The sequence below is a fragment of the Phocoena phocoena genome, chromosome 9 (assembly GCF_963924675.1).
Source record: "Phocoena phocoena chromosome 9, mPhoPho1.1, whole genome shotgun sequence".
NCBI classification, from domain to species: domain Eukaryota; kingdom Metazoa; phylum Chordata; class Mammalia; order Artiodactyla; family Phocoenidae; genus Phocoena; species Phocoena phocoena.
The window spans coordinates 77,394,418-78,454,185 of record NC_089227.1 but is presented as its reverse complement, the minus strand read 5'-3'; the positions used below and the strand labels follow the sequence as shown (position 1 = coordinate 78,454,185).

The 1,059,768-nt window shown below is 38.7% G+C and overlaps 10 protein-coding genes, 1 non-coding gene and 1 pseudogene across 25 annotated transcripts; 7 read left to right on the top strand and 5 right to left on the bottom strand.

Annotated features, from left to right (window-relative positions):
• Positions 1 to 36,741: 36,741 nt before the first annotated feature.
• On the top strand, positions 36,742 to 37,637 carry TAS2R16 (taste 2 receptor member 16). Its single transcript, XM_065883574.1, is given in 4 exon segments — positions 36,742 to 36,758; positions 36,760 to 37,279; positions 37,282 to 37,387; positions 37,390 to 37,637. Coding segments are annotated over 4 exon segments (891 nt in total).
• Positions 37,638 to 79,026: 41,389 nt separating this feature from the next.
• LOC136127936 (testis-specific Y-encoded protein 1-like) lies at positions 79,027 to 119,306 on the top strand. The gene is given in 3 exon segments (XM_065883573.1): positions 79,027 to 79,167; positions 118,466 to 118,729; positions 118,731 to 119,306. Coding segments are annotated over 3 exon segments (981 nt in total).
• LOC136128652 (U6 spliceosomal RNA) lies at positions 81,574 to 81,680 on the bottom strand. Its single transcript, XR_010656238.1, has one exon. It is a non-coding gene; the product is annotated as a U6 spliceosomal RNA (small nuclear RNA).
• A 7,459-nt stretch (positions 119,307 to 126,765) lies between the features above and the next one.
• Positions 126,766 to 619,585, top strand: CADPS2 (calcium dependent secretion activator 2). 13 transcript variants are annotated; one of them, XM_065883710.1, is made up of 32 exons: positions 126,766 to 127,289; positions 225,321 to 225,434; positions 283,291 to 283,623; positions 308,317 to 308,397; positions 311,361 to 311,597; positions 316,917 to 317,038; positions 356,413 to 356,524; positions 381,355 to 381,494; positions 421,337 to 421,403; positions 443,346 to 443,454; positions 444,727 to 444,927; positions 448,567 to 448,575; positions 456,439 to 456,575; positions 458,867 to 459,054; positions 483,911 to 484,012; positions 493,488 to 493,551; positions 496,990 to 497,113; positions 499,177 to 499,197; positions 522,397 to 522,500; positions 524,087 to 524,095; positions 536,540 to 536,696; positions 548,863 to 549,004; positions 549,130 to 549,249; positions 553,840 to 553,995; positions 555,377 to 555,524; positions 556,247 to 556,261; positions 563,124 to 563,198; positions 580,182 to 580,265; positions 580,372 to 580,404; positions 593,608 to 593,715; positions 612,936 to 613,040; positions 618,612 to 618,785. In XM_065883710.1, the coding sequence occupies exons 1-32, from the start codon at positions 126,948 to 126,950 to the stop codon at positions 618,783 to 618,785; spliced, it is 3,933 nt and encodes a 1,310-aa protein (XP_065739782.1). In that variant the 5' UTR covers positions 126,766 to 126,947. The 13 variants fall into 13 exon arrangements, with proteins under 13 accessions (XP_065739782.1, XP_065739787.1, XP_065739783.1 ...); XM_065883715.1 differs by lacking the exon at positions 549,130 to 549,249; XM_065883711.1 differs by lacking the exon at positions 556,247 to 556,261.
• On the bottom strand, positions 243,863 to 244,321 carry LOC136128354 (small ribosomal subunit protein uS13). The gene has a single exon (XM_065884168.1). It carries the CDS (start codon positions 244,319 to 244,321, stop codon positions 243,863 to 243,865), a length of 459 nt encoding a protein of 152 aa, XP_065740240.1.
• Positions 258,960 to 260,193, top strand: RNF148 (ring finger protein 148). The gene has a single exon (XM_065884224.1). It carries the CDS (start codon positions 259,103 to 259,105, stop codon positions 260,012 to 260,014), a length of 912 nt encoding a protein of 303 aa, XP_065740296.1. The 5' UTR covers positions 258,960 to 259,102; the 3' UTR covers positions 260,015 to 260,193.
• RNF133 (ring finger protein 133) lies at positions 262,815 to 263,942 on the top strand. The gene has a single exon (XM_065884159.1). It carries the CDS (start codon positions 262,815 to 262,817, stop codon positions 263,940 to 263,942), a length of 1,128 nt encoding a protein of 375 aa, XP_065740231.1.
• Positions 619,586 to 635,119: 15,534 nt separating the features above from the next.
• On the top strand, positions 635,120 to 638,205 carry FEZF1 (FEZ family zinc finger 1). 2 transcript variants are annotated; one of them, XM_065884195.1, is made up of 5 exons: positions 635,120 to 635,617; positions 635,768 to 635,989; positions 636,190 to 636,324; positions 636,589 to 636,721; positions 637,160 to 637,497. In XM_065884195.1, the coding sequence occupies exons 1-5, from the start codon at positions 635,189 to 635,191 to the stop codon at positions 637,495 to 637,497; spliced, it is 1,257 nt and encodes a 418-aa protein (XP_065740267.1). In that variant the 5' UTR covers positions 635,120 to 635,188. The 2 variants fall into 2 exon arrangements, with proteins under 2 accessions (XP_065740267.1, XP_065740266.1); XM_065884194.1 differs by having other exon boundaries at positions 635,120 to 635,989; positions 637,160 to 638,205.
• Positions 638,206 to 725,107: 86,902 nt separating this feature from the next.
• Positions 725,108 to 794,972, top strand: AASS (aminoadipate-semialdehyde synthase). 2 transcript variants are annotated; one of them, XM_065883526.1, is made up of 24 exons: positions 725,108 to 725,170; positions 733,978 to 734,199; positions 736,927 to 737,103; positions 739,837 to 739,921; positions 742,974 to 743,041; positions 743,150 to 743,296; positions 744,213 to 744,291; positions 744,423 to 744,550; positions 745,960 to 746,108; positions 748,794 to 748,916; positions 749,298 to 749,409; positions 765,093 to 765,152; positions 765,342 to 765,409; positions 767,851 to 767,972; positions 768,160 to 768,286; positions 772,252 to 772,362; positions 772,456 to 772,564; positions 774,948 to 775,088; positions 781,878 to 782,045; positions 788,989 to 789,084; positions 791,231 to 791,346; positions 792,005 to 792,093; positions 792,604 to 792,780; positions 794,484 to 794,709. In XM_065883526.1, exons 2-24 carry the CDS (start codon positions 733,993 to 733,995, stop codon positions 794,600 to 794,602), a joined length of 2,778 nt encoding a protein of 925 aa, XP_065739598.1. In that variant the 5' UTR covers positions 725,108 to 725,170; positions 733,978 to 733,992; the 3' UTR covers positions 794,603 to 794,709. The 2 variants fall into 2 exon arrangements, with proteins under 2 accessions (XP_065739598.1, XP_065739597.1); XM_065883525.1 differs by lacking the exon at positions 725,108 to 725,170 and adding an exon at positions 731,707 to 731,928 and having other exon boundaries at positions 794,484 to 794,972.
• LOC136128542 (alpha-N-acetylgalactosaminide alpha-2,6-sialyltransferase 5-like) lies at positions 785,523 to 785,906 on the bottom strand. Its single transcript, XM_065884360.1, has 2 exons — positions 785,672 to 785,906; positions 785,523 to 785,563 (listed from the first exon to the last, which is right to left on the bottom strand). Exons 1-2 carry the CDS (start codon positions 785,904 to 785,906, stop codon positions 785,523 to 785,525), a joined length of 276 nt encoding a protein of 91 aa, XP_065740432.1.
• An 8,817-nt stretch (positions 794,973 to 803,789) lies between the features above and the next one.
• PTPRZ1 (protein tyrosine phosphatase receptor type Z1) lies at positions 803,790 to 974,411 on the bottom strand. Its single transcript, XM_065883374.1, has 30 exons — positions 974,354 to 974,411; positions 922,067 to 922,132; positions 879,717 to 879,896; positions 877,413 to 877,564; positions 874,044 to 874,139; positions 873,500 to 873,566; positions 866,438 to 866,595; positions 866,120 to 866,270; positions 857,040 to 857,224; positions 855,485 to 855,611; positions 849,219 to 849,265; positions 841,376 to 844,949; positions 836,220 to 836,364; positions 829,548 to 829,639; positions 826,474 to 826,559; positions 823,557 to 823,577; positions 823,294 to 823,390; positions 821,025 to 821,107; positions 819,332 to 819,466; positions 818,653 to 818,787; positions 817,458 to 817,621; positions 815,714 to 815,849; positions 814,135 to 814,281; positions 811,394 to 811,487; positions 810,999 to 811,072; positions 808,828 to 808,956; positions 808,231 to 808,377; positions 806,442 to 806,584; positions 805,526 to 805,661; positions 803,790 to 803,930 (listed from the first exon to the last, which is right to left on the bottom strand). Exons 1-30 carry the CDS (start codon positions 974,409 to 974,411, stop codon positions 803,790 to 803,792), a joined length of 6,966 nt encoding a protein of 2,321 aa, XP_065739446.1.
• A 52,747-nt stretch (positions 974,412 to 1,027,158) lies between these two features.
• On the bottom strand, positions 1,027,159 to 1,051,082 carry LOC136127935 (glutathione peroxidase 7-like; annotated as a pseudogene).
• Positions 1,051,083 to 1,059,768: the final 8,686 nt, after the last annotated feature.

Genomic DNA, 1,059,768 nt, shown 5'->3' with positions numbered 1-1,059,768 from the left:
TTCTCCCTTCCCACCGCCCCATGGGTCCAGCTTCTTCTGAGGGAGAATGACAGGGTATTTGCATTTTTTTATCCTATGACTTCACTCTGCCATCAGTTTTCCTTTCTTACTGCAGCTTGAACAAATTGGGCATGGGATGAAGAGATATTTCCTCTCTGGAGTCTTGGTGTTTCTGGATTTACTTCTAAATGTCTCAATCACAAAGAGGTCTGAGAAGTCCCAAGGAACTCTTGCTGAAGCGCTATCAACAATCTGATTTGGAAAACATCTTGCTATTAGGAAAGCAAATTTGGGGGTACCTGGTATGACCCAGATGCTGAATAATGAGGGGGTGGTGACCCAGCGGAAGGTCTACCTCTCTGCTCACCCAGCACTTGCTGGCTAGGGGTCTGGCTTCAGCAGCCCAGCTTGTGCCTGCCTCACCTCTCTGCCCTCAAGTTCACACCAAAGCTCTGGTCGTAATGGCTCTGTTTAGTCTGAGACATTGCTTTTATGTTTATACTTCATTGGTCACTTCACTTGTAGCAAGAATTTAGAGGTTTTGAGGAATATCAAAGTTTGGTAGGAACTCCTGGCCATCTTTGAGACCCGCCTTGGCTTAATGCAGATCTTTCAGTTTCACTAAACGCACTTCACAACACCTGGTTAACTGGACCCCTGTCAATTTCTCCTAAGCCTAAACACATAGGTCGGACACATCCTGACCCTTCTGCAGACACTCAGGTAGGATTTCAACATGTGAACACACAACTACACTCCTTGCTTCATCCTCTGTGACTGATGAGCATTCTGCTACAAAAATCAAAGTGGACATAATTATTTCCTAATGCCTGTTCCTGCGGACTATCCTATTAACCTAAGTCTCTGCTTAGCCTCCAAAGTCTGCAGACCCTGTTACAATTCAATACATTTTCTAAGCATGAAAGAATGTCCTCTTGCCTCAGACCTGATACAGTGATACCTGTGAAATTCCTGAGTTTGGGTAACACGGCAAAAAACTTATAGCCATGTTATCCAAACCTTGACAGCTGAGTCTCCATAGGATGGTCTCAGCTACTGACAAGGTCCCGGTGTAATAATGAGTGTCAGAGACCTCGGTTCCATTTCCAGGAAAGACTCGAATTCCTAAATAAATTGTGTGTATGAGGGAGGAAAGATAAACATGTTTCCAGCCTATAAGTTTGAAGTAGAGTTTCTTATACTCTTTCACTCTGGGTATCTCACATAACACTGCCTAAACGTAATTCAGCTGTGTGTGGGAAAAATACACCAGAAACTTTGAAATACGGCAAGGAGGAGATCATCAACCAGAGACCAGGGACTGCCAAGTCTCATTTCTTGACATATCAGTGTACAGTTCAACCCAAGATTCCCCCACATGCATACTCAGGAATTGCTTTAGGATCCACAGTGGAAGATGAGCCTTTAATGAAAAGAGAACAAACTTCGTAAGGCCATTATATTTCAAAAGAGATTCAGGTACGTATTTGAAAAGAAAGTGAGCCAGGAAAATCAGAAGACCAAAGATGAGGTCTATAAAAGGTTTTGATGATTATTCAAGGGAATAAACCATTCAGAATATTTTTCATTGCGATTTTTAAGTTTAGAAAGTGTGACAAAGTTCTGTTGATGACAAGAGGGTTGATTTCCTCTTCAGTTCTGTCTAATACATCAAATCCCAGACATTGCATTGTCACAGTGGTCGTAATTCCTATTCTAGACTGGCTTTCATAATCTTCCTCTTATTCTAAGGTGGTTGCCTTCTTTTAAAACCACAAACCAAGGAGCCTGGAAAATGTGATGTTAGAGGCTACCGATTCTATCAGAGTTGTAGGGAGGCAAAGCAAATAATATATCTTAGATTTTAATTTGACCACAATAAAACTTGGTCCCTTGGGGATGCAACGTGATGATGCATCAGAAAAACATACACACCACAGTGGTGTGTCTAGCTATTTCTCCTTAAATTTCTACTCTTGGATACAGCTGGTCAAAAATTGATCTTATTCTCTTTCCATATAATCCTTTTAAAGGCCTGATCTTCCTCTCTCATTTGCTTTCTTTCTTTTCAGGACTCCTACTCAGAGCCCCGGCCAACCTGTAGGCCATCCTCCTGCAACAAGTTCTTGCCTTGGGAGGAGAAACTCTTTCCCACTTGGGAGGGAAGGAGGGAAGGGAGGAAGTAAGGGAGGGAGGGAGGGAGGGAGGGAGGGAGGGAGGAAGGAAGGAAGGAAGGAAGGAAGGAAGGAAGGAAGGAAAGAAAGAAAGAAAGAAAGAAAGAAAGAAAGAAAGAATGGAAGGAAGGAAGGAAGGAAGAAAGGAAGGAAGGAAGAAAGAAAGAAAGGAAGAAAGAAAGGAAGAAAGAAAGAAAGAAAGAGATAGAGGAAGGAAGGAAGGAAGGAAAGAAAGAAAGAGAGAAAGGAAGGAAGGAAAGAAAGAAAGAGAGAAAGAAAGGAAGGAAGGAGAGAGGGAGGGAAGAGAGAAAGAAAGAAAGAGAGAGGGAGGGAAGAAAAAAGGAAAGAAAGAAAGAAAAAGAAAGGAAGAAAAAGAAAGGAAGGAAGGAAGAAAGGAAAGAAAGAAAAAGGAAGGAGAGAGGGAGGGAAGAAAGAAAGAAAGGAAGGAAGGAAGAAAAAGGAAGGAAGGAAGGAAGGAAGGAAGGAAGGAAGAAAGAAAGAAAGAAAGAAAGAAAGAAAGAAAGAAAGAAAGAAAGAAAGAAAGAAAGGAAGAAAGAAAAAGAAAGAAAGAAAGAAAGAAAGAAAAGAGAGAAAGAGGGGGGCGGGGAGAGAGAGAGAGAGGGAGGAGGAAGGAACGGAGGGAGGGGACAAAAGCAGGCTCTTTGGAATTCCCCAGCTTGAATGTGTGAAGCAGAGTTTAGATTTTGGCCATCTTGAGCCAAGTGTAAAGACTCATCTTACTGACCTTTCGGGCAATATGGAGAAACCCAATCACTCCCTCTGCCTGGAGGCCACCCCAGATGGTCCTGACTGGGAATATTTTCTCTTCATTCAACTGGGCATTATAATGGCATATTTGTAAAGTAATGCTCTTCTTTTTTATTTTTTGCAAAATGAATGCTTTCAGGAAGTAATTCTCTTTTATATTTGTTGCAAAATTAATGCTTTCAGGAAATTGGATAAAGTAAATGTACAAGGTAAGTGCAAAGATACAAAACTAAATTCTAAAGTTTTACAGTTGGTCCCGGCTCTTGAGTGGATTTCAAAGTTCAGTTCTAGACTTGGGCTTTCTAGGCTCCCTGTAGGCTTTCCTGTTATCTGATTCTGGCTCCCTGAGACTTGGTGGAGAGGCAGTGTAGCTCAATGGTTACGAAGGCAGGTTCTGAGACTCCCAGCTCCATGCTCCCTGGAGGTTATTTAGCCAGTGCTCTGTACCTTATTTCCATACAAGAGATGATGGTCAGTCGGACACACTGGCATCAGAATAACTGCTCAGCTGCCTGGGATGATATCCTGAGATGCCACTCTTCCCAATTTGTCTGTAGATAAGACCTCATTCCTAAGTTAACCCGACCACATCTCTTCCTTGTAAATATTCTAAGACACTATTGTTCATGTGAAAAAATCTGGAATGCACTCAGACTCTAGATTATTTTTTTAATGTATGAAACCACTGTAATTTTACCCAGAACAGTTCCAAAAAATGATCAGAAAGTAAATGAACTATCCTGAAAATAATTCTGATGCTTCATAATAGGATTTATTTTTTAATTTAAGGATACATTACAGATTTCTCTAAAGAACTAGAAAGTGATCTTCTCTCAATTCCAGTGGTTTTGAAAGTGATTTTCTCTCAATTCCAATGGTTTTAAAATTTTATTCTCTAAGGAACTCTAGGCACCCTGGAGGAGAAAGTTATAATGCTTTCATTTAAAGTATCCATATTAGTTAGAAGGAACTAATATAACTTTCTTATTTCCTGAGATTTTTTTTGGTAAATTATCCTTTTTATTACATGAAAACTTTGTAAAAAAAAAATCAAAATACGTAGCAACTACCTCACCTACCTTCCTTTCCAAAGCATATATTTTTAGTGTCTTGCACAGTATCTTCTCTATTCCAGATTATTTTTAGCAAAAGGTTTTTCAATTTGATGTATAATTCAAGATAGGCTATGAACTATTTTCACTGTTAGATTACATATGGTTAGGCTTTCAAACAATTATCATTAACAAATGGTATTTAAATGGCAATTTTAATAGTAAAATATAAGGCTGTGATTAATAGCCATTGTTGAAATGTCAAAATATGACATACTCTTTTCACATCTTATGCCTGTGATTAGCCCATTAGCAGGAAAAGTACATTCCTAATATGTTGTCTTTGAATTACAGATTTTCCAAAGATTACTTACTTTAGATCATATTTGTTCCAACTTTCTGCTTAAGTGACATTGTCTCAAAAATTAGATTAACTAAAATATCAGATGCCTGTCTGGTATGGGACTTTGCAAAAGCAATGTCTATTCACTGTGCCTTTTAAATCAATCAAACTCAGTGCCATATATTAATTAGAGTCACCTGGGAAGGTTTCTTCTTTTTTTTTTTTTTCTTGTATTAATAGTGGAGGAACCTAAAGATTTTAATTTAATTGGACAAGAGTAGGCCTCCTAAAAAGAACCAAGAATTGATGAATTGACCACTGATTTTCCCTAAAAGGGAACATTAAAGAGTTAGGAGAAACTGTTAGACCAGGAGTCTGTTTGTACATTAGTTTATATCTTTTTATTCCATAAAGGATTTAAGGCTAACCAATGGCACAAAAATCCCTTCTCTCCTTTCATAGGTTTGCTATTCCTATATCCTATATATTCCTACATATTTTCTTAAATTTGATCTACCTGAATTCACGCAGGGCCTTTGTTTTTGACCGAGCACATGGAGACAGCAAATTTAACAGAGAAACTCAGAATGAGCCATCTTACTTTAGATGTGAAACTGACAGACAAGCTTCCTTATGTGGAGATCTGGACCAGAGCTCTTTATACGGTCAGCTTAGGACTTTACCCAGTAGAGTTTAAGACCTTGTAAAGGGTGACAAGCCACAGAATACACTATGCTTCTGATTCTAAAATGGAAAGTCTGGAGAGGTCATGTCTCATCCTCTGCTGATGCAGAAGAAGATAGAAGATCTTAAGAAGCAGGAGATCTTAATCATGCCTGGAGGTGTGGAAGGCCTGGGCAGAAATATAAGAACCCATACTCCCTGTTTTCTAAAGTGTTTGAGTTGGGTGGCATTTTGCTCAGCCAAAGAACACATTTCTGGCAACCTACCCAATGCCTGGCACGTAACAGATGCTCTGTAAATATTTGGGGAATTGATTAGAAAAAATGGCAATTATAAAATCCTTGAATCCACAGGAAAAGAAGTCCTCTTCTGAGCCTCAGATAAAAGCCCACTGGTTTACAATGATTAGGAAATAAATTTTTTTGATTTAACAAACTTGGTCATCTGTGTCCCTAGATTACAGAAAAAAATCTTTTGGAAAGAATGACCAGGCTGTTGTGCTAGAAGCTGATGCTGAGAAAAAACAGCTTATATAAATAAGACCCAAAGCTAGAAAAATAGTGTCTCGTTGTGTTCACAGTAAAACTGAAACAACTGAAATTTATCCTTGAGTTGCATAAGAGAAGTTTCTATTTTGTTTAGAATACTGTGCTTCAGAAGACAGGAAAATATCTAATGTACATTAAGAAGGTGTGACTTAAATATCTAAGCAGCTTCAACATTACAGTGAATAAATTCTAAGCCTCAACTATTTAAAAATTTTAATTATGGGAAACTCATTTTCTGATAAAGCTAAATAGATGAAATGATAGTCTTTTTTTCTTTTTCTAAATCAAATTAAGACTCCTGATCCCAGAGCAGATATAGACTCTTCATGTTCCCACTGAGACACAGTAATTGCCACACTTCTTTCTGTTACTGTTCTAACAATGGATTGAACACCAGTCAGTGTTAGCTACCAGCTCCTGGGGGCTTCTGAAGCTTGCATGCTGACTCTGTAATTAAAAGCCTGTGCAAGGAAGCAACTGTCAGCTCAAGCCTTCCCTCCTACTGTTGGATGTCTGTCAACTCAAGGATTTGTTTTTTTAATATGAGGAAATGTCAGTTGCCATCTGAAATAAATTTTTTGATGATTCAAGCAAACATTGAATGCCTGAAGGTTAAATAAGAAAAATACAAAAAGTACAGCATTGCTTTGAAAGCAAACCCTTTCACATTGTAAAGAGAATTTTCCCCAGGAACTCAGCAGAGATCATAAATGTTACATACTCCCAATTTGTAAATGAAGGAATACACACACACGTTAAATATATATGTGTGTGTATAGTATTTTTTAAAGCTTTTGTCTTTATTGAGGAACTGAGCAACCAATTACTGTAAAATTATAAAAATATGTGATGCTAATATGGTCACTGTTGGATTTTAAGTCAAGAATTCCATTGTCTTAACTGAAGCCCAAACCTTTGAATACCACCCTTTCCTAGCGTGCTAGGGAGTTGGGTAGGGTTAGTATTTTTTAATAGAAGAACCTAAAAGAACTCAAGATCTCTTATCACTACATCTGTTCCTTTGAACACAAAAACATTCTTAGTAGGAAAACACCATGAAGTTTAGTTACAAAGATGATATTAATTCATCATGAGCTTTAACACTCGATTAAACAACAGAAAGCTTATCCTGACCTATACCAAAATAACAGGTTAATATTTTTTAGTTCAGAAAAAACAATTAGTTCACATGTTATGAATATATGCCCATGGTGGCATTTCTTTACCAAATTCACTCATGTAAGTTTGAGTATATGACTTATCTACATTATTTTTATAAAAGCCAGACCTATGATTTCGATAGAGACAAAGTAATGGTAATAGCTCATTTGATTCTTGTTGTCCCATCAACTAAAACTTAGCCACGCAGATTCCCATTAATTGCTTTTTGGATTTCCATGAATCACAGATGTCCTCAAACAACTGTAATTCTGTAAGACATCACTCCTGCTCCACCGCTTTTCTTCCGCTCAAAGCCTTCTCTAGGAAGGGCCAGTGGGGTCACGTTTTCACAGCGCCATGGCTCGGCCATTTCACGTGTTCTTCCTGAAAATGGGTCATTCTTCTCTCGTGCACATCCCTTCTCCTCTCCTCCTTTTCTTTTCCTTCCTGCCTGGGCCCTTCCAGCACTTTTTTCTCTGATGTCATAAATAGAAGGCTGCATGCAAAACAGCTCACCCAGCTCAGTTCCTTTAGGGTCTGCCCAAAAGGGCTTGCTGAACTTCTAAGTCACAGGTAGAGTAGCTGGTACATATTCATTTCGTCAACAAGCCTTTGTTGAAACTTTTCAAAATTTTCAGTGCATCAGTAAAAAACCAAAACAAACAAACAAACAAAAAACTGTACAAGATGAAGAGTCATGGCAGGATGTTAGGAAAGATAAGCACACTAAAGTACGGGGAGTTATGCTCATTCCTCTTCTTAAACTAGATGAGTAGCAGTAGGGTGTCCATGTGTGGTTATATCCAATACCTGCTTTTATGTATTGCCTCTAGATGACTTCATTATAAACCTTAACAGCAACAATTCCATCTTTATTTCATAGTTGTATGAATATATCTAGAGGCCTATTTGAGGAGTACACTCCATAAATCCAGTTAACAGCTAATAACTCTCTAAGATCACTCAGTTGCTAAAGAAGGTGGCGCATGCTAAGTTTTTATTTGCAGGCACTGAAATAAATTACATTTTGATTTCACACAGCTAGAGGTAAGGATTACTGAAGATGCTCAGCCCCATTACTCATCTCTTTACTGCATAATCAATAAATACATTTTTGACCTCCTGCCATATAAGAAACTCTGTTAGGTATTTTGATGCATTAAAAAATAAAGTCACTGACTTGAATATAATACCTAGTTTGGGAAGAAAACCATATATATATAAATAAATATAAGACCACATGCTGTATTCCCAGTTTGTAGAATTGATAAAGCTATGGAAATTTCGAGTTTTTTTAAAAACGGGCACAACATGCCTATATAAGAGCATAGACCCTTGATTACTAACTGTTCAGAGATAAATTCTGTGGTCTTAATCTTTTGCCATAAAAATCTCTATGTTGGGCTTCCCTGGTGGCTCAGTGGTTGAGAGTCCGCCTGCCGATGCAGGGGACATGTGTTCGTGCCCCGGTCCGGGAGGATCCCACATGCCACAGAGCGGCTGGGCCTGTGAGCCATGGCTGCTGAGCCTGCACGTCCGGAGCCTGTGCTCCGCAACGGGAGAGGCCACAACAGTGAGAGGCCCGCGTACCGCAAAAAACAACAACAAAAAAAAAACAAAACGAAAGGTAAAATATATAAACAGTGAAGGATAAATCTCAATTTCTTTTCTCTTCCATAGTTACCAGGCCCCCCTTCTCTGAGCTAATACTTTTACCATTCTTGCGTATCTTTCTTGTGTTATGCCTTTGAAAACTATACATACCTACTCTGATTTTAGATATAAATAGCAGCATACTATACACACTCATTTGTACCTGGTTTATTCACTAAATATCATAACTTAGATTTATTATGATTGTATATTTCCATATCAGTTCATGTAAAAGTGAATATACCATAATGCACTTAATCAGCCCCCACCGAAGGACGTTTAGTTATTTTACAACTCTTGCTGGTATAAGCAATGCTTTCATGAATATCCTTGTACACACATTTCATACATGAAGTGGAATTGCTGGATTAAATGGAGGTGCATTTTAAATTTTGATACATGCAGTCAATTTCTCTCCAGCAATAAATGTCTTTAACAGCAAATCACTTATAAGAATAGCAAATCCATAGAAAGTATCTCTACCTTGACATAATGAACCCTCCTGTTCTTTAGGGATGTAAACATCCTTGTCTTAATGAGAAGTGGCACTTAGGATGTGGTAAATTTGTTGAAAATTTATTTTTTAAAAACTATGGAGGGGGAGGGGAAAAGAGAGTTACTTGCTCCCATCTATTCTATAAAAATTAATTAACTCAATGTGCAGATGTTTCTGTGGATCATCAAACTCTTCTTGCTTTTACTCTGATTCTAGAGTTATCATCTTTCTTGGGATAGGCTTTAGACTTTAAAGCACTGCCAAATGATTTTTGCAGAGTGTCAACAGAAAAGTTCATGACGGTCAAGAAATACCAGGGACATGTAGATCTTCAGGCAAGCTGAACATCTGTTTTCTTATGCAAGAGCCGGGTGGTTTGAAGCCTTACATTTTCAGGTTACATCTATAGCCAGAGTGGTGAAGCCAAAATTATTCAAGACATTTTAAATGTAGCATTTGTCTTTAAAATTAGCCACAGTCCATAAAGTATAATTGTCAAGGGACAAATTTTGAGGACAAATTTTTTGGCTTTTATTTTTAACTAGCACTAAGATCTTAAGCAGGGTAAAATGGGAAATTTTTTGTCAGCAGAATCTATAAATATGGTCTAATAATTTTTCTGAACGTTTTTTCAAAGTATTTTTTAAGTCAAGAAGCAATATTTGACAAATATCTACTTAGTCATGAGTAGGACATTGTTGTAAATAGATACTGGGTATAACAATGAATATTTCATGGCCTCTGACTTCTATTTGTCTATAGCCTTGTACAGGGAGAACAATATGTTAAGGAAAAGGCGGTGAAGAGTTACAGAAGTGTTAACAGGGATCAATGGATATACAGAGGAAAAGATCAATTACATAGGAGAGAGAAGGAAAGACTTCACAAAGGAGGACACTTGAACTGAGTTTGAAAGGATGAGTTGATATTCAACATGCCCATTAGAGATGGGGATAATGCAAGAAGTAGAGGCCAGGAGGATGAAAACATCTGGCATATTCCATGAAGAAAATTCAGAATAGCCAGACAGAAAGAGATACAGAGACAGAGATAGATATAGATAGATATAGAAACACACAAACACATATATTAGTATGTAAGTATACACATATGTATGTATATATACACATATATAATACATCAAATATCTATGATATTTGTGATATATGTGTAATACATCGTGTGTGTGTGTATATATATAACCATGTATTAGGAAGGGTAAGAGCAGAAAAGGAATGCAGCTTGAGAGAAGGTTGGAAGGGAAGTAAAGACTGGGAGAGCTTTGTATGACACGTTCAGATATCTTGACTTTGTTTCTTCTAAGTCAGAGTTTCCCAAGCAACATCCAATTCATAGGCTGATTCTGTTACAGGTACCCCCACTCCATGAAAAACTCAGTTCTGGAGTGTCTGAGGGTGCAATAAAATCACTCTGGACAAGTACTCTCATCCATTTACCCCAAGATACCATCATTTTTTTTTTTTTGCGGTATGCGGGCCTCTCACTGTTGTGGCCTCTCCTGTTGCGGAGCACAGGCTCCAGATGCGCAGGCCCAGCGGCCATGGCTCATGGGCCTAGCCGCTTCGCGGCATGTGGGATCTTTCCAGATCAGGGCACGAACCCGTGTCCCCTACACCGGCAGGCGGATTCTCAAGTACTGCACCACCAGGGAAGCCCAACCATCATTTTCTATGTGTGATGAAAAGGAAAAATAGAGACATACTCCTCTAGATAGTAAGGAGCTATTTAAGACTTATTTTTTCAAAATTTTTTTATTGAAGTATAGTTGATATACAACGTTATGTTAATTTCTGCTGTACAGTAAAGTGATTCAGTTAGATGTATATATACATTCTTTTTTATATTCTTTTCCACTATGGTTTATCATAAGATATTGAATATAGTTCTCTGTGCTATACAGTAGGACCTTGTTGTTTATCTAGACTTTAAAACTAGTAAATTACATACAGTTTAGAAGGCTCACTAGCAGCTGCATAAAGGATAAAGAAGATTTAAAGACCAAGTACAGAGTTGAGAATTGCTAAAAAGAAGGTACCATTAATATCTCCAAGAAGGCAAAAGGATGCACCCACATTTTGGCTTCACTGACTAAGAGAATAATGATGCCTTTCACTGAGTTGAACAATACAAGATAAGAAAGGGCTTTTGTGAGAAGGATGAGTTGAACGTTAGAGTCCTCGTATGTCAAATGCCAGTGGGACATATAAGATATATTTGCAAGGTCAAAAGAAGTATCAAATATTACTATTGGATATACGTGTACTTAAAATCAAGTAATAGAAACTACAGATATGATTATCCTGCTCCCGTTAAAATCTGCGTTTGATCGTGAATAACCAAATATGTGAAAACATGGATTCAACAAGATAGAGATCTTTTTCGTAGGTAGCATGACTGATCTGGAGTTGGATATTCCAGGACTGGATGCCTCAGCTCCAGGGTATAAGCAATGACCCAGGCACCGTGGGCTTTTCCACTGTACTATGCTTTCTGATGGTTTCCAGCCTTAAAATCATAAGTTAATGTCATACAATGACCACTGTATTTCTAACCAAAACATTCACCATCCACGAAGGAAGAAGAGCAAGAGGAGAGGATGAAAGGCACAAGTCAGCTGAGTCTAGTCACTCTTTTAAGATTTCCCACAGATCCTACCCAATAACTTCTACCCATACCTGGGTGATGAAAGCTGTGGCATGTTTAAAAAAAAAAAGGACAAAAAAAACTGTGACACGTGGCTGACTTTATATGCAAGGGAGCCTGGGAATGTGATTTTTTAGCTGTGCACGTTACTATCTCAAATAAATCTAAGTTCAGTCAGAAAGGAAAAAGGGGAGACTAAATACTGCCTGCATTACTAGTAGTTCCTGGCACTCAGCCTACATAGATTAAAAAGAAGAAAAAATCATTTGAATGCTTATCTTGAAAACATGCTACTCTACAATGACATAAGGGTTTTTTGGGGTTTTTTTTTTTTGCACTTTTCAAAGCACTTTCTCATACATTATCGCATGTGATCCTCACACCACCCAGTAAAATAGGTGGGAAGTAATGCTTTCTCAGTTATTTTAAAGAAGCAACAGAAAAAGCAGAGCTAGTAAGCAGTGAAAATAAAACGAGAAGCCAAATTTTGTAAGATTAGGATTTCTGCCATGGGAAAAAGGAAAAAGACTGTTTTTTAACTGAATTGACAGGACATCTTTAATATTAGGTAGTCTCAGTGTCTCTCTCCATCCTTCAGAAGGTACCGGAAATTACAGTAGTTTATTTTCAAGTTGATATCAACTTGGAAAAAAAAAGAGTCTACAATTCGCCTTAACAATTCAAGGGCCAACCCTAGGGTGGCATCACAAAGTCCCTTCAAATGGACGCTAATCAAGTATGAGTTGGGGTAAGGAGTCATCAGAACTGACCATCAGACCGTTTGTTCCCTCTCTTGCCTTTATTCTTATATGCTTCTTACTGCGACAGGGAGGGGCTTCGGTAATGCAGACTTTGTTCGTTTAATAAAATGTTACCATGAGACACAACTGAATGTGTATATTGTAGATGGTCCATTCTGAAGAGACTGGAAAAAAGAAGCCTCTTGCTTTGAGAGGATGATGAAAACCCATCACAATCTGGCCATGGGAACTGTCAGTCACCCTTACCCCTAGAGACGTTGAAACTTGCCTCTAGAATAAAGGTGGACCCTGTAAGGGTGACAGAAGTCTAGAGAAGTCAGGGGAGACTCTAGAGGAAAAGAAGGGCAAGAGACTGGAGAAAGAAAGTATCCCCACAGGAGGCAAGCTTAGCATGTACAGAAAGACAACTTGGTATAAAATGTTAAGTTTTACCCACCTGTGGGCCTTCATTTGCATCTGAATCAACTTGTAATGGATTTGTTTTCTATCAAATTATTTTGCTACCTCTGAGATTAGAGGTCCTTTCCAGCTGATAATTAATTTAAACATCTTGGTATAGATGGGAGAGATCTTCAAAAAAATTAGGACTTGAACACATGACAACATAAGAAGGTCACAAGATGAGAAATAAAACTAGAACAATCTCCACTGTCTTGATCAGATTAGAGCTCAGATATTTTCTCTGGAATTTTTCAGAAGCTTGCCAACATTTATAGAAGGTCAGAGAAAGAGAAGAGAAATAGAATAAAGAAGTGTCGCTTGGGAGCCTTTTAATTCCAGAAAGAAGAAAAAAAATAAAGGTGACTTCATTTAGGGGCAGTCTTTTTCCCAGTGATACTTTCTTTGCTTGTGTCCACTTGCAATGTTTGTTTGCTGGTAAACATGCCTTATAAATCAATTTTCGTAGTTTGTACTCTGGTGTTCCCACTGCCAAATGTTATTAGTACAATGACAAAATTTGCTGAATGTTGCATATCCTTCTAAAAAACCTTTTCATATTCTTTGCCTAAGCAATTGCCCATTAAATAAAAATCACTTTTTATGGTCATGATTATTATATAAACAGACCAACTTTTGACACTTCTGCTTTAAAAACATCATATCCGCCAATCACCGTACTCCCTCAACATTTTTCCTTTGGTGACTCATAAGTTTCTTTTCAATTACCATCCTATTTACCTTTTAAATTAATACTTAGCGAATTAGCGAAAAATGTAAGTGCTATGACAGTGTTATGAAAATAATCCCACACAAAACCTTTAAGAATTTTGTTTTCCATTTACCTCCATTGTGAGAGTGGTTTTCATTTCTTGTGAAAGGCAAATTTATCAACCAAGAATTAGAGCAGTTTAGGAAATGGAGTCATTCCTTATATTTGTGTGTATTCTCTCAGCTCAGAGATATCATGTTCAGACTTCTCTGAGCTGACCACATCTCAATGGTCAGTTGGGTGCTTCACACCCTATGGCTTTCTGTAGTTCCTTAATAATGACGATTGCATTTTTTAAGTGGTAAATATTCTTGGCAGCTCAGGTAACCTTTTGGGGGTTTTGGTTTTGTTTTTTTGTGTGTGTGTGTACTTTTGGCAGAACTTGTATCATTTTTTTGGGGTTTATCTGTTCCTTCTGCCTTCTATTTTCATCTCCTACTTCTGACAGCCAGGAAATATAGAACATGTCTTTTACTTTCATTCTCAAACATTCAGTCCTTCACAAAAAGTGAAGAGAAAAATGTCTGAAGTTAATGAAAGGCAATTTTTCCTTCACCCATTGGGGAAACTGAAAATATGACCTTTCGAGAGACAGCTTAAAGTATGATTAAAAAAAAAAAAAGTATGATAAAACATATGACAAATTAAGTGACCCCCCCCAACCCTATAATTGCTCATCAAGTGGTTGAACTCAGTCAGGATTACTCAGGAGCCCGTATATCTTGTACCATTTACAAATACTCTCTCCTTTTCCCCTGTGAATTACCCCTTAGTTTCAGCCCCATTACTTCTCTCTGTCATTTTTCAGCTTTCACCCATTTGCGGATCAAATTACACATCAGACACCAGTAACCTTGAACACGAATTTCAAGGTAAGTTGAAATGAAAAGGCTCATAGAAATGTCTCCTTTACTTGAAAAGAGCACCTTCATTTTTATGCTGGGAAGAAAGTCTGTGTCCTATGCTGGGTTTAGATATGACTAATAATTTAACCTGCATCTAATCTCATTTTTAAATTATAATATAGGGCTGAATAATCCTTTTAGAGTGGTTATGAGTAGAAAAAGGTCCTATTACATGATCAATAAGAGGTTATAATAAGAATAATAATAACAGGAAGCCGATGATTGTCTAGCAGTTTCAGCAATGCAAAGGGGTTTCACGTGCAGGTTTCATATATATATATTTTCTAACTTGACCTAGGAAGTAGATAGCTAGTAGATCCCACAGATGAGGAAACTTAGAGACTTCAAGTAACTTCATCAAGGTCATAACTTAAGAAGAACAAACTTTGACTGAAATAGTCATCTGATTCCACTCCCCAAACTGTCTTTCTATGCATTTAAAATAAAAATGAAATAATATTTAACTAAGTCTATATCTCTTCATTCATAAAATGCTATTGTTCTTTCTGATCATTGAAAAATACACTCTAAAAATTAGAAAACTCTAACAGCCCAGTCTCTCACTCTATCCGTAAATCTTTCCCACAACGTATCAGATCCTCTGGATTCTTCTTAAATACCAATGCCAGAGAGCATTCCATCTTGTTTATGGCAGCCTGGTCCAGTGTTAGTTTGAGCTGTCCTATCTTCTAAGAAGTCAATATTTTCTTCCCTTCAGCTTCAAAGCATCTATAGCATTTACCCTGTCTATGTAGGGCAACATGCCAGCATTTGGTTATGTTCTCCAGACTCATTCACCCTAGCCCACTGGGTAGACTATGATGGCTCTGCGTATATCGTTAAATGTTTCTTTTCTGTTGTCACTTCCTTCAGATAAATTTCTCCAAATCCTCATATTAGACAGTTATCTGGTTCCTCTCTAGCCTTGGCATCTCTTTTTGGACATTTCCTAATTGTCAAAAGAGCATCTTGTTGAAATCCCAGCTGTCTTCCCTCTAGGGCATGAGAGGAGTAACTTAGACGTGTGATGCCTCCACCACCTTCTCTTGCCCTCCACTGAGGGATGAGAAAACTGAAGCCCAGAAAACTAAGTGATTTGTCTACAAACACAAAGGTCATGGCACAGGATTCCTACACGGCCTCTAGGAGACACTATTCTATTATAATCAAGAGACTAATGATTCTCCCTTCTTAGATCTGCAAATATGAAATACTGAAAAGTCACTAGAATGTTAAAACAATCACCAAAAGAATGCATTCTACTTCCAGGGAAAATTACTTGTGAGACTATTGTAGAATTTCTGCTGCTGACCTATGGAATGACTAAAGGAAATGTCTTCAGTGTCTTCTAGTTACTAAAATTAGGCTATCAAAGGTATTGTAACGAAGAGTATTATATATTTGTACTGTATTTCTAAGATCTTGGTACAAAGAAGTATTAAATACACAAACATTTATTAACTGGTATAACTGAGGAATCGGTTGTTTTAATTACTCTTCTAGCTTTTTGGCTAACTGAGCATTCATCTTATGTAATAAGGTTGCATAAGGTTTTGCCACAGAAATTTTCTTTTATGTGTGTATAATTATATGGTTTTATTTTTAAACAATGTGTTTTTAGAAATATGGTAATTCTATAAACTCAAACCTGACAGCAAGATAACCAATAACAATATTAATACATTTTAAAGGGAGTTTAATTAAGTAGGGACACAGGAAAAATAAATCCTCTAAATTTTAAATAAATAGAAAGCTTAAGGAATTAATAATAATACCAAAAAAGCAATCAGAAAAATAAGAAGTCTGAGGTGTTTCTGAGAAATAACAGAGACAAGTATTTGTGATGGTCACAATTAAAATGCTATAGTTCATCCATCATCCCTGCTTTATCATCTTAGAAGCTATTGGTATGCTTATATAATTAAAATTTACTTCTAAAAATTCTTTATCCCCAATGGGCCAAGACCACTGAAATTTCTAAGAACATATTTACTTTCCTTTGTATCATGGCAATAATACAGATTCAACTTAGAAAATTGGGAAATGTAGAGATGCACATCCACAAAGTTTTACTCAGACTCCATTACTCAAACGTGAACAGTAAAATTTTTGCTATATATCCATTCTTCCTTTATATATGCCTATAAGTAAATATTATAATATGTAAATTTGAAATTTTAGGGCCATATGGTATATAATAGAGTATAACTTTTTTTCACTTATGAAAATAAGTTAAAGGCTTTTCAATATTTTTGAGAATCCTTCAAAAATGATTTTACTAAAGATACTGTTGGTATATTATTATGGATATATCAAAATATGTTTAATTCCCCTAGGATGCATGTTTTTCATTTTGTAATTAAATTCCTTTCTGATAAATATGTGTGTATACAATGTCATGTATACACACGTGATACACACGTGATACATGATATATATTGTACACACATATGATACAATCCTTTTGGGGGGGCCAAACGGATATAGCTATTCTGAAGCTCTTTGGTGAATATTACTAAAATGCCTTACAGAATTTAAGGATTTACACTCCCAGACAAGTATGGAATGTGTGTATTTTTTTAACATCTTTATTGGAGTATAATGGCTGCTTTATAACAAAGTGAATCAGTTATACGTATACATATATCCCCATATTCCCTCCCTCTTGCATCTCCCTCACACCCTCCCTATCCACCTCTCTAGGTGGTCACAAAGCACCGAGCTGATCTCCCTGTGCTACGCAGCTGCTTCCCACTAGCTATCTATTTTACGTTTGGTAGTGTATATATGTCCATGCCACTCTCTCACTTTGTTCCAACTTACCCTTCCCCCTCCCCATGTCTTCAAGTCCATTCTCTAGTAGGTCTGCGTCTTTATTCCCGTCCTGCCCCTAGGTTCTTCATGACCATTTTTTTGTTGTTGTTTTTTAGCTTCCATATATATGTGTTAGCATACGGTATTTGTTTTTCTCTTTCTGACTTACTTCACTCTGTATGACAGTCTCTAGGTCCATCCACCCCACTACAAATAACTCAGTTCCGTTTCTTTTTATGGCTGAGCAATATTCTATTGTATACATGTGCCACATCTTCTTTATCCATTCATCTGTCGATGGACACTTAGGTTGCTTCCATGTCCTGGCTATTGTAAATAGAGCTGCAATGAACAGTGTGGTACATGACTCTTTTTGAATTATGGTTTTCTCAGGGTATATGCCCAATAGTGGGATTGCTGGGCCGTATGGTAGTTTTATTGGAATGAGTGTATTTTTTTTAACTCTCATTGTTTTAGCTTGTATCTGTTACTACTGGTAAGACTACTGTGGTAGGCAGGAGAATGGGTCCCCAAAGATGTCCTTGTCCTGATCTCCAAAACTTGTATGTTACTTTACATGGCAAAAGGGATCTTCCAGATGTGATTAAGTTAAGCATCTTGAGGTGGGGAGATTACCCTGGATTATCCTAGTGGGCCCAATGTAAATCACAAGGGTCCTATAAATGGAGGCAGGAGGAGTCAGAGAAGGCAATGTAACAACAGAGGCAGAGAAGACAACGTGGTGACTGAAGCTGAGGGGAGAGAGAGACTTGAAGACTCCACGCTCTTGGCCTTGAAGATGAACCGTCTACACGACAAAAAAGGCAGGCAGCCTCCGAAAATCTCAAAAGGCAAGGAAATGAATTCTCCCTGGGAACTGTCAGAAGGAACACCACCCTGCAGGCTCATTTTAGCCTTCTGACCTCAAGAACTGTAAGAAAATAAATTTGTGTTGTTTTAAATCACTAAATTAGTGGTTTGTTAAAACAACAACAGAAACTAATATGGCTGCTTTCATTAATTGCGGTTATTATTAAATTATCACATATTATTTGTATTTTCTGATTTTTGAGTTGCCCAAACCAAGAAATATATAACCTAACTCTTTAAGACTATAAATACATTTGTTTTTTTCACTTCTACATTCATGAACATGCAAAATGTTTGACAAGAGTCTGAGGCCATCTGTGGTTACTACCCAAGGGAATAAAATCATAGGTCTTACTTACATCAATAGAAGAAATAGATCTTCCTTACATACTTGGAGACACAGAGACTCAAAGACCATTAGCTCTCCAAGGGAATTTAAAGCCTATATAGTCCCACAAAAACTAAACCTTTTTTTTAATAAGAAATACTTCAAGTTTTTGAAGTGATGCACATTTAGGTGAAAGTTTCATTTCCTTTAACTTTAATCCAAATCATAGTGACATTAAAATGGGTTTTAGCTAGCAGAATCATAATTGCCTGCTATAATAGACATGAAAACAGAAAAATTGCATCTAAGCATCTCCCAACTCTAGGACAGGTGGGAAAACTGGCCAGAACCTAGGATACAGTCACACTAAATAACTGACTGGGGGAAGAAAAAAACAGTACTTTTCAGGCTTTCCTTGTGAAACAGAAAGGAAATGGGGACCATCCCTCCTACAGTGTCCAGCCTCTATTTCACAGATACTGAGTGTAGCGCCCAGACAGATACACCTGAATCAACTCCTCTGCAGAGCTGATGCTGATTTGGAATCAATCAGTACCTTGCAATGCCCTGCACCAACTTCTTTTAGGACTTTTCCAAATTGGGAATGACACCTCACTTTAGATAGGTCCAATTTAATTGATTTTTTTAACATCTTTATTGGAGTATAATTGCTTTACAATGGTTTGTTAGTTTCTGCTGTATAACAAAGTGAATCAGCTATATGTATACATATATCCCCATATCCCCTCCCTCTTGTTTCTCCCTCCCTCCCTCCCTCCCTCTCCCACCCCTCTAGGTGGTCACAAAGCACGGAGCTGATCTCCCTGTGCTATGTGGCTGCTTCCCACTACCTATTTTACATTTAGTAGTGTATACATGTCCATGCCACTCTGTCACTTCGTCCCAGCTTACCCTTCCCCCTCCCCGTGTCCTCAAGTCCATCCTCTATGTCTGCGTCTTTATTTCTGTCCTGTCCCTAGGTTCTTCAGAACCATGTTTTTGTTTTTAGATTCCATATATATGTGTTAGCATATGGCATTTGTTTTTCTCTTTCTGCCTTACTTCACTCTATATGACAGACTCTAGATCAACTATGGCTGAGTAATATTCCATTGTATAGATGTGGCACATATATACAATGGAATATTACTCAGCCATAACTGATTTTTTAAAATAAACAATGAGATGGAAGCTTTTGAACACCAGGGAATGGAATTCCATTAAAGGGATTTGTCAAAGTTGTGTGACTGAACAAGTGACACCTCTCTAAAACTTAGTTTGTTTGGCAGTTGAACAGGAATACTAAGAGTGTTCCCCTGATAGAGCTGTGCTGGTAAATGAAATAATGACTATAATTCAGTGCTTGGCATATGCTAAACTTTCAATGAATACAGCTATTGCCACTATAGCTTGATTAGCTCACTTCTCTTCTAGGTAAAAAGAAAATGGGTTCAAAACAGTATTTCTCTTTTGAGATGCAGCATAGGAGAGTGAAAGGTGACATAAAGATATTTTAAAAACATGGGCCTTACAATCCCAGAGACCAGAGTTTGAATCACATTTCAGCCCCTCAAAGTTTACCGACACATTGCAGTAAAACGTCTGAGACCTTCCTCATCTGTAAAATAAGGGTGATAGTAATATCTATAGCACATGGTTGTTACAAGGATTAAATGAGATAAGAAATGTATTCAGAATGCCTACCCAGTGCCTAGCACTTAGTAAGAACTCAATAAATGTTAGTTATCAACAATTATTATTCTCTATTATATAATATGTAATATAATATACTTTGATGCCTGATGAGTTAAGTAGGGTCATCAAATTCAAAACTAGGCACTGCAAATTATTACCCTCAAGGTTTTAATCATCCCTTTTAAAAATGTTTTTCAATCTCTTGTTGTTATTCGTCACTCATGTACTCAGGAGTCATACTTGGCATCCCTGCCAGTGACAATGTGACCACTGTAGGGCCTTTGTTCCTTCTTAGATTTTGCTTCTAATCTGCTAGGTGCTTGGTAACCAGAGATTCAAATTTAACCGAATACTGTATAAAATAAGAATAAATATACTGTGATGAGGATCTGGGAGATTTTCCTTATGGAGTGTTGAGCTTGCATTCCAAGACTTCAATGAGAAGCATGTTACCTTCCAAAGGCCATCTTCACATGCCTCCTGACTGCACTATTTCCCCATCAGAACTGAGTCTCAGGCAGGTTGCAGTTGCTAACTGCAGTCCTGTGTACATAAAAGATGCCAATAACTGGTCATTAATTGAATCAAATGGATTAACCTGGAATTCAGTAACATTATGCCCCTTCTTTCAGTGTAAGAGTGTTAGAGACTAAATGGTCTATAAATGTTCACATTGTTTTATTTCTATCAATCACTTCATATATCTAGTCATGTGCCTTTAGTAACTTTGATTTTCTACCTTTTACACCAACAGAAGAATGAAAACTGTGCTAGTCCTGGCACTTCCTCTGTGAGGACCCATTCCTGTGTCTGATTAGACAAGTATTGGCATATGAACCTGCCTTTAGTCACAGCAAACATTCAGTATCTCTCTGTTTATCTGGCTTTAAAAAGTTTATGAAGTGTACGTCTGGGTATCCTCAGCACTTCATTTTCCTTCTTTTCCAAGTGGCATTTAATACTAAACAAAAACTGATCAGATGGGCTTCCCTGGTGGCGCAGTGGTTGGGAATCTGCCTGCCAATGCAGGGGATGCGGGTTCGAGCCCTGGTCTGGGAAGATCCCACATGCCGCGGAGCAACTGGGCCCGTGAGCCACAATTACTGAGCCTGCGCGTCTGGAGCCTGTGCTCCGCAACAAGAGAGGCTGCGATAGTGAGAGGTCCGCGCACCACGATGAAGAGTGGCCCCCGCTTGCCACAACTAGAGAAAGCCCTCGCACAGAAACAAAGACCCAACACAGCCATAAATAAATAAATTAATTTAAAAAAAAAAAAAAAAAAAAAAACTGATCAGAGGTTTAGAATTATCCTTGGCCCATTGTGTTTCCATGGTTACGGGTCTGTGTTGTTCATCTTCTGAATTCAGCCTCAATGACTTACGTTGCCTTTGTGACCCGTGCTCATTAAATCTTGATTACTATGTTCTCTCTGTGTGGGCCTCTTACTTATACACTACAGTCGCTTTTAAAGGAGGCAGTCTTCCCACATTGTGATTGAAGCACCTGAACACAAACAACCCTTTTTCAATATTTCTCACCTCTCATGACAAAATCCACACTAAAATAACTGGCCCCTTTTCAAGTTACTCTCTGAGGAAAGCAACATTTTTTAAAATCTCTTTTAATGATGTTATTCCTTCCCTATTCTCTCCAACTGATGATTAACCACCCATTGTTCTACTTTCTCACTTAGCAAAACTATTTGTTTGTTTGTTTGTTTCTTACCAGGGTAATGAATGGATTAATGTAAAACAAAAAATGAGATCGTGCTACCAAATTAGTAGAATATTGCAACACTAATAGAAAATATTTAAAAACAAAAATGTATTGATAATTCAACTCACTTGGAGTGCCTGCCATCTTTTGTATGTTTTAGAAAATCTTAGATCAGAAATATAAGTAAAATAGAGAAAATTGAAGTAGATTATCAAAGGAAGGTAATTGAAAAGCAGTCTGTGTCAGAATTAGGCACAGTTGCATATAGCAGCCGTAACAAAAATAAGAAGAAAAATAATATCATCTTAAGGAAAATACAAGTTTATGTTGCTCACAAAAGGATTCTAAAAGTAGGCAGTCCCTGGAAATGATAGCAGCTCCACGGCCATGAGAGACTTAGGCTTCTTTTACCTTGCTGCCTCAGAAGGCTTAGTGGGCTGATTTATGATCCATTGTGGCTGCTGGAGCTCCAGCTCTCATATCCACATTCCAAGCAACAAGATGGAGAAAGGGGAAGACTCCTTGATACGCCACACATCATGTAGGCTTACAACGCTTTGGCCAGAACTTAGTTACCTGGTTACATGTAGTTGCAAAGGAGTCTGGGAAATGTAGTCTTTTAAATAGAAACAGTGGTCCCCAACCTTTCTGGCACCAGGGACCAGTTTGGTAGAAGACAATTTTTCCACGGATGGGGGTGAGGCGGTGGATGATTCAGGCGGTAATGCGAGTGATGAGGAGCAATGGGGAGCGGCAGATGAAGCTTCGCTTGCTCGCCCGCCACTCACCTCCTGCCATGCAGCCTGGTTCCTAACAGGCTGAGGACTGGTACTGGTCCACAGCCCAGGGGTTGGGGACCCCTGGACTACAAGGTAGCCAGCTAAAACTCAAGATTCTGTTACTACAGAGGAAGAGGGAAATGGATATTGAGAGCAACTAGCAGTCTTTACCACAAATTCCAAATAATACAGCATTAAAAACATAAAAGAATACAGTGGACAGTAGGTACTGACATTAATCATATTAAAATGAGCTCTGTAGCACCACACATACAAAAACTATTTCAAATTCCTTAAAACAAAAGAATATTTGAAAAATTAAATTTAAAACTTTTTCCCCTTCTCATCTCTCATAGTGTCATGGTATCGTTAGTAGACCATTGACAGTAAAGATAATTGATATTTATTGAGCATTTACTATGTACTAGGCAATGAACTAAATTCTTTACATGGACTTTTTTTAAACCCTCAAGCCAACCTTTTGATGTGGCTACAACTGTCTTCCCATTTTATAGAAAACAAATTTAATGAGGTATGTAATTTGGCCAAAGTCATAGAACTATTAAGTGGGGAAGCCAAGACTTTAACCCAGTCAATCTGACCAGGGAATTCTGTTCTCATTACACTGTGGCATTCTTCACTTACTGTTAGTTATCATTTGTCTCTTGTGCTACTTCTATTTACAATTCTTATTTCCCTTACCTTCTCCTTTTTACATCCAATTACCTTTTCCTGCTCATTTTCCAACCAACACTCAGTAAATAACCTAAACTTTCTGCGTAGAAGCAATCTGGGGTGAGTTAGTGTGCTCACTGTCTAATCCAGCCTCCATAATTCCTAATACAGTCCCTTGCAGAAAGAAGGTAACACTAAATAATTAGGGGCAGAATAATAGAAAGTAATGGATGATATAGTTGTAAGTGGTTTCAGGCAAATGGTGCAGAAAGAAATAGATCATAAAGTGTGAACAGAAATAGAAAACAGAAACTGGGCAAGTCTACACCCTGGAGTTTTGCTTTAGAACATTAGGGGTTGAAAAAAGGCTATGAGGATTAGCAGGATTTTGCACAATTTTGATTCTGATTGTTTAATTTTTGTTTGTTTTGATCTTGTCACCTGGGAATATTGAGAAGGTTTGAGGGTATAAAAAGCCTGAGGAGACAGAAAGATAATATTGGTAAGGGAGAGGACAAAATGTGAAAATAACTCCAAAGGAAGTGGGACACAATGAGATGAAGGGGTAATGTAAGGAGCAGAGTCCCAGCAAGGAGAGAAAAATCCATTTCCCTGAAGGATAGAGACATAGGATCAATGAAAAAATTTCCTTTACAAAGACTTGGTTAAGCGCTATTGTTAGTTGAGGAATCAAAAGTAGGAGGGGAAATTAAATAGGAAGGAGGGAAAATGTTGGTGTTGAGCTATGAAGTGACCCAAGACCTAGACATGGGAGCTTAGGCACAGAAAAATCGTCAAAGAACATTACTGCCGATGGGCAAGTCAGGATGGTGGCAAGAGCAATACTGAAGGACTGATGAAGTCACCAGGGAAAAAGGAGCAAGTGAAATGGATGAAAATAAAGGGTACTGAAAACCAACCCCAACTGGGGCAGGGTATCTGGAGGAAACGACTGAGGTATGTCGGGGAGGTGAGAGATAAGTAGACTTTTCCTCTGATAAACATTCTCTAGTCAGGTCACTGCATTCCAAGGTAATTTTTAAAAATGTGCTATTTTAGCACACAACAACAGAAAAGGAAAGGAACATTCTGTACATATCTAATCTTTGAGGATATTCAAAGCAACAGCATATTGTTTATTATCATATTTCATAATCACAGAGTTACTGTACCCAACTGACATTTTTCTGAAGTACTCCTTTTATTTTCCTTACCACCTCTCCATTTGATTTCTGATACTGTTTACAAATTTACCCCTTTGGTGAAATGAAATCTTGGACTATTGCTCCATGAAATAATTAATGAAACAGTACATTCTCCAGATACAAGGCCAAACTGCCACCAGTGGCAACTTTTAGCTGTGTAAACGCAGATGCTAGATTTCTCCATGAAGAGACCCCTATGGTTTCAATACCATTATAACACTCGTGTTGAATTATTTCCGCAACATGAGATGTACTTCCAATCCACATTCCTTCATCTGGTCCTCTTTGTTATAATGAGTAAAATATTCTCAAGAAGTTAGTAATAGCTTTAGAAAAGCTTAGAGTAGCATTAGCAAAATTCAAAAAATCTTTCAAGAAAATATTCACTGGGCTTATTTTGGTCCCGCCACTGTTGTGGGCACTGGGGATACAGCAGCGCTCAAAACAAAGTTTTTGCAATCATGATGCTTACATTCTGGTGCAGAGAGCAGACTCTAAACAAATAATTTAGTACATGGTATATCAGTTGGGAAGAAATGCCATGAGAAAAAAGGGAGGAGGAGAGGATAAGACCAGTGACATAGGGCTAGGGAAGGAGAAAATGCAATCTTAAATAAAGGATAAAAGAAAGTCTCCTTGTGAAGGTGTATTTGAGCAAAGACCAGAAGGGGTTGAGACAATAAACTAGATATCTGGGAGAAGAAGTTAAGTGAGACTGGGAATAATACTGAAAAGACCCCAAGAGACTCTGCAGTTGGAGCCTGCATAGTCAGAGAAATGATGGAGTTGGAGAAAGGAAGATCTTGTAGGGTCTGGTAGACCATTATAATATGAGAAGCTATTGGAGGATTTCACGCAGAGGAGTAGCACAGTAGGGCTTACATTTTTTTTTTTTTTTAACATCTTTATTGGAGTATAATTGCTTTACAGTGGTGTGTTAGTTTCTGCTGTATAACATAGTGAATCAGCTATAGTATACATATATCCCCATATCCCCTCCCTCTTGCGTCTCCCTCCCACCCTCCCTATCCCACCCCTCTAGGTGGTCACAAAGCACGGAGCTGATTTCCCTGTGCTATGTGGCTGCTTCCCACTAGCTATCTACTTTACATTTGGTAGTGTATCTCTGGACACTGTGTTGAGAATAAATAGTGGATGGCAACAGTGTAGTCAGACAGATGGTAGAAAGGCTATTGCAATATTATCGAGGTCAGGAACAACGGCAGCTCACTCCAGGATATTAGTAGCAGAGGTAATAAGAAGTGATAGGTTTTGAATACCTGTATTTGTTAATGGATGGGATTTGGGATATGAAAGAAAGGAGTCAGCAGCGACTCCAATATTTTTGTCATGAGCAACTGAAAAGCTGGCATTGTCATTTGGAGCCATGCAGGTGACTGTAGGAGGGGCAGGCTTGTTGCTTCTCTACGGCTGTTGGATCTAGGAGGTTCAAATATGATAAACTGGAACGTAATAAATGCCATTAATTCTTCCAGATGGCTGGATTAGCTAGAGGAATGAGAAGGGGGTTGAGGATCGTTTATCGCAGTCCCGTTAAATTGAATATTCATCAAACCCAGACTCTTGAAGCAAAGGCCAATTCATTTTGCTCCAAAGAACTAAGTAGGAGGGAGAGGCACCAGCCCTTATCTCTCCGTACTTGTCACTTGTGAGAGGTTCCTCTCACCCAGGGCCTCCTCCGTCAGGCTGGGAGATGGGGGGTGGGGGGGTGGGGGGAGCAATGGCTATAAGGCTAATTGCTCCTCTTGCCATGGGGTTTGATTAATGGTGAGGTCCAGCAACATTTTCATAGCAACAGTGGATGGGTAATAACCAAAACTTGGAATTGGCGCTTAAATTTTTATTGAAACAAGGATGATGCACAGGTCTTTGAGTAGGACTCAGGGTTTCTTACAATCTTTTTTTTCTCCTGCCTCAACCTCAGGAGTAAGAATCTGTACCATGCCGGGCCTGTTCACCATCATCCTCCATCCAAGGGTGTTCCATCTGTAGCAGGGACTCACTTCTAACTTGTTTATTGATTCCCAAAAAAAATCCAATCATTATGGATAACTTTTTTTATTGGATCAACTAAATTCTCGTACTTAATAAAGCAAAGTTAAATGATTCTCAAAACATTTGTTGCTGTGTAAAAGGTGTTATCTACTTTTCTTTATCTCAAAGACTATATTACTACCATAAATATTTTTATTTTTTTCCAGTTTTCTATTTCCCCATTTTCCGAGGCAAAACAAAATTTTAAATATCCTATCAAAAAAAAAAATCTCAGCCTTCATGTTCACTCTCTCTGTGTTCTGTTTCCTTTTTTCTCACCTTTACTCCAACTGCAGAGTATTATAAGGGAGAATAGTTGAGTCAATCAAAAGCCCGAAGACTCTGATCTGGATTTTGATTCCTCAGAAAACCTGTGTATGCTACCATGAGAATAAAGGTTTTTTTAATAAATTACTAAATGACCAGCTAGTTGACCTAAGTCACACATTTTTATTCCTCATATGTCCAGAAAGGCACTTCCGCGTGTCTACCTAGATTCAAAGGAAAGAAATAAGCTGATGCATCATATCCAAAATAATAAATTACATCGTGAAAAACTGGGAAGGGATACTGAAACTGGCATGCTGTATGTTTTAACATAATGTGACTATCTTACATATACATGATAATATTTGAATTCATGTGAGTCTTTCTGTGCCCACTATCTTTCTCTGGAAGGAGATTAAAGGAAGATCTTTAGAGACTAAGTTGAAAATACACATATATGTGAAAATGAGAGAGAATGCAAATAAGTGAAAATGTAAGCAACAGACTAATCGTCAGAATATGTTATTTATTGGATACAGTCTCCACTGACTTATGTTCTACTTGCTTCGTTTTCTGTTTGTTAATAGAAATATTATAGGATTCACAAGCAAACCAAAGATTGCAAACTACAGTTGGGAAATTTTGCCCTCAAAATTTTATTAGACATTTTATAAGTCTTTCTTTTACTAACCAGATAGAGGTTGAAAGGCTAGTTTGCATATCACTAGCATGCTCCTGGCTGGGCCCTTTGCTAGCTGTAAGAATTGGCTAGCTCTGGTAGGGCCAGTCTCTCCCCAGCCAGAAAAGTTTTTCAAGATGTCAAAACATCATAATATACAGAAATTGTATTGTATAGAAATACTGTGTAAAATATACACATATAAACACAAAATAAATTCCTAAATCCATCAAATGAGAATGTCCCAGGAAGGGGAGGGAAGAGACAAACAAAATACTTTTTCTTGAGGTGAGCAAGTTAAAAAGCTTATGTGGCCTCTTAAGCATGATTTCTTAACAGTAGAAAGAATTTTTAAACATCTAGAGGATCCCAGGAAAAACAAAAAAGCCTTCTGTCTCTTAAGCTCATTCCCCACATGGTTAAAACAAGACCAAGGAATTACATGCCCCAAAACAAAAACAAAAAAAGAAAGTTCATCTGTTACAAGTAAATCTCACTTCATAAAACAGTAATTTGTGGTATGTCAACAAATGAGTATTCTCTAGATAAGCTGCATGTTAGAGCTTTTAACTTTCCATTTTTTTAAACTTTCAATTATGAAGGTCTAAAATGAGCAAAGATACTACCATAACAAAAATAAGAAAAAATTTCAGATACTTAGGGTTACCCAAAATGTTGGGGTGTTTTGTTGTTGTGCAAACATATGTTTTCTTTCTCTTGGGTAAATAAATACCTAGGAATGGAATAGCCATATCATATGGTAGGTGTATGTTTAACTTTTAAAGAAACCGCCAAACTGTTTTCCAAGTGTCCCAGCATTTCACATTTCCACCAATAATATAGACGAGCTCCAATTTCTCCATATTACTGCCAGCACTGGATCTGGTCAGTCAGCTAAAGATGAAACCTTTCAGCTTTCATATGCCTGAAAAAGTATTTATCTGACCTGAATTCCTGAAAGATATTTTTGTGGTTATAGAATTTAAGGTTGAAAGTTTAAATTTTTTCTTTCAGTGTACTAAAATTTTGCCCCACTACCTTCTGGCTTTCATTGTTTCCTACAAGAAGTCTTCTATCATACTTATTTTTCTTCTGTATCTAATGCATCTTTGTTCTCTGGCTACTTATAAGATTTTCTCATTAGCGCTGGTTTCAAGTAATTTTGTTATTATATGCTTTGGCATAATTTTCTTCATGTTTCTTGTGTTTGGAGTTTATCGAGATTCTTGGATCCGTAAGTTTATAATTTTCATGAATTTGGAAATTTTTCCAACCATTCTTTTTTTAAATAGATTTTATTTTTTTTAGAGGAGTTTTTAGGTTTCACAGCAAAACTGAACGCAGAGCACACAGAGTTCCCACATACCTCCTGTCACCCCACCATCAACATCCTGCTCCAGAATGATACATTTGTTATAATCGGTGAATCTACACTGACACATTATTGCCACCACCCAAAGTCCATAGGTTACATCAAGGTTGACTTTTGGTGATGTATATTCCCTGGGTTTTGCCAAATGTACAATGACATGTATCTACCATTACAGTATCATATGGAATAGTTTCATTGCCCTAAAAGTCCTCCATACTCCCCCCAACTCCTGATAACCGCTGATCTTCCATAATTCTGCCTTTTTCAGAATGCCATACAATTGGAATTATAGACTATGTAGGTTTTTCAAATTAATTTCTTTCACTTAGTAATATTCATTGAAGGTTCCTTGATTTATTTCATGACTTTATAGCTCATTTATTTTTAGCAGTGAATAATATTTCATTGTTTGGATGTATTATGCTTTATTTTTCTACAGAGACTACCTTATTTTTTTTAAACATATCTTCAAATGTTTCTCTGTTCCTTCCCTTCTCCCCCATCTCATCTCCTTCAGGGATGCCAGTTGCATGTATATTAGGCTACCTGAAGCTGTTCTACAGCTGTGTTCTCGTTCTCTCTCTCTCTCTCTCTCTCTCTCTCTCTCTCTCTCTCTCTCCCCCTCTCTCCCCCTCTCTCTCCCTCTCCCTCTCCCTCTCCCTGGCTTACCTTTTTTTCTGTCTGAGTTTGGTTTCATATACATTCTATTGTTATTTCTTCAAGTTCACTGATCTTTTCATCTGCAGAGTCTAGTTTGTTATTTTTTCCAGCCTTATTGAGACATTATAAACATATACTTAAGTTTAAGGTGTACAACATGATGATTTGATACATGTATATATTGCAAAATGATTACCATAATAAGGTTAGTCAACACCTCCATCCCTCACATAATCACCATTCTTTCTGTGGTGATAACATTTAAGATCTACCCTCTTAACAACTTTCAAGTATGTTAGATCCCCAGAACTTGTCCATCTTATAGCTGGAATTTTATCTCCTTTGACCAACATAACCCCATTTTCCTCACCCCTCAATCCCTGGCAACCACCATTTTATCCTTGTTTCTATGAATTTGGCTTTTTTAGATTTCACATATGTTATACCGTATTTGTCTTTCTCTGACTATTTCACCACTAGTGAAATCTTTAGCAACCAGGCTACCATACCGTGCTAGGGACAATCTGTGCCCTAAATAACCCTCATATTGAGGTCTTCTTTGCCTGCTGGGATATGAGTTTGTCAGTCCAAACCCCATGTGATCACCTGTTTCTCAGACCACTCCTGGTATCACTTATGTTTGTTCAGACTTCCAAAAAGCAGATACCAAAATAGTATTAGATATGCAAGAGATTTATTGGAGAAATGTCTGTGAAAAAAAAGGAGGATGAAGCTGGAGAAGACAAAGATAGACTCCAGACTGAGATGAGACTTGACCTCTATGAAGGGGTGGAGGGAAGCAAGAGGGTCAGGTAGGAAGATTCCTGAGCTGCAGTGCAGTTTTAAGAAAGTCCCGGCCTGAATGAAGAGTGTCCTTGAGTCAAAGTCACAGTTGATGAGTCCCCCATCTCACGGGAATGAATCAGCATTATTCCTCCTTCTACCTCTGCCATGCTTAGTCACTAGGTGAGCCCAGCCCATGGGAAGCATGGCTCTTATTGCAAATGTGGTTCTGGATCCAGAAGCTTGGCTCACCAATTACATTCCCAGCAGCAGACAATCTGAGCAGCACATTTTCATAGCCACAGCCACCACAGCTCCTTGCTGACTAGTCCATGCAAATACTGCCCTCTAGAGTTCTGCAAAGCACAACCCCGCGACGTCTTTGTCTCCTAAATACTGCAAAAACTCGTCTGTCTTTAAATTCCAATGTTCCCATCGCTTCCTCACTCTCAACTCACGGAACCTTGTTTCCCACCTCACTGAAAAACACGCGTAAGAAAGGAACTTCTACATGTTATCACCACGTGTATGCTTCTTTTCCTCCTGCTACTAAGGGAAAAAAATCCTTGCATGTAGCAAAGGCCAAGTCCTCTACTTGACTAAGCCCTACCATCTCTTGCTTACTAAAGACAACACTCCCAGAAGTTAGTTTCCCCTCTCTCTCTCTCTCTCTCCTGCATCATCAGTTTCCCCTCCTCTACTAGATCATTTGCACCATACAAAAACATGCTGTTACTTATCTTTTAAAAATGTATGTATTTATGCGTATGAAGGTTTGGGGGAAGGTGGCTGGCCCTAGACTAGCAGGATAGTCACATGTGGTTTATCCTTGAGAAATTGTTTTCAAACTCCAGGGACATAGTCCCTGCAGAGCCTTTCTTGCCTCTACAAATAGGGTTTAGGCAGCCCATGAACAACTCCAAATTCTGAGATGGGACAAAGACCAGGAGGTTTGAGAATGCTTGTCCTCTTTCTCTTCAATTCTTACTCCTTTTTTCTTCATCTTCATCTCTTTCTATCCTGCTGTTTGCACTCTCCCTGTTGTTTTTTCCTATGCCAATGCTTTGGTGGTACAGAGGTATCCAAGTCATCCCTTGGATGCACAGAGTGCACAGAGCGGGCACCACTGTGTGCACCCAGCACTGGCTGATGAGTTACTGACCTTGTAGTTGAGAAACATACAGAAGGTAACCAAGTGAAGATTTCTCACAGCTCTTCCATAGCCAACTTCTCACTCCCCATCACCACATATTTTTAGTAAAGATTTATTCCAAAATCCCTCTTTGCAACATCTGAAAATTTTATTCTGCCCCAAAACTACAACAAAGAAATTTTCATAGTAGGACATCATTTATTAAAAACAAAACCAAAGATCTCACTTCTTTTTTTTTTTTGCGGTATGCGGGCCTCTCACTGTTGTGGCCTCTCCCGTTGCGGAGCACAGGCTCCGGACGCACAGGCTCAGCGGCCATGGCTCACGGGCCCAGCCGCTCCGCAGCATGCGGGATCCCTCCGGACCAGGACACGAACCCGCATCCCCTGCACCGGCAGGCGGACTCTCAACCACTGCGCCACCAGGGAAGCCCCTCACTTCTTTTATATGTTGAGAAAGTCTCAGCTTGGGCCAAAGTTGGGCCTTCCATTAGAGACTGATAAATCTATTTAAACTGGAGCTTCCTGAGGAGTGGCTATTCAGTAGGTGTGAGTAGGGCTCAAGAATCTGCATTTCTAACTATTCTCCAGGAGATGCTGATGCTGTTAATCCATAGGAATCACAGCTTTAGACACTGCAAGAGAGGAGTGTCTCTGAGGGTGGTGTTTATCATTCAATTGCCTTAACCTCACCCAACCTCATGGACTTGTGCTATGTCCTAGGGAGAGACACAAAGTAAAGAAAACATCTCTGAGGCTCTGGAGTGTGTTTGTGGCTTTATTTTTCCCCCCTCTAATTGAATATAACAGGAGAGGAGGAGTGTTATTCTCCTCCATGTTACCTCAGATCACCAGAGGCTCTGCACCTTGAGTGTTGAAACGTTCTAAGGCAGCAGGGCCAGTGCCTGGGAAGAGTGATGAAAACAGAGGCAGTGCTGAATGGAGTTCTGTCTGTCACCTGAATCACAGTTGTTTTGCTGTTGATGGTGGGGATGGTCTTTAACTCCTTTTGGCCAGAATTTTGCCTAAGGCCTTTGGATAGCATCATTTTAGTATTAAATTATAGTTCTTGTATTTTCTACAATTTGCAATTTGCCAACTGAGTGGGTATATGCTCCCAGGGTTTCAGTAATGCGTACATTCAATAAATTGGAGACTAAACAAATTAATGCTATGATTCTTAAAGAATGAGATAAAAAGCAAGAAAAAAATGAACTTGCTTCAGGCTGCACAGGTTGATGGCAGAATTAAAAATAGAAGACAGAATGAGTTTGGATCCTGTGCTTGGACCACATTAGTTACTATTAGATATTCTTTTCAAATGCTGACCCTTTGGGAGCCATTGCCACGTGAAAAAGATCGATTCTGACTGTTACAGAATTCCAGTAACACAAGGAAGAAAATGTGTTTGGCTAATTGGGAAACATCTGATTCCACTATTTTTTGGTCAAATTTGGGATTGGTTTAACAAGGGTCAAAGGCAAAACTCCATGACAAGCCTGTGGGGAAATGAGTTCTATTTTTCAGGAAAGGGAATTGTAAAGGGGAAGGCAGGTAAACAAAGTGTGTTCTTCATTTTAAGGTGAGGATGAAATCATTTTTCCCACAACCTTCAAGGATGAATGCCGTCTTCCTCCACAGAACAAATATATCCTGAAAAATGAGACTACACAGACTGAAAAGAAGCTTCCTGTGCATTACCTGGCTCATGACTCTGATCTGTTCCATTGTATGATCTCCTTCTCTGACTCTCACCCTCCTGCCTCCTCTTATAAAGACCTTTGTAATTACATTGGGCCCACCCAGGTTTTCCAGGATAATCTCCCCACTCAAGGTCCTTAATCACAACTGCACAGTCCCTTTTGCCACATACGGTAACATATTCACAGGTTTGGGGCATTAGGATGTCAATATTCTGGAAGGGGGACATTAACGATGTAAATAAACTACTACGTTATATTAACAATTGTTGAAGTCACATTGTTGAGTTCATACTGTACTAACTTGGGGTCCATTTGCCAGCCCCACTGGTCCAAACACTGATCAATAAATGCACATTCACAGCAGTGCAGATCATGGGAACCACTCTCCACAATGTCACATATGATGTATAAGAACTTATAATCACCATTTGTCTCATTCAATTTTGAAGCATTTGTTCAAATTAAATGCCCAAGCCACAAGTTTTTCCCTAAAATATTGTCAATTTGGGCACACTTATATTTTAGCATCTTTGTCAATTTCAATTATTTGAAATGACATAAGAGTATAATCACATGTGTGCATTTCTCTATTATACTAGGAGGCTAGCTTTATGATTTTCAAGGCCCTTACACTTGTGATATAGTAGGACACATGGTCTGCTCTCCTTGTACTCATCATTCATTCAACAGCTATTTTCTAAGTACCTACTAGGTGCTGTTGTGTTCTGGTTGCTGAATCAAGGGACCCCCAGAGATTGCTCTGCAGGATTCACAGGCCCACACAAGAAAAGAGCCAGCCTTTAAACTCCTAACCCCAGGGAACATCAACCACCAGTTAGGGACTCACTTTATATGTCTCACATTCAAACTTTCACAAAGAGAATCTGGGTTATTCGATTGGTCACTATCATTATGGAGAGTGCCCCTGTGGAGTGCAGTAGACCCAGACCTTGAGGGTTCTCAGAATGAGGCAGTGAATACTGGAGGCAACATGCCTAGTGTATCCAGGACAAAAGGCAGGTGTTAATGCTATTATTGTATATTTCATGTCATATCATTTCTTATCTTTCTCCCTTCTTTTTTTTTTTTTTTGCGGTACGCGGGCCTCTCACTGCTGTGGGCTCTCCCATTGTGGAGCACAGGCTCCGGACGCGCAGGCTCAGCGGCCATGGCTCACAGGCCCAGCCGCTCTGCGGCATGTGGGATCTTCCCGGACCGCGGCACGAACCCGTGTCCCCTGCATCCGCAGGCGGACTCTCTACCACTGCGCCACCAGGGAAGCCCTCTTTCTCCCTTCTTATACCTGGATACATCTCAACCAATTCACCTTTTAATTGAAAACTAAAAGGTGCCATCTCCCTTTTAAAATTTCCTGATTCTTGCATTTTGTTGAGAATGCAGATCAGATGCTTTCTAATATTCTGTTTCTTAGTGTAATTTTTAAGTGTGGTTTACCTTTGCACCATGAGTTCAGTGGTTTCTTGTTTTACTTTCAAGGATTCTATGACTTTCACTTTGTCTCCCTCATCAACTAGTAATTATCAGAATTATCCTCTCAATTTTGAAGGCGCTAATTAAATATTTGGTGTCTATCTGGTATAGTTTTCCAGAACTAATTTCCTGAATTCATTTTCTGGTCTGCATATATAGCTCTGGATTCCTAAATACTGAGTTATTTAGAAGTAAGGTGTAGTTTGTCCCTTGTCTAAAACAGCATTGAAAGTCTACAAAATCACAAGCGTCCTGCTTATAGGGATCTTTGTGTCTCTGAGGCTTTCAATTACCATCTTCATATTCCAAGGTACCACACACCACCACGCATTCACTTCCACACCAGTGACATTGGATACTTGGAACTGTGGTCCCAGAATCGAGATAGAAAAAGGGCTTGCTGCAAGAGGGTGCTCTTGTAGTTGTTTGGGCAACTGCACATCAAATTTGCCTCTAGTGAGATTACAAAGAATAGAAGGACTAAGGGTTAAGCTTCCAAGTTTCCTCAAACAGCTCTCAGAGTGTGAATACTGGGCTGCTTCCCCACAGACATCTGGCTGCTCAGTTCAGCCTCAGGGCCTATGGGGTGGAACTTCGAGCAGCAAGAGCACAGACGGGACAGTGCGGCCCAGGCCAGGCTACACAGCTGGACAGGGAAGCAGCTGCCAAGTGCCTATCCTCAGCAGGTGCCTGACGGATCAGCCCATTCCACATCCACTGGGGTCAGACTTGCTTGTGAGCCCTCATGAGACACTTCCAGAAACACCTAGTGGGGACTTGACAGAGGGCTACAACTTTACAGAACCAGATTACAGCAGGGCCAGGGACATCGAAGTTACCATCAACAGCGATTACCTTTGTCTCCACAGGCTGGTTAGAGAAGGGAAAGCTTGAAGACAATAATACATAAACAAACAAATAAAGAGAGAAAGGCTTCTACGCTTCTCTATTCAGTAGACCTCATGCTTCAAAATGGTTTTACTAGAGGTAAGAGGGCCCTCTTTCCATTCATCTTGAGCAATGGTAGCAGTGACAAACAGAGCCTCGCCATGTAAGGGGGGAAAAAATGGTGATGATAATGGAACAAGAACATTTCCCAAACATATATAAAGCATGAGCTCAAGGCACAGGAATCGGCAGAACAATAGCCAAGGAGGCCACACCTCAATTGTAGGGAGAGTACTGGGGGCACCATGCAGTGATTTCTCTGAGTTGAGAAACTCAATGGGCAGTAAAGAAAGTGGCCCGTCTTGGATGAGGATACTTGAAGGTCTCAGCTTCCAGCAAGTTCGTGGGTGGAATCTCAAAGCAAAGATTTTCTTTATTGCTTTCTCTATGCATTCAAACTTTGATTGTAGCATCCACGCCCAGCTGCTGTAGAAGCTGGGGACACACGGTTTCTGAAGTTGACATTGTTACAGCACTCAATGAGCAGAAATGTTACCCAGGATGTGAATGGACATAGAAGGATTTATCTATCCTGTGGTTCAAACTTTAGGTTAAAAGACTGAGGATGGGGAAATAACCTAAAGACACCTCAGGCAGATAAAGAAGAAATAAACAGCATGGTTATGAAATACGGATGCTTTTTTTTTTTTTTGCGGTACGCAGGCCTCTCACTGTTGTGGCCTCTCCCGTTGCGGAGCACAGGCTCCAGACGCGCAGGCTCAGCAGCCATGGCTCACGGGCCCAGGCCGCTCCGCGGCATGTGGGATCTTCCCAGACCAGGGCACAAACCCGTGTCCCCTGCATCGGCAGGCGGACTCTCAACCACTGCGCCACCAGGGAAACCCTAGGGATGCTTTTTATGGGAATAATCAAATCACCTCAGGAGCAAGAATCCACACTCAAACAACATTTCCCTGCATCCAGGCCTGATAACAAACCAGCAGGCAAAGCATAAGCAAATCCTGCAGATAGGAAAATGGGAAAGTCAAAAATAAGCCCAGAAAAATTTGCATCCAGAGGGAGATATTTTCTTGTGTGAAACACTAGTGGGGCCAGGAATCTGGTCCCTACCTGGAAATTGTTGCAGAGATTCTGAGTCTGTGCCCAGGAAGTTTCTTTGGAATAGAAGGATGATAACCATCCAACTCTGTCTTCTTCATGATCATCTATATGCTGAAGCTCTTGACAATAATTATGCAGAGCAGCTTAACTGTTGTAGTGCTGGGCACAGAGTGGGTAAGTTTCCAAAGGCTGTCACCTGTGGAAATGATTCTCACCGGCCTGGGTGTCTGCTGCTTCTGTCAACTGTGGTCATCGATGCTGTACAACTTTTGCTCCCACTTCTACCCTAATTACAAATTTTGGCACTTCAGTATCGTCTGGGAATTTACTAACATTCTTTCATTCTGGTTGACCAGCATGTTTGCTGTCTTCTACTGTGTCAAACTCTCCTCCTTCAGCCACCCCATCTTCTGGCTGAAGTGGAGAATTGTGAGGTTGGTTCCTTGGCTGTTGCTGGGTTCTCTGCTGATTTCTTGTGTGTCTATCATCTTTGCAGCTGTTGGGCATTACAGCAAGATTCAACTAATCTCCATGAGGCATTTCCCTAGAAACAGCACCATGACTGAGAGACTTGAGATATTCCTGTGGGATTCTTCCATGTGTCACAAGTGGTTGTGTTGATTATTCCTTTCCTCCTGTTCCTGGCCTCCACCGTCTTGCTCATGGCCTTATTATTCCAACACCTGAGGCAGATGAAAGATCATCACACCAGCCACTCTCCAGCCTGGAAGCTCACTCTACTGCCCTGAGGTCTCTTGCTGTCTTCCTCATTTTCTTCACCTCTTATTTTCTCACCCTACTAATCTCCATGTGGAGTGTCCTTTTTAATAAGGGGTCCTGGTTCTGGGCCTGGGAAGCTATCATCTGTGCTCTAGTCTCTATTCATTTGACTTCACGGATGCTGAGCAGCCCTAAACTGAAAAGGGTTTTAAAGGTAGAGTGCTGGGACCTAGAGGCTGCCTGAGGCACAGGGGACAAGAAGACCCCTGGGCAAATGGGTGTTTGCACTGATACAACTAATATCAATAACCTAACCTGCAGGACTCTTCACAATCCCCTGCGTGATGGTGATGCACCATAAATGCAAGCCTCAATCTCTTTCCCTACAGCCATCTATCTCCAAACAAGCAATCCCTTCTCTATTCTATGCCACTCCTTTCTTTTGCTTTCCACAGTCCCCAGGTTGGCCCCAACTTTCTCATGACATCTCCATCTCTCCTTAGTCCTCTCTACCTCTGAAATCTTTCTCCCAGTATATTCAACACAAGAGACCCAAAGTCACGGTATCTGCATTTTGTTTTTATTTGACCCATTCCATGACTGCCAATTCTTCATACTAATATGAATCCCTTCCCCACAAGAATTTATTGCCCACATCCTGAATGTTCTCCATGCTAAGCCCTTGATTTACTTTCCATATTTTAGTCAAGAAGAGATCTTGTATCTCTCTCTCCGTTGCTTCTGTACTTTTATTCAATAATATGGTTTTCCTTATTTGTGTCTCTTCCAAATACTGTGCCTTTATGCTTTTAATATTCAAGTCAAATTTTAACTCTTCTTTTTCTTGCCAAGACATTACTTCCCCCAGAACAGCAGATGACTTACCCAATCTAGGGTCACCCTGGAACCTCTTCAAATATTGGCAATTTAATTTGACCAACTGCACACAGTTTCCATTGGCTGGATTCTTGCCTCTTCATGGTACCACAAGTTGGAATGGACTTTCTAGAAATATTCCCAGATTGAGGCTTAGCTCATTCTCTTCCATACATAACCCAGATATCAGCTGGGAACTCCTCTTTGTAAAATCTGAGTGACATTGGCTTAAGTTTTCTGTAAATTTCTATTCTGTGTTCTCTGACAATCCAAAGTCCTTCCCAAATGGATAAGAATACAGGAACCACACAGGAATCGAATTAAAATCACGTACAGGACTTTCCTGTTCTTTAGAAGTCCTTTCAACCTCCCAATCCCATAGGTTTCTCTCATACTCTTTTCCTTATAGGGCTAAGTCCTACCTTATCCCCACGGCATCTCTCTCCTTATTTCTCTCCTCTTCACCCTCACCCACTAGCAACAAAGTGTCTTAGTAATTGCCAACCTCTGGACCTTTGAGTCTCAGCTTCCATCTGTTCCAGGCACTTGTCAAGGTATTTTTCCTAAGGACAGCTTCATCTCTCAAAGCATTCTGATGCCAGAGTTTTATGAATATAATTGTTTGCACCTTTTATATATATGGGGCATGTCTGATGAACTGAACTTCTGGTTCTGCCATGAGAAGGCTCAAACACCTCCCGAGGAAAAAACCATCCTACAAGAAAAAGAATGCAGGTATCTCAAGTTTTGACCGCAAAAGAAAGCTTAGTCCTGGAAGGTAATAGAAATTCTGATCTGGTCTTGGGTCTATCACTCTGACTTGTCTCCCAGTCAAGTCATCCCTTGAATTCATATTTGAAACTAAGGGTGTGAAGTATAAGTACAAACTGAAAAAACTTTTTCCAAAGACTCTGTTCCATTTGATATATCTCAGCAGCATTTCTACTGTTACATAGAAAGGGGAGTAAAGCGTATTTTCCCACTTCACAGTAGCACCCCATGCAGCCTTAGCATTTCCCAAGCTCCAATGGTTCAACTGGAGTAGAAGGTGGGACAGAACTTGGTGAATGCAGTAATGTCTGGGGAGCAGAGTCATAACCAGATGAAATGGGACTGGGTAAATAAAGGAAAATAAAACATAGATAACAACCTTGTGTTATCTGACCAGATAATCCCAGGAATGCTTAGGAAGCTGGTGGGGTGGCAGGTTGCAAGAGTTTGGGAGCCTACCAGAATAAGTGAGACAAAAAAGCAACTGAAATTTGAATTATTGCTATTGGTCATTTGTATCCACATATTGCATGTTCTAAAAATCTCAGAAAGCTGAAACAGAAACTGTATTCCACACATATGTGTAAATAGAGAAGAGAGACAAAAGAAAAACCTTCCCCCTCCGCTCCCAACTATCAAATACACAGATACTCTTCCAGAAGTTGTTAAATATCTGTAATACTCTCGCTGTCTTATTTTGAGTAAGGTGCAATGGAAAAGGTATCCAGGAAGGATATGCATGAGGTCGGGATGTTAGAGCCAGTGGAAGGTATCAAGAAATTAATAAAATAAAATGTAGAAACAGAAATAATAACTGCCTCTTATCATTGTGGTATCTAATAGTTCACAAAGAGCTTCCACGTACATTTAATCATTTTCAACTGGACAAGTTAGGTCATGATCATCCAATCCTGGGAAACAGACCGACAAAAGTCATATGAATTACCTAAGTTCATACTGTTTGTTAATACCAGACCTAAGAAGCAAAGGAAAAGGAAAGGAAACGAAGAGATAAATTTTAAAGAAGTGAAGAGTTTTTATTGTTTTGTTTTGGTTTGGTTTTTTAGATTATACATCCTTTTTTATTAAAGTGTGTTGATTCAATCTCAAGTGTTTTCAAATGGATGCGTTTGTGGCCCAGGAAATTGCCTTTTGGAACTTATGGCCTGCATAAGCAAAGTCAAATATGGTTATTACACACTAGTGTAGGGAAAATAGTTATTAAAATAGTGGTTATGCACTCACAAGTTTGTTGTAGGTAGACAGAATTATCAAAAACCCAGATGCTTATAAAAATTTTGCATTATTTAGAATTTCTTCCTTAGGAATCAAAGCAGTTGCTTTCTGGAACTACATTTTTCAGAACTGCTCAAAGCACCTCATCTAGATGAGTGTTTTTTAAAAATATACATAAAAAGTCTACCATGAGACTTCAAACATCACATATTTCACCTTTTATAGGCTTTTTATCATGTATCCCTCCCTTTAAAGTCCTTCAGAATAAAATAAACCCTCACATTCCATTAGAAAAAAATGGAAACATTCATGGTCTGAAAATTTTCTGCATTCCCCCAAATCTTGGGTACTATGTGCAATTTCCTCATATACAAGTTTTGAGGAAACCCCTGATCATCTGTTATTGAATATTCAGCTAATGGACATGCCATGGAAAGTTGACATTAAAAGTAGTAAATAGATTAAAATCTATTCCATAAAATAAAAATGTTCTATGATTAGAAGTGAAAAGTTTTAATTTGGATTAAATTAAATTTGGTTAGGATTTAAAAGGAAGATACTTTAGAAAGAATAACAGAGAGGTTTGGGCTAAGAACAAGGAAATTCTTTTGAGAGCTTGAGTTAGCTAGATATGAGATTCAGGCACCAAGGGCCTATATACCTGTATTGTCCAACTTGTAAGCAGTCTACCCTATATAACTCTCATTATTCATAACATCTATTGAGATGATCATTTGAATTTTATCTTTCATTCTATTCATGTGGTGTATCACATTTATTGATTTGTGCATGTTGAATCATCTTTGCGTCCCACGGATAAAGTCCTCTTGATCGTGTGATGTATGATTCATTTAATGTACTGATGAACTTGATTTGCTTGTATTTTGTTGAGGATTTTTACATCTATGTTCATCAGTGTTCTTGTCTAGCTTTGGTATCAGGGTAAGCTGGTTTCATAAAATTAATTTGAAAGTGTTCCCTCCTCTTCAATTTTTGGAAGAGTTCAAGAAGGATTATTGTTAATTCTTCTTTAAATGTTTGGTAAAATTCACTAGTAAAATCATCTGGTCTTGGGCTTTTTTTGTTGTTAAGAGGTTTTTGATTACTGATTCAATCTTCTTAATCATTGATCTGTTTATATTTTCTATTTCTTCACGATTCAGTCTTAGATACTTTTATGTTTCTAGGAATTTATCCATTTCTTCTAGGTTACCTAATTTTTGGCATGTAATTGTTCACAGTAGTCTCTTATGATCTATGTATTTCTGTGGTGTCAGTTATGTCTCCTCTTTCATTTCTGCTTTTATTTGTGTCTTCTTTTTTCCTCAGGTTTGTCCATTTTATCTTTTAAACAGCAGATAACAGTTTCACTGACCTTTTATCTTTCTAGTCTCTATTTCATTTATTTCCATGCTGATCTTTGTTATGACCTTCTTTCTGCTTACTTTGAGCTTAGTTTGTTCTTTTGTTTCTAGTTCTTTGAAGTGTAAAGTTATGTTGTTTATTTGACATCTTTCTCTTAACATATACATTTATCACTATGAACTTCCCTTTACGAACTGCTGCTGCAGCATCCCATAGGTTTTGGTTATTGTGTTTTAATTTTCATTTATTTTGAGATATATTTAAATTTCTCTTTCGATTCCTTCTTTGACCCATTGGTTGTTCAGGAGTATGTTGTTTAGTTCCCTCATGCTTCTAAATTTTCCAGCTTTCCTCTTGTTGATTTATAGTTTCATACTATAAATCAAAAGGGAACTATTTGTAGAAACCTGTGGAATCTATAATACCCACAAGAGGTGGGAAATGATGATCTCTAGAACATGTCTGAAGGCAGAAGTTGGAGAAAAACTTGTTTCTTTGGAGCTCAGTCTATTCAATAAAATTTTTACAGGAGATGTAAAAGTCAGTAAGATGTTAAATGCGCCTACATTTTCTCTGAGATTGCTTGTCAGGCACTGTGCATTACATTCTCCTTATAAATAGACCCTGAGATAAATTCCTTTCCCAGAAGGAACCAAACCAAAGGCCAAGGTAAAGGTTTACCTCTGATGATCCTTAGTCTTCCTGCCACCACAAACTTCACAATTCCCTCTACTTGAATCCAGAAAGAGTAGCCTTAAAGTTTGGACTTGATCACAATAACTTTCAGTGTCTGGTAAATCTTGAGCAGAACATTGAGTTCTGCTCTTTTTCCTGTTTTGGTATTTGTGTTTATATTTTGTTAATGGCGTTACTGTTCTTGTGTTAATGGCCCTCACTGTTCTTGTATTTGTATTGTAAACTATGGCAAGTTCTTTCCAAAACTGGTCTTGCTAAAGATAAAGAGCCAAAAGAGAGAGAAAGGCTACCAAGGATAATAGTATGAGTAGTATTGTAGCAAAAATGCAATCACAGCACACCTGCAATTGTAAACCTTTTAAAAAAATTATCCAGACTTACTTTAATTCCAGAAATGCATATTAAAGGAGAGATTTGGGGGAACTCTTTCTTATAAAGCCTAGAGGAGCATCTATAGTATATTTTACAATCAGTATAAAATAACTTATTCCTGTGACTATTCATAATGTCAAAATGCTTCCTAATAAGAGGGGGAAAGGCATCTTCTTTGATTTTTCTAGACAGAGCTTTTAAATAGACTCTTTGAGACTCATTCACCATCTTTTAGCCATGTCTCAAACTCCCCAAACATTTCTTTAAGATGATGTTCTATTTTTAATAAAACTTACAAAATTGATCCTAAGTGTGAATTGACTTTTTGCTAGTTTTGGTGGCAAAGATATAGTTGTATTAACTATACTGCAGTGCCAAGTTTCTTCAAATAATTTTTTTAGATAGAATATATCAAAAATGACAGGTCACACTGGTTAGAGATAAATCCTATAACATGATTGAAGTTTTTCTTTAAATTTTAAACTAAATGCTAGATTTTTAAAAATTAATTTTTATTAAAATATGCTAGCTGTAAGTAACTGAAACACAGCCAAGATACAGTCAAAATGACTGGGAATAATCACTTGCATTTGCAGGAAAAAATAGATCTTAAAATTTAAGTTTAAAATTAGAGGGAAGATAAATTTCACAAGCCTTCATTCTTAAAGTCTAAAGATAGACTGTGTAGGTAGATATTTCTTGAGAATATTGGCAGACTGGTGTTGTCAGTATTTGATGGTTTGAATGAGACCCACTCCAACAATTTGGAAATAAGATTGTCTTCTGAAGGGTAAATCAAGAAATCAACTTTTCTCCCTACCTCTGCTCTAAATGTAGTAACCTAAGAATTAATCAGAAAAAGGGTGGGTAGAACGTACTCCAATCAAATCTCAAGATGTATGTCTAGACAGAGTCCAGACTGTAACATATTACACAGAGAGGTAATACATGTCTTAAAATAAACTAATACACACACAAAAAGGTAAGAAATTTGAATTTCATGATGTTCATCCAGGTCTGCCCATGGTAGGGGGATGTTTTGGTCAACCAACTTGAAGCTTTCTAGTCCTACTGACAAGTCCTTCAGGCTATTATCTGAGAGGTCTGTCACAAGGTCATATAAATCCCTCCAGTTTTTGCTCTATATTCTCTCACTCACTCATTATGATTCGGCATTTCATGTTATGATAGCCTATAACCATGCCTCTAAGTAGACATAAAAAGAAAATTCCTAGGTCCTAAAATGTGGGTACAAGAAAGAGGAGAATCCATGACATACATGAGTAAAGCATGGCAAGACTTCAGGACAGATCCTGGATATTAGGACAAGTGTCTGATACCCCACACTGACTGCTCTGCCACCTTTACCACCACCCTGAGAGCATCCCCTGAGAAACAGAAGAGAGACTCTGCAAAGCTATTGTGCAGCTGATGTTATCATCATGTTTTTGATACTTGATAAATATTAACATATTGGTTTCTGTGAGGTTCATTTCTGCCATCTTTTTACTCAGTCCCAGTTTTCTTTACCCATACTTAAGATCATATATTATAGCTTGTGTTTAGGCAGAAATTTCCCTGACATCTTGACTGTTTAATTACCATGCATGCTTATGCCCACCTCAGTATCATTTGTCTTCATGTCAGTTTCAGTCGTATGAGTCTGTTTCTTTTTCTTTTTTTTTTAATTGAAGTATAGTTGATTTACAATGTTGTATTAGTTTCAGGTGTACAGCACAGTGTCTCAGATATATATATATATATATATATATATATATATATACACACACACACATATACATATTGAGTGTAGTTCCCCATTCTGTATAGTAGGTCTTTGTTGGTTATCTATTTTATATATTGTAGTGTGTATATGTTAATCCCAACCTCCTAATTTATCGTTTCCCCCCTTTCCCCTTTGTTAACCATAAGTTTGTTTTCTATGTCTGTCTCTGTCTGTTTTGTAAATAAATTCAATTATATCCATTTTTTTTTTTTTTAAGATTCCACATAAGTGATATGATATGACATCTGTCTTTCTCTGTCTGGTTTACTTCACTTAGTATGATAATCTCTAGGTCCATCCACGTTGCTGCAAATGGCATTATTTCATTCTTTTTAATGCCTGAGCAATATTCCATTGTATATATGTACCACAACTTCTTTATCCACTCATCTGTCGATGGACAGTTAGGTTGCTTCCATGTCTTTTAAATAGTGCTTCTATGAACATTGGGGTGCATGTATCTTTTCAAATTACAGTTTTCTCCAGATAAATGCCCAGAAGTGGGGTTGTAGGATCATATGGTAACAGTATGAGTCCATTTCTTAACCTGACTACCTCAGAAAACTGACAGGGATGGGTCCCTGGACACACAAAGTTAAGGAGCAGAACCTAAAATGTGGTAACCTCACTGAGATATTATTTTGAGAATAATCCTGCCATACTTAGATTTATTACTGTCACTGACTGGGCCACTGTTCTTAGTTGCAGGCGATGAAATCCACTCTAGATCGTTTGAGGAGGGAGGGATTTACTGCAAGTTTTTAGGCAGGATATAGTTTCAGGGAGCACTGCAAAAATAGAAACCATGCAACCAGAAGAAATGCCCAACCATACTACAGGGATTTTTCTGCAGCAGCATCTGCCAATTGGCATCCAGGACGTTAGGGAACAGGCAACAGAACTTGTGTTACAGCTGCCCCAGAGGCTTGGATACCTCTGACCCAAGATTAAATCTTTTTTTAAAAATTTTTATTGGAGTCGAGTTGATTGACAATGTTGCTTTAGTTTCTGCTGTACAGCCAAGCGAATCAGTTATACACATCATTACAGAGTACTGAATAGAGCTCCTTGGGCTGCACAGCAGGTCCTTATCAGTTATCTGCTTTACATATGGCAGTGTGTATATGTTAACCCCAATCCCCCAATTCATCCCTCTCCCACTTTCCCCCTGTGTGACTCTGGTGGGTGCCTCGGCTTGACTGGACCTGGATCACACATAGAGCCCTGGCTGCAAACAGTCTGGAAAAGGTCAAATTCCGTTTCCAGCCTTCGCTGAAGGCTCACAGGAAGGGCACTAGAGGGGGAGCAGAGTGAGACAAAGTAGTCTCTTCACAACTTTCTCATGCAAATACCTACAATCGGTAATTTACAGGCCTCACACATCTATCGCCATTTTTCACTAATAAAAAATTAGGTAAGTATCACCAAAAATGTTTTCATACCTGGAATGGATAGAAAGTTTTCAAACAATTGATGCCAGAAAAATATATAAAAAATAAACAAGGATAATTAAATATGGCTACCTTGGCATTTCTTAAAAGCAAGGGTCCCAAAATGTCAGGGCTGGTAGCACACATATGTGAAATACGTGTAAGACAATGGTAAGCTTGGCAATACATACTTACCCCCTCTCCATGTGGTTTGCATTCTATTTCAATGGGGGGAAAAAAATTCTTAAACTTAATGGCAGAAAAGGGGAAGAAGAGATTATTAGCTGTAGTAGATGGTCTTTATTTCCTTCCCTGATCCACTTTACCAAGACAGTGCATTTATCTCCTAGCTGTTGTCGGTGTGGGCTGCTAACAGCTCACAGGTGCTCCCTTCCTGAGAGAATTGCCAACAAGCAACAGAAACAGCCTCACTCAGAAGACTATTTCCAGCCCACAGATTGCAACCTATAGCTAATTACTAAGTGATATGGAACATAAAATTCCAAGCCCCTTGGGCCAGACTCACTCTATGGCATGATTCATGTTCAAAACTCCCCCTGGGCTCCCACATCCTTACCTGGCTGAAGCTTCCCCCCCCCGCCCTATCCAGCACCCCTCACTTGTTTTCTCCTCAGAACATTTCTTCAATACATCACTTGAACAAGAAGCTGCTCAAGTTTTGTAGCCAGGGAATGAATATGAACTAAGAAACTAGCTAATTTCAATATTGCTATAGAAAACAACTAGAAAATGGTGAAGAAAAAAAATGACAAACAACGAATTATTAAAGAGAAATATATGACACATAAACAGTACAAAAATATGGTAGATATATGTCAAACTCTAACATTAGGGAATATACTTTCTTAACTGTACATGTAACATGTTATGAAAATTGACTACCATATTAAACCAAAAAAAGGAAAAAGTCCATAAATACCAAAATGGAAATAATACTAACAGCATTATTTGACACAATGTAATAAACCTAGATATTAATAATAAAATTTTAAAGGAACTTTTTACGTAAAAATTGAAAAAACATGCTAATAAAACAACTCTTGGGTCAATAGAAAACACAAATCAAGATTTCAAAATTTATTGACAATAACAACCATGAAAATATAACATCAAATCTATGTGATACAACTAAAGCAGTTTTAGCATTAAGTGTCGATAGAAATACAAATACAAAAGGAAAATTAATTAAGCACCCAACTTACAAAGCTATAAAAGGAAAACAAAGGAAAGCCAGAGGAAATTAACAAGTATAAAAGCAAAAATTAATGGATTCAAAAAGAGAAAGAGTTAAACTAATAAAATCAAAGTGTCAGTTGAAAATTTTAACATGGTAGACAGATCACTAGCTAACTTAATCTAGAAACAAAAGGGAAAAGCAAAATTATACAAAATTATGAATGGCAAAAAAGAAATAACCACTAAAACAGATGGACTTTTTAAAAAAAATCATGAGACTATTTTGCAAAATTCTAAGCAGTTTTAAAATATAGGTGAAATAAATCATTTTCTAGAATAATACAACAGGGACTACTAGTTTTCTCTTCCACATATAAGGAGCTTGAAAGTTGCCACTCTGTCCCAACAGCAAGTCAAAAGCTAAACAGACTGAACCTTGGCAAATATTACCTAGGCCAGATGATCAAGGCTAACCTCATCAATGATAAGTCATGTTGATAGCATGGGAGCTTGGTATGAAGTAATGAGAACAGCACTTTAACGCTGTGATCTTGCTCCTAAAAATCTAGTTTAACCATGAGAAAAACATCAGATAGACAAACCCAAATCCAGGGACAGTCTACAAAATATCCAACCAGTACTCCTGAAAACTGTCCAGTTTATCAAAAAGTTGGAGAAATTGTCACAGACCAGAGGCAGCTAAGGCAACATAATGACTAAATGCAACATGATTTTGTGGGTAAGATCCTGGAACAGAAAAAGGACATTAAGGAAAATCTAGTGAAATCTGAATAAACTTCAGAAGTTAGTTAATAGTAATGTATCATCAATGTTAAATCCTTAATTCTGACAAGTGCACACATGTTCCCTATGTATCCTAATTAACAATCAGGGAAACCAGGTATTAGCACTTTTTGTTCCATCTTTGCAACTCTTTTGTAAATCTAAAAGTATTTTTAAATCAAAGTTTATTGTTAAAGAGCAATTAAAATTCCCTGTCTAATATTTATAACATTCTTGGTCATTTCTTTGTCTCTTGAGAATGATTTCATTATTCTTGTGTGTTTTTTAATTTTTTATTGAATGCCACACATTTTGCATAGACTTGTAGAAGCTGAGGTAAATAATATTTGTGTCTAAAGACAGGCATGCCATTTCTTCTGTCAGGGTGTAAGTATGGTGGCTGGTATCTCTTCCTGCCTTGCTCTACATAGCTGATCCATTCCACACGTTCTTTCTCTTCTTGGAGGAGGTTGTCCCTCCATCAATTTAGATTAGTGTCCTTAGTTCTCTGATGGATTCAGGGAAAGTTGTAATTTTTCCATTTATCCAGCTCTTTCTCACTGATAGATGGGAGCATGTTTTTTGGTTTTTTGTTTTTCAGCTTTCTACATCCTAGGAGTAAACAGAACTCCAGGGTATTTTCTCCTTAAGTCTGTCTACACTACAATCAAACATGCATGTAGGAGGAATGAAATTGAGCAAAGTGATCAGAATAATATTTTTTAAAGCAAGAGATTCTGAATGTCTGAAAAATCACAGATTTTAACACTGGAAGGAATGTATTAGAAGGCATCCACCCTAGTTTTAAAATCTTTTGAACCATGTCTTCTTTTGTTAAAATTAAATTTTCACTTCTCATATTTCCTCCAGGAGAATGCTTCTAGTTAAAAATTACTATGTCTTCTGCATATCTCCATCAGTCAAAAAATACCTGTTGCAATTTTTTCAGCTGATATGAAAAGCATAGAAATATTTTTTTTAATTTTACAAATAAAAATTATATTCTAATATTGAGAATGTTTTCAAATTGTGTACCCCTTTCCTGATTCTGGTTAAAAACACCATATGGAATCTTCCCCCTCCTCGGTTTGAAAATAATTTACTGTACCAAACACTCACCAAACAAATATTTTTCTTCTGTATATTGCCTAGAGAGAGAAGTGTATTATACATCAAACTCTTTATACTGACACATCAGTATAGTAGACACAAGGATGGGGATCTATAAAATGCGCAGAGTGGGGGAGGTCAGGGCTATGCTTTTTTGCAAGGAAGTTAAAAGATGGGCTGAGGCTTCACTGGTGGCGCAGTAGTTGAGAGTCCGCCTGCCGATGCAGGGGACACGGGTTCGTGCCCCGGTCCGGGAAGATCCCACATGCCACGGAGCGGCTGGGCCCGTGAGCCATGGCCGCTGAGCCTGCGCGTCCGGAGCCTGTGCTCCGCAATGGGAGAGGCCGCAACCGTGAGAGGCCCGCGTACCGCAAATAAATAAATATATTTTTTAAAAGATGGGCTGTATAAAACTGGGCTGCCCCATCTAAGGACTCAGTGCATTTAAGCCAAACGTGGTTAAGCACCGAACAGCCAAAGAACTGAGGTGATGGAACAGATTCAAATCAAGCATCTCTATTCTTTGACCAGAGGCAGAAATCTATGTGAAGAATAAATCAGAAGCATCCACAATGTGATGCCTAAAGAACACAGCACCTCTTCTTTCTCTGTAATTCCTAAATGTTAAAGAAAAAAGCCTGTAATGTTGACAATTGATCAGGAAAATCTAACCTTGTAGCAATGTCCTCTAACCTTTTTTTTTTTTTTTTTTTTTTGCGGCACGCGGGCCTCTCACTGTTGTGGCCTCTCCCGTTGCAGAGCACAGGCTCCGGACGCGCAGGCTCAGCAGCCATGGCTCACGGGCCCAGCCGCTCCGCGGCATGTGGGATCTTCCCGGTCCTGGGCACGAACCCGTGTCCTCTGCATCGGCAGGCGGACTCTCAACCACTGTGCCACCAGGGAAGCCCCTCTAACCTTTCTTGATCTAAAACATGACCTGGCTTCTTACTAAAAATAGAGATTTCTGGGAACCATTCCAGATTAACAAATCAGAATCTCTAGGAGAGGCTCCTCAGAATGTTCACTTTTAACCAAAGTTCATGGGATTCCTCAGATCAGAATTATTAGGGAAACCATGTTAGAATAAACTCTCTTCACAATTTCCTACCCTCAACAGCATTTTTGTATTACTAGCTAATCACTTCTGATGATCAAGGCGTGATAATCCTGACGCTTAACACTAAAATATTAAAACACTAGGAGCTGCTTTTGTGCTTGTTAAATTATAATTTCCTTTCTGGAGGTATAAACAGAAGAAAATACTGAATTCACCTTATAGTAAATTTTAGTGAGAAGCTGGCAGCAAACAAGTATTTTATTTATTTTTGGCCTGGATAATTTCCTTTAGAAAATTATTCAAGGATAAGAGATAACCTTTTTAAATTTTAATTTAAAATAACCTTTTAATTTTTAAATGAATTATTCCAATGCATGTAAAATTATATGAGCAGGAACAAATCAAAGTTTATTAATGAACACATGACTGACAGAGGGTAGAATCATCTCTGCAAACCTCTTGAGAGTACATCTCAGACTAAACCTACTTTGAGAGCCTCTTTGTGAAATATCCAGGGCTGTATACTTCAGTGGAAATGTATTTGTTTTACACAAAAGGGAAAGTTTCTAATGAGGACAACTTTGTCTTCTGTAGGAAAGACAAAAAGCATTGAGGCTTGGTTTTAATTTGGGGGAAAGGGATGAAAAGACTGCAGAGAGCTCTGAATTTTCCTGCAAACTACCTCTTGAGCTCTTATTGGTGACCCTTAGGCAATGTTACTTAATGTTTGGCTCAAGACTATCCGAGTCAGAACTATTTGATGAAAGTGTTTAAAATGCTAATTCCTAGGCCTCTGCAGATTTACTGAATTAACATTTCAAGGATGGAACCCAGGAAGCTACCTTTTTAAAAAAGTATTCCAAATGATTTAGAAGAACATTGAGGTTGGAAAATTCGTGCCCTGAAGCAGAGGTCAGCAAATCTTTTCCGGAAAAAAACCAAATACTAAGTACTTTATTTTCTTTTTAAACCACTTTTTTTGTGGTGCAATTGATATGTAAAAAGTGGTACATATTGGGCTTCCCTGGTTGAGAGTCCGCCTGCCGATGCAGGGGACACAGGTTCGTGCCCCGGTCCGGGAAGATCCCACATGCCACGGAGCGGCTGGGCCCGTGAGCCATGGCCGCTGAGCCTGCGCGTCCGGAGCCTGTGCTCCGCAACGGGAGAGGCCACAACAGTGAGAGGCCCGCGTACCGCAAAAAAAAAAAAAAGTGGTACATATTTAATGTACACAGCTTGGTTAGTTTGAGGGTAAGTATATACACCCCTGAAATCATCACTACCATCACATAAACATATCCATATTCAACCTCCCAAAGTTTCCCCCCTCACCTTTATTATTATTATCACTGTTTTTGTGTGTGTGTGATAAGAACACAACATAAGATCGATCCTCACAGCAAATTTTGTGTATAATACAGTATTGATAGCTTTAGGCACATCTTATTTATCTTGCTTAACTGAAACTCTGTACCTTTGACCATCACTTCCCCCATTTTCCTCTCCGCCCAGCTCCTGGCAACCACCTTTCTATTTTCTGCTTCCTGAATTTGATTATTTTAGATTTCACATGTAAATGAGATCACATAGCATTTGTCTTTCTGTGTCTGGCTTATTTCCCTTAGCATAATGTCCCCGAGGTCTGTCCATGTTATCACAAATGTCAGGCTTTCCTTTTTTTTTTTAAGACTGAATAATATTTTATTGTACATATATACCCCATTTCCTTTATCCATTCATCTGCAGACAGACACTTAGGTTGTTTCCATATCTTGTCTATTGTGAGTAATGAACATGGGAGTGCAGATGTCTCTTCAAGATCCTAATTTCAATTCTTTTGTGTAAATATCCAGAAGTGGGATTGCTGGATCCTATAGTAGTTCTATTTTTTAATTTTTTGTGGAGGCAATATAGTTTTAGAATGCATTTAGCTAGAGGGATAAACCAAACTATACTTTTATCCAGAATGTCTTTGTGTTGTCTACTTAAAAAAAAAATCTTAATAACTAATTGCATTTTTAATAAGAAAACTCAGAAATGCTAGTCATAATTAAGTGCCTCTTTTTCTTTTTAGCTTATTTAGAAAATGACTGACTTTTGTAGCTCTGGGGACAGTGTATTATTCCCCTCATTGAAATCTTCACCAATAACTTTTTGGCTTAATGTCTTTTCACCTTATTCTTTTAACATTGTTAAATGAGAGACAGATTAATGTACTTTGATGTTTACAAAATTTATTTCATACCAAATTTCTATAATTTTCTAGATCCAGTATCAAACTTTAGCATCAGCTTTATTTTTATTTCATAGTGAAAAGTCACTATGTCCAAGAGGCATAAAGTTCTTTTCAAAGATAAACTTCCCTGCCAAAGGTATTCCTGGATATGGCAGGTTCCCAGCCATCATCTGTTTTCTTCCTGCCTTCACTATTCCCACACCCTAATCCCCGTATCCACCACATGTACGTACACACGCTCAAACACATGCTCACACTGACACACCGTACACCCTCCCTTTTGCTACAAACACCTAAACACTGTTGCTTTGCCTATTTCCCAACAGAATGCTTGCATAGGAGAAAATGTGACTGATGATAACAGAGAAATAGAAAGAGAATGAAAAAGAATGGAGAAAATGTTTGGGGGTAGCAATGAAATGAAGTGGGAGCTGCATATACATCTCTGCCTTCATGATCTTGAAATAATCTGACAACAGGTATCAGCTGATACAGCACTGGAGAGCTAGAAGAGAACTTTGAGTCCTCTAGTACAAAGCCCTTAGTCAGCAGATGAAGAAAAAAATAAATAAATAGGAGTAGAGAGTAGGTGACTTGCTTCAGGAATTTAAGTAGTTGGTAAGGAACCTAGAATTAGAAACTGTATCTTCCAGTTTTTCAACTGAGATGCTATTTTTTTCTATTCATACATTCTTCACAGAACATACTCATCTTAACCATGTAAGGCAAGACTGACATTTTCAAACTCTCTCTTTCAGGATCGTTCTCATCACAGTAATAGTGGCAGTGTATTCCCCATTGCTCAGGATTATAAGGACCTAGTTCTTTCCAAATTGCACAAGAAACAGAACTATGATTAGCTTATGCTATTGAATCTGGGTTTATTGGATAGACATAAAGGAAGCAAATTAAACAGTAAACGGTATCAACTATCCCATAAAGAGGCTTCACAGAGCACTGGAATGTAAGTACAAAGCAATTTTTTCCTTTTCAACCAGCAGCAGACATCCCTTGTTCCCTACTCCAGTGTTCTGATATGATGTTGACTCAGTTAATCTCTATAATTGATGCTCTTGTTTTTATTAGTAATAGATTCCTTTTCCTGTGTGTGTGTGTGACTAATACTAATACCTTAGAAAAATGGCAGTCATCATTCAATATGGAAAACACATGTAAGATAGAGCACTTGCTTGTGGCCATTTCAAAGGTCACAACTTAACCCAAAAATTTGGTTACTTTGGATCAGAAGCTCATCCCTACTTCAATCAGCTCTGGCCATGGTGGTGGCACAAAACATGGCATCATATGACCTAAAGATTCCTCACTGGGGCTTCCCTGGTGGTGCAGTGGTTAAGAATCCGCCTGCCAATGCAGGGGACACGGGTTTGAGCCCTGCTCCGGGAAGATCCCACATGCTGCGAAGCAACTAAGACCGTGAGCCACGACTACTGAGCCCACGTGCCACAACTACTGAAAGCCCACGTGCCTAGAGCCCGTGCTCCGCAGCAAAAGAAGCCACTGCAACGAGAAGGCCACGCACCGCAACAGAGTAGCCCCTGCTCGCTGCAACTAGAGAAAGCCCGTGCTCAGCAACAAAGACCCAACACAGCCAGAAAAATAAATAAATTTATTTTTAAAAAAATTCCTCACTAAGGCCATAGATAGAGCAGCACTATGGTTTCCAGAAGGGCTGTGGTACTGCAAACACTTCACGTGACCCAGTCTGTGCCGAAACCCAAACTTTGAAAAAATAAACATGCAAAATGAATTAATATACAGTATACATGTGTAACACGCATAAAGCAGTGAGATTTCTGGTTGGACCTGCGTGTACACAGTAGTAACTCCTGAAACACATTGATGATGATGATAAAGGAGGAGCGGTGGGGGTGAGGGCAGGGAATAAATCTATACAGACAAAGAGAAAGGGAGAGGAGAGAACAGAAAGATTTTGGAAGCTGGAAAGCAGATGTTTGGTAAGTGACTCACCATTACTGGGAAAGTTGAATCCTAAACTGGTAATATGGAAAGCCAAGAAGCAAACCAATTTACACCACATAACCCATGAAAGAAATCAAGGCACCAGTCACCTTGGAAACGGGAGTGAAAGTGGAGTAAGAAGAGATTTTGCTAAAGTCTATTGAAGAGAGCAATGGAACCCACAGTTCCTCTGCCAGCCCTGGCAAAGCCTGTAGGTTTATTCTCTAAAGAGGATCAAACAGAGGGTACCTGAAACAGGGGCCATTAGCACAGCCGAGATACTAAAAGCAGACTTAAATCAGGACCCAGGATAGAGAAGCCCAGGAGCCAAGTTTATACCTTCCAGGCAGGAGATTAGACATATTTTCCTGGGAAATTTGACGATGAGGGGTTCCCCCAACAAATGGACCAGCTAGATCACCAAGTAGTGAACCCCCCATTCACTCCACCCCCTTGAATCTGGGCTGGCTTGTGATGTGCTTTGACCAATAGGCCAATGGTGGGGTGAGAGTATGCTTAGGAAGCCTAGAAGCCTCTGCTCTTGCCTTCTTAGAACTCAGGAACTGCCCAACCTACCCAGGGAATCATGAAAAGCAGTATATTGAATTGTTTTTTTAAACCACTAAGTTTGATATGTTCATTTTAAGACTGCATGAGATTCATGGCGCTACCTTTTTAAAAATTATACTTTAGCAACAGCCAGGTCCTCTCCTCATCTTTCTCAAGGCAAGAGATAATGCCTAAAACTGGAAAATTTTTAAAAAGGCAAAATAGTATGTTACTTAGAAATGAAGGTTAGTTTCAAAAAAATCCATTAAAAGTTGAAAATTCTGCTTTTCCCAAAAAGCTTTGCAGAACACTTGTTCTCTTAAAGCCTTATGCATGCATAACTTAGATAAAAACTGAAACTATATTTCAAAATATAAAAGCCAAAGAAAAAAGATTAGGAAGAAAATGCACCAAAATATTCATGATGTTATTGGTTATCTGAATGGTAGATTGCAAGTGATTTTTATTCTTCATGCTATATATCTATTTTCCAAATATTCAAAAATGAGTACATATTCAGAAAGAAAAAAGAACTTGGAAAGACAGAAAAATAAATAAATAAAAGAAACATGGAGATGACCATGTTTTATCCCCAGACTGTCCCATGCCCCATAGCCCTTCTTATTCTCTTTTCAGTTCACTGGCTTCCATCTCTTTCCTGCTCTCACACATGATGAGAAAACAGTCAACTCTTCTAGAATAGTTCAACTCATTCTAGGTTCTTGGTTCCTCCTGAACACAAAGCTTGTCTGAAAAATAAACTGGCGTATATATTTTAGCTTTCTTTGATTTCTAACAATCCTCTGCGTTTCCCCATAACTCTTTTTTTAGATGGCTTATTTATCATTTAAATTTTTTATTGAAGAATAGTCAATTTACAATGTTGTGTTAGTTTCTGGTATACAGCAAAGTGATTCAGTTTTATACCTATTATATATATATATATTCTTTTTCATATTCTTTTCCATTATGGTTTATTACAGGATATTGACTATAGTTCCCTGTGTTATACAGTAGGACCTTGTTGTTTATCTATTTTATGTATAGTAGCTTGTATCTGATAATCCCAAACTCCTAATTTATCCCTCCCCCACCCTCCATCCCCTTTGGTAACCATAAATCTGTTTTCTATGTCTGTGAGTCTGTGTCTATTTTGTAAATAAGCTCATTTGTATCATTATTTTAGATTCCACATATAAGTGATATTATACAATATTTGTCTTTCTCTTTCTGACTTACTTCACTTAGTAGGATAATCTCTAGGTCCATCCATTTTGCTGCAAATGGCATTATTCCATTCATTTTTATGGCTGAGTAGTATTCCATTGTACATATATATATATATATATATATATATATATATATATACCACAACTTCTTTACCATTCATCTGTTGATGGACATTTAGGTTGCTTCCGTATCTTGGCTATTGTAAATAGTGCTGCTATGAACACTGGGGTGCATGTATCTTTTCAAATTATAGTTTCCTCCAGATATATGCCCAGGAGTGGGATTGCTGGATCATATCACAACTCTATTTTTTAGTTTTTTAAGGAACCTCCATGCTGTTTTCCATATGCTGCACCAATTTACATTGCCACCAACAGTGTAGGAGGGTTCCCTTTTCTCCACACCCTCTCCAGTATCCGTTACTTGTAGACTTCTTCATGATGGCCATTCTGACCTGTGAGAAGTGATACCTCACTGTAGTTTTGATTTGCGTTTCTCTAATAATTAGTGATGTTAAGCATCTTTTCATGTACCTATTGGTCATCTGTATGTCTTCTTCTCCATAACTTTTTGTCTCTACCCTATCCTACCCCCTAAGACTACTGGTTCTGCCCATCCATTCTATCCTCCCCTCCCGCATCAGGAGATACAAACTCTGATCCTCATATCAATGATTTGTTTAGCAGTTTAAACATTGATTCAACATATCTGTGTTGAATTACAATCCATTTTCCCAGCCTATTCTCCTCACAATCTGATCCAGTGTTGGCAAGAGGAGTAACAGAAGTTTCATGGTCTCTGGTTCCACTCCCTGTGAGCTCTTTCCAAGGGGAGCTGTGACACTGAATGTCTTCTGTTGGTCACCTTATAATAGCACAGCCCAGGCTGTCTGCACTGTTGCCCAGGTTACCGGTTGATTTGCATGAGACACATATAATCTCCATGAATGGAAGGATCCTACAGAGCTGATCATTTCAGGAAACAAACCATATAAGAAGGGTTTTTGCAGAGTGCTCATTCTTTCATTCTTAGAGGAAAGGCTAATTTCACAGCTAAAACATCGTGGCGACAGGGGAAGCCAGGAGGAAAGCACAGATAAGGATTTACCATTCACTAAAACATAAATATTTTATATGTGAAAACTGAGATTAACTTTTGCTCTGGTGTTTGCATTTTATTCTCTCGCTAGAGTTTGTTTTTCCAAAGTGTAGCAGGAAGGTTATAACACAGCAGCATTTCCTAACATTGTCACTGTGCTGCACTGAACGCCGTGGCTCCCCTTTTTAGACTGTGCTTCAGATTACACGTAGAAGTCGTTATTAATACCTCAGATATGTGCTTTATAAATTATGTTCAATATTTGTATTCTTAGTGGAAGAAAGTCTCCCTAGTCCTCTTTCCCCATCTACAGGGGGGAGGGGTGGGATTGGAGAAAACGATTATAAACTAAAGACAGGACCATGAATAAAGTATTCACCCATCTAAAAATATATATTTCAGTCATTTTGAATAAACAACTCTAAGAGCATGAAACGGTCCTTGTGTTTACATGGAGGACAGCTTGTACTTATACGCAATGTAATGCCTCGGTATATAAACACTAGAAGTTGCTGCAGCCTCTCCCTCAGGAAATAATACCTACTTCCTTTGTGCTGAGGGCCCAGGAAGCTCTTTACTGTGTCAGGGAGAAATCATCCAATTGGGGGGGGAGGGAGGGAGGGAAGGAAAGGAGGGAGGGAAGGAAAGGAGGGAGGAAGGATAGAATAAGGAAGGAACCCTACTTGTTTAAACTGGATTAACCAACTCGAAGCCACAGCTTAAATTAAGAAAAACATTTTTAGCTTACTATTAAGAGAGCGGGGGAAAGCAAACATAAGATGTCTGGTCACATCAAAAAAAGAATATTAAGTTCTATCTTATGAAACTGTGAGCAATAACTATCTGTAATTGAGACTTTGTTTAAAAGTACTACAGAAAATAAAAAGACTGAAAAGAAAATTAAGTTTATATTATATCTCCCTGAGTCTGTGAACACAGCCTGCTGTGCATGGAGTAGTAGCGGGTACTGGAGTAGATGGACACCAGTCACAGCATACTTGATTTTAGAGAGTTTTGAAAGAGGACAATCTGTTTTTTTGTTGGGTGTGTGTGTGTGTGTGTTTGTGTGTGTTTTCTTAGGGCATATTGAAGTCTTTTAATTTTATAAAATAAAGAAAAAGAAGTCAGAGAGAGAGAAAAATGAATGTGATAGAAACTAAAATACTAAAAGAAAATCCACAAAGAATGGAGATGGGAAGGATGCGTTGCTTACCAGCTTCCATTCCAACTCTTCTGCCTATATTTTATCAGAACTTTTGGATCTCACTTTAAACACAAACTTTATCTTTTCCTGTAGCCCCATTCCAAATTTTCCTTCCCTTCCCTCCAACTTTCCATATCTATCCCTTCACTCCTCTTGATTCTCTTCACTTCTTTTCTTCCTTCTCTTGTCTTTCTTCCTCCAGTTCCTATTTTTCTTCTCCTAATCACCAGAAATATGTGATGTACAAAACACAATGGAAGGACCATTTTTAATGATGATGGAAAAATTTACAGACACATACAGAACATTTGGGAGGTTAGTTCAATTCTATTTCTCCTCTCCTCTGCAAAAGCAGGACGAAGAAGGAAAAAGTGGGGAAGGAGGTGAAGGAAGATGAGGAGGAGGAGGAAGAGGAAGAGAAGGGGAGAGGGAAGAAGAGGGAGGGAGAGGGAGGAAAAGGGGACTTCCACAGAAAATATCTAGTGACCTTTGCGGGCAATTGGACGTAAGCTTGAAGCACTAAGAAGTGATGAAGACAAAACGTGGGAGATCAACAGAGAAAAATATGAGAGGGTGCCAATGAAGAGGGCAGAGATTAGGATTAGTGGTGAATACAAACAGGAAAATGTGTAAATTGGATTGTTAAAATATATATTCAACTCTTTGAGTGGTTAAAGCAAATATGATAATCCATTATGAAGGCTTTTATTCTAATAGTATCAAATGGCATAACAATTATGAAGTGAAACTGTGGCTAAGTACATTGCTTTAAAAATATATTAGTAACACTTAAATGTACAGCGTATATAAATTCTTAATGCTGCCCACTCAAAACTATGAATAACTCAGTTTAATATGTAGCTGCTAGTTCAGACAAATGGTTTCAGCACACTTATTTAAGTAATGAAAGACCTCATTAATTATGAAGGTTAGTGGTGGGATAGAAAGGCATTCTAATCAGTTTCTTTCCACGATATGTTCTCATAGGGAATGTTAAAATCCTCTAAGTTTAAGCAAAACTGAGATTTGCAGCCTGTTAGAACACCAAAAACTAAGGGCTGTAATACTGCTAAATATTTATTTGTACTCAATATAATATTATAAGACTTTACCTTTTTTTAAATTTGATGATTATACCCAACAGACTGTGTGATTGTTATATGTCTAATTATCTTGTGAAATTTTTAAAGAATACATTTTCAGATAAGTGGTAATATAACCAGGTAAATTTTTTTCATTAATTAAAACATACTTTACGATACATAGAGAGGTCAGCAGTAAATTTAATTTTTATTAATAAGACAACTATGTTAGTGTGAACTAATTCAATAATCTGTAAAGAGTAAATGTGTTTTAAATATATATTATCTAATTTAATTCAGTCAAAATTGCTGATCATCTACTGTTTGTTCAAGACCCTGTATTAGGCACTAAAGTGGACCAAATATTTTAGGTGAGAAACAAAAACATAAATAATTATAAAACCACATTTGCTTTTATGTAGTTCAACAGTACAGTGGGAGAAAAGATGTGGGAGAGATGAGAATAATAATAGGAGGATCTGGAAAATCCTATGGATTGATGAGAATAATGCAGCACCTCCAGCAGATATCACAGGATTAGGAAGTTTCAAGAAGGTGAAAAACAAGATCTAAGACCCAGAGGTAGGCATGCTTTTACTTTTGAAGCTTCTTCACTGTATCAATTTGAAATCAGTCCCCCTGTGATTTCAACCCACTGGTATTTCTCCTGTCTCTGGGGTCACACAAATTAAAACTATTCATTGTGCTAACAGAAAGCTTTTAATAATTACTGATTGTGTCTGAGTCTTCTGTAAGTAAAGACCTTCTGTTCCTTTTTAAATGACATTTTTAAAGTGTTTCTTAACTGTCAAAGTTTTGAATCATTTTATCATCTCCCTTGTTTTCTTCTACATAAGTTCTAGATTGATAATATTATTTCAAAAGTGTTGTCAAAACTCTTTTTAATGGTGACAAAGAAAAACTGGATTGCAGGATCTCCTGCTCCCAAATGCAAGTTAACCAATAATCAAAAATGACAAATATATTACAATTAAAGAAAAAATACAAAATTCTGGGGGTTTTGTATGTATCTCCGAACTCCCAAGAAGCATTACTGAGTTTGTTCCAGAAAAAGTAAATTGATGAAATCCTAAGAATTCTCACTAATACGGTTAATGTGGAGAGAGATGTACTATAAAGTGAGTGGCAGCAGAAGAAAGCTTTGAAAGTAGAAGCCACTATAATTGACATCAGACTCTCAGAAGCTCAGGAGAGGCAGAAAATATTGTTAAGGATCATACTATCTAGGGGTTAATTCCAAAACAAGGGAACAATCCAGGGGTTAATTCCAAAACAAGGGAACAATCTAAAGCCTGAAACTATTGATTGTCTCTTGAAAATGTAACATACCTTGGACTAGATAATGTACACTCTACAAAGACAGGAGTGGGTGATGAACAAAATATTAAACAAGAACTCAGCTCTCAAGTCCTGTGAAGAAGGCTCCAGCTCTCAGATATATTTCAAGTTTCAGAAAGGAGATAAAATACAGTTCCCAGTATTCAAGCAGAAGATAAATCAGTGTTAGGTAAAGTGTTAAGGCTGCCAAAAAGAATCCAACCACTTTACATAAAAACATTGAGAATCTGTATAAAACTGCCCACATTAAATATGAGTAAGCTGAGGAAAAAAGGCAAAAAACAACCACAAAGAAAAAGCAATCAAAGATATTAGGGAGAGAACGAGGAGGAAGAGAGGATGAGAACAAAGCATGTAAAGACAGATGAAGAACCCTATATGGAAGAAAACATTATCCAAGGTAAAGAAAAGTCCCCAAAAGTGTTTTGAACCATAGAAAAATAAAATCTGAACAGTAATTCAATAAAACATAAACTCAAAAAGAAGATGATAAAGCAACTATATAAACAGCTTGAGAAACAACATTATTTCAGAACTAATCACTAACTTGGAATCAGCAAGGAACAAAATTGACATGGCTGAAAATCTATTAATTATGCAGAGGAAAGGCTTGAGGTAATCCCAATAAATACAGAAGATACAAAAGGGATTAAAATAATTAGCTAAAACATAATACATATATTACATTAGTAAAAATTAAGACCTGAAGAATAATTTCCCTGAAATGAAAATGCAAATACATAGATCAAATGGGTATGTTGTAATCTAAGAAAAATGAATGTAGGATTATCTATATAAATATGTCCTACTTAAATTGCTATACTTCAAAAATAGAGATTTCTTTATGTATGCATGGTGGCAGGAAGTATATGGGAGATCTCTTTACCTTCTTTTTAATTTTGCTACAAATCTAAAACTGCTCTAAAAAAATAAAGTCTTAAAAATAAGTTCTTCAGTTACTATACACACACACACACACACACATACACACACTCAAAGTCAACATAAAGGGAAAAAAATTTTTCAGTAACAAGTCAGTGAAGTTCTACAAAGTTCTGAAATAAGATATATATAATCACAAATTTTATGCTCAGCGTAATTGTCTGCCTTCAGGTATATGAAATTTTTTCCACATAATTTTCTATGAATCTATCCTTTCATAAATCCCTTAATCCTTGAAGTCACCTTTTTTTCCTAGTAACCTGTGTACTGTTTGGAGTGATATTCACCTAAAGTTAAAATGGTGATTTCTGAGTTGTGAGTCAAGATTATTTTTTGCTTTTTTCTTTGTACTTCTCTGTATTCCTTGAATAGTTTTAAATTAGCATGTATCTTCAAAAAAAGGTTCCACCTGAGATCTGATCAATGATATGTAATTATTATCTACATCACTCCAGGCCCTATATTTCTAATAATGTGGCCTAAAATGACCTACCATTTTGAGGTTGTCGAATCACACTGTCCCTTCATTTTCAGCTAATGCTGGAAAGAGGGGCCAGCCTAGAATCCATCAGCATCTCGCGGTCACTGCATAACCACCGTGATCTTCAGAGAGAAATGACCACTGCTTCACTTTTGCCTTTCAAACCTTGTACAGATTCATCCTTTGCCCAACTCTTAACCACTGAACCGTACAGTGAATGGAGATTCTGGGAAAAGTAGTTCCCACTTAACCAAGTTGATATGGTTTGTAAACCACCTCGTGAGTAGCCTACTGAGTCAATCAGAGGAAATAATGAATACTACAGTGAGAGAGTACAGAAGGCCGAATAATGGCCACCCAAGGATATCAGGTCTAAATCCTTGGAACCTGCAAATATTACCTGAGAAGGAAAAAGGGTCTTTGCCGTTGTGATTAAGGATCTTGATGTGGGGAGATTATCCTGGCTTGTCCACTGGGCCCTAAATCTACTCATAAATGTCCATATAAGAGAAAGGGAGAGGGAGATTTGACACACACAGTAGAGGAGGAGGGAAAAGGAGGAAGGAGGCAGAGGCTGGAGTGACACTGCCAGGAGTGAGGGAACCCTTGCGGCCGCTAGAAGAGGCAAGGGAAAGATTCTCCCAGGAGCCTCCAGAAGGAGGACAGCCCTGCTGACACCCTGATTTCAGTTCAGTGAAACCCATTTCAGACCTCTGGCCTCCAGAACTCTGAGAGAATACATTTTTGGTCTTTTAAGCCACCAAATTTGTGGTCATTTGTTAAGCAGCCCCAAGAAAATAATAGAGAGAAATGACTGCTGCTTCATTTTTGCCTTCCAAACCCTGCAGAAGTTCCTCTTTTGTCTGGCTCTAACCCGAAACGAGAGGAAAGGGGATTCTGGGAAAAACAGTTCCAACTTTACCAGGCTGATGTGGTTGGCAAACCAACACATTCGCAGCCTAGTGAGCCAACCAGAGGGAGAATGTGTTATGAGGATTATAGTGAGAAACTAATAAGCAAGGAATAGGGCCAATTTTTATGTTTTATTTATTATATGCCAGGTAACATTTTAAGAATATTAATTCACTTAATTTCCACTATAAGGTAAGCATTATTATTTTTTTTTTTTTTTGTAAGCATTATTTTTATCCAAATTTTACAGATTGGGCAACTGAGACACACAAAAGATCATACAATTAGTTAATGGTGGAGCCAGGATTTGAACGCAGGAAGACTGGCCTCATTCCACATTTTTAACATTTACACTACATACTAAAGAGAATACTTCATTCACTGGGCATCCTATTCATCTATTGTTGTGAAACAAATTACAGCAAAACTTAGCTGCTTAAAACAACCATCATTTTCTGTCATATCTCATGATTTCGTGGGTTAGAAATCCAAGTGGGGCTCAGCTGGGGAATTCTCTCGATTTGTGGTTTTCAGCTGACAAATGAGCTGATCTGAGGAGTCCAAGGTGACTTTACTCACAGGTCTGGCACTCACAGGGGTGGTGGGAAAGCTGAGCTCAGCTGGAGCAGTTGGCTTGGAGGCCCTCCACGTAACCATTAGAGCTGGCAGGCTGAGGGTAGTCAAACTACTTAAGTGAAAACTCAGAGAGTGTTCCAAAAGAACCTAGTGGAAGCTTCAAGGATTTTTATAACCTAATCTTAGAAATCCCCTCTGCTATATTCTCTTGGTCAAACAACTTGAAAAGGCCAGCCCAGTTCAAGAGGAGGAGATTTAGACTCTACTTCTCAATGGAGGAGTAGCTAAGAATTTGAGACCATTCTTCATCTACTTTTATTTTAATCTACAGATACTGACTTGCCTAAAGTCAAGAACTAGTTCCTTGAACTTTATAGCTCGTAATTATCTTCATGCATTTCAGAATAAAACTGCTTTTAATGACCTATAAATATGAATTACCTCAACGATGAGTTAGGGGACCTAGTTTACAGTCCTCATTTAATAAGTAAGCCATTTTGAGCAAATCACTTAAACACTCCAAGTCTCAATTTTTTTCACCTATAAAAGAAGAATGTTGGGCTATTTTAATTGAGTCTTTTCTCTGGAAATCTTGAGATTGTTGCCTGGAGGTATGCTGGTGCTGAAGTCCTGGAGCAGTGTGTGGAGTGGGCACTGCTCTCCTTCCTGCCCATCTGGAACAGCAAGGGGACTGTGTGTTGCCTGGGCCACGAGAGCATCTGTCGAGTAGGTGCCTGGGTTTAAATGGTCACTAGGTCTGTTTCAGTTTTAAAATTATCATCTGTTACTTGGTACTTTTGATCATATCAAGCTGCACTCATTTAGGGATTACTTCAAAAAATCAGTGGATTAACACAATAAAAGTTATTTCTTACTCGCAGGAAGTCCAATCAGCAGGGCCTGGGGGCAGGGGCTAACTTGCTCCATGAAGTCATTCAGGAACATAGGCTCTTTACATACTATACTCCCACCATCTGTTAGGAACTCACAGACCTCCACTGAGTTCTCCAAAGCCATTTGAATGACAGAAGGAAAGAGAGAAAACAGGGAAAATCACACAATAGCCCCTTCTGCACTAGCCTGAAAATGGCATATAACCCTTCTGCATTCCATTGGCTAGAACTCCACTGTATCCACTACACTTAAGAACTGGAAATAAGATCTGTGAGGCCAGAAGAAAAAGGAAATCGATTATGGTGAATACACAGCTGTCTCACACAGCTGTCTAATCTTTGAAGCAGGGATGCACCATGGTGTTGTGCAAATCCAGATGAATTCATCCAGTTGTATTTTAGTATGAAAAGAGAATAATTTTTTTCATGTTTCCTGCCTAAGGGACACCTAATATCAAGTGCTAAATGACAACCTGAACAAATGAAACTCTACTTGTTTGATAAGCACTATGAAAAAAAGACTTTTTTGTGTGAATGCAGAGGTTTGAATTAAAACTAGAAACATTCATAAGATGTACTATGGATGGAGAAAATGCTTCAGAACATGCTACAGTTCCTGTTAATGGCAAATTTATGCCAGTAAAATTATCAACCCTTTCTCCATGACCCAGCGCATAAGAGAATTCCTGTTGGGAAGCTCCTATAGCGTCTGCCCACACTGCACTTTGCTTTTATAGGCAGCACTCTTAAGCTGCCACTTCTGTAGGCAGCACATTTACACACTGTTTCATCAGAAATGCATCATTGTGTGCTCACAGTTTTCAAACAAGAACCTCAAAGATTGCTCTGTAATCAGAAGCCATTCAAATTAAACAAATCTATATTTGCTTATAAAATGACCCACTCTCTTTTCATCTTGTTCCTTAGTGAAGCTTATTATTTTCATGTCCAAGGTTAAATGTCCATATTCAGGCCTAAACAGTTTGCTCCTGATGTTCATTTCAGATCTGGACCTCAGTGAGGTCGTGATTTCACTCTTGGAAACACATATTGGTAAACTGAAGTTACTTTTTAAAAGTATTTAATGCTGGGGCTTCCCTAGTGGCGCAGTGGTTAAGAATCCGCCTGCCAATGCAGGGGACACAGGTTCGAGCCCTGGTCCGGCAAGATCCCACATGCTGCGGAGCAACAAAGCCTGTGCGCCACAACTACTGAGCCTGTGCTCTAGAGCCTGTGAGCCACACCTACTACTGAGGCCCGCGTCCCTAGAGCCCGTGACCCGCAACAAGAGCAGCCACCGCAATGAGAAGCCTGCGCACCACAATGAAGAGCAGCCCCCGCTCACCGCAACTAGAGAAAAGCCCACGCACAGCAACGAAGACCCAACGCAGCCAAAAATAAATAATAATATAATATTTTTTAAAAAGTATCTAATGCCTAGCTCAAAAGCAAAAATATGAGATGATATAACAAGTAGCAAGGACTTTGAGTCTTTAAGTAGTTGGCTGTCTTCTTATTTACTTTCAGAGCAAGAGATTGACATAGAAACAGAGAGAAACTATACTACATACTGGAATATACCTGATACCCCACCATCCAACATTTTGTCTGATCATTGCTATATTTTATTTATTGATAAGAAACAGAATCAGAGAGCAGAATTTTCTGAAGTGCAAGAATGATTGCACTTGATTGTACTCTTGAATGATTTTGTTTCATGCAGCATTATATAAAATTTAGTCACACAGAGATAAAGATTTTCCCTTTTCAATTCTCTTTCACTTAATTATACGAAACAGAAAGTTTCAAGTTCTTGCTAGTGTGTCTTAAACATACCTCTAAATCTAACTGATCTCTTTTAATAAATAAGGATCAGGTCTCGGGTCCAGGGCCTTTGGTAGGTAATAATATTTTGCTATAATTTTTTAATGCAGTTATTTTTGTAATTACCCTCTACTTACTCTAAGTCACATCAATTTCCATTTACATCAGTTATAAAACGTCAATTTAAACAAAATGTTAAATAATTAATATTAAAAGTGGACATGAATATGGCAAGTATTATGAAGGTGGTACAATAATGAATGAACTTTGGGAAACAGTGTATGGGGAAATTATGCAACATACATTCAACCATATCTATGGCTGTCATTGTCATAAATAACACGCAAAAAGAGGCAATACCATCAGAGGTCACTTTTTTTGTACTAAAGCTATTATATTTATACTTTGTATTGTTCTTCACAGGGGACATTCCATGCTAAGGAATAGTTATTTACACATGTAAAACCAGATTGAATTATCTATGATATAAGTTCACCTGCTATTACTGATCACCATATTAAAAGTGGCTCAGATAGGGTAGAGTTTCTTTCTTTCTCCTCTAACAGTCATACTACAAGTAGTCCAGGAGGTTCCCATGTTTCTTTTTGTTCCTCTTGCATCCCTGGAGCAGCTACAGGTGCAAAGATGCCTCACCACCCTGTCTGCATCCCATGTAGCAGGATGAAGCCAAAAGAGGGAAAGCTCCTTTTCTTTAAGTTCTATATTGTTGTAGAGACTAACTCATAATGGCCACATTTAAATATAAAGGAAGCTAGTTGGTTGGCCATATGGTTCACTGAAAATTCCATTCAGATAGAAGAAGAAGATTTTGATGGACAAATAGCAGTCTGTTTAAAGATCCAAGGGATTTCTCAGGACAGAAAAGATGAAATTACATTTAGTACTATTTTATCAATGCAGCATTTTATAATATTTTACTGTTCCATTTCATACCAAATTACATAGAAACTCCTTGGCCTAAAGTTCAAGGTGCTTCACAGTTGTCTACAACGTAAAAATATGGCATTAAGCTGCAAAAACTGTTTGAAATGGCAATAAGTTAGAGCTGCTTCTTTTTAAAAAACTATACAATGTGACTGACTTTATCTGGGTGAATCTGATAGTTAAGCAAGATGGGAATTTGAGCATTTAAGAGCATGTATATAGGATTTATTTCTTAAAGACAGCAACTGACACTAAAGCCTGGAAAGGTATTTTTATATTTTTAGCACTGCTAAACGACCAGCAGGTCACAGAAGGTAAACTTAAGACTCCCACAGAAGAGGCTGACACTGACAAATGAAAATGAGGTTAAACAGAAGCTTTATAAAAATTCCTCTGGTAAAACTTCAGAAAAACAGAAGTTAAAGCCAGATGCTTCTGTTACCCAGCTCATCCAGTTTAAGTTTACATGAGACTCTAAAAAGCTCGATTCTGAGGCCTCATAGCAATTGCTCAAGGTTTGGGGAGCAGCAGGAGGCTTGGTTAGCATTTGCCAACACTGGGGAATTTTGTGTGAAGCCCCAAAGTCATATAACTTAATTTATGGGAAATCCCTAAAATCTGTCCTAGAGATAAAAATTAAATAATATTCATTATCATGATACCACCATTGGGAAAATAACTTCCAAACTCACAATATCCTGGAAATAACTGTGATGTGTGATAAGCAGAAAGGTTATCCAAATTCTCCGAAGAGTAGCATAGCTTTCATTCCAATATAAAAATGAACATAGCATGGAAACAATGTTTAATAAAGTAGTTACATTATTTCTCATTGCTCAAATGGTACCTGAATATAAGAATGCACTTAAAATTGGTATAGTAACTATGGAAAACAGTAAGGAGGTGCCTCAAAAAATTAAAAATAGAACTACAATATGACCCAGCAATTTCATTTCTGGGTATTTTTCCAAAAAAAAAAAGAACATTAATTCAAAAATATATATGCACCCCTATGTTCATTGAGCATTATTTACAATAGCCAAGATATGGAAGCAACCCAAGTTCCCATCAATAAACCAACAGATAAAGAAGATGTAGTGCATATATTTCAATGGAATATTACTCAGCCAGAAAAAAGGAGTAATATCTTGTCATTTGTAACAACATGGATGGATCTAGAGGGTATTATGCTTAATGAAATAAGTCAAATAGAGAAAGATAAATAAGATTTCACTTATGTGTAGAATCTAAAAAACAAAACAAATGAACAAACATAACAAAACAGAAATAGACTCATAGATACAGAGAACAAACCGTTGGTTGCTATAGGGAAGAGGGATAGAGAGATGAGTAAAATAGGTGAGAGAGATTAAGAAGTACAGACTTCAAGTTACAAAATAAATAAGTCACAGGCACGTAATGTACAACACAGGGAATATAGTCAATAATATATATATATATATTTTTTTTTTTGCAGTATGTGGGCCTCTCACTGTTGCGGCCTCCCCCGTTGCGGAGCACAGGCTCCGGACATGCAGGCTCAGCAGCCATAGCTCACAGGCCCAGCCGCTCTGCGGCATGTGGGATCCTCCCGGACCGGGGCACAAACCCGCGTCTCCCGCATAGGCAGGTGTACTCTCAACCACTGTGCCACCAGGGAAGCCCTAGTCAATAATATTGTAATAACTTTGTGTGATGACAGACAGTAACCAGACTTAGTGTGGTGATCATTTTGTAGTGTATAAAAATTTCAAATCACTATGTTGTACACCTGAAACTAAAAGAATATTGTAAGTCAACTATACTTTAAAAAAAGATAACTAAGTACTAGGAGTGTAATGTACAACTTGATGACTATAGCTAACACTGCCGTCTGATATATAGAAAAGCTGCTAAGTGAGTAAATTCTAAGAGATCTCATCACAAGGAGAATTTCTTTTTCCATTTCTTGTTTTCTTTCCTTCCTTTTCATTATATCTATATGAGAAGATGGAGGTTAGCTGAACCTATGTGGAAATCATTTCACAATATATGTAAATCAAACCATCATGTTGTAAACCTTAAACTTATACTGTGATATATATCAATTATTTCTCAGTAAAACTGGGGAAAAAAAGAATTCATTTATATATCAGGACAGAACATGTTCTCATTCAAATGTATGTGACTTAACACCATTTATCTTTCAAATGTAATGAACTGTGTTTTTCCATACTTAAAAGTAATGCTGAAAAGAAGATGTGGTACATATACACAATGGAATATTACTCAGTCACAAATAAAGAGCAAAATAATACCATTTGCAGCAACATAGATGGACCTAGAGATTATCATACTAAGTGAAGTAAGTCAGACAGAGAAATACAAATACCATATGCTATCACTTATATGTGGAATCTAAAATATGATACAAATGAACTTATTCACAAAACAGAAACAGACTCACAGATTTCAAAAACAAACTTCTGGTTACCAAAGGGGAAACACTGTGGGGAGGGATAAATTAGGAGCTTGCGATTAACATACACACCCTACTATATATAAAACAGACAACCAACAAGGACCTGCTGTATGGCACAGGGAACTCTACTCAATATTCTGTAATAACCTATACTGCAAAAGAATCTGAAAAAGAATGAATTTATGTATATGTATAACTGAATCACTTTGAGGTACACCTGTAACTAACACAACATTGTAAGTCAACTATACTCCAATAAAATTTTTTAAAAAATAATAGTTTAACTGGTATTAGGTATAGCTCTAAACATAATTGCAGAGCAAGCAGAGCCTCTGTCTTCACTTCCAGCCTAGCCATTCTGCAATTTCCTCTTCTTGCTGGTCTCTTCTGCTAATCTTTCAAGTTCCTGGTCTTCTTACATTCTTGTCTACTCTACCCGCTGTCCCAGCCTCTGACCTGCTCCATTCTAGTTTTGCTCTGAGAAGGATCTTCTAAATAATGACAATAGTACATTACATTTTATATTCAACTTTGGAGAGAAAAGACCACCTATGGACAGGGTGTCCAGATATTTGTTTATGCTTCCATCCCTACCCTCTCCCATCAACAGTACCCTGGTTTCCCATGAAAGAATTCACTCCCCACTCATTCCGGGTCATGCAGTTTGGGTTGGATAACCCCATCCTCAGCTCTCGGGGTGAGGCATGAGATCACCTCTTGTCATCTGGAATCCAGTGTCTACAGAAGCCAGGTTTTTAGTGAAAATAAAGAGTATAACAACTGTGGGGTTGGTTGATTGCTTCTTTAAAAACTTGAGAAAGGAAAATGATGAGCTAGAGCTTTACATTCCCAGCTCAACGTCAAAGGAATGAACCAGAAAGCTTCCTTAGGTCCTATAGCTAAATGGTTGATATTTCTGAAAACAAACCCAAAGTCCAGTCCTGCAGGCAGCTAAGTGATAATGTGCATGGAATTCACAACCATAGATTCTCTTACGTTAAAGTTGAAGCATTAATTGGAAAAGAGTAAGAACCATGAAAATGGGAACGGGCACAACTGGCTAGATTCTAGAGAAGCTGGGGACCATGAACCTCCAAATTCTGCTTTGCCACATTTGCCAGTGGAAGCAGCCCATTCTTGCTGCCTAAGGAGGTTCAACTCTCCTTGCCTAAAGAACCAGTAATGATCTTTCCAAGAGAGAAAATTTTAATCTTCTTCTTCTTGTTACTCCCGACCGATAATTATATTAAAATCCAGGAAATCAGGCACAAAGTATGACCTGGGAGAACGTGGCATATACAATACTGCAAGACTTTGCCAATATACATTAACTAAAAGCTGGGGAATATTTATCATAATGCATTCTAAGGGGCTGGAATCTGGTAGAAGGAATGCAATACTGGATGAAGCCAAATCCACTGATACAGGAGGATTAAGCAGAAATTTTTAATTTAATGCATTAACTAAAGTAACTTGGATTGGCTGGTTTGATTGCTTGGCTAAAATTTGGAATCAAATATGGTTTATGCTAACTGGGATTGAAAAATCAGAACTAACCTAGTGTTAGGGTATCAAATGTTTAAGGAAATTGGAATGTTTTAGTGACTTTATAATCATGTCTTCTATTTATGTCCCTAGGGAAGCTCTGGAGGATACCTCTTTTATAAAGGCTCTGAGAAGCACACTAGGGGCTGGGAGCACCAGCATCCTTGAAGACCTCTGTAACAGCTATTCTCTGGAGGCCAGGAGGAACAGAGTGGCAAATGCTGCTATTAAAATAGATTCTCTGCATTCAGTGTGTATACAAGTGTTGAACAGATGATTGTCTTTTTTCTCTATACTTGATAGAAAACATCAAGAATAGCTTGCTTTCAGCTCTCCATCACTGTTATATTTAGTTTGCAGGGACTTTGATACCCTATCTATCCCATAGCATATAATGCTGATCTAATGCAATATTATCACATCGATTGGACCTTTCTGGTAAACAGGAAGTAGAAGCCTTTGTATGTCACATGAGGATCAGTGGGTAGGAAATATCCCCCAGGAAAATTCAGGGGTCTGACACCTCAGTGAAATTTATAGGAGTCCAATGGTCTGGGGCATGTTGAAATAGCCCTCCATGGTTCAAAGTCCTTTTCAGCTACTAAGAAAGGGGCTTATTGGCTTCTCCGTAATTTGGAGGCATCATATACTTTATTAGAGTGTACTGCTCCAAATCATCTACTGAGAAACCAGAAAGGCTACAAGTTTTAAGTGGGCCCAAAGCAAAAGATAGCTCACCAATAGTTTCAGGCTGCTGTGCAAGTTGTTCTGCCACTTGGGTCAAACAACCCACCAGACCCAGATATGTCTGAAATGTCTGTAGCAGATAGGAGTGCTGTATGGAGTCTTTGGCCAGACCCTATAGGTAAAATACATCACAGACCTTTCAGATTTTAGGGCAAAGCTAAGTTTTCATCTGCTGATAACTATTTTCCTTTTGAAAAACATCTTATGACTTACTAGTGAGGGTAAATGGAGACTGAATGCTTGATCATTGGCCCTCAAGTTGCCATATTTTCTAAGCTGCCTGTAATGAAGAGGGAGGTGTCTGACCCCAAGCCAGGAAGTTGAATGTTCACAGCAACAACCTTCATCAGGAAAATTAGTATAAATGAGATGAGAATTAGGTAGGTCCCAAGACACAACAGCAAATGGCTCAGATTCCCATAAGTTCTACTGGAGCTACATCTTCTTTTTTCTCTCATCCTGCACCAATATTTCATGGGAAATTCACAATGACCAGTTAAATGATGAAGAAAATATTCAGACAATTTTGCACAATATTCTGGCACCACCCATCTGAAGAGCTGTAGCACTGCAGCCCCATTCTATGGGTAGCCCTGAAGGACAATGGTGAAAGGAAGTTCTCCCTGTTGGCAGAATTTAGAACAGTACTTTTGATTTCTCATTTTGCCTGGAAAAAGAAATGTTCTAATGTGTGTATCTACATTGATTTATAGGCAATGATAATGGTCTGGCTAGCTGTCAAAAATTTGGAAGAAACATAATTAGAAAATTGATGACAAGAAGGTCTGGGGATGAGACAGTGACCTCTCTGAACAAGCACAGAGTGTAAGGATATTTATATCACATGTAAATACAGGCGAACGAGTAACTTCAGCTGAAAAGGAACTTAATGATCAAATGGAGCAGATAATTCATTATGTAGATGTCAGTCAGCCTCTTTTGAAAGCCACTCCAGCCTTGGCAATATGTTCATGCATAAAGAGGTCATGACAGCAGGAATAGAGGTTATGCTTTTACTCGGTATCATGGACTTCTAATCACCAAAGCCAATATGTCTATACTACTGAGTTCCTAGCCTGCCAACAGCAGAAACCAAGACCAATTCCCTGAAATAGCATAATTCCCTGGGAGATAAGTGGCACCACTCCCTTATGAAAAAGGAAGCGTTTTGTTCTCACTGGAATAAACACCTATTCTGGATATGCATTTGTCTTCCTTACATGCAATGCTTTGATCAAAACACCATCCAAAGATTTACAGGGACTTCCCTGGTGTTCCAATGGTAAAGAATCCGCCTTCCAATGCAGGAGACATGGGTTCAATCCCTGCTCTGGGAACTAAGATCCCACATGCAGCGGGGCCACTAAGCCCAAGCATCACAAATACTGAGCTTGCACGCCTCAACTACAGAGCCCTCGTGTCACAAACTACAGAGCCCACGCGCCCTGGAGCCCATGCGCCACAATTAAAGAGAAGCCTGGGTGCCACCAAGAAGAGTCCATGTACTGCATCAAAAAGACCCCGCGTGCCTCAACGAAGATCCCCCGGGCCGCAACTAAGACCTGACGCAGCCAAAAAAATAAAGAAAATAAACAAATAAAATAACAAAGATTTACGGAAAACTTATTCATCACTATGGTATTCCGCACAGCATTGCTCCTGACCAAGGAACTCACTGTAGAGCAAACAATTTCATCAATGGCTTACGCTAATGGAATCCACTGAGTTGGCCTCAGTGTAATTGTAATGCAATGGCCTTTTGAAGACTCAATTAGTTACAGTGCCTCCTAGGTGACAAAACATTGTGCGCATGGCTAATATCCACCAGCATGAGGTAATGCTCTAAATGGCAATCAATATATGGTGATGATTTTCTTATAGCAAGGATTCCTGGGTCCAGGAATCACTATGTGGAAATGAGAGTGGTTCCTCTCTCTATTACCCTTAATGATCCTCAGAAAAAGTTTTGCTTTTCATCACAACTTTGTAGTCTGATAGTTTAGTGGTCTTAGTTCACAAAATATGAGTGCTTCCACAAGGGGACACAACAACTGTTCCATTAAATTGGAAGTTAAGAGTGCCATCCGACCGTGCCAGACTACTTGTACAGCTGAACCAACAGGCAACAAAGGTTACAGCTCCATCTGGAGTTATTAATCCTACCTGTCGAGGACAATTTGGGAGTTTTTTTGTTTGTCTGTTTGCTTGTTTTTTATACAATGCAACAGGTAAGGATGCAGGAGACCTTTAGGGTATGGGTCAGTTTCAATCATTCGGAAAGCATATACTAATACAGTTAGAAATGCAGAAGAATTAAAGAGGGTATTCCTTGAGAAAACTTATGGAGAAAGGAAGCAGGAATAGGCAAGGAAAGGCTTCAGACCATAACTCAGATCTGATATCTGTGAGTAGAGACTGGTAAATCAAGCCTCTGACTGTGAGACAGCTTGAAAAAGTCCTGGTTAGTCCCATAAGGATCTTGAGCCAAAGGTTTCCCACACAGAAGTCCCTTATAAGGCCAAACAGTCAGGCCCTAGTACCCCCAGGATGCTCAGTTATTGGCTGAGAGTTCCCTGAAAGCGCATGACCTCAGTCTGAAAGCTGTAGCAGATCCTGAAGGTGCTACCACTGTCAGCTCGCTGCACTCCTTTTGGCAGGCTGTCTCTTGAAGGAGATCAGAGTGGTGCACCCCTATGACTGAAACAGCCCACCGATTATACTGTGCACACACATTTCTTCATACACGTTCAAGAAGAGATCTTCTGTGGTTCTGCTAAGCCTCTCCCCTTGAGAGGAATTTATTAGAGGGATGAACTGTAGCCCCCATCACTGAAGTTGGCCTTGGGTCTGCAGCTGGTACTCAATATCTTCTGTCCCCACTGTGTATGCTAAATTCTTTTCACTCTTAGCCATCACCTAGACAGTTCTCTTATGTACCTGGTAATACGACCTATACCTCCTTCCTAAGACTTCTGGGCCCCTGTTCGCATATGCTTCTCAGGCATAGATTGCTTCATTTGCCCATCTGTAATCCAAGTGGCAGGAGACATCCAAGTGGAACACCTAAATTACATAATTATTTCTACCTGCCCCCACTGTGTAACTGCAGTCCTCCTTCCTCCATCTGATCAGGGTCATTATCTGTGCTAAGATATTAGCAACTCTTCTCTACTTGTCCATACACACAAGGAATCCAAAGTGATCAAGTGGTAGGCACGGTTATAGCTCAATGAGACCTTTGTTTTGTCTCATAGAAACAGTGAGCATCCTTTGGGGACCAGGACTTCTGATCCTGTAGAGCCCAGAGTTGGGATGAGAGGCAGAAAGTCTCCCGGCAGGTCACTGTGTTAGTAAGTGCAGCCAATCCTGCCTCTATCTCTTGGTTTCTAGACCTATGTGTCCATATTATTCAACTCCTATGCCAACAGGAGACAACTGGACCCAAAAAAACTTTACAGTATTTCAAGTTCCTTAATCTTCATAGGACTTATCTCCTACACTCTGGAGGGTATGTGTCTTATTAATGCTTCTGGCAAGCTAGCCCCTTCTTGCTCATTCTGTCCAACCAGCATGAGGTCATCAATGTAACAGATCAATGTGCTATTTTATAGGATGTAAGGATGGTCCACATTTCTGCCTGGGAGGAGCTGGAGTCTCTCACATGGCCTCCACTGACACCACAGGAGGGGTAACCTCAATAGCAACGAGCAGTGGTGAAAGTCATTACTGTCCACTAGGCCTTCTCTAACACTATCCCAGGAAGAGATGCCTCTTTACTGCTGGGTGGTATGGAATCTATTTTCCCCATGAGGTCTTCACTGACACCTTGGGGTGGGAGGTCTCATCGCTCCCAGTGGGAATAAAGGTCTTGGCTCCCTGCTTGGCCTTCTCTAACACTATCCCAGCAAGGGCATTGGAATGCCTCCTTACAGCCTGGCAATGGTAGAATTCTAGGCCTTTGCTGTTGTGAGAGTGGGGGGGGGATGAAACCATAGCTTTTTTCTCTGTGGTGTTTAGTCAGAGTAGAACAGTTATTGTCTAAAACTTTTCTGTCTTGCTAGCATACCCCTTTCCTGGCCCTTTAACTAGGTGGAACAGGCTTTTGTTGGAGCTATTATTGTCTGTGCCTGTTGGCATTTCCAGGTTGTGGATTCTTTAAGTTTGGGATACCTGGGGCAAACATAAAACCCAGAGAATTCACCACCATGTTATTCCTTGAGTACCAAGGTCCCTGGACAGTTGGCCTTCTCTCCACCTTTCAGAGTCTTCCCATGTTTATTTTACATATAAAGGTCAGGAATTTTTAGTTATTAGCAGGAGGAACAGAAAAAAAGCACATCTGCTCCATCTTCCTGGAAGAAGTGCCGTTTGTGTCTTTTAAATTTTAGGTGTGATCATAACACTCAATGCATTAAATTCTCCAATAACCTCTCTTAATATCTAGAGTAAAACCCAGAGTCCTGATAATGGCCAACTAGGTCCTATACGAATTAGCTACCTGTTTGCCTAATATTTTCCTCCTTACTCAGTCTCCAGTACCTAGAAGAGGACTGGCCCCAAATAGGTAATCAATAAATACTTTTTAATTAATGAATTGAGTAACGTATCTCTTTTTAATACTGAAAATAATCAATCGAGCACCCACATGCCCAGAGGGACAAGTCCCTTGTGTCTCTCTTTGGGCCTGCATCCCCTGAATTATCCAAGAATCCAAGAGGCTTGCTCATTCCAAAGGGGCTGTAGTAGAAAGAATTATAAAAATGGCCCCCCGAGATTTCTTGCCCTAATACCAGGGACTGTATGATAAAATATCAGGCCCGTGAATACAGCATGCTGCATGGCAAAAGGGACTTTGCCAATGTAATTAAGGTTACTAATTAGTTGACCTTAGGTTGCTAATTAGTTAATTGACCTTAAGATAGAGAGAGTGTTCTGGATTATCCAGCTGGGCCTAATGTAATTACATCAGCCCTTTAGAAGCAGAAGAGGAAGGTAAAGAGACGGGAAGCATGAGAAAGCCCTGATACGCCACTACTGGTATGAAGATAGAGGGGGGCCACATGAGAAAAAGGGTGAATTAAGGAGTTGAAAGAGGCCCCTTGGTCAACAGTTAGCAAAGAAACATTAACTCAGTCCTACAGCTGCAAGGCACTGAATTCTGCCAGCAACTCTAATGAGGTTGGAAGCAGATTCTTCCCCAGAACCTCCAGATGAGAGCCCAGCCTGGTTAACACCTAGATTTCTGTCTCTGAGACCCTGAGCAGAGAATGCAGCCATGCTGCACTCACACTTCTGACCTATAGAACAGTGAGCTAATAAATGGATATGGCTTAAACCTCTATATTTGTGGTGATTTGTTACACAGAAATAGAAACACATATAGGGGCCATTCCTGTGTCCAAGTGCCAAACAGAGAAAGTGCTAGAGGAGCTAATTAGTTCCTTATTTCCTCTACACATATTTTCTGCTGCCATTGCTTTTGTTAATATGTTTACACTATTGCTGTTGAAAACAACTCATCTTGCATGGTTAACACATCCTTGTCCACCAGTGTGGTGAAGCATATGTTGTCCAGCTCTCAGAACAGTGTTATTATTCCTAAAGGAAGCTTGGGTTCACAAGGTTACCATTAAAGAATTACAACCAAAGACTGTACTTACTCGCTGGCTCAGTCGCTGTTTTTCAAAGAATGCTGCTACACCACGGTGGCTTGGTCCAGGAGTCCTTCTAGCTGCAGCCATGACTGTGCTGGAATCAGCCTTCCTCAAGAACAGCCTAGGCCAGTGGTAAGCAAATATTGGTCACACAGGATGCAGAATGGTTTTGTTTTGCCATCAAACTTAAATATCGTTTAATATGAATGGCAAGTACTGAATTCTGTCCCCCCGCCCTCCCCGAATCCATATGTTGGAGTCCTAATGATTAGTACCTCAGAATGTGACCTTCTTTGGAGATAGGGTCTTTCTAGAAGTAAGTTAAGGTCATTAGGTTGGGCTCCAGTGCAATATGACTGGTGTCCCTTATTATAGTAGGGCCGGGACGGGCACGCTGCCATTACCTTACGGCTGCTAGTGGGAGGCCTTCCTCTCGAAACCATTATCGCGAGACTGTTGGCGAGTGATCCTTAGCGCGAGACTGCGAGACCGCGATACCGCGAGACTGCGAGACCGCGAATCCGCGAGACCGCGAGACCGCGAGATCGCGAGCCCGCGAGATCGCGAGATCGCGAGACCGCGAGACCGCGAGACCGCGAGACCGCGAGACCGCGAGACCGCGAGACCGCGAGACTGCGAGACCTGCAGACCATTAGCCAACTGTTAACCTCACAGTGGTGCTTCGGGCGGAGGGTTCGGTGAGAGGTAAGTGGCTGCTTTCTCCCCCGGGGCCTTCCAGGCCCTCTGTGCTCGGGCAGGCGGGTGAGCTGGAGGGTCCGGGGACAGGCTGAGGGCTGTGTTCCGCAGGGCTCCAGAACCCTCGCCACGGCCGCCCAGTGGCCGGGCCCAGGCCTTGGAGCAGCAGCCTACTAATTCTTTACTAAGCTCTCTGAGGTTGCAAGGAAAAGACAAGCCAAGTTAGATGATATTAGTTTATTATAAAGATACCCTAGAAAATAAAGAAGCATGGAAACCCATCACAGCAGCTATATTTATCCAGAAGTGCATCATGACATTGAGGTCCATAAAGAACCAGAACAAAGGCCCATTTTCACCCAGGATATTTCAGACCGAGGCCTAGAAACCCACCTACTATTGGGGCAGCCACCCATTAGTGAGACTATCCAATATGGAATACCCCAATTGGGCTGAATTTTGCACCGAGCTATCTCAGTAGCAGATGACATACCGTTATGTCCATACCATATAAATTTACATTATGCAGGGCACCTAACCATGGCTGGATCCCTGGGTGCTGTATCTATTTCATTTTATGCACCTGGAATAAACCATGGTGTCTTAGACGCTCATTTCCTTACAAAGGGTCTGAAAGCTGTACTTGTCTACTATTCCTCTCTGGTATCACTGCTTCTGGAGGTAGGTGCTATCTAAATAACAAAACATTGGTTCTCAAACATGAGTTTGTAATATTAACCTGTGATGTTTATTTAAAGTGTAGATGTCAATCCACAGTGCCTAGGTGTTTTGACTGGATAGATCTAGAGGGAGACCAGTACGTCCATTTTTTAAAAACACCGTCAGAAAAAAAAAAAAAAAAAAAACACCGTCAGTGTTTCTGATGAAGATAGTAGAGGATCACACTTTGAGGAATTCCATATAGAGAAAACCCAGGAATAGATGTATTCTTAGTGTGCTTTGCTTTGTCCAGAGTCACTTGAAGTTATTCAGAGTTTAATCTGGTCATATAATCTTGCACTAAGTTTCTTTTAAAGTGTAACATTTCAGAATAGGGCCAAGATACCCATAGAATGAGAAGAGAGCTCCTAAGAGGAAAAACAAAAAGGGTTTTAGATGTTACCTGTCACATCAATATTAGAAAAAAATCTGTGTCAGAAATGATTCTGTGCAAAGTGGCCATAATTCGCAATCATCAGCACCTCTACACTGTTAGACGCCATTAGAATGGGGGCCATTAGAAGACTACACCCAGCTGGACTTGGAAACTTGATGAGATTGTAGCCCAGTGACAGATGGTAACAGGGAAAATAATGCAAAACACAACTAAATGATAGCTGGAAATGAGGGTGCATATTGAGAGGTAGCACACCATAATCTTTAACTAATGAGAAATTAAGTTCATTTAACTAAGCTTGTCTAAGCCCTCAGTATTAGGTTGTGTGAGATTTTAGGAAAAAAACTTTGCCAAACAAGAATAGACCATTTCTTTAATAGAGAACTTAAACATAATCATTTGTCTTCTTATATTGATTGTTAGATATTTCCATTACCAAGCTTTCTTTGAAATACTTTTTAATTGATTACTTCCAGATTTAATAGTTAAGTGTTTATAAAGCATCAGTGGGAAATTTTGCTGCTAGGTAGCAATGTAAAACTTATGAATCATTTGTTAGGAAGCAATAGAGGTGATCTCTCCCCTACATGTAACTCTCCTGAAAAGATTAAATGGGTAATACTTATAAAATATTATGGAAGATTTAATTAAAACTACATAATTCAGCATATAGGATTTGGAGAAGCAGTGTCTGTCAGCAAGAATAGGAAGATGGGCTCTGGAAAATAGATCAGAAAGGCTAAGCATGAAAGAAGCTAGGGTCAGTTAAGAGCTAAGACAGCACAAAGGACCCAAAAACAGAGTGGCTGAGAGCATAGGTCATATTTCTCTCTCTCTCTTCCCCCCCCCCCCAAGTTTATAATCCTAACTAACTCTATCTGTTAAGCAGAGATAATAACAATATCTGTTTCATAGGACTGCTGCAAATAGTCAATGAGTTAACACAGGTAAAGGACTTTGGACAGTGCCTGACACATAGTAAGTTTCAAGTAGCTCTTGGCTTTTATTATTAACAGGAGATCCATGCTACTCTAAGAGGGTTTAAATAATAAAACCTTCCCCACAAGCAAGCCAAATCCCTTCTTCTCTTTCAGTTTAAACTCATATTCTCTTATTCTGTCATTATGGCAATAGGGACTAGCCGACCACTTTTCTCTGCATGATGACCCTTTACACTCTGAATGGCTTCATGTAATCAGAAACATTTGTGAATGTAGAGCTCTTCAGGGAAAAGCGTGTCCCAATCTAATTTCACAAAGTAGTGTCAGGAAGGAAACAATCAATGAGGTTACTCAAAATCAAAGCACTTTAGGGAAACTCTTTTAATCCATCTTTAGGCCAGTAAAGCATGGGGAGAGAATCTCTGATGTGCAAAAGATGTGTAAGAAAGGTGTTCTTACAGCTATATTTTTTACTATATGGTGAGCTAAAATTAAATGTGGGGAAAGGTCTAATCTTTTAAGTAAAAATAATTTAGTGTCTGTTTCCATATTAAGATATCAGAGTATTTGTTTTGAATCTTGGACTTTATAATACATGATTTTAGTTTTTTCTAATCTTGGTTTTAGTCTTCTATTTTAAGTAACAACTTGAAGGCAGAGGACAACACTTACACATATTTAGATTCTCACAAACCCAGGAAATCTTCTACGTATTATAAGTGTTCATTAAACATTAGTCCTCTATGAGTCCATCGTAGTCAAATTAGAAATTTAGGAACTAACTTAATTATTTCTGAGCTGTTTATTGAAAATAATGGCAACTGGTGAACATGGTAATATAAATGTCCCATAAATATGTTACTTCAAACCATGCAGACAGATAGTAAATAAAATGTAAACCACATTTTTTTTAACATCTTTATTGGAGTATAATTACTTTACATTGTTATGTTAGTTTCTGCTGTATAACAAAGTGAATCAGCTATACATACGTATACATATATCCCCATATCCCCTCCCTCTTGAGCCTAAAATATGGAACGCTTCACGAATTTGTGTGTCATCCTTGCACAGGGGCCATGCTAATCTTCTCTGTATCGTTCCAGTTTTAGAACATGTGCTGCCAAAGTGAGCACCACATTTTCTTTAATAAGCACTGAGAGTGCTCATGGGCCAGTTGGGGGATCCGTGGGTGAGGCATCCCAGTGCCTCATGGGTGGGGTTCTTGGAGTCTGTGATGCATTTAGTAGGACCCGAGTCCCTTTACTGCCCTCTTCGAGTCCTCTCTCTTCGCCTCCCTCTTCCCCCTAGTCCTGCAGCTCCTGACTCAGTACTCTGTAGGGGACGAGAGAGAAATGTGCCTCTTTGGCAACATCGCACACGGAGGGAAGCTAAGTTCTGACTCATGCACTCACTTTCCCTCATGGGAGAAATCACAGGCCAGAAAGTTCCCACTTGGCACTAAGCTGTGCCACTTTTTTTTGGCGGGGGCGGGGTGGGGGGAGGTGACACAGGTAAAGTTCCTTTTAACCTCTGTAATGCATCCTGACTTGTATTGTTTGGCTCCAGTGGTGTGCTGAACTTCTCCACTGGAAACCTGGAAAAAAAAGGCTCTCTCATCCACAGGTGATTGTCTAAGGCACTGTTCTCCCGGGACTCCCAAGCTGCAGCCAAGAGAGGCTGGAGCCAGTTCACAGGCCACTGCTGAATTTGTAGACAAAGGCACTTTTGCCTGTGGATTGATGTCAAGTTGTTGTTGTTAGGATGGGGGATACGACAAAGGACATCTTATTAGCGATGATGCTGACGTCACCGTTGAACATATACTTAACTCATACAGATTGCTCCCTCATGGAGCAATGTGCTTTGCTCCCTGTGTTATATTGTCACCTCACCTGTCTCCCTGAAATCAATACCAGCCTCAGGCCTTCCCAGACTTCTTTCATTGTCATTGAGTTCTGAGGTTGTTTCATTAGACTACTCAGATCCCTGTAAGAAATAAATCAGAGCCTTTAACACTACACACCCAGAGTTCTTCCTTTCAAGTAGTATCAGGATAAGTTTTACATATTAAACATTAATATGTGTAATTCTTCTGCTGTTTCCCGCAACACAGAATTGAAAGATACATAACAAAAGAGAATCCGAATGTTTCAGGGTGATTTTTTCCTAAGAAGTCTAGAATACTTTAAAAAAATTTTTTTTATCTTTCATGTCTTCTCACGCATATGTACTTGGGAAATGGTAAAAGCGTTGCAAATTACAGGAGATCATGTGATGTGAATCTAAATATGAGAATCCAATGAGTACAAACTGTGAATTATAACTTTGCAATACTCCCCCAGTAATTGCATGAGATTAAATGTTTCCCTTGCATTTTGAATTCTTTTAACTGTAAGGTTAATCTGTTATTTCGTGTTCTATAGAATTTTACTTTGCTTTTGCTCATGTTTGTTTTCATCTTCTATGTTTGTAGTTTAGGCAGTTCCTTACTAAATTGTCATCTGCCCGTGAGGTTGGTGAATAACTGCTGATATCATTTAAACTGGAGAATATATAAGCGCCCCAAATATTCCTTACTTACTGAACTTTCCACTCTTTTAAAATTAAAACATTTCATGTCCATTAATCTCCTGTTAAAATTCAGATGTGATACTTGGAATAAATAATGTTTTAAGTCATTATCATTCACTAACACATCTTGTAATCAACTTAGTAAATATACATAGTTCATTGAATCTTAAGTAGGTAAATTTTATAAATAATTCAATTACTCTTTTCATGGATTTATTATTTTTAGTGCTATTTATTTAAAAACTATTTTAACTTTTGACCAAATTAGAGCAGTTTAATATACAATTCCTGATAGGTTAATGAATACTTATTTCAGTGATAGACTTTTTTTTTAAATAAAATAAGAGATTGAGATGAGGCAGAGATATTAGCTTAAACTTCAGTGGTACTTACAATATAAGCGTAATATGAACTTAAGAAGGTTTTAGGTCCAAGAATCAAACACTAAAACCTAAAATGGAAGTTTAATAAACTCTTTTCAACTGTTACAAATGAAAGAACAACTCTATAGAAAGGGAACAACCCACACACACACGACCAACAAATGTTAAAAATCTTCCAATAAATATTTAAAACTAAAGTGTACATTAAATTAATAATGTGATATCAGAGGGTTTTACCTCTCAATTTGTCATACTTTAAAAGTTGGTAACAACGATCGTACCGAGAAAAAAACAGGTAATCCCTTACATTGATGGAGGCAACGTTAATTGATACAGCTTTCTTGGCAGTTGGATGAGAGGTACACAAACTTTCTGGCAATTAAAAAATACATACCAAATATCTTGAAATACATGTTTATCAAGTCAGAAATACCTCTGCTAAAAAGTTGTTCTGAGAAAATAATGTATCTGCAAAAATTAACTGTATAATTAAAGGCTGTAAGTGTCCAATAATCTGGGTGAAGGAAGTAACTGTTTCTTAAATTATTGGCTAACCTTTTAAAATGATGTTCTACAAACATGTTTATTGACATAAAATTATTTAAAATTATTGCTTATGTGAAAACCCATTTTTTGAAAAGAATATAAATATCAGGGCATGTAAATATATTCCCCAAATTACATACCTGTGTGGTGGGAATTTGTGTAATATCTATATTTTTTACGTTGGTTCATCTATATTTATAATTTTGTTCAGTGAATATGTACTTAAAGTTTTTTAAAGTAATCTAATAATTATTATATATAAATGGAATATGCCTTAAGTATATCATCCAAAAAAAGAAAATCTCCTTAAGCGGTGATCCTTTCTAATGAAGGAAAATCAGAAAATGTATTAGAAACTCTTCGAGCCATACATTCAGCACAATGTCCTCATCTCTGACAAATATTTTTCTTCACCTCAGTGGTAGAGCCCATAGCTGTATTTATAATGGCTAATGCTGGTGGTACGAAGTGAGTACATTTGTGCAAACAAAGCCACTCAGGGTCTCTTCCTCTTCTGGAACTGGAATTCATACTGATCCCAGAGCCAAAGGTAGAGAAAATAGGTTTACTGAGAGAGCTAGAAAGAAGGTGAAGAAAGAGTAGAGAAGATGGGAGACCATAGAGTACCTTTAGAAAGACAAAAAGGACTAATCTTTTTTTTTTTTTTTTTTGGTCCGGTATGTGGGCCTCTCACTGTTGTGGCCTCTCCCATTGCGGAGAACAGGCTCTGTACACACAGGTTCAGCGGCCATGGCTCACGGGCCCAGCCGCTCCGTGGCATGTGGGATCTTCCCAGACCGGGGCATGAACCCATGTCCCCTGCATCGGCAGGCGGACTCTCAACCACTGTGCCACCAGGGAAGCCCAAAAGGACTAATCTTAGTTTCAGGCTGTTTTCTAAAGCTGACCAGGCCTGATTGTACTTCCTGTCCCAGGATTCCAGGAGAAACCTATATGGTCTGTTTTGTTCTTAACCAGTTTAAGTAAGTTTCTGTTATTTGCAAAGAAAAAGCATAGATTAAGAAATGGTCTATCACTTCAGAAAAAATAGAAATCACACCAACTATTTTAACAAGAGAATGTAATCGAGTTGATTTAGATACTGGAGAGCGAGCTGAAAAGACAAAAGAGAGAACACTGAAGTATGGTAGAGGAATCTACCACCCCTAGGGCTGGGATAATAAAGAGAAGAGAGTGGGAATACTAGAAGAAATAGTAGTTTGAGGACAGATTGCCTGGCTGGGGCTTGTAACTCAGAATCCTAGAGGATAGGTGTCAGGGAGCTGGGACTCGGATATGTGAGGAAAGGATACCAGCCAACTGGTGCTGGTCTCTGAGAAGGCAAAATGAGACAGGTTTTTTAAATTTTGGGAGGAGAAGTGGAAACTAGAACCAACTGCTACTGTACCTACTGCCCAGGTGAAAAATCATTGCTCATATGATGTTGACAGTCACAGGAAGCAAAACAGGAAAGAACATGTCCCTTTTTCCTTCTCCAGGCCTCCAGTCTTTCTTTAGAATTCTCCATTGTCAAAGTCTAACAGGGAGACAACTGGCAAAACAGAAACGTGATTCGCAGAGTCCCAGCCCTAGTAAGATAAGGCAGAATATAAAAGAGTCGGTTTGAAACAGAAAGAAAATGGCTTAATAACAAGTAAATATGGTAAAAGTAAATTTTATGTTACTTCTAAATTTTATGTTTATGCCAAATACACAGTCTAAAAATACTTCCAAAATGAATGAAAGCACTATAGAGAAATCATAGGAACCACTCAACAGATAAATGAACAAATTCAGGGGAAATTTGCTATTTTGGCAGCCTGTGTCCTACTAAAAAGTCTTTTAATTAGCTTTGTTTAACCCTAAATATAATTTAGTTTGTGAATTTAGAAGCAATTTTGTATGTTTCAGTTGAACAAAAATGAAAAATTCAGTTGGTAATATTTTTGTTCAAACACATTGTATTTCAACAGTACCAAAATGGATATAAGACCAGAAAGTCAAAAATAAATGGTAACTAAAAAAAAAAAAAAAATAAATGGTAACTATGTGAGGTGATGGATATGTTAATTGGCTTGATTGTGGTAATCATTTCACAATGTATGCATATATCAAAACATCCATTGTATTCCTTAAATATATGCAATTATTTGTTTAAAAAAAGAACAGAAAAAATTAAATACTCCTAAATCTATTGAAGAAATTGAATCAATTATTTAATTATTTTTATAAAACAAAAGCACATTCTTCAAAAGCTTCACCAGAGAAAATTTCCATATATTTAGGTAAGAAATAATGCCAATTTTATTCTAAGAGCTTTTTATGCTTTTTTTTTTGGGAGGGGGGCGGGTGGCCACACTGCAGTATGCGGGATCTTAGTTCCCCAACCAGGGATCGAACCCGTGCCCCCTGCAGTGGAAGCATGGATTCTTAACCACTGGACTGCCAGGGGAGTCAACAATTTTAGATAAACTTTTTAAAAGAGTAGAAGAAGAGTAGATACTTCCCATTTCACTTTATGCCAACATAGATATTACAAGAAAAAGAAACTACTGACCACTCTCTAGATGCAAAAATCCTTTTAAAAATTGTTAAATCAGATATAAGCATATATGAGAAGAATAAGGCATCATAACTAACTGGGGTTTATCCCAGGAGTGCAAAGTTGGATAAACATTAAAAATTAATCAGTGTAATTTTCTACATTAACAGAATGAAGGAGAAAAGATGATCATTTTAAGAGGTGTCAAAAAGGTATCTGATAAAATTCAATAGCTACTCATGATTTTAAAAAGCTCTTAGCATACTGAGACTAGAAAGGAATGTTCTTAAGCTTATAATGGTTGTCTATGAAAAACCCATAGCTAACATTGTACTTGATGATGAAAGAGTAAATGCTTTCACCCTGAAGCCAGGAATAAGATTCAAATGCCCACTCTCACCACGTCTATTCAACATTGTACTAGAGGTCCTGGCATGTGTAACAAGACAAGTAAAAGAAATAAAAGGTACAAAGATCGAAAAAGAGGAAGCAAAACTTTATTTGCACGTGACGTGTGTGTGTATTTTTTTAATCCAGAAAAAATATACAGGAAAACTATTAGAACTAATAAATGGGTTTGGCAAAATTGCAGGATTAACAAGGTTAATACACAAAATTCAAGTTTTTTCTGTATACTGGCAATAAATCAATAGAAAGTAAAATATTAAATGAACATCATTTGCAACAGCATCAAATACCTAAAATTAAATCTAATAGAAAATACGAAAATCCTCTACAATGAAAATTTCAAAACTTTATTAAGAAAAATCAAGTAATTAAATATAGCATTCACCACGTTTATAGGTTGGGAGCCTTAATATTTTTAGGACATCAGTTATCCCCAAATCAACCATGGTTTCAATGCAATCCCAACGAAAAATCCAGAAAGGTGTGTGAGTGTTTGTCAGAGTGTAAACTGGCAAGATGCTCCTAAGAGTTATATAAAAATTCAAAGAAACTTGAATAGACAAGACAAACTTAAAGAAAAACAAATTTGGAGGGCTTAAACTATAATATTTCAACATTTATTATCATGCCACAATAATTAAAACTGTGGCATTAGTGCAAGGACAAATAAATGGAACAAGGGAACCAAATAGCCAAGGCACCACAGCAATTCAGTGGGAAATGAATAGCTTTTCAGGAAGTGGTTCTGCAGTAATTGGATATCTGTATAAATTTTTTAAAGGACCTTGACTCCCTACTTCATACACTATACAAAAATTGAGATTTGTCAAGGGCAAATGTGAAAGGTAAATAAAGCAAATAGAAAAAAATAGTAGACAGTATCTTTAGTAAATATTTTGGGATAGGCAACTATTTGTTGTACAGGACACAAAGAGCAGTAGCAATTAAAAATGGATTTGTTGGACTGCTTTAAAATTAAGAACTTGCGATCATCAGAAGACACCATTATAGGATATGAAAACATTACTGGGAAATGATATTTGCAGTTTATATAACTGTCAGGAGCTTGTATCCAAGATATTTAGGAACTCAAGCAAATCCATAAAAAAAAAGACAACCCAAGAAAATATTGAGCCATAAACTGAAACAGGCATTACAAAAAGAGGAAATCGAAATGGCTAATAAATGTATAAAAATGTGTTCGATTTTATTGCACTACCAACTCCATGAAAATGTCAACATGAAAAGAACAGACAAAGATGACAAGGATGTGGAACAATTGGAACTGTCATACACTGCAGTAGACATTTACACTGATATTATCACTTTGAAAAATTATTAATACCTACTAACGTGGAATTTACACACACGTTATCAAGCTTCTATTCCTAGATGTGTTCCCACAATGTTTTAAATGTTAATATGAAGAACATATACAAGAACATGCATAGCAATGCTGTTTTAATTGCCCTAAGCTGGATAAATATAAATGTCTATTTGCAGTAAAATTGATAAATAAATTGTGGTATATTTTTTTAAAAGGAACACTACAGAGCAATGACAGTGATCAAACTACAATTTCATGCAACAGCACAAATATACTGTTGAAAGAAAGGCCATAACCAAAAGAATATATGCTAAGATCCTATTCATAGTCAAACAGACAAAACTAACCAATTCTAATAAGTCAGGATATTGGTTGCCCTTAGAATGGGAAGAGGGGCTGGATGGAGCATAAAGAGGCCTCCTGAGGTGCTGGTAATGTGCAGGGTAAGTGGGTGTGTTCAATTTGTGAAAACACATGAAGCCACTCATGATTTGTGTATTTTTAAAATGTAATAATCCAATCATATTTACATTAGCAAACCTGAATGGAAGGACTAAGTAGCTAATTAAACAGAAATGAGGAATAATGTGATAACTGGAAGACAGATCCAAAGAAATGTTGATAAAATCAGAAGAAAAAGATGAGGGATTAAAAGATGCAGAAGGTAGAATGACACGTGCTAACATATAAAAAATAGTATTCCAGAAGGATAGAATGGAGAGAATCAGGGAGAACTAATATTGGAAAAGGTAACGGTTAATCATTTACTAAAACTGATGAAAAACTAGAATGTTCAGTTTGAAGAATCACAAGAAATCCAAATGAGGATAAATAAAAACCAATACACACTAAAGTGTAGTGAAACACAAAATACCAACACACCACACATACACATAAACTCAAAATTTAAGCAGCAAGAGAAAGAAAATTTATCTAAAAAGGAATGACAATTATCCTGGAAGCCAGAAAACCGTGGAAAATATCTTCAATCTAGACTTGTATACCACATGCCTGTACCCTAGATGAAAGTAAATCTGGCTATGTGAATTTACTTGCTTCTTGGGAGGGCTTAATTTACAATGTTGAAAAGTAAGAAGAATGTTCAGAGATGTTGGACAGCTCCATCTGATGAATATCCTCTAAATCCCATCCTTTGCCCACCAACAGCATGCTAAGCTTCCAAATATTAATTCTCTCACCCCAGCAGAAGAATGCTGCTTCAGTAAAGGCAAAGCAAAATAAAATGTGTTCATTTGCTCCCTAAAGGGGTTCAGAATGAGCCTCCCCATAAAGTGCCACATTAGCATGTGGAATATTTTGAGCTAAAGGCACCTGAGACCCCGTGGGCTCAAGCGAAACTTCTGTTCCTCCCTTAACTACCTAGAAGAATTTAAATTGGGGGTCTTTCCCAGAATGAGAATTATTACCAGAGATAAATTTTATCTGAGTGACCCATCTGTCTTTCAGGGCAAACATCAGATTACATCTGCTCTTCTTATTGTCCTGTGAATTGCCTTCCTCCCCTTTGAAACCCTAGGCCCTTTTCCCATTCCTTGACTCAGGATAGCATACATCCCTCATTTAACTCTTCTGTCTTGAAATAAAATTTGTGTTTTTTTCCTGTTAATCTGTCTCATGTCAATTGATTATTAGACCAGCCAAAAGAACCTTTTAAGGGTAGAGGAAGATTCTTTCTCCCCTACACTCCCTAACAAGGAATGATCCATAAATTTCATCAGTTACTGCATCCAACTCCAATTTCTATATTCCTAGGCCACATGCTCTTCTCCCCTGGATTACTCACAATGCTGGTTTTGTTTTTTAAATTTTTTAAAATTAAGATAAACTAACGTATAACATTATATTAGTTTCAGGAATACAACATAATTTTATATTTGTATATACTGCATGATGAACAACACAATAAGTCTAGCTAGTATCCATCACCATGCGTAGTTACAATGCTGATTTGATATTCTATAATTTATCAGCTAAATTCTAAGAATAACCACCAGCCACAAGCCCTATATAAAATACTAGACGAAGTGGGGGAAATAAAACTTGATTAATACTTTAAATACCATTTTCATTTCTACAAATAATCACTAGACCATAGTTGGTATAACTTCCATCCTTCCACACTATTCATTCAGTATTTCCTTTGTCCTCAGCCACCTCAGCTCATTAACACTTTTTGACTGGCAAGGAGAACCAAACTTCATTCATTAGAGTAGTGAACATGTGATGATCCTGCCTGGATGGATATGCTGTAGTGTTCCATTAATTCTAATGAACATGATAGTACAAGAGGACACTAGGGGATCCCAAGGTTCCATCTTACTCCTTCCAGTCCTTATTGTTTACTTTTGTGCAAAGTGCTCTGCAAAATGCCTTCTGCTGCTTTTTAGTATCTTGAGAATAGCTACCATTTGTTTGGCACTGCAGCTGGGAATCTTTGGGAAACTTGAGGCTAAAAATACATATAGACACCCCAAATTATCTTTAGACAGCATAAATAATATACCTTCTCCATCTATGTATTGCTATTTTTATAATGTATAGATGCATTGCTGATTAATAAAGTACAGTTTATTTCATTATTTCACACATTTAACTTTTATTGAGGGGATTTGGTCCATCTCATCACATGAACCAAGAGTAGGGGTGGAATGGATTCCCCCGGGAAAAATTTATTCTGTTACCAGAAGAAAGGTCATACCTTTTGAGCAGGGAAAAGCAGCAAATAGTCACCACATGTTTTATTTTCAAAAATCTATATAAGCATGGAAAAATGGGAATGAGAAAGTTTTGAAAATTTGCTAATTCTTATCTCTTCCACTTGAAGCTCTGTATGCAAATACAATGAAGAAAATGGCCACCATGATAAAGTGTCAAAAATCTTAGATTTGGTCTTGCAATATCACAACAAAATTATTTAATATCGGGACTTCCCTGGTGGCACAGTGGTTAAGAATCTGCCTGCAATGCAGGGGACACAGGTTCGATCCCTGGTCCGGGAAGATCCCACATGCTGTGAAGCAACTAAGCCTGTGTGCCACAACTACTGAGCCCACGTGCCACAAATACTGAAGCCCATGTGCCTAGAGCCCATGCTCTGCAACAAGAGAAGCCACCACAATAAGTCCGTGCACTGCAAAGAAGAGTAGCCCCTGCTCACCGCAACTAGAGAAAGCCTGCACGTAACAACAAAGACCCAACACGCCAAAAATTTTTTTAAAAATAATTATTTAATATCTATGGACATGAGTTTTCTTGTTCTAAAAATGTGGGGGAAGGGCAGGGAGAGAAAGAATTGAATAAGATGAGCTCTAAAATATCAAAAGCTCTATCACTACCAAAATTCTGTTTCTTTATCTCAAGATTCTTGATTAGAAAAACCTCATTTTTCCTTTTTCTGTTTAAGAAATTGGCATTTTTAGTATGTCATGCTTCCCAATTATTCAGATATGCCATGGGAATAATCTTATTGTCTGGTATTAGGGTTTGAATGAAAACAGAGCTGCACTATCTAATGACAAATATATAATGAAATTTTTTTATGGAAATCTGGTTACATATTTTGTTGGGATTGTTTCTCTGATCTGACTAACATATGATTTGGATGCTTTTGCAGGAAAAGGATGGTGTGTTAGGAATAGATTAGAGCTCATCATTAAAACGTGTTGCACTAACACGAGGTACAGAAATGCATTTGAGTCCAGGAGAATAGTGCCAAACGAATTATAATTGTCATTTTTTCAGTGAACCCTAAACAGGATGCTATAGAACCCTGGATAGAAAGATAATAATCACTATCCTTTATTGAACATCTGCTATGTGACAGCTGTTTTGTATGTTTTCTGTAACACTCTATTATAAACCATATTGAAGTGTTGTATGTAGTGACCACCAGGTAAAATATATGTATGAGGAAATGATGAGATTAGGGCTCAAAGAGATTAATAACATACGTAAACTCACAGATCTGATAATTGGCAGACATGGATCCATTCTCAGGTCTCTCGGATTTTATGAGACCTTTTTGTCTTTTCCACTTTGAGACCATGACTTTTTGTAATCTCCAAAAAGGGAACGCTATATTCCCTGTGAAACATCTCTGCCACATTTGTGTAAGGTCGGATCTTAACAAACAGCACCGCGAAACCAGAGGAAAGCTTCAAGTGAGGGAGCGCTCCCGGGCGAGGTTCACTGGTCCGAGAGAAAGGGGCCAGAGAAGTCGCACCCGGGCGAGGGTTGGGCAAGATTTTATAGGGGAAGAAGGGAAAGGGGTGTGGTGAATCTGGGAGGGCGCAGGGTATTCCTTATTTGGTGGTCTTTTCGGGTATCCTGGGTGACCGTTAGTCCCGCCCCTCGAAAGGCGGGAAGGCTGGGCCTGGTTCAGAGTCCCCCAGGTCAGTTCCTGGAACTGGGTGGTCCGGAAAGTCTCCAGGTCAGTTTCTGGAACTGGGTGGTCCGGAGAGTTTCGGTCTGATGCAACCTGTGAATCTGATTGTGTTCCCCTGCCTCGGGCCAGTTGGCCTTACAATTTGAATCTCAGCAAATATACACCAAATGAGGGAAAGTTTATAAAAATGCAGAAATAATGTTGAGGGGTTTGGCTTTTTAAGAATTGTTATTTATTATCTGGTGGAGCATATGAAATCTTGACATAAAAAAAGAGCGAACTGGCTCTCATTTCTAAATCCATAAGTGCAGTTGATAGTGGTCTTATAGAAGCTGCCTTACTAGAATATCTAGCAGAAATATGACATTTGGTTACAAATTTAGGAGCTGTTTAAGGATAGCAGTTTAATTTCTCTTTGTTTTCCATGGTATCCAAAATAAATGATCTTATTTGGAGGAAGATGCCTCAGAAGCAAGAAGCACGACTAACTCAGCAGCTGGAAGTTTCTTACTCTTAAGAATGGTGATTGTTCCTTATTAAATCATTGGACATGGATCAGCAGAGCTGCCTCCGAAGGTAATTTTGGACAAATCAAGCCCTAAGGGAACTAAGGCAAAGGTTTCATGTTAATTTGAGTATGCCTTACAGTGCCAAAGGCAATAACAGAACCCACAGCTATGAACATGTTAAAGTAGCTGGATGTACAAATTGGAAAAGAGAAGACGAATAAGTCACTAGTCCTAGTTCAACCTCAAGATTTTTTTCTATTCTAGATTTTCACAACAAAGTGATTATACAAGCAGAGGTAAATCTCAAGAAGTTGAATAAATGATTCACAAGCCAATTGGAATGTTTCCATTTTAGATATGGTCATTGTTTTGATAATGTCACTGATTGCTTAATTCTGCGGGTTTCTTTAACAGCAAAGGGAAATGGAAACCATTCCTGTAATTGTTAGTCCCCAGCTTAATACAGAAACCAGTTGAACTGGAATGAAAGCAATGCCAGCCTTTCAGTTAACGAGGTTTCTCAATCAATCAGCAATAGTTACTGAGCGCCTGCTCCGGGAATACTACTCTAGGTAAACTCTGGTTGTTACATTTTCTATGTAGAGCTACAAAGAGTGCCTCTCAAAAACTTGGAAGAAGGGGAAATGAGTTTGCTTTAAGAGCCGAACTTTGAAATCAATGTATTAAGCAGCAATAAGCAAATTTGTCTCAAAGAGGCAAATGGCTCCCCTGGCTACTTGTAACCTGATTGAATGACATAGCAAGGTATTTAAAGGAAGAATGTATTAATGAATGGAGAAATGAGTTTGCTGGCAGGGAAGTGGAGGAAGCAAAGTTAGGAAGTGAAAATCCAAGCATCTAGAGGAAAAGGAATCTGGCCAAAACAAGTCTGATGCAAATTAAACATTGGAATATTGTACCTCTAAGGACAAATACAAATTAAAAATAAGAGGCCTAATTCTTCCTGTTGTAGATAAGAGAACTTTTTTCTTCCTTCCTTTTTCTTAGGGTATTTACAAAGTCTGTAAGTTCTTTCTCTCCTCTTCAAAATGTATGTCTTTTCATTTTTCTAATTTTTTAAAAACTTAGATATAATTGACATATAACATTATATTAGTTTCAGGTGTATAGCATAATTGTTTGATATTTGTATATACAGTCTAGTGTCCATATCCACGGGTTCCACATTTCTGAGTAACGAAAATATTTGAAAAAAATTCCAGAAATTTCCAAAAAGCAAAACTTGAATTTGCCACACTCTGCCAACAATTTATGTATTTTCAATTATTTATAGAACATTTACATTGTATTATGTATTATAAGTAATCTATAGGTGATTTAAAGTATACAGGAAGATGTGTGTAGGTTATATGCAAATACTATGCCATTTCATTTTATGTAAGGGACTTGAACATTCCTGGATTTTGCAATCCACAGAGTTCCTGGAACCAGTCCCCAGGATACCCAAGGACGACTGTATTGCAAAATTATCACCACAATAAGTCTCGGTAACATCCATCACCATTCATAGTTACAAAATACATGTCTTTTTTCCCCAGTTTTATTGAGATATAATTACATACAGCACCGTATAAGTTTAAGGCATACAGAATAATGGTTTGACTTATACATACATTATGAAATAATTACCACAATAGGTTTAGTGAGCATCCCTCATCTCATGTAGATACATTAAAGCAATACAAAAATTTTTATTTCCTTGTGGTGAGAACTCTTAAGATTTATTCTCTTAATAATTTTCATTTACAATGTACAGCAGTGTTAATTATCTTTATCATATTATACATTACTCCCTAGTACTTATTTATCTTTTAACTGGAATTTTGTATCTTTTGACTGCCTTCATCTAATTCCCCTTTCCCCCACATTCCCACCCACCCAGCCCCAGCTCTGGTAGCCACAAATCTGATCTCTTTTTCTATGTTTGTTTGTTTTTGAAGTATAATTGACCTACAACACTATGTTAGTTCCTATTACACAGCATAGTGATTCGATATTTCTATACAGTTCAACAGGTATGATCATGATCACTATGGTAAAGTCTAGTTGTCTTCTGTCATCATACCGAGATATTATATAATTATTGGCGGTATTTCCAACACTGTACACTTCTTCCCTGTGAATCATTTATTTTGTAACTGAAAGTTTGTACCTCTTAATCTCCCTCACCTATTTCTCTCCTCCCTCCACCCCCTCCCCTGTGGTAACCATCTGTTTGTTCTCTGTGTCTATTACTCTGTTTCTGTTTGGTTATGTTTGTTCATTTGTTTTTTAGATTCTACATATAAGTGAAATCATACAGTATTTATCTTTGTCTGTCTGACTTATTTCACCTAGCATAATACCCTCTAGCTCCATCCATGTTGTCATAAATGGCAAAATTTCATTCTTTCTTATGGCTGAATAATATTCCACCCTGTGTAGACACACACACACGCGTGCGCGCGCATTCATCTGTATGATAGGCACCATTCATCTATTGATGGACACTTAGGTTGCTTCCATATTTTGGCTACTGTACGTAATGCTCAATGAACATAGGTGTACATATATCTTTTTGAATTAATGTTTTTATTTTCATCAGATAAATACCCAGGAGGGGAATGGCTGGATCATATGGTAGTTCTAGTTTTAGTTTTTTGAGGACTCTCCACACTTTTTTCATAATGGCTCTACCAATTTACATTCCCACCAACACTGTACACAGGTTCCCTTTTCTCCACATCCTCACCAACACTTTTTATTTGTTGTCTTTTTGATAATAGCCATTCTGACAGGTGTGAGGTGATATCACATTGTGGTTTTGGTTTGCATTTTCCTGATGATTAGAGATGTTGAGCATCTTTTCATGTAGCTGTTGGCCATCTGTATGTCTTCTTTGGAAAAATGTCTATTCGGGTTCTCTGCGCATTTTTTAATTAGGTTGTTTGTTTTCTTTGATGTTGAATTGCATGAGTTCTTTGCATAATTTAGATATAAACACTTGTCAGATATATTGTTTGCTAATATCTTCTCCCATTCAGTAGGAGGCTTTTTCATTTTATTGACAGTTCCCTTTGCTGTGCAAAAAGCTTTAGTTTGATGTAGTCCCATTTGTTTACTTTTGCTTTGCTTCCCTTACCTGAGGAGACATATCCAAAAAAATATTGCTAATATCAATATCAAAGAGCATACTGCCTATGTTTTCTCCTAGACATTTTATGGTTTCAGGTCTTACATGTAAGTCTTTAATTCGAGTTTATTTTTGTATATTATTTGAGAAAATAATCCAGTTTGATTCTTTTGCATATAGCTGTCTAGTTTCCCCAATACCATTTATTGAAGAGGCTGTGTTTTCCTCATTGTATATTCTTATTTCCTTTGTCATAGATTAATTGCCTGTATAAGTGTGGGGTCATTTCTAGGCTCTCTGATCTGATCTGTGTGTCTGTTTCTGTGCCAGTACCATATTGCTTTGATAATTGTAGCTTTGTAGTATGGTTTGAAATCAGGGAGCATGATACCTCCTGTTTCGTTCTTCCTTCTTAAGATCGTTTTGGTTATTTGGGGTCTTCTGTGGTTCCATACAAATTTTAAAATTATGTGTTTTAGTTCTGTGAAAAATGCTATTGGTATTGTGATAGGGATTGCACTGAATCTGCAGATTTCATTGGGTAGTATGGTCATTTTAACAATATAAATTCTTCCAATCTGTGAACATGGTGAATCTTTCCATTTGTTTGTGTCATCTACAATTTCTTTCATCAATGTCTTATGGTTTTCCCAGTACAGGTCACCAGAACTATATGCTTTAGTGGTGTCCTCTCCGTGGGCTGCATGGGCCCTTCTATTGTGGTGGTCTGACTACTGTGTGAGATCTGGTGGGTGTTGTTGGCCCCTGGTCTGGTTTGTCATCATGCACTGCCTTGTGTGAAGGCTACCAGTCACTGGTAGGCAGAGTTGGGTCCTGGCACAGCTGGCTGCATGGCCAGGGGAGTCTTGAGTCCTGGTGCCAACCCTCAGGTGAGTGGGGCCAGGTAATGAGATGACTAGTATATAGCCCCAGGGTTTTCTGGGGCTACTGTTGGCCCACTTGTGGGCAGAGCTTTTTCCTGGGGTGGCTGGCTGTGGTGTCCGGAGTGACCCAGAGCTGGTGATATACCACTGGTGGTGGGGCCAGATCCTGAAATGGCTGGCTGAGGGACCCAAGGTGTCCCAGAGCTGGTGTTGGCCTGCTGTTGGGTGGGGCCAGGGCCCAGGGAGTCCTGGAGTGGTTCCCACCTACCAGTGAATGAGGCCAGGTCCTGGGGCTAGTGCCAGTCCACCGATGGGAAGACCAGATCCTGGGGTTTCTGGCTGCAAGGGGAGGGGTCCCAGATCTGGTGTCAGCCCACTTGTCAGCAGTTTTGGGGCTCAGGGGGACCCAAGGCTAGTGTTGCCCACTGATGGGCAACTGGTCCCAGAGTCTCTGGCTATGGGGCCCTGGGGGGCTCCCAGTTTTGATATCAGCTAGCAGGTGGGTGAAGCCAAGATCCAGGGGATCCAAGGGCTAGTGCTGGCCCCTTGTTGGGCAGAACTGTGTCCAACGGCTAGCTGTAGGCAGCCCCAGGAGTCCTGGGGTTAATGCCGGCCCACTTTTGGGTGGTGCTGGGTGCTGGGCCTTCTGGTGGGTGGGGCCAGGTCCCCGGGAAGCTACGGGCTCAGGGGGTCCTAGGGCAGCTGGCCTGCTGGTGGGTGAAGTTGTGTCCCTGCCTAACTAGCTGCCTGGCTTAGGGCATCCCAGGACTGGTGCCCACATGCTGGTAGGCAGGGCCAATCCTGGCACTAATAAGCTAGAGAAAGGATTTCAAAATGGTGCTTACCAGCTCCAGTGTCCTTGTGGTGGGATGAGCTCTCCAAACTAGCTATTGCCAGAGTCTGCATCCCCAGGGTGAGTTTCAGTTGCCTCCTGCCTCTCCTGGAGGCTCTCCAAGATCAGCAAGTGGGTCTGATCCATGTTCCTTTCAAAGTTCCTTTCATGGCTTCTGTCATGGGTCTCAGAGTGTGTGAGATTTTGTGTGTGCCCTTTAAGAGTAGGGTCTCCATTACCCACCACCCTCTTGCTCCCCTGAAAGTAAGTCCCACTGGCTTTCAAAGCCAAATGCTCTGGGGGCTCAAATTCCTGCTGCAGAACCCAAAGTGGGGCTTGGATTCCTTTACTCCTTGGGGAGAACCTCTATAATTGTAATTATTCTCCTGTTTATAGATCAGCTACCTGGTGGTATGGATCTTGACTGTACTATGTCTTCACCCCTCCTACTCCATCTCGTGGTGGTCCCTTCTTTATATCTTTAGCTGTGGAAGATCCTTTCTGTTAGTCTTCAGATTGCTATCATGGATAGTTCCTCTGTAAATGGTTGCAATTTTGTTGTACCCATGGGAAGAGGTGAGCTCAGGGTCTTCTTGCTTTGCCACGCCCCCCACCCCCTACATAAGTCTTTTCAGAAGTTATCAAGAATGTCTTTCTCAAGGACCTGGGGACCATCTCTTGGAAATGTACTAATCAAGGAAGACATCATCCTATCTCCCAGTTTCTGTGGGAGAATCGTGGCCTAACTTCAGCGGGAGCCCCACTCCAAGTTGCATAACTACCTCCTGCCATAAAGATGTAAGAAGACATAAGGTTATTTTTCTTTTGGATAAGGCCAATTAGCTAACACTGCTGGTCACCCCAATTACCAGGTGAACTGAGGATGAACTATGTGTGACAAATGGTGCTAAGTTATTTTACTTCTTAAGAACTTGTCACTGTACATCTTGAGAACAAGTATGTAATGGACTTTACCTGCTTGGCTATATAAAACGGTGAGGATTTTTTTTTGTATTTGCATTCTCTTTAGCAGATTGTATGTGATGTGCATCACATTGTTGATTAATGCTTATTCAATAGTAAAATTGTTTTCTTCTCTTCTATCTTTGTGGTGAGGTTTACTGAGTTGGGAGGATTTTGTTTCTAATTATATTTTTCTGACACAAATCCCTTTGCTCTGATTCCATGCTCATTCCAAATTCTTGATTATAAATGGTTTTCCCTAAAAAGTCTGAGTTTAATGCCTTAAATAGGTGCAAGAATGTTGATTTGCAAGATTATTCTTATAATTATAAAATAATAAGGATTTGATTATACACTTCAGTCTCTACGAGTTTGATTATTGTCAGCACTCTCTCAAAGAACAGTCCATTCTTAATACGCTATCAAGATTTTAGATTTGTAAATCTGAGACCCAGCCTCAAATTCCTGATGAATTGCCAAGATTAATGCTATTCTGTGAGGACTCTTAACAAACAGCCAACAGGTCTTCCCTAGTGAATTCCTTTAGACATGTAAAATTTCTTCAGAAAGAAGCAGATATTAGATTGGAAAAAATTGTCTGCCTAGCAAAAATTGCTAAATGTTAAAATAAATGTTGTCTGTTCAGGTCTTGCTCTTGACTTAAAAGAGGTACCTATTAGGAAGGCTTCAAATTTGTTTCTGTGATAGCCAGTTGAATTCATCAAAGCAGAAAGAAACAGGTATTCAATTCAGGAATTAAGAAAACAACAACAACATTATGTTACAGTGTCCCTATCCTAACATCTCTCACATACAGCTGTCTAGCTGATGGAGGACACCAAGCAGGCCTCTTTATTTTGACCTTAGCTTGAGGGTTCACTGCTTCCCATATACAACAGTGTAGAGATTTCATTTTTGTTCTTTAAGTCAACAACTCCACCATTTGGAGAACCTGATACTCTGTGATTTATAGAGATTATATTGTAGGTATCTCTGGAAATATTTTTAGTTCTTGAAAATTATTGTTGAATATTTATATTCTTAGGAAGCATTGAAATAGAAACAATTTTCTGGGAAATTTCAAAATACCATTGATTATCTGGAGTTGACCTTTTACCTAGATAACATATCTGGATCCCTGTTCCCTTGCTTGAAGTTCCAATAACAAGCTCTCATTTCTATCTACTCTTCCCATGCTCATTTTGTCATCCAGCCTCTTAATATGCCAGCACATTTTCTCAGAGCAGCTCATCTTAAGTATATCAGCTTTTCTCTGGACTATGTATAACCTAACACTATGGATATATTTCACCAGGCTATACCCAGGCTGGACATCTGTAAATTGCTTAAGATATATAATCACTGAGATTTATGTTCACTTGAAGTTTGAGGTACTTAATTTTGATTCTAGATAACCTTACTCTCCAGTTTTTCAATCATTGTTTGTTTTCTAAGAAACCTTTTAGTTTTTGAGTCCCTGATTTTGATGTTAGCTTGAATTTTGATTATGATACATTTTGATGGTATGCCCTTGACTAAATTTTATTATTCAAAAGATGAATATTCAATTATTCACCTCAGTATCATCCAAAAACTAAAAATATTTATGAACATAGCAGCTAGTTACATTTTAATCTCATCCCTAGTTCCCATGTTTTGTAAGAAAAAGAGTATTAGATGAGTAGGATACTAATCTGAAAGCCTTAATCCAACTTCAGTCTCAAAGTGTATAAAACATATAACCATTGTCTGTCATACTCATCAAAAGTGAAGAACAACAAATGTAGAAAAAAATGGGCATTTGATAATGGCAAGAATAATTAATTCATAGACTTTTTTCAAAATCTTCCTAATATTTTTTAATGGAAATTAGGCAGAGAGAATGAAGGAGAATAATATTAAAAACTCAATTATATATTTCAAGTACAACTTAAATAGTACTTCTGAACCTAACTATCAATACATATATCACATGCACACCTATATAGACATATACATGCATATACACACAATATGATTTATCATTAATTTTCTGAATTCCCCATAATATTTTGTACTCCTCTTAGGATTGAGATCAATGTCTGAAGTTTTCTACCTACAGTTTTTTTTTAAAGCCTTACTAATATTGTTTTTCACTTGTTCAAAAATGTCCTATTTCATCCTATGTTACACATAGTTGGTTACTAAGCCAGCTTTTTGCTTCACTATAAAATTTCATATCCCCACCTCCACTTCCAAACAAGCCCAACCGATTTTTAGTTATTCTTCAAGTGTAAGAACTTGTAATAATGGCCTTAATTATCTATCTTTTCTTACCTTTTTCAGTGCTAATCAAGCAAATTATATACAGAGAACATCATTCTTTCCGGTAAAATAAGATATTTACATTATTACATCATAAGAAATGTGATTTCTTCAAAAAAAAGTATAATAAAATTTTGTGATTTAAATAGGTAATTATATTTGACAGTTAAAATGTCATTTCATTTCATATTGTTTTAGAGGGTGTTGAAATGCTATATTCAAACATCAAGACAGGAGGAGAAATTGGATTTAAACCGATAAACAGCAAGGTTCTGACAAATAGCGAGATTCACTAGCACTCAGTAGAACCTGACGTGCCATGAAAAATAAAATAAAAATTATTTTCTTCTCTTGTCTTAGTAAACCTGATTCTCAGTCACAAAGAATTCAAATAATCATGTCTGATTACCTCAGTTCTTTTCCAGGCTGGCCGAGTACAGTCAGAAAAAGTTCACTGAAATAAACAGGAGCACTGATGGTGTCTCTCTCGGGGCCGGGGCCTCTGCTTGGTCATGCCCAGCACCAGGGAGTGTCATTCACATTAACAATTGCTCTGGACTTGTGTGTTTATCAACATAGTTGTCTGTCGGGTGGCTGTACTTGTCTTGAGGAAGAGAAGGTTTTCTCCTAATATGAACAGAAACACCATTCAGGCTGCGGCAAGGCTAGTCTCTGACTAAATACACACTGAAAAGTGGTAACACGATAAGCCAGGATCTCTATCTGATTACATTACAGCTTTGACCAAACCTGTATCCTTTGTGAAAATATGTGGAAATTCAAATGTAATATTTCCTTAGGAAAATTAGGGACTTTAATGAGGATACCCTATTCTGAAATAAAATAATAAAAATGATTAGCTTTTATGGTATAAATATAAATAGAAGTCTAATGAACATATTATTGGTTCCTCCCTGTTGCAGTCAATAGTTCTAGTTTATTTCATTTGAAAAATGCCTAAGAACTTTGGACATCATTATTTGAAGTGGAATACAATTAGGAAATATTTTGGGAAAATGTTAATGAACTACATATTTAAAAATAATATAAGAAAGAAAATGGAAACAAATTATAATGAGAAAAATAATGGTACATTAAAATACTTAAGACTTACAGAGAAGGAAGCAGTTGCCTATTAAATGTTATTAAAAATAATAATGTAGCAAATAGCATGATCTTGAAAGCAATATGTTAATATAAAGCCAAGAGGGAAAGTAATTCCATGCATTAACTCTTATGCTCTGGTTTAGAAAATACAAGGAAATAACACTTGTAATAAACTCCCCAAAATAGGACATCAAAAATTAATATGGAAGAACAGTTATAGGAGCTTGTAATAGAATCAAATAGATGGGGAAGAGACCTTGGATGACAGAAAACTAGTAGAAAACTGTCCCATGGTCAGAAGATCTTCAGGGAGCTCACAGCAAGAGGAGAGTAATAAAGGCATCAGAATAAACCCAGAAGTAAGAGGAAAGGAAAGAGTGGGCAGAAAGAAAAAAGAGTAGCCCTCAAAGTGAGGAGGAAAATATTCCATGAGGCGGAAAATATTCCATGAGGCAGTAGGTATAATCTAGAATAATAATACCATCTCCAAAGCCTAATGGCTTGGATTTTATCCCAGCTCTGCTATTCAACTAGCTGTGACCTTGGGCAAGGTAGTAATCTCTATAAGGATTAAATATGTATATGTGTGATTATTATGGTTTTTGTCATAATAATGTACAGTATGTCCATCCATCCATCATGAATATATATATAGAGAGAGAGAGAGAGACAGAGAGAGACAGAGACAGAGACAGTGAGTTTTTATATATAGTGTATTATTGTGGAAAAAAAACAATGGGAGAAAATATAAATGTGGCAACCAGTTTTAGTGTTCAAAAGAATTTTAATTTGAGCCTGCAAGTTCGTAGATATAGAAGAAACAGAAGATCCTTCTTACCACACTATTAATAATATTATTAATTATGATTCCTTTTCATTGCTATACTGTGCAGAGAGGGAGCCATTCAGAGCTCTCTGTTGACTGTACTTACACTTACCCTTCTTGGGAGTTAGTTTTTCCACCAATTTCCTCGAAATGTCACTAAATATTTAGTTCGTTATATTGATGGTTTCGTAGTTGATGATGGTTGCTTGTCCCTACCATCTGGCCCTTTTTCTCCCTTCCTAATAGAAGTTCATCTTTGATCATATGAATATTCCTTCTCAAAGCTCAGGTACCTCAGGAGAAACTGACTTTACACCCAGCTCCAAGAGTTGGCCTAATTGGTCTAAGAATGCAGGTGAATTGTAATGTATAAAAACATCTAATCACTATGTTGTACACCTGAAACTAATATAATATTATAAGTCAATTATACTTCAATAAAAGAAAACAATAAAGGTGAATTCCAGTGATTGGTTCAGGGATCCAGGCCTAAGCCAGTCAGCACATGGCACGTCTCTGGCTACAAGATTCAGTCACAAATGGGTATGTAAACAAATTCTGGCTAATTGGGAGAGATTTGCTGAAGGCTTCTGGGGAAAAGAGGTCTTTGATATTTTAAGATGTCCCCCTGAATCCTTTCTACCTTTCCATGGTATGGAGAGAGGTGATGTGCTATAGCATTTTTGCTACCATGCGGGGAGCAGCCTAAGGAAAACCCCAATACTCAGAGGAAGGCACAAGACAGGAAGCTGAAGAAACAGAACTAGCATTACTGAATTAAACAGACCTAAAGTCTGTTGGCCTCTGGACTCGCAGTCACATAAACCTATACATTTTCTTACTGTTTAAGCCAGTTTGAACTGAATTTTGAGATACTTGTGTGTTAATTGAGTATACATATCCAAAGAGCTTTTTGTTCATTCTCCTATCAGAGTGCCCTTGATCCAGTTTGGTTGGCTTCATAAAATACTGTATTTTAGCCAGAAAGACTTTTAGCCATAAAATCTTGAGGGGTCTCCTGTTCAATCACAATCCTACCATAGCGGGGTTGGAGACTGTACCGAAAGATTCAAAACTTCTTAAAGACCATTCTCTTAGGAAAATCTTCCACTTGTTTGCACTAATTTGTCCTTTTTCTTTTTTTCCAGATTAACTACTGAAAACATTAGATTTATTTCTCATGCTTTCTTTTGCTAGTGTAGGTAAAGCTTGAATGTGGTACAACGCCAAGAGATGTACCCAGTGATTTTCACAAGTCCTTCATCTTTTAGATTTGTGTATGGCTAACAGAGGATTTCCATTCAGAACTGTCATTCATAGGAAGCAAGGGGCTGAGAGAGATAAAACAGATGATTCTGACCTAAGACAATTTTGTCTAAATTTAAAAATATGACAAATAAAAATTAAATTAAAATGAATACATTATGAAATTTATACTACTTTTTAAATGAATAGAGATGGTACACATTGTATGTCATGTTAAATATTCTGAAATTCTTACCATTTGAATAATACAAAATAATATTTGAAATTAATGTATACTAGAGGAAAAATAATGCAGAATTAATGTGTATTTTCGAGTCAGACTCATCATTTTTTTGTTTGTCTTTGATCTTCAAATCACTATCCTTTCAAAATGTATTTGATTTCTGATCCTTGTAAATGCTACAGTCAGCCTTCGTATCGTGGGCTTCTCATCTGCGAATTCAATCAAATGTGGATTGAAAATATTCGGGGGAAAAAATTCCAAAAATCAAAATTTGAATTCGCCACCCTCAGCAACTGTTTCCATAGCATTTAAGTAGTATTTATAGTTATTTACATAGCACTTACACTGTAGTAGCTATTACAAGTAACCTAGAGATGATTTAAAGTATACACAGGTTATATGCAAATACTACACCATTTTATGTAAGGGACTTGAGCATGTATGGATTTTGGTATCATTGGTTGTCCTTGAACTAATCCCCCACAGATACCGAAGAATGACTATACTCCTTTTCTTTTTCTTTAGTGGGATTTTTTTCTTATTATTTGTTCACCAGTTCTTAGTTAATTTACTCTCCAGAAATAAGCTTTAGAGGAAAACATTAACAAATTTCAGACTACTAAGAATTTACTTAGTTGCTCTGCCACTGAGCCATGGGTTTGATATTAGAACCAAAGGCTCTGCTTACTAGTAATCTTTTGCCTCTGTTTTATTTCTTGTTTCACGGGTGTCTGTTCACATCTTAAATATTATTTGCCACGAAAATCATTCACTGATGAATGCTGAGTTCAGATATTACCTCTTCCGGGAAGGCTGTATGGATTCCCCTAAAGCCACTCAGCCTTCCCCTCCTCTGTGCTCCCCTAGGGCTCTCTTCATACCTCTATTGACATTGCATTTACCAGTTTTCTTTTATTTAATTTTTTATATAGCTGTCTCCTTCACTAATCTGTGCTCTCTTTGACAGTAGACTCCCAACCTTATGAATTTTGGACCCCAATGCCTGCCACAAAAGCTGCCACAGGTGCAATCAATATGTTTCTTGTACCCCTGATTACATTTATGTCTTCTAAGGAATGTACCTAGTTTCTGTCATTCTACTTAAAGGTTAGAGACAGTTACCTTTCACCTCCTCTGTAAATTGCAACTATTTGCAGTTCATCGTGGCTAGGAGACTGTGTTCTGGAGTAGACTATTTACATTCAAAATCCAGCTCAGCTGTTTACTAGCTGAACAACCTTGAAGAAGTTACTTAACATCTCCAAGTCTCAATTTCTGCAGCTGCAATGTTGATATAATAAGAGAAACTACTTCATGGGGGTTTGTACAAATTCAGTGAGAAAATTTATATCAAGGTCTTAGTGAAATGCTGGCTTATAACACACATTTTCACCTTTATGTAGATGGATATGCTTCTGGGTGTAACTTCAGCTGTTATTATTATTGTTGTTATTATTAGCTCCTCAAATTTTTTACTTCCAGTGTGATTAGATATTACATTTCCAATAATAAGGGAATTTTGTTATGGGAAGGAAGGCTATGGACTTGTTAGCTTTGGAAAAATTCCAGGTCATTTTACAGCTGAAAATTAACAGTATCAACAAGAAGCATTCATGCCAGGATTGTACTTTTATTGTTCACAGGCTGTCTGTTTGCAGGAAAGCAAGTTTTATATTTCCAGTCAGTCTTCAACCCATCATTTGAATTCCCTGGTGTCTATTTTCAGGGTATTAGCAAGTGGTTATATGATTACACAAACTCTAAAATTCAAATAAAGAGTTGGCAGTGATAGGGAAAAAACGTTAATAGTATTTTGCTGTATATTCAAAATACTGCAAACTTCCCCATATTTCCATGCATGATATATCATTGTGGATAGATCAGGATTGTGAAAGATTTAGAAAATTGATCTTTAACAAAAAATGCTGATTATTTAGTATTGTCCCACTAACTTTAATTTTTTCTTCCCTGTTCCAGCTCTTGAAAATTTGTGAGTGTGATGGAGATATGTGTAGGTGTATGTTTGCCAGAGGAAAATGTATTTATATAAATGGCAATGCTTCTAGGTAAAAAGATAATCCCCAGATATGCAGATCCCATTAGAATTCCAAAGAATCTCACTTGACTATGTTTATAGCTCTTTAGCATTAGCCCTCTGAAATCAGGTTGAAAAAATTAAATTAGTTGGAACTTATAGAGACTGTCCTGTTAAAAAAAAAGTTTAGCTGGGACTTTTGGTTGGACTACAGAAAAATTAGGTTTACTTTAGAAATGGACCCATAAACTCTTCTTTGTAAATGTCATATTTAGGAAAGAAAAAGCAAATGTAAGATCAACTTGCAGATTCAAGTGTGTCAATTGTGAGGGGATAGCAACTAAAAACCAGCAACTGTCTCCTCAGAGATGCACTAAATTAGGTCTGAATTTCATCAGCTTTGGTAGGCACTTAATACTGTACCCTGACTTGGGAGTACTTTCCCTGAATTCTGGAGACTGCATATGAAATATTTAATTCATTTTTTGTGTGTGTGAGTACTTCCAATTGCTTTAATGGGAGTGCATGTACTACCGCTAGTATTTTATTTTTACACTCGAAAATTCTCACTCCTCCCCCAAATTAACACTTTTGTGTGATTAGCATTGCCTAAAATAATAGATCTTTTTTCAACATGGGAAGAAGAGGGGGATAAGGAGAGAGAGGGAAAGAAGAAGGGAAAGCAACATCCGTCTGTTCAGCTAAAAGTGGGGAGTAGAGATGAGGCAGGAGGAAGAATTCATAGACTCAGAAAGTAGGAGAGAAAAAATTTTATATTTGATTCTGTGACCCTCCATCTTCTGTGATGTTGATTTTTTAAGTACGAAAGAATTTTTTTCAAGTGTTCAGCAGTATTACTTTCTTTCTATTTTGCAATAAATTATCTGCTAATAAAATGTTAATTCTCTATAGGTCATTTCATCCCATGCCTTTTGGAAAACTTTTATTTTTAAAATCAACTTTATGGAGATATAATTTGCAAACAATGAACTACCTACTAACTATAAAATTTTTGAGTTTTGACATATATATATATATATATATATATATATATATATATATATATATATATATACCTGAGAAACTACTGCTACAAATCAATATATGTATTGCTTTCATAACCCTCCAAATATTCCCCATGGCCCCATACAATTCATTTCTCTCTCTGCTCCTGGCTCCAGGCAACCATTGATCTGTCTTTTGTACTGATAGATTAGTTTGCAATTTCTAAAATTTTAATGAAATAGAATGATGTGTACTTTTTGTGTCTGGCTTCTTTCACTCATCATTTTTGAGGTTGATCCATGTTGCATGTATCAGTAGTTCATTCCTTTTTATTACTGAGCAGTATTCAATTATATCAATTTACCACTTTTTAAAAAATCCATTCACCTGCTGATGAACATTTGGATAGCTTCCAGGTTTTAACTTTGTGAATAATGCTGATCTGAGCATTCATATACAAATCTTTGGGTGGACATAGCTTCTCATTCTTCTAGGGTAACAAAATACTTAGGAGTGGAATTGCTGGGTCATATGGTAATTATGTCTAACTGTATTAGAAACTGTCAAATAATTTTTCAAAGTGGTTACACCATTTTACATTCCAATGAAGTGTAAGCTCCATGAGTTCTACATCCTCACCAAGCACTGGTATTGTTAGTCTTTTTAACTTTAATTCAAATGGGTATATAATACTATCTCACTGGGGTTTTAATCTGCATTTTCCTTAATGGCTAATGATGTAGAGCATCTTTTCATGTGCTCACTTGCCATTTGTATATCTTCTTCTGTGAAGTATCTGTTCACATCTCTTGCCTATCTTTATGTTGGGTTATTTGACTTCTTATTTTAATGAGTTGTACAAGTTCATTATATACTCTGGGAACAAGTCCTTTGCCAGATATGTGTGTTTTTGCAAATTTTTTCTCCAATCTGAAGCTTGCCTTCTCACTTTCTTAATAGTGTCTTTTTATGGAAAAAAATGGTTTTAATTTTAGTAAAAACCTATTTATCATTTTTTTCTTTTATGATTTACTTTTTTTTTTGCATCTAATCTAAGAAATCTTTGCATAACCCAAGGTCAAAAAGATTTTCTCCTATTTTTCCTTCTAGAGATTTTATAGATTTAGCTTCTCTCTTAGGTCTACCATCAATGTGAGTTAATGTCTGTGTATGACATGAGATGATGGTTGATATTTATTTTTTGTGTGGGTATCCAGTTATTCTAGCACCATTTGTTGAAAAGATTATTTTTGTGCTACCTTTCCTATTCTGTCCAATGCTGATTTTCTAGTACTAGCCAAAGCTCATTTTTAAAGTATTCAGCAATATTATTTTATACCCATTTTATAATAAGTATCATTATCTGCTAGTAAATGGTTGATACTCCATAAGGCATTTATCCTTTGTCTTTTGGGAATCTTTTTTTCAAAAATCAACTTTACTGAGGTATAGTTTACAAACAGCAGACTGTATCTTTTAGTGAATATCACTTTTGAAAGTGGGTCAGAAGTGAAATCAATGATCTTTTGCTAGGTTCCATTGCTGGCTTCTCCCCAATTTTATCTAGTGAAAATTATGGATCATTTACCTGTGTCATGCACTGTGTTAGGAAAGAGACAAGAATAAGAAACCATTTTCTAGAAGATTTCATTTTGGGAACTAGGAATAAAAGCATGTCACATAGGATCCAGTCACTGCTCTAATAAAGGTTAAGAAAAAAATATTGACAATCCCAGAGGAAAGAGGAAAGAGTTACAGAAAACTTCACAGAGGTGGCATAGCTTGAATTAGGTTATCTTTATTATAATTCCTTTCGCGTTCTTTTGAAAAAGAAACATTCATCACAGAAAATTTAGAAAATATTTACCTCATTAATCTGGATTTTGGATGTTAGCAATCTCATCTGGATCCGAAAGCTCAGTGATGAGGTGTGCCTTAAATAAAGAAGGGAAACCTGTATAGAGATCTTCCCTCTAGAGTATTCATTTATGAATACTCTATGGTTTATGGTTACTAAAGCTAGCTGCACCTAAGTGCAAACTATTTGCCTTGGGCTAAACAAATGTGCTTCCTTGAAGAAAAGGAATGGATACGAGAGGAAATGGGATAGCTGTAAGAGGCCTGGAGGTGGGATTCCATTAAATGAAAAGAGCCATATAGAAATAGCAGTGTCTATGTTTCCTAGCACTCACCCTTTGCTAAGCATCCTAAGTGCTTTATTGAATTCTCACAGCAACCTTAGGAAAGATTTACAAAGAGAGAAATTAAGGCAAGAAATGTTAAGGTCTCCGTGGTAGATTACTGTTCAAAAATATTCACCCTCCCTTACTATCACTTCCCCATCCCACTGATCCTTGGTTTGGTCATGTGACTGGCTTTGGGCTCATGGTGGACAGAGTGTACTTCCTTGTCTCCTTACTTAGACTTTGGGCCTGGCCATGTGATTCTCTTTAGCCAATTGGATGCTAACAAATATAACACAAGCAGAGGCTTGAAATATGCATGTGTGGAGGGCTTCTCCTCTTATGCCTCTGCCATCACTATGAGATGAACATGCCCTAGGATAGCCTACTGGTCCAAAGAGGATGAAAGACAGGTGGAATGGACTTGGAACCAACCTGTAATTTGGAGCACAGCCCAGCCTGGATCAGGCAACCCACAGATGGTGAGAGAGAATAGTTGATTGTTGATTATTCCACTGAGTTTTATGGTGGTTTGTTATTCAGCCACCTAATTAAGTGGCAGAAAGAATTTGAACACTGACAATATGGGTACAGAGTCTGTATCATACTGCTACTTGTACAGGAAATAATGAGTTCTTTTCAAATGTCTAGGTAAAGATAATCAGTTGGAGGATGAAGCAAAGGTCTATAACTCAGGAGAAAGTAATGGGTTTGGAATTAAGAGAATATTTCATCAATTAAAGAACTAAACCTTGACAAATTGTTTAATCTCTCTGTACTTTCCTTAAAAGACTATTGTGAAAAATAAAGTACTAGCTGTCAAAGCTCTTTAAAATGTTGAGAGTGTTATGGAAATTCTAGTTTTTCCTTTAAGTCTATTTTGTTTCCTGCTGTATCTCAGTGCCTGGTGTGTCATAGGTGCTAAGTACACGTTTGTTAAAATAAATTGAAGTGAATTATTTTCAAACAGTATTCTTAGTTCATAAATAACAAAAGCACAAAGCATATTTATCATTAGGAAAGTAATTAATTTCTATTCTTGACAAGAGTAGGAAAAAATGTCAAGGAAGTTCCTTCCTCTTACAGCAGTAGACTGATATGGAATATACGGAGGATGTTCGTTTCTTATCTCTACTACCCAACTAATGGTACCAGACTGATGTTCTGCAAATCCTAACACTAATGAGAATGTTGCTGCAGTCTTCTAACAGGATACTTTCTGCCCCAAAGAGTGTTTCGTTAGTGGGAAAATATTTGAATTTAATATTTGTTCTGCAGTTTAAAAAATTAAGTTTTATTTATAAAATACAGATAATTCAGAAAACAACCAAATGAGCTTGTGAATTCCAAAGTTAGGTCACTATGATAGGAAGAAAATGTTCATTTGTCCTTTTTCCTTCTCTGTTTACCATAAAGCAAGATATAGCCAAATAAGATGTCTCCCTTTTAATACATATTGCATTTAATTCATTTAGGATTCTGGTCAAGGTTATGGTTAGTTTGGGGGCAAGTTTGTTCCTCACATCAAATCACGGAGACATTAAAGGATTAGAGGTGTTGTATAGGTTGTTCTACTTTTTATTATAACACAGGTTGCCTTTTTATCCCAAAACTTCTCCCATGATAACCTGAAAAAAATTTTGGTGGTGTCGATAAGGGTTACATCAGCTCTAAACTTTCCTGTTAAAATATTAAATGGGAACATTTGAACCAGTATTGCATCACCAATGTGAAACTAACAGTCTGGAAGCAGTAAATTTTACTTAAGTATATTTCATTGTAGTGAGTGCTTCATCCTGTGACAGATATTCTCCAGTGAAGATTTTGGGTGGAGACTTTCTGTCCCTGCTAAAATCCTTTAATAGCTACTCCTAATCCTGAACCAGTTCTGGCCTCCTGTTCACATGTGTTAGGAATGTAATTACATCTATCAGTGTCATTGTTATATTAAGAGTTATAGACTAACCCTAGTACTGAAAGAAAGGAGGGAAAAGTCCAATCTTCTCATTATTTTTGCTGCAGATTTTCATCATAATGATTTCTTTGTTTTATTTATTGTAAACCCATTGTATCTGTGCAAAGACCATATGTTTGCAATTCTTGACTTGGAAATGCCAGAAGATAAAAGGAGGGAAATAAACATCAGAAATACAAATATAACTGATATCCTAGATTCCTTGACAGGATCCAGGGTATTAAAGCTGGTTTTACCCTACTCACAAAACTTTATCTAATTTTATCGTCCCCACACTCCAGATGAAATAGAAATTAAATGGGAAGAATTTAGCGCTCTAGTAGGGACTTAAATCTTTTAAAAGAGACAAAAGGGATTGAAATGCTCAAGATTTCATGGTTATAAGAATGATACCAAGACAAAAATGTTATTTTTGAAATGTAAAATTCAAAAAAAAAATTCAATTAAAAGAATTTCTTAAGCCCAGTGTTGAACAAACTCCAAAATTTGGGAGACCTTCTTAACATCTTCCTCTCATTTTTGCCTAATATCTATTTGTTCAAGTTATTTCATTTGTACCTCCTATATTTCTTTCCAGTCACTTTCTTTCTGACATTTCCATCGCCCTCAACTATCTTGCCATTTTCTAATCTCAACCTGGCTGATTTTTATTGTAAAAAATAAAATATATGACTATAACTCTGGTGCCTAACACCCATCATTGCTCTTAGGATAAAGGCCAACACCTTTAGGATGGTCTACAGAGCTCTTTTCTGTCTGGCTTCAGTTCTCTCCATTCTGGCCACCTTGGCCTTCTTTCCAGGCTTTAGAACAAACCAAATTCCTTCTTGCCTCAGGGTCTTCCAATATGTTCCTCCTTCTGCCTGAAATACTATATAATAAATATATATATTTATTACCTATAAATATATAAAGTATTTCTTTTTGAAATTATCAAACATTCATATTAATAATACGTGTCTAATCATATTTCATCTATGGCACCACCCACCTTACCTCCACCCCAGATAACTTTGAAGCAAATCCCAGGCATGTAACGAAAGACTCTTTCTAACTCACACTTATCCTCAAGGTCTCTGCTCAAGGGCCACCTGTTTCCCCCATCCCTCTGCCATCTAGGTCATACTGCCTGGTCATATGGTCTCATTGTACCCAGCGCTTCTACTTTAAGAAATCATTTCAGTATGTAATTATATATTTATGTGTATGGTTTTTGCATTAGTGTCTATCTTCATCCTATACTTCATGTCCCATGAGGGAGAAATGGTGTCTTTTTTGCTCATCATTCTACCTCCTCTTCTTATCAGACTGCCTAGCTCAGAGTGAATTCTTAATAAATATCCATTAATTAAGCTGTGGGGATTTTCATAATAGAACCCTGCCCATTGCTGCCTTCTTAGCATACTTCATGGTCTTTTAATATCAAAAGATTTCCTGCATATAGCCCCTGCCCTGTGGTACCTTTAGTCTCTCCAAATAGAGACTTCTTTCCTCTCTTTGATTTCTTCTGAAGTACTTGATCAGGTACTATTTTACCAACAGGTGCAGTTGGTCCTATTTTCAAAATGAATGTGCAGGCAAAACTTATAATTAATATTTATCTTTTCAATCTTTTTAATAATCATTAGCTATTTCTTTTACATCATAATACTATTTTCTCCCCACTAAATACAAAACAACATTGTCATAGAAAGCAGTCTGTGGGAAGGTGCCATCAACATAAACGTTTATTATGTATCATATAACTAACACTACGGTCAAGTGAATGGAAAAATATTTCATTGAAAGGCTGATAGATTATCTTAATGAAAATGGTTTTCAACAGCATTACTTGATTTTAGTTTCTTAATTTTAAATCACACAGATTTAAGTTTTGCTGTCTTTTATTTATATAAACCCCAATATTATTTAGAGTTTCTATTTCAGTATGAGAAAAATATATATATTAAGAAAAATTAAGAAAGTTAAATTCTGGGAAATTTTTGAGAAGGTGAAAATGTCCCCACAAATCTGGTATCACATATTTCTTAGAGTTATTTTATAACTTTTTAAGATAGCAGTATATTTTGATATTTTGTTGACAGAAAATTTTAGCCTAAATGTATAAGTTCTTAATAACTGGTCACTAGGTTTTGCTATTTTGCAATATAATGTTATATAGGATTCTGTTTATCACTACTTCATAATGACTACTAATCTAGTCAAAGTTTTCAGCAAAATTACAGCATCAGCTTGGATTGAGAGATGTAATGATTGGGACGTTCCTGGTGGCACAGTGGTTAAGACTCTGTGCTCCCAGTGCAAGGGGCCCAGGCTTGATCCCTGGTCATGGAACTAGATCCCACATGCATGCCACAACTAAGAGTTCACATACCACAACTAAGGAGCCGGCAAGTTGCATCTAAGGAGCCCGTAAGCTGCAACTAAGGAGCCCATGAACCTCAACTAAGACCCGGCACAACCAAATAAATAAATATTTAAAAAGAGAGAGATGTAATGATGGTGTAATTCAGAAGATGACACTGTTCAAAGGAAGAGAAAATTATGAGCCATTGCTAGGAAAGCAAATCTATAAAATTAAATATGTCCCCAAATCATAGCAGTAAATTTTTTTTTTTTTTTTTTTGCGGTACACGGGCCTCTCACTGTTGTGGCCTCTCCTGTTGTGGAGCTCAGGCTCCAGACGCGCAGGCTCAGCGGCCATGGCTCACGGGCCCAGCCGCTCCGCGGCATGTGGGATCTTCCCAGACCGGGGCACGAACCCGTGTCCCCTGCATCAGCAGGCGGACTCTCAACCACTGTGTCACCAGGGAAGCCCAGCAGTAAATTTTTTATTTGAGATTTTCATGTGGTTATGTGATGAGGACTTGGTTCTTGTCTTGGACACACCCATATGTTGGTATTATCAACCTTCATGATTCCAAATATTTCCTTTCATGAACACATTTTCCCTTGTCGCCTTGTCACCTCCACTGCAATGGCTTCTATTCCTTTGGCATAAGAATGTTCATCTTAAAAATAAAAGATCCTGGGCTTCCCTGGTGGTGCAGTGGTTGAGAGTCCGCCTGCCGATGCAGGGGACATGGGTTCGTGCCCCAGTCCGGGAAGATCCCACATGCCGCAGAGCGGCTAGGCCCGTGAACCATGGCCGCTGGGCCCGCGCGTCCGGAGCCTGTGCTCCACAATGGGAGAGACCACAGCAGTGAGAGGCCCGCGTACAGCAAAAAAAATAAATAAATAAAAAAAAATAAAAGATCCTATAACCAATTTTAAGCACTCTATTAAATCTGTTTGTAAGTGATAATAAAATGGGATATGAAATATTACTTCTCCTAACTGTATCTCCCTGAATCAGAAATAAATTATATAATTAGCATGTCTTAAATTACTTTTCCCTCACTAGGTAAATAAACTTACTAGAGAAAATTATTGAGTTAATTCCTCTACAGTTCTTTAGCATTTGAAAGGAAGTGCTTACATGCAATGTCATTTCTTTTTTTTTTTTTTTTTTTTTTTTTTTTTTTTTATTTTTGCGGTACGCGGGCCTCTCACTGTTGCGGCCTCTCCCATTGTGGAGCACAGGCTCCGGATGCGCAGGCTCAGCGACCACGGCTCACGGGCCCAGCCACTCCGCGGCATGTGGGATCCTCCTGGACCGGGGCACAAACCCGTGTCCCCTGCATTGGCAGGCGGACTCTCAACCACTGCGCCACCAGGGAAGCCCAGCAATGTCATTTCTAATTTCCATCAAATTGGATGTTTCAAAGGACTTTTAAAGACTATTATTGACCTTGGTAGAAATGGATACTGTATATAATTCAACGGCTTCATTTGTCTTATGTGGTATGTGCAAAGTGGCTATTATTCAGAAAATGTCAGTTGAAATGAGAATTTCAATTATTTTTTTCACCTATAGTTGGCAACTAAATCTGGGGCAAAGATGCTTTAATAATCTGTGATATATGAAAAATAAGTTATGCAAAGATTCTGATTATACTTATACTGACATCTTTACAGAATAAGACTTTTTAGAGATTAAACTCTAACCTAGTCTTTTAACCACATGTGTAATAGATATATTTTAGCATTCAAGTATCTGACCAAATTAAATTAAAGATACAGCACCATCTTATGGATATTTCTATATCTGTAAAATTTATAAATATAAAAATCTTTTTGAGTTTGGGAATAGAAAAGCTTTATCAGTAAAAAAAAATGTAGGAGGAGAATATTTTACTGTAACAAGGAAAAATGTTGCAATATTGAATAACTTGAATGTGTATGTGTGCATGCATGTATGAATGTGTGTGTTTGTGATGGCAAGGTAAATAAAGAGATTTGTAATTCTTTTTTCCCTTCAAAATTAAGAATTTGAAGAAGACAAACAACAGTTATTACAATACAAATTCATAACTTTGTGAAATAAGACATGTAGCTCAGAATACTGTCAGTCTCTAAATGACTCTGGGACATCACCGATTATCACCTTGCAAAGAAGTGTTCTTATAAGACATGAACCACACTTTATAGAGAGTGATGAGAAATTTAGGTATGATAATAAACCTATTTAACTCTCTGCTGATACTATAGAACTGGTAATCAAGTCTCCTTATATTTATCTAGAATTTAAATGTTTTCATAAGTGATTTATGCCCATTATTTTGTTCTGATTTTAGATACAGATTTTTTTTTTTTCCTGCGGTACGCGGGCCTCTCACTGTTGCGGCCTCTTTCATTGCGGAGCACAGGCTCCATACGCGCAGGCTCAGCGGCCATGGCTCACGGGCCCAGCCGCTCCACAGCATGTGGGATCTTCCCGGACCAGGGCACGAACCCGTTTCCCCTGCATCAGCAGGCAGACTCTCAACCACTGCGCCACCAGGGAAGCCCAGATACAGATATTTTTGAATAAACACTTCTTAATAATCCTTCTTATTATTTTAATATAAAACACATAGGCAATTTAAGGAGATTATAGAAAAATTGATGAACAAAACTCCACAATTAATTATTAAGGTGTAGTTACATGGGTATGGTTCATATCCTTCATGCTTAGCTCACTTTAGTTATCATATATAGACCTGAGGCTCTACATGATTTACCCAGTTTATATGGTGTAACATTATCCCACTTCTAACCAAAGCACAGATTCAGTAGTTCTTAACTTTTTACGGTCTTGAACTCCATGATAAAAGCTTTGGAACCTCTCTTTTTAAAAAAGTCCATAGATACAATACATTTTGCACATAATTTTAGGGGCTTCTGGACTCCCTGGAGCTCATCCATGCTCTATGATTTTAAATAGTATTCTCCTTATTTTAACATTTATTTCCATAGGATGTGATATTGACAAGTAAAAGCCAGGAGCTTTATCACAAAAATGCAAGGTCTTCTTGTGGTAAAAGCAATCCATAATTTTTACACACACACACACACACACACACACTCCTATTTGGCTTTAACTCATGTTCTTCCACAACTAAATTATATTAAAAGACCAGTGTAAATAAAGAGGTTACTAGTTTATTTTTATACAGATTTTATTTTCATGTTATTTACAGTGAGATGTGAAAATATGACATTGACTACAAACAATATAGAATTTTTGGCTTTATCTTCACAGAATACTACAGGTTCTAATAATGTCCTATTATGAATAGTTTTCTATATCATGTAGACGACTCTAAATTTCTAAATTTTGTTTCAAATGTAAACTTGTAACTGATTTAATAAAATTAAGTTATTCCTGGATGTCCATATTAATAGAAAAAATACAACATAAAGTTGAAAAATTCTAAGCATACCATATACATATTTTTATGTTTACTTCTGAGATGTGGATAGGTATTTTATAGCTTAATAAGAAATCCAGGGAAATTTTTTTTTTTTCCCCCCAGGGAAATTTAATAGATTTATAATAGTAGCATTATGTTTAAATGCAGATCCAAGACACTATATTAGATGTTAACTTAATTTTTCGTGTTATCAAATGCAGAATTATCATAATGTAAAAATTATTTTATTGATACTCTAGAACACTCTCGCTAATTTAATAAAATGCTTTAAGTTGTAAAAGCAGATTCCATAAAAATTCATGAAAAATTTAGATATCTGATCATTTAAAACGGTAATGAAAATATTTCCACCACGTATACCTTTAACTGTAATACGATCCATGGGATGGATATATCTGCTGTACGTAGTGTAATACTTACTTTGTCCTTAAATTGGGAGGAAAGTAAAACGATGAATTAGCCCTGCCCCAATCGGCACCCTGCCCCCACCCCGAAGTCTGAGGAGGCGAAGAGGGGCTCTAGTCGCTGGGCTACTCTGCGGACCACGTGCTGTGCTCCCACCTCCCGCTCCTTCGCAGCCGTCCCAGCTCAGGGCCAGGGCCACGTGGCGCCGCCCGGGGACCCCGGGTCATCCTGCGTGTGGGAGGGGGTCCTCAGGAAGCAGGGGCCTGCGGGTCCCCAGATGCGGTGGGGTAGGTGGGTGCCGTGCGGGCACTAGCTGGTGGGTCGGGCGAGGAGGCCACCATTTTCAGGGTGAGGGTCGTGCGGCAAGGCACGGCCCTGGAGGAGGGAGAGGTGGCGGGGATCGGGGAGGAGTTGGGGCTGTTGGTGGAAGACATCATGCAGGGGGTGGAGGCGGGGGCGGAGGAATAGCAGGAGGAGGTGCAGGTGGAGGAGCCCCAGGAGCAGGGGCAGGAAGACCCAGGGCCGGGACCCGGGACGCATGACCGCCCGGCCCCTGGTGGAGGCGCTGGCGGCCCTGTAGTTAGAGCTGAGCCCTCTGAATGCCCAAGCCAGCAGGGCCTACACTTGGCTCAAGCGCATGATGGGTCAGACGCGGAAGCCTCACTTGGATGGAAGAAGGGCCATCATCTGGGGCATCCCTGGCTTCTGGGCCAGAGCCATCATGAACCAACCCCAGATGTCGGCCATGATCAGTGATCAAGATGAAGACATGCTTAGCTACATGATCAGTTTGGAGGTGCAGGAACTGGGCCATCCCAGGCACCGCTGCAAGTTGATATTTTTCTTTCGGAACAACTCCTACTTCTGGAACGACGTGATCATTAAGGAATATCATCTTAGCATCGCTGGATATAGGGCGTCTCGTTCCGCTCCAGTTCAGTGGTTCTGGGATTATGAACAAGGTGCCCCCAGCCGCAGGCAGGACACCACCAGCCTTAACTTCCTCAACTGGTTGTGTGACCACAACTGCCCAGGGTCTAACAGGATTGCTGAGATCATCGGTGAGGGCCTGTGGCCCAATCCCCTGCACTACTACCCCAGGGAGGAAGGCCCCACCGGGACAGACCCATAGATGAAGGCTCTGGGGGAGCCTCAGAGTTTGGCCAAATAGCACAAGAGGCAGGAAGCGTCTACAGATGTCGGGGACGGGTGGATGTATCTACCTACGCAGTTCTGGTGCCCAGGGGAGAAACGAGGAAAGGATGGCCAGTGAAGGTTCCAGAGGCCACGGCCCCACGTGCCGGTAATGACGCCCAGAGAGACATAAACAAGTTAACAAGTGAAAAAAAAAAAAAAGAATTAGTGATGCAATGGTAAAATTAGAGACCTAACATTGAAAACTAGGGATTCTCAAAATATGGTCCTCAAACCCCTGGTTGGGGGTGTTCTCTGAGACCCTATCAGGGAGATCTGTGAGGTTGAAACTATTTTTATAGGAATACTAAGATCTCTTCTTTGTCTTTTTCACTCTGTTGATATTGCATAGATGGTACAGTAACAATGGTGGATTCATGCTGGAGCTTTAGCATGAATCAAGGCAGTGGCACCAAAATCACTTAATAATCATTGTGCTCACAGGCACACACACAGAAAAAAATAAGCCAGATTCACTTATGAATATTTCTGATTAAGCAGTAAAAGATATTTTTAAAAATCTCAACCCTTGGGTACACATTTAAAAAATAATGTGGGGCTTCCCTGGTGGCGCAGTGGTTGAGAGTCCGCCTGCTAATGCAGGGGACACGGGTTCGTGCCCCGGTCTGGGAAGATCCCACATGCCGCGGAGCGGCTGGGCCCGTGAGCCATGGCCGCTGAGCCTGCGCGTCCGGAGCCTGTGCTCCGCAACGGGAGAGGCCACAACAGTGAGAGGCCCCGCATACCGCAAAAAAAAAAAAAAATAATGTGAAGTGAAATGGGAAGTATACATAAAACACTTCTGCTGCATAACGAAGTACAATGATTGTCTGGAGGACTGAGTTGCAAGCTGAACTATCTGCTTTTTCATAGAACACCATTTTTACCTGAGAGAGCAACTTGACAAATTATAGTTACTCAGATATTTGGCAGACATTTTCTCAAATGTGAGTGAAGTGAGCTTGTCACTTTAAGGAAAACAACTGACAGTTTTGTTGTGCCAGTGATAAATTCAAGCTTCCAGGTGAAAATTAGAATTTTGTAAAACGTTATCTGCCAAAGTAAACGATAGTTTTCCAGTACTTAATGACTTTTTTGATGAAATTATTGACAAATGTAATTTGTTGGATACTATATAATAAAATAAAATGTGTCAACTTTTGGACAATCTACATTACCCGATGAACCAGTGTTTTCCAAATGACCAATGAATGACATTATGAAATCATGCATCAGTAAAAGATCCATTCAAAGTTCAAGACAGACTAATGGATTTTTAAAAATCACAGAGTAAGAAAAATTTACTGATGTGTTTATAGATTCCACATTGCAACTAACCTTAAAGAAACTACCACTCATTGAGTTTTGGTTTAATATCAAAGAAGAATATCCATAATTATGTGAAAGGCTATTAAAATACTTCCTTTTTCAACCACATATCTATATAAGGTTGGATTTTCTTCATCTGTTTCAAACTAAACAATGTATTGCAACAGACTGAAGTAGAAGCAGATATGAGAATGTAGAAGCACGTGAATTCTACTAAGCCAGACATTAAAGAGATTTGTATAGTGTAAAATAGTACAACTCTTCCCACTCAACTTTTTCTTTTGGAAATACAGTGTTTTTTTCATAAACATATACAACATGTTATATAATAGGTTATTATTAAAAGAATAGTCATTTCTAAATTTCCTTAGTTTTATCTTTCTAATATTAGAAATACTAATAAATATAACCCACATAACCAAGAGAACTTTGGGGTCCTTACTAAGTTTTAAGAGGGTAAATAGGCCCTGAGAACAAGTGTGTTAATCACTGTTACAGACCAGGGTAATAGTAAATAATTAATAAAGACATATCTTCATTTTCCCCACTTAGTATCATTTGACTATCCCTTATAATTTTCTCTGATAAAAACTCTATTTCAATTTAATTTCAGTTTACTTTTCTATTTCAGTTTAATTTTCTTGAGAATTTTTGTTGAAATGGTCCAGCTTTTTGTTTTGTTTTTTTAATAGGAGTAGAATTCTCATCTCTTGAGACGTTGGTTGAATTCCTGGTCAATCAATGCAATGCTCTCTTTACAGTGTCCTAGTATAGTGCTTAATATAGACTAGGCACTCAATAAATGTTACTGACTGGCAGAACATGTGTTAAACAACAAAGTCAATAAAAATGCAAAACAACTGTGAAAGCTAGAGGGAAAAAACTCCATCTACTGCTTTATCCATTTATGAGCATAATTAGTAGATTTTAATCCATTCCTACAAAAAGCGCAGTTTGTGTCTCTATTACCATTTAAAACACAAACAAGTTCTTGCAGGTTAAGTACCTTCTTCTCTAGGAGACCATAATTATCATCACATATATTGTACATCTTGAATTAAGGCAAGACTTTTCTCACGAAATTTTAGGCTCAGAGGTCACGGTATGCTTTTACCTTTCTTTACTCCCTGTACTTTACAACAAACTCATATCCATTACCTTCTCCAAATTTCTTACAAAATGGAAATTGAAAAATGGAACGGTAATCAATCATTGATGAATGCTGACAGATTGAATAGGAACAGAAGGAAAGTAGCTTCTTATTGTGGGCTCAAACCATCTTATAAAAATTATGAAATCCTTAAGATTTTAATAAAACACCTTAACGTATTTGGGAGTTCTTTTAGGCTGGCTGTTTCAAGGCAAATAATTTAGAAACACAAATTATAAGCTATGTAAAAATCAATAAATAAATGCATTGAACCAGTTACTAGTTTATCTACAATTTATTTCTATAGTTCTACAGTTAAAAGTGAGCTACATAATAAAACAATTACCATAACAATAAAATACTTGGCATTTACTGAGAGTTTACTCTGTACCAGACAATCTTTTAGTGCTTAAATGCATTATTTTATTTAATCTTCACAATAAACCTTTGACTGTATCTTGTGTGGGTATCAGTGTGGATTACTCATTTTTCTGGTCAATTTGTGCTGATCATCTGCATATATTTTTACCCTTTATCTGTAAAAGGTGGGGTCACAGAATGATTCTTTCTAGGATTCAAATTCTATCTTGAGAGGCGAAAAAGAAAAAGCTGAGCAAAGTAAGGAGAGGGATTTAAATAAGGTTGCCAGGAGGATTATTGCCTCATAAGATATAAATACTCATCTTAAAGTTTCAAAAAATTGGTTTTTATCTTACTTTTGCAAATGCATACCCTTTTATTAGCTGGGCTTGTGAGTTGACATTTTTCTCATACATATTTGCAAAACTAGTCCTTCCATTTGACCTGAAAAAGATTCCTCTGTCTGTTTTTATATAATTTTAGCTATAACTACAAAAAATAATAGACTCCCAAAACACTTAAGGGATATTTTGTGAATGTTTTTCTCTATGACCACAAGAGCATATATTACCATAACTTCTTATTTTGCTCGTGTTTGCTACGTCCTCTCAGCGACTAAATTCTACTGTTTTTATCTACTCAGAATAGTGCATAGCCTAGAGTGGATGCCCCCAAAAATGTCTGTTCAATGAAAGCATGATTTCATCTGTGACTTGAAAGAGTTAATACCTTGCTTTCCGGTCAAATGCACAAATCAATTCTCAACGAGAAAACAGACCACCTATAGCTATTCAGGTCACACACCTGTTTCCTTAAATATCATTGCCAAAACATATTTTATATTCTATTTTATAATTGTGCATCCATCTTTCCCTAGCATTAGAGGTGTTTCATTAAAAAGCAGTATAACTTCAATTTGTTTTTATGCTCACCTTGACAAAAATAAAAATGAATCACTGAATAAATTCAAGTGTATTTTATGTATTTTTGAAATGGTACAGACCAATCATAGTCTTATGTTGGGCATCATTTACTCAATTATCCCAGAGCATCAACTGAAGTTATAATTACCTGAAAAGGTAATATTTAAGGTAGAAATTTGGCAAGAACATTAGTATAAGCACAAAGTTGAAAATGTTAATTAATAATTATTAGGGCACAGTTAATGTTTAATGATCGGGTTTTCCTTTCAGATCCCTTTTCTTCAAACCATCTCTTTTTGGAGAAGAGGAAGGGAGGGTTCCTCAGAGACACATCATTGGCCCTTTTCTCAGTCTGAAACATGTTTTATGGACCTCATTATCCATATCTGTCTGTAGCTTCAACTACCGCCAATATGCTGATGATTCCTTTATCCAGATGTGAGTTAACAGGTTTGCATTTACAAATGGGTCTAGCAGCACTCTGATAAGCTCCTCATAACTTGATGTTTCTCTATAGCTACATGTCCTCTAGAAGTTCATATTTCTTCTATTCTCAGTCAAGTTACCCTATCCTGGGAATCATATTCTACCCTTGACCCTCTTCTTCATCTCCTCGTATATGTTCTATTAATTCCTTTGTCCACCTCTTAAGCTTTCTTCCCCCACTCCCACCCCTTGTCCTCATCTTAAATTCAAGCCCTCATTGTTTCTCTCCCAGATTTCCTTAGTAATCTCATTGGTATCTTGCATCTGGTTTCACTGCCCTTACATTGCTCCAGATTGACTCTTCAGAGTTATAGGTCACCTTATGTTGTACCTTACTTAAACCTTTATGTGTATACCCATTTTCTTCAGGACATAGTTTAAATTCCAAAGCATGGCGTACAAGGCCATGGACACCTGCCCACTGTCCTTCTGCTCAAGGCTGAATTTGACTCTGTTCTCTAGCCTCATCTTCCCCATCTTCACATGTAGCCTTTATTTCAGGCATGCCAAGTTTACTTGCAGTTCCCCAAATGTGGCAAACAATTTCATACCTTTGCAAATGTGGTTCCTCTGGTCTATAGTGCCCTCACCCAAACAGCTATGAATCATTCTTCAAAACATATGTCAAGCATCCTGGAAGCCTTCTCTTACTCTATCTTGAATAAGCTACTTTTTCTCTGTATAACCATTATCTCCCAGGTTATTAGACCGATCGTCAGATTGCAATACCAATATTTATTTTCTGGGTTTTTTTAGTAAGTGTTTTTCTCATCTGTCATTCTTTAAACTGTAATCTTCTAAAGGTCAGAGACTGTATCTTGTTCTTCTAAATATACCCTGCATAATGTTAACAATGTTAGTTTCTTAACCAATATATGTTTAACTAATGAAATCCTTAAACATTCTCTTTGTTGTTTTGGATATTTCTTTAATTTATGCCCCTTAACCATTTTCATCTTTATAGAGAAAACACTGTATGTATTATTCTACAAATTATTAGATGTTTTCCAGTGGGATTTCCAAGGTTTGGAGAATCTTTGATAACCATTTTTTAATAGGAAGAGAATAATAAGCTATCACATCAAGCAATTTTAACTAATTAATAAAGGAAGCTGAAAAGATACCTTTCCTTGGCAAGAAAAGGAAGGGCAATAAAGCTGCTGTATATAAATTATACTTTTATGTGCCTAGGAATTAAATTCTTATTTTAAGTATCAGTTTAATAAACATCATACATTTAATATACTGATTTATAATCAAACAAATTGTAATAGTAAAGCTACTATTTGGAAGTAGAGAGGATTCAGTGTGTTGCGTCCTTGTTCTATTAGTTGTTCCTTCTGTAGGAAAGAGGATTCCCTAAATCTCAGGTTCCTTATCTGTACAATGGAACTAAAAATAAATGGGATAATGTATGTAAAGGGCTTAGTGCAGTACCGGGTACAAAGCATGTAAATGGTAATCATCATCATTATCATCATCATCACTACCTTTCTCAAAAATTTACTTTGGTGACATTATTCGACAAGCACGTTTACAAAACTTTGCAAAATGTAGAGTGCTATGTATATAACATTAGATACTATAACTTAAATGAATAAGCTTGTTATTTATGGTTTACCTTGCCAAAAAGTGAAAAATATTGCCTTTAAATATATCAGTTTTTGAGATTTGTTCCTTGGCAGTTGGAGATCAGCCAGCAGTCACGCCCTCAGTGAACACCTTTCATCACCGTGGGCACCTGTAAGGATTGATAAATAGGCAAGTTTCCCCAGGAGTAAATGCTTCTTTGTCTTTCTGCATCTTGGGAGACTGAGTAAATGCAGAAGGAAAGCCTCCCTCGTGTGTACCTAACTGCGGAAGTGGCCTGAAAAAGCTACAGCTGCTATTTGGCCACGGGGTAGACGAGCTCAGAGCCGGTAGTTTTACCGGCCGGGTGATATTTGCACTGAGCTTCCATCGCCTCCCTGCCAGTTTGGCCACTGCGCACTGCACCTTATGTTGAACGCACTATTTTCCCTATTTCCTCCTTTGTCCGGATTAAGAATACCGGAAAAAACACAGAAAGAAACTCCTAGGTGGTTCTGGCTTTGGGACTGAGAAATCTGCGCAGATAAGACAGGCTTCGGATGCAGCTACGAGACGCCCACTTGAGGCCGGAACCGATAGTGACCAAGTGTGTGTCCCAGGGCGCTGTGGGCTCGTCCAAACGCTAACAGTGCTGGACACCGGGCGTGTGCTCAAAAATCTGCTGAATAAATGTCTACACTGCACAACCTGTCTTGAGTCAACCGCATCCCAACCCAGAAAATAAAGCTATGTGTGAGCTGAAGCAGAGTGCCATTTCGCAGATATAAAACCGGTCTTACTCATGCATCTACAGGAATAAAGACAGTTTAAAAAGAAAGCCTCATGTATTTTGTTTTTGCTTTTCTTTTCAAGAATGTTCCTCTGACTTTTACAATTTGGACTTCAGCATAGCGTCAAATAGCAGCAGAGCAGAGCGAGAGACTTTTTAAAGTCTCTTCTCCACGTTATTTGGCGGTAAACGGCTCTGGCCCCACTTTTCCGTGCTGGGGTTCAACCCTGGGTATCAAATTCGGGTTGGAGACTCACGTTCTGGCTGTTCCGCTCACCCGGGGAGGTGGAGAGGGCCAGCTCTCCTGCCCCACGTCCGCCTGTCCCTCAGGAAGCTTGCGGGAGAAAAGGGGATAGGTGGTGGTGGTGGTGGTGGTGTCATGGCAGTCCAAGCATCCCGGATGGGCGCACACAGAGCCACTGCGATCAGCGCTCCGCATCTTTGCAAACTACGCGCTTGACACCCGGGCACTCGGCCAGGGTCGCGGCGGCGCCGGCGGCGCGCGCACGCGCACTCCGCGACCCCGCGCCCGCTCCTCAACCTTCCATTCCACGTGTTGCTTGTTGTAGGCGCCACAGGTTCCCCACCTGCACCCGGGCGCTCGGGCGGCTCCACCTCAGCCGGCGGACGTTGGAGGACTACGGGGCAGGCGGGGCCCGGGCCAGCCGAGCAGTTCACCAGGCGCTCGGGCTCACCCCCTACGCTAACTCCGCCTATTTAATCCCGGCGGCTCCTCCACCCTCACCACCCCCCCCCACCAGTCCTCCTCTCGGCTCCCGCCCGCCCCTTTCGCTCTGGTGGTAGGAAACACTCTTGGGTCTAACTCGACGTGTCCGGAAAGCCTCGGCCAGTTTCCCTTTCGTTCTGCGGCCGCTGCTGCCAGCCGCGCGGCTCCCTCAGACCCGCGGGCGCAGCGGCAGGGGGTGAGGCGCCTGGGGGCCGCGGGCCGAGCGGCGGGGTGCCCCGAGCACTATGCTGGACCCGTCTTCCAGCGAAGAGGAGTCGGACGAGGGGCTGGAAGAGGAGAGCCGCGAGGTGCTGGTGGCGGCCGGCGGCTCTCAGCGAGCGCAGCCGGCCCCGGCTCGGGAAGGGCGGCGGGACGCGGCAGGGCGCGCGGGCGGCGGCGGCGGCGCAGCCAGACCCGTGAGCCCGAGCCCCTCGGTGCTCAGCGAGGGGCGAGACGAGCCCGAACGGCTGCTGGACGAGGAGCAGGAGCGGAGGATCCGCCTGCAGCTCTACGTCTTCGTGGTGAGATGCATCGCGTACCCCTTCAACGCCAAGCAGCCCACCGACATGGCCCGGAGGCAGCAGAAGGTGAGTTGCCGGCAGGACCGGGCGTCTCCAGCCCCACTTCTTCCTCCCTGGGCTTTTCTGGGGCGCCTGTCCGTTGTCCTCCTGCAGGACACTGTATTTTTGTTAGTCTTGGAGGGCAAGGGAATCTTTGGAGGGAGGACGGTGCTTTAGCCCGCTGGGTATCAGGTTGCAATGGACGCATCTTCTCCCCCGCGGTTGGCAGAAGCTGTCAGCTTGGTCGGGACCGAGACCGACCTGACAGCCCGGCGGTGCGGCCGTTGCACCGGCCGGCTCGGCCCCGGCCGGGTGAGAACACAGCTCCCATCAACTTTAATTTCGAAGGGTAGTGGTGCATTCCTGTCCGCTTGGCCCTCCTGGAGCTGGGCTTTACCGTGGGTCTGAATGAGTGTGGAATATGAACACTTCTGATAGCTAGGGAGAAGTCATTTCTGGGGGAGAAGGTGTAGAAATGTTCCACGAAACAAAGCTAACTGGACAAGTTTTCCTGTATTGCTGTGTAACTAGGACATCAGATCCGAAGGAGGGAAGGTGTGCAGCTTTGAGAGTTGCTGTGGGTTAGAAATTACCGGTCTCGGCGGGCCTAAGGAAACACGCTCTTGATGAAAAATAAGGACTGGTTCATAACTACTTCATCACGAAAGCGCTTTTTGTCCCCATTCCCAAAGAGCTAAAGAGTTTCAGGTGAAATACGTGCCAACTTTAGTTTTAAAACAAGACCCCAGGGTCTAATAGTCCGTAGCAGACGAAAGTGATGACTCAAAATTGCCCGAATTGGGTGAATGTTTTCAATAGAAACTAAGAAATCTTGATAGAATGTTGAACCTAGACGATTCACCAGAAATCTGCACTAGCCCCCTTAGTTTGGGACAGGATGTGGAGACCCAGAGAGATTGTATTGTAATTTGTCCAAAGCATACCTAGTTGCACAGATGTTTGTTAGTTTTCTGAACCATTAACTTACAAATGTGAAGCATTTCTTAGAAATTTGGAGCATTTCTGAATTGACTTGTGAGAAGCTAGTATTTCAGAGTAAATGCAGTCTTCCCATCACCCTCCCACCCCCATTTACCCAACCTCTTAAAACAGGCCTAAACCAAGCAGCTGTTTTGAATTGCTCCCTGGGAGTACTTAGGGGATGATTCGCTACAGCTGGTGGCTAATTACACAGATCCTTCAAATGCCTAACCCTCTAGGTAAGTTAGTCACAGAATGCTAGAGCTGGAAAAGACCTTGGGATCCAGGCAGGCCCTTCATTTTGGAGGAGAGAAGGATTTCTGAGTAACATTTTCTATTCCCTAACCAATTGGTATGATTGAAGCCACCATTTGTGAGGTCAGTTTTGAGTGCCCTGTGGAGTTTTTGTGAGCCTTCCATTTTGTTCCTAGGTGAGTACCACACTGTGTTATCCTTTGATTGCATTGGGTTGTATTACAGTCACCCAGTGCCTCTTAACTCTGTAGGTCAAGAGACTTTCATCTTCAGTAGTCACTCTTAAACTAAGTTTTTGTGTATGTTGTCATATAAGTTTATGAATATCATCCAGTCTCCAGTTTTAATATTCATATTGCATTTAAGTTTATTTTCTGTGTGTTAAAGTATAAAAATAACGTTTGGTGAAACTGAGGCTATTCCTGTCTGGAATATGATCACTGAAGATGCTTTTGCAAAGAGTCGCTTACTGGTAGCTGATTCTTACTGTACATACTTGTTGCGTTTTGTTAATGAAACAAACTCTCGCTTGTTCAAATAGGGCAGATTTCTCTGACACTCTTGTTTAAATAGAATGTTTCTCCAGAAATTATTTGAATAGGCAAACAGGTGCATTCACAATACCACTGAGGAGACCACTGTTATAACCTCCTTCAGGCATCACCAAAAATAATTCCAAACTGCAAAAAGGAAGCAAAACATTGCGTATATTCTGTACAAAAATACTTAAGACTGCTTGGAAATTTCTATTTTCTAAATATTGAGAGCATTAAATGCTGTGAGGTGAAGTTTTGTGACTTATATTTTAAGGGGGAGGCCCCCAAACAACTTAAGTGTTTCCCTTATTCAAAAGGCCCCCCACTTTTTTTTTTAACAAGTTGCTTGTTAAAGGGAGCTGGAGCAATTCTTGGCAGTCGGGTTTCCTCCCAGGACAAAATGAAATGGGAATTTAACTGTATTCCTCCGGATTTGATGCACAAGCCAATAATTAATGACAAAAACTTTGTTCTTGAAGTATACAGTTGGGTTATATAAAAGAAGTAACAGGATAATTGCAAAATCACTAATCCATTGTGTATATATATATATATTTTTTTTTTTTTTTTTTTTTTTTTGCGGTACGCGGGCCTCTCACTGTTGTGGCCTCTCTCGTGGCGGAGCACAGGCTCTGGACGCGTAGGTTCAGCGGCCAGGGCTCACGGACCTAGCCGCTCCGTGGCCTGTGGGATTTTCCCGGACCTGGGCACGAACCCATGTCCCCTGCATCGGCAGGCGGACTCCCAACCACTGCGCCACCAGGGAAGCCCCCATTGTATATTTTTATTCTGTATCTTCAAGTAGTCAGACATCTAGTAAAAGGATTTAATAGCTTAAGTTGTTGTAATTGAAATGCATATTGCTGCTTACTCACTTCTAACTTTAAGAATTTAGAAACTCAGAAATTGAGATTTGAAAGGGTCCTCATCTTATAAATGAAGAAAATTAATCACAGGAAGATAAAAGCCTTATCCTGGCAGTCAAAGCTGTCTCACTAGTAGAGTCGGTGGGTTTCTGTGAACCAACTGAGCTGTACTGTTTTTTGTTTTCCCACTTGGCTAAGATGGCCCACAAAGCTAGTAGGAGGTTGTATCCACGAGTTGAAACAGCTTAATAGCGTTAAACTCAGTTGACTAAAACATGTCTGTCTTTGCTTTTGGCTGGAAAATTTCAGCTTAGAAGAATAATGGTGGTTAGCTTATGCCAGTCTGATAACTTCAGGCTTTACAGAAAACTCTGGGAGGAGTGTAGACCAGGCACTGACAACGCCTTGTACCGGGTGGTCACACCACCTAAATGGTTCACACATGCTACCAATGTGGAGTAACAAACAGCCAATGGCAAAAATGACTTCAGCTGTGAATAATGCTTAAGCCTCTGATGCTTATTTACGTTGATTACCTTTGCACCATCAGTTAACAGTGATAATGATGAACCTTGGATGATTCTAGGTCATTGGTTAAAGGTGGGATCAGCGTTGAAACTAGAAAACAACAATGATGCAGTTAAAGCTAATCACTTATTGCTTAATAAAGGCAATTTGTCGAACCTTTGGAAAACATTGAGACGCTGAAGGCAAAATAAAGTCCATGGTGGTTAGAAGGTAGGGAGAATCTGAGAAACATAATGACTACCATAGAAGAGGTTAAGTATGTTCCATAGATGTGGTTTACAGATTGCAGGTGTCAGTTTATAACGATTTCAGGTGTGCATGACTTAAAGTGCTCACAGTTTTGGTTGGCTAGTCTATAGGTTTCTAGTCAGTAGCTGCTTTGTTCATTATTTGTTTTATTAAATTTAGTAAGTCAGATGTTGAAGCCAACTATCTTAAACTAGAAATAATGAAGAGGGAATCAAAAAGACTAAAATGGTATCTAATAACTTAACATGTGATTCATCTACCCTTGTTCTTTGCATTTTTATGTGTCACTGTAATCTCACTAAACTGCCTTAAACCTGCTTATATAATCACTCCCACCACTTTGCATAATTTTCCACACGAAGTTTGAGAAATGTATACAAATAATGTGAAATTGCAGACGGTGGGGAAGTAACCTCCTTTGGTAGAACCGATCAGGAAGAGAGCACTGTGGGGAAATAGCATTGGGTGAAATAATACACAGTGGGTTCTGCACTTGGCGCGTCTGAGTGTTTATACTGCAGTAAAGTGGCCACTTTTATCCCTCTTTGGAAATGGCAGTACTTTCTGTAGCTTAAAAAAAAATGTTCTCACTGCTTAGGTGATCCCCAGGCTCAGAAAAGATAATTTTATGAAAAAATGAGCTAGATTTACAAAGGCCAGGAATCACTTACCTTATGCTAGGGGTCATTGTTCCTTAGTGCTATGTTGTGCCATCTTTGGGGCCTAAGATACGACTGTGGCCTGATGTATTCTCAGCGTAGTGCATGATGTATAAGAACCTAGTTAAATGCTTGTTGGATAGGAAGTGTCAGATTTAGTCCCTGTCTGGAGGAATTAGGGAGGTATAGGGTGGAGGGAAGAATATAAAGGCAAAGAGTCAACCTCTCTTCTGTGGAAATTAATGTTCCTAAACATGTTTTGAGACCACCAGGCCTCACCCCACCCTCTGTAAAGAAAGCCATAAAAAGGGTAATACCTGTTGGTATAGAACTAATGACTTCGAAGAGAAGACTGTCCCAATGCCACAACCAAGTCCGAGAGACAAGCAGTGTAGAAGCCCCACAGCATGCCTTGCTTTCTTGCTTGCAGGTTTCCAGGAGATGTGGTGATAGTCTAAAAAGTCCACCCTCTCAAGGAGTTAGGATAATTCATGCTTTGCTCCTTGCGCTTTGGTACTTTATGGTGCAGAAGGTATGGGTTATGTTGTTGGCTGCTTTTAATATGGAGTACATTGTCCTGTGGGGAGTGAGTTGGAAACCACACATTAGAGTGAAACCTCAGACTGGACTTAGAGGAAAAAAATGCTGCTTGTTTCAATTGATTCATCTATCCCTCCGCAGGGTGTCTTGAGACCGCGGCACTTAATTTGGTGGAATGAGTTGTGCTAATGAGAACTGAAATGGATTAAGCGATATTGGAGTTCGCTTCTTTCAAAAATGAAATCAGCTGTAATTTTGGTTTACGTTTACTGCTTATAAAGTGAAATAAAATATTGTCATTCTGTGTGTTCCCTCTTTTAAATGGAAGCAGTTCCCTTCATTTCTACACTCACAAGATAAATGGCATAGTTTGTAAAGTCATGAAAGACCTTCAAAACAAAATTAAGAAACCCAATTGTCAGGCTGTTAAGTATGGGAATTCTGAATGGAAAATTCTACCAGTTATTGTTTTCTAGTGAGGCAGGCCTCTTGAGTTATTGTGCTACTTTTTATGCATTTCAAATGAGACCTTTCTTTGGCAAAGATGGTGGGTCGCATAGTCACGTGTTATTGCCGTTTCCGTTTTTAGGCCAGGAAAAAAACTAATGATTGTAAATAGAATAGCATTGGAACAAATGATATTGTTCCAAAGCTTTAAGAGTATTCAAGGAGCTAATGATGGAACTGTCCCAAATCTGTAACATGTCACCTTAGGACCGGTGTTTAAGTTACCTAAGGATTTTGATATGATTTCCTTTTTTTTAAAAAAAAAAAGGAAAAAAAACCACCCTGGGATTCTTATCCTTAGCTGCATGTTAGAATCACCTGGAGAGCTTTTAAAACTCAGAGTGAAGTCAGAGAAAAACAAATATCGTGTATTAACACATATGTGTGGAACCTAGGAAAATGGTACAGATGAACCGGTTTGCAGGGCAGAAATAGAGACACCGTTGTAGAGAACAAACGTATGGACACCAAGGGGGGAAAGTGGGGGTGGTGGTGGGATAAATTGGGAGATTGGGATTGACGTATATACACTAATATGTATAAATGGTTAATAAGAACCTGCTGTATAAAAAATAAATCAAAATTCAAAAAAAAATCCCATTATCCAGGTTGTACCCCAGACTAATTAAACCAATCTCTGGGTTAGAGTCATAAAGCTTCCCAGGTGATACCAGTGTACGATCAGACTTGATAATCCCTGTTTTAAAGGGAAAGTACAGGAAAATGACTTAGTTTATGGCTTATTTTCACCTAGGCAAGGTGAAAGTATAATATTTGCAATAATGAGTGAGATTACTGAGTAATTAAACCCCGTATTACATATTGAGGAAAAGGTAATAGGGGTGCTCTAGGCAAGGAACAAAAAACATCTAAATATTTTAGACTCTATTGAACCAATACAGTGGGAAGACAGTGCGTATTTAGACTTTTAAAAGGTCTTTAATTTGGTGATATGCTGGAGGCTATTGAACTACATTATCAATTGTGTAATTTATTCATTACAAAACCACGGATAGATCACGGTGTTTGCAACGGGAAATATAGGAGGGTAAGCCTGAGCTTTACCATTACAAAATGAACTGGAAAGGAGAATCTAGTGAAATCTCGAAGTTGGAGTTGACCCTGAGTAATGCCTAACTGAAGAGTGAATTTCACAGTGGTCTGGTCTTACAAGATCATTAGCAGGTGGAATGTTTTTTCAGTGTGTGCAGTAGGAATGCATATGGGTTTTTCGAAAAGTAAACCTTAGAAGTCATTCTCTAGTAATTGTTTTAAGTGAAGTAATTAAAAACTAAGGACTTATCTAAGAGTGTCTTTATTTTTGTGCTATTTCTAAAACTCTAATGTTAGGTTAGACCGTAAGGAAAGCCCCTGTTTTCCTCAGATTGCGTAATGGGTTAAGTCCTTGGTTTGTATTTGGGAGCCTTCTACTTTGTAGAGCATCCTTGATGCTTTGCTTTGCTTCTTGAAATTTTATCACATTGCTTTGTAAACTTTATGGTTTGAATATTTTCATTTTATAACTTTCGAGTTAGGAATGAATTTTTGTGATGAGAATGTTACTGGGGCAAAGGGTATGAATAATTAAAAGGCTGTCCTCCTCAGTCTGATAGCTGAGGTGGTATTTAATTTGCTCATTTCTGACTGCTTGGGAGGATGAATGTATATGATCTAATATCCTATTCCTACTTCTCTATTGAGATTTAGGTGTCACTTACTAACGTGTCCCCGTCCTCAGTATGTTGAAGGTGGTGGGTGGTCCCCTCCCTTTGTGGAGGCTGTTTCTATAGTCTGCCTTTCTGCCTTTTGTTTCGTTTTTTAGATAGAATTCAGTTGATCTTAAAAACTTATTTCTTATTTATATTCTTGGCTAATAAGTTTCCCATCTTGAATTAAAATTTGAATCAAGGAGTTGACTTTTTCCCCCCAAACAGCTAAGCAATTCTTGAAGCCTAACTTCTGATTAAGCTCTACTTCAATTACTAAGGTGTTAGACCAAATCATTTATATTCTTCATTAATTCATTGATCAAATATTTATTGAGCCCCTGGTATGTGAGTTTAAGCACAAAATGTTCTGAGACTAGAGAATAAAACAAGCAGAAAATTTCTCATGGGATAATGTTCAGTGATGTCTACCTGTTTCTAGGCTACCTATTCTAATTCATTAATGTACTACTTTTTCCTACTGCTAATACCATAATTATGATCTTACCATATTTTAATATCTGATGGAAATCACTCTTTGGCTTCAGAGGGCCTGGGCTTCATTATTTTCTATTCATTCACTGTGTGAGCAAGGCATTTCATGTCTCTGGGCCCTGGGTTTTTCATTTGTAAAATGGGGATAATGACCTCATAGTATTCCTGTTCTGATTAAATGAAGTGATACATATAAAGTGGTTAGTATAGGGCCTACTGCATGGATGTGCTCCAAATTAGGTGCTATCATTTTTAATTTAATCTTGTTTAGGAAACTATATTTTATTACATTTAGTCTTCTAGGAACATAGCATATCTTTTTTTTTTTTTTTTTTTTGCGGTATGCGGGCCTCTCACTGTTGTGGTTTCTCCCGTTGCGGAGCACAGGCTCTGGACGCGCAGGTTCCAGTGGCCATGGCTCATGGGCCTAGCCGCTCCGCGGCATGTGGGATCTTCCCGGACCAGGGCACGAACCCGTGTCCCCTAACTGCAGGCGGACTCCCAACCACTGTGCCACCAGGGAAGCCCAGCATATCTCTTTAGTTAAGCTTCTTATGTCTTTGTGATGTTTTGCATTTTCATTATATAGAACCTTTGCATTTATAATTAAGGTTATTTTTAAGCATTTTATAATTTTTGTTTTTACTGTGACATCCTTCCCTGTTTTATTATGGATAAATGTAAAACTCTAATTTTTGTTACAGCTGGTTATATTACAGTACACTACTGACTGAGTAATTAGTACTTTATTCTTCTAGATTTTCTAAGTAGGTGGTTGAATCATCTGCTGATAGTTATAACTTTTGTCTGGTCCAGTAGCTGTACCTCTTTTGTTTCACAGGGCAACTGTCCTAATACAATGTCTAGAAGAGTATGTGTACTTGTGGCCAATACCTTAGGCTTGGTCCAGGCTTTCCTGGGAATGCTTTTGGTATTCTACCAGTAAATATAGTGTTGGTTAGTGTTTTAGGATAATTCTGTTTTTATTACGTTTAAGAGGATAAAATGTCAGGAATGGACTCTGAATGTTATCAGATTTCTTTTCTGCATCAATTGAGGTGATTGACTAGTTTTACTTTACTGATGGGACATATTTCTAGGTTCTTATTAAACCATGTTTGCATTGCTAGGGTAACCCCTATTATACGTGAACTTTTGAAACAATTGACTCATGAAATGAACTACATCCAGAACCTATTTTTGATTTTTTCCTTTCCCTAGCCTATTAGATTTTTCTTCTTATTCCAGATTCAATTGTGATGATTGCATAATTTCAGAAAATTGGCCATTTCTAGATTTTCATGTATATTAACACAGAGTTGGGCATATTTCTCACTTATTTTCTTAATCTTTAATGTTAGTTTTAAGTCTTCAGATTTTTTCCTTAAAAAAAAAATTCACGGGAAGACCTTCAAGATGGTGGAGGAGTAAGACGTGGAAATCACCTTCCTCCCCACAAATACATCAGAAATACATCTACATGTGGAACAACTCCTACAGAACACCTACTGAACGCTGGCAGAAGACCTCAGACTTCCCAAAAGGCAAGAAACTCCCCACATACCTGTGTAGGGCAAAAGAAAAAAGAAAAAACAGAGACAAAAGAATAGGGATGGGACCTGCACCTCTGGGAGGGAGCCGTGAAGGAGGAAAGGTTTCCACACACTAGGAAGGCCCTTCACTGGCGGAGACGGGGTGAGGGGTGGGGGGTGGGGTCGGGGGGAAGCTTTGGAGCCACGGAGGAGAGCGCAGCAATGGGGGTGCAGAGGGCAAAGCGGAGAGATTCCTGCCCAGAGGATCGGTGCCGACCTGCACTCACCAGCCCGAGAGGCTTGTCTGCTCAGCCGCCGGGGCGGGCGAGGGCTGGGAGTTGAGGCTCGGGCTTCGGAGGTCGGATCCCAGGGAGAGGACTGGGCTTGGCTGCGTGAACACAGCCTGAAGGGGGCTAGTGCGCCATGGCTACCCGGGAGGGAGTCTGGGAAAAAGTCTGGACTTGTCTAAGAGGCAAGAGACCATTGTTTTGGGTGCGCGAGGAGAGGGGATTCAGAGCACCACTTAAACGAGGTCCAGAGATGGGTGTGAGCCACGGCTATCAGCATGGACCCCAGAGACGGGCATGAGATGCTAAGGCTGCTGCTGCTGCTGCCACCAAGAAGCCTGTGTGCCAGCACAGGTCACTATCCACACCTCCCCTCCCGGGACCCAGTGCAGCCCGCCTCTGCCAGGGTCCCGGGATCCAGGGACAACTTCCGAGGGAGAACGCACGGTGCGCCTCAGGCTGGTGCAACGTCACGCTGGCCTCTGCTGCCTCAGGCTCGCCCCGCATCCGTACCCCTCCCTCTCCCCGGCCTGAGTGAGCCAGAGCCCTCGAATCAGCTGCTCCTTTAACCCCATCCTGTCTGAGCGAAGACCAGACGCCCTCAGGCGACCTACACGCAGAAGCGGGTCCAAATTCAAAGCTGAACCCCGGGAGCTGTGCAAACAAAGAAGAGAAAGGAAAATCTCTCCCAGCAGCCTCAGGCGCAGAGGATTAAAGCTCCACAATCAACTTGATGTACCTTGCATCTCTGGAATACCTGAGTAGACAACGAATCACCTAAAAATTGAGACAGTGGACTTTGGGAGCAACTGTAGACTTGGGGGTTTGCTTTCTGCATCTAATTTGTTTTTGGTTTTTGTTTATCTTAGTTTAGTGTTTAGAGTTTATTATCATTGGTAGATTTGTTTATTGATTTGGTTGCTCTCTTCCTTTTTTTTAAATATATAGATTATATACTTTTTTCCTTTTTTCTCTTGTGAGTGTGTATATGTATGCTTCTTTGTGTGATTCTGTCTGTATAGCTTTACTTTTACCATTTGTCCTAGAGTTCTGTCCATTTTTTTTTTTTAGTATAGTTTTTAGTGCTGGTTATCATTGTTGGATTTGTTTTTTGGTTTGGTTGCTCTCTCCTTTCTTTTATTACTTTTAAATTTAAAAAAATTTTAATAACATTATTTTATTTTATTTTTTTCTTTTTCTTTTTTTCTCCCTTTTCTTCTGAGCCTGACAGGGCCTTGGTGCTCTGGCTGGGTGTCAGGCCTGTGCCTCTGTGGTGGGAGAACCGAGTTCAGGACTTTGGTCCACCAGAGACCTCCCAGCTCCACATAATATCAAATGGCTAGAGCTCTCCCAGAGATCACCTTCTCAATGCTAAGACCCAGCTCCCCTCAACGACCAGCAGGCTACAGTGCTGGACACCCTATGCCAAACAGCTAGCAAGGCAGGAACACAATCCCACCCATTAGGCGAGAGGCTGCCTAAAATCATGATAAGGCCACAGACATCCCAGAACACACCACCAGACGTAGTACTGCCAACCAGAAAGACAAGATCCAGCCTCATCCACCAGAACACAGGCACCAGTCCCCTCTACCAGGAAGCCTGCACAAGCCACTGAACCAACCTTAGCCACTGGGGGCAGACACCAAAAACAATGGGAACTACGAACCTGCAGCCTGCGAAAAGGAGATCCCAAACACAGTAAGTTAAGCAAAATGAGAAGACAGAGAAACACACAGCAGATGAAGGAGCAAGGTAAAAACCCACCAGACCTAACAAATGAAGAGAAAATATGCAGTCTACCTGAAAAAGAATTCAGAGTAATGATAGTAAAGATGATCCAAAATCTTGGAAATAGAATTGAGAAAATATAAGAAACATTTAACAAGGACCTAGAAGAACTAAAGCGCAAACAAACAATGATGAACAATACAGTAAATGAAATTAAAAATTCTCCAGAAGGAATCAATAGCAGAATAAATGAAGCAGAAGAATGGATAAGTGACCTGGAAGATAAAATAGTGGAAATAACTACTGCAGAGCAGAATAAAGAAAAAAGAATGAAAAGAATTGACATTCTCAGACCTCTGGGAAGACATTAAATGTACCAACATTCGAATTATAGGGGTCCCAGAAGAAGAGAAAAAGAAAGGGACTGAGAAAATATTGGAGGAGATTATAGTTGAAAACTTCCCTAATATGGGAAATAGTCAATCAAGTCCAGGAAGCACAGAGAGTCCCATACAGGATAAATCCAAGGATTTATTCTACTCATTCTACGAGGCCGCCATTACCCTGATACCAAAACCAGACAAAGATGTCACAAAAAAAGAAAACTACAGGCCAGTATCACTGATGAACATAGATGAAAAAATCCTAGGAAGTGATGAGTCTGGAGAGGTAGGCATGGGCTAGCTTATGTAAGTTCTTTGGGCCATGGGAAGATCAGACTTTAAGCAGGGTGGGGAGCTGTTGAGTATTGAGCAGGTTCGGAAAGTGATCTGATTAAGATTCTAAAACAGTGTGTACCTGAGAAGATCCAGTGCCACTACATGGCACAACTCCAGGGGCCACCATTTACGTGGAATTTAGGGCAATGCCTCAAGCATCGTCCAGCCTTGAGAATAGCAAGAGTGGAAGCTGGAAGACCAATTGAGGGATTGTGGCAGTGGTTCCGGTCTGAAGAGGGTGGTAGCCTCAGGGGTAGTGTAGGATATAGGTAGTATTTTCTCACCATTTAAGTTCGTGAATATATTATAAATGGACCATATGGTAATAGTGTTATTTTGAAGATGATAATGTGCTAAATCTATTTATGCTATTAAATAAAACATATTCATGGGGTTAAAAATCGAAGCCTTGCAGAACTTGGCATAAAAAGCTGTCTCCTGTCCCATTTCTCCCCAACCCCAGTTACATCTCCTGAGGGCACCCTTTTTACTCTTCCCTATGTTTTTAACTCTTCTGGCAAATCCTTTGTAAATTGAAGTAAGATGCACAAACCATTTTTCGTCCTGCATCCTCCTCAGACTCCAGCCATTACTTCCTGTAGAAGGGGCAGGGTGGGGAGATCAAGCCCACTTACAAGCATCTGGCTCCCGTCTTCTACTTGGAATGTGGTTATTTACCATTATTAGTCTGCTAGTTGACCCCAGTATGTTCTCCCCTCCTTACAAGCCACAGAGTTTTTAGTTGGGAGCATGGTTACCTTTTCTCATCTTCTCCCCGCTTTTTTTTTTTTTGTTGTTAACCATGGGACTGGGTGTGCTTGTCTGCAGAGAATGTGGGTCGAGAGCACAGCCCAGGGGGATGTCGACTTTCTCGCACATGCGAACAGGACTGAGTCTGTTCTCACGACGAATTGCACAGGCAATGTCTCTGTTCTTAAAGATTTCAAGAAGACAGGCTACAGGTGGCTGAGATTTTGCTGAGAAGAGCAGAAAGTGAGTCTTGCCAGACTAGGAGCAAGTATGTGGCAGACAAACTGTTGCCCCAAATTGTTCTCCTGATGGCTCTTAACAATATGTAACAATCAGGGTCTGTTGTCTTTTCCAGCTTCTTGTGGCTGGATAGAGCTAAAAGACTAAGTTCAGGCAAGTGGGGTATGAATGCAAGTGCCCTGTGCAAACCTTATAGGCCATTCCTTGAAAAGAGGGGCACATCCTCCCTTTTTCCACTGGCTGGAATCCCCATGTCAGTCATTAGAGCAGCCATTTGGATGAGGACATGCTTGCTGCCTGTTGAGGAGAGCAGAACAACATGTCTGAAGGAGCCTGGGGCCCTGATAGCTTTGCAGGGGAGAGCTGTCACATGTTCAGGTCTCAGAGAAAATGAACTTCTGTCATGTTTATGCTAATCTTAAGTGATTTTAATTATAATCTGTTATATCCACATCATACCTACACTTAGCTTTTTAATTTACGTAATATACTCACCCCTTTTATTTCTCAGTTTTTCCTCTGTAGACCTTATAGTCGTACTATTTCCGCTATGAGTGTTAATTACCTGATGCTCATTTCCCCTCCTCCTCTTTGCTAAGTTTTCAGCTCTAGCTTCCCTGGCAGCTGTGGGTGGCCATGTGACATACGTTCTGGTGTATGAGACAGGAGACAGTCATCTTGTGACTGAGGAAGATGCTAAGGGAATTAGAGATGCTGGGTCAGACACACTTGATTCTGAAACCATTGCCAGTCGCCCCTGCATCCAGACATTTCTGTGAGGAATACCCTCCCAAGGTTGCTAATCTTTATGTTTAAGAATCATTAAGTAAGAATGATTTTTATGCTAAGAATCGTTAAGTTCTCTGCTCTTTGAGTAGTTGCTTCTAGAAATTCAAGGCTATTTAATGGAGTTTACATCATCAAGAGTGTTTTTCACTGCAAAACCACATAATGTACTTGGTTGCATTTCTTAAAATTTTATTTTTCTTGGGGTCTTTTTTTTCTTCTTTACCCATCTTGTCTCCCTTCATTGCTTCCTTAAGTTGTCCAAAATTATAAACCGGTGCCTATCAACGGTGATGGTAATAACCCCTAGCAGACATTTTAAAAAGTATGGGGTGTTTTTGATTTTCTCGGTTGACTGGGCGCTTGCCACTGGTATTTAGGGGGTGGGATCCAAGGATTCTAGGAATCCTGGAATGCATGCTGTATTGTCCGTCACACATGGCATTTGAATGCCCTGTTGGACGTTTCTGTAGTTAAAGCCGGTTTATAATTATTTGAGCCTAGAGCATAACTCTTCATCTACAAAATGCAAAGTTTTTTTGTATGGGTTTACTAAGTTATTTTTCTAGTGCGACAACTTCTGGGTAAATTGAAGGAAGATTGAACTTTGTCAGAACTTTCCTGAGAATTGCTTTTTTTTTTTTTTTTTTTTTTTTTTTGCGGTACGCGGGCCTCTCACTGTTGTGGCCTCTCCCGTTGCGGAGCACAGGCTCCGGATGTGCAGGCTCAGCGGCCATATCTCACGGGCCCAGTCACTCCGTGGCATGTGGGATCTTCCCGGACCGGGGCACGAACCCGTGTCCCCTGCATCGGCAGGCGGACTCTCAACTACTGCGCCACCAGGGAAGCCCATTGCTCACTATTTTGAAAAATGTCACCCACAGTAATGATGCTTCTGATACTGTGTTACCAATACAAGGGGCTTGTGTCAGCCTTCATTTTCAGTTGTCACATTCTCCTTGATTTTATGGATACATATATAAAAACCTCTTAGCCCTTATTTCAAAATGTCAGCACTCTGTTTTTGATAAATTTCAGTTAAGTATCGCCTAACTTCCCTTAAGTTCTGACTTCTTCATTATATAAGACTAGATGCATACATCCACTATCTTGTAGACCAGCTACGCCTAAGCATTTACATACTAATATGCATGTTATTTCAGTTACTTTGTTTCTGTTCCCGTTAGGATGTTATATTTTTGAAAACGGGTCTGTGCAGGTAATATACCTAGGGATAAATTTCATTGCTGCATAGCAAAAGGGTTATTCTGTGTTTTGCATTTATAGGGGGTTTATTAGTTAGGGCCCAGTAGGAGATAGCCTATTCCACTCCAAGGGATGGTTCACAAATGAGAGGGTCAGGCAGGTTTAAGGGAACCAGTGACGGGATGGTGAAGCATTCAAGAGTTGGCTACAGAAGGAAGAGCCCTTATTACCCCTGGGCCTCCAAGAGCGGGAGGAGGGAGCTGTGGTCTGAGCTGGGCGGGAGAAAGGCTGCCTGACAGAGGCTGTGGAGAGTCTAGTCACTGAGACTGTGCATGGCAGGGAGGGAGCAAAGGGCACGACTCTGCTGGCTTTGTCTTCCTTCGCTCCGATTCCTCTGATGCTGGCCCTTCACCAGAAGGGAAACCCAGAGAGAAGCTGGAGAGCAGAATTGCTTGCGGTTCTAAGTCATTAGTCCCCCAAGGCACAGAACAGGGTAGACAACAGGGGGAAAATAGATCTGGAGGGCAGAGGGGAATAGCTAGCACAGGGGATGTTGTGTCTGATTAGGGTTGAGAGTCACTATTCCAAAGGATAGCATTCATCTCTCTCTCTACTTTTCCCCCCTCGTTTAGCCTTCCTCAGGCATAACACTAATCTGAACTGGTGTTTGGACAGCAGGCTGAGTTGTCATTCTCCCTTCTTAGTTCTTTTGAGTTGGCAACACTTTTTTTTTTCTTCTTGTTTGAACCTTTGCACATGCACCTTTGTGAGAGAGAGTGTGATAAATTTCCCAAATCCATGCAAGTCTGTAGTTACCTTTATTTTGGCAGAGAAATGGGCTGGCCATAGAAGTCTGGGTTGAAATCATTTTCCCTCAGACCTTTGAAGGCATTGCTTCACAAGTGTTGTTAATGAGAAGTTTGAAGTCTGGTGTCGTTTTTACATGACCCATTTTTTTCCTGTCTCATATGCTTTTACTGTTCTTTATTTTTAGGGGGTTCTAAAATGTTACAACAATCCTTTTGGCTTTTAAAGAATTTGTTGCGCTAGGCACTTACTTCACTCAATATGGCTATAGGAGTGTGTCTTTCAGCTCCTGGAAATTCTTGTATTTTTGTGAACTTGAAAGGGAGGGAGGCTGGGCGGTAAAGGGTGGTATTTGCTTTTCTTTAGGGTGAGACAGCTTCTTAAAATCATCCTGCTGTCTTTATTAGAACATTTAAAGATCTTGGAACATTCTATTTGGATGAATTTTCTAATCATAATCTTCAGATTGATTGTCATGAACAAACAAGTGTTTTCCTTTCATCTGCCTCTTGGCTTTACTTTAGGAACACAGAGTAATGTAAAATTCAGGAGAATCAAAGGATATAACAGTGTATTCATATTTTGTGCATATTCCCTATTATGTTATAATTTTCTGTGACTTAGTTTTATGCTTGAGTCCCCTGTGCATTAATGAAGCTATTAACTGGAATAAGACCCATAGTTCCTAAAATGACCTTGATATGAAGGAATATAAACATCTGGTTGGAGAAAGGAATTTCAAAAGGACCGTGCTTGTTCAGCATTTTGCCTCCAGGCATTAACCAGTAATGGTAAAGGTAAGAATAAAATTAAAGGTTCTCATCTAATGAGTTACCCAACTCTTTTCAGTCTGTGTGTGTGTATGTGTGACTCCTATGTCCATGAAATTTTATGAGTCTTTTGGGCTATTTAATGTAAAATAGTATAAACTTTCAATTAAATAAAACCCAGGTACGTTGAATATTTTAAGCAGTTTTAGGAGGAAACCAATAAGGGAGTAATGAGGGCAATCAATTTGTGAGGTGTGTGTTAAGGTCAGAGGGAGACCTGAATTCCATTAGTAACTTTTTAGCAAAAGTTCCTTGATTCTTTTTATAGTGCAAGGCCCTCAGGCCCTGCTCTCTGACCATATCAATAGATAAATGGCTTCAGTAGGTAGTACCCTCTGTGTCTTTCCCCCACCAAGAGACAAGTGCCTGACAATGAGAACATTTTAACTTTTTACAAAGCAGCTTCTTTTATTCTCATGAAAGACTGTTCTCTTCAGCAGTATTTGCTTAAATACTGCACTTTTGACTCGGGTTTTTTTTCTCACCGAGGACCTTCCTAGGCCCCCAATGTTTTCATTAATTTCAGAATCACTGTATTGCTGTTCAGAGGCCTCTCAGCAGAATAGTCTGTATCTTCACAAAAACATATAGTCTAAAAATGTCAACTGTACGTAATTTGCCTGAAATATTAATGTTTACCAGGTTCTGAGATGTTCTTCAGAGCATGAAGGTTAAAAAGGGATAAAATGCACGATGGCTTTTAAAAGAAATGAGAAGGATTAAATGACATTTTTAAGTCTTGAAGTTTGAGCTTATCTTATTTCTATTTCTGTATTTGCTCAGAGAATGTAAGCAATCTGCTTAAGGTCATTCAGTTTGTAAATGATGGTGTTTGAGTTCTAACTCAGATCTCTGTGCCTCCAAACCCTTGGATCTTTAATTCAGGTGTCTTTTTAAATTTTCTCTTGCAAGATCAGAACTACTTTGTTGCTGGTATAAGAGCTCTTATTTAAAATTGTTTTATTAGATTATACTGAAGTCAGGAGTATGTGGGTATATTGCAGGACAAATCACATGCCCCTAAAGCATTACTACCTACAATTAAAGCCTGACAGAAGGAAACTTGCATATTGTTGTGGTCTTCAGCAGTGGCTTTATAAAGGGAGTTAGTGGGGATTGTATGGGAAACTGTTTGAATAGGAAATCTTAAAATGTCAGGACCTCATAATTGGAATTCTGAATTCTCAAACTGTAAAAGAGTCTGTCAAACTGCTAGGGAGGTTATTGATCTTGATCCCAGGTGCCTGCTCTTTGGGCACCTATGCTCAGGGCTTCTCGTTCTGGATCTGGCTAGGGAAAGTTGTCATTTAAAATAGTTCAACCTGGGGCTTCCCTGGTGGCGCAGTGGTTGAGAATCTGCCTGCTAATGCAGGGGACACGGGTTCGAGCCCTGGTCTGGGAGGATCCCACATGCCGTGGAGCAGCTAGGCCCGTGAGCCACAACTACTGAGCTTGCGCGTCTGGACCCTGTGCTCCTCAACAAGAGAGGCCGCGATAATGAGAGGCCCGCGCACCGCGATGAAGAGTGGCCCCCACTTGCCACAACTAGAGAAAGCCCTCGCACAGAAACGAAGACCCAACACAGCAAAAATAAATAAATTAAAAAAAAAATAGTTCAACCCAATTTTCTCTTTTACTATTTCAGTTTTTACTATCTTTTTCTCTATTACTCATCAATCTCCAGAATTCTTTATATTCTGAATATAGAAATAATATGTGCTTATAATAAAGTCCAGAAACATAGAGAAATTGGAGGGAAATACTTATGCTCTAACCAGAGGGTAAGGGCGGTGAGTGCTGAACAATTCATCCTTCTCATTTCCATTTCTGTCTTCCCCTGGTGATTATGCTGTAAACACAATTTGGTATCTTGCCTTTTTTTTTTCCCCCACTTAGCACTGTATCCTAAAAATTTTCCTCTTCAAAACACTCTTCCTGATACTTTTTAATCTTTGTATACTCTTTCCTCATATATACATATCATAACATTTATGCTATGATGAGCATCTGATTATGTCTTATGGGGTGAGGGATGGATTTCACATTTCTAGGCTGAGTATAAAGAATGTGCACATATTGAGATTTGTAATATGTATTGAATAATTCTTGAACAAATGTACATACATAAGCCTATGAATAGTTTGTAACAAATATACTTATCTCACTGTGTCCTTGCTAACTTTGAACATTGTCTTTAAGTTGGTTTTTTATTTTTTAACAGACATCTGGTCCTTACTGTTGCTCCATAGCTAGACAGCTTTGTATATTTGACACACATGGTATGTTGTTTTACTTTTTAAAATGCTAACTTTAGTTAAAATGCTAACTTTTCACGTGTTTTTTAGCTATCATTGAGCCCCACACTGTGAAGGCTCTTGAAGCAGGCTAGGAGCCAAGAACTCGTGTTGGTGTGTCTGAAAAGCCTGCAAATAGAGGTTTGTCTGTCTAAGAAGATTGGCGGCTTGGTGACAGGGAGAGGAGTTTGGTGGCATTTCAGTAGTGTAGGAGAGTGTGAATGAAGGTGGTGAACGTAGAGATGGATGATGGAGAAACAAGACAAGGGCTGTAGGAGACGTGTAAGAAATAGAATGAGAAGCAAACAGGGACTGATTGAATGAGGAGGATGTAAAGATGATTCTTAGGATCTTGCTGGTGCCACTTGTGGGATGAGGAACCATTACCAAGATGGGAAACATGAGAAAGATTTGGGTATATTCCAGTGAGGATTATGTTGGCTCTGAACAGAAAGCCTAATAGCTTAAACCACTGGGCTTTATTTATCTCACTTTACAAGACGCACTGGCTGGGATGGTGGCTCAGTGATGCCATCATAATGCAGCCTTCTCCTGTTCGCTGCTGTTCCATCCCTCGCATGCAGCTTTTGCCTTCATGGGTGCAGCTACCTGCAGGTCAGGTATTTGTTCCAGGTAGAAGGAAAGGAGAAGGAGCTGTGGAGAGACTTTATTCTGGAAAGCAGTGTCCCTCCCCACCTCGACTTCTTTCTGTACCTTATTGCCAAACTATAGCTGCAAATCAGGCTGGGATAGTCGTTTTTTCTTACTGGTCTCTGTGCTGGAGGAAAGCAAAGGAGAAAGGGATTTGGAATGAGAGTTAGTTAAGCCACTGACAGTCTGGTAAGAAGAGGGCAGAATATAAATATAAATTTTGGCCATGTTTGTAGAAGAAGCTTTTATGCAGTGGAAAATAGCATGTAGATTTAGAAGTTCTCGGGATTCGAGGACAGATGTAGATGCAGTCTACGTTTGCTTCATATTCGGTCTTGTAACTGAAGGACTTCAAATTCCTGTTTCTAGGTTTTTTTCTTCCTGAGGACCACACCCTGTACCTTCCAACTACAAGGCCAGACTCCCCATAACATCCCATCACTCTGGTTCCATTTACTGTTATTTCATCCATTGCCCTCAGAATTTTCTTAGATATGCTTATAGTGTTAATGGTACGGTCCTTTGTCCATGTTTGGAATTCGAATTCCAGTCTGTAATTTATCAGATATGACAATAACCACATTTTTCAACCCCTCTCTATATACCTTTTCTTATCTGAGGAAATGAATTGTTAGGAGTAAATAAATGTATCTACTAACTCACTTCCCATGATTGTTCCCTTCCTGTGTCCCCCTCCACAATTTTGAAAAGAGGTTTAGCGTCCAGGCAGAACACTGCTAAGGAATACTAGTGATACCAATAAGGAAGTGATCCCTCCATGAAATTAGCCCCTTTTTCTAGCATCATGCTTGTTTCCCCATCAGTCTTCCTCTCTTGCAGATGGGGATCAAAGTCACATTTTAAAAAGCTTTCAGACTCCACCACAAACTACTTCCCCTCCAGGGAGAAAGGCTTTTAAGTCATTCAAAGCTTTTATGGGTTATATTTTCATATATAACAAGTCAATAAACATTATCTAATTTTTTTTAGAACTTATGTAAATATAGTGATGTCCCTTTTATACTATGATTTTCAAGGACATGATTCCCTTTTGAATTAAACTAAGTGGTGACTAACAGTTGTAGTGCTGAAGCCATTTTCTCTGTTCACTGAGGGTTTTCCCCAGGTTCAATTCATCATCCCCTCATACCAAACGGTTATGCAACACAATATAATCTTAAGTGTTTTTCTATAGAACTTGTTGCTCTCTGAACATACTCGAAGCCAAATTTTCTGCCGTTGTTGATGCATACATTTATCTGCAGTGATAATAAGTGTGAGCCCTGAGGTTGCTCATGGGAGTTCTCAGCCCTTGCATGTGTGGAGCACGCCTTGTTCCAGCACAGATAAGCAGCGTGGTGGTGTGGGGTGTCTTGTTCGGCGATGTTCTATAGCAAACGAGGGTGGCATCTTTGTCTTGACGCCTTAATGGCTTGAACTTCTCTCCACTGACTTTTCTGTGCATACATGTCCTCTTCTGACTTTCTGATTATTATATGCTGCGTGCAAGTATGGAGCTGGTGAAAGCAAGACCCTCTTTTCTGGCAGTTCCTAGGACATTGCTTAGGTAGTGCCTGCAGCCTGATTGTGTTGACTGATAGCAGCAGGCTCTCCAGAAGGACGGGGATGGGGTTATCTACCAGAGTTGTATGCCAGGAGGCACCTCTGGGGCTTTTGCCTTGGGCTGCAGAGAAAATGTTTGCAAAGCACTGAAGCTGGCATACAGTGCATGCCCTCCACCTCTTCTCCTCCCACCCTCCTCCCACCCTCCTCCCACCCTCCTCCCACCCTCCTCCCACCCTCCTCCCACCCTCCTCCCACCCTCCTCCTCCCACCCCATGTCCCCATGTCTCCCGCCTCTTCCTATTTTTTTTTTTTTTTTTTTTTTTGCGGTATGCGGGCCTCTCACTGTTGTGGCCTCTCCCGTTGCGGAGCACAGGCTCCGGACGCGCAGGCTCAGCGGCCATGGCTCACGGGCCCAGCCTCTCCGCAGCATGTGGGATCCTCCCGGACCGGGGCACGAACCTGTGTCCCCTGCATCGGCAGGCGGATTCTCAACCACTGCACCAACAGGGAAGCCCGCGCCTCTCCCTTTTCTTTCTTCTCCCCTGCCATCCCTCCAACCTGATTTCCCTGGGAAGGATTGGATATGAATAGCGTGGATCATACAGGATGATATATGATATTGTCAAGGTTATAACACAATAGGAACATTCGTGTATCTTTTGTTGTAGGAGTTTATTAGTCAGGATCTAGTCAGAAAAACAACTGTCACAAAGCGGTTTAATAGAGGGAATTGAATATAGGGAACTAATTATGAAGGTATTGGAGAGCCAGAGGGCAAGTGTGGATCTGTCATGCAATGCCTCAACTTCAGGAAACTGCTATCATCCCTTGGGCTAAAGGGATACAGGAAGGAATGGGTGTTGTCACAGCCAGGGAGGGGAGCTGCCTGGTGAGAGCAGAACCCAGGATGTAGGGCTGCCTACACAAGAGCTGGAATAATGAAGGACATGTGGTGACCGCTGGAGGTGCCACTTGAAGTAGAGGAGGTAGCGGGGGAAAATACCCTGAGTTTCTCCCCCTTATGATGTCCACTCACCTGCTAGGCTCTCACCAGCCTAAGACACCAGCAGCCAATCTGTCAAGGAAGCCTGAGTGCTGAAGTTCGTGGGGTTCAGTCATGTGAAGGGGAAAGCTGGGGAGTCTGTGGGAGAACAAACAGAGGACTGGCACGAAGGCCATGGCCTTTTCCTTAGGTGTGGTTGCAATGACTTGTTATGCCTTATTTTTCTAGCATAAGGCACATCCCTAATGCACCTCCTATCATTTCCATTTTAGATTCTTTAATTCACAAAACTTAATTTGTGGGATTTATTTTTTTTTAAGTAAATAAATTTATTTATTTGTTTATTTTTGGCTGCACTGGGTCTTCGTTGCTGTGCGCGGGCTTTCTCTAGTTGTGGCAAGCAGGGGCTACTCTTCGTTGTGGTGCGCAGGCTTCTCATTGCGGTGGCTTCTCTTGTGGAGCATGGGCTGTAGGCACGCGGGCTTCAGTAGTTGTGGCACGTGGGCTTAGTAGTTGTAGTGCACAGGCTTAGTTGCTCCGTAGCACGTGGGATCTTTCTGGACCAGGGCTCGAACCCGTGACCCCTGCATTGGCAGGCAGATTCTCAACCACTGCGTCACCAGGGAAGCCCCCTAATTTCTTATTGGGGTTTTTGGAGTGGAGATTGCAAAGCAGTCTGCATGCAGGATTCTGCAGTAGCCTTCTAAACTTGTTTTCCAGCTTCCAGCCTTACCACCCCTATCTCTTTACAAACAGAGATTCCTTTGCAACACAGGTCAGATTGTTTCTCTGTTCAAGACCCGCAGCGGGTTCCATGCATTCCCAGTACGGGTGAGAGTCTTTCCAGGGGCCCCCGAGGCCCTGCGTGGTCTGCCCACCTCATCTCCTGCTCCTCCCCCTGGCACTTTCCCCACTAGCTAAACTCACCTCCTTGCTGTTTGTGGAGCATGTTGGCATGTTGCTACCTCTGCACCTGTGTTCTTACTGTTCCCTGAACGTTGAATGCTCTTCCTCCAGCTATCCTTCCCTCCTCTCCTTCACTCTTGCTTAATCATCAACTCAGCAAAGCTTTTCTTTTTTTTCTTTCTTTCTTTTTTTTTTTTTTTGCGGTACGCGGGCCTCTCACTGCTGTGGCCTCTCCCGTTGCGGAGCGCAGGCTCAGCGGCCATGGCTCACGGGCCCAGCTGCTCCGTGGCATGTGGGATCTTCCCGGACCAGGGCACGAACCTGCGTCCCCTGCATCGGCAGGTGGACTCTCAACCACTGCGCTACCAGGGAAGCCCTGTCATTCTGCTTTTAAAGTAGTATCTCATGATCACAAGTAGGTAAAATAAAAGTGTTATGGACAGAACAAAAGGCTGGAAGGAAATAAATGAAAATGTTATAGTAGTTGTGCATGGACAGTGAGGCTCTTTTTCCTTCCCTAGATTGTTTCCCCAATTTTTTGGAAGGAAATAGATGTCAAAGTACCATACTGCCATTCTGCAGTTAAAGAGGAGCAATGTATTCACAGAAGCTAAGGGAAACAAAAGTAAAGAGAAATGTATTATTTCACTATCATTAAACTGTTTTGTTTTGTCTTTAGATAAAGACTTTATTATTTTTTAGAGTAGTGTTAGGTTCACAGCAAAACTGAGGTGAGGGGAAGGTACAGAGATTTCCTGAATACGCTCTGCCCACACATATGCCTCACCATTAGAGCGGTACATTTGTTAACTGTGAACCTACATTGACACATAATCATCCCAAGCTCATAATTTACCATAGGGTTCCCTCTTGGTATTGTACATTCTATGGGTTTAGACAAATGTGTAGTGACATATCAACCATTACCATATCACACTGAGTATCTTCATTGCCCAAATTGTCTTTTTAAAAATGCTTAGGGCTTCCCTGGTGGCGCAGTGGTTGAGAGTCCGCCTGCCGATGCAGGGGACACGGGTTCGTGCCCCGGTCCGGGAAGATCCCGCGTGCCGCGGAGCGGCTGGGCCCGTGAGCCATGGCCGCTGAGCCTGCGCGTCCGGAGCCTGTGCTCCGCAACAGGAGAGGCCACAACAGTGAGAGGCCCGCGAACCGCAAAAAGAAACAAAATGCTTAGCTTCATGGCAAAGGGGACTTTGGTGCTTTATAGCCTCAACTATATTATGGCAGTTTCCATACTGTACTGCGATTTCTTCTACAGTTTCGCCAGCCGTGGTTTTGAATTACTCTTACTATATATATAGCAGCTTTTTAACATCTGTTCTTTTACATATGTGGTGATTACCTCACTTGTCTTTAAATGGCAGCTGGAACCAGACAGTAATACTGCTGTCCACTCCCATGGATATGCTGGTGGATTTCTAGTAACACAGGCAGAAGAGGTCTATTTATGTTCCATCTCCCCTTAATGCAGATGGAAGACTAGACTCAGGGAAATATGCACTTACATCTCCAAATGACTTCGGTACATTTGTGGTAGGATAAGATTAACTTATGGGTAAACAGGCTTTGACAATCTGTATGTCACATTTTTCTTGAGCAAGTAAGTGGTACAAGCAAAGGGCCACCTACAAGACCAGATTTCCACATGCTAGTGATTCATGCTAGTGAAACCTTTGTAAGTTTACACTTTTCTTTAGTATTGTGTGTATGCATACATATGTGATTTTTTTACATTTTTTATATTAGTTTATTGAACTGTTGTACTTAAGACCATGATTTTGCAAATGGCGGCTTTGCCAGAGATTTTGTTTGTTTGCGTTACGCTGGCCTCTCACTGTTGTGGCCTCTCCCTTTGCGGAGCACAGGCTCCAGACGCACAGGTTCAGCGGCCATGGCTCACAGGCCCAGCCGCTCTGCGGCATGTGGGATCTTCCCAGACCGGGGCACGAACCTGTGTCCCCTGCATCGGCAGGCGGACTCTCAACCACTGTGCCACCAGGGAAGCCCCTGCCAGAGATTTTTAAGAGAGTGACTTGCTGATTTTTTTGGTTTTGTTTTGTTTTGTTTTTTGCGATATGCGGGCCTCTCACTGCTGTGGCCTCTCCTGTTGCGGATCACAGGCTCTGGATGCACAGGCTCAGCAGCCATGGCTCACGGGCCTAGCCGCTCGGCGGCATGTGGGATCTTCCCGGACCGGGGCACGAACCCGTGTCCCCTGCATCGGCAGGTGGACTCTCAACCACTGTGCCACCAGGGAAGCCCTGCTGATGTTTTTGAGGGAATTACATTATTTGTTTACATGTCATCCTCCACTGGATTAGACTAGAATTCCATGAAAGACAGAACTGACATTTCATGTATATATTTTAACAGTGCTTGGCACATAGTAAGTACTTATTTTTGAATGACTTCAGAGTGAATGAAATACACATGTACGTGAACAACCCTATATACTTACAGTGAAAGTATTTTATAGCATAGTTTGTTGCATTCATAGTCTCTAACCTGAATGGAACCATTCTCTTATCTTTGGAGTGATGAAATACAGCTTACACTCTGATAGCATTTCCCTTCTTCTAGACAGATTTTCATTAGTTTTGAAAGGGAAAGGTTATCATTTATTACAAACTTCAGTCTATTTTATATTTGAGAGCTAAAGTGGTAATCCTAGTGTATGCTTTTCTTCTCTGTGGTGTCCTCTTAGCAGCATCTTTGTGCAGCACTCAGTAAAAAGGGATCTCCAATGTTTGGCAAATTGCTTTAGTGTGACAGTGAGTTTCTTCACAAGTTCAGGCTTTGGCCTGTGCTGAGATGGGAAGTTGGGAGTGAAGTTTGTGATTGAAATTTTACTGGCAGCAATTCTAGTGACTTAATGTAAAACAACAACCGCCCCCATCCCCACCACAGCAGGAATTGTTGAGGTATTGATACTTCCCCTTTTGGGAATATAACTCCCAGATCTGAAGTCCTTTAAAAAAGGAGCTTTATTTGTATAAATCCAATATATTTGTATATATTGAAATACAAATGTAATCTTCAGTTACAGATTTTCATCAAAACTTAAGATACTGATGCTTTTGAAGACTGGAATGTTTGTTTTTCAGGTATGAATGACATAGTTACATTTCTGTTTTACTGGGCGGGGGGACCCAGAATCACACCAGTAAGGCATCATCATATTTTTTTGCTTGAGGTGATGATGTAATATAGGTCTGAGTTGTTTAAATCTTACGTAATGGTGTAATATTGAACTTGGTTTCCCTTTTGCAGTCAGGAGAGGAGCTGAATAACAGCCCCAGTTGATCCTACTCAAGGCGGTGGGGTGGGGGTGCGGGGGGGTGTGGGGGGGCGGGGTGGGGAAGGAGAGGGAGGAAGCCTACTTTCTACTTCTTATTAGGACATTGAGTTTTGCCTGGTACTTCCTCCAGCTTCTAAATTTCTCGTGGAGTAGATTAATAGAATGGCCCTTGAATGTTTAATTTCTCCATTAAAAAGAAAACTTTCTAAAAACTTTCTGATGTTAGATTTTTCTTCCTATTTCCACTTAAATCTTCTGGTTTTTTTTTTTTTTTTTTTAAATTCTGTTCAGTGAAAGTCCAGATTGCTTTCTTTTAATGATGACATTTTAGAACTATCTTCTTTTGAGTTTCATGGTTTTATAGCTGGAATTTATAAATGGAAAACGTCAAATGACTTTTTAAAATTAAATACAGTAGAATTAAGTTATTTTATAGCTGAAGGGGATATTTAGTTATTGAACTTAGAATTGTCTTTAACCTTCTACTTTTGCTGTCTACAGACTGTTTGCCTTGTGATCTTTTAGCTTTTCTTGTTCTTTTGTCTGAATAACCTATTAAATAAAAATGGAAGATTCCCCAGTGTCCAGATGCAAATTTTTTTGCAGTTATTACAAATCAAAAAATCAACTTACTGAAAAAATATATATTAAGCCTGTTTTTTCTGTTTGTCCTCTGCTAATGCACTGTATATGGGAGCAGTTATATTTGTTTTTAGTTTATTTTGGTACTTACTGCTTATTTTTAAATAGTTGCATATTATTCTGGATTGTTATCTTTGCAGGCCTTTTGAAATCAGTGGGATTTGCATCCTTTGATTTTAGCAGCATAAGAATAAGAAAGTTTAACTGATTTCATGCTATTTCTGTAGCAGTGTCAGTAAATGGAATGCTGTTTGTCCTTATTTCACTTAAAATAGAATAGAATCTTATAGATTTTACATTTACTTTACCTTTTTAATCTTGCAGTAGACATGCTCCTTTGGTGATTTCCCAGGACTGGAGTGTCTCTGCAGTGTAGTGTTAGGTTAGGAGCCGGAGACTCTGAAGACAGACTGCCTGGATTTGAATGGTCGTCTGCCTCTTACTAGCTATGTGGCCTTGAGCAAGCTAAACTTTCTGTGTCTAAAGTATTCTCACTTTGAAATGGGGATAATAGTTCCTATCTGTACTGTTTTATACTATTGTGATCACGGCTATGAAGTATAATGGATAGTTATATAGTATGCCTTGTTTCATAAATTCATAAATATTCTTGCTCTGTGTCAGTTTTCACACATTTGAAAAGGTGACTGCTCTTATGCTATTTTGAATGAGGTTGGCCTAAATGAATTATAATTATTTTATTGGCAACTTCTGAATTATAAAGCCATCTTTGAGGCCCCATAGACGATTTCTGTTGTTGAAGATTTTTATAAACATAAGCTTTATCTTTTCTGCTGGGCTCGTTGTTTTAAGACTTTCAAGTTATATGTGTATATATATATATATATATATATTTTTTTTTTTGCGGTACATGGGCCTCTCACTGTTGTGGCTTCTCCTGTTGCTGAGCACAGGCCATGGCTCACGGGCCTAGCTGCTCCGTGGCATGTGGGATCTTCCTGGACCGGGGCACGAACCCATGTCCCCTGCATCGGCAGGCGGACTCCCAACCACTGCCCCACCAAGGGAAGCCCTCGAGTTATATTTTTAAAGTGGTTCTAAAATACATTTAATACATGAAATGATAAAAGCTGATGGCTTGGGCTTCCCTGGTGGTACACTGGTTAAGAATCTGCCTGCCAATGCAGGGGACACGGGTTCGAGCCCTGGTCCGGGAAGATCCCACATGCCGCAGAGCAGCTAAGCGCGTGCACCACAGCTACTGAGCCTGTTCTGTAGAACCCGCAAGCCACAACTACCGAAGCCCGTGCTCCGCAACTAGGGAAGCCACCGCAATGAGAAGCCCACACACAGCAACGAAGACTCAACGCAGCCCAAAATAAATAAATAAATAAATTTGTATTAAAAAAAGCTGATGGCTTAAGGTTATTTATGAGTGAAGTAGACCATTTAAATAACTGAACAAAATTATAAGCTTTTCCTTCAAAACTTATATAATGTCTTCTTCACATAAGATATAAAAAATAGCTTACTCTGTCTACCATTTTAACAATCATTCTTCGTTCCATAGGATAGTTTAAAAAGTTGTTTTCAGTGTGGCTTTTGCATGCAAGGGTAGGAATCTGGGAGGCTCGTTTGGTAATGTTGTTCGCAAGATTTCTTTTGTCTTGAAAAACATGTGTCAACATATTTGATCTAGTACCTCTTCCTTTGAAATGTGAAAAGAAGATTTAAGCTTTGCTTTTGGATTTTCTGCTTCACTCTTGTGTTGAAGGAAAAGAAAACATGTTAAAATTGATTAATGCAAGTAGTATAAATTGCATACATAACCTTAAAATGTGGGTAAAATCAATCAGGTTGAAGAGAGTGGAGGACAGTGCTCTTTGACCAAGAGAATACCTAGGTGTTACTACGCTGACCTCAGGCTGAGCCCTCAAGGTCGTAATGGCCCTGTTATTTCTTGAGAAAGGACACAATAACGCCATTACCATATGTTTACTGTTAAAATGGTGGTTTGGAGATGGATGCTTAAAAACCATTTAAAACGTTTATACATTTTAGTTCCAGAAAAAATGGTGTAGGAAACAACCAAAGGAGAACTCTGAACTGTGATAAGGTGAGCAAGATTGGAACAGCACAGTGGCAGGGGGTCTTGTGTCCCTGGCACCCAACAGAAGACCACCCACACTTAGCATTTCTTGACCTGCAGCCCTGAATATTTTCAAGTGCTAGTAGAACAGAACTATCAGCTACAAGTTTTATGTTCAGTGAAACTATCCTTCAGGAAAGAAAGGACAATAAAAAGCTTTTCAGATGAAGGAAAACAAAGAACTAGTTGCTTAACAGACTTTTGCTCAAAGATTGGCTAAAGTTCTTCAAGCAGAAAGGAAATAATGTAAGCAGAAATCTTGATGCATCAGGAAGAAGAAACAGCATAAATGAGTGTGTACAAGAGACTAAGCTTGTCCTCATGACTTTAATAAATAATACTTGATTGAAACAAATAATAATATCTATGCAAAACTATGATATTTATAAGCGGGGGAGGTAAAAGGACCTAAATGAAAGTGAGTTCTCCACACTTGAGGTGTTAAAATGGAATCAGTAAATTGTTATAATTCATATATATAGTACCCACAGCATCTATTACAAAACTATACAGAGAGATACACTGAAACACTAAAGAAATCAAGGAGCTCTAAAAAAAAAAAAAAGTAACCTGAAGGAAGAGAAACAGGATGAGATCCAGAGGAACGAAGAAAACAAATAGAAAACAATAACATGAATAACATGATAGACTTAAGCACTAACATATCAATTACCTTAAAATTAAGTTCTAAATGCACCGACCATTTGCAGAGATTGGCATAGTGGATAAAAAAAGAAAAAAAAAATTATATTCTGCTTACACGAAACTCACTTCAAATTCAATACCAGTGGGTAAGTTGAAAGTAAAAGGATGGAAAAATTATACCCTTCTAACATTAATAAAAAAATAATAGAAATGGCTATATCAGTACCTGATGAGTTAGATTCCAGAACGGAAGAAAGTTATTAGTTGGATATTACCTAATGATAAGAGGGTAAGTCCACCAGAAATATATCATGATCCTAAATGTGTACATACCAAACAACAGTGTCTCACAATAAAGCAAAAATTGGTAGAACTGAAAGGAGAAAGAAATCTACAATTTCAGTTGGGAATGTAAACACCCCACTCTCAGCCATTGGTAGAACTACTGAACAGAAATCAACAGGGTTATAGAAGATCTGAGCAACACAATCTACCATTGAATGTTGAACTGTTTTGCATCCTTGAAATTTACCCCACCTGATCATAGTACATACTTTCTCTGTATTTCTGAATGCTATCTAATATTTTAAGGATTTTTGCACCTATAGTATCAGTATTTTTTGTTCTTTGATATTGGTGTCAAGGTAATGCCAGCTTCATTTAAAAATGGGAAACATTTTCTGGAAGAGATTGTATAGAACTGTGGTTAATTCTTCTCTAAACATTTGCTAGAATTCTCCAGTGAAACCATCTAGGTCTGGAGACTGCTTTTTTTTTTTTTTTTTTTTTTAAAACGTGTCCTTAAATACTAATTCAATTTCCTTGATAGTTATAGGGCTGTTAAGATGATCCATTTCATATTGGGTGACTTGTGGCAGGTTTTGTGTTTTGAGGAATTGGTGCTTTATTTTTGGTAAGCTGTCAAACTTACAAAGTTTTTCATAGTATTCCCTCATATTTTTTATGGCTGCAGAATCTCTAGCGATATCTTCTGTTTCATTCTTGATAATTGGTAATTTGTCTTTTTTCACTTTATTATTGCTAGGGATTTATCAATTTTATTTTTCTCCCAAGAATTAGCTTTTTTCATTGATTTTTTTCTCTGTAGATTTCCTATTTTCAATTTCATTGATTTTTAAAAAAATTTTCATTTCCTTCTTGCATTGAATTAACTTTTTTGTAGGCTCTCAAAGGGAGAACTTAAGATTTTTAAAATCTATACATTTAGTTCTATAGTTTCTCTGTCAGCAATGGTTTAGCTGTGTCCCTCAAATCTAGATATATTGTATGTTTTAATTCAGTTAGATGTTTTTTTAAAGTGTGTTGCATAGTTTTCAGATGTCTGGAGATTTTCCTTTCACCTTTGTTACTTATCTGTAGTTTGATTTTTTGTGGTCAGAGAATGTATTCTGTATGATATCAATTCTTTTAAAGTTCTTGATGTTTGTTTTGTGGCCCACGATGTGTTTGTTCTATCTTGATGTGTACTCTCATGACACTTGAAATGAATGTGTATTCTGCTGTTGGGCAGGGTGTTCACAGATCCTGGTAGTTGTTGGTGTTATTCTTTTATATCCTTGCCTATTTTGTGTTTTTACTCTAGTAACTGTTGAGAGAGGAGTGTTGAAGTTTCCAACTGTAGATTTGTATATTAGTTTTATGAGTTTTGCTTTACATATTTTGCAGCTCTGTTTTTTTGGTGCATACACATTTGGGTTGGCTGTGTTGTCATAGTGGATGGACTCTTTATCATTATATAATGTCCCTCTCTGTCTCTAGTAATTTTCTTTGCTCTGATATTGATATCACTCCTGATTTCCTTTAACATTTGCATGGTCTTTTTCCTTACATTTACTTTCAATTGCCTGTATAATTATATTTGAATTGAGTTTATTGTAAGCAGCATATATTTGGGTCATTTTTTTTTTTTTTTGGGTCATATTTTTTAATCTACTTTGCCAGTCTGTCTTTCATTGATATATTTAAACCACTTACATTCAATATAACCATTTATCTGTTAGGGCTTAAGATTGCTATGTTTTGTTTCTGTCATCTCATTTCATTTGTTTTCTTTGTCTTGCCTTTAATGTTTTTCAGAGTTCTGATTTATCTGCAGTGAATATATCTTTGTATAGCTTTTTTTTTTTTTTGAGGTTCTAGGTATCACCTAAATACACATAAATATCACAATCTACTGGTATCATCCCTTTACCAGTTCATTTGAAGAATAGAAATCTTCCTTTAGGTCTTAATACTCTCTTTAAAATATTGTAGATATTTCATTTAAACCACATGAGACATTTAGAAGCGCGTGGGACAATGTTAAAATTTTGCTTTAGACTTCAAACATAGTTTAGAAAACATACGAAGGCAAGCTTACTGTATTTACCCAGATTTTAGTTTATTCTTTTTTGCTTCCTGATGTTCCACGGGTTTTTTTTTGGCTGGGGGTGGGAGGGGTGTTCTTCTCTGTTTAGAAAACACTGAAGCCATTATCTTAGAGTAGGTTTACTTGTGAAAAATTTTTCTAGCTTTTCTTTGAGAGCGCCTTGATTTCACCCTTTATTTTCTAAGGATATTGTGCTGACTGTGGGATTGTAGGCTGACAGTTTCTTTGTTTCAGCACTTGAATGACATTGTGCCACTTCTGGCCTCCTTGTTTTCTGATAAGAAATCAATTTTTTTCTATAGGTAAGTTGTCAACTTTTCTCAGCTGCTTTAAAGATTATTTTCTTAATGTTAGATTTCGGAATTCTAATTATGTTGTGTCTTGGCATGGGTTTCCCTGGCGTTATTCTGTTTGGGGTCTTCTCGGCTTCTTGAATCTGTAGATTTGTCTCATGGAAAACTTGGAGAGTTTCTAGCCATTATTTTTTTCAGTACTTTTTCGGACTCACCCTTGTTTCTCTTCCTCCCGTGACCCCAATGACATGAGAGTTAGATTGTTACCATCCCACAGGTCGCTGAGGCTGTGTTCATTTTTTTTTTTCTTCATTATTTCCTTTGTTGGTTTTCTAGTCTGTTTCCTAGCTCACAGATTCTTTCCTCTGTCCTCTCCATTCTGCCATTGAGCCCATCCATTGAGTTTTAAACTTTGGTTATTATATATTTCATTTCTAAAATTTGTTTTTCCTTTATATCTTCTATTTCTGTGCTGAAACTTCCCATTTTTTTGAGGCTTTCTATTTTTTTCCGTGGGTTATAAATGTATTCATAGATGTTCCTTGAAGTACTTTTATGATGGCTGCTTTAAAAAATCTTCGTTAGGTAAACCTAACATGTCATTTCAGTATTGGTGTCTGCTGTTTGTCCCTTTTTAGTTTGAGATCTTCCTGGTTTTTGTTTATGATGAGTGATTTTTCTATTGAAACTTAGATATTTTTGTATCATGTTATAAGAGGCTCTGGGTGTTGTTTAAATTTTGTTTTAACTGGCTGTTTCTGATGCTGTTCTGGCAGGAGAGAGGGATACGGCCTCATTCCTGCCGCTGGAGATAGAAGTCCAGGTTCCTCACTCAGCCGCAGTTGACATGGAGGAGGGGGAATCTTAATCACTGCTGGGTGTGGTGGGATTTCTGCCCTCCTTCTCCCTCACCACGGACCCATGGTGTTGCCACTGGATGATGGTAAAAGTCCGTAGTCTCCACTAGGCCTCCTCTGCCTCCACCTCTGAGGGGGAGGGGGCCGCCTTGCTGTTTGGGGGCTGAAGTGCAGGCCCCCCACATTGTCTCCACTGACATACAAGGAGGGTGTGCCATTACTGCCCAGTGGGCATAACAATCTCCACTCCCTACTTGGCCTTCTTGGGCACCACCCAGGCAGGGGTAAGGAGCCTTGTTAGTCTCAAGAGGGTAGAATTCTAGGGTTGCATTTGTCCTTTGCTGGCACGAGGGGGGATAGTGGTAAAGGCTTTCTGTGGTGACTGGTGGAATAGAGTGGCTGTTGCCTAAATGTTTTCTTTTTTGTTAGGTTGTCCGTTTCCTGGTCCTTTGGCAACATAAAGAAGGCTTTTATCGGGGCTTTTTTCTTTTTTTTTTGGCTTGGGCCTGTTGGTGTTTCTAGGTTTCCTACATCTTCATCTCCAAGTCAGGGATTATATGAGGTGGCAGATACAACCATCATGTCCTTCCTTGGTTCCCACAGCTTCTAGCCTGTCTACCTTTTTTCTCTTTGCCAGTCTTATGCTTGTTTTACATGGTATCCAATGTTTTCAGTTGTACTTAACGACGTGAATAGTGAAAAGTATGTCTAGTCAGCCTTCCCAGAAGAAAATTCAAATGACACAATTTTAGAAATCAAGGACAGATTAGTGTTTGTAAGGAGCTTAGGGACCAGGTGAGGGGTGGCAGGAAGGATATGGGTGATATATAAAAGGGCAACTTGAAAAATCCTTATGGATTTTGTGTCTGTAGAGTGGATATAGGAACCTTAACAGGTGATAAAATTATATGCAACTTACTGTGCGCACACAAGGAGTACAGATAAATCTGGCAAAACTAAATAAGGTAGATGGATTGTCTGTTACAACCCTGGTTGTGATATCGTACTCTAGTTTTGCAAAATGTTTCCATTGAAGGCAACTGGCAAAGTGAACATTAGATCTCTCTATTCTTTCTTACAACTGTGTGATTCTGCACTTATCTCGGCAAAAATTTTAATTAAAAATAAGTTAATGATTTAAAATAGAAATTTTGTTTCCAAAGCTTAAACTACATAGTAAGGCCTAGTCACAGAAATCTTGTTTCCAACCCTATGCCCTCCCTCTCTCTGTAGGTGACCATATTAATAGTTTGTTTTATCCTTCTGTTGTTTCTTTGGGAAACATTTTCTATTAATTTTGCACCCTCCCCCGATGCCCCCTCGTGAAGAATCATGAAACATTATTCTGCACCACGCTTGTCATTTAGTAGTTTTTGTTGAGATCACTCTGTATATAGACTAGTCTCTGTAGGGAGCTCAGATCTTCATCAGTGCATTGCATGGATGAACCATAGTTTGCTCTTACAAGTAATGAGACAATATCCTTGTGCTTGAGTCATTTTGTGCTCTTGCCAGTGTATTTTGGAATACACTAGAGACAGGATTTTTGGATTAAGTGTGAACGTATTTGTAATTTTGCCAGAATTAATTCTAGAGAGGTTATAAGACATTTAATATCTGCTATGGCTGGACTGCCTTCCTCTTTATGCAATTACTGTGCTTTTTCTGGCTGTTCTTGCTATTTATTTTTCCACCTTGAACTTTTAAATCAACCATTAAAGGGCATCTTGACTGTTTAGTTTTTGGCTATTGGATTGCATCTACATTATTTTGTTTTTTTGTCAAAATTTAGTATCTGAAAAAGATGGCATATCAAATCAGTGAGGAAGAGACAGACTTTAATAAATAGTGTTGGAACAACTGGATAGCCATATGGAAATATAAAATTAGATTTGTTCCTCACATAATACACAAGAATAAATTCCAAATTCAGAATAAATTCTAAATACTGAAAATGAAATAGTACAAGCGCTTAGGAGTGGTGAAAATGTTCCAATACAAGATTCAAACCCCAGAAATGGTTAAAAGAAGACATTAAAACATTTACATGACCAAAAGACATCATAAGCAAAGGCAACATACTCAAACTAAGAATTTTTGCTACGTGTCAGACACAGAATAAGGACTAATCTTGATTTTTAAAGAGCTACTAACTGAAAAGAAAGGGAATAAAACCCATTAGAAAAAAAAGACAAGAGAAAAGTGCAAATGGTCTTTAAACATTTGCAAGTATATATCATCCTTAATTAGAAGGGTTTTTGCTTCACTATAAGAGTAGCAAAATTCAAAAGTTTAACATTTCTTTGCTGGCAAAGCTTTGAGAAAGACGGTACTCAAAGACATTGCCTATGAGTTCAGATTCACCAGTCCTGGTCAAGAGTTGTTTCGGGGTGCAGTGAAGAGCATTGGCATCGTAACTAGATGGGCCTCAGCTCTGTGACTGTCCACAAACTTCTTATCCTCCCTAAACGTTAGTCTTCTTGTCAATAAAGTGGGGATGGTAAAAATATTAACCTTGGGTGGTTGCTGTGAGAGTTAAATGTTACATGGAAACACTCAGTTTTCATCACTGTTTCCTAACTTTCAGGTTAAACAATGGGTATTAATCATTAAGGGACCAGGAAGGTTAAGAGTACTTCATTTAGCTGAAGAACAAGGAGCAAGAGGGTACTTTGAGATTGAGATTCGGTAATTGCAAGCCAGTGCCTTTTGCCTGAGCGTGTTACGTGCTCTGCTGAGGAGGGAGGTCCAGCAGAACTTCCAGAGAGCTTTTTAAAAACACACAAGCACCACCACCTCCACCCTTAGTCTGATACTCACCTACTGGAGTAGGTGGTGAGGGACCTGGGTAGAAGAGGAGAAAGAGGAGAGTGGACCCAGGTGCATAATGGTAAAGAGACTTTCCTAGAGGCCCAGCTCCAGAGTTAGGTCTCTTTCAGGTTATGCTTTAAGTTTCTGCAGTGGACTTGGAGGAGTCTCTGTTCCTTGCAACCAAAATAGCCCTTCTAATTGCAGGCAGTCTCCATCCATAGTCAATTACAGAGCCCTGCTACTTAAAGACCATGGACATGCAGGACCAGTATCATCCAAGCTTGTTAGAAATTCAGAATTGCTAGCCCCACCACAAGCCTCCTGAATTAGAATCAGCATTTTAGCAAGATCTCCAGAAGATTTATATGTATATCAGCGTCAGAAGCACTGTCTAATGGATACTTCTACAGTAAAGCTATCAAACCCTTTACCTAATTTAAATTTTTATTACATGACTTGGCTACCTTTTCATTCTCAGTATTGAGACACAGGTATATCAGAAATGACCTATTAATCATATAATATGCTAAGGTTGTGTTAAATACTGTATACACATTGTCATTTAATACTTCAAACTTAGGAGTTAGGTTCTAGTCTACCCATTTTGTGGAGGGGGGAAACTGAGGTAAGGAGGTTTTTCCCCCTAAAATGGAATGGCATTGTGCAAATAAGAAATTTGAGATGAGCATCAGATGTTTCTCTACTTCATAAGGATTGAATTTTGAGGGCGCACACTGCTTGACATGAAATTTCTTAAATTTAAATTTTAACCTTTGTGAAAGTAGAACTTCATCTTTTCTTTCAGCTAACAATAACTCAGTTAATTTCTAAGCAAAATAATTTCAATTGGAGCTGCTTTGAGAGTTAAAAGGAAACATTTTTCTATCACTGGCTACTAGTTTAGAGGTAATAACTGAAAGTTTTATAATCATGTGGGAACTCATACAAGCTTATTTTGTATTAACCTCATCAAGGTCTAATGATCCTCTGGAATAAAGCATGAAATTTTGGGTAATCTTCATTATTAGCCATGACTGTTTTTTTCTTCAGATTTATTTGTTGTATTTTTCCACATTTCCACCCTCCTATACCACTTCTTGCTTGAGCACAAGACAGGGAATAACTTTTAGAATTGCATATTTTCATTGACTTTTAAATGAGGGTTAATGTTTTGATCTTTGTTACAAATTGCAGTTTTCTGGGGTACAGCTTTATGAAATTAGCTATATTAACAGTTTTTCTGGATGTGAGGTCAAAGCATAATCATTTAAATACCTTTATTAGTTTGGGCATTACTCGGGACCTTGAGCACATTTCTTGCTAGAAGGGAATTAGCATTTTGGGTTAGTTAGGAGAGCATCTCCAGTAGGTGAGCTTTTGCAGATCGATGAAATTACAGTTTTGATTAGGGAAAGCAAACCATATGTTCTGTGTAGGATAACTTAATGAGTTGCAGGAGTAGCATACTCAAACCACTTTCTTTATTGTAGTTGTGTCGCAAAGTCTGTGCACAACAGGCTCTTTATTTAGCCTCCTTTACGTCTTAACTGCGTCTTGGCTTTTACCTATAAAACTGCTTCAATTTTTTTTTTCCCCTTTGTGCTTTATAATTTGAGTTTTGAGCTTTGTGTAAATGCTCAGTGGGACTGACCTAGGAAGGATTTGCACCCAGCCTTTTACAGTACGCAGACCTTGAAACAAAAGTGTCTGAAGGAGGTTTTTGGTTAACCAAAATATGACAAACTTAGTAAAACGACAGTACTGTTTGATGGTTGACATAGTTTCTTGATTCACAGTAATTTCTTTTACTATAAAAATGGTTTTTTTTTTGATTCCATATATATGTGTTAGCATACGGTATTTGTTTTTCTCTTTCTAACTTCACTCTATATGACAGTCTCTAGATCCATCCACCTCACTGCAAATAACTCAGTTTTGTTTCTTTTTATGGCTGAGTAATATTCTGTTGTATATATGTGCCACAACTTCTTTATCCATTCATCTGTCGATGGACACTTAGGTTGCGTCCATGTCCTGGCTATTGTAAATAGAACTGCAGTGAACATTCTGGTATGACTCTTTTTGAATTATGGTTTTTTCAGGATATATGCCCATAGTGGGATTGCTGGGTCGTATGGTAGTTCTATTTTTAGTTTTTTAAGGAACCTCCATACTGTTCTCCATAGTGGCTGCATCAATTTACATTCCCACTAACAGTGCAGGAGGGTTCCCTTTTCTCCACACCCTCTCCAGCATTTAGTGTTTGTAGATTTTTTGATGATGGCCATTGTGAAACTATCTCATTGTAGTTTCACAGCAAGATCCTTTTTGACCCACCTCCTAGAGAAATGGAAATAAAAACAAAAATAAACAAGTGGGACCTAATGAAACTTAAAAGCTTTTGCATAGCAAAGGAAAACGTAAACAAGACGAAAAGACAACCTTCAGAATGGGAGAAGATATTTGCAAATGAAGCAACTGACAGAGAATTAATCTCCAAAATTTACAAGCAGCTCATGCAGCTCAATATCCAAAAAAATAACCCAATCCAAAAATGGGCAGAAGACCTAAATAGACATTTCTCCAAAGAAGACATACAGATTGCCAACAAACACATGAAAGGATGCTCAGCATCACTAATCATTAGAGAAATGCAAATCGAATTTTATGGTTTTAGTGCAGTGGATATTGTCAGAATGCCCCTTTGAGGCCTCCATGCATTTCCAGGCATTTACTTAAGTACAGCTTTTTGATAAAATTCGGTTTTTAAGAGAATTTCTGCACATTGATAAGGCATAAGTAAGCAAGGTAATTTACAAGTGATGGTGCTTCTAAGTGTTTTTTGACTAGAGAACTATAAACACTCCATTTATGGTTAATAAATTGAAATGATGAGTTATATAATTTCACAATAACAGTGGCAAAAAGACTTAAATGTAATCATTACAAATTAGCATAATTAAGCATTATAATTCTTACAGGCTGTTGTATAATTGTCTAAAAATTGGACTTGTATAGAAAATGAAAGTTTCATGATTTTGCTTTAAGTATGTCTTTAAATTGGGAGTGGGAAGAATATAAAAATACATAAATGCAGGTACTGACATATCTTGCAGGGAGGGGCAAAAGGGACTTGGTACAGATAAAGACATAATTAGCTTGCATGTTTCTCTAAGATAGTAAATAATGTTGACTTTTAAAGTCTTTTCTGGCCTATGTTGCTTTGAAATCTGTGTGGACAAAGAAGAATGGGCAGTGGTAGGTCCTTGCCCCTTAGTCCTTTTATCATAGCTTTTCCTGCTCCATTCCACATTGTGTATAACCTCCCGAAGAATTTGCATCCTAGCTTTATGAGAGCCAACTGAAAATAGGTTTTCAGTGTGCATTAACAAGCAATAGCATTGCCTGTGTAACTTCATAGTTAGGTACTATATCAATACTTAAAAAATGACTATAGTAATAGAACTAGGTCTTATTTTTAGCATCTAATTTATTGTAATACCTGGAAGATAGTAAAGACTGAAATACTTACTGAATGAATAAATACTACGTGCTGGGTGCTGTGGAGAAATTCTGAAGGTAGGGCCAATGCCTTATTATAAAAATAACTCCTCACCCCAACACATACAAGGTTTTAACTTTTAATTCCCATGTTAGAAAGTTCTTTTATACTAGTATTCTTTTTTGTTTTTTACAACATTTATCACCTAACAGACTTCTTGCTTTTAGCATCTGTTCTAAGTTTTACATGTATAGCTAACTAGAAGTAAGTGCTACTTATGTTTTTTGAAGTTCTGTTTTGTATCAGTGCCATGAAAATCCTTCAGAATAATGCTTTTTCAACACATATAACCTCCATGCATATATAATTTCCATCTTATAGATGAAGAATTGATTTGCTTAAGAAACCACTGAGCAAGATACTGTTACAAGCAGAATATGTAGTCTTTTGGGACTTCAGTTTCTAAGTTCCTTGAAAGGAGGTATACAGGAGGGAAAGAAATCAGTGAAATCTCCAGTTAACTGGGGACCAAGAATACTGGAATCTTAGAGGAGAAGGTAACAGCAAATGATTTAAATGACTGAGTAGATAAATAACAGATGAGTTTAGCACACTATCTCCCTAATCAGTAGTTAGTCCTGCTTATTAGCACAGTGTAATGTAATAAAATGTTCTTAGAAAAAATTATCTTGCTGTGTAAAAAGCCACTTAGTAATACACACTTAAGGTTTCTCCATGTCTCTTCATGGCTTGACAGTTCATATGTGGATATTTTAAAATACCATATTACAAAGCTGTTTTATACTAGGATGTGAAGGAGCATATTTTTATCTCAAAATGTGCTGTCTTTTTAATGTTGCAATTTTATTTAAAAACACTTTTTAATGATATGAAACAACGTATTTAATATACATACAGAAAACCACATGAAACAAATATAGAGCTTAATGACTTATTAAAAGCAAGTGTCCCTGTTTTGGTGACAAGGTGGTAGGGCCTTGCCAGCTACCCAGAAACCAGCCAGTGTCCTCTCCTACTAAGAAGATAAGCAACTGTAGTCCTAAACTTAAATTGGAATTATCAGTATGAACTTCCATATATATGTACACATATGCATACCTATATATCTGTCTATATGAAATTAAAGGTATTTAATTAAAGGTAAATAAAGTCCATATTTTGTTTTTTCCTCTTCCTACTGAAAATGCATAGAAACAATAACCTAGTAATAGTGAGTATGCCTAGTGCCAGGACTGAGGTCTTGAAATACTGCTTTCCATAAACTCATCCAGGATCTTAATGTTATTGACATGTATTGTGGCAAATGCTGGAGCTACAGAGTGTCAGGTGGATAGTTTGCCTCTGTTCAGAGCTATCTGAATTTGGCTTGCTTTATGTTTATGATAAAAACTTCAGTTTGGATCTAAAAAGTTAGTTTGACATCTCAGTCTTAGTATGCCTTAAAGCGACACTTAACGTATTTGCATGGGTCTTCTGTAGTATCAAGGAGGGTGGTTTACAGGTATCATGTCAGTTTAGCGGTACTTTAAGATGCTGTTACCCAGTTTCTTAGTGTTGTACCACAGGACCTCATGGTCTTGATCAGTAAAGTTGTCATGGTGGTTAAGAGTAATTAAGTGCAGAGAATTCAACAGAATTGTACTATGATTCTGCAGAACTACATTTTACTTTAATTGTAAATCAGTAAAGGTACAAAACTACAGGAATGCCGAAGTTACAAAAATGTGAACTTAGAATGTGAGGGGGTTCCCAGTTCAAACAATACAACTGCACCTGCACCATCACTGTGTATCAGAAGGCAGAAACCACAAAGTAATTTGAAGAAAAATTTAATAAAAAGGCACCTATAACGGGATTACCCACAAAGGGGTAAAAAGAACTTGAAACAGTGTCTTCATTGGATGAGTGAGAGTACCTGAGTGTTATGGGCCTCATTGTGTCTGTACTTCCCCAAATTCATGTGTTGAAATCTTAATCCAAAGGACCTCAGAATGTGACTACTTGGAGATAAGATCTTTAAAGAGGTGATTAAGTTAGAATGAGGCTGTTAGGGTGGGCTCAGATCCAGTGGGACCAGTGTCCTGATAAAAGGAGATGAGGACGTAGAGCCAGGGATGTGGACACACAGAGGAAAAACTGTGTGAGGACACAGCATGAGGGTGGCCATCTATAAGGCAAGGAGGGAGGCCTGAGAAGAAACTGAACTTTCTGACACCTTGATCCGTGAACTTCTAGCTTCTGGAACTGAGAAAATGAATTTGTTGTTTAAGCCACCTAGGTTAAATTCTCCCTGTTTCCTATAAACTAACAGTCTGTAAAATTCTTTGGGAATCATTTAAAAAAAAAACAAACTTCCAGCTGACTTACTTTGGTTCTAATATTCCCCATCTTCAGATCATAGGCTAAGCTAACAGATTTCTAGACTTGAATACAATTATGAATACCACAGAGGGAAGGATTACGTAGGTGGTAGGTTTGGCAAAAATTCTTAGTGCTGATCTAAGTAACTCATGGTTTGATCGTTATTATGTTCACTGAGATGGCCATATTAGAGTATTTCAGGCTACTTTATGGTAAGCTGTGAGAGAAAGATAAAATCATTAGGGTTGCTAATGATTAGAGTCTAATGACAAGACTCTGGACCATCAATTTGTTTATCTAGACACATTAAGTTATTTGTCAGTGTTAAAGTAGCATTTACAAATCCACTAACTGTCTTTGCCAGTGTAGTGAAGTTACTAGAGAAGGAATTAATTGGGCCATAAATTCTAGATCCTGGCCTTTATTTCCAATCAGAACATTTAGATGTGTCCATTTTTAGTTTGGGTGCAGGAGAAGGGTAAAAATAACAGGTCAAACTATTTTTTATTGCCAGTTCTAAACAACTTTGTTTCAGTGTAGACCTGAGATCACCACAAAAATGATTTATTCATTCAAGAGAGAACACTAATATTCCACAGCCTCAGAAATAAGAAAACACTTATGTAGAATCAATTGTTACAGTTTTAAGATAATTTTGTAAATTTGCCTACATTATGAATAGCTTCTGACAGCACAAGTCTCAGATCTGGTGGCTCTGCCACAGCAAAAATATCCAAAAACCTGAAGATGCTAAGGTTAGTACCTTTTATTGCTACTTTTAGAAGTGATCATGCGTCAAAGCTTTGCATTTCCAGAGCACTAATATAAATATAAATATAGTCAAAAAGGCATGACTCCTACTTAAACGAGAAAGTACTGTTTTGTTGGAGAAGTCACTTTAAAAACTATATAAAACATCCATGAGGAGCTAGCGTCATAGGTCAGTGTGCCTCTTTTTATCACTCTATTGAAGTTTAAGCACCGGTAGGAAATTAGTAGTGTCTGTGCACATTGTTTCCCTTTTCCTCTGTTGTTGGCGGAGGGGTTTCTCTGAGTTGCAGGGTGCACGTTTCCTGGTAACTGCTGTGTGTTGTAACGTTATCACTGTCACTCTTGGCCTCTCACTGGCCCTTCATAGTTCTGAGAACCTCAGTTGTGGCTTCTCCTGATACTTGTCCTGGTTACCAATCTAATTGCTTGAATTATAACCGGGAAAGATGTTTGTGTGACATGCCAGGGTACATAGAAGCACTACAGCTTAACCTTACAAGCTAGTAAATATGGAGGGTTTTGATCTTTGCTTCCACTGTTGACTCATCTGGACCTAAACTATCTAAAATATAAAGGAAGTAAACAATAAGTGTGAGACTTCCTTCATTGTTAATCAAAGCACTCTGCTGGGTGGTAGCTTTGGGAATACAGGGAGGTACTGTGTGGCTTTTGCCCTCAAGGAACTTGTAGTTAATAATGGAAGATAAGACACAGCTAATATTAAATGGGTAACCTATTGCTAACAGTAGGTATAACAGTCCTCCCACTGAAGTACACAGCTTGTGATGGATAAGAATGCTCCTTTCTAATCCCCGAAGTTTATTCATTGTTTCACACATGGTTCTAACAAACTCACTTACCTAGTTTTTCAGTGTATAATATTGATAATAGCAACTAGGTGAGGATAAGAGACTCTATAGGCAGCAGTAGTGATTAGAATGAAAAATGATGGTTGACTTCAAGGCAGGACCTAGGAACTTAAAAATGTGTCAGTCTAGAAAATCTAGGGAACAATCCAGGAGCTCTAGGGAAACAGACCCTTTATGGTATATTGTGTCCTGAGGGCATCTCTATAATGATTTAGAGTAATAATTGCCATTCATAATAATTAAGTTTAAGAAAGGGTTAAGTATTTTCTGCTTCGTTGCCTTGGTACCATATACTCTGGTTATACCAAAATCCTTGTCATTTCCTTAGAATGCCATTGAAGAAAATATTCTATGAAAATAGTAAACTAAATGATCTTTTGTCTTTAAACACAACTTTCAGTGACTCTAAAATTGTCATTCACTTGCACGGTATTTCAGAGACACTAGATGTTTTATTTTATCAGAGCTATTTTCCTAAAAGAGTAAAGGTAACTGGTACATAGTTTATACCCGTGGTTGTGAAAATGCAACGTGATAGTCTTCCATGGTTGTAAATACTTATATCCAAATCACAATTTATATACATAGGTCTTGTTTTGGCTTCTAAGAAATCACTTAAAAACAAGCTCACCAAAAAAAAAAAAAAAAACCTCACCAGTTTTCCCTTCTTTGAGGAACACTGATTATGCCGGTGGCCTGGCACTGATGTGGGGAAAGGAAACTCCAGGGGTCAGGATTAAAGCTTTGCCCTAAACTTGTCCAGACAAACCAGAGTTGAGGTCCAGTCCCCTCTTCTATCCGGGAGCACAGAGGCAAGAGCATTGATGGCGGGGAATGAAGGACCACAGTGGATTACCTCTCCCAGGCATTGACCCAAGTGTGGCTGTCAGTTACTTGAAGCAGTAAGCCTCAATGCAAGCCTGGCAGTGGTTCCTTCCATTTAAGATGGGTTAAAAAAACACCAGTACAGGTGGGAAGTCAAAACTAGAAAGCCTAAGTACAAGAATTTACATTTTAAGTAATCCATCCTCCAGCCCCGCTTAAATTTGAGTATAAGTGTATACTAGAAAAACCAGGACTTAAGCGTGTTATTTTGGTTATTCTAAAGCAGCGGTCCCCAGCCTTTCTTGGCACCAGGGACCGGTTTCGTGGAAGACAATTTTTCTAAGGACAGGTGGCAGGGGCGGGGTGGGGGGACGGCAGATGAAGCTTTGCTCACTTGCCGCTCACCTCCTGCTGTGCCACCCGGTTCCTAACAGGGCACGGACCAGTACCGGTTCGCGGCCCGGGGATTGGGGACCCCTGTTCTGAAGAGTGTTTTGATAGCTGAGTTTGAACTGTATAATGCTCAGTTGCAAATTACTTGTTAACTAATTAAACCATTAAAGTTTTAAGATGAATTGAGTGTCTAATTTTTCTCTTTGGTTGATGATGTCAGAGGCAAGAGCGACTAAGACACAAGATCACCATCTAGTGGTGAAAGGCTGCTGTGAATTAGGGTTTGTGTCCCATTTTTGTACATGTTTCCGATAGGAAACACCGTGGAAAATGACAAACTCTGTGTTACAGTGGTAGCAATCTAACGTTCTTCTAGATCCAAAAATGAGAGATTCCGTAACAACAAAACCCTTTCTCCCCCGCTCTTCTTTGTACATGACCAGGGCGGGAATTCAGAGGTTTTGTTCTTGTTCCTACCTTGAAAGGGAAGAACTGTATCTTCCTGAACTGTGACTACCCTTTACAGAACAAACACCGGCAATATTTACTTTTTTTCACTTACAACTTGAATTTTTTTAAAGCAGCAAGGTACAGGAGAATTAAGTGGATTTCTGTAAACAGCACGGAGCTCTGTGGTATAATTAAGCTCACTGGTATAATTTTCTTTAATATTTTTTTCTTAGTTACATACATTGGGACAAGAGTAATAAGGGAGTTGGGAAGTAAAGAGGTCTGTTTCTTAACCATACATATTTACACATACAGTAACACACCTATATTAGCTTTTCCTTGTTAAAAATTATGGTTACTTTAGATAACATAAAAAAGCATTAAAATTAAAAATACAAAAAACCACTTAATTAACCTGAGGTTAGTTGTAAGAATTGTGTGCATCCTTGTTCACATGAATTTGATTACAAAAATGGGATTTTGCTCTACATTCTGTTTTATATACTTTGACTAACAGTCATCCTTATTCACCAACATCATTTTAATGGTTGTATGTTATTCCATTGTACACATGTGGAATTATTTAACCAACCACTTAGACATTGTGATAGTTGATAATACTGAAAAATGAGACACTGTGTTTTGAGGAACATGCTCAAATTCTTTTTTTAAAGAACAGTAAGCCTGAATGTCAGGTATTATGCCAGTCCCTGGAGACGACAGGAGAGACACGATTGCCGTGCTGATGGAGCTTATGTTCTAATGGGAGTGCCAAAGAGTAGGCAGGTGGATGGGATGCCATGGTTATGGTTTGAGATATATCATGGGATAGACCTACACTGGGGGTTCATGTGGGCACGTGTGCGTATCTACATTATACAAAATCAGAAGGCATTTTTGAGCTGAGGTCCAATGAGTGAGAAGACTTGAGGTACAACCTTTGAGACAAAGGGAGTGGGACGTGCAAAGACTGAGGCAGGAACGTACTCAGCTTGTTGAAAGGGAAAGATCTTTTATCGTCTCTGGTTTTTTCCTCTTTGAACATGAATTATAGATTCAGTGTCAGTCTTAAAAAGCTGTTTTTTTTTTGTTGTTTTTGCATTTATAGTGTAATTTGGGAGATATCTGATATATTCACAGTATAGATTCCTCCATAATAGAAACACAAATTTTCACTCCATATATTCAGGTGATTATTATGTCCTTCAAGAATTTCTTTAAAAGATGGATTTTTCCCATATTGTGATAAGTTTTAGACTTTTAAAGATTTTTTCTAGAGATTTAAAATATTTTTAGTTAATTGTATGGTTTATATTTGAATACTTACTGAAGTCTTATTAATTATAGTAGTTTAAAAAAAATTGATTCTCTTAGCTTTTACATGTAGACAGTTATAGTTTCCAGTAAAGACAACTAAAATTTTTCTTCGTTTCCTGTGTATATTTTTTGATTAGCATTTTCACTTTATTGCATTTACTTAGTGTCTAGTATGTGTCTTAATAGTAGCAGTGATAATAGACGTCCTTGTCTTTTTCCTGATCTAATGAGAGGATATCTAATATTTTACTATTAACTATTTTGTGTGGGGTTTTATGCTAGATATACTTTGACACACTTTACTAAATGAAGAACCTACCTTGAATACTGTTCCTTGCTTGCTAGTACTTTTTGGTAGCAGAGGGTGATGAAATATCTGGATCAAATCTTTTCAGGCATTAATATTATCACATGGCTTTTGTCCTTTAATCTGCTAATGTAACAGATTATTAGGACATCTTTTCCATGTTGGACCACCTACATGGAAACCTTAGTGGAGTTAGGCAGCATCATTATCGTCTGGGAACTTATTAGAAGTGCAGACTCTCAGGTCTCATCTGTGTCTACTGAATCAGAATCTGAATGACTCCCAGATGAGTCCTGTGAATGTTAAAGTTCAAGAATCACTGCTCTGGAACTTGATCGGTGTTTGTAAAGGTTACATGGGTGTTTGGGGGGGAAAAAAAGCATTATCTGTGAGGTAAAATTTTCTCTCTAATTTATTTTGACAAGTTGTTAGGTTGAACACTGCGCTCTTTATTTTGATAATCCTGAGATGTGTTAAATTTCCAACATGACTACATTTATCAAAATAATTCTCATAAATAATGTGAATCAAATGTCTAGTAGGAATAAAACTTGTACTAGGACTCGATGTGTTTGCTTATTCATTTATTGAATGCATAATATTTCCTAGTTACTGACCTTGACAGTAGATAAAAACCTTCGGTGTAAATGCCATTTATGGAGCACCATTTGCATATGATGTTGTATACCTCCCGGGATAACTTGACTGACAGGGGTTACACTTCTTCTGAGGAGCTAGGTGCAGCCTTTCTAAAGTCTTTCTAAAGCTTCTAAATGACACAACCAAGATGTCAACTCACCTCCTGATTTTGTGGTTCAGTAACTTTTCTCCTACATCAGCAAATGTGTTGACTGAAAGAGGTATGACTACGATCAGGCTTTGAACCAAATCCTCCGTAAGAGAAAGTGAACAGCTGACTGTTCAAGGTTCAGTTGTTAGTATATAGTCACTAATTGCATTGTCAGCGTTAACATTTTCATCTCCTTATCCAGACTCTTTTTGGCACTTACGTAGATTTTGTCCTACAATTTGGTTCCATTTTTAATTCCTTTTTTTGTTTGTTTTTTGCGGTACACGGGCCTCTCACTGTTGCGGCCTCTCCCGCTGCGGAGCACAGGCTCCGGACGCGCAGGGTCAGCGGCCATGGCTCACGGGCCCAGCCGCTCCGCGGCCTGTGGGATCTTCCCTGACCGGGGCACGAACCCGCGTCCCCTGAATCGGCAGGCGGACTCTCAACCACTGCGCCACCAGGGAAGCCCTCATTTTTAATTCTTTAGGTTAATTATATATTGTATGTTAATGAGCTGCACTCATTTATAACATGCTTCTCTCTTAATCTAAAAAAAAGAATATTGTTTTGTGTTCGGTTTCTTGCATTATTCACCACATTTTACAGGTAATAGATAAATTGGCAATATTTCAAAGCTGGCATTTAAAGGGAAAGTGCAGTATTCTTGAATGGTAGGAAGATAACAAACGTGAATCTCTTTAAGATTTTGTATATAAAGCCATTTATGATTTATGTACCCTGTGACTGTGAACATGTGAATAGCATTTTCACAATGGAAGACCACTTTTTAAAAAAATTATTTTATTTATTTTTGGCTGTATTGGGTCTTCGATGCTGCATGTGGGCTTTCTCTAGTTGCGGCGAGCGGGAGCTACTCTTCGTTGAGGTGCACGGGCTCCTCATTGCGGTGGCTTCTCTTGTTGCGGAGCACATACTCTAAGCGCGCTGGCTTCAGTATTTGTAGCACGTGGGCTCAGTAGTTGTGGCTTGAGGGCTCTAGAGCGCAGGCTCAGTAGTTGTGGCGCACAGGCTTAGTTGCTCCGCGGCCTATGGGATCTTCCCGGACCAGGGCTCAAACCTGTGTCCCCTGCATTGGCAGGTGGGTTCTTAACCACTGCACAACCAGGGAAGCCTGGAAGACCACTTTCTAAATGTGAGGTACACCTGGACAGGTGATGCACCTGTCCTCCTTGCAATGCATAGAGGCTGTCTTTTGACTGGATCACACCTAGCTGTCCACAGTAACTGTTAACAAGTGCCTTCTGCAAAGGGAGATTTCTCCCCCTCCACACTACCTGTCTTGGGAAAATTGAGTGGATCAGGCAAATTTGCATAAATAATCTTCTATGAGCTCAGGAAGCCTCAGACATTCCACCCATAGTATAGTGCTTTTATTTTTCCTCCTGGGACAGAACTTCATGAAGTAGAGTTTATAATAAAACAGAAGTCTCTACAATCGAGTTTACAAAAAAGGTCTGTGATGGAAGCAATGGTAAAATTTCCTGTAGTGATTTCAATAAGATCTTCGTGAAGTTTTTAGTCAAAGATTCTTTTGTATTATTAAACATGGAGACTAAAATAAAATTAGGCTTTGTGAAGACTAATCTTTGGTTGGCTTTGCATTATTTGGGATAATAGAGGACATGTGTATGGGTCGGTGTAGACAAAGTAGCAACGAATATCCTCTAGCTATTGATAGCTGTGTTTCCAGTTTAAATAAAAAAATATTATCATTGTTTCAACTAATACTTCACATCTTAGGTAACCTAGTTAGTCTGTGGGGAAGCTTATATGCTTCTTTTGGCTTTGCATCGAGGAGGGTAGCGTTTTTACGGTGACCCAGGGCCTGGGTGAGCTGTAGCCCTGGGCAGGCAGCGATGGTTGGGTCAAGTAGGAAGACAGTGTGTTTGGGGAGTTCCGTAGCATCTTTTTTTTTTTCCTTGGTAATTGAAATAAGTAATTGGGAAAGGAAAGAGAACTCTTTGGTTAGAGCTTCTCCATGGTGTTAGAGTGGTTTTATTAGAAATACTTGAAGGGATTGTGAAAATGAGAATTCTGTGTTTGAACTTCAAAGAATAATGTTCAAAGGGCAGGGGTTGGAGGGATGGACTGAGGAGTTTTAATCAATGGAAGTGGCAATGAGGGAAAATTTGTGAAATCATAAAGCCCTTGAGGGCTTTTTTGTTTTTAAAGGGAGGATTTTAGCACATGTAACGGTATGGCTGAAAGGTACAGCTTTTTATATTTCTTCATTTGCACTCAGTATTCTTTGAAAAACAATCCAATAGGAATATTATAGTTTCTACATGAATTATATTAGAACTGCACAAATCCTATCCATGATGTATTGGACTAGAAGTTAACATTAGCATGTTGCTGGTGGGAAAACAGTTGATCTTGAGAAACCAGATGCTTTGCTGTTAGTTGTTTCCTGGCCTGGAATGAGCCATTTACCTTTATTTGTTCACTCTGTTCTTGTTTAAAACAGAACATCTTGTAGCTGGTTCGCTTGCTTTGCTTTGCTTTGTAAAGAGAATAGACTGTTTGAAAGATCATCAAACTCACTTAAAATTCAAAATGCCATGCTGTTAAATACTTTCGAGAATCTTAAGGGTGCTTCTTTTAAAGACTTGCATTTTTAATGAAGTTACTTTAGAATGGTATATTTTTATACACTAGCTTTTTTTTTTCCCCAAACGTAGTATGTTACCAGAATAATCATCTCTGTTCACCAAAGGGTGTGCTTGAAAAGTACATTTTGCTTGGTATAATATGTTGGTTTGATTGGCAGACACTGAGTCTGCCTTTTGTTTTAGGTTTCTTCCTTTTCAGTATTCAACACAGAAAGCTAATGTGTTATGTGGGAATTGGTCCGTTGTTTACAGACTGACGTAGCCATTTGATTTAGTTACCTTTAAGGCATCAACATTAGTATAAAATGTATTTTCTTTGACAGTGATGATTTTGAGACAGATGCATATAAATCATTTAATTTAATGACAATTGAGATAAAGATGCATTTGTCATTTAATCAACCTATTTGGTAATCTTCATACTCATGCCTTTAACTTTGAACAAACATTTTAGGATTATAATTAGATCAAGTACATTTGGATTATAATTAGATTGAGTACATTTAGAAACATTTAAAAATTTACTCTGAAATCAAAAAACTTCCAAGATAGACTGTTTTTGTTTTGTTTTTTTTTTTTTTTTTTTTTGCGGTACGCGGGGCCTCTCCCTGTTGTGGCCTCTCCCGTTGTGTAGCACAGGCTCCAGAAGCGCAGGCCCAGTGGCTATGGCTCACGGGCCCAGCCGCTCCGCGGCATGTGGGATCTTCCCGGCCTGGGGCACGAACCTGTGTCCCCTGCATTGGCAGGCGGACTCTCAACCACTGCGCCACTAGGGAAGCCACTCCCCGCCTTTTCCTTTTGAGTGTTTTCCAAAGTCAAGATAAAGTGGCTGAGGCAATTAAATAGGAGCTCTCACTGCTAATTACTGGGGCTTTGGAGTCAACGAACCAATGAGAGGCTTAACCTTCCTTGAAATGGTTGGGCCTTGGGGAAGTTGGGTAGTAGAGCAATAAGCATTCCTTTCTGACAGGTAAGAAAGGGGTTCTGGGGCTTCCCTGGTGGCGCAGCGGTTGAGAATCTGCCTTTAATGCAGGGGACACGGGTTCGAGCCCTGGTCTGGGAAGATCCCACATGCTGCGGAGCAACTAGGCCCGTGAGCCACAACTACTGAGCCTGTGCGTCTGGAGCCTGTGCTCTACAACAAGAGAGGCCGCGATAATGAGAGGCCTGCGCACCGCAATGAAGAGTGGCCCCCGCTTGCTGCAACTAGAGAAAGCCCTCGCACAGAAATGAAGACCCAACACAGCCAAAAAATAAATTAATTAATTAATAAAAAAAAGAAAAGGGTTCTAAAAACACTAAGCCCTGAATATACTCTGGTGCTGCTATAGTTGGCCTTTCTTCCCATCTGAATGATACACTAATAACGAAACCTACCCCGCCCCCCACCCCCATCCTTCTCGCTCACATGGTATCCAGTGCAGCCAAGCTGAGGGCCAGAAGGAGCCACTAGCATTGCCTCTGCCATCTGGCACTTTCCATCTCCGAGGACATATGGATTCTGAGCTTCTGGGATCAAGAGTTGGAGAGAGCAGGGCTTCCCTGGTGGCGCAGTGGTTGAGTGTCCGCCTGCCGATACAGGGGACACGGGTTCGTGCCCCGGTCCGGGAAGATCCCACATGCCACGGAGCGGCTGGGCCTGTGAGCCATGGCCACTGACTGAGCCTGAGTGTCCGGAGCCTGTGCTCCGCAACGGGAGAGGCCACAACAGTGAGAGGCCCCCGTACCGCAAAAAAAAAAAAAAAGAGTTGGAGAGGGCAAGTACTGTTTCCTCCTTTGTGGTCAGTGTCTGATAGGAGCCAGGGTGTTCTGAGTGTTGAAAACAGTAAGGGTCAGTGAAAGGGAAGTACTGAACTGTTTCTACTGCTGAAGCAGATAATTAATCTAGCAACTGGCTGAGGAAATGTAAAATATGTCAATAGAGCAGTATTAATATTAAAGAAAGAGACTCTAGGACAAAGAGATACAAAGTGAAAATGCAAGTTTATCTTGAAGGTAAATTAAAAATGTAAATGCACCAAAAAAATCAGTTAAAACATAAAACAAAAAAAATAAAGATGTGAACAGAACAGAAACCTCATACACATAATTGATTACATTAGCACATTTGGTGCAGATGACCAAATACAAAAGGTAATACGAAAAGCATCTGTTGATGTGTGGTAACTTCATCAGTCATTTCCAATGAAAACTAAGAAAAATAGGAATAGAAAGAAACTTAAAACCAATCTTCAAAATTTAGAATAGTTGCTGCTAGTGTTGTTTCAATACCAGCCAAGTTATCTAGTCATGCTATATTTAACATGTTCTTGAAGATTTTAGTAAATGTTGGTAGTCACGTAGCCTGCAAAGGCATTGAAAGAGAAGATTATCCCTAATACTGATAGATGTTATTTTTTACCTGGAAAACCCAAGAGTCTAGTTAAAAAAAAAACAAACAAACAGTTTGATAAGGTTGCTGGATATAAGGTAAATGCACCAAAATCAATAGCTCTTCTTTACACTAAACATCTAGAAATACAAATTTAATTTAGAAGAATGACAAAACTAAATTTAGTAGTAAAGTCAACAAGATAAACCTAAGACGTGAGAAGAAAACTACAATTTTTCTGATGTAAAATCAAATCCGAATAAGTAGATGGACATTTCTTGTCCTTAGATGGAAGGTTCAGTGGCTTGTAAATATCAAGTCATTCAAAATATACACAGATTTAAAGACTTTTCATTTCAGATCCTATCCTGTTTTTTTTAATTGGATGGAATAATTATAAAGTTTATAGAGAAGAATAAGGGCTTGAGAATAGACAACTTATTGAGGAGGAAACTGGCTACTCAAGTTGAAATATTCTCTAAATCCAATACTATAAATTCATTATAATCAATATGGTATTAAGAATAGTTAAGTCAGTGGAACAAAGTGAAATCTAGAAATATATTTTAGAGAATTTAACATATGATAGTGATAGTTCATTACAAAAACAAGAGGATAGATTATTGAATGGTACAGTTGTAGTTGAAGGAAATGTGAATTCTCTTGTGTATTAGAATAAAATAAAGCACAAAGGGGATAAGACATAATATAAAAAATAAAAGCCTAGAAGTAGAGGAAACCTCCTTAACCAAGAAAAGAAATACAGAAACTATAAAAGAACATTTGACTTCATGAAATCTCTTTTGATTAGCAGAGGATACCATAAACAACGTCAAAAGTCTCCCCCCTCTGCAAATATGGTATAGATGATAAAGTATAGCAATTCTGTGGAGAAACTAATTCCTAAAAGACAAGGAAGACAACAGGATAATGGTTAAAGAAGTGAATAGACACTTCAGAGAAGACCAAATTAAAGTGAACACATTTATGAAAAGATGCAAATTAAAGTGGCAAACATGTTGCTTTCTATCACTGCTTTGTCTTTGTCTCTCATGGATGTGGCAGGAAGGGTAGTCTTATATATAAAACTTTTTAGAGTGATCTGTCAAAATCTGTTAAAATTAAACATACCTTTTAACTCAGCATTCCCACATATGGGAGTCTACCCGGTAGAGTAAAAGCACTGTTAAGTAAGGGTATACGCATAAGAATGGTTTTTGGTGTATTATTTATAACGTCATAAAGCTGAAAAGAATGTAAATGCTGTCAGAGGGGGAGTGGGAGTATAGATTGTGGTGCAGCCGTATATCGTGGACCGTTACGGAGCCCTTAAAAGGTGGTTCAGAGCTAAACCAGATTACTTGGAGGAGGGGAGGTTTCCCTGGAGGTACAGTTGAATGAGAAATGAAGCCTACCAAAAACTGTATAATTTCCCATTTTTGTAAAACCAAAACAATAACCATGATTTAACATATCTCTGTGTGCAGTTCGTGTAGCTGTGTGTGTATTTGTATCTGTAGTATGATGAGTGTAGGGAAAAATAGTCAAAGTTTTATCAGTTGCTCTCACTTAGGGGTGGGGTAGCATGCAGATGGTGTTCAGAGGTTGTTTATAAGACTCAGTATATAAAGAGAAGGCTGGTGAAGCAGTAGTGTGGAATTAGAGAAGAAAAATAAAAATGATTGTGATATTCATGTATTTATGTAAAATTATGTAATGTATGAAGAAATAGATTAACATTATCATAGTCTCTCTTTTGGACTTCTGATGTCAAGATAAGTTGAGCCTACACACTTCCCTCCTAAAAATGTTGAAAGGACCAACAAATACATAAAAATTAAAAAACTTGGCAGTAGTGCTAGAAAACATGGAAGGATGCCACCAAGTAGCCTGAGACGTTGTGGAATTTGTAGCAGTTCTGCAGCAGACAGGATCAGATAAAGAGAAATGCTGACTGGCCCTTGAGTCAACACATGGAACAGATGGGACTGCCTAGCAAGTAACCAGTAAATGGATGGGTTTCACCCCAAAGGCTTTAGTCAGTCTGTAGTTTCAGAGTAGCAGTGTATTGGAGCATCATGGGAAGGGGATGAGGTAGTGCGTAGGGTGACAAAATGAAGGCTTTGGACATGTATCAACAAATCCTGCACATGTGACTCCTGACTTTGCTTACTGAAGACTGTTGACAAAATAAATGGAAGATTTGCTGCAGTGGGCTTTGCTTTCCTTTGACCCTTGAGTCTTGAAGACCTTGAAGGACTAGTTACTGGAGCCAGGGGAGGGGTAGGGGGAAGACTTGACCAAGGAGTCTATACTCGGTTGTATAATTGTAGATGAGTGTCACTTAGGTTGTCCAGCAAATGCTCACTTTGGGCAGAGTGTAGTCCTACCCCTTCACTTAAGGTTGGCCTTTTGACATGTTTTAGCCCATGGAGTATGTGTGGGTATAACGTGAGCAGAGGCTTGAAATGTGTTGTCAAGCTGGGGCTGGCCCCCTGAGAGCTGCTGACCTCCACCATAGGAAGACTGTATCTTCTCCTTGAGCCTGGTCCCAGAATGAGACCAGTGGAACAGTCACCCTGGTCTACCTGCAGCCTGAGCAGAGCTGCTCCAGCTGAAGACCCGTGAGCGTAAGAATAAATGCTTATTGTGTGCACTGCGTCTATGGCTGGTTGTCACATAGCAGTAGCTGAATGAGACAGCTCCAACAGGGGGAAATTATTGTTGTTTTACAGGCCTAGGAACTATCAATATATGCTCATCTAACTTCAGTAGGAAAAAAATTTTTGAACTTGTAAAAGTACCCAAGTGAAAAAAAGAATCATAGTGAGGAACAGGAAAGAAGTGGAATGGAAGAAGTAGCAGTGAACCCTGAAACTAGTAAAACATGATTAAGTTTAAATAACCATTCATAACAAGGTTGTGAATCTTAATGCAGTTAGGAAGAGTTTCAAAATACACGGGCCATCCTATTGGGAAGAACATCGGGAATTTAATGTCAATAAAGTTGATGTTGGCCTGGTGTTTTTATTAGGGGAAAAACATCATATGTGGTGTTTTAATTATTTTTTTAAAATAAATTTATTTACTTTTTAATTTATATTTTTGGCTGCGTTGGGTCTTCATTGCTGCGTGCGGGCTTTCATCTAGTTTCGGCAACTGGGGGCTACTCTTCATTGCAGTGTGTAGTCCTCTCATTGTGGTGGCCTCTCTCGTTCCAGAGCATGGGCTCTAGGTGTGCGGGCTTCAGTAGTTGTGGCTTGCAGGCTCTAGAGTGCAGGCTCAGTAGTTATGGTGCACGGGCTTAGTTGCTCTGCAGCATGTGGGATCTTCCTGCACCAGGGCTTGAACCCGTGTCCCCTGCATTGGCAGGCAGATTCTTAACCACTGTGCCACCAGGGAAGCCCTATAGTGTTGAATTCATGATGGTGATAAGCAAATGTGGGTTAAAATATGCTAAATTAAAGGAAACTACTTGTGAGAAAGACATACAGTATTTAAAAAAAGATATAGTATCTCTTTCTGGCACAGAGGGCAGGTTTGTTTCCTAACTGGGGTAATAGATTGCCTCCCTCTGGGACAAAGTTTGGTTCAAGTGGCATTCCCTAAACTCCACTATTCTTCAGCTGTAACTCAAACCTACTGTGTGTGCAGCATCCCGGTGAGCCGCTTTGCGTCACCCTTTGGGGCTTGGGCCAAGGAGAACCCATGAAAACATGAAGCTAATGCTGCCGTCGGTGTTGTGCATAATAATATGCTTTCTCTCTGATCCAGGAGTCTCATGTCTTGCTCCGGTATCTGTAAAGCAGTGGCAGGCTAACTTGTTAGCTTGCAGTTAAGTGAAATCTCACTCTTCACAGACATCATGCTGTACTGTTTGTTAAATTTTTTTCATATCACACCTGGATAAAAGGTACAGTATACCGAGACCAAGAATAATTGTCCTAAAACTTTTATAATGCAAAACAACGCAGTAACTGAAATACATAAAAGTGAAACTTCTAGAAGTAGGTTATTTTGTATTTTAAGTCATAGTTGAGAGACTTTAACCAGTTCTTTCAAAATTTTACAACTAGTCAAATCTCCCAAAATTTATATTTGCCTATTGCCCTCAAAAAGCTTGAGTGAGTATATATATTGAATATTTATGGATACATCTGCACCGTATTTAAAAAGTAATGTAGGGCTTCCCTGGTGGCGCAGTGGTTGAGAGTCCGCCTGCCGATGCAGGGGACATGGGTTCGTGCCCCGGTCCGGGAGGATCCCGCATGCCGCTGAGCCTGCGCGTCCGGAGCCTGTGCTCCGCAACGGGAGAGGCCACAACAGTGAGAGGCCCGCGTACCGCAAAAAAAAAAAAAAAAAGTAATGTAAATTAAGTGCCCATGGAACAGTTTAAAACATTAAATATAGTTGGTTTCAAAGAAAATTTCAATAAAAGAGTAGAAACAATTCAGTCCTTTTTTGCTTGCCTAAATCCATTTAAATTGGGAATTTGAGACAAATAAAAATTCTAACAGAAATTAAACATTCTTCTGAATCACTTGGGGATCAAAGAGGATATCAAACATGAAGTTAGACTGTGGGAATGACAAGAGACATGCTCTGTAGCAAAGGTTATGGTAAGTGGATAAACTGTAGTTGGTAGAAAATCTCTACAATGAGTTATCACCTCACACCGGTCAGAATGGCCATTATAAAAAAATCTAGAAACAGTAAATGCTGGAAAGAGTGTGGTGCAAAGGGAACCCTCCTGCACTGTTAGTGGGAATGTTAACTGATACAACCACTATGGAGAACAGTATGGAGGTTCCTGAAAAAACTAAAAATGGAATTACCATATGACTCAGTAATCCCACTACTGGGCATATACCCTGAGAAAACTATAATTCAAAAGGAGACATGTACCACAGTGTTCATTGCAGCACTATTTACAATAGCCAGGACATGGAAGCAGCCTAAATGTCCATCGACAGATGAATGGATATAACCTATGCTTTTATTAAACAAAATGGCCTGAAAATAAATGAATTCAGGTCTAGAAACCAGGGAGTCTACACTAACTGTTCCTTGGAAATCGTTCTGGTTCTTATTGCTAAATATAAGCCTGTGCTAACACATTGTTCCATTTTTGGAAAAGAAGAAAATATAGCTCTTTCACTTTGAAGGAAATAAATTGGCTTGAGATGACTTTTTTGTCAGTAAGTATGTTTCCAATGTGTATTTTTTTTCCAAAAAAATTTTAGCAGATTAATTTCTTATGTTCAAAAAACAACTTTCAGTAACTCAAACCTACTGTTAGGGATAAATGCTTCTGTTGATATGCAGTGGTTGAAGTTAAATGAAATTGAAGTTATTTTTTTTCTCCTTTAAAATCTTAAAATGCTAACAAGACTTTAATTCAGTATCTGTGAATGACATTGATTTTTTTCTGGCTGTTTCTGCCTTTTTACAGCCTATTACTAATAAAAAAATAGACCTATAATATGCAAAGTTTACGCAAGACAGAAAACTAAGCAGACATAAGTTTATAATCTATATAGCATGCAGAGCAAACAGGGTTTCAGAAAATGAATGCTAAACAGAGCAAAACTGGTGAGATCTAGCTGTCTTCATTGCTTTAAAATGTAAAAAGTAATTTAAGGAAAGCTTCGTAAGAAAAGTGGGATGAGAATTTGAAGTGCAGTTATAGAAAAATAGTTTGGTTTGCTACAAGTAGAAAAGAACGTTAAATGTTTTGTATGCCAGTCTTCTGCTGACATTAAAGCAATGCCAGTAAAAGTAATACTTGTTCACTGTATTGCATTTAGCATGTGTCTAAACATATAAAAATGTTTTCCTAGCAGAAGCCTTTCCCAAACTTTTTTTTTTTTTTTTTTTTTTTTTTGTGGTACGCGGGCCTCTCACTGTTGTGGCCTCCCTCGTTGTGGAGCACAGGCTCGGGACGCACAGGCTCAGCGGCCATGGCTCACAGGCTCAGCGGCCATGGCTCACGGGCCCAGCCACTCCGAGTCATGTGGGATCTTTCCGGACTGTTGCACGAACCCATGTCCCCTCCATCGGCAGGCGGACTCTCAACCACCGTGCCACCAGGGAAGCCCCTGAACATCACAATTTTGAAGTTGTTAATCTAATCAATAAAATCTTATTGTTTAGTGTGCTTTTCATACTAGAGCAGTTGAACACTTAAAAGTTTTCATTCATATGAATTGTTCATGTCTTTTGTTTTATTCAGTGCTAATTCTAAAAGTTAACTTTTGCCCGTTTCATATGGTGCAGTTTTCTTCCAGTTTGCTTTTTAGTTTTCCTTGGGATCTGTTTCGACATACAAAATTTTGTACATTTAAAAGCATTGATTCTTATTTACTTTGCTTGGAAAGTTCTTCCCTATCAAGAGCCTTGATTTTTTTTTTTTTTTTTGAGCCTTGATTTTTATGTTTACTTTCTTATACCTTTTATGGTGGAGGTATCTTGTCTAGAGAGTCCAGTGTAGTTACTGGATTTCTGTTAACTATGCATGCGGATTTGTGAAGAACTGACATCCAGCTTCCCATCCAGAAACATATGGTATGTTTCTCCAATTATTTAAGCTTTCCTTTAAATCTCTTAGTAAAAACTTGGGTTCTCTATATAGATCTTTGAACCTTGCATTTTTTTTCCTGTTTTAGTTTGATTAAATTTTTCAGTGGAATTTTCTATTACATTAAAAAATTATTTTTGCTATTCAGGAAGCTCTTTTTTTTTTTTGGCAAGTTTCACTTCTATCCATTGGATTTCCTGAACTCTCTTATTTCTATTTAATTTAGCTATTCAGTTAATTCAGGTTTTTCTAGATGGAAAGTAATATCAAAGTATATTCTTATGAGTAATGTTTTTTTGTTATGACTTTTAATGGGTAGTGTCAGTTTTTCACAAAAGGAATACACTTTGGTTTGAGAGAAAGGTTGTAATGTGACTCCTAAGATTTATTTGTTTAATTAAAAAAATCAAAAATCCGTATTGAATTTGACAGTACCTTCTCAGCGTGTGTTAAGATCACTTTATGGTTTCCAAAAGTTTGACCTATTGAAGTTACATATTAATAAAAATTTATATCTTAAACCATTCTTGAAGAAGTATGACCTAATATTCATGGATAAGTACTTTACTGTATCTTTGAAATTGATTCACTTTTATTTTCCAAAATATAGAGTACAGTCATATTTTTCTGGCATTTTCATGGCCTACTCATGTTCCACATTCTGCTTGTTTTTCTGTTCTCATCTTTCTGAGTGGTTTCATAGTGTCACTCCTTAAGTCTGAACTCCTGTTTCTTTCAATCCTCCATATCAAGTGGATCAGCTCAGTACCAGTTCTACCCCTAAATAAGTGGAATTCCCCCCACCCTGCGCCCGACCCCTCCTCCCAGAGCTCTGTTAGTCCTCAGTGTTCTTCACCTGGTTTATTGGAATGGTCTCCTGACTGGTCTTCCTATCTGCCTCTCTTCCATGTTTTCCTTGCTGTCAGACTGCATTTTTCCCCTGAAACACACATCTGAGCACGTCAGCTCAATTTTTAAAGCCAGCTGGTCGTGTCCCACTGCCTTCACCGTGAAGCTAGAACTCTTTAGCTGGGCCATTTCTAACTCTGACGACCTTCAGGTTCCCACGGTTGCCCTTTCCCCAGCCTCACTGCATCACTTAACTCTACAGAAGCCTGATATAAGGTTCTCACAGCCTAGAATGATCTACTACCTTGCTTGCCTGGTGACTCCTGCAGCTCCCCGCCTAGACCTGGAATCCGCTTCATCTTGGAAGTGTTTTACGATACCTCAGCTATTCACAGTACATTTACACGTCCTTCCTCTCCTCTCCTGTTGTATCCTTCGCATTTGTATTCTACTTAATGCACAATATTTTAATTTTCTTGCCTCTTTCTCTACTGGGAACTTCTTGAGAGCAAGAGTTGGTGCGCCTTATTCATCTTATTTGTTGTGTCTGCTAAGTAATAGAGGCTCAGATATTTACTGGGTGAGTGGGTGGATGGATGCAGTCTCCCCATAGCCTAGAGTGTAGCAGGCCCTGGTCTTTTCTTCCTCCCTGCTACCAGAGTGTCCTTTCTAAAAGATAAGTCTACTTCTTTTACAACAGCAAAGTAAATTCTTTCATTAAGGGATTTAACAACACCCACGTGCTAAAGTTCTTGAGGCAGTGTTTTGCCAGACTTTAATCATCCAAGGCTGTGGTTCTCAACTCCTGGTGCAGGTAAGGATCTCCTGGGGAGCTTTGAAGAATCAATCTGATGTGTGGGCTGTGCCCCAGACCAATTACGTTAATTCCTGGGGTTGGGTCTCAGCACAGATAATTTTCAAAAACTCCCTAATTCTAATGTGCAGAAAGAATATTTGCCCCGCCCACAACTTCAGAATTTCCAGCCTCTGCCACATTCAGTCCATAGCATTGGGACCAGTGGCCCTGTGGGTTAGATACTGTGTGTGTGAGGATTCGCCTCTGAGGGGGGTTGCTTTGTCACTTGCCAAAATGATTCGCCTGATTCTCTTCCTTTAGGGTGAGCTTTAAAAAAAAAAAAAAAAAAAAAAATGTAGGGGGCCCTCTTAGGTTCTCATATTTTAAGTAAACCTTTTTCTATAACAGTATTTTCTTTTCCCACGTAAGTTATTAAATTCATTGCATGATCTGCATGATGTAAGGTAAGTTAGAGATGGGACAGGAAAGAAGGAAAAGAAATGAGCATATCTCTGTGTGGCTGGCACCGTATGAACGGACTTGTTACCCGTGGCATTCTCAGTAAGTGGGGCAAGGCCTTCTGTGGGTTCAGTTATGTAGACAAACCTGAGTTCCACTTCTTGGCTCGTCAATTCTATGCCCCAGTTTTCTGATTTCTAAAACAGATACTAGTTTCCACTTCCTGGGTAGTCTTGTGGATTAAGAGAGTTAGTTATGTAAGTGCTTAGAATACCTGACATATAGATGTGCTGAATAAATGTTAGCTCTAACAGTAATTAGGACAGTTATAATAATTTCACCCGCAAAACAGCCATTTGAGATTTCTGTTGCCATCCCTATTTTAGAAGAGGAATAAACAGCCTCTGATGTTAAATCACTTGTTCCAGGTTACCCAGTTAACAGTTGTAAGATTCAGATCCACATCTGTCTCACTCTGAAGCCCACACCTTTTATGGACAGCCCATACTGTCCCTGAAAAAAGATGAGGGTATTGAAACCGTTAGTATTTTGAAGTCTTTAATTAGGAAGGTTTTAGTTTTATTTTATCTAAGAGACCATTGAGGATATTGACTTGTGGCAGAGGGATTGATAGCATTTCAAGAAAAATTGGCTCCATGTGTAAAATAAGTTAGATGAGGAAGGGGCTTTTGTAGGACAGAGAATTGGCAATGGTGAGGTATGATGGATTTTGAATGAACAAAGTGATGGAGTCAAGGAATCACAGACGCCGTGGCCTGGAGATGTCAAGGAATCCTCAGAATTTTGCCCTTGCAAGCTGTGGATCCAAGGGCTGCTTTCCCAAGGCATGGAGAGGTCTGCCATGTTATGAATTTGGAGGCAACAGAAATGCTGCCAAAGCCCTGTCAAAGGGAGAGGATGAGATTTGGACTCTTTAGCTATAAATTTTAAAACCACGTGTTGGCAGAAGAATAGAGCTAAGTGCCGTCTATCCAGTAATCATAAAACTAAGCTGAATTGTCTGGAAGGCAGTGCTAATCAAAAAGCAGAAAGTCATATTAATGTCTCAGTCAGTTACTGGGGTCTCCAGCTCTTGTGGTATGTATCTCATTAAATGTAGACTCACTTTGACAGTACAGTTTGAATGGCAGCCTTGCTGTGATCTGAAAAAATATATACTTATGGCAGCTGTGACTTTTTTTTTGATACTGACACTTAGCAGCATATGCTGTCTTTCAGGTTATCTACATTTTTCCATCATAAGCTCTGTGTTTTGCAACTTGGTTGTTATTCCTCATTTGGGTTTTCTTTTTAGAATAAAATATATCTTCTGTGCTCTTGTGACTTTATATGCACAAGATCTTTGGGCTATTCAGTACTGAAATACAAGACATAAAAGGGAAAATATTTGCTTATAAGTATAAACATATGGCTTCCAAAGGAACTGTTATTACTTATATAACTATCCACAATATGATTTTCTTCACATCTAAGCAGAAACTTTAAAAATAGCGTACATTTTCTTTCTGCAAAACGGAAAACATTATTTTGTCCTTTTTAGGCATCTTGTTTTCAGCTCAAGCAGTTGCAATTAATTCTTTGTGACTGATACAGTTTTAAAGATCACTAGTGAATGTCCAGTGGGTTAGCTAATGTGACACTTCTGAAACCTTTCAGGTTCCTCTTTTATTTGACCTTAGGATTAAGTAACCATCTGTTGAGCTCCTATATTTGCTTTTAAATAATTATGGGAACAAAGTAGGAATTGAAAGAAAAAATTCCTGTTTTCCTGACAGTATGGTCTGTCTTAGATTTATAATGACTTTGTTGTATGTTTCAGATACGGGCAACTAAATGGCTCATGTTACCTTCACCCTCGCTACTCAAGCACACCAGAGGCATAAAGAGCAAATGAAGTTCATAACCCTGGATTTGGGCTTGCCAATATAAACTGTTTTCTATGACTAATATGTCAGATGCTTGTCTCACTCAGCCAAGTTGGCAGTTACAGACACTCGAAGGTGCCTGCTTTAAGCCCCTCTTTATTAAGGGACAAGTCTGGCTTTAATTATCACATTTCCCTTTGCTAATTTGTGATTGACAGCTGGCTGCAGACTATAATAAAAGCTGTATATAAGGCCAGAAACTCATTTTAGCTATCTCTTCCACCCAGTCTTTACCTGTTTTCTAGATTTGTGAGTAAAAAGGAATGTGCGCTTATTGTCTCTGCAGTGAAATAACAAAATGAGAGGCAACAGGTCAGTTACAGTACAGCTATCAGGATTCCAGAAGCTTAACTTTGCAGTATAGATTATCTGAGTTCCATTATGAAATACTTCCTTCCCCCTTTTTAACTATAGTCTCATGAATAGACTGAAAACCTAGAGGTTCTTCCAATCAGTGATAGCTTCCACTGTCATATTGTCCTAAAGGTACTTGGAGTTAGATTATTTGGAACGTCAGTAAGTGACTAATTTACAGCTATTAGAATTGTTGACACACCACACTGTCTAGGGGTGAGGCAGAAGGAATAAGAAAAAGGCACGGTGGGTGTGCCCGCTGTGTAGCATTTAAGCCTTTGTTGGTCTAACTGCGTGCCTTTGAATGTGTCTCTCAACTATTGACTTTTCCTTTTAGAAATAACCATACAGTAATCCCTCTCCAACTGGGAAGCTAAACTTTCTTGAAAAGCACCATGGGTGGCACAGCCATGGGCTCTGAGGAAATAGAGAGTTAGGGTAACGTGACATTTAAAAACATAGACTTTGGAATCAAACAGACCTGAGCTTGGAATCCCGGCTCTGTCATCTGTCTGCATGGGTAGTTGCCTTAACTTCTGAGTCCACATTTTCTTGTCTGTAAAATGGGGGTTATAACATCTTCCTCACAAGAGTCATGAAGATTAGATGAGAAGAATGTTTAGCGTGGAGACCTAGGAAACATTCAATCCAGGACGATGTCTTAACTTTCTAGGAAAAAAGTTAAAAAGACATTAAATGCATATTTAAACTCACTAAATGAAATTTCTAAAAGTGTCTGCTTGGAAACAGTCTATGTTTGATAAGCACTGAAAACCTGCTTTGGTAGGCAGCCTTTTCCTGAATCTTTTCTTACATTGCCTAGGGAATAATGATTTTTTATTAAGTAGTTAACAAGTGCTATACATTTATTTGGCTTTTTTACTTTACGTGTATTAGTTTACTTCATTCTTATGTCAGTCCTGTGAAGTAGGTGCTATTATTATCTCCACTTTCCAGATACGAAAGGGAGCTGTAGAGCATATGAGAATGAGTTACTTTCCCGGTAGCTAGCAAATGGTGGAGCTGGGATTTAGCTTCAGCTGCATCAATAGGGCCTGAGTTGTTACCTGTCACTCCTTATCCTGTAAGCTAGGATATCATCTGCTGACTCACCTTCTGCCACATTTCTGTGTCCTGAAAAGCCATTTTAAAAGCTTTTAAATTGCCCTTACTTGCTTGAGATTTATTGTCTCTTGCACTGGCACATACCCTTGCTAACACTTTTTCTTGGGTGTTAGCAAGATAGCTTTTCAAAATTATCCTGGTGTGAAGGGACATGTTCTTCTTAGCTGAATCTGTCTGTATATTGAAAGGGAAAGGAAGGAATAGTTCGCCTTGTTTCCCTACCCTGTGGTCCAACGAGCATGGTCTTTGGGACATGTAACAGTAATTGTTGGCTTTGTTTGAGGAGAGTGAACCAAATGGCGTATTGGTAAAATGATCAGTTACAAGAATATTCTTAAATCAGTGTAAGATATTTCTAAATTATAGCTGGCTAACAAGCACTCCTTTTGTATTCACATGACGGTGGTTCAAATATTTTAAAAAAATCTTCATATTGTTTATCTTTCACGAGAGAAATAGGTGCCCAGAAAACAAACACCTGGGATTAGCTCCACAGTCATCCAACTCTGGTTACCCTTGGAGACATCATCTGCCTGGAGTATGTCTTTCTCAGCGGTAAGACATACTAAGGGTTACCCTATAGGTTTGTTTGGCTGAGCAAGTGGGTTTGCATTTCAGCTAGCAGAGCACATTCTGTGCTGTTGATCCACAGCTGCTCCTTCAACTATGAGAGTTTTTGTTATTTGATACTTTTCTTTACAGAGAGGACACGTTGTATCCCAAACAAAGAGTAGTTGCCCTTAGTTTTAGGAATATTATAGACAGCTTTATTTTTGAATAGACATTGAAGTGGGTGCTGTAGGAAGATAGTCTGGTCACTAACGATCCATGACTTCCTAACGGCTGCCGCCCTCTCCCAGTGAGTAATTGGTCAGTCACTCGTCTGCGCTTATCAGATACTTAGGTTCTTACATCTTCTGTGCACTATTTTTAGCTGCCAGGGTTTGTTTATTTTTTACACAGGTCAGAAGTAAGCAGTGTAAGATGACCAGAATTCTTTGGCCGTATTAATTGGTTGTCTTCCATAAGGAGGAAGAATTGTATAGACTATTAGGCTTGAACTTAAAAATCCTTGATTTAGAGATATTGAGCTTACTTGATATCATTCAGATTTGAGCCCTGATTTCTCGCTGGAGTGGAATCCAACCGTGAGCCTTCTAAATCCTGATCTGGCCAGCGCACTGTTTGGCGCGTATGAACTCTGTCACATGCCAGAACATGTAGCCTTCAATTGGTGTGATCCATCAGTGTCAGATGAGCCCCTCCATTTGGATTAAATTCATGAGAGAAAGAGTCAGGGAGTGACTCTGTAAGTCTCAGGAAGCCAGCACACTTGGCCAACCATCTGCCCCAAGCTGAGCGGTGGTAGGAGGTACAGAAGCAGTGAAGCCAGGTAGTAGGATGCCTAGGCTGCAAGTGTTGCTTTTAGTTTAATAGACTCCAGACTGTGTAGGTGGGGGAAATAAGGCTTAGAGGGGTGAAATTATTCCATGCAAGCTATTTAACCAGTGAGCGGCGTGCCTACCTTGAATGCATCAGGTACATTGCCTTTTCTGGGCCTTGGTGTTAGCCGGTTTCCTCTACCTGGAATAGTCTTCCCATTGATTTGAGTGACTTACTCTCTCACTTAGCTCTCTAGCTTAATCCTTAAAGAGTTCTTCCTTCTGTCACCATTCTAAAATAGTACTCTTTCCTATCCCTCTGTATCCTTTGACCCTGCTTTATAACACTCAGCACCATCTTCCATTGTGTTTTGTACAAATATTATACATATATACAGCCATCCCCCTGAATCCAAGGATATGGAGGGCTGACTGAACGATATACCATTTTATATAAGGAACTTGAGCATCTGCAGATTTTGGTATCTGTGGGCTTCCTGGAACCAGTCCTCCACAGGTACCAAGGAACCACTGTTTTTGTGTCGTTCCTGCCTCTCCATTTAGAATGTAAGCTCCACAATGGCAGACGATTTGTGCTTTTTACAGTTTTACTCGCAATGCCTAGAAAACGCCTGACCCATAGTAGGTGCTAAGTAAATATTACTTAAATTAATGAACAAACGTATTTGTTAATCAGACATTTATGTGATTACCAAGTATTATGCTGGTTGCAGAGGATACGATTATAAGTAGGATACAGTTACTCTGATCAAGATCTTATTTTCTAGTGGAAGAGAGTCAAAACCAGGAAACTTAGTGTGTTCTATTCTGTGATAGGGATGTGAACAGGGTTCTGTGGGAACACCTAGGATAGGGTCTCCTGCCTTAGAGATCAGAGAAGGTATCCTGGAGAGGTGTGATAACTTACTGAGTCTTAGAAGCAGCTGAGGAGAAGCAGCTTGAATGAAGCAGAAGTGTGGGAAGGGTAATAGGGGAGGCAAACTAGGCAGAGGGAAGTCTGAATGGAACTGTCAGGAGAAGGAGAGCTCAGAACATTTTAGAGGTTATGTGCCTGAAGGAGTGGATCTTAAAAGTTTTTCGGCCGAGTTGAATAAATAAATTTTTAGATACACTGATGAAATAAATGTATACTCATAATACTTGGCTACACTAAATCCCATATCATATAAAACAGTACATGGAAAATCCTGCTTTAATAATTATCATTTATGCCTTTAATGTGTATTTTCCACGGCAGGATTGTCATACATAGAACCCCTTTGGTGTTTTCTAACAAAGTTCTCCAGAGCTTGTCATATTTACCTTACTAGGGCCATTTGTGTATTCATTGAGTAATAAGCATTATAGAGCAACTCCTTTATACCAGGCACAGTGAAGAAAAATGGACAAAACCCCTTATTCTCAAGGATGGAGTTTACATTTTGGATCTTGGCGATACAGTGCTTTTTGAATATGGCTGTGGTGTTACAGTGTTATCTCCATCTACTTGCATAACATTAAGAACGATTTTTGTTCTTTCCTCTTCTGACAATTACTCATGCCGATATTTCTAAATAATGCCCATATACTGGTGTGTTGATCAGTTTTAGCCATTATTTGCTGATTTCCTATTATCATGGTTTAGGATTTAGTGTTGTTATCCCACAGTTTCCTTTGCTTCCCTTCCGTCCCTTCATTATGCCCGTAGAGTTGTGTTAAATTTTTTCTCAAATCACTATATTGCTATGTATGTGCAAATACTGTTCAGCTGGGAATTGTGTGGTGTGATCATATTTCCTTTGCTTTCTCCTGAAGCTAACGGCGACTTGCTTGCTTAGTTTTCACTGTACCAGTTGCAGATTTTCCCCCATGATCCAAAAGCCTCTCAACACAGCCCTCTTACAAGGTTCAGGAAGACATCTTTTAATTCAGTTTTTGTGGTTTCATCTCTCTGGAGACCTCCATGTAACTAGCTGGACTGGTTGCTCTGTAGGCAGCCTCCTGGGTCTTCCTAAAACTTTTCCTTTGCTGCTATTCTAGATACTCACTTTGCCTCTTCTCTGAGTTATTTTTCCTGTTACCTAGATTTCCTACCTTTTTCTTTGTCTTTCCTTTGTTAAGGAGGGACCCATTCTCTCATGGCTTCATCAGATTGAAAAGAAGGTATGACAGCAAAGTGCACTGTGGTGACAACCCTTAACAAATCTGACTTTTAACTCTCTCAGTGCTTCAGTCTGGGCAGGGTAGCCCTCTGGGGCTGGGGCATATCTTTCATCCTAAGATTTCCGCATCTTCTTAGTTGAAGCTTCTGTTTCCACGACCTTGTCCTTCTCTTTCTTGGGAGAGTATCTCATTTTGTTGAAGCACATCCTCCAAAAGCTTCCCCAGAGATGGTGGTGCATGGGAGGAATATTTTTAAAATTCTTGAATATTGAAAAATGTCCTTTTTACTCACCCATTCAATTGATAGGATGACTGGGTAAAGAATTTTAAGTACAAATCAGTGTCCCCCCCGAATTTTTGAAGCCATTGCTCAGTTGTCTTAGTTGCCAGTGAAGAGTCTGAAGCCATTCTAATTCTTCATCTGTTTATTACAACGATGAGCTGGGTTCGTGTTTATTTTACCCTTTGTGCTGGGAACTCAGCCTTAATCTGGAAATTCACAAGTTTGCTTTCTGGGAGATTTTCTTGAATTAAAAATGATCTGTTAATGATTTGCTTTTCAATTTGCTCTATTCTTTTTTTTTGGATTTCCAATTAGCCTGATTGCCTAGCTCGTCCTCCAGTTTGTTTTCACTTTGGTATTCTGTATTGCTTTTTTTTCCTCTGCTTTCTGGAGGATTCTTGAACTTTATCTTCCAACCTGTCTATGGAGTACTTCATTTCTGCTACCATATTTTTCAAGAGCATTTTTTGTTTGTTGAATATTTTTCATAGCTTTATGCTCTTTCATGTTGTATCTTTTATCTTTTAGACAGTATTAGGGATAGATTTGTTACGGTCTTTCTGTATAGTTTGTTTCTTCCAAATTGCCTTTTTCTATTTGTTTTTATTTTCTTTTATATTAGAGGCTTTTCTCACCTCTCTGGCAATCCTTGGTTGAGTATATGTAATTATATATTATCCAAATATATATATGCATTTACAAATATTCACAACTGAGAATTGTTGTGCAATAATTATATTTCCTTTTTCCCGAAACTAATGATGACTTGTTTGCTTAAGTATACAGTACTTAATAATACATGGATATATACTGTTGATTAGTTAATTATACAGTTTCATAATTATACAGCATATATATATACCTGTAAATACCTACATATACAGTATACATATACATACCGATTCTATTATATTCTCTGTATGAATTTATTCACTGTACATATGTACCTATATTCATATATTTGCCAAATGTATACATATATACACACAAAAATTAAACTTGTGACTGAAATTCTGAATTAGTTGGATAAAGATTCATATGAGCTATCTTCTGTTTTATATGCTCTCTTAAGGAATTAATCTTATTTAGATTTTGATTTTTCATTTGCTGCTAGCTTTAAGCGTTTGCCATATAATTTGAATAGAATTAGACAAAGTAATACTAAAATCAAATCACAGAGCTAAGTAGCTTTCTTCAGAAATGGTGATAGTTGGATTAATAGCAAAGGTCTAGGCAAGAAGGAATTTTGCATTCCTTCAGTCTCATTTCTGAATAATCAGTTAATCCATTAAAATCATTGAAGTCCGTCTGTGTAGTCTAATGAAATTTCTTCTACAGAATTCAGATGTTTAAAAAGCCTTTTTGCAATGAAACCCCAAATTTCTGAGAATTCAGAAGCAATACCCCTATCATTTTCCTTTAATTTACACTGTGATTTGCTTAATGAAATGTACCAAGGTAATAATTCTTTTCTATTTGTACTTTTGAAAAATTAGAAATGTAATTTCATTAAAATGGTATTTCATTTTCTTTTCTAACTTTTGCATTTCAGTCCATCCTTTGTCTTGTGTTTTAATTCTGCTTTTTGTCCACTGACATCTGCTTTATCACTTGGAGTGTATGCCTTTTCAATAAAATAACTTACTCGATAAGAACCCCTGTAATGCGAATGTTGTTGTGTTTAATGTTGTCCCAGAGGACTCTTAGGCTGTCTTCATTTCTTTCCATTTTTTTTTCTTTATTCTGTTCCACCGCAGTAATTTCCACCATTCTGTCTTCCAGTCACTTATCCGTTTTGCCTTAGTTATTCTGCTATTGATTCCTTCTAGTGTAGTTTTCATTTCAGTTATTGTATTGTTCATCTCTGGTTGTTCTTTAATTCTTCTAGGTCTTTGTTAAGCATTTCTTGCATCTTCTTGATCTTTGCCTCCATTCTTTTTCCGAGGTCCTGGATCATCTTCACTATCATTATTCTGAATTCTTTTTCTGGAAGGTTGCCTATCTCCAGTTCATTTAGTTGTTTTTCTGGGGTTTTATCTTGTTCCTTCATCTGGTACATAGCCCTCTGCCTTTTCATTTTGTCTATCTTTCTGTGAGTGTGGTTTACATTCCACAGGCTGCAGGATTGTAGTTCTTTTTGCTTCTGCTGTCTGCCCTCTGGTGGATGAGGCTATCTAAGTGACTTAAGCAAGCTTCCTGATGGGAGGGACTGGTGGTGAATAGAGCTGGGTGTTGCTCTGGTGGGCAGAGCTCAGTAAAACTTTAATCCAGTTGTCTGCTGATGGGTGGGCCCGAGTTCCCTCCCTGTTGGTTGTTTGGCCTGAAGTGACCCAGCACTGAAGGGTACAGGCTCTTTGGCGGGGCTAATGGTGGACTCCAGGAAGGGTCATGACAAGGAGTACTTCCCAGAACTTCTGCTGCCCGTGTCCTTGTCCCTGTGGGTGAGCCACAGCCACCCGCTGCCTCTGCAGGAGACCCTCCAGCACTAGCAGGTAGGTCTGGTTCAGCCTCCTCTGGGGTCACTGCTCCTTCCCCTGGGTCCCGATGCGCACACTACTTGGTGTGTGCCCTCCAAGAGTGGAGTTTGTGTTTCCCCCAGTCCTGTCGAAGTCCTGCAATGAAATCCCACTAGGCTTCAAATTCTGATTCTCTGGGAATTCCTCCTCCTGTTGCCGGACCCCCAGGTTGGGAAGCCTGTCGTGGGGCTCAGAACCTTCACTCCAGTGGGTGGACTTCTGTAGTGTTACTGTTCTCCAGTTTGTGAGTCACCCACCCAGCGGTTATGGGATTTGATTTTATTGTGGCTGCTCCCCTCCTACCCTCTCACTGTGGCTTCTATTTTGTCTTTGGATGTGGGGTATCTTTTTTGTGAATGCCAGTGTCTTCCTGTCGATGATTGTTCGGCAGTTAGTTGTGATTCTGGTGCTCTCGCAGGAGGGAGTGAGCGCATGTCCTTCTACTCCGCCATCTTGAACCAATCTCTCCATAAGCCTTTTCTTAACTTTTAAAATGTATTTCTGTTCTGTGTAAACAGTATCATGTAGGTAATGGCTACTGTGAGTTTTTTTTTACTTCAGTTAATTATAATTTCTTTTTCTCCTAATCTGCAAGTATTTAATAGTTGCTACTTGTTTTTAAAAATTCAACTAGAGATTGAATCCAAAGAAGAGTGTTACTATAAGAGGATTGTTCAGTACTTTCAAATTTCAGCCAGTTTTTGGTGACAGGTATGTCAAGAATGTCTAGAATTGTAACAGAAATTACTACAAAGCATCTAGACCAGGAACTGGAATTCTGAGTTTGGACAGGTGGGCCACAACCAGGGGCATTACCATCCCCTTCTTGTGTTGCCACGTAGAGGTCAGCGATGCCAGATGGTAGTCCAGAGAGCACTTCGAAAAATAATTGTTTAACTTATGTTAACAGAAGCTGAACAGCAGTGTTTGAAAACATTGCCCCTTGGCCATGTTTCAGAGCTTTCCCACCAGTGTGCTAGAATACACTGAAAAGGGACATTTATAATACATACATATGTGTAAATATATGGAGAGAAGGAGAAAGGGGAGGGGGGAGGGCTGCTTTGCAGCACAATTCCAGGAAGTACCGTTCACATTTATTCCATACAAAGGATGCTCCCCGGAGGTTTGGAATATGGCAATACTGTCTGTACCGCACTGTGAGGCACAAGGTAGAGGGGATTGGGACATGTGAATGGGCTTTGAGGAAAGAGTTCATGACTTGATAATATATGATTATGACATGGGAAAATATCCATGTGTTTGGAAATTCAATTACATATTAAAGGTATAAGTATTTTAAAACCTAATCTTTTGTTAACAAATGTGCATATTTCTTCTGTAACATGAATGAACTTTCTCATATCAAGATTTCAAAATGACTCTATAAGCATACATAGGTGCTGTTTTACAATGTTAGGATACAAATGATAACAGCAGCTGTACAGGGCTTAGTGACTTGTTTTAATCTCCCTTTCTGACTTTGAATTTTTATTTTGAATCCATTAGCTGTGTCAATATGTGTCAATATATATTTATGGACTCCTTGTAACTTTCAGTTTGTTTGTTCATTCTGGTGCTGTCGTGTCAATTAAGTTAGCCATCTTTTGAAGCCAGTAATAATCCAACAGCAAATCTGCAAGGTGGAAATAAAGCATTAACAATTTTCTTAAAAAATCCTTTAGCTTATAAACTCTTTATTAAACCTTTTTGTACCATCAGTATGCTGTGGTAGGAAACAATAAACGATGCTCTGATCCTGTTTCTTCACATAAAAACTGAAAACAGATGGGACAGTAGCAGCTTGGATTATATTGTACTCACTATTTTGTTAACATAACTTAGTGTGGCATTCAGGCAAACTTCTATAGGAAGCCTTCTTTGGAAGAAAACGATGTGTTAATTGCAGTGTTTTCAGAATAAACTCTTGGTGTCAAAGCCTTTACATATTCCTGTCAGTGTAGAACATAAACATGGGCCCTGTTTGTATAATGTCTTATTGGTTTCCTGGTTTTCTTCTACCACACAGACTATTTTATCCCAAGTAGTTTGGATATTTCCCGACAAAACAAGTAGTGTTATTCCAAGCATTACTTTCCAGTGATTTAGTTTTTTTTTAAATAAAATATTTTTAACAGCTGGGGATTCGTTAATATGTAATGGAAATTCTTTTGATTTAATAGTTTGAATTAGTGTTGTCTCTGTCATCTGATGTCTTTGTACTAAAAGTTTTGACAACTGGCGCCTTTCCAGTATCCTTTGCTTCGTTGGTCCCATGTGCAATACAGGGTCCATAATATCAGGTAAGCTGATAAAGTGACTTTGCAATGTATGTGAGAGATTTTGGTTTTAGCTCTTAGTTGCATGACCTTGAGTTCTTGACTTCAGTATGATACTCTTGTAACCTAACTCGTGAAACAATTGTCAAGCTATTTAAATTTGTAGTTTTTTAATATTTAAGATGGATGTATTCTAGGAAGGTATCAGCCTGGTTTGCTTGGTACTTTTGCTTAACTTGATAATGTTTACATGAAATGAGACATTTTGTTTGCAGAAAATTGTTGGAATACAGAAATCTAGATTTTGTATCGTCCTCATCATATTGCCTAATTAGTGGCAAAACTTTATTTGTGACTGTCATCGGAGGACATTCTGGATTAAAAAGAAAAGTTGTGCGTTTTAGTGGAAAGAGAGCTGTAAAAATTAAATCAGTTTAGATAAAAACTTCTGAAGGAGACTGAGCTGTTAGGAGTTTAGAAACTTGATTTTAAAAATTAAACCTGTTTTCTTAAGAATGTGTAAATAGAGACTTCAAAAAATTAAAAATAGCATTAGGAAATACTGAGATATGAATTTGATCTAATTCAATAGTTAAAATTTAGAAATTCACATGCTATAGATATTACAATCATGAGATTAAAAAATTGAAATATATATTTCAAAATTCTAAAGACCCTTTACTTAGTCCTTTTAATTAAATTATTTTAGAGGCAAACATTTTTCCAAGTTATCAAATTCCTTGGAGTCACTTTGTTTTTGTTTTATTAACCAATTATAGATAAATTAATAAATAGTTGATAAAATTCACACAATCCTGTTCAACTTACAAATACTAATATAAGAAGGTAATGACAATAACAAAATAATAATAGTGATAGTAGTAATGGTAACTTCTTTCTGTGTTAGAAGGAAGAATTGTGAAAAGCAGAAGCAAATTAAATGGAATAAGAACTAAGTACTTCACATGTGTATGCTAAAAAAAAGTTTTGATTATAAAGGAATTGTGACAAAACCTTTCCTACTGACAGATTTGGCCAGAGGTCAGGGAGAGATGAGATTTGTGTAGACCTGCACCTCACTTGGTGGGGGAACTGCTCTACATCAAGTTTTATTTGCCAAAATGACAATTACCTCATTAAGAAAGTTCATGGAGGGAGCTATTTAAATAATATTTAAATGGTTTAAAATTTTTGTACAGTGGTTAAAAATTAAACAATTTTTTTTTTTTGTTCACGACCTGCAGACGTTGATTGGAAAGCTCCTCCCTGTAAAACATTACCCCCAGTAGGTGGGTAGGGGAGTATATATGCCCGCAAGTACATGCGAGCATTTGTGTGTGTGTATATACGCAACTGAGTGTGCTTTAAATTACTCATATTATTTCTGACAGCCATGGCTGTTGGGTAATGTGTACTATATTATAAACCAAGATCGTAGGAAGAAAAAATTTTGCTTTCTTCAATCATAACTGTATTTGAACACTCCATTCAGAGTATCAGGTTATTTTACAAAGTATTGGAAAATTAGGATATTTTCCCCCAAAATATCACTAAACTTTTATTTGAAGGTAGGCTTATTTCTTTGTCTTTCCCATCCCTATCACAGTACTTGGAATGTAGTAGGCTCTCGATAAATACTTGTTGAATTGCTCATTTGCTGAATATTGGAAGAAACGTTAAAAGCAATATAGCCTTTCTGAATAAAAGTTGAGACAGTGAATGCTTCCTAGGTATGTAGCATAAAGTGCATCTTTTTCCTGGAAAAGTTCTTCGACTTACTTATACCCTATCAAATTTTATTTCAAAAACATGCTTATAAGATGTATTAATAAAAATCTAACTTACAGATACTAGTTGAATTTAGTGACAAGTAATCTCTTACCTGAGGACTTCTGATGAACTTGCTGTACTACAGGACTATCCACTGGGTACTTTGTCCAGATGTCTCTCTTCCGAGAGTGGAAGTGCCAGTCTCAGCATACCAGGCACTCCCACTCATCTTCCCTCCTCCTCTTGCTTCCTTCTTTCCGCCAGCCAGCCCTTCTCTTCTTCCTCCTCTTCCTTTTCCTCTACCTCTCTCTGTTCCCAATCAGCAGGGGAATTTTTTATTTGGTGTGCCGTACCCTTTTAGGAGCAGGTTGTGTCAGCTTAGTCAACTAACGTTAAGCTGCTTTTGTGTTGTAAAGGACTGATGGGTTTGCATACTAACCTATCGCAGGAATCTTAACAAGGAAGGGGTCCTGGAAAGAGTGCAATACCCCAAAGAGTTTGCCTATCAAAATGTCTGGCATTCTATAATGACAAAGGTAGGGTGTGTGACTAACATTTGGAAAATAAATCACAAAACTGTCACGTGGAAGCTTTTGAATTTGTAAAATGTACCCATTGTTTTTTTCACTTTACCTCATGTAATTCCTTGTGATATACTAATGATTTTGGTGCTAAATTATATTCGTGATTGTTAACATATCTCTATGTTGATCCCTGTATTGATGTTATAATTATTGACCTCCCCTTGTAGCCAAATTTCTCCATGATATCCAGGTACATTTCAGGAATTTGCAATACTCAGGACTTGGGAAAGCTTGTCCACAAAGTATAGAATATGCTGTTCTTTGCTACAAAAAAAATTGGGGGTTGTTCTGTAACTTAGCAATGTAAATAGATAAAGGATAAGTGAGGTTTGTTAACGGAATTTTTGTGAGAGAAATTAACTGAAAAGAAACTAACACTAGAATAATGTCTTTAGTGTGAAAATTTTTCAGACCTGCTGTAGCACAAAATATTTAAGTTTTCTGTTCTCTGTATTCACATCCTAGAATATCTTTCAGTTTTTGGCATCTTGAATCACTTTTGAGTTGTTTTGGACATCTGTTTTGTGACTTTAAGTTTTCTCCTACAAAATGGAGCTGATAGTATTTCTAAATATTAATGAATTAAGTAGCAACTCTCCTTTCAAGCTGGTTTGGCTCAGTGTCTCCCACTAGGTGGGCAGCAGATGGACTGGAACCAAAGGCACCCCTTGCACCAGTAGACGGGGTTTTAGGACCAAAATGCCTATGTCATGGCCAGAATTACACAGCATTTCACTGTTTTACAAGCCTTTATTTATGCATTTTTAGTATAGTGTAGGTTTCCTCTCTAGGCCAGTGCTATACGTGGGACATCTGGTCAACAATGAGTGGCACTGTGCAGTGGTCCTTCTCCACCTTTGTTGTATTTGGAGGTTTATTCTGTTTGTGTAGCCAGAGGCTTTCCATGTTTATTTGAATTGCTTTAATTTCTTAGGGTATGGCCAGGATATTAGGGTATTTAAAAATAATAATAAAAGTTAAAATTAAAAAACAAGCTTGTGGGTTTAGTATAAACTCACCACTTTTGGTAAGATCCAGACAAGTTAAGGTTAGGTTGTTCCTAATTAGAAATTTGTTTCAGATGTAAGCATTTCTAGGTTTTCCTAGCAGATAAGATGTAACATGTAAGAAGTACTTAATGTCTTAAAATATGATTTATAATTATACTAAGCAGAAGATGAATCTGCTCTTATTTCTTTGTCATGAGTAAAAGCCTAATTTAATAATTGGTTTTAGTCCTATCCTGTGTATCATGTGTATCTGTCATTCCACTTTAGGTTGGTCAAAAATTAAAATTCTGGAGTTACAGCCAAGTATTATGGTGTGAAAATCTAAATCAATTCATTGATACCTCCCTACCCTTTGATTTAGTTGGGTTGATTTCTTTTAACTAACGAGTACCAGATCCAGCAAATCCCCTAACCTAGCTGAACATCAGACCTCCAGGAACTTAAAAATTGAATAGCTTTCTGGGCCACTGTGTTCAGAATTCAGAAGTAGTAGGTATAGGTAAGGTATTCGGTATGTACATTTTTGAAAAAGCTTTTCAAAGTTTGTGATTAGCCAGATTTGGGAAACTTGTTGGTTTTTTGTTATAGAAAAATGATCAGTACTTTCCTCTTCATAGCATCTCATCTGTTTGCCTGGATTTAATCTTACACAGCAGGTTGAGCTCTGCTATGGAAATTTCCTTTGAGCTTCCTTTTCAGGCAGCACTGAAAAGATTAATGAGTTTGACGTGACTGGGACTGTGAGACAGTATCAAGTCCGAAGAGGCAAAGATAAACTAGGCAGAAACAGACAGTGCAATGAATGAAAGAATGATGTTATCAAAGATTTAGCGTGAAGGTCGAAAGCTATAATACAAATGAAATATAGGATGACCCGTGACATTTTAATTTTAGATAAATAATGGATAATTTTTACTGCAAGTATGACCCAAATATTTCATGAGATACACTTACAGTAAAAATTATTTCAAATTTTTAATGTAAATATTTTATCATTACCTATTTATCTGAAATTGAAATTTAATGGGACATCCAGTATTTAATTTGGCAGCCCTACCTTGGAAGTCCATTAGTGTGGAAGGAGGATATGGCATACTGCTTAGATGCAGCAGTGTACCACAAAACAGCCTTTCAGCTTAACTAGCCCCAGGAGCAGGCTTTATTTTAAAACACCTGTTTTTTAATCTAAAATGAAAATACTACATTTTTATTGAGGTATATTTAATTTATAATATATTCAGGTGTGCAATGCAGTGACTCTAAATTTTTAGACTTTATACTCCAGAAATTGGCTGTATTCCCTGCACTGTACAGTATATCCTTGTAGCTTATTTTACAAATAGTAGTTTGTACCTCTTAGTCCCCTACCCATCCTGCCCCTCTCCACTTCCCTCTCCCACTGGTAACCACTAGTTTTTCCCTATATCTGTAAGTCTGTTTCTTTTTTGTTATATTCATTAGTTTTGTTTTTTAGATTCCACATATAAGTGATAACATACAGTATTTGTCTGACCTATTTCACTAAGCATAATACTCTCTAGGCCCGCCCATGTTGTTGCAAATGGTAAAATTTCATTTTTTATGACTGAGTAGTATTCCATTGCATATATGCACCACATCTTCTTTATCCATTCCTCTGTCAATGGACATTTAGGTTGCTTCCATGTCTTAGCTGTTGTAAACAGCACTGCAGTGAACACTGGGGTGCATGCAGCCTGTTGAGCCATGTTTTTTTCCACATATGTGCCCGGGGGTGGGTTTGCTGGATCATATGGTAGCTCTAATTTTAGTTTTTTAAGGAAACTCCATACTGTTCTTTATAGTGGCTGTACCAATTTACATTCCCACCAACAGAGTAGGAGTGTTCCCTTTTTTCCACACCCTCTCCAGCATTTATTATTTATAACCTTTTTGATGTTGGCTATTCTGACTGGTGTGAGGTGATATCTCATTGTAGTTTTGATTTGCATTTCTATAATAGTTAGGGATGTTGAGCACCTTTTCATTTGTCTCTTGGCCCTCTGTATGTCTTCTTTGGAGAAATGTCTATTTAGGTCTTCTGTCCGTCTTTTGATTGGGTTGTGTGTGGTTTTTTTTTTTTTGATATTGAGCAGCATGAACTGTTTATAAATTTTGGAGATTAATTCCTTGTGGGTTGCATCATTTGCAAATATTTTCTCCCATTCTGAGGGTTCTCTTTTTGTTCATGGTTTCCTTTGCTGTGCAAAACCTTTTGAGTTTAATTAGGTCCCATTTTAAAAAATCTTTGTTCTTATTTCCATTACTCTAGGAGACCGATCCAAAAAGATATTGCTGCGATTTATGTCAGTGTTTTGCCTGTGTTTTCCTCCAGGAGTTTTATAGTATCCATCTGGTTTTACATTTAGGACTTTAATCCATTTTGAGTTTATTTTTGTGTATGGTGTTAAAGAATGTTCTAAGTTTTTTTTTTTTTTTTTTTACATGTGGCTGTCCAGCTTTTCCAGCACCATTTATTGAAGAGACTGTCTTTTCTCCATTGTATAGACTTGCCTCCATTGTCGTAGATTAATTGACCATAGGTGCATGAGTTTATTTCTGGGCTTTCTGTCCTGTTCCATTAACCTATATTTCTGTTTTTGTTCCAGTACCTTACTGTTTTGATGACTGTAGATTTGTAGTATAATCTGAAGTTAGTGTCCTCCAGCTCTGTTTTTCTTTCTCAAGATTGCTTTGGCTATTCGGGGTCTTTTGTGTCTCCATACAAATTTTAAGATTTTTTGTTCTAGTTCTGTGAAAAATGCCATTGGTAATTTGATAGGGAGTGCATTGAATCTGTAGATTGCTTTGGGTAGCACAGTCATTTTCACAATATTGATTCTTCCAAAACAGTATCGTATATCTTTCCATCTGATTGTATCATCTTTGATTTCTTTCATCAGCATCTTACAGTTTTCTGAGTACAGGTCTTTTGCCTCCTTAGGTAGGTTTATTTCTAGGTAGTTTATTCTTTTTTATGTGATGGTAAATGGGATTGTTTCTTTAATTTCTCTTTCTGATCTTTCATTGTTAGTGTAAGGCCAGTGTTGCCTTAATGACTTTCTGTCTGGATGATCAGTCCATTGATGTCAGTGGGGTGTTAAAGTCCCCTAGTATTATTGTGTTACTGTGGATTTCTCCCTTTTGTCTGTTAATATTTTCTTTATATATTTAGGTGGTCCTATGTTGTGTGCATATATATTTATAATTATTATATTTTCTTCTTGGATTGATCCCTTAATTATTATGTAATGTCCTTCTTTGTCTCTTGTAACAGTCTTTGTTTTAAAGTCTATTTTGTTTGATATAAGTACTGCTACCCTGGCTTTCTTTTTATTTCCATTTGTATGGAATCCCTTTTTCCACCCTCTCACCTTCATTCTGCATGTGTCCTTAGATCTGAAGTGAGTCTCTTGTTAGCAGCATATGTGTCTTGCTTTTGTATTGATTCAGCCACTCTCTTTTGACTGGAGTACTTAATCATTTACATTTAAAATGATTATTGATATGTATGTACTTATTGCCATTTGCTTAATTGTTTTGGGGTTGTTTTTGTAGTTCTTTTTTGTTCTTCTTCTCTTCCCTTGTGATTTGATGACTACCTTTAGTGTTTGGATCCTTTCTCTTTTTTGTGAATCTATGATAGAATTTTGGTTTTCAGCTACCATGAGGTTTATGAATAGCAATCTATAGATAAGTATCTCTTAATTTCCAATGTATTTTAACAACCCTCCATTTTAAGTTCTCTTCCTTTCACAATTACTATTTTTGTTTACATCTGTTTTGTGTATGCCTTGATTACTTATTGTGGATATAGTGATTTTATTACTTTTTAAGAAAACTTTCCTGTGCTAGTATTGTACATAATTGACTTACTACCTTTACTGCATATTTGCCTTTACTGATGAGACTTTCCCTTTTGTAACTTTTATGTTTCTAGTTTTGGTCTTTTCTTTTTCACCTACAGAAATCCTTTTAACATTCCTTGTGAAGCAGTTTAGGTGGTGCTGAACTCTTTTAGCTTTTGCTTGGCTGTGTACTTTTGATCTCTCAATCAAATCTGAATGAGGGCCTTGCTGGGTAGAGTAATCTTGGTTGTAGGTTTTTCCTTTTCATCACTTTAAATATTTAGTGTCGATCCCTTCTGGCATGCAGAGTTTCTGCTGAAAAGTCAGTTGATAGCCTTATGGGAGGGTTTTTTTTTTAAATCTAATGTTGTTTTTCCCTTGCTACTTTTAATATTTTCTTTTTCTTTAATATTTGCCTTGTTAATTACAGTGCATTTTGGTGTGGCGCTCTTTGGGTTGATCCTATTTGGGACTCTGTGCTTTCTCAAGTTAGGGAAATTTTCAGTTTTTATGTCTTTAAATATGTTCTCTGCCCCTTTCTCTCTTGCTTCTCCTTCTAGAACTCCTAGAACCTGAATGCTGGAACATTTGACGTTGTCCTGGAGGTCTCAAACTGCCTTCATCTTTTTTTTTCCCCTAGTGTTTTTTTTTTTTTTGGCTGCACCACATGGCATGTGGGATCTTAGTTCCCTGACCAGGGATCGAACTCATGCCCCCTGTATTGGAAGCACGGAGTCTCAACCACTGGACCGCCAGGGAAGTCCTGCCCTCATTTCTTTTTCTTTTTTCTTCTGTTCAGCTTCAGTGATTTCCATGACTGTCTTGCAGCTCAGTGAATCTATTCCTCTGTGTCACTTAGTTTACTGTTGATTCCATCTAGTGTATTTTCCATGTCACTTATTATATTCTTCATCTGTTTGGTTGTCCTTTATATTTTTCCTTTGTTAAAAAAAAAATTCTAACTTTCTCGCCCTGCTCATCCAGTCTTCTTCTCCTGTCATCTTCAGTCATCTTTACACCAGTACCTTGAACTCTTTCTTGGGTAGATTGCCTATCTCCACTTCACTTAGTTCTTGTTCCTTCATTTGGAACTTGTTCCTCTGTTGCCTCATTTCGCCTAACTTGTTGGGTTTTTTGTTTGTCCGTTTGTTTTACGGTACGCGGGCCTCTCACTGCTGCGACCTCTCCTGTTGGCGGAGCACAGGCTCCGGACATGCAGGCTCAGTGGCCGTGGCTCATGGGCCTAGCCGCTCCGCAGCATGTGGGATCTTCCTGAACCGGGGCATGAACCCGTGTCCACTGCATCGGCAGGTGGACTCTCAACCACTGCGCCACCAGGGAAGCCCTAACTTGTTGTTTTTTATTTCTATGTATCTGGTAAGTTGGTTACATTTCCCAACCTTAGAGAAGTAACATTTTGTAGGAGACAGCCTATGTATCCTACCAGTGCATTCCCCTCTAGTCACTAGAGCTGTACACTCTAGGATTGCCCTCCAAGTGGGCTGTGTGGATCCTTTGGTTGTGACAGGCTGACTGTTACGGGTGGTCTGGTAGGCATGGCCAGCTCCTGATCTGGTTGGCTGCCAGGTCCTGCCTTCTTCTGAGGCTGCCAACTGCTGATTGGCGGGCTGGTTCATGAGGCGGCCGGCTGGGGAACCCTCGGGGTTCCTGGGGCTAGTGCTGGCTCACTGGAGGGCAGAGTTGGGGTCCAGGTGATCCTGAGGTTGGTACCTGCCCACTAGTGAGCAGAGCCATGTCCTGGGGTCTGGCTGTAGGGCCCAGATGTCCCAGAGCTAGTGTCGGACCACTGGTAGGTGGGGCCGCCCCCTAGTTGTTCTGTAAATGGTTGTAATTTTGGTGTGCCTGTGAGAGGAGGTGAGCTCAGGGTACTTCTACTCTGCCTTCCTTGAAACTCCCTCTACCTGTTGTTTTTTTTCTTGTTTATCACTTGAAAACTAGCTTTGTAAGTGGTAGAATAGACCCTCATTTTGTTTTTCTCTCTTAATCAGAAAATCATTATATATTCTCCTTATTTGACCTCACTTGGTGAACAAATGTGCTAAGCATTTGCCTTTATTTATCAGCAGTCTTCTGTACTTGAATTCAGAATTGGTTTTAGAATCCGAAAGTCTAAAGCAAATATTTATATCATGCTAGTCTAGGTGTTCAGTTCTTTTAATGTTACTCTTGAAGAGGATTTTTATCTGTTTAATCTTCACAGATCCTTGAGTTTGCCAATATATATGATGTCTTAGAGGTAGTGTATAGATTTTTTTGCTGGATAAATTTTGTAAAGTTAAAGAAGGAAATAAATACGAAATAATTTTCATTGTTAAGGGAGCAATGTGACCCTGGCATTTTTTTTTTTTTTTTTGCGGTACGCAGGCCTCTCACTGTTGTGGCCTCTCCTGTTGCGGAGCACAGGCTCCGGACGCGCAGGCTCAGTGGCCATGGCTCACAGGCCCAGCCGCTCCGCGGCATGTGGGATCTTCCCGGACCGGGGCACGAACCCGTATCCCCTGCATCGGCAGGCGGACTCTCAACCACTGCGCCACCAGGGAAGCCCAACCCTGGCATTTTTGTCCCTAACTATGTAGATATAAATGCAGTAATCAGTATGATTTATTTTGAAAATTTTAAAGTTGTTACAGCTAAGATTTCTGTTCTAGGTAGAGGTAGAATTTTGTTATTTCTTAGGGAATTTGTGTTAGATGTAAGGAGATATTAGTCTTGATATTTTGAGTGTGGTTTTCCAGTTCAGGCCTCCTTATTGGACAGATCAGGACAGAACAGCAGTGTGTTTCCCACACAGTAGCCATGCTCTAGGTCCTCTTCCTCCTCAGCAGGCCTTTGGTTTTATTCAGATATATAGTCCCTATTTTTCCACAGGAGTGGCTGGATTCTTGTCTCTGGGTGACTTTTCATTGGTCAGTCATGATATTTCCTTTACTTTCCCTCCCTGGTTCCTTTAGGAATGGATGCATGAATCATTTCTGGCCAGTGACCTGTGGGGGAAGATCTGCTGGAGGCTGTGCTGTTTCTGGGAAAGTTTTCTCCTCCCTCTTTCCATTTTTCAGAATGAAAATATTTTCCTCAGTCCTTGGTTATTGTTGTGAGGGTGCTTTGCGTAGAGTTAATATGGACTTCTTTGGAGACAGTAGATCTGAGAACAAGCCAACATATGGAGGATATAGACGTACTGATAAGGCTTGGGTCCTTGGTGACTTCATCGAGTGACCAAGTTAACTGACTCTGGAACCCTCTTACCTTTGGACTTGTTGAGAAATGTGATAATCAGCCTTTTTATTGTTTAACAGGCTGTTTTGAGTTGGGGCTTCTGCAGCCTTCAGTCAGATGCACCCTCACTAAATTAAAGGAGTAAGGTGGACTGAATGCTTTTCTTTTTAGATTCTACCACTGTGTGTGTCAGAAGGATGGGTCCACAAAGATGGCAATCTGAAAGTTCCTTACCTTCCTTCCTATTCTTCCGTTTTCCCTTTATAGCGAGACATTTCTCATCCATGACATACCTACTTTAGAAAGAAAGTAAAAACTTCCAACACTTCTTTGGAAAGCAAATTTATATCATGTTTTCTTCTTTCAAAAGGAACTATTTCAAACGACTTAACTATCTACTGGAAAAGGCCGTTTGGCTTGGAGCTGGTCAGTGTGTCTGAGCTTTTAGGCCAGCATGTGTCTGTTGCTGAGCCCGTCTGAATTCCTTATAATGAATATAAAATCACTGTTGCTTTCAAATATGTTTTCAGCATACGGAACATTTTCATGCAATACCAGGTGGTTCTGAGGCACAGAGTTCTTCCTGCCTAAGAACAATATCATCTGCATAACAGAACCACTCACACTGCAGCTCAACCAAGAAATCCTTTGCTTTTTCTTCAGGCTTCACCGAGTCTGGCCAGGAACTTATTATTTGGACAACACATAAGCTATCTTGGAATTCTTTTCTAAGACTGTTTGTTCCCTATTCCTCACTCAGTTATATCACTGCTAGTGTCTTTTGTCAATGGCTGTGACAGGATACATTCCCAGAAAAGCAGTATTGAATGGTGATATTGTCTTCCACTCTGGATTTTCTTCACCAGTAGATAAATTCATAATCAACAAACATTGTACTGAGTGGGGAAGGGGGATATAGAGATGACTGGCAATGCTGTTTAAGGGGTCTGTATCCTAGTAAGGAGAAAACCACGTTAAGCAAATGATAGATGAATGTATGAGGTGCAGAAGTGACAGAGAGGATGAGATGACTTAATTTGGGGGGAGCTGAAGGAAGATGATTTCTAGGAGGTTTCATCTGAGTTATGTTCCTAAAGGATGAAAAGATATTCCAGGCAGGAGGAAGTGTTTGCAAAGGCTCAGTAACGTGGATGAGAATGAGATGATGTTTTGGAGGTAAATGGGAAGAAGGGGAGCTTTTACTTGCCTCTTCAGTCCCATCAAATCCCATGGTCAGCTTTCCCAGGCTCTGGTAGCCCCGTGTCTTTACCTGGGTATGGAGATGTGATTTGGGTAGTTCCAGAAGAAACCCCAAGGGTAGCCAGTGGCTAAGAGCATGCTAGTAGGTGTACCTGTCCCTAAATCGCATGAACTGGACCACTTTATTTATTTCTCTGGGTCTTCGCTTCCTCCTATTTGAAACAAAAAACCCACCTTATAGGAAGTTTAAAATAATACTTGTAATGAGGTTAGAAATGTGCTTCTTATGTAGTAAGTTGTCAGTTAGTATAACCTATTGGGTATTAGTATAAGCTACTGGGTATTAAATTACACATTAAGTTTAGTCAGGGGAAATTATATTGTCTCAAAAGGGCAGTTCCCTCATGATGTACCCTGACATAATTCACTAGTGTTATTTGTAGGAAACCATTGACTAGAGTTTGAAAGATGGCTTATGACGACAGACTCTTCTGGCTTTGTAGGACTATAAGGCAGCAAATGCTTGTCCTGAATTATCTCCTATTCCTGTCTTTTTTCCATAGTAAACTTCCAAGACTACTTGGTTGAGGAAGGCTTATTGATTTTTGTCAGACCTTAATTGGGGAAGGAGTGACTTTTGATTGTAGTAAGAAGTTCTCAGAGTAGCTCCTAAGGTTTGTTTCTCTTCGAACCTTCTACCCTGCCCCCCATTCCCAGCCCCCAGTTATCTCTGAATTGCTAGATTGCAAAGGCTGTTATTATTTTTGGTGATTGGTGTATTAGTCAGGGTTCTCTAGAGATAGAAGCCCAATAGGAGATTATATATGTAAACATCATATAGGAATTGGCTCATGCAGTGCAGAGGCCAAAAAGTCCCACAGTCTGCCCTCTGCAAGTTGGAGAAGCCAGGAAAGCTTGTGGGATACTTCAGTCTAAGTTGAAAGGCCCCAAGAAGCAGGAGCTCTGATGTCCCCGGGCCAGAAAAGATTGACCTCCCAGCTCAAGGAAACAGAGAATTTGCCCTTCCTTAACCTTTTTTGTTGTATATTCAGCTGTCAATGAATTATGTGATGTCTGCCCACGTTGGTGAGGGTGGATCTCTTTACTCGGTCCACTGAAGCAAATGCTAATCTCTTCTAGAAACACCATGATAGACACACTCAAAAATAACTTTTTACCAGCTTTCTGGGTGTCCCCTTGTTCAGTCAAGTTGACGCATAAAATTAACCATCACCATTGGTTTTGCTTTTGATGAGGTTATGTTATTAATGGGGACGATTAGAAGTTACTGTCATAGATCTGTTTCACTCTGGCGGGTGAAACAGATGCTAATGAAAAAGCAGGTTTGGGGAGGATAATCACCAACAAGACTTGCCAGTGTTCTCCCTCACCTACCTATCGCCATGTTCTGGAGCATGAGACAGTTCTGTTGAATGACTCCTCAGTACTTAGCTTGATTGTCTTTTGTAAGACTAGGCTGAATGAAGATTCAGTCATGTAAGGAAATGCCAATGGGATGGGGGCACGCAGGGTCAGGTAAAAAATGTGCGCTTGGATTCAGGAGAGACCTAGGTTAGGGTCCTAGTTCTGTGAGCTAACTGATCTTGTATCTTAACCTCTCAGTTTGTTTTCTTATCCATAACATGGGACTTAATAACACCTACTTCACTCTCTGACAGTGAAAAACGCTAGGCAAATACCTAGGTTTTGCATTTTGGCCTTTGTTCCGTTTCTCTTCAATCAGTTATACCACAGACTTCGTCACAAGCTTTATACTGTGGGGCCTGCTGCTGTGAGTGAGGCCACCCCTGTTTTGCATGGTGCAGCGAGGCTTGGTTCACTTGTGTCTTCAAGGGACATTTCACCATCTCGCACATTTCTCTATACCGGTGTTGTTCAATTGAAATATAGCGGGAGCCACACAGGTACTTCAGAGTTTTCTAGTAGCAATATTAAAACATTATTAAAACGATAAAGGTCATGTTAATAATTTATTTTACCCCATGTATCCAAAACACTTTTTCAACATGTAACCACTATTCAAGTGTTAGTGAGATGTTTCGTAATCTTTTTCTTGTGTAGAGTATTTGAATCCAGTATGTGTTTCGACATAGAGCGTGTGTTGAGTTGGGCTGGCCACGTTTCAAGTACTCAATAGCCACGTGTGGTTAGTGGCTCCTCGATGGGACAACCCAGCTCCGGACAGTCTATTGTTGATTGTTCATCTGCATCCATCTTTTTTTTTTAAATTTAATTAATTTATTTTTTAGACAGCAGGTTCTTATTAGTTACCTATTTTATACATATTAGTGTATATGTGTCAATCTCCCAAATCATCCCAACACCCCCCCCCCCACCCCCTAACTTCCCCCCTTGGTGTCCATACATTTGTCCTCTACATTTGTGTTTCTATTTCTGCCTTGCAAACCGGTTCATCTGTACCATTTTTCTAGGTTCCACATATATTTGTTTTTCTCTTTCTGACTTACTTCACTCTGTATGACAGTCTCTAGATCCATCCACGTCTCTACAAATGACCCAATTTCATCCCATTTTATGGCTGAGTAATATTCCATTGTATGTTTGTACCACATCTTCTTTATCCATTTGTCTGTCAGTGAGCATTTAGGTTGCTTCCATGACCTGGATTTTGTAAATAGTGCTGCAGTGAACATTAGGGTGCATGTGTCTTTTTGAATTATGTTTTCCTCTGGGTATATGCCCAGTAGTGGGATTGCTGCATCATATAGTAATTCTAGTTTTAGTTTTTTAAGGAACCTCCATACTGGTCTCCATAGTGGCTGTATCAACTTACATTCCCACCAACAGTGCAAGAGCATCCCCTTCTCTCCACACCCTCTCCAGCATTTGTTGTTTCTAGATTTTCTGATGATGCCCATTCTAACCAGTGTGAGGTGATACCTCATTGTACTTTTGATTTGCATTTCTCTAATAATTAGTGTTGTTGAGCAGCTTTTCATGTGCTTCTTGGCCATCTGTATGTCGTCTTTGGAGAAATGTCTATTTAGGTCTTCTGCCCATTTTTGGATTGGGCTGTTTATTTTTTTAATATTGAGCTGCATGAGCTGTTTATATATTTTGGGATTAATCCTTTGCTAATTCATTTGCAAATATTTTCTCCCATTCTGAGGGTTGTCTTTTCGTCTTGTTTATGGTTTCCTTTGCTGTGCAAAAGCTTTTAAGTTTCCTTAGGTCCCATTTGTTTATTTTTGTTTTTATTTCCATTACTCTAGGAGGTGGATCAAAAAAGATCTTGCTGTGATTTACGTCTGAGTGTTCTTCCTATGTTTTCCTCAGAGTTTTATAGTGTCCGGTCTTAGATTTTGGTCTTTAATCCATTTTGAGTTAATTTTTGTGTATGGTGTTAGGGAGCATTCTAATTTCATTCTTTTACATGTAGCTGTCCAGTTTTCCCAGCACCACTTATTGAAGAGACTGTCTTTTCTCCATTGTATATCCTTGCCTCCTTTGTCATAGATTAGTTGACCATAGGTGTGTGGGTTTATCGCCAGACTTTCTATCCTGTTCCATTGATCTATATTTCTGTTTTTGTGCCAGTACCAGATTGTCTTGATTACTGTAGCTTTGTAGTATAGTCTGAAGAAAGGAAGTCTGATTCCTCCAGCTCCATTTTTTTCCCTCAAGACTGCTTTGGCTATTCGGGGTCTTTTGTGTCTCATTACAAATTTTAAGATTTTTTGTTCTAGTTCTGTAAAAAATGCTGCTGGTAGCTTGATAGGGATTGCATTGAATCTGTAGATTGCTTTGGGTGGTATAGTCATTTTCACAGTATTGATTCTTCCAATCCAAGAACGTGGTATATCTCTCAGCCTGTCTGTGTCCCTAGGTCTGAAGTGGGTCTCTTGTAGACAGCATATATATATGGGTCTTGTTTTTGTATCCATTCAGCAAGCCTGTGTCTTTTGTTGGAGCATTTCACCCATTCACATTTAAGGTAATTATTGATATGTATGTTCCGATGACCATTTTCTTAATTGTTACAGGTTTGTTTTTGTAGGTCTTTTCTTCTCTTGTGTTTCCCACTTAGCGAAGTTCCTTTAGCATTTGTTGCAGAGCTGGTTTGGTGGTGCTGAGTTCTCTTAGCTTTCGCTTGTCTGTAAAGCTTTTGAGTTCTCTGTCGAATCTGAATGAGATATTTGCCAGGTAGAGTAATCTTGGTTGTAAGTTCTTCCCTTTCATCAGTTTAAATTTATCGTTCCACTCCCTTCTGGCTTGTAGAGTTTCTGCTGAGAAATCAGCTTTTAACCTTATGGGAGTTCCCTTGTATGTTATTTGTGTTATTCCCTTGTTGGTTTCAGTAATTTTTCTTTGTGTTTAGCTTTTGTCAGTTTGATTAGTATGTGTCTCAGTGTGTTTCTCCTTGGTTTTATCCTGCCTGGGACTCTCTGCGCTTCCTGGGGTTGGGTGGCTATTTCATTTCCCATGTTAGGGAAGTTTTCGACTGTAATCTATTCACATATTTTCTCTGATCCTTTCTCTCTCTCTTCTCCTTCTGGGACTTCTGTAATGCGAATGTTGTATTTAATGTTGTCCCAGAGGTCTCTTAGGCTGTCTTCATTTCTCTTCTTTCTTTTTTCTTTATTCTGTTCCACAACAGTGAATTCCACCATTCTGTCTTCCAGGTCACTTATCTGTTCTTCTGCCTCAGTTATTCTGCTCTTGATTCCTTCTAGTGTATTTTTCATTTTAGTTATTGTGTTGTTCATCTTGGTTTGTTCTTTAATTCTTCTAGGTCTTTGTTAAACATTTCTTGCATCTTCTCGATCTTTGACTCCTTTCTTTTTTCCAAGCTCCTGGATCATCTTCACTATCATTATTCTGAATTCTTTTTCTGGAAGGTTGACTATCTCCATTTCATTTAGTTGTTTTTCTGGGGTTTTATCTTGTTCCTTCATCTGGTACATAGCCCTCTGCCTTTTCCTTTTGTCTGTGTTTCTGTGAATGTGGTTTTTGTTACACAGGCTGCAGGATTGTAGCTCTTGCTTCTGCTCTCTGTCCTTTGATGGATGAAGCTATCTGAGACGCTTGTGCCTGTATCCATGTTAAGATTCAGCTTTGTCTGGTGCTTCTTTAAGTTGTTGAAATAACATCATGTGTTTCTTTTTAAGACTTTTTTTTTTTCATGTGGACCATTTTTAAAGTCTGTTGAATTAGTTACAGTATTGCTTCTGTGTTTTGTTTTTTTGGCCCAGAGGCATGTGGGATCTTAGCTCCCCAGCCAGGCATCAAACCCTCACCCCCTGCAGTGGAAGGTGAAATCTCAACTATTGGACTGCCAGGGAAGTCCCCACCATGTGTTTCTGACAACAACCCTACTAAATGTGCATTATTACGCTCCTTGTTGTCTCGGTGAACAACTTGAGGTTAATGACCTGTGGAAAACCCTACAAATTGTGGGGGATCCTGGATACAGACAGTAGTCTTAAACCAGAGCCTGTGCTCTTACTCACTCTAATGCCCTGTTAGTCATATATAACCTTATTAAATAATGAAATGAGTAAACATATCCATAATAGACTGTTTTCTCATCCATTGTAGTGGTTTGAGGCACTATTTTAGTATGGGATTAGTGCTGTGAGGTACAATGAAGTTCTTATCCTAAAGTTAGTTTTATTGTAGTGGGAGGAGTTAAATAAGCCAATACATGCAGGAATTACATACCTCTTATTGAAAAAAAAAGCGTGGCTGTGAGGGAAACAGAATAATATGGAGGTTGGAAAGAATATATGCTTTAGATCGGGATACTGGTTGAGATTCTGCCCTTGTCACTTCCTAGATGTGAAGTTAGGTGAGATGCTTAACTTCCTCATTTGTGAAATGAGGATGAACTTTCTAGAAGATTTAGGGAGATTTCATGAGACATGCGTGAAGTGTGCTCAGTACAATGCAGCAAGGAAATTCATAGAATCATGGATTTAACTTCCCTAGTTTCAGTGTTCACCAGCAGCTCCCCTCCCCCAAGCCAGTCCCCTGTAGTGACTTGTAATTTTGCTGAGGCTTGAATTCAACTAGGAGGTCAGTGAGAGTGTGGATAGAAGTCATACTTAGCAGCTGGGCAAGCCTAGCCTGGGACCCATTTGTTCACAGTGCAATGGGATTTTTCTGCTCTGTACTCATCATTTAGTATACCTTTTATTATAAAATATGTTAAAGCAGTATTTGCAAATCTGGGGCTTTCTAAAATTTCCCCTTTTCAATACTGTGGGACAATAGAACTCAGTCTGTCAAACTAACTTTATTTTTAGTCTACCTCAGGCACTTAGAATCTGGTGTTCACTGTTCATTGGGGCAAGTTCACTGGATGAGGAGTTTTTCATTATAAGATAACATATGGAAAGAAGATTTTGTTGTAGAGTAAATTGAGATAAACCTACTAGCCAGGGATGGTAGTGCTGTGGCATTTTCTCCCTGACGGGGTATCTCATTGGGATTTCTATCAGTTAGGATCTGGTTCAGTGACACACGACCAGTGCACCCAAGCCCCGCTCCCCCCGCCCCCAAGAGTGATCTGTACCTATAGATGTTTATCTCTCTCTCACATAAAGCAAGTTGGGAGGTGGCAATCCAGGGTTGTGATGGCTGCCTCACATTTGGGAGAGTCTCAGGCTCTTATTTGTTGCTTCACCATCTTCATGGGCAAGCTTACATTGCCAGCTAGCACATCAAATTCCAGCCAGTGGGAAAAGAGGAAAGAGAAGGAGGCAAAAGGCTTGCTTCAGCTACCGTTCATGGTTTTCTGCAAGTCACGTATACTTTTGCCTACATCTTGTTGGCTTTAACTTAGTCACTTGACCATGTCCACTGTCAAGTGAGGCTGGTATTTGTAGTCTTAGATGGGCATATTCACTGTCCCAAGTGTCTGCAGCTGTAGAAGAGAGTGAGAAGTTATTTGGGTAGGAAATTGTTAATAGCAGCGACTCCCTCAGGGTATTATAACGTGTGAAATGGGCCAGAGGCTCTTTGTTGTTCTGTTCGGACATGCCCTTTGGGGAGGTCTGTTTCAGAAAGGCTCTGATGATTTTGCCTCAGTGGTTTTATGCAGATCTTTCTGGTAGAGTGTCCATAGGAAGGGAAAAAGAAAACAATACCTATCCTATAGTCTTTTCCTGCTAATGTCTTTTGTTATATCTCATTAACGGGTGTTAAAGCTATGCCTTTGTGCATTTCGGAGACCATCTGTGCCTGGAGTAAATCCTTTTACCTCCTTGAGAAGTGCTTGTCTTTCTACTTTCTTTAAGGTTTGTGCGTACACCGACACCCACCCTCCCAGATGAGGTACCTACCCGCTGGTCACCTGCCACTGGGCTATAGAGTCTGACCTTGGCCTCCTTCACTTACAAGGAGGTCATGCAGCCCCACCATGAGTGTTCAGACTCATGACAGGGCTGCAGGGCCAGGTAGGCTCTGCACAGCAGTGGTTGCCAGGTTCCTGAGTAGCATAATGGGTGGTCTCCTGCTGCAGTCAAGATCCAGGCATAAGGCTTCAGCTGATCATGACTTAGAATGGAAAGGCTAGGATATAATTTGAACAGGGACAAAAAAAAAAACACCCCAAAACAAAAAACACTCTAGGTTGCATAAGACATCTCTGAACTCAAGAAATTAAGTATTTTTTCTGAGGCCACTATTATTATGGATAAATTATCACTGCCAGCCAAGATTTATGAAACTTAGCTTTTACTGTCAGTAACTGAAGTGTTCTTTTTATAAGGTAAATCTCTTGGTTGTATTTAGATGTTTGCAAGGATATTTATGTTCCAGTTAAGTTTTTGCAATTTGGTTTCATATAAAAAGCTCTTCTTAAAATTCCCATTCGATAATTTCTGGTGGTCAGTTTTTTTACTTCTGAAAAATATTTTATTCATTCATTAGTAAATATACTGGGGTGAAGACAGTATATGGGCAAAACTAATATATAGGCTGACTAGTAAAACCAGCTGCCCTCGAAAATGTTAATTGGGTGTGTCAGACAGGAGGTATGCATATGACAGGTTTCCCTCTTGCTTAATCCTGAATTGATGATTATTTTTATAATGATCTGGATGATGAAGAATATGGGTAGCACATTATTATGTTAGTGGTATAACAAAACTTGGAGGGTTCTTTGGTCACAGGGTGAAGGAATCAGAATTCTAAAGAAAAAACTGAATCAACTGGAACAATGGACCAAATAAATCTAGCCAGGATGGAAACATGGCTCAATGAAGCACATGTAAGAATGTTTTAGAATTTTTGTTGATCATAAGCACGATGTGAGTCAGTTGATGTGACTGCCAAGAAGAGTTAATTTGTTTTTCGTTTGAATTAATAGGCATAGAGTACTTAGAATGTGAGAAGTGGCCCTCCCACTTGTCTCTGTGTTGGCCACGTGATCCTAGGAGAATCATCATCAGTCCGTTGAGTATATTTTGGAAGGGACATGGCTGTTGGAATGAGTTTCATGATGTTATAGCTTTCAAAGTACTTTCTTATATTTAGTTTTATGTAAATAAGTTTTATTTAACTATGTAATGCTTTTTTATGGGCAAATTGGAGAGTACTCTTAGGATGCTGGGGGAACTGGTAAAGTTTATTCTAGAAAAGAGAAGACTCAAATAATCTAGTACTTGTCTCCAACTTCCTGAATTGCTATGTTGGAGAAGCAAAGTAATGCTTAGTTTGTTTGGTCTTAGGTAGTATAGAACTAGGATTTATGCAAGGCATAAGGAAGCAGGTTTCAATCCTTCATAGTTGTCTAAAATTAAAGTAGGCTTCATTGCAAGGTATAAAGGTAGGGTGTATATGTCTGTGTGTATTTTAGTTTCAATAGGCTCAAATGGAGACGGAGAGATCACTTGGTATGGATTTTGTAAAGATTAATGCATTGATTAGAATGTTGAGTAGCACGATTATTATGGTTCTTTTCTGACTCTTTCTGTTTCTTCGAAATCCTCAACCTTGAAATGTTAAAAAAAAAAAAAAAAAAAAAGGGGTGGGTGGATATACAGTCAAGTTCAAATCTTATACCTGAGAGGAGAAATTTTTAAAAGTCAATTGGTTTGTTCAGTCTTTCTGCAGGATGATCAGATTTAAGCTATCTGCAATGAGTCATAATTGTTCTGAGTTTAAAAATGTGTAAAGTGGCTCTTAAAGCTTAATTTCTTTTTTCTTTTTTTTTTTTTTTTTTTTGCGGTACGCGGGCCTCTCACTGTTGTGGCCTCCCCCGCTGCGGAGCACAGGCTCCGGACGCGCAGGCTCAGCGGCCATGGCTCATGGACCCAGCCGCTCCGCTGCATGTGGGATCTTCCCGGACTGGGGCACGAACCTGTATCCCCTGCATCAGCAGGTGGACTCTCAACCACTGCGCCACCAGGGAAGCCCTAAAGCTTAATTTAAATGTAAATTAAAATTTGAGCATGTAAGAAGGGTCCTGTGATTTAAAACTTAAAATGAATAAAGTGATATAGGTTGAAAGATCTTTTTCATCCTTATTTTCCATCTGTCCAGTGTCCAAGGCCATCCTTCTTCCATCGTTTGTCTGTATATGGAAGCAAATACATGTTCTGATTTTTGTCCCTTTTCTATGGAAGTGGTGGCTTATTTTAAATACTGTTCTATACTGTTTCCTTCCCCAGGATATTTTGAGGATATTTTCACATCAGTACATAAGAGAACTTTGTCATACTTTTTTATAAAGCTAATAGTATTACCACTGTTTGGATGTAGTATTATTTACTCCTTTATTTATGAAAAGTTAGGTGGTCGGCACTTTTTTGTTTTGTTTTTTGCTAATGTGGGGCTTGAGGGGTGGGAAGTGCTACTGTGCAGAGCTGAAATTGATTAGAGTTAACTGCAGTTTCCAGTCAAGCCTCGCCTTTCATGTTGCAAGCCTTTAAGTATACTCCAGAGTTCCAGACTATTTACATCAGATACATACTGCGGATGCAGCTGTTGTCTAGGGTGGGAGACAGATTTCTTTTTTTCTCTTTTTTAAAATTTTATTTATTTATTTATTTATTTTTGGCTGTGTTGGGTCTTCGTTTCTGTGCGAGGGCTTCCTCTAGTTGCGGCAAGCGGGGGCCACTCTTCATTGCGGTGAGCGGGCCTCTCACTGTCGAGGCCGCTCTTGTTGTGGAGCACAGGCTCCAGACGCGCAGGCTCAGTAATTGTGGCCCACGGGCCCAGTTGCTCTGCGGCATGTGGGATCCTCCCAGACCAGGGCTCGAACCTGTGTCCCCTGCATTGGCAGGCAGACTCTCAACCACTGCGCCACCAGGGAAGCCCCTGGGAGACAGATTGCTGGTGCTTCCTGCTCCACCATCTTCCCAGGAGCCTTCTGCTCTCAGGTAGACTTCATTTGGAAAAGAAAAATGTAAAGTAAGTTAGGCATGTTTTCATAGCTTGAGTCATTTCTCTGAGTACATCCATGTTGCCTGTCTTTCTGTTGGCTTATAGGTTAGACTCTTGTCAATTTCTAGGATCTGTAGGTTTGAAAACTAGCTCTTTAGGGTATGAGTTGCAAGTTTTGTTTTTTTTTTTTTCCTGGTAAGTCTTTTTTTCCAATGATTTTATTTATGGTATGTTTTGCCATGCTAAATTTATTTATTTATTTATTTAAAAAAGGATATATTTGACATAACATTGTATAAGTTTAAGGAGTATAATGTGATGATTTGATACACATATTGCAAAATGATTACTACAATACTAAATTTATTTTTAATGTTTAGGCAGCTAAATTTATGACCTGTGGATGTTGAGTCATGCTTAAAAAGATCTTTCTCATGCCTGTGTTTAAAGGAATTCTCCCATTTCTTCTAATACCTTTACGGTTTGGTCTTTTTTTACATTAGAAGTTTTCATTCATTTGGGTTGTAACCATGTGTTATGGTCCAACTTAATATTTTTCTCCATGGCTACCCAGTTATTCTAACATCATTGATTGAAGAAACCATCTTTTACTACTAATTTGAGGTGGAATAAAGGTATTTTATAGTACAGTTCTGGTCGTATTTGGATCTATTACATTGGTCTCTATCTGTTGATGTATAGCATAGTTTATTTTGATAATGCCAATAGCTTTTAGGAAGTTCTTTCTGACTGCTTTCCCACTGCTAGATTTTAAATTGCCTTTTTTCCTTCCTATCTCTTTTATGTAGAATTGTAGACCTTTTCTCTGTACTAATAGAGTATCCATTTATTGACTGTTTGTATATCGTTATGATATGGCTGTCATTTTATGTCTTAAATGTAACTGCAGTAATTTTTTTTCATAAAAAAGTTGAAGCCTTATACTTAGCCAGGTGCCTCTGGCATGTTTTGTGAACTATACCACCATTGTTAGAGTTTCCAAGAAGATGGTTTGTGCACATCTCCTTCTCTTGATTCATATGCTTGAATTTTCTACACCATAATCACCAAACCATAACTCACTGCCACAGTGGCTGAACTTAAACACTGGCAAACTAGAAATTGAAAAGGTTTAGTTCTTAAAGAACCAGATGCCTCTGAAAGAAGAAAATTGAAGCAAGATATCCCTAGGTTGTAGTTTTTGAACAATATTTACTTTATTTATCGAATGAGGGAGTTGGGACAAATGATCATTAAGGTCCCCTCCAGGTCATTGTCATTCCCCCGTGTACATTTCCATTTCCATTATTTTACCTGGACAGTTGGTTTGCAAGTTGAAGCCCTTCTTGGCGGTTCCCGGGGCTTGGCAACTAGAGTGCTCTCAGCCATTTCATTCTCAGCAGTTGCTGTCCTACTTTCATCTGGTCCCTTTTGTGAACCACGTTTAGAGCTAAAGGCATGGGCTTAATTTGCCTTGCTAGTACACATATACAAAAGGTTCCTGCTTTCATTCTGTTCATATTATAGAAATGGAGAGTGTAATACAGTGGTGACATTCCTGCTTTTCAGCTTGGTTTAGCTTTCCCTAAAATGAAGAAGGTAGCCTTACTAAAGAAACGGAATGGTCTCCTCTCTCCACTGCTCGGGGCAAGGGGTTTTTTTTTTTACACTGTGGCACAATAGGACACTTCTTTATCGGTCTGTTACTACCAGCAGCAGTTTCTTTACAGACTGTCTTGTTTATTAGACTTCTAAATAAAACCCGTGCTTTGAAAGAGCTTGTCTCATATTTGAATGGCATTTTAGTAAGCCTTTTGAACAGTTTTAAACTTACTTCACATCGGCCTTCTTTTGGAAGCCAAATCATACCAGTTTGTTTAGTCTTTCTAATCCTTTAATCATTTTATCCTCAGCATGTTTCCAAATGCTTCACATCTCTCTGTAGAATCCAGAACTGGGCTGAGTTCTTTAACCGTCTGATGAGGATGACTGAAATGGAAAGATCACTCCTTCTGTTCCTTATATATCTCAGGATTTGTTGTTTTATCTGCAAGACTATGCTCTGTCTCCAGTTAAGCATAAAAAAAAAAATGCTTCTGCTTGACCTAACGCACCCTGCCTTCGTGGGTGCTGGCTTCGTGGGGATGAGCCTGTGCAGCCACATGGGGCTCCTGCTTAGAAGGGTCCCATGCTTGGTTTAATGCTCTTTTGCTGCTGTATTGACCTTAATTTTTTCAACAAGGAGCTTCTCTTTCTCGTTTTGTAGTGAGCCCTACAAATGAAGTAGCTGCCTCTTCTTGTAGTTGATAACTAGAGGACATGGTTAGTAAGTCATGGTTCGTGTCTAACCCACCCTCCGTAACTGTGATGGGTAGACCCAGGGTGAACAAATCTGGTTGTGAACTTCCACTCCACTCCCTGTGTCACGGCCTTCCCCTAGCCTGCCTACAGATGTACTCACTGCCCGCCCCCCCCACCCCCCATCGCCTCTCTGTTCGCCTCCTTATCATTCCTTTATCTCAGCTCAGGCACTGAGGTGTGTTTACTCATGGAATCCAGGCTTTTGGCATACAACAGATGTCTTTTCCAGAGGATTCTTTCTCTGGGTCCCTCTGTCTTTCCTGTCACCTTCTGTCCAAAGCTGATGGTCGGCCGTTCACCTCCAAGAGCATTTGTCCCTTCTGCTCTCTCTATTCAGGGCAGCTGCCAGTTAGTTTCTCATTCGAATTTTAGATTTTTTTTTCTTCTCTCTACAGAGGGATTAGAGTGTAGTAATCACGGGAATTCTGTTTGGGGCAGAAATTTGGATTCCATCGCAATATCTGGTATCGCAGAGTATGTGGGGCAGTGACTTACATTTTTAAAATGACCCATAAGTTAATTCTAGGTATCAAATCTTAGACACAAGTAGCAAATGTAACTTTTAAAAGTCATTATGTTTCATGGATTGGCTGGTTTTTGATCTGATTCCCTCTTTTTTTCTTGCAGCTTAACAAGCAGCAATTACAGTTACTGAAAGAACGGTTCCAGGCCTTCCTCAATGGGGAAACCCAGATTGTAGCCGATGAAGCGTTTTGCAATGCGGTTCGGAGTTACTATGAGGTAAGATTGAAGAGTCTGATGCCTTTTAAAAGACATTTTTAATGGCTTTCCCATTTTAAGAAGCTCACTGGTGTGATAGGATGGCTGTGAGTTTGCCACCTTCCTTGAAAGCATTGTCAGTTCTAGTTTGCAATTTAAAAACGGATTCCACAGCCTGGCTTTGAGAGATAAACAGAATTGGAAGTTATTCACATCCTTTGAGGGAGAAGTAAGCTGTTTAGAAAAATCTCCTGGCAGTGATTGATATAGCTGAGTGTAGCTATCTCTGGGTCCACATGTCTAATTTATCCTTTTTAATCAGGATTTCAATAGTAAATTGCTATCTTGTGCCATTCTGTTCACTAAACTTTATAATATTTAAGGCCAGGAACTCATTTCATGAGGATAAATTGAATTCTTTTCTTCCCGGGGAGATACTACTACAATACCACCTTTCTCTCTCTTCTGATTTTAGTTTGTGAGTCATCAGGAATTCTCTGTGGACTTCCTATGGGCACCAGTTTTCACACAGTGTCATTAACCGTTTCAGTGAGTGGCCAGTAGATGTTAAGAGCGTTCCCTTTTTTCCTGAGGACTTTTAGAGTCATTTGGTGCGTGGATTCCTTCCACTGTGAAGATAGTCTACATCTCCCAGCTGAAGAACAACATACAAGGGTGTATTAGACTAGTACAAATTAAAAATGTAGCGATGCAGTGTGTCTGAAGTTTTCTGAGGCAGGGAAATATCTTTGCAAGAGTAACAAAGTAACTGGATATACAGATACTTGGTTGGATTAGTAATTAATTGATGGTGTGTATGTATCAGAAGTGGCTTAATGCAACCCGAGGGAGGTGTATGTTATCCCGAGCCTAGGCCTGTCAAACAAGATAAAAGTATAGAAGTCTTACTCACCAGATGTGTGTGTGTGGCAAGAGTCTAGTGGCAATAGTGGATGCTGTCTAACTGAACCTTAACTCAGAATATCTTTTTTTTTTTTAATTTATTTATTTATTTTTGGCTGTGTTGGGTCTTTGTTGCTGTGTGAGGGCTTTCTCTAGTTGCGGCAAGCGGGGGCTACTCTTCGTTGCGGTGCATGGGCTTCTCATTGCAGTGGCTTCACTTGTTGTGGAGCATGGGCTCTAGGCACGCGGGCTTCAGTAGTTGTGGCTCGTGGGCTTAGTTGCTCTGCAGCATGTGGGATCTTCCCAGAGCAGGGCTCGAACCTGTGTCCCCTGCATTGGCAGGCTGATTCTTAACCACTGCGCCACCAGGGAAGCCCGACTCAGAATATCTTAACAAGTATAGGGTATCCAAAGCTTGAGTCTTTGAGTCAAAGTCTTGCAAGATGAAATCTTGCCTTGAATCTTAATAGATGAAATATAAGGGCCTATACTTGCATCATGTAGTAAAAGAAAAGCCAAGCGTTTGTGTTCAGGAGGAAAGAAATGGGTTAAGTAATTTGTGTAAAAAGATATAATTAAGCAAACTCATTTTTGGTTCAGTACTGTGGTATTGTACATGTTAACATTAGGAAAAGAAACCGGGTGAGGGGGGCATGGGGGCTCTTTGTACTACACGTGCCACTTTTGTGTAAACCTAAAATTACTCCAAAATAAATATATTCCGAAGTAAGTGTTTTTCGTAAGGGTAATACAAAGAAGTAAGCATAATATGTTGTCAGTTTCGTAAAAGGCACACTTAAGCTGTGTTAATGAGAATATTTTTCCTGTAATAAAGGAGTATCACCATTTGGTTTCTAAACGAGGATGGTGTGCTTTTCTGGGTACAAACTACAAATGAAAAGATGTGGATAAGTTTAGTGATAACAGGTTTGAAACATATCATAATATAGATCACTTGAAGGGCCTAAAGACAGATTAGGCTTGTGTTGTGTGTGGCCCCAAGGGTAAAACTAGAATTAACATGGAAACTGAAGTGGGGGAGATTTCAACCTAATACTATTGGAGTTTGGTTGTACCGCCCAGATACAGAGTGGACTGGAGAGTGCAGCATCACTGGCGGCCAGATTCCCGCTCACTTCACAATCACTTGGGAAGCATTTTGCACAGAGGGGTCCCAGAGCTCTGCCCTGGGCTTACTGAATCAGAATTTCAGAATCTATATTTTTAAAAGCTTTCCAGGTGATTCGCTTACAACTGGTGGGTTGCCGACCAATGGAATTAGATGATCGCTGGCTGGGATTGTTACAGAAAGAGATGTAAGTACTGAAGAGTGTTCAAAATGGCAGCTGGGAAACGACTGCGGCCTATTAGAAAGTCAGGAAATGTGGCTTCACGTTGAACTCAGATGCTTACCAAACACATAACAGACAAGTCATTGAACCTCTGTGAGCACCAGTGTTTCTATTTCTATTATCTAATTGGTGGGTAGTAATGTTTAAGTATTGGGCTAGGTGATCCAGGGTTTTCTATTCTTTGGGTAGTATTTCCAACAACTGTTGGCTTGTGAGACTGTAGCTAACTTGTCTTTGTGAAGTTCTCAAAGGGGTTAAGATTTATATTAATGTCTATGGAGTCTATATTCCTGATTTACATTTGGGGAGTTACCGTTTCCTAGGTGGCACACATTCAGTACTCAAACTCTTGATAAGTAAATTTTGTTGGAAAAATAAGGTAAAAAAATTGCTTCTCAATTTTTCCTACAAAAGTCTTTACCCTCTTTTTTAAGGATTATATTTTAGTATACTTTGCTATGACTAACAATGCTGGTAGTCTCAAGTGAAGTAAGTCAGAAAGAGAAAGACAAATACCATATGATAATCACTTATATGTGGAATCTAAACTATGACATAAACGAACATATCTACGAAACAAAGACAGACATAGAGAACAGACTTGTCATTGCTAAAGGGCAGGTGGTTGGAGGGAAGGACTGGGAGTTTGGGATTAGCAGCTGCAAACCATTATATATAGAATGGATAAACAACAAGGTCCTACTGTATAGCACAGAGAGCTATATATTCAATATCCTGTGATAGACCATAATGGGAAAGAATATGAAAAGGATGTATGTATAACTGAGTCACTTTACAGCAGAAATTAAACAAAACATTGTAAATCAACTATACTTCAATAAAATTTAAAAACCTGCTGGTAGCCTCTACTATAATTACCTCTGTGGTACTTCTTACAGCTTACCAACAATATCTATTTTTTCTTCTTCCAGTATCTTTATGCTAAACAGTGAAAATATTACTACCCACAAATTCCATAAATAGAAACTGAAGCTCACAGAGGTTTCAATGACTTGTCCACTGTTGTATATTTGGTAAGCATCTGAGTTCAGTGTGAATCCAGATTTTCTGACTTTCATGGTGCCATTTGAATACACCTGTGCCACGTACTGTGCAAAACACTTCGAAAATGTTTTTATTCTTCAGAATAAACCTTTTAAACAGAATTATTCCCATCTTAGAGACAAAGTTAAGTGACTAGTGCCCAAAGCTGCATAGCTAATAGCAGAGCCAAAACCTCACTCTTTCCACTAAAGCTTATTAAAAACAGATCTTGGGTTCTACCCAACACCTATTGAATCATAATTCCTTGGGATGGAGCATCTGAATTTTGAACTTGCACCTGGGGATGACTTTGGTTCAGTCTGTGTTTTGAGAAACATGTCGACCTAGATCTTAATGACTTCTTGAATGTATGTTCCCTGAAGGAACCATTTCTGCCCTGGTTATCATCTTATTCCACAAATGTAGCAAGTATTTTGTGGCACACAAATGCTTTCAACAAAGCTTGTTGACTAAGTGGATGAGTATTGGAGCACTTATATTGTATATTATATTGTATATTTGTGTTTTTTCTCCATAATTTTTAAATTAAAGTATCACTTCAGTAGTGCCATGGAATTTCTTTCCATTGTGATCTCAATTTCATGGCTTTGTGGTTCCTCAAAGACGGCAGATGCTTCAGAAGCACAGTTGGGCTTTATGTTCTTTCTAACCTAGTATTCTATGATTTTATGATCTTTTTTGGCTTACGTATTTCAAGGTCTCCCTTTTCAGGGATGCTACATGTTGTTTCCTGTATACAGCTGTTTTCAACAGTTAATCCATCAGTAGCGATTTTCTAATATATTAGATTTTTGGTAGCCTTTAGCTGTGATGGACATTTCTAATCATGGCAGTATATGTGTGTGTAAATATATCCATATATGTGAAAAACCCTAGTAAACCTGTATCACCAATTAAATTGAAAATATATCTTTATACTTAGGGCTTACAAGTTCTCCAAAGTCTGTTTGTTATTAATTTTTCTAGCTTCATAAATGGTACTCCTTCAGTGATTTTATGAATAGTCTTTTCCATCTTGGTTGTATGTCTGTTTTATATAGACAATTAAGAATTATCTGTCTTTTTTTTAAGCTAAACTTTGTTATTATTTTTTTTGTTTTTGGCCGTGTGGCATGTGGGATCTTAGTTCCCCGAGCAGAGATCGAAACCGCACCCCCTGCATTGAAAGCTTGCAATCTTAACTACTGGACCAGCAGGGAAGTCCCTATCCGTCTCTTCTTAAACTGGTTGTACCTTTGGATATTTGGTTTACTTTACCTCTCTTTAATACCTGGGATCTTGGTGTGCTACTCAATATATTTCTTTTTCTCCACAGTATTTGACCAAAAGCATTTCTTCAAAGTACGTTCATTATTTTATTTTATTTTATTTTTATTTATTTATTTTTTTTGCAGTATGTGGGCCTCTCACTGTTGTGGCCTCTCCCGTTGCGGAGCACAGGCTCCGGACGCGCAGGCTCAGCGGCCATGGCTCACGGGCCCAGCCGCTCCGCGGCATGTGGGATCTTCCCGGACCGGGGCACGAACCCACGTCCCCTGCATCGGCAGGCAGACTCTCAACCACTGCGCCACCAGGGAAGCCCACGTTCATTATTTTAAAAAGTATATAATTTCTTTCAACTAGATCGTGACAGGATTGAATCTTTCTGGGTTTTTAAAATGTGGTGCCTTCTTGGGTGTTTGTTCATATGTCTTTGTATATCTATATCTATGTCAGTATTAAATATTTACTGTGAATTTATTTTTTATTTTTTATTTATTTATTTATTTTAACATCTTTATTGGAGTACAATTGCTTTACAGTGGTGTGCTAGTTTCTGCTTTATAACAAAGTGAATCAGTTATACATATACATATGTTCCCATATCTCTTCCCTCTTGCGTCTCCCTCCCTCCCACCCTCCCTATCCCACCCCTCCAGGCGGTCACAAAGCACCGAGCTGATATCCCTGTGCTATGCGGCTGCTTCCCACTAGCTATCTGCCTTACGTTTGGTAGTGTATATATGTCCATACCTCTCTCTCGCTTTGTCACAGCTCACCCTTCCCCCTCCCCATATCCTCAAGTCCGTTCTCCAGTAGGTCTGTGTCTTTATTCCTGTCTTACCCCTAGGTTCTTCATGACATTTTTTTTCCCTTAAATTCCATATATATGTGTTAGCATACGGTATTTGTCTTTCTCTTTCTGACTTACTTCACTCTGTATGACAGACTCTAGGTCTATCCACTTCATTACAAATAGCTCAATTTTGTTTCTCTTTATGGTTGAGTAATATTCCATTGTATATATGTGCCACATCTTCTTTATCCATTCATCCGATGATGGGCACTTAGGTTGTTTCCATCTCCGTGCTATTGTAAATAGAGCTGCAATGAATATTTTGGTACATGACTCTTTTTGAATTATGGTTTTCTCAGGGTATATGCCCGGTAGTGGGATTGCTGGGTCATACGGTAGTTCTATTACCGTGAATATTATTCAATATGTTATATATTGTAGAAGCATATACTGTGAAGATCATTTTTATATGACAATGCTACTTCTATCTCATCCACTTTTACAAGATAACTTTGGTTTAAATATTGGCCTATAAAATAATAATAATAAACAAGAAATCTGTTTTTGAAATTACATCAGTCTTTTTCCTCATAAAGTTAGCATAATTAGGGGAAAAAGAATGGACCCAAGTGCTAAACCACCTAACTAGGCAAACTTGATGATACAGAAGAACCAGAACAGGAAAAGAAGAAAGAAATGGTAGATAGAATACACAGCTATTGATACTTAATAAAAGTTTAGCAGTTACATTCTTGATAATTTTATGGTTGCTAATTGCTGTTAGATTCTGCAGTACCTTCATCTTTGTTTTTCTTTCATTGAAGTTTTCTTCTTTCCCTTCACGCTCCCGCTGCCCCCCAAAGTAACTCACTGTCTGGAGGGAAACATAAAATGGACAGTAGTCCTACAAGTATCTGCCGTTTCTTTCTAGCCATATCTTTTTTGCTTGTTCTGTTTTTCAATTTAGGAGACTTCAGCTGATTCTGTGGATGGGTAAACATAGGTTTATTGTAGTATGTTACTTTCCAAGTCGTCCTTCCCATCCGATATTGGCTTCTGTTCACAAAATTCAGGTGGACTTCATCCAAATACAACCAATGACAGTGTGATTTATAACAGATATGTGGAAAAGAAAATGGCCTTTCTTTGGAGATTTCCCAAAGATGGTATATAATTGCTTACTAGCTGCTTTCAGCGTAACAAACATTCACGTTCTGTTATTGTGTAAAAAAATGGATGTTGGAGTCTCTCTTCCCCTTTTTGGTGGGTTGGCTTTGTTCACAACTTTTTGGAAAGGAGGTGTATTTTTCCTATTACCTCCATTTGTTTATGTTCTCTTCTGGTTCCTGAGAATGGATGAGATGAGAGTTAGAAGTTTTTAATCTTTAGAAATTATCAAAGAAGGACTAAAATAAATCTTGCCCCACCATCACCACCAAAACCCCTTGCTTTTCAGATTTTCTACTTGTATAATGATACAAATCGGAATTCCTTCAATAAAGAAAAACTGCCTTCAGTGTGAATTTACAGGTTTCATACGAAAGGAAAAATTACTCATTTTCATCTCAAAATATTGAGCTCCAGTTTTGGCCCTTTTATTGCATACTTTTATTTAAAGTGCATTCTGGGATTCAGAAGTTTTCTACTTTGATAGTACTTTAAGAACACTTTAATAGAAGTATACTATGTTAGAGAATTTTTAAAATATTAAAGAGGAAAAGCTTCTGTAATCTGAAAACTTTAAAAATAAAATATTAATTATTAAAGAGGAAGTTAAATATCCCCTATAATTCCAATGCCTATAGACAACTGTAACAGTTTGGTGTTTCTCTTTTGTGTATATGAACTGGAATTATTTCAATTTTTTTACATATGTCATGAGCATTCTTTACTATTGACTATTTTTCAAGAGTGTGGTTTTAAATAGCTGTGTAATAGACCATTGTCTGCCTGTATCTAAATTTTATTCAGTTTCCTTGTTTCAGACGCTTAAGTTTTCTCCATTCTTAACTGTTAAAATAAGTGCTGAGATGATCATTTATATTCTTAAATAGGTTCATCTTTAAATTTCTGCAAGTGGTATTACTGGATGATGGAAGATAAACATTGTTTAAGATCTTATAATACAGATTACCAAATTGTCCTCAAAAGTACTAAAATTTATGCTACCATAACAGTGTACGAGAGTGTCATTTTTTTTCCCTTCACACTTGGTATTATCATAAAATAAATGCCAAGTGATAGGTTCACTTGTTTTTATTTTACTGTTAGCGAAATTCAACACTTCCATACTGGCCATTCATATTTCTTTCTTTCTGAATTACCTGTTCATGCCCTTTGTCCATTTTTCCATTCAGATTTTGGATGTTCATCAATACTGATTTATAAGTGTTCTTTATACACTAAGATGACTATTAACCTCTTTTTATGCTGCAGTTATTTTCAGGGTTTTCTTTTTTTTTTCATTTTGCAATTTTAAGTTTCCTTACCTCTGATACTCATTTATTTCCTGTTCTGATAGAATGAAAGACATATTCTCATTCCAAGCAGAGACTGCACCACGTTTTATTTCCTTTGAATTTTCATAGGTTATTCGTGCCAGTGGTTTGCATCATACCTTTCCCTCCTCTCCTCATTCCAGCTACGACCCTTTTTGGATTAGTAGCTCTCTGAGTAGAGTGTGTTGGTGTAACTCAGGTGTTTGCTGTGGGCCTGTTTCCCTACCCGTTGAAGGGGGAAGAGGATTTCTAAAGCTCCCTCCCTTTGTGCAAGCCTCTGAGAGTTAATTTGTTTCTTTATATTGCTGTTTCTTCTTTTTCTTGCCCTGCACGCTCTCACGTCTCCAAAATGTAAAGAATAAAAAAAAACATGGCTTGATACTATAGCTAATGATACTAGATACTCTAGGACTAATGTCCAGGCCATGGTGTTTGAATTTTTGTACACATTTATGTTGGAAAAAATCTATATATCTTCCTAGTCCAGAGCATCAGGAAACTTGACCTTAGCTGTCAGTTTCTTCCAGGGAAGTTGGGAATGTCTGCCTCGGCTTCCCACTGCCAGCAATCAGTTTGGTATCATTCCTTTTCTTTCACCTATCTTTCTTTCCCTGACGTTATATCCTGACCGTTAATATTTATTTAAAAAATAAGTGCAGTTGTGTAATGGTTGATTTGTGAAAACTGAGAGACTTTTAAGGCTTTTTTGATTTGTTTTATAAAATTACCTTTTTTAGAATTAAAAGGCACCATCCAAGTGTGTGTGCGTGTGTGTGTGTGTGTGTGTGTGTGTGTGCGCAAGCTGGAGGGAGAAGGGCTGGCAGATCTGCATTTAAATATTTTGATGTCAGTTTCTTGATAGCACTTTACTTTGGGATGGAAAGATTTACTGTTCATATTCCAAGGGATGCTTGACCTGTCAAAATCTCTTAAACTTTGAAATAATACCATGGAAAAGGCCTATTTTTTCATAGTGAATTGATGATCGCTAAGTAAACCAGGATTGGCATCCTGTGTCAGGAGGGTATGAAAAATGTCAGCACATTCATAGATGAAATCCAGTAACCAGTAATGAGAAGTGAGGTTTTAAATTTTCATTGAGCTCTGCAGATCACATTGTATTTGTTATTTTTGATATTAGCCACTTTATTTCACATCACATTTTCTTAAATTCTAAGTATGGCATTTTAAATTAAGTATTCGGAAATAAAAGTGCTACAGATTTCCAATATCAAAAAAACAAACAACCCAATCCAGAAATGGGCAGAAGACCTAAATAGAGATTTCTCCAAAGAAGATATGCAGATTGCCAGCAAACACATGAAAAGATGCTCAACATCACTAATCATTAGAGAAATGCAAATCAAAACCACAATGAGGTATCACCTCACACCAGTCAGCATGGCCATCATCAAAAAATCTACAAACAGTAAATGCTGGAGAGGGTGTGGAGAAAAGGGAACCCTCTTGCACTGTTGGTGGGAATGTAAATTGATACAGCCACTATGGAGAATAGTATGGAGGTTCCTTAAAAAACTAAAAATTGAACTACCGTTCATAGTAGTCCAAAAATGGACTACTCTGTCCATTTTGACATGGTTTGTACATGCTTCTATTTTAAAAATTACAACAAACAATTGTAGAGAAGAAATTTTTCTTTCTCCAATGGCCTTTAATCTCTGTTTTGATGAAGCAGTAAGTGATGATTTTCTGCTTTTGTGATGTTTTTGTCCCATTGGAATATATTTAATCCTTTATGTACTGCTGAGATTGAGATTTTAGCTTGACTACTAAATTCTGTGATCTAAAACTTTCTGTCACATAGAGGAATTTAATTTCCTTCCTAGCTTACCTTCATTTCTTATAAAATTATGTGCACATCTGATAGTGTAGCATGGACAGAAGGTGTTAAGCTAGTGATTACAAGTGGATATGAAGGGTCCTTCAAAAGGTAAGATATTAAATATACTTAACTTTTGTTCCATGTGTGTTGGGAGGAAAGGAGACCAGCCTTCCCTCTTTCTTCCTGCGCCGGTAGCCTTTGTTTTTTAAACTGGCTCTGTTTTAAGCTGTAGTGCACTCACACATGATAGGCGTGATGTGCACCTGGCCTTCTTTCCTTAGCAGGATAGCCAGAGAAGGTAGATGGTTCTAGCAAGCTAGGGAGCAGAGAGGAGGGCTGCGTTAGGGGACTTGCAGCTTGCTGCCCTCCATGCAGAACTCCACATACGAGTCAGGCTGGCCCCTTCGCGCTCCCAGCCCCTTGTCCCTTCTCTTGAGCCTGCTTCCCTTTCCTCCTTTCCCCTCATCCTTCTCCCCCTCTTTGCAGAGCTCTCTGCACAGTCAGGCTGACCCCTCAGGGCCCTGTGAAGTGACTGGTGGTTGGAGGTTGCCTCCTTGCACACTTGAATCCTGACTTGCCCATGGCTAGCAAGAATACAAAGGGAGTTGAGTCTATATAACATGGAGAGATTTATGTTTTGGCTTTTCTTTTACATGGCTCTTCCGAATTGTGTACATTTATAATGGCATAAGGTAGCAGTCCCTAAAATTTTTATTACTGAAATACTAAGTGCCCAGTGATCATGACGGAAATGCAGCAGCATTGGAGAAAGCAGGATAGAGTCCGCCGTGACCTTAGATTGTTACCCTGTGATTGAGAAACAGGTTCATTTCATTGCTTCCGTTCCCTGTTACACCAGACCAGCTGACAGAGTTCTTGGCTTCCCACATGGTCTCTGAGAAGTAGTCCGTGGTCACTGTGTCAGCTTCTCTGCTCCACAGCGCTGTCTCCTTAAGTGTTGCATTGCGTCCGTTCCTTGCCAGCTCTTACACCTTTATGTCTTAGTGCCTTCAGGCTGCTTTTAACAAACCATCAGACTGGGTGACTTATAAGAAACAGAAATTTCTCAGTTCTGGATTCTGGGAAGTTCAAGATCATGGTTCTGGCAGAGTCAGTGTGGTGGCTGGCAAGGACCTACTTCCTGGTTCATAGAAGGTACTATCCCACCTTGTCCTGACACAGCAGAAGGGCTCTGGAGCTCCGTGGAGTCTTTTTATTTATTTTTTTGCGGTACGCGGGCCTCTCACTGTCGCAGGCTCTCCCGTTGCAGAGCACAGGCTCCGGACGCACAGGCTCAGCGGCCATGGCTCATGGGCCCAGCCGCTCCGCGGCATGTGGGATCTTCCTGGACCGGGGCGCGAACCCGTGTCCCCTGCCTCGGCAGGTGGACTCCCAACCACTGCGCCACCATAGAAGCCCCTGGAGTCTCTTTTTATAAGAGCTCTGACTCCATTCGTGAGGGCTCTACTCTCATGACTTAAGCACCTCCCAAAGACCTCACCTTCTGATACTCTCACATTGAGGGTTAGGATGTCAACCTATGAATTCTGGAAGTACACAAACATATTATAGCACCTGATTTCACTAAGCTTCCTCATACATACTTGACTGGTGAGGGATGGGGAGCAAATGTGATTACCTGAATATAACGTACACATCTTGCTTTTCATTACCCTGTGACCTGTTTAAAAGGCTCCTGTCACCCTTATCTACCCAGAGAACTCTCTCTGTCCTCTGAGACTGAGCTCCCTGGTTACATCTCTAGGTAGCTTTCCCTGGTCCCCCAGCCTCCTATCTCCTTCTACGCCCCCCTCCCTCCTCCTTCCTTCTTTTCCCCTCCCTCCCCTCCCTTCCTTTTCCCCTTACTCCCTCCCATGATTTTTCCATGTCAAAAAATTTCTAGCTGTGTAGGAATATAATGGAAAATGTTGATATAAAATGCTTTGAGTAGTCAGATTAAAAGGTAGTGTTTGAAGTGCTTAATGACAGTCACATAAACTACACATACAAAGTTTCTACTTAGCAAACTCTAAATATGTCTTTTTTTAAAGTAAAGAAGGCAGGATATACTATGTTGTGCTGAGATAATTAAGTAGTATTTCAGTATTTTCTGCCCACTAATTTTACTATGTGGGGAAAATGATTATGCCCTCTCCAGGGTACATTCTTAAATTTAAGGCCTATTAAGCCAAAAGATGGAAGGATTGGAAAGATTGCAGTTGCTAAATGTTGTGTAAGATTTTCTACAGTAGAGTGTTGTTTCCTCTCCCTAATCTTAAGCCACTTCTTTATTACTATTAACTTTTGGGTGTTAAAGTTATTACCTTTTCACTTGCAAGATATCTTCCAAGTGGGAAATCTAAGCAGTATTATCTGTAAGCTGTTTGTAGCCAATATTTATTGGGAGAAAAAGGCTCTGCTTTTTTAATGTTAATGTACCTTATTTTTATAAAAAAATTTTACGTGGTCTTCTCCATTTAATATATTGTTTATTCAAAATTAAAAAAAATCTTGTCAGCAGGAACTATTTATGGTCTGTTTTTATGCCTTCATACCTTCAATTTACACATTTTTGAAGTTGCCAGGCTCTTCACGCATTCTGCTGCATATCTGTCATTCTTGCTTGTTTGGTGCGACCAAACTGAGAAGAGGAGAAAACTTTGTAATTGGGTTCTGACAAGCCTATTTGGGAAATTAACGCAAAATGGTAAAAAGTTATAGGTAATGCCAAATATGAGAATAAGGTAGGATCAGTCATACCCTGAATTCAAAAGTATGAATATTGGGATAGATTAGATAATACAGAGTAGATAATGTTGGGAAAGATTATTTATACTACGAAGTGAGTCTTTGTTTTGCCTTTTAATTAGTTATAAAGTTTCCTTAGCTGCAAATTTTGTTGGCGTCTTGAAAATCAGATATGATACATGTGTTACAGAGATTGTCAACATTTGAAGTGTTATTTTCTGTTGTAGTACAGTGAAAAGTATGTTCATATTCCAAGTAAAGACTCAACTCCATTTTACTTCCTTTGAGCACTAAGTGACTATAAATAGACTCACACTATTTCAAGTCAGGTTTTTGCCCCCAAATGAGTTGGTTGCAAACTTATGAAAAAAAAAATTCTTAGGGGTTTTCATGTTGAATTGTGTGTAAAAGACTGTGGCCCTTAGTAAAATCTAGGGGAACACAATCATATGTTTTTGTCAATGTTTCTGTTAGGTCCAGGGCAGACTTTAAGCTTTGATGGTACCTTACTAAGAGCAGAACATGTGGGACTTGACTTTCAAGTTTTGCACTGTGTTTCGTTTTTATAGTTGTACAACTTGCTTTCTTTCTCACAGATTATGTTCATTTTTAAGCCTTATATGCTGGAGAATTTTGACCATGGTAGATGATTTTAGCTCGTTTTGTCCATGGGAAAGCAGCCCTTTTTTAAAATGTAGGACCAGTACTACACCCCAGACCTTACTCAAAGGAGCATGAACTCAGTTTGAACTGCAGGTGGGCCATGCAGTTAGCCTTGGTACACAGGCCTGGAATGACACCGGTATTTTCCTAGGAATAGGTGTATGGAAGAGAATCTTTTCATATCCTTTAGGTGTAGGCGGGACCATATCTGTTGCTTTGAAATTGCAAGGAACAGAAATCCTGTGTGGCTTATAGAGGAGCCACGCTTGGATTCATGTGGCTTGTCCAGAGGCTCAAATCGCCCCCCATCAGTTTGGCTCAGGAAGGAGAAACCTTCTCCAGGAGGAAGGGTTTTGAGGACTGACCAATCCTAACTAAAAGCAGTGGGAAGTCCAATAACGTTCACTCACTTAAGAGTTGTATCCTGTCACTAGAGAGAACTCCCATGCCATTCAGTACTGGAGAGATGTAAGGTTAAGAGGTTTGGTATATGGTGGAAGAGATCAAGAACCTCACATAAAACCTGAAAACAGGGGCAGTCATCCTTGGAAGGAAGGAAGCGCAGTTGCATGCCATTTCAGAGGAGATTGTGTGTATAGGTGGGTTCTTCCGCCACCCAGACTTGGTAAATTCATAGTGCCAAAATTAGCCTCTTGATGGGAGTGTTTAGGTTCATAGGTCATGGTTTCAGAACAATCCTGTGAACTGACTAGCATTTGGCAAAGCTAAAAGCAAGGCTGTTTACCTTTTTAAACTTATACTCTTTGGTCTTTGCTGTAGTGTTTGCTGAATATACTGTTGTCTGAGATAACTGAACTATTGCTGTCTGAGCCTGGGAATTCACAAACTTATGAGGAGTGGAAAGAAATAAACATGCTAAAAACAAAGATAAAATAGAAATTTTAAAATAATAAAGAAACAATTACTTAAAGAATTAGTTACATGAGAAGACTTAATGAGACAAATGCTACCAAGATTGATGAAAACATGAACAAATAAATGCAATTAGTATAAAAATGAGATTTACTACAGATAGAATAATTTAAACATCGTAAAATTACTTTGAACAGTGTTATGCCATTAGATTATGAAACTTAAATGAAGTGATACTTTTGTTGAAAAACAAGACTGACCCAAGAAGAAATAGAAAACCTGAACTGTTGTCCATTAGGACAGTGAAGTGATAATCCAAGACTATCTACCAAAAGAGACTAAGCTCAAGTAGTTTTACCAAACCTTTAAGGAAAGATAATTTGTAAGAACTGTCTCAGAAGTTAGAAAGAGAAAGCTTCTTTGAGGCTAGTATATCTTTGCAAATAACCAAATTGGGAAAATGTAAGAATAGAAAACTAAGGACCAGTCTCATTTTACATGGATGCAGAAACCCTTAATAAAATACTAAATTTCAGGGATATACATCAAGATGAAGTATGTCTTATCCTATGAGTATGTGAATGATTCAATATTAGAAAAACTTAATATCACCTACCACATTAAGAGGTGAAAGAGAAAAATCATGTGATTACATTAATGTAACAGAAATGGCATTTAATAAAATTCAGTATCTTCTCAGGATGAACAAATCTATTCAAGATAAAGCACTTCTAGAAACTTCTTAAACATCAGAAATGTACAGAAAATATCACTTAATGGGGAGTGAAGATTTTGAAGATTTTGAAAAATCAGAAGACAAGGATGGCTGTCATCACTTACTATTACATACAGGCATACCTCCTTTTATTGTGCTTCACTTTATTGCTCTTTACAGATATTTACATTTTTATAAACTGAAGGTTTGTGGCAATCCTGTTTGGAGCAAGTCTTTTAGTGCCATTTTTCCAACATCTGTTGCTCCCTTCGTGTCTCTGTCACGTTTTTGTAATTCTTGTAATATCTCAAACTTTCATTATTATATTTGTTATGGTGGTCTGTGACCAGTGATCTTTGTTACTGTTGTAATTGTCTTGGGTGCCACAAGTCATGGCTGTATAAGATGGTGTGTGTGTTCTCACCGTTTCACCTACCGGCTGTTCCTGGTCTTTTTCTCCTCTCCTTGGGCCTCCCTGTTCCCTGGGACACACCAATATTGAAATTAGGTCAATTAGTAACCATGCAGTGGTCTCTAAACAGTCAAGTGAAAGGAATAGTTGCACATCTCTCACTTTAAATCAGAAGCTAGGTGTTATTAAGCTTAGTGAGGGAGGCGTGTTGGAAGCCACGGTAGGACAGAAGGTGGGCTTCTTGCACCAGTTAGCTAAGTTGTGAATTCAAAGAAAAAGTTCTTGAAGGAAATAAAAAGTGCTACTACAATGAATCACTCCTTCTTGTGAAGGATAAGAAAGCAAAACAGGCTTGCTGCTGATAAGGAGAAAGTTTGAGTGGTCTGGATAGAAGATCAAACTACCCACAACATCCCCTTAAGCCAAACCTAATCCAGAACAAAGCCCTAACTGTCTTCAATTCAACGAAGAGGTGAGGAAGTTGCAGAAGAAAAGTTTGAAGCTAGCAGAGGTTGGTTCATGAGGTTAAAGGAAAGAAGCCATTTCCATAACATAAAAGTGCAAGCTGAAAGCAGCAAGTGCTGATGTAGAAGCTACAGCAGATTCATTCATTGGCCTAGCTAGATAGAGAAGACCTCGCTAAGATAATGAAGGTGGCTACAGTAAACAACAGATTTTCAGTATAGACAAAACAGCCTTAAATCAGAAGATGATGCTATCTAGGACTTTTATAGCTGCAGAGGAGAAGTCAATACCTGGCTTTAAAGAACAGGCTGGCTCTCTTTTTAGGGGCTAATGCAGCTGGTGACTTTCAGTTGAAGCTAATGTTCACTTACCATTCTGAAAATCCTGGGTCGTTAAGAATTACGCTAAATCTACGCTGCCTTTGCTCCACAAATGGAACAACCAAGCCTGGATGACAGCACATCTGTTTACAGCATGGTTTACTGAATATTTCAAGCCTACTGTTGAGACCTACTGCTCAGAAGATTCCTGAAGATGTGATTGAATTGCTGCAGTCTCACAATCAAACTTTAATTGGTGAGGAGTTGCTTCTTATGGATGAGCAAAGAAAGTATTTCTTGAGATGGAATCTACTCTTGCTGAAGCAGCTGTGAAGATTTTTGAAGTGACAACAAAGAATTTAGAATATTACATAAACTTCATTGAGAAAGCAGCGGGAAGGTTTGAGAGGATTGACTGCAGCTTTTAAAGAAGTTCTATTGTGGGTAAAATGCTATCAAACAGCACTGCATGCACCAGAGAAATCGTTTGAGAGAAAGAGTCAATTGATGTGGCAGACTTCATTTAAGAACTGGCCACAGCGACCTCAGTTGTCAGCGACAAACACCCTGATCAGTCAGCAGCAAAAGAAAACACATTGAGGAAGACCCTCCATCAGCAAAAAGATTATAACTTGCTGAAGGCTCAGCCGATGGTTAGCATTTTTTAGCAATAAAGTATTTTTAAATGAAGGTACATACATTTTCTGATGTAATGCTACGTAACACTTACTAGGCTACAGTATACTGTAACCATAACCTGTATGCATTGGGAACCCCCACCCCAAATCTGTATGACCCACTTTATTGTGGTGGTCTGGGACCAAACCCACAGTATTTCCAAGGTATGCCTGTATTGTAATGGAGTAAGAAAAAGAGCATCGTTAAACTTGTAGTGGTAAAGTTATACCATCTGCATATATGGAGAGTTTATTTTCTATGTGGACAATTTTAAGGGGACCTATAGAGAAACTAGAAAAAGTAATGACTTCAGGAAGATTATCTAGTTTTTACCCAGCAGACATACAGAAATCTGTAGCAATTTTTTGAACAAATAAAATACATGTTTTTAAAACAAAATTACAATACTGAAAATAAAGTTTATGTTGCTTTTTCACTTACCAAGAGAATTTTCTTAGGTCGGTAGATAGACTTTATAAATTGAATTTTATAGAGAGATTATTTTATTTTGAAAATACATCATAATTTACTTAACTGTTCACATATTTTGGGCTAATTAGATTATTTCCATTTTCATTATTATAAATAACATTGAAATCAGTATCTATAGACAACCCTTTTTAATTTCTTAAGCTAGATCAGAGAGGTAGAATTTCTGGTTCAAAAAAAAACTTTGAAGTTTTTTTTTTTTTAACATCTTTATTGGAGTATAATTACTTTACAATGGTGTGTTAGTTTCTGCTGTATAACAAAGTGAATCAGCTATACGTATACATATATCCCCATATCCCCTCCCTCTTGTGTCTCCCTCCCACCCTCCCTATCCCAGCCCTTTAGGTGGACACAAAGCACCGAGCTCATCTTCCTGTGCTATGCAGCTGCTTCCCACTAGCTATTTATTTCACATTTGGTAGTGTATATATGTCTGTGCCACTCTCTCACTTGGTCCCAGCTTACCTTTCCCCCTCCCCGTGTCCTCAAGTCCATTCTCTACGTCTGCATCTTTATTCCTGTCCCGCCCCTAGGTTCTTCAGAACCATTTTTGTTTTTGTTTTTAGATTCCGTATATATAGGTTAGCATATGGTATTTGTTTTTCTCTTTCTGACTGACTTCATTCTGTATGAGAGTCTCTAGATCCATCCATCTCACTACAGATAACTCAATTTTGTTTCTTTTTATGGCTGAGTAATATTCCATTGTATATATGTGCCACATCATCTTTATCCATTCATCTGTTGATGGACACTTAAGTAGCTTCCATGTCCTGGCTATTGTAAGTAGAGCTGCAGTGAACATTGTGGTACATGACTCTTTTTGAATTACGGTTTTCTCAGGGTATATGCCCAATAGTGGGATTGCTAGGTCGTATGGTAGTTCTATTTTTAGTTTTTTAAGGAACCTCCATACTGTTCTCCATAGTGGCTGTATCAATTTACATTCCCACCAACAGTGCAAGAGGGTTCCCTTTTCTCCACACCCTCTCCAGCATTTATTGTTTGTAGATTTTTTGATGGTGGCCCTTCTGACTGGTGTGAGGTGATACCTCATTGTGGTTTCGATTTGCATTTCTCTAATGATTAGTGACGTTGAGCATCCTTTCATGTGTTTGTTGGCAGTCTGTGTATCTTCTATGGAGAAATGTCTGTTTAGGTCTTCTGCCCATTTTTGGATTGGGTTGTTTGTTTTTCTTGATATTGGAAAACTGTAGCACTTTTATTAAATAACAATAACTTACTAGAAAATGGCAGTAGGGAAAAATAATTCATTTTCAAAAACATCAACACATAAAGTACCTCTTTTTTTTTTTTTTTTTTTTTAACTGTATAAACTATTTATTAACAGACAACGCCCACAAATTTATTTCTTCTTGGACACACCCACGGTGCGGCCACGGCGGCCTGTGGTCTTGGTGTGCTGGCCTCGTACACGAAGTCCCCAGAAGTGGCGGAGCCCTCGGTGGGCCCTAATCTTCTTCAGTCGCTCCAGGTCTTCACGGAGCTTGTTGTCCAGACCGTTGGCCAGGACCTGGCTGTATTTTCCATCCTTCACGTCCTTCTGTCTGTTTAAGAACCAGTCTGGGATCTTGTATTGGCGTGGATTCTGCATAATGGTGATCACACGTTCCACCTCATCCTCAGTGAGCTCTCCTGCCCTCTTGGTGAGGTCGATGTCTGCTTTCCTCAACACCACATGAGCATATCTTCGCCCCACACCCTTAATTGCAGTGATGGCAAAGGCAATTTTCCGCCGCCCATCGATGTTGGTGTTGAGTACTCGCAAAATGTGCTGGAACTTCTCGGGGATTACTAGAGACATGGCGGCGGCCCCAGCGGCGGCGTGTAGGCCTCCAGTGGAAGTAAACCTCTTAAATACAAATCCCACCCTAATACTGCAAGGCCCCTGGGGAGAAATATTACTGAAGAACATAAAAGATAAATATATCTTGTTTTTGAATGGGAAGAGTCAATTTCATAAAGATAGGATTTATCCTCAAGTTTGTCGGTAAGTCATTACAATTACAACCCCCTAGCAGAGTTTTGCTTTACATCACTTGATAAGATGATACTGAAATTTATATGAGAAAGCAAAGGGTCAGCAATAGCCAAGACTATATAGAAAAGGAGGAGGAGTGACAAGGGGCGATTTGCCCTACCAACGTTCCAAGTTACTGTAATTGAGATAGACTGGTATTAGTAGAGGGGCAGGTCAGAAATAAACTCACACATGGATATAAACTTTATATGCTTTACAGGTGGCATTATACATTTTCCGGAAAGTATCAGTAGACTGATGAATAAACGTTGCTAGGATAATTGGCTACCCATATGGAATTAAAGATAATACTGGAGTCTGTCTTCACATTGTGCACAAATATATTCTAAATATATTAAATACAGAAATGGGAAAAGCAAAAATTTGGAAGAAAACATGAGAACATGTAAAGAATAGAACAGGATTTTTTTTTAAAGCCAAAGTTACAACTCATATGAAAGGTTGAAAAGTTCTCCTAAAGTGAAGCTGAAATATTTCATGATAAGCAAAACAAAGTGGGAAGATAATAAGACTGAGATGATATCACAATGCCTATAATTAACATAGGCTTGATATCTAAAATATATACAGAGCTCCTGTATAACTGTGTGAAAAGGCAGACAATTCTTGAACAGATAAAGGATAAATAATTCAAAGAATAGGAAACCTGAATGGCCAATAAACTGTTAGTTTCATGTAGCTGCTCTAACAAATTTCAGCAAACTGGGTGGCTTAAAGCAAATCTATTCTCTCACAGTTTGGGAGGCCAAGCATCTGAAATCAAGGTGTAAGCAGGGCTGCACTCCCTCTGAAGGCGCTAGGGGAGGATCCTTTGAAGCCTCTTGCAGGTTTGGCTGTTGGCATTCTTTGACTTCCTTGCCTTAGGACCACATCACTCCGGTGCCTGCCTTCGTCTTTACATTGCCTCCTCCTCTTCTGCCTGCCAGATCTTCCCTGTGTCTCTTATCAGGACATTTGTCCTTGGATTTGGACCCAGCTGATAATCTAGGATGATCTTTTCATGTCAAGATCCTTAATTTCACCTGCAAAGACTTTTTCCAAATAACATGCACAGGTTCTAGGAATTTGACATGGACATATATTCTGGAGAGTCATCCCTGAACTTGGTACAGTGTAAAGAGATGGTTAACATCCCTTGTGATCAAGGATATTCACATTCAAATGCTGAAATACCAATTGCCTTCTTTCAGTTTTACAAGTTTGGAAACATTAAACTTGAATAAGTGTATAGAGGGGTAAGTACTTCCGTGCTTCTGGCCAAAGTGTAAATTTTCTCAAACACTTTGGACAGTACTTTGGTCCTGTCTGTTTAGCTTGAAGATACCTAGCGCCTCCACTCTGTGACCTAGGAAGTGAACTTCCAGGAGTATGCTCTAGAGAAATTCTAGCACAAGGAAACCTATTCAGGAATGTCCACTGAAGCATTGTTCAAAATATTAAAAATGTGAAAACAGCTCAAATATCCATCAACAGATGAGTGAATAAATATACGGTGTGACATATTCGTAAGATAGAATGCTATAAACGAGTGAATCTCAAAAACAATGAGCAAGAGAGAAAAGTTGCAGAATGATTGGTATAATACAGTTCTATTTATATACAGTTTTATAACATGCAGCGTAAATTTTCTATATTAGTTACGACTACATGCACATGGAACTTCAATGGAATTAATACCGTATCCTGGATAGGGTTTATCTCTGGGGATTCTGGAAGGATTATTTGTTTGGGGATTGGTGTATAAGGACCTTCGACTATATCTGTAATTTTCCTTAAAAAAAAAAAAAAAATCCTCCCCAGAACCTTAGAATGTGACTTTATTCGGAAATAAGATTGTTGCAGATGTAATTAGTTAAGCTAAGGTGAGGGTGAGTATCTAATCTAATCGGATGAGTATCCTCATATAGAGGAGACTGAGACACAGGGGAGGACACCCTGTGAAGATGAAGATGGAGACAGATGTGGAGCGACTCATCTGCAAGCCAAGGGGTGCCGAGGATTTCTGGGAGCCCCCAGAATGTAGTGGAGAAGTATGGAGTAGATTCCCTGAACCTGTGGTAGGATACAACCCTGCCGGCATCTTGAATTTTCGATTTCTTGTCTCTGGAACTGTGGGGAGGGGCGGGATGGGGAATCCCTGTCGTTTCAAGTCGTCCGGTTTGTTTGTTACAACAGCCCTAGGAACCGAATACGTATCCAGAATGTTCAGATTTTAAGTTGGGTGTTGAGTACCGGCGTGTTACAGTATTCTCTGTATTTTTCTTTTTTATATTGTGTCTTGAAAATATTTAAGAGCAAACAAACCCACACTAATCTGAATTTTTGTAATTAACCTTTCTGATGGAGTTAAAGAGTAAAATAGATGTGTGAGTAATTGGCAAAATGAGCAGTGCTCCGTATATTACAGATGGAATCAGAGATGATACCTGTTACAAAACCCAAACAGTATGTTTCCTAGGGTCAGTTAATGGTCTTAAATTAGAATGGGGGACTAACTCAGCATTGAAAGAGCTGCTCTTGTCCAGTATCCAGTATGGAAAATAAGTATGTCTGAATCTAGTTATAAAAACAAAAAACAAAGGTAATTGGGCTATGAGACATCAAACATTGGGGTAAAATCCTGGTTCAGGGCTTCCCTGGTGGCGCAGTGGTTGAGAGTCCGCCTGCCAATGCAGGGGACACGGGTTCGTGCCCCGGCCCGGGAAGATCCCACATGCCGCGGAGCGGCTGGGCCCGTGAGCCATGGCCGCTGAGCCTGCGCGTCCGGAGCCTGTGCTCCGCAACGGGAGAGGCCACGGCAGTGAGAGGCCCGCGTACCGCAAAAAAAAAAAAAAAAAAAAAAATCCTGGTTCAGCTACTTAATAGGTTACTTTTTTTTTTTTTTTTTTTTTTGCGGTACGCGGGCCTCTCACTGCCGTGGCCTCTCCCGTTGCGGAGCACAGGCCCCGGACGCGCAGGCCCAGCGGCCATGGCTCACGGGCCCAGCCGCTCCGCGGCATGTGGGATCTTCCCGGACCGGGGCACGAACCCGTGTGCCTGCATCGGCAGGCGGACTCCCAACCACTGCGCCACCAGGGAAGCCCTAGCTTCAGTTTTTTAATTTCTAAAACAGCTTCTCATAGTGTCCACTTCATTGCATTATTGTGGTTATCAAATGAGCTAGTACATAAAGTGCTAAACACCAAGCATTCAGTAAAGACTCAGATTGAAGCTTGCACAGTCAATAGTGGTAGCAATGTAAGTTACTGTCATTCAAATTAGAAAAGTACTACACTTGACATATCAGCTGGGTAGTTTGTAAGGACACTGCACTAATCACCTTGGGAGTAGTTTTACTCTTGTGTATGGCAATGGGTTTTGTTCTAGTTTGCTCCCAGTCTGCGCCCCACACCTAGTAGTCCATTTTGCATATATGTATTTTTTTTTGAGACATAAATATAAACCAGATTTTGTGTAGTTCAGTCTCTCCAGTTTACTGTGGATTCTTTCTGTAATTGTGTCACCTATGGCCCTGTGAATGAATGTTTGATTTTATTAAATTTTGGATGAGAGAAAAGTATTAAAGAAAAAAATTTACCGAAGAAACTAAAGTGACATGTAGAAAACCAAGTTAAAAATTTAGGACATCTGGGCTTCCCTGGAGCCTGTGCTCTGCAACAAGAGAGGCCATGATAGTGAGAGGCCCGCACACTGCGATGAAGAGTGGCCCCCACTTGCCGCAACTAGAGAAAGCCCTTGCACAGAAATGAAGACCCAACACAGCCATAAATAAATAAATTAATTAAAAAAAATTTAAGACATCTAGTCTAGAAACAATTCAAAAGTTGTAGAGAGGGTGGGAACAGTAAATTCCATGTCCACTTTATATACTTGTAGGCTAAGAGACTGTCGCATGTATTTTTCTGTTAACTGTATGACTTTTCCTCTTGATTTATGTAGAATATCGGTCATTTAGTTTTCCCACCTGCATAATCTTTGTTAGTGTAATCTTGATCAAATGGACATTAGGACAACAGTAATTGAGTTCTAGGTCTTGCCGAGAACCTAGTGTTATATGTGGATATTACAGACACTTTTGCTTTCTCACATGATAACCTTTTTGTCTTAAGTCTCAAATTAAACCTTGAGTCATTGGTGACATGAATGTTCTTCTTGCAGTTTGACATGGATTACTAATGTAACAATTACTTTGTGAAACAAGGCTCTTTTTCAATGTATTGAAAAATATCGTGCCAGGAGAGCTACTCAAAAGTTTTATTTTGTTTTGCTCTTGTTTTCATGGGAGGTCTGTGGGTGTGAAGGAACAAAAAGGACCTGTTTTCTTTTTTTGTGGTACGCGGGCTTCTCACTGTTGTGGCCTCTCCCGTTGCGGAGCGTAAGCTCAGCGGCCATGGCTCACGGGCCTAGCTGTTCCGCGACATGTGGGATCTTCCCGGACCGGCACACGAACCCGTGTCCCCTACATCGGCAGGCGGACTCTCAACCACTGAACCACCAGGGAAGCCCAGGACCTGCTTTTTGAAGTTGGCATATACATTAAGAGGATAATATTCATAATAAGCAACTCTATTATCATGCATCCTTTATGAATCATGAAATACTTTCTCTAATGGGCAATCACTTACTGTTTACCTGCAGATGTTAACAGGCATTTAGGCAGTAGATCAGTAGTTATATATGTTATATATGGAAAAGTGATACTAAATGTTTTATGTCAATATAGAGACTTCCTTAGAATTAAAGGATTGAGAAAGTCCCTTAAAGACCCTGACATCACTCTTATCTAGTAAAATAAGTGAATAAGACTATAAAGATGATGATAGTGGTGGTAACACATATCGATCTGTGTATGAGCCGAACAGTGTTCTAAATGCTTTAGATACTGTACATTTTTTTGTTTGGTCCTCATAAGAGCTCTGAAAGTTTGGTACTGCTAATTTCCCCACTTTACAAGTAAAGAAACCAGGGCATATAAGTTCAAGTAAGCTGCCCAAGGTTGCAGAGCTAGTGTAAATACAGGTTTCAAACCCAGGCAGCTTAGCTTCAGAATTAATTAAACCTGTGAAATTTAAGTAATTCCTATTCCTGTTAAAACTAATGAGACCTACTGTGAAACACGATACGAAACAAAGATTTGTTTTTAAATATAGAAATTTAGCAGCTCCATGAGCTTCATGAACCTGAGTCAAGGAAGCTTTGTGATCAGATGTGCTGTTTGGCCTGCTTTATTGTAAACTGCATGAAACATACTAGTGAATGTGGTACCTTAGCTTAGGGTATCCGGACAGTGTGTGAATAAACTGCTCCATCTTAGGGCAGGACTTATCCTTTCCTACCGCTCTGTCGTTTACTTCACATTACTTATTTTTCACATCAGAGTTCTTGGGTGAGATACACCCTTGACCTCATCTTTGAATCCCCAGGTACACATAAAGATTGATTCATGAATATCGAAAATTGGTGTTTTGACCACTGCTCTAGCCTCAGCACTGAGAACTGTGCACATAGTAGGTTCTTGATAAATATTTGCATGAATGAGTGAGAGAATCGTGTAGGTATTGAGTAGGTGGTTCTTGGATTGTCGTCCTGGAGCGTATGTGAAAAATAGGACTTGCCAAGTTCTTCGTGTCAGAGAATCACTTTTATTATGAAAAATCAAATAAGTAATTGATTTTACACAAATCCGTGTACTAGGCTCTGTAGGAAGACAAAGGAATATAAGAAAATCCTACCCTCAAAGAACTTATAATTGAGAATCAAAAAAGCCTTTATTAGAATGAAAAGTAAATTAATGTTTCAACACCTGCGGAAAAATATCACCAGGTAGTATATAATTTCCTAAGAAAGGATCTGGAAAAATGAAGAATAGTATTTTTTTTCTTAAAAATGTACGTAGTACTTGATTTATTTTTCTTTAAAAATGTATATATATGGTATGTACTGTTTTTACTCTAAAGTATAAGTTTTTTTAGTGATAAAAAATTACAGGCAGTTCACAGTAGAAAGAACATGATTCGTACCTGGTTAGTCAGATGGTTTCTAGGGGTTGCAGGATTTGAGTGTGTCTTGGGCTGGGAATAGAAGGCCTCATGGGTTGTTGAGAAAGTTAGTTGTTTTAACTATTACTGCTCATATGATGATAGGGCTTTCTTTGAGGCCCTGAAATGAACAAAATTATTCTGATACTTTTCTCTGGATAATGACTATTTGGCTTATGACTTGATACGTATCTATATAGGTGTGTGTGTGTATATATATATATATATATATATAAATATCTTGATATATAAAAGATAATTAAAGGAGCATTTAAAATATTATAGAGTCTAGTTGCTTATATATTAGAAATAGTTGTTAGTTTATGGCTTATGTTACTCAATTTTTATATCATTTTTCAGATACAGAGATGTGGATGGAATTCTTGACTTTTAGAGAGAAAATGTGAGACACATGGCCTCTGATCCTGTGGTGTTAAATAAGCCTTTTTCTGGACAGCTGTTGTCAAAGTAATTCTTAGCTGAGGGACGACATGTCAAATCATTGCTTGTTCTGTTTTTTTTAATGGATGACTGTATAATGCAGAGGTTGCCGAAAGCTGCTGCTATGTCTTAATATTTTGAAGAATAAGTGCTTGAAAAGTCACACATTGGTTGGGGACCCTGAGCAAATTTTATTGTGCTGGGGACAAGGGGAGGAAACAGGATTTACAGAAATAAGATGACACTGCTTCTTCCAAGACATTCTAAATCAAACAAAAGTAGCCAGACATATAAGCATCTAACTACACTATATAATACATGGCAAAATTAAATGACTGTCAAATAGATACAAAAAAAATAGGAGCATGTTGTTTTGACTGGGATGATTGCAAAAGGGAGATGGGGATCAGCCTTGAAGGATGAGAAAATATTAGGTGGAAAACAGGAAAGAGCCTTCATAAAATTGGAAGGGGTAAAGGGCCCCTTTACTGAGCCCCTGCCATGCTAGCCGTGTGCTTAGTGAATTACAAAGAGATGTGAAATAGGTCATCTGATGCTCACTGTGTACCAGAGAGGCAGTCATTTACTTCCCCATCTTACAAATGAGAAAACTGAGGCTCAGTGTGACTTACGTCACACAGCTAGCACATGGCAGAGACTGGGTTTCATGGCAGGTCTGTTGCACATAACTTTGTGTTTCAGTACCGTTTCTGCTAGTGTGATGACTCCATATTCCTGTTTTTTTTCCTTCTCTGCTGCTTCCCAGGAGGGATTAAATTACCTAATAAATGAGTAAAGTTTTTTGACCTGTGAATTGGAAAAACGTAAGGGATATGAGTGGGAAAATCTTAATCGCCGCTGCCCTGCTATTTCTGACTGCTGAGAGCTCACTTAGAGTTAACCGCACTCCAGGGGACTGGTGTTAGGAAGACAAAGCTTATAAAAACCTTCAATGAGGACTTCCCTGGTGGTGCAGTGGTTGAGAGTCCGCCTGTCGATGCCGGGGACACGGGTTCGTGCCTCGGTCCTGGAGGATCCCACATGCCGCGGAGCGGCTGGGCCCGTGAGCCATGGACGCTGAGCCTGCACGTCCGGAGCCTGTGCTCCGCAACGGGAGAGGCCACAACAGTGAGAGGCCTGCATACCGCAAAAAAAAAAAAAAAACCTTCAATGACCCCGATTGTGGCTTAAGAAGGTCTAGTATCTAAGGGTTTTAGGGCAACTTTGAAATGACAGGGCTCCAAAAGCAGGCTGCTCATCCTTGGTGGTTCTTAACTACAGGAGCAAAATAGTCTGTTCAGAGAACAGGGCAAGTTCTGGTGGTTATTCAAAAGATTCTGCTTTTATTTATTTTTTTCCTTTTTTGAGTATGTTGCCTTCTCTCCGCCCTTTCGAACAAAAATCCAGTCTAAATGATTGAGTTAATATTAAGATGTATTTTGTCCCAGGCTCAAAGAAAGGTAACAGTACCACCATTTACCGTCCTTAGTCTTTAATCTTGTGTTTGCTGAGGAATGTTCAGCTACTTTCTCTGTCCTCTGAGTGCACAGGCTGTGGTGTGAGGTTTTGCCCCCATTACTTTCCAAACTACTAGTAATGTTTTTCTACTCTGTTGATTGCCATTCTGTCTAACTTGGCAGATTGAATGAGAAGGAAAAGTTGTTTTCAATTGAGTGTTAAAGTTTTGTAGACCTTGACTTGAATTCAGAATGTGGAAGGGAGTGTAATTTATGTAGTGTGATTTACACCCATTAAAGTTTAAGATAATTTGGTGATATTCCAAGTGCTCATTTATCTTATTAGAATTCAGGTACAGCTATAAGAAATTCAGTTTTATGAGTATTAAATCTGTGGAAGAATTAAAGGTTAAACTTATTATGTATATTTAACTATTGCTCTAACTAGAATGATCACCCTGACGAAGATAAAATTAAGTAGATGCATTATTGCATGAGTAATGTTACAGCTTAGAATTTGGAGGATAAGACGCTATCAATTTAATTAACTTTCACTGAGAACTTACAATGTGCTGGAAACTGAGTATTGAAAGAATGAGAATAAGATTTAGTCCCAGACCTGGAGATTAATGGAGTAGATCATTTTGTAGAGGGAACTGTATCAGCTGCTGTATAAAAACTCACTGTATACAAGGGCAGTATTCTTTTATAAACTACTTTTTTCAAAGGTCAGTACCTGTCATTGCTCAGGAGTCTAGATAGGCTAAGCAACTGAGGTCTCAGCTGTACTGAGTCATGAGTGTGTGGTCACCTCAGGATTATGGAGACACCTCTGCTCATCTTGGGTGCTCGCATATGTTTGCCCATCTGTAGGTTGACTTAGGGTAGCGTCAGCTGGGGCACCTGCATCCTTCTCTGTCAGGCTGGCCTTAGTTGTTGGAGGACGGTGGGGTCCCAAGAGTGAGGGGAGGAGTGCAAGGCCTCCTGAGGCTTAGGCTCGGAACTCGCACATCATCACGTCCGTGCCAGTCTGTTCACCAGCTTGAGTTATCAGGCCATCCGAAATCAAGTGGTATAGAGGTAAATCCCACGTCCTGATGGAAGGACCTGCTAAGTCACATTGCAGAGGGCATCACTGGGAGGGAAGTAATTGGGCCATTTTGTGATTAGTGTTCCTACCCTAGGGACAGCGTTTTGTAAAAGGAACAAAGCCTGTCTAAGGGCTTATATAGTGACTGCTGCAATAGGAGCACCGGAAACTATAAGCCCTTTGAATTGAAGAAGCATACATTTCAGGACTGATAACAGTAGAAAATGAGGCTGGATCGAAGGAAAGAGGACCAGGTTGGAGAGGCTTATATTTGCATTTCTAGAAGCTTGGGTGTTACTCTTTGGATAGAGGGAGCCATCTAAGGTTTTAGGCAAACAGGAATGCCATTGTAAATTTCATTTTTTTCTGTAGGTTGCTCTGGCAGCAATGAATTCAAGGTGAGCAAAACATTGATGGAAGATTAGATGCTGTTGCAAAACTAGATTGTGGAAAGATTATGAAGGCCAAACTAAAGCAGCGGAAAGAATTCAAGTGTGGTAAACCTGATCATGTTAATCATTCATTTAGACAAACTTCTTTTTTTTTTTTTTTTTGTTTTGGTTTTTTTGCGGTACACAGGCCTCTCACTGTTGTGGCCTCTCCCGTTGCGGAGCACAGGCTCCGGACGCGCATGCTCAGCGGCCATGGCTCACGGGCCCAGCCGCTGCGCAGCATGTGGGATCTTCCCGGACCGGGGCACGAACCCGTGTCCCCTGCATCGGTAGGCGGACTCTCAACCACTGCGCCACCAGGGAAGCCCCGACAAACTTCTTTGAGCCAGGTGCTGTGTTAGGTGTTTGAGAACCGTCAGTGAGAATTCCCTTTCTTTAATGTTGCAAAGACTTCTTGGAGCTTTGGACTTCTGGAGCTCTTACACAAGTTACCCTTTCATCATCCATCCCACTGTTAGACGTGCAGATAAGTAGAGGGGAATAGTAATCCTGGTTTACATAGCGAAGAAATCGTGGCTAGTGATATGGTGATTTAAAATGTCTGTCTTGGCTGTTTTTTCTTTCTAGTATACTTAGTTACCAGAGATTTTAGTGATATTGGAAGTTATTTTGTTGGTTAATATAAAGAATAATGAATAGGAGCCTGAGTAAATTTTGTGACTTTCACACATCTGTACCTGCCTCTAGTATAGTATGTGATTGTGAAAGTAATTCAAAGATTGATATATTAGTTTTTTAATTTACTGTATTTCATTTTAGCATATTCAGAACACTTTCCTGGGTTCAGAAATATTAAGTGGAAAAAGTGTATTTGTATGTGGAGAATAATTTTTTTATTGCATATGTCTGGGAGAATATGTGGGAGTAGAGACTAATTTACAGGAGAAATTTAGAAGAAATTTTTATAAGGATTTACCAATTTGCAATCGAAGTTAATAACGTTTTAAAGTAAGTTTTGCCTTTAAAAATCTTTAGAAATAAAGATATCTCTTTCAGAGAATATCATTAGCATTACTTGCTATTTTGTTGTTCTCAGTAAACTACTTAAAGTCAGTGTTCTTTTCCTGTCAAATCCCATTATGATGCATCTAATTACTCACAGAAACCCTATACAGTTGTTTTCTCAAGATTAAATGCAAATCCAGTGTGCTTTGTGGATTCCTAGAGATCTCTAATAATATCATAGCCCTGGATACGGTGACTTGGGAGGTAATTTATTGAAGTCTCTTCAGTGTTCCCTGCATTTAGAGATACAGTTACAAAGCATTGCCCAGAGAGTTTTTGGCTATTTTTCTTCTCAAAGTAGAGATTTCTGGACTTTTGAGCATTCTTAACAGAGGTTGATGAATAGCGGAGGGATAGAGATCCGCTGATTCCCACCCCCCACCCCCCACCAAGTTAATCAAATTGATAACCTTCTTGAATTTTAATTAGAACCTAGAAGTTAAGATATATATATATATGCATGTACCTAATCGGTGTATAACTCTCTTCTTCTACCTAGATGATGACCCCTGAGAGCAGGGCCGTGCTGTGTCCCTGGTAACATAGGCTCCAGCTCATATCAGTACCTTGTGTATAGTGAATATTATGTGTTCGTTGTGGTTAATGGTTATTTAAGTATCATTCCTGTGGGTAAACCTCAGGAACTTTGTTTACCTACTCACCTTCCAGTTCATACCTTTTCCCTTTGGGGGCAGGGCACTGATTACCTTCGTGTTCCCTCCTGCCATGTGCTCAGTCAGGGAAGGGATTTTCCATAGCAGGATAAATCGTGGTTAACCTTAGCTGATCATGATAATTCTACTCTGATTTCCAGGGGTTCCATTAAGCATGGGTCTCTAAAGCACTGCTAGCCAGAGAGACCTTGAAGGAAGTCTAGTAGGTTTCTGGAAAAGAAAATTGCCTTGCTCTTAAGGCAAGAAGAAAAGTCTCTTTGTGCTTCTGAATGTGGTCTGCCTGGAACAGCAGTAGCCACCTTGGGGGATAATGAAATGGGCCTGTATAAGAGAAAAATCAGTATACTGTCCTTAAAGAGGCAGAGTGGCAAGGTGGAATAGGCAGGCATTTTTGAACGTGATCAGCCAGCCTTAGTATATTTCAGTCTCCTTTGGTTGAACCTGGCAGGTAGGCTAACGAAAACCTCTTTAATACTTGGCTGTTAAGAAGATAGAAAGTCTATATATTGAATAAATGGTCTAAAAGTCACAGATTAGAGTAACATGAGTTATCCATTTTCCACTCCTTCTCCCACCCCCACTGCCCACTTCCCTCCTTTCCTGTTCAGACATCCTGGCCCCAGCACAGAAGACTCTTGGATCTGGTCCTGATCAAATGGATGCAATTTTTAATCAGGCTTCATGGACTAATAGGCACTGGTGCAGGTGTCCACTGTTTCTATTTCAAAGACAACAGGAAGCGGAGACTGGTTGAGGAATCCTCCTTGATGGATGTTTTGCCAATTATAAACTTTGTGATAAGAGCTCAGGCCTCATTTCTCAGGGACACGTGAGTTTGGGGATGATTCCTCCCTCCCAAGGCTATTATTGACATTTTGGGTCAGAAGATTACTTATTGCACAGGGCTGTTTCGTGCATTATAGAATATTTATCAGTGTCCCTTACCTCTACCCACTAGATGCCCATTGTGACAATCAAAAATGTCTCCAGAAATAGCCAAATATTTCTTGGGGGGTAAAAGTATCCCCCACTTGAGAACCACTACGTTAGAGATAAAGGGTTATTTTTTGTAGGTGCGTTTGTCCTAAGACTCAGGTGAAAGAGAGGGGGGAAGTTCTAACTTCCATTGCCTTAACTGCTTCCTCATATGGTGAGAAAATACAATGAATTACTAAGTTTTTCAAACTGGTCTTTTCAACCGTATGAAGAACCTTTAGATTTGAGATGTTTTGAGCTGACATATAGTTACTGCTTAAACTCCTTCAACCTTGAAAATCAGCAAACTAAAAGTTAGGATTTAAAAACTAATGTAATTCTATCTTCAAATGTTAAATAATCATATATTTAACAAACAGCCTCTGATATGATGATGATAACTGTCTTCGTGGTAAGGCTTCACTTTGCTAATAAATAAGCCAGGATTTCACACTCTGTTTGAACTTGGGAAAAGTCTACATGTAAAGACAGTTCAGATGTGAACTGAAATGTTGCCTGCATAAAATTCTGTGCATGGGGCAAGTTGATTGGTTCCAATTTTATTTTTAACAGCAAATGTTAAATAAAATATTACAGACCAGGGCGTACAGTAATTCCTTTTGTGAAAATGACAGAATTCTTAACATGCCTCTGATTTAAATGTTGCTGTCTATTTCACACACAAGCAAATGGAGGCTGTCTTTTCTTTTTGACATGCATAGCATGTGTCCTGTATATAGTAAATAATGTTTGAATGAGTGTTGCCAATTTATTGACTCCTTGAGTGAAGTCAGGTGAAGATTTAAAATAAATGCAAACAAGCATTAAAGCAACTTTAAAGCAGTAAAGATTCTACAGTTTGCATCAACTAAGTAATGTGTAGTGACTTGTGATAGCTGTGGTCATCCTTTGCTCTGCCCACTACTACCCTTCCGGTTACCAGGTATGTTAATTCAACCTTTAAAGTAACTTGATTTGTCTGTCTCTACATCCTTACTGCTATTTCAAGAGTCCCAGCCACTGTCTTCTTTTGCCTAAAAGAAGACACTCATCAATTTATTCTCCTCTTCCTCCAATCCATTTTCCACTTCAGGAAGCCAAAGTACACTTTTAAAAAAGTGAACATTTTGAAACACTTAAGTCACCTCCCCAGGTTGAAACCCTTCAGTGTGTTTCTCTGGTCCTTGGGACATAATCCAAAATCCTTAGTCTATGGTTCATGATCCTGGACCTCTGACTGCTGTTGGCCTTGCCTTCCCTCATCACCTTAACTTTTGCCTCTCTTGTTTTGCCAAACTCATGTTCCTTCAGATCCTTTAACTTGCTGTGTTCCTTGCTATCTTAGGGTCTTGAAATTGCCGATTCCTCTGCCCGGAATCTTCTCAGCTCATACTTTGCTTGGATAATTTTGATGTATCTGTCCAGCCTCATCAGACTGACTATCACTTTCTTAGACAGCAATGCCCTGGGCCTCTCGCCTCGAATCAAAGTTTGGATCCCCTTTACATTTGTTCTTTCTTTTGATACTCTGTTTTCCTTTCAGAGCTCTTATCACAACTTGCAGTTACACATTTGTGTTTTTGTTTAAAATCTGACCTCACCAGATAATCTCCACAAAGTAGGTGTATGTGTCTTCTCTAACATATGACCCATACTTAGTACTTGCTCAGCACATAGTATAGGTTCTTGGTAGTGATTTTAGTGAATAAAGTTGAATTCACCTTGCAAGATGGCAATATATCAGACTAACAGTATAAGTTTATATTACATTACCCTCTTTAGGCCTGGGATAAGCATTTAATGTTGGAAGAGAGAGGGAATGATTTGTTCCTGCTTCCCATAGAATGGCATATTGGGTAGCACAGAGCCATACCTGAGAACTGGTGACTGGACAGGGATGTACACTCATACATGAACGATTTCTCCTTTGCCTTATAGACAGGAAAACAATGAGCAAAAAGTGTTTAGGCAGATTTTCAGGCTATCCAGAAGTAGAAAAGAAACTCGAGGTATTTAAAAAAATTATTTTTTTTTTGCTTTAGAGTTTGTTCAGATTGGTACATATCATGAGTCATTGCTGCCTAGTTTTTTGGCCAATAGGATTTCAGTATGCAGTGCACCAATATAAACTCTTGGATTGGCTTAACTACCTCTGATGTCACAATTTCCCCATTAGGAAGTCACAGTTTTCTTGAAATAACATTGTACCAATAACAAATCTTGTTATTCTGTTTCATTATGAGAAAGATAATCTACCAAAAATAAAAATGCTAGAAGGAGCAAGATAGAAGGCCTTTTCCATTTATGTGCTTTAATGATCTACTGCCAACACTTGAAGGTAGCTTCTTGACTTTCTTTTACAACGGATGGTTTTTTTTCTTCATGTTTGTCAGTTAATAGGCAAATGGAGGAATGAGCCTACTTAGAATTACTCCTTCAATTCATAGTTCTGTTTCATCTCGACTGTGGAGGCTTAGTGTCTTTCTACTACTTAGCCTTCCTGACTCAAAAGGAAAAGCCATTTGGACAGCCCACCTGAATATAACGTTTCAGGTGGGAAATCAGAGTATATCAGAATTAGGAGAGAGTGGAGTGTTTGGGAATCATTCTCCTCTGGAAAGGGTATCTGGTGTGGTGGTACTTCCCGAAGGATGGAATCAGAACGCTTGTAATCCTATGACCAATTTCAGCAGGCCTGAGCGAGCAGACTCTTGGCTGGCCCTCATTGAAGGAGGAGGCTGTACTTTCACACACAAAATCAACGTGGCAGCAGAGAAGGGAGCAAATGGGGTGATCATCTATAACTATCCAGGTACGGGCAACAGAGTATTTCCCATGTCTCACCAGGGAACGGAAAATATAGTCGCAGTGATGATAGGCAACCTGAAAGGCATGGAACTTTTGCACTTGATTCAGAAAGGAGTCTGTGTGACGATCATCATTGAAGTGGGGAGAATGCACATGCCCTGGCTGAGCCATTATGTCATATCTCTGTTTACCTTTGCGGCTGCCACAGTGGCCTACCTGTTCCTGTACTGTGCCTGGAGACCTCGAGTGCCCAATTCTTCCACCAGGAGGCGAAGACAGATAAAGGCAGATGTGAAGAAAGCTATTGGACAGCTTCAACTGCAGGTGCTCAAAGAAGGGGATAAGGAACTAGATCCAGATGAAAACAGTTGTGTTGTTTGCTTTGACATATACAAGCCTCAAGATGTAGTATGTATTTTAGCTTGCAAACATTTTTTCCATAAGGCATGCGTCGACCCCTGGCTTTTAGCCCATAGGGCATGCCCCATCTGCAAGTGTCACATTCTGAAAACTTAAACCCAGAGAATCTCCTGAAGATGTAACTGAGTCTTACCAAAGGTTACAATGAAGATGAATTCTCTTTTAGCGCTTTATGTAGAGAGAAAATTCAACTGCAGCTTGTCTACGCAAGTACTAAAGAGGGTGACATTTGTGTACTTTAAAAATAAAACTCCATATCATCTCCATGTATTTGAGCTTGTTGTTTTTCTAGTGTTTTGTTATACATTTTTGCCTTTATCTAAATAAGGATGTTAGTATACATTAAAAGCAATTTAGTCTTGATTTTGAAATTACAATGATGGTGACATCGATGCCACAGAGAGTTAGTCATAATATTTTAAAGTTTCTTTATACTCATTTTTATACTTTGCTTCCATATGTTTAATTTTTGATATCTAATAATACTTCTGTTCAGTAAACTTCATTATAGGTTTAGATCTTGATTTAATTTTCCATGGTTAATTTTATTAATACCCAGAAAATCTGGTTGCCAAAGCTATTGACTGGGTGGGTAATGTGTTCCAAATAATTATTTTAGATGGTAGCACTTCTGGTTATGTATCTAAAAATATTTTAAATTACTATAGGCCTAATTTAGGGCAGCATTATAAAAAAAAAAATCACCTTTGTTTGCCAGAGCCCTTTAAATCCTAGCATAGTGAATCGGCTATGGTTGCAGATTTTCCTTCTAGAATTGACTCTAGTAAATGCTCCTCTTAAGATGGTGGTATGTCTCTATTTGGGACGTTTTGATAATATAGACCTAGAGCAGAACTGCAGTTTTGTTCATTTGCCTTTCCAAATTGTATCTCTTGCCTTATTTTGCCTCTTCCTTTTTTCTGGTAGATAAACACCTGTATAATGATGAGAGGCCTGAAGATGTGGGTTTTGTTGTTTGGATGAAAATCTCTCTGGATAATATTCTAAAGCATTGATGTCCAACTCCAATGGTAATTTGTGAGTCAACCCACTGTGTGCCTCACTGTCTTTTTTAAAGAGTGGGTGTGTGGAAATCAGATTAATGGTCTTTGGGAAAGAAAATCGACCACTGTGAGCCAGAGGTGTCACATCAATGTTTTTTTCTTTTACTGCCACTTTGTGTTGGGCCTTTAGGTACCATTACTCCTTCCTCTTTTTTTTTTTTTTTTTTTTTTTTTTTTCCGGTACGCGGGCCTCTCACTGTTGTGGCCTCTGCTGTTGCGGAGCACAGGCTCCGGACAAGCAGGCTCAGCGGCCATGGCTCACAGGCTCAGCCGCTCCGCAGCATGTGGGATCCTCCCAGACCGGGGCACGAACCCGTGTCCCCTGCATCAGCAGGCGGACTCCCAACCACTGTGCCACCAGGGAAGCCCTCCTTCCTCTTTTCTACCTTGAGCTGTCACGTTGTTGACTGATATTTCATAAGAATACACTAGCTCCCGTAGTCCTGGTGAGACCCAACCTAAAGTGTCTCTTAGTACCCTATGCATAGAGGTCAGAGACATTTATGTCCAAGGTCAAAATCCTTGGCTTTGGTTTCCTAGCTGGTGAATAAGAACTACTGAGAGATACCCCTGAGAAAGCGTATGGCAGTGCCAGTGGCTGCCCGTATTTGTTAGTTCACATGTCATTCTTTGGCTTTGAAGTCATATTGTGCCATTGGCTGAAGTGTAGCAGCATATAGGCAGAACTGACAGTGTATGCGGTGTCTTCCACCAACGATGTTTGTTGATTTTGGCAAACTTTTTGTTAAAAGCATCTATGACCTTTAACAATCACTGCTGTCAGTGGTTAAATTTAAGTGAGGACCTTGAAGTTTTTCTTTTTAAAATCTATAGCTACATTTTTGATCAAAGTAAATTGTGCTAAACTAATATTGCTATATTTAATCTTTTCCCCTGTACCCGTCCTCCTCTTCCCTCAAAATATTGTGAGATTACCAACAGATGTCTCTGCAGACCCAAGGTCTGCAGAGAAATGAGATTAGGCTTTTTTGTCTTTACTGCTGTCATCCCTACATATAATCAATGTAAGAGTGAGGGTAGTGAGGCTGAAGTAGTTTAACGGGATGCCCTGCTTTTAAAAGTTAAATCAAAACCAAACCTGTCCAACAAATTTCTGAGCAAGCTTTATTAAATAAATTCAGTTCAAAAATTTACATGATAGATAAATTTGCACTGTGACCAAATGTGAGTTAAAAACAGTGTTACTTGCCACTTTTATCCCATATCTGGTCATAGTGCTAATTTTTAATTATCATTCATGGTTTTGAAACTTGCCATTTTGATACAGATATTTACTTCACTGATTGTGAAGGAGAGTGTTAATCGTATGGTCTTTCTTGCATATGCTTTCAGGTTTTAAAATGCGTTGCATTATACAATTTTTAATATCCTTTAGTTTAACGTGATACCAGGTAACATTACATGTAGTGGCTCAAGGATTGAATCCATCCTGTAACAACACTGAAATTACCCATAACAACATTTGAAACAGTCAAGCCAATAAATGTACAGCATGCTCTAAGCTCTTACCTAATTGGCCATGTTGTCTTTTATGTCATAATCATGCCATCCAACAGTAAGCAGTATGTAGAGTTACAGTAGGGAGACTGGGATTTTTTTTTTTTTCAATCTAAAGTTTTTCTCTTTCTGTGAAAAAAACATCTGAAACTCATAAGACATCTTTAAGAATTTCTTACAAAAACATGCTGGAAGACAGTGGAACTTGTTTTCACCCAGAAGGTTTTTTTCACTTTAATATTTTATGTTGATTGTCAGCAGATGTGGAAGCCACATCTTTTTGTTGGGTTAGTCCTTCAGGCAGTAAGAGAGAGATGCATCTACTCAAGATGGGCGCTCGGAGAAACGATACTGCCTCTTCCTGGCTCATGAAATTCAGTTTCCTTTGGCTGCTTAGCCAGCACTGTTGCAGAGCCAGAGCTGTTTGGACTGCATACACGAACATATCATTTCACGTTGGGAATCACATGTTGTCAGAGTTGGGGGAGACTGGAGTGTTTGGAAGAAGCTCTGCTCTCAAGAGAGTGGCGGGAGTTATCGTGCCTCCAGAGGGAAAAACGCAAAACGCGTGTAACCCCGGTACCAGTTTCAGCACATCGAAGAACTCGGAGACGTGGCTCGCACTTGTTGAACGGGGAGGCTGTACCTTCACACAGAAGATCAAGGTGGCCGTGGAGAAGGGAGCCAGTGGAGTGATCATCTATAACTTCCCAGGAACTGGCAATCAGGTTTTTCCCATGTCTCATCAGGCGTTTAAAGACATCGTCGTGGTGATGATTGGTAACTTGAAAGGCATGGAGATTTTGCATTTAATTCAGAAGGGAGTTCGCGTTACAGTCATGATTGAGGTGGGAAGAAAACACATCATCTGGATGAATCACTATTTTGTCTCTCTTGTGATCGTCACAACCGCTCCGCTAGCGTATTTCATCTTTTATCATATTCAAAGACTTTGGGTAGCAAGGATTCAGAACAGGAGATGGCAGCGGTTAACAAGTGATCTCAAGAAAGCATGTGGCCAGCTTCAACTTCGGGTACTTAAAGAGGGGGACAAGGAAGTAAGTCCAAATGGAGATAGCTGTGTAGTTTGCTTTGAACTCTATAAGCCTAATGATACAGTTCGTATTCTGACTTGTAAACATTTTTTCCACAAGAACTGCATTGACCCCTGGATTCTAGCCCATGGGACGTGCCCCATGTGCAAATGTGACATTCTTAAAGCTTTGGGGATTCAGGTGGATGTTGAAGATGGAACAGAATCTTTGCAAGTTCTAATGTTGAATGAATTGCCTGGTATCCTGTCACCTCGTGAAGAGGGCACAAATAATGAACTTCCTCCTATGGGAAGGTCAAATAAAGGGACGCACGTGGAGGAGTGTCCTACTTCTCAGAACGATGGCCCGTCTAATTCAGTAGCAGCAGACGTTCATCCTCCACCTTGACAGCATGCCCTTTGAGGAAGTGGATTAAACCTGTCTGTGAAATCAGGTCCTAAGTACAAACAAGCAGTTTGTCTGAAGTGTGGTCTCTGTGTCTTTTTTTTTTTTTGTTACTTCGGTAGTTTTCTACATGCTTTGTCCAGTCTCAGAGACAGAAAAAAAGTACTAGCAGGATTTTTTTTCCCCCGTTTTTCACCTTTGCTAAATGTAACTTTTTGTCAGTGTGTGTTGCTCCTGTGAGTATATATGTTTATTTCTGTATGCACATGACCAAGGACGAACTTTGCTTTTTATTTTTTTGGCCACAACATGCAGCTTATGGGATGTTAGCTCCCCGACCAGGGATCGAACCCAGGCCCCCTGCAGTGAAAGGTGCCAGGTCTTAACCTCTGGACCATCAGGGAATTCCCAACCAAGGACAAACTTTATTCCCTAAATTTTTGTGTGTGTGTGTATATATATACACATATATATTTATATGTATATATATATATATGTATATTGGGCTTTATTTTGGTAAGAAAATTAACATATTTACACATTCCTTATATTACAGAAACTATCGATGAAGTTTGAAAAACAAATTACCTTTTATTTACTAGGAAGAATAAAATTTATCTTTTGATATTTATAGTACAGTATACTAATTTTGAGGTCATTGTGCTGTGTTTTCTTCATTCTTGGCATGAAAATTTTGTTGTATAGAATTTTAGTATTTTGACAAATAGTTCTGTTCAACCATGAGTACATCTTATGTGATCTGCGTATATATAATGATAGAAATTTTAATAAAATACTAGCACTCCTTAAGTGAATAGGAGCGATTTCAGTGCCCAGCATTGCTTATCATAATTGTTACATGTTCATAATGTATAGAAAGACTTAAGTGAAGAATTCCTATATTTAGTAATTGTGTATTTATTTCCCATGTGTCCCACCCTACTCCCTAGCAATTAAATAAGGCACTTTAACTATGTCATATTATTTTGTAGATAAGTACCACAATGTAGAAGTTATTATGACATATTGGGATTGTTTGTTTTGTTCACTGTATTCTCAGGATGCAGCACAGTGCCGGACCCTCAAATATTTGAGTAAATGAATAATTATTATCTTTTAAATAATGTAACTATTATGTGTTAATCTGAAAAACTGGACAGTTTTATCCCAGTCATACAAAATAATGGGAACGTAATCCTGAAAATTTTCATCCCAAATCGCTTTGGAAAATATAGAAAATTACAGTTTTCAGCCCAGAACTCAGTATTACAATTTAGCATGTGTAATTTTAACAAAGGGCTTTGAACTCTCCAGGGCTGACACAAGGATTTGATTTCTTGTGCAACCCTAGAGAGAGCTTTATTAAGAGGAATTTCGTGAGTTGCTCGGTGCTAACAATACTGGAATCCAGAGACTGGCAGGAGGGCAGTAGTTGATTCTAACTGCAGTGCCAGAGAAGACTGTTTAAAGGAGGAAAGACATTCCTCGAAGGCCAGGGAGAACTGAGACACAGCACAAACTAGGCAGACGGCCAGATGGGAGTGATGCCTTGCTTGGTAGATACGGGGTTTTTTTTTTTTTATATCCAGCTGTGAAGAGGTGTCTCAAGAGCTGCTCTTTGAAGGACTTGCATAGCACCAAGGCTGCTGAAGGATTTCGCAGGAACACTCTTTCATGTGTCTTTCTGAGTTTATCTTCAGAGTAGAGTCCTTTCCTGAAGGTCCACAGATCACACTGAAGAGACAGGACATGGAGGACCCCGTGGGAGCCACATCTGGTAGGATTTCCAAGCCAGAATAAGCTGTCATTCTCAGACTGGCCACTGTTGGCATCTCTGCCATGAGGGGCTGGCAGCTTATAGGGGTGGCTAGACTGACTTTCTCCGGTTACCTGCTGGAATCATTGGAGCAATGGAAATGAGGGCATCTGGTCATGCTGGCAGTCCCTAAGCCCAGGGTTCTCAGGTTATTATAGTTCTGTGTACTTTCAGCAGGTTCATGTGGGATACGTGTTCCATGATAGACCCAACACTTGAGGAATTTACTTGCTCTTCACACTGACACCAACGTTGTTCTTTCCATCCTTCCTCTGCTCTCTCGTTGCTTTCTCCTTTTCTTTCCCTCCTTTTCTTCCACTTTGTTCAGCATTGTCAATCTTAGACCTGACTTTAACCCTCATGTGTAAGAAATTCGCATGTAATGTCTCTTGTTAATGTGAACATCAGACATTTAACACAGTGTGCTTGTGGTCTTGATTTGAGAATTTTCAACAGATGTTCTTTAAAGGATAGTTAGAATCTGTGTTTGAAATGGGGAAGGAAAGCTCACATCAGTGAACTTGGGAACTGTCATTGCTGAGTGCCTACCAGGTAGCAGGCAGTGGACTAAATTCTTTCCATAGCTGTTTCTTATGTCAGAACAAAACAGCCGTTTTAATCCTTGTCTTTAGAATGCTGTAAACAGATCAATAAACCACTTTCACTCTGGGTTTAATAACTAGAACCTGGAAATAGCACTGCTATGTCAAATGTTAGGTATTATTCATTGTAATAGATTTTTACTTATTTTGTGGGCTACACCATTTTCTCTTGTACCTAGTGATGCAAATGTATTTTGCCATAATGGCATGGGGCTATAATATGAATTATTTTGCCCCCAATACCAGTGTCATAATGGATTTCCCTTGCATTTCTCCTTTGTATATATTTTTGCATTTCTCTGGTAATTGATTCCCCCTACTCACCTCGCTAGTTAGGGGTTTCATACTCCTTATAAAAATTAAACTTTTTTCCTTATAACTGGGATAAATTGGATTTACTATCTACTGAAGTGAAAATGATTCTAAAGCACTTGACCACTGATTGGGCGATGCCATAGGTGAAGTTAGCTGTATAGTTCCTCGTATTATATGACACTACACTGATCGTATTCCTGTCTCTTGCTATAGAATTGTTATAACGCAGTTTTCCTGTAGAGATGTTGGTCAGCCATAATATTTACAATAATGTATTTCAAAGGATTTAGTGAGCCAGGATCTGGCATTTCTGATGGTATTTAAGCTTAGTATATACAGTTAAAGTGTTTTCTCCTTCTGTAAAACTCACTGGTTTTTGAAGCAGCATGCGGGAATCAAGTGGGAGAAAGGATCAGCATTTGAAGACGCATTGAAGTACAGAGGAAGCCTTCACACGTTGAAACTGCGAAGGAGTCCATTTAATGGCAACTCCATGTTCCCACTCCATCATTTACTGTGAGCACTGGGGTTTTTTGGGTTTTTTTTAGAATTTATTTGGTTTTGTACTTCATTTTAAAAAACGTTTAGTGCTCAGTAATGAAAAATAAGGATTATTACAATTACTGATACAGAAATATCTTAAGATACATACCTGGTTTTCTAAACTGTAAGAACTTTTTTGGGGGGGTGGGTGGGTAATGTACTTTAAGTTGGAGAGGTGATCTGGTCCCTGGGCACAGGTGTTAGAGTTATTCCATCACAATCTCTCCAAAAAACGTCCCTTTTTAAAATAACTACACCACAGCTTATAACACCTCTCCCTGCAACTATGCTGTCATCTTCGTCAGACCTCCAAGATATGTGTTCTTTGACTTCAGCTGCTGATAGGAATTTTCCTCATCACTGTTGATAAGCAGGGTAACCCTGATTTGGAAACTTCCCTACATCTGTAACATGGCGTTGCTGCCACAGAAGTTCTGTCGTCTTTGAACACCTCCCAACTTACGGCGCCTTTTTCAGAATTCCTTCTCTGAATTCACTTGACCTCATTTCCACCACTTGCTCTTTGTTCTCATTCCAAGCCTAGTTTCCCTTAACCATCCTTTCCAAGCCCATCTCATCTTCTCCAACTTTAGCCTACAGCCAGTTGCAAGCCATTTTAGTCCTACTCTATCTACGAAGTGCTACTGAATTCCTTGACTTCCAGACTTTTTTTCTGTAGTACCATTTGCCTACCCTGAGTCATCTCTACTGATTTCCACCAGATCTTTACTTCTATTTAAGAATCCTTTATTAATCTCAACTCTTTTTTATATTCCCCATAGAGCAGTACTTCTCAGCGTTGGCTGCATGTCAGAATCACCTGAAGGGCTTTGAAAATGCTCAGTGCCCTTGCTGCACCCAAGACCTCTGGGGTGGGGCCCAGGCACCTGGTATCCAGGTGTTTCCAATGTGCAGACAGGATTGAGAACCACTGCCATAGGGCTCTTCCAAAGAGTCTTTACATTAGTCAAGTTCTATCCTCTGATCCCTTCAGCTTTACTGGTTTTCACCTTCCTGAAAAATATAGGTAAAAATCTAAATATCAAGTTATAAAGGGTTACATTTCATGGAGAGGAATTGTTAAAGGCTTCTGGGAGTATGAAGGAGTGGATTTCAACTGGAAAGGCAAGGAACGCTTAAATAAGAAAATAACATTTGAAATGGAGCTACTGGATTGGGACAGAGGGCATGCTCATGGAGGGAACAGTGAATAACAGTGTTTTTTAAAGAAGTTTTGAGTGTCATGTAGAATTTTGGTTTAGGAAAATGAAGACCGGGAATTTTGCGGGTAGTTGCAATAATCCAGGAGTTGATAAGATGAAAATATGAACGAAAACAGTGATGGGTGAATTGGGTGAGATGAATAGAAGGTGGGTCATGTCCAGGGTAATGTTCTTTGATCTCATTTTCTGATAGGAATTTTCCACTTCATTTCTTACTGACCACAGTCACAGTGGTTTGAAAACTTGCCTGTACCTGTAGCTTTCATCTTCAGTTTAGCAACACATAGTGGATACAGAAGAGAAGGGTATGGGTCAGAAGGAGTTGAGAAAAAGAGTCAAGGATGACTCCTTGGTTTCTGACCTGGGCCAGTAGGAGGTGATGGTGTCATTCATTGAGGTAGAAAATACAGTTAGATGAAGCAAGTTTAGGGTGGAAGGGGAGTTCCAATTTTTAGTATGCTGAATTTGAGGAACCCAAAGAACTTATAGGTGCTGTTCATTACACAGCTGAAAGTATAAGTCTGTGCTAACTAAATGAGATACTTGGAACAGTATAGCAAAAGGCAGTACTTAGTTGTTGTAATTTATTAACAAGAATTCACATTAATTGTAATTTACTATTATGTGAAATTTAATGTTACTATTTTGGACCCGTATCTCCAATTACAAAGTTGTGTGACTTTTTCTCTCAAACGTGTAGCAGCCTGAGTGAAGCTGATGATTGTAAAGGTGGCAATGAGGTGGCTGTGGAAAATAACAGCTGCAGTATACCTGTTATATGCACTTAACAGCTGCAGTATACCTGTTATATGCACTTAACAGTAGAAAGCCACTTAGTCCTAACAGCATCTCTGAGGTAGATGTTATTAGTACCCCCATTCTTTAGATGAGGAAACTGAGACCCAGCCAGGCTAAGTAACTTGCCCAAAGTTAAACAGCCAGTATGTGGCAAAGCCTGTATTTGAACTTGGTCTGGTTCCACAGCTCCTGGTCTTAACCACTACACTGCAGGTAGCTTGGAAAGCTACTTTTTAAGTAAAGGAGAAAGTGTTCAGGTAAGTCTCATGTTGAGGACTTCAAGGATGAGGCCTTGGAAGAAAAATGCCAGCTAGAGGTGTTGAAAGTGCTAGCAGCAGGATGGTTAAAGCAGTAACTCCTGAGATCTCAAAATAAATAATTAGGAAAGAGGAGTGTGGGCAGGGGAGGGTGTGGGTAGGGTGTGTCTGAGTGAGGGAAGAAGGACGGTCAAGCTCTAGGAAAGGATACTTCCATTTAGGAGGTACTGATTCTGGAATTGGTAATTCTCTTGTGTAAAAACTTCAGTCAGAGGGGTTCTATAGAGCCTTCCTTTCCTCTGAAGTTGGAAAGGGGCAAAAAGTAATTTTTATAATTCTCTTAATATAGCAGTTTGTTTTAAAAGTTCAGGCCTAGGAAGCACAGTTGCCTATTGAAAAGAACACCAAGCCTTTATGTCAGATGGCTTGCACATTCATATCCTTGCCCCAGGGCAGAGCATCTCGGAACAGTGGTCCTCAGACCGGCAGCATCAGCATCGCCTGGACTTGTTGGAACTGCACATTCTGAGACCCCACTGCAGACCTGTGGACTCAGGAACTCTGGAGGACCCAAGAGTCTGTTTTAACAGGTCTTCTAGCTGATTCTGATGGATCTTCCAGTTTGAGAACCTCTTCTGTCGCAGAGGGTCACTTCATTTTCACAGAAGGATGCATCATACGGTTGTAATCAGAAATAGCGTAAATGAAAATAAGTGTGAATTTTAAAGCATGACGCAAATAATAGTTGCTGTTAAGTTTTCTAGAGACACATTTAGGCATATTTCAGGTATCCAGCTGCTCTGATTTATGCATGGCTTGTGCATTAATGCTTGCTCCTTTTCTCTCCCGGTTCTGGTTTCTCTGCCACCACTATCACATTGCCAAGGGAGTTGTGAGGAGATGAATAGATTTTAAATGGTTTATGAATTTCAAAGCACAAGGATAGAAAAAAACCTGAGAAGCAGAAACAGCTTAGGGCAATCCATGCACTGGACTGAGCAGTCCGCGCTGGAAAAGGATACTGTTTAATACCACCTATTCACTAAAGGTCTGAAAATAACTGAACATACTAAAATGGTGGGCTGTAGATGAAATTCAAAAAAAGAATCATGTAGGGGCTTCCCTGGTGGTGCAGTGGTTGAGAGTCCACCTGCTGATGCAGGGGACACGGGTTCGTGCCCCCGTCCGGGAAGATCCCACATGCCGCAGAGCAGCTGGGCTCGTGAGCCATGGCCACTGAGCCTGCGTGTCTGGAGCCTGTGCTCCGCAACAGGAGAGGCCACAACAGTGAGAGGCCCGCATACCGCAAAAAAAAGAAAAAAAGTAAATTCCTCGGTTTGTATCCGTAAAACCAGCTTCACAAACACTGGAGGGAGACTCAGTTTACTATCTTTAACATTGTAGCTGAAAGTAAGTACAAGAGGAGGACCATCGAGCATCTAAGCAGGCCATCTTAAGGTGTGTGGCCTTTCCTACTGCATTAATAGCAGCGTTGCTTCTGTAACCAGAATTGCTGTCCTTTTCTTCACATTAATGGTGAGATTTTATTTATGTGGCAAATTCATTGATGAATCATTTCATGCATTCATTCATTAAATATTGGTTTGCCCTGGAAATACAGGGGTGAATAAACCCAATGCCCTCATGGAGCTTACTTTCTACTTTCTAGTGGAAATAAATTATATTAAAAAAATTTAATTTATTGAATAGTTATAAGTGCTGTGTTGAAAAACAAAACAGGATGGAAACTTGTCAGAGGCAGAGTTGCAGTTTTAAATAGAGAAGGCTTTGTCAAGAAGATGAACAGCTGGACAAAGGCCTGAAAGGAGCGAGGGCCCTGTGCTAGAACACAGAGAAAACCTGGGGCGTGTGTCAGGAGAGCCCTCACGTTGGTGAGGGCGCCCTGTCATCTGAGGAGTGTTTAACCTGGAAGGTTGAAGACAGTGTTAGCTGACTTGAACACCTGAAGAATGGCCTGGGGAGAATTTAGATTGTCTCTTCTCTTGCAGGGGTTACAAGTAGGTAAGAGAGTGACAGCTACAGGGAGAGTGTTGCCCCCTGGAAACAAAGACCTTTCAGGTAGTGGGTCCTGCCCATAGGCCATTGCCTCCGAGTGCCAAGAGTTTCTCTTCCCTAGAGGAGTTCGGTGGTTTGGACGTCATTTTGATGGTAGTGGCGGCGGCGGTGGTGAGGGAATTCAGGCTTGGGAAGGGTGACTGGATTTATACCTTTGAAGTCTTGCACAATCCTGAGAATCCCACGTGGAGATTAAAATCATTGTTACTCCACCCATAGTTGCCATCTGGTGGAAACACACATAACTACAAGGTATCGTTCAACAGATATTTAGTGAGAGTCATCATAAGCCAGGGAAATGTAGTTCAAAAGGTTTGGGGTTTATTTTTCTCTGACTTAACAGAATGTTTGCTTTTAAGATTGATTTACTTTCCAGAAATTCTTTTTTCATTTTGGAACTTTGCTTGTAGGCTCTTGGCTTATCAGGAGCAAACCACTCGCAATCCTCAAGATTCATGTTTTACAAACCTTCCATCTGAAAGGACAGTAGCTCATTCTCTGGTATGCTGATAGTGTTGTGGAAAATATAATTTGATTTTTAGAAATATCTGCTCCCAATTTCTGTGTCAACATTAGGACATCATCCATCTTCTCAAAAAAAAAAAGTTTAAGATGATGTATCTGCAGCCATGGACCTGTATTATTTTCAATCCATTGTGGATTATTTTGTAAAAACACAAGATCATGCATTTCGCTAATTCTGAAATGTATAGTGAAAATAATTTGGACTGATGGAGGGGACGGATAGTTATGTGAAAGAAAAACTTGAGTAAAATGTTATTTGTGGAATCTAGGTTGAAGGTAAATGTCGGAACAGAAGAGATTGTTTGCTGTGGGTTTTAACTTGATGATTTCTTCACATTTGATAAAGGAATAGGATCAGTTAAGTCATGATTTTCAAACCACTACCAACTTTTTTCAGCTTTTCTGTATGTTTGGACATTTTCATAACAAAATACTGGTACAAAATCATGTATTGGGGTGTCATGGCAATGTCACATCACTGCAAGTTTCTACAGACATACTCTGTACTTGTCAGGGGACAGGTTACAATCCGTGGCATTGGTCCACGGATCACACTTCGCATAACTGATTAAAAGCTTATTTTACTGTATTATTTCATATAATACTCAAAAAAACTGTTGGAGAAAAGGGATATAATTCCTATTCCACCAGTGGCAAAACTGACCGAGAACAGTTGAGTCTCTCAGCTTGTGTCACACCTTGAACGCTCAGGTCTGATTTCCTTCCAGGTTTTGGTACATTCTTTCCTCGTCGAGAGGAGCAGTGCAGGGTGAGGTGAACAGCATTACACAGCCGGGGTTGGAATATTGTAAAGGTGGAAACAGCACATTTTCTTCCATACAATAAAGATAAATGATTTTAGGGATTTACTGAACATTAGATAGTATAAGACTGTAAATGTAATATACATTTAAAAAATTTACTTTCTGTATCATAATGAGGGCAAACTGCGCCCCCCCAAACAAACAAAAAACCTCTTCATAGAATAGGCAGAACAAGGCAGCCCAACCCAGGAACTTGCAGAGTTTTCTAAAATTTTCTATAATACCATGAAACATCGAATGAAATAGGGGAAGGGTGAGGGGATTGATTAGGAGGGGGTGATGCCTTCTTTCACTTTATGTATGCATATAGAAATTGACTTCACAAATTTACATTCATCATGCTCCCTTTTCCACTGTGAACATGATCTTTTTTTCCCGTTAAGACTTTCAGTCTGTGCAGATTGGAAGCCCAGCTAGTGCTCAGTGATCGTGCTTCTCTGTTTAGATTTGTGCTCGGAGTGAGTGGTTTGGTAAATCCTTCAGTTTCTGGCTCTGTAGTTACAGGGTTAAGGAGAATTTGCCATCGGCTTAGGGAGATTGAGTTGGAAGATATCTATAAAGGAAGACTAAAGGGTCTGCTATTAGCTAATATTAGAAGAAAAAAGCTTTATAAAAACCTTGTAATATTGATGATGGGAAGAGCATGTGTATTTTTTTTCCCAAAACAATGGTTTTATACTTCTCAAATCACATTTATGTTCATTTGGATGTAAACTCGCCTCAATTCCTACCCGCAGATAATGCGAGAAGCCTTTGGTAGTTTAGGGGGTTTAGGTTTGCTTTAAGGGCTTTAGAGTTGATATAAGGGATTTAGATAAGTTATAAGGCAGGGTCTTTTGTGAGCACCTGCTTCCTAGTTTACACATAAAGGTCTAGACATATCACAAAGGTCTAAACACATATCATATGTTTTTTTTTAAAGATTGCTATCAGTTTTAAGGTATGATTTCTTAACATTTGACAAGGGAATGGGAGTGGTTAAATCTGGTTTATAAACCTTGGGAATTCATGGATTTAAAAAAAAAAACACCAATGTCAAATATAGCCTCTTAGTTTTTTGCCGAGAAAGATCGTTAACCACTACAACAAAAAAACTAACCCACAGTCTATTGTTAATAACATTGTATTACTTAGAAGTGACTTGTACATACGATTTCTACTGTTAAAATATGGAGGAAATTTAGCTTTATTAGAATTATTTTGTAATCTTTATGTTCATTTCTTTACATTGAATCAGTGAAAACCTCATCCCACACTGGTCAAAACTCTCCCCCCCCCTTTCGGATTTAATAACTTTCCAAAATCCATTACGACTGTAAGAACCTCATTATTTTCTGTAAAATTTGAATATCCAATGATACCAGACCCTGCAGAAGCTTTAAAGGTGCAGTTCTAATGCAGTTCATAGTCTAAGCAGGGGAGAGATACAGTGATGCTGTACAGAATTTGCTTGCTTGAGGACAGGTATATTTCATACCTTCAGAGAGGATGGGAAGTGCTAAGAAGGCACAGGATGAAGACCTGGCATAAGCTGGGGAAGGTGTCACAAAGGAGCAGAGGATAACAGGAGTGCATTCGGCCTCCTCGTTCTCTTCATTCTGCCGGCTCCTTGCTCTATCCCACTCAGTTTAATGAGCCATAAGTTGATCAGTCACCACACTTGATTGCATGGTCTGGGCTTAGATTTTCACTCCTATACAATCTGGCTGTGTGACCTCAGACAAGTGTCTTTACCTCTCTGTGCTTCTGTGTCTTACCTTTAAAACAGATACTAACACCTACCTTATGTGTTTGAGGGTTAATATATATAAAGCCCCTAGAGTAAATTTTAGCTGTTTTCAAAATGCAGTCTTTATCATGTGACTCTCTGACAAATATTTGGGTGGCATTCCCTGCTCTGGGGATAAAGACCAGATACCTTTCCAAGGCTTATAAAGCCTGTCCCTTCTCTCCAATCTCTTCTCACACCACTATAGCCTCATTCCCTTCACTGAAGCCCGCCGAGACCAGCCGTGTCCCACCCTAGCCCATGGTCCCTTGGTCTCCCCTCGTTTTCCAACTGATTCCTCTTGGTCTTCATACCTCCATTGACCTCCTCAGATAGATGCAAAGTCTTGCTACAGACTCTTACGGTGCCAGAAATGCTCAGTAGTATACATCAAGCTGCAGTCATTTTAGTTCGTGTAGTTTGTTTCTTCCACTCTTAAGTTCTGTGAAGGCAGCAAACCCATGTCATTTTGCTCACCAGTAAATCCCCAGCACTGAGCACATTGCCCAGCAGGGAATATGTTTTGCTAAATATTTATGGAACAAGTGGATGAGGTACAGTAAGGAGGAGGAAGCTTGTAGAGAATGTCAAAGGCTAAACAAGCGGTTCCCTTTATTGGAAGAGAAAATATGTTCTCAGGAGCAGTGGAAGAGAAGGCTGGAAAGGTAGGTTGAGGGGGACTTGGGTGGGTGAAGAGACCGGCACAACAGGGTGCCAACAGGGAATATAAGCCATTGACTGGCTTTAGGCCTGCGAAGTGAACAATAGGAAATACTGGTATTTATGTCGGAAAACTGGGAATTATTTGATATCTAGTAAAATCAAATTCATTCTTACAAAAAAATCGATCATGAATTGATGGCACCTGAAAAACAGTTTAAGAAACTGTTTCTCCATGGGCCGCATAGATTATTCGAATCATTAGACAGTATTTTATTTGTCATTATTCAGGAGAAAAAGGCGTCTCTTTGAAGTGGGGCTCTTGTACTTTCTCGGCGTTTTCCTATCTGAACACACCTTGGCGGCCTTCCCAGGAACCATGTCATAGATGACCACAGTGATTTGGCAAGCAGATAATGTTTTTCTCATCGTATACAATCCTTTTGAGTCAAAGAAGCAATGCATGTTTCAGATCAAAAGCAATATGTGAACAATGAGTACTGTTGTAGAAAAGTGTATTTGAGGTTTTATTTGGACAGCTGAGCAGACTCACCCTTTGCAGACACAGCTGCTTGTTGCAGTCACCACATTTCAATTGTGTTATTAGTTCACCATGACTTTAAGCTCTTCAGTAACTTCTTTGGTCTCTAAGCTGAGCAGGTGAATGGGAAGGGTGGCAGTTGGTGGTTCTCAGAGGGCCCACGTACAAGTTAAAACCCAGTAAAATGTGGAGAAAGGTAGCATGTGTGGTGTATTATTTTTCTGATGTCCGGATGGTAACTCCCCACCCTCACCCTGCCACGCCAGGTGTGTGTTCAGTTGGTTGTATATTCAGTGGCCTTTTCACAGGGAGGTCACTGATGGGTAATTCCACATGTGTTGGCCAGCACCCAGCAAAATACATGGTGTGCAGGGGTGAACCCTTGGTAGGAGTGGGGTATGGTGGGGTGGAAGAGTGCGTAAGGAGAATAAAGAAATGCTGCTTCTGGGATTCAGTCTCTGTTCTCCCAATAACTTTGTGATCTTGGGCTAGTCACTTCTCAGCCTGACCACTTCATCTGTAAAAGAGAATGATAATGGAGAAAGGGACAGGGTGATGATGAGGATGAAAGGAGATAATATATGAAGAGCTCTAGGGAGACAGAATATCTGCTCATTGGTGGGTGTGTTGATATGCTAAGTTCCCGTGGCCGCTTCTGCACCAGGATGGCCCCCTGTTATGTGTTCTCCGGACAGAAGTTCACTGAGGATCCTGGGGCCTAGAGCAGAAAGCTGGCGTATGTGCACGCTCGGCTTGGAGAGCGGCATCTAGGACTAGCCTTTGCACGTGGTCACACTTTACCCGCCTTTAACTTGCTAGCTGTTCTTATGAAAGGACACAGGGTTAAGACAGTTGGTATCTAATGAGACTAAATCCATCATGGTTACAGTTTCATAACTGATAACATCTGAAAAATTAAAAACTGTCATCTCTGCAAGAACAGCACAGATGGAGAATTAGACAGTATTACGTTTTTAGATAATAAACATCTTATTTTTCTCACAAAACTAGTTCTCTGTGGCATCACTCATCGTGCCTCCTTCCCTCTGAGATATCTTTTCCCTCTCCCGTTCATATGGGCAAGGTTCATGTCCTATATTTTCTTCTGTAAGCAAGTAACTGAAACTCAGTAAACCATACTGGTTAATTGTTTAAATTATGCAGTTGCATGGAGGGGGAGATACAGTGGTGAATGAAACAGTCTTTGGCTTCATGGAGCTTACTGTCTAGTGAGTAAAAAGTAAGATGGTAATAGAATTTGCAGTTAAGTATTACAGTTACAAAGTGACTTTAAAGGAAAAAGAAAGGGTGCTAGGATTGCATACAGACAACATAGGATATGGCCGATTCAAGGTGATTCGGGGAATCACTGAGGGTCAACTGAGCAGGGATCTGAATAGTTGCTAGGAGGTAAGTTGGTGGTGGTGAGATGGACAGTGTGAAGTTTTTGAAAGAAGGATGGTGGAGGGCGGGGCATGGAGATTGAGAGAGAGAGATTTGTGATGAAGCCAGAGTGATAGGTAGTTTAGAGCCAGTTGAAGTGTAGGGCCTCAGAGGCCTTGCTGATGACTTTTGGTGGAAAGTCAGCAAAGAATTTTTAAGCTGGAGAAGAATTTAAACGGCCAGGTTTAAAAAAAAACAAAGATTGATACTAGTGAAGAGGATAAGTTGGGGAAGATGAGAGTAGAGTGGCTATCAGGGAAATTTCTAAGGCAGGAAGACCACTTAAGAGGCTGTTGTTCTTAGCCAGCTGAGTCACAGTGAGGGGCAGGAACAGCTTCTGTGGGGTGTGAAGAAGTGTGGAAGGATTTCAGAGGAATTCCAGGGTGAGCAGGACCAGCAAGGTCTAGGGACAAGTTGTATGTTGGGAAATAAACATGGAGGAGATGGTGGAGTTGAGAATGGTTTCCAGGTCTCTCCAGGAGGGAAATAGGTATTGATACTCATTGAAGCAGGTAAGCAGGAGGTCGAGCAAATAATGGGAGGAGTCATGAATCCCGTTTGAAATTTGTTAAGTTTAGGGTGTCAGTGGGACGTGTCAGAGCTGATGGGTGGTATTGGAGATGCAAGTCTGAAGCTGAAGTGAGATTAGGAGGGGTTGGTGGATCACCCTTTGTGATGGTGTTAGGATTGGGAACACGTGCAAAGTGGAGCCCCTCAGACCTAACGATGGTTGGGATGGAACCTTAGCGAGGACACAGGGAGGAACAGCCTTCTGATGATGGTAGCCCTTCCTTTCTCCTCCACATCTAGGGCCAGGAGGGCTGTTCCTCATTCCTGCTTTCAGATTATTGCTCTTCCTCCCTCAGGCGAAATCTCTTTTGCCTTCTGGAGTGCATTCCTGTTCACTGTTACCACTTATTACACTTCCAGTTTTTCGGTGTTTATCCATCTCCTGGTTCCTCTCCCATGGGCATCCATATTTTAGGAAGCCTGTGATCCAGGTGCCTGTCTAAATTCTCTTCTTTAGCCTGAGAGGATTCAGTGTCTATAGATAGTCATCACTTTTTTCAACAAACCTTTATTGATCCCTTACTATAGACAGGCACTGTGTTAGGCACTGGGTTCACTAGAAAACAAGACAAAGTCACTGCTCTGGTGGCTCTTGTATTTTGGGGAGACAGACCTACAGTAAATACATATCTGGTAGTGCTGTGTGCTAAAAAGAAAAACAGCAAGATAAAAGGGTGTGATGGGGCTTCACTGGTGGCGCAGTGGTTGGGAGTCCGCCTGGTGATGCAGGGGACACGGGTTCGTGCTCTGGTCCAGGAAGATCCCACATGCCGCGGAGCGGCCACGCCCGTGAGCCATGGCTGCTGAGCCTGCATGTCCGGAGCCTGTGCTCCGCAACGGGAGAGGCCACAACAGTGAGAGGCCCGCGTACTGCAAAAAAAAAAAAAAAAAAAAAAAAGGGGTGTGATGATGAATAGGGGGAAGGGGTGGGGCTGGTACTGACACCCATGTGAAGTAAGAACGTAAACCATGTGGATATATGACATGAATGATAGAATACAGTGTAAACCATGTATTATCTATCGCTGTGTAACAATTTATCCCAAAACATAGCAGTTTGAAACAGTAAATGCATGTTATCTCACATGCATTTCTCAGGATTAGGAATCTGAGAGAGGCTTGGCTGGATGTTTCTGCTCCGGGTCTCTCGTGAAGTTGCAATCAAGCTGTCTGCTGAGATCACACTCGTGGCTCAGTCAGTCATGAATTTGCTTTCCAGTCCACTCCCCGTGTTTCTGGGCTGACCTCAGTTCATTGAGGGCTGTTAGACGAGGGCTTCAGTACCTCGCGTCACAGCAGCTTGCACCCCCCGGGCATGTGATGGGAGAGTGCACTGCAGGCTTCCACAGACTAATCTCAGAAGTGACGTACCATCACTATTTTCTGTAATCCGTACCATAAGCTGCCTCTCTTTCCTGACTTGCCTCCCTCGTTGCCTACATGTCGTTTCCCAGTTCAGCTTTTTGCCTTCCTCTCATTTCCCTTTTCATCCAAGCTTTCTAGAACAGTTCATATTGGGTTGGCCGTTTATTTGGGTTTTTCCATAAGACGTTACGGAACATCTTATGCAACGTCTTATGGAAAAACCCGAACGAACTTTTTGGCTAACCCAATATTTGCCGTCTTAACTTTATTACAACTTGTCCTTTTCTCCTTCCGCAGATCAGTTCCTACTCTTTACCACTCTACTATCTTCTCTGCCAAAGGTGACCAGATGGTGGTAGAGACAATCAAATTTCTGCTGATTTCCCTTGTGGTACTTGATTCTCTTTCTCTCAGGACTGTCTCTCCCCTCTTGATTGCTAATGTGTCATATTTTTCCTTCTGCTTCTGACGCTACCAGCCTGCCCTGGATCCAGTTCTTCTGCCAGCTTTGTAAATATAGGTATTTCATGGAGTTTTGTTCCTCACTCTGTTTTTACTATACTTGGTCTTCAAAGCTGACCTCTACCAAAACTAAACCAGTAATCCAGGACCATGCCCCCCATATACCCACCACCATTTACAAGCAACACACACACGCACGCGCGCGCACGCACGTCATTCCACCTGTGTTCTTTAATTATTTTTAGCTAGTGGAATCCAGACACCCCAGTAAAAACTGTGAATCATATTTTCCCTGCCTTTACACATCCTGTAACTCAGCAGGATATGTTGATTGTCGCCCAGCTGTCTCTCCTCTGCCTCTCTCTCTTTAGCCCATGAATTGCCCTAGATGAGGCCCTTACTGCTTTTCACCTGGTCTCCAGATAGCTGATCCCAATCTCTGTTCTGGTCAATCGTCATCTACCCTTGACGCCGCCACCAGTTACTTGTCTAAATCATGCTTCTTAGTATTTCAGCACCGAGGTTACCTAGCCATCATCGACTCCTGACCCACCGGCAGAGCTCAGATTCCTTGCTTGGCACACACTGCATTTGGCCACCTGGTCTCTGTTGATTGGCACAGCTTGTGTTCCATTCACCCTTATATTTGATGCTCTTGAAGTATAAAAATTCTTATGTTTCCTTCAAAAGGTCATGCGGTTTTATGCTTCTTGCTTTTTACCTCTTTTATTTTCCTGAAACGTATTTTCTTCTCCCTTTTCCCCTTACTCACCCCACAGGTCATTCAAATCATGGGTTCTTTGTCCTGTTCCCCTGTCCTCCCTAACCTTGCCCGCCAGATAACAGAGTTAGTAACTTCCTTTTCTTTCCCCCCACCTTTGCATAGGTCTCTATGATTGCTCCCACCCTCTGTTTTATTGTGTATCCTGTCTCTCTCAGGTGGTGTGAGCTGTTTGAGGGCAGGGTCTTTGGCTCATTTGTCTTTATGTCCCCAACACTTAGCAGAATGCCTGACATGTTGTTACCACTTAGTGAATGTTGATTAAATAACATGCAATTGGACTGAGTTAGTATGGCTTTAGGTATGGTTTTACAGAGGAAATTAAGACTCCAAAAACCTAAGTTCATCAGCGCCCTTGCTTCAAAAACACTGTTTGGTTACTTGGTAGAATTTAGCACTGACAGAAGAGGTTGAAAAAAATGAAATGCCTCCTAACTTAGAGTATTAGATATCAAGCAATTAAAAGGTTTTCTGAAGCCAGTTGTAAGGCATTTATGTTGTGCTTTAAAAACATCTTGCCTTTCCAGCTTTATACAATTACCAAATTTTTAAAAGTTGTTTCAGTTTCAAATATTTTCTCTTAGATATAGTGTCCCATGCAGCATTTCAGTATTTCTGTATCACGGTGCAATCTGGAGACAGAAACCACACGATAATCGATCAGGGAAAATTTATTATAAACAAATGAGGGGTTGGCTACGATGGGCAACTAAAGAATATAGGAGTAGCAGATACAGGGAGCAGAGCACCCAAGGAAGGAGCAAATCTGAAAAGCGTGGGATCCAGACCTCACCGGAGAAGATGTGGCGTATCCTGCCAGATGGCAGACAAGTTCACTGCAGTGCCGCACCGGCAGGATTCACGGGAGCCTGCCTTCTGCAGTGCTGCACTGCAGAACTGCCCGGGAATCTGCCAGTGTAGGCGCGCCCTGCGAAGCCATCCTTGGGGTCTGCAGAGACGCTGCCCCGGGGGTGGGTGCCACGTGCCTCCAGGTATAAGAAGAGAACCGGGAACCAGGGCCCTTCCTCCTCCAGTGTCCCTCCAGCACCCTCTAAAACTGTACCAGTGGCAAGGCCACAGGAAGACAGCCCTGGAAAGCAGTGGACTGACGACTGGCGCAGTCCGCCCCCTCTGACTCCTGAGCCTCCGTACGTTCCCATTTAACAAGATACAGCTGTAACAGAAATTAGAAAAATTATGTCCGTATAACATTTATCTTGAAGCCTAGTGCCCAACGAGAGTAGTGCAATTAGATGAGGATGAGAAAGAAGATGGAGAGACCCCTATGTGTTTAGAGGTAGTTAAATGGCATTTTTAGATAAAATATTAAATATCTAAATTTTATTTTCCTTCATCTAAATAAATTAAAGACACTATTCTTATACTTGGGGCTTAAGAATTAGTTTTGGCTTAGAAACATAAAAAATAAGAGTCTTTTTGACTGTAATTGAGCCACAGCTAGTAAAAAGAGAGGAAGTGCTGGGTCTATGTGTCACGCATGTTTGCCTAGTGTAAAATTCACCACTCCTAATTCAGTACATTAGTTAACCAAAATATTCAAGAGTCAGGAATCCCCTCTGGCCATTGAGCAAAGATAGGAAACAATATTTTGTATGCATGGTCTGAAAAGAGGAGAAATTAAGTGGGGAGAAGGTTTGGGACCTGGTAGCTGAGATGCCAGTCGCTGGGACAAATGAAGCTGCTTTGCACAGACCACACGTGCTGTTTGCCCACGTGCAGACGGACATGATAGTAGCATTAGAGCAAGTAGTGGGGTCATAATTTGGGAGTACCTCAGTATCATGAGTCAGTTCTTAGGGAAAAGACTGACATGAATTTTTGTTCCATAAGCCTTAACAACGGATATAACTCATGGGGGCTGCATTAAATAGTCCTACGGTTTCTTTGGAAGGAGTTTTTGTTATTATAGGAAGAAAACAGGAATAAAATCAGTCTCATATGACCCCTAGAGGCTTCTTAGGAATATTGATGACAGAATCGATGTTTCATGAATCTTGGCCAATACTTGTCTGTGACTTAGAAGAAAGGAGAGATTCGAGGCCAAGTCTGATGTCCCTTGCACAGTATGACCTTATTACTTATTACCCACCTCTTCCTACCCATTTCAAAACTGTCTCTCTCCCTGGTTGTCATTGTTTGTGCTTTATTTCTTACTTGATATTAGCGGACAGCTAAAAGTTTTAGAGTTTGCTTTTTCATCATCGATTTTTCCCAGCTACGAGAAGTGTGTGAGAAGTTGGGGAGGTAGTGAAGTCAGGGGTGGGGACAGGTGTACCCTCCAGCTGTGGAGTAGTTTTGATTAACAGTTATACCCGGAGGGTATTGACTTGGATACTAGACTTACCACACTATTGGCCTTCAGATTTTCAGACAATAAGGGACCTTCCCCTTGCTGAAGAACTAACCAGAGCTCCCAAGTACACATAGGGAAGTTGGGTTCATATCTCCAATTACCTTTTCAGTCGACTCTTAAGGGTTTCAGTTGTAGAGATCCCCGTGACCTTCAGGTGGGGAGCGTGTAGGTCAAGGTTGGGTCATACAAGTTCCTCAAGACTCATTATTTTCTCTCCTAAACATTTCAAAATTTTAAGAGAGATGATTTGGAGCCTCCATTTTGTCATTAGTTAGTGCATATTATGAAACATTTGAACCGTTGTGAATGTTTGGTGTCATAACTCTTGGATTGCTAAAAGCAGTTGGTGTTAGTGTCCACGCCTAATTGTAAGTGGGTTTTTGTTTTCTTTTGTTGTTTTGTTTTCAGGTTTTTCTGAAGAGTGATCGAGTGGCCAGAATGGTTCAGAGCGGAGGATGTTCTGCTAATGACTTCAGAGAGGTGTTCAAGAAAAACATAGAAAAACGTGTGCGGAGTTTGCCAGAAATTGATGGCTTGAGCAAAGAGACAGTGCTGAGCTCCTGGATAGCCAAATATGATGCCATTTACAGGGGTGAAGAGGACTTGTGTAAACAGCAAAACAGAATGGCCCTGAGCGCTGTTTCTGAACTTATTCTGAGCAAGGAACAACTCTATGAAATGTTTCAGCAGATTTTGGGAATTAAAAAACTAGAACACCAACTTCTTTATAATGCATGTCAGGTAAGTGATCATGATATTTCCTATTCCCCTGACTCACAGAATGAACACTAAGTCTTTACAAGCCTATGAAGATGTACTTTACTTTCTCTAATCACTTTGTTTGAAAAGGTGAGTGAAATTGAATTTTAATATGTCAAATAATGACATTTGGAAGAAGCTTTGAAAGAATTATTTGATAGGAGAAGAATATCTGTGCATTTTATTCAGTAAGTAATTGTTCCATGTGCCCTATTTTAGGACATCAGATTTATACCTATTGGGTATGTATATGTGTATGGGGCATGCCTTGAGTAGTAAAGTGAAAATCGTCTGTTGTCTGAAGAAGCTTGGCACTTTATAATAAACAGGTATTCCTCACTGCAGAATAATTTTTCATAAAGGTATGATACTCATCTTCAGAGTTTTATGGAAGTGACTGAAATTTCAAAAATTTTTTCTTTAACCCAGCCAGATAGAAATGAATTCAAGAAGATTGCTAAACTACATAATTTAGAGGTGACAGAGTAAATAATATATTTTCTCTTCAGTTGTTATTTTAATCATACATATGAAAAACTAAATAAAATATCATGTTTGTTCTACATCTTTCATCTTTAGATCCTATGATTTGTCTAAATGTATTCCTCCCTTAGTTGTATTTTGTTTGCTTATTTTAGAGCTATAAATTATTTAACTGTGCCCTAATATACAATTTAAATTGCCAAAATTCTGGCATTTTAAAATTCCTGTGTTCATTAAGAGTCACACTTCTATAATGTACATATGTTTACATTTATTTTAAATCTTCTTGCAAATCTACTTCTCAATCTCTGTATTCTATGTGTATCATTTACTTTGCATTACTAATTTGTGAATCATTTCCAATGAATAAATTAGCAGAGTTAATTAATGGAAAAGCAATGTGGAACCTTAACCCTGTGAACAATTCATGCTTTCACTATAATTGATTTTACTGCATTATTAAACCAGGTGGTGGTTTTGATAGTATTGGAGGATGACTGTACAGCCGAAATCTTGCATTGTAAAAGAAACACAACTGGGACTTTCTGTTTTTAATGGAGCAGTAGCTCACTTGTATAGTTAAATATTGATGAACAAAATTTATTAGTAAAATTCAGATTCAGACATTGAGTAAATGTTTACCGAGTATTCAAGCCAAAAACTTTGCTAGGTGTTGGGGAAACCAACCTTAACTAAATAAAATATTTGTTCTCTATGTGCTGAAGTCTTAATAGAGCAGGTAGACCTCTAAAATAAGTTATTACAAATGCAGTAGAATTTATCCTGAATGTTACAGGGTCATAACATAAATTCCTGTGGACCTACGAGTTTATGTTTATTTACTCAAGATGTACTAAAATTAATCTTTTGTTTACTTTTAAAGATCACTTCTACAGCAAGGGTTTTGACCTCCTGGTTTCTGTCCTCTGTGATTTGGAACATATTGGGTTGGCCAAAAGGTTCATTCGATGTTTTCTGTCAGATGGCTCTAGTAGTGCTTAGTTGTCTTTAACTTCATTCCAAACAGTTTTGTTAGATTGTATTATGACAGCTGTCATAGCAGCATGCATTTTAAAAAAAGTATCAAAATTGGTGAATTTTTGTGTAGCCATTTTAATATCGAAGATGGAAGAAAAACACGTTTTCGGCATATTATGCTTTATTATTTCAAGAAAGGTAAAAAAGCAACTAAAATGCAAAAAAAGATTTGTGCAGCATATGGAGAAGGTGCTGTGACTGATAGAACGTTTCAAAAGTTTCGTGCTGGAGATTTCTCACTGGACGTTGCTCCACAGTCGGGTAGATCAGTTGGAGTTGATAGCGATCAAATCAAGGCATTAATTGAGAACAATGTTATACCACGCGGAGATAGCCGACATTCTCAAAATATCCAAATCAAGCATTGAAAGTCATTTACACCTGCTTGGTTATGTTCATCGCTTTGATGTTTGGGTTCCACATAAGCGAAAGAAACCTTCTTGACCATATTCCCGCATGCGAATCTCTACTTAAACGTAACAAAAACTTTTTGTTTTTAAAACAAATTGTGATGGGTGATGAAAAGTGGATACTGTACAACAATGTGGAATGGAAGAGGTCGTGGGGCAAGCGAAGTGAGCCACCACCAACCACACCAAAGGCCGGTCTTCATCCAAAGAAGGTGATGTTGTGTATATGGTGGGATTGGAAGGGAGTTCTCTATTATGAGCTCCTTCCAGAAAACCAAACGATTAATTCCCAACAAGTACTGCTCCCAGTTAGACCAACTGAAAGTGGCACTTGACGAAAAGCATCCGGCATTAGTCAACAGAAAACACATAATCTTCCATCAGGATAATGCAAGACTGCATGTTTCTTTGACGACCAGGCAGAAACTGTTACAGCTTGGCTGGGAAGTTCTTTTTTTTTTTTTTTTCAGATTTTTTTTTTTTGATCTGGACCATTTTTAAAGTCTTTATTGAATTTGTTACAATATTACTTCTATTTTCTGTTTTGTTTTTTTGGCTTCAAGGCATGTGAGATCTTAGCTCCCCGCCCAGGAATCGAACCCACACCCTCTGCACTGGAAGGTGGAGTCTTTAACCACTGGACCACCAGGGAAGTCCCTTGGCTGGGATGTTCTGATTCATCCGCCGTATTCACCAGACATTGTGCCTTTGGAGTTCCATTTATTTCGGTCTTTACGGGATTCTCTTAATGGAAAAAATTTCGATTCCCTGGAAGACTGGAAAAGGCATCTGGTACAGTTCTTTGCTCAAAAAGATAAAAGGTTTTGGGAAGATAGAATTATGAAGTTGCCTGAAAAATGGCAGAAGGTAGTGGAACAAAAACAGTGAATATGTTGTTCAATAAAGTTCTTGGTGAAAATGAAAAACATATCTTTTATTTTTACTTAAAAACCGAAAGAACCTTTTGGCCAACCCAATACCTCTAGTTCAAATCTCTATCTGTAATAATGGATTTATTTTTACCTTCAGTTCTATCAGTATTTGCCTCATGTATCTTGATGCTTTGTTAGGTTCATACACATTTAGCATTTAGCATTGTCATGTCTTTTTGTGAAATTAACCCCTCATATAAAGTCCCTCTAATATGGCTAATAGACTAATTAGTCTAATATGGCTACTTCAGCTTTCTTTTGATTATGGTTACCAGGGTGTATCTTTCTCCATCTGTTTCTTTTTAACCTGTCTGATTCTTTGTTTAAAGTGGGTTTCTTGTAGACAGCTGCATATTACCTCTGGTTTTTGTTTTTAATCCAGTCTGACAATTTCTGTCTTTTAATGGGTGTGTTTAGACCATTTGTATATAAAGTGATGTAGTTGGATCACATTCTGCAGTCTTTTTAAGTGTTGACTCTTCTTTGCATTTGTTCTTTGTCTCCCCTCCTTTTTCTGCCTTCTTTAATTTTAATTGAACATTTATATGATTCCATTTTATATTCTCTTTTGATGCACTACTTATCTTTTTTAAAAAGTGTGTTTAGTAGTTGCCCTAGGGCTTACAATATGTATTTTAAAATAATCTAAGCTTACCTTCAAATAACACTATAAGGCTTCAAGTGTCGTACAGCTCTCCCATAATAGAGAATTCTCAATTCCTCCCTCCCATCCCTTGTGAAATTTCTGTCATTCATTTCACTTATAATATGCTCTGTTTCACTTATTTCACTTATTTATGCTCTTTTCACTTATAATATGCTGTGTTCACCAAACATATCGTTACTACTCTTGCTTTAAACAGATAATTTTTAGATAAATTAATAAGAAAAGTAAAAGATATATATGTGTGTGTGTGTGTATATGTATATATATATATATAATTTCACCTTCATTTATTCCTTCTCTGACACTTTTCTTTCTTCATGTAGATCCACATTTCTGACCTACATCATTTTCCTTATCTGAAAAACTTCTTTGAACGTTTTTTGAAAGGCAGGACTACTGATAATGAACTCCCCCAGTTATTGTATATCTGATAAAGTCTTTATCTTTAAAGGATAATTTCATTAGATGTAGAGTTAGCTTTTTTTCTCTTTTAACATATTCTAAAGATTTCACTCCCTTTTCTTGCTTGTGTGGCTTCTGATGAGTAGTCCGATCAAGCTCTTATCCTCGATTCTCTGTAAGGTGTTTTGTTTGTTTTTTTGTCATCTGGCTTCCTTTAATAATTTCTCCTTGGCTTAGTTTTCTGCAGTTCAAATATGATATGCCTGGGTATGAGTTTTTTGATATTTCTCCTGCTCGGTATTTTCTGAGCCTCCTGAATTTAGGGGTTGGTGTGTGTCATTACATTTGGAAAATTCTCAGCCATTATTAATTCAAACGTTCCTTATATCCTATTCTCACCTTCTCCTGCCAGTATTTTAGTTATATTTGTTATGTCTACTTATGTTACTCATCACAGTTCCGGGATGTTCTTTTTATTTTTTTTGTTTGCTTTTTAGTTCTCTTTCTCTTTGCATTTCAGAGAGGGAAGTTTCGGCTGACCTTCAAGTGTCCTGATTCTTTGCTCAGAATCAGCAAGTCTGCTGATAAGCCCGTGGAAGGCATTGTTCCCGTCTGTTAGTGTTTTTGATTTCTAGCATTTCCTTTGATTCTTTCTTAGCGTTTCCACCTCCCTGCTTATATTATCCATCTGTTCTTGCCTGTTTTCAACTTTTTCCATTACAGCCCTTAATATATTATTAACGGTTACTTAAATTCCTTGTTAGATAACTACATCCATGTGACAACTTAATCTGGTTTGGATGCATGATTTGTCTCCACAGACTGTGTTCCTTTTTCTTTTTTTGCCTTTTGGCATGCTTTGTGACTTTTTGTTGAGAGCCAGGCATGTTGTATCAGGTAAGAGAAACTGTGGTATATTCGCCTTTAGTGTGAGGATTTATGTTAATCTGACTGGGAGGTTGGCTGTGTTTAATGTTTGTTGTAGCCACAGGCGCAAGAAGCTTCACATTCTTCTAGTGTCCTTGTCTTTTTCTCCTGTCTTGACTCTGGGCTTCCCTAAGTATTCCTCTTCAGAGAGTCTGTATCTGCGGCTCTTTAACTGTGATCAGCTGTTCTTCTGGACCAATGCTGGTGTTGTGGTAGGGTGCTGGGCTGTAACTTGCACAAGTGTTTCTTGTTGTTTTTTTTTTTTTTTTTTTGCAGTACGCGGGCCTCTCACTGTTGTGGCTTCTCCCATTGCGGAGCGCAGGCTCAACGGCCACGGCTCACGGGCCCAGCCGCTCTGCGGCATGTGGGATCTTCCTGGACCGGGGCACGAACCCGTGTCCCCTGCATCGGCAGGCGGACTCTGAACCACTGCGCCACCAGGGAAGCCTTGCACAAGTGTTTCTAACCTTTGTCCCCGAGTATTGTTTTCCTCCCCACCCACACCCCTTATTTCCTTCCCTGGCTAAAGCATCCCCCATTTGTTTCCTTGAAGTCTTGTCTCCTGTTCATGCTGGGTTTTTTGTTATTATTTTTTTTTTCAAATAGACAAGACAGAAAGGCCGCAAAGGACTGCAGAGGGCAGCCTTCTCCTCCTCCAGCTAGAATAAGTTTTCAGCGTTTTCTTTTAACAAAGTCCTTTCCCCTTTGTTAGGGAAAAGAATCTGGGCGGTATAACAGTGGCTCTTCTCCCCCTCTTCCTGCCAGATTCCCAAGGGGAACCTTCTTGGATCCTTACCATGAGAACTTGGTGGGGTCACTGGAAGAAAGCCCAGGAAAGTGCAGAAGCCCCTTTATGATTACAACCCCAGGAGTTTCTCACTCTCTGCACTCAGCTTCCAGTAGTTTGTCCGAATTACTAGTCAAATAAGTGGTTCTATATTTCTGGTACCCACTGACTTCTGCTTTAAATGTAGTATCTCTCTGTTTTTCCTGTGTCTCCAGATATTGGGTTAGTGGTTTGCCCTGAAAGCTCAGTTCTCTGATAAGGGAAGAAAAGTCATTGATTTTCAGCTTGTCCAGCTGTTTATTGTAAAGACAGGAGGCATGACTTCTCCTAAGCTCTTTACATGTCTGAGCTGAAACTAGAGTTCTCTTCAGCTCTGAGATTTGAAAGAAAAGCTTAAAGATTTTTTAATTAAAGAAATTACAGAAATACTCATAAGGGAAGAGCTTTCCTTTGGAATAAGAATCATTTTACAGAAATTAAGAAAATGGATTGTTGAGAAAAACAGCTGAGGTTCCTCTTTTCCCCTCAAGGACCTGTCTATCTTGTTTGTTCTTTTGTTGTCTTTCAACAGAGTTTAAAAAAGAAAAGGCTATAAAAATCACAGAAGATAGCCTGCCCTTTATAGGGAAGGAATGGTGTGAGGAGAGGAATTAGTAGAGCAGGGCTCGGGGAAGCAGCTTGGTCTAAAGCTAGCCAAGCTGCGGTGCCTGGCTCCAGGTACACGTTGGTGGAATTTACTCCACTTTCCCTGTGTCTCAGGAAAGGCTTTGAGGCTCTTGCTAACTGTAAAATTCTTGCTTCTGTATTTATTTACCCTGTCTGGTCCCTTGTTCTTGCCAACAGTGTTCTCCTAGGAAATCTCAAAGATGTTTTGTTGCTTCAGGATCCGAAGCTCAGGATAGGAACCTGCTCTGCTGAGATGTGCAGGTTGGCAACGGCCAGACAGCTCTTGGGGACTCAGAAAGGAAAGGACGTGAATGAGGAGGGATCAGTGCCAGGGCTGCCACCTGAAGCTGACAGAAGCCTCACGTGGTTTTGTAGCCCTTGTCCCAGAGCTGTAGGTTTAGCATCCATAATGGAAAAACAGGAAGCTGTCTTCTGAAGAAGCATAGGTGTTGATATTGCTTCCGGTCAGAGCCAAGAACTTATTAATTTCAAAATTAAGGCATTGAAGAGTTTCCTCTAGGAAACTCTTAAAAGCACTAATTTAGAAGATAGCATGTGTAACAATTAAGTTATGAAACCAGGGATAATTGAAAGAAAAATTATTTACATGTTATCAGAAAAACATAAGAACAACCCACATATGTCATGGATTAGTTCTTGTGCTACTGAAACTGCCTGTCAGATTTTGGATTCTTTGCTTTGAGAATATTGTGTTTGCATTGGTACACATTCATAGAACAAAACACTAAGAAAAGAAGATGATGAAAAGAGAGCAAACTGTACATTCTACAATGAGTAACATAACAATACCAGAATCTGAAATTGTTAGCCATCATTTACTTGAATCAGGATGTTAACGGGGTGAAAGAAGCCCAGTCTGTCAGTAAAGACTTTAATTTCAGAATAACTTGAAGGAAATGCTGTGAATTTCAAATAAATACAGTCATACTTTTAGAGAAATGAAGTTAGTTGACATTAAAGCTATGTGTTTTATAGTCTTAAGAATAATTTTGATTTCACATATTTTTGAGTTAAAATATTGTTACTTAAGTGGTACCAGTAATGAATCAGCTTTCCTTGAACAGAAATGAAACGTCTTTTAAAGATTATTTTAAAATACGACAAAGTGTGCTGTGGTTTGAGGTGACATTAGCACGTGTGGGTGTGGCTCTTGTAGATTGCAGAGACACACAATCCTAAGTGACCAGAGTCTGAGTAGTGGAATACATAGTGCCATATACACTGTCATTCTCCTCCTTTTACCTTTTCAGAGGATTAATTAACTGAATTTTACAGCCATCTAGATCCTGATCTTTTCTGCCGAAAGCAATCTTCATTAATCTTTCATAATCTCCTTCCATTAACTGAAGAAAGTTTCACCCATGTTTACCCAAGAGTCAAAGCAAGGTTACCTGGAACCTTCCTCTCTAAATAGCGCTCCCACCTGCCCTCACCAAATTCCTTATATTCTGAAGACTGTAAGAACTGTGTTAAGTAATATTACAGAACTGGTTGTGTGTTTGTAAGGAATAATCAGGAATATTTATGAATGGTTAAAAAGTATAGTGTTCAGGTTTATGATTCCCTTCCCCTAGAAATCTCAAGCTTTGGAGATTAAGCACTTGAGGTCTAGGAATTTAAAAAAAATCAACAGAGGCAATTGCTGTGCTTCCTGCCCCTCTCACTGTGGAAGTCTTCCCCCGGAAGTGCAGGAACCGTGAGGCGTTCTGTTCTGAAGACCCCCTTTCACGGTGTGTAAAGGGAAAATAGGGAGAGACGTGTGAATCGCTCAGAGGAAATTGGTATCTGCCTTTCACTGCCGTCATCTTTTTTCTCAGCTAGTATCGTGATTGATAATACATTTTAACATAATTTGTCTACTTTGGCAGAAATATAAAAGCACATTCTACAGAGACAATTACATTTGATAACAAAAATCACTTGCAAATCAGGAAAATAAAGCTGAGAAAATGATTGTTAGCAAGGTATATCTTTCCTGTGTGTGTAATTTTTAATCTCAAAATGTCTGAGGAAAATATTCAAGTGAATGTCATTAAATAGCAATTGTTATATTTTAGGAAACGGCAAGGAGCAACTGAAGACCTTAAGACTGATTGGATCGTATAATACCTGACTTTTGAAATTCTGGAGTTGATAATTAGCTATAATATTTATATAAATATTCACTTCCTTTTTAAAAAATAAATGTATCATGATATATAATTGATGAATCTGATTTCAGTTAAATAAATGTGAATCTGATTAGTAATATTGAATCAGTTTCCTCTCTAAAAATGGTTTTTATTTTTTAAATATCTTTATTGGAGTATAATTGCTGTACAATGCTGTGTTACCTTCTGCTGTATAACAAAGTGAATCAGCTATACATATACATATACCCCCATATCCCCTCCCTCTTGCATCTCCCTCCCACCCTCCCTATCCTACCCCTCTAGGCGGTCACAGAGCACCGAGCTGATCTCCCTGTGCTATGCGGCTGCTTCCCACTAGCTAGCTATTTTACATATGGTAGTGTATATATGTCAATGCTACTCTCTCACTGCGTCCCAGCTTACCCTTCCTCCTCACTGTGTCCTCAAGTCCATTCTCTACATCTGTGTCTTTATTCCTGTCCTGCCCCTAGGTTCTTCAGAACCTTTTTTTTAAATTTTTTATTTTTTTAAGATTCCATATGTATGTGTTAGCATACAGTATTTGTTTTTCTCTTTCTGACTTACTTCACTCTGTATGACAGACTCTAGGTCCATCCACCTCACTACAAATAACTCAATTTTGTTTCTTTTTATGACTGAGGAGTATTCCATTGTATATATGTGCCACATCTTCTTTATCCATTCATCTGTCGGTGGACACTTAGGTTGCTTCCATGTCCTGGCTATTGTAAATAGTGCTGCAATGAACATTCTGGTATGACTCTTTTTGAATTATGGTTTTCTCAGGGTATATGCCCAGTAGTGGGATTGCTGGGTTGTATGGTAGTTCTAGTTTTTTGAGGAACCTCCATACTGTTCTCTATAGTGGCTGTATCAGTTTACATTCCCACCAACAGTGCATGAGGGTTCCCGTTTCTCCACACCCTCTCCAGCGTTTATTGTTTGTAGATTTTTTGATGATGGCCATTCTGACCGGTGTGAGGTGATACCTCATTGCAGTTTTGATTTGCATTTCTCTAGTGATTAGTGAAGTTGAGCATCCTTTCATGTGTTTGTTGGCCATCTGTATGTCTTCTTTGGAGAAATGTCTATTTATGTCTTCTGTCCATTTTTGGATTGGGTTGTTTGTTTTTCTGATATTGGGCTGCATGAGCTGCTTGTGTATTTTGGAGATTAATCCTTTGTCAGTTGCTTCGTTTGCAAATATTTTCTCCCATTCTGAGGGTTGTCTTTTCGTCTTATTTATGCTGTGCAAAAGCTTTTAAGTTTCATTAGGTCCCATTTGTTTATTTTTGTTTTTATTTCCATTTCCATTTCTCTAGAAGGTGGGTCAAAAAGGATCTTGCTGTGATTTATGTCACAGAGTGTTCTCCCTGTGTTTTCCTCTAAGAGTTTTATAGTGTCTAGCCTTACCTTTAGGTCTGTAATCCATAAAAATTGTTTTTATAATTGTGAATATAAGTGTATTATATTCTTAAATCAAGTTATAACTTTTATCCGTGTTGCTTCATTTGACTATGCATTATTTTTTTTTTTTTTACCTTTGGCCTATGTGTAGAGGAAATACATAAAAATATTTCGAAGTAAGGTTTCTCCTAAAGATGTTTTAACTTATTTCTGCTTTCTCCCAAATCTCATCAGATAAAAATATAGGCTACAGTCAGATATTCCATGCATTTATTTTTAGACTTTTCTTCTTTACTTAGATCTAGCCTATAGAAATTAGGGTTTTATCCCAGCGTGTCCACATTTTTTTTTTTTTGTCTTAATGATAAGAGAACACAAATCTTCATAGGTCAGGCATTTTTGTAATAGTAATAGAAGGGAAAAGTGTATTTGCCAATACACTTCATGACCTGTTTCCATCTATTAATGAATAAAAGATTATCTGAATCTACTGTTCCAACTATAATAATATGAATATTGTTCTTAGGTTTTTCATGGTTGTTAATGAAAATATTCTGTCAAAATTAAAATGAAATGTGATAAATATATTTTATACATTGAAAAATGCTTATTGAATACCTTCTAAAAATAACAGTCACTGGGGGAAACAATGAAAATACAAAAATGACAGGATTTTATTCTTTCCCTCAAGGTGTTTGCATGTGGTCAGGAGACAGATATGTAAGTAAAATGTGATGAATGGTATAATTAATCAGTGTGTCTCTGCGGGTGTGTATAGGGCATAATGTGAACACGTGGATGACAGTCTCTTAATTTGATACTGGATAGTTTGCGTGGATTTCTTTAATGCTCCACCCTGGCTCCATATTAGAATGACCTGAGGAGCTTTACAAACCACTGGGTACCTGGGCCCCCACCTCAGACTAAGTGAAACAGTCTGTGGATGTGGGGCCTAAGTGTCTATTTTTTAAAAGCTTCCTACGTGATGCTGAGGCTTAAGGACCCCTGGTCTGACAGTTCATCTGAGGTCTTCATGCCATGGTCATATCTAAGTATAGAGGAGGCTGGGAAACAGTCTAGCTCTCTGCCCAGAAGAAGAAATGATTTGGAAGTCTGGAAACTCAATCCTCTGTTGGAACTTTAATGAAGGTTCTAACAAGGACAATTCCTGAATTTTGGAAGATGTGTAGAAATTCAGCAGACTGGAGGAAAACAACACTTACGAAGGCACGAGGAGAATGAAATGGCTTGGAGTCTATGGGAGATTCATTGTGTGTTTTGGTGGAGTAGCAGATGAAGCTAGAGTTAGGAAAGGACTTGAATGTTAAGGGGCCTCACATGCTAGCTGGAAGAGCTTGGAACTATCACAAGATAGGGAACACTGTTCATCTGTGAGGCAAGGAATGACAGGAACAAGTTGGGGTTCTGGAAAGATCCCTCTCTGTAGTCTAAAGAATGGATTGCATGTGGCCCATCTCCTGCCTCACCCCACCTGTGGGCATGGCGCAGCATTATTAAAAAAGAAGTGGAGGGCTTCCCTGGTGGCGCAGTGGTTGGGAGTCCGCCTGCTGATGCAGGGGACATGGGTTCGTGCCCCGGTCCGGGAAGATCCCACATGCCGCGGAGTGACTGGGCCCGTGAGCCATGGCCGCTGAGCCTGCACGTCCGGAGCCTGTGCTCCGCAATGGGAGAGGCCATGACAGTGAGAGGCCCGCGTACCAAAAAAAAAAGAAAAAAAGAAAAGTGGAACAGGACCTGCATATTAATGTTTTGCGTAGTCATGAGGCTCTGCTCCTTGCCCTGCTGTGGTCCTGTTTTCCTGTGTTGCCTGTGAAGTTCCTAGACAACTGGATTTCACCTGGGTGTCTCGTCACATCCTCTTGGATCCATGCCTTGTACTATGCTTCAGAATTCCTCTGTGCTCCTGCGCTTGGGAGCTTTGGCGTGAGTCAGAACGCTAGACCACCTACTTGCCTTAAAAGGGACATGATGAAAGCCCAGGAATTCAAGCAGAAAAAGGGATCAGCTGGAGTCTGTAGTTTAAGACATACCATTCTCCAGAACTACGAATAACATCCACCTATTCCTCTCACTCACGTTTTATAGAAAAGATAGTATCCTTTGATGGCTGTCTCCCATTTACATTTCCAGCATTTATCTGATGCAGCATTTCTATAAATTGTGGTCTGATGGGGCATCTCTGATGAGGGTGTTCTTTCAATATAGCACCTATTCTGGTCAGCCACTGATCAAGGCTCTCCATATATTGCGGTCCCTCTTCCCATGGAGCAATATTTTGGGGCAGGGGCATATGTGGCAGGGGGCGGGGGGGAATCAAAAGTTCTGTTGTGTACCTGTTAGACGTCACATGTTAGACGTCCATGTGATGGCAGGTGGTAGTTGAATATACAAGTCTGAAATTCCAGTGAGAGGTCAGAGTTGGAGATAAAGATTTGGAAATCATTTTGATAAAGTTAGTGTTTTAATTTAAGTCATGAGACATTATGAAATCATACTGGGAGAGTCTGGGGCTCAAGAAGAAAAAGGGCCAACGACAGAGAGGCCTGGGGATGCCAGGATTTAGAGGCTGCACAAAGGTAAAAGAGCCAGCGAGGAGGGAGGAAACCAGAAAGTGTGGTGTCAGGAAAGCCAAGGGAATACATTGCAAGGAGAGAGTTTACCTGTGCCACACAACAACGAAGTGACCCTTGAATTTGTGAAGTGGAAGCCACTGTTGGCTTTGACAAGGGAAGAGTTTTTGGAGTGGTTGGGAGTGAACCTGACTGGAGTGGGTTAAAAGAAGAACCAAGAGGGCTTCCCTGGTGGCGCAGTGGTTGAGAGTCCGCCTGCTGATGCAGGGGACACAGGTTCGTGCCCTGGTCTGGGAAGATCCCACATGCCGTGGAGTGGCTGGGCCCATGAGCTATGGCTGCTGAGCCTGCGCGTCTGGAGCCTGTGCTCTGCAGCGGGAGAGGCCACAACAGTGAGAGGCCCGCATACCGCCAAAAAAAGAGAAGAAGAAGAACCAAGAAAGTAAGAAAGTGGTGTTAATAGGAAAACTTCAGGGAATCAGCTAATATGAAGAATATTATATAGTCAAGAAATTCCTTCTATTTAGTATATTAAATCATTTTATTAAAAAAAAAAATTATTGAGCCCATACCTTACTATGTGTCAGGCTCACAGTATCGGACTTGGTTCTTAATTGTTTATTGCTTTCGGACGTTTAGAAATGTATCTCCCATAAAATCCCGATTTCTTCTGGTAGGTGGTCAGAACAACTTTTTACGAAGTACTTTTTTAAAAAAGCAGTTGGAAAGGGCTGAAGAAAAAGGACTGTATGCTTACGAAGAGTATCCTGTGAATTTGACACTTTTAGATGATTATTGGGGTCATAATATCCTGAACCCTCTTTGTTTAAGACCAGAAAAAAAATTTCTTTTTTCCGTTTTCCCTAATTACCTTAGATAGAGCAGGGCCAACTGATCATTGTCTTAGTAAGATTTTACTTGTGTAATGGGTGGCAGTGATGATTCTAGTTATTTGTTACAAACTGGTAGAAAGGCCTCTCTTGTTAAATGTTTTTAAATGATGTCATTTCCTGTTTGCAAAGTGTTTTCAGTTGTTTGTTACAAAGTGGTAGAAAGGCCTCTCTTGTTAAATGTGTTTAAATGATGTCATTTCCTGTTTGCAAAGTGTTTTCATGATTCTTTTGTGAAGGTCTCCAGGTGAAGGAGGCTGACATCTTGTTTCACGAAGCCTCAGAAGTTTGTGCACTCACTATGTACATGGTATGGTACTAAAGGAATAGTATTTGAAAAATATAGATAGGTTTGCTACCCTGTTTTGTTTGAGAAATCAGATGCTATTAGGATTGTTGCACTGAAAAATACTGCAGTGATAAAAACACGGATTCGCTATGCTTATTTTGAGTTTCCCTTTCAGTTTTTCACATAGGTCAGCTCTTCTTTCCACTGTACATCCATGGCAAACTGCTGAATCTGAAACTTCTCAAACTCAACAGGTTCAAAGTGCTCTTTTTTCTCATCTCAAACCTGGTTCTATTTATGTATGTTCAGCTTTCTGACTCAACACCAGGAGCCATTCGTGTTTATTGCCTTCCCAGTCCAAACAGTAATCTGGTACTGCTACTTTCTCCATTATGTTGCAGTGTCTGCTCTTGTCTTCCACAACCATCCGCATAGATGGAAACTTCAGTACCTCTCATATGGAGCGTGACAGTAACCTCTCACCTGCTTCCTCCCTTCTAATCCTACATGTTTTATTGCCATATTAATATTATTGAAGCACCATCCTGTTCTCATCATGACCCAGCTTTGAACAGGGAGAAAAAATATGGCTCCTCTGTTAACAGAATGAAGTTCGTAGCCCTTGGCTAGGCTTTCAACACCTGTGGCATTCAGCCTGGCCCTCACCTGCCTTTCTATGTTCTTTCCCATGTTCTTCCCCACGTGACGATTCTTTACACACCCCCTGTGCCAGGTGAGCCGAAGCACTCCCTGTTCCTTATCTACACCCTGTATTTTCTTGAATTTTAATTTTGTCTCACTTTATTCTCTTCACTTGGAATCCCCCTTCTCTGTTCTTAAAGAATCAAGCGAAATTCCTCCTCCACAAAGCCTGCTGTGCTCCTGCCTTCACTCATTTTTCTTAAATATTGTAGGAGAGGGGAAAATCCGTGAGGAATGTATAATTCCCTAGCATACCCAAAAGCTTGTGATATTATACTTTGTATTATAGATACTTATACATGGCTCTCTTATTGCATTGTAACAACTTGAACATAGGATAAATATTAAAATCCTTTTACCGTAAATTGTCCAGTAATATTTAACGTGTTTCCTGTTGTGGGCCCTCATGGCAAGTGACTGACAGAATGGAAACTGAGGGTGAGGTGTCGTGAAGGAGAGGGAGGTGGTTACGTTGAACCCTGGGGTCAAACTATAGGATTCAGACCCTGGCCCTGCCGAGTATGAACTGTGTGACCTTGATCCTGGAAAATTGTTTAAACCTGTCTGTGCTTTAGATTTTTTCATTACTAACCTGGGATGATGATAGGAACTCCTTCCATATGGTTGCTCTGAGGTTTAAATGTAATGATGTTTACAAACACTTAGAACGTTTCCTGACATACAGTGCTGTATAAATTCACCTCTTACTAGTCCTGATGAGGCTAAAGTTCTAATCTGCTCTGACAGCGTCCTCTAAAGTCGCTGATAGTGTCTGTGTTATTTTACTTAGTGCTAAAATCTCTCCGTTTCATCCTTATTAATGTGAATGTATATTCAATTATTTTATTGAGGGAAGTATAGTTAGTAAATAATTGCTTGAAAATGTTAGCTCATGACTTCTGTCTAGAAGATAAAATGTTAATACCAAATGGAATCCTAAGGAAAATTTCATGATGTGCAAAAATTTGCGAAGTTATACCTACCATTTTAGGCAATAATGTATGCATAGTCTCCAGGCTATCGAAGTCCCCTGGTTTTTATGTTTGAAGTTAAAGTTCTTGTGTTCTTACTTTTGAACATTTTTTTCCATTACTTAATATAGTTTAGTTCAGTTCACATAGGCTAATTTTATATCTCATTAACTTGTTCATCTTTTTCCTACTTTTAAGTAGTATTCAAAGGGAAGCGTGGTTTGGGAAATGCAATTTTAAGACTCTCAGAACTGTTCTCTGAGAAGCTGCGGCAGAACTGCTCTTTCCGAGCCAGGTTTCTTATGCACAGTTTAGCAAGTAGACGTGAGAGTGATCTTTACAGGCTCTGCCTTTAGCAGCCAAGTGCTCCCTGACTCAGACGTAACAGCATCCAGGCAATGCGTCCCTCTTGAGAATACGGGGATCACTTCACTTCCTCGTGCTCTTTGTGCTGCACGAAGTTGCAGAAGGAGTTTTAGTTACCTTGGAGTTGCTGGCTAATTGTCAATGATCAGATAGCGGGAAGGAAGGACTTTTTTGCTTCTGTTTTTGAGGGAGGTTGCCTCATGGAAGATGGGTCAGTCTGGAGGGATGTTAGGGTCCAAGAACCTTTCAAATACAGGTGGAATTATTCCTTGCATTTACTTTAAAACTGGGACTGGTTACGGGAATCCCACCACTGGAGATGGATTGGTTTAGGCCTCTTGTTAGGGTGGTAGGGTGAGCTAACAAGGGTCATATATTGTGGTGTGAGGTAGGGGTCATAAATATCTGAGAAGTTGAATAATGAGAAGACTACTATGAAAGACATATTGTCAGGTAGTACCTGCTTTGTTACCCAGTAGGTAGGCAGGTAGTCTTCTCAGAAGATTTGGAGATTGATCTGGACAATGAAGGTAGGTAAGAAGAGCACCCCAGGCAGGAGAAATATACACAACATATATGATTGGGGAAATGTAATATGTTTTGTATATAATGAGCAAACTAATTTGTATAAATAATGCAAGTATCCAAGAGGTTAAAAAGTGAGATTGGTACAAAATAGGGTGGACCTGAAAACTAAGCTGAGATGTTTGAGTATCATTCTTTCTCATTCATATCCACTTATTTTCATTCACTTCCACCCATACTTCCATCCCCCTGCCCTTTACCCCTCCTCCTCTTCTAAGATGTTAGCCTGATCAAGGGTAGTGAGAATCATGTGTAGAAACAGGGCAGCCATGAAGAAGAGTGGATTGTAAAGAAGGACACTTCAGTCTTAGCTGAGGCCATTGTTGGATGCCTGAAAGGAAAGACCTTGCCTTCAACTGGAGATAGAGAACTGGGACTCAGGAGAGAGGCCAGAGCTATGTGCTGAGTTATGTTATGACATCATATACAACAGCAGACGCTCTGTCTAGAACAGCTAAGGACCAACTGTGTGTGCTTATGGGCTGAGAGAATGAGGGGGCTCAGCACAGAAAACGGAGCAGGAACAATCAGTACTCTATCTTCACGATGAGTAATTTGATCCAAGTGATGGTAGAAAATTAACAAATTTATTGATGAAGTAAATGAATTTGCTAATTCTTAATACAGCTTTTGACCAGGGTTTTTAGGCTATGTTGCAAAATCCATGCATATTTGGCACTGTCAAATAAGTCAAACACTGGGCTGTGAGAAAATTATAATGTTGGGTGGAGTGTTCTTTTGGAATTGGGGTTAGGTTTGTGCAAATTCATTCTCATGATGTATTATGTCTAGATCACCAGATTTATAGATGATATAAACAGAATAATCAGCAAATGAATTAATCTCACAGAAAACACTATTTATGTAACAGTGCAAATCCTAGTGTACTTGTATATTTCATACTAAAAGATAAAGGTGAATGTTATAAGAAAGTAACAGAATATAATTTGTTTGAAAAGAGATATGCCATAATTGGACTGGGGACTCAGAAAAGAACTAATTTTTCTTTCAGTGGGAGAAGCGCACAATTGACTGGGGTTAGCGCAAACAAAGGCATCATTATGGGAAAACACAGCTATTAATCCCCATTTTTAGTGATTGACAATATTAATGTGAAGACAGTTATCCTGGTTCTAGAAAATAGATTAATCATAGAGGGCAATGATGCTAAACAGTGCTATGAAAAGTGCTTTTTTAGAAGACTTTTTTTTTCTCTTTAAGATATGAGCAAATTTAACGAATTTGAGTATTTGATGTTTGTAGTTTTTACAGCGTTAGAAGAATGATATCAGATGCTATAAAATGAAGCTGTTGGGTAAAACTTGGTAAGGTTGTTCTTATGTGGTTTAAAATTTTCTTACCTGTAAGATAGTTGGCCACCAATGAAGTCTTTGGGTCTTCCCAAGGACTTCTGCGAAGGGAGATTTGTTGATTTCTGAGACCTTCTCTTCTCAGAACTGTTTCCACGGAACTTGAGAGGACTGGGGCCCAGAGAGCCCAGGGTTTGAGATTTGCAAGTCAAGACTAATAGATGCGGCATCAGATCAGTATTTTCTCTATTCCTCAAAGTCCATTTTTTAATATTTCCATTTTAGCAAATTCATCCTGATATTATCAACTAGGAAAAACATCTCTTCCATCACTGATTGCCCACACTCCTTGATCAGTAGCTTTCTGGTGGCAATTCTATTCTGTTTTAAATGCTGTTTTTACTGTTTTCTGTATGAAATGTGAACTCCTGGAAGGCCACTACTTCTGCAGCTACAGAATAGCTTTCAGTAGTGCTTGCTGTACAGTAGGTGTAGAAAAAACATAGAGTTAGTAAAGTAATTGTGGGCCATTCAGTCAACATTGTTCAGAGCCTATGTCTTAGTGTCCTTTAATGAAGAATTTAACAAATCTTCGAAAGGGTAAGGTTGATGATGTGTAGGCCTGTGGTGGCCATTTTCCATTGCTTATGTTTGAGAAGCCAGACAGCCTCTTCTAGAAGAAATGAATAGAGACTTCTATAAAGAAGATTCTCCTAGAGCCATGGTTCTTTACCTCTTTTGAGTTAACCACCCCTTTGGGCAAGCTATGAAATTCAAACAATTCCTCAAGGAGAAAAGTGCATATCTCTCCAAATTTTGCTCCCAACTTGAATGGTTCAGACTCCTGAAGGTCCAGGTTAAGAACTTCATAGCCAAGAGAATTCTGAATTTGGAAACAGCAATCCCTGTGTAATGAATAGGCGGAAAATAAAAGTACTGAATATTTGTCAAGACATTGAAATATTTTGATAATTAAAGTGATAAAATGTTCTGTATAATAGATACTCAAGGCATTGCAGAGAATAAAGATATGTTTAGGCATCTGTTATGGTCAGGGTTGAATGACCCTCTTTCAAAGACCTGGAAAACATTCTGTGCCAGGCAAGAATATCTGTGAAGTATAAGTAATCTATTGTCATATAAAGTGTTGTAATCAGGAATTTAAAGTAAAAGAAAATGAAATTAAAAGATGTCCTTGTGGAGTGAGGACTTGTCTCTGGCCTCTACTACCAACTCCATGGTCCCCAAATTATCCCCATTGACTTTATCTCACAGCCCAAATTAGGCACTAGAAATGGATACATCACCAACATTTTAAAGTCTGATGTCCCACATCTATTAAACCATCCATATGGGCTTTTTTCTACTTTTTTTTTTTTTCTTGAGGGGAAGGAGGAGAGGAGGTAGTGTGCAAAACCAAGTTTTCAGAAAAGAAAAGATTATTTTCACCATAATGATGTATACAACTGTATTGACAAAGTGAAATGCACTTCAAGTGGCTAGAGATACACTACACCACGCAAAAAAAGAGTCTTAGCCAAGGAGTAAGAGTACCTGGATTTGGTCTGCCTTCAACTATGTGATTCTGGGTTTCACTACATAACTCTAATTGGATTGGTTGTGGGCTGTGAAAGAAAGAGAGAGGTCAAAGATGAGACCTAGGCTTTGGGCTTGAACAAATGGTAAATAGGTGTGCCATTTATATGACATGGCATTACTCACGGAAGGAGTGATTGAGGTGGGGAAATGGCAATCAGAATTCCATTTGGGGCATGTTAAATGCAATGTGCCTTGTCTTCATGCAGGTTGAAATGGTAGGTAGGCAGTTGAAAATAACAGACTGGCCCTCTGGTGAGAGGTTGGAGCTATAAATACATACTTGGGAGTTATCAGTGAATAGATGCTCTTTATGGCCATGCACTTTGAGAAAAGCACCTAGGCAGTGAACGTGTAGATGAAAGAGGTCTGTGGCCCCAATCCATTGTTTATAAATGTTAATCTCTCGTGCATGGGAGCACGTCTCCAGTTTAATAATGGAAATTAAAATCTATTTGCCTTATTAAATTTATTTTTAAACATTCTGAAAATGAGGTACATTGTATAAAACTAACCAACTGGGGATTGGGTGGAGGAAGTGGGTGTGGTGATAAAAGGGCAACATATGGTGTTAAAACTGTTCAGTGTCTTGACTGTGGTGACTGAGTGAACCTAGACAGATAATAAATTGTATAGAAATCCATACAAATGAGTGTGCATAAAACTAAGGAAACTGGAATAGGATGGATGACTGTATCAATCAGTATTCTGGTTGTACATGATGGTCTAGTTTTATAAGATGTTACCATTGAGGGAAACTGGGCAGTGTACAATGGATATCTCTCAATTATTTCTTACAACTGCATGTGAAACTGCAGTTATCTCAACTGAGGAGTCAACCTTTAAGAAAGCATTCATAATCCTAAAGATGCTACCAGAAAACTACTAGAGCTAATCAGTGAATTTTGTAAAGTAGCAGGATACAAAATTAACGCACAGAAATCTCTTGCCTTCCTATACACTAATGATGAAAAATCTGAAAGTGAAATTAAGAAAACACTCCCATTTCCCATTGCAACAAAAAGAATAAAATATCTAGCAATAAACCTAAGGAGACAAAAGACCTGTATGCAGAAAACTATAAGACACTGATGAAAGGAATTAAAGGTGATACAAACAGATGGAGAGATATACCATGTTCTTGGATTAGAAGAATCAACAGTGTGTAAATGACTATACTACCCAAAGCAATCTACAGATTCAGTGTGATCCCTATCAAACTACCAGTGGCATTTTTCACAGAACTAGAACAAAAAATTTCACAATTTGTATGGCAACACAGAAGACCCCAAATAACCAAAGCAATCTTGAGAAAGAAAAACGCAGCTGGAGGAATCAGGCTCCCTGACCTCAGACTATACTACAAAGCTATAGTAATCAAGACAGTATGGTACTGGCACAAAAACAGAAATATGGATCAATGGAATAGGATAGAAAGCCCAGAGATAAACCCACGCACATATGGTCACCTTATCTTTGATAAAGGAGGTGAGAATATACAATGGAGAAAAGACAGCCTCTTCAATAAGTGGTGCTGGGAAAACTGGACAGCTACATGTAAAAGAATGAAATTAGGACACTCCCTAACACCATACACAAAAATAAACTCAAAATGGATTAAAGACCTAAATATAAGGCCAGGCACTATCAAACTCTTAAAGGAAAACATAGGCAGAACAGTCTACGACATAAATCACAGCAAGATCCTTTTTGACCCACCTCCTAGAGGAATGGAAATATAAACAAATGGGACCTAATGAAACTTAAAAGCTTTTGCACAGCAAAGGAAACCATAAACAAGATGGAAATACAACCCTCAGAATGGGAGAAAATATTTGCAAACGAAGCAACTGACAAAGGATTAATCTCTAAAATTTACAAGCAGCTCATGCAGCTCAATATCAAAAAAACAAACAACCCAATCCAAAAGTGGGCAGAAGACCTAAATAGACATTTCTCCAGAGAAGATATACAGATTGCCAACAAACACATGAAAGAATGCTCAACATCACTAATCATTAGAGAAATGCAAAGCAAAACTACAATGAGATATCATCTCACACCAGTCAGAATGACCATCATCAAAAAATCTAGAAACAATAAATGCTGGAGAGGGTGTGGAGAAAAGGGAACCCTCTTGCATTGTTGGTGGGAATGTAAATTGGTCCAGCCACTATGGAGAACAGTATGGAGGTTCCTTAAAAAACTAAAAGTAGAGCTACCATACAACCCAGCAATCCCACTACTGGGCATATACCCTGAGAAAACCATAATTCAAAAAGAGTCATGTACCAAAGTGTTCATTGCAGCTCTATTTACAATAGCCAGGACATGGAAGCAACCTAAGTGTCCATAGACAGATGAATGGATAAAGAAGATGTGGCACATATATACAATGGAATATTACTCAGCCATAAAAAGAAACGAAATTGAGTTATTTGTAGTGAGGTGGATGGACCCAGAATCTGTCATACAAAGTGAAGTAAGTCAGAAAGAGAAAGGCAAATACTGTATGCTAACACATATATATGGAATCTTAAAAAAAAAAAATTCATGAAGAACCTAGGGTCAAGACGGGAATAAAGACACAGACCTACTAGAGAATGGACTTGAGGATATGGGACAGGGGAAGGCTAAGCTGGGATAAAGTGAGAGAGTGGACATATATGGACACGTATACACTACCAAACGTAAAATTGATAGCTAGTGGGAAGCAGCCGCATAGCACCGGGAGGTCAGCTTGGTGCTTTGTGACCACCTAGAGAGGTGGGATAGGGAGGGTGGGAGGCAGGGAGACCCAAGAGGGAGGAGATCTGGGGATATACGTATATGTATAGCTTATTCACTTTGTTATAAAGCAGAAACTAACACACCATTGTAAAGCAATTATACTCCAATAAAGATGTTTAAAAAAAAAAGCATTCATAAAAATTATATAAACTTTCAACTGTGTTTGAGTTTCGTAATACTCAAAAGAAAACAAAACATGGCACATGGAATGGTAAACTAAAATTCTTACTTATAGTTAACCAGCTGATTTACCTCCTTGAATTCTGTCTAGCATTACATAAAACAAAGACAACCAGTAAAAAGTTTTATTGGTTGTCTTTATTATATTAGCTTTTCCTCTTTTTTTTTGTAAACATGTTTGGGAGTATGCTTTTCTAGCTTCACAGAAACGGCACTGTAGTCATCAGTCACATTTCAGGCTCTGGTTGCTGTTAACGGACAGTTCAGTACAGTAATGCTCTGCTTTTCTTTGTCTATATGTTTTCAGACAAATGCAGTTAAGACATTAATATTTTTTTAAAGTAGAAAACTCTGAGAAAGAAAACACTTGCAAACTGCAGAAGTGACTCAAACAATTCCATTTAAAGTTAAATAAGAACTGTTAATATGAAGATACAAATAGTTAAAGATGTTAAATCATATTTTGTGGTGAAATATGAAGGAGAAGTTTTAAGGTTTTAAGATGTTAAATGCTATTTCTTGGTGGAACTGTAACTCTTCACTGCAAGTAACCATTTTATTTTTTGTGGAAAAATATTTATCAGCATTTAAGCAAAATGAGAAGATACCCCATGTTACGTTTACTGTATTTGAGGTATTGTAGTTAGGGTTCTTACACATAATTTTTGTTTTTAGGACCTTGATTTCGGTTACCTGGAATAGGCATTTACCATCTATTTTTTTCCTTAATAATTTTGTTAGTTTTTAATGTAAGTCATTTTGACTTCAGATGCAGTGAACAGAGAGACTTGTTTCTGTTTGATTTTGAATATGAATCAATTAAAATAAAAAGTGTATTTTTTTTTGAGATGACATAGCAACTCCTTTACAACAAGGATTTAGTTTAAGAAAATCTTGGCTATTTAAAAACTTGTTTTTAAATAAACTTGATTTTTTTATATAAACTTGGGAACATTTTTTGGAAAGGTGACCTTAGATCTGTTAAACAAACAGATAGATGGATTGATATAGAGGGACAGGTAGACTTCCTTATGTCCCTCTTAACCTGTTTGTGATGGAGACAGGCACAGTGACCTTTCCGAAGTCCTGCTTAAAACCTCTCGGTGAAATCCCGGTGCTATAGGAACCAATTGCAACCTCCCTAATTTGCCTGCGAAGAGTAGGCCTATAAGGTAGTCCCACCTCTCTCTCCAGCCCCATCTCTCATGAACCTTCCCTTCTTCCCTCTCTCCCCCCATTCCATTCCCCAAACCACTGTCTGCTCTCACCTCCAGACATTTGGTGCCCTCTTACTGGAGCACCTACCCTTCTTCTTGACCCTTCATATACATTCTGACACCACCATCCTACTGACCTGCTTTGCCCCTACTCATCTTTTTCAGAATTTTTCTTATTAAGGCTATTTTTTTAAATGTAACATGGTAAATTTGTAGTTCTTCAGCAAATGGACAAGTTAATCTGTATTCTCCTGGGTGTTTAATGTTGTACTCAGTACTAATCCAATTTTTAGATGGACTTTTACTAAAGTATGGTTGTAGTGTTTGGTCTAGGCTTCTTAATGAGGGAAGTGGGAGAGGGGAAGGAATTAAAGAGAAACATTGGCCTTGTTCACATCTGTAACCCACCCAGTGCAGCCCACACTGTGCCTGGCCCATAGGACTGCCTCGATTTAAGAGGTCTTAATGAACTAGTACAGGGAGATAGACGGAATCATGAGGGAAAGTTAAAAGAGGTTATAGAAAAAGTTAAGGATTATGTCAGTGGAGAAGTTAAAGTAATATTCCATGTAGATGGAAATATCTATAAAAATGAGGATAGCATGCTAAGCTTTCAATCAAATTTAGAATAAGAGAATGGAATTCTAACGTGGTGCCGGTCTGTGAAGGGATTTCTTGGCAGTATGAGCCTGTTGGTACTAGAATGAGGAGCATATGAAGACCTAAATGGTAGAAAGTTATAGCAATCAATCAAATAGTGCCTTGATAGTTTAGCACAAATAAAAACTTACTATAAAAATGAAGGAAATATTTTTTGGAAGATCAAGGAAAAAAGTGAAACATTACTCAGTATCTCACTCTCCAGAAATGCATTCTGGGAATTTGAAAGAACAAAGCAAGAGATTTATCTATTTTGAACTATTTAGGACTGACCTTAATGAAGGCAGAAGGATGGCCTGAATAAACTTAATGACAGCTTAATGCATCCTCGAGGAAACAAGGACTTCTTGGTTTAGCTCTGTTGTGGACAGGTTGGGCAAAGAATTATTATAATTAGATTTTTTGGTAAGCTGAGCTATTAACCTTAGAGATTTATTACCTTTTTTGTGAGCAAACCACAATGAAAAGTGCCCAAGAAATTTAGAGTGTCAATCTAATTAAACAACTTTCTGTGTTCTCAGTAGGTAGTTGAGAGAATTTATAAAGTTTTTTCAGAGTCATTTTGTCTTTGCTTTAATCTGTAGGTCACTGCCATTAAGTAATCATGTATGTGTGATTTCTGTTTTGTTTTTAAGTTGGATAATGCAGATGAACAAGCAGCCCAGATCAGAAGGGAACTTGATGGTCGTTTGCAATTGGCAGAGAAAATGGCAAAGGTAAATTGTTAACTTTGATATACTGTACCACATTTCTTTCTGTACTTAGATTTCTGTGAGCTGAAAGAGTTTTGTATAGATAAAGCCAGAATAATTTTATTTTCTCATGCATACCTCTTAAGCCCAGGTACCTGAATGCATATTATCTAAAATGGAGCACATTATCTATTTTACATATCCATCCTTATATAAGATGTTTAAATTCAGTGATAACTTTTGTAGATTATTCTTAAAGCAATGCCTGAATTTCTCAAACTGCCAGACTTAGAAGAATTTTAATACTGTACTAAGCATAATATAATCAGAGAGAAAACCATCCTGCCTGCAGAATCATACAATATATTCCGAAGTATCTAGCACAGTGCTTGGCACACAGTGGTGTCAACTAATATTTGAATGGTTGAAAAATGTAATTTGAAGTTTCTAGTACAGAGTCTCATAGGGCATATTGAATACAATATTTTGTTTACTTTTATTTATACAATCATTGTGTGAACAGAAATAGATTTCAAACAAAAGCCATGAGTTTCTTTTTACTTCTGAGGACTCTTTGTCTAAATCATTCTCCAGTAAATTGATGCATTAATTTACTTCAGTGGTAAAAATAAAATTTTAGTCTCTTAAAATAGACTTGAGGTTATAATGCTGTTGATCTGAGAATAAGATTTTTTTCCTTTTGCTAAATGAAAAATGTGAGTATTTGATAGACTCTCCCTCCCTCCCTCTGTGTCTGTCTCTGTCCCTGTCTCTCTGAAGAATCCTCTCTGTTGGGGATTTTTCTTCATTTTAAAAACTTTAGGCATAACATGTATATAGCAAAGTGCACAGATCTTAAGTTTACAGCTTGATGAGTGTGTATGCGCCCTGTATTACCTCCCAAATCAAGATAGTGAACTTTTCCAGCACTTTAAGGAGATATATCCCATACTGCATGTGACTATTGTCACATGATTGTACTCAGTGTATAATTAATGAGCACACTAGTTAGATGTTAAAACTAGTCTGAAGGGCATTTGAAAAGTAGGTGTTTTTAGGCAAAATTAAAGTAAGATTCAAATATTAGATATAAAAGTGGTTAAAAAAAAACTGGTTAATTTCCAACAGGGATTTAAACTATAACCATTGGATTATCTTAGTCACCAGACACACATTATTTATATCTTTACCAGACAAAATTCTACAAAGTAACGTGTGACTTCACTTGTAAACAGGATCTTTAATCAATGTAAACGGTAAATTGAACTAGGTACATTTCCCCCACATGGTCCTTGGATGGCCTTTGCTCACATATGACGTTGGAAGGACCTGTTCCCTCACCTTTTTGCCTTGTATCTGAGTTTTGGATGCTTTTTATGACAGCTTTTAAAATTAGTCCACAAATGTAAAAATGTTTTTATGCTTTATCTTTTTCCTCTTTTGCATGTATTGAAAAACTATCCAAAACATTATTCCCTGCATCCCCAAAGGAAACCAAGTTATTATATAACTGAGTAGTTATGTGTTTTTCCTGAGGATGCAAACTTACTGTGTGGGAATGTTGCTTCAAGCTATAGAGGAATATTAAAAGGATACTTAAGAATCTTCCTTGGGAGAGTTTATTATGGATGTAGATATTTAATCTCTCTGTGATATAAATACACAATTTTAACATTGATTATATGTAAGTTATTTTAAAAGAAATATGTCAAGGTTATATTGGGGGAAAAGAAAAACAGGTGGTCCAGGACTCTGGGACTGATTCATGAGGTGGTGCCAGATGCTCCTTTCCAGCCCATGAACAAACTGGTGCAAGTGAGTCAGACCAGGGGCAGGTTGATGAATGCATTGTGGATGTATTCCATTCACCCTGGAGATGGGGATTTCTTAGGTAACAGTTTGAATGGTGCCAAAGGAGACAGTAGTAAAGGCATTGATTTTTCTGGAACATTAGGCAGTCATTCATTTGAACGATGGCAGCTTGAGGCTGTCATCCCCCAGCCAGTTTTATACTGCTTTCATTACATTACATCGCATTTCCCATCATAAAGCTGTATACCCTCTACCTTTCAGAGAGAAGACCTAAGTGCCAGGCTGTCAGAGGTTAAAGAAAGAGCCAAGAGTATGAGGAAACCTGACTTGCTATTTGTGGGGATGTAAATGGGTATAACCTTCTCTAAGGGCAATTTGGCAATAGCTGTTAATATCTATCTAAGTATCAATACTTGGAATGTCCTTTTAACTGAGTGAAGGAAACAGAAGTCTGATTGCAGAGGTCTGAAGACTGAATGGCAACACTCATGTAATTTGGGAAGAAAATTGAATCTCCTAATTTGATATTATTACTTTTTCATGTACAGCTTTTATCATAAATTTACATTAGGCTTTAAACTTAATTTTTTCTAAACCTTTACTAAAAAACTGAATTTATGGCAATAAGGGGTCTTGATACATTTGTATGACATGAAAGTTAACTAATTTTAGAAATATGGCCATATTTCTATTTCATAGTAAAGGTTTTTCAATTTGAATGCCTAACACATCAGTGGTATGAAAGAGAAATACTGTTAAAATGTTTGTTTCTTAACAATCAGAGCAGTATATACTGAACATTCTTCTTATAGACCAGTTGTTCCAAGTATTTCAAAGATATCAGTGGCTAATTAAGATTCATCTATACACTAAAACTTTTACATGTATGATTTTTAGAGTTGGTTTTTCCCTTAAATAAATACCATATCAAAAATAAAGTTAAGCTGAAAATGTATATCATGTGATTCATTTTTTATGATAATGATCCTCCATAAGGTAGATAAGGTACAGTTAAATATAATCAAAATTGCCAAAGCCTGAGGCTTTTAAAGCCTAGAGTATCATTGAGCATCACAATTTCTAAGACAGTCGAGTATATATCCATCATATAATCTTTTACGATAAAATTGAAATATGACTTGTGTAACATTATTATTTTAAAAATTATTTTCAAGGAAAGAAAATTCCCCAGATTTATAGCAAAAGAGATGGAGAATATGTATATAGAAGAGTTGCGGTCTTCAGTGAATTTGCTAATGGCCAATTTGGAGAGTCTTCCAGTTTCGAAAGGTGGTCCAGAATTTAAATTACAAAAATTAAAACGTTCGCAGAATTCTGCCTTTTTGGACATAGGAGATGAGAATGAGATTCAGCTGTCAAAGTCCGACGTGGTGCTGTCATTCACCTTAGAGGTAAGTGGCTTTATCCCACGTTTGCTTCCGGCAGTGTAAATGAGGCTACAGGGTCATTTCCGCTGACCTTGGTGGTAACGTTTCAAATTTAAAGCAATGTAATATATTTTGAAGAAGTTAAATTATTCTTCATTTGCTAGACAATCAGAGTGTGAATGCAAATTGTGCTTTAAACATAACAGTGGTGTTAGGGTTAAATAATAAAATAATACAAGTTTTGAGGCAAGTGTTCTTGGTGCCACCTAGGCTGGTGGAAATTTATTGGTAGAGTAAGCACTGAAACACGCTTGAGTGGAAATAGGATTTAAACACATAATTGAATTCTCTGTAATTTGGAAACTCCTTTCAAGCTTTTGGTTATTCTTGTTTTTAATCTGCTTTAACTACGAGATCATCTTTCTAGAATCAAATCGCATAAACCAGCTGTAATGTACAGTATTGGGTACTATAGATGATGAGAAGTAAAGACTTCTGCCTTTCTAGGATTTGCCGTTTCATTACAGGTACAGTAAATATCATTAAAAAGAAGCGAGAATAAATGTGGTGCATTTAAAATTGTGTTCCCCAAGACTTCAGAGTTTCATCTCTTTTATACAGATCACTGGAAACCAAAGACATTGATCCCTGACCCCTTCTACTGCTCCCTGTGGATATTTTTCATGATGGCATTTCCTCACTGCTAAACTCTGTATATGGGCTGATCCATGGATATGTGTATGGGTTTATACCCAACACCCACACATATGCTTGCAATATCCAGCTTAAATTTTTAGCCTCTCAAAAATTCAAGCTTGTAACTCCCTTCTTGCATTGTTATGTACTCTCTCTGCTAGGTCCCAGTACTGCTATTTGAGTTTGCTCGTTGACAAAGCAAAATATGTGGAGTCTTAGGAGGTACAGCTTTAGATTTTTTTTTTGATACCTCTTACACTTGGCTTGCTTCGTTTATGGCAGAAAAAGCAAATGTCTGCTTCTGTTCTTTCCTCCACTTACTCAACTCTAAGAGAAATTCAAGCTTGAGGATAAGACAACTGCCTGTCTTTCTTCCCTTCCAGGCTAACATTTTCTTTGTAGGTTAGTAGATTCAATTCAGTGTCAGGGTAGAAATAGGAGATTTTCTTCTGACTCCATACCCAGTTCAGGGATTAGCTAATAACTTTGCCAAGTGGCTTTGTTCCTGGGTTTCTTCTCAATCTCTTTAACCTCATAACCTCAGGATGTTTAATTTGAAACTACATAGTATCTCAGGTGTAGAATTTCCCAATCATTCCTGCGTCAGGTTTCCTGCCAACTAAAATGAAAACTGCCAACTCTTTTTTTCTTAAGGTTTTGTACAAAACAAAGTCAATTATTTAATTACAGTCTAACTTTTTCTAACAAGAGTTTGGCATTTAAATTCATTAATAATAAAAAATAATTTGGAAAGCAAATGATTTGTGTAATGTTTAAACCTACCATTATCTCTATAAGCATGCAGAACTGAAAACAGTTCAAAACACTTTCTCTTTTCTGTTGTTTAAAAATCTTACACCATTGTTAAGTAATTAACTTTTATGAATTCTCTTTCCCTTTTTTTTTTTTTTTCTGCGTCACACGGGCCCCTCACTGCTGCGGCCCCTCCCGCCGCGGAGCACAGACTCACAACGCACAGCCCCAGCGGCCATGGCTCACGGGCCCAGCCGCTCCGCGGCATGCGGGATCTTCCCAGACCGGGGCACGAACCCGCGTCCCCTGCATAGGCAGGCGGACTCCCAACCACTGCGCCACCAGGGAAGCCCTCTCTTTCCCTTTTGAAAACAAAATTATGCTCATGAGTTAGTTTTTCTGTGAAACTATGAATTGTTATTCTGTGCTTCATTGCCAGTATGTTAAACAGGGTTGTTCAGTTAGCAATAAAAGGGTGTTAGGAGGAAGAAATGAGTTAAAACTTCATTTTGCCATGGTCTGAGAAGCTTCCATATTTTTACAATCGTTTTGACATCCTCTGTTACTAGGTCTATATAAGGCAGATATTCTCCTATCATGGCATAGTACAGATCTGTTCCATGTTGCCTACAGTATTTTAAAGAGGAGTTGTGTCTCACAACAAAATGATGTCTCTTTCAGGGCAGACTACACAGTGCTTGTCCATGGGACACCTGAGGGAATGGACCAGGTACCTCCTCCAGCCCCAAGGCCTCTGACCTCAGCCTAGCTAAATTGAATAATTATCTCTCGCCCATTATCCAGGCCTCGCTCATCAGACACCAGATTTCAGCCTAAGAAAACTCTGAAGGGCAAGCAGTTAATCCATTTTAAGGGTTTCACATTTCATCCGTCAGGCTGGTCCAGTGGAGAAGGAGTTTTTCTAGGAACTGAAGTCTGAGTCAAATGAATAAGTGCAGATTTGAAACACTGCTAAAAATTTTATCATTTCTTTAAAATTTCTACCCACTCCTCCCTTCTTGCACCACACCACGTAACATATAAATCAGTTATTTATTATATTTATTATTCATTATCTGGCTTTCTCTACTAGAATGTAAGCTTTAGGAAGTTAAAGTCTTTTTTTTTTCTTTTTTGTTTACTGAGGTATCCCAGGAGCCTAAAACAGTGCCAACAGCCTAAAACAGTTGACTCAATAATTGTTTATTGAATTGGGAACTTTGATGGTATCAAAACACAGCAGTTAGCCTCACAAGATTACTCTTATGTCTCTTCATTTATGAAGCCTTCAGAGAGACTTATAAAGCAAGAGACAAGCTAACTCACAAAACACTAAGCCAAACAATGGTATGTTACAATTTAATATTCAAGTAAGGTTAGGAAAACGTTCATCCGTGAAGTTATGAGTCTGTTGTAAGGGGAATGGTGTCAGTGGCGTGAATATAGTTGATGTTCACACTGAGTGCTTTAGGGCCGGCAGACCCTGTGACCTCCTCTGTGTTTGGAGGTACGTGTGTGGTCCCCCTATTCACCATACTGCTCAGCTGCCTTTACCCACAACCCGCACATGCCTGAGTGCCATGTAACTCTGTGGGCGGACAGTGCATTATTCAGAAGCGTGTTATCTGGTTTCATATTTTGTACATGCCTCCCTTCTTTATGCTTGTCGAATAACTTTGTTTTATCCTGATTACATCAGTTATCCAGAGATCTGGGAAGAAAAGGCAGAACACAGATCAGTTTTATTTTCTGTAGTTTCATTATCAAGTTTTACTGGCAGTTGGTTGAAACAGTTGCCTAAGGTAACTTAGGTTAGTTGATGGTCCATGGAATTCTTAGCTGCCTTTATCATTAATGATTGAGACTAGTTGCACTTTTCAAACTCCTTTTGGAAGTCAGATCTGTAGAACTGTGTTTTATTTACTTATATGTGTGGATTCATAACAGAAGTTACGTCTTTTGAAAGCGGCAATTTCTGCAGGATAGAACATTCCCGGAACAGATGGGAGCATTGTTTTGAGGGACAGAAAACTGTTTCACAACTCGTATGTTTTAGGAGATCCTGTTTATAGTAGCTTTGTAGTAGAGGTGACAGAAATAGTGTTAAGCAGATGCTTCCTTTCTTCTCTCTTGCACTTTGGCTATTAAACACGCTACAGAAAGAGATGCAGGACAAACAGTCATATTCCCATATAGGAACCAGTGCCATCAAGATTTCTAGATTTATCTTGTGTACTCAATTCTGCTTCATGTTTAGTACTTCATCTAAACTTCCTTGAGTATTAGAGCAACTGTGAAAACTGTTACTATTATCTATTAATTCTCATAGTCTGTTTTCAGTTGTCTTCATTTTAATTCATATGTTGGTATGCATTTCAGTGTGACAAAATGACAAAAGCATTGATTGAGGGAGGAAAATGGTTCTGAATTTGACCCGTATTGTTTGGTGATCAGTTTCCCATATGTTTTTATGAAAAAATGCAACAAAAATAATAGGCATTTGTATTTACAAAAAAAAAGCTGTTGTACCAGAACTGAAAGGAAGAAAACTTCTTTTAAGATGGTTTGTTCCTTTGAGGCTTTTTGCCTGAACTTTCATATCAGAACTCTATGAAGAGTGTAATGATTTTCATAATGTATTAAAAGATCAATAAATGACACACATCTTATTTTTGTTTTGTTTTGTTTTGTTTTGTTTTTGCGGTACGCGGGCCTCTCACTGTTGTGGCCTCTCCCGTTGCGGAGCACAGGCTCCGGACGTGCAGGCTCCGGACGTGCAGGCTCAGCGGCCGTGGCTCATGGCCCCAGCCGCTCCTCAGCATGTGGGATCTTCCCAGACCGGGGCACGAACCCACGTCCCCTGCATCGGCAGGCAGACTCTCAACCACTGCGCCACCAGGGAAGCCCCGACACACATCTTTTTAGTGGATATTTTGGTAGCTACATGGCATGAATGATGCTATTAATCTTGTTTATACATATACAACAGGAGATCAATACATGTGCATGTATAAAAAGGTCATTGAATATATTTTATTAATTTTGAGAATTTAGGAAACTTCATGATGCAAGTTTTGATTTTAAAAAACTATTATAAATGATACTTAGTAATAGTTATATTTTATGTGTACATCCAGTAAGAATGTTAGGTTACAGTATTTTAAGATTGGCAGTCTTTTATACAGACATAAAAAGCACACTTGAAAACTATGTTTCCCTTTCCCCCAGGAGTTACAAATATATAAGGTAATATCAGTCTTTCCACCCTTTTCCAGTAGACTGCATCAAATTGTTATATACCTTTAATGGATGGGGAAAATTGTTTTCCTTGTCAAGTTAATAGTAAGATATTCATTGCCAAGTTATATTTTCCATATTTTCATAAGGTAAACAGTGGCTATGAAGAAAATTCTTTTATCAATGCTAGTAGTCATATAAAATAAGTGAACATAGAAATTTTCTGACGTCATGTATCGATATCAATGAATTGGTGTGATGGTGACAGTGTCTACCAGTCGCCTTATGTGGAATTCAACCTGAATCCTTTTAACACATGCACTGAATTTTCATTAATAATTCTGCTTTGCCTCGTGCAGACCTGCCATAATTTCTTTTCAGGCTCTGAGTTTATATCTCACTTACTTCATTGTGGCTCATATTTAGAGACTTGAATCTCTTATAACTGGCAGGAGATGCGTCTTCAGATACCAGACTTTCTCAAAATGTTACTTGCCTTCCATGAATAAAGGTGGATTATAAAGAAGATAAAATACCATGATATTGCCAGATAATGTTATCAGTTGGTCTTCCTAATCATATGTAGTTCATACTGCCGTCTCTATTGCTAAGTGTTGTCAGCTTGACGAATCAGTGAAACATTTTTCTTATCCTTAGATTGTCATAATGGAAGTGGAAGGTTTGAAGTCAGTCGCTCCCAATCGAATTGTTTACTGTACAATGGAAGTGGAAGGAGGAGAAAAACTGCAGACAGACCAGGCGGAAGCCTCAAGGCCACAGTAAGCCAGCTGAAAAAAATGTGTTTTTTTTCCCTCTTTTTTTTTTTTTTTTTTTTTGCAGTACGCGGGCCTCTCACTGTTGTGGCCTCTCCCGTTGCGGAGCACAGGCTCCGGATGCGCAGGCTCAGTGGCCATGGCTCACGGGCCCAGCCGCTCCGTGGCATGTGGGATCTTCCCGCACCGGGGCACGAACCCGTGTCCCTTGCATCGGCAGGTGGACTCTCAACCACTGCGCCACCAGGGAAGCCTCTCTTCCCTCTTGAAGAAATGTGCTTTATCTCTTTGAAGAATCGTATGGTTTTACACTCTGAAACTGTTATTTGGCTAGCTTTGTCTCAACTGTGTTAGAATCAGTGTGTGCCTTTCTGGATAATGAGGCTATAATTAGAGCTATGCAGAATCCCTGTGTAGCACAAACAGAAAATCCAACATGCAAATGTGAAGCTAATTATTAGGCAATTAAATGTTTGTAAGTCACTTGTAAGGAATGCATGTGTTGTTATCATGTGTTATTTAAAAGGCAGTGCTTGATCCTATTTCAGTTACTAGAAATGTAATCTATAGCTTTTCTGTTTCTGTGTATTATAGCTCTGTGGTGGTGCTGAGGTAGATATTAGACAATGTCTTGGGATACTTTAGCGAGTAGGCTTGAGTTAGAGAACCGGTTAATGACTACCGTGCAGTAACTGGAGATGCTAAAGCTGTTCTTTGCTGGCAGTTTTATGTTTCAGATTCTGGGAGTGAGTTTAAGTTTGGAAGATGTTCTTTTTAACTGATTCAAACGTGGGAAACATCACAGTCTCTGGTAGAAATAACCACGTGGGCCAGGGGAATTTAAATGAAAATTGCCTGGCCTTCATTTGCACACTGCCTTTCGATAACACTTTTTCTTCCATTTAAACTTTATTTAGAATTTCTTACAGGCCTTAGGATTTTTGCCTTATAACGGTGTCAATATGTGGATTCTTCATTCAGGAAACCTCAACCTCTGAGATTCTGGCTGAGCACCGGCTAGATAGAGATGAACGAGAAACTTTGCTTTTCTTTGGGGCAAAGTCCAAGGAGGTATACAGAGAATTAAGTGTAACAGGATAGATGTGCACAGAGTATTATGGGATTGAGAAGAAACAAACTGAAACTTCTCACCCCGCCTTACAAAACCCTACAGGTCTCCCATGACCAGCCTCTCATTACCTCTGGGACCTCACCTTGTCTCTCTGTTCCCCCGGGTCAGTTACTGTTCCGCCCCCCTGGACCTCATGAAGTTCCTCTCAGCCTTCTCTCATCATTGCACTTGCTTTTTCCCTCTGCCTGCAGTTGCTCTTACTCTTACCTTTTTTATAGCTGGATCCTTAGTACTGAGAAACTTAAACATCACTTGCTGAGAACAGCCCCTTCCTTTAGACAACCCAATGCTAAGGGGATATTTTCTGGCTCATCACTTGATAATTTTTAGATTAATGGGTTCCTCATCTGTGTATCTTGTACTGTTTCCCTTCCTCTGTCCTTTTGGACAGAGCTCTTGTCCTATTGATCTTATGTCTTAGCACCTCGTAGGTACTCAGTCAGAATTTACTAATTCACGGTGAAGTGAAAATAATGAGGATAAACAGCTCTTTAAGAGGTTAAAACCTCTCAGGAGGCTGTGTGAGACAGAGAAACTGGGACCATTTCTAGCAAGGCATATGGAGTCAAGGGAGGGGTTTGGTATCTGTTTTAAAAATTAGCTGGTTTAGTATATTCACAGTGTTATGCAACCATCGTAAATTTTAGAACATAGTCATCACCTCAGAGAGAAACTCTTTACCTTTTCCGTATCAGCCTCAAATCACCTCAGCCCTAAGCAACTACTAATTGACTTTCTGTGTCTATGGATTTGCCTTTTTGGGACATTTCGTATAAAAGGAATCATACATAACAATAATATGTGCTCTTTTGTGACTGGCTTCTTTCACTTAGCATATTTTCAGGGTTCATCCATCTTGTGGCATGTGTCAGGACTTCATGCCTTTTTATGGCTGAATGATATTCCATTGTATGTATATACCACGTTTTGTTTATTCATCTAGGCTAATGAGACTTGGGTTGTTTCTACCTTTTGGCTACTGTGAATGATGCTGCAGTTAAGGCTGGTATACAGATACCCATCTGAGTACCTGTTTTCAGTTTTGGGTATACAGTTAGGAGTGAAATTGCTGAATGATATGGTCATTCTATGTTCAGCTTTTTGATAATCCATCAAAATGCCTTTTCACAATGTACCATTTTATTTTCCCACCAGCAATGTATGAGAGTTAAATTTCTTCATATTCTCATCAGTGCTTGTTGTTTGACTTTTAAAAATATATAGCCATCCTAGTAAGAGTAAAGTGGTATCTTGTGGTTTTGATTTGCTCTTCTCTAATGACTAATGACGTTGATCATGTTTTCATATGCTGTAGTAGCCATTCATATAGCTTCTTTAGAGAAAGAAATGTCTATTCAAGCTTTTTGCCTATTTTTTATTTGAGTTGTTTGCCTTTTGGTTGTTAAGTTGAAAGAACTATTTATATATTCTAGCTACTAGACCCTTATCATATATATGATTTGCACATGTTTTCTTCCATTCTGTATATTATCTTTTCACTTTATTGGTACTGTCTTTTGAAGCACGAAGTTTTACAACTTTAAGTCCAGTTTACCTAGTTTTTGTTTGTTGCTGTGCTTTTGGTGTCATATCTAAGAATCCAGGGCCAAATCCAAGGTCACAAAGATTTACCCCTGTGTCTTCTCCTAACACTATCATAATTTCAGCCCTTACATCTAGGTGACTGACCCCTTTTAATTTTTGTACATGGTATGATGTAGGGTGAAACTTCCTTCTTTTGTGTATGACAGTCCAGTTGTCCCAACACCATTTATTGAAGAAACTACTCCTTGTCCATTAAATGTTCCTGGTACCCTTTTGAAAATCATTTGATGATAGATACATGGGTTTATTTATGGACTGTCAGTTTCATTTCATTGATATATCTATATGTCTATCCTTATGCTAGTACCACATTATCTTGATTACCATTGCTTTGTATTGAGTTTTAAGATCAGGTGTGTGAGTCTTCCAAATATGTTCTTTTTCAAGATTATTTTGGCTATTCTGGTTTTCCATATGAATTTTAGGTTCACTTTGTCAATTTCTGCAAAAATTTTGTAAATATCACCAGCTTGGATTCTGATAGGAATTGTATTGAATCTGGGGTCAGTTTGGAGAGTATTGCCAACTTAACGATATGAAGTCTTCCTACCCAGGAACGTGGGATATCTTTCCATTTATCTAAATCTTTAATTTCTTTCAACAGTGTTTTGTAGTTTTCAAAGTATGTTTTCTACTTCTTTGGTTAAGTTTATTTCTAGTATTTTTATTCTTTTTGATGCTATTATTAATGGAATTGTTCTTTTAAATTCACTTTTGGATTGTTCATTGCCAATGTATAGAAATACAGTTGATTTTTTGTATATTAATTCCATCTGCTGCACCCTTGCTGAACTTGTTTATTCTAATAGTACATGTTTTACTGGATTCTTAGACTTCTTTCTATATAATATGTCATTTGCAAATAGTGATCATTTTATTTCTTATTGTCCAGTCTGAATGCTTTTTATTTCATTTCTTGCCTAATTGCCCTGACTAGCACCTCCAGTACAATGTGAAATAGAAGTGGCAAGAAAAGACATCCTTGTATTCCTGATTTTAGAGGAAAAGCATAGTCCTTCATCATTAAACATGATGTTAGCTATGCCTTTTACATAGATGCCCCTTATCAGTTTGAGGAAATTCCTCTCTCTTCCTAGTTTAAGTGGGTTTTTTTCCATGAAAGGGTGTTGGATTTTGTCAGATGTTTTCTCTGCATCTATTGAGATGACCATATGGTATTTTCCTTTTATTCTATCAATATGGTACATTACATTATATGCTTTTGGCGAGGGGGGGGTGTTAAACCAACCTTGCATAATTGCCACTTGGCCGTGATGTATATAATTTTTTTTTTTTTTTTTTTGCAGTACGTGGGCCTCTCACTGTTGTGGCCTCTCCCGTTGCGGAGCACAGGCTCCGGACACGCAGGCTCAGTGGCCATGGCTCACGGGCCCAGCCGCTCCGCGGCATGTGGGACCCTCCCGGACCGGGGCACGAACCCGTGTCCCCTGCATCGGCAGGCGGACTCTCAACCACTGTGCGACCAGGGAAGCCCCTATAATTATTTTTGCCACTGGATTATTTTCTCTAGTATTTTGTTGAGGATTTTTAAAATGTATATTCATAAGAGATTGGTCTATAATATCCTTTTTTTTGTTGGCATCTGTCTGATTTTTTATTGGCCTCATAAAATTCTTCTACTTTTTGGAAGGGTATGAAGAATTGGTATTAATTATTTTTTATGTGTTTGGTAGAATTACCAGTAGAACCATCTGGGGATAGATTTTTCTTTGTGGGTATTTTCTGGTTACTAATCCTGATTATATAGTGAACCATAATAGCCCTGCTAGGTTGGGTTCTTGGTGAGAGCCCTCTTCCTGCCCTACAGATGGCTGCCTTCTTGCTGTGTCCTCACATGGTAAAGAGACACATCTCATTTCTCTTCATCCCATAATAAGGATGCCAATATTCTCATGGGTCTCTACTCCCATTACCTCATCTGAGCCCACTTACCTCCCAAAGGCCCTGCCTCCAAACACCATCACATTGGGGATTAGGGCCTCAACATATTAATTTGTGTGTGGGGGGGTGTCACAAACACTACCCTACTCTAGTACTCCGTGAGTTCTCGAGGGAGTGCAAAGGCCCTTAGAATCTCAGTGTCATGATGTTTTTACAGAATCTTTTCTTAAAGTTTTACTGAGGTATAGTTTATATAGCATAAAATTCTTTTATTGAAATTTAGATGATTTTTAATAAATTTATACACTTGTGCCACTATCATCACAATTCAGTTTCAAAACACATTATTTCACAAAGTTGCCTCATTCCCATTTGCAATCTTACTCACTTCCAAGAAAACACTCGTATGCCTTCTAGCTCTGTAATTTTTTTCCTGAACACTTCATATAAATGAAATGCAAAATGTAGTCTTTTGTATTTGGCTTTTTTTCACTTAGCATAATCTCTACAAAGTCTTTTATTTAATTGATACTTAAATATTTGGTCAATCGTATGAGTTAATTTTTATATAAATAGTTATTTTAACAATAATTTTTTTCCACAAATAGTAAAAGTTTTCACGGAATACGTCTCATTTTATTTCTAATAAACTCAATGTATTCATAAAGAGATGCTATAATAGGGAACATATACATGGATAATTTAAATGAATTAAAATACTTGTGAGTTAGAGAGAAAATATTACAGTTAAGCTTTTGATTACTCCTTTCACAAGGAAATTTGGCTAAAATATCTTACCTGTTTCTTCAGGAAGACTGAGTTAACTTTTAAAAAGAATTAAAAGATTTTTGTTTTTCATTGTATCCCAGGGACAGATTTCCTTAAAAATGTATCTCCTGAATGCTGACCAACTGCAGCTTTTCAGCAGTGGGGTTACTTTTATCTTGAACTCATCTTGCACAACAGGAAAGAGATTCATCTCCTCCATCATCATAGTGAATTATGCCTTGGACACGTTTTCTAAATCTTATTGCTTCAACACTTTGTGCTTTGTTGGAGATCAATTCATTCTTCTGTCTGATACTAATTAAAGTGCCTTATTTAGTCCATATTTCCAATAAATGTAATCACGATTTCTAGCCATTGCCTATTTCATTCTTGTAATTCAGGTTTCCTGCCAGCAGTTATGTGGAAAACAGCCTGTGAGGTTGGTACATGACTTAGAATATGGAACCTGGGATCTAATAAAAGTGGTGTTTAGAGACAAGGCTGATTTGTGAAGAGTGGTAGTGAGGTCATCTATTAAAGTTTTGTTTTTAATTTTGATTTTTTAATACAGGGAAAGGAATGTAGACAAATGGTATTTTCCGTGGAGAAAATTCTATTACTTCTGAATTTTTAAGTCATTGTTTCATAGTCTCTCGGTCAACCAGGGAAAGTTTTGTTCTCTATGAATGAGGTACAGAAGCATTGTTGCTCCACTTTTATAGCTTCCTACCATTTCCAGACGTTTCATTATTTCAGTTTTAGCCCATACCCTTAATGATACCAGCTGCAAGGAAGTGGAGGGGTAGTCAGACGACAGCTGAAGCTGAAAGGGGTAGGGAGTGACTTGTCATGGTCATGTAGTGGTCACCAATCTCCTGATACGTTGTGATCTTAAAGCACTTTCCCTGCAGATGATGAGCATCCTTTGAGTGCCTAAAAGCATAAAAGCTAATAATACCCTATGGAGGGCCAAGATAGACCTTGGTTCTGGGGAAGTAGAAGGAAGGAAATGCGTTGTTAAAAACAAATCAGGAACTTGGGGGAGTAGGGAATGGGGAGTTGCTCTTTGAGGAGCTTAAAGTTTCAGTCATGCAAGATGACTAAATTCTAGAGAGCTGCTGTACAGCATCGCACCTATAGCTAACGATGCTGCATCATACTCCTAAGAATTCTTCAAGACGGTGGATCGCATGTTAAGTGTTCTTGCCACACACAAGAAGAGATCCTGGGGAAGCAACACTGTGTTTTGCTGTGCTCTCTATCTCGTTCATCCATAATGCTGTCTTATTAAAGACCTTTGAAGGTTAATTGGTCTCTGTCCCCACCCCCACCCCCACCCCGCTTCAAAGTAATAAAACAGAAAGGCAAGGAGCAGTAAGAAAAACTGTTGAGTTGCATCATTAGAGAAATATATTTATGGTTTTGAGGATAGAACATTCTTCTACCTCATGAAAATGACGGGAAACACAGGCTTCAGTACCCGTTTCTGGAAACTTTAAATTCTGAACCATAATTGTAATAATCTGTGAAACTGTTGAAAGAATATTGCCGCTGTAAATGGAAAGCTTATCAGAATGACAAGCTACTAGGACAAATGTTTAAGAGAGATTAAGTACAGATTTCAAATAAACCGATAGAAAGGTAACCGTGCTTTTTAAAAACAGAGTAGTTTTCATTTTAATTTACTAATGCCAACATTAGTTTTGAAGTGTAATTCATCAGCCAGCTACTCTTGGTGATGAGAGAGAGAACATACTACATTTTTAAATGATCTATCAAAAAGTATGCCTGTTTTTAATGAATCAAAAGGAAAACACTCAAACAGCACACAAGTTTCATCTTTTATCACTTCCATCTTTAAAAATATGAGATTCCTTCCTCTTACATAAATTCACCAGAAATAACATTTCTCTAAAACTCATACTGCTGGTGCAGAAGAAAATGAGGCCTAAAGAGACAAACACTGGCCATATACAGAAACTACATTCATTGAGAGTTTATTTGCAAGTAAAGGAAGCTAAAGTGTGGATCCTCATAATTAGTGGCATCTGAATTAGAGGGGAAAATGTGATCGATTAAGATTCCAGATGCTTGCTGAAGAGCACTGATGGAAAACAGCAGTGAGAGAGCTTGGGAGAAAGTGTATATAACTGTGATTATCAACATCTCGAGGATGGATTTACAGCTTGTAAATAACTGCCCCTTATAATCCGTGACTTTTTTCCAGAGCAGTGTTTTGGAGTTGCTTTCATCATTATTTTATTTGATATGTTTATTGCACGGGATAAATTTGGCAAAGTGTAAGTAGCAAAGAACTTAACTTCTCTTCTGGTACTGCTCTCAGACGTGCTCCAGGATCACCCTCCCCTGCCCTTGGGAGAGATCTTGGCAGAAACCATAGGTTTGCTGCCCATTTTCAAGTATTAAATAACATGTTCGGGTATTAAAATTTCAGACCACTTTAAGTCAAAACCTACCCATTTCGAAAGGGTAAGGTTTTCCTTTCCTTCCTCCCAGCTTTCCCAGAAACCTGCCCCGGGGGAAAGGGTACTGCTCTCTGTTCCTCACATGCTTCTTGTTTTGCCTGCTCGTATGCTCTTTCTACCAATTTTGGGTAGGGTGGAGGTGGGGATGAGGGGAAGAGGTGAAGGGGCAAAATGTCTTTTAATGTAGGTACTCTTTGTAATCCTCTCTTGGGTAGCAAATGCCTTCTGTCATGGGGAATGTACACATTTAACTTCTCTCTGGTGCACTTCCTGGGAGACACACCTCGTGCTGCCCGGAACTGCTGACATCACACCCTTCCGTCCTAGAATGATGCATCCTCTAGCTGCCTTCCTTCTGCTTCCCCTGAGCTACTGCTTTAATAACATCACCCACATATCCTCTTCCTGCTTGAATTTAACTTTCTTAGCAGATGGCTCAAGTAAATTGGAAGCTCCTTAAAGACAAAGGCTCTATATTATACCTCCTGGTTCCTGTCTAGCACCAGCCACAAGTAATATGGCTCATTGAAGTTTTTTTCTCTACTATTTAGAGTATTAAAAAATACAGTCTCTCAGTAGGTGTCAGGCTATGATACTTGAGCCAGTACCTACCCTGATTAACATGTTTAGTCCTCATTCTCACACCCCCAAGCTCCCATTTTTCTAGAAATTCCTTGGAAAACATATTCACTTTAAAGGTCCATTTCTTCTGCTTCTGTGTGGTAACTTGAGGCTGGGATTCAGGATCTCTTCCAGATCCTTGCTGTGCTGACTACCCTGAGATCGGGGACCACCTGCGTAAACAAGATGACTTGCCAAGGGATAGACAGGCACAAGTTCGGTTTTAATAGAATTGATATATGATTCCTCTAGTTCATAAGTACTCTCCCCTAAAGCCCTTCTTTCTAGGAAAGAACCTGCTAAATGCAAGTTCTCTCTCAAGCCACTTTCAGTCACCCTTCCTTGACTTTACACAAAAAGGTACACCTCTAACCCAACTTGAGTCTTAACCACGGTGTGTTTGTTCTGGAGTGGAAAAAAACCCTCCACATCACCTTTCAAAAGGAAAAATTTAGATGTTCCTGTTAGTTTTGGGAAAGCAATTTACCTATGATGTAATAAATCCTCCTGTAAATTAGATGGCGTCTATTTCTCTGCTTTCAGCAAAGTTGCTGAAGGATTTATTCAAGTTTTCAACCGCTGAATGATGGAAAAATAGTTTTTGCTTATCAATCACTGTATTATTTGGGACAATCAAATAGGAAGGAAACAAACAAATTGATAGACATTGCTATAATAGTGTCCCATCTACTTATTTTCTTAGAGCTTACAACAGAAAGAATGAAATTCTGGGTTAAAATTGATGCTGAACTGTCTCAGTGTATCAGTAGAATTAAGCTGTGGTCACCCGTGGGTATGTGTAGGCTTAAGCCTTTTTTAACTGAAAGTTTGTACCCTTTGATCAATATCTTTCCTTTTCCTCCACTCCCAAGGCTCTGGTAACCACCATTCTACTCTGTTATTATGAGTTTGACTTTTTTTGTTTTAGATTCCACATATAAGTGAGATCATGCAATATTTGTCTTTCTGTGTCTGGCTTATTTCACTTAAAGTAATGTCTTCCAAGTACTTCCATGCTGTTGCAAATGACAGGACTTCCTTCTTTTGTAAGGCTGTGTAACATTATATTGTATGCATATACATTTCCTTTCTACGATGGACATTTAATTTGTTTCCCTATGCTGACTACTGCGAATAATATTGCAGTGAACATAGGAGTACAGATATCTCTTCCAGATGAGGATTTTATGTCCCTGAGTATATACCCAGAACGGGGATTGCTGGATGGTTTGGTAGATCTACTTTTAATTTGTGGACAAACCTCAGTACTGTTCTCCATGGCAACTGCACCATTTTATATTCCTACCAACAGTGTTACCAGGCTTCCAATTTTTCCAAATCCTTACCAGCACTTGTTATCTTTTATTATGTAGAAAATAGCCATCCTTAACGTGTGTGATGTGACATCTCATTGTGGTTTTGATTTACATTTCCCTGATAATTACGGGTGTTGACCATCTTTTCATATATCTGTTGGCCATTTGTATATCTTCTTTGGAGAAATGTCCATTTATGTCCTTTGCCTATTTCCTCATTGGGTTTTTTGTTTGTCTGTTTGCTTGCTTGCTATTGAATTGTATGAGTTCCTTATATATTTTGGATATAAACTCATTATCAGAGATACAGCTTACAAGTATTTTCTCCCATTGCATAGGTTGCCTTTGCACTCTGTTGATTGTTTCCTTTGCTGTGCAGACACTTTCTAGTTTGATGTAGTCCTGCTTGGATATTTTTGCTTTTGTAGCTTGTGCTTTTACTGTCATATCCAAGAAATCATTGCCTAGACAAATGTCAAGGAGATTTTCCGCTGTGTTTTCTTTTAGGAGTTTTATGGTTTTATGCCTTATGTTTAAATCTTTAATCCATTTTAGTTGATTTTTATGTGTGGTGTAAGGTACACCATCTGCATATGGATATCCAGTTTTCCCAGCACCATTTATTGATGAGATCATGTCATGTGCCAACATACTTTTTCCTTTGGGTTTGGATGCTTTTTATTTTTCTTGCCTAGTTGTTTTGGCCAGGACTTCCATTATTATGTTGGATAAAAGTGGTAAGTTTGGCACCCTTGTCTAGTTCCTGAACTTAAAGGAAATCTTTCCGTTTTTTGCTGCCGAGTATGATACCTGTGGGCTTGTCATGTATAACTATTATAATGTTGAGGTATATTCCAGAAGGAAATATATGTATTCCCTCCCTCTCTCTTTCTCACTCTCCACCCCCCATGTTGAGCCTTACAATGATTTAAAAAATATATAAAAAACATGGTCAAGCATTAAAATACAGTAGGCTAAAATTCTAAATTTATGAGGGGTAAGTAGAATCAAAGTATAAGTTCAGGGCAAAAAAATAGTGTCAAGTTTCTGTTAAAGAGGAGTTGTACAGGTGTTTGTTTTTTTTTAATGGGTGATGGTGGAATCATTTTGCTCTGATAAATTCCCTTGGATCCACTTAAGAATGATATCACTGTTTCAAGTTAAATGTCAATGTTTCCAACACACCAGAAATTATACCCTTTGCAACTCTTTAAATTTATATTTAAAATTTCTAGATGTCAATTTAAAAAAAATGTGTGAAGAGGGTACATAATTTTTCAAAATTATTTTAGGAAGTTCATGAGAAAAAGGTTGAAGGCCGCTTTTCTAGGACATGTCGTGTTCTGGAGCCAGACCAAGTCCTGTGGTCAGAAGACTTTACTGTTGCTGTGTTTCAGATTCAGACTGCTTAGCCCAGACAGAAGAAATGCCTTTATTCTGAGCTGCTCCTGTCCTGGAGTACAGACCAGCAGCCAAAGAGATAGCTTTGGGGCTCACTTCCACCAGTGCACATCTTCACCCAGACCAGATCCAGCACCTGGTGGGCGGCAGTGAAGGACCTGTGTCCTCTTGAGAGACGTGCACGGTAATCACTACTTAGAGCATTGCTGTGAAGAGAGAGTGGGAGTAGTACATGTAAAGGATTTTCCAGGATCCTCAGAACAGTCAAGGAATGAGAAGAATGATAATAAGTAGGAAAGACATTTTATGAAACCTGTACAGCATTTGGTGTGAGTTCGTAAAATAAGTTCATAGTTTCAGAATTTATAATATTTAAAACTAGAAAGAAATACATTAGCAATGAAATAAGTTGGAAAGGAAGTAAGATATTTTAAATTCCAGATTTCAGGATTTCAAAATGTTAATTTCAGGGTGATGCTAGTGGATATGTAACATGGCTCGAAGCCAAAGAACGAGACAAATCAGAGGGTAAATCTCAGCTTCACCCCAGGTTAGCCATGTTGTCATGTGTGTGTTTCCTCATTGGTAAAATGGGGACAGCAGTGCCTATATCAAGGATTATATTGTGAGTTAATTGACATAATGTATGCAGGAACACTCGACCACGTTCTTCTGCTTTTACCTCTCCCCATATACTCACCAATTTTTGTTTTAGCCTTTGCTTTGTGCGCTGTGCTTGTTTTCAGTTTTTTAAATCTTGTGTTCATTTTCTACTTTCTTTAAACCTTTTCTCGTAGCACCCTGCTTTAAAGTTGAGTATTTTCAGGAGGGGGCTCATAGTTGAAGAAAGATTCAGTGCTGCTGACAACATGAAAGAACATTTTTGAAGCGAAATTTGCTTTTGTCTCCTGAGTCCCATCTGAGATTTTTGGCTTGGGTGTTTTCATTGTCATGCAATATTTATTTGGTGAGAACCCCATGACCAATTTTTTTAAGATTTGAGAGTTAGTTTCAATCAGAAGTCGTTTTCAACATGAATAATGCTCCAGTATCAGTTTGAAGGGACAACATTCTTCGGTTGTCATCTATTTACTATCAACATTGGTTTTGTTTCTCAGTTGATGTCATTGAAGATTTATATCTGCTCTGGTAAAATGCAGCTGTCAAAGGATCACTGGCTCTGAGCAGCAGTGTTCTGCCACTGTTGACGGTAACTTTGCAGCCGCGTCTCCCATGTTGGCACCGTGTTAATACATTATGTGCAGGGCACTCAACCGTGACCTGTACTAGAGCTGTGGAATAGAAATGCAGCTGGGGACTCCCATTACAACTGACGTGTGCATCAGTAAAAGAAAGGATAATCCTAAATTCAGTGCAACTTATATAACTGGGATTGTTTCAGATACAGGGAAATTAGAACAGTTGGGGAAAATATCCTGCAACCCTTTGCAGGCCCTCCCTGGAGTGAAGGGAATACAGAAGGTTGTTTCTGCAAATCAGAGTGTTCAAATGGCCTTGGTGACTGGGAGATGCACGCAGAGTCAGGGTCAAAAATGCGGTATGGTCATGCCTCTGTACGTGAGAGCAGGGTACTTCCCCTTGCCTTTCTCTGCCCAAGAAATGTGAATGATGTTCTAAGACCAGTTCAGCTTGGTGCAGGTTTTGCACCCAGGTTGATCTCAGCACACTCTCCTTTTATTAGCACTTTTTACTTAAACATAGTATAATATAATACATAAACATAGTATAAATATATAAACATAATACCACATATAATAATGTATTTTATTTTTTACATTCATCCTAATGCTGGTTTTATATTCCTTCATAGGAAAACTCATTTTGGGGTAATATCCATAATATGTATGTATACATTACTATATAGAGATTTTTTTAATTAGGTAACTATGAAATATAATTGCAGTAGTTGTAATGAGATCAAGACTGACATTCTTTGCAAGTAAAAATTATTTTTTATTGTAAGAGTACACACACACAAAAAACATGAGATCTCTTCCCTTAATAAATTTTTGAGGGCCCAATACAGTACTGTTGACTATTGGCAAAATGTCATACAGCTGATCTGTAGAATTTATACTGAACTGAAAATGTCTGTTGAACAGCAACTTCTTTTTCCCTTCCCTCCAGCCCCTGGCAACTACCATTCTACTCCCCGTTTCTATGTATTTGACCATGTTAGATACCTCATATAAGTGGAATCATGCACTATTTGTCCTGTGACTTAGCTAATTTTACTTATAATGCCTTCAAGGTTCATCCATATTGCCACATATGGCAGAATTTCATTCTTTTTTAAGGTGGAATAATATTCCATTGTACATGTATAAAACATCTTTGTCCATTCATCCATTGATATACATTTAGGCTGTTCCATATCTTAACTATTGTGAATAATGCTGCAGTGAACATGGGAGTATATCTCTTTGAAATCCTGATTTCAGTTCTTTCACACACACACACACACACACACACACACACACACACACACACACACACACCCCCAGAAGTGGGATTGTGTTGGGTCATATAGTAATTCTGTTTTTAATTTTTTGAGGAACCTCCATACTGTTTTCCATAGCAACTGCACCATTTTTTATTCTCACCAGCAGTGTTCCAAGGGCTCCAATTTCTCCACATCCTCGCCAGCACTTGTTATCTTTTGGTTTGTTTTAGATAATAGCCATCCTAACAGGTGTGAGGTGATGTCTCATTGTGGTTTTGATTTGTATTTCCCTGATGATTACTGATGTTGAGCAAATTTTCATATACCCGTTGGCCATTTATATACATTCCTTCGAGAAATGGCTGTTTATGTCCTTTGTCCATTTTATAATCAAGTTACTTGGTTTCTTTCCTACTGAGTTGTATGAGTTCCTTATATGTTTTGGGTATTAACGCATTATCAGATATACTGTCTGCAAATATTTTCTCCCATTCCATAGGTTGCCTTTTTCACTCTGTTGATTGTTTCCTTTGCTTTATAGGAGCTTTTTCAGTTTGATGTAGTCCTAGTTGGCTCTTTCTGCTTGTTGCTTATACTTTTAGTCTCATATCCAATAAATCATTACCTAGACTAATGTCATGAAACTTCTTCCTATGTTTTCTTCTAGGAGCTGTTTAAATTCAGACCTTACATTTAAGTCCTTAATCCATTTTCACTTGATTTTTGTGTGTAGTGTAAAGTAAGGGTCCAGTTTTATTCTTTTGCATGTGAATATCCAGTTTCCCCAGCACTATTGAAGAGACTACCTTTTCTGCATTACGTATTCTTTTTTGGTGATACACAGGCCTCTCACTGTTGTGGCCTTTCCCATTGTGGAGCATAGGCTCTGGACGCGCAGGCTCAGCAGCTATGGCTCACGGGCCCAGCCACTCCGCGGCACGCGGGATCCTCCCGGACCGGGGCACGAACCCATGTCCCCCACATCGGCAGGCGGACTCCCAACCACTACACCACAAGGGAAGCCCAAAGTTACACTTTTTTTTTTTTGCAGCATGTGGAATCTTCCTGGACCGGGGCATGAACCCGTGTCCCTTGCATTGGCAGGCGGTCTCTCAACCACTGCGCCACCAGGGAAGCCCCTGCATTACATATTCTTGACACCCTTGTGGAAGATAAGTTGATCATACAATATATGTATGGGTTTATTTTTGTTCTTGCCATTCTGTTCCAATGGTCTATGTTTCTGTTTTTATGCCAGTACCATACTGTTTTAATTACTGTAGCTTTGTTGTGTGTTTTGAAATCAAGACGTGATGCCTCCAGCTTTTTTCTTCTTTCTCAAGATTGCTTTGGCTATTCAAGGTCTTTTGTGGTTCCATTTGAATTTTAGGATTTTTTTCTATTTCTGTTCAGAAAAACGCCACTGGAATTTTGACAGGGATTGCATTGAATTTGTAGATTGCTTTGGATAGTATGAACATTTTAACAATATTGATTCCTCCAACCTGTGAACATGGGATATCTTCCCATTTATTTGTGTTGTCTTTAAATTCTTTCATCAGTTTTATATCATTATCATTCTGTAAGTCTTTCACATCCTTGGTTAAGTTTATTCCTAAATATTTTGTTATTCTTGACACTGTCGTGAATGGGATTGTTTTCTTAATTTCTTCATGGATAGTTGTTAGTGTACAGAAATGCAATTGGTTTTTGTGTATGTTGATTATGTATTCTGCAGATTTATTGAGTTTATTAGTTATAACAGGTTTTTGTGTACTCTTTAGTGTTTTCTACATATAAGATAATGTCATCTGGATCATTTTACTTCTTCCTTTCCCATTTGTATCCTTTAAAAAAATTTTTTTTCGTAATTGCTCTGGCTAGAATTTTCATTACTATGTTGTATAAAAGCGGTAAGAGTGGACAGCCTTGCCTTGTTTCTGATCTTAAGGAAAAGTTTTCTATTTTTCACCATTGAGTATGGTATTAGCTGTCTGCTTGTTATATATGGTCTTTATTATATTGAGTAAATTCCTTTTGTACTTAGTTGATCTTTTATCATAAAAGTATGTTGAATTTTGTCAAACGTTTTTTCTTCCTCTGTTGCAATGGTCATGTGATTTTTATCCTTTGTTCTGTTAATATGCTGTGTCACATTGATTTGTATATGTCAAGCCATTATTGCATCCTAGGAATAAATCACACTTGGTCATGGTGCATGATCCTTCTAACATCCTGTTGAATTTTTTTTGCTGGTATGTTGTGAGGACTTTTGTATCTGTGTATCTCAGGGATATTTACCTGTAGTTTCTTTTCTTGTAGTGTCTTTGTCTGGCTTTGGTATCTGGATAATGCTGGGCTTTTAAAATGAGCTTCAAAGTGTTCTCTTTAATTTTTTGGAAGAGTTTGAGAAGTGATTAGCATTAGCTTTTCTTTAAAATTGTGGTATAATTCACCAGTGAATCCATCTGATTCTAGGCTTTTCTTTGTTGGGAGGTTTTTGATTACTAATTCAATCTCCTTGCCAGTTATAAGTCTGATCAGATTTTCTTTTTCTTTATGTATTGGTCTTGGTAGGTTGTATGTTTCTAGGAATCTATCCATTTCTTCTGGTTATCCAACTTGTTGGTGTATACTTGTTCATGATAGTCTCATATGATTCTTTTTATTCCTGTGGCATCAGTTGTAATATCCCTTCTTTCATTTCTAATTTTGAGTCTCTCTTTATCCTACATAGTCTAACTAAAGATTCATCAACTTAACAAATCTCTGCTTAAACCACCTACGCAACATTTTTTTCCCCTGCTAAGGCACTTTTATTCATGACAGTGACTCTCCTTATTAAATTTTACTTATGAGTTATTTTGTCACTAATTTATTTAGTAAGATTAATTACAAGCTGATTATTTTTAAATTAATGTATTTTTAGAAATCATAATTTCTAAGCCTTTCTGTTTAGAAGGAAGTAGACACTTAAATAAATCTAAAGTAGTGACAATTATCAGATATCTTTTGCTGAATGAGACCCATTGTTCACGGTATTTTTTCTTCTTTCTGAAATTTGAAGAGAACTCTTTATGCATGGGAACCCTATGATCTAGAAGATGTGAGAGTGTTTTTCCTTAAGCTTTCTTTTGTTTTAAAGAAAGAATAAGTCTTACGTAAATTTCAGGGCATTTTTGTTTGTTTGTTTTGCACTTTCCATCTTCCCAATTAAAACTATCAGCTCTGGAAATATGACATCAAAGATATTGACATCGCATCATTTAAAGAGAGTTTTGAAAGATGGGAAAAGAAGCCTATTCTTGAATTTTTCTTGTTCTCAAAAACACTTCATTGACTTAAGATGACCAAAGAAACCACAGTGACAGTAAGTTTGGCAAAAGAAATGTACGTGAAGAATCAATTTTTAGACAAGTAACACTTTTGTTATCCTGGCACAAATTTCCTTATTACATAAAATGCAAGATGAATTTGGTTGGCAAAGATTTTATATCTTTGGCCTATAAAATAGCAAAATTTTACCTGAAGCAACTTTGTGAAATTCTCACTGTGTTCTAATGTTTAATTTTCCTCTTCTTGCCATAATATAGCTTTGCTGGCAGATGGCAACATTTGGATCATACTGAAATTGGCAAATTCTCATAAGAATCTTTAAAATTTTTAATATTTGCATGTGGAAAAAAAAATCACAATTTTTACATAGCTCTGCCAAAGTGGCAAAGACAAATTCTTAGGCATTTTCTTCTTTTCGTACCCTGTATTACAGTTAAATAGGATTGATGTCTAGGGAAAAAAAAAGTTAGACTATTTACTATGAATATAATCTTAGAGTTGTAAAAACATAACCTTTTATCTTCCATATTTAAAAACTGTGTTCCTAAAGTAACAACTTGTGTTTTTATTAAAATATTACCAGTAGCTGAAAGTCAACATTTCTATCAGGGTCAAACACCTTTTCCTGTAGGTTCCCTCTAAAAATTCAAAATGTTCTCATCCAATTACTTATTTTACAAAGGGGCAGTGTTTCAGGTTACCTCCTTCTCATGTTATTTCTCCGCAAATACTCCATTCTAGGTGAAAGCTCCAGAATGAACTTCTAGGGGAGAGACTCGTTAGTTCTTTAGTAAATAAGACCCTTGGCAAGTTAGGACCAAAACAGACATGTTTTTCTAAGTTTGGCTTCAAGCAAATTCAGGTCATAGCAGGAACTTGGTGGACCTCAGTATTTATTTGAGCCCCTTGCTTAAGTGCACATCCTACTTATAGTGGGACTAGAATGGTAAATGGCTTAGAGTAAGAGTCTCGATTTCTGCTGCAAACCCATTAAAATTGCAGAAGTAACTATTTCTCGAAGGCTCAGAGCAGGTTTATGAACTTAATATGATTAGTCACTTTTGTGATGAGACCTGCTGACAGCTGGACCTGTTTCCCTCATCATCAGACAGATTAGTGATTACATTAAATTTTCATGATTAATATTTTCTTGGGCATATCTGTGAATGTTTCATGGCTCAGGTTTTCAGAGAAGGTCCCCAACCTAGCCAGTGACCTTTGCTGTTTTCCCTTAGTTGGTGGCATCTTTAGAAAGAGAAAGCTTGTTTACACCAAGCTGAGCCTGGCTTTGTTGCTTTGACTCCACAGGGCTGCCCTTTCTGCTCGCAAAGAGGCTAATTCCTTCATTTAGCTACTGCATGTGTTGTTTTGCTTTGTTTTCTTTCCATCGTGTAGCTTGTGATGGCCTGGACAAAAAGTGTACGTCCGTTTTATAATGATCCTTTTCTTAAAAGCAATCAAAAGATGTAATACTCCAACAGCACATTCTTACAAAGTGATCAAAATTGTTCACAGTTTTATAGCACCACTTATGTAAAGTAAGATATATTACAAGGAGGATAATTAATTTGATCTAGGAGTATTTATCCATATGGCATGGATGAGCAATAATTTCACAGTAGAATATAATCACTCTCTTTTATTAGATAGGCAACAGATACAGTTTATTCTCTCTTACTTTAATAGGTGAGTAATTCATATTGTGTGCAGTATTGTTCATTCTGAAAGAAACTTTTATAATGGGCCAATCCCTGTTGTAGAATACAAAGAAAAAAACTTTCAAGTTGAGAAAGCTGTTACTAAAAGTAATTCTACAATCTAGAGTCTTCTTTGTAGTTATGCAGATTAATACTGGACAGCATATCCTTCTCTTGTCTAGATATCTTCAGCTGGGTATCTTGCAGACTCTGAAATTCAACATGTTCAGAATAGAAACAATTCTTTTTCACTTTTAACAGACTCCTCCTTTCTGTTTACCATCTCAATTTGTGGTACCTTTATATTATAGCAGTGGCCAAAGCAGAAATGGGGGCATTCATCATTTCTTCCTCTTTCTGATCCCCACAACTAAATCCTATTGATTCTGCTTCCGTAATGTCCAGCCAATCTCACTCTCTTCCCACATCTTCATTGCCAACACCTCTGTTTGGGCCGTTGCTAACATTACTTCAGAAGCCTCTATTTGGTCTCCCTACCTCTTTCCTTTCCTTTACTTCAGTCCAATTTCTAAAACGCAAATCTGATTATGTCCTTTCCCTCAACATTTTTTAGTAACCTTCCTTTGCCTTCAGGATGAACGACTCTACATTTACCTGACTGCCACTTACCACTCCACCCCACCTCTTACGTCTTGCCAGCCACAGTGTTTCCAAGTAGGGGCACTGTTGCATTTTTATGGGAGCAGTTTTCATCAGTGGAACTATCCCTTCTATCACAGGTTAGTTAGCTTCCATAGCTTCTGCCCATATGTGTTTTAAAATGCCCCTAACAGGGGGAGGTACCATCCCTGGGGAGAGCCACTGTCTGCTCTCACCCATGGCCTTCCTACCTTTCATTCTGCACCTAGCTGCCTATCTTTTACTTTTCTTCCTTGAAGGCTCAGTTTAGGGTGCTCTGCTCTGTGAAGCTGTCCTGAACCCCTGTCCCCCATTTCCCTAAGGCAGCTTCCTTAGCATCTGTGTATAGTCTGGAACTCTGTGTTGTAATTGCCTCTGTATGCTGCTCCCCCAAAACTGTGAGCCCCCTAAAGGCAGAGGCCAGGTCTTGTTCAGCCTTGTGTTGCCAGTATCCGGCTCAGTGACTGACCTCTATCTGATGAAGCATTTGACCTCAAATAATTGACAACAAAATTCTCTTGACTCTATTAAGCATCAGTGAGAGTAATTCATCCATAAGAAGGACACTTTTAACAAAAATAAGACATGCAAATAAAACTGACAGCCTTCTAGTATTCATGCATGAGAAAGTTAAACCTGAGTCTGAATGGACTTAAGAGCAACTGGGAGCCAGTTGTCACCTTAATTTCCACCCACTACGCAGTGAAATACGGTCTGCTGAGTGACAGTGTACAAATCACTTTCTGTGGCCCAGATCTTCACAAATTACAACTAACACAACACTGCCGTCCCATCTTGCATATCCAGAACGTTGGTGCAGTGACAAAAATGTTATATATAAATAAAATCTCCTCTGTAAATCATATGGAATTTCTCGGAGAATATGCCCCTTAAATTTAAGCTGGAATTGTAAAGTTCTTTAAAGCTATTATAATATTCTAATTTTTTAAAGCATATATGGGTACTTTGCAAAAAGACATCTTTGTACCAAAGGTAGGATATTTTTACTTAACCAGATACACAACTGTGCTTGTTTCCACTTAAAAATTTTCCAGCCACATTGTTTACTTCTAACTTTTGCATATGTAAATAAGGATTAACAAAGCAGCAGCTAAAAATATATGCATATAGGTAATAAAGAAAAAGGAAGTTGTAGTTCCAAAATAATTAAATATCTAACCAGGCAACTAAATTCCACCTGGTTTGTAAATACATATGATTTTGGTGATCAGAGGACCCAGGTATTTCATCTTCTAAAATCATATTATTCCCTTTAAAAGTGTTAAGAGTAAGCCAAACCTGGCTTTACACAAGTTCTGTGTACTTCCACTGAAACTGTGACAGATGTATTTTACTGGGTTAAATTGGAATATGATCCACAGTTTTGTGATTCTTAAGTTATAAACATACCAGGCATATGATGTGATTGGTTAAGTTAGTGTTTGTGAGGTATTCAAAGGGAAATTGGAGACAAAGTCTTTTTTGATCTTTAGTATTTGCTTTTATAATATGTACAAACAGACTCTGCCTCCGTATTTCATTTTTATTTCAGGGGAAGACTTTAGTGAATAAGTGCTCTATCAGATTCACCTCATAGAGAAAATTATGATTACTACTTAAGCAGTCAGGTAGCATTTAATTCTTGTGACATATTCTGTACTAATTCTCTACTTAAGCAGGGCACAGGTGCAGTGATGATAGGATAAGAAACGTGTACCCAAAAAGACAAGTGGAAAAATACCACAAAATCATTTCGTTCAAGCACCAAAAAGAGCTTAAATAAATTTAAGCTCTTAAAAACTAAATGAAATGTTTATTGAATAAATTAGTAAAACACACACGTTACTCATTAACAAATTTTGCCTAAAGAAAGTTCCACATCTTCACAGTTGGCTAAGACAGAGATTGGGTAAGAAACGGACAGTAGTCTCAGGTAAACACTTAAAAAGCGTACGTGTGTTGTTTATCAGCCGTGACAGTTCTGATACGTAGAAATTCACTTATTTGAGAATCTTTCTGAACCACTATAAATATATTAAAATTACTGGCAATATTATTTTAGTTAAATGTAATGTTATATTTTAAAATACAAAAGTGGCTTTCAGATTCAGATGATTGCTCTTATTTAACACCATCCCCCCACCTTGAGTTGGTTGTGTTATCCATAGAACTGTGTGTCTGTAAACATGAAATATTTTCTATATTTTTTGTATATATTAATGGAAGTCTGATCTAAAGCTCTGGTGCATGCAACTTGTGCAGTTGTCCGATGTGGCAGTAATTAAAGAAACTCAGCTCCTGATCTCAGTTCTCCTTCCATGTAAGTTGGCCCTGCACATCTGTGGGTTCCACATCCACAGCTTCAGCCAAAGGCACTAGGTCCGCATTTGGTAGAATCAGCTTATGTGGAACCCGCCAGATACCCAGGGCCGACTATACTTATGACATTTTATATGAGGGGCTTGAGCATTCATGGATTTGGTATCTGAGGGGGATACTGGAACCAATCTCCTGCAGATACCAAGAGACAACTGTATAGCTCAGTAAAATATACTATCAACCAAACTTGGTCATTCAACTGCTGTGAATCACTTCATAGTCCTTTGAGGACTGGTTAGAATAAAGTATATGGTGTCATTCATTCATTCAACAAACAGTTATTGAGTCGCTCTGTGCTAAGTGCCACACAGGTACTGGGTTTGAAGTGATGACTAAAATCAGAAATGGCTAGTAAATAAAAATAAAATAAAAATTAAAAAAAAAAAGAAAGAGCTATTGCCAATGGTGCTTGAAGTCTAAAGCAGGGAGACACCCTGTTACATGTACAGGAACACATAATTACAAACTGAGTTAACTGCTTTGAAGAAAAGGAATCTGATCCTAGGCAAATATATATGACACAGTAATGTTACTTACTTGGGGGATTGTCCAGTGCTGCAAATGGAGTTGGCTAGGGAAGTCTTTTTGAGAATGTAACCCTTGAGCTCTCAACAGAAGGACAAGTAGTAGTTAATCGGATGATGGCAGAGGATCATGGGACAACTAGGAATCTATACTAATGAAGGAACAGGCAAGTTCAGCTGCCCTATGGCAGGAACCTTCTGGATGGGCATCGACTGGGGTTAGAATGGTTGACATGAGGCCTGAGGCATAGCTAAGGGCCGGGTATGCCCAACCTTGAGAGCCATGGTAAGGATATTAATCTTCATTCTGGTGTCTTTGTTTCCTTACCTTAAATTTTTTCTTTTACCCTTTCCCATCTTCTATGGTAGAAACCTCAGTGTACTTCAGAGTTTTTGCTTCTGTTCAGAAACATAGACTTGCTTGCTTAGTGCGTCTCAGAGTGGTAGGATTTTTCTAGGGAAAATAAAAAGGAACTGCTTTCATATTGTGGAGTTGGGTGGGAAAGAACCGTTTGTAAGGATAGCTCATGTGTAAAGCAGCAGTATCTTCTTCTCTCATCATTGCGGGAAGCGAGTTAATCGTTCACGAGTAGTTACTCCAGCTCTGTAGCTGGGTAAAGACCACCACAGATTTTCTAATCATGCTTCTCAGGTTACCTTAGCCCTGTTCTCCTGTACTCTTTTTCCTGGTTTATCGTTTTCTGATTTTCCCATCCGTAGTTGACTCTTCTGGGTTGCACCAAATCTGCATCATCTGGCCATTCCTTCCAGGGCCATGCGCTGCTCTGTGTGTACCACCACATCTCTACTACTTGATTCGGCCTGTTTCTTGACTCTGTCATTCTGGTCAGCTCACCTCTGTAGCCAGTCTTTACATTTTACCGTATCTCCACCATTTGAAGGTAAGACTCTGTTGCTAACCATAGTAGCTCAAGGACAGAATGAATGAAGGAAAAAACAAAAAATGAAAACAAAAAATCCCAAGCCTCCCTCTGCACATACCAACCAAAATGCGGGAGAGACCTGCCAGCTGGTTTTGAATCTTAAGAAATTCTTCTCTAGGCTAGATTTCCCACTGATATGTTGATGACAAAAGCTCCACTTGGACTATCAGGTTCTTAGCCTGACCAAGATAAGCACCAGCTTTGTACTGTTACAAAGTACTATAGGACTAGAATTTTCATTTCATTTTGTTTCAGAATTTCCTCCTAATGGAACCTGTAAAGATTTAATAAGGATTCTAGGAATTCCAAATATCTATATCTTAGACTTGGAGGCAACATTCCCCAAAGTGCTTCCTGCCTCGAAATTGGGTACCATGACTGTGTGAAAATAACTGTGCCTTACTCTCACAGACTAAGGGGCGCAGAAAGCCCAAACATGCATCAGCCGTGTTTTCTGGAGCTAATTCAGCACTGATGGACTTCCCAGAAGTCAAAGAGCTATCAGCAAAACCTGCATCTCCACCTAATCTGGGTAAAACCTGTGGTGTTTCAGGACCTGTCTTCTGTCCTACTTGATGTATTTGCTGCTGCTTTCTGCTGAAAACAGAATGTACGATCACTCTCAGGGCTGCTTTCCCTTCAGAGAAACGGGTATGAGGAAGCAGTCAGGAATTGCTCACTTGGATCTCTATCCTGACATCAGGAGAATAGGGTGCTCGGGTGAATTGAGAATAGTCATTTATTTAGTATGCCCTTCTAATTTTCAAGACATTATGATAGGTGTTTTCTTACTGATTTCATTTATTCTTCTGAATCCTTGTCAGGGAGGACTTACTACTATTCCTGTTTTCTAGGTAGGAGAATGTATCCTCAAAAAGTTTGACATACATGATTTAACTCAGCTTTTCAAGCCCAGTCCTCTTAGACTACAAATTTTTACTTTTTTTTTTTAACACATCATCATCTTCTCTCTTGAATATGTAATGTATGCTTGTTATGTACAGAGCGCGGTGGTTGCAGTGAGGGGTCTAGCTGTTGTTGCTGAGACAAATCATAAACGTAGAAGGATAATGCAGTAGGGGGGAGACTTTGGTCTTAATGTGGAGGCCACTATGTACCTTTAATCTGTACTATATAGTATTTGTTTATTTCACGCTTCTCCCTTTCCCACAAGCTAAGTCCCTGGATGCCGTAGACTGTTTTGTTTCATCTTCGTATTTTAAAACATTCATCACTACAATGGTCACATACTAGGTGCTTATTAAATATCGTTCTAGGGGTTGCACAAATGAGGCAAGAATTAAAGTGTCATTATTAAAATGTTTCCTCAAGTGCCAATTAGGTAAGTTATGGAGAAACATAAATCACTTTCACTCCTTTAAAACCTTAACAGAGTTCCCGTTGTCTCATAAGGATCAAACATTTTTTTCAAAAAAATCAATTTAAATGTCCTTAATTTTTAAAAGCATGTCTGCGTTGCATTTATGTTCTAAAGTATCACAAAATTAAGTAGTCACCGGCCATCAGAAGTGCCCAGCTAATGGGGATTTCTTTTCCTGAGTAACACAGGGTAGGTCTCATAGGATCTAGAAGCACCAAGGGCCAGCAGTGACTGTGTACTGTGAAAATTACCAGATCTGGCTCCTTGACCAGATTCCTCCTGAGTCTTCCTGTGATGTCCTCCGGGCAGTGGACTGGAGTGCAAGTACTCTACTGATGCTCTCGGGGCTGGTTTGGGCCCTGCCATGTTTTGCATGCTTTAGATCTGCTTGTTTCAGCTCCATACATCATGCTCTTGTTGAGTGCTTGTTGCTTTTGGCTGTCTTCTTAACCCCTTCAGGATGGTCCCAGGTGACTCCTACCCTCTCTGGAATCTGAGATGTTGGTATAATTCAGAGACTTCTCCTATTGTTCCCAAACTACTCTGCACTTGGCAAATCTTTTTATTTCACATAAATAGTCATTTAGGAATGAAAAAAAAGTAGTTTTATCTGCAGGGAGACCCCAGGAGGGATTTTTCTAGGAGAAAACAGCCTGTGTAGATGATTCAGTCTGCTGTTTCCCTTTCAACCCCCCTGCCCCCCACCCAATGTTACTGCTTGAAGACACAACCAAGAGTCTTTTACCTTTGGAGCAGCTAGAAACAGCTGAGGAGCATTTGCTTTCAAATGTAAGTCATTAAGAATGGGATGCACTAACATTGTATTACTTTAGCAATTCCAAGGCCTTCACATTAAAAAATATAGAAAGCAAAATATTTTCATGCCCATATTGTCTAGCCCCAAAGAACATTAACCCCTGCTTGAAATTCTATCAAATTAAAGAGTAATCATTGGAAGATCTGGTAAAGCAAGCACCAGCTGACCCTTGAACAACATGGGTTTTGAACTGCATGGGTCCACTTATACGTGAATTTTTTTCACTGGTAAATACTATAGTACTACGCCATCTGAGTTGGTTGAATCCACAGATGCGTGTATAGGGAGGTCTGACTGTAAATTATACTTGGATTTTCGACTACGCAGAGGGTCAGCACCCCAACCCCTGTGTTGTTCAAGGGTCACCTGTACTAGTAACTGATGGACACTCCAACTTACTAATAACAGTATGCTATACTGATTAGTGATAATTATAACCTAGTATTTGGAAACAGTATAGTTTAAATTTCTTTTTATCTTTAAAGGATAATGCATGATTCTATGACATTTGAAAGTTTTTTTAAAAAATTCCAGTTTATATAACACATCCACCTTTTATTTTCATGTCAAAAAAAAACAGGAAAAAATCAGACTGATATTCTCACATAAGCCTCAAAGTTACGGGTATGAGAATAGTATGCACATACATTGGTAAATTTCTGTAGTGGTTTATGCAGTATGTTCTCATTTTTACACCATTGCATTTTATTATTTAAATCCTTTTGTAGGGATTTATATGTGTATAGTGGACTTTATGCTTTAAAGTTAAGTTAATTTATCTTCTGTATCAATTATTTAGCCTGTCTTTCTAAATGTAAGTTCTTAAAAATCTTGATTTCCAGCTTATAAAAAGTTACTTTTGGGTGCTTTCTTGACCAAGTAAAATTGTAATGCAAGATGTGACAAATGGTTCCTTTAAAATTAGATGCATCAAGCTAATGTCTCTGAACTACCTTGCTCTGAGGGAGAAAAAGAAAAATGCGTATGAGAGATTATATCTTCTGTCGTTCCTGAAATCCGATTTTGTGCTAACATGCTTGTTAGACTTGTTCAGAAGAAAATGGTTCAAATATAATGATTTCTGTACTCTGGATATGGAAGTTTAATGGCATTGAATAACTTCATAAATGAAATGCAGACTTTAGAGGAGAATTTTATCCTATTATTCTTGAGGCTTTACCAATCTTGAGAGCAACAAAATGGAGCTCTTTGAAGGCTAGCGGAGACATCGAGTGGAGGGTAAGAGCCAGAATGAAGGTGAAGCCCAGAGCGTTTTTCTTTCATTATGAAAGTGATCATTACCCATCCTGAGTCATCCCCAAATATTGTTCTACCTTAAACTGCAAGAAACCATCCCAGGATTTCTTCATTGTCATGTTGAAGAAACAGATAACTTTGTATTGTCTTTTCATCATAATAAAAAGGTTTTAGTGTGGTGTTTTTGAAAGCTCCTCCCAAAGCTTAGAGTGATCAAACTTAGTTACTTTAAAGGATATTTTTTATTTCTTCTATTAAGATTTGCATCATGTCAGCATTTAGACTGTACATTGTCTTTAAAAGAAAGATTAAAGATAATGTGCAAAAATGGGTTAAGATCCAGACTACTGTCTCTCCTTTCCAGATTGGTCTTTTATTAATCCTCCTTCCTTTTCTCCCCCCTCTACCCTCTTTCTCCATTGTTCTTCTCTTTTTCACCCCTCCTTTCTTTCTCCCCCATCTCTTTCTCTTCCTGTTTCTTTTTTTCTCCTTTGTCGTCTTTTGCTATTAGTTGATATCTCTCTAGTTTCTCATACTGTCTGGATTTTAATGTTGCCGTTTTACGAAACTGATTAAAATCTTAACGTTCAAATCTATCAGTTTTTTTCCAGGTAGGTATCACTTTGCTTAGTAAAGCTAAAGGAATACTACTGTGGATCCTAATAGTAATAGTTAGCATTCTGTATGCACTTTCTGTGTGACAGGTGCTGTGCCACTATGAGTATTAATATGAATTGTCTTCATTTATACCTCAACAGTTTTATGCGGGAAGTGTTAGTTATGACAGAGTTGCTTGCCTGGAGTCCCTTTGCACATTAGAATTGGTGTTTGAGCCCACAGACTGTCTCTGGGACCTGCACTCTTTAGCCCTGTCTCACTACCACTGTTACTCCACTGAGGCAAGGGCTCAGATACTGGTTCGGGTTTTTTTTTTTTTTTAGTCAATCTGTTTCCCCCCCCCCCACATCTTTATATGAAACTCTTTAGAACAATGTTGTGACACTTGTCATTAATTTCACTAAGGTTGTTGTATTTCACAGATAGCTATGCAGAATAATTCCTTTGGTTTTGTTGAAAGGATACAGTAGTATACTATGATGTCTTAAATGGAAATGTGATTTGTTGAATAAATGTTATCCTCATGGCCTAGGAAGTTATATCATAATTTTATTCATTACCACAGTATTGCCTTGGGCATATTATTAACCTCTGCATTTCAATTTAGATATCTCAAATTGAAATTTCAAATACTTTTAAAGTATGTCAACTGTTATGACAATAAGTAAGGCAACTTTTATAAACATTATTGATCACCTAACTTAAACTAATTCCATTAAATATATAGAAAATTGTTTTAAAATATACTCAGTATATTTATAAGGGAAGAAATTTAAATCTGCTCTACAGATTAACTATTAAAATTGAAGGGGAGGGGTGTTTATTTGTAATAAAAGTTTGAAATTCTATCCGGTAATCTTGGGTTTTGTATTACAATGCATTATTTTCAAGTCTGGAGTTTTAATTACAATAGCTGTTTGTGACAAATGTTATGTAATACATAGATAAATTTCTTATGAATCAACCTTTTTAATTACTTAGGAAACCTTTAATATTTAAGAACATAAAAGATGTCTTGGAATTCTGTCCTTGATCTTTTGTTTTTAATATTGTTGTAAAAACAATTGAATATATAGAAAGACTTTTTTGTAGTATTTCTTGTAATAATTAAAAGTGGAAGCAACCTTAGGATCCATTCACAGAAGAGTGGTTGAATAAATGATGACATAGCCATATAAGGGGAATGCTTTACAAGTCTTAAAAATTGTGTAAATCCACGTACTGATGCATAAAGAATACGTAGTGTTAAAGTACAAGTTATGGAACAATTTAAATTGTTAGAAATAAGTATGCACTTAGGTACACACACAAGCATATGGATACATATATGGACCTAGACTTGTAAGATACAGGTCCCCATTATCATTGAGTTTTAACGGGCACCTTTCACAAGCTCATTCATTGTCATAGCTTCTACCATCTCTATGTTAATAATTCTCAAATCCGTATCTTCATTTGCAGCGTTTTAGCAAAAGTCCAGACCTGAGTTTCCAGCAGCCTATTGTAATCAGTTAAAGTTTTCAAATAAGTCCCTCTCATAGTTTTGACCATAGTTTTGACGGGTAAATGACATCACCAGTCATCCAAATTCCCATGAAAATGTAGTTATCTTCACCATTCTTCCATTAATCTTTGGCTTAAGTCTATCAGTTTTGGATAAAACTCTGAAACACTTGGGCCCTGGGAAATGACTTAGAAATGTTGAACTTTTTAAATTTGAAGATCTGTTCTTCCCAAAATGTCTTCTGTTTAAAAAGAGCTTGCCATGAAACTGTCTTATTACTTGCTCATATTAATCAAGTGCTCTACTTTAAAGGATTTATACAGTGCTTACCAATTTTTAAAATGCTTTCAGTGTTTTCTTATTTAATTTATATTCATGTAGTTAATAATCAGGCTATTTGTAATGCTTTTTAAATTAATCCCCATTTAAAATGATTCAATTAAAAACATAGTCCTGTGTATTTGTAATAGTGAGGTCTTGTATCTGCTTGGTATATTTTATACATCCTATTAATGTACCTATTTTACACACACATCTATTTCAGAGTGATTTTAGAATACTCATGGCCATGATGAGTGGGACAATGGCTGACAGAAATATACCAACAGATTCAGGCAAGGGGTATAGGTTTCTTTATGTAAGTAAAGCATGCTAGAGCTCACCTGCATAAAGACAGCTGCATAAGCAGAGACACAGCTGTTTGCCCTCAGTCAACCAGGCAAACTGCCCTGGCATCCAGTCCCCAAGAAGGCACATGTCTGTGGATGATAACTCTTTGAAACTCTTGTGGGTACAACATACCATCAGGCCTTCCTCATGAACTCACTGCATCCCATTCTCAAGCATCTTATTCCTTCTTGGTCCTTGGAGCTTGTGAAGAATGCCCAACTACCTTGTCACCAAATATGAATAATTGAAAATAACTCAAGACAATCCTGACTGTTCATCATGAATTGGGCGAATCCAAATCTAGTTTCTTGGGCAAATTACCTGTAGTACAGCAGAAAGAGACCTCAGACCTATTTGAAATCAATTGCAGAAAACTTGGAAATGTTTTCTACTTTCCAAGAGAGTATCTAAGTCAGTGCTACCAAATATCTGGTGTTTGGATGTTTATCAACGGAAACTTTTATTTAGGCAAAGATTGTTGGATGAATGTTGCATCATTTTAATCTTAAAATGCCTAAATTATGAAAATGATAACTTATCTATAGTTGGATTGTTTGGTTAAGTAATTGCAGCATGGAAGATCTTAAGAATTATATGTGATTCTTTAAAGACTGATCTCTACCTCTGTAGTTGGATCCTTATTTAATGTTTTTATTATAAAATTAGTGATGTATTTGAATTATGTCACTGAGTTTTGATCATTTTAATAACTCAACTTTTGTAATAGAATTAAAGGTAATTTAGTGAAGACTTTATTTTAAAAAGCAGTCACTAGATTGGAAATAAAGCAAAACTATCATTTGAAAAAAAGGGTTTGTAAATTTCCTATATAACTGCAATAGTCAGACAGTATAAAGGAAATAGATTCCGTAGAATTGCAAAATAAGAAATACAGTTGACCCTTGAACAACATGGGTGTGAACTGCATAGGTCCACTTACATGTGGATATTTTTCAACAGTAAATCCTACAGTACTGCACAGTAAGTGGTCGGTTGAATCTGTAGATGGAGAGGAGATGCGGATACAGAGGTCAACTGTAACTTATATGGGGATTAACCCCCATATTGTTCAAGGGTCAACTGTACTGTGAAATGAGTTCAACAAGGAATGCGTAAGACCTACATAGAAGAAGAAAAAAAAGTCTTCACCAAGAAATATCAGAACAGATTTTAGTTCATGGAGACCTCCCTTTTTCTTGAATAGAAGTATAATTTGAAAATGTTTGGTTTTTTTTTGTTCTAACAGATATCTTATGAAGCTGTAATAATTAAAACAGAATAGCACAGCTCAGGAGATAGATATTTAGGACAGAAAATTCAAAACCAACCTCAAGTTTATATAATAGTAAATGTATTTGACTTTTAAGCCAAATGAGATTGGGATAAAAGGAAAAGTGAAACTGAAATTTAATATCACTACTAAATTTCAGACAATTTGACAATTTAAAGAGTGGAAATGTGTGAAAGAAATATAGGTTAATATTCATATAATCTTTGGTTAAGAAGAAACTTTTAAATTCGGATGTCAACATCAGAGACTATAAATCAAATTGATAGAATTAGCTACCTAATACTTTTAAACTATACATTTTTAAAACTTATTTTTAAAAAATTTTTATTGGAGTATAGTTGATTTACAATGTTGTGTTAGTTTCAGGTGTACAGCAACGTGAATAAGTTATACATATATATGTAGAGCCACTCTTTTTTAGATTCTTTTCCCATATAGGCCATTACAGAGTATTGAGTAGCGTTCCCTGTGCTATACAGTAGGTCCTTATTATGTGTTTTATATATAGTAGTGTATATATGTGAATCCCAATTTCAAAGTCATATATGAGTTAAATAGAAAATAACCAAGTGTGACAATATTTGCCATATGTATGGAAACAGTTAATGTCTATCTTACAAAGAGTTTTTAAAAATCACCAATTGATTGAAAGCCTGCTAAGAAAGAAATGGACCATGGTAATAAAAAGGCAAGTCAGAAATGCAGATGACTAATAAAGAGAAAGTGCTAGACCTCAAAAGTAATTTAAAAGTACAATTTAGAGCCCTGTTCAGTTCTGTATGATTTAGTTTATTGTTTATATTTGAGTTTATATGTCTGTCTCCCCTACTACTATGAGTTTACTTAGTACAGGATCTGTTGTCTTGATTTTTTTTGAATGCCCACTACCTTTCCCAATACCAGTCACATAGTTGGCTAGATAAAACAATGAAGAGATAGACGATGGATGAAATAATTTTTTGAGTTACATATATCTTTCAGTCGTTACTGCTGGTTATAATGAGGAATATAGACTGAGACTGCTTTTAAGTTCTTAGCTTCTGTAATCATGGTGCATTATGTGGTCACAATGAATAAGAATTTTGAGTTAAGGGATTTGAATGGTTTTTGACATAACTGTTGTACTGCTCATGGTTTTCAACATACTTTAAAACAAATAGGCTATTAACTTCTGAGAATTCTTTCCGATCACAATATAAATCTAGTTCTCTAACTTCTCTGAGGCCATGGGAGGTATCTAGCTGTTAAGAATGCAGGGCAAGGGTGGAGAGAGATACGTAACAGAATAGAATAATAAAAATGTTTATTGTCTATAATCTTCTGTTAAAATATGTTTCAAGAGGCTAGACTTTGGTTGCTGACACTAGAATATGTCTGGCACACACAAGATACTCATCAATTTTTTTTTGAATGAATAAAAGGCCCTGATTCAGTTTTGTGTCCCCTCTTTTTTTCTCTTTTTTTTAATACATCATGCATGGTTGTACATCACCTTCATAACTGTCATAGGTAGCAGCAAAATACTCCATTGTGTGCCATATAATTTACATAATCCTTCCCCTAATATTAGACATTTAAGTTGCTTGCTTTTGCTATTGTACCTAATGCTATAGGGAATATGTTCCTGCTTATACTTTTTTATTACACGTGATTATTTTGTTAGGATAAATTCCTAGAAATAGTCTTACTGGATGAATAAATTGAACATATATTTTGGCTCCTGATACAAATTTCCGGCATACTTTATTTATTAGCAAATGCATAAGTAATGTCAGTTATTTCAGTTGTATACGAACTACCCTGTTTTCATAGCCACGAAGTCCTGCAGGTGCTTTGTAGATATCTTATTGATTGGAAGATTTGCATTGGAAGTCTTAATCCTCATAAATAATACATTCATAGATGTAGAAAAAGGCAATGTATTTTGAATCAAAACACATTGACAGCAAGGGTAGTGTATTCTTTCATCACATAATACAGAGAAAATAGTAAGATGATAACTAGTATTAATTCCTGAAAGTGTTTAAACATGCCAATTAAGTAGAAAACCAGGAAATATCCTGGTGAATATTGAAGATAGGCCTATTATCTTTTTCCTTTCTTCCCTGACTTTTTTGGTGGGGGGGGAGGGAGACTTTGGTTTTTAATTCATTCGTTACAGAATTCATAAGCGTGTTTTAACCGTACATATCTTTTTAACTTATTTTTCAGAGGAGAAGTTATCAAGGTGATGCCAGTTTGCTTGTATCCTAGAATGTTGGAATATATAAGGACTGTTAAGTGTCACCATATTTATAGTCATGCACCCTTTAAAATTGCACATTTTTGTCAAATGTCCGTAAAAACTTAGACCTCTAGCTGTTAGTTAGGATCTGCCAGTATCCTTGTGCCTCAGCTTCTCCCTGCCTGAAAGCATGTTGTTTAAGCTTTCCTCATTTCACAGGAGTTGGCCATTAGCAATCCATACTCTACATACAGAATTCCTGGACCTTGTTTGTAGGTAAATGTACTCTTGTGGATTGCCTATCAGGCCTCTGATATTCATCTATTTTCTGCCTTCATTGGCATACTGGTTTTGAGAATGGATACCCTGGATTCCCTTCCAAGTTATAGATTACTAATGATTTCTCATAAATTTTAACTCTTTGTTTTCTAATAAATTCCTGTCTCTACTTGGAATATATTGATTAGATTCCTTGTCTGACTTCTCTAAGCTTGTCTGTACCGTATCACCATTCCTAGCATAGTGTTAGTTCTCTAATTTTACAAAAGTCTGATGGTTGAAAAGTAATCATGACCTTGGGATCGTGAAAAAATAAACTGTTCATACTTAAAGGGCATGGTTACTATTGAACACTTTACATCACCAAAAAGGACACCAAAAGTTGACAAAAATACAAAGGGAAATTGACAAAAATTTCAATTTTGGTGGTAGACCTCGATACTTACACCTTGCTCTATAAGGGATACCAAAAATCATCAAGGATAAAATAGATTTAAATAGCACAGTAGAGAAGAGACCTTCAACATGGTGGAGGAGTAAGATGTGGAGATCACATTTATCCCCACAGATACATCAAAAATACATCTATATGTGGAACAACTCCCACAGAACACCTACTGAACGCTGGCAGAAGACCTCAGACTTCCCAAAAGGCAAGAAACTCCCCACGTACCTGGGTAGGGCAAAAGAAAAAAGAATAAACAGAGACAAAAGAATAGGGACGGGATCTGTACCTCTGGGAGGAGCTGTGAAGGAGGAAAAGTTTCCACACACTAGGAAGCCCCTTCCACGGGCGGAGACTGCGGGTGGCGGCGGGGGGGAAGCTTCGGAGCCGCGGAGGAGAGCGCAACCACAGGGGTGCGGAGGGCAAAGCGGGGAGATTCCCGCACAGAGGATCGGCCGACCGGCACTCACCAGCCCGAGAGGCTTGTCTGCTCACCCGCTGGGGCGGGCGGGGGCTGGGAGCTGAGGCTCGGGCTTCGGTCGGAACGCAGGGAGAGGACTGGGGTTGGCTGCGTGAACACAGCCTGAAGGGGGCTAATACACCACAGCCAGCTGGGAGGGAGTCTGGGAAAAAGTCTGGAGCTGCCTAAGAGGCAAGAGACCGTTGTTTCAGGGTACATGAGGAGAGAGGATTCCTTCCCTGTCTGCCCACAGAAGGCAGAACACCGCCTAAATGAGTTCCAGAGATGGGCGCACGAGCCGCGGCTATCAGCTTGGACCCCAGAGAAGGGCATGGAACGCTGACGCTGCTGAAGCCACCAAGAAGCCTGTGTGCAAGCACAGGTCATTATCCACACACACACCCCCGGTAGCCTGTGCAGCCCGCCACTGCCAGGGTCCCATGATCCAGGGACAATGTCCCCGAGAGAACACACGGCGCGCCTCAGGCTGGTGGAAAGTCGTGCCAGCCTCTGCCGCCGCAGGCTCTCCCCACATTCCAATTATAACTACTGTACTCCTCCCTCCCCCGGCCTGAGTGAGCCGGAGCCCCCGAATCAGCTGCTCCTTTAAACCCCTCCTGTCTGAGCGAAGAACAGATGCACTCAGGCGACCTACACACAGAGGCAGAGCCAAAACCAAAGCTGAACCCCAGGAGCTGTGCGAACACAGAAGAGAAAGGGAAATTTCTCCCAGCAGCCTCAGGAGTGGATTAAATCTCCACAGTCAAGTTGATGTACCCTGCATCTGTGGAATACCTGAATAGACAACGAATCATCTCAAATTGAGGAGGTGGACTTTGGAAGCAACTGTAGACCTGGGGATTGCTGTCTGTGACTGACTTGTTTCTGATTTTTATGTTCATCTTAGTATAGTTTTTAGTGCTTGTTATCATTGCTGGATTTGTTTGTTGGTTTGTTTGCTCTCTTCTTTTATTATTTTTAATACTTTTACTCTATTCTTTTATTCTTTTTTCTTTTGTTTTTCTCCCTTTTGTTCTGAGCTGTGTGGCTAACGGGGTCTTGGTGCTCTGGCCTTGTGTCAGGCCTGAGCCTCTGAGGTGGAAGACCTGAGTTCAGGACGCTGGTCCACCAGAGACCTCCCGGCCCCACATAATATCAGTCGGTGAGAGCTCTCCCAGAGATCTCCATCTCAACGCTAAGACGCAGCTCCAGCCAATGGCCAGCAAGCTCCAGTGCTGGATGCCCCATGCCAAACAACTAGCAGGACAGGAACCTCTGGGACATTAGCAGAGAGGCTGCCTAAAATAATACTAAGATCACAGACACCGCAAAACATACCACTAGATGCAGCCCTGCCCACCAGAACACAGGCACCAGTCGCCTCCACCAGGAAGCCTACACAAGCCACTGAACCAAACTTAACCACTGGGGGCAGACACCAAAAACAATGGGAACTATGAACCTGCAGCCTGCGAATAGGAGACCCCAAACACAGTAAGTGAAACAAAATGAGAAGACAGAGAAATATGCAGCAGATGAAGGAACGAGGTAAAAACCCACCAGCCTAACCAAATGAAGAGGAAATAGGCAGTCTACCTGAAAAAGAATTCAAAGTAACGATAGTAAAGATGATCCAAAATCTTGGAAATAAAATGGAGAAAGTAGAAGAAATGTTTAACAGGGACCTAGAAGAACTAAAGAGTAAACGAACAGTGATGAACAGCACAATAAATGAAATTAAAAATTCTCTACAAGGAATCAATAGCAGAATAACTGAGGCAGAAGAAAGGATAAGTGACCTGGAAGATAAAATAGTGGAAATAACTACCGCAGAGCAAGATAAACAAAAAAGAATGAAAAGAATTGAGGACAGTCTCAGAGACCTCTGGGACAACATAAAAATGCATCAACATTTGAATTATAGCAATCCCAGAAGAACAAGAGAAAAAGGGACTGAGAAAATATTTGAAGAGATTATAGTTAAAAACTTCCCTAAACACGCCAAGACACATATTAATCAAACTTTCAAAAATTAAACACAAAGAAAATGTATAAAAAGCAACAAGGGAAAAGCAACAAATAACATACAGGGCAATCCCCGTTAAGGTTAACAGCTGATCTTTCAGCAGAAACTCTGCAAGCCAGAAGGGAGTGGCAGGACATATTTAAAGTGATGAAAGGGAAAAACCTGCAACCAAGATTACTCTACCCAGCAAGGGTCTCATTCAGATTTGACAGAAATTAAAACCTTTACAGACAAGCAAAAGTTAAGAGAATTCACCACCAAACCAGCTTTACAACAAATGCTAAAGGAATTTCTCTAGGCAGGAAACAAAAGAGAAGGAAAAGACCTCCAAAAACAAACCCAAAACAATTCAGAAAATGGTAATAGGAACATACATATCAAGAATTACCTTAAATGTAAATGGATTAAATGCTCCAACCAAAAGACCTAGACTGGCTGAATGGATACGGAGACAAGACCTGTATATATGCTGTCTACAAGAGACCCATTTCATACCTAGGGACACATACAGACTGAAAATGAGGGGATGGAAAAGATACTCCATGCAAATGGAAATCAAAAGAAAGCTGGAGTTGCAATTCTCACATCAGACAAAATAGTCTTTAAAACAAAGACTATTACAAGAGACAAAGAAGGACACACTCAGAGGTAAAATGCTGAAAATATTCCCTTTAAGAAGAAAGCAGGGGACGCGGGTTTGTGCCCCGGTCCGGGAAGATCCCGAATGCCGCAGAGCAGTTAGGCCTGTGAGCCATGGCCGCTGAGCCTGCGCGTCCGGAGCCTGTGCTCCGCAATGGGAGAAGCCACACAGTGAGAGGCCCGCATACAGCAAAAAAAAAAAAAAAAAAAAAGAAAGAAATTCTAGGGAATTATTAACATAAAATCCAAAATCCTAGCTACTTTGGTGGTAGTGTGGAGTAGGGGCGAGAGGAAGATGTGATCACTGCAGACCTGAACAGCTCTTCTAATGTCCTGGTACATTTTCCATCTTAACCTGAGCTGTGGGAATATCGATTTCCTTTTTATTATTATTTACATTGTATCTCACTTTTAGGCAACTTATATAGGATGTTCACAATAAAATGGTTTTAATGAATAAATGAGAGACGTACCACAGTGAATAAAGATTGAAGAACAGTTGTTGAAGATGCTTGTTTGTCAAGGATCTAAGTTAGTAGGCAGTTTTCCAGAAGTTCATGCGATCATGCGTGAGCACAGCTCTTTACATATGCCATGTTATTTGTCTTATTGTATCCAAAAAAGTGGAATTGGTAACACATTTCCCTTCCTTTAGGTAAAATTACAGGAGGATGAGGGTAAAAGACAAAACTCACCAAGTCCCTCAGTGATGGTTAGTAATAGGGTCAGTCAATATTTTTCTCTTTGGAGAACTGCATATTGGAGTAGATTAGGAATTTCAAATAATCATCTAAAACTGTAATAATAGTTTCAAAGGATTTTTGACATTAGAGGAGACAAAATATCATTGATTTAATACACAAAAGAATTTTTCTGAAGAGAATTTAGTTTAAAAGATCAGCAAATTCTGTGGAAAACTATTAGGCTGTGTCTACATGACTACTAAAAATCATTGATTTCAGTTATAAGAAAATGTCTCCAAAAGTTAGTTTTCCAAATTTAACCACATGTTACTCAATAAAGAGAAGGGTATGTCATGGACGTCAACTCCGGAGTTGTTATCCAGATCGGCTGACTGTATTGAAGGCTTAAGATTCCACACTCTAAATTAAGAATTGGTCTCTCCTTCCTTATTTTGGTTCTGAATCTATTTTTATTTTTATTCCTATTTTAGCTCTACTTTATCTCAGACCATCTTAATTCTATGAAATGGCAAAAAGATTCTTTGCTAATCAGTTTCTAGAAATCTAAAATAGAAATTAAGTTGCTTTCCATCCTGAATGAATCTCTCCCTTCTCTCTGAAGTATGACTTTAATTTCAAAAGAACAAACTGCATCTTGATGCAGGTTTCTTCAGTCATTGAAATGGCCTCTGCTTTTACTGTACATGTATCACAATGTTAAAAATTAAAACTGCTGTGATAGAAGACATCATGATTATTTAGTTTTTGGTATACTTACCTCAGTTTTCTGTATTTCAGCTTTCTGAATAAAGTTTATAAAATAAAGTTTAGACAGTGCCGTGAATGTGGTAAACTTTTTTTTAAATAAATTGGTATTTTTATTTGGTTATTTATTTTTAACAGGAATCTTATCTCATTAAATCTCTCTTTTTCTTCCTGCTTTGTCTGTTTTTCTCAGTGGTATTTTCTTTATGCTGTGCTGAATATCACGTCTGATCTCAGAATTATGAGAAACATTGATAAGATTTTTTAGTATCAGGTGTGTGCCATCTAAGTTTGTAAATAGACTAGAATGAGTTGGTATGTGGTAAAGATGAGATGCTATTAATTAAAAGATAAGCCAAGGAAACATGTTATTTTGTTATGATTTGAAAAGCCAGATATCGACAGACTTACTTCATTCTCAGGAGAGTGTACTGGGAAATTAATGGCAAAACACTCCTATTTTTATGGTGCTTGTTTCTTTCCTTTTGACAGGAGCTTTAAAATATCATATAAAGTAAGGGATGAGATGATTACCTCCACTTTTAAAATATAAATAAAATATTAGTGAAGACTTTGTAAGAAGAGATGGTGTGAAATCTTCAGCATGCAAAAATAATTTCTGAGAAACGACCTCTTACACACTCAAACCGTTCAGTTTTCCCCAGCCATCCATAAAAATTGTGTTGTAATTTGTGTTTGAATTAATAAAATAGGTTCCAATAGCTATATCTATAATGCTTTACCTTTCTTTTAAAATTGAAGTATAGTTGATTTAGAGTGTTGTGTTAGTTTTAAGTGTACAGCACAGTGATTCAGTTATATGTATGTATTCTTTAATGCTTTACCTTAACCTAAATTCTTATGGCACACTGTGTTTTGTACTCTGATGTGCTAATTTTTAGAATAGCTGAAAAATTATTACAAGCTGTAAAGCTTATTGTTATTTTCTTTCTTGACTGTGCCATCTGTCAGAAACAGAAGCAAAGATAAAAATCTCTGAGCCATGAAAGATTCTCCATTGCTTAATCTGCCTTCTAAGGAAACACATCTACATGGAAAACAAAATTAATGCTGCATTTCAAAGAGAATCTTTGTTACTTCATTGCAGGTGGGGAACCCAAGGAGATTTTACCACTACTCATCCACGGCCTGTGGTCAAAGTAAAACTCTTCACGGAAAGCACTGGGGTCCTGGCCCTTGAAGATAAAGAACTGGGAAGGGTGAGTTATGGTCAGCTCCGTGTTTCCCAGAGAGCACAATTTTAACTTCTCTTGATTTAGAGTTAAGGTGGACCAGTATGCAGTGTGTAAAACCTTCTGTTTGTACGTTAATAGTTTATTTGTAATTTGCCACGAGCCCAGCTTACAGCTCTGATTTACTAAACATAATTGCTGTAATGGAGAAAGTATTGTGATAGGCCTTGGTGTTTAAGGGGAACACATAAGGTCCTAGTCACTGACTGAGTCATTCTTGTCACATGTACTCCACTGGCCAATGAGTGAATGGTATAGGCCAACTTGTCCTTCTTGGTGAAAGGTAACCCTAATTCAAACATTTCTGTCCGTGGGTTACAAGCATCCTCTTTATATTTGAAGTCATCTGCTCTTTATGTTTGTTGTGATTAGATTGATTACAGAATATCTCAACTGTATTTATCTCTTGTACCTCTCTCATTTTCCCTGTGAGAAGGTCTTTGCCACACACCTTTTAGCATAGAATTGTTTTTTTCCTATAGTCACCTCCTCATACCTATAATATATTTATCCTCTAATCCAGTATCTCTCAGCTTCTTCTGACATTACGGTAGATGTGTGATCTTAACACCTCTCTGTGAAAGATTATCTGCAGTTTTGTTTACGAGGTAGATGTGTTCCAGTGAGTAGACTATAAAGTTATCTTCTGTAATGTGGATCTATTTTACCCAGACCTGAGCACTGCTTTCATATATATTTTCCAGAAAATAAAGCCTTAAGAAATTTTACTTGAAAATTTCTGGTAATGATGGATAGCTGGTGTGATGCTAGGTGTTGAAGGATGCTAGGATTCGTGTGTATGTTGGATTTTTTTCCCCCTAAAGTTGGGATTTCTGTTCATTTCAAGTCTTCCTCCTTTTCTGTATCCTTTGCACCTTTGAAGTTTTTTCATTTCTAGGGATTTCGTGAATCGATACCCACACTCCAGAAATTGTGAGTCTGCATTCATATGCTAGATTTCCTCTTCTGTTTCCCTGTTATGTGTATTTCTTAATACCTAAGAGAGCTAAACCATAATGTTTGTGCATTCATGTGCTTATATATTTGTGCATTTATTCATTCAACAAAGGTATACAGGTGGCATAATCTAAGAGAAGAACCCTAGAGACTGCATGTGGTCTGATGGATTTGTGAATCAGGGTTTCTCATTTAAATTATTATTGCATTCATTTTACCTTGTTTCTTTATTGTAACTATTTTTCACTGTGTGATAGCAGCCATTTTAAGTCTAAAGCTATAATGTAGTTTAAGGTATTTTTAATTTATTTTTTAGCTCTCTAGACAGATAGATAGATATAGATATCTATATAAAAGCAATTTTTAAATTATGTACATGAGTGGTATATCTTCCAATCAGTTGTATATCTGAGAAAGACCTCATGCTCCCCTGTTCCTGTGGTACATGAAAGACAATTTTTCTATCTGTATAAGAGTCTCTCAACCTCAGCACTATTGATGTTCTGAGTAGGATAATTCTTCGTTGTTAGGAGCACTCTTGTGCATTTTATATTTGGTAGCATTCCTGACCAGTCAATAGTCTCGTCCCCTCTTAAGTAAAGATGGTAAGAAATGTCTCCAGACGTTGCCAACTGTCCCCTGGGAGCACCCCTGCTTGAGATCCATAGATCTATGCTAATGACCTCAGTAGGTTCCATGATTATAAATGTTTTTTGGAGTTAATAACTTCCAATTTTTAAATTAGTTTTCTGGAGCTTCAGATTTGTATATTCAACTTGCCTACCTGGCATTTCTAATTGTGTATTAACAGATATCTCACACTAAATATTTTTGAAATAAGAACTTTTGATTAGCAACCCCATCAAGTCTTCCATAGGGGCCATTGTCAAGCAAGTGACCTCAGCATGCCCTTTTTTTCTTCTTCTTTGACTCTAATACCCGATCTGTTTGCAAGTTTTGTCAGCTTTTTCTTAAATTTATACTGAGTACGTTCACACTTTAACATTTCCTTGACCGTAATTCAAGACATCATTATTTCTCACTAGTAATAGTCAGCTTACTGCTTCCTCATTTGTCATCTCGTCCCTTCTGATCCAGCGTTCACATCTCAGCCACTATGACCTATTTAAAATTCAAAACAGAATCACATCATTCTGTCCTTAAAATCTTCCACTGTCTTCTCAGTTATTTGGAACAAAGAATCAGACTCCTCATCATAGTGTCGTATGGCCCAAGAAGGGTTGTCAAAGTGGGACCCTGGACAAGCAGCATCAGCAACACCTGGAAAATTGTTAGAAATGCAAGTTCTCAGGCACATCTATTGGAACAGAAACTTGGGGTGGGGTGCTGCAATCTGTTCTAACAAGGCCACCTCATAATTTGGACACACACCAACATTGAAGAACTCGGCTCTGCATGAACTGATCTCTCTCCAAATTCATCTCCTATTAGACCCTCCTTGCTTACTATCATTCTTCCTTCATGTTTCTTTCTGTTCCTCAAACATATCAGACTCCTTCTTGGTTTACACTTTGGGTCTTTAGATGTGTTATAATCTGACCACATGTGTGCAATTTGAAGAAAATTAGAAGAGAATGGTGGTCATCGCTGAAGGGTAGAGCTACTGGAAATGTTTTCTATATATTTACCTACTTTTATACTTAGAAACAGTAACAACATTTTAATTTGAAGAAAAAGGCCTTACATCATCTGAGCTTTGTAGTCTAAAATGATATAACTCTTGTATCTGGGGATCTTAGTTTAGTGAAGTTTTTTAATTAAAATTTTGTGCGGTATTTGAAAGATGAGTAACACAGCCTTTAAAATAGATGTATAGCACAAGAAGATACAGTAAATAGATATAACACAAGAAAACTGACAGTAACAAAAGCTGACAAGGATTCAAATCAACAAACTTAATCTTTGCTGGCAGAAATGAAAAGTTGTACAGCCACTGTGGAATACAACTTGTCAGTTTCTTATAAAGTTGAACTTAGACTTACCATATAGCCCATCAACTGCCCTCCTAGGTATTTACCCAAGGGTTTATACAGTTCATGTCCACACAAAACCTGCATGTGAATGTTTGTAACAGCTTTATTCATAATCGCAAAAAACTGGAAGCAGTAACATGTCCTTCAACAGAGTAATGGATAAATTGTGGTACATCTATAGAGTGGGATACTATTCAGCAGTTAAAAAAAAAAAAAAAAAGAACTACTAATTCATGCAACAACATAGATGAAACTTAAATGCAAGTGAAGGAAGTCAGACCCAAAAGACTACATAATGTATGATTTGCTCTAAAAAAAGACAACATTATATAAACAGAGAACAGGTGAGTGTTTGCCATGGATTGACCCAAGGGGGGAAGTGGTTGGCTGAAAAGGGGTGTACAGGGATCTTTCAAGGTGAAGGAATTTTTCTGTGTGATACTGGGTATTGGATATATGAATGTATGTATTTGCCTAAACACATAGAACTGTACATCACAGGAGGAGATCAATCAAGATGGAGGAGTAAGAGAATGTGGAACTCACATGTGTTTGATAAACACATCAGAAATACACCTACATGTGGAACCGTCCTCACTGAAAACTAACTGGAAACTGTCAGAAGTACTCCTATACAACCAAGGCTGTAAGAAAGATACACATAGAATCAGGTAGGAAGGGAAGAAAAACGATCAGGTTGGGACTTGTGTGCCTGGAAGGGAACTTAGAGGAAAAGGGAGAATACACGGCTGGACACCTGCCCTGAGGAATGAGCAGTGAGAGCCACAGATTAGACACCCCAGTCCCAGGGTCCTAAACAGGGGACATGAACCCCCTTGGCTGGTTGGAGGCTCTGGGAACAGGAGGGCTAACAGGAGGGCTCTGGGAACGCTGGACTCGGCTTGTGGGCAGCACAAGCACACTAGCTTGCCCCCCAAGGCAGGGTGAAGAGAGGGCTGCTCTAGCAGCTGCCAGGTTTCCCAAGACATGGGATCTTGGGCAGCCGTGACTGGGGAGAAGACTCAACTGTGGGACACGGAAACTGCCAGGTACTGGGGCAGAGCCTGGGTGAGGGGGTGGCAGCCATTGTTGGCACTTACTTAAGTAGCCCATCAAAAGCAGCCCAGATCTCTATGGCAGCCACTCCACCACAGCTCACCACCCCCATACATGCTCAGAGTCCATGTGGGTCCCCCCTGCCCTGCAGTGTTGCTCCACCACAGGGTGAGGGTGGCAGAGGCTGGGGAGAGTGAGCAGCTGTTAGGGACAGAGGGATTTGCACCTGAGGCTGTGTCTGAGCAGAGCGAGGGAAACTATTGTGGGTGCCTGCACAGGCAGCATGGCAGAGAAAGCTTGGACTTCTGTCTGAGGCAGACATGAGCAGAGAGCCCCCAAGGGCCCCCTTTGCTTCAGCACTACCCCCTCTGGGGCCAGGGTCCCCAGTGCAGGGAGAGGGATAAACACATACTTAAAGGGAATAGAGCCACCTCAGGCCTGACCCTCAGGGAGTCTGCTCCAGCAACTTGGGATCAGACCACTCCCCCCAATAGGGTGTTGCTGGCCACTGAGCAGAGGGGAGGTCCTGCCTCACACCTGGCTCTAGCCCCTCCATCTCCGGCCCCACCCCCTACCAAGGTCATAGCTGCCAGAACACCCTGAGGAAAGATATGACTTGCATCCTCATCAAATCCAGCTGTCCTACCAAAGGCATTGGACACAGTCTATATGGGGACTCTCCCACATAAGAATACTCCTTCAGGACCAGAATAGGTAACTGTTTCACCTAAATTCATAGAGGCAGAGAAAGTTCACCAAAACGAGAAGGTAGAGGGATTGCTCTCAATTGAAAGAGCAAGAGAAAACCTCAACAATTTGCAATTGAAACAAACAATTTGCCAGATAAAGAATTCAAAATACTGGTAATAAAAATGTTAACTAAATTAGGGAAAAGAATAGATATACACAGTGAAAATTTTAACAAGTTAAAAAATAGAAAGACCCAATCAGAAATGAATTCAATACCTGAAATTAAAAAAAAAACAAAAAACACACAAGAAGGTATGAATAGCACACTGAATGATACAGAAGAATGAGTAAGTGATCTGGAAGATAGAATAATGAAAATCACCCAATCAGAGCAGCAAAAAGAAAAACAAATTTTAAAAAATAAGAATAAGAGATCTCTGGGATAATATTAAGTCCACCGATACTTGCATTATAGGGGTCCGAGAATGGAGAAGAGAGAAGGGGATTGAAAATGTATTTGAGGAAACTATGGCTGAAAACTTTCCAAACCTGAGCAAGGAAATAAATATCCAGGTATTAGAAGCACAGAGGATTCCAAACATGATGACCTCAAACAGACCCACACCAAGATATATCATAATTAGAATGGCAAAAGATAAAGAATTATAAATGCAGCAAGAGAAGAAGAGTCAAATACAAGGGAATCCCCATAAGGCTATCAGCTGACTTCTCTGCAGAAACTTTGCAGGGAGTGACATGATATATTCAATATCCTGAAAGGGAAAAACTTGTAACCTAGGATACTCTACCCAGCAAGATTATCATTTAGAATACAAAAGGAACTTCACAGGCAAGCAGAAACTAAGAGTTCATCAGTACTAAGCCTATCCTAAAAAATGTTAAAGTGTCTTTAAGTGGAAAGATAGGAATCTATAGGAGAAGGAAAATCCCACTAGGAAAGGCAAATATATAGTAAGGACTGAGGATCAACCACTTACATAAGCCAGTACAAAGATTAAAAGACAAAAATTGTAAAAGCAACTATAACTACAATCAACTGTAAAAGGGATACGTGTGAAAATGTAAAATATGACATTAAAAATGGTGCGGAGGAGGGGAGTAAAAAATGTGGCTCTTTTAGAGTGTGTTTGAACTTAAAATGACTACTGGTTTAAAACAAGTAGATACATGAACCTCACAGTAACCATAAATTAAAAACCTACCAATGAAGAAAAAGGAACACAACCATACTACTAAGGAAAATCAAACCACAATGGAAGAAGCAAGAAGAAATGAACAGGGAAGAGCTATAAAAACAACAGAAAAACAAGTAATAAAAGGCAATAAGTAGGTACCTATCAATAGCTATTTTAAATGTCCATGGACTAAGTACTCCAATCAAAAGACATAGGGTGGCTCTTTGGATAATACAAGAGACTCGCTTCACAGCTGAAGACACACAGACAGAAAGTGAGGGAATGGAAAGAGATATTTCATACATATGGAAACAAAATGGGGGTAGCAATAGTCATATCAGACAAAATAGGCTTTAAAACAAAGTCTTTAACAAACCACAAAGAAGGGCATTATATAGTGATAAATTGCTCGATACAAGAGGAGAATATTACTCTCATTAACATGTATGCACCCAATACAGGAGCACCTAAACATACAAAGCAAATGCTAACACATAAAGGGAGACATTGACAGTAATACAATAATGATAGGGGACTTTAACACCCCACTGACATCAATGGACAGATCATCCAGACAGAAGATAAGGCAACAGTGGTTTTAAATGACACAATAAACCAGTTGGACATAGTAGATATTTACAGGACATTACGTCCAAAAACAGAATACACATTCTTTTCAAATGCACATGCACATGAAACATTCTCCAGGATAGATTATATGCTAGGCCACAAAACAAGTCTAAACAAATTTGAGAGGATGGAAATTATATCAAGCATTTTTTTGGACCACAATGGTATGAAACGAAGTCAATTATAGAAAACAAATGAGAAAAGAGCAAAGACGTTCAGACTTAAAAAACATGCTATTAAAAAACAATGGATTGGACTTCCCCAGTGGTGCAGTGGTTAAGAATCCACCTGCCACTGCAGGGGACATGGGTTCGATCCCTCGTCTGGGAAGATCCCACATGCTGTGAAGCAGCTAAGCCCGTGTGCCAAACTACTGAGCCTGCGCTCTAGAGCCTGCGTGCTGCAACTGTTGAAGCCCACCCGCCTAGAGCCTGTCCTCAGCAACAAGAGAAGCCACTGCAATGGGAAGCCTGTGCGCCACAACAAACAGTAGCCCCTGCTCACCGCAACTAGAGAAAGCCTGCGCACATCAACAAAGACCCAGTGCAGCCACAAAAAAAAAAAGGTCAATGAAGAACTCAAAAAGGAAATCATATGTGGAATCTAAAAAATAAAACAAACGGGTATAGCAAAACAGAAACAAACTCATAGGAAACAAACCAGTGGCTACCAGCAAAGACAGGGAATTGGGGAGGGGCAAGATAGGGATATGGGATTAAGAGATACAAATTATTATGTATTGATATAAAATAGATAAGAAGGATATATTGTATAGCACAGGGAATTTTAGCCAGTTTCTTGTAATAACTTATAACCTGTAAAAATACTGAACCACTATGCTGTACACCTGAAACTAATTTAATATTGTAAATCAACCATACTTCAATAAACAAAAAGAACTGTACATCATAAAGCATGTACTTTAATGTATGCCGATTAACACAGATGAACTTAGTTGTATTACAAGGTACAACATAACTGCACTGAAAGGGGTGGTGAGAAATGTACACCTAAGCAATATAAGAGAAAAACAGTAACCTGCAAACACTACCTTAACCAAGTAATGAAGATTAACACTGCCATTGATGCCACATAGCTATCATGTACTCCTGTTACGATGTTATGAGAACGGCACGTTTCACCTCTGTGATATTCTTTCTGAAAACCCCAACTTAAACCCAGTTTAATTATGATGAAAATATCAGACAAAACCAGACTAGGGGACACTGTACAGGGTAATTGGCTAGTATTTTTCTAGTCTGTCTAGGTATAAAAACAAGACTCAGAAACTGTCACACACAGATCAGAAGAGACTAAGGAGACATGACAACTAAATGCGTTGTGGTGTCTTGGATTGGGTCTTGGAATAGAAAAGACTGATGGAAAAACCCATGGAATCCAAATAGAGTCTGGGGTTTAGTTAAGAGTAATGTAACAATGTATGTTTCATGGTTTTCGCAGAAGTACCATGGTATCATGTTAATTATGGGGGAAACTCTGAGAGGTATACAGGAACTTTCAATAATATTTTTGCAACTTTTCTGTAAATTTTTGAAATTATTTCAGAATGTAAAGCTTAGTTTTAAAAAGATTTGTAATAAAAAAGGCTTTTCAGCATTTTTTTTCCAAAATGCTTCAGCTTATATTTTCTAAGAGACAAACATTTTCTTACATCAATTCCATTATTGCACCTAGGAAATTTAATATTGATGAATATTAGTATGTGATATATAGTCAACATTCAGAGTCCCATAATTATCCTAGCATGTCTGTAAAAGCTGGATTCCCCCCCCCAATCCAGAATACAATTCAGGATCATATATTGGGTGGGCGGGGTGGGGGGGTTGTCTATGATGATGATTTTTTTTTTTTTTTTTTTGCGTTATGCGGACCTCTCACTGCTGTGGCCTCTCGCATTGTGGAGCACAGGCTCCGAACGCGCAGGCCCAGCGGCCATGGCTCACAGGCCCAGCCGCTCCACAGCATGTGGGATCCTCCCGGACCAGGGCACGAACCCGTGTCCCCTGCATCGGCAGGTGGACTCCCAACCACTGTGCCACCAGGGAAGCCCTGATGATGACATTTTTAACGAGTTTAATTTTGTAGAATGTTTTCCCTTCTGGATTTGTCTTACTGGTTTTTCATGATTGGATTCAGCTAAACATTTTTGGGAAGAACCCTACATAGGTGATGTTTTGTGATCCCCATAGCATCATATCGGGAGGCATACAGTAGTAGATTTTCATGGTGTTAGTGAGGTTAATTAAGCTTGATACCATCAGTCTTTGTTTTTTGGAGCTTGAGGTGTTGATCGACTCAGCTTGTACTCTCCCTATCCCAGGGCTATAATCAGCACTGGTTCTTTTTAGTGATAATGGAATTTAGAAATCAACGTTCTGTGTATCATCACTTATGGTTAAGGAATATATACTTTTTAAAAATCATGAGTTTACAGGTTCCCAGCAGCATCAATACGTTTACTTATTTTCTGTCTTGTAATACATACGAAATTGTTCCAGAAATACTGTACTATTATACATAACCAACAAAGAACTTACCAAGTAATGGTCAGTGTTTCCTTCTAGTTCTTTTTGTCCTTAGAACGTATCTCAGTAAGGATGTATATGTGATTACTTCATTAAAAGTAACCTAGTACAGGGCTTCCCTGGTGGCGCAGTGCTTGAGAGTCCGCCTGCCGATGCAGGGGACACGGGTTTGTGCCCCGGTCTGGGAAGATCCCACATGCCACGGAGAGGCTGGGCCCGTGAGCCCTGGCCGCTGAGCCTGCGCGTCCGGAGCCTGTGCTCCGCAACGGGAGAGGCCACAACAGTGAGAGGCCCGCGTACCAGAGTAACCTAGTACAATAGAAGATAAAGCTTCTTATTTATATTCTAAATGGTAAAAATCACTGAAGATACTACAGGTTCAGTCATTATGGAGATTTCCTTCAACAGGTCTATCATAATAATTCTCATCCAAGCAGCTCACTGAAGGATTTATTAGATCAGTTTTCCATACTAAGTAAGGTTAACTCCACTGACTTTTATTAAGCGTGATCTGGAGGCATTTACTCTCTGGAGCTCTGACCCCTTGTCTGAAATACAAACTGTGTTGTCATTTCTTGTTCTCCTTTTCTATCATTATATTGATTTACTGGTTGCTATTACTGCTTACTATTCACATATCCCATTTAATCCTCTTTGAAGATGCTAGTAGCAGTCCATATTTAGTTAAAGAGTGAGAATCAGAGGTTAAGACCACTCAGTTAGCAACTGTGAGAGTCCTGATCTGAACTCCAGTTTTCTGACCCCAAAGTCTATGCCCTAAAACAATCATTAAATGCTACGTTTCATAGATGAGATGAAGTAATGTGACTGTTTTACAAATCTTGGTGTTGGTGTGGACCAATTTAATTTCATGACTTAAAGCAGGAACTGGATATTATTTAAGCTAAAGCCAGTTCATGCATAGTCATTTTATATCATTTTATACAGTGATTTGAATCTTATTAGGGTACTGTCTGGCTGCTTTTATTACTGTCATTTGTGATGGCGCATCTCAACTTGATGTTCACATAAGAACTGCTTCGGGGAGTGTTTGAAAAGACTCAAGGTCTGGGCTCACACTTTTAGTTGGTTTAGGGTGAGCCCAGGAAAGAGAATTCTAAGCACTTCTTAGGAGCTGATAATGTGCATATAGGGTTGAGAGGCACTGGCACAAATAGTATCGCCGATACTAAGGTGCAGCCAGGGTTGAGAACTAGTAACACGTAAAAAAAAAGATCTGTTGTAGCACATAGTTCTGTGAAATGATAGCTCAAATTTAAATCGGCATTAGGCACTTAAAAGATATGTTCTTTGGCAAATGCTTGGCCTGCAGATTTTGTTTGTAGATGGCAAATGCAAATACCTATTTAGGGAAACGGGGGTGGCATATGGAGATTTTTCATCCAAGTTGGTGGCTAGCCCTCCACCGGGTGCTAAGGGAATACCTCGAGACAGAACAGGGAATTTTTCTTACTATGGGTATGTCCGAGCAGGTAAATAGTAGACCAGTTAAGCACCCAAACTTATACAGTTCATCATAATCAATTGTCCCCGCAAAAATTTAAAAGTGGGGCTTTTGTAACATAGCCATATAAAAATCTGAATGATCCCACAAGACATCTATTTGTGAGCAATGCAGTTTGCATTGAGTCTTTCAGAATGAATTAATGTACTCCTGGGTACTATTTAACCTGCCAAATGGTGTTCTTGAGTCCAAAATGGATTTTTTTTTTCTCTGCATTGGGTCTTCGTTGTTGCGTGCAGGATTTCTCTAGTTCCGGCAAGCGGGGGCTACTCCTTGTTGCAGTGTGCTGACTTCTCATTGCGGTGGCTTCTCTTGTTGCCGAGCACGGGCTCTAGGAGCGCAGGCTTCAGTAGTTGTGACCCATGGGCTCAGTAGTTGTGGCTTGCGGGTGCATGGGCTTAGTTGCTTCGCAGCGTGTGGGATCTTCCTGGACCAGGGCTCGATCCTGTGTTCCCTACATTGGCAGGCAGAGTCTTAACCACTGTACCACCAGGGAAGTCCCCAAAATGGATTTTTGAAGTTTCTACCCAAATAACTTTTTAGTTTTAGAGTGTTGCTGTAAAGACATTCTTTCTGACAGTTGTTAGAAAAAGGACCTATTGTCTATTCATACACACTAAGTTTGTGGCCTTGGTACCACATCATCAGTATACACAGGAAGGTGCTGGTTCTTCTGCCTCCCTGAGGTTGGAGAAGTGTATAAATCAGAATCTATTTTCCTTTATGGTGCAGTGGAGCTAGAACGTCAGCTTTTTTTCTCATTTGATTAAATAATATTTCAACATCTGTACTTCTAGTAAACATTTCTTAATATGGAGATGTTCATAGCTAATAATGCAGAGTGACAATCATTATGCGTGTTTTACACATTTAAATATTGATATATGGAAATTTCAGGTACATTTTAAATATTAAGATAAATTAGCCTTGCTCAATAGATTATTCCATTAAAACGTACTATTATCTTTCAAGCACCTTGGTTAGGACCTATAGAGTTTAAAACATGTCTCTAATTGCCTGGTTTATAGGGAGTCATCACAACTTATTTCAACATACAAAGTAATAGATCAGGAATAGACTACAGATGTTTTATTGACTAATTAACAATTCTGATTTTTCACAAATAATTATAGAGTTAAATGCATAAAAATCACTTTAGGCCTTCCCTTCACTCAGACAAAATTTATATTTGAGGATTAAACTTTCCAGCATTATATAAATTTGATTCATCTATATATGAGTCAAAAAAGCATTAAAGAAGCTGCTAGTGAAATCATAATCATAGGCATTTTACTTCAATTTGAAAGCAAACTTTAAGGTCCAATTTCATTGAAATAGCCGGTACTCAATGACTGCTGTTTTAGCCAGCAAGTTAATATCATTTGCTGCAAAATGGAATGGAAATTCATTTGCATTTCATATATGTCTAATTCACCTCCTCAAACAGAGTAAACTTTTATTTTTGTAGTTCTAACAAGTGGTATACCTTTTCTGAAACTAAAAATCACAGAAAAGCTCTCCTTCCTCCTTTAGTCCTTTCATGTAGCCATTTGTCGCAAGCCTTTGTTGTCATATCTCAGAAGCCATGCCAGTGACAAGAAAGGGACCACAGACAGGTGAAGGGCCAGAGATCATTCATATATGGTGCGAAGTCTTTCTAGATATATTTTCTAGCAGCAGTCGATTACATCTGGGTCATTCATTACATGCTGTGAAGCGTTAGAGGAGAGGACTTACTACCATCCTGAGTCTTTCTTGGAAAGGAGCCTTTGATAATGTGCATCACTTGTTCCTCAGTGAGTCTCCCTCAGACCTTCTCTGAGGAGTTGGCTGGCATCCTCACTGTAGAGGTAGAGGAAAGCATTTCCTTACATTCTCACCACTAAAAGAGCAAGTTATAAATAGGCATCCTCCATGATGGGTCCATGTGGGTGATTATATAGTAGCAGAAGTTGACATTTCAGTTTCCTCAGAAAAATAGAGGGCTGCCTCAGTCCCAGATAGAACAAGTATTCAACGTACACACTGTACCAATTCCTTATTTGTAATAGGTGTGTAGTGTTACTTCATTATGGTTTTAGTTTATACTTCAGTAACAGCTAGTACTAATCATGTTAACGTCTTTTTGCATGCTTACTTTTCATTTGTACCTCTTCTTTGATGAAGAATCTGTTCAGACATTTTTCCAGTTTTTAATTGGGTTACTTGTTTTCTTATTCTTAAGTTTGGAAAGACCATAATATATTGTTTACACATCTTTTATCAGGTTTATGATTTGTAAATATTTTTCTCCCAGAATTTGGCTTGTCTTTTCATTCTGTTAACAGTGTGTTTCAAAGAGCAGAAGTTTTTAATTTGGATGAAGTCCAATTTTTTTTCTTTTATGGCTTGTACTTTTGGTGCCATGTGTAAGAAATCTGCATTGAATATGTAGATCAGTTTGGGAGTTGGTCAACAAAGTTGAGTTTTCCGACCCATGAACACAGTATATCCCTCCATTTATTTAGGTCTTATTTCATTTCCCATAGTGATGTCTTAACAGTTTTCAATGATCAGGTCTTGCATTTCTTTTGCCAGATCTATCACTGAGTATTTCATATTTTTGTTATTTTAAATAGCATCATTTTGTTAGTTTTAATTTTCTTAATTTAGATATTGTTAGTATATTGAAATGTAGTTGACTTTTCTATACTGATCTTACATCCTGCAACCTTGATAAACTCACTAGTTCTACTGGTATCTCGGTAGATTGATTGTTTTTCCATTGACAATATTGTTGTCTACAAATAAAGACAATTTTACTTCTTCTTTCCAATCTAGATGGTTTTATTTATTTATTTTGGTTGTCTTATTGTACTTATTAGAATGTCCAATACAGTGTTGAATAGAAGTGGTGAAAGTGGACATCCTAGTCTTATCCTTGATCTTAAGGAAAAAACATTGTCTTTGAACATTAAGTATAACATTAGTTGTAGGTTTTTGGTAGACCCCCTTCATCAAGTTGATAAAGTTCCTTCTGCTAATTTTTATTTAATCTATTTTGGCTCTGATCTTTATTGTTTCTTCTATTTACTTTGAGTTTAATTCATGATACTTTTTCTATTGAAGCTGAAGCCAATGATTTGAGAAAAATCTATTTTTTTCTAATATAGACATTTAGTGCTCTAAGTGCCACCCTCCCTAAATATTGCCTTAGTGGCATCCCACAGATTTTTTTCTCATTTTCATCCTGTTCAGAATACTCTATAAGTTTTATTTTGATTTCTTTGACCCATGGGTTATTAAAACTGTTAGTTTCCACATATGTGAGAGCTTTTTTGGAGTTCTCTATGTTATGAATTTCTAATTGCAGTCTATTGGTCTTAGAGAATATACTTGATATGACTTGGATCCTCTATAAATTTATTGAGGCTTAGTTTATAGCCTATAATAGGTTCTATCCTGTGAATGTTCCACATTCACAGTTTAAAAGACTGCATATTCTTTCGTTCAGTAGAGTTTTATACATGTCAGATAGTTCAAGTTACTGTTATTTCCATATCCTTACTGAATTTTTGTATCTACTTTCTAAAAAGCAATTTTTTTTTTTTTTTTTTGTGGTACGCGGGCCTCCCACTGCCGTGGCCTCCCCAGTTGCGGAGCACAGGCTCCAGACGCGCGGGCTCAGCGGCCATGGCTCACGGGCCCAGCCGCTCCGCGGCATGTGGGATCTTCCCAGACCGGGGCACGAACCCGTGTCCCCTGCATCGGCAGGTGGACTCTCAACCACTGCACCAGCAGGGAAGCCCTAAAAAGCAATTTTTGAGAGACTGTTACTAACCTGAGTATAATTATGGATCTATTCTGTCATTTTTTGCTGCTTGTATTTTGAAGATATGTTATTAGGTACACAAATATTTAGGATTCCTATTTCCTCTTCATTAATTGACCATTTTGTTACTATGAAATAACTTCCTTATCCCTGGTAATATACTTTGGTTTAAAATCTTCTTTTTCTTAGCTATCCCAGCTTTCTTTTAACTAGTGTTAGCCTATTATATCTTTTTACATCCTTTAATCTATTTGTTTCTTTACATTTAAAATATGTTGATTGAAGCAGCATATGATTGGGTCTTTATTTTTTATTCAATCTGACAATCTCTGCCTTTCAATAAGTATTTAAACTGTATTTTAATATGATTACTGATATGATTAAATCTGTCATTTAGCTGTTTTTTCTGTCTTATATGTTCTTTATTTCCTTTTTCCTCCTTTTTTTCCCTCTTTTAGACTAATTGAATATTTTTTATGGTTCCATTTTTGCTTCTTTGCTTATTATTGGTAACTGTTATTTTAAGTGTTGCTTATGTTTAGTCTAACTTCAAATGATATTATAACACTTCACGTGTAGTTTACGAGCCTTACAATATTATATCTCCATTTCCCATTGAAGGTAAGACACAGGACATATTATTTCAGCAACAGCACCTAACAGCTTCTGACGTGTGATACGTGTCCAATTATTGTTGGAAGGATGAATGAACAAATGAACAATCTCCTGAAGTTTCAGTTTCATTCCTCCTTTGCAGAGTTATCGTAGACAGTAGAATGAGTCACTTTTGTTTGTACACCTGAGCTCCCTAACCAAGTGATAAGCTGAAACAGCAATTGTGGAATGATACATGGTTTGGATCCTGTAGCAAGAGTGAGGTTCTAGGATGTTCAGCCCATCTCCTAGTTATAATATATAGAAGAAGCAGGTTGGAACATCCTGACATCCATTACTAACTTCTTTTAGTTACTGCATTAAGAAGTCCCTGTGCATCTGGGAGCTATACAAAGCCTCTTAGGAATATCCACCTTTATTGTCTCTAGCACTGATACTGAAAAGCTAAGTACCTTTATTCCCTGCTAGTTTTTATAATATGTATTGTATGAGTCAAAAATAAAGTCTTTAGGTCAAAGGTCCAACATTCAGATTAGTTGGTTGTTGAGCATCACAAACTGAAAGTTTGAAACCTGCGTCCGTAAGATGTTGATTCTGGTCTTGACTCTGCCGTAATAGCCAAGATGGCATGAACAGGTCACTGAACCTCTCTCCCTTGACCTTTATTCCCCACTACTTCCATCTTATCATATTTCTCTAAATTCATGCAGTTTTTTGGAGCATGTGAAAATGGAACACCAAGAATTCTTAACCTCCTACTCTCCTATCTTCCTTTTCTATTCTTTAAAGGATTTCTGACTAGTTTGTATACATATAGAATGACAAATTGGGAAGGTTTTCCTGAATCTTATCATTTTGGCAAACTGTTAGCTTGTAATTATTAGACCTTGCTTTGATTCCTTATTCAAATGAAGAATAATAATTCAACATTCACTCTTCAGGGTGGCAGTTGGTTTTTAATAAAAATACCAACACTTATCTGTGAATTAATCAGTTCCCGAACACTTTGCTATAATTGTCTTCAGTTTAAGGACTGCAACTGAAGTAATCCAAGTTTAGGCATTAACATAACTTCCTCCTTTCCATCCTACCATCCTATGTATGGATCGACAGAAACAAAATTGATTTGGCTCAAAGAGTTCTTACAGTTCTTAATAACCAAAGAATGAGAACAAAGCTAAATTAGTTATTATAATGTATGTGGAATTATGAAGGGAATATGTTGGGGAGGGTATGTAAAATTGAAAGTGTCTATTGTTATCTTGAAGTAATTTCCCTTAGGTATTCATTTAACTTCAGTGTCAAGTTATTTACACAAGAGCAATGCCTATCTATTAAGGGTGATGTGAGAATTAGTTTAAATTTCACAAAGCACTTTGAGGCACTGAGTTGAAAAGTTCTTTGGAAATGCCAGGCATTATTATAACCAGACTAGTAAAAAGAAACATGATAAAGCTACTCATGCAGTGTCCTCTAATAGAAACTTTATTGGTAAGGAAATATAAAGGTTACTGCTATTCATAATTTATGGCTGAGGGGAATAGATCAAGAATAATAATGCTTTCCTGTCTAGATAAGTCTTAAAGACACAGATGTAGCTGTGATGGATTATATTGCTCCACTCACGGAGAAGTATGAAATTGAGAACTTACAGGCAATAAAAGTGATATATGAAGATTAGTAAAGGCCAGTGTCTTTAATTGAGCCATGAAAAATATCTTGACAAATTTGACTATGTCTTTCAAAGTCTTTCTTGAAGACTGAAATAGAAGGTGTAATCCTTGATCATTTGGGTATATGGAACTTGAAATTTGTTAGAAATATACGCATGAGGATCTTCATTCTAATAACCAAAATAATCTGTCTCATTGTGAATCCTTTTCAATTTTTTCTTTTGTTTTAATGGTGAGGAAAATGAAAACTTTAAGTTAACTAACACTAAGTGAGTGAGTTTTTCCAAAAGGTTTAATACAAGCAGAATACCTCAGGAAAGTGAGAGAAATAATCACACCCCAAAACATCTTAAAGTAATCAGAGATAATGATAGAAATCTGTCTGTAAAAATCTTTGAATTACACAGTTAGCAGAAGAAATTTTTTAAAAGGTAAATTTAGTGTTTTTGTAATCAAATCGCAGCTTTTATTGGCTGTGTATTGGTTTCCTATTGCAGGTTTAACAAATTACTGAAAACTTAGTGGCTCAAGACAACACAAATTTATTATCTTACAGTTGTGCCGGTCAGAAGTCCACAGCGAATCTTGGTGGGCTCAAAATAAGGTGTTGGCAGGGTTGTGTTCCTTTCCAGAAGACCTAAAAGGGAGAATGCAGGTTTTTTTACCTTTTCCAGCTTCTGAAGGCTGCCTGTGTTTGGCTCGTGCATGGTCCTCTTCCATTTCCAAAGCCAGCAATGGCTGGTCAAGTGTTTCTCACATCACTTTGCTTCATCACTCCTCTGCCTTCCTCTTCCACCTCCCAGAACCCTTGTGATTGCACTGGGCCCACCTGGATAATCTCCCTTTCTTAAGGCCCACTAATTAGTGACCTTAATTCCATCAGCTACCTCAATTCCCCTTTGCCAGGTAAGTAACATAGTCACAGGTTCTGGGGATTCGGAATAGGCATTTTGGGGGAGACTAATTATTCTACCCACTACAGTCCAGAAATGGAAAGATGAGAGTTTCAGAAGTTTTTAGAGACCGGCAAGTAAATGGCGTACCAATTCTGCCTTTGCTACTGTCATTTTCTGTTATCAAGTTTGGGCAGTACTTTAGTTGGCAAGCCTTTTTCTCTTTTCACCTCAATGAAGTTATCAATGTTTGGTTTGCATCTTTATTTCTAATTTCTCTAAGCATCCACCCATCTATGCAACAAACATTTGGTAAGTGTCTGGTTTAGGATGTGAAGCAACATGTATGGACCTAGACCATATTATCCTTAGTGAAATAAGTCAGACAGAAAAGACAAATACTATATGATATCACTTGTATGTGGAATCTAAAAGAGTAATACAAATTAATGTATATGCAAAACAGAAACAGGCTTCCAGATGTAGAAAACAAACCAGTGTTTGCCAAAGGGGAGAGGGGAGGAGGGAGGGATAAATTGCGGGTATGGGATTAAGATACAACTGTTATATATAAAATAGATAAGCAACAAGGATATACTGTATAGCACAGGGAATTATAGCCATTATCTTATAATAATCAATAATAGAATATAATCTGCAAAAATACTGAAACACTATGCTGTACATCTGAACCTAACACAATATTGTAAATCAACTATACTTCAATTTCAAAAACAAAAGAATGGCTTAATTAAAGATACTGGCTTAAATTACACTAGCAGCCACAGGTGAATTACTCTAGGTATCACTATGAGCCCTTGCCCTCGAGGAGCATACTCTGCTAAATGCAGTCCATGAGCCCCTTCATACAGTGGTTCATTATTAAGTAGTGTTGCCAGAAAAGATTTAGGAAGAATTTACACACCTTGATGTTTGTTTTTCATGCTCTCTCCAACCCCCATCATGCAAATAACAAAGCTTATAACCTCCATTTTTTTAACAAGCTAATGCCAAGGAAAAATATATAGTTCAGATAATACTTTCCTTTTTCTTCTTTTACTCATTTTTTTAAAGGCTTTTCTTATTTAAAAAAAAAAAAGTACTATATAGAAGGAAGGAAATGTATAATTTCCTGTCAGGCCATCAGCACATTTTTAAGGGGTTGGGAGTTTGATCAGTTCTATATTGTAAATTCCAGGTTTCTTTTCAGCTTTGAAAATAAAGGGAACTGGATTTAGCCTACAGACAGTAAGGTTCACAGAAGACTTAATGCTAATTTTTCAGTATACAGAAGAACCTTGTGTTAGTGAAAGTGAGCATGTGTTCTTTGTTTCAACCAAGTAGGACAGGAAGCAGTGACATTAAAGGAGAAATTATTTAGACTGAAAAACCTCAGGTGTATTAAAACACTGGAAAATGTTACCAAGAAGGATGTATTGTAGATTTCTCTCAGAAGTCATCCAGTTCATCTTCTCCATACAGTGAAAATACAGGGCTCTGATATTGGAGAAAATACATGCTAGTTATTAACATGTGCTAAATAAAATTTATTGAAATGAAGTAAATTCAGTTGGTCCTTTCACTGTACATGCTTTCTCAAGGTTCTAAGTTCTCAAGAAGGTACTTGAAAGGTTCACAGGGCATAGTTGTCATGAATCTTTGCTAAACTAAAATTTGTCAGTTGAAAGAGAAAGATAGAAAAATGTCAACTGAACCCCAAAAGTCAAGGTTTCTCATAGAGATAGCTCTACTTATCTGGAGTGATGATCCCTTGGACATTTCCTTAAAATACCCTATGCCTCAAGGACATCTGGTTGTCAGCAAAAAAAAAAAAATTTTAATCACAAACTGAAACATTCCAGCTAAAAGCATTTTCAGTCCCTTCTTACTCTGTTTTAAAGATGTATTTCTAAGGCCATTTCATTTCTTAATTGGATGTTAGACACTTGACTACACATGACTCCTCTCCAGAATGTATACAGCTGGATAGACAAGGATTATCCTTTACACAAGAGTATGACGTTTTGATCTTGTCATTCTCTGGTTTAGAAGCATCTTTCGATTATACGTTATGGGATAACATACAAACTCCTTAGCAAAACCTATGCTTTTACAGTCTATCCCCATTCTTCCTTTCTGATCTCACCTATCAGCACAACCTTCCCATTTCCTTACCCTCTTCGGTCTACGTGGCCATACCCTCACCACCCACCCTGCCCCCGCCTTTGTACACAATCCCCCTTCCAGCCAAACGATCTTGCTTATCTCGCCCCATCTTGTTCATTTAAGAATTAAGTGATGTCTTCCTCCATTCCTCTTGTAGACTTTATCCCTCAAGCTGTTATAGTCTGGCCTCACTTAAACTTTCTCCTGCTGAGATCTCTAGTGGCCTCTCTGTTGTTAAACCAAGCAGTAGCCTTTCCTTCCTTACCACGCTTGACCTCTTGAGTGTCATTTGGCACTGACGGCCACTTCCTGTTCCCCGAAACACTCTCTGTCTTGAATGTCGTGCATCCCACCCTTCTGGTTTTTCTTCTGTCTCCTTGGCCTCTGGTCTTGATTATAGAGTTCTCTTCCTTTTCTTAACCCTTAAAAGTTACTGTTCCACGGGGCTCTCCCCTTACCTTTAGATAAGGTAGAGAATTGACATGGCAGAAAATGTCATGAACATTTGTACTCGTTGAAGTTCCCTTGGTGGCAAGCAATGGAAACTGACTAAGGATAGGCCCCTGGGAACAAAGAGCTGACCAGTCACGCTTGGGGAAGGGCCTGAGAAGCAAAGGTAGTGGTAAGAATGTCAGCATCGGGATTGTGTGCCTACTTTCTAAGGGTGGGTCAGTTCCAATGGGTGGGTCAGTCCCTTCCCTGTGTCTTTTATTGTGTCTTGTATATTGTATCTTACAATATCTTATAAATCTTACGTGTTCTTTTAGACTCCAAAATGAAGCAGTGATTCCTCTATGAAGTCTGTCCTGATCCCTTTAAGAATTGTTGATTGCACCTCTCTCTGAGTTAGATTCATGCCAAAAATGTAGCTGTATTATTTTACTCAAAGACCACAGTGCAATTGCTGCAGTCATGTGGTCTTTTTTTTTCTTCCTCTGGACTGAGAGATTTATGGGACAAGGCAGTGAATTCTTTACCTCACCCCAGAGCCTGCCTAGCTCCCTCTCGGTTCTTCTAGATTGTTCCTCCCAGTTTTTAGGTTTTTAGTTTTGAAACAGTTTAGAAATTTAGAAAGTCGTGAATTCATAGGCCACAAAGTTCAAATAATGTAGTATATGTACAGATGCACATGGCTTGGCTTTAATTAATTGTATCTTAATAGAAGAAAAATAATGTAGAGGTGTCTGTACAAGTATATTTTAAGAGAAAGATCCTTCTGTACCCCATATTACTCTAGATGTTATGTACATATGTAGTTCTATACTTCATTTTAAGTTTTGACTCTGTATTAAATTTGACAGAATTTTAAACAAAGCCTGAAAATAACATTTTGTGTTTTCCATTACACTTTAGCAAAGATGGAAAGTAATGTTGACGTTTTATTATGAAGAAGATACATTGGCTTTATATTTAAGATAAATCATAAAATGTGTTGTTATGCTAAATGACAAGGCATTTAAAGTGTTGGTGACAAAAATAAACTAAAAGACTAGAAGAAGCAGAAATACGTGTAGAAAAGTTAAGAAATGAATAGCAAAGAATAAGCTACTTTGCTAAACTCTGTAAGAAGCTAACTATTTTGTACAGAGCTACGATTTAACTTATGTGTGAACCTAAAATACAAGAAGAATCCTTAGTAAATTATGTCTCTTAAGTATTCTAATTATTGTACCATCAACATCAGACATCCCTCTCTGAACGTGAACTAAGTCGTGTTGAAGTAGAACTGTTTATCTGCTTATCGTGAAAGAAAATTCTTCAAGCACTTACTACCTGTGCAAGTCTTATGCAGCAAAACTCTGTGTTAATGTACTAGTTGGTATACTAAATGCTGTAACAAATGACAACATTTCAGTAATTTAAAATGCTAGTGCCTGTATAACAGTTTATCATGGGTGTTCCTGATGGATGGGTAGATTTCCTCCGTGTGGTGATTCAGGGCTCTAGTTTCTTCCCTCTTATGGCTCTCTCATTTTCTAGAGCATTGGAGTCCTCTGCATTTGGCTAGCAGATGAGTGAAGACGGCATACCTTCTTCACTTCTATATCTTAATCATCATTCCCCAAAACGATTTACCACTTTTCTTCATATTCCATTAGCTACAACTTTCATGTGCCCCTACTTAGATGCCAGGGGAGCTAGAAGATATGGCTGGCTAGCTGCTTCTTGGCACCAGTTCTATACTAGGGAAAGCATGAATCCTGGTGAACAAGTTAGATCACCTGCCATAGCTCACCCGTATAGCCAAGGTAACAACAATTCTGTTACCCTTCCAACTACCCATAGAATGCATTTACTTCAAGGGAGACAACCCAAAGCTTCATCCTGTCCTTACTTCCAGTTCAAAGTCCAGCATCTCAATCAGGTCCAGCTGTGGCTCTTTGCAGCCTGGTGCCCAATGAGCTAGGGTTCGTGTTCACTGCCTGCTGTTCCATCTCCCCTCCCCACCCTGCTCAAGCACAAATCCAATATATAGCAGTGGAGCAGGGGGCAGGAAAGCTACAATTACGCTTCCCATTCTAAAAAAAGGTGAAGTGGGAAATACAGAGCAATACGTGTCCAGGGAGAGCAGTGAGATGCTGTTATGGCAGGCACTGTGAAGACACCCTGCCTGACAGTGTTCAGGATCTCTTGATTAGACCCTTATTATGCATCTGAAAAGAATTGTTTTGTCCTTTATTCTCCCTGGCCCTTTGGGCTCTACACATTTGGGTGCGTCTTCCTTGTCTGTTATCATCCATGGCCGAATCATGGAAAGGTGTATGATCACTTTCTCCTTCTACAATTTGGGAACCTGGTAACAATTTAACAGAGTTTGTTCACCAGTACCATTTTTAGAAGTAACAGATTTCATATCTCTGGGCCTTCATTTGTTACATATGGCAGTGTTTACACCTTTATTAGTCTGTCCAGAAAGACAGAAAATTCCAGGTCATTCAAATGGTGGAAATTTAACACGGGGAGTTAGCTACATGTGTGATAGAACAGAGAAGCCAAACAAACGATGGTGAATAAACCCAGAGGCTAACAATATCGGAAAACTGCTGCACACCCTAGGGATAGAAGGGCAAGAGAAAGAAGTGATATTACCAGATATTATCTGAGTTTTTAGCTTTGATAAGAAGAAACCATCAACTCCTTATGGAGTCATCCATATTCTTTCATCTTTCTGTGTCCCCACAGAGTAAGCGCTCAAATGTTTAACTGAACAGAGATACACAGTAAATCCTTCCACCGACTTCAGTTAGAGGTACCCATCGGAAAATTAAAATGTGGCAGAAATGATGGTGTTCAGTACTGAGATGATCCTTAATTGGGGATAAACTGCAGTTATTTGGGGACCTTTTTTAGTAACCCATTATTGGCATTTAGAGAATGAGAAATTGTCGAAAGTTTTAATTTAAATATTCTCTTCCTGTATACGACATTTAGAGTTTGGAACAATACCCACGTTCATATAAACATAGAAAGAAGAATTAAAAAGGAATAAAGTCTGTAGGTGGTTTGTGCCAAATTCTTTTTAAAAGGATGGGGTGGGGAGAAATAGAGAAAGCTTTTCAGACTTGCTGGGAAATAGCAGTAAGAGCTACAGAGGATGTATAGCTCTGTCTTAGTCTTTGACTCTTCTGTGGAATCACCTTCTGAGTTGAAAATGATATACCTTTGTCTGCTGGTTTGAGCCAGAAATAACTAATTTATTTTCCTTTACTGTTGTTTAAGAAAGAATCTGTAAAATATTCCATTGGCTATTTCAGCAGTCAAAAAGAACTCTTTCTAGAATCTGATCATAATTTTTGAAAACGTCACAAATGCCATTTAATCTGCTTTGGGCTGAGCCTTTATATGCTGAAGTGTGTAGATACGCTGGACCGAACCTGGCTATGGATAGGTTTGAAAAAAGTCTCAAAATAGTAGATATATTTAACAACTTGGAAGTTGGAGACTATGACTATGTTGTTTTTCCTAGAGAGAGAAAGAGCCTTGCCTGAAGATTTCTCCATGCATATTTTCACTCATACATGGAAATGAAGATTTTTTTTTTTGACAGAGCATGTCAAATTCAGTTGCCATGATGTGCTCTGAAAACATTTTATCATACCTGAGCATGTTTATAGTTCTTTCATTTTCTTAGAAACTTCAAGCTTTTTTACTTTTCACGTTGCTTTAAAATAAGAAATGGCTTAAAATATGATGTACTGCATTTCATATCTTCATTTTATCCTTCAGAATATAGTGCTCCCATTTAAAAATATTCATTAAGGCTTGAATATAGGCTGTGTCTAAGTAGTGTCATGACTGACTAAAAGGGGAAAATACTTTTTTTTTTTTTTTTTATCTACATGGTACGTAACATCTGAAGAGTAATCTTTTCTTTCCTGTGTTGGCTCTGTGGAATGTGGGATTGTGAAATAACGACTTGATAATTTGGCAGTTTTATTAAAAATAATTACTTTGTTTCAGTCATCATAATATTATCTTTATAGTTTTGAGAACATGTAGTCAGGAAAAAAATCCTTCTCTGATATTGATCTAGAGCAGAAAATGCGACGATCCGTCTTTTCCATCTCTAATTGGTTTGATTTCCTTTAACACTGCTTTGCAATGAAAATATGAAAACATGAGGTATATTTTTGCTGCTTCAAATAATTGGTTTTGCTTTTTGAGCATGCTATTTGTAATTTCAAAGAATATTTCTTTCTGAACTTCTTTGCTCTGAGGAGTTTAGAGTGGTCTTGAAATTATAGGTGTCTATTAAGTATTTTTCAACTGTCAATTCAACCGTAGCCGCCGTGCTATTAATTCATTATGAAGTGACACAGGAAGAAAACTCGTTATGTGATAATGTGAAAACACATATTTGTCAAAAAAATAAATAAACCAGTTTGTATTGAAAATCCATCTGCTGTGGTGGGAGTGAAATGGTTTATTAGACACATTTGGGCATGACACCACCTTTTCAATAAGGAAAATATATAGAAAAGATTTCAGTTCTACTCCTTAGACGTTCTGTATTCACCTAAATGTGTTATTTTTGTCCCTTACAGGTGATATTATACCCAACTTCTAATAGCTCCAAGTCAGCTGAGTTACACCGAATGATCGTTCCAAAAAATAGCCAGGACTCTGACTTAAAAATCAAATTGGCAGTGCGAATGGATAAACCACCACATATGAAACATAGTGGGTGAGTGTACTTGAAGATGTTTTTCTCCTGAATTATTGGATTTCATTGTATCACTTTTGTCATTTTACTGAGAGCCTATATATCAGACATTCACATGGAGTTTTTCCCCCCAAATTACATTAATAGGTTAACTTAATTTTTTAAATCTGTAGACATCTTTATAGCTGAATACATGGGGACTTGGTTAATATAACTGATTGCATGCTAACACACTATTGGTACTTGATTGTGTTGTTGGTATTGCACATCACTTATATTGATAAAGAACAGTGATGTATGGAGATAACGTGTAAGATATATTTCAAAATACAGTAGTAGTTGAAACAAGCCTAGAATTCAGATCCCCAGAAATAGTTAAACCTACATAGACTACATTTAGAGTTTAATGGTGGTTCAGATATAACCCAGGAGGCTGTACAAGTTTTGACGGGAGGGGCGTGAGTGTTCATTGCAATATGTGAGTGAGAAACTAGATCCATACTGGAGGAAACTGATGTTGGTGGATAACCAGAAGTGCAGGGGCTGGCCCCTGGGGATTGCTGTGGGTCGGAGTCAACTTCCATCTCCGAGATTCTTTTTCCCTTGTAGCTGATGAGGAAACAGGTCTGAACTCTTGAATACGATTCAATGAGTTTTTTTAAAACCCAGGTCTTTCTCAGATTAATACTTTAGGACTTGCTACAGCCAAATTCTAGCATAGGGGTGTTAGCCACTAGGAAAGAATGTGAAGACTTTTCTTACTAAGGAGAGAAGCAGTTGCTAAAGTGTCTCATCCCAAGTTTAGCAGCAAATCTAACAGTCTGTGCGCATTCCTGTACAGAGGGGCATCTCTGCTGGCTTTGGAGCCAAGTCACTAGCACTGTAGCAGAGTTAACTGGTAAGTCCACAAGATAAGGATGCTTTAGATGACTGTTAGGGAAGACCAAGTTACGCTCTGAGCAGAAGGCAGCCCAGATGTATCTACTAGAGCTGGGATGAGACTCTAAGGACCATATTGCTTCCTTGGTTTGGGTGGGCAGTAGTGTTTGCAGTGTCAGAACTGGTCTCTCTTGGGGGAAGAAGACCTCAGCGGGTGGGCTCTTAGAAAGGGAACAATAATTTAGGTATCCCACAGTATGGCGTCTTTAATGTAGTAATGCAGAGTCTAACTATGACTCGTGATGCAGATGGAGTTCCTGGGATTTAATACTGAGAGTTCTTTCTTCCCACTTCCATCTAGCTGCTCACTGTTGATTTATGCAGCAGACATGGATTGAGCACTTCCTCTGTGCCAACCAGAGCAAGCCTCAGTGAGATACCATCCCAGGCCTGAAGGAACTGGCTAGCCAGGGATTCAGGCTTGTGTACGAATCATGATAATACTGAGTGATAAGCGCTACAAGAGAGGAATGGGAACAGGTGGAAATAACACCTGATTCTAGCTGGAGTCAAAGAAAGTCTCACAAGACAACTGACTTTTGAGATGAAGCTTGAGGGGTGAATTCAGCAGGTGGGCAGTGGGGAGGAAGGGCAGTCCAGCCACCAGCCACATGGCATAGCCTATACATAGGCAGGAGATCTGGAAGGGCTGTTAGCTAACCGTGACAATTTTGATATGGCTGGAGAGTGCTTTAAGACTAGAGAGAGTACTACAGCTCTAAAGTGCTTAGAGACTAGTAGAAACTAGAGGGAGATAAAAAGGAACACATTCTGTTCCAAACATTGTAGTTATTTCCCTACTCTTTTGAACTCAGTCTCTTGATGAAGAGTACAGCAAGAAATGGGAACCTATGCACTATAACGCCAAGATGGCCCCTGATTTACACATGGGCAGCACTGTGATGAATACCCTTTGAGCCTTCAGATTGACCCAAGAACCAGGATTGAATATGAAGTTGGGCACATAGCAAGTTCTGAAGCCTTCAGCTCCCGTGGAAAGAAAGCTCTGCTCTAATCCTTGGCATTTTCTTGCTCTAAAATGCTTCAGGGCAAGTGGTACAATCTAGCTGCTTTCTAAGACTTGTTTTTTTTTTTGCTTTTTTTAATCACTCCTTTGCAACGAAGGAGAATTGGTTTGTATCACATCTCAGAGACCTTTGACTAAATTAGAACCCCCAGAATGGTTCTGGAGTTGACTTCTGCCCAAGACTATGGGTGAAAGAGATGACTAAAGAGAATATCTCATAGTCTCTGAATTTAATCTGTAAAGCTCGAGAACTATTGTGACCTGCCTTTACGAAGATACTAGCAGGCATTGCCAGACATTTGGGTAACTGCAGTTTATGGTATGTAAAAGAAAGAAATTCTAGAATTGAAAATATCTGTGACGTTGTTCTGCTAGTTGGTGTGTTTTGGAGCATAATTAAGAATATCATATTTCCTAATAGTTATTCAAAAAAGCTATGTAAGACCGTTACTGAATGTAATAATAATGATCAACCAGAATTTCAACATTGCTATAATAGCAATTTATCACTATGGGCAGGGACCACAAGCACCTGTCTAGGTTTCTCAGTGCCTGTGTGGTAACAGTTTTAAATATTTTGAATATCACCCCTGTGTTTAGATGTATATGGGAAAACATGACTTGACACACACATGACAATCCTAACCTTATACATCTTTTTCTGTGGTGCTTCACAGATGGATTTTACTGAAGCCCCAGTTGTTGCATTTTAAAATGACCTTTTTCTGAACCAGAAGGAAAAATGTAACCAATCTAAAGCTCATGCTTCTGGTAATTAATCAGTCCATGACTATACATTATAAATTTTTAATAGGACTGACTACATGCAAATGAAAATAGATATTTAATTTGGATAACATAAGCATAATGACGACTCATTCATTCAAAGCCAAACTAAACATTACTATGTGACATCTAGCTAGTAAAAATTTGGGTTCATAGGCTTGCCTGGTGGCGCAGTGGTTGAGAGTCCGCCTGCTGATGCAGGGGACACGGGTTTGTGCTCCGGTCTGGGAAGATCCCACATGCCGCGGAGCGGCTGGGCCGTGACCCGTGGCCGCTGAGCCTGCACATCCGGAGCCTGTGCTCCGCAACGGGAGAGGCCACAACAGTGAGAGGCCCGCGTACCGCAAAAAAAAAAAAAAAAAAAAAAAAAAAATGGGTTCATTTGTTCTTTGGGGGTATGTCATATAAACTAATTACATAAACTCTTATATAAATCTGTTAAATGAATTTCCAGCTAGGTTTTGAGTGGTTAAATAATTCACATTCAGCTTTAGAATTTATCTTCCTTCTTTTTTTGGGTGGCTGGAAGACAGAAGTGTTCGTGAACAAATGGACTGTCCTTTAGCATAGCCTAGTGGCTGAGAGGCAGTATTAACTTAAATCTCAGAACTACCGTCGTCGTTTTTATTAAATCATGTTTTCCTAATTCAAATGTTATTTTCTCAGCCAAAAGAAAGGCAAAATAAAATGGGGCTAATAAAGCAAATGACTATTATGACAAATCTACAACTGAAAAGGAGAAAGATGAAAATTCAATTGCCACAAATATGTAGAAGCATTATGACCCGGATCTACGTAGTCTGTATGAAGCTGATTACTTTTATAGTTAAAGAAAGAAAAAGAAAACTTCATGAGTATATAACTATAGAAGGATTATTTCACAGTTAAAATCAGTAAGATAAAATTTTAGCCAAATCACTACCATATAAATCTCATAATTCTCTGTGTGTAAAGTCATGCTTGGCAGTTTGAACGTTTATTGAATGAATAGGTGTTTTGAAATACTTTGAGAGTATCATGTATAAAACTCCCTAATTTACATCGTAAAGGTAGAAAAGGCCCTGGGCCCATTGCTTGCTGCAGGGGCAAGACAGCATGTGAGCTTCCAGCAGGAAGAACAGCATAAGCCCCAAGCTGGCTGCATGATTGGTTTCGTGTGCTTCCCTGTAGAGAGGACCTGCCACGCATTCAGGGTCTGCTGTGTGATGCCTACGGAACCTTTCAGTCATACTCTTAATGTTCAAGTGTGGCATTTGCTCTAAAGTGAAATGACTGCACTCTAATAAAGTTGAATTATTTTGCTTATGACTTAGGGTTTATTATCTTCAAGTAGTTTAGGGGACAGTCTGAAGACCAAAAGGAGGAAAATCTTATTTTTGGCAAAGTGGCGCTTACTTATAGGATCTGGACCTTCCAAAAAAAACAAGTCGGGTTTTTTTCCCAAGGAAAATTGATTCCTCATTTTAAATCGACCTTTTAGCATGACTTTTCTACATGTCCTTGTCTAAAATAACCATGTTTTGACACCTCTGCATTCCCAATTTATTACCTCAATCTGCTTACCCCAGTTTCATAGAAATCCCACTCCTTGTAGCCGTGCCAAAACTTCTGACAAAGTGTTTGCTAGTTTCTTAATAAATGATTGATTCTTTTTCTGGATACAGTTTTCAGGAGAGAAGGCTGTCTGTGGTCCTTTATAAACATTGATTTACTCATTGTAGAATGATAAAAATTTTCCAAATACCTTAATACTCATGTCATTTTATATATACTAATATAAATCATTAAGAGTTATGGTTTTCATTTTAATTAACTAGTGATTAATAAATTATAATGTTAGAAACATTTTCAAGCATAGCTTTAATAATTATTAAGCTAAATGTTTTAACTTGTTATACTCCTTTGCAAAACTTCTCTGATTTCTCCTGTGACGGATTAGTTTGTCTGCAACTTTAAGCTCAAACTGTGGCTTTCTGTTCAACACAGGATTTTTCTCTAGGAGGCTAACATCTTAACATATGTTATTTTCTTCTACTTTTTATGCATCAAATAACTATTCTCTTGCTTTTAGACACCCTTCAGTATCACATTTGGGCATCTTAAACAAAGGTACTTTAGGTCAAATAATTAAGGGTAGCAGATGAGCTCCCTTTTTCTTTATTTTCTTTCAGAAACCATAGACCATATTCATTGGTTATCTTATTTAATTTGGAGCACTTTTCCAAAAGGTATCGTGAAAACTATTTAGGAATACTATAAAGTTTTATAAACAGTTAATGCACATAATTATAATGGAATGGTTTCCTCTTCTTAATTGATGCCTTGCCGTAAAATTTTTGTACTATACACTTGACACAGTCGTACTTTTTATTCATTTGTGCATATCCAGAAGTTTGGAAATAGTAACACTGTGTTAATAAAGCGAAAATCTTGGGCTGGTTAAAGGCCTGGGCGTTGTGGAAGGTCAAGAAAAATTTGTACATTATTTGAAGATATTTATTTTTAGCTCATTTCTCTGATAATTGAGGCATAGATGGAGGACAGTACTATAAGAGTTTGAAGAGTAAGCACTAGTTTAAGAGCCAAGATGCTTGTATTTTGGCCCCAGTTCTGTCACTAACTTTGGGTAAATCACTGCATCTTTTTTGGCCTCAGTTTCATCAATTACTGAAGGAGACAGTGGGCTAGAAAATTTGAATGGCTCCTTAGACCCCTGGAAAATTATAACTCAGTGAATCATTTCCTCCCTGACCTTGCCAGGTGCATATTTTACTCATTCCATAGTATGTCATCAGAGAGAGGGTGTAAGGGTTCAGGGGGAATAGAAGTGGTAAAAGCGAGGGCAACATGGAGGGATGTGGCAGATTTGGGGGTTTATTTGAATCCTCTCAAGGCAAGGAAAGGAAGTATCATGACTGACTTAGAAACATCAGGCTTCTGTTGTATAAGATTAATTTGAAAAATACACAATATAGAATTGTTTATACTCTGATGGTGTTAAACAAATGCATATGAAAATTCAGAAAGGATATATACTAGACATACTAAATAGAATACAACTATGGGTGAAATTGTTTTTGTTTTCCAAATTTTCTGTGATGTCATCATACTTCTTTTATGATGAAAGAATGTAGTTTGTTGAATTGGAAAAAAAAAAGGAAATAGGTTTTCTTTTCACTAAAAATAGTTAAATTTATTTTACCGGAAATCTGATTGTTAGGGAGACTTTTGAGAGGATGCCTTCAGGAGAGCCTGGGAGGAGTCCTGCCCTTCCAGTATTTAAAGGGACAGTGTCATTTAGGAGTATAAATTCTGGAGCCAGACTGCCTTTCTTCAAATTCTGGCTCCATCACTTAGTAGCTAGGAGATCTTGGGCAAGTTGTAAAACTTTCATAACTTTGCCTCAGTTTCCTCATCTGCAAAATTAAAATGTTGGTAGAACCTACCTCATAGAATTGTCTGGAGGAGCAATATTTTAATGTGTATAATGTGCTTACAGGGGTGGCTGGCTAGCTCACAGTAATAATATATTTAGATATTAATAAAACCCTAAGGCAGGTACATCTTTGAGTTGAGATACTAGTAAAAGAAGGAAAAATATTAAATATTTAAAATATGAAACAGACCAAAACACTTTAAGAAATACGGCATTTCCATTTCACCCCCAACTTCTGACCCCCTGCTCTACTCCTCTCCAGCACTCAGGAGGGCTGCAGCTGGGCAGTAGGGGGCCGGGACTGGGAGACCTGGGCTCCAGCCAGCTCTGCTTTCACGTGGCACTGAGTCCAGTCATGTGCCTCCTTGGTTTCTTCATCTTTATACAACATATTGAACTCATTAAATGATCTTTAAGTTTCTTCCCGCTCTGAAATCTTTTAATTCTTCAAATCTAAAATTAGGATTCCCTTAAGGAAAGAAAGATGGAAGTGTTTATATTCCTGGGCAGGGTGGAAACAGTTAAGTAATTTTCAATCCACGTTATTCTCTTTGAGGACATTTCCATAGACATGAAGCAACGTGCAGAGTGACACAGAACACAGACTTTGAAGTTAGACCTGGGTTCAAATTCTAGTCCTGTCACTTTTTATGCAAACTTGGTCAGGTCTTAACTTCTCATAGCCTCACTTTTCTCCACCATGAAGTTGGATTGTCCTGAGCATGAAATGAGATATACTGATAAAGCATGTAGCACAGTGCCTGTTCCATAGTAAATTCTCAGTTAACTAGTAACAATCATTAAAATAAACATTAAAAAAATGAATAATTCCTTAAATTATAATACAACCTTCTTCTAGTTTTAATCACATCATTTGACTTTATTTGGAAGAAAATGCTCAAAGACAGATGGGAAAATAGCAGTACACAAATCCTCACTGATTCCTTGAGAGTTTAAAAGTTATATCCCCATTAATCCCCCATTAGGGCCTTCTGCTTAATTGTTAAGCTTTAATTTACATTTTTATTTGACAGCTGTCATGGCTGTAGGTGGTGGCGGTGGTTTGTTTCTCTTGGTATATGCGTTTGGGTGCTCACTTTATTTTGTCTACTCTATGTCCAAAGGAAGGAAAAGGAAAATACAGTTGATTCTTGAACAACATGGATCTGAACTGTACATGGCCACTTGTACTGGGATGTTTTTCAGTAGTAAATACTGCTGTACCACACCATCAGCAGTTGGTTGAATCCAAGGATGCAGAGGAGCTGTGTATACGGAGAGCCAAAGTTATAGGAAGATTTTTGACTGAGTGGAGGTTCAGCACCCCAGTCTCCACGTTGTTCAGGGGTCAACTGTATTGCCTAAGAGCTTCCAACTGTGTCTGAGCAACTGACTTGAATGATTTACCTAAGAAATAAGCTCCAGTTCTAAGAAAGAACACCTGGAGATCATTTCATAGCAAGTGAGAAGAATCTGATAGAATTTCTCTCTTTATTTTAGTCCAGTGCAGTCTAAGTTCTTTGAAGAATGGCATGTGCTCTCAAAGTGTATTATTTTAAATAACTAGTGTGGTGCCTTTTGTAGGTTTAGTGCAATTGCTAGTTTTAATTTTCTTAAATCATTAGACAAGTATTACTTGACTGACATAGGTCTAAACAGTCTATCAGATCTTGCTCTTTGTGCTATTAAAATTTGTTCTCTTTTCAATAAGTTGTTGATCTCAATTTGTATATACCAAATTAGTTAGTTTTAATTTCATCTCAGGTATTTTTTTTTTTAATTAGTGTTGTATATGTGCTTTGTTTAAGGAGGCATTGGTAAGCCTGAATAGCTTATGCAATACTTATTGAGTAAAAGACTTTTATTTTGTAGTTAGCATAGTACCCAAGACATTCAGGTAATTGAGTAGTCAATTATATATGCTGACATTTTATGAAAATAATCACTGGGAGTGATTGGTGTCTTTGAGATTAGAGTTCTACAGCTGCATCTTAGACATTCTTAGCTGGCTCCTGGTAGAGGACTGTAGCATTTACTGATGTTACTACAGAATACTCTTACTCCACATCCACCCCCGCCTCACTTCTGCCAGTTTTCAGATCAGATACCATCTCTGCAGTGAGGCTCAGCTTGACCACCCTGTATAGAACGGTGCTCTTCTTTCCTTGCTGCCAGCTCTCTTAACCTGCTTCAATCCTTAAAACTCTTATTACCTGATATTATAGGTAGTGACTGTTGCTTATAGACTGTCTCACCATCTAGAATGTTATCTCCATTTGGGTGATTTGCTGTTAACTACTCCCCAACCAAATCTAGTTTCTGTAAGATAAGTACCTTGCCTTATTCACTGCTATTTTTAAACCCAGTTTTTAGAAAATTGCCTACCACTTATCAGAAGCTAAATAAATATTTGTTGAATGAATGAATGTTTTCTTTTCCAAAGAAAGAGGAGAATGCAGAACTTAGGTTCACAGATCTTTTATATTCAAAGTTTTGGATTGGTTGTTTGGATATATTGGTTATAAACTTCAAATTATAATGCTGTCTAATTGGTACCACTGTAATATATGTTTATTGGAGTGTGCTTCAAAACATTATTGCCCCAGACGAAGTGCAGAAAACTTCATTAGTCCACAGATTTCTATATGAAATCTAAAAGTTATATTATGAAAAAAAATGTATTCTTGTCTAAAAACTTTGTTATTCTCTATAGTGATGCTTTCTTTTTTTAAATGGCCTTTTTGTTTAAACTATGATGGAGGAAGTAAATTTCTAATATCTATTATCTGCAAACATTTATATTTAGACTATTCCTGTGATATGTGGTTGGAACGTAGGAGGAGGCTTTAGCAGCATTTTGTGTGGGCAGCATTATACTTCAGGGTTCGTATATAAGAATGACGGATCACGTAACCCATACTTATTAAGGGCAAAAAAGAGCTAGGCTTGAGCTTTGTTCATACTATCTTTGTGGAATCAGTAAGTTACTCACTTTCTCCTACAGCGCCTCCTGATTTGAAGTAGTCCCATTTATTTCAGAAGTTGTTCTGTCAGTTCTGTTTGGTGAACACTTTTACTCCATTTACATAAGCTCAAAAATAACTTCATGAAAATGTTCTTCCCGACAACTGCCGAAGAAGAATGAAGAGAAACCGAAAAGGAGCCAGCACTTTGGTCATCAGTCAGATAGGAAGGGTCTTGGATACATTACATGGGAGAGGAGTCGAGGGGACAAGCAAAAGAATGGGCTGATTGCTACCAAGATTTGTAAAGATTTCAGAGGGTCCAAACATGGCCCAAATCATCAAGAAATGTAGGCACCTGCAGATTACATAAGTTAGGAAGAATGAAGCATGGCATCAGGGAAGGGCAACAGCACTAAAAGAACTTGACCAACGTATGTTGCAGCAAAGCGGGAAGCCCCAAACAAAAGGAGGAGTAAAATAGCTTAGGGGCATATGAGAGAGGTCCAAAGGGACGAAAATGAGTGTTGGTGGGAAGTAGTGATAGATAGGGTAGTGTCTGGAAATACAGAATTGATTAAAAAGAATCTTTTCAGAAGTAGTCCCAATGTGTCTAGTAGTGTACTTAATTCGGTAATTCTTTCAAATAACACATGATCATTAGGAATATTTCTTAATCTCTTTATGATCAGAGCTGGAGTTTAGCAGGATTGGGTATTGGTGACAGGAGGTAACATCACAGCCACAGTTTCCCATCGAGACTGTGTTTGAAATGCCTAAAAATCGTTGTAAGCCCACGATCGTGGGGACGATAGCAAATGAGCTTGTTTTAGTCAGATAGATGTGTGTTCTGATTATAAAAAGAATCATCACCACAATTTAAATGTTCATTAGTACCAGTGTTGATGACGTGAATGAGCGTGAGCAAAGGGTCTGCAAGTGTTAACATTTCTAATCATTCATCCCGGAATCATTGATATCCTTAAGGGATGGTACGCTAGTATTAAATCAGAGGAAAAGCACATCTTATTTTCATAATTTTAAAAAAGGAATGTTTATTGCCTTTATAAAACTATCAGTATCTTTTAGTGTCTTTGTTTATTTCATGTATCAGAACTTATGAAAACATTTTTTAAAATTTCTTTTGACAGTAGATTAGAAGGGCATAGCAATAGAACAAACGTCAGAGAAAATTTGAATGTCAGCTCTTTCCAGCTTTGTGAAATTAGGAGCCTTATCCTTTCTGCCAGTTAGAGTGATCTTTACATTTGTCTTTAACCACTTCCTCTTCGTCCATTGTAGTTAATACCTCTCTACATATAGTCTTTCCCACAGATAAATCCATTCGTTCTGCCAAACCCAATTCAATCTCTATTCCAACAGCAACAACAAAAACAACCCAAAAAGCTGTTCAGTGACTTTTGTACTGATTTTCCTGTTTCACCTGTTTTCCAACGCAGTCAGGAATTTAGGAATACTATTTAATATCTCTACTAAAAAACTTCTTGTGCTTCCCCATTGTCTGTAGGATTAGAGTTACATTTTTAGTCTAGCATTCAAATTCTTCAAAAACCTGTCCCCATCTAGTCTTTACAACTTTTTCTCCTTTCCATACCCAACACAAACCCCCAGCTTCAACCAAATCGATCAGTTTGTATACACGGAACATGCTTTTACTAACACAACCTTATTATTTCCACTTTTTTATTAACAAACCCTGCCAGTCTGATACTAGGTTACACATTTTCTCACACTAGTACAGATGTACCAAGAAAGGTAGTTTGTTAATCTAACTTCCTCTTGAGCAGAAACCCAGCTAACCCTCATCAATTCATCTCCATGCCCCTGGTTTTGAGGGAACTGCTGGAAATCACTCAGATGTCCATTTTGATTAAAATGAATAAATTTATAGAAAGGTTTAAGCATCAGGTTGACTAAGTATATCTGAGAGAGTGATAGTGTTAGGTGTGTTTGTAGTGAAAGATGTGAATAATTGATGAAATGTTTTAAGGCATAATGAAAATTACTAAAGGACAATGTAATACCATAGCAGTACAACTTTGTTGCAGTGGCTGGAGTGTACAACCCGGCTGTAGCCCCATCACTGTGTACTCCTGGCGTAAATGTCTTAACCGCCTTGTGCCTCAGTTCTTCACTTGTAAAGTGGAATAGTAATCATCTATTTCACAGGGTTGCTGTGAGGGTTAAATGAGTTAGTATCACTAAAGTGCCTGGCACATAAATGTTCAGTACATTTTAGCTGTTCTCAGTAAACAATAATTAATTCAACCTATGATTTACAAATAAGTGCCATGTTTGTGCTTAATGAAAGATTCTTTAAATTTTATAGTGCTTTACAATTTTCAGAAGTTTCACACATGTGAATGCCGTGTTTTAATTTTATGATATAGTATTATATAAAAATAATTCCAGTGACTGAGATTTTCCTATTACCGTAATAATATATATTTAATATAAAAAACTGGAATTATAAGAGAATCAACATAGAAGTCACCTCATAATAACAACTTTTAAAAAAAATCTTAGGTATAAACACACATTGTAAATCAACCATACTTCAATAAAATTTTTTTAAAAAATAAAGCAACTGGGGCTTCCCTGGTGGCGCAGTGCTTGGGAGTCCGCCTGCCGATGCAGGGGACACAGATTCGTGTCCCGGTCCAGGAAGATCCCACACGCCGCGGAGCGGCTGGGCCCGTGAGCCATGGCCGCTGAGCCTGCGCGTCTGGAGCCTGTGCTCCGCAGCGGGAGAGGCCACAACAGTGAGAGGCCCGCGTACCGCAAAAAAAAAAAAAAAAAAAGTGCTTCTCTTTATTCTCTGATCCCACCAGCCGTATCAGCAATTTTGTGCGTGTATCTTTGTTATGTTAATATATTCAACTTACAGTAATTTATTTTAATATTTATTTAATTGGTTGCATCAGGTCTTCGCTGTGGTACGCGGGATCTTCCTTAGGGCACTCTTTGCAGCGCGCGGGCTCTTCGCTGTGGTATGCGGGCTTCTCTCTAGTTGTGGCGTACGGGTTTTCTCTTCTCTTGTTGTGGCACAGGCTCTGTAGTTTGCGGCACGTGGGCTTAGTTGCCACGCAGCATGTGGGATCATAGTTCCCCGGCCAGGGATCGAACCCGCGTCCCCTGCATTGGAAGGTGGATCCTTTACCACTGGACCACCAGGGAAGTCCCTACAGTAATTTTGTTTTTTTTTTTTTGGCCTACAGTAATTTTTGATGTCTCATATTCCACCGCTGTTATTTTCTGCCAACATCAACCACTCTATGTATTTAATGTTCTGACTGTTACAGTCATATCATGAATAAATGTGTTAAAAATTATTTCTTAATTAAAATTATCCCTACTACTTGCATTCCTATAAAATCAGTTGGTTTTGTAAAATGAAAAGTTGATCTTTGTGAGACAGAGCACAAGTTGCATTAATGATTGAAGGGTAATAAGTGAAATGAAAAATTACCAGGCAAGGAGGAGAAAGTGTTTATCCTGCTACCGAATATTCAGTGAATGGGTTATAGCTGCGATCTTGCCTTTAGTGTTTCTTGTGGTAATTGTCAGGAAGAGGTATGAAGAATCGTGGGACCTTAATAGTATGCCTTGCCGTTTTAATTGCCGAGAGAAGCAAGAGAATCTAAATTGCCAGGAGATGCATTACTAATTAAAGTGTCATTCTACATTCATTCTGCAATAATTAGTTTGAATATCTGTAAGAGCTGAGATATAAATTTACTTCCAAATTCAAGAGCATACCCACGGCAGACTTTGTTAAAGTGATCTGTGGTTGGGAAAGGTTAACAGTCATAAAATTTTAAATGTTACTTTAATTTGGTACAAGTTAATTTTTTATTGGATTGATTATGGAACTTGAACAGATAGAGTTTATAATACTTTAAAACTTAGTATGTTTTTAAAATTTTTATAACACTGAGTACCTAAATTGTTTTCAGCTTCCTTGAGTATTGATGTTTTTTTCATTTTTTTTTGTTTCAGCATTTTTCACCGTTTGGGAAAAATCTTCTTTAATAAATAATGATGTCAGTATTATATGAATTACATGTTCTCTTAACACTCCATGGCAACTTATAAATGTAGTCATGTTCAGTGGACTCTTAAAATTCTAGATTATATCTCAAAAACTTCTGTTTAAAATAAATTCACCTAAAAGGACGTGTACTTGAGAAGAGTTTAAATGATTACATGTTTCTCTAGAATTTGAGGCACAGAAATTCACATACTCATATTCCTCATTTCATGGCACACTGTCACCAGCTCTTCCTCTGTTTTACTTTTTAGCCCTTTCATCCCTTGTCCCATCTCTTACTCTGCTCCTACCTGCATAGGTGTCCATCCTGTATTGGACAGTGTATCTTTGAATGGTAGGTAACCTTATAGAATATGTTTTGTATGTATATGTCTTTTAAGTTTATATATTTTGTGCTAAAGATACTCAACTTATGTTTTTATTAAACATTAAATATTTAAGACCTATGTACATAATTATGCTTATATTATTCTAGGTCATTGCTTCTTGATATTATGTACATTCCATAGTATTTATCATATTTTACCTATGCAGTCCTCTTATGATGACCACCCACCCGAACTGTCTTCTCCAGTCCATCACCATACACAGTGCCCCCTTGATTGTCCTTGTTCATGTCCATTTGTAGGCCGATGTCAGAATTTCTCCACCATACATAACCAAGAATCAGATATACACATACTTTTGTTGGTTTTAGCTGTTACAGATACCCTCTTGACCTGTTATCTGATGGATAACCTTGTTGAACAGAAATGCTTGGTAGTCAAATTCATCAATTTTCTTTCTGTGTATTTGTGCTTTTGGAGTCATCTTAAAAGTATCTTTTACCCCTAAGTCACAGAAATAGTCCCTTTTATTTTCTTCTTTTAGGTTTAAAGATTTATCTTATACTTTTATGTCTTTAACCCACATAGAGCTCCCTTTTGGAATGTTGTAATAAGAAAGGCCTCTAACTTTGTTGGGAAGGCAACCCATCCTTCCACCTTTACTTTTGTGGGATAGAAGCATGGTACTGATTGTAGTAAGCTGACTTGATCAATTCTCTTATTCTAACAATTTATTTTGTTGTAGTTTTTCTGTAGGTGATTGTGTCACCTGCAAATAATGGCAGTTTTTTCCTCTTAATTTGTTGTCTTTACTCTCTCTTTGTCTTATACAGTGGGCCTAGGCCTTGAATGCTATGTTATTTAGAAATGACAGCAGGCAAGCTTGCCTTTTCTCAGTTTTAGAATAACTAAATCTGTATTAGGGTTCTCCAGAGAAAAAGAACTGGTAGGACGCACACACGCATACACGCATGTGTGTGTGCACTAAGAGACTTATCATAAGGAGTTGGCTGTTATGATTATGGAAGCTGGCAATTCCAAAACCTACGGAGCCAGTGGTCCAGTTCTAGTCCAAGGACCAGAAGCTGCTGTAGAACCAGGAAGAGCCAATGTCCCCGTTTGGAAGGTTTCAGACAGGAATTACCAGTTTTCCAGTTTGAAGGCTGTCAGACAGGAGAATTGTCTCTTACTTAGGGGAGGGTCAGCTTAAAGTTCTAGCTAGGTATTCAACTAATTGGATGAGGTCCACCCACATTAGGGAGGGCAGTCTACTTTATTCCGTCTACTGATTTAAATGTTACTGTCATCCAAAAATATCCTCACAGAAACACCTAAAATAACGTTTGACCAAATATCTAGGCACCCCATGGCGCAAATTGACATAAATTAACCATCGCAATATCTAAAATTTATTAAGCACAATGATTGCTTTATGTTCTTGATATTCAGCTTTACTAAATTGTTTATCAAACCATAAATTGTTCACCTTTATCAAATGCTTTCTGTGTGTCTATTAAGGTAGTAATATGTTTCTCCATTAAGTCGTCAATATAGTGATTTTCATTGGTAGGTTTTCTGATGTTCAACCATCCTTACGTTCATGGAACACATGTTTTATTATTGAAACTATTTAAAATTAAATGAAATTTAAATATTCTCATCAGTTTATCTGACTGCTAATGAGTTTGAGTAAATTTCCATTTGCTTTTTAACTAGTTGGGCTTCTCTTCTTTAATTCATATATTCATCTCCATTGCCAAATTTCTCATCTCTGTTTATAGGTGAAATTGGCCTACACTTTTTTTCTTTTAATGTTTTCATTTAGTTTTAATTTGGGGAATCAAGGTTATGTTAATCTCTTTAAACCTCTTGGGCAGTTTTTTTCTCACTTCTTTTCTTTTTATTAAAATAACTTGTGTAGGGCTTCCCTGGTGGCGCAGTGGTTGAGAGTCCGCCTGCCGATGAAGGGGACGTGGGTTCGTGCCCCGGTCCGGGAAGATCCCACATGCCGCGGAGCGGCTGGGCCCGTGAGCCATGGCCGCTGAGCCTGCGCGTCCGGAGCCTGTGCTCCGCAACGGGAGAGGCCGCAACAGTGAGAGGCCCGTGTAACACAAAAAAAAAAAAAAAAAAAAAAACTTGTATAAGAGGGATTTTCTGTCATTGGAAGTTTGTTAAAAACTTACCTTACAACATACCAACTAGAATGGCCAAATTCTGGAACACTGGCAACACCAAATGCTGGAAGGATGTGGAGCAATAGGGAGTCTCATTCATTACTATTGGGCATGCTAAATCGTACAGTTACTTTGGAACACAGTTTAGCAATTTCTCACAAAAATAAATATATTCATAGCATATGATCCAGCAATCATGCTCCTTGGTATTTACCCAAAGAAGTTGAAAACTATGTCCACACAAAAGCTGGACATGGATGTTTATAGCAGCTTTATTCATAATTACCAAAACTTGGAGGCAACCAATATGTCCTTCAGTAGCTGAGTGGATAAATAGTGGTACATCCAGCAACAGAATATTATTCTGTGCTAAAAAGAAATATCAAACTATGAAAAGACATGGAGGAACCTTAAGTAAACTTAAGTGAAAGAAGTCAATCTGAAAAGGCTACGTGCTGTATGATTCCAACCATATGACATTGTTGGAAAGGCAATATTATGGAGACAATAAAAAGATCAGTGGTTGCCAAGAGGTGGAGGTAGGGAATGCACAAATAGGCAGAACACAGAGGATTTCTAGGGCAGTGAAAATACTCTGCATGATGTTCTAATGATTGGTGTATATGTATCATTACACACTTGTCCAGATACATATAATGAACAATACCAAGAGTGAACCATGTCCTAAACTATGGACTTTGGGTGATTGTGATGTGTCAATATAGGGTCATCAGTTGTAACAAATATACCACTCTGGTGTAAAATGTCAGTATTGGGAAGAATTTGCTTGTATCGAGGCAGAGTCTAAGGAAATTTCCATACCTACCTTTTAATATTTTCTGTGAGCCTAAAACTCTTCTTAAAAAATTAAATTAAAAAAACCTTATTTGAATATAAATATATTCTTAGTTGATTATATTTTTATGATGTATTCTTATTTCTTGCAACTCTGATATGTTTATATAACTTATGTATTTATGTATCATTTGTATAATATGATTGATATCACTATTATATCAATTTACAGAGATTACTGAGGCATAAAGAGGTTAAGGAATTTGACCAAAGTCTTATAACTAGTAAGTGACCATGATTTAAACCCAATTTTGTCTCATTCCAGAGCTTGTTCTCTAAACCACCAGACAACATTCCCTAAGAATATAGAACACTTTTCTCAAGTGATAACCAGGTGTTCACAAAACTCAAATGGCACCATAGGCCAGGCAAGCCAAACGAAGGTGTGAAATGATTAAGTTTTAAGGTCAGGAAGAGTAGAATAGTCAGGGTTAGTGGAATCAACAAGATAACATGCCCTACAAAAAGAAATTCAGAATCGCTTTTTGTGATGCTGGGCTTTCAGAGCATATCTGCAGCCCCATTTGGCCCATCAGGTCACCGTGTTGCATCTCTTGGTTACAGGAATTATCCCTCACTATTCTTACCTTCGAATAATTGTTGAGGCTTTGCTAGTTGACACATACTCAGAAATGGCATTTGTTTATTTTCTTAATGAGTAAGGAACCTTAGACAGTCACATATTTTGAAAGTGATTTTAAGAGAATGAAAGGAATGAAAAGTTAATGCACTTTTCTTTTTTTAAACCTCCTTCATATGTTCTTTTAAAATAATGAAGTCCCCATTGATGTACACTGCTGTTATTCTGCCACCTAATCAGATGGTCTTTTTCGTTGTCTCCTCTGTGATTATCTGACATTAAGGTTTTAGAGGTATGGCCCTGCTAGTTATTGAATAACTAATTTGCAAACTCTCAATATTAGGGTCTTGATTTAGGACATAATTCAGCATCAGTCTGGTATTTATTCATACTCTCAGAATTGTGTCAGTCTACAAGCTTGGCATGGTGAATATCTTAAGTAAATTTTAAGCCTGTGTCTTTGTTGTAGATTATATTCAAAAAAGCAAATCTTTTAGCCGAGTATATTTGGCCCCTCTATGTGGTTACTTTGCTAAAATACATTTAGATACCATGTTGAGAAGGCTTTGTTGAAATAGGCTTTACATGTTAAAAACTTCGAATATTCTTAGTTCAAGGAATTTACCTTAGTACAAAAGCAGATGGTTTTGATTGTTTAAAATGTAATATTAGGAAACAATACTGCTCATGTTAAAGTGCTCTAGAGTTTAGATAAAAATCAAAAACATCCCTTTAAAAGAATTCAGATACAATAAATAGAATTTAGATCACCAAATATTCAAACTCCTAAATCGGTAGCAAAGCAAGTAACACGCAGGGCTGGAGATGTGAATATTATATAATGAAGATAATAAAGGAGTTGAATGTGATGTGCCTTGGGTGCATGTTAGTAGCTAATTCCAATATGAATGCTTTGCAATCACTTGCCAGTTGAGATGCATGTGTTCAGCTAAATGGAAGTCTTGGACGTTCTCTCATACACCCCATTATTTGTAATTGAACACCTGATTTCTATCATGCAACAAATTAACATCTGCACTGGATCTTTTCTGCATATGGATACAATGATTAGAATTTTGCAGATAGGCAGATACTTGAAAACAAAAAGACAACATTGTGAAACACTTCCAGCCATAATTTTTGATTACATATTGAGAATCGTTTAATTATCTTACTCCATTTAATTAGCCCTTCTACTTAGGTCAATTGCTTTTTTTATTAACATGACATGTTAACAGTTTGTTAATTGGCATGAAATAACATGAGACTTTTCAGAGTATTTTGTACAAGAGATACACGGGCCTAAGGAAGCCAGGGGAAATGCGAAGAGGTAAATGTATGCATTAGCCCCCCTTACAGCACGTACCAGTGCCCCCGAAGCCTGTGTTCCTTGGAACCCTTTGAATTTCTGTCCTTCTATTAGGCAGAATGAGTTTATGTGAGCAGTTTATGAAAATGTGAGACTGTGGATATACATTTGAAATAGATGTCACTTTTCTGAAATTAAGAGAATGATGAAAAGTGACGAAGAGATGGAGATACACATGTATATAAATAAATGCTAATAGGTGGGAGGAAGGTAGGCAGAGAGATACATGCATGTAAGAAAATTAAGGAAAAGATTTAGTCAGTATCAAGCCTTTAAGCCCCAAGCCTCTTCACCAGTGTTTTATGTTAGAAATAATTTTAACCCATCCGCAGTATCCCTTTCGTGGCGTTGACTAGGTCCTTTAATTTATTGATTCCATATATGCCCGTTGAAGTAAGAGAATATATATAATTCAGCTGATAAGTTTTTAAATGAATTAGAGTGCTACAAAATGATATACAAATTGCTATGGAGTGTACTGTAAAGATACTGTTAATTACGCCTAGGAAGAAAGATTGGTTTTCTTCCTAACAATTCCTCCGGGGTTGTGGCACAAGTAGCCGCACTGGGGAGGCAAGTGTTTAGCCAGAGCCCATTTAACCACCTTGCATTATATTCGATCATTTAAGTACAGATATTTTCTTTCTAAACCCTAAATGAATGCTTATTGCAATCCAGTCACAGCTTTGAGGAGCTATGTGATGGTGAGAATAAAGAGCATAGAATAATACTGGTTTCTCTGTTATTTCTTTATATTCTACTTGATTCTAAATAGGTTTTTGTGCTTACTTCACGCCAGCGTAGAATTTAAGCACTAAAAGAGATCTGGGGATTACTTGACCCAACATTAGAGTTTTATAAATAAAACACTGAGGGAAAGAGTGGTAAGCCTTTCCAAAGTATGTGTGAGTATTTATTCCGTTAACCTGTCCTGAATGTATCCTGGCAAATACAAAGATAAATTTACCTAACTCCCTCCCAGTGAGAATTGTTTTCCTTTCCCGTTAGTAACATTTTCATGCACTTGGGGGCACTATGATCAAATTTAAGAAGAAAAAGGGAAAAATGTTATTTTGTTAGGTTTATTTCAGTTAGAAAAATTGTTCCTAATACTACTATAAGGAAACCTTAACTAATTGTATACTTTTAGGTAAAATACCTTTTAAACATATACTCGAGGTGGCTGAAGTTTTTGTTCAAGCTTCAGAATAGGTATAGATTAACTAGTGCTTAATGTGTGTTGCCTGGACCCGGAGTATCAGCCTCACCTGAGAACTTGTTAGAAATACAGATTCTCAGGCCAGCTGCAGTGGATCAGAAACTCGGGGCGTGGGACCCAACAATGTGTGTTTTCACAAGCTCTCTGTGCATGATTTCGTTGCTTGCTAATAACACTTGAGAAGCCCTGGATTAGAATAAGTGAATGTCGACATACTTTAAAAAGTTCTAACTGTTAAAAATCATTAGGTTAAAAATTAACTTATCAGATGTGCTTGAAATGTTGTGAAAATGTTTCTCGGGAAAGTTTTCTCTCCTACATTAACTATAAATGAGTCTAAATTTATTTTTTTGTTCGTGATTATACAGCTGGGTCCATATGAGTCACAACAGTTAGTTGATGAGTCACTTTCATCCCCCCTCCCAAAAAGAAACCAGTTTTTTTTTTTGGCGGTACGCGGGCCTCTCACTGTTGTGGCCTCTCCCGTTGCGGAGCACAGGCTCCGGACGCGCAGGCTCAGCGGCCATGGCTCACGGGTCCAGCCGCTCCGCGGCATGTGGGATCTTCCTGGACCGGAGCACGAACCCGTGTCCCCTGCGTCGGCAGGCGGACTCTCAACCACTGCGCCACCAGGGAAGCTCAAGAAACCAGTTTTAATCATCTGTTTTATATTATGTAAATAAATAAGCCAATTAATGGAATTTCTCAAATTTAACTCCTTGTGATAGTAACAAGACATGACCTAGATTTTAACATAATACTGCTAACAGCATTACGTCTTAATAGTATCTTTATATTTATTATAAGGGCTATTATACCTATTGGGTTATTTGATCCTAATGGTAACCCTTTAAGGCAATTAAGAACCAATCATTAGCTCTATTTACAGTTAAGAAAAACTGAGGCTCAACTGAGAACAGTTTCAGAATTCTTATCTAAGTGTTATATTAGTGTAGGGACTATGCTAATTCTCTTTTTAATAAATTAATTTTGTTCCTCGTCTCTGAGAGTTAGTGGAAACTACTGGGAGAGAATGCCTCTGCCCTTAAAAGAACAACTGCAAACCTCCAACGATTTGAGTCAGGTGGGAGAATCTTCTGGAAATACGGTGACTGGACTGTGAGGTCGGGACCGAGTTTTCCCCTCCTGGAGATACTCTCTCACATCCTTCCTCCGTCCTGTGCTAGACCTCATCTCATTCTCTTTCTCTCCCATGATAGACTTCCCTTCCTACTTCTCTTTGGTCAGCTAGAATAAGGTAGAGCATTTGAAAGTCTTCATGCTAAGGGAGAACAAATAAGAAAGTAATCACAGAGAATATAAGAAACTACCAGTAAAGCTTGCCATTATCCTATAGATTCTGACCTGTTTATCTACTGTCCTGGGATACTAGGGGGTCTGTCCAAAAAGCTGGCCTGAGTTAGATGGCATTTCATGTGGGTCCCCTGCTATTTTGCTCTTGGTCTTTTCTCCAAATGAAGACTCCTACGTTAACACCCAGCGCCAGGGAGCGGCCTCCTGTTTAAGTAAGTAAACCCCTCCCATTCACAACCAGTCCAGCAACTAGGACAGGATGTGCCTCACCCAGTGTACAAGGAGCGGTCTTGATATTCCTGTTCTGAGCTCAAGACCACCTTCTCCATATATGAGAGGTTAAACCTTAGGTGAAGAGAAGCGTTTTATGTATATATCAGTAGAAGCTGGGGCCTGTTCCCTCACAATTAACTACAACTGTGAAGTGAATCTTGTAGCAAAGTCAGAAAGTATATTCAGTGAGTGTTGCTAATTAAAACTTAAAGATGGTCCTTAACATATAGTTTCTATAGTATTGAAAGTATCGGAAGTTGGTTATAAACTGTATGTTTCCTGTCATTTGTAGCAATAACTATACCTACCTAATAGGATCGTTAATGAGTATTAATCAAGTTAATATATGTAAAATACAAAGTACGATGCCTGGAATTCAGTAAATCTCAAAAAATGAAATGTAACCTGTTATAAAGAAAACAATGATGAAATGCATTGTGAATAGTTACCTGATACGAAGAATATCAACATAGGATGTGTTCTATGACGGGATATATTCTGATGTAATATAATAGTCTGTCATTTTACTCACTTTTGTTGGTTTTTGTTTTTGATTTTTTTTAAATTTCAGATTGATTCAAAAGGTTAACTTGAATGCTAGCAAAATAAGTCTAACTTAGTTAAACCTTTTTAAATTTCAGACTTTATTGTTTAAAATTGCCTTGATGTTTACTAGAATTCTGTATTTCTCTTTAGAGTTCATAAGTACATTTTAATTTTATTTGATGATTAAGGATCATTTATTCACCTCTGGTCATCTGTCTGATTCTCTCTGACTTATAGGTACTCCCATGGTAGTTTATCTTCACTATTCATCATATTTTCTACCTTTTGTTAATGTTTATGGTGAGCATATCTTCCGTCCTGAAATGCACAAAGTAAATATAACTCAATTATCACTAAGGAGCAGCAACTCCAGGATATGTCTTATAGTCTCTGCAGTGAGGGGTTTTTTTTTTTTTTTGGTCTATTTCCTCTAATTATAGAGAGAGGAAGGGGTAGGGCCTCTCATAAATTGAAAATTATTTGGATTCTTAACAATTACAGTTACAGTGTAGTTTATGTTAATTAACAATTACAGTTACAGTGTAATTTATGTTAACTTTCTAATAATCCATGCATCCCACTAAAAAGCAGATATATATGTGCCTGCAACTGAATCACATCCCACACCCAGAGATGTAATTGTGATATGGACCTTCAAACAAGATTCTCATTTCTTTTGCTAGGAAAAAAAATAGCCGGCCTTCTTAATTGAAAATGAACAGATCTTAAATTCTTCTGCTTTAGGTGGTGACCTCATACGGAGAGACGGGAAAAAAGCTATTTAGAGATCATTGTCTTCTGTGTACTGATTTTTTTACACTCCATATTATTGTGGTTGTGGTTATGGTTATTTATTAAGAAAAACCCCGAGATACCTTCAGAATGGTTTCAGTTCTCTTCTGTGAAGTAATCTTGACATTCTACCAACTCATCTGACAATTCTAGTCTTTATCCCTAGCTGTATGACTAAATGGGAGAGAGCTTCTGCTTATATTCATTTTAAAATTAGGTGTTTGTATACTTTTTAAATAAATAGTAAAATGGTTGTATAATCTCCTTTCCTCCATCTGTGTTTCTCTCTCTTCCACATCTATTACTTTTGCTGGTGGATTAATAACTCTGTCAAATTAAGATGGGAATATTGACTTACTTGAACTAACGTATATTTGCGTTGTTTTGCGGGAAAACGTGCTGATTTCCTGTACTGACACATGCAACAAAGAAAAGGACCAGATTTTGTTCCAGTGTTGCATTTTGGAGGGAAGTACCTCACAAGAATCTTTGGAAATGGTGTTAAAGTTGTCCTTTGACAAAAGTAGTAATATATTTCTCCAGTAGATGGTGCAAGCATCCCCCCAAAAAACAAAGTGTTTTTATCTGCTGAATGGAGAACTTGATAATAAAGGTGGCATTATTTAAGTAGTATTAAGTAATCTTCAAGACGTTTTCTTTTTTTTTTAAATGTAAGAAAATGTTAGAAGGTGAAGTGGTAGTTCATTTTGGACATATTAAACTTGTCAAGACATTTTATCACATTAATACAGAAAAACTTTAATGTTTAGCACTATGAATAATCAAAGATGTCACTAATGTCAGTTTTAACCAAAAATATCTGGGACTTGAAATTCTGAATATGTTTCATTAAATGTCAAAGGTTTTTTTTTTCTATTGACTATCTTTTTTTTTTTTTTGAAGATGTTGGGGGTAGGAATTTATTAATTTATTTTTGCTGTGTTGCATCTTCGTTTCTGTGCGAGGGCTTTCTCTAGTTGTGGCAAGCGGGGGCCACTCTTCATCGCGGTGCGCGGACCTCTCACTCTCGCGGCCTCTCTTTTTGCGGAGCACAGGCTCCAGATGCGCAAGCTCAGTAGTTGTGGCTCACGGGCCTAGTTGCTCCGCAGCATGTGGGACCCTCCCAGACCAGGGCTCGAACCCTTGTCCCTTGCATTAGCAGGCAGATTCTCAACCACTGTGTCACCAGGGAAGCCCTCTATTGACTATCTTATTTCATTTTTCTTTGTATCCTGCATTCATAGGCAGAAGCATTGTGTCTATAGTTTAATAAGCAAGTAAGTAAATAAGTGGAATTCTTAAGCTTTAAGTTAAAGGAGAAAGAAACATTTTACAAGTGTAGCCCAATGAATCCCAACCTGATTGTACATAGCCCTCTTATTACTGTTACCTTTATTTTGTTATTCATTCTCCTCCAAATAAATAGATGCATGTGAGAGAGAAACTGAACATCAAAGTGTACTTTTTCATAGCAGTCTAGAGTTTTTTAGTAGGTGGTTAAGTAGCAATTTCTTAAGAACCTAAGGAATTCAGCAGCTGGGAAAGATAATACATGTACTCTATAGAAATATTGCTTTTATCTGATGAATGAAAAGAACTAGGTGTTTTGTTGTAACTTGTGTGATATTATAGTTATACTTCATTGTAGGAAAATGTATACTTAAATTTTTGTGCCACTCTTCAAAAGTCTTTTTTTCGTAAATGGGAAAAGTTGAAGAATTCATTGCCACTCTCCTCAACCTTTTCCAAAGAGTCCTTTAAAAAGTTAGGTTGAAATAGTTTTCAGTATATACCGCTACTACTAATATCATAAAGATGATGATAATGCCTTCATTTACATTATGCTTTATAATTTCAAAGGCTCCTTTACACACATCATTTAACTAGATTTTTGTAATGACACTATCTGTTATAATCAGAACAAATATTGCTATTTCTATTTTACAGGTGAAAAATAGTGAAAGTCATACCAGGCACATAGCAGTTAAAAGTTAAAGAGACTTAAGAAAATCATTCATTCGTTTTCCCTCTCACTCTCTCTTTCTCTGTCATTCTTCTCTCTGTCTCTGTCTCTCATATTCATCTCTATTTGGAAAAAGCTCTTATTCTGTGCCCCAATATTTGCTTCCATGTGGAGGAATATGCGTGACAGTAATACTCCTGGCTTCTCTCTACCCCCTTTATTTTTCTTTTTTTTTTTTTGGTGCATCTGATTAGTTAGCTTGAGAGCAGGGACTGGGCGTGCATAGATCAGCCCTTTCCACTCCATTTGTCCCTGGAACACCTGTTCAAGCAACTGCTTGCTGCTGCCCCCTGTGTGAGTTTGTCAGGGGCGGGATCTCCACGTGGACAGGCGTGGCCTGACCAGCGCTGTCTGTCACTGGAGTGGGGAAAGTATGTCTGATAATAATACTGAACCTCATAAGGGAGCCCACTTCTTACAGAAATAACCCACATTCTTCAGTATTATTGTTATCACTAATAAGGTGATCTTTTAACCCTTGTTAACAGCTCTTTGTCTTTAGCCAGTTTGCTCAGAACTCAGGCAAAGAAAAGAGGTACTAAGTTATTGGGCCTTCTAAAAAACTCCAACCATGTTTGTATATCATGAAAGATAAAATATATATATATATACATGTTATATATATTTATATATATATATTAGCGGGAGTTAGAAATCTTTAGACATAGAATATATTCTATTGCCTTTTAACTTAAAGGCCCCTGTGATACTGTGACCTTGGGGCCATCTCCAGCTGTGGTTCAAACTGTCTTGCCAGAAACCCTGGGAGTCCCTTTCGTGACTGATGGGTTTGTATGCGAACTGGACTCCTGCACCTCGGTTCCTCCTTTCCCAGCAGCCACTTCTTCTTTCCTCTGTGTTCTGAGCTTCTATATTAAGTTAAATATCAGGATAAAATTCTGCTGCTAAAACCTTGAATACTCTTGATTAGATAAATATGAAAATACCAACTTTATGGAAAATCCAAAGTCTGTCTAAGGCTTTTTCTTTTATACTTGTACATATTATATAAATTTTTGCTGAAGATTTACTTTCTTCATTATGTTCTTATAATCATTCCTAATGACAAGACTAGAAATAGCCATTCAGTCATTCCAAAAACGCTTATGGAATATCTGCTGTATAAAGTCACAGTGCTGAGACAGGGTGGTGAGTGGTAACTGATGTATGTGGTCCTTACCCTCACAGACCTTAATGTGTTGTGTTGGAAATAGACATTCATCCAATGTGCCATGCCATACACCATGGCAGGGCTGTGGAAGGAATGTCCACATCTCACCAAATACATGTAAGAAGGGCGTATGACCTCATTAGGGATGTCAGGGAGGGCTTCTCTGAGAAAGTGATAGTTGAACTCTGAGGGATGGGAAGAAATTGGAAACATGAGAGGTGAGAACTAAATGAATTTAAATTGTTGGAAATGGATGGAATTGTAAGATATGTGGGACTGATGGGGTAAGACAGCCAACGCACAACCAGGGGAGCAGAAATAACTCAGAGTATTGGTACAAAGGAGCACTTGGTGTCCAAAAAAAAAAAAAAACACACACAACAAGAAAAGTATCAAAGGGTCTCAGCACAGGAATGTTCCAGATATGAGCTGTCTTGGAAATGTCTGTGACCAACTAATAAGTCTAGAATTCAAGAGCAGGGTGTCAGAGAAAGATCCACAAGAACAAGAGCAAAGCTGCGTCCTCAGCCTGGAGTATTGGACAGCTTATCAAAGCAACCACTTAAGCTCAAAGGAACAGGGGCTGAGACGCTGAGGCCAAGGTACAGGTCAGAGCTGGCAGGACAGCAAGGGGATCTCACAGCTCAGTCCAAATCTTGACCCAGAATTCACAGTCCTCCTTGATGGCAGGTAAGATTGGTCACAAAGCACAAAAGTGAAGTTCAAGTGATACAGTTTAGGTAAAACAAGGCTGTTGCAGAATGCCAAGTGTCAGGAGGAATTCAGATACCTTTACAAATAACTCACATGAAGATAAGTTAAAGATGGACGTAGACAGTTTGTTTTCTAAGTTTTCAGAGCCCTCCCAAAATGTCCTTATTAACTAAGACCAGAGAATAACGTTACAGAAAAAGAGACCTTTCTGGAATCAAACATAATCCATGGCGATTATGATCCAAATTTTACAGAAAACTTTTTGTTTTCAAATGCAAATGTTTATAGATTCTAAGTAAAGCAGTGTCAGAAGTGAAGAGGAATTTTTTTAATATTTATTTGTTTGCTTATTTATTTTGGCTGCGCTGGGTCTTAGTTGCAACGTGCGGGATTTTTTTTTTTTTTAGTTGCAGCATGCAGGCTTCTTAGTTGCAGCATGCATGCGGGACCTAGTTCCCTGACCAGGGATCGAACCCGGGGCCCCTGGGTTCGCGGAGAAGCGCGGGGTCTTACCCACTGGACCACCAAGGGAGTCCCTGAAGAGGATATTTTTCATCATGATTAGGATATTGGTTAATTCTGAACAGAATGCAAAAACCAAGTTATATGGTTGTAGTGCTTAAAGACTCATTAGCAGTCATCTAGTCCAGCTAACTTCCCAGAGTGTGTGCTGGAGAGCGTGACTCCTACATGGTCTTCAGTGAGAGAGAGTCTGCAATTTTGGAGACGCTGCCTGCACTATTCTCCCCCCTCCTGTCCTCACTCCTCAGCGTCTCATTTCCCAGGTCTATTACAGGCTTTTACTAGTCCTCACACACACAGCACTTAGCTTTGTTTAGCTCGGTATCTCTCACAGTTATTTGCTTGCCAAACTCGTTCTGTCTTTGTGTACTACTTCTTTCTATCCAGATGTCCTGAGACACACAGTGGAAAACACGGAATCCCAAATTATCTTCTCGATGATTTTCTTTTTAGAGTGTGTTCAGTTTATAAAATGGGCATTTTATGTACGTATTTCACTTGAATTTAGCCTAAATATGAAGCAGGTAGAACAGATATATCCACTTACAGAAGAGGAAACTGAGGCCTACCATATCTGTGTTAACTCAGGATTACCTGTGCCGTATATACAGTTTAAAAGTGTGTGGCCATCTTGCACTGCTTTAGGAATTTTGTGCCCGAAAAGGGAAGGTAGTTCCAGTACCTTCCAATACCTTATAAATAATATGTACTATGATACATGCATAAAAGCCTTTGCTAAAACTTTTGTTTCCTTATTTCCAAACTGTTTGCATTTTCAGGGAGAAGAAAGCTTAATGGATTATATCACAAAAATATCTAGGAGCGCCTAAGTAAATTATTTCATTTTCATCATCACGTGTGCCAGAGGTTTTTTGCTAAATGGTGCGGAGCATCCTTCCCTTTGGAATGTGTCATAGCCCCTAGAGAGTCACAACTTCATAGCGGCTACCCTCCACCCTTCTCCCAGGAGATGGAGGCATAGGCTTGACTCTAAGCAAGTTTGCCTGGTTGGGGTAGGTTACTCAGTGCATTCTTGTGACATTTTTTCCCTCTTATCCCCTTCTGAGACATTTTATAATCAACTTGGAAAAGTCACTAATTTTAACTTTTAACAAGGCAGTAAAGTTTCTGCACATGCAGAAAAGTATTATTATATTTCAAAGGACATTTAAACTGAGGAAAAACATGAAACCATGTCTATAAAATATGCACTCTGTAGTAGAGTATATTAGAATGAGACCCTAACATATTTGTATAACTTTCTAAATATCAGCATTGGTAAGGTCATGAACCATTAAAAAATATGTATTGGGGCACTTTTTCTGCTAATTGAGATATAAAAGGGTACTGATGATCAGTTATCAAAAAATATAGGAAAAACTGCCTTTATAACAAAAGATTTCTCTGTACAGGTTTAGTTCCATGGTTTGGCTTGTGTTTAGCTGTTTAAAATTGCTTTTTGTAGAACTGCTTATAGTATAATTTACCCAGATCAGTTTTGTTTCTAGGTGGTAGTGCATTGCCATTTATATTAGAACACCTCCTTTAAGAGTGGTCACTTGTAGATCTTGATGTCTTAATCTAAGGGTGGAATAGGGCTTTATGGTCTTCTCATCTTGGCAGTTTGCCTATATTCATATTCTAGTTTGTGAATAGCAAGCCAATTTTTAAAAAAATATTTATTTATTTATTTGATTGCGCTGGGTCTTAGTTGAGGCTTGAGGGCTCCTTAGCTGCAGCATGCGAACTCTTAGTTGCGGCATTCATGTGGGACCTAGTTCCCTGACCAGGGATTGAACCTGGGGCCCCTACATTGGGAGTGCAGCGTCTTAACCACTGCGCCACCAGGGAGGTCCCAGCAAGCCAGTTTCTAAAGGATAGCATTTATAACCTTAGACTGTTAGACTGAATCTGAAAATGCTGATATGAGCTCAAGTTTAACTCCCATCTAGCTGAGATTAAACTAGCAGAAGATGAGACTTCTCAGAAAAAGGGTGGGGGGAGGCAGTTCATGTTGCTGATTCTACAAAATGTGATACAGAAAAGGAAGAACTACATTTTATTCCTTTGCTGTTACACGTCTCCTGCTGACATAGCACACGCATTTTAACTTCTTACTGAACAATAGGAGTTTCTGATTTTTCATCATTTCTTTCAAAATGTTCTGTGATTTTGTTTGGTGATGATCCTCTCCTTGCAGCCTCACCTCTTGTTCTCTTTCCCATAAGAATTCAGGAAGTATATAAAAGCCAACTGGAAAGTATTTACTTCTAGGTTTCTTAATGCCCAGGTCACACTGTTGTTTTGAATCAGTTTCTTTTTCTCATCCTTAGCTGAAAACAAAACCAAAAAAAAAAAAAAAAAAAAAAAGGCTTAATCTTGTGGGGTTAAATAAAGGAAAGAATGTAGTGAAAGAAGGAAGATTCCTTTTATGCGGGGAAGCTGTGAGCACAGACTGCAGGGAATGACTGAAAGTGCCTGAGGGCATTTGGTCCCTATTGGTTTTCACATCAAATGCAGTGATGCCCACGGATAGCCTGTATTGTTGTCAGTTAAATGGGATCATGAGTGTCTGAAAGGTGTTTGAGAATGAACCGAAAATCATTTTCACAAGTGGATGATTACTTCTGCCACATGTTAACCGAACTCTATCAGAATGGCCCAGATTTTTGAGCCTGCATTAATTGCTCTTTCAACCTTGACTGAGGTTTCTCTTTAAGAAAGCCCTTTCCAGGACTAAACTACTCTATATATTGATTTTTTTTCTTTCTGTATTTTTCCTTGAAAAATGAAGGCTTGTAGAAGAATAGGCTTTATCATTCAACATGTAGATTGATTGTTCCATTTCTTTGAATAAAAAGCTAGTCATAAGTGATCTGCCAAAAGTAATAGTCTTTTTTTTTCAAGCACCGAATAATTCCCAGTTTCTGTATACAATTATGTTTTTCAAATATTCATTAGTGATGATTTTTCCCCATAAAGTAAAACCATGAACTCCCACACCATGGACTCCATGCAAATAAATCATCATATGCTCCTTTCTATTAGAACTGTATACCACCACTCTAATTGAAACTAAACTACAATATTTAGTAATATGTCTGGAGAATTTGTGTGTGTTGAAGTGTTCTTTGAACAATCTTCAAGTTAGAAAGGTTTTATAAGGTGCTTTTAAAGCGTTTGGATAGATGAGTTCTTTATTTCATATTACCATTTTCTATTTCAAATATGGCATAGAGAATATTAGCTGTTTCTTTACTATACTAGAAAAATATAGGGTATATTGTAGTTTAGACATACTGTGTTATGAAGATGAGTTAAATCTCAGTTTTTAAAACTAATCAAAATGAGCTCTTGAAATTTCATTAACTTTTGTGACTATATATATTAGCAAATAATATATAGCATTTCTAGAAAATGGCTTAACTTATTAGTAAAACTAATTTCAGAGGTTTTTTGGCTTAAAGGAAGGCAAATCACAGAATGTTATATGGGAATCTGTTTTTTTTTTTTTAAAAAAATACTCAAGGGGTACTGAATAAAAAACAAGCATTTAAAGTCATTTTATTTTACAAGCATTGCAATGTGAACATGTGATGAAATTTAAATACCTATTTGAAAATTCAGCAAAAATAAGCTTCGTATTTTACTGATTTTTGTTTCGCTTGAAGATTATTTTTACCAAGCTTCATTTTACTCCATAAATATATTGAGACCATTTTATTGATAATAGAGTAATGTATGTTGTTAATGATCAACATATCTCTACAGAAAAGTTTTTATTCCTGTTGTCACAGAACATTCTGATGGATTTCATTAAGACTCTGCTTTTGTTTGTCCACAAATGAAAACTTTTAGAAGCAACAGTGGTATGTGTTCCAGCTTGCTTCTTAAGTTAACAGATAACTCTTTTAAGGATCACGTTGAGACCATAGAGGTTGTATAATTTTTAATGTTAAATATTGAGATTCTCTAATGACATATATAAATGTGATGTAATAGATGAAAACTAATGACCCGTTTGCTTTGTTGATAGTAACTGTATTGACTTGAGGTTTGGCTATGCCAAAACTTTTATTTTCTCTTCTTTTTTTTCTCTCTTTTCTTGACATTTTTCCTAACAGCCTGGTACATAATCTATGTCCATACCGTATTTTAAATATACAAGCGAAAATTCATAAAGTTCATTGTCTCTTAGCTTTGATATTTGAGGATAGAGCACGACCTAAGAATAGTTAGAAATAAATACCAAAAAAAAAGTCGTAGGTGAGTGGATCATTGATAGCACGTTAGTTTGTTTTGTGCCTCGTTTCCTAGCTGATTCCTATGTTTCTTGGGGGGAACTAGTACTCTCAATTAGAAACAGCCCTAGAAGAGGGATTAATACCTTAAGATTATTGCTGTATTTATACTGATTTATAAAACCAAATGCTTCAAGGCTTTACTCTTATGTGTTAAATCCGAGCTTTGTGTCAGGGCTGCTAATTTCTTTGTTACCTAATCCCATGTAAGAAGAGAAGATTTTAAAGTTAAGCAGGCAATTTTTTGTTCAAAGGGAACAGCTTCTTAATACCTTACTTAAGTTGGATGTATTGATGAAAGCAAACACTTTAAAATAGTATCCGAGCAGTTATTTTTAAATAACCCAAAATACTCTAGTTACATGAGTATTGTGATGGATTGGAAATATTTCGATGGAAAAAGTGTTATGTTTAGTATCAGTTTAGCATTGGAAATATGTGCTTTTGAACTGTGTTACGTACATTAGAATATATCTTCTGTCCTCATTTAAATAATCTTGAATCAAATTTAACTCCAATTAGGGAATTTGTTTCCTAGGGTCGTACTCTAGTATAGAGTACTGGAGAATGTAATATGACTACGACTGTGAAAACTGCTGGTATGTGTTCCTCTTCCATCCATTTCTTTGTTGGTTTTTTTTTTGGCCATGCCACCCGGCTTGTTGCATCTTAGTTCCCCGACCAGCGATCGAACCTGGGCCCCCTGCAGTGGAAGCTCAGAGTCCTAACCACTGGACCAGCAGGGAATTCCCTCCATCCATTTCTTAGTAACTGAGATAATTTAACAAGGGTGAGAAAACATGTTTTGTTTAAAATCAAATTCTGTAGGTTGATGAAAATGAATCATGTTGAAGGCCCCACCAAAACTAAAACAGAAGACTTGCTTTTGGTTTGCTCTTTAAAACCTTTAAATAAGGTGACAAAAATTCACTCAGAGAATGTTGGTCTCATGCTGTGTGATAAATATTTATTTTATTGGGTAACATTGTAAATTGTCACACAAAGCCCAGTTAAATGTGTGTTCCCAGTTTGCCTAGTATTTGGCAGGTCTAATTTACATACTCTGAAAAAAAACTTTTTAAATTTGAGATAATCCTACAATTGAGAGGAAGCTAGTAATGACTCAGCAGGTTGCTAAATATTCAGGGAGAATACAGTTGCAGAGCAGACCGCACCCCCTTAACAACATTACCATATGAGCCAAGGTACTCTCTCTGTCCCAGGTGACAAATGCACTTCTTGGAAGATGTTCTCTACACCTTTACGGGGTAGAATCAGATTTCATAAAGCTTTAAAAAAATGAATTTTTCCAGAGTTCAGACAGCAAGAAAATAATATTAATAATAGATTTCTTAAATTCTAAACTATTTTTATGAAACAGAAATAAGTGACAAGTAAATAACTCTCAAGGATTTGTTTAATCATCACTATTGCCATTGTATGTCAAATAGATTTGGTCCTACCAGGTGTACCTTCTCCTTTTACAGAACTATGCAGTTATAACTGAAGTTCATGGTAATGACCCCAAGATGTTTATAGGGTCCTTTTCTAAATCATTAAGAATGATCAAATTATATTTTATGACTATTTGAAGTCAACCTATTGTATACAAATTCTTTAAAAATTCATTATAGATGAATATACAGTCTCTATACAGAATAACTCATTTTTCAGTAATCATTGCTGTGTAAGTATAACGAAATGAATCTGTTGCCTAGTATAACATGTTAAATGTAACTTTAGTGTATTTTTCTGAAATTAAAAAACGTATTGGATTTTTATCCATAAAAGAGATAATTTATAACCTAACACTCAACATTAAAAACAACAACAAAAAATATGGAACTCTGAATTCAGCAGCAGTGCTAGGCATAAAGATGAGTTACAAGAGAATGCATCTTGAGTGATGAACTAGGCGATTGGGACTGACATGTATACAGTGATGTGCATAAAATTGATGACTAAAAAAAAAGGAAAAAGACCCAACACAGTCAAAAATAAAAATAAATAAAATAAATAAATTCAAAAAAAAAGAATGCATCTTGGTTTTTACAGATGCTTTCTAATAAATGGATTATCTGATTGTAACCAAATATTCAAATGATTTTGGCTCCATTTTCCTTACTTTCTTTACACTTTAATCGTCCCCTGATAAGACAACCCACCTACAGAGAATTTAGACTGCTCTAAATATCAGAACTTGAGAATAGCTTTGAAAACTGGAAAGCCCATTTAACCATTAAAGTTTATAGGAATTCGCCTCTGTACTCAAGATAAAGTGACAAAGATCCTCATCTTTGGTCTATAGATATTCAACTTAGTCATGTCAGAAGTATTGTTTATGGAGCTGTAATGCCCACATCCTTCAAATCCTTAATAAAAGTGATTTTTTTCTAGTGATAAAAGTAAGATGAGTTCTCATACATTGTTAATGACAATGCAAAATTGTACAGCCATGGAAAACAATCTGGCAGCTTCTTATAAAGTTAAACACACTTTCACTGTAACTCAGTAATCCCAATCCTAGATATTTACCTAGGAGAAATGCAAACATGTGCCCACACAAAGACTTACATGTGAATGGCTATAGCAGCTTTATTTACGGTAGCCAAAAAGGTGGAAACAACTCAAATGTCCACCAACTGGTAAAAGGATAAACACATTGAAGTCATCCATTGAAATAAAAAGGAATGAACTCCTGATACAGACAAAAGCTGAATCTCGAAAACTTTATACTAAGTGAAAGATGCCAGACACCAAAGGCTACATACTGTGTAATTCCACTTATATGACATCCTGGAAAACAAAAAACTATCAGGTCAGTGGTTGCAAAGCTGCAGATGTGAGGAGGAGATGGTTCATAAAAAGGCATGAAGGAACCTTTGGGTGGGGGGGTGGGAGTGTTCTATAAATTCACTCTGGTGGTCACATCCCTCCTATTTCAAGTTTCATCCAATTATATACCTAAAATGGGTGAATTTTACTTTAGGTAATCTACCAGTATACCTTACTTAAATGACAACAACAAAAAAAAGGAAGACATGCTCAAGATAGAAATTGTGAAAATGGAGAAAGGTGTGAAGAAGAAAATAAAATTTATCTTTAATCTCACCAGCCAGGTACTCACTTCAGGTTTCCCATTTTGATACATCTTTCTGGATTTTTTTCCCCGTGCATACAGTATAAGTTCATGTGACAGCTTTTTAAAAACAACATTATTATGATTTTCCATTATCATTCTTTCTGGCCTCAGTCTTTTTTTTTTTTAAACATCTTTATGGGAGTATAATTGCTTTACAATGGTGTGTTAGTTTCTGCTCTGTAACAAAGTGAATCAGCTATACGTATACATATGTCCCCATATCTCTTCCCTCTTGTGTCTCCCTCCCTCCCACCCTCCCTCCCTCCCTATCCCACCCCTCCAGGTGGTCACAGAGCACTGAGCTGATCTCCCTGTGCTATGCGGCTGCTTCCCACTAGCTATTTGTTTTACATTTGGTAGTGTATATATGTCCATGCCACTCTCTCACTTTGTCCCAGCTTACCGTTCCCCCTCCCCACGTCCTCAAGTCCATTCTCTAGTAGGTCTGTGTCTTTATTCCCATCTTGCCCCTAGGTTCTTCAAAACTTTTTTTTTTTTTAATATTCCATATATGTGTGTTAGCATACGGTATTTGCTTTTCTCTGACTTACTTCATTCTGTATGACAGACTCTAGGTCCATCCACCTCACTACAAATAACTCAGTTTTGTTTCCTTTTATGGCTGAGTAATATTCCATTGTATATATGTGCCACATCTTCTTTATCCATTCATCTGTTGGTGGACACTTAGGTTGCTTCCATGTCCTGGCTATTGTAAATAGAGCTGCAATGAACATTTTGGTACATGACTCTTCTTGAATTATGGTTTTCTCAGGTTATATGCCCAGTAGTGGGATTGCTGGGTCGTATGATAGTTGTATTTTTAGCATTTTAAGGAGCCTCCATACTGTTCTCCAAAGTGGTTGTATCAATTTACATTCCCACCAACAGTGCAAGAGGGTTTCCTTTTCTCCACACCCTCTCCAGCATTTACTGTTTGTAGATTTTTTGATGATGGCCATTCTGACTGGTGTGAGGTGATAGCTCATTGTAGTTTTTTTTTTTTTCAATCTTTATTGGAGTACAGTTGCTTTACAATGGTGTGTTAGTTTCTGCTCTATAACAAAATGAATCAGTTATACATATACATATGTTCCCATATCTCTTCCCTCTTGCGTCTCCCTCCCTCCCACCCTCCCTATCCCACCCCTCTAGGTGGTCACAAAGCACCGAGCTGATCTTCCTGTGCTATGCGGCTGCTTCCCAGCTGCTCCACGGCATGTGAGATCTTCCCAGACTGGGGCTCGAACCCGTGTCCCCTGCATCGGCAGGCAGATTCTCAACCACTGCGCCACCAGGGAAGCCCTGGATTCCTTTTATTCCTTTTTCTTCTCTGCTGTGGCTAAAACTTCCAAAACTATGTTGAATAAGAGTGGTGAGAGTGGGCAACCTTGTCTTGTTCCTGATCTTACTGGAAATGGTTTCCGTTTTTCACCAGTGAGGACAATGTTGGCTGTGGGTTTGTCACATGTGGCTTTTATTATGTTGAGGTGAGTTCCCTCTATGCCTGCTTTCTGGAGGATTTTTTATCATAAATGGGTGTTGAATTTTGTCGAAAGCTTTCTCTGCATCTATTGAGATGATCATATGGTTTTTCTCCTTCAGTTTGTTAATATGGTGTATCAAGTTGATTGATTTGCGTATATTGAAGAATCCTTGCATTTCTGGAATAAACCCCACTTGATCATGGTGTATGATCCGTTTAATGTGCTGTTGGATTCTTTTTGCTAGTATTTTGTCGAGGATTTTTGCATGTATGTTCATCAGTGATATTGGCCTGTAGTTTTCTTTCTTTGTGACATCTTTGTCTGGTTTTGGTGTCAGGGTGATGGTGGCCTCATAGAATGAGTTTGAGAGTGTTCCTCCCTCTGCTATATTTTGGAAGAGTGAGAAGGATGGGTGTTAGCTCTTCTCTAAATGTTTGATAGAATTCGCCTGTGAAGCCATCTGGTCCTGGGCTTTTGATTTTGGCATCACTCTTAACGGCAACGTAATCATTTTAACTGCTTGATTCTTAGATGGTTTTTGAATTTTTAACTCTTAAGTGACATTGATGAACATCTTTTTTCTTCATTCTCCCCTCAATTTTAAATGTGTCTTTTATGCCAAGAATCTGCTTTTATACAGTGAAAAAGCAGCTAGATGGTGATATTGATGCCTGATTCCAGAACTCATGCTTATAGTGAAAAAACTCAGAGTTGTTGAAGTTTAATCTGTTCTTAGTCAGTATAGTTAACTTTTCTGATATCTTTTATATATGTTCAAAAAATTTTTATGTAAAATATTTGTCTGGCTAACATGAAAACTAAAGGGCAGGAGCTATCATATTTTTCCTACATAGCATTTGTAACATTTCCTTTATGCAGAAATGTTTACTTCTGTTGAATGTAATTTTTTTCTTATATAGAGACTAAAACTCTTATGAGCAATTCCTTTCTAGAAATGTTTGATCAATTGTGACTTCTTCTGTATATATTCTGTTGAATTCTAGTGCAATAGTCCATAATACCTCAAGGCCCAACATCCAAATGCTTACCTTGGTTCCGGTCTTGAATTGTTTTTTATTCTAATAACATCTTTCAGTATACACGTGCACATCCACCCACCCCTCTGCTTTCTGTCTTCACAGAAACCATACCTTTTCATTCCAGATGTGGTGAGGCATCATTTTTAATGAGGTTGCAGGTGACAGTATTATCCCTTATGCAGAACCTTCACTGTCAGCAAGACTTACACTTGCTTGTGGTGTTGATGGTTTGTGTGTCCCTATTCACTTTCACTGATGTCTGACCTAGTAGCCCAGCAGCATGCTAAGTGAGACACATTGAAGAACCAGCCTGTGGTCACAGGCAGAGGTTATTCCAGGTGCCCTCTTGGCTCCTCTGCAGCTATTTGGTGCACTCCTTGCTAGTGAACTTGTACAGAGAGCATCTGTCGTGTCCACAGTGTATAGCTCCTGAGGTCATTGCTGTTAACCCTGTAATAGGAGCTTGGGTGTATGCCTTTCAGCAGAGGGAAATTACATAGGGAAGACAGAAAGAGAGCAACTAAACACCTATCACTGGCACCATAGAAGAGAAATTAGAGGCTAGAGCAAAGATGGGGCAAAGGGTTTCAAGGGGCCCTCAGGAAGAGATAGTGAACAGATGAGAACAGTAGCGGTAGATGTTTCTGATAGACTCTAAATGCATTCGCATTACATCCACAAGCGCAGACGATAGGTCATCAAGGGTATTGTGAGAACCAAATAGAAGTTTGCCAAACCCTTCAGCTAGCTGATGTGTCTGAGAGAAAGAAAATATATAATTAATTTGGGCAGTTTGGGGTGATGCTTTCTAGGCAAGAGCCTAGGATTTATGTCAACTTTTAGTAAGCCCATGTATGTTTGTATGTTTTTATTCAGAAAATTTAGAAACACGGGGAATAAAGAAGGCAACTCAAATCTTCCATAATCCCACCACTCAAAGGCACCATTACTAAAATTTTGGAATATCTATTTTGTATTTTTTTTTACAAATTTCAAATCACTAAGTATTTATGTATCAATAGTTTTGAATCTGCTCTTTTCCCATAATATTATGCGATAAAATTTTCTTTATGTTATTTTATCAAAAATATTTTTTCAGGGGCTTCCCTGATGGCGCAGTGGTTGGGAGTCCGCCTGCCGATGCAGGGGACGTGGGTTCGTGCCCCAGTCCGGGAAGATCCCACATGCCGCCGAGCGGCTGGGCCCGTGAGCCATGGCCGTTGAGCCTGTGCGTCCGGAGCCTGTGCTCCGCAGTGGGAGAGGCCACAACAGTGAGAGAGGCCCGTGTACCGCAAAAAAAAAAAAAAAAAAAATTTTTTCAGTGGCATAGTATTTCTATGCATTTTCTAGCTTTTATTAAACATTCACCTACTGTTGGACATTTAAGTTGTCACCTTTTTCATAATATAAATAGCGCTGTTCTAAGTATCCATGTAGCATACATCTTTGTGTATGTATCTAGTTATTTCCCTAATTCCATGATGAAGAGGTGGAGACCGTTTCTATATACTGCCATGTTATCCTACAGGAAGGTGGTCTTATGTTACACTCCACTAGCAGTGAATAAGAAATCCCATCATTTCAGCACACCTTAGCTAATATCCCATATTTTTTTCAAAAGGGGGCAAAGAGTATGTTTGTTTTGTTTTACAAAAGAAAATTATTTTCATAAGACAGAAACTAAAAATTCAAGCTAAGATTTCAGTTTTAAAAATTGAGAGAAAGTCTGAAGACTTTAGGCCCCTAAACAAACTATTAGTTATTTTTTAAATCACTCAGAATTGTTTATAAATTAAGTTAGTTTGAATAGCCTCAGCAGTGTTAAACCTCCACATTAGAAAAAGGGATTGTGATAAAATACTGAAAAGTCTTAATTTAAAAATTAGCTCTCTATTTGTCATATTTTAAACTTCTAACAATGTTTCCCACTTTTGTAGGAGGTATGTGGTATAATTTTAAATAGCTCTCCATGACACACTCATACCTGATTAATTTTTAATTTCTTCTCTTTCCTCCTTGATACTTAAGCTTACATCTGTATATTCGGTAAGAACAAAAGTTCTCTTCTCCAATGATTGACTACTTGAATCATTTCAATTTAGGTTACTAATAGCAGTGCAAAGTTAAACAAGTGCCTTGGTTGAAACTGTGTTAAATTATACAGTGTCATCTTCATTATTATCTAAATTTCATAGTTAGGAAAATTTACGGTAAGAAGCTTGCATAAGTCAGGCAAATCTCCAAATTATGGAGCTGGCAGGGACCTCAGAAATCATCACATCTAGTCCTTTCATTTGATAGTTGAGGAAATGGAAACTGAGATTGGTGCGGGCACATCTCGGGAACACTCAGCTGAACAGCGACCCTTCTCCATGGGTTCTGGACTCTGCAGCCAGCTCCCTGCGAGGCCACACTCCTCAGCCCCGGTCATCTGAGAGCTGAAACATTTGGTACTATAGCGTCAATTCGTAGCCTTTGTCTCTCCTAAGAAATATGTATAAGAATAAAATTCCTACTGCTTCTTTGATTATCCTTTCTAACTCCAACTTCGCTGAATTTGTGGGAAGAACTGACAATTGACAAGCCACATAAATCAATTCCCTTTCAAAAGCCTTATAACAGGCTCAGTCATTTTGTAACACAGAAGCTGCGTGCTGTCACAGATTCCAAATGAACTAAACTTTGCCTTTAGCAGGCTCGTTGCAAGAATGAATACCTATGGAAGAAATACGATAACGTGGAACCACACCATTATTCATGTAAAGTATTCTTTTACTTGTTTTTCTTACCAGATATCTGTATGCCCTTGGACAGAAGGTTTGGAAAAGATGGAAAAAGCGTTACTTTGTTCTTGTTCAGGTAAGTAGATTTTTTTTCCTGTAACATAATCACTCTAAGCCATTCTCAAATTTTTTGTGGGTTGTATCTATCAATATTCACTGTATCAGAAATTAAAACTGAGAAATTAAAAAAAATATTTTAATTCATTTTAAAATAAAATTGGTAAGTCCATTATATGCCAACGCAAATAACCTTTTTATTTAAAATAACTATTTTTCAGGCCAAACATTTTAGTGATATAAGTGGCATTACTTTATGCTTTTGTACCCCTCTTTAATATTCTGGCTTAATAAAGTAGAATGCAGCTGCATTTTCACATCAGCTTCTGCCTTCAATCTGTTGCAATCTCAGGTGAAATTTAGCCTCTGGAAAACTCCGCTATACGCTCTTGAGAGAGTAAGTGTGAAACAGGCAAAGATGTTTGAATATTGTTAGAAAAATGGTTTTGACTTCCCAAGTCCCTGAAAGGATCTTGAAGAGCTCCGGGATCCCAAGAGCATACGTTGAGAGTCACTGCATTGTTCGATAGTTCATAGATAAAACTTAATACATAGAAACATGCATTTTTATAAAAATGTACCATATATATCACTTATTCACATGTACAGGTCTTTAAATTACCTTGACTGGTAGATTTGTTTGTGATAGGATTCTGAATGTAGACAGGATATTGGAATGTACCCTTCAGTTGACTCTTTTTTGTTTTGGTTTGGTTTTTGAATCATGGATGACCTTTGCTCATGGAATATACTCATTTAGTTAAAGTTACATTAAAGAATAAATGTGAGTAGTAGTCATTCCATTTCATGATAAATCCAAGCTGTTTTGTTCCCAATGAATATATATGAAAAGAGAAGCTCTCTTGGGATCCTTAACACAAAACAGTCTGTAAAATCTCATCAATTCCTATTCACACGTAAGTAGTTTAAATAGCCCAGATCAGATTAACATGGTGAAATTCCAAGGAAAGAAAATTATTCGCTGTCTTCCAGAAATAAAGCCATCTGTCAACTGCTGGATAAAATTATTTTATCGATGTGCCATAATAGCATGGTAACTTCATGAAAAGTATAACCTTTTCATCAAAAGTGCTTTTTTTCCCCTGGGTAAAGTGTGACTTTTTCTTATGTAAATAGAACCAATACTTGGTCAACGAGTTTAATAAAAGATGCACACACATGTGCGCGCACACACTGACGATCTTTTGATATAAACCCCAAGCATTTGCTTTGAGAAAGGGCTCCCTGTTGGGAGTTCTCAGTGATCCTCCTCCAAAAACCACACCTATAAGCCATCTTCTTTGGTTTCCAGGTTTAATTTCTTGACATTGGCACAAGAATTGAAATGCATTTACCAGGCAGTTGGAGTGCAGGTCTTTCTCCAGTTATAGATGTCTCACCCACATCTAATTTGACAAGTTTGTGTTAGTGACTTGTCTTTGTCAAATCTTTCCAAGCATTCAACTGATTTTTTGTAGGAAGTGCAGCTTCTTTTTCATAGTCATATGTCATTCATTTACATAGAATCTCATAAGTTCCCATCCCATAAGTTCAGTAGCTGATGTTATTGGCCTAATACGCAAACCCTACTGACTCTTAGCAAGCCTAGAGTTTAACTGGTGGAAATATGTATGAGAGCACATGAGAGTGTCACCCAGTAACCACAGATGTTCAACATGTCATACCTTTTAGTCGATATGGTTTTTTTAGAGCAGTTTTAGGTTCACAACAAAATTTAAGGGAAGGTACAGAGATTTCCTATATATCCTCTGTCCCCAGACATAGCCTCCTCCACTGTCAACCTCACTCACCAGAATGGTACATTTGTTACCAAGGATGAACCTACGTTGACACATCATCTTCATCAAAAGTCCGTAGTTTTTCTTAGGGTTCACTTTTGGTGTTTTACCTCTGTGTATTTGGACAAACATACTATTCATTATTGTAACATCATACAAAGCATTTTCACTGCCTTGAAAATCCTCTGTCTTCTGCCTATTCATCTTCCCCTCCACCTTTGGCAACCCTTGATCTTTTTACCATAGTTTTGCCATTTCCAGAAAGTCATAGAGTTGGAATCATGCAATATGTAGCCTTTTCAGATTAGCTTCTTTCACTTACGAATTTGCATTTAAGGTTTTTCCATGTTTTTTCATAGCTTAAAAGCTCATTTCTTTTTAGCACTAAATAATATTCCATTGTCTGGATGAATCACGGTTTATTTATTCATCTGCCGAAGGACATCTTGGTTGCTTCCAAATTTTGGCAATTATGAATTGAGCTGCTATACACGTTTGTGTGCAGGTTTTTGTATAGACATAACTTTCCAGCTCCTTTGGGTAAATGCCAAGGAATGTGATTGCTGGATCATATTCATGATTTTTTTTAAGAACGAATCAGAGAGTGTTTGTTGTATAGAGATCCAGTGAAGTGACAGTAGGCTAAAGAGCTTCTTATATACTGACTGTTTTAATATGAAAACTCGGCCTTAGCAGATCAGTTTTGAGAGGTCAGATGGACACCTCATGCTTCTGGCCAGGTAAAGTTCAAGGTAATCCTTTGCTTCTTACCTTATTTTCTGGCATATGATCACAAGAATCAAGTTATAAAACAACCACGTATACTTTATCACCCCATAAGAGAGTTCAGAAATGAAAGAAGGAAGTTGAATACTTTTGAGATCATTAATTGGTATGTCTTTTAGGAACATTAACCATGTCTTTGGAGAGCTAGAAAGTTCTCCACGTAACAAAAATATGTTTAACATTTTAAAGGCAAAGTTCAGTTTAAACCAAAGGAGGTAAACCTCTATACCCCGTAATTAAAATTTAGGAGAAACACCACCAAACTATCATGAATTCAGATTTATTCTACCTGAGGTATCATTTTAAAATTTGAGGTCATATTTAAGCATTGTATCTTTACACAAATATATGTAAGTACGTGTACTCACACAAAGAATCCCATGCCCAAGTGTTTTGAGATTTACACGCCAGTAGTCTGGCAACTTTTTGAAGTTTTAAATACAATTGAATCTTCCTTTCAATTCCAAATGTAATGGGAAGACAAATTGAATGTACCCACTTCAAAATCAAGATGGGTATGTATGGAGATTGAGCAAGAAGGCCTCATTGGGAAGAGCCAGGTAGTTTTATCAGTATTTTTAAAGATAGCTCTCATTCTATTGGCAAATAGTTCGTAGATCTATACCTGCAGGCTGCACTATTAAAAGGTGAAGGAGTCATTTTCGGAGAGGACAGTATACCCCTGCTGTGTCTGCTGCCGCCATCGTCAGAATGGTGCTCTGGTGATAATGTGAATCTCATCACCACTTGTGAGTGTGTATTATATGAGTGATACAGCTGGAGATCTAGCCATCAGCCCAAGAATTTGTACTCATAAAAATTGATTGAGAGTCGGGTTTGGTCAGCTGCAAAGTCATTGTTCAAAGGGAACACTTGCAGAGCTGTTGAGGTGAAGAGACTTTTCAAAGACTCTTGTATAAACATTTAAATCAGAGTTGAAAATGGGAAAATGAATTACTTATCAATGTGGGGTGTTTATTTAGCTTCTAAGTAAGATTAGTTTTGGACCCCATTTAGATTCTGAAGCCAGTATAGTGACAGTAGTAATTAGATCTTTCATGTATCTAAGAGGCTGCATTTGTTTTTCATGAAGGTAAATTTTGGTTCAAGCCAAACTGAAAGAACAGTGATTTTGAGGAATATGTTTGAACTCTTAAAAACTTACATGTGTTTGTATTAAACTTATATGTGTTTGTTATGCTTATTCAGTGTTTTAGTATTACATTTGGAGGATATCATTGGCATAAAGTACTTATGACACTAATATGTTTTAGTTCATTATAATAAACCATTCAGTAGCTTCAAAATTCTATACTTGTATTTATGATTTAACCAAACTGAATTATTTCATAATTCTGTATTCAGCTAATGCCTATTCAAAAAACTGTATGCCCCCAGATACTGCATATTCTGTGGTAATGTAAAAATTCCTGAATCACTCACCTATTAATACAATTATTGCTATATTTAATCTAATATTTATTATGCAAATGTGGCAGGCATTTATGGGGTGCACTTTTACTACATTATCTCTTTTACTCTTCAGAATAAGGTTTATTTGAGGGTAGGTATTATCTCCACTGTACAGATTAAATTGATGTACAAAGAGGTTATATGATTTGCCCAGAATTATACAGTTAGTAAGTGGTAGCGTCAAGTGATTAATCCAGTTCTGTCAGTCTCTAGAGGCTAAGCTCTTATTTCCTCTGTCACGGTGCCATGATCAAATTAATGCACACAACTACAATTGATCTGAAGACAAACAGAAAAAACGAATAATTACCGTGGATCATTCATTTCACGAAGTACAAAACAGTGTTACTCCATTAAAGAAATGGCCAGTGACTGATGGCATAAAGAGTCCCATGCTCATGAAGGCCACTTACCGTATGACATGCCTGGAAACTGAAGAAGATAGACATCTATGTTGTTTTGGCCCTGTATCAGAGTGTTCACTGCTTGTTGTCGATGTGTCAGAATCATGACTTGAAGTTGCTGCAAACAACAGCAGGCTATCAAGACATAATGTTAATTACACATCAGCTGAGTTGGCACAGGATATAAACAGTCAGCCATGCCACTGAGTGATCATTACATGCTGCAAACATACGAGAACCACTCTGTTAGTGACATGCCATCAAAATCTGCTCTAAACTTAAAGAAGTGGCTGCCCCAGCCTACTGATATCTGAAATATTCAGCACACCTGGAGAAGCACTGCAGCAGGCTACTGTCACAGTTCTGAGATGCCACTAACTGCAGGAAATTATATGGTCTAGGTTTAGTCTTAGGACATAAGCTGATGTTTGCTTATAGTAATGCAAAGTGAATAACTAAGCTGCTGTCAAGTCAAGAAAGTCATAGGGTAGTGGCTCTCTGGCTTCATGTTTTAAACTGATTTAAAATGTACAAACCCAAGACATACTCAGTATAGGATAAAACCAAACCATACACAAGTATTTATGGCAGCGAATGAAAGGCCCTCTTCAGCACCCCTACCAGCATGGCCACCTTATTCCAGTCTTCCCCCCCAATAGCCAGATAACCATTGCTAGTAGTTTGACCTTTTAAACTTGTTTCAGTCTAATCCAACCCTAATGGAATCATTCCAAGAATTGATACATTTGTGAATTGTTTTGATCCTCCTATTTTTTTTACTGGAGTATAATTGCTTTACAGTATTGTGTTAGTTTCTGCTGTACAACGAAGTGAATCAGTTATGTGTATACATATATCCCCTCCCTCCCACCGCACGCCCTATCCCACCCATCTAGGTCATCACAGAGCACTGAGCTGAGCTTCCTGAGCTATACTGCAAGTTCCCACTAGCTGTCTGTTTTACACAAAGTAGTGTATTTATGTCAAACTTGATCTCCCAATTCATCCCACCACCCCCTTCATCCCCTGTGTCCACACATCCGTTCTCTATGTCTGCGTCTTCTCTATTGCTGCCCTACAAATAGGTTCATCTGTACCATTTTTCTAGATTACACATATATGTGTTAATATACGATATTTGTTTTTCTCTTTCTGACTTACTTCACTTTGTATGACAGACTCTATGTCCATCCACATCTCTACAAATGACCCAATTTCATTCTTTTTTAATGACTGAGTAATATTCCATTGTATATATGTACCACATCTTCTTTTAAAATATATCATAAAGTTACCATATCAGTATTTTAAAATCTGTTTTATTCTTTTTAATGGACGATTGGATCCCATAGTGTAGATTAAGATAATTTATATAACAATTCCCCTCTTTGAGACATTTAAGTTCCTTTTTTTTAATCAACAAATAATGCTGGAATCAATATAGATGCATAATCTTTAGGTGTATTGGGAGTATTCCTATAGAAATGAAGTTGCTGGGCCAAAGGCATAGATACCTATAATATGAAGTAAGATTTATAAAGCTCTAGCTGACTCATGAATGCTTAAATACTCACCAAAACTTTTTTTTTAATTTGTCTTTTTTTTATAGTTAATGGTCATTATGTGTCAAGTTGCACGTATTATCTTTCAAAATGCACGTATGAAAGAAACTTGAAAATTCTTTTGGTTGTGGAGCTTATTTGGAACAAAATCTCAGAGGAAAAGAAGTTTTTTAAGTTTCATTTTTAAGATAACTTTTGCTTTGTGATAATTGAGTTTTCCATAGCCAAAAGAAAAAGAACCAAAAACAAGAAAATGGCCATATTAATTTATACAATTTACCTTTGGGCATTAACGAACTAATGCATTTACTCTTCGAAATGGTTCTAAAATATCATTTACCTATGTCTCAAGAGCTAAAACTGTAAAAGAAAGTAGAGTGCGAGTAGGGCTGAATTTGGTAAGGAGTATCTCATACAGATCGGGATATGATCGCAATGCAAAAATTCCTCTTTCGCGTATACCCTGTGTTCCCTTAAAATTTGTGTTATTTTCATGTTTAGATTGCAAAGAAATGTCTATTTCTCTTCTTTTCTAGCTCATATCTATATGAAAGAGCAAAGGCCCTATGAATGAGGAATGTGCAATATTGTGACAATATCCTTTATCTGAATTAAATTTTAATGGGCTTAAATTTTTTGTTTTATAAGACTCAGCTTTAAAATGCTGTATGTGTGTATCTTTATGTATATGCATGCATTCGTATGCATATATATCTTTACACATACATGTGTAGTGTTCCTGCCACATAATTAAGACTTGGTAAATGTAAGATAAATTAATATCTCACCTTTAATTTGGGTTCCTTCTCAAACCTCTATATGGAACATAGAAACTGACTTATATTTGGGCATACTTGAACCAAAACGTTGGTGTCGTCTTTGATGACTCTTTTTTCATTGCCCCCAGTGTCAGTCAGAAAATACTGTTTTATCTACAGCCAGAACAGTATCCTGCTTACATTCAATTCTTTCCATCTTCTCTGCTCCTGTTCTAGTTGAAACCACTATTATCTTCGCATGGATTTTCACAATAGAATCCCAGCTGTTCTCTCTGCTTCTACTTTCTACCATTCTCTTTACAATCCATTCTTCACATTGCCAGAATAATCTACTTGAAGCATAACTCAGATTTTGCCAATTTTCTGTCTAAATCCCTCCATGACTTCCCATTACACTTAGAATAACCTCTGACTCTAGCCTAGAGAAGGTCCTATATATTGTACATACTGTGGCCTCTAGCTTCCTCTTTCATGAGTCCCTGCCTGTGTCTGAGCAGCACCGTGACTTGTAATGCCCTGCGCCCAGATTAATCGCAGTGCCAAGAGCTGGAGTTTAGCACCTCCAAGTCACCAGCCCCCTCTCTCAAATATATGATAATATGAGTTTATTTCTAAAGTGTGATTTCTATGCAAATATGCCTTTGAATTAAGTCTCCCTACCTTTCTTCCACTCAGTTGTTGCTTGGCTACCCCTAAATGCATCTGAAGAAATTCCGAACAGTTTTTCTACTGCTTATATTTCCTCTGTGACTGGCTCATTCTACCTACCCACTTAGGTATCAGGTCAAATGACACCTTAAATAGGTCTTTTTTACCCACCCAATCTACAGTGACTCCCTGTCACATTACCCTGTTTTATATTTTTCAGAGCATTTTTTCTCTAATCAGAGTTGTCATCCTTATATATCTATTTTTTAATTATCTCTTTACCCCTTCTAGAATATATGCTCCATGAAAACAAGGACCTTGTTTTCTTATAATCTACTGTGAGTAGAAACTGCCGAAATATTTGTTCAATAAAAGAGTATATGTGAATCGGTCTGAGCATTGTTTTAAAAAGACTGCCTTTCCTCTTTCTAATTTATGCACTGATTGCTAAATCATTTTTATGCCATTTGGTCAAGACAGTAAATATATATTTCCTTCAAATCCATCATGATCTTGAAGATATATTCATTTTCCTTGATTAAATTAAGCTCTGGGATTTTTTTTTTTTTTAAATAACTCTAGCAGCACCTTTGGCCTCTGCCAAGAACATTCCCAGCTAAGGATTTTTAAGCCTTAATCTTTACTGAAATTAGACGGTGACAGTTGCTAAGCTGCCAGCTGTTAACATGATCCCTGCGGTAGGCATACAACACACAAACCTGAATGCTGTGGTGTTTAAGAACTCACCGTTAGCGGTTACACGTGTGGACACAGACAGCTGTTAAACAGGTTGGCAATTGAAAATAAAATGGGAGGTTTCCCAGACCAGATGCAGGTACCTCGTGGGACCTCAGCAACTCAGGTGCCCCATCAGAGGTAATGATGCCAAAACCTGATTTAACGCTGTCCTCAGATTAAAGTCTGTTTATATCCCCAATTCTCAACAAATCCATTCTTTATGGAGTTATTAAGAGTGGATTGGGTTAAGGATATTGAATGTTTATCATTGCTCTGTCTCTCCACTGAATGGATTTTCAATTGCAATTATAGTATATAAGCTTATAAGTAAGCTTATACATGAAAACAAATGCTAGATCAGAATAGGTCAGACCACCTGTTTCTGTCTAACTCCCTGGTATGCGAAGATGGAGCAGAGTGGAGGCTGCAAGACTGCCTTCAGCTGGAAGCATGGGGAGCATGGTAAACCCCTGGCCCCTGTAGCTTATCCTTCAGCAGCATACATTAACTGTTAGTGCCAACTGATATTGACAGTTCTTTTCGTTCAGAGTGCAACTCCTCCAGTTTGCCCTCACTCTGGATACTGGCGAGCAAACCGGTAGCTACAAGGTGTTGACACTATTCTGAAGGATTCACTTGAGTATATCCTACAGGTTCATTGTAGGGTTTGCCTCTGGAATGTGATTTAGCATGACCTTGCAAAAGAGATGGGCAAAAGTGAAGGTGCTTGGGGATGTTAGAGGAATCAACCGCATAAAACACAGCATCATTTTATGGAAGCGCAACCAGGAGCCGATGAATCAAAAGGATAGTGTTCGTAGTTAGTTGCTTCCTGAGCCAGAGTATTCGAAAGCCAAACTGCACTTTTTTCAGTTGTCTCCTGGGTCCGATTTCCTGATTGTCAGTGACAGCTTCATTGGTCGTTGGTATTTTGTTACTCTTCCATCTGTACTCTTCAGTAAAACTCTGGGCCCAATTATCTGTGATAGACTCCAGGACTGTTAGGGGACTTTTGAGATATTAGAGTAAACAAAATATTAAAAGAAGTACAAAATAATACATATTTAATACCATTTAAATTACCATGACTTTCAAAAGTAGGCGATCTCTCTAAAGCTGGAGGTCTTTGGGCTTTGGGTTTTTTCCTTGGTATCTCTAAAGATTTTGAAATTGGTACTTAAACATATCCATCATGTTAAGAGATAATTGTATTATTTAAAGGTAGCTAGAAATACAATACGTAAAGCAGAAAACAGCAACTGAACCTGTACTTCAGGTTATATAAAGAAAAGAGCAACGTTGATGTAAGCCTTTTACACTGACTAAAAAAAAACAAGTAGCCTTTTGGCGGGTAGTTTTTAAGGCTAGATCTTAAATAGCAAGCACATTTTTAGCACTTTAGGTGCGTTATGCATATTAATTCTGGATTGTTTCATGTGTGACAACATGAACGTGATTTATATAAAGAGCTTTAGAGATTAATCTTTATTGTTTTAAGAGAATAATTTTTTTAAATATACATTGAAATATGTATTCAAGATAATGTCCATTAGAAATGGAGGGACTAATATCTAAAACGACATTTAAAAGCATCTCCAATTTTTCTTCTCCCTCAGTTTCTTGTTCATTTACGTATTCATTCAACAGGTATCTTCAGTAACATAGTCACTGTCTGCTTAATGGAAAGAAACAACGCATGAGACTGGGGAGAAATAGAAAGCTAAAGGGGGAGAGAACCAAGTGAGGCTGGAAAGCAGAAGGCTGAGGCGTGAAAGTCAACAGTCCTTAGTCATTCCCAGCACGGAAGCATACAGCCCCCAAATCGGGTCAATCCCCAAGTCAGTCAGGTATCTTCACACCTGTTGCAGAACAAACTGCATCTCTAACCCACAGTGAAATGACTCTAGGAAGACACAAAAGCATAGAGAGAAGGTTGATGGTTCCCTGACAGTTGGATTTGATTTATTGGGAGACCACTGCATAACAGGCAAGCATCGTGCTAGGTGCTCTATGTCAGTATCTCCAGTTCTCTCAAAGCCCTTTATAACATGAGTCATTGTTGTCTCTGTTTTACAGAAAATCAAACTGAACTATACAGGGCTTAAAGTAATTTGTCCAGAGTCTTGTCAAAGATAAGTTGGAAAGTTGGTTAAGCAGTTGAAGGGGATATGAAGCTGGGACTTGGATTTGAAATGGCAGACTCATTGGTTAAGCCTGGCTTATCCTCCTTCACTTCCGATTGAAATGCTTCCAATATTGAAATACGATTGTCTTCAGAGAGCCCTTTGCTGGCCACATTATCAAAATTAGACTCCCTTCAATGACATACTCTTTACTCTGCTTTATTTTTCTTCAAAGCAATTCACCACCCAAAATTGTTGTAGGTATCTCCTTGTTTATTTGTAATTCAGTCTTCTCCACCTCACTATGCAAGATTGATTTTATTTTTCTAATTTTTTTTTTCTGATTCTGGTGCTGGGGACATTGTTGTATCCTCAAAGCCTAGAAAAATACACTGTAGGTATTCAGTAAGTATTTGTTGAATGAATGAATGAATAACAGGGGAAAAACGACCCATAAGAACATGGAAGAAGATAACAAAAATTGTAGATGTACATGAAACTACAGCCCGTTACTTACCATTCTGACTAGTAAGGAATGAAAGACTAATTCTCACATTTCTAAAAGGTATCAAGGAAGGACCGGATGTGTCTTCCTAAAAAAAGACCAGTTAGGCAGGAGCACTCACATCAGTCTTCAAACTGTTTTCCTAGTATGTCCCTTAAATTAAATTTTTTACAACTATAGATCACTGTAAACTTTTTATCATAAATTTAAATAGTTGCAACGGATGCAGATTCTAAAATAAAACCATTAAATTAATCGTAAAAATGCTCAATAGAATTTACATGCTGTTGTGATTCTATATGCACCTGTAACCATTGCAAATTGTATACTAGTAGCTTTTTCTCCTTGAATTCTTATTTCCATGGCTGTTCCCCAATGGAATTTTATTCTTAGGAAATAAGTATTATGCATCAAAAAAATTTTATCACTCTATCACACTTCTCTGCAGTTAAAAATGTGTACAGGGCTTCCCTGGTGGCACAGTGGTTGAGAGTCCGCCTGCCGATGTAGGGGACACGGGTTCGTGCCCCGGTCCGGGAAGATCCCACATGCCGCAGAGTGGCTGGGCCCGTGAGCCATGGCCGCTGAGCCTGCGCGTCCGGAGCCTGTGCTCCGCAACGGGAGAGGCCACAACAGTGAGAGGCCCATGTACCACAAAAAAAAAAAAAAAAAAAAAAGATGTGTATGTTGCCTCGTATTTCCTTAACACTCAACTACTGAACTTAATAGAGTATATCTACAGAGATATACTGTAGATATACTCTATTTGATGGGAAATAGAGTGTATCTACAGTATAAGTAATTTGATGGGAAATTGTGTGACTTGAGAAGTAGTATACATCCAAGAAATTGTTCATGAATTAAAGCACTAGAAAATATTATAGTATGGGTGGAGATTCAGAAAAGATACAATTCACCTTCCTGAAAATATTTAAAGTGGAGTTCCTGATATTGGAAAGGTGAATGAGTGTGGTATCTCAGAAATATCAAACTTAAAATATAAAAGAATTAAAGAGCATAATGATAAGAAATAGCTAAATCTAAATTACTGTTATAAAATATTTTGACTCAGAAACGTGAAAGATGATTCCTAAAATACGTTATAGGTATATGAAGTAATTAAGTAATTATAACAATATGTGAAAACTAAACTCCAGATTTTGTGAAAGTTAATGAATGGAGTGATAAAAATAAGCTACATTTTTCAAGTTCTGTAAGACACAGTAAACAATGATTTGTCTTTCAGTAAATAGAGAAAAGGTGGGGTCAGTGATGTCTTTGAAAACTTTTAAAGTAACTAGTATCGATTAAAAATAGGATGCCAAGGAAATTGTAGTAGCCATATTACAGAAGACAGCGATATATACGTATATATATATATGAATTTTTAGTATAAATGAGTTAAATGGACCTAGTAACTGATTCTCGGAGTGGGATAAAAACCAAAATCCGTATGTGAGATATACCACAAACAAAAGGCCAAAACACAGAGAAAGTAGGATGACAGTATTAAATTCAGACCAAGTAAAATTGAAGAGAAGTATTAAATCTATGAAAGGATTATAATTTTATATTGGTTAAAGATATAGTTAACATTACTATAAAACAAATGATGGTGATTTATTGAATATGTACTTGAGAGAAATGCCTCAACTTGCTTGCTGTTCAACTCACTTTTCTCTCTCTCCCCTACCCTTAGTAGTCTTTGATTATAGTTTCTTACAGATATCTAACAAAATATCTTATAGCTCTCTTAAATAGTAACTTTGCCAGAAATTAAAGGCAATTGGCTTGTTATTTGGGAATACAGTTTTTGAGTTTCAGAATGTGAATTAGAATGTGCTATATCGGAAGGAGTACTTACTGGATTGAGGAGACTTGTGTTCTACACTCAAGATGACCATCTCCCTCTGGGTGACCTCAGGAAAGTCAGTTTCCACATCCGTGAACTCTCAAGTTGAGGTCACAACCTCAGGGATCCATAACCCTCATCCCTCAATACCAGTATGTTTCAGAGGATAATCATATGTTTTCTTTTCAGTGAAGCTTAGCTCTGAGAGTAACTATTTGTCACTTAGTGAGACTTGAGTCCTCTAGGTATCACAGCCTCTAGTTTCCAAAGTATTAAAAATCCTCACCACATGATTGAAATCTATAATTCTAGCAAATGTAACAATATTTTATTCCATTGGTGAATTTTTACTGATTAATACCTTGTAGAATGTTAGGACAATACTATCAAAAAGTATTGCACCCTGGTGGTGCAGTGGTTAAGAATCCGCCTGCCAATGAGGGGTCACGGGTTTGAGCCCTGGTCCGGGAAGATCCCACATGCTGCAGAGTAACTAAGCCCATGTGCCACAACTACTAAGCCTGCATGCCACAACTACTGAAGCCCACACACAGCAACAAAGTCCCAACTCAGCCAAAAAATTAATTAATTAATTTTTAAAAAAGTAAATCTATAATGTTGAGAAGTACAATCCCATGTATTATTATATAATGTGTATCTGATATATGTGAGTAAGATCTGGGATTTTGAATGAAATTATACATTTTATTATGTTCCACTACAATTTTAAGACTGCTTACTCTTTTTTTCTGATCAGTTTTCAGTTTACAGTACATTTCATTATTTTGGCCTTGTTTTTTCCCTAAGTAGAAATACATAAAATATAGACAGATCTCTTTACTTTTATGAACCACTTATTTTTGAGAAGGTTAAGAATTTCTTTTTAATATGAATAGTCACTCCCTAACTAGTTGTTTCCCATATTATTTTTTGCTATATTGTCTGTTGTTTCACTTTGTTTTTCCTGCATTTTCTTAGCATTTTGATGGCTTTATGACTGTGGTCACATCACAGCTGTGTATCCTGAAGGAGTAAGATCTGGGTCCCCGTGGCCCTCACAGGTGTGCCCATCACATAATGGGTGCTCAAGACAGGCTCTTTAGATGAAGGAATGAATTTGGCTTCATGTTTATTATTTCCTGAACATTTTAAGTGGAGTGTTCGACATTCAAAAAATCAAATATTATTTGTATGCCAAGTAGTGGAGGATCCATTTAAGTACACGTTGGGTAATTTGGGCTGCTGGATTATTAGTATTATTTTTTTTTAACAAGATAAGTATGTGATTTGTACTTTCAAATAGAATACATTTTCAAATGTGGCTTAATAGAATATTTATCGAATTGAAATAAGTTGGATTTTGTGGAGAAATTAAAAGGCAGGGACTATATGCCGGGCGGTGTAGGAACCAGTGAGGCAAAAACAGGGAACGACACACAGGAAATGCAGTTAGAAAGGTAAAGGGGACACGTGTATCAGGGTCTTGGAAGGGGGAGTAGGGTTTTACTAGATAAAGAAATACATGGAAAGTGGGATTTTAAAGGCGAAGGTGATGTTTTCCTGCTCGGCAGTTCAGGTGAAGAAATGCATAGAAGTGGGCGAGTCTTGCCGGATAGCCTGTCTGGAGTAGCAGATGCAGTGGTTGCTTGTACTCCAGCTAGTAATTGCTGGAGATTGTTGCTAACCCTTGCAAAGAAGGCAGAGCTTCCTGTGCTTTTCTTCTCTCTCCCAGCGGGTTCCAGATCGTTCCTGTGGTGATTTTTCAGGAGACTTTCTTTTAGTCAGGTTTTGAAGACTCTCCAAAAGAATGAAATGGAAAACATGAATGATTTGCTTAATATATATTTCTATTTTGTTAATAATTGATCACAAAATGATGACTTTGGAATAGTCTCTGGTGTCTAATAATTATGTTTTAATTATAAGACAAATTTGAACATATGTTTCATTTTATATACTAACCATCATGGACTTTGTTTTCCTGGAATGTGGTGAAAAAGACACGTATAGTCTCTCTCATGCATATAAAACTTAGACCTACTATTCAGAAACTCCATAAAACAAAATCAGAATCGAGAGTTAGCCAAAGGGTTGAAATTGGTGGTGTTGGCTAGTCGTAAAAATAATGCTAAGAATTCTTTTATGGCAAACATCTAGAAATGATATGATATAATACACATCTTTTTACATACATAACTGTAAGAAGAAAGGAAAACCTCAGGGACCAAATAGTGAAGCTTGTGAGTTGATGTTGTGGCTGTCCTGGGGCTGGGGTATGGGACAAGGGATATTGATGTTGGTCTGTCAGGGGCTAGGGATTTTATTGTTCACTACCAGAGAAAGAAAACATACCCTGAGGCATTCTCAAAGTGGGAATTTGGAACAGTCTTTCTCCTAAAGAACTTAAAAGAGTTAGATTTCAGGGAAATGGTAGACTAGAAAAAGCCTGCCCTCAGGCTGGTAAATTTCTGTTTGGCCTTAGGTTTGGAATGTGGAGTAAAATAGATGCCTGAGAATGTAACTGTTAGCCTTGTCTCAGAAAGTTTTGAAGTTCTAATTTATTTCTCCAAATATAAGGGAAACATCCAAGTTAAGAAATTAACATAAAAAAAAACCTTCTGGATTGGTGATACATCTGAGGCATCTGGCATTAAAAAAAAATTTTTTTTTTGGAGAAATGATCCCTTAACCTAGGCTTTATAAGAGATCTACAGATAAAACTGTGCTGGATATGAGCTCCTAATTTAAAATTATAGAATAATAAACTATTTGCACCCCCAAGAATTTCAGTAATAGAAATATCACATATATAAAATAATTGTATTTAAGGCATTGAAATTTATAAGTGGGTTCAAAAGTGTAAGAAAAGAACAAAACAACAACAGAAAAGAACGTAACACTATGGGATAATAAACAAGCAGGTTTGGAAAGGGACTATGCACAACTACTAACTAAAAATGTAAAGCAGTCATTGAAATTATACCCTCATTGGACATGTTAAACAGTAGGTTAGACACATCTGAAGACAAGGTTAGTGATGTAATTAATGATAGCATATTAGTTATAATCTGAAGAAATAACTCAGAATTCAGCATACAGAAATGCAGAAACATGAAACATGTAAAGAGGTTAAAAGATGTGGAGGGAAGAATCTACAGTTTCAAGATACTTCTGATAGAATTGGAATAAAAGGCAGTATACAGGAAAAATGGGACAGACTCAACCTTTGAAAAAATACTGAACAGGATTCTAAAATTGATACAAGTCGTGCATTATCAGATATAAGAAATACAACAAATACTAACTACGATAAATATAAAAGTAGAAATTTTGCAGCACAACTGCAGGACAACAGAGAAAAAGAGAACATTTAAGAGAAACCAGAGAGAAAAGGCAGATTAACCACAAGGGAACCACAACTGGATTTCCATCAGACTTTTCAACTTAGATATATAAGCCTTCTGACAATGGGGTAGTATCTTCAAAGTGCTGAAAGATTACTAGCCTAAAATACTATATATAACCAACTAAACCATCATTATTAAGTAAGGGAGCATTAAAGACATTTTAAAAGAAAAAGAAAAACGGACTCAGCTTTTGCTAAAAGGAAGGAAGAAGGAAGAAGGAAATTGAACTCAAAATGATGGAGTGTAATTCAAGAAATAATGGTCACAAAAAAAATATGAGTAAAGACAAGGGTGAGGGCCTCCCTAGTGGAGCAGTGGATAAGAATCTGCCTGCCAATGCAGGGGACACAGATTCCTTCCCTGGTCCAGGAAGATCCCACACGCCGCGGAGCAACTAAGCCCGTGTGCCACAACTACTGAGCCCACGTGCCTAGAGCCCGTGCTCTGCAACAAGAGTAGCCCCTGCTCGCCGCAACTAGAGAAAGCCCACAGACAGCAACGAAGACCCAACGCAGCCAAAATAAATAGATAAAAATTTTAAATAAAAAAGGGCAAATAAATATTGACTAGATAAGGTAACATATTTGATAATGAATATTTTCTGACTAAATGTTAATATTAGTATATTAATAATAGTATTAGTACAGTAATATTTAGTATTACTTAATACTAAGTATTAAGTATACTTGGTATACTTAAGTATAATTATTACCTTATTTATTACTAAAATAAGGTAGAATTAGCATATAATGAGCACTGCTTTATAAGATGGGAGCTGGTGATAGAAGCAAAGCACTCAGTTTTCTACACTTAGGAGGAGATGAGTTAAAAGCAAAAGAAATAGATATTTGGCCATCATCCCCATTCTAACACAGAGCTTCTAAAACCCTGAGAATTTCCTAAGTAATGAGAGTGGTAAAGGTGTTATGTTGATGCAGTGACTTTGGGGAGCACCTTAGGCTGGTTGTCAGGAGAAACAACCACAGGATTAGAGGGCTGGAACTTTCAGTCCCCCCCACCCTGACCTCTGGGGCAGGGAGAGGGGTTGGTGGTTGAATAAATCTCCAATGATCAGTGACTTATCAATCATGTCCATGTAATGAAGCTTAAAAAACCCAAAAGGAGGGCGTTCAAGAGAGCTTCCAGGTTGGTGAACACATGGAGATCTGGGGAGAATGGAGTGCTGGGAGAGAGCATGGACACTCCTCACTGTTTCTCCATACCTCGCCCCATGCATCTCTTCCATCTGGCATTTCCTGAGTTATATTCTTTTATAATAAGCCTGTGATCTAGTAAGTAAATGGGTTTCTTGAGTTTTATCAGTCTCTCTAGCAAATTAATTGAACCCGAGGGGGTGTGTGGGGCAATACTGGGAACCTCTGATCTATAGCCATTTGGTCAGAAGTACAGGTAACAACTTGGACTTGCAACTGGCCTCTGAAGTACAGGAGGGGGTCATGGGAACCTCCATTCTGTAACTGGTTGACCAGAGCACAGGTAAACAACCTAGGCTTGCAACTGGCATCTCAAGTAGGGGGAGTGGGAGGGCAAGCTTTTCAGACTGAACCCTTCACCTGTGGAATCTGATACTATCTCCTGGCAGATAGTATCACAATTGAGTTAAGTTGTAGGAAAACCAGCTGCTGTCCAGAGCATTGTTTGGTGGTGGTGTAGAAACCACCCCTCACCCTCTCCCCATACACAGGTTGGAACTAGGTCCAGGAACCTACAAGAACTTACATGTAAAATAAAAGTTTTAAAGCATGAGTGGAAATAATAAACACAAAATTCAGCATGATGATTACCTCTGGGGAGAGAGAAAAGGAAATGGGTTTGAGTAGGTGTAATATGTAGGCATTAACTTTTTCTGTCTGGAGGAGCCGGGGTCGGGGGTGGGGGCTTAAAGCATGCATATATATATATATATATATATATATATATATATGTGTGTGTGTGTGTGTGTGTGTGTATGTATATATAAGTATATATATATATATATATATATACAAGAAGTTATGATTGAACAAAGCTGAATGGGGGGTATATACATGTTAATATATTATCATGTTTTTTATGCTTGAAATATTTCATAATATTTTTAAGATAACACTATGTTAAATCACTTTATGGAAGACTGGTGGGATTTTGGACTAAGTTAAGTAAGAGAGTGAGTTGCTTTTTAGAATAAATAATGGAAGTATAATGTTACTGTTTACCACTTACCAATACCCCCTAAAAAAACACCCACAATCATACCTTTTTACACAAAGAAACTGAAGCTCCGATGGGAGCCAGTGGGTTTCATCTGTAAGCCTTAGGCATATGCAGGTGAGAAAGTGAATTCATTGGCCATCTATAAGATACGGAAAGCAAAAAGAAAAGGAAGTAGTAAGAACCACAAGTGTCTCAAGTTATTGGACTCGCTGTTCCCAAACAAAGCTTTGGATTTTTTCCCAAAATAGAAAAAGTCTCATTATAAAGTAATTAATATTCTTTGAAAAAAAACTTTAAACACTGAAAAAAGTAACTTTAAATGACCTATAATTGTGCTATCTAATAATAATCACTATTTATAGTTTCAGTATACATCCTTCTATTCATATGTATATAGAGTGTTTACCAAAAAAAGCACACTCCACATTTTTTAAATCCGCTCTTCATGTTATATCTTAGAAATAGTTTCATGTCCAGAAAAAAAAAAAACACGTCATATTTCTTTCAGTGGCTGTATGGCATTATACTCCTGTGTGGTTATACCATAATGTATTTAATCAAACCACTGTTGGTTTTTCCAGTTTTTTCTCATATGCAGTGCTGCCGTGAGCACACTGCACAAGCATCTTTGAGTATTTGTCCATTTGTTTCCTTGGGTAAGTTCCCGGAAGGAAATTGGCTGGATCAAGTGTTCATAATCCATCATAAGTCTTTTGATATCAGTCAGGGTTCTCCAGAAAGGCCAGCAGGCTAGAAACTCAGGCAGGAGTTAATGCTGCAGTCTTGAGGCAGAATTTCCTCTTCTCCAAGTAACCTCAGCTTTTGCTCTTATCTACAAATCACCCCACATTGATATTAGTTCTTTGTTGAATATATATTTTGCATACACCTTTTTACTTTCTTTAGGGTATCCTTTAATGAGGAGATGTGCTTAATTTTAACGTTAGTTCATGTAATCTATTTTTTTTCTTTCCTAATTAGTTCCTTTTTCAGTCCTCTTTAAGTAATCTTCATCTACTGAAAGGTGTGCTTATGTTTCCTTAGTTTTAATTTCTGTTCAAAAGTGGGAAAGGGAACTCTCGTTAAGCAAAGTGTCTTCCCTGGAAACGTGTGTTGTAGGAAATTTTGCAATTAGGTATCAATCCACCAGATATCTTTTTCTCCTGCTCAGAGCAGCACCTCCCCCCCACTGCTTTGGGGGAACTTCTAAGAGTCTGCCCATTGTAGCATTCAGTGGTCTTTGCCACAGACCCAGACTGGGCTAACAGTGGTACTTTTGCCCCTTGGCCACAGTGAATGGTCCACATACGGCCTTACACCTAAGCTGAGGCAATCAGAGGTGGCTGCGGAGCTGTTGGCAGCTATGGTTCTAGCCCAGTGAGACTTCAGGGTAAGAACATGAAGCCAGTTCCTCAAGAGAAGCAGAGCAGAGAGACAGCAGACCTTGGCCATGTTGAGTCCCTGGCTGCCTGAAACCTTAACCCTACCCTGGACCTTCCTGTGGGGTTGGCTATGTGGCCCAATAAATTTCCAACACTTATTAAGATCTTTCTTACTTTGGTTAAGTCTTGAAATATGTGTGCTTGAAAATGTGGTTCCATGATTGTATGTTTGAGAATGCTCATAATAGGTCTCATTCTTGGAGATTCACCATGTGTATTAGCATATTAAAGGCCGTAAAGAACCTGCAGTAAAAGAAGCCTGTTTGTCTTTATTTAACCTGATGATTCCCAAACTTTTTTTAATTGAAGTGTAGTTGATGTACAATATTATGTAAGTTACAGGTGTACAATATAGTGATTCACAGTTTTTAAAGGTTATACCCCAGGGCTTCCCTGGTGGCGCAGTGGTTGAGAGTCCACCTGCCGATGCAGGGGACACGGGTTCGTGCCCCGGTCCGGGAAGATCCTGCATGCCGCGGAGCGGCTGGGCCCGTGAGCCATGGCCGCTGAGCCTGCGCGTCCGGAGCCTGTGCTCCGCAACGGGAAAGGCCACAGCAGTGAGAGGCCCGCGTACCGCAAAAAAAAAAAAAAAAAGGGTTATACTCCATTTATAGTTATTATAAAATATTGACTATCTTCCTGTGTTATACAATATAACCTTGTAGCTTATTTTATGCACAGTAGTTTGTACCTCTTAATACCCTCCCCCTCCCCCCTTCGCTCTCCTCACTGGTAACCACTAGTTTGTTCTCTGTATCTGTGAGACGGCTGCTTTTTTTGTTATATTCATTAGTTTGTTGTATTCTTTAGATTCCACATGTAAATTATATCATACAGTGCCTTATTTCATTTAGCATAATGCCCTCCAAGTCCATCCATATTGCTGCAAATTTTCATTCTTTTTTATGGCTGGGTAGTATTCTATTGTGTATATAAACCACATCTTTTTTGTCTGTTCATCTCTTTTTGGACACTTAGGTTGCTTCCATACCTTGACAATTGTGAATAATGCTGCTAGGAGCATTGGGGTGCATGTATCTTTTTGAATTAGTGGGTTTTTGTGTGTGGGGGGGGTTTCAGATGTATACCCAGGAGTAGAATTGCTGGGTCATATGGTTGTTCTGTTTTTAGTTTTTTGAGGAACCTCCATACTTTTCTCCACAGTGGCTGCACCAATTTACATTCCGACCACCAGTGCACAAGGGTTCCCTTTTCTCCGCATCCTCTCCAACATTTTTATTTGTGGTCTTTTTGAAGATAGCCATTCTGACAGGTGTAGTGATATCTCACTGAGGTTTTGATATGCAGTTCCCTAATGATTAACGATGTTGAGCATCTTGTCATGTGTCTGTTGGCTATCTGCATGTCCTCTTTGGGAAAATGTCTATTCAAGTGTTCTCCCTACTTTTTTAATCAGGCGGTTTGGTTTTCGTGATATGGAGTTGTATGAGCTGTTTATATGTTGGATATTAATCCCTTATTGGTCATATCATTTGCAAATATTTTCTCCTATTCAGTAGGTTGTCTTTTCATTTTGTAGATGGTTTCCTTTGCTGTGAAAAAGCTTATAAGTTTAATTCGGTCCCATTTGTTTATTTTTGCTTTTATTTCTTTGCTTTAGGAAACAGATCAAAAAATTATCGCTGCAGTTTATGTCAGTGTTCTGCTTATGTCTCCCTCTAGAAGTTTTATGGTCCCAAACTTATTTTTAACACAACTATTTTTTTTTATGGCTCTTCTGTTAATAAATAGCTCATGGAATCTTGGCCAGCAGGTCATCAAACTGGGAAATGCTGGGTCATAGGCATGAAAGGCCTAACTGCAAGCTGATAAATGAAAGGTGCTTAATCTCTGAGCGAGGTTTAAAAAATGTGAACATTTAATAATTTATATGCAGATCATATGTTTGGGGGTTTTTTTGGTCAAAGAGTCTTCTGATAAAGAAAAAACTAGAAGATAAATTTAATGTAGGGGCTTCCCTGGTGGCGCAGTGGTTGAGAGTCCACCTGCCGATGCAGGGGATACGGGTTCGTGCCCCGGTCCGGGAAGATCCCACACGCCGCGGAGAGGCTGGGCCCGTGAGCCATGGCTGCTGAGCCTGTGCGTCCGGAGCCTGTGCTCTGCAACGGGAGAGGCCACAGCAGTGAGAGGCCCGCGTGCCGCAAAAAAAATAAAAATAAAAATAAAAAAATTAATGTAACCAATATGTAAACTTTTTTTCTCATGCAGGTTAGCCAATACACCTTTGCTATGTGCAGTTATAGAGAAAAAAAGTCTGAACCACAAGAATTAATGCAGCTTGAAGGATACACTGTGGATTACACAGATCCCCACCCAGGTAATTCTTAGTTGAATCACTTTCCCTGCCTCTCATGTATTCATGAAATTGTCATAAATATCCTGTGTCTGTTCTCCATTTCAAACTCCATTCAGTGAATGGTACATATTCCATTTATATGCCTAGCCAAGATTTGATGGGATTTGAATTATATCTTTATGAGGCTACTTAGTTTTAGCCATAACTCATCATCTCTGTTATCTCAGTACAAGGATGAAATATGTGAAAGTTACTGTAACGGGGAAATTATATGAGAAATATCAGCAGTGCTTTCAGAAACTTCTTTACTGAAAAGCAAAAGGTACAAGAGACAGAAACAGGGAAAGAAATAGCTAATGAATAACTGTATATTATATTCTACTAATTTTCTCCCCAGCATCACATTCTTGTACTTCTCTCCCTCCCTCCTAATATATTAATGCTGTGTATAGTACTGGACACTCAGTGCTTGAGATGAGTGAGTGAATGATAAGTGAATGAATGAATGAATGAATATATGGAGATGAACGAAATTAATAAAGTGAGGTTAAGAAATATAGAGAGGGCTTCCCTGGTGGCGCAGTGGTTGAGAGTCCGCCTGCCGATGCAGGGGACACGGGTTCGTGCCCCGGTCCGGGAAGATCCCACATGCCGCGGAGCGGCTGGGCCCGTAAGCTATGGCCGCTGAGCCTGCGCGTCCAGAGCCTGTGCTCCGCAATGGGAGAGGCCACAATAGTGAGAGGCCCGCGTATCGCAAAAAAAAAAAAAAAAAAAAAAAAAAAAAAGAAATATAGAGATACTAATGAATAGATTAAGAAATTATTATAGATTAAAAATAGAAGTCAGTGATCACATTCACTGATCAATCACTTAAAATGCAAATATCTTCTCTGTGGAAGAATTTTGCAAAAGTAAAATTCCATGCAATGTAAGTATCATTTTTGTCTTGCCTGTATTTTTTTACTGCTAAACTGGTCATATATATCTCCTGCATATAGACTGAGGAATGTGCCGGCAGGTAATGACTTTCTTCTCTGGCATGAAATATCAAACTTTGCTATGCATTCCTTTGGGGTAGGTTTGTATGTCTTGCAGAATGCTGCTTTGTTGTGAACTGTTCCCTAAGCTAATTTTAATTTCCAAAGTGATATGGAAGTGTATAGCTTCGCCTTATTGTCTTCCTTCAATTCTTGGATTGTGGATTTGATCCTCAACTGAAAATGATTCAAGGCATTGAGCTCAAAATCTGCCAATTGTGTACATTTTAAACAATGTCTTTTTTTTCCTCCACAGGCCTTCAGGGTGGTCAGATGTTCTTCAATGCTGTAAAAGAAGGAGACACTGTAATATTTGCAAGTGAGGATGAACAGGATAGAATATTGTGGGTTCAGGCCATGTATAGGGCCACAGGTCAATCGTATAAACCCATTCCTGCAATTCAGGCCCAGAAGCTGAATCCTAAAGGAGGAACTCTCCATGCAGATGCTCAGCTTTGTAAGTTTTGTTGAAAAATAATTTGATTATCAATTAATAACCTTAATAAGATATAAAATTGCCTTAGTCAAATTTGTTCAGTATTATAGCTTACATCATTAACTGATTCCTAATTGAATAAGAATAGTTCATTTTAGTAGTCATAGAATCAGTTATCTAATTTTTCAGACAAACCTGGAATAAATGGTGCCTATGATTTCCAGTCATGAATTTGCCAAGCACTGGGATGTCTCTGGGAATCTCAAGAGCATAAAAGAAAATTGATTAATTTTAACTTACGTGTTCTATTGAAATGGGAAAAGTTTTGCAAAATCAAACTGGCGTTAAGATTCCAGAATACCAAAATGATGGACCATAACTTCCTAGAGTTGTTCCTAACAAACCAAAAGGATAATAGGCCTACTTTCTGTTGTAGGTCGGAAAAAAAAAGTCCTCAAGGCAACTTTCTTTTTCTAGATACCTTTATATTCATGCCATTTTCTCAATGCTAATGTAAATCATTAAGAACTAAATTTTTCATTTTAATTTACAAGTAATTAATAACAAATTATGCAATAATGATAGAAACATTGTCAAATGTAGCTTTAATAATCATTAAACCAAATATTTTCACTTGTTACACTCCTTTTTAAAACTTCTCTGGTTCCTTCTGTAATATAATAAATCAGTTTGTCTTTAACTGTAAGCCCAAATTGGAACTTTTCATTCAACACCCTTCTACTCTCAAGATTCTTCTCCAGGGAGCAGCATTTTGACATTCATTATTTTCTTCTCTCATTATTTTCTTCTCTCTTCTCATACTTTTCATGCAGCAAATAACTATTTTCTGTTCTTTTTTAGACGCCCGATAGTATTACATTTAGACATCTTAAACAAAGGTACTTTAGGCCAAATAAAGATGGAATATGAGCTCAACTCCAGATTCCTGCATGCTTTAGTCTTCAAAGTGTACACTTTTAAACTTATCCCAATCCATCTTCAAGTGAAGATGGCACTTCATACATAGTATATGCATCTCACAATTGTATACTTCCATATCTTCCTTCCTGGCCCCTGCACAATTCTGGTCATACATTTTACTTCTACAAATGTTGTAAATCCCACAATACATTGATATTATTATTATGCCTTAAACAGTCAATTACCTTTTAAAGAAATTTAAATAATAAGAGAAAATGTTGTATACTCAGCTGTGTAGTTACCATTCCTAGCACTCTGTATTCTCTTATAGAGATATTTCACTTCTGAAAGGACTTCCTTTGACTTTTCTGTAGTGCTTTCGGCTTTTTTCTATATGAAAATGTCATTATTTTACCTTCACTTGGAAAGATTATTTTTTCAGTACTTTAAAGACTTTGCTCCACTCTCTGCTAACTTGCTTTTTTTCCTCCTGTTGAGAAATGTGCTATCATTTTTTTTTTTTTTTTTTTTTTTTTGCGGTACGCGGGCCTCTCACTGCTGTGGCCTCTCCCGTTGCGGAGCACAGGCTCCGGACGCGCAGGCTCAGCGGCCATGGCTCACGGGCCCAGCCGCTCTGCGGCATGTGGGATCTTCCCGGACCGGGGCACGAACCCGTGTCCCCTGCATCGGCAGGCGGACTCTCAACCACTGCGCCACCAGGGAAGTCCTGTGCTATCATTTTTGTTTCTTCCTCTGTATATAATGTGTTTTTTTTCTCAAGCTGCTTTAAAGGTTTTCTCTTAATCACTGGTTTTGAGCAATTTGATTATAATGTGCCTTGGTGTCGTTTTTTTTTTTTTTTTTGCGGTACTCGGGCCTCTCACTGTTGTGGCCTCTCCCGTTGCGGAGCACAGGCTCCGGACGCGCAGGCTCAGCGGCCATGGCTCACGGGCCCAGCCGCTCCACGGCATGTGAGATCTTCCTGGACCGGGGCATGAACCTGTGTCCCCTGCATCGGCAGGCGGACTCCCAACCACTGCGCCACCAGGGAAGCCCAACCTTGGTGTAGTTTTGGTTAATTGTCCCCAGTTCTGGACCAAGACTATTCTTAAAGACCCCAACTGCTGACCAGTGAAATTTGAGGTTTTATTTTCTGGCTGTTGGGAACAAGCACTGCTCCAGGCTCTGTGTGAATCTGGGGCATTGTCCCGTCTAATCCTTTAGGGTGGTTCTTTCCCCATCCTCATATTGTTGCCTCCCTTGCGTGAGGTGGTCAGTATTCACTTGAATATGAAATGGGGCAGCGAGAGGGAACAGTAGTCTTTCCTGCAAACTCTAGCAGCCTTGGCCTTCCTGAACTGTCAGCTCCATCTTTTCAACTCAGGGAGACCACTGGCTCTCCCTGGGTTTGCCCTTCCCTGAGCCACAGCTTTGAAAGTTTCTCCTGGCATTAACCTGGGGCAACTAAAAGGCTCATCTCATTTGTTTCCCCGCCTCTTAGGAATCACTCTCCTATGTTGCACGATGTCCAAAATCTTGAGAACATTTTAAAAAATATTTTTACATGAATTTTTAGTTGTTTCAGGTAGGAAGTTTAATCTGTTTTTAATGACACTGTCTTAATCAGAAGCAGAGTGATTGTTTTCTTTGTTAGAGCAGTGTTTCTCAATCTCAGCAAGACTATCATTTGGGGCCAGATAATTCTTTGTTTCAGGGGTTGCGGGGAGGGCTGTCCTGTGTATTATAGGATGTTTAGCATCATCCCTGTCTCCTACCCACTAGCTGCCTGTAGCACCTGATCGCACTGCCCCCCCCCCCCCCGCCAGGTCTAACGACCAAAAATATCTCTAGACATTGTCAAATGTTCCAGGGGACAGGGGAAAAGGTGGGGAAGGTTTACCCCCATTTGAAAACTGCCGAGTTACGGTGACTTGAAAATTATTTTTGTGAAAATGTTTCCCTCATTCACTTGTGTTCCAGTATTTTTTCTTTACATCTTGTGTGCAAGGAATACCCAAGGAGTGTGCTGGTATCATAAAGGATATCAACCATCTTACACACGATGGCAAGAAAAATGGACAGGAACCACTGGTCTAGAACATTGAAATCATGACTACATGATACAGAATTACTGAGTAAAGGATCTAATAATCAGTTTATTCAGATAGCCGTATAATTTCTTTCTAGCAAAACCTCTCTATTAGATAACAATGTGTTGTCAAGGCAGTGTTGATCAGGCTAAGTGGAACTGAATTTTCTAGCCCCTTGATAAACTTGTTTTAAAAAAGCTAAATTTGTTCTAAAAAGCCAAACTGTTCCAGTCACGTTAAGAGCTTTCTTGTATTCCAGGCTCTTAGTAAAGTTTTCTGTCAGAGCAGACCATGCTGTTTTACCTTTCTTTAAAAAAGAAAAAAAAAAAAAAGAGAGAAAGAAAGGAAAGGAAAGAAGAAAGAAAAATCTGTTTCTACCTCATCCAAATGAGCTACTGACCATGACCTTCATCAGAGATGCCACTGGACTGCCCCAGAGAGTAGTTTTCCCTTTAGTGTTTTCCTCCCTTCCTTGGCTTCTGTATTATTTCTTTTTCTCTTTCTTGATCGTCTCTTGGAAGAACAACTTTTAGAGTCATTAGTGGAAACTGAGAAAATAACATGAAATTAAAATGACTCGAAATAAACGTTTCTAAACATTAATTTAAATGTTTAAATATGTTTTTCATTTCTTTGCTGACCTATATAGCTGGTAAGGGTAAGTATTTTTATGATACTTTTTTGCTTCACTGTATTAAATTTTTTGTAATGATAGGATTTTTTGTAACAGCTTTATTAGAGTATAACTGCTTTACAATGTTGTGTTAGTTTCTGCTGTATAACAAAGTGAATCAGCTATATGCATACATACATCCCCATATCCCCTCCCTCTTGCGTCTCCCTCCCACCCTCCCTATCCCACCCCTCTAGGTGGTCACAAAGCACCGAGCTGATCTCCCTGTGCTATGCGGCTGCTTCCCACTAGCTATCTATTTTACGTTTGGTAGTGTATATATGTCCATACCACTCTCTCACTTCGTCCCAGCTTACCCTTCCCCCTCCCTGTGGCGTCAAGTCCATTCTCTATGTCTGTGTTTTTATTCCTGTCCTGCCCCTAGGTTCATCAAAACCTTTTTTTTTTTTTAGATTCCATATATATGTGCTAGCATACAGCATTTGTTTTTCTCTTTCTGACTTCACTCTGTATGACAGACTCTAGGTCCATTCACCTCACTACAAATAACTCAGTTTCGTTGCTTTTTATGGCTGAGGAATATTCCATTGTATATATGTGCCACATCTTCTTTATCCACTCATCTGTCAGTGGACACTTAGGTTGCTGCCATGTCCTGGCTATTGTAAATAGAGCTGCAATGAACAGTGTGGTACATGACTTTTTTTTTTTGTGCGGTACGCGGGCCTCTCACTGTTTGTGGCCTCTCCGATTGCGGAGCACAGGCTCCGGACACACAGGCTCAGCGGCCACGGCTCACAGGCCCAGCCGCTCTGCGGCATGTGGGATCTTCCCGGACCGGGGCACGAACCCGTGTCCCCTGCATCGGCAGGCAGACTCTCAACCACTGCGCCACCAGGGAAGCCCTGACTCATTTTGAATTATGGTTTTCTCAGGGTATATGCCCAGTAGTGGGATTGCTAGGTCATATGGTAGTTCTACTTTTTCAGGAACCTCCATACCGTTCTCCATAGTGGCTGTATCAATTTACATTCCCATCAACAGTGCAAAAGGTTTCCCTTTTCTTTACACCCTCTCCAGCATTTATTGTTTGTAGATTTTTTGATGATGGCCATTCTGACCAGTGTGAGGTGATACCTCATTGTAGTTTTGCTTTGCATTTCTCCGATGATTAGTGATATTGAGCATCCTTTCATGTGTTTGTTGGCAATCTGTATATCTTCTTTGGAGAAATGTCTATTTAGGTCTTCTGTCCATTTTTGGATTGGATTGTTTGTATATTTTGGAGATTAATCCTTTGTCAGTTGCTTCATTTGCAAATATTTTCCCCCATTTGGAGGGTTGTCTTTTCATCTTGTTTATGGTTTCCTTTGCTGTGCAAAAGCTTTTAAGTTTCATTAGGTCCCATTTGCTTATTTTTGTTTTTATTTCCATTTCTCTAGGAGGTGGGTCAAAAAGGATCTTGCTGTGAGTTATGTCATAGAGTGTTCTGCCTATGTTTTCCTCTAAGAATTTTATACTTTCTGGCCTACGTTTAGGTCTTTAATCCATTTTGAGCTTATTTTTGGATATGGTGTTAGGGTGTGTTCCAATTTCATTCTTTTACATGTAGCTGTCCAGTTTTCCCAGCACCACTTATTGAAGAGGCTGTCTTTTCTCCATTGTCGCCTCCTTTATCAAAGATAAGGTGACCAGTTGTGCATGGGTTTATCTCTGGGCTTTCTATCCTGTTCCATTGAGCTATATTTCTGTTTTTGTGCCAGTACCATACTGTCTTGATTACTGTAGCTTTGTAGTATAGTCTGAAGTCAGGGAGCCTGATTCCTCCAGCTCCATTTTTCTTTCTCAAGATTGCTTTGGCTATTCGGGGTCTTTTGTGTTTCCATACAAATTGTGAAATTTTTTCTTCTAGTTCTGTGAAAAATGCCATTGGTAGTTTGATAGGGATTGCATTGACTCTGTAGATTGCTTTGGGTAGTATAGTCATTTTCACAGTGTTGATTCTTCCAATCCAATAACATGGTGTATCTCTCCATCTGTTTGTATTGTCTTTAATTTCTTTCATCAGTGTCTTATAGTTTTCTGCATACAGGTCTTTTGTCTCCTCAAGTAGGTTTATTCCTAGGTTTACTCCTTAGGTAGGAATAAACCTAGGTTTATTCCTAGTTTTATTCTTTTTGTTGCAGTGGCAAATGGAAATTTCTCCTTAATTTCTCTTTCAGATTTTTCATCATTAGTATATAGGAATGGAAGATATTTCTGTGCAGGAATTTTGTATCCCACTACTTTACCATATTCATTGATTAGCTCTAGTAGTTTTCTGGTAGCATCTTTAGGATTCTTTATGTATAGTATCATGTCATCTGCAAACAGTGACAGTTTTACTTCTTTTCTGATTTGGATTCCTTTTATTTCTTTTTCGTCTCTGATTGCTGTGGCTAAAACTTCCAAAACTATGTTGAATAATAGTGGTGAGAGTGGGCATCCTTGTCTTGTTCGTGATTTTAGAGGAAATGGTTTCAGGTTTTCACCATTGAGTATGATGTTGGCTGTGGATTTGTCATATAATGATAGAATTTTTTAAAGTAATATCATGATCTTGTTTATGGTATCATGATACTGCTTTCTAGGCAAACCTGGAATATTTACATTAACTTTACCATTTATGAAACAGAAATGTGTATTTTTGCCACAACAGGAAGGTAGAAACAAACTAATATCTGTCGTTCATGTGGACATAAAGGAAACGGCTTTGAAGGTGTTAACAACAGCATGCAAAAAATTCTCTGTAATGTTTAGTAGAAAAATGCTAAATTATATATGTAATGCTCTTTTCACTCTATTAGAAAAGATTTTTAAATATATGTAGAATGATACCTAAAATATTTACACTGGATGCGTTTAATTGGAGGGATTGGTTGCTAATTCATTGCCTCTCTTGCCTGAATTTCTACAATCTATGTTATAACTTTAAAAAGAAAAGCTCATTTTTAAATCCAAGCATACCAAATGGTTAGGGATAGTCAGATCAAAATAATAAATTTATGAAATCTAACTTACTAGGATACAACCTTATTATCTTTTAAAAAGTATATATAATAGTGTGTATTTATAGATTTATCCGGTAAGTGTATCTATTCTACATCCATATTTCTTTGACTTTCACGGTCTACAGAAATTCTAAGGAAAAGGGTAAATTGGAGTGAGGTTGGGGGAGTACTGTTGAGATTTTCTGCTTCAGTCTGCCTCTTGCCAGATGGATGACGTTGTTTAAACTGTCCTTCTTTGCTGTCCCCAAACAAAATACTGTGCAAGCATCTTTTTCTTTTTTTCATTTTCCTCTCACACATATAATGTGTATGTTACATAATACAATACAACACAGTACTAGTTGACTTTCAATAATAAATCAATGTCAAAAATGAACCAGAGTACTTAACTTCTTTTCAATTTTAGCCAAACTTTTAAAAAATTCTTAAATCAGACTGTAAACTTATTTAACTTTATAAGTTAATTCTCCTGATTGATCTAATAAGTTAAATTTCACCCTTCATCAGTAAAGTATATCCTACTTTATATTGAATATATTATTTCAAATAAATGTTGAATATCTGTGTACTTTGCCTATGATTATAGGTCTGTATGTGTTGATTAAGATTGTCATCATATACAAGTATTATTTATTTGTTATTTGCTGCAGAAAGTAAGATGTGTAAATCCATACATACATTTTTAATCATTTAACCAAAACAAGCTAAGAAATTATTTGGGTCAATAATAGAGGCATGAACAGACCCCTCATGAATATATCTACCAACCTTTATTGTTAGGTCTTCAGCATAAACCATATGTACGTGAACATACCAACAAGATAATTTACATAAAATTTTAAAACATTAAACTTTTCCTATTGAAGTCTATATGGGTGCTCTAAAAAGAGAAGTGGTACTTCTCTGTGCCACTTTTAACTTGCTGTAAATTTGCAAGCTCAGTGAGAGTTGGTGCTAAAAGGAAAGTCTAATTGGGGTGGGTAGTGGTAAATGCAGCTACAGGCAAACTCCTAAACATAGGGTAATTTTAAAACAAGTTATTGTATTTCAAAGGTTCATTTGCTGCTTAGTTGAGCTCAAGATTTTGCAGAGAAGACAGGCTCTTAGCTAGCAGCACCGTCTTCTTAGTCCTTTTGGTACTGGAGTCCCAGGCCTGGGACCAAGCACCTGAGTGGTCTCAGAAGGCTGATAAATGGCCTCCTCTTCTACGGTGCCGTCCTGTTCTTGCCCCTTCCTCCAACTCTCTTTTTCTTCCCCTTTCCCTTTTATATCCCTCATCTCTCACACCACCAGGAACAGCAAGAAAAAAAAAAAGAAAGAAAGAAAGAAAGGGGAGGGAAGGGAAGGAAAGAAAAGGAAAGGTAAGGAAAGAAAAGAAAAAGAAAAACATGCAGCATCCTTAGAATTAGTTGCAAAGGAAAGAGAAACATTTCAGTTAATTTTTACCCTTCTCACATTCTGGTTTCTGACTTAGGTGCCCTTCCTGGGATTTGGGTTCCTGAGCACATAGGAGCTGGCTGTGGTCAATGCCCACCAAATAGCCCTCCCAGCACAGTGGGACCTGCCAGTTTGCTAGTAGATCTCACATGGTTTTCTATGCTAGCTATTTTCAAGTCGTTGTTAACTGTTTAAATTGATACTGTGAGCCTGCTAATTATTCTTTTCTCTTGACTTCCAATAGCTATTACCCTAATGAAAAACTTAAATTTTCAGGTCCCATTTGAATAAAGCCTCTATAATTTCTTAAATCTATAGCCAATAGTAATCCTTCTCAATTTGGGTTTTATTCCACCCACTTTTACCACACCTGGTGAGAGTACTACCTAAAGACGCTGGAGCATGTATCCAACTGTTACCATAGAAACTCTCCACCAGTACCCTCATTTATCATGTCCAACATCTGTACTTAGTCCACAGGTTAATCATCACAATATATGACAGTTTTACAGTACATTGTTTTAGCTCTTATCTTGTTGGTTTCTTTCGATAATTTCCTTATATTGTTTCAGAAGACAAACTGAACTGAAGTAAGTTGTCATTGAACATTTGATTAGTGCCATGAATAATTTTCCATTTAAGACTCATCACCATAATTCTGTGTTATGGTGAACATGAATTGAAGATGATCGAGTATAACTCAGTTTTAAAGCAAGTCTCCAAGCCTTGGATTTGGTTATGTAATTGATTGAAAGCATGTTTTCCATTTGACCCAGATGATAACTCTGTTACCCTCACAGTTAATAAAGACATGTAAAAAAAATAAATAAATAAAATAAAGACATGTTATGCCAAGAGAAAACTTTATGAAAATACTCTTTTATAAAAATAAGACACTAGCTATTTTAATGATAATTATTTTCCTATTTTACTTTAGTTCATGAAGGGATTTTAAAATGAAAGGTTTCCCATACAGGGAGATCAAAACTGTTGCCTTTCTAATTTATTTTTATTCATAAATTCATGGAAACTAATGGTAAAATAGTGCATGGTGAAGTTTATTTACATAAAATATTTTGAATTGTGCTGATCAGATGGCATAGAAAGTACATTTCACTTTCATAGAATTTACAGCCCTGAAGAGATTGTAGGTTGTTGTTGCTGTTTTTAATAAAAATTTTAGTAGGTTTGTTTGCCTGTATGCTTTTTCACCGTCAATGTACATTCTATGTTTGTGACTTAAATTGCTATCATAAATATTTTTTTTATCAATAATACTGTTTGCTAGAAAAGTACTTTTCCTTTTATGGGTGTGATTTTGAAAGGTTTCTCACATTAAATAATATATGGTTTTGAGTTATATTTCATAAGGAAGATAATTCATAAAGTACCTTTATTTTTGAAAATATGATTTAATTATGGGAATGAACTATAGACTCAGTTTTTTTCAGAAACTTGTGTATCTTATTTAAAGACTGTATACCCATTATTTTAAAATAAGAATTTGCTTTTACAAACCTTTATAGTAAAAGAAGAATTATGGATTTTTTTCTCTGAAGTTTATCACATATCCTTTTCTCAACACATAAACCATTAATGGGTGTTATTTTTAACTTCTTGTTATGACCTTCTCTGGTGAAAGAAATAATGAATAAAATTCAGCAGATGTTTTATAAAACTAGTAATTTAATTTCATAAAGGTGATACTAAAAGATTTTTTTACTCAAATGAAGAGATGAAGATTCTAAGATAAATTCTTTAAAATACAAAATCTTCTGATTTTATAATATGTATGCCTTGCATTTTTCAATATTCTTCCTCCACATTTGATATTATTTCACATTATCATATACTTAACTTTATATTAAAAGACTATCAGACATAAGAATAAAATACAGGAGAAGTTGGATTATCTCATTTCTCAGTTCAGGAAAAGCAGTTTAGCTTAGTGTTCATGCAACTAACACTAATTACCACATGTAATGTATTTAATCATTCAGATAAGTAATTACTAAATGCAAAAGAAGACATACGCTACTTTCTTCATGGACCATAACTGTATCCCTTACATCATTGATGAATGGCCATTCATTCCTTGCTTGCTGCATTCACCTCTTGATATCTGTCACTGATGTGAGATATAAATTAGTTTGTGTATCTTTTCTTTTTCCATGTGATTCTGAAGACCCTTCAGCTTGAATTATATAGTTCTTCCGTCCACAAATATGGCTGAAAGTTGAACTTGACATGGATCAATATGATCTGGGCTAAATATCTAAATGTGACTGATTATGTTAGCATCATGTCCACAGATCAATATTGAGTTTTATTATGAGCCTGACTCTATAATTGGGTTTAATCAATAAGCTTTTGTCTCCTTTCCTTTGCAGTTTTAGGGTTGGACCATATAGGTTTTTAAAAACTGCATTTAGCTTACATTTAGGGCTCTGCTTCTTGTGATGACCAGTAATGAGATCTATCCGTGAATTTTAAGGAACAATGGAGCCTCAGCTCTACCACTGTGAGGAGAGCCCACTTTTATCTTGATAACTGATTGCTTGCCCAATATGCGCGACATCTCTAACAGAGCTAATGTAGTAACACCCCAGCACTCCTTTCGGGTGATGTGTGGCGCTCTCTCTCTCTCCTTAGTAAATAACTCACATTGAAGACGTTGACAAAACATACCATTAATGAAAGCAATCATAAAAGCTTGCCTTTTGATAAACCCGCAGGGTCTATAGGCGTTGAAAGATGCAATCTGTAAAGAACAATAAATTTGGGCCTTTGATTGAAGTGCCATTTGGGACGTTATGCTTTGTCTGCATATTTGCACAAACGTGATGCTCCCTTTTTCATGTCTCTTAAACTTGAAGCCTGAGAGCATTCATTGCCATTTCTACATTAAAGTTGGTCCCATTAAAAGCTTCCTACAAAAAAAAGACTGGAAGTGATCCAGCTGAAGCTAGTATGTTCATTTCTGCCCTAGTTTGCCATTTGGAAAGCAGACTTCTAGCCATCGTTGTCGGTTTTTTTTTTTATAAATAGGCCTGGGTTCTTTTCCAGGCAGTTCCTTCAGTAAATGTATACTTCAAATGCATCAAGTTTTCTTAAATTAGGGGGAAAAAAGATGATTTCTGTGATGGATATTTGAAGTGGCTTTGAATGTGAATAGAATTTCCTCATTCCAAATGATTGGCAGATTTTTCCCTGTCATTTTTATTTAGGCTCCAAAAAATGTTGCATTTTATGGTTATATGCTGAATTTGTGGCATCATATTTTATGTAATGGAAAGTAGTCATCTGTTATCATGAGACATACATTTTGTGTTGTTCAAAAACTGCATTTGCCTGTTATTAAACCACAAAAATAAATGTACATGCCTTTCTGAATTTACAGATGCAGACCGTTTTCAGAAACATGGTATGGATGAGTTTATTTCTGCGAATCCCTGCAAGCTTGACCACGCCTTCCTTTTTAGAATACTCCAGAGGCAGACTTTGGATCACAGACTGAACGATTCCTATTCTTGCTTGGTTAGTACAAATCTGTCTATCTCGTCCCCTATAGGTTAGAGTGAAAGATTTTTAAAAGTGAGAAATACTTGTTATGAAGCAGCCTTTTATTATCCCTGACTCATTTAATGACTATAGTTGGAGTTAGGGATAAAGGATTCCAATCGATTGCTTCCCAATTTGAAAATTATACACTTGAGGACCACTGCTGTGCCACTCAATAGACAGGAGAATGGACTCGAACAGACTCTGAACTGTGGTTTCTCAGTCCCTCCAGAGAAGGTGCAATGAAAATAGAAGGCTTTACTAAAGATAGAAAACCTCTGTGATAGAATTTACTAACACCTGTACAGATATTTTAAGGTTTAAATTCTGCTCACCTAATGGTGATACTGTTCATGTCTCTCTTTTGTTCCTAGAAAGACAATCTAAGCGACAGGGAAAAGGAACAGTGCAATAAATAATACGATGACAGGGGCTGTATGTAACAGAGGAAAGCTTTAGTTTCATCTAACGCTCCAAAGATAATTTGAATTTCCTTTAAAAAAATAAAAAGGCATTAAGTCGAGTAGCTAAACTGCTACTTTGTGTTTAAACCAGCCAAAATTCGGGATACAAAGTATAATTTACATTTAGAAGGAATGCTTGACTCCTTAGAATGTGGGCATTAAACTATAGCCTAAAAATCGTATGTACCTTTAAATCCAAGGATTTTTGTTCATGGCAGTTCCTCTGGAATTTCTCCAGCTGGAATATACCTATTTCTATCACCACTTAGTCTGTTGGCTACTGAGCATGGTAGCTGCATGCAGTAAAGTTACACTCTCTTTAAAATAAGATTTTAGACAGGATGTGCTGTCAGCTCATCAGAGATGTTTCAGTAGACAGGAAGAAATTAAACAATTTATTGCCATGATCATGCTGATGGTTCATTAATTCATTTGTAGACTCTTTTTTAAGTACCTATTATTCAACAAGTAATTGTGTAGCTTAAACCCAATCCAGCCCAAACTTTACAATTACATGGAGAGTAAAACAAGTCATCACAAAACCCTAATGTATCTTTCTGTGGACAAGCACACATAGACTGATCATCAGTAAGAACACTTTCCTCTTGGGTTCCACTCTGTGGGGTTAGTTCCTGAACTGTCAGAAGTCGTTTTCATTATGTGGATGACCTCACGTGCCATATGAAGTGTGAGGAGAACACTACAGTGTGTCTTCAACTGCACCTAGAGGGTAGGTGTGATTGGAAAGAGTGTTTGAGCGCAAGATGACCCTGGATGTAAATCATGGCTCAGCAGTGGATTTGCACTGTCGTCTTGAGCAATTCACTGATTACCTCTGAACTTTAGTTTCTGTATCTGTAACATGGACTCATAGTAACTACTATGCGTGATGGTTCTAAATATTAAATATATACATAGTATGTCTGGTACAGTGCCTATACTATCACCACAGTAAGTAGTATTCTGGTTTTCTTTTTTCTCCTCTTCCTTTTTAGTTATTTTTTATTGCAGTCTCATCTTTCTGTATTTCTCACTATTCTTTTCCTTCTCTTGCACAATTATGCTGCCCCCTTTGAAAACTCTCCATTCCCCCTTCTTTCTCTTTTTTATCTGAAATTAATCCATATAATCCACTGAAATATTTTATAAACCAGCTCTACCTAACCTGGCCCTCTCTTGTTAGCCAAGCATACACACCCATCCTAACATCTCATTTCAAGAGAACCAGAAACTACTGCTGTAAAACATTAACTTTGTTGTATTGGTCATAGAAAGACAATAGAATGAGAACAATATCCCAAATATTTAAATACCCAAGTAGTACATGTTTACCACTGCTAGACTTACTGAAATTCTCTTAGTTCACTTTATAAAATGCTTTTGGAAACTAGGCAATTTCAGTTATCAGGTCTGCTTTACCATTCTCTTTTTAATTGATTCATATAGAGATTGAAGTTTTTTGTAATGTCATTCTTTGTGACTGACAGTTTAGAAGCTGTGAATAAATTTGACTAATTGTGAGTGACAGTGGAGGAGAACAGGTTGCCCATGCCTCACTGTGGCAATAAAGACAGGATGCTTTCACGTTGTCAGTGGCCCAGATCAGTTCCAAAATTGATGACATTCGCTCTTTAGAAAACAATAGGAAACATACTACTAATTTTTAAAATATTGTCAAAAGACACTGTAACGCAGCTTCTGCTTATAATGCCTAAGAGTGCCTACAGAAAAGCAAATCCTGGTAAAGAAAAAAAAAAAAATATATATATATATATATATATATTTCTGTTCTTCCTTTTGCAGGGGTGGTTTAGCCCTGGCCAAGTCTTTGTGCTGGATGAGTACTGTGCCCGTTATGGCGTGAGGGGCTGTTACAGACACCTCTGCTACCTTACAGAACTGATGGAGCATTCAGAAAACGGTGCTGTCATTGACCCAACCCTGCTTCATTACAGCTTTGCGTTCTGCGCCTCTCATGTGCATGGCAACAGGTATTTTTACTTGCAAACACAAGTGAAATGTGGAGGGGTGACTTGGGAAGAGAGAAAAATGCTATTATCACCTAGTTACAGATTTTAAATAGCAAACGCTTCTTGCAAGTGGAAGAAAAAAACCCACAAAGGAAAAATGTACATCAATATGCCGGTGATTTAGGTGGGCTGCACTTTATGTTTCTTTTTGCCATTAAAGCCACTTGAAACAGAGAGAGAGAGAGAATCTATGAGATTAGAAGTCGCCTTTTAGTTCTTATGTACCACCTAGTATTAGGGTCTGCCCAGCTTAAGTGTCATCTGTATTTCTGTTGTAATGCATGTGGATGTCTGGGAAGGGTTTGTTGACAGGTTTGTGTATACCTAATGATCCTTGCTTTTCCGCTGTGGAACAAGTGTTCATCAATAAAGCGAGATAAATACTGGGTTTATGTAGAGTCTCCTCCCAGCCCCTTCCCTAATCCACGCTTGAGGAACAAGTATCCCCTTTTAGCACTCTAAGCCAGTGACCTCACCTCTTGTTTTACCAAAAGGGCAAAATATCACCTAATGCAGGCCCCCGCAACGATGCATCTCTGACCTTAAAAATCTCTTCACCTTGCTCCCTCTCTCCTCCCCATCTTGTTCCAGGGAACCTTCGCTAGGTGGGGCTCCTCCCATAAAGGACATGCCCTTTATATGTAACGGGTGTACCTTGCCTCCCCCGTTATTCCATCTCCCTCTCTTTATATTTCTTTTCTTCCCACAAGCCTAAGCTTCATCTAGCCGCACAAGATAACAGAGTGGTAATACTTGCTAACTAGGTGAGGTAGGGCAAGTTTCTGCATCGAGTTCTGTCTCTATTTCTCCATCTTTAAGAAAGACATAAGATAGTATCTCTCTCAAATCATAAGTTGTGATAGGATTTAAACGCATTCGTGTGTATCAAGCACTTAGAACAGAGCCTGGCTTGTGAGTGGTCAAAAAAATGTGAAGGGATAGTTTACATAGTCTTAAGTACTATTGTCCCGTCAAGCTACCTCTCCATGGTTCTCTTTCTCCTCCCCACCAAACTCCTCTCACCGTTTCCCCCGTTCGGCCCCCAGCTCCGCACTTGCCGGTGAGGCTGCTTGAAATGGATTGCCTTCTCCAGCTCCACCCTCCTTACTGTCATGGGAGAGTTGACGCTGTGGAATATCCAAGTCCCCGTGCTTCTGTAAATGCTTCTCATTTTCCCTGATGCAGCTGTCTCAGCGCTCCTCTTTTTATTTTATTCTATCATCTTCTTTTTTTTTGGCCGTCTCTTTGCTCATAGTTCGTGTTTTTCCAGACCCCAAGTGTGGCATTTTCTCACGTCTGTTCTTGAACTTGCTCTCTTCTGAGAATTTTTTTCTACTTCAGTGAAAAATTCTGTGTTGGTGATCTTGCCACTTTCCACAGCTTCAAGTATGACCTCTCTTTATACAGATAATTCCAACCCAATTATTCTCCTAAGCTACAGATCTCTGTCTACAACTGGCAGCTTGAATCTTCTGCTGATGCCTTAAACTCTCCACATTTAAAACTAAATCCATCATCTCATGAAACCCGCTCCTGTACCTCTCTGAGCTCCTAGCAGAGTGCCTGACAAGAAGTAACACTCAGGCACAAAGTAAGTGTTCAGTAAATACTTGATGAATGAATGAATGACTTTGTTATTTGTATTAATATCACTTCCAGTAATGGCCATTCATCTTTCATTTATCTTTCCCTTTTACCTCCTAGACCCATTTTGTTGCCAGTGTCAATATTCTGTCTTTACAGTACTCCTCAGATTTGTCTTTTAGCATTTCCGTTGTGTCTACCCTAATTCTGGCCTTTATTCTTTCTTGCTTATCTACCTTTATTCATCTCTCTACTGCTTTTTCCTCCCCACATTAGTCTAGCAATCACCTTCAAAATTACAGGCTAACTTTTACCATACTCCTTTGCAAAAGCCTTCGGTGATTCTCGTTTCATTAACAAATTAAAAATAAATGACAAGCATTGGGTTTTTCCAATATCATCATGTTCTGTCTACCTCGTTTGAAGTCCCGGTATTCTTCGCTACATAATCTTTACCCCCAGACAACCTGTTTATCCTCCCTGTAAGGTTTCTTCTTTCAAGTTTTTAAACAGTCAGATATCACAAAATTCCTCTAAGAAGACCTCTGTTAACTCAAGCAAACACTACAAACCTTTTACCTGTAGTTATAAACTTTATCATGTATACTTGCATGCACACACACACTCGCACACGTGCACGCCTGCTTCTACTGCACTAGATCATATTTTAAAAGCAAAAACTACTTCTCATTCCCCTATCATCCTCTGTAAACCTTAACACAGTGCCTTGCATATTGTGGGTGTAGAATAAGTACTTGCTGAAGTCCCCACTGCTGCCTTTTCTCATCCTACAATAAAATAAGACCGATCCTAATCTCAGAATCTCTTCAGACTTTTACCTCATTATGGAACTCAGCCTTACTTGGAAATTAGGGGAATGTTACAGAGTTTAGTCACTTTTCCTATTACCCCAAGGTAAACCCTCCACACTCAGCATACTTTGTCGGGGTGGGGGTGGGGGGCTGTTGGGTGAGATGGCAGGGCAAGCAGGGGACCGTGAGAATAACCAGATGGCTAACCTTTGATAGTCAAAGTGAGGGGCTGTTGTACAATAGTAGAAACTGTCTCTTATCTCTCCGGGCACTGTCTTAATTCCTCCTGACCAATGGATATCAAAAGCTTGGCCCCCCAGTGTTAGGCAGCACTCTGAAATGCAAGAGGGTAAGAAGGTTACAGTGGAACAGACAAACCCAGAGAGCCCTGTATGATCAGATTATTTTAGTCATTAACACAGAAAGGTAAAATTAAATTGAGAACATTAAGTGGAAAATTCAGCTTATGTGCCCCCAAAATGTATGTGTTTGAGACACATTTTAATGGAAAGTTACTGAGGCCATTGGGAGCTGCTGCCACCACCTGGGAGGCAGCCTGATTTGAACCTGTGGGTTGCCATAGTTACTTCTATTCTGTAAACTATTGTTTTCCTTATGATGGTACACTGTAAAATACAATGTAAGGTATGTTTATACGTTTGTGCATATATTATACTTAATATTACACATTAAATTCATTTTCCAGGTTAAAATATATGCCTGTGAAGGTATCTGGGTGGTGCTTTAGAATAGAAATTTGAGTCAGTCTCTGATTCAGCATTTAGGTCATATGTAACTTAAGAAAAAAAGAAAGGAAGGAGTATAGGTTTTAGGGAAATTTGAACCTCAGTTAGGGTAGAAATATTCCAAGATAACCCAAAAGGCATAATGTTTCCTATAATGTTTAGAGTCTAACAGATGTCACTCAGAGACGTCGTGCTGTCTCAATGAAAGAATTAAAAGAGGCAAAAGATCTCTACTTGCATCTTGCCTCTGAAATTTGCAAGCTGACCCATGGTGGGCAAATCACTTAACATTTCTGAAATGGGCATTCTTATATGGAAAAGGGGAAATATTAAGGTGAAGGTCCTGGATAATTATAAAATACTCTATCAGTATTGATTAGTCATTATTCTAGTATGTTTCCCTTTGTCAGCCAGCTGCAAGCATGTAAATTGTAAGAGGAGAAAAAACGTGAAAAATAGGTAGTTGCTCAGTGGAAATATTTCAGCGTGTAAATAATTATATTCTTAATTTCTTTGCTAATAGAACACTCTGGGTTTTAGCAACCTCCCTCTGTGAAAATAAGCTTCTCTCATCCCTGTCTGTGGCATCTGATATTTATACAGCCTTCCGTTAAAAATACTGTCAATGTCAAGTCTGACTTTTCTACAGTGTTTGCCGTATTCTCTTGTTAAGATCATCTTTCCATCTGTCAAGACACACACTCAAAGAGTTGTTTTGCTCATTACCTGAACCGCCTCTGTCAAAAATTCAAAAGAAAAGAAGACTGCCTTTTGTTATGGATGGACACGAAGGACAGCAGTGCTGTCTGGATCTGAACCGTTTCCAGGAGCCCATCGTGTCACATGGCGCTGAGCGCACTTAGGCGTGTGCCTTCCCTGCAGACACAGCGTCTCTGAATAGCACTCTGAGTGTTTCAGGAGTAAAAGAATAGAGTTAAACAGAAAAGGTCTGGCTGGTACTAAGACCAAGGAAGAAAGAGAAAAGTGAGTCAAGGACAGAAACCGACCCACTCGTGCAGGATGCTAGCCACGGCCGGCCGTGAAGAACACAGCCCCGCACTCAGCGTTAGCGCAGCTCAGGTCTGTCAGCGAGGAGAAAAGAGACTTTCGGAGATGATACCTGTAGGGCAAAGTTCCAGGTTGATGTACATGGTTAGACATCTTGGTTTTGTGAGTCAGGCTGATGGTGGAGAAACTAAAGCAGCAACACAAAATGGCTTTTATGTCACTGTTTAATGTAAGGGATGCAGTGGAGTCGCTGACTCTTGTACGGTCTAGCAGGGCCATCCTAGAGCTGCTACACACCCGGCAAAGACCAGCTCAGCTGTGCGAGCTTTCGAGTACAGGGTACAGGGAGTACAACGTGACTATAATTTATATGGAAAGTAATCCCTACTTTCTGTGGATTCCAGATCATATCACAGGGTAATAGGCAACCTTCACGGGAATCAGTCAAATCATCATATCACGATACCTCCGTCTTCAGAGATCATAACATTTCCTATCACTTCAGAAATCATACCTATCACTTCAGAAATCATGCCTCAACTTCCTGCCTCTCATTTTGGAGACAGGGTTGCATATTTTGAGTCACATCATAGAAGACTGCATCAAATAGGCTCATCCAGAATTTTCATTACCAGTTCTTAATTCTAGTCTTTGATAAATGACTTAGAGAAATTAAGTCTAGGTATCACACCCATTGTGAATCTAGAGACTCACTTCTGGCACAGGGGAGCAACCAGATCCAATGTCATCGCAAGGTGAAATTTACACGGTGTGGCTAGCCTGACAGATTTTATCCCAGGTGATATGTGTGCAGAGGTGGAAGAGATAAGTTACCAATGAGGGCCTTTTAAATATACACTGAGGAACCGTTTTTGATTCTATCAGAAACTATAGTACAACCCAAATCCGCCTCAATCAAACTTTCAAACAGAAATATCTACCCCTAGTCAAGCTGGAATTCAATACTAAAGGTAATTATGCTCTTTAAAATAAGGCAAAAACAGAAAGTGAGCGATGTGGGTAGAGACTGACTAAGTTGGAAATAGCACGGAGCTAGGAGTCAGCACAACTGTCTTCCTGCCGAGATTCCCCCACTTTTGAGCTATTTCATTTGGAGCAGTTGGTCCTGAGCCTCAGTTTCCCAACCTGTTTCTTGTGAGTAATATCATCGATGCTGCCTACCTGATGAGGTTCCTGAATAGGTCAAATACGACTATGTAAGCACTTTGTAAATGATAAAAATATCACGTAAATATCAAGCAGTGACATTTTACATATGGTATGGTAGTTAAATAAGCTTTGGGGAATTGCTCTGTAAAAGACTGACAGTGCAAAGGTGAACTTGAGAGTGGTGTTACTGCAGCACAGTTTACACCAGCCTCAGCAGGAAGGTGAGACTGGAAAAGCATTGAATAGGTGCCTCACTCCAACTACCACCCATAAGCATTAGAAGGAGCCATGGGGAGGTTCTGGGATCACCCCCCTTCCGTCCCAGCCCCTCGTGTTGCTGGAAAGCATTGTGGGCCTAATGGGGCAGCAGCATAGACACAGCCAGAAGCAGGAGCCAGGTATCCCATCATCCAGAGTAAGGAAGTTGCCAGGCTGCAAGTTGGGGGGAACGGTTACTAAGGTCACCTAGTCAATTTTCTCTCTTTTCCCTCCACACCATTCATGCACAGCAAACAACTCCTGGTTTTTTCTGAAACAATGCACGAAAGAGCCTACTGAAGGTAAATCACTGAGGAAGAGATAAAGCAAAGGGATTTTTTCAGTATGACTTTGAATATAGATCAAGTTAACAATGAACAGAAGCAAGAGCTACTTTTCTGGTACAGCTTTTCTGAAGCTTGGGACCTTTAAAGCCTCTTAGCATCTAAAGTGTGGAAAGGAGTTTGGGGTCTTGCATTGGATCTCCATGTAGTTTTCCAACATACTACAATTTTTAAAGAACACAGTATGTGATGCTGTTGCATAAAAACAATCAAACAAAACCCAAAAGCTGTATATATACATCTGAACCATTTACCATTACTGTTGCCACTCAGTTTGGTACTTTTAGATCTGTGTTGATCTAAACAGGCACAAGATTGGCCTATTATTTTCCCTTCTCATACTGTTTTTGTCAGGATTTGGTATCCAAGGTGTTGTAGCCATATAAAATGAGTTGGGGAGCTTTCCCACTTGTTCTGTTCGAGATTTGAAAGGTCTATCAGTAACCCATTTTTAAAACCATCTGGGAGAGGTACAAACCACTAGGTATAAAATAAACAAGATATAAGTATATAACGTATAACAGCAAGAATATAGCCAATATTTTACAATAACTTTAAATGGAGTATTATCCATAAAAACATCAAATCAGGGGCTTCCCTGGTGGCGCAGTGGTTGAGAGTCCGCCTGCCGATGCAGGGGACGCGGGTTCCAGCCCCGGTCTGGGAGGATCCCACATGCCGCGGAGCGGCTGGGCCCGTGAGCCATGGCCGCTGAGCCTGCGCGTCCGGAGCCTGTGCTCCGCGGCGGGAGAGGCCACAACAGTGAGAGGCCCGCGTACCGCAAAAAAAAAAAAAAAAAAACATCAAACCACTATATTGTACACCTGGAACTATACATCAATATATTGATGTATATTATGTATTATTGATGCATATGCATACATCAATGATGTATATATTGATGTATCAATATAAATACATCAATATAAATAAAGAAATATTTTTCCTATTCCAAAAAATAAAAGTTACATCAAAAAATAGGAAAACAAAACCATCTGGCCTTAGGGACCTATTTGTGAAAAGATTTTTAACCACTGCATCAGTTTATTTTATAGTTAAAGAACTATCAGGTTTTCCATTTATTTCCTGAGTGAATTTTGTCAGGTTATGATTTTCTGGGAAATAGTGCATTTCAGCAAAGTTTTCAGATGCATTGATATTAAGTTATTCAAATTGTTCTTTTCATACTTTTTTTCCTGCCTATAAATGTCTTCCCTTTACATTCTAATAGTGTTCATTTTTACCTTCTCTCTCTCTTTCCCGTCAATCCATCTTATCAGAAGTTTGCGAAATTTATTGGTCTTTCCAAAGAAGCAGTTTTTGGCTTTGTTGAACTCTATTGCTTCTGTGTTTTCCATTTCATTAATTTTTTGAAAAAAATAAACTTTTTGATTTTAGAATAATTTTAGATAATACAGAAAAATTACAAAGATGGTACAGAGAGTCTCTGTATTTCAGTTTAGTCTAATGTTACATACATAATAATATCATACATTCCTACAGCACATTTGTCAAAACTAGAAGACCAATATTAGCACATTACTTTTTCTTTTTTTGGCTGTGTTTGGTCTTCATTTCTGTGCGAGGGCTTTCTCCAGTTGTGGCAAGCGGTGGGGGGCCACTCTTCATCGCGGTGCGCGGGCCTCTCACTATCGTGGCCTCTCTTGTTGCGGAGCACAGGCTCCAGATGTGCAGGCTCAGTAGTTGTGGCTCACGGGCCCAGCCACTCCGCAGCATGTGAGATCCTCCCAGACCAGGGCTCAAACCTGTGTCCCCTGCATTAGCAGGCGGACTCTCAACCACTGCGCCTCCAGGGAAGCCCAGCACATTACTCTTAACTAACCACGAGGGCTTATTTGGATTTTACCAGTCCATTGGGGTATTTTGTTGTTGTTGTTTCTTTTTTTTTAATGTCCTTTTTTCTTTTCCAAGGTCCAACTCAGGATACCGCATTACATTCAGTCCTCAAGTCTCTTCTGATCTGTGGCAGTTTCTCAGTCTCTCATCCTTGTTTTTCATGACCTTGACAGTTTAGAGGAGTACTGGCCAAATATTTTGTCAAAGGTCCCTCAGTTTGGGTTTCGCACGTGGTATCTACAAGACACAGCTGGTCATGGTAACCTTGATCACTTAGTTAAGGTAGTGTTTGCCAGCTTTCTCCACTGTAAAGATATTGTTTTGCTGTCTCCAGTGCTATTTTTTGGATGTAGGTCACTAAGTCCAACTCATACTCAAGAAGAGAGGGGAATTAAACCCTACTTCCTGGAGGGAGGACTAGCTACATATAGTAAATTGGAATTCTTCTGCAGTGAAGGTTCGTCTCTTGTCCCCTGTGTATTTAGTCAACCACTTGTTTATATCAATATGGATTCATGTATAGTTACTTTATACTTTGGGTTATAATCCAATACTTCTTTGTTTTGTTGCTCAAATTGTTCCAGCTTTAGCCGTTGAGAGCTCTTTTGACAGACTCCCTTTGGTGTTTTTTTTTTTGAGCACTTTCTTACTCTCTGGTACTAAAACATGCTTGTAGTTCATATTGTTTTTTCCCTGCCTCAGCCCTAGAATCAGCCATTTCTCCAAAGATCCCTGATACCTTTTCTTAGAGAATGGTATATAGAAACCAAGATCAGGATGATGGATATGCTCATTGCTATTGGGATGCCATTGCTTCCAGGCCCTCTGAGTGGACACAGCTAGGTGATATGTATGTGTGTATGTATACTAACCCATGAGTTCATACTGCTGTCTCCGCCTCTAGTCCAATACCACAAAGCTCATATTAGCCACCCTCTCTTGCTTATTTTTAACTTCTCTCTTGAACAGTGAGAAATCTGGCTTCCACCATCCCATCCATTTACTTATTTGTTCAACCCCAGTATACATGTAAAGCAGTTTCAGAATTTGCCAACTAGAGTACACTGTGTACAGGGCCTTTAGTTATTGGCCTTAGAGTTTCCAATCAAAAATGTTTTCTGGGCTTCCCTGATGGCGCAGTGGTTGAGAGTCCCCCTGCCGATGCAGGGGACACGGGTTCGTGCCCCCGTCTGGGAAGATCCCACATGCCGCGGAGCGGCTGGGCCCGTGAGCCATGGCCGCTGAGCCTGCGCGTCCGGAGCCTGTGCTCCGCAATGGGAGAGGCCACAACAGTGAGAGGCGTGCGTACCGCAAAAAAAAAAAAAAAAAAAATGTTTTCCAAAGTTCAATATGACACCTTCTTTTTTCCCCCCACTCTATTTAATGAGGTTATGTCATACAATACAGTTAGAGCCACGCACAATATGCATTCCATCCTGGGATCCCTCAGCGTCCTAGTTGATACAGAAATTTTTTTTTCTTCTTTAAGCTTGTATACAGTAAAGTTCACTCTGTTTGCTACACAGTTCTTATAGTTCTGTGGGTTTGGACAAATGCATAGAGTCATATATTCACCACCCTAGTGCTAGTTCTTTCACCCTAAAAGTTCCCCTGTGTGCCCCCTTTTGTAGTCAACCGTTTCATTACACTTTGTCTTTGATTTTATTATTCCATCCTTCTACTTTCTTGGATTATTTTTTCTACCGTCCTAAATTAGCTGTTTAACTCATTACTAGTCATCTTTTCTTCTTTTCTAAAATAAGTATTTAAGGTTAAATTTCCACTAAGTACTGCTTTTGCTACATATATGCATTTTGATAGTGTATTTGATTCAAAGTCACTCTAAGTAATTCTAACTTTCCATTATAATTTCTTCTTAGACACAGGATTGTTTATAAGTATATTTTAGAATTTCTAGGAAAGTGAATTTTTTTTGGTTATATTCTTGAAAATTGATTTCTAACTTAATTTCTTTGTGTTCAGAGAATGTAATCTGTATGATACTGATTCTTCATAACTTGAGACTTCTTTATGTCCAGTTATGTGTTAAATATTGTAAATGTTTCATATCATTTGAAAAAATATGTACATTCTGTAGCTTGGTAGGGCAAGCAGGAGTTTTGTGGTTCAAATCTTCTAAACTCTTACTGGTTTTTTGTCTGCTTGATCTGTGGGGTTATGACCAAGGTGAATGGAAAGCTGCCACTGCAGTGGTGTTTTCTTCCTCTACTTCTGCAAATTTTTGCTTTTGAGACTGTTTCTTAGATGTATTCAAGTTTAAAAATTATTAAATATTCCTGGTGAATGGAAATTATTATTATGATTTAGTGACCCTTTTCATAATTAATAATGCATTTTACATTAAAGTTTATTTAGATGGTTATTAGCGTAGCCTTCTTTTGGCATTTGTCTGATATATGTTTATTCTTACTTTTAATCTTTCTGTATTCTTGTGTCTTATAAATAGCATACTAGAAGGGTGAGCTGTGACAAAACTAGAGAGAGGCATGGACATATATACACTACCAAACATAAGGTAGATAGCTAGTGGGAAGCAGCCGCAGCCGCATAGCACAGGGAGATCAGCTCAGTGCTTTGTGACCGCCTGGAGGGGTGGGATAGGGAGGGTGGGAGGGAGGGAGAGGCAAGAAGGAAGAGATATGAGAACATGTGTATATGTATAACTGATTCACTTTGTTATAAAGCAGAAACTAACACACCATTGTAAAGCAATTGTACCCCAATAAAGATGTTTAAAAAATAAATAAATAGCACACTAGATTCTGATTTAATTATCCAATATAACAATTTCTGTTTTTTAATTAGTTTAGTCCATTTACAATTATCATGTGTATTGATATAAGTAAATTCATTTCTACCATTTTATTTTGGACTCTTTTTGGCTTATGTCTCTAAGCTTTTTGTTTCTTTCTTGCCTCCTTTTTGTTTCACCCAATGTATTTTCTTTTTTTCTCCTCATTTACATTTTTCACCTTTTGAAGATTTTATCATGTATGTGACTGAAATTTTAAATCTTATGCTAATCAGCAAACTTTCCCCTCCTTCTGCCAAGTGCAGAGACCTTAGAACATTTCCCTCCAGTCACCCGCTTCCTGGCTTACATGCTTATGTTATCTGGTATTTTAACTGTATCCTTATTTGTTTTCTAATCTTACACATTAGACATTATTTTTATTATCTTATACACAATACTTGCTTCAATTTAGAAATTACTTTTTTCCTAAAGTATATTCTTTGGAATTTCATACAGTGGAATACCTATAGATAATGAATTTTGGAATTTCTTTGTTTCATTCACATTTTTGAAAGAAAATTTTGCTTGTTATACATTCTATGCTGACAGTTATTTTCTCTCAGAACTTTGCAGATAGTACTCCATTTTCTTCTGACTTCCTGGGTTAAGAAGGCTTCATTGCCATTCTTTTGAGGGAGATTTGATTTAATAGTTTTAGGATTATTTTGTTCTTTTGTGGATTCACTGCTCAGTGTGAATTTCTTTTTAAATAATTCTGTTTGGGAATTTTGTGGCTTTCTGATTGATGTGCGCTGATATTGGGTAAGTGCAAATTTCTTTGAATTTACCTTGATTGGGATATGAAGATCCATGTTTGTCATCAGTTCTGGAATATTGTAATCTCTTTAAATATTGTCTCTCCTCCAATCTTGCTCTCTCAAACTCCAATTACCCATATATTAGGCATTTTATCTTCTATATCTCTTAATGTCTCTAAAACATAGCCTATCTACTTATTTCTCCAGCTGCATTCTATATAATATTTTTAGTTCTGTCTTCTACTTCAGGACTCAGCAGACTTTTTCTGTAAAGGGCTAGACAGTAAACATAATAAATATTTTGTACTTTGTGGGCTATATGGTCTGTCACAACTACTTGACTCTTACTGTATAGCAAAAGCAGCCGAATGGGCAGTATGTAAATGAATGAGTGTGGCTTGTTTTCTAATACAATTTGATTCACAAAGACAGGTGGTAGACTATCATTTGCTGGCCCTTGCTCTACTTCCACATTTCTCTCTTCAGCTATGACACCTGCTTTTTAACCTACTCATTGAATTGTTAATTTCAATTATTAAATTGTTTTAGTCCTAGAAATTCTCTTAGGCTCTTTTTTAAATCCATTTGGTAATTTCTGAGTAGCTCTCATTGCTTTCTTGGCTTTTATTTCCTTTTCTGTTTCCTTAGACCTTTTATAATTAGTTATTTTGTATTCTGATCATTGCAATAACTAAAATTTCTAGGTGTTTATATAGATCCATTGTTTCTGCTGATGTTTTTGCCATGGTCAACCATTTGCTTATTCTGCTAGCAATTTTTGTAGTAAGCACGTATACTTGGATTAATCTGTGGAAATTCTACAAGGCCAGGGTTGAGAATGCTTGCTTCCCAAAAGGATTTGCTCTTGCTTTTACTTGGTGATAGGAGGTGCTACTGGAGCTGTTTTATTTTCCCTCTTGGAGGTTCCTCGATTGCACAAGTGGTACCCAGTTTAATGAGGTCAGGCAAGTAGTGCATATTCTCAAGAAAGACCCTTTTCACTCAGTCTATAGATGTTGTACAGACAGATTTCCTTGTTTGTTCTCCTTTGCAAGGATATTGATTTTCTAGCCCATCCTTTCACTGATAGTATAGCCCATTCAAGCGTCCCATTTTTTGCACGCATCTCAAGTTTAGCTGCCCATACAGATTAGGTCTCTGAGCCCGTGGTGCATTCCCTTGAAGAGCACAGCTACAGAACCTCCTTGGAACCGACATTTGCCCTTAAGGCAGCCCTGGTGTTCACATGCACCCCTACTTTGATTTCAGCTCCTAATTCATTTTTATTTTCCTGCTCTTGGGAGAATTTTTTACTTTCTTATAAGTACAACATAACATTTAACTGTATTTGCTATAATTTATTCAGTGTTTAGGAGTTTTGTAGTGAAGAGGGACTTTTGGAGTATCACATCAGTCTACTATAATAGGAGCAGAAATCACATGATAAAACTTGCATTTTGAGAAAAACATTTGGACATCTCAAAGGAGAACCTCCTGGGACTCTCTCCCTAACCCCTCTGCTTCAAGTGCCCCCTGGTTAACTGCTGCTCATCCACTGCATCTCAGCTTTAATATTCCCAAACTGAATCCTTACCTGAAATTCAAACTACATCAGAGCTTTGTACTTTTGCCCTTCTTAAATGTAATGTACACTTACTCTCTAATTTTTCTTTTTTATGCCTTTCCCTATTATAAATTCTATTAGGGAAGGAGTCATTTCTGTTGTGCTTATATTGTATCCCCAGGACCTGGCCAGTACTCGATAAATATTTGTTGAGTAAGTAAATGAATGACATTGGACCATATGTTTACAAATTTTATAGGTGACATGTTGGGGCACTTCATAAATAGATCTCACAGTTACATGTTCTTCATGAGTTAAACTCCGTGAGTTTTATGGCCCGTGGAAAGACCCCATGTAACCAGCAAGATTGTGCCATTTTACAACATAGAAATTAATAAATTGAAACAATGAAATACCCTTTTATATATAAAATTGAAAATGATTATAACACATGATAAAGACCACAGTTGATGAGGTTAGAGGGAAATTAATAATTTCATACACTGTGGGTCAGAGTATAAGCTGGTAAGTGCTTTCTTAAGAAGCAGTTTTGTGATATGTATCAAATGCCTGAAAGTGTCATCTCATTTGTCTTAGCTCAGGCTACCATAACAAAATACCATAGACTAGGTGGGTTAAACAACAGAAATTTATGTTCTAACAGTTCTGGAGACTAGAAGTCTGGGCGCCAGTGTGGTTGGGCTTTGAGGATGACTCTTTTCCTAGCTTGTAGATGACTCCCCTCTCTCTGTGTTCTTACAGAAGAGAGAGAAAAAGATCTCACTCTTCCTCTTCTAACAAAGCCACCAATCCTATCAGATTGGTGTCCTAGCCCTATGACCCCATTCCACCTTAAGTACTTCCTAAAAGCCCTGTCTCCAAACACAGTAATATTGGGGGTTGGGACTTCAACATATGAACTTTTAGGGAAATACAGTTTGATCCATAGTACCATTTAACCTAACAATATACTTTCAGGAATTTATCCCAAGGAAACAATCAGAGATGGGTTAAAAATATTTAGTGTAAGATTGGTTATCACAGCAGTGTTTATGGTAGGAAAAAAATGGAAAAAGTCTCAATTTCTACTAATAGAATATTGGATTAATATATTATGGTGCTAAAGACTGTCATACAGAGTGAAGTTAGTCAGAGTCACTCTATATGATACCGTATAATATCGCTTATATGTGGAATCTAGAAAAATGGTACAGATGAACTTATTTGCAAAGCAGAAATAGAGACACAGATGTAGAGAACAAACATATGGATACCAAGGGGGGAAGTGGGGGTGGGATGAGCTGGGAGATTGGGATTGACATATATACACTACTATGTATAAAATAGTTAACTAATGAGAACCTACTGTATAGCACAAGGAACTCTACTCAGTGCTCTGTGGTGACGTAAATGGGAAGGAAATCCAAAAAAGAGGGGATATATGTATACGTATACATACTGTATACTGACTCACTTTGCTGTACAGCAGAAACTAACATAGCATTGTAAAGCAGCTATACTCCAATATAAATTTTTAAAAAAATACATGGTACATCCATATAATGAAATATCATTCTTCCATTAAAAAGCATATATTAGAATATTTAAATGATTTGAGAAAATGTTTATACTTCATTAAAAGAATCAAATTATACATTAGAATGTGCAATATATGTATAGATTTATAGAAAGAAGGCTGGGTTATATTTACAAAATGGTATTACCAGTTATTTCTGATTGGGGCATTTAAGAAAACTTTTGTCTTTGTATGTTTTCTGAATTCTCCTCCCAAATTATGATGTGTATATAGTTCTTTAATTTCTTAAAAAAGTTATTTTAAAAAATATTAGGCAGAGATGATACTTATATCAGAGAACACTATCAACCTTAATTCTCTTTATTTTTAAACTCCTCTTGATATTTATTTTTCTTGAGTTCTAGAATTTTGTGCAGTATTTTAGTTGGTTCCGGGAGAGGACAGTTATGAGACACCTTGATACCTGACCTTGACCTGTCTGTCCATCATTACTTCACCACAAAAACTAAGTCACAAGATCACGTATCTTCATAGTGTCAGATTCCTGCCTTTTTTTTTTTTTTGTAGAAGTATCTAAAACCTCCAAAGAAAATAGAATAGAAAACCTCCAAAGGAAATTCAAATATGGAAAGGATCAGGAGGGAGGAGGGTTTGGAAAAAGAGAATATGATTTTTAAATTTCATTTCCAAGATATTTTCTCCTAGAAAATCTGTTTCTTCTATTTCAATGAATGTATAGAGGTAGAATTAATTTCTTCTTCTGTATATTTGAAAATTTTAGGGGAAGTAAAAGGACACTGATTATATATTATATGACCATCCAAATGATACATCATTTTGTTTGAAACAATAGGAGGTGTTATAGATTTGAGAACAAAAATGAGAGATTATTGTTTTCTCCCTCATCTTCCACCATTTCTTATTTTCTTGTGTCCTGTGTCTTCCTCTGTTTTTTTTTTTTTTATTCTGTTCACAAATGGATATTGGTGGGAAATACATGAAGTGCAAAGTGACTTTTACCTGCTGTGCTGTAGGCAGAATTGACAATTCAGAAATACCACCCTCTAGTTGTCTCCCGCCTTCTCACTCTCTGGAGGAAGCTAAGATGTCATACATTCCTCATCAGAGAGGGCAGGTGAAAAGAAGCCTATAAGAAACTCAAAAGCACCATGAACTTTCTCATTTGCCCACTCATTGCTTGCAAAATATCTTTTACCACAAACCACCAAACTTCCAGGACAAGCAAACCTACCTGAGGAGTTTGGGGAGGGAGGGAGTATGAGGCAGGAAGGTAAAGGAAATCTCATCAATTTACAGGACTTTTCTATATGTTAACTCCTGGTGTATTTATTCAACCCACAAACTTCCCAAGCACTCTGTTCCAGGTGGTATGTCCACTCCTAGAGATTATAAAGCAAAGGGCACATTTATCCTTCGAGTATCTAGAAGCTGTCCCACTGATAAAAGTGATTAAGAAAATAACCATAGAAGATGTTATAGTTTTCATTGAGTAATAGAACAAATGCTCATCAGCACTAAATAGTGCTTTTTAAGTGGGAATTGTAGGGAGATACCATGACTAAACAATTCTCGGATGTGCTATTAAAACAAGTTAAACCCATTTCTTTACTGTCAGCCTTCTCAGACCTCACTGTTGCACTAAGAACCTCCAACAAGGTCTCATGATTCGTGGTGTTCAAAATAAAAAAACAGATACATGGGGTGTTTCACCCTTTTTGTTGGAGTGTGTCACAGAACCATTACTCCTTAAAGTATGTTGGCAGCCAGTAAATCGTCTTTACCTAAATTCACCCAGATGAAATGGATGTTAAACATGCCAGAATTAGTCTGTATTAGTCTTATGGGCCTCTGAAATGTAAGTTACTGAAAAACACATGAACTGTCTACTGTCGAGCCAAGGAAAGTGAAGTTACTGGGTTCGTCCACATCAGAACATTTAGGCATATTCCCCTCCTTGATATTTTCTCTTCTGCTCAAATACCCAACTCTGCAACCCAGTTGTGTACTCTTCTCCTCAGACCTTTCTTGAAATACAGTGAAATCATCATTTCCCTTCATGGAAACTGTTCTCTGAACTACCCCAAAAGCCATCAGAGATCAGAGGAAATGGATGGGTAATACTGTGCATCCCTCTTGTTCCGGAGTTGTCTTTTCAGAACAGCTTCCTCACTTTAGAGCTTATGTTGTACTCATTACAGAAGGAATTGGTGATCATGACAAGATGTCACATGTACAGAAAGGATTCTGTTCGCTTTAAAATTCCTAATACGCCAGATTGATGAATAACACAAATTATAAAATCCCTTAGTTCATGGAGGAATTGAGTAAAATTAATTTGTACCGGCCTTAATATGTATAGGAACTACTTTTTGGAGGAATCCGCCTTTCAGAAAAGGTGCTCTCTATGTGTGTGGGTGTGTGTATGTGCACACATGTGATGGTTTCTGTGAAAACAGAATATGACCCATAGGCAGATGTAAGATCAGTCTATTCAGTATGAATCAGTGGCAGAAAGTTGTGTTGTATGATCCTATTTGTTAAGAATCTTTCAAGTATAATTAACATAGACACAACTGCGCGTGGTGTTCAATTGCTTATTATGTAATACTGGAAGGAAGTTCTGTGTCATAGCTCGTTTGACAGTATCTATAACTAAGAGAAGTGTACTTGCTTTATAACTTGTTCATGTCTTAAATTAATTTCACAGAACACTCTATTTTTATTAAAATCATGTAACTTCTGTAACTACAGGCCTCAGGAAAAAATGAAAATGTTAACTCTTGGTACATGAACATACACTTCCTCCCCACTGGAACCGCTTTAACGTAATAATATAATAATATAGGCATAGAGTTAAACCCCAGTTAACATTGAAATCAGAAAACTGGTCTTCTTTGTTACAATTTTAAATAACCACATTTTAACATCATCTTTTTATCAATGTCAAAGAGGCATTATTATTTTTGCTTTTACTATCTCAGGAAAACTATTCTTGAGATTAAAACCAGTTCATTTCATTAATAATTAAAACGGTAGGTAAACACTAAAAATTTCCTGCTAAGTGTAAATACATGCTAATTTTTTGTTAGAGATCTTTTTACCCAGAATTCTTAAATATAATTCCTGCTCTAGCTTGCTTTTCAAAAAATTTTCTATTTTACCTACTGTTATATAATAAAAATTTTTCAAATAATTCATACCATATTAATACTAATAAGTAATAATATTATGTGTTATTACTAGTTCATGAATTCTTATAATCGTATATAACTGATACTTTTTATTCTATATAGCACTCATTCATTTCTTTAGCATTTATATATTGAATACTAACTGTATGCCAGCTACTGTTCTATGCACTAGGAGTACAGCACAAAGAGACAGACAATAAACAAATAAATATATCACATGTTGGACGATGGCAGTATATACAACGGCAAGTAATAAACAGGCCTGTGGAAGTGGGAGATAACACGCTTACACCAGGTGGTTAGAGATAACCTCGCTCATCCTGAGTCATGTCAGTAGAGATAAGAAGCAGGTGACCGTAAACATTGTGAAATTTTTTGTTCTAGTTCTGAGAAAAATGCCAGTGGTAGTTTGATAGGGATTGCATTGAATCTGTAGATTGCTTTGGGTAGTAGAGTCATTTTCACAATGTGGATTCTTCCAATCCAAGAACATGGTATATCTCTCCATCTATTTGTATCATCTTTAATTTCTTTCATCAGTGTCTTATAATTTTCTACATACAGGCCTTTTGTCTCCTTAGGTAGGTTTATTCCTAGATATTCTATTCTTTTTGTTGCAGTGGTAAATGGGAGTGTTTTCTTGATTTCACTTTCAGATTTTTCATCATTAGGGTATAGGAATGCCAGAGATTTCTGTGCATTAATTTTGTATCCTGCTACTTCACCAAATTCATTGATTAGCTCTAGTAGTTTTCTGGTAGCATCTTTAGGATTCTCTATGTATAGTATCATGTCATCTGCAAACAGTGACAGCTTTACTTCTTTTCCGATTTGGATTCCTTTTCTTCCTTTTTCTTCTCTGATTGCTGTGGCTAAAACTTCCAAAACTATGTTGAATAAGAGTGGTGAGAATGGGCAACCTTGTCTTCTTCCTGATCTTAGTGGAAATGCTTTCAGTTTTTCACCATTGAGGACGATGTTGGCTGTGGGTTTGTCATATATGGCCTTTATTATGTTGAGCGAAGTTCCCTCTATGCCTACTTTCTGCAGGGTTTTTTGTAATAAATGGGTGCTGAATTTTGTTGAAAGCTTTCTCTGCATCTATTGAGATGATCATGATCTCCAATTTGTTAATATGGTGCATCACGTTGATTGATTTGCGTATATTGAAGAATCCTTGCATTCCTGGGATAAACCCCACTTGAACATGGTGTATGATCCTTTTAATGTGCTGTTGGATTCTGTTTGCTAGTATTTTGTTGATTTTTGCATCTATGTTCATCAGTGATATTGGCCTGTAGTTTTCTTTCTTTGTGATATCTTTGTCTGGTTTTGGTGTCAGGGTGATGGTGGCCTCATAGAATGAGTTTGGGAGTGTTCCTCCCTCTGCTATATTTTGGAAGAGTTTGAGAAGGATACATGTTAGCTCTTCTCTAAATGTTTGATAGAATTCACCTGTGAAGCCATCTGGTCCTGGGCTTTTGTTTGTTGGAACATCTTAAATCACAGTTTCAATTTCAGTGCTTGTGATTGGTCTGTTCATGTTTTCTATTTCTTCTTGGTTCAGTCGGCAGACCCCGAATAGCCAAAGCAATCTTAAGAACGAAAAATGCAGCTGGAGGAATCAGGCTCCCTGACTTCAGACTATACTACAAAGCTACAGTAATCAAGACAGTATGGTACTGGCACAAAAACAGAAATATAGATCAATGGAACAGGATAGAAAGCCCAGAGATAAACCCATGCACATATGGTCACCTTTTCTTTGATAAAGGAGGCGAGAATATACAGTGGAGAAAAGACAGCCTCTTCAATAAGTGGTGCTGGGAAAACTGGACAGGTGCATGTAAAAGTATGAAATTAGAACACTCCCTAACACCATACACAAAAATAAACTCAAAATGGATTAAAGACCTAAATGTAAGGCCAGAAACTATCAAACTCTTAGAGGAAAACATAGGCAGAACACTCTATGACATAAATCACAGCAAGATCCTTTTTGACCCACCTCCTAGAGAAATGGAAATAAAAAAAAAAGTAAACAAATGGGACCTAATGTAACTTAAAAGCTTTTGCACAGCAAAGGAAACCATAAACAAGACCAAAAGACAACCTTCAGAATGGGAGAAAATATTTGCAAATGAAGCAACTGACAAAGGATTAATCTCCAAAGTTTACAAGCAGCTCATGCAGCTCAATAACAAACAAACAAACAACCCAATCCAAAAATGGGCAGAAGACCTAAATAGACATTTCTCCAAAGAAGATATACAGACTGCCAACAAACACATGAAAGAATGCTCAACATCATTAATCATTAGAGAAATGCAAATCAAAACTACAATGAGATATCATCTCACACCAGTCAGAATGGCCATCATCAAAAAATCTAGAAACAATAAATGCTGGAGAGGGTGTGGAGAAAAGGAAACACTCTTGCACTGCTGGTGGGAATGTAAATTGATACAGCCACTATGGAGAACAGTATGGAGGTTCCTTAAAAAACTAAAAATAGAACTACCATACGACCCAGCAATCCCACTACTGGGCATATACCCTGAGAAAACCATAATGCAAAAAGAGTCATGTACCAAAATGTTCATTGCAGCTCTATTTACAATAGCCAGGAGATGGACACAACCTAAGTGTCCATCATTGGATGAATGGATAAAGAAGATGTGGCACATAATATACAATGGAATATTACTCATCCATAGAAAGAAACGAAATTGAGTTACTTGTAATGAGGTGGATGGACCTAGAGTCTGTCATACAGAGTGAAGTAAGTCAGAAAGAGACAAACAAATACCGAATGCTAACACATATATATGGAATCTAAGAAGAAAAAAAATAAGGTCATGAAGAACCTAGGGCTAAGACGGGAATAAAGACACAGACCTACTAGAGAATGGACTTGAGGATATGGGGAGGGGGAAGGGTAAGCTGTGACAAAGAGAGTGGCATGGACATATATACCCTACCAAACGTAAAATAGATAGCTAGTGGGAAGCAGCCACATAGCACAGGGTGATCAGCTCGATGCTTTGTAACCAGCTAGAGGGATGGGATAGGGAGGGTGGGAGGGAGGGAGAGGCAAGAGGGAAGAGATATGGGAACATATGTATAACTGATTCACTTTGTTATAAAGCAGAAACTAACACACCGTTGTAAAGCAATTATACTCCAATAAAGATGTTAATAAATAAAAAGAAGGAAGTGAGTGTGCAAGCCATGTGTGTGCATGGGGAAAGGCTCCTGGGCAGTGGAAGCTGCACATGCAAAGGCCCTGAGGCAGAGCATGCTTCCTATGTTTGAAGACTAGCTAGGTGACCAGCATGGCTAGAATAGAGGACTTGCCATGAGGGGGCAGAGGAAATCAGAGTGGGCTTTGGCTTTTACAATGAGTGTTACCACTACAGGGATATGACTTACACTTGAAAATGGCTCACAGTAGTGTGTAGCCAACACTGACAAAGAAAAGACTGGAGGAGAGAGAGACCAAGAAGGCTACAGCCATACTCAGGGAAGAGCTGATGATGACCGGAACCAGGGGAGCAGCAGGAGTGGTCAAGTTTGAATATGTTTTGAACATATAGCTGACAAATTAATTTATAAACTGAGCTTATAAAACTATTATACTTTGAATCTCTATTACCCTGAGTCTACTAGGCAAATGTTCATCAAATGTAACTGGTTTAAATATCTCTCCAGGATTCCGCAAGTACCTATGTTGTAATGCACGAAAGAGCAAATTTTAGGATTTCCTTTGTTAAGGTCTTTTTAAACTGAATCACTGATTCAGTGGTAGGTATTTTAAACTGTATTGGTATTTAATCTCTCTGCCTTACACAGGTAACATAGAAAATGTGTGATGTGAGGAAGTGTATTTAAAATAGCTCCACCATTGTTGCTTCTCAAATATAGCTTCCATTTTTTATTAGGGATCTTTCGTAGTGTTCTTGATTTTCTGTTAAAACACAGAGGAAAGACAATAAGGCATGGGCACTGAGAGCCTCTGATTTGGAATGCAAGAGACCTAGATTCTAGTCCAGGCTCTGTCCTTACAAGCTGTGTGACCTTGGGGAAGTCACCTAATCTCCCTGAGGCGCAACAGCCTCCTCTCTTGGGGACTAGAGAAAGGATTGCTGTGGGCATCCTGTGTTGTTATACATATAAAACAGAACAGTACGAGGCACGTTGATAATTGCTATGTTTGTTTTAATAGCAACCATGACAAGAAGATATTGATGACATGGAAGTATTTGCATTTACTAGGAAGAATAATTTTAGAAGGAGCTGTTACTTTTAGGCTTGACTGCAGCAAAGTTACCATTTAGCCTCAATAATTTAGATACAGAAGGCCACTTCATATACCTAATATAGTCTGGTATACACATTGAAATAAAGATGTGAATAAGGGCAAGTCCAAAATATAAAATGTATTTAACCTGTCAGATGTATACGTAATTTAGTAATAAGGTCAGTGAAGTGACAGCCCTTCACTGTGTATAACAGTCTTTATCTCAGTGAAAGTGACACGAGTGACATTCCCCCCGACTGACTTTTCTCGCTCTTCATTGACTGAACCCCTGGCCTCATTCAGTCAGGTAGGCGATGTGCCCCAGCGAAGTTTCATATGACCCACCCATGTACTCTGTCACTGTGGATTACAATCTCCTTTGACAGTTGAAACAAACAGTAAAATTCACTCAAATATAATTGTGTGGCATCTGTCAGAGCGCAAGGCCAAAGGACCATGTCAGTCATCAGAACAATAAAGAGAAGTTCTTTGCTCTTTTTCATCAAGTTTGCATAGGTGTATTTAGTGAATTGACCACTTGCAACTTCGTGGTATGGGATGTTTTGCTGTGTATGTAATAGCATAATGTAGTCATAGTTCTTGTCTGCCCAAATTCCCAAATTAATGATTTATATAGAATTATCCAGTTCACCTTTTGTGATCATTGGCAATAGTTATGCTTAGGTTACAGTCTGGGTTTTGTGCTATTGTTTGCTTGGTAGGAATTGACTCTGAAGTAATATGTGAAAAAAAATCCATTGTTAAATTATTCTAAAACATTGGGGTTAGTTCATAGTTCATTGCTCTAGAATTTAAAATCAGACTTTCTTTTTTCCTTCCTAAAAATTTTGAAAGACCAAATATTTTGCCCTTAGTTTTTCTGCAGTTAACATTCAAACTGCATTCTGATGGATCAGAATGAAATGTAATTTTAAGTAGTATTTTCAAAGCATAAATTCAAGCAGGATGCAAGTTTCTGAAATAACAAATTATTTACTCTGTTTTAGAAAAAACTTCTCAGATTTAAATGATGCTTTTTTTTCTGGGAAAAATGATGCTTTGATATGAATAAAATGTCTTTAAGCCAGTATGATTCAGGTATAACTTTAGAATTAATTGCTTTTATCCTAACTGACTAGTTTACAAGTATTAAAAATGCACGCACACGTCTAGATGTCTAGGTAAAAAACAGTGGGAACAGCAAATAAAAATCTTGTTGGGAAATTTATTTTAAATACCCATTTTTTTCATAATCCTCACTTGTACCTATTTTATACATAAACATTAAAAATTAGTAAGTTCAGATGATAAATCTTTGGAAATTAAAACAATCTTCAGAAAAATAAGTTAATTTGAGAAGATATGATTGGTGTTAAGAAATGCAAAAGATTCATTTTGTTGAAATATATAAATATTTAAAGTAAATGTGAAATTAATGTATCTTTTTCTCTGTTTTAACAGACAGTGAAATTCATATATTCAAAATTTTAGATGACTGCTATACTACCAGATACTTAAATTGATATAGAATAAATTCTGAATCCCTATTGGATATATTTTATGGTTTCAATCCTAATCTTAGTAAAAGAAGACTTCTGTTCAATCTTTGTTGCTACTGTTTTTTTGTTTTTTGTTTTTTTTTTTTTGGTTGCGTTGGGTCTTTGTTACTGCACACAGACTTTCTCTAGTTGTGGTTTGTCGCAGTGTGCAGGCTTCTCGTTGCGGTGGCTTCTCTTGTTGTGGAGCATGGGCTCTAGGCACACAGGCTTCAGTAATTGCAGCACGCGGGCTCAGTAGTTGCGGCTCATTGGCCCTAGAGCACGAGGGCTTCAGTAGTTGCAGCTTGCGGGCTCTTGAGCACAGGCTCAGTAGTTGTGGCGCATGGGCTTAGTTGCTCCGTGACATGTGGGATCTTCCCGGACCAGGGATCGAACCTGTGTCCCCTGCATTGGCAGGAGGATTCTTAACCACTGCACCACCAGGGAAGTCCCTGTTGCTACTTTTAAAGGTACTACTTTATTTATAAAGTTGATACTTTACTTCATAGGCATATTTGGTTAAGCACAAAAATCTTGAAACATAGGTGGTCTTTCTTCTCTGTATATTTTTATTCAAGTATTCATGTTTCATTTATATTTAAACAAAAAAATAGAGCAGTACACCACTGCATGAATCCAAAATGTCTGTTCCTTACAACAATTAAAATTAAATCTCCAGTTTCACATTAGCTTAATTTTTATTTGGAAGAGAAGGAGTTAAGACATTTTAGCTTACATTCAGTATATTTTTTATAATAATTCCATTCACGATATTTAATTGGTCAAATGTTTGGTATCACTATAAAACACTTTTCACTGCTATTCTCAAGGACTAGTCATTGTTTTCTGTAGATCTGAAAAATATTTATTGTAATCCTTTACCTTGAAGGCTGTCTAAAAGAGAATAATTCTGTTCCATTCATTCCAGGTTGAAACATGAAGCAAATGGCTATAAATATCTCCAATAAATTTCCAGTGTAGACACAAGTAGTATGTATACTGTGAACCAATATGCATTTTCCTTAATTATTTGGATTTTTCAGGGAAATAGAAAGATATAAAATATATAAAAGTAAATGTTCAAGGGACTTCCCTGTTGGTCCAGTGGGTAAGACTCCATGCTCCCAGTGCGGGGCGCCCGGGTTCAGTCCCCAATAGGGGAACTAGATCCCGCATGCACGCCTCAACTAAAGATCCTGCACACCACGACGAAGATCCCGTGTGCTGCAAGTAAGACCCAGTGCAGCCAATATAAATACTTTTTTAAAAAGGTAAATGTTCTATCACAATAAACTACTGACTCTTTTTTTCCAGGCCTGATGGAATTGGAACTATTTCAATGGAAGAAAAAGAGAAGTTTGAGGAGATAAAGGAAAGACTGTCTTCCCTTTTAGAGAATCAGATAAGCCATTTCAGGTATATACTCCATTAGTACAAGTGTTTGTTTCTTTAATTCACGCAACCCTCTAATCCCCTACAAATGTTTATTATGTCTTTCTGCTACTGCTCAAGCACAATCAGTAGCTTCTCCTCCATTGCCCGCAAGGTATGATCCACGTTCCTAGGTCTGCGTTCTGCTTCTCAGCCTGCCTTCAGTTTTTGCACTAATCATTCAGTAGTGCAAACCCACCCCTTGCAGTATCCTTTCCACTGGCCCTCTTGCTAGCCCTGTGCAGTTCTCAGCCTTGCATAGCCTCTTCCCCCAGCTCTGGGGGCTTTTCCTCCCTCTCACTGCATAGCCAGGCAAGGAGACTCAAGCCCCACCTTCACAGGGGAGACTTTTTCATTTATTCCAGCAGAGAGTGGAAAAGCTGAAGTCCTCTTAGCATTCATCATCTGTACTATGCCCTGGTCACCTGTCATATAGTCCTTGGTTATCCTTTTATTTACATTCTGTGAGAACAAGGACCACAGTGCGTCTAGCACAGTTTCTTTGCCAAAAATATTAAGTATTGATACTAAGAAGCATTTGCAGGGTGAAGGATAAATATCTTGATTATATTGTTTCCCCTGATTACAGTTAGCTTAATAGAACCTAATGGTTAAAAACAGAAATATACCTTTTTCTATCAGTCTCATCATTAGATCCTATAAAATGTTGCCATGTCAGTGTATTGCATCATATCTGTCATGTTGCAGGTATGTCATTTCACGTGAACTTACTGAAAAATAAATTCAGTTAATATTCCCCCTCAACAGTTTGAAAACACTGTTGTTTAACCATGTGGATAGAGTATGGCTGCTCTGGGCCTCAGTTTCCTTATTTGTAATACGAAAAGCTTAGACTCTTACTTTAAAATGATACCGAAGGAAAAAATTATCGTAGGATATACTATCCATCTGTTTGTCTGCATTGGTGTTTTCATCTGGGGCTGGTACCACTATCTGAACGTAAGTGAATGAGGGAGGATTTTCTTTGTCATGATAACTGGGCATAGGGGCCGTCATTTAGTGCCGGATTTAGAAATGCTGTGCATGGAACAGTCTCACATTGGAGAACTGTTCTTCCCAAAAGGCCAATAAATTCATATTAGGAAACACATTTGCAGAGGATGTTTCTGCATTTGCTGTTAAGAGGATTGTCTTTTAGGTTGTGTAGAGACCCTTATATTTATTGTGTTTGTCATTTAATGAAAGTCAATATATAATTTTCCTGTTTTTGACATTATTGAGACAGCTGATCATTCAGTTGACTGTATACATCAGTAACTATAAGTCTCTGTGGTTATTTGTAGTAGTGCTTTCATGTGCAAGTAACAAATCCTATCTCAAGCTGGTTTAAACAAGTAAATGGATATGTTAACTTACATGCAGGTCTCAGATGGGGTGGACTTTAAGACGGGCTGAATTTAGTAGCCGTAGCTCCATTTCTTTGTAATTCTCACACGGCTATTCTCCTTTATGGGATGGCTTCATCCCCAGATGGGTAACAAGACCACAGAATTCCTTGGCCTCACATCCATACATGTTGGAGTTGAAAGGGAAGGTAGTAGAGGCTGTCGCTTTCTGTGATTCTCTCTTAAGATGAAAAGTTTCCTTAGAAGATCCTAGCAAACCAGCCCTCATATCTCATTTGCCCTAGATAGGTCATAGGCCCAGTCCTGAACCAAACCCAGGGGCCAGAGGAAGCCCACATACTAGGTCCTCAGTCGTGAGGTCCCACAAGCCATGGGACCGCCATGATCGAGTTAGCTTGGTAAGAGCCAGCCCACCAGCGGGTCCTGTCCTCCACAGTGCTTACAGCTACACAGTAGAGGCAGGGAATGACAGTTGTCCACATCATATATTGTATTAGTATTCTCTCTCTTACAGTTTTGTTTCTCTGTTTCTCTTAATAATATCTGTAAAGATGTATGCTAGAATTCTTTTTCATTTTTATTTCTTTGATGTACTATAAAGAACTGAACTAAACTGGTCTAGACAGTTTAGGCTGACTTTTATATTCCCTTTTGATATTTGTAGAGTTTGTATAAATTTTACCAGTTTTATTTTTCCTGAGTCCATAGAAAACTGGATAAGAGGAAATGGGATTAAAGTAAAGCAGAGGAAATTTTAGGTGTCCATATAGGCAAATATAGAAAAATGTTTAAATTTTCCATGAAGATCTTCCTAAGGATTCTGCCAAATGATCTTCCTTAGCCACTTACATTAAAATTTAGAAAGAACGTAAATTACTTATCAACTCACACTAAAGAAGTAACCAGAGTACTGTTAATAACTCTTGTATAGAAATTTATTTATTCAGGCCCAACTGTATTTCAGAAATGGATTTCAAAAATACAGGTAAAATAATAAGGCAAACTAAATTAAACATAAATGAGGAACTTCTGGTTAAAGACAGCAGATTAAATGCATGTCTGACTCACTTTCCTCACAGAACCTAACCAAAACAACAGAACAGTATTTTTCAGAAGACATAAACCCACAAGGACAGCAAGAGTAAGAGGGAAAAAAATGGAAAAAATAAGTTAAAAATGTGGAAGTCAGAGGGATGGATGGTATCTAATTTAGCCACCCAGGAAAAACTGGATCATAGATGGGCAATGGGGAATACAGAGAAGCAATCTGATTTATGTCATACAATCACCAAAACGTTCGGAATTGCCAGTTGTAAGCCCTCCTGGAAATTAAGAGTAAAGGATGATTTGTTGTAAATCTGCTTAAGACACACTTAGATCCCCAGATCTCCTTTCCGCCTCATCAACCAGGCTGCTGCCCCTCCCCTTCCCTAGAAGAGCGCTGCTGGTTTGTTCCCTGGAGAGGGTAAAATTAGAGGGTATCTGGGCTGAGGTAGAGGAGGGGAGGAAACATCAGGCACAGTTGGAGTTTGAGATTACATAGAAACATGGGGATTAGATAAACGGTTATTCTGAAATCTGAGAATCACAGCCTTCTCCTTCCAACTCACACACTTGACACCCAAAATGCTGGCAGGCAGGCTTACACTTTCCATACATATTGTAAGTACCTTCCCCCAGGACTCTGACTAGCCCAAGAGAAAAGACCTAAAGCTGTGGAAAAGAAAGACTCCCACCGAAACAGCCCAGCTCTATTGCCCTTCAGCAAAGACCACAGTCTGCATGTACCCACCTAGGTGCATATAGCTTCTGTTCAATTTTTTAATAACGCAATTTTGAAAATGATCTGACAGCCAAGGTAAGGCATCAGATATTTGAGGAAAGTATTTTACTGTGGGAGACAGAGCCCAAACAAGTAATACAAAAAAGCAACTTGGGGAAAAAAGAAAGATTATGTGGGAAGAAGGAACTGGTGGAGGGGGTGGTGGGAATCTATTATTAATATGCTTGGAGATTTGAAAAAATAGAGCATCCATAAAACAAAAACAAGATGTTGCTTAAAAAAAGAAAAAGAAAAAATCTTAGGGAAAAAAAATTAGAGCTCTTAGAAATTGATGCAAATGACACAAATACGTACATACTATTGAGAGATTAAGTTAATGAAATCTTCCAGGGTGGGACGGATAGGAAAATAGGAGTTCAGTTGGCCTTTCTTATCCTTGGGTTTCACATCCCTGGCCAGATCGATTTGGATTGGTTGAATCTGCAGATATACAGGGCCAACTGTACTACCCCATTTTATATAAGGGACTTGAGTATCGGTGGATTTTAGGATCCATGGGGGTCCTGGAACCAATTCCCCACAGATACTAAGGGGCAACTGTACAAAGACAGGAAAAATGAAGGATCTGCTTAGGAGTTTCATCATCATAAATAATAGGAATTCCAGAAACAGTTAAGGTTGAAGATAGGAAATTATCAATAAAGTTATTCAAAACAATTTTCCAGAATTAAAAGACATAAGTGTTGAGATTAAGAGAGCCCATTGAGTACCAAGCACAAGGGATTTACTCATTAGAGTGCATTTTTATGAATTTTCACAATCTTGGAGATAAAAGGGGGGATGCTGAAATACAAAGAATCAAGAATCTGAATGGCTTCTCAACACTGATTTATTCTACAGTAATTTACTGAGTGCCTACTACGTGTCGGGCAGTGAACAAAATTTTTTAAAAGATCCTTTTCTTCTGCAGCTTTCATTTTGATGTGAAGAGCAGTACTGATATCCAGAAAACAGTGCATCAGTGGCTTCACAATTTTGAGGAAAGATTATTTCCAACCTAGAATTCTACACTAGTAAACGTCTCCAATAAGGGTAATGGTAGAATAATGATATTTTCAGGCATACTGGACATCAAAAGATGTGCTTCCCATATTCCCTTTCTGGGGAATGCAATTTACCAAGACAAAGGAGAAAACAAAGAGGGAGAGTTAAGATCCCTGCAACAGGAAATCAACATGAGAGAGGAGGGAATCTTCGTAGTGGTAGCTAATAGACACCCCAAAGTGGCAACTGAGCCTAGAGAGGAAATAGTTCTAACCAGAACAGGTCAGAAAATTCTTCAAGTAGATCAAATTGACAAAACACTGAGATATTTTAACATATTGAGAGAAGTTTCACCCACTTGGAATAGAGTTTGGAATTGTATTAATTGTGTTAGAGCTTGGAATTGTATTAGATTAAGTACATAATAAAAAGAAGAAATTAAAACAAATATAGCAAAATATTATAAACAAAATAGTGACACTAGAAAGTAATCATATTGGATACATTTCAGTTATCTAGGACATTTATGTAATTAATGTAGATACTGAATTTCGGTCTAACACACAAAAGTGATGTAACTGCATTAAGGGAAGGAGGAACAGAAATTATGTCTAGGGTGGTGGAAAGTGGTCTTAAAAAAAAAAAGCAACTTATGTCCAAGATGGAGTAATGGGATGATATTTACCCTCCCTCCTGAAACAATTTTTTAAAGACAAAATATGTGGGAAAAAAATGCTTTTCAAGATATTAAACATAAGACAATAACAGTAATTCCTGAGAGATGGAAAACAATGGATAAGCCCTTTAATTGCCCCAGCTTACTGACAGCACAGTGTTTCTAGATCATGGTCCAGGGAGGAGGAATCTGGGTGGATCCCCGTGGACACCCTGACTTGAGGAGACAGAGCTGAGAGTCCATGGAGGGTAAGGCTGCCAGAGTTTTCAACTCCAAGTTCTAAAGGAGAGAGCAAAGAGACCTACAAGTAATATTTGCTGAGGGTCCTCCTGGCGTCTTCAACTAAGTATTGATCTGTGCATGGATGTGAGGAAACTACTCAAAGTTGGGCAAAGAACTATGTGAAAGAATTACAGGGATTTCTTTACACAGGACTAAGAGTAATTCCAGTTTTCAATATCTAGAGTGGAAACCTAATTCATGAGCATCAGGTAGAATGCAGAAGGGTTTGCCTCAGTAGTGGAAAATATTAACCCTAGAATAAACACAGTCGTGGTCTCTCCTAATGAGGCTTAAAACCAAGATTCATATGAATCAAACTATTTTCAAGTAATTTAACTGCATTCCAGAACAAAATTCAAGAATATTTAAAGAAATACAAAAGTGTTCAGCCTCCAAGAAGGTAAAATAACAATGTCTAGCATCCAGTCAAAAATTTCTAGGCATACAAAGAAGTAGTAAAATACGACCAATGAAGGGAAAAAAAACAAGCAAAAGTGAAAATGACAGGGAAGATAGAATTAGTAAACAGTAGTATCAAAATAATTATTATTACCACATGTCATATGTTTAACCTGTTAAGGGCATCATGGAAAACCTACAACTAACATCATACTTAATAGTAAAAAAGTAGGAAAGACTGAATGTTTTCCACCTACAGTCAAAAACAAGGCAAGACTGTCGACTCAAAAATCAATAATCAAGGTAGTGTAGTATAGAGAGTCCAGTAATAGACTCACATACATATGGTCAATTAATTTTCAACAAATGTACAGGTAATTTGCAAAGTATACTTTATTCAACAAGTGGTGCTGGAACTATTGGATATCCAAATGTAAAATAAAATCCTGGATCCATACCTCACACTTGATCCAAAATTTAACTCAGGATGGATAGACATGGAAAACAAAATCTCTGTGTCCTTGGACTAAGCACAGATGCTTAAATAAAACACCAAAATTGTGATTCATAAATGGAAAAATATTACTTCCAACTTCATCAACATTAAGAACTTTTGATCTTCCAAAGACATTATAAGGGAATCTCAGAATGGGAGAAAATATTTTCACAATACATATCCCACAAAAGACTTCTATCTAGAATATATAAATTTATTTATTTATTTTTTGGCCACACTGCATAACTTGCAGGATCTCAGGTCCCCGACCAGGGATTGAACCTGGGCCGCAGCAGTTAAAGCCCAGAATCCTAACCAATAGGCCACCAGGGAACTCCCTATAAATAACTCTTAAAACAATAAGAAATAAAACAGCCCAATAAAATGTTGTTTTGACAGATATTTCACTAAAGATATATGATGGTGAAAAGGCATAGAAAAGATGCTCAACATCATTACTCTTTAGGGAAACATAAACTAAAGTCACAATGATTGATAGGAATATAAAATGGTACAACTCATTTTGTAAAATAGTTTGCAGTTTTTAAAAATTTAAACACCTAACGTATGACCCAACTATTCCACTCTTAGGTACTTCCCCAAGAGAAATGGAAGCATACATCCACACAAAGACTTTAATATGAATATTCATACCAGCATTATTCATAATAGCCCAAATATGAAGACAAGTCAGATGACCGTCAACAAGGAATGGATAAAAAAATGTATTAGAGTACTTCTGAGAAATGAAAAGGAATGAATTGTTGATACATTGCAATAGCATGAAAGAATATCAAAACAGCTATGCTGAGAGAAATCAGACCCAAAAAAGTTCAATACTGTATGATTCATCTTACATGAAATTATAGGAAAACACAAACTATTCTAAATGACAGTAAATCAGTAGTTGCCTGGGCCCCACGAGTCGGGAGAAATCATTTGAGGGGCATGAATATGTATATTGCCTTGATTGTAGTGATGGTTTCACAGGTGTATACATATGTCAAAACTTATCAAATTGTATACTTTAAATCTGTGTAGTTCATTGTATGCCACTTACACCTCTAAATCTATTTTTTTAAAAAAGCTAAGAACTCGTCTTCCATAGTGGAAAGTTAGTAGGATAATATCTAAAACTGGAAAATCAAGAATTTGAAATATTATCTTGTAGGTTGGGGATATGACATTTAAATACCAAAAGAATCAGCTAAAAGTTAAAAACATTTTTTTCTCAAGAAATTACTTGGGAAATGGGGGTGGAACTGACATAAAGGATTTACGTTTTTCATTAAAAAATCCCCTTAGGAAAAGTTCCCTTTCAGGCTATGTGCATATATAACTGATAAAAACAGATACTGTATTTAAAATTTTAACTTAAAATTCAAAGAAAACCAGTTTAATCATTGGACAGGTCTATGTAGACTCACTTATCTGTGTAATTAATTGACTAAAGTGAAAATCAGCGTGACTTTGATTTATTCAGATTAGGTATTAAACTTGGTTGAATTTTATTTGTTAATTGAGTGTTTTTCACTTTGCTTAGCTATTACAGAGCTGCCAAAGTGGTAAAAACCCAAAATATTTATCCTGAAAGGCAGAACAAAATGATTCCCTTCTTTTAAAACTTGTTTTGTGAAGATTAATTAAGCTTCTGTGTAGTTATTTTCTGTATTTTATTGATTCAGGATTACTTGTACTCTGTAAATGTGTTGAATTATTTACACATCACGGGCAGCTAATGCTAATTCAGAGCATACCCAGTGGGACCTCAAAGCCCTGAAATGCTAAATGTAATCTGGGGATCAGTAACATTCCATTCATAAAATGTGTCACCCATAGGTTAATGGAAATAAACAATAGGAAAGACAATGGGTGGATTATGCAGAAACACTGAAAAGATTTAAGCAGGAGGAGGGGACTACAAGAACCCAATTTGTGTTTTATTTAAACGTGGATTAAGGTTTATGGTATACAAAATGACTAAATCTACTTTACTAATTTGCTAATGCTCTAAAAAGCACCACTGTGCAGGAAAAACTCTTATCAAAATAAATTGGTCATGTTTTTTTATGTATAGGCGGGGGGAGGTAGTGGGGGGGGATGCATAGAGGCAAGATTAAGTGAAGAAAAGTTTTAACAGTAAATGGAATGATAAACAGTGCTCTGAAGAAAAATGTGAGTGGCTAGATTTATAAGACACTTATTTGCATTTATCTGATGTGAATGGAAGTTTCACAAAACTAAAAGCTAATCCGAATATAAATTCAACTACTGCTTTGTGAGGAATCCAACTTTCTCTTTCTCTTTAAAATTAGGTCCAGTAAAGTTTCTCTTTAAAATTTGGTCCTGTAAAAGAACGTGAGCTTAAACTATATGTGCTTTTGAGGGAAACCTCTTCAAATTACAGTGTGGAAAAAAAGAATTTCTTTGTAATTATGTCTTAGAAAATACGTCTACTTAGTCCTTAGATAATGGCAAAAGGCATAGAAATAAGTAAACTTCTCAAGTTATTAGTTTGAAGATGTCTAAGAGCAAAATGTCAGTCCACGACAGCCCAGCTGCCTGTGTAGCACTTCATCTTGGGGCTGAGGCAGCGGTCAGGGAGGCTTTGCTGAACCTGGTTGAACAAGCGAGGCGCACCCGCAGGATGAAGTGGCCCTGACATTCTGTACTCTAAGTGGAAAGTGACCTGAAGAGGGACCCTCTTGTAAAGAGCAGTAAACCTGTCACCACCATGTGGCAGCTAACTTTTGAGGGGCCTACGCATCCTCCCAGCTCTGACCCTGATTTCAGAATACCTGCCCTCCAGTTGTTGGTGTGTACTAGGAATACATGGGACTAGAAATACTTTGGATAAATGACTGCGGGCAGTAGAGCTGCAGAAGGTTTACGTGAGGGGATGGGGAGGTTGGAGAGCTAGACACCAGCAGAAACAGGCAAATGTAAGGACAGGGGGAGCCGGAACATTGTTTCTCCTAGAAGTTATGTATGCAGTGTGTGTTTCCATCTTAAATCGCACATAAATATAGGAGGAAATGCGAGGAATCATTTCATTTTATCATGGAGCTTGAATAACAACACCTTAAACAAGAAATTCGTAGGAAATGCATTTTAAGTTTCTCTTTACTTATAGGACCCTAGAGATTCCTTTTTGATTACTGTATTTTTGTACATGTATCATCGAAACTTGAGAACCTTTTTCATCACAGTTTATACCTTTACTGTTTAAGACATTTGAATCATGGGACTAGGTAAATTTCAGCATTTAAAAATTTCCTGCATGGGTCAATGCCCTTTTAACCACTTTTTACAAATGTTCTCCAATAACACCAAGTTATAGAAGAGGGAATTATTTAGCAGTCTTGGATATTAAATGTTTGACTGTCTTGTTCCTCCTTTTTTTTTTTTTAAAGATACTGTTTTCCCTTTGGACGACCTGAAGGTGCACTGAAAGCTACACTTTCATTACTTGAAAGGGTATGTTTGAACATTACTTTTTAAGTACTATTTGCATTCTCAATGGCTGTGTATTTCAGTGTTGAACTAGGCAGATGGTCCCATTCCTCATGAGTGTGGTGTCACCTGGGTCTGTTGCATTTCATCAGTTTCTCACGTTTTCTTGCTACATTCAAATTCTTCTATATCCTTCTTTTCCTCTCCAAAGCCTTTCTGAAGCCTACCACTGCCATCCTATGCTGAGTTAGGGTTAAAGTTATCATCTTTTTGGTAGTATCCATTTTTCCCACCTCTTTTTTTCCCCTCCTTATTTCAGATAAGTACAATTATCTGTTTTTCAGACTTTACAGTTGTCTTTTATTATCCCTCTGACTTATTTGTACTTCTCTCTGTCATATCCCTCATACCTATAAGAGTTTAACATTTAATATTCACAAACATATAATTTCTTTCATTCTAAGTTTATCTCAGAATTTATTTCAGTTCAATTTGTGTTACTTTGAAAGAATTCATGAATTACAGAAATTGATGTTTATAGAAGTCATGAAATTATAGAAATATACAAAAAGTAAATAGCAAATAAGGTGTTATACCCATGCTAGAAATCATTTATTAATGAAAGTCTTCTCCACTGCTGTTTTTGTGGTAGATTAAGTGTAAAGGGAGGGGGGGGGTGGGAGGAAGGTCCAAGAGGGAGGGGATATGTGTATACAAATAGCTGTTTCACTTCATTGTACAGCAGAAACTAGTATGATATTGTAAAGCAATTCTACCCCAAACTATACCCCAATAAAAAAAAAAAAGGGAAGTATCCTTTCACCTGTCTATAAAACTATTCATGTGCTAGTTGGAAGCTAACAGCTTAAGTAATGTGAACAAGTTTTATTCCTTATCTGTATTAAAAGAATATCTAGGGATCATCTCTATCTCTTGATTTGATTATTCTGGTCCTGATTTGTTGACTTTAAGCACTTGGCTCTTGTTGATTTTTCTGCCCAAGGAATTCCAGATAATATATTATTCGCACCTCTGAAAAGCAAGAAGGGGAGACATTGTTCAGTGATTTAAGGATTTGGGAGAGGAGGGCTAGCACTGATGACTAAAGTGAGATCTTTGGATTATAGATTGGTTTTATCTATATATCCCTGTCTTATCCTTGATTACTGTGAATGGTGTGATAGAAATATTATTGTCATAATTATCTGTTTTATTAGAATTTTTGTAATATTAAAAGCTGCACGTAACTCAGGCTTTTCAGAGTTTTCATTTCATCCTATCCATTAAGGTATGATCAATGAGATATAAATCCTTAAAGGCAGCTTTGCTTTTTGGAACGGCATCCCATCTTGGGTACCTAGTACAGCCTCTCTATATGCTGGTTTCCATGGCAGAGCTCCCATCCTCCCCCCGGCAGGGAAGAGTTAGTAACAGAAGAGATGCCCTCGTGCCCTGTACTGACAGGTGGCAGGATGAACAGTGACCTTTATTCCAGTTACAGTAACTAATCATGTCTCTTGCTGAATTGAAAGAGAAATGGTAAGGGCTATTTCTTCATTTTCATGTCTCTGTACTTACTGAAATCTTAGAAAAATAAAATCTACATGTGAATTCTTGATACAAATGATGTCTCGGAAGAACTTGGGGTGGAAGCATGAAACACAAATTGTGTGTCTCCCTTTTTGCGCTTGCTAGCCCTTATCTGCGCTTCTCCAGGAAAGGGGATTTAGTTTCCCCACACACACTTCAAATGAAGTGTCCAGCTCCTAGATACTGTGAAATATTGCCTGATTTCAACCCTAGACTCACCTCTGTAATAGATACAGACATTCTAATTTTAACAGCTGTTTCTATTATTTGAAAGTTTGGCACCATGGGAAAGCTTAATAGTAAAATTAATCTTCAATTTTAGTCATAATCACCTTAAAAATGATAGTGCCTGTTAATGCTTATATTTTTTTACTCTATACACAAGGATTTTTCTGGCAATAAAAAGTCTAATGTGCTGTTCTAATTAAAGTGCCAAATATACATCAGTGTTGAAGATTTTTAATGTGAAAATATGAAGAAAAATTTAATTTGTTAGGGGAGGAAATCTTGAAGTGATAAAGTTTGCTGTTTTCAGAAGGAAACCTTGTCTGACAAAATGAAAAGATGTTGTCAAGGATCACCAGTGCTAGAATGATTGAATGAATTTGAGATTATAAAATCCGTAGTGCCGAGGCTGATCGAAATAGAATGAAGTAACAAACCATGAAATGGATGTTTTCATGTTCTTTCAATATTTCTTTCAAAGTAAAAGACTAATAGGATAGTCAGAACACTTACAAAAGTATTGTCTTCTTTATGTTAAGATTTTGCTATACCTGTATATTGTAGAATTTGAATGTAAGCGAAGCACGGAAAGCCACATCAATTATATGGAAAATAGTGTTTGACTAATTGTAAAATCAAAACTTACTGTAGGGCTTCCCTGGTGGCGCAGTGGTTGGGAGTCCGCCTGCCGATGCAGGGGACGCGGGATCGTGGCCCGGTCCGGGAGGATCCCACGTGCCGCGGAGCGGCTGGGCCCGTGAGCCATGGCCGCGGGGCCTGCGCGTCCGGAGCCTGTGCTCCGCGGCGGGAGAGGCCACAGCAGTGAGAGGCCCGCGTACCGCAAAAAAAAAAACAAAAACAAAAACAAAAACAAAAAAAAAAAAAAAAAAACTTACTGTAAGCAGTTTTATCACTAGGAAAGTTTTAAGGAAAATTATCAATGAGTAACTATAAAAGTACTTAAATACATTATATTTTGAATTCTGGATACAATTGTATTTTCCATTTGCCAATAGTAATACTTTTAAGTGAAAAATCCAAAAACACAATTTAGGAACCCAACAGAAAATAATCAGGTTTTTTTTTTTTAATTTCAGAAAGTTTTCCTTGTGTGTTAACATTTGATACTCCATTCATTTCACTAAGATGGAGAAGTTCCCCCTATCCCCAGCAGATCAAAATAACTAAAGTATAATTAGTGAGAGTAGTGGTCTTGATTTTTATAAAGCCCATAAATGATGCTTATTTTAATGGAATTTATGTTTTCATATATATTGCTCATAAGATTTAAAGCTTTTAAATCAGGGATATGCAAGGTAAACTTTATTACAAAGTATCCCAAGGACTGTAATCCTCCTTTGAAACAGCTGCTCTAGTGGTGTTGTGGGTCCCTGGAGGAAAAGTGACAGTCACACTGAATGGTGGCTTGGGCAAGGGAGGTTTTGATGTGCATAAATGAGGCTTAGACAGGCAGAGCCAAGACTGGGAGAAATTACTTCCCGGTTGTGAAGTGCTGACTCATCACCTCACCCAGTGTTACCTAGGACCCCTTCCTACCAATAGGTCTAGGGCAATTTGTGTACTTGTTTTTTAGTATGTTATGCCGTCTCTCTCTCTCTCTCTCTCTCTCTTTCTCTCTCTCTCTAGGTTTTAATGAAAGATATTGCCACTCCCATACCAGCGGAAGAGGTGAAAAAAGTGGTCAGAAAATGTCTTGAGAGAGCTGCCTTGATCAATTACACGAGACTCACAGAATATGCCAAGATAGAAGGTCAGTGCAGTGAGCAATTGCCGAAATGGCAGTGAAAGCCAACATTGCCTATTAACTGCATTTTCTGTGAGAAGTCCTTTCCTTTCTTGAACAAACCTGTGCCATGGCAGAGGGAAATGTCTCATTAAAATCTCAGCTGGTGAACTGAAGAGCTTTTTCCTATTCATTGCCTTAATATGCCTCCTGGGACTCTGCTTGAATGAAAGACCCAGGATTCATGCTTAAGTTGTCCTTTGTTCTTACTTTGAGTTTTGAAGAAACCAAAACGTGTTTTCATGGGTTGTATGTTTTGACATTACAGTAGGTATGTCTAACATTTAAACTATGGGCAGTGTAGTCTTTCCTGATCAGTAACAGTGTAGTATTATTTAATTTTATTTTTGGTTCTGCAGCATCTCTCAGAGAAAGAGGAAACTTGTTGATTGTCGTGAGGGCTGAAATAAACTGATAGAATTTCCCGCAACTTTTAATTGCTTACAATATATTGATGCATTTGTAAGATTAGATCTCTTGAGAGGACTGTGCATTTTTTCTCTTTCTTCAGGTTTTATTCATTAAGGATAATTATTTTATTCATTTCAGGTTTAAGATAACTTAGAAATACATAGATTGAAATTTGTGGCAAAGTCACACAATCAGCTTTTATCTGACAATCCTTTGACTGATATAATTAAAAGTAATAGAAATGACCTCAGGTTCTTTAATTATCATAAAACTAGCTTGTGTAATACATGTAGCATTAACTTAGGGAGGAAAAAAGTTTATAGTGTTAAATACTTATCTCTAAAAATAAAAAGTAAATCATCTGTTAGAAAAAATTTAGTAACTTAATATAAAATTGTATTTAATGAATTATAAATTTATTAATTAGTTGATACTGTGATAGATTCATCAAAATTGGGACAATGAAAAAGATGATTATAATTGGCTGTGTTATATCCTTTTTTCTCTCCAAATCTGATCAAGCTTTCTAACAAGCACGTGATAACCAGCCTCCTGAGTGATTAACAAAAAAGCCATCCCATCACTATAGCAACCAATATTATATCACGAGAGTAACAACATGAAACCTCCTTAGATACCAGTTTAACATCATTAATTACGATATCATGTTGTGTTAAAGCAGAAGCAATGAATATTAGGTCATTTGGGGAAAGTGGAACATAAACAGAATGGTTTTCACGTTTTGAATACTCCTTCAAACAATTTTCATGTTTTGGGAATATTGGGTATTGTGAACATGGACTGAAAGAATTGATATAAAAATAGACATATTAAAACCTTTCAACTCTGGCAAAGAGAAAAAATTGTAGGCAACCTGAGTAAACACAATATTGTTTTATCTAAATATTATGAATGCGCTCCAAAAAACTATGAGAATCCTTTTGGTCTTAACTATTTTAGTTATTTTTGACCATTACCTTATCCAACAATACTGAAAAAATATGCAGTATATTTTTTGTTTTATCTCTATTTATTTTCTAGTTGTAGAATCCATTTTAATATGGACAAATGAAGAACTTTCTTTTATTTGTACACAGCCAGGGACTCCTCTCATTAATCAGCTAGATAAACACATTAACAATGGTGATCAGAAAGGAATATTCTTCTGGATCACACACAAAAACAAGTCTGTGTTAGAGAAAAGCCTAAAAGAGGACCCAATGGAGAGTGAGCAGGGAACTCTCCCACCTCTTCCTTTCTGGAGTCACCCTCTCTCTTATCTCGAGTCCAGTGTGAGAACATTCTAGAAAAAGGATCCTAGAAATCTAGTCAGGTAGGACTGCTGAGCAGTCTCTTTTCAAAAAAAAAATAAAATGCATACTTACTAGATAAGAAAAGCTTTTATCCTTTTCATTTTCTCCCTTCTCCCCCTTTTTTTGTATCTTAAAAAATAAAGTGCTTTGTTTTATGCTCAGGCTCAGACCAAGACCAAAGTCGACTTTAAGTTAGAAATAGGAAATGGGCTACTTTTCTTTGCTTGATTGGTCTTTTACGTTACGTGAGTGAGCAACACGTGTAGAGTTTGTTTTTCTCCTAAATTCTCTTCTCTTGTGTTTTAGGCCCAGCAGAAAAGGAAACAGGTAATTAATGTTTGTACATGCATGTGCCATTATTTCTAATGTGGCGGTGTTGTGTTTTGATATGGATGAATAGCTCTTTCCTTTTCAGGGCTCCTGTTAGATCACTTTGACCAAGGTACTGAAAAGAGTTTGATTTTATTGGAACTGTTGTTAATGCTTTGTATGGAAAATAGAGGCCATTTATCTCTACAAAAGTTCAGCAATGTTTTTTTGATACGAATTCAAAGCAAAACACCTGAGGCTGTATTAATGTTATGCATTAGGTTTTAACCACATACACTAATCTTATTTGGAAGCTGTTGCCAATATTTGAAGGACTCTTACAACTAGAAAAGAGGACCATCGTTCTTTTATCACTCCTGGAAGACAACCTGAGAGTAAAAATGCATAAATGCTATTAAGTAAAAAGTAAGCAGCTCTTAACTTTGAAAGTTGTCAATCATAGCAATGAGCAGAGGTTATAAAATCCCATTCTCAAGAAATTGCTAGGAAAGAGTTATTCTCTGGGTCTCTGAGATTTTAAAGATTTTGTTACTTTTGTGTGTGTGTGCGCGCACGCCACTTATCACAGTTGTAATTAATTTATGTATGTATTTATTTTTGTCTGCGTTGGGTCTTCGTTGCTGCGCACAGGCTTTCTCTAGTTGTGGCGAGCAGGGGCTACTCTTCATTGTGGTACGCGGGCTTCTCATTGCGGTGGCTTCTCGTTGCGGAGCACGGGCTCTAGGCGTGCAGGCTTCAGTAGTTGTGGCTCACAGGCTCTAGAGTGCAGGCTCAGTAGTTGTGACGCACGGGCTTAGTTGCTCCGTGGCATGTGGGATCCTCCCAGACCAGGGCTCGAACACGCATCCCCTGCATTGGCAGGCGGATTCTTAACCACTGCACCACCAGGGAAGTCCCACAGTTGTAAGTAATTTAATTAATGGGCCATTATGTATTCATCCTGTCCATCTCCGCTTCAGCCTCTTGCAGGCAGGGTCTCTACTGAACTTGTTCACTGTTGTATCTCCAGCACCCAGCACTGTGCCCATGACACAAAGTAGGTACTTAGTCGTTGGAAAGAGACAAGAGGTCCATTAGTTAAGTTCCATTTGAAATCAGTGGCATGAGAGACAAGTGATGAACCTTTCTAATCTGAGTTTTCTCATCTTAGTCAAATTTTGCATGCAGTCTTATGGACAAGTTTGTTTGGGTTGTTTTTAACTGAAGTCTTCCATTAAGGATGCTATTTCTTTTTTCCGACCTTCACTTCTTTCCCAGTATTTGACCTCAAAAAGTGTCAGGAACAAAACACTCAGAGCCAGGAAAAGGGGAAAGAATACACCTACAATGATCACTGAAGTGCACTTTAGAAAAGATGAATTAGAAAAAAATATTACCTACCATCCCCTCTTAAGACAGCCCGCTGTGATAGCGGCAGCCCCATGATCTTTAGCAAACTTTTTCAAAACCTCGTATAGCATCTTATCTCCCACATTTCTGCTGTAAAAATAGTTTTTATATAACTTTCAGACAAGAAGTCTAGGGTTGTTAGTGGTTTTCCCACTTGCCATAGAGTAAATAAGTCAGCCAGCTGGGACTGAAGTCAGGTGTCCTGATCCCTAAGCCTACAGAGACTACACTCCTGCCCCTGTGAAATAGGAAGGGGCCACCATATGCCATGACGAGGATGGAGCAGAGGCAGTTGCCCTGCTTGTGACAGTTGCTGTCCGCTGTGTACAGCACTTCCAACCAGATGAAAGGCTTCCCTTCACTTGCGTTTAACACTGTACCATGGCTCAACTGTCTAGGCTGCAGACTCTGGGAAAAATACTTTTTTAACAGTCAAATGCTTGTATAGAAAAGAGAAAAAAATCAGTATAGCCTCAGTAATTTAAGTGAATCGAAGGGAAAGCTACCCTCCATTGAAGACTTCTGAAGTAACAGAAGAGAGGTTTTTAAGAAATGTAGTTACATTCCTTTAGTTGTATTTGGTTGCCAGTTAACAGGGTTATCTAGTAAATGTTCTTGGAGGTGGTTTTAAAAGTGAGTACAAATGAGAATATCAATTGCATGTGTAAGAGCTTAAATGCTTGATAAGACTTTGAAACAGTACTCTCCTGAGCATTATAATCATTATCCCCCGTTAGTTTGCTCCACATAGAGAAGAGGAAAATTTGGCTCAAGGTTTGTCATCACGTTGTCGTCTGTTGACCTGCCTGTTGCCCCAGAGGTTTTTCATTTACACTGCTTCAGTAGTTCCTTAAACAACTCTTCAAAACAGATATTTTACAGAAGAGATAACTAAGACTTCAGAAAAAGGCGGTAACTGGCACAAGGTCGTGCTGCTATTAAAATTCAGCAGACCTGAGATTCGCACCCATGTTCCTCGGACACCAGAGGGCTCCTCTCCCCCTGGCTGCCCTGCCTCCAAGGCTGTCTGATCCAAAGTCATGGCATTTTCTGATAAACCCCTCACACACATCACAAAAGCCAAGGGTTAATATTGGTAGCGTCTCTTTTTCCAAAAGTAATATTTATTTAATAATAGGAGCAAACACTTACATTCCAGGCACTATTGTAAGCACTTTACATGTATCTGTTTATTCTTTACAACAAGGCTTTACAGTAAATGCTACTATTATTATTCCTTTTTTAGTAAACCAAAGCAGAGAGGTTATTATCTACCAGCCAGTCTCTGGTCACATAGCTAGTAAGTGGGAGATTAGAACCCACTGTCTACCTATTAAGATATCTTCTTATTTTCCTATGTCTTCCTTCCTCTCCATTCTTGGCAAGCTTAAATAGTTCAATTTGCACTCAGTTAAAATTCACGGACATTTAAAAAGGAGTCTGGAACAGTGCTGCACGTAGAAATATGATGTAACTTGAAAAAAAAATTGTAGTCACATTAAAGAGGTAAAAAGAAATAGGTGGAATTAATTTTATGCATATAGCTTATTTAACCCAATATACCCAAAATATCATCATTTTAAAATGTATTCAGTATACACAACTATTGAGATATTTTACATTATTTTTGTCCTATGTCTTTGAAATCCAATGGGCATCTCCCTCACCCAGCACATCTCCAATTAGAAGTAGCCCCGTTTCAAGTACTCATCCACCACATGTGGCTAGTGGCTGCTGAATTGGACAACACAGGCGTCTGGTTGGAAGGCTAAGAGCTGAACTCCAGAAACTGACTCTTTTTATTTTCCCGGACACATGTTAAGTGTCGGGTGTTGAACGTGATTAAAATGTGCAGCCTCCCCCACCCCGAATGTCTCTTCCCTTTCCCTGCTTTATTTTTCTCCGTAGCCCATTTGATCAACACACAAGATAGTTCTTTCATCCAGCTATTGTCCTAGGATGTTAGCCCCACAAGGGCAGGGCTTATGTATTTCAAAACTGCTGTATCTCCAGTGCCAAGAAAAGTGCCTGGTGCGGTGTTACTCGATAAGTACTTCATTGAGTAAACGATTGAGTTAATGGCCCAGAGAGTGATCAGGCTCTTTACAGCAGAGAGAACATCTGTAAGCTGGCAGGTTGGCTTGCAAAAGATCATTCAAACCAATCACTGAATAATTAACAATATAGAGCAAAAACTAACCGCTAAAAAATAACAAGGTTGGAACAATTAAACCAGAATTTCATGCCCTTTACAATGGTGTAGCGTGGGAGTGAGGAGGCACTGACTCTGGATCACAGACGCCAGAAGTTATAGACAGCAGCCGTATTAATGATAGTTAAGAATCTAACCTGTTTCCGTTGTTTCTATAATTCAGCGTGTTGCTCAGTTTGACTCATAGTTCTTGTCTATCCTTGGGAATTCTTCCGATTCTCCACTGGCAGCACAAATTTGCAGAATAAAGGAATTTTACAACTCTGTAATAGATGAAATAAAACAGATGACCTCTCTCTAAATGCCTTCTTTCCTTCTTGGGAATTATTCACATGTGTTTTATGAGAACAGATAGTCCATTTTAAGAACTTGAAACTTTTAGAAAGCGATTTTTTTTTCTTTAATTTTAAGAGAAGTTTGAGATTTACACTGTTGTGAAATCAGCTAGTTTTCTTCTTTGGTTTAATTTTATCCCTAACTTTTTATGTAATAGTAAGATTATTTTTATTTATAATCCAAGGTTCAAAATGATACTGAAACTTTATGTTTCTCATTGTATTTTTCTTAAATCACATACCTTGTTGATGCAGATTAGCTGTTACTTTTAAAGAAGAATCCATTCTTTAATTCACGGAATTTTTTATGGACAAGAACAGCTCTAAAACATCTAATAACAGTCCCTGTCTTCTCCTGAAAACTACATAACATATTGTGACTTTCGATAAAAGAGGAGGGAGACCACTCCTTAGAGCTTGCCTTGACCTGAGATCTTTTACGTAAATTTGGTACCTAAGCTTCTTGTGAATCTCAAAACGTGGAGGTGCCCTAAACAAAAGGTAGCATGGAATGAACAGGCAGAGGCTTTGTGCAGTGATGATCTCTCGGGGCCCTCTGGTTGCCAGGTTCCCAGGTCTAACCCCCAGTGCTTTCATTTTCAAAGTCTCAGTTGAACAGAACAGAGATGCTTTCCCAGAGGGCCACGCTGCTTGCTTGCTTTGAGAGGAGAAGTTGCACTGTGGCCATCCTTACGTCATTAGGTTGTGTTTGCCATCCGGGTGGCATTTTCATTTAGCACTTCATTGTCAGAGTGTAGCGATAAATAATAAGTGAAGTCTGTTCTACTGAAGGACGTGTGTGCACAGAAATGAGTGTATAAACACAGTTGATGAAAATGCTTTTTGTTAATGAATAATTTCATATTAATATTTCTAGGATAACTTAGCAGTGTACTCTCATAAAAGTTTTTTGAGTTTCCTTATAAATTTGATTCTTAAATTTTCTGAGTATTATATGTTACCATGAATTCAGGCTACAATGCCTAAGTAATAGACCTGAAATTTTGCACTCCCATAGCACTGGCAGCACTTTGCAGGAGGTAATTTGTATACTAAAAGACACAGGGCCCTCACCTTAAAAATGATAAAACAGAATTAAAGAACTGAAGAACTTCTGTCCAGCCTATTTGGACAGTGTGGCTTGGACTCTGGGACTTAGGCCTGAAAGTAAAACCTCTGTGACCAATTCTGCTTCTGATGATTTCACCTGATGATTTAGGGACAAATTGATAGATACGATTTCCGGCTCTAAAACAAAGAGAATGACCTATTGTCTTTTTATTTAAAATATTTGAGAACATCATATAAATCTGTAAAGTTTTTTTTTTTTTTTTTTTTTAGTTTGTAAGGCAATCTGTGCATATACAATAAAAACTCATTGCTTGAGCTACCCTGATTTAGCATCTGTGATTACCTGGGTAGGATCAAATTAAAATTTATCTTTGCACTATATACAAAGAAAAGCTGTGAGTATTTTTCTTTTTTTTTCTTTTTTTTTTTTTTTTGCGGTACGCGGGCCTCTCACTGCTGTGGCCTCTCCCGTTGCGGAGCACAGGCTCCAGACGCGCAGGCTCAGCGGCCATGGCTCACGAGCCCAGCCGCTCCGCGGCGTGTGGGATCTTCCCGGACCAGGGCACGAACCCGTGTCCCCTGCATCGGCAGGCGGACTCTCAACCACTGCGCCACCAGGGAAGCCCTGTGAGTATTTTTCAGATGGTCAATGAACTGTTTAAGTTACCTAAGAAGATAATTGTTTTCTGATAACCCTAAATTACTTTGATTCTATCACCGAGTATGATACAATTGAAATGCTAATTTTAAAATCAGCATGTTCTTCTCAATATATTGAATAAGATGTCTTTCACATCTCCTTGCCACACCATTAGCCTTATTCTATATAATGTATGTGCCAGTAAGTATTAAAACCATATTCTCTTTTAAGGACTACGTAAGGAATATGAATTCACTTTGGCTATTTCCACATCTGATCTGGAAGAATGAGGATTTCTAGTACGTTTGCCCCAACTTCTCTCCCACCAACTCGCTAGCCCCTCAAGATAAGAACCCCGCACTATATAATTTGTGTTCATGTCAATTAGTCAGCTCATGACAATGTTGACAGATTCATCCCCATGTATCCAAAGCTGGTTTGAGGATATAACAAGCAGGAGTTGCAGGAATTATTGCTTAGAAGAGGCAAGTAAAGGCGTGATTTGCTTATGTCTGACAGAGCTTTCAAGCTCTGTATGTACCTTCTGTCAGCTTAGGACAGAGGACAAGAGCGTGGTGCAGTTGCTCAGTAGCCCTCAGCACACTCAGGTCACTAACCAACTAAGTGAAAAGTCAAATGAAGAGACAAGGCGCACCCTTGTACACCAGTGGCAACCCGATGGCAGTGCTTTCAGCACTCCTGGGACCTCTGCACCCACTGTTTACCCACAGCTTTAGTGACCAAAGGACGAGGGTTCTGTCAATTCCAAAGCATGGAGACATTTAAAGACACTTAGGTCTCTCTCCTCTAAAATTAGATCTGGGTCTGCATTCCTCTAACATCCTTGCTGACTGATCTTCGTTTAATTCTGAAAAGCGTTAGTATGTGTTACACTGTCTAAAACAACTGGTGGCCTTCTGTCCTGCTGCCCTCAGCTTTTGGCCTTGTGTCCCTCATACTGGGCTTAATATTACCAGTGCCGAGTGATTTGTAATGCCATGAGATCGTTTGCGACCCAAATGAGCAGAACTTTTCCTTGATTCACAGTCTTTGTCAATGAGTCATCCATCCTTTCTCTCCATTTTTATTTCATTCTATTTTGAGTGTGAATTACAATAGATAAGGAGATCTCAATCAGAGACAGTTGTAGCTAATTCCACATATAAAAAAATGAAAACTTGATTCAGTCTTGAACAATATTCTCCTTCCGGGTCAGGCTATAATAGGAACTTGATCTTAAGTTTAAATGACACCTAAGTTAAAGGTTATTTAAGGGCAGACGCTTCCTTTCAATCTTGTAAAGTGCATAGTAAGCCTCGGCTTTCCAGCTCTGTACCTCCCAACTTCCTGTTATTTATACTCACCTGTGTCTTCTTTTCTGCATCATCAGGGGATGAGGCATCTTCCTCTTCAAGGCCAACGTGTCCACCTATCATGTTGATCCTAATTCCACTTACCTCTTTCCGGATGTATTTTACTGCATTATATATCGCTTCTTTCTCCTGTGGCTCGTACCTCTGTCTTCTTTTACATATTTCCCTTCCATTTATAATTATGGTATCTCCCTAAATAATGCCTTATCCTGAGCTCTACACCTCCTTTCAGCTGCCATCCAGAAAGCAGGCTATACTCTCACCTTCGTTGTACTCACCTTCACTCCACTTTGCCCAAAGAAGTTTGGCTTCCAATCTCACCAGTCTGTCTGGTGGGGAGTTAGTTACACTAGCCTGGAGCATGGCTGGTCAGAAGGAGAGCTGAACGGAGGAAAACTTTTAAATTCTGCTCCTGCCTCCCCACTACATTGCCTTGAGATGTCCAACTCCTTATCTTTTGTCATTGGAAATGGTAGCAGTAGGTCAGGTGGTCAGTGTCTGTGGTATTATCATAGCAGGGCCTCAGCTGTGCTACAGTGAGATGTTGATGAAAATAGGAAAGGGCTGAGCCACACCTGCTCATCCCTTCACTCCTCTACATCCGAACCCTGTAGCCTGGTAAATTACAGGGCTGTTGACCAAGTGCTGTTGCTTTGAATCTAACAAATTAATGGTGAATCCCTGTGCACAGGAGTTGCCTAATGACTTAGTAGGAAAAGGAAATTATCAGTGTTGGTTCTGTGTTGCCTGGAACTCTCTGCTCCAAAGCTTAAGCTTCTGTCTTTTCGAAGTCCCTGCAAAGGACACAAGCCTGCCCATCATCCCATTCTTTGTACCTCCAAATGGTCGTGAGCTCTCAAACTAAAATTACTAGACTCCTAAGGAGTGCAGCTCTTAGTAAAGATGATAGGTGATATCCACCTGGAACTGATGGAGCAAGAATTTAAATTGAGCATAATACTCTCAAGGTGATACAGGAGGATGCTAGCTTGTCCCTTCTTGATGCAGGGACAAGAAGTCATGAAGAACCAAGTGGAAATATTGGGTATGAAAATAATATGGTTGTAAGAAAAACAGGATACAGGATGAATATAGCTGAAGAACTTGATAGTGACCTAGGAGATCAGAATGGGAGCTGCAGGGAAGGAGAAATAAGTAGACAGTACAAAAGGAAAGCTAAGTGATATGGAGAATAGAAATAGAGTAAGACAGACTTCCATCAGACTGGTTAAGAAAAAGATGCAGATAAATATAGTATGAAAGAGAAAAAGTAACTAGAGACACAAAACAAAATAATAGAGTATTGTGAACCAATACAAAATTGAAAGTCTCAAAAAACTGTATATTGGTAAAGTCAGCACAAAAAACAAAACTCAAGTAGGCCAATAAATTTTAAAGAAATTGAAATAGTTGTCAAAGATCTCCCATCCCCAAATTCCTAGACCCAGTTGTTTTAGGAGGTAAGTTCTACCAAACTTTTAAGGAACAAATAATTCCTATCCAAAATAGGTTCAGTACAATGGGAAGTGAGGGGAGTTCATTTCATGAAGCAGGTATAATCATGATTCCCAAACCTGATCAAGACAATAGAATAAGAGAGAAATAGGGCTTCCCTGGTGGCACAGTGGTTAAGAATCCGCCTGCCAATGCAGGGGACATGGGTTCAAGCCCTGGTCTGGGAAAATCCCATGTGCCATGGGGCAACTAAGCCTGCAGGCCACAACTACTGAGCCTGTGTGCCACACTACTGAAGCCCACGTGCCTAGAGCCTGTGCTCTGCAACGAGAGAAGCCACCGCAGTGAAAAGCCTGTGTGCCGCAACGAAGAGTAGCCCCTGCTCGCTGCAACTAGAGAAAGCCCACGCACAGCAACGAAGACCCAACGCAGCCAAAAATAAGTAAAATTTTAAAAAAAGAATTATTATAGGTCCATTTCATTATAAGCATCTATGCAAAATTGCTAGATATGATATTAGCTCACAAAATCCAACAGTGTATTTGTAAAATAATATATCATAGTCAATGGGATTTGTTCCAAGAATATAAAAGTGATTCAACATCAAAAAACTAAAAAACTTAAAGATCAAATGATCGCAATAGTTTTTTTTTTTTTTTTTTTTTCCCGCGGTACGCAGGCCTCTCAACTGTTGTGGCCTCTCCCATTGTGGAGCACAGGCTCCGGACGCGCAGGCTCAGCGGCCATGGCTCACAGGCCCAGCCGCTCCGGGGCGTGTGGGATCTTCCCGGACTGGGGCACGAACCCGTGTCCCCTGCATCGGCAGGCAGACTCTCAATCACTGCGCCACCAGGGAAGCCCCTCAATAGATATTTTTAAAAGGGTGAAATAGTTTAACACTTAGCCATAAAATAAAATAAAAAAATAGACTGTTAGCCTAGATAGACTTCCTTAGCTTTATAAAATCCATATAGGAAAAGACCTACAGTGAATATTTAATGAAGAAAGTTTAAAGGCATTCTCTAGGATTAGGAACAAGACAAGTACATAAACTTTCATTTTTCACAGTACTGAGAGTCTCAGACTCTACATAAAATGAATGAAAAAAAGGTGAATCAAAAGAGTGGAAAGAGAGGAGATAAAACCATCATTGTTTGCAGATGAAATGATCATCTCCCTAGAATGTTCTACAGGATCTAAATAGAGCCTATTAGATACAAAAGTTCAGCAAGGTTGTAAAGTCAGCCTGTTAAAATCAGTAGCCTTTCTCTACATCAGAGGTCCACAAACTTTTTAGTTTCAGGACCCATCACACTCTTAAAAATTAACACAGATCCCAAAGAGCTTTTGTTTATGTAGGTTATATCTACCAATATTTACCATACTAGAAATAAATTTATAAAGTGTCATTGTTTAAAAATAAATATAAACTCATTACTTGTCAACGTAAATCATTTTTATGAAAGAAAAAATTTCCAAAACAAACAAAAAACTATGTAGTGAGAAGTTTACAGTGTTTTACCTTTTCGTACATCTCTTTAATGGCTTCCCTAATAGAAAACAACTAGATTCTCATACCTGCTCTGCATTCAGTCTATTGCAATATATTATTTTGGTTAAGACACGAAAAACAAATCTGGGCTTATATGTAGTTGAAAAGGGAGGAATATTTTAGAAAACTTTTCAGATAATTGTGGGTTTTCTTCTTTGATATTATACCAAAACTCGGCAACTGGAAGTTTGTTACAGTTTAATTGAAATGTGAAGTCTGAAAGTACATCAATGAACTTTTCATGCTATTACATTAAATTCCACTGGTTTATCATGTATTTTGAATAGATCTTTCACCGTGCATAATTTTTAACATTATGTATTGATTATTTGAAAAATACGCAGTGAATTGCAATCTTCTTAATGTTAACAAATATTATGTAATATCAAAAAAATCACCCTTGTGAATATCACCCCGACTCATCAGAAGAGTCTTAAAGTATTAGGAAGCTGTCAAGCTCCTGACAGATACAAGTTTTCTAAAATTCTACTTTTCCTTAAAAGCTCCCATTTTATCACTGGCAACAAATACTATCTATTGTTTCCTTAAAGTGAGAGGTTTACTTCATTTTTCAGAAAGTATCTACCAAATTTCCAAGTCTGAATAACCATACTTTGCCAGTAGTCAAGTGGTTCTCTGTGAAAGAAAACAAAAAGCAATTAGCTCAGCCCTAGACTCAAACAATCACACAAACAATTTTCCTTGAGATAGTCATCATACTTCAGTACACAAAAGTGCTTTATGCAAATTTCTCATTTTGTCACAGGTGATACTTTTTTAAATGTATACTCAAGCGTAGAGATTCAATGAAATTAATAATTTTTTACTCTTTCCTCAAGGACATTCTTATGTAAAACTAGCTGTTTTTCTTGAGTGAATGGTGATAAAGAATACGTGATGAGTATAATTTAGCACCATAACCTTGATTCATGCTGAGGTAACAGTTTTACCCACTAGTGCTTTTGCATCAGTACTGTAAATGTCAACAGAATTTAAAAGGCAAAACATCTTATTATGAAAGTACTTTTGACTATGCAGGCCCCCAAAAGGTCTTAGGGATCCACAGTTGTCCATGGACCACACTCAGAAACACTATTCTGCACCATCATTCAACTAGATAGATAGATAGATGATAGATAAATAGATAGATAAGGTACCTTTCATAGTAACCACCAAACTATAAGGCATCCAAGAGTTAACTTAGCCAGATTATACAAAACTTCCTAGACGTCTATAAAAAAAATTTTGAAATTCAAATAAAGATCACAGAGAGTAATGTAAATAGATGTAGAGACAGTTCATGCCCTTAAGAGAGATGACTTAATAATATATAAACTCTCCCCCCAAATTAATCTATAAAATCACTGCAATGTCCATCAGAATTCCAGGGGTTTTTTTTTTTAATTTGATAAAGTTACTTCAAAATTTAAGTAAAAGAATAAAGGATACTGGAAAACTGTATCACCTTAAGGAAAAAATAAAACAGTGTGGAGATTTGCCTTGCCAGATACTAAGACAAATTACAAAACCATCACCAAAGCCCAGGATCAGGCAGATACTCAGAAGGGGAATGTAGGGACAGAGTCATGTATAAATGGGAGACTGACATGCTTCATCGAGAATAAAGTGGGACCACAAATCAGTGTGGAAGGATGGGCTGTTTCAGAGATGTTAGAAAGAAGGGCTCACTAAATGGATTAAAATAAACTGAAGCCCTCTCTGATAAAAACGTGGTCTCCAGAGAGACCTCAAAGTATTGAAGCAAACATCTATCACTATAAACGCATCATTACTCTTTATTGTAACTATCTTCAGCTAATATTTTTACCTTTTCACATCCTCAGTTTTCTAAGTGTCCAGTTTACTTACTTCATTTTCTACATAGAATTGTCAACCAACCATTTATGCTTGAAAAAAATACTTCACACTCTGAAATGAAAGCTCCGTGAACCACATTGACTCTCAGAGTTTCAGAAGAAGATGTAAAATAATGAGGTAAATGCACAAGATATTGTATCAGGAGTACTTAATTAAGTGTATCCCAGATTCCTCAGGATCTGGAAAAATTATATTCTTCCAAAAGCTTCTCTTGTGTGAACATTTGCCTTCTGCAAAAATTCTTAAAACATAAGCACCTCCTGAGAAAACCAGACGTTTATGTAATATCTCTTTCAGTTTGTTCCTTACTGAGAACTGTTCCCTCAGCCATGATCTGTAACACTCTGAACAGCTCTTGCTAGAATCCTATCTCCTTCCTCTGAAGATGCATGGAAATCTCATTACAAGTGTTCAACACCTGTTCCCTAAAAGGTCTCAGAAATGATGTCAGGTTATTCAGCTCACTTGACAGTGTGTCATGTATTTTTTGTGTGTTTGTTTTATTTTTACTTTTATATGGAATGTGATTCATAGATAAATGCAGTCTTGAAATAGCAAGCTTTCCTCCTTTCATGAGCAATTCTGTAGAAGTTATCATTCTCTAAATCCAGGGTTTGAAACCAACTGATTGATGACCCTCTTATTTATTTACTAACACATGTCAACAGGTAACCAAGTGACATGCAGCAGTGTGGCTCCTGCAGCACCTTGTTAATCCGAGTAGTTTAGATGTATTAAAAAGTCTTTTCACTTGGACAAAACGAGAGTAATGCAAACTGACAGATTTCACCTCTTTATTTCTCAACAGAGTTTGTAAGTACTCAAAGCCTAGACAGATGACTAGTTTGGGAAATTAGGGAGATTTCTTGTAGACCACAGCGAAGTGGACGTAGAGCTTCAAGCACTCAATTTAAAGACCTAATTGAAGAATTTGTAATGCCGGATTTTTTTCAAAAGGGAAACCTATAAAATATCCCTGAGGCATCATCAGTGCATACACACACATTCACGGTGGCAGGCAGACCCGCGATGTTAAAACCAACCATAGAAATACTCAGGAAGTCACCAAGCCCAACCCTACTCTCTACACTTGGTCTTTACACTTGTCCAGCTAGGAGACTCTCTCCAAATCTTGGCATCAAATACTTTATCACCATTAATGCATGAGCTGGCTGCCCTAACAGATCTTGATTATGTGTCAAAGGAATCAAAGACATATGTACAGACGTCAAGATCTTTTGACTAATTTCTTAGCACCCAAGGCTACAAATCTTCAAATTATCTCTTTCATATTGTAGTTGCTGTGTCTGGGAAACTTCTCGTTTCTTCTCCTTCAGCTTGCTACCCAGCTGGCAAGCCTCTGGAGTGCCTTTCCCCTTAACCACTGCTCATTCCTGAACAAACCATCTTCACCTCCATTGCCTCACTGGATCCTGCTTGCCTAACCCCCACTGTTCACAGGCCGACTTTCTCCCTGAGAATGGAAAAAAGAGCATAAGTGGCAGGAGAAGTATAAGTGTGGAGGTGTGAGGGTATTATTCCCTTTCTGTGGGAATGTAACAAACGACCATGGAGAGGCTGCTTGTTTCAGGTAAATGTAATTAGAAGACAAGAAGATCTAGGCATGAAATTTAAGACGCTATAGGCTTTAATTATATGATAATTTAGTATTGGCATGGCATAATTGGGATTATTCTGATGGTTTTCAGTTTCTGAATCTGAATTATATTGGGGAGAAGTAAATGCGGTATATATATATATGAAGAGCAATAAACCAGGGAAGGGGCCATTTCTCAGTTTCAGCTGCTGAATGTAATCTGTGTATGTGAAATACAGATATAGCTATCATGGCTAAAGCCCAGTCTCTAGAAAAGCCCCTGTTATGCAACTAGCTGACAGAACGGCCAGTGGAGGAAAATTTCTGCTGTCGTTAGAATCCTACCACACAGTTCCAGCCAGAGCTAACCAGAGCAAAGTAAATATGCATGTAAGAAAATTGTTTTCTCTTTCAAGCCTTCACAGGCTCTGCAGTCAGCAACGCGATGCAGATATTTTCTTCCTGTGAGATCTTAGATCTTCTGGTTTCACAGATTTAAGGAGAGCCAGAATCTCAGTAGCTAAAAGGGCTAAGTTAAAACTTTAATAAAACTCAAACCAAGGTGTCTGTTTTTCCAATCTTTTTTTTTTTTTTTCTTTTCTTTTTTGGCCGCACTGCACGACATCTCAGTTCCCCGACCAGGGATTGAACCCTGGCCCTGGCAGTGAAAGCCCAGAATCCTAACCATGAGGTCACCAGGGAACCCCCCCCTATTTCTCCACTCCTATAAGTCACATAATTGTAAAAGCCTGTGACAAATGTTAAACCAAATAATATTAAATCGTGTGTGTGTCCTAATAATCCTCTCTGTAATTCCATCACCATCATGTCTTTAAGATCTTAAGAGGAGACGATGCCTCCATATTCCTCCTCAAGGAAGGTTCACGAAGTGTCACTGACATTTACGTCCAGAGGTATCTGACTTTTTATGGCCAGGCACTCATGGATCACCACTGGCTGTTGCCTTATGGAGATTGCTCAGTTTGCCTCCAGTTTGACTGCCATTGCCTCTAGTCCAGTATCCAATTCTCCTTTGCTCTATAGCTGACCATTTCCTTAAAAATGAACTTATTGATGCGAAAGATAATCCAGGTAAAGCAGCTAATGTGACTGTGACTGCAGGACAGTTAATAGAAAGCAGTGTATCATTAGCATGGTTAATTCCAAGGAGATATTAACTGCAACTGTTGGTTTAAATGACAGGGTCATTAAACAAGTTGGCCCCAAAGGGAGCCTTGGGATTAGGAGGCCACAGACCTATTGTTTTCCAACATCTGTGGCATTGGTATTCTCATGGATTTTAAACGTCCATAGGCAGGCCATAACATCGTAGATTATTTTCATTCATCTAAGGATTGTCCAAATATGTACCTCATCCTATCTGGGATAACAATACTGAAAGGTAAAATGTGTTCCGATTCTACACAAAAGTCACCTTTTTCCTAAAATGAAGTTTATGTAAAGATATAGCTTGGGCTTCCCTGGTGGTGCAGTGGTTGAGAATCTGCCTGCTAATGCAGGGGACACGGGTTCAAGCCCTGGTCTGGGAGGATCCCACATGCCGCGGAGCAACTAGGCCCGTGAGCCGCAACTACTGAGCCTGCGCGTCTGGAGCCTGTGCTCCGCAACAAGGGAGGCTGCGATAGTGAGAGGCCCATGCACCGCGATGAAGAGTGGCCCCCGCTTGCCACAACTAGAGAAAGCCCTCGCACAGAAACAAAGCCCCAACACAGCCAAAAATAAATTAATTAATTAATAAACTCCTACCCCCAACATCTTCTTTTAAAAAAAAAATTATATATATATAGCTTGATTTCGGGTAGGTAAAGGAGGAAATAATCTGAAGGTTAAACAGTTCATCTTTGTTTTTCGTAAACACTAGTAGTTCTCAAAGTGCGTTCCCCAAACCAGCACCATCAGCATCTCCTGGGAACTGCGAGTTCTTTGACCCCAAGCAAGACCTTCTGAATCTAAAAACTCTAGGGGTAGTGCTGTCAATCTGTGTTTTAACAAGCCCTCCAGGTGATTCTGGTGCATGATGAAGTTGCAAACTACAGACCTATACTGAAAATACTCCATTCATTGATTAGAGTGATTATTATGTCTGGCAGTCATAGAACCATAGTAGATTGCAGTCAGACAAGCCAAGAGGGAGTCAGTGATTCTCCATCCTTTTGCATCAGTTGACAGTACCAAGTCTTGGGGCGTCACATACTGGGCAAGTAAGTATAGGTCAGGCTGGAGAAGTGGGTTTTAGATTTAGACACCGCCTTTCTCCTGGATTCTGAGGTGGTCTTCTTAGCCAGAAAGTTATATACTATTCCCTCTAGGGGACTAAGTCGAGGGAGATTCCCCCCCCCCCGCCTTGCCTCAGTTACCTCCTGAATGTCTAGCTGTACTAGACTCTGGTACTGTATCACTCACCACAGGTTGCTATGCCTGGAGCTAAAGGATGGGTCAGAAAATCTCAATAAAATATTTACACTTTCCGGGCTTCCCTGGTGGCGCAGTGGTTGAGAATCCGCCTGCTAATGCAGGGGACACGGGTTCGAGCCCTGGTCCGGGAAGATCCCACATGCCGCAGAGCAACTAGGCCCGTGAGCCACAACTACTGAGCCTGCGCGTCTGGAGCCTGTGCTCCGCAACAAGAGAGGCCGCGATAGTGAGAGGCCCGCGCACCGCGATGAAGACTGGCCCCCGCTTGCCACAACTAGAGAAAGCCCTCGTACAGAAATGAAGACGCACCACAGCAAAAATAAATTAATTCATTAATAAACTCCTACCCACAACATCTTCTTAAAAAAAAAAAAAAAATATTTACACTTTCCAACTGAGTCCTCAGTCTGGATCATGCAAAGAGGGAGAACACTGATCCCAGACAAGAATTAAGGTAGGTTTAAATTAGGACAAACTAGGGAGCCAGTAGAAATTCCCTGAGCCAGCTGGGCTGGCCTAAAGGGGTGTATGAATGGAAAAAGGCATTTAAGATGGAGGTGGTAGCTCAGATGGAACCATTTCTGATCTCTCTAACTGGTACAAATCATGTATGTGCCCATAGCAGTGCGCAACGCGTGTAATGTGGTTTTGCCCTATGTTTTTTTAAGAGGGTGAGGTGGCTGGTGGGAGCAGTCACCGTCTACTTTGGTGGAGAAAGGGCACAAGGAAATAGAGGGGTCCGTTCCACCATTTCTCATCGGGGTCTGTGGGTAGATAAGTTTTTCTGACCAGCAGTCCACAGAGAGGGTGCTGACAGTCCTTGCTACTGAATGAACTTTAGGGTTTCAGGTAGAAGAACTCAGGTGTTGTACCCTTGGCTCAACTTCCTTGTTTAGTTAAACCTCACAAGGCAGAGCCTCACTACTTGGGTCTCCACAGTGTCCCATGTAGATGCTTCCATGTTGCTGACATCCTTACTCCTTCCAAACTGTAGGCCTTCCTTTAACTCCTTTCTCTAGAAAGTAGTCATTTGCCCATTTTCTCCCCCTCATTCCTCTTCTTTTTTCTTTCTTTTATTTATTTTTTTTTTTTTAGGATTTTTTTTACATCTCTATTGGAGTATAATTGCTTTACAATGGTGTTAGTTTCTGCTTTATAACAAAGTGAATCAGCTATACATATACCTATATCCCCATATCCCCTCCCTCTTGCATCTATCTCCCTCCCACCCTCCCTATCCCACCCCTCCAGGCGGTCACAAAGCACCGAGCTGATCTCCCTGTGCTATGTGGCTGCTTTTTTTCCCCAGGACCTGCAGTTCTCCCCAGTCTTTTCTTCAGGCATACAAGTTTCTTGCCTCAGTTACCTCCTGAATGTCAGGGCTTTCTCCGCATTCATCTGATTTTTGTCCTTTAGAGGGAGGGAGTTCTTTTTCTTCAGATGGGAGGAGGAAAAAGATGGGAGACCTCAGTGTCAGACTGCTGCTTTCTCTGATCTAATGTTTCTGAACTCAAACACCCACCCATTAAAAGGATAATTTGATTCTGAAGGACTCCATATATTACGCATGAGCAGTTTAAAGCCCTCTTTTTGATATATCTTTGATCCTATTTCTTGCAAGCTAGTAACTCTTTTCTTGCATATTGAATGCATTTAATTCACGCTTTATCAGAGCTTTATTATAGAACTTCCTCATATTGACCAAAAATGCATGGGATGCAGCTCTATCCTCTACTTTATAAACTGGTTAGGGAAAGAGATACATAAATTGTTTGAAGGCAGAAATACTGTTTTGTTCATCATTTTATCCCCTCGGTTATTAGTACAATATCTTACATGCAATATATGTTAGTTGAATCGAATTCAGGGCCACAAAATCTGGGGATGTTGAAGAACCAGCAAGAAATCTTAGTGCAAGGGAGGAGATATGGGGATGTATGTATATGTATAGCTGATTCACTTTGTTATAAAGCAGAAACTATATTATTAGTTTCTCCAATAAATTGTACTTCAATAAAGATGTTAAAAAAAAAGAAATCTTAGCGCATATATAGGAATTATATGTTGGTGTTAACTCCTCCTAGCTGTTATCATGACCTAGATGCAGAGTAGACAAGGCAGTACTGCAGTGGGATTATCACCATAGCCCTTCAATCCAACACCATCTTGAATTCTAGTCCTTGTTTAGCTGCAAGTACAGATACAATCAGTCTGCTAAAAGTTAAGGTCAGATACATATCAAATTTCTTTGTATCTTATATGGAGAAAAATGGACTGAAATGATTTTACTGGTCTTCTCCCCATATCCCCTTACAACCTTCACACTGAGCATCATTGTGTATCCAATGTGACAGGCAGTGGCAGGAAAGGAGGCAGCCAAGGAGAGGATGCTGAGAGTATGCACCCTCTTTGAAGCAGGGGAACAGAGTTAAAGCCTGCTAACACATGATGGTCAGGCTGTCTTCTTACATCTCCCCACCTCCGACTTTTTTTTCCAGTGAGATCTCTTCTTAAATGTACACAGGTGCATAATTACAAGGGATTGCTTGGAGGAGCCTAGCAGTGTTGCCATAGAAAAGTAAAAGTGTTCCAGAATGAAGAAGTATTGTAGCCAAGAGCAATACATTGAAATTCATCAAGAAACCTTGCTACTTTGGGGTGTATTTGTTTTAAATGCCACCATTTGAAATGCGTTACCAACTACCAGCAACTTGGTGTGAAGCTTGAAGAATATAGAGGCATCTGTAATGCTGTAGAAATGTTGCAAAAAGAGGGAAAGTGGACATTTTAAGGGGGAATTCTCAAATATTCACAGTGCTCAGAATTTTAATGGAGCTGTTGATAACCTTGTTATCTAGTAGAGTTCTAGCTAAAAAATGCATGAAACTTCTTGGCTGTAGTCAAATGAGTGGCAGCCAGAGATGGCATACGTAGTGTACTTGATAAAAATGCTGTTTGTTTAAAGTATTAGAGTGGTCATTATGTTCAAGTACAAAGTTTTGATCCTCTCAGTAAATTTAATCTAGAAAGAATAAAGTGTTTCAGACTGTTTTTAAGTTTCAGTCGAACACAGGGTACTCTGTGAGTTTTTCCTTAAGAGAGTGTTAAATGTAAAAGCTGGTTTTGATATATTCACACATAAACAGAAATACGTTTTCAGGTTGCTTCCTTGATTCTTTCCTTTTATTGCCTACTTGTGGCTAAGGATATGGTGACTTTATAAACTCAAGCTTTCAGCTATTTCAGAAATTTTTATTGAACATATATATTCAGTTGAGTGTATGTGTGTGTATGTTAATCCTATTCAGAGAATTTGAACATGGAAAAGAATTCAAGTCACTGGATTATCACTGTTTTAACCTCTCCAAGACCCCCTAACTTTCAGAATGGTTTTAGGGGTAGAGTAAATATTGTACTAAAGTATGTAGGAAAAATAAGTTTCTCTTCTGTGATCAAAACAATTACATTTTGTTGCCTTTCCCTTTCCTCATGAAGTTGAAATGATATAATCCAATATAGGTAAAGCCCAAAATTTATAGGAAGCATAGACTCTCTTAGCTAGAAGGAATCTTAGAGCATATATGGTTCAGTGATTCTTACCATTTGTTTGGCTCATAGACTACTTTGAGAATCTGAAAGTTGTGATCTTTCATTCCCCCAAAAATGCCTCTATATACAAAAATTAGCATATAATTTTAAGGGGTTCAAGAACTCCCTAAAACCTATTCCTAACCCCTAGGGTTAAGAATCCTCAACTTAATTCAACACCCTCTAATTCTTAAAGATGGAGGGACTTCCCTGGTGGCGCAGTGGTTAACAATCCGCCTGCCAATGCAGGGGACACGGGTTCGATCCCTGGTCTGGGAAGATCCCACATACCACAGAGCAACTAAGTTCGTGCTCCACAACTACTGAGCCTGCACTCTAGAGCCCACGAGCCGCAACTACTGAAGCCCCTGTGCCTAGAACCTGTGCTCCACAACAAGAGAAGCCACTGCAATGAAGAGTAGCTCCCACTCGCCACAACTAGAGAAAGCCCATGCACAGCAACAAAGACCCAATGCAGCCGCAAAAACAAAAAAATCTAAAGATGGAAACATTAAAGAATATAAGTGATACGCTCTTGAGAATTAAAAATTATTTTGAAAACTCTTCCCCAAAAATCTCTAATAATTTAAGAACACAGCTTCATCAATTATTTGAGCAGTGTCCTTGGACTACAGCTGCATTTCATTGGTGGACTTGCTGTCTTGGCCACCCTTGGTTTGTGATTGACAGAAGAGCTATTTGCAATCCCACACAAAGTGAAATGAAATAATTTGGGCATTGATTCTATTTTTAACATGCCCTTTCCCAAAAATTATACTACTGCATTCTCAGTAAACATTCATTAAGTACCTGTCATGGTCCAAAGCCTATTCAAGGTAGTGAGAGCGCAAGATCATGAGACCCAGTTTCTGACTGATCTGGGCCTAGTCTAGTAACAGCTCATGAGCTGGTAATAGGGGAACCCAGAGGGAGGAGTGACTCACCCAGCCCCAGAACTTTGAGAAGGTCCTACATTTAAGGTAGCATTAAAGCTGTGTCTTGAATGATGAGTAGGAGTTTTCCAGGCAAAGGATCCAGATATCCTAACTCCCTGTGCATGCAGATTTTACAATGCACCACTTTCCTTTTAGTTTAGAATAATTTGCTTGCTTTAAATTTTATGTACATGGTAATTAGGTGGGGTGGCCCACCGAAGACACATTTGGTGGTTTCATCAGCCACACATCTCCATTCTCTGAGCCATGCAGTCTCCAAACCTCAGTCATTGTCCTCTCTGACCCGCAATTTCTAGTCACTCACAAAGGCTTGCAAGTCCTTTCTTCAAAGCGTCCCTTCACCTTCTCTTCTTTTCTGTTCCCATTACCGTCTTCCCATAGTTCTCCATACGCTAGACCTGGTCCCCACCAGTCCTTCCTTGTACCACACAACCACAAATACGTTCTCCCAAAATTAATTTATTCTGAAGCCCGGCAAAGAAACATTTGCTCCAGGTTACCAGATAGGATATAGTTACTGAGTCTATTTATTTTCTTACTTAAAGCCTCAGAGAAAAGCTGAGAGAACCCTGCTCCGGACGCGCAGGCTCAGCGGCCATGGCTCACGGGCCCAGCCGCTCCGCGGCATGTGGGATCCTCCCGGACCGGGGCACGAACCCGTGTCCCCTGCATCGGCAGGTGGACTCTCAACCACTGCACCACCAGGGAAGCCACGATCCAACCTCAGGCTCCTCACCCATCATTTCCCAGAACTTTTTTACTCCAGCCAGGCAAATGCAGGTTAGAGATGCTAAGAGCCCACACCAAGTCAGGTCTCACCTTTACCACGTGTTAGCTGTGGCATTTCATCTCTCCAAGCTTGTTTCCTCATTTACGACTTACATGAATAAATAACCAAACGGCTTAAAGCTGTTAGGAAAATTAGTGTGATGACACATGGGAAGTGCCTGGTGCCGGGTCTGACACGTAATTGGCTCTCAATAAATGGTGACATTTGTGGCCACCTTCATCATCACCTTCCTCTGAAACGCACCACATCTCTGACATGCAAGCATTTCTAGAAACCCCTGCTCCTCTTACCCAGGTCATTCGCTTCTCCTTTAGGACCTGCTTCAGGTTCTGCTTATCTTCCCACTGATATCCCGCCCCCCCCCCCAAATACACCTGCTCTCAGCAGTCTCTCCTAACATCCCCTGCCTCCCCTCTGTTTGCTTTATACTGTTTCCAAACTTTGAAGTTTCCTCACTGCAATAGCGAGAGCTGCCCCCAAGTGGAGCAGACTGTCGTGCAAGGTCACAAGCCTCCTTGACTTCACCCTCGTTTGAGGATGTTGAAGTGATCATGAAACAGACGGGAGGTTGGATAGTGGATGTCTAAGGGTCCCAGCAGCAGTGATTTTTGGAGTCTGAGTGGTTTAAGAGCAGGGACATGTCTTCTACTTCCTCCTACTTCCCACAGCTAAGATTATTGTAGGCACACTCAACTCTGTTGTGTTTGGCGGACTGTTTTCCTGAAGAATCATCCTACTCTTTGATCCCTGTGACAGATGAGCAGTGGCTTTAATCCTGCAGGGGAGTTTGGGAGGATGTGTATCAGGGTTGGAGGATGGGAAACCCCACATGCATCACACTGTGACCCATAGTGAGCTTATAAAAAGTGTTTAATGAACAAGCACCAGTCATAGGCTGTTTCACTGAATCGTATGTCCCTTGGAAACAAATTAAGAGCAAATGGAAGTCTTCCAAAGTTAAGGCTGAAGTTATAGGGAGACGTAGAGGGAATAGATCTCTTGCCCTGCCCCCGCCAAAAAAACAAAAAACAAAAAAACTCCTTAGGTTCCACAGAAAAAGGTCTTTATCTAAACATTTTATTTCTCTTCCTTACAATCTCCATACAGGGGCAAAGAGAGAGTCCAGAAACGTTTATCTTTAGTATCCTTATTGGAAACTATTCCTCACAGTTGTGAAACAGTTTCATTACACAGGGCACCTCTAAGTTTTGCCAGTTCGTTTTATCTCTGAAATCAACTGCTTTGCCTTCTCTGTTGCTGAATTTCAGGTGCACTTAATCTCATTGTGGCCTGGCCTTTTTATACCAGTTTGCTGTAATGCTGAGAGAACCTTCAACTTTAAAGAATGGCTCTTCAGAGCCCTCCCCGGTTGGAGGAGAGGAAATCAGTTAATTGCAGCCTGTCAGAGCTGTTTTAGGTGACTTTGTACTTCTTCCATTTAAGATCAACATGAACCTTAGACATTTCAGGCTGGAAATCTAAATAGCAACAGAAAAGCCTGCGTTTCACTAATGCCAGGAATGACTCATCTCGTGAGAATGGTATTGTATTGCTAATACAATACAGAGGGAAGGAAAAGACTGTGGTATCTGCCTTTCTTTGTATTTCTGACCTTGAGGAGAATTATAACTTGTTTGTTGCAGAAGTTGAGCATCTAATGTGCTGATGCACCTGTTAGTTGTAATATGTTAAATGGCAAAGCACTTGCAGTTTCCCATGATTGCTTTGTGGGTGAAATATTTTGTGCAATCTTGTGAACTGATTTTTTTTTAAAGACTGTATTCATTTGTATTTCTTGTCTCTCATTTCTAAAAACTATGCTTTCTCATTCTGTTTCAACACCCTGGTCTCATCATTAACATCTTAGAATCCGCTTGGCTTTTTATTTTCAAGGTAACATTATTATGATCTGTTTTTAATGCAGAGACCATGAACCAGGCGACTCCTGCTAGGAAGCTGGAAGAGGTTCTTCACCTAGCAGAGCTCTGCATAGAAGTCCTACAGCAGAATGAAGAGCATCATGCAGAGGTGATGGGCTTGTTTTAACTGTCACATAAAGCATCTCATAATGCTTCACCATAGTGGGAGCAGCACTGAGGAAGTGGCTTTTGATACACATCTGGCCATTTATCTACAGAAAACTGAGAACATGTGTGCATTTCCTGGAAATACAACTCCTATATGTTACAAAGGAATTATATGTGTATATAATTTCGTATCTGTTCCTGACAACTGTCTTCCTGTGAGGAACGGGGGAGAACTTATGGGATCTGCCTAAGGTGTACAACTAGTAAGAAGCAGAGCTGGAACACGAACCCCCATTTTGTGATGCCAGATCACTTGCTTTTCCCCCGTGCCCCGATTGCTTTAGTTTCGAAATATAAGTTAATCCGTGTGCAAAAGGGAAAGTAGTGATAAACTATAGGGCACCAAAATTGAATAGAAGACGTTCAGAGCTGTATGATTGATAACTCCGGTCTTTCACTTTTACTGTCAAACTTTTCTTTAAATTTTCACCAAACCTTCGTTTTTAAGAGATTTTTAAAAGTTCTAGTACTAATTATATACTGACATTCACTAAAAATATAGAATGGTATTTCATCAGGCAAACTGCTTATTCTGAGACTTAAAAGTGTCATTCTTTCTAATAGCCATGAGTTTATTTTAAAAAACGAGTTTTCTGACTGAATTAGGTAGGGAAAATGTGTAGGATTAAATAAATGTAATAAATTTCAGTGCCCTTTAACAGTGCTTTTATTCTTGAGGAAGCACATGAAATGAGTAAGTATGAAAAAGACCAGGTACAGAAGAATTTATAGAATATTTGTATTTAATGAAGCCTTGTTCTCAAAAATATAAGAAACTACAGGAAGTACGTTTTAAGCAAATTCTCAGAAAAGAATATTCATGAAACCTTGCTATAGATAGCTAAGATTTATTGGATCTGGTTATAAATATGATCATTCAAAACATCTGCTTTTAGCTCACACTGTGGAATCTAGCTTTTACCTTGCATCTGTCATGTGTGAACTTGTTATGGATATTTTATTTTAAACTGAAGAAACAGCTGCTTCAGTAATTTGAAGTGAATTCCCAGGAGGAGCTTTTCTAGGCTAATACTACCGCTATGTTACAATGAAAATGATTATATGATAAAATGTACGTATGTGTTATCTTTTGTTGAAAGGCATTATCAGAGTATTAGACCTTTTTGAATTAAAAAAAATTCTGATTGGGTATCCAATTTCATCTAAACAGGTACATCTAATATTCCTATACATTTCACAAAAATTACATTTAATTTTCCTGCACTAATAAGGGAAATAATAACTCTCCTGTCTTTTAAATGTAATTAGTATTATATACTCCCTGCAACCACTACATGCTTGTTAAAGTACAGTGTATCCAAACACAATTAAAATGTAAATATTACTTAGTTTCTAATCCACAGAAATACAGTTGACTTTTTTGAACAGAGGTAATCAAAACTCATAAATGTAACTCAACTATATGCCAAAATATAGAAGTGTCATGAGGACCTCTTTTTAAAATGCTTTGTAACACTATGACATGTCTTCATTCCACAATGCTTCCAAATTCTTGGGATTCTTCAGGGAAGAGAGGTGAGTAAAATTGTTTTCACCATTTTTCTAGCATGGAATAACTCTTTTATGTGAAGATAAGATAGAACACACTCTGGTTACACTTTTAAAGCCACCTTAGTCCCTCTCCTTGGAATTAAAGACCGTATTTCTTTAAATGGGCAACTCTTTGTTGTACTGTTTCCGTGAATGTGTCTTATTAGTAATTGCATGCATAATTATTGCTGGCCATCTAAGTACAGGCCAGCTGAGAGGATTTTGCCATTTTGGTTTTGGTTTTATCTTTTAGCGTTTTTTTTTTTTTTTTTGGCCTTTTTCTTTTTTTAACCAGGAGATCCAGCTTTTCCTTTGAACAATATTGGGGGGTGAATTGACCTGATTCCAAAGTCATTTCCACAGTGAACTGATGGACTGCATTGTACACTGATCTTGATTTTGCTGAATGTCCAGGCTAGACTCTACTGCACGAAAGAGGACCCGGCCCGGCTCCCTTGGCGAAGGTTAATGCGTCTGCCTCAGAGAGCTTCAGGTGGCCGTGTGTCAGCTCCTCTCATTTCCCTCTCCTTTCCTCCACAGAGGCGGTTCACTTCACAAGGCCAAGAGGTTGTTTCTGTCCTTCAGCAGTTTCTCAGTTAAGCAGGTTTCACGTCCTTCAGATCTTCGACAGTAACTTACTCATAACACAGTCCTCCCTTCTCTCTGAAGGCCTCTCCACCTCTCCCCTCAGGCTTTTCTTCCGATTTTCTGTGTTTTCTTTTGAGAAAGACAGTTTACACTCCTTTCCAGAAAATCTTGAAGGACGTCTTCCACATTCCCGTGAGGAGACTGTGTCTGACCAGAAGTTTAGACAAACTGATCCGACAGCTGTCCATCCAAGGCCACTCACTCACTCTGACAAAGGCGGCAAGTACCAGATGCCGACCAGAAAGCCTTAGGCTCTCACCAGCCCACTCGCTCCACACACACACGCAGCACTTTCCTGCTAAGAAAACTTGCCAGGTGCACAGCTGGTCAGTGACGGGGTGAAGACGCAGGCCAACTCCAGACTCCACACTTTCCAGGGAACCACATTGTTATTTCTTGGTTTCAGTAGAATGGCAGGTATGGGTGCCTTGTCCTAGTTTTGCTGGCAGGTTTGGCACTTAGCATCGTAGCAGGGATATAAACGCAGAGAGGAGGAGGATGGTGCGAGCCTGGAGATGTCCCTTCTGTCCTGTCAGGCTCTTCTCCTGGCATATCTTGGGACTCTGCTATGGGGATGGAGGGCTGGAAATATCCCTCAGTGAAGGGGCAGAGAGAGAGGCAACATGATCGATACGAGCACAGCTCAGGTTGTTACTTTGTGATTTATTGTTGCAGCGGAATCTTAATTGAGGGTCCCTGAAATATTTTAAATATGATATTGTCCACCATATCAGTGACACTGTAGGCCAAGGGGATGTCTGGCGGTAATTCGGTATTTGCAACTTAGCTGTCGGTTCACTGTAGATGGTTGCTGCATCCTGCGCTCCAGCTGGCTGGGTTGCAGGCTGCTCCAGCAGCAGAGTCAGGGCAGGGAGAGGAGTTCAGTACGGACACACATATTTGTGCACGTGGTCCTTCACATGAACATCGGTGTCTGGACCAGTTTATGCGTCTGGATGGATTCTAACATAAAGAGAATGGATGTTGGATTTAAAATTTTTTTTCCATTGTTTTTACTTCCTCATATCCTTATTCCTCTCTACTACCATGCATATCTAAGGACCATCTTAAAGTGTAGTTATACAAAACTTGATCACAGACAAGATCTGTTTACTACCTACTACTAACTGAATTGCACTCATCTCAACAGTTGAGTCCATCTTATTTGCCAGTATTTATATCTGGGTAGCCGGTGAGTAAATCGACATTTTCTTTTTTAGGATGGGTTTAGGGTTAGATTAGCCTGTGGTCCAGCAAATGTTCCTCTTTTTGGAAGAAGATGACCAGTAAGTGGCTTTCATACAACTAAGCTACAGAGGCAGAATTCAATTTGCAGCAGTGACTCTCAAACGAAACTGCATCGGCAAAAATATCCTATCAAAAATGTTTGTTAGTCACTCACTGACTTATAAATGTATAATATTAAGAGTAGCACTTTACCCCAACATGTTTTGAAGCAGTTTCAGTTCTTCATCTCACTTGGTTATTTCAATATTTATATTCATCTATGAACACAATTAGGGAAAGATTTTTGTGAATCAGGAGTGCAGAAAACTTATGATTCATTTGGCAGTAGTTTAGGTGTCACCAGTTTAGTTTAGTCCATTCTGCTGGCTCCTCAAAAGCACTTAAATATTTCTAGAATATGACCCCTTAGCATTGTGTTGCTCTGTGTGTACGTTGGAGGTTGTGGTGATACCCTAGACACTGGGTATCCTAGACACCAGGGCTTTTAGGATCATCTACAAAATACAGGATCATCTACAAAATACAGGATCTACAAAATACAGGATTGCAAGCTGATCTTTTCTTGGGGGGGAAAAAAAGCACGTAATACATTACAAAATCAGACACTCTATTTTTGCTCATTTCTGCAGCCATATTTTTTGTGGTATTTTAAATTATGAAATGTTTACTATATTTTGAGGGTAAAAGTAATCAAAAGCCTAAGACCTCAAAGAAATTCGAAGAGATATAAAGAAATCAGACCGTTAAAAGATGCTCCGGCAAGAAAAAAATCAGAGGACATTAACATTGGTCTGATCTGCAAAACTAGACCGACAGGCAGACAGGCCCTGTGCCATGTGTAGTTAATTAAGAAGAGGCTGTATGTGTAAGAGCTTGGTCTCTACACTCCAGCTGACCTGGATTCAAATTATTGCTCTGTTACCAACCAACTTTAGGCAAGTTCTTTAATCTCTGAGTTTGCTAACCTATAAGATAAGGATAATTATACCATCTACCTGAAAGGAATAAGTAAGATAATGTATAAAAAGCCTTTCGAATAGTACAGTAAACCCCCTACATATGAACCTTCAAGTTGCCAACTTTCAAAGATGCGAACATACTTTCTCATGTCTAATCACGTAAGTTAGTTCACCCATCTGGTGTACGTTGTCACGTGCGTGCATCCTCTACAGGTGGTTGCGCTTTTGTGTACTTTACTGTACACAACTGTATGGACTGCAGTAGTACAGTGTCTTTATTTCAAGCTAGATCTACAAGAGGACAACTTCACCGAACTCCTTGCTGTGTAGCCCAAGGAGCTTACTAATAAAGACCTGATGGAATTGGAGGCCCAGAGAAAGGACGAAGAGAGACAAGAGGAAGAAGAAGTAACTGAAGAACTAAGAGATTCACGATGCAGGAAGTGGCAAGGGGATTTTCTTTATCTGAGGAGGCACTGTTAGTTTTTGAGGCACAGGATCCGAACATAGAACAGTGCACGAAGGTTGCAGCCGCCGTTCAGAATGCAATCCAGTGCTACCGTGTCATCTATGACGAGAAAAAAAGAGCTCCAACCAGACATCACTGGATCGTTTTTTCAAGAGGGTAGATAGAATTGGATCCAGCAAGGAACCAGAACCTGTGCCATCAGCGTCAGGCGTGAGTGAAATTGCAGCTTGCCCTCCGTCTCCTATTGCTGACGGTCCTTCACCTCTACCATCTCCCACCTCCTCTCACTCCTCCGGTCACTAACTCTGCTTGCCTGTTCACTCGATGCCAGCCCCTGGATGCCAGCTGTTGTACTGTACCACTGTACTTTTCAAGATACTGTACCGTAAGATTAAAAATGTTTATTTTTGTTTGTTTGTTTTTTATGTATTTGTGTGAAAAGTATTATAAACCTATTACAGTACAGTACTATATAGCTGATTGTGTTAGTTGGGTACCTAGGCTAACTTTGTTGGACTTAGCAGACAAATTGGACTTAACGAACGCACTCTTGCAACAGAACTCATTTGTATGTAGGGGACTTACTGTACTTGGCACATAGAAACTATTCCATTCATGTTGGATATCATTATTTTTAAAATATCTAAAGTCACAATATAAGATTTGTGTGAATTTTGACTCATTTTTATGTTACTGATAATGATTCATTTTTTTACTTTTGTGCAGCAAGAGATTTTCATATTCCTTGACTTTTCCAAACAGCCCTGGAGGAGGCTGGTACAAGTATCGTTATTAGCAATTTGCAGATGAGGAAATGGAAATCCACCCAGGGAGCTGATTTGCCCATCATCACTTAAATCTCACCAAGTTCAAAAGCTCAGTACTCTGCTTCCAGTTTCAGGGATAGTCTTACCTGCCACTATTTTCAACTACTCTGAGTAAACAGACACGGCTTTCAAAGTATTGTCAGCCTGCGACAAATATTGTTCTCACTGTACAAGATTTATTTACTGTTAGAACTTTGATAGAAATCGTATGGCTAAAGGATTACAATCAAGTTTTGTTTTGTATTTCCTTCTTAATCAAGTTAAACATTGCCTTCTGCCTGTGCTGTCTCATTTACACTAATTAGTGGCTTAGCTTTAGAGCCAAGATAACTCTAACCTAGATAATCGTGACTTTTGATTGGTGCCGTACAGATGGGTGTGTTGCTGAGAAGGGTTTTCTCCTCCCTGGTGGAGCCCCTCATGCCGTGGAGCCTCAGCCACTCCCAGGAAGTGGCGCTCTAGGACGGAAATTATATAGCCTCTCCTCTTACCACCAACCCGGGGTGCGAGGACTGCCACCCAGAGGGATGGCAAAAAGCAGGAGGGGACAGGTGGGAGAACTGACCCTGTGTTCTCAGGGTAACAGCCTGCAACCCTTGCTTTTCGTTTTCAAGGACAGTGGTTCCTTAAAGCTTTCTCTGGTCATCATTAGAACAGTATGCATTCGTCACAGATTGGCTTACGTTCATTAGGAATAACATCATCGTCAGAGATACAATTTGAAACATAAATATATACTTCTGCAAAACGTAATGAAATTTTCCAGTTGATAGCAAAGTCTCGCCGACCTGAAGCTGTTTTTTTAAAGGAAATTATCTTCCATCGTGTTCCATTCCCCACCGCGACTCTGTCTTCCAAGTAAACTTTAAAAAGAGCTTTGGAAATTTTTCTCAGAGTCTTGATACAATCTTGACCTAACGCGGCTGTTACTGTCTTAATTTTAACCTTTCGCAAAGGTATTGGTTGTGAACTGGAAGTGAGACTTTGAAAATGTCTCTCTTTGCAGTGCTGCATTTTCAGTAGCATTTCTATCCTGCTCTACTCAGAGGGAGGAATCTCAGATTCTTCTTATCTATGTCACCAACACAGCTCTAAAAGACAGGAGCAAGGTATATGCAATGAAATTGTGTATGCTATTTTATTTTTTTCCTTTTATATTATTGTCATATACCCATTCTGGTAGAAATTTAAACAAAAATTATTCAAATATAATATTTTCAAAGAGCAATAGCTTGGTTTACATAGAACATACCACTTCCAGCAGGTTTTCACATTCACATGTTTATACAAGCAAAGTCGAAGTTATGTGCTTTGAGCCAACCATTAAAAATGTTCCTACCTCTGTAGTCTGTGATTTGTACTACACCACTCTTTTTTTTAGCCAGTGTTTTCTTCAGTTTCCATCTGCTAATTAGTTACACGGTAATGTTTTTTATAAACATATTGAACATTATTATTGTGACAGAAGTTTTTAAGAAAATTCTCAATATGTCAGTATTTTATAATCCACCTTTTTTTGGTTTGTGGTTTGACTCTTTTTGTTATAATCTAATTTATACTGGAGGGAATTGAATGGAGTTTTGCGACCACAAATCTCACATGTTCTTAGAAAGTTCTTGAAAGTAAATATGGACTTCTCTGAGTATATAGTATGATTAAACATTTATTAAAAGTTACTTTTAATTGGAAGAATAACAAAAACATCTGTATCACAGAAATGTGTGTGCTTTGTAGTTATTTGGTTACAAAATTATAACACTTATCAAAAGTTAAATGAAAGTAAGGGGGAAAAGACCTGAGAGACATTTCACTAAAAACAGTATAAAGAGAGCCCTAAAACATATGTAAAATGTTAAACTCATTCAAAATTAGACAAATGCAAATTAAAACAAAACTGAGATACAATAGCCAGAGAAGTCCACTTTATTTTTTGTGAGTGTGATAAGAACACTTAACATAAGATATACCCTCTAAGCAAAATGTTAAGCATACAATACAGTGTTGTTAACCAAAGGCACTGCGCTGTATGTAGACCTCTAGGATGTGTTCATCTTCTATAACTGAATCTTTGTACCCTTTCACTAATACCTCCCTTTTTCCCTCTTTCCCCAGCCATTCTACACTCTGCTTCTATGAACTTGACTATTTTAGATTCCTCATATAAGTGGGATCATACAGTATTTGTCCTTCTGTGTCTGGCTTATTATAGTTAATATCCTCCAGGTTCAACCATGTTGCCGCAAATGGCATGATCCCCTTCTTTTATCAGGCTGAAAAATATCCCATTGTATATAAATATCATATTTTATTTTCTATTCATTGTGGACATTTAGGTTGCTTCTGTGTCTTAGCTATTGTGACTAATACTGCATTGACCATGGTAGAATATGTATCTCTTTGAGATCCTTATTTCAGTTCCTTTAGATATATACCCAGAAGTGGGATTGATGGGTCATATGATAGTTATATTTTTAATTTTTTGAGGAACCTTCAAGTGTTTTCCATAGTGACTGCACCAATTTACATTCCTACCAACAGTATACAAGGGTTCTCTCCTCTACATCCTCAACAAAACTTATCTTTTGTTTTGTTTTTGTTAATAATAGCCATTCTAACAGGTGTGAGGCGATATCTCATTGTGGTTTTGATTTGCATTTGAAAATCAAATGATGATTAGTGATGTTGAGGACCTTTTCATATACCTGTTGGCCATTTGTTAGTCTTCTTTGGAGAAATGTCTGTTTGGTCACATGTCCATCTTTTAATCAGGTTATTTCTTTTTTTGCTTTGAGTTTTAGGAGTGTATTATATATTTCGGATACTAATAACCCTTCATCCAGTATATGGCTCACAAATATTTTCTCCCATTCCTTTGTCGATTGTTTTCTTTACTGTGCATTAGCTTTTTAGTTTGATGATTTGCCTGTTTTTGCTTATGTTGTCTGTGCTTTTGGTGTCATATCTAAGAAGTCGTTGCCAAGGCAAAGTTAAGAAGCTTTCTCTCTGTATTTTCTTCCAGGAATTTCATAGTTTTATGTCTTAAGTTTAAGTATTTAATGCATTTTGAGTCGATTTTTGTATATGGTGTAAAACAAGGGTCCAGTTTAATTCTTTTGCTTGTGGATATCCAGTTTTCCCAGCACCGTTTATTGAAGGGACTGTCCCTTCCTCGTTGTATATTCTTGTCACCCTTGTTGAAGATTAGTTGACCATGTATGTGTGGGTTTATTTCTGGGATCACTATTCTGCTTCATTAGTCTAGGTGTCTGTTTTGATGCCGGTGCCAGATTGATTTAATTACCACAGCTTACTAATATACATATTTTGCTATCAGAAAGTGTGATGCCTTCAGCTTTGTTCTTCTTAAGAACACTTTAGCTATCTGGGATCTTTCATCGTTCCATATGAGTTTTAGGATTGTTTTTTCTATTCCTATAAAAAATGTTCAATGGAATTTTGATAGGGTTTGTGTTGAATCTGTAAGATTGTTTTGGGTAGTATGGACATTTTAACAATATGAATTCTTCCAATCCATGACACCAGATATCTTTCCATTTATTTGTGACTACTTTAATTTCTTTCATCAGTGTTTTATACTTACAGTTTACAGGACTTTCACCTGTTTGGTTAAGTTTACTTCTAAGAATTTTTACTCTTTTTAATACTATTGTAAATGAGATTGTTTCTTAATTTCTTTTTCAGATTGTTTGTGTGTAGAAATGCAACTGATTTTTGTATGTTGATTTTATATCTTGCATCTTTGCTGAATTTGTCCATTAGTTCCAACAATTTTTATAGAGTATTTAGGTTTTTCTACGTACAAGATCACATTATCTGCAAAGATAATTTTACCCTTCCACTTTGCATACCATTTATTTCCTTTTCTTGCCTGATTGCTCTGGCAAGGATTTCCATTACCGTGTTGAAAAAAAAGTGATGAGAGTGGGCGTCTTTGCTATATTCTGGATTTTAAAGGGAAAGTTTTCAGTTTTTCGCCACTGAATATGATGTTAGCTGTGAGCTTCTCACATATGGCCTTTGTTGTGTTGAGGTAAGTTCCTTCTATACCTAATTTGTAAGAATTTTTATCATAAAAGGATGTTGAATTCTGTCAAATGTTTTTTCTGCATCTACTGAGATGATCGATCATGTGATTTTTATCCTTCTCTCTGTTAACTTGGTGTATCACATTGACTGATTTGTGTGTGTTGAACCAACTTTACATCCCAGGGGTAAATCCCACTTGGTCACAGTGTCTGGTCCTTTTAATATGCTGTTGAAATTGATGTGCTAATATTTTGTTGATAATTTTCGCATCCATGTTTATCAAGGATATTGGCCTATATTTTTCTTTGCGTATGGTGTCTTTTTCTGCCTTAGATATCAGGGTGATACTCTCCTCATAAAATGAGTTTAGAAATGTTCCCCCTTGGGCTTCCCTGGTGGCACAGTGGTTGAGAGTACACCTGCCAATGCAGGGGACACAGGTTCACACCCCAGTCCGGGAAGATCCCACATGCCGCAGAGCAGCTAGGCCCGTGAGCCATGGCCGCTGAGCCTGTGTGTCCGGAGCCTGTGCTCCACAACGGGAGAGGCCACAGCAGTGAGAGGCCCGTGTACCGCAAAAAAAAGAATTGTTCCCCCTTCTATTATTTGAAAGAGTTTAAGAAGACTTGGTTTTAATTCTTCTTTAAACGTCTGATAGAATTAACCTGTAATGCTATCTGTTCCTAGGCTTTTCTTCTTTGGAGGTTGTTGATTACTGATTCAAATTCCTTACTTGTTTTTGGTTTGTTCAAGTTTTCTGTTTCTTCTTGATTCAGTCTTGATAGATTATATATGTCTAGGAATTTATCCTTTTCTTCTAGGTTGTCTAATTTGTTGATGTATAATTGTTCATTCTAGTCTCTTATGATTCTTTTTTCTTTCCTGTGGCATCAGTTGAAATGTCTCCCTTCCATTTGAATGATTTTATTTATTTGAGTCTTCTTTGTTTCTTTTCTTTTTAATCTAACTAAAGTTTTTTCATCTTTTCTAAAAAACAGCTCTTAGTTTCCTTGATTTTTTCTATTGTTTTTCTATTTTCTGTTTCACTTATTTATACTCTAACCTTTATTATTGCCTTTCTTTTTCTAACTTTGAACTTAGTTCTTCTTTTTCTGGTTCTTTGAGGTGTAATGTTATATTGTTTATTTGAGATTTAAAAAATTTTTTTAATGTAGGTGTTCATTGCTATAAACTTCCTTCTTAGTACTGCTTTCCCATAAGTTTTGGTATGTTATGTTTTTTGTTTGTCTCAAGATATTTTCTACTTTCTTTTTGCTTTCATCTTTGATCTGATGTTTGTTCAAGAGTATCTTGTTTAGTCTCTATGTTTTTTCTCTTTTTCTTTTGTTATTCATTTCAAGCTTTTTTCTACTGTTGTTGGAAAAGATACTGGGGATTATTTCAATCTTCTTAAATTTGTAAAACTGTTTTTGTGACCTAGCATGTGATCTTTCCAAGAGAATGTTTCATGAGTACTTGAGAAGAATGTATAGTCTACTGCTGTTGTATGGAATGTATGTATGTGTCTGTTAGGCCCATTTGGTGGTGTTCAGGTCTGCTGTTTCCTAACTTCCTGTCTGGGTGATCTCTCCATTATTCAAAGTACAGTATTGAAGTCTCCTATTGTAATTGTGTTGCCATCTGTTTCTCCATACAGAGTCAATGTTTGGATTACATGTTTAGGTGCTCTGATGTTTGGGTGCTTATATATTTATAATTGTCCTAGCTTCCTGGTGAATTGACCCTTTCCCATTATGTAATAACCTTCTTTATTTCTTTTGGCAGTTTTTAACATATACTGTAGTTTGTTTGATATAAGTATAGACACCCCTGCTCACTTTTGGTTATCATTTGCATGGAATATGTTTTTCTACCCCTTCACTTTCAGCCTATGTGTATCCTTAAATCTAAAATGAGTTTCTCATAGATAGCAAGCATATAGTTGTATCTTGTTGTTTTACCCATTCAGCCACTCTGTGTCTTTTGATTGAAGATTTTAATCCATTTACATTTAAATTAATTACTAATAGGTAAAGCTGACCTCTCAACTGGACTTCAGAGCTTTTAACCATCTATTTTAAACCTATAATTCCAATCATATACAAAACCCTGCACTTGGACTTTCTACACATACTTTATGTTATTCATGTCAAATTTTACCTCTTCTGTACTATATATCCAGTAACAAATTTTTGTGGTTATAGTTATTATTACTACTTTTCCCTTTTAGATTTTATACTAGCGTTAAAAGTTATTTATGCACCACCATTACAGTATTGTTTGTCTACATATTTACCTTTACCAGTGAGATTTATACTTTCGTATACATTTGTGTTGCATTTAGCATCCTTTTGTTTCAACTTGAATTTTCTTTCACACTTTTTGTAAGGCAGGTCTAGTGGTGACAAACTTCCTCAGTTTTAGTTTGTCTGGGAAAGTCTTTATCTTGCCTTCATTTTTAAAGGACAGTTTTGCTGTGTATAGTATTCTTGGTTGGCAGTTTTTTCTTTAGCTCTTTGAATATATCTTACCACTCCCTCCAAGCCTCTAAGGTTTCTACTGAGAAATCTGCTAATAGCCTTATTCTTGTATATGATGAGTCACTTTTCTCTTGCTGCTTTCAAAATCCTCTCTCTGTCTTTAATTTTTGACATTTTAGTTATAATGTGTCTCAGAGTGGACCTCTTTTGGTCAACCTATTTGGGATCTTTTGGGCTTCATCAATCTGTATGTCCATTTCTTTCAGATTTGGAAAGTTTTCAGCCATTATTTCTTTAAATAAATTTCCTGACCCTTTTTCTTTCCCTTCTCTTTCTGGAACTCCAGAAATATGTATTTGATAATACATATCAAATTGGTTCACTTGAAGATGTACCACAAATCTCATAGGCTTTTCTTCACTCCTTTTCATTCTTTCTTTTTGTTCCTCTGACTAGATAATTTCAAATTACTTGTTTTCAAGTTCATTGATTCTTTCTTCCACTTGATCAAGTCTACTGTTGAAGCTGTCCTTTAAAGTTTTTGGTTATTGTGTTCTTCAGCTCCAGAATATTTATTTGGTTCATTTTATGGTTCTCTTTGTTGAACTTCTCATTTTTTTCATATATTATTTTCCTGATTTCATTTAGTTGTCTGTCTTTGTTCTCTTGTAGCTCACTGAACTTCTTTAAAAGAATTTTTGAACGTTTTTAGGCAATTTATAGATCTCCATTTCTTTGGGATTGTCTATGGGAGCTTTATTTTGTTCTTTTGTTTGGTGTCCTGTTTCTAGATTCTTCATGATCTGGTAACCTTACATTGGTGTTGTGCATTTGAAGAAACTGTCTCTTCTTCCTTTCTTTACAGACTGACTTCAGCAGGGAAAGCCTTCACCAGTCAGCCCAGCCAGATATTCCAGGTGGTCTGGTTGGTAGGATCCATAGGCAGGCTGGCTGGTGGGCCTGCTGCCAGGTTACATGGGCAGGCCACATTATTTTTGAGAACCTCCTAAAAAGTAAATACTCTTTTCACCCATCTAAACAGCAGAGATTTTTTAAAAGTGATTATTGTTACTACCTAAAAGGCATTAAAAAATGCCTAACGGAATATAAAGTAATAAACAGGACATACACAGCCTTGCCCCTGTGGGGTTTACAGTCTAATTTAAGAGGCAGACATTAAAATATTTATATGTGTGGTCATAGACACAGTACTAAGTCTTGTGAAATGAAAATACTTGGTATCAGAGAGACTATCTAGGAGGACATAATTTACACTGGAGAGTCAGGAAATCCCTCTCTATGAAAGTGTGTTTAGCTTTAGACCTTTGATTCATAAAAAAAATACTACAAATAAAATGTAATCTTTTTTAAATGGGAAATAATTTTATAGATACGTCTATTTAAATAGTAAACAAATTTGGCATTGTTAAATAAAATATGAAATCTAATGTAGATTGAAAATGTAAAATGACATTTATTGCTTTATTTTTTAAAACACATTTTTGATTTAGAACATTTGAAAAATACATAAAACAAAACAAAACTTCCTTGTATCTCATAATTTATACATAACTACTATTTGGCATATTTATTTCCAATTCTTTTTTCTGTGACTAGAAATATTAAAACATTTGGTATCATACTCTACAATAGTGTCCTACAATTTCGCTTTTAATGACGTATTTTTACAGTATTTGTGTATGTTTCTAACAGGTAATGTATGTTTACATTATTTCTTTATTTGTTTACAGGCGTTTGCCTGGTGGCCTGATTTATTGGCAGAGCATGCAGAGAAATTTTGGGCTTTATTCACAGTGGATATGGATACTGCACTGGAAGCACAACCACAAGACTCCTGGGACAGTTTTCCTCTTTTCCAGCTGCTTAATAATTTCCTCAGAAATGACGGTAAGCACTTGCATTTTCTTTGGGGTAGAAATGGGGAGGAGGGGAGAACTTTGTGTGTGTGAGTCTGGATTTACGGAGCTCTAGCAGTCACCCAACAAGAATCAACACGGGTAACGTTAACATTTGCTCAGTCTCCCCCGGTATATCCGGCCCGGGTCTGGGCGAGACCAGCAACACTCTCACATTGCTCCACTGGCCTCTAAAGTTGCTCTCATTCTACCCTCCTGCTTCATCAGGCACTGACAACATAGGTACCTTCTCAGTGTACCTGTGAATCAGAAAATCTTCAAAGGTTAACATTTCTAAAGTACCTGAGAATTTAAGATCTCTGAAAGGCACCTTAGAAACTTATTATTCTAGACATCATGCCATGTTAAGGCTTCTACTAATACACACTGTGCTAATATTGTTTGCCTGAAGAGATTTGGTTCTACAGATGATAGGAATATTGCCCTGCGGTATTGCTTGCTCTCTCAGTATTTAGAAATTGAAGAGAACGTAAAGGTTCTCTGTTGAGATATTTTTTTCCAATGCAGTAATAACTTTTATAATTATTCTGGTACATGGTCTTCTAGCAGCCAGTATAAACATAGTTTTCAGTCAGGATTTTTGGAGGCATTTCTTAGCATACAGATTCCTGTGGGCCTTTCCTCTGATGGTTCTTTTTGAAGTTTCCCTTCAACTCAGGTTTGGTTTCTACTGACAGCCTTTTGCTTCAACACTTACAGTGGTCTTGGGGTCACTAATTCCCTATTGTATTACACCACTCTCAGTATAAACCAGGTTGAACTCTGCCTCTTTCTAACCTCTGGGTCTGACTTGTTCTGCCGGATCCATGGAATGGCCTTCTTTTGTTGCATAAGTTTTTCTCCCAGCTATTATTCCCAGTCATTTAACTCTTTCTCATGTGATAGCGTTTTCATGCCCATCACCATTTTTATCACCCTCCTCTAAGAAGGTCTCACTCCGGTTTTCAATATTGCTCTGGAGTGTGGTGCTAAGAAGTACACAGTGCCCACAACGTTACCTGGGTAACCCAGGCCCCAAGGAGAGCTGCCTGCCTTCTGCCCTGTCTTCCTGCAGCCCACGGCTGCCCTCTCTCCCAGGAACTTAGTCACGCTGGTGATACAGTTCACACTTGCTGTCTTTTAAAACTCCAGATCTCTTTGCTTCTCTCTTTCCAGGATATCACTACTCTGTATTTCCAGGTTTAAATTTAAATCTTTTTCTTTGACATTTATCTTTGTTTTTTTAAAAATTACTCTCTTGATTTTGTTCATCACCCTAGTCTATCATTTCTTACCTTCCTTTGGTTATTCATCCCTTTGAGTCTATGATAAAACTACAACTGTTTTACTGGAAAAAAACAGCTACATAGATATGAAATTGTGTGTAATATTGGACTGCCCGTGGACATCTGGATTTGGGACACCAGGGTAAGAACCTTTGTTATACTAATTAATAACATGTTATACTAATTACATAAGAGAGAGAGGCATCATATTATGCTAATTAATAACATGGGCTTTGGTGCCAGACAGATTCACATCTGTCTCTGCTGCTCACTACCTGACCTTTGACAATAGCTTAACCTCGGTAAACTTTAGGTTCTTCATCTATAAAAGAAAGAAATAATAGTACCTACAGTGTCATTGGTGGTGAGGATTAAAGAAGGTAATAGCTCATGTATAATGAATGCTAAATAAATGTTATAGATATTAATCAGTTACAATTTCAGTCTTGATTTTTTTAGCCATCTTATTCATTCTCTTATCCAATTTCATTTCCAAAAGGCCTTATTAAAAAGCCACAGAACTAAGCTACAATTCCTAGTTCAGATTCAACAACAGTGTCTTCTCTCAGGAGTTGCTATACCCACAGTTATCTGTCTGTGAATCGTTTATTCTGCAAATTGTCCTCAGACAACTTTTACATTCCAGTTTGGTTCCCTCCTGCCAGCTAGCAGACCTCAAATGACCTTCTTCTTTCCCAGTCTCTTATCATCATTTTATTTTCTGCTAAGAAATTACAAGTGAGGTTTAATATTTTCTTACGACAAATATTTATCAATAAACTTGCTGCCCAAAATAAATACATGTACAATATTATACATTTAGTCCCTAAATGAGAATAAATAAACATAGGATTATTTCTAACATTGCTCTTTTCCACTTGCATGAAAACTCAAGAATTGACCATATTTAGATCTATTTGGGGGTTTGTTCAAAGATGAAGGTATTTATTAATATTCTCAGTGAAGTAGTAAAGATGATGAATCATTTAACTTATTCAATATATTAGAATTTATTTATAAGGAAAATAAATATGCTGTAGATTTCTTAGAAATTTTCTTGGGGAACCTCTACTATAATGCCAATGAATTAACATCTTTTAAAATTTATTTTTAAGAAGAGCTCTTATATTCGAGTGTAATTTTATGAGTCATATCAAAAAGAACACTAAAAAGAGTATACAGAAGTGTGATTTTTAGCCAAATATTTAATTCAAAAGAATATCACATTCCTCTCCTGTTTTAAACCATTTTTATAATATTGGCTACTATTAAATGCATAAAGTATTGTGTTATGTCATTTTGGTATACATTACTCAATCACACAAAAGCATTGATTAATGATTTCTTTTGAATGTTATCAATTTGGTGGGGGGGAAGTCTAGATCTAGGCTTTGATTTTTGCAGTGATTAACATATTTTAGAAAACATCAATTATTTCAGAGAAAAACAGCTCCTCTATGTAGTGAGGTAAATAGAAAAGTTCCCCAGTGCTGTAATTTCCTTTTGGTGCTGGGAGAACAGTGTGGTCTGGGTAATTGAAATAGAATGCAGTAACTTTCAACTCAAACTCACAAGTTACCATCCAAAGCCAAGACCACTTAGTAATATCTCAGTAGTTGGTAAGACATAATTTTTTTTTGCTATTAAAATCACCCTTGATAATAATGAAGAATATTATTAATAATTATGTTTGTTTCATTAAATTCCTGAAATACTCAGATGGTGATTTAGTGAATTCAATTCAAATGTTAAATGTCAACCTATAGCTGCCCCCAAATTGTCCTTTTGGAAAGCTTATAGGAAAACATAAAACTTCTGTCCTCTTACCACCACCTCCCAAAGAAAGATTCTTACATCACTGCCCATGGCCTGACAGTTTTTACCATATTGACCCACCTAGAGGTATAGTCCAAATTCTAATTAATTTAAACCTCAACTAGCCAGGGGTAAAATAGGAACAGATTGCTCCAAAATGTCCAATCTTGTTAAGGGAGATAATTTGTTGGATAACAGTGCTTACTATTACCCCACACGTGGCATACCACTAATTATATAGAGATTTTAAATGGTTGTGATTTATTACTAATAATGTCACATACTTATGTCTGCTTTTCCAAAATAAAAATTACTAACACGTCTCTAACAGAAATATTAGTTAGAATTTGTGCTTTATTTGTGCCTTGAAAGCTTTATAGCTGAGTCGTTTTGGGCTTTTTTTTTAAATGAATAATTTAGATGTTCCTGCTGGATGTTTACCATCTTTATTTTGTTAAAATATTTATGCTTTGATATTTAAAAATAAGTGTTTATCTTTAGGGGAGCGGAGGGGATCTTAGACAAACGTCTTCGTTTTCCAGCTGAATAAACTAAACCCCTAGGAGGCGAGGTGCCTGGGCTGGGGCTTGCTGGTAGGAAACCAAGGCAGCGGCAAGTTGGAGCCTGATCACTTAGTCTCCAGCCCACCTCAATCTACAGGCGCAAATGCAGATTCTGGGGGCATTTATAAAATAAGATCATATTTTTAAAGAAGATAGGAGATTCCTTGAACTTTTATTTTTACCTCATAAAATGTTTATAAGGGCCTTGAATTAGGGGGGCAAAGGAAGCAGGTTGGTTAAAGGGTGCAGAAAGGACCAGATAAAGTATTGTCTTAGCATGTACCTTATAAAACATCCATGACGAGATTTCCAGGGACTGAACTAATTAGAGGAGGAAAGAGATTCAAGACAGTGAATTCGGTTGCTATTTTAAGGAGGGAAAAAAGAACTGTGTCTGGGGTAGGTATGTTTCCTTACAGTTGGGCGTGATTAGGGAAGATCTTAGCCTCAAGGATCCTTGGAGATGAAATGTGGTTTTCCTCGAGGGAAGAGTACCAGCTGCACCACCATTGTAGCAACTGTCCCCAGTCTCCCGCCCCTCACAGGCTCACCCATTGACTCCCAGAGAAGGACTGATGAAGAAAACAAACTCCGGCTCCCTCATTTCTGTCCAAAAATGACTGAACTCCTGCTTACCTCTCCATCCTTCCTCCATACATCCTGGTCCACTCCCCACAACTCAAGTCTTAATTAGATGGGTAATCACTTTAAATGGTATCTCAGGAAACACTTTTGAAAAACAAATGTATTAAAATTAGGGAAAATAAATGTTTTCATAATGAAGCAATTAGCATGATAGTTGAATGATCCTGAATGACTATGAAGCTGGTACAAACAGATTCTATCCTTGCGTGCCGTTTTCCACAATTGTCCTGTCCTGTCGATAATCCGTATGGCAAGTGACTGCTTCTGACAAATGAAAGCCATCTGCAAATGGCACAAATCATCTCTTTCAGTACTACCGAAAGACAGACTCTTGGAGCTAGCCACCTTTTAATCTGTGGATATGCTAGCAAGTGGCAAATGACCATTCTGTTGGGAACGGATTCTCAGCTGAAAAATACCACGGTGCTTCTTCTTTAATTAACAGCCTTTTCACATTGCTAGCACATTAAAGCCATCCTTAAGAACACCCGTGCTTATATAATCAATGTCACAGCGTCTCTGCCTAAACGAATAATAAATGTTCAGGCTCTACACTAAGTGAAAACCTATCCTCCAAGACTTTCACCTTCATAAAGATGGGCTCATAAAAATGGAAAAAAGAAAAATTGGAATGTGGTCTCATGAGGATAAAAAGGCTAGTGTTAATAATTAACAAGGAGAGTGAAGTGGAGTCAAATTAGCCATAATAGAGCCCAGAGTGACTGGCAAAGTCACCTCTCATTATCAAAAAACTCATTAAGAAATGAAGAGGTGGAAATCCTGGTGGTTATTCTCACACTTCAGCTGTATCAGAGATTATTTTTTAGATTTCTTTCAAATGAAGAACAGTTAGGTCACCATATTGCATATTAGGTTAATTTTCAGGCTTTGAAATATGAAGGGCTGGCACCTGCGTGTCATTCTACCTCAAAAGCTTAAATGAGCTGTACATCTGAAGTTCACAAATTGGTGTTTACAGTTATATCTGTATATACATCTACTAGGAATAATGCAGAAAGGATATGACTTCGAGATTATAGCAGAGCTGTGTGCCAGGTTAGTTTTATAGCTCTTTTACAAATGATGAAATGACCACTAAAACTCAAAAATGTATTTAACACCAATCCCAAGAGCTGATTGAATTCAAAATTGTGTGTCAGAACTTGTTTTACTGACTAATATAGTAAAAGAAATGAAAAAGCAAGGAGTCACTAGCTTTTTCTTAAATTGAATGCTGCAGTACTGCTCTAGTATCTTTTTACTACATGTAGACATTTTAAAATTTTAATCTGTATATTTTCTTAGAAATTAGTGCCTTAGGGAAAATAACCTAAAGTGCTCTAACAGTGTTCTTCACTATAGATTTGTAGAAACATCTTTAACTCTTGAAGGCCACAAACGTCAGGAACCCCACACTTGAGGGCTATTGATCATGTTACAGCCGTACTCAGTTGTTTCCATTACCGGGACGGTATTGTGGGACATAACCCCAAAGATCAGAAGGTTGTATGTAACTGGAGTAAAATTTCAGACTTTTCCATTTGGCTTTAATACTAGTCTCATAAAATCCAGCATGAGAATTGCTAGACCACGAGACTTTGCTTATTTTTGCCCTAAGCCTTGCTGAATGTTTATATTGATTTTCTCCTGAATTAATTCTGCAAGAAACGGGGGCTGAATGCCTACAATTTACCAAATCCCAGTCACCTTACAGATACATGGGTAAAAAACAATTCCTGCCCTTGAAAAGCATATAATCTAGTGGAGGATATGGGCATATATGCATTACTAACTATAATGCAACAGATTGTAAAACTGTAATTCAATTATGTGTACTCTGTGCTATGACATTTTTAATTATAGTTTTGTTTGATTTGGATTTGTTGCCCCCAAAATAATAAACATTATAACATCAGTGTTCTCATTCCTTGTTACCTCCTATAGATAGATAGATAGATAGGTATTTTTTAACAAGTGCCCTGAGAGGAAAGGAAGAGTTGGGTGTGGATTTAGGAGGCTATCATTCCAGTATAGTATAAATTAAATATTACCAAACTATGTAAAATTGCTTATCAAATTTTTAGTTAAAAGGAGAATAAAAACTGAAGAGTTTTCTATTTTACTTAAACATCAGCAGGATGCTCTCAGAGTTTCCTTTAGGGGGTGGATTATTCAATAAACAGATATTTATTGAGTGCCTGCTTAATGTGCCAGATTCTTGGCTGGGCGCTATTCCTAGATCTGAGTGGGGAGGAAGTTTGGTTTGGTTTGTGTGTATGTGTTTTCTTTTTACATACTGCTGTTCTAGGCTGCAGTCCTCCGGGCTTTTCTCCTGAAGCCCATAGTCATATTTCTTGTGATGGGGATCCCATTATATGTATTTGTCAACATAGAGAGTGATCTGTTAATTTTATATCTTAGTCCATGGTGCTTGCATTGTTAAGGATTGGTACAGTTTGTAGTCCCTTGAATAATCGTTGTTTTCTGGCAAAATCTATTGTTTTTATTGTGGTTCGTGTGGCTGGGTATTTTTTTGTGTTTTTTTGCTGGTCATAAATTACTCATTCCCTTCTGAAATGCCTAATTAGAATTAGAATTTTAGGAGGGAAATTCATTCTTCCTAGTAATCCACTAATGCTGACTAATTAGAAGGAGGAATGCAGATATAAAATTGGATTATATGGTCTCAGGAGTCAACAGCGTATTTTTACCCTAAACACAGTATGTGAACTCTTTTATCTGCTTATCCTTAATTTATCCAGTGGTTATTGTCTCAGTAATTGTTATTAATTGGATTGTAGTTTAAATTCTGTGTTAAAATCTTACTATTAAAAGCCTATGACAAGTACTTTTGTAAATGTAAGACTCTTTTGGGTCTGTAAATAATCAACACTAATTTATTAATTATTGGGATGCTCAGAATAACTGGGCACATCTGCCCCCCTAGTTTACCTTTTATTTAAGCCTTTTGCTTTCTTTTTGCCATTTCTAATTGTACTGTTGGGCTTGATGTCATTGATGCTTCACTATTTTCTGACAAGGTGATATTTGGAGATATAGAATAGAATCTTTTGGAAAAAAATATTTTTATCAACCAACTAGATGCTAATCCTCCACTTATGTTCTCGTAACCACTATTTGAGACTCCTTCTGAGCAGTTCTTTCTACTTCCACACCTCTGGTATAATGTCAGAAGCATTCTTGGATGAGGCCACATTGAGAACTGGCCTCTTCCAATGAGCTTTTGCAATGGGAGCCTTGTAAAGGCTTGATTTGGACAGGTGGCAGCCCCAAATCCTAATCTATCCTTATTAAACCATATGGAGAAGATAGAAGCACTCATTCTGATGCCTGGGGTTACATGTTATGATGGCTTTTGACAGTGTCTGATAGGAATGGGATGCAAACTGGCATATGGACAACTGAGAAAAGGAGCATGCATTTACATACACAAGTATAGTGTCATCTGTATTCCAGGAGTCTTGCCTTTTGAAACCGGATTCTCCCTTTTCTTTGTTTCCCTTTCTATGTGTATTTTCTCTTCATTTCTTCTCATTTTTCCTCTTCCTCTTTCTCCCCTCCATCCCATCTCTCCCTCCATTCTTCCTCGCCTTTCCTGAACCTGATTACCAAAGAAATACTACCAATTGCCAGTTTTCTAAAACTTTTGAACATGGGTTTATAATTGGATTTACTTTAATGAAAAGGAAAACTCTGCTGAAACGTAAGCAAACTTTTGGCCAGAATTCAATATTTGTGACCATTCTTAGGAAATACAGGAAATCTCCATTTTCTCCTAATTCTGCAGGATGTAATAGTTTGCTATCAAGTCATGAGTGAACAGAGAAAATCCTCCCTTTGGTACATTCATTAAAATAAGAGACATAGAATTCCCTGGTGTTCCAGTGGTTAGGATTCCGGGCTTTCACTGACGGGACCCTGGTTTGATCCCTGGTCAGGGAACTAAGATCCCATGAGCTACGAAACCCGGCATGGCCGAAAGAATAATAATAGTAATAAAATAAGAGACATAAAATAGACAACATTCATATCCAGTAGAACTTTTAGCAGCATGATCTTGGACGTATGGGTCTAAAAATAGGATTTCTCATAAAAATATTTAGTACTATATATTTTATAGAAAATATGAAGAGATACACAGGCCTCAGATGTTCTTATACAGAATAATAATGTAGTAACTATGTAGTAATCTTAGTAGTGTATACAGGTAGTCATTCATTCAACGAACGTTTGAACACTTGCTCTGAGCCAGGGACTTTGTTGGATACTAAGAATACAGACATGGTCCCTTCTCCAAGGACCTTGCACCCTCATAGGAAGAAAGAGATGTGTCAGTGAGTACAGAAGTATAACATGGACTACAGTAGAAACCTGTGCAGGGTGGAGAATAAACATGGGAAACCAGTAATCAGGGAAAGGGACAGCAGAATGAAGCATTTCAAGGAAGACTTGGAGGGGAAAGTGTATACTTGAACTGAAACATGAAAGTCATTATGTCTGGACCACAGGAAGTAGGGGGGTCAGGCAAACGAAAAGAGCCAGAGAGGTCATATTAAGACACCTCATAGGGACTTCCCTGGTGGTCCAGTGGTAAAGAATCCACCTTACAATTCAGGGGACGTGGGTTTGATCCCTGGTCAGGGAACTAAGATCCCACATGCTACGGGGCAACTAAGCCCGCGCGCCACAACTACTGAGCTCGCGCGCCTCAGCTAGAGCCTGTGTGCTGCAAACTACAGAGCCCACACGCTCTGGAACCTACACGCCAGAACTACAGAGCCCACGCGCCCTGGAGCCTGTGTGCCACAACTAGAGAAGAGAAAACCCGCACGCTGCAATGAAAGATCCTGCATGCCTCAATGAAGATCCCGCACGCCACAACTGACCCGATGCAGCCAAAAATAAATAATAAATAAATCTTAAAAAAAAAAAAAAAAGACATCTCATAGATGGCTTTCATTCCATGCTAAGGCTTTTGAAGTTTTTCTTGAGGATCCATTAAAGAATTCTAATCTTTGGGAGGTACATTATTTGTTTTACGTTTTAGCAAGCCCCTCTGCTTGAGATTTTAAGAAGATGAATGGGCGGAAGGAAAATTAGGAGCCTAAGACCAGTTAGGAGATTATTGCATTAGCCAAGGCAGGAGATGAGAAGGCTGGAACTAGGACAACAGCAGTGGTGATGAAGAGAGGGATGAGAAGTGTTAGAAAGATAATAAGGATATAAAATATGTAGGTTTTGACTACTGATTGGAGGTAGGAAGTGAAGGAGAGACCTCTGGTACAACTTCCAGGTTGCTGGTATAATGATCAGGTGGACAATCCCTATTTTCACTCCTAGGGTGAGAATAAGAGAAGAGAAGTAGGCTTATTGAACAAGATAATGAATTCGGTGCTTATCAAGGATATCAAAAAAGAGAGCTCTTGCTAGAAATACATTCGAGTCAACTGCTACTTAATCTTAGAATCATTATAACATTTAATGATAACTGAGTGTGATTCTCCTTATGTGCTTCATTTTAACAAACTAAGTATGACTTCATAGCCAACATATCTAATCTCTAAATGTACAGTAAAGTAGCATTTGAATTGATGAGGTAGAGTGCTCATTTGTAGATATAATTTGTTACATAAGAGAGCTCTTGCTAGAAATACATTTGAGTCAACTGCTACTTAGTCTTAGAATCATTGTAACATTTAATAATAACTGAGAGTGATTCTCCTTATGTGCTTCTTCATCTTAAGAAAGTAAGTACGGCTTAATAGCCAACATACCTAATCTCTAAATGTATAATAAAGTAGCATCTGAACTGATCAGGTAGAATGCTTATTTTCAGAGGTAATGATTTGTTAACATTAGCATATGTTTTGGCTTTGGTGTACTTAAAAATAATGACAGTATTTAATGGTACCTATCAAGATGCAGAGCCTAAGGTTCTTTATACTTTTTATTAGTAAGCCATATAAATTAAGGCTTAGGCTCACAGTCTAGCAGTATAGCAATGTAAAATTATCCAGCTTTCAATGCGTATTATAAGCGCATTGAATATTTTCACAGTGTTCACTTTTTTATTGAAATATAGTTGATGTATAATATTTAAGTTGCAGGTGTACAATATGGTGATTCACAATTTGTGATAGGTTATACTCCATTTATAGTTATTGTAAAATACTGGCTATATTCCCTGTGTTGTACAGTATATCCTTGGAGCTTATTTTATACCTAATAGTTTATACCCCTTAGTCCCCTTCCCCCTTCCCACTGGCTCTTTTTTGTTTTATTCACTGGTTTATTATATTTTTTATATTCCACATATAAGTGATATTATACAGTATTTGTCTTTCTCTGTCTGACTTATCTCACTTAGCATAATGCCTTCCAGGTCCATCCATGTTACTGCAGATGGTAAAATTTCTTTTCTTTCTTTTTTTAATGGCTGAGTAGTATTCCATTGTATATGTATACCACATCTTCTTTCTCCATTCATCTGTTGATGGACACTTAGGTTGCTTCCTATCTTGGCAATTGTAAATAATGCTGCTATGAACATTGGGGTGGATGTATCTTTTTGAATTAGTGTTCTTGTTTTTTTGGATATATACACAGGAGTGAAATTGCAGAAAGACCCCAAATATTCAAAATAATCTTGAGAAAGAGCAGAGCTGGAGGAATCATGTTCCCTGAGTTTAGTTTACTTTTCGGTTCATAGAATATAATCGTTTTGGTAACCTTTTCACTTTTTCATGTTGTAACTGTTTTTTTTTTTTTTTTTTTTTTTTTTTTTTTTTTTTTTTTTTGCGGTACGCAAAGCACTAGCAGATTCAGTGTCTGGGGAGAGCTAGATTTCCTGGCTCACAGACAGCTGTCTTCTCACTGTATCTTCAAGGGTGAAAGGGTCAAGGGAATGTTTCTGGGGTCTCTTTGATAAGGATCCTAATCCTGTTCTTGAGGGCTCTGCCCTAGACCTGATCATCTCCCAAAGATCCCATCTCCTAATACCATCATACTGGGAGTTAGGATTTCAACATATGAATTTGGGAGAGACACATTCAGTCTACAGCACTGACCTGTGTTCTAATAAAACTATGACCTGTGCATAGAAAGCAGCCATCTTTTAGTGGAGGTAAGTGCATCTTGTCCAGCAGTCCTGTCCCAGTAGTGCAAATTCTTAGACGTCTGCAACGGCTTCAGGTTGGATGTCCTATATCATAATTCAGTGAAGACTAACGGACAACTAAAAAATGCATGTGATATGCTGACTTTTTTAATACCCATGTGAAAAAGTAAATGCCTAAGAAGAAAACCCACAAATAACTAAAAAGTTCATGAAGCAGAATAGCCATTCGCAAGGCCACAGTCACCCTCTTGCTGAATTAAACTAGTGTATCTCTTAGAAGCAATCAAACTTATCTCTTAGAATTCAACAGGTTTAGCTCTTCTGTGATACACAGCATACCACAGGTATTCTAACTCTGTTTAATTGCTGTATTTACACGTGTCAAGACCTTCAGGGAATTCGGCAGCTCCCTTGAATCTCCAGCAAGTGGTCAGATGTCTCGTGTGCTAAACCTCTTAGAAAATAAAACCATACCACCTGGCAGGAACATTTTATACAGATATAATCTATCTGTGGTTTTGACAGCCATATATAGGAGGTCAATTGTACTTCTTGATCAATTTTCATGACACGATATCCAATATGAGGGGCCAGACCTCTGTATTTTATTGGTTCTGTGTCAGACTCTTGCCAGAAAAGTTTTTCGTCCATATTTTCCAAATGCCTGATATTATCCCTCTGACAAACACTGTTTCTGCTTGACTATTTCAGCACTTCTATGTAATGGAAAATTTCATAAACACTTGCAAGAAATCTTTGTGCCCTTGGTTGTCCGCTACGTGGATCTCATGGAGTCCTCCATCGCCCAGTCAATTCACAGAGGTTTTGAGCAAGAGACATGGCAGCCTGTCAAGTAGGTATCTTGCCTAGTGTCCACAGAGCCCCTGTCTCTTCTATGCTGACCTTATGACTTTACACGTGGCCATCTGTAGTTGTTGCTTATGGTGGTCCCTTCCCACGTTGTTTGTTTCTTTACAGGAATATCGCCAACAGTCTTCCCAATGTAGCTCTTCCAAAAGTTCCAAGTCTGCCTCTTAATCTTCCACAGATTCCTAGCTTTTCTACTCCTTCGTGGATGGCTTCTTTATATGAGTCCACGTGTGTATCCCTCACTTATTTCCTGGTGGTGTGTTAGCTGGTGCATGGCCTGGGCTGTATTCTGTGCAGATGTGTTTAGATTGCATGGCATTTATCATTGGTTGAGGAATACTATGTTTGATTTTATTTGTTTTGAGTTTTTGAAGCTATTAAGCTAAGCTTAGCATATCAATGATAAATAATATAGATTTTTAAAAAAAAATACTCACTGGTTTGATGTCGTTCATATGTAATCTGTGGGGCAAGGGTCATTTTGTGACCCAGCTTGTAGACTCCAGTCTAAGTGGTATAACCAGAGTTCTCCATATTCAGACAAGCAGTGTGGTTAACGGTTGGTATGTATCTCCAGGATCCTTAGTTGGCTCCAGCTTTGTTACTGCCACTTGATTTATCTTGTATATGTAGAAAAACCTATTTGTAAGAACAGTTTCAAGAACATAATCTTTTTCTGCTTTAATCTTAGTCTCACCTTTAAAGAAATAATAATGCAGGCTGCAGAGAATGGGTTGTCCTTTGTTTCTCAGTACCAACAAGTTCTTCTTTTGTCCTTTCATATATCATTTGATGCACCTTGTTATTTTTAAGTAATCTTTTTTTTTTGCGGTACATGGGCCTCTCACTGTTGTGCCTCTCCCATTGCGGAGCACAGGCTCTGGACACGCAGGCTCAGAGGCCATGGCTCACAGGCCCAGCCACTCCGCGGCATGTGGGATCTTCCCAGACCAGGGCACGAACCCGTGTCCCCTGCATCGGCAGGCGGACTCTCAACCACTGCGCCACCAGGGGAGCCCTAAGTAATCTTTATATCATTACAAACCATATTTATTAACTCCACATTTTGCTGAGCCTACCTATTGCAGATTCAGTAACCAAGAGTCATTAAAGTGAAAAGGACATGGGCTTTGAAATCAATCAGCCCCACATTTAGATCCCAGCTTATTCATTGTTAAGTCTTCCTTTGCCTCAGTTTCCTCAACTCTAAAATGGTTATGACACCTAACTTAAAGACGTTTTTTGTGAGAATTTTTTAAAAAACTGAAAAGTGCCTGGCACAGCACAGGGTCTCGATAGATGATAACCACTCCTGTTCTACATTATGATTGTTATTACTATAATTATTATTACATTATCGTCAATCATCATTATTACTCATAACTGTATGGTTGTCAAAAGTATGAGCCCCACAGCAATCAAATGAACTCAATAACAGCCCGTGCTTTGCACAAGGTCTCTCATGAAGTCAGCTAGAAAGAATAATAATTATAAGAAGAAAATTAGCTACCATTTGTAGAGAAGTTGTTATATAAAGTGCCAAATTCTTTATCTCGGTTAAGCTTTGTAACAACCCTGTGAGGTAAATGTCACTTTCCCTATTTTACAGTTAAGGAAACTAAGTCACAAAGAAGTCAAAAGGCAAAACTTACGAGTGTCTCACAGTAAGCAAATGACAAAGACAAGATTTGGACCCAGGTTTGATTGACTCCAAAGCTCTCACTCCGATTATTAATATATTTTGCTTCCAGAGAATATACTGATTAAAAAGTTGTCCAACATCCAAAACCTATCCCATCACCACATGTCAAATCTATTCCCAGTCTAATCTGCATATAATCAAAAAAAAGGGAGAGAAACAAAGACCAAGGAAGAGAATGATAATTTGCAAAATAGTTTGGCAGTTTTTCTCCAAATTAAACATCAACACTATACTCATAATAATTATTAAGATATTAGGTTACATGTGAATCTTTTTCTTACAAGCAAATGCTTTGGGCTTTACAAGTGGTGTCTGTGTGTCCTCAGTTATCTGGGAAATGTAGTGAACCTTTCTAAGTTTATGATTTTTTTTTGTACTTCTTTACGTGGTTTTCTAATTTAACTCTTCTTCCTCATTTCCCATCTGTTTAACATCCTTGATTTTAATGAAGAACACTATTTTGGGCACTGCCTTGTGAAATTTAGTGGGGGTTTTTTGTAATTACTGTATTAACTTTGAGATATATGTGAGCCCTAAATCTCATTATTAGGAGCCCCTTTTTAAAAATAACCTGTCTCAGGACAGGAATGTCCTGTCTTTATAACAAATTGTGACTTTGTAAATAAAGTGCTTCTACTTTCATCATCCTGGGCAAGTAAAAAATTATGTTTTACAAGTTAGTTACCATTATCTTTACCTGCCAAGGTTTTCAACACTAGGCTTTGTGTCAAGGTGGCCAGAATTACTGATAATGTTCTGATGTCATTGCAAAGTTTTTTTTAACTTTTCTTATAAAGCATTAAATAACAAGAAAAAAATCCCATTTCACATATATAAGGAGTTAAAAATACAACTACTGATAAAGAGAAATAATACCAAACTATCCATGAGTCTGAAGATGCATCTCTACATACTCATGTATAAATCACCTTAAGAGGTGCTCCTCCAAATCTCTCGCTGTATATAAAATCTTCATTCTGGGTTTTTTCGCTCTAGAAGTGAATGCCAGTCAGGTAAGTTTACTGCTGGCATTTTGAGAAAATGATCTCAGACTCCATTTTTCGCGTTTGAATTCTTTAATCTGTTACTAATACTTCGAGGGATAGGTCACTGATAAGAAATAATTTTAAAATGAAAAAGCTCTGAATAAATTGCGGGTTATACATGCCCGCTTGAGAGAAAACCTATTTACATTTTTTCATCTATTTGATTATAACGAACTCTTGTTATCTTAATTACATTCCCAATTAAGCACATGTATCATTCAGAATCTCACCGTAACATCAAAGAACAGAGAAAAACATATATCCATCTTCTCTATAAAGATTTAATTGTCACATACGATGAGAAAGTCCATTTTTAATAGAATTCTACCTTTACTATTTGGGGGTTTGTTTTGATGGTGGCTTTTGTTGCTGTTGTTTTGTTGTGCTGTTACTTATATTTCTCCAAATTAGAAAATTATAAGAAGTAGATTTGCTTCTTTGACAATTATATTCAATAGCTCTTAAAACATAGTTCCTCTGTCTCCTAAATTGTACACTACAGATGTACAGGAGGATTTTGCTTCAGGACTTTTTTCTCTTATTTTTTTATTATATAAATGGCAAAATGGAAAATTGACTCTAGTGTTTTCTCAGACATTTTTTACAGCAATGTCAGCATGGTTGTCTGGTTCTTTTGTTTAATGACACATTTGGGGCACTGAATATTAAGGTTTGGAGATATTAAGTGAGGGAAGTGCTATGGGTAGTGTTCACTGCTTTGCTGTGATCGTTCCCTTGAGAATTTAACTCTGAGGACGTCTTGGCTAGACGAGGAGATCATGAGGAATTACTGGCAAAATGGGAGGAGGAAAGCACAGTAGATTGGTGATGGAGCAAAGATGCTGGGCGCTGCAGGGCAGAAATAAGCTTTTAATTAGCCAGAGCAGGAGGTGATTGTTTTTATGCTGGCTAATTAAGATATATTTAGCTAAACAATGTGGTTATTTAAAAGACTTTTCTTTTTTATAAAATTTTTCTACCATGCACTTGTGATAAGTTAATTTTATTTTAATATTTTTCTTTTACAAACCTAAAATATAAATTTTAGGTTAGTATATGTTAAAATGTTGGAAAGCTAAGCAGAAATAAATCATACAGCAGTTTTTGTTTTTTTCTTTTTCTTTTGTTCTCTTTTACAATTAAGTTTCAGTATACATAGGAATATTTTATTTTCAAATCATCTATTTTCCCATTAGGCTGTATACTTGCTTAATGAAAAGTAATAATATCATCCTTTACTCAAATATGATATACTCTGACACAAATTACCTTCTCACATGGTGTGAAAATATGGTCCCTAGAGTAACGTTACCATAGTAGTGAATGCGTAGCAGACCTTGGCTCCAGGGTTAGATAGATGGAAGGACCTGAAATATATGATGGTACTCCAACTTGAGAGCACCTTGAATATCTTTTCTCTGTTAGACCATACCTGGTACTAAGTTAGGTTTGATTATGAACGAGAAAAGGTGCAAAGCATTTCAAAGTAAAAGTAAGATTTGCTTCCCTACCCAGCCTGTTACTTCATTCCCAGCACCTGTTTCACCTTTACCTGTAACTGAGAAATTTAAGGCCCTGAAGGCTACATACCTACAGATAAACAGAAGCCATCGTCATGGCTGTCATCATGATGACAGAGGCACATATGCATGAGTTAAATAAAGCTGCTAGTTGCTGTTATATTAATTTTCTTGCATAAAACATACTTTTCTGAATATCTAGGAGGAAATGTGTATTTTATCTTTATCCTAGAGATTGGTAAAGAACAATTTAAGATGTTTGTTCCTATGTATATAATTTGATTTCCTTAGTAAAGAATCATTATTCATTTTACCCCTTTTTAATGAAACCCTACTACTATAGTTCCATTTTGTTCTTCTTGCCTTATTCATTAAGAAGAAGTGAAAGGGGAAAATTAGAAGGTTGAACAAAGAAAATATTGATCACTAGGGGGTTTATGTAGTATTTCTTCACTGATGGCAAGTGATACAGAAAAGAAGAAACAATGGATTGGTGAGGCAGCTAACAGTGGAAGTTCACGATGTTCTTCATTTTTCCCTTTTCTTCTAGCAATGGCTCAGCGACATCAGAAGACCTCTTTTGGAAACTTGATGCACTGCAAATGTTTGTATTTGATCTTCACTGGCCAGAACAAGAATTTGCCCATCACTTAGAGCAAAGACTTAAACTAATGGCCAGTGATATGATAGAGGCCTGTGTCAAAAGGTAGACATGTATTTTCAAGTTGCTGCTTACTCTGCCGACTCCCAAAATACCACTTTACACCAAGTCTCTTCTATATAATTGTCGCAAGGAAGGTTTCAACATGTACCACTTTTCCGAAATTTCAAGGACATTAGGTCCTTTGACCTGAATTCTGGGGACCCATGTAATTGATAAAATTGGCCTGCTACTTTTTCTCGGGCCTCCTAACCATTACCCTCATCAATAGCACCCATACCGTATTAATCCTTTCTGTTGTGCTTATTATCCTCTGGGAATACTGTGCTTTAAATTCCCAAAGCAATACTTCCTGAGACATATGGAGGAGATCTGTTAAGTACTTTATGCATTACTTACTGTGTCTGTGTGCTGTGAAATGACATGGCAAACTCCATGGATGATCATTGCCATCAATTGTTCTGTTTTTCTGGCATTCTCTATCCACATCGGATGAATTCCGAGTATCTATTTACATTCTTTCAGAACTTAACCAGAAATAAGTTATGAGGCTTTGGATTCTTCCACATGTGCTTTCCTTTTCTTTAATACTTTTTACAAAATCAGTATTGCATCCTAATTGGCATTGTTTTCCCCATTGCCCTTGTTCACAATATGTGCAAGAACAATGAGGGCAGCATACGGGAATAACAAATTCTGGTTGGAGCAATTAATAATCCTGAATTCTTTAAAGCAAGAAAAATCCTGTCTTTAGAATAATGTTTAATGGCTTTGTAAAGCAAGGCCATGAATTAGATTATTTAATGTTTAAAAAAACTCATGTTCGTCATCTGTGATTCTGATGTATCAAATCTATGGATATTCTTTGGATACTTTAGCAAAACCATTTCCAAACTACCTGTTATGCAGTTTCTTTAAAAAACCTAAATGCAACTTCAGGTATTTGAAAGAGAAACTAAATGACATAAAAGAATTACACATTCTCCATTGCACACTGATTATGGTGTTTTAGTGTTTTCTAGACTTGTCCTTTTTTTTGATGTGGTGAACACTCACACAGAGGATTTGTTCTGCTTTAACATAGAGAAGCAGGTGATTTTTCTACTTGGATAGTCATTCAGACAGTTAAGCGCAACTATGAGGTTTTTCCATGAAAAGTACACACTAGATGTAACAAATAGCTTCATTTGGGTAGAAATATTGTCTGAGCGACTGCAAAAACTATGTTTAATAGAAAATACCACAGTCTGATCTTTCATACGAGACACCTGAAAAGAAGAGCATCCTACCTCCTAGCTGCCAGGCAATGCCACACCCCATATTTGCATGTTTTAAATTAGCATCTTGTAGTTTTGATTTCACTTTTACAAAACAGGTGGGACATATGTCAGAAGTTCTTACTCTGAATTCATGTTTTAATGAATAGAACAAGAACTGCATTCGAACTCAAGCTGCAAAAGGCAAGCAAAACAACTGACTTGCGCATCCCAGCCTCTGTGTGTACAATGTTTAATGTATTAGTTGATGCCAAAAAGCAAAGCACCAAACTCTGTGCCCTGGATGGAGGACAGGAGGTAAGTGGAGACTGAATGTCCCATGTGGAAATGCACCACTGGGTGCCCTGGTGGAGGAGGATTCTGTTTCTAGAAGTCTCTCACTTGACTAGATTAAAAAGACCAAGTTCCCCCATACAAGTGTTTGATCTTTACTATAATAATGGAATGCCCCTTTATCCTTTGCTCTTGTCAATTTCTTCTTTTTAATATAAAGACTGCCCAAAATTTTACAAGTGGCCATTGAATTTCAGATATACCTTTTAACGGCTTAGGTGTTGTGTATTTACATAAACCTTGCTTTTCACAAGCAAATGAGAAAGCTAGAAAGCTACTTACTTTGTTTATACAAATATAGAGCATCCAGAGTTTGCGTACAAAAAACAGGCCACAGAAAATAGGGCAAGAAATATTTTATTTACACAAAAGTTTCCATTTCTTTTAAAGATCAAGTAGAAATGTACTTAAAGATCGGGCTTTGCTTTTCTTCAATAAATACCCCATTGTTTCAATTTGATTTCTATTTTGTTTGATTCTATACTCAGAAATACAGTTTATTTTACCCCATGATTTATTTTTGTTGAGAGTGGTGATTGGGTGAAATGGATCTCTTTTTCTTAGATTATTTAAGTTGATGTTTTATTGCATCTTTTCCCATGGTAATTACCTTTTCATCATTTCTTTATTTTTCCCTTATGTTCTCCTTCATCATCTTTTCTTTTCCCCCCCATGGCATGATCCAGTTTGGTAGTCAGTGGGTAAGTTTCTTTTTTTTAAAAAAAGCACATTTTCATTTGAATTATTATTTTCGTATGTGTACATTTTTTATTTTCATCTTTTCAAATTAAAATAATATAATTAATTCCATTTTCAGGTTTTTGGTTTCTGCGTATAACACTACATAGCAATACCAATGACTCATTAAAACACGTGTAGATACTTATACCTTAAATAGTGTCAAGGGGAATGTTTCTTCCCTGTTAAGCTGCAGAATCAGCAAACTACTTTAAAATTTTTAAAGATAAGATTATTTTAAACCAAATGAATTCACCTTCCTTTAAATTCTAAATAAATTCAGAAGCAGAGTGATTGTTAACATTTTCAAGATGCATATACCTGTATTATGTACTTTCATTAATACTAGAAGAATTTAGAGTTTGGGGCTTTGGATGACATATAGCATATATGAGGGTGACCTCTAAATTTGAGGACCAGGAGGCAACTCTTAAGGTCACTTCATACAGAAGAACCCAGATGTGGATTTCAGTGAGGGACATGCCCACCATGGTAACAGCCTTTCCTCCCACTCATGGTGTGGGATGTAACCATCATCAGAGGCAGGGAAGAGGCAGGCCTGTGTCAGGAGCCTTCTTCCTCCCTGACACAAGGTTTTCTTGAGGTACTACCCAGAACCTCAGGAGGAATACAGTTTGAAAACCTTTTAGAAATAAACAAATGAGACCTAATGAAACTTAAAAGCTTTTGCACAGCAAAGGAAACCATAAACACGATGAAAACACAACCCTCAGGATGGGAGAAAATATTTGCAAATTAAGCAACTGACAAAGGATCACTCTCCAAAATATACAAACAGCTCATGCAGCTCAATATCAAAAAAACAAACAACCCAATCAAAATATGGGTAGAAGACCTAAATAGACATTTCTCCAAAGAAGACATACAGATGGACAAGAAGCACATGAAAGGATGCCCAACATCACTAATCATTAGAAAAATGCAAATCAAAACCACAATGAGGTATCACCTCACACCAGTCAGAATGGCCATCATCAAAAAATCTAGAAACAATAAATGCTGGAGAGGGTGTGGAGAAAAGGGAACCCTCTTGCACTGTTGGTGGGAATGTAAATTGATACACAGCCACTATGGAGAACAGTAGGGAGGTTCCTTAAAAAAACTAAAAATAGAACTACCATACGACCCAGCAATCCCACTACTGGGCATATACCCAGGGAAAACCATAATCCAAAAAGAGTCATGTACCACAGTGTTCATTGCAGCACTGTTTACAATAGCCAGGACATGGAAGCAACCTAAATGTCCATCAACAGAGGAATGGATAAAGAAGATGTGGTACATATATACAATGGAATATTACTCAGCCATAAAAAGGAACAAAATTGGGTCATTTGTAGAGACATGGATGGACCTAGAGACAGTCATACAGAGTGAAGTAAGTCAGAAAGAGAAAAATATCATATATTAACACATATATGTGGAATCTGAAAAAATGGGTATAGATGATCTTATTTACAAAGCAGAAATAGAGACACAGACATGGGGAACAAACGTATGGACACCAAGGGGGAAGCAGGGGGTGGTGGTGGTGGTGGGATGAATTGGGAGATTGGGATTGACTGTATGATACATACACTATTGATACTATGTATGAAATAGATAACTAATGACCTAGAAATAGATAACTATGTATGAAATAGATAACTAATGACCTAAATGAGAAGGAAATCCAAAAAAGAGGGGATATATTTATACATATAGCTGATTCACTTTGCTGTACAGTATAAACTGACACAGTATTGTAAAGCAGCTATACTCCAATATAAAAAAAAAAAAATCCTTCTCCAGAAGGATTCACGCATTATGGATTTCTCACTGATTTTTAATGCACCCAAAGTTCATTGTTCTGTAGTGTTCAGGTATTCAGTGAACACAAGTTGCTGAACCACTTTGTTTCTTGTTCAAACCAGTCATCTTTAAAAAAAAAAAAACATAGAACTATATCTTAATCATGTTCTTATCAAAAAATTACATCTAATGAGACAATAAAATCTAAAATTTTCAAAAAAAAGAAAACCTTTTATACCTACAGGATTGACTAAATATTTTTTAATAGGTCTAATGCTTTTGTGCTCTACGAATATGTTAAGTCTTACAGTTGACACCTGGGAATCAAATTCAGAACCAACTCTTCACTGGGCTAACAATTCTCATCCAAGCAGAAAGGCTTAAGTAACTGCTAAGAGGATGAGAAGGCCCACTATTTGTGAATTTCATACTTTTTAACCCAGAGATAAACATTAACTATTTGGCCATAACTTACGTGCGTGTACACATCTTTCATTCTTTGAGCAATTCAGGGGGAAAAGATGTGTTTCTAATACCACAGCATACAACCATACAGACACATTAAGTAGCTGGTATGTGTTGTAGAGTGTTCAGTAATTATTCTCTGATCTCTTATGATGTGATTTATTATTTCTAATTACCTGAATGAGTAGGCAGCTGGCTTGGCTCTCAATGGCTCATAACCACCTTCTCTTGGTTTTCTATAGCCAGATGTAAGCCTTTGATTGTCTGCTTGGGAACATTGCCTTAAGTCTCTTTATACACACATCCATTTCTCATCAGGTTGATAGAATGATCTTGCCTCTTCCATTAATACTGAATTTATCCATTTGTTCTTATTTTTACACGCACTGCAGTACCTGATACTGACAGGCACGTAATAAATATTTGTTGAATGAGCAGACTGATTTTTTTTTTTGCTTTAAAAATATTACCCCCATTAAAAAAAAAAAAAATCCTCCTCTGTAAGAAACAACTCACTGTAGGACTCTGAAAGCAAAACGGGCACAAATGACAAAACATTGTTGCATTGTCAAATGATTCTTTACATTAATAGGTGGATGGTTTTGAAGAGTAATCTGCTATTGTTCATTATGTTTGCACCTGTACCTTCTCACCAGAGACAATTAGTTTCCCACAACTTTCACACAATTAATATAGTTCAAAATGTGCAGGTGTAAAACTCATTAGCAACCCTGAAAAGTGGTAAACAAGAATTTCAATGCAAAAGAAGTATTTTATACTTTGCTTTTAATCTCCAGGAAATATATGCACATAATTGCACAGGCTTTTCCTCCCTGTACGTGTTTGAGACAAGTTTTGGAATTATTGCAAAGTGGTGAATACATTACCTACAGAGGTGAACCAACGGACCCCACTGTATAGCAAGCAACAAATAAAGTTGTTGAAAAAACTAGATTATTACACAATTTGGAACCTTATAAAAATATATACTACATTGGTAAACCTAGCAGATTTTTTTTTTTTTTTCTAAATTTAAGGGAATTACCTCTCCACAGTCTCTAGTAAATTTGTTATATCGTCATTGCTGGGATAAAACCTTCCCAGCTCCTAACCCACAGTGAAACCTCTTCTGGGCTCCTAAATTATGATTCTGTTTTCTTACGTGGCACACAATGATGCAAGCACTCTGGGCCACAGCCCAGAACAGCATTTAATGGAGTGATTAGTGAGTGAATGATCTGCTCTTGTGACAGCTGTGTGTAATGAGTCAGCAATCTCAGGCCAGGCCCTCAGGGACAGATGTGGGGATCAGAAAACCACCAGTGTTTAGAAATCCTCCTTATCCATTCCTGCAGAAAAGCAGATGACTGCGTGGGCCTTAGGCAGTCATATGCTCTGAGAACCACTGTACCTCATGGTCCGTCCATTGAAGATGGAAGCACATTAATGGAGCCACTCGGGAGCCCCTACTTATGTGGGATTTGTTCTCCGTTGCAGTAAAATACTTCCGTTACCAGAACAATCCAATCCAACAGAAGGACCAAAATCTTTTAAGAATGCTGGATTGCAGTGGCATTTGATTAGTCTTCATTTCTTGCGCGTTTCCTCATGAGAACAGTCCGGTGAAATGAGAATATTTACCCACATATAGGGGGGCCAGGATTTCAGACCTGTGCCTGATCTGAATTCCCTGGGCTCCGTGAAGTAAAAATTCCTCAACGGTCATCTTAATCTAAGTTCGGAGTCATCTACTGGAGAAGCAAGGCACCAGCGGTTTACTTTTGAGGGCAGATGTGGGGAGAATTAGTCTAAGAATGGTCTGGAAGTTACCAAAACCCTGGTCTGTAGAATCACTGATCCAACTTGAAATATCCTGATAGGAATTTTATTTATAGGCTTTTATGGTTGCCGAGAAAAAGTTTGCAAGTTTTTCACAAAAATTTGGTCTGCTAATCTAAATGAAAAACCTATCAGTTTTAGCTTAGGAAATGTAAATGTCTCCAGATAAATTCTCTTCTTACCTGTTTTGAGGTTTTTGTATGCGTCTGTATTTGTCTTTGGAAGCTATCTGGATCTCCTAAGGAATAACTTTTTCTACCTAATTATCTGTTATCTGTATGTGGCATTTCTGAACTATTCTCTTTGCAGAATATGTATGTAAACTATGAATTCTCGGGCCACCTCCCCATTTCCACCCACAGTTCTCCTAGACCACCTCTACCAACTGTGCAACTAGAGCAGACTCTGGAAGTTCCCAACAGCTTTCAGATTTAGAATTAGTGTAAGAGCTAATCAGAGAAATTTACAGTAGCAAAATCTCATATTTAAAAAATCTAGCAACCCTTATACTATTTGGGTTTGCCCCCTAGGTAACACATTTAAGATGTATAGTAATTTTCTTTCTTCCTTTTTGACTTTCTCTCTCTCTCCTTCCCTCCATCTCTGCTTTTGGCTAGATTAGATATGAAAGAAAACAGCAGTCAAAAGATGTGTATAGCAGGAGAATTTGATGGCTCCTAGAGTCTGGCTTTCCCTGCCTTTCGATAAAAAAGATATAAATGGCCTCTTCAGTGGCTCATCTCTTGACTTTAAGAATTGACAAAATCGGTCCAATGCAAAAGTTTAACATGTATAAGCTCTACTATTTTATATCCAATAGCCTTCTGATGGCATTTCATTATTTTTGAGTTAAAAATAAAGTTTATGGCAAAGGGAGATGAACATGGCGGATAAGGCATATTTAAGAAGATGGAACTGTTTGCAGGTTCGGGCGCCTCAACCCCTGAATGTTCTGTAGCACTTTCCATGTAAGAGGGATGAGAGAAGCTTGAAGCCCATCTCCTGTATCCCTTTCTTATTCTACCCCAAAGAGGAGGGAGCCTCAGGCTGCTATTTTAGCTCTTCCTGCTACACAGACACGAATTTGGAGAGAGAAGGATTTGAAAAGAGTGTGTGCATAGAGGGAGAGCTGCTGAGCTCATTTGCATAAGCTCCTCCACTGCCGAGGCATTGGAACAGTTTCAGCTGGTGGGGGCCAGGGGAAGTGATGTTTTTGTACCTGTATCTGTGGGGGGCTTCCTGGACATCTCAACTACCAGCCAGGTTTTTCAGGTTCTTCCTCTTCTGCCTTGCTTTTCTTTGTTCTCTTCCCTTTTCCTTCTCTTCAAGCTGTTCTGAAAGCAAAAGTGTCAGTACTACAGCAGTAGAAATCCCCCATCTAGGTTTCCATTCTGTTTGTCCTTTGGGGAGCACAAATTTGAGGATCAGTAAGGCTTTACGTGAGATGGACGCTTAGTATTTTGTTTCACTGAGTGGAATACATGCCTAGAAATTTCCTTGTTCATATATGTGTGCTTAATTTTAGACCACTTGTCAACACACACATGCATATACACACACAAGCAGGAAAAGAAAATAATTCACATGCTCCAAAATTATGCTTCCTTTCTTCATTATTTGTGCAGATAAATGATGGCTTGTAACTGTCAGAGCCTGTGGGGAGACCTCATTCCTGCGTATTCCAACGCAGACCTAAGTTGGTGTTTTGTTCTGTGTGGAAACTTTGAGACATGTTTTCAGAAGAAAAAATAGCTTTCAAAAACTTACATCTTTGGAAACCATTCACCCAGCAGCTGTTAAGTTGGTCTAATGTTTATACTGACCTGAGTACTTTTACTCTATGCATTATGTTAGCTGTTGCAAGAAGCCTTGAACCATCAAGATAGGGTTAGTCTTTACAAGTCACATTCTCTGTGAAGTGTGCCTTCACACACTGTCAAAGCCCGAAGCTCCTGCTAGCTTAAGAAGGGGACTCTCTAGTATTCTCTAAAGAAAGCAAAAAAAGAGTCTTTCAGGTTTATTTTAAATACATCTTTTTTGCATTTACTTAAAGGCGTCTTTTTCAGAGGAAGCAGTAATAAAACTATGGGGAGTGAGTGCCGTTTCATTATACCTTTTATGGCCTATTAATTTGTTACCATCTATCACCTTTGTTGATGAAATTTTAATTTTGCCCTTGCTTGAGCATATTGTAAGAATTGTATAAACTGCGGCTCCCTGTGCTGACAAAAAGGTCCTTTCAGTGTGAACAATTGGGAGCTCATTTTATTTCTAGAGCACATTTAAAATAACATATGAATGAGAGTTGTCAGACATGAAATGCTGTATTAATTAAATCTTTTTCCAGTCTTTTTGCTTCTCCAGCTAAACCAACCCTTTAGAAAAATACACAGCCACCTTAATTATAGAGGAGAAGACAAAAAGTATCCTTCACATTCCTTCTCCTGAATAAGAATAAGAACTCAATTCATCTATATAATAACCCCATTAGCTGCTTCACTCAACAGAGCACATGGGAAAATTTTCAAACCCCACAATGTAAAAACTGTTGATTGGGTGGATCGTTTTCAAGGTTTTGTTCTTCTAATGTGCAAAATGGCCATTTTGTATAAATCGGATATGCCATAACTAGTAGCTTTAAAACATTTGACTTACGACAAAAGTTTTGTGTCCACATCAACTAATGCATCATTGTCTTTTAATATCTAGCAGCAGTACCATTTGAAAATAGATGATTTGATTGACAACACTGTAAAAGAAATCATTTCACTTCTAGTTTCAAAGGTAAGGTATTTTTTATTTACCTTTTTAAATCACATTAAATAATTTTCAACTGAGACTTTTTAGAAATACCTGTCTTAGGTTTCTAAATACCTAATGGAGAAATAGTAGCTTTAAAGGCAGATGCAAGAAAAGTTCAAATTTTAAGAAAAGTTATGAGCAAACTATGAACACTTTGTCAGTAACTTTTGGTTTTTCATTTATAATTAATTTTGGCTTTTCTTGCAATTGTTGTCTTTCTAAAAATAACTCTATCTTCCAGTAATACCTTATTCTTTCTCATTCATGTTCTCTTATTGTTTATCTCCACGGATGAGTTGAGTCGTCATCAGTTCTTGGATTTAGCCTCTTTTTTTGTGGTGACAGCACTGGGACTCTAGGTCTGGAAATTTGAGGCTTCAGATATCTTTGACAAAAGCTATGGCCTTTAGCTGTATAAGGAGAGATGAAGTATAAGTGAGTGTTCCACTGAATGATTAGGTGATTTAAAATCCCGCTAAGGTGGAACAGACTGCCATAGATGACATTTGAGATCAGGGTCTGATAGGAAAAGAGATGAACAACCGGAGAGCACGGGGAGCTGAAAGAGGGTAAGGAGAGAGGATGGATTTCTCCCAAAGAGTCACTTTCATAAGAGCGGGTGCTGAATCAAAGAGCCCTAGACCAGGCTTCATAAGACAATTGGAAGAATGTGCAAAAAGCAAAGGAAAAGCCACCCTCAATTCGATAAACAGACAAAGAACACATTGTTTAGAAAAGACAAAAATAGAGATGCCCAACAAGCATGAAAGCTGTTAAGCCTCAACAGTTTAAGGAATACCAATAAAGCTAAAATTTATATAATATTTTTATAGCAAATTAGCATAGATGTTTTTAAGCTATCACCCAGTTTTAGAAAAGGTGAAGTGGGACACTCACATTTTCTATTTATGGGAGTATAAATGGCTACAGCCTTTCTAGAAGATAGTTTGGAACTATGTCAAGTACATTAATACCCCTTCACCTAAAATTCTTTCTGCGTTTCTTTTTTCTTACTACTCAGAGAGATGCACAAAATTTATATACATCGATAGATGTCACATTATTTCTAATGAAAAATACAGGAATCAACTTTAACATGAGGGCAACGGTAAAGTAAATTATGGGACATCTGTATTAATAAAGTTTGCTTTCAAAGACTATAATGTTAAAGGAAAATTTCATAATATCGTGGTAAGTGGGAAAAAAGCTGACTATTTAGAAATGTAAACTATGATCTGAATTGTCATCACATAGAGAAAAGACAGATAAACACCACAGTACCAACAGAGCTTTTATCTAGGTGGTGGGGTTATAGTTGATTCAGGGGTGGTGGGGTTCAAATTGTTTTGTGCTTCCTAATTCTCTGGTAACAGATCTTGAGGTAGAAAATAAGTCACAAAGAAAGGGGATTTTAGAACTGCACCACCTCCCCAGTTTGTTCTTGCCCCCCAGCTTCTACCCCAGCACTGAACACCTACACTTAAAACACAAATTCACCAGCAGGGGGAAAGGAGAAGTGTTAACAGGAAAGCCATCTGGGAGGTAGAGGAAGAGGTGGATCACTGGAGAATGAAGCTCCTACAGGAAGAACCATGAGATTCCCACCCTCCCAGGAGCCCAGCCCAGCAGCTTACAGCCCATAGAACAGACATAGTTCACCCTGCACCTTTATTGTCGGCGAGCCATCCAGGGAAATTTTATCCGGGTAGAGCCTTCCCATCAGCACAGTTCTCCTGTGGAAGTTGTCTTCTGTGAGAAGGGTACATAAAGAGAGCCACTGAATTGCAAGCATGCAGTTGATAAAGGGTTAAATAGGCAAAAAGGCTACAATGAGTTTTGGTTTGGGGCGAAGGGGAGGAAGGGTTGCAGAAAAGGCAGGAAGGTCTATACATCATTTCTGCATTTGTTTCTGGCAAAGTAAAAGACTTAAATTTTTCTATATCAAATGCATCTGGTTAATTGAAAAAATAGTATATTTGAGTCAAGCTGGGAAATGGTGTCCTAGAGATCAGCACTATGAAATAGAACTTTCTGTGATGATAGAAATGTTTATCCTTCACCATCCAGTATGGTAACTAGTAGCCACATGTGGTTGTGGAACACTTGAGACGTGGCTAGTGCACCTGAGGAATTGAAATTTTGATTTTACTTAATTGTAATTAATTTTAACTTATATAGCCTAATGTAACTAGCTATTATATTTAGAAATCAGGTCTAGATTATAGTTTTTCTCTCTGGATCCATTCCCCTGCAGTCAAATGGCACTTTTTAATAATCTTTAGTTGAAAAGAATAAAATAAATTAATTTGATAGTTTTGACAACTGTCTTAAGCTTCCATCAAAGATGACAATAAATGGTGCATTTTATTTCATTAAACAAAGATGAATAAGATTCTGTAATACAATCCTTAAATGTTAGCATGCCAAAAAATTGCCTGAGAGCTTTTTAAAATACAGATGCCTTAGCCCTGCTTTCCAGAAGTTTTGGAAGAAGGGCAGGAATGTGCATGTTTAACCAGTCACCATGGTGATTTTGATGTAGGAGTCCCTGAGCCAGACTTTTAGAACCACTGCTCTGATGACCCTCTACTTAGATGGACATGCAAACTACCTTAAAACTTCAGTATATTTAAAAACAAGACAACCCCTTAGATAGTATGTTCCCATTTATCTTCACCAAAGAAGAAATGACTTTTTTAAAGGAGGTATTTATGGAGTACCTACTGTGAAGCAGCTACTATACATATGTTATTTAATTCAAACTACATAGCACCTATGGAATGAGTGGACTTACCCTATTTCACAGAGAGGAATGTAATCTTCAAAGTAGTATAGTAAACTGATCAGAGCCACACACCTAATAAGTGCAAGAGTTGGGATTCAAACCTTTGAGTTTCAGATTCCTAATCCAGTGCACTTGCTGATTCCAGATCTCCAGGAAATCAGTAAAAAGCAAAAGACTAAAAATTAAAATATGTAACTTCTACATTAACTGTCTTTATTCTGGAAAATTCTAAGAGCTGTGTCCTAGACATTTTTATAGCATATTAATTAATTCAATATAGAGTAGATGCATAAAATAGTGAATTCCTTGTATTGTATCCCAAATGTTTCTGCCCATATTTCAATTCTTCTGTGCATATTGAGAAATACGTTTGCTACATTCTTTTCATCTCTTAAGTTCAACTTCTGCATCCTCCTTTTATCCACATGTCTTCACAAATATTTTGAGAATGATCCAGGGCTCTTAATCACATGTAACACTCAACAGGATGTGTCCCACCTGCACACACATTTCCCATGCCTAGAAAAGATCTTGGCTTTCCATCTCTATGTTCTCTCTCCACCTAGCAGCTAAATGGTGGGATTCTTGGGTTTCCATCTTTAGTCTTCTTTTGAATTCATTCTATATATATATCTGTGACTTTCACACTTCTGGTTTAACTATATGCTGATGATTTCTGTACCTGAGAGGTAGTATGGAATCATGGTTAAAAGCCCAACTACAGGGCTTCCCTGGTGGCGCAGTGGTTGAGAGTCCACCTGCCGATGCAGGGGATACGAGTTTGTGCCCTGGTCCAGGAAGATCCCACATGCCGTGGAGCGGCTGGGCCCGTGAGCCATGGCCACTGAGCCTGCGTGTCCGGAGCCTGTGCTCCGCAATGGGAGAGGCCACAACAGTGAGAGGCCCGTGGACTGCAAAAAGAAAAAAAAAAAGCCCAACTACAGGCCTGAGGAGTTTAATGTCTTCATCATTAGAGCAATGAGAAGTCACTGAATGGTTGGAGAGGCAGGGAGTAGGGGTATAGAGTTAATCATATTTGCATTGTAAGACAATTCATTTGATTGCCCACAGCAAACAGATTGAGAGGGAGTAGTAAGGAGGCTATAACATTGGTCTCTATTGGACTAGTCCAAAGACATTTAAGATATACAGTGGGCAGGGTGCCATAGACTGAATGTTTGTGTCCCCCCAAAATTCATAAGTTGAAACCTAATCCCTAATGTGATGGTATTTGGTGGTGGGACCTTTGGGAGGTGATACGGTCATGAGGTTAGAGCCATCATAAATGGGATTAGTGGCCTTATAAAAAACACCCCACAGGAGTTGAGTGTCCTGTGAGGAGCTTCAGTGCACATCCCAAGCTGAGGTGTCGGCCCAGCCATTTCACGAGGAGCTCTGGTCTGAAGGCCGGGGGCAAGGCCTCTGCATGGGGCCCATTATGAGCAAGTGAAACAGACTAAGCACAAAGGGAGAAAAGGTGGATGGGCTAGGCCTGAAGTGAGATTGCCCGATTTATGTCCTTTCCAGAAGAAATGTGGATCCTCAAGCAACAGGAGCTATGTGGCTGACAGGGTCTTGGTGCCCCAGCCAGGTGTCAGGCCTGAGCCTCTGAGGTGGGAGAGCCGAGTTCAGGACATTGGACCACCAGAGACCTCCCGGCCCCAGGTAATATCAATCAGCAAGAGCGCTCCCAGAGATCTCCGTCTCAACGCTAAGACCCAGCTCCACTCAACGACCAGCAAGCTCCAGTGCTGGACACCCCATGCCAAACAACTAGCAAGACAGGAACACAATCCCACCCATTAGCAGAGAGACTGCCTAAAATCATAATAAGTTCACAGATACCCCAAAACACACCACCAGACATGGTACTGTCCACCAGAAAGACAAGATCCAACTTCATCCACCAGAACACAGGCATCAGTCCCCTCCACCACAAAGCCTACACAACCCACTGAACCAACCTTACCCACTGGGGACAGACACCAAAAACAACAGGAATTACGAACCTGCAGCCTGTGAAAAGGAGACCCCAAACACAGTAAGTTAAGCAAAATGAGAAGACCGAGAAATACACAGTAGATGAAGGAGCAAGGTAAAAACCCACCAGACCAAACAAATGAAGAGAAAATCGGCAGTCTACCTGAAAAAGAATTCAGAGTAATGATAGTAAAGAAGATCCAAAATCTTGGAAATAGAATGGAGAAAATACAAGAAACATTTAACAAGGACCTAGAAGAACTAAAGAGCAAACAAACGATGAACAACAGAAAAAGTGAAATTAAAAATTCTCTACAAGGAATCAGCAGAATAACCGAGACAGAAGAGCGGATAAGTGACCTGGAAGATAAAATAGTGGAAATGACTATTGCAGAGCAGAATAAAGAATAAAGAATGAAAAGAATTGAGGACAGTCTCAAAGACCTCTGGAACAACATTAAACGCACCAACATTCGAATTATAGGGGTCCCAGAAGAAGAAGAGAAAAAGAAAAGGACTGAGAAAATACTGGAAGAGGTTATAGTTGAAAAATTCCCTAATATGGGAAAGGAAATAGTCAATCAACTCCAGGAAGCACAGAAAGTCCCATACAGGATAAATCCAAGGAGAAACACGCCAAGACACATATTAACCAAACTATCAAAATTTAAATACAAAGAAAAAATATTAAAAGCAGCAAGGGAAAAGCAACAAATAACATACAAGGGAATCCCCATAAGGTTAACAGCTGATTTCTTAGCAGAAACTCTGCAAGCCAGAAGAGAGTGGCAGGACATATTTAAAATGATGAAAGGGAAAAACCTACAATCAAGATTACCCTACCCAGCAAGGATCTCATTCAGGTTCGACAGAGAAATTAAAACCTTTGCAGATAAGCAAAAGCTAAGAGAATTCAGCACCACCAAACCAGCTTTACAACAAATGCTAAAGGAACTTCTCTAGGCAGGAAATACAAGAGAAGGAAAAGACCTACAAAAACAAACCCAAAACAATTAAGAAAATGGTAATAAGAAGATACATATCAATAATTACCTTAAATACAAATGGATTAAATGCTCCAACCAAAAGACATAGACTGGATGAATGGATACAAAAACAAGACCCATATATTTGCTGTCTACAAGAGACCCACTTCAGACCTAGGGACACATACAGACTGAAAGTAAGGGGATGGAAAAAGATATTCCATGCAAATGGAAATCAAAAGAAAGCTGGAGTAGCAATTCTCATATCAGACAAAATAGATTTTAAAATAAAGACTATTAGAAGAGACAAAGAAGGACACCACATAATGATCAAGGGATCGATCCAAGAAGAAGATATAACAATTGTAAATATTTGTGCACCCAACATAGGAGCACCTCAGTATATTAGGCAAATGATAACAGCCGTAAAAGGGAAAAGTGACAGTGACACAATCATAGTAGGGGACTTTAACACCCCACTTTCACCAATGGACAGATCATCCAAAATGAAAATAAATAAGGAAACACAAGCTTTAAATGACACATTAAACCAGATGGACTTAATTGATATTTATAGGACACTCCATCCAAAAACAACAGAATACACTTGTGTCTCACGTGCTTATGGACCATTCTCCAGGATAGATCATATCTTGGGTCACAAATCAAACCTTGGTAAATTTAAGAAAATTGAAATCGTATCAAGTATCTTTTCCAACCACAATGTTATGAGACTAGATATCAATTACAGAAAAAAAAAAACTGTAAAAAATACAAATACATGGAGGCTAAACAATATGCTACTAAATAAACAAGAGATCAATGAAGAAATCAAAGAGGAAATCAGAAAATACCTAGGAACAAATGACAATGAAAACACGACGACCCAGAACCTAGGGGATGCAGCAAAAGCAGTTCGAAGAGGGAAGTTTATGGCAAAACAATCCTACCTCAAGAAACAAGAAAAATGTCAAATAAACAACCTAACCTTACACCTAAAGCAATTAGAGAAAGAAGAACAGAAAATACCAAAGTTAGCAGAAGCAAAGAAATCATAAAGATCAGATCAGAAATAAATGAAAAAGAAATGAAGGAAACAATAGCAAAGATCAATAAAAGTAAAAGCTGGTTCTTTGAGAAGATAAACAAAATTGATAAACCATTAGCCAGACTCATCAAGAAAAAAAGGGAGACGACACAAACCAACAGAATTAGAAATGAAGAAGGAGAAGTATCAACTGACACTGCAGAAATACAAAGGATCATGAGAGATTATAGCAAGCAACTATGTGCCAATCAAATGGACAACCTGGAAGAAATGGACAATTCTTAGAAAAACACAACCTTCCAAAACTGAACCAGGAAGAAATAGAAAACATAAACAGACCAATAACAAGTACTGAAATTGAAACAGCAATTAAAAATCTTCCAACAAACAAAAGCCCAGGACCAGATGGCTTCACAGGTGAATTCTATAAAACATTTAGGGAAGAGCTAACACCATCCTTCTCAAGCTCTTCCAAAATATAGCAGAGGGAGCAACACTCCCAAACTCATTCTACAAGGTCACCATCACCCTGATACCAAAACTAGACAAAGGTGTCACAAGAAAAGAAAACTACAGGCCAGTATCACTGATGAACTTAGATGCAAAAATCCTCTACAAAATACTAGCCAACAGAATCCAACAGCACTTTAAAAGGACCATACACCATGATCAAGTGAGGTTTATCCCAGGAATGCAAGGATTCTTCAATATACGCAAATCAATCACTGTAATACACCCTATTAACAAACTGAAGGATAAAAACCATATGATCATCTCAACAGATGCAGAAAAAGCTTTCAACAAATTTCAACACCAATTTATGATAAAAACTATCAAGAAAGTAGGCATAGAGGGAACTTATCTCAACATAATAAAGGCCATATATGATAAACCCACAGCCAACATCATTCTCAATGGTGAAAAACTGAAACCATCTCCACTAAGATCAGGAACAAGACAAGGTTGCCCACTCTCACCGCTGTTATTCAACATAGTGTTGGAAGTTTTAGCCACAGCAATCAGAGAAGAAAAAGAAATAAGAGGAATCCAAATCGGAAAAGAAGAAGTAAAACTGTCACTGTTTGCAGATGACATGATACTATACATAGAGAATCCTAAAGATGCTACCAGAAAACTACTAGAGCTAATCAATGAATTTGGTAAAGTAGCAGGATACAAAATTAATGCACAGAAATCTCTTGCATTCCTATACACTAATGATGAAAAATCTGAAAGAGGAATTAAGGAAACACTCCCATTTACCACTGCAACACAAAGAACAAAATACCGAGGAATAAACCTACCTAAGGAGACAAAAGATCTATATGCAGAAAACTATAAGACACTGATGAAAGAAATTTAAAATGATACAGACAGATGGAGAGATTTACCATGTTCTTGGATTGGAGGAGTCAACATTGTGAAAATGACTATACTATCCAAAAGAATCTACAGAGTCAGTGCAATCCCTATCAAACTACCAATGGCATTTTTCACAGAACCAGACCAAAAATATCACAATTTATATGGAAACACAAAAGACCCCGAATAGCCAAAGCAATCTTGAGAAAGAAAAATGGAGCTGGAGGAATCAGGCTCCCAGACTTCACACTATACTACAAAGCTACAGTAATCAAGACAGTATGGTACTGGCACAAAAACAGAAATATAGATCAATGGAACAGGACAGAAAGCCCAGAGATAAACCCACGTACATATGGTCACCTTATCTTTGATAAAGGAGGCAAGAATATACAATGGAGAAAAGACAGCCTCTTCAATAAATGGTGCTGGGAAAACTGGACAGCTACATGTAAAAGAATGAAATTGGAACACACCCTAACACCATATCCAAAAATAAGCTCAAAATGGATTAAAGACCTAAACGTAGGCCAGAAAGTATAAAATTCTTAGAGGAAAACATAGGAAGAACACTCTATGACATAAATCACAGCAAGATCCTTTTTGACCCACCTCCTAGAGAAATGGAAATAAAAACAAAAATAAGCAAATGGGACCTAATGAAACTTAAAAGCTTTTGCACAATAAAGGAAACCCTAAAGAAGATGAAAAGACAACCCTCAGAGTGGGAGAAAATATTTGCAAACAAAGCAACTGACAAAGGATTAATCTCCAAAACATACAAACAGCTCATGCAGCTCAACATCAAAAAAACAAACAACCCAATCCAAAAATGGGCAGAAGACCTAAATAGACATTTCTCCAAAGAAGTTATACAGATTGCCAGCAAACTCATGAAAGGATGCTCAACATCACTAATCATTAGAGAAATGCAAATCAAAACTACAATGAGGTATCACCTCACACCAGTCAGAATGGCCATCGTCAAAAAATCTACAAACAATAAATGCTGGAGAGGGTGTGGAGAAAAGAGAACCCTCTTGCACTGTTGGTGGGAATGTAAACTGATACAGCCACTATGGAGAACAGTATGGAGGTTCCTTAAAAAACTAAAAATAGAACTACCAGACCACTCAGCAATCCCACTATTGGGCATATACCCTGAGAAAACCATAATTCAAAAAGAGTCATGTACCACAATGTTCACTGCAGCACTATTTACAATAGCTAGGACATGGAAGCAACCTAAGTGTCCACTGACAGATGAATAGATAAAGGAGATGTGGCACATATATACAATGGAAAATTACTCAGCCATAAAAAGAAATGAAATTGAGTTATTTGTAGTGAGGTGATGGACCTAGAGTCTGTCATACAGAGTGAAGTAAGTCAGAAAGAGAAAAGCAAATACCATATGCTAACACATATATATGGAATCTTAAAAAAAAAAAAAAAGGTTCTGAAGAGCCTAGGGGCAGGACCAGAATAAAGATGCAGACGTAGAGAATGGACTTGAGGACACTGGGAGGGGGAAGGGTAAGCTGGGACAAAGTGAGAAAGTGACATGGACATATATACACTACCAAATGTAAAATAGATAGCTAGTGGGAAGCAGCCACCTAGCACAGGGAGATCAACTCGGTGCTTTGTGACTACCTAGAGGGGTGGGATAGGGAGGGTGGGAGGGAGACGCAAGAGGGAAGGGACATGAGGATATATGTATACGTATAGCTGATTCACTTTGTTATAAATAACACCCCACAGAGCTCCCTAGTCCCTTCTGCCATGTGAAAACACAGCCAGAAGGTATCATCTATGAACCAGCAATTGGGTCCTCACCAGACATGAAATCTGCCAGCGCCTTGACTATGGCCTTCTCAGCCTCCAGAGTATGAGAAGTTACTGTGGTTTATAAGCCACCCAGTCTACGGCATTGTGTTATACCAGCCTGAGAAGACTAAGACAAGGGGTTAGTAATGGGGAGAGAAGGGAAAACGTTGACAATTACCTCTAGGTTTATAGCCTGCAGCAGGAGATGGATGTTGTGCCATTCGGTGATGCAGGGTGCCCTGGAAGAGGGACAGATTTGGAGGGAACAACCCATGTCATTATTGGACATGGGGGAATTGAGCTGCCTCTGAGATATCTGAAGGAGGAGATAGCAAGGGGACATTCAGATATTTAGGTATTTGGGGCTGGAGTTCACAGGAAGGATATGGGATGAAAATACCAATGGGATTATAAGATTTCAGCCATTGAACTTGATTCTATCAGTGGCTGCTGTTCTCAGGTATATATGTTATAAGTGGAACTCCTGTGGAAGACATGGAGAAATGAAATGGAAGAAATAAAAACCATTTTAAAGAAGGCAAAAACAAAAACAAAAAAGAAGCTTCTATCCAGAAAAGGACATAGATAATTTTTACCAAGAAAAAAAAAAATGAAGGCAGGAACATTAACTCTTGCCAAGGAAAGGATACAAGAAATGCTATATTTATTGCTGCCTTATATTAGAATTAATTCAGTCAGATAAACTGTGGTAGGCTCAGGAGAACTGGACTCCATTCCTGTTTCTTCATGTTACCAGCTGGGTCTCCTTGCATGACTCAGTTTCCGCATTAAAAAAAAAGCAGGCATACTGGATGAGAAGAAAACCTACAGCCTTTTCTCCGTCTAAAGCAAAAATTCTGGGGACTTCCATGGAGGTCCAGTGGTTAAGACTTCACCTTCCAGTGCAGGATGTGTGGGTTCGATCCCTGGTCAGGGAACTAAGATCCCACATGCCTTGTGGCCAAAAACCCAAAATATGAAACAGAAGCAATATTGTAACAAATTCAATAAAGACTTTAAAAATGGTCCACATCAAAAAATAAATAAATAAAGCAAAGATCTTTCTATATGTTTGTGTATGGAGGCCCCCAGGGACCTGCATCTTTTCTCTGCAGGCTCTGAAGTCCCATAGCACACACGATGCTAGAGTTGGAAGAGAACCCTGAGATTGTCTAACAGAGACTTTTCAAACACTTCTGTAATGTTTATAAGACATTTCTATATACTTCTATGATGTTTATGAGATATATTTAATGTCTTCAGATATATCTTAGGTGGCACCCCAGATACAACACTGGTGGAAGCAAAGCTATTCTGATTGAGGAGGGGAAGCAGGCCAGAGCTTACTTGTGTAGCCCCATCTCCCAAGGCAGGCCTGATCCACCCAGAGTCCAGTCTCCTTGTTCACAGATGAGGAAGCAAAGGCCCACGGTTTTACAGTGGCTGGCGGAGGAGCCAGGACTTGACCCTGTAGCCCTAAGCCTGTCATCTTTGCACAACAGCACACAGAACTCAGCAAGATCAGAGAGGAAAAGAATGGGACCTTCACTGCAGTCTTCTCATGTCCCCTTTATATGTCCAGGCTCTGTGGATATTTCCTTCGATATTTGTTACATGCAGGCATACACACTGTGGGACCAGCTTGGGCAGGCAATCATGTGGGACAGCTGTGAGTCAGGTAGGTGAGAGTGGAATTCATTGTGTGTAACATCAGGATGCTAAAGAAAAACTGGGAAGGCTGTGAGAAAGAACTGCTTGGAGGAAATGGTCAACAGAGCAAAGAGTGAGAAAGTGATTACTCTCACAATGCACTCCAGCAACAGGGGCTCAGTAAATTCTGGGTATGAATTAAAAGACCATAGCAGTATATTCAACTTCCTGAATTCTCAACTATTGCAAAAAGGGATTTAGGAAAGAGTATATACTTTTTCACTAAGTACATATATAGATATATAGGTATGTAGGTGTAAATACCTGTACATACCACACCACCTTTTTTTTTTTGCGGTACGCGGGCCTCTCACTGTTGTGGCCTCTCCCGTTGCGGAGCACAGGCTCCGGACGCGCAGGCTCAGCGGCCATGGCTCACGGGCCCAGCTGCTCCGCGGCATGTGGGATCCTCCCGGACCGGGGCACAAACCCGCGTCCCCTGCATCGGCAGGTGGACTCTCAACCACTGTGCCACCAGGGAAGCCCCACCTCTGCTTTTTAATAACCTAGAATATTTTCCCCTGAATTTCTCTTAAGAGGGACAGAGGACAAATCTGACCTGACTGTCTAGATGATGCAATTAAAGTATCTCCTCCACCACCACCAATTCAGTCTGATTAAGTTAACTTGGTTAAATTTACTTGTTTGGATCAAGACAATGTATTCAGAAGACAACTGTTGAAACCCAAGAATGTGCTTGAAAGGAATAACATGCACTGTTAGGAGTAATTAGAAGAAAAGAAATACAAACTAACATAGTTCAGTCTATTTGGGAGACAAGGGAGAAAGGAACAATGAGAGGAATGTGGAGACTTCACCAACATCCGGGCTAGGCGTGCTGTTTTGGAAGTTGTCTGAGATACTGTGCAGAACAAGGCATGTCGTATAAATACGTGCTGTCAGATCCTGTCCGTCCTCAATACCGATCTGGATCATCTGGAAGGACCTTTTCGGAGTCATTTGGAACAAGGGTTCAAAGAGGACGTGGATACACAGTGGGAGACGGGAGGATTATTTTCCATTGTATCATAACGTTAACATTCCAGTTCAGGGAAGGAAACCTTTCTTCCAATCCATGACATTCTGGTTCCAGGTGGATTTTTAACAGTACTAGTCAGTCCTGATTATACCAAACAAAAATAAAACATCTGATATCTCCAGCCCTATTTATCCTCCCCCGCTCCAAAATACACCTAGTTTTTCATGATTAGTCTTGTTTATGGATGCATCTTTTTTCTGTGGAAGATTTAATAACTTGCAGTGTAAATGATGCAAGTATTCCTTGTTTACTTCCTGAAATTTCAGTTGAAAAAAGTAAGAACTGCGTGTTTTGAACCCACCAATCTACAGCTGAATCGTTCCTATCACTTCTCAGAATTTGTCCTTCTACTTTCCATACATGTAGGAAAATGAATCCTATACCCTGTTAAAATCCAGCAGGAAATTTAAACCGACATGCCTTGTGGCATACTTCATGTTTCATTCTACCAGTCCTTTCAACATACCTTCACCTTTAATTTCCCTGAGAGTGTACATAATGAGGCAAAGTTGGTAATGACCCAGACAGACTTTGGGCGCTAAATATTATTCAAACAAACCCAGTAAATGACATCCGCAATAAAAAGCAGGGAAGCAGATTACAGGGTTTCGTTCCAACCTGACACCCTCAGGAAAACAGGGAGCGCAAGGCAAACCTGTAAGTATTTATATCCTCCCTGAGCTGTACAGAGAAAGTTCACAGGAAGCAGTTAAAGACACAGCAACTAAACCCAGCATTTAGCTGGATTTCTGTGGAATCTTGCTGCCTTCTACAATTAAAAGCCAGATGGAAACTACATCATTATTAGTCAATCTTGTTCATAGATTTTGGGTTTTAAGGTAGCTCTTCCACCACGTGTGCCTTGACAGAAATCTTACAAAGAAAACCTTCCTGTTGGAACTGTATGGCTCACGTGGTTGGTCCCAGAGGTGCAGTCGCTGTTCACTGCCATGTAAGCACTTAGAGTCCCTGCCGTATTGGGCCTCCCCAGGGACCATTTGGGGTAGGGAGGATCCCAGGGAGAGGCTCTACACTATTGTTAAAGTGGAGGCCAAGGGACTTCCCTGGTGGCGCAGTGGTTGAGAGTCCGCCTGCCGATGCAGGGGACACGGGTTCATGCCCCGGTCCGGGAAGATCCCACATGCCGCGGAGCGGCTGGGCCCGTGAGCCATGGCCGCTGGGCCTGCGCGTCCGGAGCCTGTGCTCCGCAACGGGAGAGGCCACGACAGTGAGAGGCCCGCGTACCGCAAAAAAAAAAAAAAAAAAAATGGAGCCCAAGAATGCTGTGACATGCATGCAGCAGGTGCACATACTAGACTTCGTGGGATATAATGTGGTGCTCCTTCACACTCGAAAGAGAAGACGAGCCAGACAGGTTGTCAGATGCCACAGTGGGGCAACTTCTGCCCTAAGGTCATCTGCTGATGGGCTTCCCCAAGTGTTGTTTTAGCCACTCGATTTCTGCTACCCTGCTGCTCAGCCCCTGTGCCACCATGCAAACGAAGCTTACCCAGTATCCTCCAGTGGAAGTCAGTTTCAGTTACACTGTTTGTCCCTCATCACTTCCTGCCTTGTGTCATGACCAACTGTGTACACATCTGTCTCTCCTACTAGTTTGTGCATTCCTGGAGGGAAGGGTCTAAGACTCATTTTTTTTTTTTTTTTTTTTTTGTATTTCCCATATCAGGTGCTCAATAAGAAGAAGAAAATAGCATTTATTGAGCACTTATTATATGGTAGGCACATTAGTTATGTCATGTCATTTAATGCTTACAACTCTGTAGTGTGATGGCAAAGAACACGGGCTTTGGAGCCAGACCACCTGTGTCCAAAGCCTCCCTCCTCTACTGTCAGCCACATGACCTTGAAACAGATGGGATTCCGACATGGGTCTTCTGACTTACAGCATCAACTCTATCCTGCCTCCATAGATATCACGTCACTGAATTAGACGCATTCTCTGGTAACCAAATGCATTATTTCTCCTTATCACTAAACAATCCCAAGGCTACCTCCATTAACTTATGACTTAACATGTGTAGGTTTTTAGACATATAATGGTTAGTGATTTAACTCATCATACCAATAATATTCATTCTTTACATCTCTTAGTGTGTTGCCATTTTCACAGTCCCTTCACCTAGATCATCTCTGCTGATTTTCACACCATCCTTATTGTGAGCAAAGCAGCGACATTTTCCCCGTTTTACTGATGAGTACACTGAGGCTAGAGAAGCTGAATGTCCAGACTGTTGTCTCACCTCCAGAGAGTGGCAGAGCTTCAACTCGAGCTAAGATCTTCTAAATCCATCCACAGGATCTGCCTCTACTTTGCCTAGTCCCTCAGCATCACTCACCTGTGTAAACAAATACTCACTTGAAGGCACCAAGAACCAGATGCTATGCTAGAGCCTTCAGTGGTTCACGTTGTCTGGTAACCATCGCAATTGTCTCTCTCCTCGTGACAAATGATATCACCCATCACACACTGGCTTTCAAGATTTGAGTTACAAGAGATGAGGCATTTTCCGCATAGGGTCATTAAGTTTGGCATTCCCTTCCCCTGGTCATAGGCCTGGAGTATAGGTCTTCCGGGTCTTTGCCAACCACAGCAAGTTGAGGTAGCCAGCTGTGATTGGTAAGAAATCTTAATGGGCAGGAGGAAAGTGCTAAACTGACGTTTAGTTGTGAGCAATTTGTAATTTTATGTATTTTGCTATTTGTATCCCCAAGGATAACTAACCAACCATACATAGTTCTCATTCTTTAATAAAAATAAAATTTTAGTCAGCAGTTCACATGAATTTGTTTCTGTGTTCTTACATCATGTCTCAAATGATGTGATGGAGAAACCTGCAGGGAAGTTTTTGTTTCTTTTGCATAAACTATTTTGCAGCCATAGAGAAAACTATTTTGACCAGCCATAGAGAAAAGATTATCTCCTGTGCACTCTCAGCGAGTTCTCTGCTCACCAGAGACCAATAAGGTGTGTCCCTAGAACTATTATCCCTTTGTTGAAGAAGCTGCTGTGTGAACAAAAACCAGCCTTCATTAATTTCCCTTTTTGTATTTAAAAAACCTTGTCGGTATTTTCCCTTTGGGAAGGTATAATTTGTCAATAGTGCATATTATTTTGCTTCTAAAGAGGAAGGATGTAGGGCAGTAGATCCTTATTAATATCTTTTATTTATCTTCATGCCAGAACTCAATGTTTCTGCTCAATGGAATAAAATTCTCCACATTTTTAATTACATTACAGTATATATGTCTTAAGTCTCATTTCGTAGAAGTATAAAATTTTAGAAATGTAAAACTCTTAAGACAATTTTAATTCCATACCCGTCCCACCAACACAAACACACCTTTGACTGATGGGGGATCCGGTGCACTGGTTGGCTGGAGCCCACATAGCAGTCAGTCAATGACAGAATCAGGATTTATATTCTCAGTCTGGTGCTCTTTTCATTGTACTCTGCAGTACGTGTATCTGTTTGAGCTCCCCAACTACTTTGTAAGCTTCTGAAAGCAGGGATGATCCTTACATGTCCCAATTGGAACTGCTTGGTGAATACTCGTTAGCTGATGTATCATACTTCATTTCAGTGTTACAAGGGCCCCAAATGTTAACACCTTTTCATTATCTGTTCTTTGTCATTCAACCTCTTCTGTAGATAGAAAAAGTTGGGGAATGGTTGAGTGCTATATGATAGAAAGGAATTTGATGAAGCTTGACCATCGTTGCCTTGAAACATCTCTCTATTTTTTTTATTGAGGTGTCATTGACATACAACATTATGTTAGTTGCAGGTATACAGCATAGTGATTTGATATCTGTATAAATTGCAAAATGATCACCAAAATAAGTCCATCCCCATACATAGTTACAACAATTTTTCTTGTGATGAGGACTTATCTATATTGGAGTTGAAAATTATATTAAGGAAGAGTCACAGGGATTTAAAGTTTTTTACTAATGGTTTAAGTCATCTCACACGTACTAACCAGACTCCTATTACACATTGTTCTTTTATCTTAAAAAATGTGCGTATTTTTTCCAGCAATGTAAAAGGACCTTAGAGTTCATCTTCAAAATGAGATTTTGTCATTGTGTCAGTTTATACATTTCAGATGTTTGTGCCACGGGAGAAGTTGGTCCAAGAATTGTTTGCCCCGTTATTTGTATGCACAGTACTATCCTAAATACTCACTATAAACTGTACTCTAGTTTGTTTCAGTGTTGGAAGGGGTGTTGTCTAAGCTGTCAAGATATGATGAAGGCACTTTCTTTTCATCCATTCTGTCATTCACTGTGAGTATTTTGAATGAGTTCTCCTCTGCTGTCTTTTGACTGCTGTCATAGTACTTATCAAACAGTTAAGAAAATAATTCTCATAATTATCTCTTTTCCACTTAAGGTGAAAGCAGCCGCAAAATATGTTGATGTTCCAGTAAGTATTTTTTTATCTGCTTTTTAAAATTATAAATAAGTCTTTAAAAAAATAATTATGGTTCACCGCGGGTTTATTTCAAATCTTTAATCTAGCATCATTGCCTCAGGGAGCAGTTTATTTTTCTTAAGCAAGCACTAACCGTCATAACAAGGCCTGGCAAGGTTATTTCAGCGTACCTTTTCCGTTGTAACTTGGGGAGGTCAGTTCATCATGAGAACATAGCAGCTCAGTGGCAGCTCTAGGATGGGGGAGAAAATGACTCACATTACTTATAGGAAAAGGTTCACTCTCCTTCCCTTTCCGTGAAAGCTCTAACAGGTTTCTTATAGGGGTTAAAGTAACAATCAAGACCTGTTGAATCAAAGAACTAGTTTTCTGAATACAGAAGTGTTATAAATAAATCAATATTCACTTAGTTCAACATTTGGTTTTTCACAGAATTCTTGGGAAATAATGCGTGACCTGTAAATTTGTTCAACAGTTAAGATACCATGAGAGGAAAGTATGAAACTTACTTAGCTACAATGAAAAAAAATTCATGTGATAAATATAATCAACAAGTTAATACAGCATTTGTAAGTTGATAGTCATTAACAAATTAGCTTTTGCCTTAAATTCTGTTATCACGTATATATGATCAAGGCCTAAGATGTTCTGTTTAATCATGTGTTTTGGCACGTGTATCAATTTTCAAAGAATTAGAGCACAATGGGAAGAAACTTAAAATTTTAAACTAAGTGGAATATAAGTCATCTCATCTTTGATTAAGGCTGTACTTGAATAGCATCACCATCTCTAGATCATCATTATGAATGTTAGTGGTTTGAGAGCTGGCAAGCGTTGTATATCAGTTGTAGGTGGCTCTTATTTTTGAAATGCATAACTGCATTTTATACTATGGACTAGACAGTCTCCAGGTTTATTGCTGCTATAGTTATTATAAATGAACATTTTAAATGAAAAGGCCATGGACTTTCCTGCCTTTGCCTGGGGTTTCTTCAGAGTAGTTTTTTGTTTGTTTGTTTTTAGTTTTACAGATGATTCCAAAAGAAGTCTTGGCATACTCCTTGTCTTGTACCTAGAATCAGAAAGTCAGTACTGGGCAATAAGCAGAAATAATCACATTTGTATGGTCCTGCAAAGGAACAGCATGAAAGAGAGAAAGGGAGAATTAAGGGGGAATGGTTTATACTCGCTGTATGAAAAATAAGACAAGTAATCATGGGAACACATGAATTTTATTGGAATTCCTAGCAAATACTTTATAATATAGATTTTTGTTTTTAATTTTGAATTACAAATTTTGAATCACAAATTTTTGTTTTTAATTTTGAATAGGACACCATAATTATTTCTGTTCTTAGAGCTTTTGAAATTCTTTATTTGACTGTGTACTAGATCTGTTAGATAGAGCCCATAGAGCTTCAGCATTGAAAGACACAGAAAGTGGTTCATTCACTCTCCTTCTCAATGCAGAAGCCCCCTCTCCTGATAGCCCTCACAAAGATTCAGTCAAGCTCTTTTAATTTTTTCAGTGATTGCAGGCTCACCATAAGACAGCCTCCTCTTATGTATAATGAGTTGAAATTCTGTACCTCTGTCAATTCTGTCTTGGTTCTAATCCCTTTTCTGCATGATAGCCCTTCAAATATTTGTTGATAATTATCATACATCCTCTTCCCAAGAGATATGGTGGCTATTCAAAGGGATATATTGTCTGAGGAATTCTTATTTTCTGTATTAAACATCCTTAACTTCTTCACTGAATTCACTAATTAAATACTTATTTAACACGTACTAAGTGCTAGACTCTGGGCATGTATGATGAAAATATATATATGTCCTGCCCACAAGCTGTTCAGTGTCTAGGAATAAAAGAGATAGGGAAATAGACATATCATGAAAACAGCTGTAACAGTTGTACTCAGACTCTTTATCATACCAGTTGCTCTCTAGATGAATTCCAGCTTACCAATTTCACTATTAAATCAAGTTGCCACCCAGAGCAAAGCATACTAAACCATAGATACGGTCTGGCCATGGCAGATTGCTATAGGAAGAGTTTCTCCCTTAGATCCAGACATTACACCTCTATTATTGATGTCTGTAAGCATTAACTTCAAAAGCTATGAGGTGCTGTTGGCTGTTACTGTTTTTGTTTGTTTATTTGTTTGTTTATGCTAAAACTCCAGCAAGATACCTTTCTGAAGCAGTCTTTTAAGGAGAACCTTATGAGAAAAAAAACAACAACACTGGCTCACCTTTCACAGAAATTAACTCAAAACTGATCAAAAACCTACCTGTAAAATGCAAACTACAATATAAAACTCTTCTAGAAGAAAACATAGAGAAAATATTTGTGGCCTTAAGTTTGGTGATAAGGTTTTAGATACAACACCAAAAGCATCCATGAAAGAAAAACAGTGTAAGTTGGACTTAATAATTGACTGCTCTGCACTGTTAAGGGAATGAAAAGACAAGCCACAGACATATATTTGATCAAGGACTTGTATCTAAAATGTACAAAGAACTCTTAATACCTGACAATAAGAAAACAAATAGCCCAATTAAAAGATGGTCAAAAGATAAGAACAGACATTGCAGTGAAGACATATAGGTATCAAATAGCAAATGAAAAGATGCTCAACATCATTTGTCATTAGAGAAATGAAAATTAAAACAATAAGATACTATTACCTATTAGCATGGCTAAAATTTAAAAACTGACAGTAGCAAAATGTTGACAAAGATGCAGAGCAGTAGGGACTCTCATTCATTGCTGGTGGAAATACAAAATGGTACAGCCATTTTGGAAGACCATTTCGCAGTTTCTTACAAAGCTAAATATAGTCTTTAGCAAACCACTGATTGCACTCCTAGGTACTTATCCAACTGATTTGAAAACATATGTCCACAACCAGAACCTGCACGCAAGTGTTCATAGCAATTTTATTCATATTCAAGAATTGGAAGCAACCAAAATGTCTTTCAGTCAGTGAGTGGATAAACAAGCAGTGGTATATCCATACAATTGGAGTACTAGTCAGCAAAAAAAAAAGAAGAAGAAGAAGAAGAAAAATTAGCTATCAGGCGACACGAAGACATAGATGAATCTTAAAGGCATATTGCTAAGTGAAAGAAGCCAGTCTGAGAAGGCTACGTACTGTATGATATCATTTATATCACATTCTAAAAGGGAAAACTACATCTAAAAAACTATAAATAAACTGTATAAAGATTACAAACAGGTTAATGGTTACCATAAGTTCAAGGTCAGGGAGACTTGAATAGGTGAAGCCAAGGGAACTTTTTGGAGCAGTAAGACTATTCCATGTAATACTGTAATGAAAGATATAAAACGCTATGCTTCTGCCAGGTCCTAACTTTATAGCACAAAAATTGAACCTGAATATATGAAAAAAATTTTTAAACCAATTAGGATGTCATGGGATCCTAGGATGGAGACTGTGATAAACTAATCTAAACCCTACTGCAAATGTATGGAATAACCTCACTAAAAAAAGTTGAAGGAAAAAAGTGCTGATCTGAGTCACTTTTGAAATGGGTGGCATATGTAAAAATAAAGGAAAAAGGAAATGTACATAAACATTGTACTCTTGTTGAGAAAGTGTTTCCTCCCAGGTTAACAATTCAGAAACCACTCTACGTGTATAATGGAATTGAACAATTAAGTAAAGGGTGGTGGCTGGTGGGAGCCAAGTTTCCCATGGAGTGAGATGTTGAAGACAAACAAGAGGAAGAGGCTAGAATTATCCCTGTGGTAATGGATTGGAGTTGGAGCCATCAATGTGAACTTGTCTTTAGCTTAATATAGATAGAGCTGGTTGCATATAGAAATATCTTTAGATATACGTATATGCACGGGTTAGTATATACACATATATTTCCTCGGTTTGTTAGCTGAGAGAGCCTAGAAGCAGTGATATCCCAGTAGCTACAAGCACACCCAGTGCCCAGATCGTGGTCTCTAATCTCCAATAAAATGAACCAGGATTACCAGGATTCCTTGAAGAAATGGCTGACACTAGGACTGGGGCAGGAAACACAAGATGAGCCTGGAGCATCTTATATATGTGTGAGACAAAGTAAGGAAGTGTCTAGAAAGAAAAACCCACAATGATAGGAGATATGTTAAAGGGACCCAGGAGACCCCTGAGAGAGCTCCCAATGGCCTGAGCTAGAGTAAGTTCAGCAACCAGATAAATTAGGTAGTGTTAGCTTATAACACAAAGTATAAAATATATATCTGTTAGTCCATACTGATGTAAGTAAATGATTGACTGAATAAATAAATGGGGGGGGGCCTTCCCTGGTGGCGCAGTGGTTGAGAATCTGCCTGCCAATGCAGGGGACATGGGTTCGAGCCCGGGTCTGGGAAGATCCCATGAGCTGGGCCCATGAGCCACAACTGCTGGGCCTGCGCATCTGGATTCTGTGCTCCGCCACAAGAGAGGCCGCGACAGTGAGAGGCCCGCGCACCGCGATGAAGAGTGGCCCCTGCTCGCCGCAACTAGAGAAAGCCCTCGCACAGAAACAAAGACCCAACACAGCCAAAAATTAAATAAATAAATAAATAAATGGGGGAAGGACTTCCCTGGTGGTCCAGTGGTTAGGACTCGGTGCTTCCAATGCAGGTGGCGCAGTTTCGATCCCTAGTCAGGGAACTAAGATCCTACATGCGGCGCTGCCAGAAAAAAAAGAAATGGATAAGATAAATCTCCCAAGCAGAAGAATTCCAAATAAATACTGTAGATACTTTACTTCCAAGGAGACAGTATAACTCCGTACTCCTTAAGGCTGTACATAGCAACTCCCTTCCAAAGAGCACAGTATGAAAAGGAGGGTGAGGAGAATGGATTTATCAGGGAGAAACCTGACAGTATTACCTCAGCCAGTTTACTGAGGTCAACATCAACAGTGATAAATTATATACATAATATTTATTCTTGATAAATATTCTGTGGTCTCCTTCCAGAAGCCTATAACTCCAGTCTAATCAGAGGAAAAACAACAGACACATCCCAATAAAGGGACAGTCTACAGAATATGTGACCAGTACTCAAATTGTCAAGATCATCAAAAAGAAGGAAAGTCTTATAAATTGACAGGAAGAGGTTAAGGAGACATAATGACTAATTAAATGTAATGAGGTCTTCTGGACAGGATCATGGAACGTAAGAAGGACATTAGGTAAAAACTAAAGAAATATGAATAAAGTATAGACTTTAGTTCATAATGTATCATTATTTGTTCATTAATTGTAACAAATATACCATACTAATGTAAGATATTAATAATAGGGGAAACTTAGTGGGGAGTAAATGGGAATTCTCCATACAATCTTCACAATTTTTCTATAAATCTGAAATTATTCTAAAATTAAAAAAAATTAAAAGGCAATGGACTAGGACTTAATACCTGAGGTTTAATTCCTCTTATGCTGCTCTGTGCCCTTGGATTAACTGCATGACCCTGGGCATTACTTCACTTCAGTGGCCTCAGTTTAGTTATCTATAAAATGAATGAATAGTTATATAAACTGCATTAGTCCCTCTAACTGTGATATTCTATCATTCTGTGAATTCTAGATCTCTGTCATATTCCATCCAAGAAACAACAGAGCCCATAAATGTCACTTAGAAGATGATAGTAAGGTAAAGAGCTAGAAAAAAAATTCTTCAGAGAAATGAACAACATCTTCTAGCAAATGATCTCATTTTTGAAATTTTGAAAAAGCAAAAAATAAAAAATACATTTTATGAAATGAAGCGTTAGAAATATAAAATTATCTATGATATCAAGTGGCATTCCTAACACAAAAAAGAAGGAGGAATTCATGATCCTAGTACATACTTGATTGTCAGGTATTCCATATAATTATAGCACAGCTGAAGATGTATAAGAGTCAATAACAAATGGGAGAAAATATTTGCAAATGAAGCAACCGACAAAGGATTAACCTCCAAAATATACAGGCAGCTCATGCAGCTCAGTATCAAAAAAACAAACAACCCAATCCAAAAATGGGCAGAAGATCTAAATAGACATTTCTCCAAAGAAGACATACAGATTGCCAACAAACACATGAAAGGATGCTCAGCATCAGTAATCATTAGAGACATGCAAATCACAACCACAATGAGGTCTCACCTCACACCAGTAAGAATGGCCATCATCAAAAAATCTACAAAGAATAAATGCTGGAGAGGGTGTGGAGAAAAGGGAACCCTCTTGCACTGTTGGTGTGAATATAAACTGATACAGTCTCTATGGAGAACAGTATGGAGGTTCCTTAAAAAGCTAAAAATAGAACTACCATACGACCCAGCAATCCCACTACATGGAAGCAGCCTGAGTGTCCATTAACAGATGAATGGATAAAGAAGATGTGGCACATATATACAATGGAATATTACTCAGCCATAAAAGGAAACGAAATTGAGTTATTTGTAGTGAGGTGGATGGACCCAGAGTCTGTCATACAGAGTGAAGTAAGTCAGAAAGAGAAAAGCAAATACCGTATGCTAACACATATATATGGAATCTAAAAAGCAAAAAAATGGTTCTGAAGAACCTAGGGTCAGGACAGGAATAAGGACACAGACGTAGAGAATGGACTTGAGGACATGGGGAGGGGGAAGGGTAAGCTGGGACAAAGTGAGAGAGTCGCATGGACATATATATACTACCAAATGTAAAATAGATAGCTAGTAGGAAGCAGCCACATAGCACAGGGAGATCAGCTGGTGGTTTGTGACCACCTAGAGGGGTGGGATAGGGAGGGTGGGAGGGAGACGCAAGAGAGGGGAGATATGGGAATATCTGAATAGCTGATTCACTTTGTTATACAGCAGAAACTAACACAACATTATAAAGCAATTATGCTCCAATAAAGATGTTAAAAAAGAGTCAATAACAGAAAATGATTCAAATCAAGTCATTTAAATATAACATGTTATGAACATAGTCTTATGTATCTTTGTAATCTGTACTTTCATGACACTTCTTTTTGAAAGAAAAAATATCGTACATAAGAGAAAAATCGTCAGTATGTTCCTGAACAGAAGTGAATTTCATTATCTCCTGCTTCTTAGCAAAGAAGCTAGTAGCCGACCCCTCCCCACCCCCGTGATATCTTTCTAATCAGGGTGATAAACTGTGACCTTTGGATGGTTTGGTAGATTTTTTCTTGGTTAAACAACCCTATTCTGGAGAGCAGTTCCTGTTGTAGTTGCACAGTTCAAGGCTCCATCATAGAACCTTGGAATGTTCATGGTGGCAAAGCCCTTAGACATAAGAAAAGCAAGACCTCGAGGGGGTGAATCTGTTCCCCCTGCTCAGCAGTAACTTAGATGAAGGGAACTCAGATCTGAGAGAGGGGAAGGGAGAATGGCTATAGTAGACGTAGGACCAGCATGAAAACATTCACTTTAGCTTTACAGACATGAACACTAGGCCCAACCCAAAACTTCAGTAGATTTAAAGTAGAATATTAAAACTAACCACCCCCCAAAAAATATTGCCTCCCTATAAGGTAGGGAGGATATAGATGATAGCAATGTATGTTTAAAAGTTGTATGAAAAATTAAGTGAGACCATAATGTAAAGTAGCTGCTTAAAAAAACAAAACAAAACAAACACGAGGTAGCACAACAGAGAAGTTACAAACCCAAACTCAGGAGCCAGACTGCTTGAGTTGGAACCCTTGCTCCATCACTTTTGCTCAGTATCTGTATGACCTTGGGCATCAGTTTCCTTTTTTTTTTTTTTACAGCTTTATTAAGGTATAATTGATATATTTAAAACTGCACATATTTAATGTCCATAATTAGATGAGTTTGGACATAGGCATATACCCATGTGGACATCAATTGCTTTATCAAATGGAAATAGAATTATACCACTTCTAGGCTTGTTGTAAATATGTTAAGCACTTTTCAGGATTCCTGGAATGAAATTAGTGATCAATAAATGTTAGTTGTCATCATACATTATTACTGATTATAATAAATCTAGTGTCCAGATTCTAAAGAATAATCATTCTGCTCTATACTATCTTATTCACATCTGTGTTATTGTGGGAAAATCCATCTGTAGTCTTTTAAAAACGACATATAATTTTTACTTTACCTCCTTTTGAAGACAGCAGCCAGCATAGTTAAGGGGATCTAGAAATAATGGCTTATAAAGAAAAAAAGGGAAATTGGAATATTATCCTTGAGAGAGGATAAACGCTAGGAGACAAGAGAGTCATGTTTAATACATGGAGTTCCCATTTAAAGAAGCCTCAGTCTGTATCGATCAAGAGGATAGAACTAGGATCAGTGACTAAAACCTAGTGGTAGGGCTTCCCTGGTGGCGCAGTGGTTGAGAGTTTGCCTGCCGATGCAGGGGACACGGGTTCGTGCCCCGGTTCGGGAAGATTCCCACATGCCGCGGAGCGGCTGGGCCCATGAGCCATGCCCGCTGAGCTTGCGTGTCCGGAGCCTGTGCTCCGCAATGGGAGAGGCCACAACAGTGAGAGGCCCGCGTACCGCAGGGGGGAAAAAAAAAAATTGTCTCCTTGTTAAATAGACACCATGACAGTGTTTGCATAGTGTATTGTTAACCTCCTGTGGAAGGTTAAACAGGCTTCTTCTGTATCTAAATCTGTAGCTGTGAAAAATGTCTGCAGCATTGCACCCACCCACCCATGAATGGGGAAAGTGAAGACTTGCACCTGTGGGATTAGGTGTAGCAGCAGGAAGTAAGAGCATTTGCAGTGTGTAATTAACAAGGAATTTTTTGCTTTTCTTTTTTTTTTAAACGGCATTTTCATCTCACTGGGTTAACCAGTGATTAGCGCTCGAAAAAAATTTGCTGGAGTCTGCATCCTTACTTAAACTCATTCCCTCGCTGGTGTATTCTATCATGCAGCCAAAGTCAGAGGAGCTCACCTTACCATACTCCATTCCCGTCCATATTTGATTTCTTTATGCTCGTGGGGGAATGTTTTTAGATATTTGTATCCTTTTACTATAACTTCGTTAGCCAAATTCTGTTCTCTTCTGAATCGAATTAGAAGCAATCCAGGAAGGCTTATTTTGATTTAGAGATTACTACCCTAAGAAACAAGATGGAGAAGTTAGTGCTTAATGAACTGAGGATCTCAAAGTTGTTGTTTTTTTTTTAACATCTTTATTGGAGTATAACTGCTTTACGATGGTGTGTTAGTTTCTGCTTTATAACAAAGTGAATCAGCTATACATATACATATATCCCCATATCCCCTCCCTCTCGTGTCTACCTCCCACCCTCCCTATCCCACCCGTCTAGGTGGTCACAAAGCACCGAGCTGATCTCCCCATGCTATGTGGCTGCTTCCCACTAGCTATCTGTTTTCCACTTGGTAGTGTATATATGTCCATGCCACTCTCTCACTTCGTCCCAGCCTACCCTTCCCCCGACCCCATGTCCTCAATCCCATTCTCTACGCTGCGTGATCTCAAAGTTTTAAATGGGAGAATGAAAAACAACATTTACTCTCTCTTAGTGGTATTTAATACATAATGTGCTCGCTGTGTGGTTTTTAATTGTTATTTTCTCGTTCATTAAGAAAACTGTAATTACAAATATAGCGAAGATTTCTAAATGTAGCTCTCCAGAACAAAATATCCTTGATAAAAATTCATCCAGATCTACAGTTGTTGAAGTTTAACAGGCTGCTCCTTTGATAAGGTTGGAGACACCCACTTGCACCAGAATGTGTAGCAATATTCTACCTGGTGATGCAGTCACATGCATGCTTTTCATTTACACGCCAGCAAACAAAAACTTAACTGTGTTCAGTTTTTTGCTTTTTTAATTAAACTTTATTTCCTAATAAGATAACATGTAATAATGGAATGAGACGCAGTGACTTCCAAAATATGTAGATCTTACTGCCATAAAACAGAGTCTGCACAAAGGAGCACTGAACCAGCGATAATGTCTTCTATCCAAACACATTTGTACTGTAAGTAGAAACTGTTTAAAAGGAAAATTACATATTTTTCAGCAGTTTATCAGAGATAATTACCCTTCATACACCAAAGGAAGGATAAAGTGTTTTAAAGAACTATAATTCTAATTGGTAAATGTCACCAGCTGTTGCAGTTATCCTTACTTGTGTATATTCTTTTAATGATTATAGTCTCATGCCACAAGCTACATGAAAATATATTCACTAGGTGTGAAATTCCCGTATGTCACAGTTGCAAGAATACGTAAACAGCTCAAAGATAAAGGAAGAAATAATGCTAATGAGGAACGTAAGAATTGTAGGTTTTGTTTTCTGGGCAAGTGGATCTTAATTTGCCAAAGGGGAGAAAATGTAATTTCAAAAAGAAAAAAAGAAAAAGACAACACTTAATTTGTTGAAATAAACTTTTAAATGAGCTTTACTTCACACCCTCAACCACGGTTGTGATTTTCTTAGAGAGCTGTAGAACTGTCTCAGCTTACAGATTTCAGTATTATATCCCTCGGGTCTGCGGAAGGGAATAGCACTGAGTTTTCTCTTAGGCTTAAACTGTAAAAGTATTTGTTAGTTTTAGATGACAAAAGATAAATTCTTCCTGGACAGTGTTTCATGATGTCTAATGTTATCTTAAGAGTGATCAAGGAAATGGGAAAAAAATTACCTTCGGGTCTGTGGCAAGTGTTTAAAGCCATCATTCTCCATTTTCTCCTGGCTGTAACTCAGTTTCCAGTGAGTCTGATGGGTCAAGTGATTGACTAGTTTAAACTTCTAAGCGTACTCTTCTTTTGAAAGGCAGAAATAAGAATGGGGTAGCGGTGGGAAAAAATGGTGGAGGAGGCACGCCTCTCATGTGTTGATTCTTAACTCAGTTCCTCTGGGCTGTGCCCAGCTGCCTTGGTATTATGTATATATCACAGTATTTTGTTTCTAGGCACCTGACTGAAACTCAGATGTAGAGCTGACTTGTTATCATGTATAGAAAGTCGTTCTCCTGTCATTTTCATTCTGCGGCAGTATCCTTTCTGAATGTTCACACTTTCAGTGTCTTGACAAATTTGAGAGGCATGGAGAGAAATCCTTATCTTATGGGCTATCTGTCTTCAACCGTTAATAGTAGTTATTTGTACAAATTACCCTGCCTTTTTACTGGAAAAACTTACGTATAACACCCCTTGCCCCCAGAGAAGAAAATAACCTAGGCTTCTCTTGAGTAGCCTTATAATTATTTAAACTTTCAGACATTGCTTATGAGAATTATGTAGAAAAATAGTGAAGGCATGAATTTGGTAAGTTGTCTCCATTAAGTTTGGAATATATTTCCTACATTGTGTATGGATGCTCTGGAAGGAAAGATCAGTGAAGACATTTATATAAATAGTTGTTTCAGATTATAGCTAGTCACGAATTTTGTTATAACAAGGTTATGGTTTTTGTTTTATGAATTTATTTATTTATTTTTTTTGGCTGTGTTGGGTCTTCATTGCTGTGCGAGGGCTTTCTCTAGTGACGGCAAACGGGGGCTACTCTTCATCGCGGTGCGCGGGCCTCTCACTGTCGTGGCCTCTCTTGTTGTGGAGCACAGGCTCCAGACGCACAGGCTCAGTAGCTGTGGCTCACGGGCCCAGTTGCTCCACGGCATGTGGGATCTTCCCAGATCAGGGCTCGAACCGGTGTCCCCTGCATTGGCAGGCAGATTCTCAACCACTGCGCCACCAGGGAAGCCTCCTCAAGGTTATGTTTGAAAGGATCCTTCCGTCCGTGTGGTATAAATTTCCCTTTAGGCTAAATATAAGAGATAAATATATAAGAACTTTCTGTGATTTTCATTGCCCAGAAATAACTTTGTTACCAAAAAATCAAATTAATTTGTATTAATGAGATATGCCCCATGTCTATACTGTGCACTGGTTAAGAGATGGGCAGTTTTATCATTGTATCAATACATAAAATACAATCCCCTCCCGGAAAAAGAAGTGATAAGAACTTTGTCCTTCATTTAAGGAAAAGGCATTACTACTGTCCTAGCATCACTCAGATGTATATCTTGTCTTTCCTGCAGTAGTAATAGTTAAATGATTCATATCCTCTTTCACCTAGTTCCCTTATATTATTTACTTTTACAAAGAGTCCATTGATGGAGTTTGTAGGTGCATCCTGTAGGTACGAAATTATGCACGACTGACATTGACTTATTCGGGCATCACTTCTACCATTTCATCATTATTATTGTCCTATTCTAGTTAAATGAATTAGTATAGACTATGAACCAACCCCAGGTATAGAGTATACGGATCATCTAGTCCAGCTATGTGAAACTAAAAGAAGAACTAGAGATAAACTTAGAAGGAAAACTCTTTGGGAGCCATTCAGGTTTCTGTCCCTCCCTGGTGCTGATTCTGTAGACTCTGTAGGAAGGAGGAATTCTATTAACTGCCTTATCTTGTCTAATATTAGAAGACACCAAACGTTGAGTAACTTTGGAAACTTATCTAATCCACACCTTTGGCTCTTCATGGGAGACTAGTTCATCAATATTCTTATTGCATTTCTAAAATAATATAAATCCTTGAGATAGTATTGATAAATATGGATGAGTAGAAGCAATGGATAACCCACAAAATTTTGATTTGCATTTCACTTTGTAATGCATTAAATATTTTTTGTTCAATATCTTCCTAATAAGAAAATTCATTTTGTATCCCTTGAACACCCATAGTAGTTGAGGAAGGCAAACCAAGGAAAGCTAACATTTTAAAAAACATATATGGATAAACCCAGCCAGAAATGATGAAAAGGAAATTGAACTTACAATTAGGAAATGATTATTGCATGTGGGAATTTTTTTGAAAAATGTATTCATTTATACTGCTTGGCATATTGACCTAGCAAGTTAGCCATTAAAAAAAAAAGAGTATCTGCTAGCTTACAACCACATATTCCTAATCATCTTAATAATGATAAGTAACTATGACCTCAAGTTATAGACCTCAATAATAAACTTTCATTTACTTGAATTATGGAATTTGAAGGTGTCCATTGTTGATTTGATCTTAAGCATATTTTTCTACTGTAACTTTTGAAAGGATATAAGGAATGATTTTCTAGGATGGTGATTAAATAACATTTTCACAATCAAGACGTGATATTGTTTTATTCCCTGTGCTTTTCCCTCACAACAGAAACCAGGAATGGATCTGGCAGACACCTATATTATGTTTGTTCGGCAAAACCAGGATATTCTTCGAGAAAAGGTCAATGAGGAAATGTATATAGAAAAGTTGTTTGATGTAAGTACCCTTGCAAATCATGCTGGCTTTGCAGATGTACTGTGAAGGAAACAGTTACACTTTGATGGTATGTCTGCAAAGCGGACTCTCTTTTTTTATTTCTTTTTCTTCTACGCAGCTAATATAGTTGACCATTTTATTTCTTTGACTGCTGACAGAAGCCTTAACTGGCTTTTTTCTATGCTTGGAAACTGTCACTATTAGAGTGAGAGTCTCAAAATCCTTCTAAGGTTAATTTTAGCAAGCAAGGTGATATCCAGTTTACCGTTGTGTATAGTTTACATCACTTGCCTTTGCAGCAGTCCATAAACAGAATCAGACTGGAATGGATTTGGCCCCTACTATAAAAGTTTTTCTTAAGTCAGTATGACAGTCTTCATTTAAACAAAGAAATAAGCTGCAATAAAGGCAGATATCTGCGACTGTACTGTTAGTGTACATTTTCATCTTGCTTTCCAGTACTGACGTTTGCTAACAGAATACTGCTGTAGTCTCGTGAAAGTCTTCACTGAGGCATGGCAGCTCCTAGAATGGGGAGGTTGTGGTTTTAGATGGCCTGATCAGCAAGTTTCATTCACCGAGTACCGGTAAAAGAGACTAAGAGAGCAGTCCATTTCAACAACAATGTTGTCACTCATTTGTAATTATTCAGCAGTCAGTTCAAAGGAAATGGTACTTTGCTTGTGACATAACTTGGCATAATTCACTACAGTGCTGATCCTGAAATGTAGTATTTGCTTTGAACTGTATTTATTTATGTACATCTTCTCTGCATTTTAGAAATGCTTTTCTGGCAGTTTCATTTAATTATGCAAGTTTCTGCAAATGTTTTCATAACAGCAGTTCACGGGCTTCATGGTGACACTTCAGCTGTGGCAGTTACAGAAGGTCCTGCTACGTCATCATCTCCACCATGGTCTGTCATGTCAGTGTTTGCTGTTTGTCAGATTGGGTGGTCAAAATGAGCCTTATCTTTCATATTTTATGTTTCTAGCCTCTAGCCAGGCTGTTTTACAATAAAAGTATCATCTGTTTTAATAAGCTAAGTGTTAATATGTGTGAAAAGAATGATTTTCTAAAAGCTTTGATGCCCTGCAGGGGTAGAAAAATTATCATCCATCCAGCTGGCTCCTTTACAAAATACTGAAACCATATTAGCAACTTCTGCTTCCACTTGGTATTGCTCTGAATTTACAAGCATATGTTTCACTTCCAAGTTCTCTTTTACTTTTTTTGCATATGTGGTAATTTTCAAAAATGTTGAACAGAAAAGAAAAGTTGAGTTGATGTTATTCCCATTATGTTTCTTCTTGGTATAGCTAAAGCACATCTTCTATGGTGAAAAAATGGTAGAGTCATTCTGGAAACAGGCCACTGTGTGTGTGTGTGTGTGTGTGTGTGTGTGTGTGTGTGTGTGTGTGTGTTTCTTAACATCTTCAATTTTTTGTCTTGGCGACCTATTTACTACAAAGCTTGCCATCAGATTGTAACAGAGGTAGAATTTCTTTTCTTTTTTTATAAATTTATTTATTTATTTATTTTTGTCTGTGTTGGGTCTTCGTTGCTGTGCGTGGGCTTTCTCTAGTTGCGGTGAGCGGGGGCTACTCTTCATTGCGGTGCGCAGGCTTCTCATTGTGGTGGCTTCTCTTGTTGTGGAGCACGGGCTCTAGGCGCGCAGGCTTCAGTAGTTGTTGCACGCGAGCTCAGTAGTTGTGGCTCGCGGGCTCTAGAGCGCAGGCTCAGTAGTTGTGGCGCACTGGCTTAGTTGCTCCGTGGCATGTGGTATCTTCCTGGACCAGGGCTCGAACCCGATGTTCCTTGCATTGGCAGGCGGATTCTTAACCACTGAACCACCAGGGAAGTCCCAGAATTTCTTTCTTCATAAAGTTATTTCCTACTTAAACTCCCCTTCATTCACCAAACTTCTTTTGAAGACCTTTTGTGTGGCAGCAATAACAACGGAGCTAACTAAAGTGGATGCCAGGAGGCCAACATTAAAATGATGTGCTAGTTTGATTGTCCTGGTGATAGGTATATACTTTCCTTTCAACGCCTAAGCATCAGACATGGCTGTGAGTTTGCTTCTAAGGGGAACCCTTGACAAGCAACCATTCTGTTTTGGTTGTGAAGGTTTTGTCATTCTGTGTATCCCCAGTAGAACATTGGACTTGTTATTTGTAAAATAGTTATAATGTCCTTAAACATTCTAATATTTTTAAGTTGCACATTTTTATTACTGTAATTAAAAATAAAAAGTAAACTGTAATTCTATTGATATGTCACCAAGAATAACATATGAAGGGGTACCGAGAGCCCCTAATTAGCCAAGACTGAATTTGCCTCAATTACAGTTAGTAAATGAGAGGTTATCAAGTATGTGTTGAAAGGTAAAGTAGAAAGTGTATCTTAAGCAACAGATCATTACTGAGAGACGTTATATAATTACTCGGCTGGAGCTTAAAATAATATTGTTAGGTGTCAAGAAACAGTTGAAAGTAATGACCCTATAAATCCTGTTAGCAACCTTAGCCTATTACAGATAAAAGACTGAACAGTTTTATTCAAGCATCATGACAAACTTTTGCTATTCCAGTTCGCCTCCTGAGTAAGGAAATGGAGCCTCCCACCTTCAGAGGCAGAAGAAAATGTGTACACACACACTCACTGCAGTGAGTCAATACTTAGTGGTTTTAACCCACCCAGATGAGAGTACAGGGCCGGCAGTTTCTGGTCATGAAATATGAGAGCTTAACTTCTTACAAAAGATGTGCTTTTTATCCAGATGAAGTTCGCTTCGTTCTAGAACACATAGCAGTATTTCCATATAAAACAATTATTCTACAAAACACCCATCCTGCCACCAACACCAACACTTTAAAAAAGAACGCGTGTGTTTTACTAAAGAATTTTTTTCCGCATGATGCCTCACGCGTGAAAAAGACTGCTGAAAATTCTGTGAAACTGGCCCTGAGAGTAGTAATTAATTACTTGTGGTGTTCCTGGCCTCAGAAACTTTTTGATCAATTAAGCATCTTACTAGTTCCTGATACTTGTGGCTAAATACCTTAGGGTTCTGATTAAATAACTGTACCAGGGACTAAGGTAAAAAAAATGACCATTGCCCTGGATTTGCATCCATTGTTTTGGGGATGCACCTACAAAGGAGAATGGTACCTTCTACTGTTGTCCATGTGCGGCACCCCACCCAGCCATACACCATGACTCTGCTTCCTAAGCATCCTGAACTAATATTATTATTGTTCTAGCCCCTGATGGAAGTTTTCTTATTTCTTCAGTGTGTTAAAGAGGGGGATGACTAAAATCTGTATTATCTGAAAGACCATAGATAGGATAATCTTAGACGTTTACATCAAATCTTGAAATATCAAAACTAAAAGTATCATTTGAAGATCAAAACAGTTAATATTAGGATAAATATCAAGACATTCTGCTTTACTCCATAAGTGGTTAAACTTATAAAACACTTTCTGCTTAAAGCAGAAATAATTTCAAAAAAGTGTAAGTAAATGATGGCAGATCCCCTGTTTAATGGAAGGTACTAAGTTTGATTAAGGTACATCCCTAATCTTTTCAAAGTGTCAGAATAATTATAATAGCCTTCCCTGTCACCACTACTATTCGCAGGGCACCTCCATGTACCAGGAAATGTGCTAGATACTTGACCTATATCATTTCTAACCTTCTGGGTAGATGCCATCACCCCCATTTTAGCCTTATTTTCAGGTTAAAGAATCTCCCACCCAGAGGCTATAAAGGACTTGTTAAGTGCTAAATCGGACTTTGAAATTGTGTCTCTCTAGTTTCAAAGTCCATGTTATGTCTACCATACTTCAGCCTTACAAAATTTGAAGTGGTAAAACAGTGTTTGTAGGAAGAGGGCTAGACCAGGAATCCAGAAACCTCAGTTCCAGCCACAGTTCTGCCATTAATTGGTTGAGTGAGCTTCGAGAAGTTATGTCACCTGTTTGAGACTCAGTATAGGTAGTACATATAAACTGAAGAAGCTAGTCTAGAACTCCAGATGGTTTCTGAAATCCCTTCCAGATTTTAAACCAAACAATTAAATTAGTTTTAATTTTAGCAGTGACGCCAAAAGTTACTGGGTTGGTTGCATGCTGAGTCTTGCACCCCGGAGTAGCAATCAATTCTTAAGTTTTTTTGTGATGGCCAGGTGAAAGCAATAAGCAGTAGCAATTACAGTAGATAAGTAGAAAATAGATTCTATATAAAGACTGTCATTTGACATTCTGTACAGCTACCACCATGGTTCTGAACCCTACATTTAGAAAAATGGTTGGAACTCATATATTCTGTATTCATGTTAAGTCTTTCTGAGTGACCAGAATATCTTAAACAGAGGCTGTCTTTGCCTGTCAGGTGGTCATTGGTGGTACACAAGCTGTGTTTAAAATCTGTATGTTAATATAATGGTCCCTGCGTCGCACAGTATATTCTTGTAGCTTATATTGTACAACATGGGGAATATAGCCAATATTTTATAACTATAAATGGAGTAAAACCTTTAAATATTGTGAATCACTATATTGTATATCTGTAACATATAATACTGTATAGCAACTATACTTAAATTTTTAAAAAGAAAAAATTATACTCACTTATTATGTTTTGAATTTAGCCAAAGGAAAAAAATATACATGTTAAGTCTACTTTTTCAATTTAAAAAAAATGTGTCTTATCTGGGTAAGAGAAATCTAAAGGAAGTTCTGTAGCAGAAGAGAATATGGATTCACCAAAAGAAGGTGTTCTGCTTTGCAGGCAATCTCCCTTACCCCAGTGCATAAAACATCATTGTCAGTAGCCGTTTAAAAAATTTTATCAAATCAGAACCATCTACAACTTGTCTGATCCCAATATAAAGGCACGGCAATGATTTTCTAATTCTTAAGTTCCATTTTTTAATGCCTACTATGATGTTTCTTCCCACGCTCTCAAGTTTCAGCAAACACGGTGAGAGCCCCAAGTGCCCATGGGTCAGGAGAGAGGCTGGGCAACTTCCCTGAGAGCTCTGGATCTCTGGGTCAGAAAGTGGTGATGTTTCAGAAATCAAAACTGACACCACGGTAATCGCCACGAGAGCATCCTCTGTGGTCACTTTCTGATGTCCAAGAATATTACAATGCTGAGGCCCGTAGGAGTCGACTGAAGTGCCTCCTGCTGTCCAGGAGAGACACTCAACCTTCCTACCTCTCTAAACCTTTGTGCATTTATAGGGCATTTCCCGTCTTGTGTCCTTTTGAAACAATTTCGATTTAGCTCTAGTGTTGCTGAAGACACATCAGGGTGCAGTATTTAATTGGTAAATCATGCAGATTAAACATTCTCTTGTGTTATAAACTGATTAAATATCTAATTGTTGAGGAGTTTCATCTCAATGAGATTTTTTTTAAATCGTGTTGTGATGTCTTCTAAAATTAAAAGTAATTCTTTAAATGATAATTAATCAGTGATATTCATCCGAATAGTGTTTTATGAAGGATTAATTTCTTAGGACTTTCCTTGAAAAGAATTCTTTTCAGTAAAGAAACTCTAAATTAAACATTTTAAGTAAAATCGACCTAAACTATGTCAGTGAGTTCAGTAGCCATTTTAAGATACGGTAAGAAAAAAAAATGAAACTATTGCAAGTGAATATGCTTTTCAAAATAAAACTAATTTTGCACTTCTATGCTCTTGTTTGTCTCTGGACTCCCAAATAAGAAAAAGGGGGGAAATGCTCAGAATTTTGGAGTTAACTGTTTCACACCAATGCCCAAATTTTTGATTTGAGAATTTATTCTTCCTCAGTAAGACTGACACTACTATTCTTAACTTATTTAAAAATTAAATTTATCATGTTGGTTTCCCAAGAATACATGAAATCAACAGGACATGGGTAAGAATGGCTGTTAGATAGTAGGATATATTTAGAACTGACCATCTACTTTTTCAGTCATATTCCTTGGATGAATTTCTTTGTGTATGTAATCAACCTCATTATTAGAAATGCAGGCTGGAACCCGTTAAGACCCGTTAAGAAGACTTCTTTGCCTTCCTGCATTTCTTATCATTCCATGATATTATAGATATATTCTCTTATATGTGAATGTCGATTTAAAAATAGCGCTTTTCCTCTTTTCAATGATCTTTCACTTCCAAATGACGAGCAAGTGCTTATATACCTGCCTAAATCAGTATAGCTTCCCGTTACAGCGTATTTTCTTTTTGGTTTTGTCCCTATGTAAAAAGAAGTCAAATATAAAGCATTAACTTTGGAACCTTATGCCCAATCATGATTTCCCTATCAACACTCAAATGTTACCATCACTCTCATGTCATTCCATTCTTTTCCTTTTCCATCACTAGAAAAGATGGATGATAGAAGCTCAGGGATGTCCTTGAGACTCTTCGAGATCATTTATTTCTACCCACTGTTAGGTCGTGTACCCTGGGCCACACTGTGCACTAAAGGTAGATAAGAAGTTTAACCGTTTGTTTCTTACTTGCGTTATAGGACCGGCATCTCACATCTCCTACATTTGAACAATGTCTTATTTAGCTACTTTAACACATTGTTTTCCAGGTGATGGTTTTTATTTTCATTATATATATATTCCTGCTTTGTTTTACCCACAGTATTCAGACTCCCACTGAAGTTGTTTGACGTCTTTTAAGACAGTTGCAGTCAGACTTGTTCTGTATATGGTCATGTCTGCCTCAGTAAATGCCATACAGAGCTTGCCCCTTAGCTGTTTTCTTTTTTCCCCTCAAAGTTTGTTTCTCTTCAAAACCTCTGCTCTCAAATTACAGCCGTCTCGTTCATTTTAGTTAATAATCCTTATTTTCATGTTATCATTTGTAAGTGTAAGGATTTGTGAAAGGATCTACTTTTGATGTACGGTGTGTGCCAGAATAGCTTTGGCAAGTCCAGACACGGCTCTGCGGCCAAAGGCCCTCATTTGAACCTAAGCTGTTGGTGAATTAAGACCTGAGAAACTTGAGATAAGCGTGCCTAATCGCCTAAAAGAAACTCAACGAGAAAATGTATTGTAGCTTGTTGATCTTATTTCTTTAATAATTCAAAAGAATCTTCCAGAAATATGTGGACTTCTTCCTTAGATTCTTGAAATGTGATCACGGGACACAGTTGTCATTTGGCGCTTGCCCAGAAATACACATCTTTGCATGAGGCACCTGGACATATGTGGCAGGTCTGGTAGAATCAGCTAATTAACAACACAGGCTTAAACAGGCACCTCATCTGGCAGTGCAGTTAGTTGCCTGATGGTGCTCAGCGGGACCGGGTAGTGCTTTTTATTTTTCTACCCTAATGGTCTGCTGCCCACCTAATTTTGCCTTATTGTCAGTCACTACTTACCGCAGCTTGGGGCCCTCCCAGGAGGCTAAATTATTATCAAAGGATTAGGGAGATGTAGCCTTGCAGCTCTGACATTTCTGATTACTTGTCTATGCCCGAACACTAATTAGCTGTGACTAATTAAGAAAAATGTTCCTGCCATAGAAAACCATTTAAAAGAACTGAGAAGTAGAAAAGCAATTCAAAAGCTGAGCAGTGCTCAGATTTGCTGATGCTCTTTAGATTTCCACCAGAGCCTTAACTCACCTTTAATTGTGCTCAGAATTTTAAAAAAAAAAAAACAACAAAAAAAAACTCACATGTGAACTGATCTGAGGTTTTTGTTTGAATAGGAAAAAAAAAAATTGTGGTTGATCACCTAAAATCCCTTAGCAATGGTAAAACTCTCTGATGAATGGAAAATGGCAAAACTTGCATTTCGATCGAGAAATTTTTCTTCACACCGAACGCATAAGTATGCGTTTGCTTTCATTCACCCAAGCCGGTAACAGTGACTTAATAGTCATGGAAGAAATTAGAATATTCTCCCTCCTGATTTTATCAAAGATAGTTGAAATAATTACAGGCAACATGTTGAGCATTTCAGAAGTTATTTAGTATTGATTTCATGCTGCCTTCACATGTAATATGGTCTGAAAACTCCGACTTCTCCACACAGAGCCTGGCTTTTCCTCAGTGGTTTGCATGCTTGCACTGCATCTGGCAACCAGTGACTTATTAATGAAAATACCCAGAGCTTCCCTGGTGGTGCAGTGGTTGAGAGTCCCCCTGCCGATGCAGGGGACACGGGTTCGTGCCCCGGTCCGGGAAGATCCCACATGCCGCGGAGCGGCTGGGCCCGTGAGCCATGGCCGCTGAGCCTGCGCATCCGGAGCCTGTGCTCCGCAACGGGAGAGGCCACAACAGTGAGAGGCCCATGTACCGCAGAAAAAACAAAAAAAGAAAATACCCAGGACCCCCCTGAGACCAGCATCTCTTTCAGTTGACCAGTGATGTTTTCATAGAAATGATAGCTACCGTTCTTCTCTTCAAACCTAACTCCATAAGCAAATGACACATGGCTTTAAAACCGTTTTCTGTGGTAGCCTTTTGAACTCCTCCTCCGTCAGACACTCCCTCTGCAAGCTTTCCATGCAGCCCCATCTACATAGTCAGTGCCATTCACAAGTGGGCACAGCAGTGGCAGCCAGATTGCCACTATTGACTAGGTCCAACTACAAAAAAATAATCCGTGTAAGGAAACGGCTATTGTAGTAAATCAGCATCATTGTGGCAAAACCATGTGTTTATTGAATGCATTGAAAGGAAACTCTATAAAAGAACAATTTTCACAGGTACTTATAAATACCTAAACTCCAGAGAGCCCTCAATTTCTTGATCTCAGCCCAGCCCTAATTAAGAGACCATCTAAATTTTGCTCTCTTAATATGGGCAAAATGTTTTGTTTGAAATAAAGCAAGTTCTAACCCCTACGTCACCAAAATTCTTCATGCTGTTTTTTAAACCCATTTCCCTTTTTCCTCTCAGTGGAGAACAAAAAGCAGGTAGCCAGCATCTCTAGGGAATAATCCTTCCTATGTATAAAGACTGTTATTAAGGCACCTGTCATACTTGTCTACTCCAGGATAAATAATCCCTATTTGCTAAACTTCTCTTCATAGGCCCCTTTTCTAGCCCTTTAATCATCTTTGTGGCTGTCCTTTGAAACTTCTCAAAATGTTCTCGGTCATGCTTAGGGTTTAGAGTCAGGAATAGGATGCAGTATTTGAATGTGGCTGAACAGTATTTTTTTCAAGGCATATTCCTAGTTATGCATTCTCATGGATAACTTTCCCATACTTTTGCTCTACTGATCCTTATAAATTTGGTCCCATATACTCCCCATATTTCTTGTTGACTTTCCTCTTACTGCCTATGTTATACAGTTAAAAATGTATATGTTTATAGATGTAGGATGGTCATTCACGTGACGTTTTGGATGCATAAGATCTAGAAAACAAATCCAATTCATCCTTCAAATAGGAAGTGCAAAGGATGGTGGTGAATGTTGGGATTAGAAGGTTAGGCATTGGGACTTCCCTGATGGTCCAGTGGTTAAGACTCTGCACTTCCACTGCAGGGGGCACTGGTTCAATCCCTGGTTGGGAAACTAAGATCCCACATGCTGTGTGGCCAAAAAAAAGAAAAAAAAAAAACGTTAGGCATTTGTTTCCTCCCACATAGCTGGGTATCTCTGTCACAGTGACTCGGTAGCATTCTAATTAAAATAGGAAATCAAAACCCCTCTTATTATTTATTCATGCAACCAGTATTTATTTTCTAGAGGCCACACACTGCTAGAGTCTGAGAATGCAATGTTAGATAAGATACACCAAGTTCCTGCCCTAAGGGAGCTTACATTCTTATGGCCAAGTGGGTCTTCTGAAAAAGTTTTTAATTTCTACATTAAAATGTTTCATATTTTCATCTACTGAATAGACATTAATAGATTTTTTCCAAATGGATGTACTATGGAGAATTAAAATTTAGTACCCTTTCAAAATAGATGATAGTGATTATCTAAATCTGACATTTATTTCTCTCTGTTGCAAGTGGATGGTTGGAAACTTGCCAGAATTTAGGGCCAATGCAAGAGTTGTACCTAACTGTAGTGCCTGCAATATCAAATGCCGTGACAGGACAACAAGGGCACGCTCTCCCTCTCTACCCTTCATGGGTTCTTTGCTCAAAAGCCAGGCTTATACCAGCTCCCAGGAGAGCTCTCATGTCCCCTCAGACTCAAGTCAATAGTGCCACACCAATGATGTTTCTCACTTTTTTTTTTTTTAACACCTCTCACAAAACCAACAAGCATTGAAAGCACCCAGGACATGTCACTTCTTGGTGTAAATGCACAGGCAGTGCTGCCGGCCATACACCAGATATGCCCCCACAGCCTCAGATACCCCCCAGGAATAGCTACCAATACCCCTGAGCATATGCTGGAGGGGCAGCTGACTGCATGAGTGACAGACTCTTGAGGGCCAATCCAGGAGCTGAGCACATCAACCTCTGAGCACATAATGTTATCATATCTTTGTGTATAAGAGTATATATGTGGACACTCATATATGTACATAGACAGTGGGGGGTTGTTAGTTTACAGTACTTTCTCCTTTACTTAATTCATCACTTAAAATGAAATTAGACTGTCACATTTTTAGTTCTATGTTAAATTTCTTTAGCCAGATGCAGTTGTTTACTTTTTGATGATGTCTACAACTTTAGCATGCATTAAATTATTTTGCTATTAATGAAACATGTAATTCAAGTCAGCAGTTCCTCTGGCTCTGATATTCTTTTATCTTTTTTCTGTTGAAAAGCTGCCCTGCCACTATTATATACGTAACAGTTTATGTTTCCAAATATTTAAAAGCATTCAGTCCTTCAACAATTATGTAATGCATGTCATGTGCCAGACATTCTGCTAAGGGCTCAAGATATCAGTAAAAAGACTTGGTTTCTGCCTTATGGATACTCACAGCCTGGTGAGGCAGCCATAGGGCACATTGTGCAGTATTTTTATAGACACCTGTACAGGGTTCTAGGAGCAGGAAATACAGGAGCAGCTAAGTCTACCTGGTAAGAGATAGTGTTGGCTTCGTAGCAGAAATGATAGTTGAACTGAGTCTTAAAGGTCAACGTGAATCTGGCCAATGAAACGTACATGGGAATAAAAGTCCAGACAGAGGGATTGGCATGCCCCAAAACCGTAGATATAGAGAAACCCAACATCTAGCAGATCAGCAGGTCATTCAGGTCCTGTGGGGGTGCGCCATGAGTCGGAGACAGGAAGGCAGCTGTTTATCCCAGTCCCTACAATTGGAATAATAATGATACAACTTGGAATAATTGTTCCCTATTTTTCATAAGGAAACTGAAGCAGAAGGACTTGCTAACCATTAATTCTCAGACCTAGGTTTTATCTCAAACGTGTGCCATTTAATAGTCTAATTTATTTTTATCCGGATCCTACATTATTGATTTAAATGCAATATCGACCAAACTTTTATATATAGTACTTAAGATGAGTCATTCAACCAGATGAACAGGTCATATGCCCAAATAAATCATTCATAGTCTATGTCTGCACCCCAAACTGGTGCACACACCATTATAACTGGGTTGACCACTGAGTTCAACCAAACCACTCATTAGTCAAAAGATTAGCCAAACCAGTATGCGTTCCATCATTTGTCAATAAGTAGGCGAGAGGGGGAACAACTGATGATCTGAAATTTTCACTTTGTAATCACTAATCTTTTTAGCACCAGGGAAAGAACCACAGAATAAATTTACAAAGGCACTTGCCTACTTGATGATAATGAACGTGAAGAATAGTATTGATTTTAATGCTCTTTGTCTAGTGTGAGAATAGGTAGGCTAGTTTAATAATATTACTTTCAGGATATTTTGGAAGAAAGGAAATTTGGGGTTAATGAAATAGTAGTGAGTGGAAAAGAGCTTTTGCAACCCCCAATTTGTGGAACTTACCCTGTTATGTAACTTATCCTATTTTATAAGTGAAGAGGATTGAATGCATCTTGGAAGTGTCTTGGTTATTATATTCATGCATTTTTCTTTAAAAAAAAGGAATGGGAAAAAAAAGTACTGAACTTCAAGAGCAGGAAAGATTTTTCAGCATTCAACAAGCATTTATTAGGGACCTACTATATGCCAACCCTCCCATATTAGTACTTGTTACATTTTCCCTTTCTTAGCAGACATCATAGTGCTCATGAACTCTCCTTTGCAGACTTCCTCATAGAGATAAGAAATGAAAATCGCCCTGGATGTGAGTTTATTGAATATGGAAGGAAAAAGGCATGAATCAAGTTCTTCTCTGTTGTGTATTTTAAAAAAAGATGAAGAAAACTGCACATATAGATCGAGTCCCCTCATGAATGTACTAAGGATCTTCTTTCCGCATTGCTTTGTTTTGTTGCAGTGAAAAAAACAAATTCTTCCCAGTATTCCTAAGCATTAGGGTATATGGCACTTTAAAACAACCTAAGAAGGAAACACGTGGGAAATGCATAGCACAAGGACCATTTGGTTGGTTACCCTAACAGAGTGTGGTGCTTCCAAAAATGTATTACATTATGTAATTACATTATTAAGTGTACAAATATCTTTGGAAATGCAGATTACAGTAACTTGCAAGAAAATGTGATGGACTTCTTTGAAACAACAAGCATCCCCTGTATTACTTCACAATCCTGTGTTATGATAACTATCAGGGACCCCCAGGAATGGTAGAGTTGTTTTCTTAGTTGTTTGCTACAAGCATCAAACTACTCTTAAAAAATCAGAGACTTGGGCTTCCCTGGTGGCGCCGTGGTTGAGAGTCCGCCTGCCGATGCAGGGGACAAGGGTTCATGCCCTGGTCCTGGAAGATCCCACATGCCACGGAGCGGCTGGGCCCTTGAGCCAAGGCCGCTGAGGCTGCGCGTCCGGAGCCTGTGCTCCACAACGGGAGAGGCCACAACAGTGAGAGGCCCGCGTACCGCAAAGAAAAAAAATCAGAGACTTCACTGATGGAACAGACTGTTTCATAGAAGGAAATGGAATAACCTAGTAGTCGTGAGCACGGACTCTGGAGCATAGATATAAGATGAATCTTAACCTTGCCACTTACATAAACTTAAATAAGTAAATTGCTTAATCTAAACTCAGTTTTCTACCTACGTGAGCTCAGTTTCCATGCAAACTAGGAATAATAACCACTTCATCAAGGTTGTTTTAAGAATCAAATGAAAATTTAACTGATGCACTTGAACTTCCCATGGAGAATTTTTTAAAAACATCAGATGCCTTTATAATCAGAGTATTAGTATTATATAATATAATATAGTGTATATATATTTGTTATTATAAAATCATAAGAATACTTCACAGTTCTTAATAAATTTCATTTATTCCTCATTATACTTTATTGTTTCATTTTTATAATATATCTGTACTTCATTAAAAGGCCAAATGAAACTTCTGGAATCCTAGACTTGCATATTTGGATGAACAAAGCTATATTTAAGAAGCATTAAAAAAAAAAACAATTTGGCTTTTCCCTTCTTTGAGGAGAATCACAAACTATATTGCTTCTAATCATGCCCCTTCCTTTGACAGTCAAATCTGATCTCATAGTATTTCTGGAGAGCATAAAAATCTTATTTTAAAGCTAGTTCATATAATCTGTCCGTCATATCACAGATGAGAAAACTGAGGCATAGAGAAAGCAAGCGACAGGCTCAGTCAAGCAAATAGTCGCATCCCAGGGGCCGGCACTGCGGCTCCTCCAGCTTCTGTGTTGATGTTCTTCTCTGGTGCGATCACGGCCAGCCCTCAGCCTCCATGTCCAGATGCGAGTCTCTGTTTCCCTCCTCCTGCGCGCCTCCGGGGCTAGCTGGTTGATAGATGTAGGTTGGGTTGAACACTTCCCGTATTCTTAACCTAATAGACTGGTTTCAGTTTTCCTTAAATATAGCCTTTAATCCTATTCCAAGCCAACACAAAATTCACACTTAAAACTTTCAAAATGCTTGTGGTCTTTTTTGTGGGGTTTTTTTTTTTTTTTTTTTTTGCGGTACGCGGGCCTCTCACCGTTGCGGCCTCTCCCGTTGCGGAGCACAGGCTCCGGACGCGCAGGCTCAGCGGCCATGGCTCACGGGCCCAGCCGCTCCACAACATGTGGGATCTTCCCGGACCGGGACACAAACCCGTGTCCCCTGCATCGGCAGGCGGACTCTCAACCACGGCGCCACCAGGGAAGCCCTAAATGCTTGTGTTTTGAGGGTCTGTTTTGTGGAACCAAATATAATCATTTTGAGTGGGTTAGCTTGAAAAGAGGGTGGAAATGTTGGTATTATTATATCAAATGTACCGTTAATATAGATCTGCATTTTAGTGCCTAGAAATGGGAAGTGACCACGAATTTAGTTATATTAAACAGATGTACTATTGACAAAAGGAACACAACATGTATAAAGAAACATTTCTATTTACTTTTTAATGTACTGGTGAAACTGTAGGGCATTAACATTTCTAAATAATTTGTTGCCCTCTAAAGCCACGAAGTGATCCTAAAGGATGCTTTATATTTATCAAGCTTTTCAAAACCATTATTCTTTTATCCAATTAAACTTAACATTTAAAAGGCACATATTTCCTAAGATGAGATTTTCCAGATGGTATGTCATTTCAACACGGTGACCTGACTCTGGTAAAACTATCAGCTTCTCTTGAAATAAATGAAGAAATGCACGCATACTGTGGAAATGTAGCCATTTCATATCTGGGGGCACTAAAAAGTGTTGGGTTGGGTTTGTTGTTGTCGTCGTCGTCGTTCACCTATTGAGACGAGCCTAGCTGGAGAAGAATGAAAATATATCAGCTAGTTGTACCAAGTTCATAATCAATAAAAAGCTAAACACTTAAGCGGAAAATATATCACAGATTTGTTCCCCAGCAAAGCAACTATTTTTACCCTGCCATCATCATCAGAAGCCACATTCTGACAGAAATCATTTGCTTGAAGCAGCCGCAATATAGGAACCCTATGTGGTCCTGTGACTCAGATTTAGGAATATTAGCCCCAGAAGGTCTGAAGACATTGTGCATTAGTATGTATTGAGACCTCATTCCAGGTGGCAAGCAGCTGGACTTTTTAAAAAATAAAACTTCCAAAATAAAGGCGAAGCGCCTGTTTCCAGGCAGTAAGTGTTATATTTAATTGAATCCTCCTCAAAATGTTATAAATTAGGCAGCAAAGGGAGCCGTGCATATTTAATATATTTGTTTTGTATTTCCACTAGTCGACAGAATAATGAAATTCCTTAACTACTTCTCTTTAACTTGCATGAAGAAAGCACGGTATGTTGCTAAATCTCTTTTCACCAGCACTGCCGAGAAACAACTTTAATCCTTGTTAGAAAATTGCCGAGTCTGGGACTGACAAAGAGCTCATGCTTGTTCCATTGTTAGTGTTCCCCGGCCCCAAGAGCAGAGCCCTTTACAGCTGCGTGGATCCCGCCCGGCTCAGCTGTACTATTTAGGAGAGGAGGTTTGTCAATTTCTATTGACAATGGAGAGAGTTTTTCAGGGCCTGTAGCAGTGCTGACACAGTTGGGGATCAATGCCAGCCATTCAGAATGCACCCTCTTTCATTGCTTTCGTTTGTTAATTCAAGACTAAAGGTCCACTGAGGGGGTTCAGGGTGTTTAAGAAAGCTGATGAACTGTTTAAAAAAGCTGATGAACTGCAAGCGTTTATAGCCCTGGTGTGGCAATTTCCATAGTCAGTGGCAACTCCTGGCACTGAGGGAGCTGTGTCCTTGTTGACCCTCTTGTTATTAAAAATGCACAAGTGCTGCGCTTCTCAATATTTCAACACTCTTTCATTGTCAATACCACCTTCTGAGCCCTTCAGCTTGTTGCTTGCTCTAAAGATCTTCTTAGATTGGGTTTGAAAACTTCACCTTAAACACTAGATTAGACTGATGTTCTGTTTTCCGTGCTCCTGTTGATTTGTTGAACCTTCCCAGGGCTGGAAAGCAAGTAGCAGCTTGATGGGGAGACGGGCTGCTAATATGATTTACCAGTCTACAGTCATGCACAATAAGTGTGAATAAATACAGGGGTCTCACAGAGTCAACCCTAGCCTTTCCTTTTCTTTTCTTTTTGCTTTAAAAGAGATATCTCAAGAAAATGAAGTGAGTAAGGCATGCCCTTACAGGAGTTGAATGAACCACAAAAAAGAAAAAAAAAAAAACACATATATTTTGTTAAAGTGGTAGGCTGCTGGCATGGATTGATGGAGAAAAAAAGTGTAGAATATACACTAACTGCTTTATTCTTAAGTAGACCAAGCAGGGAATAAAGCAGTAATGCCATACCCACGACTTGAGTGCAAGCTCCAGTGCCCCTTCGTTGTCATCCCCTGAAAGGAAAAGTGAATAGTCAAACAAGTTGCTTTATAAAATTAACTTTTCCAAAATGAAAGCACATTTTCTAACAGTCACACTTCAGTGCACATTCACCCCTTTCCAATTTTTTTTTCTTTGCTTTGGAGGGTGGTTTGGTTTGGTTTGGTGGGGTGGGGGGAATGACGCTAACTTACCTTTGAGATTTTTCTCAAGATGAAAAAAATGGAATCTATGGTCCTCCACCCAGAAGAAGAACATAACCATTCCAACACCAGAAATAGGAAAATGCTAGTGATTTCTGTTTGGTGGTTTTGTCTGTTTGGTGTGTATGTGTGTGTGTGTGTTTCACCATATATAAGAAAGAAGCAGTCCTAGTAAGGTTTTTTGTTTGTTTGTTAGCTTATTCTTCATAGCAACGTAAACTCTAAGCTAAGCTATTGATTTCTCTTCATCATTTGCTTGATTTAGCTGAAATTCTTCAAAATGCTTTGACTTTGGAACCAGGAAATATGCATGATTAGCAGATGGAATAATTTTTCTTATAGAATGTTCCTTGTAGAATAATTTGTTTGCCTTTAAAGTTTGATGATGAAGTAGCTTAAGCACTTTATTAACATTAGTTCTTTTTCTCTGTTTTTATAGTTAACTTTAGATCATTTTATTCCCAAATTATTCTTCTTTAAAATTATGATTTTGGCATTGTGTTAAAGAAGTTATATTAATAATAAATTTCTGTGTTATGTTAGATGTCCTTTCAGTTATCACTTAATCGTAAGTACCACTCATATGTAATGGAAAAATGAAGTTACATTAATTTTAAATTACCTAAGGATTTTTTAAGAACATAAGATGCATATGGAGTAATTTTAAGAAAGCATTTTCATTTACTTCAGATTCATGCAACTTACCACATATATAGTAACTTTACAGTCTAACAGCCCAATTAACTTGTATGTTATAAACTTTGTACAATATATCGTATTTTGTCCCCCCAACTAAAAAAAAAATTATTCCTTGAAGAAGCACTATAGTTTTAAGAGTCATAACCATTATGACTACATTTTAGTTTTCAAGTTACTTGGAGGGTGGGCTGGGGGCGAGGGTTTTAATTCAGTATACTCATATTCAATATCACCAATACGTATGAGTGTTTACCTGCATTAAAATAGAACTCAAGCAGTTGAGGCTATAACTTGAAATAAGGAAGTATAGAATTTAAATACCAGATACTACTCTATTAAGATTTAATATGTCAGCTGAAGTACTGAATTTTTTAGCAGTTTATTTTATGAGAATTTAGGAGTATCTCATTTTATAAAACTTATTTCTGATACTCTTACATGTCCTGAAAATTAGGAAAGTAATCATTAGGAAAAAGCAAAACTGGGTACATGAGTAATATTTTTTTTAAACAACCATAACCCATCTCACATTTTAAAAACGTGAATGTTCATTCATCCATTTAATATCACAGTATTCAGTAAATCAGTCACTCATTTTCATTAGCTTATCTCATTTTATGCATGTGTGTCCAGTATGCCAACAAACTAATAGAAATAAGTCTGATGAAATGTTAAACTAATTCATTTTTATATTATGCTTAAACTACCATTCCTTATACTAAATTTTATTAGAACAATGTTAGTAAATACAAGTCCAGGTGAATTTCAGACTTACTTGTATCACTTGAGATTTCTTTTAGAAATTTGTATTTACTGCTTTATTATGGAAGAAAAATATCTTTTAAGATTTTTTTCTGTGTTTGAATACCTAAGAACATATGCACGTACATATGTGATCTGTAGTGTCACTGTGTGTACACAAGCAAGGCACAAAATACCTTCTCTTTCAAAAACTCTTTTGTCATTTCCTAAATGCTGCGTGGACATTGATATTTCTCACAGTTATCTGAATGAATAGCATTATTTTCTTACAGTATTACCTAAACCTGGCTCTGGCGTGTAAGTACTGAATCCCTTAAAATGCCATCACTAATGGCAGATTGCCCTTTTTTGAAAATAGGAACAGAATTTCTTCTTTTACTATACTCACAGGCGTTATATAGGAGCAGGAAAGTATATTAGAGAAGAATTTCCATTCTCCCACCAAGAGAGTTATAACAAACAGAGAGAAAATATGAAGCCTCCAGAAACACTTGCAAAATGAAACAGATTGTTTTCTTTTATAATTTGGTCAACTGACATCTGTTTTTGTGATTCTTATAAGACACAAGAATTCCATCCTGATAATGTTCCTTCCTAAGATCTGAAATCTTTATTTTAGGTGGTTTTAGACCATCTTGGCAAATACTTAACAACCGATAGTAGATAAAGGTGTGATTGGGGATTAGAGGTTAGTAAGCTGTGGATGTTTTTTGCCATCCCTCCTTTAAAATGCTTTTTCTAGGTATTGCCTACATGCATGATGGTATCTACTCTGATTTTTACATAACATGCAGGCTAATGGGAAATTTCCCTTTGAAAAGAATTTACCTGTTTTTTTCCTGCTGCCTGGCAGTCCATTCAGTCCCATAACATGTATTTAGTACCCATTGTTACCTACAAATTACAAAGCAGGCCGCTAGGCTGCAAGTGCAAAAACACTGTTTCCCATGAATATGTTACAGCTAAAAGACTGTAATGTTAATTCATGTAAAGAACAGCCTAGGTCAACTTAGCAGATTTTCTAGCAAAACATACAATTCTGTTAACAGGAAATTATAGCATTATTGACTTCAAGTGCTGATCTGTGGTCATTTCAGAGTGTTTCATTACCCCCTCATTACCGAATCTGTTAAATGAATACTGCAGAGGTTGTTTTCTTTTCTGTTTTCTTCCCCCCCCCCGCCCCCATCCTTCTTTCCAGCAATGGTACAGCAGTTCCATGAAAGTCATTTGTGTGTGGTTGGCTGATAGATTAGACCTGCAGCTTCATATTTACCAACTGAAGACACTAATCAAGATTGTGAAGGTAAACAAAATGTGTTTAGATGTGAATTGCCCAGCAAGCTATAAAGAATAATGGCAAGATATTGACATATAAGAAAATCGTATTTAATATACCTGAGTGGATGTAAGTACTTTAAAAACATCACTTTCAGCAATGATGTGCTGCTGTTTATTCCATTTTCAGTTAGATTACTAAATAAACATAAATTTATTGTTTTTGTATTAATAAATTAAAAGTATTTTGTTATCAAGTAATCATATTTGAAGATAATATATACATAAAGCCCCTAGCACATTTACCTGAATCTAGTAGGTCCACAATAATTTTGTATTAATTGTCTTAGGTATAGAAATGTTTTCTCCTAATACATTTCCTTCATATTTATTAATATATTATTAGGAGGGCTTTTGAATTATATTTGCCCCTAGGATAAGGAGAGTCTCCTTTATTTTGTTATATCCTGATATGAAAGTAAAACATTGTCACTGCCTGAATTCTTTTGGAAGCATGCCCCTTCTTGTATGTAAGAGATGATCAGTATGAGTGTCGGGGACCATCCATAACCACTAACAGATGTTATATCAGTTCAATGAGGCCATTTTGACTTCCGCTTTTCAAGAGGAAATGTAATCACATGCATGTTATATTGAGTAAGTAGGGGCTTTAAAGTAATATATTATTCAGCATGATTTTTCACACCTTATAAATTCCAGTGGAAATACAGAATTTACCACAGGTATAACTTTTTCTTAAAATTGAGACAAATTCTACATTATGGCAAAAAACATAACTCTAAGCTCTTGTGAATCAGCTGTTCCTTTAAATAAGTGACTTTTACTTCCATTCTAGTACCATTTATCAAATGGTATAATATGCCATTGATGTATTTATATATATGTATGTGTGCCTATCTATGTGTATATCTATATTTGCACGTACATATATATGTATATGTGTATATTTGTGTGTATGTGTGTATATGTACACACACACACACACACACACACACACACACACACACAGTGGTTCTCATAGTGTCATTCCTGATATAACATTATCAGCATCACCTGGGAACTTGTTAGACATGCAAATTCTTCGGCTCCACACCAGACTCACTAAGTCAGAGTGTCTGAGAGTGGGGCCTGGCCATCTGTACATGAACAAGCCCTCCAGAGGATTCTGATAGAGATAAAGTTTGAGAAGAACCACTGTGTCACATCATTAAAAGTTTTATCCACATTAAAATACTTTCCACCATTCTCCTGGTTCCTGCAGTCTCATTAGAATATGAATTCTTTTGTGCCACAGACACATAGGTTATAGAAAGATCCACCAAGAGGAAAGTTCTATTCTAAAGTCAGAAATCGGCAAATCTACTGGAACATAGAACCAGACCTATAATGTCACAGTAATAGCAATCATGATTAGCCATAAATAACAAGTAAAATTGGTCACCCACTAATTTTAATACACTAAAACATTACATTTCAATTGACAGACTGCCTTTGATCTAGAACACTTTTTACCAGGTGTTATTTATTTTACAAAGAAACTAAAAACACATTATGATAACGTTCATGTTTGCTTTAGTTCCTCCATGGTTTCTTCCTTGTTTCTACAAATGTCACTTGGAGAGCTTTCAACTGAAGTTTGTTTTTCATAAAAGAGAATCAGAATAATCTGTGTTTACCTTCTAAATATGTGTACGTGTTAAGATTGCAGTCTATACTGTGACTAATATCGGGATTAGCTTGTTCCCCTTAGGATCAGCCATATTTTCAAGCTAATGTCTACTGTGTTCAGGATGTCAGAAATTACATACTCGGCTGAGTGGTATTAGTTGATAGATTGGTAAGCTCTTTCTTTGTTTTTATAATAAGAATCTCCATTTTTTTTTTTTTTTAAGAATCTCCATTTTTTATTAACCCATCATCTGTTTATTTCAAAGTTATTCCTCTTCTCATATTCACAGTCATAACAGTTCAAGCACCAGTGAATATTTTAACAGAAAAAATGATTAATAATTTTGTTAATTATAGGGTGACATTTCCATTGTATTCTAAGCCAGTCAGTTTATCTTATTTTAATGTAGTCTTCATTATGGCTACCAACAGTCAAGACTGATAAACATGAAATTAAATTTCATGTATACATTTGACTTTCCATGTTTTGTTTTTCGCAAGCAGGTCCCCAAACTCAGCCAATACTTTCTTGGGCTGATACATTTAATCAACTCATAGGGCTTTATTTAATAACTAAAAGTGACTATTCTCACAATGAAAATTAGGATGAATTAATTCAGTGTTCTAATTGGTTTTTTTTCTACTTTGAATATAAACAGACGTTAACCAATTTCATACATAGATCCATCACTCTTCAGAGCCTATATGGCTATGTTTATAACGTTCATTTTCCAGTGAATTTAAGCGGCTCTTCAACAGCACGTGTATAGAATTGTGCAGGCCCCGAGTAGGCTTTCCTTCCATCCACATCACTTAGACTGGACCTGCCTGTTACAGCGGGGTAGTGCGTTCTACTCAGGAGCCAGGCCGAGGGCTCCTGGGCTCTGGCAGCCTAGTCCTTAGAAGCATTGTCATTCTTCTGTGCCCACGGAGACCCAGATGCCATCAAGATGTATATGATCGCCAACTTTGCCCCACAAAGACACTTAGACGCCAATTGGTTCATTGACGTTGCTCACTAAGAAGAGACAAATTGCAGTAAGATATTCACAGAAGATTTAGGACTAAGAAATTAACAAAGTTTAAACATCAGAATGGTTTATTTGGGGAAGGGAAAAATAGAATCCTCAAATAATCAAAATGGCTGATGGATTTCTGTTCTCCCCTAGAGGCCATTTGACGTTTAAAAGCGGTTAACATAAATGAGCTGCCTCTTTTACTAGGAGAAAAGACGACAAGTGAGCAGCGCCCTGCGGCAGGCACTTGTCTTAAGTAAGAGCCAAGCAGACCTTCTTGGCAGCCACAGAGGATCTCTAAGTGTCAATAACATGTTATGAATTCTAAAAAGAGAGAAAGAGAGAGATTGCAAGGGTACCTGCCCTGCAGTGCCCCTAACTGCTTATTGCTTACTAGTAAAGTAAGGAAGCAGAGTCTTAATTTTATACAAATTAGAAAGCCTTTAGGGCTGCAAATCCACAATACAACTCTGTCCTGGCCAACTTACTGATAATTAAGCTAAGTCTAAGGAAAGTCATTCCAATAAAATAAGAAAGTGGGACTCACAAACTTGGTATATAATTCTCAGTGGAACACTAATACTTTATTTCAGATGTATTATCTGTAGATGAATGTTTATTGTGCTTGATATATTTTTAATCTAACTATCAGAGTGTTAGAGGCTTGAACAGAAATCTCTATGGTAGTAATACCATGCATACTAGTTACCAGATTTTTCCAGACAAAATTTACCTTACAGAGTTACTTCATGGGTTCTGATGCAAATTACCATATGTTTTGGTGTGAAAATATCACCTTAGTAATAATAAGCTTTAATGGTTTAGAAAGAGAATATGAGGATGGTGGGATTTATGTGTCTTAATACAAAATATTAAAATCAAATTAAAAGGACTACCCTGGTGACACAGTGGTTAAGAATCCGCCTGCCAGTGCAGGGGACACGGGTTCAAGCCCTGGTCCGGGAAGATCCCACGTGCCGCAGAGCCGCTAAGCCCGTGCACCACAACTACCGAGGCTACGTGCCACAACTACAGAAGCCTGCGTGCCTAGAGCCCATGCTCCACAACGAGAGAAGCCACTGCAACGAGAAGCCCGTGCACTGCAACAAAGAGCAGCCCCCATTCACCGTAACTAGAGAAAGCCCACACGTAGCACCAAGACCCAACACATTATCTATAAATAGATAAATAAATAATCAAATTTAAATAGTTTGGGTTATTTAAGAAAAAAAACACTAAATTTTTCTTGCTGTTGAGATACTGACCTCATACAGTACAGTGTTCCTCACCATTCAGTTTATGTTTTGGACATGAGGTGGACTTTATTTATGCATTTTATTTATAACAAGTGAATATCACTTCTGAAACTTGAATGGTACCATGGGGCATAAGGCAGATGATATAAGACAGGAAGATAAAATGTGAAAACACCAGTGACACCGCTACCTTGTAATGGTTCTGTTCCTTTCCAGAAGTCTGTTTGTAGACCAGGTGTGTATATCCAGGGGATTAAGATGCCATCCATCAGCACTTCCTACCTCAAGTGAATAAGCGCCTTCAGCTGAGCTGTTTGAATATTATATTTTCCTTCTAATTGTGTTGAGTGAAACCGGGCATCCCTTAATGTTAATTTTCAGCTATTGGAGTTGTAATTTGGGGCCAGGAAGTACAACATTCCTTTTTTTATTTGACTTCTTTCATCTGTTAAGTGCAAACCCCCAAAAAAGTGACTGTTAGCAGTCATTTAGAACAAAAAAGTGGCACATTGATATGTATTGATACTTCGGGCCAGTCCATTGACATCTGGCTGTTTAGTATTCTAAATCTAACATAGGACAGTCAAAAAAAAAAATCTTTAAAGATATTTAGCATTTTAATGGCCTTAGAAGTGCCTCTACAGAATGAGCTATCTTCATTTGTGCTTTGTTTCCCCATTGAACTAACTCTAGACTTTTTCTACAACTTTAAAAGTCAGTAATAAAATACCAGCCTTGTTTAGTCATCAAAAACTCATGTGTGAAGAAAGTCTCACTTCAGGAGAAAAGTAAAATAAGGAAAGTTTTATAGGTTACATATCTTAAGAGCCACAGAAATCAGAGTTTCGTTGTTATTCTTGTTTTTTTAAGAATCACTGTGTAAACAGTAACATGATATTTGCACTATTTTTGACAGATAATACACCAAATAACAATTTACTGTTTCACACCACAAACAGTAAATATGTTTTATTAGCCCATCAGTGGAAGTTTAATGCCAGAATTTAACACTTCACATTCCAAGACAATTTCAGAAGGGCAAAATTGATACAGACATTTAGGTGTACACAAATTTTTACCCAGTGTGCCTATAAATAAACTTTATAATTCACAAATGCTGAAAATGCAAACTTCTTTTAGTGATAATAGGATTAATCCTCTTCCCTCTACACACCTCCCCCCAAAACCTAATGCATTTTATAAAATGTAACGTATTTTTCAATACTAAAATAAAGGCTCCTCAATTGAAAAACTAAGAACTCCTTCATACTGAAAATGTACATAAGTGCATATCATTTTACCTTTGTTACAGGTTATTCAAGTAGTGAATTCTGTGCAATTAGTAATATTTTGGGGAAAAAAGCTCACTTGTCATCTGACAGTCACAACATTTTGATGTACTCAGAGTGATTCTAGTTTGAATAGCACTATCAAAAGTCTCTCATTTCATTTGCTCCCCAGAACCTACACCAACAGGATGACTGGCCTGGGCAGCTACAATCCGAATCCATTAGTGAATTGTCCAAGATCATTTCTGAAATGCCAACTGAGTATATATACATTCAGACATACACATATACATCCATCCAGACATATAATCCATAAGGGATCTAAGCAAATTCTCTCTCCTTCCTCCAGAAAACCTATAGGGACTTCCGATTGCAGGGTGTGTTGGAAGGCACCCTGAACAGTAAGACCTATGACACCCTGCACAGACGTTTAACAGTAGAGGAGGCTACAGCTTCTGTTTCGGAAGGAGGTGGACTTCAGGGCATCACGATGAAAGACAGTGACGAAGAAGAAGAAGGCTAATAAAATGCAGCTCTGCAGAAGGAAGGAGGGCCTTGACATTGTTTATTTTGTACCTGTCCTTGTAATTACATTGATAGTTTGGACCAAATATAAATGCTTGTATTTCACTCTACATTTTAAAAAGTTAACCTGAAGCAGAGTTAAAAGAAAATGCCAAGTATTTTTTTGAAGAAGATCAGCCTTTTTTGTGTAGCTTGATCTAAAATGATGATCTTTGGCTCTGTGATTGGAACATGAACCTTTTTTTTTTTTTTTTAAAGAAGATTCGACTTTTTTTCCTGTAGTTACATCAAAGTCATGTCGCTTGTATGAAGTGAAATATGTATTTCTCATGATACGACATTGTGAGAATAAGCCACTTCTCATCATTGCGCCAGCTCTATTGTACGTACCCTTGTTAAAATGGTGTGTACTTGACAGTTTATCATTTACGTGCAATGTAATAGGTTTGCTTCCTAGTTAATTTATCATTGTTGTGATGTGTGTTAAAACTTTAACCTTGGTTCTTGGTACTCTGAATTGGTCTTCCTGGGCTTAAAGGATCACCAAACCCAAATATAAACTAGATTATCCAATGGGCTTGTGTCTTGTTCCATTCTGAACATTTTTTCCTTCAAATATAAAAATCCCAAGGTGTGGGGTAGTAAGTGTGCTGTCGTCAGCATACCATATTCTCCTACTACTAAGTGTAACAGCTTGCAGGCAATAAAAGTCCACTTGGTCCTAACCACTTATGTATTTATTAGACTTGTATAAATTAAATACAGTAAAATATGTTTGCAGTATTATAACCATCTCAACAATTTGGCTCTGTGTTTTTATTGTGTTTGTTTACAATCAAATGAGTAAAAGATATTAACACTGCTTTCCATCTAGTAGGCACTCACACTTGTTAAAAGAACTGGTTAAATGTGAGAGCACATTTCCATAGCAAAGCTGATGTTGACTACATACTCATAGATTGTGTATTATTAGTTAACATTAGCAATTAGTGTTAATAATGAGTAATACTAGAAATGCTAGTAATGTTAACTAGCAATTGACATATTAACAGTTTTTCTTCCCCCCAAGTATTTTCTGGCTATGGCTACAATTTTAAATTGTAATTTACCTTTGAATTTTAATTTTTGTATTTTTTTCAAAAATATGCCAGCACTCATTCATAAGTAGTTTGTTTTGTTTTGTTTGTGGTACGCGGGCCCCTCACTGTTGTGGCCTCTCCCGTTGCGGGCCTCTCATTGTCGTGGTCTCTCCCGTTGCGGAGCACAGAGTCCGGATGCTCAGGCCCAGTGGCCATGGCTCACGGGCCCAGCCGCTCCGCGGCATGTAGGATCTTCCCAGACCGGGGCATGAACCCGTGTCCCCTGTATCGGCAGGCGGACTCTCAACCACTGCGCCACCAGGGAAGCCCTCGTAAGTAGTTCTTAAATGAAGAGAGTTAATGCAGAATAAGTGAAGGTACCCCTGAATTTGTGTAAACATAAGTTCTGAAGCTTTGGAAGTGAAACAACTTCTTGGCCCTCCAAATTTATTCTGGTGCCTGACCTAGACTAGCCCACAAAAACCTATTTAATCCACAGTTATTATTTAATATTGTTTGGGCTCAATTCTGGGTCCTAGGTGTAAGAGACCCTGTGCTACAAGATAAACATGAATGGAAATTTCTTCTTCTTTCCTGGATTAGAGACCCACTCTACAAGCTCAGTATTGTTGAAAGGCAGTTTGTCTTGGAATGCTTGTCCTTCCCTTTCTTCTCCACCCTCATGCAGATACTATCCTTTCTCAAGCCCTCGGGTCTCTAGTCAGGCTACCCTCAAATCCCCAATGGTACCCTCCCCAAGCTGGCTCTGCACAGCTCAAATTGCTCTCTACTTGGAACTTACCCACCCTTCTTTTCCTTTATATCGAATGTCTATTTCTTTGATGCAGCTTATCTCAGAGTAATTGGCCCATCTTGTCCTAAAGTATGAATAACTGATGAACCCACCCCTTAGACATATATATATGTATATATATATATACATATATATATATATTTTTTAAGGAAATATCTAGCTGATAGAATTCGGAAATAAAGGGGAAAGCATGTGTCACAGGGGAACGTACTTGGGACCAGCAGGGTCTCCCTGCTGACCTGACCTATTTAACCTGCCCACTGGCCCTCTTTACTGGTCAGCCTCTTGTAGCTTCTCTCCAGATTTGGGTATTCTCTGCTCCTTCCCTTAGACACCCAGGAGATTTCTAAACCTTCCACCCCCACTCCAGCCTCCACTGGCTTGCGGGGAGAGGACAATAGCGATCAAGGGCAGGTAGTGGAGATGCTCACAGTTTTCTGAGGACTGTGTGGACTAACCTTTGAGCCACAGAGAGGTGTATGGAGAGAAATTTATAAAGTCACCCTGAAAAAGAATGAAAAGTTAGTTTGGGGCTTTTGCCCAGAAATGCTCTTCAACATAACTGCAAATTGCTTGAAATGACTTCATAATTCATCCGTGTGTATAGCTGTGAGAGTGAATGCCCAAGCATCTGTCTATTAAAGGATACCAAATGTTCTTTAAAAACAAAACAAAACAAAAATCTTTTTAAAAAGAATTTAATTGAAAACCTAACAAATGTAGTACAATTTTTGAAAGGAAAATCATTTTTAACTTCAAAGAAATAGCTCAACTCTCCTAAACGGTCTTGGGAAAGGGGGGGAAAAAAGTGCATTCTTCGGCCAGTTCGGTGAATGTTGCAGGAGAAAATAACTAATACAGTCTAATGTCCAGCCGGAATGAGTTTGCTAAAGAACACACCTAGAGGGAAAGTTTCTCCAAGCTCTTGTGGAGAAAAATAATAATAAGGCCTTTTTCCCCGGAAAGGGAAAGAACCACATAGAGCTTAACGTAAACCTCCCAGCTCCAGCTGTGGGTCGTTCTTGTATTCACGGATTTTTCCACTTGAATTCCCCTTAGTTCTTGTTCATTGTCCCTCGCTCTGGAGAAAGGATTTTCTGCTACTTTTGCAGTAAGCGCCCATGCAAAGTGTCTCGGGGCTCCCCCCGCGCCCCCAGGGTCACAGCCGGCCTGGTCCCGCGGCGATCGTGGGTGAGGGGGTCCGTGAGCTCCGGGAAGGTGCCCTTGGTGGGAAAGCGGCCACTCAGTTGTCGCCATTCCTGGACCGCGAAACCCCTCCCGAGAGGGGCGCGCCCCGAGCCACCCCGCGAAAGCCCGGGGGAACCCCAGGCCCGGCGCCCTGCGCAGACCCGGTCTTCCGAGCCCCTCCCGCCACGCCTTTGGTAGAAGGACCGATGGAAGAAATTAGAGCAAGAGCTCGATCGCTTTCATTTCTTACTCCCAGCACAGAAAATGGAAATTTCCCGGTCCGGGTCCCTAAAGGGAGGTGACAAATCGATGTTCCCGAGAGTTGTTCACGCGCCGCTGGCGGGGCAGCTACGCGGCCTGAGAGCCACCGAGTCGGCCCCCGCGCGCTCGCGCTTCACCGCAACCCCGGCCCCGCCTACAGCGCTTGACCCTTCCCGGCCCCGCGGGGTTTGTGCGGAATTCGGGGCCTGGTTTGGGGGGGGGGTTCGGGAGGATGGGGCTCATCCTGCCTTTACACTGAGTCCCCATCCCCTCCCCGGTACTGTGTAGCGAGACGCTGTGGGCCTGGGTCTCCTTTTCCCTTCAAGTCCAGATCGCTGGACCCGCAGGAACCTTAGGGAAAAGCTGGCGGCTCGTTTGGCCCCGGTATTTAGCTGCAGATGGAGTCAAGCCCAGGGGGCCTGGGCAGCAGGCCAGAGGCAAAGAGCAGTTGCGACCCCGCAACAGCGACGGCTCCAGAGCGCTTCACCCCAACCCCGGGAGCCCAGGGCGAGGCTTCCTCCCCCACCCTCCCCGCCTTCCGCCGCGTGGGCTGGTAGATGCAGGGCACATGTGCCTTCAACTGCCCTTCTCTGTAACGTTGAAGCATGATACTTTAAGGGGCCCGAGGCGAGTGCAGGCTGTGAGCGCAAAGCTCTGAGCCTGGGTTCTAGAAGCCACGGTGACGGTCAGCCACAGCCTCTATCCAGGTGCGATACGTGATCGTTCTAAGGGAGAAGGAGGCACTAGACTGTGAGTGTGTACAGCCGAGAGACAGGAAGTAAGACAAGAATTCGATGTGTTTCCCAAGTTGAAAAAGACCTCGATTTAAAGATCTACCCAGAAACGTGTGAACGTGACACAGCTTGGGGAACCGTAAGGGGCCAGGGCCTTAGAGCCAGGAAAGCCTGGGTTTGAGTGCCAACGACTACCCTTACCCGCGTCCGAGCTCTGTGTACTTGGGCAAGTTATGTAACCTCTCTGTGAAGTGGGCGCTCAGTTACGAAGGTGATGCGTATAAGTTGTGGCCGTTGTTGACTCTTCATGTAAGGGTGGATTCGAAAGAAATTGTGGGAGGCCTGCCCCTGCCAACATACACCACCACTCGCACCGCCCAGTGCTCGCCGGGTTGGCACAAGGTGTAGATCACAGTCATCTCGGCGGATCTTTGGCTCCGTCTCTAGCGTGTCAGTGGACTGGCTAGAACTGTCCAGTTTCAAGGTTATTTATACAGCCAGCCTAGTGGGAGGAGAGGAGACCGGGAGGGGCAAGTCGACTGTCTCCCAAAAGGGCCAGTATTCCGAGAGCAGCCCTTGGAGCTGCAGTTAGGAGGGGAGGCGGCTGGAGACGTGTCTTTGGGTCCACATGAGGATACTGTTTGTTGGTCAGGGCCTCCGAAACCGGACGGTTATGATCGGGGGGTGTCGGACCACAAGCGAGGAATTCCAGGCCTCTGCCTGTGACCAGTAGGTTGAGTTCAAGAGAATTTCAAGGGCAAATTGGTGTTCATTAGTGTTTTCCCAGATTTAAGGGGGCCTTTAATGGCGTCCTGCGTCTCAGCCCAGGGATGCGCACACGGCACGGGAAAATGCGAAGCAGCACCGGGAGTGAGGCCGAGGAGACCGAAGGCCGCCCCGGCGCGCCCCAAGGTGACCTCAGCCGTGGCAACAGAGTAAAAAACGGCAGGGTCTGAGGACGACAGCCAGCACGGAGTCCTGCCCTGGAGTGTTGAACTGACCGCCCTTCGAAGCCGTCAGGGAAACGCCAATAGCGTAGAGACCCAGCGCGGGGCCGAGGGCGCGCCCAGGGTCACAAGCCAGGATGTCCGTGGCGAGGGAGGTGCGAGCCCAGGTGGTGCTGGGGCCAAGAACGCGGTGGCCTTGTGGAGGGAGAAACTGATCACTCACCAAAGGGAAAGAGATCGCACCCTGCTTTGTGCCAGAACTAGAGCTGCTTTTTTTTTTTTTTTTTTTTTTGCGGTGCGCGGGCCTCTCACTGCTGTGGCCTCTCCCGTTGCGGAGCACAGGCTCCGGACGCGCAGGCTCAGCGGCCATGGCTCACAGGCCCAGACGTAGAGCTGCTTTTTTAACTGGAGAGATGTTCCCCATCCCCATCATTCCTTTAAGATAGCCTACTTGCAGCTTCCTGAGTTCCAGACCTAGGAAACAGGATTCGTGCCCCACGCCCATCCTCCCACTCCGGAATGCCACGTTGCCTTTAATCTCCCCTACTTCGCAACTTTACACTGCGGGCCGCTGTATTTGTGTGCTTATTTGCAGTGCGATTAAAAAAAATCAATCAGAGCTTCCCTGGTGGCGCAGTGGTTGAGAGTCCACCTGCCAATGCAGGGGACACGGGTTCGTGCCCCGGTCCGGGAAGATCCCACATGCCGCGGAGCTGCTAGGCCCGTGAACCATGGCCGCTGAGCCTGCGCGTCCGGAGCCTGTGCTCCGCAACGGGAGAGACCACAACAGGGAGAGGCCCGCGTACCGCAAAAAAAAAAAAAAAAAAAAAAAAAAGAATCCGCCTGCCAATGCAGGGAACACGGGGAGCAACAAAGCCCGTGCGCCACAACTACTGAGCCTGCGCGCCACAACTACTGAAGCCCACGCGCCTAGAGCCCGTGTTCCGCAGCAAGAGAAGCCACTGCAATGAGAAGCCCGCGCACTGCAACGAAGAGTAGCCCCCGCTCGCCGCAACTAGAGAAAGCCCACGCACAGCAACGAAGACCCAAGGCAGCCAAAATAAATAAAGACATTTATTTTTAATAAATAAATAAATCAGACAATAAACATAGTCTAGAGTTGACTGAAATCTCCTTTCACGTGGTCCATCCCTAGGATCAGTGGTTCTCTGGTCTGAGAGGAAGTGAAGAGTTGATTTCAAACAAGAACCATCAGGCAGAGTAGATACTCTTTCCCGGCCCCTGGCCCCTACAGGAAAGGGCCCCTACACATAATATGTACCTTTGCAAAATTGAAAGTGATATGTCAAATTATTTCTTTTTCTACTTTAAGTCACTTCTGCTTTGCCTTTTAACACTGCCTCCTTCCTGACACCCAACTGGTAACACCTCTCTTGGGTGTGATTGACAGAAAGAAAACTTTAAATGCTGAAGTTTGTTGTTTAGGGTACTTCCTTAAAATGCCAAGGAAGCAAAACTAATTGTAACCTTGGAAGGAGATTTTGCTAGGGAGGTAGAAAAAGTTTCATTAAAGAGGGGTTACATTAGTAAAAGGTCAGAACCCAATGGACTGGATTTCAAAACGTGGAAAGTGAAATATGGAAATGCCAGGATAGCAGCAAATTGTGTCAGGGGAGGGCTTTTGTTAGGTGTCCCTGACCTACACACATACCCCAAAGCTGGGTAATAATTTTTTTAAACCCACTACAAAGTTGCTGTATTGAAGAAGCTCATTCACTGTCACTCATTCAAACTGCCCAGTTTTTTGTTACATTGGGTGATAGCTTGGTGTGTTCTTTCATATAATCATGATAGTCTATCAGGAAGTTGATTAATTTTAGAAACAACAGCTTCGAAAGAGAAGCTTTAATCAAATTGGGATTTTTGAAAAGCTTTTGTGAAAGGTTAATTCACAAATCTACAGAAGAAATTGTCCCCTGGGGAACTCAAGACTGGACGTGGGAGAGCAGGCCCCCAAGGATAAGGGAAGTCCTCAAGGTTGTGAAAAATAATTTAGCAAATGTGATTTTTTTATGTGTATTTTAACATTTCCATGTATATAACCAGAAAGCAAATCACTGAGCAGAAGCGTTGTTTTTAAAAACAGTTGTCTGAAAAATATTTGGGAAAATTTTATAGCTTAATTTTTTAACAAAGTGATGGATAGCTTTTCACATGTAAAGTAGTTTTATTTTTAAATCTCTTTTCAATCTCAAAGCCTCCCAAGAATGAAGTGGGCTTTGATTTAGTCCCATTTTACAGAAAAACAAGGCAAAGGGGAACTGCCACCATCCGTTCAGGTTAACAAGGAGTCCACTGGCTGGGTGGCCCTCCCCAGTCTGGCACTCCCTGGCTAGAAGGCTAAAGCAGGACAGGAAACTGACATCATTTATTTCAGCCCTCAAAACTCCTGGGACACATCAGTGGTAGGAGTACTTAATGAAAAAGAAGTTTCTTAGAAGGGAGGAAACGTTCTCAATTTCAATGGATAATTGAAGAATCAAGTTTTAAAAGTATAGAAGGGGACAAAGAGGAGAAAAGAGGATTATTATTTACCCTTTATGGGGCAGCAATTGCGGGGGGGGGGGAGTTAGTGAAGGCAGAATTCACTGCATACTTGAAAAAGTAGATGATTTCTCCTCTTAAGTTCCTGCCCATACAGGTTTAACTAAAAGCTCTAGAAATTAATTTAAAATAACTGCAAACTACTGATGGGTTGGACTGAATGAGAGAGAATATGGCCAATTTTGCACATAGGTTTTGGAGAGAAGAGGGAGGCTGGAATAGCAGTAAGATGTAGAAAGGCAGAGATGGGAGAAGAAAGGCCTTTCCTCTTTCCGATTTCCAGTGACCACCACGTCCGCCACTAAGCAAGAGGGGAGGGCTCCACTGCTCACCCGCGGGTGGACTGGATGCCAGATGCACTTGGCCGAGGCACAGCACGAGGCCAAGGGCACCTGCACTGCTGCAACCTTCCCGCTAAAATAAGGGGACGCTGGGATCCCACAAACCTTGCCCTTGGATTTCCCCATGCCCGGTGTTCCACAGGGAATCATTAAGAAAATGCCTCCAGCAGGGCTCCAGAATTTGAATTTATTAGTGGTATCTGAGTTCAAATGCAGAAGGAACAAAACAAAACAAAAATACTAGTCCAAAAGGCAAGACAGCAAATCACGTGTATTTTGTAGCTGCCATGTCTTACTTTTTGATCTTACATTGGAGCTGGCCAGCTGGAGCCCAGTTGACAGCGGGGCCTCTCAGTAGATGTTGTGGCCTTCACTTATCTAGGGAAATAATGAATTGGAATGTCCTATTAATATTAAAGGGTAATGAATTTGCTTTTCAAATAAAAGGTCCATGTTAGCCAAATCAAAGGGGAACAGATCCTTTGGAAAGTGAGGGACCCCAATTACCATCATGCCCACTGCCTTTTGAACACAGCATATGCTCTCAATTTTTAAAACTCTTTTGCCGTCAGTAAGAAATCTAAATCAGAGTCACTAAAGCCATTTTCTCTCTCTCTCCCTTTTTTTCCTCCCTCTCTGCCTCTCCTTTCAACGCTGTTGTGAAAGTTCAGTTACTCTCCGGCATGAGTACAAAGCTCGGGGAATCAGCTACTATGCCAACGCCGGGAACATATCCAGGCCCATGGTGCGAATAATGGAACATGTGCTGTCGAATTCATATTTTTGTCCTTTAGGTTTACATCCACGCCCTGGTATTATGTAAATTTCTGAAAAGCTGTGAATCACAGGGTTAGATCGAGGAGGGTCCCCCCACCTCCACTTGCAACTGGAACCGACCCCATTCAGTGTTTGAATGATTCACAGCCTCGTTTCTTCCTCGCGCTTTTTTCCCGGACCCAGCTTTCCTTCCCACCCTCCACCCCGCGGGTCGGCAGGGAAACAGAGCCGCCAACCCGGGCCCTGGGAGCCGCGGCGGGGCAGCGTTCGTGACATCAGGCGGCCGGCCCTCGAGGTCACCGCGGGCCGCCGGACGCCGTTCCCCTGTAGTCGGCGTTCACACGGACTCGGGCCGCTTAGCTTCACGGTGTTTCCAGCACCCTCTTCCTCTGTGAGACTGATGGGAAACTCTGAGGGCAGCAGACCCACTGCTGGTGAAATTCAAAGAATCAACTGAACTTAAAGAGGAGACGGTGGGAAGAGAAAAAGAAAAATGACTTCCCAAAACAAAGAAGGCAATGATTTAACCTAACATTGTAAAAGTCAGATTCCTTAACGACGGATCAAGCCTCATCTTGGGATCTCCTCGGCGTGGATGTTACAGCTCAACTCTTGAAACAGGGTCAACGCCTGTAGGATCTGGTCCGAGAGAGGCCTTAGGGAGGGAGGCGGGGGGAATCGCAGAAGAGCGTCCAGCCCCCCTGAGAAAAAGGGGCCGGCCAGTGGCTGAGCGATTCCTCCCTTTCGGGACTGGGGAGGCCTGCTGGAGGTGGCCGCGGGGGCATTGTGCTCTGGGGACAGCCGTCCCATCTCCTCCTTTGAAGGGGGAAAAAAAGGGATTGACAGGGAGAGCTCAGGAACCCGAATAAAAGGACAAATTGGAGGATGGGCCGAGAGGCGAAGGTAGAAGGAAAATGTCTTAAAACAGGAGAATCTAGTTAGAAAACTCTCTCTCATCCCCAGGACTTTCAGAAGACTCCAACTAATTGTAAGGACAAGCGAAACGGCTCTGAAAGGAGGATTCGCGGGGTTGGGGGGTGAGGAGTGGGCACGAAAATACGGTACGGGAATGGATATGACAGGTTTGGGGAGAACACAGTGGTGCCCCCCCTTCGCCCCCATTTAAAATTGGCTTAAGAAAATGTTTTCTGGGAAACTCAAAATGACACGCAAAACTAGTAAAAAAGATGCTCTAGTTCCTTCTTGGGCGTGCCACAGCGTCAGGCCTGTTTTCTTTCACCTGACATCTAGATTAAATCACCCTTCAGTTACACTTGGAGTCGTCAAAGCAAGTCTATTAGCGAATGTTCTGTTCAAAAACTTTTCAAACAGAAGTTCTCTGCCATCTGTTACTGGGTCTTTAAACCCGATCCGGCAGCCCCTCCCCCATCCCGAAACTCTTTGGAGGTTTTGGAGACTCCCCCCATTCTCTCAGCCTAGGGGAGGACGGAGAGGGAGCCGCGGCAGGATCCGCGGGGGTGTGCGGGGAGGGGAGGAGCGCGATCGAGCCCCGAAGGGGCCGCGGAGCCCGCGGGGTCGGTGGCGGTCCCCGAGGACCGAGGTCAGAGGGACCGGGTCGGCGACCGCGCGATGCTGGCGGACCCGGCACCCCGGAGGCCCCGCCGGGGCCCGGAGCCCAGCTGGACGCGCACCGCACCGCGCGGCGGGCTGGAAGGGAAGGTCGGGCTAGGCGAGTGGCGCTCCAGGTCCCAGTCCCCTCCAGGCGCCAGGCGCCATCGCCCCCGGGCCCCTCCAAGGCCACAGCACGGAGCCAGGTCGCCCTAGGCCTTGCCAACGTCAGTTTTACTGTTTGGGACTCGGGAGCAAGGGCCAATGAGTAGAGAGCCCGGCCGGGCCGGGGAGAGTGGGTCCGCTTTTCTCTTTCACTTCGGGCTTCTATCACCTCGCTCAGCGCGGGCCAGCGCTTCGGGAGTGAGGAGGGCGCCCCAGCTCCCACGCCGACAGCCGGACGCAGTCTCCCTCGGAGGCCACGGCGGGGGGCGCCGAGGCCGCAGCTGTGATGGAGGCCCAGGCGGCCGAGGCAGAGGGTCGGCGCGGGGCGCTGCGACGGCCGGGGTCCGGGAGGAAACTGAATTTATAAACGGCTGTCAGAGATTTCTCGCCCAAAGATTTTGATTTACCTCGATTGCTTCTCCATTTCTCTAAGCTCATTCTTTGCTCTGTGTTATTTGAATGGCCACTGTCGACTTTTATTTCGTGTGAGAGATAAGAAAGTTTGAAAACAACATGAAAACCGCTCTAAATCTCGTGGGTGGTATCAAGGAAAGAGCAGCGCTGTGTTAAATATAGTTTTTATTTTGACCACAAAATGACTTTGAAAAAACTGTCTGGGGACTGCGGCAAAATGCTAATCGGCCAATTGCAGAACGAGCTATCAGTGTAGGGCAAGAGAGCATACTTGGGGCATCCTCTTCTAATTGGCCACTTCCCGGGTTTCAATAACACCGTTGTAAATTGCAAGTAAAACTTTGCTGGGTTTTGTTGCTTGACTTCGGGGCAGCTCCTCGAATATGTTGGAGAAATTGGGTTGCTTGTTTATAGACTTCTTTTTCCATCAAGTCCAGCCCTGAGTCGGAGCCTGGCAGTCTGGAGGGAAAACACCTCACAGGCCTGTGGGAACGGATGAGAAAAAGCCCAGCATTAGTGGAGGGGCAGCAACAAACCCAGGGCAGGTGATCGGAGTCTGTAATGCCTGCCAGCTCATTACCAGCTCTCACCTTTGGGGCTCTTCATTTACTTTCACAAACTGACTTAATAGGCAAATGCTGTTTTGAGGAGAATAATTTCACTAGGTTTAAGGGAAATCCTAGTATGAAAGAAATACGAACAACAAAGACCTAGAGATAAACAACAAGCCATACTCCCACCTCTCCGACCCCCAGAGAACAGAGGGCTCTGCGAGTTAACTGATGCCTCCTATACTCCTAACCTGTGATACTTACTGCCTTTCACGTGCTATAGGAAATTAGCAAGAATTCTTTATTTGCTACCAAACTAACTAAAAGCAAAAGCAGTAGCCTTAAATATGAACTTGTGGCCCATGTATTTGTTAATGTACTGGAAAGTTAGTTCTCACTGTGTATTCAGTAATTAATCAGAGGAACTCAACAAGAGTCTTTCCTTGAACCTTGCAGACCCTTCCTATTTGTGTCCTAGTCCATCACCCGCCTCCATCACACACAAGAAATAACAAAAGACCAGTCCGAGATAAAGACTGAGCAAAACTGTAGAAGAATTTAGGAATGTTTTTCCTCCTCTAGAAGGAAGGTATGCTGCCCTTGGTGCTATTTATTAAATAGGAAAAAGTGTGGATGAATCTGAATGCCTGGGAAAGGGGGGTCATCATAATAATAATCTTCTCTCCTTTTTTTTTAGCTTGCAGTAGTTAATAAGAAGCAAAAAGAAAGCTGGTTTGTTGCTTTTGAAAAAGAGGCCGGGGTGGTAGATGTTGTTGGAAAGGCCTGAAAACCTTAAAAGCGTGACCAGGGATGAATTAGTGCACATGGCAGAAGGCTGAATAATTCCCAGTCCATTTTTTATTTTTAAAATAGTCAACAGTATTTGATGACATTAAAGAGAAGAGATTAAAAATTGTGGATTATTTGGCAATTGATGGTTCTGTTATATTTTATTGCAATAATCATGACCAGAAACTTCATTTCCTTATGACAGGGATGTAAATCAAAAGCATGTGAAAATTATGCAAGTTCTTGAAAAATATCAAGAACATAGTTTAGGAAGCATTGAGATCAAAATCAGATTCCCCAGGAAAAAGAGAACTTTGAATTACTTTAGCGGAGTAGAACTTCTTTCTTATTTTCTCAGAAAGTCTTAACTCGGAGCTTGTTACCTAGTCTCTTTGTACCAAAGGTTTTTCTGCTTCCCTTAGGACATCTCATGCAGGATAAACCAAACATTAAAACTCACCTTCCCCAAGGATTTAAAGTAGTAGAGCAAATGAATACTGGCTTTCCAAGGCTGGGAAGGGGAGGGAACTTAATCATCAGCTCTGATGAGAAAAAGGGGGGATTATAGGATTCTCCAAGAAAATCCAAAGAAACGATAACCGAGTTTCTATTTTGCCATTAACAAAACAAACAAGTCTTCTTTGCATTCTTTTAATAAATAATTTTAAAGTGTTGAACTGATTTAGAAGCTTCTAAATTTGTCAGATAAGCTCTGCTTTCATTGGTGGTATTTTTGTTGTTGTTATTTTTCAAATGTATTTGGAAAAAACCCAAAGTACTGGCTAGATTTGTTAATAAAATGGAAGACTTTGCTGAATACATTGTGCATTTTGTTTAAGACAATCCTTACTTAATAGAGATTTTTTAAAATTAACATATAGGTTAGGTTTTTTTTTATATATATATATATAGGTTAGGCTTTAAATGGAAAACACTCATCAACAAATGTTGGAATAACAAGACCTGCATTTATAAAGAACCTCCTCGGTCTTTAGGATTAGGAAGCTCGGCACTAGTAAAGGAAGGGTATAATTGCTACTTTGCGCTATTTGTGTTACTCAAATGACACTATACTTTCAAACAACACTTGTCAAAAAGGCAAATCCCAAAAAGACCAGTGGAAAGCAAACTACTGAAGTATTAGCCATACAAAACACGTATATACCCCTTAGCCAATAATTTTCCTTTTTAGTTCACTGTCCAACGAAGGAGAAATTTACCGAGGTCAAACCAAGGCTCTTTTGCCGTTAAGGAGGAGGAAGTGGGGGAGGGTAAGAGGAGGGAGGGACACGCGACGAACATAAAACAAACTGGTGGCATTCAGTCAATAAGGCAGGTAACGCTCCGGAAGCGGGTGAGTTGTATATGTCTGCTGGGCGCTGCAAAGCTTTCCAGAGTCGGGCAGTTTCTTGCTTCTTTGCTTTTTCCTTTAAATCTGGCCCTGCCTCGGAGGAGGGCAGCTGGAGGGGGATTCTTCGATGCTGGGAAGCGGCAGGTAGGAAAGGAAACCTGATCCGCCCCCCAAAAAGCAGCAATTAAAGTCTTAATCGCGACCCATCTGTGGCGGGACCCGCCCCCACTTTCCCCTAGCAAAGCTGTCCGGCGCTCTTTGTCTGAGCAGGGGAGAAGAGGAGACAGGTTCTGCGGCCTCAGCAGCAAACGGAAAGAAAATTTCCAGCCTGGGAGCACCCTGGGCGACTGCGCCTGGGCCTCAAACCGCCCCAAAGTGCCGCTGGGGGTGTGGCACCTCTTCCTGGACCCGGTCCCCGCGCTCTGCGCTCGCCTCGTTCTGCACTTCTCTACCGCTGCATCTGTCCTCCAAGCCCGACGCCACCTCGAGACCTGAAACCAGGCACTTGCAGGCTTGGTTGCTAAGGCCGGTCGCAACCGGACCTTTCCCCCACCTGGCCCTTTGGCTGCCTTCAACTTCCAGGCGGACTCGCGTCTCCTCCCCCATTTCCCCAGCAATTGGGTTTCCTCGCCACCCATCCAGCTGCTCTGCTTCGCGGTTGGGCATCGGGCGCGCTCCCAGCCCAGACTCTCTCGGTTTCCACTCCTCTTGGCCCGCCGGGCGGGGGCGGGGCAGACCCCCCAAGCAAAGCCAGAGAGAGTGGTCCCTGGCCTGTGTTGGGCAATGGGTTAAGGAAGAGGGACTGTTTTGAGGTCGATTTCCTCCGTTTGGGGTCCAGGCTTTGCACTTGGTGTGTAATTTGGTCAGCGGCTCAACAATCCCAGGGTTTCTAGTCCGCTTGCATCCAGCCTCCCACTGCCGACCGTTTCCACCGCTCCTGCTGGAAGAGGACGCCCACACCCGCTTGGCCCGATGTCTGGCGCCCGTCACCACCCGTTCTACAAGCACCCACTCGGGGTAACTCACCAGGTAGATGGCACCCTGGGCTGCTGCGGGCGGCCACTCACAGGGGCGGGCAGGCCGCAAGGCCCGGAGCTGGCATCTCTGTGCTCTTCCTCTGCCTCCTGGCGCGGTCTCCCGGCTACTGCGTCCTCCCGGTGTAGCGGCTAGGGCACGCCCGGCACTAGCACACCTGGCCCCAGGGCTAAGCTCCGCGCGATTGCAGGCTTGCCAAGGGGAGCGACGAGGACGGTGCGCGCTGCTGCTCCCGGCGCGCTCCGGGCGGCGCCCGCCTAAGCTATGAGAACCCGCGCTGCCGGAGTCGCTGCCACCGGAGCCTTCCGGGAACATTCCTTACTCTCTACAGCTCCTCCCCGGGAGTTTTGGCCCAGGCACCGGACCCGGAGGGCGCCTTGATGGGGTGGGGGGTTGCGGGTCCTAGTCTCCGCGCGCTCTCTGGGAGGCGAAAGCGCGGCTGAGGCCGCGACAGGCATGCAGCCAGCTCGCGGTGCTCGTCGCCCCCGAGCGCCCACACACCCTGGCTGCCGCCCGCGCTGCTTTGAGGAGGCGCGCGGACACCAGCAGTCGGGAGGTTGGGGGAGGGAATCAATAGGTTGCTTCCCTTCTCTGCCCAACATTCAGGATTTTAAATGCTCCGAGAGAGCTCTAGCTGAGCGCAAGTACTGAAAGAAAGACTCTCTTTCCGGGCTCTCAATGGAAACGCCAAAAAGCGCGCGTGTGTGTTTGGTGGGTGTTGGGGGAGGGTGTCTAGTCCTAGCCGAGGTTTCTTTTGGTGTGACACCCGCTTATTCCTTGCAATTCCTCCTCAACTTTGTGGATGGAGCGTGTCTTTCCCAAGCTTAGGTCACGGCATCGCGCTTACAAAACCACAAACATAAAGCAAGCCTCCCAAGGCCTTTAATTCTCAGGGGCTTTGCGGGGAGGCCAGTTACCTGCTGGCGTCTTCCAAATGGTCCAGACTCGGTTCAGGCCACGGAGACTTCGGGATTCCAGGAGCGCTCAGCCCCAGGCCCTAGAGGAAGAAAGAGGACTGCGGAGGAGGCAGCGGGGCTCCGACCCGGGCCCACCTCGGGCCCGGCGGAACCATGCCAGGAAGGCTCGGATTTCTCTTGCCGGAGGCTCTCTGGACGCGGCTTTCTAGAGCCTGGCGTTTGATAAATATAGCCTGGTGTTTGCCCCTGAATTCGAGTCTGTTTCCTTATTTAGCCCTTGTACAATGATTTTAGATGATGTCATTTAGAGCTAAAGGAGAAAATTGATCTCAGATTTGCTTGGCCTCTAAAGCCCGGTTAAGCAGATTGAGAGTTAAAAAGACAGGAAAAAGCAAGGCGGGGGGGGGCCGACGCGGAGGGTAGCGAAGTGTCCGCCGGCGAGTGTGTGCGCGGAGGCGACGGTCCGCCGCACCTCGGAGAGCGCCCCCGCCTCTTCTGGGCGGGGGAACTCGCTCACCAATGAAAAGTAGTCACTGACTGCAGAGGAAAAAAAAAAAGTTTTCCTGTTGAGTGTTGGAAGCGAATTGAGCAATTATCTAGTTTACCTTCTCCTCTTGGAAGTTAACGATTGGCGAGATCTTGGCTGCGTTATTGACACAACACTTTCTATTGATAGAAATAAGTAGTGATTGTCCCCGAGTCATTGGTGCGCCAAGAACTCTGCGATGGGCTGGCAGGAGTCCACTGGGCTGGGCAGGCAGGTTCGGCTGGTGATGCTGGGGAGGAGGAGGAGGCTGCTGGTGGTGATGGTGCCCGTCCCCCTCTCCGCAGGTCTGTGACAAGCAGGGAACAAGGCAACGACGGCGCAGCCCGGCCCCGGCTGAGGGACGCTGGAGACTCAGACATGGACAGTAGCTGCCACAACGCGACTGCCAAAATGTTAGCGACCGCTCCGGCCCGGGGCAACATGATGAACACCTCCAAACCCTTGGCTTTCTCCATCGAAAGAATCATGGCACGCACCCCCGAGCCCAAAGCCCTGCCCGTCCCCCACTTCCTGCAGGGAGCCGTGCCCAAGGGGGACCCCAAGCACTCTCTGCATCTTAACTCGTCGATCCCCTGCATGATCCCCTTCGTGCCCGTGGCGTACGACACGAGCCCTAAGGTCGGAGTGACGGGCTCGGAGCCGCGGAAGGCGAGTCTGGAGGCTCCGGCTGCACCTGCAGAAGCGCCCGCGGCCCCCGCGTTCAGCTGCAGCGACCTGCTCAACTGCGCGCTGACTCTCAAGGGCGACCTGGCCCGCGACGCGCTCCCGCTGCAGCAGTACAAGCTGGTAAGGCCGCGGGTGGTCAACCATTCTTCCTTCCACGCCATGGGAGCCCTGTGCTACCTGAATCGAGGTGACGGCCCGTGCCACCCGGCGGCCAGCGTTAACATCCACCCGGTGGCCTCCTACTTCCTCAGTTCCCCTTTGCACCCGCAGCCAAAAACGTATTTAGCCGAAAGGAATAAACTGGTGGTCCCGGCGGTGGAGAAGTACCCCTCGGGAGTAGCTTTCAAAGACTTGTCCCAGGCTCAGCTGCAGCATTACATGAAAGAAAGCGCCCAGCTCCTGTCGGAAAAAATAGCGTTCAAAACCTCTGACTTCAGCCGCGGCTCTCCTCATACCAAGCCCAAAGTTTTCACTTGCGAAGTGTGTGGAAAGGCAAGTACTGTGTAAAGGGTGGGGGGTGGCCTTCCTTCCTTCCTTCCTCCCTTCCTCCCTCCCTTCTTTCTTTCCACATTTAACTTTATTTTGTAATTATTTGTATACACTTGTTATAACGTTATCACCTCCCTCCCCTCCCTCTGCCTGGTTTGATCTCCAAGGGCTTGTTGAGCTAACCTGTTGTACTTGTGTTTAAGGTCTTTAACGCGCACTATAACTTAACCCGTCACATGCCGGTGCACACGGGAGCCAGACCCTTCGTTTGCAAAGTTTGTGGAAAGGGCTTCCGGCAAGCCAGCACCCTGTGCAGGCACAAGATCATCCACACCCAGGTGTGTTCGGCTGTCTCAATTTCACCTGGTTTATTTCCGAACGGTTTTTTTTTTTTTTTTTTTTTTAATGGCCGATCAACTCTTACTCTTTAGCGTAAGGTTTGTTTAAAATGTGCCGGCTGTGAGAGAGAGAAATGCCAGGTATTGTTTGCCTTTGTTTTGCTTAAAAGCATGAGGAAGAGCATTACAGTGTTTGTGAGTTTTTCAGACTCCACTGAACAGCAAAATACCTTAACGTCTCTGCTTTTTCTCCTTTCCGCTTAGGAAAAACCTCATAAATGTAACCAGTGTGGCAAAGCATTTAATAGAAGTTCTACTTTAAACACGCATACCCGAATACACGCAGGCTACAAACCATTTGTGTGTGAATTCTGTGGCAAAGGATTTCATCAAAAAGGTATCGAACCCAGGAGGCGTTGTCTTTCGCAGTAGTCTTACCAAAAGCCCTCAACTTTGGGGGGTATTTCAGAAAACGATTTGTTAAGTGCAGCTAGTTACCAGCGCATGTGTTGCCATTCCAACGTCCTACCCTCAAGTGTGATGAGTACTAGAGAAAGGCATGGCTCAGATACAGAGGGGGCATTTCTTTTTAACCGCTTGTCCTCGTTTTATAGAATTGGATTAATAACTGTTGTATTAAAACGTGGAGGGAACGACCTCACTGCTGATGTTTAAAAATAAAATTGGGGAGCGAAGTGCAGGCGGGCAGCATAGAACTGTACCGGCCCTCCGCGCTGTGGCCCCTCTTCTCTAGACTCGTTGTCCTTCAATCGTCTGCTCTTCCCGTTCCAAGCTTTCTTTTCAGATCCACGTCCCTGTCATTTGTCTGTTTCAGGGAATTACAAAAACCACAAGCTGACCCACAGCGGGGAGAAGCAGTTCAAGTGCAATATCTGCAACAAGGCTTTCCACCAGATTTACAACCTCACATTCCACATGCACACCCACAATGACAAGAAGCCCTTCACCTGCCCCACGTGCGGCAAGGGCTTCTGCAGGAACTTTGACCTCAAGAAGCACGTCCGCAAGCTGCATGACAGCGGCCTGGGGCTGCCCTGCACCTCTGCTGGGGAGCCGGGAGCGGACCCGTCCCCCTCTCTACAGCAGCCGCTGCCCGCGCCGCTGCCGCCCCCTGGGCCCCTGCAGCCTGGGCTCCCCCCGGGCCACCAGTGATCAAGGCCGAAGTCCCTTCCCAGCCCCAGCCGGGGTCCCCACTACTGAGACAGCAGCCGAATAGAGCTGGACCTCTCTACCCAGGCTCACCTGTAGAACCCAGGGCATGTTGGGCCTTACACATTAGCGCCAACCAGAAGCCTCTGAATTCCCCGGCCTTTCGCCTCTTGCATGCACCTGCTAAATGGTTTTGTGTATTATATCCTATATAGGCACTAACAATTATGAGAAAATTTGGGGGTTTGTTTTCTGATTTTTTTTTTAATTTGCAAAGAATTTTCATCTCGGGTGGAGAGATCGTGTTTGTTTTGCTTTTTAAACACAAATTTCTGCTGTATTTATTGAGATCTGTATTATCCTACCCGGGAATGCTGCACCATTTTAATTTTATTATTGTATATACTTCCATTGTGTTGATTCTGTGGTCTCAAGATGCCTGCCGACTGTTTATTACCAGTTCCTCTTTCCCTGAGGTTAAAAAAAAACCAAACAAGCAAACCCAATTCTGTGTGTATGTTATATATACACGCATAGATGTGTGTGCCTGTAAAGGCACAGTCCACATTCATCAGCACACACACATACAAACACATACACATTAGATAAGGATGGTTCATTATGGATGAATTTGAATTTTGATTCTTGCACGTGAAAACTGATTCATTGACTGTTGGAAATAAATCCTTGGAACATGCTTATTTAATCAACAACCTTCAGGGCTCTGTTCATATTATTCAGCTAGGGATCCCTGATTCTGACCCCCTCAGCCTTCTTTCTTCCTTTTTAAGAAGTTCAACCCTGGGTTAGTACCACCCAATGTTTCATCTGAAAAATTCACCAGGAGCAAATAATAGTCTCTCCAAATAGTTACAACTTTGGTAAAGTAATGAAATTCAGTAAGTTCAGAGACAGAAGATGTGGAGCTTTCTAACAGAAGCACGTCTTTGTCCTGGACCATCTGATATATTTGTAGTGCAAAGTTAAGTGGGAACAACATATCTATAGGAGCTGTGTGTAATATACGTCCCCACACAGGCGTTACAATGATATCATGTGGACAGGGGTCTATTGTTTGCATCCTGAACGCACATACTGACTGGTACATAGCTGGCAAAGGGAGCCTGCATGTTTTTATGTGTGTGTATATGTTTATAGACGAATATACTTCCATTCAAGGAGGAAAAATGGATGAAAACCAAACTGTGGCGGGTGCCAGGTCCTTGAAATGCTTCAAGTGTTAATCAGCATCTCCGCTGTGAGCTCGGGCTCTGGTGTTTTCTAACTGCAAGTCTCTCCTGTTTTCTTGCCAAAACAGTGAAACAACTGCTAAAGACTTTAATTAAGAGGGGTAATTAGTTCAGATTTATCAAAGCCGGGTTGTTATACTATTAGCTGCTCAGTAGAAGCTGCCAGACAAGCTCCCAGCCCAGCCCAGCCACCCTGCTGCAGCGGGGCCACATCCAGGGAGAGAGGCTTGGGGGAGTGGGCCGCAGGGGTCCCCGCAGCCCCGCCTTCCTCGGGGGTGCGTCTCGGCCCCTCCCTCGGCCTCGAGCTCCCGCCGGGCCTGGCCGCTGCGGAGAATCCACCGCGGATCCGCACGGTGGGCACAGGATCCCCTCCCACCCGGGGCGGCCTCGCCGGCTCTTCGAGCGCCTTGACGGTCGCAAGAGAGGCGTAGGGAACGAGTTTAAATTTGCTCTCCTGCCTCACTTTTGTACGTCTTGGGGGGCGCTCAAGGAAATGCGGAGCCAGGAGGCGACAGGCGGGACGAAAGGGAGATGGGTAGGGGGCACCGCCGGGGCGAGGCGGCGATTTCCTTGGCAACCAGAGCCCGCATTTCCAGGTGGGGGAAGGATTGACCGCTCCGGGCGCCGAGAGCCGACGACCCTTGGGCCTCCTCGGCGGCCCTAGTCAGAGAGGTGATAGACACCCTGGGTGAGGCGACCGCGGACAAGCGGGTGAGCGGGCCCCACGGGACATCCGAGCCAAGTTCCACTGCGGCCGCTCTCGGGCTGGGGGACCCCAATATCCTGGGCACGGAGCTGGACGGGAGGGATCCCGAGAACAGGGGATTCCTGATTCCACGTGCAGGCGTCGGGTCCAGACTTCCCAGCTCTTGCCCCAGGACGCAAGCCCTCGGGCCCTGGGACTTTTTAAGTCCCAATCCAGCAATCAGTAGATCGAATCCCTACCTTTCTCTTTTCCTGACGTCCCCATACCCCACCTTATCCTTTGCTGAGACTAGATCCGTGTTAGATTTGACTTCAGAAAGAGATCGTTTTGAAATTCCATAGTTGGGTACATTCTGAATCTTCGAGGCCGGCAGAAGTGCCATTTCTCCTGAATATCACAGCCAAGTGGAAAAATCTTTTTCCAGGTGCTTGTCACATTCCCTCACAGCTGCCTGTGCCCCAGGGAGCTTGGGGGAAATGTCTGGTAGCTTATGGGTAGCCACCTTTCCGAGGTGACTTAGTCGGACCTTGAAAGCGTTTGTTCTCTTTGAGTAAACAGAATGAGGTCAGGGGTAATTATAAAGGGCAGAAAATGGCTTTTGTCTCTTGAATTTATTCTCAATCAGTATTTGAACTTATTCTCAGAACCCCAGGATGTAATTCTCCCAGACTTTCAAGGTGAAACAATTTCACTGGTGGAAAAGAAAATGAACATTGTTGAGGAAAATTACTAAGCCATAAAATACTTACAGTTAGGAAGTACTTATATGTGGTACTCCCACCTTTTAGCCCCTGCCAGTGTGCTTTGACATATTGAAAAAGAAGTCTTCTATGGAAGGATAGAATTGGTCTGTTGGGGGAGGTGGGAGCATATAGGGGATCTGTTATTGTAATCTGGAGAGACTTTGCGCAGGTCTGATTTGGGATGGGGCAACAGTTCCAGAGAAGGCAGGCAACGGAAACAGTAGTCTGTCTGGTCACAGGTTTGAGTAGTCTGAAGTAGTGGTGATTAAGTAGGAGAAGCCAAAAGGAAATCCTCTAAAATAAGCACTCAGGAGGACTACTTGTCAGGAGGTGAATTACCGATGAACTTTGATTTATGACAAAGCTGTTGAGCTCACTAAACATCAAGGAGAATCTCCTTAAAGATAGGGTGAGCTTCGAGATTAGTTGGAGTGGCGGTGACTGGGAGGGGGGTGTTAAAAATTGATGAAGAGGGATACTTAGCTAATAGTCAGTGGAAGACCTTACAATTCTCCCACCTCCAACAAATGTGAAAAGGTGCCCCTTCACTCTCTAACCTGTATGTTTGTATTTGTGTGTGCTTATATAAATGTTTATGTTCATTCATGAAATAGGCACCCCAATGGTATGAATAGCAAATTGGCTCACCCCCATAAACCTTCTCTTTACTTGAAGTTAGCCAGCAAATTCTCTCATGTTTAGGAAGAGTGGCCAGTGTTCAGATCATCTGCAGAGGGAAATGTTTTATCTCCAGCTGTCTGTTGAAGTTAACTTTTGGTACAGAGGAAGGTGGCCTATTGGACCGCAGGAACCAGTTTTAGAAAGTTCCTGACCTGGGGCCTTGTGTTTTGTTCAGTTTTGGAAATCAGAATATAGAATGGAATTAATAACGTTAAGTAGTTAATTCCTACCGATTTTATTTTAACCCAGATCCCAAATTCTGATTTCTAATAATCTCTTCCCAAAGGATATAATATGTTTGACTTTAAAAAAAATTTAGTTTGAGAACAAGTTATTATCATGCAAGATTAGGAGTGAAGTGCCCATTTTTCAACAGTGAATGAAAGCATTTTTAGGGGCCTCATCAAAGCTGTTACTTGTTCATGAAGTCTGAAGCTTAGTGAGCCTATCATAGAACTTTGCTCCTTTCCAAATATGGAAGAAATGAACCCACAGGGCGCAATGGAATCATGAGTGCCAGAACTGTGCACACTGTTTGATAGATGTCCCTTATGTTAGTGGCAGGTAACAATGCCAGACATCATAATTTTGTTAGATTTGGTGACAGCTCAAAGCAGTGACTAAATTATAACTGTAATGGGATGTTTTGTCTTTGCAAAATATTCACTCCCAAATATACGATATAAAATACAAATGATCTCAAATTCAAAATTAGGGTTTATTTCTTACAGAAATTTTTTTGGTCACTTCACAAACACTTTCAATGGGTAGAACCTTTATTACACATAAAGTTTATGATTTTAAGGGATCATGATCATGACTTACTCTGTTACCAAACAGTACATTTTTAAAAGCATAAAAATTAAAGACAAACCTAAATCTCAGTGGGTAAGAATATGAAGTTGTTCAGCCTGGCCCTGAAAAACATTGCCTTTTTGCTATGTTTTTGCCCAAAACACATATTATTTCACAAAAGAAATTATATGTTTCCATTAGGTTAATTAAAAACCAAAAAGTAAATCATATTTATAAGTGTAAGCAGATACCTTACTATAAATTTCATCGTTTCTAGAAGTCAGTGCATATGTCCATTCCAGCTCCAGGCAGACTAACTAAAAACAAAGCTGTATTAATCTACACACTGGTCATTTGTACTCTCTTGGTGTTGAAGCAATTGGCAGTTCAAACCAGGATAGGTTACTCACTCCAGGCAATAGAGAAGAGGAAGCTTGGTGTTTAAATGACCCTGATAGGAAAATCTACCTCTGCTATTATATTATTTCTGCTTGTATTGTGACATGCTGCCCATAATGAACTTTGAAGAAAAGTCAAAACCCATCATGTACTTGAATGGGTACAAAGTTATCACAAATAACTGTGTACATTTTCTGTTCAAGTTCGAGGTGATATTGGTGTCAAATGAAATCATGTTGCTATTGGTCGTATGGAGATCAAGTTACTAAATAAAGATGAAGTAAAATTCTGTCAGTACAAGTCTCCAGGGCTAATATTTTGCTGTCAAACAAATGTTGCTCATGGGTACAAAGGTGTGGGAGTGGGGAGAGAAAGCATCACGTACCAGTTCCTAACTGGAGCTAGAAATCTATACTCAGATGAAGAACAGATCTTCAGTTTGATTTAACTCTCTTCTTCTTGATAACAATAATATACACTTTTTACGTGTGAGAAATGCAGAGCCCTTGAATCATAGTAACAAATATAGTGATGTCTTTTTTTTTTTTTTTTTTTTCTTTTTGTGGTACGCGGGCCTCTCAGTGTTGTGGCCTCTCCCATTGCAGAGCACAGGCTCCAGACACACAGGCTCAGCGGCCATGGCTCACGGGCCCAGCCGTTCCACGGCATGTGGGATCTTCCTGGACCGGGGCACGAACCCGCGTCCCCTGCATCGGCAGGTGGACTCTCAACCACTGCGCCACCAGGGAAGCCCCTATAGTGATGTCTTTTGATAGCTCACCATAAGAAGGTAATTTTTCAGTTAAATGTGAACCAGATCTGGAGTTGGTGAAACATTCTACACCTGTAAGTTGTTTACACAAATTTCCGAATAAGATTTGCATTTTTTAAAATGTCAACTAAAACCAAAGTTTGGAACAAACCTCTGTGGAACAAACAACCCAGTTTCTTCAACAAACAGTAGTAAGGGAGAGTGGCAGAGGGAGAGCTAGAAAAAGAGAAGAGAGTGGAGGGGGAGTGGGCAGGGGGAGGGAAAGAGAGGAGGAAGGGGACCAGGACAGCAGAACAAGAAAACCTACCAGTTAAAAAAGATTTTAAAGACAGTTGCTATGTTTTTAACACAGCTACTTATTTTAACAGTTGCTAAAAACAGTTGCCATTAATAATCAATTGCTACGTGTAAATCTTATTTCAATCCCAAGTCAATAAAATAAACTATGAAAATGAAAGTTGTTTATGACATCCGAGACTACTGGAAATTTGAATACTGACTGGGTGTTTAATAAAATTAAGGAATTATGTTTACTTTTTAAGATATGAAAAAAGCATTGTGATTTTGTTAAAAAATAGTTCTTTTAGAGCTATATATTCAACTATTTACGGGTGAAGTGATAAGATACCTAGAATTTGCTTAAAAATAATACAGGAGAAGGGAAGGGATGTAAGTACAGGTCAATAAAATTGGCCATGAATTAATCATTGTTGAAGCTGGGTGATGGTAAACAAGATTATATTATACATTCTGAATACTTGGATTAAATTTAAATTTTCACTTAAAAATATTTTGCAGTAAGTTGTATCATATCAGAAAACATTTCCCCCCTAAACATTCATAATCCTATCACCATAAAGCATTAATTGCATTGTTTATACTGTTCTTTTTAGTCTGATTCCAGGACTAATCCCATTACAATATAGAGCTTTAAACCTTTTGTAGAATTAAATAATTCTACAATAAAACAATTAAATAATTGTCAGTTTATGTCAAAGAATGTAAAGGAAGAGAATCAGTGAACCTGTTACTCTCTTGAGAAGCAGTGTTGAGGGTAAAGGACAATTGAAAATTTATATTGGCTAGGATATTTCAGATAGTGAGAAGAAACATATATATGCACAGGGTAATCGAAAGGCAATACATAAAAGGGAGACTACCTCAGCATTGTATAGTCACTCCAAGTCCCAAGAAAACCAGAACTAAAACTCAATATTCATTCATTATTTCATTGATTCATTCAAAGTGCAAGGCGCCAGCTTAGGTGCAGGGTATGCAATAGGAATTAACACCCATATGTTTTTTATCTTCCTGGAATTCACATTCTATCATGGAAAACAGAGTGTTTTGCATGGGATCAATAGATTTCCCCTCCACTAAGATTGATGTGGTTTTCATGGATGAATGACCTTCTAGCCAATACTAGAATCTAATGCAGAGCCTCTGGCATGGTACTATGGGACCAGGTGACCAGCTGGTGATACGCTGATTACATTGGACTCCTTCCGCATGGAGGACATCATGTTGTCTTTGCTGGAAGAGATATATATTCTGTACAGTAAGTCCCCTACCTACGAACCTTCACGTTTCAAACTTTCAAAGTTGCAAACGTGCGTTTGCATGCCCAATCACGTAAGTTAGTTCACGTCTGGCCGTACATTGTCACATACATTGTCACGTGTGTGCATCCTCTACAAGTGGTTGTGCTTTTGTGTACTTCACTGTACAGTACTGTATAGGGTACAGTAGTACAGTGTCTTTATTTCAAGCCCAGGCTGTCCAGAAGCAAGCGTAAAAGCAGCGGTATACAGCTGATTGTGTTAGTTGGGTACCTAGGCTAACTTTGTTGGATTTATGAACAAATTGGACTTACAAACATGCTCTCAGATTGGAACTCGTTCGTATGTAAGGCACTTATTCTGTATAGATTTGTCTTTCTTGTACATAGTGTTTTTGCCAGCACTTGCGTCTATGGATTCTCTAAATTCCTCATTTACTTTCATACCACATGAATTTTTCAGACTAAGAAATTTTACAGTAAGAAAATGGAGCTACTTAGTATACAGCGAGTATACAGAAGGTATTTGCAATACCTAGAATAGCTAAAACATTCAACACATATAATTTGTGTTATCCCACATACATCCAACATATATAAAGAAATCTATAAAACAAAAAGAAATGGCAAAAAAACCTAATCGAAAAACAGGCAAAAACTTGATAAGGAATTACAGAGAAGGAAGTCAAACTGCCCATATACATGTAAAAAGATGCCTAACCTTCTTAATCATCATCAAAATACAAAATATCACCACAGTGAGATCCAATTTCATACCCAACCAATTGGACAAATTAAAATTCTTACAATAGCAAAGGTGGTGAATACATAAAGCATCCAAGACGTCTATATCCTCTTGATAGCAAAGGAATCTGTAATAACTTTAGAAATCACTTTAGAAAACACGTTGGCATTAGTTAGTAATTTGTCTATACATACACTATTTCTATCAGCTAGAAATCCCTCTATTAACTACATAGAGAGTCTCTCACACACAGTTACCAGAGACATATAGGTACCGGGGTACAAGATTTCATAATAACACTGTTATAATTATAAAAAAAACTGGGAAAAACTCAAATGTCTGTTAACAGGAAAATAATAAATTGTGGTATACTTATACAATGTAATAGTATATAGCAGTGAAAATAAATGGATTACTGTTATATGCAAAATCATAGATAAATCTCAGGAACGTAATTTGAGTAAAAACACAGGTCATTGAAGAATGCACACTATGTGAATCCATTAAAAAGTTAAAAATATATCAATAAGGTCAATAAATGAAGAAAAATTTTTAGAATAGTGGTTACCTATAAGCAGGAAATAAGCCAATGAGATTGAAGGGTACACAGGAGGCTTTGATATTAATAGTTGTAGTCTTTTTATTAAACTAGCCTGTGTGTATACAGATGTTTGTTGTGTGATGATTCCTAATAGAATTTATAGCTATTATTTTTATCTGATTAAATTTAATAAAAGAATTAAACCACTACATTTTAGAACCTTTAGGATACATCTAAATCAGAGGAAAATTCATGTCCTTAAATATTTATAGTAATAATCTGGAAAGAATGGAGAGAAATGTATTAAGCACGTAACTCATGAAGTTAGAAAAAGAACAAAAAATGTTTAGGGAAGCAGAAGGAAATATAGAAATGATAAAATTGATCATTAAAAAATTAAGTAACAGAAAAACAAGATAACTAATAAATTAGACCATGCTGTGTTTTCAGAAAAGTGATAAATCATAGTATTAAACAGTACTGGGGCAGCTGAGCAGTCACTGAGAAAAGCAAATACGGTTCATACTGCCTACCTTAACCAAGGTAAATTGCAAAAGGACAAAAATTTAGATGAAAAGTGTGTAACCATAAAAGTCATAGAAGAAATTATGGCATATTTTTTAATACTCACATAATAAGTATAACCTTCTAAGTATGGCAACAAAACTAGAATACATTAAATAGATGTCAATAAACCAACCTCATAAAAATGAAAAAAGTCATGCATATCTAAAAAAAACTAAGCAAAGTCAAAAGAAAAATGACAAACTGGGGAAAATATTTGCAACTTAAAAAACAAACATAGTGCAGATATCCTTACTGTATGAGAAGAGTTCCTTACACATTTGTTATGAAAAGGATGCACCTTACAAATGTTTATAGAAATAGTTCTTAAAAAAGAGAGTACAAATGTTTGTTAACCATCAGAAGATGTTCAACCTCACTTGTGTTAAGAGAATTGTAGATCAAAACTTCAATAAAGCAATTTTCACCTATCTGATTAGCAAAGATTTAGCACATTTTGATGGTGAGGTTTTGCGGGAACAGGCACTCAGTCATTGCTGGTGGTGTTCTAAATTGATACAATTGTCAGTGGAGGGCAATTTGGCAATAACATTCAAATTACGAGTTGCAAATCCCCTTTGACACCACAATTCTACTCCTAGGAATTGATCTCATATGTGGGAAATACTCTATAATTTATTTCAGCATAATTTGTAATAATAAAGACTGGAAACGACCTGTATATCCACGTCTAGGGCTAGGTTAAATTCATTGCATTATATTCATATAATAGAAACCATGCAATCACCAAAAAATGAGAATGTGGGTAGAATTTCACAAAGTTAGGTTAAAAAAAAAACATACACAACAAGGTTTTAAAGCAGAGTAGCAGTATACTATCACTGTGAGAAGAAAAATGCCATCTGCTTGTATATGCATGTAATCTTACTGGCAGGATGTGCAAGGAACAGGTAATTTTGGTTACCCAGTCAGAGAACTGGCTGACTGGAAGGGCGGGAAAATGGAGGGAGGTGGGAGGAGAGATTTTACTGTGTATCCTTTTGAACCAAAACAGTACTATATACTCTTTTGAACTGTGAGTCTGTGTAAGTGTGTGTCAGACTGTTACTAGCCTATCCATTAGTCATTTTCCTTTCTTCCATGCCGGAAGAGACCTAATTTGGTTCCGGTGTTGGCATTCTGACTTGTAACTCAGATGTATTTTCCTTAATTTATGCCTATCATTGTGTTTTGTTTTCTATGTCAGAGGTTTGTTGAGAGTGGGCAGTGGTGTATTGGTAAATATTTAACAACTGGCTCTTTTTTTTAAAAAAGTCCTGATTTGGAGCATTCAACAATTTCTCTGGTGTGAATACTCCCCCTGTAGTGAATTCAAACTCCAACGTGACATCAACTGGTTCACAAAATTCCTGAAAATTTAACAATTGACTCTTGCAAGCCACAATGAGCCAGCTCTAAGATACCACTCTTCCTGCAAATGAGAAATGAGGGAAATTCTTCTATTATTTGGGGAAAGGCTTCATTGCTCATAAAAAGAGACTCAGAAGAATAAAACAATTTTTTTTCTGGGCCTCTTTCCCCAGCATTTTATTATGAAACAACGTTTAGCGAAGATAAAGGATTTTTGCAGTAAACACATATGTGTATCACCAAGATTCTACTACTAATATTTTGCTGTATTTGGTTTATCACATATCTATCCATCTGTAATTCCATCAATCCATCTTATTTCTTAATGCACTTCAAAGTAAATTATAGACATGCCTACCCTTCTCACTAGATAATTCAGACATGTAATATTAACTAGAGGTCATTATATGTTTATAATTTTTTCTTTTGAAGTAAAATTTTCAAATGAGATGTAAAAATCTTAAGTGATAAGTGCATACACTCGTGTAACCCAAATCCCTATCAACATACATTGCCATCACTCCAGAAATTTCCCTCATTCCCCGTCTAAGTCAACCCTACCTCTTCCCCCAAGAGGCTACGACTGTTCTTTTTTTTTTCTTCTATCATAGATTAATTTTACCTATTCTAGACTTTTATATAAATAGAATCATACATCTGTGTACTCCTTCGTGTAAGACTCTTTGCATTCAGCGTAGGGTTTTTGAGATTCATTCATGTCCTTGCATGCATCAGTAGTTTCTTCCTTTTTAATTATGTGGTAGTATTTCATTATATGAATATATCGGAGCTGTGCGTTCATCTACGAATGGACATCTGAGATTTTTCCAGTTTTCGACTATTTTTAGTAAAGCTGCTATAAACATTTTATGCAAGTCTTTTTGTGGAAACTTGTCTTTATTTCTCTGGAGTAACCACCTAGAGGTAGGATTGCTGGGTTATAGGGAAAATGTATGTTTAATTTTATAAGAAAGTTTTCCTGGGTGGTTGTAATATATTACACTCTACAAAAAAATATATGCAAGTCTCTGTTAGTCCAAATTTGGCATTGTGGTGGGTATACAGTGGTACTTCATTTCCTTGGTGACTAATAATGTTGAGCACTTTTTCATGTGTTTATCAGCATTTCATACATTCTTTTTTGTGAAGTATTTATTGAAATATTTTACCTATTTAATTGAGGTGCTCTTCTTTATATTATTAATTTGTAGGAATTATTTACACAACCTACATACCAGTTCTTTATCAGAAATATATTTTGCAAATATTTTCTCCCAGTCTGCAGCTTCCATACACATTTTCTCAATAGTGAGTTTGGATAAGCAGTTTTAATTTTGATGAAATTTAATTTATTCATCTTTTTCTTTTATTCATTCTCTGTAGGAAACTTACTATCACTCCAAAGTCATTAAGAATTTCTCCTGTTTTCCTTTAAAATTATTATTGCTTTAGCTTTTGTGTTTAGGTCCATAATCTATCTTGATTTAATTTTGGACTATGATATGAAGTAAGGGTTGAGAATCATCTCTTTTCCATATACATATCCAGTTTTCCCATAACTATTTGTCAAAATACTATTCTTTTTCTCATTGGATATCTTTGGTGCCTTTGTTGAGAATATAATAGCCATATAACTGAGGATCTATTTCTGGAGTTGGTATGCTGTTTCATTAGTTTATATGTCTATCTTTATTCTAATAGTATCTAATAGTATCTTGACTACTATATCTTTAAAGTACATCTTTATTATTACTTTTCAAAGATTCCTTTCAATATTTTAGACAGCTTGGATTTCTATACACATTTGAGAATCAGCTTGTCATGTTTGATGCAAAATCCTCCTGGAATTATGATTATAATTGTGCTGGTTAAACTTAGTGAGAATTGACATAGTAGCAATATCGTCTTCCACTCCATGAATATGACTTATCTCTTCGTTTATTTAGACCTTCTTTAATTTCTCTGAGACATGTTTTATAGTTTTCTGTGTAGAGGTCTAACACATATTTTGTTGAATTTATTCCTAAATATTTTTTGATCCTACTGTATGTTGAATTATATTTAAATTTAATTTTCTAATCGTTTACTTCTAGTTTATAAAAACACAGTGAAGTACATTCACCTCATATGCTGTGACCTTGCTAAATTTATTAGTTTGTGTAGTCGTTTAGTAGATGCCTTAATTTTCTAAGTAAATAATCATGTTATCTGCAAATAAAACAGTTTTTCTTCTTCCTTTCCATCCTTATGACTTTTATTTCTTTTTCCTTGCCTTATTGCAATGACCATCATCATCTTTTGGATATTTTAGTGTTTTTATTTGTTGCCTAGAACTTTAGTAACCACCTTGTAACCACAAGGAGAGATAACTTGAAAAGGATATGCTGAAGATGGTACAGTGTAAATCTGTAAGGAACCTACATCTTATTTTTTTTTAATATTTATTTATGGCTGTGTTGGGTTTTCGTTTCTGTGTGAGGGCTTTCTCCAGTTGTGGCAAGCGGGGGGCCACTCTTCATCGTGGTGCGCGGGCCTCTCACTATTGCGGCCTCTCTTGTCGCGGAACACAGGCTCCAGACGCGCAGGCTCAGTAGCTGTGGCTCACGGGCCCAGTTGCTCCGCAGCATGTGGGATCTTCCCAGACCAGGCTCGAACCCGTGTCCCCTGCATTGGCAGGCAGACTCTCAACCACTGCGCCACCAGGGAAGCCCAGGAACCTACATCTTTTGTGATATCATCAAACTGCTGAATTCATTACCTATTACAAATTTACTTCTAGACTTCTAGTGATGGGAGGTATAAATCATTTTAACACAAAGCTTAAGAATCAGGGTGTTTCTCCTGCATAGGACTTTCTAAGACCTGGAGAGCAGTATTAAATTTGTAATTTTGCATTCTTTTGCATGAAGAGAGCCTCAAAGATTGTATTAGCCTTCAGGTCTCATAATGCCTGAATCTACCCAAGATACTCCCATTGTTTAAGCCTTTTTGATGAGTCGTGATTTCTGTTATTTGGAGCTAAGAACATCCTAAAAAATAAAAAAAGGTGATACGACATTTGTGTTCTTCAGCATCTTCTAAGACAAAATAAATTCTGCCCTTTGTTTTTCCCTCCTTTGTCAGAGCTTATATCAAGTCTGGGACCACCTGCCTGACAGCATTATCATATTTACTTTCTGAATTAGAAAGTGGGACCTCCCAGAGCTCCAGAGTGTCAGCCTCTCTCCTTAAGAAAATGAGAGTGCAACAGAGGAATGGAAAAAAAGATGTGGTGCATATATACAATGGAATATTACTCAGCCATAAAAAGAACAAAATAATCCATTTGCACCAACGTGGATGGACCTAGAGATTGTCATACTGAGTGAAGTAAGGCAGACAGAGAAAGACAAATATTGTATGATATTGCTTATATGTGGAATCTAAAAAAAGGGTACAGGTGAACTTAATTACAAAACAGGAGTCACATGTAGAAAACAAACTTAATGGTTACCAGGAGGTAAGGTGGGGGAGGGATAAATTGAGAGATTGGGTGTATTGAGTGTATACACACTACTATGTATAAAATAGATAACTAATAAGGATCTATGGTATATGTGTAAAGCACAGGGAACTCTACTCAATACTCTATAATGGCCTATATGGAAAAGAATCTAAAAAAGAGTCGATATAAATATGTATATGTATAACTGATTCACTTTGCTGTATACCTGAAACTAACACAACATTGTAAATCAACTATACTCCCAAAAAAATTTTAAAAAGAAAAAGAAAATGAGAGTGGTCCTACGTACTATTCAAGATTTGTAGAAACAACCCACAAAACTGGATCTGTGGATCTGAAAAGAAAAGGAATTTCTTGAGTGGGAATTATTTGGCTCACAGACCCAATTGCTCACAGTTTGGATTACAGAGATTTGAACTGAACTCAGACAGAAGCAAAGGGAGGCAAGGCATAGACAAGGTCCTGTCTAGGATGCTGCCACAAGCACCACTGCACTGGACACGTGACTCCATCACAGCCATGGGTCCTAGTGCTGATAGCTCAGAACAATGAGTCCTGACCAGAAATACCACGTTGGCCTCTCAGAGAATGGTGTTTGGATATTTACTCCACTCATCCGCCTGAGCTTCCCCAGATTAGAGATTCAAGGCTCGTCAAAAGGCCTTCAAAACTGAGTTACAGGGCTTCCCTTGTGGCGCAGTGGTTGGGAGTCCGCCTGCCGAGGCAGGGAACACGGGTTCGTGCCCCGGTCCGGGAAGATCCCACATGCCGCGGAGCGGCTGGGCCCGTGAGCCATGGCCGCTGAGCCTGCGCATCCGGAGCCTGTGCTCCACAACGCGAGAGGCCACGACAGTGAGAGGACCGCGTGCTGCAAAAAAAAAAAAAAAAAAAAAAATGAGTTACAAAAGATCTTTTCTTTCTTCCCTCACAGCGACATTCTATACAGGCTGGTAAAGTAGGTTGAAGAGTAGCATTTAAAGGAGGACCCTTGTGATGAAACACAATGTTTTTTTTCTACTTGGCTACCTGAAATGCCCTCAGAATTTTCATTTAATTTAGCAGGAAGCACATTCCAAGAAAGGTTTCTTTAGGGACATTAGAAATTCCTCTCTTTGTTCCAGGAAGAATTTAAAACAGATTACTGAAATACATATATATAATAAGAAAATAAAGTTTAAATTAACAGATGAGAAGGCAGGAAAGATAAAATCAAGCCTGGGTTAGGTTTAGTGCAGGGAACAGTGCTGCCGGATCTTGTTGGTTTACTGTCACCGAGACACCAATTTTGTTTTACGCTTTCAAAAAGCAAATATGAAAAGGGAGAACTCATCAGTGGTGTGATTGACTGTACCTATAAAAATTTGCTGGGAAGAAATATAACTATGCTGGTAGTGAGACACGGTAGCAATTTCCACAGGTAGGTCTTCCTAGAGAGAAGACACTGAGAGGATACAGAGAATTTCATCCTCAAAAATGTCTTTATAGTAAGCACTAAACTCTTCAAAATTGTTTTGTGTAGCTTTGCTCAGCCTGGGCTATTGGCAAAATGTCCAAGTACAACTGAGTTGCCTAGCAGTTTGACTGAAGAATGTAATTCTCCAGTTCTTTCTAAACATAGAGATTCTGCAGGTATAGCTAGACGGTATTTCAGATACTTTTTCATGAATATTGTGTTTCCCCTAATGGAGATTTTTAAAACTTTGAGCATCAGTGAATTAAGGTAATAGAACCCGTAATGTACATTGCTAACTAAATCAATGAACAATGTTTTAAAAATCAATAGAGATGGAATATAGGATTAAAATCCTATTATGGGGCTTCCCTGGTGGCGCAGTGGTTGGGAGTCTGCCTGTCAATGCAGGGGACACGGGTTCAAGCCCTGGTCGGGGAAGATCCCACATGTCACGGAGCAACTAGGCCCGTGTGCCACAGCTGCTGAGCCTGCGCTCTAGAGCCTGTGGGCCATAGCTACTGGGCCCGTGTGCCACAACTGCTGAAGCCCGCATGCCTAGAGCCCGTACTCCACAACAGGAGAGGCCACTGCAATGAGAGGCCCACGCACTGCAGAGAGGAGTGGTCCGTGCTCGCCGGAACTGGAGAAATTCCTGCACGCAGCAGCGAAGACCCAACGCAGCCAAAAATAATAATAAATAAAATAAATAAAAATTTTAAAATCCTATTATTAAAATTGAGGAATTAGGCTAGGTAATGTGCTGGAATCGATTGCTACACCACAATACCATAGACGAGGGCCAGGGGATACCTTTATACAGGGCCAAGAGTCCTGTAAGACATTAATATTGACTCTGCTCTTACTTACAATGAGTCATCAAATCGAATTTTCTATGTTATAGGACAGAGCTGCAATGAATTTAGCCTGCAGAAATTTTAAGGCAGTTGTAACCAAATACTCATCTCAAAAAAAAAAAAAACTCAAGCTATCTTGTAACATATAACACTGAGCCATGTTACTTTACTCACTGATGAAATTTCCAAGATAAACTGGTTGTAAATGTATAGCCAAGTAGGACAGAAAATTGATTATACTGTTAGTTTGGGCGGTGGGGTGGTGGAGAGGCTCTTAGTCTGCAAATTGTAACAATTATTACCATATGAGGGAGGGAAAGCAAATCCTTATTTTACCAGTTAAGCTGTCGTTTTGCTGTGGAGCGGGACTTCTTAACTCTCTATTCCCACATTCTGGAAGATTCAAACAATTTTTTTTTGTCATTCTTAAGACCTTTCTCCAACAGGTCAAAGGTGAAATAATTACACCTAAAACATCCACCACATCCTCTCTCATTTGCTCCATAATCTCCATGCTGGTGTTCTCTAAGCCTCTTCAACACAAAGACAAACATGATAACACACCAGCGCAGGGATTCCTCAAAAAATTAAAAACAGAACTACCATATGATCTAGCAATCCCACTTCTGGGTATATATCTGAAGGAAATGCAATTACTATCTCAAAAAAATATTTGCACTCCTATGTTCATTGCCACGTTATTCACAATAGCCAAGATATGGAAACAACCTAAGTGTGCATCAGTGAATGAATGGGTAAAGAAGATTATATATATATATATATTTATATCACAGAATGGAATATTACTCAGCCCTAAAAGCAGGAAATTCTGTCATTTGCAACAGCATGGATGAAACTGGAGGACAACATGCTAAGTGAAATAAGCCAGCAAGAAATGACAAATACTGTATAGTATCATTTATATGTGGAATCTAAAAAAAAAAGTTGAACTCATAGTAACAGAGAGGAGAATGGTGGTTACCAAGGGCTATAAAGTGGGTGGAAAAGGGAAATGTTGGTCAAAGGGTACAAACTTTCAGTTATGGGATGAATAAGTTCTGCAGACATAACGTATAGCATGATGATTATAGCTAATAATAATGTATCACATGCTTGAAATTTGCTGAGTAGATCTCAAGTGTTCTCACCACCCACAAAAACAGTAACTACATAAGGTGATGGGTATGTGAATTAGCTTGATTGTGGAGATCATTTCACGATGTATACGTTTATCAAAACATCACGTGTACAACCGAAATGTATATAATTTTATTTGTCAATCATACCTCAACAAAGCTGGGGGGAAAAAGAAGCTCAGACTCATAGTCAATGAAGGACATCGCCAATGCTATTGAGAAAGAACCAGTTCCTCAGAGGTGGATGAACAATAGGAAGTTTCCAATTTCAACCTTTCAAACGCAGCCAAGTAGTCTCTCGCCATCCCTTTATTTGTGACACTAAACAGACACAACGTGCTTTGTGGGGGTCCAGGATAAGGGGAGTACAGAGGCTGACACCCCTCAAGGCTTCCTTCAGGCCTGCTTAAAAACTTAGCCTGAAGACCCTTCAATCCTGCCGTCCTGTCACGCCTCATCCCCTGCCATAGTCAAAATGCAAGTCTCCCTGGTCAATTTTGCACTTACATAAAGTCATCGTCATCTTTCAAGCCATTCATCAATTCCATCGCCAGCTGCTCTTCAATACACTTCTGGGAGACCTCCTTCTTTTTCATCCGGGTCATTGCCATTCTCACAGCCTCGCCTCCTTCCCTAGTTAGACTACACTTTACAGTGCGTGATGTCAGCCACCCGCTTGCAAGCATTTTCGGCATACTAGTCTCCTTCTATTTCTACTGCACCCCTGCTTCAAGCCTCAACCTTGAATCAATTCATATACCTGTTTTCTCTCTTATTACACAGTTTGCTAAAGTGCTGTTGGAGAAAACCACAAAACCGAGTGGATTTATGCCACTATATACGCCTGGTTTCAATCTCAGCGGGGGAGTTCTACCTCCCTTAGGCAAAGTGTCTACATAAATTATTTGGAATTTTTCTGCACAAGAGATTTTTTTCCCCATTCGTTTATTTATTTAATCATTTATGTATATCAGTATGGACTGATGGATGTTTATTTTATACTTTGAGTTATAATAAAATACTACTTTATTGTTTTGCTCAAATTTTTCCAGCTTTGGCCATTGAGAGCTCTTTCAGTTGGCTCCTGTGTCCCTTTGACACATAATCCCAGCATTGTCAGTGTGTGTGTGTGTGTGTATGTGTGTGTGCGTGTATATGTGAGTGTTTGAGTACTTCCTTACATGCTGGCACTGCAAGATGTTCTAGGCTCATCCTATACATTTCTTGTCCTAGTCCTGGAATCAACCATTTTCCTAAGGATCTCTCATTCCTTTTTTTGGAGAATGATATAAGAAATCAAGATCTAGGGGACTTCCCTGGTGGTCCAGTGGTTAAGGTTTTACCTTCCAATGCAGGGGGTGTGGGTTTGATCCCTGGTCAGGGAGTTAAGGCCCCCACATGCCTCGCGGCCAAAAAACCAAAACATAAACCAGAAGCAATATTGTAACAAATTCAGTGAAGACTTTAAAAATGGTCCACATCAAAAGAAATTAAAAAAAAAAAAGAAATCAAGATCTAGGCGCTAGATGTGCTCTTTGCTGCTAAGCTGTCATTGCTTCTCGGCCCTCTAAGCTGTCAGAGCAGGGATAGGTGTGTGTATACTAACTGGTGTATCTATATGTACTTATAGATATTTCTATATGTATTTATATTAAGCTAAACATGAGTTCATATTGACGTCTCTAACTTGAGTCAAAATCAACACGGATTTTTCTAGCCCTCCCTTCTTTCTTATCTGTAATTTCTCACTCCAACAGTGAGAAATCTGGTTCCCACCACCCACTATCCATTTACTTATTTGTTCATGTATAGTGGTTTCTGAACTGGTAACCTGTACACTCATGGGAAAAGGCTTCATCAGCTGGAGCACAGTGCCTGTGTGCAGTTCCTGTGTCATACCATGTCCACTTCTTTCCAACATTACTTAAGTTAGCATTTTGTATCCCATCCCATCCCACTCGGTGAGGTTGATGTTGTGTCATATATTTGTAATACAGTTAGATCCTCTTGACGGTCTGCTTTCCTTCCTGGGATTCCAAGATCTTCTGAGTGAAATTTTAAAATTTGCACACATTAAGGTTTACTCCTTGTGCTATAAACTTTCATGGTTTTGACAAATGCATGGTATCATATATCCACCATTATCGTACCATGCAGAATTATTTCACCATCCCCCCAAATCTCCTGTGCCTCACATATTCAACCCACTTTTCCCTTGAGCCCCTGGCAAACATTTATTGGTTTTCAGGCAAACTATCTCTCCATTTATTTAGATTTCTTTCATCAGTGTTTTATAGTTTTCCACATATACTCTGTATAAATTATGCTAGATATATACCAAAGTGTATATTTTAGTGTTATTGTAAATAACATTAAAAAAATTAAGATTACAGGGGACTTCCCTGGCACTTCACTGGACTTCCAGTGGTTAAGACTCCACACTTCCACTGTAGGTTCGATCCCTGGTCAGGAGACTAAGACCATGCAGGCTGTGTGGTGCAGCCACAAAAAAAAAAAAAAAGAAAAAAGAAAAAAATTCAGGTTACAATTGTTCATTACTGGTATATAAAATTTTTTTTCCTTTTGTTCATTGACGTTGTATCCTGCCACCTTGCTATATCAGCCTTTTAGTTCCAGAAGTTCTTCGTAGATTTTCGGGTGAATTCTATATAAAAATCATGCCATTTGTCACTAAAGGTAGTTTTATGTCTTCTTTTCTGATCTGTATGCCTTAAAAATTATTTTATTTATTTTTGGTTGGGTCTTCATTGCTGTGCACGGGCTTTCTCTAATTGTGGCGAACAGGGGCTACTCTTCGTTGCGGTGCACAGGCTTCTCATTGTGGTGGCTTCTCTTGTTGCGGAGCATGGGGTCTAGGCACGCAGGCTTCAGTAGTTGTGGCACACAGGCTTAGTTGCTCCGTGGAATGTGGGATCTTCCTGGACCAGGGCTGGAACCTGTGTCCCCTGCATCGGCAGGCAGATTCTTAACCACTGTGCCACTAGGGAAGTCCCAATCTGTATGCCTTTTTATTTCTTTTTCTTGTCTTTGTGCATTAGCTAGAACTTCTAGAACAATGTTGAAGAACAATGTGGTAAAACAGAACATCCTTGCCTTGATTCCAATTTTAGGGGGTAAAGCATGCAGTTGCTCATCGGTAAGCTTGATGTTAGCTATAGATTTATTGAAGATAGTACTTGTCAAGTTCAGGAATTTCTCCTTTGTTCCTAGTTTGCTGAGAGCTTTTATCACTGATGAGAGTTGGATACTGTCAAAAGCTCCTTCTGCATTAATTGCTATGATCATATGATTTTTCTCTTTTAGGCTATTGATATGGTGGATTACAATAATTGATTTTTTAAAATTTATTTATTTTAAAATTTATTTTAGTTTTGACTGTTGGGTCTTCGTTGCTGCACGCAGGCTTTCTTTAGTTGCGGCGAGCAGGGGCTGCTCTTTGTTGTGGTGTGCAGGCTCTAGAGCCCAGGCTCAGTAGTTGTGGCGCACAGGCTTAGTTGCTCCGCGGCATGTGGGATCTTCCCGGACCAGGGCTCGAACCCATGTCCCCTGCATTGGCAGGTGAATTCTTAACCACTGCACCACCAAGGAAGCCCCATTAATTGATTTTTGAATGTTGAATTAGCCTTAGATACTTGGAATAAGTCCCTCTTGGCTGTGGTGTATAATTCTTTCTATCCATTTTTGGATTATGCAAATATGAATAAAAATGTCTCCTGGGGCTTCCCTGGTGGCGCAGTGGTTGAGAGTCCGCCTGCTGATGCAGGAGACACGGGTTCGTGCCCTGGTCTGGGAGGATCCCGCATGCCGCGGAGCGGCTGGGCCCGTGAGCCATGGCCGCTGAGCCTGCGTGTCTGGAGCCTGTGCTCCGCAGCGGGAGAGGCCTGTGTAGCGCAAAAAAAAAAAAATGTCTCCTGCCTTAAAGGATGTTATAGTCAATTAGGGAGAAATAAACAGGTACACCCTTAACTATAATCCAAGGTGGAGCACAGCAAGTATTCTAAAAGAGGGGGAAATCTTACAGGTTTTTAATGCAGGGAAAGGTCATATCTGGTTTGGAGGAGTTAGGAGACACTGCTATGTAAAATGTGGCTAATGTAGAATCAGAATTTGAGAACTGGGAGAAACCTTTGGACCATCTAATTCAAACCCTTTCCTTTTCTTATAAATGAGGTAGTGCATAGTGTCCCTAAATTAGGAGGTGGAATCTGATCTCACTTACCCCATCCTTCTGTCAGTAAGCTTTCCTGTACCTCACACAGCCACCCACTTAAATAGGTAACAAAAGTCTTGACTTTTAAGTCGTCTATTTAGAAAATAATCATGGCTGTTCCTTTGAATTTCCTCATTCCTTTAATAAAAAGAAAACTGGAGGCAGTAGGTGGGTATGGAATTGCCTAACTCTGCAATTGAGTAACTCCATCGTGTTCTTGTGCCTCAAACCCTTAAAGCCAAACAAAGAAAACATAATCCCCATCTGCTACAATCTGTAGCTCCCTGCTCCTCCCTGAGGGAGGTGATTCCCTGGCTGATGCAGCCATTCCTGTATGTTCTCTGCACGGACTTGCCTTTAACATGTAAGTTATTTCTTTTTTCTAGACTTGGGCCAAGTTTTTCCCACAAATAGTTTACGGAGAAACTTAAGTTGAAGTCCACCTGTGTTTATTCTTTGCAATTTAAAGAGGTAAAATTGGCTTTGCCCTAAGGATATTTTAAATAAGGAATTTATAACGGCTTGTTCCAAGAAATGTAGATTTTTAAAGGCTGTTCAAAATGAAAACAGCCTCTATCTTAGTTGCTTTATAGTATTGCTGAAAATGGGGTTCTTTCCATCAGAGCCATGCGCAGTAGTGGATGGATATCTCTACTCATCTCATATAGAGAATTAATTTTCCTGAAATAATAATGATAATAACGAAGATGATAAAAATGATAATGTCTAATATTTATACTTCGTCTTACAATGTGTCCAGTACTTTATAGAGATGATTCTGTTTAACCCTCTCAAACAACCCATGAATTAGGAATTGTTAATATCACCCCCATTTTGGAGAGGCGGTACCTTGGCCTTAGATAAATAACTTGCCCAAGGTGGCAGAGTTAGGAAGTAGCCAAGCCAATATTTCAGCTGTGGTAGGTCTGACACAAGTCCTTCCGTCTTCATTACGGTGCTCTAATGGTCTATTGCCACTTATGGCTATCCCTTACTAGCCGAAGTCCTTGGACAGCACCCATTCCCTACACACACACACACACACACACACACACACACACACTCACACTCACCCCAGTGGCCTCTGCGGCTTCCAATTATCCAGACATTAAAATTCCTCCACAAAGTGCCTCCTCTACAACCACTTTCCCATGTGGACCCTTCAATCCAACCAAAGGAGTCACTTCATCTTTTCCCTTTGGGTGAAGTCTCACCTTAGCTCAAGCAGCTCCCTTCAGCTGCAATGCCCACTCCCACCTCCTCACCGCCTGTCTGCATTCCAGCTGGGTCAGCTCAAAAGAAAAATTTCCAAGGATGGAGAGAAGCTAGGCAGTGGGTGACTGAGCCCAAGGTGAAATAAAATAATGTTTTCTTTTATTGATTTACTGATGTTTGTCTTTTCATTTCCGGAGAGCCTCAGTTGTACGCAAAAATGTTAATAAGAGTTGAAGGTCTCTTATTCATAGAGTTCCAATCTATTCTGCCAATAAAAAGCAGTGAAAATGATTCAGATGTGAATAATTCCCCCAAACCTTTGCTTATTGAAATGGATCGGAGATAATTACCAGGTTGGAGAATTTGCATCCACACAATTTTCTATTCTCACAAACATAATTTTCTTTAGAATGAATAGAAAATATTTGCTCTTTTAAAAGCTGTTGTGAATGGCAGAACTGCGTTCTTTCTGTCTCTGCAGAAATGTGGCTGCACCATCCACTGTTGCTACTCCTCAGAGCGAGGGATCTCTGTCCCCACCCTGGCCTGTCCAGCGCTGTGGGTCTCAGCATGTGTTAAACTCTCATCTGTATTCATCTCAGTGTGGTGATCTGTACGTTCTGTTGGTCATCATGTCCACTAGGAAGAAGTCAGTGTGATCACAGTCGTTTGGGTGTTTGTCATTTCTTCTTGCAAGACGACTTCACATTCATATGCAAGTTGGAAGGATAAGGATAACCTGTCCCATCTCAGGCATTTATTTAACCACTTAACTTTTCGAATTTAGCTGAGAGTAGGAGGACATTTTCATTGGAGTTGCTCTGAAAAGGGGATAGAATGAATGCTTTTTGTCTGTGAGCCTTCAGAACCATCTGGAATACACATAAGATTCATTTTCTGCCATTGTCTCTCCAAACCATCAGGCTGTTGTTCCAGGTGTGTGAAGTGCCTGTATGGCTTAGGTTTAATACTTGATTTTCATTATGCCCAACAGCTTGGTCCTTTATTCTATGAGGGATGTTTTTTCAGTGCCGCAGGAGATTTCTTTATGCCCAGCCAAATGAATCTTTACAAACAGCTCAACTGGTGTAAGGCCTCAGGTTGGCTTAAGGGGCCCACAAGAACAAGGTGGATGTGTAGGCGCAGGGGGTATTCAAATGTGGCATTATATTAAAGGCATTTTGAATTTCTCTGTTCTGGTTTTCTAGGAAAACAAACACGCCTCTTCCTGAAACTAAACAAGAGATGCCAGGGTTCCTTGAAACTATGTTGGAAAAAGAAGAAGCAAGGCATGTATGAGATACACAGTAAAGTAAACGAGAATGTTGTGGAAGAGGAGAGAGGAAATGAAGAAAAAAATGTTTTAATGTTTTTTAAGGAAAAGATAAGAAAAAAAGGTGATGTCTATAGATGAATTTCCAGAAATGGATCTTGAAGGTAGAAAAAATTCAGTAAACAAGATGAATGAACATAGCTACATATGACACTATGGACGAATTTTAGGAATATAATTTTTTTTTTTTTTTTTTTTTTTTGCGGTACGCGGGCCTCTCACTGTTGTGGCCTCTCCCGTTGCGGAGCACAGGCTCCGGACGCGCAGGCTCAGCGGCCATGGCTCACGGGCCCAGCCGCTCCGCGGCATGTGGGATCTTCCCGGACCGGGGCACGAACCCGCGTCCCCTGCATCGGCAGGCAGACTCTCAACCACTGCGCCACCAGGGAAGCCCAGGAATATAATTTTAAATGAAAAGTCTCCAGAGATTACATCTTGCATGATACCTTTAAATAATCCTTTTCATTGTGAAATATAATACAGTAAAATTGGATTGAGACCCTTTTTTATAAATTTAAAAACGACAAAACAAAAGTATATGCTATTAAGAAACAGAGTTAAGTGTAATATAATTATATCAAAAGTAAGCAAGACAACGTGAACTCAAGTTTCAAGGTGAGATGCAGGGGGATAGGATGGGTGAGGATCTCATGTGAATGTTATTGTCACATGAGATCCTCACCCAAGGAGAATTGTTTGGATCCCAAGGAGGATCATATTGTCATCGTTTACATTTTCTCTTGGGTGGTGATTTCACAATTGTTTATTATGTTATTCAAACCAACAAATGAACAACAAACAAATAAGAGAGAGCCTTTTATATATAGATGATGGAAGCCTGTTCTGAATTTAGGATTACGGTTAGTGCAGTTCTGTGCACCTGATGCCCAATAAAAAAAATGTGACAAAGGAAAAGAGGAAAGAAATACATATTTTGCCCTTTGAGTAACATACTCTAAGCATGGCTGTTCCTATACTGTAGTATGTGTCTTTTCCCCCAGTACTGGACATTAATTACCCACCTTGCCTTTATATATATTTATGTATAGATAGATAGATAGAGCTCTAGAGAACTCTCAATTCCACCAGCAAGCATTAGACTTTTGGGAGCTACACTCCCCTTGCTGCAGAAAAGTAACGAGAAAATAATTTGTTCTCACATGTTCCAGGCAAAAGCGCCCTCTGCTTTTGGGTAGCGGTGTGGCAGTCCAAGTCTATATTCTGGTATAGCTCTAGCCAAGGTGTATGTCTCCACCATCAGAAATAAGAGAACTAAAAAAACAAGTATCAAAATTGATAACTTGAATTTCCAAGCAGAAGTAACATCCCTCCATGCCTCCCACAAACTTTCTAAATGTAGAAATGTTAATCCTGATTTATTTCACTGGTTCTTTTTATTCATTGTTTGCAAGTTGGGTTTCCTGGGAAACAGGCTGAACTGGATGGAGATAATTGAGATGTGTTTTTGGGCATAACCTCTATAAAGAGTTGAGGGAAGCAGGGCTGGGCAGAGGGAGAAGTTGGACTGTAGTGCAGCCTCAGAGAAGCCTGACCCGACCCCACAGTGTGCTATGAAGCTGGGATAATTCTTCAGACATGTCCCGAACCAAGGTGAGGGGCTAAGCCTTTGAATACCCCTTCCCCAGGGGCAGCCCACATCCAAGACTGCCTTTGGGGAGGATTTTCCTGTCACTATTTTCTTTCAGACACCTCCTCTCCCTCTGAGTGAGGAGATAATGAAACTGCAGCCAGTTTTTGTCTTGCACATATATATATACTGAGCCAACTCACCTGTGAATGCAGCTTGGCCTTTTTTCACCTCTGTCCTCCGGGCCTAAGGTAGCACTCCCTTCGCGTGTGAGCTCAGCAGGAGACATCATTGTAATACTAATGTATGTCCCTGGAGTCTGGGCTCACGCAGCTTACTGTGCCTCTTCGTCCTGCTCAGGACCGATCGCCAATGTACCACGTCCATCTTATTATGGCTAATTCTCTGCTGCAGATGCCATGGTCTCACTCCAGAACCTTACTTGTCTAACGTTATGATTCTCCTACAGGAACTTGCCATAAATCCACGCAACATCTTTTTCATCACAGATTCCTTTAATATCATAGGGTCTGCTGGGTTACACAGCCCAAGTGACAGGGCTGCTTGTCCCACAGCCTAATCCTGCCCCAGAGCCCTTTACTTCTCTGGATCTCATTAAAATCTGTCAACCTTCCATGTCACTCAGTAAATGGGTTGGAGCAGTATTTGCAAGTGTGAACTGTGCTGTCTCCAGAACCTAATATGTGATAATCCTGGCATACCTCAGACCATTAAAATCCTAAAAAGTTTTTTACTGATGTGTTTGACTTCTGAGTCTTCATCGGGTTTATTTTAAACCCTCTGGAACACAGGTACTTTACCAAAGGCTTCAACACATTAGCTTCTTTTGCTCATCTGTTTCGATTAGCATGATAACTTTGGTATCACGGCCAATGTTATGTCACAAGGGATGTCCAGATGGTCTATACCTCTTTTAGGAAACTTTGCAAACAATTCTCCAAGGAGGTTATACTAATTTTTCACTCCCACTGGGACTATATGGGAGGATCAATTGCTCCACAACCTTATTTGGTACTGGCATACTTTTTGACTTTTAGCCACTCTTAACAGGTGTGAAATGGTACCCCATTGTGGTTTTAATTTGCATTTTCCTGATGATTAATGATTTTGAGCATCTTTACATATGATATCAGCTATACCTACATTTTCTCTTATTAAGTGTCTGTTCAAGTCTTTTGCCCATTAAAAAATAGGGTTGTTTTTCTTTTTATTGTTGTTTTGTAATAGTTATTAAAAATATATTGCAGCCATGAGTTGTTTTTTTTTTTTTTTTTAAAGAAGATGTTGGGGGTAGGAGTTTATTAATTAATTAATTTATTTCTGCTGTGTTGGGTCTTCGTTTCTGTGCGAGGGCTTTCTCTGGTTGCGGCAAGCAGGGGCCACTCTTCATCGCGGTGCACGGGCCTCTCACTATCGCGGCCTTTCCTGTTGTGGAGCACAGGCTCCAGACGTGCAGGCTCAGTAGTTGTGGCTCACAGGCCTAGTTGCTCTGCGGCATGTGGGATCCTCCCAGACCAGGGCTCGAACCCGTGTCCCCAGCATTAGCAGGCAGATTCTCAACCACTGTGCCACCAGGGAATCCCCATGAGTTCTTTTTTAAGCATATACTGTGAATATTTTCCCCAATCTGTGGGCTGACTATTCATTTCTAAAGGTGCCTTTGATGAGCAGAACTTTTTCTTTTAATAAAATCTAAATTATCTTTTTTTCTTACATGATTAATATTTTTTGTGATGTAAAAAAAACTTCCTACCACAAAGTCATGAAGATATATGCCTATATTTTCTGCTAAAACATTATGGATCTAGTTTTACATTTAGGTCTATGATCTAGCTCGAATTAATTTTTGTGTATGGTTGCACAAGCGTAGAGGTCTGTTTTTTTCCATATGTTTTTCCAGTTCTGGAGTCATTTGTTAAGAAGACTTTCCTTTTCCCATTGGATTGACCATATGTGTGTTGATCTATTTCTGGACTCTCTATTCTGCTTCACTGATCTATTCATTGATGCTTAGGCCAATTCAATGTTTAATAAATGTCTTATTTTTGTAGCTATAAAGACTTTAAGTCAGACAGAGAAAGTCCTTTACTTTGTCCTTCTTTTTCGATATTGCTTTGGATATTCTAGGTCCTTTGTATTTTCATATACATTTTAGAATCAGCTTGTACATTTCTGTAAAAATCCTTCCTGGAATTTTGACTGGGATTGCACTGCATTTGGAGAGATGGGAAATATTTATGATATTGAGTCTTTTAATCCATGAATGGGGTATGTCTTTTCATTTGTATATGTCTTCTTTAGTTTCTTTCAGCAATGCTTTGTAGTTTCCAATGTTGATGTATTATGTATCATTTGTTGGATTTATTCCTACTTATACGGTGTTTATGATGGACTTACAAATTATATTTTTTAAAATGTAATTTTACAGTGTTTTGGATTACAACTGATTTTTGCATACTGACTTTGTATTCAACCAAATTAATAAATTCATTAGTACTGGTATTTTTATTAGTAGTATTATTTATTAGTATTTTATTTTATTAGTGGTTTTATTAGTACTTTGGGAGAGATTTAATTAGGTTTTCTATGTGTATTTGCATGTTGTTTGAGAGTAGTGTTGATTATGCTTCTTCCTTTCTAATAAGTCTTTTATATTTCTTTTTCTTGCTTTGTAACATTGACTAGGACTTATATTACAAAGTTGACTGGAAGAAGTGAGATCAGACTTCCTTGCAACGTTCCAAATATAAGTGAAAAAGAGTTTAGTGTTTCACATTATGTATAACATTAGATATAGTATTTCACGGATGTCCTTTATCAAAAGGAAATTTCCTTCTTTTTATAGTGTGCTTAATAGTTTTTATCATTAATACATTTTTTCCATCTACTAAGATGTCAAATAGTTTCTCTCCATCTATTAAGATGATAATATGATTTTCTCCTTTATGTTGTTAATAAGGTGAATTACATAGATTGATAGAAAAATGTTAAGCCAATCTTAAATTTTTGAGTTAAATCCCACATGATCATGTGGTATTATCCTATATATGCACTGCTGAATTTGATTTGCTAAAAATTTGTTAAAATTATTTTTTGCCCATGTTCCCAAAGGATATTATCCTGTAGCTTTTATACCTTGTTAATGTCCTTTCAAGTCTAACCTGTTAAACTGATTTAGGAAGTGTTCCCTTGTCTTCTATTTTCTGAAATATCAATAGTTTGTGTGAGATTAGAATTATTTTTTCCTTAAATGTTTAATAGAATTCACTGGTGAAGCTATCTGGACCTGCAGTTGTTTGTTACAATATTTTGGTTACAAATACACTTTCCTTAATAGATAGAAGGCTACTTGATTTTTTGATTTCTCTTCTGTCCATTTTGGAAAGTTGTATTTTTCAAGGAATTTGTTCTTTTCCTTTATTTGCCAAATTTGTTGGCATTGAAGTTGTCCGTAACATTCATTTATTATTGTTTTAATATTTGTAGCATCTGTAGTGTGGTCCCCTTCTACATTGATATTAGTAATTTGTCTCTTCTGTTTTTTTGATTAGTCTTGCTAGAGGATTATAAATTCAATTGAACTTTTCAACTTTTGAAAACTTTTGTTGATTTTTCTCTATTGTTTGCCCATTTGCTGTTATATTGATTTCCATTCTTTTTATTGTTTCTTCCATTCTTTTGGATTTTATTTGCTCTACTTAAAAAATAACTTCTTATGGTGGAAGCTTAAATAATTTATTTTACACTTTCTTTTCTAATATAGGCATTTAGACCAGTACATTTTCCTCAAAACACTACTTTTTTTGCTCTATCTCACAAATTTTGATATGCTAACATTTCATTATCTTTTCATGATCTTTCAGTACAAATATTTTCCAATTTTTTTGGTAATTTTTCCTCATTCGACTCATGGGTTATTTAGAAGTGTGTTGCTATATTTCCAAATATTAGGGATTTTCTAGATGCCTTGTTTTTACTAGGCATGTTTTAATCTAAAACCATCATGGTTAGAGAACATACTCTGCTTTATTTTTTTTTTGTTTGTTTTGTTTTTTGTTTTTTTGCGGTACGTGGGCCTCTCACTGTTGTGGCCTCTCCCGTTGCGGGGCACAGGCTAAGGACGCGCAGGCTCAGTGGCCATGGCTCACGGGTCCAGCCGCTCCGCGGCATGTGGGATCTTCCCGGGCCGGGGCACGAACCCATGTCCCCTGCATCGGCAGGCGGACTCCCAACCACTGCGCCACCAGGGAAGCCCACTCTGCTTTATTTTTATCATTTTAAATTATTGACTTGTTTTATGGTCCAGTATGTCATTTATTTTGTTCTTATTTTGTTCTCAATTGTTCTTATACACCAAGTTATGAAACTTTGTGGTATTCTCTCAATGTTAATTAAAGTTGGTTGATAATGTCATTCAAAAGTTCTATATCTTTAGTGATTGGGTGGGGTTACCTTTTCTACCAAATATTGAGAAAAACCCGTTAAAATCTCTAACTAACAAGTAGATTTGTCTACTTTTTCCCCCCTCATTTTACTATGTGTATTTTATTCCCACCTGCGTTGCTGCCTTATTGTTGATGAAGTGAGTATGTTTTAAGTATCCTATTTTATCTCCTAGATTATGTTTTAAGCTATATCTCTGTTTGTTTTATCTCATCACAATGTGCCTTCAAATAATATTCTATTATCTCATGAAAAAGTGTAATAATCTTAAAGCAAGTGTTTTTATTCCTTCTCCTGACACCTGTTCTCTTATTCTTTTATATTTTACTTCTGTATATTCTATAACCCCTACATTATCAATGTGATTGTTTTTCATAATCAATAGTCTTTTAAATAAATTATATATATATATATATATATATATATATATATGGTTTTTTTCACTTCCTCATATCCAATGTTCCATTTGACAGTCTTTTTCTTCAGCCTGAGAAACTTCTTTTAGTGTTTCTGATGGTCTTCTGGAGACAAAATCTCTCAGGTTGTCACTAATGAAAATATCCTTATTTCACCTTCATTTTTTTTAAAAAAAATAAATTTATTTATTTTTGGCTGCGTTGAGTATTCATTGCTGTGTACAGGGCAGGCTTTCTCCAGCTGCAGCGAGCCGGGGATACTCTTCGTTGCAGTACGTGGACTTATTGCGGTGGTTTCTCTCTTCAAGGAGCACGGGCTCAGCAGTTGTGGCTCGCAGGCTCTAGAGCGCAGGCTCAGCAGTGTGACACACGGGCCTAGATGCTCCGCGGCATGCGGGATCCTCCCAGACCAGGGCCCGAACCCGTGTCCCCTGAATTGGCAGACAGGCTCCCAACCACTGTGCCACCAGGGAAGTCCCCATCTTCATTTTTGAAGGACAATTTTGCTGGAAAAGGGATTCTAGGTTAGGAATTTTTTTCTTACAGCATTTTAAAGTTTCTTTTTCATTCTTTTTTTTGCCTATTCCACTAGCTTTTTTGCTGTTTCTGATGAGAAGTGAGCCATAATCCATACCGATTTTCCTCTGTATATGATGTGTTTTTTTCTTCTGGCTGTTTTTTCAGATCTTCTCTTTGTCTCTGTTTTTCAGCAGTTTGACTGTGTTACACGTGTGTGTGTGTGTGTGTGCGTGTGTGCTGTACTCCACTTGTGGTTCACCGAGCTGCTTGTGTCCCTGAATTGATATATTTTATGATTTGAGGAAAAATTACCATTATCTCTGAACATTTCTTCCGTTCCATTTTCTTACTCTCTTTCTGGCACTCCATTTATATGTGTATCAGACTCCTGGGTATTGTTCCAGACATTTAAGGTTTCTGTTTCATTTTTCACCTTTCTTTCATTTCAATGTGAATAATTTTTATTGATTTATCTTCAAGTTTACTTATTTTTCCTCTGCAGTACCCAGTGTACTGTTAAGGCTATCGCTTGAATTATTTTTTAAAAATTTTAATTAAATTAATTTTTATTGAAGCATAGTTGAACATTTCTTGAATTCTTAATTTTGATTTCATATTTTTCATGTTTAGCAATTTTATTTAACTTCTATTTAGTTTCTATCTCTCTTCTAAAATTCTCCATCTATTAATTCATGTATACATGTTGTCCATCTTTTACACTACCTCTTTTTAACATTCGTCATAATTACTTTAAAATCACTGTCTTATAATGATGGGGTATTTTCTGCAATATCTCTTAATCTGCTTCTATTCATGGTTTTCCTTTCTTGGATGCAGATGTTTTTTTCTTGCTTCTTTCTGTGTCTTACACAGTTTAATTGTGTGGCCAGACATTACATGTAAGAGAATAATAGAGATTGAAGTAAATAATACGATAATCCTTTTTTTTTCTGGCAGGCTATTGGTATGGGACACTAAGGTAATCTAATCTATAATTGAACTGAATCTCAACTTTGTTGCAGCTTTAGTTAAATTCGATTCACCTCTGGTTTAAATATTTTGGGGGAAACATCAGGACTTTTCTTCAGTAGTGCTTGGTTTTTGAGCTATGCCGAAATTTGCCAAAGATCTGAGATCTTTGTGCTCCAAAGCCTAGTTACCAGCTTTTAGGGTTGGAGAGCACTTCAGGGGGTATTTCTCTTGGCTCTCCTGCACTGTAACCAGTCTTTTGTGTATCTTCCCTCTGCACTCCATGAAAACCTGTAGGAAAGTTTGAGTAGGCGCTCTCTCTTGGCTTGGGCTTCTCAGGGTTCCAATCCCCAGGTGCTGCTTCCAGAAGCTTGTTAAAGGTCAGTTGGTTTCCCCTTACCACTACCAAAGGTGCATTCCTCCTCTTCCCACTGTCTTGCAAGAGATGGAAGCCTCTCATCACTTCATGTTTTTCAGTTTACTTTGGTTTCTTTGTGTCCTCAGCTCTCTGGTTGTTAAATAAAGCCATGATTTAATGTTTATTTTTTTGTGGGGAGGTTAGCTTTTTCAATTTGCTGGCAGTAGGGTTGGAACAATCTCTTGTTACTTTCTGTATTCTAACTGCAAGTGGAAGTCTCTTGCTTTTTGTTTACTATCTCAGCGAGAGTAAGGGAATATTCAGAAGTTTCCACCTGGTCTTCTTCACTGCAGGTGCTCTTATCCCACATGTCAAGGGATTATTGTATTAATTCTGCCCAAATACTAAGTACTCAATATGTACATTGAGGCACTGGGTAAGTCCATGATCGAAGTGGGTTCAGTGGACCTACCATGAGTCAAATCTAGGCCAGAACACCATTTATTACTTGGTTCCCATATTTTTCCACTCTAGCAGTTGGGCTCTAATGGCACTTCAAGTTCCTGAATATCAATTTCAACCCAGACCATTTGTCCAAGAGTCCTAGAAAAAAACAAAACAACAACAAATCAAACTGTGCATTCCCTCTCCCCAGTAAGCAATTACCCAAGTAACTAACTATAGGACCCTTTGGGGAAGGATTGGAAGAATTATTATGAAGTATACTTGCCAGAATTTGCAAGGCTCTTTCTCACAGCACTTCTCTCTCTGGGCTACATTATTCTCTAACTCTTTAAAATGACAATAAAATGGAAAATTGCAGGACACCAAGAGACAGAACATACTAAAGAGCTTTTCAATCCATTTATTTCCTGTCAAATAGAATACTAAGCAATACTGAGATGTTTCACTGCTACTTCCGGTTTTTTGCCTAAAGGTGGGATTCTGCAATTATTGAAAGATTCTGGGCCATGAGATGACATTATCTTCTCAGGATTGGGGATAGACTACAAGAGGTTCTTGAAACTTCCAACTTAGTCTCTGATGTGTTGAAGTGCTATCTCCTGAAGGAGTGATTATGACCCCCTTTCGTTAACTTTCTCTGGGATGCCAAATTCCAGCAAATGCTTTACATAACCTGGAATCTAGTCATCACTCATTTTTTTCTTGATAATTTCTATTAAACGGAATGCTAGAGGGAAAGTTTCTCCCTATTGTCCAGAAGAAACACAAAGACTGGGTTTGCATAATTTCTAAACAAAGAGGGACTTGTAATAAGAAATTTGCAAATATTATATGTTTTCTTCCCTTGTTGCAATATATGTCCTATCTTCTGGGAAAAGAGCCCACAAAGAGCAATGGACCCTAGTCCAGTCCCAATCTATTAATTCCATCTCCTCATTCCGTGAGTAGAATGTAGTTATATATTGCTTGCTAACAAATATTCATTGAGTGCCTACATCACCATGCATTGTCCCAAACGTTGGAAATACTTTTGCTAAAAGAGGCAAAAGTCCCTGATTTCATGGAGATTACATTCTAGTGAGAAGAGATAGTAAAAAAAAATAAGTTAATATGTGAAATGGTGTTAAGTCTTATGGAGAAAAATAAAGGAAGGATGAGGGAGAGGGTTTCTGGGTTGGAGTTGGTAGTGGTTGTAATTTTAACTAAGTTAGGAGAGGCCTCTTTAAAAAGGTGACATTAAAGGTTCTCTGTGGGAGGATATCAAAGAATCTGAAAGCCCAAAGAAGGGAAGTTTTCTGAGCATCTTCCACAACACCTAAGTTAGCAGCAAACTGGGACCAAAATCCAGGTATTAGAATCCTCTGTTCCCTCCTTTTTCCATTATGTGACACTGTTATAAGGACTCATAAGGGATTCACTGGAGCACTATATCAAGCAATGCGGTGTAGCTGTGAGCTGTTGGCAAACAGGAGTGGCAAACAAATTAGGCTAACGAGTCCTTATTGATTACCCACTGTTCAGAGAAGATCACCGGTTCCCTAGGGATCACAGAGGAATACACACCGGATTTCCTGCTTCCAAGAAGCTGACAGCATGGGGTGGGGCTGGGGGCAAAGTGCAAACAAATAAAGCAAATGTTTCGAGGATACAATCTGAAGAGTGCAGACGCCGAACTACACCTAGGGAAGCTCTTAGGGCAGTGTCATTTGCCAAAATTCAAATGACTTTCTTCACAGGCTCCTTCATCTTCTTTTCAGCCCTGCTCACGTACATGGATCTTCATGCCGTCACCTGCACAATCTAATAAGAAGGATGGCAATATATTGTCTTCTGTTAGCTGGCTGAAACCCAAAGGCTGTGATTATTGAACACAGAAGGGCAGACAGATGCAAGTTTCACACTGTCCTGTAATTGCAAAGTAGGCTTCTCTTTGAGAGTCTTTTCGAGAACAGCATCTATTACCTGTGGTTAAGTTGGGATGGTACACTCTAAACTAATATGGAATAGACCGACTGGTGAAATTTAATTGTCACCAATTAGATCTGGCAGGAGAATGTATATCAGATACCATGACTTATCTAATTGAACTACAGAAGTACAGCTGTCATGATACTCAGGAGAGAAAGTACTTGTTTAAGAAAGTACTTGTGAAGTACTTTCACTGCATGAAAAGATCGTGGCTAGAGGGGCTTCCCTGGTGGCGCAGTGGTTGAGAGTCTGCCTGCCGATGCAGGGGACACGGGTTCGTGCCCCGGTCCGGGAAGATCCCACATGCCGCGGAGCAGCTGGGCCCGTGAGTCATGGCCGCTGAGCCTGCGCGTCCGGAGCCTGTGCTCCGCGACGGGAGAAGCCACAACAGTGAGAGGCCCGCGTACCGCAAAAAAAAAAAAAAAAAAAAAAAAAATCGTGGCTAGAAACCAGGCATTATATTGCCCCCCTATGCTGTGTACCATGGTGAGGAAAATAACAAACAGGCAATTGGAAAGGTGTTTAAAAAATAGGTCTTGTAAAAATCAGAAAAATTCAGAAAGTCTAGGATATATCTGCTTTGTAGCAAACCAAGCTATTTACTTGATCAAGCAAGTCCATTAAGGAAATATTCAGCCAAACGAGCTATTTGTTCTTGCATTGTCGTAAAAGCTTATAATTAAAATGTTCTAGTATTTGCCTTGATACCTTGAAAAGTCTCAGTTTTAAAAAAAAAAACTACATTGCTTTGACTTTACTTTTTCCCCTCAGTTTAAAAATATATATATACAACAGTTCAAGTTTTATTACACATTTAAATAGTTCCCCTTTCATCCTGTTTAATAGGAATTATCAAAAGAAAAAGAGCACAGGTTGTGGGCTTCCCTGGTGATGCAGTGGTTAAGAATCTGCCTGCCAATGCAGGGGAAACAGGTTTGAGCCCTGGTCCAGGAAGATCCCACATGCCGCGGAGCAACTAAGCCCATGCACCAAAACTACTGAGCCCGCGTGCTGCAACTACTGAAGCCCATGTGCTTAGACCCTGTGCTCTGCAACAAGAGAAGCCACCGCAATGAGAAGCCTGCGCGCTTCAACGAAGAGAGAGTAGAGGGAGATGACCTGGTCACCAAGCCAGGGGCTGATTAGGATTAGAAGTAGAAGTAGAAGTAGGCCGTGCTGTAATTCACAAGTTGTAACCAACAAGTTCAGCTGTGGCATGTCACTGGTAGAGTATATGGTATGAATTGGAAAAAAAAAAAACTGTTGAGTATGGTGGTGGTGGTGTGCAATCTGTGAATTGATTGGAAGAAGACATCAAAATTATTGCCCAAGATGGCTGGTGACTGCCTAGCAACCCTCTCTGGCCCTTATTGCTCCCTCACCCAAATATCATCTAGAAGGGATGATATTGTAGGCATAGGACATGGCCTATGGGATCACAGCAATGAAAGAACCTTTAAAGGCTCTGGAGAATAAGTGGTGGGTTTAAAGTAATCCGAAGCACCAAGCACCCAGCTGAGGCTTGAAAGAAATGGTGCTGTACTTGTTTGAGGATATACATGTGAAGGGCTGAGAGGCTGAGCCATGGCCAGGACGGATATGAAGGAACATCCACGAGAGGGAGATACTGGAACCGGGGAGTTTTAGTTTCTGGTGGCAATAACTAAGTGCTGTTATTTGTATTTTCTCTGAATGAAACCTTTTGTGTTCCTAATGAGTTGTGATCGTAACGATAGCAGGAAAATCGGGCAAGCTCTTTCTATCTCATACTTTAGATCTTTCTGGGATGGCAGGGTAAAGGTGGAGATAGAAAAAGGTTTGTAAAGGCTAGCAAAGTAATCATCCCACAAAGCTAATTACTTTGGCGGCTTGCAGACCACATTTGTGTGCTTGGTATAGGTTTCGGGTTCCATAAGCCACAGGAGAAGTGTTATCACCAGCACCATGAGTGAAAAGGTGACTTTGGCAGATAGAGAGAGCTTCATGTGTTTTTCATCACTAATGCTCTCACAGAATCTGCTATATTACCAGCATCATGATATGGTTTAGTTCAAGAAATAGGCCTTTGAAAACTGTTTTTACTTTTATTACTCATAAGATGCAACAGGGGGTTTCCCTGGTGGCGCAGTGGTTGAGAATCTGCCTGCCAATGCAGGGGACACGGGTTTGAGCCCTGGTCTGGGAAGATCCCACATGCTGCGGAGCAGCTAGGCCCGTGAGCCACAACTACTGAGCCTGCGCGTCTGGCGCCTGTGCTCCGCAATAAGAGAGGCCGTGATAGTGAGAGGCCCGCACATCGCGATGAAGAGTGGCCCCCCGCTTGCCGCAACTAGAGAAAGCCCTCACACAGAAACGAAGACCCAACACAGCCAAAAATAAATAATTAAAAAAAAAAAAAAAAGATGCAACAGGGGAAATTGTCCAGATGGAAGAGTAACAGGGAACAGTCTTGATTATATTGTGGGTCTCCTTTCCACACTCACACCCACGCAAAGCAGCACTTTGGTCAAGGTCACAAGTGGGTGTTTGTTGGGGGAAAAAGAAAATTGAAAAAAGCAGACAGGTGTTATGGAAAAGATTAGAGGCCTAGGATACAGAAGGCAGAGTGTGTACGAGGTAATAATTGCCAATGTTTATGAAGCACTTATCTGCAGGTGTTGTTTAAGTGTTTTACATAGAGTAACATTTAATATTTGTAACAACACTATAATGTCTGTTTTCCATATGACAAAACAGGCACAGAGAGGTTACCTAACTCATCCATCACCACAGAGCTAAGGGTGGTCAATTGCAGAGTCAGGGTTAGATGCCAGGAGAGTCTGGTTTCCAAGTCCAGGCTCTTAGCCACTACACCGCCCTGCTACAAAGCAGCAAGGTGCAGATGTGGGGTGAGAGGGCTAAGGCAGTGGATATATACTAGGAGGAGGGCAATGGGGGATGTGTCAGATTATCTATCTATCTAATGTATAGATTATTCTAGAAACATGGCTTGTGTTGGCTCACACTTTTCAGATCCTTCTGCTCTAAGGCATCCCTGTGCCAGCAGCGCTAAGAATATAATGAAGGATAGAAGTTTGTGTGTGTAGTGTTTCAAATAGCATCTTCACATCCAATTTCCTGAAATGTCCTTTCAACAGTTTGCAATGAAAGAAGTAAACTTCACTTAAAAAGAATGTATTATACAGAATGTATTTCTAAGAAACATGAATTTATTTAAAAATTTTTGTGGGTGCTCAATTTACTAATGAAAAACATTATTTCATGTAAGTAGCGTCCTCAAGAATTGAAACTTCCCCATTAAGTGCTAAGGATTTCACATGGTACCAGGTTTTAAAGGTTTTTGAAAGACCACCTAAAAGCACCAATGACACAACTTATTCTGCCTGTGTGTTCAGAATTATAAAAAAGCTTTTGACAATGTCGTCAATATGCTGACATTATCGTTAAAGGTCCTTAACCTTATTATGGAGCAGTTGAACAGTACTTGTTTGTTTGTCCCAGAATCACGTGGGAAAGATTGTCGGGTTTCAAGGTTTTCAGGTGCTTTTTTCTTTTCTTTTTTTTAAACCAAAAGTGATGTTGGCAAAGACAAAGAGTACAGTGACAAAAGCTGCTGGTAACAGCAGAGATGAGTTCTCATACTATCCTTAATAGTGTTAAGAGTCTCTAGCTGCGGGTAGTTTTTTCATACACTTATTATTTTTAAGCGACGTACTTGCATAAAATCGCTTTTTTTCCCCTTTGGAATTCACTTCCCTTTCAGAGGTTGTAAAATAACCTGTTATATAAAATTACAACGGATATTTCAATAGTGTTTCACATTGCCTCACGTGAGATACACACGGGTTTAATCAAGGGCGTTGGGAGGCTTAATGTGCTGTCACGTCCCTGGGTGTGACTGGAACTCACAGCCACTACATTTTTGAAAATGTAACATTCTGATTCACCTCCCCACTTTACTGTTTGGTTTCTCGAAAAAATATTTAGAAACGTATAAAGAAGACAAAAATGCTACTGACCCTCCCAAGTCAGCACCCAACAAGGGTCCTCCTGCCTGGTGCCTCTCTCTCCAACAGGAGACCAAGGTTGGTTCAGAAGCGAAGGAAAGCTTCATTCTTTGATCAAAGAATGGAGAAGGGTGAGCTCAGCTGGAGCACAGGCCGTCCAGCTCTTGTAGCTCGTGGGCGGGGATGGTTGAGGGCTCACATCAGCGGGGAGGGAGAAGGGGCCGAGTTCTCACCAGTGGGGCGCAGGTGCAGCATGCTGTTCACGGATCCAGATCGCAGTGCCGGGTGCAGCACCTCTGCACGTGGCCCGCTGCCCACCGTCCTGAATCGCAGTGTTGTGTGCAGTGTTTCAGCGCACAGCCTGCCCAGCTAAGGTGTTTCGCACTAGGAACTCTGGTCTGAAGCACCGGGTTGGAGGCCTCTGCATGCAGCAGACACGCTTTGAGCAAGTGAAATGAGACTGAGCACAAAGGAAAAGAGCAAATAAAGGTTAGACTTCATTTTATTATCCAGATTCTATTTTTATTTCCTGGGAATTGTGAATGGGCTTTGCCAGTGAGAAAAATGATATTAGTTGCCCCATCAAAATACTTCTAGTTGAATTTTTTAATTAAAAATTAAAGTACTACATTCACATGATTAGGAAGTTACAACAGAGGTCTGAATGTAATAGTATTGGTAATGTTTGTGTTTTTAAGATCATGATTCACAGGGATTCATTTCATTGTTATGCTTCAAAATATATGCTTCATAATATATGCTTCGTTTATTCTTTTGGGTGCGTGATGATTTTTAACCCTCCCTCCAAATAAATTAACAACAAAAATAGAAAGATTGAAAGGAAGAAAAATATCTCTTCCCTCCCAAGGCACTTGCCTTAAAGGGAACTACTATTTTGATCATTTCTAGTTTATTTTTTCCCAGAAAATGTTCTAAGCATATAAAAATACATGCTTTAAAAATTCTTTTTTTGGACTGTAGTTAAGACAGCATAGGGCTGCTAGGCAACCAGGCTCTAGAGCCAGAAAACCGGGGTGGAATCCTGTCTCCTCTGATGACGAGTTCTGTGACTTTGAATAAATTATTTAATCTCTTCATGCTTCAGTTCCTTCATCTGTAAAATGGGGCTAATAAGCCTCAGAGGTTGTTTTTAGGATTGAATGTGTTATTTATGTAACATACTTTCCTGATATAACACTCAGCAAATGTGAACTATAATTATTATTCATGCAAAACAGATATTTATTTTTTCAGTTTTACTGAGGCTGGATTGACAAAAGTGTAATATATTGAAAGTATACAACGTGATAACTTGATATATGTATACATTGTGAAAGGATTCTACCCATTGAGTTAATTAACACATCTATTGCCTCACATAGTTACCTTCTGGGATTTTCTGGGTGAAAACATTTAAGTTCTACTCTCTTAGCAGATTTCAGTTATATAATACAGTGTAATCAAGTATATCACTATGTTATACATTGACTCCTCATTCATTGTACTGCTGAAAGTTGGCACCCTTTTTACCATCTTATCCATAGTCCCCCCACGCCCCAACCCCTAGCAACTAGTTTTCTATTCTTTATTTCTCTGAATTTGACATTATTTTTCTTTTTTTTAGATTTCACAAATAAGCAATAACACACAGTGTTTGCCTTTCTCTCCCTGGCTTATTTCACTTAGCATAACGCCCTTCTGGTTCATCCATGTGCAATTATGCATCCAGTTCCAATGTGTGGTGTTTTTTACCACACCAAGCAATTCTCAGACATCAGTCAGGTGTCCCAGTATTCAACTAAATCCTAACAATATCTACCTGGAGGTAGCGTCAAATTCCATAGCTTTAGGGCTCACTCCTAGAAGACTGCACCCACTCCACCCCCAGCGAACCTCCAACCACTTAAGATGCCAATTGCAAGTCCAAGTTGTCACCTGTGTTTCTGATTGACTGACTATAGATTAGAAGTTCCAATGACCCATGGCTCAGGTTCCATTAAGCTGTTAGAGTGGCTCACACAGCTCAGAGAAACATTTTACTTACTAGATACCTGTTTTGTACAAAAGGATATAACTCAGGATCAGCCATATAGAAGAGATGCTTAGGGCAAGAAAGGGGGAAAAGATTTGGAGCTTCCATGTGCTCTCTGAGTGTATCACTCTCTCCAAATCCCCACAGATTCACCAACTGGAAGGCTCTCCAAACCCTGTCCTTTTGGGTTTTTATGGAAACCTCATTACAGAGACATTGGTGATTAATTCAACCTTCATCCTCTCCCCTCCCAAAGATCATGTATGTGGGACTGAAAGCTCTAACTCTCCAATCATGTGGCTGGCTCCCCTGGCAACCAGCTTTCCAAAAGCCACCTCATTAATATAACAAAGACACTTATATTGCTCTCATCTCAGGAACCTCCAAGGGTTTTAGGAGCTCTGTGCTTGGAATGGGGATAAAGACCATATATATACATATACACACACACACACACACACACACACACACATATATATACTTTTTTTTGCCGCAAGGCATGCAAATCTTAGTTCCCCAACCAGGGATTGAACCCATGCCCCCTGCATTGGGAGCACAGAGTCTCAACCACTGGACCGCCAGGGAAGTTCCCAAATAAATATTTCTTATAAATCACGTCACACCATGTTGTCGCAAATGAAAATATTTATTTTTTATGACTGAATATATTTCATTGTAAATACATGCCACATCTTCTTGATCCATTCATTCATTAATGGACACAGATTATTTCCATTCCTTAACTATTGTGATTAATGCTGCCAATGAATATGGACATACAGATCTCTTTGGGCAAATGGTTTTTATTATATTTAATAAAATTCAAAATTAATTGTTAATCCCCAATCCAGACAAAGAGCTTGGCACATCTTAATTCAGATCAATGCTGCGTTAGATTTATGTACAATCACAATTTTCCCCTTCATTTCCTTTTGCATTTATACCTTCTTTCTGGACTTGTTTTGCTCTTCCTGAAGTACATCTTAAGAAGTTTCTTAGTGGGGCTCTATTGTTATGTGCTCAGTTTTTCTTTATCTTCCCACAAAAACAACACCAGGCCCAGACATATATTAAAGGAAATTTTTGTTCTTAAAAGATAGTTCTGATGGCTTTATAATTCTAGCTGTTAGTTGTTTTTTTTCCTCAGTGACCTCTAAATATATTATTTTACTGTTCTCTGGCAACAATGGACACTAGCATAGCTGCTTTTGATCTATGTATTTAGTCCTTTCTCTCCAGCTGTTTTACAAATGTAAAGTTTTAAATTGAAAAATGTTTTCTGCAACCTGTATGTTCTCCAATTTCATTACAATATTTCTATAAGTGAATTTTTATATATTATGCTTTGGTTTTAATGTTTTTTGAAAATGAGATGATATCTTTTATCAGGTCTGGAAAATTGTTAGGCATTACCTCTTCATATTTTGACTTTTCTCCATTCTCCCTATTGCCTCTTTCTTAGACTCCAATTAGACCATCTTATTGAACTTTCTCATCTCTTAAATTTCTTTTCCTATTTTCCATATTCCTGTCTCCTTGTGTTGCACTATGGTAAATTTTTTCTTTTTTTATTGAAGTATAATTGGTTTACAGTGTTGTGTCAGTTTCAGGTATACAACAAAGTGATTCAGTTTTATATTATATATACATTTTTTAAAGATTCTTTTCCCTTATAGATTATTACAAGATATTGAGTATAGTATAGTTCCCTGTGCTATACAGTAGGTCTTTGGCATAAGGGTAATTTTTAAGCTCTCTTTTTTGGTTCTTCAATTTGCTTTCAACCGCATTTAACAAGCTGTTAACCTATCCACTGAGGTGGTATTACTAGTAGTAGTAAATGTAAGTTATTGTTAATATTCTAATTCTTGCATTAGGTGGTGAATTTCCAAATGTTCGTTATGTTTTTAAGATGAAATAAAGTAAAAAAGGCCATTCTTGGGCAAATGATTCTAATATGCCATGATTAAAGGGTTATGATTAAATCAATTCTGTGCACCAAATTTCCAATACAAATTAAAAAAAATTTTCAAATCATCTCAGAAGCTTTAAATAGTTTTTCCTAATTCAAAAAATTCTAGTTTTTATTTTTAAGTGTTTTCTATCTAATAATTTTATATTATGTATCTTAATTTCAACATCTAAAGCCCCAGTCTTCTGAATCTGTTATTTGTTTTTAATGCTATTTGTTACTCATATGACTTATAACTAAAAAAGAAAAGATTGATAAATTAGACCACATTAAAATCAATAATTTTATTTATTAAAAAAGTCATTAAGAAAGTAAAAGTAAAGATTTAGAGGGAAGGAAGTTTTTTTGCATTTATGTGTCTGATTCAAGATATATCCAGAGTATAAAAAAATCAACCACCTACAAATCAAAAAGATAATGACAAACCATTAGATAATTGGGCACAGAACTTGAACAGCTACTTCACAAAAGAGAGTTTCCACTACTATATACAAAATAGATGAACAAAAAGGACCTACTGTATAGCACAGAGGACTATATTCAATATCTTAAAATAACCTATAATGGAAAAGAATCTGAAAAAGAATATATATATATATATATATATATCTGAATCACTTTGCTGTATGCCTGAAACTAACACAACATTGTAAATCAACTATACTTCAATTAAAAAAAAAAAAGAAAGTTGAATGCCACCTCACCATACACACCATCAATTTATACTTCCACAGATATATCAACCTTGGAATATTATTTTCCTTATCACTGATATCAAGAATGTCAATCACTTAAAATTGAATGTTAGCTCTTTTCTCTCTCAATTTCCAGTTCCGTAAAATTTTTATGGGAATTTCCTTTCTCTTTATGAGTTACCATTCACTATAATTTACTTGCAAGTGCTTTTTATTGTCTGGACGTTATGAAAAAATGAAAGAGTAACTATTGTAATACCTATGATATGGTGTTTCTCTTTTCTCTTACCTGATGACTTCCAGGCAGCAGGTTTGGCTTTTTGTTTGGTTTTGGGTCACTTTTCAATAAAGTTCCATGCCTATGAAAAACATTAAAGAAATAAAGGGGCAAAAAAGAGAGAGTTTCCAAATGGTCAATAAGCCTATAATAAAGTGTTTAACATCATTACAATTCAGGGAAATTAAAATTAAATATCATTACACACCTGACACAGGGCTAAAATAAAAAAAGAGAGGTAATACCAAGTGTTAGCAAGCATGTGGAATTCCCATACATGACTGCTGAGAGTGTAAATTGATGCAACCTCTTTGGAAAAATTTGGCAGTATCTACTGAAAATAAACTCGTGCATGTGCTATGACCCAGAAATTCCACTCCCAACAGAAATTACACCCAACATGGACTTATATGCTACCAAATGTGAAATAGATAGCTAGTGGGAAGGAGCCGCATAGCACAGGGAGATCAGCTTAGTGCTTTGTGACCACCTAGAGAGGTGGGATAGGGAGGGTGAGAGGGAGACACAAGAGGGAGGAGATAAGGGGATATATGTATATGCATAGCTGATTCACTTTGTTATAAAGCAGAAACTAACACCACTGTAAAGCAATTATACTCCAATAAAGATGTTAAAAATTATACTCCAATAAAGATGTTAAAAATATTTTTTAAAAGAAAAAGAAATGTATACATATATGCACTAAAAAGCATGTACAGAGAATCTTCATTTTATTATAGCATTATCCTATACTATCACTATGTTAGGAATCTTCATAATAGCATTAACTCATAATATAATAGTTCTAAGAATCCATCAACATTAGAATGGAAAAGTAAACTGTGGTACATCCATACAACAGGGGAATGAAAATGAAGTACTGTGACACATACAACAACATGGATTAATTTCAATAATGTTGAAAGACAAGAAGCCAGACAGAAGAATGCATATGGTATATTCCATTTATATAAAGTTGAAGAATGGGCAAAACTAATCTATGATGTTAGAAGTCAGAACACTGATTAATTTTGAAAAGGGAGTAGAGACTAGGAGAAAGAACAGAGGAATGGGCTTTTGAAATACTGGTAATGTTCTATTTCTTGATTTTGTTACCTTGTGTGTTTATGCGGTACATATATACAATGGAATATTACTCAGCCATAAAAAGGAACGAAATTGGGTCATTTTCAGAGATGTGGGTGGACCTAGAGACTGTCATACAGAGTGCAGCAAGTCAGAAAGAGAAAAACAAATGTCGTATATTAAAAGGCATATATGTAGCATCTAGAAAAATGGTATAGATGATCTTATTTGCAAAGCAGAAATAGAGACACAGACATAGAGATCAAACATGTGTATACCAAGGGGGAAAGGGGGGGTGGGATGACTTGGGAGATTTGGATTTACATATATACACTATTGATACTATGTATAAAATAGATAACTAATGAGAACCTAATGTATAGCACAGGGAACTCTACCCAGTGCTCTGTGGTGACCTAATGTGAAGGAAATCCCAAAAAGAGGGGATATATGTATATGTATAGCTGATTCACTTTGCTGTACAGTAGAAACTAACACAACATTGTAAAGCAACTATACTCCAATAAAAATTAATTTAAAAAAATATTGAGCAATGTACTTATTACTTGTGGACTTTACTATATGTATTCATTCATCTTCAGTAAAAAAATTTACTTGTAAAAACAACCTGTATGTTCTCTATTCTAGAGTTAGGTGCTAACTTACATAATTTCTTTTCAATTTTTGAAATGGCTCCAATTGGCCTTAGTGGGGTATATTCCATATAACATCAAGTGTTCGTTAAGAAGGGTACTAAACATTTTGCATTCGCTATCTTATTAAATATCCTCAATAATCCTGTAAGTTAGAAATTACGTCCCTTAGGTATATGAAGAATTAAACTCAGAGAAACTAAGTTTTTTGCCCAAGATCACACAACTAGTAGTATAGCTATACTCTCCTACCCTGACTATATATATATATATATATATGTATATATGTGTGTGTGTATATATATATATTTTTTGCGGTACGCGGGCCTCTCACTGTTGTGGCCTCTCCCATTGCGGAGCACAGGCTCCGGATGCGCAGTGCCCAGAGGCCATGGCTCACGGGCCCAGCCGCTCTGCGGCATGTGGGATCTTCCCGGACCGGGACAGGAACCCGCGTCCCCTGCATTGGCAGGAGGACTCTCAACCACTGCGCCACCAGGGAAGTCCTACTCTGACAATATTTAAAGCTACAAGTTAATTTTAGAGCAGAAAGAGTTTTCAAATTGGAGTCTTAGGCATGGAAGACATAGTTAAATCATTTAACCTAGGTGTCTTTACTTACTAGCTATAGTATAAATTACCTTCGACAAGCAGAGCAGTGCCACTATCTTTTTTCCTTAGTTTTTGAGTTCCTGTGAATAGAGGGAAAAGTCATAAACAACCACTATTAATACTAAATATTTCCTTTGAACATGTTCACCTGAATTGCTTTCTAAATAAAATGCTTGGAAAATTAACATTCATCTCTCTGTATCTGTTGTTGACCCAAGAATTCCAACCAACCACTGGACATCTGAGGCTGTGATAAATACTTGCTACTGTTTGTCTTTTGATAGCTTATACAGGGAGGCAAACTGCCTAACACTCCAAAAGGATACTACTATGAAACACATTGTCTGACATTACATTAAATAGCTTGAAAATACCATAACCATTGATGCAAGGCTGTTGTTAAAGTATCTTAGAATCAATGAAAGAAATTAATAAATAGAAAACGCAGTCCTAAAAGAGATCTTCTTATGGTTTTCTAGTTAAGAAAAAATAAATTAACACTCTCAGCAGGAGCGAAAGCAGTAGATTGTGTGGGATTCTCTTGAAAATGAAGACTTCACTCCCAATGTTAATTTAATTTGCATACACTTCTAGGGAAGTCATTTATCACCTTACTTGAATAATAAGGTGACTATACCTTGAACAATATTTATACTTCTATATAAGCATATACCTTGAATAATATTTATACTTCTATATAAGCATTTAATAAAATATACTTCTATCTCTGGACGACCAATTCAGAATCGGTTAATAAAGACAACAATTGAAGGAAAATTTCGATAAGAATTGAGTATAACCCCTTCACATACCTTAGGGACATTAGTGTTATGATCAAAGACTGATAACAAGGACGTTCTGGTTGTATTTATCCACTTCTTGTGCTATTTATGACACCCTGAGCATCAATTCTTTGATTCACATAATGCAAGTTACCAGTATGCTGACTCCATTTTCAGTAGTCATGAGTTTGGGGAGCTCAGGTAACAAAAAGAAGACTACAGCTGATTTGCCTTACAGAATCTGAGCTATATTATTGACATCAACATGAACTAGGGTATAAGTATGGATAGCTTAGCTCCAGAATGGATGTGCTGGGCAAATAATTATATCAGAAAGTGAGAACAACTCCGCCATCTTGCCGTTGACTGTTGCACCCCTAACCTGGACTTGCTGTTGGGAGGCCCCTTCTTTCTTGCCCTCTTCATGCCCCTGTGAGCTCTCAGCTCTGTGTTGCTCCTTGCTGAGAGAACAGAAGAGTCCAATCTTTACTAGACATCTTAGTGTTTTAGTTTCCTCACTCGTGTAAATTAAGTCCTTTTGTTCTTGCCCTGATATCCTGAATAATAATAGATCAAACTACTAAAATCACTTCAGTCTTTCATTAAGAAAATGTGAAGACCAAATATTTGAAGACCAGAGGGGTTGCAGATGTTTACTAGATAAAGAAACAGCAGAAAAAAGCAAAAGGGCTGTGACTCTGCTGCCAGCAATGTAACAGTTAAGAGGGACTTGGACTCCGTGGGTTCAAGCCCCCATACTTCCGCTCACTACCAGTGAGACTGGGAAACTACTTAACCTCTTGAATCCTCAGTATGTTTGTCCGTGAAGTAAGAATAACACCTAATTCTTAGGGGGCGATGGAAGGATGAGAAGCAATCCTATAACTACAATGCTTATTAATTATTATATTTATATAAGTATAATTATGTTACATATTCTATTATAACATAATATATAACATTATAAATATATTTAATAATTAATATATATGTTACATTTTATATAATGTATTTATTATTATATTTATATAAGTATAATAATTATTTTCATTTCAATTTTAATGCCTTGCACATTTAAAATACCCACGTTTAAAGTTGAACACCTCTAGGTCTGTTTAGCAGCCCCCTCCCCCTTCATCTGGGAAGCACATGATTGGAGCACATGATTTGAACACAGCCAATCAGAATGTCTGAACCCCAGTCACCGTGATTAGCCTAGGCTGGGCAAGGGACTGAGTTGAGTCAGTTATTCGAGATCTTTTTTATCCCTCCTTATCAATATAGTAGTTGCTTACTATAGCTTTTATCATTACTAAGTTCACTTAATATATGCCATAATGATAGGTAATTATCCACATGTTTATAGAAAATTCTGGTAAATAATAATGAAGTAGCTTACGACATTGTATATGTTAAAGGGGGAAAGAATGGGAAAGTGGGTCCAGTAGTAAAGTGAGCATTAGTTTCTAATGGTTCTATGATCCCATATATTTCCTTTCTATTCCTTAAGCTGGTTGGAGTAAGAGCTCTGTCACTCACATTCAGAAGAGTCCTGACTAATATTAAGAAATAATAGGAGTCTTCCATGTCCAGAGACGTTGTTCAGTGGGCTCTGGGAGCAGTGCCCAGGGCAGCTTAACCATAAGAGCTTCGTGAAATCAAGCTGAGGCCAGAGTTGGGCCCTTAATAAAACCATAACACTCTGGTCACTTGGGGCAAATCAAATTTTGGGGGGGATTCTAACAACTTTTACAAGTCAGAGTCGATAAATCTCAAATGCCTGGATGATAGGATAATTGACAGTAGAGCTAAGACACTGCAACTCTTCCCAGCACCCCTGCTCTTGCTGCAGACTACCGCTCTCAAGGCAAATTGACCTCTTTGATCAGAGAATTCATCATTTTGGTTAGAGTCCCTTAGTGTTCCTGACAGAAGCTTTAAAATTCTGCCTCAATTAAATAGAACATACTGTTTCACAGCTACTTAATTTTAAATCTCATTAATATTTTGCATTTATTACCTGAAGCTTTAAACAAAAATATAAATTCTAACTCTAGTTTTAAAAAATTTAGGCATAAAACAGTTTGAGCTGATGAGCTGATTGACTTACATGAAGAATTTTAAACCTCCTGAGTTTTCTTTCTGTCCAATTTTACCCAGTGGTGATCATCTTCATCCAATCAGCTTTCGGTAGTTGATTATATAAATCAAGCTTCCAGAAGATCTGATGTCCTAATGATAATGACACTGGTCAGTGACATTTAATTATGTCTTTATCCTTTATCTAGTTTTCTGTCATCCCTTCCCCATCCCCTCACTGCCATTGGTCATCCCAATAGCTGGTCCATTATGTTTTGTCTCTAGGGCAGAAAATTGCCTGTATTAGAAAATGCCTTAAGTAGCCATGGGCTCTGGGCTCCCAGCTGCCATTTGAGTAAATAACGCTTTTTTAATAAAAAGATCATGCAAGTTGAAGGTCACGTTATAACGATTTACGTTAGTCTTTAATATGATCAGCCATCAGAGATGGAGTAAGCAGTGAGATTTGGATAAGATTGACAATTCTGATTTTCATCTGTGCTCCTTGGCAACACTTCCTGAGAACAGTGTGAACAAAATTCCAAGACTAAATAGCCAATGGTATAATACACTTTCCAGCAAGCTGAGAAACAGAGAGTGAAGAAAATTAAATCTCCAAAGGTTTCCCATGAAAGATTTCGTAAATTATTTTCTAGTACAAAAATGAGGTTGAAAATAGCTCTCATAACATTTTTTATACTTGTACCAGGTTTAAAACTATGACAAAAATCCAAAATTATGTGGGCATTGATACATAATATACTTAAATATGAATGAATATAATTTTAATTATAACTAAATGCATTGAATACTTACTATCTGGCAGGCACAGGACTGAGTACCTTACAGGAGTTAGCTCATTTAACTCTCACGGTATTCCCAAAGCAATATCTATTATAAGGTCCATTTTACAGATGACAAACTGAGGCTTATGGGTTAAGGGACTTGCCGGGACCTGCCTAGTGCAAGGGCTTCGGGGAAGTTTGTTGGCTTCAGAGCCTGGACAGTGCTGACAGTGCTGTTCCATGGAAACCTTAATCTATTTGCTTTTTTTCTCTATAGATACCGTTATGTTTATTATTTCCCATGAAACGCAAGTAAAAAAAAAAGACTTGTTCAGTATGCATGCATTTATTTTTTAATGTATTATTTTGAAATAATTATAGTGTATTAGGGTCCTCCAGAGAAACAGAACAAATTGGAGATATATGTATATGTATCTCCAGGACATATATATATCTAGAACAATGTGGGGTTAGGGGCACCAATGCCCCCATGCAGTAAAAAATTACGTTTTTCTCTGGGTATATGCCCAGCAGTGTGATTGCTGGGTCATATGATAGTTCTATTTTTAGTTTTTTAAGGAATCTCCATACTGTTCTCCATAGTGGCTGTATCAATTTACATTCCTACCAACAATGCATGAGGGTTCCCTTTTCTCCACACCCTCTCCAGCATTTATTGTTTGTAGATTTTTTGATGATGGCCATTCTGACTGGTGTGAAGTGATACCTCATTGTAGTTTTGATTTGCATTTCTTTAATAATTAGTGATGTTGAGCATCTTTCCATGTGCTTCTTGGCCATCTGAATGTCTTTGGAGAAATAGCTATTTAGGTCTTCTGCCCAGTTTTTGACTGGGTTGTTTTTTTGATATTGAGCTGCACGAGCTGTTTGTATATTTTGGAGCTTAATCCTTTGTCAGTCGCTTCATTTGCAAATATTTTCTCCCATTCTGAGGGTTGTCTTTTCATTTTGTTTATGGTTTCCTTTGCTGTGCAAAAGCTTTTAAATTTCATTAGGTCCCATTTGTTTAGTTTTGTTTTTATTCTCATTACTGTGGGAGGTGGGTCAAAAAAGATTTTGCTACAATTTATGTCAGAGTGTTGTGCCTATGTTATCTTTTAATATTTTCTTTTGGTATTATTTTTAGAATTTACTTTTTTGTATGGTGTGAACAGAATCTAATTTAATTTCCCCCCCAAATGTATAGCCAGTATAAATATCATACTTTAACACGGAAATAATACTGATGGGAGCCTATGGAGCATGAATGGCTTAAGTCCATCATGGTCCTGTGCAGTTCCCTCACCCACGTGCTTCTGGAGACCATGCAGGTATCACAACTGTGTGATGAAGTCAGCTGTAAGTCAATAAAAATTGGTTTATACAATAAACATGTGATTAATGTCTCTCCTAAAAGCATTCCATTTTAATTTTTTAACATAACTTTCTGTCCAAACACATCTGTGGCCTCTAAATGTCCACTTTTGGCCTGGTGCAAAGAATGCGGTAGAATCAAAAATCTCTCCAAGATTCACCATGTATTAACTTTAAGATTATGAGCAAATTACTTAATCTCTCAGAAGTTCAATTTCCTCATTCTGTAAAAGAAATAACAATACTTCCCCACAGGGTTAGACTAGTTATTACATGCAATAATATGCATAAAATACTATATATAGTGCCTTGTAAATGATCTTTGCTCAATAAATATTAATAGAATTTAAACAGTAACTTATTTAGAGAGGGAAATATTGTATCTTTTGATCTATATAGAGTCCCCTCACCATTTTTTAGCAAAAAAAAAGAGAAAATACTTTTTATTGTTTGAATGTCACATATTCTTGTTTTGGTGGGCATGGTGATGTCACTATATTTTGATAAAGGCCCCCTTTAAGCCATTGTATTCGGGCAGCTAGAAACTTTGTAAATAAAAATTTATTTATGGGCTGTCATGTATAGCACTGTTTTGAATACTATCTGGGGAATACAAATAATTATCAGATGTAGTCCTTGCTCTTGATAAGCTTAAACTCTGATTAAGACACAGACACTGTAAAGACCTTTTTTTTCCCATCCAACACCTCTTCTTACTCTGTGAGGACTTGACCACCCCACTCTCAATTCATGTGTTGGATTGGGGTTTACCTAGAAGTAGGCATATATGTCCCAGGCCTGGCCTTTTGGAGAGTTTCACTTTTCAATTATGATGATTGCTTCAAATCTGGGTTTGGGACCCAAGTCAGTTAATTGAATTCTGAGATTTTTGCTGGAGCTATTGCAAAATAACATCTTTGAATGAATAGTTATGCTGGCAAAGTTTAAGCCTGAAGCTGCTCATGGGTCATCTCATAAAAAACAAACAAAAAATGCCTGAGAAGAAAGCCAGTGTAGAAGGTAGCAAAATTAAGACACGAAGGGAAGACACCAAGGTCGATACTATCATTGGAGCCTCTGAATTCGGATTTTTCTGTGTGTTCATCCCTTGAACTTCCTAGTTACCTTTTTGGTTTATGCTAGTTTGAGCTTTGTTTTTATTAATTTCAAGAGCTGTGACCATATAGGAATAAAATACAGATATAAAAACCATGCAAGGAAGCTTACAAAGCCAAATAAACTATCAATCATTTTCTTGGGAAATCTGAAACTCCATTTCTCTTTCTAGGCATAACTGTTCCAAGTTTGGTTCATCCAACTAGGGAGGAGTTTTGGGAGGAGATCATAGGCATTGGTACAATTTTTAAAAGTATCCTTAGAAATACTTTTACGGAGCATGAGCGTATGCATTGATGTTCAATGTATGTTAGCTGTTACCATGTCATCTTCATCACCGTTGTTGTTGATTGGTTTTATTACAACAGGAAAGATAGATGCTTTAAGGAAAGCAGCACGACTCACTTCCCAGGTTTGCTTCAGGCAGGTATGTTCTGTTAGAGCAACACTGTCCACTGGAGACCTGCTGGGGATTGGGTATGTATGCTCTGGACCTCAGTAATTCTAGAAGAATTAGAAGAGAGACTCCTATCACAGGGAAACAAATGTCTGCTACCATAAAGAGTTCCATACAATGCAAGGGAATTAGCAGCCTTATTCTTTTTTCCTTATCACTATAAGCACATACTGGATTATAAATATCAACAATATCTGAGTGCTTTATCAGGTCCAAATAAATGGATGTTTCTATCACTAGCAGTTTTCCTCTTTCCTTGAGTCACAAATGCTGCAATTAACAGAGCATCTCACTGTGAACACTGCTTAATCACATTCTGTTGGTCTCTATAGTCCCCAAACACCCAGACAAAATATAAAACATCCAGTCCATGGTTTATTAGCAAAACCCAAATATCAGGAGACCTGGAAGCATTGACGTGTGGTCCTGTGGAGTCCGAATATTTAGATGCCAGGGTGGAGATTTCCCCTCTCTTGTTGCTTAGAAAACAGCACAAACCCAACCAGGGTCCAGACCCTGAGTCCCAGAGAATCCACTTAGCTTCTATATTCAGTTGGTTTTCAACAGAATTCCTTATATTTGTATCAAAGTGCAGTACAGGAAAATGAACACAGCTTTGGAGTCATGCAGACTTGGGTTTACGTTTATTTTATGCACTTACTAAACATGTGAGGTCTTATCATGGCTCTTTGAACTCATCTGTCTCACCTGCAAGGTGGAGATGATCATCTGTGTTGTGGCCAGGGGAGGTGAGCGTCATGTCAAGGCACTGTGATCTCAATGTAGAACCCTAGGAGAACTGCGGGGAGGAGGCACTTTTCCTCACAGGAAAGGGTAGAGTAGGGGAGTGGCAACTAGGAGAATCAAGGTTTTGACACCAATGTATGTGTATTATACCCTATGACCCAGTAATTCCACTTCTAGGACTTTACCTACAGACATACACTCACGTGCATGCAAAAATGCCTGCACAATGATGAACACTGAAGTATTAGTAAAAAAAATTGTTTTGAAAATGACCCCAATGTTCCTATATCAATTATTGTTAAATAAACCATGGCAGAGCCATTCAATATACTATTGAATTGTGGTACAGCTATTTAAAAGAGTGAGGTAGGTCTAGATATATTGACATGGAAAATTGTCCAAAAATATAAGGTTAAGCCAATAAAGTAATTTGCAGAAAAATATTATATTATGATCCTACCTGCATTAAAAAATACCCATCAAACGGTCAATAGTAGTTTTTACTAGGAAGAGAAGGTCACTCGGGAATTTCACTGTCTATAATACTCATTTTAGAAATGATGGACGTTATCACATTGGACATGTAAAATTTTTGATGTAAGGAAATATAAAGATTCAACCTTAAAAATTGCAACCTTTCCAATCAATGAAGAAGAAAAATCCATTGGAGAATTTTAAGCAGCAAAGTAATATTTCACATTTAAAAGGATCATTGTGTTGACAGTAGGCTGTAGGAGGGAAGACAGTGACAGCATGAGCCGTCGTGAGTTTATAGAAATAATTGAGGCAAGAAATGGTAGTGGCTTGGAACCAGGGTTACAGGAGAAGGAGTAGGGTGAAGTGAGTGGGTGTTTGTCTTGGTCTGTTCAGGCTGCTATAATAAACTACCTCACACTGGGTGGCTTATAAACTGCAGACATTTATTGCTCATGGTTCTGGAGACTGGAAGTCCAAGATCATAGTGCCAGTCTGGCCAAGGCCCTCTCTGGGTTGCACACTTCTCATTGTGTCCTCACGTGGCAGAAAGGGTTAGGGAGCTCTGTGGGGTTTTTTGGTTGTTTTGTAAAAGCACTGATCCCATTCACGAGGGCTCCATCTTCATGACTTAAGAACGTCCATAAGGCCCCACCTCCTAATATCATCACAATGGCTGTTAGGATTTCAACATAAGAATTTTAGGGGGACACAAACGTTCAGACCATAACAGACCTGTATATATTTTGAAGGTAGAGAAAATAGAGTTTCGTTAATGAATTGAATCTGCAGTGTGAGAAAAATAGAGGTGTCAAGGATAATTCCAATTATTTCTGGTCTGAGCAACTGGAAGGAAGGAATTGTCCCACAAGATTTTTCTCTTGCGTCCCATGCACTATCTTTTTCTGGTTTTCCTCCTTCTCCCGTGCATATCTTTTTCTTGGTAGTATGTGGGCTTCTGGTTACGATGCCCAGCCAGTCAGTACATAAAGTACATTTTTTCCCCTGGGTTTCTTGAGAGACAATTGACGTATAACGCTGTGGAAGTTTAAGGTGTAAAACGTGATTTGATATACGTATATATTGCAACATGATTAAAGTACAATTTTGGATCGGATGTGTAAATTACCATCAGAGGGAAGAAGAAAGAGGAAGCGCGAGACGAGAACATCTTGAAGGTTCACTCCCTTTAAGAGAAGGTCACTTTGATAGGGAAATCAAAGGATGACTTCATAGACCACAGCAAGACTGAGAAAACCCACCAAGGGAATGAAACACTGGAGTGAACACTTAGAGCAGATAGTTCAGGAAAACAGGTGATTATCATAAGCTTTGGATAGTCTCCAACTTGAATTCACGTAGCTGGAGCATATTTGCATTACTTTCTGTCTTTGTACTGAGAGTTTGTTAAAGTTTATTGTGACTTATGGATTTGAACAGTTTTCCTTTGGATTAATCTAATTTCAAGGTTAAACAATTCGTTGGTGTTGTTACATACAATTTACTTTGAGTCAACACTTTTGAATTGTAATGCTCATTTATACACATATTTTGTTTCTTCACTTACAAACATGTGGTGCAGAAACGTTAGTTTTTAGCGTTGACTAGAGGATCAGGATGTGATTTTACCTGATTGAAGTATTTTGTTCTTGATTAACTCCTGTAACTTAAATATTTACTTTACTGCTGTGCACTAGTCTCAATTTCAATTGAAAAATCAACTTTAAAAGATAAAATCTGGTGCCGTCCAGTGGTGAAATTGTGAATTGCCGCATAAGACCAATCGCGAGGAGAATTTCAGGTTGGAACTGTACTAGTTCCTTATTATACCCTACAATTCACAGAGACACCAATAACTATAAAAGAAAAATGGCATAAGTTTGGAATTACATTTAACTGCAACATGATATAATATAGAAAAAATATTGAATTAAGAGAAGGGAGACATGTTCTGGAGTTGCTTCATTTATAAAATGGGACTATGTTGCCTACATTATGGCTGAGAGCTGGAAAAACGTATCTTTTTTTAAGATCTAAATTGAAAATACATATTATACTTTGGCATCAACTGCATTAGACAACTAAGATTTTTATATTACACTATGTTAAATAAAATCTTTATATTTGTGTATTTGAAAAAAATTTTTTAATGTTTTGTTCAAGTTACGAGAGCCTTGCGAAAGTCTGAAATTTTCAGTCGTTCACAGGAAAAATATAAGACCCATCTCTCCAGGGGCCAAAATGAAGAGTGAAAATCCTCACTGTGTAGGAAACTCTCTGCCTGCTGACAAAGGCATTTTGTTGAAGTACCAGGAAGTTTTTGGTCATCCAGGTTGAGGAACAACCATATGTATTAAAAACACTTTTTTGAATGAAACGACCTGGTTAGGACTTGTATTATAGGTTCAGCTGTTGAAAGACATTCAGTAATAACAGTGGTTTGAATAAGATAGAGATACAGATCTCTCTCATGTTAAAGTCTGAGTAGTCAACTTGGAACTGTGGAGCTGTCGTTCTACAATCATCCAGGATCCTGACTCCTTCTATCTGTGGCCTTGAACATGCAGGTTCCATCTCATAATCTCTGATGGCAAACGAGGCAAATGGGTAGAGAATTTTCAGGACTAGTTTTATGTTTCAAGTCTTACTCTGTTACAGAGTCTCTTTTCTATGGGAAGTTCTGTTTCTGATGGAATATCTGGTACAAAAATAATATCAATATACTCTTCTATGAATGGGACATACATAACATGAACTTCTACGAATGGAACATACATAACATGAACTACCATTTTACACATTTGTTTTTACATACATCCTAACATTTTCAATTGTTAGCTATCTTTAAATAACTTGATTACATTTAAATGGCTAAAACTTTGTTTTTATCATTTGAAGATCTCAGGCAGAGATCATTTTATTTTTGGAGAGACTCTTCAGAAACCATAACCTTCTCTACTATGGCCAACACCTAGGATATTCTGGGTTGCCTGGAAGTTCTATATCCTCCTGAAGGGATTCTTTTCACCACTCACCTTTCCTCTTTACATATTCTTGTATACCAGGTACCCTGGACTGTTGCAAAGCCAGTTGTATCAGGAATCTCAGAATCTTGATGAAATCCAGTTTGACCATGAAGTTGTCTCAATGTCATCTTTGTACTCCATGTAGGATTTACTTACAGGGTCGTGCTTCCCAATTTTATAAGTAAGCTGACTCGTGGATTACTTAGAACATTTTCAATCTGGGAGCTCTCAAACATAGGCCTGCCTGTCCAGGTTCTGTAACTCTAGCTGCAGCTCTGGACAATAACCTCACACAGGGAAAGGTGACTGATAAAATGGATGAGGGTAGGTCTCTGCAAACTGAAGGGGGGCTGGTGAAGAGTCACTGCTGGTGACCTATGAGTCCAGGAGCCCTCTTAGTGAGTTAAAAAATAGGAATTTAGTAATATCTTTAAAACACACCTGCTAGAGCCTATACTTTCTTTGTATCTTAGATTTCTACTTTTGGAGCCAAAAGTTATTTTTTTTTCTGTTATAGTAATTAAAATGAATACCAGCAGGGAGAAGTATTGAATATTTGCATAAAATTGGGCAGATTCTTTATGAAGTGTCTCAAAGGAATCGCTTAATACAGTGTACAGAATGTGTATCCCACTGGAGTGCTATAAAATGATGCTGCATGTTAGGGGAACACATACCCCCACTCCTCATGTTTTCTTAGAAGGAAGGGCATTTCCTTCTCACTCCCAAGGAGGAAAAGGTTCAAGAGGGACCTTTGCTCTCTTCTTCCTCTGAGAAGAAGATTGACTTACCTGACCAGTGGGTTTTAAAGAAGAATATGTGTCATCCAATTTGGAGTTGAATATATTTGGCTCTGCCCCTTCACATTCTCTCCTTTTCAGATCTGCCTGTGCAAAAAGGAGTTGTGTCCTGGTCCTCTGTCCACAGGGCAGCATACTGAAACAGACTCTGTCCTTCACTTATGTCTGCTAAATGTCAGTGATTCTACCATGTTTTTCTAGTCCTGTCACACTCCTACTCTTGTTGATTAATACTTCATTCTTCTCTTTTCATGTCAAACTTCCAACCCTTCCCTCCCCAAACCACATTATCAGCTGATGATCCTGCTTCTTTCTTTGCTGGGAAAATAGAAGTAATTACCAACGGATTTCCACAGGAACCCACTACCTAATCTACTAAAGCATTGTACCTAAACCCGTGTGACTGTCTTCTACCCCTTGAAGGAGATGAACAGCCTATGTTCCCATCTGAGGCCAATCTCTCCTCTTGTGTCCTGGATTCCATTTCTTTCTCACCTTCCCAAGGGTATTGCTCTAGCAATTCTCCCCTTCTCTCTTGATAATTAATCTGTATGGTTCTACTTGATTATTCACATTAGTATATAACATGCTATAATATTTCTCATCTAAAAAAGTTTCCCTGGATCCCATATCTCCCCCCTGCTTCCACCATTTCTCTGCTCCCCTTGACAGCAAAATTTTTCAGAAAGGTAGTGAAACTGAGCAGGACCCTCTGGGTCCCTCCTGAGTACCAAAGCCTTCCTATGCCCCCCATTTCTTGTTTGTAGGAAAAGGCTTCAGCCTTCTAGACCTTCCCTGAGTTCCAAAGGGCAGGTTCAAACAGTTACTAATTAGAGAAGAGAGGGAATGCAGAAAGAAAGGAGGAACATCAAGAAACAATAGTGCAGAGACAAAGCAGCGTCCTGGTTCCTCCTCAAGGGATATACCTTAACAATATATCTTCAAGTTCCTTTGCAGGAACTAAGGCCCCCACCCAGGTGGAGGAGGTAGATGGTAACTTCAGGCTGAGCACAAGATTCCTGGAGCACCAGGTGGAGGATGGAGGATGGTAGGAGGTGGAAGATGGTAACTTCATTCTGAGCACAAGATTCCTGGAGCACCACCCTGTTACCTCACCACCAAGCGATCAGAAGAAAGTCACACACCCTGCAGCCCTCGCCTCAAATTTTGCCTATAAAATCAATTTCCCGCAAACCATTGGAGAATTCATGTTTCTGGAGCATGAGCTGCCCATTCTCCTTGCATGGCCCTTCAATAGACCTTCCTCTGCTCCAAATTCTGACATTCGGTTTGTTTGGCCTCACTGTGTATCAGGCGCATGAACTTGCCTTTAACAGCCTTTTCAGTCTGCACTTCCCCTCTTCCCATTTTCTCATGAATCTGCTCAAGTCAGACATTTATCCCCATCACTCTACTTAAAGTTGTTCCACTCAAAGTCAGAAATGACCTCTCCTATTCCTAAATCCAGTGGTATATTTAAGTCCTCATCTATCTCCATCTATCAGAAGCATTTACCACTACTTCCTCTACCTCACTGGTTGCGCCTTCTTAGTTTCCTTTGGTGGATCCTCTTCATTTTTCCAACTCTTTTTCCTCTATCATTTTCCCATTCCCAGATTGCTTTTCTTCTTCTACATTCACTCCCTAGGTGATTTTATCCATTTCCATGGCTTAAGTAATCTATGGTACTTAAATATTAAGTACTTAAATTTGGGATGACTTCCAGATTTTTATCTTCAGTCAAACCCTCTCACCTGGGAGCTTCTCACCATTTTAGACTTGTAAATCCAGGTCCTCACCTGACACCTCCATCTAGACGTCTAGTAGGCATTTCAAAATAACATCATTATAAACATATTCTTGACTCTCTCCCTTAGATCTGTTCAATCTCAGCCTTCTCTTTCATAGTAATTGGCAGCTCCATTCTTCTAAATTTCTGAGGCCAAAACTTTGGAATCATTCTTGATCCCTCTCTTTCTCTTGTACTCTAAGTTCAATATGTCGGAAAATTCTGTTGGTTTTATTGTTGAAATGTATCGGGATTCAGTTAGAGAAGGAGAACCCTACAAGATCTATATCTATATCTAAAAAGGATTTGTTGCAGGGATTTGGCCTTATAGAACAATTGTGGAGCTGGTTAAGCTGTTTCTATGAAGTCACTGTCATCACATTTGATACTGGATCTTGGAGTCCACAGCTCAGGCAGTCAGGATGGGAAAATCTACATCTATATTGATATATAGATTTATTTATAAATAACTATATACATATTTATGGATATATTTATAGGTGTCTATATCTATATACAGATGGATATATATCTATTCCATTCTGCTCTCATATCTTTCACAAGACTCTGTTTGGACTCTCACTGATCAAAAACTTACACAAAAAAGAATTCTGAAAAATGTTGTTCAAGGGCTTCCCTGGTGGCGCAGTGGTTAAGAATCCACCTGCCAACGCAGGAGACATGAGTTCGAGCCCTGGTCAGGGAAGATCCCACATGCTGCAGAGCAACTAAGCCCATGCATCACAACTACTGAGCCTGCCCTCTAGAGCCACAACTACTGAGCCCATGTGCCACAACTACTGAAGCCTGTGCACCTAGAGCCTGTGCTCCGCAGCAAGAGAAGCCACCACAATGAAAAGCCCGTGCATCCCACAAAGAGTAGCTCCCACTCGCCACAACTAGAGAAAACCCGCGTGCACCAATGAAGACCCAATGCAGCCAAAAATAAATAAAATCATTAAAAAAATAAAAATGTTTTTCAACCTAGCCAAATTGACAAGCCACCACAGTCCAATCCCTGTTTACTTGGCATGCATTCACATTTCTCAAACCAAAGTTAGTCTCAGATTATGACAGTAAGAAAGTCGTACTTCCATCTCACTTGCTGCAACTCTATCACATATAGCTGAAAAACCATCTAAGCCTTTCCCCAGGAGAGGTTACATCTCTTTTTTGTCTTTGGGTATTCATCCTTCTCCCATCTGATTTACGCTCTCTTTTTGATAACCTGATAAATACTTAGCTATCTACAATTAATACAACCTATATTAGATAATAAAGGATGAAAGAGGTAAGAAAACAAAAATGTTCATATAAAAATAAGTAAAACCACTCATAAGTATTGCATTCCTCATAACTGCAACAGGTCACATGGTTGTAGCTAATATTTATAATGACATCCTTTCACTAACCCTCTATATTTCCTTTGCCCCGAAGATTTACCTCAACTGGTCATGACCCTTTGCCTGGTGAAGTGACCCTAAGCTTCATTCCTGAAGGGTCTGAGCCATTAGAAGTTCTGCTTGAATTAATTGTTGCCATTTTCCATGGACTTTACTCACAGGATATGACAGTAATAAGAGGTGTCCCAGGGATCGTTTCTCTCATTATGCACTTGCAACCTCAATTTCCCCCTTTTCACTCAGTATGAATCAACCCCTAGCAGTACAGTCATTGCTGCTTCTGCCTGTTGATTCAGTGTCATGAGGAACTCAAAGTGTCCAGGTGCCAGTCTCACCTCCCAGTACCATGGATCCATTGTTGTGCCCCTAGAGAGTAAGTTTATTTTTTACTGGGGTAGCATTGGTTTATAACATTATATAAGTTTCATGTGTTCAACATTGTATTGCTACTTCTGTACACACTACAGTATTCTCACCACCAAAAATTTAGTTTTGTGAAATGAAATTCACAATTTATGGCAAGACAAGAAAAATTTAAACAAAAAAAATGTCTCTGCCTTTTGGCCTCCTCTCTCCCCTCTACTGTGCATTGTGTATCGAATTATGCATCGACCAAACATCCCCCATTGGCAGAAATACCTGCTCAACCATAAAGAGCAACCTTCTTCTAGCATCAACAAGACAATTCCTTAAAAGATAACATTCCTTCTTAATCTTGTAAGGAGTCACGGTGACCCACCACTTTGCACTTACAGATCTGAGATTGTGTAAACTGTCAAAAATACATCACTTAAAGTTCAGCTCTCTGTCTCAAAAAACTTAAATAACTGTGCTTTGACTTCTAATGAGTGGGACAGTTCTCAGAGTTTTCTGAGAGCTGTTTCTGGGTTATAATCACCAATTTGGCTTGAATAAAATTTCTCATTTCTTTCTTAGATTGACTGATTAATTTTTTATTGACAGTTTCCATCTTTGGCAAATTAGAGGGTCTAAGTTTAATACAGTGACAAAGTGTTAGGAAATCTATTGAGACTGAACATTTAAGCCACATCTTCCTTCTACCTTTTATCAATAATAAAGATTATGCTTTGATCTCTGTCAGATTCCTGCATCTATTGGGGTATGGAAAAGCGGAGTGCTATTTATTGGCTCTCTAAAACCACAATCACAGGGTCCAGAAAATTGAAATAAAAATATTTCATTTAAAAAATGATACCCAATCAAGCCAGTATAGATGTTTAGGGAGCTGTCCTTTCAGGACTTAAGCTGAGCTCACTGAAGTTCTGAGTTTACAGGACTCTGTTTGCACATGCCTGTGTTCTATATGGGGGTCCAGTTGGACCCTTACGAAGATATCACTGCTGAACACTGGGAATCTTGAACCCTCAAAGTTGCCAGAACTCAATTTCCTCATGGTTGATAGGTATAGTCTTTCCTAATTTTAGTTCATTGCTAAGGGTTTTCTGGTTTCACACAGTGTAAGTGGGGTTGTCCCTGAAGTATGTTGTACAAAGAGAAAAGGTGATAGGTTAAAAAAAAAAAAAGTACAGCAACAGCAGTCCTTTGAATTCAGCCTGTAAAGTGTTTAGTATATCTGGAATATTTCGTTATATCTTTTTCCAGTTATGCAACTCTTTCTGCTTTCAGAATACTTTGACAGTTGTAACCAGAGAAAAGGAAAAGGTGGAAGTTTTAAAATAAAATTGCATTTATAAAGCATTTGTATCACAATATAATAAATCTCCTTCAAAGTCACTTATCACCTGCATTGTTCAAAAGCAACTGCATGTTCTAATTGCTAATAACAAGCTATACAACTGAAGGAAAAAAAAAGATCACCTAATCCAATCTAACTTCCTTTCCAAGATAGTCAATCAGTGGTGCTGCTTAGAAAATGGAATAAAAAACACTGTTCACCTTGTAGCCATTATTGCATATTCACGGCTGAGACTTCTGGTTTGGTTGCCTTTGAGGGATTTTTCTTTGAAAATGTGAAAATCAAGGTAACAGTTTATTTTCAGACTTTTGTTACTATGGAGGTATTCATTATCTTGGAACACAATGCAAAGGCAACAAATAGAATTATTGGAGGCATAAACGGATATGAACCTGTGACCCCCTCCACTGAAGCTAGAACAAGTCTCTTTCCTAACCTTTCTCAATAGATCGTCTGAAACGGATCTGTGAGAATATGGGGAGGTAGCTGAGGGAGTCCCTTAAGCAAAGTCTGGGGGAGTTAAACCAGGACCCTACTGCCTGTTAATGCTCACGCAGGGTTTCAGCCTAGGGAGTGGGGAGGCAGAGAAACAAAAAAGGTGAAAGGTTTGGGTGTTTAGCGTGGCACCGTTGATATGACTAGAGCTCAGCCATTGGGTCGTTAGGAAATTCAGGTGAATGTCTAAGCCCTAGTTTTGGTCATTTTCTATGTCCTTTGGATCGAGGCAACAAATGAGACACGTTATAAATGAAAGCCTGGTGGCTCTCATTTAGTGATTGTCTCCTAAACAATTCAGACAGCATCTCGTTCTTGCCTTCTAACTATTTGGATGTTATCTCATCATCGACTCCTGGTCCTTGGCTTTCAATACCAATCTCACTACAAATCTTAGGTCTTATCTCCACTCCATACTTCCTGGGAGGCTTGACGTGAGTCCTTCTAGCCTTCCTTTTTTTCCACCCCATACTCATTCCTCTCCATAGGAGGGAGAGTTGCAAGTCTGACTCAGTGGAGTTTAAGTCACTGTGCTAAATCAATGCCGTTTGGTGGCACAGTCTCTTGGCTTTCTCATGTGCTGTTGGATTTAAACAAAAGTTAGATAAATTGGACAGTGTTTTCACAACAAGCAGAAGACTGGGTAGATGCAGTAGGCCTGCCCCTTCTAATCTTTGTTGCTCGTTGGGTTAGTGATTACATGTATGCTCTGCACAGTATCCCACCCTCTACCTGCCCTTCCCTCCCTGTAAGATCTCCAGAGTAAGAGATCTCCCTTCAACTGAAAACTAAACTGTATCTTCTTATTCATCTTTTGCCATTGAGATATAGGGTACTTGCCCTTGTGTTCATAAAACTGGCAATAAATTCTTACTTATCTATTTGATTTTTGATAATATAATCTCTCATCAGGCAGTCCCAGAAGGGAGGAGAGGCAAGTTACAGGAAATAAAATGTCACTGAGAACCCTCCAGTTTACCTTTCACTACTTTTTCCTCCCTATCTAGTTCAGTCTAACTGTTCTTGTACCTCCAGCTCAGGCCTGTATCTCCTTGAAACTTCCTCCTGACAACACCTCTCCCCTTCCTTTCAACTGATATTCTGTTGTCAACAAACTCAGAAATACTCCAGACAATCCCTTTGTCTCCCTTCTCAACCAAATCCCAACTTTTGTCTGATGAAAGCACAGTTATATTTTACAGTACCCCAAGTGGAGACCATTTTCACCCTTTATATCACAGGATAAGGAAAAAAAGAGTATTAAGTTATGATTATTATTCCCTCTGACCACCTCCAACAGAAGTTTGCAACCCCTCAGCTTTAAACAGCAATTCCAATTGTTAATGATTTTCAGACTAGGGCACAGGGAGGAATCGTGGGTGCAACAGGTGGGTAAAAAGTTGATATTGTGGAATAATATGCTAAGTTAGGAGAAAAGAGGGACAAGGACACACATGTGAACGGCACTCTACTTAAGAGTGAAACTGGTCCATGAACACAGGGTGTCTTTCCATTTATTTGTGCTTTAAAATTTGTTTTTCAGAGTGCTTTGTAGTTTTCAGTACACAAGTGTTTTGCCTCCTTGGTTAAGTTTATTCCCAAGTATTTTATTCTTTTTTTTTTTTAATGATAAGATTTCACTTTTATTTTTATTACTATTTTTTAATATGCAAGTTATCTTTAAAATCTTTGATTCCACCTTACTGATTTAAAACATTTTTATTGATATATAATTGACATATAACATTTTTTTTTACTAGTAGGTCTGTGTCTTTATTCCTGTCTTACCCCTAGGTCCTTCAGGACATTTTTTTCCCCCTTAAATTCCATATATATGTGTTAGCATACGGTATTTGTCTTTCTCTTTCTCACTTACTTCACTCTGTATGACAGACTCTAGGTCTATCCACCTCATTACAAATAGCTCAATTTCATTTCTTTTTATGGCTGAGCAATATTCCATTGTATATATGTCCCACATCTTCTTTATCCATTCATCCGATGATGGGCACTTAGGTTGTTTCCATCTCCGGGCTATTGTAAATAGAGCTGCAATGAACATTTTGATACATGACTCTTTTTGAATTATGGTTTTCTCAGGGTATATGCCCAGTAGTGGGATTGCTGGGTCATATGGTAGTTCTATTTGTAGAATAGTTCTCCACATATGCTCCATTTTTCGTTCTCAAGATTGCTTTGGCTATTCGGGGTCTTTTGTGTTTCCATACAAATTGTGAAATTTTTTGTTCTAGTTCTGTGAAAAATGCCAGTCGTAGTTTGATAGGGATTGCATTGAATCTGTAGATTGCTTTGGGTAGTAGAGTCATTTTCACAACGTTGAGTCTTCCAATCCAAGAACATGGTATATCTCTCCATCTATTTGTATCATCTTTAATTTCTTTCATCAGTGCCTTATAATTTTCTGCATACAGGTCTTTTGTCTCCTTAGGTAGGTTTATTCCTAGATATTTTATTCTTTTTGTTGCAATGGTAAATGGGAGTGTTTTCTTGATTTCCCTTTCAGATTTTTCATCATTAGTGTATAGGAATGCCAGAGATTTCTGTGCATTAATTTTGTATCCTGCTACTTTACCAAATTCATTGATTAACTCTAGTAGTTTTCTGGTAGCATCTTTAGGGTTCTCTATGTATAGTATCATGTCATCTGCAAATAGTGACAGCTTTACTTCTTCTTTTCCGATTTGGATTCCTTTTCTTCTCTGATTGCTGTGGCTAAAACTTCCAAAACTATGTTGAATAAGAGTGGTGAGAGTGGGCAACCTTGTCTTGTTCCTGATCTTAGTGGAAATGCTTTCAGTTTTTCACCACTGAGGATGATGTTGGCTGTGGGTTTGTCATATATGGCCTTTATTATTTTGAGGAAAGTTTCCTCTATGCCTACTTTCTGCAGGGTTTTTATCATAAATGGGTATTGGATTTTGTCAAAAGCTTTCTCTGCATCTATTGAGATGATCATATGGTTTTTCTCTTTCAGTTTGTTAATATGGTTTATCACATTGATTGATTTGCGTATATTGAAGAATCCTTGCATTCCTGGAATAAACCCCACTTGATCATGGTGTATGATCCGTTTAATGTGCTGTTGGATTCTGTTTGTTAGTATTTTGTTGAGGATTTTTGCATCTATGTTCATCAGTGATATTGGCCTGTAGTTTTCTTTCTTTGTGACATCCTTGTCTGGTGTTGGTATCAGGGTGATGGTGGCCTCGTAGAATGAGTTTGGGAGTGTTCCTCCCTCTGCTATATTTTGGAAGAGTTTGAGAAGGATAGGTGTTAGCTCTTCTCTAAATGTTTGATAGAATTCGCCTGTGAAGCCACCTGGTCCTGGGCTTTTGTCTGTTGGAAGATTTTTAACCACAGTTTCAATTTCAGTGCTTGTGATTGGTCTGTTCATCTTTTCTATTTCCTCCTGATTCAGTCTTGGCAGGTTGTGCATTTCTAAGAATTTGTCCATTTCTTCCAGGTTGTCCATTTTATTGGCATAGAGTTGCTTGTAGTAATCTCTCATGATCTTTTGTATTTCTGCAGTGTCAGTTGTTACTTCTTTTTCATTTCTAATTCTGTTTCATTTCTAATCCTTTTTTTCTTGATGAGTCTGGCTAACAGTTTATCAATTTTGTTTATCTTCTCAAAGAAAAAGCTTTTAGTTTTATTGATCTTTGCTATCATTTCCTTCATTTCTTTTTCATTTATTTCTGATCTGATTGTTATGATTTCTTTCCTTCTGCTAACTTTGGGGTTTCTTTGTTCTTCTTTCTCTAATTGCTTTAGGTGCAAGGTTAGGTTGTTTATTCGAGATGTTTCCTGTTTCTTAATGTAGGACTATATTGCTATAAACTTCCCTCTTAGAACTGCTTTTGCTGCATCCCATAGATTTTGGGTCATCGTGTCTCCATTGTCATTTGTTTCTAGGTATTTTTAAATTTCCTCTTTGATTTCTTCAGTGATCACTTCGCTATTAAGTAGTGTATTGTTTAGCCTCCATATGTTTGTACTTTTTACAGATCTTTTCCTGTAATTGATATCTAGTCTCATAGCGTTGCAGTCGGAAAAGGTACTTGATACGATTTCAATTTTCTTAAATTTACCAAGGCTTGACTTGTGACCCAAGATATGATCTATCCTGGAGAATGTTCCATGAGCACTTGAGAAAAATGTGTATTCTGTTGTTTTTGGATGGAATGTCCTATAAATATCAATTAAGTCCATCTTGTTTAATGTATCATTTAAAGCTTATTTTAATTTTGGATCATCTGTCCATTGGTGAAAGTGGGGTGTTAAAGTCCCCTACTATGAATGTGTTACTGTCGATTTCCCCTTTTATGGCTGTTAGTATTTGCCTTATGTATTGAGGTGCTCCTATATTGGGTGCATAAATATTTACAATTGTTATATCTTCTTCTTGGATCGATCCCTTGATCATTATGTAGTGTCTTTCTTTGTCTCTTCTAATAGTCTTTATTTTAAAGTCTATTTTGTCTGATATGAGAATTGCTACTCCAGCTTTCTTTTGATTTCCATTTGCATGAAATACCTTTTTCCATCCTCTTACGTTCAGTCTGTATGTGTCTCTAGGTCTGAAGTGGGTCTCTTGTAGACAGCAAATATATGGGTCTTGTTTTTGTGTCCATTCAGCCAATCTGCGGCTTTTGGTGGGAGCATTTAGTCCATTTACATTTAAGGTAATTATTGATATGTATGTTCCTATTCCCATTTTCTTAATTGTTTTGGGTTCATTATTGTAGGTCTTTTCCTTCTCTTGTGTTTCTTGCCTAGAGAAGTTCCTTTAGCATTTGTTGTAAAGCTGGTTTGGTGGTGGTGAACTCTCTCAGCTTTTGCTTTTCTGTAATGGTTTTAATTTCTCCATCAAATCTGAATGAGATCCTTGCTGGGTAATCTTGGTTGCAGGGTTTTCTCCTTCATCACTTTAAATATGTCCTGGCAGTCCCTTCTGGCTTGCAGAGTTTCTGCTGAAAGATCAGCTGTTAACCTTATGGGGATTCCCTTGTGTGTTATTTGTTCTTTTTCCCTTGCTGCTTTTCATATGTTTTCTTTGTATTTAATTTTTGACAGTTTAATATGTGTCTTGGTGTATTTCTCCTTGGATGTATCCTGTATGGGACTCTCTGTGCTTCCTGGACTTGGTTAACTATTTCCTTTCCCATATTAGGGACATTTTCAACTATAATCTCTTCAAATATTTTCTCAGTCCCTTTCTTTTTCTCTTCTTCTTCTGGGACCCCTATAATTCGAATGTTGGTGCGTTTAATGTTGTCCCGGAGGTCTCTGAGACTGTCCTAAGTTCTTTTCATTCTTTTTTCTTTATTCTGCTCTGCAGTAGTTATTTCCACTATTTTATCTTCCAGGTCACTTATCCGTTCTTCTGCCTCAGTTATTCTGCTATTGATCCCATCTAGAGTATTTTTAATTTCATTTATTGTGTTGTTCATCATTGTTTGTTTCATCTTTAGTTATTCTAGGTCCTTGTTAAAGTTTCTTGCATTTTGTCTATTATATTTCCAAGATTTTGGATCATCTTTACTATCATTATTCTGAATTCTTTTTCAGGTAGACTGCCTATTTCCTCTAAATTTGTTAGGTCTGGTGGGTTTTTATCTTGCTCCTTCATCTGCTGTGTGTTTTTCTGTCTTCTCATTTTGCTTAACTTACTGTGTTTGGGGTCTCCTTTTCGCAGGCTGCAGGTTTGTAGTTCCCGTTGTTTTTGGTGTCTGTCCCCAGTGGCTAAGGTTGGTTCAGTGGGTTGTGTAGGCTTCCTGGTGGAGGGGACTAGTGCCTGTGTTCTGGTGGATAAGGCTGGATCTTGTCTTTCTGGTGGGCAGGTCCATGTCTGGTGGTGTGTTTTGGGGTGTCTGTGGACTTATTATGATTTTAGGCAGCCTCTCTGCTAATGGGTGGTGTTGTGTTCCTGTCTTGCTAGTTGTTTGGCATAGGAAGTCCAGCACTGTAGCTTGCTGGTCGTTGAGTGAAGCTGGATGTTGGTGTTGAGCTGGAGATCTCTGGGAGATTTTTGCCATTTGATATTATGTGGAGCTGGGACCAGTGTGGACCAGTGTCCTGAAGTTGGCTCTCCCACCTCAGAGGTACAGCACTGACTCCTGGCTGGAGCACCAAGAGCCTTTCATCCACACGGCTCAGAATAAAAGGGAGAAAAAGTAAAAAGAAAGAATTAGTTGAAGTAGAAAGAAAGAAAGAAAGAAAGGAGGGAGGGAGGGAGGGAGGAAGGAAGGAAGGAAGGAGGGAAGGAAGGAAGAAAAAAAGAAAGAAGATAAAGTAAAATAAAATATAATAAAGTTATTAAAATAAAAAAATAATTATTAAGAGAAAAAAAATTTAAAAAACCCAAAAAACCAAAACAACAACAACAACAAAAACGGTTGGATAGAACCCTAGGACAAATTGTGGAAGCAAAGCTATACAGACAAAATCTCACACAGAAGCAAACACATACACACTCACAAAAAGAGGAAAAGGGGAAAAAAATCCTAAACCTTGCTCTCAATGTCCACCTCCTCAATTTGGGATGATTCGTTTTCTATTCATGTATTCCACAGATGCAGGTTACATCAAGTGGATTGTGGAGCTTTAATCCGCTGCTTCTGAGGCTGCTGGGAGAGATTTCCCTTTCTCTTCTTTGTTCTCACAGCTCCCAGGGGCTCAGCTTTGGATTTGGCCCAGCCTCTGCGTGTAGGTCGCCGGAGGGCGTCTGTTCTTCGCTCAGACAGGATGGGGTTAAAGGAGCCGCTGATTCGGGGTCTCTGGCTCACTCAGGCCCGGGGGAGGGAGGGGCATGGAATGCAGGGCGGGCCTGCGGCGGCAGAGGCCTGCGTGACGTTGCAGCTGCCGGAGGCGCGCCGTGTGTTTTCCCGAGGAAGTTGTCCCTGCATCCCGGGACCCTGGCAGTGGCGGGCTGCACAGGCTCCCCGGAAGGGGGTGTGGATAGTGACCTGTGCTCGCACACAGGCTTCTTGGTGGCGGCAGTAGCACCCTTAGCATCTCATGCCCGTCTCTGGGGTCCGCGCTGTTAGCTGCGGCTCACGCCCGTCTCTGGAGCTCCTTTAAGCAGCGCTCTTAATCCCCTCTTCTCGCGCACCAGGAAACAAAGAGGTAAGAAAAAGTCTCTTGCCTCTTCGGCAGGTCCAGACTTTCCCCCGGACTCCCTCCCGGCTAGCCGTGGCGCACTAACCCCTGCAGGCTGTGTTCACACCACCAGTCCTCTCCCGGAGCTCCAACCGAAGCCCGAGCCTCAACTCCAGGCCCCGCCCGCCCCGGAGGGTGAGCAGACAAGCCTCTCGGGCCAGTGAGTGCCGGTCGGCCCTGATCCTCTGTGCGGAATTCTCTCCGCTTTGCCCCCCCCGCACCCCTGTTGCTGTGCTCTCCTCCGCGGCTTCGAAGCTTTCCCCCTCCGCCACCCGCAGTCTCCGCCCGCGAAGGGGCTTCTAGTGTGTGGAAAACTTTCCTCCTTCACAGCTCCCTCCCACTGGTGCGGGTCCCGTCCCTATTCTTTTGTCTCTGTTGTTTCTTTTTTCTTTAGCCCTACCCAGGTACGTGGGGGGGGAGGTTCTTGCCTTTTGGGAGGTCTGAGGTCTTCTGCCAGCGTTCAGTAGGTGTTCTGTAGGAGTTGTTCCACGTGTAGATGTATTTCTGGTGTATCTGTGGGGAGGAAGGTGATCTCCGCGTCTTACTCTTCCGCCATCTTCCGGAAGCCAATACCGTTCTGACATATAACATTTTTAATAAATTTATTTATTTTTATTTTTGGCTGCGTTACGTCTTTGTTGCTGAGTGCCCGCTTTCTCTAGTTGCAGTGAGTGGGTGCTACTCGTCGTTGCAGTGCGCAGGCTTCTCATTGCGGTAGCTTCTCTTGTTGCAGAGCATGGGCTCTAGGTGAACGGGCTTCAGTAATTGTGGCACGTGAGCTCGGTAGTTGTGGCTCTCGGGCTCACTAGTTGTGTCTCATGGGCTCTGGAGTGCAGTCTCAGTAGTTGTGGCACATGGGCTTAGTTGCTCCGCGGCGTGTGCGATCATCCTGGACCAGGGCAGAAACCTGTGTTCCCTGCATTGGCAGGTGGATTCTTAACCACTGCGCCACCAGGGAAGCCCAGTTGATTTATTTTTGACAATGATGCAAAGGCAATTTAATGTTGAAAGGGGAACCTTTCAACAAACCATGCTGGAACAATTAGACAACCATAAGAAAAAAAAAAAAGAACCTTGACATAACTTCACACCTATGCAAAAATTAATTTAAATGGATCATAAATCTAAATGTAAAACTTAAAATCATACAAATTTTTAGAAGTAAACCTAGGAAAAATCTTTATGACCTGGGGTTAAACAAAGAGTTCTGGGCAAGGCATCAAAAGCACAGTCCACAAAAGAAAAATATTAATACATTAGACTTCATAAAAATTAAAACCTTTTCCTCTATGGTAGACACTTTTCAGAGAATAAAAGAGAATTTACAGATTGAAAGAAAATATTTGCACTCCAGATGTTCTACAAAGGACTTATATCCAGATTACATAAGATATCTCAAAACTCAAGAGAAAGAAAACAAACAATCCAATTAAAAATGTGGGAATACTTGAAAAGACACTTCGCTAAAACAGGTTATGTGGACAAAAAATAAGCAAATAGTCACATGAAAAGATATCCAATATCATTAGCCACTAGGAAAACACAAATTAATGCCACATTTTTAATACCACTACTGTATATCTATCAGAATATCTAAAATTAAGAAGAGTAAACATACCAAGTCCTGATGATGATACAGAATAACTGGAACTCTTTTGGACTCCTGGTGGTAGTAAAACATGGTAGAGCCCCTCTGGAAAACAGATTGTCAGTTTCTTTTCTTTTCTTTTTTTTTTCTTTTGGCCACGCCACATGGCATGTGGGATCTTAGTTCCCTGACCAGGGATCAAACCTGTGTGCCCTGCTTTTGAAGTGCTGAATTTTAACCACTGGACTGCCAGGGAAGTCCCGATTGGCAGTTCCTTATAAAGTTAAACTTCCTAAAACCTAGTAATCCCACTCTTAGGTAGTAAAATGAAAACACAGCAACCTGTACACAAATATTTACAGCTGTATTCAGAATTGTCAAGAGCTGAAACAACCCAAATGTCCTTTAGTGAGTGAATGGATGAACTGTGGTACATTGACACTGTGGAATATTATGCAATGATAAGAAGGAATGGACTATTGATACACACTATAACTTAGATGGTTTCTGAAGACATTATGAGTGGAAGAAGCTAATCTCAACATTATAGACAGTATGATTCCACTTTTATGTCATTCTTGAAAAGACAAAACTATAGCAATAGAGAAAAAATCAGTGATTGCCTGGGGTTAGACATGGGAGCAGGATGTTACTACAAAGGATGTTACCAACATGAGGGAGTTTTAGGGATGATATAACTGTCCTGTATCTTAATTGTGGTGGTGGTTACATGAATCTGTACATGGGTTAAAATTCAAAGAACTGTACTAAAAAAGGTAACTTTTACTATATGTTTATTTAAAAACCAAGTCATGATTATATGTTCTTATTTTTATTTTTTCCTTATCAGTCAGATGAAAGACCCAGTGATCTCATTTTACTTGCTGACGAATTTCTCAAAAGAATATTGGACACCAGAACTTCTCAAACTAGTTTATTCAGGGAAAGAGTTCCAGGAGAAATTAATAGTTTTGATGGGAAAAAACTTTCCCAACTCAAATAGGTTTTTTTCCTTTTTTGTTATGACAAGGTATTTCCTAGATTCTTTAATGTGCTATTGTTTATTGTGAGGTTCTGAGAGAATAACTTATGGCACAACATTACCCAGCTTCTAGGACTAGAAGATCTTCTGTTCTTGAAGTACTGATTAACATCTCACTAAGATTCCAGTTATCTTAGTCAGTTTGGATCGCTATAACAAAATACCATAGACTGGGTGACTTAAACAACAGAAATTTATTCTTCATAGTTCTGGAGGCTGAGAAGTCCAAGATCAAGATTCCAGCAGATTCAATTCCTGGTGAGATTCCTGGAGTGTAGAAAGCCTCCTTCTTGCTGTGTCCTCACGTGGCATTTCCTTGATGTGTTTTCCTGGTAGAGAAAGAAATCTCTCTCTTTCTTCCTCTTTTTCTAAGGGTACTAATTCCATGGGAGGGGGGTCCTACCCTCATGACCTAATCTAAGTATAATTAACCTCTCAAAAGCCACACTCCCAAATATTATCATACTGGGGGCTTGGACTTCAGTATATGAATTTTGGTGGGGACACAAACATTTAGCCTATAATGCTGGTTTTCTTTGGACCACAATTTGGGAACAGCTTCTGCCCACTTTTTTGGAAATCAGCTTTATTGAAGTTTAATTTACAAACGATAAAAGTTGTTGATTTTAAGTATACATCTCAATGAGTTTTTACAAATGTATACAGTCATACAACCACAACCAAAATCAAGACATAAAACATTTCCATCAACTCAAAACATTTCTTGGTGTCCTTTTAGATTATTTTTTTCCACAAGTTGTTTTTTCCCTCCCTTTGTTTTATTATCTCTTTATTATATTGTTATTTTTTTAGTGGTTTAGTGGTAGCACTATTATTTTAGTGCTCTAGAGTTTACCACATACATTGTCAACACAGTTTTCCTTCAAATGATATTATGCTACTTCACATACAATGTAATCAATGTAAGAATCCTATAATAGTATATTTTCACAATTGTTGTCATACATTTTATGTCCACATTTATTATAAATTCTATAATACATTGCTATTCTTTTTGCTTTAAACAGTCAATTACCCTCTAAAGAAAGTTAAAAGTTAAAAAAAATTTATTTAATTTTTTTTTTAAAGAAATTTACTTATTTTATTTATTTATTTTTGGCTGAATTGGGTCTTCGTTACTGCACGGGGGCTTTCTCTAGTTGCAGCGAACGGGGGGCTACCTTTTGTTGAGGTGTGCAGGCTTCTCACTGAGATGGCTTCTCTTGTTGCAGAGCACGGGCTCTAGGTGTGCAGGCTTCAGTAGTTGTGGCAGATGGGCTCAGTAGTTGTGGCTCACAAGCTCTAGAGTGCAGGCTCAGTAGTTGTGGCATACGGGCCTAGTTGCTCTGCAGCTCGTGAGATCTTCCCAAACCAGGGCTTGAACCCGTGTCCCCTGCATTGGCAGCGGATTCTTAACCACTGTGCCACCAGGGAAGCCCTAGAAAAAAAATTTTATATTTACCCTCACATTTGTCATTTTTGGTTTTCTTCATTTATTTAGGACTTCTTTCAATATTTCTCATAAGGCAGAACTGCCGGTGACAAATTCTCTTAGTTTTTGTTTGCCTGAAAATGGTTTTATTTCACCTTTGTCTTTGAATGATTTTTTTGGCAGGGGAGGGCTGAGTATATAATTGTATTCTGATAGTTTTGTTGGTTTGTTTCGGTACTTCATTGGTATTCGTGGCAGCCATTAACCCACCAGTCTATTCACCTGTCTGGGGGTTATTCTCTTTGGCCCTGGTTCCCCCGTGACAGTTCATGCAAGATGACAGGGAATTGACCTAAGTTTAGCTCCTCAGCAGGGATCTGAGTGTCTTCACTTAACTTTTCTGAGCCTCAGTTTTCTCAAATAGATTGCAACTACTATTAATATCTACCCCATGTGATACTGTACGGCCTGCATGAGATATTAGAGGTTTCGCACTTTTCACAATATCTGGCATATAGGTGTTCAAGCATGGTACTTTTCTTATTATCATTTTATTACCATATAATTACCTAATTGTTTGTATTTTATCCCTGTATACATTTATACTTTTAAATTTCTTTCTTGTGTCAGCAAAAGCATCAATTGGTCAATCTAAGAAAGAAGAGGAAAATTTTATTCGAGCCAAATTGAGGATTATATCCTGGGTACAGCCTCTCAGAAATCTCTGAGAGCTGTCCTGTCCATTAGAAGTCGAGGCACAGTTATAAAAATTTTTTTGAGACAGAGAGCTAAACTTTAAATGATGTATTTTTGACAGTTTATACAATCCCAGGTCTGTAAGTACAAAGTGGTGGGTCGTAGTGACCCTTTACAAGATCAAGAAAGAATGTTATCTTTTAAGGAGTTGTCTTGTTGATGCTAGGAGAATGTTGCTATTTATGGTTGAGCAGGTATTTCTGCCAATGGGGATGTTTGGTCGATGCATAATGGAGATACACAATGCACAGCAGAGGGTAGAGAGGAGGCCAAAGGACAGAGAAAAGTTTTTATGTTTAAATTTTTCTTGTCTTGCCATAAAATACGAATTTTATTTCTCTCTCAAGACTTTCTAAAATATACATTATATTCTTAGATTCTGACCTATACTTTCACCACTTTTATTTCACCGCTCTCTGTTGTTCATACTTCTTTCTTTTCATGGAAACCTTTAAGGTTATGGCTTTCATGTATTTTAGGATCTTTGCAGCATATTTTTCACTGATACCCTATAGAAAACATTTAGGAACTCATTGATTTCCTGTAAGAATCTAACATTTGTGTTTATATAAATAGCTTTCCTACATTCCTGCTTTAAATACATCGTCACAAGAATCAGAGTTCTCCATGGAATGAAAGTAACGTAAGCCAATCATCAAAATATTGTTAGGAATACTATGCCAAGAGCTAAAGTAAAATAAGTCAAGTCCCTAGAATTTTATATTGGGATATTTCTACAAATCTACATATTCTCCATTACGTCTGAGTCTGGAGAAGCAGGTCCTGTGGTTAATCAAAGTCCACATTTGATTATCCAGATAAAATCATTTCAGTGGAAATGGTGGTTCTTCAGCCAGGATGCTGAGTCTCAATAAGATCTTATGTTGGTGATTCTTTAGCTCCTTCAATCACTTATCCTTCTCCTTTCCAAACATTACTCTTCCCAAGCTCTCTACTTCCCACTTCTCCACTCCATTTCAAGACTAAGTATAATCAGTGCTGTTAAACTGAATTTCCATCCATCAGTAGCAGAGCTCTATAAGTTCTCCGACTGAAACACATTAGCATCCGTAAATAGTCCTTAGTGTTTACATTACACTGTATTTTAACATTATTTACATGGATAACCCACACCTATCGTTCCCAGTTTTACAAGCCATCATAACAGGTCACAAAAATTCAACAAAGAGAAGAATGTCAGTTCCAAGGACCATTGACTATTATAAGGATAAGAGTTGAGTATCCGTTAATGTCAGGAGATAAAGTCCAGATATGCTCTGGTAATTTTGTTTGCTCCAAATGACATTAACAAACATGTAGAGTATTATTGAAGAATATTTCTAGTTATAGTTATATCAAATATAGTTTATAATAAATTGTTTCTAAAACGGATAAATTCCATTGTAACAAAATTGCATCAGCAAGTTATTCAAACTCATTAAACCTCAGAAGGAAAACACAATCAAAGTAAAATAATTATAAGGCATGTTGGCATTTGCCGAGTAATCTTTCCATTGAGAAGTAGATTTAGCTAGTGGTGTCCCAGGCCTCTAGAACAGAGAGACTTACATACACATGTTCATTTAGTCTTTTATGTTAATTGATTTAGAGGGATAAATGTTGATATGTTTGCTCTGTAAAGAAGATTTAAAAACTTTCTCAACCTTAACTGTTATAATTCAGGAGTTATAACTTAAAAAACAAGTTGTTTTTTAAGAGATGTCAGTGTGACCAAGTATGCTGATTATTATCTGAGTGCTACATCACATCCATCCTCCAGGTTTCTAACTTGTTCTGTGCCACACCCAGGAGGCTGACTTCTGTGGACTGCAACCCTAGGGTTTGCCCTAAGATTTCCTGTTGAGTTGGGTTGATGAGATACTCTGGCCAAAGTTTGGAGCATGGGAAGAAAACTATGCCAAGGGACTCTGAGTGAGCTATCTTTTTTCCTGCTGTGACCCTGGCTGATACTGGTCTCAGAAGTGATCCTCAAAATGGGAAGCTCAGGTTGTGATGGTCACGTATTTGAATGCACAGATACCCTCCTTGTTGGGAGGAAAGGAGATGTAATAATATCACATTACTCAGATTATCGTTAAAGGCGGCATGTGATGGAGTTAGAGGGAGAGAACAAAGTAGTGAGGGATCAAATAGTCTTTCACTTAGTTGCTATGGCAACCGTGGGGTGGATTGAAGAATGGACTGGACACTGTCTACTCTGGAGAGTATACATAAAAGATAAACCTAAAGTCTAGAATTCCCAGTTCAAAACACTAGTCAATGGAAAACTCCAGTAGCTCAATAAATCAGAAACACCAAGGACTCAGATTCTGCAGGCAAGAATGTTTAGGTAACCTTACTAGATAAAGAATTCTGTTCAGCCAAGATGCTAGTAGAGAGTGAGGGAATGAGTGCTAAAACACGGAAGCTCTTGTTATCAGTTTAGATCTCGTAACCAACTACAAAAAGCTTTGCGGCACTTTTAAATTAATTGTTTCCCCCCTTTCCTTCTTACATTTTATGAAGAGTGCTAATGGAGGCTAACATCACAGTTTAGATTCCAGTGGTGGGAAGTGTGACATCACTCCACAATGATGCTGTGACTAATGCTATTTTGTGTTTCTCCTGTGTGGGGGTCACAAGTTCTTCATCTAGGCAGAGGTCAAGAGTAAAGGCTGAGTAGCAAAAGGAATGGACTGTATAGGTTATTCTCTGTTTGCATACTCCCACGTCATACCTTGATCCATACCATGCCCTTTACCTTCTGTGCGTCAGACACTGACCTCTATGGATTACATTACCAGACTGCCCTTGCCCTTTGGCTTCCAGCTGGGTTTAGCCGACAGGAGACAGCGGCAGAGTATTGGCAGATGAAAGGAGAAGCATGTTGGGTTATTTATTCCCTCTGCACTCTTACATTCGCTTGGCCACAGTTTGGGCAGTGGCTGTGTTCTATAGTTAGAGCTTCTGTCCTTCAGTTCCTCTTCTATGGCTCCAAACTTTTTCTAGGCTCTGGAAACACTATTTCCCATTCTTGTGCCTTCAGTTGTGACGTAGCAATGATTTCTCACTCTTGCTGATCCCTGAGTGTTTCACCAAGACTTGCCCATACTGCTTTCATGGAACTCTCTCAGTTACAGCCTTTGTGTTTGCCATTTCTTTCCTGCTGGTACATTGATACACCACGGAAGGAAGGACACATTGAGAGGGACTAGGTAAGGACAGCCATTGGCAGTGGGATGCAGCTACAAGTAGTGGAGAAAATGCAGCTAGGAAGGCAGAGTAGAGAGTACAGAGAATATGGGCACAGGTAACGGTATTCTAGATGAGCAATCAGCATTACACAGTCATAGCAAGGGGTAGTGGTGTGAATTGCTAAGCATGAAGGGTAAGGGAGCCAAGAATCCAAGAGAAGGTAGTCTTTGGGAGAACCCACTAGCCAAGCGGACAAAATAAGGGAATCAGGATTTTCAGGTGTCAGGGCTTCAGGCACCAGAATTTTCATCTCTCTTTGGGACTTGGCAAGTGTACAGAAAAGCTTCAGTCTCGATGACTCAGTTCCTGAACAGATTATCAAACACTGGTTCATTTACTTCATATAGTAGTTTGTTTGTTCATCTACTCACCAAATGTGTATTGAACTCCGTTTATACTGTAGGTCCTGAGTTGGATACCAAGGATATAAATGTGAATAAGATCTATTATCTGACTTCATGGGGATCACAGCTTACCAGGAGCTGAAGACATGTGTGAATGTAATTGTAGTACATGGTTACTAAACATCTTTACCTCGGTATATGCTGCAGGTGCCTCACACCAAATATGCATGAAACTTTACTCATTATCTTCTAAAAAGCACAACACTCCTCCACTCCGCATTTCACAACCAGCATTGCTACCACCTTGTCTCGGGGAAACATGATGTGGCTCTTTTTAATTAAGGCATTCGTTTATCCCTTGGTCCATTGGAGTTGGTCATTCTTTTTTTTTTTTTAATTTATTTTGTATACAGTCTTTTCTTTTTTTTAATAAATTTATTTATTTATTTAATTTATTTTGGCTGCATCGGGTCTTCGTTGCTGTGCGCGGGCTTTCTCTAGTTGCAGCGAGCGGGGTCTACTCCTCTTTGCGGTGTGCAGGCTTCTCATTGTGATGGCTTCTCTTGTTGTGGAGCACGGGCTCTAGGCGCGTGAGCTTCAGTAGTTGTGGCACGTGGGCTTCAGTAGTTGTGGCATGCAGGCTCTGTAGTTGTGGCTCGCGGGCTCTAGAGCGCAGGCTCAGTAGTTGTGGCGCACGGGCTTAGTTGCTCCGCAGCATGTGGGATCTTCCTGGCCCAGGGCTCGAACCTGTGTCCCCTGCACTGCACCACCAGGGAAGGGAAGCCCTGTATACATTCTTACTAGAGCATTTTCTTACTTGTAAATCTGATGAACAGCCGAGGTTGAGCACTGCTGCAGTAGATATAAATCCATCTTAAACTGAGATCAAAATTGATCCTTAAAGAATGGAGTGAGCTATATCTCGTGGATGTGTGTGTGTGTGTGTGTGTGTGTTTGTGTGTGTCCAGGAAGGCGAAGAGTCTAGTATTTCTTGCTAAGTGTATTTATGGAGCTAGTGGTCCTTCTTGGAGATGTCAAAGACGCAGTGTGACTAGTTGTTCAGCCAAGGATTCTCAGGATGACGTTATTTGCTAGAGTCTCCACATTCAAGCTCCCTCATTGTTATCAGCACTTTGGGTTCTTAGGGACTGATTCATGCAGGTCGAACTCAAAAGCCAAAATGTCAATTTATTATTAATATTTGATAAGAAATTCATGTCACTGCTTGACAGCACATTCTGTCCTGGACAGGGAAATCTCTGTTACAGCTGGACACAACCCTCTCTGCAGAATTGGATGTAGCATAAACAGGTTTCAGCTTCAGCCCCTCCCTTACCTGAGTCCTGTGAGTGCTGGGCGTGACTGGGAACTGTAGAGTATTCTAGGTAGAGAGGGGAAGCCAGAATTGCAACCAGGAAGTATTTCTATGTAAACATTTTTAGTAAATTGCCTAAAGAGATCTCAGAAGAATGGGCCCTGAATTTTCAAGCCTCTAATAATCCATCGTGAATTCTTTTCTTAGTATAAATAAGAATTTATTCTTGTACTTAATTTTGAATTTATAATTTTGTCTTTTTTATTGAAGGAAGTCCAACAGATGATATCTCGGGCTCCCCCACATCTGGATCTTCTACTGTGTCTCTAACGCAGGGATATGGACACAGCTGGCCTGAGCAGAGGATTCTCCTTCGTAGGTAAGACTCTGTTCACCTTTTTTTTCGATTCCATGCATCTCACAGCTCTGGGGTTACCATATCATTGCTTCAGGTAGAAAACAAGCAATTAAGTTACAGTTTGTCTACATTATTGTATCCCATAGAGATCTTGAGAGGGCAACAGGATCTCCTGAAAGAGACCTGGAAAATTCCTTAGTACCTTCAGCGATTCATTTAAAAACAATTTCTAAAGTTGGCCGCTCTTCTCTCCATTTTGGTGCTGGTCATCTGTTTCACCTGAGGGTGATACTTTTCTGACTTTTTTCTCACATCGTCAGATTAGTGTGCCGTGTACCATGTATAATAATAACAATAATACCATTTTCAAGATAGTATTCACCGATTCTCTGATATGCTTTTTATCAGTCTACCTAATGAAGAGGCATGGGTTACAGAAGACTTGTCTGAGATGAAGTGGTTAAAAATGTTTGTTTCCACCATTCTCTTTTCATATAGGCATTTTTGTAAATGAAATACTCTTGCTAAATGAGTCTGTAGAAACTGCAGGTATAACGGTGTTTCTCCAAAATCCATAGGCATAGGTCTTTTAAAAGTAGAATCAACCAGCTTCAGTGTACCTGTATTTCAAATTGATTTTAGAGCTCACAGTGAAGCTGTAGCTCAGCTTCATTTTCTCTAGACCTTTAGAGCAAACAGTCTTTGGAAGATCAATCTAAAGAAGTGACCTTGACTTTGAATTCCTGCCTATGCAGTTATGGTATATTTCTACCTTCTTTATTCATTGCGTGATTTTATTTTGTTTTGTGTCCTAAGACAGTGATACATGAGCAATCACCACAACATTGGGGGGCAATCTAGCTCTTTGGTGAATTAAGGCTGTTCCTAAGGGCTTCCGTAACAAAGTGCCAATGACTGGGGGGCTTAGAACAACAGAAATGTATTGTTTCATTGTCCTGGAGGCCAGAAGTCCGATATCAAAGTGTTGGCGGGGCCATGGCCCCTCCGTAGGCGCTACAGGGAGAATCCTTCCTTGCTTCTTCAAGTTCCTGGTGGCTTCTGGGCTTCCTTGGCTTGTGGCAGCATAACTCCATCTTTGCTTCTGTCTTGGGCTTCTTCCCTTCACGTGTCCTTTTCTTTCAAAAACACTTACAGTGAGTTTAATCCCGCCTGAAACAAATATGATCTCAACTTGATTCTTTCCTTCGTTATACCCGCAAAGGCTCTACCTCCAAATAAGGTCACATTTCAAGGTTCTGGGTGGACATGAATTTTGGGGGACATCATTCAACCCATTACAAAGGCCACTGAATTCCATTAGGTGGTAGGAACGCAGTTCCCTTCCTGACAAGGGAGATGGTATTTCGCTGTTACAGGCTCAGCAGATGGCACAGCCAGGCTCCCACCAGCCGTGGAGCTTTCACGGCAGCCAGGACGCTGACAAGAAGCTGAAGGTGTAAGCAGGAAAGGCAGCCTGTGCCCAAGAAAGAGAGGGGAAGAAGCAGAAGTGGTTTCTAGCAGGAAAAGATTTCTTGAACTTAATTCCTTCTTGAAATTCAATAGAGGCGTTCTGAGATGTGGGTGTTATTCCCCAAACCTTTGACATATTTGTCCTTTCTGAAACCCTTTTGTGTCCTCTGTGGCAGCTCATCCTCCTGTCTCCTTCTCATGGGACTTGCATGCAGTGAGTAAACTTTGCTGTAACCCTTCTGCTGCTGGCCTCTCACCTTCCGCTCACTTCATTCTTTATCCTTGTTTTCTCCACTCTTCCTCATTTTATTCTTTTTTTTCCATTGCCTGTTTCATCCATGGTCTAAATCTATTACTTTCACAAAATTGCACTCAGGTCCCTCAGGGCCTAGTGGGTGTAGGGCGGGCAGGGGACACCTGAGATTCCAAAGACAGAGCACAAGTCTTGGACTCCTAAGAGTTTATTCATTGTTGTGGTGTTTGTCTCAACACATCCTTGGCATTGTAGGCGTTTAGCTTCTTAGGGTAGGGAAAGCGTTTATTTAAACTATGTTTATAAAATAGCTAACAAATATTTGGAGTTAACCTGTGTATATAGGCCCAGGCAGTACTCTCTTTATGGAGTAAATTCTTGTCTTTCAGGCTTTTGCCTTTGTTTTGTTTTAGGGGGTTGGGAGTCGTTCAATAATGATAAATAATAATGCCAGACAAGCCTGTGCCTGTCATGGGCAGCGTCCATATTATTACACCATTCAGTGAGAACATCTTCCTTTGATATTCTTTCTCTCTTCCTTTCCAATTCTATTACCTTTGTTTCCGAGGAGCTATACAGATGGCAGTGATCGTGAGAGTCAGTTCAATGTCATGGATACTTTCTCTACTTGACTTCCTGCTTCCTGATGAGACCTTGTCTATGCTGAGATTATTTTTCCTAGCTGCTACTTCTTACACTGCAAAAAACAATTTTTATATTCTTTTCTCCTTCCTATGTCTATAGTGAGATGACAACAGTAAAAGATTGGTTTCGTTCAGTCCCTAACCCAGATTAGGACTAGAGTGAGAAAGTCCTGACTCTCCTACCTCCTCCTCCTGGCCTGCTGGTTGTCTCCAGCTCAACTACACTTGCAGTTACTCCAGAAAAACTCACTTGTATTTTTTTTTTTGCTTTAAATACTTCTTCCCTCCTTTCTCAGGAATCTTTTCTCAGTCCTTTAAGACATCTTCTCTTTTGAGATTTTCATGCAAATGAGGCTGAGAGGAGGAACGCCGGATTTTCTTCCTCGATCTGAATATATTAGATCCATTATTGGTCAGGGAGATATATTCCACAATCCGCATCCCCAGTACAATGCTTGTATTGTCATGGCATATAATTGTCACGCAACCTATAAAATGCATTGTTGTGTAACTGAAAATTTAGAAGTCCTGGTAGACTTACAATAACAGTTACTAAGCAGGTGATGATGGGCAGCAAACCTGTCCAGTGAGTTATGTTTGCATAAGTAACTCTCGAGGGAGGTCATGGACGCTTGGGGACTTTGTGAAACCAACAAACGTTGACCCTGGAAATGCCAGGGGGCTTGGGATTTTCTTAAAATTTTTTTTCAGGAAGGCTCCCTAAGGACTAGTAATGGTAGAGGAGGTAAACTAAAAATTAGTTTTCTCTGCTTCTTTCTTCTAAGGGTGGGGGGGAAATACAATCCCCCAGGACATCACTGTCTCCACCCAGAACCTGTTTGCAGGAATTGTGATTTTTCTGTGGGTGGTTCCTGCTCTTATCTTACCTAATCAGATTTTTAAATTCCTTGATGGTAAAGAAGGTATGTTTCATTCCCAAGATAATTTGGGAGTTAGGCAACAATAGTAATTGTCATTTAGAAACTTTTCTTTCCTAAACTACTTCTTATTTTATACAACATGACTTTGTACTTCCTCTCTGTAAGAAAGTTCTATTTATAATAATCAAATATTTTATTAGGGTGGGCTGATATAGGTGATATTGTGAAATTTGCTGTTCATGTGAGAGATATAAAGTCTTGAGAGATCAAGAGAACAAATGTCTACCTCTTGGGACTTCCCTAGTGGCGCAGTGGTTAAGAATCCGCCTGCCAACATAGGGGACACAGGTTCGATCCCTGGTCCAGGAAGATCCCACATGCCGCAGAGCAAGTAAGCCCATGCACCACAGCTCCTGAGCCTGCGCTCTAGATCCCACGAGCCACAACTACTGAGCCCATGTGGTGCAACTGCTGAAGCCCGCGTGCCTAGAGCCCGTGCTCCGCAACAAGAGAAGCCACCACAATGAGAAGCCTGCGCACTGCAACGAAGAGTAGCCCCCGCTCGCCGCAACTAGAGAAAGCCCGCGTGCAGCAACGAAGACCCGAAGCAGCCAAAAATTAAATTAATTAATTAATTAATTAAAAAAATAGAACAAATGTCCACCTCTTTTCTCTTTATGGCAAAGTTCACTTAAGATTAAAAATGGGTTCTGCATACAAAGGGGAAGGGAGGAGGAGACAGAGTAAAACAGTAAACCCCAATAATAGCTCATGTATCCTGAGAATGTGCGTCACTTAATCTTCTTGAGAACATTACGATGTTTGCCAATGTCCTGGTGGGGGAAAATGACTTACTAGGGAGTTGGCAAAGGAGGGATTAAGTCTACGTCTGGCTCACTCCAGTGCTCCCATGCCTGACTACTACCCTCATGGCCTCTCAGGAAGAACAAAACCAGAGTAAGGAACACCGAGGGGAGAGAGAAAGCCAAAGAATGTGGGAGAAAGAGAGGCAGCTTGAGTGACCTAGAATCAACTTTCCAATTTCAGGAGTATTGACTCAGCACCCCACGTAGGTGGAAGAAGAATTCTCCTATATTGAAGGAGTCTGAGGGGTTGACTGCCAAAGTTGACTGTGGAAGCACTTGGGGTGTATCCAAGACTTGTTTTTCTTGCATCTGTTGTCTCTTTTCATTGTGAAGAAATTTCTGAGAACTGTCACACTTATTACAACAAATGTCACTACGATGAAAAACATTTGAATCCCCCATTTTAAGGAACAGGTTTTCTCGTGCATATTTTGCAAAATTCTTGAACACCATAAGCATTTGAGCGGTAGTTTGGAATTAAAAGGAAGGATTCTTTTTGCCAGGTTAATGTTTCATCGGCAGGTCAGAAGTGCATGGAATTTCAAAATAAAGCAAGAGAGAGGCTAACGGAGCATCCCAGTCTCTTGGTGGAGTCACCATAATCCAGGATCCTTTCCTGGCTTTGCCCATTAAGGGATGTAATTTTGATAGTTTTCCTATGAGTGTTCAACCATTTGCAGAGTAATTCACAGTGACCAATCATTCATTTAAACAAGCATTTGCTGAATACCTTTTGTGCTGAATACATTCCTTTGAACCTTGTAGAACTTCTGCCCCTTTCTGTACCTGCTCTGTCCTTGAGGGACTGACCTTTATGGACTGTACCAAGCCTCAGGCTTTCCTTGGGCTCAATTTGTAGAAGGCGCTAGCAGGAGAGAGGAGGGCAGGAGAGGGAAGTAGGGTTATTTATTCCATAGGCGGGGCATCTGCAAACTGTGACCCTCAATCCAAATCTAGCCTGCAATTTATTTCTATAAATAAAGTTTTATTGGCACACAGCCATGCCCATCCATTTAAGTATTGTCTATGGCTGCTTTTACTCTCCAGATGTCAGAGTTGGGTAACTGTGACACAGACGTAATGGTCTGCAAAGTCTAAAATATTAATTTTCTGTCCTTTACAGAATAAAGTTTATTGACCTCTGCCTTAGGTAACTCCCTCTCTGGGCAGGGTTATTGATTCCTTAGGCATCTCCATGACTGTAAAAAGTCACCACTGTCAAGTGGCTCTCCTATAGCTTCAGCTACACCACAGCTAGAGCTCTTCCTGAATTCTGGTAACTGTCTCTTCCCCTGGCCCTATCAAGGCCTACAGGTATTCTCACTATTGCTAGCCCTGGGGTGCATCACCATCTTTTGTTGCCCTTCTTTATCCCTGTACCCACTCTCTTAATGTCTCCTAATTTACCCCGTTGGAATTACAGAGAACCACAGATAAGTAAACAGCATGAGATTCTGGGAAAATGAAGAATAATTGCCTGTTTCTTTAGCTAAACACTTGGCAGAGCACTTTGGCCATCATCTTGCTTTATCCTCATAATGACCCCATGAAGTAGTTCCTATTATTTTCCTATTAGCAGGTAAGGAAACCAAGGCCTTTTTGAAAACTGAGTAACTTGTCCACGATTTCTACCTTGAGGGGGAAAAGTAAGGATTCTGATCCAGGCTCTTAATCCTTAGGAGATAACAAAGCACAGATTGTGGTTCACTGTTCTTTTCAGGCTGGTGCTGCTGTCGAAATAAAGCTGAGATGGCTGATTTTGGCCATATCTTGAAGGAATTCACACATTGTGTGAAAGACTTTGGACTAAATAGTCTAGGCATGACATGCTAAACAGAGGTGTGTATCTCCTGGAAAAAAGTTTCGAGTTCACGACTATCACACTTGTTTAGCGATATGCACTTTTCAAAGTGTTTTCACAGCCTCATAACAAGTCCGTGAAGCCAGATGACAGTTCTTAGAACAGTTTTAGAGTCCAGCAAACCGAGACTGAGATGTAAACGTACTGTATCCACATCCAATGAATATTAAGAATTCATGCATATGTGACAAAGTCCAATGTTCTTTAAAAGTCCTGGCTAAATGGCCCTAGAGGATCAGGGGGAAATGCATTTTGTGAGCACTAGAGGCAGAAAAAACACTTGAAGTCCATCTGTGGGCTTCCTAGGGAATCAATGGCCAGAGGGTAATATTCCTTTCTGTTTTTGTAACTTTCTCTAACACATACTTTTCTCATACTGCCACAGATGTGTTTAACTATTAAATGCTCATGTCAATGATCTTGAACCTAGAACATTTTTATAAACTCCACTCATATCTCCAATTACAGAGAAAATGAGAAGCTTCTCTGGAAGCTGGGGTTTTCCTCTGTATCTTTACACATGCCAAATCATATTCCTAATCACTCCTCTAAAGCCTTCCCTTCTTGCTGTGTTTTACTGCACTGTTCTTGATATCACCAACTTCCTAATCACCACTTAGCCAAGCCTGAAACACCAAATTTGTTTCAGTTCTTCCTCTAGCCTGTTAGTCTTACTGGTGGTGTTGACTCTGTCCTTTTAAATCCCTTTACTATCACTTTTACTTGACCCCCTTCTATACACTATCTAGACCATATTCCCTTAAGCACACGACTCTGATCATCTCCTTGACTTGAGCAAAAAGCCTCTGGGGCTACACACTATTCATAGAAATGAAAATTCATTATTCAAATTAGTAAATTCATTAATGAACATTAATATTCATTGGATGTGGATACACAACACTTAATTTCTCAGTCTTAGTTTGCTGGACTCTAAAATGGCCTTAAGGACTGTCATCTGGCGTCACAGTCTTGTTACGAGGCTGTGAAAATGCTTTGAGAAGTGCATATCGCTAAGCAAGCGTGATATACATGAAACGGAAACTTTTTTCCCAGGAGATACACGCATCTGTTGAGCGTGTAATGTCCGGACTATTTTCGTCCTTCTCCGTCTCCGCCTGTCTCCTGCTGTGGACAGTTACAAACTTGGTCAATAACAGTCCTGGAAGGACGTGACGCCCCCAGCTAAGGACGTAGGTCAGAGATCTAAAAGGCAGGAGGATTTTCGGGGAGGAGCAGGGGCAGGGCATGACCTAGCACCTGGCAGCGCCGCGGATTGGTGGAGGAGAAGGTTGTTCCCTCAGGGCGGGCGCTGATTGGCTGCGGAGGAAGAGGCATGACTTCCGAAGTTGAGCAAACACCTCCTCCTCAAGGCCCCCATCCCAATTTCTGCTGGGAATTCGGATCCTACTCTGCCCGGACCCGGGAGCGCAGAGGCGGCGGGGACCGGACGAGGTGAGCAGGGGGAGGGTGCCCGGAGGGGCTGAGCAGATGGGCGGTGGGCTCAGCCTGTGAGAAGGATTTGGAGATCGCCGGCGGGGCTCTGCCAGTCCGCCGGGCGGTGCTGGCGAGCTCTGCCTCCCCCTCCCCGCGCCGCTGGGGACCCGGGAGCTCTGCGGACTCCGGCCTTTGCCGGGACGAGCCTACGGGAGAGGGTGGCGAGCGTTTGGGCCTCCTCGCCAGGCCTCCCCGCCTAGCGTTTCTCTGCACGCGAGGGCTGGGAGGTGGGGCGCAGCGGGCGCGGCTCCGGAGTTTCTGTATAGGAAGGAGAAGGCAGGGGATGGCAATTCGGATTTCTTTCTTGGCGAGGGCTGAGGTGGGGAGCGGTTGCTGGGGAGTAAAGCATTGGTATTGAAGCTGTAGAGCAAACCCTCTGTTAATTCTTGGACTGTGTGCTTATTTAGATAGGCAGCTGTGGGAGGTTGTTGACGGAGAGGGGGGCCTCCCCGCGTCCCCCCGGTCCCCCCCCGATTTCTTTCGGCGCATCTGAACTGCGGGGACCCCGCAGGGGCTGTGCGGGCCAATGTGAGCGTTTGCGCGGGGAGGGGGCGCGGTTAGAAGCAGTTATCTACCCTGTTTAATTCAGTGGGGCTAAATGGCCCGACTACTTCTGGAAGAAATATGCTTTTTAGGCACTGATTTTAGGAGAGCGGGAGTGGGTGTGGTGAGAGGGAGAGAGTGTGTTTAGTAACTCGAACAAAGATGAACATTTTTTGATATTGTGGGTCGTCAGCTATCGGAATGTGGAAAAGGCGTAGCTGTTATTACGCCGACCTAGCTATGAACAGGACCGAACCATCACTGAATTTGACACGTGGCTTTCATATACTTTATATTGGAAGAAAAAAAAAAAAACAAGAAACCCATGGCACTTGGTGTGGACGCTTCTGTTTTGTAACTTGAACTCCCCCCCCTTTTTTTAAAAAATAAATTTATTTATTTATTTTTGGCTGTGTTGGGTCTTCGTTTCTGTGCGAGGGCTTTCTCTAGTTGCGGCGAGTGGGGGCCACTCTTCATCGCGGTGCGCGGGCCTCTCACTACCTCGGCCTCTCTTGTTGCAGAGCACAGGCTCCAGACGCGCAGGCTCAGTAGTTGTGGCTCACGGGCCCAGTTGCTCCGCGGCATGTGGGATCTTCCCAGACCAGGGCTCCAACCCGTGTCCCCTGCATTGGAAGGCAGACTCTCAACCACTGCGCCACCAGGGAAGCCCCCCCTTTTTTTTGATATAAAGCTGAGTGAACCTAGGGCCAGACTACCTTCTAGCCATGTAACCTGGTGTCCGTTCTGCAAAATGAGCTAGGACGACAAAGGTTAATCCAATGTCCCCAAGTGACTTTCCCACTCTCCAGAAAATCATATTTGTTATCAGTCTCACTTGTTACTGGTGACAGCGTCATCAGAATTTTGATTTATTTGTAATTGAAAAATTTCCCCCTTTACTAACTAATCTTCTATTTAATCATTAGCAGATTTTGGTTCAGGACTTTGGAAGTGATCTTTGGTATGTAACCAATGCCAATTTAACAAAAAAGTTTTCATTTTTCCAAATATTCTTTTTCTAATTTTCTCATAGAGATAACATTACAAACAGTGGCAAGTTTCTTTGATGAGCCCACAAAAAAATTCTATGGAATTCATGGAATCACAGAAATGCTGTACATTTGGAATGGGAAATAATCAACAACATTATTACCGTGTTCATAGAATTAAGGTGCAACCAATTATAAGATGCATCCCCATTTTGGGGATGCTAAAATGTGAAGAAACATGTTTTAAATTTGGTGAAATACAGTATTAAAATGGTAACTTATTTTTCTTGAACACTCATGCCTAAAGGGTGATGGTAAAGAGAAGGCTTACTGGGCTTCTAAAAAAATAAGAAGGGGGAGGGATTAATATGGAGCCATTGTGAAGGCCTTCCCACGGTGTGACCCAGAGTATGGAAAAGTGGTGTCTTCTGTCAGTGGTGATGGTTGTGCTCACCTTTTTTTAAAATAAATTTATTTATTAGTTTATTTTTGGCTGCATTGGGTCTTCGTTGCTGCACGCGGGCTTTCTCTAGCTGCGGCGAGCGGGGGCTACTCTTTGTTGTGATGTACAGGCTTCTCATTGTGGTGGCTTCTCTTGTTGCAGAGCATGGGCTCTAGGGCACTTGGGCTTCAGTAGTTGTGGCACGCAGGCTCAGTAGTTGTGGTGCATGAGCTTAGTTGCTCCGCGGCATATGGGATCTTCCCGGACCAGGGCTTGAGTCCGTGTCTCCTGCACTGGCAGGCGGATTCTCAACCACTGCACCACTAGGGAAGCCCCTGTGCTCACCTTTGAGGAGTGGGCAGGCTTGCAGCCTTTTTCTTAACATTTACTGAGTGTTTATGGCATGCAAGGCAGTGCTCAGCACTTTATGCCTACTAGCGCAAATAAACTTCACAATAGCTCTAAAAGGTAGATAGTATGATTCCCATTTTGCCGATGAGGCACAGACAGGTTAAGTTACTCACCGAGGTCATAGAGTAAGTGGGAAGCTGAGGAACCCAGGCCATTTGTGGAAGAGAGGAGTCAGAATTCCTTTGAGGTACCCCCTCCTGTTTTAAGCTCTGGACTCCTGGTCACTGCAGTTAATCCAGGTAATTTAAGCGAATATCCTGTCTTCCTCCGTAGTGTTTTTGGTATTTTTGTCTCCCTGTTTACTGTACTCCACCTGGATCTTCATGAGTCAGAGTGCCTATTTATGTTCTAAAATTCGAATGCTTTTGTAATCCACAGTGCCTAGTCACTACTCTCCTTAATAGAATCAGTACATCAGAGCTGAAAAGGACTTTAGTATTATATTCCAGTCTGGATTAGGAAACTGAAGTCAGGTAAGGAGCCCCATATCTAGTTAAATGTCTCAGCAACCAGGTCTGGATTTTGCTACCATTTTTATTTGCATTTCAAAATATTCATTGGTCTATGAGATTTCAGCAAGAGATTAGATCTTTTTTTTTTTTTTTTTTTTTTTTTTTAGCGTTACGCGGGCCTCTCACTGTTGTGGCCTCTCCCGTTGCGGAGCACAGGCTCCGGACGCACAGGCTCAGCGGCCATGGCTCACGGGCCCAGCCGCTCCGCGGCATGTGGGATCTTCCCGGACCGGGGCACGAACCCGTGTCCCCTGCATCGGCAGGCGGACTCTCAACCACTGTGCCACCAGGGAAGCCCAAGAGATTAGATCTTTTGTGGGGCATTGTTGGAGGGATGGGAGATATGAATTCCTGTTCTTATTCATTAGTCTATTTTGTTTTCTCTGCTACATTGGTCTTTATGACATTCATTTAAATTTTCTCATTTATTTCTTCATTCTTTCGCAAAACACTTGAGTTCTCCTATGGGGCAGTCACTGGGAATACAGAGATGAGGAAAACACAATTCATTTCTTCAAAGAATTTAGAGTTTAACAAAGAGACAGACAAATATGCAGATAAACATTTTGGATCAGACTCCAATTCAGAACTAACTTTGCATTCCATCTCAGTGAAGCTACATTTGTGGGCTAGAGACCAGGAGACTCATAGGTCTTATGTCTTTGGATGACTTTGAGTAGCTTATAGGCTTGAGAACATATGAATATTCTTAGACCAGATTACTTAGCACTAATAAGCACTCCCCAAGTCTGCTTGTTTTTACTTCTAGCTAACTATTTTGTAAGGAGTTTAATATTAAAAGAATATAGCTATGCAACAGGAAATAAAAGTATGGAGGACAGTATTGCTGCATACCCAAGCCTAGTTCTAGCAAGCCTTGGGGTTGGGAGGTATTTGGATTAGTTCGAGGCCATCACTGGGTCTTCTATTAATTTGGAACTCTTTTGGACCTCTACAGGATTATTATGGTCTGGATGCCAAATATGTTGTGTAGGCCAAGACTCATGGCCATGCAGCTGCCTACCCTTATTTATAGTACCAAGGCTTCCTGGGAAACCATGGCTTTTTAAATACATTTGCACTTTTTGAATAAACTGGAAGTGTGGATATAAAACATTTGCATTTCTCACTCATTATTTATTTTAGTCAGCTCAAGGCTACTCCATCCTTAGTGTCTCAATATTTAACCAAAATGTATGCCTGATCATTTGCAAATAACTTGGCATTGAGAAATCTCCCCATGTAATTGGATGGTTTTAGTGTGAGTCACTGAATTATGTTCTCGTGGAATTATTTCAAAGATCTAAAATATAAGGACAAAGAGCACATCTCTGACTTTGGGGGCTAAAGATAGATGATTTGGCCTTAAAATTTCTTTAATACTGAATTCGTAATCCTTTTGACGTGTCTCAGTGGAAGCACCAGAAATTAGAAGGGGCCAAGCCTAACCCTCTTTTGTACTTAAGCTCTTGTATTTGCTTGCACATTGTTCTGGCTTTGGTAGGTGGTTTGCAGGTTTAAAAAGTTTTCTGTTTAGGTTGATAGTATGGAAGGGATTGAAGAGACTTAAAAGATTTTTGAACATTCGATGGAAGGATAGAAAGCTCTCTGTAGATCTCAGCTATCTTCATCCACCTACCACTCTAACCCGTGAAAACCAGCACAAAACAAGTACTCTGTTTTCTGGCATAAGTACTACCTGAACAATAACAGATAAATGTAACCTAATCCAGTTACATTTAAAAGTTATACCAACCAAAGAGCAGACTGTTTTATTATGATTCATCCATAGATGCTTGGAAAATGCTGTTTATGAAACATGGGAAATCCCATATTTATATGAGGCACGCTACCTTCATTTGTATTATCTGGTTGTAGATGATCTTTTCTCCCATCCACTCTGACTCTCATATTCAGCTATAATTAGTGATTGATAAGTCACCAGCAGATAATGCTCGAGGTCATTTAATTAGATAAAATTGTTTCATGCTGCTCCTGTTGGATCTCATGAAAATGAGCAGGGGACTGGATTGCTGCTGCTTTACAAGAAACTAACATCACGCTATGCATACCTTAAGTAACCCCAAATTTATTTTTAATTAAAGAAAGAAAATCAAAACACTTCTCCCATAATCAATGGGCAAATTATAGCGCATCGAGAAAGTGTCTGGCTTTTATTTATTTATTTTTTTATTTGCGGTACGCGGGCCTCTCACTGTTGTGGCCTCTCCCGTTGCGGAGCACAGGCTCCCGACGCGCAGGCTCAGCGGCCATGGCTCACGGGCCCCGCCGCTCCGCGGCATGTGGGATCTTCCCGGACCGGGGCACAAACCCGTGTCCCCTGCATCGGCAGGCGGACCCCCAACCACTGCACCACCAGGGAAGCCCCATAGTGCTATTCTTGTTTTACAAAAACATACAGAAGAATCTTTTTAAATTTTATTTTAATGCCATTTGAAACATTGGCCCTTCATGTGTTGAAGGGAAGACTGTTTAGAAATTGTCAGGGAAAGGGTCTTGTTCTCCAACCCTGACTGGGTGACACTTCTCGTTCTCCCCTTATTTCTCACCTCCTCTTCCTCCTCCTTATTTTTCCTCTTTCCTTTCCTTCTCTTGCTTTTCCACATTCTCCTTGCTCATGCCAGAAGCTGTTATCAGCACACAACCCTGTCAATTAACCTCACTTGAGCCAGTGAATAAGTCCGGAGTCTTACTGCCTTGCTTCACTTGAAGGCATTGCCAGAAATATACATGACATTTACTTCACGATATTCTTGGAAAAGCCCATAAAATACAGGACAGGGAGGTCCAGAATAACCCACTTGGGCATTTCCATGAAATGTCAGACACCTGCAGTGCCATACCTCAGAGTAATTCAGAAATTCTCACTGTTACATATTTCTTGATGACCTGAGAATGAAATGAATGGCGGTCCCAGAAAGTTCTATGCTGAGACCAAGTTCCAAGGTTCAAGCAATTACTAACATAATCAGACCTGCTATAATCATCTTTTTTCTAAGCATCCAGAAACTTAGAATTTACCTTGGCAGGGACTCAGGAAGGATTTTTGGTGACACATAGAAAGGGGTTGATGGAGGCACCCCATGCTGTGTGAGAACTAATAATATGCCATATGGATCTGATTTATTTCTGAATTGAGCTGGCAGGAGTAACATGTCAGATGTATGAGGTGTGGATATGCAGGTTTTGGCAAAGAAGAGAAAATCCTGAGTGTTGAATATTACCCTAGGAATTCTGCTTCTGCTTAAAAGCAACAGCTCTAGTTGGATTTAACTTCAGTTTCTTCATCTGTAAAATGGGGCTAATAATAGTATCTACTAAATAAGATTTTTGCAAGGAGGAAATGGGATAATATCTGTAAAGTGCTCAGTATAGGGCTAAGCATATAATGTTAAATCAGTGGTGACTATTGTTCTATTTCTTTAAAAACAAAGGGTCAGGAATTGTGATTCAAGAATTCCCTACAAAAAGTGCAAGTGAAAGTAGCTTCCCAAATAAAACGCATAACCAGCCTCTGCTACTTTCCTTTCCTAGGTCCCGGGGAAGGTCTGCCGCTGCAAACGTGTATGTGTGTATTACATGAGTGTATGTGGTTATGTCTCTCCTCCCATGCTGTACCCCCGACCTCAGGCAAAGGAGGTGTGGAAGAGGAGGGAGTGTTGCTGAGAAAGGGGAAGCTGTGGTTATAAATCAAGCTTGGGCTAAGGAAAGAAACTGAATTATTTGGATATGTTTCCTAATCTTTGTGCCAAGAACTGCTACTATGTATAGAGGATTAAGGTCACTTGGTCAACTATGGTATGTGAGATGCAGCTCCTGCTGAGAAGATGGGACTGTTTCTGGGCTTCTCAGTGTGTTTAGAAGACTCATTTGTCTTTGGAATTGATTTCATTTACAAACATAGGGATTCAAGTTCTATGGGACTTTGCAGATTTTCCTTTGGCTTGGGGGAGAATAAATGTTATGGGCTTGGGCTTAGATTTGGGCTTAGCATAGTCTCTTTTAAAAATGAAACTATATAAGTAAACCGAAAAGTTAGATAAAATATATAACAGACTTTTACTGAAATGTCAGTCATCCGTATTTTGGCCTGAGTAAAAGTTAGCCTGAACTCCTCATGACCGGCATGTTCATTTGCTGTGTGCAGTGTTTTCTCTCCCTGCTCCTTTTCTTCCTAAAGCCTTCTTAGCCGGACTCTTTGCTGTTTGCTTTATTGTTTTAGTCTGTGTTGTGAGTTATCCTACAAGTTTTCTATCTAGGGTGATAAGTAGTTTGCCCCCAGGAAATAGTACTTGTACATTCCATTGTTGGACAAAACTTCCCTGTCTATAAGGTGGGTCTGATTTAGACACTGTAGTCTGATGTAACAGAAATGTGTTCCATAAGAATTGTGCTATATGCTAGGGAATTTCTAGAAGATGTAAAATCATTTAGTCTCTATATTTTCATGCCAACCTTAAACATAGAAAACTAAGGTTCAGCATCCAAATGACCAGCAAATTAGATAGTCTGAAATGACTTCTGACTACTAAATTTATGTAACCGTTTCAAGAGGCACAGAATACTGTTTGATACTTATGCTTTAAAATTTTCTGTAAAATTTATTCTGTGCTGACACATAGTAAGCCTCTTGTAAATATTTCTTAATTGAATTAATGAATAGGGTTACAGAATCTGGAATAGCAGTTAGAAAACTGAGACAGGTCTGGGTTTAATATAATAGCAGGGGGAGGTGGTCGGGTAGAGGAAACTCTGGAAAGGGGAAGAGCATGGTTTTTTCTTTTTTTTTTTTTTGGCTGCATTGGGTCTTCGTTGCAGTGCGCGATCTTTCTCTAGTTGCTGTGAGTGTGGGCTACTCTTCGTTGCGGGGCGTGGGCTTCTCATTGCAGTGGCTTCTCTTGTTGCAGAGCACGGGCTCTAGAGTGCAGGCTCAGTAGTTGTGGCGCATGGGCTTAGTTGCTCCGCGACATGTGGGATCTTCCCGAACCAGGGCTCAAACCCGTGTGCCCTGCATTGGGAGGCTGATTCTTAACCACTGTGCCACCAGGGAAGCCCGGGAAGAGAATGTTTAGAGCAACAACAGGGTCAGAGAAGCGAGGCTGGGGGTGTCAGGTGCTTCTTCAGCTTCTAACACCTGTGGTGATAAATTGTTTGTTTGTTTTGTTTTCTTAAATTTCCAATCTTCCAGGACCAATGCTTTTATAAAATTCAATACCAATGAATTACTAGAAAAATGATCCTGTCATATAAAGGTTTCTAAGTGCTTACTTTCTATTTCTGTACATATCTCATTGTGGACCAGTACAAAGCAGTCACTGACCGACAACAGGCTATAAAACACACTGAGTAGAACTAGTTTAGAAAATGGTCAGAGATGAAACTCAAAAGAGGTTGGAGCTAGATTGTCAAGGATCTTGTACATTATGAAAGGATTCTAAACTTTAATCATCAAAATTGGCATAAATTATCTTCCTGTATTTGCACTGTAGGTTAACTTGCTTAAAACTTTTGTGCTGAATGTGTGTTTGATAAAACATACATTAAAAAAATGAGTTCAACTTAACAGATATTGATTAGTGTCCCATAAGCTGCTTGGGACATTTTATTGTTTTTTTTTTTTTTTTGGAAGTAACTTCGTTTGTGGAAGTTTGGGTTTGTTTGGGTAAAGAAACAGCATCCCAATGACCAGCAAATTATCATGTCACCCAGGTTTTCACTCTCCCTTCTTCATCTTGAATCTGTTACCACCTGAGTTGGTTGGATTTTACAGCAGATTTCTCAGGAGACCAGAACTGACCTGTGAGTCTTCTTGCCTTTTGTTGTCCTGCTCTTACAATTTCTTTACAGTCACCAGGTTTCAAGATGCTGCGAGTACCTAGGACCAAACTGGGCAGGCTGGGCCTCAGCCTCTCCAGGCTTCACTATAAGGCGGTGATGGCATTGAGGCGGGAGGATGTGAACGCCTGGGAGAGGCGGGCTCCCCTGGCTCCCCGGCACATCAAAGGGATCACCAATCTGGGGTACAAGGTCTTAATACAGCCTTCCAATCGGCGGGCCATTCACGATAAGGTAAATATTTCCAATTTTTAAAAATAGGTGGGACTGAAATGACCCTGTGTATGAAAAATAGGGAGCATCTGAGTGAAAATAAAATGTTTGCTAATGTCACTTAAAGACCACATGACAATATTTCTTTACTTCGGTTATAATGAGATTATATAGTTATGAGATTTCTAGTTAGAATCCTTTCTTGAGCCCATAATTTAGCCAGTAAGTATTATTTTCACCCCATTCCATGCTTTCTTCCAGCTGAGGGATAAAACGATTGCTTTTAGGAGATGACATCCCTCAGTCATTCTCTCCTTCATGTGTGACCCTGGTTCTAGGACTGGAAAGACAAATGTCTGCAGGAAATGCTTCACTGAGTAGAGTTTGTTCATGAGTGTTTACCTTGCCAGCCACCAGGTGAAGCCCCTCATAGTCATCATTCTGTTTATTCTTCACGATAATCTTATGACACAGGTTTGACTTTTATTTTTATTTTAGATACATGCATGTGTTTTTCCTTTCCTGAGCCGTTTGAAAATATGCTGCAGACAACGCCACTTTATTTCTAAATGCTTCAGTATACATTTCCTAGGAATAAATCATCTTCCTACGTAACCATTGTATCCTTTTCACACCTAAGAACTTAATAATTCCACAATATCATCTCACATCTCACATTTCAAATTCCCCATTGTTTCAACTGTCTTTTATGGTTTTTATTTTAATCAAGGCTTAATTAAGGTTCATTGTATTCATTATTATGTATCTTTAGTTCTTTTAATCTAGAACAGTACTGGGCTTATTGTTAACTAGGCTTATTGTCGTGATCATTTTGCAATATATACAAGTGTCGAATCATTTAGGTGTATACCTGAAACTAATATAATGTTAATTATACCTCAACAAGAGAATATTGAATGGAATTTAATATTTCTTAGAAGAATTTTTTTTTTTTTGGCCTTTAGAATACATCCCACAAAGAATATTCAGAGTGCTGTGTTCAAAAGATATCTGAATGAGTTTTTCTCTGGTTACATGTCAATGTGATATCCAGTTGGATTTATTTTTGTTTCTATTACATTTTAATATTTGCTTTAAATCCTTTTTGATTTAATTTTATTTTTCAAATAAGTTAAACATTTACAAGCTTCAAAGATTAAAACTGTATAAAAAGATGCGACACAGAGAAGTCTTGCTCTCATCTTAATCCCTTACATCCCATTCCCACCCACCCTATAGGTTACTATTTTCATCAGTTTCTGATCTATCATTCCTATGTTTCTTCTTGGAAAAATAAGCATGTGTATGTGTGTGTATGTATGTGTTTTCTTATTTTCCCTTCAATCTTATACAGAACGTTTTATACTGTATATACTCTTTTGCACCTTGCTTTGTTCTACAGCATGCCTGGAAATCACTTCATGTCAGTTCATAGACATCAGCTTCATTCTATTTAATGGCTGCTATAATTACTCCATTATTTATCATGACTTATTTAACCAGTCTACTATAAATGGGCAAATAGATTGTTTTCAGAGAAACCAGGTATGAACCATATGTTCATTCTTTTACTTTCTTTCCTATTCATTTGTACTTTACTTTGAAGTAGATTCCTAACTAGATTTATCTTCATTTTATTCAACTGCCATCTAAGATGCTTTAAAAATTCTGCCTGGATCATGCTACCCCTTTATTTAAAAATCTGAAATGATTGTCTATTGCCTCCATGTACTAGCTATGAAATCTCAGTTTAATGTGTAGGACTCAGGTTTCCCATTGATAAATTGGGGATAATAATAGTACCTACCTCATGGGAGTTTTGAGAATTAAATGAGATAATTCACCCAAAGAGCTTAGCAAAGCACATAGTAATTTATTAATAAATATCAATGATTATTTTTATCCAATAAAGCTCATATTCACCATAATAATATTCAGTCTATTTTTCTAAATTGATGCACTTATTATGCCCTAAACATCTCCTTACTTTCCCATCTCCATATTTGTATATATTCCTTCACTATCTCTTACTGATATTACCACCTTGTATTTCCCATCTCCATCCCTCCAAATCCTATCCAGCCTTTTAGATTAATTTAAATTTCCACATTTCCCTGATCATCTCACCTGGGAGTTATCTCAATATCCATTAAAGTAATATATCACTTAGATTATGCTACTCATTGAGCCTCATGTACTGTGCCTCTGACTTCTTTTTACAATAGTTTGTGAGCTCCTTTACAGGAGGGATCTTGTCTCTGTTTCTTTGTGTCCTATCTCATCTCTAGCACAGTCCATGGAACAGAGTAGGGCAGTAATAAATACTAACTGAACAACAAAAAAACAAAAGAAAAGAAAATATTGCATATATGTCTTTCCTTTAAAAGTATACCTGAGTAATAAATTACTATTTAGCATTTAATGTTTCAGGGCATTGTTAGCACAAAGTATATATTTTACATGTATATTTAAATCACATGTGCTAGCAGTTATGGTCAAACTATTAACAGTTCTTAGATTAAAGTATGTGCTGAAGTCTCTAATTTTTTGTTTCTGGTACAAAAGTCAAACATGTTAGATTGATCTTTAGCCAGCGAGTAAGAATATTAGAAGTAGTTTTTCTGTTATTTGTTCCTTATATTTTTTTCCTTCAAAAGGTTGTGACTTCAACTGCTACATTTATTTATTAAAGAAAATATGAATACAACAAATCAAGAGAATAACTTTTAATCAAAATTACATTCCCAGGAATATGTCAAAGCTGGTGGCATTCTTCAGGAGGATATTTCTGAAGCTTGTTTAATTTTGGGAGTTAAAAGACCCCCAGAGGAAAAATTAATGCCTAAGAAGACCTATGCATTCTTCTCCCACACCATAAAGGCTCAGGAGGCCAATATGGGTTTGTTGGATGAGATCCTAAAACAGGTAATTAGTGGCCAATATTCATAAATGTTAACATAGAAACATATATTTTTTTAACTTTTAACTGTCAAGTGGAGTTTTAGTTTTCTTTCAGCATCTAGAAAATACATCACGTATTCACCTCAGTAGGAGAGGTGATCTGCAGTTAGTGCTTGTATAGTTCTGCTGCTCTTTGGGCTGCTCTGCTGGGCATGTTTGGAGTTTGTGATAAGAGGAACCAAACACATTTCATTCCTTTGTATTCTGAAATGGGAAGAATGATAGAAGCATTTGCTCCAAATGATTATTAACTTATAAGGTTAATAGTTCAACTATTAGCAAGTAGAATTTTAGAGCTAAAAGGAACCTCAGGGATCATATAACTTACCACCCTAATTTTTCAAATGGAGCCCAGAGAGGTGAAGTGACTTGACTGAGGCTGCACAGCTCTGTAGTACCAGAACTGTACTGGAAACTATTTTTACATTTATTAACATTCATAAGGAAAAGAAACATTTTTTGAGATATAAATACTGTGGAAAAACTATCATCTATTTAAAATACATCTATTTAAAATACTCAACAAATATTTACCAAGTGCCTACAATGTGTCTGACACTGATCACTGCAATGAACATAGCTTACGTTTTAGTACGAGGAGACACTAGAATAAATAAACAACACCTCATATGTCACTTGGTGATATGTGTAATGGAGATAAATATAATACAGAAGAAAAAAAGGAGTGCTGGGCACTAGGGGAGGTGATAACGCTACTTGAAATAGGATGATCTGGGAGTGCCTCATTGCAATATTGGCATTGAGCAAAAATTTGTAAGAGGCAAAGGATCAAGCCATATCCATCTGGGAGAAGCCTTCCAACCTGAGAGAATAGTAGTGCAAAAGCCCGACAGACAGTCTTTTTGAATGGCGGATTAGAGTTAATCATATTCTAAAATGCTTATTCTGCCTGCTCTGTGAATAAAAGTTGGAGACGGGAGAAGGAGAGCAAAATTGATAAGAAGATTGTTAGTCTAGACTAGTCCAGATGCTAGGCTACAAATGATGTTGAGGGCGGCGGGAGTGGAGGTCGTGACACATGGACAAATCTTGGATGTATTTTAGAGGTCTGATCCTACAGCATTCATGGATGAGATGAATGTGGACTATGAGAGAAAGAGAGGAGTCAGAGGCGACTCCAAGATTTTGGTTTGAGTAACTTAAAGGAGTTGCTTTAGATTGACATGATGCTACTGCACGAGGAGCAGGCTTGGGTGGGAGGATGAAGATTTGAGCTTAGGGCCTGTCGAGTTTAATTTGCCCATTAGACATGTAAGGGGAGATGCTGAGTGGGCCATTGGATGTGAGTCTGTAGCTCAGGAGGGCAGCTTCTCCAGATACACGTTTTTCAGTTGTCAGAGACTAGATGGTATCTAAAGCCATGAGACTGGGTGAGGGTAAGGAGTGACTGTAGATGGAGAAGTCCAAGGTCTAAGTCCTCGGGTAAGGATGTTAGAGCATTAGAAACTAGACTTGAATCTGACAATAGGTAGAGGACAGGAGAGTTTCACAAACAGTAAAAGTAATGGAGGAAAATGTATTTTACATAAACGTGTAGACTACATTCTTACTAATTTCAGGTTCACTAAGCAGACACTGTAGTTAATTTACAGTGTTTCATAAGAACCAATTCAAAAAGTAATTAAAGGAAATAGTATTATAGAAGAATGGTTCACTTTAAGCAGATAAAACTCCTCAAAAAGTACTTTAGAAACATTTTTCTTTTTGGATATATGAAGTTTCGTTCATTTCAAGAAAATGAAAACAGACCCAGCAGGGCTGCTTTGGGGCAACATTTTGTAACAGATTACTTGGAGTTGGATTAATATTAAATATTCTTAAATCCAAGCACATGGCAAGAATTATATCATCTTTGAGGAAAGAGACTATTTAAAACATTCTATAATTCCAGTGTGTCAGCAGTTTTTAAGCATGAGTTCATAGGGCATTTCCAAGAGAGAGGGAAGATTCCCAAGGAAAGAGGATTTTAGTGAAGGTGAGGAAGTGAAGCGCAAGCAGCTTGTGCTACTTTTAAAGTAAAGTTCGCTTGTGAAAGGCTGGAGAGAGAAAAAAGAGAGACAGAGAAACAGAGAGATACTAAGAGAGACAGAGGGAGAGAGAGAAAGAGAGAGAGAGAGAGAATGAGATAGATTTGTGTGTATGGACTTGAGAGGGTGTATAGTTGTTATTTTTAAAGTAGAAGAGAGAGCGGGGTGTATTTAGAATGGCTGAGGGAAAGGAACAGTGTAAAGAAAGAAGAAAGAAAAGAAAGAAAACGTTTGAGAGGTCTTGGAGGACATAGAATAAAGCTGGCATCTAGCTCACAGGGATTAGTCTCAGGAAAGACTTGTGTTTTTTGAGACTAGAGGGAAGGATGTGAGGATGAGTGGGGGCAGTATGTGGATATATTTGTCAGTGGTGCTGGGCTAAAAGTTAAAAGAAATCATGCCTTTGTTGTTTTATTGCCTACCATCAAGGGGTGTTAGCACCCTGCTAGGACCATTCTTTCATCTCTCATCACAAACCTATCATTGATTTGTGACCCAGCATTTTCTAAATATTTCATGGTGCACCTGGCAAGTCAAGATCTATTTTATGAGGGAATACTGTGAAATAATCACTTGCTCATATATGTTTTGTGCTCATTCAAATTAAGCTGGATGGGTCTGGTTGAGAAATTTTTTACTGTTTCTTCAGGAAATCCGACTTATTGATTATGAGAAAATGGTGGATCATAGAGGAATACGGGTAGTGGCGTTTGGACAGTGGGCAGGTGTGGCAGGTAGGTATGCCAAGGCTGTTACATCACCCATTTTCTAAATTTGCCTGGGGAGTAACTGTGTCCTCTCTTTTCTGTGGCAAGGGGATGGGAGTGTTCATTTCCACCAATAAAAATAAACATGGGGGTGTGACTAAGGGTGATGAATATCAGGGGAATAAAATAAAATCATTAAACTATATTTATTACAAAAAATAAGAAAAAGAGAGCAGGGAGAAGGACAACAACTATGCTTAGGCTCTGAATTTTTACTGTTTGGAAGACTGGAAAGAGAGGTCAGTTTGGTGATGAGAAACTGAAGAATGGAAGAAAGGGTAAAAGAGGGAGAAAATGTACGGGGACAGGAGCCAACAGAGGAGCAGTCTAGCAAGGATACAAGCTGGAGTTTGGGGAAAAACAGCACTTGATTTTTGTCCCAGTTAGTACTTTGAACCATCTTTAGTTGAGAAACACCACATGTTATAACTCTATATCAGATTAGACTACTTGAAGGTGTATAATTGTCAGAATAAGTAGACAGAAAATTTGTAGGGATAGAGGACACAAAACACTGTCAACCGCTCTGACATCAGTGAAAGTTCTTGAGCACCCAGCACTCCACCCAGCAACTTGCAGAATAGAACACATTCCTTTCCTGTGGAACATTCATCCAGATGGTCCATATGCTAGGTCACAAAACAATTTTTAATAAATTTAAAAGGTCTGAAATCATAGAGTATGTGCTCTGACTATAATAAAATTGATTTTAGAATTATAATACAAAGATATATAGGAAATTTCCATATATTTGGAAGATAAACAATGTATTTTTGAATAACCCATGAGTCCAGGAGATATCACAGGAAAAATTAGAAAATATTTTGAATTGAATGAAACTTTAAAACACAGCACACCAAAATTTGTGGAATGCAGGTAAAGTGGTGCTTAGAAGGAAATTTATAGCATTTAATGCTTTCATTAGAAAAGAAGGAAGTCCTTAAATTAGTAATCTAAACTTCCATCAGAAGAAGCTAGAAAATGAAGAATAAATTAACCCAAAGCAAATAGAAGGAAGGAAATGATATTGATAAGAGGGAACATCAATTAAATTAAAACAGGAAAATAATAGAGAAAATCAAAAGCCAGTTCTTTTTTTAAAAAAGTAATCAATAAAATTGATAAACCTCCAGTTAGATTGATTTTTTAAAAAAAGAGAGAGAAGCCACTTTTTACCAATATTAGGAATACAAGAGGAATCGTCACTATATATGTCACAGATATTAAAAATGATAAGGGAATATTATGAATAAGCCAATAAATTTGACAACGTTGACAAAATAGGCAAATCCTTGAAAGACTCATCTCAAGAATAAATAAAACACTTGCATATCAATGTACAAAATAAATTCCACTCATAGGCATTTATCAAGAGAAACAAATTATTTTTTGGAAAGATTTTTTTTTTTTTTTTTGCGGTACGCGGGCCTCTCACTGCTGTGGCCTCTCCCGTTGTGGAGCACAGGCTCCGGACGCGCAGGCTCAGCGGCCATGGCTCACGGGCCCAGCCGCTCTGCGGCATGTGGGATCCTCCCGGACCCGGGGCACGAACCCGTGTCCCCTGCATCGGCAGGCGGACTCTCAACCACTGCGCCACCAGGGAAACCCGGAAAGAATTATTTATAGTAGCTTCATTCATAATAGCCCAGACAATCTGCAGAGGAGTAGATAAATAAACTGTGGTACATCCATAGAATGGACCACTCCTCAGCAATAAAAAGAAGCAAACTACTTATACGCACAAAGTATGCATGAATCTCAAAAACATTTTCCTGAGTAAAAGCAGACACACAAAGAAGAGTAAATACTTAAAATTTCATTTGTCTGCAACTGTAGAAGAAACGAATCTATAGAGACAAATAAAATCAGTAGTTGTTTGGGGCCAAAGTTTGGGGAGGATTGACTGGAGTGATGGGAATATTCTGTATTTTGATTATGTTGGTGGTAATATGGGTGTGTGCATTTGTTAACAGTTATCAAACTATAGACTTTAAATTGGTGTGATTTGTTGTATATAAATTATTCCTTTAAAAGTTGACATCAGAAAAAAGGTCAAAGAAAATTTGTCAGGGATATGGAGAGGGAAAGTTCCCTTCCGGAAAAGAAGGGGAGAATGGATGCTGAGGTCTTCGTTACAGGCATGCTAAGTTTCTGCTACGTGAAGGACATCCAGATTGAGAAATCCATAAGGTGGTTGGTTGGGTCTTGAAATAAAATATCTGCGTTAGAGATACAGACTTGGAGTCATCATCATACAGAGAGTACTTGAAATTTAGGAATGGATGAGATTAGCTAAGGGAAAAATGTAGAGATTGAAGAGAATAGTGCCTGGGACAGAATCCTGAGAGTGACCAATACCAAGCAAAGGGCAAGGCGCTAATATGAAAGGAATGGGCATGGGAAGTGGAGCCTGCAGAAATGTAGGGTGAAAATGTTCAAGCCAGGCAAGCTGAGGGAAGAGAGTCCCAACAAAGAGGGGCTCTACATTGCCAGATATCTCTGACAAGTAAGTCAAGATCTGAAAGGTGTCCACGAGTTTAGCTGTGTAGGTCACTGAAATGATGGGGGGAGGGGTCATAGGGTCAATGGTGACTTCTTTTTTGCTTATTCATTTGTTTCTGGTATGAGAGAAATGGAGGCGTGTTTAAATGTTGATAAGAATGAACCAATAGAGAGGGATAGAGAGAGGACATAATTCAAGAGTAAATTCCTGAGAGAGACAGGAAGGGATGGGATCTGGAGCAAAGGTGGAGAGATTAACCTTAGAGAAAAAGAGGGGCACTCTTTCCGTTTTAGCAGGATTGGATGTGGAGGGGACAGGTCAGGGTGCAGCTGGGTTAATGCTTTCGATGGCAGAAAGTTGAGGGAATGGATAAGATGACTACTGGGGCCCCTTCCAAATCTGAGATGCTGTGGTCTGTGCCTTCTCAGAGCACGGAGCAGGTTGGAGGACAGGTAGAGAGAACAGCTTCAACTTCTCCCACCTAATGGTCTTTCTGTTGGTCTGATTCTGCAACAGGGATGATCAACATTTTACATGGAATGGGTTTAAGGCTCCTTGCTTTGGGACATCACACACCTTTTATGGTGAGATGTTTATTGTGTCTATTTTTTTTTGAAATACATGTCACATTTTAAGGATAGAAACATGTCTCAGGTGGTAGACTAATGTGATCCACGTGTGCTTGCTTGCAGCACATTGGCATGGCTCATAACTACAGGAACAGCAGTCAGGCTGTGCAAGCTGTCCGAGACACTGGCTATGAAATATCTCTGGGTTTGATGCCAAAGTCGATAGGGCCCTTAACATTTGTGTTCACAGGGACTGGTAATGTATCTAAGGTATGCTCCAACTGTCTTCTTTCTGTAAAGCAGTCTGAAACTCTGACACTAACCCAAAGGATGTGGGCATTTTGTGTAACATTTCAGAGCCCTTCTTTTCCATGACTGGGCATTCTGTTCTTGGTACTTTTCTTACCTATGTACTTTTCCCACAGTAAAGTGCAGTACTGGTCCAAACTTAGTGTCTTTGCTTTGAGTTGATTCCAAGCTGTCAGAGGCTTTGAATGGTTTTTCTTTTCTTTTTTTCTTTTTAGAGGGATAACTCCTTGTTGTGTGAAGGTCTATTCTTAGGGTGCTCTGTTTTACCTCTATCACTGAGATATCCCAAAATTTGGAAGTGACCCCAGGATGTAAATTTTACAAGATTTGGAGTTTTGCCAAAAGATGTTAAGAGGCTTAACTCAAGACTACTATTGTTACTTTCTTCCTTCTGGGGTAGTTTCGAGAATGTATTTTTGATCCCATAGAGAAACTTGTAATTGCAAAATAGATCTTTCTTCAGCGAAAATATTTTACAAACAGGACATCACTATTTATATTATACTGTGAGATAGCCATCTGATGTAAGTAGGAAATATAGTTTCCCCACTTGAAATAATTTCTGCAATGGAGCAAAAATTAAATAGAAATATTTTTATCGTACTGTCAGTTCTTAAACCCCCTTGCTTCTATGCTGAATAACTTTAAGTAAAACAATTAAAGCCCCTTCCAATGAGTGGCGTTTAAATGGGAAAAAAATTGGTTCACAGGCTGCATGCAAGAGGCTCATCTGTGCTTCCGTGTTGTGGTCCCAGCTGCAGGGCAGGGCAAGTTGAGCTCTAAAATTGTGGGGAAAATGAGTTGGAACCATTGCAGGAAATCGTATTGGCTCTTTTCTGATTGATTTTTAGATTTTTCACTCATGCATTATTTACAGGGAGCCCAAGAAATCTTCAATGAATTACCTTGTGAATATGTGGAGCCACATGAATTAAAAGAAGTTTCCCAAAATGGAGGTAGGGAGGGCGGGGAGGGCGAGTGTTTGTATCTTTCACTGTTTTTTAACAGTTTCAGTGTTATAATATTTTATCACCATAAACCTTTATCATTTGTGACCCACTTTACTAATTCCTTTCTCCTCTGCAAGACCTGAGAAAAGTGTACGGGACAGTGTTAAGTCGCCATCATCATCTCGTCAGGAAAACAGATGGTATATATGATCCTGTAGAGTATGACAAATATCCTGAGCGCTACATAAGCCGTTTTAATACTGACGTGAGTATCATGCCTAGCTTTTGAGTTGGTTGCTCGTGATACACTATAGTTAGGCTGCTCTGAAGGAGAGAGATTGTGATTGTGTACATTGGTTTTCAGTTCTCCATATTGACTTGTGGTGAGTCCTTTGGGTATTATGAGTTGTCCTTAGGTGTTGTTGGCTTTTCTTGGTGTTCGGAGTGGCCTTTGCTTTGTGGCTTTGGTAGTTTCTATGGGTATGCACATTGCTTCGCTGACTCTGTTTCTCCTTCAGGTCTGCATGTGCCCAGTTGCTCTAAACCATTTCCTGTGGGTTACTCTTTTCTGTATTTACCCTGAATTAGTTAGTACTGTTGAGAAACCATAGTGTCTATGAGAGTTGTTCTCCACATAGTTCTATCCCTTCTATGGCCACAAATTGCAGTCAACCTTAGCCAGCCATCTTGAAATACATGCCATTGATTACAGGGGACCAGAGTGAAACAGTATGGCTACGGAAGACCCATCTCCACTGTGCAAAAGTTACTTCCAGTTCAGATCCTTCTGATGGGGACACACTGGTCTCGTCTTATAAGAAGGATAATATATTTGTGTGTTTTGTAGTCATTGGTCTTGCAACAGTCCTTCTCAAAATAAACCAACAAAAAAAATGCATGCATCTAATTGTGAAAAGGAATATTTTAAATAATTTTAAATGTATTTGAACAATATAACATTTTTAGATTCTGGTATGAAATTTAGTCTTATAGCGTGTAGAGCATATTATACAAGAACTCTTACCTGTGGCTTGAAAATGCTTGAGATGCTTGAGAAACAGGAATTATAAAACTAGTTTCAAATTGAAAAATTTTGAATCTAGTAAGTTTCCATCCCTTCTCTTCCCCAGTCACAGAAACACTGGTGATTGGATGCATCCCCAAACTTATAATGACCTAGTTACCATGTATGCATGCATGTAGCACATTTGCCCATGGAGCTTACAGATGTTATCTGATTTAATCTTCACAGCATTCCTTTGAGGAATAGGGTACGCATTATCCCCATCTGGCAGGTAAGGAAAACAGAGCCCAGAGAAGTTAAGGTAGCATGCTTTAGATCACATGCTACTAGAGGCTGAGCTGGAAATAGAGCACTTGGTCACTTGAACTTCTGTTATTTCCTTTTTCTTGGCTATGCAAGGCATTATAGAATACAAATATTAATGTATTTATATTCATATGTTTTTCTATAATGAGATAATTTTCCACTGAAATCTGGGTGGGTATTTACCGTCTTTGCTTCGAAAGGTGGCCCCTGACTTGGCAAATAACAAAGTCAATTAGAAATAACGTTAAATTATTTCTCATGAACTTTACTGATAGCTCTCTTTCAGCACACTGCTTTGAAAAAGGCTATTTCCTATCTCGCTGACCTTGGAATCTGCTTTACAGATTGCACCCTATACAACTTGTTTAATTAATGGAATCTACTGGGAACAAAACACTCCTCGCCTACTAACCCGCCAAGATGCTCAGAGTCTCCTGGCTCCAGGCAAGTCCTCAGTTGCTGGTGTTGAAGGCTGCCCTGCACTGCCACACAAGTAAGGACTTCAGCAATGATGGCAGTTTTCAGCAGCAAGGCCCACTGTGAGGGTATCACACATAGGGGATCTACATAGCACAGGACTTGACTATTAATAACCAGTTGTCTGCCTTGTCTTATTTAATCTCTTGGAAATATTTGACAGTTAACCTTCCCTCTTTTTTTTTAATCAAAGTATAGTTGATTTACAATGTTGTTAGTTTCAGGTGTACAGCAAAGTGATTCAGTTATATATATATGTATAAGGTGACATCCCGAAAGTTAGAAAAAGTGTTCTGGGCTTAACTGTGTTAAGTGATCAGCTGGGCTCGGTGATAACATGTTAGGGATAACTGAGATTGCAAAGTTTCTTTTTCTTTTTTTTTTTTGTTTGCTCTAGGGAGCGAGTTTATTTTTTTTATTGAAGTCTAGTTGATTTACAATGCCCTGTTAGTTTCAAGTATACAGCACAGTGATTTAGTTACATATATATATACGTATGTATATATATACATACATATACATGTATGTATATATATACATACGTATATATATACATATTTTCCTTTTTCAGATTATTTTCCATTATAGGTTATTATAAGATATTGAATATAGTTCCCTGTGCTATACAGTAGGTCCTCATTTTTTATCCATTGTATATACCGTAGTGTATATCTGTTAATCCCAAGCTCCTCATTTATCCCTCTCTCCCCCCCTTTGCGCTTTGGTAGCCATATGTTTGTTTTCTATGTTTGTGAGTCCATTTCCTTCCCTCTTTCTTGAGATTCTCTTCTCTTATGTGACTCCACACGTAGCTCAAAAATAAGCTCCTCAGAGAGGTCATCTCTTGCTTCCCCATTCCCATCACTCTTCAGTCTGTTACTATATTTTTCCCTGAAATTCATGTGTTTATGATTTTAATTTTCCTGTGTTTATGATATTTCCTGCCTTACTAGAACTTAATCTCCTTAAGGATAGGGGCCCTATTTGTTTTGGCCACAGGTACCCAGTACGTTGTTTGACATACAATGTTCATTCAAATGATTACTAAACGTTGAATGAATTCGTTAATAAATAAACATTTGTGGAGCACCTGGTCTGCCTGGCACTCTGCTAAGCTGAGAGATAAAGAAAAATGTGGTTACTGCCCTCAGGCATGTAGTTGGCATCAATTAAGTTCCAAAGGAATGCTAGGAGCAATCAATATCGCAAGAGTTTAGAAGAAAGTGGGAGCATAGGCTCGGCAAAGTCTCTAGGGAGGAGTGAGAACAAGGATTTCAAGTGATAGGATTGGTGCTTGATAACTATGGAGCCACCAAAGCACAGTTTAAGACAGTGAGTGGGACAGTGTAACCCTAGTATAGGGTTTATATGGGCAATTAGAGATCGGACAGGAAAATTGTGGTCAACCTCAAAAGGATTTCGAATCCTGGGCTGAGACTTTTGTTCATAATTCCAGAGATTTCTATGTAATAACACATAAAATTATGTATTACTAAGCAGGGTGGAGGTAGTGTAGTCGAACTTCCTAAGTTATTTAAAGTTGGCTAACTAGCTTAACTTTAGGCTGTTGTCAATGATTTCTCTAGGGAAGGGTTTTTTTTTTTCATTTTTATTGGAGTATAGTTGATTTACAATGTTGTGTTGTTTCTGCTGTACAGCAAAGTGAACCAGTTATACATATATATATACATATATGCATATATGTATATATATATATATACACATATATGCATATATATATATATATATCCACTCTTTTTTATTTTTAATATTTATTTATTTAGGCTGTACTGGGTCTTAGTTGCGGCATGTGGACTTCTTAGTTGTGGCATGCATGCGGATCTAGTTCCCTGACCAGGGATTGATCCTGGGCCCCCTGCACTGGGAGTGTGGATGGAGTCTTACCCACTGAGCCACCAGGGACTTCCCTATCCACTCTTTTTTAGATTCTTTTCCCATAGAGGCCATTACAGAGTATTGAGTAGAGTCCCCTCTGCTATACAATAGACCTTATTAGTTATCTATTTTATATATAGTAGTATGTATAAGGAGGGTTTTTTTTTTCTTTTACTTTTATCCCTTTTCCTTTCTTATCTTCCTCTATCCATCTCCTCTTCCTCTTTTTCTTTTTGCTTGGGGAGACTAAAACTCCTATTAGGAAGATTCTCTGTATCCCAAAAGAACAGTTTCCTGAACATGTGAGCTGTAGGAAAAAGAGCTAAGGAACCTAAGGAAATATTTAGCATCTACACTGAAAATTGTTCAAGCACCTTTCATTTTTACTCATTTTTTTTTTAATTAATTAATTTTATTTATTTATTTTTGGCCATGTTGGGTTTTTTTGTGGCTGCGCACGGGCTTTCTCTAATTGCGGCGAGGGGGGGCTACTCTTCGTTGTGGTGCGCGGGCTTCTCATGGTGGTGGCTTCTCCTGTTGCAGAGCACAGGCTCTAGGCACGCGGGCTTCAGTAGTTGCGGCTCGCGGGCTCTAGAGCACAGGCTCAGTAGTTGTGGTGCACGGGCCCAGTTGCTCTGCAGCATGCGGGATCTTCCCGGACCAGGGCTCGAACCCACGTCCCCTGCATTGGCAGGCGTATTCTCAACCACTGCGCCACCAGGGAAGCCCCATTTTTACTCATTTTTAATTCTGTCGGGGACTTCAGAGATCCATGATCACATCTAAGTATTGATGTTATTTACAGACTTGTGGCAATATGTGACATTTCAGCCGACACCGGAGGATCTATTGAGTTTATGACTGAGTGTACGACAATAGAGCATCCCTTCTGCATGTATGATGCAGATCAGCATATTATTCATGACAGGTGAGTTTGCTAAAGCTGTTAGATGGGGAGAGATACATAATCATGCATCATTTACTTCCTTTGATATACTACTCTAAAATACTCAATATTTCACGGCTTTAGGAAGGCTATGCAAATTTCCAGAGATATGCTCAAGCATATTAAAAAATTTGGTAGAAAAACCACATTCAGATTTGAGCACTTAAATACACACACATACTACATTTCAATGGGTTGTGAAGAAGGGAAAAGTTTTATTTGAAAAGTCTTGTTTATTTTCCTATATACTGTGGTAGAAGATTACAAATGATTATGAAGTGTAAATAACGGAGTAGACATCTGGGAAAGTTAGAGCTTACACATAAATTTTGTCATCCGAATAAAGCATGTTGCTTCTCCTAGCGTTGAAGGCTCTGGGATTCTGATGTGCTCCATTGACAATTTGCCGGCACAGCTTCCAATCGAATCTACCGAATACTTTGGAGACATGCTTTACCCTTATGTTGAAGAAATGGTAAGCGGACTGGTAGCAGCACCTCTGTGGCTTTAAATAGGACTTTGGAGTGATCTTATGAATGTTCTGGTCTTCTGTATCTAAGAAATCTGTTGTAAAATGAAATGCCAGCGCTTCCCCGAAGTACTTACTGACACTCTTATTTTACATATTCTGCGTAATTGTTTCATGGGAAATATGTAACTGCCTTCATGCTTAATTACAATTGCATTTGCCTCTCATTATGCATACTTTATTAAAATGTTCCTGACATGTGAGATAAGATTTACTTTATTTTCACTTTTTTTCTGCTTTCTAGGTCAATTCATATTTTGGGGCATTCTTACTATGCTGTGATTAATAGATTGGAAAAATCAGAAATACAGAAATTTTGTTGGATTTTACTCACTCATGCTTGGTTAATTGACAGCCTATGTTCTGGTCATGTATTATTATTATTTAACATCTTTATTGGAGTATAATTGCTTTACAATGGTTTGTTAGTTTCTGCTGTATAACGAAGTGAATCAGCTATACATATACATATATCCCCATATCTCCTCCCTCTTGCGTCTCCCTCCCACCCTCCCTATCCCACCCCTCTAGGTGATCAAAAAGCACCGAGCTGATCTCTCTGTGCTATGCGGCTGCTTCCGACTAGCTATCTGTTTTACATTTGGTAGTGTATATATGTCCATCGCCACTCTCTCACTTCGTCCCTGCTTACCTTTCCCGCTCCGTGTGTGCTCAAGTCCATTCTCTACTTCTGCGTCTTTATTCCTGTCCGGCACCTAGGTTCTTCAGAAACTTTTTTTTTTTTTAAGATTCCACTTATATGTGTTAGCATACAATATTTGTTTTTCTCTTTCTGACTTACTTCACTCTGTATGACACACCCTAGGTCCATCCACCTCAATACAAATAACTCAATTTCGTTTCTTTTTGTGGCTAATATTCCATTATATATATGTGCCACATCTTCTTTATCCATTCATCTGTTGATGGACAGTTAGGTTGCTTCCAATGTCCTGGCTATTGTAAATAGAGCTGCAATGAACATTGTGGTACATAACTCTTTTTGAATTATGGTTTTCTCAGGGTATATGCCCAGTAGTGGGATTGCTGGGTTGTGTGGCAGTTCTATTTTTAGTTTTCTAAGGAATCTCCATACTGTTCTCCATAGTGGCTGTATCAATTTACATTCCCACCAGCAGTGCAAGAGTGTTCCTTTTTATCCACACCCTCTCCAGCATTTATTGTTTGTAGATTTTTTGATGATGGACATTCTGACCGGTGTGAGGTGATACCTCATTGTGGTTTTGATTTGCATTTCTCTAGTGACTAGTGATGTTGAGCATGCTTTCATGTGTTTCTTGGCAATCTGTATATCTTCTTTGAAGAAATGTCTATTTAAGTCTTCTGCCCAGTTTTGGATTGGGTTGTTTGTTTTTTTGATATCGAGCTGCATGAGCTGCTTGTAAATTTTGGAGATTAATCCTTTGTCAGTTGCTTTATTTGCAAATATTTTCTCTCATTCTGAGGGTTGTCTTTCATATTGTTTATGGTTTCCTTTGCTGTGCAAAAGCTTTTAAGTTTTATGAGGTCTCATTTGTTTATTTTCGTTTTTATTTCCATTTCTCTAGGAGGTGGGTCAAAAAGGATCTTGCGGTGATTTTTGTCATTGAGTGTTCTACCTATGTTTTCCTCTAAGAGTTTTATAGTGTCTGGCCTTACATTTAGGTCTTTAATCCATTTTGAATTTATTTTTGTGTGTGGCATTAGGGAGTGTTCAAATTTCATTCTTTTACAAGTAGCTGTCCAGTTTTCCCAGCACCATTTATTGAAGAGGCTGTCTTTTCTCCCTTGTATATTCTTGCCTACTTTATCAAAGATAAGGTGACCATATGTGCATGGGTTTATCTCTGGGCTTTCTACCCTGTTCCATTGATCTATATTTCTGTTTTTGTGCCAGTACCATACTGTCTTGATGACTGTAGCTTTGTAGTATAGTGTGAAGTCTGGGAGCCTGATTCCTCCAGCTCCATTTTTCTTTCTCAAGATTGCTTTGGCTATTCGGGGTCTTTTGTGTTTCCATATAAATTGTGATATTTTTTGTTCTAGTTCTGTGAAAAATGCCATTGGTAGTTTGATAGGGATTGCATTGAATCTGTAGATTGCTTTGGGTAGTATTGTCATTTTCACAATATTGATTCTTCCAATCTAAGAGCATGGTATATCTCTTTATCTGTTTGTATCATCTTTAATTTCCTTCATCAGTGTCTTATAGTTTTCTGCATACAGGTCTTTTGTCTCCTTAGGTAGGTTTATTCCTAGGTATTTTATTCTTTTTGTTGCCGTGGTAAATGGGAGTGTTTCCTTAATTTCTTTTTCTGATTTTTCATCATTAGTGTATAGGAATGCAAGAGATTTCTGTGCATTAATTTTGTATCCTGCTACTTTACCAAATTCATTGATTAGCTCTAGTAGTTTTCTAGTAGAGTCTTTAGGATTCTGTATGTATAGTATCATGTCATCTGCAAACAGTGACAGCTTTACTTCTTATTTTCTGATTTGGATTCCTTTTATTTCTTTTTCTTCTCTGATTGCTTGACTAAAACTTATAAAACTATGTTGAATAAGAGTGGTGAGAGTGGACAACCTTGTCTTGCTCCTGATCTTAGTGGAAATGGTTTTAGTTTTTCACCATTGACAACCATGTTGGCTGTGGGTTTTTCATATATGGCCTTTATTATGTTGAGGTAAGTTCCCTCTATGCGTACTTTCTGGAGAGATTTTATCATAAATGGATGCTAAATTTTGTCAAAATCTTTTTCTGCATTGAAATGATCATATGGTTTTTATCCTTCAATTTGTTAATATGGTGTATCACGTTGATTGATTTGCATATATTGAAGAATCCTTCCATTCCTGGGATAAATCCCACTTTATAAAAGGATCATGGTGTATGATCCTTTTAATGTGCTGTTAGATTCTGTTTGCTAATATTTTATAGAGGATTTTTGCATGTATATTCATCAGTGATATTGGCCTGTAGTTTTCTTTCTTTGTGACAACTTTGGTTTTGGTATCAGGGTGATGGTGGCCTCATAGAATGAGTTTGGGAGTGTCCCTCCCTCTGCTATATTTTGGAAGAGTTTCAGAAGGATAGGTGTTAGCTCTTCTCTAAATGTTTGATAGAATTCACCTGTGAAGCCATCTGGTCCTGGGCTTTTGCTTGTTGGAAGATTTTTAATCACAGTCTCAATTTCAGTACTTGTGATTGGTCTGTTTATATTTTCTATTTCTTCCTGGTTCAGTCTCGGAAGGTTGTGCTTTTCTAAGAATTTGCCCATTTCTTCCAGGTTGTCCATTTTATTGGCATATAGTTGCTTGTAGTAATCTCTCATGATCCTTTGTATTTCTGCAGTGTCAGTTGTTACTTCTCCTTTTTCATTTCTAATTCTGTTGATTTGAGTCTTCTCCCTTGTTTTGTTGATGACTCTGGCTAATTGTTTATCAATTTTGTTTATCTTCTCAAAGAACCAGCTTTTAGTATTATTGATCTTTTCTATCGTTTCCTTCATTTCTTTTTCATTTATTTCTGATATGACCTTTATGATATTCCTTCTGCTAACTTTGGGATTTTTTGGTTCTTCTTTCTGTAATTGCTTTAGGTGTAAGGTTAGGTTGTTTATTTGAGATGTTTCTTGTTTCTTGAGGTAGGATTGTATTGCTATAAACTTCCCTCTTAGAACTGCTTTTGCTGCATCCCATTGGTTTTGGGTCGTGTTTTCATTGTCATTTGTTTCTAGGTATTTTTTCATTTCCTCTTTGATTTCTTCAGTGATCTCTCTTATTAAGTAGTGTGTTGCTTAAGCTCCATGTGTTTGTATTTTTTATAGGTTTTTTTCCTGTAATTGATATCTAGTCTCATAGCATTGTGGTCGGAAAGCATACTTGATACGATTTCAGTTTTCTTAAATTTACCAGGGCTTGATTTGTGACCCAAGATATGATCTATCCTGGAGAATGTTCCATGAGCACTTGAGAAGAACGTGTATTCTGTTGTTTTTGGATGGAATGTCCTATAAATATCAATTAAGTTCATGTTGTTTAATGTATCATTTAAAGCTTGTGTTTCCTTATTTATTTTCATTTTGGATGATCTGTCCATTGGTGAAAGTGGGGTGTTAAAGTCCCCTACTATGATTGTGTCACCGTCAATTTCCCCTTTTACGGCTGTTATCATTTGCCTTATGTACTGAGGTGCTCCTATGTTGGGTGCACAAATATTTACAATTGTTATATCTTCTTCTTTGATTGATCCCTTGATCATTATGTAGTGTCCTTCTTTGTCTCTTCTAATAGTCTTTATTTTAAAGTCTATTTTGTCTGATATGAGAATTGCTACTCCAGCTTTCTTTTGATTTCCATTTGCATGGAATATCTTTTTCCATCCCCTCACTTTCAGTCTGAAGTGGGTCTCTTGTAGACAGCATATATATGGGTCAACAAGCCTGTGTCTTTTGGTTGAAGCATTTAATCCATTTACATTTAAAGTGATTATTGATATGTATGTTCCTATTACCATTTTCTTAATTGTTTTGGGTTTGTTTTCATAGGTCTTTTCCTTCCCTTTTGTTTCCTTCCTAGAGAAATTCCTTTAGCATTTGCTGTAAAGCTGGTTTGGTGATGCTGAATTCTCTTAGCTTTTACTTGTCTGTAATGCTTTAAATTTCTCCATCAAATTTGAATGAGATCCTTGCTGAGTAGAGTAATCTGGTTGTAGGTTTTTCCCTTTTGTCACTTTAAATATGTCCTGCCACACCCTTCTGGCTTGCAGATTTTCTGCTGAGAAATCAGCTGTTAACCTTATGGGGATTCCCTTGTATGTTATCTGTTGCTTTTCCCTTGCTGCTTTTAATATTTTTTCTTTGTATTTAATTTTTGATAGTTTGATTAATATGTGTTTTTGTGTGTTTTTCCTTGGATTTATCCTGTATGGTACTCTCTACACTTCCTGGACTTGATTGACTATTTCTTTTCCCATATTAGGGAAGTTTTCACCTATAATCTCTTCAAATATTTTCTCAGGGGCTTCCCTGGTGGCGCAGTGGTTGAGAGTCCGCCTGCCGATGCAGGGGACATGGGTTCGTGCCCCGGTCTGGGAAGATCCCACATGCCGCGGAGCAGCTGGGCCTGTGAGCCATGGCCGCTGAGCCTGCATGTCCGGAGCCTGTGCTCCGCAAAGGGAGAGGCCACAACAGTGAGAGGCCTGTGTACTGCAAAAAAAAAAAAAAAAAATTTTCTCAGACCCTTTTCTTTTCCTCTTTTTCTTCTGGGACCCCTATAATTCAAATGTTGGTGCTTTTAATGTTGTCCCAGAGGTCTCTGAGACTGCCCTCAATTCTTTTCATTCTTTTTTCTTTTTTCTGCTCTGCGGAAAATCCTTTCCTGCTCTGTGCTTTTCCTTTCTTCTGCCCCAGTTATTCTTCTATTGATTCCTTCTAGAGAATTTTTAATTTCATTTATTGTGTTGTTCATCATTGTTTGCTCTTTAGTCCTTCTAGGTCCTTGTTAAACATTTCTTGTATTTTCTCCACTTGTTTCCCAAGATTTTGGATCATCTTTTCTATCATTACTCTGAATTCTCTTTCAGGTAGACTGCCTATTTCCTCTTTATTTGTTTGGTTTGGTAGGTTTTTACCTTGTTCCCTCATATTTTGTGTATTTCTCTGTCTTCTCATTTTTCTTAACTTACTGTGTTTGGGGTCTCCTTTTTGCAGGCTGCAGGTTCGTAGTTCCTGTTGTTTTTGGTGTCTGCCCCCAATTGGTAAGGTTGGTTCAGTGGTTTGTGTGAGCTTCCTTGTGGAGGGGACTTTTGCTTGTGTTCTGGTGGGTGAGGCTGGATCTTGTCTTTCTCGTGGGCAGGACTGCATCTGGTGTGTGTTTTGGGGTGTCTGTGAACTTATTATGATTTTAGGCAGCCTCTCTGCTAATGGATGGGGTTGTGTTCCTGTCTTGCTAGTTGTTTGGCATGGGGTGTCCAGCACTGTAGCTTGCTGGTCGTTGAGTGGAGCTGGGTCTTCACGTTGAATTGGAGATCTCTGGGAGAGCTTTCATCGTTTGGTATTACGTGGGGCTCTGAGGTCTCTGGTGGACCAATGTCCTGAACTCGGCTATCCCACCTAAGAGACTCAGGCCTGACACCCTGCCAGAGCATCAAGACCATGTCAGCCACATGGCTCAGAAGAAAAGGGAGGAAAAAAAAAAAAGAAAGAGAAAAAGAAAATAAAATAAAGTTATTAAAAATACATATTATTAAAAATTTTTAAAATAATTTAAGAAAAAGAAAGAAGGCTTCCCTGGTGGTGCAGTAGTTAAGAATCTGCCTGCCAATGCCGGGGACATGGGTTCATGCCCTGGTCCAGGAAGATCCCACATGCCGCAGAGCAACTAAGCCTGTGTGCCACAACTACTGAGCCTGTGCTCTAGAGCCTGCACGCCACAACTACTGAAGCCCGTGCGACTAGAGCCCGTGCTCGGCAACCAGAGAAGCCACCGCAATGTGAAGCCTGTGCACCACAATGAAGAGTAGCCCCCGCTCGCTGCAACTAGAGAAAGCCCACATGCAGTAACAAAGACCCAATGTACCCAAGAATAAAAATAAAATAAAATAAGTAAATTTTTTAAAAAAGAAAGAAAGCAGAGAGCATCCAAATCAATAAACAAATCCACCAATGATAACAAATGGTAAATACTATACAAAACAAAAAAAACACAAAAAATGGACATATAGAACCCTAGGTTAAATGGTAAATGCAAAGCTATACAGACAGAATCACACAAAGAATCATACACATACACACAAAAAGAGAAAAAGAAAAAAATATATAAATATATATATATATATATATATATAAAGGAAGAGAGTAACCAAATCAATAAACAAATCTAACAGTGATATTAAGCTCTAAATACTAAACTAAGATAAACATAAAACCAGAAAGAAATTAGACACAGAAACCAAACCCCAAGTCTAGAGTTGCTCCCGAAGTCCACCACCTCAATTTTGAGGTGATTCGTTGTCTGTTCAGTTATTCCACAGATGCAGGGTACCCTGTGGTACCTGTGGAGATTCAATCCGCGGCTCCTGAGGCTGCACAGAGAAATTTTTCCCTTTCTCCTCTTAGTTTGCACATCTCCTGGGGTTCAGCTTTGGGTTTGGCTCTGCCTCTGTTTGTAGGTTGCCCTCAGGAGTCTGTTCCCACCCAGACAGGATGGGTTAAAGGAGAAGCTGATTAGAGGGCTCTGGCTCACTCAGCTGGGGGAAGGGAAGGGTACAGAATGAGGGGTGAGCCTGTGGTGGCAGAGGCCGGCGTGACATTGCACCAGCCTGAGGCACACCGTGTGTTCTCCCAGGAAGTTGTCCCTGGATCCCGGGACCCTGGCAGTGGCAGACTGGGCTGCAAGGCTCCCGGGAGGGGAGGTGTGGACAGTGACCTGTGCTTGCACACAGGCTCTTGGTGGCTGCAGCAGCAGCCTTAGCGTTTCATGCCCATCTCTGGTGTCTGCGCTGATAGCCGCGGCTTGCGCCCATCTCTGGAGCTCATTTAGGCTGTGCTCTGAATCCCCTCTCCTTGCGCATCCCGAAACAATGGTCTTTTGTCTCTTAGACAAGTCCAGACTTTTTCCCGGACTCCCTCCCGGCTAGCTGTGGCGCACTAGCCCCCATCAGGCTGTGTTCAGGCAGCCAACCCCAGTCCTCTCCCTGGGATCTGACCCCCGAAGCCTGAGCCTCAGTTCCCAGCCCCCCGCCCACCCTGGCGGGTGAGCAGACAAGCCTCTCGGGCTGGTGAGTGCTGGTCAGCACTGATCCTCTGTGCGGGAATCTCTCCACTTTGCCCTCGGCATCCCTGTTGCTGTGCTCTCCTCCGTGGCTCCGAAGCTTCCCCCCTCTGCCACCCGCAGTCTCTGCCTGTGAAGGGACTTCCTAGTGTGTGGAAACTTTTCCTCCTTCACAGATTCCTCCCCGAGGTACAGGTCCCATCCCTATTCTTTTGTCTCTGTTTATTCTTTTTTCTTTTGCCCTACCCAGGTACGTGGGGAGTTTCTTGCCTTTTGGGAGGTCTGAGGTCTTCTGCCAGCGTTCAGCAGGTGTTCTGTAGGAGTTGTTCCGCATGTAGATGTATTTTTGATGTATTTGTGAGGAGGAAGGTGATCTCCACGTCTTTCTCCTCTGCTGTCTTGAAGGTCCACTGGTCATGTATTATTTACTGTGATCAGCGATTGACTGCTGAAATATGGTGTTATCTAAATTCCATTTTCTTTGTCAGGAAAAGCTTTCTTATTTCAGTATTTATCCTAAGCATTCATACCCATCCTGCTTTATTTCTATTGCTAATGGCTGTCTGCCTCAGGCAATGGTTCCAAAGGTATGAAGAGTGGCTCTTGTCCTTTTCATCCATTGTTTCACTCAGGAGCTCTCATACTAAAATGGGACAATAGGTAGTGTGGTATTAATAAGTGCAACTTCCAGCCCATTTTCTTCTTTTCTTTCACAAATTATTCTATTTTGACCCTTTGTTTTTCCTCCTGGAATATGTCAGCAGGGAGATGTAACAGGCTTTAGAAAATGCTGGTGGCAGGCATTATCATGGTTGGAAACAATATTATATAGCACTTACTATGTTCCAGACAGTGTTCAAATTACTTTATATATTTTAATTTTTAAATACTCATGATCACCCTTTCAGGTAGGTACCATTATCAACCCATTGTACTGATTAGAAAACTGAGACACAAAGAAGTTAAGGCTGAGAAAGCTTGCTGATGCAGTACTGGATCTGCAGTGTGTCTGGAATTGGTGCTGAGGGATTAAAGTAGCCTGAGAAAGAGAGTATAAATGCCAGGTTTTATTGGAGACATCACTTGCTTTATGGTGTTGAGCTGGGCACTCACTTCCTTTCTGAGCCTCAGATGTTTCACCTGTAAAGTAAGGTGGTTTTAATATATAATTTTAATGGTTCCCTCTAGTTCTAACATTCTGTAATTGTAAATGTTTAAGTGGTGAAAAGCATGTGTATATTTAAAAAGTGATAATAAATTTACCTAGATGTTTACTATTTTCAGTGATGTTCATTCATTTCCCTCTGGTATCCTTTCCCTGAAGAATCAATAACTTCCTTTAGTTCTTTACTTGAATTTTTATTTCAGATATTCTCTTTTCGTTCTAAACTTTCCATTTAGTACATCTTTTTCTCTTTCTCGCCTGAGAATTTCTATCTTTTTATTTATTATGAGTGTAGTTTCCTTTATCACATGGAGCACAGCTGTAAAAGCCACTTTACAGTCTACCTCATATTTCCAAAATTCTGGGTAAACTTGGGCTTGAAATATATTGATTGTCTTTTCGCTTGAGAATGGATCATGTCATAGTTTTCTCGTTTTCTTAAGCTGAATAATTTTGGAGTACATCCTGGATGAGGTGAAGAGTCATGCTGTGGAGATTCTGGATTGCTACATTTCTCTGAAAAGTGTTGATTTTGTTTGGTTTATTAACTTGGCTAGACTTAAACTGAAAACTCTGTCTCACCTGAGACAGGTAGCTCAAGTTCAGCTCTTTCATCTTTATCTGGATTGCTTGTAATCTGACCTGCGTGTGCTCAGTCCTTCCAGACTTGGACCAGAGTTTACGTGGAAGTTGGGCTTCACTTTATCTGAATCTGTCCTTTTTGGCATTTTCCAGTCACACTCCAGAGGCTGTGGTGCTGTGGGTTTTAGCCCTGTTTCCTCAGATCAGAAAGTCAGTGAGCTTGTTGCAGGTTTTTAGCTCTTCACACCACGTGGCCCCTCCTCAGGGCAATGCCAAGAGAACAGCAAGCCCAGCTATGGCACTGCTGATTGCTTCCGAGTTTTGACACTCTCCCCAAACCGCCTGCTATTCTTCATTCTCTGAAGCCCTCACGTAGTTAGTTTTGTTTGTATTCTGTCCAGAGTTTATGGTTGTTATGTGTAGGAGGGATGGTCTGTTAGAGCTTAGTCCCTACCTGAAAGAGAACTCCCCAGTCATAATACATTAATTAAATCAGCTTGACTCCAGCAGAGCTTTGGAGCAGCTAGAAGAGCTATTGGTGAGCCTTTGGCTTTAATTCATCTTTTGAATCTTCCAAGTATGCATTTCAGTGCAACTCTTACCTTATTAGGCCAAAATATGGAAAGTGTTGCATGCTGATTTGCCTTTGTGAATGGATTTGACTGTTATTTCTTGAAATGTCTTTTGTTTGGCTGCTCTAAAATCATTTACCATTCTAAGAAGCTGTTACTAGCCATTTGCAAGTCACAAATTATTATGTTTCAAAATTTCAATTACAAGTTTCTTTTTTAAAATTAATTAATTAATCTATTTATTCATTTATGGCTGAGTTGGGTCTTTTGTTGCTGTGCGTGGACTTCTCATTGCGGTGGCTTCTCTTGTTGTGGAACACGGGGTCAAGATGTGCGGGCTTCAGTAGTTGTGGCACGTGGGCTCAGTAGTTGTGGCTTACGGGCTCTAGAGCACAGGTTCAGTAGTTGTGGCCCATGGGCTTCGTTACTCTACAGCACGTGGGATCTTCCCGGACCAGGGCTTGAACCCATGTGCCCTGCATTGGCAGACGGATTCTTAACCACTGTGCCACCAGGGAAGCCCTACAAGTTTATTTCTTTTGAACCTTAGATCACAGTTTTTCATTCCAATTTGTCCTTAATCACAATTGCCATTCATCCAGTACAGTTGATCTCATACAGATGTTAGGAGAAAAGCAAGCCAATTCAATGAAATCCTTAGTAAAGTGTGTTTGAGGGTTAGCCCATGTAACTGATGAGGGATAAGTAAAATTTAAATAAAATTTTTCTTAAAGAAGAAAATATAATTTTTTTACATTATATAATAGTATAAAATATTAAAGTCTCACAGATAAGTGATATGTAAGTATACAGCATGATAAATTATCACAGAGACACCCATGTGAACACTACATAGGTAAAAAAGAGAACAATGTTAACATCCCAGAAATCCCCTTGTGCCTCTCCCAGCACCGTTCCCACTCTCCTTCTGAAAGTTACCTACCATCTTGACTAAAAACTATGGATTAGTTTTGCCTTTTTGGGGAAAATTTTATTTTTTGAACATATTAATCAGAGTTTAAACTCATTTCTGTTAATTACAGTGAACTTTTGGGTCTGTTTATGTTCTTTGTTTTACTTCTTCTTGGTTTTCAGTCAATTCTTATCACTTACTATGCCTGTTTGGTTTTGATTGAATGTTGGATATTGTGTATATAAAATTTTAGAGATGATTTGAGGCTCTGGGTTTTGTATATTTTTTTCAGAGAAGATTTCCTTTGTTTCTGGCAGGGGGATAGGCTAGGGAAAAAATCACCTCAATTGCTGATTCAAAGGTGGGCTTTGGTCCTTTGGAAAACTGATGTTTTTCAATTTACCGTTTATTTAGAATATAGTCTTTCAGGATCGCAAATGAAAATCTGGCCTTTATTAGGATCCCCTTCAACAGAGCTTAAACTCCAGTTTTTGTCACCCTATTGTTTAAGGTCGGCCGAAAGCTCTTCTCAGTTTCTCTCTGCTCAGCATCCCAGCCATTTCTTCCACATTGGTGACTGCATCTAAGAAAAGTGCTTAGATGTCTGTTGACAAAGCCAACTTCCCTGAGTTGTCACAGCTTCTTCCTTTTGTATGTCGCTAAGGTCTTCCAAACAGTGTGGTGGGACTGTCTTGGAGACATCTATCTCAGCCTATCTTTGAGTACTGGACATTTTTGAAAACTGATGAGTGTCTGTATGTAGTTTTAATAATATGTGTATCTGCTTAATAATATGTGTAACCACTAAAAAATTAAGTATATTTTCTGTATTCTTTTCTGATAATGGTATGTGGCTATACTTAAAGTACCTCGGAGATATTCAGACCACTGCAGTAAAGTGAATATCACAATAAAGTGAGTCACACAAATTTTTTGATTTCCCAGTGCATATAAAATTTATGTTTAAACTATACTGTAGTCTATTAAGTGTGCAATAGCATTAAGTCTAAAGAAAATGTACATACCTTAATTAAGAAATACAATATTATATATCAACTCTACTTCAACTAAAAAATACTTTATTGCTAATATGTTAACCATCATCTGAGCCTTCAATGAGTCATTATCTTTTTGCAATAGTAACATTAAAGATCACTGATCACAGATCAGCTTAACAAAAATAATAATAATGAATAATAATAATGAAAAATTTTGAAATATTGGGAGAGTTACCAAAATGTGACATAGAGACATGAAGTGAACAAATGCTTTTGGAATAATGGTACTGATAGACTTGCCCGACACAGGGTTGCCACAAACCTTCAATTTGTAAAAAAAAAAAAAAATCAGTACCTGTAAACCACAGTAAACTGAACACGGTAGAACAAGGTATGCCGGTATATGCGCTGTCCTATTTCCCACAGATCTTCCTTTTTGACTTGAGGTCCCTATGGACCCTGTAGCACTGCAGGGCACAAGATATCATTTTGAACCAATATGGAAGTTTTGTTTCAGTTGAGTTCAATAGATATTTCTTGTCTGTTGGAACAAGGCACACATATGAGTGAAGAGAATTAAAACACAGTTTCTGACCTATAGGAGCATGAGGTCCAGGAAGGGGATAAGATGTGCAACTCTGCCATACGGTGGAATGTGACAGCCATCAGAAAGTTGCTAATGATGTCGTGGAGGGAGAGGATCTGCCCTGTTGGGAAAGTCAGGGAAGGTGACATTTGAGCTGGCTCTTGGTGGATGTATAGGATCTGTTCATTTGCGTAGGTGTGGGAGGCATCCTGTGTGATGGAGACGGCAGCAAAGGTGGAAGTAATTTAATGTAAGCTTTCTGTGCGTTGTCTGGTCTGGTGGAGTTAAGGTAGATATGTCGGTTCCATGTTAAAAGGGTCTTAACACCAGGATAAATAGCTTGAAATTAATTTAGAAAAGACGGATGAGGGACTTCCCTGGTGGCGCAGTGGTTAGGAATCCGCCTGCCAATGCAGGGGACACAAGTTCCAGCCCCTGTCCGGGAAGATCCCACCTGCTGGGAAGCAACTAATCCTGTGGGCCACAACTACTGAGCCTGTGCTCTAGAGCCTGTGACCCACAACTACTGAGCCTGCGTGCTACAACTACTGAGCCCGCGTGCCACAACTACTGAAGCCTGCACACCTAGAGCCCGTGCTCCGCAACAAGAGAAGCCACCGCAATGAGAAACCCACGCACCGCAATGAAGAGTAGCCCCCGCTCGCTGCAACTAGAGAAAGCCCGAGGGCAGCAACGAAGACCCAACACAGCCAAAAATAAATAAGTAAATAAAATAAATTTATTTAAAAAAAAAAAAAGAGTGATGAGCCTCAAAGGTGTTATATGTGAAAGTGACAAGACATACCATATGTTCCAGGAGCCTTGTGCTTGCAGTTTTGTACTGGTTGAATTCTAGCAAGGGAGACAGTTAAATGCAGTAATCAAACAGCCTTTTGTTGTCTTTTATGTTTGCCTTTCTTTAGGTGGACTCAAGACAATTATTAGGGACTTCCCCGTTGGTCCAGTGGTTAAGTTCTGCGCTTCCACTGCAGGGGGCACGGGTTCTATCCCTGGTTGGGGAACTAAGATCCCGCATACCGTGTGGCATGGCCAAAAAAAAAACGAAATGAGGATTGGCATCTCTGAGGACTGCAGTTCAAGACAATTATTAGTTTCCTTGGGGAAAAAAAATCCATTGAACTTTAAGTAATTATTGCATGTATCCACTAAGGTATTTATTGAATATTTACCATTTTATAATGTAGTAGGCATACAGCAAGATGCCAAGTGCAGTTCCTACTTTCCAGGTCTGCTTGGGGGCAGATTTTGGTAAAGGCTTTTCAGAGGAGGCAATTCTTCAGCTGCATCTTGGAGACCAAAGAGGAGGAGTTCCAGGTAGAGGAATAACATGTGAAGCATCTACATGGTGTGGCACAGAGGCAGGTGAGGGCGTGATGCAGATACGCAGCTCCACGCTGTTAGCAGGACTGAAGTGTTGGGTGTGAGGCCAATGGGAGGGTTGAGGCAGGAGAGGCAGAGTCAGACTGTAGAGGAGCCTGAGACTAACTTGAAGGCAACAGAAAGCTACTGAATTATTTTAAATAGGCACAGGAGAAATAATCAGATTTGTGTTGTAGATTGGAGATAAATGGAGGAAAGAGAGGTGGGAAGTAGTTCCCCTGGTCCCAGTAAGGCCTAAATAAAGCTGTGGAATTAAGAGATAAAGAGCAGAGAGAGAGTGAAAAGATACACAAGAGTTCAGCGGTTTAACCATATACCGAGTGAAATGCAAACTCATTTCATTGTCTACTTACTGATGGCTCCTGGCTTGTAGACGGGGTTGGTAGGTGGAGAAGTCAGCTTGAGAAGGAAATACTCCAAAGGTGCCTGGGAGAGACAAGCAGTGGGGAGACCCCAGGTGTGTTCATTTCATCAGTTTCCCAAAGAATGCCCTGGCTTTGCCATTATCCCAGCAATAGAGAGCCTAGGTGTCTTATGTTTTAGACACATGGAAGTAGTTTTATATTTATTTTAATACAGTAAACAGATACTGTCCTGCCAGCATCTGGTAGGTACATTTTACACTTTCGTAGTTGGATGAGTGCTCTGGACCTTAACCTATGGATAAAGAAGGAATGATCGTCTCATTGGCCACCAGAAGCAATCATACTGACTTATATGACCTTCACCCTTTGGCAGTCTATTCAAGGATTCTATACCTTGGAAGAAAAGAGGAGGACTGGGTTGCTGGGATGTTAATATGAGAGATGTGGCCTTTGTTGTTGGCCATCTGACTCATTCTTGCAAGATAATGGGAGGAGTGTGAATGACTTTTTGAGTTTACTAGGTCAAATCATTTTCCTTGACACTTTGGAAATGCTGATGTGCCTATAAACAGAACTAATATTGACCCGAGGGAGACTCTCTATTGTAGGGTTGGTGGCTCTTTTGTCTGCAAGACCCATACTTCTAATAGAACAGCCTGAACTCTTTTTTTTTTTTTTTTTTTTGCGGTACGCGGGCCTCTCACCGTTGTGGCCTCTCCCGTTGCGGAGCACAGGCTCCGGACGCGCAGGCTCAGCGGCCATGGCTCACGGGCCCAGCCGCTCCGCGGCATGTGGGATCTTCCCGGACCGGGGCACGAACCCGCGTTCCCTGCATCGGCAGGCGGACTCTCAACAACTGCACCACCAGGGAAGCCCCAGCCTGAACCTTTTGGGAAGGGGTAGAGTTCCTCAGAGGGAGGACTATGGTTATAAAGCGTGTGATGGTATTTACCAGCACGCTCAACATGACACATTTAACTGATGGGGAAGCATAAGTTTTTTTGTGCTTCCAGTAAGCAAACATGATTAAATTTTGGTTTTAGAGTTGGAAATTGTACTGAAATAATTGTACTAAAATAATGTTTTAGGGGGGCAGAATTCATTGCTTATAGAAAACTTCTTTTACCAATTATCTATACAATTCAGTGATTTTCAAAAAACTGTTTTCTAAACTATTTTCTTTCCTTTGACTAATATTTTCATATGGATAAAATAGCAAGAAGCTATTTCTTTGCAATGTCATTCCTCTCTTTCCAATCTCATTTCCTTTTCAGATATTATCAGACGCGACACAGCCTCTTGAGAGTCAGAATTTTTCTCCTGTGGTGCGAGATGTAAGTTATGAAAAGAATTTCTTTTCATGAATGTCTTTTTCCACCACTATCCTTGCTCCCCATTCTCCCCTTTCCTTTTTCTCTCCCTGTCTTTCTCTGTTACTCTCTCTTTTCTCTATTAGTCATGAGCCCATGTTTGTGGGACTAAATGTGGTGACTAAAGAAATGTCTTGTATCGTATATATTCAGGCAGTGATTACATCCAACGGCACATTGTCTAATAAGTATAAATATATCCAGAAACTCCGGGAGAGCAGGTAAGCATCATTCACATCCTCTTGTTTAATACATTTATTCTTATCATGGATCTCATGAGTACTTTTTTTAATGCTTCCATGTGAGTTCGTGATGCTAGGATTATGCAATATGTAATTTAAAAAAATGTCTGTATATAATAGGAAATTCAAACGAAGTGACTGCCTGGAACCATTGTGAATTATTTTCCCTTAAACAGTAGTGTAGCATCATTCTGGCTTTCTGTTATCCATGTAGACTTGGGTGTAAGTAAGCAAAACTCCAAAAGCTCTGTCCTTGTTCCTTCTCCAGCATTTTGCATGTTGTAATGTCTCAGCTATTCTCTCAGAGGAAAATGAGCTTGCTAACCCTTTCTGTGGTGCTTTCAGGCTGATTTTTGGTTGAGGGTTTGGACTCTCTTTTGTTTCGGATAATACTCGGAAAAGTGAGCTTTTGGTTAGAAATTAAGAAAAGTAGTGAAGAAAGAAAATCGTGAGAGGTCAGTTTCCCCTGGGGATTCTTACTAGGAGGAAAGTGTCAGGAAGTAACGTGGCAAATCTACCGGAGAGAACAGTTCTCTTAGGAAGATACTTAGCTAAGGCCCTGGTTTCTATAATTGGTTTTACTACTAAAAGTTTGGAAACATTGACATTTCTTTGGAATGTTCTGGTCTCCGACTGATTGCACTTGATCCGTGTTTATATCTGCTCCACTGGCCTATTCACATTAAAAAAAATAACCCGTGCACTGAATTCTCAGGAGAAGCCAGAGTGGGAAAATTAAAAACAAACAAACAAACTGCCTGGTCTTCTTTCTCAGTTTTTCCACCTATAAGAAGTAAATAAGAGATATGACCAGATCAAGTACTACTGTTACGCCTTTTCCAAATGTGTTTGTTAGCTTACAGTAGTTTTTTGTGTGTCAGTGAAATATTCTGGCATGATCCAAGAGTGTATAATTTGTTTTTTAAAAAAGCAACTAGTTCTATAACTCCATAGGCGAGTGTCTTGTAGGGGAAACCGCACATATTTGTTTTTCATAGTTCTGTGTATCTTTGAATTGCCATCATCAGATGATCTGTTTCTTACATTACTAATCCAATGACGTGTCTACCATGACCAGTCGCTCTTTACACACTATATTTCATGTAGCGGCAGGTCTGCTGGCCCCAACTGCTAGGACTTCCTGCCCTCCTTCCCAGGTAGAACCTTGTGCCAAGAGACTGAAAATGAAGATTGCATTTTGGAAGGGAATTGGAGTATCTTGAATCCCTGCCTTGTTCTTTTGTTCTCTTCATTCCTTAGCACAATGATTATTAACCTGGAGCGTTTTGGGGTTGCTGATGGGGTGGAGAGTATTAAAATCTAGGAGCGAGTTCTTAAATATGTATTTTGAACATTTTATTTTTTGGACATCAAAATAATGTGTTTCAATTACACAAACTACAGAAAGTGCTGTTAGAGAGGATCTGTAATAGTGTTTCTTTCTGGGAGGTGAAATGGGATGGGGGTGGAAGTTAAAGGAGTCGTCCCCTCATCAGTAATATGAGTTCTGGGGGTGAAGAGGGGGCAGGAACATTTTACATTTAAATTTATTTTTATTCACTTATAATTAATGAAATGAAGTGAAGTTAAATAAAGGTTAAGGTTTGAGAGACATCCTGTCCTAAAAGATTCCAGCAACAGAGCCTTCTGCTTAAGTCCCTGTCACCAAGCCATTCCATGGTTTTATAATGTTATCTGGGACTCTGATTCAGAAGACATTTAATGAGTATCTTCCATCTTTAAGGCAAAACACAGTGAGCAATAGTGAGTTTATAAAGACAGCTAAGACTCAGTCACTGTCTTGGAGGTCAGAGTTTGCAGGAAAGACAAAGAATTAGCTGTCAGGAAGGCACAAATTCCAACAACAGAAAAATTCAAGAATTAAAGTTCTGCCTAGTGACTCATGTAGGTTTCTACATTTAACCCACGGCATTTGTGATTTTAAAATTATGGTTTTAACTGTTTTCAAGTGACCCTGAAGATAAATCACAAGACAGTGTGTAATATGATAATAATCTCCTCCTCAGATCGTTGTCTTCTTGGATTGTTGTGAGGAGTAAATAAGGTTCGATGTAAGGCCCCCAGCATGATTTTGAATCATGTCCCCCGGAAGGATAGAGTGTGACACCAAGTTACTCAGTTGTGAGTAGCCAGGCGCTGGTCCAGCATCTGCATCTCACTAGTGGTATAGGGAACTCATACACCTCAAAGATCTCAGGGTCTGTTGTTCATCATACAAGATCTAAAATAATGAAAAATGTTGGTATTGGGAACTCCTGTTGAGGTTCTTACTATAAGAAGTGTGGGAAAAAAATAATTGCTTCACAGTCTAAGTTTTAGTCTGGTTTGGGGACAGCAACATTTTGTTATTTGAAATGTTTTTTTGTTCAAATCCCCCCCCCCCCCCGCTTTATTTATAGGGAACGTGTTCAGTCACTCTCAGTGAGCACCAAGAAAAAGGTCTTGGTTCTTGGATCTGGTTATGTATCTGAGCCGGTGTTGGAATACCTGTCGAGGGATGACAATATAGAAATAACAGTAGGTAAATAAGCCCCAATTTTTAAAGAAGAGGAAGTAAAATTGATTTCAAAACATGGCTACTCTGTGAATTTTAGAAGACTATCTTGTTTCTGAACTTTGAAAAATTATTTTTGGAGATGTTAAAATGTGTTTTTCTCTCTGACTAGTGGAAGGAAATCTAAAGATTGGACGTTTTAATTCTTGAATAGGCTCTGACATGGAGAATCAAATCGAACAGTTAGGCAAGAAATATAATATTAATCCTGTTAGCCTGTACGTTGGTAAACAAGAAGTGAAGTTGAACTCCTTGGTGGCAACGCAGGATCTTGTCATCAGGTTAGTAAACAGTAAGAAACGATTGCCATATATTTTGTTGTTGTTGCTGTTACTTCTCTTTCCTTATTTTCTCTCCTCTCCACTCTTCTCTTCTCCCCTCCTCTCCCCTGTCCTCCCTTCCCCCTTCTCTCCTCTTCTCTTCTCTCAGTAAACTTTTAAACTCACATGTGCCTCCAGGAAAGTGCACAAATCATAAGTTTGTAGTTCAGAGAATTTTCACAAAGTGAACACATGGTGTAACCATCATCCACATCAGAAACAGAATTTAATAGTATCCAAGAAGTGCTCCTTGTGCCCCTTTTTATTACCAGCCCCATCCTTCAAGGGTAAGCACTGTCCTGGCTTCTAACATAGAGATTCGTTTCTGCTGGTTTTCAGTTTGTACAGTCGGAATCTTTCAGTATGTCCTCATTTGTGGCTGCCTTCTTTCTTCAGCATTGCGATTGTGAGAGTCATTTGTGTTGTTGTCTGTAACTGTAGTTTATTCTCTTTACTGTGTAATATTCCATTCCGTGAATATGCTATTATTATCCATTTGACTGCTGATGAATGTTTAGGTTGTTTCCAGAATTTGGCTATTATGAATAGTGCTGCCATGAACAATGTAGCGTTTGTCTTTTGGTTACCATCTACACACATTTCTGTTGGGTATTCACCTAGAAGTGGAAATGCTGGGTCATGAGACACTAATGACGTATTTTGGTGGCTATTTTTTCCTTTGGACTTACAGAACTTAAATGAAAGTGAGTAGATTCTCTAGCCCTATGACCATTTTTAGCCTTAGCAGAGGAACATATCCTGAAATATATCATTCATTACTATCTAATACAACTGCAGATCTAACTCTAGATACAGGGCTACAAAATGAAGGCTAGATACTTCACCTTGAAAATACCAAAGTGATAAGAATAAGCCATTTATTCTTAGAATATAATTTTTCCAAGGTGGAAGGAAGAAAGTTAACCTGCTTTTTCATAATTAGATCACTTTCATAGTTAGATCAGATTCAAATGGTATCTTTGGAGGAAGTTCTGCAAGTTCTGTGCAAGTTCTGTGATTTCCTCCTTAAAAAAAGTGGGGGGGGGTGTTGGAAAGCAGACACAAAGAAAGGTAATTCTAAGTGGGAACTTTTGCATTATCTCTTAATATAGGCTCACTTTGGACACTTAAAAACATTATTCAATTTATAAAAATTTAATGTGAATTAATTATTTTTCAGCAAAAGTTTATCAATAACCAATAGACCTTGTCTGTCAGGTTATAATTATGAAAGTAAGTCCTTCAAAATTTAATATTCTAGCCTACTGAATAAAACAAAGAATTTGTTTTGCCACACATAGGTACCTAAACATAACATTGTTTTTTGATTAAAAAAAGAAAACATAACAAAACACATTTTGAACAAAATCAGAAGCAAAATATGACAAGATAATGGACACGATAATAATCTATTAACAGGTGTAAAATTTAGAATTCCGTGACTTGGTGACCTGCAGTAAGATTTAGCATGAGCAAAATCTGTTTTATATTTCATTTTTCTCAGTTGGTTGAATTTCTGTGGTGAATAGTGGAAATGCTGTTAAACATTCCTATAGTGTTTCTTACATAGCTTTTCATTTTTTAAGTTGGAGAAAGAATGTTTTGATGTAAACACAATGTTAGGGACTATCAAAGTAAAATGAGTGAAGAATATGTTTCACAAAAATTTTATAATACGTCAAATTCTCATGGTTTTATTTTGCAGTTCTGGTTTTTAACGATTTAATGCAAAGTAGGAATTGAGTTTGATAAATTACTTTGAAAATTAGATGTGTATTTTGTGTATGTTTTCACAAGTGGCATTTCCAACTATTTGGGTTAATTATGTCCTCTTGAGTAGTTGCTATATTACATACACAATGAATTATGAACTCTAATCCCTTTGTCTGAAATAGGCACCATCAATGGAAGTTCTGTCGTTCTAGTTCTCAGCATATTATTAGGTTGGTGCTGATAATGACCAAATTTAAAAATATTATTAGATCGGGATAAAATTTTTATCAGGCAGGTTTTCAATGTGGAGAATGTGACAAAAAATCCCCACTAACCTTTAAGATGTTGCCACTGAACATTTTCTATTAATACTTTTTCAACTAAGAGTTTTGCAAGTGTATTTCATTCATTGGCTTTTAAAGGGCTACCATATTTAGTAATAATTATTTTTGATTAAAAAAGCCAAAAAGGGCATCCCTGGTGGCGCAGTGGTTGAGAGTCCGCCTGCCGATGCAGGGGACACGGGTTCGTGCCCCGGTCCGGGAGGATCCCACATGCCGCGGAGCGGCTGGGCCCGTGAGACATGGCCGCTGAGCCTGTGCGTCTGGAGCCTGTGCTCCGCAACGGGAGAGGCCACAACAGTGAGAGAGGCCCGCGTACCGCAAAAAAAAAAAAAAAAAAAAAAAAAAAGCCAAAAAACATGGGCTTCCCTGGTGGCGCAGTGGTTGAGAGTCTGCCTGCTAATGCACGGGACACGGGTTCGAGCCCTGGTCTGGGAGGATCCCACATGCCGCGGAGCAACTAGGCCCGTGAGCCACAACTACTGAGCCCGCGCGTCTGGAGCCTGTGCTCCGCAACAAGAGAAGCCGCGATAGTGAGAGGCCCGCGCACCGCGATGAAGAGTGGCCCCCGCTTGCCACAACTAGAGAAAGCCCTTGCACAGAAACGAAGACCCAACACAGCAAAAATAAATAAATAAATTACTAAACTCCTACCCACAACATCTTCTTTAAAAAAAAAAAAAAGCCAAAAAACAGAGCTCAAGGGCTTTCATATTGTTACTGGCAAAGTATGTACCCAATTTTATTCTGCATGATAATAAGTCTAAGTAACAATACTCTGTTCTATTAACCTGAAGAGGAATAAGTGCTTGAGAGGTGGTTTTATTGTTCTGTTTTATGTGAAATAGAGAAAATATGAGGAGGAATTTAACAAGTACAGGGATATACTGTAATAATGTTTACAAGTTTGTATTTATATTTTCATTGGTACTGTGTAGATTGCTTTGCCAAATAGGCAATAAGCTAGTAGAACTTAAATATTACTAAATGATTGACAGGATGCTTGTTATTTCTTGGTAGAATATGAGTATACTCATTTATATGTAAATTTATGGAAATTCATTTTTTTGTGATTGTGTAGTCCCAGCACCAAAGTAAAACACCAGAGCCAGATTCTTAGAAGACCCAAAGTTGAGTTTTGAGTACAGTTTCAGTTTTTGCTTACCATATAGACGTTTAGCTGTTTTGATAGCTTTTACACCTAACAATACCATTGAAACTTATTTCTTCCCCTGGCCTTTCCTAGACTCTACTCTTTAATGTAACATATGGGTCACTTTGACTTAGTTTACCGATAGCCATTTAGGAGATGTGGAGGTAAAAAGAATAGCAACGTTACCTTTTACTAAGGGACCCAAGACAGAAAATCATAGAAATATAAGGATGAGTAGAATAAAGTCCATTAAATGTTACAAAAGGATAGCTGAGTGCATACAGAGGAAGATCTGGATTTGGGGCAATCTGGGAAAGCTTCTTGGAGGATTTACCTTTTCAGACATGTCTTTAAGGAAGGTATGATCTGGATGGTGGTGGTTGGGTGAGGGACTATTTCAAGGGGAAGACACGGTGAGAGTAAAGGTTCACAAATGGAAAAGTAAAGACTGTGAGTGGAGAATTACAATAGCTTCTTTGGTCCCCATATATGGTTTATGAAGGAGATGCAAGGAGGAAAAATAGAAAGGTTAAGTGAAGGTCATATTGTGGCGAGTTTTAAATATGATAACAGGATGAATTTATTCTGTAGTCTTCAAGGAGTCATCGATCATCTCTGAGAGAATAATCAGTGTGATATCTTCACTTTAGTGCAGTTCAAGGTACATTGGAGGGACAGTTGGCAAAGAAAGTTTCTGATTAGTTTCTCCTGTTTTTAAGCTTGTTGCCTTATGTATTGCATCCTCTTGTGGCCAAGGCATGCATCGCAAGCAAGGTTAACATGATCACTGCAAGCTACATCACCCCGGTGCTAAAAGAATTAGAAAAGAGGTAAGTTTTTGTAGGTTTTCAACAAAGTAGCTCCATGGAATTGTTTTTATTTTCTATCCAAATTTTCCTTCCTTCTCTTTCCACCTCTTTCAGTGTGGAAGATGCTGGCATCACAGTCATTGGCGAATTGGGATTGGACCCTGGTCTTGATCATATGTTGGCAATGGAAACGATAGATAAGGCCAAAGAAGTGGGAGCCACGGTGAGCCCAACTGACACCCAAAGGTCCATTTAGGAAAATATTAAGAGGTCCCGATTTTTGTGTACAGAAATACTCTTTCTATAATTCTGATTAAAGAAACTACTGTATTCTTTTTTTAAAGGTTATACTCCATTTATAATTATTTTTAAATGTTGGCTATATTCCCTGTGTTGGATATATTCCTTGTAGCTTATTTTATGCCTAATAGTTTGTACCTCTTAATCCTCTACCCCTCCTCCCCTCCCTCTCTCCATTGGTAATCACCAGTTTTTTCTCTGTATCTGTGAGTCTGCTTCTTTTTTACTGTATTTACTAGTTCGTTGTATTTTTTAGATTCCACATATAAGTGATATCTTACAGTATTTGCCTTTCTCTGTCTGCTTATTTCACTTAGCATAGTACCCTACAAGTCCATCCATGTTGTTGCAAATGGAAAAATTTCATTCTTTTTTATGGCTGAATAGTATTCCATTGTATATATGTACCACATCTTCTTTATCCATTCATCTGTTAATGGACACTTAGGTTGCTTCCATATCTTGGCAATTGTAAATAATGCTGCTATGAACATTGGGGTGCATGTATCTTTTTGAATTAGTGTTTTTGTTTTTTTCAGATATATACCCAGGAGTGGGATTGCTGGGTCATGTGGTAGTTCTATTTTTAGTTTTTTGAGAAACCTCTGTGCTGTTTTTCACAGTGGCTGCACCAATTTACATTCCCACCAACAGTGTATGAAGGTTCCATTTTCTCCACATCTTCACCAACATTTGTTATTTGTGTTCTTATTGATGACAGCCACTCTGACAGGTGTGAGGTGATATCTCACTGTGGTTTTGATTTGCATTCCCCTGATGATTAACAATGTTGAGCATCTTTTCATGTGCCTGTTGGCCATCTGCATTTCTTCTTTGGAAAAATGTCTATTCAGGTCTTCTGCCCATTTTTTAATCAGGTTGTTTGTTTTTTTGATGTTAAGTTATATGGCTATTTATATGTGTTTATATATATATATATATATATTTTTTTTTTTTTTTTTTGCGGTACGCAGGCCTCTCACTGTTGTGGCCTCTCCCGTTGCGGAGCACAGGCTCCAGATGCACAGGCTCAGCGGCCATGGCTTACGGGCCCAGCCGCTCTGCGGCATGTGGGATCCTCCCGGACCGGGGCACGAACCCGCGTCCCCTGCATCGGCAGTTGGACTCTCAACCACTGCGCCACCAGGGAAGCCCTTATATTTTGAATATTAACCCCTTATCAGTCATATCATTTGCAAATATTTTCTCCCTTTCAGTAGATTGTCTTTTTGCTTTGTGGATAGTTTCCTTTGCTGTGCAAAAGCTTTTAAGTTTAATTAGGTCCCATTTGTTTATTTTTGCTTTTATTTCCTTTGTTTTGGGAGACAGATCCAAAAAAACATTACTGCAATTTGTGTCAAAGAGTGTTCTGCCTATGTTTTCCTTTAGGAGTTTCATGGTTTCTGGTGTTACATTTAGGGTCTTTAGTCTATTTTGAGAAGAAACTGCTATATTCTAACTCATACTTTGACTAGAAATTTCAAGTAAAATTTTGAAACTGCAGAAATATTTGTATGGTAAAAAAAAAAGTCCAAGCCTTAACAATAGATTTTTAGAGAAATAGATGCTACTATAATATATATTTTGGTTTGATAAAAGATTTTAGACTGCTTTGGAGATTCTATAATAAGGTTTGACTTTTAAAAGTGGGAAAAATTCTTTGTAATATTATCAACCTGTTGGTATATAAAGTATCTTTTACACATAAGAAAGAACTATTGGACATGAAAATGTGATGACTCATATTAAACCTAACCTAACCTAATATATATAACCTAAAACAGGTTATATATATTTTATATATATATATACACACACATATGTAATATATAGAATCAAATATAGAATCAAATTAATTAAATTATATATCATATCAATTAATATTTATATTAATTACATATTAATACTAATAATTATACATATATAATCAAATTATAATGAAGTATATATTTTAAATTAAAAGTCAGGAGGCACTGACCAAGCAGAATTGAGCTAATGGTTGGATTTTTAATGGAGCAAAATGTTAGCCACAATCTCTAGATGATTAAAAACTATATATATATGTAAACACACACACATATATATATAAATATAACTGACTTAATCTAAATATAACTGACAAACACCAAATGGTGTTTGGCTTTAAGGATGTATTTTTGAAAGCCTTTGTAACTTTAAGAAAGGAGAAACTGTAGCAAGTTTACCTTATTTGTGTCAGTGTACTCAATTACTCGGATAGATTTGGATAGATTCTTCTCCGTAACTAATTGTTAATTTCCCTAATTTATTGATTCTTTATCTTACAGATTGAATCTTATGTTTCCTACTGCGGTGGCCTTCCAGCCCCGGAACATTCAGACAATCCTTTGAGATACAAATTTAGCTGGAGTCCAGTGGGAGTTTTGATGAACATAATGCAGCCCGCCACCTACCTGCTCAATGGAAAGGTGAAGGCTCATCATCAAAGCTTTAGAGATACAAACCTGCAGTAACTGCCTAAGAAAGTCCAAACACTTTCTCCCCAATACCAGCGCCCTTTAACGCTGGCTGTGCTGCTTGCTCTCCATTCTCCTCCTGCACTGTTTCCCAGTGTGTGTTTTCTGTTCCATTCCGTGTGGTCTCCTCACGGTTCCCAGCAAAGCCCAGGCTCATTCTTTCCTCTTTGCCCTCTTGCAAGTTGTTTCTGCCGTTGAAACACTCACTTCTTAACTTCTCTGCGTGCGTAACTACTGGTCATCTTGCAATTTATTTCAGCCTGACAAACATTTACTGAGTCCATACTATGTGCTAGACTTGGGCCAAGGCACTAAAGGTTGTCATGCTGAATGAAGTTTCTGATCTCAGAGAACTCACAACTAGAATGGGGGTAGCTCTCGGAATGGAGGGTGTGATGGGTCAAGGAAGGAAACTAAGATTTCTTCCCAGCTGCTGTGTGGCAGAACGTAAGAGGGCTCTGAGTTTAGTACTATTTTCATCATTTTACTCTAAGGAAACTGTGGCGCAAAGAGAATGTTCACAGTCATGCAGCTGGGATTCAAACCCAGGTCTAACTCTAAAGCCTTTTTTCCCCCTCTTTTACCAGATCGCTTCATGGCAGGAAAGGCAGACAGTAGAATAAATAGGTATAATTCAATGAGAGAAGTTCCAAAGTATGCTAAAGTGCCACAGCGATGCAGATGAGAGGCCAATTGACTTTTTTTTTTTTAACATCTTTATTGGGGTATAATTGCTTTACAATGGTGTGTTAGTTTCTGCTTTATAACAAAGTGAATCAGTTATACATGTACATATGTTCCCATATCTCTTCCCTCTTGTGTCTCCCTCCCTCCCACCCTCCCTATCCCACCCCTCCAGGCGGTCACAAAGCACCGAGCTGTGCTATGCGGCTGCTTCCCACTAGCTATCTACCTTACGTTTGGTAGTGTGTATATGTCCATGCCTCTCTCTCGCTTTGTCACAGCTCACCCTTCCCCCTCCCCATATCCTCAAGTCCGTTCTCTAGTAGGTCTGTGTCTTTATTCCTCTCTTACCCCTAGGTTCAATTGACTTTTGACTTGACCTTGGTGAGGAGGTCGGGGAGAGAAAAATTAACAGGGAAGAGAAGATGTGCTCAGCCTTGAGGGATAAGAAGGCGCCAGCCTGGCAGAGACACTGCCACTCATGACTGTGCTCAGCAGTGTCCAAATCACGTCTGTCTGCTTTCATGGTTTATGCTCTTGATTGTAAGGAAAGACTCACATTTAGGAACAAACATAACTAGACCAAGGGTTCCTCTTTATATTTTGTGCCCTAAGCACCTCACTCACCTCACCATAGTCCCAGCTCTGCAGGGAGTGATGAATTACTTGATCAGATGTGGGTCTTAACAAAGATTATCCTGGCAGCAATATTATAAGTTCTCAGTGTATCTGTGATCTAAATGTATTTCGTGTAAAAACCGGAGTAAATTGAAAGAATTTCTTAAGGTGAATGTCATTGTCAGCCATCGACTTCTGTACCTGTGAGCGGCTCACGGTCTTGGCTGAATGCTGGAATCACCAAGGCACTTTAAAAAATCCTGATGTCTGGGCCTCATCCCCAGAGATTCTGATTTGCTTGGGCTTAGGGATCTTTAAAAACTTCCCAAATGGTTCTAATGTGCGGGTGAATTTGAGATGGACTGACTTAGTGACCAGAGGACCACAGCTGCACTGAAAACACTACTGGACAAGCAAGACACTTGACCTTGATTCTGGAAAGACACATTCACATGGTTCAGGATATGAAACAGAACCCTTGAGTTGTGGTCCAAGTGCTGACATCCCTCAGTGTCACCAAAGGCCAGGCAATCTAGTTCTCTAATTCTAAGAACCATGAAGGTTTGGGTCTCAGTCTCACGTTCTACCAGACACACGCCCTTTTCTATGCTACTGCCGATCTCCTCTTCAACTGCCCCTTCTACCTTCTGCAGTCATGGAACAGAGACTGGCCTATGTTTGGTATAAACTCACATGTGAATGCAGGAAGAATTCTTGCTTCAGCTGGGTAAAATGCTTATTCTCAGGAGGCCATATAAAAGATAAAGAGGGCTTCCCTGGTGGCGCAGTGGTTGAGAGTCCGCCTGCCGATGCAGGGGATGCGGGTTCATGCCCCGGTCCGGGAGGATCCCACATGCCGCGGAGCGGTTGGGCCCGTGAGCTATGGCCGCTGAGCCTGTGTGTCCGGAGCCTGTGCTCCGTAACGGGAGAGGCCACAACAGTGAGAGGCCCGCGTACCGCAAAAAAAAAGAGATAAAGATGATAACAAGGAGCAGGTCAGTGGAATGCAATGTGCAACAGAAAGAGCATGGAACCTGATACCGGTGTGTCTGACTTGGTCCTCTAGCTCTGCCATTGCTGGCTGGGCGGCACTAGAACAGTCATTTCATCTCTCTGAGCTTTGAGCTCCTTGCCTGAAGATAAGCATAATCACACCAGCCTTGCAGGGGTCTTGCAGTAGGGCTCAGTGAGGCCATATAGATTACAATCTGCCACACAGCAGACCTTTGGGCATGTCGTAAGCCCCTAGCAAACATCAGCTGCATAAAGAAATTAATGGTGGTAGGAGCTCAGGAAAAGCAAGAGGTTATTTTCAGGCAGCAAAAGTTGTATTTGTTGAATTTGAAGTTTATCCCTTTTATCCTGAACTCCTTTTGTAAAAGAGGAGTGCTGTTTGCATCTCCCTGACACTGTGGAGGACACCAAGAGAAAACACGATGCTTTTCTTCTCTTTGCTAAAATCATACTTTTTTCAAGGTCTCCTCTTGTGGACGCAGCTCTTCCTGACCACTCCAGCCCCTGTTCACTATTCTTTTGTCTGAACTCCCACACTTTGGTTGTCTGTGTCTACCACTTTTTCCGGATGCTGTATTATTCACTCAGTAATTCAAGTGTGTCGGTCTGTCTCCTAACCCAGATTGTTAAACATCTCAAAACCTCTCTTGTTCCTCCATTGCCTCTGTCACCATCACCCTCCACCATGGAGCAGGCCTTATGTAATACACAGAATCATCACGGGGGAGCCAGGTGACTTCTCTGGCTTCTGCTTTTTTTTTTTGGGGGGGGGGGTACGTGGATCTCTCATTGTTGTGGCCTCTCCCGTTGCGGAGCACAGGCTCCGGACGCGCAGGCTCAGTGGCCATGGCTCACGGGCCCAGCCGCTCCGCGGCATGTGGGATCTTCCCAGACCGGGGCACGAACCATGTCCCCTGCATCGGCAGGCGGACTCTCAACCACTGCGCCACCAGGGAAGCCCCTGGCTTCTGCTTTTAAGTTGAAACGTTAAACTTTTCCAGCAACTCAGGCAGTGGTCTAGGAATTAGGATGTATTTCATTGGAAATAACTGCAAGGATGTAGGACAAGATCTACCTCTGGTACTACTGCTAACTTCTAACTTCTAATCCTGTTTCTAATGCATCTGATTTCCTTCCACATGTTTGGAGACAGTGACTGTGTCTTCTCTGAGTTCTGTTCCCTCCATGGGTGGTGGGACATTGGTGACACCTGGGGGTGACATGGCAGACCTTCGCCATCATCTCCTTCAGCTTCCTATCCCAAGCCACTCCCAAGCTAAACAAATACACTAAGTAAGGATCGTGCTCGCTCTGCAAACACAGATTTGAGATAGGTTTTCTGGCTCTCTTCCTATTGCCTTCCCCTCCCTTGACTGTAGCACCCAGCCTTCCCTCTGTAGCTGCTGCTCTCTATTGCCTGCAGCCATTCTTTTATTTTTTTAATTTATTTATTATTTTTGGCTATGCTGGGTCTTTGTTGCTGCACGCGGGCTTTCTCTAGTTGCGGCAAGTGGGGGCTACTCTTCACTGCAGTGCACAGGCTTCTCATTGCAGTGACTTCTCTTGTTGCGGAGCATGGGCTCTAGTTGCGCAGGCTTCAGTAGTTGTGGCTCACGGGCTTCAGTAGTTGTGGCTCGCGGGCTATAGATCACAGGCTCAGTAGTTGTGGCACACGGGCTTAGTTGCTCCGCGGTATGTGGGATATTCCCGGACCAGGGCTCGAACCAGTGTCCCCTGCATTGGCAGGTGGATTCTTAACCACTGTGCCACCAGGGAAGCCCACCTACAGCCATTCTTAACTCAATTTTCAGGTGCATCACTGGTGGCATGATCAGGAATGCTGTACCTAGTCAATTAATATCCTTTTCAAACTACTGATCCACAGATGAGCACAATTAAGGGGACGGTATGGTATAGTAGAAAGAACACGGACACTGGAGTCAAATAGACATGGGTTTAAATCTGCCCCTGGGTGACTCTATCAGCCTGAGTTTTTACCTCTGAAAAGTGGGTTATTGTGTGGATTAAAGGTAATGTATATAAGGCACCTGGCACACAGTGGGCCCTCATAAATGCTTGTCTGTATATTGCCTGTGTTAAATGTCTTGTTGGTTTAGTAATCCAGCTTATTGTCAGTGGTTCTCAGTGGTTGGGGGACGTGTGGGTGTGGGCGCATGTGTGGGGAAGAGTCACACTTAGAGCAGTCTGCACCAGCAGCGAGTAATGAGCCACTGTTTCTGCTGGGAGTGGGTCTTGGATGGAATCATGGTTGAGTCAGAAAAAAAATGCATATTCTCTGCCAAATGGAAAAATATGCCTCTCTTTCTTATCTGTCATATAGGGCGGGGCTTATTAATGAATCCCATGATAGGACACTAGAAATACAAGTCTGAATTGATATCAAATGACCCAGTAATTTGGGGGTCAAGTTCCTTCAGCAGCCGTCAGCCTCTAAATGGATCATTACCATTCAGCTTGTATTTTCCCTGTTTTCTTTACAAGGATCTCATGATAGACTTAGGAACCAGCTGATTTATTTCTGATCAGTACAGTGCTGGGATATAGTGGTCTTTATTGAATTTTTCTTTAAAAATCCCTAACCTGCAAACAAGTAAACCAAACTTTAGAATTGCCATAGGTTGTAGAAGAGAGATAGGTGGGAAGACCCTAAAAGTAAACATTTGCCTCTTTATTAGACTTTTAAAAAAAATTTAGAATCCTGATGGAAGAAATTTGTTTCAAAGAAAAAGTACAGAAATGGCTCTTCAGGAAATGTTTACTGTGAAGTTCAGAAGAGTTTGACAAGAAACTTAAATGAAAAGCATTCCTCACTTCCTGCTGATTCCCACTCTTGGGATTTTTTGGTTTTGTTTTGTTTTGTTTTTTGCTATACGCGGACCTCTCACCGCTGTGGCCTCTCCCGTTGTGGAGCACAGGCTCCGGACGCGCAGGCTCAGCGGCCATGGCTCACGGGCCCAGCCGCTCCGTGGCATGTGGAATCTTCCCAGACCGGGGCACGAACCCGTGTCCCCTGCATCGGCAGGTGGACCGCCAACCACTGCGCCACCAGGGAAGCCCCTCACTCTTGGGATTTTTGATGGTCCTTGGTGCTCTTTAAAGTGAGCCTTTGACTGCGGAGGCCTCTCCAGGCATGACTCTGTGGTCAGCACTGCCCATTTCCTTCTGGGGCTTCAGCTATACATATACATACCTTTCCATTTTCCCTTTCATACCAAGACATACGCAGAACCTCCCTACAAATAAACCCTGTGAATCATTAAGTTTAGCCGAAGACTCCTTTGAGCAAATTGCTCAGACTCCGCCAGAAGGTACGTCACCAGCCCTCTTGTGCGGTGTTTCTTCGTGCAGCTTTTAGATGTGGTCAGAGATTGTTTCCAGTGGTGCAAGCAGGACAAAAAGTCTAGTTCCACCAGGATTCTCAGCCCTGATTTTATTACTCCAGAATGTTTTCCATGATCTCAAGGATGATCATCAACCTCACAAACTGAAAGAAAAATTTAGCCCTTTAATCAAAATTAACGGGAAAAAATGCTTCACTGCATTTTGATTGTGTATGATGGGGGCAGAGACGTAGGAACGAGGATTACTGAGAAATCAGAAGAGCTTGGGAATCGGTGACATAACTTCTCAGAGGCAGTAAGATCAGGAGGTAGTATATATATATTTTTGAGTTTCACTGTATGTTCATTGCATTGTCCTTGTGAGAAGGCATCTCCCCCACTCCATTTCCCAAGATACACATGTTGGTTGACTAGTCCAGGCTGAAGCACTTTAGCTCCTGGGTCTTGGTAGACATTAAGTAAAGGTTTGTTCAATGAACAAAGGATTGCACGGAGGCAGGAGTTGAATCTTATTCATCACTGTCCTTATTCCCAGGTGTGATCCTGGCACACACATAGCAGGTGGTCCGTAAATGCTAGCTGTGTGAACGGATGTGCAAGACTGGTGCCTGATGTAGCTAGCATTCAAGAAGGGGGATGGGAGTGAAGAGAAAAGAACAGAATAAGAATGCGGCCATTGCTGTGTGAGCACAGAAGCCACTTTGAGTATCTGTTGCTTATAGCGTATTGTTTATTTCAAAACAAAACAAAACTCTACTGAGACATAATCCAGTGCCATCTCATCCAGGGGCAAGGAAAAATCAGAAACAAGATCTGAGTAAAAAATGAAATGCTTTAAGTCAGATTTTAAAGCTTGGGAGAACAATGGCCTTGTGAATTATGATATTAGTAGAGCAGCTTGAATATGGGATGTTGATTAGTGTAGTTTTATTAAATTTTGTTTTTCAAATCCCCTATTGCTTTCTTGTAAAACCTGGATTTCTTTCTTATGAAACTAATGCAGGTAAATCCAAAGAGGAATACACTTTCTTAACCCCATGTGTGCCTTTTCAATGTTCCTCAGGTTGTGAATGTGGTAGGGGGTGTCTCCTTTCTGGATTCGGTTACTCCTATGGATTATTTCCCTGGATTAAATTTGGAAAGTTATCCTAACAGAGACAGTACCAAATATGCTGAGATTTATGGCATTCCGTCTGCTCACACTTTATTACGGGGGACGCTGAGGTACAAGGTAAGTGGCTGTATCTGAGATGATCTTGTTGCCTGTTTTGATATAAGTGATGTGAACACTTAATTTTTCTTCATAATTGAAATAATTAAGATGATAAACCAGACTGGCACCCCTATGCTTACTATTTACAATAACCAAGATAAGGAAGCAAGCTAAGTGCCCATCAATAGACAAATGGATAAAGATGATGTGGTATGTACGTACACACACGCACACACACACACACACACACACAGTGGACTATCACTCAGTTGTAAAAAAGAATGAACTCTTGTCATTTGCAACAACATGGCTGGACGTGGAGGGTGTTATGCTAAATGAAATAAGTCAGAGAAAGACAAATACCATATGATTTCACTTATATGTGGAATTTAAAAACAAAATAAATGAACATATGTTAAAAAAGAAAAAAACAAAGTCATAGATACACAGAATAAACAGGTAGCTTCCAGAGGGAAGGGGAAATAGGTGAGGGCTATTAAGAGGTACAAATTTCCAGTTACAAAATGAATGAGTCAGGTATGAAATGTACATGTCACAGGTATGAAATGTAGTCAATAATAATGTAGTATCGTTGTATGGTGACAGATGGTAATTGACTTATCATTGTGATCATTTTGTAATGTATAAAAAACAAAAAAAACAAACCAGATTGGCATCTTTTTTCTCAGGGCTCTTTTCTTTCTTTCTTTTTTTTACTCTATATGTAAATATTTTACTTAAAAATTGGGTTTTTTTAAACATCTTTATTGGAGTATAATTGCTTTACAATGGCGTGTTAGTTTCTGCTTTATAACAAACTGAATCAGCTATACATATACATATATCCCCATATCCCCTTCCTCTTGCGTCTGCCTCCCACCCTCACTATCCCACTGCTCTAGGTGGTCACAGAGCCCCGAGCTGCTCTCCCCCCTCAGGGCTCTTTTGATTGACTATTTCAGGAGACAACTCAAAGTGGCTGGGGCAAAAAGGGAATTTTTGACTCAGGAGAAGGGGGGTCAGGTGAAGCGTCAGCTTCAGGTGTACTGAGGTTTGAGGGTTGTGACCTCACTGGCATAGTCTCTTCACCTCTCAGCTCTTCCTTCAAGCATTGGCTGCATCCCCTGTTTCACAGGGCTGGCAAGATGACAATGTTACTTGCATAAATGAAAATCTTTCATACTATTTGATCTTGGTTCTAAGTAAAATAAGTCCTTTATACTCCTGAACACCAAGGAATGGCAGTGAACATAATGTAAGATTTGCAGTGAGTGAATCTGAATAGTTCATAGGACAAATGAGCAGTATAATGGGGAATCTCCTTATATTCTCTTCTCCTCAAAAACTCATAGAAGTGCAGTTCCTCATTCTTGTCACCAAGGAAAAGCATGAAAATTCTCTCCTCCGCCAACTCTTTTTGGTGCAAGAAGCACCAGAGAAGCAGGGGATGGATTTCTGCCAATGGGGTCTGGGGAGGAGGTATGCTTTTAACCACAAGAGGGGGATAGGTAGTAGGGGGATATAAAAGACCCCCTAAAATAAGGCTCCTGCTACTGTGGGTGCTCCATCATTCCAAGTGCAAAGTCCTTACGTGGGTCAACGAGAGGCTTGTTGAGAGAATTTCAGATCTGGAATGAAACTTAAGAGGTCCTCTGGTACAGTGATATCATTCTGCAGAAGAGGAAACTAGGGCTTAAGTGAAGTGACCTACATCAATTATTACTAAAGCAAATTGTCTTTAAGTTTCTCTTGTTGATATCTTTTTTGTCTGAACGACAAAGTTTTTGGTTTTCAATTTTGTCATTTGGAGCATTTCTGCACTTTGGAAAATGTCATAGCTGTTCTTGAAGCCTGAGGGTTCAAAAAATGCAACGCAACATTTCCAAGCCACATACCATCACATGCTAACAATGACCACTGTGAACATGGCAACTCATCTCCCTGTTCCGGGCCTTTTCCAACCATCATTCAGGATTAAAGAACTAGGAAGGATAAATTACCACATAATCATAATCTATAAAAATACTGACCTAGAGCACACTAAAAAACTCTCAATAAATAAATATTGGGCAGTTGCTTTTGAAAGTCAGTAAAGATGTACTCTTTTTCTTAAGTTTTATTTATTTATTTTTATACAGCACGTTCCTATTAGTTATCTATTTTATACATATTAGTGTATACATGTCAATCTCAATCTCTCAGTTCATCCCCCCAACTCCCCGCTTTCCCCCCTTGGTGTCCATATGTTTGTTCTCTACATCTGTGTCTCTATTTCTGCCTTGCAAACCAGTTTATCTGTACCATTTTTCTAGATTCCACATATATGCATTAATACACGATATTTGTTTTTCTCTTTCTGACTTACTTCATTCTGTATGACAGTCTCTAGGTCCATCCACATCTCTACAAATGACCCAATTTTGTACGTTTTTATGGCTGAGTTATATTCCATTGTATATATGTACCACATCTTCTTTATCCATTCGTCTGTCAATGGGCATTTAGGTTGCTTCCATGACCTGGCTATTGTAAATAGTGCTACAATAAACATTGGGGTGCATATGTCTTTTCTCTGGGTATATGCCCAGGAGTGGGATTGCTGGGTCATATGGTAATTCTATTTTTAGTTTTAGTAAAGATGTACTCTTCAGAAATCATGTCCATACTTTCAAGGCTGCTTTTTACAAACCACACAGTCCAACAGATGACAAAGGTTCAGGTTAGGATACAATTTGATAGAAAAATGACTCTTAACGTGATATTTCTACAAAGGAATACAACTAATGTTGAGTTGCTCATGTCTCAGTTTCAAAGGCAATACTTAAAGAGATCCAAAATGTTTTTAGCCATGGCAGCATCATTGAAATGAGTGTTCAGGTCCTAAGGTCACCCCTCTTGAAAGGGACAGCACTCATTAGGGTGTATTAGTTCTGGAACTTTTCCCTTGTAAACCAGCTGCACTGCTTTGTAGTCAGGCCTCAGAGGCATCTGTACATGGCACTTCTTGAGGAGTAAAGCTATCCCTGCGACCAATTCTGTTCCTCTTCCATGTCTGGTGATTCAGGAAGTTCAGGGGCCCGATGTCTGATACAGAGGGTACTTGGGATTTCAGTCTGGCCACACACTTTCCTCAGAACACAGGTTTGTTCTCAGGATGACTTCTAGCAAGCGATTCTGGTTTCCGGTCTGGTTGAGAAAAGTGAAAATTTAATGTCTGTGCCCAGTTCTTTCTCGTTGCGGAACACAGGCTCCGGGCGCGCAGGCTCAGCGGCCATGGCTCACGGGCCCAGCCGCTCCGCGGCATGTGGGATCTTCACGGATAGGGCACGAACCCGCGTCCCCTGCATCCGCAGGCGGACTCTCAACCACTGCGCCACCAGGGAAGCCCCGCGCGCAGTCCTTATGGCTCTTTTCTCTGTGATAAAGCGGTGATGACTACCCTTCCGTCCTCACTCACGGGAGAGGTGCATTGCACATTCATCAGGTCCAGAAGGTTCATAATAGGGATAAGGTACTGAAGGGTGATTGGGATCCCTGCATTAGTCTTGGGGATCCATGCCATAAACATTGGTCCTGTCGCGGAGCTCCAGGGCAATCGTCACTGTGAACCAGCCAGTGCTGAGCCAAGTATTGGAGATCTTCCTTGTGGTCCGCCACGCCAAGGTATCCGTGCAGTGGCCGCGGTGGCGCGGAGGCCTCGGGGCGCGGCAGGGGGCTGCTCTCTGCGGGCCGCTGCGCGCTGCCGGTCGCCGCTGCCGGCTGCTGCTGCGGGGGCTGCTCCTTCTGGCCGCCAAGGCCGCTGTACACGAGCGGCAAGCCGGTGCACGTGCTGGTGAGCGCAAAACACACTGCCAGCCCCGGGCGCGTCAGGGTCTTCATTTTGGGCACCTCTTTCGTGCGGAATCCTCAGGCACACGCGTCTGGGACCACTTTTTCTTGGAGGGTTTCCGTCGTGGGTGATGGGACAGAGGCGGGTCTGATTTTTGCTCAGCAGCCAGCCACGCCTGACTCGCCAGGGAAGACGCCGCGGGACCCAGGAAGCACCGCCGTTTCAGAGATTCCAGCACACGTTTTGTAATCACAAAAGAGTAGTTACAAGTGTGATCAGATTAAGACAATCAGTGTAATTGTTTCCTAGGGTGGTTATAATAAATTACTACAAACTTAAAACGACAGAAATTTATCCTCTCGCCATCCAGGAGGTCACAGTCTGAAATCAAAGTGTGGGCAGGGCAAGCCTTCTGGAGGTGTCGAGGGAGAAACTGTCCCTTGCCACTCTCGCCTCACTTCTGGTGGTTGCTGGTGATTGTTGATGTTTTTTAACTTGTAGACATACTGGTCCCATCTCTTTGTCTCCATCCTCATACCACTTTCTCTTGTTTATATCACTGTGTCCTCTCCTCTCTTATCAGGACACCAGGCACTGGATTTAGGACCCCAAATATAGGTCGCTTCATACTGAGGTCCTTAACTAATTATATTTGCAAAGAGCCACATAAGGTCATACTCTGAGGTTCTGAGTGGCCATGAGTTATGAGGGATACACTACTCAACCCACTACAACCAGCGTATCTAAAATACATGGATCTCTAAAAATTAGAGACCTGATTTCAGATCTCGACGCCCTGTGAGATTCCGTGGTACCTGTGCTCTCATGAATGTGATGTCCTCATTGTCTAGGAATTAAATGAATTGTCAGTGATAACATCCTAAGGAGATCGAGGAACCATGGATGCTTCACAAGCCTTCAAGCACAGCAGAAATTCTAGTGTGAATTGCAGCCATGCTGTCCTCAGATCTAGCAGATTCTTGATTCTGTTTCTTTTCCCCAGGGGTTTCAGGAATTAGGATTTTCTAATAGATTTAGGCTCCTGCCAAACATATAGACCCAGAAATAGAGGATTTTAAGAGATTTAAGAATTAACTAAAGCTCTCAAGGATGTGCATGGATGAGAGCCATCCCCACAGAACCCCAGAGGATGGAAGATGTCACAGAGTTCATGTCCCGAGCAATGTCAGCAACCCTTCAGTAACCTGAAGATTCTTTCCAGCGTTAGAGATGAGACCCTGTCACCCAAGTATGACAGGGAGACCTTGACTTCTCTCCTGCACCTGCCTGTCACCTGAGTCCTTCCAGACCCAGCTTGTATCACCTTACAGGATCTTTCTTAATTCCTCTCCTTGACTCCCCTCCCCGACATCTACGTGAGTTCCCCTCCTTGTGCGCCCACAGCTCGGCGGTTACCTCTGTCGTAGCACCTGCGATAGCCCAGTGTATCGTAGTCCTCAGTGGTTGTGGTTTTGCTCACTATGTGCCAGGCCTTATTTGTTGGACTTATCTGACCCTTCTCCTGGACTAGTGTCTTCATGGGTAGGGACTGCATTTTTCGCCTCTATGGCCTCAGCCCCTAGCACAAGTCTCACACATAGCAGCACTTTGCTAAGTACTTACTGATAAATGAATACACGTAACAAATTCGTTTCTAGAGGTCACCGTAAAATTATTTCTGAGATGAAGAAATAGCTGAGAAGTGTCTCAGTATTTGAGATGTTGGAAGAAGGGATCCCCAGCATTCATCAGATCCTAGAAGCAGGCTCGGGGTATTGCTTTTTTGCTTCTCCTCTTTGAAGTATATTTACCTTGGGTTAGAGCAAATGAATTTTAATTCTTTAATTAGTAACTTTGGACAGTGAATAATACAGCCGTTCAGACGTGAGAATTCACACATTAAATTGTGAAACGTCCAGTGGCAACAGGAACTGTTTTATATCTTAATAATTTTACTGCTTCCTGAAATAATTTCCTGCCCTTCTTCTCTTCTTCTTCTTCTTCTCCTCCCCCCACCTGCTGTCTCTCAATTGCAGTGGCTATAAATCTCCTTATTTTGGCTTTCCCATCCCCCCTCCCTCCCGGCCCCCAGTGTAACTTGCTCACAGGAGAACATACATTATGGTCTCCCTTCACTTCATCTTCATTCAGAATCTATTCATCCAGTCATTTGTTCTCTTTCAGCATATTGGAATGATGGATAATGGGGTGAGGACATGGGGATGAAGGACACACATACACATACTTTCTACGCCTGCAGTTCAGTAGCTGAATAGACAATTAATTACATAGATTGTGTTAAGTGCCGTCATAGAGGTGTGTACAAAATGCTGCAGGAATACAGAGAAGAAGGGAGTGCCCACTCACCTAGGGAGCTCAGTATGTGTGCTGAGCTGGGTCTTAAGAGAAAAGTAAACATTTCATAGATGAGAAAGAGGGGTCACCACGTTCCAAGCATGGGAGCAGTGTGCACCGAGCCCCAGGTCTCTGGAAGAGCACAGCAGCTTGTTTGGAGGATGGTGAGTGGTGGAAAGGATGATTAGTGAGTCAGGCTGGAGGGGTTTATTGGGATGGGTTCTACATAACAGTGCCAAGAACCTCGGCCTGTCCTGTAGAGAATGAAGGACATGTGAGGAGTTTTTATCAGAGTGATGGCATTTTAGAAATACCTCTCTGATGCCTGCCTTTTCCCCTTGCTCCTTATATACGTTAGGGTAATGGCTCTTAATCAGTAGGATGGATTATCTTCGTTGGGAGATATTCTTACAAGCTCCTTCTTCCATTATAAGAGAGAGAACAACTATTCTGTTAAATACAATTCTGCTGACCTGAGCATGTAACACAAGATGAAACTTTCCCTTATGCTGTCAGAAAACACCACTCGCATGTTACCCAGAAACAAAAGTAAAGACCCACGTTTTGCAAGGGCTCTTGTGTAAACCAGTGGAATTGTGACACTACTGATTTTGGTTTGAACCTGAGGGTGGCTGCATCAATACTAGCAGTACAAATGGCTATTTTCAGCCTGTTTTCTGAATGAATTACAAAAATAGGTCCTTATTTTCAAAAAATTAAAAAAAGTTTTTCTTTGAAAACAAATTTTTATATATTGCTCAATAACTCTTGTTACAGGGATATGCCAAAGCCTTGAATGGATTTGTAAAATTGGGTCTTATAAACAGAGATGCATTTCCTGCCCTTCGACCTGATGCCAATCCGCTCACCTGGGTGAGTGACTCCGGAATTATACATTGTCTGCTGCTCTTCAGAAATGCCTTCTGAGGGCTTCCCTGGTGGCACAGTGGTTGAGAGTCCGCCTGCCGATGCAGGGGACACGGGTTCGTGCCCCGGTCCGGGAAGATCCCACATGCCGCAGAGCGGCTGGGCCCGTGAGCCATGGCTGCTGAGCCTGCGCGTCCGGAGCCTGTGCTCTGCAGCGGGAGAGGCCACAACAGTGAGAGGCCCGCGTACCGCAAAAAAAAAAAAAAAAAAGAAAAAAGAAATGCCTTCTGAAATGGTCAGGTTTGAACGTGGGTTTGGACCAGCAAAGAACCCATTCTGTGGCTTATGTGCAGGAAGTTAAGTCCTAGCCCCAAAGCCCCCCTTTCCAAAGTTCATTGTTTGGGGAGGATGGAGAGCACACGGAGGCTGACTCTCGGGACCCGTTTCCTGCAACAACTTCTACCACTTGATAGCTCCCTCAGCCCTGAGCAGAGATGCGCTTGCTCTCTGCACTGTGCTCTGGGCTCTGCCGCTTGTCTAAGTGGTGGCCCCATGACAGGAGTTAAGCTTGGGCCTCCTGAAACTGAGAAAGCAGGAGAGCTCCTGGTGGTATCGCAGAACTAGATTCCCAACGCCCGAATCCCATTCGTTCCTTTATTTGATCATTTGTAACCATGCGTAATCTGAGTTTTTAATTACTGAGTTTATGCCCATATCTGTGTTGTACTAAAATCTAGAGCTTCCACTAACTGCCAGGAATTAACTTGTTACCAGCTGGTCATTTAACTTAAATTAATGTGCCCATATTCCAATAGAAATGCTAGAAATTTATCACAAAGAGAAAAGAATCAATACTGCTAATCCCATTAAGTGTCCCAAAGAAACTTGGATCTTGGGTATTCTGGTTAGCCAGTTGCTTTTTTAAAAAAAAATAATTAATTAATTTATTATTTTTGGCTGTTTTGGGTCTTCGTTTCTGTGCGAGGGCTTTCTCCAGTTGCGGCGAGCGGGGGCCACTCTTCATCGCGGTGCGTGGGCCTCTCACTGTTGCGGCCTCTCTTGTTGCGGAGCACAAGCTCCAGACGCGCAGGCTCAGTAGTTGTGGCTCACGGGCCTAGTTGCTCTGGGGCACGTGGGATCCTCCCAGACCAGGGCTCGAACCCGTGTCCCTTGCATTGGCAGGCAGATTCTCAACCACTGAGCCACCAGGGAAGCCTGCCAGTTGCTTTTAAATTCAGTTCTTTTGTGTATCTGAGAGTCTTTTCAATCTAAGTTTCAGATTTCATAAATTTACTTGTTGGACAGGAGTGAATAAATATCCATAGTGAATCTGATTTTGAGGCAGTTTGATTGGGAAGGTTGGTGCAGGCATTCTTGGGGCTGGTCCCCTTGTCTTGGTAGCTACAGTCTAGAACAGGGGCTGGCAAACTTTTTTTTTTGGTAAAAGTCCAGATTGTAAATTTTTTAGGCTTTTATGGGTCATGTGGTCTCTGTCAGGCTACTTAGTTCAGACTGCTCGTAAACAAATGAGCATGGCTATGTTCCAATAAAACTTTTTATTTACAAAACCAGGTGGTGAGCTCAATTTGGCCTGTGAACTAGTTTGTTGATCCTTAATCTAGAGCATAACATTTTCCTTGGGAGCCTGGAAAAAGTCTTGTTTAGAAATTAGAAAAAGCTGTGACCACTGTTTAAGTGCTCGTCCTTTGAGATTTTATTATCTGCACAATTTTCCTCATTTCTTGAACCTACAAAAGAACTCTAGTTGCTACTAGCAACCACAGCAATAAGCCCCTTTCACTCTATCCTGGCCAAAATTGACTTCTAGATGGTGAGGAATAATGAGGGATAAGGTGATGGAGAGGACCTGCAAAGGTAGTCAATGTGTTGGTAAATATGGTATCACCTTTTTGGTATTGATTTGGTGTCATGACTCTTTTTGCTGAAATATCATTCTGAAATACCCATTTATTGATGTGTGCATGTGCAGATGGGTGTATGCACATGTGTGTGACACAATTTACTATTTCTAATTATTTCTAATTTAAAATTTGAGGTTCTTTTGAGGTCCAATGTCTTAATAGGATAATTTCTCAGCTCATTTTTTATTTTATTTGGAGCTTAGAATTTGTATCTTTGTTTTTCTAACCAGAAAGAACTCCTCTGTGATCTAGTGGGAATTTCACCCTCCTCCAAGTGTGATGTGCTTAAGGAAGCTGTCTTTAAGAAACTAGAAGGAGACAATACCCAGCTGGAGGCTGTTGAATGGTAGGTACCCACCAGTCAACCTAGAGCAAAATACTGGATCAATGATTACTTAGTGCTTTCTAGTCAAAGAAAAGTCAAGATAGAAGCAAACATTTTACATTGTCTTTGATTAATTTGCTGCTCTAATGTTGGCCTGTTGTACAGAGATTACCACGTACCATGTTCATGTGGGGATAAAAAGTAGGTAAAGTGAGAAATTCAATGGCAGTTATAACTTGGGAAATACTTATTTTTGAGCAGCTTCACTACTCAGTTCCTGAGAAAGGTGGGATATTTTTTCTCTCCTGTAGGACATTCTCCCAGTCTTCCTTTAACTACTTTAAAACACTTATTCATGTGGCTGTGGCCCATTCTGCGGGTATCCTTCATGTGGGAGAAGTAACCTGTAAATTAATCTCATGAAAAGCTTTGCAACGGTGTGTACTTACAATGCATCAGGTCTAGCTCCAGGCAACACTCCTGGGAGAGTCTGATTCTAAAGGTTAAAACATTACTCTCATTATTATTATTTTACAATAACTTGAGAGTCCTATAACTTGAACTGTTGTCTTGTGATTCTGCCCTTTCAAGATAAAATCCAGTGAGTGTTCCCTTCTGCTTCCCAACTGAGCATATGTATAGGACTTGAACTAATGCAGCCATCTCTCGTCCTTCTCAGGTTGGGCTTGCTTGGGGATGAACAAGTCCCTCGGGCAGAGTCTCTCGTGGATGCACTCTCCAAGCATTTGGCCATGAAGCTTTCCTATGGTAGGCCATGGGCTATTGGCTAAACATCCCAGCAGAGGAATCATAAGAACCAGTGAATTAGACTGAAGGGCGGGAGCTACACAGTGGGAATGGGGAAAGAACACTTGGACTATTTTTCCAGAGGGGAGAATAAGAGAACTATTAAGTAAGAGTGAACTTGGGTAATATGGCAAAGGAAAAAATCATTAGTTTTACTGTTAATTTTTGACACATTAAGGAAATGCTGAAGGAGCGTTTTGGGGAGAAGCAGGGATGGCCTCTACAGCAGTACCCTCATGTCTGTAACCAGGTTATAGTGATACCCACCTAGACAGAGGAACCTGGTTAGAGTTATCATTTCCTTGAATTTTTAATTTGCTCTTTGGGCTTAAAAGCAGTATACATAATTGTTTAAGGATATACATAATGGGAAGGGAAACGAGAGCAGAAGGGCAGGTGCAGGGGGATGAAGTACGATACTGGAGGTGTAATGATAGTGACATTTTAAACTGTATGTTTATTTATTTTAAGGCCCTGGAGAGAAAGATATGATTGTGATGAGAGACAACTTTGGAATCAGACATCCTTCTGGACATTTAGAAAATAAAACTATTGATCTTGTGGTTTACGGGGATGTCAATGGTTTTTCAGCTATGGCTAAAACTGTGGGGTTACCCACTGCTATGGCAGCCAAGATGTTACTTGATGGTAAGTTCTTTCACTGGGGGACCAAGTTTGTCTCCATATTATCTCCAAGTCATTCAGGGCCTGGATATCAAATAATTAGTCTTGAGTATGACACTGGCTTTCACTAAAAGTGAGCCAGTTCAGAAGATCTAAGGGCTGACTGACTGGGAGATCACCTTGTGATGAATAAAAAACCTTGGCTTTGGAGTTAGACCTGATTTCTGTCCCAGCTCAGTCACAAGATGACTGAGTGATGGGGTGCAAGTTACTTAGCATCTCTGAGTCAGAGTTCCTTCATCTTTAAAGTGGGGATTGTCATGACTAATTCATAGGGTTGTTGTGACACTAAAGTGAAATAATACATAAAGCTTCTACCACATAGAGGGGTTCCCCAGGGAATGTTAACTGCCTTCTTTTCTTTCCTTATTTTTTTGTATTTTTGGGGTAACACTGAAATAGCAGAGGGTATTCATTTCCAGATCTTCAAAAATATAGGCCACATTTTATTAATCCTCATGTCTCAACATACTATCAATACTAAATATATATTTTGAACTAAATGAATTCAAATTTCAACTCTCCACTCTCCCCTTAAGATGATGTTTGCATTCAATAAGCATTAGCTCTGAATATGACACCCCATTTGGCCCCTGCGAAGGTGTGCGGGGAGTAAAAAACACCAAAACATATAAATGGGAAATAATGGGGAAAAAACGTACAGTATCATATTAGCTAATATCAAATTAAACCACCTAGGGCTTCCCTGGTGATGCAGTGGTTGAGAGTCTGCCTGCCCATGTGGGGGACACGGGTTCGTGCCCCGGTCCGGGAAGATCCCACATGCCGCGGAGCGGCTGGGCCCGTGAGCCATGGCCGCTGAGCCTGCGCGTCCGGAGCCTGTGCTCCGCAACAGGAGAGGCCACAACAGTGAGAGGCCCGCGTACTGCAAAAAAAAATAATAATAATAATTTAAAGCACCTACTTAGTTATTGAGGAACCAGAGGGAACCAGAGTGAAGAAGTGATGAGGGATGAGGGCATCATAGTCTTTAAGGAAAGTGCCCAGACTTACTCTTTCAACCACCCTAACAGATGCCAGTGCCCAAATAACCAGACTGGTTTTAATTTCATTCTGTTGGTCTTATGCTTTTTAAAAAATGACATCAGCAAATAAAGCAGACCAGTTAGGTTGACTTACTTTCTTACTAGACTTTATTCTCTGATTTGGTAGTTAATGCAGTTAAGTGTATAAATTCAGACTCTGTCCCTAACTCCAGCTGTGCTTTCAATTAACTGCTTTTTCTTACAGTGTTGATTAAGTAATAATTTTTAAAAATATTTATGTATTTATTTTGGCTGCGCCAGGTCTTAGTTGCGGCACACGGGATCTTCACTGCAGCATGTGGGCTCTTAGTTGTGGCATGTGGACTTCTTAGTTGCAGCATGCGAACTACTAGTTGCGGCACGCATGTGGGATCTAGCTCCCCGACCAGGGATCGAACCCAGGTCCCCTGAATGGGGAACACGGAGTCTTACCCACTGGACCACCGGGGAAGTCTCAAAGTAATAATTTAATAGGGGACATTTAAGCTGCTATTTTGAAAAATCCCTAGGCCTTCAACAATTTGTTGACTCACAGTTTACTGCTGTATGGAGACTCTTGCTGTAGAAGTTAACCTTTCATACCACCTTTAAAATGGTAACTACAAATTTATTTTCTTCTAGGTGAAATTCAAGCTAAAGGCCTGATGGGGCCCTTTTCAAAGGAGATCTATGGACCAATATTGGAGCGAATTAAAGCAGAGGGCATTATGTATACTACACAGAGCACAATCAAACCATAATTGGGAATTATATTTTCTTTTTATCTTCCCAGCCAACACAGCTCTGAACTTTTATGCAACAAACATGCTTGCTAATGTGATATTTTAAAACATAAAGCATGATATGTTTTGATTAAGTCAATACGATGGTGTTTTTGAAATATAAATCTCTATTTTAATATGAAAACATTTGGAACAAGAGATGCCAGTAATTACCGGGGAACTTTAATAATTCTATCATGTATTTTTTCATGTGTATGTAAAAGTGACAATGATTATACTACTTGTTAATTTATTATGCAACTTTTTTCCTACAAGAATATATTTTCCAATAATTAGCAGATGAAGTTTTATCTTTTTAGTAAGAAAAAAATTTCTTCATGCAGCTTTATTTTTCTTTTGCTTTTATTTTTCAAACGGATTCAGTTGGATGCTTTTAGATCACCAAAGCTTTGCAATAATACTATTTTATGCCTTTTTGTAAAATGATGATTCATTTAGAAAGTGACATTTCTTATAGCTTTCTTATAATGTTTGGAGAAGGAAATAGGTAAGACTAAATCAAAATCCACATGGTCACCTTATTACGCACAGGAAAAGCGTTAACAAATCCAACACACTTTTATGATAAAAACACTCAACAAACTAGGAATAGAAGGGAATTCTTCAACCTGATAAAGGGCATCTATGAAAAAACCATAGCTAGTATCATAGTTAATGATGAAAGACTGAAGGATTCCCCCCTAAAATCAGAAACAAGACAAGGATGTATACTCTTGCCATTTCCATTCAACTTGTACTGGAGGGTATAGCTGGGCAATTAGGCAAGAAAATGAAGTAAAAGACATCCAGATTAGAAAGGAAGATGTAAAACTATCTCTAATGTTATACAAAGAAAATACTCTAAGAAAACATTAGAACTAATACATGAGATCAGCAAAGTTGCATGATACAGGATTAATATTCAAAAATTGATTGTATTTGTATACAATATCAATGAATGAAGCAAAAGTAATATTAAGAAAACAGTTCTAAGAAAAAGTGTAAAATAGGAATAGATTGAGAGTCCAGAAATAACTCATATTTACAGTCAATTGACTTTTGAAAAAGGTGCTAGGACAATTCAATTGAGGAAAATAATCTTTTCATCAAATTGTGCTGAAACAACTGGATATCCACATACAAAAGAATAAAGTTGGACTCCCTACCTCACAGCACGTATAAAAATTATCTCCAAATGGACCAAATACCTAAATATGAGAGCAAACACTATAAAACTTTTAGATGAAATCATAGGTGTAAATCTTTATGACCTTGGATTAGGCAGTGCTTTCTTAAATAAATGACACCAAAAGCACAAGCACAGAAAGAAAAACAATAGATAAATTGGGTATCATCATGATTACAAACTTCTGTGCTTCCAAGAATACCTCAAGAAGGCAAAAGACAAGCCATAGAATGAGAAAAAATGTTCCCAAATCATATACCAAGTGGGAGAAGAACTTGTACTTAGAATAGGTAAAGAACTACTCTATTCAAGAAAAAGTCAAAGAGCCCAATTAAAATAAATGGACAGAGGATCGCAATTAACAGTTCTCCAAAGAAGACATACAAAAGGCCAATAAGCACATGAAAAGATGCTTAACGTACATTAGCTATCAGGGAAATACAAATCAAACCTACAATGAGATACCACTTCAAAGTCACCAGGATAGCTACTGTGAAAAAATAATAAGTGCTGGTGAAGATGTGGAGAAATTGGAGCCCTCATAAACTGCAGGTGGAAATACAAAATGGTACAACTGCTTGGAAAAACAGTTTGGCAGTTCCTCAGATGGTTAAACATAGAGTTACCATATGATCCAGTAATTCCACTCTTTGGTATTAGAGAAATGAAAATATGTCCACGCAACACCTTGTAAACAGATGTTCATAGCAGCATTATTCATAACAGCCAGAAATCAAAACAAGTCAACTGCCCATCCAATAATAAATGAATAAACAAACTGTGGCATATCCATACAATGGAATATTATACAGCAATTAAAAAGAGAATAAGTACAGTTACTTGCTACAACATGGATAAACATTAAGTGAAAGAAGCCAGGCGTGAAAAGCCACATATTGTATGATCTCATTTGTTTGAAATGTCCGGAATAGTCAAATCTCTATATGGAGAAAGTAGATTACTGGTTGCCTAGGGCTGGGGGGTTTGGGGGCAAGTGGGAGTGACTGCTAATGAGTTTGGGGGTTTTCGGGGGGAGATGAAAATGTAGAGTTGATTGTGGTAATGGAGGTGCAACTCTGTGAACATGCTAAAAATCACTGAATTGTGCACTTTGTGTGAATTACATGCTGTGTGAATTAGGTACCAAGATGTACAAATAAAACTTTGTTTCTCCTTGGAGGAAAGGAATGTTTGTCTTTAGGGATAAAAATTAAACTTTCTGAGGGACTATGCTCATATTCTGGCATATGGAACTAATTCTGCCATCGAAATAAGCAGGTATTATATGTGGGACATATGGCAGTTGAGAAAGCATCTATGCTTTTGGAAAAGGATCAAAGTTGATTACGAGCTGGTCCCACCTGCCAAAAATATCAATAATGGAGATCAATAATCTATTAACAAGTAAAGACATAACTGTTACGAAAGTTTTTTGTTTTTAACCACAACATTGATTTTAACATAATCAATTAGGAAATAACACTTGTGTTGCTTTGATTCCACCCCCAGTCTGGATGAGCACCCAGATGGCATGGGAACTAGGGAACTAGCACCTTGGGTGGGAGCAGGAACCCACTGAGATAATATAATAACTAGTTTGGGCTTTAACTGAGTGATAAAGGGGGTATGACTGAAGGGGGGGGATGTCTAACATTAGTGCTAGGAAAGGAAATGTCAGTAAGCTTGAGTAAAGATATATAGAGTGAAACACTGCATTGGCTCTCAGTAACAAGTTTTCTACCAGAAATTTCAATAGTAAAGGTGGTGGTGGTAGGATCTGGGTATGGATGGGTAGATTACACTGTACTTAGAAGCGTGCGGCCCCTGAGCCACAGTTTGGGAATCCCTGGTCTAACCATTTCGGTAGACTTAATGCTCACATCTTCCAGGTCTTTCTGACTTTTTTGGCTTCCTCCAGATAATACTGATATTTATATTTCCAGCTTTCCTCATCCTAGACTCATGAGACAGAAGTTTCTCTGAGAAGTAGTGTGATTAGTCCTACAACATACTAGCTGTTTCCTTTTCCATAAACTGAAGACAACAGTAACTCACAGCATGGTTATAAAGGGAACCAGGCAGATGCTGTGTTGCCTTTTATGACTTAACCTCAGAAATCATGTAGCATCACTTTCATTGTAGTCACAAGTCCATCCAGATTCAAGGCAAGGGACCATAGATCCACCTCTCACTGGGATGAGTTTCAATGAGTCACATGTGGGCTGAAAGCTATTGTTGAGCTATTTTTGGAAAATACAATCTGCCACAGGAAGGCACCCCAGAAGGAGAGTGGCATGTAGGTGGATTCTGTGAATATACAGTAAATGACCCCAGTTATCAATGTTTCCTCAGTGGCCTTAGTTATTTTCTAACCATTTCATTTTTTTTCTCCAGGTGGTTCTTTGAACATTTTTATGTATCCTGTGAGATTAGAACTAGACATACTGTATAAACAAAATGTGGAATGTTTTTCATTTACTCTCTAAAAAGCCCAAGAAATGTGCTTTTAACTTCCCGAGTCCTTTAAAACACTTACCTGAAGTAGAAGTGCTGTAAGAGACTTCTCTAATAGTTTCCATTAGGAAACTTAATGCTATAGTTTTCAATACATACCTTCATTAAACAATTTAGCAGCAAGGAAAAAATTACTTGCATCGGTTCATTTCTCATGTGGATAATTCAGAACTAAAGCAACTCCCCTAGGATTGAAGCAAGATAATAGGAATCTGAGAAAGTCATGTCCAAAGCTTCAGAGGAAAGGATTACAAATTAGCATATTCAGGAAGTTTTTCAAAGGTCAGGCTGTGTGTCTTGAGCTGCTTAGAATGTGTCCCAGGTGACAGGCTGATGAGGAGTTTGTTGTGTATGTAACAAGAAGTTTCAATCTCACACACAGTTTTTCTTACTCCCACTTCCAAATCTTATTTTTCTTTTTAAAAATGATTACCTTAAGAAACTTGTTAACTTTAATGCCAAGGATGTCCAGATTTGTTTTATATATATAAATTTATTTATTTTTAAAATTTTTGGCTGCGTTGGGTCTTCGTTGCTGCACGCAGGCTCTCTCTAATTGTGGCGAGCAGGGGCCACTCTTCATGGCAGTGCCCGAGCTTCTCATTGTGTGGCTTCTCTTGTTGCAGAGCACAGGCTCTAGGCGAGCGGGCTCAGTAGTTGTGGTCCACGGGCTTAGTTGCTTCGCGGCATGTGGGATCTTCCCGGACCAGGGCTCGAACCCGTGTCCCCTGTGTTGGCAGGCGGATTCTTAACCACTGCGCCACCAGGGAAATCCCGGATGTCCAGATTTTTAAAACCAATGTAGTGTGTTTCATTTATATGCCGTAACATTTAATACCACCTACTCTAACACACCAATATTGTACTAATGAGGAGGAAACCTATAACATACAAGAATATTTTGCAATTAGCCAGTGAGTGGATGATAATCAATCATGATTTATAATAATAAAAGTGTTTTTGTTTATTTTGACAAATGTGTATATTTTCCCCACTTTCCCTAAAAAGTTCACTTTAATTTAGTAAATACTTAGTATTTCTGATTCTATGTGCTATTTATGAATGGAATTCAATTCTAAGAAACTAAAATGTATCTGCTTATAAAGCGTTCTTATTTTCTAAGTTTTGTCTATTAAAGTCATTTTGGATGCTAACAAATTAGGGCCTTTCAGATGAGAAATGTGAAAATTAAGTAAGAGTCCTATGGTGTAATATTGAGTAGAACATGCACATATTAAATATTTGTATTAATTTGATATGAAGAAGCAGCTGCCATAAATTCTCAGGTAGTATCAGACTGAGACCTATGATGGACTATATAGAGTTCCTGTGCATTTGGCTAAATAGATGGATCATGCTCACCTTTGATACCTCTCTGCAGATTGCAAAACTGCTCTACGTGATTTAATATCGGAGATAAAGTCTGTATAGAACACCATTTCTCAATTGGGCTAATTTACAAAGGTGCTACAGAAAAAGAAAATGGGTCAAAATTGATACATTTATTGTATGTTGAGGAACACTACCTATAGAGTGTCGGGTTTCCCAGGATCACTAAAGAGCATTTTTGTCCTAGGTAAAACAAAACAAAACAACCCCAATTCATTCATTAATTCACTCCTTATTCATTCATTTATCTAAAATGTAGTGAGTGTTTTGAATGTGCCCAGTCCTGTTCTAGGTATAGAAATACAGAGGTTTACAAGAGCCAAAGTTCCTCTCCTCATGGAGCTTATATACGAATAGCGGGGGACAGACAACAAATATAAAATATGTCAGGAAGCAAAATGCGCTCCGGAGAAAAAGCAGGGTAAGGAGACGGGAGGGCCTGGGGTGAGGGGCTTGCGGAGAGAGGCCCCCCACATTCGGCTTGCACACGCGGGACACTGAGCCAGCTCAAGTCCCATCCAATGATCAGCACTAAATATTTTGAAGATCTTCCTTAGGGGAAGGGGGATGCTGCTTCCAACAGGCCGACTGGGGAATGCTGCTCAAAGAGATGTTTGAGCAGAAGCCTGAACCCAGCCAGGAGTGGAGCCCTAAGACTCCAATACCTGAGCAGTGGGAGTGTAAACTGTACAACTCTTGGAAAGCCAAAGAGTATTAAGACACATAAAAATATTCATACAATCTTCTCACCAACTGGCACTTACAGGAATTGGTACTAAGGAAACATCCTAAATATGGTAAAAGGCTTTTACATAAAGAAATGTTTATCATAGTTTTGTAGTTTAGGAAGAATCTGAAAAGAGCCTAAACAGCTGACATCACGAAAGTGATCACAAGAGCCCCGGTACATCACGAGGGCGGGTTCCTCCTCCCTGGTACTACCGACATGCTGTGCTGTACGATTCTTCGTTGCGAGGGCTGTCCTGTGCATTTCGGAATGTTTAGCAGCATTTCCAGCTTCTGCCCAGTAAGTGCCAGCAGCACATCCCCTTCAGATGCGGAAACCAAAAATGTCTCCAGACACTGCCAAATGTCCCCTGGGGTGCAATACTATCCCTGTTTGAAAACCACTATACAACAGAATATTATACAGTAACAATGATAGGTTTATAATTATGTGTAATAAAAATGCCTATGTAACAACATGAAAGGCAGCATAAAAATATATTCATAACAAGGCCACAATTATGTAATAAAACAACGTGTGGATAAAAGCTGTGAATGCAATAAAACTCTGAAATTTTGGTAAAGGATGTAAATAATTGGGTAAGACTTATGAGGCTTACTTACGAGGCTTCATTTATTTTCACTTCTCATAATTGATTATTGTCTCAGAGTTAAGCTTCATAAGATGAGGAAAGATTGCTATATCTTGACAGGATTGTCTTTTTTATTGGTTTCAGGGTATTTTTATTAGAATTTGTCTATAAAATACTTGATTATCATACCTGCCCTTGCAACATTACTTTCTCTTGGAAGAGACTCTACAAGGCACCTCACTAATAAAAAAAACCATGAAGGAAAAAAAATTCTATATCCCTTCAAAGGCTGTTTGTTCCTGGGACAAAGGCAAATGGAAAAATAGAAAAAATAATTGTGACATGGACTCCTTGTTCAGATTAGACTTTGTGGGTTATGGGGAAACAAAACTGTAAAACAAGAGGACTAAGAGACAAGGCTAGAAAAGCAACCAAGGAATCAAAATTAACCTTCTGGCCTTCCTCCCTGGGAGGGTGAGAAAGAAGCATGTTAATTTTTTTATACCCTGTAGGTCAGTACTTATCAATATTTTGTGGTTTGTGACACTTTGTTGGAATTTTTTTCTATTTCAAGACTCTTCATGACTATTGCTTTAAAAGGAAAGCTAAAAAAGTAGACACTTACACATTTTTCTTTTGTTTTTCTTGCGGTATGTGGGTCTCTCACTGTTGTGGCCTCTCCCGTTGCAGAGCACAGGCTCCAGACGCGCAGGCTCAGCGGCCCTGGCTCATGGGCCCAGCCGCTCCGCGGCATGTGGGATCTTCCCGGACCAGGGCACGAACCCGTGTCCCCTGCATCGGCAGGCGGACTCTCAACCACTGCGCCACCAGGGAAGCCCAGAAACTTATAAATTTTGATTCTATTTTAAGGATTTGGTGACATTTTCCTGACATTGCTTGAGGAAACTGGAGGCTCTCTGAATTGTTGTTGCTAAGGACCAGTGGTTCTCAAGTTTTAACTTGTGTTAGATTGCTGAGTTCCAACCTCAGAGTTTCTGATATTTTAGATATGGGATGGAAATCCAGGATTTGCATTTCTAACAAGTTCCTGGGTTTTTCTGATGCTGCTGGTCTGGGAACCATACTCTGAGAACCACTGGTTTCAACAAAACTTTTCCTGGTCTCCCGCTTTAGGCACTGACCTGGGCATTCTTGGAGACTGGTGCCCCCTTTGTGGGCAGTGTTCTAAAATACTCCTGGCTGAGGCAGGGGAGTGTAAACTGTACAACTCTTGGAAAGCCAAAGAGTATTAAGACACATAAAAATATTCATACAATCTTCTCACCAACTGGCACTTACAGGAATTGGTACTAAGGAAACATCCTAAATATGGTAAAAGGCTTTTACATAAAGAAATGTTTATCATTTCCAGTATCAGAGCAGGCTTGCTACCCATGATTCCCTGTTTTCCTGCCCTTCACCTCCACATAGCTCTTAAATCCTGACAATAGGATTGTCACCTAGGACTTACCTTTTTCCACTCCGGGAGTTAGGACCTCCTGGTCCTTGTCCATTCACCCACTTGGCTCCCAAACCAGCTTAGCTTCTCCCTGGCTGGCAAATCTGCCCGCTTCTAACGCCCAGCTTGGGTCTAAACCAGTTTCCCAACATTTCTTGGTACATCATGCCCTCAGCTTCTGAGTAACATTTTCATAGCTCCCCTAAACCAAAGGAAATACATAATGGTTCTGTTTATTAAGTAGTTAGATCCAAATGATTTAATAGTAGTAATTGTGTAGTGTAAGTACACATTGCTGTGTTGTCCTCAAAAATCTTCAATTTTGTGAGTTTCCTGTGTGCCTTAAGGCACAGTTTGGGAATCAGCTCTATACACTGTCCCATCCCATCAACCTTCTTTCACGTCCATAATCTCAGAGGGAACATGTCCACAATTTTCTGCTACACATGCCTCAGCACTCCACAAGCAAACACAAATGGATGGCAATATTTATATTTATTTTTGCAATGCCTTGGATAAAAACCATTTAAACAATGTCGGGTAAGGTGTTATTCTCATAAAAACATCTTCTTTCAAAACAAATGTATTTTTATTTTCCATAAAAGTTAAAATTACATGCTAGAACAGAGTTAACCACAACACAAAACAATATCAGAAGACTCACAGAGTAAGACCAGATGATGAGCTGCAACATTAAACTAAACAATTACACAGAACTAGAAAACTGACTCAGTAGTAAAATATAAAAATCTACAATTATAAATATAAATTTGGTCCATGGAGATGCTAGAGCAGTATTTACAGTAAGTATCAGATTATTTCTACTTTAGGTGAATACTGTGGTTGTAAAATGTTGAATATCATAGGGAACAGAGTGTTTTATTTACAGTATACTATATTAAAAGTTATATTTCTAGCAAACCTGATGATTGCTACAAATACAGCTAAAAATTTGACACTAAAAACAAACATGTTTTCTGTAGTTGGGAGTTCCTAATATCTATAAATTGAAATTCTCTGTTAAAATCAATATGAAAAAAAGATACCACAATTCCATTCTTAGAAATACGGTAAATTTCCATCATTTTAGTTTAAACACAATAAGTGAATCACAAGAAGTTTTGCAAAAGGCACACATTGTTAATGATGTAAACTTGGCAGCAGAATCCTTTGCCATGATAGTTACTGTCAGGTGAGGTGAAGTAAACAGATAACAGAAGAACTGGACTAATTTTCCTGTCTAATTTTAGAAAGAGGAAAGCAATGCCCAGATATGGACCCTTCTCACCCTTTTCCACGTTAAACTAAAGACTCTAAGCTCTCGGCTATATTTCCATCAGGCAACGCTGCGCCGTTACTGTCCAGAGAGGTGGACGGATTCTCTTCCTGCCTCGTGCTCACAAGGCTGAGGACTGCTTTGTAGAGAAATTGATACTGCTCCTGGAGAACAGAGAATGGGAGGTCAGAAACAGAAAGCTCGCCGAAGACATACGTTTGTAAAAAGAAGCAAGGTTTTTAGTCACCCTTTGCCACTGTCATAGAAAGGCATTGTGTTAAGGGCTCTGTTATAATCAGCAGAGGTACACCATCCATATTAATGTCTCCTTCTGATTAAATTTAAAGTGGCTCTATAATTAGCCAACATTCATTGACCTAGAACACTGGCCCACTACATTTGCCAATGGTAAACACTCAGTCATTTACTTCATGGAATCAGAAGGTGATGTGATGAGGTTCTGATATTGATTTATCAACTTGTGTGTAAACCCTTTGGCGCTAGGCTCCTGTAACCCACTAAGTTACTCATTTTCCTTTCTCCTTTTGTTACAAAACCTGTTGGGTTTGTCTATTTATGAAGAGGTCTCAGGACTGCACTGTCAGCCCAGGAACTCATGAGGAATGCAGGCCTTTCACAAGACCCACTGTTTACCAAGTATCCTTCACGCTCTACCAGCCCGATGGGTCTTATGTCCTGCTTGGTGAGAAGGAGAGTGTGTGCCTGTGTACCCTGCTGTGGTCTCATGGTAGAGGCACACAGAAGAATAAAGTAGCTGTTCTCCTACAGATGCCAACTTGGGGATGGTGAGGTGGGGGAAGGTAGTTGCAAAGGACATGAACAAGTGGCCGGCTCCATAGTAGAAAATCATTAGGACCACACGTCTCATTAAATGCATTTGTGAAACTTGGGTATAAGTTTAGTCCGCCGAAAGCAATTTCATACAAGACAAGCTTGATACAACTCAACTCTCCTGAATGAGACTTTCAATAAGGGCTCCTCTGAAGTGCACGTGCACAAGGGTTACCTTACTCTCTGGCCAGCTGGTCTGGGCTAGAGCTTTGAAGATGGACTCTTTATAAGGCCCTTACACATACCCAGACTAGGAAGCTGGAAGTGAGCCTATGACCTCTGCATCCACCTAAGCTTCTCCCACTGGGGCATTTGCACAAAGTTCCCTATTGTCTTTCTAGCTCTTGTTTCTATAATAAAAAAACCTCCAAATTATTCTCAGAGTTGAGACTTATTTTTCCAGATGTGCTATGCTCTTTCTTGATTGTACGAGTGTCTCTCTCTCTCTCTCTCTCTCTTTTCAAAACTATCCCCAGAATTAGCTACTTCTTAAGTTCAGAAAATGAATTTGGCTTGAGAAAAAGGTGAACAGCTGAAGTCTATCTTCTGACTCTTCTTTGAGGCGATGTAGAACACTAACCCCGGGAAAATAACTATTTATTTTGTTGGATAAATCAGATTAGTTGGTGCTTCTACTGAGGATGTGTTTCAGAATTACAATAAGTCTTGCAAAAAGGCACACAATGAAATTTTAAAATTTTGATCCATCAATTTTCTGGAAAATAAACTTTAAATGTTTATTGTTCCAGTTCTATGGATTGCAAACTGAACATAATTCAGCTTGAAAACTACATGCTAACATTATCAATGTGATCTTTTTTGATACAGGACAAAACGATTTTGGTAGCCTCTAGAAAGTGACTTGTGCTCTAATGAGAAAAGTTTGGTTCGCTGCTTTATTACTTACAGCATCAGCAAAGACTCCTGGCCTCATCAAATTGATCATCTTGGCTACCTGGTAAACATCCATTGAATTTTCTTTTTCTAGTTGGTGCATAAGGGTTGTGAGAGCACAGAAAGTTCCTGCTGTCACTCCTCCATGCCTGGAAACAAATGGAAGGAACAAAGACTCCATTCAGATGCATCAAATGTTCACATTTGAAACTCACAGAGCACATGGCCTTGATAATTTTGCAGTAAGAACACTGAGATTTTTCATAAATTGTCTCATTACTTTATAGTGCATGGAACTGTGGTCTACTTCGAATCACTGGGGAGTGTTCATGATATTAGTAATGAGACACTTTATAGAAGTTCAATATTCGGTGATACATTTCTTATTTTTATACTATGGAAGGGGTTGGCAGTAAATCAAAATGATCTGACTGAGGTTATAATATATATTATGTAATATTATCATATGCATCATATATAATATATATTGATAGATAACATAATTCCAGCAGATGCATTTTTTATTTGTTCACAACTGAAACTTGGAAAGGTCTATTGGATAAAATTCCTGTTTCTGGTAAATAAAAAATATATCAGTTTTACTCCTATCCCAGGAAGCCAATGGCTGAGAGACGCCTCGCTGGTTAGCACCTGAAAATTCAGGTTCTGAAACACTGACTCATCACACAAAGTGTTCTTAGTGTAGAATGCAACAGCAGATGCTTGCGATCAAGCACACGTTTTCTGCCTTCAACAGGAGCTCCCAGAGAAGCGGAAAAAACCCCCAAAACTATTCTGTGTTAATCCTGTCCATGAGAAGCTGAACAATTCACGATTGGTCCAAAGTATTAGGTTAGTACAAAGACAACAGAAACATACATACACACAGAGAATGTCAGGTGTGAATTGATTTAAAGTGTGGAACTTACTCATCATGAACAATCATGGGTCCATCCCTGGTGGCAGCTTCCTCTTTGATAATACTTATAAGTTCAAAAGTTTTACTAATGGGGCTATCTGGATTTGGCCATTTGGGACACTGAAAATGCCGCACTTCAAGTACATAATCATCCTATAAGAAGAGACAAAAATGACTGTTTTAGAAAGTGTCATATTGGTTGGTGAGTAGATGAATTGAGGAAAGTCAGGAATTATAGGAAGGCAATAAAACCAAGAAACACTGAGTGATCAGCAGTAGTCGCAGCCTGTCCTCCACCATGAAAGGGAGAGAATGCCGCGACACCTCATTTGCCATGTACAGAGGTGATCTCTTTTTTATTCAAAAATAAACCTTTTTTGTGGGCGTATCTTGCCAATCAAATCATGAACAAAGATGTATCTGTGCTGATCAATCTAAACGTACAAAAAGAAATCTTCAGTTTTTTTTTTTGTTTTTTTTTTTTTTTTTTAGAAATCTTCAGTTTTAAAATTAGTCTTAAAAGTAGCATAGACTTCTTCCTCTAAAAATTGTGAATCACTGTATCATACACCTGTAACATATAATATTGTACATCAACTCTACTTAAATTTAAAAGAAGAAAAAAATAGCATAGACTTCTTCAAACACCAGCATTACTCAGGTTTAACTAAGGGAAGAATAAGATTGCTTGACGCAGCGTGGGAAATGCTGGTAAGGAGGATGGAGACATGGTTTCCACTCCAGTCTCAGTTCTGATCCTTGCTTATTAAGTGACCAAACCAGGTTGTGTGACTTTAAATCTCTTAAACCTCTGATCCCCAGTTTCCCAAAGTGGCTTACACATATATAGAAATTTGATTTATGACTGAACTGGTATTGTTGATCTATAAATGATACTGGAACAGTGGTTATTCACACAAAAATAATAAAATTGGACCCTTGACTCACAAAATATAAAACATCAATTTCAGGCAGAACTATAAAACATTTAGAAAACAATGTATTTGCATTATTAATTTTATAAGTTTTGGTCAAATATTCTAGCAAATACTCAATCTTCTTATGTACCCTGTATGTTTTACCAGTTTCAGAATTAGGGTAAAGTGAAACATTTAAACCATCTAAAACATGATTTATTTTTTTTCTGATTGAGAAAGTCCTCTGAATTTCACATGCTTTACTCATCACTGTTAGCATCTTTCAGTCTTTCACAGGAGCTGTGCAATAATTTATGAACTGTGCTGTAATCATAGAAACAGTTATTGACAAAGAATTCAAATTGGTTCCTTGTAGATAATCAGGAGTCTAGTAAAACAACACTAGCTCATTGCACTGCATGTTTTCAAAGCAGTTCTTCACTTAACAACCCTCTGTACATAAGTAGAGAGCAGTAAGCTTTTTTTGGTAGGTAATATTTTTCTCATTTTATTTAGGAGAATACAAGGTAAGGACTTGCCTTAAAACATGAGAATTAGGATTAATGAAATTATTTTTTTACTCTGTTTATTTTCAGCTTAACTTCTATCAGCAACTGCTTTGGAGTAAAAGAGAAATCTTTGACTTTCTGTGTGTGTAGAAGTCAGGGATGGTGGAGTTTAGTGATGGCTAATTGTTTAATGATTCTATAAGATTTTGAAAATGAAAATGACAAGTAAGGTAAAATTTATTATTTGGGTAATCTGTCTCAATTTGTAAGAAATCAGATTCCTTCTTTTAAGTTCTAGGAGAGATTCTTAAAGTGGCATATATTTAACGTGTGCGTTAAGATGAAAAGTTTGTCATTTAAACTATGTCCATACCTGGGTAGCTTCTAAGATAAAATCTTGCATTATAAGTTTTTCTTCGTTAGACAGACATTTGTGTTCTTCAGCCATAAGAGTGACCTTAAAACTCTCACAATTTATGGGCTCATCCTTATTTGGCCAGTAAACAAATTCATCTTCTGCCTGGAGGATTAAAAACCAAAGAAGGTTCTAGATTTTAATAAAATGTTTAAGTCAGACTGTGAAACGAAGTTAACTGGTTGCCATAGACAATTCAACTCAAATTTTTCTTTGAATCTCAATATTTACTCTTAAAATATCCTAACAAGTTTTATTTAAAAAATGTAAATAGAAACATATGGGCTGACTTCCTTCATGATTGCAATTCTAATTTCCTTAAGCAGCGTAATAAATACTTAAGTTAATTTCAGCCTACTTTTATTTAAAACTGTCATACAACAATTTCAGACCTGGGATACTGCATCCAAACCAAGTCCAATAATAGACAAAGTGCAACTTCAATATTAGTTTATTGGTTGAAAAAAATATATTCTTTGTATGCTGGACTTCTGGTGGTTGTGTCTTGATACCTACCCTGTAAAGAACATGCCAAAAATGACCTGAGGGACTTACCATGTTTTGACCATCCGGAAGCATAACGACCAGCTGGGCGTTATGGTCCCAGATCATCCTCCAGAAATCCTTGATGGTATGGAGAAGGGGATGTTGGGTGATGATGAATTCATTGCTCTGATAATAACCCTACAAAACCAAAGAGAAGATAGAAAGAGCCTGGCATGTGACTTTAAACATTCAAAAAACATTTATAGGTTAATGGTTACTGTCTTTTTATTTGTGGATTGTATCTATAAATAATAATGTGATTATTATAGCCAATGTTACAGACATCTCCTATATGCCAGGTATAGCATTAAACATTTTCTTCCTTTATTCCTCACAGTAGTACTATGACAAAGGGAATGTGATCTTCATTTTATAGGCGACTAAACTGAAGCTTATGAAATTAAGTGCTGTGCTCAAGCTTACCCAGCTATCACCTCTAGGAGGAGACAACAAAAATGGCTTCTGGACTATGTCTCTCACACTAGACAGAATGGAAATCTAGAGATTTTATATTTCTTACTTTTCACAAGTCCCAATGGCAGAGCGCTAAATTTCACACCTACTGGCAACCAGATACCTTAACACCCTGGCTGCCTCTACAGGAGAGGAGCCGGGTTTTGCGGCGGGGGGGGGGGGGGGGGGGTGTTGGGCACCTTGCAAATGTTGCTGCAGAAACCTGAAAGCTGGTGCCGTTGAATTAATCATGATTTCCACGTTACTGCTTACCAAAATCATGGCTCAGTTAGCCCCTTCTGCAATGGAATCTCTCAGATCGCATTCTTATCCCCCATGGGCTCATATGAAGTGTGGAATATTTTCATTTTTTATTTTTTAAGCTTTAGTGTCATTTATTCATCAAGTAGAATTCTACTCAATTTACTTTGTTTTGGTTACAATCTTGTTTAAGAAGCAGAAAACTTTTAAGTTCATATATTCGGATTTGAATGAGCAGGTTGTACATAATTAAATGTTTTTCTGGTTAATTGTAGATTCTTTGGATGGGAAGAGACCTTGAAAGGACCTCTAGTTTATCCTGCACTTTCAGTCAATATCCCACTTAAGTCACTCCAGGTAGGTAAAAATTCATCCTATTTTGCAAATCTTCAGATGTAATGTGGCAAGCTTTGTAGGTAATATTTTCCAGCATTTAATTATTTTCTTGACAAGAACCGTCTGTCTTCTATCTAACCAGCACACAATGCAATATTTATATTTGTTCTCTTAACCCATTCTCAATTTTTGAGTAAAAATATCTGCTTCCTATAGTATTAAGATGCCCCTATTTTAAGTGTGGCATGCTTTTAGATGCCACCTCCACACATCTCCCTGTTTCTTGCATGGATATACCTTAGTATTTTCTAGATAAACAGAACAGTGATTTTGGCACGGGGATTAGGACTCTCTCATCTGAAGGCAAACTCTGTGATTGATTGACCTGAAATGGAAATGAAGGTCACACAACAGCTACTAAAGCACTCATCCCTCTGATAGTAGATCTAAATGCAGAAAGAAAGTATTGTACCTTTAGAAATCCAAGTCCCCAAATGAGCCCAGTTTGCAGGGTGAGAACCGTGCTGCAAACCTGGAGTGGTAATGTGAACGAGACTGGACTTTGCTAGTGTATCCTGGGTCTGCAGGGAATCTGCTTTGGTGAATGAAATGGAGCTGCTTAGACGGGCGAGTGGATGTTTTGTATCTACTCATGGTGAGTTTGGTTCCCACATCTACTCATTGTCTGATTAAGGGTTCTCCAGTCCCAGGACACATAAAAGCATCAAGGAATGCTGTGATTCTATTGCTGCTGTGGGCTGTGAGCCTGCAGTCATCAGATACGACTCATGTCCACCTGTGATGCCTCCCGTATCTGCCAGTCACTGCTTTGGGCAGCCCACTCTGGTTTTTTTTTTTGCTTTGTTTTGTTTTCTGCGGTACGCGGGCCCCCACTGTTGTGGCCTCTCCTGTTGCAGAGCACAGGCTCCGGACACGCAGGCTCAGTGGCTGTGGCTCGCGGGCCCAGCCGCTCCGCGGCATGTGGGATCTTCCCAGACAGGGGCACGAACCCACGTCCCCTGCAACGGCAGGCGGACTCTCAACCACTGCGCCACCAGGGAAGCCCCCCACTCTGGTTTTGATTCTGATAACGCAAGCTGCAGCAGTCTCCCAGTGGCTCTCCGACTTACCATGATGTAGGAGGCATTGATGTAGTCTGTGCCTTCCCCACTCAGGGATGAAATGCCAACCCTGGATCTTTCCACTGGGAATACAGAACATTCATCATAAACAAGTAAGCTCTTAGTACTGTACCTCCTCCCCGCCCCTGCAAATGGCAAAACATAGCTGCATTTTGCAAGTAGAGTGTGTTTGACTTAAGCTAGTTTGTCTATGTATTTTGCACTTCTAGACGAAGACTTCAAGGTTTAAGAGTCCTTGTTAAGTTATATTATCTGGCATGATTAGAAAAATATGAGTGTATTGTTTTTGTTCCAAGATGTACAACTATTGTCAAATTATCTACAAGGCTTCTATTATTTAAAAAGTTGGGGTTTTTTTTCTTCCAGAATTCAACATAGCTTACCAGGGATGATGGAAGACGTTCTGTTCTTTTCTCTGTTGCATTGCTTTAGGGCTGTAGAATAGTCACTCTGCTGTATATTTGATTGACTCAGGAGCTGAGAAAGGGTGTCAAGGAAAAATATAGATTATTTCATTTAAGCCCCTCAAATAAACACACACACACACACACACACACACACACACACATATACACAGGAGACTCAACAAAGATAAGATACTGAATATAAATATATCTGACTTATTTTCCAAGAATTCCTTGAATTAAACTTGCCCAGCCGCTCTGCAGCATGTGGGATCTTCCCGGACCAGGGCACAAACCCGTGTCCCCTGCATCAGCAGGCGGACTCTCAACCACTGCGCCACCAGGGAAGCCCCTATCCCAGTTTTGATGTACATTTCCTTACTTATTGTGAAACTGTTGATTTTAGTTACTTCTTCTTTGATGATTGCCTTTTCCTATTTCTACTTCATTTTCATTTACTAATTTGTAGGGGGTTTTGGCTATTAAATGTAAATCTACAGTCTGCTAAGGAAGTTGCAAATGTCTTTGTTCTCTTTAATCACACAGACATTTACAGCCAATTCAGTTTTTCCTTAAGATTTCTGTAATTTAACATTTTAATTTAAGAAGTCCTTCTCTACCTTGAAGTCCTCAAGAGATATTTTCCAATATTTTCTTATAATAGTTATAAAAATTTGTTTTCATCTTTAGATATTTAAGCCATCTTGAATAATTTCAGTGTTTGAGGTGTGGTAGGGACCTAACTGTACTTGTTTCTACATGGAGATTGTCCTAATATCATTCATTGATTAATCCATCTTTCCTCACCAATTTGTAATGTCATATCTGTCATATAACAATTTCCATACGCACATGGTTCCTCTGGTTCATTTGTCTGTTTTTCAATATTAATTATTATATTTGCATAAAAAGTCTTTCATATACAGTTCAACAAATTTCTATTTTTTATTTTTCAGTATTGTTTTAGTGTTTTCAATTCTTTACTTTTTTTTTAAAATAAATTTTTATTTATTTATTTTTGGCTGCATTGGGTCTTCGTTCCAGTGCACGGGCTTCTTACTGCGATGGCTTCTCTTGTTGCAGAGCACGGGCTCTAGGTGCATGGGCTTCAGTAGTTGTGGCACTTGGGCTCAGTAGTTGTGGCTCGTGGGCTGTAGAGCACAGGCTCAGTAGTTGTGGCCCACAGGCTTAGTTGCTCCGCGGCATGTGGGATCTTCCCGGACCAGGGCTCGAACCCGTGTCCCCTGTATTGGCAGGCAGATTCTTAACCACTGCTCTACCAGGGAAGTCCTGATTCTTTACTTTTCAATGCTGAGGTGGGTTTCTGATAAATATTTGTTGAATAAATAGACATGCAATTCATTTCAAGGACATTTTTCTATGGGTAAACTTGAATAAATACCTTTTCTTATAGGACAGTATACACACGCCCCCTCCAAATTTCCCTAGTTAGGATGTTAACAGGAAACAGAGTCAAATGTCTCTGTTTTTAATTAGATTCTGATCTCATAATTGATATTTCCATTTTGATCCTGAATTATCCAGTATAAGTGATATCAATTCTTTTATTAATTTAATTGTGTATGGGGTAAATCATATTTAAATAAGAAAATGGGTAATAGATGTATATTTTTAACTTAGAAAAAAGCCATCCTAGCAACATCGCGTTAATGCTTTATATTTATTATCTGTTTCTGGAAGCTGTATTGTGCACTTTGTCTTCCTTAAAGTGTTCTTTTATGACTCAGATAAGTTTGGCTGAATAAAACATTTATGTTTTCCTGTCTGCAATTTCTAAGTTCAGCTTCCACCCCTCATCTGTCTCTTACTCCTCCCAAAGCACAAAAGGTGCTGACCGAGAAGGTAAAAAGTCAGAGGGAACTCATGACTACATCTTCTATGTTGTAAGCTGCAGAAAAGAAAGAAAAAACTTCAATCTTGAGGTTTGTTAACTCTCCTGGGTTTTTCCAGGGCCTTCTGAATTCTTCCTAGACATTCCTTCTTCAGAAACTGGCCCTGTTTCTCTAGCAACCCTGAGAAGTAAGAGGTTAGTATAGAAATAATGGGGAACAAAATAACGCAGCCTTCATTCCTCTGGAAGATGACAGCTCTGCAAATCCCCCTATCTCCGCAGGCAGGTCTGGTAACAACTGCTTTCTGAATTCTTTGCTGACTGGTTTCTGGAAATCAGAGAGCTAAGCTGTGAGAGGTAGAACACTGAACAAACCATGCTCCCCTGTCTAGCCGACGTCCTTGTGACAGGGTGGGTGGGAGAAACTGGGGTTGAAGAAGCTATTCTTGTGGGATGGCTTATTCTAGTCTGGGGGTTTCAAGTGAGACAGACTCTTCCAAAGAGCAGCACAAGCAGCCGGAGCCACAGCACTCGTGTTTAAGTGGTCTGGTTTTCTCAAAGCGAGAAGAGCACTTACACCGTCTGTGTTAGAAGTTCTGCCTGTTCCTCCTGTTCTGTTCTGTGCCTTCCTTTCCTGGACCACGTCTGCATTTCTAGGGTTTCTGAGAACTTTCCCCCTCGCTACTCAAAATTAAGGTTCTTGAAATTTGCCAAGTGGCTTTGTTGCCTGTTGTAAAGAACACAACAAAGCCACTGGGCCAACAGAGCGCTCAGCCTGTCCCCATGGCTTTGTCCACTCAAATGAGGAGATGCAGGAACATTCCAACCTGTGGTGACACCCAAGAGAGGGGCTTCCGAGAGAACTCACCTTGAATTGTTTGTCTAGCTTTGTTTTGCCTGTTGGTCCAGGAATGAGGATCCCATTAACATAGGCGTGGATGTGGCTGTCCGGGACCTCAGTTTCTTTACTAAGTATCGCCTCGACCAGCGCGTCATGAATGAAGACATACTGTTCCTGGCAAAGCAATGACAAACAGGGATATCACCTCAGGTTTTCCTTATATGTATTGAGGTACAAAAGTAGTATCTTCCACTGATGGACAAAAAGCGTTTTACAAAATGGAAGGGAGGACCCACGGAGATTGCTCACCAGTCCTGGCAGGAAGTCAGATGGAGGAAAAGGTGGTCAAAAAGTGGTCATCCAGAAACAATACAACTCTTTCCATCCCTCACCTCTTTATTTCTTGTGCATTGGCGTTTAGGGAAGGAGATCACTGGACGATTTGGGGAGGCAAAGCAATGCCCTCTCTGCTCACCCTTCAAACCTGAGACCCTCTTCCACATTTTGCACTGACTTCTCTACTTCTGATGGGTCTCCCCCTTCTCCCCATTCCAGTTCTCCTTTTAGCCGGTCATATATAATTTAGTACAATTATCTATACAGTTGTTAATAGTTATCTTCCATTTCACGTGTGGGACTCTTCCCTTGTCTTATCTGACTAGAATGTCATTTCCTCGATGGAATGAAGTTTGGTTGGTTTGGTGTGGAAGCCCACTCAGTCATATGTTTCTTATTGCTTTCAAGCTGCCATACATAGTGTTCAATTTAAATCCATTTTTATTTAGAAATAGTGAAAATAAAATACAGGTATGCAGAGTTTGTCCTGTGTCATATAGGGGTAAATGATCTGGGCTTAAAAAAGGGAATAATTTGAGCATAATTCATTACTATTTAAATATGAGAATAAATCCATTCATTCATTACATGCAGGAAAAGCTTGAGGATTCAGCATGAGGAGATGAGGGTTGACTGATCCACTTACTCTTTTTCTGAATCTTGCCTGTGACCAGTGTCATTTTAAAGATATTCCCCATTTGGTCATAAAATAGACAAAATTCAGCTGGTCCATCCATGACTTATGTGCAAGTACCTGGTGTTATAGTGTGAATTATGCACGCCTCCCACCCCCACAGAAGATATGCTGAAACCCTAACCTCCCAGGACCTCAGAATGTGACCTTATTTGTAAATAGAGTTGATGCACATGTAGTTAGTTCAGATGAGGTGGGGACTGGTGCCCTTACAAGAAGAGGGAAATTTGGACACAGACACAGACACAGAGGGAAGACAGCCGTGTGAAGAAGGAGGCAGTTAGGCTGCCAAGTCCAGGGAAATACGAGGCTATCAGCAACTTGAAGAGACAGGGAAGGATCCTTCCCTAGGGGATTCGGAGGGAGCATGGCCCTGCCTACCCCTTGATTTTGGACTTCTATCCTCCAGAAGTAGGGGACAACATGCTTCTGTTGTTTTAAGCCACCCGGTTCGTAGCATTTTATTACAGGGAGCCCCATGGGACTAACGCACCTGGTAATACAAACTCTGGTCTATCCCGCAGTTTAGGGACACTTCCAACCCTTAGATAAAGGACATGATCCTTTTTATCATACCTCGGTTTGCACCAGGTAATTTCTTTGTGAACGAATGTGTTTTAAAAAGCCGAATATGTTGACGGTTCCTTCACGTTGAATTTGCTGTAGCATACTGTCTAGCACGATATATGTGCCTGTTCTCCCAACGCCAGCACTGAAAAGCACACAAAGAAAGAGACTTCAATGTCAACATCAAATACCTTTGAGGATTGGTCCCTCCCGGCTGTCTTGTAAATTAATACCCTTCTGCAAGCAAATGAGTCACTTAGTGAGTAATTCAGCAAGACAGTAAGCAGCTTAGGAGTTAGGCAAAATGCTTCAAATAACGAACAAAGTTTTCTTTTTTCTTTCTTGCTTACGGGTCAAACTCCAAAGCAATCTGATTATTCCTGTTGGAGATTTTTTTTATTTTCAATTACAGTTATTATTCGTTATACATTATACAGTGGAAATATTATGTATCAGAGTATAGCAAACAGACATTTAATTTGAGAAGAATGAAAGCATCAGCCTCACCAGACTCTGAAAAGACAAGGTCTCTGGGTCTGTATTGTCAGGTAGACATGTTTGTAAAGGTTTCCACGTTAATGGAAAAAAAGAGTTTGCGAAGGCTTTCAGCTGAAAATATCATTTCAGTGAGATGGTGAGGAATAAAGAATAACTTCAGTCATTTCTAAAGGGCCATTATCTAGCAACTTCTTCAAAGCCTCTACTGGAGGGACAGAATTCAGAGACAGGGATTCTTTTCAAATGCTCTGACGAGTAGGAAGTACTAGAGTGAAGAATTAGCACTGGCTCTGCACAAGGCTCTGGGCCTTTTCTATTCGCTAGGAAACAATCCCTGACCTTCACAGCTATTTTTCCTGCATCTTCCTGTTTCCCTCAGCTTATCGTTGGGCTCGCAGATAAAAAACTCAAGATAGGTCTCTCAGACTTTGAGGATAACTCCTGAGATAGGTAATTAGAATGTGTGAGATACTCTGCATATCAAAGGAAAACAGTTGTTTCTGTAAAAACACAGACGCCGCTTTGACAAAAATACTCCACATAGAAATGAATTCGACTTTTGTGGTCAGAAAGCTTGGCACAGGAGTCAGCACGCAGTAAACAGTAACTGCTATTTTTGTTTTAACTGAAAAATATTAAATTAAAGCCTCTAACGCATTTTTCTCCTTCTCTGAAATATCATTATTTCTATTCACTCACCCAGTCTTGGAAATTAAAGTACCTGGGCAACGATGAATTGATTACACGTTCAATAGGATATATCAGACAGAACTCAGGAAAATGAGAATGGGATTTTGACCCCAAACTGTTTAAAAACAACTTAAAATATTTTGCTAAATTCCCCATACTTTGTGCACTTTGGTTTTTCTAACGTAAACCTGGCATATTAAGTCTACAATAGACTATTAACTCCTAGGAACAGGGGTTGTGTCTTAAGCGTTTTTATCCCACGACGTTATGTTGTAACAAGTGCTTGTTTAATGACAAAACGTTGTTCTGCCTGCTTCACACAGTTAATAAGCTGAAATCCAATTAGCCAATCAAATAGAATATTATACATCATAGAAATACCTGGTGCTTTGAAATATTCAGCAATCCAATTCTGAGTCTGGCATACTCACTTCCCAGTAACCAACGTTTCATGCCCCTCAGTTTGTGAAATCATTCCCACTTTGGCAAAACCTTTGTTCCACTGATTCCCTTTTTGTTAGCATAAGCAATTCTATGGGTTTGGAAACCTGGCGCTGAGACTCACCTGCAGTGGACAACAACAGGGCCTACTGCGTGGCGCTTGGCATGGGATGCCTTTCTCACAAAGGTCAGTACGGGCAGCGAGTACTCTGGCACTCCCATGTCAGGCCACTGAGTGTAGTGGTACTGGGTGACCATGCGCCCACTGGGTCTTCCTTTCTGGGAACCCTGGAAGAGACCAGACAGCTAATCAGCTAATTATAGGAACACACACACACGGGGTCCTTAAACATCAACTCAGGACTCATAGCTTGATGTTGGTGGTTCATAACGAAGCTAAAAAAGTACACTGTCATTTGTGATGGTTAATGTTATGTGTCAACTTGGCTAGGCTACGGTGGCCAGTAGTTTGGTCAAACACCTGTCACACCAGATGTTACTGTCAAGGTATTTTTTAGATGTGATTGACATTTAAATCAGTAAGACTTCCAGTAAGGTGGATTATGCTCCATAATGTCAGTTGAAGGCCTTAAGACCAAAGACTGAGGTTTCCTGAAGAAGAAGGTATTCTAAAGACTGCAATGTAGAAATCTTGCCTGAATTTCCAGCCTGGAGTCAATTCTTAAAACACCCTCTCTCTCTCTTTAAATATATATATATATACACACATACATATATATCTACATACAGATATATGTTTTTCTAAGGAACCCTGACTTATAACTTGCTCTTTTTCTTTTCCTCCCCTTTTTCGTCTCCACTATTTTCAGCTGGATGTGCAGTTATCACATGGAGCAGGGACTTTTGTTCCTGTATCACTGCAACCATTGGCACCATGACCAATATGGTGCTAAAGCCACATCTGGCATTAAGAGACTTGGAAGAAACTTTTGGGATTGAGGCGTAGCTGTAATAAGAACTCTTTTTTTTTTTTTTTTTTGTGGTACGCGGGCCTCTCACTGTTGTGGCCTCTCCCGTTGCGGAGCACAGGCTCCGGACACGCAGGCTCAGCGGCCATGGCGCACGGGCCCAGCCACTCCGTGACATGTGGGATCTTCCCGGACCAGGGCACGAACCCGTGTCCCCTGCATCGGCAGGCGGACTCCCAACCACTGCGCCACCAGGGAAGCCCTGTGATAAGAACTCTTAATGCCTTTAATTATTTGTAGTTTTACCCTGTTTCGGTTATACCACCTGTTTTCTTAAAAAAGGATCGAGATGTATTACTCAATTGATGATAGCCATCATTGTGGACTCACCTTTTTGATCTTTGTGTTTCTTAGAGTAAAAGTCCTCACAGTGTAATATGCAAGCATTTGAACACTCTTTAGAGTGACCAGAAAGTTCCCATACTCTTCATTCCCATCGGCAGGCCAGTACTGGTCACATTTTCTCTGCAAAAGAGAAAGTCAAGATACTCTTTTCATATTTCAAATGCTTAGTGTAAGTCATCCCTGAAATCAGTAAAGATCTGATACCATGACTCCCTCATTCTTCTAAACGTGTTCTTTCCGTTCTAAGTGATTGCAGGTTTGTTGTCGAGGAGAGCAGAGAGAGAATTACAGGGCTGAAAGAGACTTGAGATGATCAGATTCAAACTCCCCCCTTTCAGATGAGGAAAGTGAGGCCAGATGTACTGAGTAGCTATAAAGCCAGGACTAGAATCCAGCTCTCATGAATTAAAATCTACTTCACTCTGCACCGCTTTTCAATGAACCTCATCTGCTTTTTCTTACGGAATGAAGAATGCATTTAAATAGCAGGTAGCTTGAGTTACAGCGAAACTTTTTGACCTTTTAACAGTTTCCCTTAAGCTGTCATACTTACTTGAAAGGAATCCTGATTAGCTTCCCTGACTTTAACGCTGACTCTATCAAAAGCAACTTAAAGCATTTCTAATCACTGTCTCGGGGATGGCATAATAGATGACCTTCATACCCTTCCTTTCTCCACAAGGTTTGTTATCATGACAATAACTTCCACATCATGCTCCCATATCATTCTCCAGAAATCTTCAGCTGTAGATTTCAGTGGGCCTTGGGCAGCAATGTAAGCTTTTGGTCTGTTGTAGCCCTGAAGAAACAAATGACAAATGTTTCTTACTGACAAATTTGTATGCCATTTTTATCTGTTCTGTTTCTAAGATCAGGAGATTTTTGCTATAAAAGAAAAACATAAAAAAAATTTTTTTCGAAGCTAGAGAAACTAGTACTAGCAAAGACAGCAACTCTTCTTTAGTTATAATTTTTGTAAAAAAAAGAGTCCTTTTTGCACTGACACAACCACTATTCTCTGCACCTCTAGTCTAAGTGCATTTAATCCAAGTCTGTTTACTATGCTTAACATCTGGTGCTTAATTGTGCTGCTTTGAAATATGTTTAAGGCATTAGGGCTCAGCTGTTTATAATAGTCAGGAAACCTTTGGTGTTTTCTCCTTACCCTCTCCTTGGTGGCACTGAGCAATGCTAATCATTAATAGCTAACCTTCACTTATTACTCACTGTTGGCCAAGATAGTTTACAAACATTAACCCTAATCCTTAATTTATATGCAAAATGGAAGCATCATCCCTGATTTGGAGATACGAAACTGAAGCTCAGAGGAGTTCAGTGGCTTTCCAAGCTTTCACAGTTAGCCAACGGCAGAGCTGGGATTCAGAACCAGTTCTAACTCCAAAGCTCATATTCAATCTGACATACACACTTCCTGCTATGGAAGCCTGAAGTGGTTGCCTACAACAAACCTACTGTATACTTATATTTGGTACTCACTTCTTTTTTTTTTTTTTTTTTTTTTTTGCGGTATGCGGGCCTCTCACTGTTGTGGCCTCTCCCGTTGCGGAGCACAGGCTCCGGACGCGCAGGCCCAGCGGCCATGGCCCACGGGCCCAGCCGCTCCACGGCATGTGGGATCCTCCCGGACCGGGGCACGAACCCACGTCCCCTGCACCGGCAGGCGGACTCCCAACCACTGCGCCACCAGGGAAGCCCTGGTACTCACTTCTTTGAATTAACTGTTCCAAACAGCATAAACCTGAAGGCTGCTAGACTGCAAGGTCAGTGTCAGGAAAATAACTGAGTTCCACTGGCATTCAACTGACCACAGGAAAGAAACCAGTAAGTTAGTCAGTGGTCTACAGTCCCTGGAGATCTCCAGTAAGTTTCACAAAGCTGGGTATCCTGAGAAGGGCCCAAGATTATAAAGGCTGGTAACTGGTTTAGAAATCATGTGTTTGCCTTTTAGCCAGTACTACCCTGAGAATTTTTCAGTCGAAGTTTATTTATCAGCTGCTACCTACATAGTAATGGGCTAGGAGCTATGGGACAATCCAAATAAGCACTGATCCTGCCCCTCTTATTTAAGGAGCTATAAAACTATCAGAATATATACATCCTACCTTGAATGTAATTTCTCAGCCTGAATTCCCTCTCTCACCCAGGAGATGAACCAAGTACAATAGCTTGAATGCCATTCAATCTGAAAACTTTTAGCTACGGGATCTCTTACTACTAATGTGTATTTTTTACTATCTTTCATTTAATACTTATTACTATTCTATGTACAATACCACGGTATAGTAAATTCATAGGTTAACATAATTTTCACAAAATTTCAGTTGAAACATGCTTACATCCACATAATTGGCATTGATGTAATCAGTCAGTTTGCCATCCTTTTCAGCAAGTTGTGCAAGCTTAACCCTACTATGATCGTCTGTAATAAAAAAAAGAAAATATTTCACTATAGCATGAACTGCTTTTCAGCATAAAGTTCATTTATATTTACCTAATAATTTATCAAATACAATTAAAATCAGTGCAAACATCATTTACTTTAGTCAGCTTTCGGAGGATACAGAGATGACAAAAATAAAGATAAATACAACAAAATCCTCTTTCAAGGTTTCCAGTGTGGAAGGTGAGAATGGACATATACACAGAGAGGAATGTTCCGGTGTCAAGAGAGAGGTGCAGAATCCTGGAGGGACACGAAGACAGAAACTGTATTGGTTTGGGATGAAAATAAACCTTTTCATAGAGGTTGAATCCTGAAGTTGGCATCTTAGATGGGTTTCTAAAGGTGGATACTGGGGCTGTGAACACTGCAGAGCCAGTGAAGGGGAGAGAAGAGTGACAGGGGTGTCAGAAAGCTCAGGAAGGATGGCAGCATGCATGCTCTGAACAGGAGGCTGATGGTGGAAGAAGGAGTAGAGAAGGAAGCAGAAGGGGTCTAGAAAGTTTCCGTGAATGGTCACAGCAAACAGCTCTTTCAATGGAAGATCTCAAAGAGGAGCTATTGCAAAGGGAGGCAGGGCAACGACTGCCCAAGAATGGATCCTGTACTGTCAGTGAAGAGGGGATGAAAACCGTGGTAACTTATACACGGTGCACGGTCATAATTAAATGTGTTGAAATGAGGCATTTGGGATTAAATTCAGTTCTACAGAGAAACTATATTTGGAGGAACTGCATAGTAAGAAAGGAAGGTGTCACTAGAAGGACACTTTGGGATTTCACTGGGCAGACTATTTTTTTTTTTAAGGATGAAGAAATGAATACAGACCAAACTATGACAAGTTAAAGAGACGTTCTGGGATAATAATACTTTGGTGACATTAGCAGTTCACAAAGATGCAGGAAATGTAGGCAGAAATAGATGTGTGGCCATGGAAAGAGGGGTATGGATGGCAGGCTACTTTTGCATTTTGGTTTTCAGATTTTCAGAAGGGTATTACTGGGTAAGTTTTCCGGGTTGCTTTCTTCATCTCAGAGTAGACTGTTATTACCTCTATCTTGCCAGGTTATTTCAGGGATGGAATGAAATGATGAATTCACAGTGCCAGGCACATAGTAGGTGTTCAACAAATGTTAATCTCTATCTGCTTCTTAATTAGCCGGTGGGTATTTTCTATTTAGCTTGTGGAGAGAATGGTCTAACAACCACTTCACCCTGTCCAAGAAGCAACTGAGTTTTTATGTGCAGCAGGATAGCTGCTTCTGTTGAGAAAGACAAACATGGAGAAGAACGTTCTATCAAAATGGAAAGACTGGTGTAAACCTTGTGGGGAAAAAAGACAGCATCCATGCAAACTACTTAGAACTGTGATCGTAAAAATTCCCATTCCAGAAACTAGAATGGAACCAGAATTTAAATAACCAAGCTGGTAATACCATGTTCACATGAATCTAGGAAGGCCCACTGAATATATAAGAAAGGATATAAGTTGAAGTTTTGGGGAAGAATGAATTTCAAGAAATGGAGGGGGCTATAAAGGAAAATAAAAGGGAACAGATGTAAATAAGAGGTGCTGCAAGAAGACGGAAGAAACATGCTAATTTCATACAAAAAAATAGGTAAACTTGTCCTAAAGAAAAGAGCCAGAAAGCTGCTCATGGAGGAGAAAAAGAGAGGTCAGCTAAGGTAGTAAGGGGAGAGAAGAAATAAAAAGAATGAATCCAATTAACCCTTTATCAGACCCCAGGGGAGAATGGCAAGAGAGCAGGGAAAACGGTAGAAGGAAAAAATAGAGTCTAAAGAAAATCCCATTTTATTAGTAAATTCACATCAAGTAGGGGGATCTCCAGTAAAAATAGGACTATGGAATATAAATAATGACAGAAAACCATAAGAACGGATTTACAGGCCATGGGGTCTGAAGAAAGGACTGGATTAAAATATGAGTTTATTTTGTTCAAAAGAAACAGATGTCATTAATTGCAGAATGTATTTAAACTGGAGTGGTAAAAACACTGTATTATCTAACGCAAGTCTCATCCCCTGATACAAAGGTCCAGAAACAGCTACACCGAGGTCTGCTCTCAGAGGACTTCAGGACAGTGAACTAAAAGCACCACAACGACAATGATAACAAGTCAGAGTTGAGTGAAGGATATACTTACAGGCAACAATATTTATGTATCGGTTCTTGTGCTTATTGTCAGGGTGATTGGAGCTGTCTGCTGTGATACCTAAATCAACAGTACAGCTCTGCACCTCCTGTAAAGAAATTGTACGCATAACGTTTTAACACACATTCTTTCAAACAAAGTGCCTTAAAATATACTACAGAAGACAAAAACAAAACAATCTATCCAAAAAAATTTTTTTTATATGTTACAACTATTTCTTGGCTAAAAGAAAATGCAGTGAAATAATGCCTTACCTGGTAAAACTCTTTCAGTGTCTAATGAGGGAATGAATGCCAAAAAAGTAAAGAAATCAAATTCCACAGCACACGACAAATGAGAAAAGAAAGTGTTCATATTAGGTTTACAATGGAAAACCATGATCATGCAATAAATACATTTGTCAAATACTAACAAAACAGAATGTTTCAAACAGTTGCATGCAAATCAAAACTTCTAACAGCTTGGAACCTTAACATTATGTAAAAGGAAAAAAAATAACACTTTTAAAAGGGGACAGTGGTATAATAATATGACGAATTTTTAAAATGCTGATGAGAAAAACCACATACTTGATGACACATTTTAACATACTAGGCAGATTTACTAATATTCAAATATAATTGTATTTGATCATGATAGGACTATTTAAAACTGAATTAGTAGTACATTTTTTTGGTTTGTTTATTTTGAGTAATTTTAAAGAGTAAACAGTTTCCTATTAGGTGGTCTGTAGAGCTGTCAAAACATTAGAAATCTCCTGAAAATTTTTTTTTATCATATATACTATGTCTTTTGAAACAAAATTTAGATAGTACTACTTTCTACATATTTAATTAGTAGACCTCTTTTTAATTAAAATAAAACTTCAATGGGTAGAGAAAAATTATTTCTGCCATTTCTCTTTTAAAATGAATTAAAATCCTTCCCAGGGATGTCTTCTATCTAAATATATTAGCTTGGAATTTACAATTATTTAGTACATATTAAGGTAATAACGTGAAAGCTTTATAATTTTTGAGAAAGTATGTAACTTAAATATAAACCTGGCTCATCAGCAAAATGGCTCAGCCTTTCACTAAACAAGCTTTTAAGGCCTCTTCTGGAGCAAGTCATTCTGACTCTAGATTTAAAAACAATTTAATATATGAACCACTGAAAAGGTGTAGCATTACTAGTTATTAAGCTAATTACTAAGTTAATGAAAAGTTTTCTTTAATCAGACTATGAGTTAAACCAATGGAATTAAGAAAATACTTTTTGAGTAAAAATGTGAGGTTATTTTATTAACTTAATCATTATGAACTGCTTAATAATATTCAAAATGATTTTATAGTGAAAACTGTGAATCTGCCTTTGTATATAGGCTTATCAGCAACTTTTACAATAAACTGTCTATTTTTCCTTATGGCTTTTTTCTTTTCTTTTAAAAATTTATTTATTTTTGGCTGCGTTGGGTCTTTGTTGCTGTACGTGGGCTTTCTCTAGTTGCCGCGAGCAGGGGCTACTCTTCGTCGCGGTGTGTGGGCTTCTCATTGCAGTGGCTTCTCTTGTTGCAGAGCACGGTCTCTAGGCACGCAGACCTCAGTAGTTGTGGCTCGCGGGCCCTAGAGCGCAGGCTCAGGAGCTGTGGCGCACGGGCTTAGTTGCTCCACAGCATGTGGGATCTTCCTGGACCAGGGCTCGAACCCGTGTCCCCTGCGTTGGCAGGCGGATTCTTAACCGCTGCACCACCAGGGAAGCCCCTCCTTATGGCTTTTAACATCTGGAAGATTAGACACATCCTTAGCATATTCTCCCTTTTGCAACTATGATTTTGTTTGATGGATGCCTGATAGTTTCTACAAGTTAATACCGCACCACCCAGTAACCTCTATTATGGTAGGAAAAAATAATTTGATGTTTTAAAAATATAATTCTTCATATTATTCCACTTTACTTAGTAGTCACTTCACACTGCTTTCTTATTCAATGTAGCTATGACTTAGACTTCTTTTAAAATTAAATTAGCTGGTTTCTACTGTTTTTAATTTAGTGAAAACATATATTTCATTTCTCTTTCCTTTGGTTTCTTAAAGCTTTCTAATCTCTGGCATTTTACTTCCATAAATATGTTCTTGTTGATCTGATTCGTGGGGAGCAGTTTCTGTGTATATTAGGGATGGTGGTGTATCCTCTGATCAGGATCAGACCTCAAAGGGCTTCAGAGAGGGAGGTCAACTGAGCACTTGGGGCTGAGGTAAGGAGGCACAAAAGCAATGTGATGCTTCCTAAAGGGGAGAGGCTGGGGAGGGGGTGGGGATCCCTCAATTCCTAGAATGGAAAGGACATGAGTGTTAAGTTTGAATCCCAACCCTGCTATTTATTAGTTGTTAATTAACTTCTGTGGAAGTTGATTTCATCAGCAATATGAATAGAAATAAAAACAAATAACTTCCAGAGTTGGGTGAAGGTTGAATGTAGAAGCATCTAGTACAATGATCGGCATATTAGGGAGTGCTCAATTAGAGTAACTTTATATTTTGTGGTTATTATTGCTAACTGTTGGTTTATGGCACCCTATTTTGAAAAAGCTCTTTAACTGACAGTTCAGTGGGCCATGATAAATTTGCAGTAAATTTCTCTGCCCCTACCATCTAAGAGTGTTTTACAGAATAATATTAGAAAACTTTTCACTGATTGTGAAGTTCAAATGTTTTTTAGAAATGCATATTTTCTTGAGAAGATGGGGTTTTACCTTGTATAATATTTATTATGCCTTGTATAATAAATGTTTCTGCATTTACACTGTTGCAATCCTTACAATTAAGAACTTGTATGTACTTTGGCTGAAAATTATGAAATTTACTAGTTTACTATAATTTATATAGTTTAGGAAATTAAAAGGAATCAGTGTTACTAGTTCAGATTTTAAAAAGAATACCAGAGCTCTGAGTTTATGGGAGAGAATTAACAAATTTTTTTTCCACTTTTACAACTTGAATTTTAAAATGGAAAACCAATTTTCTAAATTGTATGATAACCATAACACATATCTTAAACACATAATTGATTATGGAACTAATAATCTTGCTAGAAGTGAAAATGGTTTCAATGTCAAGAAATAGCCTATTGCTGAATTTAAAAAATTTACTATTTTCCATATTATTTTAAATAGACATATTAAAATCATACCTCAAATTCTTCAGTAAACCCACTACTTGCATGTAAGTCTGCAACATGCTTTGGAAAGTGCTTTACTGGAATTGCTCCAACATCATCTAAGTGAATAAAAAAATCAGGTTGGAAAGGATAATTCAACAGAAATAAATGTGCCTCTCATTTATAGAGATTTATAAAGAGCCTTCTTCTAAAACAACTTCAAAGTTCACTTATTCCTATAATCCCGACTGAATTTATGTTCAAAGAAACATTCAGCAACAATTATCAATTTTCTCTATATTTACTTTCAATCATAACCTGCATTTTAGAATTCTGATTTGATCAGGAATCTCTTTTCCTTTCATATTTTAAAGAGAAACTTAATTTTCAATGTTAAGTTATAAATAATATCACAGCCTCACTTCTTATCAATGGACTGCATCTCTTTATGGATAACTTTCTTTAACATGAGTGGGAGTTGCCTGCAAATTCTGGGGAAAAAAATGCAGAAATAATATATTTTCAATTTTACCCTGGACTAAACATAATATATCGTGCAATTTCAGTTTTATAAAATTGTACAGTTTAATGCCTCTGCGTTAAATAGTCAGATGTTTACATTTGAAAACATTTTTTCCTTCTTTCTATAAATAATAGAAAACATTTATACGCAGACTATTCATTAAGGATAATGTCAAAAACCTTTGGGACTTTTAATCTGTAAAATTTCAAGAATTCTAACTTGAAAATATGCTATGTAAACAAAGTCATTGGATCTGTTAATTAATTGTGAAGGGGCCAAATTATTTTAGCTGGTTCTGTTTTTTTCTTTTCTTTTCCTGGAAAGACTTTCTTAGATTAAACATATTACTAGTTCACAGTATGCAATTTCACAATTTCCTTCCTCTGACAAGGAAACATCAAACACATTTCACTAGAACCAGTTATCTACATCAACAGATGTTCAGCATCTAGGCCATTTAATATTTTTAAGCTTCAGTTGCCAAGAATTTGTTGATTTAAAAAAAATTAGAATCCATCTGTTCTCTTTTAGATGAGTATACCTGAATACTAAAATTGAATTAGCGAGTTAACCTTAAGAAACACTAGACAAAGGTGTCATTTCACCTTCACACCTACAGAAGGACCTTGCCTAGAAGTAGCTTTTATAATTAGACAAGAAAACAGAAACAACTTGTCACATCTAAATCGTTAGTTCCCCTAGTAAAGCTTCGTCAAAACCACGGATATTATCCTGCACAGCTAACCTCTTTCCACAAGCAAACTGACTACTTCTCATTTGCCATCATGTCTTTTGGTAATTCTTTTACAAATTGGTCTGCAAGTAAAAGGAGGAGATGCCCTTGAGCACCTTTCTTCTAAGAAGTAGAACAGGGGATTCTGGATTTCCTGGACAACCTGATTTTGGATTATTCTATTTTATTTATTGTTAATAATAAACTGTGTTGGACTTTGGATAATGGTATAGTTAATTTGCATACCCACGCTGACAGGATATGTAGAAGAGGTATGTTTGAAAGTGAAGGGAACTAAACACAACAGATCACCAAGAGCAATTGGTCTCAAAATTCTAAATATGTTAATGAGAAATTGTGCTGTACTAAAAGAAAGAATTTTAATATAAACTAGAAAAACAAAACCGTGGTAGTTAAAGACACAGAGTTGATAGAGTTGATAAAAGAGGTAAAGGAGAAAAACACTTCTTATTCCTATGCCTGCTGCAAATTACAAGGAAAATGCTCCTCTTCTTTATTTTTGTTTTTGAAATCATGAGACTTCAGAAGATAACTTCATGTAGAATTTGAGCCTCAAGCAATAACATATGGCATCTCAGACAATTTAAAAAGAGGCTTCTGTACAAAGATGTAGAGTGGAATGTTTCCATTTGCTTTCCCTGGTTTGGTGACTCTCCGTGTCCTCGTCTCGTCCTCTGTCCTCCAGTTCTGCTTCCTTAATTCGCTCATTTCTAGAAAACGTTTTTTTTTTAATTGTTACCACTTTTCATTCTGAAATGTTATAAAATGTTAATTCATAAGTGTCTGTGTCCTTAGTTACAGTGTGAACTCTAGGGTCAGTAAGGGTCTTAAAATGACCCTGGTTAATTCTTGAATATTGTTAACTAGGTAAGTTCTGATAAAACAGTTGATGTTTTCCCAGGGATACAACTGACATTTTTACTTAAAGTATTTCCGGCAACCACGCATTCTTTGTGCTCAAGTTCTTCTTGTACCCTCACCATTTTAAAATTTCTTTTTTTTCCCGTAATGTAGTTAAGAAACCTTTTCTCACATACACTCAGATAATCAGAAGGGAACTAAACGTTATCCTTGCTTTTGTGGTTTTTGTCCTGTCCATCCTTACTGCAATGATTTAGTCTGACTTTTGTTGTTTAGGTTTCCATTAAAGGAATGCAAATGACTGAAAGTCAGCATTATTCCTTACTGATATTTTATTGCTATAAATATTTATGTTCTTTAACATATAACATCTGAACAGCTATAAATTATTTTGCCACATTACCTGTATGGTTAAGACTGTTCAAGACATTTTTTTTATTAATTACTTTAAAAAAAATAATTAACTAATTTATTTATTGGCTGTGTTGGTTCTTCGTTGCTGTGCACGGGCTTTCTCTAGTTGCGGCGAGCGGGGGCTACTCTTCATTGCAGTGCGTGGGCTTCTCATTGCGGTGGCTACTCTTGTTGTGGAGCACGGGCTCTAGGCGCGTGGGCTCAGTAGTTGTGGCTCACGGGCTCTAGAGCGCAGGCTCAGCAGTTGTGGCGCATGGGCTTAGTTGCTCTGCGGCATGTGGGATCTTCCTGGACCAGGGCTCGAACCCGTGTCCCCTGCATTGGCAGGCAGATTCTTAACCATTGTGCCACCAGGGAAGTCCCAAGAATGTTCAAAATTAACAAGAACAAGTTATAAACCTGAATGTCTGATACATAATATTTTGGGCAACACAAACATTTAACTAATCTACATTATAGCCATTTGCAAAGTACTCCAATAAGGAAAAACCTTCCAACATCACGCTTTTCATTTAACATCTACCAGCTACTCAGGGTCACACTTTAAGCTATTACCTGAAATTGGAAAGATAGGTGTTGGAGGTGTGGATATTACTCGAGGGGATGTACTGTCCTCTAAGTAAAAGTGTGCAGTCTGGAAACATTTCCTGGAAAGAAAAGAAAGCAATTTATACTACTAGCTGGCATGGTCAGCAAGACAACTTCCAAGATGCTTAAAGATTATGACAGAAATCTCCAGAATTAAAACAAGTGGAAATCATCTACTTATCACCTACTTTTACAAAACACAGTTATTAGAGAATTTTATAGCCTCCAAATTTATCTCAGCTTTACCTGTACCAGATGAAGAAGACTGAGCAGATATCAGACATGGTAGAAGCAGAGATGACACTTGAACTTGGCAGTTGGTGCCAAGGAGTCGGACACCTCCATGCCCTAGTTACTCTTCCACTGTTGCCATATACCAGGATGTCTTGCCATCTTGGACAGGACCAGAGTGGAAAAGAAAGCCTGTCCAAAGCTATTTTCACTCAATATTTAAGGGACCATGCCGTTCTGAGGATATTCAGCTGCTAGCAAAAGGCAGCAAGCTGTGACCACGTAGAAATGAAATTCTACTGTGGTAACATTTTGATGAAAAAAGAAGGCAGCTTTATATTATAAGTATGATAATGCAGTAATAACAAAACGAGGTGAGAAAAGAGTGAGCATATAACCAAAAACAGGGGTGATTTTCTCTCCAACAGATGCTAGCCTTGATGAGAGTTTTGAGAATGAATACATTTGGAATCAACGACAACCGTGACCTAAAATGTCACCTGAATCTATTTTCATTCAGATAATAAGAGTAACATCTCTCACTACAAACAATTGAGAAGAGCAAAGAACCAACTGCTGCTGTAAACTAACGCAAACTATCCTTAATTTAAAAAATTTTTAAATTAATACTGCCAATGACGCTCTTTGATGTGGGTCATTTAATTTATTTGAAGCATTACTCATGAGTGGTTAAGTTTAAATAGAAAGATCTGTTTAGGGGAAAGTGCCAATCTCATTTTCCACTTAAAAGATCCAAGCAAAAGGATATTTATCCTAATGAGCTTTAACATAACATTTGTTCTTACATGACACACTTCAATTCGTGATATTTTTTTCAATAATCATTTTCCTGCATAGAATTCTTCAGTGGCTTCCCACTGGAATTACAATGATATTCCATTATTTCAGCAAGGGCTATAAGACCCTCTGCCACCTGGTCCCCTCGAACCCGAGCGGCTTCACCTCCTACAACTCCTACTTGCACCCACTAGGCTCTAGCCCACTGGTTCTTTCTCTCTCCCTCTAAGAAACCCGCCAGGATCATCTCAGGGCCCTGGTTCTTGATGTTCCCTCTGGCCACTTGCCTCTTTTCCATCATTTATGCATTGGCTAAAATGCCACACCCTCTGAGAGTCCTTCTCTGACCACCTGAGCTAAAAGTACCAGCCCTGCCAGCCAAGTCACTATTCTTCCCCCTTTTGTTTGCTTTGTGGAGCTTATCACTATCTGAAATACTTTATTTATATATTTGTTTATTCATGTTTCATAATTTTAGTTGGTCCTCCCTCACCAGAATGTAAGCCCCCAAAGGGCAAGGTACTTTGTCTTAAGGCATTGTTAGTCCTCAGTGCTAAGAATAATGTCTGGCATGTTGTAGGTGCCCTGAAATATTTGCTCAATGAATTCACTGCTATAATTATGAATAGTACAAAATTATATAATGTCACAAGCCAAAAAAAAAAAAAAAAATCAAAGGCGACGATATGCATAGCAAAAAACTAGCCCTCTGCTGTGATGTTATAACCTTTAATAATCAAGCCTGTGAGAGCATAGATAACTGACAGAACACAGGAATGTCTTCAACAGAGAAGAGGTGATGTAGGAGGAAGACGAGTGGATGTAGAATCAACTGCAATGTGGGGTCAAAGGGACCCTGAGCGAGGTTCATATCCTGGAAAGGTGAAAGAGCATGGCAGACTAATGAGAAATGGGAAAGATGAGGGTCACAGGTCTCATGATAAAGAAACTATCCTACTGAAAGTCCACATTTGAGCAGAATTGACACCAGACTGGAGCAGGAACTACAGGGAAAGTGTGGCTTACCTGTGTAACCACAGATGTAGTATTTTCTGACACACTGATCTGAAAACACTGGATGTGATACACCTGCTTTTAAGATCACAGAAGTAAAACCTCCTTGATTCCTCTAAAATATGGTTACACATGCCGGTTGAAAGGGTTTCTATTTAGTTTTCAACGAATCTTAAAGTTGTAAAATACCGTAAGGGACCTAGTGCAGTATCACAGCTGATACAAGAGTCCCTTCCCTAGCATCTCTGACATATTAAAAAGACCCAGTTTGAATACCTTCAGTGACAAGGAGCTTACTTCTTTATGAACCATCTTTAGTTACTAGACATTTCTCGTACTAACTCAAAACTCAATCTCTTGTATCTCCAAATGGTACCCAAAGAGGAGACCCTCCTTTTCCAATGTTACGCCTCCTACTGTTGATATTTTTTTTGTATCGAGCCCCAAATCTATCTCCCTGTTACTTTGACATATTGGCTCTAGTTCTGTGCTTTACAGATTTTTAGATTATAGTACCCCAAATCTTTTAATACCTAAACCCTACCTATCTGCAGTCCAAACCTTTTTTGACTTTTCTCCTTGAAGTTTATATCCAGTAACACAAACATGTTGTAGATCATTGAACATGTCTTTTCCTGCTCTAACTCAGTTTTTCTCCTCCCTGCTTTAAACATGGTTCTTCTGACCAAAATGCCTCAGTCACTAATGTGCCATGCAAACACTTCCTTTTAAAAGACAACTCAGTGGTTTCTTCCCTGTGAAACAGCCTCTCATTTCCTAAGCAGACTCTTGCACTCCAGTTTCTGTTTCTACTATACCCAACGCAAATCTCCATTCACACTCACCTTAAGACTGCTTTGAAAAGTATGCTTAATTAATCCAAGGATGACCTTCACTTCCTGGACATTATTCTCCATTATTTTATTTTAAATATTTTAATTAATTGGTGGTTATAGTATTTTGCAGTATATTTGTTTTGTGTTTTTATCCTCATTATGTTTTTTTTTTTTTTTTAAAAGATGGGGCCATGTCTTTTGATTTGTGTAGACTCAATTTTTAATACAATGCCAGGAGTACAATAGGTATTAAGTGTTGAATGATTAGATGGATTTCCAGTAGTAAGTAAATTCCACCAACCATAAAGTATTCGGCTGCATCCTAGACTCTCTTGCCTACCTGAGCCTCAAATGAGATTAACCTAAAATTTCAAAACATTTGGGAGGGAGAGGTGGAATACATAGCTAGAGAAAAATGAATGGATAGACGGATGGATGGATGGATAGAGGATGTGTCTGAGAGAATGGGAAGAAGGTAGCATCTCTTAGAAGAGGAAAAGGTAAATTAAAACATATTAGTATAGCGGTTTAACATGTTGCTAATATTCATCATGGTATCTGGGTATATACCAGCCCTATACTTTTCAGCTATGTAATCAAACATTCGTTGGTTTTAGAAAATAAGTGGTCTTGTAATGATACTTGCATTAATAAATAACAAAAGAATCTTATAAATCATACCAATAAGCTTAAAAGTGGTAAAAATTAAAATAGTACAGGATAAATTCTGGATGAAGATCATCTGTACATGACTTAGGTACCCTTTATAGTACAGTCTTACCTAGGAAGTGACATTCTACTTAAAAGGCAGCATGGTACTGGGAGGCCTCCATTCTGGTTTGGTAGCTACTAGTGACCCACAAATTTAAATGTAAGATCAAGAGAGAATTCATATTGCTTCTCTTCCCACTCTCCCCAGCCAGAACAAGTGTGTCTATGGAAAGTTCTGTTCTATATAGCTTTTGATGGAGTGCTGTTTTGTTGAATATAGCCTTGGTATTTTTCAGATTCTAACTATTAAAAAAGCTCTCCAAAATTTACCCTTTGTTGTCTATAAAAAGAACTTTCTGAAAATATTCCTTACGGAAGTAATTTTGCATTTTAAAACTTATGATTTGGCTCATGTAAATTATACCTTAAAATATCTGGAAAATAATTTCAAGGCATGTTATTTAATGTATGACAAGATTCAATATCTAATGGTCCATCTGTTCTGTATCAGCAGTGAATGTCTTCACGTCTATGTGCTAAGTGTTAATAACTATGTCTCCTGCTAATTATCACTCAGCCATGAGGAAAAAAGTGATGACTGTTTTAAACTTATAGACATAGGTCCTATCAATCAATGTTAATCTGATTATTTAATTTACACCTTTTCATCACAGTATTTAGAATTAAAAGCTAGAAATATGTAATTATGATTCCTTTTTTTGGATCCTTATACAAATATGAGACAACATTCATCACGCTGTATTCATCACAGAGACCCTAAAGAAAGTCTGACTGCAATCTTAAAGATGATCTTTCCCCCCAAATGGTAAAAAGAGGAAAGTTTCATTCCTAGATGGGTAAGTGACTTGCCCAAGGCCATATAACAAATGTCAGGAAGAACTGGGAAAGGGATCCAGATTTATCACCTCTGATTTGTCCTGTCTTCCTGCTACGACATGCTTCTTCTCAAGGTTTACACAAAACATAAGACCGAGTTAGATAAATTAGACAAAAGAGAGGATTTATTATACCACTTTGCGATTATTTTTTCTCCTAAAGAATTAGGTCAGAAAAGTGTTTTAATATATAAACTGGAAAAATGTATAAGGACCATACACCTATTAGGACTCTTGTTGGTATGCCATTAGATTTTTAAACCTTTCTACAGGCTGCAGTTTCCACAAAGGTCGAAAATGTTTCCATATTGGAGAGTGAAATCATATTGCTCACAAATGCAGCTACACTGGAATTTGAATAATTCACACAAACCTCGAAGAATGCACTAACATGGTCATTAAGTCAGCAAATACTACCCCTCGTGTATTCGTGTTACTGATCCAAAAAGTTACATTTGGAAGTGAATCAACTTCAAATGGTTGTGAGTTGGACAGATATGTCAAATTTGTAAATGGGTAAGTAAGAGTAACGAATCTTATCAGGACATTTGACAGTTAGATATAAAATACATACATAAAACCCTAAGAGTGCTCATATTTTATTTTATTTATTTATTTTGCGGAACGCGGGCCTCTCACTGCCGTGGCCTCTGCCGTTGCGGAGCACAGGCTCCGGATGCGCAGGTTCAGCGGCCATGGCTCACGGGCCCAGCCGCTCACGCGGCATGTGGGATCTTCCCGGACCGGGGCACGAACCCGCGTCCCCTGCAGCGGCAGGCGGACTCTCAACCACTGCGCCACCAGGAAAGCCCGAGTGCTCATATTTTAAACTAACATTCTGTACTCAAGTTACATAAGACCCTGACTGGAATGCCCTTCTCCTTTAGCTCCTGTTTCTGAATCCTATCCAGCTCAAGCCTGATATTTTACATTCACCCTGCCCATTCTGGCTTATCAAGATCCCTTCTTCTCTGACCTCTCTTAGCATTAGAGATTTCAGCTGCCATGCATACACTTTTGTGTAATTTTTTTATAAATTTTGCATGGAAAATTCTTTCTCCTCAATAAGCATAAATTTCTTGACAGTGGTGATTCTCATTCATTCATTCATTCCTTCTTTTATACTTTCCCATAGTAGTTCACAGAGTACTCGGCACATGGGAAACAGTCAATAAACATACTAAATATTTTTGAATAAACTGAGAGAATATATTTTGGAATAACACAAAGAGTGGTGATATGAACTTACAGAGGTTGCTAAAAAAAAAGAAACTGATTATAAATCTTCTGAACAAAATTCTCTTTTAAAACAAAAGTATGAAGTACTAAGCTATATCCTTTCTTAGTTTATAGATATGATTCCTTATATAATCATAAAGTTCTTGTTTTCCAACAGACACAGTTATAACAGTTATACTGATTTACATTGTGTCCCTAGTAATCTTATTACTTTGCAGTGTGTTCTGCTTGCTGTAGGATGGGAAGCTTACAGTGGGTACAATTTTCCTTGTCCTTTAAAGGTTTCAAGAGATTATTGATAAGAATGAAGCTATATCTCATCTTCAAGGCAATTATAATGAATTTAAAAATCCCATCCATCTTAATGTAGTCATTTACTTTATTTTCAAATTATATTTATATTTTAATGCTTAATTTTTACTTTTGTGTATGGGTTATCATTTTTTGTATTAGTATGCAATTGATATGTGTCTTGTACAAAATCCGCTGCTATATATAAAAGAATATTTCACTATATCAAAAACTATGTTTTCTAAAATAATAACTTTTAAAGTTATAACAGCTGGAGCATTTAACTGAGAAGCTTAGATTTATATTAAATGCTATGATAATGTTTGAATGCTAATTAGATGAATATGAAAGTGCAACTGTCAAAATACTGTATTAAATATTAACTGAAACCAAAGTTCCTCCATTTCGCCTTTAATTGTTTGACAGAAGTATGAAGAACAGTCAAATCTTTTATTATTATGTCTTTGGATTCACAAATTCACCTTACTCATAGTTACCTGGATAAATTAATGGTAGCTCTCAAGTAAAGGGAATTTTGAATATGCTTTGAAAAGCATTCAGGTAAAACAAAGGCAAAATCTGAGCTTTATGAAATGCATATCCAAAACAAACACTCAACTTACCTCCAGTAGATGAGAATACCCACAAGAACCACTAGACAGATAAAAGTCAGGGCTGACACGATCACAAGGGGTATAACTGCCTTCTTCTCGGATTCCAACCCCTCAGCTAGACCAATACGAGACTCATGGCTACTATTACTGGCCTCTGTAGTCGGAGAAAATTGAGAAAGTTGATATTTAAGCTTAAGGAAAAGCACATTTTTCAACCGAATAACTGCAATCTTCACTGCTGTTGCTTACCTTTAAAATTTCGACTCTATGAGACAAGCAAGGTCTATGATCATAAGCTAAATTAAGTAACACAAAGCTTAAAAAGTAAGGCAGGCTATCCAGTTGCAAAATAAGTGAGTCATGGGAATGAAATAAACAGTGTGGGGAATTCAGTCAATAACTATGTAATATCTTTGTATGGTGACAGATCGTAACTAGACTTATTGTGGTGATCAGTTTGAAATGTACAGAAATAGCAAATCACTATGTTGTGTAACAGGGACTAACATAGTGTTATAGATCAATTATACTTCAAAAACAAACTAATAAACTCACAAAAAAAGAGAAAAATAAAGTAAGGCAGCCTATCAGAGCTGAAGAACTATAATATCCCAACAAAGATTGGTACCCTGGAAGAGGTGCCATGGCAAGAGGTATAATATTGCCTTGAAAAGCTTATTAAAAGGGACATGAAAATATTAAAATAAGAAAACTATTCAGTTTCTAAATAAAATGATCAGGAAAAACAGTGCTACTTACTGAGTCACCACATATAATCTTGATTTCCCAAAATTAATTGTAATGGAAATATTTTTAATCCCACAGTTAGGTAAATAATTAGGAGCAATTAATAATTTCATGAAGAGAGAATCTTAGGATAACCCTCCTTACATTAGGATAACCCTTCAATCCAGCAAACTATTTAACATTTAAAAGTAGGTTGCTTTTAAGATGTTATTTTGAATGCCCTTCTTACCAACTGTTATTCTTTATCAACAATAAAAATACTATTGCATATAAATTGAAAGGAATGCACAGATCTAAGAAATTCTTTTTAAATATGCAAGTGTAAATTATGAAAATGTCTAAATTCTGTCCTTTGGTTAATTTTAATAGATGGCAAATAACTATTTTTGTGACCAATCAGGTACATTATTATTCTAGCATTTTCAAAATCACTGCAACTGAAGCTATCATTCTAAGTTGTTAAAAAAAAGTTTCAGAACTGCAGGGTGTCAGTGGCCAGTCACAATTCTTCCCTTTTACTTTGAGGTGTGTGCAGTGTGAAACCAAGATGATTGGACATTAGAACCATTCTACCAGGATGATACGCTGACACTGCTGCAAAGTAACAGCCCTTATCCTGTCTACCTGTAGAACTTCTGGAATAACGAAGTTTAAGCCCCTCATCAGAGTCTACATTGCCTCCTACACATTTGGTACATTTGGTGCTTTTATACCAAGTATCTTACTCTTAGTGATATGAGACAACAGCAATCTATTTAATTGAAAATATTATCAATTTAGTTGAAAATATTTGACAATGAATTTGATAGTCACAAATTCATAAATATAGCATTGAAATATATCTAACTGGAGAGAACTTAAGAGTTAAAATGATAGCTTCCTTCTGTAAGAAGAGATGATGCAGAAAGGGTCAAGAACTTAATCCACTCATATAGGAAATGCATCTATAAGTGACAACCAAATGTCCCAAGATGTTTGTTTTTATAACTATGGAAGGATTTGCTAGAAAAAAACAGAATTCAAAGTTGTGACTAGAAATAATAAAGCTGTATAAAAAGTGGGAATATTGTAAGTCAATATTGTAACCCACCCCCTTAGCCATATATATATATATATATATATATATATATATATATATATATATGTATATATGTAAGTCAGTAATCAGTAAGTCAACTGATCCCTGAGCTGTAGTTAATGTTCTTGTGAGAGAAGGCTGAACTTTACCTCTTATTATGTTAATCATATGCTCTGGTCATTACATATTGTAGGGAGACTCATCTAGAAGCCTAAATAATCTGACGGTGAATGTACCGGTATTTTTAAAAGAAATTTAGGAAAGCATCTTGCTTTATACAGAATTGTCTTTACATTGTTTCCTATTGTAATTATTGTTACCTAAGTAAAAAGTTTGTGGTTAACAAAGGAAATAAGCCACTTAGCAAAGTCCCTGGTACCTAGAAATTACAAATGCAGGTTAGTATTATTGTCTATTTCAGTCATACTTGAAGTGTGTCCCCCAGAATAGCGGCATCGACATCACCTGGAACTTGTTAGAAATGCACATTTTCAGCCCCTCTCCAACCATCCCAAATCTACTGAATCAGAAACTCTGTGGCTAAGACCCAGCAATCTGTGTTTTAACAAGTCCTCTGGGTGATTCTGATCCACATTAAAGTTTAAGAACCAATGATGTACATTAACTTACATGCAAAGTGAGGTTATATAATTATACTGGTCTTCAATGACCACAAATATTCACTGCAGTATGTATATAGGTGTATGTGTATATATATATGTATCTAGATACATACATATCTCATTTATATAGATGTATGTGCATACATATATATGAGATATGTCTGATCAAATATGTGATACATATGTAAGATATATAACACATAAAATATATAACAAATTACCACATATATATCATACACTCTATATACATGCACTATACACACACATGCACACACACAGAGTCCTGTATATAGACTTTTCTCATAAGTTCTCTGGGATGTCTGATTTTAAAACAAACCTTTAAATTAGGGAGTTAGAATGATAAATCCATGGTAATTACATATAATGAAACTTAGATATTTGATATAAGATGAGATACCACATGAAAGTAGACAATCCACTGGCTGCTTTGTATATACTATAATGAGGAACAACTAGTTATACTGATTTTTATATTCATTAGTTGACACTAAATATCTTTTTGGATATGGCTCTGTAGTGTATATGAGTTACCTAAATGATAAGACAAAAATGTGCTAATAGACAATTAGAAAAAAAGAACTAAGATTAATATTTTAAAATTCACTTTGAGAATAAAACACTAGAATTTTGGTATTACAAATTAAGCATTATATATATTTTATTGTTCTCAATCATGAAAACGTAGTCCCTAAGAGACAGACACCAATGACACATGTTTCCAGTCTCAGTTTTTTATTAACTCCCTATGTGACCTAGATCAAGCAATCTCGTATCTTTGGGACTCAGTTTATGCATTCATAAATTGCAGATACTAAGATCTGCCTTATCTATATTATTTTGACGAGCATGTCTTGTAAATTATTCTACATTCTAGAAGTAGGTAATAAAATGATAAGCTTCAGAATTAGTCTATGTGCATTTGATAAAGAGGCATATTCAATTATTGGATAAGACAGACTACATATGATTTTTTTACAGATATGTTTTAAAAATAGGCAAGAATTTTCCCCTAATCCTGTATGATCTTATTTACTTCATTAATTATGTTACTTGCTGCTGTTAGATGTTATATTTGTATTGTTTTCCTCATCAGTGGGAGAACATACTCAAATTAAATCAATCTAATTAGTGCATTGAAGAGGAATTGCTAAGTTTTAGTCAATAATTTAAGGTTTGGCATTTTACAGTATATATAGTCTTTCCATAACAGCATAATCTAGCAAGAACATACAGATGATGTCACTACCTAAAAAGACAGAAAAATGGATGGATTCCTGATGTTTTATTTCTAAATAAATCTAATAAAAATTAAAAAAACACAAGGACTATATTTGAAGCCAGATAACAATTCATATACAGGGCAACACTAATGAAATATGGTGATTCATGAATTCCTTACTCATTTTCACATAACAGAATGTAAATGTTTAAACTGGAACGAAATGTTAAACAGGTATCAAGTCAGAATGTAGAAAAACTTCTCTGTCAAAATGTACAAACTTTTAATTGCTGCTGCACTGAAGGAAAAGTAGATAACTAATTCAAGGGATGGAAACAACAAAGAGGAAAACTATACTAATGAGATTGTTGTCTATGTTCTGGATTTTACATACCTACTTTTACGCAATAAGAGTGCAAGATTTACTTTAGCCTATCTTTTGACTTACTGTTGAGATTTAAATATTTTCATTGTTGATTTTAAAAATGCCTTAAAATGTAATAAAAGCAAATTATAAAACTCTTATGATCAATGCAATGAAATTATCTAGTATTTCATATTCTTAATGGTTTTGAATTTCCCCTTTTCTCCCCCATTGGCATCTAAAGCAAACATCTGTATTTTATATGCTGCAAGCAATCTGCTCGAAGAAACATCTGGCTGATAAATTAATTTGCATAAAATACATTAACAAATGAAATGCATTTCTACAGAAAATCTTCTAGTGTTGTACATCTTGTCATACAATACCTATACATACTATGCATATTAATGGCCGTTATTTAACTTCTTAGAAAGGTGTATAACAGCAAGTATAAAGTAGAATGTATTTTGTTAGTTCACACTGCCCTCTTTAGGCAACATTAAGGTAATCAAACAAAGACAATTTTTAAAAATTAAAATCTTAAAAAAAATCTTACCATTAACTCTCAAAACTTAGCAATAGGACTTCTTTTAAAGCCCCCAAGCTGATGTGGATGTGCAATTATCTAACTCCTTTCCATTGGGTGGGTCAGAGAGAGGTGATACATGTATCATATTATTATCAGTTTATAATTCGTTTTATAATTCAATAGAATTAGTTGACAACTTATTTTAGAATATGAGTAAACCTTAAAATTAAAATCATCTAAAACACACTCCAATCTATCATTTAAAAAGCAGCGTACTGAAAATGTATTATGCCCACAATAATTGCTCTCACATGTAATAGGTATCTTGCAGAATACAAAAAAATTGACAATAAATAAAATCACCCTATCTATTTTGGAGAGTGTTAACTTAAGGATCGAAACACATTGAGTATGCATTTGAAATAATGAGTAAAATCATATTTTAAAAACTGTAAATTGATTTGTGAATATCTTGATTTTAAAAAATGATGGCCATTTTACCAAACTTCTCTTCCCACGATTTTTCTATTTTTTGAGGCAAAAGGCCACCACACCTCAATCTATCCCTTGGATCCATAACTAACCTGCCTCTGAAATGTTGAATACTTCTGAGTGCCTGCTATTAACAGTCGGTGTTGAGGGCTGTGGGGATCCAGGAGTTATTTCTGAGTCACCTGCTTCCAGGACCCCATCACCATCTTTTTCATTAATATCTGGAAAACTGAAATCTGTGGAAGTCTCGTTATCATTAAGGCTATCTGAGGTGGCTTGCCCTGATCCACTCTCTTCGTCACTTGTAGGAACTGCCCAAGCTTTAGATTCTGGGCTGAAAGGAAGCAGGGCATTACCAGTCTGAATGTCATTTTCCTGTTTTCCATCACTGCGCTTCTGGGGTGGCACATTTGTTGGTGGTGATTTATCAGGACTTCTGTCCACATCAGTCTGACTGTCTGATATTACACCTGTGACTTTATTTCCTTCTTCAGAATTCTCAGATAGTGAGTACGAGACTGGGTTATTCAGATCCACAAGACTGTTTTCCTGGGTGTCTGAATCATTCATTACCTTTTCCTGTGATTCTCTATAGGAGGAGCACGACATACACTTATTTAGGGATAAGCCATCTCTATCTCTGCCATCATAACCATCATCATCGTAATCATCAGTATCACCATCGTCACCACCACCCACTAAATCAGCATCAGATCTGGCACTTTGAGTCAGCTCGGAAGTTGTTCTAGAAGGAAACAGCAACTTGGTTGTGGTTACAGAACCATCTTTGTTGGGAGAAATAACTGAAATGGAAACATACACGTTTCCTAAAGGGACAGAATGATCAGCAGTTACAACTGTATCAGAAACAACTGTTGGAATACCAGCCAATACCTCATCAGACATAGAACCCTTGGCAGAGGTGAAGACTTCATCAGAGTAAACAAGCTTATTTATAAGCGTATCTGGTGGTGCATCAACTGATAAAACGGGAGTAGCAAATGCATGCCTTCCTTCTCGGGGGGTGGCCTGGTTAAGCTCCAAATTGGCAGTTTGGAACGACTCATCATTACTGTACAATGAAGGTACCGCTTGCTGGGAACTTTCGCTTTTAAGCAAAACTGGTTCAAAATATTTCTCACTTGCGTAAGAAATGGTTAAACCTTGAAGTGAAGCAGCGTGCATATTAGAAGTAGGCGATACATCAGAGACTGGTACAGATGTAGCGTGCAGCGTGTTTTCCCTTGAAGTGGAATTTGATGCCATGAGATGCAATATTGTAGAACTAATGTGATCAACCTTGGGGGTTTCAACCAATATTGGATCACTAGGCACAGCTGGAAGAGCAGTTTTAAGCAACGTGTCAACATCAGAAGCCTGAAAGGAAGGTTGCAGCAATACTTCAGTATTAAAAGAAGCTGAGGGCTCATGAAATAAGAGCTGAGTTGAAGGAGATAACATTTCACTAGAAGCAGGGTCAGAGGATGCTGGCTCTGAGCTTGCACTAAGCACAGGTTTAAGCGAAGTATCACCAAATGCTTGAGATACAGCGTGTGAAGACTGAACTGGAAAGTTATTTTCTGGAACTTGACTAATCTCATGATCAAAAACCTTAGTAGCAGTAAAAGCAAGAAGCCCTGGGAGGATGCCCTTTGTGCTAGAAGTGCAAACAGGGGATTCTTGTAAAGATGCATTCAACTTATTTACATTATCATACAGGTCGGGCATGACTGTGCTTTCAGAAGGGTAAATCAGCTCACTGAAAGAAGAAATGTGTGGTTCCGTCTCATTTCCATTTATTATGTCACTTTTAGAAAGCAGCTTGTTATCATCCCCAAACATAGATGCTGGATATGTAAATTCAGCTACAGAAACAGGTGAAGACACGTTAAGGGCTGTCAGACCATCTGTGTCAGATAAAAGGAATTCACTATCAGAGGAGGCTCCAGACCACTCCCCATCACCAGAGAGGCCATGAGTAGGCTGCGGCAACGGTGCGCTTGGGGTTACTAAGGGAGACTCAGGCATCGGTACGTGGTTAGGGCTGCTAAGTAAGGAACCCTGAATAGACTCATGCACAGGTACTGCAGAACTGTAAGGAGCACTGAAGAGGTATTGGGAGCCCTCATCATTAGTTAAGGCATAAGAAGGTTCAGGCCCTGAAGAACGTGCGTGCATCATAACATCACCGCTGGACGGTTCAGCTTGAGAATACATAAGCGTTTTATAAAGCACACCAGGTTCACTACCACCGAATTCCAAGGTCTCTGAGGCAGCATGAGTAGCGGTCTGATGTGACACCACATCAGAATATGGAGCAAGGCTGGGCTCTAATAGCGAATCACCCCCAGCCACTGGCAGAGAAGCATGCAGGGACACCTTATCACTCTCAAGAGCTGAAGTAACTTGTGGAAGGATTTGAGAAACATGGTGAAACAATTCACTACTGAAGGAAGCAGAGGAAAACGGAAGCAAAGGCGCACCATCATAGGAAGACAGGATGGATTCAAATGACACACCGACACCGGGAAATACAGGCGTAGCATGCAAGGCCAAGTCACTACTTGAAGCAGCAGGGGTAGTGTTGAGAATCTGATTGTCAAGCAACAAAGGGGTGACTAGAGGAAAGACTTCACTACTGTAGGAAGGTTGGAGAGGTGTCTCACCATTGTATACTGGTTGAGTTGTCTGCGGGTGTGCCAGGTTGATGGTGGGGACCGAATCGGCTTGTCCAGAGGATGGAGTAAAAGCATGAGGTGTTACCTCAGTTGGGAAGTACGCAAAGGTAGAATAGTGTGGCATTTCCGTATCTGTGACCAAGGGACCCTGTGACACCAGTGGGCCTGGAGGAGAGGACTCAGCTGTCTTCTCAGATTCATCAATATCCATCTTGGTGTAATTAGTCTGGAGGAAGCTCTCTCTACCTGATCCAACGTCGGGCAGTGTTGTCACATCTGTAGTACTAGGAAACCACACATTTCCATCAACGGAAGGATCCTTTAGAGATTCTTCCGAACCTGAGGAGGCTGAATATTCTGAAGCATTTCTCGTAGATTCTGGTATAAGGACATCGTATGTGACTGCCTCCGGGATTTCTGAAGAAAACACATACCCATGGGATATGCTCTCAGAAACGAACGGCACAGCGGAAGTTGCAGGACTGGAGCCTGAAGAATCATCGGCTTCCGTACTGAGCTTGAAATTGGTCAATAAACTCTCTTCCCCACTGATATCAGTAGATACCTCTTGAGATTCCATTACAGAAACTGTATTTGAATATTCCACAGTCCCAGACAAGTTCATCTGTGGAAATCTGAGAACAGTTTTAGAGCCATCACTTAAAGAGGCTGAAGTGCCTGCCAGAGTGAGAGATGGTAGCTGGGTCACAGTCTGTGAAGTCAAAGGAACATCTTTTTCTGGGTCTAATTCAGTGGCTGGTTGGGAAGTGGAATCTAAGGATGTGTTGGGAATATCACCCTTTCCAGAGAATTCACTTCCTCCTACTGGGGACCGGTTAGTCTTGGCCTCATTGTATTTCATCCCTACTTGGTTGTAGTTTGTTGTGGTAGGAATCTGGGGTTCCTTTTTCCTGATCTGGTTTGTGGTACCGTCTCTACCAGGATTCACAACAGTGTCTTCTTCAGTGTTCTTTCCCTCTTCTTCCTCCTTTGAAAAACAAATAAGATTTAATGGGACATAAGGAAATAAGAGAAAAATGAAATCTTAATAATATCTTATACTGCATTATGCTGTGAATCTTCACTTGTGGGATTTTGGGAACGTCACATAAAGCACCACCCCGTAGAAGCCATGACTATCCTATAACCATTATTATCCACCCTTGAGGGAGAGTAACTAAACTTAATGAAAACATCTTATTTATGGCCACTTTATTTTATTTTATTTGATGAAAGGAAGTAAATTAATAAATACCACAACTTTGAAAAAAAGACACATTGTAGTGGTATTTACTTACTGAGAGTGTTATGTAACACAGTATTTATTTTCTTGTGTTTATATTTCTCTGTTCAGTTCATCTGGCAACAAGCTAAATAGCAATTAGCTTCTTGTGCTGTGAAACGGCAATGAAACAACTTACTTCAAAGACAAAAGTAGCTGTATATTCAGAATATTTCATTGTATACATCACAATTTTTAAGCCATCATAAGAGGAAGGTTTAGGACTGGAAGAGGTTTTTGGTTTTGTTTATTATTTTGTTTTAAATACTTTTCCCTGAGAATTTCATCTTAGACGGAGGCAGACATTTTAAAGACAACTTGTCAAAATATGGTTCTAGTACTGGTCATTAAATTTCGTGTCTCCTTTAGAAACACTATTCAGGTGACCCAGTCTTTCATGGACACTTAATCACTATAATGGCCCAGGAGTTATCTGGCTAGATGTCAACCAAAACCCAGGCTTTCTTTTTTTCTTTAAACTGTGCATTTCATAAAACATCTAATCATATGTTTAGAAAACTAAATTGCCAAACGTATCAAGATATGATATTTTTTGTCCACATGGGACATGATTCTGTAAGTTTGTTAGCACTGCCATCTATTAGACCTCTTAAGGCCACGTGCCTTAGAAAAAGAAAAAAGCTACCGAGTACAAATTAGTCAGTGAGAACGTGACCAATATCAGTAGAAAGAATCTGAATCTTTAACCACGTGTGCTCATGGGCTTTTGTCTCATACACACGGAAAGTGGCCCTGTATGAAACACAAGCTTTCAAGCTTAATGTCTGCATCATTATCCAGAGCTTAATTATTCAGTTGGTTTTAAGTATTTTTTAAAATTTTAAGGCACATGTGACAACCCTGAGAAGTGAGTCGTTAAAAATGGATATTCTCTTAGATTCCCCAGATACATTTCCTCACCAGTGGTATTTCTTGATAAAATTTTGCATTGTGTTTGATGCCTTGTTCACAAGGACAACCAGGAGATTTTATCAAATAATTTCCTGAATAAATATTCCCCTAATCTTCAAGCCTAGAAACTTCATGTAAAAGGAAATAAGAATAGTTTGTCTTGACTCGCTCTTGGTGAAAGATACTCTTCTTTCCTTAGAAGTTCTCACAAACACTTGTTTTATAATCTGATCCAGAGTTTCTCTGAGGATCAATGTTCAACTTAGCAATAAGGAGTTTCTGAACTCTTCCTCATTTTTGCAAATCTGCATATTTGCCTAGTTTTCTGGTATAACTCCACACTCTTACCCTTTATCAAGACTTTCAAACTTTTTTTCTGCTCTATTCAAATCTCCATTTCCTTCTCTCCTCATTCTCAGCAGACGGCTTTCCTGGTTATAGAGAAAGTAGAAGCCACTAGACAAAAACACACCTCTTCCTAATGTTAAAACATCAAAAACCGGGACCAACAAAATCCACCCCTGCCTCTCTCATCCTGTTGTAACTGAAGAGATGTTCCCCTTCCTTTCTATTTCCTACATTTGCGTTCTAATCCATTCTCTATCATCTTCTCGGGAACTGAATACAACTATTTCCCTCTATTTTGTATTTTAAATTTTTCGCTTTCTTGAATGGATCATTCTCATCAGCTTAAACTCAGATCTCTCCTATTTAAAAGGAACATAAAGGAAAATCTCTAATTCAACGTCTAGTATTCATTTTACCTCTCCCCTTCTCTTCACAGTTAAGTTCCCAAAACACATGTCATCTATCTTCTCTATATGATCTGACAATTTCTATCAAATCCCACAGTAACACTGCTTCTCTTCCTCTTTTCTTAGATTCCCACACAAACCTCCTTTATCATCCTCCTATCACAAGCTACGTAGATGTCTATAAACTTGTTCTTAAAACATAATGCCACTCACCTTTTCTTCTATTTGATCTTTTGGAAAAAAAACTATACACACATTAAACACACATATCCCTTTCATTGCTTTCTTTTCTAGCAGATTTTAGACTGTGAGGTTCAGATACCTCTTAAAATCTGGTGAAAGTGATGGACCTTTCATTAATCCCACCCAACTAAGTCTTGTACATCTCTATGAGGTCATATTATCTCATGTCAACATTTCAAGAAGAATATATGATTCATGTTCTAAGGTTACTTTATACATATCTGAAACCACAAATATTTTAATGGACACTGTTTCCTATAACTTCTTATGGAGTTATTGTGAATCTCTCTTTCACTATGGTTTGGACTACTTATATTATAAAGGATCACACCTGTTATCCTTCACAACTTCTATTAAAATTTTTTTATTGTAAAGCCTTGATTGTGCTGGAGATACTTTGTCTTTCAAAGTCATGCATTCCTATTGGAAGAGAATTTGAGAAACATCTCCCAAACTATTCATTTCCATATTCAAGCTTAGAACCATCACTGATACATTCCAGATGTTTGCCAACCTCTATCATTCATTCCTGCATGAATCGATGAAAGTGAATAGTGTTATGAACTGTGTTTGTGTCCCCCCTAAATTCACATGTTGAAACCCTACACCCCAAAAGTGATGGTCTTAGGAGGTGGGGCCTTTGGGAGGTCATTAGTATTAGATGAGGTCATAAGGTGGAACCCTCATGAATGGGATTAGTGCCCTTCCTTATATTAAGAGTCATGAAAGATTGCTTCTTCTGCTCTGCTCTCCACCATGTGAAGACACAACAAGAAGTCTGTAGTCAACAATCCAGAAGGGGCTCTCATCAGAACCCGGCAGTGCTGGTGCCCTGATCTCAGACTCCCAGGTTCCAGAACTGTGAGAAATAAATGTTTGCTGTTTATAAGCCACTTAGTTCATGGTATTTTGTTATAGCAGCCCAAACTGGCTAAGACAAAAACCAATGATTTGTAAAGATAATTTCTTTTTCTTGCCTTTGACTTGATTCTGGTAATCATTTCTAGGTATATTCATATCCACATGCATGTGCACACATGCGTGCATGCAAACACACACAGACACACAGAGATATCTTTAGCTGAGTTCTGTGAACTCTTGATGAAATGCGGACTGGTCATTTTGGTAAAATAGTCCTTTGTAAGAGAGAATTGCCATAAGATAAATAAATTACTGAGGTAATTATATCTGTGAAAACACAACCTAATTGCTATTTATTACTAGATAGTGGAATTAGTTTTCACAAGTTACCAGCTCATACACATATATGTACTTATGGACAAATTCATACTATCATTAACAACAGAATCTGGCTTTAACATATAGTCTCAGTTATAATGAATAGCACACTTGGGCTTAGGATGAAATTTTGAATATAAGACACAAACAGTCATTTTCGCTCTATTTCAAAAATTAAGACAATGTTAAAATTTATAACTATCCTTAGATGCCCATTTACTTAAGGGACCTTGAGCTAGCAACTGACATTTATAATATGAGTAGTCCAAACAAAATTTATAAATATCCTTAAGTGCCCATTTACTTAAAGGACCTTGTGCTAACAACACACATTTATAATATAAGTAGTCCAAACAAAAATAATCAAATTAAATGGGCAAAAGAATATATACAATTTATACTTTGACTCATATTTATTATCAATCTGTCAATCATTGGTTAAGTTAGTTAAAAATAAGCTGTACTAATATTAAGGATTGCTTAAATATTATTTTAGTCTTTTAGAAACATTTGAACATGAAAAAATTTCAATTTGTGGCTATAGTTCATAGCTATCATTATTTTTAAAGTTCACTGTTTTTCTAATTATCAACAAACCTTTTCTATCTCTTTTTAAAAATCATACCAATTAAAGTGCCTTCCAACTTCTTCATAAAAAAATCATGTATATTAATTACATGTCTATCTACAAAGCTCAGCAACTAATCCCACAAACAATGAATAATGCAACATGAACTTTTTATTAATGCAACATCTGAAACCTAACCGGTAATCCAAACCAGACTTCTTAATTTTAAAGCACTTGAATAAAAAGTAGCTATGATACCTTAATTATTTCTTCAGTTCCAATTAATTCAGGAAAGAGGTCAAGTTCTACAAAATTAAAAACAAAATTATTAACATTTTTATTCAACGATTTCAGCCTTATGGGTCAACCGTTGGATGAAAGAGGGAAAAGGGAAAAGAAAGACTGTTAGTTTGGAAAATACAGAATTGCCCAAAATAAAAATTTCGAATTTCAGTTTTCAAGGCTACTGAATGTTACATAACACAACACTACATAAACGTACAGTAAACTGCTCAAAACCTTCATCTCTATCCTCCACTCCAACTCCCTTCCCTATTCTCACCCTAACTGTGATTGAAGCTCAGAAGGGAGAAGGGGACAGTGAGGCTGATATTACTGGGGGTAAAGAAACCCAAGTAATTTTTCATCAGTGTAGACTTACTTTCATTCTTAGCATGGCTGATAAAAGTATAGTTGGGAAAATGCCAGGGGAGAATTGACGGATTTATTTTCTTATTCAACTACTTATTCCTCCAGGTCCACTTCTGACTGAAGCTCAAGTAGGTCTTTTTATTCTTCAGATTTGGGCTCATACGTATTTGTGCACAGGGTACTGCACCAGATAAAAGGAAGAATGTTTTCCAGCAGGTCCAGCCTGGATTGGCAGCAGGAAGGACTGACCGGGGTTAGCCCCACACCTTCTTCCCAGGGATACTCAACTGATGCCATCTATGCGAGGAATATAATGACTAGGATCATTTAAGTCTGATTTTCCCAACTGGCTAGAATCAGCATATTTCTAGTCCCTGGCTATCTCAATCCTAAAACAAGACCCGTCAGTAAATGTTAGGAAAGATAAGGAGCTGGTTCCCTCTTTCCAACAAGGAATGTAGCCCCACTGCCAAATTACTGAGGAGCTCGAGGACCACTTTTCCTCACTCTTCATCCAAGCTGCATCAGGAAGATGGGAGACAGGGTAACTGTGAGGGCTTGAGCATTATTACAAAGATGCCCTTCTTATGCCTATTATTTTAGAGAATCTCATTCCATCTCCGAAGTTTATGCTCTTCACTATCCTACAGCTGCTTATATTCTATTTTTTATGCCTCTATAGATCCTCAAAGGAAATGCATAGTCTATAGAATTTTCAAAGGCATAACTGAACTAACATTAAATATTTATCACAAATCAGGCCTGTTTTACAATATAGACTTTCTTGAGTTTATTTTTATGATAAAGTTTCTAGGTATTAAGAAATGTAAAACTATAAGATATAGTTATGTGCCCGAATTCTATTTAGACGAGAACTCAAGTAAAACATAGAAGTAAGCCCAGGCCCCATGAAGATTTAGATAAAATTAATACTCTTGACTATTTAATTATTTTAAAGTTACTTACCCTGAATAATTTTCGATGCTATAAAAATGAAAATATTCATGGGAAACAATCATAGTCTTAAACCTTAACTCTCAATTATTATTTTTTTCTTGTTAAAAGAAGGAATTTGAAAACTTTCATTTGGATCATTAGTGTTCTCCTTTTTCTATTTTTGTCTCTGTGAAACCCTTTCCCACCCTGTTTTTCATGCTCTTTATTCTTTATATTTTTAAATTAAAGTGATTTCAATAGTCTGAAACTGTGTCTCTATAACCTCCAAGGAAACCAATATATGTGAATTTTAAAATGGGTGGCAACTAAACTGTGAGAGAGAAATAAAAAAACCTTTAATATGATTTTTTAAAAACTACAATTAGAGAAGTTCATGCATGTAAAAATCTCCCATTTCAGCATGTAAAACAATACGTAATTTTATGTATCCTTATGTATCCTTTTCATGCACTTTTAAAATACTTCAACATTATTAAGGGCAAATCATAATCAACTGCTTGTTAAGTGATATATATATTATACAGATTTTTCTCTGTTAAGAGGCTACCGAAAAACGTCTCAGTGAGAGTCCATTCTCTTCAACGTTCTTACAGAAGTGTTTTTAAAAACTGATCTAACTTCACCTAACTTTATACTTTTAATGAGCAAAGATAATTCTCTTATTTATTGTCAGGGTTGGGGTGGGGTGTATATAATTATTACATTGAGGACTGATTTTCTTTTCTTTCAGTACTCTCTGTGTGTATTGCATTCGATTAATTTTTATCGTTTGACCAGAGCATAACTTAACTGTATAGATTATGTTTCCTATTAAGTTAAAATACATAATTCTACTCAATCATATCCTCTAACGTGTATCAGGATCAGTGAGTTCTACTATAACTGGCTTTGCTGTTTACCGCAATAAGAAGCAAGAAGTTTCCTTTGGGCCCCTTCAGGCCCTAGGGGCAGAACCTATGGGTCCAAGTAGCGCTTTGATCCTTCTTTATTTCATGGCACATTCATGGGTGAATATGGCACCCAAGTATGGGTGCCTTCGTGTTGGTACGTAAAAACCCACTTTGAAGGATCTTCATTTTGGTTTCCTACTAGACTCAGATCATTTGAATTGACCGAAATTCTGGGGTTGCCCAGGAACACGTTAATAGCCCTGCCCAAAATAATCTAGAAGTGTTTTGCTGAGCCTCTTCAGAACAATTTTGAAATAAAATAATTTTGAAAGGTTGTTTCTATCTCCCTGGAGAATCCGAGCCATAATCCTGGGTCTGACAGCTCATAGCACTCAAGGTCTAGCGCTGCTGATTGGCACAAGGTCTCAGAATGGGTACACTTTGGCCTGCTGTTTTCTTGCAAATAATAACTAATGTTTTAGTGGCCACTGGTCTGACTCAGGCACATACATTAAACAGATAAAAAATTATACTGGTTTACAGAATCTTCTCACTTCATCAAAACAGACTCCATGAAGGATACAAAAAGTCCAATAGTGAAGATTGTCAATATAGTTTTTTGACTGAACACTTAAAATTCACATTTATGTGATAATAGAACAAAACCTATTGGTTCGTTCTGGTTTTGTTTTGAGGCACATGCAATGTTAGATTTTCTAAAAGAGCATGTTAGTCACACATTAACATTCCATAACACAAAAAAGCAACACTGATGTAGGTTGGCAAGCAAGGCTTATTTAATTGTTTGAAGGTTTTAAGCCAAGTTTCACAGTGCAAAAAGGCAAAAGCAATGTAAACTGCAATCTCTTTGAAGTGTGATTTTTAAATATCATTATATAATAACTCCTGTAGTGTAGTATGGTACAGGCTGAATAAGGACAATATATAGTGATTTAACAAAGACAATTGTTATACAAATGAAAAGCACACAATACAGGAAAATGTGTTGATCCAATTCACCATGCATTTAACACATATAATTATCAAGGCCCTAAAACATGTACTTAAATAATGTCCTCTATAACTATTTCATAATTAGATCTACATTATAGAAACGAGCATTATTTTAGTTACAACCAAATAAAAAAGAAAAAATTCTAAAAAAGTTTTTAAAAAGAATATCCATTTTGTTTAACCTTAAAAAGGTTTCCTCGACAAATTTAAATTGTTTCTGGACATGAGTTTATGCATTTATCTTAAAATAGCGATTTATAATAAATTTAATGGACACTAATTTATGGTGATACTGTTGTACACAACAACAAATGTAATTAAAACGCACAAGTGATAAATTAATCAAATTAGCCAAAGTTAAATGCACAATTTGGAAGATTGAGTTTTCCTTCACAGATATTGATTAGAATATTTAAAATCTGTGACGGAAGGAATGAGGGCAAGTGTAAGTGATCTCCTTCATTCCTTTTAAACAAAAGCAACAAACAGTACAGTATTTAGGAAACAGCTTACCCAAAATAATAGAATAATTCAATAGGGTACATTACAATGTTACTAAGGTAATGAAACAACATGATTAACAGGATGAAATGGTACTAATAAAAACCATGAAATAAGCAGCAAACTCAAAAGCCACTTACATCTATATTAGCCACATAAATCATAAAATTTACAAGTCTTGTAGGTACTACCACACTAAACCACAGGATAGAACTGCTGTCAAGACTTTTACTGTGATATATTTACCAAAGAAACAATCTTTAAGGTAATGTAATTTCAATAATGAACTGAAAATATATGGGCTGAAATGCCATTGTAGTCTTCACAATCAGAAAGAATGAGTTCTAAGAAAGAACTAATATTTTCTTTATAAAAATAGGAAGAGCCCAAACTTTGGGTAAATTGGTTTTTGACAAAGGGCTTTTTGGTAGAAATAACTAAGTAATAAACTAAGTTTTTAACCCTTGGCTTTTAAGAGTAATATCATAGTAAAATATCAAATCAAATACCATCTTTTACCAAAACATGTACAAAATGCTCTAAGGGACTGGGATATCCATGGAGATTAAATGATGTGTCCAAGCTAGCACCTCATTAGTTCAATGGTGTCCCGATCCTTTGAACAAATAGAAATTAAGTTATAATACGTATTATTTTGTACAAATGGTGTAAGTGCTACAAATGATACAAGTACGTTATACTTTGTGCCAGTACAGACTCAGTCTAAAAGGATCACTCAGAAATCACTTCTGTAGAAAATAGACATTTGATCTGCTTTTCCATATGCAATAAGCTTCTCTCTCAAAAATAAAAAACAAAAAAATTCAGAAAGTCTAAACTTTTAGCATAGTGGCTAGAGTAAGAAAGTGTACAACATAAATAGCGAGAATTATTTTTTGTAAACTCCTGGGAAATTTTTTTATGTTCAGAAATTAGAGTGGTATAATCAAACCAAGATAGTAAAGTTAAGTGAATGCATTCAATATATTAGAGGAGATTTTTATATACCACAGTTAAACAATTCACATATGATATTGGCCAACATGGTCAATGGTACACTGCTACTGATGTCATTTTGGGCATGGATCAATATGGGGAACTTTGGTGAAGGATGACATTCAATGGAGGGGCATGATATGGTACAGTGAAACCACGGTCAGTTAATTTGATACTCACCTTTCAATAAGACTTAGAGCTCACATTCCATTTTAAAAAACCCTGCTTTTGAAAAATAATGCTAAATAAAAGCAATAGGAAAGATGGTTATACCCAGGACATGAGGCAGATTATAAGAAATATTATTAAATAATGATTTTGCCATCATGAAAGTAGTAATATTCGTTAGCCATCAATGCTCTAACTTGGGAAATATCTTGGCAAGTTTTGTAGCCTGTGGTTTGGAAGGATCCATAATCTAACATCTAACGCTCTGACATATATTCTTTAACTTAAAAGTTCAACTAATGAGAACAACTATGATGGGGTAACCAATGAATGAGCTTGTAATAGATTACAGCCCTGCTATGGCATATAGACCACAAAGGCAAATCGACAGACATCAGTTTTCCTTCCATATGTAAAAGTAAAATACGCTACAATTAATATCACTTGTAACCATCGCCATTAAAAACTTGTGAAAATTTCAGTGAGTAGCCTCATGATAGGGATGGGCAAAGAATATTTACATTTGTGTATGTATGTTTGCATATATTTATGAACATGCATGTGCATGATGTGTATGTGTGTATATATATATATACGCATACACACATACGTACATATATAATTCCATTCTATCACTTTAAAAATGCTTATACTAACAAAAGGAAGGCTTTAATTTAGTTATGTAAATTTGTAAATTGTCAAATTACGATGGTCAGCACTTCATTCAATTATTGCATATGCCTTGAGATCAAAGATTTTCCTGTGATACTTAGAGAAGATGCATGCAAATGAAATACAATTAGAAACAATTTTTTTGTTTGCTTTTATGGAATAATACTAAGAGGAAAGCTCCCCCTCCCCCACCAAATTATAAAAAGTGGATTAAAATATCTAAGATAGACTTTTGAGATGCTTTGTATAGATATTTCAAAGTACCTCACATGATCCTTGAATCACGTATATACTTACTACAAAATGCTTTGGGGGCTGAAAGAGGAAATAAACACAAATGAAACCAACTCTTTATTTTCCAAAATCAAAGGCTTTATATTTACTTAGCTATTTTCATTTGGTGGCCAGTGCAGACATTACCATAGGTTTTGCTGTTCTTATTTTACAAATAGAAAACTTCAATATTAAGAATAAATTTACTTTTTGTACTGCACCATGTCTGCTGAATGAAAAATGAGTTCCATGCTTTACAAAATTACCTGATGATCCAGACTATAAAGGAAATCATTTTGCCTTTTGGCCAGAAGAATATAAAGTCAGAGAGAAAGCACCAATGCATTCATAAATTAAACTAGCCTCGTTTACTTAGATAAGGCATATCAGGGGGTCACTTACCAGGGTCATTGGAAGGCATGTCCACAATCAGCTGGTCGCTGTATTTTCCATATAAGCCATTAGTGCATATGGCTACGATTTGAAGAACATAACTCATATTGGGCAGTAAATTATTAAGAATAGCACCCTAAAAGAAAGGTGGCAGTAATTGTACAAATGTATTATTCTCATAGGAGTACTAACATGCTAGACATCGGTGCTTAGAAAAGATTTTCTCATTTGTCAATAGAAAAATTTATATTTTATTAGCCTGAGAAAAAATTCCATGCAATGTTGTTAAGTTGAACTTGTGATATTTGTGAATTAGGGAGATACTGGAAAACTACACTTTTTTTTTCTTTTACAAATCAGATCTAGTATTAGAAAATTTCGTGTTTTAAATATTTATTTAAAATTTCTATGTAAATAGAATTATTATCTTCACATCATTATGGAGTGAAAAATAGTATATTCTCATAAATCCCACAACTTTCTCAATTCATAGTGTCTTTGTTCTAGACATCTGAATTAAAAAGTTGTTACAAATCTCATTATTTTGTTTATATAATATTCAACACCAGCTTTTGTTTAAATGCAGGTTCCTAGGGCTTGAGTGACACCCCAGTGAGTGTCTGTATTCAGAGTTCAATGTCTTGGACCTATACTGGGGGCTTTCTCGAGGGGTTTTCTCAGCTATACCTCAACACCTCCCTTCCAGGGCAAAGCTTAATACTGAGATGTTCAGGTCACAGAAGGAATCTGTACTTCATTTTCTTTAATTCTTGTGCATGGGTGGGGAGCAAGAGGACGTGGATCCTTTACTAAGGATTACCTGCCTCATGTCCCCAGAGTTCTATCTCAATTGACTTCACATCTGTTACTTGGAAATTTTTTTTTTTTTTTTTTGCGGTACGCGGGCCTCTCACTGTTGTGGTCTCTCCCGCTGCGGAGCACAGGCTCCAGATGCGCTGGCCCAGCGGCCATGGCTCACGGACCCAGCCGCTCCGCGGCATGTGGGATCTTCCCGGACCGGAGCACGAACCCGTGTCCCCTGCATCGGCAGGCGGACTCTCAACAACTGCGCCACCAGGGAAGCCCTGTTACTTGGAAATTTGATGCAAAGAAAAGGACTTTCAAGACCCCTACTCTATTTCCCTTGTGCTGATTCAGTATGATGGGGAAACAACATACGAGGGTATCAGAGCACTGACATTCCAGGCCCAATTCTTTCCCCAATGGGGAGAGCATAAAGTATTTAACTGTTCTTTGAGTCCTTTTCTTTGTAAAGAAAGGCTGCACTAGATGATCTCCAGTTCTAAGTCTTCCATAAGTGTCTACTCTACAATGTTGCTGTTGGCAAAGCTGTGGTCTCCATGTAATTCAAAACATTAGTAAGAACCTAGTGTCAACCACTGTAAGTTCTGACATAGTTAAATATAGCTTCTGTGTCCCGTTCACCCCACTAGAGAGCTTCGTACAAAGTCTAAAGTCATGAAAGGCAACAATATACAATCATTTTAAGTTCTTACCCTAAAAATTAAACTACAATACACGAAACAATTGATTTTATAGTTACCAAGTCTTGATAGCCATCTGTCAAAAACTCATGCTTGGTTTGGTCTTCTCCCTCTAACTGCTGGTACAGAACTGCGAACTTCTCAATCATGGTATCATAAACTACTCGAGGTCTCTCCCACGTAACAAGAAGGCTGGTATAATTCTCTGGGTCAGCTTGAACATTTTCTGGTTCTGAACTACAAACTTCAGAGAAAAAAAAAGTACAGTTATCGATACAACTGTCACTCTCTAGGATTTCAACAAGTGAGACATATTCTGTGAACATTTTTGTTGTATTTTAATAAAGGGTAAAAAGTTACACTTTCCCACTGTGGCACTTTTGTTCATGCCATTTCCTGTATCTGAGATACTTCTTCCTTCCTTCTGTGAATGAAAAATATTGCCCGCCATATCAGTGAACAAAGAATGTTGCAGCCGTCAAGCCATCACATTACAGCTGCCCCAACAGTGCCCCCTGAGGAAACTCAGAATGACAGTGTACAGGAAACTGACCCCAGATAGCTGAGGTGCATATCAAAGGAATGATTTCAGTGAGCCCAGACTCGTGCATCCTCCGATACATAGAAAAATGCTAAATTCCTTAACTTGAGATATCTGGTTTTCTTTAATTAACAGTAGGTAATCTTTTGATGTTCTGACTACCTGGTCTTTGTTGCAAAAACTCCTGTATATCCTGGCTCCCCCTCTGCCTCTTCGGAGCAGTCCCTCAGAGTGATCTGAGAGTCCTGTCTCCTGGGCTTGAAGTGCTTACAATGTTTGCCGAATAAAACATAACGCTCAACTTTTAGGTTGTGCATTTTTTTTTCAGTTGACACCTCCTATCTCTATTTGTTGACGTCTGATCTTCCCACTCAGGAAATGTCTTGATCAAGCGCACGCTTTGATCTCTGCTGAAGTGATCTCTGTCATTTTCAATTGTCTGTTTTGTTTCACCACTATTATTTCATTGCATAATTGCCTGTTCCATTACATATATTTTTTCCGAATGGGTCTTAACTCCTTTAGTAGATTATAAACATAAGAACCAGAGCTTCCTATTTCTGTATTGCCCAGAACACTGTCTTGAATATATCTGGCATACTGATTCATTTTCAAAAATAAAGGAACAAAGGATATCTTCAAGTTTATGGTGTCTTTATTACACTTGTTGGGTACCTGACAAATATGCTTAGCTCAGGGTGAGGGGAATTTCAATGATAAAAGATGGTCTATTATCAGACGTTTTATTGTTTGAAAATCCTTAAACTGATTAAAAATTCCCTATCACAGAAAACCAGAGAAGAACAACTAAAACTATTGTTTCAATATTTTTCAGACCTGCTGACAAAAATCCCACTTTGGCATCATAAATAGATTAAGCAGTTAATTTCAGGGAATTAGAAGATTTGTTTGTCTTAGCTGAAAAAATATACTGAAACTCATTCAGGGACTTCTTAAAATGAATTGAAACCCATGCTGGGAATCATGCCAAAAATGTAGTCCCATCAGAAAGAAAACTCTGATACTTTCTGAAATACATTCATAATGTGATCATTTGGACTAACTGTGAGGATAAAAATTACAAAATTCATGATACTCTGCTAACAAGGCAAAGTAATGAATATAATCTCTTCATAGGCCAGATAGATTTGCAAAAGAGAGGGAGAGAAAGGTCTCTAAGGCCAAAGATGATGCTCGTAGAGCATATTATGCTCGCATACAGAATCCAGGCTTTGCTTTAAAGGGATACCAGAAGTTACAAACCACTAGACGAGACCACGCAGTTTACTTAAGCCAACCAATCATCACTACTACCAAAACTATTTCCGGGATCCAACGAAAACATGCAAGCAGCAGAATCAGAATATGACCACAAAGGCTTTTTGTCTCTATCAGTCTGTAGTTTTTCTCGTGAACATGGGAGGGCACCCAAAACTAACAATTGACCTTATAAATGGAAACAAATTTTATTACAGTACTTAATAATAGATATTTTGGCATATGTATGCTATGCTAGCAATGGTATATGAATGATTCAGAGAAACATAAATACATATAAACATAAACATAAATATATATACACATATACTCTTTAAATCAATATATGAATAACTTTGTATGAGTTAGAGACAGAAGTTTTCACTGTTAAAACTATATACTACTTTTTGTTTATCGAGGATGTAGGGTGGGGTGTTCCTTTGGGAACAAGAGGACAATTCTTCCGTTATCAAAAACCACGAATTCAGAATAAGAAAATGTATTCTAATTCAGGTCTAGGCTCCATCATCGTTACTCTGTCTAGTGACAATTCTATTAGCGTCCGCCAGATGGCAGAAGACCACCAAAGCATCTCAGAAGTGAGCTGCTAACAAACTATACAGGTGGAGGAACAGGACTGCCTCAGCCTAGATTCTGATGAATCCCAAGTCTGTTTTTAAAAGACGGAAAGTGATTCTGGACAATATCATTTGCAGATTTTGTTCAAAAATCACTCCCACTTTGTACAGAGTGAGAATGATTTAAAGTGAACTATCTCTTCCTCAAAGATGAAACTATCTTAAAATGCATTAGAGTTTTATGCATGTACACAAAACATAAAACTCTGAGAAACTGAGAAAAACGTAAAATTATTAGCTGCAAAATACCCAAAGGACTACTTCCTAAATAGTGCAGGCAATTTTGGTCAGACGCCTATGTTTATCTTGCCTTAACAGTAGAAATCAGTGGGTACTTCATCAGCATTAATATAAAGTAGGACTCTGAAAAGAAATTCACATTTCCTTGCCACCAGGTTTTCATTCCTTTGTTTTCTTCTTTACACGTCTGTAAAAGCTTATTAGTAATTTGGTTAAGAGTTTAAATTTACATTGTAATTAGAAATTTATTTTTAAAACACTCCTTTTGCTTATTGATAATCATAGCTTAGTAATATGTAATAAAGCTGCCGCTGAATCTTATCTTTAGATGCTGAAATACAGAATTTTATGGAAAAAAAGATATATACTTTAGAATGTATTCAAGAGAAAGACCAGTACTTCCGTATATAGTCTATGACCTTGCCAAAGGGTTGCCCTTCTATAAGGTAGGACAGGATCTTTTCTTTTTTTATTTTTATTTTTTGCGGTATGCGGACCTCTCACTGCCGTGGCCTCTCCCATTGCGGAGCACAGGCTCCGGACCGCGCAGGCTCAGCGGCCATGGCTCACAGGCCCAGCCGCTCCGCGGCATGTGGGATCTTCCCGGACTGGGGCATGAACCCGTGTCCCCTGCATCGGCAGGCAGACCCTCGACCACTGCGCCACCAGGGAAGCCCAGGACGGGATCTTTTAAATAACAATCTAGTTAATTTTATATACACTACTTGGTGTTCAGACATAAAGCTGCATAATGACTATGGAATAAGTTATTAATTTGCACAAAGTTTTCATTATATTTTGTATTGAAAATAGTTTATCTACACTCCATAAAGCTCATTATCTGGATTGAAAATCAAGAAGTGTCTTCCAGATCAACATATATTCAGACACCAAATACAAGCTACCAATAAATGTAATAAAATAGTAACAAAAATATAATTTCCTTGATTATGGGGAGTTCAGAACTACAATACGTTGAGGTCCCATTTCCTTCCTTAGGAATGAAGCGCATGCCCTGGTTCCTTTCTACAAGCTACATGTGATCTGGATCACAGTTACTGATCCTTTAAGGAACACTGGCCAGGAAGGACAATCGGGTTTCTGCAAGCTTGTGGCTGTGAGCCAGGCGGTGACAAATCTGGAGTCCACGTCGAGTCACACAGAATACAAGTAAGCGCTTCAGTTCACATGCACGGGATCCTCACATATAACGAATGAGAATGTGATCTCCATCTTAAGGGAGTGGTAAATGTTCTTTTACTTAAAAACTTATTTTCAACATTCACTTCTCATCTATTTGGTTCCAGGTACTCTTGGACATACAAATAAAGACGGTGCCATCCCTGCCTATAGGAAACTCATTCCTCTAATCCTTAAATTTAGTAAGGTGTCAAATGTAATGGGTGCTTTCAGTTTCCAAATCCTAGACTCCATTTACAGAGGAATGCAAAATAAACTTTTAAAAATTCTGCCATTTAGACCAAATTAGGTTGTGCTTTTCAAAAGTACATGTTTTTCTCACTAAAAGTTGTAAAAGCTTCACACACTTAGCTCACACAAAGTCCTTTACCTTCTCATCACTTAAATGAATGGATATGGAGAGTGAATACCTCCTACATAGGAATGCGTATGCCTTGCAGAGCAAATTGCAAAAGATTAATAGGCAAAGCGTTGAATGTCATGAGGAAAAAGGAAAAAAAGTGGGAAAAGAAAAGGAAATAAATGAAGGAAAAGCACAAAGGAGGAGAACATGACACCTCTTTCCCTATGACATGTCTCGTGATTAGCTAATCACGAAAGTCAGTGCCGATGGTCGAGGGCAGGAGATAGGAGTTTCCTTCTGCCTTTGCTGTTCTATGTGCCCATCCTGGGAGAAGGGACGCATGCCCTAAGGGAGAAGGCCCAGTCTTACCTCCACGGAATATGAGTAAAAATGTAGATGGAAGTGAAAAGACAGCGTGGTGATCCTTGGGGAGTGGCAGAGAAAATGTCACTAGGTTTTTACCCAGTATTTCCCATTGTTTGAGGTTTGGTACAGTTTAACACAGCCCATGGCAAAAGTACTTCCATGAATGCACACTGATAAATCCATCACATCCTTGTTTGAGGTTTATGAGCCTCATTTTAAAAAGTATTGAGACAGGTAATTTGATGACTACCACGTGAGGAACTTGAAGACTGACAGACTCAGAAGACAATCAATATTAAGGTTGTGATTTCCCCTCACAGAGTAGCAGATCTTAATAAAACGAATGTAAAGATTGCCACAAATGTTAAAAATAACTAGAAATGATCTATCACTGCTCTGCACTTCTCAATGATTATATGCCATCCCCTTTAGATAAATAACCAAAAGAAATTTTTCGAATTCTACCTAATTCAGTCAATCTTCTCTAGGAACACAGAGTAACTTCGTCAACAGTTCCATTTGTAACATATAATCTTCCAAGAAGTAGATAATCTCCATGTCACTTTTCTACAGATAGTTAGAGCACAGAGTTAATGTACATGTGGCCTTAATGAATGCTATTTACAACTACTGACCTTCAAGAAGGTAGGTCTACTGATGAATAATGCATCATGACATTTTTCAGGAAATTACAGGAAATTTCTCATAGCTCAAATACAACATTAAGCTATGAAGACACTCTTTTCATGCTACCCTGCCTTGAAAAGCATTTTATATTTTATGGTTTTTTAAAAAAAAGTTTGCATTAAATAATATTACAATGCTAGCAAATGAGATTTAAAGTGCATTTATAATTCTACTTAACAAACAAAAGCCTTAAGTATGGAAAACTTGAATAGCACACCGTACTTGTGAGAGCTTGCCCCATTCTATATATACAAATATATAAATGCATACACACACATATATACATGAGTGTATACATACACACAAACACATACACTACAGTTATAGGAGCTATGGGTCTGGAGCATATTATGTTCAAGGGAATGGACTGATTTGCAAACTTTAGTTCATTTAAACCTCACAACAACCATACAAGGTGGCCATTTTGAACTCACATTTTATAGGTGAGGAAACTGAGCTCAGAGAATTTAAATAACTTGAAAATTTTTATATAACGAATAAGTATTTGCACTGCGGTTTGAAACCAGAAGTCGACTGGGCTTTAAAAGACCCAGCTCTTTCCTACTGTGCGTCAGGAGGCCCCTGCTTCTAGGTGGAGAGCCTTGCTAGTGGGATAAGAGGGCAGCAGGGAGGCATCTGTTGCCTGGAAGGCAGGGGGCAAACCTGGACTTCACCTCCTCTACACATACGTTATGTTTGTATGGTTACTGACACGTATTTCTCATTAACTAAGAGACAGCTTTTACTAACTCCTTCAAGATCAGATGATTCCATTAAATTCTGTGATTCTTAGAACAGCCACCGCCCATTCCTTGAAGCCAAAAATAAATGCCTTTTAATAAATGGCAACGCTAGGTAAAAATGCAAAAATAGAGGACTGAAGTTCTGGTAAAATATGGATTCATTCACAAACATTGAGTGCATTTTCCTATGAATGCAAAAATGAATAAGGCTTGATTTCCACCCTCAAGAAGTTTGCATGGATATGCAGACCTCTCATGGGTTTTGCAATTACTTATAATGTATTGATATTTTGCAAAATATGTTTTTCTACAATGCATTTACCAAGAGCAGAATTCTAACAATTTTCATGCCACCTCTTACTTTTTTCATGGTCAAAATGAGGATGTTTGATATTTATAATAGCAAAATATATAAATATAATCTGAATGTCCCAAACTGAGAAACTGATTTAATAAGTTGCTATGACTATACAATGGAATAGTACATAAAATTAAGAATGTGATTGATGATATATTTACATCATTAAGTAAAGCAAAATCAATAAACAGATAAGTGTGGTACAGCCTGATTTTTGTGAGATACAATAATATAGTTTTAATTTAAGAGACAGACCTAGAAGGATATTCCTCAAAATCCTCATAGCAGTTATCTCTGGGTAATGACAGTATAAGGCATTTTTATTTTCTCCTGTGTGCTTATCTATATTTTCTCCTTTTTTACAATGCTCATGTAATAAAAACATTTTCAGACTAAATCTAATAAAGATTAAATCCTGAAAATAAATGCAATCCTCAGTTCTTATTTTCAAATTCAGTTCGAGAAAGTAGAAGGGCAATAGTGTATTAAGGGAAAAAAAAAATCACAGGAACATGTACACGGAAAATACGTGCTTGGTGAATGCAAATACTCATAATGGAAAATGCAAGAATTCAATTGTCCTAGTTTTTGAAAAGAGCCAATACTATGTTTAAAAAAGTTTCATGTCATTGAAGTCATCAGTTTTTATTATAAAATTATGTAAGCATAAATTATGTTCCCTTATAAAGCCTAGTGGAGAGAGCTTTGAAAGTCTGTAGAATTAGGAAGACCTGGGTTCAAATACTGACTCCAGCCTTTTACAGTTCCATGAACTTGGGTGAGCCACTCAATATCAGCTTCCCAAACTATAAAATGAGGAAAATACGGCCAATGCTTGTTTGAACACACGGGTCTATTACTGTTTTTATTATTATTTTTAGCCTTCATCCCTTAACTGTGAAAAACAACAATGATGTACATTAAAACGGAAGGGTTTACATGTTAAACGATGCAAGAGGCACCCATTGAGCACAGCCTGCCATATTTTTATTATATATGCAAATGGATTTTTTCAGTCATTTGGTGACTATTTGATGAATGAGAGCTTTACTTTAGCCCAGCAAAGGAGGTAAAGTGATAAAAGACTTAGTTACTTCCTTCCTGGAGCTCAGACGGTGGTGGGGGACAGATAAGTAAACAGACAATATCCTACAATGGCAACTGCTAAGAAGTGTGGCTGCCCAGCGCATAGGAACCCCAGACGAGCATCATTCATCTTGCACCCTATGGGCACGGCACCTTCATGAGGGCACAGTCCTGTGCCCCCGAGCCAGAGCCAGGCTTGGTAGGGGTGGAGGTAGAGTCAGAGATGGCTCCCCAGTGGAGGCAATGGTCTACCTGAGTCTTGAAGAACAAGGAGGAGACCAGCAGGGAAGAACATGCAACCTGGGAGAGTGTGGTCTGCCCCCTTCAGGGACCTCATAGAGGTCGGGATGAGGGAAGGAAGTTGGCCAGGGAGGGGTAAGCACTAAGGCCAGTAAGCGCTGAATAGGCCCTACCATGTCATGACAAACTGTTTGGATTTTATTCTAAAAGCAATGGGAGCCACTGAAGGGTTTTAATAAAGTATAACTAATAAAAGTACATGACCAAAAAATCGTATTTATTTACTTTGTCATTTGGTCATTTGCATTTCGGAAAAGGAGATGGGTAAATCTGTTTCTTTTTTCTAATCAACTGTGTATTATTTACCAGACAGGAAGTTTTAGTATTTACTATTTTGGGTAGAAATATAATTAAATGTCCTCACTTTGGGGCAATTTAATTTGAAACAATGTCACATTAAGTGCAGCTATTCATCACTGTTGTCTTGTGCTCTGTTGTTGTTAAAGGATAAACAATTCCCAAAATTATCACATCGAAACAATAAAAACATGCTGTTTTAATGCCCAACCTTCAAAAGCAGACAATTATTGAATTAATATTATACACAGCCAAAAATTCATTGCAGGATGGGGATCAAAGAAGACCATGTACTTGGAAAGGTTTTCAGTGCCCAAAGCAAAGGCCACTTGAACTCTTTCTTTCATGAACCAGTGCACCCTCAGTGTGAACTGAAAAGAACAAGTCAGTAGATGCAACTGATTGTGTCCTCTGGACACTTTCAAAGGCTTCTGACTGCTGTGTCAGCTTCAAAAGACTCCAGAGACTTTCCCTCCTCTCCATCGCCTGGACTTGACAAGGACAAACTTCTTTTCTTTCAAAGAAAGAAACTGGGGGAAAGACTCACTTTTTATTCATTAATAATTCAGTGCCTTTGGTTTCAATCCTTACTAGGTACTAGGCTTCTCTGGGAGCTGCCAGCACAAGGATGAGTACTTATTTAAAACCCAAATCACACATCAAGACTCAGGTCAAATGTGGTTCTCCCACGGAGATTCCCTAGTCATCCCAACCAGAAGTGATCTCCCCAAGCTCTGAACACCTCACCCCTTATTCATCCCTCTCTTATAGCTGTTAGCTCAGGCAAATGACACAAAGAATGTGGAGGTGTGTATGTGACTTTGCCACCTATTACTATGTATTTTAGAAAAATTACTTTCCTTACTGAAACTGTGTCTCTTGTCTGCAAAATGGGGTTATTCATGTTGGAAAGACAGATATTTTTAATTGCCATTTTATAAAAATGGCAACTGAGATTCAGAGAAGTTAAAGTGCTTACCTAAAGCTACAAGGCTATAATCAAAATATTTCCAAAAATCAAAGCCTTGTATATTTTCCACTATACCACAATTACCTCCTACAAAATTATACTTCAATACACACCTGCTTCATGAATCTCTTCCTTTCCAGTATATGAGGAAAACACCTGCCTGGAGAACTTGTACTGTTGTTCTCGAAAATTATTTTGTAAGTAGTCCATCAGCATGACATAACCAGACTGTTGCATTGTAAGAACTTCACAAAAAACAGCCAGCTGGAAAGAAGATAATTTAACATATAGTAACACATAATTTAACTGTGTATCTGCTTCAAAGGCATATCGGCAAGTGCTTTAAAACAGATATTCTATAGTAAAGCTTAGAAAATAATTCTTTCAAGATTGCTTCAAATTACTTCATTTGTTTGAATTTCCAAGATTACCTGGCTTTCAGAGATGCTAACTGTATCTTTAAAAACAACCCAGTCAACGGTGTCTGTGCAGGGAGGAGATGTCAGGGAGCCATTGTAAGTGTAATACTTGTCGGTTGAGTTTGGCAGAAGGTTCAGCAATGTGAATGGATCCAACACAGCCTGTTTCCCTACAAAGGAATCACACACATCTCAGCTGAAATTCCAACAGTGGAACTTAGCTGCTCAAAGCTCCTATGAAACAAAGACATATGCTTTGGTATGTATTTAATCAGAACTGAAATTTTAAGAACATTGTAGGGGCTTCCCTGGTGGCGCAGTGGTTGAGAGTCCGCCTGCCGATGCAGGGGACGCGGTTAGTGCCTCGGTCCGGGAGGATCCCACGTGCCGCGGAGTGGCTGGGCCCGTGGGCCATGGCCGCTGAGCCTGCGCATCCGGAGCCTGTGCTCCGCGGCGGGAGAGGCCACAGCGGTGGGAGGCCCGCGTACCGCAAAAACAACAACAAAAAAGAACATTTTCGATTTATTTCAAAAATGGTGATAAAACTGGCATACTCTAAATTTTCTTGCATATATCCCTACATAGTGCTAGATGCTTTATCATTACATGGGCAAGATGCTGGAGAGATTATTTTTACCTATGAAAGATATTCAGAAATCATATGGCCATCTGAATAGATACAGTAAAACCATTTGATAGGATTTAATACCAATTTGTGGAAAAGAAAAACTAAACCTTATTCTGATGAAGATATCTTCAAAAGTCTATAATAAACATCATATTTAAAAATGACTTATTGAAAGTTTTTCCCTTAGAGATAAAGAATGAGACAAGGAATCCTTCTACAATACCACCATTTTTATCTAACATTGAACTGGAGGACTGAGACCATTTATTTACTTTATTTATTTACAATAAGGTATGAAAAAGAAAAAAAGAGTCATGAAGATTGGGCAGGAAAAAATGATGTCATCATAATTTTCAAATAACTTAGCTGAGCATGTGAGATAGTGAAAATAATTTACAGACTATTAGAACTAATAAGTGTGTTTAGCAAAGTCACTGCATGCAACACCAATATATAAAACTTAATTGTACTTTTATTAACTGGTAACAAACAATAGAAAATGAAATTTCAAACAATATAACATGATAGCAACAAATATCAAATACAAGTAAATCTAACAAGTGATGTGTAGAACATCTACACTGAAAATTTTAAAACTTTGAGAGAATTAGATAAAACCTTAAAATGGTGGGAAATATGTTAATGGGAAGATTCAGTATTGTGAAGATGTTAATTTTCCCCAAGTTGTTTTACGGAGTCAATGACATCTTAATCAAAATTCCAGATGGGTTGGTGTTGGGGTGTGTGTGTGTGTGTGTTTGTGTGTGTATTAATTGACATTCTGTTTTTAAAATTTAAATGTAACCACAAAAAAAGTTAAGACAATCTTGAGCAATAACAAAGGTAGGGATACCAAGTAGGAAGACCTACTATATAAGGCCATAGAAATCACGATAGTGAGATATTTATGCAAAGATGGAGAACTATGGAAGAAAATAAAGAGTCCAGACACACACATATATGGTTACTTGATTTAAGACAGAAAAATTACTATGTAATGAATGATTAACCTTTTCAATATGCACTGCTGTGTCAACTGGATATCCTTGTAGAAAAACATGAATCTTTATTCCCTACTTCACACCGTAAGCACAAATCAGTTCTGAATAGAGTGTGGATCTAGATGTGAACAGACTAATAAGGCTTTTAGAGGAAAACATAGAAAATTATCTCCATAACGTTAGGGTACGTTGAGATTTCTTAAATAGCATGCAAGAAGTGTTATTCACAAAGGGAAAAATGATGTACATGATACTCAGGATCTATTTATCAATAGTCACCATTAAGAGAGTAAAAAGGCAGGACAAAGAGTAGAAAATATATTTCAGATTTTATATATATATGATAAAAATATTGATTTATTCCTGCTATATTTACAAAGATATATAACTTGTATCGAGAATAGAGAATTCCTACAAAAAATTGGTAGACCTTTCCTAAGTGTTCCATCTAGTCTTAGAACCTTGAAACAACCCAGCTAAATCCGTCTCCTTGAAGAGTCCCATTTTTGATCTTGCATCTTTCCAACAGCACTTACCAATGGCACTGCCTTGGCCATTTTGCTCTTTGTGTACCAGTCCTCACTCATATGGGCAGCAATCTGCTTACCAGTGAGATCTGTGTTTAACTTATTTTAACTTATCTGTGTTTAACTACCCAGTCCAGTACGTGTCCTCTGCTCTGTCTTGTAGATTTAGGTCATTAAGAAACAGTCCCTGGGCTTCCCTGGTGGCACAGTGGTTGGGAGTCCGCCTGCCGATGCAGGGGACACGGGTTCGTGCCCCGGTCCGGGAAGATCCCACATGCCGCGGAGCGGCTGGGCCCATGAGCCATGGCCGCTGAGCCTGCGCGTCCGGAGCCTGTGCTCCGCAACGGGAGAGGCCACAACAGTGAGAGGCCCACGTACCGGGAAAAAAAAAAAAAGAAACAGTCCCTGACGCCAATTTAATCTAGCCTAAGTGAGATGGTACAATACAGAGTAGCAGTATACGAATTATCGGGGGAGCATTAAAAAAATATCAATGTCCCAGACCCCACCCTAGGCTGTTTTAATTTAAATCTCTAGTAGTGGGACTTGAGCATCTATATTTATTTTTAGGCTATAATTTTAGGTGCGTCTACATTTTTTTAAAAAACCGTCCCCAGGTGATTCAAACATGCAGCCAGAGTTGAAAACCTTGAGTAAAGCTTTTGCAAGATTTTAGTCTTCTTGAACCCCAAATTCCTCATTACAAAATGAAATAACTGGACCGGATGATTTTTTTTTTTTTTAAACATCTTTACTGGAGTATAATTGCTTTACAATGTTGTGTTAGTTTCTGCTGTATAACAAAGTGCATCAGCTATACAGATACATATATCCCTATATCCCCTCTCTCTTGCGTCTCCCTCCCACCCTCCCTATCCCACCCCTCTAGATGGTCACAAAGCACCGAGCTGATCTCCCTGTGCTATGCAGCTGCTTCCCACTAGCTATATATTTTACATTTTGGACCAGATGATCTTAATAGTACATTACAGCTCTAAATGAAATGAAGATTGGACACATCCAGAAAGCCTCAAGGAAAAAACTATTTCCATTTAAAAGTTAGTTATTGAATGTTACTTTTTTCTGCAATACAGAAACTTCTTCAGGAAGAAAGAAGCCTGCTAATAAAGTTATAGATAACTGCTTCCAGTCTGCATTTAAGACTAAATCTTAGAAGTAAAAACCTATTGACAGAATTGATAGTGTCATGTAGATACAACCTAAGTCGTTTTAATCCATTAGAAAATTCAAGTTACGTTAGGTTTAATGGGTTAATTAGTAACTTCTAAAAGTATGTCTTCCTCTCCTCCAATGTCAAGACAAGATTATTTAGAATTCAGACTCAGATTCAAGTTCTCAGAAACTAAGGAAACTATTTTGAATACGTGAATATTTTTCCATTTTCAGATTTATGTTTTTGATATTTAGAAAATTTGTGATTAAATAACCTCTTTTTTAATCATCAACGGACTACAATTCTTCCTTTTTCTGATGAAAAAACTTATCTTACAAATGTTCTGTGGAAATGTGGACGTAGAGAATACTAATTAAGTAAGGAGCCAGAAACTGACTCACTGCTAAATTAGGTGGGAAATTAAACACCAGGAGACCTAGAAGCCAGAAAAGGAAAAACAGAAGATTTGAACAGGGATGGTGAAATAGATAACGGTCGTGAAATTGGAGAAGAAATTAAAGGGGAAATAATTAAGAGCAATGGAAAGAATCAGAAGAAAGTTTTCAATTCCTCCTTTCCTCATCTCAGTATAGAATCCATTCTTCCTTCAACGGCACTTCAATACCACTTATCTAGTCTCTGTTATGGACACGTTAACTATTTTGTACCTTTTTTTGTTGTTGTTATGTACGCACATGTCCTAAGTTTCTTTCTGATGTCACAAGACTTTACAATTACAGTAGCATTTTCCAATTGCACCATCATCTTATGAGAAAACTGGACTAAGGTGGGGTTTTTTTGTGGCTTGCAAAAACATGCACCTCATCTGAATAACCTCACTATTACTAACACAAGAGAGAATCACACCTGAGCCAACACTGCTCTATTTGTGATCAGTCATTCACTCAGTGATCCTCTTCCTTTGAACATGAATTAATGGTTAACAAACCAATCAGATCCTCCTTCGTGGGAGGCTGATAGTAGGAGGTGGAAAGATGAGGAGGGTGAGAGACATGGAGATAAAGACAAAGACCATGGTCAGGCCCAATGCAAGGAAAGAACCATTAAATACTTAAAACCAATTCTTATCACTTAGGACAATGAGACTTAGGGTGGGGCTACATCAACACTGCCTGTGAGGATTTTTCAGTATACAAATTCCTGGCCTGCATTTGTGATTAGGAAAGCACCACAAATCATTCTGATGAGAACTCTCATTTGAGAATCACTGATGATTTACCTGGGGTGTGTCTCCTTCTCGCAACTTGAAGGATTTCGACTAACAGTTTTTCCTTTTGTGGGCTCTGTTTGGGGAATATTAATGCATTATCTCTGATTGCTGCGGCCGCACCCTCTCTCACCACTCCATGTGAGAGCAATGTCTAACATAGAGTAGGTGTGATGGAAGGAAGGAAAAGAAAAAAAGGTAAGAAAGAGGGAAGGAAAGAGAAATGGGTTTGTCTCTTAGAGAGGAATATAGGAAATGAGCAACCAGCCCACACTGTAATAAGGCAGACTTTATAATCTGAATGATGGTTGAACAGTGTTGATTTTTTGTGTCACTCACATTATATGGAGAATATGTGGCAGGATTTTAGCCACATATTCTCCATATAATGTGAGTTTAGCTGCAGTTCCTGAGCCACTGTCCAAAGACGAGCACTGCCTTCAAGTTCCCAGCAGCAATGGCTGGCAGCCAATGTTGGGAAACCTACCGTTTATGGGGCACCAGGGTTTTTTCTAGACTCTGAAATAGGACTAAATTTAATCCAAGAACTCTCAAACATTTAACTTTGGAAGGACTTAACTTATTTAGTTTGGACAGATCATATCTCACAACCACTCAAATCAGACTGTTTCATATGGGTTCCGGACATATAACTAATATAAATCTCTACAATATATTAGAACAAACTTTTTGGACAGACAGGTTCTAAATCCTAGCTCTACAACTGTATGGGCTTAGGTGTCCTTGCTGAGTATATGGAAATATTAAGTATATAGTAGATGGGCTGATAGGCATGGAGGATTTTATTTTTTGGTAAAAGAGGAGAGAAGTTGGTGCATGGGTAGAGAGAGAGAGAGAAGATAGATAGATAGAGGGCAGACTAGTATGTGTTTCCAGACAGCCAGGAGACCATTTGTTCTGTTTCTGAATTAAGAGCCAGGACAGAGGCAGAATGCTGTTAGGGAACCCACATTCCCAGGGAGGGTACTATGTGACAGCAGGCTCTAATGAAGCATCCTCCTCAATGGCTTATAGACAGTAGATATTAAAAAGGAAGCTTTAGTCCAAGAACATGAGCAAATTGGTTCTTAAGCTCAGACTACACCCTCCTAGAGACCCCCAGAAACAACTGAAGAGGCCTCAAGAGAGTGGCCAAAGTGCCACAGCTGCACAAAGCAGGACTAACAACCAGTGTTAGTATCACTTCTGTGGTCCCACAGGCTGGTGCAAGGCCTGGGAACATTCAGGTTCATATTTTACATCATTTTAAGTTTAGGAATTCAAACTAGCTGCCTTCTTGCAGTCTGCATAGACTCCACTTTCTGACTAAATGAGGGAAAAATTAAGTGTGGCTTATGGCATTCAATGTTGAATTCTGCAATCTAGGTGGATGGAGGGAGATAACTAACAGCTTTATGCCGTTTGATTGCACCTTTCAAAAAAAGAAAGCTGCACTGCAGGACCTCACATATGCCTGACTTCTGAAGAGTTTGGTCAGTTCAAGTTCTCACACATAATTGACAAAGATGAATCAACCCTAGGCCAGATTTCTGCTTTCAGGAAAAGGATCTATGTGAGTTGTGTTTCTGATTTCACATTTTGCAGCTTCCCGGAGAGGAATACTCCTCCTTTATTGATAACTCAGGACAACATTAATACTCTGCTTAATAAAAATAAAACAACAGTAACAACAGGTTTGCTGTCTCTTGCCAATGTTGTCAAAAGCATTTGCTGTGACAATTACAAGATCCGTGAGATAGCAGGCAGAACAGTATAAAAGTATAGTGAACCTTGTTCTATGTAGGCATTCACCTTCCAAAAATCTTATCTCATCATATTGGTAAAGCAAAGGACTTATCAAGGAAACCACCAGGGAATACATTTGAACTTGAGTAACAATTCCCTTTTCACTTTAAAATAAAACTTTTATAAAATTAACTGGTTTCAGCTTATAGAGTCTTTTACAGATGTACAATGCAGAGACAGAATAAAAATACGTTTAAATGCATAATGTGATTAGATTATTTTCAATAAAAGAATTAGAAAACTTGCAACTTCCTACTTACATTAACGTTTTATGATTTTATGTGACAAAAATTTCTGATAAATTGTTTTTTAGTGAGAAGTGTATAAATTGTCAAGTGTGAGATGTGAGAGATTGCTCCTCTTTACAAATGTCTGCTCTTCCTCCTTGGAACAAGTGATTTTTTTTTTTTTTTTTTTTTTTTGTGGTACTCGGGCCTCTCACTGTTGTGGCCTCTCCCGTTGCGGAGCACAGGCTCCAGACGTGCAGGCTCAGCAGCCATGGCTCACGGGCTCAGCCGCTCCGCGGCATGTGGGATCTTCCCAGACCAGGGCTTGAACCCGTGTCCCCTGCATCGGCAGGCGGACTCTCAACCACTGCGCCACCAGGGAAGCCCCGGAACAAGTGATTTTTATAACATTGTAAAAACATTGTAAAAATTCACATGCATTCCAGTAAATCTGGAAGAAAGAGATTTCTCCAAATAGCTTACCGAAACGACTAACACTCTCAACTCCATCAATAATTGCTTTGTAATCCAAATTTTCTTCTATTCCAACCTGTGAAAGAAGAATGATGTTCTAAAAGTTGCGTAAAATATCTGACTAATTATTCAATAAAATGTAAAGATTAGTAAATTCTATTTTAAGTATTCAAAAGTAATGTCCTAAATGCACACTTTTTTTCACAGCAAGTTAAGAATAAACCAAACAAAAACCAGATAATTTTCAAATTTTCCATTAAGAAAAGGACATTTTAAAATGTTACGATTCATAGTTACTGCTGTATCATGCTGATGCTTTGCAAATAAGCAAATCTTGTAGTGTAGGAGTGCACAGATTTGCTCCAGCTGGAAGTGACATATCCAATTGACAAATACAAGAGTCCCCTTTTAAACATACCAGCCAAGAGGTTGTTCTCTTTGAAAATAATCACCAGTTATCATTCCACTTATGAGCCCTTCTATTTGTAAAAAAGTGTGTTTTGGTATTCCCCATGATTGAAAAGTTAGTGCTAAATCTCTGTATAATGATTACCTCAAATAAAATGGATAAAGCTCTTAACTTCCCTTTTCCTTTAACGGCTTCCTCAAAACTTGAAAATCGGTCCGCATCAAAGCAGTAGATTTGCATCTATAAATGTAACAAAGATGCCTTTATTACATACAAAGACTTCACAAAAAAGTCAGCAAAAAGACAATAAAATAATTTATCAGTTCATTAAATTCTCTTTGAAAAATTCTATAAACTATATAATTCTATATTTTGTGAATTTTCAAAATATTTTATCAATTACATGTATACACAACTATCACTTATCCTTCAATGAAGAAAGAAATACAAAGTTGGACAGATCTAGAACTGAAATTACCACTTTGTGATTACCAGGGGACACTGAATAATTTACTAGAGCAATTATCAAATGTAATAAATTATCAAATGTTATTTTCACTATTTTGATGGAATTCTTTCAAATATGGTTTCATTCTTTCCTGAATGGACATGCCTTTCTTGATGGTCTGAGCTACCAGTTTTGGACATTATTGTATTGTGCTCTACTAACAGTGAAACTCTCAAGAACTCTCTGCTTCTACCTAAAAAATACCAAAGGAGTCATAAATTCCTTATTTTAAGTCTCTCCCCACTGGTGCGAGGCTATCCCTTGTTCATTTCTACTTCAGTCCACACATCTATCTATAACAGCCTCCACTCTCACTTACAAGCTGGTGCTCCTAGGGTCGTGGGCTTGGAAATTTGATAACTCAGGTAGTTTAGACATATAATTAAGGGAAGAGCAGAAAGCCTCTGAAAAGATTAATGTGCATTTAGGGCTATGGATCAGAGAAATAGCAGGTGTGAAGCAGAGGAAGGCAGTGGCTCCTGCCTTGGGTGGTCACCAAAACCTTTTCAGAGAGAGGATTTCCAAGTTGACCCCTGAAGCATGAGTGGCTTTAAAGTTGACAGATGAAAAAGCAGAAGAGATGAATGTGTGTTCAGGTCAGAGGGGCCAGCTAGGAAAAGGCCTACAGGCAAGAAAGTATGAGAAGTGTGGGAAATGGAAAGTAGTTTGTTAGAAGTTCAGTTGATCACACGTGAGAGGAGAAGAGAGATATGAGGCTGGAGAAGTAGGCAGGGGCCACACAGGCAGTCCCAGCAGTTTGGGCTGGAGGGCAATAGAAGTCCCTGATGGGAAGGGGGCAGGGCTGGGGAGAAGTGGGGAGAGCAGAAGGGATTAAGACTGGAGAGAAACTAGCTGCAGGGACTTAGATACTCAAGTAAGAGACAAAGGTGGTTTGAACCTTTTTCTGACCTCCCACATCATTTAGGGGCAGAACTGAGGTGCTGATTATAGGATATGAGAGGTCGGAAAGAAAGAGCAGGTCACGCATACCCCCCAGTTTCCCTGCTTGCACAATTACGTGGAGAGTGTTTTGAAAAGCAAACAAGATGGAATTCCCTGGCGGTCCAGTGGTTAGGATTCTGGGCTTTCACTGCTGTGGGCCCAGGTTCAATCCCTGGTCAGGGAACCAAGATCCCGCTAAGCCACGTGGCGCGGCCAAAAAAATAAAAATAAATAAAATAAATAATTAAAACCATGAATGTTTTAAAAAATGAAATAAAAAGCAAACAACAAACAAATGACATCTCTGAGAGACAACTTGAGGGGCTTTTAAATAAGAAAAATACGTGAGGTTTAGTACACAGATTCTGTATAATTTATTTTGCGGAATCACAGCTTTTGTTACTGTTAGTTTTTCTTGATTTTCACCATTGTTCTAAGTAGTATTGTGAGAGAGCTAAACTCTCGGAAGTGAGAATGTTATGTGTTTAATGGGTTGACTTTCGTATTTTTAACAAACCAAATTTGATAAACATGCTTTTCTTTAAGGATATTTAAAAAATTATAAGTCATAAACTTGAATGTGCTTCTCCACATTAAAATATTTTAATCCTTTATGAAATAACTAATTTATGTTATTTTTATTATCAATAACTATTTTGGATTATAAAAGTAATACAGATTTATTACAGGTAATATTGAAAATATGGCAACTTTAAAGGAGAAAAGAAAAGGCACCTATAATGCCATCACCCAGAGAAAATCACTATTAATGTTTTCTTGGTTTCCTTCAATTATTTTTACAATAGCAATAATTCAATCTTTCATTTAATCCTCATAATAACTTTACAGAGATGTGCTACTACTATTATGTCAATTTCACGGAACAGAAACAGAAGCTTAGGGAAATTAAATAATTTTTACAATGTCATGTCATATAGCTACTAACTAGACGGTGAAGCCAGTATTCAAGCCTCGTCCGTTTGACTCAGACTGTACTCTCAGCCACTAATTAGTTTCATGTTTTACAAAATTTGGAATAATAATACTGCGTATACGGGTTCAAGCCCTGGTCGGGGAAGATCCCACATGCCGCGGAGCTACTAAGCCCGTGCGCCACAATTACTGAGCCTGCGCTCTAGAGCCCACAAGCCACAACTACTGAAGCCCTTGTGCCTGGAGCCCGTGCTCCACAATAAGAGAAGCCACCACAATGAGAAGCCCGCGCACCGAAACGAAGAGTAGCCCCCGCTCACCACAACTAGAGAAGGCCCGGGCGCAGCAAGGAAGACCCAACGCAGCCAAAAATAAATAAATAATTAATTTAAAAAAAAGACTGTGTATACTATTTTATGTTCCACTTTTTAAATGCACTTACGATGAACTTTTTCTGTGTAAATAAATAGTTGAAAAACATGATTTTTACAAGATCTATAATAATCTATCATAATGTATTTAATCATTTCCTTTTGTTTCAATTTTTATTATTGTAAATAAGTCTTTGCACATAAATTCTTATGTCCTTAATTATTCTTCAGACTAAATTGCTACAAACTGAAATGTGAATATTGAGAATAAAACATTTAAAGTTCTTGATAAAAACAAGTGAACTGCTTCCCAGAAAGTCTACCAATTTATACTTTCTCCAGACATGTATGAAAGTGTTTACATATTTCACTGCACACACACTATTTATTATAATTATATTTATTTTGCCAATTTTAAATCTGAAAATTTTCTCATTTTAATTTGAAGCTTTTTGATTCTCCAGTATGTTGATAAAATTTTCCCCTTTTATTCCTACTGGGCTATGGAAAGAATTTCATTCATTCACTCATCAGTATTTATTGATCATCTATAATGTGACACTCTGCATTACCAGGACGTGGAAAATCACATATGGATCTTATTGAGCTGAGGCTAGTGAAGAAGGCAGATATTAACCAAGTAAACAAAATATAGCTGTATAAATTATAAAGTTGATTACAAATGAATTAAATTATATGCTAAATAAAATCCCAATGATTTAGAAAACAAAATAGTAACTAGTGGAACTATTGACTTACCTCCAGTGGAAATTTTTGTCCTTCTAAACTATGTTCTGATCCATCAGATGACATATTGCATTTTCCCCAGTGAAAAGTTATCTTGCTTGCTTTGAACACCGTTTCTGAAACTCCTCCACTGAGACGGTAGTCATTTGTGAGATTAATTTCCACTTAAAGAAAAACAATAAAATTGCATCTAAGTTTCTGAGAATCAAAATTGCAAATTTAACTAAATTTTCATCTATTAAAGTACATTAATAAAATCATTTATTTGATAAATTTAGAAAAAGTTACCATTTTGGAAGCTGAACTTTGTAACTCTGCATAGTATACTTAATGTATCCTATTGCCACAAATGTAAAATAAACCTAAAACCTTAACTGCTATACAGCACTAAAAGCAGGAGACAGGCAGTCCACCTGCCCTGTCTGTTTGGTGTTCCAAGATTTGTTTGTTTGGTGTCCAAAGCCCTGCCCCCCTAACGCATCAAAGGGTAGTGAGGGGATAGTTAAAGGGAGAAGGAACAGAGGAGTGGAAAGAGGAAGTCTTTTCCTGGGGGTACCCCCAACCTTCTCAAGGTCAGCCTGTTTCTACTCTTTAACAGGGGGCTGCATTTGTCCCATCTCCTTATGCCTCCAAGCATCACTCCAGGCTTCAACAAGCTTCAGAACTTCTGTCCTAGACTGTGGCAAGGAAGGCGGGAGACCCATTCCTATTGAAGGGGTTTAAGCCATCTCATGTTTGAAGTCTCGGTTGCAACTCTCAGAATCTTAAACTCTCCTATTTCAGTTCCGTAGCAGATACTATCTGACTGTACTTTAGGAGTCATCTGGAGATTAATGATCCTCTGGAGACCCTAATGCAAGATTTCAATGTCTCTCAATCAGATTTAAATAGTCTTTGTTCTATCAAGCAGAAACCACTGTTGGCATTAGGAACAGAATCCAACACATTGGCCAGTATAAAGTCTGCCAAATAGAACATAATTCTTAACTTTTAGGCTGTGCTTTTTTTCCCAGTGGACACCAGCCAGCTAGAGATATAAACTTTCATGAATAATAACAATAGCAACAAACACAATAACAATAATGGTCAACATTTATCACTTACGACATGCCATGCATTACACTACTTTACATGTATTAAATATTTGATCCTCACACAACCCTAGGAAGAAGATACCATTACAATCCCTATTTAACAGGTAAGGAAATTGAGTCACAGAGAGGTTAAGTAACTTGCTCAGGGTTCCACACTGTGCTTTAAATGGCCAGTAGTGAACCTAAAAAGTGTGGCTCTAAAGATCAAGTGCTTTACCACATTCCACTAAGAAAAATAAAGCAGAGATTACATGCTTTACTGCTTTGTAACATCCTTTAAAACTGGTAATTAAAATGTCAAGATTTGGGACAATATACTATTATGTATTAAATTAATAATATCTTATAACATGTAATAATTTTTCAAATTATTCATTCAGAAAAATACTTACTGAATGCTTATTATTTATCAGGCACTGATGTTGAAAATTCCTACCCTCACGGGACTTAAAATTAAATTACCACATTAAAATAATTACATTACCAAAATATGGAAAACAGAGAAAAATACCACTAATGATAAAACCACACCAACATAGCTACTATTATAGTGAATATTTTTTCTAATCTTTTTCCTATATTTGTTTTTGCATAACTTCCTGATATATATACGATTTCATTTAACCTATAAGATCAGAAAAACAATACTGTTCACTTTTATAAACTATTTTGTCTATCTGTTGTTTACTGGAATTTTTTATGGTATTATATTTTGCATACTAAGAGAAAAAACTTAGAGAGTGCTTCCTAAGGATGGTATATAATTTTAAACTTTCTAATAGAAGGGCTAGTAATTTCTTAAAATTCAATTATAATAGATTGCTTTTTTCACATCCAAATATTGAACACAGCACAAGGCTGAGCAGACAAGATCAAATAAAATGCCCAAGAAAAAGAAATCCTGATTGACTAAGTGATTAACCAGTGATGGGGTTATTAAATTACAATAGCTATATATTACGTTATCTTTAACAGCTCTTCCAGAGGAGGCATCTTTATTGTTATATTACTGGAGAACACGATATTATGACTTTGGTCATTTAATTTTTTGTACACATTTTCAGAAGGTCTAAACTTCCAATTTTCTATTTGACTTCTTCTACCTATAGTTTCTATCCAGTTCAGAATACATCATTCAAAGGAAAATAAAAGGAAAATAACCTAAACATACTCTAGGTCTGATAAACATATTAACGTCAGAAACAAAATGCAAATATTTTACCTGTTTTCCCAGTGTTATGAATGAATGTGTTTTCCAAAGATGTTTTATCCCAACCCTGAAATTTAAGTTTCTTAAGATTCACATTTACTTGTGTAAGATCTTCATCAATATTGATAGGAGATTGTTTGGGGCTATTACATGTTGGATATTTCTTTCCCCAATTTTTTTGATTCAATGCTCCTAGGGGGAATAAAAAGTAAGAAGTTAGTTTTTTAAATTACCATGCAAAAGCTAAATGTTATATTTATAAAGTAGTTAATATGTTACATAAAAATAGACACAATAGTAGGGAAAATTGGGACATCTTTAAACCAATTCTTAAAATAATTACAATTGGACCTCTGTATTCACAGGTTTCACTTCTGCAGATTCAACTAATCTCAGAGCAAACACATTTGGTAAAAATAATTCCAGAATGCTCCATAGCACTGGCAACTATTTACATAGCATTTACATTGTATATACACCTATTTACATAGCATTTACATTGTATATACAACTATTTACATAGCATTTACATTGTATTAGGTATTATAAATAATCTAGAGATAATTCGAAGAATACGGGAGGATGTATGTAGGTTATATGCAAATACTACACCATTTTATATAAAGGACTTGCGCATCACAGATTTTGGTATCCGAGGGAATCCTGGAACCAATTCTTCTCCAATACTGAGAAATAACTATATGCCTAGATTTCGATTCTGGGTTTTAATATGATACACTATGAGAAGATGCTTAAAGAACAAGTGCAGGGTTCAACAATGGCCTTGTTTAGCCATCACGCTCTTCCAGATCAACAGAAAACCTACTTGTCCTATCAGATAGTTAGTCCTAGCTCAGGGTTCCAGATTGAAGCATGTCCAAATGAGAGGAGTTAAGTTCCGACTTCCTTAGTACTCTCCACGGGGATGGGGTGGGGGGAGGCCCCTTTAGACTTTCTCTTATCCCTGCGTTGAACGATTTGGTTTAATTTCCATCTGCTCAGGGCTTATTTATAAAAATGTAATCACCAGGCTCTCCTTGAAATATCTCCTTCCTTCCCCTCTCCCCCTTTTTTTTCCTGGTTATAAAGCCTAACAGACTTTATGGTTTAACAATAGAAAAAATAAAACAGGGCTTTCTCTAAAGATTTTTGCTTACAGTGAAGTGAATTTTCATCTATTCCACAGAATGAATAGTCCTCTAAACCCAAATTGCCCTATGTTGCCTTTATTTCACCACTCCCTGAAACCACAAACCATCTCTCATAACCTATTTCACTGGACATTAACTTAGCTAAGCACCCAAGCAGTGCTAACAATGGGTATGTTTTATTTAACGTTCATCTATTAAAATATATGCAATGTTGTGAGTCCAAGTCTCAACCTCTTCTCTGGCTAAACCCTAGCATTTCTGCCGCCATTCCACGAAAGAGCAGGTAGCCACACCGTTTTCAGCTTCTATCCTTTCAAATGCTTTTCTTTCAGAACATGAGTATGGGTAAGGCCAAGATTTCACATGGTTGATGTTCAGAGAAATTATAAGAAAACATACACTCCGTACAACTCTAGTCTATGCCATCTTCTTTTTGTGACAAGGGAATCAGTGAGGATCGACTTACATGCAAGCTCTCATAATGTGATAAAGCTAATTTTGCATAATTTAACCCAGGAAAGAAATAATAATTAGTCACACCATGAAACTGCCTGTATAGCCAGGGAAATTTTGGTAATTCATCTCCTAGTGAGGCATACACCAGAATCAATAATAGCTGCTGAAAACTTATTTTATTTCAAAATCTAGCTCTCTGTTTAGACAGCACTTGAATACAATATGCTTTAAATATGCACAGTGATGCACATTTTGGCTTCTGGGAACAGCTTTAACAATTTGAGTAATAATACGTTAATTTCACTGTAAAGAACACTGGCATGGGGACAAGAAAACACTGCTTGTTTTACTAGTGTCAATGCAAGAGAAGCAGAGAAAGAAATTGCAGTACGAATTGATAAACCACTTTTTATTGCTTACATTTTTTCAAACAGTACAATAAATTCTGAGCACACTTAGGAAGAGTCTCATAGTTGTGGGGCATAGAAACACAAAGTTTTAAGTCTCTAGAGCACTGAATATGAGTTATAACCTGTTTTGTCCACAGCATTTAGTGCTCATCTCTACTTGGATTCTAACTTAGCATATCCACAACTGAACACTGGATTTCTGCCCTACAAGTGCCTCCTATAATCACTGCCATCCCCTAAACACAGAAGTCATCCTGGTGCCTCTGTTTCCTCCTCAGCAAGCCCTTTTGCGTCTACCTTCAAAATATGTCCTTAATCAGATCGTTTCTCATCTCAACTGTTAGCACCCTTAGCCCAAGCCACCGTCATCGCTGGCCTGTTAGTCTTGCTGTTTCACATGCAGCAACACCATCACCTAGGAGACTGTCAGGAGAGTCAGGCCTCCACTGTAGCCTTACCAGGTTGGAATCTACAATTTAACCCAATCCCCAGGAGATTCACACACATGTTAAATTTTGAGAAGCAACAGCTTAGACATCTCCAGCGCCTTCTAATTAGTCTCCAGCTTCTTCTCTTGCCCCTTTCACAATTTTGTTCCCCACCTACCTGGTAGGCAGGATTCCGAGATGACCCCCCACACGCTAGTGTCTAGAAAAAATGCCTGGCACATAGTAGGTATTCAACAAACATTTGCTGCATGACTGAAACAGACAAAAAATGATGATGTCTTTCATTTTATGAGTCTGAGCTCACAGGGGTCTAACATAGGATGAAAACAAGAAAAAAGAAAGAATGAAAACTGACCGACTGAAGAAATATTTCTAAACAGAACTGCAGATCACATCTGACTGTTTGTTATAAGACATTTTTGTTGAGTCGTCCCCACTAAACTTCTGCTGAAGGATATAAAGAAAGATCTCGTGTCCAAATTGTATGCTGTCTGACCTTGTACAGCACAATGATCCTGAGTCACTGGATCTCTGAAGTGTATGAGTGTAGACTCAGTTTAAAGTACCTACTAGATCGTGATGTCAAGTACGGTATAGGTTCAGGAAGCCTCCTGAATTTCTGTGATTAACAGACAAAATAGAAGAACCAGAATAGGCAAAAGGAAATTTTTTAGTGAAAAGGCTGTAAAACAGAAAAAGTCCCCAAAAATAAGACCTTGATGTTCTTTTTGCAGTGAACTCTGAAAAGAAGATGCTTCAAATCATCATAAGTAGAGACCCAGAGAAAGTAAATTAATAAAGTGTTAAGGTTACACACAAGGACGAAACATAAATCAAAGAAGCATTAAATATGCTTTAGCTGTTTTTAATGATGAACCGTTAGGTTAACCTTACGCTTAAACATTACCTTTAAAATTCCCAAATTAATGTTTTTAATTTTGCAGGTGGAGACCTCAGTCCATGTCATAATAAAAACCAGGATGACATACCCAAGGAAGCAGGTGTACAGAATTCACTAGAACTATATTGTATCACTTGAGTGTTATTAACAAATGCTGTGGAGGAAGAAATTAGGATATGCATGGTAGTTGCCGCAGAAGTTTATCAGGGTGATTTACCCATCAGGAGGACTGCAGAGTACTAAATGTCAGCTCTAGAGAATTAAAATAAATTACTCATTCACGTATTCATCCATTCTTTCATCCGTGTATTGACTCACCTGAACTAGTACCACTCCAATAAATTTGCTGTGCTCACCTGTGTTGGAGCACTTCACAGACTGCATGCTGTTTGTCACCTTAGCTATCGCATCTGTATCTCATTGCCAAGCTCGGAGTCTGGCACACAGTAGAAATAAATTAAATGCTTGGAAAATAGGCTCTGAACGCCAAGTGAATGTATTCAGTATTTACACCCTGTGCACTCTTGATTCCAAGCAGAATGGAAAGTGACCGTAGGCTCTGTAGGAGATGAGCATGGGCTCAAGTTTGTTTGTTTATTCTTGCATCCCAGAAGGTTGGGGGCGTGTCCAAGAAAAAGTAGACTGAAGGAGTAGTCTACTACTGAAGGAGTAGATCGGATGAAAGAAGGTAAACGTGGAGATCAAAGCACACAATGCAGGCCTTGAGGGATGGGTAGAATCTTGACAGGCAGAGGGGAACTGAGAGCATGTCTGGTTGAGCGATGAGCCTGAGCAAACTCATGGGGGCAGAAAAGTGCGGAGAGTGAATGCCAAGGACTTCTACAGAGGGAGATGGAAAGGCAGACTGTGATCAGACATACCTGGGGAGGCCAGCGGGAGGCACTGAGGCTTTGCAAGGCTAAGGAGCTTACTGCTGCCTTATCAGAGAGGTTGAGCTGGCAGGAATGCAGGATGAGCAGGGAGAGGGAGGCTGCATGATTAGCGGACATTTCCCTTGGCATCTTCTATTTGTCTTCATCTGATTTGTACATAATCCCGGTGCAATGGACTGAATGTTTATGTCCCCTCCAAAATTCGTATGTTAGAATCCTAATCTCCAATGTGATGCCATTTGGTGGTGGGGCCTTTAGGAGGTGATTAGGTCATAAGGGCTCTGACTAACACAAAGGATTAATGCCTTTATGAAAGAGATGCCAGAGAGATCCCTCGCCCCTTCTGAAATGTGAGGTTACAGTGAAAAAATAATGGTCTAGGAAGCAGCCCTCACTAGATACAAAATCTGCTGGTGCCTTGATCTTGGACTTCCAGTCTTCAGAACTGTGACAAATAAACTCCCGTTGTTTATAAGCCACCAGTCTATGGTATTTTGTTAGAGCAGCCTGAATGGCTGAGGTACCTTGTATTTATTTGAACTACAATATGTCTTTTTCTTATTTGTATCGTAATTCCAGAACCTTTCTTAGAACCTGGCACTTAAGGATTAAATAAACATTTCCTGAATGAATAAATACTTCAATAAAATATCTACAGTTACCTACACTTCAATGTCTTTGTACTACACACCTTCTAAATAGGAACACATTCTAAAAAACATTCTGTGTAGGGAAGTATTTATTACTCCACCAGTCTCTAACATAAAGATATCAACTGAGGAAAACTAAAGTTTAAAATAAAGAAGGAATGAGTAAAAAAAAAATACCAATGAAGATTTTTAATATTTGAAGAAAAAAGTGAGAAAATGATGAAAATGGAAGTCAAAGAAAAAATCATCCTCTCTGTTTTTTGCATGATTCCTGTTGAGTCTTACCTTCTAATATCAGAAAAATGGATAAAATAATTATAATACAGTGTAAGGTATTCAGCAGACATCCACTGAAATTTCATTTAAATATGATTTTAAAATCCCAATATTTGTTTCTTTTCAAGGTTATCATAAGTTACTGATATTTAACAAACTTTGAATAACAGTAGACTTAGGACTGATTCTTTAAAGACCAAGATATCGTTAAGAAAAATACATACTGCTTTTAATCTTAATGAATTTCTTGTCTAGTCCAGGTTTTGACGTAAGAAAATGTTTGTGTCTCTACACATTTACGTATAAAAATATTATTATTATTAAGAGGCAAAAATAAATGTAATACTGGAATGTCGACTGTAGTAATGATTGTGGCATTAACTGCAAGTAATTGCTTTGAATAAACTCCGCTCAAGATTCCATATACCATAAATCAAAGTTTTATAAATGACTCTGGACTTGCTTTATGTGTGCTAACAAATATACCAAAAGCCAAAATTTATAAGTCACTGAAATAGCATAAAGCTATCAGCAGTGAAATGTCTTGGATTCCAATTTCAGTTTATTCAAATACAAAAATGAAACAAACCAGTGTTATTTTCAATAAAAGCATAGCATACAACTTAGTACTCCAGCAAACTGTACATATATACTTAAGTATGCACTTTTCAGATAAGGCAATCAGCTGCTTGAGAAAGGGAGCTTCCTCAAAGATTAGAAAATAAACCCCTGAAGTACTGAGTAACAGTCATTGAGCGATTTTATGTCACACCAGTAAATGTCATCATTTGAAAGCAAAGGAAGAAAGATGTCTGAGGTAACTTTCTATGTTGAGAACAAGAATGACGATGTATTTTTACACACACAAATCAGTGTGCCTGCTTATGGTTTTGGTTTAACAGAGGTTTTAGGAGCTAGAGAGAGCAGAGCAGTTGGTGAATATAGATAATGGTTGCTCTTAAAACTGTGCTGAAAGTAGATCAAATGCAAACAATTTCAGCACGAGAAGCTGTTTAGTCAAGACTGCATTTTCCCTTATTATCTGCCCTAATGGGACACTCACATCAGGGCAGCAGAAAATCTTTGCAAGCCTGGCAGATATATCCAATTGCCAGAGGGTTACAAATGTCAGGGAAGGTAGTTATCAACTGATTCAGGAAAATGCTAGCACAAAACTTCCTTAAGCACTATGATATTGAAGAACATTATTAATTGAGGTTCAGTATAAATAGAGAGAGCGATCAGAAACTTACTTCAAAGTTCCTGTTTAAAATTTTATGACTTGGGGCGTCCCTGCTGGAGCAGTAGTTGGGAGTCCGCCTGCCGGTGCAGGGGACGTGGGTTCGAGCCCTGGTCCAGGAAGATCCCACATGCCGCGGAGCAACTAAGCCCGTACGCCACAACCACTGAGCCTGAGCTCTAGAGCCTGTGAGCCACAACTGCTGAAGCCGGCTCGCCTGGAGCCTGTGCTCCACAGCCAGGGGGGCCGCCGCGGTGAGAGGCCCACGCACTGCAGCAGGGAGTAGCCCCCGACTCGCTGCAGCTGGAGAGGGCCTGCGTGCAACAGAGAAGACCCAATGCAGCCCAAAATAAATAAATTAATTAAATAAATTTAAAAAAAACGTGTTTAAAAAAAAGTTTATGACTTTTTCAAGTTGGAAAAATCCGAGGTAGACAAATAAAAACCTTAAGAAAACAATAGCAATAAAAATTAGTGCTCTATAATGCAATAAACAACTTAAGTTTTTACAGACCATGGGGAAAACAAAAATAAAAACACAAGGTGAAGATCTAAGGACACCGACATAGTAAAAAACTATTACTCTGAAGATAAGTAATTCCAACCTGATAATAGGCGGTGGGTACAAATGCAATCAATGAGCAGAACAAGTAGACTGGTACTTCTAATGGGTCACAATTAACCAGTGCCTTAATCAGAAAATGAAATGAATCCTATAGAGAAGTAAAGAAGAATTGAATCAAGGCAGGGAATTTGGGGGGTACAAACTAACACAACAGAATTCAAGACTAAAAGTAGGATGTCATTTCAAAGGATTTAGGAATGTTCAAATGATTTTTATTTGAAAGTGAGAAAGGGATATAGGCAAAGGATGACTCCCAAGATCCTGACTGGTGTATACCTGGGTGTATTATGGTACCCGTTATGTTGATAGAGAGAATGGATAGAAAGAACGACTTTGCCTCTGGCTTTGAACCTACAGACTGAGATTTCCATGGAGGCTCATTATGCAATCAAAAATATGGGTCCAAGAGCCATTAAGAAGTCCAGACTACAGATAGAGACTGGGGAACATTAATGAGGGGGTAATTTAAAACCATGAACGTGGATGAAATATTTCAATTAAAGTCAATAAGGAAGAAGAAGGTCAATGATGAGACACTGAAGGGTATTAACATTTAGGGAGCCTAAGGGGAGGAGGGAGCACCCAAAGAAATTAAGAATAAGTGGCCTGAAAAAGAATTGCAAATTTAGAAGAAAATGGTATCCTGAAAGTCACAGAAGGATGGTTCCAGCAATGAGAGATTATCCCAAAGTAAATATCATACAAGTCAGAAAGCTTACTGTGTCATGACTGAAGAGTAACTATTGGATTTTGTTATTTCTTAACTCCAAATCTTGTATTCCTAGAATAAAACTATCTCAGTGAATGGTGGACCTGGAATTCAGACTACAGTAGGCAGAAGACTACATTAGTGGTGACAGAGTAGCATTAAAAAAGAGCTTTTTAAAGCTTGTTATGAAGGAAAGAAGATTGATAGGGTAGCATACAAAGACTGATGCAAGCATGAGGAATGCTTTTTTTAAGACAGAAATTTAAGCATGTATATACATATTGAGGGGAAAAGTTATTATAAGAAGGAGTTTGAATAATGAGAGGTCCATGATCAAGGTTCCCCCAAGGGGAGAAGATAGATCACGGATGGAGGGTTATTAGCCTATGAGAGGAAAAGAAAGTAACAAAAAAATCAAGGAAATATGGATTTGTAAACATTCAGAGATGGGGGAGTAAGAAATCTGATGGTTCATACCACAGAGCTTCAGGTGTAGAGCACGATCACATCCCATGGAAGGAAAAGAGGTTGGGAGTTGAGTTGACTTTGGTTCAATCCCAGCACCACCATTTACAGGCACCACTCACCTGTGCCTCAGTTACCTTCTCTGTCAGAAAAGCAATAAAATAATCTCTCTCTCTTAGACTGTGCAAATTAAATGAGATAATACATGTAAATGGGCTGGCAGATAGTATGAATTTTCTTTACCCTTTTGCCTATTTTCTCAGGAAAACTGGAAGCAGGATGCATTAGCTGTGGGAGAGATGCAAATAAGAGAGGGAGCTTGAGAAAACCAGTAGAGAATGAAACTGTGGACTTTCAAGACTGATGGAAAGCACTGAGGACTCCACTGGTGTGGACGACCATGAGCTTGCAGAGGCACCACTCAAAAGTGTGTCTGTGTGTGCTTCTGTTTTTGTTTTTGTAAGTTCAGTAGTCCTGATGGACAAGCAGAGAGGGTAAGGAGTTGCAGTCCTACAGTGGAGATCAGTAGGGTGGGTGTGATGGAATTAGAAAAGGTCAGGGAACTGGAGATCTGGCTAAAGAGTATTGAAGATCTCCCCAGTCCCCAGTCTCAAATCTGGTGGGGGGAGACAAAGGTAATTTTTTTAAAAAAGCTATTAAACAGTTATGACCACAGAGTCCTCTGTCATCCTTCATTTTGTTATAAAATGAGAAGAGTGATTGGTGAAGCCCAGTACTACAGTGTTTCTACTGCTGTAGCTTGGTATCAAATATTTAAACAAAATCAGAAAAATCACCGCTGAAATTTAACAATTCCCAGAAACCATGAAGAGGTCTTGTTGCTCTCTCATCACCCTCTGACAAGCCATCACTTCTAAAAGAAAGAAAAGGTTCAGGCTCTAGGTAACTCTGTGATTAATGTTATGTCCTTTATATTTGCCTGTTTCTCTCCAAATGAGTCCACTGTGTTTAATATTCAGGATTGAGGTTGAAGGCCATGCCAACTGATTAATCGCAGGACTTCAGTGTAGCATTTGCTGTTAACTAACTGACCTCAACAAAAGGCAGGCAAACTATCAGTGGGAAGATGAGAGAAATACAGAGCAAGATTTCATTGTTGCTGCAATCTATTACCAATGAGATAGCAAACACAGAACCAAAAATACCCCCTGGAAATTACTCCTTTGTTTAAGGAATAAAATACTCTTCTTGTGGAATAGCTCTGAAAGTTGCCTAGGAGTCACTGTAAACTCCCCTGTGGTCATCAACTTTTCCTCTGCTCCAATAACTGAAGAGCCAAGCTCTTCCAGCAAGGAAGCAGCAGTGCAACAGAGAACAGTGACAGTGGTGGTGACAGCGACACCTCCATCATATCTGCACTCAAAGCTTATAGCCCACATACTTATTATCAGTATGAGGCATAACAGAGGCTCTGTTTCCTACCTTTGCTGGGAGGACCAGGGATTCAGAGTTGAAGACTGAGACACAAACGTAACTGAGATCTTTCTATTGGTAATAGGACTTCTGATAATTTTCCTACAGTGTTGTTTATTGTTTCGGTTAAAGAACACGCTGCCTATAAGACCAAAGTTTCTGGTTTAATTCCTAACTAGAACTATCAGTTCCTCCTTTCTTGATACACTTATCACAAAATACTCTAAAATCAGATCACCTAGATGCATTCTACTGGTCACATGCAAGGACTAACAAGGAAGCTGTGAGTATCAGAAATCCATTGCTGCAGCTAAGAATACTAAGTTTTATATTATCTTCAGATCCCATCAAAACTTAATTCCATTAAATACAGCTTTTACCTGTTCATTTATTCATTCCTTCATCAAGTATTTATAGAGTGCCTAGTGTGAAACAGAATAAAAGTCTAGTACAAAAGGACCTAGAGACTGTCATACAGAGTGAAGTAAGTCAGAAAGAGAAAAACAAATACCATATGCTAACACATATATATGGAATCTAAAAAAAAGAAAAAAAAATGGTCATGAAGAACGGTTTTTGTATAGAAATAATTTGGGTTAGAAAATAATACAGGGCCCTCAGAAATACATCATTTCATGTGAGCATCCCTTTATTCAAGTCTGCCAGGAATTCTCACTGAAATAAATGAAAGTAGGATGTTGCAGTGAAAATTTGTTTTGTAACTCTTTAAGATTCTGTTACTTAGCCTCCATTAGAATTTTGTTTGCAAGGCCAAATCCAGACTAAACTAAATAGATCTGTCATGGTAACATTACCATTCTGGGTCCTAAATAAGTGTTTCCTTTTAATACACATATTGAAATTTCCTAATATGACAAACTGGGGCACATGAAATGGAGTTTCATGCTCCACTGAACTGAATTCTCTGCAGCTGCTTAGAAATGTTTGGAGAGTTTTAGTGGATTTTATTAATTTTAGTGGCCCTGTTTCCCCTTACATTTGTGAAATACATATTGCTATACATTTTAGTTATTCCAAAAATGTGAATTCATTGATCTGCCTGCTTCAGAGAGCACTCATGAGAACTAAGAGAAATGATAAGTGCTAATACATACAATAACAAGAATAGTTGTAGGTGATATTCATCAATTTATTTATTCACTACTAGTCTCTGTAAATATAACAGTTGACAGACCAGATAAGGTATTGCTCCGATTAAGCTTCCATTCTATTAGGGAAAGAAAAACAAATAACTAAACAAGATAATGGCAGAGTGTGAGAAGTAGTGTCAAAAGAATAAACAGAGTGATGTGATAGGCAGTAGTTTAGCAGAAGCGGGAGGGCCTTTCCAAGAGGGGGACATTTCAACTGAGATACGAAGGAAGAGAAGACAGCCAGTGAAGAGGAGGCGGGTCAGCTTTTCAAGCAAGGGCACAGTAAGTGCAAAGGCACTGAGACAAAAAAAAGAGTAGTGTGATTGAGAAAAAGAGTGAAGTGTGGTAATGAAATGGAGAGAGTACGCAACCCGTTATTTTGTGTTAAACACTGTGCTGATGGTTTTCCCTGTACTAGCTCATTTAATCCTCATGGTACTTAATTCTGTGAGGCTCATCCTAATATGAACCATATTTTCAAGTGGTAATAATGAGGAACAGAGAGGTAAAGAGTCCTACCTATAAAATCAGTCATCCGATAGTGGTGAGGACACGATCTTCACCCAGGAAGTCTGACTCCAGAACCCATGCTTCCAACATTATTCTCATGCTATTTCCCAAAGAAAGCACCATACAAATGTAAATTACTGTTGTTATTATCATGATAAAGTTTTAGTTATCTTCTATAGCTTAGAAAACTCACCTATATTTCCATATTTCATTGCTTAAAGAATGTTGTGCCCTGCTATAGACGCCCGGCTTTACAAAGAATGTAGACAAAGTAGAGACTCTTTGGAAGAAGATCCTCTGGTTGGTAAAGAGTCTTGATATATGTGAAGCAAGTGTGACCTTATCATGAAAAAGGTAAGGCTCAGGAGACTACAGTATCAGTATTCACATATTTAGAGGGACATCCTGAGGAAAAATAACTAAACATTTCACATGACCCCAAGTAGATATAATTTGGAGAGAAATTACTTTTGGAGAGGAACTTATTTTGAAAGAGGAAATGACTTTCTAACATTGAAAACAATCCAAAATTGGAATAAGCTATGCTGGGAGAGATAAAGAGACTCTAACATCAGAGACCTTTAAGCCTAAGCAGAAAAACCTATTATTAAGAGTGTTGTATAGAGGATTCAAGCAATGATTGGATAACTGAACCAGGGTGGGTTTTCCCATTCCTAAGATTCTATGATGGATAAGCTATAGTCAGAAGCCAGGAGAGTCAGACTTGGCAGAGCACGGCATAGAACCCCGATGCCAGATATAGGCGAAGAAGCAAAGTAAGATCCCAGACGGCGGGGTTGCAATTAAATACCAAAACCCCATTTTCTTCTCTAGTTTCAAGGGAACTAGTAATCTGGCTTAGGCTAGAAAGCAGGAGTAACCCTGTCTTAGTGAACAGGTACTCAGCTTTCTACATTTCAAAACCAATCACATCACCCCAGGGAATTGACCATGTAAACATGTCTTTATTAAATTACCTTTAATTCTCATCGCACTGATTTGTTTATTCATACGTCTTCTCCTTCTGGACCCTAGACTCACTGAAGAAAAACTTATATTTGTGTTTTCAGATCTACAAGTGGTGCCAAAAAAAAATTGTAACAGAGACAACCAGTAGCAGACCCCTACAAGTCCAGAGAATAGATTAGAAAGTCGAAGTTGGATTTAGAAACGTAACATGTTTGTGGCCAGCGTTCACTTTCCAGTTACCCATCAAGGTCATTGACATGTGCTCTTTGAACATGAAAGCAGAAGACTAATTCATAAAATATATTTTTGACTCACAAGATTATAAAATCCAAACGATTCTATGAAAACCAGAATGAGTTATGATGGAATTACAGCTTAGATTTGAAATATTTTCTCTATTTGTTGTTCTAGAGATCTACCAAAGAGAATCACAGTGAATTCACTGAAAATAAATATTTTGTGCTAAGCCAATATGTCGACCTTTACAGAGATATGGTCTAGGGTCAGCTTCTTTGAAACTCCCAACATTTGGGATAGATTTCTTAAACAAAAGGTAACACTGACTTCTTGGAGTTGAGATGATTACAACCTCAGCTATCTACCAATGAAGAAAAAAAAAATACTTTGTTTGCAATACCTTTTGGTATTATTAGCATAATTTTTTAAAGTTCGTTTAGGGGCAGTGCAAATGAGTGACTTATTTGAAGGGTTTTCCTAATTTGACTGTCTTGAACACCTTTTAGAAATGTGGTTGTTTATTATTTGTTAATGGTGTATGCAAAGACATGGATACCACATTAACTAAACCAGAGGAATTTGCTCTTCTGCACATGCATTGTTGACTTTTACCTTGTTCTTAATTTTGGCATTCTTCAGTATTAATTAGTTGAGGATGTCTAAAACGGATGTCAGCTGGGGCCTCCCAACTTTTCAAAGATCCAGCTTATGTTGGCTTGAAAGCCAGCCTTGCTGCTTCATCCCCTCAAGTTCTGCCACCTGTTGAAGTCCTAAGCTCTCTCCAAGCTTTTTGTAACTTCTCAAGGGGTCTCCCTTCTCTGCCTGCTTCATTTCCTTTGCCCCAGCTTCCTGTCACACCATCTTTGTTTAATCATGCAGGGGCAGGGAACCTGCTCATCCAAAAAGAGAACCTACTTATATCTATAGTTGCTGAAAAGACTGTTACAGAATCTTTCACTGATCTGGACACAAGGTAGACACAAGTTAAGATACCTTTGAATCCATGCAAATGTATCCTTATTTTGCATACATGATAAAGCCTTGAAGAATCGATTTATTAAAAATCAAATATAATTGACTTGCATGACAATTTTAATATTTATTTGGGATTGATAGTCCTTTGGCAGAGGCTCATAACATTTGAGTTTAAAGCCTCTAGCCATTTTAGTTTAAAGCCTTTAGCCTTTTATGTATATTCATAAAGAGTAGAGGCACTTGCTTGTTTAATGGACTATTGCACTAGATCTCTTTGTAGTGTAAATTGATTACCACCTCATTTTATCTGATTTATAAATTGTCACATACTGGAATTACTCATGTTCAAAAACTCTTACATTTAAACATCACTAAAAAATAAACTAGAGAAAAAATGAAAGAACCAGTGTTCAGACTTGTCTGTTTTCAAGAGTTTCCTGACTTGAGACTAATTAAAAAATAAGTGGAGATTCAGAGAGCAGAAAGGCTAGAGATGCAGAAATAGACTGTGTGGTTCTCACAAGCTGTTTATTGCAACATTAAAACAATTTATTATAATTCATGAGTCAACTTTAAGATTTTTTAACCAAGCATTAAATTTACTATCTTTAAGTAGAAATTTGGTTTCATTATCACTTAAACACTTTTTATTTTCTCATTTTAGGCTTTAAATTTGGGTAATAAAGTTTCATGATCTATTTCTTTTATATTTCACAGGTTCTGTTAGCTTTCATTGGACAGTTCATTTCAAATTGTTCGTGAAAAAATAAATTTTCGTTATCATTATTTCCCTCAAGTAATAGCCATATGAGTGTCTGTCTATAGAACATTTACCTTGTTTGGAAGGACTGTGATATAACAGCAAGACTGAGCAAAGGTAGATTTATACAAAAGGCAAATGGACCTTCAATTCTTTGGGGGATTTTTTTCTCAATTCGAACCCTTTCTATTATTTTAAGAAACATTTCTGGCTGTATTTTATTATAAAGCACAATCAGAATGATCACTGATGTCACATAATGTTTTATTGGCACTTTGCAAACAAAGGGAGTAAGGTGAAGATAAATTTCTCATGTACGGAATCATCAGTCTAAAATTTTTATGTGATTTCAGTTCCCTGAAACCAGCCACCATGCTCTGTGAGAGGCTGGAATCAATGGTGCCACTTTAGTGACATCCATGGGAGAGCTCTGACCCACAGAAGAGTTCAGTTAGGCCGTCTTCATGCTATTCCCCGGGATTATCAAGTCTGTAGTGTAGACTGGAGAAAACCGTGGCACTCCCTCCCCTGAAACGAATGCCTGGTTACACAGTGGCCATGGCAGATGCCATGGGAGAGAATGACTTGGCAAGTAGTCCCCTGGGGGAATAGAAACTCTTGCCTCTTCATTGCTAGCACTGCCATGCTCAGCCACCCAAGCCAGAGTCATTAAAGCAACCATTCACTACCCCTTCTTGCTAACTCCTACTGCTAATCAACTCCCTGGCCCTGAGTTTTTTCCTTTTTCTCAAATCCCTCTCTCCCTCTTTCTCCCTGCTTCTTTCTCCCCTAGTTTCGATCCTTACTATTCTTCAGCTAAACCGTTGCTCAAACTTTTAACTGACCTAAAATCAGTTTTGTCCTCCTCAACTGAGTAACCGTAGTTACCTGCATGAAACTTAAATATGACTCTGCCACCTGCAACTTAAATCCCTTCAATAGCCTCCCAGAAAAGTTCAAACCCTTTATCATGGCATTTAGAGCCTCAGCATCGGCTCACCCCTATCCATTCCTCTCTCCTCTCTGCCTTGCCTTTTATGTATCAGCACATAACACTTCTGGCTGTTCTTCTCAGATAACCATTCTTTCTTTCTTCTGTGCTCATGCCTTTCTCTCTTCTTGGGTACTTTCAGCCCTAGATATCTTCCTCACCTTTAATTTGGTAATACTTGCCCATCATTGCAGACTTATCTCAGGCATCTTGTCATTCAGGACGCCTTCTTTATCTCTTGTCCCATCTGGGTTAGATACAACTCTTTTATGTCCCTGAAATATTCCATGCATATCTCTGCTTTTATCCTTAGTAGACTGTATTATAATTAACAGTTGCTATGTCTTGGGGTCCTCACTAGAGCCTGAGTTCCTTGATGAGGGATGCTGTTTTATTTGTCTTTGAATCTTTTTTTAAAAATATCTTTATTGGGGGGGGGACCTTGAAGATGGCGGAAGAGTAAGACGCGGAGATCGCCTTCCTCCCCACGGATACACCAGAAATACATCCACACGTGGAACAACTCCTACAGAACTCCTACTGAAGGCTGGCAGAAGACCTCAGACCTCCCAAAAGGCAAGAAACTCCCCACGTAACTGGGTAGGGCAAAAGAAAAAACAGAGACAAAAGAATAAGGACGGCACCTGCACCAGTGGGAGGGAGCTGTGAAGGAGGAAAAGTTTCCACACACTAGGAAGCCCCTCCGCGGGCGGAGACTGCGGGAGGCAGAGGGGGGAGTTTCGGGACCGCGGAGTAGTGCACAGCGACGGGTGCGGAGGGCAAAGCGGGGAGATTCCTGCACAGACGATCGGTGCCGACCAGCACTCACCAACCCGAGAGGCTTGCTGCTCACCCGCCGGGGCGGGCGGGGCTGCGAGCTGAGGCTCGGGTTTTGGTTTTGGACGGAGCTCAGGGAGAGGACTGGGGTTGGCGGCTTGAACATAGCCTGAAGGGGTTAGTGCACCACGACTAGCCGGGAGGGAGTTCGGGGAAAAGCCTGCACCGGCCGAAGAGGCAAGAGACTTTTTCTTCCCTCTTTGTTTCCTGGTGCGCGAGGAGAGGGGTTTAAGAGCGCTGCTTAAAGGAGCTCCAGAGACGGGCGCGAGCCGCGGCTAAAAGTGCGAACCCCAGAGACGGGCGCGAGCCGCGGCTGAGGGCGCGAGCCCCCGAGACGGGCGCGAGCCGCGGCTGAAAGCGCAAACCCCAGAGACGGGCGCGAGCCGCGGCTAAAACCGCGGAGCCCAGAGACGGGCGGGAGACGCTGGGGCTGCTGCCGCCGCCACCAAGGGGCCTGTGTGCGAGCACAGGTCACTCTCCACACCCCTCTTCCGCGGAGCCTGTGCAGCCCGCCACTGCCAGGTTCCCGGGATCCAGGGACAACTTCCCCGGGACAGCGCACGGCGGGCCTCAGGCTGGTGCAACGTCACGCCGGCCTCTGCCGCCGCAGGCCCGCCCCGCACGCAGTGCCCCTCCTTCCCCCATCCCCCAACCCCCGGCCTGAGTGAGCCGGAGGCCCCGAATCAGCGGCTCCTTTAACCCCGTCCTGTCTGAGCGAAAAAACAGACGCCCTCCAGCGACCTACACGCAGAGGCAGGGCCAAATCCAAAGCTGAGCTCCTGTGAGCTGTGAGAACAAAGAAGAGAAAGGGAAATCTCTCCCAGCAGCCACAGAAGCAGCGGATTAAAGCTCCACAATCAACTTGATATACCCTGCATCTGTGGAATACCTGAATAGACAAGGAATGATCCCAAATTGAAGAGGTGGAATTTAGGAGCGAGATCTATGATTTTTTTCCCTTTTCCTCTTTTTGTGAATGTGTACGTGTATGCTTCTGTGTGACATCTAGTCTGTATACTCTAGCTTCCACCATTTGTCCTAGGGCTCTATCCGTCCATGACTTTTTTTTAAAAATTCCTTTTCTTAATAATTAAGTTTAATTGTAATAACTTTATTATACTTTACCTTCGTTCTTTCTTTCTTTCCTTCCTTCCCTCCCTCCTTTAGACAACGAATCACCCCAAATTGAGGAGGTGGTCTCAGGGAGCAGGATTTATGATTTTTCCCCCTTTACCTCTTTTTGTGAAGGTGTATGTGTATGCTTCTGTGTAAGATTTTCTCTGTATAGCTTTGCTTCCAACATTTGTCCTCAGGTTCTATCCATCCCTTTTTTTTTTTTCTAAATATTTTTTAATTCAATAACTATATTATACTTTATTTTATTTTTACTGTATCATCTTTCTTTCTGTCTTTTTTTTCCTTCTTTCCCTCCTTCCTTCCCTCCTCCCTCCCTCCCTCCCTCCTTTCTTTCCTTCTTTGCTTCTTTCTTCCTTCCTTCCTTTCCTCCTTTCCCTCTTTCTTTACTCATACTTCTACTAATTCTCCCTACTTTTTCTCCCTTTTATTCTGAGCAGTGTGGATGAAAGGCTCTTGGTGCTCCAGCCAGGAGTCAGGGCTCTGCCTCTGAGGTAGGAGAGCCAACTTCAGGACACTGGTCAACAAGAGACCTCCCAGCTCCACATAATATTAAACGGTGGAAATATCCCAGAGACCTCCATCTTAACACCAGCACCCAGCTTCACTCAACGACCAGCAAGCCACAGTGCTGGACAACCTATGCCAAACAACTAGCAAAACAGGAACACAACCCCACCCATTAGCAGAGAGGCTGCCTAAAATCATAATAAGGCCACAGACACCCCAAAACACACCACCAGACGTGAACCTGCCCACTAGAGAGACAAGATCCAGCCTCATCCAGCACAACACAGGCACTAGTCCCCTCCACCAGGAAGCCTACACAACCCACTGAAACAACCTTAGCCACTGGAGACAGACATCAAAAACAACGGGAACTACGAACCTGCAGCCTGCAAAAAGGAGACCCCAAACACAGTAAGCAAAATGAGAAGACAGAAAAACACACAGCAGATGAAGGAGCAAGATAAAAACCCACCAGACCTAACAAATGAAGAGGAAATAGGCAATCTACCTGAAAAAGAATTCAGAATAATGATAGTAAGGATGATCCAAAATCTTGGAAGTAGAATGGACAAAATGCAAGAAACAGTTAACAAGGACCTACAAGAACTAAAGATGAAACAAGCAACGATGAACAATGCAATAAATGAAATTAAAATCACTCTAGATAGGATCAATAGCAGAATAACTGAGGCAGAAGAACGGATAAGTGACCTGGAAGATAAAGTAGTGGAAATAACTACTGCAGAGCAGAATAAAGAAAAAAGAATGAAAAGAACTGAGGACAGTCTCAGAGACCTCTGGGACAACATGAAACGCACCAACATTCGAATTATAGGGGTTCCAGAAGAAGAAGAAAGAAAGAAAGGGACTGAGAAAATATTTGAAGAGATTATAGTTGAAAACTTCCCTAATATGGGAAAGGAAATAGTTAATCAAGTCCAGGAAGCACAGAGGGTCCCATACAGGATAAATACAAGGAGAAACACGCCAAGACACATATTAATCAAACTGTCAAAAATTAAATACAAAGAAAGCATATTAAAAGCAGCAAGGGAAAAACAACAAATAACACACAAGGGAATCCCCATAAGGTTAACAGCTGATCTCTCAGCAGAAACCCTACAAGCCAGAAGGGAGTGGCAGGACATACTGAAAGTGATGAAGGAGAATAGCCTGAAACCAAGACTACTCTACCCAGCAAGGATCTCATTCACATTTGATGGAGAAAATAAAACCTTTACAGACAAGCAAAAGCTGAGAGAGTTCAGCACCACCAAACCAGCTTTACAACAAATGCTAAAGGAACTTCTCTAGACACGAAACACAAGAGAAGGAAATGACCTATAGTAGCGAACCCAAAACAATATATAAAATGGAAATAGGAACATACATATCGATAATTACCTTAAATGTAAATGGACTAAATGCTCCCACCAAAAGACACAGATTGGCTGAATGGATACAAAAACAAGACCCTTATATATGCTGTCTACAAGAGACCCACTTCAGAACTAGAGACACATACAGACTGAAAGTAAGGGGATGGAAAAAGATATTCCATGCAAATGGAAACCAAAAGAAAGCTGGAGTAGCAATTCTCATATCAGACAAAATAGACTTTAAAATAAGGACTATTAAAAGGGACAAAGAAGGACACTACATAATGATCAAGGGATCGATCCAAGAAGAAGATATAACAATTGTAAATATTTATGCACCCAACATAGGAGCACCTCAATACATAAGGCAAATACTAACAACCATAAAAGGGGAGATCAACAGTAACACATTCATAGTAGGGGACTTTAACACCCCACTTTCACCCATGGACAGATCATCCAAAATGAAAATAAATAAGGAAACACAAGCTTTAAATGATACATTAAACAAGATGGACTTAATTGATATTTATAGGACACTCCATCCAAAAACAACAGAATACACATTTTTCTCAAGTGCTCATGGAACATTCTCCAGGATAGATCATATCTTGGGTCACAAATCAAGCCTTGGTAAATTTAAGAAAACTGAAATTGTATCAAGTATCTTTTCCGACCACAACGCCATGAGACTAGATATCAATTACAGGAAAAGATCTGTAAAAAATACAAACACATGGAGGCTAAACAATACACTACTTAATAATGAAGTGATCACTGAAGAAATCAAAGAGGAAATAAAAAAATACCTAGAAACAAATGACAATGGAGACACAACGACCCAAAACCTATGGGATGCAGCAAAAGCAGTCCTAAGGGGGAAGTTTATAGCAATACAAGCCCACCTTAAGAAGCAGGAAACATCTCGAATAAACAACCTAACCTTGCACCTCAAGCAATTAGAGAAAGAAGAACAAAAAAACCCCAAAGCTAGCAGAAGGAAAGAAATCATAAAAATCAGATCAGAAATAAATGAAAAAGAAATGAAGGAAACAATAGCAAAGATCAATAAAACTAAAAGCTGGTTCTTTGAGAAGATAAACAAAATAGATAAACCACTAGCCAGACTCATCAAGAAAAAAAGGGAGAAGACTCAAATCAATAGAATTAGAAATGAAAAAGGAGAAGTAACAACTGACACTGCAGAAATAAAAAAAATCATGAGAGATTACTACAAGCAACTCTATGCCAATAAAATGGACAATCTGGAAGAAATGGACAAATTCTTAGAAATGCACAACCTGCCAAGACTGAATCAGGAAGAAATAGAAAATATGAACAGACCAATCACAAGCACTGAAATTGAAACTGTGATTAAAAACCTTCCAACAAACAAAAGCCCAGGACCAGATGGCTTCACAGGTGAATTCTATCAAACGTTTAGAGAAGAGCTAACACCTATCCTTCTCAAACTCTTCCAAAATATAGCAGAGGGAGGAACACTCCCAAATTCCTTCTACGAAGCCACCATCACCTTGATACCAAAACCAGACAAGGATGTCACAAAGAAAGAAAACTACAGGCCAATATCACTGATGAACATAGATGCAAAAATCCTCAACAAAATACTAGCAAACAGAATCCAACAGCACATTAAAAGGATCATACACCATGATCAAGTGGGGTTTATTCCAGGAATGCAAGGATTCTTCAATATACGCAAATCTATCAATGTGATAAACCATATTAACAAATTGAAGGAGAAAAACCATATGATCATCTCAATAGATGCAGAGAAAGCTTTCGACAAAATTCAACACCCATTTATGATAAAAACCCTCCAGAAAGTAGGCATAGAGGGAACTTTCCTAAACATAATAAAAGCCATATATGACAAGCCCACAGCAAACATCATCCTCAATGGTGAAAAACTGAAAGCATTTCCACTAAGATCAGGAACAAGACAAGGTTGCCCACTCTCACCACTCTTATTCAACATAGTTTTGGAAGTTTTAGCCACAGCAATCAGAGAAGAAAAGGAAATAAAAGGAATCCAAATCGGAAAAGAAGAAGTAAAGCTGTCACTGTTTGCAGATGACATGATACTATACATAGAGAATCCTAAAGATGCTACCAGAAAACTACTAGAGCTAATCAATGAATTTGGTAAAGTAGCAGGATACAAAATTAATGCACAGAAATCTCTGGCATTCCTATATACTAATGATGAAAAATCTGAAAGTGAAATCAAGAAAACACTCCCATTTACCATTGCAACAAAAAGAATAAAATATCTAGGAATAAACCTACCTAAGGATACGAAAGACCTGTATGCAGAAAATTATAAGACACTGATGAAAGAAATTAAAGATGATACAAATAGATGGAGAGATATACCATGTTCTTGGATGGGAAGAATCAACATTGTGAAAATGACTCTACTACCCAAAGCAATCTACAGATTCAATGCAATCCCTATCAAACTACCACTGGCATTTTTCACAGAACTAGAACAAAAAATTTCGCAATTTGTATGGAAACACAAAAGACCCCGAATAGCCAAAGCAATCTTTAGAACGAAAAAAGGAGCTGGAGGAATAAGGCTCCCTGACTTCAGACTATATTACAAAGCAACAGTAATCAAGACAGTATGGTACTGGCACAAAAACAGAAAGATAGATCAGTGGAACAGGATAGAAAGCCCAGAGATAAACCCACGCACATATGGACACCTCATCTTTGATAAAGGAGGCAGGAATGTACAGTGGAGAAAGGACAGCCTCTTCAATAAATGGTGCTGGGAAAACTGGACAGGTACATGTAAAAGTATGAGATTAGATCACTCCCTAACACCATACACAAAAATAAGCTCAAAATGGATTAAAGACCTAAATGTAAGGCCAGAAACTATCAAACTCTTAGAAGAAAACATAGGAAGAACACTCTATGACATAAATCACAGCAAGATCCTTTCTGACCCACCTCCTAGAGTAATGGAAATAAAAACAAAAATAAACAAATGGGACCTAATGAAACTTCAAAGCTTTTGCACAGCAAAGGAAACGATAACCAAGACCAAAAGACAACCCTCAGAATGGGAGAAAACATTTGCAAATGAAGCAACTGACAAAGGATTAATCTCCAAAATTTACAAGCAGCTCATGCAGCTCAATAACAAAAAAACAAACAACCCCATCCAAAAATGGGCAGAAGACCTAAATAGACATTTCTCCAAAGAAGATATACAGAATGCCAACAAACACATGAAAGAATGCTCAACATCATTAATCATTAGAGAAATGCAAATCAAAACTACAATGAGATATCATCTCACACCAGTCAGAATGGCCATCATCAAAAAATCTAGAAACAATAAATGCTGGAGAGGGTGTGGAGAAAAGGGGACACTCTTGCACTGCTGGTGGGAATGTGAATTGGTTCAGCCACTGTGGAGAACAGTATGGAGGTTCCTTAAAAAACTACAAATAGAATTACCATATGACCCAGCAATCCCACTACTTGGCATATACCCTGAGAAAACCAAAATTCAAAGAGAGTCATGTACCAAAATGTTCATTGCAGCTCTATTTACAATAGCCAGGACATGGAAACAACCTAAGCGCCCATCATCGGATGAATGGATAAAGAAGATGTGGCACATATACACAATGGAATATTACTCAGCCTTAAAAAGAAATGAAATTGAGCTATTTGTAATGAGATGGATAGACCTAGAATCTGTCATACAGAGTGAAGTAAGTCAGAAAGAAAAAGACAAATACCGTATGCTAACACATATATATGGAATTTAAGGGAAAAAAAATGTCATGAAGAACCTAGGGGTAAGATAGGAATAAAGACGCAGACCTACTGGAGAACGGACTTAAGGATATGGGGAGGGGGAAGGGTGAGTTTTGACAGGGCGAGAGAGAGTCATGGACATATACACACTAACAAACGTAGTAAGGTAGATAGCTGGGGGGAAGCAGCCGCAAGGCACAGGGATATTAGCTCGGTGCTTTGTGACAGCCTGGAAGGGTGGGATGGGGAGAGTGGGAGGGAGGGAGACGCAAGAGGGAAGACATATGGGAACATATGTATATGTATAGCTGATTCACTTTGTTGTAAAGCAGAAACTAACACACCATTGTAAAGCAATTATACCCCAATAAAGATGTTAAAAAAAAAAAAAAAAAAAAATATCTTTATTGGAATATAATTGCTTTACAATGGTGTGTTAGTCTCTGCTTTATAACAAAGTGAATCAGTTATACATATACATATGTCCTCAATTCTCTTCCCTCTTGCATCTCCCTCCCTCCCACCCTCCCTATCCCACCCCTCTAGGTGGTCACAAAGCACTGAGCTGATCTCCCTGTGCTATGCGGCTGCTTCCCACTAGCTATCTATTTTACGTTTGGTAGTGTATATGTGTCCATGCCACTCTGTCCCAGCTTACCCTTCCCCCTCCCCGTGTCCTCAAGTCCATTCTCTAGTAGGCCTGTGTCTTTTTCTCGTCTTGCCACTAGGTAGAATTACCAATTGAATTTTCAGTTAAAACTAGAGGTAATTCAGTAGTAGAAACTAGTGTAATCACATTTCTGCTCTGGTAGGCATATATGTGTGGGCTCTGTGATATTATCTTTCCCTTTTTTTCTATTAAACAATTAAAATTTGCATGTATTCTCAGTGTAAAGCGCAACACATACAACTATAGAGTAAAATAGTAAAAGACTCCATATTAACCTTCTTCACCTTTTATTCCTCTTTTAAAAAGTTAAGTCTTGTTAACTAGTTGGTGTATACAGTTATCCCCCAGTATCCATGGGGGATTGATTCCAGGACCCCCTTGAATACTGAAACTGATGGATGCTTAAGTCCCTTACATAAAATGATGTAATATTTGCATATAATCGATGCACATCCTCCCACACATTTAAAATCATATCTGGATTACTCATGATACTGAATACAATGTAAATGTCATGTAAACAGTTGTTAGTACAATGTAAATGCTATGTAAGTAGTTGCCAGCGCCTGGGCAAATCCAAGCTTTGCTTTTTGGAATTTTCTGAATATTTTCAATCTATGGTTGGTTGAATCCAACATTCAATACGTGACACTCTCCTTGTATCAACAGGTCTCTGATTCCCTGTGCCAGGCCATCATCTGAGTGGATGCCCTCTTCATCTCACTTAACACCTGACACTCTGCCTTGGTAAGTCTGCCTTTAGTTGACCATTCCACTGGCACAAACATTTATTTTGCTTGGCCTCTCCTAATGGCTTTAAGACTGAAACATTGAGAAAGAAATGAAATGAAAGGGAAATGAAGGGAAGAGGAAGAAGAGAGGAAGTGCTTCAGTTCTTTGTCTATGCATTTGCATTTGTACGTATGTGCATGTATCTGGAATCATTTTTCTTCTTATCTTTCTACATAAATGAGAATCATGTTACACATGTTGATATGACTTTCTTTCTGCAATTGTCTCTAAACAATAATGTCTTGGAGGTCATTCAATATCAGTGTATCTAATTCTGCCACGTTTTAAAAAGTGGCTGGATGATATTCCATGGCATGGAATATATTTTATATTCCACGGGTATATGTGGGTAAATATATTATTTACCCACACACATACATGCATGCACACACACACTTGCATGCACACACACACACGTATAGCCATTACTCTCCTATTCCTGGACAATAAGGTTAATTCCAATTTTCTTTATTACAACTAAAGCTTCAATTAACATATTTGTACACCTATGTTTTTAATCTCACTACAGAAATCTCATCCTATTAAAACAGAGTGACAAATTTTAGAGAAACTATAATGCAGTCATAACTTCTTTGATTTATGGCTTCTAGAAAGCTGTTAAAGCATGAAATAACAAGCAAAATGTTCTTTTCTAATGAAAATGAAACTATTCTTTTATCTGCTATGATCTGAAGGACATAAAAAGGCTTGCTGACCAAAATTATCTCCCTTACAAACTGACACAGTGCCTGCAGTTCTCATGAAATTATTCTTTTGAGGATACAACCTATAAAGGCAGTGTGATAGGTAAACATGGTCCCTGAGAGGGCCCCCGTGAACTCATTTATTCCTATTAACTGTCTCAGAGTGCAGTTCATCAGATCAGGAAAACAATATTTGAGAACAAGTACTTAGAGATGCAGTTGTCAAGGACAGACAGCTACACGTTAGACTTCAGATGAAAGGTTGAGAAATAGAAGAGCAAATGACTGGAAAATTCCTAAGAATGGGGCGCTACCTGAAAGGCAGGTCCTGTTGAGAAAAAAAAAAGATGGCGCTCAGGGTAGTGGTTGGAGTTACGTGAGCGATGGCTGAGAACCAGGGCTGCGTGGGAGAAATGATGCCTAAGGAGCAGTTTCAGGGACCCACTTTGAGTCAAAGCACACCTGCTCCACAGTCTCTTAGGGAATGGAGAAAAATCACAAGTTTGAAATTTTATTTATTTATTTGAGAATGAGACATACATTAAAAATGTTTTTATTGGAGTATAGTTGCTTTAGAATGTTGTGTTAGTTTCTGCTGTACAGCAAAGTGAATCAGTTATACATATACAAAAGTTGCTTTCATCGGTTAACCATAACTGGTTTACTTTTTAAATGATCCTGCTTCTATTTTAACAGCTTTGTTATATAAAAATAAGAAATTACGAAATCAAAGAGAATAAATATAGTTGACTAACCATGGATAAAATATAATTATAATCTGGTATTCTTCAGTAACGTTACTGGAATGAAAACTTCACGTTATCAGTTTTGTTAGTGCAGTGCAGTCATAAGTCATTTTAGAAACATTAGGGTGTTAATCCCAATATAATATATAAGAATATGCCATACATCATATCATATATATTATATGATATATAAGCAGTTGTGTTAAGTAATATTTAATGAGTGCTGTGACATCATTCTGTTGAGATCTGAAAGTAATACAAGATTTTTAATGAGATGAAATTATGCCCTTGGCAAGGCAATTCTGTTAAGTAACTCTAAGTATGTTTAAAAGTAGAGACATCGCCATTCTTGAAAAATAATTTTACTTAAATTTTATCTCTTCTTTTTACAAGAAAAATTGTATAGAAAAATATGAATCATTTGTGCTCTTATAAAATCCAACACCCTTTAAGAATGACTTAACCAAGGCAACCAGGCTATCACATTTGCAGGGCAAAAATAAAAGGATCCTTTTACACTAAATTCCATCAGCTAATGAGGGGTGGGGTAAGAATCAGTAAATAACAAAGTTAGCAAGACACAGGCAGGTAAGAGGCAAGAAACTGACCTGTGTGTCAGATTTTAGGGATTAAGGCAGACGTACAAGGAGACTAGGGTTAGCAATGATGAACATCTAAAAAACGGACTGAGGTTTAAGCAGGTTAGACTAGGCTCTTCACAATCAAAGTAAGGGAATCATGTTTCCTTGGCAGGCTGGCAACAGACTCTTAAAGGAGTAGAAGGCCAAGCCAGTACATGTATCCAGAGGGCTGGTAAGTGGTAAGTGAGGTATGCAATATAGGCCTGGCTGTGCTGATGTTGAGGGTTGAGACTGCAGGCTGAAGGTTTGGAAACCCTTCAAGAATAATGCCATGTGTCCCACTAGGCCCCTTTAGCCTTTCAGTGGCCCCTTATCCCCCAGAGTTGATTTGGCTTGTAAAGATAAACCTGATTCTCCCATTTCTCAGAGGTCCTACTACTTCTATATGGGAAATGCTGAGTTATCTACTAGGACTTGGGGACTCTTGTCTTGAAGAACCTGAGTCCTACAGACTACCACTCAGGGTTAATCCCCGTTTTACTCTGCTGGGTTAAGGTGGTCTTTCAGTGTGTAACCATTTTACTATATCCCAACTCTACTAAGAGAATACCCTTAAATCTTGGGGACGGCACCATTTCTAAAGGAGACTCTGGAACTTTTCTGTACCTTGTTATGTTCAGTCTCTTTTCCAAGAAATGATTACGAGCCATGGCAACTGATTTTAGGATCAGTGTAGAACAGAAACAGCTCCTACATTCCACAGGCTCCCAGGAGGGAGGCTTTGAATTCCCTGTCAGACTCATATTCTCTCTCATCATGTCCTTTGGGGTATAGGCCTTAGAGTCCAGAAGTTCCATTAGAATGACTTTGACAGGGGCCATCACTAAATACAGGAATATGGGGGCTAGGGATTGCAAAGATCCTCACATTGCTGAACAGTGGCTCTATACTGTTGAATAGTTCCTTAGGTATTTGTAGGTAAACACTAGGTCCTTTCCCCATTTCTGTGACTAGGATGAAAAGTCTTATTTCAAATTCAGGACCTTCAACAAGCACTGCCCACTCATAATCAGACTGGAGTCCGAGTGTTCCTCAGGCTTCTCTGTCACTAATGACCTAGATTCCTGATCAACATCTAATAGTACATGCAAGGTGGGTGGGATGCAGAACTTTTAATGAGTGAAGGAGATGTCATAATCAGGGCATGGTCCCTACTGAATTCTGCTCTGAAGGTACCTGACTAGGCTTAATGATAAGAAATTGACCAAAATGACAAGCTGCTTCTTCCAAACTTTTGAGAAAATGACCCTGTCACTAAGTCTATCATTCTCAGGGTTCTGGAGAAGAAGGTGTCTTCTTGGACATGGAGGGATCTTCCATGGCTAACAAGGGAGAGAGAATTTCTTCTCCCTGGAATGGACATGGATTGAGATGTTATGCCTGCCACCAAGGTATGGATGAATGGAGGCCCAGAATGCAAAGGAGGAGTAGATATGGTTGGCTGCAGATATCAGTAAGAACTAGGTAGTGTTCAGTAGTTTTTCTGGAGTTCCCAACACTGACCATGTCATTACTAGGCAGGGCTTAATTGGGACTTCTCAATACCACACCTGGAGGTATACTGTGAACCCTCCCAAGCCAAAGGGCAAAACTGAGTCAAAAGGAAATTAAAAAAAATTTTTTCCCCAACTTTCAATTTAAAAAATTTATCAAAAATTAATATCTACTTAAAATAAGACAATGTCTTGGCCTTACAAATTTTGTAGTTATTTATTTACTTGAATAAATGTAATCCCTATAATTTTGGAAAGTCTCCAGAGGATGATAAACTAAAATGACTGTACTCAGTGTTCATGACTATACTTATGCAGCATAACTTAACAGGTCAGTAGGAGTCATTTCCTTTACCTACAGATGTTTGTTTTCTGCTGCCAGATACAAAGTGCTCAATTAAAAGGTGTTGAATGAATGAATAAGTGAATGAAGTGATTATCCAACAAGTTCAGGCTCTATCATCCACTGTAAGATTTTCAAGTAAGTTTTCTACTAGAATAATGAGATCTGACAGATCTTTTTTCTCAATTTCTACATACAGCTATTAAAACTTTCAAAAATACCCCCCAGGGTGAGAGACTAAACTCCAAGCAAAATGCAGCCCAGTGATGGAAAATATGATTTGCATGTGTTGTAGTAAAATAATTTATCCTGTGGAGTTGACATTAGTGACTTGAAAAGTGACAAATACATGAGTTACTTAACTCAAAACAGCTACTAAAGAAAGGAATGAATAACAATGTTTACTTAAAAAAAGAAAATCCGGAAAAATTTCAACTTATTTTTCAACTTGTGAAGGCAGCACTAAATTACATTACCAACAGCCAAAAAATTTAGGAGGAAATTGTTATTAACAGTAATAGTTTAGGAGAACTGCAAGACTGGAATTTGGAAACTAAAAAGAAAAGAAAAAAGAATCAAGGAACTAATAATACCATTTGGATAGCATTAGAACCCAGGCTCTTTTGGAACCAGGTCAATAAAAAACGATTCTTGAAAGGTTATGAAAAAGAACTTTCCTTGGCAATTGCTAGAGATAAATGTGTCTAGAGTAATTCAAGGTAAAGATAGCTTGCAGCCAGACTCACTAGTGAGGTATTCCCACTGGACTCACCCAGGCCAAGAACTTCCTGAGGTAGGTAATGATGCCCTACCTAAATCAACAAATTAATGGAAGTTGTGTTAACAACTGTTCAAAAGTTTACCTTCTCTCTTTACTGATGCAGATAGCAGGTTTTGAAGATAACATATACAATGTTATTATATGTTAAATAGAAGCAATAATAATATTTTTTCATGTCAATATACTACATCCAGAGAACTAAAGCACTTCCATGTGGGTAAATGTATTCACACATATGCTTTCTCTTTTTTACTCTATCATTCATTCATTGCCCAAATTGAGGCAATGTAAGTAGAGACTGATCTAGATTCTGGACACTGCAAGATGAGGTTCCCCAGACCAACAGCAGCAGAATCACCTGAAAAGTGTTAGGTATTAAATTTACGGCCTCCACCTCAGATTTACTGAACCAGAAATTCTGGAAGTCGGACCCAGCAATCCTACTTTAGTAAGATTTATTTAGTAACATTTAGATAATTCTGATGCACGCTAAAGTTTAGGAAACACTGATTTAGATCATAAGCTCTCTAATGCTCTTGTTAAGCTTTATCATTATAATTGCTCCTTGGGCAAATTGATTTTCAAATAAGGAGCAAAATGCTTAGGAACAATCCAATTAAGAAAATGGAATTGCATACTAATCCAGTATTTTATTATTTTTTAATGTTATTTAAATGCGAAGGAATTTCATACAGTCACGAAAGTTATTTTTAGTTGATGGATCATCACATACTGTGAGCAAAAATACACTAATCAACTGTGATAATTTAGCATGAACCTTAACATTATTAAACATATAATAAATTATTTTTCAGTGATAACATACAACCCTCCCAAGATGTGTGAATTTCAATGTCTTGTAATCTATTCTAACATAGTCCAAATATGGTGAAAAACTTGTGTGTGTGTGTATACATATATATACATGTATACACACACACAAGTATTATATATAATTGACAAAGTTGAATAGTTATCTGACTAATAGCTGCTTGCTGTTGAATTGCTTAACATTAGGAAATTGGAAGGTGACGAGACTATTTAATGTTACTAATATTAATTAGCATCAGATAAATATAGTTCCTTAGATCTCTGTGGTATCTAATCTATATAAACATCTTGCAGTGATAACTCATAAGTGATTAAACAAAGGTCAGACACATTAGAGGAATTTGCATCATAAGCCCGAACTTAATTTTCTACTCAATTTACTTTTAAAAATGTTGATGGGATTAAAAACATGTCCATAAGACTTGGACTTTAAATCAAACCTTCTTCCTTGTGCTGAAGAAGCATAAAAAAGCAAATCTCAATCACCATAAATGAAAGGCAGAGAACAGTTATTATAATTTACCCAAACAAGTACTTTGGGGGGTAAAGGATCATAGTTACAAGTCACAGAATCTTCTCCCCAAATCTACTCTGAAGACACATAAACGCATCCCGAACTGGCTTTCCTCACTATCTCCACAGAAATTAAAGATGTAATTATTCTGCTAAAAGGAAACAATAGACGCTGCACTCTGAAGATGAACTGTTCTCCTTCCAAAAGAGAATGAACTCTTTCATATCAATAGAGGCTCACTTGGAAAATGGGGAATTGGAATGGGGGATCCTTTGATCTATAGGTCAGCAACAACACTGTCGATCAATGTGCAAAAGAATGTGAGCTCCAGGAGGGTGACTGCTCTGAAGCACGTTCTGAGAGCATATCAAGGCTACACGTTACCTGCATAATTGTTCTGACTTTTTAAAAAAACTATACTTCCTGGTGAATGATGTAGAAAATGTGACTGAGCTGGCAGTGATTCAGACAATCAACTATGGGAAATTGACTCTCACTGAGCTAGGATAACGATCTCGATTGTGAAACGAATGCAGAGTGAATATACTGCACTGCAAGAGAGAAGAAAATCAAGTTGTGTGAGACTTTAAGTGCGTTCAGTGGAATCCTGGCTAGATCGAGTCTGGGTGAAATGCAAGTGTATGATATGGCCATCTTTCTAAGAGAACAGTATCCATTTCCACACTAATTACAATTTATTAGCTACTCTTTAAGGATATAGATGATTACTATAGTATTTTCAACTTTATTGATCAGTAAAGAAGTTCACCTGCTACAGCCAAATAGGAAGAGACCCAGATACAAGGCCCTCAGATACATAAACCATTAGATCATTATATGAAGTGAGGAAATACGCAGAAGCAGAAGACTTTCTGTGACGCAAAACAACTTGTTAATCACACATAGAATAAAAATTAATTTAAATACATTTATATTATATTAAATAGACGTTTAAGCCCCGTTTGGTTATAAAACAAATATGTATCTGAAGATATGGACAAGCAGAGATGAAAATAAAAGGCACCCACAATTCCACTTTTTAATAAAAAGACACATGCATAAAGCAAAAAGACCATACCAAACACGATGGCTTGGGAACCAGCATTTTTTATATCTACACGATAATTAAAAAATCTAACAGCTTTGTGTTGTAACCCACATCACTGAAACAAATGACTTAGATGTGGCCATAAGGAGTCTCAGGAAGAGCCCTGGGAGTCAAGACCCAGGTTCAAGTTTCCAGTCTGCTGCTCAGCTTGTGACTCTGGGCAAGTGACTTCATCTGCCTTTCTCCATTTGTAAAATGAAAACACTATCATGTCTCAGCTTTATTCATTCATGGCGTAAGTATTTGCAGGGTACATACCACGTCCACACTATGCAAAAGGAAAGATGAATAAAACACGGGACCTGCCACGTCCTTGTATTATGTGCAACAAAGAGGAGGGCACAGGGACACGGGAGGAATGTGAGAGATCTGCGCTGGCCTGGGGGCAGCAGGAATCAGGAAGGCCTCACTTCTTAAAGGAGGCGCAGAGGTTTGGAATTCTGGCAAAACAGTGAAGAATGATTAGAATCAGAGAGACCTGCTTTTGAAAATGCTGGCACAGCAGAAGGCAGGGGGAAGATAAGTATGGGGGGCAGAACAGGATAGGTGGGCTGAAACGGATCACGAAAGTCACTCTATGGCACACTAAGGAGTCCATTTTTCATTTTGTAAGTGATGGGGATCAACTGAAGGGATTCAAACAGGAGAATAATATAATCACATCTGTACTTTAGAAAGAGAACAGTGTGATGGATATTAACCTGGTACAAAACAAGTCCTGAGTATTACAGAAAATGGATCTGACTTTAATACGTTTATTGAGCACTTTATATGTACTGGGCACTGTTCTAAGTGCTATGAATATACTGACTCATTTAATCATTGCTGTGCCCTTTGAGGTAGGTACCATTATTAGCTCTTTTTTTTTTTTTTTTTTTTTTTTTCCGTACGCGGGCCTCTCACTGTTGTGGCCTCTTCTATTGCAGAGCACAGGCTCCGGATGTGCAGGCTCAGCGGCCATGGCTCACGGGCCCAGCCGCTCCGCAGCATGTGGGATCTTCCTGGACCGGGGCACGAACCCGTGTCCCCTGCATCGGCAGGCGGACTCTCAACCACTGCGCCACCAGGGAAGCCCATTATTAGCTCTTTTGACAGATGAGGAAATAAAAGAGGCAGAGCCTATGGAGCCCACTCTGAAGCTAAGCAGTTAGACAGTCTGACCCCAGACCCTGTTACTTATCAGACAAAATAGCAAAGGAAACCCCACTAAAACCTGCTTCCTTAGACTACCATGAGGTTCATAATCTTTATCTCAGCTAGCACTCCCTGTGAAGTCATGTGACATGGTTAGTCCCATCTCCTTGAAACCCTCTCTCATTTGGATTCTGTAAAACCCTCTCCCTCCCCCTGCCTTCCTAACATCCCCCTCTTTTGGTCTCTTTAACTAGTTCCAGTTCCCTTAGTTTACTAACTAAAGCAGTGATGAAAAATCATGCTTAACATCCCTTAAACTAAAAATTTAAGTTATTGCCAATTAAAGTATGCTATAAATTTTATTATCTAGAATTTGGGATAGGATAGCAGTTAAACCAGAGTTAATTCATGGGGCCCTAAGAATGTTCTCATCACATTCCTAGTTTTCTGTCCAGAGAGGAAGAGTACTAGAGAGGCTGGGGCATAGCGATCTTGATTTCTCTCTCACCCACAGCTTAGCACGGCCGCTCTCTTTGCCTGGAACAATCTTTCACCCATGTTGGCTTAGTTAGCTCCTACTTATGCTTTATCTCAATTTAAAGTCCCTTTCTCTCACTCTCGGGAGCCTCCCCTGAACCCCTTAAGCTCTGTAGGGGCCACAGACCTGTGTCACCACAGTCTACTACTGGGGCATTTGTCACACTTTGTAATCTGTCGTTGGCATGTGATTGCTTCTGCATCCCCGGAACCCGGGAAAGTGTCTGGCTCATGTTATACATCCAGTACGTATTGGTTCATTAAACTAATGATCTCAAAACTTTAAATTTCGCTTTGTCGAGGAGTATATAATAGCATCCAGGTAGAAGGCAAGTCAAGAAGTGATAACTCAACTCCTTCACATTCTAACACAGATTAACTGAACCTCAGAATCTCCTCAAGGATATATGGGGTGCTATAGGCATGGGTACAGCTTTGGGGGTTTTAGAAAAGAAAACTATATGTTATTTATGAAAAAAATGCTGCAAGCAGCTCTTACTTCCTAGAGATACTCATGAAATATGAAAGGAAACACACATGTAAAAAAGCTAGATTAGCCGTTAGTAGCTTAGAGATAATCCAGTTCAGCATGTGACAACTTTTGAATGTGCTTTGATGCTGATTCTGGGTGGCTCTGCTATTGTTTCAATTTCCAGGTGGCAAAGGGCTATAAAATACAGTTTTTCCTGTTTTCCAGTTGTTTAAGATTTATAGCTATTTTCTATAAATTCCAGCTATCATATACATTTCTATATAAATTTATTTAAATTATATATATATTTAAGATATTTACATATATTTATAGGTAAATATTTATAAATATATTTATATTGTACTTATACATACTTATATTCATAAACATAAATACATTTATATATTTATACATAAATAAATCTGTACTTACATATAAATCATATATAATACGATGTTTCTTAAGTGAACGTGTGTTGTTTTTATAATGAGAAATAACTGATTTTCATTTTGGGGGAAAACATATACCAGATTGTTACTCTTGATATTCATCAAGATAATGGCTCATTGACTTGGTCACTGGGAGAAATGAAAGGAGCAGAGAAATGATCAGAAAGACATCTACAGTCTTATCACACTCAGTCTCCTCAGCCTGGGTACGGTCTCCTCTTTCTCAAAAAAAATTGTCATCAAAAATTAATCTGTTAGGGCTTCCCTGGTGGCGCAGTGGTTGAGAGTCCGCCTGCCGATGCAGGGGATACGGGTTCGTGCCCTGGTCTGGGAAGATCCCACATGCCGCAGGGCGGCTGGGCCCGTGAGCCATGGCCGCTGAGCCTGCGCGTCCGGAGCCTGTGCTCCGACCGCAACGGGAGAGGCCACAACAGTGAGAGGCCCGCGTACCGCAAAAAAGGAAAAAATTAATCTGTTAAATTAGAGCTGGATAGCATCTTCTAAGGGACTAAAGTTTAGCCGAGGTAGACAAGAATCTGATTTTAAGTTCAAGGTTGCTGCTCCTTCCTAGAGACCGTCAATCACCTCCCTGGCTATGCGCAGCTGCTGGATGGGACTGGATGCCTGCACTTCGGCTGGCTTGCCTGTGAGTCTGCCTGGGAACCCCCAGGGTGGTCTTCTCATTTCGGGCTCTTTGAGAAGGAGCCCACAGTGGAGTTGCTTGAGCTCTTTGTTTCCAGGACAGTGCATACAGGCATTTAAAAGTGAGGGGGGCCTCTGGGTGGGGAGTAGCCCCGCAAACAGCTGGGAGCATCACGGGGAATCCGGAAGCTGGTCCCACTGATGCCAGGCTCCACTCTGCACTCAACCTCTGTTGCCAGGTTTCTTCCTCAGTCACGATAATTATTTCTCAGGGGTTCCCAACTGCCTCTCTCAGTCCTGGCTTCCTTCAAGCCCACCTCCCTAGGTTATTAGATACTACTCTGAATTTATCTCTAAATAGAGTTCAAGTTCGCTTCCCTCCCCATAGAACCCTAGGCATATACAGTTTGAGGAATGAATCTGGGCAGCTGTTAAGTGTCCCAGAATATTCTGTGATAGTTAAGATGGTCCCTGCACAGTCTATAACAGTTTGGAGGCAGGTTTGCCAGAAGCCACAAAGAGCCTCTAAGATCCTCTGCATTCCAGCCAAGAAAAGTCCTAGCTCTGGCCCAAAGCATCTCTTACCTGAACAAAACATACTACATGGTTAAACAGAGACCCTGTATTCATAGGTAGCAGGATAGAGAGATAGCCATATAGATACATACATACATTCAATGGATAAAGGGGAAGAAAATCAGTCCTAAACATGTCTGAATATATTTCAAAATAATTTTTGTATCAATAATTCTCTGCTTCAGTTAATAAGAAATCCTTCTGAATAGAAGAAATGAGTCATTTACATATTCTTCATCTTTTTGCTCTTTGAAAGTCCTCGGTTTAAAGAGTCAGAGTTACCACACAGAAAACAGGAAACTAGGTAAGTAAGCCTTGCACTCAGCCTTTACTGATTCATAAAATAAGAAGGTGACATAGGTCAACTTAAAATAATTGCAATGGCATTTTGCCTAAATGTTGAAAATATTTAAATGAATTTTGTGTGATTACATAAACTGTGGTCTGATCTTAGATTTTTTTTTTAATTAATCATGTAATATTCTCTCTCTCGGTGTATTTTGTTTGTTTGTTTTTGCTGAAAGATGAATTTTATGAACCAGGGCACTTCAGAGTAAACACAGAAAGTGAGATAAAGGAGGTCCAGAAAAGGGAGGGAGAACAGTACATCCAGCCACTAAGCCCAGACATTTGAGCACAGACTGAAGGAGAAACAGCCAGATGTTCTCATCTTGAGCTGCTAAGGGACTTGTCCAATCCATTCAAGACTACCAAGTATAGTCAGCAGGGGTGGTTATGAGGCTGAGCTAGGGAATGTGTGCAATTTCAACTCTACTCACGGGGGGGGAAAACTACTGACTTACTGTTTTACTCTTAGATACATTCAGCAATGATTATTTAATTGTAATGTTAATCTGTAGCCACACCTTTATTTTTTCAGTTCTATACTAAAGTGATAGTTGCAGAGAAATAACTTCTAAGTTTTAGATTTTTTAATTGAACCTATTCAGCCTTTACAATGAGGCATGCTCTACTCATCACATTTAGCATAGGGAAAGTTTGCTCAGTCATACATCTTAGCTAAACTTTTAAAAATGTACAATGATAGGAAATACCTGTCTATAATGTGCATTTAAACAACCCCCTCTAATCCTCTTGTGAGATTATCAGATACACCCTGACTTGTTTAATCTGTTTGGGCTCAAGTTAAGACACTGCCATAATAATCACTTGGATTTGTAGCGTAACTGCTCAAAGAGATTTCCTACGACAATGTGAAACACTGATTTGATTCATGCACAATCAGGTAGGGCATTGTTAAAAACTATTTACTGAAAGAAAACTGAAATACAGAGCAGTTAAACAGCCTGGTCAGTCTGAACGTTAGTGATGACCAGACAGCCTGACTCTACATGTCCTCGCGCTCTGATTAGATGTCTGTGGCATCCTCTCTGCAGCTTAGCAGGGACCCTACAGGTGAAAATGCAAAGCTGTGGTCCTTATCCAACTACCTTGCCCTTCTTAGCTAAAACTAAGAGAAGCAAGTTGAAAACCTTTTGTTTCAATATACGTGTTTAAACAATTAGCGAAATACGAATCACATACAATAAGATGTGATAGTCTCCTGCCTCCTATGGCCCTCCCTAGTCCCGTTCTTCAAGGGTAACCACTGCCAACAGGGTTGTGTGTATCTTTCCAGGCCTCTCTTCTATGCCCATATAAACATATAATATTTTACAAAAATGAGGTAATTCTATACATGGAGTTCTAGAACTTGCCTTTTCACTCTTAAGTTGGAAATGAGAAATGAACAGTCTGCTTTAGATAAGGAGTGATGATTCAGAGGAAAACATAATATGTTAAAAATGTTTTCAGATTCTAGATGTAAAGAGAGGGCTGGGGCTTCCCTGGTGGCACGGTGGTTGGGAGTCCGCCTGCCGATGCAGGGGACACGGGTTCGTGTCCTGGTCCGGGAGGATCCCACATGCCGCAGAGCGGCTGGGCCCGTTAGGAGCCAGAAATCAGTCATTATTCAAGGTAGCTTCAAATTTTCTTTCTGAGTTACCTTTGGCCTACTATCTCCTAGGTTAGAGAAGAAAAATTACTAAACCTAACTATGGTCCAAAAATAAATGCCAAACATCAAACAAGACAATACACAACCTTATATTATGGTTCTTTTGTTTTCCACAAGTAGCATCTTCTAGTCTATATATGTGTTGGAAATACTGTTTAGACAGGATACTCTATTTAAGGAAGCAGAAATCAATTCAGCGTTCAGAGACTCTCTCCTTCCAAGGTATTCAGTCAAGTGTCTAATTGTGACTCCTGTGTGGCCTTTCTAACTTGTACCCAATGCAACCCTTTAACTAAAACTTTAAAGGTATCTGGGTTTAAGAACACTTGAGAATATATCAATACAAAATTTTCAATTTCAAGTTGTCTTAAGGTATGGTGAAAAAGAACCAACAGAATAATTTTTTTCATTTTCAGGAAATAAAGACTACATTTCAATAGTGACTACTTCTAAGAACAGAGCAGTGAAAGTCCATTCATTTCTGATGATCCTATCATTGCTTGAAGGTGAAAAGGTCTAACAACTCAAACAGAAGGAAGATCTTAATCTCAAGTGATCATTATGGGCTATGTGTTCATGATATTAAAAAAAAAGACCAAATGACTTAGTTTTTTTTTTTTTTTCATTGAATTGTCTTTGTTCAGGCATTGTTATAGAAAATTTAAGGTTAACAGAAAGAAACCTTATGTGAAACCTTCAGAAGAAACCTTTATGAAACCCTTACATGAAATGAAGTTACTAAGGAAAGAACTGGATTTTAGTGCTGACATTCCCATATTTACAATTCATTCTTTCATTGCAGAGTGACAAACGAACTTTGCTCACCTTCTTGTAATAACTTTAAAAACGGGACTGGTGACTGTATTTACCAACCCTGCCATTTCTCAACATAATTATAGAATATATCCTGAATAGAAAAGTTGTTTATGACCTATGTTAAAATAACACAACTGAAAGAGTAATACTTTCTCCTCCGGTTCCACCCTCTATTTCTCCAACCATTTGGTAGCCAGCAGGGATTTTTATTGTTTCTTCACATATTACAATTGTGTAATCTTTCTTAAACAACCTTAGCTTAAATGATTCCATTTAAATCATGTTTGATGTGCCATATTATCTTTTTAAATGGCTTATGGTAAAGCAGTGAGCTCTCTTACAGACAGATGTTACGATGTTCTTAGTAATTTTTATGAATAGAATTCTATATATATAAACATTCAAGGGTAGGTCTTTTCTTCTGAGATTGCAGCTAATCTGACAAGTAGCTCAACAAGATGAGCTGCTGTGAACAAAACTAGGCCTATGTGTGGTCAAAACCAATTACTTCAGCCATTCATCAATTACTTAAATTTGAGAATATTAAAATTAATTTATACTGAAATTTTACACAGCACATATCGTTTTTCATTTTCCAGGTGGAATAATAATCATAGAAATTGAAAAGACTACCAACCTTTATCTACATTTATACTAAAAATAAAAAGAGATAATATACTTCATAGTGAATAATCCACGTTTAAAATGCTTGGCTTTGGTGTGATTTGCTTGGGAGAGATATGTTTATTTAGATAAAGGCTTTAGTTTGTTTTCTTTTTGATGCTCTAGGAATTCAGACAAAATAATCAATCCACACTCGGCTTGAGCTAAGCTATAAAATGTCCTCAGCTGAAACTCTTTCTAATCTCTTCCTAGGATCTTCTGGTAAGCTTCCAGCTTCACCTCAACTCTGGAACATTCCCTTTTGAGACCTACCACCCCTCCTCCCATAGCAAATGACACTTTTTAATGAATCTATCCCTTTGATCACCAGACTGTCTCTTAAAGGAGCTAAAGCCAATAGGCCTTAAGTTATGAACAGGATGAAGCAACTGGATTATAAAGCAAAGAACTGTGCATTGTTTGTGCATAGATCCATCCATGAAAGCCTGGCCACTCTTCAGGTGCCACGTCTACATGCAATTAGCCCATTAAAAGGAAGAGCTCTGTGGCTGCCTCCTAAGATAGCAATATATGCATGGTGGTATTTGCAAGAAGCTACTGGTAAAACTGCCATCTTCTTGTCTTCTCCTGCCCTGAGGAGGCACCTTCAGGAACCTCAAGGACCTCAGGCTGCTGGAAACAGGTGGCATTACCCCTCATACACCTGCCCTTGCTTGGGGTGATGAGAACTGTAACCCTCTCTCTCCCTAGGCTGCAGGTCCTCCATTTTCTGATTCTAGGTTTAGGGAGAATGAAGGATGCATTAAAGCTTGTTTTTCATTTGTAAATATATGAGTTCTCTGTTTAAAAGTTCATCAGTTAAAGTAAACCTGCTTTTAGTTCCACCTCAAACTAGGAAGGTAGATGTTAACAAAATTAACCAGCTGATTTTTATTCTATGAACATATTTATGTATCAAGTTTTCTACAACAGTTATATATTATATTTTTGTTCTTGTTTAAGGATTGTTTTATTGTTAATATTATTTATAGCTCTAGTATTATTTTAATAAGGTCAGACTAAAGGAAAGTATTTTTTCTCTTATGTTTAAATCCTTAAATACTTAAAAAAAACCTTAAATATAATTTAAAGATACTTAAAAGATACCTTTTACTCAAAATAACTTAGTTTAAAATCTTTAGGTTGTATGAGTTATGTATATAATAGAGAAAAATTGGTCCAGAACCTGGAATTAAATCCAGAGAAACTAAGACACAAATTTATTCAAGTAGAATGTAACACACACTTTTACTGAAAACAAAAGTGAAATTGTTTAGGGTAAATAAATGGATTGTTCATTTTTTTATAGTACTTACTCAGGTGTACCCTTCTTATTCACTTAACCATTACTTCAGGTAGTATTTATTTACCATATGTCCTCCCAAAATCCTAACCTAAACCCTGTTATTTGGGGTAACTTAAGAAATTAAGTAATTAGATAAAAGCAAATTAAAAATGGCATTTTACTTTTTGTCAAACAAGTTGATCAGAGTTTTTAAATTAGTGTGAGTAAAAATGTGGGGAAATGGATAAATTAACACAATTTTCTAAAATTTGACCATATTTATTTGACCATATATATTAATATTAAAAACAGTAGGCACTTTGATCCAACAACTCTCTTTTTGTTAAAGTCCATTTTTTCTGAAAAACAATTGCTCAAGTAAATAGAATTTGAGGATGTTCATTACATTAAGTACATAAGAGCAAAACATAAACAAAATTTTTAAAAAAGAATAATTACTTTAAATAATTAAAAATGGCCTAGAATTATGGAGAATCTTTGTTTTTATATATTTCTCAAGATTAAAAAAATTAAAAATAATAAGGCAGAATTCGTTAGATATATAGGTCATAATTATAAATGGGTAAATTAAGAGCAAGTCTTTCTATACAATATCACACAGAACAACCACAGGCCATCTGCACAGTAATCCACAGGCTAGATATGCCTTAATTTGTTCAATTTTTCCTGCTTTGATGGATATCTTGATTATTTTCCATGTTCTAATTTAACTTATTTCACAGAAAAGGTGATACAAATGACTAATGAAAATTAAAATACTGACTTCAACAGTAATCAAACAGAACAAATTAAAACAAAATGTCATTTTTTAAACATGTCAAATTGGTGAAGGTTTTCAAAATGACAGTCATTAAATCCTGGTTTATTCAGTGGGGTAGTCACTTACTTATACTATATGTAAGCATATATATGCTCTCTAGAAAGCAATTAGGTCATGTGTATCAAGAATTTTGAAAGCATTTATTTTCTTCTACTCAATAATGGCATATCAAGGATTCTCTAATAAAAAATGATAAAAATATAGACCTATCTATTCATCTATTTGCCACCATTTCTTTAAACAGTGAATAGCTTGAACTGGATGATTAAAAATGAAACATTTATTCAATGGACTATTAAGTACCAGGATCAACAGGAATTGTCACTGCTCAAAACTAATTTCCAGAATAAATTGGATGTAAAACTCTATATAAAAAATATATAAACATAATATAATAAAAACTGGCCTGAAAAGAATATACCAAATTTTCTAGTGGATGTACCTGGTGGGAGTAAAAAATGATTTTTATGTTCTTCTTTGTGTTTGAATTTTTTTTTTTAAGTTCTTCTTTTAAAGTAAGAATAAAAAAAGAAAGGAAATGCATGCCTTGCTACAAAATTCATCATGCTTCTGCCCTTCATCTATAAAATAAAGTCCAAATTGGCTAGGCTCTTGTTGAAGCCCTTTTAATTTGATCCTGACTTATCAACCCAATCTTATTTCTAATGAGTACCCAACTCTACTACTCAGCTTTATCTCAGATGGTCATGAGGCATGTCATGTTCCCTCTAGGTTCCATCCAGGCTCATCTGATCAAGCCTAGAGCTTCTCTTCTTTCCTAAGGTTTCTGATCAGAATTTCTGGATGTAACTATTTTAAGCCAACTTCAGTTGCACGTGACGCTCAAAGCCACGTCTGGTAATCATACAAAATCACGTTAGACCCTGATTCCAATTAACTCAGCGCAGTAATTCAGAAGGAAACCCCTTTTGAAAGCAAGATTCCCCTCAATATTTGTTAACATTGATCATAACAACAACTGTGATCATAACAAAAATAGCAGCTAACATTTATTGAGAATCTCCTATTTACAAGGAGGCTCTGTGCCAACTCCATTTACCTCATCTAATGCTCAGAAAAATCCTCCATTTCACAGATGAAAAAACTGAACCTCAATTAGGTTATGCATTTTTCCCAAGGAGACATAGCTAGAGTGGATCTGAGATTCCAATCTAGCTCTGTCTGAGATCAATATACTCTACACTACCAACTTGCTAATGGAAAATCACTAGAAATCATTTTGCATATGATATATTTTTAGTGATTAATTGCATACCCATGTAGCTAAGTTAAAATGATGTGTGGAGCTACAAAGTTTTCTTTTACATATAAAAACAGATACAAAAACAATAGAATTTTCCATTGAATTTCATTATATTCTAATATATTTACCTGTATAGGACCAGCCAATCTCTTCAACAAGTTTTCTCTGTTGTCTGTAGTATCCATAAGCCCAATCTACAACCAAGAAAAACCAATTGATCAATGCATAGAAAAATATGTGGGCAAATTTTAAAAAATCTAAGATGCCCAAAGCATCATTCATACCATAAATGGTCCTTGATTACTCTTTTCTATGTCACCTTCCCAAAGTCTCCTCCCAATTCCAACTGCCACCATTATAGACTCCACTGTCCATGCTCTGGTAATTAGTGTGAGTTTTAGCAGGGCACAGTTAAAAACTGCTAAAGTTCAGACAGAGACAAAGAAAATATTCTGTGAAAAGCAGGAGCAACCTAGAGGGTTTCATCCCAAAGTGAGACTGGGGTCAGAAAGGACAGCTTGTCCTATCTTCAGACTTTTCTTACCATTTCCTAAGTTGAATACTTGAAATCCTATAGATTAGAGATACTTTTAAGGTTACAACCCAAGTTTTATCTGTAAATGCTTCTAGGAGATCCAGAGGTTACCACGTTTTCAAAATTTACTTCCCTACAAGGCAAAACAAAATTAACTGCCTTGAAGAAATGGAAATTTAAATGTGTGTGTGTATGCTGGCTGGGAGGAAGGTTGTGTTAGACGGTGTAGGTGAATTTGTGTCTTGGAGGAACAGAGATGGCTGATGAGGTAATACAGTGGGAAGCTTGGAGTACCATAAAAGTAGTGGATGCTTCATGACCTAGAGATAGAGACTCTACATCTTGAACATGGGACAAGGGGTACAGAAAAGAAAAGGGATGGAAGTCAAAGTCTCACTCCACACAATTCAAAATTTTGCCTGGAGTCATTCCTGTACCCAAGAAACAGGGACGTTATGATTCATCCTCCTCCTTCCTGTGCCATTGTGCTATTGCTTCCTTTATCCCAGCCTGTGTTAACCCTAGTACTCCATTTCAGCTACACTGTGGGCAAAATAAATCTTCGTGAACTAGGTTTGGAACCTGATCAGTGTTGACAAAACTATTTCTGTAGAAAAGGCTACAGGAGTTCCCTGGTAGCCTCGTGGTTAGTATTCCTGGCTTTCACTGCTGTGGCCCGAGTTCAGTCCCTGCTAGGGAATTGAGATCCTGCAAGCTACATGACGTGGCCAAAAAAAAAAAAGAAAAAAGAAAGAGAAGAAAAGGCTACAAATAGCACATTTACAAATGAATGTGTGGAACATTACTTATTCATAAACTGGGGTTCTGTCAATATAGCTTTCACTTGAATGTGAGGATTTATTTATACCATACCATACCATATACATATATACATATTATATAAATAGATAGATAGATCTTTCTCATCAGCTGGGAAGACAGACTCTACGTCCTCTTATTCTCTCTACACAGGTGTTTCTTTCTTTATTGACAGCTCCCAATTTCAAGGAGGCAAATATCTCAAGGACATTTCAGAAATTATTTTTCTCTCCTATGTTATATACAATCTGATTAGAACACGGTAATACATACTAAAATATTTTATAAAAACTTAAAAGCAGGCCAGCTTCCAGAAATACACATTCTGAATCCACAGATTATTCAAAACCAAAACCTAGCTTGGAGAAAACAAAAAAAAATTGTTTTAAAAATTTCATTACTCATAAATATAGGTAAATATTCTACTGGCTGTAGAGCACATTTCAACAAATAATTTGTTTTTATAACAGCTTTACTGAAATGTGATTTACACATCTTACAATTCACTCATGAAATTTAATGGCATTTAGTATATTCACAGAGCTGTGCAATCATCACTACAAACAATTTTAGAACATCTTCATTATCCCAGAAAGAAACTCCATACCCTTTAGCTGCCACCCCCTACCCCATTTCTACCTTCACTAAGCTACTTTATCTCTATAGATTTGGATATCCTAGATATTTCTAAAAAACAGAATCACACAATACATGGCCTTTTGTGACTGGCTTCTTTAACTTTGCATAATTAACATTTCCAAGGTTTATCCATGTTGTAGGATATATCAGTACTTCATTCCTTTTTACTGTCTAATAGTACTCTATTGTACTGTGACCAAGATGGCCTTAAAGTTCCCCTCAGCTTGACTAAACTTTAGACAGGCTACTTCCTAGCTCTAGGCTCTTGACCTCCCTTTTCTTCCAGCATTCAGTTTAGAAAACTTATAAATGTTTTCTCTATTCCTTTAAGATGTAAATCTTTTTTATTAGCCACATGCCAATTTTACAACTAGGACTGTACTTCTCAAGAATATGGGAATTGTCTCTGAAATGTAACCATTGAAGGAAATAAGCACCCTTATCTCCCATTTTCTGTGGGAGGGTAGGAACCTAACTTCCAGCTAGGTGTCTTGCTCCAAATTGCAAAAACTACCTCCTGTCATAATGATATGAGCTTATTTTTCCTTTGAATAGAGACAATTAGCGAATGCAGATGGCCTATGACTTCCTCTCATGTCCTGCATTACTTTTACACTGGGGCTTAACCTAGCTCGTAAAAAACCTTACCCTCTCTGCCTCATCAGAGTTGAGCTCAGACTTGATTCTGCCTTCTCTCCCCTACTGCAATAGCCTTGAAGAAAGTTTTCCTTGCCTGTTTAATTTTGTACGCTGTAATTTTTGTTTTGACGTTGGCTATGCCACATTTCTTTTACCCATTCATCAACGGAGGATACTTGGGTTGTATCCTCTTTGGGGCAATCATGAATAATGCTGCTTTGAATATTCATGCATATATTTACTTTTCTACTTAAAAAATAATCATTAGGTTCATAATTTATTTTTTAAATAGAGTTGTACCATAAAATGGTAGTCATTTAAGGTTAAATTCTGGGGACAAGTGTTTTTTCATGATCAAGGAATATATACAGTTATGGCCTCAAAGGTCATTTGATCCAGACTTTAACAGACTACAAAAAAATAATTTTAGAGATAAGGTAATTTTTCCCAAGGAAATGTAAGTGGTTTGTACAGGGAGAAAGTGACAAAAACGGAAACAATAATCCATGGCTTCTGCCTCGTACTCACTAAGTCTTCCATGATATCAAGGATTCCTAACAATCCTGAGCTATTGGTTACTCTCTTAAGTGCTCTGCCTGAGTAGGAACCTCTTCAAGAGAAACAAAATAAAACAAAACAATACACTGGGGTTGAACTTCATCAGCAGGAATTACTTAGACAAGTAAATTATAGAGAATTGGGACTTCCCTGGGGTCTGTGGTTTAGATTTCGCCTCCCAATGCAGGGGGTGAGGGTTCGATCTCTGGTCGGGGAGCTAAGATCCCACATGCCATGGGGCCAAAAAACCAGAACATAAGAAAAACGGAAGCAATAGTGTAACAAATTCAACACAGATTTTGCTGGTCCACATCAAAAAAAAAAAAAAATTATAGAGAATTGACTGTATACCTAATCTGACCTGGCCATCAGTTGGAATTTTCCTCTGAAACTTTGCACTGACCACAGGGAAAAGATTTTTTGTCATCTTTTATGTTTTGAATATAAATATTTTTAAAATGTAAAGACATTTTTGTCATATAAGTGCATTTTGATGATTTCAGAAGATCAAATACGACACAAAACCTACGTTGAACAAGTATTCTGTTGAAACAGATAAAACACTAAGCTCTTGTTTTACTGATTCAGGCTAAAGGATGACAGCAAAGAATCAGCAGGTTTAGCTCTCCTTGTAGGGCTTTATGGCTACACAATCAGCATTTGTCCTTGGTTTCTAATTACTTACGTTAAGAAAGCTTTTTTCAATACAAGATTCCCAGGTGTTGGTAGCTCTTTTCAGTTCCTTTTTGTATTGTTCCCTTAATTATTACTTCAAATAATCCGTTACACATTCATATGCTAATTACATAGTCCTTGGGCGTGAGAGAGTACCCCACTTTTAAAATTCTACTTAGAGATCTGATAGATGAGATGTGATAGCTCCAATGAACAAGAAAAAAAGAATCTAGGTTCACTTTTTTTGTTGCATTATATACTTTGAGAACCAGTAAATCCTATATAAAGTAGAATCTATCAAAGTGCTTACACATTTTAAAATCAATTAGAATAATGAAATATAGAATTTTTTTGTTTCTGTGGGTTTTAGTTTCTTTAGTTTTTATATTTTGTTTCTCTCTGTTCAAAAGTATTTTCCAGGTCTGCTTCGGTGTGAGTGTTTTGTAGGGATAAAACTAAGAAATAAATTTCAGGAATGAATTGTACACATGATACACAATAAGAACATATACATCAGTATACCTTTTTAAAAGGTAACTCTAAAATTTGTCCTGAAAAATTATTCTTCATGAAGTGGTTACCAAAGTTGAGAGAAATTTGGTTTATACTATTTTAGGTAACCTTAAATGTCTCTGTTTCAATCTATTCCATCCTGTAATTACCTTGAGCACCTACTTATTTGCAAACATGTATATGCCACATATTCCTTTTTCTTTACACTCAAATGGAAACCAAAGTTCTGATAACCACCACATGGATGATATAGATAAATTTAGCATTTTTTTGCTCATGCTTTTAAACCAAAAAAAAAAAATCATGTTGCTCATTTTCTACTAAAAATATCATTATAAATATTTTGAATTATACAAATGCCTCTGATTTTGCCCTAAATGCCTAAAGAAAGTCTCTGCTTTATGTTGATCAACAATTAATCACCTGTATTCTACCATATAATCTAGCAGCAGTGCTCTGACAAAATACACACACACACACACACACACACACACACACACACACACACACACATATTTTAATGCTATTAATAGGCCAAATATATGACAGAGAAGAAATAGAGTGGTCCTCAGAAAAAGTAGCTTCAGGTAGAAAATAGCCACAGTTATAAATTTGAAGACTGGGATCCTAAAACTAGATTTCTTAAAGTAGACTTTTCCAAGATAAATGATATTTGCATATTTCACATCCTTTAAAAATATCACTAAGGAACTTCAGAGGAGGGGAAAAGGAAGTCAGTTGATGGAAGAAATCTGGAAAGGCAGAGAAGAAGGAACAGAATTATAGATGAATCTTTAAAGCCTTTGAGTATAGACTTTGATTGAGGGAGGACTTGGGGAGAGGGTCTAAAATGTCTCAGGTAGAGGAAGGGCATTGGGCAAATCACGGAACCAAAGAATTGGGAAGCCAGCTGGGCTCTCCTATAGGATCTGTGTAGGTCACTAGGGATTTACTAGGGACTTGGTTATGGCTCTCCATGATACAAGGGTCACATCAATCTTCACTTTTTGTTTTCATCCTATTCTCTCCTCTTATCTAGATTTCTTTTAAAAGCGCGAAAGAGATAATCTGCTGAGCTGACTGAAAAAGTGTTGAATACATTTTGTATACTGAGTATATTTTAAAGAAAAATAGTAAACAAATAAACCCACAAACAAACAAATATTTCTAATTGAAGTGAAAGAGGTGGCAGGGGGTGGGAGAAGAAAGGTTAAGTGGCTGGTGACCACGTAGAGAAGAACGTGGAAAACCCTGGAAGCAGACTAGTATTATCAGAGTGATTATAACCATCCCCTAAATCATTTAACAGTCAGACATGCATAAGGCTGAAGTGGCAGTGATAAAAAAGGTTGATGGTTACTGTAGTCATAACTATCAATTACTGAAAACAAAATAATAGCAGTCCCCTCTCAGAGAAGAAAAAGATAAAATCAGAAATGAGTTCCTTTAAGGAGAGAATCAGCTTTTGATTAATGAACACCTGTGAACACATCATCTGGCTACAAAAGTCCTTTATTTCTTCAGATACTCTATTGTAAATATCTTTGTTTGATAAGAAAGCTGAGTTTATGACCCAAGTGATCTAAACCAAAACCTTGATTAGCCAACTGAGGCAAACTTTCCAAGTAAAATGAAATCTGCCCATGAGTATAGTATAGAGTCTATAATATCATAATATCATACATGGCAGGTTTTATCTGTGCATTTTCCTGTCATTCAGTGTTTGCTGTCAAATTGTGTTAGCACATACCTCATATTTACCTATCTGGAATATAAACTTGTATCCAGTACATATGCAAAGACATTTGTGAAACATAATTTAGTTAATTATGGTAATTCAGATAACAGGCTTGTTTAGGATATATTTATAGTTCAAACACTGTACTTACTGTTAATCACTTCAGATGTAACTTTAAAAAACACACGTATATTATTTTCCCCAAAACCATTTGTCTTCCAATTTCAACTGCTTTCCAGGGTTATAAGAAAAGAATACCATTAGTTGTCTCCTCTCTGCAGAGGTTTAAAAATGTAAGTACTTTTTACAGTTTCAAAACTTAAATTGCAACTTATCACCAAATACGAGGGCACATGAATTCATACTGTTAAAGATACGAATTCTGGAAAAATGAGTTATTAGAGTACAGGTTACCTCTTTATTTAATGATAAGATTAAAGAGATGAAAAAGTAGATCCTTGAGGCACTCTACTAAAAAACAGTCAAATGATAAAACTGTAAAAGGAGATGGAAAGATTGAACATAAGGGATAAGGGATAAGGTAAAGAAGAGGGAGCCATTTCTTCCATATGCTTGTTTTGGTTGTCAGACATCCAATGAAATACATATTTCTCATAGGACTTAGGGAAGAGTTTGGAGGTGAGCAATTAGGTCTTATTGTTCCTTAGACACTGAGGACTGTGTATGCTTTCCCAGAGAGAGTTTGTACCTTGGCAATATGTCTACCAAACCTATTCAATGAAAGCTCAAAATATTCACAGGCTTGTCTTGGGAAGTCACCAGAGTATTTTCTTACACTTAGATAAATGCGTTTAATCTAATGTGATTTATCTACATTTATAAAGTTGAGGTATTTACTGTTGAAAACACGTTCATAATTTTGTCTTTATCACATAAGTAATAATACCTGTTTCAGATAAATTAAAATAACAAAGATAAGCAAAATAATTTTAAGAATCACCTATAATCCCATCTCCTACAGAAACTAGTATTTACAATTTCATGCATGTATATATATTTTTCTAGGCGTTATACTATGCAATATAATAATTTTATACTTTACATTAATTGAATTACACTATTTCATTATTTGGTGACTTGCTTTTTCTACATAATAATAAATCACTTCCCAAGTAATAAATATGGTTTTATAGCACCATAATAGTTCACCTGAAGCATTCTTCTACTTTTTGGATATTAAAATAAAAAATTGATTTAGCTTTGGAAAATTTATTCCTTGGGCTTAAATGATGAAATTAAGCTACTGTGAACTTTCTGTATAAAATAAAGTCTGTAGGAAATTAACCGCCACTTTTTATCCCCTGTCAATCTTCTTCTACAACACCAAGAAAACACTAAAATGGAAGAAACTTATTGTTATTGTACAGCGCTACAAACATTATAGCTACCTTGTTTCCATAACTAACAGTGAATTTATTCTGCCTTAAGAGAAAAGCTCAATTGTTGATGGAACAGTGATAATGGAAGCAGAGATAGAAATAACATGTGTAAAAATAACTATTAGAGGAAGCTAAAAATAATATTAAAAGCGGGAGAAGAACCAAATCTGTATAAGAAAAGCATATGAAACTGGGAAGAAAGCATGGAATTCATCAAATTACAAAATATAATATGTTATCATATTTGTGTTATGTATTATTATATTATTATGCTATTATATACTTTTATATTATTATCTGTACAATAATAATGTGTTATTACTCAACAATCTAAATAATGGTTCTGTTGTGAAGTCTTATGCCCGTGCGCTCTTACTGAAATCAGGTGTAGAGCAAGAATGCCTGCCATGTTGCCTTAGGATTAGGATTGGTTGGGAAATTCTGGACAATTGACATCTTAAAATAGCCAAGTAGAAAAAAAAAAAACAGCCAAGTGGAGAATACAATGGGATTCCATTCACATCTACCATGAAAAGCATAAAACACCAAAACTTGCATAAATAAAGAGATGAACTATTATTAATATAAAAAATGTGAATAAATTACGAGATCTACTACATCATTAAATGGGAACATTGAATTTGGGTAAATTATCAGCTGTTTCCATATTAATAAACAGTTCGGGTCTCAATGGGGTATTTTTAACTGACAAATTATTCTAAAGTTCATTTAGAAATATAAAGGGAAAATAGTAATTGATAAGAAAAAGGGAGAAATAATGGGGGCTTGGTTAACCAGTTACTAAAAGATAAATTGACAGGCTGATCAATAGAACAAAGCATATGGCACTAAAATTGGACTCAGTATAGATACAAGTTTAATTCATGATAAAGAAACATCAGATAAGAAAAGTATGAAAGTTCAACCCATATTGGGAACACTGGCTTTTTGGAAAAATAAGTTAAATCACACTTCACACATAGATCAGACCAAAATACATTTCAAGTGGATTAAAGAATGATTTAAAAAGGTAATACAAAAACTATTTTAAAAAAATGTAAATGAATATTTAATTTATTATAAGGTGGGGAAGGCCTTTCTATGCAGGAAAAAATAAGTCATAAAGAAATAGTCACAGCTGTGATTATATAACATTCAAAACTTGTAGAAAAATGTTTAGTGAAATGCAAATTACAAATATTAAACTCTTGGTAACTGCTAAAACACACTGAACAAATATAATGATATATTTCAAACATATATAATTCTTACAAATCAATAAAGGCAAATATATGAACAGAGAAGTTTTGCTTTTTTTTTTTTTTTTTTTTTTGCGGTACACGGGCCTCTCACTGTTGTGGCCTCTCCCGTTGTGGAGCACAGGCTCCGGAAGCGCAGGCTCAGCGGCCATGGCTCACGGTCCTAGCCTCTTTGCGGCATGTGGGATCCTCCCGGACCGGGGCACGAACCCGTGTCCCCTGCATCGGCAGGCGGACTCTCAACCACTGCACCACCAGGGAAGCCCCAGAGAAGTTTTTAAAATGCAAAGATAATAACGCTATAAAGAACTATTAGACTTCAGTAGGTATAAAAGAAACAGAAATTAAAATACCACTGAGATATCATTTTTCCAGCTGTCAAAGGTATATAATTTTAATTTTTTAAATATTCAATGATGCCCAAAGTATCTTAAGATGTTCTTTTACGTACAGGTGGAAGTATGAACTAGTATAAACTTTATGGAAAGTAAGCTGGCAAGAGTTAACAAGATTCTTACAATACTTCATGTTCTTTGAGACGGTAATTCCATTCCAAGGAATATATTTTAAAAGATTAACAGAGATGAGAACAAAGTGCCAGGTACCAAGATGTTTACAGCACTGAAACTAACAGTGAACAATTGGAAAACATGTTCATGTTCAAAAAGTGGGGGAAATTTAAATGTTCATCATGTGAAATGGTGTGAATCCATTAAAATTAAGTTTCAAAAGTTTTATTGATGTGAAGAAACGTACATAGTATATAAAACATCAAGTTATGATGCAATTTTGAGAATATCACATAATGTTCAGAAATGTAAATTTCCTCATGCTGTGCCACTGGGAGTGATTTTTACTTTTTTATATGTTCTTATGCTTTCCATGTATTTTGAGTTTGTATGAGTGAATATTTTAAAAATTTAAAGTGTATACGCACTTCTGAAACAATATCTCTGATTCTACAGCCAAATAGGTTAGAGACAAATATATAACTATGTTTTGCTTGAAACCCCCAAAAATGCTTGAAACCCATTTTTCACTGCTTATTTTGGATTTTACAATAAAATCTTCTCCTTACTCACAAGAGCCTGCATGCATTAGCTAGTGTTAACCGCATGTTTAAGTTTAGGAAATCATAGCCAAGTCTACACATGGCAAGCAATCTGAGCACTTCAGCTACCAAGAAAACGAAAAACAAGAGCCATAGCAAAATAGCAATGCAGTAACTCGCAGATCATCTTATTGGCCATAATGATCACATTGACTGGATCCTTTATTTTTGAGTAGACCTTGAAACAGCCTTATTTTAATTTGTGTCTTACTTCTAATAATACCTTTCACTTACATAAAATTATGCCCAAACATAAGAATCTATCCATTAAGTGGGAAAATCTGGCAACTTGGAGATGGCAACCTCTTCAGAAATAGGTGTGGATCATATGTTAAAACTGCTGTCAGTGTGTTGACTGATTCACCATGTAGTTATGTCTGGGCAAGGCAGGAAGATTTTCTTGACTTCTTTCCAAAATCTTGACTAAAAATTCATTTTTGTCATGTTTTTCATTTTTTACTTTTTTCTAGAAAAATGGAAAGCTTTTATTCATAAGAAGCATATTCATTATAATAAAAGACCAATATTTTCAATGGATTTTTAAGGATTTAAAATATTTTCGATATTTAAAGTATTTTTGATATTATAATGATTTAAAATATTTTTGTCAATATGTTTTATAGACTTAGTAAGCCACATTAAATCTGCTTAGGCTTGGGCAACATTTCAAAAAGAAACCACAGTGAGTGCACTGTAGACCTACCTAATTTAAACTATAAACATATATCAATATTTTGTGCCTCTTTTCACTAATTCTTAGGGTTAGAAATATAGACTTTCCCTTTGAGTCCTGACCTTGGACGAGTCACATGTCTTTGCTTGTATTTCTACAATTGTAAAATAGCAAAAGTATCTCCTGTTTATTAACAAGATGCTACAACAAAAGATATGGCATATATTAAACCATTTTGAGTTCTTTGTAAAAAATGTGTTTTTCAACTCACATCATTTCCTGAATTTATTTTTCAAGTATTTAGTTTTTCCTTTCAATAGTGAAGCAAAAAAAAAAAAAAAAAGTGACATATTATGAGCACAGCATGATAGCATGTGCTTGTTCAGTCACAAAATTATTCATTTGTTTACTGTTGCTGTTTGATTTGTAGCCTAAAGTATTCTTTAGTCTTAAAGATAAGTATGGACACAGTGCAGATAGAAAATACAAAACCCTGTATTCAAATGTTGAACTGAGTCCCACAAGAACAATGTGAACACTGAAAAACATAATATTTAATTTTAATTAAACTTAAAGGGGCTATCCTTATCTAATTTCCTAGCTATATTCCAAAATGAATACATTTTAAAAAGCAGGATTTTTACAACATTCATGCTTTCTTTGTTTCAGAAGGACTTAAGGGGGTTTAAGATCATTATTTATAAGTTCCCATTGGTTACATCTTAAAGAAGTTCCTCATTTCAGAGCCACCTTCCCCACTAGCAATTTTAAAGAATTAAATGCTTTGATGACATCCTTAATTAGTTGGCTTTCCATTGTTAACAAGCACCTACCAATATTAGTCACTGATTTTGCTCTTAATTGTATAAAAATGATTACATCTAATGCTTTATTGGTACAGATGTTTCATTGTCACCAGACTACCAAGAGATAATTATTATTCATCATCTTATCTTGCTCTGTTGTAAAATGTATTTGAAGTACGTGGAAACTGCTCAAACCCTATTGGCTCAATTGATTGGTATAGTACAGGGATGCTCCACCTGGCTAGCAGAATCATTTTATCTGATTTCCTCTGCTTGATACTTTTATGCATCCCGCCTCCCCAGCCCTATTCCCCCCACAATGCCTCTACTCTTTGCAAAGCACCCCCGTTGTACTCTCTTATCTTTCCACTGTAGATGTATACATTCTCCATGGAACTTGGTGGCTCCATAATACTCATTCTGTGAACCAACATCAGTTCAATCATCAATCACAACACACTTATCTTCAAGTCTTGCATTGGTGTCTAATCCTGACCAAAGATAGCACTGGGTCTTACTGGCCCACTGGTGCAAAAGTTTTTCCTAACTTCTGCCTGAAACTTGAAAGCTCTCTGCAGTGGCAGATGCTCATTAGGTTGCCTCAATTATCCAGGTTTATTGCACTCAGAGGAACAGTACCTAAAACGCATTCTTGTTCAGTACGTAATTAATAGCCTTAGAGAACAGTGCTCATTAGTTACTTTTTACACACAATCACAAATGGTTGGCCAGGGGTTGGATATATTTATTTTGGAATAGTTAACTCAATTGGAACAAATATGTTTTCTCTCCAGGTGTATCGTTCTGTTTGTGAGGATGTCAAGAGACTGAACAAGTTAATGCAGTGTCTTCAACCTGGATTGCAGGCAGGATTCTGCTGGCATTCTGCCCTCGAGTTACTGGGCCACTGAGACACCTTAAGATAATTAACATATTCCTGCAGTGTCTAATATGACAGTGCTGATGGTTAAATGAAAAAGAGCACCTTACAGCAGACCAAGGGTAGCATCTTTGAAACTCAAGGGAAAAGAAAAGGTGTTTTTTTATGAAAGGATTTAGGCCTTGTGATTTATATATGATGTATCATGAAGACATGAGATATTGAGATAGAACTTATGTTTTCTTTAATATCTTTTTAAACGTCTAAGTGACTTCACACTTTTCTGAAGTTTATGCTTTTCCCATTGATTTCATTAATGGCAAACATTTTTGGTGGAAAATGTTTAACTGATAATCTATCATATGTCTAGCCAAAACCATGTTGATTTAACCTTGGAAATAAAATCTCATGATACCCATTTGGTGCTCAAATAAATGTTATTTTATTGATGTTTTGAGTTTTACAATAAAAGAACAGAGTGACTGAACAGATCTATGATTAAAAGAATTGCTAAAATCAGCCCTCCAAGTATACTCTTAAATATAAAAATAGTGAACTTTATAGATTAAAAATAATGCTCTTCTCTTTTCCCATATTTATTCTTTAAATGGTCATACTGACTGAACAGAGATTATAGGACGAAAAGGCAAGGGCCAAATGCTTAGAGATGTTATGTCTTTATATTTAGCACTAAGATTTCACTAAAAGAGTTCATATTCACGTTAATATGGTTTACAGCTACTTGCCTCCTACAGTGGCTCAACTTCTCCAGTCAAGGGTGCCGCTCACAAAAATACGAAAGCTAATTTTGATTTGTGATACTTTGAAAGGCTGTGTATCATAATGGGAAGAGACTGGAACTAGGGACGGAGACGACAGAGACAGAAGAGCTAGGAATGTAAATCCTGGCTTTTAAACTTCCAGTTGTAGACCTCTAGGAGACTCCTTTGCCCCCTCAGAGCCTCAGTTCCTCTATTTGAAAAATAAGTCCCTGCTATACTGGTGAGGGGGTTTGGGGTCCATTGAATTAATTCATTTGAATGTGTTTATAAACACAAGCAATTATGCTTTCATCTGGAAAGAAAACTGAAGCTGATTTACACATTCTTTTATAGAATGAACAGTGGTTATTTAATGCATTGTGTAGGACAGGAACGTTCTCTATCCATTCTGTCATGTTCCATGTGAGACATTACCCAATTAATATTGCTTAAAATGCCTGTTGGATTGCTTAGTAGCTCTCTGGGTGAGTCAATGTTTCTAAGTTTCAATTCCCATATCTACAGAGTGGGTATAACAATCACTATCAACACATGCTTAGGACAAAGCACACATGGCTATTAGTCTATAAATATGTATATTGTATATCACATTTAGAGTTCATCCTGCTATTTTTTTTTTCCAACTTCAGCAATTTCACTGATTCTTTATCTTCTCTGCAAAACAACAAACTTAATTTGCCAACAAATGGGGAGCGGAAAGTCATTTTACATGAAGATTATTTTCAGAAATACGTCCATTGAATTTCAATACAAGAAGTACACATTTTCTACCTATATTTTATAGTCAGTTTTACTCAATAACATACTTAATCTAATTGAAAAGATCCAGAGGAGAGCTAGGCTGTTAGTAATATACAAATTTTAATTTAATTTAACTGAAATCGATTCATTTAAAAAGCTGAATAGCTATAGGAATAGCTTCAAAGCCAATGAGCACATAGAATTCCCTTATATTACATCAGCAATACCCAAAGTTCAGATTTTGGCATCTTCAACATACATGCAACTATCACGAATCCAGATGAAAGTTAAGTCACAAAAACTATGCCACAGTAATGGACCTAATATAGACAACTGTGTCTAAAGTAAAGAAGAAAATCTGACGTAAGAAATTCAAATACCATCAAAAAGTTTCAGTAGATAGTTGAGGAAGTCGACCTAACCACCATGAAAAATCAGAAGGACAACCTCAAAAATAGTAAGGAACTATTAATGATGTGAAAAATGGCTCTCATTCTTCAATAGTGTTGCAAAAAATTATTTCTGATAAGAATACTGATATAACATTTAAAAAGCTAAATTATATGAAAAATATTTTCAATAAGGTAGAAAAACCCATTTATATTTTTTAGATTTCATCAAAATACTGGAGAGGTTTTTAAAATAAATAATTTGTGCTTCAAAGGATGTATTTTAGTTACTTAAAAAATTCAGTTCTGCGGAATGCCCTTGCATCACAATGGTGCCAAATGGAATGTTCCTGTAGAATTCATTTAACAGTCATTGGCTTCACATTAAACTCCATGCACTACGGATGCACAATGTAAAACAGGGCCTCTTCAAGGAGGTCACAAACTAGAAGCATAATGCCTCAAGTGCTTTAACATGTCATTCAAGGTCACTGGCAAGCTAAGAAAATACTAACTACTGAAATACACATTTTAAACTACCTTTTTTTTAACCCCAGAAAAAATATCTTACAGAAACTGACAACCCTTTTAATTTTAACTGATATCTATGTACCTCCGACTAACTGAGATGTTTTGCTTCATGTAATCTTTAAATGAAAGGAATGTTTCCTGTGAGCTTAGAACTCCCAGAATCCTCTCTGGTGTCAGAGTGAGCAGCATTGCTAGGCTTTTCCCAAGAAGATCCCAGCTAGAACCTTAAGGCTCTGCACTCACTTTCTACCTGAACACCCCTAGGCAGTACAGTAGCTGGGGGATGCACTGTTCCCCCCCTAAGCAGGGAGAGCCTGCTGATCTGGGCTGGTGTTCCATGCCCGGGGAGCAGGTGGTAATGCCCTGCCCTGCCATGGCTTTCACATCTCACACAGAGTCCCTGTCGGTCAGCAAGAGCGTGTGTGAAGTATATTGAGATGCCCTAGTGAGCCTTGCTTATCTTTCTCTCCTCAGAGGGAGAAAGCCCACCCCCATTTCCCTGGCACGTCCAACAAGAATTAATGTAGTTTAATCAGCCTCTTGTACAATGCTGTCCTTAATTCCCAGTCCACCAAATTATTTATGGGAAACCTTGCAGTGCTTTTGGATATAACCAGAAAACCCTGGAATATGTTCATCTGTAAAACTAGCCTGGCACATAAGTGAATAAATGAATGAAAGATATAAACCTCACACTGTGTTCCGCTCCATACTCAGGAGAGGTACACCAAGTATCCACTAAAAACTCTTCAAGAAGAAAAAGCACTGAGGATTTTATTCCATGGTTCTTCAACAATCTTTTGTGTTCTGGTTTTAATCGTATTTTTCATTTTGTTCTTTAGAATACCAGTGACCACTAAGGACATTTCAGAAAAAAAAAAAACGATTAATAGATGATTTACAATTTTAATGAACTTGATTCTTCGCATTCAAGGCACATCTTGAGGATTTTTCACAAAAACAATTGATCCTTTTCATGGCTTAATGCCGCTGTAACTTCCCGCACACAGCCAGCAGATTGCCATGGACACACACTTGATGGCTTTCACACTCTCTAGTCGCCAGGAGTTTACATTTGGGTACAAGAAGAGCGAGCAGTGGGATCTTTTCTATGCATGAATCTTACTTAGGACCTGAAACAATATGCACTTTTGTAAGTGATGATATAAATCACTACCAGAAATGTACAGTATGCTAAAAAAATTTTCTACACAAATAACAAAAGTCATGCTTTAAAAATTCAGATAATATCAAGCAACCACAAACCGATGATTTAAGACAGTGGTAAACACATACGCTCTCACAGAGGTGTAACAAACCACAGCTAAGAAAAGCAATGCCAGGTTTTTGCTTCTCTGTAAATTGGTGCTGGATATAGACGTAAAGAGGATAAGTATGCAATTTAAGAAATATAGTCAGTGGAGCTGGATAATTCCAGGCAACAGTTCCAGTTTTCCCCAGAAACTAAGTTGGATTATTTTTGCCTGAACTGTATGAATGGTTTCCTGAATTGTTTATATAATCTGTCTGTGTAAGTACATTAGGAATTCTTTTGGTTAAATAATTTGAAATTCCTCTCAATCTTATTCTATTGTACGGACAGTACTCAATTAAAAAGAAATGAGAGAGGGCTTCCCTGGTGGCGCAGTGGTTGAGAGTCCGCCTGCCGATGCAGGGGATGCGGGTTCGTGCCCCGGCCCAGGAAGATCCCACATGCTGCAGAGCGGCTGGGCCTGTGAGCCATGGCCGCTGAGCCTGTGCGTCCAGAGCCTGTGCTCCGCAATGGGAGAGGCCACAACAGTGAGAGGCCCGCGTACCGCAAAAAAAAAAAAAAAAAAAGAAAGAAATGAGAGAAAACTTTCTCCCATATCAGTCGTCTAAGATAAGAGAATCGTCCCAATTTCTTTGTAAGCAACCCCAAGGTAAACTTTCATTTTACACACTATCGGTTGGTAGGTTTATGTTATTTATAAAATTAGCACAGGTTAAATGTAGCATCATTTTATCAAATACATACTTGCTAAATAAATGAATTAATTCAAAGATTGTAAACATGAAATGTAAAAACATCTAGAGATATGCCAAATTCGGGGTACCACATTAAGAGCTGAACAGATGAATACTGGACACACCTGTCACCCACTAGAGGCACCACAGCACGAAGGGTGGGAAGCCCCGCCCTGCCACCCTCCAGCAACTCCCTCCCCAGAGGCTTTGTTCAGCATTACCCTGCCTGGATATCTCTCCTCATTCCCTTCTCTGCCTCATTACCACGCCCAGGCCTTCTCCTCCTTCATGTGATATCCTAACGCCACTTCTTCACAGAAGTCCTTTCCATTATGACTTTTACATATTCATTCTCACAATTATAACTGAGTATTAAGTTGTGTAATCATTTTTTGATATTTGTTTACTATGCGAGTCTCCGAACTCCTTGAGAATTGGAAATGTGTCTATCTTGTTCTGCTGTGTACTCAGCACTAACCTAGGCACACAGTAGGTATTCAAAGAATATTCACTGAGTGAATAAACTACAAATTTAGGATTTAAAATCTCAGAGGACTCTTCCCTGTCACGTTGAATTTATTTATCCTTCTCTGGTAATCAACATTTTCCAGACCGGTGATTGTGCTAAATCTCTGCATTTATTGTTAGGAGCTGACTCAACCTTCTGCCACTGCCAAGAAAACAGAAGCCACTGCACAGGAAGATTTGCAAGTCCCCTCCGTTCCACCTTTTAATCACCTTTTATCTTCACTCATAGACCTCTTTCAACCCTTGTGTCTCATATAGAAAGTGTTTCCACATGTTCCGCTCCTCTGACCTCCTCCAGGATTTCTTGGGGCTCAATTTCTCTTTCTACATTGGATTGTGTTCTTAGGCTCTTGTAACTCACTCAAGCCTGCTAATCTAAATCTTCCCCTTTCTTTGACCCAACTTTACCAAATTCACTGAGCATTTGTGCATCCATACATTCTTCTATGTATGGCAGCTGTCATTCTCCTTCAGTGAATATAGGCTTGTCTGACTCCCTTCTGTCCGGGGTTCATTTTATCTTCATTTTTATTTTTATTCTTTTTTAACATCTTTATTGGAGTATAATTGCTTTACAATGGTGTGTTAGTTTCTGCTTTATAACAAAGTGAATCAGCTATACATATACATATATCCCCATATCTCCTCCCTCTTGCATCTCTCTCCCACCCCTCTAGGTGGTCACAAAACACCAAGCTGCTCTCCCTGTGCTATGTGGCTGCTTCCCACTAGCTATCTACTTTACATTTGGTAGTGTATATAAGTCCATGCCACTCTCTCACTTCGTACCAGCTTACCCTTCCCCCTCCCCGTGTCCTCAAGTCCATTCTCTACGTCTGCGTCTTTGTTCCTGCCCTGCCCCTAGGTTCTTCAGAATCTTTTTTTTTTTTTTTTAGATTCCATATATATGTGTTAGCACACAGTGTTTGTTTTTCTCTTTCTGACTTACTTCACTCTGTATGACAGACTCTAGGTCCATCCACCTCACTACAAATAACTCAATTTCATTTCTATTTATGGCTGAGTAATATTCCATTGTATATATGTGCCACATCTTCTTTATCCATTCATCTGTCAATAGACCCTTAGGTTGCTTCCATGTCCTGGCTATTGTAAATAGAGCTGCAATGAACACTGTGGTACATGACTCTTTTTGAATTATGGTTTTCTCAGGGTATATGCCCAGTAGTGGGATTGCTGGGTCATATGGTAGTTCTACTTTTAGTTTTTTAAGGAACCTCCATACTGTTCTCCATAGTGGCTGTATCAATTTATATTCCCACCAACAGTGCAAGAGGGTTCCCTTTTCTCCACACCCTCTCCAGCATTTACTGTTTGTAGATTTTTTGATGTGCTTTGACAAGTGTAGTCCCTCTGTTACTTCCCATGCCCCACCCAACACCTCCCCTTGAAATGGAGGGAAAAAACCAACCACCTAAAACACCTTCAAACCAAACTCAGTTTTTGAAAACTCGATACCAGGTCAGGCATCCAACAAAAAATAATAACATTCAACTGAATTATAATTCTTTGTAAGCCAAGAAGCTTAATTTTTTTTTTTTTTTTTTTTTGCGGTACGTGGGCCTCTCACTGTTGTGGCCTCTCCCGTTGTGGAGCACAGGCTCCGGATGCACAGGCTCAGCGGCCATGGCTCACGGGCCCAGCTGCTCCGCGGCATGTGGGATCTTCCCAACTGGGGCACGAACCCGTGTCCCCTGCATCGGCAGGCAGACTCTCAACCACTGCGCCACCAGGGAAGCCCAAGAAGCTTAATTTGAACTATGGAAGCCCACCTCATGACACTGTACCAAAAATATTGAACTAAATTTCAGACTGCTGAGATAGAGCCTGGATTGAACAAAATGGACAACAGTTTAATAAAAAAATAAAATTCCTTTTATTTAACCTCCAGTGCATTAGTAAGAAGACAATCCACTTAATTTTATAAGTAAACTGCTATTAAGTATAAAAATAACCATGTTGTACATCAGGGAATGATTAATACTCATCCACATGCTGCCTTAAATCTGAAATTTATGTTTTGAATCTGTAGGTTCACAAGACAGAAAACATTCCAGATGTAATCTTTCAAGCTCTGATATAGTATTTAGTCAATCACAGACCCTGTGCTTTTAGAATAACTGCTTCCTTTAAATAGAGGAAGAGCCCTTTTTAAACTGCTATTACTAGTCTAACTTCTAAGACCAGAGATTCATCAATAGATGTTTCCTAAAAAACGGTACCACTGAAACATTACAGTGAGGATAAGAGTATTATCATATAGACAGAGAACCATAACTTTTTTTTGTAGTGTCTTATGTAGCCAAGCTCCTTGTGCCTTTTGTGTGGCAGAGGCAATTGAAATAGGAAGGAAACCACTTACACTATGATCAGCACCTCTTGTAAATCTGGCTAAAAATCTAGGAGAGGGATACAACAGGGTGATGGAAAAAGAATAAAAGGGAGAGGTAGTGATAAAATAATGCAGATTTACTTGTGGTAGGACCACACAGAAAAGGTAATGTATTTTCAAAACAGGTCTTAATGTGAATTCATATCACAGATCCTTGTTTTCCTTCACACTTCGTGTGTGTGTGTGTGTGTGTTTGTGTGTGTGTGTGTGTGTGTATAAAGACTAGAACAAAGAAAAAACTGCATACATTGAATACATTTATTTGCAACTCTCAGCAAAACCTTAGATTTAAATCTTATGGCTGTCAATTTCCACTTCTTTTTTTTTTTAATTTTATTTATTTTTGGCTGCATTGGGTCTTTGTTGCTGCGTGCAGCCTTTCCCTAGTTGCGGCGAGCGGGGGCTACTCTTTGTTGCGGTGCGCGGGCTTCTCATTGCGGTGGCTTCTCTTGTTGCAGATCACGGGCTCTAGGCACGCGGGCTTCAGTAGTTGTGGCACACAGGCTCAGCAGTTGTGGCTCTCTGGCTCTAGAGCACAGGCTCAGTAGTTGTGGTGCACGGGCTTAGTTGCTCCGCGGCATGTGGGATCTTCCTGAACCAGGGCTCAAACCTGTGTCCCCTGTATTGGCAGGCAGATTCTTAACCACTGCACCACCAGTGAAATCCAATTTCCACTTCTTGCAGAAAGCCCAGACCTTCCTGAATGATTGTCATGGCTTAATCCCATATTTACATGACTTTGTTGTAGGCTTAAGTCAAGGAGTGGGGAGAAGCACCCCTACCATAGGGCACTGTATGGGGCAGATGTCCTTAATAAGTCACCCTACAACTGTCTCTCTCTTCCAGGACTCTCCTCACAAAGGCTAGGAAGTACTGTGAGGGATGCCGGGGTGATGGCTGACTGTGGTAGGATTTGTTCTCTTCGTAAGTCCTGGGGAGGGGTGCTGCCTCCAATTGTCGGAGGTTTTCCATAGAACACGGAACTCTTAGGTACTTTGGTTTTCATCCCAAGACAAATATCAGCAATTCCAAGGCAAGAGGAAAAGTCCTCCTCGTCATATTGCAGAATTAAATTATCTATAGTTTCTTTGGTTAAATCAACACGAAAAGCGTATCCTGTGGTTCAAATCAGTAAAAGAACATTGAGAGTTTTAAAGGTAGAGACAGATCTACATAAATATAGCTTCATTAAAAATCTTTAAATACACTGAATAACTTTAGTAAATAGCAAAAATGAACTTGTTTTGAATCTGTCAAAGTAAGAAATCACCTATAATTATTAGGTCCATATAAAAACTGAACTATGATAGATTATGTATGTAGTTACTTTTCCAGGTAATTGAGCAAAATTGTTCTTGTATTTATTAAAGTATCACTGACATAAAAGTTATATTTCTATCCAGAGTCAAGTGCTCATTATTTTTAGAAACCAAAGCATAAATTCTGGAAACTACAGAAGTTATTCTTTCAAATTCTAGAAACTCTGGAAACTATCTTTTCAAACTTATTGTACAAAATTATCTGAGTATCTTCTGATTATAGGCCCATTCAAATTTTATTAATAAAGAATTAAGATACATTTCCTGCTTCATGGGAATGGTGACACAGAGCTAAGATTATTTATTGTGTCAAAATGGAATAATCAAAATGTTAAGACTCAAAATAATTATTAATCAATTATGGTCATCTAAGAACATGAAATCAGCACATGAAGAAAAATACGATACACAGCTGATGTTCTCTAAATATCAGTTAAAAAATGAGTGAATATATGATAAATGAAATAAGCAGAAGAAGATAAATTCAAGGATTTGCTAAAAGTTAATCTGAATATACACAGGACTGTGTCTAAATCACAAAAAAACAGTAGGTGTTTGGGCCTTAAGAGTTTAAAAAAAGAAAAGAAAATGAAATTCAAGGGAAAGACCTCCTGTGAATACGAATTACTTTTTTCTATATTATTCTGCTAAATAAGTATGCCTTGGAGCTTTCACTGACAGATCTCCAAATAATTTCCCATTGTGGTTGGGCAGGTGTTTAGCAAGAGTGTGTGCTGATCTTCCACTTTCTTCCGGGGTAGGGGACAAGGGGACTGGAGGGGCGAGGGAGGGTAAGCCGTTTTTCAGGTATCCCACTCAAGAGGCTGATAGCCAGTTGAGGGCACCCCACCCAGAAGGAAGAGATTGTGGGCTGGATCTCTGGTGGTGGCGAGGTCTGAGATGGGCAGAAGACGAGAGTCTGGAGCCAGGTCTCCCTCGTCAGGGATCTGTGCCTTGGGGAATGTGTCTGGGGCTCATGCAAAGAGAACAACCATGTGCCCCCAAAGAGACTGAGCTTTTGCCTCCCCCCCACCCCCACGGAGGGTATTATCAGAGCATGAGCAATGACCAGAGTAATCTCTTCTTTTACTTTCCTGCATGACTCTCAAATGAGAGGAGTGTTTAAGAGGGAGGAGGGAAGGAGCTAAAGGGCAGACTAAGTTTCTACACTGCAAGCTCCTAAGGCCTGAGCTAAGGGACGGGTAAAAGATGAGGTCTACATTGTCTGAGACTGATTTTTTAAACAGAACTGGACTTTTAAAAACCAAGAGTGACCAAAAAGTTGCAGAATCTGCCAAGGATGCCACTCCATGGTGAAAAAGTAGAACTTGACCTCACCTGATCGGATACAATGACTGAGTCAGTGCTCCTCAATAGTTGTAATTTTACTCAAAAATGAACAACAGGACCCTTGTTTTCCTTTCACTTGCCTTAAAATCTAGTAATCTTTAACTATGCGAAGCAGAGGAATCAAGTGCTTTAACAACAGAAGTTTATAATAAAATTAAACTCTACCATTTATCATTGTTAAGAAATGAACATGACAGTAGCTTTTTAAATAACTAAACTATATTGTTATTGATAAGTTGCAACTAGAGAATTCCCAGCGAATTCATACCTAGCAGGAAAAATATGCATTTTTATCAAATTAAATAAATTAATTTTTGCAATCAACATACAATACAGTATATGATACTTAGCCACAAGGAGCAGTTGCCTGACGTTAACTACGTGATGCTATAGTAACTAGCACTGCATTAGCACCAAACCTGTACGACAGCAGTATCCTGTGGGGGCAGAAGGGACGGGACAGGCTTGCTGTCCTCTGTGTTGCCACCACTCAGCCAGCGCCTGGCACATAACAAGTGCTCTGTATTGAGTGAATGTTAGAGCATTCAAGATACGGAATTTGTGGTAGGCAGCTGTCACCTCTGGTTTTGCTTTCTCCTACGTTAATAAGGAAGTTTGCTGATTTTCTACATTTTTCTACATAGCTACAGAATCCTGAGGAAATACAGAAAGCAATATTCTAAGGTTTTTGCTTCGCTGTGGGCATAAAAGAAGAATATTACAAATAACCCCTCAGAAATGAACGAGATAAAGAAATTAATAATAACCTTTTTATGATACTAGATTATAATAGGTAAAAGAAAATTCTGGATAACAAATACTGGAACTAAAGAATCTTTTGTGCTCTGGTATGCATTTATGGAATAACTCCTAAAATCACTTCAGTAAATAGAGTCAAAGGCTAAATAATCAATATTTTCTAAAAACATTCTCCTGCAATAAAATGTCAAAGTCTAATAAATAATTAAATTCTGGTTTCACTTGTGAAATATTTCCTTCATCAAATTTTAGAATATACTAACCTATAAAATCATTTTTTGGTAACTATATAATTCCATAATATTCACTGAATCATTTTTTAAAGTGATCTATGTTTTTTCTTATATCCTGGAATAAATATACAGAAAAAATTTTAAGCCCTCATTGTTCTGTTTCCCCAATGAACCATTTTAACAAAACGCATCTTTTTTGCAATAATATTTACCTAAATTTAACTTTTATTACGTTACTCAGGAACTTTACATTACATTGCCTGAGTCCTATTTTTAGTTTTATTTTCTCACTTTGAGTAGGTTGTGAATATGAAAATGAGATTACTGGCACACATCTTTGCGTGAATTATGGAAGGGACTTCCTAAAATATTGCTCTCTGTTACTACTTTCATTCTCAAGAAAGAGACACTATTAATCAGAATCTAAGGGCATTCACAGTGGTAAATACCAGAAACAGAGACTTGGGAACACACATAGGGACAAATACTACTGAGATCCTCCCTTTTCTTTGGGCTCAGACACGTTAATGCAAGTTATTCTACTTACCAAGTATATGACATTGGGCTAATTTTTTGACCTCTCCGTACTCCATTTCATTTGTAAAGTGGATGTAACAAACCTTATGGGGTTTTTGTTAGAGCTAAATTACATGAAAAAGAGACAACACGTATCAGTGCTTAGGACAGAGGTCATGTACAAGAAACAGTGGTCATCATGCCCCATAACAGACTTTACAGGTAGGGATTTCACCATCTTCATTTTGTATCCAAACACTGATCACAGTGCCTATCAAAACATACATAAACAACTTCTGGCTCCAGGTACATCCTATGTCTTCAACAAATGTAAAGATTTAAAGCAGACAGGAGAGGTATTTGAGTGAATTGGGGCAATGTGACTTACTCTAATTTATATCCCAGAATGAACCAATATAGCAACGCTATTCGGTTGTTTTTTTCTACAAACAGATACAGGCCCTCAAGATCTTTTTGCCAATTCAACAACACTTATATGATCCATGGTAAGCTAGCTTTTGGCACCAAAGAGGTCACAGGCTAGAATGGGAGAAGAAATGTATAAACAATTACCATACAATGGATGCAGGCAATGACAGAGACACCAGAGCAATCTGGTTTCATGGAAGAGAGAGTGGCCCTTTGGAGCAGTGAGAAAGGCGTCAGAGATAAGGTGATGCTTGTATTCTGTCCTGAAGGGTGAGAGGCCTCTCCTGGGTTGACGGGTGTCCTAAGTTGCCAGGGCTTTGACCTTGGCTCATAGTATAACTATGTCCTTGGCATCCAGTATCAGTTCACCCTTTCTATTTAGCCCCTCTGTGGTCATGTTTCTTACTTCTTTCCAGCTCCCAAACTTGACCTCTCCACCCTGAAAACCAAAAATGATTCTTGACACCTGTATCTCAGGTTTCAATACCTGCTCTGTGTCCTGTTCTGCCTCAGTCAACGGCTGACTCAACTCTGCTCAGACTTTGGTCATGAGAGTATCTACTGACTGGGTCAGAATATTCTTCAGGAAATGGATCGGGGTCTCTTCCAAGAGCAATGCAGTCCCCAACACTTACCCACTGAGAACACAATTATCGCTCTGTTACCCAACTAGATCCTGAGTTACAAATGATAATTCCAGAATTTGCCTGTACTTTAAAAACTCTCTGTTATCCGAGACCCCAAGTCTGGTCTTTAACAATCTATAAAGGCACCCTCAATCCATATACTCCATGCAACCTTGCCTCAGGGGACCTAGCAAGCTCCATCTGAAAGCTGCTTCAAAGTCCCAGCCTGGCCTACAAAGGCTGTAGAGCCTTCCAATCAGATCTGGTCCTGGCACAGGCCTGAGGTCTGGTCTCCTGTCCACAGCCACCCACCCTGTCCGAGCCTCAGCTCTAACTTTCAAGAGTTCCAGGATCCACACTTTCTCAGGAGGGAGAGAGTCTGAAAGAAACTAGATAAAAGTTCCTAAATGATCATTCTGTTAAATGAAATCTGAGCTTTCAGTAACTTTAAAGATTAAAAAAAAAACTTCTGATAACATAAAAAACAAGATATGAACTTGTACAATGGCAGAATTTATCTTTCATATATTCACAGTGTTACACGTAAAAATATTAAGAATATAATGAAGGGAGAAAGACGCTGAAAATGTATATGAGAGATCTGGAAATCATATATGAATACATCTCCAGGGATTAGAAGTTAGAGACATTTTGAGTCATAGCTGAAAATAACCGATTTGAATTGGGACGTGAACTGCAATGCCTAGTAGGACTGGCAAAGAAGAGGAAGTAAATAGAGACAGGCTACCATAACTTTTGTTTCAGTCCAATATGAGCTGTTAGTACTTTTGGAGCTAAGAAATTTTTAATATCCTGGGACTTTAATGCTAAGACAAGCTGAGGGAGAGAGAGAGAGAGAGAGAGAGAGAGAGAGAAGAAAATGATGGTAGGTTTTTAATTTAGGAAAGTTTTAAATATAGCAATAATTTGAGTCTTTATGATAATAAGTAAACAGGAGCATTAGATAGAATTTACTGGGTTCTCTATGTAGTGTCACCTCATATCAATTCCTCATGCACTCCCATCATTAACTATTCTGTTTTATGCCTTCTTTTACTTCTCACAAATACACTCTGTGTTAGTTTTCCCCTGAAGTTAATCAACCTGAGCTGCTTACTAAGAGCTCCCCTGCACTCTCTGGTAGCTTACAAGTATAGGAAAAACTTCTCTTTGTAGCAAGATGCACTTATTGTTAGAGTAGCATCCACCTTGTTCTGATGTCTAAATCAGCAAAGCATTCGGCAGCACTTCTTGGGCAGAATTCTCAGTTGACTCACATTCAAGATTATTCCTTCATCTATTGAAGGTGTAGTAATAGAAATGAATTTCCCACTCTCCTTGCAGGAAACAACAGCACTGTTTGCTTTTTTGGTAAATCAGTAGAGGTTGACAGCAAACTTCAGCTTCTCATGCTCTAGAAAGTATTATTTGAATATAACAGATGCTACCTATTATGTTTATACTATAGTTACCCAAAACAGCAGATGAAAGACTTCCAAGAAATTCTTTCAATAGCAGAGACACCTTCTGAATTGCATGCTGCAACACTATTTTTGGACTGGGGAAATATCTGTGTCCTACTTCTTTTGGATTCTTTTATACTGCCACCATACATAGAACATGAGAAAGACCATCCAATTCTTTTTTCCAGTTCTTTATTTTATTTATTTATTTTTGGCTGCGTTCCTTCTTTGTTGCATCGGCTTTTCTCTAGTTGCAGCGAGCGGGGGCTACGCTTTGTTGTGGTGCACAGGCTTCTCATTGCAGTGACTTCTCTTGTTGTGGAGCACGGGCTCTAGGCACGTGGGCTTCAGTAGTTGTGGCATGTGGGCTCAGTAGTTGTGACTCGCGGGCTCTAGAGCGCAGGCTCAGGAGTTGTGGCTCACGGGCTTCGTTGCTCCCTGGCACGTTGGATCTTCCCAGACCAGGGCTCGAACCCATGTGCCCTGCACTGGCAGGTGGATTCTTAACCACTGCACCACCAGGGAAGCCCTGACCACACAATTCTTCCATGGTTAGAAGAGATCTTCCCAGAAGAGAATTCAGTGAGTGTGGTGAGATTTATGAAGGCTGCACATATTCTTGGATATCTTCAAAGGTTTATATGGTTTATTGTTTCAGCACCAGAAGGGGTCATATTTCTCCTATACATTTTCAGGTTATCACTTTCTGCTACGACAGCTTGAACTATACCACCAAAGGATGTGACTTCCCTACTTTACTGGGAAAAATTCCTCTTCTTCTTCTCTTTCCTCCTCTACCATCTTTCCTCCTCCTCTTTGCCATCTTCTTTACTTAACCTAGGTCAGCCAATAGACCATTATGACATCATCAGTTTTTAGGGAAACTAATGAGTGCTCAAAAACCCTAGTTAAACGACTGAATGAGAATGAATACAGGAAACGGATAACTACATCACACTCCTTGGTATTTCTGGCTACCACAATCACTTAGTGTTTCTTAATCACCTGCTCTCTTTGCCTATGGAGAGTAAATGTATTCACTGCATGCTGCTTTGGGAGAGACGCACAGAAAGTTGCTGTGCATAGGAAGACCATGCACAGCATGGGGAAAGTAAAGAAGACTTTCCAGCTGGTGAAAGGGAGGGATCTTAGTGAAATATGGGCATTAAGACTGGTGACAGAGAGGGCAGACTAACCCACCAGACAGCGCTGCACTCCAGGCTCTGGGGAGAGAGGCATGCACAAAGGGAGGTAGGACAGTGACAAACGTCCACACTTCTGAAAGCCCCATGGCAGCACTAAGCCTGAAACCAAAAGTATCGATGAAACATCTCAATCATATGCTTTCTGAATCATTTTTCCCCAAAGAGATTAGTTCTTTGAAATGTGTATGCTAAGATGAACTTATATTAAACCTTAACTCCAACCGTGATTATGAATAAAGCCATTTTTCACTGAAAGGTACAGGGGTTAAAAGCAGAGGCTTTGGAATCAGCAGACCGGGGTTGAAATCTTAGCTCTGCCACTTTCCAGTTGTGACTCTAACGAAGCTAAACGATGAATAAGAAAGTGAACAACAATAATGTCTATCACAGCATTACAATGACTACATGAGAACACAAACATAAAGTGCTTGGTACCACAAATGTCTCAATAAATGGCTACTATGAATAATGAAAATATTAACCAAGCTAGTGTTTCTCTTTACATAGGCAATGTTGGTTTTTAAATAAACCCACTGCCAACCTAGAGATTAAGGCAAATTTTAATGGAGGGAAAAATAGATTGGGGTCATAGGAGGTACAGAGCACTGGAAAACATCCCACTTAAGAGAGCCTGTTGCCTCAATCCCTCAAAAATATCCACTCTGTACTGAAAGCAGTTACAGAATCGTTGATGTTAATGTGCTTCTCTTTTCAAATGTACATATGTCCTTATCAATTTTGGTCCTTTACAGTCCAGCATGAATTACATTGATCAAATAATCAGTGAAAAATATGTAAGTCAGTAGTCAAGATAAAGAAATGGAGATTTGATTGGGAAAAGAGGCAGAACAACTGACTAATTAGGGAGTCTAGAGCACTTGGCAAGATGGAGGACCCAGAGAACGTGCAGAAAGCATGGACTGGCCCTTCCAAGTGCAGCTGGACATATTATGTATCTGGGGAGGGTGGAAGAACACATCAAAAAGAGGGAAAGATGCTAAGCAAATCCCCTTTTCGTTGAGATATTCCTGGGTGTCTGAAAGGGCTGGTCTTTTGTATTTCACTGAAGATTATTTTCTGAAACTGTCTTTAAGACCTCACTTACACCAATGGACAGATCATCCAGACAGAAAATTAATAAGGAAACACAAGCTTTAAATGACACAACAGACCAGATAGATTTAATTGATATTTATAGGACATCCAAAAACAGAAGATTACACTTTCTTCTTCAAGTGCACACGGAACACTCTCCAGGATAGATCATATCTTTGGTCACAAATCAAGCCTCAGTAAATTTAAGAAAATTGAAATCATATCAAGCATCATTTCTGACCACAACGCTATGAGATTAGAAATGAATTACAGGGGAAAAAATGTAAAAAACACAAACACATGGAGGTTAAACATTACGTTACTAAATAATCAAGAGATCACTGAAGAAATCAGAGGAAATCAAAAAATACCTAGAGACAAATGACAATGAAAACACGATGATCCAAGACCGATGGGATGCAGCGAAAGCAGTTCTAAGAGGGAAGTTTACAGCAACACGTGCCTACTTCAAGAAACAAGAAAAATCTCAAATAAACAATCTAACTTTACACCGAAAGGAACTAGAGAAAGAAGAACAAACAAAGAGCAGAAATAAATGAAATAGAAACAAAGAAAACAATAGCAAACATCACTAAAACTAAAAGCTGGTTCTTTGAGAAGATAAACAAAATTGATAAACCATTATCCAGACTCATCAAGAAAAAGAGGGAGAGGACTCAAATCCATAGAATTAGAAATGAAAAAGGAGAAGTTACAACAGACACCACAGAAATACAAACCATCCTAAGAGACTACTACAAGCAACTCTATGCCAATAAAATGGACAACCTGGAAGAAATGGAAAAATTCTTAGAAAGGTATAACCTTCCAAGACTGAACCAGGAAGAAATAGAAAATATGAACACGCCAATCACAAGTGATGAAATTGAAACGGTGATTAAAAATCTTCCAACAAACAAAAGTCCAGGACCAGATGGCTTCACAGGTGAATTCTATCAAACATTTAGAGAAAAGCTAACACCCTTCTTTCTCAAACTCTTCCAAAAAGTTGCAGAGGGAGGAACACTCCCAAACTCATTCTATGAGGCCACCATCACCCTGATACCAAAACCAGACAAAGATACCACAAAAAAAGAAAATTAAGACCAATTATCACTGATGAATATAGATGCAAGAATCCTCAACAAAATACTAGCAAACTGATTCCAACAACACATTAAAAGGATCATACACCATGATCAAGTGGGATTTACCCCAGGGATGCAAGGATTCTTCAATATACGCAAATCAATCAATGTGATACATCATATTAACAAATTGAAGAAGAAAAACCATATGATCATCTCAATGGATGCAGAAAAAGCTTTTGACAAAATTTAACACCCATTTATGATAAAAACTCTCCGGAAGTAGGCATAGAGGGAACCTACCTCAACATAATAAAGGCCATATGACAAACCCACAGCAAACATCATTCTCAATGGTGAAAAACTGAAAGCATTTCCTCAAAGATCAGGAAAAAGACAAGGTTGTCCACTCTCACCACTATTATTCAACATAGTTTTGGAAGTTCTAGAAATCGCAATCAGAGAAGAAAAAGAAATAAAAGGAATACAAATTGAAAAAGAAGAAGTAAAACTGTCACTGTTTGCAGATGACGTGATACTATACATAGAGAATCCTAAAGATGCCACCAGAAAACTACTGGAGCTAATCAATGAATTTGGTAAAGTTGCAGGATACAAAATCAATGCACAGAAATCTCTTGCATTCCTATACACTAATGATGAAAAATCTGAAAGAGAAATTAAGGAAACACTCCCATTTACCACTGCAACAAAAAGAATAAAACACCTAGGCATAAACCTACCTAAGGAGACAAAAGACCTGTATGTAGAAAACTATAAGACACTGTTGAAAGAAATTAAAGATGATACCAACAGATGGAGACATATACCATGTTCTTGGATTGGAAGAATCAACATTGTGAAAATGACTATACTACCCAAAGCAATCTACAGATTCAATGCAATCCCTATCAAATTACCAAAGGCATTTTTTACAGAACTAGAACAAAAAAATCTTAAAATTTGTATGGAGACACAAAAGACCCCGAATAGCCAAAGCAGTCTTGAGGGAAAAAAACGGAGCTGGAGGAATCAGACTCCCTGACTTCAGACTACACTACAAAAGCTACAGTAATCAAGGCAATATGGTACTGGCACAAAAACAGAAATATAGATCAATGGAACAGGATAGAAAGCCCAGAGATAAACCCATGCACCTATGGTCAACTAATCCATGACAAAGGAGGCAAGGATATACAGTGGAGAAAAGACAACATCTTCAATAAGTGATGCTGGGAAAACTGGACAGCTACATGTAAAAGAATGAAATTAGAATACTCCTTAACACCATACACAAAAATAAACTCAAAATGGATTAGAGACCTAAATGTAAGCCCAGACACCATAAAACTCTTGGAGGAAAACATAGGAAGTACACTCTTTGACATAAATCACAGCAAGATTTTTTTTGATACACTTCCTAGAGTAATGGAAATAAAAACAAAAACAAACAAATGGGACCTAATGAAACTTAAAAGCTTTTGCAAAGCAAAGGAAGCTACAAACAAGACGAAGAGACAACCCCCAGAATGGGAAAAAATATTTCCAAATGAATCAACAGACAAAGGATTAATCTCCAAAATATATAAACAGTTCATGCAGCTCAATATTAAAAAAACAAACAACCCAATCAAAAAATGGGCAGAAGACCTAAATAGACGTTTCTCCAAAGAGGACATACAAAGAAGCACATGAAAAGCTGCTCAACATCACTAGTTATTAGAGAAATGCAAATCAAAACTACAATGAGGTATCACCTAAGCAAAACTACAATGAGGTATCACCTCACACCAGTCAGAATGGCCATCATCAGAAAATCTACAAACAATAAATGCTGGAGAGGGTGTGGAGAAAAGGGAACCCTCTTGCACTGTTGGTGGGAATGTAAATTGATACAGCCACTATGGAGAACAGTATGGAGGTTCCTTAAAAAACTAAAAATGGAACTACCATACAACCCAGCAATCCCACTACTGGGCATGTACCCTGAGGAAACCATAATTCAAAAAGAGTCATGTACCACAATGCTCATTGCAGCTCTATTTACAATAGCCAGGACATGGAAGCAACCTAAGTGTCCATCGACAGATGAATCGGATAAAGAAGATGTGGCACATATATACAATGGAATATTACTCAGCCATAAAAAGAACCAAAATTGAGTTATTTGTAGTAAGGTGGATGGACCTAGAGATTGTCATACAGAGTGAAGTAAGTCAGAAACAGAAAAACAAATACCATATGCTAACACATATATTTGGAATCTAAAAAAAAAAAATGGTTCTGAAGAACCTAAGGGAAGGACAGAAATAAAGATGCAGATGTAGAGAATGGACTTGAGGACATGAGGAAGGGGAAGGGTAAGCTGGGACGAAGTGAGAGAGTGGCATGGACATATACACACTAACAAATGTAAAATAGATAGCTAGTGGGAAGCAGCCACATAGCACAGGGAGATCAGCTCGGTGCCCTATGACCACCTAGAGGGGTGGGATAGGGAGGGTGTGAGGGAGGGAGATGCAAGAGGGAGGAGTTACAGGATATATGTATACTACAGCTGATTCACTTTGTTATAAAGCAGAAACTAACACACCATTGCAAAGCAATTATACTCCAATAAAGGATGTTAAAAAAACCAAAAAGTTTGAGGATAATGCCATCTTCCTCCCCATGTTATTGTTCAGAAAAGCAAGCTAGCAGATGGCTCCTAAAGGGAAAAAATGAAACCAAAATTGTCATGTCCTTTAAGTAATGAAGGAGTACAGTAGTTTAAGAAACCAAATAGAGGCTGATAAAATCAGATTGCAAACCACTCAGGAGGCTCATAGTAAGAATGTGCTCAAGTGCAAGGGGAAGGGATTAAGGATTAGGGACAAGTTTGCCACGGGCTAAATTTGAAAAGAGAAAGGTGATCCTGGACCTTGAATTATTACCATCTTTATTTTGGGACAAACCCCAAATGCCTTATCAGAAAGATTGGATTGTTTTCTTAAAAGTCACTGCATGAAATTTATATCTGTATCTATTTATATTTATAGATATAGACACACATACACATGAGAAATGCTTGGAGAATTCTAAAATATATCAGGCAGAATGAGTTTGCCCTTTAAATGGTGAAATAGAAAAGCCAAATTTAAAACTTGTGAAAGAATCATGTTAAGTATTACGGTTGCAAATACATGGTTTTAATGTATTTAATTATTTTGACTACGGAGAGAAAACTGTTACATTATGTAGGTCTAATGTCTCAACCAATGAGAAGTCTGTGTCCCTTTCTTTTACCAGGCAGGCACTGCATTTTGAAGAAACCAAGATATTGCTCCACTCCCAGCACCCCTGCCTTTTTTTTTTTCTAGCCATTAAATATGTCAATTCTGGCCGAAAAAAGTTGCCTTGGGTGAAATGTTCCACTCTTTTCTCAGTAACACTCAATGCCGTAATATTAAAAAGCAGAGCCCATGTATTTTGTAAGAAAAAAGGTTGTGACCAAATAATTTCATGTCCATCCAGGTTGTCTTTCACACGTGAAGAAGAAAAAGACTTTTAATTTGTGTTGATACAGAAAATGGGTCACTTAAGTATGCTTTAAGCAATTACTTCAAGGAGTAACCCAGCCAAGAATGATAAAATTCTGGTATAATACAACATACTGTAAACTCTAAAGCATAAAAAGTTATCCATATATATCTTAAACAGCGGGTTGCTGAACTGATTATGAATCCCCAAAGAAAAATGTAAAACATAATAACAATAACAATGTTCCCTATTTAAAATAACAAATCTTGGAGCGAGGGGAGGAGGGAAATAGGTGAGGAAGTTTAAGTGGTACAAACTTCCAACTACAAAATAAATGAGTCAGAGGCATGAAATGTACAGCATGGGGAATATTTTCAATAATTCTGTGGTATCTTTGTATAGTGACAGATAGTAACTAGATTTATCATGATCATTTTGAAATGTATAGAAGTATCGAATTATGGGGTTGTATACCAGAAATTAACATACTGTCAATTATATTTCATAAACAACCAAACAAATGAACTCACAGAAAAAGAGGTCAGATTTGTGGTTACCAGAAGGGGGGTAGTTGGGGGACGGGGAATTGGAGGAAGGCAGTCAAAAGGTACAAGCTTCCAGTTATAAGGCAAGTAAGCACTAGGGATGTAATGTACAACATGATAAATTGAATTTACTCTGCTGTACTTTATTTATGAAAGTTGTTAAGAGGGTAAATCCTGAGAGTTCTCATCACAAGGGAAAAATACGTGTATCTATTTCTTTAATTCTACATCTTATATGAGATGACGGATGTTCACTAAACTTACTGTGGTCTTCATTTCATGATGTATATAAGTCAAATCACTGTGCTGTACACCTTAAACTTATGCAGTGCTGCATCTCAATTATCTCTCAATACAACTGGAAGAAAAAAAAAATAACCAATCTGTACTTGCAATACCAAGTAACTGAAGAAGCTGGAGGAAGCTGGTTGGTGGACGGTAATGCATTTCATGTCTGCTGTAGTGAAGGACTCAAAGACACGGCTTCCTTCTCAACAATTAGAGAGAAAAGAAAGCTTTAAAGCATTCTATTAGTTAATGATGAGAAAAATCAGAAATATGGCCAAAACATAAATAAATGCAAAGACTAGACAGTGCATAAAGCAAAAAACCAGAGAGTATGTAAAACAACTAGGATGCATATTTATGAAATCATAAAACAAGATGAAGGAAAGATGTTGAAAAACTATGCTGATTTCAGATGCCAAAAATTGACTATACAATGTTTCAAGGATCATTTAATGAAGAGTTACATGAAATGTCAAAATTAAAAGCACAGCTTAAGATACCATGGCAATGCAAACTAAGGAAAGACATAAACTAGAATTCAAAGAAAAGCAAACTAAAAATGCAAAAAGGGGGTTGTTTTATTTATTCATTCGTTCAAGAAATATTTACTGAGCACCAATTATGTGTCAATCAGTGTGCTGGGGACTAGGCTAGAGAGTGAACATGCACACAAACCCACACAGGCCTTATTTCTAATGGGGAGAGTCGGAAATCACATAATTTAAAAGTACATGTAAGTGATAAGCATAATGAGAAAATTGGGAGATGAAGGGCATTTGGCCGTGGGAGGTGGTTACAGTTTTACAATGGTGTGTCCAGGAAAGCCCTCAATAAAAAGGAAACACTAAGCAAAACCAAAGGAGGTAAGGAGGTGGGTCATAAAGAGTTATAAAAGAAGGGCATTTCAAACAGAGGGAATGGCAAGAACACAGCGTGGAGGAGAATGTGCGAGGAACAGCAGCGCACCGAGGTCAGTGAGGCTAGAACAGGAGGAATAGGGGAAGTGAGGGCCAGAGGAGGCAATTAGAGAAGTAATAGGAGGCCAGATCATTCAAGGCTTGAGGATAACTGTAGTGATTTTGCTTTTCATTCCGTGTGAAACAGGAAATTGGGGGAATGACATGATCTGACTTGTATTTGCACAAATGAGTTGGGAAGCTGGTGCAATAATCCAAGTAAGAGATGATGAAGGCTTGAATGGATGGTGGCAGTGGTTGGAGATGATAAGAAAAGATAATCCAGGAGAAGTTTGCTGAGAAGTCGAATGCAGGTTGTGAGAGAGAAGGAAGAATCAAAGATGACTTCAAGATTTTTGGCCTGAGCAACTGGAGGAGTGAAGTTGTCATTTACTGAGATGAAGAAAGTGCAAGTTAGGAACTGAAGTGGTGGCAAGAGCAGGACACATCGAGTTGGAGAGATGTATTAAATATATAAGTGGGCAGTTGGATATACGACTCTGGAGTTCAGGTAAGAGTTCTGGTTTAGACCTATAAATTTGGGAGTCACCCAGGTAGAGAATATAGGGATGAGATAGGCAAGTAGTGTAGCCAGAAAAAAAGAAGCATCCCAAGGAATGAGTCTTGAAGACTCCAGTTTTTGGAGGTTGGAGATGCAGACGAACCATCAAACGTGACTGAGATCACCAGTGAAGTAGGTGGTCAATGAGATATCCAAGCGTGGTGTTACCGAAGTCAAGTGAACAAAGCTTCGCCAGAAAGACAAAGTGGTAACTGTCAAAAGCTGCTTGGAGGCCAACAAAATGAGGGCCAAGACCACTGACTATTAGAGGTAGCAATGTTGAGGGTGCTAGTATAATTGATGAGGAAAGTTTTGTTTTGAGTGGTGGAAACGGAATCCTGTTTAGAGTGGGCTCAGGAGTAAACGGGAGGAGAGCAAATGGAGATGGAAACACTTTACAAAGGTTTACCTGGAAGGAAGAAGTGGAGCAGAAGCCAAGACACATTTTTGCTTTTTTGTTTTTTTGGGGTTTTTTTGTGGTACGCGGGCCTCTCACCGTCGTGGCCTCTCCCATTGCAGACCATAGGCTCCGGATGCGCAGGCTCAGCGGCCACGGCTCACGGGCCCAGCCGCTCCGCAGCATGTGGGATCTTCCCGGACCGGGGCATGAACCCATGTCCCCTGCATCGGCAGGCGGACTCTCAACCACTGCGCCACCAGGGAGGCCCCCCAAGAGACATTTTTTAATGGCAGAGCTAACAGCATGTTAAGAAACACCCATCATTTGAACCGCATTTACTGATTAATTTGTATTATCATATGTTAAGCTAACAATTTGAAAGAAAACGCCGATGATTTAATTATGAATGGATAGAATGCCAAAAACAAAATTCTGCTGTGACCTTTAGCTGTAAGCATTGGCACAGAGCCTTGCTTCAGGATGGAAGTTCTTCCAAATCACTCAGAGAACTCTTACCTACATTTTCTAATATCATATTGCCCCTTCTGCTTTTGCACAGAAGATAACTTCTTATCAAAAGCTTCTGAAGTCACAGTCAGCTTTTCCAAAAACGCAGACTACTCATTATGACTAATATTGCCTCCAAAGAACCATAACCATAATGGCTGAATTTTGTGCGAGGATTCTCATACCGAGCATTTAACTCAGGTCTCATTTTAAATAACGAAAACAATTAAAGCCTCTTTAAACAACAGGATGGAAATAGTGCATCCCTTAAAAATTAATGTTAAATCCACACAATTCTTCTCTGTGCTCAGAATTTTAAAAATTCAACAAATTAATTCACTCCTTATATAATTGTGTTTTAAAATCTGATTTTTCCAAAGTAAGTCTCACAGGAGCCTTAATCATTGCTTACAGCTATTTGTCAGTTCTTCATCAGATCAAACACTGCTGCTTCCAGCTATTATATAATAATAGCTTTTTAAACTTCTAATAACCTAGTTAATATTCTATCAAGCATCACTATTTATTTAAACAAGTCCTCTGTTTTTTTCAGTGTCTTTTAATTAAACATCTGAATATTGTAATTATTTTCCTCAGACATTGTTTTCTCTTAATTTTGTATTTCTTAAATTTTAATGATTACATTTTATCCTGGACACAGTAAAACATACATTTTGAAATAATCTCTTAAATCATCTATTATTCAATATTAGTACAATTCACCCTAAGTTGAAACTAACGACTATTTTTCAGTATAAGTGATTATGTATCTTAGTGGGTCCTTTGTCCTACTCTAACCAGGATAAGTTTTCCTGAATTAGATTTTCTTATCATTGCTGTTTGCAATTGGGAAGTTAAAGAACCCTGCAAATAATTTCTATGTGCCTGTTAGCCTCATACATATTTAAACTATTTTTATTGAGCAGAACACTAATGTCTACAGTATTTCACTAAACATTTGCCCCGTCTCGACAGACTTTTGTTTTTAGCAATCTGTTTTTTTCATAATCTCTTTGTGTTTCCATGTCTTCTTGCAGACTGGCCAGCTATGTCGTAAACAAGGTCAGCAGCCCAAAGAAAAGATACTCTGATTCTTGTCACAAAATGTAGTTTTAGAATGTCCCTCATAGCCCCTCGAGCAGGGCCAGGCATAATTCTGCTATTCTCACATTTTTTTTTTTTTTTGTGGTACACGGGCCTCTCACTGTTGTGGCCTCTCCTGTTGCGGAGCACAGGCTCCGGATGCACAGGCTCAGCGGCCATGGCTCACAGGCCCAGCCGCTCCACAGCATGTGGGATCTTCCCGGACCGGGGCACGAACCTGTGTCCCCTGCATCGCCAGGCAGGCTCTCAACCACTGCGCCACCAGGGAAGCCCTATTCTCACATTTTTAAAGACTTTCAGGTATCAAGAATACTGGCTTTTCTTTTCCAAGAAAAATAGCTTTAACTCTACAAATCTAATACTTAGGCTGCTCAAAAATTTTAAAGCACTGGAGCCATGATAAAATGTTGACAATACAGCTATTGACAGCAACAGGTAACCAGTGGCTGTAAAATATACAGTGTTTTCTCCATGCTTGAATCAGACAGGATCTCACATATCTCAGATCTTGTTCTTGGTTTAAAAAAAAAAAAAAAAAAGATAAAAAGAACTGAGAGAAATGCTTTTGGCTGGAACTGCCTGGGGTGTTGGAGGGATGAGGAGGTGTTAGAGAGAGGGATCCGGTATCTTTTTGTTTCATGAAAACCCTAGCTTGACAGGAAATACAGGGAAAACTTAGCCATAGAAATGGTGCATCCGCTGTGCAGGCCAACAAGTAGATTCTCCCACCGCTACTTAGAATAAAGAAACTTATAGTTCTCTTTCTGTCCTGTTTCTGGCCACAGTCATCTTTCTTCCCTTCTTCTGCATTCACTATTGTACTCTATTCCAATCACTTAATTTTCTTTCTTAAAAGTCTGAATGCCAAGAGTAAAAAGCCCTTAGGAAGTTGTCCATGATCGTTTGCCAGTTCAGTTCAAAATCTATATAGACTCTTGGACCTGTTAAAATGAGAATGTGATTTGATTGACCTACTTTTAGTTTTGGTTTTCTTTTTTTTAAATAAGAGGGATTGAGTGAATTTGAGGGTGAATTGAATTCTAATTCTGAATGCTGGGAATGTGATCCCAAGTTTCTTGCCCTGCCGAGGAGTACACTGAATGAGTTGAGGTGGTGACAATATTTCCTTTTGACTAGACAGATTCTGTTGTATTTTCTGTTTTTAGAGTGACTGCTTTGGAAGGAATTTCACTCAATGACTTATGCCACAAGTATTTACTGAGCACCTACTATACGGGCCAGGGGACTTTAGAGTCTTGAGACCAGACTCCTTCAAGGCAGGGAGCTATGGAAACAACTGAAATACAGTATGAGTGATGTGTCCCCCTGTCTGGCTGAGAACAGTAATGTGTCAGAGAAGGCTTCACAGAGGAGATGAAAGATAACTAGGAATGCAAGGGGGTACAAGTCACCAAAGAAAAAGGAAAAACATGAGCCAGAATGAAGGAGAACAGGTGAGGAAGTTCAGGACAAGCTGGACAGGTAGGCTGAATTCAGGTTTTGAAGCACCTTGCATGCCCTGGTAAGGACATCATATGACGTCAGGAGTTACATGAACCTATGGGTCCTTCCCAAAAATGAGTAGGAGTGACTCAAAATTTGATCTATTATTTCCTCAATGGTTTCCAGTGATGGAGACCCTCATTCCTGTGTCGTGTTTCATCACTGAAGTCAGATTCAGGAGAATTTCTTTCTGAGAATTACAGAAACACAGTCTGTTAAAAGGAAAATCTTTCTCCTAAGATGCAAGTCCCTACAAGCATGCCAGTATCCATTCTACAAACTTGCAAAAGGCCTTTTTAACATTGGCCTTCAACAAAGCAATGATTTATGTTAAGTAAGTAATGACTATAGTGTGCTTATTGAACTGTATACATTTTGGCAAGAGAGCACGTTGGTGAGGATTTCCTAAATTAATAGGAGATGCATTTGTTGCTATTTTCATGGTTCGTGTGTGTGTGTGTGTGTGTGCACGTGTGTGTGTGCGTGCCTGAGAGAGAGATTTAATATAGTGGAACGTTCCAGATGTGTTTTGACCAACTAATATGTGTTTGGGATTTATAAGTGATGGAGCAAGAAAATATGCAATATGCAAAGAACTTTTCACTCTTTATTATTGGATACCGTATAAGAATCCTGAGAAGTTTAATCAGTGGCAACTTAAACTCCAGGCTACAAATCCTAAGTGAGATTATGTGAACATATTTTCTCATTGGCACTTGCATAGTCTGGCATATGTAGCAGAATGTAGCACAATGCAATAAACAAGCATAATTACTTCCACACAGAAAAGTCTATATCAATCTTTTCTTGATGACCTACTTTCAGTGAGTTTTCTCCAGTAATGCAATCACCCAAACAAATCTCCAGCAGACTGTGTACTACAGTGTCAAAGCCTCACATCGAAAAAAGTCAGCACTCCCCATGTATTTAAAAGGGAAAACTCACTACATGGAAGTACACGTTCTCTGCCAGTATTCAGAGAAGACCCAACCCATCTCACAGTGAAAGGGTTTATATGCCGTTATCATTAGCACAGAGATTATTTGGCTAAGTGTTTTCTTATCTTCACTTGCCTGAATGCCATTGTGTCTAATATAACTTAATCTCTCATCATGTTTGTAAAAACTAACAGTTGTTTTATTTTTTCAAATAGACACTGTAAAATTCTAATTTTAAAATGTGGAGATGTGGGGGGGCGAGGAGAGGGGGGAGAGGAGAAACCAGCCACCTTGAAAAGCTCCCACCAGTAGAGAACAGGAATACTTCCATACGGATGTTTAATTGTTTTGGGAGGGGGTGGAGGGGTTGGTGTAAAATTCTGAATACATTATTGAGGAACAAAGAAGCATCTTGTGTGTTCTTGACTTCTGCCAAGAATACTAAATAGCTAAAATATAATGAAAAGTTAGAAGAAAATAAGTTGCAATCACAGGCAAGAGAGAAGCATTATGGGATATTCTCTTGTGAGATGGATGATGCCCAGATTGTGCTGTATTGTAAAGGATTTAAGGGCAATATGTACTAGCCATACTGGCTAATTAAAAATGTTTTCATTCTTTGTGCTTCTTTCCAGGAACCCGTTTTGCAGACAGCATTGCTATCTATGTCCAAAATTCTTGCCCCATTCTGACAGACTTTTAGCAAGAATCATAGGCACATCAACTCATTCTTCGAAATTTTAGCACCAAGAGTTTACCTTTGTCACAAAATAGCAGCTGTTACCACCAAAAATTTAGCCTCAAATTGGGACAGACTTAACTATGGAAATTATGTGACATTTTCTCAGCAGTAAGTACGTGTTAAACAGAACATACAAGAAGAGTGTTTTAACCTGCACATTTTGTCCATATATTTTGCTACTTACACTATCATTTTGAATGTGGTAGGGTAGAATATGGAAGAGGACACAAACGATGCTTAAATTACTGAATGAAACAGTAAACACTCCACGTTCAAAAAGAAGAACTGCTGCTCATATGCTCACAGAGACATTTTTTTAAACGAATTCACATCTTTATTTTGTCTCTTTTTCTATGACTTTCCACAGACTTAAAATCTGATTTATACAATCTAACATGTGTTTCATTATTCTCTATTCTGGTATGCTCCCACCAGGGTTCATTTTACATCTGTAACCAGATGAACTCCTCAAAGAGAAAAACTATTAAAGTCAAGCACAGTGATAAGCACACAGTGGCTGTTCAATGAGGACCTGGTAAAACGAGTTCCATTGATCTCAACCGACTCAAGCCCTTTGGTGAAGAACAGCACTGTATTCAGGTCACAGGAAAAGGCAGACCTTCTTCCTCTCCTTTCTTTATGCTGGAGGCAGGAAAAGTCAGGCTGAAAATATCCAGGACAATTCCCGTCATTAAACTTAATGATTTTCCCATAGGATGTAATCTTTTAATGCTCAAAATAAGGCAATATCAGTTTTGAGAAGCAGGAATATATGGATATATATATGTATACTTATTTATTTATTGTGTACATATATGCATATCTACACAATATATAATATGTGCATATCACATATATTTATATATAAAGTACTTATATAAATATATTTTCTATATATGCATATTACATGTTATTTCCCCACTCTGAAAACCATCCAAGGAAACTTGACCATAACCAAGTATTACTCATGAAGAATTCATTCAGTCATACTTCTTAAATACAAAAGTCTTGCATCCAATTCATATAGCATAATATAGCTATGTTTCTTCATTACACAAGAAAATATGCTTACATTTCTATCCTTGACAGCTGCCACTTTATCCCTTTCGGAAACTTAATGATTCATTAATTTACAACTTTGTGCATCCTTAATATATCTTAAGAGACAAACAGTAGATAAAATCCTATTGTATTTTTCATGAATTAAAAGATAAAACTTGCTAAAGTCAATTTTAAAACAAATTCTGGGAAGCCTATTCTATGGATCATCTTCCATTGCACTGTTTTTATGTAAAACACAAGCTGCAAGCAATATACAAAGATATTAGCTTATGTGGTAGGAATATGATGGCCTTCAAGCAATCTGAAATCATGGATATTAAGAAAGCTTACTTATTGGCAGACAGCTGACTGAAATGTCCAATATACCTGTGCTCATTTTTAAAAAGACAAATACAAGGGTTTTCAAGGTGAATGAAGTAAAGAGTTTTGATAAGACTTGATAAAATTAACCCGACACTGTGAATATACTCAAAAGCTTCCTATTCTTAAGAAAACAAAAAAGCTTTTTTTAAGAGTTGTGACTACGATCTCTACTAAAATCGAAAAAGATAGATCATTTTAAGCAGCACCCTTTCTTCTTGTTACTTCTCAAGGCACTGAGTTAATCAGTTCAGAGGAAATGTTTACTGTCAATTCCTATGTCTTGAGGTAACAAATTTGGAGTCCTACCATTCAATACATAAGCAGTCTTCATGCTACCTTCCTTCTTTTCTTCCCTTCTAATTATCAAATTCTGTATGTATTTGCTGCCTCCACTTTTCCTTCCTGGATATTTCTCTGACTCTATACAGTCCTTGCTACATCTTCATCTTCCCAGGGAGGACATTCCCTTGAGGACCGCCAATGACTCACTCTCCAGAGAATGGCACCAAGTCCTAGCAATTATACTAATTACACTTATATCATATGAGGCAATGTATTTGAAAATACTTTTAAACATTAAAGTACTATTTAAAGAGGATGGTATTATTATACCTCCAAATGATCTATCAAATTTCCACTTTGACACAGTGTAATAGCCTTTTAACTGAGCTTCCTGATTCCCAGTCTCACTCTGCTCCAATCCATCCTACACTCTGATATACTGGAGTTACCTTCCTAAAGTAAAGAGATCTACTCGAGTCATTCCACTGCTCGAAACCCTCCACTAGCTCTCCACAATATACTGGATAAATTCCAAACTCCAAACCCTTCAATTAGCCATTGGAAATCCTACCTACTATTTGAAACTTTTCCACTAATACAAACCCCTCCTAATTTTTTTCCTCTCTCTAAACACCACATTCTCGATCTTATTCCTTGCTTCTGTGTATGCCATCTTTTTTGCCACTAATACCCTTCCCCTCAACAGTGGCCCTTGAAGACCTACCCTCCTCCATCCAGGGGCTCCATCCAACCCATCTCCTCTTAGAAATGTTCCCAGAGGTGAACTTAGCCTACTCACAACTCACGCTTTCATATTCTGCAAACTCTGCCATGTATGAGAGCTACTTATGTATGGATCTTTCTCTCTTGCAAAGGCTTAGCAGACCACTAGAGGAATATTCTCTCTAGGAGAATATTTATCACAAACAAGGTGCTCAATAAAGAGTCAGTGAATTGTGTGCTTGTGTTCTCACCATTTAATGATTAAGAATATTAAAATAGTTGTTTGGGCCATCTAAAAAAGTTCTTTGTTAACTTTTAAGCAGAGCTATTAGTGCTTTTCAAATACAGTAAAAACAAATGGCCAACACCTGGTCAATAATGAAAATGTAATTTTAAACACACACACAAAATAAATTGCTGAAATGAAAAAAATACAGCTAAATCTTGTATCTACTACATAACAGAAAATAATAACTATGACTAGAACAAATTATGCATGGAGAAAGAAAATAAACAAGACAAGGGAACAGTAAGAATATGTATCGTTGACAAAACAAAAGATATTATGTGCCCATGTCCTGATAAATGCACTTGTGTCTCCCATCTCAGAGTGGTTCAGTAATCCTCCCATCTGCTGATAGACTTGAATCTTTGGACTAACTCCAAGACTGCCTGGCCTCCTGAAGTTCCTCTGGCTTTCAAAGACTATGAGGTCAACCATTATAGTCCATACTCCTCCTTCTAGGGTTACCCTGAAACTGAAACTGCCTTAAGAAGAGGAGAGAGGGATGGGAAGTTTTCCAGGGCCTTTGTCCTGTGGTACTAGCTTTGTTTTAGAATGGCATGAAACTTGCCAATATATCTACCTTAAGAAAAATGAACTAACATTAGTAGTATCACAAGGTTGACCTAGATCTGTCATTTTAAATGGTGGCTGTACTCTGTAATCACCTGGGGAGTTTTAAGAAAATGTTCACGTCTGGGGCCCACACCCACACATGTACTTGATCCAGGGTAGGGCCCAGACATCAGTATGTTTTAAAATTTCCCCTGGTATATAGTCAACTCAGGCTGCTATAAAAACAATACCATAGACTGTATGGCTTAAACATTTATTCTCACAGTTTTAGAGACTGAGAAGTCCAAGATCCAGGGGCTAGCAGATTTGGTTCCTGGAGAAGACACTCTTCCTGGCTTACAGACATCTGACTTCCCTCTGTGTTTTCACAACAGAAAAGAAAGAAATAGAGTTCTGGTCTCTCTTTCTCTTCTTATAAGGACATTAATCCCATCAAGGGGATTCTACTTTTCATGATTTCATCTAAAACTAATTACCTCCCCAAGGTCCCACCTCTAAGTACCATCACATTGGGGGTTAGGACTTCAACATAGGAATGCTGGGGGGATACAAACATTCAATCCACAACACTAGATAATTTTAAAGTGCAGCCAGGATTGAGAACCACCGACCGAGATCAGTGGTTATCAACCTAATTTCACACTGAAACAAACATGACAGGGATATCACGTGTGCAAAACACACCAGTGGGAAGACCAAGATTCTGCACAATTCTGTGTGCCAGGTGAGATGCCACCCTTATTACCCTATTCAAGAAAATGTGTCAAAATGCAAAGGCAAAAACATCATTACAGAAATATTTTTAATCTGATGACCAGGTGACTGAAAACTTTGAGAAAATCCAGAAAGTTCCTTATATCTGGCCAGCATTCTGTTATTCCAAGCACACAAGCAGGACTCTGGTGGTGACCAGGATCTCTGCAAAAAGAGGTCATTTTAAAAAGCAACATTTTCTTTTATTCCTACTCAAGGTACTGAGTTAACCAGTTCAGAGGAAAGGCCTAGTATCAAGACCCATCTTTAAGTAAATATGTTAGAGCTCTAGACATCAAGAAATAAGCAGTCAGTCAGTGACAGTGAAAGAACAGAAAAATTATGGAGTAGATGGGGAAGGCAGAGAAAAAGAAGGATAAAATGATGCTCCAAGAATAGAAAGGTACCTGTGGACATTGTTATGAATATTTTAACAGAAAATCCTTCTTCCTTGCTAATTAATAAATTATTCTTTCCAAATGTATAAAGACTATATTTCCAAGGAATTTGTAAAGAATTTATCTTTTGTCAATGGGTACATAAATTAATGCATGCTTATTGAATGAAACCAGAAAGTTCACATTAACCAGGACTCTGAATAATCACATTTACTCTAATATCTGCATAAGTATCAGAACCAAAAAGAATAAGAGATAATCTGCCCATTTTAACACATTAGAATTTTTAGGCAGAAAGATATGTTAACACATACTTTTAAAATTATGTTAACTGCAAAGCTCCCCAAATTATATTAACACATCAAAAATCTTTTAAAATAATGGTATCAAATAGTGTCAGTCTTCTTCCTATCATAATCTTCATCACAATGCTGAGCAATTTTGAATTTTTTTAAAATCTTAAACTCGTGATTAAAAGAAGTGAGGTGAAAAGGAAATAGTAACCAATAAAAGAAAGGAAGGTGAGTGAGAAGAAAATAAAGCAAAGATCCTAATCGAAGAGCAAATCTTGTTTCTGTTTTTAACTCCTGTGAAAATTTCTAACTCATCCCCTGCCCTGTTCCATCTGAATTTAACTAAATTCAAATATTTGCTGAACATCCGCTATGTGCAGGGCTGAGCCACATGCAGTACCTCATCTCTGAGATTAATGATAAAACTTCAGACAAATTCCAAAAGCATGAATATCCACATAATGTAACTGCACTTCCTGTCATTTATCTGCTTTCCAGAACTGACTTGGGCCACTACCTCTTATGGCCAGCTAGATTACAGAGCACTTAATCTAACATGATGGCTTCTGATTGACTAAAAATACTGTCTTCGTGGTATCAAGATACTTCATTTATCATTACTGACCATCCCCCACGCCCACCGCCCTCTTCTCCCTAACAGGGAAGCATGCTTGCATGTGCACGTGCACTTATATACACACATACACACTGGCTTAATGCCCTGCCCCCGGGACGTATCCAAGCTTCACGGCTGCCAACTCATCTAGAATTAAATGTTCACTCAAAACTGCTCCTGCCACTACACATGCAGTAGCTATCATGGGGACTATACTTTTCATGCACAGATAGGATCTAGGTGATGCTTAAGTGCATTTCTGGGAGAATCAAAGAAAGCAAAGGTCTGGTGCCAGAAGTGGCATTAAAGATGGATGGCTAGAGGTCAATGGTGACCGAACTCTCGAATTGAGATTAGAATCAAAAGAAGGAAAGGCCAGAATAAACTGGCTGATCGCAACAGCAAAAACCTACTGCTATCTAAGAATCTTCACAGTACTGTATTAAAGATTTACTAAGCACCTACTATAGGTGCTAAGTCCAAGAATGCTAAGTCCAAGGTTGAATGAAATACAGTCTTTGCCCTCAAGGAGCTTGTCTAATTGGGGAGAGAGACAGAGACATTGCAAAGCAACACAGTGACTGCTAGAACAGGTACAGAAAATGAGTTGTGGGAGCTCTCACTCCTGGACCAGAGCTAATCTCATCCACTCAACCCCAGTCTCTAAAGGCCACGAAGTGGCCATTTAACTTTCTTCATCTATTGCTGCTCTACCTCAGGCCACCAGAACATCTCTGTGATTTTTGAATGGCTGACACAACACAGGCCAAAAATAACCAACATACATCGATACTTCAAATAATTGTAATGACTCTAGGAGTCTTTTTAGTTGAGTTGAATTCTCATCAGTACTATCAATCAATACTTTATCAGCTTTTGATTCTAAAACAGCACTGCTTAATAGACTTTCTCCAGTGATATAAATGTTCTATGTGTGCACTGCCCCATGCAGCAGCCACTAGTCACATGTGCCGACTGAGCGCTTGAAATATGGCTGGTGTGAATGAGGAACTGAATCAATGTATTAAATAAATTTGAAATTAAATAGCCACATATGCCTAGTGGCCATGGCACTGCACAGCACAGTTCTGAAACATAAGTGTTTTAAGACTGTGCCATATGATCAAATAATTTTTCCCTTGATTCCTATACATATGTTATTAAAAACACAGATAAAAACTGGTTTCCTTCTGTAACCTGTGGTTGCTGCCAGGAATTACTCCCAACAAGACACTAAAAGTTAAAGCACATCGTAACGTACATATGTCATGTTTAAATTGGTTCTGATTTTTACCAATGGCCTTCTTGATGAAGTGGGAAACATTTAAAAATATTTAAAAGTTAAGATATTTAACACATTAAGAGATATTTGGGAAAGACTTATTTTCAACTAGTTCTAAAAGAAGAAAACACCTTCAAAGTGAGATTTAAAGGAGGTTTCAATGTGGGGAATGATTCAGATCAGCTGGATTGTAGGCACCATGAGTATTAGGACTCTGTATGTTGATGCACTGCTTAATTATTAGTGCCTAGCAGATGCTGGGCACTTAGGAAACCTGTAACGGAAGAGTAGTTAAAACAGTACGGATGGGAATGTTCTATAACTGGATCATGGTGGTTGTTACCTGACTATATGTATTTGTCAAAATTTTCCAGATGGCACACTAGAAAAGATAAATTATGCCTTAATTTTTTTAAAAAAGAAAAGGGGGAAAAAGTAATATGGGAGCACATGGGAAAAATCACGAATGGATATCTGCAAGAAAGCAAATGGGAACGTGAAATGTAGCATCACATCTCATGTGAAACGAGCTAGCATATTCCAAACAGCAAATTCATCTCCCAGGAATGAAAGGAGGAAAAGGCTCAGGCTTGAGAGTCAGAAGGAACACATAGACTGAAAACAGGCTGTGCGATTTTAGGTAAGTCATCTAACTTCTCTGTGCCTCAGTTCCCTCAGCTGAAACATGTGTAAAATGAAACACCTATTTGAAACACTTTTGGGGAGAATGAAATGAGAAAATGTACATAAAATGCCCAGCAGTGGGTCTGCACCTGGCAAGCACTGAGTAGATGGTAAATGGAAACAAAACACAAGCTCATCTTCTTAATCAAGGCCTTCCTCTGAGGTCCTCTGGTCCTGAATGAGGGGGTTCCATTTCCATACTACAGTCTAAACAGTTGGCAAATGAGTGGTCAAGCAACGCTACCAGGTTAGACAAAACTCAAATCTCCTTGGAGTCAGGGGAATGAGGAAATGCAGCGCATGCTTCCAGAAAAACCTGAAGTTTTGCCCGAAGCAAAATTCCCACAAGAAATTTTCAACAAGTTCCCAAATGTCTCATGCAGACATGACAGCATAAATGAATTAATCAATGAAATGATTTATCCTGGCAAACTTCCCTGAGTGGAAGCAGCTATAGTCTACATAAAAAGGAGAGAGAGATGAAATAAAGAAAATTCCTATTCTGCAAATCAAAAGTAATTAATTTTCTGAATGGAGACTAGTTACTATTTGGGGGAAAAAGGCATGAGTATTTTCTATTCCTGGTTACAATTTGTCTTCGGAAGGTAAACAGACCAAGCTGAGTGACAACATACTGGATTCTACTGATTCCATACTCAAGATAAATTAAGCAATTAATTCTTGCAGAGGAATTGGGTATAATTTGTAGTTAATGTGTCCTTTAAAGCAATAATACATGACTTAAAAGTTCAGAATTTGATTCATTACAAATTTAACAGTAATATTTAAACATTAGTTCAGTGTACCTTGCATGACTGTAACTCAATTCAGAGATCCTGAAATCGACATATACACACTAATATGTATAAAATGGATAACTAATAAGAACCTGCTTATAAAAAAGTAAATAAAATAAAATTCAGAAAAAGAAAAAAAAGGGATCCTGAATTCTCATTAGTTGAAAGAAACTATTTCTTCTTAAAAGCTCTTAAAACACCTACCTCTCCTCTATGACTCATACTTAAGCCTCCTTACAGGAAGCCACTGCAGATTTTCCCATTACCTGTTCAGTGGGTCACAATTAAATCATAATTAGAGTTATACAGTCATTACATTAGTTCTCCACCTAGTAGAAAACCTCTCAATTATTTTAGAGAAGGTTCAAATTCACTTAGGGAATCCTCTTGGAGTCATCTTTATTTTCTGCCTCTCTAATTAAGAATCTCCTTCAGCTGAATAACACTAAATGTTGTGTCCCTCGTGTGATTTTTAAAATTAATATTAAGTCAGGTATCAGAAATCAAGTCCATGGTAAAATCTTGTTAATAAGCCAGAAACTTTATTGACATTTAAATGTCAAACTAGCTCAGCAGTTGTCAAAATGTGGGCCTAGACCAGCAGCATCTGCATATCCTGGGAATTTGTTAGACACTGAGATTCTCAGCCCCACCCCAGAACTACTGAATCAAAACTCTTCAGGGTGGCCCCCACAATCTGTGCTTTAACAAGCCCTCCTGGTGCCTCTGACGTACCCTAAAGTTTAAGAACTGTGATCTAGCTAATTCTGGCAAAAACATTTGAGGCTTCAGGCTAATCTTGATATGATGATCCAAATGGATGAACTCACAGATAGATTTAACCCCCTCCCCCCAAAAACCCATAATGTTCCTCTTTAGTTTCTAGTGATCCCTAGCAGTAATGTGGAAAGGAAGAATTTGTTTCACTCCAAATAATCGAATGAGGATTTTTGTGTTTGGAGAGTTACTTGAAAGAAGCAATTGGTCCCTATGTCCAGCCCAAAATCATCAGGACATTTTGGACACAAAAAGTGATAAGGTCATTATGACATTGCTAACAATGAACAGTGAATTCTACATCTTGTTTCTGGATAATGGTAAGGATGGCAGCCTAACATGCAAATTGTATCAGAGCTGTCATCCTGCACAGTAAGTCTCAGTGGGTGGACCTTTCCTGAGCATCTATTATATGTGCCAGCTCAACTCATTGGCTCCAAAGACACTGAGAATGAGTAGTAAACACATTCACAAATACAATAGTAGATGTTGAGAGTAAAATAATTGAAGTGGAGACTGAATTTTTCATTGGTAGATAATATGCCTCAGTTTTTCAAAATGTCCTATCTGAGATCAGGTATTCATTCCATCTGAGGTAGCCAAGGCCCCTAGGTCAGTCTGCAGGCAACAAAGTAAAAGGCCAACTGTGTTCAAATGGGAAGGGATACAAAAGTATTCACCTGCCAGTCTCAAAAAACCCACATTCTGAGTTCTAATACAAGCTCACATTCAATATCATCACATAAACTTGCAATACTCTTAAACAATTCATTTAATCCTTTCCAGTTAAATTTTACATCATCAAAACATTAAAAAAAGTCCAATAAACTGAAATCTATAAACCCCAAGCAACAGGCTACTAACAATGCTTTATTGAGAAAAGCCTTTGCAAAACATGGTGTATTGAAATGGAATAGCATTCCACCCAAAAGGAATGAAGTACTGATACATGCTACAACATGGATGAATCTTGAAAACATTATGCTACGTGAATGAAGCCAGACACCAGAGGCTACGTATCATACAATTCTATTTATATAAATGCTCAGAATAGACACATCTATAGAAAAAGAAAGTAGATTAGTGATTGCCAGTGCTAGGGTCAGAGAGAATGAGGAATGACTGTTCATGGAGTTTCTTTTGGGGGTGATTAAAATGTCCTATAATTAGATAGTGGTGATGGTTGCACAACTTTGTGAATATACTAAAACCCACTGAACTGAACAATTTAAAAAGATGAATTGTATGCCATGCAAATTATATATTAATTTAAAAACTTCACAATATACTCAGGGAATGTGGTTTAGGTGGCATGCAAATCAGTATTCGCTGGTTTATGTTTATACTACAGTGAGATTTTCTTTAAATAATAATCTAAATACCAAGAGGACCTGGCTTTGTTATTAAAACAGATCTATAACAGAAACATAAATTCAACAGGTATGTATTTGATGACCACAGTACTTTTAAAAAATGTCTTCCCCTCTCCAGAATCAATTGTATGGTTTTAGAGAAAACCAGGACCAGATTCCTCGCAAGTCGTAAATGTCAACCGCGTGCATCACACCATCTCTGAGCACTTTCATAAAGCTTTTAGAATTTAAATTATGTGCATATATCTGGCAGGTTATTGGCAATTATCACCATATAGCAATGCAATGCCCATTAGTTACAACACAGAAATGATTTCTTTTTGTAAAGGTTACTGTGCCAAGAGCAGCACCATCTACTGGATAAAAATATAGGTCAATATCTACTTTATTATGAACAATCTATTAGGATCCTCTAACTGTAAAGAGTAAAATATGTGTGCTCACAAACGGAGGTATTTTCTAACTTTTGGGTTAATGGCTCCAAACCTATTATATGCCATCGTAATAGAACATCTTCATGAAGGATAAAAAGACATTTCTTTAATAGAATACAAAAATCCAGTCTTACAATCCTTCCAGAAAATGCCCTGAACAGTTGAATCTGCATCCCAGGTAAAGATTCTAACTGGCTCTTTCAGAAGACAGTTTCAGTATTAAATGTGTAACCTGGAAGGTGGTGGTAAAAGATGAATCCCTGAATACCTACATCAACCTGCAGCTCTCCTCTGACTTTGGCAGCAGTGGCAGAATGTTGACAAATTCTGATTGAAACTTTTTTTTAAAGTAACTGCCCAGACTTGAATGTGACTAAATTAAAAGTACTGAAAACACTGAAAAGTCAAGTTGGTGCCTGTTCCTGTTACTACCTTTCGGGCGTGTGTGTGCGTGTGTGTGTGTGTGTGTGTGTGTGTGTTTAATTCTTATCAGACACGTGTATTCCTCATTCAAGCCCATAAATATCCGTAGCATGAACTAAACAGCAAGAATGCGATACAATACGTAGCCCCGCACCAAGGGTGTATTTATCTTTTTATGTATACCTAAAAGGCTCTTTTCCACACTTTGCAAAGAGGAGAAGAGCTGCGAGGACAAGAAGCGTGACGGGCAAGCCCCCCTCTCCTGGCCGCGGGAGCAGCATGCCCGCGGGCAGGTGAACTGTGGCGGAGGTGCGAGGTGGGGAGGGGGCGCGTTCTCCCATGCTGCCGACACCCCGTCGTGCCGCCGCAACACGGTGGGCTCCCCAGTCCGCCGTCCCTCTTGCCTCCTTGCCTCCTGGCGACGCGGCAGCAAGTACCGAAAGCTCTGAAATCCCCCCACCCGTGTCCCAAACGATCCCACAGGGGAAACCCCGCCGAGGTCTTAACACTCACCCAGGCGGCAAACACAGAGGAGCTGAATACAGGCGAGAAAGCGCTTTAGGATTCGCATTTCCAGACGATCCGGGGGCTCCCACCGCGCGGCTCCTCGGCGTGTCTGAATGGAGAGGGAGGGGACGCCAAGGAAATGTTCTCTCCTCCAGTGTATAGACTGGTGCGAGGCTGTGTGTGTGTGTGTGTGTGTGTGTGTGAGAGAGAGAGAGAGAGAGAGAGAGAGAGAGAGAGAGAGAGAGGGAGAGAGAGAGGCAGAGAGGGAGAGAGGAAGAGAGAGAGAGAGAGAGAGAGAGAGAGAGGAAGGACAGAAATAACCTAGGGGAGGACGCTTGGTGCTCGCGGGCCCGGGAGCCGCTAGCCGAGGCGCATGTCGGGCGGGCAGGACTCGGTCTCCCAGACCCGCAACGGTCGCTGTCTGAGCTCTCGGAGCGCCACGGCGCCTATGTGCCGGGTGCGCGCTCGGGCCGGGCCGTGCGCGCCGCGGTTCGGCGGGGGCGCGGGCGGGGGCGCAGCGCGGCGGCGGCGCCGGGCGCGCGGGGGCGGAGGGGCGCGGCTGCTGTTCGGGGGCCGGGTCCCGGGGTAGCAACTCACAGAGGGACACCCCCTCCCCCCTGGCCCCTGCTAGTAGCTTCGCTGCCCCGGAGTTTGTGGAACCCGCTGGGGTTTAGAATCTTCGTGGAGAAAATGTCTCTTCATTAAGACTCCTTCATCCCTTTGGAAGAGGAGGCCCGATCCCGGTTGTCCCGCACAGCCAGAGATTCACCTTTGGAGTTCACCCCTGGAAATGTTTTTCATTTGATTGTTTTCCTGCCCGCCTATGCTAAGTGGGTACAATCAGAAAGTGGTAGAGTCGCCTGGGTAACCTGGGTTCCCCTTTCCACTTTCTTTCCATTTTCCAAAGCACCAGAGTAGTTCCAGACCACATTTCCTTCAGGGCAGTTGACTGCCAATAATCTCTGGCCCTGATTGTGACCAGTCAGACCCTGCCCCTGCCCCAGACTCCAATCAAATTGTCCTGCTGTGCACAACTGCCGGGAGGAACTTTCAACTCTGCCGTGGTCCTTCTGGAGGCACCGAACTACCCGAGTGCCTCCTTGCACAGAGTCGCAAGGGAAGATTTTTTAATCGCTCGACTGCAGGATATACAAAAGAGGTATAACACATGCCTTGTACTGCCTCAGAGCTGGAAATGTCGCGTTGTACGTGCTTGTTTCTATGTGCTTTCTATTTGTATACTTATATAAGACCCCGTTTGTCGCCTTTCAGGAGTCCACTCTAAGGCACAGAAAGTCAAGTTCTGGAATTATCCCTGTATTCTCAGCAATCATTTGATGTAGGTTATCTGTACAGTGTGTACTCCTGTGTCCTGTACTTGTCTCATAAATAGTATTTTAGCTTTAAATTTTTAAAGAAAGCTTAATCACATACAAAATTGGGTTCTGAATGTATTTTGAGTGTTACTACCAGTTCTCCCTAATATCCACAGCCTCTGAACACTAAGTTAAATATGCAGAGCTAATGATGCAATTTACTGTTGCTTCAGAAATTGATTACAGTCGTGTAATAAATTTCAAATCTATATAGAATGTTTATTCAGGAATACATATAAATATTAAGAAAGTGACCCTGGATCTTATTCTTCCTGTGAATAAAAATAGAAATGCTGCAATTTTTATAAGAATTATGATCTTTTATAAGATTGATGATTGCTCATGTGAGTTTCCACTTTGGAAGAAAAATTTTGCTTGCATAGAAAGAAGTGTGTATATAAACTAGAAATGCACTGAAAGGTCAGGAAAAGTGTTTAATATGGACTAGAGTAGGCAGAGAAATTTTCCTAGAGATGTGTAGTTAATCGGGAAGGATTGGCCGGAAAACAATTGATGTCAAAGGGGTTGGAGACAAGAAGGAAAGAAGCAGATGTTTCATGCTATAAAAACTACATGAATTAAGTTTGAGCAGATTGAGTGGGGTCAGACCCTGGGAACTTTGATTTCCTAGTGGAGGAGCTTATACCTGAAATGCTAAGCAACAGGTAACCACAAAAGATGCTTCCAAGAACTTTATCTGTTTAGAAGCTAGGTTTGCTCGGGGGCATGTATGGTGCTCTAGGAGGTCTCGATGATCAAATCTACCTCATTAGACTGCCAGAATAACCCAACAGTAACAAAATTTACCCTAACTCCCCTCTTACTTGGCCCCAAAGTCACACCACTAGTCACTTTTTTGAGTTAGATCATGAAACAACGGCACTGTTGAAATCAAAGTTACTCTGATAAAAAGGGCAGGTAGGGCTTCCCTGGTGGCACAGTGGTTGAGTCCGCCTGCCGATGCAGGGGACACGGGTTCGTGTCCCGGTCCGGGAAGATCCCACATGCCGCAGAGCGGCTGGGCCCGTGAGCCATGGCCGCTGAGCCTGCGCGTCCGGAGCCTCTGCTCTGCAACGGGAGAGCCCACAACAGTGAGAGGCCCGCGTACCGCAAAAAAAAAAAAAAAAAAAAAGGGCAGGTAGATCTTGTGGTTTCTGCTTATCCCATTCTCACAGTTAAAAGTACTGTCAGTTACCTGGGAAGGTAACAAAAGCCACCATGAGAGAGTAGTCAAGCTGCTGCTGAAGTTTGTATGGGGAGCAGGATGGAAACCAATTCTACACGACTGAGTGATAGCAATGGAAAACTGCTTTGCAGGACCAAATCAGTGGATCTAGTAGTCCTGAGGAGGGCAAAGGAATAGGAGCCTTAGGAAGTTCAGTCCTTGGAAACTAGGGCCTTGCAACAGCCCAGGTGTGGAAGAGAAGCCATCAGAAGGGCGGGAACATCAGAAACATTGTAACTCACATTGCACAATTTTATGGGGGTCATGGCCATTTCTGAGATGTGTTACCTGATCAATATACATTGGCCATTGAAAGTTATAAACCCATAAAATCACATGCCTCCATTCACAGGCTGAATCAATCTATCTACCTATTTATTCATGTATAAATAGATATAGATATATTCTCTCTATATTTATACATATTATTTATATTATTTATTTAATATATATTCAAGGTATATTTTGTGTGTAGGTGTGCTGGTAAAGTTTATTTACAGTATGCTGTTTCATGTCGATCACATATAAGTCCTGGAAATTTGTATTTACATACAGAGTTCAGTACATTCCTGGAAGAATACTTTTTTTTTCAAAAATAATAACAAAACAGGATACAATTAATATGATATTGGGTAGCTTAATGAACATCTTGCTTCTTGGGGGTCTCATCTGGGACTTTAGTGTGAACTCTATCTAGAGGCTGCCAGTGGCAATTCATGAGAGAGTCATAGAGTTCTTCACTTTTCACCATAAGCTCTTTGTTTAGTTCCTCAATGTTCAAATGAAGATTTGGATCTTCCGGTGGGTCTTCATTTTAGTTTTCAGCCAGAGCTGTGGCTTCCTCAAACATAACCAAAGTTTCAGGCAGACATCCAGAGTTCTCGTGTGCAGAAGAAGGTTGTGTCCATTTCCATCTATTGCATAGCCATAGCTGTAGCCAGAAAGAGAAAAACAGCTGTGCTGTTGCTCATGCCAATTGCCAAAGGAGTAACCCTGGTGGGGCTGGAACTCTGGTTTCACTCTTTTAATGTCAATGCAAATAAGCAATAAACAATTTATATCAAGAAGAGAGTTTTATTTGAGCCAGACTGAGGACTCTAGCCTGGAAGACACAGATTCAAGAAGCACTTGAACTGTGTTCTGCCAGACTACAAAATGGGGGAGGCTTTTAGAGGCAAAACCCACAAAATTACATAAGTTATTTGTCCAGAATTGGGATTGGAACCGGCAAGGAGTAAGGGTGCTTGTTGAGCAGGGATTGGTTGGGGTCTGAGATGGTTGCATAGTTACAGGGGGAGACCCTGAGACCACAAGGTTGCAGCTGGCGGCTGCTAGCAGATATTGTTTTGAAAATGGCTGGTGGTGTCTTTGAGTTTGATGCAGTGCAGAAAATTCAAGTTCTCAGTGATGCAGGAACGTGTCTGAAACCACATCCACAATAGCCACGTGGCTCGATTTTGAATACCTGAACCACAGTTACTCCGTTTTGATTTTTACATGCATTCTTTCTTTAATGGCTAAAGCAGATGTATAATGCATGTTTGACCGGCCATAAGACAGACTTTTCTAGGTAGCATAAAATTCAACCCAAACCGTATGTAAGCCAGAATGATTTCCTCCTACCTGAATATGTGAAAATTTCTTCCATTAGCTGGTACCAATAATACATTATTTTGTTGAGCTATGCCAACAAAATAAACTAGAGAGTAAATATCTATAACTCTATCTATCTATCTATCTCTATTTCTATTGGTTCTTTAAAATTCATCCTTGACATTCATTCATTCATTCAACATATTTCTATTGCATATCCATTATGTATCATGCATTGCTTTAGGTGATGACCATCCAAGTATGAATTACTCTATTCCTACCATAAAGGAATTCAGTATCAGATAGGAGAGGAAGACATAACCACTACAAAATGCCATTGTAGAGGATTGCCATATAAAATACAGAATGCCAAAGTTAAACTTGAATTTCAGATTAAATGGTGAATAATTTTTAGTACAAAATAATGTTAGTGCATTATAATACTAAATTTAATGAATTAAAATGAAGTAATTTAATGAATAACTTTGAATATAGTAAATAATTTTTTTTAGTACAAAGTAACTTTTAATGTACTCCCATGCAATGTTTGGGACTTATTTCTATTTTTAAAAGTTCATTGTTTATCTGAAACTCAAATTTAACTGGATGTCCTGTATTTTTATTTGCTAAATCTGACCATCTCCCTTTTGTGTGTCTGGGAATTGTCTGATGTCAGGGCTAGTCATCTGTGGTTGTGAAATGTCCATGGTTTCCCATGTGTCCTTACTCAGCAAATTATTTTCAAAGTGTTCCTAACATGAATAAAGATAGAGGCAGATGGTGGAAGGGGGGTGTTTTGTCTGCAGAATCTGTTTGACTCGTAAATTCAGTGGAAGGGCTAGGAAACTACAGAATACTGTAGAGTCACTGAATAAAACATGGAATTAAAGGGGAAGTAAAATATCTGTACTTCTTATACTATCACAGTAATATGTTGTTCCCGTTTGGCTCACATACAGTATTGCTTATTTTTATCCATTGTCACTGACAAATGTATTTGAGCAGAAATCATTAGGTTGGATTAATTAAATATTTACAATTTGAGAAATTAATTGTTATTTTTTTAGAAGTAAAATACTTCTTAGTTGTCAGTAGTATTAAGATAATTGTTAGTTGTACTAAGACAAATGTGTTCACCAGAATGGGAGAGGCGATTCTTCTTCTACATTGTGCTGGTTATAAGCTAATGACTGATATTTCAACAGTCATTACACATGCCGATCCCTTTTCCCCACCCCATGACCATCATCTCTATTATAAAACATAATAGAATAATCATAATTTTCTTTTCACCTGACAACTGTGATCTGAACTCCATTATTCAAAAAGTTCCAGAAGAATGTATCCTCAAATTTGTATGGCATTAAAGAGATCCACATGGCCAAATTTAGGTTTATTGCTACTTTCATTTCTTCGTCATTTAAAGGTGAAAACACATTTCTCCCTGTTCTATCAGAGACAAGCATGGGATTTAAAGTGTTCCTAAAGCTTAATTTAAAATCAATATTTACCTGCTCTCTAGGACTTTGAAAAATGTCCAGGATAGTGTTAGACTAGAAAGCAAGTGTGTAAAACAAATTCTACAAACCAGAGAATCAGCATTGGACTGGGTCATTGGAATGAGCTGTTCTATCTCAAATGCATAAACATTCCTGATAAATGGTCACTTGGCTGTTTCTTGCCTATCTCCAGTCAAAAATAACATACAGCCACTCTAGATGATCCATTATACTTTTGACAATATTAAAAATCATTATGTTCACCTTTATTTTTAGCCAAAATATTCTCTCTCTATAACTGCCGTCCATCTGATTTTAGGACCAGAACAAATCTCATCCCTTGTAGAAAGAACTGCTTTTCTCTAATCCCAGATAATGAGGTTTCCCTTTTCTGGCTAAACGCTCATTCTTCCAAGCTTGATTTGAACCCCCTGACTCTTCTGGAGCCAATGGTTCATCATTTCTTTGAATCTCTCCCTCCTGATTTATTCTTTTCACTAGGCTATTAAAATATTTTTCCATTAAAAAAATCTTTTCTTGACCACATGTCTCATTATAATAATAGTACCGTCTGTGTCTTCCTTCATAATCTTCTTGTAAGAATAGATTATAAGCATTATCTCTACTTCCTTACCTCCCATTTCTCTCAAACCACTAACACTAGGTTTCTGCCTTCCTTATTCCATTTATAGAGGTCTTTAAATGGTGTAAAAATCACATTCTAATGGTCTTGCAAGTGCATAGTATCCGAAACTAAAAACTCATCATTCTTCCTAAGCTAGAACTTTTTAGAGTCCACAAAACTTTAGAAGTTTCCTTCACCTCTCCTTCTTCACCACCCCCATCTAATCAGTCACCAAGTCCTACATCTTACTCTTAAATTCCATCCTGTCTCTACCATGATTTCTTTACATAATCAATGGGCCTGGCATATATTCTGTACTTAATTAATGTTTAAATATATGAACTAATTTATCGAAAAAGGGCTGCTGTCAGACCAGTACTACCAGCTACTTCTCTTACCTGCTTATAACAAGGTTCCAGAGAGCTCTGTGATGTTTCCCTGTCAGTTCCTAGATACTAATTTAGATCCTCAGACTCAGGAGGTATCCCATCTCTCTTGACTTACTGGCTGGCTTTTTTGATTACAGACGTAGACAGCTCATGACATATTGGCCTTAACTTAGAACTTACTTGGTGGTTTTGGTTCTTCAGCTGACAGCACGGCTAGCAGGCCTAGAACCCCTCCTGTGCATTCCCAGCCTACTATGATCTTCTCTCCCCTTCCTGCATAATTAACCACTTCTCCACTGACTCCATGCAAGCAGAGAACAGGCTGGGCCTGAGAACTTCAAACTTTCCCTATTGTTTCCAGCGGCTGTATATGGCCATTAGTTAATTTTAAATTTTGAGAGTTAAGAAACATCTGTATTTCTGGGCTGTTACAAAACCTTGACATTTGCCATTGGCCATTCTCTCTAAGTATCTTCTTTTACTTACATTATTTCTAGACAGCTTCTCCTGTTCCCTAAAGTAGGAATAAAAGCTGAGGAGGCCCATAACCCTGGAGGAGTCTCTCATTAATTTCATGAGAAATAATATGACTCAAACAGATAATACAATTGAGAACCAAAGTTCTAGAAAACTAATTAATGATCAATGCTTTACTGTATCTCTCATCATAATAGTGATTGTAGACACATGTACATGGCAACTATTAGGTACCAAGCATTGTCCTAAAGATGTAGTATATAATTGTCTAATCCTCCAGCAAATCTATGATATGCATAGCTTTACCATCTTCCCAGTCTCATGGGAAAACTGAGGCAAAATGATTTGTCTAGTCACACAGATTGTAAATGACAGACTTTGGGTGTGAACCCATATATCCAAATATAATGTACACTGCCTCTCCCTGAAGACACTTAAGAGATTGTATACCAACTAATCCCTAACCAAACTCAGTCCAGGTGCCTTACATGGTTGGAAATGTGTTCCTACTTTGCTTTCCTGATACATAGTACACTTTACAAGCTTATCCCATGTCAAATGTCAGGAACATGAACAGTGTGTGAAGTGAGAAATAAATACCAACCCAGGAATTCAAATGTGCTGCCTGCCCAAATAAGATTATTATTATCCTGAGAATAATACTGGCTTGTGATTCTCTTCATTTACCTAAGTAGATATATTTTGGAACAAACAAACCCCTGGCAGGATTTGGGGAATCAGTATAGTTGAGCAGAAGGTGACATCAAGATGGAGAACAGAGGGATGTCATTAAGACCCTTGTTTTCATCCCTGAATCCTCCAGCACCTGGTGAATTTCCAAAATCTTATCAAGAAAACAGCATATGACAGTAGTAACATTTATCCTTTACTGACTTGACTATCAACTCTATGCCAAATATTTTTGCATCTGCTATCTTTAATCACGCCCAAACTCCAAATTAGATATATCATTTCTCCATTTCGCAGATGTTTCCCAAGGCTGAAATAGCTTAGCATTACTCAGGGTCAAAGATTTGTGACGGTAGAAGTGGAATTAAAAACTGAGTTTCTCTGATTTCGGTGTGTATGTTTTTCCCATAAACATACCTTGAATTTACTCAGCCAGAGGAAGGCATCTTTCTCAAGCAGCAGTAGCTTGGTACTTACCATATCCCCTAGTGAGCACCACAGTTCAAACTGAATTGACAAGATTCCTGCTTGCTTTATATTCCAATGAAACTGGTTCTTCATAGCATTTATGCCTGTCTATCTTTGTATATGTACACTTGACAAGTTAAAATTTGAAGGCCAATGAAGCATGTTTAGTAACATGAAGAAATGCCTAATGATATGCGTAAATTAAAATAACAAAAACCAAAGTGGGGAAATACATAATGAAGAGTGAGTATATCAGGATGGGCTAGGGTATATTGCAGTTAACAAAGAAAATTAAAATATCTGGGACTTGACTGTACAAAAAGTTTATTTCTTGATCACTGGAAGCCAGTTTAGCTGCCTTGAATATGGTTGTTCAGGAATCCAGGCTGCTTTGAGCTTTCGGCACCTCCTTCTCAACATGCGTTTTCAAGGAAAGAGAGTGCTTGGGCGTCTTGCACTGTCAACGGAAATATTTCCACACAGATATGACATATTATCACTTCTCTTCCAACCCATTGGTTTTCCAAAGTGCCTAGAAGGAAAGGAGAAATGAATATGGGTAAATAATAGATACGTCTTCTACACAGAGTGAAAACGAGAGAGAGAGAGAGAGAGAGAGAGAGAGAAGGAGAGTATAAAATAAAAGGATATAAAGAAACTCAAAATCAATAGAGCACACTGTTTCATGATTGCATAATGGTCTGATAATTGTTTTGCTATCTTTTCTTAGGTTCTGAATGTTAAAAATTATTCTAAAATCTTTCAGAGAAAAATACCTATGTAAATCTCCACTGTCAGAGTTGGAACAGCTCACAGAATTGTTAACCCATACCCTCCATCAATCTTTGGGGTGTTGCTCCAACCCAGAAAGCTTCTGTAGAAGGTTCAAGAGGGTGGATGGATAAGAGTGAAGCAGCTGACTATGACAGCAAGGCAAATAGCTTGTATTACAAAAGAAAATCACTTCTCTGAATCTTTCCTACCTTCTTTTTTTTTTTTTTACCTTTGAAAGGAAAAATGTTGATTACATTTATATACTTTAAGATCATGAAGGCATGAACTCATTTCTTGTGTTTATAATAGCACTAGTCATTCCAGCACTGCTTAGAAAATGAAAAATGATTTTACCCCTTTTAACTTGAGCCTTATTTCCTTCATTTTGCAATAAGAAAATAGTTTTTAAAAGAACTATTGCTGGAAATAAGTAAAAGGCTGGAGGAAAGAACATGGTCCTTCAGCTCAACAGAGGGACATCGTGCTCCTGTCTGTTATACTCAGAGCTAATGTAATCTGTTACATACAAATTGAATGGGCTTTCCAGATTTTCACATACCTGTAACAGGTTATTGAAGAATATAGACTCATAGAAGTAAAAATATGAGTTTACATTTTTTTCACTAACTGTCCTTAATAATTACTATGTTGTAAACTGCTTTTCCCATCTCTTATTGCATCTTGGTTAGAGTCTATTCATTTTTCAGGCACTTTGGTCTATTAAAACTCTATATTCAGGGCTTCCCTGGTGGCGCAGTAGTTAAGAATCTGCCTGCCAATGCAGGAGACGTGGGTTCGTGCCTTGGTCTGGGAAGATCCCACATGCCACGGAGCAGCTAAGCCTGTGCACCACAACTACTGAGCCTGCGCTCTAGAGCCAGTGAGCCGCAAGTGCCACAACTACTGAAGCCCGCACGCCTAGAGCCTGTGCTCCGCAACAAAAGAAGCCACCGCAATGAGAAGCCTGCGCACCACAACAAAGAGTGGCCCTCACTCTCCGCAACTAGAGAACAGCCCACGCGCAGTAATGAAGACCCAACGCAGCCAAAAATAAATAAAAATTTTAAAAAACCTCACAAACTCAACACTCAAGTCTACAACATCAATATTGTATGGACTCAAAGCTCTTCTTCTTCTCCAGGGATAGATAGACTCAAGCAGCTTGGTGGTGGTGCATTCTTCTTACAGGACTTTCACTCCTAAATCCTCTAAGAGCTCTGAGTCCTCAGGGCTTGGGATAGAGCTATCAGAGAAAAGTGGCAAATATCGCCTCTATTATCAGTATGATGACACATTCCTCTTCTTATTTTTCTTGCCACTTCTCTGACTATCATTGATTGGCTGTCAGTGCCTTTCGGAGGGTATTCAAAGACTAACTCTTGATCTTTGGGCAAACATGTGGATGGTTTGGAGCTTCTCCACTACAAAGTTTTCTGATGTGCATGATCCAGTCCTGGACTATGCCATGTTACATGGCAAAGGGGAGTTAAAGTTGCAGAGAAAATTAAGGTTGCTTCTCAGCCTCCAGAGGAAGTAAATTTCGGTTGTTCATAAGCCACCCACTCTATGGTATTTCTGCTATAGCCATTTGAACAGACTACAGCACCTTCTAATTATTATTTTCTCTCCTACGTTTTTGTCTTTGCTTCCTGGAAGACTTTTCTCAACTCTTCCAACACATCTATTGAGCTTATTGTTTCTCTTACCATATTTTTAATTGTCAAGAGCTCTTTTTGGTCACTAAATGTACTTTAAGAGCAGTATCTTCTTATTCCATGAATGCTGCATTTTACCATCTATTTTACACTCTTCAGAGGCTAAAAGTTCCTTTCTCTACCCAAGGAAGAAAAATAAATGTCCAATCAGTAATGAACAATTATAAGACACCATAGAGACTTCAGTACAACATTAACATTTGAGGGGGGAGGACATAATGACATGGAATATTCTAAAGTCCATATAATCTAATTTTCTAAGGATTCTCATTGTAGAGAGATCTCATAGCAGCTATGCTCATATGGGATATACGGCACAAGTAGTTTCTCCTTTCCCCAAAAATAATACAAAATAAGCTAAAATTTACATGAGAAATCAACAGCTTAGGTGATCATGATAATAATAATGGTGAAGTTTAACACCTTTTTTAGAATAGGAAAGAAATTTAGAAATTCTTTTATATTTCAATAAAACTGAGATTACTCAGATATCTAATATAAGCAGTTATTTACTTAAATGACTAAGTTACTAAGTAATCTATCTAGTTAGTAAGAAAACCAGAACGAAAACTCAAATATGTTGATACTTGGTCCTCTTTCTACAACACCAGGCAGCCAATTCTATTATTTACGATTGCTTTTTTTGATAGGACTTTAGAATATAGTGGTCATTGGCAAACATTCTATTATTAAACATTCTCTTATTAAAATCATAATAAATATTTTCTCCAGAACATGTTATTTCTAGAAATTATGCTTCCTTAAAATATCCACTGATCCTATACCGTGTGCCTCCTTGGTTCCTCTCCGCCTATCTAATTGTTCAAATTATGCTAGATAAAATCAACTGTTGATTTCCTAACAGTAGTAACAGATCCTATGGATTATCTCCCTCAACATGTATTCCAATCCCTTTTAGCATGCAGAGACTGGAAAGCTAAAAACACTACATCTCTCAGACTCACTTGAAGCTAGAATTCCACCCATCGGATGATATAGGGGAGACCTATTTGGAAGTAAGTGCAGTTAGGCATGGGGAATCCCCTTTTTTCACTGGTGCAAATAGCAGTAGAGGTGGCGTAATTCTGGGGCTGGCAGCTGTTTTGGAAGTTCCTCATTCTACAGATTTCTTATTGAATCAGAGACAGCATATTTTTGTACTTTACAATCTAATTATCATAATTATCAGGTAGTATTTGCATGCTATTCCATTTAATATCCAAATCATAACCTTATTGAACGTTTTTCCTATTATGGATTTTTTATTGATGGCTTCCAATTTTTACTATTATAGATAATATTGCAGTGGAAGTCTGAATGCATAAAGTTGGGCCCTTTAAATTTTTTTTTCTCCTAACGGTAAATAGAAATGAGATTATGAGTTGAAAGTCATACTCACTTTTATACGACCTTATTATGAAGATATGCCTGAAAAAGGGCCTTTTCTGGACAGAGGGCAGAAAAATGGATGTATGAACAAACTGGGAGAATTGTTAAGTCATCCTCTGAGACTAGGAAGCAATCGTTTTGTCCTGATTTCCTCTGCAGACCTACAGGCTGAGAAGATTCCTCTTTATGGAATGATGGCAATGAAAAGTAGGTGCAGGAAGGATAGCAGAAGTTTGGGGAACCCTCTCTTTGGATGGAGTAAAAGTGAAGAATAGAACTTCAGCCTGGCTTCTATGCAGCCCCCAAGAAGGGAAATTAGGATATACAAACATAGTTACTGGATAACCTTTATAGAACTATAAAAAGGAGAAATTTCCCCTTGTTTTAAATTGTTAAACTTTATCAATTTTCCTTAGTAATTTTCAGTAAAATAATTAATAAGGATGCATTTATGATTGGGAGCACAAGAGAGGAAGGAAGCAAGTGACTATGTTATTCATCAGAACCCTGCTGGAGGAGCACAACTTATTGTGGGCTGCTTAATGAGGTGAGCTGGCTGGGCCCTTCTTATGTGTGAGCATGGGTTCTAATGCCGCGGTCAAGATGTGTCTGGAGATGGAAAGCTCTCTTATATGAACAGCCAAAGACCACAATGGTGTCTAAGTGGTATACTCAATAGGACTTAAAATCAGTTAACAATATTTTCTTTCTTTGTTCACACTAGTGTTCTTAACTGAAGGGTTAAGTTATTTTATGTCTGTCTTCATTTTGTTCTTGGCAGAACAAAAATGTCTAAAATAATATTTAGCATTGGGAACATAAGTAAACACAATCATAATATATATCTCTAACCCAGTTAACACATAAGAAGGCCTAGCAGTGGATAAAAACCTATCAGATTGAGAAAGAAATGTTTCCATAGGCACTGTCAACTCAGTTAAAAGTACTTATTAACCACCTGCTTTGTGCATTGATACCATGGGGATGCAGGGTGTTCGCAGGTACCAAGAAGCATGAGAAATGTCTGTCCCTGATCTTGAGGAACTATCAGGATTCAATTTAATGAATACTGGTTGATACTAGACAGTCGGACATTAGGTGAGACATATATATGTATACACATGTTACATTTTGTTCTCTGTAAATGTAGTAGAAAAATGAAGTCTTTAGTGCAAACATGCACACATACAAGCAACCAAGTCTCCTCTTAAGCTATAATTGTTTTTTGGTTTTTGTTTTTTTTGCCGTATGCAGGCCTCTCACTGTTGTGGCCTCTCCCGTTGCGGAGCACAGGCTCCGGACGTGCAGGCTCAGTGGCCATGGCTCACGGGCCCAGCCGCTCCGCGGCATGTGGGATCTTCCTGGACAGGGGCACGAACCCGTGTCCCCTGCATTGGCAGGTGGACTCTCAACCACTGAGCCACCAGGGAAGCACTAAGCTATAATTCTTATAATGCTCTTGTGTAATATATTTTTTAGAAGTGACTGTTGGATATACCCAAGAATGTACTCTTTATTATGGAAATGATTTTTGATTAAGAATTATGTGCCCTGAGCTTCCCTGGTGGCACAGTGGTTAAGAATCCTCCTACCAATGCAGGGGACATGGGTTCGAGCCCTGGTCCGGGAAGATCCCACATGCTGTGGAGCAACTAAGCCCGTGTGCCACAACTACTGAGCCTGAGCTCTGGAGCTCGCGAGCCACAACTACTGAGCCCACATGCCACAACTACTGAAGCCCACATGCCTAGAGCACATGCTTTGCAACGAGAGAAGCCACTGCAAAGAGAAGACCGCCCACCGCAACAAAGAGTAGCCCCCGCTTGCCGCAACTAGAGAAAGACCACACAGCTACAAAGATACAGTGCAGCCAAAAATAAAATAAGTAAATTTATTACAAAAAAAAAGAAAAAAGAATCATGGGCCCTCTACTATCCTGTCTGATGTGTTGATTTTTCAAGCTGTCATTCAGGATGGGTGAGTTGAAAAGTACAATGAGGCAACTCATTGTGGGTGAACAAGAACAAACTTAAATGTGTGTTGAAATGATTTAGGGGCAAATTTCACAATGCTAATTGTACTTCAAAGCAATCTCTCTTGTGATTCAAATCTAACCAAAAAAATTGAATGTCATCCAGTTATTATATAAAACAAATGTAAACTAGATCACAATATAGTACTATGACATAGGGCAATACTGCATAAAATAAGTATACACATCTTTTGGATAAGTTAGACTATGTTGTATAACACAAATATATAAGTTAGACTATGTTATATAAAACATAAATGATTATCATATCTTTCATAAATATGGGAAATTTGGCAAAATATGTAATAATCTTGTAATATCAAATGAATTAAATATTCATTTAATCTTATAAGTGAAGACAGGTCCATGTTTTTAAAATATATTTTCCTTATGTGAGATATAAAATAAATGTTATGCACTTTCATCATATATGTGGAGGAAATGATGATATTGTTTAAAATTTAGTTTTTATGCATGTCAGTATATTTTATACAGATAAAGCGAGAAACCTCATATGGTAAGATTATATTTTTATAAAATAACTGTTATTTTGTTTAACAAAAATTTATATGGGAAATTATCAATTAACTGTGCCAATTTGCTATTTATTAAAAATTTTAATTTTAGAATTGTCTAATATACCAACTGAAAATAGGCCCATCTGGTAAATAACAGTATTCCTTTAATTCACTGTACTATTTTTTTCTGACAAATATAAAGAGCTTTTAAACTATCCTTAATATAATAGGTTTATCATGTAATGATTCATTTTTTAAGCAATGATATGAATTAAAAACAATACTTGACTTGAGCAGAAATTGCATTGAATCCAAAATTAATTATCCCTAAAGTTTCCAATTTATTTTTGTATTTGTTATTATTGAGGCTTTAATTACTTAGAATTAGAATGAAATGAACAAAACTAAGCTTTAGTGGAATTATCCTATGCTGAATGTGCATTTTGTGGCTTGTGTCAATTATGATTTATTATACTGGCTTACTTTCGCTTTTGAGAAAAACTGAAGCACATGCCAAAGATGGCAATAAATAAGTGCGAATTTATTGTGGGCAATCACTGCAGTTTCAAAAGTTTTTACACCTTCTGTATCAAGTCTACACAATACCTCACAAAATGAGAAAATAAGTCATTATGCCATAATTTAGTGGTATTTCATACCTTTAAAAACAAAATTTGTGCTTATGTGATAGTTTTATTACTAAAGTAAAAATAACAGACTCTTAAAATTATTATAATATAAAGTGAAGAGAAGAGACATTGTTTATGTTTTTTTTTTTTTGCGGTACGCGGGCCTTTCACTGTTGTGGCCTCTCTCGTTGCGGAGCACAGGCTCCAGACGCGCAGGCTCAGCGGCCATGGCTCACGGGCCCAGCCGCTCTGCGGCATGTGGGATCTTCCCGGACCGGGGCTCTCAACCACTGCGCCACCAGGGAAGCCCTGTTTATGATTTTATACACAGACCAAAGGAAATGTAAATTATCCCCTGAGACTAGGGAGCAATTGTTCTGTCATGATTTTTTCATAGACCTACAGGCTGAAAATTCCTCTTCATGGAGTGATAACAATTGAAATTAGGGGCAGGAAAGGTGGTGGAAATTTGGGGAACTCTCCTTTTGAATGGAGTTAAAGTGGAGAAAAATTTCTGAAATGTTTTGTGAAAGAAGAGGTCAAGTTCTGAAATGTTCTGTAAAAATAGCTTACTGTCTGTATTATCTATCTATTGCTGCATAACAATTTAACCCAAAGCTTAACAGATTAAGGCAAGTAACATAATTATCTCACACAATTTCTTAGGATTAAGAATCTAGGTGCAGCTTTACTGGGTGTTTCTGGCTCAGGGTCACACATGAGATCACAGTCAAGCTGTTGGCTGGCACTCCAGTCTCTGAAGACTTGAGTGAGTCTAGAGGATCTGTTTCCAAGCTCATTCACACAGCTGTTGGCAGAAAGCTTCAGTTTTTCACCATGCGCTGCTCATGACATCCAGTGCAAATGATCCAGGATGGAGGCTGCAGGGTTTTATAAACTACCCTCAGAGTGGCACATCTTCACTTCCACTGTAGTCTGCTGGTCACACACAGACTAGCTCTGGTGTAATGTGGGATGTGACTACACAAGGATGTGAATACTAGGAGCTAAAACTCATTGGGAGTCATCTTGGAAAGTGGCTACCACACCATCCTTCGTTCAGTAATTTGTTTACACATTCATTCATTTGTAAACATTCATTAAGCCCCAGTTATGTGCCAGAAACTGTGTTAGATCCTGAAGATACAGCAACCAAAATAGACATAGTTCCTACTCACAGAGACAAAGAAGTACCAGATATTTAAAGTGATTAAAGCTATGTTAAAGAAGGTCACAGGCTGCATCACAGGCTCCCATAGTACTTCGTATTTCCCCAACATGGTTCTGGTGCTTGTTTGACTCCATGTGTGTAGGGAACATTACCACACTAACTAATAATATACTTCCTCTTCTCTGATAATCTTCATTTACATTCCACCTTACTACCCACTCCATGCAGACCATGGAATTTTTCTTTATCTAAAGCCTCTTCCCTTCCAAAAGAACAAATTTAAATAATATTTTATTTTATTTTTATTATTTTTTTTCATGTGGACCATTTCTAAAGTCTTTATTGAATTTATTACAATATTGCTTCTGTTTTTATGTTTTGGTTTTCTGGCCATGAGGAATGTGGGATCTTAGCTCCCCAACCAGGGATTGAACCCATACCCCCGGCACCAGAAGGTGAAGTCCCAACCACTGGACCACCAGGGAAGTCCCAAATAATCCATTATTTAATCACAATTGATAGTCCCAACTTCCTTATTTAACTAATTGTATTAGGATTGTGCTTCAACACTATTAAGACTTTTAGTCCACTTATCCCCATACTTTATTCACATCTGTCAGACTTCTCCTGTCTTGTCTTCCCTCCCTATCCTCTTAGTCTCTACAATCCATCATTTTAAGTTTCCTGTGGCCAATATCCCAGATTCACTTCCCCTTGTTTTGCAAAAGTTCCAGCTAGGAAGTTATCTGATTATCTGATTTCTTTACGCCTTCTTTATGCCTCTAGGTGACAGCTAGAGCACTGCAAGAAAATTCAAAGCAGGGTAAATGGGTTTCACTATAAATTTAAAATCATCAAACTCAAATGTATCCCAAGTATGCCAGAAACCTGATCTCATTTTCCAAGTCAGCTTGTTTTTCCACTATCCACAATGATTCCATTTCTCTTCCACTTTCCTTAAGTATCTGGCCCATCTCCACCTTAACACCTTCAACTCTCAGCAGAAAAGTTCCAAAGAGGAAATGGATGCCACCATCTGGAGCTGCCTCAACTCCCCTCCACTATATTTCCAAATATAATTTTAGTTACACCCATTCTGTCTTCCATCTCTCTTCATTTAGTGAAGGAAATGCACTGCCCTGTTTCCATCAAAGACTAATGCCGCTACGTGCACAAGGATCACATCCTCAGTCTAGGGTCACACACACATCAATGATCACACACATCATTTCTCATGTAGCTTTTTTGTTTCTTCCACCAGATGCTCTTTCTGACACATTTTGAATGACAAATTATAAATTTGTATCTCTATCCTGACATCTCCTCTGCCTTCCAAAAGTCTGTTTTAACTACCTGCCTGGGTGTTCCGTAGATATGTCACACTGAGCTTCTGATCTTACTCACTATACTCTCTCCTCCTCCATTATTCCTCATTTAAGTATATGGATCTACCATCTACCTAGTTGCTCACTCCAAAAGACCGAGAGTCTTTTTTGAGACTTCTCTCCTCCTTAGCCCCTAACTCCCATTAACCTACCCCCAATATATGTTAAATGTATTCTAACCATCTCTATTAATACCATGCTAAGTAATTTCTCACTGACTGCTACAATAGCTTTTTACTTGCTTTCCACATTCATTATTTTCCTCCCTAAATGATTCTCTGAAAACTAAGATTTAAATAAGATTGTGGAAGCCTTCTACTTTCAATTATGATAGAAAAACTGGAACCAGACTTACTCTCTTGCCATAAATGCATACCAGTCAAAATATAGGAAGCAATTGTTTTTAGATATTGAACAATATATAACACAATACTGTGACCCCTGACATAAGGACAACAAACTAGGTTAGGCCTACCGTAATCATGGTTTTCTGTCTAGAAACATATTCTGGACCACAGTGTAGGAAAGGAGCATGGTGATCCTGTTGAGTTGGAGATGACAGTTTTATGAGGCTGAGGGGACAGAATCTTGAGGGAAAATTATAGAAGAGAGGGGAGCTCTTAAGAGAAAGAGCTCTAGAAATCTGAATAAGAGTTTACTCGAATCTGTGGGTTAGAACCAATGAGCCTGGGCAAAAAGAATGAGAGAGCTATAAGCTGAAAGCTTCCAGAGCTTCCCCATGGCTGGGAGACATTCAAGTTCAATGATACAGAGCTGAGATACCTCAAACATTTGTAGTATTCAGTAGAGACTCCAAAAGTCATATTTTACTAGTAATGTTAACCTATCCCCCAAATAAATGCTGCTCTAAACTCACTCTAGTGAAGTAAGAAACAAATCTCACTAATGGAAAGTGCAATGTGTAATGTGAGTATATAACAAAGCTGTTTAACCTCATTTGAGGGGACTAGAAAGGCTTTCCTGGGACATGATTTAAGCTGAAATTTAAATGCTGAGTTAGAGTTAGCAAGTTGAAGAGGTAGGAGGAGAACTGGACATTCCAGCACACTCAAAGTCTTGGAGGCAAAGAGGACTCAGGTGAATTTAACAACAGAAAGGACAGCATGTCTAGAACATGGGGAGTGATGGGAAGGTGATCCATACTGACACTAGGGAGACTGGCAATGGCTATAGAATTTAAGGTCTCAGAAACAATATTATGGAGTTTATTATTTCATACTGTGCCCTAGTTGCTTCTCTTACTCTTTGGGTGCTGGTGACTCCAGACAACTTCTCCCAGGAATCATGAATGAAACAAAGGAAGAGAGAGAAACAGGACAAAGGGGATATGGAAGAAAGAGGGAAGAAAGCACAAAGGCTGTGGGAGCAGCTTAGACATGGAGGAAATGTTAAGAAGGAAAAAAATAGGTTCTCACTATGTTTCATAATTTTTAAATAATAATTAAGGGAAAATTAATTGTGACTGGAATATTAAGTAAATGAAGGACAATAAATTTTGGCACAAAGAGTGATCTTTATTAATTTGTTCACATAAACTAAATATTTAAGATGAAAATGATAGAAAGTCATTAAGTAGAAATTGCATGTTGGCACTGATAAGTCATCATCAGTTGAGTACCAAGAAAGAGGTTATAGGTTTTCTCTCTTCAAAATATTTTCTCTAACAGAAAATATTACAGTTTGTCAATGTCACGGAACAATAGAAGTGGGACTTACGCTTTACAATGTACACAGCCAATTTTATGTTCAACACTTCTGGCATGTTTCTTACCATTTTATTTTCCCCAACTATAAAATTATGTGAACAGGATAGGTGATGGTGGCAAAGAAGTAACCATGTCCACTTTGGAGATTTGAGTTTGAGGTGTCTGAAAGGGACTGGAATATGTGAAAAGGCAAAAATACTCTTTTGGGATAGATTGAAAACAATATTGTAAAGATGTCTTATTTCCCCAGATTATCATAAATTGTTATGAGACAAAAAAAAAAAAGAACTGTGTTTGGAAACTAGACAAGCCAAATTCTAACATTCATATTAAAAAAACGTTGTTTAGGAATAACCAAAAAAAAAAAAATCTGAAAAAGAAGAATGAAAATGAATTAAGCTTACCAGTTAACCTTACCAGTTTATAATTAAATGTATTATAAAGCTACATGAATTCAATAATTTTGGTACTGACATAAGAATAGATAGGTCAATGGAATGGAATTAGAAATTCAGAAATAGACTAAATACCTATGGGAATTCAACACATAATGAAAACGGCATTTCTAATCAGTGGTTAGTTATTCAGTATAAGAAATTAAATTCTTGGCAGTGGCAACCACCAGCACCAATGTCCAAGTGGCAGAGGCAGCCCCCAGGGATGGCTGCTGCCAGTATCCATGTCCCCAGGGTAAGCCTCAGTCATCCCCGCCCCTAGCCCGCCTCTCCAGGAGACTCTCCAAGACCAGCAGGTCACATCTAACACTAAGAGGCAATATAAATACAATCCTCTTCTGCTCCAGAAGTAGAAGAAAAGTGAATACTGAAGAACAAAATAACTGCCACAACCAAGCCTCTCAAGATAAACGCCACCAAACCTTTCCATGCTACCCAGAAAGGAGATCAAAAGGCATTGTCTGGATTCCCGTAATAACCTAAAGGGGAACTTTCACAATGCCCTGAGCCCCTGATGCCCCGCAAATAAAGGAGCAGGATGTCCTCAAATTTCTTGCATTAGGAACCCACTTGGGTGGCACCAACTTTGATTTCCAAATGGAACAATCATCCACAAAAGGAAAAGCGATGGCATCTACCTCATAAATCTCAAGAGAACGGAGGAGAGGCTTCCGGCAGCTTGTCGTGTGACACAGCCTCTCCTCTGCGCCGTGCGGACACCGCCATCATCCCGGAATAACAAAGGCGCTCACTTGCGGGTCCGCCGCGGCAAGACGCTGACCGGGGAAGTTCCGCGCATGCCCGGCACCGTCTCCCGAGACGGAGGTCCGCCCGATCTCTACTTCCGCTGAGACGCTGACGAGACAGTAAAGAAAGAGCAGGCCGCTGCTGGAAAGGCTGTGACCAAGGAGGAATTTCAGGCTGCTCCAGTGCCCAAACCTCCTGCTACTCCACCCGAGGTCACGTCTGAAGGTGCACGTGCCCTCTGTGCCCACCAGCAGTTCCCTCCTGAAGACGGAGCCTCAGACCGGCCGCCATGGACACATCTGGAGACCCCACCGCTCCGGCCACCGAATGGGTAGGAACAACAACAGAATGGTCTTAAGCTGTTCTCCCATGGACTCTTAAACACAAAATGGAAATAAGGTTGACAGAAAATAATTTCTTTAAAACCAACCTACAAACAAATGAAAAAGAAATTTAATTCTTTGTTGACCAATGTTTACAAGCAAAAAAAATTACAGCATAGAAGTATTCGGTTAAATGATAATATAATTATTTTGTGATTTTGGAAATCAAATAATAACAGATTTTGGAAATCAAGATCCAAAAACCTAGAATCTACCCAATGAAGCTAAGTACATTTAATATTAATATTGTTAGTTAATTGTTATGGTTAACTGTAAATGCTACACCATTAGGATGTCCTGATCCAGCATCGAGGTCGTAAACCCTATTGTCGATATGGACTCTAGAATAGGATTGCGCTGTTATCCCTAGGGTAACTGTAGATACAGTTTTTTGTATCAGAAATACAAGATGGGAGAAATATTCACAACTCACGTAACATTCTAAGAGTTATTTAAAAATATATATACAGACCTTATTTAAATCAATACGAAAAAACTAAGAACTCAATAGAATATTGGGCAAAGGATGTAAACAGGTTTAGTCCAAGCTCTAAAGCCCAAGTGGCCCAGTGGACCGGAGTTGTGGGCCAGAAGCCAAGGGAAAAATCGTTTGGGTGGAATCAAATTCTGCCCGAGATCAAGCATAGTGAGGGTTGAGGTGAGGCCACTGGGCATTCATTTAGGATGTCACTGTTGACCTTTGACCCAGAGGTTTGGATGGGCTTCCCTGGTGGTGCAGTGGTTAAGAATCCGCCTGCCAATGCAGGGGACACGGGTTCGAGCCCTGGTCCAGGAAGATCCCATGTGCCGCGGAGCAACTAAGCCCGTGCACCACAACTACTGAGCCTAAGCTCTAGAGCCCGTGTGCCACGACTACTGAGCCCATGCACCAGAGCTACTGAAGCCTGTAAGCCTAGAGCCCGTTCTCTGCAACAAGAGAAGCCATGACAATGATAAGCCCCTGCACCACAAGGAAGAGTAGCCTCCCTCGCTGCAGCTAGAGAAAGCCCACGTGCAGCAACGAAGACCCAACACAGCCAAAAATAAAATAAATAAATTTATAAAAAAAAAGTTTGTTTGGAGCATTGGGGAGTAGAGCAGGATTCCAGTGTGCTGATGACCATAGCAGAGTTACAGAGGCGGTGGCAGGGGTGTGGATGACTGTCAAGAGTTTCAGAAACATCAGGAAGGAAGGAAAGAGCGGGAGACAAGAGGGAGGCATGGTTACTAGAAGGTTTGGGGTTTTTAATCTTTTTAGGACAGGAATAATTAAGCATTTTTGAAGATTGAACAGAAGGAGTCACTGGAGAAATTTCTGAAAGGAATGGATAATTAATAAAGCAAGAATCTGGAGGAGAGGAATAGAAAAACCTTTGAGTTTTAGATAAAGATGAAGGCGCTATAACTTTAAAGCTCCCATTATAAGTTAGAGACTAGCAAATCTATGCTTTAACCTAAAGAGATACAACTAAATAAGTGCTCCTGCTGTGTTCCCACCGCACCCCCTCCCCATGGGTTCTCCTCTTTCCCCTTTATCCCTGTGACTGTTTCCAAGCCTGTCTCCCCAGCCCCCTGCATCCCCTATCCAGGGGAGGGCCTGAATATTTGAGAAATGGATGAGAATCTTCAATATGGCTCAAGCCCTTAGCATTTGCCCAGCTTAGGAGGCCAGATTTTATAAGTAAATGAAGTTTTAAAGGATCTGGGAGGAGTCAACCAAAATGATGCCGTTTGGGAAAATAGAAACTACGTAAGATTAAAAAAAATTCTAAAAGACAACCCCATCACTCCTCCTCCCCACCCAGTAACCAACAATGAAATAAGGGAGAAATAAGTGAGAAAACAAGGAAATAAGTCTTCAGTTTCAGAAAGTTAGTGAGGTCAAATGTTTGGTCCATCAGGAAATATTTTCCAGATTATTAAAACCATTCCCCTCTATCCCAGTGAGAGGGTTCCTCCTCTTCTTTAAGCTAATTGCTACAACTTTCCACATGTGATTTCATAACTCTGGAGTCAGTTTAAAGCAATCTTATGGGTCTCATTTATTCTTCAGTTGTATTATTTATTTTTCTGATGGAAAAATGGGCTCAGGAGACACATGAGAGGTGGGTATTTGATGACTTATAGTTATCTGTGGTAGTAGATTTGTGTTAACTTTTTATTGCTTTTATTATCTTTTTTTCTTGTCTTGGAGTGAAATGGATGGGGAACCAGAGTGGAGCTGAGCAGGCCTCTTTTTCATTCTGCTGTTTGTTAGTGGGTGCACATGTGTGCACACATGGGTGTGTGTATGCACCCTGAGGGCAGGTTTGATTACTTCTTGCTACCACATTTCTCAAACCAGCCCTTTACCTTCTGAATTTCTGATGTAAGACAGTTGTTCAGCGTTAAAATATAGAGTTAGCAAAAGCACAATAATAAGAACTATTAGGCCCACTTAAAATTGAATTGTAGTCATAAAAGGCTGACAAGATCCATAGTTGAAAAAGGCAACATGATGAAGAAACATGAGAAATAATGAAAAAAAGTGGAAAGCCTGGAAATGCACTTAAAATAAGACAAAACTGCAGTGTAATCAGTGAGGGTTATTTGAAAGTAACTGCAATCCAGATCAGATCCAATGAAACCTTGGATGCATCAAGTTCTAAAGTGATTGATATGGTGCATGCTTTTATTACCCATTGAAGAAAAATGCCCTATTGGAAACAAACAAGATTTAATTGAATTATAAATAATAATGTTTTCAGTGCTTGATTTTATTTTTTGTTAACTGATTTTACCTTTTCCCTAATATTAACATTTTGAAATTTAAAAACTTTGTTCTCTGTCAATAATTCCATACTCAATGCTAGATTTTCACACACACAAAAGTCATCATATGGTAAGTAATGAACCATTTTAGAAACAGTATGAGTAAAATTTTGAAAACTAAAAAAGCACAGAGTTGAACTCAGGAAAGACAGGTAAATTTCAGGCTCCCGCCCCCATCCCCAGCCAAAAAGGGAGAGAAATCAAAGCAAAGCAATAAACAGGTGCTGATAGCAACATGGCTTGTGGGATTTAGAATGCAAAAGGCTAGAGTTTTAATGATCACATGGGGAAAAGAGGGCTGGGAAGAAAGTGAGCAGGGAGTGAGAATTAATTATTCTCTAAAGCCCACAGTCTCTAAACACAGCCCCTACTATCTCAACCCTGTATCCAGGAAGAACCTAGTACCTATTAGAGTGATTATTCATTATATTATGTAAGATAAAGCAGTGACAAATATTAACTAAATATTTTCTTTCCAGAGGAGAGGAAAGTAGTTCAATTATATGGTCTTCATAGCAAGGGTAGATCTCAATGTAAGGCCATATTTACCCCATGAAAAAAATGATGAAGTGCTTTCTTCCTTCTTCCTTCTCTTCCTCCCTCCCATCCTTCCTCCTTTCCTTCCTTCCTTCCTTCCATCCATCCATCTTTCCTTCTTTTTCAGAATAGTACATATCCCTGGTTGAGGATTATAACCCAAACTTAATTCCTGTGTGGCACAAGCTTGAACATAATTAATGATTAAAGTCAAAGGTGAAGATAGTGATGTTATATATTTAGCAACTTAAGGTACAGCAGGAGTGGCCCCAGTAGAAGATTAGAAATCAGAAGGAAATTAATATTGAAAACAGGACTTAAGAAAACCCTGGTATATGGACATTTTCATAACTCAAGTTCTTTGAGATTCTCTCTCTCTCTCCCTCTCCCTCTCTCTGTCTCTCTGTCTCTCTGTCTCTCTCTCTCCCACACACACACACACACACACACACACACACACACACATTTTATTCTTACAGTTGAAAACTACACACAACAGAAGAAAACAAACTACTATAGATTATAGTACTAGGCATTATAGGGAGGTTTCTGTGACTCCACTCAGTAAGAAAATCCTCTGTCTGCCCGGCAGGGTAGGATCCTGTATATACCATAACCACTTATGGAGGCTTAAGGACAGGTGGGGGGAGGGGGAGGGGGGAGGCAGGCAAGGTCTAGAGATGTATCTATAAACACAGGCCAGAGCAAAATGGGAGTATTCTCTGGAAAACTGGCTAGACTTGTGGATGGCTCTATTGTGCTACAGTCATATGACACTGCAGTGATGGTCACAGTGATCAGTGAAACAAAATCTTCACACTCTCCCTTCATGCCTTTGGTGGTTGACAATAGACAAACAGCTACTGCAGCAGGTGGGATTCTCACATACTCTTAGAAGAGATGTTGGTTCCTCTGAAAAAGAAGTGGTTACAAACTAATCATCAGGGAAATTAAAATCAAAACCAGTATATATCCCCTCACATTTGTTAGAATGGCTACCATCAAGAAAACAAGAGAAAATAGGTGCTGGTGAGGACAGAGTAAAAAGGGAATATTTATACACTGTTGGTGGGAATGTAAATTAGTCCAACCACTACAGAACATGATATGGAGGTTCCTCAAAACATTAGAAATAGATCTACCATATGACCTAGAATTTCCACTTCTGGGTATATACCCAAAGGAAATAAAAACAGGATGTCAATGAGATATATACACAATTATGTTTATTGAAGCATTATTCGTAATGGACAAGATATGTAAACTACAAAAATGCCTATCAATGGATGAATGGATAAAAAATGTGGTACATATACACAGTGTAATACTATTTAGCCATGAGAAAAGAAGACGTCTTTCCATTTGTGACAACATGGACGGACCTTGAGCACATTATGCTAAGTGAGATAAGTCAGATAGAAAAAGACAAGTACTGTATGTTATCACTTATATGTGGAACCTAAAAAAGTGAAAGCTATAAAAAACAGTAAAATGGTGGTTACTAGAGGAAGGAGGTGGGGGACAAGAGTGAAGCTGTTTAAGGGCACAAACTTGTAGCAAGTAGCAAATAAGCCATAAGGATCAGTATAACGATATGGACAATAATATTGTACTATAGGAAGAAAAGAAATGGTTACAAGTGAATAATAGGTTGGTCAATTAAACATCTCTTTCCAGCTGACTAGTTTTATGAAACACAGTCGCTTTGTAATATTTTGCAGTAGAGGATGTTGTAGCAACCTGGTGTTGTAGCAAACAGTGGAGCTTTTGTAGTTCTCTTGTTACGTGATATTTCTTGGGATGAGTATTGTTGAAGTCATATAATTAGAAGTAATTGATGGAGAATGCATTAACATAATATATACACCCCAAAAATGTCTTCTCATACTTTACATTTGCTGGATGCTGAAGCACCAAAAAGTTGGATTGTTAAGTTGGAAGTGTCTGCAAACAATGTAGTACATCAGGATTCCTCCCATAACATTAAAGTGGTAATGAAGTTCACCCAACAAAATAGTCCAGGCCATATAGCAATGAGTAAAGGAAATATTGTCAGATAAGCCAGACATTATTTACTGCTTTCTGATTGTGAAATACAGTCATACAATCACCTTGGAAAGATAATTTCATTTCAATTTTGAACATTTAAAAATTTCCAGAGATAAAGCTGACAGCAAGATAATATTAGATACTGAAGACAACTAAAAGGAAAATTTCTGTATGTCATTACACATGAACAGAATCCTTCAATACCATTTTACAGGAGGTTTTCAGTGTATTATTTCGAACAACTACCAAAGGTATGGTGGCTGAGATATGACTGCACTTAGGTATATAAATTGTAAGGTTGATACGTTTAAAACTGTTCATGGATCAGTACTATTTTAAAGACAACTGTTGCTGGCACTTGAATAGTCACATTTTGTTCATTAGAATTCTCTGTGAAGTCTGATTTTATTACAATAGCTATAAATGGTGATAAAAGGGTACAAGTTTTATGTTGCACTATGGGGTTCCTACTTACACAACTAACAAAAATGACTAAGTCATTCATATAAATAGAGGAGAACTTGGACATGGTGCTCTGACAGATAAAGCTTTATATACAATTACTCACGAAGATTTTGTTTTCAATGAAGAATCACACTTGAGTTGAATCAAATGGGTTATCATCTACAGAAGTGCTCTCCAGTAGAACTCTTTGTGATGACTGAAATGTTCTATATCTGTGTTGTCCAGCATGGTAGCTACCAGCCGTATGTGGCTCCTGAGCTCTTGAAATGTGGCTAGCATATCTGAAAAACTGACTTTTTAATTTAATTTATTTATGTTTAAACCTGAAGTTAAAGGGCCACATGTGACTAATGACTACATTATAGGACAGTGCAAGTCCACAGCATTGACCTATACTGGACGTAAAGAATTAGTGAATGCAGGGGTTCCAACTTCATCTGCTCTTGCAGGTGTGGCAATGTGATTAATTAATCACAAAACAATGGTAAGAAGGGTAAAATAGATGATCGTTTGTTGATAGAATTAATGGGAATTGAAGATTAAAATGGTGATTTTAATCTTCAATTAGTTGATTTCAATAAGGGAATAGCGGTAAAGCATCCCAACATTAAATTTCCAGGGACACCAGTAAAATTTTAATGGAAGCCATTCAACAAGCCTCAATAGTAAAGAAGATATAGCAGGTAATGAACAAACAATTCAAAGCCTTGAGCATCTAGAAAATAAAACAGACCTGTTGGAGAAACTGTCCAGATTCTGTTATCAAGGATGATCTGACTTCCTTGGACTGGAAAAAATATATAATTTTTAAAACCTCAGGTAAAAAAGGGAGTAACTATCCATCAGTCTAGTGAAGAGACATTTTCTTTATTTGCATGAAGTGAGAGACTTCATTCCTAATATCTTTAAAGATAATTAGGGGCTGCAGTTATTTGAAGGAATTTACACTAACACAGTAACTGACATCGAAAACATCAGAGTAATGATAGAGCTGTATCCATGCATGATTGTTGTATTACTTCATACTATCCAGCTTGGCCAATCATAGTTTAAGTATCTCACTGTCCTACAATTAGAAATTGGCCAAGAAATCCAGGTGAAAAAATTTGGATGTTATCTGGCTGGTGAAAGAATGAAGCATTATTATAAAGTAATTTGGTTTTCTGCTGTAAGTCCTGTCAAAACCCTAAATAATAAAAGTATAGGCATATAAGAGGCATTTCCTTAGTTACTACTTAATTCTTCTTCCCCATGATTTCTTAAATAATTATAGGGTAGAATACACCACACCAACAAAGACAGCAACATTTCAGGAGTATGTTCTAGTGTATGAATTTATACATAAAATAAATATATGCTAATATTTTATTAAAAGTGAAATAAAGGGAAAAACAATAATAGAAACAAAATGAAGGACCTAGGCAGTATGAAAATAGAACAGAAATATTTGAAATACAGCAATGAATTTCTACTGGAAAATATATCTGAGGAAGTTTCTGAGAGATTAACACAGAACTAAAAGGATGAAAAAATATGAAACATAGGCTAAGATAAAGATAGGTTACAGATTTTCTTGGAAAAGATGCATGCTCATCTAGAGTACAAGTTTTTTTTAACATCTTTATTGGAGTATAATTGCTTTACAATGGTGTATTAATTTCTGCTTTATAACAAAGTGAATCAGCTATACATATACATATATCCCCATATCACCTCCCTCTTATGTCTCCCTCCCACCCTCCCTATCCATCTAGAGGGATCACAAAGCATCGAGCTGATCTCCCTGTGCTATGCGGCTGCTTCCCACTAGCTATCTGTTTTACATTTGGTAGTATATATAAGTCCATGCCACTCTTTCACTTCGTACCAGCTTACCCTTCCCCCTCCCCGTGTCCTCAAGTCCACTATCTATGTCTGCGTCTTTATTCCTGTCCTGCCGCTAGGTTCTTCAGAACCTTTTTTTTTTCTTTTTTAGATTCCATATATATGTGTTAGCACACAGTGTTTGTTTTTCTCTTTCTGACTTACTTCACTCTGTATGACAGTCTCTAGATCCATCCACCTCAAATAACTCAATTTCGTTTCTTTTTATGGCTGAGTAATATTCCATTGTATATATGTGCCACCTCTTCTTTATCCATTCATCTGTCGATGGACACTTAGGTTGCTTTCATATCCTGGCTACTGTAAATAGAGCTGCAACGAACATTGTGGTACATGACTCTTTTTGAATTATGGTTTTCTCAGGGTATATGCCCAGTAGTGGGATTGCTGGGTCATATGGTAGTTTTATTTTTAGTTTTTTTAAGACACCTCCATACTGTTCTCCATAGTGGCTGTATCAATTTACATTCCCACCAACAGTGCAAGAGGGTTCCCTTTTCTCCACAGCCTCTCCAGCATTTATTGTTTGTAGATTTTTTGATGATGGCCATTCTGACTGGTGTGAGGTGATACCTCATTGCAATTTTGATTTGCATTTCTCTAATGATTAGTGATGTTGAGCATTCTTTCATGTGTTTGTTGGCAATCTGTATATCTTCTTTGGAGAAATGTCTGTTTATGTCTTCTGCCCATTTTTGGATTGGGTTGTTTGTTTTTTTGATATTGAGCTGCATGAGCTGCTTGTAACTTTTGGAGATTAATCTTTTGTCAGTTGCTTCATTTGCAAATGTTTCCTCCCATTCTGAGGGTTGTATTTTTGTCTTGTTTATGTTTTCCTTTGCTGTGCAAAAGCTTTTAAGTTTCATTAGGTCCCATTTGTTTATTTTTGTCTTATTTCCATTTTTCTAGGAGGTGGGTCAAAAAGGATCTTGCTGTGATTTATGTCAGAGTGTTCTGCCTATGTTTTCCTCTAAGGGTTTGATAGTGTCTGGCCTTATATTTAGGTCTTTAATCCATCTTGAGTTTATTTTTGTGTATGGTGTTAGGGAGTGTTATAATTTCATTCTTTTACATGTAGCTCTCCAGTTTCCCCAGCACCACTTATTGAAGAGGCTGTCTTTTCTCCATTGTATATTCTTGCCTCCTTTATCAAAGATAAGGTGACCATATGTGCGTGGGTTTATCGCTGCACTTTATATCCTGTTCCATTGATCTATATTTCTGTTTTTGTGCCAGTACCATACTGTTTTGATTACTGTAGCTTTGTAGTATAGCCTGAAGTCAGGGAGCCTGATTCTTCCAGCTCCGTTTTTCGTTCTCAAGATTGCTTTGGCTATTCGGGGTCTTTTGTGTTTCCATACAAATTGTGAATTTTTTTGTTCTAGTTCTGTGAAAAATGCCAGTCATAGTTTGATAGGGATTGCATTGAATCTGTAGATTGCTTTGGGTAGTAGAGTCATTTTCACAATGCTGATTCTTCCAATCCAAGAACATGGTATATCTCTTCATCTGTTGGTATCATCTTTAATTTCTTTCATCAGTGTCTTATAGTTTTCTGCATATGGGTCTTTTGTCTCCTTACATAGGTTTATTCCTAGGTATTTTATTCTTTTTGTTGCAGTGGTAAGCGGGAATGTTTCCTGAATTTCTCTTTTGGATTTTTCATCATTAGTGTATAGGAATGCAAGAGATTTCTGTGCATTAATTTTGTATCCTGCTGCTTTACCAAATTCATTGATTAGCTCTAGTAGTTTTCTGGTTGCATCTTTAGGATTCTCTATGTATAGTATCATGTCGTCTGCAAACAGTGACAGCTTTACTTCTTCTTTCTGATTTGGATTCCTTTTATTTCTTTTTCTTCTCTGATTGCTCTGGCTAAAACTTCCAAAACTATGTTGAATAATAGTGGTGAGAGTGGACAACCTTGTCTTGTTCCTGATCTTAGAGGAAATGCTTTCAGTTTTTCACCACTGAGAACAATTTGGCTGTGGATTTGTCATATATGGCCTTTACTATGTTGAGGTAGGTTCCCTCTATGCCTACTTTCCAGAAAGTTTTTATCATAAATGGGTGCTGAATTTTGTCTAAAGCTTTTTCTGCATCTATTGAGATGTTCATATGGTTTTTCTCCTTCAATTTGTTAATATGGTTTATCACATTGATTGATTTGCGTATATTGAAGAATCCTTGCATTCCTGGGATAAATCCCACTTGATCATGGTGTATGATCCTTTTAATGTGCTGTTGGATTCTGTTTGCTATTATTTTGTTGAGGATTTTTACATCTATGTTCATCAGTGGTATTGGCCTATAGTTTTCTTTCTTTGTGACATCTTTGTCTGGTTTTGGTATCAGGGTGATGGTGGCCTCATAGAATGAGTTTGGGAGTGTTCCTCCCTCTGCTATATTTTGGAAGAGTTTGCGAAGCATAGGTGTTAGCTCTTCTCTAAATGTTTGATAGAATTTGCCTGTGAAGCCATCTGGTCCTGGGCATGTGTTTGTTGGAAGATTTTTAATTACAGTTTGATGGAATTCACCACTATACAATTTTTTAGATGCAGTTCAGAAGAAAAAAATGAAATGAATCAACATTTTAAAACAAGGAGGAGTTAACTAAATTTATTGTGGTAATCATTTCATGATGAGTCAAACCTTTATGCTGTACCCCTGAAACTCATACAGTGATGTATGTCAATTATATCTCGATAAAACTGGAAAAAAACAGAAGAGGGAATAAACTACTATGAACAAGGATCAGTAGAAAAAACAAACAGCTAATCTAGACTATCAGGGACCTAGATATAGTAACAATCAGAAATGGATTATAAAATAACTTATGAATAAAAGTTTAAGGAAATTAAAATGTAAAGCCACCAAAATAAGCAAACAATAAGATTTAAAAGAACAAAGTAAATCTGAAGAACAAAGTAAATCAGAAATTCAAAAAAAAATCACTGAAACTGAATGATAGACCTAAAGAGATTATAAGAATTCAGCAAAGAGACACAAAGAGAAAGAAAAAAGAAAAGACAAGTTAGGATATAGGAAGGCTAGAATGAGAAAGAGTAGCATACACCTGATCAGAGTTCTGAAAGGATAAAAATACAAGAATGGGAAGAAGTAATATTTGAAGAGATAGCAGTTGAGAATTCCCCAAATTGAGGAAAGATATGAATTCTAAGGTTCAGAAAGCATTCCAGATCCCAGAACAATAAATAAAAATAAATCCAATCAAAAATTCCAATTCAAGATGTATTAGCTGACTTTGAAACTCCAAAGATAAAGAGATTAAAAAAAAAAAAAAAAGCCTAGAGAGGAAAGGTAACTTACCTATAATGCAATGTCAGTTAGATTCACTGCAGGTGTCTCAGAAGCAACAATTAAAACCAGAAGATAATAAAGTACTATCTTAATAAGCCTTGGAGAAAAGAATTATCAACTTAGAATTATATACTTGGCAAATTATCTCTCAAGATGAGAAAGAATTCTTCAAACAAAAACAGATTTATTACAACTACACATACTTAAGATGAAATGTTACAGAAAGAAGGTAAAAAAAAATCTATCTCAAACAAAGTCAGAGATACAAATAGGAATAAAAAGATTAGAAATTAAAAAACATGTGGGTTATCCACAAGTTATCAACCACAATAATGTCTAATTTGTGGGGTTAATAAACAACTAGGTAAAACTTGTTTCTGGACAAAGTGTTACACTAGAAAGGAATTGTGTATAGTCGTTGAAGCTCTATATGTTAAGTGTAGGTTAAGAAGAAGGTAGGCACTGATTATTTTTGACTTTGTAAATTAAACGTGCATTTTTTTTAGAATACCAATTCAGAGTAAAAATAGAGTATATAACATTCAAGTTAATAATGTAGGCAAAAAATGCAATTAAAAAGTGCCACTAGATGGCAAGAAAACAGGAAAGAAATGAAGGTTAAATATATCAATACAAATACATGTAAATGGATTAACCTTTGCTTCACTCCTACACACGGAGCTGAAAGATAGAGACTGCTGGGTTGTAGGTTGCTTACAGAAGATACATATAAAAAAAAAAAAGATACATATAAAGCATAAAGACAGAAAGTTGAATATACTTTTCAAGATGACCATGTTAAGTTCAGATGTTTTCCTTTTTTTTCTCCTACAAACCATTCAATAGCAATAAAGAGAATAAAAGCTAAAAATACAAATGCCAGAGTATTTTTTGTAAAATTTGGCAGTAATGAAAACTTAAGCCCCCAGAGTGGTGAGAGGACTGGCAAAACAGTAGCCAGAAGAAGAGTAGAAAGCAGGACCTCACATCTGCCAAGCTCAGAAGGTGGTAAAGAACACACCTTGCCCTAAATCCTTTGTCTGCAGCAATTGAAATGTGCTACACGAACTACTTCATGATCTTTCTTTGATTTGATTTTCTTCCAAGATGGAGGAGTCAAGGCTAAATCAGGAACCACATAATGAAGAAGCCTCTTCTCTAGGAAGCAGAGTGGGCTCTCTAGCTGCAGTGGGAAAGCCGGTATTATAAAAATCCTACATTGTCCATGTCCATTGGGGGTCATAAAGAAAATTCTTGTTAACCTGAAACACTTCCCTTCCCTTCCCTCAAAAATGTGAGGTCTTCTGTTTAGAAATTGTTAAAAATTTTAAGATGGTGACAGCAGAGCATTAAATTAAGCACGGAGCCCTCTGTGCGAAGGACCTTGTACAAGTGCACAGGGTGTGTGTCCACGAAGCCTGTTTCAATGGAATTCTCTTTCCCAGAAAAAAACTTGCCTCCTTAAAATATGAAATAAGGAAGAATCAGAAGAGGGTTTAATTGGAGGTACTACAAGAAAATAGAAGGGAAGAGGAAAGCAAATTCACAAAAGCAAAACACTCACCAGAAAACGTTGCCATGAAACACTGGGAAATTGTCAAACTTTCACCATGATAAATAGAAAACATGAAAATAAAAAAAAGAGAGAGAGAACTTACTGAAGCATTTGCCTCTTTGCAGAAGAGTACTGAAAGAAATGATGAGACATCAGATGGTGAGAACTGAATCGGCAGAATGCATGAAAACAGTAAAATAAAACACCATGTGAATCAGTGGTTCTCAAGCGTGGCCATATATTTGAACCACCTGTGGAACTCTTAAGTCATACCAGTGCCCCAAACCTGTGCCCATAGATTTTTCTTTAATTGTTCTGGGCTGGAGCCTGCTCAGTGGTATGTTTTAACATCTTTACAGATCATTGAATGGGCAGCCAGTATTTATAACCACACACAACCAAATGAAAAATTAGAAGGCAGGGAAGGAGATGGTATAACAAAAAAATTAGGAGGCAAAGGAGAGAGAAAATGGGAGATTGTGTAAATGCAGCAATTTCCTTATTTTTACTAGCTGAAGATAAAAATATAGGACTGTAAAATCAATTAGTATAGGTATAACTATATTTTTCAGCACAAATGAGAAATAACAAAGATATTAGATATTAGAGGTAACTAAAATCAGGTAGAGAAAGAAATGAGTTCAGATAAAATGGATTAGTAGTTTTAGAAGGAAATTTAGAAATGTATTGACCAAAAATAAAAAAGATAAATTTAATATATGTTATAATTATAAAGGTAACCAGTAGTACAGAATATAACACTTCTTAATTTTCAGAAGAAACATGCATCAAAAACAAAGAAAACAAAGTGAATAATTTTTTAAGATATACAAATAGAAGATATCAAATAATTTAATAAGACTAAGACTGTTCATATCTGTCATATTGATAAATGTAAATTGTTTTAATTCACCTACTAAAAATAATTGCTCTTTTGATCACATAGAAAGCCCCAACTCTATTTTATACATATATGTACATATATATACACATATATATGTATATATATAAAGTGATTTAAGAAATTAAAATTGAAAGGATGCACAGAGAAAAACTAGGCAACTGCAAACAAAATGAAAATAAAGATTTTTCAATAACAGACAAAAGTTAATGGAGGTGGTAATATATTTAAAATGTGCACAATTTATCTGAAGAATTATAAAAACTCTTCAGAGACTCACATATCCAGAACGTCTAGAATATTTGAACAAATGGAAGTGTACTACTATGTTCTAGACTATAAAGATGCAATTCATAAAGGTGCCCATTCTCCCTGAGTAAATAGATAAATAATAAGATACTAATAAAAAATATCAAAAGGTCTCTGTTCACTCATGGTAAATGGAACCTCCAGATCTGCCCACTGTAGCTACTGGTCACATATACACTCTCTTTACCCCCCCCTCTAAACCCCAAGGATAAAATATAGTCAAAGATCCAATATTTAAAAATACAGACCTTTAATGAAGCCATTATTATCTGGAAAAAAAAGTAAAGCATAGAAGACTAAATAACGATCAACATTGGATAACAAGTTTGATTGTTTACCTCCACCTTATAGAGTAGGACAGCTAGGGCATTTTATGACACTCTTTTACCTGAGGTTGGGTCAGGTTTCTAAAAACAAATAAAAATACTAAGATAATTTAGAATTTTAAAAAGTAGGTAAATAGGATAGGTACATTAATAGCTTGACATTATTTTATATGCTAGATTATAAAAATTATATTTGTGTGAGGACTTAGAAATCAATAGACTTTGCTGTCAAAGGACTGAAGGAAAAAATTAAATGATTATAATGTTTAATTTTATATGTTGTATTCTTTGATTTTTATCCAAAAATGTTTAGCATAGTTTTAATTTTTTTTTCATTTGTTGGGTTTACACTGGTTTTCCTTATTGTTTATGTTGTCTGTTTTAGTCATTTTTCTGTGTACACATTTATTCAGACATTTGCAGAGAGTATTTTTATTTCTCATAGAGTAGGGATAGTAAGAGATAAAACAACTATTTCTCTCCTCACCAAACTTACAGCACTAACCACTTTGAGTTAGTGCAGACCCCACAGGTTAAGGGCTCAGTCTCACAAATTGGCCCCCACTTTGGGTGACAATCAAAAGTCCAGGCCACCAGAATTTCTGACTTTCTTCTGGCTGTAAATCAAGGGTTTCTACAACGCCCCCTTTGGGTTTGATAATTTGCTAGAACAGTTCACAGAACTCTGAAAAATACTTTACTTACTATTACCCATTGATTAAGGGATGAAACTCAGGAGCAAGCACACGGAAGGGGTGCATAGAGCAAGGTATGCGGAAGGGGCAGGAGCTCTGTGTCCTCTCCCCAGCGAGCCACTGTCCCATGTGTTTACCAACCCAGAAGCTCTTTGAACCCCTTCATTTAGGATTTTTATGGAGTTTCCATTGCAAAGGAATGATTTGATTGAATCATTGCCCACTGGTGATTAAGTCAATCTCCAGGCCCTTTCCTTTCCCTAGAGGTAAGGAGTTGGGGCTGAAAGTTCCAGCTCTCTAATCATGTTGTTGGTTCCTCTGGCAACTAGTCTCCCAGCTCCCTGAGTCACCTCATTAGCATAAATAGGGGTGGATCAAGAGAGGCTTATTATAAATAACAAAAGATGCCTCTCTCACTCTTATCAGGGAAGTCTAAGGGTTTTAGGAGCTCTGTGCCAGGAACAAGAGGCAGAGACCAAATATATATTTCTTATTACGTCAAATATAGTTAAAAAAATAAATAAAAGAAGGTATGCCTTGTATATTAAAGGAACATATAAATTAATGGCAGAGGACAGGATAGTTAGAGAATGGAGACAACAAACATGAAACTATAGACAACAATTTAGAATCCAGAAGGAACTTACTCTTCCATTTAGATTAAAATGCACATGCATTAGAATTTATACATCATATTTAATTTATTTACTTTAAAAACACATTTAATACAGTCTTTACAGAATATGCTAAAATTTTTTTCTTAGATTAAAAAAATTAATTGGTAAATTTGACTGCCTTTTTTCAGTACCTAAAATACAATCTGTTAGTTTGTAGGTGGAACTCATTATTTTATTGTGTCATACTCTGACCAACTGTTAATTTATATTAAACCAGGTATATTTATATAAAAAGAGCAAATTATCTTAAAAATGATTAGAAATATTCCCTATTCCTTCCAATAAAATTCCATCCTAGTGCTTTCTGTTAATTGCCCCTGGCTTTGTATAGGACAACAGATGGACTCCATGGCTGAAAGGAAAAATTCATGCATTCTAAAGGAAAGTTTAGTAGAAATTCTCAAAGAAAAACAAGGCATAAAAAGGAGTATTTGAAGGCAAAATTATATGCAATTTATACATTATTCTCTGTAGGCCAGACATAAATATTTTTAAAGTATGTAGATAGAAATACAGGTTTCCCTCGCTACACCTAAGTAGTACATTCCTATGAAAACTTTCATAAGCTGAAAAGGTATAAAGTGAAGAAGCAATTACCTCAGGACACACCTTGCTAACAGATGCACAAAATAAATGACAGATGCTCACAGACAGAGTTCAAAGCTTATGGCTCCTTGACGCTGAGATGCTGCTGAGTGTAGGTCCTGGGGAAGGAGCTTGGCGAGGCCATTCTCACTGCTTGGGGTGCGCTGCCTCTATAAGAGCTTGATTGCAAAACAAATACTAATGCTATTTTCATTTTTCTCCATTTTTCATAAAAATGAAAATCCTCCTTGGATTTCTTTTTGTTAGCTAAAACAAGCACTAATGTAGGTCTTTCATAAAAACAAAATGGAATAAAGTGAACTTTTGAAAAATGGGGAATACCTGTAAATACTTTACAAAACACTTGATAATAGGGGGGAAAGACAATTTTTAAATTTATAACTTATCTATTGTTCCATGCTTTTTAACTGCATCATATTCTCTTTGTTCTTAGGTTTGATATTCTGTTATAAAAAACATATTTGTTGAGCTACATATTTTTCTCAAGGTTCTTCTTCTAGGTTTGAGGAAAAAGGCCCCCCTAGTGCAACCTAACACTTTTGTATTAAAGGATGACTAATTACGTCCTTCTTCTCTTGTTCACACTTTTCGCTAGTCAGATGAAATGTTTTGCAAATTTAGAACATATGCACCATCTGGCTTTGGTGTACATAATTCACACAGTGAAAGGCAGTGTAGTTACATGACTAAAAGGAACTAATTTGAATCCAGAGAGACCTTCTTTTGTCCTAGGCTGTGTGAATATGGACTAATTATTTACCATCTCTGGTTTTCAGTTTCCTCATCTATAAAGTGAAGACAACCATACCTACGGAGCTATGATATAGATAAAATTACATAAGTATAGAAAGTTGTTGGCTTAAAAAACACTTCATATATCTTTTAGAATTGAACAGTCACAAGTAATTGGCTAAATTTTTACCTATGTATAAAGAAAAGGTAATCATTAAACAAAATACGTCCTTTCGAAAAGAGAATTTTTTCCCTAGTCTAATATCTTTTATGAACTGGTAGCAGTTCATACAGTGGTGATTAGAGGAGCAAGTGTTGTGGGACACAAAGAAGGGGGGTGTCAGTTTGATTTTGGAGACAATAAAAGGTCTGAGGAAATACAGAGATGTTTCAACTAAGAAAGAAAAATAATTTGAAAATTTTACTTAATATACCAGTATTTGATGACGTGGACACCAAATCAATATAAAGGCCATGCAGTGGTCCGTTTTGGCTGCCTATCTATCTATCTAAAATTTTAGGCCCTACCCCAGCCTCAGGACCGTTGTGGTCCTGGAGGCTCTGCGCAGGCTCCTGGAACACATAGAAATTCTGCCAGTCCTCATCTGCCACCATCGCCACCCCGACTCCAGAATCCAGAAAGCTCTCTAATGAGATTAAGAAAGCATGAGTCCGGGGCTTTCCTGGTGGCGCAGTGGTTGAGAGTCCGCCTGCCGATGCAGGGGACACGGGTTCGTGCCCCAGTCTGGGAAGATCCCACATGCCGTGGAGCGGCTGGGCCCGTGAGCCATGGCCGCTGAGCCTGTGCCTCCGGAGCCTGTGCTCTGCAAATGGGAGAGGCCACAACAGTGAGAGGCCTGCGTACCGAAAAAAAAAAAAAAAAAAGAAAAAGAAAGCATGAGTCCAACGTTCAGATAATTTTATAGTTTTGTGTGTTACTTTTTTTTTTTTTTTGGCCATGCTGCAGGGCTTTGCAGGGTTCCCTGACCAGGGATTTAACCTGGGCCACAGCAGTGAAAGCGCAGAGTCCTAACCACTGGACTGCCAGGGAATTCCCTGGTAGGGTTACTCTTGGTCTCTCTCCTGGAATAGAAGCCACCCTGAAGAGGGAGTTGACAGCCGTGGTCATTTCTCAAAAGTTTCTGCTTTTATTCAGATAAGGGGCACTCCAGGAAGGCTTGTTTCCTGCATCTGTTGAATCTCAAATATTTCTTCAGCTTAAATTGTCTTTATACTAACCATGGGGTTAAAGGGAATGTTTACGTACAATGAATTCTATTCCTGTTTTGAGATGTGCTTGTGATCCCAGGGCCCCAAATGCCAGATTTGGGGGTCTGGGAAAGTCGATGATCATGTCCATCACCTAATTTATTAAGGACCTTTCTTTCCTGAGGATTATAGTAGTACTGCCTATGTTGAGGGCCATATTTTGGGTGACCAATGACTCTGCTTAATATGATCCTTATATATTCTCCCAGCAGAAATGTCTCGTAGGCTCCATAAAATATACAAACTGGGCCAGGCAAGAGAAAGAAAAGCGATTTGCTCAGAATTTGCAGCTATATTGACTATTAGCTATAGCTATATAGAGCAGCACTATCTAATAGATACACAATGTGAGGCACATATAGAATTTCAAATTTTCTAGTAGCCACATATTTTAAAAGTAAAAATAAACAAGTAAAATCCATTTTAATAGTGTATTTTATTTAATACAACATATCTAAAATATCATTTCAACATGTAACATATATAAATACCTTATTGAGATACATTAATTCTTTTTTCATATGACATCTTCAAACTCAGGTGTGTATTTTATATTCATATTACCTGTCAGCTCAGAACAGCCACAGTTCAGCTGCTGATTGGTCTCTTGTGGCTTGTGCCTACCATATTGGACAGTAGAAGGGCATGTGATTAATCTGACTTAAGGAAAGATGTGGTTACACAGGGAAAGATATTCTCATTCTAGAATTCATGATTAAGTTTTTATTTTATTTTTCATTGATGTATAGTTGATTTACAGTGTTTCACGTGTACAGCAAAGTGATTCAGTTATTTAAGGAATGTGTAATCTAGCACACAATAAGCAATGAGTAATCTAGCACACAATATTTCACCTCTTTAAGAATCAAAATATGACCACCTAGAGATCCATAGCATTAGGACCAAAGGTCAAATATCAATGTAATTTCCAATTGAAATTGATCAAAAAGGAAAATTCATATCCTAGACCTGAGAAGACTCAAGAAAGCCGCATAGCTGTCTTTCAATATCTGAAGGAGTCTCAGAAGACAACCAACATGAATAAATGCTCTTTGTTCAAAGGAAACTAATATTTTAAATGTATACTGAGAACTCCTCTGTTGTCATTTGAATCTGACGGCAGAATCTCATACCTGCTGAGAGCTGGCTTCCTATATTTCCATCCTGAGGAGAAGCTTCAATGTACCCAATTCCCTCATTCTGTAATTATAAGTCTTGTGTCTCAGCCTCCTTCTGGAAAGAGCCCCCCACCTAAATGTTAGGAAGTCATTAAGAATTCATCTCCATTCAATCTCTCGAATTTCTGCCAAGATTGCTAACAGAGTGCCAAACAGCTCTTAGTTGCTTGCAGATCGGGGCTGAGCTGAGCAGGCATGCTTACACTGAATCTCTATTTCCCATCACTCATTCTGAGTGATCTGACTTCCTATCAGATTTAATTTTGATGGCTTCTATTGGTTTTGTTAGTGAAAACAGTGGGAAAAATGAATAATAACATATGAAAAAAGTCTACAGTGGAATCACATTACTAACGTGGATATTTCATTCCTTAATAGCTGTCCTGGGCACAGTTTGCAACTCCTTGTCAGCTGGGTATTGAATTGTTCAATAAATACATGTCTCTCTTTCGTGAAATTAGCTTACTTTACTTCTTTTTTTTTTTTGTAATTGTCGTAAATATGGAAGCATATAACATACGGTAGTTTTATTTCTTCATCAATATGAAGATGTGTGACATCAGAGAGAGAAAAATTGAACACTTTGTGTGTCAGCACAATATAGACAATTAATTACTATTAAGATATACTAGGGGATAGTTTTTATTATAAGCAATCTCTGTGTTTTCCAGGGTTTTGAAAAATTGTATCTATGACCATGTATTATTCAAAATATAACCATGATATCCTCCGTTCTGCTTTATAAAAATCAAATTATTACTGTCAAGCAGTGTTTGCCCTGTGAGTTTATCAAGCCACATGTACCTAATGGTAGTTGAACTAAAGGAGTGACAGTGCACTTTATAAAGCTGTTTAAAAAAGATACAGTTTACTGCAAGTGATTACCTAATCCCCTTTTACTTCCTATAAAGTCGCAGCATAAAAGTAACTTGAATAAATGCCAAAGGGGCGTAGTTTGAGGTGACATATACTAAAAATTTTTACTTTTGAGGACTGCAGAAAGTAATGACCATGGAGATGTCTTTTTTTTTTTTTTTTTTTTTGCGTTATGCGGGCCTCTCACTGTTGTGGCCTCTCCTGTTGCGGAGCACAGGCTCCGGACGCGCAGGCTCAGCGGCCATGGCTCACGGGCCCAGCCGCTCCGCGGCATGTGGGATCTTCCCGGACCGGGACACGAACCCGTGTCCCCTGCATCGGCAGGCGGACTCTCAACCACTGCGCCACCAGGGAAGCCCGGAGATGTCTTTTATATTAGGAGAATATCTTTTACTGAGCACTTATATGCTTCTTTGAATAGTCCCTTTCATCTTATATGTCAAAATAAAAGAAATGAAATATACCTTTCCACCATATCAGACCCCAGAAATTGGATATGAAGTGGCATATATATACACACACACACACACACACACACACACACACACTCTAGAATATTCTAGTGATTTAAAAAATGGAAGAACTAGTTTAAAGTTGCACTTTTCTTGTGGTTCTTTACAAAAGAGAAAAAATAAGTCATTGGATAAAAAATACAAAGCCATTTAAAACACTCAACTAAAAATGGAAACAAAGCCATCTATGTATGTGTGTATATATTAAAGGAAAAATCTATGTATATGTTATATATACATATAAATAATACATAATACCTCCTCTCCTTTAAAGTGGCACAAATGATGCATCACCAGCCAAGCTGGGCACTTTATGTCTTGTAAGGTCACTTTTCATGCAGATTACTTGGAAGATTACTGTTTGCCTCTCTTGTGTGGCTTCCATGAAGTCAGCATTCAGTAAGCCTGGCTTCCTGGCAAACAACGGAACATTCAGCTCATATGTGGGGAAAGAGATATCTCCAATGAGAAGGGAGGGCAGGGAGTGGGAAAAGTGGCAACTCTGGTACAAAGGAGCAAAGAACGGTGATTCATAAGGAGGATGGGAGAGCCAGGCCTGCCACAGTATAGATTCCACAACTGGCACTTACTTGGCGGATGAGCCACCGGGGCACTGACCTTGGCAGCTTTACAGAGGTAACCTTTATGTGAAGAGGAACTGTTCTTCAACAATGTCTCCAATATGCTTGCCACGAATTTTTTTTCCCCTAAGAGAAAGGGGGCAAGGCATGGAAAAGCATATTGGATTTTTTCATTCCCCATTTACCCTTTGTTGCAGAGGCAACAACGTTCATGGTTCATTGTGGAAAATTTCCTGTATGCCCTGTGTGTTCTTCATCGTCCTTAAGAACATGTAAAGGACGGTTCATTTTAATTAGAGGACACAACAACAGTGGCTTTTATTAGTTCACTGCATTTTCCTTTTAATTCAGGGCCATACAATAGCTAGTCCTCACTAGTAACCTTTTGTATGGGTAATTCTTTTAGTGCATCTCATTCCCAGTGGGGCAGTCTCTACCTAGAATGTTACCTTCTGTCCTAGTGTCCCTTCTTTCACGCACAGGCCACGTTATAAAAGTGGCTGTGATGGTGGCCCTCTTGCTTCCATTTATGTGACTGTTAGTCGCCTGTAATTTGTTATTCTTAGTACTCAGGTACTGACAATCAGAGGTGCCAAAGTATAGGGTACCTTGTGTTTGAGAAAGAGAAAGCCCTTGCTTAAGAGAGTTGGAGGGAATTTTATACTCTCACAGTTAGAAGCGTGAATTCAGTGGGAGAAAACAAAAAAGAATATCTAACCTTGTCTTTTGATGAATATAGAAATACCAGGAACAGTCTCCATACTGTAAAAAAAAAAGGTATATTTGAAGAGTTTACATGCCTGTGCATGCACAGTAGGCTGAGACTGGTGGTAAGCCCATTCAGAAATTTCAAGTCATAGCTCCTTCGGGAATAATGTGCCATTGTGCCTGCTAGCTCCAGGCCAGAAAGGGCTTTTTCTCTTATAGCCAGAGTCAGGCTTCGTGATGAATCACTTGCCTCTTTATATTTAAGCTCTTCTTATTTTGTTGGAGATTACTGGCCATGACTGATGGCTCCACGCAACTGATAAAAGCAGAAACTAGCTGCTCTAGAGTGAAACAACAGGAAGAAAAAGGCCATACTATACTTCTGCCTGAGGTTTGCAGCTAAGCTAGTCAGTTATGCTTGCCCAAGAATGGGAATTTAATTTCCTATTTCATCCCTCAGATATTATAGTCTTTACTCATAATAACCAGATCATGCTGTGAATCAAGAAAAATAGTGTCTTCTAAACTAGCAAATACTTTTAAGCTAGACTGAATATGGCTCCATTTTGAAAGGGTGTTTTGGATTATAAAAACAGTATCATCTTACATGTTTACTTTCTATATATTGGTACTGCATTATGTACTTTTTATTTTTAGTATTTATCATAATTCTAATTGATCAGCTACTTATTAGTCATTTGTTTATTGACAGTCTTACATGCTAAACTAAGCCTCAAGGGAATAGGGACAAATCCATCTTGGTCATTACTTATACCCATCACCTACACATATGAGGTGTTCAATAAACATCTTAAATCATTGGATGAATAAATAATACAAGGTTGTATAATGTAGGGTCTCACTATATTATGTACTTTGTTATGAAAAATCAGCCAAATATATACATTCCTATGAAAATACAAGGAAGAGGTAAGAGTAACAAGATAGGATGTGATATAGAAGTTTGTTGCGGGGGGGGACATTTACTTTTTTGACTCAGGAGAGGAGATTAGAGCAGTTTACAAGGCAAGGACGGTGTTTGAAGTAGGACTTGAAAACAGAAGAGCAATGGAAAGTTTGAGGGGCTGAGAAGCATCAAAGATATTTGGGTAGAACAGATTGAAGCAGAGGGCTGAGTTATGAGAGTTGTTGGAAATCATGCTGGAAAAGACAGATTAGGATCAGTTTGTCAAAAGGTTTGTGTAACAAACTGGAGGATTTAGTTTCCATTTAGTCAGAAAGGGTGTCGGCGAGGCTTTTCAGCGAGTACCACGATCAGAGTGAGGCACCGGGAAGCCTAATCTGAGAGCAACGGGAATGATTTGTTCGCAGTGTGAAGAAGGAACTAAGGAGTCGAATTAGAACGCCATCATTATTGTCTAGAAAGTGGTGAAGGAGGAGCGTTTGAACTTGGGGGAGAGATGACTTGGAGGTTATCCACATCAGTTAACAAGCCAGTCATGGCACTGTTACCAGAAATATGAAAAAAACAAATGATGAAAAGGTTTGGATGACAAGATGAATTTAGTCCTAATCATGTAAGGTTAGAGGCACTGGTTGGCCATGTTTAGAAAGTTTGACAATGCAACTGGAATTTCAGAGTTAAAAATCTTAGTGGTAGAGCAGTGCAGGATAATGGAGAATACCAACATGAGGAGCAGTGGATGGATTAAGCGGGTTGGAGGTGAAGGTCATTGGGTCATTGGAGGTAAGAAGGTGAGGTTCTTTAGTGGCAAGTAGTCTGGCGGTAAAGGATGAGCCAGAAGAGAAGACAGATACAAGAGAATTACCTGTTTCCCAGCTCCTGGGATCTGCTTCTAGCTGTTTATCTAGAACTGTGATGGGGACCACGAGTGAAATATAATACCACTAAATACTTAACTGAGCCTTCACTATGTGCCAAGCATGGTCATAGGCTCTGAAGGGATAGAAAGAAGTGTAATTCATAACTTCCTTTCATAAGAGGTTTATAACGTAGCCAGCAAGATGTCATTTATTTAATTACTAATTATTCACAAGTGTGAGGTAAGCCCCTATGTTGTACTAGGTATAGCTACTCTTCACTCAGAAGTCTCTCGTCCAGGCTAGGTATTTCAGTTCTTTCTACTACTTTTAAAAATGTGCTGGCAAACCCTTTTGCCTACTCCTGTTCACCCTTTGATTTATCAACATTGCCCTTAAAGTGTGCTATCAGAACTGTGCGCAGAGGTAAGCTGATCTGCAAAAGTTGGAGTGTGGCCATTATTTCACAATGGTAGAATTCCCTGGATCAGGGTGTTCTCTTTCTATTAATGCAAAAGCAAAGACTGCTTTTCTTTTTTGCCATTTTATGAAAATAACATAACATTCTATTATATAAGCAATTTATATTCGTTGTAGAAAAATTAGGAATTAGAGATAAGTGGAAAAAAAGAAGGAAAAGGTAAAAGGAATTCCACACTCCCAAATTCCAGTTTTTCCACATGGAATGGCCACTTCTCCATTTAACTCAGTTATTTGTTAACTTCTATGTCTGGCAGCTACATGACTGCAGGACTGTTTCCACTCCTTTCTGAGATTCCTGGGTGGCTCCTCCTACTGTGCCTTCTTAGTCCGTGAGCTGCTACTTGTGCCTTTCTTTTCACTTTGCCCCAGGTCTTAGATCTGAACCTTCCTCTCTGATCTAGGCTGCTGCCCTGTGGGCACTGACCTACTGCTTAGAGCTCACTGATGTTGCAGGGTCATTTCCCTGCATTGAAGAAACTGCCTACAAGCCTCTCCTAGGGTCCCATGGCAGTTGCTCTGTCTTCATCAGAGTTTGGCACTGCTGCCACTCTTCTCTAGAATTTCAGTGGATTTCTTGTATACATCACATGCTGTCCATATGGCTCTCAGGGTCATATGGTGATGCCCAAGCCATGAGAAAATGTTCTTAATGGAAACTGGCTGTACTCATTGCCATTACGCAGGAAACCTTGGTGCCTGATACATGACTCCATTTGTCATTTCTAATTAATGCCAACTGAAACCCAAATCACCTTCTGGGAGACACTGACCTTGGGTTTTTCCTCTGATCACTTTCTTGCCTCAGGGTCTTCCCATTTACACTTTGCCTCCACTCCCAGGAAAGCTGCTAGAGGCTTGGGCTCTGACGACCACCTTGATATTTCTGTCTCTCTTATTAGAGAATGTCCACCTCATTGGAGGTCCTTACTGGTGGGTAGGGTGGGGCCAGTCGTAGGGCACATCAGCATCCTTGATAGTGAGCTCAGAACTACAGTAAACTCTAGATTTATTGTCAGTTCACTCCACCATATCATCACAATGCTCAGAGACATAAGAACCTGAAAACCCCATTCAGATAGGAATTTATTAGGGAAAAAAGCTGAACATTCTGGAAAGCCAAAGAAACTGATCCCAGGTAGAGCTGTGTACAGGGACTCAAATGATAGCTTCAGGACCTGGATTCTCTCCGAACATCTGAGCTCTGTTTCCTATCGTTTTCACCTTCAGACAGACTCTCTCATACCAGTGGAAACATGGCTACTGTATAGGTTGAACCAACACCCTCCCAGCCTCAAATTCAAGGAAAAAGAAGCCCTCCTAGCTTCCATCAGAAAGTTAATATTAGGCTCAAATCACTCCTTCGACAATTCCTGAATTGATCATTATTGTAGGGGAATGAAAGTTACTGATTAATGTAGGCTGGGTCACATGCCAACTCCTAGAGCTAGGGATAGGGGTGGCCCCAGAAGAAACTAGGTCACTTTTGCCAAAAAAAAATGAGAAAAGGATGCTTAATTGCTCAAATCAAACACATATGTACCACAACTACAGTTGTCTGGAGGATTCTTTTCCATAGCCATTGTTTCCCAGCAATGCCTGCGATGGGGTGTGTAAGTCTGTTTAAGTCCGCAGTTCAGTATTGCAAATCCCCGCTGGCTGCTGACATAACACACATTCTCCACAATCTGATTTATTGGTAATAAAGATGGTATATCTATATATTTTTCCCTTTCTATTTGTGTTGTCTGTCTAGCTGTTCTCTCTGTTAGTTCAGGCAGGGGAAAATGGATGTTAATTCTTGAGTTCCACCAAACCCAACACCTGGGAACCATGTCTAGAAACATTGAATACAACTCCAATGCCTGTGGTAAAAGCATGTTAGCCTCCCACTACGAAGTTCCTTAAAGATAGCTCTGAGGGACCGTGTGGCAGTAAAATGAGGAAAGTTCTGTTTGATGGAGAGAAGAGGAAAAGAAGCTAGCAAAAGAAACAGAAAAAGAAGAAATAGATGGAAAGTGAGAGATGATACAGGAATTTACAGATATAGAAATCACACAAGTTCCCTAAATAGCTTCAGATGTGTTATATATTGTGCATGTGGTGATTTTGATGGTAAAAATAAGAGAGATCAAAAGGTAGCCAGAAAGGCTATTAGGACGATAAATGCTCTAATATTTTTTTTTAAGATTTTTTTTTGATGTGAACCATTTTTAAAGTCTTTATTGAATTTGTTACAATATTGCTTCTGTTTTATGTTTTGGTTTTTTTGGCCACGAGGCATGTGGGATCTTAGCTCCCTGACCAGGGATTGAACCCGCACCCCCTGCATTGGAAGGTGAAGACTTAACCACTGGACCTCCAGGGAAGTCCCTAATCTTTTTTTTAAGATAAAGGATATTGAAAGAAAGAGTCCATGAAAGAGACTGAAAATGTTAGAAAGGAAGTATTTCTGTGTGTGTGTGTGTGTGTGTGTGTGTGTGTGTGTGTGGAGAGAGAGAGAGAGAGAGAGAGAGAGAGAGAGAGAGAGAAAGAAAGGGGAGAATCTTATATCAGTGTTTCTTAAAGTAATTTTAAAATTCAGATTCTTCAATAAGCTCAGGGATCTGTATCTTAATACCTGGTGATTTCTAAGCACACTAAAGATTAAGAACTATTATCTAAGCACATAGAAAAGGGATGGAATTTAGTGTTTACTGGCAAGAGATTAGCTTTAGATAAGAGGTAAATCTCCTCTGACACTAGTTGGAATGATGTGAAGATAGAAATATGTTTAGTATATGGTAAAGTAAAAAAGGTATATAAAAAGAAAGGCAAGAAAACTGTGTTACTTAATGTTGCATGGTTTTTCACTTATATTATTCATTTAAGGAGAGGAATAATTTTCTCTGTATATTAGCCTATGTGCTGGGTACTTTACTTTTGTTCTGACTTAATCTTCAACAGTCACTCTATATAGTAGACATGATTATCTCTCTTTTTTTCTTAAAAAAAACTAAGGCTCATAGAAATTGAGTAACATGTCAGGATGACACATCCAGGTACTGGTAGAATCAGGGTCTGGTCTCAGGTGAACCTGTCTCCACATCTCCAGCTTCTTTAGCATAGGGTAAGGGTTATCAAAGTTTTTCTGTAAAAGGCCAGGGAGTAAAGATTTAAAGTTTTGTGGACAGCTATTCAACTCTGCCACTGAGTGCAAAAGCAGCCACAGATAATAATGTAAATTGTGGGCATACCCGGTTCCAGAAAAGCTTTATTTGTGGACACTGAAATTTGAATTTCATGTAATTTGCATTTATAACAAAATATTTTTCTTCTTTTGATATTTTTTCAACCATTTAAAAATGTAGAAACCATCTCCACCTTGCGGGCTGTACATAAACAGATGGTAGGCCAGATTTGGCCCACGAGCCATAGTTTGGCTTGTCAGCTCCTGGCCTAGGGCTCTGGCTATCAAATTCGTGCTCTCCACAGCATCCTTCCAAATGTAGGAACTGAGATTATCCAATCAGAGTAAAAACTGGTGTTTTTACCAGTATGAAGTAAAAGTTTGAAATAATCATTGTTTTTCAGAGGAAAAACATGATTCTCTATTAGTTTCTATATAATTTTGCATCTTTTGATCCTGGACCAAAAAAGGAAAAAGCAGACTATAATGGGGATTATGTTGCCTATCATCTATTTGTTTTTCCAGATTCATTTTCCATACTGCTCTGAGACTGGGGAGGCTGGTCTGAATGGATTCCTCCTTATTCTCTGGTTTTGGTTGGGATTGGTCAACTGGAAGCACCAGTAGGGAATGAAAGGGAAGGAAGAAAGTCCAGTTAGGGTCTTTCTTCATCTGCTGCCTCCCTAAAAGGTCCATGTAGGTGGGATGTTGACTCTAAGGTTTCAGGTCCTTTTCAAGCATCCCTCTTTGCAGGTTCCAGGAACCACTCTCTTCTTCTCTACTTCCAGTCTAGAAGGAGTGCCTGTGTCCTTGCACTACTAGTCCTGGGGTGCTGCACTATCCCTCAGATTTTTCCACATCTTTCTCACACCTTTGTCTCCAGTCCTTTTATTGACCTCTTCCCATGTTACACAATTTGATTGTGCCCTGTTCCTTGTGAGGACCCTGTCTAATGCAAAGAATGTGATTGCTTGTAGCAATATCTGTTTAAGAGGCTTCTGCAGAGTGTCTCATCCTCTGCAGGAAAAAAACAAACATTCTTTCCTTTGTGTCCACACTGTACCCTGTAATATATTTTTAACAGCTTTACTGACGTTTAATTGACATACAATAAAGTGCACAAATTTAAAGTGCCAGTTTTAATAAGTTTTGATATATATGTGTACCCATGAAATCAACACCAGAATCAGGATAATGAGTATATTCATCACAGCTAAAATTTCCTTGTGCCCTTTTGTGATCTCTCCCTATTGCCCTACCTCCTCCGTTGGGCCCCATCCCCAAGCAATCACTGATCTACTTTCTGTTGTTAAAGATTAATTTACACTTTTAAGAATTATATATACCTGGGGAATCATTTCAGTATAAACTCCATTTTTTTGGTCTGGCCTCTTTCTCTTGGCATAATTATTCCTTATAATATATTCGGTTATTGTATTACTAAGTGTTTATTGCCTGTACATGCCAGCATATCTATTTGCCTCTGTTTAGACTTCACAAGTTCTTCAAGGTATGCTACACTTGTCATTGTATCCCTAGAACCTAGCACAGTACTTGACATAGAAAAGATACTCAGTAATTATGGAAGGAAAGAAAGAAGGGAAGTGTAGGATGGCAAGTAGCCTCCATCCCCTGAGAGCTAATTGCTTCTCTAGCAATGAAATTTCTTAAGTACCTCTGTGGACAGTGTTTAATGATCTGTTCGCAGTTGAGGGCTGTCAATAGGACTGGCCCTCAGTCAGAATATGAAGCAGATGAATTTCTTGCTCTTTTACCTGGGATCTATTGTCCTGCACCTCATCCTTCCTTCCTCTCATCTCCTCTGCAGGATCCAGAAATCTACCTGCCTGATGTATATAAATGATGCACCAATTTCTCACCACCCAGGCCAGCAGAGGAGAGAGGAGGGGTGGAGAGGGGATTCCCGGGGAAGAGTGATTAGGTTAGACAACGTGGGATTCCAGAGCTGAAGCAGAAATAGTCTTGCATGTGTGTGTGGGGTAAGGGTGTAGATCACATACTCCCATACAGGTACTTCCCTGAGAGAAATGAACAGGAAATGTATGTTCATAGTTTCTTTCTCTATCATTTTGGGCTAAATCTGTGGAGTCTGAAGGACTGTGGTAGCCTTTATTGAGAGCTAAATAGTATGATTCCTTCCCTTTAGGTTTCTGAACTACGAGACAACGAGATTGATTCCGCAGGAAAGCACAGCCCTTGAGAAATCAGCTTTGACTTCAGGCTACAGTGAGTACACGAATTGGTTTGGTTAATGGGCTGAAAATCCTGTGATAGAACCCTCTCCCCTCTTTCAGATCCATGATGTCTATAGATCTTAGCCCATTTAAGTTTGGTGTAGCCTGGAAAAGTCCTTCTCTATGTTCTCTTCTCCCATGGATTTATTAACACCTATTAGAATCATGTCTTTATTCTGGGACAGAGATGGACAGTAAGAGTCCTATAGGATTGAAAAAGGTAAGAAATTCCACTGCCTCTTCCATCTCCTCTAGATGCTCTGTGGTTTTCTGTCTTCAGCCCTTTAACAGAGTCGAGACTGATTATGTACACTTTAGTGTGACCAAGTTGTATAGATAAGCCCAGGTTTGCTGAGCCAGCAGCCAGCTTACCCCCAAGGGATCCTGGTGCTGAAGGAATATGAGTAACTGAAATCCCAGGCTATAGATTTCAAGAGTGTTGCCTCCAGTTCTTGACAATTGCATAGATATAACAATTTATACAAGAACTAAATCGATTTGTGGGCTACCCTGTAAACTTAACCACCATGTATAACACGTTGTAGAAATTTTCTTCTATTCCTGTTTTGTTAAGAGATTTCTTTAAAAATCAGGAGTGGATAGTGCCTTTTTTCAAATGCTTTTTCTGAGTCCTATCGAGATGATCATATTATTTTCTCTTTTGGTTGTTGATATGGGGAATAATGTTGATGGATTTTTGAATGTTAAATCAACCTTGCATTTCTGGAATAAACTCTACTTGGTCATCACGTATTATCCTTATTTTTTGTTTCATCTGATTTTTTATTATTTTGCTGAGGATTTTTTCAGCTATGTTCATGAGGGATACCTTCTGTGATTTCTCTTCTGTTATGTTTTTGTCTGGTTTTGATATCAGAGTAATGCTGGCCTCATTTAGAAGAGTTGGGAAGTATTCACTCATCAATTTTCTGGAAGAGTTTATGTAGAATGGTAATTCTTCCTTCAGTGTTTGGGAAAATTCACCAGTGAAGCCGTCTGTACCGGAGTTTTCTTTGTGGGAAGGTTTGTAACAACAGACTCAATTTCTCTGATAGCCGTAGAGAGGCTACTCAGAATATCCAAGCTTATTTTCGAGTGATCTTTGTTAGTTTGTGTCTTTCAAGTTATCTCTCCACTTTATCCAAGTTGTTGAACTTATTGGTATAAACTTGTCTATCCTTATTATCCTTTTAATATCTTTAGAATCTGCAGTGATGTCATTTCTCTCCTTCCAAATGTTGATAATTTGTGTTATCTCACATTTTTCCCTTATAAGTCTGGCTAGAAGTTTATCAATTTTTTTAAAGTTCTCAAGAAACCAGCTTTTGATATCACTGATATTCTCTATTACTTTTTTCCCGATTTTATTAACATGTACACTGACATTTATTATTTCCTTCCTTTGGTTCACTCTGTTCAACTTACTCCTCCTTTCTAGTTTTTTAAATTGGAAGCTGAGGTCTTTGATTTAAGACCTTTTCACTTTTCTAATATAGACAGTTAGTACTATAAATTTTCTTCTAAGTTCTGCTATAGAGGAAGCCCACAAATTATATTTTTTGGGGGGAGGCCTTCAAGTTTTTATTGATCACAACTTATTTTTTTGCTCATCTGCAGAAAATAATTTTTGAATGCCTCCTAGTTAGCTGTCACTGCCCTAGACACTTTCATAGGCCTTTCATCCTCATCCTCACAACAGCCCTGTGAGGTAGGAATTGGCCCCATTTTACAGAGTTCATAACCGGTAGGAGATTATTGCTTCAAATACTTCCATTTGCCACATGTTTTCATGGACTAGAGGTTCTTACTGAGTCATTTGGTCAGGAGCTCTCACTGGTCAGGGGTTCCTATAGGTTGCTCTAAGATTCAAAGAATCAAACTACTAGAACTTTCCTGCAACAGGAGTGATGGGGTCAGTGGGATAAGAGTGAAGGAAGTAGAGTCAGTAGTCTCTCCCTTTGTAGCACCATTTGAGTTTGCTTTGGTCACTTGTGCACAGCGGGGGGAGGGGAGGGGACAATGGGAGAGGAGGGAAAGTGATTTTAAGTTTTCTGGCTTCTTCAGGATGAGCTTCCTCACAAGTGCCATAATCTGGGACCCGATCTCTTCCACCGACACGGTTGGGTCCCAAATGCCCTACCACCTTTCCAACTAGGGCCACTAGGTACTTACAGAAGTTCTCAGTGGGCTCCTTCCCAGAAGCCTGGGTCAGGTACTTGAAGGCAGGGTGGGCACCAGTGCCGGTGACTGCGATCTTGCTAAACATGGGGAAAGAGACACTGTAGGTGTGGCGGGCAAAGCTCTCCATCTCCTTCTGCTGTCGGGTGCCTGTTGGCCAAACTGGTTGCAGAGGAACGCAAGTACATTGAAGTGATGGGACCGCAGGTCCCGCTGTAGTTGCTGCAGGGCCCGGTAGTGCTGGTCTGTGAAGCCTCACTCGCTAGCCGTGTTCACCACTAGGGACACCGAGCCGCGGTGCTTCTCCAGCGGCACTGTCTTGCCCCGGATGCTGACCGTCTTGAAGTCCTGCTGCCGCTGTGCGCAGGCAGCAGCCGCCAGGAGCAGCCACACCGCAGCCAGTGCCGCCACCTGACTCGCTCCCGAGCAGGCGGCGTGGCAAGGGCAAAGGCAGGGCGCGGCCCACAAATTTTTATATGTTGTATTTTTGTTTTAATCAGATCAAAGTTTCTAATTTCTTTTGATTTCTTGTGACCCATAGATTATATCGAGGTATGTTATTTACTTTCCAAATATTTGGAGATTTTTCCCTAAATATTTCTATTATGGAATACTTATTTCCTGCTACTGTGGTCAGAAAACATACTTGTATGATTTGAATTTTTTGCATTTACTGAAATATTAGTATGACTTGGAATATGGTCTACCTTGGAAGTGTAATGTGTGCATGAAGCCAAGAATTTTGTATTCTGTTGCTGGGTATAATGTTCTATAAATGTGAATTATGCCAGTTGGTTAATAATGATGTTCAAATTTTCTGTATCCTTATTGATCTTTTCTCTATTTGTTCTATCAATTATTGAAAGATATTGAAATCTTCTACTGTTATGACTTTGTCTATTTCTCATTGTAGTTTTGTCAGTTTTCATTTCATGTAGTTTGAAGTTCTCTTATTATGTGTATAAATGTCTAGGATTATTATGTCCTTTTGACGAATTGACCTATTTATCATTAGGAAATGACCTTCTTTATATCTGATAGTATTCTTTGTTCTGAAATCTACTTTTTCTGATATTGATATAAAGATTTCAGCTTTCTTTTGATTGCTGTTAACATGGTGTATCTTTTACTATCCTCATACCTGTAATCTATTTGTGTCTTTATATTTGAAGTGAATTTCTTATGGGCAGCCTATTGTTGTGTCTTGTTTATTTATCCAACTGGAAAACCTCTGCCTATTAATTGGGGTGTTTAGACCATTTACATATTTTGTGTTTTTTCATATGGTTTGATTTAAATCTATCATTTTGCTTCTTGATTTCTATTTCTCCCACCAGTTCTTTATTCCCTTTTCCAAAATGTTCTGGCTTCTTTGGGATTAACTGAACACTTTTTGTGATTTAATTTTAATTCATTTGTTGGCTGAATGGCTGTAAATCTTTGTTCTGCTATCTTATGGATGCTTTAAAGATTGTAGTATACACCTTTAGCTCATTACACTCTCCCTTCAAATGATGTTATACCATTTAATCAATAGTATACTAACTTTAGAGTGTGCTTCCATTTCTTCCGTGCGAGCCTTTGAACTAACATGGACATAGATTTATTATAAACCCCATGATACATGGTTTCTACTTTTGTTTAAACAATTAGTATCTTTTTTAAATTTAATTTTATTTATTTTTTTATACAACAGGCTCTTATTAGTTATCTATTTTATACATATTAGTGTATATATATCAATCCCAATTTCCCAATTCATCCCACCACCACCACTCCCACCATTTTCCCCCCTTGGTGTCCATATGTTTGTTCTCTACATCTGTGTCTCTATTTCTGCCCTGCAAACTGGTTCATCTGTACCATTTTTCTAGATTCCACATATATGCATTAATATACGATATTAGTTTTTCTCTTTCTGACTTACTTCACTCTGTATGACAGTCTCTAGATCCATCCATGTCTCTACAAATGACCCAATTTCATTCCTTTTTATGGCTGAGTAATATTCCATTGTATATATGTACCACATCTTCTTTAACCATTCGTCTGTCAATGGGCATTTAGGTTGCTTCCATGACCTGGCTATTGTAAATAGTGCTGCAGTGAACATTGGGGTGCATGTGTCTTTTTGAATTATGGTTTTCTCTGGGTATACGCCCAGTAGTGGGATTGCTGGGTCATAAATTCTATTTTTAGTTTTTTAAGGAACCTCCATACTGTTCTCCATAGTGGCTGTATCAATTTACATTCCCACCAACAGTGCAAGAGGGTTCCCTTCTCTCCACACCCTCTCCGGCATTTGTTGTTTGTAGATTTTCTGATGATGCCCATTCTAACTAGTGTGAGGGGATACCTCACTGTAGTTTTGATTTGCATTTCTCTAATAATTAGTGATGTTGAGCAGCTTTTCATGTGCTTCCTGGCCATCTGTATATCTTCCTTGGAGAAATGTCTATTTAGGTCTTCTGCCCATTTTTTGACTGGGTTGCTTGTTTTTTTTAATATTGAGCTGCATGAGCTGTTTGTGTATTTTGGAGATTAATTCTTTGTCCATTGATTCATTTGCAAATATTTTCTCCCTAAACAATTAGTATCTTTTAAAGAGCTTTACATAATAGTACAAAGCTCCTGCATGTTTTGCCCAGGTAGTTCTGTATTTTCTGGTGCTCTTCATTCCTTGTGTGGATCGAATTTCCTTCTGGCATCATTTTGTTCAGCCTGAAGGTCATTCTTTAACATGTCTTGGAGTGCAGGTGTGTGATGAATTCTTTCAACCTCTGTATATCTGAAAGTCTCTAGTTTGCCTTTGTTCTTGAAAGATACGTTCTAAGTTTTTTCTTTCAGTGTAATAAAGATATTGCTCTACTATCTTTTCTCTTGCATTGTTTCTGGTGACAAATTTGATGTAGTCCTTATCTTTGTTCCTCTTACATAATGTGCCATTTTTTCTTTGACTGCTTTTAAGTTTTTTTGTTTGTTTCTCACAGGTTTTGAGCCATTTAATTACAATGTGACTTGAGGTAGTTTTTTTCATGCATATCATACCTCAGATTTACTGAGGTATGATATGCACTTATAATTTTCATCAAATTTGGAATGTTTTTAAGCATTATATCTTCAAAAATTATTCAGTCCCATCCTCCAACTCCTCTCCTTCTGTGACTCCAATTACATGTGTATTAGGCTGCTTAAAACTGCCCCACAGCTCACTGTTGCTTTTCCACTTCTTTTTTGATTCCCTTTGCTCTATGTATTTCATTTCTGATAGATTCTGTTGTCCTGTTTTCATTATATTAAATTTTCTTTTTGCCATTTATTCCACCTAGTGTTTTTATTTTAGTCTCTAGAATTTTTATTAAGGTCTTTAAATTTTTAAAATATCTTCCATGTCTCTACATACCTTTTTGAATACATGGACTACAGTTTAATTGTTTTAGTGTTCCTGTTTGATAATTCTAACGTATGTATTGGTTCTGGGTTGGTCCTACTCAATTGAATTACTTCTTATGAGTCATATTTTCTTCTTTGCATGTCTGATAATTTTTGATTGGCATTGTGAATTTCACCAGGCATTGTAAATTTTACTTTATTGGGTACAGTTTATGTCTATTTTTATAAATGTTATTGTGCTTTGTTCTGTGAGGTAAGTTACATTTCTTAAGAAATTGATTATTTCAGGTGTTACTTTAAAGATTTGTTAGGTACCAGAGCAGTGCTCATTTTTAAGCTAATCATTTTCTATTACTGAGGTAAAAAAAACTTGTGTGTACTCTACTACTGTCCCTCAGTTTTTGAGGGTTATTCAATTTGGGTGGTGGCAACAGGCACTATTCCCTGCCTTGTGTGAGCATTGGGCATTGTAACCCTTAATTATTTTGGGTGGTTCTTTCCCAAGCCTCATGTAGTTTCCTCAGTGCATGCATGGATCAGTACACAGGTGAATACTTACAGGGGTGACTTACAGATCTTCAGGTATTATGATATTCTTTCTGTGTGCAATTTCTCCTTTTGCTACTCTTTCCTGAGAACCCCAGATGCTTCTGTCTCTTTGGAGTATCAGTTCCATCTTCTCTGCTCAGGGAGTCTCCAGTCTCCACCTGTTTTTTTCCTTCCTCCACTATGCTCTGGAAACTCTCTCATGAAAGTCATAGGGCTCGTCTGTTTCCCATCTCTTAGTGATCTCTGTCTTTTGTTGCCTGATGTCAGTGCCTTGCAAGTCATTGTCTCGTATATTTTCAGTTTTTTGTTGTTTCAGGTAGGAGGATAGATCTTGTCCCTGTTTCTCCATCTTGGGTGGAAGCAGAAGTCTATAACTTTTTAAAAAGGGAAAATATATTAACAATTTTCAACAACTGACTAGGGATCAATTTTGAAGCATCAACTGTTTTTAAGTCAGGTATTGGCTGTATAATCATCTCTTTCATTCAGAATTAGGAAAAAATAAGAAAACTAAGATAACTTTCACTGTATTGTGCAATAAGAATTGTTTATAATGAGACCTCAAGATACTTAAAATAAGCTGAAATATCTTTTTTTTATATAAATTAATTTAATTTATTTATTTACTTGTTTTTGCCTGCGTCAGGTCTTTGTTGCCATGCATGGGCTTTTCTCTAGTTGTGGCGAGCGGGGGCTACTCTTCGTTGTGGTGCGCAGGCTTCTCATTGCTGTGGCTTCTCTTGTTGGGGAGCAAGGGCTCTAGGTGCGTGGGCTTCAGTAGTTGTGGCATGTGGCCTTCAGTAGTTGTGGCTCACGGGCTCCAGAGCGCAGGCTCAGTAGTTGTGGTGCACAGGCTTGGTTGCTCTGTGGCATGTGGGATCTTCACGGACTAGGGCTCGAACCCGTGTCCTCTTCATTGGCAGGTGGATTCTCAACTACTGCGCCATCAGGGAAGCCCTGAAGTATCTTTTGAGATATCAAAAACATGTTAGACTATTTTGGCAGAGTTTTACAGTTCCAAATTATCTTGCATTCTAATAAATAGCTCTTATGTATATGGTAACTCTCACGTAAAGAGAATACTTGTATCATTTTTCAGCTATTTAGGATAAAGTCCAGGACTGATTGTCCTAAAGGTCTTAATCATTTTATACTGTTTTCTAACAAGTTTATTTTCTCTTCCCTCTCTGCCTCTCCTGAGTGGTTTTTATTAGCATTGATGGTGAAAGTAAAGATCATAGTATTGAGTTTTAGATTTCCAGTTTCTTGCCTTTTTTCTTTCTTAGACATTTTTGCTAGAGTATATTTTTAATGTACTACTTCTTTCTAAATGTTTTTCTAAAATATTAATAAATTATATGCTACAATGTTAATATCAGTATGCAAAGAGATATTTTGTGTTTAGAAATGATAAGGTAGTTTATTTAATGGTATTCATTTTTACAAGATTTTATACATGCTTATATATATGTGTATATATATATTTTACACCTCTCTATAGGAAGAATCATTATGTTGCTAAGCAACAATGACTGAATACATACATACATACATACATAGAATCATGGTGGACATTAGTTTTTGCCTGTATTTTAGCTTTTGAAGGCAAGATAAAGTGTTTCCTGTTTAATAAAAGCAGCTTGTAGCAACAACATAAGTAAGTCAAGGAGAGATGCAGAGAAATTGGTAACATAAATATCTAAAACAACCAAATATACCGTTCAAAATATAAGACAAATGTTTATGTGGCCTTCTACATAAGTCAGTGATGAGCAGTCCATAGCCACCCTGTGCAAAGAGACAGCCACTGATTGAATTTTAAGGTGAATATTTAGGCTACTGTCTCCGTGTTGCTACTTTGCAAATATGCTCATCAATTCACATTCATCACTAAACACGATGACAACGTTCTCACTGATGATCTTTCATTCTTTTGGAAGTAAATTGTAAAAAATGCATATTGTCTCCTTGTGGAGTGCTATAAGGGTATATTCATTTTGGATAAATGAAAAGAAATTAATCATCTCAACATTTTAATTTCTTTTGTAAGTTAGTGTTTATGCAAAAATAGTTGCCTACTATTGACACTTGTGATTTTACTTAATACCGCAGATACCACCTAATCATCTCAAACCTAACTGTGTACTGTACAATTTCATTTTTAAGTTCTGCAATTTCTGCCCTTGTAAACAATGTTAAGTCTAATCCATTCAGATGTTTGAGGATATGTCACTGCTAGCCACATTTTCCTTAAATGCTTTTTATTTTTAAAAAATTTTAAATGTTTTTTTATACAATTTTAAAGGTTACTTTCCATTTACAGTTATTATAAAATATTGGCTATATTCCCGTGTAGTATAATACATCCTTGAGCCTACCTTATACCCAGTAGTCACGCTTTTTAAATTCTTATGTCAGTAGTCCACCAAAGAAGTAGAAAAACTGCGTAGGCAGTGATGGCTTTTGTCATTCAATGCCGTTTTTGTCATTCAATTATAGCACCATATAGTAAGTTATATGTCAAGTCTAAACTTAATGAATTACAGAAGGACACTTACAAGATTTAAGAACAGTGTAGGAACTGCTCTATGGCTTAATTTAACCCTCTAGGTTGATTTTATTTGATTCCAAAAGTACTCTCAAGAGGCACTATTCTGAGTACCGTCAGCAACTCCAAAGAAACACAAGCCATGATTTCTATCCTCAAGGAGTTTATAGTCTATTTGATGAGATGAGACATGTCTAACTTACCACCATTTTTGAAAATTCAGATTTCAGTACAAATTCTTGATCAGGACTCTAGAAAACGTGTCAGATAAGATTTATGTCTTCTTTTCACCTTTACTACAAACAACACACACACACACACACACACACACACACACACACACTTCTTGGATTTTTTCTGCAAAACAAAAACAACATGCAAGCAAACATCAAACACTTTTGCAGCAGTTTCATTTAGACAGTGAATAGCATGAGTGATAGATAAAGTCGAAGCTCTTGTAATTTTTGTGTGTTTTGAGAGGAAAAACTTTGGACTACTGGGAATATCAATGAACCACGATGATAGCTGGCAAATATCAAAGTCTTCTGAAGACTGATATAGAGGCTATTATGCAGTGGGTAAGATGTTTAGGAGAGAAAGTCAGTTCAAATGTTGACCTGTGCATCTTCCATGACCTTTGAGACCCAGGGAGAGAAATATCTTGGACGAAGTACATAGAAAAACAACACCTAACTTCAATATTGTAACTTTTAAGAAAAATCTTCTTTCTGTAGAAAAAAGAGAAATCTATGACAAAATTGCTAAGGTAGGCTACAAGCTTGGAATGTGGTTTTTTTTTTTTGGCCTTGCTATGCAGCATGTGGGATCTTAGTTCCCTGACCAGGGATCAAACCTGTGCCCCCTGCAGTGGAAGCACAGAGTCCTAACCACTGGACTGCCAGGGAAGTCCCCAGAATATATTTTTGGGTCCAAGCTCTGGAACATATTTAGGATGATTAAGTGGTACTGCTTGACTTAAGGCACTACTAAAAGCTATGTTTTGTTCTTAGAGGTTGTTTGTTATCACATTAGGAGAAAAAACTCTTGAACTCTGGCTAGAGAGTGCTGCAGAATTGAGAAGTGGAAATGCTTGTTGGGAATGCTTGGGGAGCTTGAGTCATGTAGTTTTATGTTTTAAACATTGATAAGCCTTTTATCACCATATGTGAGAACTTCTGGCAATTGGACCCTAAAGTTGGAATCATGGAGAAAGATGAGCAGTTTCATGGCACATTGCTAACTATAGTTCAAAAGGAGGATGAAAATGACTGCAGATAACTATAGTCTGTAAATGATACTCCAGAAATTGGTGACTGTAACAGTGATTCTCAAACTGTGTTGCAGAGAACCTTAGGGCTCTGAGAAGGCATCTTAGGTGCTTCCTGGTTGTGATGGTTGGGGGTAGAAAGGGTTTCAGTCCCTCTGATTTTACTCTAATTAGGAGGCTATACCTTTATATGCTTTATATATGGGGATTCTGTGAAATCTTTCATTTCAAAAGAAGTTTTGACCTTTCCTGGAATAAATCTGAGAATTGTTCTTTCAGAATTAGAGCATCAGAATAAGCACTTGAGTTAATTCCTAATTAATAGAATTATTATGAACCGTGAAGCTCTTTTGTATCACCCAGTAGTGGCTGACACAAAAGAAGACAAGAAATCATTAGAATGTAGATAAGTAACTATATTTTGAATTGAAAAGTTAAAGGAAATTGCTCCATTGTTCTGTGAATTTAAGATAATTCTTGAATACCAGGTACATAATTTTTGAATCTCAGGATTGAACTTTACCAGTGTGTGAGGTAGACAAGGATAAGATCACCCTTATTTCCTGCTGGGTTTTACCAGTTTAAATGTGTATGTCAAAATGTTTCTGGGTCACCAGTTGGTCACTTTTTAGTTGCTCATATAAAACACTGTATGAACAGCCTGAAGATTCTTGGCCTGCTCAAAACACCTGACTGTGTTTGGGAATATACTGATGACAAAAAGAGGGAGACTAAATCCAGAGAAGACATCATGTGCCTGATATAATCTCACCTGAAGTCTGTTTAAATGGGATAGGTGTAGGGCTTCCCTGGTGGCGCAGTGGTTGAGAGTCCGCCTGCCAATGCAGGGGACGTGGGTTCGTGCCCCAGTCCAGGAAGATCCCACATGCCGCGGAGCGGCTGGGCCCGTGAGCCATGGCCGCTGAGCCTGTGCGTCCCGAGCCTGTGCTCCGCAAACGGGAGAGGCCACAACAGTGAGAGGCCCACATACCGCAAAAAAAAAAAAAAAAATGGGATAGGTGTAAAACATAGTGTTACTCAATCACAGGCCATAGTGTAGGGCCACAGTCTGTAAAGGGCCAGTCCATGATGAAGTAAAAAGCTTGCATGGGAATGCAAATCAATTCACCAGATCCTTCATTGAGAAAGTCTTAATGTGGAAAAACAAGGTCAGAGGAACTGGATGGTGTGCTTAGTGATGGCAACAGACTGAATGCTTATGTTCCCCCCAAATTCATATGTTGAAATCCTAACTCTCAAGGTGATGGCATTAGGAGGTGGGGCCTTTGGGGTGATGTCATGAGGGAAGAGCCCTCATGAGTAGAATTGGTGCTCTTATAAAAGAGACCCAAGAAAACTCCTTTGCCTCTTTAGTCATGTGACGTTACAGCAAGAAGACAACTGTCTAGAAGTGGGCTCTCACCAGGCACTCAATCTCCCACGTCTTGATCTTTGACTTCCAACCTCTAGAATTGTGAGAAATAAATTTCTATTGTTTATAAGCTACCCAGTCTATGGTATTTTGCTGTAGCAGCTGTCAGGGAGGAAGAAATTTTCTTGTACCCTTCTAGGTTCTTTTGGCTGGCCTAAAAATTAAATGGGCATGAAACAGCTTCACAGGAGAAAAATCAAACAAATGTTTAATAATACATATACATGGGAGAGACCCAGGAAAGCTGAGTAACTCACCAAAATGGCTGAAACCTTTGCTTTAACATACCATCTTCAGCTACAGACAAAAGATGTTGAGGGTAGTAGTTTGGGATCTCAAAGGGGAGGAAGTCAACTGACCTAGAGAAGGAAAAGCAAATGTTTGGTAAACAGATGTTTGCTAGGCTATGCAGAAACAATGGGACACAGAGGAACTTTAACAGATTTTGCTAGGCTTCTTCCTGTCCACATAGCACAGCTCCTGTCCTGGAACAGGCCCTCTATCTGCACTCTTCAGGCAATTAGGAGGAAGATCCACGTTGATTCCTGAGTCTTTGGGGCTTTGATTGTTTTCAGCACAAAATAATTTGCATGCCAAAGAGACATTTTGGGGTGGGAAAATTTTGCTCCCCTTCATCCCTAAGTGGACTAAGACAGTGACATCGATGATTTACATTCTGACACAAGCTCCTTATTGCATTACATACTGATAACAAAACAGATCACATTCAGGAAGCTGGTCTACAGACTGCATTTTGAATAGTACTTATGTAAAAAATCCTTTAGAAACTATCTCTGACACGAGTTGTCCACAGATCTGGATATTAAGACTTCAACAATGGCCTTATCAGCAATATTGAAGAGGCAAGGGTTTTTTCTCTATAAATGCTATGAAGGTAGAAGCTCTAGGAGAAAAATCAGGTTACAGTGGTAGAGGTGATATATAATTCGATGAACATGCCTGGTTTGCGTCAGAGTCCACTTAGTTGTCAGGTACCTGCTGGCATAGGAGAGAGTGTGACAAAATGAAGAGGTTAAAGTGCTGGACATCACACACTGTATTTATGTTAAAGTTTTAGAGATTCAGAATTTAATTAGGGGACTAGGTAAAGGGGGACTGCATGGCATGACAGTTATGTGTGGGAGTGTGGGGCTGTACTGCTTGGGTTAGGAAACTAGTGACCACATTTCCCAGCTGTGAAAATTCAGATTAATATAACCCCACTAAGCTTCAGTTTTATTAACTATAAAACAGGAGCAATGATAATCATACCTACCTAATAGAGTAAGGATGAAATGAAATATTCATGTAGAGCACTCAGCATATGACACACTAAATACATGTTCACTATTGTAATTTTTTGTACCAAACTAAAGTATTTTCTATAGTACTTGACCAAACACTAAAATAAATCATAGATATTCTTAAGTATTATTAAATGAATAGGAAGAAAATGTATGCTGTGGGGGAAAGGATCACCCCAGACTTCAAAGTTTATATCATGGAAGGATATACATTTATTAAAGGTGATAAAATTCTGTACCTAGGTTTGGTGAGCTGAAGATGGCAGAGAAGCAAATCAATGTGTTTCAGACTCAGTGAATCCTGAAGATTTCCGGAAACAAATATAGGTTCTTCCTTTGAAATTTTCTGCTTGACCATGCAGGAGTCACCTGTAAGAATCACTTACAGGTCACTCATCTAAATCCACTCCTGGATGCTTTTCTAAAGGTTGCCATTTCAGGAAAATAGTCTATTTATTCATAATAACAATTTCTTCTGTATTGGAAGAGACTCTTACTTTAGATGCTAGTAAAACAGGACTCACTGAAAGAGACAAAGAGTATATAATGTCATGCAAGTCAAGAGGCTATACCACGGAAAAAGTATCCTTAAACATAAATCCCATGACATCAGAGCCATGCTTAGTATCTCTTGGAGGACTCTTATTCAAGGGCCTAGCATGAGATGAATAATTGCTGAACCACTATAAAGGAAAATACCAACAATGTTAACTAACTTTTGCTTGTTTCCATTGGGAAGAGTCTAATTGGAACCAGCCTTAGGCAGATACAACAGGTGCACTAAGGTCCTGACTGCCACTCCTACACCCACAGAGAAAAATGGTGTCCTATTCCCACCATTCAGGTACTCCCGAGACTAGGTCTGGTGAAGAAGAACTAGTGCTCAAAGAGATCAGTTCTTGGAGAAAGTAGTTGAAAACCAGGGTGTCGGCAACATCAGAATGACACAGAAGCCTCACCTGGATCCAAGCCCTAATAACCATGTCCTAATGCTGGGAGAGGGGCAGACTGCTATAGACTGGAGAGGGCGTCATCACATATCACCATGTCTGTCTCACTACCTTTTTATTTTGACTTATCATGTGACCACTGTTCCTTCAGTTGTGTATTTTACACTGCTCACTCTAATAACTTTTCACTGTGGTCTTAACTAGTGCTGTTAAAAAGGCATCACTTTGAGAGAGGGTGCTCACTTTCTCATTTTATTCCAGACTCTGCCTACATGTCACATCTTCGAGGACTTCCCCAGACACCCTCTTTAAATATGACACCTCCCACCTCCTTACTCGCTCTAGATCCTCTTCCAACTTTCTATTTCTTCTTAAAATTTTGTCAGTACCCTGTGTTATTTCTGGTCTATCTGTACAACTCAAGTCAGCTCCTAGAAAGTACCAGTTCTCCAAAACAAAGATTTATGGCTTCAAGATCCAGCGCTTTTAAATCTTTTGTGAACTATGTTTCTTCTTCAAATGTGTTTCTTTGGGCTTCCCTGGTGACGCAGTGGTTGATAATCTGCCTGCTAATGCAGGGGACACGGGTTCGAGCCCTGGTCTGGGAGGATCCCACATGCCACAACTACTGAGCCTGCACGTCTGGAGCCTGTGCTCCGCAACAAGAGAGGCCGCGATAGTGAGAGGCAGGCACACCGCGATGAAGAGTGGCCCCCGCTTGCCACAACTAGAGAAAGCCCTCGCACAGAAACGAAAACCCAACACAGCAAAAATAAATTAATTAATAAACTCCTACCCCCAGCATCTTCTTTTTAAAAAAAAATGTGTTTCTTCTGTGAACTGTGCCTCTTCCTCAGATATATCTCTATAATTATTCCTCTTACTACCTCCTTGTGGCAGATGTTTTGCTATACATGGGGTCAGAGGAGGCTTGGAAGGGAGACTGCGTGAGTTTCTATGTCAAGCTCCATAGCTGCTGCTAGTGTTTAAGGGTTTAAGGTTTCTACCACCATTTATAAAGAGCTGCTATATCCAGTTACATAATATTTAGAGGCACGTGTCTTCTAAATCCGGTTCTAGAGCTATTGACAGAGAAAAGGGTGTACAAGTGTTGAGCTGGGAGCTGGTTGCTTTCTTCAACTAAAATTGTCCAAATGGCACTTCCTGATGAGTCACGGAGAGTCTATGGATTCCCATGTCATTACCAAGGTTACTGAAGCTCTCTGCTCTCCGAGCACATTTTCAACAGGGCTGGTTCTATAAAGAAACAGACAAGGCAGCTATTTTGTTTAATGTGAGGGCCCTCAAAAGGCTAGCCTGAATACAAATTTTATTCATATTTCCTTGATTTAAAATTCCTACCATAGTCACCTTCTAGAGATACACATCTCCTAAATAAATAAAGATTTTTTTTTTCTCTAAACACTAGAGTTACAAATTACCTACCTGACACATTACAGGGGTTAGTCACCCGATCAATATTTCATCACATGTTTCTTTAATCAGGAGAGCTCAGGTATCTGACATGCAAATGAAGAGTGGCAGTTGGTTATGAGAATTAAATAAGATATTGTATGGAGAACACTCAGCACTTAGAAGATGCTGAAAAAATAGCAGCTTTCATTACAGAGAAAAAAACAGATTGAATAAATGATTATTATAAACCTAATAATAACCTCTTTATGATATTGTTCCTCAAATTCTATGTAATTGTTATGAGAACCAGAAACATTGCTGCCACGTGTGCTCTTGCAGACCCAAGATCTTTAAAAAGAAGCCCAGGTGGTTTTCTCTTTATCATTTCTAATTCTGAACTATTCACACCAAAATGTAAATGATTAATATCAAATCAGTCTTCAGTATGGAGAAGAGAACACCAAAATGCCAGGTAACTTATAGGAGGCAGGTGTGCAACAATAAAAGCAATGCTGATTTCTTCTTGCGTCAGTCTGACAGACTTTATGTCCCTTTCCTTTTGACTTAGCCTCATGTTCTTCAGTCACTGAGGGCCCTGTCCACTGACTCAGTAAACTCTAGATTTCCCGAATGCTAACGTTTCCTCAGATGCTTGCCAAATGAAGACTCCAATTTACTTCTAATGTCAGGAGACACTTTAATTTCCTCGTCACTATTACCATTTCTCCCTGTGCTACTTATTTTCTCAAGTGAAGGAACAGTAGAATAAGGAAAGCGAATGCTTGAACAATCTCTCCGATGATTTGTGAGATATCAATAGGGGATTTGATTTTCCTTTTGGCTTTTGCAGACTAGGGGCAACAACATTTATCCATAGGTTCTAACCTTTCTGGAACTATGACGTTGATGCCCAATGGGCTCCCCTTATGTAGACTTTGTGACCAAAAGTGTTAACAAACTTATGCCATTCATAACACTCTGATCAGAGAAGGAAAAACAGTCTCATTTCCTATGACAGACAAGATCCAATTTCCTCTGGAAAATCACCAAAGCAGATCTCCTTCATCAAACCTACTGGTTCGGGACTTCCCTGGTGGCACAGTAGTTAAGAATCTGCCTGCCAGTGCAGGGGATACGGGTTCGATCCCTGGTCTGGGAAGATCCCACATGCCACGGAGCAACTAAGCCCATGCGCCACAGCTACTGAGCCTGCGCTCTAGAGCCTGTGAGCCAGAACTACTGAAGCCTGCACACCTAGTGCCCATGCTCCACAACAAGAGAAGCCACTGCAATGAGAAGCCTGTGCACCGCAAGGAAGAGTAGCCTCTGCTCGCCACAACTAGAGAAAGCCCGTGCGCAGTAACAAAGACCCAACCCAGCCAAAAATAAATGAATAAATTAAATAAATTTTTTAAAAAGTCACTTGGAAAACAAACTTATAAGACATTTATAGAATCTGTTACATTTTTTATGATTTTTTCCCTTAATCTTTTATTATTGTCTAACCCATATCTCACTCAATAGAAATTTTGCTTAGAGGCGTGCCCACAAGGTAACTTGGTTTTCATTTCATTCATATTGTGTTGGCTTACATATTAAATAAATAATGAAAGTATTAAATACAAATGACGTAGAGAGTGGAACAAATCAACTGCTCCTTGGTAAGCATAGAGCTCACTGGCAGGGGGAGACGGGCACAGCGCACTGGAGAGATATTACATGTCAGGAGCTTTGAGCAGGCATGGACAACGGTCCATGTGCTTTCATGGGGAGTGGGAAGGGTGATGGTGAATTCAGCGCGCTGCTGCGTTTGTTCAGTAAAGATTGGCTAAAAGACCTTTACCCTATGTACAAAGTGCTTGGAGAGCGGAGTGGAGCTATTGAATATTTCTGCTTGGATTTGGTCTGAGATAGACACCACAGAGAACATGTCATTTGCCTCCAGATCTTAAACGAGTTCAACAGGTTAAAGAAAAAACTCAGTTGAGGAGTTGGCAAAAGGCAAGAGGGCTTTCACAGTGAGGAAACAGTATATGGAAACCAGAGAGGGAAGAACCATGGAAATACGTTTCAGCCACACTTTCTTAATGCCCACTTGGGAAATGTGGCCAAAGAATAGGGTGCCGGAAATGAAGTGAACAGATAGTATGATTTTAATCGCTATGCTCAGTTTTTCAATGAGTCTACACTATTCACCCCGGAACATCTAAGAGGCTCTCTGAGCATTCAGCTCGTTTTTACGTCACTTTGCTAAAATTTCTGAATAGATTCATGCGCTAAACCTCCTTACATTGATGAGAAAGGAGGGACGTCAAGAAGAACATCAATATGGGCCCCTTCCTAGCCCGTAGGACCCAGGGAGACTTCATCACTAGTAGACTGAGCAAATCAATGGGGCGTTTGTACCCAGGGAAAGTGCAAGCTTCCACCAGTCACCCTGCTGAGGAATTATGAGCACAGTAGAGGTGCTGCATAACACCTTGTAAAGTTAGAAGGTTGACCTTTACCCACCAAGCCTTCCTTTAGGGATCACTCATTACCTAACTCAAACCTTACTCCTTTTCCAATATGGGTTAAAATGTCACCTATCCATGGACAGTGTTTCCTGAACTCTATCCCACTGCCCCTTAGTTTGATAACATTACTCATCCCTTTGCTTGCCCATGCATGTCTCTTAAACCTCTGTAAGAGCACTTATTTCATCCTGCCTTAAGCCAAGGGATGTTGGATGCATATCTGTATCTTAAGGAATTGTGTGAACTTCCTGGACACTGGATTTGTACTTTACAGCACCTTCCACAGTGTAGTCAGTAGTTTCACAGTAAGTACTTATTTGTTCAACTGAAGAAATGAAGATATGAATAAGATGTCTTGATAGCCTGGAAGAGAAGTACAGTTGCAGTTATGAAACATGCTCCTAGAAATGATGGCAAGAGTTGGGAAGAATAAAGAATTTGGGAGAGGTCTAGTGTTCAGGTACAAGGAGATTAGAGGTCTGGAAAATAGGATCTTTGAGAAAAGGTCAAAGGAACTGGGATGGTTTAGCATGGCAGTGATAAAATTTAGGGGAGTAATAAGAGGCTTTAATTATATACATTAAATAGCTAAGCAAAGGAAGATTCCCAGCTGCTGTCTTCTGGCTCTGCTGAGGATAAAACCAAGAGGAACACAATATAGTTTGTCTGATTTTCTTTCACATACTACTTAACATCAGGGTCTTTTCTTTGTCCACAATGTTTTTGTGTAACTGTAGAAACAAAGTAAGCAATGAGACTCTACTGGCCTAATCTACTCTACTAGGATTTTATTAGGCTTGTATGTGAACATACAGACTGGTCAATGTCCGGGCCATTGTCCATGTGCCTGAAATTCCTCTAAACACTAGTGCGTGTTGATATGGCCCTTCAAGACTCTCTCTGAGTGCCATTACCTGGCCTGTTTTATGTGCAGGGTCCCACCAGTCTCTCAAGGATATGTGCTGTATGTGTAAATGTGTCTAATAAGGCCATGAGGAGACTGGGCCTGGGGTGGAGGTACTCTGTCCTGATGATACTTTATGTTGGTGCTGATCTAGATGAGGAAAAGAGAAATCCAGTGGAGTATTGCATAATTACTCAGGATGTGATAAAAGAACCCTGAGAACTTTCTCTTCCTATCAGAATGAGAAGGAGAGTGGGGAAGCAGATGTGGTCACTCTTCCTTAGCTGTTCGGTCAGCCTGCACTGGTACCCGTAGAACTAGACGTTCCTGGACAAATCACTTAGACCATAATGTGAAAGTTGTTTTTCACGTGAGTATTAATTCTGTCTTAAGAAGTGACAACTGCTGTTAAAACAGAGGGGGATCCAGGCTTATTTGTGTGGTTGCATGTTTGTGTGTGTGCGTGAGCTGCATATTTATTTATTGTTGTCAGAAGACAAAGCCTCATAGCTGCAAAAGAGACAGACTGACCGCAGAGCTAGCCAGTGCAGAAGGAACTCATTTGCATAAATACTTTTCCCTACCCTGGGGCAGATTTGCAGCTCATCACTAAGGAGCTGTAGTGCGAAGAATGAGGAGAGGGAGAGAGGATTATTTCTTTCACTTCCTCAGTAGGTTGACCTCACTTTTCCCTTGAATAAGTGAGTCTGTGGTGGTGCCAGCATTCATGCTTTTCCACAACCCAAGTCGTACAGAGAACCACAGCTATTTTCAGTAGAATCAGACCCCAGCTGAGTAGCATTTTTCCCTTTTACTCTTTTCCCAGAAGTGAAAAATACAAAACGATCTGGCACTAGACATTAAGAACAAATACACTTCTCCAATTCTTGTTTTCCTCTCACAAACGTATTAAGGATAATAACAACGCATTACTTCTCCCCTCACTTGAGACTCACTGAAGCACACCATTTACCATCGGCATGATTTACAGATCATTTTGGTTTCTTGGATGGCAATTAAAATGAACATTCTGGTAATTATTCCTTTTTAATGACAACGCTATCTTTTTTAGATGAGCATCTCAACAATAACCAAAAAACAAATCAAAACAAACAAACACACAAACCCTCCAAACACCCTGGACTGATTAAATTAAAAAACAAGATGAGCAGTGAGTCCTTCTTGATTCAATCTGAGTTTTCAAAATGACGAACAGTAGTCATGAATGTTTTACGATTCACTCGAATGAATATTTTATCAACTTTGAATGCATCCACAAATTTCTCTTTTATTTTTGCCTTTTAAAAATAGTAAAACTGAAACTGTCTTGCCAAGATTTAAAGGGATATTAGTTCTCTCCTCACATATTCTGTCTGGCCTTGTGAGAGTGGCCCATTGTGCCCAAAGACAACAGTTTCTTTGCAGTGCTGAATCTTAGACACTAAAGGCAGCCTCTCTTCAATGGGGTTACTACAGGGGAAAAAAGAACATTGCAGTGCATCATAGCAGGGACAATCTAATCCTCTTTGCTGGTACATCTGCTCTGGCAGTTTTGCTCTGCAAATCAAAAGGCATCCCATCAATTAAAGTTCCTCTTCCTTTCATTTTTATTCAGCTTGTGAAATGTGACCAGTATTCACCGAAAAAAAAAAAAAAGTTTCAGGCTGCTTTGGTCACAAATATCCACCCCAAGGGTGTGCACTTTGATTTGTTGTCTGGTTTCCGCTGACTGTTCTTCCTCATTTTTTTTTTTTTTTTTAAGAAGGAGCCCTTCTCCTTTGGCAGAGTGCAGTATATTCAGAGAGCTTTACAAAACAAAGCTTTCAGCTCTGAGTCAGCAACAAACTCATCTTTGTTCACATGGTTCTATTAAGGAAAGAAGGCCAATTTTCTGCAGGTTTCTATGGCTGGCTTCACAAAGGCATCTCTCTGTGTGCAAGCTCTCTGGCAGGAACAGCCGACTCTGAGATCATCGTTTTCCGTAATGACCAGCTGCAATGATCGGAGAAAGAAAATCATAAACTGGTTTATAGAGTGGTTTTTCCTAAGGAGCCTGAAACATAGATTCATTCACTGGGAGACACGAAATAAAGGCAGCTCATTGGTTGCATTCACATATACAGCCCAAGGCCTCCTCCACATTTTCCTTTATCTCCAAACACACTTTGATTGGATATTCACGTCATCTGTTTTGAGGAGGAAGTGAAGCTCATTTGCATTTCCCTGGGTTTCCCAGGAAATTCCCAGGAATTCTTGTCCTTCATTTGATGGTGTTTTCGCGTGTTTGGGATTACATTAAATTATAATCTCACAGTGTGTTTCCAGGTACTGAACTTTTGTCTACCCCTATAGCTAGAGCACTGTTAAGATCTCCAGTTGGCCCACGGGGAGATGGCTTAAGCGTTCTAGGACATATGGCAAACATTCAGAATAAACAAAATAGTCTTAGACTCCTGAAGCAAGGTTTTTCAAAAACATCAGCATAACCCTACTTATCATGAGGTTTAACAGGTAGAGTGTGCAGACATGCAGCTGTGTAGAGCAATCTATGCTAGTGCTGCTTCCGTAAAAGTGTTGTAGGATGGTTTTATACGTATTTGGATTTAAAAGAAAACTTCCAGATTAAAAAAATGTTAGTGGAGAATTCTGGTCTTAACAAAATGAAACTTCTTTTAACTGTAAGACTTAGAATCTTAAATATGCTAATGCACGTCGTCATTTTCTAAGAAAAATGCCTTCTCCCGACCCTAGTCCACACAGGAACATCTGCTTAAACTAGTACTTTAAAGATCTCACTTTGGGGGAAATGCTGACCAAATCCAATGGGATGATTAACAACCAAGGCCTTCCAAAACTTAGGCTATCCTGGATGAAGTTTGCAAGAGGAACTTCAGACATTTGTTTTATTTTTTTATTTTTTTATTATTTTAATTAATTAATTTTCATTTTTGGCTGCGTTGGATCTTCGTTGCTGCACAAGGGCTTTCTCTGGTTGTGGCGAGCGGGGGCTACTCTTCATTGCAGTGCACAGGCTTCTCATTGTGGTGGCTTCTCTTGTTGAGGAGCACGGGCTCTAGGCGCGAGGACTTCAGTAGTTGTGGCACGTGGGCTCAGTAGTTGTGGCTTGCGGGCTCTAGACAGCAGGCCCAGTAGTTGTGGCACACGGGCTTGGTTGCTCCGCGGCATGTGGGATTTTCCTGGACCAGGGCCGGAACCCGTGTCCCCTGCATTGGCAGGTGGAGTCTTAACCACTGCGCCACTAAGGAAGTCCCAGACATTTGTTTTAATATGAGTATATCAAATATTTATAGTCAGATGTTATCTAAAACTAGCTATTCAGAAATCAATTATAGTGTGAAATGAGAGAGCACTATACCTTTTTTCCCTCCAAATGCTGCCTTTTTACAGGTAGAGCCTTAGGAGATGTCTATTGGTTGTGTGATTCTCACTTCCCAGGCTTTATGGCATAGAAAAAGAGCCATAATGAAATTCAAAAGAGAAGCCGGGGCTGCGTAAGTACATGGAAACCTAGCAGGTACCATATCATTCCTTCTCAATTCATGGCTACCAGTAAAAGACTCCAGAAAACATGTTATTGCCATATTTAAGTATGATATATTTTTTGTCATTATATAAGAACTGCTACCAAAGACTTTCTCCATTCTTCTTTTTGTTTCAAACAAGAAACATTTATGGAGTGCTTACTTTGTACCAGGTACATTGTAAATTGGGCAGACATGATCCCTGCTTTCCTGGAACATACTAGCTAGAAAAGAGAAAGGAGAAACACCATGCTTTATAATTTCTAGACATGTGATGATTTGTTCATTTTTCAGAAAGGATTTCTGTGCATTTAGAACTGTGTGGGTAGGGCAAAACTTACTGATATTTTGAAAGAATAATGCTGAAATAATGTTGGATTTATCCTGAAATTTGCCTGACTCAGAGGGCTCATCCTCATAGGCATCAGACCTATACTTTGTTGTTGCAAACACCTTGCATTTAGCATGACGGTATTTTGGGCAGAAATTCATGACGGATAAGGATGTGTCTTCCTAATTACTTGCCCAGCCCTCCTGAGCAACTGTTGCTGTTTTTCAGTGACTGATGAGTCACAGTTCAGAGGAGATAGAATCAGAGTGTCAATCGTAAAAAAAACGAAGGTGAATTCTACCTTGGAATCCCTGATACAAGTCTAAACTTATCTCAGGTTGGAAAATAAATCCTCAAGACACATATCTCAGTACTTGATATACTACAACACATAAAGGATTTTTCTGCACTCTTGAAGCAAGTTGGGACTTGGTTAAAGGGTGTTTTTCTTATGAAAGAAGGAAAGATAATGGCTGAACTATGGAACAAGACAGTGATAGAGAAGGTGTGATAAAATGTTTTTAAGACTTGCAAAAGTCATAATCTACATGAATTAAACATAGCCACCTCATAGGGAAACATATTACCTAATTGAGTAGTGTAAATTTTAAGTCAAGGAAACGTGACTTAGAATGTATATAATCTTGGATTCTAGCTCCTGAGTATATGTACTTACTTCATCTTTTTCTATTGTTTCTTTTCTATTGTTTTAGTAAATAAATTTGTATAATTTCTACTGCAATTTTTCTCTTTGCTCTTTTTCTGTATATTTGTCTCTTTTTTTGAATCCAGATCAGTCTAGTCAATTTAAGTTTAGTTATTTATTCAAGAAGTATTTAACTGCCTACTATTGACTAAGCACTAAGGATTAAATGTTAAAAAAGAAAAGGATGCTTTTGTATGATGTCACTTGAAAAACCATTGTTTCCATATATAACTACATAAAACCATTATATATATATATAAAATGATATATATTTTGTATGATGTATTATATCAGGTAGAAACTGTTTCTCCTCTTTAACTTTTATGCCTTTATTCCACCCACATACTATATATTAAGTGATAACAAGTACTTAAGGCATGCAAATGGCTTTTCCTCCCTCACTCACCACTCTCATTACATTTCTGCAGAAGCTGCCCTGTCAGTTGTTTGAAGGATTTTAAATGGATCAAAAATAAGCATCACTATAAAAATGTGAAATTCTTTCTATCATTGCCAGCAAATACTCTTTGAAATCAACTGAGTAGTACACCTTTTAATTACTGAAAGAGGAGACACTTATAAAATGTTAAAGCTTGCGGCAGTTTACTCATTCTGCTTACCTAAATTGACATTTGAGCAAATTGCAGATTCATTCGTTCATTCACTTCTATGTTATGTGTGTGATATGTTTGTGTGTGAGAGAGGAAGAGAGAGTATCTAGTACTTGTCAAGAAGTGTCTAGAACCTGGGTGTACTGCAGTAAGTAAAACAGATAAAGGTGCCTGCCTTTATGGAGCTTCATTCTAACAGAGGGAAAGCTATTTGATAAAAGGCCAGGTAGTGCTATTTTCGAAAAGTGCTATGAAGAAAACTGAAGGAGTGTAAGGGCAGAGAGGACAATAGACAGGAAGCGTTTGATGTGGTGAAGGAGGATGGCCTCTCTGATGAGGCCACACTTGAGAAAAGACTTCAGTAAAGTCTGGGGCCAAGACTTTTAGCTATCTGGGGAAGAGCATTCCAGAAAGAAGGACCTATAAGGCAGAAGCATGGCAGTTGTGGTTGAGTAACAGAAAGGCAGCCCACAGGAGCAAGTGGAGGAGGGAGGGAGTGGTAGGAGATGCATTAACTAAACTAGGAGGCAGCTTGCACCTAGCACGGGACAAGGGGCAAAAGCAAATGGAGGCCCACTATGATTCAATGTCTGAAGATTTAAAAGTTACAAATCAAGCTAACATACTCTTAAATAAAATATGTTCTCTCTCCCTTCTTTAACCTTTATAACACCCAGGAGGCCAGGTTTAAATGTAAAATCCTTGGACTCATGATTGCAGGTTGGTGAATAAGCAGGGCCTCTGGTCCCTGGTCTGCCCCCTTCGCTTTCCACCTTCAGCTCCATTCTATATTGTGAGAGATTATACATATATATGGACATCCCAGACCATTCTGTCCAAGCTCCACATTCACCCCTGCCAACACCTGCCTCTTGGTTACCTCTTGGGTCTAGGGTGTGCACAGCTGCAGCAAAGCCTGTCCTTAGAGAGATGGATCATATGGAAGAATAGATTGCAGCCCTGGAAGCAGGCTTGCAGACCTCTGGGCAGGAAATTCTGGGCCTCTGGAGAACCAGGGCATGTTCTATAAGTGGGCTGTATACTCCAGTTGTGCATATTTCAGTGACTTGCAGATGCCTCATCTGGTGGCAGGTGAGTGGGGGCAACTGGTGGTGCAGCTGGGGAGAGGTGAAAACTGGGCCCTGAAAAGTACTTGCTCCAGCCTGGGTTCTAAGAAGGGTACCAGCTGGCTTTGTAGGCCTTGGTAGGGATTTGGCTCTTAATGTAACAAAGCTGGGAAGACACTGAAGTGTTTCAATTTGCATTTTCAAAGTCTCACTCTGCTTGCTGTGTGGAGAGTAGCTTGGAGTAGAATAAGAATGAAAGCTGGGAGCCCGGTTAAGAGGCTGTTGTAGAGTTTTAGACAAGAAATGGTCATTGCTATGGGTTCCTGATTAGTTACTGATAAACAAAATACCTCACACGCTTAAAAGCCCTTGGAGATTCTAGAAAACATTCTTCTTTGGGAGAAGAGCAAAAGTGAGGACTGAAAGCTTCTATACCCACACAGTTTACCATCTACATTAGCATGTCTTTATTATTCAGCTGTTTTCTCTAACACAATTTTACTATTACACTATTTTTTATCAACATGACTTTATTATTTCAGGAAACTCTTGCCCAAAAAGATAGAAATTGCAAATAAGTTTATTATTTGCTCCAGGAGCTACCAGACAAAAAAGTAGAATGCACATCAGACTGTTCAACTTTTCTGTAGGTAGCATCAGTCGACTCTTACTCTGTAAGACCTAAACCTTCCTCTAGAAAACCTCACCTTGCCATGTTCATCAAGTCTAATCTATTATATCACGATCCTCGCACAATCTCAATAAAGTTCTCTGCACTGGAAGACTGTCTTAAACAAGTCTCAGAATCTCATAAATCTCCCAACTTTGCCCTCCCTCCTCAGAAAGGCTGCCAAAGTAGTATTCTCCTTTATCTCATGAGGAATAGATTCAGCTTTGTCTCATCCATAGTTTAATTTGGTGATATTTGTAGTGAAGCTGTTACCGAGTCCAAGCTCGCTCTGCTTGCCGCACGACAGGCCGATGAATTGGAGACGAGGTGTTGAGGCAAGGAAGACGACTTTATTCGAAAAACCGGCAGACCGAGAAGATGGCGACCAGTGACTCTGAAAAACCATCTAATCAGGGTCGGGACGCCAGTTTCTTTTATAGAATCAGAGGCAGAGAGGCGGTGAGGAAGTAAAGTAAAAAGGCAGAATAGAGAGGGAGAGGCGGTGAGGAAGTAAAGTAAAAGGGCCATCGGTCTTGCAAAACATCTCCTGGAATGAGCAGCCTCGGTGAGGGGATGTGTCAGTTTCGTCTTTCTTGCAGCCATCCACAGGAAGGTAGGGTCAGATTGTCCCTCTGTGAGCTGAACAGCAGAGGGGCAGGGTTCCCCGAGGCAGGCCATTATTTATGATTATAATAACAAAAGCAACGAAAAGCGAAGGTTAAAGTCAAAGAAACAGATCCCACGTGCAGTCCGATTTAGCTCTTCCCTGTTACAAAGCACCTTGGAGGCCCTTTGAGATCTGATCAAGATCTCACACTTCTGCAGCCCAAGACCATCTGGAAATAGAGCACTTCTCTGAAAGTCCTCGAGCTTTCAACTCAGGGATATTGCTTCGGGTCCAACCTCCTATTTCCTTTTCTTTTCCTTTGGCTCCCCCAATACTGACTTTATTTGCCTTCTAGGAGTAATAAGCCTTTTACAGGAACTCTTTGGTTATCTAATTAGATTTGTAAACCTCCTATTCTTGCTGGAAATCTGCCTTATTACTGTGATATTGTGATATGATATATAAGAAATATATATTTGGTTATTCAGATATATTGCTTGTCTTAATTTAATTTTTATTTTATATTAGAGCATAGTTGATTTACAATTCAGATGTATTTCTTATAGATATATTTGGTCTTTATCCACAGTTTCTGGCTCACAGCTCCCCAAACCCGTGGAATTTTCTGAGCTATGAGCAATGGGAGCATCTTCTGTTATAATATCTGTTCTCTTATCCTCAGTTCCTAAAAACACCTCAGAGCCATAAAGGTGAAATAAGTGTCTTGTCATTCGTAGCAAGTGCCTTTCCACCATAACTGGGTTTATGTTAATGAGGTGACTTTTGGAAAGCACCTAAGTGTGGGTACTGACCCAGGGGAACCAATCAAGAATAGGGGGTTGGAAATTTAAGTCGCACACCCTCCTGATTTCCAGTGAGGGGAGAGGGGGTTAGAAGTTGAATCAATCACCAATGGCTAGTGATTTAATCAGTCATGTCTATGTAATGAAGTCTTCATAAAAACCCCAAATGAGGGGGTTTGGAGAGCTTCCAAGCTGGGGAGCCGGAATGCTTCCAAGTGCCACAGTACTGGGCCCCAAACTCTATGAGGACAGAAGCTTCTTTGTTTGGTACCTCACCTTATGTATCTCTTCATCTGGTTGTGATTTATATCCTTTAATACCCTTTGTAATATCCTTTTAATAAAAAAATCATGTTGGAAAAACTGGATATCTATATGCAGAAGAATTAAACTGGATTCTAACCTTGCACCATACACAAAAATAACTCAAAACAGATCAAAGACTTAGACGTAAGACCTGAAACTATAAAATTCCTAGAAGAAAACTTACGGAAAAAGCAATAATTGACATTCGTTTTGGCAATAATTTCTTGGATAGAACACTAAAAGCAAAGGCAAAAAAAGCAAAAATTGACAAGTGGGATTATATCCAAATACAAAGCTTCTTCACAGCAAAAGAAATAATCAACAATGTGAAAAGGCAATTACAGAATGGAAAAAATATTTGCAACCCATATATCTGATAAGGAGTTGATATCCAAAATATATAAGAAACTCCTACAACGCAATAGCAAAAAAACAAAGAATTTAATTTAAAAATGACCAAAGGACTTGAATAGAGACTCCTCTGAAGAAGACATACAAAGGGTCGACAGATATATGTAAAAGGAAATTTTGATGTGATCAAAACTGTTCATTTGAGAAATATCTTAGAATGAAAAGGGAACAAAATTCCAAGTAGCAGATTGTCTGCATTTTTATTGATATACAAATTCACCCAAAAGAAATTAAGTTTCCAAAATTGCTTCCTTAAGAGATTAATTGGTCAAAGCAAAAGAGGACTAGGAAAAACTTAAAACTATCTCTCATTTATTTCCCTTTAAATCAAAACACACACCTCAAGGTCTTTATCCTACTATTCTACTTCCTCCATCCTATTCTCCTCAATCTCCCTCTCACCCTATTTGTTCCTCTAGTCTGTTCTCCTTCCCTTCTATTCAGCCAGAAACTCAATTACTTCTTAAAGTTAAACAGCCCTCAGAATAGAAGAATTCCTTGAGGTTGGTTTTAAGCTCCACTCTTCCTCTGAGTTGTGAGCCATTGCCAAAGACTTTCCAAAGCCCATATAGGACAAAAACAAAACAAAACAAAACCTTATAGAGACATTTAGAATTGTTTTAGGGATTTTTAATTCAGGGGCTCCAGATCTATACCAATTAGTTCATATATTAGTGGGAACATTAGATGGAAGAGGCAAAATGGAAAGAGTCTGATGGTGACTTAAAAGGACCCAAATTTCATAAGAAATCAGAGAGATTTAGAAAAGCTATAGATGTTAGACAAGGTCTTTTGAAGGTTCCCCAAAAATCTTTTCTGTGAAAATGAATGGATTCTATTCCAGGCCTGTAAGCAAAGGAAGGATGAGTTCAGAGACTTTATTTTTTTTTTTCTCAATCATCTTTATTTTTTTTAAATATAACTTTAAAAATAATTAATTTATTTCTGGCTGTGTTGGGTCTTTGTTGCTGCACATGGGCTGTCTCTAGTTGCAGCAAGCAGAGGTTACTCTTCGTTGTGGTGCATGGGCTTCTCATTGTGGTGGCTTCTCTTGTTGCGGAGCACAGGCTCTAGGTGTGGGATTCAGTAGTTGTGACATGCGGGCTCAGTAGTTGTGGTGCACAAGCTTAGCTGCTCCGCAGCATGTGGGATCTTCCCGGACCAGGGATCGAACCTGTGTCCCCTGCATTGGCAGGTGGATTCTTAACCACTGTGCCACCAGAGAAGTCCCGGTGAGTTCAGAGACTTTAGGGAAAGGCTCTTACACACGCTTAGACAGCATTCAAGATTAGCTCTTGAAACAGGAGTAACCTTGATTCTCTCTTCACTTTTTAGAAGTGCCCTTAAGCCAGAAATAAAGGATTTAGCATATAAGCAAAAAATAGAGTGGGAAATAGCCCCATTGTCAGATCTCCAGCACTTTGCTGGTGGACATTTTGAAAAAGGCTTTAAACAAAAGCAGAATAAGAATAAAAATAAATTGATGACCTTACAGATAAATAGTCAGAGGCTCATACCTCAGTCATAAACACCGGAGGAGAGAGTCTTGTGATAAAGATTTTTAAACAGATAGATACAGCAAACAGAAAAGATGTTGTAAAAAGAATTGTCTGGTTATAGCTAAGAAATTAAAGGCAAAAATGAAGCAAGTGATCGATGAAGGTACTCTGAGGAGCAATCATGCACTTAATTCCCTTCACTTTTACAAGGAGAAATTTCTTTACATATTGAAGAACAGTCTTAAAATTTTTTGATTGATATAGGCATATGGTAGCTGGAATAATATTCCCACCAAGATGTTCATACTTTGGTCCTCTGTCACTTTATGTTACATGGCAAATAAGGACTTTGCAGATTATGGGGTAAGGACTTTGAGGTGTGGAAGTTATTCTGGATTATCTTGGTGGGCTTGATATCATTACAGAAAATTTGAAAAACACAACTTTCTCTGGATGGAAGCAGAAGAGATATAACACAGAAAGAAGTTCAGAGAAGTTTGAAGCATGTTAAGGACACTAGAATTCAAATTAGCAAAACTTTAAGAGACTCTCAAACTTCTAAGGCTTAAGGTATTGCAACTGAGATCAACTCCTGGGATTCAATGACTCTCCCCTTATCTTTAATAACAGGGTGACCCATATATATATTTCTAAATATCACATGCAATTCTGGACTCTATCTAAGAGTCCAGACTCTTAGCAGACTGCTTAGACTCTGGACTCCAGACTGCTTAGACTCTATCTCTAAGCAGATATGGTCAAATATTGCAGATAATTAGGGGAATAATATATTATATCAAGAAGTTTGTTCAGCCTGTTCTCATATTCTTTCTAAACAACCCTTGAATGACCTAAAATCTGAGAGCAGGTCTTCTAGAAAGAGTCCTTCAGGCATTGTTTACAACTAGAACAGCTGTAAAATTCCAAGGGGTTGATACTTGGATTCATATCTTTCAAATAAAAAGGTACAAAATATTCTTGAATCACTGGAAGATGGTCCTTAGCAGAGATCTCAAGATGAGGGTTCTCTGGATCTCTCCAGAAGCAGACAGTATTCTGAAGGAGATTTTTTCATCTCAAGATCTTCAGACTGAGCAGATGACTAAGTGATGTATCTACATCTATCTCTGTGTCTATAGAGAGCTTCCACCAAACATCCACAGAATAAGACTGTGGATTGTAATGCTTTAATCTCATTATTTTGTTCTTTATTTTTCTAGACATTTTCTTTCTTCTTTTGCTGGACTAAGACTATCTTTAACTATGTTTTTTAAGAACAAAAAACCTATTATATTCCTAATTTTAATGTTTGCTTCCTTAGTCACTCCATTGTATGGGTCCCATGAATGACTTCAATTTACTAGCCAACTAAAGCATGCAACTAAAGTAACAGAAAGTACACGTTCCTTTGGGAGCCCCCCAGCTTCCTTTGGTACCAATTCCTTATACTAAATCCATTGGTTTCCTGGGTAATTGTATTTGACTGTTAACTAACATTGTATATAGAGAACCCCACAACAGACCAGACAATGAGAAATCTGAAACCCCATATCATATTGTACTTAGAAAAGGAGGTTCCTGTCTCCACTGAAACAACATTCAGTGATCTTTTGTTGGGCCTCACTTCTGAAACTGAGCTTACGCAAAAATAGAACTGAGGAGGATCATGGTACAAATGGTATATATTTGAAGGCCAACTAACTTTCAAAGATCTAAGAAAGAAACAGTTTTTCTTCTGACTTAGATCTGCTTAAGGATCTTGATACTGCAAACTTCATTGCCTGGTACTGAGCCTTTCTTGACAAGTGGTGCCAAACTTTACAACACTATTTGACGGTCCATTAGGGTAGATTGTCCAAAAACAGATTACCGACAGGCTTCCAATGACTGGTATTGGATTTGTGGACAAAGGACCACTGATTTCTACCTGCCAACTGGACAGGGACTTGTTATATTGGTAATCTGATTCCTATCTTCAAGATAGTCTGCATCACCCAGGGACCGTTTTGGCCCACCCGTTTTTCCTTTTAGAAAAAGTTCACCATGTGCGTTAGAATAGGCCTGGGGAGTAGGAAGAAACCTACATGCCACGGTTCACAAACTAACAAAAGAGCTAGAAAGTGCCTCCTAGAGAAGTGTCATTTGAGAAATTCATGAAATTGGACAGGTGCTGGTTCAGAACAGAGCCTCTTTAGATATAATATCGGCTGCTTACGAGGAGTATGTGCCGTTTCAGGGGAAGAATTGTGCGTATGTTCTTGCAGAATTCTTTTGTATCTTTAATATTACCAAAAAGATTTGGGAGGGAACAAACCATAAGATGATCAGTTTGGCTAATAAACCTCTATTTGGTATGTTGGCTCTCTGGTTTGAGGATGAGATCTATTCTGACTAATTTGGACACCTTGATTCCTGGCTGACAAGTGAATTGCAAACTCTAATCATAATTCTTCCCTCAGCATTTGTCTGGTTGCAGTGTTCAGATATGTGATCTCCAGATTTTTGAACATTGCTAAGTAGCCACTGGGGCACTGAAAGATCCAACAAATGACCATCCAACAAAAGGAATAGGAAAACCTGACACTTGTGGAGGTTAAAACAACCATCTCTGGATACATGATACGCTATCACGACAACTCATGTGATGACAATTTAGGTCCAGATGTTAATGGACCTCTCACAGCCCAAGCTGAAGAATTACCACATGGCAGGACAGTGAGAACTGAAACCCTCTACATCCGTTCTGCTTATGGAATGTATAAGCATGACTTTTATTATTTGGCTGTCTTCATTAATATGACTTTATTGCTCTTCATCAATATGAATTTAACATTCTGGAAAACTCTTGTCTAGAAAAAGAGAAGATGAGAATAATTTTGTTTGTTCCATGGACTCTCTTAAAAGCCCAGTTAAGGGCTTCCCTGGTGGCGCAGTGGTTGAGAGTCCGCCTGCCGATGCAGGGGACACGGGTTTGTGTCCCAGTCCGGGAAGATCCCACATGCCATGGAGCGGCTGGGCCCCTGAGCCGTGACCGCTGAGCCTGCGCGTCCGGAGCCTGTGCTCCGCGATGGGAGAGGCCACAACAGTGAGAGGCCTGCGTACCGCAAAAAACAAAACAAAACAAAAAAACCCATTTAAGTAAACACCAAACTGTTCAACTGTTCAGTAGAGAGCATCAAACAACTGTTTACTTCCCTAAACCCTTTGAAACTCATGCTTCTAAATCCTCACCTTGCTGTGTCCATCAGTCCTAAATTATAATGATCCATACCAATCTCAATCAAGCCCTGCATTGAATATACACCTTAAACCAGACTCCCAATCTTCACAAATACCTTGATTTTGTCATTTCTTTCTGAGATGCTATTAAAACTCCCTCAAGATTGTATTCTCTTTTTTTAAAATTTAATTTAATTTATTTATTTGGTGGCTCTGGGTCTTAGCTGCGGCATGTGGGATCTAGTTCCCTGATCAGGGATCGAACCCGGGCACCCTGTATTTGGAGCGCAGAGGCTCAGCCACTGGACAACCAGTGAGTCCCTGTGTTCTCCTCTACTATGGTAAGAATACACTGAAACTTTATGGTATCCACAGGAGATCTATATTTATGTCTACATCTATACATTCTTTTTATTTTTAGCCATATTAGTGGGCTTTATGTTATCTCACTTTGATTTTAATTTGCATGTTTCTGACAACTATTGATATTGAGACCCTTTTCATGTACTTATGAAAACCTGTATCAATGCAAATTATAAGAGAAAACCCTAACAATTTATAACAAATAGTTATAATGATGATTAAAATCAACAATAATATAGAATTAAAGACAAAGAAAGAATAGCAGCAAATGAATCCTGTAATTTACTAAAAGCTACACTGAAGTATACTAATAATAGTGTACAATTCTACTAGAAAATTTCAGGAATTTCAACTCTCTGAAGGGATGTGCCCAGTAGGGCTTTACAACATTGTGAAGCACAGCATAGCAGCCAGACTTCGTAACAGAATGCTACATTAAAGCCCTTAGAAAATTCTTCTAACAGTAACTTTGGTTTATAAACAGCAACTATTAATGACCTTTTATAGCTCACTTAATACGTTTCTGTATACTGAGGAGGACCTTCATAGTAGTCCTTCGATCACACTTTGAATATCACTGATCTAAGCATTGGTTCCCAAAAGGAAAACCACTGAGATATTTTCTCAAAGAGCAGATTTATTGATATGATTTCCATATCTATATATTAATAAAGTAGAATATCAAAATACTCACCTTGGAAAAAAATCTCCTAAGTTGTCAGATAACAATATATGTTTAGAAGGTGTTAGCTATTTGTATCCTGTATGTACTACAAAGAATGACATGCTTTTATATATTTAGGGAGTTTATTCAAAAAGTGGTACAAAGAAAATAATAATAAGTGTATTATCAGTTATTATGTATGGGTTCCTACTATCTAACAGATAGTAAGAGGTTGATCCATTCAGAAACATACCACAATGTACCTGCTAAAATGTGCATTATTCTCTTGGGAGGCTAGTTTTTCTAGCACGTTTAGTTGCTAAATGATTAGCAATATATTTGCATAAGAGAAATTTTTTACCTCATTAAACAATTTCCTTAACAGTGCTGCAAGTTCTACAGCTTGACCTCTAACAAAGACAGTGGGGTATTGTTTTAAATTTTCTTTAGAACTATTAAAATTGAGGCAAACTAAATTTTTGCTTAAAAGAAAACGTATTAGAATAAACTATAACAAAAGTACCCAGTAGTTTCTTAATGAGCTTCAATAAAGTTGTCTGAAGTGAACTGTCAAAGATACTTTCAGGAACTAGAAATAAACCCATAGAGGCCAAACTCCCAGTCTGAGTCTCTGCCCCAGTTAGTGTTCTTAAACCTGATATAAAATATCAAAGCAAAATTTATTTTCATTATCCTTAGGAGATAATCCCCAATAGTAGCCAGAATTGCTATTTGTAGCTCACTGAGAATTCAAGATCTCCCAGTTAATAGTGTGTTTAAAAGTTCTATTTATGACCAGAAAATAAACTTATGGTCTAAAACATTTTGTAAATTTGTAGATGCAAAGGCAATGTAGTTTTTTTGTGAGACTGAGGTATTTTATAAGCTGCTCTATGGTTTTCTAGTTAGAGGATGTAGGAAAACGTTTCGTTTTGCTTTACTATCTGAAATATCTTTTGGAAAGGTTTTTCTTTTGGCTTCAGTTGTTGGCTTGTCTTGTCTGCTGTACCACAGGTGCCCCCAGAACCTGAGGGTCTGTCCAAGAACTTAGCACTCTGGAGAGGATGTGGGTCTGAATGTCATGCTGACGTTGAACATGGAGAAACTCAAGAAACTCAAGAAGGCAGACAAAAAGGTTGAAACCCTTGGATGTCAGTGTGGAAGATACAGACTGAAACTGGGAGGACAAAAATGAGGGCTGCATAGTTGTCCTGCTGATCT

What these genes read in the sequence shown, in the direction of transcription:
- FEZF1 (XM_065884194.1), top strand. Translation starts at nt 635,189, where the DNA reads ATGGACAGTAGCTGCCACAACGCGACTGCCAAAATGTTAGCGACCGCT. An exon ending in CTTGCGAAGTGTGTGGAAAG is followed by an intron (nt 635,990 to 636,189) that starts GCAAGTACTGTG and finishes CTTGTGTTTAAG; the next exon opens with GTCTTTAACGCGCACTATAA. An exon ending in CAAAGGATTTCATCAAAAAG is followed by an intron (nt 636,722 to 637,159) that starts GTATCGAACCCA and finishes TGTCTGTTTCAG; the next exon opens with GGAATTACAAAAACCACAAG.
- RNF148 (XM_065884224.1), top strand. Translation starts at nt 259,103, where the DNA reads ATGAGCCTACTTAGAATTACTCCTTCAATTCATAGTTCTGTTTCATCT.
- RNF133 (XM_065884159.1), top strand. Translation starts at nt 262,815, where the DNA reads ATGCATCTACTCAAGATGGGCGCTCGGAGAAACGATACTGCCTCTTCC.
- LOC136128542 (XM_065884360.1), bottom strand. Translation starts at nt 785,906, where the DNA reads ATGAAGACCCTGACGCGCCCGGGGCTGGCAGTGTGTTTTGCGCTCACC. An exon ending in CCTTGGCGTGGCGGACCACA is followed by an intron (nt 785,564 to 785,671) that starts AGGAAGATCTCC and finishes CAAGACTAATGC; the next exon opens with AGGGATCCCAATCACCCTTC.
- LOC136128354 (XM_065884168.1), bottom strand. Translation starts at nt 244,321, where the DNA reads ATGTCTCTAGTAATCCCCGAGAAGTTCCAGCACATTTTGCGAGTACTC.
- PTPRZ1 (XM_065883374.1), bottom strand. Translation starts at nt 974,411, where the DNA reads ATGCGAATCCTAAAGCGCTTTCTCGCCTGTATTCAGCTCCTCTGTGTT. An exon ending in GGAAGAGATTCATGAAGCAG is followed by an intron (nt 857,225 to 866,119) that starts GTGTGTATTGAA and finishes TTTTCTCTGAAG; the next exon opens with TTTGTAGTTCAGAACCAGAA. An exon ending in CAGATGGCTATCAAGACTTG is followed by an intron (nt 855,612 to 857,039) that starts GTAACTATAAAA and finishes CCTTTCTTTTAG; the next exon opens with GGTGCTATTCTTAATAATTT.
- CADPS2 (XM_065883710.1), top strand. Translation starts at nt 126,948, where the DNA reads ATGCTGGACCCGTCTTCCAGCGAAGAGGAGTCGGACGAGGGGCTGGAA. An exon ending in AGAATATGCCAAGATAGAAG is followed by an intron (nt 497,114 to 499,176) that starts GTCAGTGCAGTG and finishes CTTGTGTTTTAG; the next exon opens with GCCCAGCAGAAAAGGAAACA. An exon ending in TAATTTCCTCAGAAATGACG is followed by an intron (nt 536,697 to 548,862) that starts GTAAGCACTTGC and finishes TGACTATTTCAG; the next exon opens with CACTTCTATGTAATGGAAAA.
- AASS (XM_065883525.1), top strand. An exon ending in GACATCACACACCTTTTATG is followed by an intron (nt 743,042 to 743,149) that starts GTGAGATGTTTA and finishes GCTTGCTTGCAG; the next exon opens with CACATTGGCATGGCTCATAA. An exon ending in GGCCATGAAGCTTTCCTATG is followed by an intron (nt 792,094 to 792,603) that starts GTAGGCCATGGG and finishes ATTTATTTTAAG; the next exon opens with GCCCTGGAGAGAAAGATATG.